Below are 1,071,244 nucleotides of genomic sequence, written 5' to 3'. Positions count from 1 at the left end.
CAACAAGCATGGGGATATTAAAAAGCTATGTTTGAAAGCAGCAACTGTTGCCTTTATGTCCAATTTTGTTTTATATGCTCCCCATGGAGACACAATCAACCACATAACTGGTAACCCAATCCCTGGCAGTGGTTTCCTCCAGTGTTGTTAGAAGTGTGGTCCAGCTTGTGCTCATAGTGCTATGCCCCTTTTAGTCCAGTTAGCACAACGTGTGGAATTTCACTTGAGAGCCTAAATTAGATATGTAAGTGTGATAAATAAGGTGTGTGGGGGGCAGGGAAGCTCCCTTTTTGGAACACCCCGCCAGCCAGTTAGCTATAAAGTCCCTTTTGGTGGCTTCTTGCTTTACCTGTAAAGGGTTAAAAAGTCCCCAGGTAAAGGAAAGAGAGTGAGCACCTGACCAAAAGAGCCAATGGGAAAGCTAGAACTTTTTAAAATGGGAAAAAAGCTTTCCCTTTGTCTCTTCATTGTTCTCTCTGGGCTAGAGGGACAGAGAAGCAATGCTGTAAGCAGCTTTAAGCCAGGTATGATCATAAATCATCAGCTCATACCTAAAACTACTTATCTGAACTCCAGATGTGTAAGCAGATCAAAATGTTCAGCTAGATGTGATCAGGTTTATTTTTTTAAGGCTTGTGGATCTCCTCTGTGCTAACCTCAGATGCTTTTGTTTGCTTGTAACCTTTAAGATGAACCCCCAAGAAAGCTATTTCGGGTGCTTAATTTTTGGAATTGCTCTTTTAAAATCGAGCAAAAGCCTAAGTTCCAGATGTATTTTCTTGCTTTTTGTTTTTAATAAAATTTACCTTTTTTAAGAACAGGATTGGATTTTTGGTGTCCTAAGACATCTGTGCATATGCTGATTGATTAGCTGGTGGCAACAGCGAATTTCCTTTGTTTTCTTTCTCAGCTCTTCCCCACAGGAAGCGGGGGAGTGAAAGGGCTTGAAGGTACCCCATAGGGAAGAATTCCCAAGTGCTCCTTCCTGGGTTCAAAGTTTTGGGTTTTTTTGCATTTGGGTGGTGGCAGCGTTTACCAAGCCAAGGTCAGAGAAGAGCTGAAACCTTGGGAGTTTAATACAAGCCTGGAGTGGCGAGTATTAATTTTTAGAATCCTGGCTGGCCCCCACGTTCTGCACTCTGAGTATATATTATGGAGCATGTCTACACAAACATTTAGCTCGTGGCAAGCTGGGGTGTGAATCTAACCTGTCCTAGCCTGCCATGGTCTGTGTCCTTGTGGACACTCCTGATGCACACTAACAGTTTATTGGTGCACTTTAGTCCACTCCCACTTCAAAGCAGAGTAGATCAAAGTGCAATAACGAACTGTAAGTGCATGTCAGCAGGGTCCACGTGCATACAGTGTGTGACAGGCTCATGCAGGATAGGTTCACTCCCCAGCCTGCTGTGATCTAAATGTTCATGTAGACAAGCCCATAATGTAAAAAGAAAATAACTGGAGCTCCATGTTTGAGGAGGGTAGTGCACTAGGTTTTTTCCCACTCAAGACTTGTATTCAGATTCCGAGTAGGTCACAAATTCATATGAATGCTTACAAGGGTGGCCTTATCCTAATTCCCAGTTATGTACATCACAAAACCATCCCTTAGTCATCTATAGGTAGGGTGATCAGACAGCAAATGTGAAAAATCAGGACGGGGTTGGGGGTAATAAGAGCCTATATAAGAAAAAGACCCAAAAATCAGGACTGTCCCTATAAAATTGGGACATCTGGTCACCCTATCTATAGGCTGCTTTCGCCTATAATCATAATTATTTCCTTGAGGATTCTCAGGGTCCATCACCACTGTGCTCCTCTCATCACATCCTGTCCCCTGGGCTCTCAACAACCCACAGCCCTGCAGTCACCTTTCCTTTAACTTCCTTTCCATCTTGGACACTCTAGATCATTGGTTCCCAAACTTGTTCCGCCGTTTGTGCACGGAAAGCCCCTGCCGGGCCGGGCCGGTTTGTTTACCTGCCGGGTCCGCAGGTTCGGCCGATCACGGCTCCCAGTGGCCGCGGTTCACCGCTCCAGGCCAATGGAAGCTGCGGGAAGTGGTGGAGGCCGAGGGACGTACTGGCTGCTGCTTCCAGCAGCTTCCATTGGCCTGGAGCAGTGAACTGCGGCCACTGGGAGCCACAATCAGCCGAACCTGCGGACCCGGCAGGTAAATAAACCAGCCCGGCCCGGCAGGGGCTTTCCCTGCACAAGCGGCAGAACAAGTTTGGGAACAACTGCTGTAGGTGTCTCGCAGTCAATCAACTCGCCCATCCACTCCAGGGTCACACATTCGACCTACTCCTCTCAATCTCTTCCTAGCCTTGCCATCACTGTCTCTAATGCGACTATTAACAAACACTAACTCTTCAGATCTGCACTTCTTTTCTTAGCCTAATGCCCCTGCCCATCTGTCTCATTGTTACTATAGCTCCCTAGAACACCTTGGACTCCTCACTTTTCAATCTAGTTGGCATGGGCCCGCAAACCCAAACTAGAATTTGTCATCTCTTGTTGCTGTTTAACAGCTCTCAGTGATGCTGGAACATTTCTGTGTTACGGAAGCAGGCATCTTATGGAACATCCATTCAAATCAATAAATCTCCCAGGCACATCAGGTATGGCCAACACTCAAAGCTCAGGGCAATTGCTTAACCTTGCTGGAACCACTGTCCACAAAAATGCGGAAAATTTGCAAAGATATTTCATTTTTGAACATAACCATTTAATACTTCAGTTATGCTAGAGAGTAGACGTTCTCTCTCTGAGCTGTTATTTCACTGTCTGGCTCCATTCTCAACAGAAGGCCAATGCCTGGGTTTAACTTGTAAAGGTTAAATTCACAACCAGAAGAGGATCATTTTTTTCAGAAAGAAAACTTAAATTCTATAGATTTCTGAAGAAAAAAAATGATCCCAGTACTGTGGGCTCCATAGCCCCAATTCTGTGCTGTGGCTGAGCTGAGCTTGATCCAGCTCCAGGGAAGAGGCAAATGTGGTTCTGTGCAGACCATCCAAAGCAGACGAAACAGTAGAGAGTCCTCTGAAGTGGAGACATGAGGTTCTCCCTGTTTTTCTAGCTTCCAAGAGATACTGCTTGATAGCTGTAGCCTTTGCCTTGAGAAGTGTCCCTTGAGAAGACAGGAATGTAAAGCAGATGCTAGATCTGATGCTGTCTCCCCTCTGGACAAGCAGCAGCTTCTGCACTCCTTCCCTGTCATAGCCAGATCTATGCTGACCCGATGGCAGCTGGCAGGTGGGAAACACGGCTGCAGAGATCCCTTTGCCTTACAGAAAAGTTTATATGGAATTCATAAGGATAAAATTCTTGGGGTCTTAGACCAATTGAATGTGGTTCTACAGCAGCTACTCTAAACACCACTAAAACTGAATAGAGTGAGGTTGGGATATAGGTTTGTCAAAACATCTTACAGAGTTCTGGAGAAGGGATGTAGCTCTGTGTTCACTTCCACCGGATGGTTCCAAAAGCCCACAGAAAGTTTTCTTTTTCTATCATATCTGATAGGACCTCGCTATAATGGCTCCCTTTGACCAAAATAAGAGCCTTGGTAAGTGGTCATCTGAAGCAGTCAGTTAGCTCAGGTGCTCCTTCCATTTTCAAAAAAAGAAAAGGAGGACTTGTGGCACCTTAGAGACTAACCAATTTATTAGAGCATAAGCTTTCGTGAGCTACAGCTCACTTCCTCAGATGCATATCGTGGAAACTGCAGCAGGCTTTATATATACACAGAGAATATGAAACAATACCTATTCCCACCCCACTGTCCTGCTGGTAATAGCTTATCTAAAGTGATTTCCAGCACAAATCCAGGTTTTCTCACCCTCCACCCCCCCACACAAATTCACTCTCCTGCTGGTGATAGCCCATCCAAAGTGACAACTCTTTACACAATGTGCATGACAATCAAGCTGGGCTATTTCCTGCATAAATTTTACCAGGGTTTCCTCAAGTTGCTATGATGGATTTTCTTGGTAACAGGAAAACAGGCAGGCCTGATGCTTCCCCACTCAGTTTCTCCATTTGCTTCCTCTCAGCTTCAGCCTCCACCAATAATCAAGGTCTCTTTAGAAAAAAGACACTCGTGTTTAAGAATTAAGCAGAGAATCCAACAAAGTTGGTTCCCTCCAAGCATTTACCCTGTTGCTCATGGCAAGGGAAATGATAATAAACTGCACCGTCTCACCAGTGTAACTCTGGCTTACGCTTGGTTTCCAGAGCTTCCTCCCTAACTTCCAAAAATCTTGAAAAGCTAGCAGAGCTGATTGCTCAGGCTTTCATTCATAGCTTTATGGATTTTACAGCCAGAAGAAAATGTGATTATCTAGACTGACTTCCTGTATAACATAGGCCGTAGAACACCATCCAGTCATTCCTGCATCCAACCCCCAGAACTTGTGGTTCCAAATCACAGATTGATTTGTGGACTCACTTAACAAAAGATGAACTAGCTCCTTGGAGTGAAAGCAGGCACCAAACAACCAAGGGCATCCCAAATAACACTATAATAAACATGCCAACTATTAAGTTAATGCCACTGGGATTAGTGCTGGGTCCCAGGCTATATCTTTACATTCCTTATATAAAAAATTGGCTTGTGACACTGAAAGTTACACGTTCATGCCTGCTGTTCGTACCAAATTTAGAAAAACTGCAACTCCTGATGAACACTACAGTCATACAGAACTACTGTGATTTAATTGCAAGGGCTGCTAAATGGCAACTGTAGCATGAACACAGATACTGAACCCAGAGCAATGAACTAGAAAGAATAAAACTTTGTTAAGAGAATTTCCAGTGAGATAAGTTATTTTGGATTTATTATCTTGCTAAAGACTTTCACAGTTGCTTGGAATAAAAGCAAATGGGACTGTAGACTAGATTGTAGTAAAAGCCTATGTAAACTAGACCCTTTGCACTAGAAGACAGCATACATGGCTGCAAGGGAGTGAAGTGATTAAAGTAGGTTGGTATATTACTTTATAACTATTGCACTCCTGTATTGTATAAGAATGTTTGGATTTCCATTCCTCCTAAAGAGTGTAAGCCAAGATTTACAAAAGTAACTAATGATTTTGGTTGACTCACCTTGAGACACATTAAAGACTGGTTTTCAGAGGGTTGTCATTTTCTGAAATTTTGGCCCCTTTCAAGTATCTAAAAGTAGGGCCCCCCCAAAAAAAACTGAAAAAGGAGGAACCCAAATGCTACATTAATGACAAATATCTAAAAATATCCATGGAATAGAAATAAACCGAGTGACTATAATTTAATTAAACTATCAGTTTAAACTGTCCAAGTGCAGCTTTTAGACTTTGTGGAAAATATGAGCACAGATAATTGCATTAGCTGAGAATAATGAGCCAAATAGCAATGTAAGACTAGAAAGGCAGAATGTCCAGTGTAATCCAAACTGCCAAATCCTGGGATTATGGCACTTTGCTTGTCCTGTCACGGACAGCTGAAGAATTCAAACCATAAATGTTTATTTCTGAATGGGCATCCAAAGGCACTCCTTAGATCGTTTGTTGCTGTTTAATATGATTGTGTCTATTCCCTTAATACGCACTGATATTAGTCAAACCAGCATTTTATATTCCTTGAACAAAAGCCATTTGCAAGAGAAGAAAGAATGCAAAACCTGGACTTTCTATTAACAAAATCTAGGTGATTTTATGTACACTTCAGGTCTATTCAAGGACAAATTGACCTGGCACATCTTACCTACTCTCAGCATGATTTTTTTCTCCATTGACATCGTGTATATTAGAAGATTGCTCCAAATTAAAAGATCTCTTGTGAGAAAGCGAGCTCTGCCTCTGAAATGACTGAAAGATTGGGCCCCAAATGGGCTCACTGAGAGTTAGATTGTAAGGGTACAGTATGTTGTGAGTAACACATAACATGTGGCTGTGCTGCCCAGGGAGCAGACCAGAGAATGAATTGTGGCTGTCCGACTCACACGATACCCTCCATTGTTCCCACCTTCACTCCAGTGGGGGAGTAACACACTACAATCTATATCAGTAGCCAATTATTGTTTCCTCCTTGCTGGTTCGGCAATGCTGGCTGGCTCGTTGCAGGTACAGGTGCAGCCAAGGTGCTTTCCATTCCCAAACCCAACCTGTCTACACCTAGGAGGATGGAGGGTGGGGGGTAGCAGCTCCATTAGGCCTGCTCTCCCCTTGCTCCTGGCAGATGTGAGTAGCCTATATAGGGGACAAAAGGGGCATCTTTATGTTCCCTTACTTCCCTATTTGCTTGTGTGTAGAGACAATCTTGTCTTCAGTTTTAGTGGTGGTGAAGAAAGGTCTGTTTTAAGCAGTGGGATGATATGGAGGGAGCACTAGAGAGATACTGTAGATCATCTGTTTAGTAGAACAGTCATTTGTGAAATAGGAAAATTATATATTTTTTAAAAAGTAGTGATATATGAAAACTATTTTTCAAATATATTAAAGGGGTGCCTGTTAATCCTGAAAGAGGATCATAAAAAACCAGATTGTTGTATGAGGAAATCCTACCCAGGAAAATAGAAAGGAACTTACAGTCTGGTAAGTCAAATGTAAAAAGTGTAATTAGCCAGGCCAAAAAGGAATTTGAAGAGCAACTAGCAAAATACACAAAAACTAACAGCAAACAATTTTTTTAAGTACATCAGAAGCAGGAAGCCTGCCAAACAATCAATGGGGGCACGGGACGATTGAGGTGCTAAAGGAGCACTCAAGGAAGACAAGGCCTTTGCGGAGAAAATAAATGAATTCTTTGCATTGGTCTTCACATCAGAGGATGTGAGGAAGATTCCCACATCTGAGCCATTCTTTTTTTAGGTGACAAATCTGAGAAACTGTCCCAGATTGAGATGTCAGTAGAGGAGGTTTTGATAATTTGATAAATTTGATAAATTAAACAATAATAAGTCACCAGGACCAGATAGTATCCCCAAGAATTCTGAAGGAACTCAAATATGAAATTGCAGAACGACTAATTGTGGTATGTAACTTACACTTAAATCAGTTTCTGTACCAGATGACTGGCAGATAGCTAATGTAACAATGATTTTTTTTAAAAGGCTCCAGAGGTGATCCTGGCAGTTATAGGCTGGTAAATCTGACTTTGGTACCAGGCAAACTGATTGAAACTATATAGTAAGAATAGAATTATCAGACACACAGATGAACACTCTGTGTTGGGGAAGAGTCAACATGGCTTTTCTAAAGGGAATTAGAATTCTTTGAGGGTGTCGACAAACCTGTGGACAAGGGTGATCTAGTGTACTTGGACTTTCAGAAAGCCATGAGAAGGTCCCACACCAAAGGCTCTTAAGTAAACTAAGCAGTCATAGGATAAGATGGAAGGTCCTCTCATGGATCATTATCTGGTTATGATATGAAACAAAGGGCAGGAATAAACAGTCAGTTTTCACAAAGGAGAGAGGTAAATAGCGGGGTCTCCCAAGAATCTGTACTGGGACCAGTGCTGTTCAACATATTCATAAATGATCTGAAAAAAGGGGTTAACAGTGAGGTGTCACAGTGAGGTGTCAAAGTTTGCAGACAATTCAAAATTATTCAAGATAGTTAAGTCCAAAGCACACTGCAAAGAGTAACAAAGGGATCTCACAAAACTGGGTGACTGGGCAACAAAATGGCAGTTGAAATTTAATAGTGATAAATGCAAAGTAATGCACATTGGAAAACATAATCCCAACTATACATACAAAATGATGGGGTTTAAATTAGCTGTAACCAGTTGAGAAAGAGATCTTGGAGTCACTGTGGATAGTTCCCTGAAAACACCTGCTCAGTGTGCAGCAGCAGTAGTCAAAAAAGCTAACAGAATATTAGAGACTATTAGGAAAGGGGTAGATAATAATATAGAAAATATCATAATGCCACTGTATACATTCATGGTATTCCCCCACCTTAAATACTGCACGCAGTTCTGATCACCCCATCTCAAAAACAGATATATTAGAATTGGAAAAAGTACAGAGAAGGGCAACAAAAAGGGTTAGGGGTATGGAACAGTTTCCACATGAGGAGAGATTAAAATGATGGGGACTGTTCAGCTTGGAAAAGAGACAACTAGCTGGGAGATGAGAGAGGTATATAAAATCAGGACTGGGGTGGAAAAAGTGAAAAGGGAAGTGTTATTTACCCCTTAACGTAACACACGAAGCAGGGGTCACCCAATGAAATTAATAGGCAGCAAGTTTAAAATAAACATAAGGAAGTACTTCTGCACACAGTGCACAGTCAACCTGTGGAACTCATTGCTGAAGGATGTTCTGAAGGCTAAAAGTGTAACTGCATTCATGGAGCATAGGTCCGTCAATGGCCATTACCGAGGATGATCAGGATGATTTATGATGAGGATGATTTATGCTCTGAGTGTCCCTGAACTCTGAGCCCTAGTCTACACTAGGACTTTAGGTCGAATTTAGCAGTGTTAAATCCATGTAAATCTGCACCCGTCCACACGATGAAGCCCTTTATTTCGAATTAAAGTGCTCTTAAAATCGATTTCCTTACTCCACCCCTGACAAGTGGATTAGCGATTAAATCGGCCTTGCCGGGTCGAATTTGGGGTACTGTGGACACAATTTGATGGTATTGGCTTCCCAGAGTGCTCCATTGTGACTGCTCTGGACAGCACTCTCAACTCAGATGCACGATTGTTTGCCGTTGCTTTGACGCAGGGCAGGGTGACTGACGACACGGCTTACAGGGTTGGCTTACAGGGAGTTAAAATCAACAAAGGGGGTGGCTTTACATCAAGGAGTATTTCAGGCAGGACTTCACGGAGGGCTCCAATAAGAAATGGTGCACCTAAGTTATTGTTCTTATTGGAACAAGGAGGTTAGTCTGGCCTCTGATTGATACATGGCTAGATTTACCTCGCTGCACCTTCTCTGTGAGTGACTGCAGTGTGACCTAGAGGAATGAGTCCCCTAGACGGGGGTCGGGAGGGGTTACAAATGAGTACAAAACAAATCTGGTCTATTTCTTGTTTTGATCCACTCCATCTATCTTTTACATCTTTGGCTGGCAGCAGACGGTGCAGAAGGACTGCATGCCATCCACATCTCATGGCTGCTCAGCAGAAGATGGTACAGTACGACTGCTAGCCATCCTCATCTCTTGCCTGCCTGGCAGAAGATGGTACAGTACGACTGCTAGCAATCGTATCGCCTGCCTGCTCACCATAAGACAGTTCAATAGGACTGACTGCAGGACTAAAGAGAATGACCTGGTCAAGTCACTCCAAATTTAGTCCCTGCGCCCATGTCTGCCCAGGCGCTCCTGATCACCTCACACAGATGACCAGGAGTACCTCGGACATGACGATGACGGCTACCAGTCGTACTGTACCGTCTGCTGCCACAAGGCAAGGGGTTGCTGCTGCTGTGTAGCAATGCCGTACCGCGTCTGCCAGCACCCAGGAGACATACGGTGACGGTTACCTGAGCGGGCTCCATGCTTGCCGTGGTATGGCGTCTGCACAGGTAACTCAGGAAAAAAGGCGCGAAACGATTGTCTGCCCTTGCTTTCACGGAGGGAGGGAGGGAATGAGGGCCTGACGATATGTACCCAGAACCACCCGCGACAATGTTTTAGCCCCATCAGGCATTGGGATCTCAACCCAGAATTCCAGAGGGCAGCGGAGACTGCGGGAACTGCAACCCACAATGCAACGCTCCGGAAGTCGACTCTAGCCTCGGTACTGTGGAAGCGCTCCGCCGAGTTAATGCACTTAATGCACTTAGAGCATTTTCTGTGGGGACACACACTCGAATATATAAAACCGATTTCTAAAAAAACGACTTCTATAAATTCGACCTAATTTCGTAGTGTAGACATACCCTGACTGCTAGAAGCAAGGAGTGTACGAGGGGGGATGAATCATTTGATAATTGCCCTGTTCTGTTCATTCCCTCTGAACCACTTGGCATTGGCCACTGTTGGAAGACAGGATACTGGGCTAGATGGACCATTGGTCTGACCCAGTATGGCTGTTCTTATTTTCTTAAGTTAAAATATGTATTTTTCAACTGTTTTTAAAAGACATTGTGTGGTGCAGGTCTCTGTTAAATTTAGTTGTATGGCTCTAACGGGAGAAAACTATCCATATGTGAAAGGGAACAAATTTGTTATTTTTCAAACACCAGTGGCCCAGTTTATATGGCCGTTATTCACACCAGTAATCTGCACTATGGGATTTATTCCAAATAGAAAAAACAAGGCTTACTACAGCCAGAACTCAGGTTAATACAGGTTAGGCTGTGTCCAAACTAAACAATGATAAGGCTTCTGTTAGAGAGAAGGCAGCTCAGAGGAGCTCTCCTGCCTGTTCTCCTCCTTCCTCATTGCCCTTTTATTTCCCTCACTCCCCCCTGGGGAACTGGCTGTAGACTGCCAGTTCCTCATTAATAGCATTCCCCTGCAGGAACTCCTGCTGCTCATTTTGGATATCTGCTGGACTTCATTAGCTAAAGCCCCCGAAGGCTGCTCCTCTCAGAAATCACAATGATAAGAAAAACATAACATTCAAAATAATCCAGGCATTAGATTATGAGTTGCTGTGGAAGAAAACATGCTCCCACTTCTCACCACCTAGCTATTTTCCTGGCTGTCTATTTGTAGGTGGAGAAATCAATGTATTTATTTTTCCTCCTGCAGCTTTTATGATAAAACATTCCTGAAACAAGAGTCTGAAGATAGGAGTTGCCCAGCAGTTTTACTATGTGATCCAAAACTCTTTAAAGTCAATGGAAAGACCTACACTGACTAAAAAAAACAACAACAAAAACCACCTTTGAATCAGGCCCTTATTGTGGCCATGTGCCAAACTAGTGACCCTTTCTAATTTCTATCTCCAGTGATTGCTTAGATGCAGTACTTGAGGTGAAACTTAAGTTTTCTTAGAAAAACTGCATTGCATTATAATTGTTTTCCCTGCTGGTAGAAATATGATTTACTACCTTCTCTTCATTTCAAGGGGGAACACACAAGCAGTAGTCATTATCTGGGAAGAGAAAGGGTCTGGCTTCCTTCCATAGGTTTCTGAGAGTTTTGTTTTGTTTTTTTTACCACCAGTGCAGAGTCTTCCCACAGGCCTTTGATTTCAATTTTAAAAGGTTAAAAATGCCTAGAACCTAAACACAACATTTTGTTCAACCCATTTTATTTATTTATTTACTTTTTCCCAAATTTGTTGAACATTCTGAAAAACTTCATTTTTAGTTTGGATGGGACTGATTTGATTTTTTCTTTATTTGTTTGTTTGTTTTCATTTCCAGTGAACCAAAAAATCAGTTACTCTCCCAGTTCTACATAAGACCTCTATTGTTCACTGCCTTGAGCTACTTTTAGGTCTTAAGATTTTCATATATGTAAAGTTAAATGAAGTCAATTGGCCACTTGAAGTTACAGAAGTTCTTGTGAGCATTTTATGTTGCATAGATTCAAAAGACAATTGTGGCTGCAAGGGTTATAAAAGTACCAAGCATTTATTTGTTGGAGTGTATATTGCATTGTTAAACCCATTACAGGACATGCATCACAGCTGTACAATTTATTTATTTTGCAGCTCACCTTGCACTGATCAACCGGCAGTCTAAATGAGAATTCTAGGCAAAGACAGCGGTCTAGTTTGGTATGTACTTGACAAGGCGATGCTGCCTTCCTGGGGCTGCCCATCTTGGTAGCATTTCCCTTCCATTCCAGCAATAGTTCAGGGGCCACCATCTTGGCAAGTAGCAATGTTGCATATCTCCCCGGTTGTCTTTTTGCCTTTCTGAACAGGACCCTTCTCTGTCTTTGACTCAGAGTAATATCCTCCAGTGCAGGGATGGCTGCAGGGGTGCAAGCAATAACCTGCCCTTTGGGAAAGCCTCCCACTCCCTTACTCCCATCCCCCTAAAATAGTGTATAAGGGTAATTTAAAGGGTACCATTTTGCCATGGTGCAGGTAAGCCCACTTAGTGAGGCATTTTGCGTTGTTGCCCCTTATCTTCAAGTACGCCCGAGGCTGAAAAGAGCGCAAGACAACGGAATTCCAAATTGAGCATATTTGGAGAGAAGTAACATATTCTAGCATTGTTGACATGGTGACTAATATTGCTACAGGTTCCCCTGTTCTCCTAGCACCTGGCATGGCATGGCCCACACAGACAGGACGGTTATCAGTAGCCAAGTGCCTGGCCAACCTCCCAGAGGCGAGAGGACAAGGACGGAGATGTATGCTCACCTCATGAATGGGTCCCACCAGAAGGCAAAAGTCCCCAAAGGTATGGAGGCAAGCATTCATCCTGCAGGACAAGAATGAGAGAGAGGAGGACAAAGAGCCTGCCAAGAAGCTGTTAAAGGAGCACATGGATCAACAGGGCACAGAAAGGGACTTGCAGGGAAGGATGTTGGACATGATGCAAATGCGGACAAGTTTCCTGGAGAACATGGTTACACTGTGCTCATGTGTAACACTCCAACATAGTCCTGTCCTACAGCCAGCTGAGAACACAGGGCATTGAGAGCCTCCTTTCAGTCACACAGCTGCAGGACACAGACCGTTCCCATGCCATCCCACCCCCCAAATAAGGTGAATAGCTACCATCCCACCTATGGATCTTTTATGCCTTCATCTGCACAAACATGTTCGCTCTGCACTGTGGCTACTTCTGCACCATTCTAGTCAGTTTTGAGTTTGCACTGTCTTGTTAGGTGGCACAGCAATATTTTGTTATTGTTTGCAATTGCACTCAGTTGAAAACTGTCATTAAGATAAGGATTTGTCTCTCCCCACTACCACCTGTTCTTAATAAAATCAGTTCATTACATTGTAACCATTTCATTCATTTACATTCCTTTCATTCATCACATTGCATTGATTTGCCCCCCGTATATCCTGCTCTCAAAATACAAGCACAACGCTTCTGGCCATTGGGACATTTGATAGAGGCCTCCTTGCCACCTCTGCCTGCCACCCCTCAGTGAAGCTCCCTCCCTTGCTGTCAGAGCGGTTGTGTAACACAAAGCAGAGCTCTCTGAGAAGCCTCCATATTTGTCATGAGACACTGCCACCTTCCTTTCTGTCTTCCAAATCCACGCTCCGCAGTCACTCTACAGCTGCTCTAGGGACAGTTAAACAGTTCCTTTCTCCAAGTGTCCAGTAAAAGAGCTCCTAAGCCAGGGAAGATGGAGGTAAGTTGGGTCTGCCAGAGTAACAACTGGAACCACAACCCTATTAACATCTTTAGTGGGCTTTGGGGAGCTAAAGTGTCATTTTTCATTGCATAAAAAAGGGGCAAGTTTCTAAAGAGCCAAGCATTGTGGCCCTTTCCAGGCCACCCCACCAGAATGTTAGTGAAGCCGCCATGGTGGTAAACTAGGCCTTGCATGAACATGAAGAAATGACACTTTCTGTTGATGAATGCCAAGGCCTGGGCACAATGGAGGGCAAATAATAGGCTTGTGGATCCCATCCATGGTCCCTATATAAACCCAAGCATTCAACGCTATCAATAACTTTCTGTTTTATGACCCAAGGCAACAACATTCTCTCAACAGCAGCACCCACCTCCATGAAAACAGCCCCAACAGCTGATTTACCAGCACAAAACTGGTTAGCTGCTCAGCATCAGCAATAGAGGGTGAGAAGCTCCCAGCTGGCAATTACCACACACTTTTCCACACTGTGAGAGGAAGGGACTCTACAACTGGTGTTCCGGCTCCAGGGGGAGCTCTGTGCAGATTTCCAGAAAAGTAGCCACCCACATCCTGAAGTTCTGCAGACACTGCTGGTCATCCCAAAGCCTGCAGCATTAACCTGTCCCACCAGTCAGCGCTACTTGGCCAGACCCAGAAGCAGTGCTCCATTGAAGCTGTTTCAGTAAAATGTCATGCAGGAGTACCTGTGTCCTCCGCTAGTGATATCCATGTGGCCTCTTGCTAGTTATGGCGATCTTCCATATTCTCCAAAGCCACTCACCTGCATGAGTGCCATTACGTCTGGTGCTCCTTTTTTGTATTAACAATGGTCAGGATCCCTAGTGCTCAGCAGTGCTTCCCCCAGGCTGCCTGACAACAACCTGAAAATTTGTTTGCCAATGAAATAATGTGAAAATGACTGGCTAGTGAAAAACCAGACCAGTGCTGGGATATCATTGAAGGAACCAAGGGAGTTTGACCCCAAGCCTCAGAATTCTATTATGTTCCAATAAGTATCCTACAATCCACTGAAATAAATAACCCACCAGGCCTTGAGTCTAGTGACAGTATATTGCACCCTGGGATACCTGTCCAAAATGCTGTGCATTTATTTTGAAAATAATGGACACCATGATTCATAACGGAAGTAACGTAAGTCATTTTAAACAAAGCAGCATGGGGATATTTGTTCGGTTTAGTTATAGCTGTATAATTGCAACAAAAAAACCCCCAATCCTTCCCCTGTATCATAGACTATCAGGGGTGGAAGGGACCTCAGGAGGTCATCTAGTCCAACCCCCTGCTGAAAGCAAGACCAATCCCCAATTTTTGCCCCAGATCCCTAAGTGACCCCCTCAAGGATTGAGCTCGCAACCCTGGGTTTAGCAGGCCAATGCTCAAACCACTGAGCTATCCCTCCCCGCAAGGCCAAAGCGTAGAATTCTGCAGCGCACTCTGAAAGCGCTTAGACGCTGGATTAGTTTGACTTCCCCGGAAGCTGGCTGTGTTGTACAGGGTCTCGTTTGAATAAACATTCCGTGATCATAAGTAATTTTTGGTGTATACATAATCTTCGGAACAAAAACACTGTGTCAGCATGTGGGTACAGAAAACCAGAAACAATATGTCAGCAACGAGACCGTAGGCCTCTTGAGGAAAGAGCCATTTTTCTTTCTTGAGCCTTCCAGCAGTAAGCCGCCTGCTCCAAATATTGCAGCTGGCTTTGTGTTTAATTATCATGTATTTAAGGTGACATTCTTTTTTGCTATTTTTGGTGTGCATACTTTCTTAGCCAGCATATCTATTGCAGTGGACCTACGAATATACAACGATGTGCATTTGCGCAGGGAAGTTTTAAAAACATGCAGTAAGTTTTAAAAATCTGCACACTGCATAGCAGTGTAAACAAACCTGCGGGGCCCTAGTGTATTGAGTCTGTTGCTGGTGTCCAGCCCTGTATTCTTTGGTATATACAACATCTTACTGGAATTGTGATAACACTGATTTACAGAAAAAGCATAATAAATAGCAGCTGTTTTAAGTTAGAGAATATCAGCATCTCTTCTGATGCAGCAAGACCCTTGCTAAACTGATTCCTGATGCAAAAACTAATTCCTAAACACTTCTTCCATCATTCTTAGAGAAGACTGTTTCCAGATATCCCAGGCACTACTTGAAAATGTCTGATGCTTCTTTTGTCAAGATCTTCTGTTTCCAACTATAGATTTGTACTCCAAACAAATATTTGCCAACGGAGTTCCAGCTTCCTTGGAAAGTAATGAAATTTATGGGCATTGGTGGTGTTAGGGTGGACAGAATCAGTATTGTAAAAACCAGACCTTGTGGTTTTAGTGACGCACAGATTATAATCACAAACAGCAGTGGCTGCATTCCAGTGGCCATGACGGAGGTAAAAGCAATGGTGAAGATTTGTAACACTAATTATTTATGGAAGCATGCTCTCCACCTGCCCAAACCTGTCATCGTGAAATTGCCTTTAAAGATCACCACAATAGTCATTGCCCTACAAATGTTCATTCAGTTATGTTTACATAGATGAATGGTGACACATCAAAAATACTAGTTGTCAAGCAGTGTTCCTACTCAAATGTAATAGATCTGGAGCTGTAGGCTAATCTGGATACATATAAATACATTCCTGTTTATCTTCCTGTCTTATGTATGGTTGCCCACACTATGGGTGGGAGTTGCGGTGGGGACTCGGGATGGGTAGAGTGGAGAGGGTTATAGGAGGTCTAAAATATATATATGTTTTTTAAACAATACAGTACATAGAAAGTGGATATCCTACATAAGCCTTGCAGTGGTTTGTGCTCCTAAGGATCTGACAAACACAGCTAGAGTCTCAGTTTAACCTAGTGCAGCCAACTCCTAGAGTCTCTGCTAGGTACACAATACTGAACTACAGCTGTGGTGTGTATGTACTTGGATCTATCTCATAGAAATTATGTACATTCTACTATAAAACATTTTTGTCTGTACAACACAAAGTTCAAGTCGCCATGTGTAAGCTATTGTTCAGTGAATGCTATTCAATCTCCTTTATGCCTGAGCTGCAGTAGAGACGACTCTGTTAGGGTCCTAGCTTCGGCTTGTTAGCTCAAAGTGTGAAGACTTAGGCATTCAGCTGTGAGAAATCTTAGTTCAGTCTCCAGTACTGGTTAAGATGGCAGCTCTCACACAGATTAAACGTAGAACTGACTCGCAACACCAGACCTCAAATTACATATTAAGAAAAAAAATATGATTTTTCAACACTCACTTATGGAAACAGCAAGCAGTGGGGTTTGTTTGTTTGTTTTAAATGGAGCTTTAATGGCCAGATCAGAAAAACCAAAAATGGGAAGCATCCGGGGCCACATTTCCTTCTCTTTTTCTTTCCTAGGACTTTTCCTGCTCTAGACATGTCCAGGCTGCAGGCTTCCTTCCAACCATTGTTTTCTCTTTAAAGGGATATTGTGAACATTTTTAATTCTGATTATGAAGCTTACCAGTGGAAGGGAGGTTATTTGTATGTATCAGAAATCATTCCTTATTGAGGGCTTCAGCTGGGAGTCCTGAGCATGACCAAGCATGCTCTTCATGCCCCAAAAATGTTACGGTCAAGCATGTGAAAAATTCACTACTGTCCTCCACATAGCTGACGATTTGTTGAAATGGAAAGCACCTATTACAACTAAACATTTGGCCCAGAATCATTAACTATATTTTAATAACCAGCCAAGTGATATATCTTTACTTGCAGTCAGTTAAACAATTTTTAGTGAAATCACGAAACCGTCTTTTGCAACTATATTAGAATGGCAACCATGCACTGTAACACATATTGGAGTTATACTGGATATGAATATCTGGGTCAATGTAAAGGAGCCTTAAAGTAGGTGTAAATATAATTTGCTCCCACTGTGGGGCAGGATACAATACGCCGCCAGAATGGTGTCAAGGGGCCTTAGAGAAAAGGAGAATCTGGCTCTCTATATTGAAATAGCACAAAGCATCTGTCTTAAAAAGGTGTTATAGCCAGTAACTTCAATGTTAACACCCACAGTCCAATTTTAATTTGCAGCAGCGGAAAAAAATTAATGGTCAACATGAATTTTCTGGCATTTGCTACTTTAAGTCTGATCTACAGTATGCTATTTTAAAATAGACTTTATTTTAAATAAATTTATTTTTTAAAGAAAAGTATTAGAAAGAAAGGTTATAAAGCATATTATCTACCTGATCTTCCAGGAGGTGACATGTTAGCCTAGACTAAACTTTGACAGCCAAATTATTAAATGGAAGTTTAATACTGAAAGTGCTGAGACACCCTCAACTGGACAGGCAGGCACAAGAAGAAGAGTAAGTTCTTCCTTTCTATCCTCTTATCACTGCTGTCCCAAAGAAGGTGGTCTCATTAACCAAATAATGGACTCATTCAAACTCAGCTGCATTCATCCAGTGGATTTCCCACCATTTATCTTTCAGGGAATGTTGCTTCTGACTCCGTGAATTGCTGAATCAAATACCATCAATCAGATGATACTGCCTGTACCTGGCAGCAGTTCTAGAACCAGCCTGAAAGCTTTTACACCTGGTGCACACCAGCCTGTCGCTTGTACAGCCTCACCATGAACTTCAGAAACTTGAGATTTCCTGGTGTGTCTGTGTACACCATCAGCACCTCCATTCATTTCTTTAGAGATTAACTCCTTTACCCCAACACACAAACTATGAGCTACTATGAAATGCATTTAGCCAGGTATTACGGGTCTGTTTTAGGGGCTGAACTCTGGATCTTGAATTCTGAACCCCTCGCGTAGTACGCGATTCAGCAAAGTATCCCAATTCAGGACAGCACTTAAACGTGTGCTCAACTTTAAGCATTGGCTCAAAGTTAAGTGTGTGCTTAAGTGCTATCCTGCATAGGCATAAGCATGCTTTTAAATGTTCTCATGAGTCAGAGCTTTAATATGGGAACTTTTGTCTAGCTCACAGTCCTGCAGAATGAGCTTAATAATCCATTAAAAAAAAAGCTTTCATAATTTAGATGGTGTTCCCTAAGATAATTTCAATGTTTGGCTTTGATGCGTACACCAGACATGCCAAACTCGCAAAAAAAACCTGCAGAAATTGGGCTTGTGTTTGGCTTAATTGGCTTGTGAGTTGCTTGTTGGCTAGTTTTGGCTTGTAGCTTGTTGCTTCTTTTTTTGATTGGCTCCTGGCAAGCAGGGGCAAGAGGGGGCAAGCAATGGCAATGGTGGGAGAGATTCAGAGGTGCCCAGTGGGCCCACCACAGTCCCAGACTGCAGGCCAGGGGGATCTAGTCACATAGACTGTTGGGGTTCTTAGGGATTGGCTTGGTTTGGCCTTGTTTTGAAATGGGATTAGCTTGATTTTTCGCTTATTGTGAAAGTCAGGGTGCTTACTTACTGTGTGAAAGTTGGCAACCGTGGCATTCACCTCTCATATTTTGATACACATAACAATTAGTCATGTGCAATAGCCAGGGTAGCAGTAATCTTAGAAGACTGTTGTAATTAACTGATTACTCTTGAAACAGGAGATTTTGGGCTGAAAGACATACAAGAGGTATCCTCAGCTGCCTCCTTCAATATTTTTAGATTTTATGTACTCTCTCCCCCTCAATTCATAATTTAAGGACAAGATTCTGATACCCTTATGTTCTTTGGTAGAAGATGCCTATTTTCTTCAACAAGACAACTTGTTTAGTAGGGTGCTACTCAATGTGAGTGAGAATTTTGCCTAGTGTCAGACATTTGCAGATAGCAATTGTGTTCATGGGATATATTGTTTGGTAGACTAGAATGGAAAGTGCTCCCTGGGTTTTAACAAGATTTTGACCTCTGCTAGGAACTCGTACCCCTTGATTTGGTATTTACGGCATCTTTTCAATAAGTATTATATTGCACTAAATTACAGCTGGAGGAAAATTTTCCAGATTTAGCTTTAAAAAAATGTTTCACTAAATTTTCAAAAATGTTTGGGTGCTGTTTTTCAAATGGCAGATTGAGCAATCACGATTTTTCAAAATTCAGTATTTTGACAGAATACTTTCTGCCTTTTTTAAACCAGCTTTGCACTCAGTACTGTTCGATTTAAAGCTTTTAGAAAAATCTTACACACAGAGCAATACTGAAGAGCCCAATCTTGCAAAAAAACAAACAAAGAAACAAACAAAAACCATGAGGAAACTACTTGTGGCTGCCCAGAGCCTCTTTGGACTCACTGAGGCTGCATGTGGGCACAAGTGGCTGTCTTTGCCAGATCAGGGTGTAAGTGACCTCATGACACAGCGTGGAATTCATGTACCTTTTAGCACCTTGCTTCTTCTACACTGCAGAAAGTGAACACGCAGCATGACTTTCAGTCATGCCCTTGCAAGGATCCCAGCCTCCTGGGATTAACGATTAATGAGGAGACAAGATACTTTCAAAAGCTGGGAGGAGGAAGAGAAACAAAGGGTCTGTGTCTGTCTGTATGCTGCTTTTGCCAGGGATAGAACAGGAATGGAGTCTTAGAACTTTTAGTAAGTAATCTAGCTAGGTATGTGTTAGATTATGATTTCTTTAAATGGCTGAGAAAAGAACTGTGCTGAATAGAATGACTATCCCTGTCTGTGTGTCTTTTTTTGTAACTTAAGGTTTTGCCTGGAGGGATTCTCTGTTTTGAATCTAATTACCCTGTAAGGTATATACCATCATGATTTTACAGAGGTGATTCCTTTACTTCTATTAAAAGTCTTCTTGTAAGAAAACTGAATGCTTTTTCATTGTTCTAAGATCCAAGGGTTTGGGTTTGTGGTCACCTATGCAAATTGATGAGGATTTTTACCAAACCTTCCCCAGGAAGTGGGGTGCAAGGGTTGGGAGGATTTTGGGGGAAAAGACGTGTCTAAACTATGTTTCCCAGTAAACCCAGTTAAAGTTTGGTGGTGGCAGGGGCAAAGGATAAAATTAATTTGTACCTTGGGGAAGTTTTAACCTAAGCTGGTGAAAGTAAGCTTAGGAGGTTTTCATGCAGGTCCCTACATCTGTACCCTAGAGTTCAGAGTGGGGAAGGAACCTTGACAACTTACATCTCAGATCAGTGTTATCTGAAGTTGGAAGGTGGCCAAATGACTAAAATAAGCACTAGTCATCAGTAGAGCTCAACAGAAGCCTACTACCACGTTTGCGTTGTCGTAGGGTCCCTATTTCTCCTTTTTGTATTGATAAGAGGCTTGTAATCTGTTCACAAGACTAAAATGCCAAGGAGACTTCAATTTTGTGATTAAAGGGCAATGAAACTTTGGCACATGAGGGAACAATGCTATTTTTGACCTGGCTTGGAGAGCACTTGTTCCAGTAAATACATATTTCAGTGTACAAGGATTCAGTCCTAATGCTGATACGGTCTTCAAAAAGCTTATATTCAGGCATGTGGGGTGGATAGGAGGGAATTTCTCTAAATACTGGAGTTTTGCTCTAAAGCATATGCCTTTCACTCATCCATTTAAGCCAAGAAAGGCAACATAATGAAACATTCCTAAAAATTAATGAAAACCAAATAATTACTATATAAAGTTAACCACTGATTATGAATGACTAAAGTGGGGGGGAACCTAGCTAAAGATGTACTTACATTGTAAGCTCTTTGGGGCAGGGACTGTCTCTTTTTGTTCTGTTTGTACAATGCCTAGCACAGTGGGGTCCTGTTTCATGAATGGCTCCTATGCCATTATTAATAGGTTTAACAATGTGGGTATCCCTTCAGAACTGGTGTTGTCTTCTTATAGACAGCAATTTCTGCATATTTATATGTATCTCACAGCAATGAATATCTAAAAAGGTCCTGAATGGACTTCAGAAGCTTCACAGTGCACCCCCAGTCAAGAACTGGTTTGTAGGCTGAGAAGTAATTACAAGACCTTTTTTTTTTTTTAAAAGGTGGGAATCCCTGCTTAGAAACAATGCTACAAAACAGACTCCTCTTTTCACTGTTCTTTGTGTGTATAAAATGGAGTCCTGCTAAATGTAGCAGGAAGCTGTATGATGCTCCTCATATACTCAATTCAATACAAAAATATTTGTCTGAAAACCAGAAACTAAAAGACAAGGTTCTAGCTAGCACACCCATAAAAAGAGTAGAATACATGGAAATGCACAATTAAGGTACACCAAACAGACTTAATAAAGCCCTTGTATCTAGGGCACTCTGTTTGTACAGCCTTCAGTGAAAACAGGCAGGTGTCATGTTAGTAGTCCAGGAATGCTGGGAATTAGGAATGCCATATCCCCTAGTTAAGTCTGGGAAAACTGCAAGTCAGATTTCAGCCTATTATTTTGACAGTTGCTGTGGTATCTGAGCAGCTGTGTGTCACTTCCCCATTTCTATTTTCTAGTCTCTTACATTTTCCAGAAAATCCAGAAGTAAAGACATAATATTATTAATGTGAAATAAGAAAGATTCTTAAACAAAATGTCTGTCTTCCTTTCTGATTCTTAAACCTCAGAAAGGAGCAATAAAGGGTAACATTTCTTTTCATTACAGTTCACGTTTAAGGAAGACTTTGCTGTGCAGTTCCTTCCCATTTTAAGTCAATGTAAAGCAGTGTTCTTATCAGGGTGACATTTGGGTTTTTGGCTACACCAGGAATGTTTCCTAGTAGCTAATCATGTTATCCAAGGTGTTGCTTTCATATGTCCACACTTCGCAATCCCTTCCCAAGAAATGAGATTCTGAGAATTTTCTCTGTGCTGCTGCTGCTTGTGGATGCATCTTTAGAAATAATGACTTGCCATTCACAATCTTCTTCAAGAGAACCAAATAGCCTGCGAGGAGTTAATTGTGTAGAGTTCAGGCATTCATTCAAGGTTCTCAATAATTATCCACAATCATGTGTATGTAATGAACAGTGGCTTGGGGTGTAACACCAGAGAGTCACCAACTGTTCTGAGAGTCTGTTTGTATTGTATCACCTTGCAGTGAGATGAGTGAAATGACCCTTAATTTCACTGGCTTTGTGTCATCACAAGCATTCTTTGTTAATTTTAGATACCACTAGTGGCACTCTGCTTCTAGCGTGGCTGCATAGCATGATCTCTTATAGCCTGACCAACTTTTAGTAACCTGTATGCTGTCAGCAGTCACTAACGACAGCAAGCAAAGCTGCCTGTAAGCACCATCTGAGGGTCTGACAAGGATTTCCAGACCATAAGATCTTTCTGTTGAAATTTAGTGTCATTAGGTAAGTGAAATTCTGACCCATTATATCAAATCACTTCTCTGCACTCTAATTTTCCTCCAAGAAAGCTTAATTTGTATCATGGCTGGGTTTTGGACCTTGTGCTTCTGGGTACACTAGTTCAGCCCCTCATGCTAGCAGTGGCCCTTTACTCCTAAAGATGAGGCAGGTTTCTATATACTGCCTTTGCTGTTACTACTGTAAATGGCTGAGACAGAGGGTGTGTCCAGAGGAGGAGGAGAATCTTTGGCCTCAAAAGCCGAAACATCTGCTGCTAGTCTCTTACTGTCTGCGAACTTCAGTCAACTAACTCAGAAGGAATTAGGTTAGATTTAGGTTGTCTCTTTGACAAAAAGGTTCTTGGAAAATCCAAATGTGGAGAGTTCCTGGAAAATATATGAAAGGGAAATAAAAATCACTTTAAAATGATAAAATTATTCCTATAAGAGAAAGCTGCTACATTCCCTAGTAACCAACACAGGACAATCCATTTTAAGTTATTCCAGGTAAAGGAGGATTCTTGTTGCATCCAGAATACCATAACCAATATTTGTAATGATGCATTAAGTAAAAGAGCATTTCTTAGTTTCATCTGTGTTCATTTTCCCTTCTCACTTCTTTTCCCTATTGATTATTTTCTAAAATGTCATCACAGCAATTTCTTTAAGTCTCAGTGGAAATTCTAAAGGAGATTCTTACTCTTCAGTGCTCATTTCCCATCATCAGTACTTGATATTTTTACATAATAAACTATTTTTTAAACAAAGAAAAATCTTCTCACCTTGAATTTGAAGGCTTTGTGGGTTGTCGCTTCTGGAATTCTGGGGGATTCAAGAGAGGCTGGCCAGGCTCACTGCAAGGTCTCTCCTACACCCAGTCTGCTCTAAGAAAGCTCTCTTTCACTCCAGAACAAATGAGTATGGATCAAGTGGAATGTGTCACTCACTCTATGGGATTGAGCTGAATTTTCTTGGTCTTTAGCTTCTAACCTCCAACAACTTTTGCCCTCCATTGGTTCTCCGCCAGACCTTTATAACCTCTATTCACTGTAAAAGCACTTCTAGCTGTAATCTAATGCTGCAGTAGCAACGTGCAGCTCTCACATAGAAAATCCTGTATTTGGAAGAGTATTAGCTCAAGAAGGCTAAACAGTACTGAGTAATTTTACAGAGACAGCAGAAGTTGTAAGGCCTGGTCTCACTACAAAGTTAGGTTGACGTAAGTCACTTTGCATTGACCTAGTTGTGCATGTGTCTACACTTAAATTTGTCCCCTGCTCCCCTTTACACAGACATTTTAACACCAGCTTCCAACTAGTGTTGAGCTCTTCTAATAATCCTTGTGTTTGTTCAAACTCAGCAGACCGTTACTCCACTTCCACCTGGCAGCAACTTTCCCCCTTAGATTCACAGATATTATGCAGGATACAGTGGGCAGCTATAACCAGAGAGATGGTTTGGTTTTGGTTTTTCTCTCTGGGATCCAATTCTGTGAGTAAACAATGCCATCATCACTTCTATCTACCATAAGCACATTCAACTGTCATTCTGCACTTGCTAAGCTGGTAGTTGAATCTTTCTTTGTCAAGGTGGCCACGGTACAGGTTCATGAGCAAGGGGTAGGATCACTATTGGCATTTCACCATTCCCAACAGTAATCTGCAGGTCAGGAAAGAAAGTCCCTGCTTGCAGCTTTCTGAAGAGTCCTGTGTTCTTAAAGATGAAAACATCATAGAATCATAGAATATCAGGGTTGGAAGGGACCCCAGAAGGTCATCTAGTCCAACCCCCTGCTCAAAGCAGGACCAATTCCCAGTTAAATCATCCCAGCCAGGGCTTTGTCAAGCCTGACCTTAAAAACCTCTAAGGAAGGAGATTCTACCACCTCCCTAGGTAACGCATTCCAGTGTTTCACCACCCTCTTAGTGAAAAAGTTTTTCCTAATATCCAATCTAAACCTCCCCCACTGCAACTTGAGACCATTACTCCTCGTTCTGTCATCTGCTACCATTGAGAACAGTCTAGAGCCATCCTCTTTGGAACCCCCTTTCAGGTAGTTGAAAGCAGCTATCAAATCCCCCCTCATTCTTCTCTTCTGCAGGCTAAACAATCCCAGCTCCCTCAGCCTCTCCTCATAACTCATGTGTTCCAGTCCCCTAATCATTTTTGTTGCCCTTCGCTGGACTCTCTCCAATTTATCCACATCCTTCTTGAAGTGTGGGGCCCAAAACTGGACACAGTACTCCAGATGAGGCCTCACCAATGTCGAATAGAGGGGAACGATCACGTCCCTCGATCTGCTCGCTATGCCCCTACTTATACCTCCCAAAATGCCATTGGCCTTCTTGGCAACAAGGGCACACTGCTGACTCATATCCAGCTTCTCGTCCACTGTCACCCCTAGGTCCTTTTCTGCAGAACTGCTGCCTAGCCATTCGGTCCCTAGTCTGTAGCTGTGCATTGGGTTCTTCCGTCCTAAGTGCAGGACCCTGCACTTATCCTTATTGAACCTCATCAGATTCCTTTTGGCCCAATCTTCCAATTGGTCTAGGTCCTTCTGTATCCTATCCCTCCCCTCCAGCGTATCTACCACTCCTCCCAGTTTAGTATCATCTGCAAATTTGCTGAGAGTGCAATCCACACCATCCTCCAGATCATTTATGAAGATATTGAATAAAACCGGCCCCAGGACCGACCCCTGGGGCACTCCACTTGATACCGGCTGCCAACTAGACATGGAGCCATTGATCACTACCCGTTGAGCCCGACAATTTAGCCAGCTTTCTACCCACCTTATGGTGCATTCATCCAGCCCATACTTCCTTAACTTGCTGACAAGAATACTGTGGGAGACCGTGTCAAAAGCTTTGCTAAAGTCAAGAAACAATACATCCACTGCTTTCCCTTCATCCACAGAACCAGTAATCTCATCATAAAAGGCGATTAGATTAGTCAGGCATGACCTTCCCTTGGTGAATCCATGCTGGCTGTTCCTGATCACTTTCCTCTCATGCAAGTGCTTCAGGATTGATTCTTTGAGGACCTGCTCCATGATTTTTCCAGGGACTGAGGTGACCTTACCTGACCAGCCAACACTGATGCTGGTGAAATGTCCCTGGTGATCCACCAGCTCTTGTATAAACATAGAAAAGTAGCCCTTTCTGTTGATGTATTCTGTGGCAAGATGGTAACAGAGGGTTATGTGAGATGCATGCCATCTATTGGATATGCAGGCGGTCTATGGCTCCACCACAGTTCAGAAACCCCATTGCTATAAATCCATCCACTACATCCTGCCATTGCCAAGACTCATAGTTCTGTGTAGCAGGAGACTATTAAAGGTCCTGAACACTTGCATGACAACAGCCCTCCTAGTGGATTTTTCAACTCCAAAATGATTTCCCACTGACCAGGAGTAATTCATTGCAGGTTTCCACAGTGTGATACCATTTGCTTCTGGTGTCCCTGTACTGGAGGGTTGGGGCAAGTTCGGCACACCAATCCTGGAAGTGCATGTGGAAGTTCTGCAGCCTCAGCTCACCATCCCAAGACTGCATTACAATGTAGTCCCACCACTCAATGCTCGTTTCTCGGGCCCAGAAGTGGTGCTACACTATCTGCAGCTGCTTGGTGAATGCCACCAGCAACCTTGAATTTGTTCTCGCTGTGTCCCACAGCAATCTGTTCTCCAAGAAATCATCATGTTTCCTGCTGATTCGATTCTTCTTGCAGCTCTGTAAATACTAGATAATCATGAGTCCAATGCTTGCAACGCTTATGCCAATAATAGAGCTGTGTAGGTTCCATGCTGCTGTCAGATGCTGGATTTGTGGGATTTTGAAAAAAAGAAACAAAAAATGTGGAATATACATAACATGGATGGAGACAATTGCCCACTGGGAAGTTGCCCCCTTGCTCCCGGTCACCCTGCACAACTTGTTTCTGCCCCATCATGCATTGCCAAAACTTCCCAAATGACAGTGCATTGGATGTTGGCAGGTTGCACACTAGGATACCTACCCATGGTGCACTGCAGTGTGCACTGATACAAGCATTCCTAGTGAATATGCTCACCACCAACACAAGCAGCCAACTATGTAAGTGCACAAGCAATATAGTAATTGCAGTGGCTTTATGCTGATGTAACTTTCATCAACCGAAGTTTGTAGTGGAGACATGGCCTAAGTTAGAGCTGAATGAATCTTAAAATTTTTGAAGTTACAACGTCAGGTTACATCACTTTAAAAATGTTACCCTATTACTAATAACACCATAAAGTATGTAAACTGAAAGGTTTTTAAAAGTCTAAATTCATTTCTAATATTTTACTCAGTTTAAACAGAGAAAATAGACTTATTTACCAACATTTGTGGGTTTTTATGCACATCACAATGCTATTAGATTTACCCTAATCAGCATGAATCATGTTAGACTGACTTACACAACACCTTCTGTACTCCTTTCTAGTGAGAGTGACTTGTTTTGTGCAAAGCATTTTCTTTGCAGTCAGACTGAGCAGATGGAAATAAATGCATGCTTTTAACACGTGTGACTTTCTATAACTCTTGACCTTCATGTGTGAGTGAGATGGAAATGCAAAACATTTACACCCACCACCTTCCAATGCCTGAAGATACACTCAAATTGCATATTCTTGGGGAATATCTGTCTCAGTGTGACATGTCTCCTGGCAATGCTGCCCCTGACATGAATAACATCAAGCTACAGAATACCAGCATTCTTGTGTTGCTTTATCTATCCTAGAAGCTTCATTTGGTGGCTAGACTAGTGTGAATAATGTGAGATGAGATATATTGGAAAGTAACTCGCTATCTAGAAGTGTACTATGCAAGTTACCATTATTTTAGCAGTCATTAAAATCAGGGAGCTGAGAAACAAAAGAAAAATAGATGGGTAACATGTCACTACAAAGCAAAGGCAGATGAAGATTCTTTGATGGTCCTAATCTCTGACTTAATTTTAGGATCAAGTTCTGATACATATAATATTTGATCATCACTTTGCCGCAGTAAATAACCTGAATAATATGATGCTCAGCTTTCTTTTTAATATACAAGGAATATCAGATTCCTGCCACAGCTCAGTGGACTTCAGTTTTATAGGAATAGTTCCCTGCTCCTGCACTGGACTCTGTTCATGTCAATCCCCTGAATCCATGTGAAGGCCTCTTGATGTCAGTGTGGATCTCAGTTCAGGACTGGGGTCTGAGGAAGCACAATGAAAGGAATGTTCTGTTTTATACCATTCTGTTAGCTGGGGATTCTAATTTTAAGTCGTCTTTACCAGCTACTATATAAACTAGTTGTTCAGTGGTATGCTATGAAAGTTCCGAAATCTATTCATGGAGAAGTTGGTATCTTTTCTGACTTCCATTGCCATGTGCTATGTAAAATGCCCAATGTGGGGAAGCAAAGAATGTACAGAACTTTGTTAGCGATGAGAAGTAGAATCTCATTATATTCACACTTCACAAAATGGAAGCTAAGTGGAACCACGTGATCATTTGAAATAAAATAATTTTAAATCCTTTCACTAAACTTTATTTTTTAACCAATTGTAGCCTGACAATTGATAGCAGAACCTTTGGGCTTGAACCTAGTCCCAACCTCATCAGTAGCAGAACTCCCATTGAAGTCAGGATTTGGCCATCAGATTTGTAAGTGGTATTTACACCGGGCAGTATAGTCTACTGATAATACCTCTTAGGAAGCATGAGCTCACTGAACAGCTGTGAACAGTAGACAAAGATTTGAAAGTCAACTTGAAATCAGCAACAAGTCAGAGCTTGGGACAACTTAAGAGCAAACATTGATACCATATATCTCATCTTTGCTCAGGGTTACGATGAAGTTGCCAGCTAAAACTCGTTCTCTCCTTATAGGGTACTGAAGCAGGCACTACACTATCTGCCACTTTTATTTATGTTGGGTGAACTGATCTACAAGTTGTTGAAAAGCAAAGAGAGTACTCTTCCATCTTTGGGACTGTTATGAAAATAATGGACCAGATTCTCACATTCTCTGTGCTGCTCAGGTGGCAAAAGGAGCTGGATTCTGGAAGTAAATGGCCAGCTGAGAATGCCTCCATCCCTCTATAACGGGTGTGCAGGGAGCAAAAAGGGGTGTCTGGGTTGAGGAGGGGTAGATGGAGCTCTGCTCTACTGCACCAATACTTAACTGATGTAAGGTCATTAGGTTGCTCTAATTCAAGTCGGGATAGTACTAATGCAGAATGATCCTCAGAACTGGGAAGCCATAAACAGCTCTGACAGTCCTGCTCCAGCGTAGCAACCTGCATGCAACTTGGAGGGAGGAGCACAGTTTTCAGGTGGGAAGAGCTTGGAGGACATCACCCGAAAGCTAGTCTGTGTGCATGTGGCTCAAATGCTAGGTGCAGTTACAGCACCTCTGTACGTCATTCTCAGGGCCGGATAATGACATTCTGAGGCCCTAAGTTATGTCAAGTGTAAGAGGCCCCATACCATTAAAAAAAATGAATTTATTATTTTCACAGAAAGGACATTGAATATATAAACATGAGAGCTTTATGTTCTCACAGGAAAACGAGAGGATATAACCATGAATAAGGAAAATTATCCTTCTTTTTATATGAATAAATGAAAAAACATTTGATTAATTTTGTTAGGGAAATACAAAGTTTATCCATAAAATATGTTTATTCCAATTTAACTTTCACTATGAAACAATGAATTGTTGGGATTTTTTTTTTGCATCGTATAAAAATACAGTGAAGATTCCCAAAACTGACGGTGGGAAGCCAACACAAATTTATCTTCCTGAAGATCCACTTGACCCAAGTCCATGAAACGATCACCTGCAAACTCAGTCATGTGATGCATGGATAGTGCATGAAGCAGAAAGCAACTTGCACACTAAAACACACAATTGTACGTATGTACAGATCAAAAGAAGAAAACACACGACCACTTAAGAAAAACAGGAGTGAAAGCAATATACGACTGAGTGTGCTGGACCGTAAACGAAAGATGGTGGCCTTCCGGCTATTACCAGCCCAGGGGGATGCTATACATGATGTCACTCCTAGGACGAGACCCGTATGAGCATGAACTTGACAGGGTGGCTTCATGACACTGCCGTCTCCGACCTCACATTTTTCCCAATTTTTATCAGCAAGGAGATTGATTGTTTATTTATTTAAATGAGTTATGAAGGCATGGTTGTCACAATTTTACCAGTAGCAGCTGGCCAAGAAAACGCTGCCTTAGGAGAGTGATAGCAGACTTATTTTCAGAAATACTAATTTTACAAGTGTAATTCTTTTTTTTTTTTCCCCCTCACCCCTGGCCTCCCACCTATCAATAATGAACAATTAGTGACAGGTAAGGGTAGGGTATGAGTATTTGTGTAGCCAGATGTGTGTATTTTTTGTCATATTTGAATGAAAATGTCTATATTTGGAGAGAATCTTCTTTTTCCCATATCTCCTTTATTTATCAACTGATTTTGATAACATTTGAAATGGAGTCAGTTTTTTCTTTTTTAAAGGCCTCATGTTGCGAGGTCCTAAACTGCAGCTTAGTTGACCGGTGCTGGATTAAGTCATAAAATACTCTCTTAACAAGGAGCTGGGTTAGTTTTAGGAAGATGGAATCTTCTCATGTATTTACCCAGCATGTGGTGCACGAAACACCCTGTCTGCACCAAGCCGACCTCAGTTTCAGGTGAGAATGTGCCCCATGGTATCATGGGGAAAGGTCAAGTCAAACTTCTGAGCTAAATTGAGCCTCATAGCTGCATGCCTTTGGTGAGGAAAATTCTAAGCCGCACTGTTTCAGGAGCACAGCAGGGTCGTGCTGGTTGCAGGGCCCTTAGGGGAATGAATGCTGCCTCCTAAGTATCCAGTCATACACCATGATGGCTTGGGGGTTAGCGGCGGTGACTTGTACTCTCCTATGACTCTTTTGCCCATCAGTGAAGTAGGTGAAAGTAGTTCTTGCCTTTACGGAGCAGGTACTTCAGTAGGAAGCAGCCCAGGGGAATTTGATAGGGGCCCGGTTAGTGAACTGGAATTTTGATTCAGTGTGTTTTGATCTGAACCTCTCTCCCCATCTGCTGACTCAGTGGCACGCGCCCCTGCCACCACCAGGACCCTGGGCTAGGGTCTGGTGGGGAGAGAGGGCCCAGACCTCGCTACCCAGGCTGTCACCCCCATTCCTTGTGCGTGGTGGCCCCCATCCTGATTGACTCTGGCCGGTAGGCCTTACTGCCCCTCTAAGAGGGATGAATCTAGTGACTCTGGCCATTGGACTACATTGCCCTGTCTCATCAGTGCAAATTTACTGACTGTAGCTGCTGGGCTTTACTGCCCTGCCGACTGGGGCAAACCTATTGACTCGAGCCATTGGACTGCACTGCCCAGCTATTAGGGGCAAGTACAGTGGTGAGTTTGGCCATTAGGCCTTATTACCTTGCTAAGAAGGATGAGTATATTAACTCAGGCTTAGGAGGCATAGATGTAGGTTACGTACGCCCCAACCCCTATACCCTAAGAGAGATGGGGCTCACTTGCCCCGCACTGGACGGGATTCTCCACAACCTTGTGTCACGCCTGCAATAGCATAAGATTTAAAAAAAAAAATGTAGGTTTTTTTGGTCTGTCTTTTGATTGTTGAGCTCCCCCTGCCCATCTCCTATGGATTAATGTTGCTGACTCTTCCAAATGTATACAGTCAGGTGGCTGTGGCCCCTGCTGCAGGAGCTCTGGCTGGCTGCTCACCAGCTTCTCCCCATACTCCAAAATTCAAAGTAATTCTGTGTCCCCCACTCCACATCAGCCCACCCCTTGCCCAGCAATTAATTCTGCACCTCCCCAATCCCACGTCAGCCTACCCCTGTCTCACAGATTCTAGCGAGCATCCCCTCCTGAGTCCCCGCTAAGACTTCTGGGAGGGGAATGCAAGCCTCTGTGTTCTGGGTGTGTTTCAAGCTCCTGAAGTCTGAATGGAGTCCAGAGACTGCCCCAACTTGGGGTCCCTAGATCTGTATGCTGAGTCTGCCCATCTGGCACCTTCTCCGAGTGTTGGAACCCGCAGTCCAGCTACCCTTCTGGGTGCTGTACTTATCCTCCAGTGGTACATCCCTCCAGGGCTTTCTTTGGGCTGGGGTCCAAGTCCCTTGCATTGTCTGGAGTCCTTGGGAGCATCTGGGCTCAGGAAAGAGGGCAGGAGGTGCTTGCCCTATCAGGCTGCTATGTTCCGGGTATCCTTTCCCTTCTGTAGCCCACTGACCCAGCTCTCTCTTGCTCAACACACTTCCTCTTCCTATCTGGTTCCTGTGTGTTTCTTTATTTAACCCTCACCCCACAGCTACCTGATCTCTTTTGTTCTCCTTCTGATAAGTGTCCATTGCTCCTACCTTCTCCCAGTCCTCCAGAAGAATCCACTAATCTGGTTTTTCGAAGAATGCAGCCTATCCCTTGTCCCAGATGTTTGCACCTGAACAGGGTCATTAAGTTCCAGGCACCTCCTACTGTATCTGTCTGGTGCATACCTGTTTATAGGGCTTGTCAGTAATGGTGGATCCACATACACACAGGCTTTCATGACAGCAAATTTTCATAGTACAGGAGGCGGAGAAGGCAACCAGTGAGAAGGGGTTTACCCCAGACATGGCTGAAATTCGTGAGAGGACTGGAGTGTCTGTGCTGGTCTGGCAAGGAAATCTCAAGTGTGTTGACAACACTGATATTGCGCACCCCAGACGTTCAAACATGAGGCAGGCCACAAAAAAACATAAGTTGTTTTTTTTAAGTGTTTTTTTGTAGTATTCTTTATTTGCCTTTTGATGTTTGAGCCAATAGGGCACACTTAGGTCACATTTTCAAGCTCTTCTCAATCACGAGAACTAGAAATTTATGGTCTGTTTTTGGGGGCAGGGGACAATGAAAGTGGAGATTCTCAAGTAACCGCTTGTTTCCAGGAGCTGGGGCTTAAGTAAATGATCAAATATTGTGAGACCTGCAATAAAATCATATATAGGCAACATTGTGTAAGAGCCAGGCACTGTCTGGCTTTTTTTTTTCTTTTAACTATCTGAAAAGACAGCAGTGTTTCTAAAGAATGGCATTTTAACAGGCTGATGAGTTTAAAAAGCTGAGGGAAGCATAGATTCCTTAAAGGATCAGTTTCCCCCCTTTATAACTGAGCAGTCTCCTCTTTGACTTTACCAGGTGCTGAAAGCTAACAGCTGTCTTTACACTATGTTGAGTAAACAGAGGTAGCCCTACTTAGGGCTTCTCAAAAAAATTCCATCCAAACTTTCTTTGATGAAGAATTGGGTTTTTGAGTAAATATTTTTTTTGTGTGAGAAGCGTCAGCTTCCTGTGCACAATTCTGACTTTTTATTTAAAAAAAAAACGGACAGTCTAAAATTGATTTGGAAATGCCATCCTCTTGGGAGTAGAAGGATGGGTACATTGCACCCCCACATAGGCTGGGTTCCATGATCAGTTACTCCTTTGGTGCCCCACAGCTGCTCAGCAAGAAGAGAGGCATCAAGGGAGATGTGCTCTGGCTCGGGCATGGATTCTTACAGGAAATTTTCTAGTGGCCTTATAGTGTGGGTGGCCGCTCTGGCAATTTTTTCTCAAATACTTATTTGTTTTTCCTAAAATTAATTATGCACATATACATGGTCCAAATCATTGTAATTTATTTATGCAGGGTTTTTGCAGACTCCATAATAAAAATAATGCACAGTAGTCTCTCTTCTTTACTGGACCTAAATAGAATAGAAACAAAATAAGAATGTGCTTGTCTTTTTTTCTTTTGGTTGTTTTTTTTTAGATTTCCTAGCTAGTAAGGCTGCTGCTGTGAAAACTGATATGTATATTTGTATGTATCACTTTTCATAGCAGACTTACTAGCTAGCTGGAAGGCAGTGAAAAGTGATATTAATAAACATACAAATACTGCTTTTCACAGCAGATTTACGCAGCCCTGGAAAGCTGTGGACGGAGAGGTGGATAGGAAGCTGGTGGCGGGGCAGGGCAATGGGGGAGGGGGTGAGCCTGGGGCTGGAGCTCGAAGCCCCGTAGGTGGGAGATGGAGCCTGAAGCCCTCTGGCCAGAGCCTGGTGCCTGCCACCCCAGGGCTGAAGCTGGAAGCCCAAGCCCCACCACCCCTGGGAAGGTGGGGAACTCATACCAGCTGTGGGCTCTTCTGGCATTCGTGGCTGTAAAGACGGGCAGGGCCCAACCCCTGCAGGCAGCCCCGGGGGAGGGCCACTGCTTTCCCCCTCCCCCATCACTGTCCAGGAGGCTATGGCCAAAAAAAAAAGCTTCTGGTGGCCACATTTGAAAAACAGTGGGCTAGAGAGCCTAGGTCATGGAGGAGAATGAAGAAATGAGGCACTATAGTGGCATTTCCAAATTGAAATTTGTATTTTTAGTTGAAAGTTTTCAGTTATTTGCCAAAATTTTGCACAGTAGAAAAAATCATTTCCTGGTCTAGTTCTAATACATAACAAACTGCTCATCTTTAGATAAAACTATTATTTACTTGTTTTACTGTAGCACCCTAGGCATGGACCAACAACCCATTCAAAGCAGGGGAAAAATGCTTGTGAATTCAAAGCAATGGATTTTTTTCTAACAAGTGTGATACAGCAAGGTCAGGGAGCAGTGGGAGAGTGCTCAAGGGGAGATACATAAGCCCTAGGCTAATTAAGGTGTGGTTCCCTGCAGACTAGGAAGGGTGGCTACAGGTTAACTGGAGCACCTGTAGTCAATTGAGGCCCTGTCAGGAACCTAATAAACCCCCCTGCTTCAGGTAGTCAGTGTGTGTGTGAGGACGGACGGACGGACCGACCGACCGACCGACCGACCGACCGACGACGGACGGACGGACGGACTGGAGTTTAGAGGTGTGTTGCTGAGACTTGAGACACCGGAGAAAGGGAGACACCTCTTCCCCCATGGGTAGGATTATCCTCGGTCCTTGATGCTGGGGGAGGGAAAGACACCTGCAGAGGTTCAGAGGGGCTGGGGCTCAGAGTGAGGGGAAAACCCAGACTCCTCCCCCGCTTCCCTTCTCTATCACCTTCCTGGGCCATTAGTGGGGCCCTCGGTGCCCCAAGAGCAGGGGCAAGGTGTGGTGTCTTAGCCCCCCAACCAAGAAAACCATGGGACCTACCATACCAACATCGGCCATTTTGTAACACAAGATAGAAATAAAATCAGTCTTTTTGTTTCACAAAGCCTTCAATCCCTTAAAGATGTTTAAGCAGGGATGTAGCTACAACACAGATTTACTAATTTGTTGAGCTGTCTTATTCAAGAAACATAGCTATACAATATAATCACTAGTAAACTGGATGCAATTAAAATCTGAGAGAGACCTAATACGTGGTATTAATAGACCAAGGGGAAAAACCAAAAAAAACTACTGTTGTCACCAGAAGAAGTGTTGCCACAGGAAATTAAAAACTGTATGCATTGATGCAGCTGGCAAATGCCTGAAAATATACATGGTTGAAAGGTATGCTCTGTTTTTTAATATATCCTCAGAATTTCATTGACATCCCTAAATAAGTCTTTCACCCTTTGCACATCCCAGCAGCCTAAAGCTCACCTCTGTTGGAGACCTCTGTTATCTTGAACAAACTATGAACATTATTTGAAAAATAAGTTTTTGTTTTTTAAAATGATGATTGGCATTTCTAAGGCCCCCACCACCTATCTTAGCGCTAAAACAGCAATATGTGGGAGGAGAAGAAGAATGGGCTAGCAGAGGAGGAGAAACAATGACAGAATATCTTAAAGGTATCCCCTGGTCATCTCAAGAGTCAGTTCTGAAAGAGTTCTGAGCCTCTTCCAGGTATACAATAGGCAGATCTAAATTTATGAAACTCAGAGATGTGTTGCTTGTTCTTTTCAATTCCCTATAGATCGGGCCCTACCAAATTCACAGTCCATTCTGGTTAATTTCATGGCCAAGGGGTTTTAAAATTGGTCAATTTCACGATTTAAGATGTTTATAACTGAAATTTCAAGGTGTTGTAACCTTGAGGGTCCTGACCCAAAATGGGATTGGGGGGGTTGCAAAGTTGTTGTAGGGAGGTCCCAAGATTCCCACCCTCACTTCTGCACCCTCCCAGCTTCCTGCAGTTAGAGGAGGTGGGTAGCACTCCAGCCAAGAGCTCCTAGCTACTAGTCCACGCCAGATTAAGGCAGGGGCCCCCAGCAAAAATGGGTGTCCTAGCCCTGGAAGAAGTCCCAGGGCAGAAGCCCCTACTGGGTCACCCTGAGCCCTGGCAGGACTACAGGGGAAGGAGCCCCAGCTGGAGCGGCTTGGAGTGGGGAGAGAGAGAGGAGCCCTGAACCTAGGCTACCCCCAGCTCTGGCTGAAGCAGCAGAGGAAGCCCTTGGCCCAGGCTGCCTCGAGCCCTAGCTGCAGCCACGGAGCAGAAGCCTGCAGGGGAGAAAGCCTTGGGCTTGGCAGCAGGAGCCGTGGGGGGCTGAAGGCAGGAGCCCCAGGCTGCCCCAGCTGCAGCTGCCGGCCCCCAGTCAAACAGGAGCCACTGCAGGAGGAAGCCCCAAGCTCAGCACCTGGTGCTGTGGAAGGAGCCATTAGGGGACAGGGGAAGGGAAGCCCAGAGCTCAGCTCCTGGGCTGCTGCAGTACAGAAGTGAAGGTGTACCACACTCATTTCTGCACTGCCTCTGTAGGTGGGCCTGATCTCCCCATGAAAAGCGGCCATGCAGTGGAAGGATTACTTCTGTCCCTCTCCAGCACGGCCGGAATAGTAGCTCGGAGCCCCGGCCTCCCAGCAGCAGCAGAGAGCAGATTTCATGGGGGAGGGCTGATTTCACAGTCTGTGACACATTTTTCATGGCCATGAAATTGGTCATGCCTACCTATAGACTAGTATCAGCGGGGTAGCCATGTTAGTCTGGATCTGTGAGAGCAGCAAAGAGTCCTGTGGCACCTTATAGACTAACAGACATATTGGAGCATAAGCTTTTGTGGGTGAATACCCACTTTGTCAGATGCATGTAGTGGAAATTCCCAGAGGCAGGTATAAATATGCAAGCAAGAATCAGGCTAGGGATAATGAGGTTAGTTCAATCAGGGAGGATGAGGCCCTTTTCTTGCAGCTGAGGTGTAAACACCAAGGGAGGAGAAACTGCTTTTGTAGCTGGCTAGCCATTCACAGTCTTTGTTTAATCCTGAGCTGATGGTGTCAAATTTGCAAATGAACTGAAGCTCAGCAGTTTCTCTTTGAAGTCTGGTCCTGAAGATTTTTTGCTGCAGGATGGCTACCTTTAAATCTGCTATTGTGTGTCCAGGGAGATTGAAGTGTTTTCCTACAGGTTTTTGTATATTGCCATTCCTAATATCTGATTTGTGTCCATTTATCCTTTTACGTAGGGACTGTCCAGTTTGGCCGATGTACATAGCAGAGGGGCACTGCTGGCACATGATAGCCTATATTACATTGGTGGACATGAAGGTGAATGAACCGGTGATGGTGTGGCTGATCTGGTTAGGTCCTGTGATGGTGTCGCTGGTGTAGATATGAGCTCTATAGCTCTTCCTGACTAATTCTTGGTCTTCTGCTTGGATGACTGCAGCCTTCTGATCTGCTGCTTTCTTTCCAGAGCCCAGATTGTTCACTGACCCAATTACTATAAGCGCAAAAAACAAAACATCAAGCTGAGCAGATGGACATCAGGCAGATCATACCATACCGCTGCCAAGGCCTTAAAGGTACAGTAATCTGATACTGACCTACTAAACAGTGTCTTCTCTTTAAATGGGTTAGCCATCTCTCACCATATTTAAAGAGAGGCTGATACTTCATGGAAAATATATAGAGGGACAGACAGACAAAAGCAGTGTTCAGATTGATGGGAAATAAGATGGGTAGAGAAAGGGATTTCTTTCTCTGCAGCTAATCTTTCTCTTGCTAGTGTTAAATCATACCTTCCAGAGAGGACTTTTATCCCTGACCCTAACTGTCTCTTAAATTTAATGTCGTCACCAAAACAGCCAAGAGATCACTGAAACAAATTCCAGGCTGGTTCTGGTTGTTCACAGCCGCACAACTTTCAGTAAGAATTGGCATGACTTGATTCAGTTGCCAGCATATCAGGAGGCAGTATGACTAGTCCTTGTCAGTCAGTCATCACTGGCCATTGCCAAATCCAATCCTCTTACACTGATCAGAATTAAATACCCACTTAATCTCTCAGGTTAAGATCTTTCTCGAATTTGCACTCCACAGTGCAACTGTTGTTCCTAGTGTGACCGGCTTTGGTGAGAGATGAGTTCAAGCCTGGGTCATCGCCCTTTCCTCTTTGGATAATTCACTAAAGCCTTTCTCTGGTTTGGAGATCTATTTGATTAAATATTTAGTAAACTAGGCCCTAGAGAAACTACCACCATTCAGATGTAATGAAGATAATTCTGAAGAACATTTTTATTCCATTGAAGTACACCAGAATACCCCAATTGGGTTCACTGCTAGAACTTCCCATCCCCTGCTAATTACTGAATTGGGATACTGAAAAAAACATTCTATTTAGAGACTTGATCTACTGGATCATAAGATTTTTCTTCTTTCCTAGTTGCTATTCTTACTTAAGGATACTTGGATGACCATCAAAATCTTTGTTGCTTTTACAGCCCCAGTAATTTTTTTGTTCCTGCTACCTATTCCTTCCTTCAAGTCATAATAATCAGTTTATAGCAGCGTAATCATCTGCACCACCTCAGCTAATTATGATATCACAAAGTCTTATGACTTCAGGTGAGGAATAAACAGCATGAGCAGATAAACTCCTAAGCTGCATTCATACATGCTGAGTAACAAAAATAGAGAAGATACATACACAAATAATCTAGAATCATAGTAATCTGTGAACACATTTTTCAAAGTTTTTCCATGACACATTAAATGATGGTTGAAACTGATCTTGAGTGGGGAAATTCATTAATTCAGGTAGAGGAGTGGTAATGGATTAATAGAATTCTTCCTTAGGTCAAAAAGAAAAGGAATACTTGTGGCACCTTAGAGACTAAAACAAATTTATTTGAGCATAAGCTTTCGTGAGCTACAGCTCACTTCATCGGATGCATTCTTTACGTCACTGGTTCAAACCCAATGCTGGTCAGTATTAGCTGAAAATTATTGCCAACTCCTGGGGTCCTGGTTCCTCAGTAGCCATTGTGAAATGTGTTCAGGGTTGAAGTCTGCTTCCTAAAGGAAAAGTGTCCACACCATCAGTACCACAACTCTGCTATGGCATCCTTGTTACCGTTCTTAGAAGAGAGTACAAGGAGTGAGAGGATGGCTGGCTTCTCTGCTGAAACTGCCAATAAGGCTAAAGTTAGCGTGGTTATAACAGTATTCTCTAATATTTATGGTCCATCTATGTTTGCAGTCAACTGTCATTTAGGAAGCACTTATTTGGGGGGGAAACCAGTTATTGCCACAACAGCCTTGAGAAAGAAAAGTACAATAGGACTGGACCAAAAAATTGAGATTCATATGGAGTGAACTGTCTTAGAGGGACACCTGGTACTAAAGGAGCTGTACAAAGAACGATAAGTCTCTGAGCTGAAAACATTGCCATGGTCTGTGGCTTCATATGTTGCTCATTTATAAAGCAAAATATTTCAGTATCCAGTAGATAGTGCCCAGTTGTGGTAGAGGTTTTATGATGTGCCGGTAGGCACTTGTCCACCAGGACTGGACTGAGACCACTAACTCAAGAACCAAATGCCATCACCTTCTAACAGCTCTTGTTAACTACCAACCAGAGCGGAACCAGTGAACTACAGGTAAAAGGTTCCACATCTCCTGTGCCATCCAGTCTTTCATTAAATTAAAAAAAAAAAAGTTGTTTAGAATCAGAGTGCCTTACATAACTGTTTTCCCCTCCTCTCCTCCACACCCCACAACAATTAAATCTGCAGCCAAAATGTTTATTTTTCAGTGCTGCTTCTCTCTTTTTTTTTTTAAGCTTGTTTCTGGTTCTTTCAACAGCTGACAACATCTGCACAACTAATCTAATACAAATGAGCTCTTTGAACAGTTTCCCTAACTCATTCCTAAACTACTGTTTTTGAACAAAAAGAAAAGGAGTACTTGTGGCACCTTAGAGACTAACCAATTTATTTGAGCATAAGCTTTCATGAGCTACAGCTCACTTCATCGTAGCTCACGAAAGCTTATGCTCAAATAAATTGGTTAGTCTCTAAGGTGCTACAAGTACTCCTTTTCTTTTTGCAAATACAGACTAACACGGCTGCTACTCTGAAACCTGTTTTTGAACACTTTCCCTGATTCCCTAAACTCTGACATGAACCGGCTTTGGGCAGAACAGAATGCCATTTCATGTAGCCAACATTACTCTTGGATACTTAGACAACTCATGAGATGAAGGATATTTTTGAGAACTGGAGGGTAGAAGCAGGCATCTTGGTGGGCATTTCTGCTTTGGCACATCTCTAAATGTGGATGCTTTAATATGTGCTTGTAAAAAGATTCCTTGATGATAAGAGGAAAAGTAAGTCCCAGTGGGGTGCATAGCAGGGTTTATGGACAGTATTATCTGACATGATTGGGGACTGGACTTGATGACCCAGAAAGTCTCTTCCAGTCCTATATGCCCATGTGTTTCCTCTGGGTTTCTCAGAAATATGGTAGAAATACAGTTTCCCTGAAGCAAGTTTAAAAAAAAAAAAAAAAAGGACTAATGTCTTCTTGCCAAAAAATGAGGGCTGCTTTTGTTTTGGGACTTTTTATGAATTTTTGTGCTGTTGTGAATTAGTGCCTTGGGGAAGCTGACTGTAATTTGAATGACTGAACAAACTAATGCCTTTGTTTTGACTTTGAACAGGATTTGTTTTAACTAAATTATGAACAACAAGAGAAAATGTCGCAAACAAACATAGAAAAAGACATCTCTGTGTGATCAGTCCAAACAAACAGAATTAGCTTTTTGTAACTAAGGGATGGCTGTTCAGTGGAAGACAGACTCGCTTGCATAGCAAATGATCAGCTATAAGATAGTTTGTAGTTTCAGGCTTATCTACTTATTATACAGATGGCTTCATGCATTTTTGAGTTTTGATTTAATAAAGGGACATTTAGGTCATTTACACCTCAAATCCTGACCCCAGTATGGTGGACACTTGAGCCCCAGCCAGCCTTGTACACTGATTATTCACTGGGCTGTACTATTCTGAAGAACATGGAGCAAGTTGGGGGAGAGGAGACCTATACCAACTCTCTGCAGACACAAGATGTGGCATAGCTCCAGAGTTGGGGAGCTCGGGCAAATGAGATGCTTATGTTGACAAGCTGTCCTACTTGTATTCCTATCTATTCAGGCCCAGTAGGGTAAGGAGTTATTCAAGCCCTATGGTTAGCGACAAAGCCTTCTAATTATAGAGGATCAGAATTGGGTTCCTTGGGATGTTCGAGAGGGACCCATGGTTGCTGTGAGACTGACTCTTCTTCACCTTCCCCCTAGTTGCCATATCCAGATGGTTCTTGGTTGAGCTCCATTTCAGAGCTGTCAGCCAGAGCTCTGTGGTCTTATTCACTCTGTCTCTTTCCAGTGGACAGTCAGGCCTCTAAAGAAAAAAGACATGCCCCTCTGGGTCACTAGGCAAACATTTCTCCTGACACTACTCTACAGCCCCTATATTTATCATATATGGCACCTAGGCTAGGCAATATCTTCAGAGAGGAACTGGATGGTTGCACACACATTGTGGCTACCTCATGGGAAAGTTTTGAAGCTTTTCTCCTCAGGTTTGGCATTAAACTTGGCAGCTGCAAAGTCCAGACAGGTCATGCAACTCCTGCCGGCTTCACACCACAAACACCACTGGCTCAAGCATTTTATAAAAACAAAGACTGAGAGAACATTTAAATCACTAATATGAAAAGAAATGTGAGTTTGTTAATGTTGGGACCAGTCCTACAGGCTTCAAGCCAATGGGAGTTTTGAGCAATTCAACCAGGATTGGAGCAATTAAAATTCAATACAAACATTTTTTTACTTAAGCATTCCCCTCCTGTGCTGCAAACCCTAACACACAAGTATGGTGCTGGTACATAAGAACTAGGAAGTGAATCTGGCTAGAAACTGAAATAAAACTACAGTGTAATTCCAGCACCCAAGTTGAAAGAAATGCAAGATTAAGTAAACAACATCAGGGATGGATAGTAAGTGAGATTTTAAACATTCTTTCAGTTCAAATAACACAGGTGAGGAATATTATTTTTATCTTGACATGTCCCTTTGAAATCTGTGGATTTATTTATGATCTGCAGAAGACATTTTGAGAACACAGTTTTAACAATACTTTAGCAAGTTCAGGCTCTGTTATACCTTGTTCATCTGTTCCTATTACTTCTATATATTGTGGCTGTGACAAAACATCCAATTGGAGCTACTCCAGTTTCCAAATTAATTTAGCAGCTCAATTTAATACCTCTTCTTTATTCACCATCTGCACCACACTAATTATACTTGATGTTTTGTTTAAGGTATTTTATATGGAAAGAAAAAGTTGAATTACCGAAAAGTAATAAATTCCAACAGACATTTCTACCTTATTTGTCCCTGTGACGGGGTTGGGACTCACCACCGCAGCACCTCCTGCTGTTCAGTCCAGAAATTAGCTCAGTTCATGCTGAGCGCCCTCTGCCGGTGGTGTCCCATCCGTCTCTCACCCTCTATTGGCATCTTGACCCGCGTTCCTCCCAGCTCACGGCATCCTCTTCAGGACACTGCCCTCCAGTGTGGTATGTCACAACCATACAGCTAAGGATAGCCTAGAATTCCTCCTTACCTGTAAGGGGTTAAGAAGCTCAAATAACCTGGTTGGCTCAAAAGGACCAATGGGGAAAGAAGATACTTTCATATCTTGGGAGGGAAGGCTTTGTTTTGTGTGTTCTCTTGGGAAGCAGGGAAGAATCAAGTCAGAAAACTCCTTCTCCTATAAAGCATCCTAAAAGTCTCCCATATTACAAAAATGGTAAGTAAAAGCCAGGCAAGGCATGTTAGATTATCTTTTGTTCTGCTTATGAATTTTTCCTTTGCTGGAGGGAGGTTTATTCTTGTTTTTTGTAACTTTGAAACTAAGCCTAGAGGAAGTTCTGCTGTGGTTTTGAATCTTTTGTTACCCTGTAAAGTTATTTTCCATCCTGATTTTACAGAGGTGATTTTTACCTTTTTTTTTTTTTAAATAAAATCCTTCTTTTAAGAACCTGACTGATTTCTCTATTGTCCTAAGACCCAGAGGTTTGGGTCTGTGATCACTTTGTAACCAATTGGTTAGAATATTATTCTCAAGCCTCCCCAGGAAAAGGGGTGTAAGGGCTTGGGGGGGATATTTTTGGGGAATAGGAACTCCAAATGGTCCTTTCCCTGATTCTTTGTTAAATCACTTGGTGGTGGCAGCGTACCCTCCAAAGAATTTGTGCCTTGGGGAAGTTTTAACCTAAGCTGGTAGAAATAAGCTTAGGGGGTCTTTCATGCGGGTCCCCACCCTAGAGTTCAGAGTGACATGGTATTACACTACTGTGGGTTCATCTCTGGTGCCTTCAGTTTCAAACTAAACAGAATGAAAGTCACCTTTGTTGCTTGCTTCAGATTTAGGGTCTCTAGAGACACAAAGACCAAGGGTAGTGACCACACACACATTTACAAGTTCTAGTCTGTTTTGCAAGTTTTATTAAAGTTATGATTACCCAAGCGTATAGAAATTCTATACAGATCTATGCACAAGTTACAAATATGGTTATACTCACATCCTCCTAGATAGTGTTAGGGTCTGATGGATTTCTCATGTATTGATCATCAGTAGAGGGATGGCTCCTACTGAAGTTTCCCACAGGGAGCTCAATTTTCCTAATCTGAATACCGACTTTTTATAATGTGATTCTACACTTCATTAGCACTTACACACATAGTGCACCCTAAAGTTAGGGCATGTGTTAGAAAAATGTGACTACTGGGTATATTGTAAGCAAAAATTTACTCAATTAACTTTTTACAATATCACCCATTGGTACATCTTTTCCCATAATTTTTTAGCCTGTGGTCATTCTTTGGTCACTCACTTATGTCAAGCATTTCTTAAGTGTATGGCTAAGCTAAAATCTTACAGGCCTCAGCCTGTAGGCCTTGCATTTCAACCCTACTTATTTAGATACCTAATACAACCCTTCTAACTACTAATCAGTCTTATACTTCTATAATCCTACGATTTAACCCTATTTAGCATACAAAGATTATATGACATAACATGCTAGTTAATTATAGTATCACCCAATAAATGAACAATAAACTAAAATCATTGGCTACACGGCTCATCCAGAACATGTCATCCAGTTCTGAGAGAACACTTCATCCAGTACTCTGGGATCCAAAAAACTCAGTTTGACTCCAGCTCGCCTCTCAGTTTACTTTATTAGGCATGTCACAGCTCTCTGCCTGTGCTGGCCAGGCCCAAATGCAGGCAGTTTATGGACAGGGTGATACCACAATTTTCTCCCAATGAAAGTACTTATACACCTTAATCAACTCACCCCTGGATCTACTTTTTGATAAACTAAGCAGATTGAACTCCTGAAGTCTCATCGCAGGACATCTTGTCCAGACTTTGAATAATTTTTGTGGCTCTTCTCTGCATCCTCAGCAGTTTAGAATCATAGAACCATAGAATATCAGGGTTGGAAGGGACCTCAGGAGGTCATCTAGTCCAACCCCCTGCTCAAAGCAGGACCAATCCCCAATTAAATCATCACAGCCAGGGCTTTGTCAAGCCTGACCTTAAAAACTTCTAAGGAAGGAGATTCGACCACCTCCCTAGGTAACGCATTCCAGTGTTTCACCACCCTCCTAGTGAAAAAGTTTTTCCTAATATCCAACCTAAACCTCCCCCACTGCAACTTGAGACCATTACTCCTTGTCCTGTCCTCTTCTACCACTGAGAATAGTCTAGAACCATCCTCTCTGGAACCACCTCTCAGGTAGTTGAAAGCAGCTATCAAATCCTCCCTCATTCTTCTTTTCCTCAGACTAAACAATCCCAGTTCCCTCAGCCTTTCCTCATAAGTCATGTGTTCCAGACCCCTAATCATTTTTGTTGCCCTTCGCTGGACTCTCTCCAATTTATCCACATCCTTCTTGTAGTGTGGGGCCCAAAACTGGACACAGTACTCCAGATGAGGCCTCACCAATGTCGAATAGAGGGGAACGATCACGTCCCTCGATCTGCTCGCTATGCCCCTACTTATACATCCCAAAATGCCATTGGCCTTCTTGGCAACAACGGCACACTGTTGACTCATATCCAGCTTCTCGTCCACTGTCACCCCTATGTCCTTTTCCGCAGAACTGCTGCCTAGCCATTCAGTCCCTAGTCTGTAGCTGTGCATTGGGTTCTTCTGTGCTAAGTGCAGGACCCTGCACTTATCCTTAGAATCATAGAATCATAGAATATCAGGGTTGGAAGGGACCCCAGAAGGTCATCTAGTCCAACCCCCTGCTCAAAGCAGGACCAATTCCCAGTTAAATCATCCCAGCCAGGGCTTTGTCAAGCCTGACCTTAAAAACCTCTAAGGAAGGAGATTCTACCACCTCCCTAGGTAACTCATTCCAGTGTTTCACCACCCTCTTAGTGAAAAAGTTTTTCCTAATATCCAATCTAAACCTCCCCCACTGCAACTTGAGACCATTACTCCTCGTTCTGTCATCTGCTACCATTGAGAACAGTCTAGAGCCATCCTCTTTGGAACCCCCTTTCAGGTAGTTGAAAGCAGCTATCAAATCCCCCCTCATTCTTCTCTTCTGCAGGCTAAACAATCCCAGCTCCCTCAGCCTCTCCTCATAAGTCATGTGTTCCAGTCCCCTAATCATTTTTGTTGCCCTTCGCTGGACTCTCTCCAATTTATCCACATCCTTCTTGAAATGTGGGGCCCAAAACTGGACACAGTACTCCAGATGAGGCCTCACCAATGTCGAATAGAGGGGAACAATCACGTCCCTCGATCTGCTCGCTATGCCCCTACTTATACATCCCAAAATGCCATTGGCCTTCTTGGCAACAAGGGCACACTGCTGACTCATATCCAGCTTCTCGTCCACTGTCACCCCTAGGTCCTTTTCCGCAGAACTGCTGCCTAGCCATTCGGTCCCTAGTCTGTAGCTGTGCATTGGGTTCTTCTGTCCTAAGTGCAGGACCCTGCACTTATCCTTATTGAACCTCATTAGATTTCTTTTGGCCCAATCCTCCAATTTATCTAGGTCCCTCTGTATCCTATCCCTGCCCTCCAGCGTATCTACCACTCCTCCCAGTTTAGTATCATCTGCAAATTTGCTGAGAGTGCAATCCACACCATCCTCCAGATCATTTATGAAGATATTGAACAAAACCGGCCCCAGGACCGACCCCTGGGGCACTCCACTTGACACCGGCTGCCAACTAGACACGGAGCCATTGATCACTACCCGTTGAGCCCGACAATCTAGCCAGCTTTCTACCCACCTTATAGTGCATTCATCCAGCTCATACTTCCTTAACTTGGTGACAAGAATACTATGGGAGACCGTGTCAAAAGCTTTGCTAAAGTCAAGAAACAATACATCCACTGCTTTCCCTTCATCCACAGAACCAGTAATCTCATCATAAAAGGCGATTAGATTAGTCAGGCATGACCTTCCCTTGGTGAATCCATGCTGGCTGTTCCTGATCACTTTCCTCTCATGCAAGTGCTTCAGGATTGATTCTTTGAGGACCTGCTCCATGATTTTTCCAGGGACTGAGGTGAGGCTGACTGGCCTGTAGTTCCCAGGATCTTCCTTCTTCCCTTTTTTAAAGATTGGCACTACATTAGCCTTTTTCCAGTCATCCGGGACTTCCCCGGTTCGCCACGAGTTTTCAAAGATAATGGCCAGTGGCTCTGCAATCACAGCCGCCAATTCCTTCAGCACTCTCGGATGCAACTCGTCCGGCCCCATGGACTTGTGCACGTCCAGCTTTTCTAAATAGTCCCTAACCACCTCTTTCTCCACAGAGGGCTGGCCATCTACTCCCCATGTTGTGATGCCCAGCGCAGCAGTCTGGGAGCTGTCCTTGTTAGTGAAGACAGAGGCAAAAAAAGCATTGAGCACATTAGCTTTTTCCACATCCTCTGTCACTAGGTTGCCTCCCTCATTCAGTAAGGGGCCCACACTTTCCTTGGCTTTCTTCTTGTTGCCAACATACCTGAAGAAACCCTTCTTGTTACTCTTGACATCTCTTGCTAGCTGCAGCTCCAGGTGCGATTTGGCCCTCCTGATTTCATTCCTACATGCCCGAGCAATATTTTTATACTCTTCCCTGGTCATACGTCCAACCTTCCACTTCTTGTGAGCTTCTTTTTTATGTTTAAGATCCGCTAGGATTTCACCTTTAAGCCAAGCTGGTCGCCTGCCATATTTACTATTCTTTCGACTCATCGGGATGGTTTGTCCCTGTAACCTCAACAGGGATTCCTTGAAATACAGCGAGCTCTCCTGGACTCCTTTCCCCTTCATGTTAGTCCCCCAGGGGATCCTACCCATCCGTTCCCTGAGGGAGTCGAAGTCTGCTTTCCTGAAGTCCAGGGTCCGTATCCTGCTGCTTACCTTTCTTCCCTGTGTTTCTAAATATCCTTTTAAAAATGTGGACATCAGAACTGATACCAGAAGACTGAATCCAGTGTTTCATATAGAGATAAAATCCTCTTCCTCTCCTACTCACTACTCCCCCATTTAGACATCCAAGGATCACGATAGCCCTCGGAGTCCATGTTCAGTTGCTTGTCCACTAGGATCTCTAAATTGTTTTCCGAGTTCTGCTTTCCAGCATAGTCCCCCATTCTGTAGTTATGGCCTGCATTTCTTGTTCCTAGTTGTATAATTTTGCATTTGGCTGTATTGAAACTTTTGTTTGAATGGTCGCAGCTTATGAACTCTGTAGGACTTCCCTGTCCCATTCCTTACTTACCATTTGTGTAATCTGTAAATTTTATCAGCAGTGATTTTATATTTCCAGATCATGATACAAATGTTGAATAGCTGATCCCTTGAATAGAAATTATCTGCCTAGAACCCCCATGGAATCCCCCCATGATTAATCCCCATTGATGACTATTATCTGAAATCTGTCAATTAATCAGTTCTTAATCCATTGTACGTGTGCTTTGCTATTGTAAAATGCTAATTTTTAATCAGATTGCCATGCAGGACTACCTCAAACACAATACAAAAATCAAAGTACATTACATGTATGCAGTTAACACTTTTAGCACCCCAACATATTATCTCATCAAAAAATGAAATCTGGCTTGTTTGACAAGACTTATTTTCCATTAAACCATGTGGATCAGCATTAAATATATTCCTATCATTTAATTATTTATTGATTGAATCCAATGTGCGCTTTGTCATTTATTTGCCCAGGATTGATGTCAGGCTAAACAGCGTGAGTTACCCAACTTGCGATTTTGGAATAATAGCACTCTCTCCCTGGAATTTTCCCAATATTTCAGGATGTATTGAAAAATAACATCATCAGGCCAGAGATCTCCTTAGCCAATTCTTTTAAGACACTGAAATTCCCTTATTAAGTAGATTTGGTTAAGCAAGTGTCTTTGGAGAACAAAGTGACTCAAAAAAGTGACTTGTATGGGAAAGAAATTCAACTTATTCTGTGTAATAATCAAACCCATAAACATCAGTGTATTCAAATGCCAAACAGGTATGTAATAGATAGCAAGAGAAAGCTTCTTTGATGTGCTTGCCATTTTGTGAATACCCCATGTAACAACATGCACCACTTGTTGAGTGTATAATTAGCAAGTTCTTAGCATTATTATCACCTTGGTAATTGTGATTGACATGAGAAAATAGATAACCAATCTGCCCACAGAAGCAGCTTCATTGATAATTAGCATCCCATTACACTAGAAAAGTAAAAATACAGGTAATAGTCAGAAATGCAGCATTTTGGACATTTCCAGAAATTCTTCTAGCATTGTCCCATTAAAAACACTAACTACATCCCACATAAGAGGCTTTAAAAATAGCTCAGATTTCTTTGTAAGCCTGGCTTTCACCACTGATGCCATGATGTTCTCCAGCAGGTGCTCTTCTGATGGACAGTTCTCCTTATTACTGGGCCAACAGCAATACTGCACCCATCTAAATCAGGTATATGTGATGTGACGGAACCTGCAGAGAGTGTAGGGCAAAAGAGAACAACATCCCTAATGACTGTAGCTAGTTTTCTCTTTCATGAATTTCCCTTTTTAAAAATAGGAGTCACAGCGCATCACTGAGCTTCAGTCTTCTCTCAAAATCAAGTTTCTCTCTGAGTAGCCTGGGTCAGATCCTACTGAGAACTGAAAGTGCCATTTTCATTTTTTAATTTCTTAGGATGTTGATGCTGTGATGCTGGCATACAAGGAGCCAGCTTTTGCCAAGGATTTAGGCTTCAGTTGAGCACTGACAAATTCATTGCTGGAAACCAGTCTGTTTCATCTGTGTTAGTCTAGTTAAGATGGGTATTGAACATCTAACTGTGTTTACTGTTGACTGAGGAGATATCTGAGCTATTAGCAATTATCTTTGAAAAGTAATGGAAGACAGGAGAGATTCCGGAAGACTGGAAAAGGGCAAATAGAGTGCCAATCTATAAAAAGGGAAATAAGGACAACCCAGGTAATTACAGACCAGTCAGCTTAACTTCTGTACCTGGAAAGATAACGGAGCAAATAATTAAGTAATCAATTTGCAAACATCTAGAAGATAATAAGGTGTTAAGTAACCGTCAGCATGGGTTTGTCAAGAACAAATCATGTTAAACCAATCTGATAGCTTTCTCTGACAGGGTAACAAGCCTTGTGGATAGGGGGAAAGCGGTAGATGTGGTATATCTTGACTTTAGTAAAGCTTTTGATACTGTCTCACAAGACCTTCTCATAAACAAACTAGGGAAAGGCAGCCTAGATGGAGCTACTATAGGGTGGATGCAAAACTGGTTGGAAAACCATTCCCAGTGAGTAAAGTTATCCTTCTTGGATGTATTAGCAGGAGTGTTGTAAGCAAGACACACAAAGTAATTCTTCCGCTCTACTCCACGCTGATTAGGCCTCAACTGGAATATTGTGTCCAGTTTTGGGTGCCACATTTCAGGAAGGGTGTGGACAAATTGGAGAAAGTCCAGAGAAGAGCATCAAAAATTATTAAAGGCCTAGAAAACATGACCTCTGAGGGAAGATTGAAAAAATTGGGCTTGTTTAATCTGGAAAAGAGAAGACTGAGGGGGGACATAACAGTTTTCAAGTACATAAAAGGTTGTTACAAGGAGGAGGAAGAAGAAGAATTGTTTTTCTTAACCTCTGAGGATAGGACAAGAAGCAATGGGCTTAAATTGCAGCAAGGGCGGTTTAGGTTGAACATTAGGAAAAACTTCCTAACTGTCAGAGTGGTTAAGCACTAGAATAAATTGCCTAGGGAGGTTGTGGAATCTCCATCATTGGAGATTTTTAAGAGCAGGTTGGACAAACATCTGTCAAGGATGGTCTGGGTAATACCTAGTCCTTCCATGAGTGCAGGGGACTAGACTAGATGACTTCTCGAGGTCCCTTCCAGTCCTATGATTCTATGAGTGATCAGATGTCTCAAAATTCTGTAATAAAACCAACTGAAAGTACAAAATTGTCTCAAATCTGTGCCTGTCCAGAAGCAGCAAAATCTTTCTTGAGAGATGAGCTTGAATCAGAACCATGGAGTTGAATCCTTCCCCAGAATTCTGGGTGTATTTGGTTCCAGAGATAAACATTGTGGCTTAAGCCTACTTTTGTATGGCATCTAAACAGCCTAGCATTGTGGGAAAAGCTTGGATCAGGTTCTGGTCTCGGATCTGAGATTCATGGGTTGACCCACCTCTGTTTCTGAGTGTCTAAGTAGGCTTTGGGAGTGGTGACCAAAACCAAGATAAAACTTGGCTTCTTGTTATATCTATTAGTAGAGATGGGCTAAATCTGGTACCCATTATCTTAGCTCCCTGTACTGCATTGGGGTGGAGGTCAAGTTTGTGTAAGGGAGGCTGGATAAACAGGACATAGGTCTGAACCACCTCTGACCTTTAGATTTGCAAGACAAAACTCTGTGGATGCAGATATATCAATAAAGGTGCCTTATATTTGTATATTTATTCCTTCCCATACAGGAATAGCTATATCAGTATAAGACACATTTATTCTACACTGCTGGGGTTGAATTGCTTTAACTATTCTAGTATAGATAAGGCAGTACAATTTTCTAGTGTAGATAAGGCCTTAAAAACAGAAAACTTTTTAAAGAGTAGGATTTAAATGACCTGTAGTCCTTCTCCCTCCAGTTACTAATCCATTCTTCCATTGCCCTGCTCCCCTTCCCTGCAACTCTTGAAAACCACATTCAGATCGAAAGATCGCTTAATTATTCCTGAACACAATAACAGTAAAGAAGCCTTGCAGAAGATAGCATTGTCTCTAAATTTTTTAAACAAACATCTACAAAATTAAGACTCAGTGACTACAACCCCAGTAGCAATAGATATTTGCAAACAAACTAACTAACTCTTGGCATACTACTAGGAAGATGAAGGGTGTTATGTACATAGGCAGAAAATAATTTACATAAACTCAACAAGCAAGGTGATTGATTCTGGTGAACTAATACATCCAATTTCATGCATTTGTTCATTATCTGATGTTAAATTGGTGGCTGTTGTTTATTGCCACACTTTTGTTTTCTGTGCCAAAGGCCACAGGTGCATCGTTCAGTGTAGACCTCATCAGTGTATCAAACAGATAAAAGGATGAAGAGAAAAGGAGAAACAGATCTGCCATCTTGTGTACAATCTGGCTACTGCAATTTCTTTTCTAAAATTAATTGCATTTGTTCTACATAGCAAAATGCAACTTATTACTATTTGTGAATGTTAACTCAGTTTCCACAAGCAATAAGGGTGAAAAAAAAGGCAGGGTGAAAATTTTATGATGATAGTCGTAGTTTAAATGTGGGGAAAAGGCTCTTCCGTTCAAAGTAGTATTCATTAATAAATATACATGTAGCAGAACTGGATTAATACATTTGAGGGAGGAACTGACAAAAACAAAGACCAAGACAAAAATTAATAACAAAAAAAATTACCTAAGGGGAAAAAATATATTTCCTGTACAGAAAATATAACCAGCCCTGCAAAATTATACTCACCCAGAGAAAATACATGTTTTTTGATTGGTGAGTAAAATATTGACAGTATTTTTCCTTACAATCATTCTATTAGTAAAGAATGTGCTTAGGCACAAAACCATGAACATTTTGCAAGCCTTAATTAAGCCACAAAGAACTGTGGGAAGGTCAATCTTGCTATGAGCTTCCTTATCCTCCTCTCATCCAGCTGTTCTGCAGGTTCAAAACAATACATGTACCTGTAAAATCTCCAATCCGTTTCTCTCACTTCCTCTCTTTCCCAAATCCCTGGCAGCGGGAAACAGGCCTTCAAAAAAGAAAAGCCCTAGAAAACTCATCTGGACATCAGTCAAACTAGATCAGAGTCTTAGCCCTGGTCTACACTATGAGTTTAAGTCGAATTTAGCAACATTAGATCTATTTAACTCTGCACCCGTACACACAACAAAGCCATTTTTGTTGACTTAATGGGCTCTTAAAAGCAATTTCTGTACTTCTCCCCAACGAGGGGATTAGAGCTGAAATCGACATCGCCGTGTCAAATTTGGGTTAGTGTGGACACAATTTGACGGTATTGGCCTCCGGGAGCTATCCCACAGTGCTCCATTGTGACTGCTCTGGACAGCACTCTCAACTCGGATGCACTGGCCAGGTAGACAGGAAAAGCCCGGAGAACTTTTGAATTTAATTTCCTGTTTGGCCAGCATGGCAAGTTGATCAGCACAGGTGACCATGCAGATCTCATCAGCAGAGGTGACTATGGAGTTCCAGAATTGCAAAAGAGCTGCAGCATGGACCGAACGGGAGGTACTGGATCTGATCGCTGTATGGGGAGATGAATCCATGCTATCAGAACTCCATTCCAAAAGACAAAATGCCAAAATATTTGAAAAAATCCCCAACAGCATGAAGGATAGAGGCTATCACAGGGACCCGCAGCAGTGCCGTGTGAAACTTAAGGAGCTCAGGCAAGCCTACCAAAAAACCCAAGAGGCAAACTCCCGCTCCGGGTCAGAGCCCCAGACATGCCGCTTCTGTGATTGCTGCATGCAATTCTAGGGGGTGCCCCTACAACTACCCAACACCTGTACGTGGACTCCTGCAAGGGAGTCTCATGCAACAGGGATGAGGATTTTGGGGACGAAGAAGATGATAGCATACACCAGGCAAGTGGAGAAACCGTTTTCCCCGACAGCCAGGAACTGTTTATCCCCCTGGAGACAGTACCCTCCCAACCTGGGCTCCTGGACCTTGAAGGCGGAGAAGGCACCTCTGGTGAGTGTACTTTTGTAAATATAATACACAGTTTAAAAGCAAGTGTGTTTAATGATTAATTTGCCGTGAAGACTTGGGATGCATTCAAGGCCAGTACAGCTACTGGAAAAGTCTGTTAATGTGTCTGGGGATGGAGTGGAAATCCTCCAGGGACATCTCAATGAAGCTCTCCTGGAGGTACACCCAAAGCCTTTGCAAAAGATTTCTGGGGAGGGCAGCCTTATTGCGTCCTCCATGGTAGGACACTTTACCACGGCAGGCCAGTAGCACGTATCTGGAATCATTGCATAAGAAAGCATGGCAGCGTGTAGTCCTGGTGTTTGCTGGCATTCAAGCAACATCCGTTCTTATCTCTCTGTATTAACCTCAGGAGAGTGATATCATTCATGGTCACCTGGTTGAAATAGGGGAATTTTATTAAGGGGACATTCAGAGGTAGCCATTCCTGCTTTCCTCCATCCTCTGTTTGCCTGTGGCAAAAGAAATCATCCCCACTGTTAGTCACGCGGTGCGGGAAGGGGTGAAGCAATCATCCCAGAGAACTGGGAGTGTGTGTGTGGGGGGGGGTTAGTTGGGTTTGTGCTGCATGTTAACCCAAAAACATCAGCCCCTCCTTTTAAATGGCCAATGTGTCTTTTTCAGTTTTACTCTCCCTTTTTTCCTCCCACAGCTGCAAATGTTTCAACACTGCCATTAGCATCTCCGTCCCAGAGGCTAGCACAGATAAGAAGGAGAAAAAAATGCACTTGCGATGAAATGTTCTTTGAGCTCATGCAGTCCACCCAAACTGAAAGAGTCTAGCAGAATACATGGAGGCAGACAATGGCAGAGTCCAGGAAAGCACAAAATGAACGCGAGGACAGGTGGCGGGAGCAACAGGAGAGGTGGCGGGATCAAGAGAAAAGGTGGCGGCAGCATGATGAGAGGAGGCAGGATGCAACACTGAGGCTACTGGAGGATCAAACTGATATGCTCCGGCGTATGGTTGAGGTGCAGGAAAGGCACAGACCGCCACGGCAGCCCCTGTGTGACCAACCACCCTCTTCCCCAAGTTCCATAGCCTCCTCACCCAGACACCCAAAACACTGGGTGGGGGGCCCCCTCTGGGCACCCAATCACTCCACTCCAGAGGACTGCCCAAGCAACAGAAGGCTGCCATTCAATAAGTTTTTAAGTGCAGTGTGGCCTTGTCCTTTCTCCTCCCTCCTGGGCTACCTTGGCAGTTATCCCCCTATTTGAGTGATGAATTAAAATAGAATGCATGAATTTGAAACAACAATGACTTTATTGCAGGTGCAAGCGGTGATCGAAGGGGGGAGGGGAGGGCGGTTGGCTTACAGGGAAGTAGAGTGAGCCAAGGGGGTGGGTTTTCATCAAGGAGAAGCAAACAGAACTGTCACACCGTAGCCTGGTCAGCCATGAAACTGGTTTTCAAAGCTTCTCTGATGCGCAGCGCACCCTGCTGTGCTCTTCTAACCGCCTTGGCTGCACATAATCAGCGGCCAGGTGATTTGCTTCAACTTCCCACCCTGCCATAAATGTCTCTCCCTTACTCTCTCAGATATTGTGGAGCACACAACAAGCAGTAATAACAGTGGGAATATTGGTTTCGCTGAGCTCTAACCAAGTCAATAAACTGCGTCAGCGTGCTTTTAAAAGTCCAAAAGTACATTCTACCATCATTCTGCACTTGCCCAGCCTATAGTTGAACAGCTCCTGACTACTGTCCAGGGTGCCTGTGTATGGCTTCCTGAGCCCTGGCATTAAGGGGTAGGCTGGGTCCCCAAGGATAACTATAGGCATTTCAACATCCCCAACAGTTATTTTCTGGTCTGGAAAGTAAGTCCCTTGCTGCAGCTATTCATACAGACCAGAGTTCCTGAAGATGCGAGCGTCATGTACCTTTCCCGGCCATCCCACATTGATGTTGGTGAAACGTCCCTTGCAGCACCATTGAAAAGTACCCCTTTTGGTTTATGTCCTGGCTGCCTTGGTGGTCCAGTGCCAAGATAGGGATATGCGTTCCGTCTATCACTCCACCACAGTTAGGGAATCCTGTTGCAGCAAAGCCATCCACTATGACCTGCACATTTCCCAGAGTCACTACCCTTGATAGCAGCAGCTCAGTGATTGCGTTGGCTAATTGAATCACAGCAGCCTCCACAGTAGATTTGCCCACTCCAAATTGATTCCCAACTGACCGGTAGCTGTCTGATGTTGCAAGCTTCCAGAGGGCTATCGCCACTCACTTGTGAACTGCCAGGGCTGCTCTCATCTTGGTATTCTTGTGCTTCAGGGCAGGGGAAAGCAAGTCACAAAGTTCCATGAAAGTGCCCTTACGCATGTGAAAGTTTCGCAGCCACTGGGAATCATCCCAGACCTGCAACACTATGTGGTCCCACCAGTCTGTGCTTGTTTCACAGGCCCAGAATCGGCGTTCCACAGCATGAGCCTGCCCCATTGCCACTAGGATGGCCAAATTGCCAGGGCCCGTGCTTCGAGAGAAGTCTGTGTCCATGTCCTCATCACTCTCGTCACCACGCTGCCATCGCCTCCTTGCCTGCTTTTGCAGGTTCTGGTTCTGCATATACTGCATGATAATGCACGAGGTGTTTACAATGCTCATAACTGCTGTGGTGATCTGAGTGGGCTCCATGCTTGCCGTGGTATGGGTGTCTGCAGGAGAGCAGGGTTGCAGGGGAAGCGGTGGTTGGACGACCAGTTTTGCAGACCTACTGCACTGTCTGCTGCCAGGACACAACAGCTGAGTGGGCTGCACGCTTGCCATGGTATGGTGAGACAAGAGCAGCTGAGCAGAGTTGCAGGGGAAGCAGCCCTGCGAGACCACCAGGAGAGCAGAGTGCCAGTGGAAGCAGTCGTTCAATGACGATGGTTTGCAGACCTATTGCACCGTCTGCTGCCAGGACACAACAGCTGAGCAGGCTGCACGCTTGCCGTGGTATGGCAAGACAAGAGCAGCTGAGCAGAGTTGCAGTGGAAGCGGCCCTGTGAGACCACCAGGAGAGCAGAGTGCCAGCGGATGACGATGGTCATATAAAGGACCTGCAAGGTGGATTCATAGCATCAGGAGAGCAGAGTTGCAGGGGAAGCGGTGGATGACGATGATGGTTTGCAGACCTACTGCACCGGCTGCTGAAAGCGTATGGTGCTGGCACGGAAAAAAGGCACAGAACGATTGCCTGCTGTTGTTTTCATGGAGGGAGGCGTGACTGACGACGTGTACCCAAAACCACCCGCGACAATGTTTTTGCCCCATCAGGCATTGGGAGCGTAACCCAGAATTCCAATGGGCAACGGAGACTACGGGAACTGTGGGATAGCTACCCACAGTGCAATGCTCCAAAAGTTGACGCTAGCCTCGGTACTGTGGATGCACTCCACTGACTTAATGCGCTTAGTGTATTAGTGTGGGGACACACACAATCGACTGTATAAGGCTGCTTTCTAAAAAATCGACTTCTATAAATTCGACCTAATTTTGTAGTATAGACATACCCTTAAAGAAAAAAGAAGTTCCCCCAGAACAGAGACCAGGTAGAAAATAGCCTGGTTTGTCATGCCAGGCCAGGAATTGCACTTTCTTCAGCTACCTAAACAGATCAGGCCAAGATGCTGTGTGCATACATAAAATTTTAGCTTGCTTTTTAGCTTGCTAAGATATTTAGAAGGCCCCTGGTCAAGGAAGGAGGGGAAATAAGCTGAGATGCAGTGTTTGTTATGGATTGGCTTTCTGGGAATAGATGATTTTTGTTACTAGACCACTGAAACACACCCTGCCATGTCAATGTTAGATTATCAGTTAGGATTAGAACTTTGACCACATTTTCAGTCAGCTATCAATTGCAGTTCATTTAAGCAAATTATTTGAACTCACTTGGAGTTCAGGATGCTAACGAATTCACAAGAGGACCTTGGAACCTGACCAATTGGCCCCTCAATATGCTACTTTTCTAGCAATGTCTGGTTTTCTGAGAGCCATATTACATGGTGTGATGGGGTGAACTCATCCCACACTGGATGGGGAAAGGTTAATTCCTCACTGTGAGCTGAGGAAGCCAGGTCCCCACTCCCCTAGTGGGTATGCTGCAGGTGCAGCACTGGTATAAAAGGGAGCAGCCAGCTCAGTCTGGATTGACCGCTGGGGAGGAAGGACGCTCCTGGCTGGCTCCAGCCCGGGAGCAGCTGGAACTCCTGACCATGGAAGCCGGAGCCGCAGACTCCCAGACCAATGCCCAAGAGCCTGTGGAAGTCCAAGAGGGATCAGAGTCATCGGGGACTGTACACGCTGAAAAGCCTGGAGACCCCGATGACACCTCAACTACAGCTCCAAGAGACATGGTAGGAAGTGGCCTGGGGTGGGGCAGGACTAGCTATAGTCCAGTGGGAAGTTAGTGTGTTTTGGTTGGAGCCACTCTGACTCAGTGGTGAAACACTCCACCACTGTTAGGACCCTAGGTTGGGACCCAGTGTAGTAAGGTGGGCCTGGGTCCTCCTACCCCGGCTGCCACCCCTCCCGGCCAGGTGGCAGCCCATTGATTTCTGCCACGAGGCTTTCCCACCCTGCAGCTTGGGGCAACTCTAATGAATCTGGCTGCTAGGCCATGCTGCCCTGTGCATCTGGGTAAACCCCATTGACTCTGGCCAGTCGGCCTCACTGCCCTGCAAAACAGGGTATCCCCATTGACTTTAGTCCTTAGCATCAAGGTAAAGAACAGCTTGAGGGATGGGGTGGAGTCCCACACTGGATGGCGATCCCCACCCCATCACACACGGTGTCTGGGTTTTGGGTTTTTTTTAAGAAATGGAGAGATATTGCAATAGTGTCTGCACAAGGCAATATCTGATTAATTAAGAACCAGCAGAGGTTAATATCCCTTAGCTTCATCACAGACCATCAACTCTACAGCAGATCATTAATGGCCGGAAATAACCTGTGCCTTGGTCATTATTGCTTAATTAATTTGATGAAATTAGTAACATTAACTCCAGGACTTCACAGTTTCCATAAATGGAGCATTGTATCTTCTTTTTTCCCAGACAGCCTTAGCAGTTAAAATCCAAAACTATTTTGATTGTTTTCATTCATAAGAGAAAGTTAATGCACATTGCATTTCATTAATAGTGTTAAAGCTGTTTCTTAAATATTGGGTAATGTACAAAGGAGGCAAACAATCAACTTAAGTTTATGCAGTGTTGTTGTAGCTCTCTTGGTCCCAGGATATTAGTGAGACAAAGTGGATGAGTTTTGTTGGACAAACTTCTATTGGTGAGAGAGACAAGCTTTCCAGCTTACACAGAGCTCTTCTTCAGGTCTGGGGAACTAAGGGCAGGTCTATTCTACAGAATTACTTTGGTATAACGGAGCTGCTCAGGGTTGTGAAAAGTCCACGCACCTGAGCAGCATATTGTACTAACCTAAGTGCTGGTGTAGATAGTGCTATGTTAGCAGGAGAGCTTCTCCCATCGACACAAGCTACCACCTTGCGGGGGGGTGGATTAACTACGACAACAGGAGAGAGCTCTCCCATCAGCATAGAGCGTCTTCATTAAAGCACTACAGTGACACAGCTGCACCAATGCAGCTGGGGCAAGGCAGTGTTTTTAAGTGTAGACCTGCCCTAACTCAGAGTGTCACTGCTAAATACAAAGTGGAACAGATTGTTTAGCATAAGCAGTTAACACATATTTCAAGGCACCATTCAAGGGCCACTTCACCTTGAATAGTCCCTTGAAATATGTGTTAATTGCTTATGCTAAACAATCTGTTCCACCTTGTATCTAGCAGTGACACTCTGAGTTAGTTTCACAGGCCTCAAAAAGAGCTCTGTGAAAGCTTGAAAACTTGTCTCTTTCACCAACAAAAGCTGGTCCACTAAAAGGTATTACCTCACCCTCTTTGGGTCTCAACTTAAGTTTAGTTATTTTCACATGACTGGGAAACTGAACAAAATAACCCCAGGAATGTTAATTATGGAAAGGAGTAAATGAATAAAATTTAAATTATTAGTTTAATTGTTGTTGCTCTTATTGTTAACTCTCAGACATGATAGTTCACCTCAACATTTTGTAGACACAGTGTGCCACATTCATTCCATGCCAATTAAAACCACGTGCGAAAAACATGTCCCAGCAGGTATTCTTTACACAGACACGTATGCAGTAAGGTATTGTAATTCTCTCCACTGCAGGAGTCACTGGGTGAAATTGTATAGCCTGTTATGCAGGAGGTCAGAGTTGAGGATCACAGTAGCCCCTTCTGCCTTAGAATCTATGAATCTGTCATGCTGAGGAATCAATACAGCAAATATTATCACTAGAGGCCAGCCCAAGCCACCATATTTGAATTTCAAAGCAGTATTTGTAGCTGGGCTTTGATTCAGCCCATCATAGAGGTAATGACCATCTGTAATCATAGCCAAATCTACCTTCAGATTCTGAATCCCATTTTACCCACTCATGGACACAATTTTTTGGGGGGAAGGATTAGATTTTAGCTTTTTCCTCAAGTTCCTTCCAAGATATAAAGTCACTAGGAATCTTGTTTTGTTTTTCTTCTAAAGTTACTGTTAACTTTAGCTATAAGAAGTTATAAAAAACTGTCTGAAATAGGCCACTCTCATTACCACTTCAAAAGTTATTTTTCCTCCCTTGGTATCCTGCTGTCAACTGAAATTAGACGGACTTCACACTTGGCAAGGCAACTCCCATCTTTTCATGTGTTTATACCTACTGCTGTATTTTCCACTCCATACATCTGATGAAGTGGATTCTAGCCCACAAAATTTGTTAGTCTCTAAGATGCCCAAATAAATTTGTTAGTCTCTAAGGTGCCACAAGGACTCCTCGTTGTTTTTGCTGATACAGACTAACATGGCTACCACTCTGAAACCTTTAGCTATAAAGTTGCTTTTAAAAAACAAAGTCAGGAACTAATATTGTTTGTATTACTGTGCCAGGCCCACTCTATGACCCTTTTGTTTAATGCCAAGCTGGCATTTGATTTCCCAGCAATCATGCTTGGGAAGGTGTGGGGAAAATTGGTCCCCACTGCATTGAAAAAAAAGAAAGATGTGATTCAGCAGTCAGAGTACTACTACCCTTGTGGGTGAAATCTTCAAAAAGTGCCTTCTGCTTCTGCATTCACAGCTATGCAAACAATGGAATGCACAAATAATGGTGCTCAAAAGCGTTGTGTGTGCATAGCACATTGCTCCCAAATGGAGGGTGGGTTGAACGCTCTCTGAAAAATTGGCCCTGTGTGTGAGCACATCATCTGAGTCAGTTTGGGAGGAGAAAACTTGAACAGAGAGAAGATGATGAGAAGGCCAGTGTTGTAGCAGTACCAACATTGTGCAGGTCTACTTCCCAAAATATCACACACGCTGCGTAATCTGTTGAACAAAGTGAGAGGTGACTGGTGAGTGACAGACCTCCTCTACTCTCTCCTTTGGATATGTGGCCTCAGTGTGGTGAATGTTGTGTAGGGCTGTCAAGAGAACTGTGACACCAAGAGATCCACTAGACAGCAGTTCCCCTGCCAATTATGTGAATTAGATATCAGTCTAAGAATCCTGAGTTCTGTTCCCAGCTTTTCAACAGACTTCATATGTGACACTTGGGTCAGTCACTTAACTTCTCTATGCTTTATTCCCGATCTGTAAAAGGGGATTACAGTTGGACTGTGAGGATTAGTTAATATTTGCAAATTCTTTGAAAACAATATTATAATAATAATAACAAGGTCTTACATGGTGCTTTTTGTGCATAGATTGCAAGTGCTTCACTGTCTTTATCCTCATAAAACCAGTGTGAGCTAAGGCAATATGGTCACAATTTTACAGATGGGAAACTGAGGCACAGAAAGGCTAAGTGACTTTCCCAAGGTCACACAGGAAGTTGGTGGTAGAGCAGGGAATTGAACCTGGGTCTTCTAAATCCTAGTCAAGGGGCCTAATCATTGGACCATTCTTCCTTCAAGTTAAAAGCACTGTATAAGTCAGTTATTCTTATTTCTTCAAATTTGGGTTGCTTTGTAGATCTGAGCAGTCAAGCTTTAACAGTTTTTAATAGTGGGGCTGCTGTGAGCCTGTCAAGGTTCCTCCCCCACTCTGAACTCTAGGGTACAGATGTGGGGACCTGCATGAAAAACCTCCTAAGCTTATCTTTACCAGCTTAGGTCAAAACTTCCCCAAGGTACAAAATATTCCACCCGTTGTCCTTGGACTGGCCGCTACCACCACCAAACTAATACTGGGTACTGGGGAAGAGCTGTTTGGACGCGTCCTTCCCCCCAAAATACTTCCCAAAACCTTGCACCCCACTTCCTGGACAAGGTTTGGTAAAAAGCCTCACCAATTTGCCTAGGTGACTACAGACCCAGACCCTTGGATCTTAAGAACAATGAACAATCCTCCCAACACTTGCACCCCCCCTTTCCTGGGAAATGTGGGATAAAAAGCCTCACCAATTTGCATAGGTGACCACAGACCCAAACCCTTGGATCTGAGAACAATGAAAAAGCATTCAGTTTTTTACAAGACTTTTAATAAAAAATAGAAATAAAGAAATCCCCCCTGTAAAATCAGGATGGTAGATATCTTACAGGGTAATTAGATTCAAAAACATAGAGAACCCCTCTAGGCAAAACCTTAAGTTACAAAAAAGATACACAGACAGAAATAGTTATTCTATTCAGCACAATTCTTTTCTCAGCCATTTAAAGAAATCATAATCTAACACATACCTAGCTAGATTACTTACTAAAAGTTCTAAGACTCCATTCCTGGTCTATCCCCGGTAAAGACCAGCATATAGACAGACACAGACCCTTTGTTTCTCTCCCTCCTCCCAGCTTTTGAAAGTATCTTGTCTCCTCATTGGTCATTTTGGTCAGGTGCCAGCGAGGTTACCTTTAGCTTCTTAACCCTTTACAGGTGAGAGGAGCTTTCCCCTGGCCAGGAGGGATTTCAAAGGGGTTTACCCTTCCCTTTATATTTATGACAGAGCCATTGAACACAACTATAAACCTGTATATGATGGAAACCACTTCAAGCCAGGGGCACTCTAGTTCCAGCACTCCTGCCTCGGAGATGTAAAAAATCACACCAAGTCTGAAGCCTGTATGTACTGCATTTTAGATTACTGTATGTAAGGTGATGTAACAAAATGCAGTTTGTATTCTGTAAAGGTATTCACTGACAATGTGAAACATAGGTAAAGGATTGGGGGAGTCAAGGCTGTGATGAGATAAGAAAAGGCTGTTCGGGGCAAAATCCTAGGAAATAGTTTTGGTCTGGACGAGGGTCTAAAGCTCTGAGAAATGAGCTCAAACTTTTGGAGGACCCAGGTGCCACGCGGCTTCACGTGCCCCTTTTTACTCCATGCTGATACGAAGAGTTGGCAGTGGCACACAGTAACAGAAAAACTTTTAGACCTGTACTCTCTACTCCGAATTAATCGGATCTGACAGATTCGCTGCTTCCCATGACCCTCACGTTTCACTTTCTGCTAGCTTGTCAGGCACTGATTTTCCTCTTTTCTTCCCCTAGAGCACACATTACAGTGATCTTCCCCACAACTGACAAGGGTAGGGCTTATTTCCAATAAAGGGGCATCGTAGTTAGCCTTGCAGGGTAAGGGAGGTCAGAGGAAGAGATGGGTGGAAATAAAAAGAGCAGGGAAGGCATCTGATTTCCAATATACTGAGACAGTTGCACATAACACATTCAGATGCTATCAGTGTTACTTTTTCATTGCTCACAAAAACATATCTATTTGCTGCTGTTATTTCCTCCCTTTACAGACTCCTTGCTAATTATTTTTAATATTTATATTCCAGAGCTGCTAGGTGCTGTTAAAATACACATGGAGATTTGCTCCCTGCCCTGAGGAGCTTATAAAATAAGGAGACAAGTGGTTACAAGCTCATAATCATCTAGAACATAAGAACGGCCATACTGGCTCAGACCAATGGTCCATTCTAGCCCATATCCCGTCTTCAGACAGGGGCCAGTGCCAGGTGCCCCAGAGGGAATGAACAGATCAGATAATCATCAAGTGAACCATCCCCCGTCCATCCCTTCTGGCATCCATCAAGTGATCCATCCCTTCTGGCAAACAGAGGCTAGGGACACCACCCTGCCCATCCTGACTAATAGCCATTGATGGACCTATCCTCCATGAATCCTCAGATTCAGAACCAGAACAATGGCTGGGCAGAGCAGCCATTTCTTTCTTGAATTTGTGCCTTTGATATTAGCCTTTTGTAACAGGTAATCGGCAGGCATATCAGGGCATAGCTTCCAAAGGTTGGTTTTTGCACAATGAGTTGGGGAATTTGCATTCACCTCCCTCTAGAGATTCCCCAGGAAAACCACTGAGCATGTTTTGTTCCAAAAGTCTGTTTTGTCTGGCATATAGTTGAGTTATAGTCCTTTGCACCCTGAGATCTCACATATGTCACATCTCCCCACTCAAGAGGTTACATTCAATCCCAGGCCCACAATAATACGTAAACCATTCATTTAATGCAGTGGACCTCAAAGAAACTCAAACTTAATTCAATAAGATCTTCCATGGATATTGTGGGAAATTGGCATATGTGTCACAACTAAAAGACTTTCAGGCAAGGGGGGGCGGTTCTTTTTTAATAACTCTCTCCAGTTAGAGGAGAAGGGAAGAAGTGTTAAAAAGAAAGCCTTACTTAGTAAAGCTTACATTTCAAATGCTTTTAACTGTTTTTCCTTTATCTTTAATAAAAGGTTAAAAAGACGTTTAGTGGTATTTGCCAGGGCCTAAGCAGGCTGAGGTCTTGGTATACCAATCCCCAAACCATGTTTAATACTGTTTAAGGTTGGATAGTTACAAGGTCACATTAACACTTTTGACTCTTTGGGCCCATATATTACATCTAAATTAAAACAACAAATAGAGAGAGTGATACAATTTATTACCTGTAAGTTGTGCATTGTAATAGTAAAAATACATGTCAAAACAATGCAATAGCTTTGTATTGGATGAAGCACCCTCCTCTTCCTGTTCTCCTCCTTCTTCCTGTTTCGGCAACCTTTTCCTCCTTTAGTCCAGTCTTGGCTTTCTCCTGCTTCTGTCTGTTGCACACCTAACATTTGAATGGTCTTTAGGTTTTTGCTACCTCTACCTGTCCTGTATATCTCATGGCTTGTTGCCCCCTCCTCGTGCAAGCCAAGAGGAAAGAAAAACCAAACACAACACAACCAGCCCCAGTTAGGCTACCTTTCTTACACTACACACCATGGCGGTGGCATGCAGTGCATGCATAGCTATGTGCTGCAGTGAAAAGCAGGCTGAATCCACACTGTGGTGTGTAGCTACACGTGTCGGTGAAAGGCTCTGGCAGAGGGGAAACAACAGAGAAAAGCTTCAGCAGCTCCCTGCTGACAGACCCTTTCACTGCGGCAAGCAAAGACTCTGGTGGCGGGGAGGCAGCAGGGAAAGGCTGAGCTTTTCCTCACTGATGAAGCCTTTCCCTGTGGTGGGGAAGGGCTCCAGCAAGGGAGGCAGTGGGACACTACACTGTTTAAAAGTAGCAGTGGAGATGGGGACACACGGCTTGTGCATGGAGACAGCCAGCTAGGGTATGTACTCTAGTACCCACTCCCTTCAGACATGTCTTTCCTCACCTAAGCCATGCCATACTGTCTACACGGCTGTTTTAATGTCTACTAGTAGGACTATATATGTGTGCACACCACACGCTGCCAAAAGAAGGATGCAGTGTAGTGGTATAATTTAGTCAGGGCAGTGATCTAACAGCATATTTAGAGCTCCTCTGGTGTCACTGAACCTGTCCTGCCAGGGTCCTCATTACTCATTACCATGCACACAGCAGCTGTTGCTAGGCAGAGAGCAATGAGAAGGCATCGCAGAATAGCAAGTCTGGCCTCCTGGCATCATATCAACGTCAGTACTAGAGAAGGGACAGGAGTCAGTGAATTTACTCTGAACTGCTGCTGGTGTAGCTTAGAAACTGGCCTCTTGTCATCTGATATGTCTGCAAAGCCTGATGCTCCCCAATCCTTTCAGCATTGCTTAGCCTTGGACCAGTTTTCAAGCTTCAGAAATGTCCTGTATTTTCCCCATATTCAAGTCAAAATGACTTCTGACTTCTGGGTTGTGTGTATCACCTGTGGTGTATGCAAGCACTAATGTGTGTTGCTTGGTTCAACAGAGATCCCACAAAGGGTTCTTGCCGGTATTGCAACATAAACCGGTTACCATGGCAATGTACCTGAAGTGACACTCTATTATTTCACTTTACTGGACATTGTGACATTTGTCTAACAACAGGAAGAAGAACCTGCCTTTCAAATGCATGTCTCTGTACTGAGCACCAGTGGATAATTTAAATGTACAAACATGTATTTATAAAGCATCTGAGAGAGAACTGTAGCAAAATAATAAGCAGAGACCAGACACATGTTCTAAGGGACCATGGAAAACATTTTTCTGCATAATTATCCTAAAGCTCTTAGAACATTAGTCAGGGAGGGAGGTGCACTAGTAGGCTTGTGTCTTCCGATTCCTTTTTCTTCCTCCTTTACCTCACTTAGTGTCAGGAATAGCTACTGGAAAACAGGTAGCTAAAAAACAGTGTGGGAAGTGGATAGCTAGAACAGGGAAGGATTGTCTTGTGTTTTAGGCGTTAAACCAAACCTCAGGAGATACAGGTTCAATTCCTAGCTCTCTGTGTGCTTGAGCAAATAATTTTAATTTTGTTGTGCTTCAGTTCCCTATCTGTACATTAGGGATATTATTGCCTTTTTCCTACCCTTTCTGTCCTGTCTATGTGGACTGTAAGCTCTTTGATTGTCTTTTACTATGTTAACATACCACACTTGGGGCTTGATCTCAGGGAGGGCCTACACAGTAATAAAAGTACAACACTAAAAGTGATTGAAGAGGTGAACAATCTGCAACAAATTATATTAAATGTGATACAGACCTTACTTCCACCCATTTGTGAAGAAGTCTTCCCCCCACCCCCAACCTTTATGAAAATTAGGTACTTAGCTTCAGAATAAATATCATATTCCCTAAACTCACAGACCAGAAAAATATATGAAAATCCTTTTACTACAAATATAACATTATAAATTTGTGTGCCCCATGATGCCACATTGTATTGATAGTACTGTCTTTTTTTAGACTAGGGGAAATAAACAAAATACAAAGGTTTTTAAAAAAGCTTTCTAGCCTCATTACTGCAATACTAAGAGTCTGGATTGGGACTAGCAAAGCACTTAAAACACACACTTTACTTTAAGTGCATGAATAGTTCCACTGAAGTCAATGGGATTACTTCTGGGTAAGCATGTGCTTAAGTGCTCTGGAGGATCGAGGTCCTACTTGAGCGGATGATTTTTGTCATAGGAACGTGCTGGTGTACTGCATATAGCAGTTGTAGTTGTGATCAGCGGCCACTGATATACACTCGTGGTGCCCGGGCTCCAGCAATATTCAGGACCCAGGGGCCCAGCTCCACCAATGCTTGGGGCCGGGTCCCTCCCCAGGCCCCGCCTGCCACCCTCCCGCACCTCCCCAGAGTGTCCCCCGGCCCCCACTTGCTGCCCCAACTCACCTCCCCGGGCCCCGGAGCGGGCAGCTCACGCTGACTCTGCTCTGCCGGCTCCCCGCATCAACTGCTGCCGCAGGGTCCTAGTGACCCCCATTCCCTAATGGCAGGGCAGGCTGCCCTTACCCTGCCCTTCCGCCCTAGCTCTGAGCCTCTCCAACGCCCCAAATCCCTCAACCCCAGCCCCAGACAGAGCCCTCATCCCCTCGCACCCTAATCCTCTGCCCCAGCCCTGAGCCCACACCCCAAACCCCTCATCCTCAGCCCCACAGCCCTCACCCCTGCACCCCCTCCTGCCCCCAAACTCCTTCCCAGAGGCTGCACCCCTCACCCCCTCCTGCATCCCCACCCCCTGCGCCAGCCCAGAGCCTGCACCCAAACTCCCTCCCAGAGCCTGCACCCCAGACCCCCTCCCTCACCCAAACTCCCTCCCAGAGCCTGAACCCTGCACCCCTCCTGCACCCTAATCCCCAGCCCAGGGCCTGCACCCCAGACCTCCTCCCCCAACCCAAACTCCCTCCCAGAGCCTTAGGCAGGTGGAGGGTGGAGTTTGGGGGGGGGAGGCGGGTTCTGGGCACCACCAAAATTTCTACAAACCTGCCACCCCTGTTTGTGATACAGCTTCCTGATGTCATTTCAGTGATCCTACCTACTTCTCATATGCAGATCTGTGTGGGTAGAGCATGTTAGGCTACTCCTGTGCAAGGAATGGCTGTTTGAGAAGGGATGCTTCTCTCCCACAGAATACATATGCCACTCTTGGCAGTTGGGGAGCCCAGGAGACTTGTAGAACATCTCTGGACCAGTCACAAACAGCTTTGAAAGCTCCTTGTGACTGGTTAGGGTGCTGACATTTCAAACTCCATTCTGTCATGTCTGAGCAATGGCGTGAGACTCAACACTCTTGTACAGAGAATAAACCATAAGGTCCGTCTCAGAATTTAGTTTATTAGTATGAGTAGAAATAACAAACCTATTTCGATTTTTTTTAAACAAGTTCAAGTGTTGAAGGGGCTCTTTCCCAACCAATGTGTGACTGTTTTAGGCAGCACCATCACCACGTTGCTGTGACGCATGAATTAACAGCAGGTCCCTAAATATGTCTCTCGCTATCACATTATTTGAATGGCTAATAGGCTTAATCTGATGTAATTATCTATTTTAGCGTAAATGCAATGCATGGTTAAAATCCATTCATGGCTAAACTTTATTCTAACTTGGACTATGTTGAAACTATGTTGTGGCAAGATTTTATAACTTTCTTTTTTCAAATGTATATATTTCAAGTAAACTTCATGCACAGCTCCTCTCCCGCCACTAGAGGTCACAAGCAAAACATTTCTCTATAATAACTCCATATAGGTTTAGTGATCTCTTTAAATAACTATCCATAAGAGAGGTTTCAGAGTAGCAGCCTGCTAGTCTGTATTCGCAAAAAGAAAAGGAGTACTAGTGGCACCTTAGAGACTAACCAATTTATTTGAGCATAAGCTTTCCTGAGCTACAATTGCATCCGATGAAGTGAGCTGTAGCTCAGGAAAGCTTATGCTCAAATAAATGTGTTAGTCTCTAAGGTGCCACAAGTCCTCCTGTTCTTTTTATCCATAAGAGAGATACAACTAAGTAACAGGAAAACAATGTTCCATTCACAATATCATAAGTAAAATGATGGCTGTGGTACAAAGGTTTCCCAATACTTTTTGGAGGAGGTGGCAAGCTTACTGGTTGTACTGATAACAAATTATAAAAGGGGGAATGGAGCAAAAAACTAATGCATAATATTCTAATAAATAAAGCAAATAGTTCTGTTGGTATTTGATGACCTTCTTTAATGACTTATTAATGAACACTTAGACAGCAATTCTTTTTTTTCTTTTTTCTTTTTTTTTTGTAAGAATGTTTGCAGAACCTAAAAGCATTGTCAATACTACAGAAATAAATAATCACAAAAGTATTTGCACCTCAAGTGCTTTCATGGTCTTTTTGAAAACTTCTGTACTTTTTGAAAGCTAATTTATGGAACAGTAAAGAATATTTGCTAATAATTTGAAAATGTATAAAAAGATTTTTTTTCTGGCCATAAAGCTTGGGTCATCTAAGCAGGGGGAAAAAACAATGCCCTGTGGCTTAGGTGACCAATCAGACGGTGTGAATACTCTGGCCAGTTTGTGAAGAAAACATAGGTTCAAATATATTCACACAAATTACTTCCAAAACACAATTTGCAAAAGAAAAAGTGCTTACTTTATCAGACATACAATTCACAACTAATAATTTGATCGTCTCTACCTGTTATACTCCGAAACCAAACTCTTTATGTGTAAATCTGTTTGAAAAAAGTGGAGAGGATTGCAGGGAAAAAAAGTGGGGGATGGGACTGACTCAAAAAATTTCTAAGATCCAACCCCCTGCAGAGACATTACCATATATATGTCATAGGGTGCCATCATACTCAGGTCAGACTTCTGCAGTATTACTTATTATTGACCAGGAATAATAATCTTCCTTCAAGAAGCACATATAAAGAGATAGAGAGAGAAACACCAGTGAACCAGAATTCTTCCTCATCAATGCAGTTTTCTGATGCTACATAAAATCATAAGCGCACCCACCTAATTTCAATAAATGTACAAGGGAGAAATTAAAATAATATGTAGAGAAATCCTTTGCTCAGAGAGTAAAGAACATGATGGGTCTTTACGAAGAGATAAAAGTCCAAAGTAAAAATAATTTTATTTTTCAAAATTGGCAAACCATTTATGTTTCTGGGCAATGATCGAATATGCAAGTTTCATTCTGGAGTGAATTATTGTTACAATAATCAACCCCTGAAAGAGATTTATTAAGGCGATCCTGACAGATCATTAACTATATTAGTGAGAATGGTAGTGCAATAATAAATTTCCCATCACTTCATTCTTACAGTAAAGATAAGTAAAATGAATTCACCAGTTATGTCTCACATTGCGTATTGTATAGAGCCACTATCATATACTCTTCATAGTATTCTTTAATAAGTAGCAGCCTAGACATTGCATAATAATTTCAGAGCCATCCTTTGTCATGCTAGAACACGTATTACATTTTGTTGAAAAATTCTAGTAAACCACAAATGTTTATTCAGATGAAAAGGAATTTCTGGACATATCGGGTATATCAGTAGCAATGGACAAATAGGTCTGCTGAAGGCAGCTAGCCTGTCAGTCAGCATGGAAGTGATTAAATCCTGAAAGTAGCTTGCATGCCATCTTTTGAAGTTCAAATTATGGTTTACATGAATGATTGATGCAGAAAATATTTACATTTCATTATGTTGTAAGAGGATTGATAGGCTAGAAAACACATTTGATCAGTGAAGTGTAAGAACTGTTCATAGATCACATCAGGTAAAGTAGCAAATTGAGAAATATGAGGATAAAAAGTTAGTTGTGGATAAGACTTATTTGCTTTATTCAGTTACACTTGAGAATGGATTGAAACTTTATTGATTGTTGCAATTTCAGAACAAGATAACACTGTATGCATCCGATGAAGTGAGCTGTAGCTCACAAAAGCTTATGCTCTAATAAATTTGTTAGTCTCTAAGGTGCCACAAGTACTCCTTTTCTTTTTTACGGATACAGACTAACACGGCTACTACTCTGAAACCTGTAAATAGTAATTGGCACTTCATACTTATTTTGTATTAGATCTCTATATAGAGTGCTTTTCATCTATAGATCTCAAAGCACTTCACAAAGGTGGGTATCATTAATCTTATTACACAGTCTGAGGAAGTGAGGCACTGGAAGTGAATTGCTCAAGATCATGGTGGAAATCCTTGACAGTGCTGGGAATAGAATCTCCCACACCATCTCTAATTGATCACATTTGGGTGTCTTCAGACTTCTAATATCATGGTCTAATGATTAGGTCTAATATCATGACCTAAATCATCTGTTAATCTATTTATTTGCAGAAAAATGGGAACAGTATGTACTCTGACTGGTGAATTAGTCTGAATTTAATGAATGGGGATTGCACTGTTAGTCTGTCTGAGCACTACACTGGTTCACTGGCAAACTGCTTAAAGAGATTAGGTCTCCAGTCCAAAGTATCCTATATATTTAATTTCTTTACAATAGATTAAACTTTTCCACTAATAGTACAGTATATTTGGAACACTAGACTTCATTAGGCTCAGCAGTTCTCAAACTGGAGATTGGGACCCAAAGTGAGTCAGGATCCTGTTTTAATGGGGTCGCCAGGGCTGGCGTTAGACTTGTTGGTACCCAGGGCTGAAGCTGAAATCCCAAGCCCCACTGCCTGGGACTGAAGCCAAAGCTCGAGGGCTTCAGCCCTGGGCGGCACGGCTCAGGCTTTGGCTTCAGCCCTGGCAGCAAGGCTCAAGTTACAGCCACTCCATCAGAGGCTGAAGTCCTCAGGCTTTGGATTCAGGCCCCCCTACTTGGGCTCAGGCTTCAGTCCCCCTTTCTGGGATCATGTAGTAATTTTTGTTGTCAGAAGGGTCAAGGTGCAATGAAGTTTGAGAACCACTGGGCTAAATGTTCACATGTGCTGGATGGGTCATTTTGCCCATCCAATTGTGTGTAATGTATTTTGTACATTACTTCTCTATTTCTCTTTATTCTTAATAAAAAAAAGTTTCTCATGTCTCACTAGAGTTTGTCATGCTCTAAACCATATATTTACTCTGAAAATGATCCATAAGATCTAAATTCCTCTCCCCCTCTGTTGCTCCTCATCCTATATATACACCTTAATGATCATGAATGGAATCCTGGTCCCACTGAAGTCAGTGGCAAAACTCCCATAGGCTTCAATGGGGCCAGGCCTGCACGCCATGTCTTTGCAACCATTAAACTAAGTGAAAACCATTTGGCATTGAAAATTGAATGTATGGCAATACCAAATGATCTGTCAGGTTTCAAAGAGGTAGAGAAGATGGAACACTTTCTTTTGTTGTTCTGTTTCCATGGGATAGTGCCTCCAAAGCTAGAGTTAAACACAAACTTCCCAGAATTTATTCTGCCAGAATTTTGCCTTTGATCTGATTATGTATAATTGACAATGGGATTGCCCAATGGACACTATAGAAATGCTTATGGTGGGCAAAATTGTAAAAATCTGAGCTAACCACTTTTGGATGCTTTATTGGCCAAGAGGTTTTCAGCAAGAAGGTGACCTAGCTGATTGCACAGATGAGCATAAACTAGGGGTGACACATGGAAAAAGGGACTAGGCAGTAGCTGATTTACCATGGCACCAGCGGTGCCATGGCACCGGGCCCACACTCCGAAGGGGCCCCAGCGGCCGCCCTTCTCCACCCTCCGCTCTCTCCTGTGGGGACAGAAGCTTGGTGCTGCCGGCTCCTGGGTCTCTGTCCTGCTGCTGCAGGGCAGGCGCCACCGGCACCCAAGCTCCCCCCTCCCCTGCCTCTTCCCCAGCATGCTGCTTTTCCCCCTCCTCCTCTCACTCCCTTTCCCTGCTGCCGATCAGCTGTTTGCCGGCATGAGGGAGGGGGAGGAAGCGGAGAAGAGGCGGGGGTGGAGCCTTGGGGAAAGGGGTGGAATTGGGGCATATCCCCTCGAGCCCCCTGCCGTGAGCCGCTCAGGGCAGGGGGCTGGGAGCATCCCCACGACCCCAGCCCACCCCTCACACCCCCGGGTCTGACTCCTGCATCTCCCTCACACACTCCCAGCCCTGACTCCTGCACCCCCCTCACATTCCCCCAGCCCTCTGCCCTGACTTCTGCACCCCCCCACATCCCCACCCCCACCCTAAGCACCAAACTGGAGCTCCTGCACTCTCTCCCCCATAGACTCTCCTGCACCCCTCGCACCGAATGGGAGCTGCCCCAGGTAAGCACTCCACACCCCAACCTCCTGTCCAACCCTGAGCCCCCTCCCTCATTCTAGCTCCTGGCCAGACCCTGCACCCCAACCCCAGCCTGGTCCTGCACCTTAACTCCCTCCCAGCCCCTGCACCCTCAGCTCGGTGCAGAGAGAGGCAAGGAGAATGGGCTAGAACCAGGGAGAAGGTACGTACCCGCTCTATGTGGGCGGGGGGGATCCTGTTTACCCCCTTCCCAGCCCTGCTGCACTTGCAGTTTACACATGGCTCCTCTCTTGCTCCAAGGACCAACCCTAGCTCCTGCCCTGCTGTGTTTTTGCCCCCAGCCCGTGCCTTGCTCCAGTCAGCAGGGACTAATCCTCCACCCATGCCTCACTGTGCTCATCTTGACCCTGGCCCCTGCCTCGCTCCAGCTGGGGACCAATCCTTCCCCCTCACCATGCTCAGCTGTCAGTTACTTTAAAAAAAATCTGATTTTTTAGGGAGAAAACTAAAGATAGTTTTAATTAAGATACATTATATCTCATCATGGAATAGGGATTATAAATTCTAATTCTATAGTATGAGACAATATATTCATGTAATGTTTAAGAAAAGTTTTGCAAATGAGTTCTAATAGGTCATGTATTAGGGACCCAATTTTATGGGGTTCCAGGAGCTTTTGTATAGATTATTTAGGTTAATTTTTCTATCTATCCAATGGGACTCAGTGCTCAGTCTAGAAGATACCCATCAGAGATGCTTAGTTTTGCAGTACTCAGACTGTGGATTTGTCTCCAGAGGTAACATGGTATTTTCCACTGAATGCATCCAATGAAGTGAGCTGTAGCTCACGAAAGCTTATGCTCAAATAAATTTGTTAGTCTCTAAGGTGCCACAAGTACTCCTTTTCTTTTCACTTTTATGTAGACATCCATGATTAAATTGAGCCTTCCTAACTTGTGATTTAAATCATGATTTAAATCACATCCACACTGCCCGCTGTGCTCTTGCTCCTGGCCTCTTCATTCCGCAGGGTGGCCTCATAAATATGTTTGGTGCCAGGCCCACAAAAAGTTAATCTGGCCCTGAACATAGGGGAAGGCAGTTCTAACCTTGAAAATGAATGAACACTTCACCTGGTCTCTAGTGACAATGCAGGAGCCACAGTTAGTATGCAGCACATAGCAAGCAGCTGGTTTCGTAATGTGGGGGCCTGATCCTGCACAGATTACTTGGGGAAAACTCCCAGTGAAGTCAATGGGAATTTTGGATGAATGAACACAGCAGGTTTGGGCCCATGGGCCCATCCCATCGTGTAGAAAGGCAATCTTCACACCCTTCTGAAGCCTGATAATGTAAGCACAAGATAAGGTCTGCATTCCTTTCCCCTGATGTCACTGAGCCCTCTATCTCTCCCTAATCCAATGTGAGAGACAGCTGTATCAGTGTTGAAAAGACAAACATTTGTGCAAGAGATGACTAAGAATTTCCCAAATTATGTTTTGCATTAAAAACCAGTGTAATTTGTTCATCTCAACCAGATTTTTTTCTCCCTTTCTTAGTACTTTGTGTTCCGCCCACCCTGTGCATGTACCAGAAGAAGATCTACCCTGCGGGGGGGGGGGGGGGGGGAAGGCGATTATTGGGAAGAAACATTAACTGAAAGACTGGTGGCATTCTGTCTTGAATTATTCACGTAGGGTGAAATACATCCAAGTGTGGAGCCCTCCGTGGCATTTATATCCCATGTATGGCTTCACAGAAGAGAATTGCTGAATGGGAACTACCTGATAATTCCAGAAAAGATGACAAGGAGAGGCCACTGGTGGTGAGCCAAAGGAAGGTTTGGGGACCTATGTGGCTCCCATGGCTAGGAATACCTAAGCAGATGTAAACGAAACCATAAAACCTGGCTCTGAGGGTTTGGAGACTGTGGAGTTCAATGGACCCCCACCCAGTGCTTAATTTGTAATGAAAAAGGTGCCAGGGCTCAAGCAATTAGGTGCTGGGGCTCAAGACATTTTTTTTAACATTCATAACTGATGCAGCAAGTCCAGAGGTGCCAGGGCTATGAACTGCCAAGCCTAAAGGTGCTGGGGCTCAGCTCTGCTAAGCCCTGCCACAAACTAAGCACGGGACTCCCACCCCCCAACACAATTACCCTCATTGCAGACCCAGCTGTATTGATGTAGTCATATGTATTTGCCTTTGGAGTATTTTGTTTGTGGTACATACATTATCTGTATGTATATCTATCCACCTTTGTCTGTAAACTGCTGTTAACTCCAGAGATCCAGGAACCCATACGATTGTTTGTTTGCATTACTATAACATTGACAGGTTTCAGAGTAACAGCCGTGTTAGTCTGTATTTGCAAAAAGAAAAGGAGTACTTGTGGCACCTTAGAGACTAACCAATTTATTTGAGCGTAAGCTTTCGTGAGCTACAGCTCACTTCATCTGTTAATTCTGCCCATTCGTCCCTCAAGCTAGTGTCCCTATAACTTTGAATAAAAGCTATAAACACCTAATTAATGAGCAAGCTTTTGCTAGTTTGATCTGTATCATTTAAGGGCTAGATAAAGCATCCTCTATAAAATGTGTTAGATGGTTAAAATTATAGTAGATATAATCACAATGGTTAACCGTTTGTTTTTTCTTAAATATATCTAGGAAACCAAAGGATTTAAAACCTGCTGAATTAAACAGTGTGTAACATTTACCTGCAACAGTGCAGATGAACACTGTATATGTATGTGTGTAAAATAAAGTTGGTAATACATTTTGCATTGAAACATTATTTCAGTGGAAAATAGCTTTTCAACTAAACAGAAATTTGTGAAAAAATTGGTTTTGGTGAAATTTTTCATGGGGGAAAAAAAATCATCTTCCTACCATCTTACTCTGTAGATATGGCCATCTTGAAATTATCAGTCTTTGAGTACACATGACTTATTACTTCACAGCAAATTATGATTAACACAACTGGAATTTACCAGTTGATTAAGAATATTACAGTATATAGAAATGGCACATTTTATATCACATGATAGTTTGACATAATTCTTAGATCATAATTAGTACTGTCAAGTGTACCATTTAGACATGAGAAATAAATCCAAAATATCAAAACCACAAGTAGTAGTAATCCTGATTAAAATAAAGGGTAATCCTAATTAAAATAAAACAGCCCCATCTATTCAACTGATGGAGTATTTTGTAGATTAGTCCATACAGCGAAAATTATCTTTCTGCCTATAAAACAAATGTGTTATCCAATAGCATAACAATATTTTATTCAATAATATTATAAACAGATACTTTCAAGAGATAATAAACTTATGAAGGAACAGAGATGTGAACTTCGGTAGCCACTAGTGCTGGAACATCGATATCATTAACTCCACTGGAAAAGTCAAATAAAGAATTTATCAGGTTGACTTTATGGTCAGGAATACAAAGCAACCCATGGATTAGGAATCAGAATGTGATGTGTTTTAGGTTTAGTTTGGAATTCAGTGTGGAAGAATTTAGTTCCGTTCTGGTTTGTCACAAAGTGGCCACCTTTTGTCCTCTTTAATTTGATGAAAATGAAAACCATCTATTACAGTGAATTACATGAGATGCAAGAGAAATTGACAAATAACAAAGACCATTGACAATAGCAAGCTGCAGCATTTAAGAGAGATTACATTGTCCAAATTTGAATGTTATTAAAAAATATGGTGAAAATTTCTAGAAAAGGGAAATACTTTTGATGAGAGCAGAGCAAATGATTAGTTTGTTCATCCAAAATCTTTCCCAGAATGCAATCAGTAACCATCTGGCTTCATACTATTTGTTTGTGGCTCTGGCTGTTTCTGACCAACATGCGACACTTATGAGCAGATGTGTACCAGGATGAAACAGATGAGACTTAAGTCACTGCCAAAAGGATTCAACGCACATTAGGAAGAATGAACACCAATAAATCACCACAATCAGATGGTATTCATCTCTGATATGGTCATAATTAATTAGACAGAATTAAATTGCTTGCGTTGTTAAATTCTTCAGTAAAAGTCTACCAAGTAAATATATTGTATGTCTTCTATGTGTATCCATTTTTAAAATAAAAAGGTAGAATAATTTTCATGTAGCACCTTTCATACTCAGTGTGTTAAGGTTTTTAAAAAAGTTTTGAAGTCTGGAAATTCAGTTTGCAAAAAACAACTTTAATTCCATCCTGTATCCCCACCTAGCATGTATTTAATACTGCACTTGATTTGTGTGAATGAGTAACCCAAGCATAATGTTAGGGTGCACACGCTTAGGTGTTTTTATTTAAACTAGTTCAGGAAGTGAATAAGGGATCTATAGGTGTGGTATTAAGCTAATATATATTTGGAAAAGTGATTGCAGATGAGTTAATTAGCCTACACAACACATTGCAAAATGATGTCTCTGAAGTAGTTATTCCTGGAGCGATGATGATGAGTAAGAGAGGAGATGTCATTAGTCTTTGCAGGTGTGTGGCAGCAGAATGTGTGTGTGTGTGGGTTAAGGTCCCATATGAGATAGCTTGTGGATCTTTATTTAAGTTGATGGTTTGTAATGAATACTGGTGATGTGAAAGTGATGTTTTAGTGGCACTGTGAGTTGCCGTACAGGAGTATTCTGATAGAGTGGTGTGAGAGGGTGAAAGCTAAGGCTGTGTGTGGAATCTATACTTTTATTTGGCTGGCTTTCAAATATTGTTAGTGTTCTAATAAGGCTTTTTTAATACAGTAGTATGGCTTTACTTAATTTACTTTTTAATGAAACTTTGGTTGTAAATAGATGTCAATTCCCAGAGACCATCTTTAAAAGTACTTTACATTAACTTCTTTATACATAAAGCTGGTAAGTAGCTTTCATATCAATACTATATCAAATCATTTACCACAAATAAATCATAAGAGTATATCTATATAAAATGTGAGCAAAATTTATAAAATATAAATATGAGCATGAAACCAAAATAAAAAAAATACAGGACATTAGATTTGTTATATAAGCACTAGTATGATGTTTTAATCAAGATGTGGTTGCCGAGGAAGTAATAGGTATGTCTTTGATGCCATTTAATACAAGTCCAGTGGAAGTTATAAATCTAGACATATTTCTTCTATAGCACTTACTATTTTTTTCCCCCAATGCTCAAATATGAATTCACAGGTCCATGTTTCCTACTTCCAATTCCTCTTGCATTTACCACATATGTTAGAATATCTCCAATCCAAATGATGTAATGGAAGTGATGTCTAATTCACTCTGTAGATTTGAGAGTTTGGTAACTTGAATATGGTCTTTTTCACAGAAGTATAAGTGTTTTTTTTTTTTTTCATAGTTTGTCTATTGGATCTCCCTCCACTCCCACAAAACTTAAGTGATCTACAGGAGCTGAATTTTATTTATTTATAAACATATAGATTAGATCAGCAACTCAAATTGCGGCATGTGTACCACTTGTTGGTAGTCTGTAAAGAGCTGGTTAGTCATGTGTTTTTGTTTCTCCTCCATATTGACAGGTGCTAAATTGCATTGAGAGATAGCTAACATCCAGGAAATATCTGACTAATATAATTGGTACTTGCCTTAGTTGGTAGGATGACTATTTCACCTACTATAATGCTAGCTCCCTATCCCTGCAGCACAGCTCACATAAAAAGGTGATCTGGGAAGAATTTTCATCTTTCATCACAGGTTTCTGGCAGTTCAGACCAGACCTTTCACGATATTTTAATGCTTTTTGCTGATCCAACAATCGTGATTCACCACTTGGTATAAGGCCTCTTATTTAGGGTGACATTTTAAAGCAAGTATCAGCATGTTGTAATATTCACTGATAAAACCACTTTGAAACTACAAAGGAGGTGTAGAGTTTTCAAGATACATCAAAAGTAAACTAATGCTTTTTTTCTGCACTAATGACTAGAGTATTGTTTCTAACCTTTCGGGAATCAATCTGCTAAGTGTGTGTGGTTGTCTTTCAGGTTCCAATGGTAATTAAGTCTTCAAGGTTTCTTAAAATCATGTGACAGGAGTTTAGCCCAGGAACTAAAACACAGGCTCTTTTTTGCTGACAGGAAACAGGATATACATATAATGTATATAGAAAAATCTTACCCTATCCAGAGGGTTGACTTTAATAGTAACTCTAGTAACCACCACCACACATAAATTCCAGTCTAAACTTTTAGTAAGGTTGGTTGTTGTTAGGAATCCTCTATGGCCCAGACACACTTTCTTTCAGTCTCTGAAAGAGACTCCAACCTCTCTTATCTCTCCAGTGGAGTTAGCAAGAGGCACCTGCTACTGTGACTCAGCAGTAATTATGCTTCACCTATAGACAAGCACCTGACACCAGGATGACTCAACAGAAGAGCCCTGCCTTCCCAACCTGGATCCTGCTGAGTAATATCCTCTTAGACCATTATAGGTAATCACCACATCCTTTCTGGAAGGAAGAATTAAACCAGAGCTGCTCAATGTGAAGACAGAAGAATTTAGGAATACCAATGTCTGCTCCCTAAAAAACAAAGATAACTGAATTGCCTGAGATTACACCCATTTCATCCTAATGGATGATCCCCTTTCAGTGCTCCAGAGAGAAGTGGAAAAAGTCATAAGCACGATTCATAGCTCAGACCCTCAAAACCTCTGAATTGTTCGCTTGCTTGTGGTTCTTTGTCCAAAATTTGTATATCCCTATAGGGATAAAGTACTTTAAACTGGATGTGGTATTGTAGGTGTGGCCTTATAAAATGCTATAATAATTTCTTTCCTTTTGGTTATAGTGCATGTTATTCTAAAATATAATTGATATGCAAACCAGAAAACTCGTCAGTACTTGCTGCATTTCTGGAAATGCTTCTATATTTAATAATTAGCATCTGTTCTTGGTGACAGATCTTGAGTGAAGTCCAAAAGTGCTGAATAATACTTGGCTTTCTTTAATAAGGTAAAAAATTACTTTTGCAGGCTCACAGACCATTAGCAGAACGATTCCATTTTATTCTATATGCCCTTTCCTAGCAGTAATCCCATATCTCATTGCCTCGGAGGGTGTCGACAGTAACTGGGTCAAACTCTGCCATAAGTTCCAATTGACCTGCAAAATTGACACTACAATAGGAATGTTCGCTGCAGCACTTAAACTACTGAGTGCCATATGTATCTCAATAAGCGCCCCAATTCATTATTTCAATTCAGAGAAACAGTTCCACGGATGTCAATGTGTGATTTGCCTGAGTAAAGATAGAGGGTCCAATTCTGCTCCCATTGAAGTTGATTGCAAAAATCCTGTGGACTTCAGTAGTTTTGGGATTGGGCTCCTCTGAAGACAGTAATCATCTTTTCACTGACTCCGTGTCTGTGAGAGATTCTCTCCAGTGGTAGTTACATTTTGCCATCTAAGTTTGTCCATATATGAACTCTGTTTCAACCTATTACATCTCATTAAAGACCACTTAGTCATTAGCACAAGCTAAATTCATCCTTATTAAGGACAATTTACACTGATAATGTTCTAATTAAGTCACAGTCCAAGTGGCCATGTTGATTCAGCATGCCCCAGCTGCTCTTCATCTAGCAGTGATCTCCTGTAAGTATTAAGACATGTTTGTGATGGTCTTAGCTGATTTTCTACAGATGCAGCCATCTAGCTGAGTGTCATCGGCATACTGTTGGCAGCAGAGTCAACGGCAAACTTGCCAAGTGATTTCATATATCTACTATAGAGGAAATGGTTTGTGATGAATATTAATTGCTTGCTATTGGGAAGGGGGACATTCACTACTTGCTGGGTCTGGTCCCAGCCAATTCACTGAAGCTAATATAGTGCTGTGCCATCTACCCCAGCTGTGTCATGTAAGTGGGTCACAGTAGCACTTTGTGGCTGGCTTTGTTGAAGCTGCAGAGAGGTGAAGTGGTATGAATATGAAGATGTGACCTCCATCCATAGACTGGAGGGGGTAATCACTTGGTGCTCCTGGAGTTGTGCTGTGCTCTGGTCTGAATCCTGACTGTGAAGTATCCCGGAGCCATGCAGAAAACTATGTAAAGCCTGAGCCAACTTTACTTAGATTGGCTCTAGGGAGACCAAATATTTGAAACCTGGTGTTTACACCACCATGTAATTTTCACCACCACAGCCTACAAGTTCCAGTACTCCTCTGGAGAAAACTTTTTTTTTTTTTTTTAAATAAATAGGGTCACGCAGAAAGTCAGTTTCAAATTAAGGATTAGTACTGAGATCTGACTTCCCAGACCTGTGACAAATGTAGTATGTTTAAATGCCCTCTGAGCAAGTTACATACCATTTCTGTGTTTGTTTTACCATGCCAGTCTTACATTGCATGTGCCACAATGTCCCCATTGCTGAAGGCAACAAACCGGGTCCCAGAAGAGAGGGAGGAGCTGTTCTGCCATTTGTCCATCACCTTCTAGCAGTATGGAAACTGCAAGGCATCCTGCTGGATGCTGCTGCAGCACTGTTTGCCCTTCTTTCTGACCAAGTTTCCTTGGCAAAGCAGGTCAGGTGGGTTCACTCAGACATATTGTGTCAGTGTTCTGACACTGGCCCACTTGTCTGCTGGGAGGTGAAATGTCTTTCTTATATAGTTTTTAGAATCTATAGACACTACAGTCTAGTAAATGTAAGACTGGTACTGTCTTCTAATGCCAATTCTAATTCTGACAACATGGTCTTGGCTGACTCACTTAGCTTCTCTGGTACTTTTGTTTTCACGTCTGTATAAGTAGGGTAAAGATATTTGTCTCATAATGTGTTATGAGGTCTAATTAAATATTTCTAAATGGCTTCATATGCCAAAGATGATGAAGGCCAGTCAGTGGCAAAAGTGGAACACAATTCAGAAGTGCCACACTTCCAACCTTGTACCCATTCTCTGTATTATTTGGTTTTCAGACAGGCATCCTCACTGATTTCTCCTCTTTCTGCCCCGTCTGCTGTTAACTTCCTGAAGCCTTTGTAAGGTTTATCAGACTTCAGAAGTCCTTGGAAGATTGAAAATACTGTTAAGTGCTTTAGCTTAATGTTCAGAGCTAGGTGAGTTTGAGCAGTTAAACCTATTACTGGTATCTACAGCTAACCTTGCCACACAAATTTACAGTGCTCATAATTCAAAACTACTGAAGCAGTTTCCTTCAAACTTGTCTTGTTCCTTAGCTCTCAAAGAGATCTGACCAAACAAAATAGGTTCAGCCAGTGCAGCCACAACTGAGTTTTGCTGAAGGGATTTTTTTGCTGCAACAATCACAAACAAAAACAAACCTTTAGGGCTGAGAGAAGTCAAAGGGTATGGAAAATGTCAGCCCAAAAAGGAATGGATAGAACTATAAGCAGGCACCTACATTATCCAGGCCTTCCTGGGTCTTAACAGATGTACAAGAGCCACATGCTGAGTTTGGTATTGTACCAGTCAGAGAAAAAGCCACTTTTCCCTGCCTATTGAAATCCCTCTCCTTTTCCCAGCTATTTGCCCTTGCCCCTGCTAGAAGGGATTATGGCTGAAAGTGACAGAAGATGATCAGATTTCCTGGAACTTTTCTCTCCATTAGAAGATGGTTGGAGGGCTATAAACTTTGGCAGCTGCACCCTGATCCAGCCCCATGGCTCCTTGGAATTCCTAGTGAAAGGAGCATCCATCCATGAGAAGACAACAGCTATCTGGTGGGACAGTTGCTCTGCTGTTGGCTCACTTGATCTGGCAGAACAGATCCAGCAAGATTGGCTGGACATGGATCTTCCCCTGACAGCATGCAGTGGGATCCACAGAGGGGCTCTAGAGAGGTGACAGCTCCAGCCTGTATTAACTGCCTCTTGCACTTCCACAAAGAAATCCTGAGCCCTGCATAGAATAGTGCTGTGGAGCACAGCACCTCCTATATTCTAAATGGAGAAAGGGGTAAACAGTGAGGTGGCAAAGTTTGCAGACAACACTAAACTGCTCAAGATAGTTAAGACCAAAGCAGACTGTGAAGAACCTCAAAAAGATCTCACAAAACTAAGGGATTGGGCAACAAAATGGCAAATGAAATTTAATGTGGATAAATGTAAAGTAATGCACATTGGAAAAAATAACCCCAACTATACATATAGTATGATGGGGGCTAATTTAGCTACAACTAATCAAGAGAAAGGTCTTGGAGTCATAGTGGATAGTTCTCTGAAGACACCCCCGCAGTGTGCAGCAGCAGTCAAAAAAGCAAACAGGATGTTAGGAATCATTAAAAATGGGATAAAGAATAAGATGGAGAATATCTTATTGCCCTTATATAAATCCATAGTATGCCCACATTTGAATACTCCGTACAGATGTGGTCTTTTCATCTCAAAAAAGGTACACTGGTATTAGAAAAGGTTCAGAGAAAGGCAACTAAAACGATTAGGGGTTTGGAACAGGTCTCATATGAGGAGAGATTAAAGAGGCTAGGACTTTTCAGCTTGGAAAAGAGGAGACTAAGGGGGATATGATAGAGGTATATAAAATCATGAGTGGTGTGGAGAAAGTGAATAAGGAAAAGTTATTTACTTGTTCCCATAATATAAGAACTAGGGGCCACCAAATGAAATTAATGGGCAGCAGGTTTAAAACAAATAAAAGGAAGTTCTTCTTCACACAGCACATAGTCTACCTGTGGAACTCCTTGCCTGAGGAGGTTGTGAAGTTTCGGATTATAACAGGGTTTAAAAGAGAACTAGATAAGTTCATGGAGTTTAAGTCCATTAATGGCTATTAGCCAGGATCAGTAAGGAATGGTGTCCCTAGCCTCTGTTTGTCAGAGGGTGGAGATGGATGGCAGGAGAGAGATCACTTGATCATTAAGTGTTAGGTTCACTCCCTCTGGGGCACCTGGCATTGGCCACTGTCGGTAGACAGGATACTGGGCTGGATGGACCTTTGGTCTGACCCAGTATGGCCATTCTTATGTTCTATGTACCTCCTCTTGCCCCCATCCTGCTCCTGAATTCCCCACAGAGCTCAATACACATGGAGCTCCAGCATAAGGACATCCATGAGCAGCATGGGAGAGGTGTTGGTGGCACTACTTCCTTTCTGCACAGGCAGGGGGCGATTCTGAGGGTTGATCATGAGACCAACCACCAAATGTAATACTATCTTGGTGTTTACTTATAAAGGAGCATAATTTTAATAGTCTGACTAATGTGAGAGGGTGGAGTGAAGGTGAGCTCTGGGGCGAATATCCAAGGAGAGAATAGGAGAACATTCAAAACACTGAGACTAATTCTGATGGAGAGGAAGTAATAAGGAACAGCGAAAGGATGATCTGATAAGGAAACTAACAGTGATTAATAAAATTAAAAGGAAGCCTATTAGGAAAATAAATCCTATTAATATAACCAGATGGATTACAAACAGCACAGTCAATACCAGAAAAGGCAAGGAAAAAATGTTGAGTAGACTGAAACTCTGGAGAACAAGTTAAGGGCTTATTAACCATATAGTTATAAAATATGGGTACAATTGCACATGTGCCCACACAAGTCTGCGGAAATGAAATGCCTGATAAAGTAATTATCCTTTGTGTCTTGCCCATAAGCTTTTTTCGGGGGGAGGGGGAGAAGAGACCGAGTGTTCTTACAATCTATAAAGTGCCTAGAATATTATTGGGAATCTAAACAACATCTAAAAATTATGAGAGGATGGTAAAGTTATAGGAATTTGGAACATTAATGAATCCAGCACAAGAATATGGGGGCTGATGGAGCCAGGAGGAGATCAGCTATAATATTAGACAAGAAAGAACAGGAGAAAAGGATGGTTACGATACAATAGATGAGTGGCATGTTAATTTGAATTCATTATACTTTAACTTATTGTCTGCAGAAAAGTTGGGATTTATATATAGAATCTGAAAACATATAGTCATGAAAGGCAGAAAAATGAATCCAGGCTCAATTCACGTTTGAACCTGAGTAACTAAGTTAGAATCATGCCTCTCAGATGTCCCGTACATTCCGAACAAGTTCGGTGTCCCCTCACTTTCACTAATAAAAATCAACAATAAAGAAAAAGAATCATGATATTCAGATTCTAAAAAGGGTTATTCAGACAAAAGGAACGGATCCCACAACGTTTTCAGTTTCCTGCATGAATAATATTTTGTGTCCCTCATTTTGAGGATCTGTCACATATTGTATCCCACATGTGGGCCATGGCCGATTGAGAGGTAGAGTTAAAATAAAAAGATACAATCTAGCCATCAGAAAAACTGGGAGATTGACATTTTTGCAGTGCTCCTACCATGAGCATGCAGCGTTATGTGAAAGGCAGACTCAGAAACTTGTATTTAAGCAAGAGCCCATTTGAAATATTGTGGGAAAGGAAGACAGATGGTATGTCTCGTTATGAAAATGCCCTGCTGTGTCAATTTACTGGGAGTGTTAGTAACTGAGCTGTGATGCTTAGAAGGAGGAGTTTAAGTAGGGGAGATGTTAAAATAGTGATAGGGAGATTGAAAAACAAATATTACAATAGGTCACTTTCAATGCACTAGGTAATTTCTTTCTATACACATGGAAAGATAGTCCATGAGAAATTCCTCCTTATGAATTTCTACAGTCCAAACCACCAGAGATTGTACAGAGATTGAAAGTACACAATATGGATTTCTATCTATTTATGTTCCAAATCAATATTAGAGATAGACTACTCATGTGAAAAACCAGAACTCCAGGACAAAGATGTATACAGAATAACAGGAACAGAGCAAAATCCATATACTCAGTATATTTATCTACACTCAAAGCCAGTATTAAAGCTAGTTTACTATTGCAAAAAACAAGAGCTACATAGTTCGGAGAACTATGATACTGGGGAGATGTGCTAAACAACAAAGATTACCTTCACCTCACACCTACCTATTGTATTTTTTATTGCACAAAGAAAATTGAAGACACCAAAAATAGCCAGGTAAACCAGTCTGTTAGTAACTACCATATCTGAGAGTAGACTTGTTATATCAGCTATACATTCTGATGCCTCATCAGATCGTGAGTGATATGTTGAAGGGTACTAGCTATCTTTTTAGTGTTTCCTGCAGTGCTCATCACCACAGTATCTAAGCATCACTAAGACTGCTGACATTAATTCTGGTGTGTCACCAACACCCCCATGGAACAAACCTTTCCATTACTTTACTCCTACTGCTGCTATCATCATCAAGTAGATGCCTGTTATTGCCTTCCCACTGCACTCCAGTTCTGTTCCTGCACCATTCTGTACATTAGGACTATCTGTTGATCTCCACATTTTTATTAGAACAGAATGGAACTGCATGTAGATTCTGATTCACTATGTCTGATTCACTTGGTTTCATTTGTTGCAGAACCAAGTCTTCCTCCTTCACCTACTAGTATGGGGCTTCCACAAGCTGCTCTGCCCAATTGCTCTGCTCCATTGCTCTTGTGTTTTTAAAAAAAATCCTTTCCCTGTAGCTTATCAACACCGGCCACTGCTTGCTGAGCCAAGCCCTCTGCAGTTTCTATGACTGCACTCACCCCATCAACACCTGTCTCCTTCTTGACATTAATTCCAAATCAATCAATAACCCAATTAGATAAGCCATGTATTGCAAAGCAAGGAACATTTATCTTGCTCTGTTAATATCCTAACAATGAGTCACCAGGCAGCCTAATTTTTTGAACTATTACAATAGCTAGGCTGTTCCAGTCTCTAACGTTTATTTTTAATGTCAACAAAAGAGCCATTTCCTTAGAAAAGAAAGTGCCATGCAACGTATTCTGGTACTGATTAATATTTATACCCAAATATTGTCCACCACAAAGACAATTCACAGTGATGATAGTCAGTCTCTGAACATAGCTTACATTTCAGTTTGCAAAAAGTAAATCACAGTCTAGTGAAATATCATGTAAAAATTGGAGATATTTATTTATCAAGATAAAAATTGGAGAGAAGGAACATTGAAGTAACTAGAGAAATGCTGAATGTAAGTCTTATTGGGCACCTGATACAGAGTCAGTACTGCACTTGAGAAATGAGACGTTAAACTCTTTGGCAGCTTGCTAAAGCTTCAGGTGTAGATTTCTCCCTCAGACACTGAACAGTATTTTTGCATATATGTAAAATAAGTCAGTCAAAATTCACCCGCTAGTTGATACAGATAAATCCTTTGTACAATTTGAATTTTATTCAAAAGAGGATTGTTAAAGCAGTTGGCAGCTCATGTTACCCAGTCTAAATTCAGAAAAACAATTCCAACAATCTTGGGGAAAAGGGACCTTTTGTTTATAGAAATTTGGTAAGGTCTTCACGAATGAGGTCAGCTTCCAGACTACTGCACTGGGCAGCACAGCATGGGGAGGAGGTGACCAGCCCTCTGTGGAGAAAGAAGTGGTTCGGGGCTGTTTAGAAAAGCTGGACAAGCACAAGTCCATGGGGCTAGATGCGTTGCATCCGGGATTGCTCAAGGAGTTGGCGGATGTGATTGCAGAGCCATTGGCCATTATCTTTGAAAACTCATGGCGATAAGGAGAGGTCCTGGATGACTGGAAAAAGGCTAATGGACTGCCCATTTTTAAAAAAGGGAAAAAGGAGGATCCGGGGAACTACAGGTCAGTCAGCCTCACCTCAGTCCCTGGAAAAATCATGGAGCAGATCCTCAAGGAATCAATTCTGAAACACATAGAGGAGAGGAAAGTGATCAGGAACAGTCAACATGGATTCACCAAGGGCAAGTCATGCCTAACTAATCTAATTGCCTTCTATGACGTGATAACTGGCTCTGTGGATGGGGGAAAAGCAGTGGACATGTTGTTCATTGACTTTAGCAAAGCTTTTGACACAGTCTCCCACAGTATTTTTGCCAGCAAGTTAAAGAAGTATGAGCTGGATGAATGGACGATAAGGTGGATAGAAAGCTGGCTAGATTGTCGGGCTCAACGGGTAGTGATCAATGGCTCCATGTCTAGCTGGCAGCCAGTATCAAGTGGAGTGCCCCAAGGGTTGGTCCTCGGGCCAGTTTTGTTCAGTATCTTCATTAATGATCTGGAGGATGGCGTGGATTGCACCCTCAGCAAGTTTGCAGATGACTCTAAACTGGGAGGAGAGGTAGATATGCTGGAGGGTAGGGATAGGATACAGAGGGACCTACACAAATTGGAGGATTGGGCCAAAAGAAATCTGATGAAGTTCAACAAGGACAAGTGCAGAGTCCTGCACTTAGGACAGAAGAATCCAATGCACTACTACAGACTAGGGACTGAATGGCTCGGCAGCAGTTCTACAGAAAAGGACCTAGGGGTTACAGTGGACGAGAAGCTGGATATGAGTCAACAGTGTGCCCTTGTTGCCAAGAAGGCCAATGGCATTTTGGGATGTATAAGTAGGCGCATTGCCAGCAGATCGAGGGACGTGATCATTCCCCTCTATTCGACATTGGTGAGGCCTCATCTGGAGTACTGTGACCAGTTTTGGGCCCCACACTACAAGAAGGATGTGGAAAAATTGGAAAGCGTCCAGCGGAGAGCAACAAAAATGATTAGGGGACTGGAACACATGACTTATGAGGAGAGGCTGAGGGAACTAGGATTGTTTAGTCTGTGGAAGAGAAGAATGAGGGGGGATTTGATAGCTGCTTTCAACTACCTGAAAGGGGGTTCCAAAGAGGATGGATCTAGACTGTTCTCAGTGGTAGCAGATGACAGAACGAGGAGTAATGGTCTCAAGTTGCAGTGGGGGAGGTTTAGGTTGGATATTAGGAAAAACTTTTTCACTAGGAGGGTGGTGAAGCACTGGAATGCGTTACCTAAGGAGGTGGTCGAATCTCCTTCCTTTGAAGTTTTTAAGGTCAGGCTTGACAAAGCCCTGGCTGGGATGATTTAGTTGGGGATTGGACCTGCTTTGAGCAGGGGGTTGACCTCCTGAGGTCCCTTCCAACCCTGATATTCTATGATTCTATGGTGTGTTTACTCAGATCTTTATATACTTAATTTACTGCTGGCTAGTGTTCTCTGCCAGAGTCACTACATATGGTGATAAAGTACAGTGCTGTTCTTGGATGCTCAGCAATGATGTACAGGTCACATGGGGCACCATTTTAGGTACCTGTTCCCTTCACTTCCCAGTATTGGCTTGTATTTCCTGAGAGAGCTTTTTTTTTCCTTGCTAAGTACCTCAACGTTATTGGGTTTATTTTGAATGACAGTTATAGTCTAATGTATCAAACTGAAAGCCAAGAGCTCCCAAGTTCTTAACTCAAGTTCTCCCAGTTACTCCCTTTGGCCTGGTCTTTACTGCTAAAAAAAGGTGTGTTTTGTTACCTCAGGGAGCTAATGCGCATGAGGTAAAAAATACAGTGAAAACCAGGCACTTCAGTTTTACTGCGAGGGGAACAGCTCTACACCCCGTCCAGCGGCTGACCTTGGTGAGTTTACCTCATGGTAAAACTAAAAGTGGCTTCACAGGGATTTCACCTCCAAATAGCTCACACATGTTACAAAGGCCTTTATCTCAGGGTAGCTGACACTTAAGTCCCAGTCTGGGGAACCACGGTGATGCAACAAAACTCCTGCTGAGCCCTATAGACACCTAAACTTAGTGCCTAAGTTTCTGAAATAAAAGTTCCCTAGGCCCCTGTTTCTGCCTCTGAGTACATGCACTGCTGCCTCCCTCTAGACATCCTACCTAAGCCCCAGAGCGATTCAAAAATCAGGGTGTAACCGGGCACAGACTCACCAGCAGCGCCTCCTGCTGGTCATCTCAGGGAATTAGCGTTCCAGACTCCAGAGCGCCTTCTTCAGGCCAGCGTCTCACCTTGCTGCTGGCTCCTGTGTCCCTTCCAGGACCCTGGTGCCCCTTTCACTGGGTGCTGCTCGCTGGCAGTACCCCACAGTTCTGGGTCTCCCCCTCCCAGGGGGAACCCCCCACCCACTATCCCTACCTCCCCTCAATCATAGGCTCCTGCTAGTCACCAGCTAACCCCCACACCCTGGGGCAGACGGCAGTATGAGCCACTCATCACAGGCAAGGTTCGGTTTGGACCGGCTGCCTCTGTCTAACCTTGGGCTGTCCCCTGCAATCCCAGTACCTGTTGGGCCTAATGCTAGGCCACAGCCTGGGCCTTTCCTGGCTGGAGCTCCCCAACTTCTCAGGCCCTTCCCCAGCCCTGCTCCAATCTAGGTACTCTGCTTAGGTCCCTGCAGCCAGGTCCCACCTTCTCAGAAACTAGAGAGAGTGTCTCTTCTGTTCCTGGCTTCCCTGGCTTTTATGAGGCCCGCTGGGTCTGTTTGGGGTGTGGCGCCCAGTTGCGGCTGCTCTGCCAATCAGCCCAGCTCTTCCCCTGCCCCAGCCCTCTCCCAGGGCTATCTTAAACCCCTCTGGGCCCAAGTGGGTGTCCACCCCGCTACACGGGAGAAGATAGGCATTCCTCCACCTCAGTTATGTGCAGGGCCCAATGTGGTAGGCATGCTCAGAGAGTGCCTACTGGATTGGGCCCCACAGCCCAGGAGGAGGATATATGCTTACAGTCATTGGATCAGGCAGAACACTTGAATCTAGGGTCTCCTACATCCCAGGTGAGTACATTAACCCTAGGCTAAAAGTTATGAAGACGGTCCTTCTCCTCCTCTCAGCTTCCTGCTAACAGCACAGGCCACCTAACTCTAGCAGGGGGTTTGCAACTGAGAATCCCAAGCAGGGGGAGGCACCTCCCTGCAGGCTGGCACTTATCTTCAGATACACGCCTTTTGTCAGCATCCCCCATTAGCTAGCTTAGGAGGCTCCCTGCCTAGCATGTGAATCACAGTCTAAGGCACCTCTCTCTCCGAATTCATTGTATAGGTGCCTAACTCAGGCTTTGTGAATCACAGTGATTTTCTAGGCACATAACTCCTTTTGTGCCTTCTGGCCTTGTCTTCACTGCAGAGTGCACTGCCGCTCTGGCCCAGGTGTTGCCCCAGCCTTCCCTCTGTCCACACAGAAAAAACTCTAACCTAGGGTTGAAGGTGCATTAAGCCTGGGGTAGCAGGCACAGCTGAAGGTATAGGTTTGAGCTTGTGTTTCACGTTAGCCTGGGCTGGCACCCCACTCACTTTGCAGTGAGAATGCAGGCTAATCAAGTCTGAGTGCGGTTAGTCCTCCAATGCTATTCCATGTTTCCACCTGAACTATATTTCTTGTCTATCTCCTCCTTTCTTCTGCGCTGTAAATCACCTACACTGGCTCAGTGTCTAACCCCATTTGCTTGTTCCATTTCTGCTCTGCTTCCACTGCATTTGAACAGAGATGCCGTCCAAGAAATCCTCCTCCCAAGCTGCCATTTGGCCAAAAGCTAACACCGGCCTTCTGGTAACGCTGTGGTGCGATGTGAGTAAGACACATAATCTGGGGAAATGTACCCAGCATGACACTTTCATGGTTTGTGGACAGGAAAGAAACGGAGAGGCAGAGAAGTCAGCCTAGTGCACTACAAATCACTTTGTGGTTTGCAGACTGAATTCCTTAATGACAATTCTCATTAAAAGTGCTTGCTGTCAAATGCAGTTTGCTTTTGCCTTCAGAGCTGTCTGCATTAATAAGAAGGAGCGCCACTTGGAAGTTATTACCATACAGCATTGTTCTCATGTCACTGCCAGACAGCAGCTCCACGCTAGGCAAGAGGGAGAGCACCTCCAAGTGAACTCATGGAATGGTCCTGTTTATGTACAGCAAAGAACCATGGGACAGGCCATCAGAACTCCAGTCCAGCACAGGGGCTAGTACAGCGCCACCAGGGACACAGCCATGCAGGTCTGACTCGGATAGAGCTTTGCAGTGGGGATGTTCCACCCAGGCTAGACAAGGCTGGGCTGACTCTGCAGTGAAGACATACCCTTAGAGGCTTATCCTGAAAGGTGCTCAGCACTTTACAGGACTAGGGTCCCCATCCACCAAAGTAGTTAAGCATATGCTTAATTTTTAAGTCCCTTTGACTTCAGTGACTGAACAAATTTGCTGGATTGGGCCCCAGGCCCTCACCCTTTCTTAAAAATTGGGATAATACGTTCTTACCTCTCAAGAGAATGTGGCTGTGAGCATCAGTGAGGTTACGTCTACACTACCACTTATTTCAGTATAACTTATGTTGCTTAGGGTATGTCTACACTACGAAATTAGGTCCATCTTATAGAAGTCGATTTTTAGAAATCGATTTTATACAGTCGATTGAGTACGTCCACACTAAGCTCATTAAGTCAGCGGAGTGAATCCTCACTACTGTGGCTAGCATCGACTAACGAAACAGTGCACCGTGGGTAACGATCCCACAGTCTCTGCCGCCCATTGGAATTCTGGGTTAAACTCACAATGCCTGATGGGGCAAAAACATTGTCGCGGGTGGTTTTGGGTACATGTTGTCAGTCGCCCTTCCCTCTGTGAAAGCAATGGCAGACAATTGTTTCGCACCTTTTTTCCGTGCAGATGCCATACCACGGCAAGCATGGAGCCCGTTCAGCTCACCGTCACCGCTGCAGGTGTGAGCATTGTAAACACCTCACGCATTATCCTGGAGTGTATGCAGAACTGGTCTCAGAGACGCCAGCACAAAGAGGATTTTGATGAGGACATGGACATAGACGTTCCTGAAAGCACTGGCTGTGACAATTGGGACATCATGGCGGCAGTGGGGCTGGTTGATACAGTGGAACGCTGATTCTGGACCTAGCAAACAAGCACAGACTGGTGGGACTGCATAGTGTTGCAGATATGGGATGATTCCCAGTGGCTGCGAAACTTTTGCATGCGTAAGGCCACTTTCTTGGAACTCTGTGAGTTGCTTTCCCCCGCCCTGAAATGCAGGAATACTAGGATGAGAGCTGCTCTGACAGTTGAGAAGCGAGTGGCGATAGCCCTGTGGAAGCTTGCAATGCCTGACTGCTACCGGTCGGTCAGGAATCAATTTGGAGTAGGCAAGTCTACTGTGGGGGCTGCTGTGATCCAAGTAGCCAGTGCAATCATTGACATTCTGTTATCAAGAGTAGTGACTCTGGGAAATGTGCAGGTCATTGCTGCAATGGGGTTCCCTAACTGTGGTGGGGCAATAGACGGAACACATATCCACATCTTGGCACCGAACCATAAAATGCAAGGAGTTATTCTCAATGGTACTGCAAGAACTGATGGATCAAAAGGGACGTTTCACCAACATCAACATGGGATGCCTGGGAAAGATGCATGACGCTCGCATATTTAGGAACTCCGCGCTGTTTGAGCAGCTGCAAGAAGGGACTTACTTCCCAGACCAGAAAATTACCGTTGGGGATGTTGAAATGCCAATAGTTATCCTTGGGGACCCAGCCTACCTTTTGTTCCCATGGCTCATGAAGCCTTACAGAGGCAGCCTGGACAGTAGTAAGGGGCAGTTCAACTATAAGCTGAGCAAGTGCAGAATGGTGGTAGAATGTGCCTTTGGACATTTAAAAGCTCGCTGGCACTGTTTGCTGACTAGGTCAGACTTCAGCGCAGCCAACATTCCCATTGTTATTGCTGCTTGCTGTGTGCTCCATAATATCTGTGAGAGTAAAGGGGAGACGTTTATGGCGGGGTAGGAGGTTGAGGCAAATCGCCTGGTGTCTGATTTTGAGCAGCCAGACACCAAGGCGATTAGAAGAGCACAGCAAGGCACTCTGAGCATCAGAGAGGCTTTGAACACCAGTTTCATGACTGGCCAGGCTTCGGTGTGACAGTTGTGTGTGTTTCTCCTTGATGCAAACCTGCTCCCTTTGTTGATTTTAATTCCCTGTAAGCCAACCCCCCCCCTTGAAATAAAGTAACTATTGTTTTGAAACCATGCATTCTTTCTTTATTAATTAAAAATAATAATGAGATACTGGACAAGGTAGCCCAGGTGGGGTGGGGGAAGAGGGAAGGACAAGGCCACATTGTTTATTGTAGCCACATTAAAAGTCAAACTGTTTGAATGACAGCCTTCTGTTGCTTGGGTCATCCTCTGGAGTGGCGTGGCTGGGTGCCCGGAGCCTCCCCCCCGACCCCGCGTTCTTGGGCATCTGGGTGAGGAAGCTATGGAACATGGGGAGGAGGGAAGGCAGTTATACAGTGGATGCAGCGGGGGTCTGTGCTCTTGTTGGCTTTCCTGCAGCTCCAGCAGACACTTCATCATGTCCGTTTGCTCCCCCATTAGCCTCAGCATCGCATCCTGCCTCCGCTCTTCGCGCTCACTTAATTCTTTCCTGGCCTCTGCCACTGAATGCCTCCATGCATTCAGCTGTGTCCTATCAGTGCAGGAGGACTGCATGAGCTTGGAAAACATGTCATCACAAGTGCATTTTTTTCACCTTCTAATCTGCGAAAACCTCAGGGACAGAGATGATAGGGGGAGCATAGAAACATTTGCACCTGGGGGGAGATAAAAAGAGAGAGTAAAACTGGGTTGGCTTCTTATGCCTTCATAACATGTGGGAATGTTTTCAAACTGCAGCACCCCCCTTTCCCAGAGTAAGCAATGGGTTGGGTTTTACATTTAAAAGGAGGGGCTGCAGTATTTAGGTAGATGTGCAGCACACACCTACTCCCATCCCACTGCGTGGCTATTCTCCGGGATGATCCCTTCACCCCTCCCCCCCGCCTCCTGGCTATTCTCTGGGATGATCCTTTTTAGCCAAGTGCAAACAGCCCAGCGTGAACGGGGTCCTTTTACTGTTCCCTTACAAAAATTCCCCTGTTTCAACCAGGTGACCATGAACACTATTGCGTTTAAACCCTGTACTGTAGTTACAAATGTGCACTCACCAGAGGTGCCTTCTCCGGCTTCAGGGTCGGGGATCCCGGCTTGGGGGAGTATTGGCTCCAGAGTGATGAAAAGGTCCTGGCTGCCGGGGAAAACGGATTCACCGCTTGCCTGCTGCGCATTCTCCTCCTCCTCCTCTTCCTCAGCCACAAAATCCTCCTCCATGCTTCATGAGACTCCCCCCTTGCAGGTGTCCATGGACAGTGGTGGGATAGTGGTAGGGTCCCCCCCTAGAATGGCATGCAGCTGATCATAGAAGTGGCATGTATGAGGCTCAGACCCGGAGCGACTGTTTCCCTCCTTTGTCTTTTGGTAGGCTTGCCTGAGCTCCTTGATTTTCACACGGCACCGCCGTGTGTCCCTGTTGCAGCCTCTGTCCAACATGCCCTGTGAGATTTTGGTAAATATATTTGCATTTCTTCTTTTGGATTGGAGTTCTGCCTGCACAGATTCTTCTCCCCATACAGCAATCAGATCCAGCCTCTCCCTTTCGCTCCATGCTGGAGCTCGTTTGTGATTCTGGGACTGCATGGTCACCTGTGCTGCTGAGCGCTGCTGAGCTTGCCACGTTGACCAAACGGGAAATGAAATTCAAAAGTTCCCGGGCTTTTCCTGTGTACCTGGCTAGTGCATCGGAGTTGAAAGTGCTGTCCAGAGTGGTCACATTGAAGAACTCTAGGATAGCTCTCGGAAGCCAATCCGTTGATTTGCATCTGCACTACCCCAAATTCGACCCAGCAAGGTTGATTTTAGCACTACTCCCCTCATTGGGGAGGAGTACAGAAGTCGATTTTAAGAGCCCTTTAGGTCAACGGAACGGGGTTGGTTGTGTGGACGCAGTCATTTTTAAATTGATCTAACATGCTAAATTCGACCAAAGCCCGTAGTGTAGACCAGGCCTCAGAGGTGCAAATAAGCCACCCCCCTGAGCGACTTAAGTTACACTGACCTAAGTGCCGGTGTGGACAGCGGTATGTCAGCGGGAGAGCTTCTCCTGCCGACATAGCTACCACCACTCACTGGGGGTGGATAAATTAAGCCGACGGGAGAACTCTCTCTTGTCGGCTTAGAGCGCCTACATTAGAGAGTTTACAGCTGTGCTGTTGTAAGCTGTCTACTGTGTCATAGCCTGAGTGTATATGTGAAGTGCTTTAAACATATAAAAGGCTATATAAAGGGATATTAAAGATATATCGGTGTTAAATTCTATTTACCTTCTCCCAGTAGCTGCATAAACTAGAGCTTTTCACATTTCATAGCTTGTGTAGGCAGAGTTTACTGCACCCACCCGGGCTCCTTGCATTCCTCCATTCCCCCCACAAGCTCTCTGTGCCACCATTTCATTCTTCTCTTTTTCAGGGATCTCCTGAAACTCCCTCCAATCTTCCCCCTGCCAGGGGTTCTGTGTACCCTATCCGAGCCCTCATGCCAAGGCCTGTGTGTATCCCCCCACTCCTTTCACCTCCCAGACAGAAAGAAGAATAAGTCATGCAGGGTGTCAACATATTAAACTCTACTGGGAGAAAATGCAGAGATGAGTTAGGGGTATTCTTATGCTGGAAGGCTTGAACAGGAGCCAGCAACCATGTGTTTGATCTATAGACAATTGCAGAGGTGCTGGAGGCTGTGGCTGTGCTAAAGAGCTGACAGAAGCTCCATGTAGGCCCCATCCGCCCCTGTTTTGGTTTTCTAATTTTGCCCAAAATCGGTAGGGTTCTGCCCATCGATGCATACAACAGTCCCTAAAATTCTGGAATTTGTCAGATATGGCATTTCAAAGTTATCACTTTACAGACAGACACAGAAATACCATCAAGTTGAGTGTAACCTCTTTGCTAGCTCTTCCAGCTCTCACTCTCACCTGTGCACATTCTTTCCTTCCGCCACTGAAGAGCAGTCAATAGTAATGATAGAAGAAGCCCACACTTTTGAAAGGTTTCAGAGTAACAGCCGTGTTAGTCTGTATTCGCAAAAAGAAAAGGAGTACTTGTGGCACCTTAGAGACTAACCAATTTATTTGAGCATGAGCTTTCGTGAGCTACAGCTCACTTCATCGGATGCATGCCGTGGAAACTGCAGCAGACTTTATTTATACACAGAGATGAAAAAATACCTCCTCCCACCCCACTGTCCTGCTGGTAATAGCTTATCTAAAGTGATCATCAGGTGGGCCATTTCCAGCACAAATCCAGGTTTTCTCACCCTCCACCCCCCCACACAAATTCACTCTCCTGCTGGTGATAGCCCATCCAAAGTGACAACTCTTTACACAATGTGCATGATAATAAAGTTGGGCCATTTCCTGCACAAATCCAGGTTCTCTCACCCCCTCACCCCCTTCCCAAAAACCACACACACAAACTCACTATCCTGCTGGTAATAGCTCATCCAAAGTGACCATTCTCCCTACAATGTGCATAATTAAGGTGGGCCATTTCCAGCACAAATCCAGGTTTTCTCACATCCCCCCCCACCCCCATACACACACAAACTCACTCTCCTGCTGGTAATAGCTCATCCAAACTGACCACTCTCCAAGTTTAAATCCAAGTTAAACCAGAACATCTGGGGGGGGGGGGGAACAAGAGGAAATAGGCTACCTTGCATAATGACTTAGCCACTCCCAGTCTCTATTTAAGCCTAAATTAATAGTATCCAATTTGCAAATGAATTCCAATTCAGCAGTTTCTCGCTGGAGTCTGGATTTGAAGTTTTTTTGTTTTAAGATAGCGACCTTCATGTCTGTGATTGCGTGACCAGAGAGATTGAAGTGTTCTCCGACACTTTTGAAAGACAGAAGGCTCCCAGATTTAACATGCTTTTGCATTTAAGGGAATGCAGTCAGCTCTGTGTTGGTGTTGCATTTCCCTTGCAAATGAGCTTCACTAACTCCTTCTTATAGTTGTCTTTGCACTAGCTGCTTCTCATTTCTCAATGCCATGGTAGCAAACTGACTCAGCAGTACTGCCTGTTTTCATCTGCTGTATATCTATATTTAATGAGGAGTCTGGCAATGAGTCTCTAATGTTAATGATTAGTAAATTCTCACGTTTGTGTTTTCGGACAGAGAATCTGAGCCACATGAGATTTATTTGAGATGAATAATGATCTTGGATCTATAGATAAATAAAACACATAAAAGGAATAGTTTTAAATATTAATATAAAGGTTTGCAAAACTAACAACAAATACTACAGAATGGCTTGGATGAAGGCTCCAATGTGATTGGTTGAAAGCAGTTTAGAAATAGTGCAATTATCCCCCAATAAATGACTGTATCAGATCTATAAAGTTCTCGACACCAACCAGATCATTGCACTATTGACACTTGACAAAATATTAAAACATTACAATTTAGTGAGTCATAATCTCCCCTCCAATGTGTGTGTGTGGGTGGGGGAGGGGAAGTCGTGGTCAGAAAAATCTGTCAATTGTGGCATTTCCCTCAGATCATTCCATTAAGGGTTTTGCTGGCCCCCAGCCTCTGCAGAATAAGCAAAGAATTTGGTCCCCAGAGATCTTGGTGATGAGATCCATAGGAAGCCAGAGGCATTCACACATAGGTACTGTTACATCTCCCAAGCTTCAGGGACCCTATCTTACCCTCTGGGTCTGTGTACTACTTTCCCTGAAATTGTCCTAAAAATGGGCAGGTGGAAATAGAGAGAAATCACAGATGTAGAACTTTTCTATAGATCTCCCCACCATCCCCTCAAAGACCCAAGGAAAGTGGGAAAGTTTCTAAATGGGACCAGATTAAGGTATAGGAATTATAGGCGCATGCTTAGGGCCCCAGTTCTAGGAGTCACGTGAAATCTAAATTTCAGCTTTCATTTAAAAAAGAAAGGTTTCTAGTTCTCCTGGATGTAAAATATCTGAAACTTTAGAAAATATGACCCACATGTAACTGGTGCCTGTGTGAGTCTGTAGTCAGCCTGAAACAATAGCTCCAGAAGGTGTGAACTTCCTCGCTCCTTTTAAATTAAATTAGCTACCATGCCTACAGGGTAGAGCAACGACACAAGGCAGGACCATGATGTGCAGGTGTAGCCATGAGGGCACCATTTGAATTGTATCTAGAGTCCAACATTTGCTTAATTCAATGCTACTTCTAAAGACGGCCACTAAGGGTATGTTTAGACTGTAGTGTAAACCCAGGCTTTGAAGTCAGGCTCAAGCCTAATCCGCCTTGCATCTACACATAGATCGCACTGACCCAGGGTCCCAAGACCCCATGGGGATGGAGAGTCCAAGCTTGAATCAAGCCAGGAGCCAGGGTTCAAGCCCTATTGTTTTGCAGTGAAGATACAGCCCCACTGGACTCTGGGTGTCTGCCAAAAGTATCCCACAGGCTGACATTCTTTGTCCTCTAGACAATCACATTTTCCCACACTGCACCACGAACAAAGGGGTAGAGCAGCCATGTTTGGGGAGAGCCCTGGCAACTCTGGGATATGGGTAGTTGGACTCAGGCCTGCATAATGCAGTGTAGGTGCTGGAGCCTCTGGCTGGAACCCAGTGTTCAACAATTCCTAACCAGGGGTTACAAATGACAGTAGATGCTCAAGCCCTAGGTTAACAAATCTAGGGGCTGCTAACTTGAGTTTTACCAACCCTGGGCTTACGTTGCAGTGTAGACTTATCCTCACTGGGTCTATATTTGGAGGAGTCCTGGGGAAAATTGTCTGTGACTGCAAGTTACCTGGTCAGCTGTGGCATACCCCTAAATTGCTATGCAGATGTGACTCTTCTGATTACACTTCTTGCAATTGGTTAGAATTTCTTGAAACAAAGAAATTATTGCATGTAAGGTGCTAGTGCGTTCCCTAATAATAGCATATAATTATGCAACAGGTATAGCTATACTTCCCCTTCACACTTCACATTTCTCTCTTGCCTTGATGAGCATTTAAAAATATTTATTATATTATTAATTTGGATCAGCTCTCAGATACTAGGAAGCAAACTTTTCTAGTACGCTACCTGGATACTAAAAAAAAGCAGTGTATTTTAATATTTTTTTTCCTGGATGACCAATATGCTACAGTAATTTCAGCTTTAATTTCTGGTCATTCCTAAAATGAATGGTAGTGATCTGTTTAGATCACTATCACCAGTGTGCCCAGAAAGTGGGCAAATCTACTGACTGATCTGTTGTTACTTCACGGAAACTTGCTAATTGCCAGCACAGGAATATCACTAATGAGATAATCTGAGATCAACTCATGAAGAAAACAGCCATATGTCAATAATTAATGCTTGCACCAGAATTAAGTTTACTTATTGCTAGCCAAATTGAGACTGCTATAGCAGGAATTAAAATTATTGCTCAGAGGACTACATTCAAAACATCCAAATGCAGCAAATGGAGATACAGTATTACAAATATTGTCTACAAAAGCCACATAGTAACCTCCCTTTAGGATAAAGGGAAGAGCCCACCATGCTCAAGGGAAACAAAATATTCAGAATTGCTGTTCAGCCCCCTAAACCATCCTCACCAGAAGATCCTACCAGCTCAGTTGCTGTTCTGTTGTTGTTTATTTGTATTGTGGTAGCATTTATAGGCCCTTACTGAGATGGTACAAACATATAAGACACAGTCTGTGCCTTGAAGAGTTTGTGGTCTAAGTAGACAAGATAGGCAATGGATAGAATGAAGGAAAATATGATCAATCCTATTTTATAGACAAGGAACTCTGACACTCAGAGAGTAAATGACTTTGCTCAAAATTACATCAGAAGTTTGTGGCAGAGCCAGGAAGTAAAACCAGATCACCTTATTCCCAGTTCATGGCCTTAACCACAAGAAAATCCTTTCTACTCTGTATCTTCCCTCTTCTTCTTTTCTTTTAATTGCAGAAAATACTTCTGCCAACCATCTGCTGATCCAAAACTCCTATTGCTCCTATAAACCTTGAGACTCTCCTCCCTTTCACAGGCTTTGTGTAACATGGAAGAGCTAGGTTACAGCCATAGACGTTTGTTCTCCCCTGCATAGTGCTGCTTACCTAGTGATTTTCAATTTTCAAAGCGCTTTGTAAATATGAACTAATTAGTCTTCAAAGTGCCCCTCCCCCACACAGAGTAGGTAAAAATGAGTATTTTCGTCTCCTGTAGTGTATAGGAATTGGGTAGTATCCCTTTACATAGTTCGCAAGCTCTCTAGTGGGCCTCACAGTCTTTGAGATATGTATATATGAAAGTAGCCTGGTGTATTCTATATGTTTAGTAACATAGTTATTTGGATTCCCCCCATGCGATTCATTCATGTTATGTTTGTTCTGTAAAGAGCAAAAGACACAACATCCCTGTTACATATTAGGAGTAATTGAGGCACCAGCCATTTAAATGACTTGCCCAAGATCACGCAGCAGATTATGATCAATAGCCAAATAAGCAGCCCTCAGTGGTGAAAGAACAGGTTAAGGACCATTTAGAAAAGCTGGACATGCACAAGTCCATGGGTCCAGATCTAATGCATCCAAGGGTGCTGAAGGAGTTGGCTGACATGATTGCAGGGCCATTGGCCATTATCTTTGAAAATTTGTGGCAATCAGGGGAGGTCCCGGATGATTGGAAAAGGCAAATATAGTGCCCATATTTAAAAAATGGAAGAGAACCTGGGGAACTACAGACCGGTCAGCCTCACTTCAGTCCCTGGCAAAATCGTGGAGCAGGTCCTCAAGGAATCCATTTTGAAGCACTTGGAGGAGAGGTAGGTGATCAGGAACAGTCAACATGGATTCACCAAGGGGAAGTCATGCCTGACCAACCTGATTGCCTTCTATGATGAGATAACTGGCTCTGTGGATATGGGGAAAGCGGTGGATGTGATATATCTTGACTTTAGCAAAGCTTTTGACTATAAGGTGGATAGAAAGCTGGCTAGATTGTTGGGCTTAATGGGTAGTGATCAACTGCTCGAAGTCTAGTTGGCAGCTGGTATCAAGTGGAGTGCCCCAGGGGTCAGTCCTGGGGCTGGTTTTGTTCAACATCTTTATTAATGATCTGGGATGATGAGATTAATTGCACCCTCAACAAGTTCGCAAATGACACTAAGCTGGGAGGAGAGGGAGGTACGCTGGAGCGTAGGGATAGGATCCAGAGTGACCTAGACAAATTGGAGGATTGGGCCAAAAGAAATCTGATGAGGTTCAACAAGGACAAGTGCAGAGTCCTGCACTTAGGACGGAAGAATCCCATGCACCACTACAGGCTGGGGACCGAATAGCTAAGCAGCAGTTCTGCAGAAAAGGACCTGGAGATTACAGTGGATGAGAAGCTGGATTTGAGTCAGCAGTGTGCCCTTGTTACTAAGAAGGACAATCGCATATTGGGCTGCATTAGTAGGAGCAGGGAAGTGATTATGCCCCTCTATTTGGCGCTGGTGAGGCCACACCTGGAGTATTGCGTTCAGTTTTGGTGCCCCCACTACAGAAGGGATGTGGACAAATTGAAGAGAGTCTAGTGGAGGGCAACAAAAATGATTAGGGGGCTGGGGACATGACTTACAAGGAGAGACTGAAGGAACTGGGGTTATTTAGTCTGCAGAAAAGAAGAGTGAGGGGGGATTTGATAACTGTCTTCAATTACCTGAAGGGGGCTCCCAAAGAGGATGGAGCTAGGCTGTTCTCAGTGGTGGCAGATGACAGAACAAGAAGCAATGGTCTCAAGTTGCAGTGGGGAAGGTCTAGGGTTGGATATTAGGAAACAGTATTTCACTAGGAGGGTGGTGAAGCACTGGAATGGGTTATCTAGGGAGGTGGTGGAATCTCTATCCTTAGAGGTGTTTAAGGCCCAGCTTGACAAAGCCCTGGTTGGGATGATTTAGTAGGTGTCGGTCCTGTTTTGAGCAGGGGATTGGACGAGATGACCTCCTGAGGTCTCTTCCAACCCTAATATTCTATGATTCTATGATAAGAACCCAGGTCTCCTGAGTACTAAGTAGAATGGTGAATCTACTCAACTGCAGTGGCTGTGTGCCTCTGAGCCATGTCCACTGGCTCCCTGGCACCTTCAAGGAGCATTGGGCACTGTCTGGGGTTCTCTGCTCAGTGTCTCCCTCTAGATCCCTGCTTTTGACCGTGTAACCCTCACTCCCATCCTCATTTTATCATTTGTTGTCCCACGACTTTACTTGAGTCCTAGGCTCAGTGGCTCCTTCCCTTAAACTGGGGGAAGGGCCTTTAGATGCACCCCAGGGCCCCCCCCCCCAAGTCTTTAGCTTAATCTGCTAACTCATCTGAAAAACTACAGATTGCCTTGTCTTCACTAGGATTTTCCCTCGAGTTAAGAACATATTTTAATTTCCTAGTGAAAATAAGGCCAGTGTCTCCCATACATGTTACTTAATTTGTCTTTATTTCAGGTCACCCATCAGTAAAAAGTGCCTTAGGAAACTGAATCAGCATTACTAGGCTCAGTTTGCAGACCACCAAGTAACAAAGCACAGACAGGCTTTATTTTGTTACCTGATTTTCAAAGCCAAGTTGCTTCAGCTCCTGTTGACTTCAGTGTGATTTGTGGGTGCTCAGTGATTTGCCTGTGGAGTGATGGGGTTGAGTGGGTAACGTGTGGGCATTACCAGTTTTGTGACCCTCTAGACTACTGCTCCTGAATCTACTTACTGTGTGAAGTTGGACTTAGGGTTAGATTGTGTCCTGACAGCAATGGGACTGTGCAGGAAGGATGAGGGAAAGAAGGAACACACACAAACACTTCCGGCCCTCCCACCCACTTCTCTCTCTGGTCATGTTGGACCTGTTGGATCATGGCTGTAGGAATGAGCAGTAGGGGGCATGTTTCACCTACCTACCCATAGGCACATAGCAGAGGTGGTTGGATGTAAGGGGGCAGTGGGGAAAATATGCTTCACCCTGTAATAGGAATGTAGGAATCTAATGCCTCTCTAGCACAACAGGAGAATATTGGAAGCATTGTCTCTCTAAAAGATGTCTCCAAGGCACATTGCCTCCTGGGGCTACTCCTGCAGTGGTGTATCGTATGCATCACATCTTACTCAAGACTGTTCATAAAGGCAGAACCTAGCCTTCACTCAGTGAACCTCAGTTACCCATCTGCAAACTAGGATTAATAATATTTGCCTGTTCCAGAGTCACAATGTCTAACAAAATATTTTTTTGTGAAGTACTGTATAAGTGCAAATAATTTTTAAGTCCAGCTAGTGTCATTAGGTGGGACAAAACTCAGGACCTCCTGGTGCCTAACCCAGATATTAAGCCACTACTAGACTTTCGTACATCTCTGGAACAGCAACAGCTGCTGATGGTTTAGCTTAAACTAATAATTGTCTCTGTTATCAGGACTTTAGCTGGTTTAGATCACGATACAGAAGAACTAGTTATATGCACATGACTAACATTAGAGCTATAACACTGGGTTTGTCTACAGTGGGGCTGGGAGGTGTGATTCCCAGCTCAGATTGCTGTACCCAGCACCTAAAAATAGCTGTGTGTCTGTGGTGGCATGGGTGGTTGCTTGGGCTAGCTGCCCCTAGTGCATTCCCACCTGCTCCTTCTCCCTCTGTGAAGGGGTTCCATTCACCACAGGTATGCCTACCTGTGGCTAGGTCTGAGAATTATCTCTTACCCAGTCCTGCGCCCCCTTCCTTCAGTTACTCACTCTCTGACCCCCCTCTCTCTCTGTGACTCGGGGTGCTCTCTCTTCATGGCTCAACCTTTCAGTTTTCCCCTTCTGGGATAAGAAAATCCAATCAGACAAGCTGCCTGTCTGCCATTTCAGACAGTCTTCTGTTCTGACTCCAGGTCCTGTGCCACATTCCTGGGGTCTGGCAGGGTAATGCAGGCCCACTCACTAATTCGATACCAGCCCAGGGACCCTATGACTAGCAGCCTAAGTCTGCTCAGTCTCAGACTCTGTTGCTCTTTTTCTGGGCTGCTTCCTACCTCTCTTCTTTATCTCCTTTCTTATCTCTGGGTTTACCAGCAGAGCATCCTTCACTTCCTGAGGCTACTTCACACCTCTAGGCCTCTTATAAGACTCCCTAGTCCAGGGCAGGATGTCAGGGTTTTCTCTTGCCAGGGATCTCCTCCTTGTCCCTAGCTAACTCCCTTTCCCTTTAGGAAGTGACTGCCAGCCTCATCTCTGCAGCCCCCTTCCTGCTCTCACTTCTGCTATCCCAGCTTCTCCTCCATTAGGGCTTCAGCCATCATTAGGCATTATCTATCCTTTGTTCCCCTCCAGGTGCAGCATGTAAGGTTAATTGGCTCCTCTTAGCCCACATCAACCCACTCGAGCCTTGTGTGTGGTGGACACCCCATCACACCACCCAAAAATATGAACACATATTTTTGTATTGCTGGGAAAGTGGTTTGTTTTGGTTTTGGTTTGTTTTCACCTCATCATAACTCAGAAATAGTGGAACAGTTTTTGTTCAAATTTTAGAAATCAAAATTCATCTTTAGGTTAAATTTCAGGCCCAAAAGGTGAATGTGTGCATGTGAAAAGGAAGATTAAAATGGAAACTCTTTTGCAGCCTTACCTATAGAATTCACTTGTAAGTGAACACTGTAGTAAGTGCAGTTTTACAGGTATCTATAAGACTGCCAAAATTTTGTTGTGGGGTGGGGATGCGGTCAGGAGCACTTAGCAGTAGTGATAGTAGGGTTAGCAGCTCTAGCTTTGGTAGCGGTTGAAACCTAGCAGTAATGGACCCCACTTTAGGACAATAACATGGACGGGGCAATGGAAGAACATTTTTGAGGTTTATTGTTTTTTTCCTTGCATCGAGCTAGTAGCGTAAATGGGGAATCACAAAGGGAACTGTCAGACTATCCTGCTATGATAAACTGGAAATGAAATCATGAGGTCATTTTTAATTATATGCACTATGATGATTTTTAGGAAAGAATATAATATAAAACATGACCTAATCTCATCCTGTCTTTCAAGCAAATAAACTTTAGTCACTGCTTAAAAAGACAAACTCCCTTAGCAAACATGGATGGGAAGGAGAATATGTATAGAAAGAGTGATTGAACTGGATAAAAGCAAAACGGAATTCTATGTTTCCATCCCAGGGGACTAGATTTTACTCTTTGACAGTTCATAACATTGGAATAGATTATACATTTTGCTTCTTTCCTTCTCAGACGGAACAATGGAAGCATTAATGACTAACAGACATGGTCTGCCTTCGGGGGAAAAAAAAAAGTATGATAAAAAAGGCAAAATGCTGAGAGCGAGTCAGATTCTTGCTCTTGGGTTACTTTTATTCTGACACTTCTCAGATACAGCCAGCATGCATATTTTAGTGTGGTTCTGCTTTTACTGACTTGAATCAAGCAACGTAAGCAAACTCACACAGGGCCATGTTCTGCCACTGTATTTGTGCTGAATAGCTTTGTGAGTGGCCCCATTGACTCGAATTGAACTACTTTTGGAGTAAGGGGCTATTCTGCCTGAGCAAGGGTGTCAGAATCTGGCCCACAGTGAGTAGCTGCCTTATCCCAAAATCCCTTTGCTTCTTATTCTTTTTGGGAATGTTTGAATGTGAGCCAGATTCTGCCATCTTTTCTCACAATGAGTAGTGACTTACTCAATGAAGCATCCTATTGAAGTCAAAGGGACTCCTCGTGGAGTCAGAGGGGCTACTCAATGTGAGTAAGGGCAGCAGAATCCCTATTTACACTGCGTTTAGTGAATGCTTGAAAACTTGATAGACAACCAGAATTTCTGTAGTAGTGGAATTACTGAAATTCCAACCTGAGCAGGATTATTAATATAAAGAAATTTGTCCCAGGGTGAAAATTTGCCATTATTTATAATGTAATATCTCCTAGAGCAGTGGTTCTCAAAGCCGGACCGCCGCTTGTTCAGGGAAAACCCCTGGCATGCTGGACCTGTTTCTTTACCTGCCGTGTCCACAGGTTCAGCTGATCGCGCTCCCACTTGTCACAGTTCGCTGCTCCAGGCCAATGGGGGCTGCGGAAAGCAGCGCAGGCCAAGGGATGTGCTGGCCGCCCTTCCTGCAGCCCCCATTGGCCTGGAGCGGCGAACCGTGGCCAGTGGGAGCCGCGATCGGCCAAACCTGCAGACGTGGCAGGTAAACAAACCGGTTCGGCGCGCCAGGGACTTTCCCTGAACAAGAGGCGGACCGGCTTTGAGAACCACTGTCCTAGAGTGCTACTTCTGAGCCCTCATGATATTAAGAGCATTTTATATCCAACTTTGATTCACAATTGTCTAATATCAATGACATAGAGATAAATTAAATTACTGATTGAGGGTGTAATCCAGCGAGGTTTGAGTTGATAAACCTAGGGAAAAAACACAAACCTAGAAAGAAAGCATGGCCTGCAAAAATGTGACCAAACTCCTCTGGTTCTAGAAAGTTCTTCAGTAGCTCTGAAGCAAAGCTTTGTGCTTAAAGCCAATAAAAGGCAGAGAAGCACATAAATGGTTATTACAGGCATGAAATAATAACCTGCACCTCAACACCAGTCTGATGTTTGAATCCTTCCCTTTAAGGATGAAACAAATAGAAAATGATCAGGTGATAGCAATCGGAGATCAAATAAATCATGTTAAAATACCTCCAAAAGCCTGTTTTCGCCCCAAACACATAGCTCTCAAGCACTGAATCCTGTCATGTTACCATTTGTCAGAAAAATTCTGTTTACCATATGCCCCGGGAGAAGCTGCTACAGTTCAACTGTGCACGACATTCATCCCACTGAATAAGTTGTCTCCGGCATTAACATGCAGAGAAGAACTTAGATCCATTTAGAAGCTTTGTCATTAAATAGTTTTCTTGTCAACTGATCCATCATGTGGGTGTATTTCAGACTACTAGATCTATCAATTGCCAGGGAAAAAGTGACAACGGGTCTTAATCAGTTAAGCAGGGAAGTACTGCTTGACGGTCCTCTTTGGGATTCAGGTCATTTTGGGCCTCACTGTGGATCAGGAAGCAGCAAAATCAAGCACTAGAAGGTTGACCTTAAACAAAGGTGAGAGCACATCTGCAAATGAGAGTGAAACACTATTGTAAGCAAGAGCCACACAAACCTTTCTCTGCTCCCTTTTTATAAATTGTATGAGCTGTATTTTCTGCAGAGATTTCAGTGCTTTGTTTCCAAACTTGCAGACTTTTCTCTCTATATATTACATGCTCTGTGACTTGTGCTATTCAGTTAATTTCTGCAAAAGTGAATAGTCCATGGTGTTCCCAGTGGTGCATAACTGCTGCCTGGCTTACTCTGACTTGAAAGAGCAGCTGTGCATATGTGTTTTCAGTTTGTACACTGAGATGGAATTGCATACCATCAATGCATTGAAATGAAATGATTCCTTTTGTGATGAAAGATCAATAGATTCCTAACCATTAAATATAAGGAGAATATACCCCAAACTGTTTAAAAAAGAAAAAGATGTAATTTCATCAAGGGGTTCTGTTGACATCAGCTGAGAGAGAAGTGTAACTGATTTGCTCATATCATCAGAGACCTAAGATATAATTGTAGCTCTAAAGCCTGTATCAGAACACATTCAGTATTATACATAGTTACCAAACCTTCTCCCTCTATCCAAGCCAGTTGTCCTGTGCTCACTCTCTTCTCCAATCTAAATACCAGGCCTATACCTATAGCTTTTCTCCTTAAACCCTACAGCATGTTTCTGGCCTTCCTGTCTGCCCCAACACCCAGCTTGGCAGTTTAAATTTTTAAACTGTTGTTGACATTTCAGAAGATTTTTTTAAAATAATTTTCAGTTTTTCAGAATGCCTTACAAAATATAATAGGAATGACAGTAAAAGGAAAGGAAAACATTCCTGTAGTATTTCTCCAATATATGAATCAATGTGCTATTTTCCATTACATATGTTATAAAGTTAGTCTTGCTTGATTTACAATTCATGGCTTCTTACCAGGTATTCTTTTTGTTGTCATCTTCAGACAAAATCTTATCTCCAATTGAATCTTCTCTTCTGTATTTTTTGTTCTTGTCCTCATCAGTGGAAAGTTTCTCACTCAGCATCTCATTTAATACTTAGAAAAATTATGTAAGTACTTCATTGAACATACTTTATACAAACAGGAAAAGGTCATTCACCCATATTACAAATAAAGGAACAGAGAAGTTGCACAAATTAGGGCATCTTTACAGCTTCTTCACCATTCTACGCCCAAGAAATCCTAGAAAGAACCACTTATTTAGTGGTGGGCTTAATTAGTTAATGTATGTACTGCACTTGGAAAATGTAAAGTGTTGTGTAAGTACTAGCAGGATTATTGTATGCACAAATACCTGATGTCATATAGCTAACCCTGTAACTTAGCACAGATCACCAAGTGTCATGTCTATGATTATAGGTAGGTTTCTCCTCAGTAAAGAAATTGTTAATAAAACAGTGAGTTACATCCTGTTCCCCTACAATATACTATGAAGCCAATTACTAAACTGAAAAGTAATTTGGTATTAAGAATTTTGTAGTGTAGTTAAAAATACATCTTGAAATTCAGCCATTACAGAAGGACATGGTGAGAATTAAAACTTATCCCCCTTCTTCAGAGCTAGGAATTCATGAGAAAGCTCCGGTGAAGATCATCAATATTCTGACAACCTAAAGACTGAGAAGCTTAATCTGTGACCCTTACAATTAATTTTATTTCCAACTGATCGGCATAGAATCAGATGAATACTTATTCCAATAAAAAAAATCAATTCAATGCTTAAAGTTCATTTGTGCAGTTTTGTTTTTCATATTTACAACATTATGATTCATTCACTGGGATAATCAAGAATTTAGAAATTAATATATAATCCTGGTGTGCTACAGTTAATTTAAAATTCTCTGAATAATAAATGTGATCAAATACTATAGAAAGCAAATACAGTACTATATATGCTGATTATAAATCAGTTTGGTGCAAAAGTTCAATTGTCTGATCTCTTCCTTTAATGAAATTACCATAATTCATAGAAAGGAATACTCTTGACCATTGATTACAACATTTATCTTAGAAAGACTTTTCACTGAAGTACAAAGCATTGTTGTTCATTATTATGTATAGAAGAAGAAAAAATGAATTCTTAAAAAAATGAAGGAGGTTGAAACAAGACATTAGGAAATACAGAATATATGGACTCTATCAAACCTTTACACGTGTGTAAGTTCTTTGGGTGATGTGTTTGTACAGTACCCAGCACAAAGTGATTGTGATTGATCCATGATTGGGGACCATAGCTGCTACCCCAAAGCACCTAAATAATAAAAGGAGTTATTATAAATACGGGCTACTAAAATGTCTACACCTCATTTTCACATCTTGGTTCACACTCATGAGCACTTCCAGAAATTAAGAGAGAACTAGAAGAGCATTCTGGGCATTGACATACAAATAATTTCATGGAATTTATCTCATTTGTATGCATAACATATTATTCAGAAATAGCCAACATTAATATTTTGACAGGTTTCAGAGTAACAGCCGTGTTAGTCTGTATTCGCAAAATGATGGCCCAACTTGATGATCACTATAGATAAGCTATTACCAGCAGGACAGTGGGGTGGGAGGAGGTATTGTTTCATGGTCTCTGTGTGTATATAATGTCTTCTGCAGTTTCCACGGTATGCATCCGATGAAGTGAGCTGTAGCTCACGAAAGCTCATGCTCAAATAAATTGGTTAGTCTCTAAGGTGCCACAAGTACTCCTATTAATATTTTGGCCACTAGATGGCAGTGATTTTGAACTGTATCTTTAATTTACGGTTTCTGTTTGCAAAAAGAAAAGGAGTACTTGTGGCACCTTAGAGACTAACCAATTTATTTCTAAAGTCTCTAAGGTGCCACAAGTACTCCTTTTTTGCGAATACAGACTAACACGGCTGTTACTCTGAAACCTGTTTCTGTTTGGTAATCCTTTGTGGTTGAAAGACAGGAAGCTTAACATCCAGTACTTTCCTCTGTCTGTTTGTTATTTACATGAACACACAACAGTGCCATTAACCCAGCTGCTCTAAAATATTGTCTATTTCTGAGCAGTGTACGTGTTTCATCTCTGGCTAGGAACAAACCAAAAAGTTTTTATGTGCCTATCCTGAGTTTTTTGCTGTGCTTTGCAAGGAGGAACTGGGAAAAGCTTTTTTAGCCTCCACAACTTCTTGGGGGCAGGAATTTTTTATTTATAAAAATAAATGATTTTATTTGTCAGATAAAATATTAGTAACCAATATTAATTAGCATGGCAGGACTAGGAGTCAATGCTTGTCAGATCTAGCATTCCAAATTATTTTATAACATGCTACAGAATTGGAGTTTGTAAAGGGTATAGATATCAGGGAAAAAGAGCTCTAATACAGACACTCTGTCTACATGTTTATGCTTTGAGAGAACACTTAAATTATTGGTTTAGGAAACTGGCAAATCTTTTGAGTCCAGCAGAGAGAGAGGTGACTTAGCTACATTTGCAACCAGAACGGTAGGTGTTTGTATTGTAGTTTCCAGCTATTTGAAATCTTGAATCTAGATGAGGGATAATTGCTGCATTTTCATGGAGAGAAAGGAAACTGTACACAAAAACGAACCAAGGCGCAACACTCTGGTCAGGAAAGTACCCCTAAAAGCAACATATCAGAGATTGCAAATTCTGGAAAGTTCATTCCCGACAAAGGTCTCTGAAGGAGTTCAAGAATCAGAAGTGGAAATATTTCTGTTCCTCATTTCAGAGTGAAATAATTGCCTGAATACATATGAAGAAACCCACTGCTTGCAGCAGCTTTGGCAATATTATAGAAAGTCCACCCTACTTTTGCCAGAGATGTAGAAATTTATCCTCCTTTTTGTTATTTCCTGCAGTAGAAAACCCTGAATTTCTTCCAAGGTATGACAGCAATATGTTTTAGGACGTGGTGAGGAAAGAAATTGGCTGATCTTTTTGAGAGCCTCAGTGGAGCTTTCTTCTAGCTGAAGAGTTGTGTCAGCATTTCAGTGACTTTACACCCACTCATTTGTTGTTGTTGTTTGTTGCAAATCTGCCTGTAAGACACTGCTTTTAAAGACAACATGTAAATCAGAGCTCAGTCTTTTATACTTAAGGTTGTATGGAGTTACAGGTTAAGTGAGCCAAATGCCCAGTTTTTCTAAGATTGGAAGGAACCTGATTAAATATTCTTCCCTCCCTGCAAACCAATTCTTTGAGGTGGCTTTGTATTTCGTATGAATGTATTTAGATAGAGAGAAATTTGAGCATGTGTCTGTATATGTATATATTGCAGATGACTTTGGCAAAAAAAATGATGTAAATTGCAATCTGTGGTGCAGAGAGAGCCTAAGATAAAAATGGTGAAGCTTCTCACTCTCCCCTTTCTCCCTGTTTTTTATTTTATTTGCTTTTCTTCCTCCTTGCTCTCATTTCTTTCCATTCTCTCCAAATTTATTGGAATAATAAGTGGAGAAAAAAATGACTGTTAAAAAAAAAAGACAAAACCTTTTTGCTGTATTATTTTGGCTTATTCATGGAGACAAAAACCTTTTGAATTGTTGTTTGTAACACATTTATCTTTGAACCTGGGGATTGTATCTTTCAATAGCAGTACAGATATTTTAAAGTGAATTTTTCACACTGTTTTAATTACATGACTCTGCAGTTTACCACATGGCTATCACCTCTATCTATGTGATAAGTCACTTATAGATACACTGTACGCACACCCACCTAAATATTAATATATATTTATAATGTATATATACATCTATACAAATACACATTTATAATGCATCTGTGAAAATTCAGCAGTTGCTGTACTCTGTCACAGTGCATATTGAATTTGAAGCACTTGGGACTCTCCCAAATGACACAGAATCAGCTTGGACAGCCACAGGCGCCCCCTCCCCCTCACTTTTGTGTGTGTATGTATAACTACACAAACACATTCTATACATCTCTGTGTGTGTACATGTACGGTGTGTATGTGGGTGGATAATGTGCATATAGACTGAAACTGAAAATAGGGAGGTTATTATCTAATCTATTTTTAAAAGTTTCCATTAGTCCAAATGTTGCTTCATCAAGCTTTTATCATAGCTGAGTAATTAGCTAAAGTGAATTGTGATTATTCATCTCCCTACCTCCAGTCTGCACAACATATGGGAAGTGTAATCATTTTGCTTTGGGTCATGCCCAAAGAGTTATCTAATCAAGTTGAACAATATAATAAATACCACAGTATTGGGGGTTATGCTCTGGCCATCCTATTAGGGGCTACTGAGAGCTCCAGTATCTCTCCTCACAGATGAGATTATTGATCTCTGTAGCACTGATGACAGTTAAAAAGTACAATTTTTAAGAGGGAACAGTAGAGACTGCCAGTTCTTGTTGGTGATTTGGGAATTTTGTGACAATTTCAGAAATATTAAAGGGCAGTTTTGATTTACTGGAGAAAATCTTGATTTTGTATGTAACCCCCAAGGAGATTACATAGATTCCTGGGACCCTGTCTGTTGGTAGCTCAGGGAGAGGCACACTGTCCCTGGTAAGGAAGGGGAGCCAAGGCAGACTCAGAGTCAGCCCAGCAACCAATAGGGAGTGAGAGGCCCTCCCAGGGAGTTGAGAAAAGGGGAGAAGCCATTTTGGAGTCAGTCTGGAGTCAGCTAGGAAAAGGGCAGTATTGGGTGTGTGGGGAGCTAGTGAGTCTCAGGCCTGCATGTAGGGTTGCCTCTAGAGACCTGACAGCAGATCCCTCAGCTGGGTTTTTCCTTCCCCACTGAGGATTCCCAATTTGTAGAGTTTCCTGGGAAATTTCCCCAGCCAGGCTGAGTTTGCCCTCCAGCTCCCTAGGTGAGACCAGTCACCACATGGTCAGCTCTGCTCTGGCTGCTAGTCCAGGGAAGCTGCCTGCTGAGTTTGTGTCTGGAGGCTAGGCTAGGAGGCTACAGTTTGGATGTTAGTGTAGTTGTGTAACCTACACCTTGAGCCCTGCACCCCTTTGTGCCTGATCCCTGCCTGAGGAAGATCCCTGCCAGCAGAGATCAGCCCCCTGCAGTGACTGCGGAGTCCAGAATCATCTTTGAACCTGGGGATCATTCATGGAGTTTGTGAGTGCACCACCTTTTAGTTAGGGAATTTGTTTTGGGGGATCCCCTACTCCCTGAACTGTGTCCTCAAGCCAGGGAGTAAGGGTTTGAGGATTTTATAACCTGCTGCATATTACATCTGTGGCAGGATTTACCACCTTCTTCCACTTGTGAGCCCTTTGGGCTGTACTGAACCCAGTCAGCCACACTGCTAAACCACTGCAGAGAAGAATTTTGTGGTTATAGGTCATCAAGGGTCCCAGCAAAGTAAGCGTACCAAAGGGACACTAATTTTACATTTGCTACATCAAGTCACAGGTATTTTCAGTGTGGGCACCGGTGACCCTAAGAATAGTGTTTTACCCTATTATGTTGTATTTGTCTCCTGTTTAATATAATTATTGTGTTGAATATATTGTATGTGTTTGTGTTATTTCTTGGAAGTCTCCAACTATCTGGCAAGTAAGTGGGGATTACCCTGCAGATAGAGTTTTTTGCCCAAGCTGTCCTGGTGACCCTGCCAGGAAGGAGCGAGGGGGGCAGAGGCACCGCCAAATAATTTCATAGGAAAAAAGAAAGAAGATACACACCGCTGAGTGGGTGGCGGGATCCAAAAGAACCCAGACCTATAAGCGGCTTGGCATTAAAGGAAGTAACCAGGTGGAGAGGGGGCGCTACATGTATAATTTTTGGTTATTAGAAGCTTTGATCGCATATAATCTTCCAGTGCTTCTGGCGCAAAGACAATGTTAACTTTGGTAGGTATAGGATGGGAAAAAACCACTGTGTACGAAACCAATGAGATGCAATTGGATAATGAAAAGACTAGCACCCAAATACGTGGTGTAAGGACATTTATTATGTCTATGATAGACAAAGGAGAAACTGCCACGGGCATTTGTTACAGAGACAAAAGACTGGCAGAGAGTGAATCTGAAGAATTCCTGGACTGACTTTCCCTGCTGCTTCCCCCACTGCTGGAGCCTTTCACTGTGGCAGAGAAAGGCTCTAGCAGTGGGGAGGCAGCAGGACATGGGAGGCACTGCTTTGGCGTGTAGGGAGCCTATACTGGGAATATACCCTGTGGGTTCTGGCATGCAGTGTACTCTACTCGTCTAAGGCCTTGTCTACATTACCATGGAAAGTCAACCTAAGTTACACTACTCCAGCTTCGTGAATAATGTTGACGTAGCTTAGATCAATTTACTGCGGTGTCTACACCGCGCTGCATCGACGAGAGATGTTCTCCCATCGACTTACTGTACTCCTCTCATTCCTGGTGGAATACCGGACTCAACCGGAGAGCGCTCTGCAGTCGATTTAGTGGGTCTACCCCCGCTGCATCAATCACAGCAGCGTTGATCCCCGGTAAGTGTAGACCTGGCCTAAACCATGCCTCCCTGTCTATACTGCCATTTATACCTGCCCTAGCTGGCCATACAGGATCCATGCTCTGTACACACTGCATGGGTAGACATACCCTTTGAGCTTGAAACAACAGGATCAAAAGTCAGAAGGCAAATAAAAAGAACCTATAATTCATTATTTTATTAAAATCTCATGTTTTGGGGGGCCTGATTCATGATTTTTGAATGCTTTGGTTTGGCACTACAGGGATTCAGTCAGAGAAGATGTCATCCTGTAGCTACTACTTCCCAACAAGGGGAAAACAGATATGTGAGAGTACTGTAATAGGAAAGCTTGATTCGAGTGACCACAGCTGCTTGAATTAAACAAAGTAAGTTATGGGAACAAAGAGCCTGATCCAAACCCTGGTAAAGTAAATGGAAAGATTCCAATTAACTGCATTGAGCTTTGGATCAGGCCCATATTTTAAAAAGTGAGTTGATATAAAGTAAAATGTGGCATGTGTTAAGAAAAGTAGTGATTGTGATGCCATGGAAAGAAATATTTTTTTTAAGATCCATGAGTTTGGAAGAAGGCTGGAGCATATTGAAAGAAACCACAGTTAAGCATACCTAACTATACAGTTCTCCTGTGAGAGAAAATCACATAGCAAAGGAAATGGCCAATATGGCTTCACAAAGACTGCTTGTCAGACTCAGTCAAGACCCACGGGGAAAAAAGATCAGGACAGCAAAAAAGCATAATGAGTTAATGCTCATCAAAGGGGCTAAGAAGAATACGAAATACAGTGCTAGAGAAAGTTGACCCATAATTTAAAGAGGAAGGAGATAAAGTTAATGATTATAAAATGGCGGAGATACTGAATTGTTTTTTAATGGGGTTTTAGCAAGAAAAATGAGGAAAAGGGAAATTAGGAGAATGGTAATATTGTAGCTGTTGAGAATAAGCACATAAAATACTTGGAAAACCTGAGTGTATGTAAATCAACAGGCCCTGGTGATATACTTCCCAGAGTGTTAAAGGAATTAAGGGGTTGGGGAGTATTTCTTATGGAGAAGTACTGGAAGAGCTAAATAAATATGACATAGCTAAGCAAAATTTAGAAAGATAAGAACTGCCATATTGGATCAGACCAATGATTACCTATCCCTATAAATTGGCAAGTCAGTTTCCGAGTCAGGAACAGCACCCAACCCAGGAATCTTGACTTGCAATGCAATGGTCTAATTGTTCCCCTCCCTGAATTGGTTCAACTCTCCCATCACTCAAATCTCCCATTAAGATTTACTCCTGCTGCGACAGTTACAGGAAATGAGTCAGCCAAGTCATTCTTATTATCTAGACTAGAGGATGTTAATTTGGTTTATAACCTCCCTAGTTCGACAGAGTTATGTCAGTATGAAGGCACTTAATACTCGTATAGCTATTCCTGTTTGGTAAGTGGCCTCTATTAGGTAATTTCTTTGTTTCAATGACTTGGTATTCTCCATATGGTCTTATATGGGATAGAACACTCATGGACAAAGATACATATATGTAGCATAAATTTTTGCACAGATCAGATAGATGCCATCATAGTTTAAGAGTAATTGGACCTGTATTTCCACCTCCATGGTCCCTCGGGGGCACTCACTTAAGGTTTCCGGCTCCTACTAGTCACCTCTCTTTGGTGGAGACCTTCATCTTTCTCTCTCTTGACCAGGGATTTTCAGGCCGCACACTGATATCTCCAGCAAGCCAGTCTACCTTAATGCCAGTATCTGGGCATTGCTTCCTATTCAACGGCTATGAACAGTGTATTGCCAGCAGTTACAGGCTACCACAAGCTCCTTCTCAGCAAGCGCATTTATTCTCAAGGGAAAAGCATTATAGAGGAAAACATATTAAAGATCATAAAAGTTCCTACACACCTGCTAAAAGCTTACCATCAGTCTTACGGGGCCCTAGTAGGCCAAAATCTTTCCAACCCTTCTTGAAGGATTGGGGTCTTCCCTTAGAAAGTCCTGTCTGTTTGATGAATCAGAATGAAGGCCATGAGTCAGTTCCGTTTATACCAAAACCCTTTTCTTTGTTTACTAGTCTCTAGAAAACACAGCATATGCAAAGCTCCCCACGGTCCCTGGCCCACAGTGATACATAAACCATTCATACAATTAATACAGTATGGTTCCTCAAAATATGGCATTTAGTTGCAATATCTGTCAGTTACCTCTTTATAGAAATCCTCTGCTTGTGACCTGGTTTGTTCTTGTTCCTTTAATACAGGTTTAAATCTGCACTCAACTGATGTTAGTGCCTTAGGAGTGACATTAGACATTAGTGAAATTGCTGTAAAGTTCAGACTTAAATAGAGCTTGAGGAGAGCATCAATCTAATTCTGTGCTTCATCCTGTAAATCAAATGCATGACTGCCACTTTAGAGTGAGCACGACTTTATTTTCAAGTGTTCTTGCAATACAGGGTAGTACTTTTTAAAATAACAGTTGGGAGTGCCTGTAGTTCTAACCAGCATAGACTAGTGTTAAGAATGTGACCATCAGCTATGGATAGCTCCCTCTTACAGCTGCAGCACACGTATTTTTAGAACTTCTTATTTTGGACCTAATGCACTTAGTGTTGTAACTGGAATTTTTCTTCTTGTGCACATTTTCTTTGCAAAGACCTCTGCAGTGCAATGTATATATTTGTATCATTTTTGTTGATTTGTAAAGACATGCTTTCAATTTTTCATTTGTTTTGACAAAAATATAGAACATAGCGAGCTTGATTAGACATTAATTTGGTGTATTGGAATTATCAATTACTAGAACTGAGCACTCAGTCACAGTGGTTGTACAGACAAACCTAGTTTTTAAAATTGGTGTGTGTGTGTCTATGTTTTACAAGATGAACAATGACTCTGGAGTATTTTAAGTTATTTACAGCTAGGTTGTTTGTCCCTTTTGAATCTTTATTTAGACAACAGTTCCAAAATGAATATGCATAATATATTTCAATTCTGCTTCTACTAGGCAATGAGGGTTTAAAATATTTTCATTTTGAAAGTTTCTTTCACCCATTATATTTCACCTGAAGCGTTTTTTCCTGCCCTTAAACTTTTAAACACTAGACAGATCTTAGAGATCAGTCTTGGAAATTATTCATTTCCATGAAATATGAAGAATAATCCAGCAAGATAACTATTAGCATCTGTAATCAGTCAATATTAAATGTGATTACCTCAAAATATACCATGCTGAGGTACTAAAATTACTGAGGTAGTAAAACTATTCCTTTATCTCAAAGGCTAATAATAATACAAATAATACTTAGTACTTATAAGTATATTTGCCCCCATATTACAGGTGGGAAACTGAGGCACAGAGTAATTAAATGAACTGTCAGAGGTCACACAATGGGTCAGTGGCTCAGGTGTGGACCCATGAGTCCTGACTCCCAGTCTAATGCTCTGTCTTGCGAATTATGTGACTCCCAATATTTTCTTTTCTTTTCTAGCTGCAGACAGGTGGCATAGCCTGGCCTTTAAAAGTTTTACTAGGATTTCTCAGGTGAATTATATTCCATTCCTTTAAAGCTTTCATGTTGTAGTCTTCTCTGTTACTCAGTACCGGGTTCACCATGGTGCCGGGCCCACAATCAAAAGGTTACCAACAAGACAGTCTTCCAGAGGCCTAGAAGGGCCAGGAGGAAATAGTGACCAAACAAGAGCCAGAAGACTAGTTAAGAAGGCTTGCCTGTTTCTTTTCAGGCAGTGCAGTAGGGTGAGACTGGGGCAAAGGGGGAGCTGCTCAGTGATGGCTAGGCCAGGGCCTTGTCCTCAAGCACTGCAGATAGGTGTTTGCCTTGGTATTTTGTGTAGTTAAAGGCATAGACTGCCAAAGTTTGAGTTTGTTATTGAGCTTGGCATAGACTGATGTCAAGCTTACGGCCATATCCAGTGGATTGAGGCAGGGAGCCCCTGAAGTACCCCCATGCTTGGCCCTACAGGGCGTGCTATAGAGCAGCCCCACCTGCCACAGAAAAATACTGCAATCCTAGACTGTGTTATCTTTTGTAGGTATTTCCTGTGGGGATGAAGGGTCTGATTTATGTCCCACCTCAGTTTGCCTCTGGATACCCATTGTCCACCCTTTGCCCCGCAGCATAGATCTTGGATCTACTGAACACCCTCTATGGAGCACAGAAGTGGTTGGTAGCGCTGTTTGAGTTTGAGCCCCCATTCTGTGTGGGAGGAATGAGATCCATGCTCAGAAGATCCCCTCCATTTACAAATCTCAGTAAGATGATCTGGGCCAATATTATTGTGTATGTTCTTCTTCCATTGGTAAACAAACAGTGACTCATTGATTGTGAGGGAAAATGAGATTACAAAGAATTTATAAGTAAATAAATTAACTGCCTTTAGTCAGGACAATGACTCACTGTTTCCACCCAATCCAGCATATGTTTCATTCATTGTCCATCTAGTCACACATTATTGCCCTTATACTTTAGGAAAACGAATTCTTAGAGAGTTAATGCAGAAATACAGATTTTTCAAAACACGATGGACATTTCTAGGCTATATTTGAAGACTTGGTCTTAATTCTTTTGACAGTTACAGATACCTTCAACAAGAATTACTTCTGAGATTTACTCAGCCCCCTAAGTACAGCCTCCAAAACTTACAACATGGAGAGCCATGGCTCTCTAAGGATTTAACTATTTAAAAACAGATCTATTTTTCTAATTCCTTTCCAGTACAGTACTTCTGCATTTTAGAATAGTAACACAGTAAGTGAAAAATACTCTTCCTACTTTCCACATTTCTTGCCCATGTCCAAATCTCATAGGATCTGTCCCTCTTTTTTTCATTCCATTCTTTCGGAAAATGACATTTTGATGTAGTAACCTTGCCTTAACATCTAGTGACTTTTCTAAAAATGCCAAATGCTCTTCTGACTCTCTACATCTATTTTGAATAGATGAAGTGAGCTGTAGCTCACGAAAGCTCATGCTCAAATAAATTGGTTAGTCTCTAAGGTGCCACAAGTACTCCTTTTCTTTTTACGTCTATTTTAACCCCTTTAACCTCACTCCAGGCCTCATGGACACCAAATGTACTGAGGAAACTAGGAAATTGTTGGCATAGCGTTCTGATTTAAATTAAAGCTGTGTCAGTGCTGCTTCCTCTGGATATTAAACTTTTCAATAACATGGAAGAAGGGATACAGGGATCTATACCAAATAACCAAATTATTCAAATATTACTCTTATTTATACAATTTTACAATAAATATTATCCCATGGTTTTTTTCTTCTCTTTATGTAGAATGTTTTATAAAGGAAGATTTTAGGCAAATAGGATGTAGATGGTGCACACACGTTTTTCTTGCACACTCTGCTTAATTGTTTGAAATAAAGGAAACACCTTATTTAAAATGGACTACCAAAAGCTTTCTTATAAAACCTTTCTTCTTATCTGAATTTAACATCTAGTCTGCCTTTTGATATTGCTGTATGTACCACTTCTAATTTTATAATTTATCTGATGCTATTCCAAGCTGTGAAGATGATTTCCTGGTAATGAAGACCACAGAAATATGGATGCAGTCAGCCTCAATAATATAGTCCTCACATAATTCTGTATTAATTTTGAAGTTACCAGGCCAGATTCTCCTTTCAGTTACATGTGTGCATGTTCCATTGAATTTGCCCCTTGATATATAATTCCCTTTCCTTACAGAAACACTTTTAGATCACAGTAAGATTAAGATATACTTACATATCAACCTGCCAAGGCTCAAATATAGGGCAGAATGTGTAGTGAAGACTCAAAATGAGGGACATAAAAATTATTCGTGTGGGAAATTTAAAACGCTGTGTTTTGTTCCTTTAGGTTAAATAATTCTTTCAGTAAACCTCAGTTTCATAATTCTTTGTTTCTGATGTAAAAAAATTTCAACAATAAAAGTGAGGGATGCCAAATCTCTATTGACTGTACTGAACTTTCTGGCTAAAAATGAGCAAACGCCCCCAAAATGTAGGACAGTTGAGAAGTATAGAGAAATGACACTACAGTTTATTGCCTTTTTGTATCTTTCTGTTTTGTGTATGTTTTCATTTAAGAAATTTCCTTTGTTCCATTAAAGGACAGTGGTAAACTCTAGATACTGTTTTAAGTGTCTCAGATTGTCATTTCATTGGGTACATTAATCACACAATGAGAAGGACAATTTCTAATTAAATTTGAATGAGAGGAGGTCATGTGGAGTTCTGATTGGGTTATTGCCCTGACACCTACAGTGCAGGAAGTACAGCAGGAAAGCCCTTTTGTAAACAAGTCATGATTCATTGCCTTTTCCTTGCCTAAGAGAGAGGTCATGATTCAGTTCTCAGTAGCAAAGATCAGATATTGAGATGCTGTAGCCAGAATGTTGTTAAAGTTTGAATCCTGCAAACATAAAGTGTTGGATTCTGTAAAGCTTTTATAGTAGCCCGTGTGACATAGGAGTTCATACTGTTGATTGTTTTTCCAAAGTACATCTCGACAAAACAGTCTCAGTGGAGAAAAACTAAATTAATTTATTTGAAGCAACCTGCCTGATTTGAGGTGTGCTTTTAATAAAGAGAAATATGAAATTAAAAACACGGAGCCCCCAAAGACTGGTTCTAGGGAAAGAAGAAAGTAAGATATTTTTCCTACCCACTATTTATTCACGGATGGCTGATACTCTTAGTAGCTATGCCACTATGGAGGAGATGGACATGAAGATTGGTATTTGGGGAGGGGAGATATTACAGATTTTTAAGATAAATTTTGGTTGGTTAATCTTGGCTAGCGGAGGAAGTTAGGTGCTGGATTTGTTGTTTTGTATTGATTTTTCTTCTTAAAATATTGTCAAAGGTACCTTGAGCAAAGTACTTTTAAACAAGCATTAATAAATGTAAATAGAGAATATGATATTTAAATAAATACTGAGACACTGGATGGGAACATAGAGACAGAAAATGAGTTAGAGATATGGACCATATAAGAGAAACTATTGTCTGCTAGTTAGCGCTTGGCACTAGGAGTCAGGAGGTCTGAACTCTGTACCTAGCTCTGCCCAATGACTTGCTTTTTGCCATGGGCAAGTCACCTAACCTCTTTGTGCCATAGTTTCTCTATCTGTAAAACAGGGATAAATAATGCCTACCTGCCTTTTGGGATATTGTGAGAATGAAGGGAACTATAGAAATTCAGAGTATTATATTATTGCATGTATTATTTAACTGATTGTATTTGTTTATATTCCGAGCTGCTTAGCACTTAAAACTTTCCTACGTGTTATTTTTTCTGCATATGGGTGACTTTATTATTACACACAGAAGTGATTAAGCACAGCCAATGAGAAAGAGAGGAGAGAGAGGGGTGTCTATGGAAGAAATGTATGGTTTAAAATCTTTCCTGCTTAGATTCCCTCCTGCTTTTATTCCGTATGCTCATTTAAGTTTATTTGCAGTGAGTCATAGGATCATTTTAAACACCCCAACATTTTGGGAATGTCTGGCATGGTTTTGTAGCTCCCAACCCTTGTCTAATTCAAGATAATAGGCAAGATGTAAATGTGCTGGTTATTTGCTAAGGTTCTTGGACCGTCACAACATAGGTAAAGGTTACTCTGAGCATTTCACTGAAAATGTAAACGCCTTTGTGCCTTAGAGTATTTGTTTAAGTAAGGAAAGTTTAGGTAGCTTACTTTGTGGGGAAATTCTATCTCATTTCCTCTGTTACCATCTCATCCCACAAGGTCTACCCTTTCTTCAGGAGTCCAAAGCATAAACAGAAAAATGTATTGCATTTAATAGTTGACTTGGGAAATGATTCCAGGATGGAATGTTTGTCCGTTACAACCATGCCTGCTGCACAGAGTGCACTGCTTTCATTAGATTTTGTTCTTCTACCATTGTGCTGGCTGTAAGAACATGAGCACTTAAGTCCTCTCTCTCTCTCTCTCAAAATGTTGTGGTTTGGCTGGAGTGCTGTAGGATAACCCAAAGTGTTAAACTGCATGACAGTGTCATATGATAGATCAGGGGTTCTCAAACTTCATTGCACTGTGACCTCCTTCTGACAACAAAAATTACTACAGGACCCCAGGATGGGGGACCGAAGCCTGAAGCCGCACAAGCCCCGCCACCCCAGGTGTGGGGGAACAGGGCCAAAGCCCAAGCCCCACCTCCCCAGGCTGGAGAGCCAAAATCTAAGCCCAAGGGCTTCAGTCCCAGGCAGGGGGCCTGTAATCTGAGTTCTGCCGTCCAGGGCTGAAGCCCTCAGGTTTGGGATTTGGCCCAGGGCCGCAGCAAGTCTAAGCCAGCTCTTGCAACTCCATTTAAATGGGGTCGTGACCCACTTTGCGGTCCTTACCCACTGTTTGAGAACCACTGTTATAGATTGTTTATTTTGCTCTTTGTATTTGTGGTTTTTTTGTGCTCATTAATATGGGCACCGTAGTTCTGCACAGGGGTGGAGGTGCCATGGAGTAACTCAGCAGAAGCACCTGTCTCCCCTTTTTATATGCTGCAGAAATGAGTTCTGTAACAGCCCTGAAAAATCTGGTGCAGAGGGAAATGCTAGGGATTGAGATGGGGGAAGGGAGTAGGAACCTGTACATAGAGAGCACAGACAGCAAAGTAGCATTCTGCATGTGTGAGCTTGAGGGGCAGATTCCATTCCATAACTTATGCATAGGTCGCAGGCGTTCCCTGTTTATTCTTGCTTTATGCTAGGAGGTGTACATTTAATTCATTGTGTACTGGAGTAATAGTACTGTTCATACAGAGTGAAATTCATCCATGGTGCAGAGGGCCAACACAAGATCTACACAAGATACTTCAGCCCAAAATAGGTGCTGTGTAGAGGGACTGGAGGCAGAGCAGCTTCTCAGGAGTGTCTTGGTGCCCCCATTGAGTTGTGAAAACAGGACTCCATGTTGGACCCACGTGGAATTACACTAATTTACTCCAACTGAGGAGCTGGCCTGTGGTTTTTACCATGTGCCTAGGTCAGTGGTTCTCAGACTTGTTCCACTGCTTGTGCAGGGAAAGCCTCTGCCGGGCCAGGCCGGTTTGTTTACCTGCCGCGTCCGCAGGTTCGGCCGATTGCAGCTCCCAGTGGCCGCGGTTCGCTGCTCCAGGCCAATGGGACCTGCTGGAAGCGGCGCGGGCTGAGGGACATACTGGCTGCTGCTTCCAGCAGCTCCCATTGGCCTGGAGCAGCGAACCGTGGCCAGTGGGAGCCACGATTGGCCAAACCTGTGGATGCGGCAGGTAAACCAGCCCAGCCCGGCCCTCCAGGGGCTTTCCCTGCACAAGCAGTGGAACAAGTCTGGGAACCAGTGGCCTAGGTTATTAAGAGATCTTTATCTATACTAATAGGTCAAGGTTTTCATACCATACTCATTAGTCATCACCATTATATCTGAGTATTTGGCCATCAAGTCTGAGCCAAATCCTGCATTTGCATGAATAAGACAAATTTGGATCTAGCCCCTGATACATATGTTGCTTGCTAGATAAATCTAGATATTACTCTTAATTGAAACTCAGGCCAAATAGTCACTGTTAATATCTCCTCTAGGAACTTCATTATATGCATAGATGTCTTCTTACTTTCTTTCCTCAAATTTCCAGCCCTGGTTCCATTTAATACCAAATGTATTTTGTTTCTCTGAATTCGGTGATTGGTAGTCTGTCTTTTATTGATCATTTACACTTTAAGAGGCAGCACCGAGTCATTCACAATAGAAGGTGAAATATAAAAAAAAACCTAGCAAGGTAAATTGCTTCTTGTATAAATGCTTTTTTTTCTAAGTTTGTCCTAGTGTGAAAATCTCTCTTGAACATTTCCCTTATTGGACATGCAAAATGAACAATCTAATCAGTAAGGAGGAATTCTCACAAGTAGTAAATGAATGTTCCAGTTATCTGAAAATGAATGCTACGAAGAGCAGCTTAGCAAGAATAGGAAGAAATGCATAAGCTGTCATGTAAAAAAAGTTAAATCTTTAAAGATAGGACACTATCCAAGTTATTCAAGAGCTGTCTGAACAAGCAAAGGCCTGCAGGTCAGAACAAGTCACGGATTTCAGATCTCTGGGTCAATGCAATTATTGAGTTGAAGCAAGCTGTGGGTGTACTGTGTGCTTCTTTTCTTTCTCAGTATTATGGTCAGCTGTGTTCTACTGATTTATTTGAAGTAGAGGAGCTAGAGAAATTCAGTTCCTCTCAACCCTCATAAACTGTTCTCTGACTGTAAACTTTTAATAACTTTGCTGCCAGGAATTTCCTCCTCCTCTATAGCTAGTATTCTAATTTTTAAGTATCAAAAAATACTAATTGCCTAAGGCTGCAGATTTTAGGTCTTTGCTTCCCCACAAGATACACTCTCTCCCAATTTAGGAATCTGACAAACCGCTGTCATTGTATATCATTTTTTTCTAAAAATAGTTGCCAATTTTAGATTGAAGTAAATAAAAGTCAGAGCTGGTCAAATAGTATTCAGTGAACCAAATAGTCCAGAAATGTAAGCCTTTTTTTTGTTTTCGTTCATAAATCACTTGTGAGCCATTCATAACTTGTACAAATGGATCCCTTATTATCAAGTATTCACCCAATAATTCGTCTGAATCATTTTTATACTATTCTGGGTGGCCCATCAAATGGTCCCTACAGCTAGTCAATATTTGCAGTCTGTGATGTGGAATTAGTCACATGATATTGATTCTGCTCCCTGATAGTATGGCTGAAACTTAGTGAATAACAATTTAAGCCAGGGGTGGCCAACCTGAGCCTGAGAAGGAACCAGAATTTACAAATGTACATTGCCAAAGAGCCACAGTAATATATAATGATTATATATGTATATGCAAAAAGAAAAGGAGTACTTGTGGCACCTTAGAGACTAACCAGTTTATTTGAGCATAAGCTTTCATGAGCTACATCCGATGAAGTGAGCTGTAGCTCACGAAAGCTTATGCTCAAATAAATTGGTTAGTCTCTAAGGTGCCACAAGTACTCCTTTTCTTTTGGCGAATACAGACTAACACGGCTGCTACTCTGAAACCTATATATGTATATGTGTCTATATATGCACACACATAATTATATAATATAATTTGGTAATGTATAATTTATACATGTATAATGAATCGTTAACAATAATAAAAAAATACCCTTTTACTTAGTGGGACTTCTGGCAATCCCGGCTTTCCACAATTCCCTTGAAATTTGGTTTTTGTTCAGTTGTGCTCACATGCAGCAATTCTCTTAAGTGGCTGTCTGTCAAAATGGATCGGTGCTTGAATTTCACATATTTGAGTGTCGAGAAAACAGACTCAAAAAGACAGGTTGAAGTAAACATGGAGATTAATTTAGGGCTGCACATCTGATGTTTTACCCTTTGGTACAGATTTCCCAAAAGTAAGGGTCCCCTCTGTCTTCTGAACAGATTTCAATCTGTCATCTTCCAAAAGTTCTGTTATTTCCACCTGGGATTTTGCTTCTTCAGTGACTAAAGGAGGGTTCAGACAGTCGGCTTCAGCACTAAAAGGGTCAGTCAGAAATCTGATATGAGGTCTTTTCTGCTGCAAATCTTGGAATCTTTCCTCAAAACTGTCCTTCAGATCTTTAATCATGCTCGCATATTTAGTTGTGCTCCGTTTTAGGGGTTCAGCTGCATTCTCTTTTGATCTGGCTTGAAGTTGTGACATTGAGGGAAAGTGTGTCAGCTCTCCGTCAACCATTTGTCTGGGAAACAACTGCAGTTTGTTCATGAACACAAATACGCTTTGCACTCGATCAGACAGCAAACCGAATTTTCCTTGTAAGTCCACATTTAGTTTATCCAAATGCAGCAGCACGATTAGGCATTTCTTGCAGACTAGAACCCTCCCAGGATCTGTAAGCTTGGGGTGTATTCTGTGCTTCTCCTCCATAAACGATTTTACTGGTTCCAGGAGCTCAAAAAAACAGGAAATAACTTGACCTCTCGAGAGCCATCGAACTGTGCAGTGAAATGGCAAATCAGCAAGGGAGTCATCTTTATCCAGTTCTTCAGTTAGATTTTGAAATTGTCTGTGAGTGCATTTGAGCAAGTGAAATTCACAATGTGCAAGACAGGTTTCACGACGTGATCAAATTTGAGATTCTTAGATACCAGTTGCTCCTGATGAATAATACAGTGAAATGTCCAAACTTTGGGAAAGCTTTCATCAGACTTACAAAGCCCAACTAATCCATTCACAGTTCTGTCCCTTAGTGACACAATATCAAGGAGTCCTTCCCTTACAACACAGTCGCCAGACACAGTGCAGCCAAAAATACTGATAATTGAAGTTTATCCTGTGCATTGCACGAGTCATCTAAACCAATGCTCATATACTCACACTCCTGAAGTTGCGAGTGCAGTTGCGATTTGATGTCACTGTTCAGGTCAGAGGTTCTGCGTTCTATTGTGTGGGGTGAAAGCTGTAGGCCAGAAATTTTCTTCTGTGGAATCTTGTTCTCTGGTGACAGGATTGAAATCACATCAGTGAGGCATGTTATACGAACTCGCCTTCAGAGTAGGGCTTTTTCGCATGGGCTAGGTGCCAAGCCACATAATAGGAGACTAACGTTACAGTTTGCGATCTGTTGGCAAATCTGGTGAAGAACTGGGCTTCTACATCCATTTGTGTTTTCAAAGTTTTCAGTTTTAAAGTGTGAACCTTGTGGGAATTCTTGATCCATATGTGCACGGCTCCAAGCGAAATGAAGATTTGAACTGAGAAGAAGACACGTCTAGTAAAGAAGACACATGGCCTTACCATTACTTTCAACAATGTGCTTGCCGGGAGCCATTGCAGAACGTCACAGGTGTAACGTAACGTAATGGCTATGGAAGCTAGTCACTGTGTGCTTGTGCAAAGATTCAAGGAGACACAGGCACCGGGTGCCGGGGGGGCTGCTCAACCCCCTGCTCTGCCCCAGGCCCCGCCCCCACTCCTTGGGGGAAGGGGTGGAGTGGGGGCAGGGCTTGGGGCAGAGCTGCAGGTTGAGCACTCCCCTGGCACATTGGAAAGTTGGCGCCTGTGGCTCCAACCCCGGAGTTGGCGCCTATGCAAGGAGACACATATTAACTTCTGAAGAGCCGCATGTAGCTCCGGAGCGGACGGTTGACCACCCCTGATTTAAGCAATTAATGTGGGATCCACAAAAGATACTTAAGTATCTAAATCCCAGACTCAGGCACTTAAATCCCAGATTTGGCTCCGTTGTGATTCACAAAACTCCTGCCAAACCCTGTAAGTGCCTAAACTGAGTATCTGAGTATCAGTATCTAAGTTTCCAGGGTACAAGTTCTTTCAGTGCGTAGGTTTTTGCCTTTGAGCATGAGCACGCTGCCTTCCTCTATGTCTAGGTGCCTATTTCCTACCTAAGTGGCAGAGCAATCCACAAACCAGGGGGAAGACAAGCATTTGGCTACCTAAATTGTGTGCAGAGTCCAATCCAGTAAGTGGCCTCTGAGTATGCCTACTGTATAGAGTCCCATTCAAAATTGAGGAGGATCAAGAGGTGGTACCTACCTTATAACTTTTAGCTCAATGATTAAAGCACTCGCCTGGGATGTGGAAGACACAAGTTCAATTCCCCCCTCTTTGGCAGAAGGAGAGAAAGAGTTTGAACGATGCCCCTCAGGAGAGAGCTCTAGCCACCGAGTGGAGGGATATAGTGTGATGTGAGGCTCCCTTAATCTCTCCTTTTGCAGTGGTTCCACTATGGATAAATAATGAAAGAGTGATTGGAGCTGTGGGACTGGACTGTGCGTCTCCAACCTCCCAGGTGGGTGTCTTAACCACTGGACTACAGAGTCATTCCTCCCTCTTTCTCTGGCCCACATTTTAGGATTCACAAATATTTTCCTGAGTACAGGCAGTTGTCCAATATTCACATACAGGCCTAGACTGTGGCTTTTCCACAAGCTCCGAGTGAGGATTTGTCTACACTAGAGTGTGAAGTGCTCTTTTAACTTGAGTTAACTGTTGTCCCAGGGCACAAACATTTGTGATTTACCCTAGGACTTGGCCTCGGGTAAACCGCAAATGTCTAGACTAGCACTTACAGGCATGTGAATTGACATAGTTGGCAATCCATTAACTTGAGTTAAAAAAGGACCCCAGACTCTAATCGCATCAGTGAGGCATGTTATACAAACTCGCCTTCAGAGTAGGGCTTTTTCGCATGGGTGAAACCACAGAGTTGCACTGCCCCAGGAGCAGACCAGGGACCAGCATATGACTCAGAGTGTTCTCCTTACTCCCTATCCCTGGCATAGATTATTTCCTCCTCCATGTTGGTTCAGCTGAGTTTGCTGGCATATTTGGGGGGAAAAGCTCAGGAGGGCGAGCAGCAGCCCATGGAGATCTCTCCCCCAGTTATGCAGTGTCCCATGTTATTGAGGGTGCCTTGGGAGGGCACATAAAGGAACTCTCGTCTGGCCCATAGATCCATATTTCTGCAAATAGCAGCAGTTATCAAATGTGAATAATTTCTTTGAATATATTCACTAATCTGCTTTGTTCTCTTCTGTTAAGGTTTGTATGCCACACTCCACACCATGATATCTGAGTGCCCTTCAGCCTGCCCTTTCATTATTCAGCTAGCACCAGTAAAAGACATAAGTAGGAAATAACTTTGAAATTACAGCTGAGGGCAGATGGGCCTCTTGTAGATATAATCTTAAATTACAATTTAAAAGACATATGGACCTCTTGTAGATATAAATCTTTTTCTCTTGAAATAAAGATGTTGTAATGTTAAAAGAGAAAAGGTCCTGACAAGAGTTAATTCTACTACCTTTTCCCCTCCTCTTGTGCTGGCACTAACCATAATAGCATTTCCATTATGTGCAGTTTCTGGTATATTGCTATCAAAGCACACAGAAATTTTCCATTGAGTGGAAAATTGGCACAGCTTTCTTGTTTACAACTGCAAAGGTAATAATTTTGATAAAGTACTCTTCTATAATTATACTTCTATTCACTGAACTGGGGGGAAAATACTTACTATTCAGTTAACCTGGCCAATACACCTTTGTGTAAATTTTATCCTTAAAACCAGTGCTGATTTTGTTTTTCATAAGCATCTCCATCCAGACAGGGCTGTCTCATAGTTTTTTGACTTCCTGGCATCAGCAAATGGGGGGGAGGGGAGTGAAAGAGCTCTCTCACTGCAAACTCAGTTTCAGGCTTCTCACTTCATGCTCTCAGTAGGTTCAACTTTGGTGGGCTAGTGAGATACATTGCCTTTATTTCTGTGCAACATGTTAGAGGCAGAGTGTGAAACTATGGGGTGGAAGGTAATCAGACAGTTATGTTCGCAAAAGGTTCCCACAGGAGTCCTTTCTGGCACCATGTGGTGTGGATTCTGTTCACCAATAGCCTCTGAAAGGATTGTGTGAGTTTTGAGGCTGGAGAATAAATAGACACTGCTCTTTGTTGTTCGTGATCATGTGATAACTGTTGTAGATTCACACCCAGAGCAATTTAGTTCAACACTGGTTAAAAAATTAAACTTTGAATACAGCTGAGAAGCAAATGTATGCTCTCTAGAAGCACCTGGAACACTCCAGAATAATTAGCTACAACTATGGGAATAATATTTTGCACGTCTATAGTGCTTTCCATCTAAGGACCTTAAAGTGCTTTACAAACATTAATTAAGTCTCACAATACCCTTATGAGGTAGATAGTATTATACTATCCATTTTCCAAGTTGGTAAACTGAGGCACAACGATTAAGGCTCACATTTTCAGAAGTGCCCACTGATTCTGGGTAACTCAAATTTTGGATCCCCAAATTGAGACATTTGGGATTTTCAACGCGAGGCATTCAAAAATCCTAAATCCCCAAATACCATCAGATTTAAATAATAACAAATGTTAGGTTATTTTTATTTGTTTTCTAGTATTGGAAGGTTTAAGGTTCACATTTTAAAACTTTTCTCCACAACCTTGACGGCTAGAAACTTGATTTCTTTAATGAAAATTGACATTGTTGCGTAATAGCCTGATTCTAGCTGTTGGGGATTAAAAAAAGCCCCCCCACAGTATTGCAAGACACAATAAAATGGAGAGAGTTGTTAACACTGAACACCTACAATTCCAGTTGAAGCCACTGAGTGCTGTGAATGTCCAGTTCTTTTGAAAATTAGGCTTAAGTATCCCAGGTTATTTATCCAAGATTAGTGCTCGGCATCACATGGAGCAAATCAGTGAAATAAGAATGGATCACACCTCTGGCTGTCAGGTGAATCTAAATGTACAGCATCATGCTGGTCACTTCCCTTATGGATACTTCTTCCAGGAGTATTCCTGTGGATGAGGTGCCCATGGACTGCAGAATTGAGGAAAAGAATAGGGAGAATGCAACCACTTCCATTATCATTCTTCCCCCTGCCCTTCCCACCAAGAGTGCCTCTTCATGGAGTGGAACCTCTCCACGTCCTTCTGCTTTAGAAAGAGTTCCAGTGTCAGCAGCTGTCAAGGGAAGCCCTTTCAGCTTGGGCCCAGATCCAAAAAGGGACTTAGCCTTTGTGACTTAGGCACCTAGGAAATCACAGGAACACAGATCTGCGAAGCCTGAGCTTGGCACCGAGGCTCTCCCTACAATGCATGGGGAGAGATAGGTGCATTAGAATGGGTTCCATGAAAGCCGGCATGCAAGGTGGGGAACTGCCTAAGCTAGCGAATGGGAGATGTCAACAGGAAGGGTGGGTCCTAAGCTCCACCCCTCGCACAGAGATAGACGCCTATCTCTGCTAGCGATACATGAACGGGAACCCCTCTCCTAGAGTAGACGATTTAGGCGCCTCCATCATTTCTAGTAAGAAAGAGTTAGGGGCCTACCTTACTCCATATAAAATGGTGATCTTATAACTTTTAACCCAACGGTTAGAGCACTCACCCGAGAAGTGGGAGACTCAGATTCAATTCCCCCCAATCCCTGAGTGGGAGAGAAGATTTGAATAGGGCTCTTTGACCTCTCAGTGACGTGGGGCTTCCTCTGTCTCTCCTGGTGAAGCTGTTCCACTGTGTATAAATAATGAAAGAATGATTGGAGAAGGGGTCCTGGGTATCCTACCTCCCAGGTGGGTGCCCAAACCACCTGGCTCTGTGTCATTCTCACTTCTTCTCTTTCTCTGGCCCAATGACTCTTTACAGATTTATACAAAGTGGAACAGCTTCCACAAGAGAATTTGAGTACCACATTAGAATAGCCCATCATAACTCACTCTCCGCAGAGGTGGGAAAATCCTGTTCAGATCTTTGCTCCCCCTCAGGCAGAGGGGGAATTAAACCTATATTCCCCATGTTCCAGGTGAGTCCTCTGACTAATGGGAAGAAAGTTATAAGGTGGTTACCTCTCCCTTTGAGTAGGAGTTTTGTGGATTGCAGTGGCACCTAAATCTGGTATCTTTGTGGATCAGAGTCTTGGTCCTGTCCTGATAGGAGACTGATGGAGAACTGCAGAGACATAGGACCTTTACACTGACTGCCTGGACTCCCAGCAAATTCCCTCTGATCCACATTTTTCTCAAGGAGCCTATGACTTATGGTAGCCAAACCTGCTGAGGAGAAGGGCAAATCCCCCTCTTTCCCCTGATAGAATGATCTCAGAGAGAACTATCAAGAAAACCAATATTAATATAAAGTAAATGAGATGCAATTAGTGCACTGGAATAATTAGTTGATTATGCAGTTCTTGAGGGCTACTAAGGCCATTCACCATGCATACTGAATTTACCCAAGAAGAACTTAGATGCTCTGGTGATGGCCACCGTAGAAAACTCTAAAATAAATAGAAAAAAAAATCACAGCGTGCAAAAATGTGACAAGCTAATCTACTTGTGTATAGTTAAATGTTAATGCATACATAACAGTACTGTGAAAGTTAAAATCAGGAATATAACTTATTGTTAGTACTGAGTCAGGTCTATTCATGCAATAGATGGCTAGACTTCATTTCCATTCTTTTTTATGTCACAGCTGAAATGAGTATGGTTGTCTCTACCTAGCCCCTGTTGTCTACATCCTGAAATTCTCACACTTTGGTACTATTAAGGAATCTCTGTTCAAGAGAGGTTTGGCATTGGAAAAACCATGATATTTCAAATCAGGAATTTGTAGAACTATGTGTATCATTGTATGGAATAGTATATTTCATCTTCATTTGCAGTATGGGACTGTGACAGGTTGGATCACAGAAACCTCCTGGGAGTTGTCAACTGATGTGCCAAGACTACTTCTGCCTCTGCTTTCCTGCCCTGTCAGCTTAGGACTCCAGCACCCTGTCTTGCTGAGCCAGACACGCCAGTCTGCTCCAGCACAGACCCAGAGTCTGAACCACGTACCCCAAAGCTGGAGACTTAACGGAAAGCAAATTAAGAAGTGTTCCTGCCTTTAACATTCAGATGCCCAACTCCCAATGGGGTTCAAACCCTAAATAAATCCGTTTTACCCTACAGGGTAAACTCATAAATTGTTCACCCTCTATAACACTGATAGAGAGATATGCACAGCTGTTTGCCCCCTCCCCCAAGTATTAATACATACTCTGAGTTAATAAGTAAAAAGTGATTTTATTAAATACAGAAAGTAGGATTTAAGTGGTTCCAAGTAGTAACAGACAGAACAAAGTGAATTACCAAGCAAAACAAAACATGCGAGTCTAAGTCTAGTACAGTAATAAAACTGAATACAGATAAAAACCTCACCAGTTCCAGTAAGCTTCCTTTTACAGACTAGTCTCCTTCTAGTCTGGGTCCAACAATCACTCACACCCCCCGTAGTTACTGTCCTTTGTTCCAGTTTCTTTCAGGTATCTTTGGGGGTGGAGAGGCTCTCTCTTTAGTCAGCTGAAGACAAAATGGATGGGTCTCCCAGGGGTTTAAATAGACTTTCTCTTGTGGGTGGAGACCCCCTCCTCTCTCCTATGCAAAGTTCAGCTACAAAATGGAGTTTTGGGGTCACCTGGGCAAGTCACATGTCCATGAATAACTAAGTTCCTTACCAGCCAAGCCACATTCCTGGGAAAGCCCAGATGTGGACTGGCGTTTCCAAGTTCATTGTTGGCTTAAGGGCTTCTTGATTGGGCACGTACTGAGAATAGTCTTTTCTCAGGAAGCTGACCAATTCCTTCACTAAAACCTACTCAGAATCAAACAAGTATGTAGCCAATATTCATAACTTTGAATACAAAAATGATACATACATACAAATAGGATTAATAGATTCAATAGATCTTAACCTTTACAGAGATATGTTACATGGCATATGTAGCATAAAACACATTCTAGTTATGTCATATGTACGTTCATAAGTATATTTCCATAAAGCCTTATGGGGGGCACCATCACAGGGACTGAATCAGGTATAAGCCCTGATTTTCTCTCTTAGGGCATGGCTACACTGGAGACTTCAAAGCGCGGTTGCGGGAGCGCTCCCATGGCAGCACTCCGATGGCAGCGCTTTGAAGTGCAAATGTAGTCACGTGCAAGGGCTGGGAGAGAGCTCTACCAGCGCTCCTAGTAATCCACCTCCACGAGGGGATTGGCTCCGAGCACTGGGGGAGTGCGGCTCCCAGTGCTCGGAACCTGTCTACACTAGCACTTTAAAGTGCTCAGAGTTGCTGCGCTCAGGGGGTTGATTTTTCACACCCCTGAGCCAGCAAGTTAGAGCACTATAAAATGCAAGTGTAGACAAGCCCTTACTCTGGGGTAAGTCCCTTGACATCATTGGAGCTACTCTTGATTTACATTGATGTAAGATAAGAATCAGGCCTAATTAATGTAAAACCTATACATTCAACAAATCCACCCAAAAACTTAAGAAACAAATAGCAGTTCACATATGTCTGTTTCGCAACTGAATCAGAACTGATTTGACTACTAGGAGTCATAAAATTATAATATATCACACATATATAATATCTTTCATCTGAGGACTTCAATGCTTACAACCACCAATTTGCCCCACAACAGCCTTATGAAGTAAGTATTATTATAACCATATAACAAGATAGGAACACTAAGCTTAAATGGCTTAGCCAAGGGTAGGAATCCAGTGACAGAGCCAGAAAACCTGCACACAGCAGTCCTGATTCCTGGGTCTCTTCTTCAACCACTAGGTAATACCTGCCTGAAAGAAAGAGCACGTAAAAGATGGGTGTGGGTAGTGGAGCAGCGCTGACATTAGATATGCTCTAACATTTGCTGTAGTAGAGCAGCTCGATTTGCATCAGCTCTTTTGAAAGAGATCAGTGTAAAACTCTAAAAATCAATTCTGTAACCATATTGTACAACCTGATTGTTTTAGTTGGCTCTTTTGTGTGACAGCTATGATTAAATTTATATTAATGTACTTAAAATAATAATTGATGGACTCTACTGGTTATCAGTTTCACTTATAAAGCTATTAACTTTTAAAATAAAAGAAATCTGACTTAATTTCATTTAATGACTTACATTAAATCTTTTCATATTTTTACACAGGAGGCAGATTCCTAGCATCAGCCTTTACAATCAGTATTTCCACTATCTTTTCAATAATATTTATATTTGACCCAATGATTTTATAGAACTCTTGTTACTTTGATTTTCTATTATAGATAGTAGTTTAGCAATTTGAATGATAATTGGTAGAGTTACAGGACAATCTCAATTTCAATCATACATTATTTCTTGACTATTTTTTTCTTTCAGTTAATTCCACTGTTAATTAGCTACAGCTGTAATTGATTGTACGGATGCACTATTTAATTAATTCCACAGTGGTGACCAACGTTATTTTTTGAGTGACAGCAAAATACCATAGTGCACAATATTTTGCAGTAATTATGTGCTGGCTCCATCACACTGTACACCTGATTGGATGTCTTTACATTTTATTTTTAAATTAAGTTAATTTACGCTGAATGGTTTGCCTATGTAACAAAACTTGTTTAAAAAGAATCCCAAAGGAGAGTTTTATACATTACTTTATAAAGTATGTCCCTTTACCCAACGCTACCAAAAAAAAAGTTTAATGTACAAAGAGTGGAGTTTTGTTTTTGTGATGGAGTGCTGGGATTCTGCAAGTGCACGAGCAGGCTGGTCACTGTTTAACTAGTTAGACCACAGGGAGGGCCTGGTTAAGGAGAGGAGTCCCTGATTACCAGATCAAATTGGGGCTGGGAAGCTAATGAGCTAATTGCCCCCTTAACAAGGAGACTGGAAAAAACAGCACAGGGAGGAAGCAGGGCCCAAAGAAAGGAAGGAGAGCAGGGCCTGACATAGGGTTGCCTGCCAACTGTCTAATCGCACAAACCCAAACATCCTTGCCCTACCCCTTCCTCCAGTCCATGCCCCTGCCCCACCCCTTCTCCGAGGCCCTGCCCCCACTCACTCCAGCCCCTCTACCTCAGTCGCTTGTTCTTCCTCACTCACTTTCACCAGGGGCAGGGTGTTGGGGTGTGGGTTCTTGGCTGGGGGGTGGGGCCGAGGAGTTTGGAGTATGGGAGGGAGCTCTGGGCTGAGCTTGGGGCAGCGGGTTCGTGTGCAGGAGGGGGTGTGGGCTCCAGGAAGGAGTTTAGGTGCGGGAGGGGGTTCTGACCTGGGGCAGCGGGCTCAGGGTGTGGGCTCTGGGAAGGAGTTGGGTTGTGGGAGGGGGCTCAGGGCCAGAGCAGGGGGTTGGGGTGTGGCATGGGGTGCAGGCTCTGGGGGGGAGTTTGGGTGCGGGAGGGGGCTGGGGTAGGGGGTTGGGTGCGGGAGGGGGTTCGGAGTGCGGGCTCCAACCGTGTGGCGCTTACCTCAGGCAGCTCCTGGAAGCGGTGGCATGTCTGGCAGTGGCTCACGGCAGCCAGGAGGCTCTGCGTGCTGCTCTTGTCTGCAAGCACTGACCCCGCAGCTCCCATTGGCCGCAGTTCCCTGTTTCTGGCCAATGGGAGCTGTGGAGTTGACGCTTGGGGTGGGTGCAGTGCGCACAGACCCCCTGGCAATATCTCCTCCTAGGAGCCACTGCCGGATATGTCGCTGCTTCCGGGAGCAGCATGGAGCCAGGGCAGGTAGGGAACCTGCCTTAGCTCCACTCTGCCACAGGACTTTTAGCAGCTTAAAATCTCCTGGATTGGCTTCAGTAGCCTCTGGGAGATTGAGCCTGATTCTGGGAGACTCCCAACCAAATTGGGAAGGTTAGCAACCCTAGTGACAAAAAGAGAGGAGACGTGTTTAACCACCCCACCCTTTTAGAAGAAGGTCTAGTGAAGCTAGATAACTTGTGAATACTGTGACTTCACTACTCTGTAGAGGTGGTGAAGTAAAACACTATAAATAAACTGCCCAGTGGTATCTACAAAAGGGAAGGTCTCCGAGCAGTCTGTGTGGAGCTAAGAGGACAGGAGTGGTGACACCCCATCACAATACTGTGTAAGATTAAAAAAATGAAAAACTGTGTGGCCTAGTGAAATTTCTTGAAATTGGATTCTTTATCATGAGTACATTGCAGGTTTGATTCTGATAATTTCCCTATAGCATTGTTTGCCAGATGAAGAAAGGTAGGAAAAAAACCTGACTTCTTTGATTCCTCCTCCTGTTTAGATTTTGAATATAGCTGCCTTTCATTATTATTTTTAAAAAATGTTCCCCCTTGAAATGTGAAATACAGGCTATGTTTTCATAGTCTGTCCCCTGGACAAAACAGATGTGGATGTGATCCATGTAGGATGCAGATTGAAGTTTAGGAGTATATCTTCCCCTCTAAATCTGTGTATTTCCCATTAATATTGACTAGAGTTACTCAGGCTGAAGTCCACCCCAAATGCACAAAGTTGATTATTGGTGTCTTTTTAAAATATAGTTCATGCAAAACAGTTGGGGAGATGAAATCCAACCCTAGGTCATTGTGCAGGGCTGCTGTGTAGCCCTCTTGTCGCCACATCGAGCTGCTACGCAAACATATAGACTGGAATAGTGGCGCTTCTATGCCATTTGCACAGGATCCTGTGGCCATTGGATCCATGTCAATGTGGATCTGTGGTTCCTCTCCAGTCCCACTCTCATTATGGCTTTCTACACCAACCTATCACAGGCCAGAGCAGAAATCCTTTCAGTGGCATGCAGGGGCTGGATAGGTGCCCTTGTGCCGGTGCTCTGCCAGTAAGTCCCCCATAAAGCCTGTATCATGGCTTAAGAAGAGATACTGCTTTATTCCTGAGTGAAATGTAGCTGGCCCCTTATTTTCATGAGCATATGTGATCTGTAACTCAGTTGAGGGCACTAACTCTATGTAGTCAAACAAAATGTTGACCTCTTTAAATTACTTTACGAGACCTGTTGTATTCTGCTGTCATGGGTAAAGATCTCATAGAACTGTTTTTCTCCTAGTAGGGATGTTAGCTTGGAGTCCTGAGCAAATTCCAATTTTGCCTACCTAGCTTGGAAAAGATACTGATCTCAGAGGTGCATCTTATCCATCAGAAAGTATAAATAACTTAAGATCTAAGAAATATTAATGTATAATCTCTTTGTGGCAAGGCCCATATATATGCTGTGTTCTGTGAGGAACAGAGAGATCAATAAAGAACAATCAGTAACATTACATATTCTGCCTACCTACATTTCCTTCTGCAGTTTCAGTTGGATTCTGTGTTCTTCACTTCTTGTACTAAACTCTTGTGTAGTGTTGCTGTGTGCTAGATAATTATAGTGTTCCATCTAGGAGGTGGCTGCACTTCTGTATTGGGAGCTGTGATTCTTGAATCTTTATAATTAACCCACTGATACTCAGGCAGAGCCTCAAGAGCCACAGGTGTCTTTTTAATGTGTCTCCTGTAGCTTAGTGCAGCACATGATATTAAAACAGTGTGATTTAATTATTAATCAATTTAAATTAATAACCAATCAGATGCTTTTACTATATCATTTACCAATTGTAGTTGATAAAATAATAATACTTGGTCAGTCATTTTGCTGTGAGAATTATATATAAAAATAGTAAATGAAACAATGAATTCACATTACTGTGGCTCTTTTGGGTAATGCTGATCACTAATTTGGCTCCTGAACCACTGAGCTCTGAGTATCACTGAGTTAACCAGAAGGATCCTAATGTGCTTGGCAGAAAGGTGCTGTAAGTGTAAGATCATACTATATTATTATACCAGTCTGAGTCATGTCATTTAGCAATACAATAGTATCTTGAATTCCAAAACAATGGGAAAGATTAGTTATGAGCTTTGAACAAGGTTCAAAAGGCATACTTCGTGGGGCTGTCACCTTCAGATAAATGAATGAGTCAAGGGCCTTGACATTTCTAAAGCCCAAAAGACAAGGATGTTTTGCTTACAGAAACACATTGAATTTTAGCACCTGTCTGAAAAAGAGAGTGATATAAATTATCATAATAAAATATCATCTCCTGATAGATTTAACTCACAGAATTATAGCATCTTTGGGTTGTTTGGTAAACTGAATATAAAAATTTGGAAATATTTCCAGCTCCATGGTTTTTGTAAATGTCACTGAAGACACAACAGTCATGCGGCAAGTGAGAAAATCATCTCTGTTACTGTCAGGCTGAATTAGAATCATTGTACAAGTATACTTAAGTGACTCAGCAGTAACTAACTGAGTATTGATATGTTCTACCCATGTAGTGCCCACTTAATTCCCTGTAGTGTTAGTAGGAGTTAAGCATATGTATTAAGCAGGAATTATGTACCACTGCAATTAATTTTTGCACATGTATAAGATATTTCATCTAAGGTCCAGATTTTTCTTTGGAGAAAAAAGAAAATGCTTTCAAAGTTTTAGTTCATTTCTTTGACAATTATGATTTCTGAAAATGAGTTTCTTTTTTAGATTCGGCAAATTAAAATTTACTCCTTTGAAATGTATTCAAAGTGTCTGGTGTTTCTTTTGTTGCTCTCTCGGGTCAATGAAATTATACCGTAACAGTTTAAAGGTGGATCAGTGTATAACATTGGCTCATATAAGGGGCAGTTCTGAAGGACAGGAATAGTGAATTGTTTAGGAGGCTGCCATTATTTGAAACCTATATATGATTTTTTTTTTTGGGAGGTCAGTGATGCCAATAGACTAAAAACCAGACAGAATATTTTTGTTGTCCATCTGTGAATTGCACAGGATGCTTTTCAAAATTGAAAAGAAAGTTTGGGATCTGGTAAAATGACTTCTTTCTGAATTCCACAGCAAAACCTCCTATTAGCCTATGGGGAGCATGCACTTGGTCATTTTCCAGATGGGGTGGTGTAAGTGACTCAACAAAGGTAAAACTGGCAATTAGTGGCAGAGCTTTGAAAAGATCCTGATCTCTGAGGTGGTAGCCATGTCTTATCCATTATCAAATATGAATAAATTAATATATCTTAGATGTTAAATTAGAATCTCTGCAGGGCAGGGATCACATCTATGCTGTTTTCTGTGAAACAACTAGCCAGAACAATAAAGAGCAATAAGTAACATTATCTATGAAATAGAAAGCAGTTAAAAGAAAGAAACATCTATAAAAGAGGGAGAAAAAAGAAGTGAAAGGAGAAAAATATGACAAAAATTAAAAATAACTGTATTCTCTAACTCACAAATTTCAAAATGGGTTTACTGTTTTCATGTAGTCCAGGAAGATATCCTTATATTTTTGCAACCTCAGCCTCTTTGGAAGGAGCCATGTCCAGTAGTTCATTCTTTTAACAAAGTTGAAGATAGAGCTTTCTAATGCCTACTGGGTTTTCTCTTTTATTGTTACTATACAGTTATAACCAGACGCTATGGGTAATATTTATACTTTTCTCTTTTGTATATATTATTTCATAATGATTACACCATTCTTATACATGTGCAAAGATTTTTTTTTTTGCATTTTTACTTTTTTGTACACAATAATGTGTGTTCACTATGGTGAGTATTATTTTTAGTCTTAAGCAGGGTTTCTCAAACTTTCTGAGCTGTTGACTGCCTTCTACACAAAATTCTAATTTTAACAGTGAGCAGGCAAAATTTTTAACTATAGCCATTTCAGAAATAACAGCTAATTATAATGTTTCAGAAAGTGAACTTCAGTTTTCAAGATGATGAAACATTTTAAATACAATTAAACAGGGTGGTTTAGCCTGTCTTGCTAATGAAACATGGACCACAGAATTGGAGATATTTTCAGTAGACAGGCAATTGAAATACTTTATTGTTATTGCTCCCATCAAAAGAGAAACTTGATTTGTAGAGATATCAGGATGAAATGGGATGAGAACTTTCAAACTTCTGCAACTACAGCTGGGTACCTCTCCTTCAGAGACAGCCAAAGAAAATCATTTTACATTTATTGATTTATTTTTAAACTAAATTTTACATTTTTACTTATCCCACACCCCTTCCATGACTCTTTTGTTGGTCATAATAACCCACAGTTTGGAAAACCTACTTTAAAGAATAATTTCTTAATAGAATTAAATATATTAAAGAATTGTAAGCTTCAGAATCCTTAATTTTGTCCTTTGCATTAAGACAATATATTCATTTCAGTCCCCCCTTAAAACACTTTTCTTCTACAAATCATACGAACATTAATTCACCAAATAAAGATATCTTTCACTTTGAACCATCATTTGGTGTACTTATATCTGAACTGTATAGTCTGTTTAATTTAGATTGTAAATTCCTTGGTGCAGGTATTGTATTCCACTGTACAGCACCTAACACTGCAGCACTCAAAAATAATAATGTGAAGGATTGGGTGTGGTGGGAAGGGTCAAAATTGAGTTTATAATTGGCAGCTTAGCTTCAACCTTAACTACAGCAGAAATTATCCATCTCTCTGTAATTAGACCTGGAGTATATTTTGTACTGATAAAACAAAAGCCCTTGCACAACGAATTCCATTGCAATAGTAAGGGTGTGCAAGATAAGTCCCTAAGAAGGAATGCTGTCCAAGGTCGTCATTGTCTAAAGGGTAAATACTCATTATTCTTTTCCATTTCCTGGAACCTTAAACATTGTCTCAGGCTAGGGAGCTGCACAAGGACTGATACTTAGAAGGCAGGCAGCTGGGCTATCAAATTCCAATGTAAGGGTGGACAGTCCAGTCAGGTAAGAAAAGGTCTTTTTGCTGCTTCCTGGTTCGTGTAGACAGAGCTATAGTTGAAAGTAAGAAGGAACCAAATACCTCTTCCAGTTGACTTCTATGGAGTCACCTCAGGGAGGAATTAGATCTAGAGTATTCAGAAAGTTAATTAAAAGTAGAAATGAGTAGGATAAGGGAAGAAACTAACAGATGTAAAATGGAATTATCCACATATTTTAGGAATAATTATAAGACACCTAGTTTAAAGAGGAAAAGGATTTAGTTTAGTGAAGCAGAAAGATCCCAGGAAAAGTAATAATTTTGGAAAATTGGCCTGTTTCAAAAGCTGAAAGCCCCTATATCGTGGATAAGTACTAAGTTCCCTCTACTGTTTTTTCCTGATTAGGGAAGAATCCGTGGAGGTTTTTCATTATCCCATGAATTTAGTTTGGAGCTGCTTGTGACAGGTTTATGTATTATTGTCTCAAGAGCCAAGAAAAATGAACTGGTGAGAGATAGACTGAGCCAGTATTGGTAAGTGCAAGCCCTCTTTTCTCATAGCAAAATGTAAATTTAGTTAAAATTGTGTACTTATTAAGTTATTGTAGCATTCATAGGAGTACTATTGCATAGTTGCAAAATGACTTTTATTATAACTTGGTTTTACTTGCTAAGCACCCAGCCCTGCAAGTTACTCCACAAGGCCAGACCCTTTCACTGCGTAGATCCCCAATGACTTACAAAACATGCAGAGGGGTCTGCCCCCACAGAAACAGCTCCAGGATCAGGTCCCAAATAATACCTTTTTAAAACAAATCTTCTAGGCTGAAATTTTCTCTTCTGCCCAAATATGGGTGGGTTTTTTTTCCATTTCATTTTATTTTTAGTTTGTGGAAAATTCCTTTAGCCATTTCTGAGTTATCAAAGCTTAAAAAAAATTATCCTGATACGTTTGTTTACAAAAATGTGCCATTGCATATGTATGCAAAATACCCACGTGCTACTTGTTATGAATGCATCCATACCTTAATACAGGTTGTAATGCAGAAAATGACAGAACTTTTCTTTTAAACTTCCAGCTTATGTGTAAGTAGTCATTACTGAGGAATGCAGGTTTTGCTAAGTTTTCAAACTTTCATTTTAAAATTAATAGTAGCATCTATCACTTACATAGTTCTCTACTTCTTACTGCATAAATATTAACTAACTAGTCACCACAGTCCCCTAATGAATAAGGTTGTATCATGACCATTTTTCAGATGACAACGTTGAGACACAAAAAGATTGTGTCTTGCTCGTAGCTAGGGCCCTACCAAATTCACAGTCCATTTTGGTCAATTTCATAGCCAGGGTTTTAAAATTAGTCAGTTTCACATTTTCAGATGTTTTTATCTGAAATTTCACAGTGTTTTAACTGGGGGGGGTCCCAATCCAAAAGGCAGTCAGGGTGGGGGTGTGTGTCACAGGATGGGGAGGTTGAGCCATGGCCTCCCACACTGATGGGGTGGGAGCTGATAGCTGGAGCCATGCCATCCCCGTGCCCGGGGGCTAATAGCTGAAGCTGTGGCCTCCCCAGGCTGGGGGCTGACAACTGGAGCCAATGGAGATCCCGGAGGTGGATCTGACCCGCCCTAGGAGTGGCCCCTGCAGGGGAAGAGGAAGTCTTGTCCTTCCCCATCCCTGGCTGGGCCTAGCAGCCCTACACAAGGTAGGAGCCCCCAGCTGGAAACCAGATTTCATGGAGGGGATTAGATTTCACGGTCCATGATGTGTTTTTCAGGGCTATGAATTTGGTAAAGCCCTACCCATAGCCCAGGAGTGATCAGTGCCTAAGATTAGAACTCAGGGGTTCCCAGCTTCTAATCCTATATAGTCATTGTATAGATGCAGTGTTGCCACCTCTCATGATTTTGTCATGAGTCTCATGATAATTATTGTTTTTCTTAAAGCCCCAGCTCTAGGAGTCAAGTGGATATGTGATGAATTCAGCCTTAATTCTTAAAGAAAAAGTAAGTTTCTAGCCCTCGTGGCTGTGGAGATAGCTTCAAAATGTGACCCCCAGTGCACTCTAAAGGCTCAAAAAGCAGAAGGCAAATATAAAGAACACCAAATATATTGTTTTTACATAATCTCATGATTTTAAAGCCAATCTCATTATTTTTGAACATTTGGGGTTGGCAATACTGTGAGTCCTGCCAACCCCTGGGCACCACCACCAGGAAGTGGTGCCTACCTCACCAGATAAGGCCAAAAAATTCTTGGGTACTAGGACTCAGGCATAATTTGAGGAGGTTAAAGAAAGGTACAGTTCCTTTATTTCCCTCCCATCTCTTGCTGGCTCACCTCTAAAACTAACACTGGAATATTTCTGTCTTCCTCCCAGCCCACAACGCACAGCTCTAAGGCAGAGAAAAGGAGCTGAATTAACAGTGTGTGTGCAGCCAGAGCAGTGCTGCCCTGGAACCTGAGTGCAATTTAATGGGGAGAAGGCACATTCGTACCTTTCAACTTCCCAATGTCCAAACATTGTGGGATTCCTTCCTTTAGTGTAAATAACCTTGCTATAACTTCAGTCTCAGAATTCTTTAATTTTGATTCAAATAATTTTTAGCAGTAAAATTGAGGGGACACCAAATGTGTGTGCAATGTAAATAAGTTTTGGACAAAAATGAGTGATGCTCATTGAAAATGAGGCGATATGAGGAGAGAATGAGGGGAGAATACAACAGCACCAGTCCCTCTTACCTACCCCACAAGTCCCCTACCTAGCCGCATTAGTGGCCTCAACCCACAGCACCCAGACATTATCAAACCCCACCCACCTTCCAGTAGAGCCAGCCTCCCCTACAAGTCTCCAACCAGCAGCTCCTACCCCGTTATCACCTACCCCCACAAAATAGCCCCTTGTTATTTCCGCATAGGGCAGGTCATTGATGATTTGCTGGTATTTTGAGAACTGCAGACCCCAAAAGGTTGAAGACCACTGTATTAGACCATCTGTATTAGACTCATCTGTAACAATGAGTTCAGTTCTGCCCCCTCTGGTGTTAGTAGCAAAACACCCATTGACTTCTCTTGAAGGAGGATTTGCCCAGTTACTAACATTAAAAAATGCTGAACTGAGCACGGGCAGTAGACATTTTTATATGTTGCAGGATGCATTTAAGATTTGGCCTAAATTTTCAATTATTTTAAACATTTATAAAATATAAGACCAACAGACCTTTTTTTCCATTTAAAAGTGTCTATAACATCGTTTGTTTAAAAACATTCTCCAAACAAACATATCTGAAACCCCACCATTGATTTACTAAGAACATTAAAGTGAAAATGACTTTAAAGCAAAATGAAACTGATATGGTAGTGTTAATGATGTGGGCAAAGATTTGTTTTATTACTATATATATATAATTGTTAGTGTCAAACAATTAGGAGCTAAATCCTGCCAATGCCTTTACTACTGACTTCAATGGGGCTGAGTTGGAGCATGTCACTGAACCTACAGTCAGTGCATGCATTGACAAAGTGGTTGCTTGACTCATTTAAGGTGTATCTCGTGTGAGCATTTCTACCTGGCATACTTTACTGGGGTAGAGATGCAGACATAACAGGACTGGTGTGTTGCATACTTTTGCAGTAGTATGTCTTTGGTGGAAAATGTCTGTGATTTCATAAATTTTCCTGTCTTGCACACAGTTTTTTGTTTTGGAGCGGAGAAGAGCAGAGGAGAACCTAGGAAAATTAAATACAAAAATCTGTTAACAAAATATAAAAGTTGAATGTTTACAATGGGAAAAAAGCCAGGGAATGCAAAATTCAGGAAGCAGCAACGCTAATTTTCTCATACTACACATGCTTTAAAGTATTATTACTTTACTGTACCATCCCAACATAATCCAAAAAACTAGATGTGTAATATGGCTACATTAAAGTTATGAGGATTTAACTTAGACATTTCCTATTTTTGTGCTCTTAAAGTCACAACTGTGCGATTGCAGTAACCATATTTTGCATTTAATTTTTTGCACACAGACAGCACAGCACTGCCATTACCTTTTTACTAGGGAGCTCTCTGAGCTGGTGTATTCCCTCCGCTCCAGTCCTGCCTCCAGGAGGCAGAGCTTCTGCAAGCGACCTCACAGACTTGGCCAATCCGCTCGATTAGACGCTGTGATGCTATTCCTGAAAGTTCCCTTCCCTAGGGTGGCACTTCGGGGAATAACATTGAATGCTTTCTATTTTTAGTGGGCAGGCCAAGCGCTTTGTCCCCAGCCCTGCCAGCTAACCCCAATTCAACTCCTCGGGAAGGAGAGGGAAACATTTGCAGCTCAGCAGGAGAAATGACTGAAATCCTCTCGAGTGAATCCCTGACAAAGGAGGTGTTAGGCGGAGTGTCCCTGGCGAAGGACGCCCTCGGCACACATCGCGCTGCAAACTCTGTGGCGCGGCTAGAGTCAAAAAGAGGGTGGGTGGGGGAACGGCTTTGTGCGGCTCCATCTTTTCTCTCTCTCCAGGTCAGTTTTGCTCAGTTTACAGTCAGAGCGACCTGCTTTGGCTCCCCTCCGCCCGGCATACGCAGCCTGGGCTCGGCCCACGCGCCCCGGGCCGCGCAGCCCCGGCCACCAGCTCCTCCTGAGCCCGCCCCGGCTCACAGCGCCCAGGTGTGCGCCGGCGGGCCCGGGCCCAGCCGTGGGCCCGATCCTGGCCGTCCTGCAGCCTGAGCGACTCCGCCCTTAGGAGAGGGCCTGGACACCCCACTCCCCCCAAAAGAACTTCAAGTGTTGGGGGGCGGCGGGAGGGAAGGAGCAGCCCCCCCTGCAGCTGCCCGAGCCAGCCCAGCCCAGCCCAGCCCAGCTCGAGCAAGGGGGAGCCCAGGGGCCCGCCCCTCCCGGCCGATCCCGGCCGCGGCAGGAAGGGAAGGGAAGGGGAGGGGTGTGTAGCGGGGGGAGGGGCTGCTGCTGCCGCTGCCGCTGCCGCCGCCGGGCTGAGGAGAGGCAGCAGCGCCGGGGCCTTGGGCACGTCCGGCCGGCCCGGGGGAGGGGGTGAGGAAGAGGAAGGGGGGACTCGGCCCCTCACGAGGACGCAGCCGCCGGGGAGGGGGCAGAGCGCGCGCGGGGGAGCCAACCGCCGCCGCCGCCGCCGAGACAAAGAGCGGAGCCCGCCTGGGAGACCCCCCCCCCTCCGCTGCCGCCGCTGCCATTACTGCTCCGCTCCCGCCCCTCGGCCGGAGAGCGCCGGGCCCCCGCCCCGCCGCGAGCCAGCGCTGCCCGGCCCGAGGTGAGAGCGGGGACGGCAGCCGCCGCAAACTTGTGGCGGCCGCTGCCGGGGAGTTGGGTGGCCCCGGGGGGCGCTGCCGGGCCTAGGGCCGCTTCCCCCGCCGGGCCTGGAGCCCCGCGTCGGGGGCAGCCCCAGGGGGCGGGGTGGGTGGGACTCGGGCTTGGCGGGGCCGGGGCCGCAGGAAGCGGCCGGCGGGAGGGGGAGGTCGCTGCCACGTTCGGCCGCTGTGTCTGCGGGGAGGCCGGTCCGGGCGATGGAGCCGCACAAGCGCCTTGTCCTCGCGGAGTTTTTTTTTTTTTTTTTTTTTTTTGTTGCGTGTCTGACAGCTGCTGCTGCTGCTTTGTAGCAGGGTCCGTGCTGGGGAAGGGGCAGGGCAGAGCCGCGTGGCGGCGTCTCGAGCCGGGGTCTGGGACTCCGCTGGGCTCGCCACTCACCCTGCTGTGCAGGCTGACACCGGAGGCGAGCTACTTCGAACATGGCTTAACTTAAGTGCAGCTCAGGTCTCGCTGTGTAGCTCAGAGCCCGACTAGCAAAGGGGCAGAAAACAATGCTCAGCTAGGACTCAAATGATAACCCCGTCAATAAAATAACCAGCCTTAATATGTCCAGTTCCTTATGTGACAATAAATCCTGAATAAATATTGTGTGAGTATAATAAAGGCAAATTGGCAAAGGCAAAACTGATTATTTGCATTTCTGTTTTTAATGATTTCATCCCCTGCAACTTACTTATTTAGCTTAAGTTAGGTAGCATCTAGTACTTATTTCATCTTAAATGTTAAAGTTTACATTCTAATGGAAAGTTGGTATTGTATAAAGTTTTCAGAAGAGTTTAATGTGGTATTTGAAACATTGACAAGCATTAGTATTCAAAAATTAACACCTGTGATTTGTTTACTAGGAATGGAACTCAGTTTTTATATGTGGTAATACATGTTTATAAAACATTAGACCCTTTGTACCTATTTAATAAGTCAAACCCAGCACCTGACACGATTAAAACAAACTAACAAAGCCGAAACAACCTTCAGATGCTATATGTTTGTATTTGGTGAGTTTTAACTTTGCATATATATCTAAAACTGTATTTTCACTTTTGTAGAAACCGTGTTACATTTAATGCCATTAAAGTCAGTACACTGTGGCAAGCTGATACTTGTCATTTATGTTTGTGTCATGGTAGCCAGACTAATAATCAGTAATATTGAGCAGTCTACAGGTGCTGGGGACGGGGGACCAAAATAATACCTAAATTAAAGATATGACTTTTAAGTTAATAAAAAAAACAACCCCAAAACAAACCTACAGATAGACTCCGTGTGGGCAGAATAGGTTAGTAATTCAGGTTAGAATTGCAACTTTGATTAATCTTCTTGGCCCATATAATGTAGTTTGTAAGGTATTTTATGTCTCCTGTTAGACGACCATTGCACTGTAAATAGCTGTGTGTATTGAAATCAAGTTGTGAACTAAATATTGAATTTCACTTAAAATTGTTTTTTTTTTCCTGTGTTGGTTTAAAAATTCGAGTGCTATCTACATTTTTTATTTAATTTTGCCCTTTGTGTATCTGGATTCCATTTCTTTTTCTACCTTCTTATTTGGTAGTTGTCTCTGAAGGCCATGCTATTGCTGTAGCAGCTTAATGAACAATAGGAAATCAGGCTTCTTTTCAGTGATGGCACAATAGTGTTGTCCTAATGCCATATATATATATATATATATATACAGGTTAGCTCTGCCATTTTTGGCTTCTGTTCTCCAGAACTTGGGCCAGTAGCTTAGAATGGAGGAGAAGTCTAGGTTTTCAAGTACTTACCAGAAGAGAGCTTCTTAGAAAGGGTCCCTTTTTAGCTTAACAATATTTCCTCTAGAAGTGTCATTACCCTGCTGTCTGTTGCAACTGTTCTTAAGCAATTTTAACCTGTCATCACTGCTTAGGAACTATGATGCCAATACATCTTATATTTGGATTGTAGACATAACTGTAACTATGAAATAAGATTTAGGTAGCTTAGTGATTTTAGTGCTTCTAAAAGATATTGTCTTTACAACTCTGAAAACTGAAATCTTCTGTCTGACCCAAGCAGTCAAGTTTTTTCTGTTTATATTTCAAGTTTTGCTATCCCACCAGTATGTCCCAACGGAGAGCATTTCAGTCTTCATAACTATTCCTTGTTTTCTTTTCTGAGACTTCCAACAAGGAGGCCAGTTGTGCAGTAGGGGTGGAGATTGGAGGCACTCTTGCCTACTAACATCATGACTAAAATTTGCAAATAACTTTTTGTAGGCCAGTGAACAGCGTTAAGATGGTAAACATTTTGACACTGCCTGTGTCAACTGTATTTGGATTATTACCCAGAGGTGAAAGGCATATTCCAGCTTCTTGAGCTTTATAATAATCTTCCAAATCTTCTTCCCCTTGCTCTCCTGCAAAAGAAACACAAAGGTAGTAATTAGTCATCTATCCTCTGCATGGTTCCTTATATTGATCTCTGGGTAGTAGGTGTCTGATAAATTTGAAACTCCAGCATCTCACTGGCTGCTGTAACAGAAGGAACTTACTATCTCTTCTTCTTTCCCCCTCTTCATTTCCCTTGAAAGCTTCCTGATAGCTCTGTGTAGTTGGGTGAGGAAAGGTCTGCACCAGTCTACACCTCTCCCAGCATCTCCTGGCTGCTGCAAGGGGAGAGAGCAGGACAAAGGTCTGCTATTCTTTTCTTACCTACAATTTATTCTTATTGTGTTCTCTTCCACTGTTGGTAACTGTTGTGTATTCCTTTGCTGATGCCCATGGCTTTCCTCAGCAGCAATCTAAAATTTGAGATTCCAGTAGCTTCATTTTTGGCTACAGTTCTGATAAGCAGTAATGAAACTGACCAGAGTCGTCTGTTTCTTAACACTGCTGCTTCTTGGTGGAGTTACTCAGGGTGCTGCTGCTTGGCAAGTTATGAGCTGCCAGCAGCAGCAGAACTGCCTACAGACTCATGGAGACAATACTTTATTAGTTTACATTTGGCTCAGGGTTGAAAGGCTGTCTTTAACATAACAACGTGGTCTAGAAATTTTTGTTTCTGAAATAAAAGTTCAAATTCTACAAAAACTTATAGTTTAGGCCCACTTATCAGGGAAAACTTTCCATTTAACCTGATAAATGGATTTTTTCAAGGCATGGCTGTAATCATTACATTTTCTATGTTAGGAATTTTATTTGTGGAACTAGTCAAAAGTTTTGAAGTAATTTCCCAGTGATTTGCTATAAATTTAGTTTCTTTAGTGTTTTTAGTTCAAAATGAATTTAGTAGTGGTGCATGATGCTGGATAAGCCTCATTGGATGATGCTCCATCAAAATAGCTCATCCTGGTTTTGGAGGGATAGCCTCTGGGGATGGGCGAAGTTGCTGTGGAGGAGACCTGCTTTTTCACTTCCTGTAAAGGAAAATATCTAAAGAAAGTGCATTTTCTTTTTATCATATTTAAGGTATACATAAATACCACAATGCCTTCAGTTGCCATAGGGTGAGATCTTGTAAACACTCACAAGTTAAGTAGGGTGGTACCGCTATCAATATTTGGATGGAATATCTCCTTGGAAAACTCAGCTGATCTTGGTCATTTAGTAGGTAACATTATTTCCTCTAAGTGCTCACCTAGACAGAGAGTGACTATAGCACACCAGCTTGCTGTTCAGTAATGTGTCCTGTGTGGACATTAGTGCAGCACAGTGAAAGTCCTGGAGTTCAGCTTGGCTTGAAACTATAGTTAGCCAAGTCTAACACTTCAGAATTTTTGCTTGGCTAACTATGCTTTCAAGCCAAGTTGCACTCCAGAACTTTCAGTGCACTGTAAGTATCCACACAGGATGTTACTGCGTGGGAAGTTGATGCGCCATACATTCACAACCTGGCTTGCTGTGCGGTAACTTGATGTGTAGAAAAGCCAGTCAGCAAAACCAACTTCCCGTGCTGGTACGGCACAGTTATGAGGTACCATCTTCTGGAAGAGATATTAAACAAGGTCCTGATGACTTGTGGTCATTAAACAACCCATAGCACTTTTTGCAAGACTGAGTGTTGACCCAAATGTTCCAAGCCAATTTCCATTTTAGATAATTCCATTTTATCAAGCGAAATCTCCCTGCAGTTGCTATTAGATACATTAGCAAGTTTATCATAAATTATTCTGTAGCGGTGGTTTGTATGGTTAAACTGATGATATAGTTCACTTTAATAGTGGGTGAAGCAGTTCTTTATGGTGTTTAGTTTTTTAAAGTTATTTGAAATTTTTCATGCTGAAGGGGCTACATAAATGTATGATTTGTTATTTTTAATTAATACAAATGAGAATAATTCATTTATAGTGCATGAAAACATGAAATGGAATTGAAAGTTGAATTACAAGAACAGATCTGTGTAAAGTATACATCTTCTACATAGTAGATGAATTTGTTTCCATTTTGTTAACAAAAGAATGGATCCTAAATTTTGAACCCATGAGAAAAAACACTTCTTGTATAGCGAGTTGGTTTAACAGAGGTATTTTTAAGATTTAGTAGGCTTTATTAAGTGTATAAGTTCAAGTGTGCAGAAAAGAATCTTGGTTAGCAATTATCAGCATTATTAATTTAAAACTGTTCTAAATATGCATAGAAACAAGCAGAGTGTACCAGCCCCTTTCAGTAAAGTGTTGAATTTGAAAAATACTGAATGTTATGAAAAACTCTTGGTTAGTTACCTAAGTGTCCACTGTATTTGCTGGGCTATAACAGAATGTTTTGTGAATGTCAGAAATAAGCTTTATATGGCAATGCGATTTTCTTTCCTGCCTGGTAGATGAGGTCAGTGTCAAAACTGACATAGGTTTCCATGTGGTGATATGCAACGTGTATGTATTTATACTGTGAAGTAGGTAAAACTCAAGATGACCATGCAATGGTCTAGAAAGGACAACTTTCAAAGTCTTCTAAGGAATGTAGATATAAATATACATTACATTAATGTAGTGCCTGAGTTGGAAAATTTAAATACATAGAAATCAGAAAAGTGGTTTCTTCAGCAAATTTAACCTCAGCCATGTTGCACCTGTGAAGTATTTTAGGTAACTGTGTATGTAGTGTAACGTAGATATTGAGGTTTACAGTGTGTGGAGTATGATCAAGATCCATTGCTATAGGAAACATAATATAGGTTTGCTTTTCAAATCGGGGAGGGCTCTGTGAAGTGAATGCTTTTATTTTTAAATAAATGTCTTTACTCCTGATTGAAAGGCAGGTTGGGAGCCAGGATATGGTCCATAATCAATCAGTAGTGCTGTTAGTCTCCTAGCAAAGAGCTGGGATACTGTGATGGGCAGCACACCTTCTCCTTTTTGCCACCTTGTCTAAGGATTCTACCTGGATTATTTTTTAATGTGTTGGATGCTGTACAAGACTTGGTCCCTATCCCAAATATCTTAGTTTGAACTGATCAACAATAAAAGAAAATGCACTGGCAGACCTAAAGGGAAGTTCTGTTTTACAAATTTATTTTATTGTCTTTTTTTTTAAGAAGGGAGAATGATAATATTTTTCCTGATGTGTGTTAATATTTTGCGGGTCTGGAAGGTCGAGATTATTTGTGGCTGATATTTATTTTAATAGAAAAAGGGATACAGAAGGATTTGGAAGCTTTTTGAAGGGTCAGAGATTGAGGACTGCGTTCAGTAAAGCATGTGTACTAAATTCCATCTTTTTTTATAGTACGTGGGTAGGTGCTTTTCATTTTCTCAGCTGCTAGCAGCTTCTGCTCTACGCAGGAGTTGGCTGCTTTCCTTAGTAATGGCAGCAGTCTCTTCTTACAGTAGCTGTGGGTCAGGCTGACACAAATATGAGCATTCAGTGCAATTTGGAGCCATCAATGGGAAGATGGATGGGGCGGACTGGTAAAGGGAAGTGTACTGCTGCTTATGCTGCGGCAGGAAGCTAGATTCTGCTAGCACTGGGGGTTACTAGTTGCTTAGTGCTGAAAGTTACCAAAGCTGATCTTCATAGAAAAGGACTGAGTTTGTTTTTGGAATGATTGTATTTATCAGCTATAGTGTCCTGTATTTATTTTTAAAAGAGGTCATTAAATGTTGAAGAGCAGCTGGCTGTTCATTATTGGCTTAGATAATTTTGAGAAGAAAACATTTTTTTAAAGTTATATATTAAATTAAATGTATTGTTATAAAGATGGTATTTCTTTTCTGTTCAGATGTTTTAAAGCCTTTCATTTCATATGATTCCCAAAGTATTTTAAAAACTATACAACAATTACTTCAGTCATCTGACGTTTTAGCCACCTCTGTGGCAAAATATATCCGTTCAACAGCTCTCAGCTACACTACACTAGGAGTGTAGGGCAGAAGATGAAAACCGCTAAATCCAGTTAACATTACGGGAGTAATTTAGGAAGGCAGAGTTTAACTTACCATATTAATAATAATTTACTTTGAACTTCTTTCTAAGACTATCAGAGTATCTTAGAGACATTAATGAATTAAGACTGCCACTTCGCTGAATCAATAGCACCACTTCTTAGAGGAAAACTGAGTACAGAGCAGAATGTCCTTCTTAGCTTTAGTTCTGGTCACATGACAACGCAATGTAGTATAGATGTAGGGTCTTCCCCTTCCTTTCTTCTAATTGCAGCATGTTTTTATTTGGTGTTTTCTATTTCTCATCTTCAGTATACGTCTTGGATGGCATCCGTGTCAAAGTAAATGAATGCAGTTCGAAAGAAATTCAGTGCTTAGTTGAAAAGCTGGTGCCATTTTGTATAATGTCCAGGGAAGGATTTTTCAACCTTTCAGTGCAAAAAGCAGTGCATGTGTCTGTAGGGAACATTTTGGGGCTGCACTTTGTTAATCTATCATAATGACAAACCACATGTTCATTTTCCTGGACGTATGCTGTACTTCCAAACATACTAAAAGGGTTATTAAATTTCACAACTATTGCATGATGAAGTGGCAAGGATTTTGGATTCTATGGAGTGGAAATACAGACAGCTACAAGTTAATGTTGCCCCACAACTTAAAATAATTCTACAATAAATTTTGCTATCTCTTCAGTGGAGCAGAAATACAAGATCCCATTGTAATTTAAAGTTCGCATTTGTCCAACAACTAACTTATAAAATTGGATTGGCTGGAAAAAATGCTAAATTCAGTAAAATTGGCATTGAGCATTTACTTTTGCCAATTAAAACCACATTTTGTTTCATTTTAAGACTCCCTTTTAATCAGTTTATAAGCTATTGCAAATGTGTACAATATTACTTAACTCCCTTTTAGAAAAAGTATGAAGCAGCAAAAATTTGAGCATATTGTGTCAGAAGAAAGCATTTATTTATTTTATTTAAAATTTTTGAAGCGTTGGCAAAAACTAGTCAACGTATCAACACCACTCTTCGGTTTTGCAGTTGAGGGAGGAGCAAGAAGCTGACACGTGGAGGTCATAAGAAGAAACCCATCAGTGATACAAAAGTCCCTATTTTTTGTTGTTTAGCTTTGACTAACATTTATCAGTAAACTTGCAGCTTCATTTTGGCAGCTCTTTTGGCTTAGACCAAAACTCGGAAGTTTTGTAAACCTAGAAAAGAATCTATACATAATAACAGTGTAACTTGAGGACATAGTACTTCAGTGTGTAGTATTGCATGGCAACTCAGTTTAAATAAGATGAAACTGACAGTAGTATACAGGTTTAATGGTACAGTTGTGTATTCTCTTATCAGTGAAAAGTGTTGTCTATGCCAGTGGTTCTCAAACTAGGGCCACCGCTTGTTTAGGGAAAGACCCTGGTGGGCCGGGCCGGTTTGTTTACCTTCCACGTCTGCAGGTTCGGCCGATCGCGGCTCCCACTGGCTACGGTTCGCCGCCGCAGGAAGAGCGGCCAGCACATCCCTTGGCCCACGCTGCTTCCCACAGCCCCCATTGGCCTGGAGCGGCGAACCGCAGCCAGTGAGAGCCGCGATCGGCCGAACCTGCGGACGCGGCAGGTAAACAAACCGGCCTGGCCTGCCAGGGGCTTTCCCTGAACAAGCGGCAGCCCTAGTTTGAGAACCACTGGTCTGTGCGCCTTCTGTAGCATTAAAGAATTAGAAATTGGTGGCAGCTAGTTGTTACCCTCTTTCCATTTGTTCTGTTTTATGATACCGTATCCTTTGTTAGTCAGCCTTACACAGGTTCCTTCATAATCCTGATTAAGACTTACTTTGTCAAATTTACAAATTTGTCAAATAAAATATGTTGAAGTCGATTATTTTTTCTTGTCTCTCTTTAACAGGCTTATGTTTTTTAATTAAAAATGACAAAATGGATACAATATTATGACTACTAAAGGGAAACGGTGAGAGTTTCAAGCATAAAGGTTGAATACAAAAATATTTAAGCGCTTATTGTTAAATATTTTCTTTAAAAGGAATGTAAATAATTAAGAATCTAAAATTACCAAGTGCTCCCTTTTCTCCTGTTTTTAATTTTTAGATGACTTGTCACTGCTTTGTTCTGTCGGGTTTTGTAGTCACTCTGACTCTGTTAACAGTGCTGCGATTGTACAAAATATTTCTATTGTGGACTTACTTTTACATTAAATTTTTAATTCTATTTAACATCTGTAAAGAGGAAAATTAACACTATCATCTCAAATAATAAACATTATAATAAGGGATCTACCCTCCACTTGACACTGAATGATTAACATTTTCTTACATCAAAACACTTCGTTTTATAATATTGAGGATTCTGAATGACCTAATTTGAGAATATTAGGAGTTTAATCAGATATCTGTGTAAGGGTGATGGAATTTGTATTTGTTTTAAAATTGGGTTGTAATCAAGCTTGTGTTTAGCACAAGTATCAGAAGATGATCCATCTTAATAAGCACTCGGGCTATTAAAGGATGCATGTAGAATCTTAATGATCTGCAATTATATAGGTTTCAGAGTAGCAGCCGTGTTAGTCTGTATTCGCAAAAAGAAAAGGAGTACTTGTGGCACCTTAGAGACTAACCAATTTATTTGAGCATAAGCTTTTGTGAGCTACAGCATCCGATGAAGTGAGCTGTAGCTCACGAAAGCTTATGCTCAAATAAATTGGTTAGTCTCTAAGGTGCCATAAGTACTCCTTTTCTTTCTGAGATTATATAGTCTTACTTTAAAAGAACACTAGCTTGTCCATTAAGCCGTAATGAGTAAAGTTGTTTGCATGGCTGATGTGCATTTTTTACCTTTACTGTCTTGTAATATCATTGTTCACAGCCATTTTATAACCTTTTACTCTTTCTGTTTTAAAGTCATTTTGCTCAATTTTTAAACTTTTTTCTTTCCCCTCACAGAATTGGGGCCTCTGAAAGATAGTCTTACTGTGATTTAAAAGCAGTGTCAAAAACATTCTTAATTTTTCTTTATCATTTGCATCCTACCTATCACATTGTGACACTGATCCTGCGAAAACTTAGGTACCTTATGCCTGGTGAGTAGTCCTATTGAAGTCAATGGGCCTACTTATAGTGTGAAAGGTTAAGAACATTTGTAAGTCTTTGCAGGATCAGGGCCTAAGTTGCATCGTAGATCATATGTTCTCCAGTTACGCAGTCTTTAATTTGTCAAAGTGCATATGCTAAATTGTATGATGAACTTTTGGTAGCCATGCAGTTTAAATAGTCAACTTATATTTACAGCCAGATTCTGTACTCCTGCATAGTACCTTGCGATTGATTTAATGGGACTGCTTGTGGAGTGAGAATAGCCTTATTCATTAAGTACTTTCAGAATCCATTAAAGAACATGAATGGATCAAAGAGGACTTAATCCGATAAAGTCAATAGAGAAAGGGAAGGATTGATAATTTGGGGAAAAATAGGAAAAACAACATATTTTCTGTACTATATGGATGATTTAAAAAAAAAAGGAAAACTAGACAAAGGCAAAAAATAGGCAATAGATTAAAAAGCAGAAAAATTAATTTGAAAATAAGTATTGGGTTTTAAAAATTGAAAAATAGAAATAAAATAAAAACCCATTTAAATTGACCCATCAGTGACCCACTTAAATCAATGGGATTGTTCACAATGTACATACAGTTTAAAGATGTAAGTATGTAAATCTTAGCGGGATCAGGGCTGAAGAAGTTTTTGGTCTTGAACGCTGACCTTCCAAAGGATACGCAAATCTTTTTATTGTCTAAATGGAATATATTTTAAAAAAATCACAATAGATATTTTAAGTAGGGTACAAAGACTTCTTTCCTATCTCCAACAATTGTCAGATTCCTTTAATTTGCCTTTCAGAATGGGTCTGGTCATGATTTATTTTTGTTCTTTGATTTCCTTTTTTTTAACTACTGAAATAGGGTTCTGATACTTGGAAATTTTGATTCTCTTGAAATTTGCTTTGGTTTAAGGAAAAAAACAAGTCTGTTGTAGCACTGTGGAAACTGATGATGAAAAATGGTTGTAGCTTATAGTGTCATGGCTGGGAAGGATTAATTAAAATTGATATAGTCTAATTTTTATATGTATCATATAATTTTACCTTTAATGTAATAGAGATCACTTTTGCTGAATTGCATTCAATCATTACATATCCATTTTCAAATGTTGCTTTTTTGGGAGGCTATTAACTCTAAAATTATAAGACTTGGGTAATTCATACTACTTCCACCACACTGTACTTGTAGATTGCTTACAGTTTGGGAGAAACAATTGGCAAATCACGTGGTCTATATACACACACTATTTTCCACAGTGGGTTGAGAGTTTTTTAAATTATTACAGAACTGATATTAGAATAAACCATTTTGGGATATTGCTTCAGGTTACATAGTGAAACTAGATTTGATATCTTACTCAAATTGAAGGATATTTCATAACTTTTCCAGATGCCAAAACTATTCTTTATATAGCTATATACACACAAAGATTGAGGTAATTTTTGTATGATTCTGAGGATTCTTATAAACTTTATATTAGAGGGTTTTTTTGTAGTAAATGTAAAAGAAACAACAGCATACAGAAATTTTGTGTAAAGGTAAATATTTGTCAAAAGGCTGACTTTTTTTTTTTCCCCCCCAGAGGTGGAAACAAATGAAAGCTTGACATGAGGGATGGTGTGTGGTGGGTGTGGTGTCAACTAAAAAACTGCACTCAACAGAAACTGATTATTTTAATGATCTATCTAAGGTACTATTGCCATATTATCTAAACAGATGGTACTATGTGTAGATTTAGTGTGCTCTGGCAGTGCTTCCATTAAGGCTAAACTTAGCTTTGTTTATATAGATTTATGTGTGACTAATTTGTATAGATGTAAGCATTTTAAAATTAAGAAAGTTAACTTCTGAGTACTATAAAAATAACTATATAAGTCATTAGTGGTGCTGTTTCTGTACTATATGATATTTCTGTAACTTACAATTTAAACATCTTTTCAAAAGCTATTTGATTAAAAATAGTCTTAAAACTATTCCACAACCTTCAAGAATATTTTGTTTTATAATGTTAAAGATTTTTAATCAAATTTTTACAAGTTGATCATCACACTGTTTTACACATTGTTCTTCAGCTAAAGTGTGGTTATAGTCCTAAATCTATATAAAAACATTGTTGAGTAAGAAGGCATATGTATTTCCTATGTATCTGAATTACTAGCTTACTATAAAAAGAGAGCATCCCATTACATCTGTTAGATGTGTTTTTGCTTCTTACATCAACACAATTGTCAACTAATATCTGATTGCAAAATCTTTCTTGCTTTTGAATATATAAGATACCAAGAACACAGCTTGATATCTCAGATGCCAAGTGGATTTTACAGTTCTGGCAGTTGGAGTGAGTTTGACAAGTAAGCTGTTGCGAGTGGATAAATATAGAATCCCACAGTGCCACTTCTAGGAATTTTCTGCCCTACAGATATTACTGTTCTGTAGTGTGTGTGTGTGTGTGTCTATGACAGAGCATGGATGCCCTAAACTAACAGGATTTTTTAATTGATTGCATAGATTGGGAGCAATATGGTTGTATAATACTGTTCTGTAACAGGTTTATAGTCCAGTCCACCTTTACATTGTTTGTCCAATCCACCCTTACATTGTTTTAATAAAAAAAAAAAAAAAGGCAGCGAAAACTGACACCGGGATCCCTAGCAGACACCTGTCTTAAGGCACATTTTCTCTCATGTAGATGTACCCTTAGAGTTGTTTTGGCAAATAACATTTTATTTTAACAGCACTGAAAAATTGTGCTCTAAACCTAAACTTTCAGCCATTGCAAACCCAGTTAAATAAATTAAGAATTCTTTTGGAGGTGGATCTGCTGTAAATAATCACTTAAATGATTAGTGGGGTGGAGAAGGAGATTCTACTGCCAACTCCATAACTACTGGTAATACAGATCCCTTTTTCTTCTCTCTCTCTGTATCTCTGTTATTGTTTCCTCACTATCCTTCTACATGGAATTCTTGTAGTAGAGAATGGGTCAGTTTCCTTAACAGTTTAATCTTTGAAATGTGGCTCAGGTTATATCTTATTGATAACTACAGCATGTCTACATAAATAAAAACACTTCATAAATACTGACTTGTGCCAATATTATAAATATTCTGTAACTGATTCTAGAAGAATTTGGTTTTATTTATGGTGGAATTTTAGTAGACATGTCACTTATTTATTCAGAGAAAATTGAAAAACCACTGCTTGTCCTTAGATTCTGGTCATTGGTCAGTGTTTTCCCATCACCGTTTTCCTTATGCAGCATTTTTTGCATAGATATAATTAGGAATAGTGTCAGTCTGGTGAAGACTTCTGAATGCCTTGACTCTGAATGACATATTTTGGGATCACGTCTAACTCCACTGACATACAAGGTAGGGAGGACTACTTCACCAGTTTAAAAGAAGAAAACATTAGATTGTAAACTTTGGCTCCAAACCTATTTATCTTATTTGAGAAGTTAGTTCCATTGACTTAAATGAGAATAACGTGAGCATGATTTGACCCTACAGATGAATGCTCACTAAGTGTACTTTCTATACACTTAAATGGTCAGAATGCTCAGAGGTGTCTGAGAGTATTTGAGATGATGATACATTTAGCCCCTCTATGAACCAGAGTAACAAAAACAATTATACAGGTGTAAAACTTGTTTTGTTTTTCCATTAACACATATTCTGGTATCAAAGTGTTAGGTAGGGCTCAGCTAGAGACTAGTTTCCCAAATATTTCCAGCTATTAAACCTTATCAAAATATTTTCCATTACATATAGTAACATTTTCACATTTCACATTCACAAAAATCATAAATGTTTTATACTGTTGTATATTAAGTAGTACATTTTGGGTTTACTGCAAGTGGTTTTAAAACATCTAACTTTAGAGAAATCTAAAATGAATGTTTTATAACATTCCTGTGGAGAGTTCTCTCTGCTTCCACAACTAATTTTTATTTTCTAATACCATTGTTCTCACATTTTGTCCTTTCTCCTTTACTAATTATACTGTACAGCCTATTATGCAAACCTCTTTTGAAGCTTGGTTTCCTCTTTCATTTTCTCATCCCCAAATAATCTCCCTTCTGCCTGACAGTGGTGACCAGTATTAAGTTACCACTGTAAATTGCCTTAGAATTCATGTGCTCTCATTAAGCCCCTTCTGAAGTTATGTTGAGGTGGATAGGCAGTTGAGTAAATCCTACCTGGTGCTGCTATGGAGTACCCTGTTAAAAATTTGAATTGTAGGGTGACTGAAGCGGGTGCTCTACGTGGATCCTTAATCTGGAAAGAGCCATTCCATCAAAATAACTGTGAATGGCACAGAATATTATGATGATGGTATATTTTTTACCCTGGTTTTAGTTTCTCATTTTTCTATGTGGGATAGTGCTCTAGTGATCTTTAGATGATTGCTTGCTTTATTAATTTAAGCTATGGGTGCTCATGGTGCACTGAAGCCAATAGAGCAAAGGCCTTTGTTCTTTAGCAATTACGTTTTACGGGCTTCATCTTGCAATCTGTACTCTGAGTGGAGCCTTGCATCTGAAATGGACCTTATATCAGTTGAACTCCACATTGGTGCAGATTTGCTTATGTGGAATAGCTTGCAGGATAGGAGCCTGAATTAGACCACTACACAGAAAGAACTGCATGGTGAATAAATAGGGATAACGAGGAGTTTGTTTCTGTGGGAGGGGAGACATCAGTAAACGCAAGGATAGAAGTTGCCATTGCATGAAATTTACCCTGTTCAGAAGGCTAGCATCGTACCTATGAACCACTTATGTGATGTATAAGTCTGGTGCTGGCTCTCTGCCCTGGGGTGAATTTCACTTACAAAGAGCAGGAGAGATGGTGAGCAGCAGCTTTCTGTGGTGGTACCTCCTTTCTTCCCTTCAGAAGACTTGTTGGTTTCTTAGAGCTAAGACAAAATTTAACTTTCCATTTCACTGGAAATTTCGATATTCTTCAAGTGATTGCACATGTCCATTCCTTTATAGGTGTTTGTGTGCTCCGGTGCACAGTTGTTGGAGAGTCCTCCCCCCCAAGTGATACCCATTGGAGTGGCCCGAGTGTCCTCTGCTGCCTTGCGCATGCATAAAGGGAAGACCTTTCCCCTGACCCCTCTTAGTTCCTTCCTATTGCCAATGACCGTTGTTGGAGCTCCCTGTCCTTGCTTCTGCAAGTCTTTAGGCAAGTCCTGTAAATAGTACATGTTGTGTGGTTAGTTAGTTAGTTGTTCGTAAAATAATTGTTGTTTTGTGTGGTTCTGACACCAGGTCTGGGCAACGGCCTTGGTACTGGAAATATTCTGCGCTCTCTGGATTTCAAGCCCTGCCACCCTTGTGGTAAGGCAATGCCTAATAGTGACCCTCTCCCTAGCTGCTTTAAGTGCTTGGGGAAAGGGTCACTGAGGGCAGGTCTACACTACAGCTGGGATAGGTGCTCTGAGATTGATCCGCCGGCGGTCAATTTAGTGGGTCAAGTAAAGACCCGCCAAATCAACTGCAGATCGCTTTCCAGTTGACTCCTGTGCTCTACCCCTTATGAGAAGAGTAAGGTAAGTCAACAGGATATTTTCTCCCGTCGACCCCCAGCGGTGTAGACCCTGCGGTAACTCAACCTAAGGTACGTTGAGTCCAGCTACATTATTCACATAGCTGGAGTTGCGTAGCGTAGGTCGACTTACTGCAGTAGTGTAGACATAGCCTGAGTGACAGTTGTGCCATTTTAAAGGGCTTTAAGCCCCATTCTAAAAAAGATAGGGCAGCCAGACTAAAACACCTGCTGCTCAAATCAACACTGTGTCCTCCATCTGAGTCGTCTACCTTGGTCAGGATACTGAGCACCTCGCCAGCGGCTGCTGGTACCAAGACGCAGCTTGGCATTGCTGATACCAAGGAAGAGGCATCAGAAATAGGATTTGGTGCCAGACTTATCAAAAGACGTGAAGAGGTTGACCTCTCAAATGCATTCCCGAATCTTTAAAGGGGGAAGCACTCCCCAGAATACACCTCTAAATAGGGGAGTTTGTTGATTCTTCAGCCCACTACAGGCCTGTCAAGATTGGCTCCTAAAGCACCTTTGTCAGCATCTTCTTGTGCCATGGTTCTACAGACTGTCTTCCCAGTGAGAAACTGTTTAAGGCTGCTCCAGTGCATGGCAGCGTGCACTTATATGGTCCAGTACACCAGATTGTGTCTCAAGGCTGGTTGGCAGATGTGAATTCTCCAAAAAGGCACCACATAGATACATTAGTGTACGTACCAAGTTACATCCTATCTTCTATAGATTGGTGGATAGACCCAACCAATATCTGCCAGGGAGTTCCTTTCGCCTTCAACAATCTCTTACCTTAGTTATGGATGCCTGGGTTGGGGGGGCTCAATTTGGGCCTCTACAGATGCAAGGTGCCTGGTCTCCCCAAGATCTCAGTCTACACACAAACATCAGGAAGTTGTGGGCTATCCAGTTAGCTTGAATAGTGCTCCTTTCATCAGGGGGAGGGTGTATTGGTACTGACCAACAATATGACTGCTGTGTTTTATATAAACAAGCAGTGGGGAGACAGGTCTGCTCTACTTTGTCAGGAAGCAGTACTATTCTGGGACTTCTGCAATGGCAACTCTATTTCTGAAAGTGCCCTACTACTTGGGGGTTCAGAAATATGCTGTCAAACATCCTGCTCAGGCGATCTATCAATCACCGTGTGTGGTCCCTTGGTGAGACATAGCAAAATCTATTTTCCAGCTGTGGGGAAAGCTGTTTGTTGGCAACAAAGGACAGTGTAAAATATTACCAGTTCTTTTCCAGAGTGGGACACAGCCTGGGTTCATTGACAGAGGCTTTGCTACTGGTCTGCTGTATGTTTCTACCCAAAGTTCTGTGCAAGGTTATACAGGACTTATACTTATGTCTTATACTGATCGCCCAGTTAGCCCCATAAGGGTACACATAGCAGCTGTGTCAGCATTCCACCTTCTGTGGATAACTGTTCCCTTTTTTCCAACCCAATCTCAATGTAAGGGATTGGACAGACTGTTTCCACATGTATAGAGTTCTGTTGCACCATGAAACCTGAATCTAGTCTTAACAAAGCTGATTAGTTCCCCGTCTCAAGCCTCTGGTGACCTGCTCTGTTGCATCTTTCAGTGAAGGTAGAGCTTTTAGTAGCCATTACATCAGGCAGAAGAGTGGTGGAGTTGAGGATGCTAGTATCAGATCCTCCACATACAGATTTTTTACACAGATAAAGTCTGCCACCTTCTTCCTTTCCAAGCTTTCTTATGAAAATGGTCTCCACTTTTCATCTCAACCAAGCAATTTTCTTACCGACCTTCTCCCCAAAGCCTCATGGTAGTAAGCGGGAGGAGAGAATGCACACTCTAGATGTTAGAAGAGCGTTAGCAGTTTTACCTGGAATGACTACATTTTTCAGGCTTTTCTCAATTGTTCATTGCTTTTGTGGACAAAATGAAGGGCAGTCCTGTTTCCATGCAAAGGATTTTGTCATGAATATATGTGTTACCAGTTGGCTAGCGTGAAGCCACCAGATAGAGTATTTGGCTAGATTCCAAGCGACTTCTGCAGAATTTCTGGCTAACATGCCAATATTAGACATTTGCAATGCTGCAGCTGGGTTATTATGTCATACGTTTGCCTCTCACTGCACAATCTCTCAACAATTTAGAGATGATGCTAAATTTGAACGAGTGGTCCTCAAGTCCCTGTTCCAAACCGAGCTCCATTTGATACTGCTGGTGAGTCTCTTACAGTGGAATGGATGTACAATTATTTGAAGAATCAAAAATGATTACTAACCTTTCTGTGGCTATTGTTCTTGAAGATGTGTTGCACATGTCCATTTCATGACCCACCCTCCTTACCCTCTCTCTTGGAGTTTTTCCAGTAAGAAGGAACTGGGAGGGCAGGCGGATGACAGGTGGCTTGGCCCTTTATGCCCCTGCGTAGTGCATGAAGGAGCAGAAGGCACTAGCACTGCCCTGACAGGTACCACCAAGAGAGAAACTCTGTGACTACAATGCACGGGAGTGCACAAACACCTACAGTTGACTAGACATGCACAACACGTCTTAAAGAACAACAGGTATGGAAAGGTTGTTAACTGGTTGTTTTTTCACATTTGTTTTTCTTCTGAATCAGGGCAAAAAATCAAAATGTCGCATTTCTTTTGCTGAATGACAGGTTCTGTAAAATTTTGATTGGGAAATGTCAAAATGAATTTTTATATATATATTACCAGAACAAAATGTTTTGACTTTCCTAAAATGAAATGTTGTGGTATGTTTAACAGAACTTAGATGTTTTGTTTTATGTTAGCTTGATGTTAAATTGCATCTACTAATGGTGCTGCTGTGCCTCGTGTGGTGGTGTTCTGTTGCCTGATGCTGTCACTGTTGCCTATGGGTTGACTACCTGGCCTGACAGCATATACCATGGGGCACAGCATTGTTAGTAGGGGAAACTTCAGTCTTGGGAGATAGAGGCTGGCCAGGGAGCCCTGCCCAGAGGATAGAATGGTAGCATGAATCACTGAACTACAAATGTAGTTAACGTCAGACTGAAAGCAAACAAAATGCATCGGTTCAATTCAAAAAAGCCAAATTGTTCTTGATTTGGGTTGAACCAAGAAAATCCATCAAGTAAATCTAAACAAATAATTTCAGCAAAATCAAAATTTTCCCATCGAAAATTTATATTTTGCAGAAATTTCATTTTTATATCAAAATCACGTTGACAGTAAATACCTGACCAGTTCTATTTGTGATCTTCTATCTACTTCCGTCTCAGTTTAGTGTCACTCTTTAGTTTATTTTCCTCACCCAAACCCTTCTTCCTATTATTAAGAACTGTCTTTAATCTTTCGGCAGTCACCTAAACGTAGCCTGGAATTTTTACCTCCCAGATGTTCTTCAGCATCTTTAGCTACAGCTTCTGATTGGGAGGCTTATGTGTAAGATTGGAGGTTTCAAACTGCAGTTGGCTGAGTGGAAAAAGCAGAGCAAGTTGGAGATCAAGAATCCTGATCTAGCACCTCTTAGGAAGGAGAGACGGGGTATATACTTTGTACTCCATAACCGTGTGTGTGTGTGAATGGTTATTAAGACTACAGATTGGATCTACTTTAAAGATTTTGTTTTTAAAGTAATCTTGCTGTCTTTGTATGTGTTTCTGATTAAAAGTATGAACGATGTAGATTGCTGAGTCATTGTCCCTTCCCATCAGCTATTTACATGTCTTGACCCCTCCCATCAGCTATCTACATTTCTTCAGTTTGTTTGTCCTTGTACCAAAAAGCAGCAGAAAAGTCATTTTCATATAAACTCACAGGGTGAGTAAACTTGCTCATGAAGGAAGGGCTTTAATTTTTCTTTGGTATGTAATTTTTCATGGACTCTCAGAATGTGCTCAGCTAAGATTGATCACTGGTGTGTGAAATGACAATTATAGCAATGGAGAGTTTTCTGAGGTGAGTAATACATTTTCGTGTATAGTTCACAGTAGTGAGTTTAATATGCTGAAGGCCACATTTTCTGTTCTCTGTTATTGAAATTTAGTGTTCTTGATCACCTTGCTTAGGTTAATCCAAAGCTTTATCTGGAAAATATTCAAGAAAAAAGCATCGAAACAAAATAGTAATAGTCTTGGAATATTGGAAGAATTATCTTTAAATACAAAATATATGTACAGGAACTTGAAAAAAACTGTGTGCAACACCTGGTAGCTCAGTGGCACCCAAACTGCGGAGCTTGCCACCCCAGTGGGGCACAGAGAAATGTTTGGGGGAGGGAGGGTGGGGAGGGAGCCACCCACAGGTGCAGCCCCCGCCTAGGCCCCTGGCTCCCGGCCTTGGCTTTGCTCCCGGCTCCAGCACAGGCCCCGCTCGCAGTCTCAGCTGCAGCTCCAACTCTGGCCTCAGCCCCTGACCGTGGCCCGGATCCCTGCCCCTACTCCTGGCCTTGGCTCCTGACCGCAGCTCCGGGGGGTGGGTGGGGCCAGATTATGTTACAAGTAAGGGGGGGCGTGACATAAAAAGTTTGGGGACCACTGTGGTAGCTTGAGGCTAAACCTATTAAGAGTGCAAAATAGCTTTGTCACCACATATTTTGAGATTTAAAGGAATAAAATAGTTGTGTACTGTGTCTGATTAGAACATTGACAATAATTTTTTAACTTTAATATATGGTTTTAAATGAACTTTCCTGCATTTTTTTCCACTGGATACAGGATGTTGATCTTCTGCTTAGACAGCATTGCTTATCTTTCTCTCTATCCATCTCTAGCATGAATCTCTCATTAGAGGATTGCTACCAAACTGATGCTACCAAATTAGATTGAGGATTGAGTGTATTTCCATTATTCTCCGTTTATGGGACTGATTTTGGTTTTGCTTCAGCTCAAAGTCACCAGTGGAATTCTTCAACCATTCTATAAACTGAGTTAAAATATGAATCAAGACAAGCGTGTGTGCACGCATTTACTTGAACTACTCTTGTTAGAATTGGATTTAATGCTACAGTAAGAAAAGTGTTCCCATCCATAGAGAAGTAAAGAAAATCTTGGTTAAAGTAAAAGCAGTTATAGCTGAGAATCCAGTTTTCTACGAATCCTAACAGTATAGGAATTTCCATCCTAGTGTAACCCTTCTGCCAGGTGGAGTCGGCAGCAATGAGGGCCTGGTTCCATCTCTAGGGGGTTCCTTTTATTAATACAGAACCGGTTCTGGGACACTTGCACACCACCTCTCGGAACCTCTACGAGGCAATACTTCTTCCCTTCTTGCAAACACTGAGTCTGTGTATGGAAAAGACAACTTTTAATAAAAAGGGGAAAGGTACCCGACATTCATTTGGGAAAACGCCACAAGCATGATTTGAAAACGTGACCATGAGCAAAAAACCCACTCAGAGTACGTTGGACAGTGTCCTTTTGCTCAGCTTTTCAAACAGCTTAATGGGACTAAATCGGGGGGCCCAGATAATCTTCATCGAAGAATATTAAAGGAATTGGCACCCGAAATTGCAAGCCCACTAGCAAGAATTTTTAATGAATCTGTAAACTCAGGGATTGTACCGTATGATTGGAGAATGGCTAACATAGTTCCTATTTTTAAGAAAGGGAAAAAAAGTGATCCGGATAACTATAGGCCTGTCAGTTTGACATCTGTAGTATGCAAGATCTTGGAAAAATTTTTGAAGGAGAAAGTAGTTAAGGACATTGAGGTCAATGGTAAATGGGACAAAATACAACATGGTTTCACAAAAGGCAGATCGTGCCAAACCAACCTGATCTCCTTCTTTGAGAAAGTAACAGATTTTTTAGACAAAGGAAACGCAGTGGATCTAATTTACCTAGATTTCAGTAAGGCGTTTGATACCGTGCCACATGGGGAATTATTAAATCAGAAAAGATGGGGATCAACATGAAAATTGAAAGGTGGATAAGGAATTGGTTAAAAGGGAGACTACAACGGGTCCTACTGAAAGGTGAACTGTCAGCCTGGAGGGAGGTTACCAGTGGAGTTCCTCAAGGATCAGTTTTGGGGCCAATCTTATTTAATCTTTTTATTACTGACCTCGGCAAAAAAGTGGGAGTGTGCTAATAAAGTTTGCAGATGATCCAAAGCTGGGGGAGGTATTGCCAATTTAGAGAAGGACAGGGATATCATACAGGAGGATCTAGATGACCTTATAAACTGGAGTAATAGTAATAGGATGAAATTTAATAGTGAGAAGTGTAAAGTTATGCATTTAGGGATTAATAACAAGAATTTTAGTTATTAGCTGGGGATGCATCAATTAGAAGTAATGGAGGAGGAGAAGGACCTTGGAGTATTGGTTGATCATAGGATGACTATGAGCCGCCAATGTGATATGGCTGTGAATAAAGCTAATGCGGTCTTGGGATGCATCAGGAGAGGTATTTCCAGGTAGGTTTTAGTACCGTTATTCAAGGCACTGGTGAGACCTCACCTGGAATACAGTGTGCAGTTCTGGTCTCCCATGTTTAAGAAGGATGAATTCAAACTGGAACAGGTACAGAGAAGGGCTACTAGGATGATCCGAGGAATGGAAAACCTGTCTTATGAAAGGAGACTCAAGGAGCTTGGCTTGTTTAGCCTAACCAAAAGAAGGTTATGGGGAGATATGATTGCTCTCTATAAATATATCAGAGGGATAAATACCGGAGAGGGAAAGGAATTATTTAAGCTCAGTACCAATGTGGACACAAGAACAAATGGATATAAACTGGTCATCGGGAAGTTTAGACTTGAAATTAGACGAAGGTTTCTAACCATCAGAGGAGTGAAGTTCTGGAATAGCCTTCCAAGGGAAGCAGTGGGGGCAAAAGATCTATTTGGCATTAAGATTAAACTCGATAAGTTTACGGAGGAGATGGTATGATGGGTTAACATGGTTTTGGTAATTAAATATTCATGGTAAATAGGCCCAATGGCCTGTGATGGGATGTTAGATGGGGTGGGATCTGAAAGAATTTTCTGTAGTATCTGGCTGGTGAATCTTGCCCATATGCTCAGGGTTCAGCTGATCACCATATTTGGGGTCGGGAAGGAATTTTCCTCCAGGGCAGATTGGAAGAGGCCCTGGCGGTTTTTCGCCTTCCTCTGTAGGATGGGGCACGTGTCACTTGCTGGAGGGTTCTCTGCTCCTTGAAGTCTTTCAAGCACGATTTGAGGACTTCAGTAGCTCAGACATAGGTGAGAGGTTTTTCACAGGAGTGGGTGGGTGAGATTCTGTGGCCTGCGTTGTGCAGGAGGTCAGACTAGATGATCATAATGGTCCCTTCTGACTTTAGTATCTATGAATCTATGAAAGCCTACTCACAGTTGTTTTCTCTGGTCAGTGAAGACCCAGAGTCAGAGGTGCATTTGTGTGAGTTCACTTCCAATAGGTAGGGCTGGAAGCATCGCTCTATGCCTCAGCTGCCGCCACCATGCCATTCACTCTGCACCTGCATTGCTGCCTGCTGTCATTCCGCCGCTGTGTTGGTGTGCCGCCGCCGGCTGCTGCGTCATCATCTGTTCTGCCACTGGCTGCTGTGTCGTCATTCGCCCCGCCACTGGTCTCTCTATTGCAACCTCTGCTATGTCTTGAAGTCTTACCACTTAACACCGCTATCAGTGATTTCAGCTCTCAGTAGGACAGCCTCACTGCTAATGCAGGCTGGGTAGTCTTTCACTGTACACACTTCCTATAGCAGGTATTAGGCTTATCACCTAGACCTGGTTATCAGTGATTTCAGCTCTTTTGATCTGTAACAAAACAAAAGACTCTCCGTTGAGTCTAACCAGCTCTGTCATTAAACAGAGGGAAGGGTAAGATGGTGTCTAGGACTCTTAGGTAGAGCCCACATCAACAGGTGGCCGCCTCAACCAGGGCAGGTCAAGCACAGCCCTAGCACTTCCACTCACGCAACAAGGGCAACAATCTTTCATCACCCCTGCACCAAACACCAAAATGATTGGCAATCCAGCAACAGCCAAAAGTGATCACTTGGGAAAAGCAACTCCATCATGCTGTGCACAAAGGCAGAGTAAATGTGTCAGTGCAAACAGGGTCAGTTCCTGAAGTTCTTTTTGTTCACAGCTCATCACTAGATGCCAGTTGGAGAGCACATTCAGAACCTGCTCTCACTAGATCAGCCCAGTTGTCCATCTAATCCAGTATTCAGTCTCTAAAAGTGGCTACCACTAGTGACTTCAGAGAAAGGTGGAAGAAATCCTGCAATAGGCATATATGAAATAATCTGCCCCCGGGGAAAGCTAGTTCCTGACTCCCATTAGCTAGAGGTTGGTTAATGTCCTGTGATGTGACTGTTTAAGTCCCTTTCAAAACTTCTTTTTGTTTGTTAAAAAAGCTCTTTTATATCTCTGGAAGTTTGTTTTGCTGGTCCTGATGCAATTACATCCATGAGAGCCTTAGTGTAGACAAGGCACATGCATTTTTACCATTGTAACTTCTAGACTTGCCGTGAGCAAGGTTAGATAACACAGTAGTAAAAGCACTTGTGTTCTGTCTACACTGCTGCTCCCACAAGTTGCAACTACCAGTGGAGCTGTGCTAATGGTAATGCAGTGGTGACAGATTTCCTGAAAAACACAAGGGTAGACATAGCTTTAATATCCACAGGGTTTTTCCTTATGCAGATGTTAACTCAAGCTGATAAACCTTGAAGTACAAATTAAAGATTCCAAAACACTCCCTCCCTGCAACGGTGGGTAAAGAGGGAAGAGGTTCTCATGAGTGTCTAGTTTCATGCAGACTATAATGATCTTGCATGACAAGATTAGAGAGCTTTGTCTTATCTAGGCTTGCCATTTCTACAATGGATTTTACCTCTCAGGAGCAGGTCTAGACCTGTCCAATACTTGCAGAGGCTTGGCTTCCTGTATATGAAAAGTCTCCAGTTCCATGTGCATCCTGGCAGCAGCAACAAGTGGTGTCTGGACATCATCCTTCTCAAACTAGAGTACATAGAAAACCTTAAAAACTGCTAATTTGACTCAAAATTTTCTTCCTTTTGTTCCCCCTTGCTAGGAAGCTTAAATGTGTCACTTACAGGGGTTTTAGCTTGCATTCTGACTCCAGTGGAATTTTGCTTTACAGAGTACAATAGCCTTTCGTCCTCTCCCACTTACCTCATCCCCAAGCTCAGCATGCCTGAAAAGCCCAGTAAGAATGAAAAAGGTACTTGCTCTGCTCTTCTCCCCAAACCTTATCAGTAGAGGAGTGTTCTGTATTCTTTACTCCTGGAAGTCTCTTCCTGACTGTTTCAGCTTCTAGATTCAGCTCCCCTGGATTTTAGCATCTGCACTGGTAGCACAGTGCATATCATGCCTGGGGACAAGAGCACTGGCTGTCTACTGGTGGCTTTTACAGCAGTACAAAAATGAGCTGACACTCTGGCATCACCCAGGGAGATTCAGGCAGCAGCTTCACTCTGGTGGATTGACTGGAGGACTCAGCAGTTTAAGTGGCTGGCTCTCAGCTTTGGTAGGGTCCCAGCTGCCACTTGCAGTAGACACTGGCAGTATCACCTTTTGTGGAACCTAGACAAGCACCATAGCAGCTCCAATGGGTCAGTTGGTGTGCTGCCTTTTGCACCCACCTCAATTGCTGCTGACAAAAGTGTTCTTCAGCTACTCACCAATGTTTCATTTCTGCTGGAGAGGAGGTGCTTTTCCTCACTGGTACACTTCCCTTTCCCCACCTAGCAGCCCCATCCATGGAAGCCTTGCAATAGCTCAGGGTGGCCTCTAAGGACATGACAGTACAGTGAGCAGCAGCGAATCTCTGAGCCCAGGTCGACAGTTTTGGGCTTGAGGGACTTGAGCTACTGCTCTAAAAACAACTGTGTAGTCATTGCAGCTCTGGCTGGAACCTTGGCTCTGAAGCCTAATGAGGGGTGGATTTCGGAGTCTGAGCTCCATTCTGAGCTGAAGTGTCTACACAGCTACTTTTAGCATGATAGCCTGAGGCCCAGTTTCTCAACCTGGGTTCAGACACTCGCTGCCGTGGGCTGCGTAAACATACCCTAATAGACCACAATATATTTGTATGTGGCTTTCCATCTCAGGCTTCCCAGCCACCTTCTGTCTTGGAGATGATGCAGATATAACCTCTTTTCAAACAAGCTGCCTCGCAGAACCTGCCCAGTTGGAATCAGACCATTGCCTTGACTAGTTTTCCTTTGAAAGCTGAGGGCCCAAATTGTCAAGTAGCACTTCTCTCAATCTCTCGTTAGATGGGCCTTTCCCAAAAACGTATGCCAAAACTAAGCATCTCACCCAGAGGAGTCCTTGTCAGGAGAGTTATCCCTCACTGCCAAACTCTGTTCTTAGGGTGCCAAGACTGTTCCCAGCTCAGTCCAAAGAAGCAGCCTAAGGAGAATAGGGGGAAGATTTGCTCCAGGATCTATCAGGGTTTGTAATTCTGTGGCATCTTGCTTCATAGTGAGCTAGCCAAATAACTCTAAAGAGCCTTGTGGTGTTGTTTTTTTTTAAAGACCCCTTTCCATGTCTCGCTCTCAAAAGAGAAAAATCTGGTAGTCACAAATTTTTCTTCATCCTCCATCTCAGGTGAGGGTGAACTCTCGAATTCCAACCCTGAAGAGGGAGACACCTAGGAGAAAGCCCCTCCATGTAGGCTGTTAGGATATTTTCATTCAACTAAGTTTTGTTTTATTTAAAATCATGGAGCAGCAAAGTGATGGCAAGAAAGAGAGGGTTGTAAACCCTCTCTGGCTAGATAGGCAGGAGGTAGGTTGCTGCTGAAGAGAGTGGTGCAGTGTGTGAACTTGTTATAGCTGTACCGTGTGCGTCCATACTACAGAGGGCCAGTAGAACTCCACTGGTAGGAAACTTTTATCCCTTGGAAAAGGGAATAGCTATTTCACAGTAACTCAGGGTGTACTTCTATTGGAGACAAGGCAGAAATGTAGAATTTTATTGGTTCAGTATTTGAGTGTAAGCCAGGCCTAACGTCAGAGAGGCTTTATTCGCCACTGCTTTGCACCTTGTGAAGTAATTTACACTTCTGCCACGTGAATGTGAAATGGGTGAAATTGTTGTCATGTCATAGTGTTAACATTTTACATGCACTTTGTGCCTTTGGAACATAAGATAAGTGACTACAAAGCAGTTTTGTTTACTTTCATGAGAAATCTTAGGAGGGGCAATTACTTCTAACCATCCCTGCACAGACGATTTCATGATGTTATAGAGTAATATGTAAAAGACAGGGAGACTGGCATACAGATATTTAAAACTGAAAGAAAGTTGGCTCTTTTGCTGGCTGAAATAATCATCTGTACTCTCTCAGCTCAGTCATTTGATCTACAGTCCTACTTTAATGGAAGACTGTAGCTAGAGAGCAGCAACTGTAGCTAGAGAGCAGCCACTTCATCCTCCCACTAGAATTTCTACTTCACTTTGAAAGGTTGCTTACTAGTATCAAGTGATTTATGATAAAGTGAAATGATCCTTTATATAAAGTTTAGATTTTCTGCATGATGCAGGTTGATAAATGGCAAATTACAGTCCATTAATACCATTGTAAAGCACTTTCTGGAGACAGAAAATTTCCAGAAAGCACATGATGTATGTATATTTGAAAATATCTGAATAATAGGGACTGAAGGAAAAGGAAAGATTTCTACATAGCACAAAGTCCTTCACATTCTGTACTTCAGAGCTCCAATTATTCTGATTAGCAAAGTATATTTATGGAAAGAAGGTTCACTTTCAACTACTAAATTGGTTCCTAATTGCACTATTTGGGGCTGTAGTTGTTTTATATTCATAATCATCTCACAATTTAGTTTATATAACTAAAGATAATTTATAACATGATTCTCCTTTTTCCAAACAAGAAAAACTGATAATTGTAAGCAACAATGTATACGGGTTGATGGCCAGCTATTTGATAGACATGAGGAGTGGGTGGCAACTAGATTGTGCAAACAAGCTATTTTGGAAAAAAGAATGGCAGAAATAAATGAAATAGGTTAATAAACAGTGTGTCAAAGGGACATCTTTCACTGCATCAGGCTTGGGTATGGCTTTTTTAAACTGAAGTGTTCTAAGCGATTTATTGCATTATAAACCGATAACTCAACTGAGTGTCAAGTGTTCCTCAGCTGTTTCATCAGCAGGAAAATTAAATATGGTCCAGGTAGTGAGATTATAATGGTTCAGTATAGATGTTGTTTTGAACCTACTCTCCCAGTGCAGAAACGCTGAGGCGGAAAATACCTCACTACATCACTCAGTAAAATAAATAATATATAGAGGTGTATGATATAGCAATGACTAAAGCCAGGAGAAAAAAATAAGAATACCATGAAGTTCATGTTCTAATTACAGCTTTTGCAAAAATACAAAATAAATGCCAAGAACGATAAGCAGTTTGATTAACTGCCACTTGTGATGCAAGTTAAGAGGAAAAGGCAAAACTATGTATTACCATAAGAAAAATGGAATTTAGAATATTTTTACATGTGTAAGGTTTGCCAAATATTGTTAAACTATTGATAAAATTAATTAAGAAATTACTAACTGTTTGGTACAATGGTAACTGTTAGAATATAGATATTCAGGCCTGCCTGTAAAGGCTTATACTTTAGGAACTTAGGTTATTTTTATCACTTAGCTAGTTACAGGAATATAAAAACAAAGAAAATCACAGTCCACCTGTGTATAGGCCTTCTCTCACTAGGATAGTCTGAGGCCTTGTTCTTAGGCTAAGGCCTTTGGCAAAGCAGCGGGGGCAGCCATAAGCTGGGAAGTGTACAGTCACATCCTCACATTCATAGAATCATAGAATATCAGGGTTGGAAGGGACCCCAGAAGGTCATCTAGTCCAACCCCCTGCTCGAAGCAGGACCAATTCCCAGTTAAATCATCCCAGCCAGGGCTTTGTCAAACCTGACCTTAAAAACCTCTAAGGAAGGAGATTCTACCACCTCCCTAGGTAACGCATTCCAGTGTTTCACCACCCTCTTAGTGAAAAAGTTTTTCCTAATATCCAATCTAAACCTCCCCCACTGCAACTTGAGACCATTACTCCTCGTTCTGTCATCTGCTACCATTGAGAACAGTTTAGAGCCATCCTCTTTGGAACCCCCTTTCAGGTAGTTGAAAGCAGCTATCAAATCCCCCCTTATTCTTCTCTTCTGCAGGCTAAACAATCCCAGCTACCTCAGCCTCTCCTCATAACTCATGTGTTCCAGACCCCTAATCATTTTTGTTGCCCTTCGCTGGACTCTCTCCAATTTATCCACATCCTTCTTGAAGTGTGGGGCCCAAAACTGGACACAGTACTCCAGATGAGGCCTCACCAATGTCGAATAGAGGGGAACGATCACGTCCCTTGATCTGCTCGTTATGCCCCTACTTATAAAAAAAAAAACAAAGACCAGAAACCAAACCAGTCACACTGGGAGACTGGGAAATAAGGTAGTATTGGGCTGTTAGGATAGTGTCCTGTCCTGTCCTGATAGTGCCCATCACCACCAGATAAAGAAACAGATCTTAAGATGGTTAAAGAAAACTTGCTGACTGCAGGATGGAGTCACTCTTATAGCACAACTATGAGGCAGTAATATATGGTATAAGATGAAGAGAAGAGTTGGTGACTAAGAATGTCTTTATTATCCTGTCTTATATTTCCTTCAGTATGAGAACCTCATATAGTTACAATATGTTGTATAGTAAATCCACTGATGGAACAAACTAGTTGTATGTCCTTCTCACCTCCCAGCTCATTGATACAACTCCTATTTTCATTCATACCTACCCTTCCAAATATCTGCCTTAATTCAGAAAATAACAAACAGAAGTATTTTTGGAAAATCATTTTAAGTAAATGGGTAATAAATACTTTGAGTAGTAGCTTGCTCACTCAACATCTAGTTCCAACATTTTCAGAATTCATGGATGTGGGACCTTCTGACCATGTGATTAAAACATTCTTTGATTACGTTGGATGGTTTAAATTCACTGAACTGAGTACCTCACAAGTATTTCAGTCCAGGTATTTTAGGAGCTTCTTTTAAAAGTTGCTAAACGCAAATGGAGTCAATTAAAAACATCTGACTGCTTTGGATCAAAACTCATTTAGAACTCTTGGTGTAAAACCTTATTTAAATACTTTATTTTTTTAATAGTGTAATCCAGGTTTGAAAAAAGTAATAGAAATTTACTATCCTGAGGCATTGGTCTATTAGCCAGCATAGAAAGTACCTGTGCTGTTAGCCCCCTACAATTTAGGCGAATAAAACATTTGTGGACTATTTTTTGTGTAATATGTTTAATGGTTATTTATTTTCAATCAACTTTAATTAAATTAACAAAATGTAACTTTGAGTCTTTCTTTTCTTATACATCTTTCCCTGGCTGCACAGTGCTTTTTCTTTCCTGCTCAAGTTTATGGTGTCTCTCTTCATGCTATTTTTGCAGTGTCCGTTTTCTCGCCTCTCCCTTCTATCTCCATATACCCTGTTATTTATCTCTCCCCTACATTGTGTGCTACTTCTTTCCCTATGTTTTGTGTCTCCTTTCTCACTTCTCCTACCAAAATCTGTCTCCTTTGAGTTATCACATTCATCTCTCCACCTACCATTCCCTCTAGCACAAAGGGTTTGAAAATTTTACAAGGTATCTAATAGCCAGACGACTAAACCTGCTTTCTGAGCAAACACGGATATGAAAGGTGAGGATGGGGAAGTGCTTTTAGAAGCAATACTCAATTGAGAAACTCAGCGTCTCTCACCCAGAGGTGCTGGAGTTCCTGCTAAGGTGCTGTTTTTAGATTCTCCCCAAACAGCGTTCATCTTTCATGTTGGCTTCTGGATAGCACTGTAGTTTTCTGATACATTTTACACACCGAGACACACACATGTTCTTCTGGAAGGAAGAAGGCACTTTCTCTCTCTCTCTGTTTAGCATGAATCTGTAACCCTGCGGCTTTCTGGATGTTTGTGTTCATCTATTACTTCACCACTCCCAGGTGCTAGATGGGGAGGTGTGTATTTCTACTATTTTAATACCTTTTTAACTTTTTTGCTAGTCCAAGGTAGAATGTGTTCTCTGCTTTTACCTCTCACCTTTCCTCCATTTTATAGCTCCAGTGCTGCTCAGAGTGAAAAAGACTGTTTTTGTTTGTCATTTTTACTGCTGCACACAGGGTTACAAATAGAGGCAGTGAAATACGACAAAACTGGTCAGCTTTCACTTTTGATGCAGTTTGGAAAAATTTGTGGGAGCAGAAGCAGCACTAATACTGTCTGTCTTCAGATACTGTATTGGGTTACGCTTGGTTTAGAAGGTTTTCTTGCACCCGTAAGGATTTTAAGTCTTTTTTTTTTTTTTTTTTTTGGGTAATGAAAGGTTATTCAGTAGAAGCCAATGACACTTATTCAGGAACTTATCGTAAGTTAGAGAGGGTCTTTAAAGTGTTGGTGTGAAAGTTTCGCCATTGACTTTAGTAGGTCAGGATTTTGCCCTCTCTGTAGTCACTTCAAAGAAGTTGTTTTATATAAATGTGCATGCAGGCAGTCTTTGAAGTATGAGACTAATAAGCACAAGACAGTCTGCTCCTTCAATACATGTGTGTACTTACAAAACGTGTATTATTTACTTTATAATTTGGCATAATAAACTAACAATTACTGTAGTTCATAACAGTCGAGTCATGTAAGTACATATTCAGATACTTTAAAACACTCACATTGCATACTTTGATGCTGGCCAAGGATTGTGCTATTTCAACAGCTTTCCAGAAAATCCTCCCACTATGTGAATAAAATATCCCTCGGCAGAATACTCTCAAAGGGCAGATGAAGAAACAGTACTTGTCCTCTGTTGAGGTGATTCTCCCTCCCCTGAGGTGCCAAAAAGCTTTTCTTGTTCAAGCAGAATACATTTGCACCTTTATTGTGCCAGCTGTATTGAATTTAGCCCTTGAATGCTTATTTGGATCTGTTAGTATATTATTTGGATCTGTAATTATACTCTGTTAATTTGCAGAATGGAGATCTTAATGTGTTAATGACAATGAAAGGTAGCTCATTGGAGCTCATAAGGAGGCAGAACTGGAATTCAGTAACTCATCACACCTTTGTCCTTTGTGTTGCTGTAAATACTATATTGAGTATCACACAACTTTGCACTATTAATCCAGTTAATGTTGGGCCTTCACCATGGTTTGAAGTCCCGTTTCTCTGTAAAGATGTTGGTTGTTCAGGATTTTCACTCCTTGGGTTGAACACCTTAGCAACCAGATATCAAAGGCACTGAAGATTGCAGCTCCCAATGACTTCAGTGAGGTTTGTGGATGTTTGACACTTCTGAAATTGAGTTTACATTTTTATTTAGGTGCCTAAATATGGATTATAGAGAGTAACTTTAGTAACCCAGCTGTGAAAATTTTGGTCAAATAATAATTTGCTCTTATTTTGTAATTATCAGCATGTAAGAATTTGTGACATCAATCAGTTGATTGTATTATCACTGATTGATTTGGCAGGAGACTGTACAGTGGAGTTGCATCTTACGAGGGGGGTTAGGTTCTAAAGTCAGCACGTAAGGTGAAAATCATGTATAGTCAAAAAGAGAGAGAGACGGAAGAATGAAAGAATAAAAAAGGGAGAAAGACGACTTCAACGTTGTTGTATGCAAGCCGGAGTGCCTCAGGGTGGCCAGGAGCATTGTCTACAATCAGCAACACTTTAAAGTCAAGTCCTATCTCTTCGAGGTACCGCTTGATCTCCGTAATGAAACACTTGTGGAACCAATCCAGAAATAATGCTGCCATCACCCAAGCCTTTTTATTTGATTGCCAGAACACAGGCAGGAGATTTTTGTTCTTGCCTTTAAGGCACGGGTATTTGCAGTCCTGTAGAGCAAACCCGGCTTATTGCCACAAAACAACACAGTCACGCTGTCTTTAGCTGCTTTGAAACCAGGGGCTTCTCTTTCTGATTTCGAAGTGTAAGTGCAGTTGGGCATTTTTTTCCAGAAGAGCCCAGCCTCGTCAGCATTAAAACCTTATTCTGGAAGATAGCCCTTTTCTTCTATGATTTTCTTTAATTGTTTGGGATAGGCTTTTGCTGTCTCTTCATTAGACTGTACGTTTTTGAGGTTGAAGCAGTTCCTAAAACTGTTAAGCCAACCTTGGCTGGCTTTGAATTCCTTCTCATCAGAAGGCTGTCCCTATTCGGCAGGAGGTTTGAACAGCGCATAGAGGCTAAGAGCCTTTTCTCGCAACGTGTTGCCATCGATAGGCACACGTTTACCGTTCATGTCTTCCATCCATAAGTTTAATGCCTTTTCAGTCTTCACTAAAGTCTTATCACGCACCTGGCTTGTCACCTTAGCAGTTATTGGAGCACTTGATGCCATGGGTTGACGAATGTCTCTCTCTCAAATCTTAATGGCATGGATGCTAGTTTCGTTGTGGCCATATTTACGCACCACGTTGGAGACCAACATACCGTCTCTCAATAAGTCCAGCACAGCCAGTTTTTCCTCCAGCGTTGGAACAGATTGCTGTTTCTTCTGAAGTAGTTGGCTTGTGTTTAGGGGCTATGTTGTAGGAAAAATACATATCTTTAAACACTAGAATCACACTCAGTGCGGCGAGATGCTCACTGGATCGGCGAGCAATGATCTGTCCAGCGGTGGTCAATTATCATGTCTAGTCTAGATGCGATAAATCGATTCCAGAGTGCTCTCCCATCGACTCCTGTACAGTACTCCACCGCCGCGAGTTGTTGTACACTGAGAGAGTGTAGACACTGCATGACGTGTCAACTTTAACAGTCCTCCACCAGCTGTCCCACAATGCCCCATTCCCTGTGATGGTGACTGTTCTGGTCATAATTTTAAACTCCCACTGCTCAGGGGTCACACTGCGTCCTCCCTCCGCCCCCCCCCTCCGCCCGCCACTCCGGCCAATAATATCCTGTGTGTTTTTGAAATTTTTCTTCCTGATTGCTGACCTTGGTGACCACCCCTAGTGGCTCACCCTTTTTTTGTGCAACTACCCAGCTGACCATGCTGGCTTTATGTGCTCAGGGATCTACTACAGATGCTGTTGTCAGGAGTAGTCAGGAAGTATTGGATCTCTTGAGACTGTGGGGAAAAGAGTCTATGCAAGCACAGCTGTGGACCAGCCATAGAAATGTGATGTCTGTGAGCAGATTGCATGGGATATTAAGGCAAAGGGTACAACAGGGATCATCAGTAGTGTAGCATGCTGATGAAAGTGTAGCAAAGTGAGGGAACTTTGCCAGGTATATCATAAAGCTAGGGAGCACGACAGTATATATGGTGCTGTGCCAAAGACCTGCAGCTTCTACAAGGAACAGCATACAATACCTGATGGAGACCCCGCCAGCAGCTCATAGACCACTGTGGATACCTCAAAGGAGCATGAGACAGACCCTTGCTGTGAACAGCGAGGAGGAGGTGGGAGATGCGGTAGGGACTCCAGCCATGCTATGAGGCAGGACCTGTTTGAGATTTTGTTAGTCTAGCTAGAGGGGGTCCTTTGTGTACACTGGGGTTGCGTTCTTGAAAAGGGAGATGGATACTGAAACGATGTATACCGGGGAATTTTTCCCCATAAGAAATAATGGAATAAGTGGCGGATGTGTTTGCAACTTCACTATACTTGCCTATGACAATGCTCTTTTTGCCTAAACAGTTACCTTTTTACAATGAGAGGTTCTACAGTACATATTTTACACACAAAACACTGAATAAAATAATGTAGAATTCCTACTAACACATAGAACATTTTAATACAGTAAATACAGTACAGTATTACAGGACAACAGGGCCAATTATGCTAAACTTAGGTAGGGGTGGCGGCTTACTTTTCCATGGCTGGCTTTTTGGCTGCGGATGCCTTAAAAAAGGATTTTATCGACGTCTGCTCTCCTGAATGAACCTTTGAACAATAGATCTCCCTGTAGCAAGCCACTGCATCACTGAAAGCCCTGGAGACTTTGGCAGACCATTGCGAAAAGGATCACTGCTCTGTATGATTTCCATTGTCTCATCTAGCAATCCAAAGAAATGGGAGAGATTCTTTGTCGTCAGACTCCTGGCTTCCTGCCTTATGTCATCATCCTCATCCTTGCTTTTTTCAGATATTTATTGTTGGTCCAGCTCAATCAGTTCCTCATTTGTCAGATGGTCAGTGTGAGACTCCAACAACTCCTGTACATCATCCTCCTCCTCCACCTCCTTGAAGCCGACATCCTTCTCCAACTTGATAATTTCTTGCTCGAGAGCAGGAACAACATCAAATTCCACCAAGCTGTGGACAGCATCTGGCCATGCATGGCGCCAAATGCCGTTCATACCTTGCAAAATGCATTCTTCCCATGACACATCAATGTTTTCCACGCTGTTCAAGATGTTGTAGGACTTCCAAAACTCCTTTACACTGGGTTTCCTTCACCTGCCATCTCCTTAATCAACATGGAGAACGTGCTCCATAGGTAATAAGCCTTGAATGTGACCGGCAGATGCAAGTACAGTCCTGTACTGTACAATAGGGGAATGTGTTCCAATTCACATCGGTCCTGATCTGTGCAAATGACTGATATGCAGATCAGGACCAATGTAAATCGGAACATGTTCCCCTATTGATGAGTGACGGATATCCAAAACAACGTTTAAGGGGGAGATTTGTACCGGGGACCTCCTGTAGTCCTATCAGGTGAGGATGGATGAGCCTGCTGAAGGGGAAGGGAACTCAGGTAGGTACGTGGATGCATTTTTCTTTAAAATGTTCAAATTTAAAGATAGCATGTGGCCGGTCCCCAAATTAACAAGACAAAAGTATTGCCTTTTCATTATTCTACTCATATGAGAAAGGTAGAGGTAGAATAAACAGAGGTAGAGTTAGCACCTGCTTTTTATTCCCTGTTGGGCTAGGCATGGGGAGCTGGGTATATGCAGAGCACTTTGTTTACATGCATAGAGATGTCCTTTTTATCCTCCTGAGACATCTCAATGAAACGTTCACTCTACAGTCCTCTCCCAAAGATTTCTATGAGTGGCTGCCTTATTTCTTCCTCTGCTGTAGGACATTTTCCCACACTACTCTGGAATGAGTTTGGCTGGCACCATGATAATAATCAAGCTAGCAGCGTACAAGCTGGGATGGCTTTGGGATACCAGTAGCAGCTGTGTTCTCTGTGCCTTTGTGATCCTCAGGAGAGAGATATTCGCTAAAATCACCACCACCTGTGGAAAATAGTGCCATTGTTGAGTGCCATTGCCCATTCTTGTACCCATGAAATAGGGACAAAAATTTTATAGCTTCAAGCAAAACAAAATCCTCCCCCTCCCCCGAAGTCCACACTCTCCATGGCCAAAGCTGAAGTGTCAATAAGGATTTCTTTCTAAAAGTATTCGTGGGAATAAGGGAAGGGAGTTTTGAAACATATCTTCATCTTCCCCTTGTATTTCTAAATCCTGTGGTACGTATTTTATCAGCAGCAGCTTCTGGTGCCCCCTCTTTGCCTGCAGAAACACCTGACCCTGATGGGGGAAGAAATAAGAGGACAAGGGAGGACGTGTACTGTGAGATTGTGCAAGCCAGTGCTGCATTGGACTATGAACAAAGGGCTTAGAGGGTCAACATGACTGACAGCATAAAGATAGAGTGGACAGAAAAAAAGTCCAGCAGTCCCAGCAGGACAGGAAGCTGGAAATGCATCAGGACATAATGGGTCTTCTCAGGTAGCAAATCCAAATGATGCATACCCTGGTATGGACTGAAAAATCCAAAGATCCCAGACTTCCCACCCTTTGCAGTCCTTAGAGAACTCCATGGTCTCTGCCACATACACCCACCCTCCACCATACGACACAGCAATGTGGGACATAATTACCCTACCACTCCATGCCAGGGGACAAGCTTTACTGACCTCTGAGGAACGTGATTGGTGTATACGTAGCCACAACCAACTGTATTTGTGTACTCAAATGGACACAAATGTTTCTACCTTTCTAATTTTAAATTTTCACTTTGTTATGTCAAACATTTGTATAACATTGACTGACTGCTGGATTTTGCACATTGATTTTCTGCACTGTTTCCCTCCCACCCCCTCAGTAAAGTTCAGTTTCTGGAGAATCTGCTATTGCAGAGTGCATAGTGATAGTCAAAGTAAATAGTACTTATAAATGCACACCAAATACAGGACAAAGGATTCATAGCTTCAGGAAAACATCCCGTCATATTTATAAATGTATAGCAAGCAGTACACATTTCTTAGTAGCACCTAAAGCTTCCGGCCCAGAGAACACTCCAGCAGAAAACACATCTGTGACTGACCGTTAAAGTTGTGCACTTTCAAGTCCTCCCTCAACTGCATAATTCTTGTAATAGCCCTCGTGTCTGGCTGTTCAAAGTTGACAGTTGCTTCACCCTGGTGGCAGCTTTTACCCCTTTGCCTCACAGATATTGTGCAGTATATAACAGGCAGTTATAACCGTTGGGATATTTTTCTTATAGAGATTGAATCTAGTGAGTAATCACCATCAGCATCTCTTCAGTCAACCAAAAGCACATTCAGCAATCATTCTGCTCTTGCTGAGCCCAGCTGAATCTTTCATTGGTGCTTTTGAAGTGGCCACTGGTACAGCTTCATGAGCAAGGGATAGGCTCAGAATCACTAGTGGCATTTCCATATTGCTGATGGTAATCTGCTAGTTGGGAAGGAATGTCCTTGCTTGCAGCTTTTTGAACAGTCCTGTGTTCTTAAAGATGCAAGCATTATGTACCTTCCCTGACCAACCCGAATCAATAAAACATCCCCTGTGATAAATCATGCTTGCATAACCATAGAAAAATAGCCCTTTCTGTGGATGTATGCTGTGGCAATGTTGGCATGGGCCAAAATAAGGATGTGTGTGATGTCTGTTGCACCACCACAGTTTGGGAACCCCAGTGCTGCACCATTTGCTGTATGTTGCTGACAGTCACTGTCCTAAGCAGCTGGAGCTGATTAGTGGCCTACACACTTGAATGACAACAGTTCCCACTGTGGATTCTCCAACTCCAAAAGGATTGCCCACTGACTGGTAGCAATTTAGCACTGCAAGCTTTCAGAGGATGATCTCCACTCTCTTCTCCACTGTCAATGTAGCTCTCGTTCTGGTGTCCTTGCACTGGAGGACCGAGGCAAGCTCAGCACACAGATCCAGGAATGCAGGCTTTCACATCCAAAAGTTCTGCCATCCCTCATTGTGCCAAAACTGCATTACAGTGTGATCCCCCTACTCAGAAGTGGTGCTCTGCTGTCTTCAGCTGCTCTGTGAACACTACCAACAACCTTGAATTGCTTTGCACTGTGTCCCTCTGCAAACCATCTTCGAGGACATCCTCCTGTCCCTCGTTCTTGCAGTACTTCCTTTGTGGAATACAGGAGAATGATGTGACGTATTTGCACTGTTTATGAGACAAGCGCATATATCTGTGGGCTCCATGCTTTTGTCAGAAATGGCAGACACTGAAAAGTGTCATGCAGATTTGTGGAATATTTTTAAAAAGGCATGAAAATTATGGGATGGGGATGGTATTATGGGTTGAAGAACGTCGATGGCCAGGATTTTGACCCTTGGGCAAGCTGTTATCCCACAAAATGTTGCTAAAATGTCTGAAAGACATTGAGCCAGATGGTGCATGTGGTACACTTGGATGTATACCCGTGGTGCACTGCAGTTTACATTGACACAAGCACTCCTGATGAGTATGCACAGCACTGACACAAGCAGACAAGTAGGCATGTGCCTGAGCCATAAACGTTGGCGGCTGTAACTTGTGTAATTCAGAAAGGCTCAAGACCAGAATAATTAGTCTCTGCAGCTAATACCTCTACAGAGAGGTATTGGATGTTATAAAAGAGGGTTACACCATTACGGGTCAAGACCACTCCTCCCCACCATCTCTTCCCTTCCATTTTCAGAGACCCCGCTCATGGCAGTTTTCTCAAAGCTATTACAGGGAGAAATAAAGGAGGTTCTGGAAGATCTCAGGAGTCAAGGTTTTTACTCTCATTTTCTAGTTCCACAAAAGGAAGGAGGCTTCCAACCAATCCTAGGTCTGAGAAAACTAAACAAATACATCAGTAAGTTTAACTTCAGGATGCCAACTCTCAGTTCAGTCATCCATTCTCTTTCTTCTCTAGATTGGTACACTGCTCTCAATCTCAAAGATGCTTACTTCCATATTTCCATTCAACCATATCATGGAAATTACCTTCTTTTTGTCCTAGGACAGAACCATTTCCAATACAAGATTTGACCTTTCTGCAGCACCTCAGATTCTTATAGAATGCCTTTCTGTAATAGCAGCCTTCCTGAGAAGACAAGGAATTTTCATGTTCCCATATCTTGACCACTGACTTCTGTCTCACTTCAAAGACAAGTTGAACAATGACATTCTCTTGACATATTCTGTATTTCAAAATTAGGTTTTCTGATAAACAAGAAAAAATCTATATTGTGCCCAACACAGACAATTACCTTCATAGGAGGACTTCTCAATGCTCTGGAGTCAAGAGGAAAAATTCCAAAAAACTGAAATCCAGCATACAGTGCTTACTCCAGGAAGTACTGGTTTTCCTCATCTTTCTGGGTCTTGTGACATAAAAAAAGTATGATATACACCTTATGCAAGGCTCAGAATGAGATCTTTTCAACAGTGGGTTTCAAGAAATTTCAGGCCCACTGTAGTTCCAAGGAAAGTTTGGAATCCTGATCTGTGATGAACGAACACTGAGAATACACTGAAAGGAGTGATGTTCAGTGCCTCATCTCCTTCAGTAATAATGACAACAGACTCTTCCAAGACGGACTAGGAGGTGCATCTCAACAAATTAACAAGAAGTCCCTAGAATCTGCAAAAATCGCAACTTCATATCAGTGTTTTGGAATTAAGGGCTATCAATTTAGCACTGAAATCTCTCCTTCCTCAAATTCAAAGCTCTGTCGTTCAAGTCACAGTAGACAATATGTTAACAGTATATTATGTAAATAAATAAGGAGATATCCGTTCATCATAGCGTTGCCCAAGAAGCAATAAAACTGTATGAGATGGTGGTGCATACATCACAAAATTTACCTGATTGCATTGCGTGTAACAGGATCTGACAACCAACTGGCAGATCAACTGAGGAGAGACTCCTCTCAGGTTGTTCATGAATGGCCTCTGAAGGAATCAGTGGAATCAGTTCAGGATGTGTTCCGTCTCTGAGGATTTCCAAAGAGACCTTTTTGCCTCAACACTACATCCCCATGCTTATGTTTCAGAGCAGGGGCAGACATTCATTTGTTGATGGATGCTTTTCTCATCAGTTGGGGGATGTATGCTTTCCTGCTTTGTTAATTTAAAAAAAAAAAAATTGATGGTGGTAAAAAAAGAACAGACAGGACTCAGCCAAAATGATACTCGTTGCTCAATATGTCTAAGACAGCAATAGTACACAGACTTGTTTCTCCTCTCCAAAGGGAAATTCAAATGCTTACCGGTATCACCAGATCTCTTGTTATAACAAGGGGAAAGAGTACCATCCAGAACGTGAAGCGCTACATCTCACGGCATGGGCGACAGGACTCTGACAACTTTTGAGAACATTTTCTCTTGAACATGTACTACATAATTAAAAAAAAAAAACAGCTATACAATGGTATGATCTAAAACAGGGGTTTTCAAACTGGGGGTCAGGACCCCTCAGGGGGTCCTGAGGTTATTACATGGGAGGTCGCAAGCTGTCAGCCTCCATCCCAACCCTGACTTTGGCTCCAGCGTTTATAATGGCGTTAAATATATAAAAAAGTGCTTTTGATTTATAAGGGGGGGGGGTTGCACTCAGAGGCTTGCTATGTGAAAGGGGTTACCAGTACAAAAGTTTGAGAACCACTGAACTAAAATAAGGAGATTTCTCCTGTGGGTATCAGATAAGGGTTTTAATCCAGTATTTTCTCCTAGTCGGTGTATTTTAGAGTACTTGCGTGCCCTAAAGAATAAGGGATTATCCATTGCATCTCTTGGAGTGCCTTTAGCTGCAGTAGCAACTTTTCATAATCCTATGGATGGAAACTCAGTTTTTTCATTATATTGTAAAAGGTTTTCAAAGGGTCTGTTGACTCTACCTAACAGTAATAGACACTGTTTCTCCATTAGACTTAAACTTAGTTTTAACACACCTTGCTTTCTGTTTCATCTTTCCATTAAAACAGCCTTTATTATAGCAGTTACATTGGGTAGAAAAACTAGTGAATAGCAGGTCTTGATGGCAGACCTTTCATTTACAGTTTTTTTTATAAAGATAAAGTAGTGCACTTGCTGCCTCCAAGTTTTTACTTCAAGTAACTTTTGATTTTCATGTTAATATGTTAACCTGCCAGTGTTCTTTCCAAAACCTCACACTCATAAAAGTGAATCAAAGTTACATTGCTTGGATGCTAAGTGTTTTATCTTACTATTTAGATAAAATTAAAGAGTTCAGAATCTCACCTAAACTGTTCATTTCCTATGCAGATAACTGTAAGGGAAAAGCTGTTTCTGCTCAAACCTTAACTAGATGGGCCAGACAAGGCCTGGAAGTGAGTTACAAGAATGTTTCACGTTCTCTGCTTACTGCTATTAAAACACATTTTACTAGTGTAGTTCCTACTTCAGCAGCATACTTTTAGACATGTTCCAGTAATTTAAATATGTAAAGCAGCTACACAGAGCTCAATACATTTTTACTAAACATTATGCATAAGGCATAGCTGCTAGGTCTCATGCTCAATTTGACAAGACTGTTCTGTAATCTGTTTAATTAGGACATCTTATCCCACCATAATATGCACTGCTGACCAAATTGACCCAAAAGTTTATGCAGAGATCACAAGAAGAAGTGAATGTTTCTTGCGGTTCTTTGAAATGGACTCTGCATATTCACAGACCCCACCATCCTCCTTCCCCTTTCCTGCGGAGTCCTAATTATTCTATACTTTGCATTAGTGATGGAAGGAATTGAGGTGGCAGCCACTGCCATGCCCTTTTTATAGCCACACCCCTCAGAACACTCTAGAATGCTGAAGCGACACATGCGCATGTCAGCACTTACATTCTAACAGACACTACTTACAGAAGGTTCCACCATTCAGTGGTACCAGTCATTGCATATCCCAAAAGTACATCTTGAAGAACCTTAGTTACAAGTAACCAGCCTTCATTTCACAACTTCTTCAGCTCTCAGTCATTTGAAGTCCTAGAGTAGGAGGTGGAACTGCAAACAAAGAGCCAGACTGTGACGATCAGTTGGCACAGTGATTCTTGTTAGTGGGCCTCATTCCGGTGTAGGGGGAGGCTGGTCAAAAGCAGAGTGGCCTGTTAGTTGTTTTCATGACCTCCTCTCTCCAAAGTGATCAGTCTTGGGGAGTCTGGAATGCCAGTCTTCCCTTATGTGGCTTGTTGAATTGAAAAGAGGCTTCTTAGCCTTGCCCTTGATGCTTATGTCTTACATGTTTTGCTTTCTCCGCTTTGTAGTACCTCCTTCCAAAATGCTCAGATAAATCAGATGCGAGGAGCATCTTGGAGTCATGCAGCTTAGTCCAGTCAAGTTTGAATTAGGTCACTATTTATTTATTTTTTTTTTTAGCTGAGGCTCACTAACATTCTATTCTGTATCACAGAGACTGTTGATATGTGATACCCCCCCCCCCCCCCCCAAGACTATATTTGAGGAAGCTGGCATAATCTCATCTATGTGAAAGGTCCTAGAAAGACATTATCGCCAGTTCATGAAAAATTCATTATAAAATCACTATAAAAGAAATTTATGAGCAAATATTAGCTTAACAAAAATGTCCCATGATGCAGTGTTTTCCGTCCCAGCATTCTATGGGCTTCTGACTGCATTTCACGGCATTTTTTTCAATGGCCCCTGTTTACTGTGTGCCCACCATCTCCGTGTGAAAGGATAGATCCGGCACTGCTCTCTACTGTTGTGGTAACTGTCATTAACACTTTATGGATGGTCATGCAGTATATCATGAGCTTGCTATCTGAACAGGAATCTGAGTTGCCTGACCTGTTGCATGCCATAGAAAGAAACACCACTAGATTACGTTGGGCATTCATGGAGTAGCTGGAGACGGTGGACTGCCGCTTTTGGGCTCGGGGAACAAGCTCTGAGTGGGGGGATCGCATTGTTATGCAGGTCTGGGCTGATGAGCAGTGGCTACAGAACTTTTGGATGCGGAAAGCCACCTTCCTGAAACTGTGCGAAGCTTTCCCCAGCCCTGAGGCACAAGAACGCCAAAGTAAGGAGGAGTCCGGTGGCACCTTAAAGACTAATAGATTTATTTGGGCATAAGTTTTCATGGGTAAAAAACCACTTCTTCAGATGCAACAAATAAATCTGTTAGTCTTTAGGGTGCCACCTGACTCCTTGCTGTTTTTGTGGATACAGACTAACACGGCTACCCCCTGATACTTGACACCAAAATGAGAGCAGCCCTCTCAGTGTAGGAGCAAATGGCAATTGCTGTGCAGAAACTGATGATTCTAGACTGCTACCGATTGGTCGCATATCAGTTTGGAGTCAGTAAGTTGACCATTGGGGTAGCTTTAATGTAAGCGAGCAGGACTATTAACGGCATCCTTCTCTGAAGGACTGTGACTCCTGGCAGTGTGCTTAAATAGTCGATGGCATTGTGGAAATGGGCTTCCCTAACTGTCAAGGGGCCACAGATGGAACGCATATTCCAATTTTGGCCCTGGACCATCTTGCAACAGAGTACATCGATAGAAAGGGGTACTTTTCCATGGTATTGCAGGTGCTTGTGGATCGCTGCAGGCGTTTCACTGACATCAATGCTGGGTGGTCCTGGAAGGTGCATGACACAAGCATCTTCAGGAACACCAGCCTGTACAGAAAGCTACAAGCAGGGACTTTTTCACCAGACCAGAAGATTCCAGTGGGGGATGTTGAAATGCCCATAGTGATCCTGGGAGACCCAGTGTATCCCTTACTCCCATGGCCCCTGAAGCCTTACATGAGAAACCTGGACAGCAGAAAGGACTGCTTCAACAATAGGTTGAGTAGGTGCAGAATGACTGTGGAATGTGCATTTTGCAGATCAAAAGCACGCTGGATTTGCCTTTATGGCAGGTTCGCTCTCAGTAAGGAAAACATTCCAATGGTCATAGCTGCCTGCTATACACTGCATAATCTTTGTGAAGCCAAGAGCGAAAAGTTTGCACGGGGGGTGAGTGCCGAGGCAGATTGCCTGGCTGCTGATTTTGAGCAGCCTGATTCCAGGGCTTTTAGAGGTGCATAACAGGAGGCAATTCGAATCAGGAAGGCTTTGAGGCGACATTTTGAGAATGAGAACCAGCAAAGTGTATTTCTGTGCAGGACTCTGCTGTGCTTCATTAGATCAATTTTTGTTTGTAAACACTTGTGATGATTCCTGACTGGGGTTTTCAGTAAGCAGATGATTAAACTGCATGTATATGTTTTACTGTCAGCTGCTATCGCAGTTTGTAGGACACTTGTTATGTTTGTTATATTTCAGAAGTTTTGTTTTTATTAAACACCAATTAACACACACACAGTCTTGGTTGAAGGGAGGTACTAGTGCAGGGAAGGCTCTCATAGCTGTGCTTAAGTCCAGATATCATTTTGGAAGCTGTTCAAAGGGATGGAGTGAACAGGAAACCAAGAAGTTCCAGAAAGTTGAAGGAATGTGTGGGAGGAGTTTGGGGAGGGCATGGAAAACATTTCTATATGGGCTGTGGGAGGCGAGGTGGGGGCAAGCATGTATCTGTTCTGACTGTAACATGATTAGGGACTTCAGCATCGCTGTTTGCTCCTCTATTACTTTTATCATCCACTCAGTGGCCTTTTGAACAATCTCCTGATTTTTTCTTTTCCCATCTTTCCATTGCTCTCCACTCCCTGCTTTTCCTTTTTTCTGCCTCAGAGAATTGCAGCACCTTCTGGAACATGTCCTCCTTGCTCCGCCTTGGTCGCTTCCTTATTGGGCGGAGGCACTCCACTGGTGTGTAGGAGGTTCCCCTGAAGGCCACTTCTGCAGAAGCACAAGAAACAGTACACAGAAGCATGATTGTTAGTGCATGCATAGCGTTGAATTGTTGTTGTAAAAAATACATCTCTTTATAACATACCAAGCACTTTCTCACTGGCCCTTGGAAAGCACACGTCTCAGCTAACACCCTAAAAATGGTGAGTTCTGCCCAAGTGGGTGGGGGTTGTTGAAGCTGGGGTAAAGAGAGACTTTGGTGATTCAAGGGTAGCAGTGCAGGCACCTAAGGACAATATTGTAAATCCTGCCACCATTTTTCCATGGTTCATTGAAGCAGATTTCTCACTCCTGAGGGTATGCAAGGGTGCATCTACTTCATATGTGCGGCTTCAGAGCTAGTTCCTGTGCTACTCCCCTGTGTGCCACTTTGGTCCCTGCATAAGTGATTGCAGAGTGGCGCAGGAAAGTTTCCTACAGTGGGTGGAGGTCTGCCAAGGAACCTTTGATAGAGGATTGGCAAGTACCTCCAGGAAAGCTTCCTAGAGATCTCTCTGGAGGATTCTCGTGAAATCTCTTTGTGCATCAACACACTTCTTGCACCACACAGCTTAGCTTCACAGGGCGATTTGGAGCACATTCAAACGTAGCTAGTCTTCCACACTTCTGTCCCTTCACAGAGTCCAAAAGCATACAAAGCAAAGAACAGCTGTACGTCATATAACCAAACAGCATCAACACAAGTAAATCACTTACCAGGGGTCTCCTCTCCCGCTTCTTGCTTGCTGAAAAGGGAATGCTGGGACTGGCCAAACACCTTCCAAGTGGCGAAGAGTTCCTGACTCGCCACACCGGAGGCCCTGCTGTGGGCTCCCCATTGTCTGGAGTCTTGGACAAGGAGGTGAACTTGAAGTGCTGACCAGAGCGGTCTAGATGGATATTGTGGGATACCTCCTGGAGGCTATTTATGGCAACAAAGCCAAGCGCGGTGTCTACACTGACACTTTGTCGATAGGACTTTTTGCTGCAAAGTTTTGTGTCTCTTGTGAAGGTGGTTTTATTGCGTCGCCAAGGCAGGAGAGCTTTTTTTGCCAAAAGTCGCATTGCAATGTGTACATCTCCACTGTTTCATTGAGAAAAGCTGCCTTTTGTCGACAAAACTCTGTAGTGTAGACAAGGCCAAAAGTAAGTAACTTCCCCCTTTAAGTACTAAAAGTACTTGGCTATTTGTCTATCTTTTGTTAGATGGTGACACTCTGACACCTTAGAGTGTTGCCATTTCTCCATATAAAAATGCCTAAACCAATTTAAATAAATTTGTTTTAAAAAATACGTTCTGTCTGGATTAAGTTGTTTTGACACGTTTCAGTTTGATGCAAATTACAAAACAATATTTATAGTGGAAATGTTAACATTTAATTATAGTCCGTATCAGTACAATTTAAAAAGGAATTCATTTAGGTTTCTTTATGCCTAGTCCTTTTTTCCAACTCCAGATAGTTTTATAACAACACTACAAAGAGCACACATAATATAGGGTGCCTCATCTCTCTGATTCCGCTTGTCAGTATAGTGAATTGTCAGCTTCCTTTGAAGGTAAAGGAAGTCATGTTTTTAATGAACTTAAAACAACTCTTTCAGACTGTCATTATTTAAAAAGTTACTTGTACCATATATACATTTTCCTTACCAAGCGCCTTGCCACTCCCAAAAGATAAACTGCTGCTCTTCTCACTACACTGAGCTACTTCCAGCAAATCGCAGTTACCCTTCTCCGGTTCACTTTTACAAGCTGTACTCTCAAAGTTCAGTTTTCCTTCCATTACCAACCTCTGCTTCCACTATATGTTAAATTCACTGAGAGACTACCAGTCATATCCAAAGTGTCTAGAGATGAGAGTAGACCTGCCATCCCCTGCATTCTCGAGAGATTAACAGACTCCGCTACCCAGTCTTACCTCTCACTGGCTGGGCCTGGGGTCACAGCCCCGCTGAGCCCTCTCCGTGGTAGCTCCATCCGTGCCGTGGACTCATTTCCCAGCAGCACCTCTGGACAAGGCAAACCTGGTTGGCAGCTGACCTGCCCTGCCTGTGGGTCCCCCCATTCAGATGAAGTTACTACTTATATTTTAGTAATGGATGGTGGGGGGGGAGGGGCATATTGTGAAATGGATTTAAAAACAACTACTGTTTTTTTCTAAGTGCATGGAATCGTGCACAGGCCAGAGTTTGAAGAGAGCATGAGTTCACATGCAGGAGTAAAATGGGAGTACAGGCCAAGTGCACTTTTTGTCTCTACTAATTAGGCCAGCATTCACATTTTTCACTTTTTTCAGTAATCTAAGGAGTCAGCAACGTCTGTTTGCTCAGCAGTGAAGGCTTTTTTGTGCTGCAGTTCACATCCCCTCTTTTGTTTTTTCCTGTTTACATAGTATGAATGTTTTAAAAGAAGAAAAATTAAACTGACTTTTGTAGACTGTACAGTACATGGATGGACTTGTTTCTTCCGATTTGTTTCTTCCGATTATATCAGAGGACATATAGCAACATGGCAATTAATGACATTTCTGACTTTATGTAAAATAAGAGGCAAAAATATTATGTAAATTGAAGTTTTTGCCTCTTGATGCCTTAAGTTGTGTGTTCTTTGCCCAACTTTTAAAAATAGTATAGTTAGCAGATACTTGGATCTCTTTCTCTCCCCCCTCCCCCCCGACTCGTTTTCATAAAGGATCAGCAAAGAAACATGGTATAGCTCCATAGACATTCTTCATTCTAAAGGGAAAATATTCAATATATATCATGTCTTGAGTAAATTTATATTTAAATAATTTTTTCTTTCCAACTGTTGGGTTCCAAACTTTCAGTCACCTTTTGACTGACAAGTGTTTATCTAGGTACTGCTTTACAGACACTAGTTATGTTTGCCACAAATGTATGGATAGCTCCCATATTCAGATATATCGTATGCTAAAATAGTAGCCTGATTTGAAATGCCTGTCTAGCAGGGAGGTTTTATTGGAACATTTGTAATAGCCCTAGACTAGAATTGTAGTTGATGTAGTATATTTCAGTCAGTTACAAAGAAGGTAATGAAAAGGAGTACTTGTGGCATCTTAGAGACTAACAAATTTATTTGAGCATAAGCTTTCGTGAGCTCAGATAAATTGGTTAGTTTCTAAGATGCCACAAGTACTCCTTTTCTTTTTGCGAATACAGACTAACAGGGCTGCTACTCTGAAAGAAGGTAATGTTTAATAGAGATAATTGGCTTTAGTGGTGTAGTGAACTGGCAAACTGCCCACATGATCATCCTTGCAGGAAGAGTGCATGGTAAAGTGTTGCTTTACAGTTGCTCCCCAGAAGGCTACTGGTTATATGTCAAGCACTGAATTTTACAACAATTATCAGAGTCACTTGAACTAATTATCCTTTGAATTGAAATCCCTAGGCTACACAACATAGGTTTATGGGCAGGCTATTGATACTTAATACACCACAAAGAGCTTATTTTAGTTCATGTCAGAGAGGTTGAACAGGGGAGAATCAAAAATTGTGAAGGCCTGAAAGGATGTCATTTAAAACAATCCTTACAAGATGGAACCTAAGTGTTTTTTTTTTTTTTTTTTTTAGCAGTGGGGCTAAAGAAGGGGCAGATTTTAGATCTGTTAATCTATCTCCTTTTTGACTCTTTTTTTTAATGTACTTAGTAAAGTATAATTACAAAAGCATTAATTCAGTCTTATACTGTACCTCCTAAAATCAGTATGAACTGTGTACATTTAGCTAAAGTTTATTATTGAATATTTATTTCTTGATGCTTGGAGTACAACAGTTATTTTATGTCTGATGCTGTTAGCTGATGTAGTATCAAAAACTATTCCTGTCTCTCTGACTGTGATCCTTGCCTTAAGACAGTTTATTAAACCCTGTTTCAACAAAATAAAGTTTAAACTCTTTATCCTGGCTTTGCAAGATGTTGCAAACTGAGCATTCAGCACTGTAAAAGATACAAATGATAGTCTTTGTCCTGAATATTCGTTTGAAAGAGAAACGAGACAGTGTGAGATTGTGTTTTAAAATATATATTACATCTTCCCTTCCTCCTTCTTCCATGTTTGTACCTTCACTTCCCTCTGATGCCCTCCTCTATGTGTATGCTTCCCAACTTGTTCTCTTATTTGTATCCTCAAGCCTTCACAGTAAATAAAAGCAATTTTATTTGAGTCCCATTATCTTAATTTGTGAGGCACCTCAACATGTTGTCTTCTGTATCTTCCTGTGTTAGATTTTGCTCATTTCCTAATCTTTGTTTTAGAATAATGCCAGTGGTATGCATTTGATTCTGCTATTGGCATCCTTTGAGAAGCAGGTAAGTTTTGCAGTGTTGCAAGGGAACTGTTTAATCTCTCATACGAGTCAATAGAAATACAATTCACAAAATCCTTACCACCTTTGAATAATACTGTTCCGGAAACTTAGAAACAGTTTAGAAAGTTAAATGTGTAATGTGAACAAAAGAGTGGCCATACTAGGTCAGACTAATGGTCCATCTAGCCCAGTATCCTGTCCTCTGACAGTGGTCAATGCCAGAGGCATCAAAGGAAGTGAACAGAACAGGGCAATTATCAAGTAATCTATTCCCTGTTGTCCAGTCTGAGCATCTGGCAGTCAGAGGCCAAGGGACACCCAGAGCATGAGGTTGGATCTCTGACCATCTTAGCCATTGAAGGATCTGTCCTTCATGAATTTATTTAATTCTTTTTTCAACCCAGTTATACTTTTGGCCTTCATAACATCCTCAGGCAATGAGTTCCCCAGATTGACTTGTGCGTTGTGTGAAGAAGTACTTCCTATGAGTTGTTATAAACCTATTGATTTTATTGGGTGTCCCCTGGTTTTGTGTTATGTGACAGGGTAAATAACACTTCCCTGTTCACTTTTCCACACCATTCATGATTTAAAGACTTCTATTGTATCCCCCCTTAGTCATCTCTTTTCTAAGCTGAACAGTCCCAGGCTTTTAAATCTCTCCTCATAAGGAATTGTTACCTGCAAAAATCTAGGGCACCCCGCCTATACCCTACTGAGGGGTCAAGGCATGACCCAATCAATTTAGGCACTCCCACCCTTTCCCTTTCCTAGGGCTTAGGGTATAAGGCACCTATCCTTGCCTGCCCCCCAGGGCTCAGGAAGAAACCTGGTCAATTTAAGTACCTGCCTTTTCTCTCCTGGGGGCTCAGGGCTCTACAGGTCTGTGAAATCTTTTCCCAGTGAGAGAGCTGTAAACAGCTGTGCTCTAAACATCTATTTATCAGCAACACACACAGAATACGGATACCAAGCAAATCTCTTATGCTCACCACTCCCAATATACAGACAAATTTCACTCGATGGCCAGTCAGGATAGACTCATCTGGGGGTTCCTGCCGATGCCTCTGCACATCACGGTCATGCAGAGGGGTCAGAATTCCAGCAGCTTAATGTTGAACTGCAGTCTGGAAATGGTTCCCAAAGAACATTATTTTTTACATTGTGTAGGTAAAACTAGCTATCTCCTTCAAATTTACTAAACCTATCACATTATCCCACACTCCTAAATAACAAAAATTTTAACCAATTATACATTGGCACCAATATGTCCTCCTTCCTACCCAAGTTCTTTACATTTTGTCTTTCATGCCCAAATTGTAACTTAGTTGTGACCTTCTCTGTTTGTGCAGATGGTCAGCATAAAATGCTGCTCATAGTTTATCTTACCATTTGTTATGTCTTTTTCTGTATTCTCCCTAATTTCCCAGTGCCTTTACAACCTTAGTGGTTATAACTCTCCTTAGGGACATTCCTGAGGTGGGGGTGCTTTAGCAGCAGCTGTTGTTCCTTTTTTTCTTTTAATTTCAATTTTAATGGTGAACTCCCAAGGCTGGTTTAGTATGGGGGGAGGTTTGATCAGGTCTCAGGCCTACAGAATCAGTCGTATACCCTTAATTATTTTTGTTACCCTTTCTGTACCTTTTTCATTTCTAATATAACTTTTTTGTGATGAGGTGACCAGAACTGCATGCAGTATTTAAGGTATGGGCGTACCACAGTTTTACATGATTGTGATATTTTCTGTCTTATTATCTATCCCTTTCCTAATGGTTCCTAACATTTAGTTAGCTTTTTTTGACTCCTGCTGCATACTGAGTGGGTGTTTTTAAGAGAGCTGTCCACAATGGCTGTCCACAAATTCATGAAGGACAGATCCTTCAATGGCTATTAGCCAAGATCTTTCTTGAGTGATAACTGCTAATTTAGACCCCATCATTTGTATGATAGTTGGGGTTTTGTTTTCAAAATGTATTATTTTCATGGTTTCAGAGTAGCAGCAGAGTGTTAGTCTGTATCTGCAAAAAGAAAAGGAGGACTTGTGGCACCTTAGAGACTAACAAATTTATTTGAGCATAAGCTATTTGAGCATAAGCTTTCGTGAGCTACAGCTCACTTCATCGGATGCATTCAGTGGAAAATACAGTGCGGAGATTTATATACACAGAGAACATGAAACAATGGGTGTTACCATACACACTGTAAGGAGAGTGATCAGGTACGGTGAGCTATTTGCAAGTTTGACTATCACTACAAAAAGATTCCCCTCACCCCCCCTTGCTGGTAATAGCTCACCTTACCTGATCACTCTCTGTGTATAAATCTCCCCACTGTATTTTCCACTGAATGCATCCGATGAAGTGAGCTGTAGCTCACAAAAGCGTATGCTCAAATAAATTTTAGTCTCTGAGGTGCCACAGGTACTCCTTTTCTTATTTTGCATGTGGCTTATATCCAGAACAGGAGAATAAAATGGAAACATTAAAGTTTTAAGTCAGATCCATATAAAGATTTTCTTGCTTTCCATTGTCAGCATCTCCTGCTTTACTTCTGTGTGGACAATAAGTGTTAGGCTGGCAAAACATATCCTAACAGTGCAAGATTTAAGAAAGAATAAGTAATATCCTCTCTGGATTTTCATACTTTTTTATCCAGAGCCAAAGGATGGACTATTAATTGTGATATTTAAAGTCCCAGAAATTTTGCACTATTTTTAAGACATTTTCTCCTTATCCCCAAATACTACTTGAAATATTAGGACTTATCCTTTTCACAGATGAGAACACAACTTATCCCATATAATTTTCTTAAAACAGGAGTTCATTTTATTTATGAGGAGAAAAGGTTTTCCAGGTCATCCTGAGTTTTCAAAGTGCAGCTGCTCCTGTGTTATGACTTTTTATCCTATTTACAATTAATATTTTAGAGTTCTGTAAGTGTTATTAAACCTTGTATCGGGATGCTATTCTACAGTCCAAACCTTTGTTTCTATATTCTGTGGGATAATTTTTTCTAGTCATTGAAATATTCTTGTAATGAGTATTTTATTAATAAGTTCTGTGTTTCTTTATTCAGCTTTTTTTGAGATCCAAATTCCCATCCTTAAATTGCCAGTAGTTTTGCAGCTCCCACATTTCCCATCTTAACCTGTGAACATTTTGGTTGGGGGTGAAAATTGGTCGTTTGAAGGAGGTGGTTCTCAGTTTACTATGTAGCAGGGTAGCTTATCATGTCCAGCAAGCTAAAGATTTTCATAGGATACCAAAACCAGAATGGAGCCAAGAGAAGATGGTGACCAGCCTCCATCTTGTGCTTGTGTGCCTCTCCCTCTGTTGTGTGTTGTGTCAGTGTTAAGGACTTGTGTATACTTTTGGCTAAATCGGCACTGCTGCAATTGATGCAGCGGTGTCAATTTAGTGGGTCTGGTGAAGACAAGCTAAGTCGATGGCAGAGCACTCTCCCGTCAATGTCTGTACTCCACCTCCCTGAGAGGCGGAAGGTAAATTTGTGGGAGAGCATCTCCTATCAACCTAGGTCGACTTACAGTGGTGTAGACCAGACCTTAGTATCAAATCAGTAATATCAAAGAGGTTTTGGTGTTGTATTGTTTTTCCTTTGAAATTTGTACACTGTCAGGTGGTCTTATTATTTTGAGCTGTTTTTATGAAGGTTGATTGAGGTGTCGAAAATGGAACTACGGGTGTCAGTTAAAAATGCTGGATTATTTTCCCTTCAGATATTTGGAAAAAATTAACCCAGTCCCCTCTAGAGTTGCTAACCTTCTAGGGTTGGCCTTGAGTCTCCAGGAATTAAAGATTAATCTTTAATTAAAGATTGTCATGCGAAGAAACTTTCAATAATACGTCCAACCAGAATTGGCAATCCAAGTCCCCTCTCTGTTCTAAACTACTTTCTTTGCAATCAAAAGTGAGAGAAAAACAAAAAAAGCCTGGGGATGAATAAAATAATAATACTGTTTTTGAAGTAAAATTTCTAACACACACAATTATATCTGCTAACAGATTTATCAATGAACTGGAATACAATAACTGGCAAAAGAAACCAAAGTTGGTACCAAATGGGCACAATATTTTGTAGAGACATATTAATTATCTAATAGCTACTTAGTTTTAAAGTATGTGGAGGACTGGAAAAAAAGGGCTAGGATTAGAGGGAGACTTTGTGAGTAAAAATAAACATGTTTTTTCCATGTTATCCAGGGTGTTCTTCTGGTACAGACCTAACAGGATGTTACAGAATTTTTAGCCAGTAAGTGGAGGGGTGGGGGTAGTATTTCTGCCCCCTCCAAGGCACAAATTAATATTGCTTCATTTGTTTCCTCCCTTCAGGATCGCTCTTAATCTTATAATTGCAAATAGAGAGTGCTAATTTCCAGTGAGAATTACAGTCAATCCAAAATAGGGCACAAGAATCCTCTGCTTGTCCCCTTTGTCTACTGAATTTCCGAGCGACAAGGTGGGTGAGTGAGGTAGTATTGGACCAACTTCTGTTGGTGAGAGAGACCTGCTTTTGATCTACACAGAGCTCTTCCTCAGATCTGGGAAAGGTATTCAGAGTGTTACAGCTAAATACAAGATCAAAGAGATAGTTTAGCATAAGTAGTGAGCACATTCTAAGGGACCATTCAAGGTGAAGTGGCCTGTTCGCACCCCTGTATTCATAAGACAAAAAGAGGAGTTAGTGTGTCACAAATTGTTGTAATACGCCGTAAATCTGGTGTGTATATTAACACCATAGAATTATAGGCCTGGAAGGGACCTCGAGAGGTCATCTAGTCCAGTCCCCTGTACTTGTGGCAGGATTAAGTACTATTTGGATCATTCCTGTTCTTAAAAATCTCCAGTGGTGGAGATTCCACAACCTCCATAGACAATTTATTCCAGTGCATAACCACCCTGACAAGTTTTTCCTAAGGTCCAACCTAAACCTCCTTTGCTACAATTTAAGCCCATTGCTTCTTGTCCTATCCTCAGAGGTAAAGAACAATTTTTCTCCCTCCTCGTAACAACCTTTTATGTACTTGAAAACTGTTATCATGTCGCCTCTGTCTTCTCTTTTCCAGATGAAACAAACCCAATTTTTTCAATCTTCCCTCATAGGTCATGTTTTTTAAAACTTTAATCATTTTTGTTGCTCTTCTCTGGACTTTTTCGAATTTGTTCACATCTTTCCTGAAATGTGGCACCCAGAACTGGACATGGTACTCCAGTTGAGACCTAATCAGCGTGGAGTGGAGCAGAATGACTTCTTGTGTCTTGCTTACAACACACCTGCTAATAGATCCCAGAATGTTGTTTGCTTTTTTTGCAACAGTGTTACACTGTTAACCCATATTAAGCTTGTGGTCCACTATTGGCCCCAGATCCCTTTCTGCAGTACTTCTTCCTAGGCAGTCATTTTCCACTTTGTATGTGTACAACTGATTATTCCTTCCTAAATGGAGTACTTTGCATTTGTCCTTATTGAATTTCATCCTATTTAGTGCAGACCATTTCTCCAGTTTGTCCAGATCATTTTGAATTTTAATCCTATCCTCCAAAGCACTTGGAACCCCTCCCAGCTTGGTATCGTCTGCAAACTTTGTAAGTGTACTCTCTATGCCATTATCTAAATCAGTGATGAAGATATAGAACAGAATGAGACCCAGAACTGATCTCTGCGGGACCCCACTTGTTATGCCCTTCCAGCATGACTGTGAACCGCTGATAACTACTCTCTGGGAACGGTGTCTAGCAAAGTAATGAATTTAATCTCTCAGGCTTGTCTTTTGAAAGGGTTGTGCAGGTTTCCTTTGAGGATGAGCACTGATAGGTCAGATATAGTGGAATCACTTTGTGAAAAGTGTTCACCCACAGGTGGCATGGTTTTTTTGTCTTATCATTTTCCTCTGTCAGTTCATTAGAGAGTGTGGTGATTGTCTGACTTCACCCACATAGTTGTTATCAGGGCATTTAGTGCACTGGATGGGGTACACCGCATGGTGTGATAGGCATGTGTAGGACCCAGAGATCTTGAAAGGAGTGTTGTGGGAGGAGGGGTGTTGATCATTGTAGGAATGGAGATATGTATGCAGGTTTTGCGTCTGTTGTTCTGGCAGAATCTGGTGCCCCTTTGAGTTGGTGTGGCCTGGTCTGTGGGGAGCTTGCTTCTGATGATGAGGTTGGAGAGAATTGGGGCTTGTATGAAGGCCAGAAAAGGCGGTTCAGAAAATACTTTTTCAGGATGGGTCCCCCTTGAGTATGGGTTGTAGTTTGATGTTACCACTTATGAGTTCCAGTGTGGAGAAGTAGGTGACAACTAAGTGTGTTCGGTCAGAGGGGGTTTTATTTCTGTATTGAAGTAGGTTCTCGTGGTATTTGGGTGGCCCGTTCCATGATGCAATCTATACATCCACCAAACAAGGACACTCTGCCAGAGAAGTAATTTTCATTAGTTAAAAATTACACCACAAAATGAAACGCAACAAAACGGTCATTTTTGTTCCTTGCTTGAATTGGATTTGTTTTGTTTGTTTGATTAAAACTGGGCTAGCTATTTTTGTGGGTATGTCTTAGCATTTTGGGAGCACAGTACTACCAATGATGAATTAATGGATTTGCAATATGTGAGCTGTCAGACATTCTACAGGGTTTGAAATGTAATTAAAAATGGCAATGACTGTTCATAGTCCCTTCTAAAATATTATTCTATGACTAAAAATATTTACTCGGATATAATTAACACTGTTTATTATATGGCATTTTAAAACATGGTGGCAAATTAATATACTGTTGTAAAAAGGAAAGGGCAGAAGTTAATCGCTTTGACAAATGTGGTCATTTTAACTTACTGTATTTTTACTTCAGTTTATACACAGTGCCTCTCACAGCATGCTGTTTTGATTATTTGGATGGACTACAATTCTTTACAATCCTTCTATATATAGTTCTTGTTGAAAATAAAGAATAATTTTTTGGTGTATCGGATCATACCAAATGAAGTCTAACAAATAAATTAACTTAAATAAATTCTGCCACACTATACTTGCCCTGCTGTACAGATTTACTTTTGAAAATTTCGTACAACTTAATCCAAATTGCATAAAAAAAAATTCTGAGGTAAATTTATTGCTAGAATTGAAATGTCTGCATCTTTGCTGTTTCAGTGACTTCTTGTGAACATAATTTTATTGGAAAATCCTGGCTTTCGCTGTCTGGATCCTTTAACAGTGTGCCAAAGGTGAGTTGACTCCGGCCTCCTTCTCATAATTTAAGATGATACGAAGCTAATTGGATGAATTATTTGTTACTCTGATTGTTTAATGTACTTCAGTGCTTATAAATTGTTAAGCTACCAAAAAAAGTGTTAAAGCTTTTTCCTCCGCTAATTTGAGCCAAGTAAATTTTAGCTCTCTTTCATAAGTGAAGAGGGTCAGATTTAATAATTAGATATTGCTGAGAGCTGTATTTGGCTCTTATCCTATATTGTCTGTTATCTTGCTTCAGGATTTTTTTTTTTTACAGTCCTCAGCCATAGTTTGTTAGCTTTGCTTTATTAACAGGCTCAGCATTGATTCCTCATGGTTTCCTAAAAACTAGCTCCATAAAATAAATACTATTGCATACAATGTTTAAAGACAAATAGAATTTTGTTTATCACTTGCTTAATCTACATGGCCTTCTTATAAAGGATCAGCAGAACTGTAGTTGGTACATTTTAAGGATATTTTTTGGGCAGTCTCCAAAGACATGAGGTTGCCTGATTAAATTGTGTCTTATACAAGATTCATTTTACAGAAGAATTTTGTTAATTCCTATTTTCCTAATGCACACACCACACCATTTGCACATGGCAACTGTTCTCTGTCACCAGGATTTAGCAGAAATTTATTAGCAGAATGCTGTGTGAAGAGGCTTCATCTTACTAAGACCTCAGTTTACAAAAAAAATACAACAGAACACTGAATAGTCTTGTGGCTGCTGTATAGAGTTGGGAGCCATGAGAGCAATGTTCTGTTCATGGCTCTGCCATATATTTCTTAAATTTATTGAGACGAAATCATCTAATCTCTCTGCTCCTTAGTTTATTCATCTATAAAAGGAAAAAGGATGTTGTGTGAGACTGAGTTCTTGAAAATGTACAAAGTAATTGAAATGTTTAGATGGAAGGTAATATGGAAGTACTGAATATGCTTTTAATTCGTTTTGAGTTCTGTTAAGAACCTGTATAATGATAGAAACTAAACATCACTTGTTAAATAAATACATGTGTACTTAGTAATGCATTATTTTTACTTTTTTATCTTTGCTTGTTTGTAGTGGCTAACTTAAACATAGTAATTTGTAATGAGTTTTTAGCATAAATGTAGTGACATTTTATTGTATGTGAATTGTCAAAGATGTATCTTAACAAAAGGGAAAACAAAAACAAAAAAATACCACTGACTTTACCAAACCTTTTTTAACAATACTTTCTATTTTTCATATGAAAGATGAAATGCCACTATTTGTAGTGGTATACTGTTACATAATAGTCAAGGATTTGCACACCACTTAGCTCAGAGTTTTGCCATTTCCTGATAGACTTTGTGAGTCGATGTTAGGTGAACCACTTAAAATAAGAACAAAACAACAATCCTTGTGAAATTAAAAAGAGGTATGTGTATGTGCACACATACATACTGTACTTTTTTTTTTTGCATACCTCTAGACTTTCTTCTTATAGTAGAGGTAGAAGTACTTGAACTAGTTTGGTAAAAGACAACAGTAGAAGCTTTTTGTACACAAAGCACTGATTCATGTTTAATCTTAACCTGTGACAAGTACAGTTGCCATTTATAGGATAATTTACACAATTTAAGTTAAGGACGTGCTTATGTGCTTTGCTGAATCAGGCCCAAAGTATGTACTTAATTCAAATGTGGGTTTACATAGTAAAAAATTTATTTTGTGATATACATCGTTTATTTTTTGTAGCCACATGTGGTTTTTATGCTTTTCATAAGTAATGTAGTGACTGCACATGTTCTGAGAATATCTACTTTCATATTTAATACATTTAAAACTAGGACACTTAGTGTAAGTCAGAATTGTCTGTTACATTAAACTTTGTGTGCTTCAATGTGTAATGGTTTTCAGTAAATTTTATTATATACAGATACTTGTTTGTCTAAGATATTAATATAATTTGAAGTGCAGAAGTAGAATAGTCTTCATTTTTCACTTGTAGAATTATTTCTGTCTTACTCAGAGTAATTCTTAAATGCCACATTAAAGAACATCTTGTGATGAGAACATCACTAAATTCTAATTTAAGATTTTTCAGAGAGACTGATTTGCAATAATTTGTTATCCCAGCATGAGGGTGTAAATATAGTCTGTTTTAGAATGTAATATTGCCAAGACTATTACGCTGCAGTTTTAAACTGGGGAGACTTGTTACTAATTTCTTTCAGTCAAAGAAAATGGGTTACATTTTACAGTTTTATAGTACAAGATATTTGCTAAAATATTTTGGATAATCATATGTTTACTGGCAAGGATTAATTTGGTTATAGACACTTAGAAAATGGATATATGGGAGGTATATTTTATAGGTATCAGTCTTTTTTTTTTTTTTTTTAAGAGCATCTTTCTTCATAACCCTTACAGCATATGCTTATTAGGTCATTTAATGATACACGTGTGAAGAAGAGAGTGTTTAAGGCCACGTCTACACTAGTACTTATGTCAGCAAAATGTTTGTTGCTCAAGGGTGTGAAAAGACACACCCCTGAGTGACGTAATTTTCATCAGCATAAGTAGTCATGTGCACAGCGGTATATTGATGGGAGAGTTTCTTCCACCGATATAGCTACCACCATCATTGAGGGTGATTTAATTAGGTCAACGGGAGAGCTCTCTCCTGTCAGCATGAGAGCAGCTACACAAGAAATCCTTACAGTGGCACGGCTGTGTTGGTAAAGCTGTGCTGCTGTAAACTCTTCAGTGTAGACTTAACCTAAATTGGACAAGATTAGATGTAAACAGGTAAAATGAAAATTGATCACAATCCACTGTGACCTCATTTTGATAAGCCTGTTGAGTGACAAACATCCTCAATAAGTATTTCTGCAGTGCTTATGTTTAGGACCAGTGAGTAAAGTGTTGAAGTAACTCTAAGTAGGGGGTACTCCAACACCTTGTGGGATCGGGCACTTAATTATTATAGTATCTTAAATGTCAACTCTGTAGTTCATCATTAAAGGAGAACAACCATAAATAAGAACATTTAATAAAGCTAGCTGATGGTGATGGATTCTGGAACGCTTACTGGAGCTTACTATGTTTGAGCATTAATGTGGGTGAGACTGCTTCAGGATTTATATTAAGTTAAAACTTTCAAGAAAATATTATGCACTCTTCCAGCTTGATGCTATACACATTTTGGTATAATACAAATTGCTAAAAGGATAAAGAGTACAAACTAAATAGGTACTTGGTGCCATGTCAAAAAACAAAGATTCAGGTCAGGTCTAGACTAAAAACTATGTTACCCAACTATGTTGCTCGGGGTGTAAAAAATCCACACCCCTGAGCAGTGTAGTTAAGCCAACCTAACTCCCTGGTGTAGACAGTGCTAGGCTGGCAGAAAAATTCTGCCACTGCCTCTCAGGGAGGTAGATTTGAAGCACTGCAGCTGTGCCGCTGTAGCAGTTTAAATGTAGACATAACTTCAGTCAATTATGTCAAGCAGTACTGGTGTACCTGGTGTAAATCTAATCCTTAAATGCAGCTCTAGGTTTATATGGAAAAGATTTATTGAAATTTAGTTTCTTTTATTGATTGAAGTTACAGAATACTGCACTAACCCTCTTGCAGTGACACAGTATTTTTAAACCATTGTTTTAGGCAATGAAAATTTATTAGCAAGATATAAATACACTTGAGAAAAGAGTTGACTGTGTGTTATACATTATATAAATTATTTAATTTTCTCTTGATCAAAACAGTTAGCCAGTTTAAACAGATTTTTGTGTGTGAGTGTAATAATTAGAGAAGTCCTCATTTGGAAATCAACACCATGTTTGTTTTTAACTAGTATCGGAAATGGATCATTCAAGAACACTTGTTTGTACATTCAGTGTTTGTACATTTGGCCAATCCTCATTGCATTTGTAGAACTATAACATTTTCTGTCCTTGTCAGAACCAAATCTAGAACTTATAGTTATAATCTGATATGGAGCCTTTCCACTCTAAGTATCAGCATCAAATGCAGCCCCGATCTGTTGTTACATATAGTACCCTCTTATGGTTCTAAAGTGGTTTCTGTGATATGCTGTTGTGATTTCAATCTAGTTTCTGATTTATCAGATTCCACATCATCATCACCACAAAACTGCCACGCAATTGAAATTAATTGTTAAGAATTCAGTTCATTTAAAAAAAGTAAAAGAGGAATAACAATTTTTTCTTGTTGTGTAGCTTACTAGCCAAAGTTGCCTTTGTGCACTCTGTACCTCCTAATTTGATTTATCATATTTCCTAGTTCTGAGACCCAGAGAAATTAAGGGTTTATGCCTGTAAAGTGCTGAGTACTCTGGCCAACCCAGCAAAGATTGAAGCATATACTTAACTTTATTCATGTGCTTAAAAATTAAGCATGTGCTTAAAATGCTTTCCTGGATGGGGGTCAGAGTGTTTAGCACCTTAAAGAATCAAATCTTAAGTGATTTGACCAAGGTCCCACACAGAGCCAGTTGCAGAAGTGGGAGCTGGATCTAAAATCATGATTTAGACTTAACCTAATGCACCAAATTGATTGGGATTTTGTTCTAATTTTTCTAAGGTGATACTATAAGTAGAAACAACCCAGAATTAAAGTAATCCCATTTAAAGCATGTAACTGTGTCAGGTTTTGTGAGTTGATTATAGATACACTTATATCATGGGATGGCTTAGAATGCGATGGATATCTCTAAATGCTGCATCACTGCTAGATATCTGACACAGTTAAGTAACATCAGAAGAGGAGTGTCCCAGAATGCTGAAAGCATTATGATTGGGCTGGTAAATAGTTTATATCTTTACTTTATCCAAAGGAAGCGTGACTGTTTACACCAGCTGAAGAATTAGTAGGAGAAGCAAAAGTGGATGGGAACCTGGGAGGCAGTGACCATGAGATGGTCGAGTTCAGGATCCTCGCACAAGGAAGAAAGAAGAGCAGCAGAATACGGACCCTGGACTTCAGAAAAGCAGATTTTGACAACCTCAGGGAACTGGTGGTCAGGATCCCCTGAGAGAATAACATGAGGGAGAAAGGAGTCCAGGAGAGCTGGCTGTATTTTAAAGAATCCTTATTGAGGTTACAGGGACAAACCATCCCGATGTGTAGAAAGAATAGTAAATATGGCAGGCGACCAGCTTGGCTTAACAGTGAAATCCTTGCTGATCTTAAACACAAAAGAGAAGCTTATAAGAAGTGGAAGATTGGACAAATGACCAGGGAAGAGTATAAACATATTGCTTGGGCATGCAGGAGTGAAATCAGGAAGGCCAAATCACACCTGGAATTGCAGCTAGCAAGAGATGTTAAGAGTAACAAGAAGGGTTTCTTCAGGTATGTTAGCAACAAGAAGAAAGTCAAGGAAAGTGTGTGCCCCTTACTGAATGAGGGAGGCAACCTATTGACAGAGATTGTGGAAAAACCTAATGTACTCAATACTTTTTTTGCCTCTGTCTTCACGAATAAGGTCAGCTCCCAGACTGCTGCACTGGGCAGCACAACATGGGGAAGAGGTGACCAGCCCTCTGTGAAGAAAGAAGTGTTTTGGGACTATTTAGAAAAGCTGGACAAGCACAAGTCCATGGGGCCGGATGCACTGCATCCGAGAGCGCTAAAGGAGTTGGCTGATGTGATTGCAGAGCCATTGGCCATTATCTTTGAAAACTCATGGCGATCGGGGGAAGTCCCGGATGACTGGAAAAAGGCTAATGTAGTGCCCATCTTTAAAAAAGGGAAGAAGGAGGATCCTGGGAACTACAGGCCAGTCAGCCTCACCTCAGTCCCTGGAAAAATCATGGAGCAGGTCCTCAAGGAATCAATTCTGAAGCACTTAGAGGAGAGGAAAGTGATCAGGAGCAATCAGCATGGATTCACCAAGGGCAAGTCATGCCTGACTAATCTAATTGCCTTCTATGACGCGATAACTGGCTCTGTGGATGAGGGGAAAGCAGTGGACGTGTTTTTCCTTGACTTTAGCAAAGCTTTTGACATGGTCTTCCACAGTATTCTTCCCAGTAAGTTAAAGAAGTATGAGCTGGATGAATGGACGATAAGGTGGACAGAAAGCTGGCTAGATTGTCGGGGTCAATGGGAAGTGATCAATGGCTCCATGTCTAGTTGGCAGCCGGTATCAAGTGGAGTGCCCCAAGGGTCGGTTCTGGGGCCGGTTTTGTTCAATATCTTCATTAATGATCTGAAGGATGGTGTGGATTGCACCCTCAGCAAGTTTGCAGATGACACTAAACTGGGAGGAGAGGTAGATACGCTGGAGAGTAGGGACAGGATACAGAGGGCCCTAAACAAATTAGAGGATTGGGCCAAAAGAAATCTGATGAGGTTCAACAAAGATAAGTGCAGAGTCCTGCACTTAGGACGGAAGAATCCCATGCACTGCTACAGACTAGGGACCGAATGGCTCGGCAGCAGTTCTACAGAAAAGGACCTAGGGGTTACAGTGGACGAGAAGCTGGATATGAGTCAACAGTGTGCCGTTGTTGCCAAGAAGGCCAATGGCATTTTGGGATGTATAAGTAGGGGCATTGCCAGCAGATCGAGGGACGTGATCGTTCCCCTCTATTCGACATTGGTGAGGCCTCATCTGGAGTACTGTGTCCAGTTTTGGGCCCCACACTACGTGTGTGGAAAATGTGGAAAAATTGGAGAGAGTCCAGCGAAGGGCAACAAAAATGATTAGGGGACTGGAACACATGACTTACGAGCAGAGGCTGAGGGAACTGGGATTGTTTAGTCTGTGGAAGAGAAGAATGAGGGGGGATTTGATAGCTGCTTTCAACTACCTGAAAGGGGGTTCCAAAGAGGATGTTCTCAGTGGTAGCAGGTGACAGAACGAGGAGTAATGGTCTCAAGTTGCAGTGGGGGAGGTTTAGGTTGGATATTAGGAAAAACTTTTTCACTAGGAGGGTGGTGAAACACTGGAATGCGTTACCTAGGGAGGTGGTGGAATCTCCTTCCTTAGAAGTTTTTAAGGTCAGGCTTGACAAAGCCCTGGCTGGGATGATTTAGTTGGGGATTGGTCCTGCTTTGAGCAGGGGGTTGGACTAGATAACCTCCTGAGGTCCCTTCCAACCCTGATATTCTGTGATTCCAGATTGTAAGAATTGGGCTCACAACTTTGTGATTGGGGATTTTGGGAGAATTAATTGGTTTCTAAGTTAAAGGTGTTAGTCACTCTGGGGCCCTGGGGTTTAAACTGAAAATGCAATTAAATATAAACATGCACATTTTCAGTAGTGCTTTGACATGCAGTCTACATTTTTTTTTAATAACCTTGCATAATTTGACTATGTAATGGGTGGGGCAAAAGAAGTGAAGCTATCATCATCTCACTCGTTTCATGTAAGCCAGCAGTGGTACAAAAGGTAGATGTGGTGTGTGTGTGTTTACATACACACACTTTCCAAACCTAGGAGACTCAAAATAGAACCTCAAATATATATGTAACTTGTCTATTAGGAGCAGTATTGAAGCCTCAAAACAGCTGTCAAAGGATAGCTATTTTACATGATTCTCAGTTTAAGTCAGATTTGAACAATGAGGTTGCCATTTGTACTGATTCACTGCTGGGAATGCTATCAGTAGGAACATGGATTCTTCATAGTTGGAAGGATTGAGAACATGTCAGTTGCCCTTTGAATTATTACTCACATTTTGTTATCAGGATTCTAATATTGATGCTAGACACCATAGTATCTGAACAATTTTCTTCCCTCCGAACAGATGGTAATTAAAACCTTAAGTGTATTCACACTTCTTGTATGTGTGCAACAGTGAGAATGTGCTATCTCTTCAGTGACTAAGAGAAAGAGAAAATATAATAATTTTTGGGTGGAAGGGAGTTGAAGTAAGCAGTAGCCAATGCCAAATAGCCAGATTAGGACTGAAGCTACATGTCACTGCCAAATTGTAAGGATCAACATTCAGAAAAGAATGCTGTGGAGAATTTCCTGTGAAAGACTGTCCTGTACTGGTTAAGGTCAGTGTTGATCAGGTACATGTATTAAAAGGTGCTTGTCGGGAGGAGTTCACTTCCCACCTTTTTGAGGTCACATGATCTGGTTGAGACATCTAGAGGTTATATGAGGAATCTTTTAATTGATATTATGTTTCTTTAATAGAAACTGACTCAATTTTTAACCTCAATAAATTTTTGGTTAATACCAAGAAAATTTGATATTTCAGTTCCTGCTCCAGCAGAAATTCTGTCTTATACATGCATAAACTTTCTACCATTTGGTCAACAATTTTATTGTTCCAACTGAACATCATGGAAGATCATGGTTGTGGAAGAAAAGGGAATTTTTTAGGTAGCTAGGGCAAATTATGTAGTTGACTTTTCATATCACCTCATGAAAGCCTCTCTGTGTTAGTGGTATTTAGTGGAGAGTTAAATAGGATCTCTGTTTTAACCAAATTGGTGCATAGTATCCACAAATGCTTGCCTATTTGGCTGAGGAGCTCATTTGGAATGTAGGAAGATATCCAAGAGATGATGCTATTAAGAGAAAAAAATAAATGCCACTATGCTAGAACCAAGAGCCACGATGAAAGCGCTCTGAATTTTTAAGAATCCTTTAAAAACAAAAGTTTGTCAGGTAGGAAAGATTGTGTAGTAGGTTTTATTTATGTGGACATGCAAGGATGGAGAGAAGTAGAATATTCTTATGTGGAAAAAAAATCTCCTGACTCCAACGGCAAATTATATTGCAGGAAATCAAATCACTTAGTGGGAAGTCTGAACCACCTTCCCTCAATGTTTGGGGATCATGGTTTCCACAAAGTGATGCCCTGCTTAAATCAGTTCTTGTCTTCCTTAAAAGCCAGACAGCTTCAGTAGTGCAACCAATGACCTTAAGGTGACCTGTGGAATCATAATCACCATTCTACATATTCTTTGGACGTTCTGCCTTTATAAGTTTGTTATCAATATCTAGGTAGACACATTCTCCGATGATAAATTTCATCCATTTCTGGCCCAGTGCGTCCTGTTTGTAGAGCTAGTTAAAAATGCTTTGTGTACCAAATTGTCTTTCCCAAAATATTGTTCTACATCTCAGTGTGAGGGCTGTTCTACTAGCCAGATGATAAGGTAACACTGTTGCAGAATATGTAAAAAGGCGTCCTTTCAGTGGTGTGCAAGGCCATTTCCTGTTCCCTTAGAAAATCAAGAATGCAACAACAATAATGTGTTGACAAAGGCTTCGCTGAGCTTAAGACTACAAACTTAGTCCTACCCAGGAGAGAGATTCAAGACATCTGGTTGATTTGCAAATTTTTCTTTCCACTTCTTTTGGGCAGCATACATCTTTAAGTCTGCAGTTAAAGCATAGTATTTCCACATAGCTAATGTTTCGGTTTAGGTTCTATCTGTGAGTTAGGTGTCATTAAAGTACCTTTGCCTTGAAGCCATAATATTACACGTGGTTACTGAGCCTATGGCTGTCTTTTTCACACCATTTGTCTCTCTCTCATGTTTGTGCACATGCATGCATGCACACACTTTCCGTGTGTTCTCCAAAACAACAGAACTGTGTAATAGCTTCTGTTCTACTTTAATCAGAAGATGGGGTCTGTCTAGCTTTTTCTTCCCTTTCAGGCCTCTGGTGTATCCTGAATGTTAGTAGAACTATAAAATTCTACCTGGAAAAACCCTAAGGATTTTTTGATCCTCTAACAGATTAAGCATCCTGTGGGACAGGCCTAGGAGCAGTGTCATAGTCTGTTATCTTTGCTCTCTGTGTTTTTAATTTGAGTGTGAGAATATACATGAAAGGTGCTGAAATGACAGTTCTAGATACTGAGATCTTGGGCCTGGTCTACACTAGAAAATTAGGTTAGTTAAACTATGTTTGCCAGGGGTATGAAACATCCACACCCCATAGTGACATGGTTAATCTGACCTAAATCCCCATGTAGACAGCACTAGGTTGATGAAAGAATTCTTCTGTCTGCCTAGCTACTTGCCTCTCTGGGAGGTGGATTACCTATGCCTGCGGGAGAACTCTCCCATCAGCGTAGATGGTGTCCACACTTACATTTATTATCTGCATAAGTATAGAACTGACAGCCCCAAATTTTTCACTCTGCCCTGCCAATGTACTTTGACCATCCCCATCAGGGAGCATCTCTTGGGAGAGAAGGTCATTTGGATTCTATGGCCATTTGGTCCTTGGGCTCCCTTCAGAGGCAATTAACAAGGATGCAAATTAGTGCAGATTGTGGTGTGAGCACTTCTCTTCAAATTGCCATACCTCAAAATAGGCAGGATAAATTGATTTGACTGGCAAATAAAAATGGTAAGCATTGGCTCTAATAGAGTGTACATTAATTCAGTGCTCATCAGACTAAATATATTTAGAAAATATTTACAAGGTTTATTTCAGTGGGACATCCCCGAGTGAGTGTTTTAATTAACACTTGACTTTTGTCCACTTTGCTAGTACACTAGCAATGAATTACTACAGAATAGTTATTTTCCCATTGTGTGTTAATGCTTTAAGCATAAGGCTTGGCTTAGCCTAACTGCCATTAGTATAATTTCATATACTATGCACTGTTTGTAGTTTTTTTTCCTCTATTCCACTTTCCTAGTTCAAAATCCTTTTGTTGTCCAGCTTAGCCTGTTCACCATTAAAAAGCCAAGTTGCTACCGCACAATAGTAGACATACTGCAGCCATTTCTTATTCTAAGTTTAGGGAAGTACTGAAGTATCTCAGGTGCTTTGATATGGTAACTGTAAATGTTGGCTTTTTAATGGCAGACCATGCTATTTGCTTTTGTGCGTGTAGCTTCATTTTGTTTAAAGTAGTTTGGCTACTTGCTATAACATAATCTATCTAAAAAAAATTGAAGTATTTTCTCTGTTCAGTACTACACATTTTTATTTTATATAAAACTGAGCAGAGTGGTTAGTTGTATATGTATTATGTCTGTACAATAACATCAAACTTGTTTAAGTCAGACAGTTCATGGATTGAAATGATCCAACACCATCAAATGTATGCTGAAAATATTATGCCTAACTATAATCCATACAAATCCCCCTACTTGCTGGCTAGGGAGTTAAAATATGTTTTTGTTCAGTACATATCTTATAGCAAAATAAATAAAATTAATATACACTCCTCAAGGTGATGAGTTAGCTTATTTTAAATATTTACTGGTGTAATTTTATTTATGATGGATTCAATAGTTCAGAATCTACTGCCTTAAAGATATCAATAAAAAAGAAATAATTGTTTTGTTAAGTTCCTGTAGTAACTTATAATTTACTCTGCTGTAGTAACTTATAATTTACTCTCCTGTGAGTAATACAAATTTTATGCAATAAGAAACTATCCAGCTGAGAAGATGTACTGTGCTTAATATATAATTTAATTTAAATGAAAGTAACTAAAGACAATAGTCTATTTAAAGTAAAAGAAAAAGGATTGGTTCTTCAAGCAGTTGCCCATGTACATTCCACATCTGGTGTTCATGTCCCCATAGGCATATTTGCTGGAACTAGGGATGCTACCACACCCCTTGGCTTGAAGTGGTTTCCATCATATGCAGGGTTTACAGTTTGTTCAATGGCTCTCAGCACCTGCACTATACAAATTGTTCCAGCACCCCATATGTGTGAGACTGGAATCTTTCTGAATAGAAGCATCTGTTGGTGCTGTACCTACATCCTACGTGCCAAGGACATAAAGGGTAGGACAGCCACAACCACTCTCCAGTTCCTTCTTACCACCTGTGGCTGCTGGTGCTGCAAGTCTACCACAGTACCAATACTCGCTGACAACACCATAGTGATGTACCACACCAACAAACAGGGCAGTTCTGGTACTCCGGCCTCATGAACTTGTCAATATGGTCTCTGATCACGCTCCCAATGTTTCCGACATGATCGCGCAATAGGAAATACAGTTCCTGCATCTGGAACCTACTTCTCTCTGTCTCATGCTTGGATGCTGCCTGGCTGACATCTGCTGATAGGTCCTGCTTCTTGGCAGTTGAAAACATTCTAGCTTGCAGCTGGAAGGATTACACAAGCTTCTCCTGTGCTGCTAAATGTAAGAAGTTCCCTGGTGTGTGGAAAATCAAGGAAGCTCTACTTGCTGCCATCCTTGACTACCTGATTTCCTTAAAGCACTTAGGGCTCTCTGGTAGTTCCATTAGAATATACCTGGTAGCCATCTCCACTCATCACCCTCCAGTAGAAGGTCACACTGTCTTCGCCCATCCGTCCATGGCCAGGTTTCTCAAGGGGCTTATTCATACTTTTTTGCCCGTGAGCCATCCCATCCTCCTGGGATCTCAACATTGTTTTAACAGATTTGATGGTTCTCTTTGAACCATTGGCATCCTGTTCTTTTCACTTGTCTGTGAAAAACACCTTTGTAGCAGCCATTACCTCTGCCAGAAGAATGAAAGAGATTCAAGCCATTATGACAGAATTTTCCTACACAGTACTCTATAAAACAGGAGTGGCCAAACTAGGTGGCTCTTTTACCATTAAAGTGCGGCTTGTAGAGTCCCCCTAAGGGCCCCCGCCCCCATTCTCCACCTACCCGACTTAGGGGGAGGAGCGGATCTGAGGACCTCTGATTTGCAGCAGGGTGTTGTGATAGGGGCCTCTTCCCAGCAGGGATGGGGGGGGGTCTTGGGGATTTGGCCCTGTGGGGCACACCTGCCAGGGCTCGGGGTTCAGCAGGAGTGGGGGTGAAGCTCCAACCCGTGGCTCCCAGCAGGTGTTCCCCGGTTCTCGAACTTCTGAAGATTGTCATATGTAGCTTAGAGGGTCAGATAAGTTTGGCTATCCCTGCTATAAGAGGTAGATGGTTGATGTAGAGGTAAGATCTTTTCCCAGGAAGCTGAAGGTTCTGATTTCAAAGAAAAGGGCAGATGTTCCAGTGGTTAAGGCATTGACTTAGGATGTGGGAGATCTGGGTTCAGTTCCTTGGTCCACCGTGGACTTTGTGTGACCTGAGCTAGTTTCTTAGCCTCTCTGTGCCTCCGTTTCAATCTGTAAAATGGGGGTAGCAATTGTGTGTTTTAAGTGTGTTGTGTGGATAAATACACTGAAAGACTGAGAAGCTCTCAGAGATCTACTTATGGAAAACACTATGTAAAAATAGGAATCATTATTTTAGGACAAAGTGACTGAGACCTCACCAGAGGTTACTGCCTAAAATGGTTTCTGGTGTTAATCTTAATCAGTTGATTCACCTACCTGTCATCTTGTCCAAACCTTTCACTGCTATGGGAGAACCAGAACTTCATACCATGGACACTGTTAGCTGTCTCTCATACTACCTTACAGAATGAACCTATTTAAGAATTCTCCTAGACTGTTCCTAATGTTTGCCAGCAGAATGAAAGGGCAACCTATCTTCCCTCAGTCTGCCTAAATACTGTCTCAGACTGTATTAAGATTAGTCACGTGGTGGCCCACTTAGATCCGCCTACCTGGATTAGCACAAATTCCACTAGAACTCAGATAGCCTCTGATGCCTCTTTATGGGGTGTCCCAGTCTCAGAGATTTGCCAAGCAGCTATGTGAAGTTCAGCTATAAATGAGGCATAAGTCAGAGGTGCAGTTTTGCTTTGAAACTTAATGAACAAACTGTGCAGAATTTGTTCCCCCCCTCTTCAAAAAAGGGTATAGAATTCAACTCTGAGTGACTTACTGCAAATTCTAAAGGAACAGAAATATTCTGAATATTTTAAGTAACAGTAGTTGAAAAATGTAACAAATTGAGACAGTCTTGATTTAAAACAATGAATAATACTTCTGTGAACCAAAAAAGGTAAAATTTGTGTGAAAGCAAATTTCCACAGGTTGTCTGTAATGTTGCTGTAGCATTCTAGAATTCATTAAATTTTATGGAATATTTATATACCTAACACATAAGATTGATAAAGATCACTTAATCCCACTAATCCAGTCGGTTTCTTTGAAGAAAAAGAAGAGGGCAGAATATTTTTTTTCTTTTCAGAGATGCTCACTTTACCCTTCTGATCAAACTCTAAAATATCTGCATCTTTTCTACTTAGAACACAAAAAGTGAATAGAGTATATGATTTTTTTTTTTATTGGGGAACAGAAGGTCAGCAGTTCAGTTTTATTTTCAGCATTTTATAGACAGTATAAAGTGAAATCCCTTGAAAAGTGGCTAATAGTGTTCCAAGGGATTAGCAATAAAATGTAGCAGGGTATGGTGGTTCTGATCCGCTCCTCCTTTCATGTAAGATCAAGGTTAAATTCATACATTTGAGAACTGTGTTCTTTGTTTCTAAAACCAGTGAATGTACTATTGGTATGGCAAAGTGAAACATGAGAGAGAACTAATTAGGACCAGGTCATTTTAACTATTTCAAATGTTGAGATTGCGAAAGATTTAGTGAAATCTTAACCAGGCAGGGAAGGGTTCTTTACCATTTCATAAAATTTACCATATGTTGTCGTCAATATTGCCAGCCTAGGCAGTAGTTTCTCATTATTTTACCTTTTTATTTTTTTATTTAAAGACTGACAGAATCACTGTAGGTGGCATCAGTCTATGAATAGCAATAAATCTATTGGGATTTATCTTCCACAGAGCATGTCACATCAGTATAACATACAGATAAACAGTTTAAATTTTCCTTCTCAATTTTTGTTTCCTTTTGCATGACTCAATGTATATAATTTTTTCTCTATTGTCACATTCCCTTCCAATTTATTCTTTGGCCTTTTCATTAAGGGGTTATATGAAGGCTGGTAGGTCTAATATTAAACCCTCCACCTTTGTCTTGTGTAGTGGACTGCCCCTTCATTCTGCCTACTTATTTTATTTTTATAAATTTCGATATGCTGCTTGCTCAGAAGAATGAAGTAGGTGAGAGGAGTGGAAACTTGGCAGGCAAAAACAAAGTCTTGTCCTTATTTATAATTAGGGAGAAGCATCCACATAACGACATTGATTGCTTGCCACTGATTGTTCTACTGGGGCTATTCCCAAGTAGGGACAAGGGCTTGGTCCTCCTATGAGAGGTTTTCTTCATTGCAACTTAACTCTTTAATTGCCATGTAGTTCCTCTAAATCTTAAAGATTACTTGAAAAGATGTTTTTTACAAGTTGTGATTGTGCCCTTTTTTCCTTCTTATTTTATGTACGAAGGCCTGAAAGATGGTACTACTCTGTCGGGTGTAGAATCTTTAACATAGACATTTTTTTCTGAAATGTTATCTAATTTAAGTGATTGATTAGGTGTTTATAAAACCATATGGCTTAAAAAATTCCTAACCACCTATTGCTCAGCGTTTGTTCTATATTCTTGTGATGTCATTTCAGTAGTTCTCCAGTCTCCATAACATCATTTTCTCCCTTTTTTAAATCATTCAGGTCATCTTTAGGCATAAGTTTTTACCAGTGGCAGTTACCTTGTTACTGTATTGTTGTTCTTCAAATGATGGTCCCTGTGTGTATTCCACACATGGGTCCACAGGCACGCCATGTGCTGGAGTCCGGAAATTCTTCAAAGCAGTGTCCGTTGACCCACACATGCATATTAGCTCCCCTTGTGTTCCTGCCTGAGGGCATAAAAGGTAGTGTGGGTCAAAGCCTCTCCAGTTCTTCCTTACCCCTGCATGTCGTGAGTCGGAATCGTGTCCTCCTTCACTGCATCCACACAATATATATATACTATCTGTGTGGCCCTGAGGATGTCACATGGGCCACAGCAGGCTGTGGATTGAGAACCACTGGTCTACACAGACCCTAAATTTGTCTCTGTCTTGCCTGTGTTCAGCTTTAGTCAGCTGTTTTTCATTCAGTTGCTGATCTCAGCCATACATTAAGCCCTGGTCTACACTAGGACTTTAGGTCGAATTTAGCAGCATTAAATAGATGTAAATCTGCACCCGTCCACACAATGAAGCCCTTTATTTCGACTTAAAGGGCTCTTAAAATCGATTTCCTTACTCCACCCCTGACAAGTGGATTAGCGCTTAAATTGGCCTTGCCAGCTCGAATTTGGGATACTGTGGACACAATTCGACGGTATTGGCCTCCGGGAGCTATCCCAGAGTGCTCCATTGTGACCGCTCTGGACAGCACTCTCAACTCAGATGCACTGGCCAGGTAGACAGGAAAAGAACCGCGAACTTTTGAATCTCATTTCCTGTTTGGCCAGCGTGGCAAGCTGCAGGTGACCATGCAGAGCTCATCAGCAGAGGTGACCATGATGGAGTCCCAGAATCACAAAAGAGCTCCAGCATGGACCGAACGGGAGGTACGGGATCTGATTGCTGTATGGGGAGAGGAATCCGTGCTATCAGAACTCCGTTCCGGTTTTCGAAATGCCAAAACCTTTGTCAAAATCTCCCAGGGCATGAAGGACAGAGGCCATAACAGGGACCCGAAGCAGTGCCGCGTGAAACTGAAGGAGCTGAGGCAAGCCTACCAGAAAACCAGAGAGGCGAACGGCCGCTCCGGGTCAGAGCCCCAAACATGCCACTTCTATGATGAGCTGCATGCCATTTTAGGGGTTCAGCCACCACTACCCCAGCCGTGTTGTTTGACTCCTTCAATGGAGATGGAGGCAATATGGAAGCAGGTTTTGGGGATGAAGAAGATGATGATGAGGAGGAGGAGGTTGTAGATAGCTCACAGCAAGCAAGCGGAGAAACCAGTTTTCCCGACAGCCAGGAACTGTTTCTCACCCTAGACCTGGAGCCAGTACCCCTCGAACCCACCCAAGGCTGCCTCCTGGACCCAGCAGGCGGAGAAGGGACCTCCGGTGAGTGTACCTTTGAAAATACTATACATGGTTTAAAAGCAAGCATGTGAAAGGATTACTTTGCCCTGGCATTCGCGGCTCTCCTGGATGTACTCCCAAAGCCTTTGCAAAAGGTTTCTGGGGAGGGCAGCCTTCTTGCGTCCTTCATAGTAGGACACTTTACCACTCCAAGCCAGTAACACGTACTCGGGAATCATTGTACAACAAAGCATTGCAGTGTATGTTTGCTGGCGTTCAAACAACAGCCGTTCTTTATCTCTCTGAGTTATCCTCAGGAGCGTGAGATATAATTCATGGTCACCTGGTTGAAATAGAGTGCTTTTCTTCAGGAGACACTCAAAGGAGCCCATTCCTGCTGGGCTGTTTGCCTGTGGCTAAACAGAAATGTTCCCCGCTGTTAGCCACAGGGAGGGGGGAGCCACGCAGTGTGGGGAGGCAAAATGCGACCTTGTAACGAAAGCACATGTGCTATGTATGTAATGTTAACAGCAAGGTTTACCCTGAAAGAGTGTAGCCACTGTTTTATAAAATGTGTCTTTTTAAATACCGCTGTCCCTTTTTTTTTCTCCACCAGCTGCATGTGTTTCAATGATCACAGGATCTTCTCCTTCCCAGAGGCTAGTGAAGCTTAGAAAGAAAAAAAAACACACTCGAGATGAAATGTTCTCCGAGCTCATGCTGTCCTCCCACACTGACAGAGCACAGACGAATGCGTGGAGGCAAATAATGTCAGAGTGCAGGAAAGCACAAAATGACCGGGAGGAGAGGTGGCGGGCTGAAGAGAGTAAGTGGCAGGCTGAAGACAGGGCTGAAGCTCAAATGTGGTGGCAGCGTGATGAGAGGAGGCAGGATTCAATGCTGAGGCTGCTGGAGGACCAAACCAGTATGCTCCAGTGTATGGTTGAGCTGCAGCAAAGGCAGCTGGAGCAGACTGCCACTACAGCCCCTGTGTAACCAACCGTCCTCCTCCCCAAGTTCCATAGCCTCCACACCCAGATGCCCAAGAACGCAGTGGGGGGGGCCACCGGCCAACCAGCCACTTCGCCACAGAGGATTGCCCAAAAAAAAGAAGGCTGGCATTCAATAAATTTTAAAGTTGTAAACTTTTAAAGTGCTGTGTGACATTTTCCTTCCCTCCTCTACCACTCCTCCTGGGCTACCTTGGTAGTCATCCCCCTATTTGTGTGATGAATGAATAAAGAATGCATGAATGTGAAGCAACAATGACTTTATTGCTTCTGCAAGTAGTGATCGAAGGGAGGAGGGGAGGGTGGTTAGCTTACAGGGAAGTAGAGTGAACCAAGGGGCGGGGGGTTTCATCAAGGAGGAACAAACAAAACTTTCACACCGTAGCCTGGCCAGTCATGAAACTGGTTTTCAAAGCTTCTCTGATGTGTACCGCGCCCTCCTGTGCTCTTCTAACCGCCCTGGTGTCTGGCTGCACGTAACCAGCAGCCAGGCGATTTGCCTCAATCTCCCACCCCTCCATAAACGTCTTCCCCCTTACTCTCGCAGATATTGTGGAGCACACAGCAAGCAGTAATAACAGTGGGAATACTGGTTTCGCTGAGGTCTAAGCGAGTCAGTAAACTGCGCCAGCGCGCCTTTAAACGTCCAAATGCACATTCTACCACCATTCTGCACTTGCTCAGCCTGTAGTTGAACAGCTCCTGACTACTGTCCAGGCTGCCTGTGTACGGCTTCATGAGCCATGGCATTAAGGGGTAGGCTGGGTCCCCAAGGATACATATAGGCATTTCAACATCCCCAACAGTTATTTTCTGGTCTGGGAATAAAGTCCCTTCCTGCAGCTTTTGAAACAGACCAGAGTTCCTGAAGATGCGAGCGTCATGCACCTTTCCCAGCCATCCCACGTTGATGTTGGTGAAACGTCCCTTGTGATCCACCAGAGCTTGCAGCACTATTGAAAAGTATCCCTTGCGGTTTATGTACTCGGCGGCTTGGTGCTCCGGTGCCAAGATACGGATATGGGTTCCGTCTATGGCCCCACCACAGTTAGGGAATCCCATTGCAGCAAAGCCATCCACTATGACCTGCACAGTTCCCAGGGTCACTACCCTTGATATCAGCAGATCTTTGATTGCGTGGGCTACTTGCATCACAGCAGCCCCCACAGTAGATTTGCCCACTCCAAATTGATTCCCTACTGACCGGTAGCTGTCTGGCGTTGCAAGCTTCCACAGGGCTATCGCCACTCGCTTCTCAACTGTGAGGGCTGCTCTCATCTTGGTATTCATGCACCTCAGGGCAGGGGAAAGCAAGTCACAAAGTTCCATGAAAGTGCCCTTACGCATGCGAAAGTTTCGCAGCCACTGGGAATTGTCCCAGACCTGCAACACTATGCGGTCCCACCAGTCTGTGCTTGTTTCCCGAGCCCAGAGTCGGCGTTCACAGCATGAACCTGCCCCATTAGCACCATGATGCATGCATTGGCAGGACCCATGCTTTCAGAGAAATCTGTGTCCATGTCCTGATCACTCACGTGACCGCGCTGACGTCGCCTCCTTGCCCGGTATCGCTTTGCCAGGTTCTGGTGCTGCATATACTGCTGGGTAATGCGTGTGGTGTTTAATGTGCTCCTAATTGCCAAAGTGAGCTGAGCGGCCTCCATGCTTGCCTTGGTATGGCGTCCGCAGAGAAAAAAGGCGCGGAATGATTGTCTGCCGTTGCTCTGACGGAGGGAGGGGCGACTGACGACACGGCTTACAGGGTTGGCTTCAGGGAGCTAAAATCAACAAAGTGGGTGGCTTTACATCAAGGAGTATTTCAGGCAGGACTTCACGGATGGTTCCAATAAGAAATGGTGCACCTAAGTTATTGTTCTTATTGGAACAAGGAGGTTAGCCTGGCCTCTGATTGATACATGGCTAGATTTACCTCGCTGCACCTTCTCTGTGAGTGACTGCAGTGTGACCTAGAGGAATGAGTCCCCTAGATGGGGGGGGAGGCAAATGAGTACAAAACAAATCTGGTCTATTTCTTGTTTTGATCCACTCCATCTATCTTTTACATCTTTGGCTGGCAGCAGACGGTGCAGAAGGACTGCATGCCATCCACATCTCTTGCCTGCCCGGCAGAAGATGGTACAATACGACTGCTAGCAATCCGTATCGCCTGCCTGCTCACCATAAGACGGTTCAATAGGACTGACTGCAGGACTAAAGAGAATGACCTGGTCAAGTCACTCCAAATTTAGTCCCTGCGCCCATGTCTGCCCAGGCACTCCCAGCCGACGTGGCCAGGAGCACCTCGGACATGACGAGGATGGCTACCAGTCGTATTGCACCGTCTGCTGCCAGAAGGCAATAGGTTGCTGCTACTGTGCAGCAATGCTGTACCGCGTCTGCCAGCACTCAGGAGACATACGGTGACGGTTACCTGAGCGGGCTCTATGCTTGCCGTGGTATGGCGTCTGCACAGGTAACTCAGTAAAAAAGGCGCGAAACGATTGTCTGCCCTTGCTTTCACGGAGGGAGGGAGGGAAGGGGGGCCTGACAATATGTACCCAGAACCACCCGCGACAATGTTTTAGCCCCATCAGGCATTGGGATCTCAACCCAGAATTCCAATGGGCAGCGGAGACTGCGGGAACTGTGGGATAGCTATCCACAGTGCAACACTCCGGAAGTCGACTCTAGCCTCGGTACTGTGTAAGCGCTCCGCCGAGTTAATGCACTTAATGCACTTAGAGCATTTTCTGTGGGGACACACACCCTCAACTATATAATACCGATTTCTAAAAAAACGACTTCTATAAATTCGACCTTATTCCTTAGTGTAGACATACCCTAAGATCCACGAAGATAACAGATGTAAGTGAAATGTGGAACTGGATTTTGTCTACATATACTGGCATTTTAGACCATGGCATGTCACAATTCCACCCCATCCACTCATGCTTCATATAGATGATGATGTCCAAGCTGGAATAGAAACTGTCTCACTCTCGCCTAGCTGGATTAACTCTGTACTATTAGCAGTAGTAATTTTTGTCACTGAAGTCAGCAGTTATATTTGTAAAATACACACAGAACCAGATCTGTTGAGTAACAGTGCTATTTTTATATTGTAGTTTTTCCAACTGTAATCACATTTGAAGTAAAAACAAACAAAAATCTGGATAAAAAATAGTTCAGAGATTTCTAAATTCAGATTTTATAAACAGAGTCCATAAATATGGTAAATAAACAATGCCCATAAATAAGTACTGGAAGCAGTGATCTGTGCAGGATACTAGTCCTCTCACTGTTCAAAGTTTGTGGCATTGTAATGAGAAAACATTTCAAGAGAGAGCCATGCATTTTGTCCATTATCTGGTTAAGCTGTAGAATGTTCTGGATCTCCTTTAGCAATGCAGTTAACATTCTGCGTTTACTGAGCAGTTCACAGAAGTCAGATAATTTTCTGTAAGTTTTCCAGATACGTTTAATTTTACCTAAGTCATCTTTAGGTGGGAAAAAGATGTGTGTGCTTTAAAGTACGCTGAATTCTCAAGACTGATTTCAAGTGTAAAAATACAATTAGGCAGGCCAAAAGAGAATTTGAAGAGCAACTAGAAAGAAAAACTAACACCAAAACTTTAAGTACCTCAGATGCAGGAAGCCTGCCAAACTAGTGAGGCCACTGGATGACCAAGGTGCTAAAGAAGTGCTCAGGGAAGACAAGAGTGTTGTGGAGAAGCTAAATAAATTATTTGCATTGGTCTTCACTGCATAGGATGTGAGGGATATTCCCATGACCTGAGCCATTCTTTTTGGATAACATATGTGAGGAACTGTCCCAAACTGAGGTGTCGGTAGAGGAGGTTTTGAAACAAATTGGTAAATTAACCAGTAATAAATCACCAGGACCAGATGGTATTCACCAAGATTTCAGAATAAACTAAAATATGAAATTGCAGAACTACTGTGTGTGGTACATAACCTATCGCTTGAATCAGCCTCTGTACCAGATGACTGGCATATAGCTAATCTGATGCTGATTTTTTTTTTTTAAAGGGCTCTAGCAGTGATTCTGGCAATTACAGACTGGTAAGCCTTACTTCAGTGACAGGCAAATTGGTTGAAGCTATGGCAAAGAACAGAATTATCAGACAAATAGATGAACACAGTGTGTTGGGGAAGAGTCCATTTTGTAAGGGAAATCGTGCCTCGCCAATTTATTAGAATTCTTTGAGAGTGGCAATAAGCATGTGGATAAGAGTGATCCACTGGATGTAGTGTACATGGACATTCAGAAAGACTTTGACTAGGTCCCTCACCAAAGGCTCTTTAGCAGAGTAAAGATTCATGGGATAAGAGAGAAGGTCCTCTCATGGATCATTAACTGGTTAAAAGATAGAAAACAAAGGCTAGGTTAGTTTTCACAGTGGAGAGAGGTAAATAGTGGGGTCTCACAGGTATCTGTGCTGTTCAACATATTCCTAATTGATTTGGAAGAAGGGGTAAATTTTGAAAACTGGACTTAACTATGTTGAGCAATTTTGTAGAAAGGAGACTGAAGAGTTACAGAGGGATCTCACAAAACTGGGTGAAGGCAGATGAAATTCATTGTTGATAAATGCAAAGTAATGCACATTGGAAAACATGCTCCCACCTATATATACAGAATGATGGAGTCTAAATTAGCTGTTACCACTCAAGAAAAAGAACTTGGAGTCCTCTTGACGAGTTCTCTGAAAACACCTTCTTAATGTGCAGTAGCAGTCAAAAAAAACTAACACAATGTTAGGACCCATTAGAAAAGGGATAGATAAAAGGACAGAAAATATCCTAATGCCATTATATAAATCCATTGTACATCCCACCTTCGACACTGCATGTAGTTTTGGTCACCCTGTCCCAAAAAAGAAGCATTAGAATTGGGAAAAGTACAGAGAAGGGAAACAAATTGATTAAGGGTATGGAACAGCTTCCATAGGAGGAGAGATTAAAAAGACTGGGAATGTTCAGCTTGGAACAGAGAAGATTGGGGAGGGGGAGGGAGAAGATAGAGGTCTGTAAAATCATGAATGGTGTGAAGAAAGTAAATAAGGAAGTGTTATTTACCCCTTCACGTAACACACAAATCAGGGGTCACCGAATGACAGAGGCAACATGGGGGGATGGGAGGTGGGGTCATGTGTGTCCCCCCCCCCACAATTTCTGCCAGGGTTTACACCAAAACGTCAGAACCATTTAGTGAGGAATGCTGCACTTATTCCCTTTGCCTTGCCCAGGCGCTGCCTCTAGCCTGTGTCTTTGCAAAGCTCATTCTTCTCACCACCTCCCCCCACCCCACCCCTGCTGGAAGCAGCTCTCCTTCCCACCTGCACAGTGCCAAAAGGCAGCTAATGCCTCTTGGCTGCTGCTGGCCACTAACATAACCCAGCTGCTTCCTGTCTCCTGGCTGCAGCGTGGGCTGGATGGGATTAAGGAGGCATTGTGCACGAGGGCCCTGGGGAACCTGTAGAGGTTGCTGGGATCTGACAGAGAGGAGAAGGAGGTGATGATATTGAACCCCAGCACCCGGAGAGTGCGGTGACAGGTCCAGTGCAGCCTGGCTCCTTTCCTTTCCTGCCAGTGGCACCAATGCCATCCTGGGCTGGCAGTGCTGCCTGCCATTCCACACAGAAAGCAGCAGCCAGGTAGGGTGGCCTCCTGCATGTGCTTCTAGATGTGGGGGCTGAGGGACACAGGCAGGCACGGGGCTCAGCCCACTCTGGACAGCCCAAGCTATCTGGGGAGGAGCGAAGGGCACTTAGAGCTACCCCCAGGCTGACAGAAATCTAGGCAGTCTCAGTGCAGCATGGATGGTCTCCGAGGCTGGCTCACAGGGCATGTCTCCCTAGAGCAGTGATTAGCTTGCCCTGCTCATGCAGTGTTTCTCTGAGGGTCTCAAAGTGCTTTACAAACCGCACTGCACCACTGGGAAGGAGGTGGGGATCCCCCATTATAGAGCGGTGGTGTCTTTGCATTTAACCTCATGCAGCTGTTCAGGCGTGTGTGTGTGCAGGGGCTGCACCTGCAGCTCTGAGAACTGGGCCCAGCTGCCTTGTTCAAGCTCACAGAATCAATCACGGAGCCAGGAATAGAGCCTGCAGCTAAAGGCCAGAGCCTGTGGCCAAAGGTGGGGCTGGCCGGGGGGGCAAGGAGCTGGCTCTGAGCTGTGAGGTGCTAGGAAGCTGCTCTGCATTGCACTGAAGAAGGTGCAGTGACTGTGTGGCCATGCTACAGCCCACGAAGCCCCTTCTTCTCCCCCCTCCCCCCCATCAACAGTTACATATTGTCTCTGCCAAGTGAAATTAATAGGTAGCAGGTTTAGGTTTCACACAGTGCACAGTTAACCTGTGGAAGTTGTTGCCAGGGGTTGTTGTGAAGGCCAAAAGTATAATGGGGGTGAAAGAAGAATTAGATAAATTCATGGAGGATAGGTCCATCAGTGGCTGTTAGCCATGATGGTTGGGGATGCAACCCCATGCTCTGGGTGTCCCTAAACATCTGACTGCTAGAAGCTGGGACTGGATGACAGGGTGGATATGGTGCCTTGTTCTGGTCATTCCCACTGAAGCATCTGGCGTTGGCCACTGTTGGAAGATGGATTACTGGGCCAGATGGACCATTGGTCGGACTTTGTGTGGTCATTTTATATTCTTCGTTTGGGATCATATACAGACAGTGAGGGGTGTTTCTTTTAAAAATATTCAACTTCCTTTAGTAGTGATTCCTGTTCAGTTGCATGACACTATTACTAATATGCACTTTTAGTTAGGTTTGGGGCTGTATGTGTAGTAAGCCGCATTTTTTCTATATTTCTATATTTATAATCTTTTTGAGTCAGTCTTAGTGTGAACTTGCTTAGAGCAGTGGTTTTCAGACTTTTTTTCTGGGGACCCAGTTGAAGAAAATTGTTGATGCTCACGACCCAGTGGAGCTGGGGATGAGGGGTTTGGGGTGTGGGAGGGGCTCAGAGCTGGGGCAGAGAGTTGGGGTTCGGGGGGTGAGGGCTGTGAAGTGGGGCTGGGAATGAGGGGTTCAAGGTGTGGGAGGGAGCTCTGGGCTGGGGCAGGGGATTGGTGTACGGGAGGGGGTCTGGGCTGGGGATGCAGTCTCTGGGGTTGGGCCAGGAATGAGGATTTTGGGGTGCAGGAAGGGGTTCCGGGTTGGGAGGGGCCTCAGGGCTGAGGCACGGGGTCAGGGCTCTGGGCTGGGGCTGGGGATGAGGGGTTTGGGGTGCAGGAAGGGGTTCCAGGTTTAAGGGGCTCAGGGCTGGGGCAGGGGATTGGGTCGCAGGCACGGACTTACCTCCGGTGGCTCCCAGTCAGTGGTGTAGCCCGGGTGCACTGCGGACTGTGCTGTGCCCCAGAAGCGGCCAGCAGCAGGTCTGGCTCCTAGGTAGAGGCGCACAGGCACCACCCCGTGTTGCGGCCAATGGGAGTGCGGAGCCAGGGGCAATGCTCCGAGCCCCATGGCCCCCCTGCCTAGATCCCAGATTCACTGCTGGCCACTTCTGGGGCACAACGCAATGTAGGAAAAGATAGGCACTAGCCTGCCTTAGCTGGACAGCATTACCAATGGGACTTTTAACATCCCAGTTGGCAGTGCTGACCAGAACAAGGTGACCCAGTGCCTTACATGCCACGACCCAGTAGTGGGTCGCGACCCACAGTTTGAAAAACATTGGCTTAGAGGATGGAAATAGGTAGTCTAGTAACATAGGGCTTCGAGAGTTGAATTTTGGTGGTACGTGACTCTGTGCTTTAGGAGCAGTTATATTGCTGGATTACAATCTTACCTCATTCCTCTGGCTCTCAGACTAGCCATCGTCATCTTTTTCTGGTTGCTCATCAGATTGCCTTATCTTTTTCCTGCAACTTTCTTGGTCACACCACTGGTCAATTAAAGAACCGTGGTGTGAAACTTGAATGGTAGTTACCTGGAACTCAGTATCCATATTCCCCTCTGTCTTCACTTGACATTAGATTTTTAAACTTGTCCCTCTCACAGTCCTAGCTCTGACCTCCCCCCCTCCTCCTCCTTTGTGGCCCAGTAGACGTGCCATTGAGCCTGTTAGGGCTGAGGTATGTGAGACAGTATGCTTCCAGTCTCCTTTCTAAGTGTATTCTATATGTTTTGATTTTATATATTATTTGAAGCTTTGTTCTGAGGTAGTTATAGGGCAGTTTGAATTTCCTAGGACTTTGGAGACAAGAAGGCAACAGCTTAGATTCCTTAATCATGCAAACGTTTTTGCTTTGAGGCGGGAAATTCTGAGATGTGGGGCAGAGCTTGGGTAGAGCACCACTGTGATGTCTCCTGTCTAATCTCTGAGCCTACCGTGGAATTAGTGAACTCAAGAAAAAGATCCAATACATTCTATGTACCTTAATTAAAATATGCACCCAAGAACAGCTGTATATCTCTGACATTCGTAGGCTGAATTATATATTAGGCTCTTTATACTGTGATTATGCCACCACCAAAATTGTCTAATCGTTATCCAATTTGTAAAGTATCTCACATACCTTTTCTTCATAATCTAAACTTCAAGGTTTTTAAAACTGGAGGGCGGGGTGAACTCCAGTCCCTAAGGTGAAAAAGATAGTTCACCTTTTGAAAAGTAACAACCTAAAACAATAGTTCTGAGAGAAGCGTTACATCCATTCATCTCAGTTGTTAACTCTGAAGTATAATGATGTATGTGTTTTGGATTAGTGTATGTCTGTGTATCTGTCAGTCTGGAAATGCCATTTTGGTTGTAACATGTTCTGTGCCTTCCCTTTGCTTTTTAATCTTCATATTGATCTGAGCTATCAAGGTGGTGTCAGCAGTGACTGTGTCCACTGGTAAAGAGCTAACAATGGAGAGCAATCGAGTCATTAACGTGGATGGTCTTGCATCCAGATGGAAGCACCCCAGAACAACAAGCTGCTGCTGCGCAGGAAAACCAGTTTAACTAGTCTGGTCTGTAAGTGGGCTTTAATCAAACAGCAAATCACCTGAATCCACTGAAGCTACTTTCACATGAGAGAAGGGGTTGAAACTTTATAAAAATGGAAGTCGTCTCACTGGCCATTTGAAGAAGATACCAGGGCAGGAGGAGAGGGTAATGTCTTGGAACCCTGAAAGGGCTGATCAGAATCCAGAGGATTCATAGAGCGCTGAGGACACTGGAGAAAGGGTTTTGTGTGCAGGGGTTTGTTGTTTTTCTGTAGATATGCTCTATATCTTTTGTGTTTTGTCCGGTGAGTAAAGTATTTAGAAATTTCTTTGCAAAGTCTGTGTCCCCCTTGATTTTTTACATACTCTCTGAAGGGTGAACCACTAATCCATAGGGTTTTTAGCTTCAGTGGAACTCTGGGAAGCATGCAGTTGCTACTGGGGTGGGCTAGCACTGTTTTCAGGGCCGAGCCAGTTGAATTGTGGAGTCATATATCTCAGGAAGGGATGCTGGATACAGGATCTGCATCCCAAGAATGTGTCTAGAAGACCAGAGCTTGAAATAACTTGATGTTGTCCTGAACCAGCCAGCCTTAAGAGCATGTGGGATCCAAGTTTGGGTCTACTACAGCTGCCTGGGGAGACTCCACGAGGGGAGGGGAAGGGATGGAGCTCAAGCAGGATTGTATTATGTACAGCAGGATTATATAAATGTCAACATTAACTGTTATACTGCTGATCATTTTAGAATAAACATCTAGTTAATATGCTAATTTATTAAAATAATGGCAGATATTGGGGTGGGTACAATGTGGAGCTAGTTGCAGTGGTGGGTGGAAAACAAGAAATTCAACCCCCCAATTCACCCCTTAAATTAAGTCACCTCCAGCCCTACCCGAAAGAGGAAGGAAAATGGGAGATACATCCTCTCAAGTATAGAAGCCTTCACTGCCTGCTGGGTGCCAAAAACAAAACAAAAAAACCCCCCAACCACACAAAATGCAGTCCAGGTGTTTCTGGGTATCAAAAACCCCAACTGCTCAGTTGTGAAAACCTCCGGTTCCATGGCTGACAACTTATACAATGCAGTTACACATTGCAGTGCAAAAATCGGTGGCACACTGAAACTCTGTGGAGAAAGTAAATGAATTAAATCCAATATAAATTTTAATAACATAAGTTGTATTGTAATGAGTGTGCTGGGCAGGGGACAGGAGAGAGAGAGAGAGTACTTTCTGGTGTGGTGCTGCACAATTCTGCAGTACCTTTTGCATAGTATATGTCTAGTGTACTGCATATGTCCACGTGGACAGCTTATGTCTATGTTTCACTATATATATACACACACACAAACTTTTAATTGTACAGTGCAGAAGGGCTATTGTCTGCATTAAAGTAAACTAACCTTATTAAATGAGCCAAACAGAGCCAAGTTCACTAATTTTTTTTATTGCTTTTCCAATTTTATATCCGTTAAAGACTGTTAAACCACTAGTAGGGTACAAAACAAACTTAATTTCTGTGCTCTAATGGAGCTACAAAGAAATTCGTTGTCTCAAAAGTAGAACTGAGGTTTCCTGTTTGCAGTTGTTTTGTAACACAGGATGCGAGTACTATAGGGAGGCTGTAGTTGCACTAGAGATTTTGGTATCAGATATATTGCAGTGCTCGAGAGAAAAGCAGGTAATGGTTACAGTTGTCATAAAGCATCCGTTTAAAAAACAAAACCACTAGCAACAATGCTATGAAAAGCAATTGAAAATCATCAAAGAAGAAACAATGTCTGAAATAGTTTTTCTGGTAGCATTAAATAGAATATCTTTAAATGGCCTGAGTCTCAGTTGATCAGTAATTGTGAGGACAAATCCAGAAGAGAAAAGTGACATGTCAATGATTATTTAATATCAGTTATGTGATAGAAAAGGTTATCTTCACATGCTTTTTGTTAAGCCAAGCACGTAAAAAGTGAGGGAACATCTCTCGAAACATACAGGCTAGTTAGTACAAGTAAGTTTTAAAAAAGAAAAAAACCACCTTTCTGTAATATAAACTGTCTTGTAATGAATAAGAAAATGATTTGGGTATGCATAGATTAATAGATTTTTAAGTCCAGAAGGTGATCTGGATACATTAGAAGCAAGAAGAAGAACAAGGACAGGGTAGGCTCATTACTCAATGGGGTGGTGATGGGGAGGGAGATGCAAATGGCAGAAGTGCTTAATGACTTCTTTGTTTTGGTTTTCACCAAGAACGTTGGTGGTGATTGGACGTCTAACATAGTGAATGTCAGTGAAAATTAGGAAGGATCAGAGGCTAAAATAGGGAAAGAACAAGTTAAAAATTACTTAGACAAGTTAGATGTCTTCAAGTCACCAGGGCCTGATGAAATTAATCCTAGAATACTCAAGGAGCTGGCTGAGGAGATATCTGAGCCATTAGCGATTATCTTTGAAAAGTCATGGAAGACTGGAGAGATTCCGGAAGACTGGAAAAGGGCAAATTGAGTGCCAATCTATAAAAAGGGAAATAAGGACAACCTGGGGAATTACAGACTATTCAGCTTAACTTCTGTACCCCAAAAGATAACGGAGCAAATAATTAAGCAATCAGTTTGCAAACATCTCGAAGATAATAAGGTGATAAGTAACAATCAGCATGGATTTGTCAAGAACAAATCTTGTCAAACCAACCTGATAGCTTTCTTTGACAGGGTAACAAGCCTTGTGGATAGGGAGAAAGCGGAGACGTGGTATATCTTGACGTTAGTAAAGCTTTTGATTCTGTCTCGCATGACCTCATAAACAAACTAGGGAAATGCAGTCTCGATGGAACTACTATAAGGTGGGCGCATAACTGGTTGGAAAACCGTTCCCAGAGAAAAGGAGTACTTGTGGCACCTTAGAGACTAACCAATTTATTAGAGCATAAGCTTTCGTGAGCTACAGCTCACTTCCTCAGATGCATATCGTGGAAACTGCAGCAGGCTTTATATATACACAGAGAATATGAAACAATACCTCCTCCCACCCCACTGTCCTGCTGGTAATAGCTTATCTAAAGTGATCATCAGGTGGGCCATTTCCAGCACAAATCCAGGTTTTCTCACCCTCCACCCCCCCACACAAATTCACTCTCCTGCTGGTGATAGCCCATCCAAAGTGACAACTCTTTACACAATGTGCATGACAATCAAGTTGGGCTATTTTCTGCACAAATCCAGGTTTTCTCACATCCCCCCCACCCCCATACACACACAAACTCACTCTCCTGCTGGTAATAGCTCATCCAAACTGACCACTCTTCAAGTTTAAATCCAAGTTAAACCAGAACATCTGGGGGGGGGGGGTAGGGAAAAACAAGAGGAAACAGGCTACCTTGCATAATGACTTAGCCACTCCCAGTCTCTATTTAAGCCTAAATTAATAATATCCAATTTGCAAATGTATCAGTGGTTCATAGTCATGTTGGAAGCGCACAATGAGTGGGGTCGTGCAGGTTCGGGGTCCGGTTCTGTTCAATATCTTCATCAGTGATTTAGATAATGGTATAGAGAGTACACTTACAAAGTTTGCAGACGATACGAAGCTGGGAGGGGTTGCAAGTGCTTTGGAGGATAGGATTAAAATTCAAAATGATCTGGACAAACTGGAGAAATGGTCTGAGGTAAATAGGATGAAATTCAATAAGGACAAATGCAAAGTACTACACTTAGGAAGGAACAATCAGTTGCACACATACAAAATGGGAAATGACTGCCTAGGAAGGAGTACTGCAGAAAGGGATCTGGGGCCAATAGTGGACCACAAGCTTAATATGAGTCAACAGTGTAACACTGTTGCAAAAAAAAGTGAACATCATTCGGGGATGTATTAGCAGGAGTGTTGTAAGCAAGACATGAAAAGTAATTCTTCTGCTCTACTCCTACGCGCTGAGTAGGCCTCAACTGGAGTACTGTGTCCAGTTCTGGGCCCCACATTTCAGGAAAGATGTGGACAAATTGGAGAAAGTCTAGAGAAGAGCAACAAAAATTATTAAAGGTCTAGAAAACATGATCTGTGAGGGAAGATTGAAAAAATTGGGTTTGTTTAGTCTGGAAAAGAGAAGGCTGAGAGAGGACATAACAGTTTTCAAGTACATAAAAGGTTGTTACGAGGAGGGAGAAAAATTGTTCTTAACCTCTGAGGATAGGACAAAAAGCAATGGGCTTAAATTGCAGCAAGGGAGGTTTAGGTTGGACATTAGGAAAAACTTCCTAACTGTCAGGGTGGTTAAGCACTGGAATAAATTGCCTAGAGAAATTGTGGAATCTCCATCATTGGAGATTTTTAAGAGCAGGTTGGACAAACACCTGTCAGGGATGGTCTAGATAGTACTTAGTCCTGCCATGAGTGCAGGGGACTGGACTAGATGACCTCTCGAGGTCCCTTCCAGTCCTATGATTCTGATCTTTTAGTCTGACCTGCTGCATTGCACAGCCAAGGAACTTCATCCAGTAATCGCCACATCAAGCCCATAACTTCTGTTTCAGCTATAGCATAGCTTTAGAAAGATATCTAGTCTTCATTTAAAGATGTAAAGTGATGGAGAATCCATGACATCCCTAGGTAAGTTTTTTCCAATGGTTAATTAACCTCACAATTTAAGAAAAAGAAATTGCACCTTATTTCTAGACTGCCTATCTCATTTGTGTCACTGCATTCGAAGATAACAGTCCCCCATCGTGAGAGTATGCATTCTTTGTTCATAGATGTATGTATGATCTTTCATATTGGCTGAATTAAAATGCATATTGTTCAAATGAGCTCACCTTGAGTCAGCCTGTACCACTGACCTGTCGCCATCATAACTTAACCTCTCCACTTATCTTTGTGTCATCTGCTAATTTTACCAGTTATTTTATATTTTCTTCCAGATTGATTAAGATATTGAATAGCAGGAACCCACTAGAAACTCTCACATTAAATACCTATTCCTAATTTAACAGTTAATTTTTGTGATCTATCACTTAACCAGTTTTTAATCCATTTACTGTGGGCTACAATGATTTTTGTCTAGTCCAAATTTTTTTAAATCAGAATGTCATGTAGGACTAAGTCAAACACCTTAAGAAAGTCCTGTATGTCAGCACACTTGTCTTTATCAATCAGATTTGTGACGTCATCAAAAATATCAGGATTATCTGACAAGGCCAAGTTTTCATAGAACAATATTACTCGGCATTAATTAGGTTATCATCCTTTAAATCTTCACTGATTATGTCCAATATCAGCCTTTCCATGATTCTACCGGGGATCGATAGCATGTTAATCATCCTATAACCAAGGCCATCCTATTTACCATTTTTAAATATTGGCATGACATTACTTTTTCCACAGTCCTCTGGAATTTGCCCAGTGTTCAAAGATTTATTAAAAATCAACATGAATGGCTCAGAGAGCAACTTGGTGAATTCTTTTAGTACTTGTGGGGTGAAAGTTATGTGGTCGTTTAGATTTAAAAATGCTTCACTGTAGTAGTTGCCATTTAACATCCCTCCATAGTTACTGATGAACTAAAAAATATTTCATTATCACTGTAGGATAAGAATATATAATTGTTTCTTTCCAAATATAGAATATAAGTATTTATTCAATACTTCTGCCTTTTGCTACATCATCATCAACATTTTTACCATCCTATCTAGTATTGGACCTATACCGTTGCTAGAATTTCATTTCCTCCCAATATATTTAAAAAATTCCTTTTTATTGTCCTTAACCCTACTAGCCATAGATTGTTCATTGATATTTCCTAGCCTCCTTTTTATTCATGTTTTTACTTCCTCTCTTTACTAGTATGTTGAACCAAAGAAGTCTCTCTTCATGATTGGGGAACAGTATTGTGTGAGTGGCTTTTTTTCTGGGGGGAGCGGGAAGGGAGAGGGCATCTAGTAAAGCATTTTTAATTGCCAGTTACTCAAATTTTTATGTTTAAAATTTTCCTGACATTCAGTTTTGCTCATGATTGTTTTCTGCTTTGGAAAATTAGCCTTTTTAAAGCTCCAACTGTATATATTACTGGCTGGGACTATATTCTATTTGCACATTTCAGATGGAATTAATTCATTGTTTGCACCTAGCCAACTACGGTTTTTAATTCAGTGATCAGTTCATCTTTATCCATCAGAAGAAACTTGAGGGGGCCATTTAGGGATCTGGGGCAAAAATTGGTGATTGGTCCTGCTTTGAGCAGGGGGTTGGACTAGATGACCTCCTGAGGTCCCTTCCAACCCTGATATTCTATGATTCTAAGAAGGTCTAATACAGAGTTGGTTGCAGTACTTCTTGTGCTTGAAAGTTATCATTCATTTTTAGGAAGTCCAGGGATTTTTTGCTAGTGGCAGCATGAGACCTCCAGCAAATGTCCCTCAGGTAAAATCCCCCATAATAACACAATTTTTGTTTCTTCACATTATAGATGGAAGTTTAAGGAACTGGTCATCCTGGTCCCTCATATGATTTGTTGGTTTATAGCAGACCCCCACCATCTTGTAATTTTGTCGGTTATTACAATAATAAGCATTCCAGGTCCTGTCTTTCTGAAGGGTCAGTAATTCTAAAGCAGGTAATGCCATCTTTGATGTAGAGTCCCACCCCTAGGCCCAACCTATTCTCTCTATTTTTCCTAAATAGGTGTTTCCGTGGTTTTAATGGTCCAGTCATGTGAATATGTTGTTAGATGTTCACATCTCAATTCTTTCACTTAAAACTTAAGTCTCAAGTTAAGTCTCAAGTCTTAAGTACTCCATTCACAAAAGCTCTGAATTTGATGCTCTCATATGATTGTTGTTTTAGTACATTATTTGTTTTACTTACTTATTTATCCCTTAAAGATATCTTTGTTACATCAAGAATTAATACCTGAAGGACAAAAGTTCCTTAATTGTGAGTGGAAAATGGAAAAAATGTACTGTATTGTCTATAATCTTTCTTGGATATTTATCCTAAGTAATCATCATTCATTGTGTCAGAATCTTGATTCCCAATTAATTAGTTTGGTAAGCTAGTGTTCTGCCCATTTTATTAGAGAACATACTGTACCCAGTAGAATTGAATACACCCTGGTTTAGGGCATTGTTTTATTGCAGAAATTCTCAAACTTATTAATAGTGTAGACTCATGGAGACTCTCTTATGGACCACCTGTGCTTTCACTTGTAATTACATATCTCTGCGGCCGCTACAGTAATTCATTATAATTGCCTGGTAGGAATATGGGAACATAGAAATTGCCCTACTGAATCAGGCCAGTCCAGCCACTCAACAATAACTAGTACTGTATACTTCAGAGAAAGAGATAAAACCTCCATAAGAGACAATTACATAATTCCCTGCTAGTAGGGAAACTTCTTCCTAATTCTAGACTGTAAGTAGTTGATTTATATCCTGGAGCATGAGCATTTATATCAATTATACATTTTTAACCTATTCACTATAACTCTGTTGGGCTTCATCTTTGCAATGTGATGAGGACTCCAACCACAGTTCATCAGTGTACTTTAATAGACGCTTAACTCTAAGGCCATGAGTAGTCCCATTGACGTCAAAGAGACTACATACACATTGCATAAAGTGTTGAAGTGTTTCACTGAATCAAGGTCACAGTGTCTAGCATCTTGCAGGTTTGAGTCCATTATCCACAGAAACGTTCTTGTAATATGAGAAAAGGTAAATAGGACTGCTTGATTTGCCTTCACAATTGGTTTGCATATTCTAAAAAATCCTTTTTTATTAGTCTGCCCTCTAAAGTAAATAATCCTGATATCTTTTCAATATCTCTTCATATGGAATTCCACTCCCCCCATGTTTCTAATAATTTTCATTGCTAGTGCTCTCTTTGTATTTTTGCTGTATCAATTTTGAGATGGGGTGACTAGGACTGTACACAATGTTCAAGTTCAGGACATACCATCCTTCTTGTATAATGACCAATTTTTTATGTTTTATCAGTATAAAATAGCTATTTTTATCAATAGCTTTGATCCTGTTTTTACACATCTTAACTTTTTTGTGCTTTGGGGGGGAGGAGAGCGGATGTGGGAGAGGGGAGACCAGTTTGCCATTTAGAATATGTTAGGTTGACCACAGTAATATCTGGGTCTTTTGCTGAATAGTTACAGTTAATGTAGAACTCAATGTGCAGGAGTCGTTTTAGAGCTTTCTTGCCAGTGTGTTTTACCTTGCACTTGTCTTCACTGAATTTTTTTTTTTACCTTGCACTTGTCTTCACTGAATTTCGTCTCTCTTTATGCTATATAATCATCAAGTTTTGTCAGGTCCCACAATTGTCCCTTTCAGAAGTTTCTCATCTTAACTAATCTAAATTTTTGTGACATCTGCAAATTTTGTTGTATTGTTTGAAAATTGTTCACCTACTTTTTCAGACTATTGATAAATGTGCTTGTACAGGTTGTGCTTTGTAATGAAGAGCCTTAAAACCTTTAGAAGCAGCCTGAAAAGAGGGTTATCATGGAACCTATCTGTTGAGCACTAGCAAGGGCTGGGAACTAGTGGTCTAGTTTTAAAGCACAGGACAAAGAGTCAGATAGTCTGGGTTCTGTCACTGAGTCATTGTTCCCTTAGGCAGGTCACTTAAGATCTCTGAACCTCGGCTTCCACGTCTGTAAAACTTAGTTGCTAAATTTGCAGATGTGTGTTGGATAATAAAGTACTTTGAGATCTTTTTGTTGAAGTTTCTATAGAAGTATCCTTTTTTGTTTGTTTGGGCCTCACTGATTAAAACTGGTTTTGTTCTGTGAAATGAAGACTTCAGATCTGCTTTTTTCTTTTGTCATTTTTTTTTTTTATTGGTGACCAGAGCTATTTGACAAGAACCTCTGACACTGTTTTTTTTTAAATAACTAGAGCTGCATGAAATACTGTATTCTTTAACAAGTTTTTGTATGAATTCTTCAAGTTTCTGTTCATGTGGGGTTTCACCCTTTGTGTTTTGTATTCAAGTGAACCCTAAAACTGAGACAAACTCAGAATCATCTGAAGAGGTACACCAATTTTTTCCTTATTTTATGTCAAAAACTATAAATATACACTGGCTGAATTTCCCTTTGTGTGTGTGTGGTTCAATACTTGAGAGAGTTAGATTCAGGTAATAAATCAGCTCTTTAGATACTCTTCCTAATGGGAATAAGACTGCACCATGAGCACAACTGCTTAATATGACAGTGTTGTGGAGAGAATGATTTTGCCATGTAGCATTTGCCCAAGGCATGAAGTTTCACCCACGTGCTGTGGGTCATGAAGGAGTAACTGAGTGGGCACCGGACATGTATATATTGAGATAAGTAGGCCTTTAACAACACATGGTGGAGTATTAGGGGGCATGATTGGTTTCAGTTTTCTGGAGTGGCGTGCTCAGATTGTTTGAGAAATGCTGCCCTAATCAGCATAGTCCTAATTGCTCTCAAATGTCAGATTTTATTTTCCAAGCATAACTATAAATAACTGCAGTAACACATTCACTGAATGTATATGTATATTTTTGTAACACGTAAGAGCCTCCATATCAGTTAAGTACTGTACGTATGGTGTTAATTGGGAAATTAAGACCAAGGTGTCTTGAAATGTATCCAGTTTACAAAACAGACCATGTTTTTTGCTAGTTGAATCCTTCACTTTTTAGTAATAGTTTCTTTTATGTGTCCCAAGAAGATTAACAAAACTTCAAACAGTAATGTAAACCATTTTTCAGTCAATTCTTACCAAATGAGGACGCATCCCTAGTTTTATAGTTGTGAAAAGAAAAAAATCAAGCTTACTTTTTTCTCAGCAGGTCTCCAAAGATCACCCCTACTCCATGTTTTTACTACCCTCTTTAGCCTAGTCAACTTCAGTCTTTCTCCCAAGACCAGAGAGTTGAAAGTTTTCACAGCTTGTCTCAATAATTCCATTGGTGAAATTTGCAAAGTGGCAATTTGGAGCAACTTTTCAGTATTACCATCTCAGTTTGATGATGAGATTAGTCTTTCTTTAGTCAGGCAGTCCTCATTCTCTCATTCATTTCTACTTCAGCTGCTGGTTAATATCCAGAAACACACATTGCATGTCAAATAGTATGGGTTTGTAGAGGAAATATATTTGAATAACCTCCATTCCCAGCAAGTAATCTATCTTTCCTTTACAACACTGATTCTAAGCTCCTGTCTACACTGCTATTATAACTGAGTCAGAACCCCATTAAAACTCTGCTAAAAATTGTATGATAGTTAGAATCTGACTGTGTTCAATAACTGACTCGAACTCAGGTCTTTAACCCAGTTGCAAGGATTCTATCTTCGAACTTCCAGTTTGATTGAAATGTAGGAGTGTGGTAAACATATTTCCAATATTGTCATAGATGAGATGTAGGTGAGGCTTAGTAGAGCCATTAAAATGCTTTATTTTTAAAACTGCTAAAATGTTTAACTTATTTACAAAAGCTACAACTAGAGACGAGTGAGCTCCAAAAATCCCTCCCTGGTGAGCAAGATTTTTTTTTTTTTTTAAAATATGTACTTCGTAGACTACAAGTAGTCTATGGCTTAATGAAGTGTAATAGCAAGTTATGAAGTTGTGGCAAATACAATAAAAATTAGCTTAGAATATAGCATTCTAGGGAAAGCCAGCCGTCTGGGGGGAGGGAGTAGAGACTGGGGCAGCCTGATCTCTGTCATAGCTAGTATGCAGAATGTCTGTGAACATAGGGAATATTTTATGGAAACTCTAGTTGGAGTAACATATGTAAGAAAAACAAATAACCACCCATCTGTTGCACTAATAAAGCTAAAAACAAAGCTGAACCCATATTGCAAAGTAAAGCATCCTTAATATTCACATGGTGAGAAACGGCTAAATTCTGTGCATAAATTGACAGCTGTGTTTGCAGTAATTTTTTTAGTTAAATAAGCATTTCCAAACATGTGATTCATTGAAGTCTTCTAGAAAGTGAGTTCATTTGACACCCCCACCCCCGGTACATCAACCAGCCATAAGGTGATCAGGGGCCAGATTCTTTACTTTGATCCAGCCCCTTTGTGTTGCTTTGGCAGTATAAAGAGGCCAGAAAGCAGTTGTCACAGCCAGTGTTCCCTCTAATTTTTCCCACACATGTGCAGAATGAATTTTATGTGCACCAATATGGCGGTGATGTGTGACACTGTGGCAGTTCCGGGACTGGGCCTGCAGGATTGGGGCCCCTCCCCTGGCCAGTTGGGCTCCCTGAGCGTGGCCATGCAGTTTACAGGGAACTTAGGTCCCAGCCAAAGATTTTCCTGGTGTGAGGGAGTCTCATTAACATTGCTGTTGGACTCTTTTGCACTTGACTGGATTGTTTAAAAATATATAATATACATAGCAGATTTTCAAAGGACACTGATGCTTTGGATGGATATTTAATTCCCTTGAAACTTTGCTGGTTGGGTTCTCCCCCAGATGCAACCTCCCCAACTTAGTTCTTTCATTTATAGTCTGTTATATAGCACCTCTCAGTATGTGAAAACCTCACATACATTAATAGAATTACCTCCTTCTTCGAGTGATGGTCCCTGTTGTATTCCACTGAGGGTAATGTGCATCTGCTCGAAGCCGGAGCTTTTGAAAGTAGTGTCCATCAGTCTGCGCAGGCGCCCTTGCACTACCTCATGGTTTCGCCTGAGGTGATAAATGGCAGGGCGGACCGATCACGTCTCCAGTTCCTTCTCACTGCATGCATAGTCCGAGTTGGAGCTCCAGCTATCTTTTCGTCCTTGGTGACACATTTTGCTGAAAATCATTGTATTTCTCACTTAGCTCAGTATTTTTAAGTCTTATGCTGTTTCTGAAAGAATTTGTGGGATTTCTTGTTTCTGAAAGTTCTACAGGTTCTCTGGACTGGGGACATTGCTCCTATAGTTCCCCTTCTACTAAGCACTTTCTTGTTTTATTTTAAACACTTTCTTTTCTTTTTTTTTTAAATTTGCAAACAGATGCCACTTTGGCGTTTTTCTTCTCTCCCTCCCCACAGAACCCTGGTCTGGGTACTGGAGTATGTAGAAGAGGCCAGAATTCAAGATCTGCTCTTCCTGTCCTTGCTTGTTCTTCCTCAACGACGAGCCCCAACACTGTCTCTTCTGTTTGGGGGAAGCCTACCCTACTTCCAGGTGCACATTCTGCCTCTCCTTCCCAGCCCATACATGGGAAGGCAGAGTCTTCCGTTTAAAAAAGCACTTCCTGGAGGTCACTGAGGGGCCACAGTTGGACTCTGGCTGGGGGATCCCCCCCGTACACCAACCAGAATAATCCAAGAGTGCACCTCCTACTGTGGAGACACAGTCCAACTCTGCTGGTACCAGTGCTACGGATCCCACATTGGGGCCTAGCCATGAGCCACAGAAGCATGCATGGAAGTATGGCAATACGTCTTGCTCCATGCCCAAGAGAGGACTACTGACCAAGAAGGGCATTTCAAGGGCTCACAAAGGCGATAAGAAATCTCGATGTTTTCCAGATGCATTGGTCCACAGTTCAGACCCACAACACTTGCAGCCAACACAGTCGGTGTCTGGGGCACTGTGGGTACCGATGCAAGTGACTTTACTGACTGCAGCAGCAGCTGCAATTTCAGTCACCTGGACTCAAAGTGGACTCAGCACTAATGCAGAACCGCTCGAGCGGTTTGTGCTGCAACTGGGACAGTCTCCACAGGCACAGGTACCACATCCTACACTGAAATCTCAGTCCCCGGCACCGGATTTGCTGCCAGCGGGACGTGTCCATACAGTACCACCCTCTCCGTCCACACAGCCAGAGTTGTTGGACTCTGATTCCTTCTCAGAAGCAGAGGGAATCGGTCACTCCATTTAAGCTGCTACCCCCTCTCCGGAGGCAAAGCCATCATAAAGTCCAGCCGACACCGTGACAATACCCTCTCTTCTCACAAATGAGGACATTAGTATCTGGCTCCTTGGCACCACAAGTACAACAGCAGGATCAGCCAGGGTTGGCCATATTGGAACTCATGGGCCCAATATTCACCATCAGTACCATCCTGTTCAGTACAGGGGGAATCCCCAGTGCCAATACTCTGCCTCTTACTGAGAACACACTCAGAACTAGGATTGGATGATGCCCCGATCAGCCTATACCCGTTGGTATCCTCAGAGCTGGAAGGATCCTGATCATTGTCCCTGAACAACCCCAAGGTGTCAACACCTTGCTCGCTAAAAGACAATTATCACCAATTTCAGGAGCTGCTGCGTAGAATAGCCCACACTCTAGAAATACCACTAGAGGAGGTGCAGGATAAATAGTGCCACATATTAGACATTTTACATTCATCGGTAGCAACTAGAGTAGCCAACGAGGACATTTCCAACTGACACGAACAGTGTGGCACACCCCTGCCACATGTGCTCCCACCTCAAAAGGGGTGGAGAAATGGTATTATGTCCAAACTAAGCAGTCTGAATTCCTATTCTCCTACTCTTGCCTAACTCCCTAGTTCTTCAGGCTGCTACGGAGCAAGGGGAACAGCAGCATCCACTCTCTACTCCACCTGATAATAGATTGGACCTTATGGGCCAAAAAATCTTCTCTTCAGCTGGACTGCAATTCCAGATCTTGAACTATTTGGCCTCAATTGCCAAATATGATTTCTTACATTATGAGCAGATGCCCAAGTTCCTTGACAAGCGGCCTAAACAAGATCATACTGAAATCTGGCTGCTCTAAAGGAAGGCAAATTACTTGCAAGGTCTATACTGCAGGAAGCAGTTGATGCTACAGGTACATCCTTGCATACTTTGGCCACTGGAATCATCATGAGGAGGGAATCTTGGCTGCACTCCTCAGGTTTCCCCAGGGAAGTTCAAAACGCAACTGAAGATCTTCCCTTCAATAAATCACACCTTTTCAGTCAAAAGACGGACGAGTCTCTACACTCACTAAAGGACACCAGGGACACGTTATGGACCTTAGGTATATTTTACGTTGGCACCAAAACGCAAGTATTATCGTCCATCTTCCACACGTTGTTACAGAACCTCTCAATTCTACCAGAAGCACACCTATGAGCCCCTACAGAAACAGGATAAAACCCACAGAGCCCACCCACCTATCACTCCACTGCAACCCTCCACACATCAGCCTCAGTTGGCTCATAAACTGTATTTCTGACCACCACTAGAGAGCCATCAACCACTTCACAACCCAACACCTCAATTCACTGTCCCAGATGGGGGGCCTCCTCCAACTCTCCTTGCCAACCTGGCACTCGATCACAACAGACAAGTGGATCCTCAATGTTTTTGACGTGGCTACACCATTGAATTTATGGCACTGCCTCTAAAATATTCCTTACCCAGATTCTACTCTGGGAACCACTCCCACGACAGTACCATTGTTCTGGAGGTGGATTCCCTTATACCGAGCAGGGCGGTGAAGCCAATCCCCATGCATCTACAGGGCACAGAGTGTACTCTATTTACTTCTTGGTTACCAAGAAGAAGGGAGGATGGAAGCCAATTCTAGACCTCACACACCTCAGTCGGTATATCCACAAACCAAAGTTCCATGTGGTCACGCCTCTGGCAGTCATCCCCTCCCATGGGCAGAGGGTGAAGCTTCCCCTCAAGACGGCTAGCTCCCCATCCTGCCTCTTCTGCCCATGGTCCTGCTCACACTCCACACCCACTCGCCCCACCCCCCCACCATTCGTTGCATATGCCCCATCTCCCCTTCCTCTCTCCTCCTCGCTTGGCCCCCCTGCCACCGCTTGCCTTGTGCGTCCCTCTTCTCCTTTTCCCCTCCTCCCCACTCAGCGCCCCTGCCCGTCACTCGCTACATGTGTCCCTCCACTCCTTCCTCCCCTCCTCCTCACTCAGCCCCCTGCCGTTGCTCACCACGTGTGTCCCTCCCTTCCTTCCCCGCTGCCCAGTTACTGGTAAATAACCTCCCTCTCTCAGCTCCCTTGTGAGGTACAAATTGGAATATCAAGACAAACACTAAAAACCTGGCTCTACTGAAGTCATTGGCAAAAATCTTGTTGTTTTCAGTGGGGACAAGATTTCACCCAGAGAGACTGACTTGCTTAAATATAGTGTGTTGCCGAGATTAAGAGTTTATCTAGGCTAGAAATTCTACAGCAACACAGTTGCAGCACTGCAGCTGCGCCACTGTTTCACTTCCATGTAGAAACTATCTATGCCGATGGGAACGATTCTCCCATCAGCATATGTAATCCACCTCCCCAAGAGCACTTTCTACACTGGGACTTAGCTTGTCTTTACTACGTTGCTCAGAGATGTGGATTTTTTGGGTCGCTCTAATTTTCTAGTGTAGATCAGCCCTAAGAGAATCCAGATTTCCTTATTCCCCGTTTAGTGACATAGACTACGGATGTTACTGTAATTAACTTTAGTTCCTCATCCCAGTCTATCAAACGTTTGTAATAATTAAACTTATGAATGTAGAAGTGCCACTTGTGTCCTCTTTGACCCTTTCTGAAAAGTGCAGCTCCTCTTTCTTCTAAAACTAATTTTCCACTTTTTTGTGCCCCCCAGTAGTGCAGTTTTATATCTTTCTGTGCTGTATTCCTTTTCCCTCCCTCTTCTTTTTCACTTACGTAAATCCATTTCAACAAGATTTTTAAGCACATGCTTAACTTCAAGTGCATGAGTAGTTCCATTGACTTCAGTGGGACAACTCACATACTCAAAGTTAGGTACAAGCTTAAATACCTTGTTGAATCATGTCCTATGTGGGCAAGTCATTATAGTGGTTGTAGGCTTGCCTTCTCTGCATCTTTATAAAGCCATATAGTGCAATGGTCTCATTCTGAACATGACTTGACATTTTGGCCAATTCTACATTAGGACAGCTACCTTTTTTAACATCTAATGCCAGATCCTGGACCATGGTTCCCTTCCTCTTTCACTGTTCTGATAGCACAAAAAGATCAAAACTGCCCTAACAAGGCTGCTGGGAACTCCCTGATTTAGAGGAATCCCTTGGTAATGTTTTAGAGTTGTCAGTGTCATCTTTACATTTGCTCTTCCCCTGGACATAAGGTGCATTCCTGGGTGTGGCCAGGTGGCAAGAGGGAATCTTTGTAGCTAAAGAGAATCTAGATCAGTACTTCGGCTGCTCTAAATTATGCAGTGAGCCAGTTCAGCCCTCTGGTCATCCCCACAAAGAGAGGAATAAAAAATTTAGCTGCCCTCTTCTAGGCCCTCCGTGTCCTGTGTTCACCAGTGCTCACCTAGATCCAGGAATCTACTCCCTAGCATTAAATATGGTAGACCACTGTTTCTTAAGGCAACCCTTATCACAAAAAAGCAAGGTTCACACAGCTGCCTCTTCTATATCAGTGAGAGCGCAAGGCTGCTGTTCTTGACACCTGATGTCAAATGTGGCAGATCTCAGTAAAGAGAATCTTTGTCTTAACATTTTTTGTTTATGTAAAAGACTTATAATCTTTCAGGTAGGTGACTAATTCGATTTTAACCTTCCTTTAGGTGTAAGCTAACCTCTACCAAACCCCCAAACCTCGTAATTGCTGCTCTTCTGCACAACCATAACGTCAATTAACCTCACTAGTAGCGTTTTAGTAACTTTCTTTATGTTTTGCATATCCACTGGAGTAGTGAGAATTGGCTGTCCTAGTTCACAATCGCTGAAAATAAAATAAACCAATCTAAACTGGAGAGAGATTGTATTGACAGCACCAACAACTGGAATGGGATCAACTACAATCTCCCTATGGCTCCATCATGTTATTGATCTGTGAAGTGTTTGTCCATTTTATATGAACTGAAGGCAGAGATGTCAGTTTATCAGGAACTTGGTTCAAAAGCTCAAAAATGTACTATGTCATTATCAGAGGGGTAAAATGATTTTAAAAATTCAGTTTTCAAAGGATCTTAATACCACCTATTCCTTATTCTTCCTCCAACAGACTGCAGCTATTGTGAATTGTAAAGACACCACTTATTGTCTGTAACTAATTGTTTAAAGTTTCAAAACCCTTTCTTAAATTCATTAAAAATAATTATATAGACTCATGTTCAAACCATCTCATCTCTAGCTGGGGATTACAGTGGACGAGAAGCTGGATGTGAGTGAGCAGTCTGCCCTCGTTGCCGAGAAGGCTAACGGCATATTGGGCTGCATTAGTAGGAGCATTGCCAGCAGATGGAGGGAAGTGATTATTCCCCTCTATTCGGCACTGGTGAGGCACCTCTGGAGTATAGCATCCAGTTTTAGTCCCCCCACTACAGAAGGGATGTGGACAAATTGGAGAGAGTCCAGCGGAGGGCAACAAAAATTATTAGGGGGCTGGGGCACATGACTTACGAGGAGAGGCTTAGGGAACTGGGGTTATTTAGTCTGCAGAAGAGAAGATTGGAGTGGGGGAGATTTGATAGCAGCCTTCACTTACCTGAAGGGGGGTTCCAAAGAGGATGGGGCTTGGCTGTTCTCTGTGGTGGCAGATGACAGAACAAGAAGCAATGGTCTCAAGTTGCAGTGGGGGAGTTCTAGGTTGGATATTCAGAAATACTATTTCACTAGGAGAGTGTTGAAGCACTGGAATGGGTTACCTAGGAAGGTGGTGGAATCTCCATTCTTAGAGGTTTTTAAGGCCCAGCTTGACAAAGCCCTGACTGGGATGATTTATTTGGGGTTGAGCAGGGGATTGAACTAGATGACCTCCTGAGGTCTCTTCCAACCCTAATATTCTATGATTCTAGCTGCTGCATGCTACTCCGTGTCCTGTGCTCCTGTCCTGAAAAATGAGGATGTAGACAAACCTCTGAACTCTTTCAGTATTTCAGAAAAAAATTCATGCCATGACTTCTATGTTAGCTACAAATATTTGTCCTGTCCATTGTTTTCAGGTAAGAGTCAGCTTGCTTTGTCTTTTTTAGTTGGAAGAATGGATCAGCAGTATCCAATACCCAGACCACCATAACTCAGTTCTGTAATGGAATCATGCTATAATCATATAGTCATCTTTAGGACATCTTAGTGTTTGTGGTCTCTAAGTTATTTGATTTTTAAAGATATATTTGTCTTTTCATACTTTCCCTTCATTTTGTCACAACAGCTCTGAGTTTGCACAGCTTGTACTGTAGGTAGGTACTGCACAAGTTGGATCTGGAAATGAAGACCACCATTAACATGAAACCCCCAAAATAGTATTTTTGCAATCACTTTTCAAAATTAGCCTCAATTCAAATACTTTAATTTGCTGAGTAGAAAACACCAAAATAATTGCTTTTATTACCTTACAGCCACATAAGAGCTCTTAAAATAGTTTGTAACACGTTGCAATTGTAATAGTGTACTGGTAAAAACAAGGTACTAAAGGCAAATAATATAAAGAAAATGTGCTTGGAGTTTAGAATTGAAATGTATTTTAAAAACTATTTCTACCAGATTGTAACACATTTGTGATGTCCGCACATTTGACTTTAAGCTTTCAAAAACAGCTACTGTACTAACCCTGAAAGATCAAAAAGCTGATGCTGTTTAATATAGAAATCTCATAAGTTACTTTTCAGTCAAAGATCACCAAGGAGTTGTTGAGAGGATGAAATAAGTCAGACTCTTATTAGTCATTTTAAATGTTACTGTAATTATTATCTCTTGAAACTTATGCTTTGTAGGCTTTTTTTAATTATTTTTTTAAAGAAAGCTCCTTGCTTTTTATAGGGCTAAATTGTTCCTAGACCTTACTCAGCCATTATGTGAGTAAAGGGGAGTAAGGCTTCCCCTGCTCAATTGAGTAACAGCTATTCAGATTACAGCTCCAGTCATACGTGGACAGAAGGAGCTACTCACCCAGTCTTGTCAAACCTCATGAATAAGTGGACAGAGAGTGGTGGGGGGCAAGATGCGCCTGAGCTGTGTGTTCCCCCTACTTGCTGACTCTCTCCTCTGACACTTCCTGCCATGCCACTCCAGGGAACAAAAAGGAAGAAGGGCTTCTAAGATGGCATAGCTATATTCTATCCCTTATCCGGGTCATTGAACAAGGGCTCAAAAAGCAGTAAAGTATTTAAAATGATACAGACTTGAAGAACGTAACTATTTTCACTGCTGAAGTACAAATTCATTATGTAATTAATTAGCCCAAAATGTCACATCTTCCTCTTTTTTTAAAAAAAAGCCCACACTCTTCTTTTTAAACCTAAGTATTTTGTATGTGTGTATGGAACATGTTAGAATGAAGGTCATTATAGAATGATGTAATGTAGGAAGTGTGATAATGAGGATGGAAAGGAAAAATCTTTTTTGGACTGTACTACTAGTTTTCTCATTAAGAACAGGATCTTAAAGAATGTAGAAACAATTTTATAATTGTGTGTATAGAGACTAAATGTGTTATATATGTTAAGTTTAGAAACTTTTGTGGCTATTCTTATAGTCTAATAACATTATATAATATTCCAGAAGAAGAAAGTTAAACACATGCAATGACTAGAATTTATTCCCAGGACATCCTAATTTAGTGAGAAAATAAAATAAAGATATTAGTTTTAAGAAAGGTCAGTTTGATTATTGTATTGTTTGGCAAACCAAAAAGGGATGATTTTTTTCATTTTCTTCTGTATATGCCTGTTTTTTCCTAAAGGAGTGTAATATGACATGATTTCATGTTGAAATAATGGAGGGGGATACAAGTATAGTGTGTTAATGAACTTTTCCACTGTTTTGTGTCAGAGGGACTCCATGAAAGATGACAGAAGAAGTTATTGTTATAGCAAAGTGGGATTACACCGCACAACAGGACCAAGAACTTGACATCAAGAAGAATGAGCGTCTTTGGCTGCTGGATGATTCCAAAACATGGTGGAGGGTAAGAAACGCTGCCAACAAAACGGGATATGTGCCATCAAATTACGTGGAGCGAAAGAACAGCTTGAAGAAAGGCTCCCTGGTTAAAAATCTAAAAGACACATTGGGTAAGTCTGATGGTACTTTTGCTGGGGTCTGATAGAACCGGTGACTTTTAAGTTAGGGTGTTAAAAACTAATTTGTCTTAGAAAAATTAATGCTCTGGGGGATTTTGTAGTTCTCATATTGAGGGGTAGTGTTGAATGTTTCAGAAAAAAATATTTGATGTAGTCAGTAAAGATTTCACTCTCATCTGTGAAGGTTAAATAAAGCAAGAAACATTTTTTTCTTTTCATTCAGATGCCACATGTTCATAGTGGTAGCGCTTGATTTTTTTCATTAACTTAAGAGCATTTTCTAACTCTTCTATTCTCAAAACAAGTCCAAGTGGAAGCATGGAATTGAATATCAGAATATTTCAGCCATTATCTATATCTGCCCATCAGTCCTCACAAGAATGCATTAGCCACATAAAGAAAAGTATAAATGCTTATATTTTTAAGAAGTTAGGTTGTGTTTTTAGGGAGGTGTATTTGGAAATCAGGTAATGTGCACATATTTAATCTTTTCATCACTAAATTCTTTGCTTTCATTTGCAAAATACGCCAGATACGTGACTCTTGTAGATTGACTAAAAAAGCATTCTGAATTGGATTAAGTACAATACTGTAAATCTTGAAAGGGTTTTACTGTGCTTTTTCAGAATTTGGTTCCTCATTTCTGGAATGTCTTTCACTGCTGTTTGGTAATTATGACTTTTCCTTAATTGAACTGTTAAGTGCCTATAGCTGTAGATAAAAAGGCTGGATAAGTAGGCAAATGGTACCAGTGATTCTTGCTGTTATAAATATAGTGATGTTTCAGGATGTAATGATTAAAGTGCAAACAATTATAAAGCTAGAGCTGGTTGGGAAAAGAATTGTGTTGGAAACTTTGACAAAAACAGGAGAAAAAATGATTTAATTGAAATTCATATGTAAAGTTTTTGAGTTTTCAGCAGAAAAAAAACCATATTTGGGGCTGAAAACTGTCAACTGCAAACCAAAAATTTCAATTTGGAAATGCCAGTGTGGTGCTTCATGGGAGTTCTAGTTCATCTGTCTCGTGCCTTTTTTCCTTTATGGGCCAGGATCTCTGTAGACTACATCTTTCATGATGCACCTCCAGTGTCTCCCCTCTTATTGAGCTGCTATAGTGCATCATGGAAGAGGCAGTCCAACTTGGGAACCTAACCGATAGAATAACATGAAGGCATACTGCACCTGAACTACAAGTCCCATAAGGAAACACAGCATTTCCAAATCAAAATTTGTTTACTTTCAGCAAAAATATTGTTTTCAGTTATTTGGTGTTTTGACACAAAGTAAAAATCTTCTGTGTAGAAAGCAGACACTTTTGAAAAAACGTTTTTGTTTTGTTGAAAACACAATTTTCCATTGAAAAACACTTTCAATGGACCTATGTACAGCTCACCTAGCTCCTCCTTATGTCTCTGTTACCCTTTCATATCTAACATCAGCATTCTTAAGAGGACTAAAGTGATTTCCAGTCTGTCCTGGGACCAGGCTTTTCTTCATTGCTGTGAGTAGTTCCACCCCTAAAGTTACCAAGATATTTAGGACTAACAAAGTGCGCTCTTCCTCATCAGCCTACCCTTTTCCTAATCTCTTCTTACTCTGTAGTTTGTTTCGAGATTCCTGATTCATGGCTTGGCATCTTAGTTCGCCTCCGCCACCACTCATTGTGGTGCAGATCTTGTGGGAGAACCTGCTATTTTCCATGGCAGACCTTTTATATTTCACTTGTTGTTTTAAGCTTTCAGGAAGAGGGGAAAACCCAACAAGATGAAACCATTCTCCCCAAGCAATTACCAGGCAAACAGCTGTTATTAGCCAATTTGTGCACAGTCAAGGCAGAGCACCAGTGAAGAGCATGCTAAGTTGGAGTGAAGTGAGCTCTCCACTTCATCCCAGCTCATTCCTTCCCTAATCAATTTCTTCTGTTCAGCTTTTTGAAGTGTGTAGGTTTTGGGGGCAACTGGCTGCTGTTTGTGGTTTTTTTGTCACCCCATACCCAGCATTAGAACAGGGTTTTTCTCTCTTCTCGCAGAGCTTTTCCTACAAGTTTTGCAAGCTGTCATTGTATATGCATAAGGCCCTGGTAAATCCATGATTTCACACTCTGCACAGAAATCGTGGATTTAGCCCAATACAGTGATTTTTCCAACAGTGGGGGGAGGTAGAAGTGAGAATTGGGCTAATTTGACTGCTGACTTGGGAATTGGGCTAATTTGGCTGCTTGTGGGAGGGAGGTGTCTCACCACATGGCAGCTGTATGTCTGGTCCGGCCCAGTCTGGCCTGGGGAAGGAATCAGAGCCCAGCTTGCTCTCCTTCTGCTTCCTGCCAACCAGCAGGGAGAGGTGGACAGCACTGACAAAGCACAGTGATTAGAACCCCCTGATCTGGCCCATCTTACCCCACCTTCCCAAGGCTAGGGGAGACAGTGCAGGAGCTGAGACCAGGATCCACGACTTGGGGAATTAGCCAGGTATGTAAGGGAGCCCTGCTCCGGAAGACGGATGAAGGAGTGTTTGATCCAAATCTGAGTCAGGGCATCCTCTCACATCTCAGGGCCTCCCCACACATCTGCTTGTGCTCCAAGCAGCAGATCCTGGTTCCAGTTCCTGTGGTGTCTCCCTCAGGCCTGCTGGGGGCAAGGCCAGGCCTGGGGCTCCTAATTGCCATGCGTGTTCAGTGCGGACTCCTCTCCTCACTAGCTGGGCAGGCAAGTAGCAGTGGCAGCCTGTACTGGACTGACCAGCACCATGTGGTAAGAGACCCCCTGTCCCGGCCCTGCACTACTCCCCTCTCAACTTCCTGGGATGGGACCAGCCCACTACCCCCATAAAGCAGCTGCGGCCTCAACAGGGATGCCCACTTTCTCTTCCCTGCTGTTGGAAAAATCTCAGCGGTTTGGGTAAGGATGGAACTGTGCGACTGTATATATCTGTGAAATTAAAACACTTAACTGGGGCACTGTTGTGTTTTTTGTTTTTTTTAAACATGACTTACACAGGGACTTATATATGCAATGTCCTTTAATACCCAGTATGTTCTCCATGTGAAGGTACTTATGCATTGTGATCAAGTCACCTCTTGGTCTTCTTTTTGATAAGCAAAACAAATTGAGCTCCTTAAGTTTCATTGTAAAGCATTGTCTCTAGCTCTCAAAACATTTTTGTTTCTCTTTTCTGCATCCTCTCCAATTTTTCAACATCCTCTTTAAAATATGGATGCCAGAACTGAGCACAATTTTCCAGTATAAGAGCTAAAATTATCTCCCTGCTCTTCACAATTCTGTTTATACATCCAAGGATCACATTAGCCCTTTTGCTACAACATCATGCTGGGAACTCATGTTGAATTGCTTGTCTCTTATGATCCCCAAATCCTTTTCAAAGTCACTGCTTTCTAGGATACAGTTCAGTTTTGTAGCTATGGTTTGCACTTGTTGGTCCTAGATGTATAACTTTGCTTTCAGCTATATTAAAACATATTCTGTTTTAATGGGCTCAGGCTACCCAGTGATCTAGGTTGCTCTTTATGACTGTCTTGTCCTCATCATTTACCATTCCAGCACTCTGTGTCATCTGCAAATTTTGTCACCAGTGTTTTAATATTTACTTCTAGGTCCGCGGTTCTCAAACTGTAGGTCGGGACCCCAGAGTGGGACACGACCCCATTTTAATGGGGTTGCCAGGGCTGGCTTAGACTTGCTGGGGCCTGGGGCTGAAGCCCAAGCCCCACTGCCCGGGGCCAAAGCCCGAGGGCTTCAGTCCTGGGTGTCAGGGCTCAGGTTACAATCCCCCTGCCTGGGGCTGAAGCCCTTGGGCTTCAGCTTTGGCCCCACCTTGCCCAGAGCAGGGGGGCTTGGGCTTTGCCCTCCTCCCCAGGGCACCGGGGCTTGGGTGGGCTCAGGCTTCTGTCCTCGCCTCCTGGGGTTGTGTAGTAATTTTTGTTGTCAGAAGGGGAGTTTTTTTTGTTGTCGTGATGCAATAAAGTTTGAGAACCCCTGTTCTAGATCATACATTAAAATATTGAGTAATGTCAAGCCCTAGTACCAGTCCCTGCAGAATCCCACTAGAAAATCCCCCAAGATTCCCCATTAATGACTACTTTTCGAGATCCATCAGTTAGCCGGTTCTTAATCCATTTGAAGTGTGCTCTATTGATATTGTGTAGTGCTAACTTTTTAGTCAAAATGTCATGCAGTACTAAATTAAACACCTTACAGAAGTCTCAGAACAGTAAACTTCAGAGTTACAAACACCTAGGGAATGGAGGTTATCCGTAACTCTGAAATGTTCGTAACTTTGAACAAAACATTATGGTTGTTCTTTCAAAAGTTTACAACTGAATATTGACTTAATACAGCTTTGAAACTTTTCTATGAAGAAGAAAAATGCTGCTTTCCCTTTATTTTTTTAGTAGTTTACGTTTAAAACTGTACTGTATTTGCCTTTTTTGTTGTTGTTGTTGTTGCTCTGCTACTGCCTGACTGTATCCTTCCGGTTCCAAATGAGGTGTGTGGTTGACTGGTCAGTTCATAACTCTGGTGTTCGTAACTTTGAGGTTTTATGTATATTACATCTATGCAGTTATCTTTATCAATCAAATTTATAATCTCATCAAAGAATGAAATCACATTTGTTTGACAAAAACCTATTTTCCATAAAATCATGTTGATTAATATTAATTGCATTTCTGTCCTGTAATTCTTCATTATTAATTTCTCAGCTTTTCCATTGTTGATGGAGTTCCCCTGATGTCTTTAGCTTCCTTTATCAATTTTCTGCACTTCATAATGTCTGATTTATATTAACATATTTTTCATATGTTATACATTACTGTTTTATTTCTAATTGCTCCCTGCACTTTACCACTGAACCAGGATGGTCTTTTAGCCAGAGTTGTCCTCTTTCTGAATTGTAGAAGCATGGCTTTTTAGCCATCTAATAACTGCTCTTAAAGAACTCCCAATTTTCATTCACATTTTTCTGCCTAAATTTTTCCTCCCAATTAATTTTGCTCATAATTTTCCTTGGTTTTGGGAAATTGGCCCTTTTAAAGCACCAACTATATAGATACTGGTTGGCTCTCTTCTGTTTGCCCATATTGAATGTAATTAGGTCATGATCACTGCTCACTAGGCATCCAACAACTTCCATTCCAGTGATTGATTATATCTTTATCCATTATAATGAATTTGGAAATAGAGTTGCCTCATGTTGGGGGCAATATCTTTAGGGTTAGAAAATTCTCTCTCATTTTCAGAAACTTTAATGATGTTTTACCGCTAGCTGCATGAGATCTCCAGTATGTCACCCAAACTGAAGTGCCCCGTCAGAACACAATTTTTCATGTTTCAGTCTGTTGCTATAAATCTCCCACACCGATTAAATGTCTCTTTCTCAAATGAACTATGAATAAGATCAAATGTTCCTCCAAGGATCACAGCGCTGAAGGAGAAACTATGCTTTTTATTAATTTTTGGCGTAGATTTTAAGGACACTCTGAACCATTATGATTATATAGTTTGGACCTCCTGTATAGTATGGACCAAAAACCCATCACTCATTAACAACTGGAAGTAAAGTAAACTATAAATCCATTGAGTAAAGGATATACTGAAGCCAGGGCTATTCTGGATTTTATCCTTACCAGATTCTATGGAGAGTTTGCTTACTGTGTGTGATTTTTATGTAGGTGGGTATGTATGTATATGTTGTTTTTGTCAGTGTGTGTATGCTGTCAATGGGTCAACTTCCACATACATCAGTAACCACATCTGTATCCCTGACCCACCAAGATATGTAAGGTATTACCATCATATTTTGCTAGCAGCTGTGGTGAGAGCAGTAAAACGAGCATCTTTTATCACTAAAATTGACCAGACTGTAGGCTAGTCAAATGTTACTTAGTAGCTCATTCTGCAGCCAGCGCTGGCCTGTGCGTCCCCCCCCCCCCCCAAAAAAAAAAAGAATACTTTATCTCTGGCTCTTGCATTTCATCCTGCTGTTACTCTGAATCCTGATTTTTGTAACTGCATTATCCAAGAGAAGGATGATTGTCTTGATGGGTCATTGGTGGGTCATTGGTAGAGTTGAAGGATCAAGACCTTCCAGTGTCAACACAAGTAGATAGGAACCAACTTAGGAATTGGAGAGCAAGGATAATGTGCTCATGTTGTCTCTTCGGCAGAACGAGTAATCTGCTACATTCTACAAATCTGGAACCTCTACGTTGCTTCCACCTTCAGCTCTAAACACACAAAGTTAAAATAATCCAGTCTGGTGGTGATGAAAGTAGATCATCGTCGTCAGATTCTAATTCAGAGAGAAGGGGTGAAGTCTCCTAGCAATTTAAAGATGGAAGAAGGCATTTCTTGTCATATTACTACATCCCTAATGCAGCCATGCAGCATTAGGGATGAGTCCAGGGTTTGTACCACTTTGAATAGTGGCAATTTCCTTCAATGGTAGGATTTAAGTGTCCTCACTAGTCATTGAAACTTTTCTCTCTCATGATCAACATCACATCAGTCTTGCCTAGATTTTTTTTCCAGCTAGCTATTCTTGTTCTCTTGCAGACCTTAGCCAACTTTATAGCATTGGCTGTATCTATAGAAAATATTAATACAGCAGGATATCATTAACATAATGTTGAGAGACAGCCCACAATGTCCTGTTACCTCTCCATGTGATCTCATATACTGAAACGGAGAGGAGATGGGATAGATCCCTGTTTGACTCCTCAGATGAAGGATTTTGGGGAAGAACAACAGCTGGCTGTTCCCACTCTACAAGTTCTATTAGAGAGGAGTGATTGATGCTATTGTAGTGTTACTCCAACTATGTAAAGCAGGTCATCAAGATTTTGTGGTAAACTGCTGTTTACTTAGTATGGGTACTGAGTCCCATATCCAAAATAAAAGAACTTGAAAGGGAACTCAGTGTATATATCTTGTTTTATTTTCTTTGAGTAAATTTCATTTATGCCTTATATATGATCAGATAAAATATTTGAGTTTGTAAAATAGTCACAAACCTAGCATTATGGGCCTAATCCAAGCCTATAAAGTTAACTGCATTTTCATAAAAATAAAATGTGTTCAATAAAATAGTAGGTTACTGAGAAATGGGCTAAAGAACATTTTCTCACAAAGAAAATGAAGACATTACAATTTCTAAAGAAAAATTTCTGCAAAAAGCCAAGGAAAATAATCTGAAACTGTAGTGAGCCAGTTAATGAAAAAAAATATCATGGTACTCATTTATTGCCTGAAGCAGGAAACTTGAAGGTAGAGAAATGTATAATAAAGCATTGTGGTGGGTACTAGCACAAGTGCCATTGTAGGGGTGCTGTTGAAGGGTGAGAAAGAGCTTCCAGATTAGCAATTACTTTCAGGAATTTGAGGAGAAAAATAATCTTGGTTTTCAAAATGCTTCATAGAAACACCCTCTCTGTACCTTGCTTTGCCAGATGCAGCTGATAGCCCCTTGATCTGATCATATATGAAATGTTCAAAGCAGTACTGAAAGCAAAATTGTTGTATAGCACCATGCCAGTGAACTTCAGTGCGAGGGGGCAAATGGAACAGAATTTACTCACATATGTCAATTTATAATTACATGTACTGTATTGTAGTCCTTGTGTGAAGTATATCTTATTAATATGTGAAATCTAACTCCTACCCTACCACTTAAAGGATTTGCCCTGTAAGTCTGAGCAGAACAATTAGTTATAAATCATAATTTACTATATGTTTTTGAAGACTTCTGTAGAATATTTAGAATTACAGTAAAATACTGTAAAATTGAATAAACTGAGAAGTCCAAGTGGTTTGATCCATGTTTTTAGCAAGAACACAACTGTATTAATTCTGTTTTTGTTGTTACAGTAGCACCAAAATGAGCTAGGTCCTGTACAATGTATGAGAAGTCAGTTCCAGATCAAAGAGTTATAATATAAATAAATCATACGACGTCTATTAATTTAATATAAATATCTTTGTACTACGAGATTTTAGGAACAGCTTGTTGCTATAAATATACCACAGAGATGAAATGCCTCTTTCTCAGATAAACTGTGAATAAAATCTAATGTAAAATAAAAGCACCAACACAGTGTGTGTAGATCTGTTTTATAGGATAAAGGACACTTGCCGAGGCCAGCGAACGGACCAGTTTATCGTTTGTTAGTGATTTCTTTTGAAGACTTCTGTTACAGCTTCATAGTTAAAATTGCTTTGAGATTTTTACCTAAAGCTGAATTAAAATCCCTTTGTTTTATAATTTAATGATTGAATTTAGTCTTCAAATTTAGAACAATAAATAATCATTGGACAACTGAATTTTCTGTTTATTTTGTATTAGTAAAATATTTATTACCTTTAGTAGAGGAATCCTTTTTAAAAGCTTCCTTTTTGAAATATTGCTTTCTTTTCCTCGCATTTGTTTCAGTTTCTGGAGCTACACCGTGGTAGCCATGAAGACTCAAATTTTATTACAGTGTGTGTGCATGTACATCTCAGATCTGGTCAGCCTTTGAACTTTAAAATTAAATAAATTTATCTCCTTATTCAGGATGTCAAAATTTATTTAGGTTAAGATTAGCTGATAGCACTGTCAAGAAACCTCAGCTCAAGGTTGTTAATGCTTCTTTGGTGTAATGATAGTAAAACTAAAAATGCAGAAACATCCTTCTATTATTGCTGTTTCTATCTTTCTTCTGGTGTCATAATTCACTTGGAGTTTTTATCTGGCACCTTGGGTGAGACCTTTAATCTCTCTGGGGTTCAGTTCCTCATCTGTAAAAGAAGGATAGGTTGTTTTCATTTAGGTAGCGCAAAAGGGCTCAGTCAAGATCAGGGCCCTGTTGTGTCACGTGCAAACATTAAGTGGACAGTGTGACGCTTCCTCGAGTCATCTTATTACCTTTGCCTCCAGCATGAGGGAGTCTTTCCTGTGGTTGCTGAATGTTAGCTCCTAAACACCACCAGCTTCTCTGCCACTCAAACACACTCCTCAGAGCTCTACTTATTGTGCCTTAAAGGTTACAAAAGGTATACCAAAGCCCCCAAACCCTGCAGTGTTCAGGCCCTGTCACTGGGCCCTCGCAAGTTTGCTGTCCCCAAAGGGAACAGTAATACACATCAGCTTTTTTAATTCAACAGAGAGTTCACACTCTGCCTGATAACACACCAGTGAGCTAGCTATATTTGTAATAAAAATGAGAATAAGTTTATTAACAAAGAACAAAGACTCAAATGAGTAGAGAGTAAGAATATTGGAAACTGAATGGTTACATATGAAACAAAAGTATAACATGCTTCTAAAAGTCTAAACTTAGCTTTAATAAACTAAAATTCTTGTCTAAATAATTTCTCATCCAAAGCAACTTTCCAGCATCACCAGCCAGCATGGCTGGGATCCTCCATTCATGGATGCAAAAAGCTCTGTCCTTCTTGCTTCCTGAGTGATAGATAACAGGGTGCTTGCCCCCCCCAGACATGTAGTGTATGCTTTTGAAGTGAACACCCAGAGAAAACTCTTCTGCCTTGTTTGTTTTCCTGTGTGCACCATTCCTGTTGACTTCATAGTTCTCTGTTGATTTGGTATGTAAATGTAGCTTCCATTGTATTTTGCTTACAATGCTTAATTTATATCAGAGACAGGGATAGGTGAATAGATCTCCTTTGTCTGGCAGAAAACCCGTTTGTCAACTCTGCCTGGTTACATAGTTTAAAACAGTTATACTTAGACTTCAGTGGCTCAGGAACCAAATTAGCAATCAACATTACCCAAAAGAGCCACAGTAGTTGGAATGCTTTGTTTTATTTACTGTTTTGTGTGTGTGTGTGTGTGTACACACTCTCTCACACAGCAAAATGACTATTCTACAATTGGTTAATACAATTGTATATATAGTCTCACTGCAAAATGACTGTATTCTACAATTGGTTAATAACCTCATAAAAGCATCCTGATTGGTTAATATCTTTGGTTAATAATTAATTCACTCAATGTTTTAATATCATGTGTTGCGAAGAGTCGCAGGACACACATTAAAGAGCTACTTGTGGCTCCTGAGCTGCAGTCTTGGTGTCACTGGTTTAAAATTGTATGTACACATAACTCCTTTCACACCAGCCGTACATATATTTTGCAATGCCTATAACGATTAGTGTGTCACTGGCTTTCATGTTATACTTTACATGGCACTATTTTTATGGATAGATTGCATGACAGTGGTGTGTTAGGTGTAGAGAATTTGTCAGGCCTCATAGGTAGGGCCCTACCAAATTCACAGACCAGTTTTACAGCCAGAGGGTTTTTAAATTGGTCAGTTTCACATTTTCAGCTGTTTACATCTGAAATTTTACAGTGTTGTAACCAGGGGGGTCCCAATCCACAAGGTAGCTGGAAGAGGGTCTGATTCTCTCCCACCTCTTCTTCCGCTCCCCCCGCCCCCCCCCGTCCTTCCCCAGCCCAGCAGGGACTCCCAGCTAGGAGCTCCCTGGCTGGGGTGCTTCCAGGAGCAGGAGGGTTTCAGACCCACCTCCACAAATCTCTTCCAGCTCCAAGGCTGGAGCTACCTGCAGCAGGGGGAGGCACTCCGAGGTGGGTCTGATCTCTCCCTGAGAGCGGCCGTACAGGGGAAGGACAAGTCCTCCCCCTCCCCAGCCCAGCATGACTTGCAGCTAGGAGCCCGATGACTGGGGCACTCACAACAGCAAGGTGGAGATCAGATTTCAAGGGGAAGGGCTTATTTCACGGTCCGTTACACATTTTTCACGGACGTGAAATTAGTAGGGCCCTACTCATAGGAGTTCCTTTTACAGAACAGTGAACCCTTTGCCAGTTGCCATTGAGTGGTTTTGTGGATCACAGAAAGTCCTTGCTCCAAATAGAATACAGACTAAGGCCCTAATCCTCCAAGAAGCTCCACCTAGGAGGAGCCCCGGTGAAATCAGTGGTGCTCCTCATGGATGCAGGCCTCTGCTTGATCAGTACTTTTTGCAGGATTGGCAGCTAAAAAGAACAGGAGGAAGGTTGAGAGAAAGGGATATAATATTCCGACAGACTGATCCAGGGGATGGCATGAGCAGACTGATCAGGGTGAAGGCATATGTGTTTAAAAATATTTGTGTTATTCTATGATTACCTACTTTTAGGGATGATATTGGGGTGAGACACTTGAAGTTGGAGTGGGTGAGAAACTGGGGGAGACCAAGGAAGAGAGGGTAATAATAGACAGCTGGAGAGTTGTGATGACAGGCAGAATGAAGGATGTCCAGCAATAAGAGGGAGAATGGGAAATCAGTCTTTCTAAGGTGAGTGATTATGTGAGCCGGTCACAAAGGCTCCACCAAGCTATTGGAGAGGGGTGGCTATTGGACCCAGGGACCCATGTAGATTCCTATCAATTTGGTGGGTGTAACATTGGGAGCAGGAAATTCCTCACTTCTCCCCGTGTCCTTAGGTGCAGCTGTTGCTGACTGATTTAATGAAGGTTTTCTGAAGTTCTGTGGAATTTTCTCAATTATTCTTAAGACCCTTTTGTCCACAAGATCCACAGTTTCATTAATCAGTGTCTCCCAACCAACATGCAGCCTACGTAGGCATAACCAGACCATTGAGCCATTGACAGAGAGGGCATGGCTAGCCACACTGAAGATCCTGTCAGTTTTTCATTCTGCCTCCACAGTTGCAAGAAAGCTTTAAGCAGACCTTCTACTGCAGAGAAAAAACATCACGCACACCCCCACCCTCCAAAGAAAAGAAAAAAGAGCTTGCTTACATAGAGATTTTTATTCGGTAGTACCCAGTTGTGTCTCTGAGCTTCACTTCTCCCTCCCTTTTGCTGGAGTTCTAAGGGTCCAGTTCCTCTCCACTGCGGGGACTCCATTGAAGTACCTCTATGGAGTACAACAAGGAGGAGAAAGACATGAAGGTAAAAAAGATGTGTTCTTGCTCCACCCCACTGGTAAAGTACTTGGATGGTCTCTGCATTTACAGCAATGAGGAGAAACTTTGAATAATTAGCTTGTGCCAGGGGTCTTCAAGGTGCCCTCCCCTAGATCAAAGTACTAGCACAGGAGTCCTTCACCGGCATTTTTTTCCAGAGTATATCAATACTCATTGTCCTAAGAGGGTTTAACAGAAGAAAGAGTTCTTGCAAACACAGGAGCCCTTGTGTAGCCACCTGGTAAGATGGAGGATTTTCAGTCTAAACAGGAACCAGTAGGTGGAAAAGCCTTTTCAGTGAGAATTCTGTGATTTCTTAAGAAAGCAGTTTTCATTCTAGATCAATTTAGATCAGTGGTGGGCAGCCAGCGGCTCATCAGGGTAATCCAATGGTGGCCACAAGACTGTTTGTTTACATTGACCGTCCACAGCTGCCAGTGGCCACAGTTCGCCATTCCTGGCCAATGGAGGCTGCGGGAAGCAGCGGTCAGCACGTCTCTGCAGCCCATGCCACTTCCCGCAGTTCCAATTGGCCGGGAATGGCGAACCACAGCCACTGGGAGCTGCAGGTGGCCGTGCAAATATATCCTGATGGGTCGCAGGTTGCCCACCACTGGTTTAGATTCTAGATCTGCCTTTAGAGGAAAGTTACAAGAAAGACAAGGTCAAGCTAATTACCTAGTTTTTGGGTGGTCTCACATGAAGGACACAGTGCTATTCTGAAGGCATCATCTCCACTTGTGTACATTTAGGAAGGCTTCCACTAATTTCTCTTGTTTTAGAACTTGGCTGAAATTCAAGCAGTGGTGCAGGAAATGTGGTCTCTTTCTGTGTCTTCTATATTGTAGATATTGGAGTTCTTCCAGGATGTTCGAACAAGAACATCACTATTTCAACCTTAAAATGTCAAGTGTCTGCACTCTCTAGCATCCTTACCTCCGTAGGCAGGAAGAGGATTTCTGTTCATGCAGATATGAAACATTTCCTCAGGACTACATCCTTAAATCATCCTTCTAAGATTCATTGAGCTTTTCCATGGGACCTTAACTTGGTTCTTTAATGCCCTGACCTGACATCGCTTTGAGCCCCTCAGGAAGGTAACTATTCATTTAATTGTTATTAATTTGGCCTGTCTGGTCATCATCTGTTCCTCCCAGATGGTATCCAAGTTTGGGGCCTTTTCTACTGAAGAACATTACTGCACAGCGATAAAGGGGTTCCACACACCCAACTTTGTAACAGTCTCTGTAAGGAACAGACCTCTGGGCCTTCCACACTCCTGCTTCACACCATGAGCTCTGTTCAGTGAGTCCAACTGAGACTCCTGATGGAGACTTGTACACTCTTCAGGGATTAATGAACCTCACCAAGCATTTGCAGCAACACTCACAAAGCGCTGTCAGAACAGTAGGGTTTATTTGTTAACTGGAACACAGTATAGGAAGTCTTTAGGGTAGCATAGAGAAATGAAGGATAAAATATAGTCCATTCTGGTTAGCTGAGAGCCCAGCCAAGGTGTCTATCCATCTGACCTCCTTTGTCAGAATCTAGGTGAGAGCCCTGGTTCCTTTCAGCAGCCAAATCTTATCCCCCACCTCATACCTCTCCAGTCATTTGATCTCGAGCTGGGGGATTTTTGTTCAGCTTCCCTAAGGAGAGTTAGGGAAGTCCATATCCCTCTTGGTTGTTGGTTGTTAGGTGCCAGCATTCTGGCGAATAGATTCACCATGGTTTTCTCAGGTGCTCCATTAATATGGACTAAGGCCCAGACTCCTAAGTGATACCCACACCTATGTCTCTTCACCTGACCTGAAAGCAAACAGTCCCTTCCAGTCACTGGGTAACAATGAAGCACATAGGGGAAACTGAGACACAAAGAGGCCTCATAAAAATATTCCCATGTCATCACAGAGTCCAAGTGATTGTGTTCCCCTTTTGCCTAAATGTATCTCGTTCAACAGAGAAGCTCTGACATACTCTGGATATATATGGAGCATTCAAGATCTACATACATTCCTAGCTAACCCTACATCCAATACTCTAGCCATTCTCTTCCATCTGGCATCTGAGAAAGTATCTAAATCTGCTGTTTCCAGATGACTGAGATGATGCATCTACATGAGGCCTACAAGTTAAGGAGCCTCTCCAACAACAAACATCAAGCTTACTCACTCAGAGCAGCACCAGCCTCCTTGTCCAAGAGGACTTATGTTCCATATGAGAAGATCTGAAGGGTGGCCACTTTGTCCATTCATACCTTCCTAAAATATTATAAGCTGGATATTCAGACATTATCAGCCTCTTTAGGTAGGAAGGCTATGCTGTAGTTTTCAAGAAGCAAAGTAGTAGTTTAGGACCATATATAGTTTGGTTTGATTGAAGGAATATTGCTATGAAAATCCCAATAGTTGCTGGATCTGTGGACTTCGTAAATGAAAGGGAATAGGGAATTTTATATTGCCTAACTCAAAATTTCCGTTCTCTGAGTTATGGGGTCTACAGATCTGAGCCTTCCTAATTGGAGTATATCATATGCTTAAAATTCATTCATTGTTATTTTCTCTGGTAAGAACTCGGCTTATAACTATTTATAAGAATCCTCAGTCCCCAGGAGAATTTTTCTTTGCTGTAGAAGCTGCTTCAATTGATGGATTCTTGAGTGTGGCTGGTTGTGTCCTTCCCTGTCTGTAACTGACATGTCTGGTTCTGCCCATGTAGTGGTGTGTAGCCTGAGTCTTGGTTAACAGATCTATGGACCTGGTAACTCAAAGAGGAAATTTTTGGTAAATCAAGAATCAGTGGCCGCGGTTCGCCGTTCTCACCCAATGGAAGCTGCAGGTGGCTGTGTGAATGTAAACAAACTGTCTGGTGTCCTGCCAGCGGATTACCCTGACGGGCTGCATGTGGCCAACTGGTCACAGGTTGCCCACCACTGCTCTAGGGTGTATGACATGTCTACCTGTGAAATTGCTAGGGTTTTAAATCAGTTTTCAGTCGTCATGACTCCAGGTTGTGATATAGGCTGTATGGCATGAGATCTTTTATATCTGAAGACTTGATTCACACCTGGTCTCTTGACAGTACAGCTATCTTGTCTATTTTTTAAATGTGTGTGTCGGTCCTAAGAAAATCCTCTGTTTAGTCAATATTTATGGACCTTGTCTTTCAAGTAAAAATATTGATACTGAATTGAGTAATTGTATAATTCATGTATTATCTAATTAGTTGGCTAGACTCAGACTTGTAGATCTGTAATTAAGTCTAATCTGTATTTGGGCCCTATGATGGGTGTTAAGTCTCTCTCTCCATTTATTGGGAGTCCAGAGAAAAAATTGAATAAGCAAAAAATAAAAAGAGAAAACTCATAAGTTAAACAGCCAATTAACCGTTTTTGTTTACACATCCATAAATTTAATGAGACAAACTAAGTATATGTTTTGAGTGTGATGGGCAGTTTGATTTATAAATTTAATATATAATTACTGAAATTTTAGAGTACAATTGAAAAGAATTACAAGGGCATTCCATGAATTGTCAAGACAATGTACAATAACATAATTTTTAATCAAAAAGACCTTAAAACACCTGGAGTACTAAATATGTTAATAATATTAAAGAATTCTATTTTATGTTGTAGGAATGTAATGCATCATATTGAATTAAACCAAAAATACATTTAAAATCAAATTTCAGTTTGGTTGGCCTGGTTATTCAAACAAAATTGAAACTGAACTTCATGAAAAAGTTAGTAAATAAATTTATAACGCTATTTTTATATGAATTAAATTCCAATTAAAATTGACCACATAGTTCAACAAAGGAAACTACAAAATCCCTCTTTCTGTATTGGTAAGTAAATGCAAATATGCTACTTTCTATATTCGAGTTTCAAATGTAGACACTGATCCTTCAAACACTTATATGCATGAGTAACTTTATGTCTGTGAGTAATTTAATTGAATTAATTATCTAGGACAAAATTTTCAAATGCCTGAGTGACTTATTGAAAATCAGTAGGACTTCGATATTTTTGAAAACTTTACTCTAGTCTTCTTTTCTCTGGCATGAAAATAATTAAAGTTTGAGTCAGAGATTTGTAATCAGAAGTTACTGATGCTGGAAATTTAAGAATCTTGAAATATTTTTAAATTTTACATGATGAATTTGATCTGTAAACAAAGAATTTAAATATAAAAAGAGCTGTTTAAATAAGTTTATACAACAGATTTTGGAAACCCAAGTATCTTAACAAGGCCATCAGAAACTCAAGGATCATAAGAAGGTTCTTGTCAAGGAGGATTAGACTTCTGACATCACCACTTTCTAAAGGTATTCAGCTGCAAAAGGTGAAAATGTGCTGGGTCAGATTATACAAGTGGGTTTTGCTATATGGTCAGTCTTGGGTTTAGTCTGGTATGTTATTCCATACATCAAGGGTCCCTGACCAAATGTTTTATTACTAGTTCTCTCAAGTTTTTCCCTGAGCACTGTACTAGTTGTGTTCCACTGTGACGAAATGGCTGTCTCTTTGGAAGAGTGGTCTCTGATGTAACTGGATCTTAACTCGTTGAGTGTCGTACAGATAACTGTGCCTTTAATTGGCTTTGGAAAGAAAACAGGAAGCCAATGGAAGTTGCAGATCACTTGCGGTAGAGATGGTACATAAACTGAAGTTTCTGTGGTGCCTCCACATTTAACTCCAAATTCAGTGGATTATGAGTGGTGTCACATTAATAAATCACATTAATGAATGAACTAGATATTCATACAGGAAGGAGAGCTATAGTCTGCTGGTATTCTAAATTAGTTGTTTTAAAGAAAATAGTGATAAAAATCAGTTTAACTCAATTTTTATTTCTTTATAAAGACACAAACCAATGAATTCAGTTAACAAAAATATACATTTAGCACCACTGTGCTACCTCAGTATCTAGGATAAGGTTTCAGCTAATTTATGTGCTGCTGCTTCTGCTTTGGTTTTTTTTTTGGTTGGTGGTGGGGGGGGGGGTTAAGGTGGAAGAGGCAGGGGGGAGCTGGGATGTTACCTATGTGTTTAATTCCTGAGTATAGTGGGTGAATGGAAAAAGTCCTGTGGTACTGTTTTGTTATTTTGGAGAACAGTTTTTTTTGATTGTGTCTTTCAAACAGTTAACACCTTATCCCCACATTAATTTTATATGCATTTAATTTATAATTTTCTTAAGATTGAAAGCATTGATACTAAAGGTATTTTTATTGGTTGGTTGTTTCTGGCATACCCACAGCATGCTAGACACTGTATAAATACAAAAGAAGGCATATTCCCTGACCCACATTGCTGTCATTTAAATTATGCCTTTATTGTATTTTGGTGATGTTGTATTAAAACATCTTTAGTGGAATGTGATGGAATGTTTATTATTATTTTGTATTGACTGCAAGTATTTAAATGCCATCTTTCACTATAATATCTGGATGCACAACATAGCTTAAGTTATAAGGTTTCTCACAGTATTTTTAATAAGTTCATTTGAGTGGAACTCATCTAGAGGACTCAGTTATAGTGGTGTTTGACCCATAGGAATCTTTTAAACAATATTCTTTGCCATATTTTAATAGGATTGTGACATGACTTAAACCAGTCATATTGTAGAAGCGTCTGAATAATTTCACGTTGAGGTTTCAACAGGGTCTTCTAGCTTTCTGATTGATATGGCATGTCTGTACCTGACATAGTGAGCTTCCTAAAGAATATACACAATGATCTTTATTAGGACTGTAAGCCTCCATTTCTGTATCATATATAAAGTTGGCAATTTCCGGAATTTACTGTTGCATACTTCAAACAGAATGCTGTTTTTGGGGGTGTGAGAGAATAAACTGTCAAAATATTGAACACAATATGTAAACGTTTAGCCTTTGAAAACTCATTAGGAAACTGTTGGGTTTTTCCCAGCCTGAGGATATGCTAAAATACGTTCAACTCTCTCTTTCTCTCTTCCCCCCGCCCCGTCCCAAAGTGAAAGGGTTCAATGAGTGTAATAACTGCTATCCTTCACACGTGTTCACTTCCTGTTCAATTCTAATTGCTTTTATTAATGTCAACCTAACAATTTAGATTAATAGAATATATGGTGATTTTTTTCAGTGAAAATGTGGTCTCCAAAATATAACCAGCAAAAACTTTTAGACGTCTACTTGTGATTGACAGTTGAAGCAGATTTTAAGCAGAAAGTGTCATTGAGATGAGTGTTTCCCTAAGAGAAGGGCACCAAAAAGGGTGTGGTGGTGGTGGTAAATGTTAAATACTCCAAATAGCTAAAATATCTGTTAATTCAAAGGATAATGTTGGTTTCTGACTAGAAATCGAGTTATTTGACTTTAGGATGTTCAGTCCCTTCCAACCCTGATATTCTATGATTCTATGATTCTATGATCTATCATTCGTTTATCTTGACTCCTTCCCTATGAGAAGCCACAAGAAATACTGCATTTAAATTTAAGATATCTAAGTGCTGCCCAATGGCTATGTTAATCTCCTGCCAATCTCTTATATTTGTGAAGTAGTTTATTACCCCACACCAGGGCCATGTTGGGAGGTCGTATCTGAGGCCTAAACAATGGGAAGACTGTGGTTTTACTCAGGGCCTTCAGTAAGGCCGTTTTTCTTTTCAGAGATCCTTTGTATATCTGTCTAGATTACCTGATATTGAAAAATAGCTATTTTCTGAATTATAGGCTTTCTGAAGTTAACCCTCTTCTCTGGAGGCCTTCTTGCTGGGTCCAAATTAGGAAATAATTTTAACCACTCCAGATACAATTGTGCAGGCCCTCATATTGAATCCTTATGACTAAAATAGAAACATTCAATTGAAATGTATTTTTGTCTGAATTTGTTGATTCATCAAAATCTAATTGTCGTGCAGGACCATGTTGATTTCAGCTAAATTCACTGAAACCAGATAGATTTCTGATGGAAAGCTGCCTGCCAGACAAATTTCCGAGTGACACCTGCCTGGTTTCCTGCTAGTTTACCCACCTGGCTCCTTGGCAGCCTGGTTGGTGGGTTGCCAGGGAGCTTGGGCTCCCAGCTCTTTGGCATCCTGGGCTCCCAGCTCTTTGGCTCCCAGAGAACAGTCATTCCATTTTTCAGAAAATTTAGAAATTTTTTAGTTTCATTCCAAATCAGAACAAACCAAATTTCTAAATCTCAAAAGATTCTGTGAAGTGGAATTGCCGTTCTCTGTGCAGCTCTACTTATGACTGTGAAAAGAAAGTTGTATTCTGATTCAGAAGTCCGGTCAATATGAATTCCTGGATTGGTTGAGTAATGCAGTGCAGTCCATTTTTTGAAGTAAGAAATAGCTTTTAGTATACGTAAATATAGAGAATAGATGTAAAACAAAGTAGTAGTTACTGTTTGACATGTTTGTTTTAGCCACAGGTGTCTATTTGATTATCCTTTTCAGACATAGGTTAATTTTAGTTGGTTTACAACTATATATGATCATATGCTTGACAGTATAGTACCTTTGTGAGAAAATGGATAAATCTGTAATGTTGTTATTAATTGAATAACTAGCTCTGACTACTATGAAAGATGAACTTATTCATATAGAAGAAACAAAAATCATAGCAAAGTATTGTCAAAAACTTGTCTTGGGGAAAGAAAAAAACGGGTTGCATTTACTCAACAGCTTTTGCTACCAAATGTGCAGATATGCATTACACACTTTATTACTTTTAGAGAAACTGATTTTATAGGCTATGGGAAAGAAAGGGACACCATAAAATTGACATTTAGTAATTTTTAAACAAAGAGTTAAAAGTTAGTTTCAGGTAATACAGCTACTCCTGAGTTCCTATTTTAAAAGTTTACTATTAAAAAATGTTACCTCCTGCTGTTTTTGAAAGATTGCCACAGACAACTAGAGAAATTAATTGCTGTCAAATGCAAAAAAAAAAAAGTTTTATATTTAATCTCTACTTCTTGTAACAGTAATACATTTTTTTTAAATGTTCAGACCTAACTGTGATTTTTAAATGGACACAAGCAAGTTCAGTGTCTTGAGGGTTTTCTGTGTTGAAATTAACATTTTGGAAGTATTTTTGTCTAGCGTTTCAGGATATCATCTAAGCTATTTTTCCCCCTCTCCTTTACCCCTACCCTTCTATATTTTTGTTTTCTGCGGATACCAAACATTTCTCCCACAACCTTCCCACCAGCCAGAGGTCATGGTTTAGGTTTATTCTTTTTCCTGGTATTGATTTGATACACAAATGAACTATAGAAACAGAATCGTTCACTTACTCTGTACGTGATTTCCACACGTTAAACATGTCATATTTTACACAGGCAGATTGCAGTCTGAGTTTAGGTGGCAGGTGAACAATGAAGTTTCTTGTCGTAGCTATACATTATTCAAAATTTTGCTTTTGATGTGTCTTGATGTAGAACTGGGACTTTTGGTATGGGGAAAGTTTCAGTATGTTTTGACGAAAGTAATGGTTTATTTAAAGTATTCCAGCTTGCACAAAAATATTTAGATTAGTCATGGCCTGAGAAAACTCAGGCTCTCCAGAGGGATCTAACAGAGTGAGATGAATGAACTGTAAGATGCAGATGAAATTCAGTGTTGATAAATGCCAGGTAATCTACACTGAAAAAAATAGTTTGAACTACTCAGGAGCTGACCAGAGCATGGACAAATCACTTAGCCATTGGGACAGGAAAGAAGGTTTATTGTATTTTCAGTGTCTTGAGTAAGAAGAAGATTCAGCATTTAATGACAGCTTTGGATGTGTGGGAAGCATACTTTTGTCAACAATAAACAGAAAATGGTGATGCTTTTGGAGGAAAAAGAAGCTTTATTTAATGTTTGAAACTATATAATTTAGGGAACAATTTTGTATTTTTCGGGTTTTAGGCAAGATGACTAAAGGTCTCTTCAATCTCTGGTTTCTATGATGCATGTTAATTAGCTCAACTTGAAATAGAACATAAGACTAGAGGTTAAACAAATTTGGAGTATTGATTAGGATTGACAAGGGAGATACATTGTGTAGTCACTTCGGTGTTTTCTACTCTTCTGTTTATCTGAATGAGTAGAAATAGTCAAAGTGCAAAAATGTGATAATTCATCATCAGTAACAACCAAGAACACAAATATTCAGGAGCATGAGAAGACTTAGTAAATATAAGCTTGCTTTGCAAATGTTCTTTTGTCAAGCAAAAATATTACATAGTATAAACTGTAATTAGAAAATGGAACATAAATCTAGAGAAAAGGATGTGTTTGTCTGCTGCTAGAAGAGAACTGCCAGATATGTGATGAAAATGACAGGTTCTCCTTCCTGATATTGCCTCCACAGAGGCCAACTGCAGATACTGCAGGCCTAATCATAGAATCTCTTGTGAAGTTACATTTGATCAGTGTGATGTTCCTCAAGCCCTACCTTCCTTGGGGTCAAGGACATGCTACCCCCACTCTGAACTCAAGCATATAAATAGCCCATCCTAATGGTCCTGCAGATCCTCTCTGTCTGCCAGGGTACCTCTGTCTCCCTTGTGTTGTGCAGTAGTGAGGAAAGCTGTTGATTCTAATTTCTGTATAGTTCTTGTAGGTTCATTTAGTAGTAACTTCAAGTTTTTTTGTATAAACCGAACAACTTTATCAGTCTAACCATTAAGGCAGATATAACAAAAAAACCAAAGGTTTAAGATATGCATATCTTGCCATGTCAGAAAGCCTGGTTCAGATGGTCGTGTTCTCAAAGTCCTTTTCTGAAAGAGAAAAAGGGCCACCAAACAAGAGTCCAAAATATTCTCCTTTGGGGTGCATTAAGAGTGCAGTCTTAGAGGCCTTCGTTAAAAAAGGGTTTCTGAGCACAAAGTGGTGTGGCTATGAAACCCATCTTGGTGCCAAAGCCTGCTGAGTCTCTGCAGGCGGACTAGGGGTCCATCTCAAAAGAAGGTGGCCTATAAAGGTCACTTCATAAGATACTGCAGACTCCAAGATCCAGACCCCTTTGAGCTTTGGAAAATTCTGCTCTGACTTTCAGTGGCTCTAAAGAAGTAACAAGGTGCTGGAAGGAAAAAATCACTGGCTGGGGCTTATTGTGGTTTGCCTCCTCAGAACATACAATTTTTGATAAAGAAAGGGCCTCCTTGGATCCAGGCCATTTGGTTTTGCCCTCTGCTCTGCAGTGCCCATTGGATTGTAGGATTGATCCTCCATTTCCCTGGATTACCAACGGATTCCCATTAAAGGTGTTAATAAAGGGGCTCTGAGGATTCAGCAGTGTTGTCAGTACCAGACACTGATGATTCCTTTTTGGGCTTGATGCCCTCAATTCTGTTGAAGTTTTCTTTGGAGTAGCTGTCCCCTCAGGTGCAAGAGAGTATCTCAGTGCTGCGGGAGCCATGGTTCTGAGAAACTCCAGAACGTGGTTTGGTGCTGTGAGGGTCTTGGAGCAGACAAGAATCTGCTCCTGGCCCTTCTGTTGAAGCTTCTCCTCAAATGGGGCCAGCCACCTATGTTTTGTCTCAACCCTATTTGTGCCTGTAAACTAGCGCTGTCAACCCTTTAAGGCAGAGGTGGGCAAACTACGGCCCCTGAGCTCCTGGCACAATGAGCTGGGCAGCGGAGCAGCGAGCTCCTGAGGCAGCGCAGCTGCAGAGCCTGGCCTGACCCGGTGCTCTGTGCACGGCTGTCTGTCCTGGTGCAGCTGCGCTGCCAGCCACCAATGCTCCAGATACCGCGGTAAGGAGGTGGGGAGGGGTTGGATAGAGGGCAGGGGAGTTCGGGGGGTGGTCAGGGCCAGGGGTGTGGGTCGGGGTGGTCAGAGGGCAGGGAACAGGGTGGTTGAATGGGGGAAGGGGTCCCAGGGGGGCGGTCAAGAAGGAGAGGGGGGGTTGGATGGGGTGGCGGGGGACAGGGAGAAGGGGTGGTTGGAGTGGCAGGGCTCTGGGGGGGCCATCAGGAAAGGGGGGGGTTGGATGGGGCAGCGGGGGGCAGTCAAGGAGAAGGGATGGTTGGATAGGGCGGGGGTCTGGGGGCGGGGGGGCAGTCAGGAAGGAGAGGGGAGTTGGATTGGGTGTGGGGGGCAGTTAGCGGTAGGGCATCCAGGGGCGGTCAGGGGACAGAGAGCAGGGGATGGATGGGGCAGGGGTCTCCGGGAGGCCATCAGGGAACAGGGGGGTTGGATGTCCCCTACCCGGCCCACCATACTATTTCAGAAACCCGATGCAGCCCTCAGGCCAAAAAGTTTGCCCGCCCCTGCTTTAAGGGGAAAATTTAAATAGAGGAAAATGAGCTTGTTGAATTATCTATATACAACTTTTGTTATTAGACATATTTACATAAAACAGAATCTTTGCCATTTTGGAATTCATCTGCTCCCACTGCTTTTTCTTCACTTGAAACCTAATCCTTTGTGCTTTTTACATTTGCCTTCACAGCAACTAATTGTTGTATTACAATGATTATGACTTAAAGTGAGGTGAAAGAAACAAAAGTATGGGGATCTCCAAAACAAAGTTGCTTTTTTCATACAAATGCCTCTATTAATGAAACCAGGGAAAGAAAAATGCCAAAAATGTATCAGCACAATTGTTGCTAAACAGTGTATTTTAATCTAATAAGCTCATGAAGTGATTAAATGCTTTCCTTTCCAGGAAATACATTAGTGGAGCTTCAGGCGTAGGGATATCCTGACACAAATTATTAATGTAGTCTTCTAGAAGGAGCAGGGATGTTTTGGCCAGACAGAGTATACATACATTTTTTTTAGACAGCTGTGATTACATCTTTGTTATCATAGGTACATACACATAAATTCTGGTACTGTCTTAACTTTGTTTTTACATTATTATGGCCATTCTGCTAAATTCTCTTTCTCAGTTACAGAATCATTTGTTCAGTAAAGTTGCACATAATAAACAAATGAAAGCTAGAGATGTTATTAATCCCTCCCACTCTGCTTGATGCCAGTAGGCTACTGAACAATTAGTTCAGTTCTACTACTGGTAACTTCCAAGTTAAAAAAAAAAAAAAAAATCAAATCTCCTTGCAGTGATATCTAACTTCTCTACTGTGGTACTGTATCTTAGTCCTGGTCTACACTAGGACTTTAGGTCGAATTTAGCAGCATTAAATCAATGTAAACCTGCACCCGTCCACACGATGAAGCCCTTTATTTCGACTTAAAGGGCTCTTAAAATTGATTTCCTTACTCCACACCTGACAAGCGGATTAGCGCTTAAATCGGCCTTTCTGGCTCAAATTTGGGGTACTGTGGACACAATTCGACGGTATTGGCCTCCGGGAGCTATCCCAGAGTGCTCCATTGTGACCGCTCTGGACAGCACTCTCAACTCAGATGCACTGGCCAGGTAGATAGGAAAAGAACTGCGAACTTTTGAATCTCATTTCCTGTTTGGCCAGTGTGGCAAGCTGCAGGTGACCATGCAGAGCTCATCAGCACAGGTGACCATGATGGAGTCCCAGAATCGCAAAAGAGCTCCAGCATGGACCAAACGGGAGGTACGGGATCTGATCGCTGTTTGGGGAGAGGAATCCGTGCTATCAGAACTCCCTTCCGGTTTTCAAAATGCCAAAACCTTTGTCAAAATCTCCCAGGGCATGAAGGACAGAGGCCATAACAGGGACCCGAAGCAGTGCCGCGTGAAACTGAAGGAGCTGAGGCAAGCCTACCAGAAAACCAGAGAGGCAAACGGCCGCTCCGGGTCAGAGCCCCAAACATGCCGCTTCTATGATGAGCTGCATGCCATTTTAGGGGGTTCAGCCACCACTACCCCAGCCATGTTGTTTGACTCCTTCAATGGAGATGGAGGCAATACGGAAGCAGGTTTTGGGGACGAAGAAGATGAGGAGGAGGAGGAGGTTGTAGATCGCTCACAGCAAGCAAGTGGAAAAACCAGTTTTCCCGACAGCCAGGAACTGTTTCTCACCCTGGACCTGGAGCCAGTACCCCCCGAACCCACCCAAGGCTGCCTCCTGGATCCAGCAGGCGGAGAAGGGACCTCCGGTGAGTGTACCTTTTAAAATACTATACATGGTTTAAAAGCAAGCATGTGAAAGGATTACTTTGCCCTGGCATTCGCGGCTCTCCTGGATGTACTCCCAAAGCCTTTGCAAAAGGTTTCTGGGGAGGGCAGCCTTCTTGCGTCCTTCATGGTAGGACACTTTACCACTCCAAGCCAGTAACACGTACTCGGGAATCATTGTACAACAAAGCATTGCAGTGTATGTTTGCTGGCGTTCAAACAACAGCCGTTCTTTATCTCTCTGAGTTATCCTCAGGAGAGTGAGATATAATTCATGGTCACCTGGTTGAAATAGAGTGCTTTCCCTCAGGGGACACTAAGAGGAGCCCATTCCTGCTGGGCTGTTTGCCTGTGGCTAAACAGAAATGTTCCCCGCTGTTAGCCACAGGGAGCGGGGGAGGTTTGAGGGTTTAGCCACGTGGTGTGGGGAGGCAAAATGCGACCTTGTAACGAAAGCACATGTGCTCTGTATGTAATGTTAACAGCAAGGTTTACCCTGAAAGAGTGTAGCCACTGTTTTATAAAATGTGTCTTTTTAAATACCGCTGTCCCTTTTTTTTTCTCCACCAGCTGCATGTGTTTCAATGATCACAGGATCTTCTCCTTCCCAGAGGCTAATGAAGCTTAGAAAGAAAAAAAAACGCACTTGAGATGAAATGTTCTCCGAGCTCATGCTGTCCTCCCACACTGACAGAGCACAGACGAATGCGTGGAGGCAAATAATGTCAGAGTGCAGGAAAGCACAAAATGACCGGGAGGAGAGGTGGCGGGCTGAAGAGAGTAAGTGGTGGGCTGAAGACAGGGCTGAAGCTCAAATGTGGCGGCAGCGTGATGAGAGGAGGCAGGATTCAATGCTGAGGCTGCTGGAGGACCAAACCAGTATGCTCCAGTGTATGGTTGAGCTGCAGCAAAGGCAGCTGGAGCACAGACTGCCACTACAGCCCCTGTGTAACCAACCGTCCTCCTCCCCAAGTTCCATAGCCTCCACACCCAGACGCCCAAGAACGCAGTGGGGGGGCCACCGGCCAACCAGCCACTCCGCCACAGAGGATTGCCCAAAAAAAAGAAGGCTGGCATTCAATAAATTTTAAAGTTGTAAACTTTTAAAGTGCTGTGTGGCATTTTCCTTCCCTCCTCCACCATCCCTCCTGGGCTATCTTGGTAGTCATCCCCCTATTTGTGTGATGAATGAATAAAGAATGCATGAATGTGAAGCAACAATGACTTTATTGCATCTGCAAGCGGTGATCGAAGGGAGGAGGGGAGGGTGGTTAGCTTACAGGGAAGTAGAGTGAACCAAGGGGCGGGGGGGGTTTCATCAAAGAGAAACAAACAGAACTTTCACACCGTAGCCTGGCCAGTCATGAAACTGGTTTTCAAAGCTTCTCTGATGCGTACCGTGCCCTCCTGAGCTCTTCTAACCGCCCTGGTGTCTGGCTGCGCGTAACCAGCAGCCAGGCGATTTGCCTCAACCTCCCACCCCGCCATAAACGTCTCCCCCTTACTCTCACAGATATTGTGGAGCACACAGCAAGCAGTAATAACAGTGGGAATATTGGTTTCGCTGAGGTCTAAGCGAGTCAGTAAACTGCGCCAGCGCGCCTTTAAACGTCCAAATGCACATTCTACCACCATTCTGCACTTGCTCAGCCTGTAGTTGAACAGCCCTGACTACTGTCCAGGCTGCCTGTGTACGGCTTCATGAGCCATGGCATTAAGGGGTAGGCTGGGTCCCCAAGGATACATATAGGCATTTCAACATCCCCAACAGTTATTTTCTGGTCTGGGAAGAAAGTCCCTTCCTGCAGCTTTTGAAACAGACCAGAGTTCCTGAAGATGCGAGCGTCATGTACCTTTCCCGGCCATCCCACGTTGATGTTGGTGAAACGTCCCTTGTGATCCACCAGAGCTTGCAGCACTATTGAAAAGTACCCCTTGCGGTTTATATACTCGGCGGCTTGGTGCTCCGGTGCAAAGATAGGGATAGGAGTTCCGTCTATGGCCCCACCACAGTTAGGGAATCCCATTGCAGCAAAGCCATCCACTATGACCTGCACATTTCCCAGGGTCACTACCCTTGATATCAGCAGATCTTTGATTGCGTTGGCTACTTGTATCACAGCAGCCCCCACAGTAGATTTGCCAACTCCAAATTGATTCCCTACTGACCGGTAGCTGTCTGGCGTTGCAAGCTTCCACAGGGCTATCGCCACTCGCTTCTCAACTGTGAGGGCTGCTCTCATCTTGGTATTCATGCGCCTCAGGGCAGGGGAAAGCAAGTCACAAAGTTCCATGAAAGTGCCCTTACGCATGCAAAAGTTTCGCAGCCACTGGGAATCGTCCCAGACCTGCAACACTATGCGGTCCCACCAGTCTGTGCTTGTTTCCCAAGCCCAGAGTCGGTGTTCCACAGCATGAACCTGCCCCATTAGCACCATGATGCATGCATTGGCAGGGCCCATGCTTTCAGAGAAATCTGTGTCCATGTCCTGATCGCTCACGTGACTGCGCTGACGTCGCCTCCTTGCCCGGTATCGCTTTGCCAGGTTCTGGTGCTGCATATACTGCTGGATAATGCGTGTGGTGTTTAATGTGCTCCTAATTGCCAAAGTGAGCTGAGCGGCCTCCGTGCTTGCCTTGGTATGGCGTCCGCACAGAAAAAAGGCGCGGAACGATTGTCTGCCGTTGCTCTGTTGGAGGGAGGGGCGACTGAGGATACGGCTTACAGGGTTGGCTTCAGGGAGCTAAAATCAACAAAGGGGGTGTCTTTACATCAAGGAGTATTTCAGGCAGGACTTCACGGATGGTTCCAATAAGAAATGTTGCACCTAAGTTATTGTTCTTATTGGAACAAGGAGGTTAGCCTGGCCTCTGATTGATACATGGTTAGATTTACCTTGCTGAACCTTCTCTGTGAGTGACTGCAGTGTGACCTAGAGGAATGAGTCCCCTAGACAGGGGAGCGGGGGAAGCAAAAGCGTACAAAACAAATCTGGTCTATTTCTTGTTTTGATCCACTCCATCTATCTTTTACATCTTTGGCTGGCAGCAGACGGTGCAGAAGGACTGCATGCCATCCACATCTCATGGCTGCTCGGCAGAAGATGGTACAGTACGACTTCTAGCCATCCTCATCTCTTGACTGCCCGGCAGAAGATGGTACAGTACGACTGCTAGCAATCTGTATTGCCTGCCTGCTCACCATAAGACGGTTCAATAGGACTGACTGCAGGACTAAAGAGAATGACCTGGTCAAGTCACTCCAAATTTAGTCCCTGCGCCCATGTCTGCCCAGGCGCTCCCAGCCGACGTGGCCAGGAGCACCTCAGACATGACGAGGACGGCTACCAGTCGTCCTGTACCATCTGCTGCCACAATGCAATGGGTTGCTGCTACTGTGTAGCAATGCCGTACCGCGTCTGCCAGCACCCAGGAGAGATACGGTGACGGTTACCTGAGCGGGCTCCATGCTTGCCGTGGTATGGCGTCTGCACAGGTAACTCAGGAAAAAAGGCGCGAAACGATTGTCTGCCCTTGCTTTCACAGAGGGCGTGAAACGATTGTCTGCCCTTGCTTTCACGAAGGAAGGGGGGCCTGACAATATGTACCCAGAACCACCCGCGACAATGTTTTAGCCCCATCAGGCATTGGGATCTCAACCCAGAATTCCAATGGGCAGCAGAGACTGCGGGAACTGTGGGATAGCTATCCACAGTGCAACACTCCGGAAGTCGACTCTAGCCTTGGTACTGTGGAAGCACTCCGCCGAGTTAATGCACTTAGAGCATTTTCTGTGGGGACACACACACTCGAATATATAAAACAGATTTCTAAAAAACCGACTTCTATTAATTTGACCTAATTTCGTAGTGTAGACATACCCTAAGTACCAATCAGTGACTGACTGGCTTGCTCACAGATAAGTTCAAACAAAAAGCAAAACAGTCTTTGAGCTTTGAAAGACTTCACTTGTTTGTTGTTTTCTTTTAGTTTTTCTACCTTGTTGTGGTTTGTGGCATGAGCCAGAAAAAGAAGTACTGAACTACAGTGCAAGAGGTTGTTTTTTGTTGAATTTCTAGCCCAGCCTAAACCAGAAAGTTCTAGAAATCTTGTGGGGGAAAAAACAGCTTGTGAGATTTCCAGCCTGAATTTGTTTTCCAAGCAAAAAAGCTTTCAGATCATCTCTTAAAATACCTAATAAGCCTTTAAAGTGATTTTGGGATTTTTTTTTACGCTTCAGAATCCAAGCTTCTTTTTAATGCACATTATCACAACAGATATACCTATCTACAGTTCTGTTTACAGAACTGTTCCTCTCAGTTCAGCTCTACCCTTTCTAATTAGCGCTTCACTCTGGTTTTGAAACAATTGTCTCCTGGCTCTCTAGCTGCTAGATCTTTTTGTTTCATGCATTGTTTTATCCATGTCTGATCACTTTCTTCTAGGTGTCATTACAGCCATGGACTTCTGTGAACTTTTGATATTTAATCGGCTCTTGCAGTTTAGTGCTTAAAGAGGATATATTTGCTTTTCATAGTCTGTTACCATAGTGCAGAGATTCTAAGAAACCATGTTACTTCTCCTATTTATGAATTGCATCTAAAATTCATAGTCTTAACTCTGGATGGTTAATTGTAGTTGATCTTCCAGTAATCTCCGTGTCCATGTTGTCTTTTTGTGTTGATTCCACTACAGCAGTGTGGCATTAGTGAATTCTTAGGCCTGGTCTACACTACAGAGTTAGGTCAAAGTAAGTCAGCTTACATCGGCCTAACTCTATAAACATCTACACTAAAATGTAGCTCCCACCGAAGTAACTCGTCTACTACACCGACTTAATAACTCCACCTCTGTGAGAGGCATAGCACTTAAGTAGATGTAGTTAGGTTGACGCAGTGTCAGTGTAGACACTGCTTTCCTTACATTGACTGTTGCTGCCTTCTAGAAACCATCCCACAGTGCCCCACAATGGCAATTAAATTGGTGCAAGAGTTCTTGTTGAGGATGCGCACCACCAACGAAGGGAGCTTAAAGTGGACATGTAAAACTGATTCAATTACTGCGGTGGCTGTATGCCAACATAACTTAGGTCGATTTAATTTTGTAGTGTAGACATGCCCTTATTCATAATGAGGTCCACAGGCCCATGACATTGGGCACTCTGCTTACTCTATGCAGCCTTTGGAGGCAGACCAAACCTCTCATTCAGAAGCATGGAAAGTGTGGCTCCATCTCTGAAAAACTGCCAGATTCCATCTGCCTCTCCAGCTGCAGGCAGACAGACTAGCTCCTCCTGATGCAAAGCAAATTTAAAGAAGAAAAAGTAAGGGGGGGGAGGCTTAAAATCTCCAGGCTGTCAGAATCTGCCTTTATAGGCAGAGATTATTTCCTTTCTCCTCAATGGAGAAATGCCCCCACCCACGTGGAGGGCAGCAAGGCAGAGAATGCTGAGAGGGAAACCAGATGTTGTCTTTCCTCCATCTCCCCCACTGTTTAAATGCCTACGTTGGGATCTGTGCCTGTTCTGTAAAGATCCAGGCCTTTCTCAAGTGTTCAGACAGGCAGGATTTCCAGCAGCCTCTTTCCCTGGAAGCAATGGTAAAATGCACTAGGCTTAGTACAGACAGCAGCAGCAGCCCCAAGTCCGAGACCAGCAAGCAGCAGCTCCCTCCTGGTGTCTGCAGAGCAGCTCCCTATCCTCTCCCCCGCCCTGCTGCAGTGTAGATCAGGTCTCAGAGTGCAGCATGGCAAATCGGTGCAGAAAAGACCAGGCCATAGAAGTGCTGTTTCCTCTATGCACACATATACACAACCCCCACATGGGGAATTCTCCCTGCTAAGACAGGGAGACCAACACTCCAAATCAGAGCTCAAGACTCAAATAATAAAATAAATACATAGCTCCCTACCACATACATGCACAGAGAATAGACTTTCAGGAAAAGTATATTGAGTATTGTAAACTATAGTTTGAGGTCTGTAGATACCGTACATAAACTTTAGCTAGATATCCCTTCTCATATACCCTGTGAGCATGTAATAGTGGGATGGAGATTTCCTGCCGTGCTTAAAGACTGGGACAACAACGGGGCTCTTGTCCTGCAGGTTGCCATGTCTTAACTATCGGGCTTTCATTCCCAGTGATTGCTGTGGGTCACCAGGCTTTAATGTCCTGGTTATTGCTCTCAGCTTCTATTGCAGGATGTCAGTTTTCACTATCACTTCCATCTCTTTCTCCGGCACGTGGCTATGAATTGATAAGAGGGACAGCAGTGTAGATGTGGAAGAAGCAGCAGACAGTGAGGGGCCTTTGGCTCACCATTTCTTTCTTCTACCCCCCACGTCCCCTGACCTCCAGTTTCTACGGCTAGAAGGTTTATTGGTGTGCACAGTCAAAATTTATCCCAGTGTCATTACCAAAGATGGGTGTGCCTTTTTCCCCTGCGGTCAAGGGCTCATCATTTCTAAGTGGGGAAAAAAATTTTATCTGAAAGAGTGACATCCTTACTATATAGGTCCTTCGCAGGCCGCTAAATCCAGGTAGGCATAATCTCAGCTCTCTCCTTCAGACAGCATGCTAACAAGGATAAGTAAATAAATCAAAGAGAATTGTCATATGATACCTGTAGAACTGATCAATGAAATTGTTTTTAATTGTTCACTTTATTAATATAACTTCATAAGTAAAGTTTTATAAATGAAACTACATTCATTCATAAAACCAGGTACCCCAATAACTGGCTAATTGAGTTTCACTTGTAATCCAATTGCTGCTTAAGTCACTGAAACTTGCACTGTTTCAACATTGTAACTTCTGTTCACTGTTTGTCATTCATTATACTTGTCTATATTGGAACTTCCTTTCACTGTTTGCCATTCCTTACACTTGTCCGTATTGTAACTCAAACTCCATTTTAACTTGTCCCAAACTTGTCTCTATTTCAAAATGCTCACTCCATTTTGTAAAAGCTTGCTGCAACCTTCATTTTTGCAAAACCCTGCTGTAATCTTATTAGTGTAGTTTAGATGTGTGAATGAGGTATGTATGGATGATGGAATCAACCTCCAGCCTCAGCCTGTCCTGATGAAATAAAGTGTAAACACCAGTGGCAGAAGATGCAGACAACAGCCCTGACAAAGCAAAAAAGAGTCCACCCTAAAAAGAAAAGAACAAAAGTACAATTGAAGAAACATCAAAGCCAGGTCCTAGGCTGAAAGTCATGTCTCCGATTGATGGGTGATCAATCACACCGGACCCAGAGGCAGCCTGACACAGCAAGATCTATAGACTCTGAATTCAAACTAAAGCCTACAAGAAGGATGGGTGAGATGGAAGACTTTGGAGGGTAACATTCTGCTGCCAACATGGAAGGGCATCGGTGCATGCCCAACAGAGACCCAGTCCTTCCTTGTGCCCGGCTTTCCTGGCCAGTTAGCCGCCACAAGCTACGAACCCAAGCCATGAACTCAAGCTACATTCAGGACTGGTAACTATCTAGCAGCTGCAGAATATTTGCGGGGGGGGGGGTGTACATAGGTATTAGATATTAGTTATTGGTTTTAAATCAAATTGTGTTATTATAATGAACGTGACATCTTGTCTTGTCTTCTGAAACGATAGTGTAGTTTTATCTGTATAACAAACCCTAAGTGCCCCTGCATGCTTTCAGAAGCAGTGCTAATATGGGTGGACAGTATAGCAGGTATGATCTCTCTCAGCCTATTAAATAAATCTCACAGCCTCAGAGCTTTTCCCTGAGAAGGAGTCAGGGCATGCAGACAGCTATCCTAGATTTCCTGCAAATGGGGACAATTGAACCTGTCCCTGCTCTTCAGAGGAAAAAAGGCCCTATTCCATATTATTCCTAGTTTTAAAAAAAAAAAAAAAGTCAGATTGTTACAGAGCACTTCTCAACATCAAGTGTCTCAACAAATCATTTTAAAAAAATCAAAATTCAATATGGAGACCTTAAAATCCATACGATCTGCCATCGACCAAGGGGACTGTATGACATCTATACCTGGGAACAATGCAGGTGTCCATATCTCAATTCAGCAGTCTCACAGATGCTTCTTAAACTTTCCTCTTGAAGCACAACATTACCCATATAGGTTCTTGCTCTTAGATTTAGCAGCAGCACTTTTGTTTATAAAAGTGCTGGTAGAGTTAATATCACCTGTCAGAAAGGAAGTGATCTCTGTCTACCCCGTCCTGGGTGACCTTATCCAAGCCTCATCCAGAGTCAGTCAGAGACTATCCTACCGAAACAGGACGCTCCAAAGCCACAATTTTGTGAAAGTCTCAGTTATTCCCAATCTGTGAATGGGAACGGTTACTGTCCTCTACAAAGTTGCTTGTTGCAGAAAACGCAGAAGCAGAGAAATCTTATCTAAATAGTCTGTTAAGGGGAGTACCCGTTCATATGCTTCTGTCTCTTCTGGGATCATTGGTCTCCCATGTGGATATTCTTAGTGGGCCAGTGCTCACATGAGGCTACCACAGAGCTTTGTCTTATCCCTCCCTAACCTATTCCTTATCCACCGTAGGAGGATTCTTGGATCATTCACAGGCAGTCAAGGACCATCCAAGGAATCTGGCTCAAATGAGAGTAAGCACAGCATAAATTGGTGAGAGCTCAGGATAATCCAATATGGTCTCAAGGCTTTGCTCCCATATCTGGACTTAACTCAAGTGCTGATCATGACAGACAATACCTCAGCCATTCATATGTAAACAGACAAAGGAAACAAAGTCTACAGTCCTTCAAAGAGAAGCTCACCTCCTGATGACTTGGGAAAAGGAAAATGTGCAGTCATTTTGCTCCCTTCCCAGCCAAAGCAAAATTGAATATTGCGGCTGACTGGCTCATCATGCAAAAGTCAGATCATCCAGAATGGGAATTACACCTAGAGGTGTACATCTCCTGGTAAAGAAATTTAGTCTCACAGCAACAGATCTGTTTGCCTTCCACCTGAATCATGAAGTTTCAGTGTTTTTTCTTTTTCCAGTTGAGATCACAGAGCCAGGGCAACAGATGCTTTGTTGTGAAGATAGCCAAAGGAGACTCTTATATGCCTTCCTTTCCTTTTTCTCTCCTCAGCAGAATGCTGAAGACGATCAGAAGAGAAGCAGCACTGGTAATTCTGGTATATCTTTCTGGCCAAGGAGACTTTGATTCTCTCGTCTTCTTGAAAGGGTACAAAGCTCCCCCTCAGTTTTCCATCTAAAGGGTTATGATATTACAAGGCCAATTATGCATCAAAATCCAAACTGTGTGAGTCTAGCTGCCTAGTTCTTGAACAGAGCCTCTTAAGCCAAAGAAGTTGTTCAGAGGGCTGATATCCACAACTTTAGCTTCCAAAAATAAATCTACAAACTCAGCATATTTGAGGGCCTGGTTGAGCTTTAACCATCGGTCCTAGGACAAATGACACCCCCCACCAAATCATCTTCATGGGTACCACAGATGCTCAGATTTCTTCAAAATGGATTTGGGTTATGCCTGTCAGTTCCGACTTTCAAAGGTCAAGTTACTGCTTTGTCTAAGTGCTTAATTTTCCTTAGAGTGCTTAGTTTTTCCTAGGCTTATGGAAGTGTCTCGACTAGCAGTTTCTCAGAAGTGGAGCCACAATGCTTCTGATTGACAGATATGGTCTGCCTCCAAGTCTGTGCATAGAGCAGAATTCCCACTTTCCTGGATCTTATTGCTCAAGAAAGGAAAATTTCAGAAAAGTTTTCCTATACTTTAGTACCAGACCTTAAGGTTTCCTGGAACTGATAGGGATAAATATTTTGAAATCTCAGCTACTAGTATGGATTTGTGGGGGGGTGTTAAATCACATCTCAGTCGTTACATTTGTGCATGAAGAAGTAATGAGGTCATTAATTTCAGACTTGCATTTTGTTCAGCTTTTTTATATAGTAACAAATGTTTTGTTTGTACATAACCTCCCTAATTAACTTCACTTAGTTCTTGTATTCTTTTGGTTGACAGTCACTGCTAAATAGCTGAGATTGGAATTTTTCATCAGAGATTGGACCTTAGCCAACTTCCTACTGGAGTTTGCTCAAAGAGTAGAAGTGGTGTTATCACGTTGTATCCCATAGGGCAATAAACTGGTCTCTCTGCTGTCATCTTGCCAAGGAGCACAGCCACTCATTTCCAGCTGAAGTGATATGGTTAGCAGGATGTGAAAGCTGGATGAGCAGGCTCTAACAGGGAATGGGTAACCACTTGGAACAGGTCAGAGAAGCCTTTTGCAATTCTTGGAATGTTCTTCAGTCAAAAGTTATAGTTCTTGATCTCAGTTAGATCAGCTTAACCAGTTAATTTCTTTCTCTTTTTGAAGCTGCCTAAATATACTCAGTCTAGCAGACGTTTATGTATGTTGCTCAAAAGAATAACCTGTAAGAATATACCAGGTGGGTTTATTTGCACTAGACAAGCACTTTGCTTAATTACAAACAGAGCAATTTAGCAAATGATGTGGTCAAGCAAAATTGGTATTGTAATCACAGTTACATTACATATATGGCTACTTCTGATGAGACCATTTCTTTTTTTAAATACTGCCACACTTTTGATTTTCACTACATGTTTCATAGGCAGTTTATGTTCATGTCATCTTAGATAAATTGCTCCCTGCTAGTTGAATAATGCTCATTATAGGATCCTGGAGCACAGAGAAAAGTACAAAATTGTTAGATTTTGCATCACCTTTGTTTTCTGTCCATTGTGTTTGATTTCTGAATGCTGGCTGACTTGTGCTGTATTGAGGTTCCATCTTAATAAATAACATCAGAATTTAATTAAATCATTTGAAATTCAGAAGAGCAAGTTACTACTATTCTGTACCAGTCTGTTTATATACTTAGGCAGTCTTTGGTACAGATGTTTGAAAATGATGATGTCTGCAGAACTCTGGAATTTTCTGATTGACATGCTGAGAAACCACACCAATGCCAAAAATCTCCAGTTAAACATACACACATAACTTCATTCCTTTCTAAATATATTTTCCATTTCCTAATATCATTGAAGGTAATTCAAAATGTACATTTCTTGAAAATTATAGAACCTGAGGGTTACTTGAAGTCACTCCACCTATATAGCCTCATACCTGGAACATTCTAGGTGCACAATTCAACAGGAAACTTGATAGTTTCAGATGAAGTTGGTTGGAGACTGAAGAATGAAGTGGGGCAGAATGTAGTTTGTTCAGAAGGACCTTTTTCACTGTGCTAACTTTTTTTTTTATTTTTACTTTTTTCCTGACCAATTTAAGTGATTATAGTTATAATTAAAAGATATGATAAACTGACTGGATTTTAGAAGACATAACATCCCTGGAGGACTAATTGCTTATGTAAATGATGTGTCTTTCATCACTCTGTGTTTCTCCGTTACCATTAACTGACTTTGTAGAGAGGTACATTAAAGGACAAATTAAAGCTTATATTTAGAAGCTGAACCAATAAACAAACAGCAATTTCTTAAAATATTAAGACATTGATATTTCCCGACAGTCTGTGTACAGTGTCATAGTTATGACCTGTATGTGTAACATTTTTGTTAACGACAGGGAAAGCACTTGGCTAATTTTATAGCTATGCATTATAGAGACTAAATGGTTTTTTTTATTATTTTTTCTATTTATATCCTGCATGCCTACTAGAAATTTCTCTTTTTATTTAACAGGTTTGGGTAAAACAAAAAGGAAGACAAGTGCACGAGATGCCTCACCTACTCCTAGTACAGATGCAGAATATCCATCCAACGGTAGCAGTGCAGATCGGATTTATGACCTTAACATCCCAGCCTACGTTAAATTTGCCTATGTGGCAGAGAGGGAGGATGAGCTGTCCCTTGTTAAAGGATCCCGAGTCATTGTTATGGAAAAGTGCAGTGACGGCTGGTGGAGAGGTAGCTACAATGGACAGATTGGCTGGTTTCCTTCGAACTATGTGGTGGAGGAAGTTGAGGAAGCAACTGCAGATTCCCCAAGTTTTCTAAGTTTAAGGAAAGGTGCATCCATGAGTAATGGCCAGAGCTCAAAACTACTTCATGTTGTTCAGACACTGTATCCATTCAGCTCCGTCACAGAGGAAGAGCTCAATTTTGAAAAGGGGGAAACCATGGAAGTCATTGAAAAACCAGAAAATGACCCAGAATGGTGGAAATGTAAAAATTCCCGAGGGCAAATTGGTCTTGTTCCTAAAAACTATGTAGTAATCTTAAGTGATGGTCCTACCATTAACACGTCCCATCCACCTCCGATAAGCTATACAGGGCCATCTTCTACAGGACGGTTTGCTGGAAGAGAGTGGTATTATGGGAATGTTACCCGGCATCAAGCAGAATGTGCCCTAAATGAGAGGGGAGTGGAAGGGGACTTCCTTGTTAGAGATAGTGAATCTTCGGTAAGTGACATTCAACACTTGAATTTTTATTATTTGCTTCATATAAATAAACAAAACTACCGTATGGTGTTTGAAGTAGCAATGATGATAGTGAATAATTACCTTACATTAGTACAGTGAGTGTCTATCCCAAAAGAAGTAAGCAATTTACAAACTTTACAAACTGATATTTTTGCTATACACTGGAGTCACTTCATTCACTACTGAGGTGCAACCATTTTTGGAATGAAACACAACAATTGTGAACTAGTTTGTGTACTAATTTTGGAGTCACTAGTCATAATTCCCTAGTAAAGATTGAATTCCATTTTGAACTTAAAGCAGGGATTCTCTTGTTAGGTATGAAAAATACAGCATATCCTCCCCAAATTTACCACACTTACTCTGAGTACAAAAAATAATTTAAAATGGGTCTTTTAAGAAATTTAGCATCTGTAGCAGTCTTTTCTTTGTCTCGAGTGAACTTAATAATGAAATAACATCTTCAAATTTTCCATATAGTTAAAATTTCTTGAACTCTTGTGCATAGGTTTTATTTGAAGAAATTAGGTGGTAATAAAGTAAATTAAGTTGTAATTAAAGATTTTATCTAATTTTTATTATTATAATAAGTTGCAGACAGCATCAAGTAACTCTTAAGTTGAGCCACAGTGACATCAGAGGGATGTTGTAATTACGTCAAACCAAGCATTACAAATGCAGGAAATTCAGAAAAGTTTACATTTAAATGTGTTCCAAATATACTAAGGTATGGAATCACTCAAACAACCTGAACTCTGTCTTATAGTGACATCATGACAAGAAAATTGTAGTTAAAATCCCTTAGTGTGTCTTTTAAAAATAAGTGTTATCTAATCTGGGACCTCTAATACTAAAAAGCTTTAATCGTTATCATATGGTTATTGCATGGCATCAGCCTAACTCAGTCTTAGGGTTTATCTACATACAATTTAAGTATACCGAAACGGTATCCATCTGAAACCAGCATAAGTACAATTCCATAAGGTGGACGCAGTATACCACTTTAAAAGTATTTATATTCCCATAAATTTAGGGCACCTGTATTAAAGCACCTTTATGCCAGTATAATTGCATCCACACTATGAGTTATACTGATTTAACTATACTGGTTTCAAAGTAATAAAGTTAAAGCAATATATATAAAACTGTGTAGAGGCCAGATCTAAAGATAGTTTTTTGTCTGAGAATATATAGCTTAAATAGGCCCAGCTATTGGAGCATTAGATCATTTGTATTAATCATTTCTACTTAGAACTTCTGACTAAGATTATTTTTCATATGATCCGTTAATCTAATATCAACTGTTTCTGTGTTGTTTAGGTTCTGTAAAATGACTTCACAAAACAATAGTACGTTAGGGTAAATATTGGTTGACAAATTGTGGCTTTTCATTAGTTACTATTAATCTAAAATTACCTTTTAGAAATTGATAATATTTTAGTTCTTCATGCTTCTGTTGAAGTACATTTTGTATTTCACGTGCTATAATTAGTGCTGGCCAGGTAAAGGTCAATTTAAATCCAGCTCTTAAAATGTAGTCAAACGTCTGCAAAATGAATAATGTTGCGGCAGATTGCCCAGGTTGCAATCACAGGCACTTCTGAACACAGCTCTTGTTACCCAGTTCTTTTTTGAGGGAGCGTTTCCAGAATTAGCAGAAATACCCTATAGCAGGGATTGGCAACCTTTGGCCCGCGACCCGCCTGGGTAAACCCCCTGGCGGGTAGGGCCAGTTTGTTTACCTGCCGCGTCTGCAGGTTTGGCCAATCGCCACTCCCACTGGCCGCAGTTCACCACTTCAGGCCAATGGGGGCTGCTGGAAGGGGCGCTGGCCAAGGGGTGTGCTGGCCGCAGCTTCCTGCAGCCCCCATTGGCCTGGAGCGGCAAACCACGGCCAATGGGAGCTGCAGTCAGCCAAACCTGTGGGCACCACAGGTAAACAAACCGGCCCAGCCCGCCAGGGTGGCTTACCCTGGCAGGCCATGTGCCAAAGGTTGCCGATCTCTGCCTTATAGTAAGTGTAAATCTACTCTTGAGTTTACTGGAGTTTGGTTTTTTTAACTCAGTGGTGTACTTTAAGTTGAGGTTTGCTGGCATACCTTGTTTCTGCCAGTAAGATTGTTGGTGTCAAGGGAATAATTTAAAGGCAAGAAAATAGTTTTTAAAAGTTGCTTCAACATTTTTCTTTTGTTTTTTTTAATTTAAACTCTCGCAAAATATTACTTTATTTTCTGAAACACATTTGCTGCTTTATTCTTACTACGGTTAGAAGAAGTGGAGGCTGACAAGTATTTCCACTCCTTGTAATTCTCATTTCATACACAAGAGTATTGATGACATACAGATGATGTCTTGCAAAATGATTGTCTGTGTAGGTTTCAGGCCTCGCAACCTAAGGGTTTTTCCTGGTAGACTACCGGGTTTTGGTTCCTTCTCTGGGGGAAACCCATCAAAATCTGCTGCTTCACAACTTAACTCTACGTCTCTTGGACTGTTAGTTTCTGTTTCTTGTCCCAGATTTTCTAGACATGACTTTGTGCAGCCTCTCTGTTATCTTATTTGCAAAATGTGGGGAATAATAGTTTGTCTTTTGCTGTCGTGGGGATATGCAGCCTTAGTTAATAAGAGCTATGAAGTGCACAGAAATATTAACAGCAGTCATTGAAAGAAGAGAACTTGAGGCTCATGGTATTCTGGCTCCCAGTCCGCAGTGGTCAATACTCTAGGGTGACGGATATTTTGTAGGTCTTTCTCTATTTTATGTGGATTCTGCCCATAAGGTAAAAATTATCTCTACACAACAAAGTATTATAGAAAAGTAATTTTTTTAAAAAGATGTAAATTGTGTTGGGGGCTGTATATCTGGAACGTCTAGCCCCAACTATGCACCACAAATTCTATCCTAGGCCCTGAACCAGCATACCAGTTTTCAGGCTGCTCTGACTGTGCAAATGGATTTTACAGCAGTTTGAAAATATTGCTAAACAGAAACACTTTTGCAACATTTACTAACGTGTGGCTACGTGCTGCGCCATAATGACCACTGTGTTACAGCTCTTTTTTGTTGTCTAGGTCTAAAAAGACACTCTGACTTCTATCTGAAATATAGAAAATACATTAGCCTTTTTATTTAATGACCTCATATTTGATCAATTGTTGTCCAATATGGTTGCCAAATGGTGGTTCTCTCACTCTGCAGTAGGATTGTCGCTTGTGGGGCATACAAAGACTCAGTCAAGGTATAGTCAAGTAAGTCAGCTGTAAGTCAGTGACCCCATAAAAGTCTCATTGGACAACCCCATGGAATTTACTAAGCTCATCAGCAAAACATGATTGCTACAGCACTACACAGAAAGTTTAGGTTCAGGCTTGTTCTGAATTAAGGTTTCCATTCTCTTCAATGCTGGTCTCTCTCTAATCCAAATGCTTCAGTCTGGTGTTACAGATACTACATTTCTCTAAACAGAGAACTATACTTTTGTAGTTGGGATGTGTGTGTCTGCCTTTGGTTTAGTATCATTTCAGAATCATTTTTTTGTTACACATTAGATTTAGGGTATGTCTACACTGGCAAGTTTCTGCACCAGATGTTATACCACTTTTATTAAAACGCTGGAATTAAACAGCTGTTGCATATCCACACTGTGCTCCTTGTGACGCTGGAGCGCATCCACGTTAGTAGCTCTTGCAAAGGCAAAGACAGCAGTGCATTGTGGTAGCTATCCCACTGTGCAACTGGCCGCAGGGTGCTTTGGGAAGGGGTTGCAATGCCTCATGGGGATGCAGGTTTCCCAATCCCATTGTTCCATGGGCATCCTACTACATTGCCAGCTGCTTTTCAACTGAAGTGTGGAGGGGGAAGTGTGTGACAGGGAGTGTGTGTGTGTGTGTATGGAACAGTGTGTGTGTGTGTATGGAACAGGGAAGAGAGACAATATGTTTTGGGGGACAGAGTGTGTGTGTCACCATGCTGTCTTGTAAGTTCAGACAGCAGCAGGAAACAACCAGTCCTGAGGCAGGGGGAGGGGGAAACCCTGACATCAGCCCCCACCTCCCTCCCTCGGCTCTCTGCACAGCAATCTCTCTCTCTCTCACACACACACACTCTCACACCTGTGTTCAGCAGCACTAGCATTCCACATTAATGGTTTGCTTTGTGTCCCAGAGCAGTTCAGCACAGCACACAATGGCTGTCAGAAACAGTGCTTTGAAAGGGGAGAAGCGCATGTCTCCAGGGCAGCCGAGTTCAAAACAATGAGCAGAGTGGGCATTTGAGGCATTATGGGACACCTCTGGAGGCCAATTACAGTGCAGAAAGCAATCAAGTGTTCACACTGGCAATAAAGCACTGGAGCCTCTGCGCAAGGAGCCTTATGACTCTCATTGAGGTGGTTTTTTTGCAGCGCTGCAACTGTGGAGTTTCTGCGCACAAAGTGGCTTGGCAGTGTATACACGTCTGAAGTTTGAGTGCAAAAAGCTGCTTTACTGTGCAGAAACTTGCCAATGTAGACAAGCCCTTAGTTATTTCATTCCAGATTTGATCTTCCTTAATTTTTAATCTTATTGCCTGAATCATTCTTTTATATAAGTTTTAACACATTCTTCACAACAGTTGTTCTTTTAATAAATTCTAGAAACCATATAGTAAACCAGGGTGGTGGTGTTGAGAGGGAAATGGGTAAAGTATCATTTGTTTCAAGCTTCCAAAGGCTTATGATAGAGCAGTGTAAAAATATTTTTTAAATAATTTTAAAATTCTTGGGTGGTGTCTAATTTTCAGTGGATATACTTTGTAGTACTTTTTTGTAGTACCAAAAATTCCTATTACATCATGTTGTATGATTCCACTTGTTGGAGGAGCTTCTTCAAGCTGTGGACCTAGGTTTCCTCCCTGAAGGGGTCCTATCAATGAGGACCATCCTCTTACTATAGGTTTCAGAGTAACAGCCGTGTTAGTCTGTATTCGCAAAAAGAAAAGGAGTACTTGTGGCACCTTAGAGACTAACCAATTTATTTGAGCATAAGCTTTTGTGAGCTACAGCTCACTTCATTGAATGCATACTGTGGAAAGTGTAGAAGATCTTTTTATACACACAAAGCATGAAAAAAACCTCCTCCCACCCCACTCTCCTGCTGGTAATAGCTTATCTAAAGTGACCACTCTCCTTACAATATGTATGATAATCAAGGTGGGCCATTTCCAGCACAAATCCAGGGTTTAACAAGAACGTCGGGGGAGGGGGGATGAGGGAAAAACAAGGGGAAATAAGTTACCTTGCATAATGACTTAGCCACTCCCTGTCTCTATTCAAGCCTAAGTTAATTGTATCCAATTTGCAAACGAATTCCAATTCAACAGTTTCTCGCGGGAGTCTGGATTTGAAGTTTTTTTGTTGTAATATAGCAACTTTCATGTCTGTAATCGCGTGACCAGAGAGATTGAAGTGTTCTCCGACTGCAGCCAGCCCCTGCCGCACCCCCTGCCCTGCCTCCAGCCACCCCCCGCACGCCCTGTCTGCAGCCAGCCCCTGCTGCACCCCCTGCCCTGCCTCCAGCCACCCCCTGCATCCCCTGCCTGCAGCCAGCCCTGTCTCCAGCCACCCCCTGCCGCACGCCCTGCCTCCAGCCACCCCCTGCATGCCCTGCCTCCAGCCAGCCCCTGCCGCACCCCCTGCCTGTAGCCAGCCCCTGCCTCCAGCCATCCCCTGCACCCCCTGCCTGCAGCCAGCCCCCGCCTCCAGCCGCCCCTGCCCGCAGCCAGCCCTAGTCTCCAGCCACCCCCACAGACCCTGGCCACACCAGCCCCTGCCTGCAGCCACCCCTGCACCGCAGCCACCCCTGCACCCCCTGCCCGCAGCCAGCCCCTGCCCTGCCCGCAGCCAGCCCCTGCCGCACCCCCTGCCCTTTATCCAACCAACCCCTGCTGCACCCCCTGCCCTGCCCGCACCAGCCCCTGTCTCCAGCCACCCCTGCCCGCACCAGCCCCTGGGACACCCCCTGCCCTGCCCGCAGCCAGCCCCTGTCTCCAGCCAGTCCTGCACCCCCCTGCCCTGCCTGCAGCCAGCCCCTACCTCCAGTCAGCCCCTGCCCTGTCTCCAGCCAGCCCCACACCCTCCTGTCTCTAGCCAACTCCACACCCCCTTCCCTGCCTGCAGCCAGCCCCACACCCCTTGCTTCCAGCTAGCCCTGCCCCATGTCCACTAGTGCCCTGCAGTTCTCAGGGCAGTAACCCTGCACACCTGCTTCAATGAGGGGGGCATGGAACAGCTGGGACCCACACATGTGCACACCCTAGGGTGACCAGACAGCAAGTGTGAAAAATCAGGACAGGGGGTAGGGGATAATAGGAGCCTATATAAGGAAAAGACCCCAAAATCGGGACTGTCCCTATAAAATCGGGACATCGGGTCACCCTAGCACACCCCCAGGGAGTGGTGGGGACCCAAACATGTGAAACGGAGCTCATTTCTAGTTCAGGCCCATCTTTTTAAAAAAGAACTTTAGGCAAGGTTAACATACATCCGTATTTTCCCGGACAGGTCAGGCTTTTTGGTTCTTAAATCGGATGTATGGTAACCCTGTTGGTACAAAAAATACATACTGGGGCACATCCCTTAAATCAGGACTTTTTATAGGGAACCGGTTGTTAAGATTTTGGCAGCTCATCACTGGGTATGCGTACCCCTGGGGGTACTCAGAGGTCTTCCAGGGGGTACATCAACTCATCTAGATATTTGCCTAGTTTTACAACAGGCTACATAAAAAGCACTAGCGATATCAATACAAACTAAAATTTCAAAGACAATGATTTGTTCATACTGCTCTATATTCTGTACACTGAAATGTAAGTACAATATTTATATTCTAATTGATTTATTTTATAATTATTTGGTAAAAATGAGAGTATGAATGTTTCAGTAATAGTGTGCTGTGACACTTCTGTATTTTTATGTATTTTATATATTTTTATGTCACATTTTGTAAGTTTTTAAGTGAGGTAAAACTTGGGGGTTCAGAAGACAAATCAGACTCTTGAAAGGGGTTTAGTAGTCTGGAAAGGTTGAGAGCCAGTGAAGTAGAACATAAGGTTCCTCGCACAAGTTGCCTGTTCCTACAATAGTTCCCTGTCATAATGGTTGCTGCTTCACCTGGAGAAGCAATACTGTCATGAGGGGTTTTGAGCTGTCGAAGAGGGGCCTTTGAGCCTGGTGATGGTGGATGTGAGGCAGGAGGGGGAGCCTCAATGCATGGAGAGTTTCATGTGTGCATCAACGGGGCAGATAAATTGGTGAATGAAATTATGGATGATAATTGAGAGGGGAGGGGTAAGACCGTGAAGGGAGATTGAACATAAGAACCGGCATACTGGGTCAGACCAAAGGTCCATCTAGCCCAGTATCCTGTCTTCCGACAGTGGCCAATGCCAGGTGACCCAGAGGGAGTGAACAGAACAGGTAATCATCAAGTGGTCCATCCCCTGTCACACATTCCCAGAGTCTGGCAAACAGAGGCTAGGGACACCATTCCTTACCCATCCTGGCTAATAGCCATTGATGGACCTATCCTCCATGAATTTGTCTACTTCTTCTTTGAACCCTGTTGTAGTCTTGGCCATCTAGACTAGATGAGCAGAAATTGGGAGTTTGAAAGACCAGTAAAAGGGTTAGAGAGGTATAACTATAATTTTTCCCCACCCTGCCCTTTACAGTGAGTGTACCATATTTCTTTGAGTGCTTGCAATGTCCATTCCATGTTAGGTGTGTGCGCACCATGAGCCGTCACCAGAAATTTTTCCCTCTCTGGTACCCGTCGGGTCAGCTCTGGTGCTGTGCGCTCATAAGGGCTCCAGCCAACACCGCACCTTCTCAGTTTCTTTTTTCGCCTATGATGGTCACTGGAACTGCTCTTCTTTCTTCAGCAAGCTCTCCTCAGTGGAAGACTCTTCTCTGTGGTCTTAGTTTACTACCTTCCCTTTGTTTCTTTTGTCCCAGTTCTTTATTTCTAGTTTGGACAGTTGTGAACTTGTACATAGTTAGTTGGCATTTTCACCATTTTAGCGGAGTCTTCGTCTGCTCCCTGTACAGGACATGCCTCGGTCTCTCGGTTTCAAGCCCAGTGCCTCCTGCAGCAAACCTATGCCTGTTAGCGACTCACACTCCAGTTGTCTGAAGTGCCTGAGAAAGACTGATATCAGCAGTTGCTGCCAGATCTGCCGGGATTTCAAAACCTGTACTGAGAAAGGCCTGGAGACAAGGTTAAAGTCCCTCCTGTTGGAATCAGCATCCCGACTCTCGTCGTAGCCAGTTTGGCCAGACTCAGCACTGAGTATGTTGGTGTCAGTGCAAAGTGCTCCTCCCACCATGAGAGTCTCTGCACCGTTCACCCATCACCTGTGCCGAAGAAAAAACATAAGAAGCTGTTGGCTGAGAGAGGGTGTTCCCCAACTCTGAGGAAAGTCACGTGTGGGGAGCACAGTGGAATGTGACCTGAGTCTGGCCACTCCTCTGATTCTGAGGGTGATACCGTTAACTCCGTCCTTTATGTCCATTGAGTCCAGTCCTGGATCAACCTTCAGCACCAGAGGGACCAACAGGATCGCAGTGCTGTCTACCTCGGACGTGTTTGTTTCAGCCAGGGACTTGCGGGAGCTTTCGGTGTTGCTGGTGATGGCAATACAAGAATCAGTGACGTCGGTGCCAGGGAGCAGAATGGAGCATGTTGCCCTGAACTCCCATATGGTACTGTCAAGAGGGAAACTGTCTCTGCTGTCCTTGACACAGGTCTTCCCGACTTGTCAGCGTTCCCCAGCACCAAGTGGTATCTTCCTTCCATGGTCCCTGGAGGAAGGCTCATTGTCAGACTCGGAAATGGAATAGTATCCCCATCCGAGAAACTGTTCCCAGTCGTCCGTGTCCTTCCCCCCCCCCCCCATCAACTTATCCGGTTGTGGATCCATGTGCAGAAGTACGCCCGAATGCTTGGGCACTGGCCTATGCAGATGCAATGGCCATTTTGGAAACTCTGGGTTTTTCTCCAATGCAGGGACTCTCTTCCAGGCGCTAATACTTGGCGGTCTCAGAGAGGAGAGCACCTCTGGCCAATCGAGCAGCATTGGACCTGGACGCCGGTACCAAACCTGGTACCAATCCTCAGGATCGGATCAGAGCAGGCGAAGAAGAGGATCACCCCTGCTGGTGCAGAACTCCTCATCCTCTTCTCCAGATGAGGCAGTGTCAGGGGTGGGCATGTCACCTCCCCATGATGACTTCAGAGCCCATTAAGAGCTCTTGAAAAGAGTGGCCTTTGAACCTCTGGCTGGAAATGGAGGTTGTCAAAGAGCCCTCCCACAGCCTGGTCAATATTTTGACTGCGGCAGCCCTATCAAAGGTGGCTCTCCCTCTCACTAAGGCCATCGTGGGCCAGTTAAAGCTCTGTGGGAAAACCCCATCTTCCCTGCCTTCCACCTCAAAAAAGAGCCAAAAAAATAGTATTTTGGTCCCTCTCTTGGGTATGAGTACTTGTACTCCCACCCCCTCCTGGGTTCCTGGTGGTCTCAGTGGCAAACAAGAGGGACAGACAAGGGCAATAAGCTGTGACCCCCAAGGCAAAAGACTAGATCTTTTTGGTAGAAAGGTTTATTCTACAGGAGTTCTACAGCTCGGCATCTCCAACCAGCAGGCTTTTGCTGGGGAGGTACGATTTCATTGTCTGGGACTTTATGTTGAAATTCAAGGACTCGCTTCCCCAGGAATTCAGGCAGCAGTTCTCTTCTTTGGTTGAGGAGGGGAAGTCTGTAGTCAGGGCTTTCCTGTAGGCTGCCCTGGACGCGGCAGACTCGGTTGCTAGATCCTTAGCTTTTGCAGTAGTCATGCGCAGATGCTCTTGGTTCCAGTCCTCGTGACTGGTAACAGAGATCCAGCAGTCGATTCAGGACCTTCCACCTGAAGATGCTTCGCTCTTCTCAGAACAAACAGATGCAAAGCTCCGCGGTCTGAAAGACTCCAGAGCCACCCTTAAGTCCTGAGTCTTTACACCCTGAAGCCTTCAACAAAGCACTTCAGGCTCCAGCACTCCAACCACTTCTCAGCTCCACCGCCCCGTCGGGACCTGCAAAAGAAGCAAAGCAGGTGTTTTAGACACAAGCAGTTCCCCCGTCTACCTCAGGGTCTCTACCTGGCCTGCCCAGATACATGGGAGCAGCCAAACAGAACTTTTGATGGGATGCCTGAGGTCATTATACCAGTTTCCGTGCCACTTGATCCTGTCCCCCTTTTGTTTTCGGACCACCTGTCCCACTTTGGCATGACATGGTCTGTTATCACCATGGAGTGCTGGGTGCTAAACACTGGAGAAAGGAATTATACGTTCTAGTTTATTTCCACTCCCCACACATTCCTTCCTTTCCTATTCCTCTTCAGGTACCCTTCTCATGAGCAATGTCTGGTGCAGGAGGTGCAAGCCCTCCTCAGCGTGAGAGCCGTGGAGGAGGTTCCTCGGGACTTAAGAGGGAAGGGGTTTTACTCCAGGTATTTTCTAATTCCAAAGGCCAAAGTGGATCTCTGACCCATTTTAGACTTGCACCACCTCAACGGCTATCTCAAAAAGCTGACTTCTGCATGGTCTCTGTGTCCTCCATCATCCCCTCCCTAGATTCGGGGGACTGGTATGCCACCCTCAACTCAAGAGACGCTTATTTTCACATCTCAATTTTCCAAAGCCACAGGAGGTTTCTCAGGTTCATTGTAAATCAAATTCACTACCAATTTATGGTTCGGCCTTTCAGCAGCCACAAAGGTTTTCATGAAATGCATGGCAGTAGTGGCAGCCTTCCTGAGAAGAAGAGGGGTACAAGTCTACCCGTACCTCGATGACTGGCTGGTCAAAGGCCAGGCCCAGGTGGAGGCCATTATCCACTTCCATACAATTGACCTTTCAGGTGCTGGGGTTTATAAATGAGCAGAAGTCTACCCTTGTCCCTGTACAAAGGATAGAGTTTATCAGAGCAGTGCTTGATTCCTCACAGTCAGGGCTTTCCTCCCAGAAGCCTGTGTCCAGACAATGGTGTAATTAATAGCCCAAGTCAAGGCCCACCCAGTCACGACGACCCATTTCTGCCTTAGACTTTTAGGCCACATGGATGCATCCACATAAGTAGTGCAGCATGCAAGGCTACGCCTCAGATCGCTTTAAGCTTGGCTGGCCTCAGTATACTCACCCAGTCGCCATCACCTGTACTTGGTGCTCACAGTTTGTCACCAGTCAGAACAGGAAATGTCACCATTCGCTCCCTGCAAGGCCACAGCCCGGGCTTACTCACAGAAGCTTTCCTGCTCTGTTGGACTGGACATCTGTTCTACAACTTCCCCTCTGTTCCTCTAGTGCATAAGGTCCTACTGGAGATCAAGCGAGACAGAACGCAAGTCATTCTCATAGCCGTAGGCTGGCCCCACCAACACTGGTTCGACACGCTGTCAGTATCGACTCTGATGCTGTTACTTCTCCTCCTGGACCTGATATCTCAGGACCACGGTCAAATACTCCTCACCTGACAGCTTCCACCTGACAGCTTTGAAACTCCATGGCTAAATCCTGAGGAGTTGGCCTGTTCGGAGCAAATCCACCAGGTTTTGCGAGGTATCAGGAAGCCTTCTACCGGAGCAACATACCTTGCCAAGTGGTAGCGCTTTTCCATTTGGTCTTCCCAGCAAGGTCTCTTGCCCGCACAGTCGTCTCTGCTGGCTGTTCTGGAGTATTTGCTGCATCTGAAACAGCAAGGTCTGGCAATTTCATCAGTTAAAGTACACCTGGCAGCGATTTCAGCATTCCATGAATGGCTGATCGGTTTTCTCAGATGAGATGTCTGTTCATTTTCTCACGGGCCTAGAAAGATTGTGCCCTCAGATTCGAGAGCCTATTCCCCCATGCGACCTGGTCTTGTCAAAACTCATGGGGCCTCAGTTCGAGCTGCTGGGAATATGCCCCCTGTTGTACCTTTCCTGGAAGATGGCCTTTCTAATAACTCACTTTGGCCAGGAGTGTCTCAGACCAGGGCTCTTACATCAGAATCCCTGTACACAGACAGCTTTGCCCTCACCCTGCGTTCCTCCCAAAGGTGGTTTTGCAGTTTCACAATAATCAGTAGGGCCCTACCAAATTCGCGTCCATGAAAAATGTGTCATGGACCGTGAAATCTGGTCTTTTGTGTACTTTCACCCTGTACTATACAGATTTCACGTGGGAAATCAGTGTTTCCCAAACTGGGGATCCTGACCCAAAAAGGGGATGGGGGGAATCACAAGGTTATTGTAGGGGGGGTCACAGTATTGCCACCCTTATTCTGCACTGTTCCCTTCAGAGCTGGGCGGCCAGTGAGTGGTGGTTGCTGACTGAAGGCCTAGCTCTGAAGGCAACAGCTCAAAAGTAAAGGTGGCAATACCATACCGTGCTATCCTTAGTTCTGTGCTGATGCTGGCAGCAGCATTGCCTTCAAAGCGGGGCTCTTGGCCAGCAAGCACCGCTCTCTGGCAGCCCAGCTCTGAAGGTAGCACTCCCGTCAGCAGCAGCATAGAAGTAAACTTGGCAGTACTGCAACTGTCCTACAATAACTTTGTGAGTCCCCCACAGTCCTCTTCTGGGTCAGGACCCCTACCTTTACAACACCATGAAATTCAGATTTAAATATCTGAAATCATGAAATTTACTATTTTTAAAATCCTGTGACCATGAAATTGACCAAAATGGACTGTGAATTTGGTAGGGCCCTAGTAATCAGGCTATTTTTCTGCCTTTTTTTTCCCTGAAACCTCTCACAAACAGGGAGGAGCAAAATCTCCACACACTGGACGTTAGATGCACTCTGATATTATACATTGAGAGGATAAAACTGTGCCATAGATCTATGTAGCTGTTTGTAGCAGTAGCAGACAGGATGAAAGGCCTTCCTATTTTGGCTGAGCGGATCTCATCCTGGATCACATCGTGCATTCACACATGCTGTGAGCAGGCGGGGGTCCCACCACTGGCTATAGTGACAGCCCATTCTATGTGAGCACAAACTTCCTCAGCAGCTTTCCTGGTCCAGGTGCTGATCCAGGACATGTGCAGAGAGGTGACTTGGTCATCAGTACATACATTTTCTTCCCACTACACCATCACCCAGCAAGCTAGAGATGATGCCAGGTTTGGTCGAGCCATGTTGTGGTCAGCATGTCCATGAACTCTGATCCCATCTCCTATGGTACTGCTTGGGAGACACCAAACGTGGAACAGACATGTGCAACACATCTCGAAGAACAACAGTTACAGAAAGGTTAGTAAGTGATTTGTGACCCAACACCAGCCAAAATCGATCATTTGGGCAACACAGCTCTGTCTGCTGGATACCTAGGCAGAGTAGGTGTGTTCATGTAAATATAGTCTGGTCCTGAAGCCTTCCCCCAAACCCACCCTCCAGCTCATCACTAGCTGTCAGGGGAGAGCTCATTCAGACCTTGCTTACAAATCATAATTTGAAATTATTAGCTTGGCCAACATCGCCAAAACAAATGCACTGAACTTCTCATGAAAAAACAACAGCTATGTGAGGCAGCTAGTTCTCTGTTCATGCTTTTCAAACCTATTATACATTTTTCAGGTACAAATGTTTTATCATCTATTGTATATGCTTTTAAAGTGTATACTGTTGACCAACCGGGGGAAGGGGGGGTGGGGTGATGCGGAAATTCAGGTAAATCCCTGATGGGGGAGAAACACTCACAGGCACCCTGCCGTGATCCTATGCTGTAGAATCACCAGACAACCTTACAGGTTCTAGAGACTCAGATTTACTTGTAATGTGCTTTTAAGGAGTGTATGCAAGTTCTGAGGCTTTTTTGCAAGATAGGTTTGCATGCAAGCCATCTAAATATAGCAGTTAATTCAAGTGGGAGAAGAGAGAAAATCTGCCAGAAGCTGAAAGAGAATGGCCAAAAAACAGTTTTAAAAATGAACAAACAAACAAACTTGGAACAAATCCAAGGACAGCAGGGAACCAATTCAGGCTGCATTCAACCACCACGCTGTAGCATGGTAATATTAAGAGTAAAGAGCAGTAGTTTACACAGATATTTTTTAAAACATTCTCTAAATATTTAACTTGTATATTTGCAGTGAGAAGAACCCAAAATAAATACAAGTCCAATTATTTTCACAGATTCTTCTTGTATTCTTGTTACTCACTAATTTGAGGCGAATAAAGGGGTTTCACATTTTTCCAACAGCTGTTCAAGCTCTTCCATCTCTTTGTACCAGATGATGGCTCTCGCAAGAGAGTTAAACAGGCTGTTCCACAGTTTTAAGACGATGAGTTCATCAAAAGGGTGCAACTTTACAACATGCTGTGGTGAAAAATAAGCAATGCTAAATTCTTCTATTATACAAAAATCTAATTAGCAACTTTGGGACTGGAAAAAATATGAAACATTGAGTATTCAATCACAACTGTATTTCAAGTGTCAGAAAAAGCAAAGCAATGTGGTGGTAGCAGCCGATAAAGTGAGCTGTAGCTCACGAAAGCTTATGCTCAAATAAATTTGTTAGTCTGTAAGGTGTCACAAGTACTCCTTTTCTTTTTGCGAATACAGACTGACACGGCTGCTACTCTGAAACCTGTCATACTGGAGTTTGTGTGTCTACATGACATGGTAGTAAGTGTGGGCCAGTGGCTCGGGCATAGGACTGAAAATCACAGGGCATAGGTTCTGTTCTGAGCTCTGCCACTGACTCACTGTCGTAACCTCTCTGTTCTTTATCTTTATAAAGATAACAATACTTACTCACCTTTGTAAAGAGCTTTGACATGTATACTTGAGATCATAGCTTTGAGGTTCTGATAACTACACTGCACCAAATAGGAGGGCACTAAATCTCCACAATGCACAAAAGGATTAGCTTGGTTGGTTTTGTTTCAGACATGATGTAGCTTTTTCAGTTCCGTATTTTGGCATTCTGTTTATACCTGTGTTTTCAATTGTAATAGGGATTTTTTTCAGTTAGTATTTTTAAATGAGTTTTGCCTAGGTGTTACCTACAGAAGAGAGAATTAGAGGGACTTTAATATTAAGGTTTGGTCTTGTTTCTCAGACTCACACAAGCTAGTGTTCTATTACTCCCTTCCATGCTAGCCCTACTAAATTGTTTCCTACAGGCCTATGTTGTTAGTTTTAATATTTAAAGTAAAGTTAGTGGCATGCTATCCATTGCCAGTTCCCTGTGATACTTCTGTGATTCGGCAGGCACAGAATTTTCAGCAGAATTCATCCCTTGCTGCAAAATCGTGCTCCAGAGTCTCCGCTATAATTTTTTTAAATGAATGGTTCTAGCTCTTATGATTCAAGAAGATGATCTTGAAATCATGAACAGATTTGAAAGCAATACAGTGCAGAGAGCCTGCAGCAATAGCTCTGAAAACTGTGAACTGCCCTATTCATCTCAGTCGGGGCCCATGGACTCTGCAGTTCCACAGCATCTGGCTTTTGCAGGCAAGCTGCTCATATTTTGTATTCAGTTTCCCTTCTTGGTCAGGACTGGCCTGCAACTGTCTCTTGCTTTCCAGTTTTCCTCACTAGGGGGAGTTAATCGGATTACAGTGAAACCTCTGCACTGTTCCTTTGAGCTCAGGCAGGAGGGGGTTAGAGCCAGAGCTAACCTACAATTTACAGCCAGGGAGTGCGGGGGGAGAGATGGGGAATGGAATCTAAGAATTTATGCTGGCAAGTAGAGCTAGTCGGAAAAATTCAAATGAAATGTTCATCAGAATTTGTGGATTCATTAAAAGTTAAATGTTTCACTGAGATGGTTCAATTTCAGCAAAGTTCCAGTTGAACCCAGGCAGCAATCCGCCAGAACCCTGCCAGTTTGCCTGCCCAGCTCCTTGGCAGACCACATTGGAGGACTCTTTAGTAGAGAATTTAGAAAACGTTGGTTTTCATTCCTAATTGGAACAAAACTAAATGGTGAAATATCAAAATCCTCAATGAAACTGAATACCATTCTCTGCACAGCTCAACTGGCAAGTTAGACTGGCTGGGGAATAGTGCAGTAGCTGAAGCCCTTGGATCCAGGGAAATGAGATGTAAAACCATCTACAAGCTCTGCACTCCTGTCCTCCTCATTTCTTTGACACATGCAGACAGAGGGATGGCCTGAGCCCATCTGCATGGACAGCATCACAGGAGCAAAGTCCCAGGGATTGGAGTTTGGCTGTCTGGAGAGCATAGTGAAAACTCGTCAACAAAAGTAGTCACTGTCAAAAATAATCTCTCATGAACGTTATGACAATAAGAATTTTCAGTTAAAATAGACATAGTTCTGTTTTTGTGTGGGACTGGAGGATTGGAATAAATGGTGTTTCATGACAATGGAATAAATTAATGTTGTTGTGGAATTTAGGAGTTGTTGCCACAGAAATTAGGAGTTGTTGCCATGTGTTGTGAACCTGGTCTAATTGTGTCACTAAGTACACAGGACTTAGAATATAGAATGCATTCACAGTGATGTTTGTTTGATATACCATAAGAGCTTTGATTATGTTCGGTACCGGAAACATTGATAGAAAAGTAAACTTAGGCCATGTCTACACTACAAAATTAAGTCAACCTATCTTCCATCGGCATAGGGCTGCCGCAGTAATTACATGGCTTGTGCTTTTCCCCACTTTGCTCCTTGTGTCAGCAGTGTATGTCCTCTCCAGGAGCGCTTTTATTGATTGTACTGTCAGTGTGGGGTATTGTGGGACGCTTCCTGAAAGACAGTAACAGTCTACGTAAGCAATGCAGTGTCTATGCTGATACTGCTTTGACCTAATTACTTCACCCTTAACTCTATGCCATTTGTGGAGGTGGAGTTAAGTTGGCGTAGAGGGGCAGTTACATCAGAGAGAGCGAAATGTAAGTGTAGACTCTTCCATAATTTATGTCGAAGTAAACTGCCTTGTGTCAATCTAACTCTGTAGCATAGACAGACCTTAGAGGTATAGTCAGGTGGACATTCACTATGTAACTTTTGATTTATATAAATGTTGCTATCATTATTAAACATTTATAGTGCAGTAGAGCCCAACTTCAACAGTTGGGTCCAAAATTACTGGGAAGAATTTAAAGTGAGAATTAGTATTAAATTTAATGAATGTTAAATGAAATAAAAGCTACAAATTGGAAGTTCACTCTTTTTTAAAAAATTAGTGTTGTCAATTGCTTTTTAAAATAGAGTGGCAGTAGGATGGAGGAGTGGCCAAACCATGTGTGAGCAGGGGGAAATGTTGTAGACATGGAGAACTTTTGCAGCCATTTATTTATGTTCACTTTAGTGCTATGTACCAAAGCAATCGATGTGCTGGTACATTGAAAAAGTTGTTGTATGTCAAAAATAGTAAATGGAATAGTTCTGTTTTATCTTTCAAATAATTTTTAAGTTAAAAAAATTAATTTCACTGTACATGGTTAGTATTATATTTGGGTGATTTGTATTGTAAATGTGTATTCTGTGTCCTATACTACTTTCTTAAAATTAAAATAAACAAGAACTGTTCCTCATTTTTTTTTTTAGTTAAGTTAAAGGGTGGAAAGTTTTTCTTTTGTAACACAGAGCAAGAAAGGCCCTCTTGTGGTCATGATTTTAAAAAGTCATGGGAATTTTCTCTTCTGTGCCTCAGCCAAGCAATATTGTAATAAGAATATTGACTTTAGGGAGAGTTTATCAATAGAAGAAACCATGCATGACACAAGTCTTTTTCTGTTCTTGTCATTCTTATGATGCTAGTTTGAGCCAGTAATTTTTGCACTATTTGCAATTTAGTCATGTAACTTGCTACTTTAGACTATGTATTTTACTGATCATTTACTGCACATATTAATAATGCGGGAAATTATTTATTGAATAATAGACATTTGGATTTCTTAAATAGCTAAAGCACCATATTGTAGAACAAAGAATAGAGTATATTGTAGTTACTTTATATCACAGTTTGCTCCTTCAACCACAAATTTGTGTGTTCTCTTTGACCGCTTTGTAATAATTCTTTTTCTCTTTCTCTCTCTTTCAACAGCCCAGTGACTTCTCAGTATCTCTAAAGGCATCAGGGAAGAACAAACATTTCAAGGTGCAGCTTGTGGACAATGTCTATTGTATTGGCCAGCGTCGATTTCATTCAATGGATGAATTGGTGGAACACTACAAAAAAGCTCCCATCTTCACCAGTGAACACGGCGAAAAGTTATATCTTGTGAAAGCACTTCAGTGACGTTGAAGATAGACTATGCCACCTAGGCCTCTTATAACTTTCAAGCCTTAGGTCCTAATTCACTTTTATAGAGCAGAGCAATCTACTCCCTGAAGCAGGCTTAAAGGATGGATTCTTTCCAAAGTGTTTGCTCTGTTGGTTGTTATTGTCCTTTTTTGGTTTGGATTTGTTTTGTTTGCCTATTTTATCTTTTTGGTTCTGTTAATCTCAGATGACCTCCCCTCAGGTTGAAAATTTCACTTAAATGGGCGTTGTAAGCACTCACTTTCATGCCTGAGTTCTAAACTCCCCTCTTCTGTGTACGTTTACATAGTTAGTTCCAATAAACGAGGGGTGTTTTCAATTCAAAACAGTGTTAATCTGTTCAAATTGCTCATGCTGACAGAACTGTTCATTTGAGAGACATCGGACACAGTTTGAATGCACTGAAGCTGCAGCTAATTAAGTGAGATATAGTAGACATAACAGTTGTGGCAGTGAGTTCTGTAGCTATTTTGCTTACCAAGTAGTATATTACAAAAATTCCTAGTTCCTAGAAGCACTCTTTACACTGTACTCTGCTATTACATTGCCTCTTTAACTCTTTGTAAAGAGTACACTAATTAAAGCATTTTGTAATAGTACTTCTTAATCTACTATGGTAAGATTGTAGTAAAAGAAAACTATCTAGTGTATTTTGGTCTGTAATTGCAACAAAGAGGAATTTTCTTTTTTACATTGATTGCTAGAGAAAGAATCATTGAATTGTAAAGGCTGAATGTTTTGGTAATCTACAACCAAATGTGCCATCCACATAATGCTTTTTCCTCTTGCCCTTCTGCTTGTTTGAATTAAACAATTATGTATTTAATTCTCGAAGTAATATGTATCTGTAGCTGATTGTTGACACTAATACAGAAGATTAATAAAAACTGATCTTGGGGTGGGGCGGGCGGGCGTGCTACCAACACTATTATATATATAGATCTATATATATTTGCTTTATAGAGAAAATCTTCAGGGTTTACAGAGGATGGTGGGATTGGTAGTAGGAGACACACAGAATGTTTATGAAGAAAATGCATTTTCTCTTTTCTTTACATTTAAACTCCTTTATGGTTTAAATATACAGTCTTGAGATGGCACATTCCTGAGATTGAAGAAGGGATCTTGAGATCTCAAATTCTTGCATACCCAGTTTTTTGGATATTGTAATAAAACAGATATTATGTCAAGATGGAGTACTGGATTTATCCTTGAGTGGTAGTCATGATGTTGGTTTAGTAAGGTGAAATAGTGTAAATATGGAATTTGTGTATTTTGAATTTGGTCTAAGAAGAAAAAAATTTGAGCAACAATACTGTAGGTAATGAGAAATACTCTGTATGTTTTCAGTATTGGTTACTACGATGAGGAAGACCATAAACTCCTTTAATGAAAATGCAAAAGGAAACCATTTCCTAAGGCCTTCACCTTTTGTTTTATTTGTTGTTTTATCTGTCACTCTGTAATGTGAATAGGACTTACACCAATGCAGCATGATTTGCTTTGATTTAAATCATCTTTGCTATGGAGTTGCCCTGGTGCACTTGCACAGGTGGCTGAAAACCCAGTGTCAGAAAGGCTTGAAAAAGGGTTAAAAAAAGAACAAGATAAACTCATGGAGGATAGGCCCATCAATAGCTATTAGTCAGGATGGGCAGGGATGGTGTCCCTAGCATCTTTGCGAGAAGCTGGGAATGAGCGACGGGATGAATCATTTGATGATTACCTGTTCTGTTCTTTCCCTCTGAAGCACCTGGCATTGGCCACTGTCAGAAGACAGAATACTGGGCTAGATGGACCTTTGGTCTGACCCAGTATGGACATTCTTATGTTGAGGGGCAGACACTGTTTTGGAAGTTTTACAAACCTATTGTTTTCTTATCATGCCTGTGTGCGCACGCTCACTCCCGCCCCCCCCCTTCCTCTCCCCTTTTAGATTGCTTCATTTTTTCAATAGAATCTACTAGTAAAAATCAGACATCTGCTTGACTTCTATAGGACAGCTTTGTAGTGGCACCACTGATTAAGAGTGACCCAGATCTTTATAGTCACATTGTTATCATAAAGAGTCCTAATTTGTGGACTGCCATCTCCAGGCAGTGGCCAAACATTAGGAACTTAGGAATTTCCATACCAAATTAAGGTTTTTTTCTTCACCCTTCTCTGGACTCCCTCTATATGGAGATCTAACTGAACGCTATACTTTAAATGAGGGGGATACCACAGGTTTATATAATGCCTTCACAATCTTGGTGTTGTTTTCTATCCCAATCTTTATATATCCTAACATTGTTTGGTTTTGACTGCTGCTATGTATTGAGCAGAGGTGTTCATTGAGGTGTCTACAGTGAGAGGACAGGTCTTTTTCCTGAGTGGTTACAGTTAATTTATAACCCAGCAGTGTTATATGAGTAGTTCATATTATTCTTTCTAATGAGTTTTAGCTTGCCTTTGTCAATGCTGAATTTAATCACGCTGGTTTGCTGGGTCCCTCTGCAGTTCCTCAGTCTCTTGTAGTCTGGACCGATCTAAATAATTTTGTCTTCTACAAGTTTTTCCACCTAACTGATTCCAATTTTTTACAGTTGTTTGATGATTATACTAAACAATACTTGTCCTAATAAAGATTGCTGGGATATTCTACTGTTAGAATATCAACTTTAGGAATAATTGGAAACTATTTCTGTTTCTCAGCCAGTTTCTACTCCCTGACATAACCTTTATCTGACACTCCATGACTGCTTAGTTTCCTTAACAGCCTCTTGTCAAAGGTTATTGGTTTTTTGTTTTGTTTTATTTTTTAAGATTAAAGAAATTAATCCACTTGTTCTTCAGCTCCTTTTTTCATTAACAGGGCTTAAAGAATTTTAGTAGATTAGAAAGACATGATTTTTCTTTATATAATCATTCTGATTTTTCCAAATAATATCAGATTTTTCTAAGTGCATTTATTCTATTTTTAATTATTTCAACCAGTTTTAGTGGTGCTGCCATTTAATGTTTTTCTTGCCTTTCACTTCCTTTTTTTTAAATTGAGTCACATGCACTCCTTCTCTGAATCTGTTAAAGTACACTGCTGTATCTAAATGCAGTAATAGTTCAGGTTTCGACGTTTCTGAATCAAGGAATATTTCCAACACACCTCTGAACAACATACTAACCCACAGAGACCTTTCGACCAAGACTACAAAAAGGAGGATTCTGGGTGGACTCCTCCTGAAGGTCGAAACAACAGACTGGACTTCTACATAGAGTGCTTCCACCGACGTTCACGGGCTGAAATTGTGGAAAAGCAGCATCACTTGCCCCATAACCTCAGCCGTGCAGAACACAATGCCATCCACAGCCTCAGAAACAACTCTGACATCATAATCAAAAAGGCTGACAAAGGAGGTGCTGTCGTCATCATGAATAGGTCGGAATATGAACAAGAGGGTGCTCGGCAGCTCTCCAACACCACTTTCTACAAGCCATTACCCTCTGATCCCACTGAGGATTACCAATAGAAACTACAGCATTTGCTCAAGAAACTCCCTGAAAAAGCACAAGAACAAATCTGCACAGACACACCCCTGGAAGTCCGACCTGGGGTATTCTATCTGCTACCCAAGATCCATAAACCTGGAAATCCTGGACGCCCCATCATCTCAGGCATTGAATCATAGAATCAGGATTGTCTGGCTATGTAGACTGCCTCCTCAGGCCCTACGCTACCAGCACTCCCAGCTATCTTCGAGACACCATTGACTTCCTGACGAAACTACTATCTTCCTGAAAACACCATCCTGGCCACTATACATGTAGAAGCCCTCTACACCAACATTCCACACAAAGATGGACTACAAGCCGTCAAGAACATTGTCCCCGATAATGTCACGGCAAACCTGGTGGCTGAACTTTATGACTTTGTCCTCACCCATAACTATTTCACATTTGGGGACAATGTATACCTTCAAATCAGCGGCACTGCTATGGGTACCCGCATGGCCCCACAGTATGCCAACATTTTTATGGCTGACTTAGAACAACGCTTTCTCAGCTCTCGTCCCCTAATGCCCCTACTCTACTTGCGCTACATTGATGACATTTTCATCATCTGGACCCGTGGAAAAGAAGCCCTTGAGGAATTCCACCATGATTTCAACAATTTCCAGCCCACCATCAACCTCAGCCTGGACCAGTCCACACAAGAGATCCACTTCCTGGCCACTATGGTGCTAATAAGCGATGGTCACATAAACACCACCCTATACCGGAAACCTAGTGACCGCTATTCCTACCTATATGCCTCCAGCTTTCACCCAGACCACACCACACGATCCTTTGTCTACAGCCAAGCTCTACAACATTTGCTCCAACCCCTCAGACAGAGACACACACCTACAAGATCTCTATCAAGCATTCTTACAACTACAATACCCACCTGCTGAAGTGAAGAAACAGATTGACAGAGCCAGAAGAGTACCCAGAAGTCACCTACTACAGGACCGGCCCAACAAAGAAAATAACAGAATGCCACTAGCCATCACCTGCAGCCCCCAACTAAAACCTCTCCAATGCATCATCAAGGATCTACAACCTATCCTGAAGGACGATCCATCACTCTCGCAGATCTTGGGAGACAGGCCAGTCCTTGCTTACAGACAGCCCCCCAACCTGAAGCAAATACCAGCAACCACACAACAGAACCACTAACCCAGGAACCTATCCTTGCAACAAAGCCCGTTGTTAACTGTGCCCACATATCTATTCAGGGGACACCATCATAGGACCTAATCACATCAGCCACACTATCAGAGGCTCGTTCACCTGTACATCTACCAATGTGATATATGCCATCATGTGCCAGCAATGCCCCTCTGCCATGTACATTGGTCAAACTGGACAGTCTCTACGCAAAAGAATAAATGGACAGAAATCAGACGTCAAGAATTATAACATTCAAAAACCAGTCAGAGAACACTTCAATCTCTGGTCACTCGATTACAGACCTAAAAGTGGCAATTCTTCACCAAAAATCTTCAAAAACAGACTCCAACGAGAGACTGCTGAATTGGAATTAATTTGCAAACTGGACACAGTTAACTTAGGCTTGAATAGAGACTGGAAGTGGATGGGTCATTACACAAAGTAAATCTATTTCCCCGTGTTTATTTTCCCCCACCCCCCACTGTTCCTCAGACGTTCTTGTCAACTGCTGGAAATGGCCTACCTTGATTATCACTACAAAAGGTTTTCTCCTTCCCCCTGCCCCCCCCCCCCCCGCTCTCCTGCTGGTAATAGCTCATCTTAAGTGATCACTCTCCTTACCATGTTTATGGTAACACCCATTGTTTCATGTTCTCTATGTATATAAATCTCCCCACTGTATTTTCCACTGAATGCATCTGATGAAGTGAGCTGTAGCTCACGAAAGCTTACGCTCAAATAAATTTGTTAGTCTCTAAGGTGCCACAAGTCCTCCTTTTCTTTTTTAGTAATAGTTCAAGGATTCTCATTTCCTCACGAGGGTCTTCTTGACTAGCTTCTTCTTTTTCTTTTATTATTTGTTTGTTTTGTGGTATCCCCTAGGAACTGTGGTCATTGACCAGGACCCCATTGTGCTAGTGCTCTACAAACACAATAAAAAATAGTCAAATCCTGCCCTTTCTAGATTGAGTGTCAACGGTCTAGTGTGATCTAATATGGCATATTTGTAGTCTTATGCTTTAGAATTTATATTCTGTTGAATGATCTTTTCCACTCAGAAATTTTCTCTCACAAGTTTCTGTGGAATTTTTAAAATCTAATGGTACACCTCCACCCCTTTGCCTTATGCTGCTCATCTTGTATAATTTATTACTTGGTATAACAATATATGCTATTGATTTTTTGCATTCTGCAATGTTTCAGTAACGGCTATTCTTCGAGTAGTGTCCCTGTGGGTGCTCCACTTCAGTTGCACATGTACCTTGAAACTTGATTGGAGATTTTCTGTTAGCAGCCTCCATTCAGCCCAGGCATGCACTCTCTACAATCTTGTGCTTCACTCCAAGGACATATAGGGCTGTGCGGGAAAACCACCCTCAGTTCCTTCTCTATTACCTCAGCCTGACGTGTGTGCCTGAGCATGTTTTTCTTTAGTTAGTTTAGTTTAGTGTTGTTAGTCTAAAATTAATTACATAGCAGTAAGAGGTATGAGATTTTTTTCCTATCCTTTTTGTCTGGGGAGCTTATTTGGCCTGGCTGAGCATGCCTGGCTCACCAGGTTTCAAATAGTGCATCTCCTGCAGGGAGGCTATCCCAATCACTGACAGCCACTGTAGGTGTCTCCATTGCTTGGGAGAGTCCTATATCTCCCAGAAGTGTAATTTTTGGCTGGCTCTCAAATCTAGAGCATGGAAGAATCAGGAGACCAAATTGAAGCTGCTGATGATGGAGCACTCCCTACCCCCCAGTACATCTGTTTCTGGACAGATCTGGGGCCCCTTCAGGCTCATCTAAGGTCTCCCTTAAGAGGGGGATGACCTCAGAGGACCCGGGGAGGTTCAGAAGAAGAACTCTGACTCCCACCACAGGAACTGGTTTCCAAGAGGTCCTGATTTCCTCCTAAGTCTATGGTGTTGGAGGCCTCAACCTGACTCAGTATCATGGAGGTGAAAGACTCTTCCTCTGGTATCATCGTAGCAGGGAGATCCCAGAGCACTTCAGAAAAACACAGCTATAGCAGACCTCCAGTACTAATTGTGAAAGACCGGGAGGTCCAAACTCTTCTCTAAAATGGCACCATCTGCAGATTACCAATGGTGCCTTCCCACTCATCTCCATCGGTACCAAAAAGGCTTTAAAAAGGGCTCACTTTTTTATATAATTATAGCAAAACAATTTTGGAAATACCAAAAAGTAGTTTCTGCTCCTAAAAATGTGTCAGTTTGCCCAAAAATAGATATCCTAGTAATCGGGTTTTTGGAATTCAGACTAGCATCTTGCTTAGCAAAATCAACTGGATAGCTATTGGTTATGATTTCTGTTCACTACTGATCTAGGTTGTTTTGGACCAATAACCTAAAGTTGGAAGGATTTCTATGCCATTTCAGTCCCTGGTCCATCTAGTTTTTACTCCTTGGTCAATGTGTACAAGTCAATGTTTGTAAATTTAGTTTATAATTAAACTTAGAGCTCGTCTACACAGTGGAGGAACGCACACTACAGGGGTATGATTTCTGTAGAAATAACAGAGCGTAGTTTTAAGTAATAAAAATATAGGATGGACTCAGGAATGATTTTTAATTATTTTAACTTTTTCTCCTATGTAGGCTACTTCGTTACTTAGGTTGAATTTTTGCAAAATAAGCCAGTTCAGTATATATTTTATAAATTTACTACAAGGGTTAAGCAAGCAATTATAACACAAATGTAAATTTAAGTGAAATATATTACTAGTTAACTTACAGTTTTGCTCACTTAATTTAGAAAGGTACAAGTTGAGGTTACAATTGAGATTTAATCAATAATAAATCAATGGTTCAATTTATCTGGCTTGCCAATTACTGCAGTTAGCAATTAAATCAACCTATAATGAGCAATTTGAGGAAAACAATCCTTGAAATTTTATAGGAAGGTTAAGGGGAGAAGTTGTTCCTTTTGGCTTGAGCAGTTTAGCTCAGTGTCTGCTAGAGACAAGGATTGTTGCTTGCCTTGATTTTAGGGAAGTACTCTTAAAATAATTTCTTTATAGCTTCCTTTTGGCTACTTTTCTCCCATTAAGCTTCACTATTCACAAAGATTACAGTAAGCTTGTCTTGTTTAATGTATTTATCTCCCCACAATGCCTGCGTCTTTCTGGCAGTCTGGCACAGACACCGTGATTTCTGAAATACCAGATTTATAGGAGTTTTAGAATTACCCTGGTTTAATCCAGAGATCTTCCTGTTCCAATAACAGATTTATGGGTTTAGTACCTAGTTTGGGGAACAGTAATACAAAAAGAGACCCATGCACTAGTGGGTGTTAGAGCAATTTGAGATCCTCGAGTTGCTCTACAGAAGGATTTTCACACTTTCTCAAAGTCTCACGTGATTGGTTTTAGCTTGGAACAGGCTAATGTTTACTGGTATCTTCATCAATTATAAGATGTAATTTGAGCTTTCACATGTGATGGTCTTGATCTTTCCTCTTTCTTAGTTGCACTTTAGGCTGCTCTCAGCCAGTGTTCTCTCTTCCTTTGGGTGGCCTGTCCAAGGAAGAGGAGAGCAGGACACCATTTGGGTGTTGGTGGGAGAGAGATTTCCTCTACTCCATCCCAGCGGACACTCTTGTTCAATTAGGAGTTCCAGCATGTTGGTTATATCTCCTTGTGGAACAGTGACCTGTCACCTTAATCTCGGAGTTGTATTGAAGATTACATTCTAGCATGTATGTGTCAAACCTATTTGTTGCTAACTGCAAAGAGATATCTCTCGAAAACAGAATACAAGAAGATGCCATATGATAAGGAGCTGGTAGGCAAACTTCTACTTAGGTTCTAGATATAATGTCTTGATTGCTGACTAGCCATTATTTAATCCTTCACTCATTTCAGCACATTCTTGTGACAGGAGGTTAATTTTGACACTTGCCAAGTAGTCTTAAGAATTGGGGATAGTGTTTCGGGCAAGTCAGTGGCCTTATCCTAATAATCTTTTGCCTACATACCAAAAAGTTGCTTCAGGCATTCTTTAGCAATGCCAACATGAACATTTGGCCTACCAAAGTTACCCAGGCCTAAATCCAAATATGGCCTATTTTCCTTAATTTTTAAAGTGCACTAATATGTTGCATATTAATTGGTCTGCATAGATCCTACTGGTGCACGCTAAATTGTTAATAATTAAACTACTCATTTCACAGTGTTTTACTATTGTTGGTAAAACGATTTAAGATGACTGAAAGGTGTATTGATTTCCAGAAGTAACTCAAGCTCTTAAACTATAGCAGGAACTGTAAATTCTTACATACCTTAAGAAGGAAAAAATTCCATATAGATATTTTTCCCCTCTTCATGCACAGTCCTGATTACTATTACAGCTGACTTGTTCCATTACAAAAGGCTAACGGCTCTGTTGGAGGGACGAGAGGAATCAGAATTGTTTACCCTACCTTCTTTGCTTGTTACTGTTCTGTAGAGGAGAGTTTTAGATAACAAGGAACACAATTATGCTCTGAGAACTTCAGAAATGTATATTGCTGTGTAGCAAATCTGAATCCAATATTTACTTAATAGGTGAGCTACATTGTACAGTAATGATGTCTGATACTTGCAGAATCCTGTGAAGTATTACAAAAGCAGTAGGTTAATTCCCTCACTGCTGATTAGTAGAACCAGATCTAGAACTACATCTGATTTAAAATCCAACAAAGAGTACAGTTTGTGGACAGAAAGGGACATGACATGAAATATAGGGGTTTTTTTTTTTTGTTTGTTTTTTTTAAGTAATAGTTTCAGGTACCACACTTGCCCCTGAGACCTCTTGACAATTTTTGTGATTTTAAAATTGTTTTCCTTTATATTAAAATGGGTTTTCTCTCTCATTGCTGTATGAAATATCCACACAAATGAGAAGAGGAAGCTGATTTTACCACAGATAATTAATGATTCACAACAAATTGGAAAAATAGATTTTTGTTCCTGTAATTTCTTTCAGTTATGATAAAATGTTAGCTATAAGAGTAGGACGTTAAAAATGTAGACAAAAGTACGATTTTTATATTGACAGGCAGATTATCCCCCAGCAGTAGATGTCCATATCAGTGGATGCTTCTGTTATATGAGAGAAAATTACAGGCAAGAAATATTTTTTTTCTCAAACAAGTCTTGTGTGTCGACTTTGACATCTGATATTGTAGTGATATTTCCTTATCAATGTGGTTTGGAAATTAATACATCAAATTCTAAACCTATTGTTACCTGTGCACACTTCTCTTAGTGGAGAATTAGACCTGCCTCTAAGTGATTTATTCTGCTGTCTCCAAGATAGATCTTGTTCCCTTGTCCCCTATTCTGATAATGACCACCAACTCCATTCACTGGATCTGAGGGTTCCAAGCCTGAAGAAGTGATGTCAGTGTTCACATCAAGATACAGGAATGGTGATAGTCCTCAGAAGGGGAGAAGCTAGGCTATTTAGGTCTCACTAGAGAAAACAGTTGCAATTCACCTTTGTTTACGAACAGGCAGAATTTTCCCTCCTTCACAAAATATCAGATCAGCTTCCTCTTGGAAATTAGCCAGTCCGAATGAAATAAGTCTCATAACTGTAATTGAAGGTGTGGTGGAGAATAATGTACCACACTAATAGATTTTATTTTAAATTTTGATTTCCAGCGTTGAGTTCAGCACAATAGTAATTTGTGCTGTGAAAAATTCCTTGAATGGAATAGTGAGAACTATTCACATCCTTACAGTAATTGGGCCTTAGCTGAGATGAAAACAGGAGACAGCAACACTGATAGGTTGGGACTGGGGATACAAAGGGACACTTTATATATTTTGACAATGTGAGCAGGTTGTCCCTTGGGAAAGTAGTGTAAATATCTTGTGGGTTTCATAGAGGAGTTTTGCTTATTTTCATTTAAATATATACAAAAGTAGTGTTTAAACCTTGCATAAGTGAGACAGGAGATCTTAGAAATAGGTTCTATGCATAGGAGCTGCATGAGAGAGAGCAGACATTCAGGCCATGTCTCTGTTAAGAAAAGTCACACAATTGTAGCAATACCAATGTTAAAAGAAAAGGAGTACTTGTGGCACCTTAGAGACTAACCAATTTATTTGAGCATGAGCTTTCGTAGCTCACGAAAGCTCAAGCTCAAATAAATTGGTTAGTCTCTAAGGTGCCACAAGTACTCCTTTTCTTTTTGCAAAGACACGGCTGTTACTCTAAGTCCTTAATACAGCTGCTTCACTCCAGCACAAAGTGGGGTTTGCTTTGATGTTAACAGATGAAGCTACACTGGGTGTAAGCCCCAGTTTGAGCTGCAAGGGCACATCTATATTACTGGGCAATGTAGTTCCACTAGTGTGAATTTCCTTAATGTGGACAGAAATTTGCTCCCTACCTTGAGCAAAGACAACAAGGTAGGGAGCAAATGTGAACTGAAGAAAGTGATAAAATTCCTATTTTAGGGAAAGTTATCAGATGTTCTATAATATCTAATCAGAAAATGCTATCCTCTTTAAATTTACTAATTTACCAATTTCCCACTTTAACTGAGAGGTTGGGTTTTTTTTCTTTGTTTTATTTTATCCCACCCTTAATATTTCTTTTAATGTAGTTTGTCTGTTATTTATCTAAGATTAGATTTTTAACAGTAAATGTCGGTAAACATCGATTTCACTATACACCACAAACCGACAGACTAATTCCATCGATAATAATCAAAATGTACAGATAGGTAAAGTAAGAAAAATGCTGCTTGAGAAGTTATTACAGTTTGATTTAAGGATATTTACTTTATATATTTTGACATGTGATGTTGACAATTTGTGTTTTAATGGTTATAAACCCTTAACTTTTGGGGTCTCAGTGTCCATTCTCATTAAGTCGTCTGACTGCCCCCATTGTCTGATCCTCCCGTATTTTCCCACAACTGTGCAAATTTAAATCAATAAAAAAAATTTAAAGCTTAAAATCCTTAATTTTGTGCAACTGTGAACGTTTAAATTGATAAATTGAAAAAAAGTTTAAATATAAGCATTTATATTATCAGTCAAAATTATAAAAAAAAATTCTTCTAAGCCTATTTATATCCAAAATGATGCAGACAGTACTTAGCTTCATAAGCGGCAGGAGTAGTTCATAGAAATTGCTGAATCAACCTCCAGCAGAAACGTTATGTGCTGTAGGAAGGTCGTTGATCAGTTGTTTTCAACTTTTTGTCCCCATTAGATCAGCATCCGGTGCCACTATTGCCTTTGTTGGGCTACTCTGTGAATTTGAGTTGGTAAGATACTGAGTCACTTCTCCCAGTAATAGCTGACAGGCCGGACTTGCTAATTTTTTCCAGTATGAGTCTTTGAAAACCTTGTACTGTGGAATTCATGATGGTTTCAGGGAAATTTGTAGTCCAGTTTTTACTTAAATTCCTAATGCAGTATAGCACGGAACTATAAATCTAGTTAATCCTTTGATGGAAGTTAGGATATCCTATTGTGGTAATGGAAGAAGATTCTGACCACCCAGAGTATCTAGGTTTAATAATCCCAACCCAAGTCTTCTGACAATGTTGATTATCTAGTCCATGGTAACCTCTCAAATTTGTTTCAATATTATAACTATACCTTGCGTTTTAAGTGTCCATGAATCAATGTGCATGTTTGTATATTCACTCCCACCCCCAAAATGCACCTACACATGTCTCCCTCTGGCAAGCATACTAGTTTCCTGCAAATTAGCACAACTGCATTGATATTTTGTGAAAAACCTGGGATAATTTGTGTGCTTAAAGCTGAAGGTTTCATTCAACACAGGCCCAATGGGAGATAAGTTTATTTGAGACAACTTTAATGAGCAATATTTTGAAAAATACAAATCAAAGTTGATTTTTCCAGTTTCTGCTAGTCTATTGGAAGAACAAGTACTTTGTACTAATGGGATGAACCATGCACATTCATTAGAACAGTAGCAAAGAAAGGCAAACTGCACCAGCCTCTAAATCAAATAATTTTTTAAGTAATGTTAGCCATGTAACTCCAAAAAAGTGGAGAAGCCAGTATTCATCCTCTTAATAACACACAGGAAGTAGAGTAACTTCTGAAGTGGTGAAAGTACTGCTTTCATAGTGGCCACGCATACCACTCCCCAGCCTTAACAGAATTAAAAAACAAATACAACCTCTGAGGTCTCTAAACCTCTAAAACCAGAATGTGTAATTATATCTATAGATGTAGATATAGATATTTAAAAACTTAAAAGCATAGGAAGAAAAACAAGGGCACACCTCACACAGACATTCAATGAATATTCATAATGCTTTGTGCTAGATTTTATGGCAGTGGAGACTGAAATCTACTATTCTGTCCTTAAGGCAAATCCACAGAGTCTGGCACTGGGTCTTCATTCTAGGCGGTTGAGCTCCCTTCTTTCTTACCTACCCTATACTCCATTCCTTACCATGTGTCTCTGTCCTTTTTCCACTCCCCACTACTGGCTGTTTGTCCTTTTTGCTCTCTGTTCTCACATTTACATTTTGTCCCTTACCTTCTTTTCTCCTGCCCCCACTTCTTCCTTTTCTCGTCTGTGGTTCTCAAACCCACCCAATCCTTTACTTTCTCCTTTGATCTTGACCCTTCTTCCATCTCCAACCTTATGGTCTTTGGATTCCTACCCTACTGCTCCACTGCCTTTGATCAACATTCTGCTCCTCCAGATGTGTATTGTGCAGAATTGGAATGGCTTCTGGGCCTAGGACTCTGCTGCTTTGCATCAGGTAGAGTGAGGAGTGGAGAGCTGAGCAGCTGCACTGGGCCAGCAGATGTGACCGTAAGAAAGCAGCATTGATCCACACTCCTACCACACATCAAATCTGTTTTATCCCTACCCCCTACTTCTCAGAACTCAAGTAATCTCTTGGAAAGTGATTTTAGATGCCTCAATATTTGGGTGTCAATGTCAGATACCTTGGACCTGATTTTCAGAAGAGCTGAGGAGCCACAATTCCAACTGCAGCTGGAAGCGGGAACCACAGGTGCTCAGTACCTCTGAAAATCCGATGCAAATTATCTCAGATTGGGCGCCCAAAAATGGAGCCATGTTTGAAAAATTGACTGTATGTGTTTGGAGAGAGGGTGTTTCTCTTTGTGATTGTCAGGTGGTAACGTCTGCTGAGGAGGCAGCCAGGTAAAGCAGAAGAGCAGCCCCCATGAAAGTTGAAGGTCAGCAGTTGTCATTTTCCAGAAGAGGCACGGTTTTGCTTGAAGCAAATCGATGCAAAGTTAGCCTGACCGAAGTGTAGGCATTGTGCTGTTATATAAATAACTTGAAAACCACTGTGTTCCTGTAAAATGACAGCCCATTTGGATTATTATAATTATAGTGTCTGTTAATGCAGAAAAAATAAATAAACCTCTACTCCAAAGGCTGAAACTGAAAACAAAACCCTGTAATTAAAAATATATCAACCCACATACAAAAGGAAAGAACAATGCAAACCAAAAAGAGGAGTACAAAATAATTACTATATACCATACGGTATTGATGGAGAACAGACGAAAGAATCCACCAAGAAGCCATTGAAATGAAATGTAGTGAAGAGCTGATGGTGACAGATATGCTATTAGTAATGTACCAACCCAGCTGAATGTGGCTATACTTATGACAGGTTTCAGAGTAACAGCCGTGTTAGTCTGTATTCACAAAAAGAAAAGGAGTACTTGTGGCACCTTAGAGACTAACCAATTTATTTGAGCATAAGCTTTCGTGAGCTACAGCTCACTTCATCGGATGCATACTGTGGAAAGTGTAGAAGATCTTTTTATATACACACAAAGCATAAAAAAATACCTCCTCCCATCCCACTCTCCTGCTGGTAATAGCTTATCTAAAGTGATCACTCTCCTTACAATGTGTAATCACTTGGAGAGCTGAAGGTGGGGATAGACTGTTGGATTTGGAAGGTGATGGTGGAAGGCTTGATGGATTTCTCTGAGGGGATAGGTTTTTTTAAAATAAAATATATAAATGGCTTAATTGACTAACTTCTTGTAGTCTTCTTTGAAGAGAAGTGTGTTAAGGAGTGACTTGAATGAGGACAGTGTAGTGGCCTTGCTGGCCAGCTCATCTACAAAAGTTCAGTTTATAATGTACTACATTACCAGCATCCATATGTGTGACATTGCCCAGGGTACAATCTGGACTGATGAGCAGCTGTGCCTCCTCAGTTCTCCAACCAGGGGTGCCTTTACACTGCTTTGCTGTGAGAGTGACCACTCCTGGTCCACTCTCACACAGCCTCCAGCATGTAAATTACTCCCATTTATATTGTATGAGTGCTATACCCAGGCACTCATGAATTACTCTGCAACACCAGCAAATTCCCAGTCCCAGACATTTCCCTAGAAATGTGTCTCTTGTGCTACCCAGCTCTCTCTTGGACAGTATAAGGTCATATGAAGTCTGAAATTTTATTAACAGAAGATGATATGCACAAATCCTGTTATCCTGAATGGAGTTTCCCAAACACTTCAAAAACACTGGTTTAAGTAAAACAACAAAATAGATTTATTAACTACAAAAGATAGATTTTAAGTGACTACAAGTAAGGAGGCATAAAAGTCAGAATTGGTTACAAGAAAATAAAAGTAATGCAACTAGTACCTAATTTAACAAGCTAAGTGAATTCAACGCAAAGGTCTCTCTCACCCTGTTACAGCAGTCTTACTGGCTGAATTCCTTTGTCAGGATCCCTCCCCCATTCAATGCTGCTTTCTTTGTTCTTCAAGTATTGTCAATGCCATGAGTAGAGAAAGAGGGAGAGATCATTTGGGGCATTTGCTCCCCCATCTATAGCTCTTCATCTTCTTTGAGAATCATCTCCAACTGAGATTCAGAAGACGGGAAGTCTGTGTGAACGGGAAGTCTTGTTCCTTCAACAAGATGTAGGTTTTTGCCCACATCCTCTTTCCTGCCAAAGAATGGCCACTTAATCAGGTGACGGTCCATTTGATTTTGTTCACACTTGGTTGAGGTGTTGGCTAGTCTTTTGTCTCCGGGGAACTGTGACTGCTCTCCAGCCTTGGAACATACTCTTGGAAGGGGAAAGAGTGGGGATCAAGACTGGTGCTTCCAAAAATGTCAACCTGCATTGCCTCCCAACGTCTAAGAAACCTTACTAGTGACGGACAAACTCTCTGTTTCTCTGGGCGGAAGTAAAAAATAGAGATACCCTCCTACCCTTCTGGTTTGTTTCAGCTGAAGTCAATAAGTTTAAACAAGTTTTTAAAATTGACCCAATGCCTATCTTGTTTTATGTGATTAGAGAGTCATTCACTGGGCTAACAAACCATGTAACTGAGCTCAAAGAAAATGGGAACATTGAATGAAAATACTATATCCTTTCAGAATGTTGCCTTGTTTAATGTTGCCCCAGAACTTTGCCTGTCTGGCCCACAGGGGAATCTATCATGTCTCCTCCCCTCCCCAGCACACTAACTGAAACCAAGGAAACTGACTAGTCCTCAAGCCTTGTCCTAGTAAACATTGTACTGTACATGTTTGCATGTATCTAGTGCATACCCATATACCAAATATGTGTGCAGTGCAAGTCTGGTAAAGTATTTTTGGTACTATTATGCAAGTGTAAACACTAAACTCCTAAACCATAAATCTGTTTATTACATTAGTAACTATGCTTTGTATTTCCTGTCACACATTATACAGTTTAGCACATAAGAGTTCACTTAATATTTTGAAGATGTGCTTGTTAGACATGTAACTACCACTTCGTATTCACTGCTGTATTACACATTTAGTACTATAGGTTTATATCCCTTAATTGACAGTTTGTATTGGACTTTGTTAATATTGCAGTATTGAATGGACAGTAAGCTTAGATGTGGAAGGAGAGCTGAATTTATCACAGCCTTTACAAAGAATCTTAAGTCATTACTGTAAGCATTAACATTTATTTTGTATTTTTTCTAATGGCCTGAACCAAAGCACACCGTCATTAATGGAAAAATTCCCACTGATCTCAATGGGCTTTTGATCAGACCCTAATACAGTTCAATGTTCATGTGACCTTTGTTTGACATCTGAAAAAATTCAGGCACTTACCTCTAGGAGTTTAAGAGGCCTAGTTGCAAAGGAAGGAGAGGATTGGAAATGTAAGCCTCTGAACTGCTGGAAAAGCTGACTGAGTAACATATATGCAGTTCCCAAACTATCACAAGTGTATTTCAACACTCCCATAGAAGGACAAAATTTGCAGATCTTTGGTCACGTATCTGCGAAGAAGGCTCCTCGTAAAGCCGATTTCATGGTTACTTTGACATTCACTGCTTACATGCTGTTTAACTGACACTGACTTTCAAGTTTTTTCTGATTCAGGAATCCTTTGACCTTTACAAAACCATCCAATTATTAAATCATTCAGTTCTCTTGTTCGAAGTTTCTCTTTGACTTATAATTTTCACCAGCAGCCTTTCTAGACTCAGTCTCAGATAATACAAGGTGTGTTTGTGCTGTGCAAAGGTCTCCAACCCCTTCTGCTAGCAAAGATATTTTAAGAAATAGTAAGTCTCTTCTGGACTACAAACCTCGGATCAGGCAAAAACACGATATAGTTGGTTTCCGATTTCCTTTGGTTCTTGCTGCCTTTTGGATACAGTCCCAATTGTGCAAGACTGATATAATAGCACTGAGTCTGGGTTCTAGTATTCCCATCGCACAGGGATTGTGTATGTGAACTCTGCTGTCTTTAATAATAAACACTGTAGAAGTTATGGAATCATGGGATAAAAAGGCAATCATTCCCCTTCACTGCATGGTTGCTTTGCTGAAGTTGCCAACAAAGGCACCAGTTGTGGTGGTGGTTTCTGTGGTGTGGACTTGTCCACTGAGGAACTACACTGAGACCATTGACTCATTCCACATAAGCCACTGAGCACCTGTCATGCAGATATAACAGTTTTCTTTCACTTTAGATACGGACCAAATTTGTGCTTGTGAGGGGGTATAAAAAGGATCTTTATTCTAAATCCCCTGAATCATCCAGTCTCCCTCTTATTGTATGTGTATATATTTCAAACAGGAGGGAGGAGGTGCTTTCATTCCCTAGTGGCGGTGGAATTACACTCTGCGGTGAAGAAGGAAAAGCTGGTTGTGTTGCAAATGGCACATTTAGTGGCAGCTGAAAACCTTAGATGATGGTTCACACTGTTTCAGCATGTGTCAGACAAGCCTAAAAGCTTTCTCCTTGAGGACTGAATGTGCTATTAACTAATTAAATATTTCACCAACTTAGGCAGTTGGAGGTTGTTTAATTAAAATGGAGTAGGTAGCACATACTACATCAAACATTTATTTTAACTCTGAAAACTTGGGAAATGAGAATTAATAGATTCATGCAGAAGTGTACTTACAGGGGATTAATGACTTCTGGTAAGATGGTGATTATTCATTTTCATTTGAATACATTATTCTGAGAGTGTACATTGAATACAAAAAAAAAAGTGACTAAGAAGAAAAATCGGAAGCAAGGAAAGCTAGAGCTGAATTGTTTTCTTTGCTTCCATGGCCTGGAATAAAATCCTGGGCTGAAGCTTCAGATCGGATTATGATCATCATTATGGCCCTGCAGAACCTCACCTGAAGCCTTACGCTCAATTTTTGGTGGATCACAGTACAGGGGAAAGGTCACAAAGAGGGCAATAAAAATAATAGGGATCAAGCATTAGGAGAAGCAGTGGTATGTTTAGATGATGGAAAAGAAACCTGTTTGAGACATGTATAGAATTCTGAGGCTTTTAGGGACCAATCCAACTCCCATTGACTTCAGTGAGAGTTGGATCAGGCCCGGCAGCTGTCTTGATTTTGGCAAAAACTCTTTCGTCAGATTCTGCCTTTTGAATGAAAAAACAAAACTGCCTCTGGTTTAGATTTTGCATTCAAAGCCAACAGGAAGCAGTAAAAGATCCCAACCCTTCCTAGACTGGTGCTTGACTTAAGGAGCACTAGACTTGGAGAAGGGGTAAAAGGAAAAGCCTAGGTTCTGAAGTCTGATTTAGGTGCAGCCAGTGAAGAGGAGAAGAGGGGAAAAAGCAGAGGAAGGAATAAGACTCAACTGACCCTCAAATGCAGTGGGAGTAGAATTGGATCACACCAGGGGATTGGCATAAGCACAGAGGTGGTACTGGACCTAGTGCACAGACTTTGTTACTACCAGACACTTGTGACAAGGAGGTTATCTCACTGCCATGAGACCTACAAACAGCCAGAAACGGAGCCAAGACCAGAGCCTGTCTCCAGCCTGGATCCCACATACATTTTTTCAGCATATCACACTTTTTTGAGGATATTCATCATCTTCACTCCTAGTCACTCAGCATGTTAGGCATGGGCAGCAGGTATAAAAGGCCTGCCCTGGGGCCTCCATCTCACTCCCCTCTTCCGAGTCAACTGGGGCTCAGCTCAGGCCGGTGGCCTGGAGCTCGGAGTTCAGCTGGCCGGTGCTTGGGCTGGCTGACAGCCCAGGGCCAGGCTGGTGCCTGGACTGGTCAACGGCCCTGGGGTTGGCCCAACCAGTGTGGCTGGGGCCAGCCAGCCGGTGCTCGAGGTGGTTCATCCAGGGCTCCTCCCACCATGGTGGAGGGTGGGAGGGATCTCGGGGCTTTGGTGGGTGAGGCGGGGGAAGGGATGAGGTAGGGTAGGGGCAGGGCCTCACGCAAAAGGGATGGGGTTGGGGGCTAGCATCCCCAAAGGGGGGGTTCACTCTTTGCCTATTATGTTAGGCAAAGTAATTATAGCAGAGATAACATAAAGAGCTTATTGAAAGTAATGAGGGGTCACTCTCACCCACCATTATGAAATTATTTTTGAAAACTATCAAGATGAAAGATTAATATATTACAAGGCCAGAGGAGGCCATTGTGACCTCCTGTATAACAGAGGCCATAAAACTTCCTCAAAATAATTCTTAGAACATATCTTTTAGAAAAGCATCCAATCTTAATTTTAAAATGGTCAGTGATGGAGAATCTACCATGACCCTTGAAAAATTGTTTCAATAATTAATTACCCTCACCATTTAAAAATGTATGCTTTATTTCCAGTCTAAATATGTCTAGTTTCAACTTCCAGTCATTGGAATGTGGTATACCTTTCTCTACTAGACTGAAGAGTCCATTATTAAATATTTGTTTTGCATGTAGATACTTACAGACTGTAATCAAGTCACCCCTTAACTTTCTCTTTGTTAAGCTAAAGAGATGGAGCACCTTGAGTCTATCATTATACTGTATGTTTTCTCATAGCTCTTCTCTGAACCCCTTCCAGTTTATCAACATCCTTCTTGAATTGTTGACACCAGAACTGGACACAGTATTTCAGCAGCACACCAGTGCCAAATAGAGAGGTAAAATAACCTCTCTATTCCTAGTCAAGATTTCCCTTTTTATGCATCCAAGGATCTCATTAACCTGTTTGGTCACAGCAGGAGGTCACAGTCATCTGATTATCCACCATGACTCCCAAATCTTTTTTCAGAGTCGTTGCTTCCTAGGATAGAGTTCTCCATCCGGTAAGTATGGCCTACATTCTTTGTTCCTAAATGTGTGCATTTAACCTTATTAAAACACATACAGTTTGCTTGCCCCAGCATACCAAGCATAAGCGCCAACTTCTCCTGGCATCAGTGGGCGCTCAACCCCCCCGGCCCCACCCTGACTCCACTTGTACCCGACCCCACCTCACCCCCATTCCAACCCCTTCCCCAAAGTCCCCACCCCAACTCTGCCCCCTTCCTGAACCTATTTGACTCCTTCCCCTGCCTCTTCCCTACCTTCTCCACTGAATGCGCAGCATTCATGCTCCTCTCCCCCATCCTTCCAGAGCTTGTTATGCCATGAAACAGCTGTTTTGAGGCAGCAAGTGCTGGGAGGAGAAGCAGGGACACGGTGTGCTCAGGGGAGGAGGCGGAAGTGGCAGTAAGCTGGGGCTAGGGGCTGGGGTGGGGAGCTTGTCTGCCAATTTTTCCCCATGGGTGCTCCAGCCCCAGAGCACCCACAGAGTCAATGCCTATGCTACCAAGCAATCTGGCTAGCTCTGTATCAGTGAACTGTCGTCTTCATTATTTACCATTCCCTGACTTTTGGGTCGTCGGCAAACTTTTTATCAGTGATGATTTTATGTTTTCTTCCAGGTCACTAGTAAAAACGTTAAAAGTGAAAGGCCAAGAACCAGTCCTAGACCCCACTAGAAACACACCTTCTCAATGTATGTTACAATTAGTATCAGTTAGCCAGCTTTTAATCCATTGAATGAGTGCCATGTTAATTTTCTATCATTCTAGTTTTTAATCAAAATGTTGTGTGGTATCAAGTCAAATACCTTACAGAAGTCTATTAATATTACATCAACACTATTCCCTTTATCAGCCAAACTTGTAAACACATAAAAAAATCTCATGTTAGTTTGACAGATATATTTTTCATAACCTATTTTGATTGGCATTCATTGTATCAACATCCTTTAATTCTTTATTCATCAAGTCCCATATCAGCTCTTCTGTTACCTTGCATGGGATAGATGTCTGACAGCCTTATACTGACCCAGGTCATCCTGTTCACCCTTTTAAAATATTGGATATTAACATTAACTTCCTTCCACTCTTCTGGAGCTTCTCCAGTGTTCCAGACTTACTGAAAATCAACATTAATGGACCAGTGAGCTCCACAGCCAGCTTTTTCTTTTTTGCATGCATGTAAGTTTTCTGGACCTGCTGATATAAAAATGTCTAACTTCAGTCGCTGCTGCTTCTCCTCCTCCTGAGATACTAGTGGAATGAAAAGAGTTTTATCATCATCATCATCATCATGATATGACTGAAACATCTGTTTTTTCTCAATTGCAGAACAGACTCATGCATTGAATACTTCTGTGTTTTCTGTATGATTACTGATAACTCTACCTTTTCTATCTAGCAATGGAACAATACCATTGTGAACGTTCTTTTTGTTCCTTAAATACTTAAACTCCTTCTTACTGGAGGATGGATAAAATGCAAGTGAACAGACAAAATGAAAAAGACCGTGTGCATAGCTTTAGAACACTGCAGATGGAATAGCTGATCCTTCTTGCTTGCTTTCCTCCTTAAAGTTTCCATTCCCTAAGTATCTAACCTAACACTTACTGAAGACAGTTGGATCCTTTCCAATGACTTAGATGGGAATTGGATTGGGCCCCAAATCTTCTGTTATGTGTGTAATTAACACAGCTCAGAGATGAGCAGAGGTTGTTTCATTACTGAGGAGTCCAAGCATGAAATCCGGACGCCATTGAAGCCAATGATAAAACTCCCATTGACTTCAGTAGGGTTAGGATTTCACCCAAAGACTCAGCAAGTATTGAAAACAGCTCTGAGACAACCGTGTATTTGATGACAGAGACACTCGATGTGATGTCTCTGGATCCAGTACCTGAGCATGCTCTACTTTGATTGCTAAAGTGCTGTGTTACAGTTCCGACTGATACACAAATGCAGCATAAGTGCAGGCGTGCTAAGCACAACAGCAGATGTTCCCGTTGCGCAGAGAGAAATGCTGGAATAGTACTTCAGGCTGAACATGTTTCCAATAATACTCCCCTTCTGGAATTTTCAGACTTATCCATAGATGGCCATCTCTAGCACGCCTAAGGTGGGTTCAGCTTTGTGCTGGCATGCTTAGCCCAACTGGGCCGTGCACAGCCAGCAGCCCACCATGGCCCGGACACACAGTCCTAAGTTCATTGTGACATGTGGAGGACAATATGAGGCAGGAGGAAAAATATAAGGAACTTAGAAGGAAAGAGACTTGTAAGAAATGAATGGGGCCACGCCCACCCACCATCCAAGGTGAAGAAAAATTAAATATTTTTTGAAAAAGAAATAGTGTGTTGTGTGTGTGTGTGTGTATAAAATTGAAAAACAGAGGGGAAAAATGCATGTGCAATACAGCAGCTAGCGTCGCAGATAGCTGACGTTTCTGCCCTTCCAATAAAGTGAAGTATATCCAATATTATTATTACTCATATAGCGTCATAAATAGGGCCCTACCAAATTCATGGTCAATTTTGGTCAATTTCACAGTCATAGGATTTTAAAAACTGTACATTTCATGATTTCAGATATTTAAATCTGAAATTTCACAGTGTTGTAATTGTAGGGGTCCTGTCCAAAAATGGGGTTTTGGGGGGGTCACAAGGTTACTGGAGGGGGCTTGCGGTGCTGCCTTCAGAGCTGGGTCCTTGGCCAGCAGCTGCCCCTCTCCATCCATCTAGCTCTGAAGGCAGCGCAGAAGTAAAGGTGGCAATACCACAACCCCCCAACAATGCCCTCTTTTGGGTCAGAACCCCCAGTTTCAGAAACGGAGATCACTCCCATGAAATAGTAGAGGGTAAAAGCACACAAAAGATCAGATTTCATGGTTCGTGATGCATTTTTCATGGCCGTGAACTTGGTAGGGCCCTACTCATAACCATGTAATACAGATGTAGACAGATTGGGGCAAGGAATCGGTCTACATCTGTATTACAAAGAGTTTATAGTCTAACAAATGGAAGGGGTAGGGGACAGGAAGGATGAGGGGAAGGATAGTATAATTATGCACTTTCTGGGGAGTCTAATAAGTGACTTTCCGAAAATCATGTCCCTTTTAGCAGTCGTGCGCTGGGAACCCAAAATTCGAGGTATCCATAATCATCAGCTGCTTTAAAAGAAAATCTTGGCCACAGATGTCTATTTTCCTAATCTGCTACCCCAAGCCTGGCCTTCTGTGATGTACTGCTGCTAAGAGATCTTCTGCACCTCCCCCCCATCCAGTATGCTCCCAGACTATATGACATAGCAAAGTAGTGCCCAGATGGTTTGAGTCTCTGTTTCTGCTCACTGGGTATGTGTACAGACAGCATGTTCTTCAGCAGGGATCAGGATACTAAATAATAATAAGAAATAGTCTTTCTTCTTTCAAAATGTCACTGCTGTGGTAGTCACTAGGTCTTGTGGAATTACACACCTAATTTACTGGGACACACCTTTCTCTTTGAGCCATACTGTACCACATCACTGATAATATTGCCAGTCACAGAAGCCCAGTGTTCTGATCTTGTATTAATTCTGCAATAATTTGACACACTGCTTCTGGAAGGCTCACTGAAATCTATGGATGTGGATACAGCCTGCTTCTCTCTAAGATTCTCTCATTTACAACAGCTTAAGCCCCCAAAATATTAATATTTGACTGATAACTCTAGGTGTGTGTTTAATGTATTAAATTAACAGGAAAACATCTTTTTGTTCATACAGATTCTCTTTTATTTCCCCCTTCTTCCTGGAGCATCCAGAATGCATGACTTCATCTGCTTTATTAACTTGAGTCTTGGGAATGCTGGCTTTGTCTCAGAACCCACTAAATTGTGCTAAGCAAATACCAGCACTAGTCAGACTATATCAGGGCTTAGATTTAAAGTCTTACATGCAAGTAAGTTTCCCAGGAGTTACATTTTTATGAGATCATCTTTAATGATAGGGGATTATCTGATTTGGTTAACTGCCTTGAACATGTAGGGCATCACAAAGGCCAAATAAAAGCTCTGTTGTTTGAAAGTATTTTATAACTTTTTAAGATTATACTTTGCATTAAAAGGAGCATTTTAAAATTGTGGCTTTGTAACCTTCTACCCTGAGCATGATAGTTTCTGTCCAAAGAAGGTGCCAAGTATCAGGGGGCAGCCGTGTTAGTCTGTATCCACAAAAACAACGAGGTGTCCGGTGGCACCTTAAAGACTAACAGATTTATTTGGGTGTAAGCTTTCATGGGTAAAAAACCACACTTCTCGGACTCCTCATTGTTTTTGTCCAAAGAAATAATTCAACTAAAATCCACTATTGAATCAGAAGTGTTTTTCCTGCAGAGAGAAAACAGATCCCTCTTTTGCCAACACAAACTTTTATCACAAATATAACTGCAGTTTTATTCAACATATGCTTTCATTATCATTCTTGTATATCAAGTATATGTGCTGATGTAATCAGAAGAGAATATACTTTAATAGGCATCCTACGTGAGCAGTTATATAGGGAGTTCAGAGTATTGTGATAAAAGTGCACAGGATAGAAAATGACCAAAAGCTTTTTATAAGGTTTTTTACTGCTACGAGATCAGTCTGAGAGATGCTCTGATTTAAAGTTGTCATAAATATAAAGGGAAGGGTAAATACCTTTAAAATCCCTCCTGGCCAGAGGAAAAACCCTTTCACCTGTAAAGGGTTAAGAAGTTAGGATAACCTTGCTGGCACCTGATCAAAATGACCAATGAGGAGACAAGATATTTTCAAAGCTGGAGGGGGGGAGAAACAAAGGTTCTCTCTGTCTGTGTGATGCTTTTGCCAGGAACAGAAAAGGAATGGAGTCTTAGAACTTAGTAAGTAATCTAGCTAAATATGTGTTAGATTCTGTTTTGTTTAAATGGCTGATAAAATAAGCTGTGCTGAATGGAATGTATATTCCTGTTTTTGTGTCTTTTTGTAACTTAAGGTTTTGCCTAGAGGGATTCTCTATGTTTTGAATCTGATTACCCTGTAAGGTATTTACCATCCTGATTTTACAGAGGTGATTCTTTTACTTTTTCTTCGATTAAAATTCTTCTTTTAAGAACCTGATTGCTTTTTCATTGTTCTTAAGATCCAAGGGTTTGGGTCTGTGTTCATCTATGCAAATTGGTGAGGATTTTTATCAAGTCTTCCCCAGGAAAGGGGGTGTAGGGTTTGGGGAGGATTTGGGGGGGAAAGACGTTTCAAAGCGGGCTCTTTCCCTGTTATATATTTATTAGACGCTTGGTGGTGGCAGCAATAAAGTCCAAGGGCAAAAGGTAAAATAGTTTCTACCTTGGGGAAGTTTTAACCTAAGTTGGTAAAAATAAGCTTAGGGGGTTTTCATGCAGGTCCCCACATCTGTACCCTAGAGTTCAGAGTGGGGAAGGAACCTTGACAGAAGTACTAATATGAAACTGAGGATAGCTTAAAATATAATACCAGTCACTTAAACAATGTTGTGAATAGGCAATATTGTGAATACAAATATCAATATGTATTGATAATTTAAAATATCACATACAAATCCAGGTGTGTGCCTTGTGGCTCATGTTGTTGTGATTCCCTCCAAGACCTTTTCCTCTTGTCTTATCCAGAATGCCTTGTTCAGTTCTGGGAGAACATTTCATCCAGTTCTTTGGGATCCAAAATGCTCTGTTCACTTCCAGATTTCATCACTCAGGTTCCTTTGTTTGGCATACAGCAAAGCTATGGTGAGTTGATCAGACTCAAGTGTAGGGAGTGAGTATAGGGCAAACTACATGTCCAGAATTACACAGAAACCTTCTCCCTCATATACATTTACAGATCTCATTGCATTTACTATTATCACGCTTTACATCACTCTTTTTTGGATTGGGTTGGTTACTTTGCTGGAGCTAATCCCTGAGCAGCATGCTCTGTCAATAATAAGCCATGCTCAACCTCCTTTTTACATTCCTAACTTATCTTGTCCATGGTTAGTAAATGGTTCCCTAAATGTTCTCCCTCTTATCTTAGCTGACTCACACATTCTATCTTTTTCATTCCAGTGATCTGTTTCCCTCTCTAATTCTATTCTCCACTAAATGATGCCTCCCTCCAGGTGTTAATTATTCATGTCAGGCCAGGCTTCAGCTACACGCATTATAAACATTGCTGTTATATTTCATAGCATAGTAACAACTGATTCTTCAACGCTGGTGTAAACTTTATGGTGAACTATTATCACCATCTGGTGACAACACAAAGGATCCGATACTGCAAGTTGCTCAAAACTTTGCAGGATCAGGCCCTCAGGTTGTAATATTCTGATATTTAGGTAGCACAGCATAGAGGGATCTAAATAACAAGAAAGCAGCCGCTCATTGAGGTACCAGACATTTGGTATCTGGATTTTTAAATGTCCATACTATTCGTTTTGATCTATAGTTACATCTAACTACTGGACTGAATATAGGGTGATAACTAAACAAAAAACATTGAAAACACTGATGAGACATCTACAATGTATGGAAAAGTCCATATGCCAGTTGCAAGATAAATCAAATACAGGAGAATATGAGAGACTACCTTGGAATGTACACACCTAAAAAACAATACCACTTGCATTTAAGTTTTGATCCAATGCCTGTTGAAATCATTGGAAAGAATCCCATTCAATGGCCATTGGATCAGGCCATTTGATACTATCTGCAACATATAATAACAAACACATCTGAACACTTCCCTACTGAAATACTAATATGGCCTTACCATATTATATAACATGCTCATAAAAGCACACACATTTGAAGTTTCAGACTTCACTACAGGCACCTTGTGTAGTCCTTTACCCCAAAGTGACAGCATGATGTGACCAGTGGCAGTATTTTTACACTCACTTTTCACATGGGAAACTTTCTACTAAAGCAGTGGAGAATCAATCCCTGCATGGCTACAAGGCCAATCACTCACCAGTACGTTTCAGTGTATGTTCAGTGCCACGCTGTCGGAAGTGGCTCACGGCGATGGCTGCCTACCTCAGGGCAGACTATCAAAAGCGGGGCAAACACCCCAAACTGGTGGTGTTCACCATCCCAGTAACAAGTGTGAACTCCTGGCTCAATATAAAAATCTTACCATCAAATCACACACAGTCCCCTTAACCTCTTCAGTCTACTGTAGCACCTCAGAGTTATGGACACCTCAAGAGTGGAGGCTGTTTGTCGCTCTGAACAAGACATTAGGGGATGCTCCTCAGGGTGGACTGCTCGGAGTGGGGGCTCATAGCTGGGCCTGCGAACTTCAGCATCTTCATCTTATACTGGTGAGTGGGGGTGGGGAGAGGCAGCTGGTTCAACCCCTCCCCCCCCCCCCCCGGGCTGCAAGGGTGATGAGTGAGGCACGCTGGGGCACTGCGGTGTCAGTGGGCACGTGGTGCAGGCTGTGGCCCTTTAAAAGTGAGCCACTCCTCCAGCGCGCAGTGTGCTGGCAGGAGTTTGGGCTCCGGCTCCAGCAGTTCACACTCCAGGCCAGGTTCTAGCCAGAGTGCGGGAAGTTTCCTTCCCAGGCTGGGACTGAGTATGCAAGCTTGTGGGGGGAACTGAGCCCATGTCTTACAGGAAAGCGGCGCAGACCCCTACACTGCTCCTGCTTTGCCTGCTCAGGGGCTCACAGCTGTACCTGTGAAACTTAGTGTCATCACCTCCGACCTGGAAGTGGCTGCCCTGCCCCCAGGTGACGAGGTGGGGGTGGGGGTGGGGACAGGCAGTCCAGATGTGCCTACCTTTAAGATGCAATACGGGCACAGTACAGTATGCTGGGGGGGGGGCAGTGTTTTGGGGGGATTTTTTGTTATTGCTGCTGCTGCCTGATTGCTTACTTCCGGTTCAACATGATGCCTGGTTGGCCAGTCAGTCCATAACGCTGGTATTCTTATCTTTGAGGTTCTACTTTATCTTGCCACCCAGACAAACTGTACATAGTTATAAACGGTCATTTACACCAAACCTCACAAATATTCCAGGCTCCTACCAGTCCCAAAGGACCAGTCACTGACCCAGGTCGAGCTGCCTTCTAAATGAGTTATTGAGAGTTTAAAGCAGGTAAAATATATATGCAGGGGAGTCACAGTCTATAATTCCAAATGGTGGCAGAGATGTAATAAACTGCCAGTTTCCAAAAATCTTTTCAGGGTACCCAGATTGTCTCTGGGGATCTCCACTTTGCATTCAGTACCTTTCCCTGTAAGAGTCCAAACAGTGCAGAGATGCAGGATCTTTCCCTGAATCCATACTTACAGCTTCTTCTCACAGAAAACAAGCTGACTGGGTCACCGCACACATGGGCTCTTCCTTTGACTGGTGGAGAGAGAGGAGTGCGTTTAGAGTCTTTGATTGCTGATCATCACACACAATGACCACTTCAAACGCACAAGAATTAGCACTTTCCTGGTGAAGTTCTTTATTTGCATTACACAAGACTTCTTTCTCATTTGATGGGTTGTTTAGTTACAGGGGTATATACAATGCAAATGTTTGCTATTACACTATAACAGATACAGATCAGGGAAAATAATACATGTAACATCCCATTCGTTTTCATGCAGTTAAAATACCAAATACATTCTTATACAGTTAACAACCACTTTAATCTGTACTAGTACAAAAGTGAATTGGTCTGACTTTCAGTTGTTAGTTTGTTAGTTTTCAGCTGAGCCTGCAGTTTTGATCAGAGCTGGCATAAGCATCACAGTTGGTAGGCCAGGAATAATCCTTGGATATTCATATTAACCCTGCCAAAATATTGCATTATCACCTAACTGCAAGCATGCCTTTTCCAGGACAGGGTTTGATAATGTACAATAAACACTGGATAAATCAGGGGGAAAGAAGTTTAAAAGAAAATTCAGCACTGGTAGGCCGAATTGGATTCCCAAAAAGTCAACGCATTTTGGGTGAAATTCACCCCCATGCAGAGGGCCAGCACAGATAATGTTGACGATGTGAGTTTTCTTGAGTTCACTTTCTGTGCAGGGGTGAATTTTGCCCTTTGAGTGTATGCATATCATAGAATCCTAGAATATCAGGGTTGGAAGGGACCTCAGGAGGTCATCTAGTCCAACCCCCTGCTCAAAGCAGGACCGATCCCCAACTAAATCATCCCAGCCAGGGCTTTGTCAAGCCTGACCTTAAAAACTTCTAAGGAAGGAGATTCCACCACCTCCCTAGCTAACACATTCCAGTGCTTCACCACCCTCCTAGTGAAAAAGTTTTTCCTAATATCCAACCTAAACCTCCCCCACTGCAACTTGAGACCATTACTCCGTGTTCTGTCATCTGCTACCACTGAGAATAGTCTAGATCCATCCTCTTTGGAACCCCCTTTCAGGTAGTTGAAAGCAGCTATCAAATCCCTCCTCATTCTTCTCTTTTGTAGATTAAACAATCCCAGTTCCCTCAGTCTCTGCTCGTAAGTCATGTGTTCCAGTCCCCTAAAAATTTTTGTTGCCCTCCGCTGGACTCTCTCCAATTTTTCCACATCCTTCTTGTAGTGTGGGGCCCAAAACTGGACACAGTACTCCAGATGAGGCCTCACCAGTGTTGAATAGAGGGGAACGATCACGTCCTTCGATCTGCTGGCAATGCTCCTACTTATACATCCCAAAATGCCGTTGGCCTTCTTGGCTACAAGGACAAACTGTTGACTCATATCCAGCTTCTCGTCCACTGTCATCCCTAGGTCCTTTTCTGCAGAACTGCTGCCTAGCCATTCAGTCCCTAGTCTGTAGCGGTGCATTGGATTCTTCCGTCCTAAGTGGACATGCTACATGTAGATTTAAATTCCATCTTTACTATCTTCCTAGCAAAAGTTTAAGTAAATGTTGCTTTAACTGGAAAATTATTTCTTATAAAATTGACATTTATTGTGCTTCTCTCTTGATTGACACTTTTAGTGTCTTTCCAGATTTGTATATACACACCCATTTCTTTTCCAAAATTTGAACTAATTGCTTTGTCTGTGTATCTACAGGAGCAGCTAACAGTGAAGGAGTGTGTTTATTTTTAATGAAAATGCATTAATTACCAAAACCATTAAAATCCTGGCCTATGATTTAGAGATGTTTTAGAGCCAAACTATGATGCCCACTTACAGTAATATGACTATGGGAAAGCGTAAGGTGTACAATAACAGACTACCAAATGTGAATTAGAGTAGCACCATCTGGTCCAGAGTATTTATTGTTTAGAGACAAAGGAGACATTTCTGTTGACCCAGGAAGGAAACATTTTACTGTTTTTGCATAGCAGAGTATTATATTTTAAGATGTACAATGCAGCAATTAACTCTTTTGGAAATAGCTCTTCCTCGTACTACGTAGCGTCACCTGGAAATTATGAGTGAGCAAATGCAATCAAAGGATTTCTGGACTTGTTTGTCCAGTGTCAGATGTGGCACCTGTATAATTGAGGGAGTGACACACCTTCTAGTCAATGATATTGAGGATTCCAGAGGTGACAGCCAGATTGCCTGAGTGGGATTGTTACAAAAACCTCCCCAATCTACTATCTTCTGAATTGTCTTTGAGTACTTAGTAAAGCTACAATCATGTCAGGGAAGAGAGTCTGTCATGTCAGGTACTATAAGAGGAATTCCATGAGTGTGGTGTGAACAGGCATAATGAATTTGATATGTCTTATCAATCTTTGATATGTCTTATCAATCCATGCTCAGTACAATTGGAGAGTCTCAGGAAAGCTGTGTGGAGATGAGAAATAGAATATTCTTATCCTCTTTGTTTGCATGACCACTGGAAGAGAGAGCCTTTTGCTGAGAATGGACTATGTGTAACATCAGAATGGCCATACTGGATCAGACCAGGGTCCATCTAGCCCAGTATCTGGTCTTCTGACAGTGGCCAATGCCAGGTGCCTTAGAGGGAATGAACAGAACAGGTAATCATCAAATGATCCATCCCCTGTTGCCCTTTCCCAGCTTCTGGCAAACAAAGGGTAGGGACACCATCCCTGTCCATCCTTACTAATATCCATTGATGGACCTATCCTCCATTAACTTATCGAGTTCTTTTTTGAATCCTATTATAGTCTGCTCTACAGCCTTCACTAAGGGCCACATGGCTTTTAGCTCATGCAGTAGAGACTCATGCACTAAGCTTCACAGGTCCCAGGTTCGATCCCACCTGCTGACAACTGGGGTCTGTCGGTGTTACAAGAGGGGCTTGTCTGGGATTTCAACTGGGAAGTCTCTGAAGCTCGGGATACACTTCCTCAGCTGGGGGGTATGTAACCCACACACCTCCTGAATGTGGTGTTCTGTCCCATCTAGTGGCACTGAGACTGCTTGAGAGAGAGAGAGAGAGATGAATGAGTCTGCTGTACAGCCTTTGCTAGCAGCCATATGGCTTTTAGCTCATGTGGTAGAGGTTCATGCACTGAGCTCCAGAGGGCTGCCCGCTGACAACTGGGGTCTGTCGGTGTTACACCTACACAGACACTCAGTGTGCAATAAGCCAGGTTGTAAATCTACAGTGCATTCAACTGCCATGTGGACTCTGCTACAATATAGTAACAGTTCCATAGTGTGGTTTGATGTAGAAGTGCACTACCAAACTTTTAGCGTGCAGAAGCAGGTTCCATATGGCGCAGTTGGTGTGCAGCAGGCTAGCATGCTGTAGATTTCCACTCTGACTTATCTCACAGTGAGTGTCTGTGTAGACAAGCCCACCCACTCCACACACAGATGGAGAGAGCCTCGCTGAACTCTGCAGCCACCCCTTTTCCTGAGCTAGAGCCTGTTGTGGTATGCTGCGCAAGGTAGTCCACAGCCTCCTTTAGCCAACAGTGGCCATGACACGTGTCTTTGGATGGAGTGTCAGCGAGGTGCCACTCAGCCAGTGGAAGTTGTAAATGGAGCTGTCTGAACAACTCATTTTCCAGTTTGTTTGGTGAGTCCAAAAAATCACAAGGAAAAAAAAATCATTTCCGGCTAAGCTGAGCGTGAAATTTTTAGTGAATGAAAAAGTTTTTAAAAAAGGTTTTGGGTTAAACAAAGCCTTTAATTCCACCTGAAACAAATTATTTTGTTTCAGTTTTGAGCATTTTCAAATATTTTTAAATTTTTTAAAATAATTAGGGCTGTCAAACGCTTACAAAAATGTATCGCAATGGATCGCGAGATTAGAAAAAATAATCGCAATTAATCACGGTTGTAATCACCCTGTTAAACAATAATCGAATGGCATTTAGTTAAATACTTCTGGATGTTTTCTGTATTTTCAAATATATAGACTTCAATTAGAGCACACCCTTCCTTCGGCGCTGCTGCTCTTTGTGACTGCCTCTTGCCAGAACCCACAGCCATCCCGCAGCCCCCTGGCCACTCCTGGCTCACCAGGGGCACCATTTAGATTTTAGTTTGGGTGGAGAGAGTGTGTGTGGGGGGGTGGGGGGTGGGGAAGCATATGGGTGTGTGTTGAGGGTGCACAAGGCCAGTCACTCACCAGTATGTTTCAGTGTATGTTGGTGTCATGCTGTCTGAAATGGCTCACGGCGATGGCTGCCCGTGGTCCCCGACCCCAGCTTCGTGATGACCGGCTACACTGGTGGGGGGACGGGGAACACCCCGACATCAATCCTTCCATCCCCACTCTGCACAGCAGACAGGAGGCAGGTTCTCAGTCCGGAGCAACTTGGCCAGAGGTGGCTTCATGGCAGTGTGGAGGAGGGAGCAGGGCCGCAGGAGCAGGGGCACCCCTGTCCCAGAGGCACACAGCAGCCCCCCACCCCGGGCTGGGGCCCCCATCGCCCACCCCTAAGGCTGACCCTGGGGGAGGGGATGGTGTAGGTGGTGGGGTGTCTCCCTCCCTGTCTGGCTGCAACCAAGTCTCGTCTCCAGAGATGTGTGATTAAAGCTCAGTTTAAAAAAAAAAAAGTGTTTAATTTGTGGTGTTATCGCATGTATTTAACTGCGATTAATTGACAGCCCTAACAATTATAGGAAATTTCAAAACAAAGTTGTTTCAAATTAAAAGAATCAAACCATTTTGTTCTGAAAATGCTGGAATGAAATGTTTGCATTATTTTCCATTTTTCTTTTTACTTCAACAATGTGGCACAAGGGGCAGTCATTCACTGAATGTTTTAGTGTTACCAAATCTGCATTTTTCACTGAAAAAAGTTTTGGTCAAAATATTTCACCCAGCTCCAGGTGTAATTTAGGGATCTCCCAGCAGGTATATCATCCATTGAAATTGTTACCAGGGCATTTCTCTACACCTTCAGCATTTCCACTGTTTAAAAACTGCCAATCATGAAAAAAACCAGTGGGTGTAGTAACTCAATCTAACCATGTCTGTCTGTCTCACACACTCAAGCCCATTTCCCATACAAGGTTGATCTCTCTTTCCACACATTACAAGAGGATTAGCAAGTACAAATATTGAAAATTGTGTCTGTCAACATATTCACATGAATGGAAAAGTGATATATACGTTTCTACATAAAATATACACCTTCCATATTGAGAAGTCTCAAAAAAGTTTAATAGTAGACAGTGTAATAGCACTTAGAATCATAGAATATCAGGGTTGGAAGGGACCTCAGGAGGTCATCTAGTCCAACCCCCTGCTCAAAGGGGGACCAATCCCCAATTTTTGCCCCAGATCCCTAAATGGACCCCTCAAGGATTGAACTCACAACCCTGGGTTTAGCAGGGATGGTGTCCCTAGCCTCTGTTTGCCAGAAGCTGGGAATGGGCAACAGGGGATGGATAACTTGATGATTACTTGTTCTGTTCATTCCCTCTGAGGCACCTGGCATTGGTCACTGTCGGAAGGCAGCATACTGGGCTAGATGGACCTTTGGTCTGATCCAGTAGGGCCGTTCTTATGAAATACAAAATGCTAACCGTGCTTTGCAGTGCATAAAGGCTTGGTGGAACTTTGTGATTCTTATACAAGCTTAAGCAAACTAGCATCTTAATTTTAATAAGCCCTGTCTAGTGTTCACTGGAAATAACCCTTGCTGTTTACTTTTGAGTCCATGCAAACCCCTGGCTGTTCAAGCTGCTGTAAAGCTAAGTTCTGACACTAATTACTATTAAATGAGTCTTTTGTAATCCCAGAGTTTTTTGTATTGGAAACCGGCTTTTAATGCCAGTAGGCTGTTGGTGGAATGAATGATGCCTGAAGATTTGACCATGTGGAATATTTGTTTAGAGCAACTTTACATTTTATTTTACAAAAATTAGCATGATTTATTTGCCTAAAAGGTACGTTGTACATGAAGTTCCTCAGAGCTTTAATGGCTCAACTGTGAGGATGACTCTGAAGGTTAAGTGAGGAAGGCTGAGAAGCCCTAGCCATATTGATCTGATACAGATCAAATTACTTCATTCTTTTCCATCTGAAAAGCAACTAGATATATTTTGCATTTCTAATGTTACCCAAAGATCCAGAGAGATCTAAAAATGGATGTTTTCAGGCATCAGCTGAGCTTCTGGAATCCTGCTACAGTGTTCTTTACAACAATAAAAATCAATATTACTTGCATGTTTATTCAAAACCTGCAAATGTTTTGCATATGTTTTCAATGAGATTATCTTAATGAGTTTATTTTTAAATTTTTAAAGTGAATGTATTGTCCACGCAAAGTTGCAATTTATCTGGACACAGTTGTCATCTGTTCCTAGAACCGGTACTGGTGTTGCAGCAATGTAAGCTTGCCTATTCTGCTCCACTGAGGTGACTCCACCCTGACTCAAAGAAACCTCATTCCATGTGTGGCCTCTCTGCAGAGGTTCCTGACAAGGGTTATACAAATATGGATGGTGGGTTTTGTGATGTGGAAACTGGCAGGTTACATACCCTATCAACTATTCCCTGAGCCCTCCAGCCTCCCTCATTAATATCCTGTCTGGGTGGTTACACTCCTTTTGCTGCCTAATTTTAACAACAAACCAACTCTGATTCTATTGCCATATTTTAAAAAGTCCCAACCCTACACAGAGACCATGTTTGTTGTAATTGTAAGCAGAGTCAGGATGAGCTCCACCCTGACATCTGGTGGTGAGGTGTGGCAAGTTGTGGAAAAGAACTTCAGGGGCCGATCTCATTTGCATAGGCACACCCACCCTGCCTAGAATGAGGCCATAGCTGCCCAAATGGTCACTTTGGCTGCTGTGGGATCCCTAGTGTCTCTGTTATTGGGGCAGGAAGAATAAATTGTTATTACCCTGATTATGGGAATCCAGGACAGTGGAGCTGTACTTGGCCCTTTGTTATGAGGGAGGGACTCGCCATCACCTAAGTAGCACTCGCTAGGCAAGGGACATGGGTTCCAAAACTCTGTGAATTGAGAGAGGCTGGGGACAGGTATCAATACTTGGTGGCATGGGCCCCTTGGTGAGGGCCTTACATGCTAATTGCACTTCCTCCTCTTTCCACTGTGGAATATCAGAGCTAATTTTGATTTCATTAGGAGTCTAGTTACAGGCTGCTGAGCTGAATTCACTTTGGGCTAATGGTGTACCAGCACTGAGGCTCCCCTACTACAAGCTGAAATTACAAAAGAGCTAAACTTACTAAGAGCTGGAATCACTGAGTGTTGTGTTAAGTAGTGGGGGAGCCTGAAGATATATGGTGGAGCAGTTTGCGGGACGGCGAGCAGAGTGGCTGGGGGAGCAGAGCAGTTTGTTGGATGCCTAGAGCAGCCCATGGAGCGACTGGCAGAGCGGAGCCCCATGGAGTGGTGGGGCCATTAGCTTTGGACCACGTAAGGTGCCCCTTAGCACCCCCTCTCCCAATCTCCACCCAGGTTGGGAGGTGAAACTCTGCAGATAAACTTTTGAACTCTGGGGCTGCCCTGACCAGGGACAGAGACTTTTGGGTCGTTGGACTTTTGGGACTTTGGGCGATTTTGGGTTGCTGGACTCAAGAACTAAAGGGAAAGGACATGCCCCAATTTGCTCATGGGTGGGTTTTTTGCTCATGGGTTGTGTTATGAATCCTGTTGGTGATGTTTCCCCAACATAATGCCACATTGTTTCTCTCTGTTATTAAAAGGCTTTGTGCTACACTCAGACTATGTGCTTGCGAGAGGGGAAGTATTGCCTCTTGGAGGCACCCAGCGGGGGTGGCATATATTTGTCCCAGGTCATTGGGTGGGGGCTTGAGCCGGTTTTGCATTGTGTTATTGGAATGGATCCCCTAGATACTGAACCCGGCCCTTGTTGCTGCCAACTCTGACAGGCAGAAGGGTTACATAATCATATGTCCTAGACTAGACCGAATTGTCTCCTTTTGAATCACTTTTAGGGATCTCACTGTTCTGCAAACCCTGGATGTAGAGGTGTTTGTCATTCAGAAATTATATCCATAATTAAGGACACAGTTGTAGCAAATGGATTTGTTTCTGACTCTAGATTTTCTTTTCTCCAAGGGTAAAGATGAATCTCTCTCTTCCCCTGAGTTTTGTGAAGTTCTTATCCCAGACTTTTAATTTAGAAACCAGCAATAGCTACATCCCACTACTCCAGATCTGGATCCATATTCAATCTTTGTCCAAAACGGGGGCTGTAAGATGAGAGCCAAGGTTTTGGTGGAGACCATTGTAGAACATTGTAGAACTAGGATCCAGTCATGAAGCTGGGATCTGGATCTGAACTTTTCCGAACTCCAGGGGTGCTTTGTTCTGGGTCTATTGCCACTACAATCCTGTGGTAGGTTTCTCTTTTGGGAGCAGAGTGGGAGATGTCTAAATCTCTTTTAATTGGGAAACCAAGAGTAATTTAAAAATCAGTGCAATTATGGAAGCCTTATGTGCTTCTGTTTTCCCAGCCTCTTATAATTCAACTGCCTGCTTTGCACCCTGTGCATCAGCTACTTGGGTAACGGATTGCAGCAGAACATATTAATGAAGGGTCCAGAACAGGGGTGGGCAAACCACGTCCCTGCAGCCCCTGGTGGAGGGGGTGGGGGCAGAGGGAACAGGGAACCGCGGCCAATGGGAGCTTTGAGGGAGGTACCCACAGGCGAGGGTAGCGCACTGAGCCCTCTGCCCCCCTTCCTCCAGGGGCCGCAGGGACATGGTGCCGGCCGCTTCTGGGAGCAGCGCAGGGCCAGGGCAGAGCCTGCCTGAGCCCCGCTGTGCGCTGCTGCCACCCCGGAGCCGCTCCAGGTAAGCGGCACCGGGCTGGAGCCTGCACCCCAGACCCCTCCTGTACCCTGCACCCCAACTCCCTGCCCTGAGCCCCCCGCCACACCCTGCCTGCACTCCAACCCTCCTGCACGCCAACTCCCTGCACGCCAACAACCCTCCTGCACGCCAACTCAAAGCCCTTGCCGCACCCTGCACCCTAACTCCCTGCCACGAGCCCCTGCCACACCCTGCCTGTACCCCAACCCCCTGCCGCACTCCTCCTTTACCCCAACTCCTGCCCTGAGCCCCCTGCCATACTCTGCCTGCACCCCAACCCCCAGCCCTGAGCCCCCTTCCGTACTCCTCCCTGCACCACTGCCCTGAGCCCCCTCCTGCACCGCTCACCTGTTCTCTGCCCCAACCCCTTGCCCTGAGCCCCTTTCTGCACACTGTACCCCCTCCCGCACCCCAACCCCCTGCCCCAGCCCTGCGTTCATGGCCCTGCATTGAATGTCCACACCCAGATGTGACATGGAGGCAGGGCAGCTGGTGCTGGGGCCACGCTGCCTGGTGCACCGGGGCTGGGAGTGCTGGCACGCTGGGGCTGGAGCTTCGCCCCCGGCCACCCAGCGCTGGGGCCGGAGCTGCAGTGGGGGGCAGATGGGGAGGGGCAGGCCAGATGCTACCCTCCCCCAATGGCCGGGTCACCAGCCACCCATGCTCTCAGCCTTAGGGAAGTCTGATAGCAGGAACAGACCAGCACAGTTCCTATGCTCCCCACTCCAGTGGCTAGCCACTGTGCAGTCATGCTGAGGGGAGGAAAATTCTTCAAACCCTCCTTCTTGTGTACTCACAGATTACTAAATACAATCTGGCCCTCTGTCTTACCCAGTTGTAATTCAGTGGGGAGTTATGAAACCTGGCTGTATGACTGGATGCAATGCTGTTGAAGTCAAGAGTGTTATTCCTTGTATGGAAGCGACAATGGCTTATTGAACAAAATCATTTCTTAGATTAGATTAAAGAACAAATTGGCTTGATTTTCCAAGTCATGAAAAACCAAATTAATGAAAGGCACTTGCAAACCAATGGGTAAGAAAGCAAATAGATCCCATTTCCCAGCCTCAGATACTTTACTGTCTTCCTGCGGCACATAAAGACTTAAACGTGTACTTAATATATGTGATGCATCAGAAAATACACACTGGTGTTTAGATGACAGCACTTCTGGAGTTATGGTTAATCTGTCTGCAATTATCTTTTCCCTTGGTCCAGTAACGCATTTGCCTTCTCATCATTAAATGCCACATTTAAAAACCAACTAGGTTCCACCACCGGCATGTGAATGAGATCTTTGTTTCACAGCCAGCTCCGCTCATGCAGGAATGTGTGAAGGAAACGAAATTAGGTTCAGTTCCTCAGATGGTATAAATCGGCTTCCACGGCACTTTGTGGATCTGACCTAGCTGAGGATCTGAAATCTGGGGTTGATACTAAAGCCGCTCTTGCTTTCTCATATTAAGATATGCAAAAAATAAAATGTGAAGGTTTCATACTAAAAGCACTGTTCTGAATGGAAACTTTCAGGACAACTGTGTATTAACATATAGAAACTCTGCATGAATAATATTCATGGTGTCCTTCTGTTCTTCAGCGACTGAAAGTCGTGTGGCATGGAATTTTTCAAAAGCATTCACTGTTGGTCTTCCTATGCTCTCCTTGAAGCTAATGGGAATTTTACTGCTGATTTCAATGGAAGCAGAGCCAGGACTTATCCTTTTGAAATTCCCACCTGTGGCATGTGAGGATTAAATGCTTTTTAAAACTCTCTGGTAGGTAACTAAGGACCTGGAGTGAAATCCTAACCCCAGTGAAGTTGATGGGTGTTTTGCCTAGCACCTTCTCAAGACCAGGTAATATACATTTACACACAGCTGTCCTATTGCCTACACAACGTTCATCTTCCACAGCAGGTCTGCCATTGCACACCATGTGACCACTCACACAGTGAGTGCAGCTAACTATAGGACTAGCGCAGTATGTTAAAAAGACCTGATGGCTTTCACCATTCACTCCAACAGTGATTGTCAATGACGAGAAAATGGCAAGCCACTCCATATGAGAGACCCACTGCTTTTGGGACTGTCCTCAAACATAAATTTTCTGGGCCTCAATAAGGATGTAATCCAAAGCCCACTGAAGTTGATAGGAATATTTCCACTGACCTCAGTGGTCTAACTGATTCCTGACCCTTAGTTACAATTAGCTAGCATATGAAGGACTCTGAAGCTGAAGCTTACAGGCCCTAACTGATTCCTGACCCTTAGTTACAATTAGCTAGCATATGAAGGACTCTGAAGCTGTTTAACAATGATCTCTTTTAGCAAATGTAAAGAGTGAAATGGTTTGACTCAGAAGGGAGTTAGTCACCAGTCTTCTTGGTGCAAAGGTTTCTGACTGTGTGTGATGGGGCATCTGCCCCACACTGGCCTGTAAGGGGTGTCTAGGGAGGCTGTGCGAAAGCAGCCAATAGAAAAGGGGCTGTGAGGAGCAGCCAATCAGGGCGTGCAGGCCCATATAATAAGAGCTGCAGGGCAAAACAGGTTCAGTTGCTCCTTGGAGTTCAAGGAGGGAGGACTAGCTGTCTTGCAGGTAGAAGAAAGCCATCACTCTGGACAGAGCAATGCTGCTAGCAGGGACCAGGGGAGCAAGAGACCGTTCCTGGCTGGTGGCAAGGGCGAAGAAGGTACTGGGGCTGTGGGGAAGTGGCCCAGGGAAATAGACTGAGAGGTTGGAGGGGATGCAGCACATGGCCACTATCTACAGGGTCCTGGGCGTGCCTGGGTTCCTCTCCCCGCGCCCCACCTTGCTTGCCCCTGAGAAAGTTGGAAGGAGTGTCACATAGTTAGAGGGCTGTGTCCTGAAGAGGACACTGTGGTCCTTGAAGTGACATGAAGTGGTGGTGGGTGAGACACCACCAAGAGTTGGTGTACCAATGTGGGGAGCTGATTCACAAGATGACCAGCAGGAAGTGCTAGTGTAGTGAGTCCAACCCTGTCACTTTGTGGTAAAATGACTCATGGGGGTACAAATGAATGGAGAGGGATTACAGAATAAGGAAATCCTCAATACTTAGGGGTTCTGAGAAACAAGACCAAGTTAAATAGCCAAAGACACTAATCTACATTTTGGAAACATGTAGCTACTTTTGAGCAATAGGTACTGTACTGGACTTCTGGGACATAAAAATAGGCAGATACAATATTTTATGGGGGAGGGGGGAGATTTTTCTTGATAGGAATCTGCTGGATTTTATCCTGGAGTGAGTGTGTCCTATTTAATTCTATCCAGAAATATGGGATTTGGTAATGGAAATATTGACAGGACCATGATGACAAAGGGGCTTTCTGTCATGCCAGATTAATCCCCCAGAGGTAACACAGCAAATTGTTTATCCTAATAAAATCCTGACTAAAGAACTAACATTTTATAAGCACACGTTCTGTACACTTATTTCCTGTGTGCTGAGCAAAGCTAGGATAGCTGTCAGACATACGCTGATGCTGAAAGCTTGGAAATTACTGTACAAGGAGAGACTGTTGAGACATCCTTATTTAGCAGCACCAAAGTACATTGCCAATAGGAAGGGGGTGGGGGAAATGGAGGCTCAGCTGTGTTTATAAAGGCAAGAGAAATTTTCCTGAAGTGAAGCCAACTCTGATATGAGCTATTAATTTAGCTTGATTTTGTGGGGCTAATTTTGAATGGGGTTTGAATGTCATGTTTTTGAGCCAGAGTATAAACAATTTACTTTTGTTCATGTTAGAGTTACATGTTCTTGTTTTTAAAACTGGTGTCTTGTTTTTAGTCTCTGCTACTTCTATAACATGGATGGGATTGCTAGAGAACTCCAAAAAGTTTACGCCTGATCAAGATTTCATGCCAATTAGGTACCAGATGCACAATGGATCTGAAACATTTAGTAATTCTACTGTACATATTTGATTAAAAACAAGAAATCTTGTTACATTGAAAGCAAAGTGATGTAAGTCTTAACAGCACAGATGTAGCAATTGGATTAAGAATCTGTACAAGTGCCAAAGGGATTTTACATTTGTCAATAAAGATGTATATTTTTCTTAAAGGAAAATTTCCCTTATCGACCTCATTTAGCAAGATATGAGAGTATGTTCCTAATTTTAAGCATATGATGGGACTATGAAGGTGCCTTAAGTACCTTGCTGAACCAGGGCCTATGAGTTAATATAGTTTATCTAGCCATGTTAATTATTTGATTGGCTCAGTACAGGACTCAGCTAACTGACTTCTCCCTTGAGGAGGTCCACGCCACGTCACGTGCCACAGTAACTGGAATATGTGCATAGCCCAGTTACTTAGTTCTCGGGAGCATGGACCTTCTGAGGTCTAGTCCTAGCTCCGAAAATGTCTTCACCTATGACTTTGGATTAGTTTCTTAACCTCCTTGCCTCAGTCTCCCAATCTGGAGATGAGATTGATGGTACTTCCTTATTTTAGAGGGCTTTGGGGAGGCTTAATTAGTGAGGGCCAAATTCTGCAATCTTCCCTGGGAGTTTTGCTCATTTAAGGATGGCAGAACTTCATCTCAGTGTTTGAGTAATACCAGGAGGAAGAAAAGTTACAAATGGCTCTTTCCACTGATTTTTTAGTGGGAGTTGGATCAGGCCCTAAGTGTTATAGCGAGATAGAGCTATTAAGTGCAAGTATCATTTGGATGGCTACATGTACAATAACTTGAGAGATGCTGACCACACTAGTTCCAACATGTTGAGGCAGTCTCCTGAAAAGTGTGCATATAAGTTAAAAGGCCAAAATCTGCTCTCAGTCATGCAATTTCATTGGCTTCTGATCCTGCACAGGCATAACTAAAGGCCATATTTGCCCCCAAATATGTTCCTGCCTGAGCTTTTGTCTGACAATGCATGTGCTCTATTAGTGATGGATATGAGTGTCTGTTGAGGTTGTGTGTTCTACGTACAAAATAATTGCCTGAAAAATAAGTTTTTAAAATATTGATATGTAGTAGGCCAGGTTCTATGCCAATGGTACAAGCTGTGCAGCCCCACTAAGATGAATGAGTTGACCAGATGCCAAAACAAAATACAAGTATATAACAAAAGTAAGTTTCCCTGCCCTGAAGAAGAGCTCTGTGTAAGCTCAACAGCTTGTCTGCCTCACCAGTAGAAGCTGGTCCAACAAAACATATTACCTCACCCACCTTTTGTCTCAAAAACAAAATATTGTCATTGTATTTTGGTTTTTTGACCTGGCCGTCACAGCTACAGAACTTTGGACAGGACAGAGACAGATTCTAAACACACTCACACCAGTGCAAAGCCAGTGAAGTCAGCAGCCTAAATGAGATCAGAATTTGGCCCACAGCACTTCTGAGAGTTTTAAAATTATGACTTCTCGAAAGCACTGCCTCCATTCTCTCCTCAGCATCGGCCTGAGCAAGACTTCAAAGATGCTGCGGAGTTGCTGGCTCCATTCCATCGTGCTGCTCAAGGGAAATCTTTTGAAACTTTGCTCTCACCAATCAGTTGATGGATGCAGGGTCTGGCAGCTCCGCTTCTCCTTTGAAGATCCACTTCTGCCAGTTAGCAGGACGGATGAGAGCCAACCCAAGTTCCTTGTTCTTTTATGCCCTGCTTAGGCTGTTCTTGCCAGTCAGTTGAGAGGAAGAGGCAGACTTTATTTTCATATTGTACCTCCCACCCTTCAGCTGGAGGAAACGGTGGCTCACAGCCAGCTGAACTGGGTAAGGAGCTTCTCTTTTCCCCTCTTCAACTCTATGGACCAGCAGGGGGAAGGTAACTTTAAAAAAAAGTAGTCAAAGATTTAAAAGGAATAGATAGTTCCTGTTCCAATACAAATGATTTGATGTGGTAGAGGGACCTGATGGTGAGGTTTTCTAGTCCACACGTGCATGTTGATTAGATCATGGCTTTCCTCCTAACCATTTCAGACAGTTCCCCGCTTTGCAGAGCGGTATCTTGGAACCTTATTGTTCTACCCATGTAAATAACTGTGTGTGTCCTCAGCTCCAAAGCTGGTGACGGTTTAGGGATGATTCCTATTCTGAGCAAGCTGTAAAGCTTTCAGCTACCAAGCATGCTTGTTTAAGGGGAGGCTGGTGGCTGGGGGAGGCAGGGAGATGCTTGGCATAGGGAAGGAGAATGGAGTGCATGGTGTTGGAATGGAACTGAAAATATTAGCACACTGTTCCACTTTAGCTTTGACCCCAAGCACTCATCGTGAACATTATTTCAAATATTCAGCCCAAAAAATGAGTATCAGATCCTTGTCCTCATACTCCTCAAATCCTTAAACAAATATCCGCTTCTGGCCTTGACAGCAAGTGTGTCAGATTTCAACTCAGGAGTCCCTAATCTGAGCTACACCCCCAAGGTTTATAAATTCAATGCAGACAGCCCCTGAACTGCAGTGCTAAACATGGCCCTGCTATAGAGATTTTATTAGGAGTTAAAAATATATTTTGAAACGTGGGGTTTGAGCCCAAGGGGTGTGGATCAAATTAAAATCAGACAGATGGGGACTGCAAAGATTCATTAAAGTGACAGACACCTTTGCCACATTTAAGAATTCTAATAAAGTAACCCGCATATCAGATTGATAAAATAACACAAAACCTGATTCCCAGGCTGCTGCTGCTGTTCATTGTCTTGATGACACTGCAATACAAATAATAATCTCCAGTCAAGGATTGGAGCCACTCTGTGAGGCACTCCCTTTACACACATACATGGCTTGTCTACACACACTTTTTGTACTGCTTTAATTATATCCATTTGGAAACCACTATAGATAAATTAATACAACTTTTAGAGTGGATGCAGTTATAAGGAAAGGTGCCTTACACTGATATGGCTTATTCCTGGAAATTTATCAAAATAAACTAGACTGGTATAAGCCACTTCATAGTGATATAACTCTGCTTGCACTAGGAGGTTGTACCACTTTAACTACATTGGTATCAAATCAGACCTCTATCCAAAATAGCTACATTGATATGATGACTGCGTGTAGTCCATGTCATAATAGATAAAAATGTTTTTAAAAAGTCATTGCCTCTTATCATAGGTTTAGAGCTGGTCAAGAATTTTCCAACAAAATTTTTGTTGGTCAGAAATTGCCAATTCAGCAAAACCAAACCTTTTCCTGGGAACACGCTCGTTTGGATCAAACTTTCCACAGGAAAGGTTTGTCAGGTCCAGGATGTAATTTGTAGTCTGACTCAGAGAGCGAGAATAGCCCAGTAGTTAGGGCACTTGCCTGCAATATGCCTGATTCAGAGCAAGGGCTTGAACCTGAGTCTCCTGCTTCCCTGGAGAGTGCACTGTCACCAGGCTACAGGCTAGTTGGAGTGGGGACATGCCCATTCTCTCACACTGTTGTTGTGAAAATGTTCCAAAGATCTCAGTTTTGCCCTGATGTGGAACAGGAAAATTTTCATGGGCTGGGGAAGAGCATTTCCTGCCCAGCTCTCGTTTAGACTGCAAGCTGTTTGAGGCAAGAAGTAGAGTAGAGATCTCTACATACACTGGGGTGTGACAAACACAAGCTGAGGAAGGAAGGCCCAGGTAACGGTGAAATAATCATATTTGGCACACATGGGCAGTGGGTGAAACTTCCCCTGGGGAGAGCAAGCTCCTTGTCCTGCCTCTTCCGCCCACACTCTACCTCTGCTCTGCCCCAGGCCCCTCCGCCACCCGCAACTGACTCGCCACTCACCTCTTCACCCCCTCTCCAAGATCCCCTTCCCTGCTCACCCACCTGCTGCTGGCCTCTTCACACACCCCTGCCAGACCCTTTCCCCGCCTGCCATGAGCCCCTCCCCGCCCCCCCGCTGCTCAGCTGGCTCGCCTTCTCACCCTGCTGCCGTCACTGCCCCCATGACACACTCTCCCCTTTTCACCTTGAAGCACTAATACCATTCCCTAAGGTAACTGAACATGGAACGGGTATAGCCAATTGCCAGATAGTCTCCTCTGCAGGGAAGGGAGTTCGGTGTATGCTGTATAGAGAGAGGGGAAAAGCCAGGCTACTTGCACCAACCTGAAGCCCCATCTCTCCTTTTGAAAAAGTGCTTGTCATTGACAGGCTGCATCAAGGCAGTAGTTTAATCACCTTTCTTACCCAGACTTCCCTGCTGGACTCGTTTACTTAAACTGGGTTTGAATAAAACGACTAGATCAGTGGTTCCCAAACTTGTTCCACCGCTTGTGCAAGGAAAGCCCCTGGCGGGCCAGGCCGGTTTGTTTACCTGCCGCGTCCGCAGCTTCGGTCGATTGTGGCTCCCAGTGGCCGCGGTTCGCTGCTCCAGGCCAATGGGAGCTGCTGGGGTCACCAAATGAAATGAATAGGCACCAGGTTTAAAACAAACACAAGGAAGTATTTTTTCACACAGTGCACAGTCAAACTGGGTGTTTTTTGGTGTCCAAATAACTGATAAATCTGAAATGGAGGATATGACATGAGATGCTGGAAACTGCTGAGCTACAGGATTGTAAATGATTAGAAAAAGAATTTGGTTCAATATTAGATTTTTCTGCATTGTTCTTAATTATCTTTTTTATTTTAATAAAATCTTGGTTTACACATGTGATATAAAACCATGTTTTATAACCCCAGTTTGTATAAAACAAGCCACAGTGTAGTGGCGGTGGTAATATAACGTAACTGGCTGGCACCAAATGCTATTCTGACAGGTTTCAGAGTAACAGCCGTGTTAGTCTGCATTCGCAAAAAGAAAAGGAGTACTTGTGGCACCTTAGAGACTAACCAATTTATTTGAGCATGAGCTTTCGTGAGCTACAGCTCACTTCATCGGATGCATACCATGGAAACTGCAGTAGATATTATATACACACAGAGACCATGAAACGATACCCCCTCCCACCCCATTGTCCTGCTGGTAATAGCTTATCTAAAGTGATCATCAGGTGGGCCATTTCCAGCACAAATCCAGGTTTTCTCACCCTCCACCCCCACACACAAATTCACTCTCCTGCTGGTGATAGCCCATCCAAAGTGACAACTCTTTACACAATGTGCATGATAATCAAGCCTGGCTATTTCCTGCACAAATCCAGGTTTTCTCACATCCCCCCCCACCCCCATACACACACAAACTCACTCTCCTGCTGGTAATAGCTCATCCAAACTGACCACTCTCCAAGTTTAAATCCAAGTTAAACCAGAACATCCGGGGGGGGGGGGGGAGGGTAGGAAAAAACAAGAGGAAACAGGCTACCTTGCATAATGACTTAGCCACTCTCAGTCTCTATTTAAGCCTAAATTAATAGTATCCAATTTGCAAATGAATTCCAATTCAGCAGTTTCTCGCTGGAGTCTGGATTTGAAGTTTTTTTGTTTTAAGATAGCGACCTTCATGTCTGTGATTGCGTGACCAGAGAGATTGAAGTGTTCTCCGGTTGGTTTATGAATGTTATAATTCTTGACATCTGATTTGTGTCCATTTATTCTTTTACGTAGAGACTGTCCAGTTTGACCAATGTACATGGCAGAGGGGCATTGCTGGCACATGATGGCATATATCACATTGGTGGATGTGCAGGTGAACGAGCCTCTGATAGTGTGGCTGATGTTATTAGGCCCTGTGATGGTGTCCCCTGAATAGATATGTGGGCACAATTGGCAACGGGCTTTGTTGCAAGGATAAGTTCCTGGGTTAGTGGTTCTGTTGTGCGGTATGCGGTTGTTGGTGAGTATTTGCTTCAGGTTGCGGGGCTGTCTGTAGGCAAGGACTGGCCTGTCTCCCAAGATTTGTGAGAGTGTTGGGTCATCCTTTAGGATAGGTTGTAGATCCTTAATAATGCGTTGGAGGGGTTTTAGTTGGGGGCTGAAGGTGACGGCTAGTGGCGTTCTGTTATTTTCTTTGTTAGGCCTGTCCTGTAGTAGGTAACTTCTGGGAACTCTTCTGGCTCTATCAATCTGTTTCTTTACTTCTGCAGGTGGGTATTGTAGTTGTAAGAAAGCTTGACAGAGATCTTGTAGGTGTTTGTCTCTGTCTGAGGGGTTGGAGCAAATGCGGTTGTATCGCAGAGCTTGGCTGTAGACGATGGATCGTGTGGTGTAGTCAGGGTGAAAGCTGGAGGCATGCAGGTAGGAATAGCGGTCAGTAGGTTTCCGATATAGGGTGGTGTTTATGTGACCATTGTTTATTAGCACTGTAGTGTCCAGGAAGTGGATCTCTTGTGTGGACTGGACCAGGCTGAGGTTGGTGGTGGGATGGAAATTGTTGAAATCATGGTGGAATTCCTCAAGGGCTTCTTTTCCATGGGTCCAGATGATGAAGATGTCATCAATATAGCGCAAGTAGAGTAGGGGCTTTAGGGGATGAGAGCTGAGGAAGCGTTGTTCTAAATCAGCCATAAAAATGTTGGCATACTGTGGGGCCATGCGGGTACCCATAGCAGTGCCGCTGATCTGAAGGTATACATTGTCCCCAAATGTAAAATAGTTATGGGTAAGGACAAAGTCACACAGTTCAGCCACCAGGTTTGCCGTGACATTATCGGGGATAGTGTTCTTGATGGCTTGTAGTCCATCTTTGTGTGGAATGTTGGTGTAGAGGGCTTCCACATCCATAGTGGCCAGGATGGTGTTATCAGGAAGATCACCGATGGATTGAAGTTTCCTCAGGAAGTCAGTGGTGTCTCGAAGGTAGCTGGGAGTGCTGGTAGCGTAGGGCCTGAGGAGGGAGTCTACATAGCCAGACAATCCTGCTGTCAGGGTGCCAATGCCTGAGATGATGGGGCGCCCAGGATTTCCAGGTTTATGGATCTTGGGTAGTAGATAGAATATCCCAGGTCGGGGTTCCAGAGGTGTGTCTGTGCGGAGAGTGGTCAGTTTGGATGAGCTATTACCAGCAGGAGAGTGAGTTTGTGTGTGTATGGGGGTGGGGGGGATGTGAGAGAACCTGGATTTGTGCAGGAAATAGCGAGACTTGATTATCATGCACATTGTGTAAAGAGTTGTCACTTTGGATGGGCTATCACCAGCAGGAGAGTGAATTTGTGTGGGGGGGTGGAGGGTGAGAAAACCTGGATTTGTGCTGGAAATGGCCCACCTGATGATCACTTTAGATAAGCTATTACCAGCAGGACAGTGGGGTGGGAGGAGGTATTGTTTCATATTCTCTGTGTATATATAAAGTCTGCTGCAGTTTCCACGGTATGCATCCGATGAAGTGAGCTGTAGCTCACGAAAGCTCATGCTCAAATAAATTGGTTAGTCTCTAAGGTGCCACAAGTACTCCTTTTCTTTTTGCAAATGCTATTCTGTTACAAACATCTCTGATTTTAAACTTCCACAGCATACTTCCACATGTTAAGTGGCTGATCAAAATACTTGATCTATTTGCAGACTGCTTAACTTATATAAATCATTTGATTACTGAAACCATGAGAAAGCAAGAATAATTCATTAAGGACTCAATCATGCAAACACCTATATATGTAAGCAACTTTATGCCCTTGAGTACTCCCACTGAAGTCAATGGGACTAGCACATGCATAAGTGTTTTTTAGGATCTGGCTCAAAAATAAAAAAATATCAGGTAATTGAGTCTCCCATATTCTCTGGGGATTTTTTTCAGGTTCAGATAACAACTAACAGCTAGATTCCCTGTGCAGCTATTTATCAGGACAATTTCACTGAGATAATCATTTATCTCTCTAGGTGCTTATTTGGGCTCAGCATCATAGTACCTGAGCATCTCACAAACATTGATGTGTTCCTCCTTTTACCGTCTCTGAGGCTATGGAAATGTTGTCCCTGCACTACAGACAGAGGACCAGAGACAGACGGTCATGCAGGAAGCCTGTGGCAGAGCCAGGACCGGATTTGGTTCTCCCAAGTCCCAGTCCAGTGCTTTAATAAGAACCTCCTTCGTGTCCACCAGAAATAGAATTACTGACTTAACCCAACACCCTATTCAGGACTGCATGAAAAAGAACAAAGATAATACCTGGAAATATCTCTAATATAGCAAGATATGGACAACTGGATTAATGGTACCGGTAGATTGCGCTTAATAGCAACCCAGATAATGACCACTTCTGGTTAATTGCAACATTTTGGTGGGAACCAATCTCATCTCAATGACTGATTTGGATATTGGCACTGGGATGCCGCTTATTAGCAACCATTGTATTGGAAGAAATGTCCCAGCTGCAGGCAGGTTTGTGGAATTGCAGTCCCAGAAGGAAGTGCTGGGATGGCCCTTCCTTGGTGGCAGCTCTGTGAACCTGCCTGTAGCAGGTGCTCAATCCATCCTAGTGCTTCCTTCTGGGGATGCAGCCCTGCAAACCTGCTTGCGGACAGGGACTGCTCAGGAGGTACAGGGCTGTGGGCTTGGGCGGGGGCAGGGCAATCGCAGGAAGGGGGCTGCAGCCTAGATGCCAGGGCTACCCAGTACCTCTCCCTGCACACTCCAGGCAGTGCCCTGCGAGGGGGCTGCACCTAGGGAAGGAAGTTCTGGGACATGCTAAACCCCAAATCCCAGAGAGTGCAGGGAGAGATACCATGCAGATCCATGGGCCCCACTGCTGGCATTCCCTGTGGAAAGCCCTGGCATCCCCTCCCCACTGCTGCCCTGCTCACAAGCAGAGTTGCAGCCAGGGAAGGCCATGTTCGTAGTGCTTCCTTCTCTGCATGCAGTTCAGCAAACCTGCCTTTCAGGGCTAGCAACTGTCGGATAATGGCAACTATTGCTGGGAACTCAGGCTGGGTACTAATAATGGAATCTGCTGTAGTTCTAAACAACACAAGCTAAAATATCCAAGGGAACGATCCTAAGGAACGAGGATCAAAAGGTAACAAAGTCAAGGTTCATCATTTGTTTGGCAGTTGCTTTGATAGCTTTCAAATACAAAAGTCTCTTAGGGATGAGGGTAAAGAGGCTGGAGGATCAGCCTGAGTTGACAAATACCGTGGGCAACACCTGGCAAACGTTATCAGAGAGAGTTTTCAGGGCTTTACATCAGATTATTCTTTCTTTGGGGAGCAGATGGGAAGGAATCAGTGGTGTTTGCTTTCAAGTCTGAGGAAAAAAAAATAGAAGAAATCTATCGTAGGAGCCAGAACTTCACTTGCCCTCACTCAGAGGTCATTAACCTTCAACCACACATATGCAAGGTTCAAAGGGGAAGCACTGAACCAGGGGAATTCTTCTTCCTTTCTCTCCTCCCAGAGATTTATTAAACTAACATCTTTATTATTCAAAATATTTGAACAAGTGGGTCCCTCTCTCTCGGAGCCCTACAGCTGCCATCCATGAGGCAGAAGAACAAACCATGAGAATTGTGCTAAGCACAACATCCCCCCCCCCAATACTTTGCCTCCTTTGCATAATGACCTCTGAGTAGGGCAGGTGGAGACCTGAAGTTTATGACAGATTAGTTTGTTCTCTGTTGGAACAGAAAGCAAGCACTCCCGATTTACCTTTAATGCTGGCTGACCTAAATCAAAGCTGCTGAGACCTCTGCCTGATAACGTTTACCAGATGTAGTAGTGCAGAGATGTCTCCACATTATCCCCCTCAATGTACTTTCAATTTATTCCCTTGGAACTACTTTTATATTGAAAATTTAAGGGCACAATGAAGTCCAAGAGTGTTTAACCTTTGCCTTCAATGAGAGAAAGGTTAGGCATCAAAATGCAAACTTAAATAACAACATTTCTGCAAAGCCGGTACATTCAGATCACAGTTGCCAACTTTCATGCGGTAAATAAGCACCCTGACTTTCACAATAAGCCAAAAATCAAGCTAATCCCCTTTCAAAACAAAGCCAAAACAAACCAACCCCTAAGAACCCCAACACTCTATGTGACTAGATCCCCGCAGCATGCAGTCTGGGACTGTGGTGGACCCGCTGTGCACCCCTGACTCTCTCCCCCCGTTGCCTCTGCTTGCCGGGAGCCAGTCAAAAAAAAGAACCAGCAAGATACAAGCCAAACAAGCTACAAGCCAAAAATTAGCCAACAAGCAACTCAGAAGCCAATTAAGCCAAAAACAAGCCAAATTTCTGTTTTTTTTCTCACAGGTTTGGCATGTCTGATTCAGACTCCTGTTCGATGTTTTCTGAGTGAAAAGGTTCTATCTAGAGTAAAAGGAAAAGCAAATCTGACAGATTTTTGCAGCACTGCACACTCAGTTTGCTTGCAGCCCTCTGCCTGCTGAAATTTAGTTTGCAATTTCAGGCATAGAAAAAAAGAATTCTGTGCAGCAAGCCGCTGTTGGCAAAAGGATGGAGCCAAATGGAAGAAAAGAACAGCAAAAACAGTAAATATTTTTGCTGACAGCAGCATCCGGAAGTGGAAAATGTCAACTGGGGGATTCTCACTGGTTGCTGCAGGCACAGACAGGATTTGGAGATGCTGGGCTATAAGCAGCTCTTTCATGTGCAATGGAAAGCAAAAGACAGAAAGAAGGGGTTACAAGATCTCCAAGCATTGAATAAAACGATGTAATTCAGACATTGCTTTATAACCAGCAATTGCTTTCTCAAGGGCAGCAGAAAGCCCAAGGCTGGCGGCCGCTCTGCGAGGAAGCCTTGCAGAGAATAATGAGAAAGCCCACATGTTGGTACAGTGGGGTGATTGAAGTTTTGAGTCAGGAGAAAAGCAAACAAAGAGACATAAATGCCGGTTTCAAAGAAGCAATCTGTTATGCAAGCCTCAAGTGAGGCTATTGTGGAGAGGGGAAAAGCAGGAAGGGGGCAATATAAGCATTCATATTTCTCAGACCCAGCTGCCAACAGCAAATGAATACAAAAGCACTGTTACCCAATTGCTACAAATAATGGCAAAATCAGGCTTTTTAGCTAACAGGAGAAAGCTGTGTATTGCATAATTAGATATATTCTACTGTTATTAGGGCTCTAGTTCTATAAGCATACTCAGCACTCAAGAATAGGTGAAAAATGCTAAACAGGATAAAATCCCTGCTTCCAAAGAACTTTCAAGTCCTTATCACATACGTTTGCATATGCACCCCAAGGACACGGAAACATGCCAGTCAAGCCGGCGTGTCCATTACCCTAGGCAATGTGGGGTGCAGTGAGTTTGTCAGGTCTCTGGTGACAGCTGTTTGTGAAGATCAGGGGGCCCTTTGCCAAGGGGTGCTAGTGTCACAGTGAGCTTGGGGTGGCTGACAGTGTGGGGCAGGGCACTGAGGCTGCTGGGGCAGGTAATATTCACTGGGCTGGGGGGAAGGCAGTGCCAGGATGGGGCAGGGGCAGGGGCAGGTACCTGTCAGTCTCCAGTGCTCGGGCCGCACCAGGGCCAGCAGCCTCTTCACCTCGGAGTCTCCCCCGCTCGCTTGGGGACCACTCCTCCTCTCCGGCTCCCCGGCCGCTGCTGCTCTCAGCCGACAGGTGCGTGGCCCCAGCCGAGACCGGCCCCTTGCGTCTCCTCCGCGGCGGCGCCCCCCGCCCACGTCCTCCTGGGCGGCCGCGGCAGCAGCGGCCGGGGAGCCTGAGAGGAGGAGTGGCCCCCGGGGAAGCAGGGGAGGTGAAGAGGCTGCTGGCCCCAGTGCGGCCCAAGCGCTAGAGACTGACAGGTACCTGCCCTTAAGCAATAGTATAAAAAAAAATTGGGGGGCACCACTTTTTGGCTCCCCCAAATCTTGGCGCCCTAGGCGGCCCCCTAGTTTGCCTAGTGGTTACACCAATGTTCAGAGCCGGGTCTCTCCCCCAGCCCTGCCTGCCACCCCTGCGTGCCTCCCCCAGAGCGTCTCTCAGCTCCGCCTGCCATCCCCAGGTGATTTAAAAGGGCCCAGGGACCCCCGGCCGCTGCTGCCAGCAATGATGCAATGATGCACCTATCCTCCATGAATTTATCTCGTTCTTTTTTTAACCCTGTTATAGTCAAGTCTGTTTTTCCCCCCTTACTACTGTGGGTTAAAAGTCAACCACTCATACACATGTCTCCAAAGCTATGTGTCTGTCTGCTTCTTCCTTCAGGCGCCCCTTCTCTTTAGGACCTCCAAAGGTTACCATGCATGTTTGTTGTCCTTGGTCTGGATGAAATGACAACTACTTGAGGGCAGAGGTTCTTGTTTCCTTACTTACACCAATAAATGTACAATTCACACTTGCCAATGGAATTGATCATCTGGTCTGTACCAGCTCACTGGAGTAGGTGCCATTGCTGGAATCACTGTTGGGTTTACTCTGTTCCTTGGCACCTGCCCCAGTTAAGTTCCAGCGTATGCAGAATGCACTGCCACCTTCTCTGGCATGTAATCATGTACAACGAAGAGCTGCCCTCTCCCGCTGTTGGGGACACTGGGGCATGGCCACTAGGTAACTCGAGGGGATGGAAGATCACGAGTGTCGATGAAGCCCCCTCGCACTAGGCCCAGGTGTCCTTGCCCCCCGCCCCCAGCCTGGAGGCACTCGCAGCAGCTCTGCGTACTAGGCCCAAGTATCCTTGGCCCCCCGCCTGGAGGCACTCACAGCAGCTCTGCGTACTAGGCCCAAGTGTCCTTGGCCCCCCGCCTGGAGGCACTCGCAGCAGCTCTGCGTACTAGGCCCAAGTGTCCTTGGCCCCCCGCCTGGAGGCACTCACAGCAGTTATGCTGAGGATCTGCAACAATATGCTGCAGAGTCAGACTGCCTGAAACTAAACAAGGCCAAACAGGGCAGATATAGAAGAAAAATGCTGAATAAAGCAGCTTTATGTATAGTTTAACAAATGATACAAAAAACAAGGGAACTGGCTGGTAACTGGATTGGCTGGCTATATGGATACTTGGGGCAGCTTGCTATTGGATAAGTATGCTGAAGAAAGGATGTATAAAAGCCTGTGTAACTTCCTGCTCTGTGTGCAGGATTTGAGATTCTATTCTCCCTGTACCTTTTTGAAGCTTCAAATAAACTCTTCTGCTTCTCCACCCCGTTGTGATTATTGGGTGAAGCACACCGGGTAGCGAACCAACCCCTGCTGTTGTTAACACTGCCATTGCCATCAGCTCCTTTTGACTGCATGTTAATTTCAAGATCAAGTGAAAATTACTCTTTGCTTTATGAAAATGCATCAGCCCACCCCATGGCTTCTCTCTCTCTTTCTCCCTCCGCCCCCACATCCCTTTCCTCAGCTATCTCTGGCCACTGCACTGTCCTTGCAAACAATTGGTTCACAGACCAGCCCTTTCCTCTGCAGCTCCTCTACTCTGGCACTGAGCTAGTTGTCAATCATGATGGTTGTCACGATCGAGCCCCTAGCAAAACTAGCATGGTGTGCTGCCCCGGCCTTCTTGGTCTCCTCGCTGCTCCAGGCAAGGAGTAAACCGTGACAGGTCTATATCTGTTGCAGTGAAGGCTTCCCAGTGTCCTGGAAGGATAGAGTCAAGGCCCTGCCCATGCTCTGTCTCTTCCCGCCCATCTCTGTGAGTAGGGGATGTAGCTGCTGGGGCCAATAATAACACAGGGAAAGAGAAAATAATTTTGAAATTGGCTTACATAAACTCATACTGCATTGTGGGATACCGATGGAATGACAGACACTATATAAAATAAAGCTGCTTTCTGCTAAGCTAGTGCATCGGTTGTGCGGTCACATCTGGGGAGACAGCATGGCAAGTGGTTTGAGCCTGGGACTGGGAATCAGGGCTCTTGTTTTCCAGTTCCAGCTTTGTTCCTCGCTCCGTGGGTGGCCTTGCACAGGTGGCGGTTGACACTTCTGTGATGATGACCATGCTGCTGCTTACCTGCAGCAGACAGATGTTAGCGCTTTCTGTGTGAGGCTTACATCACTAATGGGCCCTCATACGATTTCATCCCCAAATACTCCCAGAGACTGAAGGGGGAAGAAGCTGCTTGTATACCAACTGTGCCTACGTAGACTATGGAAAACTGTCAAAATTTTAAACAGCATTTTCAATTTCAGTGTTTTTTCTTGGGCCTGCTTGCAGGGTAGGGGGCTCTGCAGGAAAACATGTGGTAAGGGCCTAGCAGCTGTCAGTCAGCAGCCAGCCAATCTAGAATACGGTGGGGCGAGGTATGTCTCTCTGTTTTAGAAGACAGCCTGTTTTGTCTCTTTCTGTTTCTGGGTTCTTGTGGGTTGCCATTCTGAATTCTAAAAAATAAGTTAGTGTTACATTGCAACCTTCCAGGAAGAGTATTTGTTTTTATCTAATGTCTCTGTTTGTATACAGTGAATATATAACCTTTGTGCTCCCTGCATGCTGAGGAAGGGCTCTTTTCCCAGGCCTCATATAAAAGATCACAAAGGGCAGCAATAGGATGGCCCAGTGGAACTGAACGCATTGTACTAATGGTGTGGAAGGACTGTGGCTTCTACTTAAGCCTTTGGCTTGTATTGCAGCGATGGGATGGCCATGCTGTAGCCCTGACCCCAACCAGGGGTTGAGATGGATTTTACTTTCCCAATGCACCAGAACTTCATCTGCACAGCATCAGGTGACTCCGGCTTTACAGCTATTAAATGGCTCCCCTCCGAGGGTTTACAAAGTGCTCGGAGATCCTTGGATGAGAGGTGCTATGGAAATGCCAGGTATTATTCATTTGAATATTTTCTCTTTTCATTGTATTCCTGGCACTTTCTGTTAAACGGAGCTCAGAGTACAGCAACACGGGCTACTCCTAACGAAAGGAGCCCTGGGCAAAGCATCACATTGGTCTCAATATTAAAAGTCTATTTTAAAAAAAATTATATAAAACAGACAGTTCAGAAATGAACCAAGTAAATGATGAAAGTCAGAGCCATGTGTGTGCCCCTCTGTTAATTAGCCAGACATCTGCTTTAACAGGTATTATTTAAAGGAACCATTGAGTTTATCCCTGAAAAAGTCTCCTATCAAAGGGACATTCAGTCACAGGAGGATTTTATTTTCCTGGACAGTTCCCCAGCCATATGCTGTTGGTCATTTATTTTTAATGTAATATCTTCTCATGTTCATGCTACCTGAGTGGAATTGAGGTAGGGACAGGAAAGGAGGAGGGGATGCCACATCTCTCTTGCTTCCTAGACTCCCTAATAGATTTTTCTTTAGAAGTCCTCTTAGAATGAAAACCTGCTGTTCTCTTTCATTCCACTGTGCTTCACAAGGAAAGTCCTGCTCCCCATCACGTTGGTATGCGATGCACAGCTGCAGGCCAGCTTTTTTGCTGATGTGGGCAGTGTCATGGGGATCCTGTGCAAAACACTTCATCAGATGCTCATTTCTTGGCCCCATTTGCCTGCCCCTGCCCCTCCCCAGCTCCCTCCTTTTTAGATCAGGAAAATCATTTTAGTAGAGAAATTCCAAATAGTCCCGTAAACTAACAATAATTCTGATAGGTGTCTGTTATGGGTAAAATGCATCATATCTTCTCCCTGCAGTGTATTGTTCTCACCTAGCAGCTGTTTTAGAGGCTTGTCGGGACAGTGTAACATTTTTGCTTTAGAGGAAAAGAAAAAACCTTGTAAAAATGGCATGGGTCAGGGGAGATATGGAGAATTTGTAGCTTTCTTTTGCTCTGGACAAGCTTGTTCAAGTCAAAGAATGTTCCCCTGAATGCATGGACAAAGTAAAGCAAATTAGTTAGTCTACAGTTCATTTTTTTCCACGGGTTTCCTTGACTTGTTTTTGCTGCATGTGGTGTTTTTCCTGCCTGCTCCTGGACAGTAGTGGTAAGTTCTCGTGAAACTGCAGTTATCCTCTGTCCAAACTGTTCACAGGAAGTTCAGCGTGCTTCTGTTTTCACTTAGCTCCAGAGGTGCTGTAACAGGGCACTTTTTGGAAGTATGGTTCATCCACTTCCAAAATCCAGTTTGTTCTCAGCATTGTGTATAGTAACCCCTTCCAAGCCTGAAACTAAAATCTGCCTCCTGCCTTTCCTTTTCATAGAATCATAGAATCATAGAATATCAGGGTTGGAAGGGACCCCAGAAGGTCATCTAGTCCAACCCCCTGCTTGAAGCAGGACCAATTCCCAGTTAAATCATCCCAGCCAGGGCTTTGTCAAGCCTGACCTTAAAAACCTCTAAGGAAGGAGATTCTACCACCTCCCTAGGTAACGCATTCCAGTGTTTCACCACCCTCCTAGTGAAAAAGTTTTTCCTAATATCCAATCTAAACCTCTCCCTCTGCAACTTGAGACCATTACTCCTCGTTCTGTCATCTGCTACCATTGAGAACAGTCTAGAGCCATCCTCTTTGGAACCCCCTTTCAGGTAGTTGAAAGCAGCTATCAAATCCCCCCTCATTCTTCTCTTCTGCAGGCTAAACAATCCCAGCTCCCTCTGCCTCTCCTCATAAGTCATGTGTTCCAGACCCCTAATCATTTTTGTTGCCCTTCGCTGGACTCTCTCCAATCTATCCACATCCTTCCTGTAGTGTGGGGCCCAAAACTGGACACAGTACTCCAGATGAGGCCTCACCAATGTCGAATAGAGGGGAACGATCACGTCCCTCGATCTGCTCGCTATGCCCCTACTTATACATCCCAAAATGCCATTGGCCTTCTTGGCAACAAGGGCACACTGCTGACTCATATCCAGCTTCTCGTCCACTGTCACCCCTAGGTCCTTTTCCGCAGAACTGCTGCCTAGCCATTCGGTCCCTAGTCTGTAGCTGTGCATTGGGTTCTTCCGTCCTAAGTGCAGGACCCTGCACTTATTCTTATTGAACCTCATCAGATTTCTTTTGGCCCAATCCTCCAATTTGTCTAGGTCCTTCTGTATCCTATCCCTCCCCTCCAGCGTATCTACCACTCCTCCCAGTTTAGTATCATCTGCAAATTTGCTGAGAGTGCAATCCACACCATCCTCCAGATCATTTATGAAGATATTGAACAAAACCGGCCCCAGGACCGACCCTTGGGGCACTCCACTTGATACCGGCTGCCAACTAGACATGGAGCCATTGATCACTACCCGTTGAGCCCAACAATCTAGCCAGCTTTCTACCCACCTTATAGTGCATTCATCCAGCCCATACTTCCTTAACTTGCTGACAAGAATACTGTGGGAGACCGTGTCAAAAGCTTTGCTAAAGTCAAGAAACAATACATCCACTGCTTTCCCTTCATCCACAGAACCAGTAATCTCATCATAAAAGGCGATTAGATTAGTCAGGCATGCCCTTCCCTTGGTGAATCCATGCTGGCTGTTCCTGATCACTTTCCTCTCATGCAAGTGCTTCAGGATTGATTCTTTGAGGACCTGCTCCATGATTTTTCCAGGGACTGAGGTGAGGCTGACTGGCCTGTAGTTCCCAGGATCCTCCTTCTTCCCTTTTTTAAAGATTGGCACTACATTAGCCTTTTTCCAGTCATCCGGGACTTCCCCGGTTCGCCACAGGTTTTCAAAGATAATGGCCAATGGCTTTGCAATCACAGCCGCCAATTCCTTCAGCACTCTCGGATGCAACTCGTCCGGCCCCAAGGACTTGTGCACGTCCAGCTTTTCTAAATAGTCCCTAACCACCTCTATCTCCACAGAGGGCTGGCCATCTCTTCCCCATTTTGTGATGCCCAGCGCAGCAGTCTGGGAGCTGACCTTGTTAGTGAAGACAGAGGCAAAAGAAGCATTGAGTACATTAGCTTTTTCCACATCCTCTGTCACTAGGTTGCCTCCCTCATTCAGTAAGGGGCCCACACTTTCCTTGGCTTTCTTCTTTTTGACTCATCAATGTCAGTGTACTGGGCATTTCATGTTTTCTTTTTCTATACAGTTGTTTAAAATGTATTCCCTGCCAGCCTGACTGCTGTGAAGACTGAGGATCACTAGGTACCCACAAAAGAGTTACAGCAAGGCAGTCGGCACTGCAGGGGTCCCCACCCTGTCCTGCCAACATGCCTCTGCTATTTCAATGCTAAGGTATCATAAGTGACAATTGAGGCCTTAAAAGTACAATAGAAAGATGTTCTGGTTTGAATCCTCCACTGTTGTGGCTTATATCCTCACCAGATACACTTGAGGGAATTTAATATAGGGCCAGATTTTGAAAGTGAGTCACCTAACTGTCATATACATGCAAATATACCTGAATTATATATCCAAACTGGGTGTTTACTTGCAGAAATTAGATGTGCTTTAATATATGCGTCTAAATGGACTCATCTAATTTTGGAAATCTTACTCCTCAAAGCTTTAGTACATTATTTGGACAAAGTCCTCTAGATTACACTCAACACCAGAATTTTCCGCATGTGGTTAACTAATTTATTTTCAGAACAATATTCCATAACAAAGAAATTGTGTGGCTCTATTAACACAATCTCCTTTCTTAAAGAATTTTTTTTTTACTCAGAATTTTAACCATAAGAAAACGTGTTGTACTTCACTTCAAATCTGTACATGTTTTTCTGACTGCAAGTTCATAGTGTGTTTTAAAGGATAGCTAGCAAAGTCTGATCAGTGACCTTTATCTTTTGACTGTTTGGAAGAAAAGCTGCTTTTTTTCTCTCAAGACACTTCAGTGAAAATGATCTTTTGCACATGTTCAGTGTATTCCATGTAACTTTTATTCTGCCTGATTTGTTTTATATATGCTGTTGCTAGTGTTTTTCTTCTTTTTTTTTCTTTCATGCCATTTTGGTGTCTTTTATTTTATGCTATTGAAATAATATATCTGGCTGTGTGCAGTCATCTCTGTAGGAAGATAAAATCTGATATTCAACAGTCATGGTAAGGATATTCAATACATCAGCTTGAGGCAGAATCAGTTTATTCCTCTCTGTGATTTCCTCAGGCATCTGGAAATGTTGGGTTTGTTTGTTTGTTTGTTTTTGGTTTTAACTACTTCTTTTTATATTATTAAATGCAAAAAAGTATGTTTAAAAATAAAGGGTCAAACTCTGACCTGGTTTTCTGTGGGAACTGCAGTAGAATGGTATTTAAGATCAAACACTGTTTAGCGTTTCGCAGCAGAAAAACAAAAATGGGGTTTGCAACAATAGCTACAGGGTGAGCTACAGACCTGCTTATGTCTCGCTGAAGGCATTGAAAGAAACCATACTTGCTAGAGACAGCTCTAGGACTTACATATCAGACATTTTCTTTATTTTTCTTCTTTCAGTTTTTTTTTAACTAGGGATGTCTGCAATAAAGCAAAATCTTTGGGTTTTTTAAGAGATTATCTACTTCTGCTGCTTATTTCCCTGCCCCCCCCGGCCCATCATTTCCTCTTTGTAACATCTAAATTGGTTGCTATGGAAATGTTTATAACTTCAAAAAGAGGCGCATGACTGCACATGGGAAATTAGCAGCAGGAGTTGAAGAACTTTTAAAGGTGCTGTGAAATGCTTTAAAAAGTCAAATAAAAGTTCTTTTTCTGCATACACTGTTTACTTTAGTGGGCTATAGTCCTCCTAGCTCCTCTGTCTAGTGCTGTTACTTATGAATTTTCAGAGCTTTTGTGTTTCATCCTGATGTGATCTGAAACAGCTGAAATTTTAAACGTCCAAGTTAGGGTTAATAATGAAAATGTGAACAGATCCTCAAGAACAGACCCGTTGGCCCAATGCTCTATTGGCAGTGACTCTAGCCCCATTACAAAAACCACTGTTCGGATACTACAGCTGTACAAGATTGACCTTGATGGAGAATCTGGGGTATTTCTCTGACTATGCCAAGCATAAGGGATGACATTCTGAGTCCACTAGAGTCAATGGCAAAAGTCCCATTGACCTCAATGGGCTAGGCTTGTACCTGGAAACATTATTCTTTTGGGGTTCTTTCACATCTTTTTTCCTTTGTGATCTTCAACATACCTCTATGATCATCTACCAAAATAACTGTAACTGAGCAAATTGTGATTAAAATGTAGGAAAATGTAGGAAAACTCTCCCCTTTTTGGCTGAGGAAGCAAGGTGCACAGTCACCTAGATCTTGGTAGGAACAAGGCTTGCATGCTGGGCCAAATTCTGTCCTCCATTACGTGCATATAGTACCCTCTGCAGTTAATGAGAGCTGCCTGTGGATTGGCATCTGAAGGGAGAATTTGATTGTTTTGAACTTTGTAGCCTTTGTATTTGATTTTTTCTAATCCTTCCTAGTACGAATCATTTCTATTGCCTTTGATCCTTGAAGCAAGGACTGTCTCTTGTCATGTATTTGTACAGCACCTAACACAATGGGGTCCCGAGCCTGACTGAGATTTTTGGTCACTAGTGCAAACACTAATTTAGGGAGCTGTTCTTCTTCTAGTTACTGCTATTTAAAGTACAGTTCTACTTTAGAAGGTGACCATGTTAAAGAAGCCACCTCCTTACTCATGTCTAGTCTTGGTTATCTTGGCTGAACTCTTTATAAAGTTTTCCCTTACGGGCTGCTGTTGCTGCTTCTTTCTTCTTCTATAGATTGTATCATTGTGGCAGTACAATTCTTTTTCAGACTTGGCTTTCTTTTATCCTCCAATGTCTCCTTCATTATGACCACTCCATCAATTAGGACAAGTTACCCTCTATTTAATGACAGGTTTCAGAGTAGCAGCCGTGTTATTCTGTATCTGCAAAAAGAAAAGGAATACTTGTGGCACCTTAGAGACTAACAAATTTATTTGAGCATAAGCCCGATGAAGTGAGCTGTAGCTCATGAAAGCTTATCCTCTGTTTAATGGAATTTTCAAATCCATATGGCCCAGTCCAAATATAAAATCTCTTCCTTACTCCATGGATAACTCACACTGCAGTGCCATTTGCAAACCTATTAATCATCTTCCTCACTTGAAGACTGCTCAAGAGCATTCATAAGACTAGGAAGCCATGACAGAGTGCTGGGAGCTCACGGTCAGCCAGCACTCTGATCACTCTGGTACTAACTAGAGAGGTCTGATTGGGGAATGGAATGGAATTAGCTGGTCAGGCTGACTGGCTGGCTGGCTGGGTGAGCTAAAGGATTAATTAGCCCACCTGCTCAGGACTGACAAAAAGGCACAGGAAGGAAGTGCATGGGAGAGGTGCAGGGCTGCCTGAACCCAGACTTAGAGAGAGCTCAAGGAAGGGAGATCTCTTCTCCTCTCAGGCCTTGGGGAAAGGGCTGATGATACATGAGACGTAAATAGTATTGCCACACAGAACTGTAGAGGTGCTGGTGGAGGGATCTGAAATAAACTGTACAGCGTGGAGTTTGACTGGTTGGGGGAGTCTGAGTGGTTTCTGTGGGGCTAGAAGGTAGGAGCAGAGCATGTCCTGAGACAGGCTGCTATCACTAGAAAATTCACCTCTTTGTAACTTTAGTATATTTGTCCCCTTATACAGCTGGTTTTCGAAGAGGAAATGTCATAGTATGTAATAGGACAAAGAAGAGATAAAATTGCCTGCCATGGGGAAAAAAGAGAAATAACCTGGCCAGATGTAGCAACAATATGTTGACCAATAGGTTGACAGAGCCTCTGCTTCCCCCACACTGAATCCATCAGTTATTCTATCAAGAGTACACACTTTGCTTCAATACTAACTTAGTCACTGGGGAGCAAATTGGTTAACCCAAGGAAATTAAAATTGATTAACCCAAGGAAAAGATCATGAGATAATAAAAGAGCCTTAGAATATCACTAAAGGGAATCCCCTGATGGCATAAAACTGGCATAGCTAACTTTACACCCTTTGCCCCCCGCCTCTGCATAGGAGGCATAGGTGTGCCAAGGATGTAACAGGTATAGCCAGGGTGCACTCTGCTCCAGTGATCTACAATTGGTTGAATAGTGCCCAGATGACTATTCCATCTGATATAAATTAGAGCAGCCCTTTGGCTGCTCTGATTTGTGCTGGAGGTCAGTTTAGCCCTCCACTGACCCAGGATTGTGGGAAGTGGAAAGACTGCTTTGCCTTCTCCCACTCAGCTGCACTGAGCATTGAGACCATTCTCGCTGACTATGAGGACTTGGTTACCTCAATGGAAGCCTCTAATAATTCACATGAGGTTAAACTATTGAAATTATTTAGAAAACAGGTCCCAGAGAAATAGTCTTAGGCTCACAAGGATCCGTAAAGGTGCCGAGAAAGGGAGCACCTTGATTTAATTTTCTTATAAGTGATCTGTGTGAATTATTGAATACTGAAGAGAATGGTCCATTTGAAACAGAAGGTACTTGACAGACCTTGTGCAGAAGACCAAGAGCAAAAGAGGTGATCAAGAAAATATCCAACTAGCAGTGCTAAATATAAGGAGAAATGAAATCCTAGTGGTTGCAGTGTATGCTCCAAATAATACTGGGGAATGTGTCTATGCTACACTGAATATGTCTTCTGTTAGCTGTTTGTAATTGCCGAAGGCGGGAATGCTGCATTAGATCTGTCCCTAGACAGATCTGTCTTTCCCAATGTCCAAAATCCAAAGAGAAGAGGCCCCGACTCTCAATTGTGCCATGCACTTTAGTCTTTTTTGCTGGACCAAAATGAGTGTAAATCGTTGCCATTCTGATTTGGCAGTGTTTGGTACAACCCACTTTATGCTCATGTAGAAGATTCCACAAGGTGCAGGTAACAGTGTATTTGGGCCGGAGGCTTTTCTAGAATTGGCATGAACTGTAGAAATGATTGATACTTGGAGGAACTGTTATCTGTTGAATAGGACATATTCTTCTCACTTCCTCTACTGTGCTATATTTTCTAGGCTTCAATTTTTTCCTTATTCCATAGTCTTGATTGCAAAAGATAGGTGGCTGTGACATACTACCACCAGGCATATCAGACCAGTCATCGTTTTTGCCAATGGCTTTAATGATATGCAAGACACCTAGATGGAGCTTGACTGATAAGTATTCAAAGACTGCCCTATTAGAGATTATAATTTTAAAAGTGATTGAAGACTATATGGAGCAAAATGGTGGTACAGTTATTTCATACACAATAATACAAGAGAACTGGAAGTCCTGCTTAAGAGGAATCCTGAAAGAGAAAGCAGTCACAAAACAAAAACCAAAGTATAGTAGATATAGAAAGTAAAGTAGAACCATTGCTGGATTTGTATATGGAGATACCAACTGATAACATTTAACATGGCAAAATTTGACTTCAACTTTTTGTTTAATAAAAAAGCAGAGCATGTTTTCTTTTATTTGAAGTTTAAAGATGATGAACAGAGTATGAGGGCTGGTAAACTGTTAGCTGCCAACAATTAAGAGCCCAAGTATCACAAAGACTTATTCCAAACAGATTTTCTCAACAAGGCTTGCCAAGTCATAACCCAGCCGGAATAGCTAATGAATTGTATACATTTTGAAATATGTGCATGTTATACAGGCTTTACTAGAATTCGTCACTCTAAGGAAATTAGCAAATTTTAATAGAGGTAACATAGAAAGTCCCAAGAAATTAAAATGGCAGTAAAGTACATAGATGGAGATAATTTCTTAGGAAAGGGTGTCTTAGCACACAAAGTTTATTACATCTATTGTGACTGCAACCCTGTTTTACCATGTCTGAACCCTGATATTGATGGTGGTGGTCTTAGAAGATGAGGAAAGGGGCATGTGTGCACATCACGTTATTAGAGCTATGATTTCTTCAGTGCTCAGAGAGGAATCCACTGGAATGCGTGCGTTGTTGATCTATGTCACTACTAAATGTAGAAGTAAAGGTCCATGCCAGCTCTTCACATGAAAGCCCCAGTTCAGCAAAGCACATAATCACTTGCTAAATATTATGCCTTCAAATATGTTTGTACTTTGCCTACCACAATTGGGTCCCAATCCTGACAAGGCCTTCTGTAATGCAAAAGCTAAATATGAACTAATAATAGAAAAAGAAGAAAAATAACTTAACCAATGCCCTGATGCTCACTGAAATCAGTGGGAGTCTTTCTATTGATGTCAATGGGTTTTGTATCCGGGCCCACAAAACAGTTTATATTTTCCTCTGGGGAATAAGCAACTTGTTAATTTGACTAGAATTTGTTGTGTTTGATAGCTAGAGTGGGAATGAGAGGTTTGTATTTGTACTGAGGAAGTCTTGGTCTATGTCTCTTTCCCACTCTGCTTTCCCACTCTCTTCTTTTCCAATTCATAATAAAGAAATGTAAAGCAATGCATCATCTGCCGCTGGCAGCAATGACTAATGAACATGACTTATCTAACAGGCATTATCACAGAGACAATGAAAGCCCAGGTGACACTTCATAGAAAACTTTGAACTTTCATTTTCCTTAGATAAAATACCTGCTCTGTAAGCAAAATTGTGTATATTGTTTTCCCCTTGGTCTTTATTAGCTAGGATATTTGCATAATACCAAAAGGCTTGTTTCTGGTGCGTTCACCTTCTCCTGCTGCTTACTCCTCTCCTGAAGTTTTAATCCTCTGTTAGCAAACTGATAAATAATTTCCACAAAATGCAATTATGATGTCACTAACAGAGGATTACCCCTTCAGGTGAGGCATGAGCGCGAGAAAGTCTGAAAGAACAAAGATTATGTTTCCTTGTCCTGCACCCTATTAAAACTTTTATTGCCTATAAAAATGGGAAGAGAAATGCACAGAAAAAGAAGCCATCATGATAGAGATCATAGCCTCTCATATATTTACCATGCACACCACAACTGCTATGAGATAGATCATGAGCCTAGTCTAAAGCCCACTGAAGGGCTTCCAATGACTTCAATGGGTTTCAAGTCAGGCCTGTGCCCAATGAAATTGAATAATTAAAAAAACAAATGAAAAAGACACCCCTGCTTTGGGCATCATTCCAGAGTTGAGCGCACATGTTAAATATTCCCAAACAAGTCCATGAATTACCACATAGAACCATTTCCCGATGGAAATGGGCTGAACAGCCCACACCAGCATCTAAGGCTTCAAGTTCCAGCCAGGCCGTGGCACTTTGATTGGACTAAGCTAGTCACAGGAGAAAGGGGAAAAGAGAGTCAAACCAGGCTTTTTAACTGGCAAAATAATTGAACTGGAAGGCATCAATTAGGGAAGGGAGAGTGAGTAACAAGCCCACACATTGGACAGAAAGCCCTGTTTTCTTTTAAGAAATGTGTAAACAGAGTCAGAATGAGCTCTACCCTGACGTCTGATGGTGAGCTGTGGAAAAGGACTTCAGGGGCTGATCTCGTTTACATGGGCACACCCACCCTGCCTAGCATGATGGGACTGCTTGCCCAAATGGTAATTTTGGCTGCTGTGGGATCCCCAGTCTCTTTGTTATTGGGGAAGGAGTAATAAAGTGTTGTTAGCCTGGTTATATGAATCAAGGACAGTAGAACTGTACTTGGCATTTTATGACGGAGGGACTCGCCCTCAACTAAATAGCACTTGCTAGGCAAGGGACATGGGTTCCAAAGCCCAGTGAATTAAGGGGGGAGGGGGGGTGGCTTAGGACAGGCACACTATCTGGTAGTGTGGTAGCCCTATTCTGAGGGCCCCCTAAATACAGCTTTAATCTCTCTGTGGTCTTATAACAGAACTAATTTTGACTCTGTTAAGAGTCTTGTTATGTGCTACAGAGCTGAAATCACTGATTCCTAGGTCTAAGCATTAGACCTACTTTGGGCTAGTGATTCTGAGTGTGTCAGCACTGAGGCTTCCCTATTAACAGCTGAAATCACTAAAGAGCTGAAGTTACTGAGAGCTGTGTTATGTGGGGGTGGGGGTTGAAGACATGTTTGTGAGCAGCTGGCAGGAAGTCTGGTTGAGAGGTGTGGCTGGTGGTGAAGACTGCAGCAGAACCCCACAGAGAGGTGTGGTGTTTGGCCGGCGACTTGAGCAGTGAAGCATGTAAGATGCCCCCATACCTTTTCCCCCTTCCACTCAGGCTGGGAGGTAAACTCTGAAGATGAACTTCTGAACTCTGGGGCTGTGCGGGCCAAGGGAAAAAACTGTGGGTGGGGTGAATGTTAGGTTGCTGGACTTAAGGACCTGAAGGAAAAAGGACACTGCGAAAACTTACTTGGGTGTGGGTCTTTTGCTCATGGTTTGTGTTATGAATCCTGTTTGTGGTGTTTCCCCAACATAATGCCACATTGTTTCCATCCTTTATTAAAAGGCTTTTGCTACACTCAGACTCTGTGCTTGCTAGAGGGGAAATATTGCCTCTTAGAGGTGCCCAGGGGGGTGGTATGTAATTGTCCCAGGTCACTGGGTGGGGGCTTGAGTTGGTTTTGCATTGTGTTATTGAAAAGGAACCCCTGGATACTGATTAGAGTTGCTGCTATCTCTGACAGGCAGAAGGATTACAAATGTTTCCTGTTTATCATGGTGGATCCCACTAGAAGATGGCTGAAGGACATGAAATGAAGGGTGTGGTTAATGTGGGGCCCAGGACAGCTGGAACAGATAGAGTATGAATCAGCAGTCTGAGTCACTTGCCTATCAAACAAAAGCGTTAGACTAAGATTTTCAAAGGAGACTAAGGAAGTTAGATGCACACATCCCATTGGAATTCACTGAGAGTTGGCAGCCTACCTCCCCCAGCTCCTTTGAAAATGCCAACCTCACTGCCTTTCTGGGGAAGTGGGAGGCTCCGTGTTAGGTGCTCTCAAAAGGTTTATCACACCTGGATTTTTTTTTTTAGTTTGACCGCTTGTGGTTTAATAATTGTAATGTCATGGAGATGAAACCCTCTGCAACCTTTAACCCCGACAACTGGTGTGATGTGGAGGTTGGAGAGTGTGCCAGCTCACATAGTTAACAAATGTTTATAGGGCTTCGTAATAGCTGCTGGCATTAGAACAAGGGCAGTAAAAAGGGGATTAAATGAAGACAAATGTGAGACACAGGCAGTAACAAATACTCCAGCAGATGTGTGTGGAAATTAATGGTATGGTGATAACAAATTCTGATGCACCACATGGTAAATGTGTCTCTCGATACCAGTTTTTAGTGCAGAATGAACCTGATGGGTAGGAAAAGAAGAGCTACACAGGTAGAAGTCTCATCACTGCAATACATTCGCTGCATATTAATGACCTAACGGAGACCAATTAAAAATTCTTTTTTTGTTATTTTGGGCTGCACAACCTTGCCACCAAAACTATATTGCTGGCTGTAGAGTGGCTCCCCTAACAAATGCATCAATTGGGTTTGAGAGGGGCAGATGAATTTACAGCTTAAGCATAAGGTTGGTAGTCAGGAGATCGAGGTTATATTCCTAATGCTGCCTCAGATTTCCTCTGTGACATAGGGAAAATCACCTCGCTTCTCCATGTCTGAGTTTCTCCATGGTAAATAAGGATAAGAATGCTCCTCTACAGTACAGTGTTTCACCAGCTGTATTGTATGGCTTTAATTTGGCTTTAATTAAATTAAATGTATAGGCATTACAGAAATGCAAAATATAATTTGCTACGATTTAAAAGCCACACTGTGTTTCAGTGTGCTACTTGAAAATATTTACCCCTCATCTATTTACAGATAGGTACATAAACATTTTCAATCTATTTTAACCCTGTTTTTAAAGAAACACAAAGGGTAATTTTTTGGAGCTTGATTCTTCGGCCACTCCCCTTGTGTTCACCCGCTGCAGCCTGGTGGCAACGCAACTCGTTGAGTGTGGATTTTTCTGTCCGTGGCCCTTGATCAAGATGGAGTAGGGGAGTGTAGGTTCCAAACGCTCTTCACCCATCTCTTTGGAGGATGTTTGTGTGAAACAGCCCATGCAACAGCAATTTAACAAAAGACAAGGTCTATTAAGCATACAGAGAACTGAATTTCTGAAAAGGTTCTTTAATGTATCTAGGTTTACACTTCAAGTTCTCGAACACTAAACTAGATTCAGCATTTTCAGCTGAGGAATAGAGGAAAAAAAAAGAGTGAATAACTTATGTCTTCCGAAGGCAATTGTCTCCTTTAACCGCTGTTTGATAAGCCTGTCAGCATTGCTTGCTGTTCAGACACTGACTCCCTACCTTTGCCCCCAGGACTCCTTATCAAGCCTCTGCTTTTGGGTCAGCTTCCATGTTCAGATGGCCTTCTGCCTGTCCATGTCTCCCACACTCCCTCATGAGTTAGTCCATTACCCTATCAAGGTGATGTTTCAGTGACCTTTACACAAAGGAGTTCCCTAAGAGAAAGGTAGGGTTGGGGTAGGTGTCTGGGTGTGTGTAAAACAAGATGCAGCAACTCTGAGAACAAAATATGTATTGCTTGCACAAAACAGGAAGGTTTTAGAGCAACAGGGAAAGGTTTTAGAAATGTAAAGGTGCTATACACAGAAAGCGATGGCATAACATCTTCATACTACATACTGTACACACTGCAATTCAGAATGTGTCTGATTTGTCACTCAAAGTCACCCTGCCTGTGTGCCCATGGCTGTTTGGTAAATTAAAAAGATCCTAATATAAAAATGATTTTCCACAAGGGCACAAGTGTTGGCTATAAATAGCCCATTATGTTTAAACATATCTATTAGTTGTGGACCAGTCCCTTTTAAGCAAACATTGTGGATTAGAGAGACTGAAAGAGGAAGAATTTTTATGGAGCTCAGGTTTTGTTTGTTTGGGTATTTTAAATTCTTACAGAGTAGGGTAATTATTTATTAAATAACCATGGTACCTGTGTGCTGATCTCTGAACAAAATACTGCTGATGTTTCAGAGATCTATTGTGTCCTCACGTATATGTCACACAAGTGGGTTTTCATAACATGGTGCGCTCAGATAAGTGAGAAAACTGCATAAATACAGTCTAGTTTCAGTTATTGGTATGCAGTCTGTGAAATACGGCTCAGTGACTGGCATGCAAGGAGGCAGGGGCAGCAGCCCAAAGAGGCAGAGACTGCAGGAAAACAGGAAGAGTTTCCCCAAAATAGCTACTTCAGTCACTGTATAGCCTAATATATGTAGAATTTTTTTTTACAGATGTTAAATCATGAGTGTAAAAATTAAGCCGGATTTAGGCTTAAGTTTTATTCAAATAAGTTGTTACAAGAAATACTGAACAAACAGGGTTTCTCTTTTTTTTGCTCTTGCTTGGCTCACATAGTGCTAACAACAGTTAATATTCTGCTCAGATTTTCTAGCAATATCCAAATCCCCCAATTTTTAGATATCCCTTAGCTGAATACCTAGTCCTCCCCAAGGCTTTGTCTATACTACCTCGCCTAAGTAGGCATAGACCTCTAGTGTAGATGTACAGTTCTATTGTCCTTGATTCACTGACAAAAGGAGGTTTTCTGATGGTGTAGGAACATCACCTCCCCAAATGACGTTAGCTATGCTGATGGTTTTCATCGGCAGAGCTGCATATACACTCAGAGTTTTGTCAGCATAACTATGCCGGTCAGGGAGGTGGCTTGTTCACACCCCTGACTGACATAGCTAGGTTGCTACAAATTTTAAGTGAAGAGACTGAGCCTAAGTGATCATGAATAAAATCTACCTCAGAGGTTTGGTCACATGGATTCCTGCTAAACTTTTACATGGAACTTTGCTTGAAGCCACCAGTCAATTAGCTGCCCATTTTCCAGCAATTCAGGTAAACAACTTTTCAACTCTCTTTTTTCCTCCTGTTTCTGTCTAACAGTAGTAACTTTCTGCTCTAGTTTCTGGTTTAATATCTGTCAAGGTTCCTCCCCCACTCTGAACTCTAGGGTACAGATGTGGGGACCTGCATGAAAAACCTCCTAAGCTTATCTTTACCAGCTTAGGTCAAAACTTCCCCAAGGTAACAAATATTACCCCCGTTATCCTTGGAATGGCCGCTACCACCACCAAACTAATACTGGTTACTGGGGAAGAGCTGTTTGGACGCGTCCTTCCCCCCAAAATACTTCCCAAAACCTTGCACCCCACTTCCTGGACAAGGTTTGGTAAAAAGCCTCACCAATTTGCCTAGGTGACTACAGACCCAGACCCTTGGATCTTAAGAACAATGAACAATCCTCCCAACACTTGCACTCCCCCTTTCCTGGGAAATGTTGGATAAAAAGCCTCACCAATTTGCATAGGTGACCACAGACCCAAACCCTTGGATCTGAGAACAATGAAAAAGCATTCAGTGTTTTACAAGAAGACTTTTAATAAAAAATAGAAGTAAATAGAAATAAAGAAATCCCCCCTGTAAAATCAGGATGGTATATATCTTACAGGGTAATTAGATTCAAAAACATAGAGAACCCCTCTAGGCAAAACCTTAAGTTACAAAAAAGATACACAGACAGAAATAGTTATTCTATTCAGCACAATTCTTTTCTCAGCCATTTAAAGAAATCATAATCTAACACATACCTAGCTAGATTACTTACTAAAAGTTCTAAGACTCCATTCCTGTTCTGTCCCCGGCCAAGACGACTACAGACAGACCCTTTGTTACTCTCCCTCCTCCCAGCTTTTGAAAGTATCTTGTCTCCTCATTGGTCATTTTGGTCAGGTGCCAGCGAGGTTACCTTTAGCTTCTTAACCCTTTACAGGTGAGAGGAGCTTTCCCCTGGCCAGGAGGGATTTCAAAGGGGTTTACCCTTCCCTTTATATTTATGACACGCCCCCCAAATCTCAGCTAGGGTGAAACACTGGCTGGGATTTCTTCCTGGAGCTCTAGGAAAACAGAGTTAATAAGACACATGCATCTCTAAATATACTACCAAGTACATAAAGATTAACAATATTTTCCACATCTCAAGGACGATTTTAACCAGTTGATTCTGGGAAACTTTCACGGGAGAGTGCATCAGCCACTTTGTTAGAAGCTCCTGAGATGTGTTGGATGTCGAAATCAAAATCTTGGAGAGCTAAACTCCACCGAAGAAGTTTTTTGTTAGTTTCTTTGACGGTGTGAAGCCACTTTAGTGCAGCATGGTCGGTTTGCAGGTGGAAACGCCGTCCCCAAACATATGGGCGTAGCTTTTCCAGAGCGTAGACAATGGCATAACATTCTTTTTCAGTGACTGACCAGTTGCTTTCCCTCTCAGACAGTTTTTTGCTGAGAAACACTACAGGGTGGAATTCTTGATCAGGTCCTTTCTGCATTAAAACTGCTCCCACACCACGCTCGGATGCATCTGTGGTTACTAGGAACGGTTTGTCAAAGTCTGGGGCCCTTAGTACAGGGTCAGACATGAGTGTCGCTTTAAGCTTGTTAAAGGCCTTCTGACACTTTCCGGTCCACTGAACAGCATTTGGCTGTTTCTTTTTGGTTAGGTCTGTCAGTGGGGCAGTGATTTGGCTGTAGTGCGGTACAAATCGTCTGTAATAACCGGCCAAGCCTAAGAAGGATTGAACCTGTTTCTTTGACTTTGGGACAGGCCACTTTTGGATAGCATCCACTTTGGCCTGTAGGGGGCTGATAGTTCCTTGACCCACCTGGTGTCCAAGGTAAGTCACTCTGTTTAGGCCTATTTGACACTTCTTAGCCTTAACAGTTAGTCCTGCCTCCCTTATGCGCTCAAGGACTTTTTGTAGATGTTCCAGGTGGTCTGCCCAGGAATCCGAAAATATGGCCACATCGTCAAGGTAGGCGACTGCATATTCTCCTAATCCCGCTAGGAGACCATCTACAAGTCTTTGGAAAGTGGCGGGTGCATTTCGCAGCCCGAAAGGGAGTACATTAAATTCATACAGCCCGAGATGTGTGATGAAGGCTGACCTTTCCTTGGCAGATTCATCTAGTGGTACCTGCCAGTACCCCTTGGTTAAGTCCAAGGTAGAGATGAACTGGGCCCTTCCCAGTTTCTCTAATAGTTCATCTGTGCGTGGCATGGGATAGTTGTCTGGGCGAGTTACAGCATTTAGCTTACGGTAGTCCACGCAAAAACCTATTTCCCCATCTGGTTTGGGAACTAGAACCACTGGAGATGCCCATGCACTTTCAGAGGGGCGGATTACACCCATCTGTAACATATCCTGGATCTCCCGTTCTATAGCAGTTTTAGCTTGAGGAGACACCCGGTAAGGTTGGACCCTAATTGGGTGAGCATTACCTGTGTCAATGGAGTGGTATGCCCGTTCAGTCAGTCCTGGGGTGGCTGAGAACGTTGGCGCGTAGCTAGTGCACAGCTCCTGGATCTGCTGTCGCTGCATACGCCCAAGGGTCATGGAGAGGTTCACCTCTTCCACACCACCAGCACATTTCCCTTCGTAGTAGACACCTTCAGGCCACTCAGCGTCGTCTCCTCCCTGGGCTGTAAACTGACAAACCTTTAATTCTCTGGAATAAAAGGGCTTTAGAGAATTAATATGATACACCTTAGGCTTTCGGTTGGAGGTGGGGAATGCTATGAGATAATTAACAGCTCCCAGGCGCTCCTGGACCACGAATGGCCCTTCCCACGATGCTTCCATTTTATGGGCCTGGAGCGCCTTTAAGACCATGACCTGGTCTCCTACTTTGAAGGAACGCTCTCTGGCATGTTTATCATACCAGGCTTTTTGCTCTTTTTGAGCATCCTGTAAGTTTTCTCTAGCAAGGGCTAAAGAGGTTCGGAGGGTGTTTTGTAGGTTGGTTACAAAGTCCAGAATGTTAGTTCCTGGAGAAGGTGTAAATCCCTCCCATTGCTGCTTCACCAACTGCAATGGCCCCTTAACCTCACGGCCATATACAAGTTCAAATGGGGAAAACCCTAAACTGGGATGTGGTACAGCTCTGTAGGCAAAGAGCAACTGCTGCAATACTAGGTCCCAATCATTGGAGTGCTCATTTACGAATTTACGTATCATGGCCCCCAAAGTTCCATTAAACTTCTCCACCATGCCATTTGTTTGATGATGGTAAGGAGTGGCAACCAAGTGATTTACCCCATGAGCTTCCCAAAGGTTTTTCATAGTTCCTGCCAGGAAATTAGTCCCTGCATCTGTGAGGATGTCGGAGGGCCAACCTACCCTGGCAAAAATGTCTGCTAGTGCCTGGCACACACTTTTAGCCCTGGTGTTGCTTACAGCTACTGCTTCCGGCCATCGGGTGGCAAAATCCATGAAAGTCAGTATGTACTGCTTTCCTCTGGGTGTCTTTTTCGGAAAAGGACCCAGAATATCCACAGCTACTCGCTGCAATGGAACTTCAATGATGGGGAGTGGCTGGAGAGGAGCTTTGACCTGGTCTTGGGGTTTTCCCACTCTTTGGCACACCTCACAAGACTGGACATAGGTAGAAACATCCTTTCCCATTCCCTCCCAGTGGAATGACCCCCCCAAACGGTCTTTGGTCCTGTTCACCCCAGCATGGCCACTAGGGTGATCATGGGCTAAGCTCAAGAGCTTGGCCCGGTATTTAGTTGGAACTACCAACTCTCTCTGAGGATGCCAGTCTTCCTGGTGTCCCCCAGAAAGAGTTTCCTTGTATAAAAGTCCTCTTTCTACAACAAACCTGGATCGATTAGAAGAGCTGAGAGGCGGTGGGTTGCTCCGTGCCGCCGTCCAAGCTCTCTGGAGGCTTTCATCTGCTTCCTGTTCGGTCTGGAACTGTTCCCTTGATGCTGGAGACATCAGTTCCTCATGGGATTGTGGACCTAGGCTTGGTCCCTCTGGAAGCGATATAGGGGATGGAGCTGTTTCTGTTGACTGTGAACCGCTCTCCGCTGGTGCACTATGTTGGGATTCAGGCTCCGGCTGAGCCTCTTGTGTAGGGTTATCGGCTGCTGCCAGTTCAGGTTCGGTGGGGTCCTCTGGTGTTGAGGTTGCAAGTACTGGATTCAGTGCTGACACGGGGTCTGGTGTTGGTTGTTTGGCTGGTTCCGGTTCTGGGACTGGTTCCGTCTGGGTCTCTGGGACTGGATCCACTACTGCTGTTGCAGACATTGGCCTGGGGTCCAGGTCCATCACCTCTGACTGGGTCCTGATAGAAGCTTCCGGAACAGAGCTAGGCCTCACGGCTTGTTTAGCCTGGTTGCGGGTGACCATTCCCACCCTCTTGGCCTGCTTCACATGATTGGCCAAGTCTTCCCCCAACAGCATGGGGATGGGATAATCATCATAGACTGCAAAAGTCCACATTCCTGACCAGCCCTTGTACTGGACAGGCAACTTGGCTGTAGGCAAATTGAAAGAGTTGGACTTGAAGGGTTGAATCGTCACTTGGATCTCTGGGTTGATTAAATTGGGGTCCACTAAGGAAGCATGGATAGCTGACACTTGTGCTCCGGTGTCCCTCCACGCGGTGACCTTCTTCCCACCCACACTCACAGTTTCCCTCCGCTCCAAGGGTATCTGGGAGGTATCTGGGCCTGTGGACCTCTGGTGTGATTCCGGTGCAATGAACTGTAATCTGTTGGGGTTCTTGGGGCAGTTGGCCTTTACATGCCCCAGCTCGTTACACTTAAAACATCGTCCAGCTGACGGGTCACTGGGGCGAGGAGGGTTGCTGGAGAACGGGGTGGTGGGACGATAAGGGGTCTGGAGGGTTCTTTGGGAGGTAGGTGGGGCTTTGGGCGGCCCCCGGTAATAGGGTGTGGTCTGGGGTGGTCCCTTCTGGTCTCCGCTCCAACTGCGACCAGTTTTCTTCTTCTCTGCCACCTCCACCCATCTGGCTCCAATCTCTCCTGCCTCAATTACAGTTTTGGGTTTCCCATCTAGGATGTATCTTTCTATTTCCTCAGGAACACCCTCTAAGAATTGTTCCATTTGCATTAGGAAGGGCAAATTTACTGGAGATTCAACACTTGCTCCTGATATCCAGGCATCCCAATGTTTTACAATGTGGTAGGCATGTCGGGTAAATGACATGTCTGGTTTCCACCTTAGGGCTCTGAACCTCCGACGAGACTGCTCGGGTGTTATCCCCATTCTGACTCTCGCCTTGGATTTAAACAGTTCATACTTGTTCATGTGTTCTTTAGGCATTTCAGCTGCCACCTCAGCTAAGGGTCCACTGAGCTGCGGCCTCAGCTCTACCATGTATTGGTCAGTAGAGATGTTGTACCCAAGGCAGGCCCTTTCGAAGTTTTCTAAGAAGGCCTCAGTATCATCACCTGCCTTGTAGGTGGGGAACTTTCTGGGATGGGAAGTGGTACCTGGAGAAGGATTGCTAGGGTTTGTTGGTATATTCTGCTGGGCCTTTATCCTCTCCATCTCCTCCACATGCTTCCTTGCCTCCATTTCCCTCTTGTGGGCAGCCTCCTGTACCTCCTTCTCCAGCCGCATGAGTTCTATCTGTCTTTCATGTTCCCTTTGTTTTTCCTCAGCCTGCAATTTGGCTAATTCCAGCTGTAGTCGAGCTGAGGATTTGGCCATTCTAACCTCTCTGTTTTTAACTAACTTTACACCCGAGGTTTAGAAATAAACAAACAAAACTTGGCTGTAAAATTTTGCTGTGCTGGAATAGAATACCTATTCTCTGATAGTGATTGTCAGCCTACAGAAAAAGACAATTCCCTTGTCTCTGCTCTGGGCCCAAATTAAAGCAAAAAACCTCCAACTACTTGGAAAACTGCTTACCCAGCCCAAAGAAAAAAAAATTTCTTTTCAAACCTGTGCTCCTTGTAAAACAAAAAAAAAAAAATCAAAATCCTAAAAAAAAACCCTGCCACTTTTGTCTCCAGGCAAATGGGTAGAGCACACACCCCCTATTTACTTTTAGGAAGAAAAGAAAAAAAAAAAACCTCTGGGTTGGAAGACTGTGAATTTCCCTGCAGGAGTTAAGTACCCTGCCTCCAGGCAAGAAAACCTGCAATTCACAAGATAATCCCCTTTTGTCTCTGCTTGGCCACAAAGCAGAGAGAAACCAAGCTGCTTTCAGTTTCAAAGCTGCCTTCTGGACTTCCTAAAAATTCCTTTTTAAAATCTGTATTTCTAGTTCAAAAAATCTCAACTGGATCTCAAAATGATTTCAGGTTAATCCCACCGCTGCCACCATGTCAAGGTTCCTCCCCCACTCTGAACTCTAGGGTACAGATGTGGGGACCTGCATGAAAAACCTCCTAAGCTTATCTTTACCAGCTTAGGTCAAAACTTCCCCAAGGTAACAAATATTACCCCCGTTATCCTTGGAATGGCCGCTACCACCACCAAACTAATACTGGTTACTGGGGAAGAGCTGTTTGGACGCGTCCTTCCCCCCAAAATACTTCCCAAAACCTTGCACCCCACTTCCTGGACAAGGTTTGGTAAAAAGCCTCACCAATTTGCCTAGGTGACTACAGACCCAGACCCTTGGATCTTAAGAACAATGAACAATCCTCCCAACACTTGCACTCCCCCTTTCCTGGGAAATGTTGGATAAAAAGCCTCACCAATTTGCATAGGTGACCACAGACCCAAACCCTTGGATCTGAGAACAATGAAAAAGCATTCAGTGTTTTACAAGAAGACTTTTAATAAAAAATAGAAGTAAATAGAAATAAAGAAATCCCCCCTGTAAAATCAGGATGGTATATATCTTACAGGGTAATTAGATTCAAAAACATAGAGAACCCCTCTAGGCAAAACCTTAAGTTACAAAAAAGATACACAGACAGAAATAGTTATTCTATTCAGCACAATTCTTTTCTCAGCCATTTAAAGAAATCATAATCTAACACATACCTAGCTAGATTACTTACTAAAAGTTCTAAGACTCCATTCCTGTTCTGTCCCCGGCCAAGACGACTACAGACAGACCCTTTGTTACTCTCCCTCCTCCCAGCTTTTGAAAGTATCTTGTCTCCTCATTGGTCATTTTGGTCAGGTGCCAGCGAGGTTACCTTTAGCTTCTTAACCCTTTACAGGTGAGAGGAGCTTTCCCCTGGCCAGGAGGGATTTCAAAGGGGTTTACCCTTCCCTTTATATTTATGACAATATCCATGGACCAAACACTGCAGTACATAGGCTAAGCCTACACTATAAAGTTTTGTTAGCAGAACTATGTTGGTTGGGGTGGAAACAAGCAGTGTAGACAAGGCCTCAGACAAAACTGTCACTGATCTTTGCTTGAGAAAGATTTATGTATGACTTGTCCCAAAGCAGTGATCATTTTCTTAGCTTTTTGTATCCCTTTTTGTTGACTTTTCCTTGAATATTCAGGCAGCCAGTTATTGTTCTCCCAAATGGAAAAAGTCTTCCATTGACTTAACTCCTGCATCTTGGGTAGGTAGGTTAACTACAACAACAAGAGAACATCTCCAATGCTGTAGGGAGTTTCTACACTGACATGGTATAGTGGTGACACTGTAGTATGGTAAGTGTAGACATAGCTTCAGTAACTTTTTACTATACCTCTAGCTGGTTAAGGGCATGTCTGGCTAAAAACATGGCTTGTGTCCACACAGCCCATGGTTAATAACCACTGAACCTTCACAGGGTGCTGCCCCTACTAACTATCCTGTGTGGCACGCAGTCAGGTTGCCGTAACTTGGTAGGCACACTGAGAACAATGTTCAAAGGCACCTAAATGCCATTTTCAAAAGCATCTAAGTCAGTTAGGAAGCTGCTTCTTAGCATATACATAATGTGCCTCAGGTGGCACATGACCAGGATTCATCACCAAATTTGGTCGGCTGGGTGGATCATTAGGTTCCCCAGCTTGGGCCGGGTCCTGACAGGGAGTGTGACATGAGTACCATTGAATGAGAGTGAGGCTTCTAAGTGACTGAGGTGCTTTTGAAAATGGATCTTAGGGAATCAAGCTTGGAGACAAGGGGTTCCTGCCATATGCAAAAGCTATTTAAGGCAGGGGAGTGACACCACTGTGGTTCTTCACTGATTCCACACCCAAAGGAGACTCTTGGAAACACCAGAGAACAAGGACTGAACTGGGTGGAAGTGCTGCACCCAGGCTAGAGGGGTTTCTAGCATATGAAAGGAATACCTGGGGGTTTTAAGCTGCAAGCAAGGGCAGCTTGCCCCTTGGATGCTCTGCAACTGGTTTGAATCATCATTTAGGTATACTTGGTTCTGCTTCAGCGTGGGGTTGGGGGAGGGGTTAAAATGGCATCCCGAGGTCACTTCCACCCCATACTTTCTATGGTTTATGTTACAGTAACAGCCAAATGCTCCAGTCAGTATCTGAGCCCCATTGAGGTAGGCACAATACAGCTATATAGAAAGACATGGTCCCTGCCTATGGATACTCTTTAAGAAGGTTCCATCACCCTGTCTGCCTAGTTTTGTAGGTAATAGGTACAGTTACAGTGTTGCCAACTCTCCCAGTATTATCACAAGAAATGGCATTACGGGCACAGTCCTGGAGAAGAACAGCCGATCAATCAGAGCATTTCAGGAAGCTGGCAGTGCTCGTCCTCCTCCCCTCAGGAGCTGAGAGATTTCTGAGTGGCAGTGAGGGAACTGCTGATGACAAGATGCAACAGAAAGAGCCAGCTACCAAGCTCTCTCCTCCCTCCCTCTCAGGAAAAATAGGTCACTCTGCTCTTTGCTTCCCTCTCTTCCTCCCTCCTCTCCTTTCCATCCTTGCAACACCAGGCCTGGGAAGGGGGAAAGAGGGTGAGGAACCCCTGGAGCTGCAGGAGGTGCTGAGGTGCATACAGGGGCAAGGGGCAGATGTGGGACTGGGGCGGCAGAATGAATTAGAATTTGGGGGGTTTGGAATGAAGCTGGAAGCTCTGTGATATAAGGCAGCATTTGGTACAAATCTGTCTAATTTAATCTCAGTTGGGTCTTGCAGTGAGAGCTTCTGCAGAGAGACCCAAAAATCACCTTCCCGTCTAAGTGCGTGAGAGTTGACAGCACTAGAACAGTGACACTCATACACCGGGGGTGGGCAGGGGGAGTTCAACAATCAAGAGAATAGTATTTCTTTTTTTAAAAAGCCTAATGATTTTTTTTGGGGGGGGGTATATCATGATTTTTGAACTTTTGGGGTTGGCAGTACTTCAACCTCTGGTGACCTTGCCAGGGAAGCCCTTTGGGATAGTGTATGCAGAGGGGATAGAGTTTTCAGAGGACAGGTACTTATTGGGGGAAGTTGTGATGGGTTCCCTCTGGGGTGCCACCTGGAACTGGGGTATCACTGAGCCCCCCTGACTCACCAGCCTGGGCTTCCTCTCACACTTTGGTTCTGTGATAAGTTGCCAAGCTCTCCAAGCTTGCTCTTTCACCAACATATACACAGGTAGAACACACCCAGCTGCAGAACTTATAGGCTGCTGTGATCAGCTCTGCATGGGGAGGCTCCAGCTAAGGAACTGTCCAGCTGCTCAAGAGCACACGCTCCCTCTGGCACAGAGATCGGTATAGCATAAGCTCATGAAATTCACCCCCTCCCTCAATGTGGCGAGGAAATATACAACAGCTTTTTGCCCCAACTTATAGCTCCCACACACTGGTGTGAGATAAAGCAAAAACAAATTTATTAACTACAAAAGAGAGATTTTAAGTGATTATAAGGGATAGCAAACAGATCAAAGCAGGTTACCTAGCAAATATGCAATCTAAGATTAATATACTAAAGAGATTGGATGTGAGTAGCAACTTCTCACTAGACCATCCCTGACAGGTTTTTGTCCATCCTGTTCTTAAAACTTTCAATGACAAGGATTTCACAACCTCCCTAGGTAACCTGTTGCAGTGCATCCCCTCTATCTGTATCTATCTAACTATCTGTATAATTAGAAAGTTTTTCCTAATAGCTAACCTAAGTCTCTTTTGTTGCAAATTAAGCTGATTGCTTCTTGTCCTTCCCCCAGTGGTCATGGAGAACAATTTATCACTATCCTCTTGTAACAGCCCTTAACATATTTGAAGGCTGTTATCCGGTCCCCCTCAGTCTTTGCTCTAGACTAAACATGCCCAATTCTTTCAACCTTTCTTCAAAGGTTAGGTATTTAAAACCTTTTATCACTTTTGTTGCTCTCCTCTGGAACTCTCCTATTTGTTCATGGCTTTCTTGAAGTAGGGTGCCCAAAACTGGACACAGTAATGCAGCTGGGGCCTCACCAGTGCCAGGTAGAGAGGACTAATTACCTCTCCTGTCTTACATATGCCACTCCTGTTAATATACCGCAGAATTACCTTTCCCTTTTTCACAACAGCATCATACCATGACTCGTATTTTATTTCTGGTCCACTATAACCCCAGGCCCCAATCCTTTTCAGCAGTACTACCACCTAGCCAGTTATTCCCCATTTTATAGTTGTGCATTTGATTAGTCTTTACTAAGCGAAATACTTTGTATTTGTCTTTGTTGAATTTCATATGTGTTGATTTCAGACCAACTCTCCAATGTATCAAATTCATTTTGAATTCTAATCCTCTCCTGCAAAGTGCTTGCATCTCCTCCCAACTTGGAGATGTCTGCAGATTTTATAAACATACTGTACTCTCTACTCCATCATCCAAGACATTAAATGAAAGTATTAAATAGTACTGGACCTAGGATCGACCCTTGTGGGACCCCACTGGATACATTGTCCCAGTTTGACAGTGAATTTATTGATAGCTACTCTTTGCGACTAGGCTTTCAATGTTGTGTAATTTCATCTGGACCAATTTCCCTAGTTTGCAAATCAAAAATACTAACAAGCTACAGTACTAGCAGCTTTGAAGTCCCTGGGAGCATGTTGGGACTGCAGTAAGCAGAGGCCACAAACCATAATACTACTTCACCGGCATAAAGGTTTCACAGGTTATTAGCTTGTGAATCTCCAGAATTAAGCCTGACTCCAGTTAGGAGTTTTTAAACTATTTGTGATTTCTTTTAATTATTTAGGAAGTTACCAGCATCCCTTTGTGGAAGTTGAACTCTATTATGTCTAGCTGGTGTATGTGGTGTCTGTCTGAATTATTTCTGTAAGCCATGCCTACTTTGTGTGGCACTCTGTCCCCCTCTTGGAGCAGCCCATGCATGGAATTGAACTGGGAAGCCTCTGAAGCTCAGGACACACTTGCCCTGCCAGGGAAGGTAGGTAAGCCATGCCTGCTCAGTGTGGCACTCTGTCCCCATCTAGTTGTGGCTAAGCCACATAGGGTATATCTACACCAAGGATCTCAAACTCAAATCACCATGAGAGCCACATGAGGACTAGTACATTGGCCCGAGGGCTGCATCACTGAAACCTTTTCATACAACAATACAAAAGTATAGTCAAAAATGAAAAAAATGAGGAGTAAGATAGTGTGCTATTAAAAGTCAATATATTAGCTATTTTAAAACTGTAATGCAAAAAGGGGTTTTAATAAAATATAAACACTCAGTCATGCACCTCACTCAAACGACAAAACACGCATTTACTTTTAGAATTACTTTGGTTAAAGCCCCACACCTCTGCCCCCGGCCCTGCCCCCACTCCACCCCTTCTATGAGGCCCTGCCCCTGCCCCACCTCTTCCCGCCGCTTCCCTGCCCTCATTCCAACCCCTTCCCCAAAGTTCCCGCTCCAACTCTGTCTCCTCCCTGCCCCTATTCCAACCCCTTCCCTAAATCATCCCCTCAGCCCCGCTTCTTCTCGGTCTCCTCCCCTGAGCGCGCCACATCCCCGTTCCTCCCCCCTCCCTCCTGGAAAGTTCTTGGCACCGCCAAACAGCTGGGGAGCTTGGCTGCCAGTGGAATCGGCGCCTATGGCGGGCTGCAGGAAATAACTCTGCAGGCCGCGTGTTTGAGACCCCTGGTCTACCCGGTAGCTGGCAGTGAACCTCCTGGCTCGGGTAGATGGACTTGTTTGAGCGCAGCTGCCACTAGCAAGCTAACAATAGCTGTGTGGAGGTTGCAGCACCAGCAGAGGATCGTGCTAGCCAGCCAAGCTCAGGTGGCTAGCCTGAGCCTCCGCTGGTGCTGCAATGTCCACACGCTACCTTTAGCATGCTTGTGCCAGCCCTGCTCACCTGAGTATGCATAGCCAGGCTGGGCGGCTCCCTCACAGGGGCAGCACAGACATACCAATCACAAAGATGGATGAGCGTGCTACAGGCTAGCCAGAGAAGGGGGTGTGTAGCTCAGGCAGTAAAGGCTTGTGCATTTAGATCCTGACAGCCTAGGTTCAATCCCTGCTGCTGATAACCCACTGAGGGGCATTTGTGCTGTGTTTCTTGTATATTCTCAGAGAAAATAGTGTGATATTACTAATATCAAGCATTAAGATAATTCCCTGATTTGATTACTGGCTGGTAAAGGGCTTTGTCAGTAGTTAGATGTCAGTGTTTTTCAGTGCTGAGCACCCTCCTTGATGCCTTACTGCATACAGTAAATGTAAGGTTTGCACTGCTGGAGATCATGCCCTGTTCCCCGGCTCCTTCTGCTAAGCCTGGTAGGAGTGTGCCTTAGGGTAAATGAGGCCAGATCACGCAGACACACAGGAATATGACATATGCAATGAGCTTGTCTACCCAGCCAGAATATACTTGCTTCTAACACCTGCAAGAAATTAAGAAAGATTGAAATACTCCCTAAAATCTGTTGCTCATCATACAGCCTACACAAAAGAATTGAATTCTTTTTACATGAGCACACCGGGGTACATCTGCTTGCAATCATCCTTCTGAAGACAGTCAGGCCTCCTTCTGATTAAGCAGAAATATGATTCGCCACACTTGGTCCACAGAATGCTTAGTAGAATATTTCAGCAAAGGGGCTGGAATTCACTAGCAATAGAATAAACATGCCTTTCATATATTAGTTCTCCACCAGTCAGGTGGTCTCAGCATTTGGAACCCGTTTCCTCTGCCGCCTACTCACTTCTTGCCCTACTTTCAGAAGTCAAGAAATGCTTCAATAAAGAGAAACTTGTTCTGTGACAGAAAAGATCATTTCTTCTGGCCAGGCATTTGGGAAGGAGACAGGAAGCATATTATTTTAAAGGTAAACTGATAAAATATGTGTTTGCTGTAGAAACGGGAGGAAAGTCAAAAATCATATTGGGATTCTTTAGACAGTACCAGGAGGAAACGTTACTGTAACACTTAGGATTGTGCTGACAACAACTACGGGTATCGTAGGGGAAACAGGTTAGTCTTCAATTATCTGTGCATTCCTGCAGTGTAAATATTTTTCTTTGCTCACAGAAATCTAGTTTGTTGGTGTGTGTGTCTAAATGTCTAAAACTACTACCGCTGCACTACAGTGAGTATTCCACTGAAGCATATTAGAGGTGTGGACAGTAGCAACATTGTTGATTTCTCAATACAGCCTTCATTTTTAGATAATCGTCAAGGAAAGAACAATAAAATCCTTTATTTATATGGAAGCGGAGTGTTTTCTCCTATTGTAGTTTGTAACATGGACACACTGGGGTTGAAGTAATGCACTTTTATAGGTTTGTTATGTTACATCTAACAGGATGTCTTCTATGCTACTATACACAATGACTGAAAATGTAATTTAAACTGTTTGAAAAGGAACCGGGCTTGTTTTATTTTTAATAAAAGAAAACTTGTCTTGATAGCTGTGCTGTTACTGTGATTCATAAAGGAAAGCTGACGGCTCTGTCTGCACCATGTTTATTTACCTCAATTGATTGCCAGTTAGCTTGAGCTAGTTAACAGGTTTGGAAAGGCGAGTGAGTGTGCTCCTTAAATGTTTGTTCCTGGATCCTGTATAGACAAAGTTGAAGACTTAAGCCATGCCTATGTTAGAAGTACTTTGCTGATACAGGTATCTCAGCATGTCTGTACTTATGGCTTATACTGACAACACTGAGTTTTTGCTTGAAAAGCTTATTCCAACCACCCCCACCCCCGCAGCAAAATAAATTATACCAACAAAAGTGCAGTTTTGCTGATGTAACTGAATTTACACTAGGAGCTTGTGTTTGCACAGCTGTATCAGTCACAAATTGTATTTCTTCAGACTCCGTTGACACATAGGTATGCTGGCAGAAGTCAGTAGTGTAGACTTGGTCTTAAATAGTTGGCCTGATGCATTCTAGTTTGTGTTTGAAATTTAGAGGCATGTAGTTAAATGCAAAGATAAAATAGAAGCCTGTGTTAAATATTCATTTTATCAATTAAATGATCAGTTGCATGCCGACATCTACATATACCGTATAAAGGGCCTCATTTAAATAGAGTGAATAATTTGCTGCACTAATACAGTGTCATTAAAGTTTTGACACGGGAAAGAATTGTCCTTATTACACCTCTGTGTAGAACTTGGTCTGTTAAACACACACCTACTTGATATTATACTTTCCTTTAAAATGTCTTTAAAAGAGGTCACGTATTTATACAGTATATCAGTGGCAGACTTTCAGAGAGTATTGATCCACTGCATTGGAGAGTACATTAAGGAGCAATATTTTTGGAAATATTGCAAAGAAAGCCGTCCTCATCTTCTGCAGTGAGCGGGCTGCCACATATGAATGTACAGCCAGATTTTCGAAGACTCTGAGCACACTGGATACTGAGCTCTTTGGATAATCTGATCATAAGGGTGTCCATGGGAGCTGCTAGGCATCAGACTGTTCGGAAAATCCGAGCTGAAATCCTGGCTTCATGGATGTCAATGGCAAAATGCAGATTAACTTAAATGGGACCGGAATTTCACACCAAGCCTCTATTTGGTTGCCTTGTTGTGAGGTGAGCTCTTATGAAAATCTGGTGTTTAGTGCTAGGGAAATCCTTACCATGCAGAATCCTCCCTTTTGCTCTTTTCTTAAGTTTGGGATGTGTGGTGAGAAAACATTATTTGCCCTTTGGCATGAGAGAAGGACATTAGCAGATCCATGTAGAAAATGAAGAAGCAATGAGCTTTAATGCAATACTGCAGTAACAGGTCAAGAAGTGATTCTCCTACAGACACTTCCGAGGTTTCAGAGAACTTTTGACATGAAATGTATTAAGTTTACTAATGGATTTCAAATGTTTATCTTTCTACAGAAAGAGGGATGTTTTGTTTTCATTTTACATAGTCTTGCCAGTTTTAGCAACTGATATCAAAGTAAGTTTTCGACTATTTGAACTTTTAATTTATTTGGCGAAATGGAAGATCTTTGTGCTACACTCAATAATAACTGGATATGCACTAATGTTACAGGATTGATTTCACAGAGCCTCCTTTAATGTCTGGTATTTTAGCCCCGTCTGACTTCTATTCTGAAATTCAAATTAAAAGCAAAAGTCAAAACCAGAGAAAGCAGCACCAGACAATGTTGTCAGGAAAGCTTTGTATGTGGGTCAGTTATTTTTCAAAAGTCGCTACTCAACTCAACATACAGTTTTATCTGTGTGTTCTTTTCAGTCAAACATTTAACAGTTCAGCAACGCTTTTGTATTAGAATTCTCCCCAGCCACTTATCATTCCTGGGCAAAGTAGATTTTTAGCAAACATATTTAAAGACCCATCCAAAAAGATATGGATTTGCTTCTTTCTTCCAAAACAAGGGAATGACTAATCTAGCAGTGTGAGGTACAAGGGGAAACATTTCTCCTTGAAAAATACTAAGAAGATTTCTTGCATAGAGGCTGAATGCTAGGGGTACTTTCACACTGTGCTAGACATGACTTATGACTGACAAAACCTAATGTTATATAGAATAATTATCTGAAGGGAACTGCACTTTGATCTGATATTTATTATTTTTAGTGCACCTATTTCATGGCCCCTCTTAAGAGTTCAAGATCCACCTGAACTTACCATCTTGCAAATTCTGTGGCAAAGCAATTTTGGTGTAATTTAGGACCACAGGACTGGAAGGGACCTCCTAGGTCATCAAATCAGTTCCCTGCTATTGCAGGCAACCATGTCATATAATCCCATTCATAAATTTTTCAAACTGCATCTTCAAACTAGTTAAATTTCCTGTCCCCACTGTTCTATTATTTGACATCCTCAGATTTCCTTGATACCCTTCAGCATAACTTTCAGCCTGGGTGTGACAGCACAAAGGCTACAGTAGCCTTCTTGACTGATCTCCTAGTGATGATATGCAAAGGACAGGTATCTACACTGATTATTTTAAGTCTGTCAGCAGTCTTTGAAAGCACTGGCTAAGGAAAGATATTGAAACTTGTTGACGGTAAAAGTACAGTCTATAGTGCATTAGCACAGGAATCTGGATTTTGGCAAGGATGAACCCCTGGCAATTAAAAAAGGGACCTCAGATTAAGAACATAAGAACACAAGAACAGCCATACTGGGTCAGATCAAAGGTCCATCTAGCCCAGTATCCTGTCTTCCAACAGTGGCCAGTGCCAGGTGCCTCAAAGGGAATGAACAGAACAGGTAATCATCAAGTGATCCATCCCCTGTCGCCCATTCCCAGTTGCTGCCAAACAGAGGCTAGGGACACCATCACTGCCCATGCTGGCTAATAGCCATTGATGGACCTATGCTCCATGAATTTTTTTTTGAAGACTGTTATACTCTTGGCCTTCACAGCATCCTCTGGCAAGGAGTTCCACAGGTTGACTGTGCAGTGTGTGAAAAAATGCTTCCTTTTGTTTGTTTTAAACCTGCTGCCTATTCATTTCATTTGGTGACCCCTAGTTCTGGTATTATGAGAAGGAGTAAATAATACTTCCTTATTTACATTCTCCACACCAGTCATGATTTTTATAGACCTCTATCATATCCCCCTTAGTTGTCTCTTTTCCAAGATGAAAAGTCCCAGTCTTATTAATCTCTCTTCATACAGCAGCCATCCAGACACCTAATAATTTTTGTTGCCCTTTTCTGAACCTTTTCCAATTCCAATATATCTTTTTTGAGATGGGATGACCACATCTGCACGCAGTATTCAAGTTGTGGACATACCATGGATTTCTATAATGGTAACATGATATTTTCTGTCTTATTATCTATCCCTTTCTTAATGATTCTCTCCATGACACTCATTAGTCACAATATCGGAATCCAAGACTTGGTCTCAGTGGGAGTGCAGCTACCTAAAATATACTGCATTTTATTCTTTAAAATGTCTGTTTCCATAGTTAGTACTGTAACAGTTGCTGTGAGGCTCTGTGCACCTCTCAACGTCAATAGGTGAAAGGTGCCGCTGCAGCAAAGCTGTACTTGGTTTAGGGAAAATGTCACTTGTTTGTATCTTGTCCTCATCTTCAAGAGCTACTCAACTCCTGGCTCACCCACTCTTGTCCTCACATTGTTCCCCGGCCTCTCTGTTCTGGCATGATGCTAGCCTTACCGGCCAGTATATCCTCCACTCCTGCTTTCTTCTACAGTATCTCTTCTGTATAGAAGACCTTCTTTGAAACAATCGGAAAGGCCAGTGTCCTTTTCTCTTTCAGATTCCTCCTCAAGATCCACTTCTGCTGTGACCTCTACAAGAAACTGGCTAATCAGTGATGTCTAGGTTGAGGGGAAGTTGGTTTTAGCTGATAGTTTATTTTTATACAAATAATTAGAGTATTTTTGAAGTTATTCAGCACAATCACATTGTGCACATAGTGAGTCTGTGTAAATGCACAAAGTTTTTACTGTTGCCCTTCTCCCTTGCCTTCCCTCCGAATGCTTGTCATATTCACTTCGTGCATTTCATCTTAAATTAGGCTCTGAGGCTGCAAACACATATACCCTGAGACTGTAAGCTCTTGAGAACAGAGGTGGGGTCTTCCTATGTGTATGTACATCGCCTAGCAAATAGAGTCTGAATTTGTATTAGGAATTAGGGCCTCTGGGCACTATTACAATACAAATAATTAAGTATAATAAAAAATGCCACAATATAATTATAATTGTTTATGGCTAAATTGTTCACAGTCTGAGGTGGTTTAATATGGCAAAAAATTTCTGTGAACATTCATTTCAATAAAAACGCAGGTGCCCTCCAATGGTATTTACCATTTCTTCTAGTAACTTTCTGCAAAAATGCATATGGACAAAATGTTGTTCATTAGAGTGTGCACAGAAAGAGACAGTGTTGTGGAAGCACAGGCTTATCTGCAGTCATGTGAGTGTTCATGCCAGAAGTGCTCAGTGGCCACCATGAAAACTCAGTGGACTGGGAATTATCCAACAGAAACAATGCCATGCGACTTAGGTGGTCAATAACACAAATCTATTCACCCAGCTGCAAAATATGTTTGCATAAACTGTTTACTAATATTTGGGAATTCATTACTCTAAATTACTTAAACTATTCACAGATCATCTGTGAAGGAAAAGAAGAGCTACGTTTGTCTAATATTTTGTTTACAAAAGAATTTGCTCCGCTCTATGAATAATAGAACAGTTTTATATGATTGTGTTAACCTAAACAGATTTGAGTTTTAGTTCTATCTATCATGGGTGAATTTGTGAACATTTCCTGTTCTACTGAGAGATGAAAGAACCCCACTATGAAAGGAGAAGAGGACTGGAAAAAGAACTTCCCAGTAGCTAATCAAATAACCGAGTAAGTATCCCATCAGCTATTAGTGTGCTTTTTTACTGGTTTTGCCAGCCAGAAGACCAGTCTAGAGTAGGACAGTTATCCTGCAGGTTAATTAATCCCAGTCTGGGGCTGGAGCAACTTGCAGTGGCTAGTGGAGGCTATTGCAAACATGGAGAAAACAGGCTTATGGGTGGCTTGGCAACCACAACCACAGTAGTTTAATGGACTATAGGAAACAAACCTTTCCTTTCACCTGAAGTGGTCAACCTGCCTCCACAGTTTATGAACCTCCAAAGCCCAGACATATTTTCATTTGGATTAGAACTGAAATTATTATGGCAATTTACACAAATGCAGTGGTTGAGCATTGTTTATGATATGGGTTTTTTTTTGAAAACTGTTGTTAAAATATTGATTTTTCAGAAATTTCTCTCTGCAATTTCTTTACTACATTAGGGGTTCTCAACCTTTTTCTTTCTGAGCCTGCCCCCCGCCCCCAAACATGCTATAAAAACTCCGTGGCCCACTTATACCACACCAATTGTTGTTCTGCATATAAAAGCCAGAGCTGCTGTTAAGGAATAGCAAGTGGAATGGCAAGCTAGGCAGTTGCCCAGGGCCCCACGCTACAGGGCACCACGTGAAGCTGAGTGGCTCAGGCTTCTGCTTCAGCCCTGGGTGGCAGGGCTCAGGGCCCTGGGCTTCAGCCCTGCGTGGCAGGGCTTAGATTGTCTGCCTTAGGCCTCAGCGAGTCTAACGCTGGTCCTGCTTGGTGGACCCACTGAAACCTGCTCACAGCTCCCCAAAGGGCTCCGGACTCCTGGCTGAGAACCACTGCCCTACAACTCAAACACCCTCTTTTGGTAAAATAGCTGTTTGTTTCTTTTCTCTCTCTTCATTCTCTGTAGGATTCTTGAAGCTCCTCAGTCAAGTTTACAGTAGGCAAAAAATAAATTAAGACTCAGACAAGAATGTTACTATGAAAAAGCTCCACTAGACTGTTGTTATACTAGGTTGATAATATAATTTGCTGGGTTGTTTCACTCAACGTCTATTTTGGAAGGACAAACTGATTGCACGCATTTCAGTATAAAATGATTTCCGCGTGAAATCCTGACTCTCTTGAAATCAATGGCAAAACTCCTATAGACTTCAGGGGAGCTAGTATTTCACCACAACCATGTAAACCCCACCAACAGAGCTCATGGTAGCCCTATGGGAATTGTAATCCCACTGAACCTTGGTGTGCTTTGAAGAGAATGAGTGCTTTGTGCTCCCACAATTTTCCTTTCACAAAAAATAGGCTTCAAGCATTCTATCTTCTTGTCGCCAATTTACAAGTGATTCCCAACTGCGAATTATATTACATGTCACGCTGTCACAGCTTTGACATGAAAATCTGCGGTAATCAGCAAGAAAAGATTTATTTTTAAGTGATCATCTTTGAGAATAGGTTCCAAACCCTCTTATTACTTGAACAAAAATAATCTTATGTCACTTTGGGGGCCGCTCCTGTTCTATCATGCAATTATTACCACGCTTATGCTATTTTTATAAGTTACAGTAACTCCCCACAGAGCTTATCTATGTGTTCACTGGCTTCCATATAGCTGAACAATAGTCAGGACACAAATGGAAAACAAAGAGATCAATGCAACCAAGGTATCATTTTCCAAACAATTACCCCAACCCTCAGTAAGACTCAGCTATTCCATATTAGACTTAAAGCTATTGCATCTTTAGCAGTAATGTATTATGTGGCAGTGTCTTTCATGATGGACTCTTGTGACAACACAGACTAGTGGAATGACAGGATTTTTATTTGGGGAGGTTATAGGGGCTATAGGTATTGTTGGAATATAACAAGAACTGAGGACACTGATCGCTAATGGAAGGAGTGCAGTAAGAAGATATGATATAGCAGGAAAACTAAATGTTATGCAAATCAAGATCACCAGGCCTGGAAGATGAAGAAATGAGCACTAGTTTGCATAACCAAAACAAAAAAGAAAACAGGGAGTTACGGTAATAGACTTTGGATCCTTTCATCTGTTAGTTCAAATTCAGCCCAAGTGGGTAGTAACTATAAATTATTATGATTGCTTATATAAAATGAGTTGATACCCTCTGGGAACTGAACGGAGTTTGTGTCTACATAGCAAAGAGAAACCCATGGCTGGCCTGTGCCAGCCAACTCGGGCTTGGGCTGTGGGGTTGTGTAGACTTCTGGGCTTAGGTTGGAGCCCATGCTCTGGGACCCTGCCACCCCGCATGTCCCAGAGGCCAAATAATGCAAGACCCCCATGGCTATTGCCCTATACTCTCACCCCATAAAGGTGGCACCTCTCGGGAGGCTTGAGTCACATTGGCAGAATGGGATGAGGACGCTTGTGCTGCCGCTATCCATCCTGCATCTGCATGAGACCAGAGAACTTTAGCCTTCTAGCCTTTCATAGACACTAAGGTCAGAAGGGACCATTATGATCATCTAGTCAGACCTCCTGCACAATGCAGGCCACAGAATCTCACCCACCCACTCCTGCGATAAACCTCTCACCTATGTCTGAGCTATTGAAGTCCTCAAATCATGGTTTAAAGACTTCAAGGAGCAGAGAATCCTCCAGCAAGTGACACGTGCCCCATGCTACAGAGGAAGGCGAAAAGCCTCCAGGGCAGATTGGAAGAGGCCCTGGAGGAAAATTCCTTCCCAACCCCAAATATGGCGATCAGCTAAACCCTGAGCATTGGGCAAGATTCCCAGCCAGATACCCAGGAAAGAATAGAACCTAAGGGTCCCAAATGACACCCATAAAGTGAAAGATAGTCTGTGCCCCAAAGAGCTACCAGTGTAAGTAGACAAGACAAACAAAATGTAGGAGAGGAAACAGAGGTGAAATGACTTACTGAAGGTTACAACTGGCCAGTGGCAGAGCCAGGAACAGAATGCAGGTCTCGTGAGTCCTAGTTCAGTGCTCTAGCGACTAGATCATGCAGCCTCCTACACATCCTATTGACTTTAGTGGGAGCTGCAGGAACTCAGATTATCAAGAGGTGATCAGCACCTTGCAGAATTAGGACCCTATGATCTGGCTAACTACATTTCAAACTAGCGCTTCGCAGATAAAACACATCCAGACAAATTATTTAATTGAAAAACTAAATGGGAGAACGATGATTTTCAGCTTGAAGATTCCCTACCCTTTTCATGGTCTTTCCTTCAGTTGTACAACTGCAGGGTCCTCTTTATTTGTCGTGACTAGTAGCAAAAACTAAAAATGGGAATGAGTAAAAAAATGATTATTATAAAGGAGAGTTTTACTGCGAATGTGAAGCATGACTAACGTTTAATCTGGGCATTTTGAAAAAACAATATGTTGCTGGTGCTTTTAGATTATTCAGTAAACAAGAAAAAATATTATGGGTCCGTTTCTGTACACAGTTCAAAACTAGCCTGCAAATGCCCAGCAGAGAATTCCCTTTCTGGAGGAGCCCGGCGTACTCATGCAAGTATGTCAGCACTGGGCCAGCCTACAGAATCAGGGAATAGAGCTGGCTGGAAAACTTTAGTGGAACCCTTTTTTCCCCAACAGAAAATGCCATTTTCATCAAAACATTTTAGAATACCATGTCAATTTCTACAGTAAATCACATGGGGGAAAACTGAAATGAAAACTTTTCATTTTGGAACATTTTTGTTGAGGAAATTTTGTTTTGGCATTTTGAGATCTTGTTTCAGATTTAATTTTTGTTACATTTTATGACGTGGAGATGCATAGCATGCACTGCTACTACTGCCGTGTCACAAGATGACCTAGTATAATAATTGAAATAGTCTCTTTCTGTTTTATTTTTAAAATCATTAAGGGCAGCTTCTAATTACTGATGTTTTCTAGATCAGAGTGTCTTGTATGTGTGGGTGGGTGTGTGGTAATGAAGCATTTTGACACCTTCACACAATTTTTATGCTCCTAGATATTTTGGAATGAAATTTCTGAAAACTAAAACAAAAATTTGAAATCCCTCCTTCCATTCCCCCCCACCACCAACAATTTTCAGATATTTTGGTTTGTGGAAAATTTCAAAAATATTTTGTTTTGATCCCAGATCAGAATGAAAAGAAGCTTCAACACGTCAACATTTCCCACAAACTGAAAATTCTGAGTTTTGATCAGCTTCACCTACTGGTTACGGTCCCCACCCCGCAATTCCCCAGAGAATCTTGTCAAACAGCAGCGAAGAGCTGACAGCTGAACCTGTGTTTGTTTGTGTTACATTTCTGTAGTGTAATATTTTGCAGGTTTTATAGAAATATGTCATTGTCCCACTGAGATTTAACTTTGGGAACACGTGGCACTCCATGGTACTACTCTTTTATGTTTTAAGTGATGTATTCACAAAAATGTATGCCAGAATTAACAAGGCAGGTTCCAACTTTCACGGTTCCATACTATGCAGCTATACAGTACTGTACAGCCAGGTTAGTAAACACTACATTGAACTTGCTGGGATCCAAGCATAACCTGGTGCAGTGGGATTTCATGCCGCAAGATTTAAAGATGTCATGATCTTTTACATGGCAGCAGTAAAGAGGAAAAACTACAAAAAGTGCAGTCTTCTGGAAACAAAATATACTGTAAATCAGAAACATAGACTACAGTCTAACATCAAAGCAAGAAAGGCACAGACTTCTAACAGAGAGATTTAGGGAGGGCAGTTACGAGACTAGAATTTATCGATTTAAAACAGGCCCAATAAATATGGCATTGAAGCAATTCAAGAGAAGTACAAGTTCAGATGGGATAATGTCAGAAAGACACGTGTTATGTTTTTACAGTCAGAATCTGAGCACCGGAGCTGGGGCTGGTAGCATCATGTATTATGTAGGTTGTCCAGCCCTGCCCTCTATAAACTCCTGTTTTCAGTTACTTACAATTTTGCCAAACTTTAACCCTTTAGGCTGAAATTTTTCATGCTGGGTGTATGTCTCAGGCTGAATTTGATGGGAAATTTCAGCCAAAACAATTCAGCCATTTCTGAGAATGAGTCTTGGGGAAAATATGTTATTTGGCCCATGTTAAAAATTCTGGCAACATTTTCTTGGTCAGCTGTAGTGCCCCCATACTCTGGAACAGGGACTGGAAATATGTCTGATGGGGTGGGCGGTCTTCATCTCAGGGGTGTGTCTTTAGCCATCCCTGTGAAAATTTGCCTAAATTTAGCCAAGTTATAATCCTTTGAAAAATCACAGTTTGCACTAGAAACTTGATAGAGCTTTGTAGGTAAAATCTTCAAAGAATCCATCCACACTGAGCATGCTTCAGTCCAGGGCTGAGCAGACTTTCCCTACAATTGCAGCTCTGGGCTGCTGCAGGCTGTGATGGGACTGGGCACTTCTGTACCACAGAACTTTTATGGAATTGCTGGGCAAGTCATTCAAGCCAGACATTTCACAGGTGATCCTAATTTTGTGTTCCTCAATTTCTTGGTACCTGACCTGAGACCTTGGAGTCCAATTTGTCCATGTGCGGAGCACTCCCAATGGCAACTGAAGTCAGTGAGAAATGTGCTGTGAACATATAAAGTGTTAACACTGAAAGGACTCTGAAAAATCAGGTCTAGGCATCTTAAATTATTCACCCAAAATTAGCGCATACTTTTGACCTTAATCTTGCTGTGCTTCAGTGTCCCATCTATAGAATGGGACCAGTATCACCCCTCAAACCCCAGGAGTGTTGTACAGATAAAATAACTGTTTATGAAGCACTCAGATACAATTGTAATGACCCATGTAGAAAAGCCCAGGAAGAAGTTAATAATTACATCTTCAAAGTGAGGTCTGAACTATAAATAAACCATGGAGCCACACACTGAACCAGGAGAAAACAAAACATTAAATAGCTGCTCATTATTGTGCACCATCCACCCTATGCACTGAATGAGGCAGAGGTCCTGGGGTAAGAATAGTATCTGCTCATGTAATTAAAGACTGTATCATAATGCATATACAGGGGAGGGTCAAATTAATTCTGGCATTTCCTAACTTTTGAGTGCTAGACTTTGAAACCTTAATGATGTTCTTTTAATGTGGGGGAGGGGTGTGTGGTCTGTGTAAAATAGATATAAAGGGTGGGAAGTGTTGAAGTGGGAGACAAAAATAGCTGAGAAAGGAGGACTTAGAAAATTGTAAAGGAGTACTTGTGGCACCTTAGAGACTAACAAATTTATCTGAGCATAAGCTTCCATGAGCTACAGCTCACTTCATCGGATGCATGCAGTGGAAAATACAGTGGGGAGATTTTATATACACAGAGAACATGAAACAATGGGTGTTACCATACACACTGTAAGGAGAGTGATCAGGTAAGGTGAACAGAGTGAACAGAGAGATTGAAGTGTTCTCATAGGGCCTAATCACATCAGCCACACTATCAGAGGCTCGTTCACCTGTACATCTACCAATGTGATATATGCCATCATGTGCCAGCAATGCCCATCTGCCATGTACATTGGTCAAACTGGACAGTCTCTACGTAAAAGAATAAATGGACACAAATCAGATGTCAAGAATTATAACATTCAAAAACCAGTCAGTGAACCCTTCAATCTCTCTGGTCACGCAATTACAGACCTAAAAGTTGCAATTCTGCAACAAAAAAACTTGAGAAACAGATTCCAACGAGAGACTGCTGAACTGGAATTAATTGGCAAACTGGACACCATTAAATTAGGCTTGAATAAAGACTGGGAGTGGATGGGTCATTACACAAAGTAAAACTATTTCCCCATGTTTATTCCCCCCACACACACACACACACTGTTCCTCATACATTCTTGTCAACTGCTGGAAATGGCTCATCTTGATTATCACTACAAGAGAGGTTTTTTTCCTCTCCTGCTGATAATAGCTCACCTTACCTGATCACTCTCATTACAGTGTGTATGGTAACACCCATTGTTTCATGTTCTCTGTGTATATAAATCTCCCCACTGTATTTTCCTCCGAATGCATCCGCTGAAGTGGGCTGTAGCCCACGAAAGCTTATGCTCAAATAAATTTCTTAGTCTCTGGGGTGCCACAAGTACTCCTGTTCTTTTTGCGGATACAGACTAACACGGCTGCTACTCTGAAAGCGGTCATTAGAAAATTGTGTGGAAGCAGCCTGAATAGAACATGCCTGAGGGTATGTCTACACTACGGAATAAGGTCGAATTTATAGAAGTCGTTTTTTTAGAAATCGGTTTTATATATTCGAGTGTGTGTGTCCCCACAGAAAATGCTCTAAGTGCATTAACTCGGCGGAGCGCTTCCACAGTACCGAGGCTAGAGTCGACTTCTGGAGTGTTGCACTGTGGGTAGCTATCCCACAGTTCCCGCAGTCTCCGCTGCCCATTGGAATTCTGGGTTGAGATCCCAATGCCTGATGGGGCTAAAACATTGTCGTGGGTGGTTCTGGGTACATATCGTCAGGCCCCCGTTCCCTCCCTCCCTCCGTGAAAGCAAGGGCAGACAATCATTTTGCGTCTTTTTTCCTGAGTTACCTGTGCAGACGCCATACCACGGCAAGCATGGAGCCCGCTCAGGTAACCGTCACCATATGTCTCCTGGGTGCTGGCAGACGTGGTACGGCTTTGCTAAACAGTAGCAGCAACCCCTTGCCTTGTGGCAGCAGACGGTACAGTACGACTGGTAGCCATCCTCGTCATGTCCGAGGTGCTCCTGGCCACGTCGGCTGGGAGTGCCTGGACAGACATGGGCGCAGGGACTTAACTGAGAGTGACTTGACCAGGTCATTCTCTTTAGTCCTGCAGTCAGTCCTATTGAACCGTCTTATGGTGAGCAGGCAGGCGATATGGATTGCTAGCAGTCGTACTGTACCATCTTCTACCAGGCAGGCAAGAGATGAGGATTGCTAGCAGTCGTACTGTACCATCTTCTGCCGAGCAGCCATGAGATGTGGATGGCATGCAGTCCTTCTGCACCGTCTGCTGCCAGCCAAAGATGTAAAAGATAGATGGAGTGGATCAAAACAAGAAATAGACCAGATTTGTTTTGTACTCATTTGCTTCCCCCCCTCCCCTGTCTAGGGGACTCATTCCTCTAGGTCACACTGCAGTCACTCACAGAGAAGGTGCAGCGAGGTAAATCTAGCCATGTATCAATCAGAGGCCAGGCTAACCTCCTTGTTCCAACAAGAACGATAACTTAGCTGCACCATTTCTTATTGGAACCCTCCGTGAAGTCCTGCCTGAAATACTCCTTGATGTAAAGACACCCCCTTTGTTGATTTTAGCTCCCTGAAGCCAACCCTGTAAGCCATGTCATCAGTCACCCCTCCCTCCGTCAGAGCAACGGCAGACAATCGTTCCGCGCCTTTTTTCTGTGCGGACGCCATGCCAAGGCAAGCATGGAGGCCACTCAGCTCACTTTGGCAATTAGGAGCACATTAAACACCACACGCATTATCCAGCAGTATATGCAGCACCAGAACCTGGCAAAGCGATACCGGGCGAGGAGGCGACGTCAGCGCGGTCACGTGAATGATCAGGACATGGACACAGATTTCTCTGAAAGCATGGGCCCTGCCAATGCATGCATCATGGTGCTAATGGGGCAGGTTCATGCTGTGGAACGCCGACTCTGGGCTTGGGAAACAAGCACAGACTGGTGGGACTGCATAGTGTTGCAGGTCTGGGACGATTCCCAGTGGCTGAGAAACTTTCGCATGTGTAAGGGCACTTTCATGGAACTTTGTGACTTGCTTTCCCCTGCCCTGAGGCGCATGAATACCAAGATGAGAGCAGCCCTCACAGTTGAGAAGCGAGTGGCGATAGCCCTGTGGAAGCTTGCAATGCCAGACAGCTACCGGTCAGTTGGGAATCAATTTGGAGTGGGCAAATCTACTGTGGGGGCTGCTGTGATGCAAGTAGCCCACGCAATCAAAGATCTGCTGATATCAAGGGTAGTGACCCTGGGAAATGTGCAGGTCATAGTGGATGGCTTTGCTGCAATGGGATTCCCTAACTGTGGTGGGGCCATAGACGGAACCCATATCCCTATCTTGGCACCGGAGCACCAAGCCGCCGAGTAACCCCCCACCGCGTTCTTGGGCGTCTGGGTGTGGAGGCTATGGAACTTGGGGAGGAGGGCGGTTGGTTACAGAGGGGCAGCAGTGGCAGTCTGTGCTCCAGCTGCCTTTGCTGCAGCTCAACCATACACTGGAGCATACTGGTTTGGTCCTCCAGCAGCCTCAGCATTGAATCCTGCCTCCTCTCATCACGCTGCCGCCACATTTGAGCTTCAGCCCTGTCTTCAGCCCGCCACTTACTCTCTTCAGCCCGCCACCTCTCCTCCCGGTCATTTTGTGCTTTCCTGCACTCTGACATTATTTGCCTCCACGCATTCGTCAGTGTGGGAGGACAGCATGAGCTCGGAGAACATTTCATCGCGAGTGCGTTTTTTTTTCTTTCTAAGCTTCAGTAGCCTCTGGGAAGGAGAAGATCCTGTGATCATTGAAACACATGCAGCTGGTGGAGAAAAAAAAGGGACAGCAGTATTTAAAAAGACACATTTTATAAAACAGTGGCTACACTCTTTCAGGGTAAATCTTGCTGTTAACATTACATACAGAGCACATGTGCTTTCGTTACAAGGTCGCATTTTGCCTCCCCGCACTGCGTGACTACCCCCTCAACCTTCCCCCCTCCCTGTGGCTAACAGCGGGGAACATTTCTGTTTAACCACAGGCAAACAGCCCAGCAGGAATGGGCTCCTCTGAGTATCCCCTGAAGAAAAGCACTCTATTTCAACCAGGTGACCATGAATTATATCTCACTCTCCTGAGGATAAAACAGAGAGATAAAGAACGGATGTTGTTTGAATGCCAGCAAACATACACTGCAATGCTTTGTTCTACAATGATTCCCGAGTACGTGTTACTGACCTGGAGTGGTAAAGTGTCCTACCATGAAGGACGCAATAAGGCTGCCCTCCATGTTTGGGGCTCTGACCCGGAGCGGCCGTTCGCCTCCCTGGTTTTCTGGTAGGCTTGCCTCAGCTCCTTCAGTTTCACGCGGCACTGCTTCGGGTCCCTGTTATGGCCTCTGTCCTTCATGCCCTGGGAGATTTTGACAAAGGTTTTGGCATTTCGAAAACTGGAACGGAGTTCTGATAGCACGGATTCCTCTCCCCAAACAGCGATCAGATCCCGTACCTCCCGTTCGGTCCATGCTGGAGCTCTTTTGCGATTCTGGGACTCCATCATGGTCACCTGTGCTGATGAGCTGTGCATGGTCACCTGCAGCTTGCCACGCTGGCCAAACAGGAAATGAGATTCAAAAGTTCGCGGTTCTTTTCCTGTCTACCTGGCCAGTGCATCTGAGTTGAGAGTGCTGTCCAGAGCGGTTACAATGGAGCACTCTGGGATAGCTCCCGGAGGCCAATACCATCGAATTATGTCCACAGTACCCCAAATTCGAGCCAGCAAGGTCGATTTAAGCGCTAATCCACTTGTCAGGGGTGGAGTAAGGAAATTGATTTTAAGAGCCCTTTAAGTCGAAATAAAGGGCTTCATTGTGTGGACGGGTGCAGGTTTACATCGATTTAACGCTGCTAAATTCGACCTAAAGTCCTAGAGTAAACCAGGGCTAAGAGAGAGCAATGAATGAGTGAAAAGGCATATTCAAAAGCTGCTGCATTCTCCTCAACCCCATCTCCTCCCCTGTTAAATCTGACTCATGAACCTGCTATATTTGCTCAAGGTTTATGTTAAAATACACTTGATGTAGTGGAGGAGGAGGAGCAATGCTCAGAGGTTAAATGTATGTGTGTCCTCTTATGGTGTGTTAGCTAATGAAAGGAAGCAGTTGTGGCCAGATAATGTTGCTGCACTAATATGCTTTCCACTGTGCTTAATATGATGGCAAGACAGTTCCTTTCATAAGTAGGACAACACAGTTACCAGAGTTACCAGAACAAACGTAGGAGGACAAATAAGTGAATAAGCATCAGTGTGTAGCTGACAAGCTCAGACAAAAGAAGTTTCAAAAATCATCAGCAGTGGCAAAGCAGAGAAAGCCATCCTAATCACTGTATAATCACTAAGAAAATTGCTTAGAAAGTTGACAGCCCCCAGTGTTGCGTGATGACTATGGACAGAAAAATAATATACTACAAAATGGGACATTGCAGAAGAAATGCTGTCGATCCTGCCTGTTGTGAACTGAACTGTGGAATAATGTCAACAAACCCCATGGTTAGTGATAAGCGACAAGGCTGCGATGCACAGTTTATACAGAAACAGACTTTCCCCAAGGCTGAATTGTTTGGATCTGGGATTTGTTTTGATCCCATTTGTATAAGGAAAATATCTGTAGCAGCAGAGAGGCAAATAGTATAAAAGTCAAGATGTTTTGGAAGTAATTGACTGATCACTGAAATGTTCTTGCTGCTTTTGTTTGGGAGAAAAACATGACTCCTGCAGTTGCTTGGAACTAACTGCAGAAAGCAATTTGGAATGCCAAGGGCATTTAACCTAAGACTAGCTCTGGGGGCAATATAGTTGGGATGTTATATAAAAATCCTTATTAGCAGAAAATAATGATTGCATGGTATTAGGGCACTTGGCTGTGCTGCCAAGTTCCTGATCAAATGAGGTCATTAAAATCCCCTGGTGGTTTTTTACAAGAAGAAAACTGTTATCCCCTGGAATTCTGGCCAAATTCCAATTTGTCTACTAAATTATTGTTGCCAAATATTGTGATTTTTATCTTAAATCTTATGATATTTGGTGCTTTTCTTAAACCCCTAGCTTCTGGAGTCATGTGATTGTATGAGACTCTCAGCTTACATTTTTTTAAAAAAAAATGTAAGTTTCCAGCCCTCATAGTTGTGGAGAAAAGCATGAAATCGTGACTTCTAAAGGCTCCAAAACAAGAAGGCAAATAAAATAATCCAAATTTTTTAAAAAATCTCATTATTATGCCAAATATTATGATTTTTTAGGTTCTGACTTATGATTTTTGAGTGCTTTGGGGTTGGCAATACTGAAATTATCTCTGCAATTTTAGCTGCATGTAACAAATATAATTCTCTGTTTAATAGCTGTAGTGTTCCACCCCAAAGGCAGCTGCATTCCTGTAGCATTCAGCATTCTTTTTGAACCTATTATATATAAAATTACAAACAGACTGCTGGAAGTGCGTGTGTGTGTGTGTGTGTGTATCTATATACACACACACACACACACACACACCCAACAGTGCATTTAGACTAAGGGCCAGATCTGTAAAGGTATGTAGGTGCCGAAAGATATAGAAAAGGAGGACTTGTGGCACGTTAGGGACTAACAAATTTATTTGAACATAAGCTTTCGTGAGCTGTAGCTATAGCTCACGAAAGCTTATGCTCAAATAAATGTGTTGGTCTCTAAGGTGCCACAAGTCCTCCTTTTCTTTTAGCGGATACAGACTAACACGGCTGCTACTCTGAAACCTAAAGATATAGAGACACCTAGTGGGATTTTCAAAAATGCCCCTGCTTCTAACTGTCTTCAGGCACCCAGGTACTTTGGAAGATCCCCCTAGGTGCTTCTTTGTATCTTTAGGTGCCTAAACACCTTCTCAAGGCTGCTAGGGACAGATATTCAGATATTTAGTCCCATTCACCTAAACAGGCATGTCCACTGAAGTCAGAACATAGGTAATAATTTTAGGTGGTTGGTGAAGTGTTTCTCATGTATGTTATGCAGCTAAAATAGCACTGCCCCTTTGGCCCAAGGAGATAGCAAATATTTGGTGCCTTACAGAGTTGTTTCCACTAGGATGAGAAATTAATGATCCAAGTCATATATCTTCTTGGTGTAATCTTGTTTATTTACAAAGCAGCAGCAGACAGTTTCCTTGCTCGGGAATCCCCAGATCTGCCCCCTCAGCACTTGCCGCTGTCTCTGCCCCCTCACAGACACAACTGCTTCTCGGGACTTTCTGGTGGATTTTTCCTGGCTTTAAGCCACAGGCTGCATCAAATGCAGTGCCTGTGTTTGCAATCAGGAAAACCCCTCAGCCCAAGTGTTCCAGCTCTGATCTGCCATTTGCCTTGGAAAGTCCCTCCAAGCTTTCTCTACTGCAGAAAAGGGCTGAACTGCACTTTCCATTGTGGCTGAAAGAGAACTTGCACATCAGTTGACTTGACCTATGTCTACAATTTTCTTTGGATCAGAGACTCACCTCATGGCAGCCATCAGCATAACAGTTTAGTTACTGTTCTGTTAGCTTGTCAGGAGATATCAGTTAAAAAAACCCATTAACCAACTAGCTATTGGCCAAACCAGAAATCCAAGAGACTCTCAGCAACTCCTTGTATCTGTGAGCTACAGTAGAAACCTGGCTTCTGACTGGCTGTCTCAGTATTCCTCCAGTACCACTCACCATCGTATTATATGTAGGCACATGAAAGCCACTGCCTCTAGGCTAAGACATACACTAACATCGTCTCTGCCAATGGCTATTGCTGTTGCTGCCAACAAAGAGAATGCTGGGAAACACTGCAGTGTCAAATAGTATTCACCGTGCCTGCTTTCAAATGTTGTGTGAACTAGAAACGAGAACACTGAGGGATATCTTTGCCATGGAGGTGTCAATAAAGAAGGGTACTCATTTGAATATTTACACAAATGCTAGCGCACAGTGAAGTCCTGATGATGCAGTGGCTATCAACTCGGCCGAAAAATTACCTCCTGCTGCAATTGACACACGACAGGGCGAGTGACAATATGTCAGACCCTTAAAAAACCAGATTGGCATGGAAAGAAGAGAGTAAACAATCGCTAAGAGAAGGATATTGCTCATCTCCTTTCACCATTGTTTCTGAAAGAGCATGCAGCAATATGTTTTCAATTACTTTTTTAGATTTATATTAAAAATGTCTGTCCCCTGAAAAAGTGAAAAATATTGCGCTCAATCTAACCCTGAGCATCCTATTCTAGTGTCAGTCATTTTTTCCACCTGAAGAGCAATGATTTTGCACAATAACCTTGAACTTGAGTCAGTATATTATCTGAGTTAAACAAGATAGCATTTGATCCATACCGCTTCTTGAACTACTGTAATATATTTAGTACACAGGTGAACCATTTGTGCTTGTATTCCCCTGGCTTTCCAGGGAAATATGGCATAGCAACACCAAACATCATACCAAGCTCTTTGTGTGCCTGTCTGCCTGCTGCTTGTTTACAAATTTTTTATTGAAACAAATAATGCCCTGACTTCCCTTTATCAATATAACAATGACTGTTAATATTTGAGTTACTTCCATTCTTACATAATTTGTCTTCATAACTTCATGTACTTTCTGCATATCTATATGCATCATTTGTCTGTATATTCTTAGCCATACCTTGCAACTATTCATTTGAATTAAAATTGAATGGGTTTAAGAAAAGACATGTGGACATTAAATTGGTGAATGAACCCATTGATTCTAAGTATGGGTATTTGCTGATACACACTGTGATATGAGTGCTGGCACGTGTGACACTGGGATGTGCGTACAAACCCTCAAAATACAGTGAAACATGGAGACCAATGAAATTCACTTGTTTAAGGGAAATTTCTAATACAGGGGTAACAGAGTTGCACTCCCTGTCCCTAGAAACCCTTTCAGGTCTTAAGACAGGACTTTGCATAATACAAATGCTTGTACAGGCTTCATTGGTCAACAGCTACAATAACAATGCAAACTTAAAATATAAAAAAGAACATTTAAAACGGAGATTGAAACCCCATATTGAAGTACTAGAGTGTTTGGTCTATAGCTTGTACAGTATACCGTGGTTCACATGCCATTTCAGAGTGTGGTGGGGAATGGACAGGCAACGTTATTATCTATTAGTAAGGCTACGATTTTGGCACAGATATTTTTATTAAAAGGCATGGACTAGGATGAGGGCAATAAAAAGTATCTCCTGGATTTATTGAAGCCAGAGCCCCACTGGACGGGGCTGAAGCCAGAGCCGGAGCCCCTGAAGCTGTGCTGCTGGAGCCCTTCAGTGTAGACACGGAAGCCTGAGCCCCACCACCCAGGACTGACTTATTGGAATTTTCAAGCCATCACGGAGGTCTTGTAAAATCATGGACTCTGTGACCTCCATGACAGAGTCATAGCCTGAGCTATTCGTTGCCTTCCAACATGCCTCTATGAGCAATGGGTCTCATCCAAACGCCAGTGAAGTCAATTGAAAAACTTTCCATTGGGACAATCTGTGCATTGGCTTCAATAGACTTTAGCTCAGACCCAATACCATTCTCAAGCTTTCACCAGCTACAGGTGCTATGTCACCAGGACCTGCACAGAGGGTGGATTTAGATAAACACAGGCCCTGATCCAAAATCCAGTGATTTCAGTGAGCTTTGGGTCAGGTCCATAATTGGAGAAATTAATTCCCGGTAGTCTATTGAAATCAATGGAGTTACCCCAGGAATTAGTTTGGTCCATCGACTAATATCATTTTTTTTTCTTCAGTAATCAAGCGGCATCAAGTCAATTACTTAGGCTCCAGAGGGCATTCCATGCCAAACTTTTTTTTTTTATGGTATGGCAACTTTTTATGGTTTTACGGTATGGCAACTTTTGTCTTTTCCACAATTTCCCTTTAAAATAATAAAGCTATAGATCAGCTGGTGTAAAACCGTTTGGTTGCATCTGATTTTACACCAAAGGAGAATCTGTCTTTACCTGTAAAAAAATGACAGAGTTACCAGCGTCTATTTTTTATTATATCTCATATAACAAGATTTCTAATTCTGTATGAATTGCTGACACACAATAGTGAGTTATATTTGTGAAAATAAAAAAAAAACAGGCTACAATGTGTCCAGAAAATATGCCCAAATACCAAAGCCACAATTGTACATCCAGTGTTGACTGGTTGTAAATGGAAAAGATGATACAAAATCACAAAGGAGCAAACTAACACATAACAGCTGCTAAGTACAGTACAGAAGAGAGACTGTTGCATACAGAAAGAATTCCCTTATTGAATAATTAAGTAGGTTTTGATCAGAGCCTTGAAAACTTGACAACCAAATGCATATTAAATGCTGTTATACTGAGAAAATCTCTGGTTATGAACTCTCTTTAAAAAAGGGTAGTGCACAGCATACTGATGAACCAAATATTTCTTTTGATATTAACATAGCTAAATTCATTTTTGTTTGATTTCAGATACGATTCTAATATAAATTGAATGTGTCATTTGATTATAACAACATTTCTTCACCTTGTTTTAGATTCTGTATATTATACATTGGAATTTCCTACTCAGACTTGAGTATTTTCTTCCAGACATCTTTATCTAGTCATTTTTCCATAAAGTTAGCGTTCTGGCATTATTGTGCAGACTGACATGCCTGTTTTACATTATAATGATTGTAAAGAAATACCTGGTGAGATTTGGAGCAGCAGGTAGTAGTAGTACATGTTTCAAATTGCTTACATCCCTCTGCTTTGGAATTAAGATTTCAAATTTAAATGCATTATTACTGCATAATACGAATGGAGTGCATGACACTTTGCATATATATAAAATGACAGGTTTCAGAGTAGCAGCCATGTTAATCTGTATCCACAAAAAGAGCAGGATTTGTAGTAATAATCAAGATGGCCTATTTAGACAGTTGACAAGAAGGTGTGAGTCTATTGAATCTATTTCCCTAAGTTACGTATCCTCACACCTTCTTGTCAGCTGTCTAAATGGGCCATCTTCATTATCACTACAAAAGTTTTTTTCTCCTGCTGATAATAGCTCATCTTAACTAATTAGGCTCTCACAGTTTGTATGGCAACTTCCACCTTCTCTGTAGGTATATATGTATATCGTCTTACTATTTGTTCCATTCTATGCATCCGATGAAGTGAGCTGTAGCCCACAAAAGCTTATGCTTTAATACATTTGTTAGTCTCTGAGGTGCCCCAAGTACTCCTGTTCTTTTTGCATACATATAGGGTGACAAAGTCCCTGTTCTGAGGAGTTTGTAATCGAAGGAAATAGTTTTCAATGGGACTCCTCACTGAGTAACTTTATTCATACAGGTAATTGTTAACGGCTCAAGTCTGCTATCTTTTAGCCTGTTTTGAAGCGTCCTAGCACCTGGTATGCAGCCTTTTTATAAGCTTGGTTATTTAAACAAATCTACCACTGCTATGTGGGAGGCTGTGTTGAATTAATTTGCACTTAACTAGAAATGTCTATAGCAAGGCTCAAAGGTCTATAGAAATAATTAAATCACAATGTTTAGATGCCACAGCTAGAGAACCCAGCGCTATCATTAGATTCCAGGATTGTCGCCGTTCTGTGTGTGCCACTCTGAAGCCTGGAATGTCTGTTGAGTCACATGACGCGAGGGAAACTGCTACAAGCGTGGCTGAGAGCTCATTTGGGTCTGAATGTCACCCAGTGGACTCTTCGCTGGGTGTTATGAGCCAATTTTAAAGTGCGTAAATCATTTTTGGCTTTTTCTTACACACCCGTGACAGCCTGGGCACAACCACAAGTATTAGCTGCTGAGCTAGACGTTTAGCTCCCTAGCTAATGTGCCCCCTGAGCATAGAAGGGTTTCTTTCTTGTGCATTACCAATGGCAATTATTAATCCTTATGATAGGCCACAGCTGGTTTTGAGGTGCTCATTGCTGCTGCACGTACACAATGTGTAGGGGACTGTCCCCTGCGGGGCTCTGTATGACTCCAAAGCTTCTTTGGCCCCTGGGTGCAATGTGTGGGGTGAAGCGATATGGCTGTTTCTATGGGGTGCAGGGCCATTGCCCCTCTGCCCTGTGTGGTGGTGGGGAGGGAGAAGGGGAGTCAGGTGGCTCAGGGCCATTGCCCTCTACATGGTGTGAGATGTTTGGGGTGCAGGGCCATTACCCCTCTGTGGTGTGTGAGGACAGGTGGGGTACAGGGCCATTGCGTCTGGGTGTGGGATGAGGGGGTGAAAGGCCAGTGCCATCCAGCATGATGTGGGGAGGGGGGAGTGCAGTGTGATGGGTATGGGGCACAGCGTCTATGCCCCAGGGGCAGGGTAAGCAGTTGGGGCCATTGCCCCAAGTGTGGTGTGAGGAGTCAGGGCCATGGCCCCTGGCAGGGTGAGGGGATGCTTGGAGCAGGGCCATTGCCTCAGGGGTGCTGTGCTGCGCGTATCCCAGCTGACTGGTGACCTGGGGGCACTGTGTTGGGGAGAGGCGCTGACTGAACTGCTGCAGGGGCATATGGCCTGGGGTCCAGGCCAGCCCTGTCCATGTCGTGCTGTCTCCTGAGCCCCCCCTCTTGTCCATTCCCTGCAGGTGGAAAAGCTGCACTGCGTCCACCCCTCTCCAGCTGCCACCTGCCAACATGGTGCTGTCGGCCTGCCGGAGGGTGCTGCCCCTGGCCGCCCTAGCACTGCTCCTGCTCGTCTGCCTGGCTCCCGGTGAGTACGCGGCGTACCTGGTGCAGCAAGCAACACGCAGTGCCATGCAGGCGGGAACCAAGGGGAGAGGGAGGTGAGTGGGGATGTTGGGAAGATCCCCAGACACTCAGCAATGGGCGCCCATGCCCAGAGAATGGCTGCTCAGTGGGGAAGGGAGCTAGAGGGAGACCCAGTAACCCCACTCCTTTGAATTTTCCTGTAATTAAAGCCTCTCTCTGGGGCTAAAGGATTCCCTTTGTGTATTGCAGTGTCACACACAGGGGTCTGCCCTGAATCCTGACCTCAAACTTTGGGGGAGTTCATGATTCAGCGAGCATGGACCAAGCCCACTTCTCAGTTACCATCTCAGTGGGAAAGAATAACTGTGACAACTCTCGTTCCAGTTGCTCAGGGCCCACAGGGAAGCGAATGGTTTTATAGATAATGCACACTTTATAGACTCAGAGACTTTAAGACCAGAAGCGACCATCATGATCATCATGTCTGACCTCCTGCACATGGCAGGCCACAGAATCTCACCTACCCACTCCTGTAATAGACTGCTAACCACTGACTGAGTTACTGAAGTCCTCAAATCATGGTTTAAAGACTTCAAGTTACAGACAATCCACCATTTACACTAGTTTAAACCTCCAAGTGACCCGTGCCCCATGCTGCAGAGGAAGGCAAAAAAACCCCAGGGTCTCTGACAATCTGACCCAGGGGAAAATGCCTCTCATTTTGCAATATTCAGCATTAAAAAATGATGAAATCTAGAAGAGCTCTGCTGTAATTGAAACTAAAAGGAGAATTAAAAATGGGAGGGTATTTTTTTTCTCTTTCACTTTTCCAGTTCCACCCACACTTGTTCACGGGCATAACCATTTGCTCCAAGCCTTTCATTTTCTTTAAAAAATTGTCCTTATGTTCAGTGAGATATGTTAGATGACAAGCACATTATTCATTTTAGCAAAATTGTACAGTAAAAGCTTTGTTATCTGGCATGTTGGGGGAATGGGGGGTGCCGGTTAATCAAAAATTCCGGTTAACTAAGAGTTATACTTACCAATGGAGGGAGGGAGTTTGGGTGTGGGAGGGGATGCAGAACACAGGCTCTGGGAGGGAGCTTGGGTGCAGGAGGGGGCTCGGAGCAGGGGGTTGGGGCATAGGAGGGCTTTTGGGGTGCCGGATCCGGGCGGCGCTCAACTTGGGTGACTCCTCACAAGCGGCGACATGTCCCTGCTGCTCCAAGGCGGAGGTGTGGCCAGGTGGTTCTGCATGTTGCCTCCACTCGCAGGTGCCACCCCCATAGTTCCCATTGGCCATGGTTCCTGGCCAATAGGAGCTGCGGAGCCAGCGCTTGGGGCAGGGGCAGCGAACAGAGCCCCCGTGGCCATTCCTCCACCTAGAAGCAAGAGGGATATGTCACCGCTTCTGGGGAGCCACATGGAGCAAGATAGGGAGCCTGCCGGCTCATGCCAACTGGACTTTTAATTTGTATTGGGAGATATGAGAAAGGCCATTTTCTAGAGCTTTGGTAAAGTGCCGGATAACACAGCTTTTGCTGCGCTAAAGGAGTCTAAAGGTCCAAGGATCAAGACTGGGTCTGTTTGTAGATTTTTTCCTATCATCTTATTTAAAATTAACAAGTTTGGGAGCTGGGCATTCTAGTTATGCAAGCTGAGAATCAGATATGCTAAAGGAAATGTAAAATTACTCAGACCCATAAGCTTGCTAAATGTTCTCTTTGTTCTGCCAAGCTAGTTAATAAAAAAAGTGAATAGTGCAGCTGCTTGATGAGTTTTGCTGTGCTGAATTGCCACTGGATTATGGAGAGTTCAAAAGTCTTAGTTAAAATGTGGACAAAAATAGACTAGTCAATGGATTTTGTTGTCATATTTACATACTGCCTGCCAACTCTCCTAAATATTAGGGCCAATTCTGCAGCTTTTACCCAGCCTGTTGCAGTCAATGGGAACTCTGATTGAGCGGGGACTGCAGGATCAAGTCCGTAAGATATAATTAAAAAAAAATGCTTAGAAAAAATGACCCAATAAGTGCATGGACTAACATTTTCCAATATTACAACTGTATTTGCATAAAGTAAATACTGCAGCCTGTTTCATTTTTGCTTTTAAACAGAGAAGGTGTTTCCAGAACAATTATCCCATTATGGGCAGGCTTTAAAACAGTGGTGAATGCCACTGGGTATTAAAAGGCAGGATATTAAAATACGCTGGTGTGTAAATGTAAACACCTGATATTTTTGACTAAGAGGTTTACAATTCCTACAGAGAAATTGTTTTAGCGAGATTAAGTTCTGAAATGTTTAAAGACTTGCTAAGAGGAAAATTGTACCAAGTCTGCTTGCTAATATGCTTTTTATTCTGTGACAGAAATTTTCATGATTATGACAGCAACATGGACGTTACGTCCTGGTTCTGAAACCATGAAGAAGTCTTGATCTGCTAAAAAATAGAGCAGTTGCATGAGATAAGGTGATATCAGGTTTCAGTGTCGAGCACCCTTGTGAAAAGACGTTAGAATCATAAAGGCCTTCTCATAGCGTGTGTTCTACTTGAGTGTCAGTCCTGGAGCTAGGACAGATACTAATGGGACCTTGCTTTGTTAGCACACTATCCAGGAGTTATGCCTTTCATATTTTTTTTCAAGTTACTATTTTTTGTCCAAGGTGCATAGTTAAAGAGTGTACTTAATCTTTATTTTTATTCTTCTAGATGGTTCAAGAGGGAATATACTTAAGCTGATGCTTCAAAAACGTGAAGGTAAAACCTCCTTAACAAACTGCAAAATTGTTATCTCAGCTTTCTAAGCAGGTTTAAATGCAGTTGCAACAGATGAAAATGCTAACGGATAAAAAATATTAGCTCACTCACCCATCTTTCCAATGAAAGCTAAGGCACATGGGCAGAAACACCTGTCAGAGACACTTCTATGTACTAAAGTACAACACATGTATTATTGATTTTAGGGTTATTAGGAAAGCCCGGTCGAAAAGTGACCCTGGTGGCTAAAGTCAGCACCACTGATCGGGCCATTAAAAGTCTGGTCGGCAGCAAAACGGCGCAGGCAGGCAGGCTCCCTACCCAGCTCTGTGCATCTCCCGGAAGCAGTGACATGTACCTCCTGCTGCTAGATGTAGGGGCGGGCAGGGAGGCTCCATGAGCGCCGGCTCTGCAGCTCCCATTGGCCAGGAACCCTAGCCAATGGGAGCAGCATGGGCAGCTCTGGGCAGGGGCAACACACAGAGCTGCCTGACTGTGCTTCCGCCTAGGAGCCAGAGGGCCATGTTGCTGCTTCCTGGGAGCCGCCTGAGGTAAGTGCTACCTGGAGCCTTCACCCCGCATACTTTCCCACACCCCAACCCCGTTTCCCAGCCCAGAGCCCCCTCCCACACCCAAACTCCTTCCTGGTGCTCACACCCCTCCTCCACCCCAACCTCCTATCCCAGCTCAGAGCCCCTTCCTGCATCCCAAACCCCACATCCTCAGCCCCCACCTCAGAGCCCACTGTGATGGGTTCGGTCACAGAGGCCCCTCCTCCCCCTTGGCACTGCCAGCTGATGTGCTGAAACTACCTCTGAGCCTATTTTCCCTGATGGCTTGGGACTCCAGAGCCCTAACTTGTTGAGCCAGACACTCCATTCTGCTGCAACACAGATCCAGTCTGAACCGTGCCCCCAAAGCTGCAGGCCTTAACTGAAAACCACTCAGCAGGTTACCTATCTCCGACACCCAGCTCCCAGCGGGATCCAAACTCCAAATACATTTGTTTTACTCTGTATAAAGTTTATACAGGGTAAACTCATGAATTGTCCACCCTCTATAACACTGATAGAAAGATATGCACAGCTGTTTGCTCCCCCAGGTATTAATCACTTACTCAGGGCTAATTAATAAACAAAAGTGATTTTATTAAGTATAAAATGTAGGATTTAAGTGGTTTCAAGTAATAACAGACAGAACAAAGTAAGTTACCAAGCAAAATAAAACAAAACACGCAAGTCTAAGCCTAATACTTTAAGAAACTGAATACAGATAAATCTCACCCACAGAGATGTCCAATAAGCTTTTTTCACAGACTAGACTTCTTCCTAGTCTGGGCCCAATCCTTTTCCCTGGTGCAGTCCTTGTTAGCTCCAGCTCAGGTCATAACTAGGGGATTTCTCATGACTGGCAGCCCCCCTTGTTCTGTCCCCCCCTTTTATAACTTTGGCACAAGGCAGGAATCATGTGTCTCTCTGGATCCACACCTATCCTTCTAAATGGGAAAAGTACCAGGTTTAAGATGGATTCCAGTTCAGGTGACATGATCACATGTCACTGTAAGACCTCCTTCTTCATTACCTAGGAGCTGGAAGACACCAACACAGGAAGGCTTGCAGATAAACAAACCCATTCACCGGTCATTGATTCTGAAGCACCCTTAATGGCTTCCATTTAACATGTTTACAGCAGTAATACAAATTTTATATCTAACTCCAGACATAGAAATAATACATGCAAACAAATAGGATGAACACACTCAGTAGATCATAAGCGTTGTAATGATACCTTACAAGAGACCTTTTGCATGAAGCATATTTTAGTTACATCATATTCACACTTATAAACATATTTCCATAAAACATATGGAGTGCAACGTCACACCCAACCTCCCTGCCCTGCCTGGAGCCCCCTCTCATGACCTGAACCCCTCATTTCTTGCCCCACTCCGGAGCCTGCACTCGCAGCCCAGAGCCTGTACACCCTCCCACCCGCAGAACCCCTTGGCAGCATCCCCCAGCACAGAGCCCCCTTCTGCACCCCAGAGACCACACCCCCAGGTGGAGCCTCACTCCCCTCCTGTACCCCAACCTACTCCCTCAGCCCAGAGCCCGCATCCGCACCCTGTACCCCTCATTTCTGGTCCCACCCAAGCCGGAGCCCCCACCCGCTCTTGCACTCCAACCCCTCCTTGCCCACTCCCGGTGAAAATGAGTTAGTGAACAAGGGTGGGGGAGGATGAGTGGGATGACGTGAGTGTGGGGGCAGGGCCTCGTCAAAGCAGTGGGGCAGGGCCTCAAGGAGCAGGACAAGGGTGTTCAGTTTTCTGCTATTAGAACTTTGGGAACCCTAGTTGTGCCTACACCTGCCTGTCAGCTCTGAAACGGATAAACGTCTTGTTAATACAACATGTGGATTACAGTCATCACACTGACGCAAGATGGGATCATCTCCATAACAGATAGATAGTAAACCAACAGGAAAAAAAAGATCTTGGGCCCAGTGTACCTACATTCTGTTCTACACACCTGAATGTCAAAGTGCCATGCACGCAGGCGCCAAGAGATGCATCCATATCACAGAGCAGTCACAAGTTACATTAATTCCAGCCTGTAGGTACAGATGTAACCCACACACCTCCTGGGTGTGCTGTTCTGTCCCATCTAGTGGCATGGAGACCACTTAGAGAGAGAGAAATTAATGAGTCTGCTCGACAGCCTTCGCTAACAGCCAGTTGGCTTTTAGCTTATGCAGTAGAAGCTCATGCATTTAGCTCCAGCGGTCCCAGGTTTGCTCCTGCCCGCCAATGACCGGGGTCTGTCAGAGTCACACTGAGATTCCCCAAGGAGCAGTGATTCAGCACCAATCTCTGCTGTGATGGCAAGTGCAGAGCAGAAAAGGAACAAGTTAAAGCTGCTTGGGACACTTTTTTCTCCTTTGTCTCCACTCCTGGTAAAGGTGAACACACTGATTTGGCCCTGACTGTGCCTCCTTCCCGCCCCCGCCAAGGCACATTTTTTAAAAAAGGGCCTAATGTGCAAATGACCTGAAGTGGCACAACATTAGGAGCCAAGGTGATGGCTGGGGGAGCTGGAGTGGGGAGAAGCAGGGCTGTACCAGATGGAGAGGCCAGTTGAAACACATGCAAAGCTGCAGCCCCTGCCCCTTACCAGCTGCCAACCTGCTCTGTGATTGAACCATAGACCGCCCCCACCTCCCCCCATTCAGATAGGACTCTGATGCCTGCTACTCCCAGATTCTGGGGAATCTTCCTATCTTCTTCTGGGTTTCTCAGTATCTTCGTACACTACTCCTGCTAGCAGTGGTGATGCCTCCCCGCCCCACTGCCCTGCACTAAGGGTCTGAGATCCTCTTTCCAGGTGCTCTCTAGCTCCGGTCTCAGCACTGGCTGCAAGCTAGGAGGACAGTGCAGAAGAAGCAGTTTCTGGCCTTCCTTGCCACAGCATCCCCTGTAGCAGACGAAGCAGTGCAGCAACAGCTGTGCTTGCTTGGCCGGCCACTGTGCAGTAGGAGGGATTTGGAGTGGCATGGCTGTGGGAGGAGCTTTAGTAGCCAGCCCAAGGGGAGTGGTGTGGAGAATGAGAAGGTGTTGCAGAGACCATGAAGACATGTATGGCCAGTTATAGTTCTCACCAGCAAGGGGACCCCCACTGACTATGTCCCTGGTTCCGAAACATTTGAGTACTGCAGCCTCCCTACAGATATTTTAAAACTTGGTAGGTCCCCACAGCCAAATACCATTTTCTGTTGTTATTTTTTAACCAACTCAGGACACTAGAGTTTTGATGGTTTTGTGACTTTATTAAACTACATACAAGTTAATTGTATAATCTGGTCTAATCCAGGATTTTAAAAATTGTAATTTGAAAATATGGATTTCTTGGCATGTTCGGACACAGCCTCAGATTTTAATGAGAAGAATGGGCCTGTTTCAGACGCAGCATTTGGTTGTATCTCTGATAGCATCATACATAAATTGTTTTCCAAATGTAAACGATTTCTGTGTTTAGTTTACACAGAAATCACTGCTGAAAACACAGACTCATGGAGATAACTTGAAGTGAATGGAAGTAGCCATTTCATAGCTTTATCTCTGAGTTCTCTGTACTCTCCTTTAAAAGAAATCCAGAGTTCCTGATTGGTTAGATTTGAAAACATGGCCTTCAGCATGTGATCACTTAATAATTTGAAGAAAGTTTGAGCCAAGCTACTTAAAATTGGAGTGGAGTCAACTGTTACCAGGTTTCAAATCCAAGTGGTGTCTGGAGACTTATGGGGCTGAGGGAGAGAGATGGGCAAAATCCAGAATGAAGTAAACTGACAATGTCTATTCTATTTGATTGATTGTGTGGGTTATTGTTACTACTATGCACGCAATAGTAACAGAGTACAGCCAAGCACGAAGGTGGTGACTTATTGCTAAAGGCATTATTAGGCTCATACATTTTGGGCTGATTAAAAAAATTACTGGCATGTCATTTGGGGACTTCATTTCAGCTCCTGCGCCTGCTAAAACAGAGGTGTTAGTGAAAGAACACACGGCCAAGGAGTTCTTAGGCAGCCTGAAACGCCAGAGGCGCCAGCTGTGGGACAGGACTCAGCCTGACGTACAGCAGTGGTATCAGCAATTCCTCTACCTGGGATTTGATGAAGCGGTGAGTACTAGTCTTACCCGTAGCAATGGGGACTTTGTGTATGTGCAAACATAGTGATACTAAGAATACATATCAATTAAAAAGTGGCTTATTCCTTTTTTTTTCCCACACATTTGACATTCTCGCACCTTTTGAAAATAGAGAATAATAAATTGTGACGGATAAATGCAAACCCAGTAGTTACTTTTGATAGCTTGATTTAAAACCCTGTTCATAAAAAATTATCAAGAAAACATATTCCAAAATTTTGAATCTCGTTGGGCTTCAATTTAATGAAATTGTCATCTGGTTTACATGGAAGAGTGTGTATGCAAGAGAGACATACACCAAACAAAGTTACAAGTGTTGAAATGAGCATTGTGGTCTCAGTATATTATTTTTGGGTGTTTGGACAAATCACAAATCCACTCATAGTTTGGCATGATTGGCATTCTTCTGAGAAGAGGCAAGGAATTTGAATACTGGCTAGAGCATTGGCAGTTGTGGGTAGAGGCTTTTAAATCACGTAACTTTGATCAGTGCTGTAACTTTCTAATTTGCATGAGCACTAAAGGTACCTAGGCACCTAACTTCTGTAGAACTCAAGGGAAGTTAAACCACTAAATAGCTACATTTTAAGTTAATTAGAAAGTTTAAAGTGTATACTATTTGAAGGCATTTGACAAGCCTCCTTTCAAATGACAGTATCCAGAAAAATAGTTAATTTGTAGGAATGTTGGGGTGAAACAGAGTTCCAGTTCCTATGCATATTGCACAAAGCTGTAACTGAGAGATCACTGAAAGTGCAGAATAGACATATTTATAGCCACACAGTCCCAGCTCTAATATAAAGAAGAGGTAAAAAATAAAAAGGAGGACTTGTGGCACCTTAGAGACTAACCAATTTATTTGAGCATAAGCTTTCGTGAGCTACAGCTCACTTCATCGGATGCCTACTGTGGAAAGTGTAGATCTTTTTATACACACAAAGCATGAAAAAATACCTCCCCCCACCCCACTCTCCTGCTGGTAATAGCTTATCTAAAGTGATCACTCTCCTTACAATGTGTATGATAATCAAGGTGGGCCATTTCCAGCACAAATCCAGGGTTTAACAAGAACGTCTGAGGAGGGGGGGAGGAAAAACCAAGGGGAAATAGGATACCTTGCATAATGACTTAGCCACTCCCAGTCTCTATTCAAGCCTAAGTTAATTGTATCCAATTTGCAAATGAATTCCAATTCAGCAGTCTCTTGCTGGAGTCCGGATCCTGGATTTGTGCTGGAATCTGTTTACTGCAATCATTTTGGAAGGCCCAATGATTTTTTTTAAAAAACCTACCTTTTTTCAAAGCAGCAAAGGCTTAACATTCCTAAAACAAACCAGAAGAACCCATTACTTTATTTTCCCTTGTTTTTTGCAAAAATGATTGTGGCTTTAGAATACAAATGCATTCTCTCTCACCTTTTGTCTGCAGAAATTTGAAGACGACATCTCCTACTGGACAAACTTGGGACGTGGTGGCAATGAATATTATGGCGGCTACTACCAGCACCATTACGATGAAGATGCACCTATTGGGCCCCGAAACCCACACACCTTCAGGCATGGAGCAAGTGTCAACTACGACGATTATTAACCTAATTTATTCTACTGTAACTAAGAATTGTAGGTCTGTATCGGATTGAGCGGAGCCCTAGCCTCACTCACTCGCATCCTCTCTCTCCCCCTTCCCCCCCTCTTTTTTTTTTTTTTTTTTTTTAATAGTAGCTTTTTCTTATAAACAAAGAAGAAAGAAACTGCCTAGCACAGAAGCCTATTTGGAATGGGCTTCTATAATTACTTAATAGTACAGTATGTAGAAGTGTTAGAATTAAAGTCTTTTGGTAAAATAAGCATTTTTCTATTGCTTGGGTAGACAGAGATTGCAATAGCGGAGTTCATTTCAAAGCACTGCATTATTAGAGATTACATTTTCAAGGGCTTTTTACTCATTCTTAAAAACTGATTGCCTGATTTCACCCAGTTTTGGTGGATTTTATAAGACAATGCGTTTCAATGTGCTCAGTTATTTTGGTCTGTTGTCAGTACAGTAAATAAATCCCACACTCTTAGAGGAAGATGTGTTTCCTCAAATTTAAACATCTTCCAGGGTTCTTTCCCTACATTTCCATTTTCAGCACCCTCTAATGCATAATACATGTTAAATACTATAGCACTTTTATAGTTCATGTTGCGTCCTTTACAGCTTGGCTGTAGAAGTTTAACCTGGGCTGAAACTTGCCATAAAATTATCAAAGGAGCTATTTTAAAGTTGTGAGTGTAAAAATAATAGATGTTTAAAGTGTCTCTCCATCGCTATATAATCAGGTATAAAAATATATTGTCCCATGAAATTAATAGTGATGAAATAGCACCAGACAGTGCCCTCTGCCGTGGTCATGGGAAGTACAGCTTGGATACGATCACATTATGCTCTTAAAAGGGAACAGAAAGCTATGATCAAAAAATTGTGTCTGAATGAAAATGGTAGCAAGTTAATGAAGAAAAAAACATCCAGGATAGGAACTTATGGCACACTGGGGCTTGAAGTAAATAAGAATTTCCAACACCGTGCATAAGTATAATGTCTTTATGCCAGCCATCAAGTCGCCTAAGCCTTACCCATTACTGATCTTCTGTCTACAGCCCACCTCAGCAGATGTAGTGTGATGGAGAACCACCCAGCAGCCCAAGCAGTACACTAGTGCAGGGATGCGCTCCAGAGGCAGATGCTTGGAGATGAAAACAGATTTTTAAAAATGCTAGTTAGTTTTCCTTTGCACCTGGCCCCATCTATCAAGTGTTTTTATGCAGATGAAAACTGGTTAAATTTATACACAGAAAATGTTTCCTTTTATGTTTTTGGATCATTTGCACATAGGCTCCCAGTCAGTTAAACTAAATTTAGTTAAATTGGTGTAACTTTCTCATGTAGACAAGGCCTCAGCTACCTTTTTACACTGCATTAAGTAAGCTTCTCTTGACACCATGTCTTACATGAGTGAAAAATGCTAGTTTTGGAAGCTTTTCTCACCCTTCTGTGTCCCTGCTAAAAATCAGCAGGGCTTTAGAACACTCAACTGAAGTTGGTGACTCCCCCCGCAAAATTTCAGACCTCAACATCCCGTGAAAGGAAACATCATGAACAATTACAAGAATATTACATGGTCTTTCTGAACGTCCTTTGACACAAATTTAAACCAAAAAGGAACTATACTGCCCCATTTTTGGTCCTGAGATAAAGCTTTGGTTTTTAGAACAGATTTTAAACTACATATAGTATTAAAATAAGTTATTATACAAGTCTATGGAAATCCTCAACGTTACTTATTTAAACTTCTCCAAAATGGTTCTGGCCAGAAAAAACAGCTAACGGGAGGCCACGTTTTCCTCTTCTCATATGCAGACAATATAGATAGCCCATTGGTGAATCATAGAAATGTAGGCCTGAAAGTGACCGTGATAGGTCAACTACTCCAGCCGCCTGCACTGAGGCGGGACTAAGTGTGATGGGTTTGTTCACAGAGACCCCCTTGGGACTGTCACTTGGTGTGCTGGAATTACCTCTGAGCCCGTTTTCCACTGCCAGCCTGGGACTCCAGAACCCTGCCTTGTTGAGCCAGACACGCTAGCCTGCTGCAACACAGACCCAGGTCTGGCCCATGCCCCTAAAGCTGCAGACTTTAACCAAAAACTGCTCAGCAAGTCACCTATCTCTAGCACCCAGACACCCAGTTCCCAATGGGATCCAAACCCCAAATAAATCCATTTTACTCTGTATAAAGTTTATACAGGGTAAACTCATGAATTGTCCACTCTCTATAACACTAATAGAGAGATATGCACAGCTGTTTGCTCCCCCAGGTATTAATCACTTACTCTGGGTTTACTAATAAACAAAAGTGATTTTTTGAAGTATAAAATGTAGGATTTAAGTGGTTTCAAGTAATAAGAGACACAACAAAGTAAGTTACCAAGCAAAATAAAACAAAACACGCAAGTCTAAGCCTAATACTTTAAGAAACTGAATACAGGTAAATCTCACCCACAGAGATGTTCCGATAAGCCTTTTTTCACAGACTAGACTTCTTCCTAGTCTGGGCCCAATCTTTTCCCTGGTGCAGTCCTTGTTAGTTCCAGCTCAGGTCGTAACTAGGGGATTTCTCATGACTGGCAGCCCCCTTTGTTCTGTTCCCCCCCTTTAATAGCTTTGGCACAAGGCAGGAATCTTGTGCCTCTCTCTGGATCCACCCCTCTCCTTCTAAATGGGAAAAGCACCAGGTTTAAGATGGATTCCAGTTCAGGTGACATGATCACATGTCACTGTAAGACCTCCTTCTTCATTACCTAGGAGCTGGAAGACACCAACACAGGAAGGCTTGCAGGTAAACAAACCCATTCACCGGTCATTGATTCTGAAGCACCCTTAATGGCTTCCATTTAACATGTTTACAGCAGTAATACAAATTTTATATCTTATTCTCCTAACTCCAGACATAGAAATAATACATGAAAACAAATAGGATGAACACACTCAGTAGATCATAAACTTTGTAATGATACCTTACAAGAGACCTTTTGCATGAAGCATATTTTAGTTACATCATATTCACACTTATAAACATATTTCCATAAAACATATGGAGTGCAACGTCACACTAAGTACCTAGCTCAGCCTTGACAGGTGTTTGGCTAACCTGTTCTTAAAAACCTCTAGTGATGGAGCTTCCACAACCTCCCTAGGTAATTTGTTCCAGTGCTTAGCTAACTTAATAGTTAGGAAGTTTTTCATAATGTCTCACCTAAATCTCCCTTGCTGCAATTTAAGCCCATTACTTCTTGTGCTGTCCTCAGCAGTTAAGGAGAAAACTTTATCAATCACCCTACAGAAGAAAATAAAACAGCCATATTGGTCCAGGCCAATGGCCCATCTAGCCTGTATCCTGTCTTTCAACAGTGGCCAATGCCAGGTGCTTCAGAGGTAATGAACAGAACACGCAATCATCGAGTGATCCTGTTGTCCACTCAAGCTTCTGACAACAGAGGCTAGCGATACTCAGAGCAAGGTGTTCCATCTCTGACCATTTGGCTAGTATCCATTGATGGACCTATCCTCCATGATCTTTTCTAGTTCTTTTTTGAATCCTGTTACAGGTTTGGCCTTCACAACATCCCCAGCAACAAGTTCCACAGGTTGACTGGGCATTGTATGAAGAAGTACTTCCTTTTGTTTTAAACCTGCTTCCTATTAATTTCATTGGGTGACTCCTGGTTCTTGTATTATGCGAAGGAGTAAATAACGTTTCCTTATTCACTTTCTCCACGCCATCATGATTTTTATAGATCTCTATCATATCCCCCCTTAGTCGTCTCTTTTCCAAGCTGAAATGTCCCAGTCTTTTTAATCTCTCCTCCTATGGAAGCTGTTCTATGCCCCAATCCTTTTTGTTGCCCTTCTCTGTAATCCTGTCCTCGAAAGCGCTTGCAACTCCTCCCATCTTGGTATAACGGGCAAACTTTGTGTATGTATTCACTATGCTATTATCTAAATCATTTATGAAGATATTGATTAGAACTAGACCCAGGATAAATTCCTGCCAGAGCATAATTCATACACCTTTCCAGCTTGATTGTGAACCATTGATGATTACTCTCAGTGTATGCTTTTCTAACCAGTTGTGCACCCATTTCCTAGTAGGTTCATCTAGGCTTTATTTCACTAGTTTCCTTATCAGAAGGTCAAGTGAGGCAGTATCAACTGCCTCACTAAGATATATCACATCATCTGCTTCCCCACAATGCTTGTTACCCTGTCAAAGGATTATTTGACATAATTTGTTCTTGACAAATCCATGTTGACTGCTCTTTATCGCCTTCTTTTCTTCGAGTTGCTTTGCTCCATTATCTTTCTAACTAGCAGAGTTAAGCTGATTGGTCTATAATTCTCCGAGTTGTACTTGTTCCCCTTTTGACAGAGAGGTACTATGTTTTCTCTTTGCCAGTCTTCTGGGATTGCTCCCATCCTCCATGAGGTCGCAAAGATAATTGCTAAAGGCTCAGAGATCTCTTCAGGCAGTTCCTTAAGTGTTCTAGAAAACAACATGCCTGGTCATCATGGTTGTTGAAATCACGTAGCTATCCTTATAAAATGGAAAAGCGGTCAATGTTCAGAGAGAGTTCCTAAAGAATATGAACAGTTTGGCTCTGAGCCAGCTTTTAATGTTTCAAGACCTGACAAGGTCACGTTCCTCGTGCATGCTGAATCAGTAATTCAGACCAAGCGGTGGTCCTACCAATTTTCTGAGAAAGTGTACAAAATGCCTGCGGGATCTCACTTCTTTTTCAAAGGACACCACTAATAATGGACATGCCTACAGTGACAGAGAAACATTTTCAACAACTGTCTGTCCACTTCTCCCTCACACAAGAGGCAGGCTCCCAGCTACAGCTGGGCAACATTATTTAAAAAAAAAAACAAAATGTAATTTTGGGTCAACTAAAACTGTTTGCAAATTCAGGATAAGACATTTCGGCCAAAAGTAAAAAGGGGTGAGGGTAGAGGAGAATGAAAACAAAACAAAACAGAATGAAACACTGATATTTTTGTTTTGAATTTAGCTAGAATTAGCTTTAAAAAACTTTTTTTTAAAAAAACCCAACTCAACTAAAGCCATTTTTTGTTGTTTTGGCAAGAACCAACACCAAATTGTCATTTCAGGGTGACCCAGCTCAAAATGTGTTTCAGATGTTTCTGTTTTGCCACTGACCTGAAGAGGGCGAAAAAAAACCAAAAAACAGTTATTCCCCTAGCTCTACTCCTAACCTCCTCTTCACACACACCTGGATCAGCTCATGCCGCTCAGCTTCCTTTCCTCTCTGTGGCTGTCTGGGCCTCCCAGGTGCAGAAAGATGTTACAGAGAGCCCCCCCTGCACCCACAGATCCCAGTGGCCAAGGACAAGGGGACTCCTGAGCAGCAGCAACTGCCAGCAGATCAAACCATTCCACCTAGGCTCATGCTCCCCTCTTCCAGGCTAGGTGCCCTTCTCAGACCCAATACACCTTCCCCTTTTCCCCAGGAAAGTCCCAGTTTCAGACACTTTCTCATGGGCTCCTGAGCAGCAACGTGAATTTCCAGGGAAAGACAGAGACCCCAGCAAATGGGAGGTTAGACACTCAACAGTCCTAGCCTCTATGGTGTTGCTGAAGTTGCACAATGTGTGGTCCTGCACGAACTCATTTATACCTTCGCGATCTTCCCACGTAGGTGCAGTGCGCCCCTCCCCCATCCCTGTCCACGCCCTGCAGTGCTGGGGCCAGGAGCAGGGCGGTGGCTCTAGGAGGGCGGTGGATGCAGACAGGGCTAAGGGGGCTGAGGCTGGGACCAGAGCCTGCAGCATAACCCGGGACCCCACATAAAACCATGATTTTAATCCCATCACATTTATTACCTTTCTTCTATCTGTTCACCTTTGGGAGGAATTGTTCCACTCCCAATTTGTGTGCAATCATTTTGGATTCAAAATTCAGCTGTAAAATTAGGCTTTAAAAAAAGAACAAAAAACCATGTTAATGAAATGCTCATGCAGCCTTCCTGAATGAATTCCTGTTTATCTACAGCACACATAGTAGGCGGTAAGACTCCCCCCACCCCGACCAGCCAGCACTTCTGAGCCCTGAGAAGAAGGGAGGGAGAAGAGACCCCACACACTTTCTGTAGGGATAAGAGAGGTAGTTTAGTATCTGGGGCTAATGCCAGTTTTGGTCTCTTTGCGGAGTCTGCCAATTAAAGCAAAGCGCGGTGGTGTTTTTAAGATGTGCAAACCAAAATGGAGACATGAAGTCCCCTAGTAATTGCTCATATTTGCACCTTCACGAGTGAAGTTTTCTGTGAAGATGTGTTTATTTAATAAAGTTCCAACCTTTTTGGAACTCAGTGTGGCAGGACCTTCTACTCTGCAAACACAAGTATCCTCTCTTCCACCCTACTTAATCATGTTCAAACAAACCTCATCCTAAATGCTGCATCCTATTCGTAAAGGGACAGTTCCCACTAATCAAAATATAACAAATATTAATACATTGTACAAATATAGTTCACATTAAAGTATATTTAAATTATCCCAGGTTCCTCACACTAATTCCTCCCCGCCCATGGGTCATGCACGAATAATGTTTGATCTACAACACTGAGACACAGCACAGAGCTCTTCCTGTTTTGCTATAGTAGTAGCTGGTGAAGAAACACGTTATCCTCCCTGAGGAAAGGTCAGTCCATAGATGTAAAGTATTAACAGAGAATGTACTCAGATCTCTGGCTCTAAAAGCATGAACCTCTCCTATGTGAGTTAGGAGGTGCAAAAAGTAGACTCAAGTCTCTATGTGATCTAGCCACTACAGAGTTCTACTTCTGACTGTGCCCGCAGTGACCATATCCAGCCTCTCTGTTATCTTAGCTGTACATCATTACACCTTCCCTCGGGTAGGGTATATGGAAGCTTTGGGTAAGAATAGTTGTGAAGCACACAAATAGTCATAGCAGTCATTGGAAGAGCTGGGTTTAGAACTCATGGGCTGATGGCTTATATCTCAGTGCACCTTCCCCTAGATTGCAGGAGTCTCTTTCTGAAAATGCATGATATTTTACCAGGTATATGGGAATGACACTTGACAGGTCTGAATTTATTGTCCTGTTTCCGAACATCCATCCTTTTCTGCTGCCCCTTCCCAAATTCATGCCCTGCATCATCACATTCCTCTATACCCAGTCAGGTTCTCATGTGATGACTATAGGACCATCATTTTTACTGAGAGCAGCCTATCTTCAGCCCCATTGCAAATAGTGTGAGAAAATAGCCATCTTTGCTGGGGGCAGCCCCACTTTCACTAGCAAAGCCTGTCGGGAAATGACTGCCATCTTGTTGAAGGTAGCCTGTGACTTAGTCCCATTAACAGTGTCGGGAGATGGTGGCCATTTTAGAAAAGGGCAAAATGCTTCAAGACTGAAGGCAGAAATCAGAAAGCTGTGAGAACCCTTAAAAAGCCCAAATATGACATTCACACTAAAAATCATGAGTTCTCAATAACCCCGTTGGTGAGTGCTGGGACAGAGTGGCTCACACTCAGTGTGTGCTGTGGGGGAGTTTCAAAATGGGAGCCACAGCTGTGAGGAAAGGAGGAGCAGAGTAGACAGCAGTGGCAGAGCAAGGCCTCAGGACAGCCCCTCTGATCCTAGTTATTGGAGAGCTGAGCAGCTGGATCTGAAATAACCCTGTAAAGATTCTCTCCTGGAAGGAAGCAGGAGCAGCTGGGCTCCTTCTGCCTGGAGCCTTCTGGAAAAGCAACATGGAATTTTTCTTGGTTTGGCTGAGGGCATGCTCATTTCTCACCCTCACTGTGGTGTCTGGGTTCCTCACTCCTTTCCTTAGTGGCTATGGGAGTCTGACACCAGAAATCCCATCAGACTGTCAGCGAATGATGCTTGAAAATAACCAACCGTTTTGTTTCAGTTTCACTTAGGACTTAAAGGCACCTCAAGCCTGGCAACATGGACCTTTATGGCATGCCTCTGCTTGGTGCACCTGACACTGCAGTGAGAGCTGGGAGTAGGAGTAGAAAACAAAGAACTTCAGCAAATAACACAACATGAGGTCATCCATATTGAGATATGCAAAGTAGGGCATGCCTTCATTTACCTATAATCTCCAGATTTCCCAACCTCCAATCTGATTAGGTCTGGCATCTTCCTTCCACTGGTGACGCTTTGGGGCAGCAGCAGCAGCTAGCTCAGGCTTCTCTCTGACAGCTCCCCCCATTCCACCTACTGAGGATGTGTATAACGTTACATAAGTAATGAGGATCACATGCAGCCCCATGTCCTCTATCTCACAGGCGCCAGCTCTGTCAAGTAGACAGCCTGAAGTTACACCTGAATTTCAGTATTAACCATAAGCTACGTTGAACACTACAATGTTGATTTGAAACCACCATAAAGCCACTAACGGTTTTCAAATCTATGCTACTGCTACAATCTCAGATTTTGTTTTCGAGCAAGTTGAAGGATGTCATTTTGGCAGAGACAGGGGATTGAACCAGGGACCTCCAGAGCTAAAAGCAAGAGTTTACAGCTTGAGCTAGAGTTTGGCTCTGAAACTCAGAGCTGTAATACACTTATCTTCTCTGCAGATCAAGCACTGAGGACAATACATAACACACATGAACCACTGAGTTACAAAAGCACAAGACAGACTTCCTCTAATTCTCATCCCCTTATGAAGACAGACCAGGTAGTGAGCAAACCTAAACAGCATCTTTAATAGCAAACCATTGAGACGTCCATTGGACTTTTATCATTATTTCTTCTTTTATTCTAGACCATCAAGAAGCATGCGTGGTGGTTCACAGTACCGATAGAATGTTAGCTCTTGAGGGTCGGACCATAGCCCTGATTTTTAAAGGTTTTCGGGCATTCCCCTGCTCAGTGTTGCAAAGCCCACGGGATTTAGACGGCTAAATCCCATTTTCAAAATGGATTTAGGCACTTATGCATTTAAGTCCCACTGACTTTCAATGAGACCTAGGTTTTGCAACTCTGAGCAGAGGAATGCCTCAATATCTCTAAAAAAATCTAGCCTTATGCTTCCCAGTACCAGACAGTTGCAGTAAGTGCAGATATCCAACAAGTGGGAGATAATGGGATTTAGGTTCCTGTGATGAGATCACAGTTAGTCAGTACAGCGGTGTGTATTTCCTGATAAAATCAATAGTAAGTTTTGTTTTTAAGTAAAATACATGATTTCTCTCATGTTGGGGATGCTAAAGTTCTATTTTGTGTTTTAAAGGCATCGTATACTTTTGCACTGTGACAATCTAGGCCTAATGCAAACAATGACAAACTTTAATTATAATAACCTGAGGGTTTTTTGTTTTTGACATGAACATCTTTGAGCCCAAGAATCAGTTAAGAAATAAATATGATTTGAAAAGTGAAAAAAATATTATTGACCTTCAAACAGGATGACTTGTTTTTATAACAGATTATGGATTTTTTAAAAAAATTAACATTTGAGATATGTACAGATAAAACACAAACTATAGAACTATTTTAACTGAAAAACAAACCCGTAAGGAGAACTTTTCATATTTTATTAAAATAGCATATTCAACCACTGGTAACCAATAATACATTAACCTTTTTTCCCAGAGTACACACAACACAGTAGTGATTTAAAATATTCTTATCCATGATATTCAATGAAAACAGTCCAAATTCAAGTGTGCAACTAAAACTAAACCTCTGAAAAAACTCTGATTTAAAGAATACATAAAGCTCTCATACAGAATTCTTTTATACCCCTATATACTAAATGCCAGTGTTTCACTCACCTGACAATACTGCTAGCTTTTTCTCGTATGCATAGTATAACTTCTCATTTATAGTACCCATTTTATAAATAAATTGGTATATCCCATCCCGTTTATATTCATCTTCAGCTTCACAAAGAAACCAGTAAATAAAACTGTCAAAGACAGTCACAACAAATGATCTCACAGCAAGATATAAAACTTGAAGATACTCAAAAGATTTTTCTACTCTATTTTACATAAAAAGATAGATTTAAAAAGTGCAAGGCAAGATTTGCAGTATTTTTAAATTTTTAGGCACATCCACTTCTTTAAAGCAAGCTTTCGAATGAAATTCCAGTTTGTTCTTCATGATACCTGTTAAGTCTTTCTTTTTAAAAAAAGAAAAAAAATTACATCCTGTCAAACGTAAAGTAGGGAATCTCCTGTCCAATGTAACAGTTTTCAATTATGTCTTGTTCTTCCTTTTTTTATCCTTGCAGGTTTCGGTTTGGGGATATATTGATTGTTTGCCTGATATTCGAGTTCTTTACGAAAGTAGTGAATTGCTTTATTTAAACCTTCTTCCAAAGGGACCTGTTTAAAGAAAGAAGAGATGGTCATATCAGCCTAAAATTCCGGCTACTCTCATAACAGTGTATTATTATGGCTATCTTCTAAGTTATGAAAACACTGCTCTGAAATTCTTTATCAATAAAAACACAGAGCACCACCCACTGGTTACAGTATGTCTATGCACTTCTAACACACCCATCACTGTTATATCTAACGATCATTTACTAAATTAGAAACTGTCAATTCAGTCGGTAAATACCACATTTAGTACCAGACAGTAACACTTAACCCAGTTTACGCCCAAATACAAACTTGGTGAATCCCTTATATGCTTGTAAGAAACAAAAGAGGAAAAAGAATGTTTTTTGGCTTGTTTTGAATTATATTAAGAGAACATCCTCTAGATAAGCTGTGTAAATGGTGAGGCCTAATGAGGTTTAAATTAAAATACTTCTTTAAATTGGTCCACTAAGAAATAGCAATGGGGATATCAACCATGACGCAAAACTGACAGTTATAACAGTATCCCATTAGGAACTGATCATCTTGCTTTCTTTAAAAGAGTTAATTAGATTCTAATAATTTTGTGTGTAGTTAAGAGGAAGAATATTTTCCTCTTCTGTTTCCAGTTTTAAACAGTGTATTTTATACTCATGGGCACACAAAACCAGAAATATTTAACTCCTTTTCCAAGTATTGTAATCTCTGTTCTTGCTTATGTCACCAACATGAATTGATACAGTGATGGCACTTTAGAAATGCATACATTAACTACCAATGCACTTCTCCAATTCACTACCAATCCTCGTTCACCATTGGATAAGAGTACAAATTCTGGCATCCCATTAAAGTTGATAGAACATGATCTACTGCCACTTTTTAAAAACAAATTAGGTTCTGAATGCCCCAGGCACACAGGGGAAGAGGAATCTCATTACATCAACAGGTTTTTTTTTTTTTTTTTTTTTCCTTTTTAAAAGGACAGGCTTCCGACCTGCTCATGCCCCACATGAACCATTTCACACTGATGGAGGGGAAGCTGGCCTAAAAGCAATAAACTAAACCCCTTACCCCAGTTTTAGATGGGGAAGAGTTCTCTTTGTAATAGTCAAGCTCTTGCTTTCAGCTATGCTCAATGGCACCTGTGTGAGTGAAACATAACCAGGAAGGTTTGGGTGTTTCATCATTAGGATCATTATCAATCACAGACATACTTTATGCTGGTATCACCCGAGTATTGGCCAATTTCCAGGGTTTATTGGAATTCCATGCGGGGGTGAGGGGAGGAAGGCTGGGTCATGAAAGGTTGAAGGGTTTGTAGTCATTAATGGTGCACCCACCCTAGAACCAGTATCTGTTTTCCAGCAGCACGATTGTTTTTAAAACAGTTATCCAGCAAAGTTCTCTAGTGAAATCAAGGCTTAAGAATCAAGGCCAGGTGGCAACACTTGTGCTGGCTATTTGAGTGGCTCTGTGTAGTGTGGCCAGTTAGCCTCAAGGTAATGTAGGGAGAAAAGACGTTGTAATGCCAGCTTGGAAGGCCTTTCTTAAGAAAGGGCGATGAGTCGGTGTGTGTAGAAGGAGGTATTCAGGAAAGAGTACACATCACTGAGTGACACAATGGTATTACCATACTATCTGTGTTATTCCCGGCCTCTTAATGCAGCCCAGGTATTTAATAGCTTTTTTGGACAGCGACTGTATATTAAGCAAATTTCACTGCTGCCTACAATAAATCCCAGATCTCCCCTACCTTTACGAAAGAGCATATATAACTAATTCTGAACCACAGTGAACAAGTAGCTTAATTAATTAGTCCAATATGTATTAACTTAGTTTTGTCTATGGCAAAGTCAGGGTGGAATTTCAAAAGCTTTAAATCTGTTCTCACTGAAGTCAATGATAAAACTCCCATTAACTTAAGTGGGAGCAGAGGTAGGCCAACCTGAGTGGGTTCTCAAAATCCCACTGTTAGTATACTACCGCTTTGTCCAACTACCTAATTTTTATTGGGTTCTTCTGCTACTCCTCTCAAGCCTCCCTTGTGACTAGATTAAGCCTGATGAGTGCAGTAACATTTGCATATCTTTAAGAGGATCTTAAAAACCTCAAACCTTAAATATTTTTTATTTCATTTTGTATTGATCATCATCCACATCATAAAAGCAAATTTCTCTTTTAACAACAGGATAAGTGGAGGGCTAATTCATTATGTACCACACATTCCAAGGTATACAACAGGCATATGAGGGACTATTGCCTTAGTCAGAGCTGTTATACAAATTAGGTTAATTTTTATTACAATGCTTTGTCACGTATTTCAAAGCATAGATTTTAAGGCCAGGGACCTGTGATCATCTAGTCTAACCTCCTGCACAACACAGGTCATAGAACTTCCCCTGTACACATTTATTGAGTGTCCATGTAAGACTCAAGGCACTTTATAACCTTTACAATAATTGCCCTTGGAATACTTTCCTCCACTTCCCCCAATTCTTTAAGATGCTCTAATAACTGCAGAATATCTTCTTTTATAAAGGCAAGACAATCATCAAAAAAACAACAGGTTTATACACATGACACTATTAATCTAGCTTTACATACCACAGGTTCCCAACCAAGCAATAACTTGGCTTTCTTGATGTCAGGCCTTCTTTTCTGGGGGTCATCTTGAGCTTCTGAGAGAAACTGGATTTCACTGCCACTACCTGTTGAATGAAATATTGCATTTTATTATCCTTTCTTTGCTATGCTTTCAACTTACACATTTCCCCAGGGGTGGCATGATGTCCCTCTCAAGCCTATTTAGATTATTCCCAATTCTGCCCATCCTCCAAAACGCCTTACACTGACATGACTGTCCTTCCAGCAAAGGTAGGATGAACCATCCAGGACTGGTACCGCAAAGTGACTCAAACACTTCCTCCTCCCCAGTACTATCCTTTCCTTATTGTCTGTGGAGCGAAGAACCATGTGTGAGTCTTGTACTCAGATCCCTTCATGGTAGAACATTAAGAACTTACAACACAAGCCCAAAACATTCTGCATTATTGTATATAAATGTTTATTTGAGTTTAAAAATTTGTGGCCAGAGCAAAACAGAGCTAGTTAGTTAGTGAGCAGCAAATGGAGAGAGAACTTATTTTGTCTACCAGGTAGTCTAGTGGCACCATAGTGTTCTACCACAGAAGCAAGCTATGTCCAAGACTGGAGCGTTAAGGGGCTGAGCAAAATCTCAGAGGATTAAGAACATAAGAACGACCATACTGGATCAGACGAAAGGTCCATCTAGCCCAGTATCCTGTCTTCCGACAGTGGCCAATGGCAGGTGCTCCAGAGGGAATGAACAGAACAGGTGATCATCAAGTGATCCATCCCATTGCCCATTCCCAGCTTCTGGCAAACAAGAGGCTAGGGACACCATCCCTGACCATCCTGGCTAATAGCCATTGATGAACCTATCCTCCATGAATTTATCAGTTCTTTTTTGATCCCTGTTATAGTCTTGGCCTTCACAACATCTTCTGGCAAGGAGTTTCACAGGTTGACTGTGCATTGTGTGAAAAAATACTTTTTTTGATTGTTTTAAACCTGCTGCCTAATCATTTCATTTGGTGACCCTGAGTTCTTGTGTTATGAGAAGGAGTAAATAACACTTCCTTATTTACTTTCTCCACACCAGTCATGATTTTATAGACTTTCAATAGATTCAATAGACTTTTATAGATTTCAATCATATCCCTCCTTAGTCATCTCTTTTCCAAGCTGAAAAGTCCCAGTTTTATTAATCTCTCCGTTTCATAACCCTAATAATTTTTGTTGCCCTTTTCTGAACCTTTTTCAATTCCAATATATCTTTTTTTGAGATGCAGCGACCACATCTGCATGCAGTATTTAAGATGTGGGTGTACCATGGATTTAGAGGCAATATGATATTTTCCGTCTTATTATCTATCCCTTTCTTAATGATTCCCAACATTCTGTTCGCTCTTTTGACTGCCGCTGCACACTGAGTAGATCTTTTCAGAGAACTATCCACAATGACTCCAAGATCTATTTCTTGAGTGGTAACAGCTAATTTAGACCCCATCATTTTATATGTATAGTTGGGATTATATTTTCCAATGTGCATTACTTTGCATTTATCAACATTGAATTTCATCTGCCATTTTGTTGTCCAGTCATTCAGTTCTGAAAGATCCTCTTGTACCTCTTTGCAGTCTGCCTGGGACTTAACTATCCTGAGTAGTTTTGTATTATCTGCAAATTTTGCCACCTTGCTGTTTACCCCTTTTTCCAGATCATTTATTAATATATTGAATAGGACTGGGCCCAGTACAGACCACTGGGGGACACCACTATTTACCTCTCTCCATTCTGAAAACTGACCATTTATTCCTACCCTTTGTTTCCTATCTTTTAACCAGTTACCAATCCATGAGAGGACCTTCCCTCTTATCCCATGACAGCTTATGAGCCTTTGAGGAGGGACCTTGTCAAAGGCTTTCTGAAAATCTAAATACACTGGATCCCCCTGGTCCACATGCTTGTTGACCCCCTTACAGAATTCTAGGAGATTGGTGAGGCATGATTTCCCTTTACAAAAACCATGTTGACTCTTCCAACAAATCTGTGTGTCTGACAATTTTGTTCTTTAGTATAGTTTCAACCAGTTTGCCCGGTACTGAAATCAGGCTTACCAGCCTGTAATTGCAGGGTTACCTCTGGAGCCCTTTTTAAAAATTGGCATCACATTAGCTATCCTCCAGTCATTTGGTACAGAAGCGGATTTAAATGATAGGTTACCGACTACACTTAGTAGTCCTGCAATTTCACATTTGAGTTCTTTCAGAACTCTTGGGTGAATTCCATCTGGTCCTGGTGACTTATTACTGTTTAGTTTATCAATTTGTTCCAAAACTTCCTCTAATGACACCTCAGTCTGGGACAGTTCCTCAGATTTGTCACCTAAAAAGAATGGCTCAGGTTTGGGAATCACCCTCACATCCTCAACCGTGAAGACTGATGCAAAGAATTCATTTAGTTTCTCTGCAATGGCCTTATCGTCCTTGAATTCTCCTTTAGCAACTGATCATCCAAGGTGGCCCCACTAGTTGTTTAGCAGGTTTCCGGCTTCTAATTTACTTAAACATTTTTTTTTGCTATTACTTTTTGAGTCTGGCTAGCTGTTCTTCATATTCTTTTTTGGCCTTCCTAATTATATTTTTATATTTCATCTGCCAGAGTTTACGCTCCTTTCTATTTTCCTCACTAAGATTTAACTTCCGCTTTTTAAAGAATGTCTTTTTGCCTCTCACTGCTTCTCTTACTTTGTTGTTTAACAATGGTAGCACTTTTTTGGTTCTCTTACTATGTTTTTTAATTTGGGATATACATTTAAGTTGAACCTCTATTATGGTGTCTTTAAAAAGTTTCCATGCAGCTTGTCAGGATTTTACTTTTGGTGCTGTATCTTTTAATTTCTGTTTAACTACTATCCTCATTTTTGTGTAGTTCCCCTTTCTGAAATTAAATGCTGAAGTGTTGGGCTGCTGTGGTGTTTTCCCCACCACAGGGATGTTAACTTTTATTATACTATGGTCACTATTACCAAGCGGTCCAGCTATATTCATCTCTTGGACCTGATCCTGTGCTCCATTTAGGAATAAATCAAGAATTCCCCCTCCTCTTGTTGGTTCCAGGACTAGCTGCTCCAAGAAACAGTCATTTAAGGTGTAAAGAAACTTTAACTCTGCATCCTGTCCTGAGGTGATATATACTCAGTCAATATGGGAGTAGTTGAAATCAACCATTATTATTGAGTTTTTTATCTTAATAGCCCCTCTAAGCTCCCTGAGCATTTCACAGTCATCCTGGTCAGGTGGTCGATAATATATTCCTACTGCTATATCCTTATTATTCGATCATGGAATTACTATCCATAGAGATTCTATGGTACAACTTGGTTCATTTAAGATTTTTACTTCATTCGATTCTACGCTTTCTTTCACATATAGTGCCACTCCACCTGTGCTGTCCTTCCGATATATTTTGCACCCTGGTATTACTGTGTCCCATTGATTAGCCTCATTCCACCAACTTTCTGTGATGCCTCTTATATCAATATCCTCATTTAATACGAGGCACTCTAGTTCACCCATCTTATTATTTAGACTTCTAGCATTGATATATAAGCACTTTAAAAACTTGTCACTTTTTAGCTTCTCCCATTACATGATGTAATTGAATAAGACTTTTTTTTCATTTGACTGTTTCTCATCAGATCCTATTTGTATTTTATCATCTTCCATACTCTCCTGCTTACTAGGACATAGAGAATCTCCATTAGTATATCCTCCTATAAGGGATGTCTTTGTCTGAACCACATGCTCCTCCGCACCTGTCAGCTTTCCCCCAGCCCTTAGTTTAAAAACTGCTCTACGACCTTTTTAATGTTAAGTGCCAGCAATCTGGTTTCATTTTGGTTTAGGTGGAGCCCACCCATCCTGTATAGGATCCCCCTTTCCCAAAAGGTTTCCCAGGTCCTAATAAATCTAAACCCCGCCTCCCTACACCATCATCTCATCCACACATTGAGACCCCGCAGTTCTGCCTAACTGGCCCTGCGCATAGAGGTCCCTTCCAACCCTGATATTCTTTGATTCTATGATTCTATGGAGCTGGAAGCATTTCAGAGAATGCTACCATGGAGGTCCTGGATCTTTTACCTAACAGCCTAAATTTGGGATTCAATAATGTTCTAAAGGCAGCACACTCAACAGCAGGAACACAGGGTGAGAGGTAGGGACTGCCAAGTATTCTCCAGCATCCCCTCCAGCCAAGTGAAAGGGAGACTTTGATGGGCGCTGGAATGAATCACTTCTAGCCTCCAGTGGCCAGGTCAGTATAGGGGGGAAAAAATGGTCATCACAGCATGAGGCTTTTGAGGGTGGTAGAGAGAGAAAAGCTCAGAGAGAAAATCTGAGGAGGATTCCTGGACAAATCTACCCAAACAGTATTTGTATTTTAGTTCAGGAGATGATATATATCATTCACATTCAGCTCAGTTTCTTAGTGATTGCATTTACAGCAGGAGTTGATGTGTGGGTCTTGTACTGAACTTTTAGCTAAAATAGTCAGAGCATCTCTCCTTTCTATTGCTGCCAGCATTAAGTGTCGTACACCTGAAAGGGATCATCTTACATTTTCTTTTCTTTCTTGAAAGAAGAAAACCCATGCATAGAGAAGTCTACCTGGGGTCAGACCAGAATGGAGAGCAATATTAAGAAACAGCTGGTAGTCCCTCTGAGAATGGGCATGAATTGCCCTTCCTATCTCTATTTCTTAGTGCTCTTTGTTAAGTTCGCTGTTGGGAGGAAAAGATATACATTCGCCTCTCCCTTGAAGAAAATGCAACATGTAATGAGGAAGAATAGAAAAGGCTCTTCATTCATCCACAACGAACCCATTAACTTGCATAAACTATATATAAGTAAACAGTACATGACAAACTGCCACATGAAAATAAATATTCATTCTTTTCTTCATATAGTATTTTATGTATAATTGAAAATCTGAACTAAATTCTAAATTTTTAATCTAATATTTAATTATAGAATCAGTAGACAATTAAATGTCCTTGGTACAACTGCTGTTTTGAATCTGTTTCTTTTCATTTCTATTAGCCTTATGTATTATACATACTTTAATGAAGTAATCATCATCTGATAATATAAGCCCTCTATGAATTTCACCCAAGATTTACTTGTCATACTTACCAACAAGTTTTTTAATTAACTGGGCAAATTCTAGGATACTGTGCTCTTCTGGGTTCCCCTAAGAAGGAAGTGGATACAGGTTACAAGAGAAATTACAAGGCAACTCTAAAAATGCGTATTTTGTGATTTGCCAAGAGTCACTATGAGGATAGTAACCAAATATGTGAATGAACTAAAATTCATAGATTACAAGGCCAGAAGGGTCTGACCTCCTGAATAAGAGGCCAGAAAACTGCCCCAATAAAATTCCTGCTTGAACGAGAGCATCTCTTTGAAGAGACATCCAGACTTGATTTAAAAATTGCGAGTGATGGAAAATGCACCACCAAATTTGGTAAATTGTTCCAATGGTTAATTATCCTCAAAGGGGCACTACATCTCAATTCTACTTTGAAAAGTGACCAGAACCATTTATAAACAAAAATTTTCTGGTCCCCCACATCTTTTAAAACAACATGGTATGTAATGTGTCTTCAAAGACACCCTAGAAAATGCATTTTGTTATGTGAGATTTTGAAAAGCATTCATTGGTGGCCTAACTCTGGCTCCCAATGAAGTCAATGGAAATTTTACCATTTCAATAGCAGCAGAGTTAAGCTAAGAGAGTGCTTTTGAAAACCCGGCTCCCAAGTTTAATCTATTTAGTCATCCAAAAAAGAAACTGCAGGTTTTCAAAGGCTTTCAGGTGTTTAATTGTGCATGTCCCCCTTTTTTCCATACGCTTAGCCTCATGAGATGCACATTTTGCTTTCCATGAGAATCCCAAGGAAAAATCATCACACTTTTTCAAGAGCTGACCTCAGCAGTATGCCATATGTTCCTAAATATTGTAATTTCAAGCTGTGACTAGATAAACCACGGATATGTTATAATTGCTTTGGAAATAGCCATCCATATTTAATCTCTATTACCGATGATACCTCAGTACAATTGCCATAAAAGGGGGGCATGGGCCACGTATCACAACAACAACAAAAAATGAAGCTTCTGGAGCAGAAACAGGTTAATAAATTACAATAGTGTGTCACCAATGGTTTCAGATCGCACTTTTGATGTATAGAAACGAGGGTGGTCTTCAACTGCATTTCTGAAGTGTCTTAAAATAATTTACTCCACCCCCCCCCTTTCTAATACAGTAGAACCCTATTTATTTGACTCTCCATTATCCAGCTCTCTGTGTTAACTGGACAACCAGCACACCCAGATCTAGAGGGAAGTGATCTCTCCTGTGGCCACTAGATGGTGCTGCAGCATTGGACTTTCCCATTCTCTGTTTTTTCTGGATTTTTGATTATCTAATCTGCCCCCAGTCCCAATTAGATCAGATAAACTGGTTCTGCTGCATTGCATATTGAGCAAAAAGTTTAAATCAATTAAAACTCAAAACGTATTGCAAAATTCTCTTATTCTTGAGACAGTGATCAGATCTAAGGTCTAGGAGCCCGGCAAGTACTATGCCAAATCTCTCATTTGTAAAGTGAGCATCGGGTTTTTTGTGCATGATGGAAAGTATTTTTGCTGCATTTAATTCTTGTAAAAGTTAACACCAATGATAAGTAAGAAAGCAAAAACTAGACTGTGAAGTAAATGTAGCAGAACAACAAAACTGTATGCTCACCAAGTTGACAGGACTACTGACGTTGCTGTTCATTAAGGCCACCAACCCATTCACAAGATCACTGCAAAAGGGAAAGCAGGGATTGAGTAGATATCCATTTCTCTTTAAACAGTCATACTTTATTCAAAGAGATCCATATTGCTAGAACCCCACTGAAGCAACATAATTCGATGATGAATGCAGAAATCAAATCCTGCAATTAAAATGGATTTTATGAATTTTGTACATTTCAAGTGGAAGTCCACATTTCATACCAATTGGTAATTTGCTGGCTGGTTAGCTCCATAGTTATTAATTTCAATAAATCAAAAACAGTGGAGGACTTGCTGTTCGTTTTAGAGGATAATTTGCTGTAGTGAGAGCATTTACATTGGGGAGGCACAAGCTGCAGTTCCTCCACAGTTATATGAAAAAACAACCAAGAAATATTAACTGATTACTGCTAAACAATTAATACTTTATTATTTCCTCTGGCCTCTAAGCCTTCCACTCATTTAAAATGAGGCAATTGCCAATTTTTCAGATGGATTGTAATAGATTGGCTCAAGATAGTGAAAAGAAGCAAGGACACTGCTGCTTACCAAGTTTTGTCCTTATTTTCAGAAGCTTTAAAAAGACTCTGTTAAAATAAGTTTACTTTGGAAAAAATGATATCTCGGTGTTACGCACTAAATCCTCCTTCTCGGTCCTAGGTCCGGAGTATCAATATGAACAAAAACATCAGCTCTTCTCTTTATTACATGTTCAAACTAGGTGTGCCAAATCAAAATGCTACAAATTTCTATACCATTTACTACTAATATTACTGCAGAAGGCAGGGGGAGAAGAGATTTTTTAAAGAAGTTTGTCAACCTCCCCCCCGCAAAAAAACCCAACCAAACGAAAAAACCCAACAACCCTGGCACTCTGGTTTATCTGGCGAGTAAGTCAGGAGATATGGACATGCTGTTCAATAAATATAGGTCACAACCTTGAATCTGATCTGCACAGACAGACTCCTGTGTCTGTACAAGTCGCAGCAATTTTGCATGGGTGTAAGGGTCTGGCCATCAGGACCAGAGTGTGGGACCTCTGATGTAAGCTCTCTGAAGCCAAGGAAGAGCCTACTACTTTCTTAAGTGCCATGCATTTTTATGGCACTATATAAATAATTATAATGTGGATTTGTGTCGATTAGACAGTAATGTTTCATCAACTGTAATAAACTGAATAAAAGCTCATTTTGAAGTGTATTGTTAACAGTAATTTTGAGGATTTTGGATAATTAACTCATACTGGAGTAAAGGTACAAAGTCCCTTCCACTCCATAGTAGGCTGCATTGCATCACAGCAATAACACAACTATGTGCTTTGCTATAAATGCATTGTAATACTACCACGGTCAGTCCCGACTGTCAATTGCAAACAATAAGTTATCATGCTGCACTATCTGTTAGGTAATTATGTACAGCAAACAGTGTTGTGCAACGTGCTCTCAACCATAAACTCGCATTGTTTATATTAAACCTGTATGTGAAATATATTTATCCTGTATCTCGTGCATGAAATGTTTTTAAAGTGATTTAAAAATGAATGACAGCAGTAAAGATTATTCAAGGGGGCTACTCCTACAGCCTTTACTCATGTGAATGCTCCAACTGAGGACAATAGGATTTTACATCTAAATGAGAGCTGTAGGATCAGGCCCTACGTTATTAGGGCTCTCGGCTTTAGAAGAGGTGGTCTGTATTTTTGGATTGTTGAGGCCATTTATATAGTGAAGCAGACTTCAAGATGTGTGCGAGGGAATGGGGGGATAAAAGGGGAATTGTCCTAGATATAAAAAATAGTATGATACAGATAAAATAAATAATACATGAAAACCAGACATGCTGTGCCCTTTAAAATTAGTAGTTTTAAATGACTGCTTAAGGTGTATTTTTAGTAAACTGAAGATTTGCCTTATTAGACACAATCCAGTTCTGATCACACTGGTTTTCAATACCAAAGAAGTCTAATCTTAACATGCAATGAGTAATTATAATACATGAAATAAAGCACTTTTGTCACTTTAAAATAAGGGAGGATTTTGTCTCAGCACTAAATGAGATAAAAAATAGTTCTCCTCTAATATTATGGGACAGCACTTTGAATTGTACAAGCCATGGGAAATGCTGATGGACAAGATTATAGCATGAATGTCATAATATAAATACACATTAAATCATTACTTGCCATGTCTGATATTACCCTAAACTGTTCAGAGGAAAGCATGAAGGTGTGAAGTCAAATTTTGGCAGGCAGCTTTAGAGAGAAGCTGCCAAGATAATAACCAACAGAATTCCTTCTATTACTAACACAGGCTATCAAAACCAAAGGCTTTCAAAAGTGTTAACTCTATTTGCATCCCTTATGCTTTATTTAGGGCACATCACTCCATTTGTGAAATTAAACTAGACTGGACGGTTTCAGTTAACTGGTTCTCAATGCTGTTTAGAACAAATATGCAGGAGAATTGTATTTTCTATTGAAATATGACATTTTAAAATTTGAAGGAAGGAAGGAAGGCATATTACTGTATTTCCAATAACTTTAAAATTCTAACTGTAAAACTGTATTTTAAAAATTATTTTCAAAGGTTAGGAGTAATTTTTAAGAGATTCTTTAAGTCTTGCAAAAAGGCAGTCTTAATATAGATCTGTTTGTTTGGACCGAAGGGGGATCAAGTCAGTGCATTGCAAATCAGGTTTACACAAAATAGCCAGACTTTTAGAGTCTACAGTTTTACAATAGTATCGTGTTTTTGATTTTAGATGCTTTCTATACTTTTTACAAAGAGGTGTTATTCTTGTAAAAAACAAAAACAACCATATTTCCCTGTTTACTTGCAACAAAGATGCTTCAGGAGTCTGTGCAATTAAACTGGGCACTAGGAAGTAAGAGTCACAACTAGATCAGAATTCAAAGTCTGATGTATAACTGTATGAGGACAGAGTAGGGATTAACCTGCCACAATCTGGAGGTTACTGGAAATTCCCTCAGCCATCAATCCTGATCAGACTTCTGCATGTGCTTAACTTGAAGCCCATGAGTAGTCTCATTGATTTCAGTGGGACTACTCAATGTTGAGCTTCAGGCCTTAGTCACTAAAATATTCAAGTGATGCCTGAAGGGGAAAAAAAAAAGTCACCACAAATTCCCAAGGGAATTCTAATCTGTGCTGCAAGAAAACCCTACCATAGTGTTATATGAACAGTTAATAAAGAGTTGCAAATTTCAAATGAAGATGAAATATGGTTAGACTCTATTCATGGTTACATGCAACTAAAAACATTTTCTTTTACTGAGTTCTGAAATACAATCAATGTCTGAAATGAGATTTAAATTGGAAACACAGACGACATGCCTGAGCTGAAGTTATGATTTTATTTCTGCTAGACACAAAATATAGAAATCAAAATTAAAAGCCCCTGAATCTTACTGCTCTGATATGAATGTTTCCTAATAAAGATGGTGAAGGACAAACTTAGATCTTGTCTACAAGGGAGATCTTAACCAGTGAAAACTCCTTAGTGTAGCCACAGCACACTGTGGCTTGCAAGGTGCTACTTCCACACTAAGCAACACACTGCACTAAATTTAATCTAAACTTGGGCTTTACCATAAAGCAGCTCCATGTTGTAGTTTCATCAGTGGCTAAAACCTCATTGTATAAGCCTATTTCTAGAAATCAAATTAAAAGCTACATAGCCCCCTATGAACACAAGGTGGCAGCAGTGCATTCAGATACAAAGACATGAAACTTGAGTTTTCATGTTTCAGAGTAACAGCCGTGTTAGTCTGTATTCGCAAAAAGAAAAGGAGTACTTGTGGCACCTTAGAGACTAACCAATTTATTTGAGCATGAGCTTTCGTGAGCTACAGCTCACTTCATCGGATGCAACGATGAAGTGAGCTGTAGCTCACGAAAGCTCATGCTCAAATAAATTGGTTAGTCTCTAAGGTGCCACAAGTACTCCTTTTCTTTTTGAGTTTTCATGAAGCAGAAAAATAACAGAACCACTTGCGTCCACTGATGGGGATAACCACAAATTTCTAGCTATGTCTGAATTTAAAGTTCTCACCTGGCTAGGGACTATTTATATATTCAACTTCTCTGTGAAAGTAGAATTTGTGTTCTAGAACACCACTTCTTTTTTGCTTTACATTTTACTGGCTTGATCCTGTCTGTAGAATGTCTCAGACTATCATAATATGATGACAGGTATCAGACTCCGTAGAAAAGTGCTAGAGAGAACAAGCAAGCTTTACCTGACATACTGGAATGCTCTCGTTTGAGTTCCAGGCCCATATACCTAAAAAACAATGAAAATCAAAGTTACAAGAACATGAAAACATATGGCATGTGTCAACATCACCATAAATAGGCTGTCAGGACCACCTGAGGCATGGATTTGGGACACAACATCAAGTTACAGACTGAGCTGGCTGCCAGACTGTGCGTCATGAGTGCCAGGCCAAATCCTAATCTTGGCAATTCTTCATACACTACTCTTCTAAGATTCAACCCCTTTTCACTGTCTACAGGTAGAACTCTCCTTATCTTTTGTCTTGAGGATTATAGCCTACTTCTCTCTGGTCTTCCCAGGACCCACCAGTGTTCCTCCTCTGTACTCCATAGAAAATGCAGCTGCTAATATCACCTTCCGGGCCTGGCCATGACACTCGGCTGCCTGACTCTCTACACTGACTGTGCGGTGAATATCTGAGACAGATCTACTATTTTTCATGCAACCGCTACCAAAACCAAAAAACCCCTCTCACATTAAGTGGAAATAACTAAGGCATTGCAATGGCTCCACCACAGTACAGATACCTTCAGTTTTTACACAAGTTGGCTGTGATGTTAAGGCAATAAATCAGCATACTTTTGAAAGTTCCAGTATAAATCAATAAACATATTTGAAAGCTATAAATAGGCATGTTTAAGGATAAAAATGTGGATACTCCTCTTGACACGGGCACACACTGAATTAGAAAAACTTTTCGGAAGAAGTAGATATATTTGTTTTGCTCAGAAAATAGGGACACAACTGATGTACATGCTAACATCTGTCTCTGGTTAAGCCTGCTTTAAGGGTCTGACCCAAACTCCACTAATCTCAAAGGGAGTCTTCAGTTCAGTGGGCTTTGGATGAAGCCCTAAACATTTAGAGGTCTAATAGAGTTTACTTAATATCTTATTCTGAAAGAAATGTGGGAGAGTGCACTGGTGGCTCAACAGTATGCCCCACACAGCTTTCCAGCCTCTGTTTTAATATAAAAACAAAAGGAGGACTTATGGCACCTTACAGACTAACAAATTTATTTGAGCATAAGCTTTCGTGAGCTACAGCTCACTTCATCGGATTCATTCCCACTGAATGCATCCGATGAAGTGGGCTGTAGCTCACGAAAGCTTATGCTCAAATAAATTTATTAGTCTCTAAGGTGCCACAAGTCCTCCTTTTCTTTTTGCGAATACAGACTAATACGGCTGCTACTCCGAAACCTGTTTTAATATATTTAATTTTATCTATATGTGGAAAGAAAGAAAAATACTCACTTTGTGCATGTTTTCTACACAGTGATCTTCATTGCCACATGTTTTAAAGGCAGTCTGAGAATACACTGTGTTCCCTCCCTCTCCCCCCACAACTTCTCATATAAATACTTTAACAATAAAAACAAGCTGTTTGCATGGGACAAAAACATTGGACTCTAATGAAGAATAATTAAGAGAGATGTTCCATTTTGTATAATTAATTCCCACATTTGAACTTCTCTTTTAAACGAGTGCTTTTATCCATTTATTTGTGGGGGGGGTTTTGGATAAAAAATGAACACACTCATGTTTTAAAATAGTTAATGAGAACAGATTTTAATTTTAACAGCAAAAGTTGTAAAAAAATTAAGTGAAAGTTTTTGATTTCTGATTCACTTTTCAGTCTTTTTCTGTTGGCTGTTGATTTATTTTACTGAGGTTGGCCAATTCAATAAAACTTCAGTCTCACTCTTATGCCTAATCAATTTTGCTTTTTGATACTCATACACCAGTAGAACAGTGACCTTGGGTCAAATTTTTATTTATTATTATTTTATCTATGGTAAGAGACTTTTACAAATTATAACTAAGAAGTCTACCACAAGGCCTTCTTCAAAGTTTTCCTTGTAATGCTCCTCTGCTGTGATGGCTGCAAAACATCCAGCAATGGTTACATAACTGATGGGTGCAGTGATTGCTACTTGTTACACTGAACTGTTCCACTGTTACCATGTGCTCCCTTTGCCTGCTGCATCCACCTGTTGTCTCATTTTATACTTGGATAGTGAACACTTTTGGGTAGGGGCTGTCTTTTTGACATGTCCGTGCTTAGCACAATGGAGACCTGATCCTTGGTTGGGCCTCTAGGTGTCACTGTAATATAAACAATAGCAATAACTTGTGACATACTTTAAAAATCTGACCGCCTATTCATCCAAATGGAGAGCTGCATTTCTTGTGCTTCAGTTAACCAATGTCCACCACCTAGTCAGGATGCTGAAGCATCACTAGTACCCTCATCCTCTTCCCTAGTGACTTTTCAGACTCCAAAGAATTAAAGGGAGTCATTATTCAACCGGCTGTGCTCACACCAACTTATTTGCTTAAAATTTCCCCGTTGCTCCATAGGTGCAGCTGCAACAGCAGGAGTTCAACTGTAGATTGGCTGTTGAGAGTTAAAAAAAATAAAAAAATTGAACATAGACAAGCCTTCAACTCTCCTCCCAGAGGACAGTACTACTCCAAGCTTTTCTTGATGACACTTTGAAATATCCTGAACTATGAATTGTTTTAAATCTAGATAAATATTCCGCATAAACACCTTTTAGGAAAGCTGTCAGGGAATTTCATGTCTCTGCAATGATTACATTCTCACAGTTTGTAGTTATAAAAAAAGTCAAGGCTCTGCTGGATAAGTCTGAGAAGCTCAGAACTACTACGTATTCAGATGCCAAGCTGGCATATCAACCACTTGACCAGCATGGTATAAGCAACAGGAGAATGGTCAGATAAAACACACAGCAACATCTGACCTCTGATGCTCTATGCAAAACTTCTAAATGCCACCTAGAGAGAGATACTTTGTGCCCCCTGAATATCACCCCAGGAGCATAGAGTACACAGGGCGTAATCAGAAAGTACTGGCAAGTCATTGCTTTATTGTGTTTGTATATTCTGATGCAATCAAAAACCCCACTAGGATCAAAACTCTCTGCCTGAAATAAGAACTCCACCCACCCTGTTTTGGCCACATATTCTGTTCTATGCAGCCAGTCCCAGCTAACCAACTGCAGCTTTTAGGGGTGAAGGACGGGGTGGATAGGAGGGTGAAAGCCCTTTCAAAAGAATTTACAAAAGTCCTTTGAAAACCCATATGTTAAATTAATTCTTGGGTGGAGGTCGCTGTCTTTTGTGCTACTTTTTCTTTGGTTTAACCCCATGTGATAGATGTGGGCATGCTCATGGGGCAGTACAACAGGAATGACTCACCACAGCCATGTAAAATCAGAAGGATTGTACCAAGGAACGACTGGTTTTGGAACATGCCATTGCATAGATTTCTTCTATCCCCAGCCCCAAAACACCGCAACCCTTTCCCAGCGCAACTGTATGAAGAACTGAAAGAATAAGCAGTGCTTGGACACTTAGCAACCTTGCCCTAGGCCAGTCTAGTCATTTTTGAAGGTTTTCTCACAAGGGCAACTCATCCCTCTATCATTATAAATTGGTATTTTTGTTTGTTTTAGTGGAAGAGGGGAAAAAGAGGAACTAATAAGATTGTGTTAAAGTATGAGAAAGAATGCTGGCCCCCAACATCTTTCCTGACTGTTAGATACCCTGAAAAAATTGACTTCAGCTCCCCTCTCCTTACTGACTAGGCACATTTATTGCCTGAGCAACACTTCTTTCCAAACAAACAGGAGCCCTGCTAGCATGCAGACCACACATAAATTATTACTGTCCATAAACAACGCACTTCAATCTTGGGGTTGTCTGCCCCGTGCAGCAAAGCCCTCTACAAGTGTGTGCTTTGTAGAGTACTCAAACATGTTGCGCTCTGACTGTCCCGTATACACCCTGTGGCGCACTTTAAAAAGATCCCTAATTCAAACAATAAAATCCTAGAAAGCCCTTGAGTGATTTCCTAGTACCATTTCTCCTCATTCTTTGCTCCAGACATTGTCTCCAAATTTTATATGTGAAATCTAAAAAGTTGCCATGTGTATGAAATTATATATCTCATGATCTCATCCTTTACCTCAAGTACCCCTCCACCACCCATTTTGTGGAGATATATGATTAATTTAGGATGTATGCTTCTATCTATATCTTTGGCACTTATAAGGCCCCTATTATCTGAGCGCCTCACAATCCTTAACGTATTTCTCCTCACAACACCCGTGCAAGGCAAGGCAGTGCTATTATCCCCATTTTACAGATGGGGAACTGAGGCAGAGACACCTTGCCCAAGGTCACCAAAAAAGGCTGTGGTACAGTACCGTAACGTGCACACCCATAAAGTTTTTTAAATACAGGCCAACATTTTCAAGAATGACTAGTTATTTTTTGACACACAGGTTGAGACGTCTAGAGGCCTGATTTTCAGAGAGTGGAAGCTCAGCACTTTCTAAAAATCTAACCTCTTTCAAGTGTTTCAGGTTGTGCACCCAAAAGCTAGGGAACTGAAAAAAATCATCAGTCACTTTTGAAAATCTTGGCCATAGCATTCGTTAAGTGGTTTTGTTCTAAGCCCAGGACCACGTGCCAATTACTTACCGTTAGAGGTTCTCCCTGAAGAGCCTGTAAGATAAAGTTACTGACAACTCTGCCATCGTTCATGTGCATCCGAGGACCAAAGGTATTGAATATTCTAGCAACTCGCACCTCAACCCCTTCCTGTAAGCAAAAGAAAACAACAAAACTTGTACTTAATGAAGATTCCACAACCCTCCCTCCCCCAACGCCAATCCCTTCAAAGTGCAGACTTCCACATTTAGTAGGTGTTTTTTTCAAAAAGGGAGATATTTCCCTAAGTATAAGAATGCTAACATACACTTTTTAAACACATGCTGCTTTCTCATCTTGAGACTCCTGTAACTTCACATAAACCACAGAGCATATGGTAGGAGAATTTACCCTAATTATCTACATTCATAATGCAATATGAACCACTGATGGACCATCTGAAGACTGTTCTTTACCCTAATGAATTTTTCTTTTAAGAAATACTTTAACATAATAATACTTTGCAATTCAATTGGGTCTTCCATCAGAGGCTCTAAGGATTTAGCAATGAGACACCAGAAAAGTATTTTCACAGATTGGAGAACAGTCAAGCGACTTTGCCAAGGCCACAGAATAATCCGTGACTAAGCACAGTGAGAAATTTTTATAAAGTGATTAGAGATTTTTGGGTGCCCATTGTGAGCTCTCTTAAAGGAGCCTGATTTTCAGGGTGCTGAACTGATGCTTATAATAAAGTGATCGCTTAACCATAGCCATAACATTACTGTTTCACATTAGCCTACATGAAGTTTACGGGCTAGTTTATTTCTCAGATCCCCATTGTTTATTTACACAACTTTAATACTACAGAAATTTTATTTGAATCTGAGAAATGTTTCCATTATACCCAGTAATGCTTTGTGTGGATGCTATGTAAATCCATCTTCAGATAATCAGTGCAGTCAACTGAGTTTCAGCAAGCAGAACCAAATGTGGTCTATAGAGGGAACTGTGACCTTGTGAAATTGCAGGACTGGAACCCGTCAGTGAGAACAAACTGTGTTTCACCTAAATTCTGCGAGAGCCAAATCCTCAGCCTTCATGGCAAGGAGAACATTCAGCCATGGTGAACTAATGCACAGGGTTGGCTTTTGATGCACGCGACAGTTCATTGTGACAACATGTAGAAACTTCACCTCTAAAAGTAAACTTCTTACCACTAATTCAAAGGCAGCAGAAGTCACAAGCACAAACTCCTAGGATTACACAAATCATGTAATCTGTTACAATATTCTTGAGTCTTTCAATGAAAACATGGAACTTTAAGTTTTCAAACAGTTTGCCAACAGACTGTGGCTGGTTGCCACTTCCTGGAAAAAGGGACTTGAAGACATGGTGAAACTATGCTTGTGGATTTTCCCATTATAAGGGGATACACAGTGTGCTGCACACATTTTCAACTTCTCTTCAGAAAACTGCAGCCTGTGCTCACACATCCCTCACTTGAGAGACATCCAAAGACAATGATTTTCTTGGAAACAGGTTAGCCTGAAAGTAGCTTCAGTTATAACAATATTTAACGGCCTGCCCCAGGAACCCAGAATCATTGATAAATAAACAAATTCATCCTTACAGCAGCCTTGTGAAAAAGGCGGGTATTTATTTCACAGACAGGATAAAAGGATTAGAGAGGCTAACAACTTGGCAACATTATAAAAACATTATAAAAATTATCCATTGCTGACAGTACGTGTCACCAAGGGATGCAGGTGCCCATGGTTCAACTGCAAGAACAAATAAGAACAAACAGTGTTCTGCACCATTTCAGAAACCGTGGGTAAGGTTTAAACAGTGCTGTGCACAGTTTGCCCTTGTTTAAACTTGCAGATAACCTGTGTTGAGCTAGCACTCACTATCAATAATGGGAAATTTTTGTAACACAGAAAAGATTGCTGTCTCTTGCCCAAACTTGTAACAGCAAGTTAGTGTCAGGACTATAAACACAACCCAGCTCTCCTGACTTCCGATCCTGTGCTTTACCCCGAAGACCATACTGACACTATCTGCTAGCATGTCCCCTATCCACACCAAGGGTGTGGCAATCAGCCAAGTGTGCTTTATTGGAAGCACAGTTGTCAACTTTCATGTGGCAAATAAGCACCTCGACTTTCACAATAAGCCAAAAAACAAGCTAATCCATTTCAAAACAAGGCCAAAACAAGCCAACCCCTAAGAACACCAACACTCTATGTGACTAGATCCCCTTGGTGTGCAGTCTGGGACTGTGGTGGACTTCGTAATGCAACGTGTTAAGCTTTATACTTCTAACAGTAGCTTACAGAGTACATTACACCATGTTTACGAATGCCTCCACTGCATCTGCAAACAGCCCTATGTGGTTTCTTGTCCCTTCATGGTCCCCACTCCCATTATTCGTAATAGACAAGAGTCTCCAACTGTGGACTATATTTCACGCAGTACTGCACACGCTGGGTCAACTGGCTTCTGTTATCCAATATAGGTTGCAAAATGGCAGTGTGTGCATGACAGAGAAATACACACAGGAGATAGTGCCTGTCAGCAAGAGCTCACACTACAAGTGGGAGAGGGTACCTAATGGTCAAGATTCAAGACACATTAGGGAAAACCACCATCCCCCTCTCTGCTGGGAGGTTTTTCAAGCTACACAACTGATTCAAGTAGCTAGCACAGAAGCCAGAGATAGAATAGATCATTTAGTTCCACCCACATCCCAATGGAGTACTATTCCTAAAGTTTATTTTATAGTGTTTTATGCAGCCTCATTTTGAAGACTCACAAGAAAATCAGGCCTCCGCCCATTCCCTTGGGAAACTATTCCACAAACTAGTAGATCTCAGCGTTGGGAATCTTAATTCAAATATTCAGCCTAAATTTCCCCTCTCATTTTCAGCCCATTACTTTTAGTAACCCCCCTCCATATTCTTCTGGAATAATTTATCTGAGGCTTCAAATATTTATAGAATGTTATACTCCTAGCCATGCCCCATCATTAGTTTGAACACCTCCAAGCCCATTTTGCATTGCTGTGACCTCCCTCCTCCTCTCAGGACAGCACACCAACATCTAGGGACTGGGCAGTTATTTCATGTGTGCTGCTAACTCATAATACTAAACTCATAATACTAAATGTATTTATTTGCTGAAGCGGGAAGGGAGAAGGAAGATTCAATCCAGATAGATCCAGCTGTGAGTTGTAAGTTTCCCAGAGCAAAGAAGGTGGTGGGATGAGTCAATAAGGAGGCTACAAGTTCACTGTTCAAACCAAACACTTAAGTTGAAGGCATCTTGATCTGGGGGGCATCCAGAGCCACCTGCAGTGTTGGACAGTTAATGACAGGAGCTGCCTGCTCTCCTTTATTTAAACGGAACAGTGAATGTCACTGCAATTTCCCTGTCTCTTTTAGGGTATGTCTACACTGTGTTATAGAACTAGTGGCAGCGAATGTCAGAGCCCAGGTCCACAGATTCAAGTTCATGGGGCCCACACTACAGCGCTAAACACTGCAGCGTAAACATTGCATCTCAGGCTGGAGCTTGGGCTCTGAAGCCCACCCCAGTCCCCAGGTTCCCAGCCTGAGCTCCAGCTCAACACCCACACTGCTGTTTTTAGCATCCTAGTGCATGCCCAAGTCTGCAGACCTGGGATCTGAGACTCGCTGCTGTGGGTTTACAGCCCAGTGTAGACGCACCCTTCGACTAACTCTCACTCTTTACCAGGTGAGCCACACCCCATAGCTGTACAAAGCAGACAACTTGCGCTAATCTTTCAGTTTTAAATCATGTCTCTGATCTCATTCCTGCCTCCTACAAATCTTAAACCTTTCCCGTTGTCTGTATATTTAGACCTGTTTTTCAAATCCTTTAAAATGCCTTCGGTGCTTTTACAAAACTTGAAAAGCACATTGTATATACACTTTTACTTATGTATAAAACAGAACAATAGGTAAGTGAACAGATTCCAGCTTCAGATTTCCAAGGGATGTGTACACAAAGGCATTTATTTTAGGTCAGTTCTACACTGGAAACTTTTGCTGGTACAGCAATATTGGTTAGGGCTGTGACTTTTTTTTTTTAAACACAATATTTCAAATCACAAATGTGTTATACTGACACAGAAATGCTTTTGCTGGTATAGTTTATTTTGCTCATGTGACTGAACCAGTATAAGTTGTCCAGCAAAAGCACTTTGTTGATGGCATAAAAACTGCATCTACATTATGGAGTGTTTTCCAGTATAGCTATATTGGTATATCTATATCAGAAAACCTTTTCTAGTGTAGACTAGACCTAAGTTATGAAAAATTATACTAACATCTAAAATTTTTGGTCTTTTTTTTTAAAAAAGAAAAATCTGTTTAAGGGGAAAATTAATGACATACAAAGCGTAGCATGTACTATCCAACAGATATTGTCAGGGCTCCTATGAAATTATTACCCTGAGCCAAAATTTTCAAAACTACGTGACTAAGGTTAGGCTAATAAATCAGTGGCTTCATTTTCCAAGGCGAGGGTACTCACCTCACCTCACCGAGAGATACAGGGTACACAGCACCTTTGAAAGTTAGGCCACTAATTTAGGCACCTAAATATGGAGTGAGGAACTCTAGCTGTAGGTACTTATTTTTGAACGTCTTGGCTCCAATAACGTCTACAGCAAGACATGGGAGGATGATATCAATGTATATTTTTCTTAAAAGAATAAACATGCCATATTTTACATTAATAAATCTACTTTTGGTGAAAGATGCTTTGGTCTGCATGTTTCAGAAAACAGATCAACACAGAATGCAACCTAGGAGTGTAAAGGTTTCCAATGATGGTTTTAACTGAAACAGCTTCACCATACACTAAGGCTGCAATGCAGAAGCAGGAATAACAGGTGAATTAGTCTTATTAATTAACTTTAACGCTCACAATTTGCAAATTCATCTACTATGAATCACCAGCCAGTAAGCAAAGGATTAGTAAGGAAGAGGAAGAACTACTTGCATGAAACCAGGACATAAGGAGCTTCAAAGTGACTCTGGCATGTGGGGACTCTCTGGCATCAGAAATCCTTACAACAAAATGCGTAAATAACCTGCAGAGAAACCCCAGAAACCTGCAGAGCTATCAAAGTGAGCAAAACTAGGCTAATTACTCTCTTTCAAATAAAGTTACTAAAATTGCTGCCCGCATCCCTTGAAATTCTTTTGACTAGCGTGTGTTATGTGTGAAAATCTTGACTAGCAGTCAACTACAAAGGATATAATTGTTGATGTCTAAAATACACACATTTTAAAAATTATACCATCTACAATTTTGAACAGTAACAACAGTGCAATTATTTGCAGGCAGTTCATTTTAGAAAATGTCACCAATGGGTCCTACAAATACAAAATCCAATCCTGAGTATACAAATATACACACAGACTTGACTTAATGGCCATGACATTAGCAAATTGGATTCACCCTTGCATGTTACTAAAATTTAAGATTGTTTTACACTATGATTTACACTGCCTGGAACGAAGAGTTCAGAGATTTTAAGGCTAGCAGGGACCATTACAATCATCTAGTCTGAACTCCTATATAATACAGGCCTCAGAATTTCACTTGGTGAAACCTGCATTTATCCCAACTTGTGGTTGAACTAGATTATATCTTTTATAGACACCTACTCTTGATTTAAAACAAGGGGTGTAAAATTTCATCTCATCATTTGAAGGACCCTTCCAATGGCTAATTCCCCACACCTAAAATTTTGCCTCAGTGTCTACTTTAAACTTTGCTGACTTCAACTTCAAGCCATTAAAACCTTGTTATGCCTTTATATGATACATTAAGGGAACCTTTAGTATTATATCTTCTTTTTTGCATTGGTAATTATAGATTGTGATCAAGTAGCCTCTTACCCTTCTCTTCAATAAAATAAACTGATTGAATTTTTAGTTTCTTATCATAAGGTTGGTTGGTTTCCAAACCAAAAATCATTCTCTGAACCCTCTTCACTTTTTTAACATCCTTTAAAAAATTTGGACACCAGAACTGCACACAATATTCCAGCAGTGGTTCACTCATGTCATATTCCAAAGTAATATCACCTCTCTAATTCTGCTCAACATTCCCTTGTTAACATAACCAAGAATTAGCTCTTTTATGACACAGTATCACACTGGGAGCTCATGCTCTGGCTACCTTGTTTGTTGATTACAGAACTAAAATGAAAACGGTCATCAATAATTACAGGGTTTCTATGGATGGACTGAACTGCATATACACAGACACAAAGTGGGAGCTTTGGAGATGAGTAATGAAGATGCACACGTGAGTGGATAAAGCCACAATTACAGGAGAGAGTTTGCGTAATAATTTCCTTTTACAGATTCCTCTGATATGGACTATTTCTTCCCGTTATCACCACTCTCCTCCTTTCCTTACCTTTTGAAAAGCATCTCCTGAAATACCTCCTTCTGAGAGAATAAGAAAAAACCCTCAGTCATCCCTGAGTCTGGTGACATGATGGTGATTTGTAATATACATCACGCCATTACTGGAACTCAATCTAAATTTTACTCCCCACATCACTGCCTTGATAATCAGTAGTAATTTTACAGCACCCAAGCCTGCTATGCACTTTACAGAACAAAAAACTGGGGGGGGGAGGGGGAATCCTGGCTCTACTGAAGTCTGAGAGAGAGTTTGCCATTGACTTCAGTGGGGCCAGGATTTGATCTAAGGTTCTTGTCCTAAATAGCTTAATCGAATTTTTGACGTGAGTGAGAGTTCTATACAGTATTATACTTACTCATTAACTGATGTGGTTAGAGCAATTATGGATACATGATTAGGCCCTGCCTGTGGTAATGTAAGGAGAGATTTTAACAGCCTAGCAAAGTGCCAAAGCCATGGCCAGTAACTGGAATAATAGACTGCAACGCTTATTGCCAAAAGCAGTTAAACTAGTAGGCCTTTGCAGCAACCTTAGCATAACTAGGCAGGCCAGGTGGGGAGCAGAAGTTACCATGAGAATTGAGCATGACCCTGCACCATCCTGCTGGGCTTTCTTTTAAACTGCTGAAGTATGCAGTTTTGAAAGACAGGAAGTCTATCTATATTTGACTTCTGGTGTGTGTGCGTGCGTGTGTGTTGGGGCCCATGAGACTGCAAACTCTGCAGAAACAGCTGTACAACTAATGGCTTCAAAATTCTTACTTCAGCTGCTTGCTCAGCAGTTATTGGCGACTGACAAGCAGTGAGACACTTAAAAGCATAAAAAGGGGAAAAGGTCTGTGGCATTAAGCTGCATGGCCAGAGATTTGTTATGTGAGCTGCCTGCCCAGACTGGTGAGCAGTATCCAGTGATCAAGTATACCAACGCTAGAGTCAATGTGCACCTTCATAGATCATAAAGCCTCAAAGGATCTGTGATGGGGTACCTGCCTCACACTAGGCTCTAAGGGGTTAATAGAGCCCTAGGGAGGCTGTGCAGGAGGCAGCCAATGAGAGAAAGGCTGAAGGGAGCAGCCAATTAGGGGCCAGCAGGCCCATAATAAAAGGGAGCTGCAGGACAGAGGAGGGCAGCTCTCTGCTGGGAGTCCAGGGAGGAAGGACAGTATCTGGAGGGCTGAGAGAACTGCCAGCACCCTGGACAGAGTAGTGCTGCGAGCAGGAACCAGGGGAGCGAGAGACAGCTCCTGGCTGCTGGGGTTTGCAGGCTGAGGCTCCAAGGCAAAGGCAAAGAGGAAGTAGCCAGACAATTCGCTGAAGCAGCCACTAAGGGGAGTGGCTGGACAGAAGGGAGGAGCACAGAGTGCAGCACAGCCAGAGGGCTATGTCACTGAAGAGGATGCTGCGGTCCTTAGAGAGACGTGGGTCCTAGAGCAGGAGTGATGGAAGTAAGGCACCACCCAAAGAGGGCGCACTATCATGCAGAGCTAATTCCCAGAACAGCCAGCAGGAGGCGCCAGAGTGCTGAGCGAACCCTGTTACAGGACCACTCTGATCTTCTAGTCTGATTTCCTCCATATCACTGGGCTGATGTAGGACTTCCCTGAATTAATTCCTTTTTGATTTACAGTATATTTGTTAGGGAAACACCCAGTCTTGATTTAAAAATTGCTCATGATGAAGAATGCACCACAACTCTTGGTAAGTAGTTCCAGTAGATAGACAGTAATGCACCCAACGTTGGGCTCTTACAACCCAGAGATTAAGATACTCATGCACTACCGACTGAGCCAGCTGGGCACCTTCAGGTCCAGTGTTGAGTATGGCAGAGCCGTACAAAGGCTTTCAGAAAAGCTTTTGATCTGAGACAATGCATCACCACCTTCTCTCCTGTATCAGGATCAATAATTAGGATGGCTAACTGCCTGCTCTAAGGCGAAGGCATGTTTCCTGTAGCACAGCCATCTCACTTGGCCTGTGACCCACCTAGCCCGCCCTTGGAAATTAAACTCATTTTCACTGCTAATATGAATTAAATGTGATCCTTCGCATTACTTTGACAATTTTCAGCATTTGTTAGTACTTACTTTTGACCTGATCCATAATCCACAATAATTCTTCTCTGGAATCCTAACAAAGTGTAATTTTACAGCGATGAAACTTGCTGAGCTCAGGGGGGTGTTTTTTCACACCCCCTGAGCAAGAAAGTTGCAGCGCTGTGAAGTGTCAGTGTAGACAAGCCCTAATTTTGATAATTACTGAGCAATTATACTTAGTGTTACTAATTACAATGTAGTTCTATTAGCAATTTAATCAACAATTTTTGTTCTCAAATTTTATATCTCGGCTGCCTATGAATACTGAAACCAACTCAATTTGTGCATTAACAAACAAGGATTACAGAAACAAGTGCAATGAATAAAAACAAAACAGGAAGCGCATTACAAAAAAGCTGTGTTCACAATATAGTTATTCAACGTTTGCTTTTCTGTTTAAAACCCATGCTCTTTAATCTTTATTTTGTAAACCTCATCTTTCCACCCACTATTTAGTTTTTGCACATTGAGTAGGTCTGATAAAACTTAAGCAATATGCAATTATTCTTTGGGGCTAGACACAAACCTTCTAGATATATTTAAGGATGACAAAATTCCGTAATAATAAATATCTTGATACGATAATCAGTACATCCAATCTCTTCCAATATAATTGTAGGGAAGTTAGGAATACAAAAATTGTAGATTTTTAATTAGAGAATGAGGTATCCTGAGGCAATTTGGAAGCTATTGCTTCACATAAAATAAGGGAAGACTGGATGATTACTTATTAGCACTCCACTTGTGAAACTCTGCAGAGTTTTAATCTGGCACCCACAAGTAATACTGCTCCGCCAATTAAACAGAACCACAAGTAGAAAGGACAATTTAATTGGTATGAAAATGTGGGTTTAAAAAGGAAGATTAATGATCTAGAAATTCACAAGGTCTGAAACAAGACTTCAGGTCACCAAGCAGTAGAGTTTATTTTTTAATTGTAAAAAGAAGAAATCAGACGCTAACCACACTACATCTTTCAAACAGTGTCAAGGAAAGTGCAAAACTAAGTATTTAACCTAGTTTACATTAACAAAACAATGATTTAGTATAGTTTCACAACTGTACAGAAGAATATATTTGGTTCATGTTATGTGGGATAATGGAAAATGAATTCCGAACAGTTGTCAGCTTAAACTGGTGTAGTTGGGATGTGCATAATCATATTAGTGTGAGAGATGGCAGGGCTCAAACCCAGGCCCATAGGTCTGCAGGCAGTGCTCAGGCTGTGCCTGCCACACAGCAGCTCACCCAAACCAGAGAAGAAGGGGGCTAGCGAAGCTCTAACTCACATAAAGCTCCTGATTGGGGGACACATCCAGTCCCACTGATTGGCTGGGACCCAGTTCTTAAACCAGAAAGAGGCACAGAAAGTTGGTCCAAGCAACTAGGTGAATCCCGAGCTAGCTGCTACTGCAGACCCTGCCTATATGGCCTGACTCCTGCCTTCCTTATTCCCGACACCTGTCTGTGCCCAGTTCCTGCTTTGCTCCACGTTCCTGCTCCTATGACCTACCTCTGATGCGGATTCAGGCTGTGACCCCTGGCTTGCCTTGTGACTCTACCTCCAGCTCTGACCTTTGGCTTGGCACCTGACCCTATCTCTGAGCCCTGGCTTGATTCCTGACTTCAGCTCTAGCACCTGACTAACCATTAGGCATGACTGCCCACACCTCGCTTCCTATAATTAGTGGGGTGTCCTACACAACTTCACAGTTTCCCATCATAATTCAAGAGACTGAGCACAGGCCGAGTGGCAATTTCCAAACAAGCCAGGCAGTGAACAATGCATTCCAGTGTACATGTAGCGGAAAAAAGTCAGAAAGGATATTTTCCACCTGTCCTGAGAAGTGGATAAAAAACATGCTTGCTGAGATTCTGGGAAGTGCAGATGTCACTGAACCTCATAAATTAGAGTCTCAGATTACTGCTGTAAATAGGGATACCAAGTAGTTGTGAACACACATTAAAAAACTGATTGGACACATTACAAAAGTGCCATTTTTATTAGAATGGCACATTTGAACATATGATTTTAAACAGTAAGACATACCTATATGCATATAACTGTGCTTAAGAATTTGACTCTGCATGGTTTGAATATCTGCAGATACTCCAGTGCAGTTACAAACATTTGTAACACACCAGCAGCGTGTCTGTTTATATTTCTGAGTTTCTTAACCAATACCTGTTTCTCCTGCCCCATTACAAAAAGAGCAGAAAACACTAAAAAATTACTACAAAAGTGAATCACCTCTGTGCAAGAATAATAGTCACAGCAGTAGGCAGTCATTGCAGGGCCGAGAGCTCATTCTTATCACATTGTGAACTTTATCTAACATGCTCTAAAACAAAAGTCGCCTTCACACAATCCTAAGTCATATAAAATGCTCAGAAAAACTTCCAGTGAGTAAGGTGCAACAGTAAAAAAGCCATCTGTACAGAGCAGCATCTGTTTTTCCTCTGAGAGCATATCATGCAAGATTTCATGTGCTCAGTTACCAAATTCTTGCTTTTGTGCAATATCAAATGGCATCAAAGCTTTCTGCTTTTAAAGTGAGGATGCTTGGGCAGTGATAAGGCAGGGAGAAATCAGTGCCTTTTTACAGATTCCTTTGCGCTACCAGAAGATAAGTGTTAGCTGCCACTGTCCGTTACCCAGAAACGGATCACCAAATTGGTATTTAATATTAATGTTATATTAACTCCAAGGGGCCTAGACAGCAACCAAGACCCCCTTGTGCAAACAGAGAAAGACAGTATATGTCCTAAAGAGTTTACAGTTTAAAAAAAACATATGAAGGATAGGGAGAATTAAACTAACACTTGAATATGTATTAGAAACAAAAGATGACATTTAGTGACAGTTGATCTGTGAAGGTCAGACCACATCCAACCAAAACCCTAAAAATATGGAAACAAACGAAACATGGAAGCTAAAAGGAAAAAGCTTGTGTGTTCTTTCCACCTTCACATTGCCTATAACACTTTCAATAACCAACTCCATTACAATACCTAGCTGTTATATAACACTTTTCATCTCTGGCTCCATAAGGCTTTCACTTCTAGCTCCAACAGATACCCAAAAGCAGTGTGTACCCCAACTTCACCAAACTGGCTCTCTAAGACAAAACCTTAATATTGACTTCTTATGCTTTTATATCAATAGCAGACTGATGCATCTAATTGTGATACATTCCATGCATTTGAAGAGTTATTCTGCCTTTGCACTGTTAAGGTCACTTAAGACTGTGCTGTCTCTTTCCTAGCTAACCATCTTTCTCCTGGGCCCCAGAGGTATTTGGTAATCTCTCTTGTTGCCCCAAAAGTGATTGATAGCTCTCACACTGCACCAGATTTGTCATCAAATGGAAATCTGATGGGTTTAAGGATTCAGTATTTTCCACTGTGACCAAGAAATTATAAAAAGATCTAGAAAGAAACACGGATGCTTAATTAATACTTGAGCAATCAACACATGACCAGCATCAATGTCCCCTGAGTGTTTTACATTCTTGCAAAAGGAATGCAAGAAAAAAGACAATCCAGTGGGAAAATGGCCAAAAGAAGCAATTTCTGACCTTACTGTTCTCTTTGTATCAATCCACTTTTCATTAAACCACCACAAAAAATTCAAATAATGCTCAAAATTTATATTTTACGTATTGCTTTTTGCTATTTCAATGAAATTACTACTAAACAAAGGTTTAAAGCTCCTGCTAAAACTACACTCTCTAACACAACCTTAGCTAGGGAGCAGCTACCACTGCACCAGAGTATTAGCTTTCTTTTAATTTTATAGTTACAGACTTTCTCCAACCACCCAATCACTAAACATTGCCTGGTTTCTTATAGATGCCCCCATCAGAGATGATTCAGTGATTTTAGGTAGAGAAGCTAGTAGCGTTACTATTAGGCCAGGGAACCTGTTCTATGCATAAAGCACAAGATGTTTGCTTAAGAAGCAGATAAACAGAAGGTTGAGACCATTGCCATCGACAGAGTGGAGGGGGAGGTGTGATAAAGAGTGCGGACCAGACCTCAGTAGTTCAGGAGTCAAATTAACAATCAACCTTAACCAAAAGAGCCACTGTAGTGTGAATTCATTGTTTCATTTATTATAGTACTATATATACATACATACATACACACACACACTTTCACAGCAAAATGACCAAGTATTATTATTTTATCAACTACAATTATCGTCATAGTAAAAGCCTCCTGACTGGTTAAGAATTAAACCACAGTGTTTTAATATCATGTGTTGCAAAGAGCTGCAGGAGACGTATTAAAGAGCCACTTGCAGCTCATGAGCCTAAGTCTGTGTATCGCTGATATATACTGACCGGAGGGATTCTCCCAAGAGGTGGTAGCTAGGTTGATGGAAGTATTCTTCTTACAATCTAGCACTGTCTACACGGGGATCTAGCTCATCTTAACTACAGTGCTTGGGGTGTGGATTTTTCACACCCCGATTGACGTTGTTAAAATGACCTAATTTTCTAGCATACATCAGACCTTGGTAAGTAGGGAGAAGAGAGAATTGTGAAGGGCCCTATGGATAAGAAAATGGAGCTTAAGCTTTAGATGGAGGAAGAGTCAGCAGAGAGATTCAAAGGAAGGTATGATATAGTCAGATGATCTTTCGTTGAGTTGCAATTCTAAAGGAACAAAGGAAAAGGATGCAATAGCTTTAAAACAATATCTACAATAAGCAATGAGAATTTCCTCAACACCACACACACATGATGGAAAATGAAATATCAAAGCAGAGATACCAACTCCAAAGACAGATTGCAGATTAGGAGTTTTCATTTAATGCATGTGTACACAGCACAGAGTCCTGCAAACCTTTACTACCAAACGTAGTGCTTACTACCATGTATAGTCCTATTATATTAAAAAAAAAACAGTAATAGCTTGCAGATTCGGTCATAGGTAGGGCCCTATCAAATTCACAGTCCATTTTGGTCAATTTCACGGTCACAGAATTTTTTAAAAAAAATCTTAAATGTCATGATTTCAGCTATTTAAATCTGAAATTTCATTGTGTTGTAACGGTAGGGGTCCTGAGCCAAAAGGGAATGGGGGGAGAGGGGGCTTTGCAAGTTTATTGTAGAGGGGTTGCGGTACTGAAGGCACAGCCACCGCCAGCAGCATGGCAGAAGTAAGGATGGCCTGGTATGGCATTGCCACCCTTACTTCTGCCCTGCTGCTGGCGGGGCGCTGCTTTCAGAGATGGGCACCTGGCTAACAGCTTCCACTCTCTGGCTGCCCAGCTCTGAAGTCAGCGCAGAAGTAAGGGTGGCAATTCCACGACCCCCCTAAATAACCTAGTGACCGCCCCTTTGTGTCAGGACCCCCAATATGAGAAATGCTGGTCTCCCCCATAAAAATCTGTATAGTATAGGGTAAAAGCGCACAAAAGACCAAATTTCAATGAGGGGTTAGACGGAGAAGACCAGATTTCACAGTCTGAGACATGTTTTTCATGGCCGTGAATTAGATAGGGCCCTAGTCATAGGACTGCAGTGCTACAAGTATATTACTGTATGTACCATTTAATTGCGGAGGATTCAACATGTTACATGTGCAAGACCTCATAGCAGGATAAAACCTGTTCACAGGTAGATATAACAGTTTGCAAGCCATCATGGAAAGAGCTGCTGTGCTAAAGATAATTATAAAACACACACATCACCTCAATTGCTACTGCTATCTTCATTTTATAGCTTACAACAGAGATTGGCAACCTTTGGCCCATGAGGGAAAGCCGCTGCTGGGCTGAGATGGTTTGTCTGCAGTGTCCACAGGTTCGGCCAATCGCAGCTCCCACTGGCTGCGGTTTGCTGCTCCAGTCCAATGGGGTCTGCGGGAAACAGCATGGGCCGGACCACCTCTTCCCGCAGCCCTCATTGGCATAGAACAGTGAACCGCAGCTACTGGGAGCTGCAATTGGCCAAACCTGCGGAAGCTGCAGGTAAACAAACTGTCCCGGCCCGCCAGCAGCTTTCCCTGATGGGCCACATGCTAAAGGTTGCCGATCCCTGGCTTACAAGATAAACTTGTGGAGCAAATCAGACAAGATCCTTTAGATTTATTCTCTTTCTGATCCATAACATGACTGGCTTATGCTATACCATACTGGATCACAGACGTAAGTTAAAATGTCATTAACGTTTTTACTATGTTTAAGTCACAGCTATATGTTTTAAAATAATGTTAAGAATTTACTCATTGCAAGGGTTTGAAATATTTTGTATAATGCATTAACACTGGTTTCCTCTGCCACCTTAATATAAAAATGCCAAACAAAACAAAAAGAAAATAATAATAAAAAATCAGACATTAGAGAGCTCCATGCACTACAAATTAAAGGACATTATATAGCTTTTCAGCTTCAAACACTATTTGAACTAAATAAGAAAAGATTAATGCATATAAAAGTTAATACTGATTAATGAAGAAAAACGCACCCTTAACCATCATCTTTTTCCTTTATAAAAAGGTAAGCTAATAAATTATGTTACAAATACCTCATAAAATTCATCTTTATTCTAGTGCTAAGTTACTGATTTAATTTGTTTGAAATAAATGATCAACCATGCAAATCTTTCATAGAGGCTATAATTATAGCAACATATTTTCAGTTTTGTTCTGCATTTGTACTCAGCCTGTACGGCAAGCCCACTGAATTTGACAACCAAATACCTGCTTCATATAGGCATAGCACATTGTTTCTGCAACTCTCTTTCCTTCATCGTAGCAGGCCCTAGGTCCTATGGGGTTCACATGGCCCCAGTAATCTTCATTTTGAGGGTGAACCTCAGGATCTATGGAGAGAAACAACACTTGAATGACTTTCTCTTTCTAGTAACAGGAAGAGGGAATATAACTCATTTTATATAGGGCTCTTTTGATAGAGCTTGTTTTAGTATGTACAGTGTTAAACAATTCTTCTTGAAATTATTTATCTAATTTTTAAATATTAAACTCCAACATCTTTCACTCCAATAGATTCATCGAATAGAATCCCGAAGGTGTAACTATTAAGGACGATCTGAAAATCTATAAAATCCCCAAATTGAGCATATTAAACAGAGCAGCCTCCTCGCTGGATGTGTCTCCTCATAAGAGCCATTACTCACAGCAGTCTGAGTTGAACATTTGTCTGGAAATGAACCTTAAAGATGGAATAACTCTAGACGCAAAAACAAGGTTCTGATCTAAGATCATTTAATAAAGAGGTTATTACAGGTTATTTAGAGTTCTTTGCTAATTTCTACTTAGTTTGTAAAAGGAGCTAAGACATCTTGGAATTTAAAAAAGAGCTGGGGGGAAAAGGAGGCAGAAGGTGGAAATCTAGACATGCCATAAATAATCTGGTTTGGTGAAGGTGCAGGACAGCCCCGCAAACAAAAATGGTGTGTGCGTGCCTTGTTCTTCTCTCAGCTGGATACTCTGGGACCAGCAAGTATCTCTTTTTACAACACTTTGACTAGCATTCCAGCCTGGACGAAAGGTATTCCCGCTCTGGAAGCATCTTTTTCTTTTTTACTGTTACTATTTGTATTGAGTATTAAACACACACTTTAGATTGCCTTCCCCTAGTTTCTTTGGTGACCTGTGAAAAGATACCTATAAATCCCAGAATGTTTAGCACTGCTCAGCAGTAAGAGGTATAACCAAGGAAGAAAAACAGGAATGTTACAGATCACAATTCTTATTCTGATCTTCAAGTACAAATAAATCACAACATTATCATCAGTTGTGCCCAGTTCTCTCCAGATTCTTATTACCCCCATCGAGCAGCATGACTGAAAGTGGAAACAATTCCATTTGGATAGGTAATATGCTTGTTTACGTATGCAGAGACTGAAAATTACAGTTCTGTCCAAGACTTATTGCTTTCTGGATGCCACTGTTGAGGATAAAAAAAAAGAAAAAAAAGAGAGAGACCTGCTAGAGCACAGACCCTGAGGCTTTTACTGTCTAATATAAAAGGTCCTAAGAGTTTTACAGACCAATATCCAATTCATTCATTTTAAATAACCAGGAGGTGGAGATCTAGACATGCCATAAAGAATCTGGTTTGGTGAAGGTGGGGAAAAGCCCCACAAACAAAAATGGCGTGTGTGTGCCTTGCTCTTCTCTGAGCCGGATACTCTGAGGTCAGCAAGTGGCACAGAGAGGTTACTTTTTCAGCCAAGATTAATTCAATTTAAAAATGGATGTTAGTAATATTTGAAAGTTAGTGTTCAAATGGCATTAATCATTACTCTCTAGAGCTGGCTGGCAGACAGTGAGATTGAACTGTAGCTCCTCGGAAGAAATCTGGTCAGTTCCAGATTTGCTGTAAGCATTCAAGAAAACCATGTTCTGGGACATCACATACACCAAAAACAAATAGTTCCACTGACAGAGGAGCATCATTTTCTCCCCCTCCCCCATTTGTGGCCTGGATTTCAAGCTTTCCTTTTTTTAAAAATGTTAAGACACTACCAAATAATGGCTTATAATTAGAATGCCTCCTCTGCCAGGAGCTACAGCTTTGTCTTTGTCATGCTACAACTTTTCGATGCTTTTTTATAAAGGACACTGTATAAAAAGAAATTTTGCATTTCATTTATAGTTCCAAACTAAGGTTCTAACTGATTAAAACTGTCCTCTATGGCCCAATCTCATGGGAAATTTAATTTTTTTTCATAACCTCACTGAAGGCAGATACTGATGTCAAATATACTCAGCCATAATTCATAGAGCACATCAAAAGACAATGTCACGAATCTTTGTATATTATAGACTAAGGCAGGATTTTCAAAAGTTTCAAAGTGACTTAGGAGAAAATGCCCCATTGAAAGTCAATGAAACTTGTGGTCCTAAGTCATTTCATTACTTTTAAAATTGAGCCCACAGCATGGATTACTTTCTCCTCTCCTCCCTTCTCAAGGTCCAAGCCCAGTTCCACACCATCCCTGCTTCAACAATAGAGCTCGATTTCATAAAGAAAAATTATAATTAGGACAGGATAAAATAGACATGATACAGTTGTTTTTATTACAACACCCATTTTATCTGTGCTGTGTTTTTCTCCTCCCTGGGTTTAAAGTTGCATATATTACCACATTCTTATCGTTATTCTGCTGCCCCACTGCTCTACTTTTTCTAGGCCACTGAGTTTTAGTTCTGTATGTTTCCTGCCACTCTAATTTTTAAGCTGTTGTCAGATTTTGTCATGGTTAAATTCATGCCAAATGAAACATGTGACAGTGAAAAGATATCAGATATTTTAGTTGATCAGAAAAGCCTGTGGAAACCCTAAGGTTGTCCTGGACTGTGTTCAAGTTACAGTGCAGCTTTAATTCATGCAGATGCTTCAATACTCTGACAGAAGCAACTCTGCCAATCACCTGGAAGCACCCTGGAGAACAGTTTGAGAACCACTGTAGGAAGTGGAAACAGCTAAAGGGCATTTTCAAGGGGTTTATCCTGCCAAGAACTCAAAAATAATAACTTTTCCATTTAGTTAAACCTACTATATGAAGGCGGTAAAGCCCTTTGCCTGACTGGATTTTATACATAACGAAGTCTGACAATCTGTGTTTCTTTAAGTTGTCCCCTGCAGCAATCAGGTTGCTGGGGAGAGATGCTGCTCCAGAACTGGTATGCTTGGTCTGCCTGTAGCAATGTTCCATCTTCCGGAAGAGATAATATGGTTTCCTGTTCAGTTAGGAAGTGTCTCCTGGCCCAGTGCTTTCCCGCTGTAGGAACTGACCCTGGCATAACAGAAATAGGGAGGCAGGAATGTGGGATGAGACACAGTCATGCCATTTGCAGTGACTGCCTCGTCGTTGGAGGAGTTCTGGCTTGTTATATTTGTGGTGCAGCTGCTGCCTAAAGTTATTTCATCCAAAAAGTAAACATGAGGGGAATAAAAAGAGCACATCTCATTCTTTTTGTCTAGAGGAAGAGGGGAGAAGTTAGGAACTTTTTAATGAAAAGGTCTTTAGAGAGCTCAGCTATTAGCAACATCCTGCTGCTTGCTGTGTTAGTTAGATCAGCTCAGTGTTGAAAATGCCTGTACTAACTGGTAACCCAGCTACACTAATGTTCCATTAATGCTAGTACTCGTGGAGTAGAAGTGGTGTTCACAACACATGGAAATTTTTAGAAAGGTTATCTAGCACCAACAAGGCCAATCATGGTCCCTGATGTTACCAAAGAGCATTTTGCTGCATCTGCACTCGTTAAATAATTCTCAACAAGATTTAAAGAGGGGAAGGCAGGAAGTAGCCAGGGGCTCATTGTTGATAGTGATGTTGTCAGTAGGTCATTCTCCAAGGTAGACAGACCTTTGTATGCCCTTTTAGGGCAGGGCCTGTGGCTTGTTCAGCACTGGACACACCACTGTTGCTGCTTAATCATCATAATAATCCAGATTCCAAACAGTCTGGGGAACAAGAATCAAACCTGCTGCCTGTTTTCCTCCAATTTATTCCCACTATGGCCTCTGGAGTCAAAGAGTTCAACATTTAGAAACTGCCACTAAGACCCCTTTATTACAAAGAATGCTGACATTCTCTTATAGGTCAACTCTTACACACAGCACTTAGGGCCTGATTTTCATTTACACTTGGTCTGCTGTATTCCACTCTGGCAGTGTAAAAGGGCCTTAAAGTAAAGATTACCAGCTACATTTTAAACATTAAGATGAAAGCTCTAACAAGTCCAAGTATGACAACTACACAAATACTTGATGCTGCCATGCCCCATCCACAGAAGTTATTATAAATCTTTCTTGATTAGTCACACTATAGATACTCCATCTATGCTCATGTCTTACCTCCATAGACTTCGGAGGTGGAGGCCAGCAGAAGCCGTGCTCCAACACGTTTTGCTAATCCTAAACATTGAGAAAAAGTAAACAGTGAATTTTAGTAAATACAAAAGACTTTCAGTTAAGTTTATTGCTTTATTTAGACCCGACTTTGTCTAAGAAAGACGAGAATTCAGGGCTTCCCTAATCAGTTTCTTTCAGATCTAGCCTCTCTTCTTCCAAGTCTCCAGTACCCACCTTCAAGCTGGAAGGAACACGACTGAGCTTTTCTGCAGCTACTCACATTGCGCACCTGGCTAATTGTCAAATCTTACGTACACTTATTTCATGGATTGAAAGTTACACTGAACTAAAGTGCAGGACTTTTTCCCATAGATCACAAGGTCAGAAGGGACAATCGTGATCATCTAGTCTGACCTCCTGCATAACACAAGGCCATTAATTAATTAATTCCTGTTTGAACTAAAGAATATCTTTTAGGACAACAACCAGTCTTGATTTAAAAACGGTCAGTGATGGAGAATCCACCACAGCCCTCGGTACATTGTTCTAATGGGTAACCACTCTCCTATTAAAATTTTGCTATATTAAGTCTGGGATTGGGGCCAAAAAAATACTGCTAGACTGAAGGAATAGCTACTGTTTTACGGTCTGATATCCTGTAAACCAAAAGGGCTAGAAACATCAATAGGAACCTGGGTGGGAGCTAAGTGGAGCTATGTGGTTTAGGAGAAAAGTGTGTTATATTCCCCATGCAAGTTCATTAGACCTTTGTAGCTCCTCCTGAAACTTAATGCAGTGGGCCTGATTCTGCCCAGCATAAGGGAGGCGGGAGGCTTTGCACTGCTCTGCTGGCACCCTGACCCTCAAGATGGCCGAGCTAGTGATAGAAATTTCTCCCCTGGCTAGGGGGACAATTTGATGGCACAGAACTGCAACAATAGCTTTTAAGTCATCGTCTTCCCTGAACTGTGCCCAGTGCAGCATTTCCTGGTTGGGGAAAAGAAGTGGGGCCAGAGGATCCCCATGTCTCAGCAAACACCCACTACTTCAAAAAATCCCAGGGGTCACTGGCAACCAGTGCAAGCTAAAGCAGTGACAACTGGATCGAGACTAGAATGTAAAGGGATAACAAAAGAGGCTTGAAGCCACTTTGCTGCCTGACTCTTAACTGCACTAAATACAAATTAATATAGCTGAGAATTTGTCCTTGACACTGTATTGAACCTCAGCAGCAGCATAGGACTCTCAGAATTGGCTGGGGGAGAGACCACCACAATGGGAAGTACCAATACTATGGAGCTATTGCAATTCTACACACAAACACTCATTATACTGAAATGGAGTCAGCTGTCACTCTGAACACAGGGATGCTCCACAGTCATTGAGACACGACAGCAGACTTTCCCCCCAAGTTGCACTCTGGTTGTGTGCCTGATTTGCATAATTGCTTCATAGATATTACTCAATAACTGGGACATGAATATGGAAATCCTTGTACTCTGGTTGGCTCCTATGCTCAAGATGGCTCCTATGCTGTTTGTAGCTGGCCTCAGCTGAAATACTGAAATGTTCACATGAAGAGGTAAACATCCTAGAAGAAAATGGGGCTTTCAAGGAAAATGAATATTTTTCTTCGATTTTTGACTCATTCCCCCTGCCTCCCGTCCATCGCTGAACTCTTCCTTCTCTTGTGCCGGACAAGCAAGACTCTTTCTTGGTCCTAGAATAGCTGTCAGTATGTGTGTTTACGTTAGGAAAATATTAGCTCTTCCTTTCCAATTCTGTTTTTAATCCAACATGAACAAAGATATATAGGAGTTATTCTGAGACAGAGAATGAAGGGCGGAAAAGCATACCTTTTTTACCCTAAAACCACTTTCTTTCAATACTAACGAGAGTTCGGTTTGCAGATTTAACACTCATTAAATACTGAATTTAAAATTTTAGCGTAACAGCAATTTGAACCTTCTTGCTAGCTTGCTAGTAAACAAACTGGGCTAATGAATTCAGTCTCACATGGCACAATAGACACAATGACAGTACAGATGGCTGTGCTCCAGATTCAGCCAGGTACTTAAACATGTGCGTCACTATAAAAATGCAAATAGTCCCTCTGATTTTTCATAATCCACTTTAATGGAACTACTCATGTGCTTATCATTAAGCCTCTGCTTAAGTACCTTGGTGGGCCTTAAAGTTTAAGTGGAACACAATTGTGAGCGCAACAGTTGTTAGCAGTTCTGTGTATTTCAAGCAAAATGAATGAAGTTAGGGGAAAAAAAAAAGTTTTCAACTCACCCAACATGTTTAATGTCCCAATAGTGTTGGTCTTTAATGTCTTGATAGGATTATACATGTAATTTGGAGGAGAAGCAGGAGATGCTAGATGATAGATCTGGTCCACTGTGAGATAATGGAGAAAAAAAATCCCAGTATAATAAACTAAATGAAAAAGCAGCAGGGCTGCAGGAAGCTACCACTGCAACAAATGCCTTATGATCAAACTCTTCACCTTCCGTATCTGTCTCCTAACTTCAAATACATTGTTCTCTCCAGAGATCATACATGCAAATCCATAGTAAAAACACAGCAAAATAAATTTAGAATTAAACAGATTAAGATTTTGAATCATAGCAACACTGTTAGCACTTGTTAACACAGATATATAGATGCTCCCAGTGTGTTTGCAGAATGCATAGCCTACAAGTAAAACATTTTACTTCTGCCAGCACAGTACAGCCAATGCACAACAGCTGCAGAAGAGCAAGCTGTTCTTTATTCTGCCTCTTATGCCATCAAGTTTTCAAGATAACTTACAGTTTCAGACTGTTTTTGATGATATAACAAGCAAAAATAGTAGCTCAACTTTCAGATACTAGGAGGAGCCTTTGGTTTTACTGGTTAGAATAGAAGAAAAAAAACCTGTTTCGACTTGTAAACAGTTTAAATTTCATAGTGGTGCATCAATAGTCATTAACATCATGTTTCTATTCTGATAACCACACTGTGAGAAAACTGTCAATGTTTGCCTTTGCTTCATTAGGGTCAAAATTACGTTAATCTTCCTTATTGTACCTAGGAAGTCCACTTCACCTGGGACAGTACAATCCTTTATAAACTCCATTTCCAAAACATGTAGTGTTAGTTGTTTCTGGTAAGGTGGGTCAAGAGACTTACACAGATTAGATAAACAGATGCAATCATGCATGCTTCTGCTCATCTTAGGTTTCCTGTTAGTGCCCTGATAGGCTATATGACCAAGGTACTGAATAGTGAAGAGTGAAAGTGATGCAGCTGGATTCCACACAGCCTGTACATATTCATACTTTTTTTGGATGGGTATTGGAATCTTTCTGTATCAGAGAAGTCGGTACCTGTTCATTTCAGAAATTGTAAGAGACTAGCCAGCTCAGCAGAGGAAGTATAATAGAAGCACAAGTCAAAGGAATTGAAGGAAACCTATAACTAGTTGTGCAATACAGCAAAATCTGTCATACGTGACCATTCAAGGGACCAACACAGACTGCTTTTTAATAAAGGTAAGTGATTTTCCTACTGAAATGGAACAAGGATACTTTGGGTGATTTCTTAAGACAAGATGTTGCCTAGTAAGGTTACAGGTTTCACTGAGTGAAACAGGAGTTTGAAGACTGGAGCTGATGGAAAAAATGGTTTGTTAGCAATAAAACAAAGAATGTTGAGCCTTAACTGAAGATGCCTATGAAACCCAACGAGAATGATTCAACGAAATCAGGTGCACAAGCTATTCATAATGTAGCACAGTAATGAAGAGTACGTAGAGAGCAGAAAGAGTTTTCTCTGGTCTCTCACCACAGTATGTCCAGAGCACCCTGTATCCTTTTCTCGTTTAAAAAGAGAGACTGTGTGTACCAGAAGATGCCAAAAATTAAACGGGAAGAGTTCAATTTGGATGAAAAAACAGATCTCTTACACAGATACCTAAGAAAACACTTAAAAGTTATTTATGAAGGGATAAAACAAAGAGTGCCATGTCTTTTTTGCTTCTTCATGAGGTGTAAAGCAAAGCTTAATTTTTTAAAAGCCTGCTTGTTTTTAAACCTTAAAATATCAGAAGGATCCAATCCGGTCCCTGTTTTGCTGATGATCTAGTGGTGTGATGCTATGATGTAAAACTCTCAATCTTTACCTGAAGGTTAAGGATGTTAAAGCTCTAACTACAGGGCTCTTCTTTAAACTGTTTGTTCAGGTGTTTATACTAGACAGATGATAGCAAAAAATACCACTTCAAAACAAAATGTACTCTTTGCACAGTGAATAAATCTCACTCCCTGCTCATTCAGGTTTAACCTGTAGCTCACGAAAGCTTATGCTCAAATAAATTTGTTAGTCTCTAAGGTGCCTCAAGTACTCCTTTTCTTTTTGTGAATATAGACCAACAAAGCTGCTACTCTGAAACCTGTCATCACTGACTTAGTTCTCCATTGAATCTTCAAGCAAAAATAGGGAAGACAAACACTGATTCTCAATTAAATTAATAAAAAAAGCAGAACACACCTTTCTGGGCATTCTTCATACGTCATAAACAACAAAAGATGGCGCACACCCATTTCATTACCCCTTCCCTTCAAAAAGGCAAAGATGCAAACTTTGAGCCAGTTCACAACCCCTTTTCAATCCATAGTACTGCTGTGCCTCACAGGCACCTCACATTGGAAGTCTGACCATAGGCAATGTTTCACAAGAACCAGGGTTCACTCAGTGAAATTAATAGGCAGCAGTTTTGAAACAAACATAAGAAAGTACTTCTTCACACAACACAGTCAACCTGTGGGACACATTGCCAGGGGATGTTGTGAAGGCCAAAAGTAGAACTGTGTTAAAAAAAAAAATAGGTACGTTCATGGAAGATAGGTCCATCAATGGCTATTAGCCAAGATGGTCGGGGATGCAATCCTATGCTTTGCATGTCCCTAAACCTCTGATTGCTAAAAGCTGGTGCTGAACAACAAGGGATGGATCAGTCAATAATTGTCTTGCTCTGTTCATTCCCTCTGAAGCATCAGGCACTGGCCACTGCTGGAAGACAGGCTACTAGACTAGGTGGACCATTGGTATGACTTGGTATGGCAGTTATGTCAAATAACCAACTCAAGCCCAACCATTCTAGTATAGAATTAGCCATTTTACTGCCATATGAATGGATAAAAGGTCTCATTTAAATATAGCTACCAGTTTAAAGAGTATAAGTTGCATAGCTAATCTTGTTCTACCACTGCATGACTGATGTCAAACAGCTTACAAACTAAACGGCCAGCATATAAAATCTGCTAGCTGAGGTTGAGAGAGACAATGTCAAAATGGGGGACAAGGTGAGTGAGGCAGTATCTTTTATTAGACCAACTTCTGTTGGTGAGAGAGACCTGCTTTCGAACTACACAGAGCTCTTCTTAAGACCACAAGCCCTCTAGAAATTGGATACTTTTATTTTTTCCATGACAGCAGCACAAAAGGATGTTCTGATAAGTTCCTCTGGGAGCTACTGTACTATAAATTGTTTATTAATCACATATACAAAATATTAAGGGAAATGTACATTCTTTTATTTCTAACACACAAATCAATTCCAAAAACAACCCTGCAACAAGTTAGTGCATTTCCATGGTGCAGGAAAAAATTCAGAGGGAAAACAGGTATAAGGTTTAAGTTTCACTTACTACTTTAAAACACTGTTAAAAATGATGCATAATTATTTTAAGCCAAATTTAACTAAATCACAATGATTTTGCTGATTTTTTTTTTTGTGGCAGACAGGACACAAATTTTAAGAGGATTTGCAAGACCCCTATTATCAGGACTTTAGACACATAAACTCCCCTCATTCCTTACAACCCAGAGGCTGGTTTTGTCATTTCATTATAAGAATATTTTGTGATATTTTAGTGAATTATCTGCCACAATGACATTTTTGAAGGCATTTTTGTCATCCAGATAAATGTTGCTACTACTTAATGATATTATGTTGGATGACCAATATGTATGTTTCTGAAAAGACCTCGCTGGAATTTCCTATACGTAACAGCTAGTACAAGTTTAACATTATAATGGCACACTGATGTTCAGAACAGTGGACCACTAAGAGTGAACATTCCTTCCTTGGCATGAGTGAATGAAGATATATTTGAGCAGATACTTATCCATAACTGTGATATAAATGCTAACAAGAAAAGTAACCATATGCAAGAATCAAAAAAACTCCTTTCAATTACTCAATCTCATTCCAGATAGAAAACAAGTGCAACAGACGCACACACGGAGATGGATCTGTGAAAGCTACATCTCCTCCATTTTTTAATCCCTTCTTCTCGGATTCTTTTTCTCCAGTTGTTAGCTGCTGCAGCACCACAGGAAAATGTGTACTGGAAGAAGAAACACAGCCCTGAATGGTTTGTCCTATCAACTGCTTAACTTGCCAGAGAAGAGGGAATGTTTCAGCACCTGGGTACAATGTACAGTACTGCTTCTTTTGCAGATGGACACTGACAATATTATGCAAAAGACTTAGCAGGGCCACGGCTAGCAGGTAGGAGGGTGATGGGGTATTTGCCATGGGACAGATGGATGGGAAAGCAGCTAGCTTATCAGGCTCTCTCCCCCGCTCCAAAACACTTAAAGATGAAGACAACTGAACCATTTTGGAAGGGAAAGGGCAAAAGCAATTTGTGGATGCCACCCACATATTGTAATGCAAGAGACCCAACAGGCCTGCAATCTCAGCATCGTAAGACAAGTAAGACTGCCTCTCTAGCTCCACTTTCCTTCTTTCAAGCACTTCTGTATTTAAACATGTTTCTATCCTTTCCCTCAGATGCTCGTTTTCCATGACTGCAAGCTGGACCTAGACTACAGTCACAGGAGTACATATTACAAATGCAGCAAACACTCTGCATTTGTCATGCTCTTATATGACAAGCTTGACACTGCAGGTCAACGACGCAATATACCAAGCGAAGCTGGTAATTGTGGTACCATAAGCAGATGCAACATTAAAGTGTGTATGCTCATGTATATGCAATCACGGAAGTATCCAAGTAAGAGCGATAAAAGAACAACAGTGAAAGAGCTATCCAAATGAATGGCAGGTGTTTGCCACTGACTCACTCTTAGCAGGTGTGGGAACCTGCCTGGGTACCCTGAACATGAAAGATGGAAGTGGACCACCAGCCAGAAGAAACTAGGGACAGATTGGTCATAAGGCAGGAAATCTAGGCAGTCAACTTTGGGAAAAGGGCTTAGGCTAGAGTTTACATGTTTACTATCTATGGATTACTTTGGGAAATTAATTTTGGTAATTTATGGTGATTATTAAACAAACATTATGAAAACTGAAAGGGCATGTCATTTCAGATGTCCAAGGTTTCTTCACATGCATACAGGAGAGTCTTTTGAAGAATGAAATAAGGATAAATGATCAACAAGTTATAAACCTGTCAAGCTGATTTTAAAAATAGCAGCTAAATTTAATGCAAACTTAGACTTCACACAAAAGTTACACCTGATTAACCAAAATCATTTTTCAAATCAATACAAGCCAGGTATAATCAATTTAAGTAAGTTTTTTTGTTTGTTTGGTTTTTTTAAACAGCTGTAGTTGAAACGGTGCAACTTGTGTGTTTAGACAACACCTTTGTTTAAGAACAGCCAAAATACCCCCAAAGCCCAACAGGCCACAAAAAGTGTGAAGTTCTGTAACATCTTTGAAAACAAAAAGGAAATAGTAGTTCAAATCTGATTCTTAAAAGGCCACCTTCTCAACCTGGAAGTTGGTCAATTTAAAAAGTAAGTCAGAAGAAGTTTGAGGTAGCTACAGGTGCCTATATGCCCTTGTCAAGTTAGTAGTTTTAATGATTAAATACTTTCATTTGCCTCTCCTCCTGCTGCAGTGTTAAAGACCCACACAAAGAACAGTGGAACTGATTAAACAGAGCAAACAGTGAAACTGACTAAACAAAGTGCTGTCAAAGGCACAATGTGAACAAACAAATCTTTTTCAGTCATTGTGATCTTAAGTGTCATTTGCAACAATAGCAGGTAAAAAAATTCCAGAAGAAAGTTTGTCAACTTAAAAAAAAAAAATCAATGTCCCTTTAAAACAAGTGCCCAGCATCAGGAATAGCTTTTGTCTTTGATCTTCACAGAAGAACAATAACTAGAGTGAAACTTCAGTTGTGCCAATTTTTAACAATTACGTATTGAAAAGCCTAGTATTCTAGATTTTAATTAAAACATGAACAAGTGAGGAACATTAAAACCAAATGCCCATATATTATTTAGTCTTCAGTTATGTCTTTAATGCTGAATGAACATAATCAACCTCTCTACTTGGGATGTAGGTCAACTAGATGTTGTGACTTAGAAAAACCTTCCTTGGATGATAGAAGTCTTTGGTAATTAAATGCTATCCACTTTTCCCGCACTTATCACTATGGTATCCGAGTGCCTTCCAAAAAAAGGCAGAGTTGGGAGAGTCTAACAATTTATCTGCAATAACCAATGGCTTGTGTCTTCTGGTCCTGCCTTCAACACATCTCAACATTACAAATACAATAAACATTTTTATATAAATTACAGCCAACAAATATTAAGCAAAAACACAGAAACTCCTTGCATCTTAGGTAGATGGGATTCCCCATAAGGCAGCATCTATACTGAGAATTTTAGCAGTTCTCCCACTGCTGGTCTACTACAGAAATCGCTCAGACAGGGGAAGCCCCAGGTTAGATTGGGTGCAGGTGCAGTTTGTATAGCGTGAGGTGGTAAAACCGCAAACTACAAGTTATTTTTTCATTCAAGTTTAATACTATACTGAAATCAAAACCTTTTACGTTTCAGCAGAATCACTTATACAGTTGGTAAAGCCCTACCAATACCAACCCATAACATGAAAATTTTTTCACTTTAGTGCTTTTTTGTGTGTGTGTTTAATAAAATAAGACTGACATCACCAATTAGAGCCATGCATCATCTGAACACAAAGTGCGACGTTATCCACACTGGTCTCATCTTGATGCCTGGCTTGCACCAATCACTATTCCACTACTAGATTCTCCAGAGCAGAAGATTGCTACCTGCCCTGAATCAGACCTGGGCCAAAACTCACTAGGAATGAGGCTATCCCCATAACATTTTCACAGCAAGATCCTTAGAGTTGATCCACAGTGCCTCAGGAGCAAGAACTTCTCAAAACACAGAATTTATTGTACCTGTGACCTATAAAGCAAGACGGAATGACAGTTCCTAGAACTGAGAGATTAAGAAATATTTCTACTGCAGTAGTACCGAGGAGCCCATCGCGCTAGGCAATGTACAAACAGAACAAAGACTGCTTTTGTCCTATTGTACTGCCTGCTCCCTATTAAGCAGAATAAAATAATTATTTGGAAGATGGGGGGAAAACAATGGGATAAAACTGAATAAGGATGCAACTACTGAAGCATTGATAACTCTGCTGTATTTGACAAACTGGCCTGAGAAATTCCAGAGCATTCAACAGATCTTATACCAGCACAATGGCACGTCAGTTGTATTTGGTACAGCCTGTTCTAGGAAAATATCTAAGGAAAGGAATAAACATGCACTACAAATTTATTTGGTATTTCTCATTCATGAAGTTAACTGCTCAAACTTCTGCAAAAAGATAACAATTCTCAGCTACTGAAGACACCAGCTTAAAGAATTAACATCCTTATGTAAAAGGGTCAGTCAACCTAAGCCTTGATCGTGCAAAGCACTTAAGAACATTATTAACTTTAAGAACATGTTTAAATTCCATTTGAGTCAATATTTTAAAAGTACATTGCAAATAAATGCATTTACCTATGCTATTAACAATATATATAGTAAAGTGAAAAAACTGAAAAGCCATGTACTTGTTACTATACCCTATTTATGCTGTTTATTTTTCCCCTAGCGTTCTCCACTTTCAGGTTCTTAGTGCTACAATAACCCCACCTACCTAAATTCTTATGCCATCATTCAAGCACTTCTATGGTACACTTCAGAGAGGGATACATATTTATTGATTATTTTTAAAAAGCTTGTTTTAATTTCGAGCCAAATTTAAGCTGATAATGTCTTTTAAATGAAAAAAAAACCTACCCTTCATATATGCCTACAGAAAATAGATGTGAAATTAATAATTGACCTGCCATGAGTTATATTCCCATTCTGAAATCATGAAAAATGGCTAGACTGAAAGACTTGTACAGATCTGTAATTAACTCAGAGCACGCCTTCCAATAACTCTGGGAATATAAATGATTAATTAGTCAGGGTATAAGGTTTCAAACCAACTTCGATGGGATCTTCTCCATGCAGGAACTCTGCCTCCGTCAGCTACTTCATGTTATGTAGTGCAGGCAGACACCGATTAGATTTTTGAAGAGAGTCTCCTTATCTTTGAGAGTCATTCTGGAATTGCCTTTCATCACACGCTGCAAATAGATCGTATTTCACATCCAGCCAAGACACAATATTCACACTAAAACAGATTACAACTTTAACTATGTCCCACTGGTATTGTTTTACTGAAAGCACCTAACTGTACAGCGAAATGCTGGAGGCCATTAGCAAAATTCCTACTGTGCAACCATGCTCCCATAGTATTATGTGCTTGCTGTAATGACAAAGCGTTCACTGAGTACTCTGCACTTGTGATTGTGGTAATGAAAACTGTATAATCCACTCATTGTTTGGAAAGTGCTGAAGAGGATTGTAATGGATGCTTTTTGTATGGTAGCCCTTGACTATATACAGAAGGGTCACATTTCACATGTGTTAATGGACTGCCGATTCATGCTGAACTCCCTGATGTAGTACTGGGATAATATTTATCTGCCTCACAAGAATTCTGTGGGGCTTAATAAATATTGCAAATCCACTGAAATCCTTGGATGCTCAAAGATTTACTAGTATTAAACACCATACTGTATCTAAATACTGCAGAGCACCATTTATTTCAGTTTCTATTGCTTTATGATAGTTTTCCTCATGGCCATCACGTGCACCACAAAAAAACCAACACAACCCACCTTGGGGGGTTTTATACTTCAAAGTCACTTTTTTGTCATCCTTACCCACAGCCATCTTGCTCGAGAGGCTGTATTTGCTGGGCATGGAATAGAGAGAAAGGAGGGGGAGAAAACATGTGCACATCGTCCTGCTCAGGAGCACATCTGAAGCCTTCTCAGGGTACTATTTAGGGAAGATGGAAGAGTGATGGGGCTGTTCTCACAGCTGCCCTCAAAGCAATCCATTTCTTCCAATGGGGTAGACAAGCCAAATGCAGCAACTACCTGAGAAAACATTTACCTCCCTGTGTGCACACATGCGACAGGAGGAGCAGTCTGAAAGCAGCAGCCCTGAACTTTGACAGATGCTAACCAGTTTTTAAGAATCCAAACTAGAGTATGATGGTCATCTCCTGACCCTACCCTGCAATTTACAAAGTTTGGCTGTGACTCAGCGTCATTATTCCACAAATTAAACCTACTGTTGTAATAATGTTGCATCATATAAGCACAATTTGTATAGGTCAAACTTATTTAAAAAAATAAGTTGAAGTGCTTTCTATAGTTACATTGGAATCTGATATATAATCATTACTAATTAGTCTGGGGTCTTGACAAAGACAGTACTAGATCTTAATGCAATTATGAAAAAGTCACGTTATTTTCTCCCCACATAGGTTTATACTGGAATTCCATTCAATCACTTCCAATACAATTTAGATCTATTAGTATGGTTTTGTTTAGATCCCAAGGACACAGGTGCTAACCCACCCTCTCACAAGTAATATATGGGGTCTTTATTAGCCATGCAGAGCAGGCAGGATTGCCATTTTTTCTTCCTAAATACCAGCCGTATTAGGATCTTGACAGCAGCATTCTGAAGAGAGTAAACATCTATAAAATTTTAAAGCGGTGACTCAATTACCATAAAATCAGGTTTGCCCTCCCAGTTTTGTAAGAGTACTGTGCATTTCCAGACATCATTCTCTGGACTGTTTCAATAATTTGCAAAATTATTTGTTCTAATTTAATTAAAGAAGTAACTGGCCTTAGTTTCCACTTAGACAGAAAACCTTAAATGAAAGCTTTACAATTCTGTAAATCTTCTGTTGGTGTTATAGTCAATGAATTTGAAAGTGAAGGCAATTCCTGTGTGAAATGATAACCCTGAGCCAAGAAGTTCACAGAACAGAGAACAAAACTAGTGCTTTTAGGCCATCTGCTAGTATCTCTGCATCAGTCAAGGACAGATGCATCCCGAAAAGCTGGGTGTTGCTTCATACTTATGAGAAAATGCTGGTTACCTCTTGGGAATCAAAGAGCTGGACTTCAACACAGCCTTCCCCTAGAAGCTTCTGCAAAGCTAATTCTCACTGAGACTCATTTAAACATACATGGAGGATATATATCTGGGAACGAAATTCAAAATCAAATGCAATCAAGAACATATCCTTCTTTCTAGATAAGGAATTAAGTCTCCTGATTAAATAATCACTATACCACAGAAAAGCTATCATGTTAAACATTCTAGAAATGGTCTAGTGTCTTGGAAGGCAGCAAATAAATGACTGCTGCTCCCTATGCATGGATCATCCTCCCATACTTCTCTTCACCAAACCTGCACTCAAATTCTTTCTTAAAAACCCAATGTTATGCAAAATTATCCTAATTTTTAGGGTTCCACCCAGAGATGAAATGTGCCCAAGACAAAAAACCAGGAGACCTTACAACAGTAACTTCTCTTTCCGGGCTTCACCACACCACCTAGTTTATTACTTACACTTACTGTGGCACATCTGATGTTGACTGTAAGCTCTTCATGGCAGGGATTATTTTTAATGTATCCTCTAAACACATCCTAGGTGTATCATAAATAATATCAAAGCAAAATAGTGGAATCTTTTCTTAAAAACTTTACTTTGCCTGTCTGAATTGATAGGATTGGAACGCAGAAGAGATCTGGTAAACTGCTCACTGAATACCACACTAAAATGCATGAAACTGCTGGCTGATGTCGTAATTATTCGCAGCATAGGAGAGTTAGTAGAAACTTTTCAGTATTCCCATTCATTAGTGCTTAGTAATTTGTCCACAGTATTAGCAAAACTGCTAAGCCTCTGTAAATATACCAAAAAGAAAAGGAGTACTTGTGGCACCTTAGAGACTAACCAATTTATTTGAGCATGAGCTTTCGTGAGCTACAGCTCACTTCACTCTGAAACCTGTAAATATACCAAGTATAATCAGTAAAATGAAGGTAATACTGGGGGAAGAGATAAGGAAAGCTGACAAGAGTGAACTGGCTGAGGTATAAGCTACTAGTACCTGCAGAAAACACATCCAGTTAATCAGATCCTAGTCCCATTAGCCTTCAGGGGAAGCACAGGCTGAAGTAAAACAAGTAACTGAACCAATGCATTGTCAGAACAGAGAATGAGTGTGCATCTGCAAAACTATTTTAGCATAACATGCTTTGATATAGTCAGACGCCCAACACAAGACTTCTACGGAGATGGATTTACAAGACATTTTTCTGCAAAGTTCCATCCATTAGAAATACAGCAAAAGGAGAGCAAACAAGGCTTCCACTACCATTCTTCTTTTAAATATATAACTATTATATAGCTGCACATTTTCAAATTATAAAAGAAATGAAAAAAACGCCACTGTAACTAAAATAAAGTTCTCATCACCACACCACATGCTGCTTTATTCCAAAGGAAGTCTGTAATAACACATACATCTTGAGCAATGTCCAGTAATTAACTAAAACATCAGTTTGTTTACAATACAGAACAATGTTCTGCTGCTTATGGTAATTTAGGTGTAAGATTGCTTACACTTTTTATAACAAGAGTGGGTTTTTTTGGATAGGTGGGGAATTCAGTGACATCATGTCCCTACCTCACAGGGGGCTTGCAACGAAATGATTAGGAAGTGTGCATATACCAGAACCGGGGATTTCCATAACATGAACTCATGGTACAACAAAATATAACTGGGTTCAAAAAAGAAATAAGTAAGTTCATAGAGGGTATGTCTATCAATGGCTACAAGCCAAGATGGTCAGGGATGCAACCCCATGCTCTGAGTGAACCTAAACCTGTGACTGCCAGAGCTGGGACTGGATTACAGGGTCACTTAATAATTGCTCTGTTTTGTTCATTCCCTCTGAAGCATCTGGCACTAGCCACTGTTGGAAGACAGTCTACTGGGCTACGTGGACCCTTCGTCTGACTCAGTATGGTCATTCTCATGTTATGTGATAATAAATGTTTTTGGAATCCACCTCCCATCTAGTCAGGAAGAGAGAGGGCATTCACAACATGACAACCTCTTTGAACCTCTCTGCGACCCCTTAGAGGTCATGACAACTAGGTTGACAGAGCAGGGTGGACCACACCAACATAGATCAAGCCACAAAACTGCATATAAATCCAATTTCTAAATGCATTTCTGCTGGGAAAGTGTGATTACGTGCAGAAAACAAAGCATATCAATGTTTAAGCAGGCTACTCACCTTCAACATACAGGGGTTCAACGACATCATGATTAATCAGTTCAAAGTTCTCGTGACCAATCCAGTGTTCCACATTTCTTTTCCTGCCCGTAAAGAAGTTGTCCACAACTGTAACCTCATGGCCATCCATCATTAGTTTGTCAGTAAGATGAGAACCCACAAACCCTGCTCCTCCAGTTATCTGCATTAGGACAGTGGGTATGAATTTTTTTTTTCTTTTTACAGAAACACCAGACAAAGTCCACAAACATGAAGACAGAAGAACATTCAGCAGCTTTCAAAACTTTGCTTACCACTCGGAGGGGTGGGGGGGAGGGGGAGGAGAACCACTCGGGGGAGGGGGGGAGGAGAACACAACTCCATTTCCATTTTAATTTTTTTTTTTTTTTTTTTTAAATTTCAGGCCCAATATTAGGTAGCACAACATTTCAAGAGAAATACTTCATGTGGTCTGAAAATGTTGAACAAAGACCATTGTGGAGAATATTAAAGGATTCAATTTTTTTCTTTCCTGCCTGACACCCCCACTGCCCCTTTAAATTGGGCTTGTGCCCTTCATGCACAAGAAAAAACACACAACATTCCTGATATTACTACAATTAAGCCTGGTCTTCTCCTGGTTTTGATGGAGGATATGGTGGGGAGGGGTGGGCTTAAAGAAATATTTTAAGTGCTCTCATCTTATTCAAAGGAGTTGAATCTCTTTTCTTCCATATGGCTGTTAAGTGTGAGTGTGAAAAAAAATCCTCCAAACTGTCTTCTATCTCTTTCCCACTGTATTGCTCAGTTTTCAGCTTATATTTCAATCTAGCTAGTAACTATATGGATGACAGAAGAATAGTATAGACAAGCTCTGAAACTATTGTAAAGAAACAAGAAAAAACCTTTGGAAGTTAACTTTCACACCTTTTCCATAAAGTGCTTAAAAGTACAAAAAGCCTTAGCTTTTGCAGCTCACCCTTAAAGACCAGTGAATCACTGAACACAGTAATTGTATGACTGCTTCAACAAAGAGGTTCAAGTCCCACGTTGTGCGAAGTGTTCGAAGGGACATGTCTATGGAAGCAGTTATTTTCTCTAGGCTTCACAAGCAGTTTTAATGAATGTATAAGGAAACAGAAGTTGGCCACTGCCAAAGACAGTTAACCAAAATAAATTGACCTGATTCAGTATGACATCTCATATGAAATGTACTATTATGTGACTTTATGATCAAGATCAGGTTTAACAAGGTGATCTAACTATACAGTCACTGTATCATCAGCGCACTTCAATATTACCAGTGCCCTGCAAACTACACAGTGAAAGAATTTCCTGTAATTGTCAAGAAATGAATCCAACTACTGGATAATGTGACAATTTGATAAAATGTCATCAGAAGGATCATACAGATTACTGAAATCCTTTTACTTCTGTTAATAAAAGCCAAAATATTCATTCCCCCCCCCCCAAACACTGAATAAAAAAAGCCTGTCATGCAAATTTAAAAGAAAAAAAGATAGGGAAAATAATTTTCTATTTGCCTGTGTTATTTGCCTGACAGGTGACCTACAAAGGGAAAATTGTTTCTACTCCTATTTTCTTCCATAAAAGGCCTGAAAGTTCCCCTCCCATTCTCTCTCACTTGTTTTACTTCACATTAGAAATTCAGAATTACTGATATAATGGCACAGTAAATAAAAACAACAACAGTGAAATCTGAACAAGTGAGGAGGAAATTTTAGTTATTTAAATTTCTTTTTTCTTCTGTTGCTGGCAACTACTGGGGGCAGGTAATCATTCAATAAGGGAGCCAGTTCCCAGATAAGCTGGAACTGAAAGCAGATTAGGAAAAGGTATCTGTACAAGAAGGTGGGGAATGGGGTTAGGGCTTCTCATGTCTGGTACAGCAAGGAGAGGGTGGTGGGGTCCCAGCAATGGTATTGGGACTGACAGCAACCCTCCACCAGGTAGAATGAACAACAAAAGGAGGATGAAGTCTAGTTAAACCACATACCAGGTGTCTTGCCTTTCTGCACTGTGTGTGACAAAAATCTGTTTCTGTGGAAGAAGCCACAACTCACCTCCTTTGACTAAGCTGCAAGAAACCCCTGGTACCACTTCTATGCAACAATCCAGAGAAGGCTTGACCCAAAATTGCTGATATTTCTTAGGTACAGTGAGAAAACAAAATTTTGAAAAAACAGGCAAGTGTTTAGGCTCTCTTAACGTCGTAAGCAAGCAAAATAGGGCACAAACCCAATTTTTTTTTTAAACTTTGCAGTCATCTTGAAATGTTACCAAGGGCTGTTATGATAAATCTAGATTATCTTGATTAATGTATGGCTTCTGTAAAGCTTAGATGAAGATTATTTGGAAAAGGAGCTGAATATTTCCCCAGAAAAGTAAACAGTTGTTGAATTAATTTAACATAATTTTAATTCACTTCAGGCTTCATCAAAAGGAAGGAAAGGATGATTTTAGCACCCAAATTGTCTATATATAATCTTCCAGCAATCACAGTAGTTCAGAAAGACAGGGTGGACACACTTCATTTCAAAACACAGCTGCTTACAAATCACAACAGACCACAAATTCATTATGTTGCAGATCAACAACTGTCACTTCAAACCTGCAGACCCAATACCTAGTGCTTGAGGAGGATACACTAGCACCATCTGGGTAGAATAAATTTACTTTAATAGTATTATAAAATGGTTGATGACTTCAACATTTACTAAAATGCATTAAAAATAGCATATAATTCATCTCTATCTGGAACACTTAGAAGTTTGTATATTTGCCATGCAGGTTCATTTCCTTCTCGTTGCAGTCATATCTGGTGCTTTCAGTCAGATTCAGGCATCTAATATCCCTTTCAGACATTTAATATCCCATGTCGAAATGACATTATATTTTCATTTTATAATTTCATAGGTACATCACGTAAGATTTAGAGAGCACATGGTACTGATCCTAAATTGACATCAACCATATTAAGAAATTTTCCAAAAAAGAAAGCAGCCTACTACCTACCCATCTTCTCAGGAAAAGCATGGGTAAACAAACAGGCCCGGCAGCAAGGAATAGAGTTTAACAGACTTGGGCTCTATTGGACCAGTGTGGTAGTGGAAATGAACTCAGTGAGGAACCCTCTACTGAGACTAAATCGAGTCCTAAATGGACACATCTAGGAGTTGTCAGCTTGAGTATGCTCAACTGATGGGCAAGAGTATGAGCAGAAAGGCGGTCATTAAAGCACCCAGGACCCAAACCATAAAGAACTTCTTAGGTTTAACACACCTTCAATTGCCTCTGGAGTCAAACTGAGAACATGAGCAGACTCCAGAGTACAGTGGGCATATATAGTCACTGTAAACACCTCACCTCCTTGCTTTTCTTTCTGCACTTGCTCCCCAAAGAATTCAATGCCTAGTTGAAGATTTGGGCTCGGATACCCAAAGCAATCCCTATATTGACCTCAGCTGCCTGAAAATACACTTTTTCCTCCGGGACCATGTCCCTTCTTGACCGCTACATTCTACCAACACAATGAAACTGTCAGACAACGGATAGCCTGGTGAGCACAGAAGACCCGACTTTCACAGGAGCTGGACTTACATAATGGAATTCACTTCCACAAATGCTCAGAACTGACTGGAGAGCTCAGGTTTTTCACTTGGCTTTCCCTTTCAGTGATTTCTTCTGCCATGCACAATCAAGCTATTCAGCTATTTCTCCTACAGGCGAGAGAGAAAGACACTATTCTGCCTACTTTAATTCAGAATTGAACGAAACATCCAACCATTTTTCTTAGTTATTCCGTTATCCAATTTTTAAAGACTGCATCTAAAAAGCCCAAGCACAACAATTTGAACTGTCTTGACATAGCAACACACACAAAAACTACATAAAAATTAAGGTTGCAAAATCCCACAAATTGGGAAATGCCTGTGCAGTCTCATGTCAGTCTCACTGTGCAAATGGATTATGAGACTATCTAATTTTTTCAAAGGACCCCATCTCATTCAGTGCGCAGAGTGCATTGCACTCACTTGTTCAGCTATTCAGTATATTATTTCTCCTCAATGTGTGGCTCCATGCCTTATTTACTGTAGACTCTTCAAACTCTGCCCTGAAGATAGAATTATTACTTTCTTCACAGGCTTTTCTAAGGTGCTCATAGCTATCCGAGGGCTGCGCAAACGTTCTTGATCACCAATTTTCACTTCAAAGAAGTGAATTAATTTTCATAGCACCTCTGTGAGATAAGACACTGGTATTATCCCCATTTTGCGGATGGGAAACCAAGGCACAGAGATTAAGGTCAAAAGTATCCATTAATTGTGTGTGTCCAGTCTGTGCACTAAATGAGGAAGAGGCCCTGAGGGAAAAATAGTATGTGGTCATTTAATTAAGGCCGGCATCACAATTACATATGCCCCAGGGAGCAAAACTGTTTGTACAGGGCAACCTTAATTCTGGCATTTTCTAATTTTTGAGTGCTTGACTTTGCAACCTTAATGTTCTTTTAATGTAGAACTCCTCGTGTGGTTTCCTAAGTTTTTCAAAAAGCAAAATGGAAAAACAAATTCCATCCTATGGTATCATATAGACAACCTTCATCAACAGGGTTGAAACCTGGAGATCCACGGCACAGCTCTCTGCCACCTGAGCTAATGGAGTACCTGATATAGTTGTAGGCGGTTATCTTCTATGTGAAGCAGAACCATCGGGGGAGGAGACACTTTGTCAGTGGGTTCCACAGATACTTGCTGACAGCAGAGGAACGGTGACACTCAGGACCTCGAGTGCCATTCCAGGCTCTAGAGGGCAGATTCTTCTCTGCCCATTCTCTCCCAACAATGACCCTTCTGCCCAATCCCCTCCAACCTGTCTGTCCTATTCTCCTCCCCAACCCCTACAAGCTCCTTGCCCCAGTCCTATTCTCTTCACCTAGAGTCTCCAAGTCTCCACTTCTCAGGCTTCCCATCCCAGTCTCCTTGCCCAAACCCTCCAGATTCCAAGTTCTCTTCTATTAATAGACAGCAGATTTAAAACAAACAAAATTGGGTATTTCTTCACTCAATGCACAGCCAACCTGTGGAACTCTTTGCCAGAGGATGTTGTGAAGGCCAAGCCTATAACAGGCTTTAAAAAAAACTAGATAAATTCATGGAGGATAGGATCCACCAATGGCTATTATCCAGGATGGGCAGTGATGGTGTCCCTAGTCTGTTTGCCAGAAGCTGGAAAGGGCGACAGGGGATGGATCACTAGATGGTTGCCCCGTTCTGTTCATTCCCTCTGGGACACCTGGCATTGGCCACTGTTGGAAGATGGCTAGATGGACTTTCATCTTACTCAGTATGGCCGTTTTTATGTTCTGTCCCTCACAGCCTCCTTGGCCAGTCTCCTTACCCAGCCAGTCCCAGTTTCCTCCCCTTCCTATCTTCTCAATTGATCATTCTCTTCCCTTCCATGCCCTCTAGTCACCTCCACATCCATGCTCCCAGTCCCAATCTGCCTTCTTGGGCTCCTCATCTAATCTCAGTGTCCCCACCGCCTTGCCCCAGTTTCTTCGTTCAGCCAGTCCCAGTTCTCTCCCCCAACCCCTGCACCCTGACTCCTTGTCGGATCAGTCTCTCTTCCCTCCTCACTTTCTTTCTCCAGCCCGCACTGGTTCTCAACCCCAGTCTCTTTGCCCATCCAGCACCACCTGTCTCTCCAGGCTCCTTCTCCCAAGCTACTCCATCCTCCCGCACCTCGGCAGGTCTGGATTTTGCCCCCATTGCATTCAAATCAGACACTTTCTCCTCCATGCTGCCTGTGCCCAGCAGGACAGCACAAAGAGGACAGAAGAGACAGGTTCCCTGCTCTCAGTTCAAGTGTCTGGACCTGGATCCACCACAGCCCACAGCAGCGCAGATCTGCAATTTCAGGAAAAGTCCTGCTTATTTACAGGTTGGAGCATGGCCACCACGGACAGAATCTTCAAGAAATGTAGCTGTTAAAATCTACTAAATCTGTACATGCAAACTGATTTTTCAAAGGCTTATAACTCGGCCAGATTTGAGTAGATTTTCACAGGGATGGCCAAAGGCACATCCCTGACATAGAGGCCAAATTTCAGTCTCTATCACAAAGTTACGTTATAACTTCTCAAATAAAAGGTTGCCAGACTTTTTTAAAACTTTTTTCCTAGCCTTGTTCTCAGAAAAGGCAACCATTTTGGTGAAAATTTTCTTTAAAAAAAAAAAAAAAAAAATCAGCTTCAGTCAGAAAGCATGGAGAAGTTTACCAAATGTTAACCATTTGGGCGAACATTATAAGTAACTGAAAACAGGATTTTCCAACAGGAACTGTTGGGAAACCTTAATAAGTGGCATTACCAGTCCCACCTATAAGTGACAAACATACTACATGACTGCTTACATTCCAAGATTCTGAGCCCACTCCCACTGAAGCTAATGAGAGTTTTGCCATGACCAGACAATTTGCCAAGAGGACCAGACAGTATCAGGCCCTGTGCTTTTTTTTTTTCTTTAATGTTATTGGTTTTAATGAGTGCTGCTTATATACTGTGAAGATTTAGAATACATATAATGTATTCTGCAGCCTCAGAATGTGCTGTGGAATTTACCCCTTGCCAAAGAACTATTCTCTAGAAATTAAAATTTTGCTTTAAAGTAAAAGTTACATTTCCAGCCCTTGCTATTGTGAAGATGCAAACCACACAAACTAGTGCACTGATATCTGAGTTTGCAGTCACCTGAAACAACAGCTCTGAGAGCTGCTAACTTTCCCCTTCCTTGTCTATGGGGCATGGACACAAACTTGATGAAATTTTGACCATTATTGTTAGCTATTATACTACTGATTATTTAGCAGAACCATCCTGCTAGGATGCTATCCACAATTTCAAACTGCCTCTAGTGCTTTCTGCAGGGGCCAAAAGCCTCAAATGACATCTACATCCGAGTCACTGATGATTTCCATGGTGCAGCTATGCATTATCCGAAAACTCGAGAATTGAAAATGCAGAGACAGTACAGCATAAAGGTAATTTATTGTCAAAATAAACCGATGCTACTTTACTGGCTGTATTTGTTTTTATATCTAATTCTTTAGAACTTCCTATAAAAAACTGAAATGAAGCAGCTACAGAATTTCCTGCATTATGCACAAGAATCCAAGGATCTTGATGCAAAGCTGAAATCTAGTTTCATGCAGAGTACACTGGGCTTGCAATATAATACTGACAACGGTTGGAAGAGATGTTTGCAATAAGGCTGCAGTATCAGCAATGCACTCTTGTTAGCAGACTTGATTACAAAGATCTAAAGACAAGTACTGCAGGCCTTGGCCATTCTGTCCAAAGTCAAGTCAGTTTCTATCAGCCTGATCCAAAGCTGATTAAAGTCAACTGTAGCCATTCCATTTACTGTCACTGAGCTTTAGAGCGGGCCTTGATAATACAGCCCTCAAACCTTTCTCAACTACAGACAGATAACTATCAAAAGGTATTGGTTTCAGATCACTGGCCTTTTTCTTTGCACAGGCTTTTCTTAACTATTGTTCACTTCTTTATTAAACTTCGCATATACTGAAAAAAGAATACAGAAGAATTTCTGTTCATATGTAAGCTATTACCCATGCTCTGGGAACTTCATTTTTAATAGCGAAAACAAGCCTCTTGTTTTCATTCCACTGAATTTTCTAAAAGGCAAGGAGTTGAGATCAAAATGAACATTAGACAAGTTAAGCATAAGAGCACTACACAGAGATCTGTACTACTCTCCGCTCCCTACCAGAGCGGCAAAAACTTGGACCACGTACTTGCACACGATACAGAATCCGTTTGTTCTAAAACTTCTTAGAATCCACAGGCAAGTTCATCCCTGCCCCGCAGCAAGGGCCACCACAGGGAACCGAAGAATCTAAGGACGGAGCTCACCTCCACCTTGTTTCAATGGCATCTATGGGCCATGACAGCAGCAGAGATGCCCTGGAGCATCAGAATGCCCTGTCATAACATGGCCTCTTCTTCCTGTGATGCACCCTGGAATGTCTTCTATGCTCTCTAGGATTTCCCAGGTTCTTTGGGTCTGGCGTATTCCTTTGTCTGTCTCATGTCTGCTCTATGGCAGTGCAAAAGGGACCACAGGGCATCAAGGAATCTGACCCCACGTTAGACTCTCTCTCCAAGCCTTAGTCGGACAGGTTTTTCCAACACTTTGCACTTTCTAAACCATTGCCCCTCTTCAGAAGAATCCCAATGTCAGAAAATTTCCAGCAGCTGGGAACATGGACAAGCACCCTTCTGAAAAACACATCTTAGAGCCCAGCCAATGTAGTTCCAAGACAGCAGAAACCCTATTAATGAGTCACACCGCCAATCCAGAGCCCAAGGCTATTATCCACATGCTGTCACTGAGCACCTCACCACCACAGGGTGAAAGGAATTAGAGTAGTTGCTCCTGAACCTATGTAGGAGGTATCAAGCTGCACAACAAAATTATAAAAATCTTCTTTTAATTAATCCTGTGACCCTAATTGAGTTTTACACAATTCTAAACCAATGCCTCGTATTTCCACAACATGAGCCCTGATGAAATACTGACTTACCAAAATTCTTTTACGGTCCTTTTCTGATAGAAATTTCACTGGTGGATACTTCTGGGTGAAACTACAGAACATTTCAAAACAGGAAGAAGAAAAACTAAATTAAGATTTATTTAGGTGACTGATGACAACTTTTCCTTCGTGTATCTACTTTGTGAAATCTGTCACAAAAATTAACATTTCATCTCATAGGAGAGAACATCAGGCACTGAAAATTCTCAAAAAGTGTGTTTACTTAGATTTTTAACTTTGTGGCAACATTGCTTTCAAATTGCTATCACCCTCCTAAAGAAAAAAAACTGAGCCGCCACAAGAAACTGTTCTGCATTTAGTAAAAATAAGGTAAAGAGGACTGAATTATCAGTTGCAAATAAAAAAATCTGTGGCCCCTTATTTTCTGCTTTATGGTGCACAGATTCTTTTTTAAAAAGTGTTTCTTTTCTTGCTTGATTTTGCACTAAAACCTTCAGGGTTTGGGCCTATGGACAGCTGGAGAACTGGTGCTGATGATGACATCACAGGAGTCTGAAACCAGAACTGCTGCTGAGTGGCAAGTATTTTCAGATGGTTGGTTTTGAATTTGTTTTTAAATCAAAACTCCTGAAAACCACTTGAGAGACGAAAAAAAGAGTTTTGTTAACTACTCAGCACCCTCAACCTCTCACTCTTTTCTTTTACATTTAATTTATGTAAAATTTAAAACCAGAAAGTCAAGGAAATTGTTTTTAAATTAGGATAGCCTTCACAGAGCTACATAATGTGAGAGTTAAGGATGACTCAGAAGACTACCACTGCTTTGGAGGGGTGTGTGTTACCATTTTTTGCACCCTTAATCCATATACACAAAAGGTAGATGTTCCTGGGGTGGGGGTGTGAGAACTAAAATAAAACACATTAGCCAGCAATTCTCATTTTCTGCAAAACTACTAGGCCTGAAAATAGTAAGCGTACAATTGATGCTCAAGAGCATAAAGAATTACGGACACTGAACTATCACCCCTCAATGATTTTTTTCACTTGTTTGTGTGCTGTATTATGGGAATAACGAGTAAGGTTGTGCTGAGATTCAGTAAAGCAGCATTTTAGTCTTGCCAGTATTTCAGTAACTCAGGTCATTCTTAAGTAAGTGTCATAAAAAGTAACTCAAATATTCATCACCCCTCCTCTCCAGTTAGTTTGCATGCTGCAACACCTCTAGCTCTTGTGAAAACTGCCTTTAAAAAGATTAAAAGTCTAGTGGATGAGATGAATCAGTAGAGCGAATGGAACTGCATATACGCCAAGAATTCTCCTTGAAAGATTACTTTTTCATCCATACACAAACAGAATCCCACTGGATTGCCTCCATGCCCCTGGGTCTGAAGCACCATGCCTCAACTATCTTTCATCCACAACCTTGTCTCAATGGGGATCTCCAAGAGGGAGAGCACAGATGCTGTGTACTTGAATGGCATCATCAACCCTTCATACTGAGAGTGCTTGTGATACTATCTTCAGCTTCCTGTGTGTGGAAACCAGGCAGCAGCAGAAACCTCAAATGTTCCCATGCCTGGAGGTTGGTTGCAGACTCTCCTCACACACATACCACTGGAGAACACCTTGATGGTGAGGTAACAGAACTTCTTTGATCCAAACAGGGGGATCAAATAAGGTGGGGAAAAAAATGGAATCCATTCCTTCCCTGACCACAAGGATGTCTCCATATGTTTGTCCTCAGGTCCTCACTACAGGGAACACAGTTCCGGTTGTCTGGATCCTTTAACTGGACATTTTTATGCTTTGAATTAATTGGTTCTTTTTAGGTTTAACTCTGATTTTCCTGATTTCTAGCGATTGTTTATGATAACTATGCCACTCTGATAATGCTTTAAGTTACTTATATGAACTCTGAAAGTTCACTCCAGATAAATTAATAAAAGTTTCTCAAGGGCTAAGTATTAAAGAATGCCTTCATTTCCTCCTCCGCAGAACCATGAGGATGGGTTACCTTTGGACTGTACAAGATAAGCGCTTTTCACCCACCACAACACTCATAAAACCAGTAGCGAAGAATAAGCTTTAAAGGCTCGCTATTCATCAGCCTCAATTCTCTAACAACTACAGACTCAGAGGGCCCTTGTGTGGCTCTTTACGTCCTTGCAAAGTGAATGTAAAATGCTACCTGATCAAAATTCACCAGGGGATAGCATTTTACACTCGCTTTGACCGAGTGTGAGTAACTACACAGACACAAGAATGGCAAGTCAGGCTCATCTCTTGTGATTTCATAATGCCAAAATCGGGTGTGTGGGGAGGGGTACATGTACGTATTTTCCCCCTCAGTGGCAGGCACACAATGTCATCTGAAATATAACCCATTAACAATATACTGCACACATACTCCAAATGCAAAGTCATTCATGTGTGTCTTCACCAAAGGCTAAATAACCTACTGCCTCTGATGCAAAAAGAAATAGATCTCAATTTGACACATTGCACCAAAATGTAACACTATTAAAAAATTAATACTGATCAAGCCATCACATCACACAGGCCATCCACGAAGGACAGAACAGACAGCAGCTCAAGTCAGGTAGATAAAAAAACCCACTAAAGAAACACTTCTGCTACTGTTAAAAATTAAACAAATACAGTGGAACCCCATTTATCCAATTTAACTGGGACCAAGACCGGATCAGATCATGAGAAATTTGGATAATTAGAAGAATGGGCAAAGAGCTTCAGCCCGAGGCCGACAGCCCGAGTCGTGCCATCCAGGGCCAAAGCGTCAATTACTTATATTCCTTTATGTACACTGATGGTTTGGTTAATACACCGAGCCAGATAATGGAGGCTCAGATAAACAGGGTTCTACTGTACTTAGTTTCATAACAATCAATTGAAGACAAGAGAATGTATAGGACTTTTTTTAAGCCATTAATTCATGACTACAGTTTAATAAAAATAGCAGTAGCAGGTACAGTACCTACTGGTGGCCACGTGTAATCAATGTCTGCATGTTGCCAACAAGGTCACCCTGTTTGATCTGTCAAGTCAGTGCTCATATTAGGATTTAGTAAATGAGGGTCACACATTCTCAACAAAAATTGTAAGTGGCTGGTCAGTAAATCTGGAAGTCAGCTGTAAAATAAAACCGGACATCTGTATTTGAGCATGATATCGTCTGCACCCAAGACAAAGCGTGCAGCATCCTGGAAACTGTGCAGGCATTATGTACACTCAGTTTCAGGAGTGGAACACAGTTTCACTCTTCATCCATGGGAGAGGCACAGTGACAGCCAGCATGTCAGGTGCACTCAAATGCTTACTGACACTGTACAGCCTGTGGGATATGGCATGGGTTCAAAATATGGAATAGGGACAGAATTATCAGCCCTGAGTTCTCTTAAACGAGAAGAGCAGTTCATCCAAACTGATGAATGCTGAAAACGTTCCTAAATTCAGTTCATCTTTTAGTTCTTCATATTTTTACTTAACTGAACCCTTCTTGAGTTAATAGCAGAGATCTGAACAGATTTTATTTTTGTGTTGTTTTTTAATGAAGGCAAAAAACACACGGTCACCTTAGGGCTTTTCATACAGGCTGTTAATCGGTGCTCAGAGTGCTGCTGACATTTACTATTATAGGCCTTAGTCCTACAAATCCCTATGCAAGAGCTTAACTTCACAAACAATGAGTAGTCCCATTAACTTCAAAGAGACCACTCCCAATGCACACAGTTATAATGCTGCAGTGTCTACACGGACACTGCGGCGCCCTAACTACAGCTACATACGCGCTACGCTTCTTGTGGAGGAGAAATTATTATGTTGGTGCAGTTATAAATGCACTTACATCAGCAGGAGAAAGGCTGCAGTGGGTACACTAACATAATTTAGGTCGACATAACCTGCCTTATGTCAACCTACCTGCGTAGTACTGATCAGGCCTCAGTGCTTACTAACAAACAGGAGACGTACAACATTACTGAGCACATAATATTCATGTGAGTTCACTGAAGACCTTGAGACTCATTCAGGACAAAACAAACACAGCTCTGCTGACTGAACCCCAACCCCACAAGAACAGACGTACCTTTTTTCCAGGTCTCTGATTTTCTCTCTTAGTGGTGCAACAGCCTAAAGAAGGAATAAAAGTAATTCTTTAAAGGAAGTTGCAAGAATTTACATCTCAGAAAAAAGAAAAACAATGCCTACGCAGACTATTATAAGAGTAACAGTAGGGGTGGCAATCTTACACCTCATCTAAATAAATTCATTTAAGAAACCAAGATCAGAACAACTTATATTTAGAGAGTTTTGTGCCAATGGATCCAAAGCATATTACAAAAAAAGGAAGAACCTGCTATAAATACAGGAAATTACTTCACCTACCACTGACATGCAGCACATGCAGAGTAGCTGTTTAAAAAGTATGTAGCAACAGTAAACAACAGTTTAGGACAACACATGAAATATTCAACTTAAGTTGTTGGGGAAGTTTAGGCAGCCAGAATATAGTTAAACGTACTAGAATATAGCCATCACACCAAGACTAACACCTCTAGCTCTTGTGAAAACTGCCTTTAAAGACTAAAAGTTGTCAGGGCCTCTGTTTTAAAGAGACAATGACACATTACAAAAAATCGAGTTCTAAACACATTTCTTCAACAGGCTTGTTACAACCACCCTGGATTATTAAAGGGAAAGAAATTTAAAAATGCAGTTTATCTACTAATATCTATGCTCTTTGTTTAACTCTCTTCATTTCTCTGAACTTGGACAGTGATAAATAAATGAAATTAGTTTCACTTCCAGATTCTTTATCATGTAATGCCAGGCTTGAGTTTTAAACAAGGAAGATGAAGTCTGAACATACTTTTTGGTTTTAGGCTTTATAAATGCTTTTTACAAAATTTAAATTTAGGGCCAAATATAAGTTGACAGCATCTCTTTAGGATCACCTGCATTGTGTCACTAGCACCACAGTGCCCTTTAACAAACTCTGGATTTACTTTAAAAAATATTGACAGATTCGATTTTGACAACTGAAAGCCTCCAGGAATGGAAATGAACCGTGCTTTGTGTTATTCCCCCCTATGTACTGTAATTTGGGCTTATTAATTCAGTAACTCATGCTGAGTAGTACTTCAACAAGCAGTCCCATTGATTCCAATGGAGAAAGGAATTACACAATGTGAATTAAGGCAGCATAATTAGGGGCTAGGTACTTTCAGCAAGCTCCAGAGAATTTTTATTTCTCAGGAATTTTACAGTAACTTTTGCATGTTGGGTATTCACAGATTTGTACATCTTAACTTTTTTTTTAAAAAGAAGTTAAAAACAGCATTTCCAAATCCATAAAACCTATTGCAGTTGTACCCAAAATGAAAAAACACAAGACATTAAGAGCCTGTTCCAATGCCTACTGAAGTCAATGAAAAGACCAAGTGAATTTAATAGGCTTCAAATCACGTCTAAAGTAACAGTGGATATATAAAAAGAAAAGGAGTACTTGTGGCACCTTCGAGACTAACCAATTTATTTATTTAGTCTCTAAGGTGCCACAAGTACTCCTTTTCTTTTTGCGAATACAGACTAACATGGCTGTTACTCTGAAACCAGTGGATATATAGTTCTCTTGAGATACGAGAAATCTGGTAAATCAAACACACTATTGATTGCCTCACCTAAAAATGAATAGTCAGTCATAGAACAGCGTCTATATATGCTACTAAACTTTCATTTTATGAATTGGAAACCTAGTACAAATGTATTAGGTTTTTCAGTTGTGCTCATCAGCATAGTATTTCATCGCTAAAATATAACTGGTTAATCTGCATAAGAGTTAAGAACAAAGCAATGCACATAGGTGGAAATTTTCAAATAGTAAATGCTTGTTAAAAGTTAAATACACTTAACTTTTTGGAGGGGTGACAGAGAAAGGAGTTAGTACAGCAGTCCTAAAACTTGGTAACAAAGGCTCAATTCCCAGCATGACTGGGATAGTTAGGAAGATACTGTGGCAAACAGGATTGGATCTTTCGAATTATAATCTTCTGAGAGAGATTTAGGGAAAACAGAAGGAAGCCACTGATTAGCTGTTTGGGTCCACTCTAATGAAGAATGAGACCTAATGCTGAGGATTACATTAGTGGGAGAATAATAAAGTAAAATATTCTAGTTAGAAAGAAAATTAATTTTAAAAAAGGTCGAAATAAAGAGGATATTAACCACTTAATAAACTAACCTCCTCTATCTTACTTTCAACCTTCTGATCCCCATTGTCTTGGATAGACCTGTTGAAGAAAAAGAGCCATTAAACAGATCAACTAAGTGCCATTTCCAATGTGTTCTTAATTTTTTAAAAATTTCCTTTAAAAAGTTTATTACTCCAGAATATGTTCTCTAGAGCTACACAAACAGAGCAAATGACCACCATAGCCAGATCCAATGCTTACTGAAGTCAACTGGAACCTTTCCATTAACTCTAATGGCCTTTAAATCAGGTCCAAAGTTAGCAGTCTTGATCAACATGGTAGATTCAACATTGTATTCAAAATTCAATACAATATAAGAAGATAACCTAGTCACTCATCACAGGGTCACCTTCCCCAAAAGTATTTTTGTAGTGCAATTCTACTAGGAAACGTGACTAAAATGGCTTGGAAGGGGTCTGTATTTATTGTCTCAATGACTCCATATCAAGTGTACAAATATAATATATTTTTCCAACTGCTGAATTTGCGAACTCAATCTAGGATCAGAGAGTTAAGATAGGTTCTTCATTTCCCACCTATAATAAAGATTTTACAGACCAAATAATGTCTTCAGCAGAACCTGTGAAATTCCAGTGCAGTTAGTGGGGTGATACAAAAGTGTAACTGACTGGAAAATGGTAAACAGTTCTGCAGTTTAAGGCAGCTTTGAATTTTTTTAAAAGCAAAATCAGCACACTGAAGACTGTTTTAAGTAACCACTCTATGGACAAAAACATACTTAAGCAAAGGTTGCTTAGTAAAGGTGGAGCCATGCTAATATATTTGGGGATACTTCAGGGTAGCCTCTTAAGACAAGAAGGTGCAGAATAAAGCTGGTCTCTTGTACAGGTTTCATTGTAATCTAATTTAGTGTTTAAATGTATATAACATCTCAGGTGATTAGAGATGTTTTTCCTCTGAGCAAGCCACTTAGCATACGCATTCTTGTGACTAAGGGCTTGCCTACTCTTAAAAGACTGCAGCTGCACCACTGTAGCGCTTCAGTGAAGATGGTACCTAAGCCAACAGAAGGGCTTCCCCTGTCAGCATAGCCACTCTACCTACCCAAGAGGCGGTACCTATGCTGATGGGAGAAGTCCTCCCATCAACTCAAAGCTATGTATACCAGGAGTAAGGTCGGTATAACTGCATCGCTCAGGTGTATGGATTTTCCATATCCTGAGCAACACAGTTATACCAACATAATTTGCTAGTGTAGCCCAAGCCTACGTGATTTCACTTAAGTTTGCATGAGTTCTTGTTTCAACTTAATTTTCGTTTCAGACAGCTTATGGAACGATTCAACATGATTTACAGTGGTAAGTTTTTGCATACTAGAGGTTTCAGGGGCAGCCAATGCAAAATCGAGTTCTTTCAAGTAAAACAGAGCTCCTTTACTTGGGACCTGCCTTCATTACACCTCGAGAAACAGAAGGCCGTTTGTTAAGTAGACACACACACATACTACCACAGTGTTAGAAATCAGAACAACAATTCTCCTCACATCATTCTGTAAAAAATCTTACTAAGTCAGTCAGTCCAGCATGCCTCACTCAGGCAAAACTCCTACTGACTTCAGTAGTTTTGCCTCAGGAAGGAGTGCAGTATTGAGTAGAACCATTCAGGTTCTAGAGACTCTTTTCACAAAAGACAGCCACTTACTGTACCAGCAGCAGCAAAAACTGACTTATAGGTTAACATGCAGCATTAGAATATTATTCAGGAGTAACACTAACTCACAATAGTTACTGTATTAGATATTTTCCTGAAAATAGATAATGCACACAACTTTGAACGTGCATCTGTGGAACAGAGAATCTTCTCCTTTGTGGTAAGTGATTAAGGAAAAACTTAACAGAAAATACAACATATTAAAAGGTTCTTAAAGTAATCTCAAAAGTCAAATCTGTTGTAGTGTGTTCACATTCTGTAGTTTTGAGCACTGGCCAATTGCAGCTTTATGTTAAGTGAGTTTTCCCCTCCTTAACTTACCAATTTAGTTACAGAGGGCTGGTCTGAGCACTCTACTTCCATGGAGTGAAGCTACACGGATGGTCTCTCCCCTAAAGGTTCATCTCCTTTCCCTTACAACTCTATGGGGATATTCCCACATAAGATCATGCTTTCTCAATTAAAATTAGTTTCCTTGGGTTGCTGCACAGGGAACCCTCGCTGATTCATAGATATTTAGATTCAAGGCAGGCTTTGAGGGAGTGGCGGCAGGAATCTTCTACACATCTCAGGGTATGCCTTCACCACAGAATTAGCCCGAATAGAGTGTCCCCACCATAAAGCCCTACCTGTGTCAGACCCGTGTGGCTAGGTCCCCAATGGTGCTGTAGTAGCCTATGAGCTGGGATGGGTTTCTGGTGGGTTATCCCATTATTCTTAATGGTCCACTAAACTGGGCCACTCTGTGAATTCATTCACAGGATGCATCTCCCCTACCCCTAACATGGAGCTGCTGTCTGTGGTAGTGACATGAGAATAATACTTAATGTAAATAACTTCCAAGAGAAGCTACTCATTATTAATGCAAATAGCTCTGAAGGCATAAGCAAACAGCGTTTGAGAGCAAGAACTTTTAATGGGAAGGTCATTAAGCAATTCAGCTAGCAAACCACAAAGTGATTTGTACTGCATTTACTCGGATAGCGCCTCTGTTCAAATGCTGTGGAAAATGCAGCAGAAATGAAGCAGGCACATGCAGGGTTAAAATGCTGATCCAATGTATTTGACTTACAGATGAAGCAGGCACATGCAGGGTTAAAATGCTGAGCCAATATACTTAACTTACAGTTCAGTAAAAGGGAGCACACAGACAAGGAAGCACAGGTCAGGTGAAACTGTGGGAAAGCACTGGAGGACTAACAGCAACTGGGCTTGCTTAACCTGCAGTCTCATTGCAAAATAGGTAGGTTGCCAGCCTGGCTGAAAAAAACCTAAGCTAAAGCCTAAACCCTCAGATGTGTCTGCTAGCCTAGTCTTAAAGCACACTCAAGCCTTGGACAGAGGTTTTTCCTTGTGTGAACAGAAGATGCATTACAGCCAAAAGTTCATCTAACTCTGCAGTTAAGGCAAAGCTTAAGGGTTAAGGAGGTACAAATCCTTTACTGGTTATCTTGGAATGTCCTTCCACTCCAGTGGAATGAGGAGGAGGAAACTCAGCATGTCTTGTCCCCTGCCAGTGAGGATGTTCACAGCCCTATAGTACTTCTCTGATGCTGAAGGCGTTTTTATTACATGAATGGTGGATTCTACATCTACCATTGTTAAGAGCTGATATTTCAACAACTTTGTGAGCAGCTTTTTCTGATTTCTTCCTATTGTTGCATGATGGGATGGTAGCGGAAATAACCTCGTTTCAAATAAAGATACTCGGACAAAATAAAGTATTACCTCATGTTGATAAAGTTGCCCCATACAGCTAAAAAAAAAGAAAAAAAAAACATTATAGTGCCATTTAACAAACTATTACTTATTTCTCAATTTTATGTCATCCTAATAAGAAGAAATTTAAAACTAACTTATCTATTCTAAAAACAAGTCACTTTATATATGCCAAGTGATCAGAATTCTTTGTACAAGTCAAACAAAACCGATGAAGTTAGATGAGGCTTTTTCCTGTGCTACAAAAGGGAAAAATTTTGAATCATGCATGTCAAATAAACAAAAAGCATGCAGTATATCAGATTGAGAGATACTCCAAACAGATATATCTGTAGTTATCTGAAAAGATGATCAGCTAATATACTCCCCTTCTATATATCAATCCCACACACATCACAGAATAGAGTAAACCATATCAGCAGTAACTGAATTACGATTTGCCAAAGTGGATATTATATAATGCTTTATTCATTAAAGAAACTGGACAACGTGCTGTGAGCAAGAAAGGGGTCCTATGGACCCCAGCCTGAAGGGTTGGGTGGTGTGCAGTGAATGCGGCCGTTGGCCATTGCTGAACATCAAAGACAAAGACTGAACAGCTAGCTTCCTTATTTACAGCAGTATTCAACCCGGGCACTGGATGAGGAAAGGATCCTGCATTAAAACCAGCACATGATCACTTAAAGACTATTGTGGGGAGAAGACTGATTCATCACAAGTGGCATTTCTTAATTCCGAATGCTTTCCTTGGCAACTTTAACCCTCTTTTTATTTATATACATATATACACACATATATAAATGAGAAAGAGTGTTGTAAAGCAATCTCTTTTTGGATATAAGTCACAATACAATGCAGAACAGTGAACAAACAGATGTCAGCTTTTCCATTTCTATAGTGAGATACAGAGATATGGAATATCAGTCTGGTGAAACTATTCACTATTGAAATTGGTTTTTTGAACCTGTTCAGTGCTTATGTGATTATATTAAGAGTGTCAGGTCCCTTGTATTTTCTTAATTCTTCTGCCTAGGAAAGGGAGTGTGAGATAAACTGAGAGAAGAGAAATCCCCCAATTATTAAGAAGATTGCACTAGCAATTTTAGTTTTTTTTGGGACCACTGAACATGAAGGGCAAGTTCCTTAATAAGCAACACACAGAATCTAATAAAGTCTAAATCTCTCCAGAAGTCCTTGCACAACAAGCCTCAGGGTGAGCACACAAATTCCTTCATTCTTGGGGTTGGGGAGGGGGGGAGAAAAGTCTTGTTCAGTTATGGTATTAGCATATGCCTCTCAGTACAAAAAGTTTCTGCAGTGACCTCAATTGCCTGTAGGCTGCTTTAGTCCTGGAGTGGTGGTTAATGAATTAGTCTGCCAAATAAAGGACACTCAAGTAGAACAGCCTAGCCTCAGGCTTGTATGTAATTCCTTAGGACTCTTATTTGTTTCTTTACAGCACCCAAGTGTGCGAAGGGTGTTTTACAGAGAAGTATAGAAGACAAAGCTTACAACATTCACAATGCTTTAAGCACAGCGTTTCCCGCATGCGGACACCAGGGGCTTTTCTTGTGGCCACAGCCCCCTCGGCAGTGGTGTGGGAAGTGGCTAAGCAGTGGTTCCTTCCCCAGGGCCACCAGCAGGGGTTGAACAATGACGCCCTCTGGAGAGACAAATGCTGGAGGAGCAGGCAGTTAGTGAGTTCCCCACCTTCCTAGGGATGTAGGGTCTGGCTCCAGCCCTGAGGTGGCAGGCAGCAGGCTCTGGCCACAGGGCTACAAACCCCAGCTGCGGGGCTCACCCCCACATCGCCCCGGCCCCTGCTGCCTTTGCCGGCCCGTTATGCATTCCTCCCCAGACCTCACATCCCCTCCCACTGACCTCCCTATGCAACACTTAATTTGTCCCTGGGCTCACTTTTCACAGCAGCAGACTTACTAGCTAGCAAGTCTTTTTAAAAAAGCAACCAAAAAACAAAAGAAAACAACAACAAAAAAGACAAGAACCTGCAAAGCACCTTATTTGTGTTTCTATTCTGCTACTGTCCAGTAAACAATAGAGACAACTGTACATTATTTTTATTGAGTCTGCAAAAAGATTCAATAAATTACAATGATTTGCAAATATGTGCATATTTATATGTATGCGCATATTTATTTTTTTCCTAAAGTTAATTATTTGAGTAAAAATTGCCAACGCAGCCACCAGCAAGAGTTGGTGGCCGCACTCTGAGGCCACCAAAAATTTTGTTATGAGAACCCCTGATTTAAGGCCTTCCACAGTGATCCACAAGTGGAGACAAAATAAAAAAGGCGTGAGGGCAATACTATAATGCAGTTGAGTGCGCACCATTGAAGCTCTGATAGGGAAAAATCAAGTGAATCCTTTTTGCAGGAAATACTGCACAAGTGAGTTTTTAATAGGAGAGATTTTAAATTAGGACAATGTGATGGACTATGAAATAAGCTCCAGGATAGCATTTTGGGCACGATGTCAGCATAGATAACTGCACAGGAGCAGGTGTGGGAAAGGAAATGAAGGGGCTATAAAGGCTGGTATTATCTACAGGGTGATGGGATTGGGGGAAAGCAAAAGTAAGAGAAAGGGTCAGAGGAAAGGCTGGCAAAGCTTCACGAATGATGTTGAAGGAGAGAACAAAGAGGTTTTGGACTACCTCCAAAATCTCAGGACTTTCTGTGGTGCCACAACCAAAGGCATTACAAAACTATAAATAGAATAAGGAAGGAAGGAAGACTATGTCTTCACTGAAAGAATAGATGCACTTTTACATTGTGATCACTAGAAGTCCACATTGAGTTAGCTGAGAAAAGGTACTCTAGTTTTTACCTTGACTAGCTATATCAAGGTAGACCCCAGGTGAGAGGTAGGAGGGGCTTAGGGTTGACTTTGACTAAAACTACTTGGGGTCTTATCTTCAATGGAATTTTATAGATAGCCATCTCAATATAAAATATATATATATTTTTTTTCAGTGAAGACTACAGCCAGAGCCAGGCAGGCTACAGAGAGAAATTTCATGAATTCTTGAGGCACACATTGTCAAAATCCACTTATAATAGAACTCTGTAGATCAGGAAAATGCCCTATATAATTTATCAATTTGTTTTCAAGTGGCAGAGAGAAACTGAGGTGGCTTGATGAGGAAGGTAGTCAGCTGCAAGGGAAATGTCAAGCTTTTCACTTCCCGCTGTAGAGAGGTATTCACTGGAGCTACAGTAAGAAACCAACTTTTTAAATGAGGCCATATAAAAATATTGCATGACAACTGACCTAGAAGTAGGATTGTGAATGGAGGGTACATCTACACAGCAATTAAACCACCATGGTTGGCCCAGATCAGTTGACTCAGGCTCACAGAGCTTGGGCTGTAAAATTGCCATGTAAACGTTTGGGCTTAAGCCTTGCAGCCTGAGCCCAGTGAGCCCAAGTCGGTTGGCCAGGGCCTGGTGCGGCCATGCCACAGGTCTTTTATTCCAATGTAGATGTACCCTTAGTGTCCAGAACAAACAGGAAGAGGAAGAACTTCAAATAACTCCACTTTTCTCTCTGCAAAATGCACCATGCTGTGATGTCACAGCTACCAACAAATCCACAGCTATGCAGGTAAATGGCTTTTTTATTACGTTTACGGGAAAGGTTTCAAAAGCTCTTGTATTAGAAAAAAAATTAAAGGCCTCAATTATGGATACACAGTAGCAACTCCATACTTAAGGTTGCACTAAGTTACTCCACAACAATCTCCCTTGCACGCAGAGAAACAATACACAAAATTCCTTGAACTGGACCGAACACAAAAACTTAACTATGACTTTGTGTTTTCCCACTTATAAAATATTCTCTTTAGCCAATGTACATCTGCACATAGTACATGCCTCAATGCTGCTGAGGTGAGAGTTGAGGTTTTGCATTATGGCGCAGATTAGAGTGGATTTTGTCCGTATTGTATTTCTTTGTATGTACAAAGGAGCTTCTGGTGGAGGTGCAGAGAACTACCTGTGAAATGGATTAGTGTCACTAACCCAGTTTAACTGCTGCACATTACAGTTCCCTTAACTGGACATTGTATTGCTATTAAGGGTTTGCAAGGCAGGTTTTGCATTTAAGCAAACTGTTGATCAGGGTTTGCTGGTGGGGACTGTATTAGGGTTATATTAAGGCATCTGGTTCTGTGAGAAGGTGGGGACTGGAAAGTTTTGGCAGTTGGAAGGTTTGGGGGCAGAGGTGTCTAATGATAGTACAACCAAACAAATAAATTCTTGTTTAATTCAAATGTGGCCTTTGATGCAGGGCCCAGAAAAGAGAACCACAAGACTTCACAACAGCTGAACTAGTTGGCTCATGTTTTGGAAATAGGGTGAGGCAAGAGAGGACAGCCAAATATCCAACAGACCTAATAGACTCATCCCAATACCTTAGAAGGTATGCAGAGATCATATTGCCTTCTAAAACTAGCGTAACTAAAGCCCACAAAATGTGAACTGAATGAAAGATCTAACGATTACCTCACACACACCCTTCCAAGGAGGAGTGACAGAAGAAGGCAAGAGGTTAAAAACATCTGGTTGGCATGTAGGATTCAGGGTTAGAGGAATCAGTCTGACAAAGCCTCTTACACCTGTCCCTGAAGGGCAGTTAACCACCTCTATGAAATGGCTTGTTCTGCTTTCAACTGAGCAGAACAAGAGTTGTAAATGACTTCTTGATCACTGCCAGGAAAGGTCCACAGCTAAGCCCAGAAGAGATCCCCATCTAAATTTACCAGACTTGAGCTTCCATTAGTGAGCTCCCCCCACCCTCCCAGATGAACAATTAAATATTTACACAAACACCTTTCACAGTGTGAAGTAGTGTACTAATGCCAGTGGAATAGTACATTATGGTAAACTAAGTCTATTGGTCTCCTTACTCTCTGAAAGTGTGAACTCTGGGCTATTATTTTTATAGACAGATTATCCGTTAATCCCATAGGCTTGAAACAAATTCACAGTTTGGCATCTTATTCATGCCATTATTCTAACCAACTGATTTCGGAGAAAGAAAAAAAAAAATCAGATCTCCAGACTACACAATGAGCAAAATGAATTCACTCTGCACATTCCTTCCCAATCCCACATGCTTTTCATAAGGAAAAAAATGAGGCACATATACCCCTTTGGTATGGAGTCTGCATAACACTAAATAACACTAAATAACTGAATCCTACATCCACACAAATGGCTGAATCCTGTTTATCTTTGTAAGTTGTGAGGACAGTTCACCTTCCTAAAGGCAAGTTTATTTGTTACTAGAAATGAAAAAGAAACAGTACATTCACATTCTCAGTAAGGACTTTGTTGTGTGTATGCACTTTTTCAGGTGCTGTACCCAACATGCAGTAAGAGATACAGTTTTCATTTTGAGAATCAAAGTCCATCTCAGGTCCAAAAAAAAAAAAAAAAAACTCTCTTCATTTGCAGTTAATGGTAAATGTTACATATTACATCAAAATCACTTCTCTCCCTCCATGTTGCCAAGTGTCATGCCAGCTCACAGGAGACATACTAGAGCTGGTCAAAAAGCAATACATTTTTGTAAAAGTTGATGTGGTGGTTTTGTTTTTGTTTTTTGGCTGCTGCTGGCCAAAATTTCACAGTCTTGAAAAATTTCAGACAATTCTACCGGTCACACACTCACGAATTAGATTCCCTCACCCACCAGTGCTGCAGACAGACAACAGGAATTCCCTAGCAGTTCCTCTTTCCAGGTGCTTTTTTTTTTCTTTTTGGCAAGGGGAGAAGTGGGGAGGGGGCTGCTGAAGTGCATTAATCAAAGGCAGCCAGGCTGTGTCTCTTCATATTCAATGCTTCCCCTTTTGGACTCCAGGAGGACACAATATAGCAGGTGGTGGAAGCCAGGTGTGCAGAGAACACTGCAGAGGTGGGAGGGAGGGCGTGGCAGGATAGAAGGTACAGGCTACTGGGAGATGACAGGGGCTGAAAGGCAGATGACAGAAGGGTCAGAGGCAGACTGAAGTGAAAAGCTGCCTTAGGCTCACCTAGCTTCTCTCATAACTTCTCTCCAGTCTCCTTCCACCAACCCCTAAGCTCCAACCAGGTTTCTGGTCATGCCTGCTCCTCAGTCCTTCTTCCTTATGGTCAACCTGGCCCCTCTCAGCTGATCCTATGTCCTCCACCATCCTCACCTGCATGTGAGATCAGGTTCATCTCTCTCACCACTGTCCCCACTATTCACTGATTTGTTCTCACCATCAAGAAGTGTCTCACACTGAGCAGTATAGAACTTGGCAGCCAAAAACATGAATTGCTCCCCATTCAGCTGCAGAACAGGAAACATGCAGGAGAGAAAGGCACTGGCAGCTGCGAAAAGAACTGAAGCTAGTAAAATTTCTTATATTATATATGACCCAAGATCAGCAGTAGGTAGGAAGGAGGCTGAGTACAGCAACATGGGTAAGAGCAGGGATCTCAAACTCAAATCACCACGAGGGCCATGTGAGGACTAGTACATTGGCCCGTGGGCCACATCAGACACCCCTCTGCCTGCTGCTCCCAGCCCTGCCCCCACTCCACCCCTTCCCTGGGAGTGGCTGGGTCATTTCACATATTGAATGTTAAGTATCCCCTCACACCTTCTTGTCAACTGTCTAAATGGGCCATCTTAATTATCACTACAAAAGTTTTTTTCTCCTGCAGATAATAGCTCACCTTATTAATTAGCCTCTTACAGTTTGCATGGCAACTTCCACCTTCTCTGTATGTGTATATATCTTCTTACTATATGTTCCATTCTATGCATCCAATGAAGTGGGCTGTAGCCCACGAAAGCTTATGCTCTAATAAATTTGTTAGTCTCTAAGGTGCCACAAGTCCTCCTCGTTCTTTTTGCAGTACCTCTGTGACCTATGATGGTATAGCTACACTGCAGTAGACCACTGTGATTCCCAGCACAGGTAGACAGACTTGCACTAGCTCAGCTCAAGCTAGGACACTAAAAATAGGACACTGCAGCACCGGCAGTGGCTTGAGTTAGTCACCTGAGCTATAGGCACCAGCTTCCTCAGGGTCCGGGGGGTGCTCAATCCCCTGCTTCGCCCCAGGCCCAGCCCCCACCCAACCGCTTCCCCCAAGCCTTCACCCCCCCCAGCCCCTTCCCGCCCAGTTTCACCCCCTCCCCTGAGCATGACCCCTCCCCGCTCCTCCCCCTTCCTCCCAGAGCCTCCTGCATGCCACGAAACAGCTGACTGCGGTGGGCAGGAGGTGCTGGGAGGGAGGAAATGATCGGTGGGCAGGAGGCACTGGAGGGGAGGGGGGGAGCTGGATGCCAGTGGGTGCTAAGCACCTGCTAATTTTTTTCTGTGGGTGCTCCAGCCCAGAATATTCCTGTGGTAGTCACATCAGTGCCAAATAGAGAGGTAATATAATCTCCTTACTCTTAATCGATATTCCCCTATTTATACATCCTTTTGGGCCACAACGTTGCATTTGGAGCTCAAGTTCAGCTGATCATACGTCCTTACCTCCTAATTACAGCATAAACTTTAAAATGGGAAACCACATGCTTCCAATTGTTTGTGCCAAAGCATATGCAAACCACTTATACCAGATGGGTTAGAGAATTTACATTCCTCCACCCTATATTGCAGGGGCAGGCAAACTTTTTGGCCTGAGAGTCACATCAGGGTTCCAAAACTGTATGGAGGGTCGGGTAGGGAAGGCTGTGCCTCCCCAAACAGTTTGGCCCTCGCCCCCTATCTGCCCCCTTCAGAACCACCGACCCATCCAATCCCCAGCTCCTTGTCCCCCAACTGCCCCGACCGCTATCCACACCCCCACTCCTAACTGTCTCCCAGGACCTCCTGCCCCTTATCCAACCCCCTCATCCCCCCTACTCCCTTACCATGCCACTCAGAGCAGCAGGAGCTCATAGCCACACCGCCTAGCCGGAACCAGCCATGCAGCCCGGCAGAGCACTGGTGGCGCAGCAAGCTGAGACTGCAGGGGAGGGGTGACAGCAGGGCAGGGGCCGGAGGCTAGCCTCCCAGGCTGGGAGCTCAAGAGCCAGGCAGGATGGTCCGCGGGCCATAGTTTGCCCACCTCTGCTATATTGTCACACAACACAATTATCCCAGAGCTAGTCATCACATAGCAAAAAGGAGGTAGCACTAATTCCCAATCTCCAAGTTACACCAGGAAGACACCTTTGCACGTCTTTTCTCTGCTGTATTACATATTCCTCTGCCTTCAGCCCTTATTGTTTTTTTTACAAACATCACATGGAAAAGTTAGCAACCATGTATACTTCTACATGCTCCCATGCAACTGTATTTGGGAGATCAACTCTGGAATTAAAGAGAAGGTTGATATACTGAAAAATGTAAGGTAACTTGTATAAGAAGGGATGCTTATGTATAAATGCTTATTATTTTGTCTTGTGATATTATAGTTAGCAATATCATTTAAGGACTGATGTGATCGGACTCTCATCACAAGATGTATCTCTCTCCAACTCTCCCTGACAATCTTTCTCCTCCCCCATCAATTCTTTCCTCGCTTATGTTTTCCTTTTTGCATGTTCATCCCCCCTTTTTTGGTACCATTTCTTTCCATTTAACCCCTTTTTGCTATGTACTATAACCTACTGCAAGCAGGTTATAGTACCTTATCAGCTACCAACAATTACAGCCCTGAGCTTTAAATACTCATGTTCTTGTTTACAGACCTTCACACTTTCCAAGTTGAAAAAACATTTACTTTCATCCCAAAGAATACAGTACATTTCACAATCATGAAGCCACCCCCTGGAACATTTCAAACATACACACTTTCAGACACTTAGGTTCTCTTAACTATGATATTTTAATTTGGATTTTTTGTTGTTGTTTTCAGTACTGTAGGCATTGCATGCACACTGGCACCATTTTGACTATCTAGAAGTTATTTGCTGGGCCTAATCTGCCTGCAACAAGTTCTCTAACTTTCTCGGTCCCAATTCCTCAGGTAGGCAGTGAAGGTATGTCTACAGTGTCACTGCAAACAGACACCCGTGGCTGCACCATGCCAGCTGAGGTGTAGACGTTTGAGTCCAAGCTCTGGGACCCTCCTACCTCACAGGGTCATAGAGCTCAGGCTCCAGCCTGAGCCCAAAGTCTACACTGCAATTAAACAGCCCCTTTGCCAGAGCCCTGCAAACCTAAGTCGCCCAGCATGGACCAGCCGTGTGTTTTTCATTACGGCACGGACATACCCTGTGAGTACTTTTAAGCATGGGTAATTGAAGCAATTACATGCTGAACCATGGTAAACTGATAATGACATCTTGCAATCTAGTCAATTACAGAAGTCACTTAAAGCAATTTCTGATCATTCACTTGCTTCCAAGTCACCCTTTCAATTTTTAGAGGGGTAGCCATGTTAGTCTGTATCCACGAAAACAACAAGGAGTCCGATGGCACCTGAAAGAGTAACAGATTTATTTGGGCATAAGCTTTTGTGGGTAAAAGCTTCAGATGCATAGAGTGAAAATACAGATACAAGCATAAATATACTGGCACATGAAGAGAAGGGAGTAGTGGAGAACCAGTGATGACAATTCAGTCAGGGTGGATGTGGTCCACTCCCAATAATTGATGAGGTGTCAATACCAAGAGAGGTAAAATTGCTTTTGTACTGAGCCAGCCACTCCCAGTCCCTATTCATGCCCAAATTAATGGTGTTAAATTTGCAAATGAATTGTAGCTCTGCAGTTTCTCTTTTCAACCTGTTTTTAAAGTTTTTTTGTTGAAGGTTGCCTACTCTGTCCCCATATCTACCCTAGTGACTCTGTCATAGGACCCAACCACAACAGCCACACCATCAGGGGCTTGTTCACCTGCACATCTACCAATGTGATATATGCCATCACGTCCCAGCAATGCCCCTCTGCCATGTACACTGGCCAAACCAGACAGTCTCTACATAAAAGAATAAATGGACACAAATCAGACATCAGGAATGGTAACATACAAAAGCCAGTAGGAGAACACTTCAATCTCCCTGGACATTCAACAACTGGTTTAAAAGTAGCCATCCTTCAACAAAAAAATCTGTGCACACAAGTGCTTATGCTGGCAAAACTTCTGTTTCTCGGGGAGGGTTTTTTCACACCTCTCAGTGACAAAAGTTTTGCTGACATGAGTGCTAGTGTAGCCATGGCCTTATTGTGTTGTGTTCTTGTGTAGTTTCCACCAACAAGAGAAGCTGTACAGAGTGTTTTCCCGCCCCTCTTCTCTCTCACACGTTCGATCCTAGTATTTTGGATTTTCTTCCAGGTCAGAGAAGAAATATATGCAAGGCAATTAAAGCCATCACTTTTTCTTGTTGGTGTCTACGTTGATATAAAATAGTATTACAACTAAGGTATTTGTTAAGGCCACTTAAAATTTTAAAGTTTGTTGTTCAAGAGTTAACAGTTTTTAAAATGAAACATGGAGAGTGCAAGTTCTTGGCCTTAACATGGGATAAAATCAATGCTTAGTTTTTACATTTACAAAGTGCTGTATAGATTTTAATCCTCACAAAACTCCTGTGGTAAGGGTAAAAGCTACAGAAAAAACAAACAGGATAAAACGAAAGGGTCTAATCCACTCAAAATAAGCCTTGTGCACCTATTTGTCCAGCACACCTCCGTAGGCTGCCTGTGCTCTGGGAACACAAAGGCTACTCCATAATCTGTGGGGGTGAAGAGGAAGATGCAGCACTCCATGTCTAGCAGCTGAGACATCAGACTAAGGCCACATCTGCACTACACAGTTTTGCTGACATAAGGCAGCTACAGTTAGGTTGACGTACACACTGCAATGCTCCTCCCGCTGCTTTAACTCTCCTGTTACGCCGACATAATCAAATCACCTTCACGAGAGGCGCAGAGCTTAGGGTGACATAGTTATAGCGAAACAGTCTCAGGGCTTGTCTACACTTACTGGGGGATCTACAAGTGGCGATCGATGCATCAGCAGTCGATTTAGCGGGTGTAATGAAGACCCGCTAAATCGATCACAGATCGCTCTCCTGTTGACATCATGTAGCATGGACCCCACGGTTAAGTAGATCTAAGTTACGTCTATTTGAGTTATGCTATTCATGTAACTCAAATTGAGTAGCTTAGATCGAATCTCCCCTGTAGTGTAGACAAGGCCTAAGTGTAAATGCTGCATTGCTTACATTGACTTAAGTGACCTCCAGGAGGTATCTCACGACTGCTCTGGTCACTGTTTTGAACTCCACTGCCCTGTAGCCAGGTAAACGGGTGAACTTGCTCTTCCTGTTTGTTCAGTGTGGAGAGCTCCCAGCTGAATATGCCAGCTCCACACAGCAAATGCACTGCCGCCTGGAGTACACGGGAGGTGCTGGATCTCCTGGGTCTGTGGGGAAAGGAGGCTTTGCAGGAACAGCTCTGCTCCAGCTTCAGGAACTTGCTCAGGGCATGGAGGGAAATGGCTATGACAGGGACACACAGCAGTGCTGCGTAAAACTCAAAGAGCTGCGGGCAAGCATAGCAGAAGGCCAGGGAGGCAAACAGTTGCCTCTAGTGCAGTGCCACAGACATGCCACTTGTACAAGGAGAGGTCTGGGGTCAAGGTAGTGGTGAATAGTGCCCCCGTTGAGCTCCTCTTATAGCCTTGTGTTCATAATGCACAGCACAATACTGAAGAGCAGTGTTGGATCCATGCTGTCTGACACAGATGGCTGGCTCGCAGGTTACCAGTGCAGTTGAAAAGCAGCTGGAACCCTAGTAGGATGCCCATGGAATGATGGGATTGAGAAACCGGCTTCATATGACACTGAACCTGCCTCATAAAGCATTACAAACCCTTCCCAAAACACCCTGGGGTCAGCTGCACAGTGGGATAGCTACCCACAGTGCACTGCTCTCTGTCAATGCAAGAGCTACTACTGTACATGCACTCCGACACGAGGAGCAGAGTGTGAACGTGCAACAGTGATATAATCATATTGGTGGCTGTACGTCGACATAACTTCAGACAACTGAGGCTATGTCTACACTACAAAGTTAAGTATTATATAGCTACTTCTTTCCCAGGCAGCACTGTAGTCTTCATTTTTAAAACTTGTTTTCTGAAAGTGACACTGTCAATTGAAGGTTGCCCAAAACTTCAGTTTTGTTTCCCAGGCAATACTGTAAGGGTACGGGGCACCTCTCTCAGTAAGGACTCTTGATGTTGGGTGGGTATTACCCACAGTGCTCAGAGAACCTTGACAGGCTAACAAAGAGATTGGTAAACTTCCCTGGCAGAATGATCAGTCAGCTGAGGTGAAATTTTGAAGGGGTGAGAGCTCTAACTTTCCAGGTAACAACTTGGCTTCTGTGAAAAGCTTCTGGTGAAGCACTGGAATGGGTTACCTAGGGAGGTGGTGGAATCTCCTTCCTTAGAGGTTTTCAAGGTCAGGTTTGACAAAACCCCAGCTGGGATGATTTAGTTGGGGATTGGTCCTGCTTTGAGCAGGGTGGTGTACTAGATCAGTGCTACTCAAAGTGGTGGTCTGCGGACCGGTGCTGGTCTGCGAGCCATCAGCTGCCAGTCTGCACGCACACTGGAAAAAAAAAATTGCCGGTCCCTCACATCAGATAGCTTGAGAAGCACTGGACTAGATGACCTCCTGAGGTCCCTTCCAACCCTGATTTCTATGATTCTATGAAAAGAGAGAGAAAATGCAGCCCAAAGGGTGAACACTTGTAAGATGAGAGAGGGAAGGATGAGACAACCATTATGCCCTTCATAACTCTGATGGGACACACCTCCCGCACAGAACACAACAGTGACTGAGGTGGGAGAGACACAGTTCATCATCTTTCCAGGTAAACATGTTCTTAGGGGAAAAAAAATCTTGGCCTCAAGCCAATCTGTCCCTATTTCTAATGCAGAAGTTACTACAGCCCTAGAATTGTAATACATTTCCATGGGCTGCACAGCCAGGAATTGAGACCAATGGTCTGACAAACGGGGAGCAGTGCAAGACAGGAAGCTTATCTGTATGCACCCACAAATGAAAAGCATCTCCATCAGACCCTCAGCCCGCAAGCAGATGTGTTCACAAAACAGCAGGCTGACATGAAAGGTGGCCTAGTGTAATGTCACACAGACCACTATAACCTTGTCTTGTCCAACCTGTACTGGGTCAGTTAGTTGAGGGGGGGCGGTTGAGGATGACCTATGGTACTCTCAAAGTCATTTACAACTAGCTTGTATTAATTGTTACACTCCAGATACTCAAACACTTAGACGAAGGGTCTGATTCTCCACTACTTTCCACTAATTCCACTTGGGCACTAATTTTCACTTGTGCAAAGCCAGTGTGAAACACTGCTAAATGAGAATGGTGGCATTTTACACTCACTTGGAAAAAAAGTAAATGACTATACAAGGTGCAAGGCAGTGGAGAAACAGACCCATAAGGAAAGTGTTTGACTAACTGGAGGTTATTAATAAAATCTAGTTCTAAATGACTGAGTTATAGGTAGGCTGATTTTTATTTTATTTTATTTTTCCCCAGGAATTTATCAGTGTTTATTACTATAACAACAAAATACAGGTGCAAATCAGTGGGGAAAAAACTATTATTAATTTTTCTGGGTAAATATTAGGGTTTATTTTGGTGGACGGAAGGACAGGGGGAAAAGTATGCAGTAGGTTAATGTTTTGATTAATAGAATTCAATGTGGTTTGCTGCAGAACTAAAACAGAACTCAAAACACAATGCCACCTTGGAGTTTAAGAAAACAACACATCTCTAATCCCCAAATAAAACTATTCATTTGAATAAACAATTTACTGTTGTAGACTTAGAACTATTAGTCTATAAATATTACATTTAATAATTGTGCCATACCATTTGCAGAGCATACATTCAACTTAATCCTTTTCTCCTGTTTTTGTTTTTTTAACTTTCCAATACTTTCTTGTGTTCTGAAACATAATCTGATGCAGAATTTTGTTTTCTTCCCATTTTAGTGTGACAGATCTTTAAACTGTTACCTGCTAACAGCTTGTACTTCTGAGGGCATTCTGCACCAAAAACTTAAAAATTTTGTGCACAATATTTTAAAATTCTGCAAATTTTATTTGTCAAATAAATGTGGAGGCTTCAGCATGGCACTGGGGAGCATGGTCCACTGGCTGCACAGAGGTGATAGATGACTGTGCAGCTCTCCCACCCAGGACACTGACTCAGCAGTGAGGCTGCACCCAACCCTGACACAGCTCAAGGACTGGCCTACCCCAGAAATATCCCAGGGCCCTGTCCCTCTGTGTCAGGTGCACCAAGTATGGGAAAGTGAGCTCAGCAAGGCAGGATCCAAGTGTAGATGGGAGAATAGGGCTTGTCGGGAGAACAGGGAGTTCTGGGTGCGAGGGGCGTGATGCTCAGTTGGAGGGCTTGGGTATGAGGGGGTCTGGATGCATGGGGGTTGGGGGAGCAGCTCCCCATACAGGGATCCCTCCCCCTGAAGTGAAGGAGCGATGGGTGGTGCAGGAAGAAGGGGGGGGGGGGAGTTTACAGAGCTTCCTACAGCCAAGGGAGAAATCTAAGGTTTGGTTTGAGAAGTCCCTTCGTCCCCAGCCTTGCTGGGAATAGCTGCTGAGCCCGGTGCAGGGTAAGAGCCACCAGCCGGGCCTTCCCCAGTCATGCCCCCTACCCCACAGTGATTTACCTCTCTGCCAGCTGCCCTGGGCAGCTGAAACATACTGCTTGAGGAGGGTCGCATGACCGCTCTTGGGGCTTCCCTTTGCTTCCCCGTTCGAAAGTCATTTTTCTGCGGGGAAGCAAAGAAATATGCGGGGGACATAAATTATGCGCACGCACAGTGGCATAAAATTCCCCCAGGAGTAAGCAGCTTGAAATGTGTATGCGGTGGGCATGAGATTCATCAGTACATTCAGATGCTCACGCACTTCAGAGCTTGCACGCACGCCTATTTGCTTATTGTTGGCATCTTCTAGACTAATTCATAGCCTTACTTCAACAGGCAGCTTTGCATATACATACAGACTACTGTATTACAGTAAGACATACACCTCATGCAATGTATTGTATTTTCCTAATAGAATAAGTTATTTTTTATATATTTGAATGATAAAAAAGTAGGGTGAAATTTGGAAAAGAAACTAATACTTTTTGTAAAACCTGGGGGAGGTTTGGTAAAAAAATCTGTTTAAACTGAAAACAAAGGGGTTTAGTTATTTTGTTATATTACTTGCTGTGTTGGAATATACATTAGTCTCTCATTAACACAAATCTGGAGATCACCGCAACTCACCCAATTTTGCAATTTAACAATTAAGTAAGCCAACACTACTAGGAAAAAATCAAAGTACATTTTTGGAGGGTATTTTGCACATTGTTTTGGCATATTTAGTTTTTATAGTAGTAAATGTACTGTGATATATTTTGCAAAAATAATGAAGTCATAGTAATACTAGACCTCACTATGGAATATTACTAACATTTCTGAGGTGAAATGGAGCGAGACCACTAATATGCATTCTTGGAATTATAAGGTTTGTGAATGATCAAAAAATTATTGAAGTACAGTATACTGGAAGTGGAATTCTTGCATCTTAAAGAAAATAAAGAACATCTGATCACCATATCATATTAAGACATCACTAAGTGATTTATAAAAAAAATATTGATATTAAAGCAAATTATGCATATTTATAGAGTCCTGCGCGGATACAAATTTATAGCTGAGGATGTGGATATAAATCAGGACCTGCAGTGCTGGGCCATCACTCCCCGAAGCCAGCACCCCACACCGGCAGCTCCTCCGGTGCGGCTATACTACTCCCAGCCCCGCCCACTAGGGTGAGCACCAGGCTCACCGGCAGCAGCTATCTCTGGTCACACTCTTGTGTTCAAGTGTCGCGCACGCCCCCAGAAGGAGACACAGACAGCTACGTGGAAGTGATGGGGGGGCAGGGACAGGGCTGCGGGAGGTACAGCCATGCCAAAGGAGCTGCTGGCATAGGGAGCTGGCTCTTGGGAGCAGTGGCCCCACATTCTGCAGTTCCTGGGAGAGCCCTGTGTTCCGCAGATACCGATTTATATCCACAGATATAAATTTGTATCCATGCAGGGCTCTACAGATTTAAAGGCATAGTCAATTTTAAAATCTTAGTCAAGATTTCCAAAAATTAAACTCCAAGTCCAGACTTATAAACCTAGATAAAACACCAATCCTGAAGAGATTTACATACATCAATAAGATTATGCACATGAATGAAGCTGAGCAGCTCCGTAAGCCTTTGCAGGATCACTGATTTATTTACCTGCCTAAGTATGGACTTAAGAGCCTACATTTAGATGGCCATTTTTAAAATCTTAGATTCTATGGTGTAATCAAATACATTTATGTACATTATTAGTGCCACGATATTTTTAAAAAGTGAAAGATTTTTAAAATCTATTTTGTTTGTTATTTATAGTCTGTGTACTATTTGGATTTTTCTGGTCTTGGACAATGAAAATTAAGTCAATTTCATTTTTGTTTATTGTCACTTTCATGTTCTTAGCCCTGCAGAGTTTGGGTTTCAGACTTGCAGGGGAGTTTAAACTAACTGTTTTCAGTGGGTAGTTATTTTTTAAAAATATTATTGTGGAACATTCCTCTTGGACTTCGTTTTTATAAAACATGAATTACAGGCTAGCTCAAGTGCACAGTGTTCCTTTAAGTCAGTTGAAACAAGTTTAATAAAAACGAGGACTACAAAGTCTTTAGGGTAAACTTAAGTGGAAGGTAAGGACATCTCTTGTTCCTAATAAATCATTAAGTTCTGTAACGAGTGACTCATGGCTTGATTCTGCAACCAATCTCTACACGATACTGCAATCCAAGTGATTGCTCAGAGAGAAGAGCAATTATAGGATCTGGTCCTTAAAAAAAATGAACACCTAAAAGTCGCACAGTTTGCTACTGGAGATGCAAGGAGACTTTTTCAGTTGGCTTCAGTAGGCCCTACATCCAGTTTGCCAACTCTCTAAGAAGTAGATTCCTTTGTGAAGAGGTTGAGGTAAATGCCACCTGGAGCCTGTACCCCTGAGCCACCCCCAGCGCCCCAACCCCCTGCCCCAGCCTTCATCCCCCTCCCCGTTATCCGAACTTCTTGGTCCCAGCCTGGAGCACCCTCCTCCACCCCAAACCCCTCATCCCCAGCCCCACCCCAGAGCGTGCACCCCCAGCTGGAGCCCTCACCTCCCCCCGCCCCGTGCCTCCACCCCCTGCCCCAGCCCTGATTCCTCTCCCACTCTCCAAACCCCTTGGTCCCAGCCCGGAACACCCTCCTACACCCCAAACCCCTCATCCCCAGCCCCACCCAAAAGCCCACACCCCGCCCCCCCAGAGTCCCCCCCTGTACCCTGAACTCCTCATTTCTCGCCCCACCCCAGAGCCCACACCCCCAGCCAGAGCCCTCACCCCCTCCCGCACCCCAACCCCAATTTCGTGAGCATTCATGGCCAACCATACAATTTCTATACCTGGATGTGGCCCAGAAGTTTGCCCACCCCTGGCTTAACCTGTACCCCACCACCTACACTGCTACGTATACCCACACTGGGGGGAGGGGGGCTAAGTGTGTATGTACAATACATGCTGCCAAAAGAGTCTTCCAGGGTAGAGCCTCCTAGAACAATCTCATTCTCTCAGTATTCTTTGGGGGCTTACAAACACATGCCCACAAGCAATATTCCACCAAAATATCACAACACATACATGTAAAGCACGAAGCATGAACTCTATATAAACAATGTTTGGAATACTTAAACATTTATGTTCAGTCTTAGTATTGTACCGTATTCCAAATAAAATTCATCTTGTAAGAACAGTCAACTCAACATATGGGAATAGGGGAAAAAACAGGAAGGAGGTCCATAGCCTTCAAACACTTAATCACCGCTAAGAGAACTTGAAAAAATTGTGCCAGAACATGTGTCCGCTCAGTAGTTCAGTTTTCTCAATTGCCACACTACTTCAGGCTGGCATTATCTGACCACTCCAATGCACTGTGTTGATGAAAGTATATTTATGGGATATTACTTGAAAGAATGGGGGAAGGGATAGACACCTTCTACAGTAAAGACAAAAAACATTTAGTTTCTCAGGAAACTATCAGATCAGTGCAGTACAGCACCTTGTCATACTATACTGAAGATGCAAGAATCATAACTAACAACGTGGGTTGGGGGGGGGGGGAGAAACCTGGATTTGTGTTGGCAATGGCCCAACTTGATTATCATACATATTGTAAGGAGAGTGATCACCTTGATAAGCTCTTACTAGCAGGAGAGTGGGGTGGGGGGAGGTATTTTTTCATGCTTTGTGTGTATAAAAAGATCTTCTACACTTTCCACAGTATGCATCCGATGAAGTGAGCTGTAGCTCACGAAAGCTTATGCTCAAATAAATTGGTTAGTCTCTAAGGTGCCACAAGTACTCCTTTTCTTTTTTTGTGAATACAGACTAACACAGCTGTTACTCTGAAACCTGTCAAAAGATTTAGGAGTATAATAATCAGACATGACAGATTTGCAGAAAGCCTCCTCTTACAACTACCTGCAGGATTACACAGCTACCTATCTACTTCATTTCAGGCTACTCTTAAACACATGCAAAACTAGTCTCTCTCTTCTCCCTTATTCTTGTGATTCTCAAAGAAGGAGCAGACACAATCTCTGACCCTATACGGCCATGCAGCAAATGTCCTCACACTGTTTCCCCTTCTCCCTTTATTCCATGCACTAGAAGGTAGACATGAACTGCTGGCTAAAAAAACCCAACCCAGCCAATATTTTACCCAGAGCCAGGAGCCCCTCTAGACAATATAATTATGTGGGTACATAAACCAAAATTAGGTGGCAGTTTATTTTTACATTGCCTATTTAACAGTGCTCTAGACATTACATTTTCATTTTAATAAAGTCTCTAGTTCTTCTGACTATGAAGAAAACCTTCAAATTGTTAATGGATATAAAGCAATGTACCAATGCCTGCCCAAGTCTGCAGGCAATCTGAAATATCTTTGTGAGATGTGAACTGTCCTATGGAGTCTAATGATCATTATTGTTGGCAACTGAATTATTTTAAATGGTCCCATTTTAGCTGAAACAGTGTGCATCACTGGTGTAGCTGCAGCTACTGAGATGCAGTGGGGCAGCTAGCTGTTCCAGCAGTTGATGGGGTGGGGAACATGGAAGTCAAACATCTTTTCTCCCAAGATATATATCCTCTGCCTGAGAAGGAAAGAAGAAATGCATACATCCCATCACAAATACAAAAAAAAAAAAAAGCCTAAAACTACCTCCTGCATACCCAAAACTAAACTAGGTCACATGTCTCTCTGGTGGGTATAAAAAGCTCCCATTGTCCCCAACCCAAATGCTGAAGTCTCCAGCATCATCCCAGCCAACTTCTGTGGTGCAGCTAATTGTTGTCAACAGAAAGATCTGCAGCACACTGAAAATAAAAAATGTGGGCTAGCATAAAATAAATTGAATTTAAATACACACATTGCGCACCGAAAACTAATAGACTGAACTGGGCAGCCAGGAGGAGAAGACTTGGGAGGGGTCATGTAATTCTGGGGCCTTGCAGCTTAATTCAGGTCCAGTGAGCCACCTGGGTTCTTTTCAATAATTATCTTAATATTCTCCCATCTATTTTTATGCTTCTATCCAGGATCTTAGAATCCAACATGCTCAGTACTGCACAAAACACAATATAAGATCACTATTTGCACTCAAGAGATATTAGGTGCTATACAGACACGAGAAGAGACATGGCACCTGTCCTCCTGGAGAACTTCTCCTTAGCTTTCAGAGTAGCAGCCGTGTTAGTCTGTATTCGCAAAAAGAAAAGGAGTACTTGTGGCACCTTAGAGACTAACCAATTTGAGCATGACAGACATCATCATGATACAGACAGACATCATCTTCCTTTCTGGTAGCTCACGAAAGCTCATGCTCAAATAAATTGGTTAGTCTCTAAGGTGCCACAAGTACTCCTTTTCTTCTTTCTCCTTAGCTGTACCCCACACCAGAGATTCTCAACCAGAATCCAGGGCTCCCTGGGGGGCCACGAGCAGGTATCATGGGATCTGCCCAACAGGGCCAGCATTAGACTTGCTAGGGCTCAGGGCAGAAAGCTGAAGCTCCACCACATGGGGCTGAAGCCCCGGGGCTCCAAGCCCTGCCACTTGGGGCTGAAGCCAAAGCCTGAGCAACTTAGATTTGGAGGGCCCCCTGTGGCGCAGAGCTCTGGGCAACTGCCCTGTTTGCAACCCCCTAACAAGGGCCCAGAAAAACAGTTGTGGTAGCACAGGTGGGCCATGGAGTTTGTACAGCATGTTGGGGAGGCCTCAGAGAGAAAAAGGTTGAGGAATCCCTGCCCCACACCAGTTCTAGACCATGAACACATTCAGTCTTACTCAGTGACGTACAAAATACAGTGTAATACAAGCAGCTCAACACAAAAACAACAGAGAAGAAAACACACAAGATAAACCCTCAACAGTTATGTTATAAAGATCAGTAAGAACCCAGGAGCCATGGACAAGGCAGTCTGAACACTACAATTAGATGGTCAGGCCCATCAGAAGAAATGTTGCGCGGGGGTACATCATGTTCGCTGGGGCCCCATTCCCTCCCTCTTCCTTATTTAGGCGGGAATTTGAATTTTTTTTGGGGGGGGTGTCGGGGGGGTGGGGGGGGAAGGTGGCCCGGAGCTCAGGACCCTGGTACAACTGTCCCCCCGGCTCGTCAGCCCTGATGAGGTGCCCCCCCAATGCCCAGGCCAGCTCTTGTTGGCTTTGAAACGCTGCTCTGCGTCCGTTACAAGTACGGCTGCTAAGCGGCGGAGCCGCACGTTTGCTGTCCTGACCATCAGCTGTCTGTAGGGAGCGGGAGAGGTCCCTCACCACCACCACCACCACCACGGCAGGGCAGCTTCAGAAAACAACACACCGGAGGGGGGGAGGGGCTCAGCCAGGGACACTGAATTTTTCAAACGCGGAGCAGCCTGGCAAACGCGCCTGGCGCTCTCCTGCCACGGGCACGTCGGCCTGCGTCCTGCCTCTGGGGCTCGGCACCCCCTGCCCCTGCCCCGCTAAGGCAGCACATGGGCCGGGGGGGCCCTACCCGCCCCCCAAAAAACTCCTCCCAGGGAGAGTCAAGCGGCTGGGCGGGACCAGCCGGGCTGCAGCGCCGGGCACAGCGGCATGCACCGCTGCCTGGGGGGGGGGGGGGGGCGAGGCGCGGCGGAGCCTCCCGGCCGGGGCCCCACGGAAGGGGCAGCGGCAGCGGAGCGCGCCCCACTCACAGGCCACGTAGGCGGCGAGGGCGAGCGCCATGAGCAGCTTCATCCTCCGGCGGTCGATGGCGGTCAGCAGGCGCAGCAGCGGGGCCGTGCTCACCATCCCCGGCGGGGCGCGAACTCCGCCCGCCGCAGCCGCCGCCGACAGCCAGTTCCTGCCCCGGCCTGGGCGCATGCGCAGCCCAGCGTCGCTCCCGGCGTGAGAGGTGGTTCGGCTGGGGGGGGGGGGGGGAGGAGGAGGAGGAGGCGGCGCTGCTCGTGCCTCGGGGCGCCTGCGCGAGGCGGGCGCCGCGTGACCGCTGCGTCGGCGCTGCCCGCGTGGGCCCCGGGGTCTCAAATTCCAGCGCCCCCCAGCCCCTGCCGCATCCCCGCCCTACAGTGCCATGAGGACCTGGGGCTGCCCCCTGGAGCCAGCCTGTCTTGTCTCAGCCCCAGTGATTTTACTGGGAGAGAACAAAATAAATACACCCAGATAATCCAGACGCTGCAGCGTCTGGCCGCAGCAGCCCTGCCACTACACTGGGGGCTGGCACCTGCTGCATCCCAACCGCCTGAAATGGAGAAACGCTTTTAGCTGCTGTCCTACTCCAGCAAAACAAAACAAAGGCGCATTCTGCGACTAGCAGCCTTGCAACCTCTTCCATCCTCCTGATTTTGGTCCCCAGACAGTGGCGGAAAGCTTCTGCCTAACTGAGACATCTCGTTTGCCATTTGTAATACACCTTAAATATCCCGACTCCAAAACATGCTGGGCTAACAGCATGTATCTGATCCAACAGATCCAGTATCTGGCCTGGTGTAGGCTAGTTGCACTTTGCTGGCATATGCTGTTTATATCAGCAAAACTGTTTTTTTCCTGTATAGTTTATTCCAGCAACACCTCGGTGCAAAATAAGCATTACCGTCAAAAGTGCAATTTTGATGGCATAACTTTCCACCCTATTGTCTCACCTATTTCAATCAGAGACTACATCTCATCAACACCATTAACCAACATAACTAACAGTTTAAACGCTGAACTTGTTGACTTCTTTTAATCTCAAATTTCACTGTCTAAGAACATACCTAGCTGTTCCTACTGCATCAGAACCAACCCAGATCCTGGTGCAAAAGTACCCCAAAAACCAGCACTAGTGCAACTAGTCAGCAAAAGTTTGCAGTGTAGACCTGGCCTCTGAATACTGTTAGAGCCTGCTGGATTTTAGAATAATTTTTACCACAAACCCTGAAAATTAACTATTAAAAAAGAGAGAACAAGTGTTACTCCTAACTCGTTCATCAAAATAACCTGCCCCCCCCCCACCCTCCAACACATCATGGGTCAAAAAGCCCCTCTACCCCTACTTTAGCATGCGTATTCTGTTGGATTCGGCTAATTTATGACCAGACACCTCTATGTTTTATGGTCCAAATTTAGTAGAACATTGGGAGAACCAGGCAGAGGAACAGACAGGCTAGTGAAGGAAGTATGTGGTGGTCTGGCAGTGTTGTGGTGGTCGTTTGGGGTTTGGTTTGTGTTTCCTAGACTAATAGGATTTAGGTGAGAAGGCTATGACAGATACAGAAGCAGCAGTGGTGGTGATCGAAGCGGTGGAAGACACAATGAAGATGACTGGACGTGGAAGCTGCAGCATGTACATGATCCTGGAGGGGATACCTGACCTCCAGGAAAGTGGACAGTGGAATCATGTGTCTAAGAGAACCAGGCAGAGGAAAAGATGGAAGTGAAGGAGAAGGAGAAGTGAGAAGAAGGAGAAATATAGCTCAGGAACAGGTTTGCAGAGTTGGAAAATGAAGAAGGGGCACAGCAGGTGATCACTGAAGGTGGGAGGGCAAGGAAGAAGAGAAGAGTAGCTAGTTCTGTAGGAAGAGGGGAAGAATTAATGGAGATAACACCAAATATGAGCCCCGGGAGGATACGGGATGGGTTGAAGAGGATTGCAAGGGAGAATAGGAATTGAGAGGACTTGCAGTCATAGGGAACAGGGGATAGACCGGAGAATCGCACTGTCACCAGGAAAAGGCAGATCTACATGATTGGGGACTCCTCACTGAGAAGAATAAACAGGCCTGTAACCAGAGTTGATCCAGAGAACAGAAGGGCATGCTGTCTGCCAGGTGCTAAGATACTGGATGTGGACCTGAGGCTGAAAAGGATCCTAACGGGAGTGGGAAAGAATCTACTGATTATCCTTCATGTGGGAACAAATGATACCGATAGATTCTCGCTGGAATGAATCAAGGGAGACTATGCCAGGCTGGGGAAGATGCTTAAGGAAATCGAGGCTCAGGTGATCTTCAGTGGGATTCAGCCTGTTCCTAGAGAAGGGCAACAAAGGTGTGACAAGATTATGATGATCAACAGATGGCTCAGGCAGTGGTGCTATAAGGAGGGCTTTGGGATATATGACCACTGGGAGGCATTCATGGACAGAGGACTGTTCTCTCGGAATGGACTTGACCTGAGTAGGGAGGGAAATAGACTTCTAAGATGGAGGCTGGCACAATTGATTAAGAGAGCTTTAAACTAGGAATTTGGGGGAGATGGTTGGGAGATGTCCAGGTAATCTCCACACCAGATTTTAAAATATTGAGAGGGAAGAAAATGAAGTAAGAAAGGATACAGCCATGGGTAGGAGAATGGACATAAGGAGGAAGGGTACTGTAGATACCAGTCTAATAGGTGATAGTGGCAGCAGAAAGTCTGTGCCTAATTGGGTAAAGAATGTGAATGAAGCCAAACAGCAAAAATTAAGATGTTTGTACACCAGTGCGAGAAGCCTAGGTAACAAAATGGAGGAACTAGAGTTACTGGTGCAGGAAGTGAAACCAGATATTATAGGGATAACAGAAACATTGTGGAATAGTAGTCATGACTGGAGTACAGGTATTGAAGGGTATGTGCTGTTTAGGAAAGACAGAAATAAAGGCAAAGGTGGTGGGGTAGCATTGTATATCAATGAGGTAGACTGTAAAGAAATAAAAGTAATGGAATGGATAAAACAGAGTGTCTGGGCAAAAATCACATTGGGGAAGAAAGCTACTAGAGCCTCCCCTGGGATAGTGTTTGGGGTGTGCTATAGACCACCCGGATCTGATTTGGATATGGATAGAGACCTCTTTAAAGTTTTTAATGAAGTAAATACTAATGGGAATTGTGTGATCATGGGAGACTTTAACTTCCCAGATATAGACTGGAGGCCAAGTGCTAGTAATAATAATAGGGCTTAGATTTTCCTGGATGCAATAGCTGATGTATTCCTTCACCAAGTAGTTGCTGAACCAACAAGGGGGGATTCCATTTTAGATTTGGTTTTGGTGAGTAGTGAAGACCTCATAGAAGAAATGGTTGTAAGGGACAACCTTGGTTTGAGCGATCATGAGATAATTCAGTTCAAACTAAATGGAAGGATAAACAAAAATAGATCTGTGACTAGAGTTTTTTATTTCAAAAGGGCTAATTTAAAAAAAATTAAGGAAATTAGTTAGGGAAGTGGATTGGACTGAAGAACTTGTGGATCTGAAGGTGGAGGAGGCCTGGAATTACTTCAAGTCAAAGTTGCAGAAACTACCAGAAGCCTGCATCCCAAGAAAGGGGAAAAAATTCATAGGCAGGAGTTGTAGACCAAGCTGGATGAGCAAGCATCTTAGAAAGGTGATTAAAAGCCTACAAGGAGTAGAAGATGGGAGGGATCAGCAAGGAAAGCTACCTTATTGAGGTCAGAACATGTAGGGATAAGTGAGAAAGGCCAAAAGCCATGAAGAGTTGACCTTGCAAAGGGAATTAAAACCAATAGTAAAAGGTTCTATAGCCATATAAATAAGAAGAAGACAAAGAGAGAAGAAGTGGGACCGCTAAACACTGAGGATGGAGTGGAGGTTAAGGATAATCTAGGCGTGGCTCAATATCTAAACAAATACTTTGCCTCAGTCTTTAATGAGGCTAATGAGGATCTTAGGGATTATGGCAAGATAACAAATGGGAATGAGGATATGGAGGTAGATATTACCACATCCGAGGTAGAAGCCAAACTCGAACAGCTTAATGGGGCTAAATCGGGGGGCCCAGATAATCTTCATCCAAGAATATTAAAGGAATTGGCACATGAAATTGCAAGCCCATTAGCAAGAATTTTTAATGAATCTGTAAACTCAGGGGTTGTACCGTATGATGGGAGAATTGCTAACATAGTTCCTATTTTTAAGAAAGGGAAAAAAAAGTGATCCGGGTAATTATAGGCCTTTTAGTTTGACATCTGTAGTATGCAAGGTCTTGGAAAAAATTTTCAAAGAGAAGGTAGTTAAGGACATTGAAGTCAATGATAAATGGGACAAAATATAACATGGTTTTACAAAAGGTAGATCGTGCCAAACCAACCTGATCTCCTTCTTTGAGAAGGTAACTGATTTTTTTTAGACAAAGGAAATGCAGTCGATCTAATTTACCTCCATTTCAGAAATGCATTTGATACGGTTCCACATGGGGAATTATTAGTTAAATTGGAAAAGATGGGGATCAATATGAAAATTGAAAGGTGTATACGGAACTGGTTAAAGGGGAGACTACAACGGGTCCTACTGAAAGGTGAACTGTCAGGCTGGAGGGAGGTTACTAGTGGAGTTCCTCAGGGATCGGTTTTGGGACCAATCCTATTTAATCTTTATATTACTGACCTTGGCACAAAAAGTGGGAGTGTGCTAATAAAGTTTGTGGATGACACAAAGTTGGGAGGTATTGCCAATACAAAGAAGGACTGGGATATCATACAGGAAGATCTGGATAACCTTGTAAACTGGGGTAATAGTAATAGGATGAAATTTAATAGTGAAAAGTGCAAGGTCATGCATTTAGGGATTAATAACAAGATTTTTTGTTATAAACTGGGGACTCATCAGTTGGAAGCAACCCTAGGGGCACCCTTCCCCGCCGAGGTCCCACCCCGCAGCCAGGCCAGTGTAGAGCCCAGCTGGGGAGGAGAGCCCAGGCAGTTGTGGGAGCCGTGCATGCAGATCCTCTGCCCACGGTGACGGGGGCTGAGAGCAGCCCCTGGCCCATGTCCCGCGCCCAGGGCAGGTGGAGGTGGAGGGGTCCGCGACTCTGTTCTGGCTCACCACAGCTGCCCACGCAGCTCTACCCAACCCACCTCTGGCTGGGAGAAGTCGTGGGGGGGGGCGGGGTGGAGCCTTGGAGCCACAGCTTAGCCATGGTAAGAAATGTGCGAGCAGCTGTGTGGAGCCTTGGTCCCTCCACCTGTCCTGGGTGGGGGACAAGGGCAGTGGCGGGGCTTTGGGGGAGGCCAATTTTTGGGAAAGTTCTGGCGCCCCTGGCAGAGGAAGTTGTGGAAGGCACAAGCAGAACATTACAGGAAAAGTGCAAGCAAACCAAGACTGCTGGGAAAGCAGAAGAAATAAAAGCATTGCCCAAAGCGGTGAACAAATCACAAAGAAAGACTGGAAAAGCAAAAGTTCCAGAAAAAGAGGCTCAACAACTAGAGGAGGTGTCAAGAAAACAATATATGGAAACTATATGAAATAAGGTTAAGTTGTATGGAAACACAATCAGGCCAATGATGCAAGCAGTAAGAAAGGCTACCAGTGAACAAATAACAAATGCCAAAGCAGTGCTGGAAGTATGGAAAGAGCTTTTTGACAAAGTACTGAAAGCTACAGTTCATCCATATGCAAGCATTCTATACCTACTAGATGAATGGGGCAGCTTGCAAGGCAGACTGGAGAAATAGAAGGAGCAGTAAAGCAGTTAAAAATGGGAAAGTTGCCAGAACAGGCAATATAACAGCTGAGCTGCTAAAGCCTGGGGGACTATCAAGGCATCAGGAAAAATATATAAGAAGGTGTGGGCGCAAGAGGTACTGGATGACTGGCTAAAAGAAACAGTTGTATCAAGTTGTACTTGATCAAGTTGTATCAAGTACTGAAGAAAGGAGATCCTGCTGATCCAAATACTTATAGAAGTATAAGATTATGATCAATACCAGGAAGAATCTTGATGAAAGTTATTGTCAACAGATTAAGGACAGTTGTAAAGGAAGTAGTAGGCAAAGGAACAGTGTGGCTTTGGACCAGGCCAAAGTTGTATTGATCAGATATTCATTCTCCCACAGTTGATGGGGGGAAAAAGGTGAGAATGAGGATGTTTGCTGTTTTCATCCACTTCACAAAGGCATTTGATTCAATTTGGTCAGAAGCATTATAGAAATAATAAAGTCATATGGTGTTCCAGATAGGATAACTGCAATTATAAAAGTCATATACAGAGACTTCTGTAGTGCTGTAAAAACTGGTGGAAAAATTAAGCAACTGATTCAAGTCAAAATTTGGTGTAAGATAAAGGGGCATAGAATCACCATTGCTTTCCATCATGTTTTTAAATTGGACATTAAGAATGATAGACAAGTCAGAGGGCATGACATTGGGTGACCAAAAGTTAAGCTCTTTAAATTATGCAGATGACTTCATACAACTGGCAGACATGTTTGAATTAATTATACTCTTCACTACCTTGGAAAATTAGTGTAGTAGGCTTGGACTTACAATAAATGCCAAGATGATAAAGTGGTTGTATCTTGGAAAATAGATAGTGTTGGACTGAAGCAATAGTGAAGTCGTAAAACAACTAAAATCTTATCTGTACCTAGGAAGCTTGATTAGTGCCAAAGGTTCCATCTAGGATGATGTTACAAGGAGATGCGCTTTAGCTACAAGTGCTGCACAGAAGCTGATGAAATTACGGATTGATAAAAATATTATGTTTGGTACCAAGTGAAAATTTATTTATCAAATTTATCAAACCAGAATGATTTTAAGACAAATTTTAAAAAGTTAGAAGAAGGATGGGATCTAAAGTCAGGGTCCAGGATTGGCTGCAGTTGAAAAGATAACGATGGTGGGCACACGGTAGAAAGCAAACAGATGTTAGGATGCCAAAGAAAATAATCCAGACACAGTCAAGGTTATCAATCCTAGACACTGACCACGGACTAGACAATGGGACATGATAGGCAGAGGCATGACCAGGGTGGGTTTAATAGAGGAACAAGCCGTGGACAGGAATGAATAGTGACATTGCACTGCTCTCTGTGTCTGTAAAGGTGCTCTGGAATGAGGAGGAGAATATTTTTAAAACATTCTTCCGACACAACTGAACCTTCCTAACCAGCAATATGACCTTCACTACAATCTCTGGGAGCATAACTGTCCCCACGTGCACAACTCACTCAACTCCCCCAGGAACAGCCTAGACGAATACACAGTCTTTCATTAATGGAGTAGTACTTAGGTTTAATTATTTAATTATTATAACTCTAAGGCAGAGAGTGATTATTGCCATTTTAGTAATGAGGATTCTAAGGCCCCAGTTCTGCAAACACTTACTCATATGCTCTGTCAGTACAGCTGTGTGAATAACTGATTTTTTGGTTCACTGGCAGTTAAAAAAAAGTTCAGATCAAACAGAAATTGAAAGTTGAAAAATTTAATGTGGGTCAAATGAAAAGTTTCTTATGTTTTGGGGCATTTTTAACCATTTTTAAATAAAAGCAAAAGAAATGAAGGGCTAGATTCACAAAATCAAGGTGGAGAAAGGGTGTCCCCCATACCCTAGCGCTTAGGGTACTTACCAGGGATATCAGAGACCCAGATTTGAATCCCAGTTCTGAAACAGGAACTTGAACCCAGATCTCCCCTTCCTAGGGGAAGGGCCTAACTGCCAGACTATTGGCTAGTCTCCGGGGGGGGAAACTCTCTCAATCTCTCCTGCTGAAACTGTTCCACTTCACGTAAAATACTTGAAAAGTTATTGGGCCAGAGGGAGAAAGTAAGCATGAATCTACAGCCCAGTGGTTACAACCCTGAGCTGGGAGTGGGGACTCCCTGCTTCAATAATTTGTGTCTCCAGTTCTTTTGTTTTGTTTTGACTGCAACAATTTGCCACAATGGACCCACATTTGCAAAATGTTTCAGGCAACCTGAATCTGCATTTTTTGGTGAAAATTATTTTTGGCCAAAACATTCCACTCAGCTCTACTTGTGAGTAATGCAATGTGTGTAAAGTTAGCTATTTAGCATGAATGAGCATATCAGAATCTGCTCCAGAGAGATTAGGGGTACATCTACACAGCAAATAAACAAAAACAAAGCAAAACAAAACCACAGAAGCAAATCTCAAGGGGGAACTAAAAATAGCAATGTAGACATTTGGGCTTGGGCGAGACTCTCCGCCATTGTTTAGTTTCTGAGCTGAACGTCTACGCTGTTATTTTTGGTGCTGCTGTGTGCTTCAGTTAGTTGATCTGCGCTCTGAGACTTGCTGCCATGGGATTTTTTTTGCTGTGTGGACGTACCCTAAAAAGTGACGTACCGGAAGCTGGTGGTCGTGCTGGAAAATTAAAGTTTCCTAACTCCCAGTCCTGTGTTTTAATGATAAGACCATCCTTCTCTCTTAGTTTTCGTTTCCCTTGTTTTGTGTTGTTGATGTACTTATTGTTTCCTATGTAGGGAAAAGGAAATAGAGATACAATGATATAAAACAAAACCTTGGGCCAAATTTACCTTTGGTGCAAACACAAAGAGCTATAGAGTTTTATACCAGGGATAAATATGACCATCAGGGATTAAACTGGGAAAATTCACATGAGGAGAAAGTACTTGTTCCTATGGGATAAATCAGTATAATAGACTCAACCTTTTCCTCTTTCCAGGACTTGGTCCTGCATTCCTTACTCGGGCAAAACTGACAATGAAATCAAGGGGGGCACCAATGGCAGGATTTGATTTGCAAAAATGAAGGGGGAAGAATGGGAAGGTCTCACTGAAAGATTTTCAGAGAAATAGTCAAGTAATAATAAAATATTATCTAGCTCTCATATAGTGCTTTTCATCTATAGATCTCAAAGCTCCTTAATGGATTACTTTTATTTTTCACTAGGCAACTGCCTGTAAAATCATAGTAAGTGGCAATCTTTAGGCTTAACTACTTGAAGACCTCAAGGCATCTTACAATTAACAGCATTTCTGTAACCGTTTTAATTTTCACTGATGCCAGTCAGATTACTGCAGTGTAATTAGCCAGCTGTCTCTCCAGAATCATGAAGATGACTATCTGCCTCCCTGCCTGGATTCATGAGGCCTCTCCCTGCCTCATGGGAAGGCACCTGTCTGCCCCCATTGGCCTCTCCCTTTCCGTCTCTTGACTCTGCGTAAGGATTCTGGGAATATGAGAGACTGCACTGCTACACTCTCCCATGTGAGCTAGGAAACAGTGGGCAATGGGCTCCGAGAACCACATCAGAAAGAACCACCATGTTAGTGCATGAGACAAGGAAGTGATAAACAAAGTACCAACGCTTGTGCTAATAATAACGTAATTAGGAAAAAAGGCATTACAATTTTCCTTTCGTCTCTGCAATTAATTCTGAACAGGCAGAGCTCTGGGCCAGTACAGAAGCCCTCGGGGGTTTCTGCAAAGGCGCAGGGGTCCAATTGCATGGGGTTTATTTTAAAAAACCATTAGGTACTTAGGTACAGGGCATAAGGCATTACCTGCAACTAGAGCTGGTCAAAAAATGGAACCTTTTTTTGTTAAAAATGGCCTTTTTCTTCAACATTTTTTTTGAAGTTTGAGATTTTTTTAGAGCAGTTCTACTTGTATCAATAGGGGGGAAGTGACAAAAATGTGAGTGATGTATCTCATAAGGGAAAATTCTTGGTCCAGTTATCATTTTCTGAAGACAAATAAAAATGGAACACTCAATTCTGGGAACTGATTGAATCCTTCAATATTAGACTCTAAAAAGAAAAAAAGTACTGTTAAGTAGGTTAAAGAATTTGTATTTATTATTTGGATTGTGATAGCATGGACTAGCCCCAATCAGGATAGGACCACACATGTACTAGGTGCTGTACAAATACAGAATAAAAACCCATCCTTGCCCTGAAATCTTACCATCTAATTAAGACAAGAATCCGCAAGTGAATGTAAACAATCAATCAATCAATCAGAATCAACAGTGAAGGTAGGATGTGGGAAGAGTAATAAGAACATGTATTTGCATAGACCAGGCAGGAGCACAGATAAACAGGTTGGAATTAGTTTTTTTAAAAAAAGAATAAATAAGGTATAAAAAAATAACTAAAATACATTCCAGAAGTCCCTATCCCACCTACCTATGAATAGGAATATATCCTATTCAACATATTCATAAATGATCTGGAAAAAGGGGTAAACAGTGAGGTGGCATAATTTGCAGATGATACAAAATTACTAAAGATAGTTAAGACCCAGGCAGACTGTGAAGAGCTACAAAAGGATCTCTCAAAACTGGGTGACTGGGCAATAAAATGGCAGATGAAATTCACTGTTGATAAATGCAAAGTATTTCACACTGGAAAGCATAATCCCAACTATACATATAAAATGATGGGATCTAAATTAGCTGTTACCACTCAAGAAAGAGATCTTGGATGCACTGTGGATAGTTCTCTGAAAACATCCACTCAGTGTGCAGTGGCAGTCAAAAAAGCTAACAGAATGCTGGGAATAATTAAGAAAGGGATAGCTAATAGGACAGAAAATATCATGTTGCCTCTAAATAAATCCATGGTATGCCCACATCTTGAATACTGTATGTGGAGGTGGTCGCCCCATCTCAAAAAATATATATTGGAATTGGAAAAGGTTCAGAAAAGGGCAACAAAAATAATTAGGGGTATGGAAAGGCTTCCATATGGGGAAAGATTAATAAGACTTGGACTTTTCAGGTTGGAAAAGAGACGGCTAACGGGAGATATGATTGAGGTCTATAAAATCATGACTGGTGTAGAAAAGGTAGATAAGGAAGTGTTGTTTTGCCACTTCTCATAACACAAGAACTAGGGGTCACAAAATGAAATTAATAGGCAGCAGGTTTAAAACAAATAAAGGAAAGTATTTCTTCACACAACGCACAGTCAACCTGTGGAACTCCATACCAGAGGATGTTGTGAAGGCCAAGACCATAACAGAGTTCAAAAAAGAACTAGATACATTCATGGAGGATAGGTCCATCAATGGCCATTAGCCAGATGGGCAGGGATGGTGTCCCTAGCCTCTGTTTGCCAGAAGCGCGGAATGAGTGACAGGGGATGGATCACTTGAGGATTACCTTTTAATTCCCTCTGGGGCACCTGGCACTTGCCACTGTTGGAAGACAGGATACTGGGCTAGATGGACCTTTGGTCTGACCCAGTAGGAACATTCTTATATACCTGGTTTCTATCAGGTTTCAGGGTAGCCGCCGTGTTAGTCTGTATCCGCAAAAAGAACAGGAGTACTTGTGGCACCTTAGAGACTAACAAATTTATTAGAGTATAAACTTTCATGGGCTACAGCCCACTTCATCGGATGCTTAGAATGGAACATATAGTAAGAAGACATATATATACATACAGAGAAGGTGGAAGTTGCCATGCAAACTGTAAGAGGCTAATTAATTAAGATGAGCTATTATCAGCAGGAGAAAAAAAACTTTTGTAGTGATAATCAAAATGGCCCATTTAGACAGTTGATAAGAAGGTAGGAGGATACTTAACATAGATTCAATATGTGTATTGACCCTGCCACTCCCAGTCTCTATTCAAACCCAAGTTAATGGTATCTAGTTTGCATATTAATTCAAGCTCAGCAGTTTCTCGTTGGAGTCTGTTTTTGAAGCTTTTCTGTTGCAAAATTGCCACCTTTAAGTCTTTTACTGAGTGACCAGAGAGGTTGAAGTGTTCTCCTAGTGGTTTTTGAGTGTTATGATTCCTGATGTCAGATTTATGTCCATTTATTCTTTTGCATAGAGACTGTCCAGTTTGGCCAATGTACATAGCAGAGGGGCATTGCTGGCACATGATGACATATATCACATTGGTAGATGTGCAGGTGAATGAACCCCTGATGGCGTGGCTAATGTGATTAGGTCCTATGATGGTGTCACTTGAATAAATATGTGGACAGAGTTGGCATCAGGGTTTGTTGCAAGGATAGGTTCCTGGGTTAGTGTTTTTGTTGTGTGGTATGTGGTTGCTGGAGAGTATTTGCTTCAGGTTGGGGGACTGTCGGTAAGCGAGAACTGGTCTGTCTCCCAAGATCTGTGAGAGTGAGGGATCATTTTTCAGGATAGGTTGTAAATCTTTGATGATGCGCTGGAGAGGTTTTAGTTGGGGGCTGAAAGTGATGGCTAGTGGTGTTCTGTTATTTTCTTTGTTGGGCCTGTCCTGTAGTAGGTGACTTCTGGGTACTCTTCTGGCTCTGTCAATCTGTTTTTTCACTTCAGCAGGTGGGTATTGTGGTTTTAAGAATGCTTGATAGAGATCTTGTAGGTGTTTGTCTCTGTCTGAGGAATTGGAGCAAATGCGGTTGTATCTTAGAGGTTGGCTGTAGACAATGGACCCCCTAGGCATCACAATGTTTGTAGTATTAGGTTAAGTTTACTTCCTTCTATAGACATTAAAATCCTTTATTTTGAGTGAAAACAGAAATCTATCCCTACCAACCTCAACAGGAAGATTGTTCAAAGCTCCCAGGGGTGTTTTGAAACTTACATGCTGTACTGTCAAATAATACTCAGTGCAATTTCAGACGCCTGGCAGTCCTATATGAACAAAGCACCAATTTCCATAATGCATTTTTCCCCTAAGGTGACAGAAGACAGTCCCATACATTTTCAGAGTTGCCTGAGATTTAGAAATACCATTTCCACTCTGAAAATGTGCAGGGACCAGTACAAGAGTCTTCCATTTTCAGGTTTGAATGAAGTGACAAAGAATTTAAACATGCCATCCTGAACCACTGATTACAGAAACCTTCCAGCTGCGATCCAAAAAAAGTCCTCACTTGATCCAGCAAGGTAACTAGCTTATTTCTGCAGACAAACAAATAAGTGACCATTCACTACTGTTGTACATTTCTTATCTTTTTTGAGTCTTAAAGGGACTTTCGATTGACACAGTTCTTCCCTGAAGCATTCAGGAGGTTTCTATGGTCAGTGAGTTTGGACTGCTTTAATTAGGGTTGGATTCTGCCATCCTTACTCATGCTGGAGGGGAATTAATCTTCATCCTATGATGCCGTGCTAGCATAAAGCAGCCATAAAGTAAGCACAACTCTCCCTTTCCCCGTATATATCCCCAGCACAAGAGGCCTTGAACAAGAGGCTGCATATTCTGGGTGTGGAACAAGGTCACGTGTCAGAAACAGAAGGGGGAATGGCTGAAGCATCCTTTTGATAGGAGCCCTATGCTGGAACCTGGAAATGTAATACAGAGAGAAGCATGATTATCTTTCCATGGTCTACCCCTCTGGGCCTTTGTGAAGAAGGTGCTGGGATAGCTGCAGACAGAGGAATCCCTGGTAGCATGGCTCCAGCGGACCTGTACTTGCCAAGGAGTGGGGCTAAATCTGCAGGAGGCCAGAGCTGCTGTGGAGGTAGCAGTTCTCTGCACAGATAGCATCATGCCCTCCTAAGAGGTCCGAGTTCACTTTTTGTGGGCCTGGCCCCATACTTATTTGTGGGCTCCCATTGGGGAAATAGGGCATGTGATGTGGGGCAGTCTGCAGAGCGAGGGGCCAGTTGGGGGCAGTGAGGCGCAGCACAGTGGGAGTGGCCCCACTCAGCCCAGCACAAGGGCACTGTTTACAAACCCACAACTGCTAGACGCACACTGCCCACCTGCCCAGTGCCCTGTCCTTATGTCCAGCACCCCCTCACCTAGAGACTTCCCCCACAGATCTCCATGCCCAATGCCCCTGGACCCGCTATGCCAGGGGTGGGCAAACTTTTTGGCTTGAGGGCCACATCAGGTTTTCAAAATTGTATGGAGGGCCGGTTAGGGGAGGCTGTGTCTCCCCAAACAGCCAGGCGTGGCCCAGCCCCCGCCTCCTATCCGACCCCCCCACTTCTTGCCCTGATGGCTCCCCTGGGACTCCTGCCCCATCCAACCCCCCCGTCCCCTCCTGGACTCCTACCCCATCCACCACCGCCTGCTCCCTGTGCCCTGACAAGCCCCGTACCCCCCCACCCCGACTGCCCCCTGCTGCTCCATCCAACCCCCCCCCCTTCCTGACTGCCCCCTGGGACTCCTGCCCCATCCAACCCCCCTTTTCCCCATCCTCTGACCACCCCCCCCCTATCCACACCCCTGCCCCCTGACCACCCCCCCCCGAACTCTCCTGGCCCCTATCCAACCCCCCCACCCTCGCTCCCTGTCCCTTACCCCCTTACCACTCTGCCTGGAGCACCAGTGGCTGGCAGCGCACAGCCGCGCCGCCCAGAGCGCTGGGTTAGGCCGTGGCTCTGCAACTGCGCTACCTGGCTGCCCAGAGCATTGCGCTGGCAGCACGGCGTGCTGAGGCTGCAGGGGAAGGGGAACTACAGGGGAGGGGCCGGGGACTAGCCTCCTGGGCCAGGAGCTCAGGGGCTGGGCAGGAGGGTCCCGTGGGCTGTAGTTTGCCAACCTCTGCGCTATGCCAAGCACCCCCTGCCCAGAGACCCCTCCCGCTGACCTCCCACCACAACTGCAAAGCACCCTGCACACCATACCCCCTGCCCAGCTCTCCCACCCACAGATCCCCTACTGTCCAGCACCCCCTTCACAGTCCCACCATCACAGCTATACAGCTCCCTATATTCCTGAGGGAATTCTGCATCAAATTCTGTGCACAATATTTTAAAATTCTGCAATTTTCTTTTTACAATAAATAAATGTGGAAGCTCCACCATGGCAGAGGGGAGCACAGGCCACTGGCTACATGGAGGTGGGAGATCACCCTGCAGCCTTCCCTGCCCCCCAGGACAGGGACTTGGCAGTGAGGCTGAACCTGACCCTGACACAGCACAAGGGCCATGATTGCCACAGAAACACCCTAGGGGCAGGCACACCAGATGTGTGTCAGGGATCCAGACAGCGGTAAGAGGGTTCTGTGTGGGGCAGTCTGGGTGCAGGCAGCTCAGTGGGGGATCTGGATGCACTGGGAGGTTTCCAGGTGCAGGGGCAATGGGAGTCTGCAGGGGGGACCAAGTGATAGCGGTTGGCACTCAGCGTGGGGGAGGGGATCTGGGTGCAGGGGAGGTGGGGTTCATTTGGATGGGGGTCCAGGTGCAGGTGTTTGGTGCTCAGTGGGGAGGGTGTCCGGGGGGAGGGGGCTCATTGGGGTACTGCAGATGCAGGGGAGGTAGAGCTTGTCAGGGTGAGGGTTTGATGGGCCTGCTTAATAGGGGAGCCCCAGCTGCTGCCAAGGGGATGCTGCTGCCAAGGGGATGCTGCATGCTGGGCCCCCGCTTTCCCCATCCCCTTCTCTTCACCATCCCATGCCCCTTCCCCACTGCTCCATCTTCTCCCCAGGCTTGGGGCGCAGTAGGGAAACTGCCCCCAGCATGAGCCGGCAGAGCGGGCTGGGTCGCTCCACTTCCTGCCGCCCAGTGATTGCAGGGCAGGCCTGACCCTGCACTCACGGGGTGGCAGGAAGTCGAGTGACCTGGCCCCAGGCCACTCCACTCTGCTCCCCTGGCTCCCAGCCTTGGGACTTGGCGGGTAGCAGGGAACCACCCCCCAGCACTCACCGGCGGCGCGGAGCGGGCTGGAGCCAGGTTGCTCCACTTCCCGGTGCCCGGTGAGTGCAGGTGTAAGGATACTCTTGCCCCCTTACTAACATTCAGTGGGGGTGTTTTGGTTGGCTAGCTCCCAGTACTAAACGGGGAAGGGTCTATGGGAAATCAGGACCCTGAGACTGATAGTCCCCAGGAAGAATGGGGAGAGGCCAATGCTCCAGGTCAGCCTGAATGACAGGACGGGCAGGCTATTCAGGGAGTCAGGAGGCCAGGGAGGTCCCATCCTCCGTGTGAGCTGGATGTGCCTGGGTCAGACAGAGTGGGGCCGAGCTAAGGAGAAAGCAGGGGCCCGAGCTGAGCTGGGGAGTAGAGCCGCATCAGATCCAGAGAGAGCAGACCCTGTCCTGGGAGCAGAGCTGCAGCCTCAAAGCCAGAGGCACAGCCCAGAGAGAGCAGACTTGCCCTGGGAGCAGAGCTGCAGCAACCAGAGCCAGAGGGGCCAGATAAGCAGCCCACGAAGCAGGTCAGTGCTGGGAGCAGAGTCACAGAAGCAGCCTGCAGAGCAGACCTGTCCTGGGAGCAGAGCTCCAGCAGCCAGAGGCAGAGGGGCCAAAGAAGCAGCCCAGGGAGCTGGAGGCAGAGCAGTCCGGAGACAGAGGGGTGGAGCTGGGGCTGGAGCAGTCCAGAGCTGGGTGTGGTGATCAGCTGAGGAGAGCGAGGGGGACCCTGGGCAGCGGGCCCAGCACAGGGAGACACTTCAGCCAAGAGGCTCTGCAGGCCAGGCTTGGATCGTAACCCCGACAGGGCGGGGGCGACACTGGGCAGAAGGGTCTTACCACTTAGAGCCTGAGAGCGTGTGGCCACCGCCAGAGCAAGTGTCCAACCCACAGCATCCCTGCAGCACAGCCAGGGCCTGAGAAGGAGGCCTGGGACTTACAAGGAACAGACTGTGAGCTGCCCTGACATTTCAGAGACACTGTTTGTGATGTTCCCTGCCACAGAACGGGTTGATGTGTTTCCTTTCACCTTTCCCATTTTTTCTTATTCTTTTTAAAATTAATTGTTGATTAAAAGCACAATTAAAATGTATATTTAGGCTGGTGATTGCAACAGAAGCGTGGTCCAAGAAAGCAGATCAGAGAATGTCAGCATCCCAGGAGAAATTACTAGGATGCCAGAAGAATGAAATCCAAAAGAAAAATGGAAAGTGACAGAAAAAAGGGTGAATAAAAAGTTGTGAAACAAGGAAACAGTCACTGAATACCATAAAGGAAATGCTGTAATTATTAATGTTTTTCACTACAAACACAAGCAAACAGACAAACCCCAAAACAGAACAAAAGGCCTGAGAACAATGTCAGGAAATAAAGGATAAAGATCCAAGGTAGGATATAGAGCCTTATTGAAATCCACATCCAATGCTATTTATAAAAGGAAGAGAATATTTGTACAGACTGAGAAAGAGAGCCAATCACATTCATGTTAATGATATACAGAGTTCAATGGAGTTGCACCCACTTTCAACAATAGTGAAACTGGACATGGGGATTCTATTTATTTTGGGGAGCTGGGTCCTAATTTATAACACTTTTCTACAGGCAGTACAGAAGTTACTTCAAGCGGCTTTGGTGTGATTGTATTTTTAACACTTCACCTCTCAGTCCCAGCCAATGAGGGATGAACAGATAACATTATAAAAGTGTAAGTAAAACCAGTTTTCTATGCTGTCTTTCCCCGTCCAGCCACTTGACCCATGGATAATTTATATCCAGAGGGCATTTTGCACCAAAAAATTAAAAATTCTGCACACAATATTTTAAAATTCTCTAAGTTTTATTTATCACTAAATAAATGCAGAGGCTCCAGCATGGCAGTGGGGAGTACAGGCCAGCGGCTGCACAAAGGTGGGAGATTACTCTGCAACCCCCCTATCCCTCACTGGCAGGACACGGACTCAGTGGTGAGGTTGCATGTGACCTTGACACAGCACAAGGCCTGGGCCTGCCCCAGAAATATCCTGGGGCCCTGCTCCTCTGCGCCAGGTGCAGCAAGCGTGGGACAGGCAGGCTCAATTAGGTAGGATCCAAGTGTGGAGAGGCTCAGTGTGGGGGCATCCAGGTGTGGGGTAGGAGGATTCTGTGTGGGACAATCTGGGTAAAGGCAGCTCAGCAGGGGGTCTAGATGTTGGGGGATCTGGATGAACAGAGGCTCGTTGGGAGAGTTCAGGGGCAATGGGACTCTGTGGGGGCTTTCAGGTGAAGATGGTTGGGGCTCAGAGGAGGGGTCTGGGCATGGGGGGGGTCTCAGCAGGGGGGGCTGGGTGCTGCAGGAGTGGGGCTTGGTGGGGTGGGGGTCTGGGTGCAGCTAGTTAGAGGTCAGTGGCATGGGGGATCTGGATGTGGGGGCTCAGGGTGGTGCAGGGGGGTGGGCTTGTCAGTGTGCAGGTTTGAGTGCAGGGAGCTCAGTGGGTGGTGGTCTGGATGCAGGGGTGGGGGTCTAGAGGCAGGGCATCTGGGTGCAGAGGACTCCAGATGCAGGGCTTGAGATTCAGTTTCAAAGGGTCAGATAGCAGCTCCTATCCCATGGGGCTGGCTGGGCTCACCTCCCTCCTCCAGGCACTGCAACCTCTGGGGTCCCAGCGCCACTTAGGTTTGGCCCAGTCGTCATGATGACGGGAGCCTAGGTAGGCCAAATGTGACTGAATGGCACTTCAACCCCATGGGCCAGGTCACAACTCCACTCACACAAACTTGGTCCACTCAGAGCGGCAGGGCCAAACCTGAGAGGTGCTGCAAACCTGGAGGTCACAACTCAGAGCCAAACCCAGCCAGCCCGACAGCACAGGAGGGGCAGAAGCTGCTACTCTGGGGTGAGTGCCAGGCAGGACCCAAGCCCACTGGGGGCAGGACCAGACCAAAACCACTCCAGGGCCTCTACCCCCAGACTATTTACTGGGTCATGACGGGGCATAAACATTTACAAATGGTTCCTGAGTCCACAAAAGTTGAGAACCGCTGATCTAGAGTGCCCCTACAGTAACAAAGGGTGGCCATAATAGTATATTACATTTGAAAAACGCGTACACTTTTTAAAACAGTAGGTTTCAGTGAATACATACGTTAGTAACAAACACACATACAACACCCCTAAAGTAATTTGAATTGAATGCTGTAGCTAGCCCTTCTGACTCCCATGCCAGATATTTTATTTTATTGAATGAAGAGCTCCAATTCTTCATCACATATGCACTGACCAATGTTATATAACCAACATACATCTATGTTAAGGCTCATCCCTGTATTTTCCCGGAATCCTAGTGGAGTTACTGGGATTTCGAATGGGCACCAGGGTCAATGATAGACCAAGACCTAGGTTTGTACAACAAATAGGGATACTTTGAGATGAAAAGCACTATTGAACATGTACGATATATAATATTTATTAGAGCTTGTGGGGTCTGGTTTTCCCATCCCATGAGAATTTGAGATTGTGAAATTTCCCTCCCCCTCCTTCCTGAGTCAGAATGAAAAGTTGAAATCTCAAAAATTGTCATGAACTGATAATCTGACATTTCATTTGGGTCAGGGAGTGGAAACATTTCATTTCTAACTGTTTCATTTTGATATTTTGAACTTTATAGTTATTTTTAAACTTTTTTTTAGAATAAATTGTACTAAAATTTCAAAACAAAAAGGCATTTTGATCCAAAACTTCTTGTTTTGTCATTTTTGGAACTTCCCCCCCTTTCCAAATCTGGAGATTCATCTAAGAGGACCCTTTCCTGCAAACAGTTTTGATTTCAACAGATTGGCATTTTCTGATGAAAGCATTTAATTGGAAAATTCCCAACCAGCTCTAATATTTATGTTTTTATAAAAATGTTAAGCTTGTGCATGTCCCCAACCCTTCCATTTATTGGGGGCAAAACAGCAGAAGTGTGTTGTATCAATTATAGTGTCGGAAGGACACTCCTAGTAATCTGCACAGAATTATAAATGGTGTCATCTTTCTGCAGCTTGACTGGTGTACTATCTGCCCAGGCAATGCCAGCTGAGTGTAGGGATAGAAGCCATACTTGTAAAATAGATTAATCTGTCTACTCTAGGAACAACTATACTGGTACTTAGTATTCTAAAGCAATAGATGGGAGTCAGGTTAACTGCTTTCCTATCTCCTCTCTTTCCAAGCTTTGCAGCAATCTCCTACCAACTCCCCACCCCCCAAACCCACTCAGAGAGATTGGAAGTATCTTCTCATTGTACCGTCAGCAATCTATGCTCCCAGCCTGCTGTATTACCAGCTTTCCTGCTGGCTTCCTTGGCATGGAGTCATTGTAGGCTCCCTACCTAGTGCTCAGCCACTGCTTCTTGTGTTAGCTACCTGTCTCCTGATGCTTCTTCGTGAGAGTCAAGGGGTCAGACCCAGGAACAGGGGAGATGAAGGAGTGTAGGAACCAGGAATGGAGAACAAGTAGGGGTTTCTAGCTAGCTAGAGGCATCATGGAGCAGGATTTAGGTACACCAGTTATCCCCTCCTCCTCCTCTCATCACAGCTCCCACTAAACACTCTGCTAAACATTAGGAAACTGGTTACCTTGCACAGGGTGCTAAAGTTCATTTTGGACTCAACTTTAGCTTGTAATACTTATCACTGGAAGGCCTACATCCATAACATTTCTGTATCAGAATAATACATTAAAGATGGATACAGGCTCAATTATGTGAACTAGTTTCCTAGTAAAAAGGTCCTATAAAGTTATGACATTGTAGAATTGCATTCAGTTTTCTTCTAGAACTTGTTACCATAGAGATTTAAGCCTTTTGAAGAAAAGTCAACTATTCCCAGTGAATCAATTTGGAATGTTAAAATGAAATTACTACTTGTGAATGACATCAAGCACCATGCTACAATTATTACAAATATTACTTATATTTCATCCCATATTTGCTAACAGTGAGGCTATTACATACATAAAGGACTGTACAGGATATTAACTGACAACAAAGGTAACCCTAAAATGACCTCTAATGGAGGCTCCCCTTACTTTTCCCCAATCCCCACCTCCTCCATATAACAAAAACTACATTTGTTTGGGTTTTATGGAGGTAAATTGTCAGTTTTAACAGAAAGCTCAATGAAAATTGTCCATTGAGAAAATAAAATGGTTCTGAATGAATTTTTGTACCAGTTGCCTTGGAAAGGTCAATCAAAAAAAATAGCATCAGTGACTTAGCACTCATTCCTAGCATGCTGCATGTCATCCCATGTGACTAAGATATAACAGTATAATATTTTGGTCTAAAGCCAGCTTAGGTTGGCATTGAATCAACAAGCCAGTACGTACCTAATATTCCACTAAAGGTGACCTACACGGAAGATGAATTTTGGTTGTGGTGGTGTTTGCTTTCCAACGATGTATAAAGAAGCCCTGATTTGTTTGGGGAGGGTTTATCTATTTTTTAATGCTCTTTATAACCTTAGAAAGATCAGGAACATCAAGTCTTGTCTTTCATTACTTTGCTGAAGGACTTATTGGCATTTCAGAAAGAAATATGGGGAGCTGCCAGCACTTATAATTGAAAGGGTGGCACTGTTGAATCATTAACAGAGATTACGTTTCTTTCACATATTTTAGCTAAATAAATGTTTGGTTGTGTTTTGCTTAAAACTCTGGGGTATTGTCATTTTGTTGTTAACAGTCTAACTAACTAAAAACATCTCCTTTTACTTAACCAGGTTTAAACATCATTTGTATATACGATGGTCTAATCTTGCCAGGTTGCCAGTTTTCCATAGACTTTTCCAGTGTAAACAAGACCTGGAATTTTATTTAAAAACCAAAAACTTTGTGTGTGGGGGGATCGTTTCTGTTCCCCCCCTTGCCTTTACATGTCACCCTTAATTATTTATATTCTTCTGCTATAATTTTGATCAAATTGGCAAAAGGACAAAATCATAACTTTGTATTTTACTAAAATGCATGTATTTTGTCAATACAATAAAAAGGTTCCCACGGTAAGAGCCAGGCTCATCCTTAGCAGTCCTTTTTTGTAATATACTACCACAGCTTCATGGAGAAAGAAGATAGTGCGAATGGAGTTTGAGGTCACAAGGTGTGGAGAAATGCTCCCTACCATGTTACCCCTGCCCTTCAATACAACGTAGTCCATATGCACCAAGTATGTGGGGTTAGAATTGGGTGGTGTTGTGATAAATTAAGGCCAATTAGTACAACAGTGGGTAGTGCTAGGGAAGCTACTGCATCCTGAAGAGGAGGAGTCCCTACGAATCTAGCAGCATGAGTAACCGCTTCTGCAAGTAGCATTAGCTCCTGCACCACTTCAGAGCGGGGGTTTTGCACAGTTATGGACAGAGAAGCCAATAATAGCTTGGCTCCTGAGGGAACTGTGTGCGCATCCTTGAGCAGACAAGGCAGCTGCCAGATCCATTATTGCATTTCCCTAACATACCAGATGTACATTTTGGATAATGATTTTCTCAGTTAAAAATGCATTAAAAAATAAATACAATTGGAAGAAATATACTTTTTTTTTTTTTTTTTTTTTTTGCAAACAGGCTCCATCTGGAATTGGCTAAGGAATTTCATAGAACTGAGAGGAGTGCTGTGGATTGCCACCAGCTTCTGTCCAGGTACTTACATGGCTCCCCATTACCACAGCATCTGCGGGTCTAATTCACCTTTGCCCTGAACCTTGTGCAGTCATTGATCCAGGGAGTAAAACACCTTCCGTGTGATTTGATAATGACACTTTACCAGAGGTGAAAGTGGGCTGGTACGGGCCGGTACAGAGTACCGGTAAGAAGTGGCCGCCGGTACTGGGCAGTATGCGGCCGATGTTAACGCATTGCCATGGCCGCGCTTTAAGGACCCTCGCTTTAAGGACTGCTGCAGCAGCGCTTTAACATCGCTGCCCCTTTTGTGTCCCCCCCCAGCTCCCCACCATCAGCGGCCCTGTTGGTAGGGACCCTACCTGCAGGGCCTCTGACTGGTTGGGGGCGTGGTAAAAGGGGCAGCTGCCCTGGGCCCTGGCAATTTAAAAGGGCCCGGGGATCCCGGCTGCTGCTGGAGCCCTGGGCAGCATAGACCAGGCAGCACGGATGGGCTGGCTGGGGGAGGCTGATCCCCAGCCCCGCCCCTTCCGCCCAAGGCCCTGCTCCTTCCAGGGGCCTGGAACCAGGCCCCCGTACCAGTAAGTCTTCTGAGTTACTTTCACCCCTGCACTTTACACTCCTTTTGCACTGGCATAAGTCACTATACAAAGCACAAGGCAACAGCGAGGAGGGTCCCGAGTGCCTCACAATACCCCCGAGGAGCAGGGAATTACTAATATTCCAATTTGACAAATGGGGAGCTCAGGCACAGAAAGACAAAGAGCCATATTCTGCCTACATTATTCAGGCTGAGTCATACCTTCCTCCACAAGCACTCCTATTGAAGTAGCTGGGACTACTTATGCAATAAAGGTACTACTCAGCCTGAATAAGCGAGACAGAATATGGCTTTAAGGGTATGTCTGCACTGCAATTATAAACCCACGCTGGCCCATGCCAGATGACTCAGGCTCACAGAGCTCAGGCTAAGAGGCTGTTTAATTGCAGCGTAGACATCTGGGCTTGGGCCAGGGCCTGGGCTCGGGCTCTCGGAGCCTGCTAGATGGCAGGGTCCCAGAGCTCAGGTTGCAGCCTGAGCCAGAACATCTATGCCTCAAACACCAAATCTGGCGATCCTGAATCAGCTGGCACAGGCCAGCCGTGGGTGTCCAACTGCAGTGTAGACAGACCCTAAGTGGTTTGTCTGACGTTACAGAGGTAGTCTGTGGCAGAGCCAGGAATTTAACCTAGGTCTCCTAAGGCCCAATCAAGTGGTGAGAGGCTAGATTCAGAAAAGGACTCAGGCAGTCTGACAGTGAGCGTCACATTACCTAACTTTTAAATGCCTAGAAAAAGCACAGGAATACCACTGTTATTCACACAGCCGAGTTCAGCGCCTAGGCTCCCTCGGCAATGAATGGGGAGAGACAGGAGTCTGAGAATCTGATCCACACAAGCCAGCACGCTAGTCAGGTAGCTGCCTACGCTAGTCAATGGGAGATGCTGATGACTGAGGTGTGTCCTAAGCCCTGACTTTCTCACCGACAGGGTGCCTAAGTCAAGGCTGCAGGGACTACTTGCATGACCTACTCATAAACAAACTAGGAAAATACAACCTAGATGGGCTACTATAAGGTGGGGGCATAAATAGTTGCAAAACCATTCTCAGGGAGTAGTTATCAGTGGTTCAGGCATATCATCAAATGGGGTGCCACAGTTCTGGGTCTGGTTCTGTTCTATATCTTCATCAAGGATTTGGATAATGGTATACAGAGTACACTTATAAAGTTTGGGGATTATATCAAGCTGCAAGTGCTTTCAGGATAGGATTAAGATGCAAAAATGATCTGGACAAACTGGAGAAATAGTCTGAAGTAAATAGGGATGAAATTCAAAAAAGGACAAATGGAAAGTACTCCACTTAGGAAGAAACAATCAAATCAGTTGCACACATACAAAATGAGAAAGGACTGCCTCGGAAGGAGTACTGCAGAAAGGGATCTGGGGTTAAAATGGTGGACCACAAGCTAAATGAGTCAACCATGTAACACTGTTGCGCAAAAAAACAAAAACAAAAAAAAACAAAAAACCACACACCACAAACATCATTCTGGCATGTATTAGCAGGAGTGTTGTAAGCAAGACACGAGAAATAATTCTTCTGCTCTACTCCACACTGATTAGGCTGCAACTGGAGTATGGTGTTCAGTTCTGGGCACCACATTTCAGGGAAGATGTGAACAAATGGGAGAAAGACCAGAGAGGAGCAACAAAAATTATTGAAGGTCTAGAAAACATGACCTATGCGGGAATATTGAAAAATGGGTGTGTTTAGTCTGGAGAAGGAAAGACAGAGGGAACATGAATACAGTTTTGAAGTACATAAAAGGTTGTTACAAGGAAGAAGGAGAAAAATTGTTCTCAATCTCTGAGGATAGGACAAGAGACAATGGGCTTAAATTTCAGCAAGGGCAGTTTAGGTTGGACATTAGGAAAAACTTCTTAAGTGTAAAGGTAGTTAGCACTGGAATAAATTGCCTAGGGAGGTTGTGGAATCTCCATCATTGGAGGTTTTTAAGAGCAGGTTAGACTAACACCTGTCAGGGATGGTCAAGATAATACTTAGCCCTCCTATGAGTGCAGGGGACTGGACTAGATGACCTCTCGAGGTCCCTTCCAATCCTATGAGATGCCTATCTCTGTCAGCGATCCATAAAAGGAGCCCCTCTCCAGGAGTCAGGCAGCTTAGGTGCCTATGGCATTACTTGTGAAAATTAGTTAGGCAGGCACCTGCCTCCCATACAGAACCAGAGTCCCAGCTCATAACTTCTAGCCCAGTGCTTACAGCACTCGCGTGAGAGACCCAGTTCAGTTCCCTCATCTGCCTGAGGGGAAGAAAGGATTTGAATAGGGGTCTCCCACATCTCAGGAGAGGTGCACTAACCCCTGAGCAATGGGATTTTGTGATATGGGGCTCCCTCATTCTCTCCTGTTGAAACTGTTCCACTTTGGATAAATAAATAGTAGTGGAACAGGGGGACTGGACATAGGCTCTCCCACTTAGATGCCTAAACTACTCGGATACACAGTCATTCCCTCTCTCTTCAGTCAGAGAGGTTACTAAGGTGCCAAGGAGAAGTTATACCCTGAACATTTAGGTACTGCATGAGTTAGGCATCTACAGGGGTCAGTGGGAGTTTCATAGATCACAGTGGAGCCTAAAACTGGGACTTAGGCACCTAAATCTGGAGTTTAGGTGTCTAAAGTATGAGGTTTGAAATCTAAGTTCCTTTGTGGCTCCAACCCAACCTCCCTAAGAGCTTTGTAAAAATTCTCAAAATAGCTATGGCCAAACACACACCAAATTCTAGGTTCCATTGACCAGCTCCAGCTGCTTTCTATTTTCACGGTGTTGTACAACATTTCAGCAAATAATCTAATCTACACTAGATACATACTTTATTTAAAACCCATGGGTGTCGATTCCAAAATCACCAGGATTGTGAACTTCTACAACTCCATCTGTTGAACTTAATTCTCCCGAACCTTATGGTTGAGCTAGATTTTGAACAATTTCAAAAATTAACAACAAGCTATGGCAAATTGCATTTGAGATCACCAGTTTCCAGTTGATAGTTTCCCCTCTTTGCACTTGCCAAACAAGGGTTATCAGATGAAGGGAAAGCTGCAGAGCAAAGAGGTTGAGAACTTTCTTCTAACATAATCCCATTACAGCTTAAGAGATGATTTAGTTGAGTTAAACTTTTTATTTTGAAGTTCTTCTGAAGAATTCCTTGTGGGGAACTAAATTAGAATAAAATGTCAGTTAATGGTAACATTTTGAATCCTCCATCAACACCTTTTAGAGTTTTGTTTATTTATATAGGATATAGTGGTTACACTTATCTTTTTTTCTAGTGGAGATTATAGCTTATTACAATCTTCGTTTTGTTTGTCTCTGGATCTTCCTCCACTGAATTTTCCATCTCTGTTCCTACAGTAGACGGGTTAGCAAATGGTGCTTCTTCAAACGCCAACCCCTCTTAATAAAAGGGCAGAGTCACTTTGTAGTAAAGCAGCGCTATCAATAAGGGTCAGTATTAGCACCTCTCAGGAAATTGGGTCTTCTGGAATAGACTCTGCACGTTGCCATTTCTCTCTGCCAGTCAGCACTAATGAGACTGCTGCTGACCTTGCTGCAGCTAACAGCAGCAACAAAAGTTGCAAGACTATTAAATTAGTAAACAAACAGCATACATTAAAACAAACTGAGTGAACCCATTTCTGTTGGGAGAGCATGGTTGCTGGTTGTGATAACAATGCATCTGTCAACCGTTTCTGAACCATTCCAGAATTCTGGCAGAGTAGCAGATGAGTTTTGGAACAGCAGCAGCTTTTAAATGAGTGTTCACTTCAATACCGAGAGCCCTGGTGACAGTCCAGCAGGTAATGCTAGTCTGCTGAGGACAGCCAAAGCTTTTAGGTCTTCTCCATACTAGAGAATTTTGGCATTGTCACAACCATCTCTCTCAACCTGCTAAGGCCCAAATGTGGGATGTGATGTATGGCAAAGACCCAAAATGAGAAATGCAAAATAATGATCTATATTAGGGTTTTATACTGTTGCTCATTGCCATAGTAGCTAAGCACCTTCATTGTAAAATCAATTGCAGTAGCAAAGACTTCAAGAAGTTTCTGGCATTTTTCTTGTTTCAGAGTAAAACTGCTTGGAGTGGAGTTTTATTAAATGTTTGCTTGGTAGAGGTTTACTGGGGATGGCAGCATCATTTTTATGATAGAAATGCCTTTTTTTTTTTTTAAAGGAAGGTTTTGCAGCATTTCCTAAAGGACAGACAGACAGACTGGATTAATCTGCTTTGCTGTAGAAGTTTGTTCCTTGGCCAAATCCCCTCAACAGAAAATGTTTTGTCCCCAGCTCTCAGGCACTTCATCCTGGGCTTTGTGATCTGCACTGTCCCGGGAGAGTGCAGCTGCTACAATGGTTCATAGATCAAAATTTGATCCATAATGTAGTGGGGGCTTGAACCTTAATTGTTTTGCAAATTAGTACCGATGTCTTAAGTTGGCATCAGAAGCTAACTGGGAGCCAGTGGAGCACCTTGAGCATGGGCCTGATGTGCTCATTCTGTATCATCTTCACACTCCACTTTGGATACAGCAAACTACAGTGACGCAGCCTAAAGGTGACAAATGTCTGGACCACTGTTGCCAGATCCTCATCCAGGAGGAAGGGATGAAGTTTTCAAGCAAGCTGGAGGTGAAAGGAAGCATTTTTGGAAGCTGATGCTACCTGGTCATCCAAACTTAGTGAGGAGTCCAACAGGATCTCCTGAGGCTTCACACCACCCTGACAAAAAGCAGGCTGTATGCCTTCAATGGAAGATGGAAACAACGTCCTGAACAGCTCTTCAAAGCAATTCCCCTTTCTGACCAGCATCACTTTGGTCTTGAGCCAGACGTAGGTAATTTCCTGTGGGCACTGTGACATTTTAATAGTGGTGATGGTTGTATCAGCTGAGAATAAGATAGAGAGAGGAGTTTCACCAGCACACCGCTGGCAGCTAACTCATGGCATATCTTGATTTTTTCCAGTGGTCTCATGTAGATGTTGAGGGGAAAAGCGGACAGTATGAATCCCTGTGAGACTCCGCAGGCAAGAGCCATTGAAGAGCAGGAGACACTTACCATCACCACTCAGTTCTTCCTGAGAATAATTGAAGCCACTGTAATGCTAAGCCACCTTGGTCCACTGTGTCAAAGGCTGCAGAGAGGTCCAGAAATAGGAGCATGGAGCTCTTACCTGTGTCCATGGCCATGAAGAGATGGTTTCTTAGTGCTACTAGAGCAGTGTCTGGGCTGTGCCCTGATCTGAACATTGTTAGTGAGGCATCCAGGATATCACATGTTGTGGGAGATTGATGGTTCCCACTTTCTCAGTTAATTTTGCCCAGGAATGGGTTTTTGGAGAGAGGACAGTAGTTGGAGAGACCTTCAGGGTTGAGTGTTGGCTTCCTTAGGATTGGGTGAATTATTGCATTTTCCAATGAGTTTGGTAGGTGTGCTTCTTCTCTGGAGGAGGCATTGACCATTTCCATCAATAGTGAGCAAAGTTGTTCTTCGCTGATTTTTACCAACCAGGAGGGATATGGATCCATTTCCCAAATTGTGGCTCTAATATTTTTCAGGCCTTCTTGAGTTTCGGCATGTGTGATGGGAGCAAATCCAGTCAGCTATGGTGGGGTGAATAATGCAATCTGGTCAGGGTGGAATTCTCTTTCTTAGTTAAGATCAACTACATACATAGAGTTATCAGTGCAGTCTGCCGATGGCTCTTCACAGCTGTTGATGCGTGGGTATGGTGTCTGAGCTACGCAGTCTGAATTGATTAGCCAGTTCACGATGTGAAAACTTGGCTGCCCATGATTCTGTCACTCACAGTAGACTGTGGGGATTTTCACTGTATGATACTTTTCATGATTTGATGAGCAGTAAAATAGTTAACATTGACATTTAAAGTACGAGTGGCATCTGAATTAGCCCCCTTTGAAATGAATAGGGGCAGTTCACACCTCAGAGCTATTTTTCAGGCTCTCTGCAAAATCAGGCAGTTGTGGCTACACTGGTTACTCTCACTTCACATTTCCCCACAACCAGAACTGCTAAGGACTTGCTTTAAAAATGAAAGCCTGGACTTTGGAGTGCAATTAAAAAGTCTATCTGCACCCCCTGGATACTCCTTGATGGCCTCCCAAGGGGACACTCCTCACACATTGGGAAACACTGCATTAAGAATATTAATAGACATTGTGCACCTGCTCCTGGAACTGTGCCAGGCATTGAGATAGATGCAACCATTCACAGCCCCTATAATATTTCTGAGTGCCCACATGAAAAAAAGATGCAGGGGTGCACACACTGCACCATTGTAACTCACGCTGGTGCTTCAGACACAGTCTTCAGGACTAAGCAATGAATTGTGCGATACGCCTTTCACTTTGAGATGCAGGTCAAAAGCTGAGGCAACCCTCATTGCAGAGTATGGCACTATACCTTCGTCAAGTGCCTATCATTGTTGGGCTATATGCAATTTGGGATTAGAGCAGTTAGGAGCAGGATATAAATTTGTCACTGGATTTATTATATATACACTATATATTTTACTCTAATTGCATTTCCTAGATTTCCTGTTGGAATGTTGCAATTTGTGTTGTCCCTATGGAACAGGGAAATCACATGGCTGCCATTAGAGTCAGAATTTGCCAACCGTTACAATGCATTGATATTTGACATTAGAACAGTTCTCTCCTACACTTAACATAGCAACTCCCTGCAGTAACCAGCAACAGTTGACAATGTTGACTCTTTAAATGGATCCTAGTGTAGTTTTTAAACAGGGTTTTTCCAATACCTTTCTTAGATAACAAAAAGGGCTGAGGACACCTCAAGTGAGACTACCCTATGACAATAAAACAGCAGAGTAAACAGCAGTAAAAGGGTAGAAAGTTACAGAATAAATGAATGATCATAAAAGTAAGCTCCTTATTAGAGCTTCTTTCCTGATTTAGCAAAGAGAAGAATTTCAAAACTGCATACTGAACTTTAAGTATAAAACAATTTCACAAGGGAAGTGCATGTACAGAATGTCTCAATTAAACAAAAGGGTTATTTTACATTTAGATAGAAACAGATAACAGTGACCCTATGACCTGCTTGAGGAATGAGTCTGGAGAATGGAAAACATCCCCGCTATCATGGAATAATTTACAGGAGAATTTTAACAGTGAAGCCAAGACTTGCTGCATGGTTGTCATTTCCTCCTCTCACACTCTCCCCTGCACAATTCAGCACCAGCCTCTCAACACAAGCTCAGCTGTGCTGAGTGACAGGAGTAAACAAAAGGAGCTCATTTATCATGCTGACATGACCTCTCTCCCCTTCTGTTTTTCATGCTGTAGTTGAAGCCTCTTAGCAGTAAGATCCTTCCATTCAGTGAAGAAGAGTTTTAAGTACATGTTTTACTTAATAATTTGAGCTATAAATAGATAGAATTAAAAGCAGGGTTTTCTATGAAACAGGTAGTGGTTTGCAAACAGCATGACAGCTGTCACCAGTAGCAACCATTATAATTAATGGTGCAAAGCAGTTTCCTTTATGTAGTTTTGTTTTAACATGCTCATAATGTCTTGAACATTCACTTTCAGGGCTGATATTTTCCATGCACAATTACTTCTTGCCAGTGAATTTTTTTTCTGGAAAGTTTGACAAAATCCCACCACCATTTTGAAGTTGAGAGAGTAAAAATAAATAAATAAATAAATAAAAAACCCAAAACAGTCTTCCAATTGTAAACAAACTAACCACTCTCTTTTGAGCAAGGCTGATGCAGTTCAGGGCAACTGCACCTGTATTTCCTCTCTGTGGTCTTTTGACAGCCTGTAGTTCTGGCTTCTCATCTGTCACCTCTCATGGGCAGAGACCCACATCTCTCCTGCTCCTGACTGGAGTTTCCAGGACGCACAGTTCCTTACCTACACTGTGAGTTCCCCAACAAGTCACACTGTCTAAGCAGGTTTGCTTTGCTTTCTCAAAGGCTATAAACAATGTAATAACCCACAGTTAGAAGTTACCACACACTCTTTTCTAAGCAAAGACACTTAATCTTAAGGTGAAAGCATTACAGAGAACACAATAAAAATCAACACACATGCTAATAAGCTTACCAGAGACCTCCCCAACTCAAACCAGGGTTCTGGTAGGATTCAGTTCTGCAAACTCCAACAATGGGTTTTTTTGTGGTAACACCTTTTGCTCAGAATAAGAACCCCCATGAACCCGAGTCACTCCCTTATACAGTTTGGGCCTTTGATCGGGGGGTGGGGGTGGGGAATAGGAACAGGTAATCAGCAAACAGTGGTCTTCTCAGGGCATAGCTTCAAAAGATTGGGTCTGAAGGTGGGAATTGGTATTCCCCTCCTCCCAACTATTCCCTAGCAAACGCACTTTACTAAAAGTTCATTCCTATCCAGCACATTGTTTAAAAGAGTCCTGTGAAGTTCATAATGCTTCCCAGGAGTTACATTAGTCACATCTCCCTCCCTAGAGGCATTACATACAATGCCTCAATAATACATAAATATTTACATTTAATACAATGAACTCCTAAAATACTTAATTCAATGAGGTTTAACAATTCAGTAAGGTTTGTCCTTGATATTACAGGAAATTGCTGTATCACAAAGTCTATTGCAAAAATGTCTCAAGTTTGAAAACTGAAACTTGGCATGTGTACAATCTGAATCCTCATAACAGACTAGTGCCTTTGGTTGCTTAATCAAATCTTCTTTCCTGATTTAGCAAAGAGGAGAATTTCAAAACCGCACTTGAACTTGAAGCATAAAGCAATTCCACAAGTTGGATAATGTGCTGTGATCTCATACTGATGTAGAAAGATTGAAGAAATCACAAGTTTGGACTTTGAACAGCAAGTACATTGTTTCCAAGAAGGATGAAGAACCTAGAATTCTACAAATGGTTTACTCCAAACATGGCATTAATTATTTTAATAATGCACAGCAGCTGCTCTGATCTGTTCTAGGAGAACTGATACTATAGACCCAGAGCCAGCCTTGTGCAGCAGCAGGCTGTGTTCAGTTCCCAGGCCTGGACACGTTTTCTAGGGTAGAGACACTGTGCGGAAATGAAAAGTTCAGTCCCTGGGAAAGGGGGGCATCTTGTGTTCAAGTGATTCTTTTGGTTGACTGAGGAGTGGAAATGCTGTGCTGCACACAGAATAGCATCCAGTTCTCTTCACCCATGAGGGCCATAGCTGCCGCTAATGTGTAAAATCTCCCAGTTTCTGTTCACTTGGATCTTAGTGAAGCTTTTTGGCAGGTTGATTCATAATCCAGTGAGGTATATTTACTGGCTGTCCAAAACTTAAAGGGAAACCAGGGAGTTTAACTAAATTTCCTGGAGAGTGGTTGGGTCCTGTGGGGTATGAGCATCACACAGAAGGCTGCTGCTCTTTCAATGAGACAAATTCTCAGGAGGTGTAAACAAGTAACTCCATTGACTCCAGTAAAGCTTGGCTGATGTCCCCCAGCTGAGAACGTGCTCCAGTAAGATCAGGCTTCCCCAAGGAGCAGATCAGTGGGCCTCTTCTTTAGGAGGAGCCTGCTCCAATGTCTGCAGAGGCAGACATCTGAAATCCTCCTTGGTAGCAGGTATTTCTTGGGCTTGCAGGGGTGGCATTTCTTCAGAACCCAGAAAGGCTCCTCTTGGTTCTGCTGCTGAGTTTTTCTTTTACTCAGCATCTCATCCTGGATCCGAGACACCCCAGAGCTCACTGTACTAACAGGAAGTTCTGTGGTGGGATTGTGGGTCCCAGCCACAGCTCACTGCGGGTTCGTTGATAGCCCACAACCAAACAGATTCCACACTATACTGTTAAATTTTGTTGTGAAACTTTTATATAACCTAGCAGTAACAGCTGAGAAGAAAACAGGAGGTCATGTGGTATGTAGGGACCTCCGTGCTCCAGGAATATGGAAAAATGTTAAAAACTAGAATTAAACTCATTTCTATATTGGAATAAAGTGAAACTTGGGAACCAAACTTTTTTTTTTAATGTAGGGTCAAACATGTCAACTTTCTACTTAACCAAAATTGTGTACAGAGTACATACAAGCATTTTACGAAGAGCAACAGACATTCTCAATATTTTGTCATTGGGGCCTTTGCTAGGGGATAACATGAACACTGTCTTCAGTGTATGTGTTAAAGCCACAGCTGTAAGGTAAACTAGCTGTTTTCTTAAAAGCATTTCGGTTTGGTTGAATGTCTGCTCAGTGGTTCCCAAACTTTATTTCTTCAGATAACACTTCCTTTAAAAATTGTTGAGGTGAAACTGATGGAATATCAAGTTTGTTCCATAAGCGGCACGTGTACCACACTTTGGTAACCCCTAGATATGAACTCTTCTAGAGCGTTGGCCTGCCGTTATCAGAACACAGCGTAGGGAATCTTCCTTCCAGCTCCTACTGTGTGAGGAGTAGGGGTAAGACACGATAATTTTGTGCCTTTTACTCCATGCAGAAGAGGGGAGTCTTTTCCTAGTAGTGCTCTTTGCTCAGTACAGGACTCGCTAACCTGCCTCTCCAAGGCCACAGGTTGATTTGCCTACTATGGGAGGTATCCTGACCCTGCTGAAGTCAATGGGACAAGCCTAACTCCACCTAGTTTCAAAGGTATCTGATGCAGTATTGTTGTGGCCTAGGACGACTATGGGTAGCTGTTTTAAAGCTTTTATCTAGCAATTGCAGCTACATCAACTAACACACTTGACTTGATCATTAGTGTCTTGCACAATGCCCTTCCCTCAGCTAGTGAATGGTTAAGTCCAGGAGGGAACCAGGCAGCACTTGGCAAGGGGTGCAACCTACAAGTATGTAGCTTGCATCTTCTAATAGTCCACAATAGCAAAAAGGGGAGTCACCAACCGCCCCACTTTAGTCATTAGCTGTACATCATGTCACTCCACATCTGAAGTGATTGAGCTTTACCCATAGATGGCATGAAAGGTCAAAACCAGGGGCTGGACTGTTGGATCTGTCACAAGATAGGCATGGGCTATGGCTAAGGCTTGTTCTTGCCCCTTGGAGGTGACAGTTTCCTTAGGAGAATTGCCCAACCTGGCTGCCTAGAACTGAGACAGTGGCTCGGTGGATTAAACACAGCTTTAAATAGAGGTAGACGTGACATGTCTTGTCCTTTAAGGAACAGATTCTGCAAGGTGATTTGGCATCTGATGTCAAGAGAAGCAATATTGGACAGTAACACCACTAAGGCCAGTTGGTTGGTCGCTTAGTACCTTTTAGTATATGCATGGCTTCATTCAGCTGAGTGGCTCTTCGTCCTGTGTGAAGAGAGCTGATCCACACCGGGAAACAATCTGCCATAGAATAGCACAAGACAAGCTTAGAGTTTCTTACTGTCAGCGCATTGGCTTCCCACATAGAACCAACTAATTTGCTGATCAAGTTTGTTTTATTTTCTGCAAGGTCTTGGCAAGGTGTTCCTTAAAAGTCAAGGTACACCTACATATCAAGGCTTTGGGTCATAGCCCAGCCTGTATCCATTCAGGAAGATGTTGATCTGGAAAGATCTTACACATGATCAAGAGATTTTATGTACTTATGCAGAGTGTTTGGAAAAAGAAAGTGGCAATTTCTGATCCTCAGTTACTCCAGTATAAATCTGGAACAACTCTGGGATTTCTGCCTTCATAATGGAGTTCAATATTACAGAATATAGGTTCCTATTCAGCTAATCATTTGTGTGTTTTGGGGCTTGATCCTGCAAGGTACTCAGCAGCCTAACCACAATCTGGCAGAGCACCTAAACAGATCATTACGTTGAGGCAGTGGGACTACTCACAAGCATAAGTGCTCTGCTGATTCAGGGCCTGAGCCCTGGATGGACACAGCCTGTGTTCAGATTTACTATTCTAATTATCTAGAACTACATTACTAGAAGCAAGGGTAGAGAAGCAGATATTTTTGATTATAGACACTATTCTAAGGACCCACTTACAATAGTGAGGGCTGGCTTTGAGTGATGGTACAGAATATATTTTAGAGTGACTCAGTTTGGCCTAAATAAATTTACAGTTTTAGAGTGGTTTAATATTTACCAAAGCACAAAATGACATCCGTTTATTCACTTTAATCATATTGGTGTTATGTTGACAATTAACCTTTGATTCCAAATCCTTTGGAAATGTTAATTGTACTAATCAAATTCAGAATAAAATATCTGAAATAGAATTATTGTACTAGAATGCATTTACATTTGTTAAAAATGTGCTGTATAATTGAATGGGTTTAAGGAGACATGCTTAAAGCAATTGGTTTTGGAATGACAATGTTAGCTGGAGTAAGTTTTAGAAAACATGATAATTGGCTAACATTTTGGTGCTCAGTTATGGGAAAAATTGCATGGTGTCATGTTTTAATGCTCATCTCAAATCAGCAGTTGGCTTTTACTCAGGATCTTCCCAGCAATATTAGGAAATTTCTTTACTCCTTAGACTAATCTAAAATACATTCATTTTAGCATCAGATTTTCTTACACATAGGATTGATAATCTACTTGGTTTGCATGGAGCCAATGTCTTAAACTTACTTTCATTGAAGTCAAAAGCAAAATTTTCATGGACTTTAATGGGATGAAGATCTGGACCAGGTTGGCTCACATTTTGAATGGTTACAATTGTCATTCTTCTTTATTCTAAGATATCCATTCTTTTGAAAGAGCATTTAACAAGCCTGATGGTTCTCTGAATAAAACTGACAGCCTGTATCAACTGCATAATTTTGCATATTAAAACCAGGTTCCACAAATAATATGTATAGTAGATAACGAGGTGATCTGTCCCCTTTAAGGGCAGTGTGGCTCAGGGCAGCCAACCTCTTTCCACATATGGCCCTAGAAGCACAGTTCCACAGGAGGAAGAGAAACCATTACAGATTACTATACAGCCCCAAGGTGGGTTGTGGAACCCTGTCCCAAGTGGATCCAGTGCGGGTAACAGCATCAGAAATTTAAAGCTGAAGTGCATGAAGCAAAACAGGGTGCATCCCAGGAACAATGGAGACAATTTACAAAAAAATGGGGATGTTTTCAAATGTGATGGGTGCTTTTGTTATGCTTATTAGAAGCACACAGAATCTTTCTTTAAAAGGAGATAAGGCAATATGCTGTGTTTATTGAGAGTACAATTTAAGCATTAAAATCAACATATGGTTCCATTCACACACATACACACCACCAATAGGTTCTGCAGCTGGATTTTATAGTTACCAGTCCTTAGTGTTGCTCAGTCAGTTCTAGTGGCCAGCTGAAACTGCACATGAGGGAGGGGAGCTGGGCCTCTGTCGAACACATTCGAATCTCCAATGTTGATGCAGAACAAACCTAAAGTCCCATGGCAATACACCCTTCTTTTATAGTAATAAGTTCCCATACAAGGCTCTGGACCTTTCTGTGTCACACAGGAGCTGTTAATCACTAGGTAGTCAAGGTTGCTCCAATCAAGATTAGCTCCCAAAATGTCATCTTCATTAGCTCAGATATCACTATTTCAAGTATTGTCCCAGGGGTTTGAATTCCCCATTCCTACATTTATAGCTTCCCTTACTTCAACCTGCTACTGGTTACTCCTTAACCTGGAGTAACCCCTGTTCAATTATCAGGGGAAAAGGAACCTGCTTATCCTGGGGCTAATATCCCTGCCTTCCAGACCACCCTCTTGTAGCTGTCCTGCTGGCTGGTTGCCCCCCTGGTTGCTGTAGGGAGGACGCTGCTGGCTTGACCCCCCCAGAGGGAAATGTGAGGCCCCACTTCCCCCCCCCCCCATCACTTTTGGGGCCTCCCGTAGCTGGGTTGCTGCTGCTGCCACTTGTTGCTGCTGCTGGAGCTAAGGAGGGAGTGGAGGAGGCCTTGCTTTGTGGAGGGGGTTTATAACATCTTTGCTTCTGTGGTGATAGGTATTGTTGTTGGGGAGAGCAGGGGGAGTGGCGTGGAGCTCTCCCCTCGTCCGTCTGTTCCCCTACTACCACCCCCACCCCCTCCACCTTTCCAATTACTATCTGACCCTGTTCTCTGCTCCCCAGCCCAGCAGTTTGCTTTGTCCTTGTTTCCATCTTGGACCAGTAGCAGCAACAAGCAGGCACTTGTTTTTCGGGTGCCTGTGGGTGCGCATCTCCCCTCCCCTGCTGCTTTCCCCTCTGCCTTGCCCACTGCCTGGTCCTTGGAGCTGTTTGCCCCCTTTCCCTTTGCTGCCTGCCCCCACTTCTAGCCACCATGTTCACTCCAATTTGCCCTGCCCTATTTTCTGCAGGGCCTCTTCCTTTGTTGGTCATTGGTTGGTTTGTTTGCCCCATTGTTGCCAGCCCCTTTTCCCCCTTTTTCAGCTTGATTGCTTTTGAGCCCACCCCTTTTTTTGTTCCTTGCCTGTGGCATACTTGTTCTGCACCCCCCCCCCCCGTGCTTTATTCCTATCCCTTGCTGTTTGCCCCCCTCCTGGTTTACCCTCTTTGCCTGAGTGCCCACATTCCATTTTCAGTGCTTGAGATTCCCCTCCCTTCAGTTATTCCCTTCACTGAGGCACTCTTCCATGATGGTTTAGTTCCCCTCCCACCTCCTTAGTGCAGCCAGGGGAGCCTGAGCTGCGGGTTGTGTTCCTTATTTTCTCGTGTCCCTTTCTGCTGGCACCTTCCTGCCCTGCTTTCAGCCTTTGTTTCCTGCCCTAGTGGCGGTCCCTCTCCCTCCCTCCCTCCGGTGGGTGATTCAGGGGGTGGGACTTCCCCGGACACCTCTGCTGCTCCCTTTCAGTTACCCTTCCTGCCCCCCCCCTTTGCGATGGCTGCCTCAGCCGCTGCTGCTAGGTTGACTGCCATCGCTGCCACTGAGGCACTGGCGGGAGGCACTGATAGCAACTCCTGAGACTCCACTGCTGCCGCTACCACCTCTGCTTTCGAGGCCATCTCCTGGCCCTTCCCCCTGGCCAAGGGAGCGGAGGAGGGCAAGGCCCCCACCTGGAAGGCAAAACCTCCTTTGGCGAGGGTTCCTTCTCCTGCTGTGGCCCCACTGACAGCTGTGGCCCTCGTTTTCCCCCCCCCCCGACCCCTTATTCCCTCCACCATCCCTGGAGGTGCTGTTCTCTCAGCCCCAAGGGAGGACGCCCAGGTAGCTGCGACCCCTCCGCTCTCTGCCTTGCTGTCTGCTCCAGCAGCCTCCCCTGATACCATCCCTGGAGGCCAGGGCCTCTTTCCCACTCTCACCAGGAAACATGGCATTTGTTGCCTCCTGCTGTCAGCCTTGCCACACATGGAAACCTACATGTGGGCAATGGTGCAGGTGGTGGGGCCTATGGCTGTGGTAGCGGCCTCTAAGTTGTATGGGAAGATGTGTTTCTTCCTGCCATCAGAGGCAGCTGCCTAGGAGGCAGTGGAGAGGGGCCTGGTGGTGGGGGGCCTCCACCTTCCACTGGAGCCATTGGCAGACCTGGGCGTACAGGTGGTGTTTACTTCCGTTTTGCCCTTCCTTCCTAATGCTGCCCTTCCTCTCCATGCTGGAGAAGCCCAGAATCACAGAATATCAGGGTTGGAAGAGACCTCAGGAGGTCTAGTCCAACCCCCTGCTCAAAGCAGGACCAATCCCCAATTTTTGCCCCAGATCCCAAATGGCCCCCTCAAGGATTGAACTCACAAACCTTGATTTAGCAGGCCAATGCTCAAACCACTGAGCTATCCCAGCCCGTCTGTCCTCATCCCCCTATCATTGGGCTGTAAGGACCGTGCCCTCCATCATGAACTATCATTCCGCCGCCAGGTGCAGATCCAGCTGCCGCCAGGAGTATGTGGCTGGGAGGCTGTAGAGGGGTCCTTTGTTTTTTTCCTTACTGGATACCTGTGGTTCCAGAACCAGGGTGCAGCTCGCTCTCTAGTGGTGGAGGGGGGTGGGGCTTTCATCTTGTCCTCAAGGCCATGAGGGCCATTTTGTGGGGAAGGCAAAGGGACCGGGAAGCAGGATGCAGAGGCCTGCCAGCAGACCTGCTGCTTCTGTGACTCCCCAATAGCTTTGGGGGTTGGTCATGGTTTGCATGGGGACTAATGGGGACTGCTACCATACCAGCCTTCCTTATGCCACTGACCATTTTTGCCACTCTGAACACCCAGGACTGTATGGTTAGTCTCTGCAGGTGTCAGGTGCTCCTCTTCCTTCAGGAATGGAGGGTACTCTGCAACCTTCCTGCAGGAGACCCACACGGACCCAGCCTCTGAAGCTAGCTGGTGCGTGGAATGGGGAGGATATGGTGTACCTTAGCCACCTTTCAGTTTGTCAGCCTGGGGTGGCTACCCTGTTCTCCCCTGACCTATGGCCCGAGGTGCTGGGGACAGCTGAGGGTGTGCTGGGTCACCTGCTGCACCTCCAGGCCCAGGTGGAGGGGCTGATGTTGAACTTGGTCAATGTCTATGCCCAAACAGGCCCGGAGCAGGTGTGTTTCTTGCAGCAGGTGTCCACCTTCCTCGGCTCTCTGAATCCTCAAGTACCTGGTCCTGAGCAGGGATTTTAACACCACTCTTAAAGAGTGGGACTGCACAGGGACTGAGCAGTGCCAGGCTGCTGCGAACACCCTCTGGGAGATCACAGATCATCACTCCCTGCTGGACATCTGGTGCGACCACCACCCCGCTGATGAATCCACCTTTATGTATGTCCAGGTGGAGGTCGATCAGTCGTGCCACTCCCAGTTGGATCGCATCTATATCTCATCACCATCTTTCATGGGCCTACTCCTCCAGCCGTCCCCATTCTCAGATCACCATCTGTTGGCTGTGACAGCCTCTCTCACCTCAGAGAGGCTGGGGCTGGCCTATTGGCACTTCAATAATAGCTTGCTGGAGGATGTGGGCTCATGGTGTCCTTCTGGGAGTTCTGGCTGGCCTGGTGAAGGCAGAGGTGGACCTTTCCCTCAGTGCAGCAGTGGTGGGATGTGGGGAAGATTCACACCCAGCTCTTCTGCCATAGCTCCACCCAGGGGGCCAGCCGGAAGATGGATGTGGCGATAGAGCAGTTGGAAATGGAGGTCTTACAGCTAGAGAGGCATCTGGCTGCCAGCTCTAGGGATCCATCCCTCTGCAGAGCCTGCTGGGAGAAGTGGGAGGAGCTCTGGGCCCTTGATGACCTTCAGGCCCAGGGTGCCTTTGTTCGATCCTGGATCCATCTCCTGCAGGAGATGGATCACAGCTACTGCTTATTTTATGCCCTGGAGAAAAGGGGGGGCTAAAAAGCATGTCACCTGCCTATTGACAGGGGGATGGTATCCCCCCTCACAGATCTGGTGGAGATGTGAGAGGGCTAGGGCATTCTATGCTAACCTCTTCTCCCCAGATCCGACCAATGCTGATGGCCTGTGGGGTGCTTTGGGACATATGCCTGACAGTTAGGGTGACCAGGACTGGCTGGAGCAGTCTCCGACTCTGGCTGAGTTCTTGGAAGCCCTCCATCTCATACCCACCAGTAAATCTCCAAGCATGGATGAGCTGACTGGAGTTCTACCATGTGTTCTGGGATGTCCTTGACCTGGACATAGTCCTTGGAGAGCAGGGTCCTCCCTTGGTTCCGAACAAGGGGGACTCTGCGACATTAGGAATTGGTGTCCCATCTCACTCCTCAGCATGGACTATAAGGTCATGGTGAAGGCCATCTCATTATGACTGGAGTCTGTGCTGGTGGATGTGATCCATCCTGACAAGACCTACACCATCCCAGGCCGTACCATCTTTGACAACCTCTATTTGGTTCAGGATCTCCTTGAGCTTAGGTGTAGGGATGGTCTGTTCTCCCTCCTGTCTCTGGATCAGGAGAAGGCATTTGACCAGATGGACCATGGGTATCTCCTAGGCACTCTGTGGACATTCAGCTCCAGGCCCCGATTCATGGGTTTTCTCCAGGTGCTGTATGCTCAACTGGACCCTGACTGAACCCATCAGCTTCGGGTGAGGAGTGCGTCAAGGCTGCCTGTTGTCAGGCCAGCTGTATGCTCTGGCCATTGATCCCTTCCTGTCTCCTCTGAAAGAGGTTGACAGGGATGGTGCTCCATGAGCCAGAGATGCAGCTGGTCCTGGCAGCGTACGCTGACAACGTGCACCTCGTGGTCCAGGACCGGGCGACCTGGTTCAGGTGGAGCCCTGCCAAGCTGTGTGCTTGGTGGCTTCCTCCACCTGGGTCAACAGCTCTGGCTTGATGGTCAGGGCCAGGTGACCGGTGATCTTCTGTGCTTCAGGCCATTCAGTGTGGTGCGAGTCCATTGCTCTCTCTCAGTGTTTATCTTTCTGCAATGCATCCTTCTCTGCTGGAGAACTGGTATGATTTGGAGGGCAGGGTGGCTGAGTGGTCGCAGAGGTGGGCAGGACTGGTCTGGTGCCTCTCCCTGTGGGCAGGCACTGGTGCTCAATCAGCTGGTCCTGTTCATGCTCTGGCACTGGCTCAACACCCTGTGCCCAGTCCTGGGGTTCTTGGCCCGGCTCCAGAAGCTGGTTCGGGGGTTCTGCATCTTCCCCTGGAGGGAGGGAGGACAGGGCCTGGTGTGCCTGCACACTCTGGTCTGTGTCTTCTGCCTACAGAGACTTTTACAGTGCAGGTAGCTTGGGTGTGCAGTCTGTTGGTGTACGCCTTCCTCCGCTGCCTCTGATATGACCAGCAGCTCTTTTATCTCCATCTGAGAGGTCTTCCGCGAGACCTCTTCAAGCTGCCGGTCTTCTACCGGAACTTCCTCTGGACCTAGAAGCTGGTCTTGGTGACCAGATTCGTGGTGGCCACTGAGGGGCCAGATCTTCTTGTGGGGCCCCTGCTACATAATCTCCATCTTCGTGTACAGGTGGCGGAGTTGCCCTTGGTGCACCAGAGGTTGGTCCTGGCAGAAGTTACCAGGATCACAGACCTCCTGGACTATGACTGGGGGACTGGGTGGATCTCTATAGACTTGGCTGGTGCATGGCGCTTTCCGCTCTTGGTACCCCACAGTGTGTACTTCAGGAGGAGGAGGCAGCCTTATTGCCCACTTCTTGGTCTTTCCTCAGGTGGGTCCTATGAGAGGGCTCCCCCACCCGGCCCTCACCCCAGGCCCTCCAGATCTCTTCATCAGGCACCTGCCCCGGGGGCCCTCTCAGCCCCCACCCCTTTGTACCCTGTGCCATTTGCAGCCGGTTCACTTCTGAACTGTACCACGGGAGCATCTTTACATGCTCATGCTCCACACTCTTCACTTCCCCACCCTTGTGTCCCACCCTGATACCAAGTGGTGGGACCTTCTACCAGCTGCAGAGGATGAAGGACCCCACTGGGGCAGCCTGTATGCCATCTTGGTTCCATGGCCCACCGGGGATATTAGCTGGTGGCTCCTTCATGGAGCCGTGAGCATGGGTGGGTACCTGGCACGGTTCACCCCTATTCCTGAAGCCTGCCCTTTTTGCAGTGTGAGGGAGACCCTGGCACATGCCTATCTGCAGTGCGGCAAGTTGCAGCCCCTCTTCTGGCTCCTCCAGAACCTCTTGTTGAGGTTCTGGCTGCACTTTTCCCTGCACCTTTTTAATACATGGCCCCACGAAGTCACGGGACCACCTCGTCAACATCCTCCTAGCTATGACCAAAGTGGCCATTTATAATATCAGGGAGAGGAGGCTGGCTGGGGGGCCTGCAACTCTGGGACCTGTTTTCATTCTTTTATCTGTTCCCACATCCAGGCAGAGTTCCTCTGGGCAGCATCTGCTGGCTCCTTAGATGGAGCAGTGTGTGCTGTCTGGGGTTCTCTGCTTAGTGTGCCCTTCCAGTTCCCTAGTTTTGGCTCTGACCCCACATCGGTTCCTATTTTTTTTTCCCTTTGTGGTCCCCTGTATTTTAGTTCCTCCCCATGCTGAGGGGATGCTTGCGTCTGCCCCTTTCTCAGCACCCAATATGAGCACTCTCCTGTGGCTGTCTTGCCTGATCCAGTCACATAGGGACTACATCCAAATAGACAGAGCTTCTGGCTATGGTATTTGGAGTGGAGCAATTCCATCAGCAGTAGTGCGATCAGACCACAAACCCCTAGGGATAATCATGGCAAAGCCCTTCTAAGTGCTCCAAAGATAGTAGAGGTGCATGAACATGCACTGCACTGCTACCAGGTAGAGATCAGAAGTGTCTTTTTGTATGGCTCGGATAGGTAGCCATGACTACAAATTTATATCTAAGTTTGATAGCCAGCACATTGCCACAGCAGTGAGCTGATGAATGTCCTTCAGGCCCCCAGCAAAAGAACAAAGGTGTTGTGTTACTGGTGTTAGCTGACACCATGAACAGGATATATACACACTCAGGATCAGTAAGTTGGGGGAAGGGGGATGAGGGAATAGTGATGTCTGTTGATGGATTTAATCTCCAAGTTTAAAGAGTAAAGTTGATGAAAATCAGAGGCTACAGAAAGTGAAGCTGGAATCAGAGCCTATTACTGGAGGGACATTAGTGGAACATGAATGCAGGGTGTTAGGTTGAAGCAACTCAGCCACATGGACAGATCTGTCTGGAGGGTTTAGTAAAGTTGCACTTGTTCAAATTAACCTGCATTCAGCTTCAGTGTGTGTGAATGAAACTTATACAAACTCTGTAATAAAACTTCTCAATCACTTCTAATAGCTTTAAAACTTTTAGTCTAGCTTAGCACCCGAGACACGGATTTCTAATAGGTAAACTCTTCCCTCAAAATTATATGTTATAAGGAGTATCCCTGTGGAGTCAGAAATTGACATTAAGTGCCTAGACAATTTTGCCTTCATTCTTCATCTCAGCTGGAAATTTCAATAAGTCTTAACTTCAGCACAGTATGGAGGTAGGGGAAAACCAGCCACGAGAAACTGCAGGGAGGCTGTCAAATCACATGCTTAGTCATACATTGCCAAAAGGGCACAAAGTTATTTGTCAACAGGTTCTCGTTAACTCTTAAAGGGCACAAGTATTGCCTAAGAGTTGTTCAGGGCAGAAACTTCTTATGGTAAAAGCACATGCAGGTCAAAATGTAACACTGCAGAGAAAAATAATTAGGGCTAATTTCCAGTGAGTACAGCTGATAGAGTTGCAGAATATCAAGAAGAGTGAAAGTACAAGTCTTTCCAGATACGTAACAATGCAAGAGTAGAATTGCCTGCTCAGGAGGGATGTTGCCAGAGGAGGTGAGACTGGGTACACAGTACATTTTGCACACAGACTTCATTTTACTGTATATTTATTACTGATGGGGCATAAGTTCTATTTTTATGTTTTGGATGAGGCTGGGTACTTAGGTCTAAGCTAGTGATCAGATGCACCTACCCTTATACCCACATGGAGTCCCATTGGAGCTCTGCCCATGTGGATCTGATTCCAGCTGTGGGGCTTTACAATGCAATGGAGGCATCTCTAATACCCCATACAAAGATGCCTCCATTGCACTGTAAAGCCCCACAGTGGTATTAGAGTTTTTTGTGTTGATCTATATTGGCTTTAAATGCACGCATAACAAAATATTTTGGTAGAATTTGAGATTCAGTACTTTTTCCAGCATAAATCAGGAGTGAAGTCTACAAATCTAGTATGTTAAAGAGGCTTTATTCATTTGCTACACTTCAAGTAGTTATAGGTTTAAATTACTTGTGCTTCACTATAGCTGAAGTGTTGTGTTTTTTTTTTTTAATATACACAGCTGTCTTATCTAGTACTTGTCTTAGCTCCAGCTGATGTGAATGAAAATAAAATCATGGAACTCCTTTTGTATGAGGCATTAAGAAGATTATTCTTCTATAGAATGCAACCAAGACTAATCACAGTTTTGTTCCTAACAGCTCATTAACACCTGAAGTTATAGTACTTTAATAACTTACTATAGTTCCTTTGAGATTTCAAGAAGGAATAAATGCAAAAATCTCTCACTTTTCATGTGGTTACCTTAGTCAAAGTTATGTTGAGAATGCTGTATATGAAACCTATCCCATTGCCTTCAAAAGCCTAAGCACAAAATGAGCTGTTGAAGTACCTTTCAGGAAAGCTTAAATAGCATAGCACAGCTCATTTCCAGCTCACCACTCCTTCCAAGAATTACAACCCCTGCTCAATGGGGACCACATCCTGAAAGAAATCTTTCCTGAAGCCCCTCTTTCGGCCTTCAAACAACCTCTCCAAGATCAGAAGCAAGCTCCCCACAGTCTATGACACCAACTCAAAGTGACATCAGCTCCTGCTTGAACACAGATGCAAAAATCTGTAGGCATCTCTCCACTGCTACAATGATGAATACCCACACAACACAGCTTTCAGTATCTGTGGGTCCTACACATGCCTGTCACAACCGGAGTGTAGGGGGTGCCTTATAGTGCACTCAATGTCCTTACAGTAACTGTCTCATTTCACCTATGCTCTTGAATCTTAGACAGAAAAAGATAACAAAAGACACCATATCTGCAGTGAGTGAACACTTTTCCACAAAGTGATCACTCTATACCTGATCTCAGAGTCCTCATCCTCAAAGGAAACCTGTACAGCACCTTCAAAAGATGAGCCTGGGAGCTTAAACTCAACTTTGCTACACCAAAACTCATGGACTAAATAGAGACGTTGGATACATGGCTTATTATAACCAATGCACTAGCCCTCCCCCCCCCCAGCCTTTTTTACTCCTCTCCACCCACTCCTGTCCCCACCATGACTGGAGAAGTGTAAATGGGCTGCTTCACCTTGAATAGTCCCTTGAAATGTGTTAGCTACTTATGCTAAAGAATCTGTCCATCTTGCAGTGCTGTGACACGGAGTACATTTCCCAGGCCTGAAAAAGGGCTCTGTGTAGCTCAAAAGCCTGTGTCTCTAAGGTGAGAGAATGCAGGGGAGAATGGTTGGAAGGAAGGCAACATTTTGGGGCCAGTTTAGAACCAGGACGTGGATGGTGCTGTGCAGGTGTACAAAGGAGGAAGTGTGGGGTGGGAGGAAGAGCTGGGTATAAGGAACCATCAGTTATGCTCCTATGCCAGTGCAGCTGGGGAATGTAGATACTGCACACAGCTCCTAACAATGGTACTAGCTTCCCCCAAAAGGAAGTAATGAGGCTCTGCCATGCCTGCTGCACCAGCCAGCAAAGGTTTCCTGATGTGTAGCAGAAGCTACACTGTGTCCAAGGTGGCAGGATGCTGCTGCTGCCATTGTGTCCCCCAGCGGATGCTGGGAAAAATTCAGAGTACTTCCTGGGGGCTGTTACTGTAGCCTGACCCCTCCAGAGTACTTTACAGAATGGCTTGTCATTTAAGAATCTAATCTATGATTTGGGTGCATAATTGTCAAATCAGGGCTGGCCTCAGCAGTGAACAATTGACAATTTAGAGCAGCAGGTTAGGCACTTAATCCCCTTGGAAAAAACAATGGGAATTAGGCAACTCTCACTTAAGCACCTTTGAATAGCCCACTAAGCACCTAGTTACATCTGTAGGTGCCTAAATACCTTTGTGACATCCTTAGGCACAGAAAGGATGAACCACTCTCTGGAGCCCCCCTGGTTTTCTGCTATCTTGTCAGTTTACAGGCTGGTCCACTCTCCCAAACGGTGTTTCTCAGGAAACACTAGGCACACACACCATGCCTGAAGTTTTAAATCCAAACCCCTGAAAAATTCAAGATCCAAAACTGATGTCAGGGTTTTTATCACTGGCTGCAAACCATTGATTTTCATTGTGTTGTAACAAGTTTCTAGACAGATTTTTTAGTTTTTTCATATAACTACATTTCTGGGCAGAACACAAGGACCAGACTTTCCTCTCTTCTGCTGTTTAACTCCCTTGTCTTCAGTCGAGTTACACCTGAATTACAAGTGAGGATGATTAGGCTTCAAACATGAGACACTTCAGCTCAAAGGAGAATTTTCTGTGGAAGGTTATGTAAAGTAACCAGAATTAGGGTCTCTGAATGGAAGTTTCACCTCAGCCATGGCCACAGCTGCTGCAGACATGATGCTAGAATGATGTTTCTTTAATCTCTCTACAGGCTCACCGTTTAGCGTTATTGAAGCAGATCACCTGTATTGACTATTTTACCCAGGGTTAGTCACTGTTCATGGCCAAACAGTCAAGTTAATCTGTAACAAGTTTCCATTCACAGACCGTAGAGGTGGTGGCTAAGCATGGTGTAACAGGCTCTTACCTGTCTAGTGCTCCCTGCTTAAAGTCATACCAAGCCTGTAGGGTCTCTTCTCACAATTTGACCCTCCAGCCAGGTCATGTTTTCATCTCACGCCTTCCAGGGTAACAGGAAGTTCAAATAGCCATCTGATGTCCTTATAAAAGGACTTTGGCCCTGACTGTGTGCCCTGTGGTCCTGACACTCTTCTCTCAGGGCTCGCCATCATCCTTGTCCCCTACTCAGGGCCTCATGCTACCTTACCATAGGCCTATGGGCAAACCCAGACCATCCTCCAGACTGGGTTCCAGATCAGGGACCCTATAACCAGCAGTCTGTTCTGTCAAAATCCTTGCTGCTTCCTTCCCAGACTTCTCCCCACCATAACCCCTTTATAGACCTTCTCCGCACAACCTTTCTAGATTTAGGACTCACAGATTTAGGCCCTCCCCTGGAATCTCACAAACAAAATCCCAAATGTAACCACCTCCACTCCCATCTACCCTCCCCAGATTTGACCTTTCATCCTTGTCTGTTCCTCAGTTGAGTACATCAACAAGTCCAGATCCCATCCCATTAGCAGTACTCATCACTGCAGTGTGCTCCACCCCACTGGCCACTCCAAGTCTCTCTTGCTAGACTTCACTACTTAGGAGAAGATCCCGGGACCAACTTCTCCCCAGGCTTCCTTCTGGACCCTTCCAGTATCCCTCCTCTCTAATCCCAGAGTTCCTTTTCCTGTCCCTATAGCACTCTTTGCTTCAAACTTCAATGTAAGCTAACCACCCAGCTCCTCTCTGAGCTGGGACTCATCTTTAATTAAACCTGACCTATGCTCCAGATGCAGCTCAGTAGCATCACTGGCCTCTCAGGCCCACATTAATCCTCTCAGAGCCTTTATGGGGTACATACCACAATCAGACAAAGATGAGATTGCCATGTGCTGAAGAGTTAATAATGGGCTTGAGAGCGCTTAATTCCCTTCCACCTGCACATTCTGTAAGGTTTTCTAAGTTGCCTTAGAAAGAGCTTGCTTCTTTGTTGGCTACCAATAGAACGTAAGGATGGCCATACTGGATCAGACCAAAGGTCCATCTAGCCCAGTGTCCTGTCTTCTGACAGTAGCCAAAGCCAGGTGCCCCAGAGGGAATGAACAGAACACATAATCATCAAGTGATCCATCCCCTGTCACCCATTCCTGGCTTCCGGCAAACAGAGGCTAGGGACACCATCTCTGCCCATCCTGGCTAATGGCCATTGGAGGATAGGTCCATCACGACTTTATCTAGTTCTTTTTTGAACCTTGTCATAGTCTTGGCCTTCACAACATCCTCTGGCAAAGAGTTCCACAGGTTGACTGTGCATTGTGTGAAGAAATACTCTTTTGTTTTAAAAACTGCTGCCTATTAATTTCATTTGGTGACCCCTAGTTCTCGTGTTGAGGAGTAAATAACACTTCCTTATTTACTTTCTCTGCAGTCACGATTTTATAGAGGTCTATCACATCCCCCTTAGTTGTCTCTTTTCCAAGCTGAGAAGTCCCAGTCTTATTAATCTCTCCTCATATGAAAGCTGTTCCATACCCCTAATATTTGTTGCCTTTTTCTAAAGCTTTTCCAATATGTCTTTTTTGAGATGGGGTGACCACATCTGCACACAGTATTCAAGATGTGGGTGTACCATAGATTTATACAGAGGCAATGATATTTTCTGTGCTGGTATTTCAGTGCTACATCAGTAGCATTGACACTAATTCTTGAGGTGGATACCTTGAGCTGCCAGCCAAGAATGTAGTAATGTCTGCTTTCAGGTGAGCAGTGGAAAGGTCAAAGAAGGTCCTGTGTCCCTGAATTGGGCACAGTATGCTCCTACCATTTCACCCTTGTTAGGCCTAGGGAGGGAGCAGGTAGCATTAGGAGAGAGAAAATTCCATTTTGCAGATGGAGGTGGGGGGAGGGGGAGATTACATGCTGAGATATTGTGACAAACCCAAGGTTGCACAACAAATCAGTAGCAGAATCTCCTGATTCCCACTCATACTGGGATTTACTCCTTTGAACATTTCGCCAGAGCTCAAGGTTATGGATCTTCAGAGTAGGCCATAAGGTGAAGCATTTATTCAATTGTGCACCACCAGCAGGTTAGTTAATTATGATAACTAGTTAATTATGAGCAGATAACAGCAAAGTGCGCTGTTAGCATTGTCTGGTGAAAAGTTTGAAAGTTTTGAGCAGCATTTGCACCAGTTCCTAGTTTTTAAAAGTCAAACCATTTTATTTGCTTATTTACTTTTGATTTGATCTTAAGTTATTTGCACAGCTTCCTGATAGCTGTGAAAGGTGCTTTATAAATCAATAATGTGTCATCAGTTTCTGACAGCCAAGAATCTATTTTTGCCTGAGCTCTTCAAAGTATTGGCAAAATCCCCACCTGAGACAATCAGACAAGGTACACATGAATGATTGATTTTGACATTTGGAGCCATAAGATTCTTAACACAGAATAAAGCATCTGTGCTGCTTTGACCTTCTAGCAGCTGTTAGAGGAATACTATAAAATAACTAAGCTGTCCTAAATAAATAGCTAACATTAACAATTAAACCTAAACACTTAATGAAATAAGGATACTTTACAAAGAACAGGGTTTATAAAAACATGCCATACAATGCATGGCATGGTCATCCTATGTATATACCTACATAATCATGATTCTCCCTGTCAACTAGAATCATAAAATATCAGGGTTGGAAGGGACCTCAGGAGGTCATCTAGTCCAAACCCCTGTTCCAATCAGGACCAATCCCCAATTTTAGCCCCAGATCCCTAAATGGCCCCCTCAAGGATTGAACTCACAATCCTGGGTTTAGCAGGCCAATGCTCAAACCACTGAGCTGTCCCTCCCCTAGCAGCACATAGTACAGCATTTTGCATAATTAAGGTACCCACTATTCAATGTTGCTTGACTAGCATATGTATTAACGGTAGAAAAAACCGCTTTGTATTGCAAGTTCTAATGCTTTGTATTTTTCAAACAAAAAACAGAGTGGACTAGATCCTCAGGTGTAAATGGACACAGTGAAATCAATGGAGCTGCAGCTATTTACATTAGGTCAGGGTCTGGCCCACAGTACTAACATTGAATAAATTACATGAAGGTAGCAAGTATTAGTGAAATCACATCAATCTGTGTGACAACTACATCCAGCCATTTCTAGTCAGCTTTTCCAGGCTAACAAGGACATAAGCCCAGAAGTGACATGGTCACACATGAACTGTGACAAATCACTGCATGGACTCCAGTAGGGGCAAAGTGATACAGGTTCAGTGAGGAGGGTCATTCTCTGGGGAAAGGGGCTTAACTGAAGTAGTCCCATTGAGACCATAAGTAGTTCCTGAGTGGAAGAGTAAACATGGGAACAAAGGGAAGACAACAGCCCCACAGCAGGCCTACCTTCCCTCAATGGGGGCTCTGGCATCTAGCAGTCTCTGGTTGGGTCCTGGCCCTAGCCAGCCCCTCTTTCAGGGAGCAAGCAAGTCCTTTCAGCTGCTGCTTCTTGTATTTTGTGGCATGGCCACATTCCCAGTCTAAATGCCAGGTGCTGGATTTCATGGTTTTTTTTTTTTTTTTTTTTTAATACGGCTATCTTAAAGGTGCACCATTTTCCTGATGCTCTTACTAGGTAAGTTATTCAGAGTAGCAGCCGTGTTAGTCTGTATCCGCAGAAAGAAAAAGGAGGACTTGTGGCACCTTAGAAACTAACAAATTTATTTGAGCTTAAGCTTTTGTGAACTACACCTGTGAGCTGTAGCTCACAAAAGCTTATGCTCAAATAAATTTGTTAGGTAAGTTATTGTAATCTTTGTCACTTTTGAATGCCTGAGTTTGTTACAGAAAATTCCCCTATCAAGGTTACAATCTTGTCACATGATCAACTGTTTCCCTGACCTTGTATGTCTCTCATCCTTGTGTTTATTAATAAAGGCCAAGTTACTGTTTAAGCCAGTGTTGGTTAAGTATTTGAAATAGGGTACCTCACTTGCTCAGGTTCTTGCAGTGTGTCAGTATTTTTGATTCTAGGGCACAAATCATGAAATCTTTCCCCCGTGTTTCTTTGGTCAATACTTCCTGCCATTCCTCAGTTTATTTTAATTAGGTTTTTAAACTGTGTAGTTAGAAGGATCTGTCAGTCTTTTCATTGTTTACAGTATTCTTTGCTACTCAGTCTGCTTCCTCATCTCTTGCTATCCCAACAAATGTGGAGATCCTTGCTATTTCAAGGTTTACTCCCATCTGTGCCAATTTTGTTAATGACAATATTTCATTAATCATTATTTCTGCTATCTGAATTCCTATTTTTGATTGCCAGTAGTCCTGATAGTGAATCTGACAAGATGACAATGGAGGGGTTGCACAGTCAGTATCCAATATAACTCCTTTTATCCCCGCTAGTTTGACTGCCATAACAGTTACAAAATTTGATAGTCTAATGGATTTCTGTATTCCAAATGTTGTGCTCATCTTTAGACCCAAATGTAAATTTGGCAATGTTCGCCCCATTTATGACCTATATATTGATTTGCTATATTTAAAGACTTCTCTCCTTTTCCTCTATTAATTTCGTTATATAGTTCCACATTCATATTAATGGTGGGAGAGGGGAGTGATATTCTACCTATAGTGCATTTTCCCATGGCTCTATGCACTTGTTTCTTTTAGCAAAAAGAAAAGGAGTACTTGTGGCACCTTAGAGACTAACCAATTTATTTGAGCATAAGCTTTCGTGAGCTACAGCTCACTTCTTCAGATGCATACTGTGGAAAATCCCCGATAATGTCACAGCTAACCTGGTGGCTGAACTTTGTGACTTTGTCCTTACCCATAACTATTTTACATTTGGGGACAATGTATACCTTCAAATCTGCGGCACTGCTATGGGTACCCGCATTGCCCCACAGTATGCCAACATTTTTATGTTGGACTTAGAACAACGCTTCCTCAGCTCTCGTCCCCTAACGCCCCTACTCTACTTGCGCTATATTGACGACGACATCATCTGGACCCATGGAAAAGAAGCCCTTGAGGAATTCCACCATGATTTCAACAATTTCCATCCCACCATCAACCTCAGCCTGGTCCTAGTCCACACAAGAGATCCACTTCTTGGATACTGATCCCAAGCAACTCTTCCCCAGTTCCTGTTGCAAAATCCTCGATTTTGCCCCTGTGCAGATGGGGGAGCAGTTTCCTGTACAGGAATCCCCCCCCCCCTTGAAGCTGAGGAGCAATGGGTACAGGGAGTTTGCAGAGCTTCCTGCAGCCGGAGGAGAAATCTTGGGGTGGGTCTGACACAGCCCTGGATGCCATGCAGGGGAAGAGGAAGTCCTTCCTCCCCAGCCCAGCTGGGACTAGCAGCTGAGACAGGCCCTAGGTAGGAACAACCAGATGGGTCTTCCCCAGTCCCGCCTCCTGCTCCACAGAGATTTACCTCTCTGGCAACTGCCCTGGGCACCCGAAACATACTGCTGGGGAGGGTTGCATGACCACTCTTGGGGTTTCTTTGCTTCCCTCATCAGAAAGTCATTTTCCTGCAGGGAAGCAAAGAAATCAGCAGGGGACATAAATTCTGCACATGTGCAGAGGCACAGAATTCCCCCATGAGTAGCTATAGGACCTGTTGTATTCCAAAGCCCACTAGTGGAAAGACTTCCATTGATTTAAGTTGGTTTGGATGAGGCTCATTAGGATGTGTGTCAGCACCCCACAGCTTGAAGTGGCTTCCATCATATGCAGGGTTTACAGTTTGGTTCAATGGCTCTCAGTACCCCCACTATACACTTTGTTCCAGCACCCATGGTTACAGTTGCTGATTTAAACAGAATATTTAGACAATAATCAAAATTTAAACACCTTTGTACTGTGCCTTTGGACATAGAAATGTAGGTTTGACAGGAGCTATGTTTAAATCTAACTCAGGTACATACTGCATGTTTAAGTACTAAAACATTTGAACACTGACCACAGAAAGTAACAAGCACAGGCTACTTGACAAACTGCAGGTGGCAGATATTCTGCTCTATTTATTAGCTATAGAACTATTTAATAAAAACTGTTTTTTAAACTTAATGATCTGCTGTATATTTTATGAGGCCTAAGTATATGCAACCAGACATCATACTAAAGCAACGCTGAAAAGAAATGTAATGCAATACTTAGGTATAACGTTTTAGGCTAAGTTTAAATGGAATGACTGAAGATATTTTGTCTGCAACTGTGAGTTAAAGGAATTGCCAAACTGGCAAATTTCTACCCCACAAATATTAGCAAGTCTGTTCTACAGAGTGATGATATTTCATTAAATAAAAACATACATACAGATCTCATTTCTTAGTTTTAACTTCACCACAGATATGCACTTCAAGATGAAAATTGGCATAAAGGGTGTGTCCTGGAGTGACTATACAACAAAACAATTCCACATTCACCTGTGGGAAATGATAATATTTCTTACACACACTCTATAGAATGCACACAGAAATTCAGCCACATAATATAATATGATATTAAAGTTAATTGCAGGGCATTTAATTTTTTTGTAGTAACACAAGAACTCCAACTCAGATCTGACATCATATAAACCTGAATTTGAAACTATCAGTCAGGAAGCATGCACAACTGTATATTTGTTAATTTCATCAGTGTTAAACGAATGTGAAGCTTCACTCTATTCCTGGTTTATTAGCTCACCCCCACTTCCTTTTAAGCCACTGATGCCTTTCCTGCTCTTTGTATTTTGTAATATAACAGCTGGAGACTGCCATGACATCGTGACTACCACTATTTTATTGCTTTTTTTCCTCCTTTTTTACACTAAAATGGAGAAAGCCCATAACTAACTGCGATAAACTATTCTCTTACTGTTTGTTAAGAGAATTTGGTTGACTTGTACTATATTTCCCTTCAAACTGATAAATGCTAAATCTTATTTGAGTTTAAATAACATAGTAACTCATTATTCCTTTTTACTGGACAGAGGTTGGTTTGGAGACAATACCATAATTCTTATGTTTCTTTACTACACAGAATACATGCCTATATATTTCCCTCTGCTGCATCACCCTCTTGGGAGTCAGGTCTGACTGGGGTGTCACTAGAGCATTTTTGCATTTATCTTGCACACTGGTTGGAGTCTCACTGGAAATTTGCCAGGTTATTGTCTCCCTTGTTTCCCAGCAGCCAACACAATTCGATTTCCAGGCTAGAATAAGCAGATCCCGCTAAAGTCTACTTCATTACCTTACCACAGGGGGTTTGGGAAGGGACCTTAAAGAATCTTTAGAGTTCAGCAATGGTGGGGGGAAATGTCACACTCGTCATTTGAGTTTAAAAGTGAATTTTGATGTGAGCATATTTGCAATCCCTGGGCGTTTGTTTTCCATCAACACATGATTTTTGTTAGAGTAAACACCAGTTGTACTAACAGGCAATGGCCCACGGTGTATGAGTGATTTAGTGCACCAATTCAAAGTTAAATTTTGCCATCAGTAGCATCTATGTAAGAACACAGTATCCCAGAAAAAAAAAAAAAACCCAGTAAACCTAATACATATAGTGTGCCAAATTCATCCCTGGATGTAACACCACTAAATCAATGCAATTAAACCAGGAATGAGTTTCTTCCATATATTCTTTTACAAACTAGCCACAATTTATATATGATGCAGGATTTGGGGGCAGGGGGAAGAATGTTTTAAGCTACTTTACAGTAAAGAGGTTGTAAAGAAACAGGACCAAAAAAAAAAAAAAAAAAAAAAGGAAGCCTATTGTCATGGGTTGGTCCACTTACCCCCAGTATGGCACCTCCTCCTGGTCACTCTGGAGATCAGCTCAAGGCCAGCACCCCCATCCACAGTTTGCAAACCATGACTCTGACCAGCAGTTCCTCTTGCTCCAGGACCCAGTGTGTCAGCTTCATGACTTAGCCCTCCAGCTAGGTCACATAGCTTTCCCTCTTCCAAGGTTCAGTCCATCAACAGTCCTAGGCAGTCTTCCCATTTGGTGTGACTCCCTCAGTCACTGGTTGGGGAACTTAAGCCCATCCTCTACTCTGAGTTCCAGCCCAGGGACCCTCAGCTTAGCAGTTCTGAGCTTCTTCTTTCTGCCCTAACTACTTATTCTCTGGACTGCTACTGCTTCCGCTTTCCCTTCCCCTCTGGCAGTACCAGCTCCAAGAACCATCTTCCTAAGGAGTAACTGTCTTTTCTCAGCAGCCCCTCACTCTGTGGGCAGCTACCTGGCTTTATAGGCACTACCTGTCCCTGCACAGGTGAGCCTGTTCCCAAATTAGCTACCTCCAACCAAAATCTCCACTGCGTGCAGCCTAATTAGCTGATTGGGCCCACCTGGCCCAATTCCGCTCTTGCAGGGCTAGTGTGGGGAAGCTCATCCCATCACCCCTACAAATATAACTCACTACAATATAAATTTCAGGCACTTGTGCAGGGTATTTATGAAAGGAACAGTGTTTGGAACATGAAACAGAACAGGAAGGGATGTCTTGGGTCATTAAATGCAGTTCCCTTCTATTGCAGGCTACCCCATCATATAATTCTGTTCATAAACTTATCAAGCTCCATTTTAAAACTGGTTGGGTCATTTTCTCCTGCTACTCCAATTGGAAGGCTGTTGCAGAGCTTCACTCCTCTAATGGTTAGAAACCTTCTTTCTGTTTCAAAAAATCTTCCGCCAGCTTCAGTGTCAATCAACCTCCCCATGCAATCATTCCTCTCTTGGAACCACTATCAGGGTAAAACAAAAGCACTTCCCAAACTGCTTTCTTAATGTCCTCAAATCTCACTTTCTGCTGTCATCACATCCCACACGCTCTGTTGCTGGAGTACTCTGAGCTATCACTGTTATAAAACAAATTTGTTGAGACTATCATTTAGTTGTCATATCTTCTCTCTTTATTTGTCTTAGGGAAAGATCCTGACAGGTAGGAGAATGTCTCCATCTACCATTAAGCAAGGAGGTGAATTGTGCCTGTCTATCAAGGCCACTATAAAGTTCTATAGAACACACTTCCTTCTCAGTCTTTTGCCTCACTCAACTTGAAAGCAGTGAACACCTGCCTTGACTCTCTATATCTAATTTTGCAGATTCAAGTGGAACCACCAGATCCAATGCTCACACAAATCAAATTAAATGTTTACCATATAAGCAGTTATTTAAAAGTTTATAATGAGATCCAGTAATAGTGCTACAAACTGAAACCCATTTACACCACTCACAGTGATTTTGCAATATCGAAACAAATAAATAAATTGAAATGGTGTCCCGGTTTTTGAGGATCTAGACGTGTGAGTGAATTTGTGTGTGTGTGTTTGAGAGAGAGAATTTCCAGTTTTGATTTTTAATTGCCAGAAATCTTGCAAGAACATTCTCATAAGATTTCTTCCATCTGTGCTTCCACCGTGTGTGTGTGTGGGGGTGGTGGTGGTGGTGGTGGTGGTGTAGATAGATAGATAAAAACTTAGTTCATAAATCTTCCACTGACCTTAGTTCTCATATATGTAATGCCATACTCCTTGCAATAGGAGTGTTCCACTAACCTTGATTCCAGCCTACACATGCTGTTTTCCTTATAGGAGGCTTCTCTCACTGACCTATGATTGGGTTCAGAGCCAGTACTTGGTCTCGCTATAGAAGGGGTTAACTACAATGTAGCTTCCCTTTCCTTTTTCTTTCCACAGGTGCTCAGGAGAAGGGTTTTAAGAAGGGCAGCTGGAGACAGAGAAGGGAGGAGAGAATGTTTGTGGGAAGGGAGGAATGAGGGTTGACTTGGGGGGAGGGATCTTTTTGCTTGTTTTTGCATATCATAACTAGCTTTCATTTACACAAATAAAGATTTGCTTCTGTTGAAAAATCTGCTGATTACTGCTGCTCTTTTGCAGCTGAGCAGCCTCACCAAACTGAGTGATGCCCTCCCATGGGGTACAACAAAAAAACGTGGCTAAGTCTTGAAGAAATGATAGAAAGGAGAATGGTGATATAAATCAATCATAAGAAGAAATATGGCCAAATCCATCTCATCACAAAGTGTTTAACTCAAGCAATTGGCCATTTCCCGTTGTGGAAGTCAGACCATCCCTCAAAGGTATGTATTTCGCCAGACTCAGATATCAGCTGCCAGATGAAAATATTATTTTTAATACAGTTGTCCCGGAACTATACACACAGGTGTATGGCAAACTGACAAGGGCCATAGGGTCAAATGCTGTACAGAGTATCTGCATAACCCAAGGTATTTGGACAGGTGTGCAAACAAAGCACTACATGACAGACACAGTACCCTGGACATCATCCTGTTTCTTTGTGCAGTCTTCTATGCCATTTTCTTCCTCACAGGATTGCATTGGCACAGACATTGCGGACTACCATTCCTGATGCTGGCTTTAAAAAAATCACCCAGCAGACAATCTCCTGGTGAGATTAAAAGAAGCTCAGCACAAAGGGTCTTTCACAGAGTTTTGCCATTTCAGACAATGGAAGAAACAATTTTCCTATCATCTGAAACTGTAAGCAGCAGTCTGTTGTCCTCAGGTAGATTAAACTGCCCCCGGGCGATGCTAATGCTGCCCTACATATAGCTGGAAGCCCGCAGATAAGTGGGGGAAAGGTGATTGTAAAAGTGTTTTCAACCCACTGGGTGGGAGATCTGAATCATCTTCTGAATTAGGTACAATAATATTATAGCATTTACTAAAACTCTGGGAACTCACATGGGATTTGTAATACACTCATTACCCCCCCCCATCCCCAAATTGTGTAGCTAATGGAATTACTCTTTCTCTCCTTTGCCTGTTCTCTCTTGTTTGCAGTGTTGTTGTAGCCATTAGTCTCAGCATATGAAAGAGACAAGGTGGGGGAGGTAATATCTTTTACTGGACCAGCTTCTGTTGGTGAAAGAGACAAGCTTTTGAGATTACACTGAGCTCCAGAAGGAGCTGGTCCAATAAAAGATATTACCTCACCCACCTTGTCCATATCTATTCTCTCTTGTCATTTGTTTGTAACTCATTATTCCAGTCATACAGATACACCCTCTATAAAGATTAAAGTCCTTTATGCAAACATTATAAGATCCTCCTCATACAGCCAAACACTCAGATGCTTCTAGAAGAGTTATAATGCATATTTACTTGATATAATGAGGTTAAATCTAAAGTGGAGTCCAGCTATCAGAGGACACACAACTCCCATTGTCATTGATGGGAGTACAGGTACTACATCAAGGGAAGAACAGACCCTTGTAGATTCAGTTTTCATCCTGTGTAATGAGTTATTTGAAAGCTGTGATGAAAATTCAGTGTGATACCTTTTTGCAGAGATATAAGGTTTTCCTATTGCATATGATAGATGCATTGAATTTAGCACTGCTGACACATTAACTGGGCTGCTGTCAAGCTGACATATTTCAGCATATACATTTTACTCCCTTCTGAAAAATGTGTACATAATGAATGCTCCCTTTTGTTGAAACATTTCAGAAGGCAACAGCTCAGTTCAGCGGTTAATTTGCTTGATTTCATCTTACCTACAGTGCTTGGTGCCCTAGATTGTATTATTCCTGTTCTTAATTCTTCTGTTCTCTTTAAGCTAATGGATATTGTCCCTGATGAACCTCCCTTGAGGAGCGACGTAATGATGCATTATGAGAAGTGGAAGGGATGGATGCCATGAAGCAGTTCTTTGCAGTGCTGCTTGTTGTGATTGCCTTCAGAAGCTAAAGGGAGAGGGTTAGAGTCTGGAGTAGCTGAAAAATTCCTTTTGTGAACCCACAGGGGCTGATTTTGTGAGGAGATGAGCTCCTGCACCTGCCATGGCATTAAAGTGGAGCTGTGAATGTGCAGCTCCTCTGAACAGTAGGCCCTTCGGGTCAGATTTTAAGAAGTCTTTAGGCACCTGAAGATGCAGGTAGGCATCCAGTGGGATTTTCAGAAGCATTTAGGAGCCTAATGCCCACTGATTTCACCAAAATAGGAGTTAAGGCACCTAGGTGCTTTTGAAAATCCCACTCTTCTGTTATAATTTACTATTTGTATTCCTAGAGCACCTAGGAGCTCTAGTCCTGGGTGAGAACCCCATTGTGCGAGGGGCTGCACAAACACAGAACAAAATGATGGTCCCTGCCCCAAAGAGCTTACAGTCCAAGTCTAAGACAGGAGATGGATACAGACAGATGGGAAGTATAAGGAAACAGTGAGATACTATTGGTCAGCATGAAAAGCAGTGATCTCAGCATACCAGCAGCATCTTCAGGTGCCTCACTACCTTTAAAAATCTGGCCCTAAATGCCTAGACAGTATGATGCATTGAGATGCTGCAAAATTCAGCAGCCTGCTTCTTCAGAGATATTTAACTCAGAGAAGTCAGGGGGAGGGCAAAAGGGGCAGTTTGCCCTGGGCCCTCATTTGAAAGGGCCCCCAAACCCATTGAGCGGGTACCATTGTGGCCTGTCACAGCACGAGTCAGGTCTGGCCTGGCCACCCCTCCACCATGACTAGGCCGGGCCAAATATGAGTGAGTGGTGTTGCAAACTGGTGCACTGGGTCATAGCACCGCTTAGATTTGGCCAGGCCGTCACCTGAGTGGCTCTGTGACTCCTTGCTCCAGGTAGCAGCTCCTGAAGTAGGGAGCCAGTCTTAGCCCCACAGGACAGAAGCTGCTGCTGCTGTGGGGTGAGAGCAGGGCAGGCTCACTCTCCAACCTCGCCCTCCTCCAGGGATTCCTGTCTGGAAGGGTGGGGATCCTCAATTTCAGATTTTGCTCCAGACTCCCGAAAACCTCTGTGCAGCCCTCTGAGGAAGAAATTAGATAAAATGGCTGCCAATTTGGTTTTGGTGCAATTCAAGGTGGTAACTATTAAGCTCTGTGACACTAAGAGCCCCTCAGTGCCCACTCGCAGAGGGCCCAATATACTGTAACTCATATTAGACCTGGCACACTCACTACCCCCAACACACTGTTGTCATAATATGTATCTAAAAGGTGTCATGTAAGGTATTATATCTAAACTGCTGACATGCTTGCCCTCAAAATCACTGTGTGATGTCTGTATAGGTTGTGTACCAAGAGTCATGTATGTGTGTTGGAAATACATTCTTAAAATGTGTTTGGGAGGCAGAGCACACACCAGTCCTGCCTTGGACAAGGGAATGTGGATTTACCTGTCTGACTGGCTTGATTACAGGTGGAGGACATACATTTGCATATAAGAAAATACATTTGCATATAAGGTAAAAAAAAAGTCAGCAAGCGAACAAGCAACAGAGGAAGGAGCATAGTGAACTCACCAGGGGTCTACATCTGCACCCCAGGAGGTCTTCCTGGATCTTGAGACAAAGACAATGGACTTGGGGGGAATATAAGGGGAGCAAAAAGAGTTATCCATTGCTTAAGAGACAAAATAAGACAGAGTTCTTGGAATCGGTGAAAGGTGGATCCTTCAACCATATTTGTTGAAGTCTCTGGGAACTGACTATAGTTGAGAAAGTGCCTGAGACCAACAATGTAATCTATTAAGCTTTAGTCACTAGAAAGTGTGTTATTTTTGTTTTGTTTGTAACCACTCCTGTCTCTTTCTCTTGCTTATTATCACTTACGTCTGTTCTTTATTAATAAACGTATTCTTGTTTTATTACAAGACCATCTCAGTGCTGTCTATTAAAGTGAAGTGTGAGTCTTCAGCTAACCTAACAAACTGATGTGTGCCCTGTCTCTTTGGAGCAGTGAACTTAATAATTTCTCTGAGTGTCACAGTGAGAGGGACTGGGCACTGCACAGAGGCGTCTTGGGGGAATTCAAGACCTGGGATTCATTGTATGTCACCTGCAAGGCAAGTTTCAGACTGGCGGTGTCTCGTGGAGTTTGCTGGTGAAGCAGACAGATCGGTGTAGCAGGGAGCTGACACACTGTATAATCTCCAGCAAAGCTCTCCCTTGGTGAGGCAGAGGGGTAATACAGTGATGTATATTTCTGGGTGTCCTGAACAGAACTTCACAAATCCTTAAGTGGACTACTCAGAAACCACTTCTCTCCTACAGTTATGCCAAGACAAGTGAGATCAGTTGAAGCACTCAGGCTAACAGCACCCACCCTAGCTTACTCATGATATTTTTCACTGAAAGAATCTCGGCTCTAGAATTTGCTGTTCAGTTTGTTAAACCCTAATTTTTTACTTAAAGGTCATGCTGCAAGCTCTGGTTTTCTGAGACTTTATCTGAGTACTGAGGAAGGGATAAGATGACAGGTTGGGTGGTGGGAAAGTTTTAGTTTTGATTGAGGAGGATCTGAGTTTTTTTGACACTGCAGGTCTTAATTACTGACTTAAAAAGCACTGTATGGCCCCATGTTTAGAAAACAAAATAAATACAGTGAAATAAATAAAGAGGAATTCTCACTTACTTTTCACAGTTGTCCACAGATATTTTATTATACTTCCACCAGATTAGGGAGAAAATGACATTAGACATTTTTCTCTTTTATAATTCCTATGGAACTGAAGTGAAACCTATAATAAATTATTGAGAAACTATCTTTAGAGTTTCTCTTGGGCTAGTGAAAATATTTTAATAGCATAACTGAGAAGATAAGGAATGGTAGCTAAAGATAATGGTAGATAATGGTTTTATTTTTTTGTTAAAGAAACAGACCCATCAAACTTGCAAATGGGTGTTTTTTTCTGTAAGCCAACAGAAACCTAACTTGACACAAAGCATGATAACTATCTCTCCAGCTCTCCTGATCTGCAACGGATGTTGAATATAGTTTGGTCAATGCCAAGAGGGGCTAAAAAGAGGGAAGTATGTCTTATACTTGTCATTTTTGTGCTATTATTGAATATCTTTGGAAGACAGATGAACTACCATGTTGCACTCTAAATAATATGCTTACTTTTTCAGGAGTGAACCATCCTAAAACATATATACCATAGCTGCTATTTGTAGGGTGCATGATAGTCAATATTGAGAAATATCTGCGGAAGAACAGAGTACACTGGCCATTGTTCTCCATGGCACTGAAAGGGAGAATTGAATAGTTAAGAGTTGGCAGAAACTGAGCAATTTTTTCATTCTTCAGTCGCATCAGACCTTTACTCATGAGTCACCTTGAGACCACAGGAGTGCTTGTTCCAGTCACTGGAATGACTCATGAAAGTTAGGACTATTCACAGGAATATGCGTTAGCATGATTGAGCTCTAATTATGTAAATGTCATTAATTTGTGCAGCACTATTGGCTCTGAGCTTTACAGTGGAAACAAACACATATACATATTTTACCACTAACTGCAATGTCAAGTGGCTTTTATAAAAATTAGCATGCTGAAGGACACTATTTCACAACATGAAGTGGTTCATGAAGGGAATTTTGAAGTTAAAAAATGCCTATAAAATAATGTGTTATGTTTAAAAAAAAAAGGCCAAGAGGACTTTTACCGCATGGATTTACTCTGCTATATAACTCAGATGTTAAAAAGTTGCATCCATAGGCCCCAGTCATGAACCGAGCTTTGCCCACCATACTAAAAGTGCAGGATTGGGGTTTTAATTTGGGCTTTCATAATATTTGTTAGTTTATATCATGCCCTCTGGCCCGGGTCAGGAGTTGTGGGTACTCTGTACCTCTCCAGATCATATTCCTTGTTGTTTCAAGACAGGCTTTGCGCAGCACGTAATGGCTTTTCTGATAATAGTTATATTTTGAAACCCTGCAGCCTAGGTTCTAGATTGAACCAGTATTTAGCTACCTACTGTAAATGATCCTTCATCTTGTCTAAAACAAGCTGTTGTGTAATACTATTTACTGCACTGTAATGAATAAAGAGGTCTGCAATAATCCTTGCAGGTTAAGTGCTTATCTTTAAATAAAGAAAAAAGCCCAAAACCCCACCCCTAATTGAACATATATGTGAAGGATGAGAGCAAAATCCTCAGAAAGTCCTTTTTTGATTATAGCAATTTGGAAACAAAAAATATGACTTTCTCACTAACCAAATCTCTCCACTGTGGCTGTAGAAAAAAGATTTTCTCTATTCCCAACCATCAACGATAATTTTTAACTTCAGGGACCTATTGGTAGCAAATAGGATAAAAGGGGCATAATATTACTTTTTCCACACTGGCCCAGCAAAGTTAGCTGTTCCAACAGAGTTAATGTCGTGCTTTTCATAGCATTTGCTAGATATTTATATGGCATTTAAATAGATTTAATTTTAGATGTCTCCATTAAATGAAGGAAGGAAAACTCTATACTAAAAGTTCTTTGTTCTCATTAAAGCTTTCATTTGGATTTATTTGTGTTGGAGCATTTATGACTTGAATGTCAGTTACTTCAGAGGGAGGACAAAGTGAAAGACATTAAACAACATGGCTCTAAGAAACAGAACCTGGACAGTCGGACATTTCATAGCGTAAGTATACTGCTGTTAAGAAGTTTTAAATGGTAAATTGAAAGATTTTTCTCAGTGTAATCAGAATTCTTACGTCAGAAGCCCCAGGATCACACAATACATAGACTAGGATTAACAGGGGAACAAAAGCCTCTGTCTCTAACACAGTAATCACATGACTAGTGTTATGAGTAAAGCAGGGCAGAAAATGCATACCTTTTTCTGCAACATTTTTTGCATTTTTGAAAAAAATTTCCCTACCAAGCCAGCATGAAACTAAAAACTGTGACATTTTTCGCTGGAAGGGATTTAAAGAAAAATTCCATTTTGGAAAACCCAAAACGGACTATTTCGGTGTCTCAGCAGCCCACTTGGAAGGCGCCCATCCGCTGTCCAGAAGCAGGTTGCTATAACTGTCTGGAAGCTGGCTACCCCAGAGTGCTACAGGTCCGTTGCTAACCAGTTTGGAGTTGGAAAGTCAACTGTAGGTAAAGTGGTGGTGGAGGTTTCTGAGGCAACCAGGACTGTGATTTAGCCGATGTTGGTGGGCACAAACAATATCCCTGAAGTAATTGCTAGTTTTCAGAGAATGGGGTTTCCAAACTGCACCGGGGCCATTGATGGAATTCATGTTCCTATCATTTGCCCTTCTCAAGAAGCACATGAGTACATCAACGACAAAGGGTACTACTCCGTTATTATGCAGGCCCTTGTGGACCCCAGAAGCCAATATATAGATGCCAAAGTGGGCTGCATGGGAAAAAATTAGCATGCCAGGGTTTTCTGACAATCAGGAGTCTACATTCATAGACAGGCTGGGACACTATTTCCACCACATGATCTTCTCATAAATGGAGTTACTGTCCTCCTGATTATCCTGTGAGGGGCCACTTTCCCCCTTTTGCCTTGGCTTATGAAACCATATCCTGATCCAGAGCCCTGCACTAGGACTGGGATCCCGCGGGTCCCACGGTACTGCTGCCATAATAGTGGGAGCGGGTAAAATGTACTTAGTTGCAGGCAGGATTGGGTGGGCAAAAATAAAAAAGAGACTGTGGTAATTTGCCGGAAAACACTTAAAACTTTTAATACTTACATTTAAGTGAGGGACAGAAGGAGATTTGATATCTATTATAATGGGAGTTAAAGTATTTCCCCCCCTTGGTTTAAGCAAGATTTGTTTTATTCATGTAGTGGTAAAAATTGTGTCTGAATTCCATTCTATATAATATATTAACTGACCATTGTGGGGTTTGGGTTTTTTAGTAGTATGAGAGAATCTGTCTCTCTGGCGGGATTTGTGGGATCTAAGGTTTTTGCAGGTGGGGACTGGGATAAAAATGCAAAACACGATGTGGGAGAGGGAGTGGGTATTGCGGGGTGGGACGGGAGCAGGATTTAAAAAATAGCCTGATGCAGAGCTCTCTCCTGATCTCAGGGGGCCTGGCGAAAGAAGGTTCAATTACTCTCTCATCTGGTGCAGAATGGTGGTTGAATGTGTGTTTGGAAGATCAAAATCCTGCTGGTGCTGTTTACAGACACATTTAGATGCCTCTGTCATCAATGCTGTCCTCACTATTGTGGCTTGATGTACTGTTCATAATCTTTGTGAGGCATTTGCCCTTGAACTGAGCTATCACAGTAGTGGATTGCTGAACCTGTACACTCAGCCCGAGAGTGCACCTATCATAGCCGGGGCAGGATGCCCTGAGGCAGCGCAAATCAGGGATGCTCTGTGCTCCCACGATATGGACTTGCATGGACTGATGGAGGAGGGAGACTAGTATGTTTGTGAATGTGCTCATACAATCTTTATAGTAAATGAGGCACTGTCATATCATGCAGTGAAAAGTGTATGGGGGGATGGATTACCATGCACTGTAGTTACGAATGACATGACCACTTAAGAACTGTGGATTTACGGTATGGCTTCATGTAGAGAAATGTATTGAGAAATAGTGTTTTCATAAACTTCCCAGTTGTCCCGTACCATGTATCTGCTCTGACCAGGGGTACTGAAAGCAGAGACCGGGCTACACTGGCGTTCCCAAATTGCTAGTAATAGCAATGATGGGCAACTTTTATATTATTTCCTCAGGCTAAAAAGAAAAGGAGGACTCGTGGCACCGTAGAGACTAACCAATTTATTTGAGTCTGAGCTTTCGTGAGCTACAGCTCACTTCATCGGATGCGTGCACTCTTCAATATTAAATGTAAAAAACTAGCCCGGACTCTTCTGTCTGCTGCGGAGGTACCAGACAGGGCTCTGCGGGTTCGTGCCAAGCTCCAATGCTACAGCACAGGCAGCATAACGAAAATGTAACCTGACAACATGCAATGTTTGTGGTCGCTGAAAGGTTCAGCTGCGTGTTGGCGGAAAGCAGCTCTAAAGCACTTCAGAAATAATGACATCAATCTGAATGCTCTCAGCAACGGAAGCAAGAGTCACTGTAGAGGACGCCTTTGTCTTTGCATAATTTCTGACAGTTCATGAGACCCACAGGGGATCTGCATAGAGCAAAGCGCTGCTTGTTTTGGTTTGCTTTCTTTTTTATAAAGAGAAAAGGTGCCTTAGAGGTGCCACAAGTCCTCCTTTTCTTTTTGCGAATACAGACTAACACGGCTGCTGCTGCTCTGAAACCTTTCTTTTTTGTCTGGAATGTTTATTGGTCTCCAGTCAATCCCTGTTGGAATTGCTCTCTTGCAATATATATGGCTTCTGTTATGCGATAAATAAATAAATAGAGAGACAAGGTGGGTGAGGGAATATCTTTTATCGAACCAACTTCTGTTGGTGAGAGAGAGACGCTTTCAAGCTTACCCAGAGCTCTTCCTCAGCGTTCTCTCACAAATAAAGTTGGTCCAATAAAAGATATTCCCTCACCCATTTTGTCTCTCTAGCCTCCTGGGACCAACACAACTACAACAACACCGCATACATAGAAGAATAACTAAGAAGAAAGACTTTGCAAACTTTAAAAAGCGACATAGTTCTCCACTGACATATGCTTCCTCTAATTCATTAAGTACTAGTGAAGTACTACAGCCATATCTCTAACACAGGAAACCCAAAGATACTCTTGGTTTCTGTGCAGGTCTCTCATGCACAGTTCTTTATTTTAGTTGTTCTATTGACCCCTCCCATCACATACACTGACATATACCCCCAGGCGCCAAATGCATGGGGAATCTCACCGGGAAACATTCAGGTTTCCTTTCTCAGAGCTGTAGAAAGTGATCTTGTGGGGAGGGGATGGCTCCAATATCCTTGCACTCAGATGCGATGTCAGTAGAACTGGAATACGACAGATGTTGTTGCACTTGGGCTCTCCCCATGGCTCCTCTTATTCAAAAGCCTGACAATGACAGCACATCTGTACATATTTGTCACTGATTGGCTGTCAGAAGATAAATCTGCCAAAAGGATAAACAACATATACAAGCTCCTATCTCTGTCTGGGATTGTGAGTACAGCTGGCAGTAAGAGTAGGCATGATTTCGCCCATCCTTCAGATGAAAAGTGGGAGAGAGGGATGCACACTGTTAAAGAGAGGTCAATACATACCTTTAGTGCCCCCCACCCCAACACCAGTGTACGTTCATGGGTATAAGAGATGAAATATGGATATACACAAAGTTCCACATTCTTGTATATTCCCCTCATTATTCCTTACTCCCCCACAGCTGTTGCTGAGGCCTCGGCTACGCAAGAAAGTAGTTCCGATACAACCTGAATTGGCTTTTTAAAAAGATATAGGTAAACAGGTACAAAAGGGCTGTGTGGCCACATTTATTTTGATAGAAAACATGTTTACCTTGGATTAGCTTATATCAGTTCCTAATCAATTTAAGATAACCCAAAATAAGATGCTCTTAAACCAAAATAAGAGTGTCCACACAGCCTTTTGCATCAGTTTAACTATGTCTGTTTACATTCACACCTTAAATTATATGGGTGCAGTTTTCTTTTGTGGGCCAGTCATTAGCTAGAGAAAAACACCTTAATGAAAACCCCGTGATCATTCAGATAATGAAGTTAATGTGCCTTATAAACAGAGCTGTGTGAAATTCAGCAGTGTGAACAACTTTTTTTGTTTCATTTTGCACGTGATTAAATGCTGCCCCTTGAATTTCATGGCAAGCTCTGGGTTCTAATGGAAAATGTCAGAGGAAATGGTTTATACAGCAATTTATTCTGATTTCAGCACAAAAACCGGGGAGTGGTTTTGATTCCAAGGTATAATTCCTGTCCCCTGAAAGTCAGCCCAAGTTCACTCAAAACTAAACTCAGTTTTCCTGTAAGGTTCACCAGCCTTGGCAAACCACTCAGATTTGTAATTGAGTAAGTTTGGATTTGATTGTGAAAGTTTACTCTCTTCATCAAACCTTATTCTCTGCAGAGAAGAACCTTTTACATCTCGCAATAAGAGAAAGATTTTCAGCCATGCTTGTTTTATGTCATGTTTAGTGCCATGTGAAATTTCACGTTCTCTCTGCAATAAAGCAGGCATTTTCATGAAAGCACAGAAGTTTTCTGTTGTTAAAATGTTTACCTCTCTTCCCAGAGACAATCCCATGTCTAATTTAAATGGGATAATAGCAGTGATTTACTTCCAGGAAAACAACAAACCCTGGCCTGATCCTGCCTAACCTTCTACTGAAACCAATGGGAATGGAGGGCACTTCGTAACCAGCAGGTGATGCTCAGCACCTCACAAGATTAGGCTCTGTGTGCATGGCCAACAACTGGGAAAGAAACCAGTTTCTTTTCATGTCTGATCATTTCTGGCTGCACCTTTCAGTAGACACATGGGAAAAAGTGAAAATCTCCTCAACTGATAGCAGGGTCTAATGATGACTCCCTCATAGAGCAGAAGAGATATTTAGAGTTGAAAGCTACTGCAGTGGTTTCCCCCAGTGTATTTCCAAATGAAATTTTCTCTTGTTCCTCAGGATGCCACTCAGTCACCATTAAAGTAAGGAACATGCAATAAAGCAACAGCAAAGAGTTCCGTTTTAGTGAGAAAGTGTGCAACCCTCCAGGGTCCCAAAGACGGTACATTTGCAAATGAAGAATCCATTTGTCTGACTCACATGAACCTATTTTAAAAGCGCTCTTTCCTTTGGGCCAATTACATGCTCTTTGGTTTAGCTAAATGAAACAATGGAAAAATACACCTGGGGCATTCAGTAGAGTCTTGTGGCCCGGTGGTTGATTTAGTCTTGAAGGAGTTCTATAATCTTTCTTGGGGACTGTAACTTGCTGGGATGATCACATCTGAGCTTTCTCATAAGGCTGACTAACAAAGAAAGTCAGACTCTCTGAACTTTGTTTCACTTCCCTTACACTAAGAACTTACATTATTGAAATGTAACTTGATTGTTAGTTGTTATCGCTGTCCTTTCTTGAGCACACCTGTTATTTATTTAGTTGTAAATAAGCTGATTGATGTTTTTCTGTACAGAAAAGTAACTATAGATGAGAGGGCATCAACTTTAACACTCCTTACTAAAAGTTGTAAATGAATGCTGTAAACACTGTAGAATTACATTACAATTTTGATTCTGTTAAATAACCCATTTCATGACAGTCAATATGTTTTACACTTATTATAGGAGGTGCAGACAATAGCTACTACAGCTAAGGTTATAGTTCTAGGCATTCAGAGAAGGAGGTGCTCAGATATTACACTGTTGGGGGCATGGAGCAGATAGATCTTCCCAATTTCAGATGCTTATTTAGGTCCATCAGACCATCCCTATTCAGCAAAGCACTTATGGACATGCTTGACTTTAAGCACGTGCTTAAGTGTTTTGCTGAATTGAGGTCATAGAGCTTGATCTAAAGTCCACTGAAGTCAGTGTGAGTCTTTCCAGTGGGTTCAGGGTCTGACCCATAATTTTGAAACTTTCACCTTTTGGACTGAAATGTTCCCATCTCAATCTTGGTCCCCTGGTTGATTGTTTTGGAAAATATGAGCAAACCCTCATTCTTTTTTGAGTTAAGTAAGGATGAAAAAGGTACATTTCTTCTCACTGCAATTGTCCTCACTGTCTTTTTTGTGGGGGCTAAATAAAAAATAGCTAAACTTAGAAGATGAAACATGACATGAAGTATAAAAGTCTTCAAAATTGAAAAAAATATGATTGTGGAATAAAAGTTATGAACCTCTGGCAAGATATGTGCCGTTGAGTCTCTTTATCAGAAAAATGGTATCCACTTTTATTCAATAGGAAAATATGTAAGAGAAATTAAGCCTTCAGCCTATAGCAGCTAGGCTAATCTTCTTCTCAATATGGTCTACAAAGCAAGCCTAATTTGAATTCCTTTTTTTAGTAGCCATAGAAGTATAGAATCACAAACCTTTGGTGTTAAGAAACTTAGAATGCACATGCATCTGAGCCCTGCTTTCTTCTCTCATTGAGAGTTCCCCATTCTATATTTAAAGTTTGTTACATTTGAATGCAGCAGCTTTCTGATATTTGAAGGTAGAAATGACTGGATGGGAAGTAGCCAACTAGAAGGGAACTCTGATGCCCCTGCACATCCATGTCCACCTATGACTTATTTAAATGTTGTAGCTTTCTGAGGAAGCATTCTGGTTTAGCGTGTGAGATGCCATTTCTTCTGCTGCTGCGGCTCCAGTTTTGAGATGTAATATTCTGTTCCATGCAAAAAGCTACATTCAAGGAAAGTACATGGCTAAGCACTCCCAGGTTAGGGACTAACAGAGTAAAGACTGCATGTGCTACCATAACCCTACTTTCTAGTCTATATGGATTGTGATATAGTCTTTAAATCATGTAATCACATACTATTCTCAAATAATATATCCAGGGTTTTCTTATAAAAATAGGAGGTCTCCAATTGTAGGAGCTCCTTTTCTACATCCCCTCACCGTTTAAGGTTTGTAGGAAAGGCGCTTTGCTGTTCTTCTGGAGACCTTTGTGAGCCAAAGGAGAGGAGCACCACTACCGTGTGCCTTCTAAGGTGTGCAAGGGTTAGGCTCAGAGCTCCTGTGCACATCTTACCACATTTTTTCAAATGCTTCACACCTTTCAAGGCCTGCAGAATGATGCAAGGGTTCCCTGCTCAACCTCTCTCTACAGCAGCCCACCTTCTAAGGCTGCAGAAGCCATGTACTTTTCAGGACCTAGTCCAGATTCACATCAGTGTAAATGAGATCAGCATTGGTCCCAGATTTTTACACAGAGGATGCAGTAAGCAATTACAATGGCAGTCAGATAAATAATATTAATCAGAACCGTGAAGTAAACTCTGTTTCCAGTTGGTTTTATCTATTTAATTCCCCAGCACACACACTTAAATCCTTTCTATTATCACCTCTGCTCATGCTGTCCTTCCATCTGGTGTGCACACAGTTTTGGTACCAATGTAACTATTTCAGTGAGGAATCTAACATTTTACCAGAATAGTAAATCAGTATAACCCCCTCGTGTGGGTGTAGTTATACTGGTATAAAGGTGCCTTATGCTGGTACAGCTTGTGGGAGTAATAACTATATCTGGGGTTGTACCGATTTAACTATTTGACTATTTTGGTATGGTTAAAGCTTTACCATTTTTGAAATTTTACAATTTTTTCTTGTAGTCAAGCTTTGAAGATCACTCCCCCACCCTTGCCAGTCAAGCGGCCCAGATGTCAATCAATATTACCCTAGCCTTGGAATAGAACACATGTATCTGCACTTTTAGACCAAAGGAAGCCATCCCCGCAGTTCAGAGGAATCTGTGTCCTTGAGACAACGAGTGCTCTGAGCTCTCTCTCAGGGAGACAGAGTGGTATCAGTAGTTTACATTGCTCATTTAAATGCCTGCTAGTGGGTTGGCTCAGTATCCAGTAATCGTTTGAAAATGTAAACCTTCTATGGGAAATCTCTCTCCTGAATAGATTTGGTTTCGTATTGTTTTCATTACAGTGTGTTATGAATAGAGATGGGCTAGACCGCTGAACCGCTCAACCTGCCAAGGCCCAAAGGTGGGACCCAATGCATGACAAAGAGCCAAAATGAGGGACACACATAATTATTCATGGAGGAAACTTAAAAATGTTGTCAGCTTCATTCCTTTGGTGCAAATAACTATTTCTGTAACCTCAATGCCAGGATTTGTGTGTGTGTGTAATTTCTTATGTGTAAGGCCCTACTTAATTTGTGATATTGAGGAAATTGCTGATCCTGCAATACTAGGCTTCCACCATAATTTTAGCAGTGGGAGCCCCGGACTGCCCGAGCTCCCACTCTCAGCCCCAAGTGACTCCCGCTCTCAGTTCTGGGTGGCTGACCGCAGAAAATCGCAGCAAATAATAAGGTCCGTTATTACTTTTTTGTGATTTTCCATGGCTTGTCCACAACTCAGTTGTAATTTTTGGACAATCATCCCGTGATTCAGGTAGGGCCTTACTCATGTAAATAATTTGACAATAAAAGAGGTGGACTCCACTGAATGCATCCGATGAAGTGAGCTGTAGCTCACGAAAGCTCATGCTCAAATAAATTGGTTAGTCTCTAAGGTGCCACAAGTCCTCCTGTTCTTTTTCCAAATTTTTGTGGACTGGCAGTAACTATCAATAAGTAACACTTGATAAGTTTGCTGAGCTTCACAGCCCTTGTCTAGACTAGGATTTTAAAGTGTATTATCACTAAGAATAAAAGGTACATTTTTAATTCATATTCAACTCACCTGTGTTACAGTCCTAGTAAAGCCAAAGCAGTTGTAAACCCTAGACTTTGGCTATGTCTACACTTAAAATGCTATAGCAGCACAGCTGTGCTGCTGTAGCGCTTCAGTATAGATACTCACTAGAGTGATGGGAGGGGTTTTCCCGTTGCTGTACTTAATCCACCTCCCCAAGAGGTGGAGGGCTGTCTACACTAGGGGTAGGTTGGCATAATTATGTCTCTTTAGGCCACTTTTGCACAATCATCACAATTGCTCTGCTCTGCATGCAGAACAGCCAGAACCAAGAAACTGGGCATGAGTACCAAATACTCATGGTAATCTGTTCAGAAGCAATGAATAATGGTAAAAATATTGTGAACACATTTGTCATGTAATTGTTAAGAACAAGAAAATTGTGATCTGATTGGACATTCTGCAAGCAGAAAAAGAAAATTATGAATTGCCAATTATATAGAGAGCTCCATTTTTGATGTTAACTCTATCAGAATGGTATATTGTTACAACTATGAACTAAAAAGTCCTATTATAAAGAGAATGGAATTGTTGCATATGAGAGAGACCACACTGAGGAAGAGTTCTTGCTCTTCCGGCACAGGAGGTAACTGTTGTTTTGTTTTAAGAGAAATGTGTGTCTAGTGGCCTCTGGTGATTTTCTCCTGCCTTTGCAAGTAAAAACAGTTATTCCATAGCCTGGAAATGCAAAACCAGATTATTTTCAAAGAATAATCTTTGAATTCATTTCCATGCTCAATACATTTGTTGTTGTTGATGGAAGGAAACATCTGTAAAGTCGAATGGCAGTCATCATTCTGTTTTCCAGTTGTGACTAATGGCAAGACCACCCCCTACAATAATGTAGGTATTTTTTATTGTTTGTTTGCTATCTGTATCCTATGATCTGTGGTTTTAGACCATCATTTATTTGTAAATAAGCTTCCATCTTCCTATGAAAGAGGGCACCAGGCCATGTGGAATCTGCTGCAGACTACTTTTCCCCACCTTGTAAAGCAACCGTAGCTAATGAAATTCAGAACTTAGGTCCGGATTTAGCAAAGCACTTTAACACAGTCTTAACATGTGCTTACCCACATTCTTTTCAGCCAAGCTGTCACGGTTCCTCCCCCACTCTGAACTCTAGGGTACAGATGTGGGGACCTGCATGAAAAACCTCCTAAGCTTATCTTTACCAGCTTAGGTCAAAACTTCCCCAAGGTACAAAATATTACCCCCGTTATCCTTGGACTGGCCGCTACCACCACCAAACTAATACTGGTTACTGGGGAAGAGCTGTTTGGACGCGTCCTTCCCCCCAAAATACTTCCCAAAACCTTGCACCCCACTTCCTGGACAAGGTTTGGTAAAAAGCCTCACCAATTTGCCTACGTGACTACAGACCCAGACCCTTGGATCTTAAGAACAATGAACAATCCTCCCAACACTTGCACCCCCCCTTTCCTGGGAAATGTTGGATAAAAAGCCTCACCAATTTGCATAGGTGACCACAGACCCAAACCCTTGGATCTGAGAACAATGAAAAAGCATTCAGTGTTTTACAAGAAGACTTTTAATAAAAAATAGAAGTAAATAGAAATAAAGAAATCCCCCCTGTAAAATCAGGATGGTAGATATCTTACAGGGTAATTAGATTCAAAAACATAGAGAACCCCTCTAGGCAAAACCTTAAGTTACAAAAAAGATACACAGACAGAAATAGTTATTCTATTCAGCACAATTCTTTTCTCAGCCATTTAAAGAAATCATAATCTAACACATACCTAGCTAGATTACTTACTAAAAGTTCTAAGACTCCATTCCTGTTCTGTCCCCGGCCAAGACGACTACAGACAGACACAGACCCTTTGTTTCTCTCCCTCCTCCCAGCTTTTGAAAGTATCTTGTCTCCTCATTGGTCATTTTGGTCAGGTGCCAGCGAGGTTACCTTTAGCTTCTTAACCCTTTACAGGTGAGAGGAGCTTTCCCCTGGCCAGGAGGGATTTCAAAGGGGTTTACCCTTCCTTTTATATTTATGACACAAGCATTTAAGTACATTTTCAACCTTAATCATGTGCTTAAGTCCCATTGTCATAACTGGAACCACTCCCATGCTTTAAGTTAAGCATACTCTTCGGTGCTTTGCTAAATCAGGGCCCAAGTCTTGGAAATCTCCTATAGTCCTGACAAAGTCTTGATCTAGTTTTGTTGTCCTGATACACATCATTATTTCTGTCTGTGATGGGGCTCCTGCACCACACTGGGCTCTAAGGGTGTTAATAGAGCCCTGCACAGGAGGCAGCCTATCAGAGAAGGGCTGAACAGAGCAGCCAATCAGGGCCAAGCAGGCCCATATAAAAAGGGAGCTGCAGGACTGAGGAGGGCAGTTCTCTACTGGAAGCCCAAGGAGGAAGGATTGTGTCTCTGGAGGGCTGAGAGAATTGCCAGCACCCTGGACAGAACAGTGCTGCGAGCAGGGACCGGGGGAGCGAGAGACAGCTCCTGGCTGGCTCCTGGGTTTTCAGGCTGAGGCAAGGGCAAAGAGGATGCTGGGGCCATGAGGAAATGGCCAGACAATTTGCTGCAGTAACTAGTAAGAAAAGTGGCTGAACAACTGAATGGAGGTCCTCTGGAAGGGGGGAGTACTGTGTGTGGCACAGCCAGAGGGCTGTGTCACTGAAGAGGATGCCATAGGCCTTGGAAAGGGTGCAGGTCCTGGAACAAAAGTGGTGGCGGAGAGGCACCACCAGAGGAGGGTACATTGGCCGACAGAGCTTATCCCCAGGACAGCCAGCAGGAGGTGGCACAGTGGTGAGTGAACCCCGGTACACTCTCTCTCTGGTTTGGGGATGTGCAGACCAGGGCTCGAGAGAGCTTCTGCCCCAAAGGAGATGTTTCCCCTATATTCCTGCTCCCATCTTGTTCCGCTCCTTAAGATCAATAAAACTACACATGGGAGCTCTGAATTGAGGAGGGAGGATGAATTAAATTTAATTTTAACTTCACCCTCTCAAAGTCTAATCGTTTCCTAATGGGCATGTTTCTTAGCTATGACATTTTTAACTCCTTTTTTTTTCCAAACTGGCCTGTGAAATGTTTTCCTTTTACATACTCTTAATAAAATACCTCTCGTTTGGAAATCTCATTCCAAATAAACTGTAACACAAACAAACTTCTTTGATTAAACTTTTAGTTTCACTTCAGATTTCTTTGGAGATACGGTAATGTTCTTTTTTTAATATGACTGATTCTGCTTGTAAGTAGTATCACAAGGTTAAATCCTAATGAAGTCCTTTCAATGCCTACAGCTAGATGACCAATATCTGGATTGCTTTAGTCATCTTATTGATGACTTTCACAGGAAGATCATTCTCAATTAGCTTTCATTTCATCTAGTTAATGCACTTAAGAACATATCATCAAGGTACTTATTATCTGTAGTACATCATGTCAGTGACCTAGAAAAAAACATAGTACTAGTAATTATGTTCCTCTTAACAAGGATAATGAATCATGATTTTCTCTTCATCTCTTTGTCTCTTTTGTGCAGTACCTAGATGTATAGAATATTTCTCTTTTCTTGTTTCGGCAGCAACTTATGGCCATATCCTGGTTTTTTAATTACAAGTAGTCCCATTGACTTATTTGGAATTACTTGGGGGAATAAGGAAAGTAGAATTTGGCCCTACAACTCAGATCCACAAAAGGACTTAGTCCTTGCAACACCTAACTTTTATGTGCCTAGAAAATCCCTGGAACAAAGCTGTGATCCACAAAGCTGAGTTAGGTGCCTAGGCTCCCTATACAATGCATGAGAGGGAGAAGTGCCTCAGAATGTGATCCATAGAAGCCATCACGCTAGCTGCCTAAGCTGGCCAATCGGAGATGCTGAGGACAGGCGTGGGTGCTAAGCCCCGTCCTCTCACAGAGATAGGTGCCTAAGTCCAGGCTGCAGGGAGGCGCCTAGCTCTGCTTAGTGATTGACGAATGGAACATTTCTTTTTGAGTCAGGTAGCTTAAGCACCTGATCAGTTTCCTGTAGGAATAAGTGGGTGCTTGCCTTGCTTCACACAAAACGGGAGTAGGGGGAAGCATGAAGGAGATGTTGGTGGTGCCCACCTTGTAACTTTTAGCTTGCTCTCTCCCTGTCTCTGGCCCAGTGACTATTTAAGTATTTATTCTCAGTGGAACAGTCACTGGGCCAAAGAGACAGAGAAAAATGACTCTGTAGCCCAGTGATTAGGACACCAAGCTGGGAGGTGGGAGACCCCAGGTCCAGTCCCCCTGCTCCAATCACTCTTTCATTATTTATCCACAGTGGACTGGTTTCAATGGTAGAGAATAATGGAGCCCCACATAAGAATATCCCATAGGTCAGTGGCTAGAGCACTATCCTAAAAGGTGGAAGACCCCTGTTAAATCCTTTCTCCTCATCAGGCAGAGAGGGGGAAATTGACCCTCATAGACTCATTGACTTTAAGGACAAAAGGGATCATCATGATCATCTAGTCTGACCTCCTACACATCACAGGCCACAGAACCTCACCCACCAACCCCTGTAATAGACCCAAAACCTCTGGCTGAGTTACTGAAGTCCTCAAATCGTGATTTAAAGACTTCAAGTTACAGAGAATCCACCATTTACCCTAGTTTAAATCTTCAAGTGACCCACATCCCATGCTGCAGAGGAAGGCAAAAAACCAACCAAACAAAAACTCAGGGTCTCTAAAACCTGACATGGGGGAAAATTCCTTTCCATCCTCAATTATGCTGATCAGTTGGACCCTCAGCATGTCGGGAAGACCCACCAGACATCTGGGAAAGAATCCTCTGTAGTAACTCAGAGCCCTCCATCTAGCATCCCATTATTGACTGTTGGGGATATTTGCTTCTAGCAGTCGCAGGTGGGCCACATGCCACTGCAGGCAGTCTCATCATACCATCCTCTCCATACACTTATCAAGCTTAGTCTTGAATTCAGTTAGGTTTTTTGTCCCCACTATCCCCCTCGGAAGGCTGTTCCAGAACTTCACTCCTCTGATGGTTAGAAACCTTTATCTAATTTCAAGCCTAAACTTGTTGACAGCCAATTTATGTCCATTTGTTCTTGTGTCCACACTGGTGCTTAACTTAAAAAACACCTTCCCTGGTGTTTGCCCTGTCATATAGTAACAGAGAGCAATCATATCTTCTTCCCAGCCTTCATTTTGTTAGGCTAAACAAGCCAAGTTCCTTAAATCCCCTCTTGTAAAGCAGGTTCTGCATTCCTCTGATCATCCTAGTAGCCCTTCTCTGCACCTGTTCCAGTTTGAATTAATCTTTGTTCAGCATAGCAGACCAGAATCGCATGCAGTATTCCAAATGAGGTCTTTCCAGTGCCAAGTAGTGCTTTTACTGGAAATACCTCACCTGATGCATCTTAGGATTGTGTTAGCCTTTTTCATGGCTGCATCACATTGGTGGCTCATGGTCCTCTTGTGACTAACCAGCACACCCAAGTCTTTCTCCTCCTCTGTCACTTCCAACTGAAAAGTCTCCTGGATCTCCCACATCCCAGGCAAGTGCTTTAATCACAGGGCTAAAGGTTATGAGATGGGTAGTTGGTGTGTGTACACTATTCCTTTCATTGGAACTCTACAGAGCTGCCTGACTGTCTAGGGCAGTGTTTCCCAAACTTGGGATGCTGCTTGTTCAGGGAAAGCCCCTGGCGGGCCGGGCCGGTTTGTTTACCTGCCGCGTCAGCAGATTCGGCTGACTGCGGCTCCCACTGGCTGCGGTTTGCCGTGCCTGGCCAACGGGGGCTGAGGGAAGCGGCACAGGCCGAGGGACTTACTGACGGCTGCTTCCCACAGCCCCCATTGGCCGGGCACAGCGAACCGCAGCCAGTGGGAGCTGCGATCAGCCAAACCTGCGGACGCGGCAGGTAAACAAACTGGCCTGGCCTGCCAGGGGCTTTCCCTGAACAAGCAGCATCCCAAGTTTGGGAAACACTGGTCTAGGGTATAGGCTAAAGCCTGGGTGCTGCTGCTCACACTCCCTGATAACCTGCCCACTATGCATGATGGACACAGGGTAAACCAGTCCAGTGCTGATTGTCTGTCTATTTTTCCAATGCCTTCTCACAATTCCCTGCGTGCAAGAAGGACAGATAATTCACTGGGAAAGAATCATGCAGCAGCTCTGCTTACTGAGATGCAGAGAAACATGGGATGTGCCCCCAGAAGTCCTAGCACCTCTCGTGGGGGAGTACAGCATCCAGTGACTTGGCTTTTCAGTGCGGCCACTCACGCCCAGGCTCAGTTAACCTGGGCACTGATCACCCCGGATAATTCTGCAGTGAAGACACACCCTAAGTGCAATATAGGAAATACAGTTGTGATTAATGTTCCCTCTAATTTTTGACAGGGAACATTAATCACAAAAAAAAATATGTGCAAAAAATTTGTTCTGTGCAAATTGTTGTGCTTCTGTGCAAATTTTTGTGCGTGCGGTGTTTCGCTGTGTGTGTTCCCACACGCGCACAGCTTAGAGGGAACAGTGGTTGTGATGTCCCACTGCAAGGGGTGCTGGAATGGAACAAGACCCTGAATTGCTCGAATTTTGGTTTTCCCTTGACTTCTGGTGCAAAAAAGGCCTCATGGATAAAACTGGTCTCTTTCTCCCTGGATAGTAGAATCTAGGAGCTTCTGCTTTCTTCTCTTCTGTCCAGGCTTAGGCAGGCTTATGTCTTCTGTACCTGCTAGTTTCAGCTGGTGGCTAGTGCTTACTTGTTGCAGGGGAACTGGCTTCCAGATGCCTATGGTAGCTCAGGTTTTTGGGGACTTCTAGCTTAGAGGGATATTCCCTGTAAAGCTGGGTGTTTCAGGTTAGTTGGCTCACTTTGCATCTCAGCAAGAGGAAATTTTGCAGGTGAGCATCAGATTAAGAAAACTCCAGCCAGAACTACTTATCCCTAAGAACAATGGATAGGCTCATCAGAAAGCAGCCAATTTGGTGGGTCAGGTGAATACGTGCAGGATGACTTGTGCAGTGCTATACTTAAGATTTAGAAACAGAGAAAAAACTCCCATTGGGATGGAGGTGCCCCAGCTGGGGGAGGGGTGTAGACCAGTTAGGTTTTGGAGAGAAAGGTTACTAGGAAGGATTATTTTCTAACCATACATAATTCTTGCTTGTTTCTTTATTGCAGCTCAGAATGCCTTCCTAGTTTATCTTATGAGAAGTGTAAATCTAGGTATCATAAATGATGTGCCTGAATTCTATTTTTTAATAAATCTTTTAAAAATAATTTTACTGTTGTATGGGTGTTTCAGACTGATCTCAAGGGTAAAAGAACCCTGCAACCTGGAAGGAGAGAGAATGGAGAAAGAGCTTATGGGACCTACATGACATACTCAGTTTAATCAAAGGACACAGGCAGAGCTGTTCTTTCCCAGTAAAGTGTGTTGCCATCAGGCTGTGGTGGGCAAACATCTGTAGAGGTGCCACCATGACCAAGGAAGAGACATGACTTGGACAATGGTTTTAGGTCAATCCCATCCCCAGGTGATGTATGAACCAGTTGCAGGCAGTTGTCATCAGCAAAATGTACTATAAAGTATGCTAAGAGATTAAATTTAATTGCATCAGAAAGGGGATATAATGTGTACTCCAAATAAAATGTCTCATCTTCATATCAGCATGAGTGTGTGGTTAAATTGCAGATTCTGTGAGACCGTACATTGAGGAAACCTCTGTTCTCTAACCGCTCTGTTCTACTCAGCCTCAAACCATTTGTCGGCAGGAAATAGGCTACCATGTGTGTCAATGGTTAGATGAGACAGTGTAATGTGGTAAATCTGCTACAGAAGGCAGAGTGCAATTCTGGAGTGTCGCTCACTGCGGAAGGGATTCACTGTAACCAGCAATCATGCCAAAATAGTAGAATAGAGAAACTCTACACAGAGACCAAGCTTTATTCACTGCCTTAATATACCGAGACAGACATTTTTGTGCTATGTTTGATAATAACAATATGTTGCAGATGCAAGGCGAGACTTCTGGGCACTGGGCCTCTGTCCTAGCTGTACAAAGAAAACAAATAGTCAAGCCAGCATTCTGAAACAGGTGTTCAAGCACATTAGAACCTATCTGAGGCACTTCTACTTCAGCATAAAGCAATACATATTGTACTTGCTGTATGTTGGCAAGTACATGAGGACTAAGAGCAGATGTTCTCTTCCTCTTGTGATGGGATCTAGTTAACAATGTACTTTGCCCATTCGTACCTTTTGCTTAAGAAGCTTGCAGAAGTTATGTATATACCCTATGTTGCCTCTTATGGCCTCTCTAAATTACTATTGCAAATAAATGCACGATTAATTTAAAAACAAAAGAAGGTGTTCCCCCCATACATTAGTAGATATAATTATCACATGTAAGCTCTCTTTCTTACCAGCAGGGGTCATGCCATGACCATGGCTGCACTGATACTTCTGTGTTCGTGCTAACACATTTCTAGAGGAGATCCATTTGGAAATGCAGTTCAAATATTTCTACTTATAGGATGGAAAAAAGGGAGGCTATGTAAGGGCAGTATGCATTTGATAAACAAGACCCATAATGTTTATATTGTGTTTTTGAAAGCTTAGCTGTTAAATTAATTCTTGTATTTATTGTTTGAAAAAATGAATCCATTCTGCACTTCACCTTGTTTGCATGTCTAATTCAAAGATCAGTTGTTCTGTGTCATTGTCTTTTTACTTAAATATGTTTTACTTGACTTGGCATTACATTAAAGTATAAAACTTCCTGGAGGGGTGCGGAAGCTGATTATTTCAGCTACACTATGAGAAGCAGAATGGCTTTCAGGAATTTAAATGAAAATCATACACATTTTTATGAAGACTATGCTTTTACATCAGATTTCTAGAAGTGCCTGTTCTGACCATTTGCTTAACAAACTTTGGTCTGGGGAAACCATAGAAGTATCAGCATTTAAGATACAGAAATTAAGCATGTTGCAAGTCAATGTCAAAAAGCATCAGTGGAGCTGTGGTTTGACACTTCTAAATCACCTGTCCACATTATTATTATGTCTACTGCAGTAACATCTAAGGACTCCAATCAGCAGTCCATTCTTCGAGGCAGTCTACAAATAAATATCACAAAGACAATCCCTGACCCAGAAAGCTCAAATCTAACATTTGTACAAAACATGAATAAACAGATAATATGGGAGGGCTATATGACGATATAGGAGACAGGTATTTTTGCAGAAATTAGCCAACAGACTGGTCACAGAAGATACATGACTTCAATCTAACTAGTGCCAGATGGCAATAATATGTAGGCATCAGAACAATGGTAGGTTTTGAGGGGAGATCGGTTATATCTGGCTCCTTCTAGTATTGTCAGTCCGTCATTTCTATAAGCAGCAAATTCATTCAAGTGAAAACATATATAATCTCCTGAATTAAGAGCAGCTGGCTCAAATTCAACCAAGGCATGACCAAAGTGATTCTGGTCAGAAGAGGAGAAACACTAAAGAACCAGTTGAGACGTTATTGCTTCTCTTCCACTGAAGGGACTGGACTCCACTGAAGAGCAGCCCCCTAATTCATTACTGTGGTTAGATAGTTTGGAGTCCCGGTTGACTCACTGCTAAGCGTGGATGACCAGATAGCATCAGTCACTAAAGATATCTCCTCTAGCTAACTAGGAAATGTCACCACTTCCTCTCAAGCAAGAACTTGGATGCAGGACCTGTCACCTCCAGGCAGGACTACTGTAATTCACTGGATGTAAAGCTGAATGCAAAAACAATGCAAAGTCTTCAGCTGGTGTAAAATGCAGCTGCACACTTCCTCTATTATTTAGGCCATAGTGAGTAAATCAACCTTGTGCTCCAGTCCCTCCACTGACTTCCAGTCAGTGGCTGAGGCCACTTCAAGGCCCTACAGCCCATGCCTCAAAGAATTTACTATCCAAGTTTAGATTTAGCAAGTAATTTTTGTTTCATAATGGCTCTACTAAAGCCTGCTTCATTTCATGTTTCTATTGAAGGGAGGTCACTGAGTGTCACAGGGTTGATCTCCCACCTTGGGGACTCACCAGCCTCTGGTCCTCAATGTCAAGGCAGTCCAACAACACAGTCCAACAACACAGCTCCAGCTGTGGGAGATTCAGCCCTCCAACTGAGTCTCATGAGAGTTGGTCCCTTTGAGGGCTATTAAAGATTCAAAAGGAAAAGAAACATGAATGAAGGAACACAAGCCCTGAGTTGCCCTCCCTTCCTTCAGGGAGCCTATGGTAGGCCATAGTCCTGTTCAGCACCCACAGGTGATCACTGGTAATAATCCCAAGGTGATTGTTCCATACCAGGCCCACCTTCCCTTGAGGGGGGAGAGAGGTGCAAGAGGGGCCACATCAGCAGTCGTTTGAGCAGTCCCTGCTCTCAGTCCAGCTCCAGGAGCTGAGGACTGAAGGTCTGCTTTGCTCCCAGGTCTGCCACTTGCTGAGCTGGGCTTACCCCTTTTAGGTTCACCCTCCAGGCAAGACATTCCTTGCAGGTTGAGCTTAACTGAGCTCAAAGCAGCTCATTAACCCTTGCCTAGCCAACATGAGGTGGTGAAAGGGACAGGCAGTAGGAAGTGGGGTTGGAGAGAGGGCAGACCAAAGGTACCAAAGGATGAATGCAAAGGGCCTGAGGCAGTGGAACCAGCAGTAGGTTAGCAAGATTAACGACTAGCAATACAGGCACAGTGAATAATGGCAGTGAGAACCATACTAAGTAGGTACACACCAAGCCACCAGCTTGAGAAGTAAGGGCTACATTCTGCTCTTATTTACAGCCTTATAATACCATTGTCTTCAGTGGGACAACAGACGTGTAAATGATTGCAACAACAAACCCAGAGTTTTCGGTACCAAAATATACATTACAGTGAATGTTTGCGCATTTCTGCTAGGACGGTTTCGTAACCTTCATCTATTGCCATTGTACAAAGGGACTGAGGCATACTAAAATAAAGGTAGAGAAGCAGCCAACATCTGTAACCATAAGATCTTACATTCCATGCATCATTATCTTTTTTAAACCATTGAATCTTTAAACTGCGAGAAACAGGTGAGATTTGTACGTGACACTAGATCGCATGATTGGTGAACAGTCATTACCTTGAACAGCTGGTAATCTCTTCCTTTACAATTTATCAGTATTATTTAGCCCCTTCCGTCAAACTGGTTAAGACAATGTCAGGCATTTTATAAGCAAGTCACCCTCAATAACGAAATGTGTAGGGCTACTGACTGTAGTTAGTGTTACCCCTTCAAGCTACTTATATGAAAGCCTTTATGTGGTGCAAAATTATAGTACAGTTCAATATATTATTGTATGACATACGCATGACAATGCAATCATTAACTCTGATATACTGTTGTTTGGAAAATTAGCTGTTCACTCACGAGCATTAGGTGAAGCATTCGTGAAGCACTTTGAGATCTACTGATGACAAGTGCTAGATACGTGGTAGGTATTATTATCACTATGCCTACCTGATACAGTGAATGGCCTAAGAGAGCTACATAATATCAGACACACTATTCAGGAAGAGGTTTAATACTGTAGCGAACATATAGGTTCACTACAGAGCCCATGCCTCTACCTGAATGGAACCTGATGAAGGTCCATGATGGACTTTTGGTCGAGGTTATATTGGTTGTAGACGCAGATATGCCTGGAAAACTGTAGGAGGCCAGTATATCCACTGTCTGGGAGGACGGTTTGGCTGTGGAAGCCAGGGAGTGTGCTGATTCAATAAACGACAGCACTCAGAGGAGGGTTTCGCCATGGAAGCCAGGGAGTGCGCCTCCAATAAACGACTGCACTCAGTTGAGCTCCTAATGAGTTTCAGCAGGAACTAAAGCTGCTCCTACTGCAGGAAGTCTCAGTAACAGCTTAAGTAAAAACAACTGAGTAAAACGAAGCAAGTGAGATGCAAAGAGGTGTGGTTTACTCCTTTCATGACTTCTAGTGAATCTGCCTCCCTAAGTTCAGGAGCACCAGTGAAAAAAGCTCAAAGTCAGGGGAACACAGTTTATTCAGAACCAGACTTAGGTTTGGTCTTCAGCAGGTTTAAGTGAGCATTGCTCCATTGAAGTCTCCAGCTGAGGCTCTAGCCCAAAAACTCTGAAGTGGAGTAAACAGGAGCAAATCAGACTTAGGTCTTGAAACTGCTCTAAAAAAACTTATATCTCCATGTTCTTGAGTCTTAGGCCCCTGCATTTCTGTGCCCTTTTGGCCTATAGGATTTCTATTGACAGTGGAAAGGGAATAGAGTATTTGACAAACATTGCCAGGAGCCTGGCACCTCATGACGTCCAAGACCACTCTCGAGCTATCAGCATTTTATGCTGTTTTACATCCCTGTGAACCTTCTGAATTCCTTGCATTAAGGAAAGAAAAGACAAGCAGCAGCCGTGGCAAGAGAAAGGAGAATGCATCTATCAGTTAAGTTATTAGCTCTTAGATGTAGTTGCAGAACAATAGTAATTTTGAGTTGTCCTTTGTCATGAACGTGTACATCTTTCAGTAAATCCAATTTCAAGATTGTTTCAGACATGGTCCTGGAAAGATTGTTTCCCAGCTCAGCCAAACTGCAGTTCATTTCAGAGTTCCTGCTAAACTAATTGCTGACTTAGAGCTACCAGACGGGTTTCTGCCCACCACAGTAATTTCACTTCTTTTGACATTACGGATGGTCCTCATGACCCTCTGTTTGGCCACACAGATATGACACCTTGGAAGTGTTGTCTGATCTCATGAGCACTACCTTTTAAATACTGAATAGTTTTGGATCCAGCACTGCTCAAAGCACTGCCTCGAGTTCTGGCTCATTAAAACGTTTCCTCTTCTCCTGCTTTGAACATTTGTCCTCACAACCACAAAGTGACTCCTGAGAACTATTCACATGCCTTGCAGAGAGGATGAGTGTGTACTGATTATGATCCATAACAGCTTTGTCAGTGCATCCTCTTAACAGATTGTTAATGTTTACCACCACCTGGGGGGAATCCTTTATGTGTCTGTAAACATCAGTCAGTCCAGATGCTAAGCTAATTGCACTTAGAGGCAAGTTCATAGAGAGTATGAGTGAAGCCTTGCCCATGGAACTATGTCTAGGCATGATGACATTAATCCTATTAGGCATACTACTTCTCTTAATGTTCACATCTGACTTTATATTACCAGGACTGTAGCCTCTAATTTTCTGTGCTTTCCTGAAAAGGAAAATAATCCAAACCACTCTGTTAAATGGATCTTAATTGTCACAGAAGCTGGCCTGGATATACAGAGGTTTTATTGATGTTCACTACAGAGCCTAGACCAGGGATCAGCAACCTTTCAGAAGTGGTGTGCCGAGTCTTCATTTATTCACTTTAATTTAAGGTTTTGCGTGCCAGTCATACATTTTAACATTTTTTAGAAGGTCTCTCTCTATAAGTCTATATATTATATAACTAAACTATTGTATGTAAAGTAAACAAGGGTTTCAAAATGTTTAAGAAGCTTCATTTAAAATTAAATTAAAATGCTGATCTTATGCTGCCGGCCCGCTCAGCCCGCTGCCAGCCTGGGGTTCCGTTCACCTAGGCCGGCAGCAGGCTGAGTGAGGCCTGCGGCCAGGACTCCGGCTGGCAAGGGGCTGGCAGCCAGAACCCCAGACCGGCAGTGGGCTGAGCGGGGATTGCGGCCGGGACCCCAGACTGGCAGTGGGCTGAGCGGCTCAACCCGCTGCCACTCAGCTCACTGCCGGTCTGGGATCCCGGCCCTGCCCACATAGAGTGGGTACCTAGCTTCTCCCTGGTTCTAGCCCATTCTCTTCCTCTCTCTCTGCACTGAGCACAGGGCTGGGGGTGAAGGATCAAGCTGGGCGTTGGGGTGTAGGGTCTGGCTAGGAGCTAGAATGAGGGAGGGGGCTCAGGGTTGGGGCAGGAGGTTTGGGTGTGGAGTGCTTACCAGGTCAGCTCCCATTTGGTGTGAGGGGGGCAGGTGGGAATGTGTGTGGGGGGTGCAGGTGCTCCCGTTTGGTGCTCAGGGTGGGGGTGGGAATGTGGGGGGCTGCAAGAGTCAGTGCATGGGGTGTGGGGGGCCTGGGTATGTGTGGGGGGTGCAGGAGTCAGGGCAGGGGGCTGCGGGTGTGTGAGGAGGGTGCAGGAGTCAGGGCTTGGGGTGTGGGGGGGGCTGGGTATGTCGGGGGGTGCTGGAGTCAGGGCTGGGTTTGTGGGGGGGTGCAGGGGTCAGGGCAGGAGACTGGGGTGTGTGAGGGGTGCACAAGTCAGGGCAGAGGGCTGGGGGTGTGTGAGGGTGCTGCAAGGGTCAGGGCAGAGGGCTGGGGTGTGTGGGGGGGTGCAGGGGTCAGGGATGGGGTCGTGGGAGGTGCAGGGGTCAGGGCTAGGGTGTGTGGGGGGTTCAGAGGTCAGGGCAGAGGCCTGGGGGTTTGTGAGGGGGGTGCAGGGGTCAGGGCAGAGGGCGGGGCGGGGTAGGGTTGTGGGGGTGCTCCCAGCCCCCTGCCCAGAGTGGCTCACAGCAGGGGGCTGGAGGGGATATGCCCTGATTCCATCCCCCTCCACCAAGGCCCCGTCTCCACCTCTTCTCCGCCTCCTCTCCGGAGCAACGAGCGCTCTGCGGCTCCACTTCTCCCCCTCCCTGGCAAGAGCCATCCGCTGATGGGTGGCAGGGAGGGAGAGGAGAAGGGGCAGGAACCCCGCACCCTGGGAGAAGAGGCGGGGGAGGGGGGAGCTCATCTGCCCTGCAGCAGCAGCCGGCAGGACCAAGCTTCTTCACCCTGACCCCGTGGGTGGAGGTGGGGGCGGAGAAGAGAGGGCTGGGGTGGGCAGGATTTTTAATGGCACGCTGCTGCCCGCCGGGGTCCCAGCCTGGGTTCGGCAGCAGGCTCATGTGCCATCTTTGGCACGCGTGCCATAGGCTGCCGACCCGTGGCCTAGACTTTGGTGCCTGTTTCTTTCCCTGCTGAAAAGGAAGTTGCCTTTGCAGTTCAGTCACCTAGACACGTGACAGTTGAATACTTTGCAAGCTGTTCACAACTGCAAGTACTTTTGGGAAGACTTGTTGTGGACAGCCACTGGAAACAGGACTACCAGTGTGCATAAAGTTGCTCACATGCATAGTATTTGCAGGATCAGAGCTTAAGGTTAACAGTGAAATCTTACAGCATTCAGCATTTCACGTGACAGGGCCCATAACCTAGTGCCTTGGTTCACTTACAGTTTGTAGCATCACAACAGTGTGGTATTAAAAATCTATTATCATAATGTTAGCTATTCCATGAAATGTAGTCCAACTTTGTAGGCATATTAAAAATGTTTTTAAAATAATTCTTACAGTTCTATCCTGTGAAATAAGGTCATGAAAATATAGTGCATAGGGTAGTATCCTTCTAAATAGTTTGTGAGCCTTCCAATGTTTCTCACTGTATTTAGACGTTACCAGAAACCCATCAGAGCAGCAATAAGTATGTAGCTAGGCCTTGCATGTTTGTGTATCTTTAGTGAACAGGGTGATTTGGGATCCAAGAATTCAGCGTGGCTCCTCACATTGATTTTGTTTTGTAAAGAGCAAAAGACAAAAGAATTACCAAGAAATACCTCTTGTGTTTTCCTATCATAATGCATTATATTTCAGAAAAAACACGATATTCCGATTGACCCCTTCCCTACATTTTGAAGTGTCTACTTTGACAAAAATATGCATTCTGGAAAAACAAAATAACTCCAGATGGTAAAAAATGAATAAAACGAAGCTGGGATCTATTTTATAATAATACTACAGGTGGATTGGATGTAGTTAACAGACTGGTTAACAGACTAGCAATACTTTAAGAAAATGAACTTTCTATGACTGAAATTTTTTTTAATCAAGTCGGCAAAATGGCACCACTACAATGCCATCTTGTCATAGAAAGAGGTAACATTCATGGCTTATAAGTTTTAAAATGTTCTTTTTGCAGCATATAGTAATAGTTACTAGGGCAAATACTTCCTAATGTATGAAACAAAAAAGATATTTAGATTTTTGTGTAGGCACTGAGACATACAGCCAGGCCTTGACCCTGCAAGTCCTTGAATAGCATGTAGCATGATGCATAAACAAGATTATGTGCCTTCCTTTCCTCTCCCACCCAAAGCCTTCCCTCCTGGTGCCTCGGTCCAAATTCACATATTTTCAAACGTATGGTGCAAAATAAAATGGAAAATAAGTTAATAATTAAAACAATTAATGACACATGCATAATCTTGTGTGGGTGAACGCAATAGAAGATTGACTCGACTGCATGATTTACATAGAAACAATATTTCTGCTCTCAATATTCTATTGGCAGCCACAAATGTCTGTGCATATACAATTGTGTGCACAGATTAGAAGAAGCTTTGATGCACCTTTGAAAATGTGGTCCATTGAAACATCTGGTCTATCCTCCTTCCATAGTAGGATTATTCCTCATGGCATATTCACCACTGAACACTGGATGCCGAAATATGTCTCAGTGGTAGTTGATAACGATATTATAGGTCATTATTTTTCAATTGATATAAACGATCTGAGCTGGGTGGGAACCAGATTTTCCATTTCAAAGGAAATCTGTGATTTTTAATTTTATTCCCATTGTAAAACAAAAACAAAAAAGGAAGTTTCCTGTGAAATGAAATCCCCCCCCACCAATTTTTTTGGTTGTCTGAAACATTTTGTTCTAATTTTGACCTTTTTTAAACTTTCTAAAATTTCTGTATCTAACAACAATGAATTTCTTTTGAAACCAAAAGCAAAATATTATATTAAGAAAATGTTGAAATGGGATGTTTTGATATAATAATTGAAATGTTTCATCTAGGGGGTTTTCAAAATAAAATTTCATCAAAATAGACGCGCTTTTCAGAACATTCCAATTTTAAAGAATATGGCATATTTCACTGGCAATCTGTTTCAACAAAAAAATTCCAACCAGCTCCATAAATGAGGTTAGTCCGTCTCTTTGGAAAAGTTCCAACCAGTAAAAGATAAGTTATTAAGAGGACATTACGAGTAAAGAAGCACAAAAATAGAGTTAAATTTTTAATGTTCAGGAAGTAGTAAGTTGTTTGATATAAGAAGTTTTGTGTTTGCTATAAAGCTTGTCAAGCTATTGTTCTAAAGCAAATTTATGTTTTTAAGGTCTCCAGGGAATATTTATTTTAAAACATCTGTTCCTCTAAAAATCTGGAGGGACTTGGAATATTTTGTTTTAATAAAATGACATTTTATCCATTTGGATATTTTTAAAAAGAGTAATATTTGATCTACATTTAAGCACATCGGAATAGCCTACGTGCTGCACAAGACATGCAAATGGCAGAGTCAGAGATGAGAACTATTTGACAAACATAGAAGACAAATAGCCCTAGGGTGCAACTGAGCTACACAGGGGGAACCTATCATTCAGAATCCAGTAGGACATTCTAGCTTCCCAATCAGCTCCTTCCTGGGCAGCAGGGGTCAGATTTGCTCTGGTGGTATCTCATTTTGACATCTCAAATTTGGCTTGTGTGTGGAGTTTGAGGAAGTACTAATGTTTTTTTATCCAGATAGGAGTAGCTGCCAACTGGGCCTCTTTTTCTGCACTTGGCAAGAAGGCGGTATTTTTTTTCCAAATGCAAACCTCACCTTGTGGTTAGATTGTTACAATGTGTTGTACTTGGGGCTACACCTTGAAATCATTGGATATTATAGCTAGTGTCATAGGCGCCGAGTTTCTAATCTGCCTGGGGTGCTCCCCCCGGCTCCGCCCAGGCCTCGCCCCACTCCACCACTTCTCCCAATGCCCCGCCCCTGCCCTGCTTCTTCCCACTCTTGCTCTCACCCTGCCTTGCCTCTTCCTGCCCCTCCCCACTTCTTCCACGCCCAGTTCCGCCCCCTCCCCTGAGCACACTGCTCGCTCCTCCCCACCAGCGCCTCCTGATGCTGCTAAACAGCTGATTTGCAGCAGGCAGTAGGCGCTGGGAAGGAGGGGATGGCGCTGATCGTCGGGGCCTGCTCGCAGGCAGAGGGCACTGGGGGAAGGAGAGGCGTTGATAGGGGGCTGCTGGTGGGTGCTAAGCACCCACCATTTTCTCACGTGGGTGCTCCAGCCCTGGAGCACCCACGGAGTCAGCACCTATGGCTAGTGTCAAATGAGGCTGCCCATTTATTAAGCAGTATTTCCCTCCAGGAACATGTTATACTCAAGTTCTGTATTGACTGGCAGTTGCATATCAAAATATAGTTTTTCTGTCTATACAGCCCTAAACGGTTTAGGACAGTCCTGCTTCCTTCCTCTTGTGACACTGCAGAAGTGGAAAGCATCTAGAGTACGTGAGCTAAAAACACCTGGCATAAGCAGGCAGAGGCAGGTGGGAGGACATTCCTGGTGTGTGTGTGGGGGGATGGAGGTGTCAGTGGCTCTGGAACATGTTTTGAATCTTGGTACCACAGAACCCTCTTGACTTTTTGTGCATTGCTGTCTGAAGCAAGAGAGTGCATAATTTCACTGGAGTACATCCCCTTGTCTGATTCCTCTTGTGTATGATATGCAGATTGATGTGTTGTAAACCAAAGCCCTTAAAATATATAGCAGCTGTATAGCTACTGAGACACATGAACTACAGAATGTTTCTGTTTAAGGCTACGATTTAGTCATGGGTAGTTTTAGTAAAAGTCATAGACAGGTCATGGGCAATAAACAAAAATTCACGGCCTGTGACCTGTCCATGACTTATACTAAAAATACCTGTGATTAAATCTTGGGGAGATAATGGGGGAGTGTAGAGGGTCCATGGCTGGGGGAGACATCTTGGGGGCAACACCAAGGGCCAGCAGCACCAGCTGCTGGGGGCTGTGGACCTTGGCTGCTCCAGCTGGCTGGCCAGCTGGGGACCGCTTCTGGGGCCAGTGGACCATGGCTGCTCTGGCGGGTGGACTATTCAGGGGGCCTTGCTTTGCCTTGGATTTACAGAGAGATTCTAAACTCTGTGCAGAACTGACTTTGCAGGACTGGAGCAAAGCTTCACCCTTTTTAATCAAACAGCGAGCAGATTCAGACAATATGCTTAGCATCTATTGCTTTCTATAAAGTAACCCATATTAAAATATGGACACAAATATAATTTGTAGACGTATAAATAATGATGTCAACTGTCAATGGCATTAAGGAGGGGAAAAAAGAGGATTTTAGATCTAGATTTTGACACCAGAGGTCCACAGAAATTCTCTGTACGTTTCTTATAGTGCTTAGCTACTGAGCCTCATCACAATTCTTTGAGGAAAATGTTTCTTCTTTAGCAGTTCTCGGTACAAAATGAGACTCCAGTCATGCAATGAGCTTTGTGTGATCTCAGAGAGCCCCAAAGCTCATTACAGGTTTGGAGCCTACCTGAGGAAAGTGGCAAGGAATGTTTACATGCACCTCCAGAGCAGAATCTTCATTCAGCCCAGCCCAAGTGAGACAATGAAGTAACATGATGTCGACAAAGGCTAAAACTTCACCTCATTCAGCCCTGATATTTGAAAGAAAAGTAACTGTAATGATAATAATTACGCACATACAATCAGAATAAAAAAAAGGCTCCGACATAAGTGGAACCTGACCCAAGCCTAGAGCTGTATGCTACAGATAGAATCTAAAACAAAAGCAGAGCAGAAAGCCTTAAATACTTGTATTTTCATTATGATATATTGCCGGTGATAAACACTGTTTTGTTTAAGGTTACAAAACAGTTTTTATTATAACTGCCTGTTTTCAGATGCTGATATTTTTCATCTCTTAGGCTGGCTTAGCCTCCTTCTTGAGTTATTACTCTTTAATATTTTTCCAGTAAAGTAGACTGTTTTGGGATGTATCTGAAGAAGGGGTGGAAGACTTAAAGCTGCACGCTTCAGTCTGAAGCATGCAATATCTGACTGGAGTGCTTTATTGTGCAACCTGAAAGTTACCATTTTTGTACACTAAAAATTAAGATCTAGAAATGTTCTCTTTCAGAGAATGATGGACATTTTTTTCCAAATGTGAATGCAAAACAAATATATTTACAAATCCAGTATAATTTTTAGTGCCTATATTTTAATATGCCTATATTTTAATGGCACCATGCCATGTACTATCTGATGGAATTACAGTAGAATAAAGTCACTGAAAAATGTGAAGTCTTAATTGTGAATAATGTAGCAGCCACTGGGAAGCTTGGTTTGATTCCAGCACAAGGAGCTGATGCCATTTTGGTTTAAAAGCCAAATCAGTGGTTTCTGAATTCAGCATATCTTTCCTGTATATTTTATAGAGCTGGGAACTAGCAATGTCAAATCTATTCAAAGCTTATGATTTACACAAATGTTCATGATGCGACTTGTAAGGGAAGCTTTTTAAGAACATGCCTTCAGAGAATTGCTTTAAGTGAGATATCTTTGCACAAGACATTTAGAAAGAGTCCAATAAAATTATAGCAGGAATTATACAGTGACAGAAAGAGCATGGCATAATCATTTAAGACAGATTGTCATCAGATGGGTGGATCAACCATGCAAGTGAGTTTCTAAACAATCACAGAAATTAACTAGATCTTTGCTGGACAAAAATACAAATCTTGGCCATATAAAGGCAAAACAGAACAAATCTAACCTCATTCTAATTACATAAAAAGACTAAATTTATCTTAATTGCAGTTTCATGTGACTTGTTAGAGTCTAGCCATAGAGAAATGCTGGAAAAAAAGAGATATTTAAAGGAAATTATTTAGCTTTTACATTAACTTTGATTAAATATCTCTGGAGGTTCCCCCCAAATCTCCCTATAATATGGTGCATTTAATAAGGTTCATTTTCTTCCTAAATGTTGTAGGTTTCAAGGGATTATTGTGTAGTCTATTCTGACATCTATTCTGGCATTAGATGTGAATGTGGGGCTCCCATTACTGGCAGTGGGAGCTCCATGCAGGCAATTGAGAGCTGAATCTGTTTCTCAAATTTTAAGGCTTATTTATTGAAATTAATTTATTTAAATAACTTATTTACTGCCCCCTCATTATGTCCCTTTACTGAATTACCCACTCCCAATACTATTAATTGTAATGTGCGGATACCTGGTCAAACTGCACATCTTGTCATACGTCACTGCTTTTCTTATAGCATGGTCCTTCATGTCTCACTGCACAAACCATATAGAGTTCTATGTAGGTTTTTTTTCCACACTCTTAATAGAAGGATTAGGAATTCTAAATATGACATATCCCATAGCAAAAACCTCAACCTTTGAATATCTACTTTTGTAAGCGAGAGAAGGTTGCAAAACTATTCCAAATGATCAATTGCCCTGCTTGGCAATGTGATTAAATCCATTCAATAGGAAAGCTCCGGTACTTTTTTCAATTTGATTATTCATTAAAATGTCCAGTGTACATTCTAGAATCATTACGATCAAACACTGAGGTTCTCAGTATTCAAAACTAAATCCAATAATATTGTGGTGTTTTGAGGATTATGAAGAAATGTGCATTTAATTTGACTGCCTAATCATCTTGAATTTTTTTTCCACAACAGTGTTAACTCTGTCTCTCTCCTCTTATATAAGTCCTGCTCTACTGCAAGAACAGCTGCAGTTCTCTGCTTGTTTATGCCCAACAGAATAAAGGTCCCCATAGAGAAGGGATAGTACAGAGCTGGGACCAAGTCTGATTATTTGAAATAACTGAGCAGAAACTGAAATAACTTTAGCTCCTACAGGCTTTGAAAGGTCTTTTAAAAAATAAAATTATTTCTCTGTATGAGCATAACATTTCATTAATTAAAATGCAGCTTGCCAGAACCTTAGAGAGTTCATCTGTCAGTTTACCTACTTATCTTCAAATAAACAACCTTTAAAAAATATGACCCCTTATAAGTTTTAAAAACAAAGGATATTTAAAATGTATGTTTCTGCAGGTGTACTATATCTGACCAACTCCAAATGCCCTGACATCTCTCATAAGTGTGGTGACTGCGTAATATAAGTAGTCAGGGACAACAGGATAACAGTCATGCCGCTTAGGGACAAGTTGTCCATGGATAGAGCTGAAACGTAAATGCAAGATTAAAGAGCTGATTATTTTTATTTGCTGAGGAGAAAAAAATGGTGGTTGTCAGATCCACTTTTATTTACTTTTTCCTTCAATTGTCAGCACATTTTTCCAAATTAGGACCATAGTTAAGGTGAGTGTGTAGGAAGTGGGGAAAGTCTGGATACTGCAGTGAAGAAAGTTCTGCACATCTGCTGACACCATGAAAGTGGGCTTTACACAAAGCTGTCCCAAACTCAGAATTTCCACAAACTGTACTCTGAAAAACATTTGTTTCAAAAATACAGAGGCATGCTATTTCCAAAACAAATCTCCACTGTTCAGTGGTGGCTGGTCATGAAACTGACAAGAAGCATGTCAATTTCACACAGCAGCTGCCAGGAATTCAGTGATCTGTGTGGCTCTGGCTTAGCTCTCTGATGTGGACTGCCCCAGACTGGAGACCCTGGAGCTACCAGTCTTCCTGGCTAGCAGGCTTCCCAACTCTTAGGACAGCTGGCTTACCAAGTGGCAGAGGTTGAGCAGCCTGGAGAGCCAGATGGCCCAGGAGTCTGGAGGCTCTGAGGTCCCCAACCTGAGGTAGTACACATGGAGGGGCTGTCCCAGAGCTGAAGACACTGGGAGCACTGAGGTGCCCAGTCTCTGGGGTCCTCCACTGGAACTCTGCAAATAGTTCAGCAAAAGTTTGTTGAATCTTATATGTTTTCATGAAACATTTCAGGTTTGGCAATCAGCATTTTCCTATGAAGCTAAGTTTCATCAGATAATTCCCAACCAGCTCTAGCTGTACACCCAGTTGGCAGAATAAGTACCAAGTCAACCAATTTGTGAAAGCCATTTAAAAAAATCTTTATATGTTGCCCAAACACAGGGAGGTTAGGAGTGCTCTGCACTTCACTAGAGTGTGCAATGTCTGATTCCACAGAAATTATACATTCATGCATAGAATCATAGGACTGGAAGACACCTTGAGAGGTCTTCTAGTCCAGTTCCCTGCACTCAAGACAGGACTAAGTATTAGCTACACCATTTCTGACAGGTGTGTTTCTAACCTGCTCCTAAAAATCTCCAACGACAAAGATTCTACAACCTCCCTAGGGAATTTATTTCAATGCTTAACTACCCTGACAGGAAGTTTTTCTTAATGTTCAACCCAATTTGCCCTTGCTGTAATTTAAGACCATTGCTTCTTGTCCTATCCTCAGAGAACAATTTTTCTCCCTCCAACCTTTTATGTACTTGAAAACTGCTATGTCCCAATCTCAGTCTTCTCTTCTCCAGACTAAACAATCCCAATTTCTTCAATCTTTCCCATAGGTCATATTTTCTAGACCTTCAATCATTTTTGTTGCTCTTCTCTGGACTTTCTCCAGTTTGTCCACATCTTTCCTGAAATGTGGCACCCAGAAAAGGGCACAATACTCCAGTTGAGACCTAATCGGCATGGAGTACAGTGGAAGAATTACTTCTTGTGTTTTGCTTACAACACTCTGGCTAATACATCCCAGAATGATATTTGCTTTTTTTGCAACAGTGTTATTCTGTTGACTCATATTTAGCTTCTGATTCACTATGACCCCCCAGATCCCTTTCCGCAATACTCCTTCCTATGCAGTCATTTCCCATTTTATATGTGTGCAACTGATTGTTCCTTCATAAGTGGAGTACTTTGCATTTGTCCTTATTGAATTTCATCCTATTTACTTCAGACCATTTCTCCAGTTTGTCCAGATCATTTTGAATTTTAATCCTATCCTTCACTTGCAACCCCTCCCAGTTTGATATCACCCACAAACTTTATGAATGTACTCCGTCTGCCATTATCCAAGTCTTTGATAAAGATATTGAACAGAACCAGACCCAGAACTGATCTCTGTGGGACCCCACTTCATACACCCTTCCAACTTGGCTGTGAACCACTGATAACTACTCTCTGGAAACGGTTTTCCAAGCAGTTAAATATCCACCCAGTTAAATAAAAGTCACTTGCCATTTCCACATTTTCTGTTATTGTTTCCCTGTCTCCCCTTATTGAATAAAGGGTCTACCTTGTCCTTGATCTTCCTCTTGCTTCTAATGACTGATGTTGGTTATTTGGTCTCTTGAGAATCTTTCACAATGAAATAATGAACCAAAGTGTGGTCAAGAAATTGAGTATACAATTTATCAACAGTCTTGCTATTTTAATATTACCTGTTTTTCCTGTCTGATTGGCCTGGTCATTCCTGACCTCAGTTTAAAGGAGAGACAGCCGGTAGTATGGTCTGGAAATATTCCCCTTCACTCCAGAACGCATGAGGGAATAGAAGCATCTCTTCCTGGCTTATATTGGGAATTGGCCTGGCACGTACTGAGGAGTGAGCCCCGTTCAAATACGGTGACCACATGATACTGGCAGGTTACCATAGCAGAGGTGGAGAGCACCATGAATGTTTAACGCAACCTTTCTCTAGCTGCAACAAGGGGGTTTAGGCAGGGTTTCAAATTGTGATTAGACTTTTCAGTTATTAAATCTAGGCAGCCTGTGGAGCTTCATCTGGCTCTCTTGAAGTGCAGGCTTTTATTTTAGTGCAGGACATCCCCCCCTTCCCACTACCTTTCTCACACAATTTTAAAATTATAGAATTTTTTCCAGTGTCTGCAAACTCTTCTGCCCACCATGAGGTCTCAATTTTTAAATCAACTCATAAATTTGCATACATGGTTTTGATCCCCTTGGCACTTTTAAATTAGGTCGTCAGAAGTTTAGACAATTTGGACTTGGTCCAATGCTCACTGACATCAAAGGAGAGGCTCCTGTTGACTTCAATGATGCAGGTGTTTTGTGTACAAAAAAAAAAATCCACATACAAAACTGAAGATAGAAATTAAGAAACCAAGTTGAGGCTACTTTGAAAATTTGTCCACATGCTGTATGCATTTGGGAACAGTGGGCCTTATCCTGGGAGGAGGTGAGCACCCGCAACGAGAATTTTGTGTGGTCAGCCTCTTTCAAAATCGAATCCTTTATGCTCTACAATTACCCCCATTCATTTTAAAAAGCCTGTTATTTTTAGCTACAAATATACGGAGAATATTGCTGTAGTTACTCATTTTCATTTCAATTATTTGCACTTTTCCAGTTGTTTCTCTCAAAGGCCTTGGAACTGATAAATATTGATGGCCTAATCTGGCAATCCCTACTTATTTAGCTAGAGTTTTCTTGAGTAAAGGGTGGAGGATCTGCCCCTGAAATTGTCTTTTTCCCTGTTACAAACACCCACACAACACAAATGTGTTAGCAGCTGCTGAATCAATGTCACAAGTGATTTCAGAACAACTTTTTATAACAGCTGCAACATTAGTTTCCAATTACAACACATCAGGTACTAGCCAAGCAAGATGAAGAAGTTTAATTACTTATTCATGTGATTACACATTAAATTACACTGTCTTAAAACCCCCGAGATGAATACGCAGCATTACCTGCATCAATAAACTCTAATGCTGCTTTTGTATTCTAGCCAGCATGGAGAAGGGCTCATGTTCATTTGGGAACTCTTCTCTTCTGATGTTTCACCAGCAATAGTCATCTTGTATCTAGCACACAAAATATTTATTTTGTTACTTAGGAAAAACATTGCAGTTCTAATGGAAATGATCGGCTAGATTAGTCAATGACAGAGCTGGTCAAAAAATGGTAAGTACATTTGATGAAATTTTGAAAAAGTTTTAAGTTTTCCAATATTTTGACAAAAACAACAAACATCTAAAAGTGTTCAGTTTTTACCCTTTTACTACATTTTTCCCTACCCCACCTCTGTTAGTGACAAAAGAACGTAGGGAGTGTGGAGCGAGAATACACACATGGAAAAAATAGAAAATTAAGAGTTCTCTGCTCTTTTATTGAAAAATTAGAAAAATTCCACAGCAACAAAATTCTCCATGAAAATGTTCATTTTTTTGGGGGGAGGGGGGGGAATGGTGATATTTCACTGCAAAAGGTTTAGAATGAAAAAATGCAGCCAGGTCTAGTCAACAGCATTTTCCTTTCCACAATTGATACTAAAATTTACCAAACCCAAAGCTCTTTTGGTTACATTAAATTGAAATATTTTAGTCCTGGTTACACAAAAAGAAATTTAGTTCTCATTATGTTTTAGATACGATGGGCTGGTTCTCCAATTCTCTTCTTTACAAAGTTATGAAGAGTAAATATCTTCCAAAATAGGAATCATTTTAAAGCACCTGGGAGCCTGATACTGGAAAAAGAATTATTTCTGGAGAATTGATAACAGGTAGATGCCTCTGTTCTTCCTTGTCTATACTCCTGATTGAGGCCTATGCCAGCAGATATAATGGTTAAGGTGAATGTACATGTGCCCTACCAAAGTTTTAAAGTTGGTATTTTGAACTCAGTTATTTGCCTTAAATGCAGCTTGTACTGTTATTGAGTAAGGGCATCATACGCTTTTGGTTCTGAGTATTTGGCTAAGGACTGCAGTACGAATGTAATATGGACCTTGTGCATGAGCTAACTGGGGACTGCAACATCATGCTCCAAAATAAAGAAAAATTATAGCACCCTCTTTTTTTTAATCGCACTGGCTTGTATGTAAACAGAAAATAATCCCCCAAAAATGAAAAACCAGAATTCCCTTAGCTATGGATCAGTTCAGGGGAATCCCCTGAAATCCTGCTGGGTGGCTCCTTTCCATCTCTCCAACAAAGGAAATAAGGAATCTTCAATATCTGCAGTCTTTCAAGGCCCAATCCAGTCCTTTGGCATCCAAGAAGCACTCGGGTTCTCCTTGGTCTGGCCCAGACCCTTTCCTTCCTAACCAAGTAGAGGGAGGGAGCGGATTCTCTTCCCCTTTGAGGTTATGTCTACCATAGGTGCTGGAACTAGGGGTGCTGCCATACCCCCTGGCTTGAAGGGGTTTCCATTCTATACAGGGTTTACAGTTTGGTTCAATGGCACCCCCACTATACACATTGTTCCAGCACCCCTTATGTCTATGCTGCACCTGAGAGAGACCCTCCCAGCCTGGGTAGACCGCCTCGCCCTAGTGGGGTTCATGCTCATGGGGCTCAAAACGGTCACGTGGAAGTTCTGTCTCAGGCTGGAGCTCAGGCTCTCACACCTGGGGAGCAGGTGGGCTTGAGAGCCCAGAATGTCCTCACTATTATTTTTAGTGCACTCGCTCAAGCTGTCTACCTGGTCTGGGAGACTCCCTCCCAGCTGCAGAGTGGACATACCCCTGAGAGGCCCTCTCTCTGCTTCCTGGTCTGGACTGAATACTCACCCACCTGGCCTGATGAAAGCTTTTTCACTCCAGTTGGCAGGGAATACTGGTTCTAGGGAGAAAGGCAGGCCCCCTGCCTGGTCTCCTTTGTAAGGAATTAACCCCTTGTTTCCCTGTTCCTGAGTGGAGTATACACCCCCCCATCATAAACACCTGGTATAGCCAAGGAGTTACAGAAAAGGGTACACTTTCTTTTACCATAGCACAGAGGTGTACACTAAAGAAATGGGCTCCCAAGGAATTTTCTATCTTTGAATCCCTTGCTATTATGCAATATGTCACTGATTATGGTCTTACCTGCATCTGAGCAAATAGAGACACGGCGAGGCCTTGGTACCTATTTACTCAACAATTACCACAAAGCATCCAGGACTGTTTCTGAAAAAGCCTGTACAGAACACTTTGGAATTTCACCTCATAAGAGATCTATAAGAAGTTTAGGAAGAAACTGAATTACACTTTAGGTGATGAAAATAATTTGAACGCCATCTGGAACAATGAAAATAAAGGGGTTCCTTCCTCCTTGAGATTGATGTATTGGGTTTACATTTGTTATGATTTGTAATATTTCTTACTTGTTATGTACTGAACAACATGTTTACATTTGAATGGTTACATGCTTGGTATTATTTTGCGAAAATGTTGCAATAAAATGCATGAAAAAGTCTCTATTTTCCAATGTCTTTTCAGATATGGGAAACATTTCTGAGAATTAATATGACCTACCAAGAAAGCACACCACTGTCTGGTTGAATCAGAATCAGACAGAAAACGAGCTAGGCCCTTTGGGAAGATTTCAGGGTATGGTTCATATTTCTGCACATTTATTTTATTAATTGCTTGTTCAGTATTCAGAGTGACATGTGGAAAATGAGGATGTTAACTGTGCGACTGAGCCCCCCAAAATAAAGCTGGTGTGCCTTTGCTCTCCTGCTTTGGTTCTTTACCTAGCATAGCTCAACTGGTCCTGAGGATCAGGTCCGAACAGTAAAAAGAGGGATTCCCTCTTAAATCAATGGTCCATCTAACCCAGTATCCTGTCTATGATCATGGCCTTGCAACCACCAGGGCCGTCTCCAGGCTCCAGTGTTCCAAGCAGGTGCTTGGGGCAACACTCAGAAAGGGTTTCTGCTGTGGCGGCAATTCGGCAGCAGCTCCTATGTCCCGCTGGCCGCAGCGGCAAACCGGCGGCACCTTCTCCCCTTTGCCGTCCGCGGCGGCAGTTTTTTTCTCTGCTTCGGGCGGCAAAAACTGTTGAGCCGGCCCTGGCAACCACTACCTGCTCTCCAATGATTAAAGGATTACATTTCAGCCCAATTTCCCCTCACACCACTGCAGAGGGCTATATAAGTGTATTCTTGGGCGACAGAGGAAGCAGAATGCTTGTGGGAATGTAGGGCTACACAAATAGGGGTCCCAAGAAGGGATTGAACACCAAGCTGGGGAGTTTTCAAGCTACATTAAGGGCCTGCTGCAAAGCCCACTGAAGTTAGTGGAAAGATTCCCATTTATTTCAGTGGGCTTTGGCTCATGCCCTAACATAGAAAACATCTTGCTGTAACAAGAACATACAACATCTTGCTGTAACAAGAAATTAAACTGACAGTTGAAGAAAATACGAAACTAATGCAACTGCTTTAAATGTTCTGCTGGATTCTGTTCCCAACTTTCACTACTACATAAGCCAATGGAGTACAGGTGAATTGGCCATAAGGCATCAAATATGATCACATCTGCACTATATATTTTTTTCACGGTGAAGTCTGAAACGTCTGGCTATATACTCCTGTCATCATCATCGTTGTTTATATTGCTAATGATTGGTATAAGAGTCAATTTCATCTGAAGGATTTTGTTGTTTTGTGAAGGGAGGTGTAACAGAGTGCAATAATTCATTTGCATACAAATCTTAAATTGCTTATGTTAACTACTAGTTATATTATTGTAGCTCCTAAGAGCCCCAGTCATACACCAGGACCCCATTGGGCTAGGCGCTGTACAAATAGAACAAAAAAAGACAGTATCCGACTCCTGTGTGACTTTCTACTGGAGAGACCCTACTTTTGTGTTAAGCCATGTTCTTTTTTGCAGTCATAATGACCAGATGGAAATAAAAGCATACTCCTAAGGATGGCATCTTTCTAATGCAATTATAACATGACACCTTTTGTGGCATCTGTCATTACTATGCACTCTCATTAGGTCTACAAATTTACCCAAGAATTTGGACCAAAAAGAGCCAGCAATGCACACATGAAGTCTTCGAGCATTAGTATTACACAATGGGTCAAGTGCATTATGGGTTTATTCCACCTTACTCTGAAGTGTCAAACATACATCATTGTTGGAAGCAGGGGCCAGGGTTTGATGGCAAATCTTCTCTTCTTGTGGGTAGCATTAGGCAGAAAGGGAATAATCTCTATGCTTTTAAATATTATTTTTCAATATGTCATTGCCATATGTTATAGAAAGAGTTGTTTTAGGTTTACGGTCTTTCATGTATCATTAAAAGTATGCCTTCCAGCACTGCTATTTGCATTTCAGAAGGGAAGATGCTATTTCAATCACAAATTTCTGATATAATTCAGGCAGAACGGCTTCTTGTGATGTAGACTGCATGAGAAATTTAAATTCTGTGTCACAGTCAGATTTTATATGTATATTTCATTTGATTATTTTCAGTTTATAAAAATGTACTCATCCAACTTGCTAGGTATATTTAATATTTTCATAATGTATCATAGAGCAGGTTGGAAATTTTCTAACAAAACAGAGTTTCACTGAAAAATGTCTGAAGAAAGTGAGTCAGCTTTGACAACTTTACTCAGGTCAAAGGCAGATTTCTGTGAGAAACCTGCCTGGATCCCTGTCATGTTGCCAAGGAGCCCAGGGCTTCCATGGTCCACAGCTCCAGGGCAGTCCTGCAATACAGACTGACCTAGGGCCAGGTCCCCCTGGATTTCCACGGTCCATGGTTCTGGGGCAGCATGCCCCCCTCCCTGGCTGTTTCTTGGTTGCATTTCGAAATCTTGAAATTTCTTATTAACCAAAAATCCTGAGTTTCAGACAGCTTTAGTAATAAAGATAGGTTTGCCAATTTATATTTTCTCCTAATGACGGCAGTTTGTCACACCTGGAAGTTTCTCTCTGACTTTTTGGCTTATTTCATTCAGCGTCATTATATTTATGACTCAAATCAGACTATTCCTCTGTCAGTGTATAATGCAGCATCTATGTTCCATTTCCCACTCTGCATCCTCTGTGAATTACCATGTTTTATGACTAACACTTCTACCAGGCGGAGCAAGCAAGGAGGGAGATGAGGGGAGATATGATGCAAGGGGTTTGCATGCTACAATTTCATCTCTAGAGTTTATATCATCATCCTCCACTGGGAACACCACAGACAATCTTGGATGTAGCCACAGTGATCCACAATGGTCTGGGTTATGGTGATTCTCCATAGCTAATTATGGACCCATCATCTTTTAAAAAGCTACTTTGATTCAGAACACAGAAGCCATCTGCTCAGTCATACAGGACACCCAGAATACATCCTTCCAGTGGTCTGCTTTGTTATCTATGGGATACGAGGTAAAATTCAAGGTTTTGGTTTTTATCTTCAAAGCTATTCATAGAAATGGCCCAGATTATCTGAGTGATCTTCTGTGCTACTGAGGAGTGGATCTTCACACAATTGTTGCAAGGCTAGAACAGTGGTAGTAATTGTGGTTCCATTGAACTCTGATGCAAAACTCCCAGCCAGGATGCCAGCTGGAGCATAGGACTTGCCCATCAGTATTTTATTAACTGCACGGCAATACTTAAATGATGTCTTTTAGGACTCATTTCATATTGATATTAGGCCACATTCACATTTGGCGTAAGGTGTAAACGTCCTTGATTTCAATGGAGTTGTCTCTAGATTGTGTCATTGTGACCAGATGAATATTTCTGTGCTTATAGCGGTGAGGCTTTAAAACTGTAGTATTCGTAGGTTGAATCTTTACATTAGATGAGAAATAAAGCCAGAACAACAAAATAACCAATCATCCCAAACATACATGGACATGCTTTCAAGACTTACACCACACATCTTTCAGCAACAAGGCTGTGTCGACACATGTTGGCATGTGTAAGCACTCTTTGTTGGCACTTTTGCTGACCAAATACTGCTAGCCCCGCAAGCGGCTGCCGACAAAGCCGCGTTCACACTGCCACTTGCCGGGCAAAACTTTTGTCTTTTTGGGGTGGGGAGGGGCTTTTTAAAGTACCCATGAAAGACAAAAGTTTTGTTGACAACTTGGCAGTGTAGACAGGGGAGGAAAGGAAAGAAAGAAAAGGACACGTCTCCAAAGCTACCGACTACCTGCCAGGAAGAGTAGCAAATTAATGGCTGGTGGCCTTTGGGTGCTTTCGGCAGAAGGCTGACTCCAGAGGCTGCCCCTGCAGACATTTGCAGCAACAGAGCAGCCTTCAGTCCGACAGACTGGCATTATGCATTGCTACATCGTGAATGACTGATAAGGATGGGCACCATGGTAGACATAATGAATGGACTTAGTGGACCAAATTCAGTCCTGGTGTGAGACAATACAACTCCTTATACCGGGTCTGAATTTTTTTTCTTATCCCCATTCTAGTGGCTGATGACAATCACAGACGAGCCCAGGGCAGAGCTATTACTTTTGATTCATTACTCCCAGCTTCCTTAACATCTCTTCCTGTTTGTTTCATTCTTGCTGCTTGTTCTATAGCTCAGTGGTGCCCTAGACCTCTACCATTTTTGCTGCTCCAAGCAGTGAAAAAAATCTCTTGTGCCGAATTGCCGCCGTGGACGGCAGGAGAGAGAGAAGCTGCTGCCGAATTGCTGCCGCTGAAACACTGCCGCCCCTTTCTAACTGCTTGGAACGCTGGGGCCTGCAGCCGGCCCTACGTTTAACACACACGTTTAGTTTTAACTCTGAAAGAGTCAATGGTGGTTTTATTAGATGAAAGAAATACATCTGAAGGGAAGCATGGCATTAATGACTGTGCTCCCTGCAGAATAAGTAATAACACAAATGGCCCATGAAACAATGACATGTTATTTGTTTATTTCTGCTATTTGCATCAAAACAGGTAGCCCTTAAGTAAATAAATCCCTTTTTCAATACAGATGTTCCCTATCTGATACACTTAAAAATGTATAAAACTGGACCAAGCATTTATAACAGTGTATGACATAGTAGCAATAATCTCCTTAATGTTGCTTGTTGTTGTAGTCATTTTTGATAATGAATGTGTGCCAGGGTCATGGCTCTAATATAGGGAACACAGCCATTTACTGTTGTGCAGAAAGTAATGCGGATCATTGTTACCTATCTAATTAATCTGGACTATGAGGACAAGTAAATACCAGGAAAAAAAATCCAAACTTACTGCAGCATAAGGAAAATCATGTGCTTACTCTCAGATACCAGGTTTCCCTCGAGCACTCCCCCACGGTTCATTACAACATGGTCCATTGTTTAAATTATTGGGTACCTATCTGAATCTACCTTTCTGATTCTAGGGTTGTGCAAGTACAGAACACGGGACAAAGGCTGGCCACACTGCATCTAGTTGTTCTTAGTCTTAGTTCGTTTTTTTTCAGATGACATCCCCCTAGTACAATATTTTCAGCTTTGATGAGCACCAAATAAATGTCTTATATGAGAAACCAATTGAGTAAAAGTATGCAGCTTTAACCCAACTAATAGTTAATTAGTTAATAGTTCAAAAGTTGAAATTCTTCTGCACAGAAGTTTTCTAATTCTATACAGGTGCAATGCATACCTTTTAGCAGAGAGAAAACATACTAATAACAGAAGGATCAGTAAAGAGTTTTTTGATAGTAAATAGTTCTGGAATATGTAAATAGTTCTTTTTGGTTTAGCAAACTTGGCAGGTTGTAAGTGATATTTGTATCCAATGAGGCCAAATAATGGTTTGTATTTTTCATGTTTCAGTGCACATTTTTTGACTGTTAGAAAGCAGAGTTGGCCAATTCCACCATGGCCCTGTCTCCCTCCTATCCACTTGGGGGTGCTATGCATCTCCAGGACAGTAGGGTGTGAGCATGCCTTGTGCTCCGAGAGCTCAAAGGCTACAATTCTACCTAACTATTATGTAGGCCTTGCAAAGGGGGAGTATGGGAGAGACTCCTTATACCACTCCCTACATCCACAGGAAAGACTCTAGTTTTGATCTAATAAAGTTCCTTCTGCTACCATAGTTGTAGTGCCAAAATATCAGGTAAATTTGTGTGGTCTGCATGGAGATGGGAGGTCCATCTAGAAGTGCTCTCCACCTTATATACCATCCCACACTTCTCTACTCTTCCAGGTTTCTGCAAATTAATTTCTAAGGAAAACACTGCTTTTCTGAAACTGATTTGGTGATCCAGCAGGCCACTGAAGCAAATTCATTTAGATATCAGGAAACCCATAAAAGCCCTGTGGCACCAAACTGCAAAGGTGGACAGAGTGGACTCTGAGGTCTTGTTTTAGTCCTCAGTTCAATATTTCTCATGATTTTTAACCTCTACTGGTGGCTTATGTCAATTTGCCATCCAGATGCTATCCCCATATATCAGAAGGCTTCATCCTTCAGTTTTCTTCATCTCATTTGATATAGTTTAGGGTAAAATATGTGCTATAAGAATGCATCCCCTACAGCAGATCCATTAATCAAACAAATAAGCAAACATGCACAAACAATCCCTAGCAGATATTTATCTCACATTGGGTGCCTTGCCTTTGACATGCTGTGGTTTTACACTCACCCTGTGTGTCTTGTCATGTTGCATCACTTTATGTCAGTCTACAAGAGACTAGAACAGCAGGAGACAGGACTTGAGCAACCTTGATGGAAATTGATGACTCCTACTTTAAAGCAAAAGGCCTACTTTTTACCAATATGAAGTCTGAGCTGAAGTAAAGTAAACAGCCATCTTGTCTCTTTGAATATTTTAAGAATACTTTGGCACAGTGGTAAGCCAACCTTTTAAATTTGCTCGTTCTGTTTTCCACATGGTCTCACATTTTCATAACATTTTAAATTCCTTTTATGAATTACCTGTATGTTAGCCTATTCCCTACCTAGTTCTCAATTAATTTGTCCGTTTATCTTTATGGTCCATGATGTGCACCTCATCAATTCCCTTGTAATAGTAATACTCATTTAGATTAATGTACATTTTTAAAATACAGCATATTTCTAGCAGAAAGGACATCTCTTCACTCCACATCAGACCTGACACATTTCAGGCAAATGAGCAATCCGACACAAGAATATATGCTTTTACAGAAATTCTTAATTCAGCTCCATATTTATACTTCTAGAACTGCGCAAAATCTTTTGTCCAAAACTTTTTTTTTTGGCTGAAAAAAAATATTGATTCAGGTTGACCAAAACATTTCAAATTCATGTTGATTTTCCCAAAAAACCCTCTCCCCTTCCAAATCCAAAACAAAACACCCTTTCCCCCCAAAAGAAAACAGAAAAAAATCAAAATGCTTCATTTTGACATTTTCAAAATGAAGCATATCAATTTCTCAATTTAAAATTATTTTGTTTAAACATGTTCTTCAGTTTTATTAAAATACAAATATTTTTAAAATGTTTAAATTGAAACAAAACATTTCATTCAATACAAAATTTGCACTTTTTGGTTCAGACATTTTTTATAAAATTTTTTTGAGCGACCCAAAATTATTTGTTTTTAAATTTTTCAGAATTACCAGTGAATCATAAAATCTGTTATTCACATCACTCTACTTACTTCACAGAAATAGAACATGCAGACCAATTGACCACCCAACAATTGGAGAAGATATAAAAAAGAAAACTTAGCTCCCAAGTTGAATATCTCTTGTTTACATCAAAAATCTTTCTTTTTTCTGGCTAGGATAACTCTAGAGATGACGAGAACTTTTATCCCGTAGAACAACTTCTGGCAGCATTGGTGGACCAATCAGAAGCTCTAGTCTCTTTCGTAAGAGAAAAGAAATGTTATTAACAGTTTTCTTTACATTTTGTCTGGGATGGGAACTTCTTGTATCACAGTCTCAGATACGTGCTTCTCAGATGCCCCAGTTAATCTTTCCCTGGCTGCGGGCTCCACAGGTTGTGGCATTTTACACTGGCCAGAAATATGCCTTCCCGGCTGGACAGAGATTTTAGGACTTAGAGATGGAAAGTAACTAATTTATTTTAAATCTATCCTGGGTACCTTCCCCCAAGCATGTTGGGAAATCCCTGGGCCCATATGAAGTTATGAGGTGTTTTCAGCGCTGTTATTGTATACCAGAACATTAGTGACAGGTGCTCAGATACTATAATGAGGAAGACCATATGTAGACACCTAAATAATCTTTCCTAGCAGTATCAGTAACTGCTTCCAAAATGAATAGCTTTGTCCTGTCCAAATCAACCACTTTCTCAAGTCCTTCTGTCGATTTCTCTGTAGTTCTCCTCTGTTTCATTGTACAGAAGGATGATTTGCAAGGATCCATCTTTCTGGAAAGGAATTTTTCTACCCTCACTACAGGATGCAGTCGAAGAGAGCTCTTTCCACTAGAAATACCACTCGCTATGGTATAACCTCCACAGTAGGGCTTTTATCAAAGAAATGCTAAGGGCCACACCACCTCCTTCACTATTTTAGGAGTAGGTGTGAGTAGAGCCGCTTGCAGCCTGGCAGTCTTGAGACAGATCACTTGGGTCAGTGCAGAGTTTTAGCTCTGGGTATTAACAAGTGATTTTCCATTCCATATCCTGCACTCCACAACACTGTGTAACCCCCAAGGAGCTTACCTAGGTTTCTGGGGCTCTGTGTGCTGGTAGCTCGGGGAGAGGCACACTGAACCTGGTAGGGAGGGGGAGCCCAGGGCAGACTCAGAGTCTGCTTGGCAACCACTAAGGAGTGAGAGGGCCTCCCAGGGAGCTGAGGAGAGGGGAGAAGCCATTTTGGAGAGGTCTGGAGCCAGCCAGAGGTCAGGACTGGCTGTGTGGGGAGCTGGTGAGTCCCAGGCCTGCATGCAGGATTCCCCCTGAGACCTGGCCTCTGGGGACCTGAAAGCAAGGTCCCTCAGCTTGGCCCTTTCCTTCTCCAAGGTGACTCCCAGTTTGTAGAGTTTTGCTGGGAAAACTTCTGCCAGCCAGGCTGAGTTAGTGTTGCAGGAGATCAGTCACCACATGGCCAGTTCTGCTCTGGCTGCTAGGCCAGGGCTGCTGCCTGCTGTGAGTGTGTCTGAGACTAAAGTTAGGAGTTTAGGATAGTTTTGTAATCTGCACCTTGAGCCCTTAGGTGGTGAGGGGAAATCTGGCACCAGAAGCAGCCTGACTCCTGCATGAAGAGGATGCCTGCCAGCAGTGATCCTCAGCCCCCTTGCAGAGATTGAGGAGTCCAGAGCCATCTCTGAGGATCATTCATGGAGTTTGCGAGTGCGCCATCTTTTAGTTAGCTAGTCAGGGAAATAGTTTGGGAGACCCCCTCACTCCTTGAACTGTGTCCTCAAACCAAGGGGGAAGGGTTTGGGGATTTTATTACCTGCTGCCTATGAAACCTGAGGAGGGATTTACCACCTTATCCTACTTGTGAGTCCTTTAGGCTGTACTGAACCCAGTCAGCCACATTGCTAACCACTGTACAGAAGATATCATGGTCACAGGTCATCAAGCCCCCCAACAAAGTATGCATACCAACAAGACCCAGATTTGACATTTGCTATATCAGTCATGTGGCTGGGGAACTTCACAGGTATTATCAGCATCACCACCGGTGACCCCAAGACTAGTGTTTTACTCTGTTCTGTTTATCTCCCGTTTAATATAATTACTGTGTTGAATATATCGTATGTATTTTTGTTCTTTCTTGAGAGTCTCCAACTATTTGGGAAGTAAGTGGGGGTTACCCTGTGGTTAGAATTTTCCTCCCAAGCTGCCCCTGTCAGGAAAGAGTGAAGGGGGTGGAGAATACTGCCAATTAGATTCATATGGGAAGAAAATAAAGCAGTTATACCCTGCTAAGTGGGTGGCGGGATCCAGAAGAACCCAGGCCTGTCCATCAAAACCTGTAAGCAGACTGGTATTAAAGGATGTAACTGGGTGGAGAGGGGGGCACTACAGTTGCATGTTCAAATCAAACAGCCGGAGCCTGCCTACCTACCTGATTTATGCCTGTAAATATCATTAGCACAGCGCAGGATGTGTTAGTTATTTATCAAGGTTACATCATTGCACGGTGTATCTTTAAATCTAATTTTTAAAACAAGGGTCAAAAAGGACTTTTAAATAATATTGATTTAGTGAAGAATGTACTCCATGCTACAACTTCCTTTGTCCAAACAGTATTCTTTTGAAGAGGTGTAGCAAAAAATTCTGAAAATTTGTAGCTTGTATGCCAGAGAAAATATAACTAACATATGCATTATATATGCGGGATAATCATAATACAATTGGAAGTGTGTGCTATAGTATATTAGAAAAATGTTCTTCTAAAGAAGTCAGAAAGCATTATAATATCTGCACAGTGGAACAGACATTTTTATTTTTACTGCACTTTGGAATATCATTGATTGCTCTTTAGTCATGGAATAAAGAAGATCTGATGATTTGATCATAAATAATTTATTTAAGCAAACCTCTCAGGGCTGCTGAAATAGGCTATAGAATAAATGAAAAGAAGTTTTTGCAGACTGACTCTGAAGTCAATGGGCCTTGAATCAGGCACTTCTTCATTATTGCAGTGTTTCTGCAAGCCCTGTTAGTCACTTGGAACCCAAGTTAAACAAAGTCTTAACTTTTTAGAAGGTTTATCAGAAGGCTGCTTTTCCTACCAAAAATAAATAAATAAATAAATAAAAATTTAGCATTCTGTATAGCCAAGATAGAAGACTTGGGAATTTCCTCATATAGTAAACTGATTTGTTGTTCTTCATTGATAATAATAAAAGTTGAATTTAAAAAGCAGATGCTGTATCTTAGCACAATGCAGATGTACAGTTCATACACCACACTGCAAAACCAACCAAAATGCAGATGAGGGAGCATTTTACGCATTGTATGTATTGACATTGTCAGTTGTCAGCTTCTGCTGAAGCAGGTCTTGGAGGAACTTAAACCTTCAGCCTAGGCTTTCACCCTATATACACTTTGTAGCTACATACTGGCTAGTCCAGTTGCCTGTTACTTTCAAGCACACTTGCGTTTCTCTTTGTCTCCTTTTACTTCTAGGAATTGATTCCTATCTCTTACGAAAACCCCTCTATCGTTAGTGACCTTGAAACTAAGTCTTGTCCACTTTCACACAAAACATTACATTAGTCAAGACAGAGAAGGATCAAGACTCCTTTGTTTTTTGTGGGAAAACATCAAACACCCTTGTTTTATGTGTGAATATTCTGCTCTGTATACACCATTCCCTCCCAGAGCCCCTCTCCCCCAAGACTAGCACATACTCCTTGTCTAGTAACAACGCATTCAGTTGAAATCCAGGGTCAAAGCAGTTCCAACTAAGGAAGCTAAAATCATTTTTCATAACTCATTTACTATTTTTAACTTGTCCTCTGGTGTAAGCAGCTATGCCTACATTTTCATCCACTTTACTATGCATGAAGTATTAATGAATTATACAACTGTCTAACAGTGCAGCCATGCAACTTAAATAAACTTGCATAATAATAGTTACAAGGCAAGATTACTGGGTTTATTATGTTGCATAATTTCAAAAAAATGTCCTAGCCATTTGACTCTGGAGAGTACCCTCCATTTAGTGCTATGGCCTTCAGATTACATATGCTTTGTTCTACATTTGGAAAAAGAACCAGCTCCACAATGACTTCTCTTGTATTATTCACAATACCACGTTTCACCAACTAATGATTATTAGATACTAGGTCCCACATACAGCTATAAAGAGTGAATTTCTTGCATGTTTGGCATTTGATGGAAGTAGTGGTGGATTTTATTATTCAGAGAAGGAAGTTGCAGATTAGAATGTCTCATGCTCTGGCCCTAAATGACCTTGAATCTTGCCCAATTTTTTTATTGGCAAAGATATTGCCTAAACTAACCCCCATTCCACACCAACTTCATGTTATTTCATGTTTATTGTTGTAGAGCGCTTAGCTCCCGATCCAAAGCCCACTCAAATCAGTTGGAGTCTATCCACTGACTTTAATAGGTTTTGGACCTGGACCTTACATCAGAAATGCTTACTGATCAAATTGGGCTCATGGACTACATCATTTTTGTTTTAAGTAGCCATGTGAGTAATGTCTGGCTTTACTGCACTATTTTCTTTTGCTGCCTTTTTTTTTTTTATTTGTCTCACATGTCAGTAATAGCAGTTTGTTAGGTATAGGTCATGGTCAGCTGCTTAGTTTCTGCTGATCGTTTACATGCAGTCAGAGAATAAGGCTGCTGAAATGAAGTTGATGTTGTTTTTCATGCCTGCATGGAGAGTGCTGCTTTGATTAGGAAATAGGTTTGACGTGCTGTGAGATACAGAAACAGATGACATAATGGAGTGTCTCTCCATATGCTGGGGGTAGAGGGAAGGAAAAAGATGGAAAATGAAGGTCACGGCATCTGCCTCCTTTATTTCTGGCTCTCCAGGCAATAAAGATAATTTCTTCCCTGGCAGATTCTCAGTTTACATATAACTGATGTGATTAAGATGGTATTTCTGTACATATTTATAAATATCAATAGAAATTCAAGAAAGCGCGAAGGATGATGGGAACTGGCTCATGGCAAGAGTGGGGCCAGAAAGGAGGGGTTCAGGGTGCAGGAGAGGGCTCTGGGTTAGGGCAGGGGTTTGGGAGGGGGTGAGGGCTCCAGGGTGGGGCTGGGGAGAGGGTTTTGGGGTGCAGGAGGGGGCTCCGGCCTGGGGCTGAGGGGTTTGGAGTACAGGAGGGGCCTCCGGGCTGGAGCAGGGGGTTGGGGTGAAGGAGGGGATGAGGGCTCCGGATGGGGATGTGGCTCTGGGTGGGGCCGGGAATGAGGGGTTTGGGGTGCAGGAGGGGTGTCAGGGCTGAGGCATGGGAGTGGGTTCAGGGTGCAGGTTTCGGGCAGCGCTTACCTCAGGTACATCCCCCCTCTAGCTCCTAGGTGGAAGGGCAGCCAGGTGGCTCCATGCGGTGCCTCTGCCTGCCAGCGCCGCCTGCAGCTCCCGTTGGCCATGGTTCCCAGCCAGTGGAGCTGCAGAGCCAGTGCTCAGGGCAGGGGCAGCGCACAGAATTTTCGTGGCCGCTCCTGGCACCTAGGAGCCAGAGGGAGTTGCCAGCACTTCCCAGAAGATGCGTGGAGCCAGGCAGGCACCCTGCCTGCCCCGCTGGGGGAGGCCAACCGGACTTTTAACAACCCGGTCAGCAGTGCTGAGCAGAGCTACTAGGGTCCCTTTTCGACCGGACATTCTGGTTGAAAACCAGACACCTGGCAACCCTAGTTGGGAACAGCGCTGCTGAGTTCAGCTGGAGCTTATTCCGATTCTTCCCTGTTGGTCGCTTGGCACTTAGCTTGGGGGCAGCATCCCATCAAGAGACTGCAGTGATGGCTCCCCAGCCACTTGAAGCAGCATTTCCCTTGTCCTAGGGCTGAGTGCTGTATATTCAGGGTGGTGGGGTATTGGGGAAGGTGAAAAGTGCTCTAAGATTGGGATATAAAAGCAGCAACACGAGAGAGGAAGGAGGGAGCTGTGCATTAGTTTAATTGTTGTAATCTCCATTTTTAACAACATTTTATATGTTTTCCACCAATTTTGTTGTCAGAGGTTACAATATCATACAGTGACATGCATGTCCTAATATACTGCTTAGTAAAATGAGCCAGTGCTAAACAACGCCCAATTTCCAGTCTCCTGTGGTTATCAAATATAAGGCATACTATTACGCTCACTGTGTGCAGTAGGAAATATCTAGACAAAGCACTAGAGAATCAAACCTTGTGTCTCTAAAGCATGACTAATATCACAGGAACTGTGTTCCTGAAGAATCTGACAGGCAAGTTTATATGTTGGATGTAGTCAGGGAAACTTAGGGCCAGATCTTCAGCTGGGATAAATCCTTATAGCTCCATCAACTTTGGTTTACACTAGCTGAAGATCTGGCCCACAGACTTGCAAAATCATTAAATGGTGTAAGAGGTGGTGACCACCCCTCCCCATCAGTCTTTGAGGGAGGCCACGCCCTATTACTACAAATGGTTTTGTGGGGAGAAGGGCAACACTCAGGCTGGAATTAAACCAACCTCAGAACCACCACCACCACTTTAACGAGCCAATATAAACATTGGGACATGGAGATATTGGAACTATCCTTTTAAAAAAATACCAGATTTGCTAAAACTGGAATGCCAGGTTATTGATGAGAGCTATAAATCCCATATACTGTAGTATTAAGTACGTACGAGGCTGTTTCTCTTTCCTATTACATGGTACTGGTAGGTCTGCCCCTCAATTTGTTTAGATAAAATAAATGAGTCTTCAGAAGAACTTGAAAGACTTATTCTGGTAGAAGGAAAGAGAGTTGGTTTATCTCTGCATGCATGTCAAGTGCCTTTAGGCACAGTACTTCAAAGCTAATCAGCAGGAGCTAAAGAGCATCTGTGAATTCAACAGCTGTGTCACCTGTGTAGGCATCCGATGGAGTGAGCTGTAGCTACGAAAGCTTATGCTCAAATAAATTTGTTAGTCTCTAAGGTGCCACAAGTCCTCCTTTTCTTTTTGTGTTAGCAGAGTTACATTATGTCCTTATAAGCTATCATGGGCAAGGCTTGATGGGAGCCGGTTTAGCTGACTAAATTCAGAGTTGGGAAGGAACTGCAGAAACCACCCAGCTGGATTCTGTGAAAGATGATAATTTTTGCCCCAGTTTTCAGTGACTAATTTATCTAATTTTTATATTGATGCAAAGTTGGACAGGAAAAGGAAAACAGAGGAGTTTTATATTTTACCGTGAACATGCCCCATGGTCATTCACGGCCTGCATATTCCGTTAAACAACTGTCCAAAAGGAGAGCTAACTGAGTCTGAGGACAGTGTTTCAGATTCTGATTTTAACTTTTTTTTTGTAAGCCTGCCATATCAAGGCTCAGATATTTAGTTTCTTGTAGATATTTCATTATGTTTATTTCTTACATCTGTGTGGTGCCTTCATCCTAAAAGTTCAATAAGTTCTTTATGAACGTAAGCAACTGAAATACAAACTATGTATCCTACATTTCTATTTTATGGTCCCCATTATCTGAGCATCTATCAATCTTTTAATGTATTAATCCCCCGTGAAGTAGGAAAACCATTACTACCACCACATTACAGATAGGGAACTGACATACAGAAAACTGCTGCATGTTCCTCTGCTGTATGGGTCAATCTACTAGGACATGGATGAAGTCGAGGGCGTGTCTTAACAGGGTCCTCAGGAATTGGAGTAGTACGCAGAAGGCAGCAGACTGGGTTATTCCTGTGGTCTGGCCTATGACCCTCTGGAACAATCCAGTAGCCAGAATACCCAGGGCAGTGGTAACCTGGACAGGCACTGTTGTGCCACAGACTCGAGATCATCACTGAGGAGATTGCAGAGGCTTTGGATGTTCTTCTGGGTCAGCCTAGATCTCTGTTCGCAGACTTGCTTAGAAAGCTGCTGTACAGGTGGTAGGCGTGAGAGTTTGGGTATAAGAGTCACCCGCCCCCTCCTTGGATTTGGGCTCAGGCTGGAGTGCTGCTTTGATTTCTAGCAAGTACAGGACCATGCAGTCATTCCATATGATCTTCTGCACTCCAGCCTTCCCCCTCCAGACCTACCAGTCCGCTCCCTCTTCCCCCCACTGGCGATCCTCTCGGTTTCTTAGTCCTAACCCATCCAGACCTACTTATCTGGGTTCCCTGCCTTGTCTAATTACCTGGCCTGAACCTATATATTTCTCTTCTCCCCTCCAAGTGTTCGGCCAACCCCATCCTTGACCCTGACCAGCTAACCTACAGCCTGTCTGTCTAAATGAAAACTGTCCTCCAACATGCATCTGTTGCTGGTTCACACTCAATAGATAGCTCACTTTTGCCCTCAATTTCCCTTTGCACCTGCTGCTTTTTGAGCAATTGCAATGGTACTTAATGGTGGCCTGCAAGGGGGCCTTCTGGATTCAGGTCATTATAGGTACTGGGTGTTATGATTGATCCAAGCAGGCCTACATGATTAGTTGCTGACAGCAAGATAGGCAGGCCCCTGCCTAGTTTAAAAATGCCAATAGGTGCTCAGGGAACTCCATATCAGGTAGGGGGCCAGGATTAATCTGTACAGCTAGTTGAGACTGTAGCTGTTCCTAGGTGTGAGCCCCAGACCCTGTGGCTATTGCTGTGTCAAGGTTCCTTCCCCACTCTGAACTCTAGGGTACAGATGTGGGGACCTGCATGAAAACCTCCTAAGCTTACTTTTACCAGCTTAGGTTAAAACTTCCCCAAGGTACAAACTATTTTACCTTTTGCCCTTGGAGTTTCGCTGCCACCACCAAATGTCTAACCAGTATATTACTAGGAAAGAGTCCGTTTGGAAACGTCTTTCCCCCCAAAATCCTCCCAAACGTTACACCCCCTTTCCTGGAGAAGGTTTGATAAAAATCCTCACCAATTTGCGTAGGTGACCACAGACCCAAACCCTTGGATCTTAAGAACAATGAAAAAGCAATCAGTTTCTTAAAAGAAGAATTTTAATAGAAGAAAAAATAAAAAGAATCACCTCTGTAAAATCAGGATGGTAAATACCTTACAGGGTAATTAGATTCAAAATATAGAGAATCCCTCTAGGCAAAACCTTAAGTTACAAAAAGACACAAAAACAGGCATATCCATTCCATTCAGCACAGCTTATTTTCTCAGCCATTTAAAGGAATCAGAATCTACCGCATATCTAGCTAGATTACTTACTAAGTTCTAAGACTCCATTCCTGTTCTGTCCCCAGCAAAAGCATCACACAGACGGAGAGAGAGAGAGAGAGAGGCTTTGTTTCTCCCTCCCCCCAGCTTTTGAAAGTATCTTGTCTCCTCATTGGTCATTTTGGTGAAGTCCCAGCGAGGTTATCCTAGCTTCTTAACCCTTTACAGGTGAAAGGGTTTTTCCTCTGGCCAGGAGGGATTTTAAAGGTGTTTACCCTTCCCTTTATATTTATGACAGGCTGTTTGCCATGGAATAGCACCACTGCTTAGAACACTGGTGGTTAGATGCCGCTGAGTCCCAATGGATGGGAAAACAGGCCCCTGGGATTAGGGAGCAGGTGAGCAGTGGCTTTAAAAATGTCAGGGCTCCTAAATGGTGGATTTAGATACCCAAGCAACATGCCCGACTGATCAGAAGTTGAGGTTTGTGGGTGGTGGGGTTTTGCAGGGCAAATGCAAACATGAGGGTGGGTACTGTTTTGTGGAGGTGTGTATGTAATGTGGCCCTGAGAGAAGGCCAAGAAAGAGCTTGATGGGCAGAGTGCTGGCTGGAAAGAGGCTTGGAATTGTGAACAAAGAAAACACCACATATTGTCAGATTCCTACTATGTTCAGGAAAGCAGGACTTTGTCATATTTATTTACAAAGAATCAAAGAAATATCTGAGTCCATCATCTATTTCTCCTCCTAACATAAACAAGCTGCAGCAAGACCCAGAATATTAGCTGATCGCTCCAGTTAAAAGGAGAAATATAGAGTATATAGAGGAGTCTGGAATTAAAGCATGAAAACATGATATTCTGCTATCATATTTGTTGAGATACCTGCTGTATAATGAAGATTTCATTATTAAAAATTGTTTGTCTTTCAGTCATGCATTCATTTTTGTCCTTGTTTTTTTCATTGCTGTTTTGTTGTTGTTCTATCTAGAATGTTTTGGGGTCTATTTTGGCTTTTGATGGTGGAGCAAAAGAGGATTTGGGCTGAGTTAATAACTGGACTCCAACATTTTTGTTTTAAGGAAATGATTATTTAAAGAAATTGTTACATACTGAACAAGGGTTTTCAGGTAACTTTATAAGTTTCTCAAATGCATAAGTTACATTATTTCTTTCTCTCTCAGAGATCTGGATAGCCAGGTCAGGACAAAATGTGATGTTTTCTCCCCTCTTCCCCATTTATAAATTCCATTTTACAATAGGAATATGATGATTCAAACAAAGTTCCCCAGCAACTTGTAAATTTCCCAGAAGGTTAAAGTCAGTTGATGCCTCATAATTAGTGATAGACAAACTGGTTTGGGTAAATGAAAATCAAACTCAACCTTTGCATAAGTTCAAAAAAGCCATTTACAGTTTTGTTCAATTTCCCCCCCACCGCTATATGCATACTGGCATTTCATGCGGAACAGGAAAACCAACACATAATAAGAGGCTATTTTTGCAGTAATTGTGACTGAGGCTGAAAACTGGAAGCACTGTGAATGTCATTAGCAGAGTCTATTCTCAAGAAAGAATCTGATTTCTCAAAGAATTTTGAGAACTTTCTGATCAGCTTGAGAGTGTTTCTTAATTTCTGCATTCAATATTTATAGTGTGTGATTAGTTATGAAGTCACACTAGGGTGAAATCTTGGCCATCCTGAAGTGAATAGCAAAACTCCCATTGGTTTTAATGGGCAGAATTTCTCCCATATAGCTATTGTTTCTGCTCCCTCGTTAGATGACAACATTTTTAAAAACAGAAGAATGTCAAATGACCAACAGGGAATCATGAATTTCTGGAGAAATATTCATTCATACTAAAATCCATAGAACTAGAGAACATTTTAACACCTGCTAAGCAGTCATCTGACTAAGGTCACTTCACAAATAGCCGTGGGGTGATGTTAATCAGGTTATATATAAATATGGTCAAACCTATTTTCCCATTGTTCAATCAGCTCCTCTCAGTACTACAAATACACAACACCCAACTGCCTTAAAAAAATATCATGGTTGCAAAGTCAAGCACTCAAAAGTAAGGACATGTCAGAATGAAGGTTGCCTGTGCAATTGGCCTCAGTTGTTCCCAGGGCAGCCCTAGGTGCTTTGCCAACCAGCCAGCCCTGGGCAGAAAATGTTTTTCAACAACACAAACAAAAGGAAACAAACAAAAAAAGCCACTGAATGGCACAGCAATGTGGTGCCCCCTGAAAGTTAGCAATGACCCTGCTCCTCAAACTGGCCTCGTTGTCCCCCCCCCCACTCTTTCCTCCCTCCCTGTCTCCTTGTCCCAGTCAGTTCCAGTTCTCCCCCTGCAACCTGGCTCCTTGTTAGATACGTCTCCCATTCCCTCACTCCACCCCCCCCAAGTCTGAGTGTTCTCCCCCATCCCCATTTCCCTCATTGGCTCCCATAGTCCCAGCCTCCTCTGGCTCCAGTCCCACTCTCTCTCTCTCTCTCTCTTTCCCTCTACCACTGTTCTCAGTCATGGTTTCTCTTTCTTTCCCCCACTCTTCCGCATCTCACCAGGCTCCTTGTCCCAATCTTTTCCTTTCCTTCTCTCCTCCTTCCCCCCCTCCCCCAGCCCTGGGGTCTGGCTCTTGTCCCCTTGTATTCGAGTCACGCAGCTTCCTCCTGGTGCCGGCAGGGAAGGTGTGTGTGCGTGGCAGAGCACAGGGGAGACAAGCTCCTTGCTCTCAGTTCTGGTGCCTGGCACCTCCCGATCCTTGAAGGAGCAGCTGGGAGCTACAATCACAGGGAAAATCCTGCTTCACATGCTCATTCCCTGTGGAGATGGTTCATGTGCAATTTGGTGAGCGCTAGGAACTATGAGGGGCTAGAGCATGCCCAGTGTGCACAGAATCTTTGAAGATTTTTGCTGCTACACTCTAAGAAGCCTCTACTGACCATATGGAAACCGATTTTTTTTGGAGGCTTGTAACTTGGCCAGATTTGGGTGGATTTTCACAGAAACAGCAGAAGAAACATCCCTGATACTAAAGCCACCCCTTTTAAATTTCAAGTCGCTACTCCAAAGCATGATAGTGATAGAACTTCTCAAAGAAAAGGTTGTCAATTTCTTTAAATTACAAAACAACAACTATTTCCTAGCTTCATTCTCAGAAGTGGCTGAACTGTTTTAGCTGAAACTTTCCCCAAAACAATCAGCCCCAGGCAGACCCTTGGCTTGGAAAATTTCAGCCCAAATGGTTAATGTGGATTAGTGTTATAAGCAACTGAAATCAGAGGCTCATAATGGGAAGTGCCAGGCAACCAATAGGCAATGTTACCAGCCCTGCCTATAATATAGGGATATATTAGCACCTTAGCCTTTTCCAGATATGGTTTGATTTTCATTTACTATCTTAGTACTTATGTTATGGCAAGAACAAATGTAGTTCTGGACAATTCATGTAAAGGGCTTCAATTTAATTCTAAACTGACTAATTCCCTTTTATGTGTAAAAACTGATCCTCATCTATAATTATATCCCCTTTTGCTTTATGCTTGGTGATATTGTGCACTCATTTTTTTTCCAATACTGTATTACAAACAATAAAACCAACTGCAGTATAGATACCATTTGAAGTAAAGTGAGAGGTTGTATTCCCGACTGTAACTGTGCCTCCCACCCTTCAGACCTACAGCTCTATCTTTGCCCAGACTCATCACTGCCTGCTCTCTCATGGCCACTTTTAGGAAGAGACCCTGATGTTCTTTTCCCTTTGACAGAGTGTCTAGGCTGGACCTCAACCCTGACTCAGTTTATTCAAAGGTCAGACTGCTTCACTTACATAAAATCCAGTCATACTTTCCCACAAATATAGCCACTACAATTGCATCTATCCTAACTAATGCAGCATTTAATTGCCAAAATGATTGGAGAGAGAATTAAAAAAAACAAAAAAACAAGTAAAATATAAAACAGAGCTAAACAAAATCACTGTAAAAAACAAAGGTAGCTGGGACCTTACATGTTGTCAGGTCAATATATATAGTTCAGATCTTACCCAAAAGTCATGCTGACAGCCAATCCTTAATAAACCAAAGATTTATTAATAAAAGAAGAGAAGGGAGAGTTATTAAATGGCTAAGGAATCATATACATACAAGTGATTTTCACTATTCATAGATCAGGATCATAGCAATGATGTTATATCTGCAGGCTTGTAAAAGTCTCTTTGGAATTATCTACAGGTCAGAATCCAAAGGCAGCTTAGATGTAGTCTGTTAGAGTTTTTCCATGCATTTTCCAGGGTATTCCATAGAACTATTTGGAAGATCTCAGCCCCACAGCTTAAACTTTCCCTGTTCAAAGTTCAGCAGACTAGAGATGTAGGATCAGCCCCAAGGTTCCTTTTTCATAGCTGAAGCAGGCTGGCAAGCTAACAGGCAACTTCACCATGTGGGCATGGAAGAAAAGCATATGCCAATAGTTTGTGATCTTTATTCAAATATAATGCCCTTTGCAACAGCCGTTTAAACTATCAAGATAGTTTACAGATGTTTCACAATATGGAATCACAAGTTTCAAAGAGAGATGAGGACAATTATTACTTCTCAAGCTTCATTTAAATATTAATATCTCTTTTGATCTAGAGACAATTGAGTATAGTAATATAGCATTACAAGGCATGAAAAGGATTTAGCATCTACAAGCTAATTTGGTTTCTTCTAACAAGACATAGGTAACCACAGATAAATACATTTAGCATCTACTCTTTAATTCTTATCGATACAAACAAATGGGTTAGAGATTGCTAGCCTAATTAAGATGTATTTGCTATCCACACAAGTGAATTGTCTTGATTACAACTGTAATGTCTCTTGTTAAATTGTTGTAGGTCATACACAGGTTGGCTGATCTTCCAATGTCACATCAAGGGAGACAACTTGTGCTGAGATGCCCCAATAGAAATCCTCTTCCACTTGCTTTATATGTCAGACTGGCTGAAGGTTTCCTGCTTTGGAGCCAAGTGTTCTGAACCTCAGCTGAACAGATTCTTTCAGTGAATGTCATCAAGCCAGCATCCAGGCTCTCAGATGTAATGGTGCTGGGTCCAGGTGCAGGATCAAACTGTTGTTCTGTGAGCTTGTTTTAGGTAGGGTGGGGACTCTGTTCAGAGGTTCAAACAGAACTTAACACCAGATTACCTGTCCCAGGCTGGGGCTATCATCATCACCAGTCTTGCATCTTGACTCAGTACCTTCAGTATCATGGGGATCAGTGGAAAGTATACACCGGTGACAAAGATACGAGAAAAATGTCTGTCAGGGAACCTTGGCTCAAACCCCTGCTTGAAGAAAATGTTTGACGCTTGTTATTCTGCTCTTTGGCAAAACAGATCTATTTCTGGGAATTCCATCTTGCGAATGTTGTGTTGGACAGTCTTTCACAGACCACTCACTCGTGGTTGTCTGAGAACTGTCTGCCGAGTTGATCTGCTGAGGTGGTTCTGAAAGCTGGGATGATTGCAAATCAAATCACAACAGTGGCTCAATGTACCAAGTCCAGAGCCAAGAGTGGAGAAGGCCTGGCTCCTCCTGTCTGTGGACGTAATGCACAGCTGTGGTGTTGTCTTTCTGACTTGGATTGTGGATCCCAGGAGTAAAGGCAGAAATGCTTTGCATGCCAGATGGATGGCACTGAGTTTTGTGACATTTATGTGCAGATGAGCTTCCAGTGGGGACTACTGGTTTGCTCAGAGTTTGAAGGCAATCTGGATGAGCTCCCTTGTCCCTAAATGGAGGTGTCTGTCACAATTGTATTGATAGATGGAGGTGCAGGGGAGTATATTCCATTGCATCCCTGAAATGGATCTGTCCACCAGTTTAATGAAGAAAGGACTTGTGCAAGCCCTTGTGCAACCATGTTCATGTGGTGTGTGCCGGGCAGATAACACTGATTTTTAACCACCATTGCATGGCGCATAGGTGAAATGTGATAAAGTGCATCATGCAGGTGCATTGAGGCCATATGTCCCAGGGTTCTGAGGCATTCTCTCATTGATGTCTTTTGATGAACTTAAAGTTAACTGATGAGGTTCACTGTAATTTAGAATCTTTCTTTTGGAAGGTAAACTCTCACTGTCCTGGAATCTAACATGGCTGCTATGAACTCCCTGCTATAAGTTGGAATAAGTGTGAATTTTTCTCTGTTGACTCTGAGGTCCAGAGAGGCAAAGAGTTTAAGGTTACTTGGATTGAGTGGGTTACCTGTTGGAGTGATCTTCTTTGGTTCAGCCACTTGTCCTTGTTTTCTTAGATGAGCTGTCACAACTGCCAAGCACTTGGTGCCATGGAAAGACAAAAGAGAAGGACCTTGTACCGGTAGCAAGAAGTTTCTACTAGGAACCTGAGGTATTTCACATAGGCTGGATTAATGGATATATGAAAACAAGCATCTTGCAAGTTAAGAGCTGCAAACCAGTCTTGAGGATCTAACGATGGAATTATGGAGGCCAGCGGCACCATCCTGCACTTGAAATGATGGCTAAATTTAGTGAGACATTGAAGGTCCAGAGTGGGATACCAATTCCCTCTCTTATTTGGGATAAGAAAATAATGGGAATTAACCTCTCTGCCCCTGAATTCTAAGGGCATCTAGTCCTAGTTGTAGAAAGGAGTCTGCTTCTTGTTTTAAGAGTATCTCATGCAAAGGGACCTGAAAAGGGATGAGAGAGGAGAAGGGACTGGAATTGCATAAAATACCTCTTCATTACAATTTCAAGAATCACACTAGACTATTTGTCCAGGCTTTGCAAAAATAATAAATAATAATAATAATAAAAAAGACAGCTGCCAAAGTGGGGATGGAGGGTAAGGGTAAAAGGGAAGAGATCTTCTGGAAATTCTGCCAGGCTCTTAACGCTGGCATCAAACCTGCTGCTTGATGTAGGACACTGACTGTGCAGAAGTAGAGTGTCATTGTCACAGAAATTTCTGCTTCTTTCTCAGCAGCTCCAGGGGGCATTGAGGCGAATAATAGTGCTGAGCAGAGGAATATTGCCTAAAGGAAGTCTGTGGTCCTGCTTGCTTCCTTCTTTGGCATGGAACATAGAGGCCTAGGGAATACAAAGTTGCCCTAGATTCCTGTAAGGAATGGAGGGCCTTATCCGTCTTGGAATTAATAAGTCAATTGTCCTCAAAAGGAAAACCCTCAATTGTTGTTTGGGTCTCCCTGAGAAGTCCTAAAGATTGGAGGCAGGAATATCTTCTCTTGGTCACTGATGTAGCCACAACATGTGTCATTGCATTGGACGCATTCAGAGCAGCTCATGAGGAAGTACAGGTTATCAGTGGTCCTTTACAGATGATGGTCTTTAGTTCCTCTTGGCATTCTTGAGATAGCCTGACCACAAATTAAGACAGTTTGTCCTAGTTCATATAGTCATATTTAGACAGATGCATTTGGTAGCTAGCCACACCCACCTGGAAGCTGGCAGCTGAACAGATTTTGCTTTTGAGAAGGTCTAAGGAGGGAGTTAGGAAGTATATCATACTTTTCAGACCCAGTGCAGTGCTTTAATACACATGGGACAAAAGCGAATAGTGATCCCTTTGATGTTTTGAATTCTATCAGACATAGCTGATGTAATTAATTATGGGTTCCTGAGGGGAGAGCTCCCCTGCATCAAGGAACAGGAGTCTGGCTGCTCTCACATTCAGCTATACCAGTTCAGTCTTCTTCCGCATCCACTCCCACAGAATGTAGCTGATTTTAGTAATCAATTTAGTCTGAGCCCTCTTTCGTTTCCAACCTTACTCTGAAATTATTCCTTAAGTTTAAGTTCAGTCAAATGTGTAAGATGTTTTTATTATAAAAAGTGGGCTCCCAGGCTCTCACAACATTAAGATTTACAGGACACATGGCATGCAAGAAAGACTACAGACACTGATATCTAGATGAACCTATTAACTTTGCAATGCACTCAGATTAGAGCTGAGTTTTGCTACTTCCAAGGTAATTCAGTCCATGAGCAACACAATAAATGTCTTCAGTGAAACATTATTTTTCACATACCCCCGAGGCAGTATTTCCGGAAAAGGTACAAGACATTGGAAAAAAACAGAAAAAATGTTTTTTTGCCCCTTCAGAACAGGATCCACTGAAATGTGTCTAGCACTATCTAAACAAGTATTGAAGTACTTGTTACAGTCCAGTGAGGACAGAGATAATGGTCCAGTTTCTGCTCTCCGAAACACCAGTCAAACACCACTGAAATCTATGTAGAGTTACTCCAGATTCACTCTGGAGAGCAGAATCTGGTCCATTTTTTCTATTGAAATAAAAATTTACACATTTTAAAAATGGGTTTAATAGGCTTTACAATTTTAGCTTTACAAATCTGTTCTGCTGGGTTTTGACCTGCTCTTCCCAACCCGTAACCTAAAAAGTCACAGGTTCAGAGAGCACCACAAAAACAGATACACCATTCATGTTTTTGTGGAAAACGATGCTGAATGGACTGAGACCAAGATGGCCATAGTTATTTGACAGGTTCATGAACTTAGTTACGCTGAGTTTGGTTGATAGTGAAACCCCTAACCAGTTGTATTTTTTTGCATGGTTTCATAAAGAAAGTTTCACACAGCTCTCATGTGAGCTATTTGGTGTTTTTGTTTGAGTGAGACAACCTGACAAGTTCAGTGAGATGCACTTATCCCTAAATGAGAATCTGCAAAAGAATGATGCCTTTTCAAAAACACGTCAGGAAGTTGTTCTCTCTTTCACACATCATCCAGTCGTACCCATTTATCTCATTTACTAACCTGATCTCCCTTTCCAAATGCAGGGCAAGAAGATACAAATGCCCAGAGAACTTTTTAGCATAGCTGGTATATTTTATTATTGAATATTACAAACAGATTGTTAAAAGAACCTAGCACTGTTAGAAACTGCATCATTGAAGAGTAAAACCTTCATAGACGGTGTCAGTTTTTACTAGGACTTGAAGGGTATGGGGATGCAATTACAGGGGAGGAAGGAAGTAGGTAAAAGTTGTGGTGAGGTCAGTACTGGCACCAGTGACTTACTTGATTGAGGTAGAAATGGGGAGGGGAGGAATCAAGTACTGATCACTTCTTACTAGATGATTTAGAAAAGGGAAAAAGGCACTGAAGCTAACAACTAGACTTGCTCAGGAATTTTCCATGAAATGATTTTTTTTCTTTTTTTTTTGGTGACAGAAAATACCGTTCTGCAACATTGAAATTTTTCCCCACAGGAAATGTTTAATTTGCTGGAATTTTTCAATTTTCCTAATGGAAAATTGAAACAAAATACTTTGTTTCGGGTAGGTTAAATCCGAATCAAAACATTTCCATTTGTTGAGCAAAACCAAAATATTTCCTTTAGAGTCAGTTCAACATTAAACAATATATGCTTATGGTGCCCCAGTGCCTCATGGGAATTCTAGTAAGACTTCATGCTCCCATTCAGTCTTATGGGGCAGACTTTTTGGCTAGACCACATGATCCACTGTGGTTTCCCCTCTAACTGAATGTTTGGTGTATCATGGGAGATACAGTCCAGCCGGCTAACCTGGCCTATAGAGGGGAATAAGGTCATGAGGTATTCAAACTACTACTCCCATTGAGGCACTGCAGTGCCATAAGTAGATGCAGTTTAATGTTGAACTGAATTAAATCAAAACTTTTTGATTTAGTTCAACATGAAAATGAAAGTTTTGATTTGGGAATGTTGAAGTGTTTTGATCAAAGATGTGAAAATTAAATGTTTTAATATTTTTGAACTTGTTTTTTGGAACAAAGTTTGATATTTTGAGTTTTTGTCCTGTTTTGGACAAAAACAAGTATCAAATATTCTAATTCCCCACAGGATAGAAATTCCGATTTTCACTCAGCTCTAATGACAATACAATTCCTGAAAGGAAAAATGGTTATGCTTTTTCTATTGTCCTAAAGTAGTATTGATTATTAATTATTATTATTATTATTGGCATAAGCATTACGATAGCACCTAGAAGCTCTAGTCATGGACTAGAACCCCACTGTGCAAGGCACTGTACAAACATAGAACTAAAAGATGGACCCTGTCCCAAAGATCTTACAATCTAAGTATAAGACAAGAGAAAAACAGCTGGATACAGTGTTACTCTACAAGACGAATTGCAGGAGATAAGAAAGAGTAAGTATCAGCAGACCTGGCAGATACTCCAGCTCCCACATCACCAATGCAGACCTCCCGTAAACATGAACTTCTAATAAAGAGATTTATAAAAATTACAGGGGAGAAGTATGATGGATGTATCTGAGAGGCAGCTGCTGTTTCTGTGTTTCAGTTCAGAGAGAGAATAAATCATTTTGTTCTGTCTCTCTCCTGGAGACTCTGTTCCTTCTTTGTTTCCCCCTTAAGCTGAAATAATTAAAATCTATACAGAAAAATGTATGACTTGGTCTTTGGGTAAGAGAAAAGCCAAGAATTCCAAAGAATTCCATGAAGCTTTATAAAGCCTTCATGAAGAACTGTAGTTTGTTAGCTTGGAGTGGTTTGTTCACTAGAGGTTGCATATCTAGCAAGCCTTTTACTAGATTGTACTCCCTAAGGACGAAATCCTGGTGCCAAGGATGTCAATGATAAAACTCCCATTGACTTCAAAGGATCTAAGATTTCCCAGCTCCCCAGGTGATATCCATAGTTAATATTTCTGAGTTTGCTCTGTCAACAGGCTCAAAATTAATAAAAAACCTTTAAAATATGTAGTCTATTGTCATTTGAGCCTTAAACATCAAAGGCCAGTATTTAATATTACTTAATTTGATGTTTGGTCATCTTCTATTATGACATAAAAGCAGAATCAGATTTGTTTATATTAATACATGCCCCAGAGTCTGTGGTGTCTTGTGTAGAATTCAGTCAGAACAAAAGGTCTCAGACTTTAACCCGAGTGGCAGCCTTGTTCAAAAAGGTAAAAACTAAATTAGAACTAAAACTGCAAGAAAAGATTGAGAGTGTGTGTTTAAAAGCAAAATAGCCTTCATTCAGAAAGCTTGATCTAAACATTTCAATAGGGAGTCGAATTCAGCTGATACTGTGTCTTCTTTGACTGCCATATTTTATATAGACCTGTAGAATCATGGCCATTGGGCACATAAAAGCTCCTTTAGATCATCCAGTCCATTTTGTGCCAATGCAGAATTGTTTACTGTAGTATGCTTCTAATGCTTTGTCCAGTCTAATTTTAAATGAAAATGGTGGAAGCCCCGTTGCTTAACTAACTCAACCTTAAAACACTACTAGGAGAGAGGTAGAGGTCACAAAGCAAATTGGGAACAAGAATTTAGAAGATTCTGGACTTCAGTACTGGGCTTGGTCCAGGAGTCCCGTCTGTCCCAGGGGTGCACATAAGCAGTTCCCATTAACATTAAGTATGTGTGGCAATAGTGATGGGACAAGGAAGTGCCCCTCAAAGGCTCCACTCCACTGAGTTTTCCAATTATATTATTACCTTTCCAACTAGAACTGAATTTGAGCATGGTTCCCTTGGTCCTTGTCTATGCTAGGTGAGAAAGTGTGGCAACAATTAAGTGGTAGGGTCACCTTAAGTTGCAACACCTATACATCACCTTGCCCCCACAAACAGGCATTCAAGGTGTTTTAAAAGCACTGGTTAGACAACCTGCAGGTGGGCAGGGTGCATCAGATTCAGAACAGTTTGCAACATTTCTGTGTGGGGACAGAAGGATGGGGGAGGGCTACATGTCATTCTTACCTTTAAAATTAATTTCACAACATGCCCTAACTCTTCAGTTTTCAGCATTTCTCATAAAAGGAAAAAAACACAAGAATATGTATTGGAGGTTGATGTTTTTAATTAAATATTTTAAAATTAGGGTTCAATAATTATTTTTAAATTTCAAAATAAATAAATTGGTATTCTAATTGGTATTATAAATACAGCAGCCGTGTTAGTCTGTATCCGCAAAAAGAAAGGGCGTACTCGTGGCACCTTAGAGACTAACAAATTTATTTGAGCATAAGCTTTCGTGAGCTACAGCTCACTTCATCGGATGCATTCCACTGAACGCATCTGATGAAGTGAGCTGTAGCTCACGAAAGCTTATGCTCAAATAAATTTGTTAGTCTCTAAGGTGCCACAAGTCCTCCTTTTATTATAAATACAGTAACTCCCCACTTAATGTCCTCTCACTTAATGTGGTTCCATCTCACATCCCTGCTCCATTACAGAACATGCTCCATTTAAAGTTGTGCAATGCTTAACGTCGTTTGGCTGCCTGCTTTGTCCACAGCTGGCAGCCCCCCTATCAGCTCCCCTACAGCCCCCCACAGTGCCTCCTGCCCACTGGCAGACCCCGCAGATCAGCACCTTCCCCCTCCTCTCCCGCCTCCTGCCTGCAGCAATCAGCTGGCTTGTGGCATTCAGGAGGCAGAGGAGGGATGGGGAGCCTGTGCGCTGTGTCCTCTCTCCTTCCCCCTCCCTCCTGAACACTGCAAGCCAGCTGATTGCCGCGGGCAGGAGGCAGGGGAGGGAGGGGGAAGGAGTGAGGACGTGGCGTGCGGCGTAAAGGGGGAGGAGGGGGGGAAGAAGAGGCGGGTTAAGGGTGGGGGCTAGGGGGAAGGGGTGGAGTGGGCGGGCTGAGGGTTGAGCCCCCCGCCCCTGGTGCTTGCAAAGTAGGGGAAGCTGCTGTTGCTGCTGCTCAATGTGCTTCTCCTAGCCTACGGAACCTTCAGACTCCTTGCCTGCCTCATTGTCTCCAGTGCCAGTGGGCTGTGCCTGTGTGGGGTAAGGCGGGGGCACCTCCCAACTATAGTACTGTACGGCAAAAAAAAATGTCCCTGGAACCTAACCCCCCCATTTACATTCATTCTTATGGGGAAATTGGATTCGCTTAACATCATTTCACTTAAAGTCACATTTTTCAGGAACATAACTACAATGTTAAGTGAGGACTTACTGTAGGTATTGTTTGGTGCCAAGCATTTTAGCTATCCAAACTTGTTTTGAGTGTATGTGGGGGAAAGGAGCTGCGAAAGACAAAAAATCTCCAACAGATACAGCTCAACTTGACTGATTTATATGCTAAAGATCCAAAGAAAAATAAGTTATGGAAATGTAACACACCAGCCTCGTGTATGTGCTCATGTGCCACCTTAAAGGATGGTCCCAACACAAACAGCCTAGTGCTCTCTCTCAGCTAAAACCAGAGTTTTCTTTTAAGAGAGATAGACGCCTCGTGTGATAAAGGCCAGTGATTTTAGTGCTGAGAATCTCTGGTTCCATCTCCACCAGTGACCAGGTGGTGTCCCTCTGGGGAATGCATGCAGGGTTTGTAACAAATAGCACTCTAAATTGGCTTGAACTTCTGTGGATCTCAGACACCTGTGATGAGCTCATCCAATAGAGTATTACTTTATCATCACACACTTGGCCAGTATATTGTAGATCTCTCTAGTGGCTAGTTTCAGCAAAAATACACCCTACAATTAACTTACAACTGAAGGAATTCTCCTTTAGATCAAGTAGTAGAGACCTGTGGTTATGGTGCTGAAGGCTTTGAGATTGATCTTCCACTGATGTCAACTGTGTGATGTGTTTCTGAAGGCAACTGGGACGAAGTAAATTCAGGACTTCAAATACAATAGTCCTTAATCTGACTCTGCGCAGGGCTTTTGGAAAAGTCCTGAGAAGACAGAACTGTGTCCTGTGATTCAGCAGAGTTAAACAGAGGTGCAAGAAAGACGAGTGTAAAATTTCTTATATATAAGATTCCCCTATCCCATTTTACACATACACAAGTGTCACACATGGCATTCTGGATTTCAGATCTGCTTCATGGAAACTCCAGTGATTAAAGGAAGATTCCAGTGAGTCATTACAATTCCTCTGTGACATTACCCCCCATATTCTTATATGGAAATATGCTTATAATATGGACATAACAGACATATTTTATGCAAGATGGGTCTTGTAAGATATTATTGGAAAGGTTATAATATACTGAATGTGATTATCCAATTTGTATGCATGTATCATTTCTGTATCTAAAGTTAGGCATACTGGCTATGTAACAATTACAACTGTGTGTGTATTTGGGAGACTCCCACCAGACAACAGGCCATCAGCTTTGATGGGCCATTAGGAAGAAACAATAAGACTTTAAAGTTATGAATCTCTCTCCTTCCTGAGAGGTGTCCTGGGACGTAGCTGTGACACTACTAGGTCAGGTGGTCCTGCCGCCTGGTACTAAACACTATCTTGGACTTCTAGTAATTTTCCACTCAAAGGAGGTGGAGAGTAAGACTGGGAAACATCAGCTTCCTGCCTTATCTAAACCTTGTTTGAGGCTGTGGAGTAAGGCAAACAGGACTCTTCTCCATTGCCTTCCTTCCCAAGAAGAAAGACTGCTGAAAGTACCTGAAGGGACAAAGGAACTGAGCTGTGGGAAAGGCAAAGGCTGAGTCCAGACTGAGACAGAGGAGTCTAGTCTGTAAAGAGAAATATCTGGAATTCTAAGCTACAGAAACTCTGCGAACTCGCCTAAAACAACATTTAGGGTGAGAAATTATTTCTTGAAACCAGTCTCTTTAAGATCTTAAGCTTAGTATATGTGTTTTGTTTTATTTGCTTGGTAATCTGTTTTGTTCTGTTTGCTATCCCTTATAATCACTTAAAATCAGCCTTTTATTGTTAATAAACTTGTTTTTGTTTATTATTAAACCCAGTTCAGGCAATTTCTAACTGGAGGGTGGGAGGAGCAAGAAGTTGTGCATATCTTCCTAGACATTGAGAGAGGGGGCGAATTTATGAACTTACATTGTATAGATTTCTCTACAGCACAAGACAATATTATTTTGGGTGCATTTTCCAGAGGGGAGCTGCACTTGAATGCTGGGCGATTTCCTAGCTGAGTCTTCTAATAGAGAACTGTTTGCAGACTCTGTGATTCTACAGCTGGTGCGTCCCTACCTGTGTGTGTGTGCTGCCAGAGGCCGGAGAGCCTAATTCAGCAAAACAGGGAGAGGGAGCCTAGGCTAGTGGAATAGACGGGCTCAGTGAAATCCCACTACCTCAGGTGGTGTCCCAGAAGGGGGGTCCAACCTGTCACAACTTCAATAGTTAAATAAATGGTTCCTGAAAAATATATATAATAAAATGAATGTTCAAACTACCTTTTAGAAATAGCTGCCCTTGTTTCAATGTCTCCATAACTTAAATGATCTACCAGCGGCTATTCTGGTACTTCTCAGTAGGAGTCACGTTATACAGCTCACCATTTGGATGCATAAGCAAGTCGTAGACTTTCAAAGCTGTTGAAAGAGAAAACTTGATTTTTTTAAAAACTAATGGAACTTACCTTAAAAAAAAAAACACAAACTTTGTAAGTGCCTCTTCATTCAAAGATGAAAAATAACCCAAAAGTCAACACAGCAATTTTATAGCCCCGCAGCCCACGCCCAATTCAGCAGACCTGAGCCAGCTGCAGCCGTGAGGTGGATCTTTTATTGCAGTGTAGATGATCTTGGTCTTCAGGGTCAGCATTGACTAGCTGCTATTCCTTTACGGACTGATCTAAAGCCCACAGAAGTGAATTGAAAGACTCCCATTAACTTAAATGAGCTTTGAAGCAAGCCCCTAGTCAGCTGCTCCTACTGTATAAGATTATATAGAACACTTTCCAGTCAAGGACTGTACGTCAGCAACAGGATTGCTTTGAAAAACTTGGCTGGATACAGCACTGATTGGCTGGTTTGGTTGGATCAGAGCACTTTCAAAAGTGCTCTTAATTACAATTGATTACCTCCAGTAATCTAGAATGCCTGTACATTTAGAACCACCACTGGCATTTACAAATTAATAGCACCGCCCTGCTGTCGAGTTTTATAATTCAACCTTAAAAAATTCAGGGTTACTGCCCACATAAGTCTGTCATTTTCCTGTAACATCCAGGAAAGGGGATGCAATACTGGAACTTTTGTAATGGATACACAACAAACCTGACAGGACTCTGTCTCAAAGGATGCTTATCAAAGGATTCACCCACTCAAATACATGCTATAAAGTGTTGGTTCAAATTTTCCCATAAACTATTTTTGTTGCATGCTATATATTTTCTGAACAGTATGATTCATATTTCATTAAAACACAGGTAGATCAAGTTTTTCAAAAATAACTAGTGATTTTGGCCCAAAGTATGGTTTGAAGAAAAATTCAAAAGTTATGATGTTTATACAAGGCTTTCCTGTGTTATTTGCATTTTTCTAATCATTTTTCCATCTAGAAATCAGATTAGAAGTTTCATAAAATAGATTCTATCAAGATTTCCTGTGTTTCTTTGTTCTATCGACCTCACGGTATTTCCGACAAGGATTTTTTTCTTTCCACAATGTTCTTCTATTGAGATACAAGAAGTTGTACAACTAGCAGGTAGTAAATACGGTTAAAGGTGTGTGGTTCAGGTAACAAACTAACAGAATTGAGTAGAAACAGAAGTCTGTTTAAATATACACTGTTTGTATATTTTGTTTAAATTGTGTATAGCACCCAGATGCTACAGGAATAGGGGCTGAAAAAAAATCTATCTTAAAGAAATTGAATACAAATAAAAAGAAAAGAAACACATTTAAACGGACACCTCAGAATCTGAATTCTTTCATCATATTTCAAATTTAAAAAAAGAGTTCACAAAAATTCGTCCTTATTCTCAATCAAATGTAGAGAATTCTCATTTTTCTCTCAGTTTTTTGTAGAGTTCTCCTCAAAAAGGCCTAACAGCAAATTAGACATGCTATACAGTTACTGTAACAACGAATGAGTTGTTCTCATTCTGGGAGAAAGTATCTGGGAGAAAGCTTCGCAACTCTGAGGTCCACTGAGTCTACGTTGCAGGCATTTATTGAGCTGTTCTCTGTTTCGCTTCATGAATCAAACAATAGTGGACAAATTACAGAATTTCTGATGTGTACTATTGGTGGTGAGGTATGAAATAAAAATAAAATAATAATAATATAGGGTACTCACAATTTGCAGAAGCACTGCTGGCAAGAAGGAAAAAAGCCCAGTAATAGTTTGTAAATGTCAACTGAAAAGAATTTGATGCAGAAATCAGAGAGGTATTTGTACCTGATATCTAGCTGACTTTCCCACAGTGTGACCTTTTGCAGCACAGATGCAAGGGAAGAGGCCAATATAACTCTGAAGTATTTATTTTATGAATAGCAGATCTCTCTCACTGAGTCAGTGTTAAGAAACAAATTAAGGCTACTGGGAATTACAAATGGATGGAAAAAACTCCCTGCAAGTTACATACTCTCTATTTGGCACAAAAGTTACCACTTGGAAGCAATTGCATGAAGTGAAATTTGGCCTCAATGGATGCCTGCATATTTTTCTAAAACTCAGCAAAAAAGTTAGTCACACAACAGGAAATACCAAGCAGATTGTTTAATTATTTTCTTTACTATAGTTTCATGAAAACCATCTTCCTTGCAGTTTGCTCATGGGAGTTAGAAATGTGTTACAGACCAGGTGAGTGAGGTAATATCTTTTATTGGACCAACTTCAATTGGTGAGAGAGACAAGCTTGCACAGAGCTCTTCTTCAGGTTTGAGAAACTTTCTCAGGACAGTCTACACCACAGAATTAGTCCGGTATAACTACATCGCTCAGGGGTGTGAAAAATCCACGCTGCTGAGTGATGCAGTTATACCAACCTAAGCGCCGGTGTGGACAGCGCTATGTCAACAGGAGGTTGTCCTGCCGACACAGCTACCATGTTTTGCAGAGGTAAATTAACTACATTCACAGGAGAGCTCTCTCACATCAGTGTAGATCGTCTGCATTAAAACACTAAAGCAGTACATCTGCGCCGATGAAGCATTTTAAATGTAGACGTGCCCCTAGAGTGTGATAGCTAAATACAAGATGGAACCGATTGTTATGCATAAGTAGTTAATGCATATTCAAGGTGAAGTAGCCCATTAAAGTTAGTACCTCATCCACCTTGTCTCTCTAATAACCTGGGACCGACATGGCTACGCCACCACTGCTTTATAGACCAGTGAGAATTTTTCATTTGCATGTTAATGAAATTCTGTCTAATAAGAGGTTGGGCACTTTACCAAACAAAAGATAGCTAATTGAAAATATGCCCAGCTTCATATTTATCGTGTCACTGGAAGGAAGAAGAGGGAAATGTTCTTGGTAGGAATAGCTGAAATTCAGAAGGGAGTAACCTTAAGTTTGAGGAGTCCAGGCTTCGCTGCAAGAGTCTGAAGGAAGGATCCCTGCTGTCTACACAGTCTCTGTATGTCTACACTGCAATTAGACTCTGGGGCTGCTCTGTAAGCTCAGGTTTACGGCACTTCCGCTGCAGCCTGAGCTCTGGGACCCTCCCACTTCGTAGGGTCCTAAAGCCTGTGCCCCTGCCCGAGCCCAAACATTTACATTCCAGTTAAACAGCCCTTCAGCCCAAGCCCTGTGAGCCAGAGTCAGGTGGCATGGGCCAGCTGCGGCTGTCTAACTGCAGCGTCGACATACCCTCAGTGCATAACATAGTTACATGGGCTCTGCCCTAAGTATTGGATATGACCCTTATATTTTAAGCTCCTTAGCTCAGGAGGTGCTTAGCTCAGGTGTACAGCATTATGCACAGAGAGTGACTCCGTCACCCTGCCATCTCTCATGTAACTTCCTGTCAATTGTCTCTCTAATAATGTATGGTACCTTCCCATATTTAATCCATGTTTACTGTTACAGATTTTAGCAGAGCTTCATTGTAGCCTAGCCTGTGCTAACTAACAAGGCTTGAATATAGTAGTCCCGTCCAGTTTTAGCACTTCATTCTTATCTCTTCATGGTTAGTCATCTCAACAGTTTTGTGACACAATTTGGGAAGTCCCAGCCTACACAAATTAAATTAATCTCTCTAATAGTTATAAAAATCACCGTGATTGCTGCTGTCTTTTGTACACCAGTCAATTTTTTTTTCCAAATTTTGTCCTACAGAAGATTAAGTGCTTTCTGATGTTTGTTTCTTTTCCCTTTCACCTAACATCAAGATGTATTCAATTATTTGAGTATATTATTCAGGCAACTAACTTTGATTCCTATGACTAGGAATAAATGCTTCTGCCTTTTTTCCCCCTCTACAAATCAAGGTTCAGAAACAGAGGTCTGTCTATTCTGCATGGACATTCCCGCAGTCTCCACTGGCCTGGAACAGCGAACCACGGCCAGTGGGAGCTGCAACAGGCCGAACCTGCGGACGCCGCAGATAAACAAACTGTCCTGGCCCGGCAGTGGCTTTCCTTGATGAGCCGCGTGCCAAAGGTTGCTGATCCCTGGATTAGATCTTTTCCCAAGTAGCTTTAGCCAAAACTTTCCCTCCTCAAATTGGTGTGAAATGTGCTCTGTACCAGACAACTGATGCCCCACAACCCATAAGTATCTCCTTTTCAATGGTGTATTTTTATAATTTGGAAACCCTTAAGAATCATTCAGTTTGAAATGTGCTTTATAAATGTAGTCTTATCCTTCTTCTGCAGGGCTTTACACTAGGCCTGCACAGGGCTCTCATAGAAACAGTGATGTCTTGCAATTTTACTGCCTATTTATTAAATCTTCAGCTATACATGCCAAATGATGCTAGAAATTGACAGCTTGCAGAAATATTACACAAGACTTGGCCCACATTCTGGGTTGTGAGGAGGGGCCATGTTGCAGAACAAGGGAGAGAACATATTGGGATCAACAGCCCTACAATCCTTTGAGAGAACAATGTATCTACCCCCAACACACACACACACACACACACAGAGCCAGCTCTGCAGAAAGAGGGAAAAGGGGCCATACCCTTATTTCCCACCCTGACATCCCTTGTCTTTTTTGAGAGACTATCTGTGATAAATGAAGCGGGGTGTAGCTCTCTTTGAGAGACACCCTCCCAGCCAGTTAGCTGTAAAATCCCTCTAGGTAGCTGTTTTCTGCTTGCTTTACCTGTAAAGGGTTAACAAGCCCACAGGTAAAAGAAAAGGAGTGGGCACCTGACCAAAAGAGCCGGTGGGAAGGCTAAAACTTTTTAAAATGGGAAAGAAACTTTCCCTTTGTCTGTTCTCCAGAGAAGCAGGGGCAGAGCAGCAATGCTATAAGCAGGAATGCTGTGTAAGTTTTTAATCAGGTATGAAAAATTATCTTCTGTGCCTAGAAGGAATCATTTGGATAGGGAACATTTAAATAAATGCGATCAGGTTTATTCTTTATTTTGGCTTGTGGATTTCCTTTGTGCTAACCCCAGATGCTTTTGTTTGCTTGTAATCTTTAAGCTGAACCCCTGAGAAAGCTTTTTTGGGTGCTTCATTTTTGGAACTGTTTTTTAAAATCTAGCAAAAGCCTGAGTTCCAGATGTATATTCTTTCTTTTTGTTTTTAATAAAATTTACCTTTTTAAAGAACAGGATTGGATTTTTGGTGTCATAAGAGGGTTGTGCATATGTTGTTTAATTAGCTGGTGGCCACAGCTAATTTCCTTTGTTTTCTTTCTCAGCTCTTCCCTGGAGGGGGGTGAAAGGGCTTGAGGGTACCCTACAGGGGGGAAACCCCAAGTGCTCCTTCCTAGGTTCAAAGGGTTTTTTTGCTTTTGGGTGATGGCAGCATTTACCAAGCCAAGGTCAGAGAGAAGCTGTAATACAAGTATAATACAAGCCTGGAGTGGCAAGTATTAATTTTTAGAATCCTTGTGGGCCCCCACCTTCTGCACTCAGAGTGACAGAGTGGGGATTCAGTCTTGACACTATGACTGACAGCACTTCCATTCCCAGTGGAGATCCACCTGTGCAGGACTGATCATACACAAGTCAATAGGAAATATACTCCATACTGAGAATCATTTTCAAACATGCTGTCTAATTTTGGGTGCCCCACTTGGGACCTAGTATCTCATTTTCAGAAATGGCGACTTTAATACAAGCAATAAGCTCAGCACCTCTGAAAGTCAGCCCTAGGAGTCTTGTACTGGGCACCCCACAATTCACACATTCAAAATACTGGAGAGCTTGGAAAATTCAAGCCCTAAAATAATATGGACACGACAACTTTAAATCTCTCCAGAACCCCTGGACTTGGTTCTGTCTTTTCTAGAGCTTCCTGAAAGCAGCCTATACTCTTAAACAAACAAACAAAACCCCTCAACTAAACTATTCTTTCACACAGGTAAGACACCACTGAATTCAGTGGGATTACTCCTGATCTACTCAGACATAAGTGCAAGGCTCTAGGGCCTGATTCTCCTATCCAGACTGAGGAGCACCGGATTATCTCATGTCTGGGTGCGAAGCCTTGGGCTGCTGCCCTTAGTTTCTTTTAGGCAGTTCCATTGACTCTGGAAACACTATTGGCATTTAACCCCCACACTGACTTAGTAGGTTTCTACCTAGGGACTTAACTGGCACAAGTGACTGTCATGAAGGTCCATGGGGGAACTGTCTCTCCTTACCTTCATATCCATTGCTGAGCTTTACATCTTTGAAGACTTCCAGCTCAGCCTCATTTCATCTGCCCGGCCCAGTGAAGTTCTCATGTAACCAGTGCCTTGCTCCTTGTCTCTCCTTGCTCGGAATACACCTTAAAAGGTATGCATGGGGTCATGCCCATTTTATGAAGTGGACCAAACAATAGGATAATTTTTATAGGTAAGTATTTTAACTAGTCCATTAAAGGATTAGATTATATCTAATCAAGATTTTAATGATGTTTAGCTGTATTTAAAGCTGGAATTGTTACAGCTGAACTGTTTTTGACTAGTGGGATCCAAAAGAGAGTTAGTCATTTTTAAGCACCAAGAAATGGTTTAACTAGCTGCCTTCAAATGTTCAGACTCTAATTCTAGTCTGCCCTGAGCATAATCATAATGGTTGAAAGCTGAAAATGCATTTTTCCACTTCAAAAATATAAGGGGCATAAAAAAATCGTTTGATAATGGAACCCTGGTTGAAACTTGAACTAAGAGCTCCTACTTAGTGGGTCATAGTGAGTATATTGAATAGCCTGTAATTCCAGAGCTCCTGGAATGTCTACTGGATCCTCCGAACTGGGCCAGTACATAATTTTTGGCAACCAGGCATGATATTCTGAATACTCAGCTGCAAGACGTTCTGCAACAAACCCATTGCTACAATGACCACAGAATTACTAGACCACATGTGCCTGGAGAGTGCAGGTTAGTGCATTAGAACATAAGAACATAAGAATGGCCATACTGGGTCAGACCAAAGGTCCATCCAGCCCAGTATCCTGTCTACCGACAGTGGCCAATGCCAGGTGCCCCAGAGGAAGTGAACCTAACAGGTAAGGATCTAGTGATCTCTCTCCTGCCATCCTTCTCCACCCTCTGACAAACAGAGGCTAGGGACACCATTCCTTACCCATCCTGGCTACTAGCCATTAATGGACTTAACCTCCATGGATTTATCCAGTTCTCTTTTAAACCCTGTTATAATCCTAGCCTTCACAAACTCCTCAGGCAAGGAGTTCCACAGGTTGACTGTGCACTGAGTGAAGAAGAACTTCCTTTTATTTGTTTTAAACCTGCTACCCATTAATTTCATTTGGTGGCCCCTAGTTCTTATATTATGGGAACAAGTAAATAACTTTTCCTTATTCACTTTCTCCACAGCACTCATGATTTTATATACCTCTATCATATCCCCTCTTAGTCTCCTCTTTTCCAAGCTGAAAAGTCCTAGCCTCTTTAATCTCTCCTCATATGGGACCCGTTCCAAATCCTGAATCATTTTAGTTGCCCTTTTCTGAACCTTTTCTAATGCCAGTATATCTTTTTTTAGATGAGGGGACCACATCTGTATGCAGTATTCAGGGCATACCATGGATTTATATAAGGGCAATAAGATATTCTCTGTCTTATTCTCTATCCCTTCTTTAATGATTCTTAACATCCCATTTGCTTTTTCGACTGCCGCTGCACACTGCATGGACGTCTTCAGAGAACTATCCACGATGATGCCAAGATATTTCTCCTGATTAGTTGTAGCTAACTTAGCCCCCATCATATTGTATGTATAGTTGGGGTTATTTTTTCCAATGTGCATTACTTTACATTTATCCACATTAAATTTCATTTGCCATTTTGTTGCCCAATCACTTAGTTTTGTGAGATCTTTTTGAAGTTCTTCACAGTCTGCTTTGGTCTTAACTATCTTGAGCAGTTTAGTATCATCTACAAACTTTGCCACCTCACTGTTTACCCCTTTCTCCAGATCATTTATGAATAGGTTGAATAGGATTGGTCCTAGAACTGACCCTTGGGGAACACCACTAGTCACCCCTCTCCATTCTGAAAATTTACCATTTATTCCTATCCTTTGTTCCCTGTCTTTTAACCAGTTCTCAATCCATGAAATGATCTTCCCTCTTACCCCATGACAACTTAATTTACATAAGAGCCTTTGGTGAGGGACCTTGTCAAAGGCTTTCTGGAAATCTAAGTACACTATGTCCACTGGATCCTCCTTGTCCACATGTTTGTTGACCCCCTCAGAGAACTCTAATAGATTAGTAAGACATGCTCTCCCTTTACAGAAACCATGCTGACTTTTGTGCAACAATTTATGTTCTTCTATGTGTCTGACAATTTTATTCTTTTCTATTGTTTCAACTAATTTGCCCAGTACTGACGTTAGACTTACCGGTCTGTAATTGCCAGGATCACCTCTAGAGCCCTTCTTTAATATTGGAGTTACATTAGCTATCTTCCAGTCATTGGGTGCAGTAGTTGATTTAAAAGACAGGTTACAAACCGTAGTTAATAGTTCCACAATTTCACATTTGAGTTCTTTCAGAACTCTTGGTGAATGCCATCTGGTCTCGGTGACTTATTACTGTTAAGTTTCTCAATTAATTCCAAAACCTCCTCTAGTGTCACTTCAATGTGTGACAATTCCTCAGATTTGTCACCTACAAAAGACTGCTCAGATTTGGGAATCTCCCTAACATCCTCAGCCGTGAAGACTGAAGCAAAGAATTCATTTAGTTTCTCTGTGATAACTTTATCGTCTTTAAGTGCTCCTCTTGTATCTCGATCGTCCAGGGGCCCCACTGGTTGTTTAGCAGGCTTCCTGCTTCTGATGTACTTAAAAAACATTTTGTTATTACCTTTTGAGTTTTTGGCTAGCTGTTCTTCAGACGCCTTTTTGGCTTTTTTTATTACATTTTTACATTTAATTTGGCAGTGTTTATACTCCTTTCTATTTACCTCACTAGGATTTGACTTCCACGTTTTAAAAGATGCCTTTTTATCTCTTACTGCTTCTTTTACATGGTTGTTAAGCCCCCGTGACTCTTTTTTTAGTTCTTTTACTGTGTTTTTTTAATTTGGGGTATACATTTAAATTGAGCCTCTAGTATGGTGTCTTTGAAAAGTGCCCATGCAGCTTGCAGGGATTTCACTCTGGTCACTGTACCTTTTAATTTCTGTTTAACTAACCTCCTCATTTTTGCATAGTTCCCCTTTCTAAAATTAAATGCCACAGTGTTGGGCTGCTGAGGTGTTCTTCCAACCACAGGAATGTTAAATGTTGTTATATTATGGTCACTATTTCCAAGCAGTCCTATTATAGTTACCTCATTGATCCTACAGTTCTGAAATCAGACATCTAACATGTGATGTAAAGGGAACTCAGTGTATATAATCTAAACTTTCATTTAAAATTAGAGTTTTCAGCTCTTCTAAATATGCTGATAAGCTTTAGAATGTAAGCTAGTGCATCGTAGACTTTTTGAGCCTGACAGACAATAGCATCACGCAAAATATGATCTCTTAATAAGCCATTCAAGTTAAGGGACAATCACAAAAGAGTTTAAAATTAAGTGTCAATATTGTTAAGGTTTTCACATTGGTCACTGGATCAGTAATATCCTGCTATTGAGCTTACACCCAGCCACGCTTTCATGTTTTGATGTTCCAGTCATTTATTTCATAAAGTGCTCTTTAAGAACAAGGCTGTATTTTGGTATGCAACTACTTTAACATTCAGCTCTTTCAAAAATGGACGCAGTTGCTATCCTTAAAAATGACATTAAAATGTAATGTGTTTAGTAGTGTCAGCTAGACCAGTGGTTCTCAAACTAGGGCCGCTGCTTGTTCAGAGAAAGCCCGGGCCGGGCCGGTTTGTTTACCTGCCACATCCGCAGTTCCAGCCGATTGTGGCTCCCACTGGCCACGGTTCGCCGCTCCAGGCCAATGGGGGCTGCGGGAAGCAGCGCGGGCTGAGGGATGTGCTGGCTGCCCTTCCTGCTGTCCCCATTGGCCTGGAGCGGCGAACTGCGGCAGGTAAATAAACCAGCCCGGCCCGCCAGGGGCTTTCCCTGAACAATTGGCGGCCCTAGTTTGAGAACCACTGAGCTAGACCACGTTGCTCTCTCATGAAGAAACTTGCAAGATTGTAGGAATTCTCTCTCACACTTGCTACAGCTGCAAAGGCAGTAAATGTACATAAGCTGCACTGGGCAAGTCAACTAGAGACATATTTTTAAAGGTATTTAGGCATCTAAAGATGCAGATAGGCATCCAGTGGAACTTTCAAAAAGTACCTAGACACTTCACTGTGTTTAACATCAATGAGAGTTAGGTACTTTTGAAAATTCCAGAAGGTACCTATCTGTATATTTATATGTCTTTAAAAATCTGGCTCTTATTCTGCCTCAGTTTCCCTAGCTAACGTGGAGAGGATACTTATCTACCTCACATGGGTGTTGAGAGTTAATGTTTGGAGAGCACTCAAAGCAAAAAATCCCTTCAGAAATTCCACAGATTTTAGGAGGAAAATCTCCCCCCCCCTTTTCTAGAGTTGTCAGTTTCCCACCCCCCTACCCTTTTTTTTTTTTTAAACCATGCCTGGCAATGAACATAGTTGAGTTTTCAGAATATCAAACCCGGTTGCCAAAATTCATGCATGACCACCGTTGGGAGGATCCAGTAGACATTCATTCATTTATAATAAGGTGACAGAGACATGACCAAAATAAGTCTGAAACCACTCAAAAGTTCCCTGTTCACACAAAAAGGTTGGCAATTTTAGTAAAGTTTTGTGAGAAAAAGCATGTTCAGGAGATAATTATTCTTAATCACCCAATATAAGCTTTGGAATAGCAAGAATTATGATGAAAAGCCTGACCAGCACAATTAGAAATGGCAGGTTTTGCATCACTTTGAAGGGTTTGGACAACTGCAGCTTGTGCAGTTTTATGGTCTGCGTAGCAGTGCCCAGTGGAATGCTGCCATCTTTTGGTTGTAGTCAACAGAAGCAGGTACAGATATCTAGAAGATTTTTCTTTTCTTTTGAAGGTAGACAACTGTTCTGAATAACTGAAATACAAATTCATGGCAAGGCCTCAATTTATGTTTCTGGAGCAGGGTTCCTATCCCCCCTAACAATGGTTACTACTATTTTTCTTGTGACACTCTTTCTCTCACCCCTGCTCCTTTTAATCCAATCAAGTAATGAGAAGAGCAACAGGGTACTTTGGACATCTATAAGAAAGATAATTTAATAATTCAATAATTTAATGGACTCAGCTGAGACAATATAAATTCTTGCAACTCCACTGACTTTAGCATAGTTGACTCAGTTTTCTGAGTCTCAGTTTTCTATTCTATGCATGTTCTCATCACTGTAGTATTAGAGAGCCTTCCAGCAGTACATTAAGCAACATGACTAACATGTGTAGCTTTGGGCTGGCACAGCAGGGACAGAAAGGAGCACTGTGAGTAAATGTAATGATGATTTACAATGGGAACCCTCACATGTTTTGGAATCAGTCTCTTCAAGCTAAAATATGACATGCAGATGACATGGTCATGAATTGAAACAGAGTATTTAAGTTGGATAGCAACAAATGCTTGCATCATTGTCCTTAGGATGTAACTAACATATTGGGTGGCTACTAATGCCGAGGAAGGTTCTTGGGTCAATTCTACACCAGTTTAGTAGGGATCAAGGCCCAGACTTTCAAAAGTATTTAGGCTCCTGACTCCCAATGAAATCATGACAAACTTGTTGCTTGTCCAAAATATTGAGGAGTGAGCAGATCAGAAATCAGGCAGTCCATTGGAGATTAGGAGCCTAAATACCTTTGAGAATCTGGGCCCAACAGACTGATGGCTGTTTAACAACCTCTATTATATTAGTTGATGGGGTAAGAGTGTGTCATACGGTACCTGGCAAGGAGAGGACTGCCTGATTTCTGACCTGCTCGCTCCTCAATATTTTGGACAAGCAACAAGTTTGCCATAAAAAGTTTAAATTAATTGCCTGAATAGAATTGAAGAAAAAAATGGATTCCTGTTAATAAAAAGGTAACACAAGTCCCAGGCCAGCTGAATCATAGCATTGAAAGCTGCACCTCTGTGGATCTTTGCTGAAGGCACAGCAGCACTGAAAGACACCAGACAGGGAGACTGGCCAGGATTACAAAAAATATTCTTGGACCTTCTGGCGATATCACAGATATTAAATCTTACATGCCATACTTGGAAAGTGTATTACAAAAACTGCAGTTGAAATGAACAAGCTTATGGATGCAACTGCCTCTTTGGAAAAAAACCCAGAATGGACAAATACAAAGAGAAAGAGGACAGGCTGGCAAACAGACCTAGAAAAAACAACATTTATATATTAGAACTGTGTGAAGAGAGGTGCTATTGGTTTTCTTCAGAAATTGCTCTCTGACACCCTTAAACTGAACCCTCAGCTTCCCACTCTTTACATAGAAAGGCCTCACACAGGGTGTCAGATCCAAAATTGGTGGGGTAGAGCGGCAGAAATAACACAAGCACAGATCTGCCTACCTATCCTTAAACTTTTGAAATCTAATAAGGTAACAAATGCTTCCAAGAAAGCAGGAGAAAAATACATCAGAATGACACGAACATTTCAATATTACTTTTTATTGTCTGCTGAAGGGACAAACAAAGGGTGGGGGAAGGGAAAGAGGGGTTGCATTTAAGGAAATTGACAATACACAGATATCAGCTTCCCAACTTACTTCACTATGGACCTAGCAATTTGCCACAAGATTTTACAAGGCACCAGCAGAGGTTTGGCTGACACTTCAAGGTCTAAGACCAGATTTTACCTAAATGCTTGTCCAAGATTGAAGTTTCATGCACAGCGCTCAATATCCTGAGAGAGAGCATTTTCATTACAACTTTGCTCAAATTCTAGGGAACAAAACGATTTCAGTGTGGTGTAAAAGTGAATCCTTTTATCCGTTGCTTTGGAACTTCAGTATTTCATTTCATAAATGCCATCTATCACTATTTAAATGAGCATGGGGGGGGGTCACTTCTAGAAATATCACAAGTGAAATGTGGACAGTTATATAAATAAAAGAATTTAGTTGGATGAAGCAAACTGTCAAAGTTACAGTTATATTGGTACAATATAGCTAGCTCTGCTTTGAAGAATTTTATAGATTCTTCAAAGTCTGAAACCAGAGCTTGAAAAGACAACCAGAACATTACCATTAGCTTTAACTTTCAGCTATCAGAATTCACACTTGCAACTCTTGATTATTGTTATGCAATTTTCCATGACTATAGGAGTGTGTACTATGGGGACATTTTGTCCTCTCCATTCGGTCTGGATCCTGCAAACCTTTAATGAACGGTTTACTTTTATGCACTTAAGTAGTGCTACTGGATTGAATTCTACTATCGGATACAGCAGAATATCCATACTCACTGTACTCTGCATGGATGCTGGAGGAAATGTGAGCAGAATTTGCCCAGTTTAATCCAATGACACAACTTAACTGCATAATGTTACTCCTCTGACTGAATGTTTTCAGGTTTGAGGCTTTGTTTTTAACTATATGATTTATTTAACAGTTAATTGTTGTTTGTACTTTTAGAAGGTTGCCTTTTTTTTCTCCCACAAAGAAATGGGCGGAATTGAAGGAAGGGTTATATACCATAATTAGTTCTTTGGTTTCAGCTCCACAGTTGTCTGAATAAGTTTTGTTATGTCTGTAGGGCTGTTATTCACCTCCCTTTAAAAGGGTGTTAAAAAAAAAAATAACAAGAAAGGAAATGTAACTGAAAAACCTGTTGATAAACTTTGGGCCAAATGTGCCTTATAATTCTGCACTGAGATAATGCCTAATTTTAACTACAGCTGGTATCAACAGAACACTGTTTTCCCTGACCCCTCTGAGCTTCATCTACTAGTAAAGCTCGTCTAGTACTGACTTGGGGCCTGATCTCACAAAGATGTACACAAGTAACTGTACTCTCTCTTCCTGTAGAGTTCAATGGAGCGGATCAATGGGACTATAAGTAGATCACTCTCCTTTATGGACTTCAGTGGGACTACTTGCATGAGTAAAATGACATTTGCAGGATAAACCTTCTGTGGTTTATTCCATCTGGTGTTTCCTTTCAGGAGATTATCCTCTGGAATTTTCTTTAATTTTCTAATATAGCAGAAGGGTGTGCTACACTGGGAACCTTCCAGCTCTATAACACCTTTGCAATAAATAAATGGGGGAAAAATCTCAAGGGTGATTTTCCATTCCTACATTTTGGAGTTCAAAGGACGAATCCATTCTGTAAGTGACAAAGTCAGGCTGGACAGCTGAAAGAGGGTGGTGGAAAGCAGGTATGTTAGCTCCAAAATGATAAAGGCCCTTTTCTACAAGCGACTCGTGCCTCCCCATAATGGGAGGGCACAATCAAAGGGGGGGGATACGTGACTGCCCCACGTGTCTCTTCTCCCCAATGACCCCCCACCCCGAGCCAAGCCTGGGGCTTCCAGCGCTCCCTGCCCCATGTTACCTGTGTGGGGGGTGTGATGGGCTGGATCACAGAAACCCCCTTGGGGCTGCCAAGACTACTAACCTGTTTTCCCTGCCAGCTTGGGACTCTTTCAGTGCTCTGACTGGTTTGAGCCAGACCCGCTAGCCTGCTGCAAACCCAGACCCAGGTCTGAACCATGTCCCCCAACAGCTGCAGGCTTAACAGAAAACATCTTAAGAAGTGTTCTTGTCTCTAACACTCAGATGCCCAGCTCCCAATGGGGTCCAAACCCCAAATAAATCCCTTTTACCCTGTATAAAGCTTATGCAAGGTAAACTCATAAATTGTTCGCCCTCTGTAACACTGAGAGAGAGATACGCATTGCTGTTTGCCCCCCTCCCCCAGGTATTAATGCATACTCTGGGTTAATTAATAAATAAAAAATGATTTTATTAAATACAAAAAGTAGGATTTAAGTGGTTCCAAGTAATAATAGACAGAACAAAGTGAATTACCAAGCAAAATAAAATGGAACACGCAAGTCTATGTCTAATACAGTAAGAAAAGTGAATACAGATAAAACCTCACCCTCAGAGGTGTTCCAGTAAGCTTTCTTTTATAGACCCCCCTTGGGTCCAGCAAGCACTCACGCCCCCTGTGGTTACTGTCCTTTGTTCCAGTTTCTTTCAGGTATCTTTTGGGGGTGGAGAGGGTCTCCCCAGGATTTAAATAGACTTTCTCTTGTGGGTGGACACCCCTCCCCACCCTGTGTAAAATCCAGCTACAAAATGGAGATTTGGAGTCACATGGGCAAGTCACATATCCATGCATGAGAACTTACAGGTAGCAGCCATTGTTCAAATGCTACCTTGAATGTCCTCAGGTAGACTTCTTATGCGGATTGGAGCCTTCCAAGATCCATTGTCCATTCAGTGTTTCTTGATTGGGCACTTAACTTGCACATTCCTCTCTAAAGAAGCTGACCAAATGCCTTACTAAGGGTACTTAAAATCAAACAAGTACACAGCCAATATTCATAACTTTGAATACAGCAATGACACATGCATACAAATAGGATGAATAGATTCAGTAGATCATAACCTTTACAGAGATATGTTACAATGCATATGTAGCATAAAACATATTCTAGTTATGTTATATTACATTCATAAGCATATTCCCATAAAGCATTGTGGGGTGCAACATCACAAGGGGGAGGCTCTGTCCTTCTCTCCCTATGCCTCCGACCTGAGATTGTTCAGCCACTCTCCCTATCAGCCGAGTGGGGAACATGACAGAGCTGCTTCTGCCTGAAAGAGCCTGGCTGGGAGGCAGCAGCAGCCCACTCCCTGCCTGAGCTCAGCTGCCAGGGACAAGGGCTGAGCATGCCAGGGAGGGAAAAGGAGGTTCTAGCTCGCTTGGCCCCTGTGCCCGTCAGCTGAGCCTGGGCAGGGAGCGGGCCAGTCCTGCCCCCCAGCCAGAAGCAGCTCCATCCCACTCCCCGCCCGGCTTCCAGGGTGAACTACTGTGCCGGGGGGAGGCACAGGGAGAGCAGGACAGAGCCCCTCGCCCTTCCCACCCTCGACAGGCCAATCAGGATGGGGGGGGGGCACTTTAACCTGTATGCCCCTCCCCCAGGCATTGCCACCCGAGGGCTGCCTGAGACCTTTCAAAACCCCTCCTCTGGTGACAGAGGGAGGAGACACAAGCTGCTGCAGGGCTAATGGAAGCAGGGAGATAGGTTTCTCCAGGGTGAGAGGCTGTTCTCCTCCCCATAGGGGAAACAACCAAACCTGTGTTCCCGTTTAGGGGAAGGGCTGACACCCCGGGGACAACACCAGGACAACATCCACAGCGAGAGGGCAGGGAAAGGTATCTCCCCTTTGTTTTTGTGTTTGTAAATTTGTTTCTCTTTGTTTGGTGGAGGAGCACTCCTGGGCTGCCCCAAGGCCTACCTTGAAAATACTGATAAGTAAAACCAGAGTGGAGGAAGCCAAGCACTGTCCAGAGTGGGGCTGATTTACCCCAGACTCCCCATTGCCAGAGGGGGAAGTGCTGAGTCCGGCAAGACGGAGGAGGTGCCTTGCTACATATAATAAAGTTTTTTTTCTGTTTGACGTAGATTCAATGTAGCTAATGCCTCTATCGGATATTTGGTCATGCCACAATGTTTCACAAACATCATATTCAAAACACAGGCATAAAAGTGGTTAGTGACCAAGCACGATTACTTATTTAAATGTCTGCAATCTTGTTATGCATGTAGCGTGCAAGAGAACTTATAGTGCTAGTTCTCATTTGTTAAACATAAACATTTGAATCTAAGCACAGCACACTCAGAAGCATCATTCCCAGTTCTCCTTCTCCTTCTGTCATCATCAGTCACTTGCTATGTCAAGAAGAGTACGCCTTTTATCTTGGCATATCATTGTTTGTAAAATGTATGCTCATCCCTGCCTATATCCAGCTGTACTTGTGAATAATGTAATATTTATAAACATGGGTTGCAAACATCACCTGTTTGCCAATTACCAATGATTCTCTGTCTGTAAGTATCCAAAGATCCTGGAAGTGTAGACTGGTACATTTTACACTTTTTAAGAAGCAGCATTAAAATAGGGAGACCAGATGTCCTGATTTTATAGGGACATAACCGATATTGGGTCTTTTTCTTATATAGGCTCCTATTACCCCCCCACCCCCATCCCGATTTTTCACACTGGCTGACTGGTCACCCTACATTAAAACAATGTTGGCACCTACAAATGTGATTAAATACACAAAACATTAACCACAGGTACTACAGTTCTGTAAATATAACTGTATTTTCCATAATTTTACCAAAATTAGCTTAACAAAATCATAAGCTGACTTTGAAGTAGTTGTATACATAACTCAGAGACAACAGGCCAAATTCAGATTGTTTCCCTATACCCATGAGAGCAGGCACCTGAGTGGGGGACCCATCCCATGGTAGGGAGTAGCTGCTCTGTAGGCCTCCTGGCAGAACAGGGTTCGTGGGCCATTTACATTGCTGCACCAAAACCAGGTCTACACTACAGACCTATATCAGTATAGCGTCACTCAGGGGTATGAAAAATCCACACCCGAGTGACATAGTTATACCAACCTAACCCCTGTGTCGACGGGAGAACTTCTCCTGCTGACATGTCTACCACCTCTCGGGGAGGTGGATTAACTACACTGGACAGGAGAGCTCTCCTGTCAATGAAACATCTTAAGTATAGACCTGCCCCTACACTCCTAGTGCACTGCCTGACTCCAGGAGCAGTCTGCCTCCCTCCATTTATCAGTGCAGATCTCAAGGTTGAATCAGGTCCAATTCCTTAATTCTACAATAAAAGTTGAGCACACACATAGGCACGCACACATTCATCTTAGACATATAGCCTCTCTCTCTTTCTTAAGCCTCTCAACATTCTAACACTGTAACATCTTAAAGTCAAAACGTAAGTGATTCACAAAAACAAAAGTTGTCTGCATAATAGTAACAACCCCCTCCCATATATTATAATGGCAAAATAACAGGTTTCAGAGTAATAGCCGTGTTAGTCTGTATTCGCAAAAAGAAAAGGAGTACTTGTGGCACCTTAGAGACTAACCAATTTATTTGAGCATAAGCTTTCGTGAGCTACAGCTCACTTCATCCGATGAAGCTGTAGCTCATGAAAGCTTATGCTCAAATAAATTGGTTAGTCTCTAAGGTGCCACAAGTACTCCTTTTCTAATGGCAAAATAGTTTCCTTTGGTTTCTTACTGCTCAGCTCATAAAAACTATTCTGTTCCCACAACATCAAGGAAATCTTACATTATATGACACCCTCTCTCCCAAGACTTTCACAATGTAACATTCAGTCATCCACACTCTACTGAAGGATTTTCTGTCCAGCTCATTCAACAACAGTGCTTAACACCAAAATGCTTCAGCACCAAAGTCTAACACAAAACCCCACAATTGTCCAGCAAGTCATTCTTCAAAAACTCTGATCTTTATTCAGTTACATTTTGACAAGGATTTAAGAAAAATCCCAAAGTGCTCTCTCATGGGGTTTGTAAACTACCATTGCCAAGAAAAAGCAGCTGTTATTTTGCTAAAGGAATGTACATATTTTTGCAAACATTCATCTTCTGGGGTAAGGTAGCTGCTGCTGGCAAGATGTAGTAAAGTTGCAGCTGAATCTTATCTTACAAGCAACTCTAAAATAGGAAGTTCAAAATTGTTTTCCATTTTTAAACTTTAAAGATACGACTTCTTGTCGGCACATACACCTATAGAATCATAGAATAATAGAAACGTAGGGAAGGGACCTCAAGAGATCTTCTAGTCCAATGCCCTGCACTCAAGGCAGGACTAAATATTATTTAGACCATCCCTGACAGGAGTTCATCTAACCTGTTCTTAAAAACTTTCAATGACAGAGATTCCACAACCTCCCTCGGTAATTTGTTCCGGCGCTTAATTACCCTGACAGTTAGGAATTTTTTCCTAATGTCCAACCTAAACTGCCATTGCTGCAATTTAAGCCCATTGCTTCTTGTTCTGTCCTCAGAGGTTAATGAGAACAATTTTTCTCCCCCTCTCCTTGTAAAAAAACTTTTATGTACTTGAAAACTGTTATGTCCACTCTCAATCTTCTCTTCTCCAGATTAAACAAACTCATTTTTTTCCACTATTTCCACATAGGTCATGTTTTCTAGATTTTTAATCATTTTTGTTTCTCTTCTCCAGACTTTCTCGAGGTTGTCCACATCTTTCCTGAAATGTGGTGCCCAGAACTGAACACAATATTCCCGTTGAGGCCTAACCAGTGTGGGGTAGAGCGGAAGAATTACTTCTTTTGCCTTGCTTACAACACTCCCGCTAATGCATCCCAGAATTATGATTGCTTTTTTGGCAATAGTATTACACTAAAATCTACACTGGAGTAGATGCTCTTAAATGCAAAAAATACACAAAAGTGAGTTAACTTTTTACATTTCTATAATTAAGGCACAAATCACAGCCCAACTATTGCTGAATCTCATACAAGAATTAAATGGCAAATTAAGAGGGGTGAGCGATGATAGGAGGCCGTTTTGATCTATACACCCTCTATTCTGTGAAGATGTTAGTGTAAACAAGCACAGAATCATTAAATTGTGATGGTGATGACCAAGAACAACGTATATCAGAAGAAAGCTACATTCACAGGTAGAGAAAACAATTTTTTGATCTGACATTTTGGGAGGGCACTGGTGATATTTTTGATCTTTTTTGAGAGAGAGAGAGAGAGAGAGAGAGAGAGGGAGTCTCCTTGCGGTAGTCCTTCCACCTCATTGTTTCAGGGACTCTGTAAACTCAGGCATCTGTTTGCACTCAGTTTATTAATCAATGGCTTTCTTTGTTCATTCCCTCTACAGCCCCTGGCATTGGCCAATGTTGGAAGACAGGACACTGGGCTAGATGGATCTTTGGTCTGATGGATCTATGCCCGTTCTTATGTTCTTGGAAACATAATAGCTAAAGATTTACTTTAATTTTAAGACAAAAGCTTAAAATCGCACAGCTCAGGCTCCAAATAGCACTACTGCTTTAAAAACCATGAGATTTTTTAAAAATAGGGCTGTCAAGCAATTAAAAAATTTACTCGTTACACATATAATCCCAGCAAGGATACAATGCACAGAGCTCTTCCCACTTCAATAACAGAATAATGCTAATGTAAACAGCAGGTAATCCAAACCACCTTCCAGCTTCAATTCCCAAACTAGAGTACCTCCTTCTCCTTGGGGTGTTTTGTGAGCAGCTGAGCTTGGAGGAGCAAGCCCCCATCTCTGGTGTGCCGTCAGGTTTGTGTTCCCCTGATCACCATGCTAATCGAGGCTTCCTTGTCCGGCTCATTCTGCCAGCCTGGTTGCAGCTGCAGCACTAGTAGTTGAGGTTGTATTGGAACCTCCTCCAGCAGTATACCCTCCGCCCCCCGTCAGTGTTGTAACTTTGAATGAGAGATTCAAATGAACTTTACTACATTTTAATTTAAAAAACAAAACCAAACCAATTTTTCTTAAATCTACAAACCATGAGTGCTGGTTTAGGTCCTTAAAACCTTACATAATTACTCAAAAAGATTCACACCCAAACATTCTCTTTTGCCCAACAACCCTTGCACTGCTTTCATTATTTTTTTTTTTTACACAACTCTACCCAGATTACATTCCCATCTTGTACAATCAAAGACAGTCAAGTTTCCATAGAAACCCCCCATATTTCTTTAGTGATTTTGATTAAATCATATTTACAAACCATTTATGTGGGAAAAGGGCCCATTTTCCTTCAGAATAGCTGTAAAAGCTCCTGGGGACAAAAACATAGTGGTGGTAGTAGTCACCTGACTACTATAATTTTGTATAATTTGTTTAACTACCAGTGTTCCATTCAATGTGACTGTACCGAGTTGCACATATATTACATTTACATAACTGGGTTTTATTCTCAAACCACAAACTTCCTTCTCATGACACCACAACTGTTGCTCTTTAACATCTTCACAACTGTTACCATTTAATGTTTCCACAACTCCCAACTGTTTATTTCCCTCCAAATTCCCTCCAAACTCTGTAGTATTAATTTCTACAAAAGCTACTTGAAACTTTTTACTCACTTTAAAGCACTTACTTCTGCATTCAGTTCTTTAAGGTGGTACATTTTGCCTGTAACCCCTGAGACACAACTGCCTTACCCTGTGCTTCTTCAACCTTGGGATTATTTAAAAAGGCAGTAAAATATTTGTCTCCATGGTTGCTCAGGGATCTTTTACTCCAAAAATTTCAATGGAATATAGCAGACCTCTGTCCTGCTTTGTCCAAAAATTTCCCATAAGTATCCAATTAAATTTCCCATAAGTATCCAATTTTTCAGAAGAACAAAAGTGGGAGAGGGGTGGGTGGGTTGGAAAGCAACCGATTAACCCTGTGAGGTTAGTTTACAGTACAGGCTAACAGTTAAAACAGTTAGGAACCCTTACCCTTAGATTTGTATCCTTCCTCTGGGAGAAGAGTGGGGGTTGTTACTCGCTTCTGTAAACCCTGAATTTGTTCCCCCAGAGTCTGTTTCTTTTGTTTGCACCCCAAGTGCGTTGCAGGAGTGCCCCTCTCCATTGCAGTTAACTGCTTCCAAGCACCTCTATGGGTTAACCTGCTCACTCTCTGTTTTCCACTTTGAAACTTTTTTTCCTCCTTCACTCCCCTAGGACCAAGTCCCAGCTCCTCTCTCTTAAGGTGGTCTGTTCACTCTGCTTTTGAATCCAAACCTTGTAGTGCCAAATTATTTTTAGCCACCCCTAACTCTAATTTACAATCCTCCAGTTGCCTTTGCCAGAGTAGCACCAAACTTGAAAGATTACTGGCAGCCTCCCATCATGCTGTCTTTACTTCAAACCTCTTACAAGTGAACTTAAGTGCCTCTTTTCCCTGGAAGGCATCTTGTCCCCATGGGCACAGATCTCATTCTGCTACCCATTTACCAAGGAGGGTGGGCTCCTCAGCCAGTCCCCATCCCTCTGAGTCCCCTAACACTATCCCCATTTCCTTTTTAATCTCATCCACGTAGCTCGAATGGGCAGTTACCCCAGCTTTCAAGGACTCACAACTACCATAATGAGAGCCCACCATACCCCCTCCAAACAGCTGTACAGGCTGTTAGGGAGGGGGATTTACCTGGCTGCCACCCTCCTATCCAACATGATGCATCTGAGTCATGGCACCAAGATATAAGAGGGTTTTCCCTTCACCCCCTTCCCTGGTTCTTGTCATGCAAACGGAAAGCAGAAGACCAGAAGTCTGAAGTACAGGCAATGCGATGTTTATTTGGGTTTAGTTCGAAGCAAACATATTCTGAAGCCCTTCACACCAGTCAGGCTTATCTGTATACACCGATAGAGTTTTCCCCTTCGGAAGAGGGGGAATGTTTATCATCTGTTCCCCTGCAACCAGACCTTGAGGACAGGTAAGGTACAGGGATGTCTCCAGTTATTTCTGTTTTCCATCCTACTACCCAAACCAGCAAATCTTCTAAGGGCTGCTGCTGATTGAGCCTTGACTTTCGATAGCTCTTGTTGCTCCCTCCTGCTCATGACTTGGCAAGCAACTCGCAATATGAGGCAGGACTTATTCATGGACAAGGCTGAGGGTCTGTCTGAGGTGCCCCCAAAATAGCTAAATTAAAATGTATAGACATGTAAAATAGGACTATGAATTGTTTGGGATTCACCATAATCCTCAAAGTGAGAATCATCACATGGAGGACAACTCCAGTCCAATTTAAGCCTGCAAGTGAATTGGACAGCAGCAGGTTTAAGGAACTTAGATCAACTACACAAACCAAGCTTTTCTGAGCCTTCCAGGATACTGAGTAAAAGCATCCTCAAGGAATAAGACAAACTATAAGAATACTTCACTGAAACAACAGAGACAAGGTGGGTGAGATAATATCTTTTATTAGACTAATTTCTGTTGGAGGAAGGAATAGGCTTTTGAGTGTTACAGAGCTCTTTCTCAGGTGTGGGGAAAGGAACCAGAGTGTTCAAGCTAAATACCAGGTGGGTCAGATTAAGCATCACATGCATCATTTAAGATGAAGTGGGCAATTAAGGGTTAGCAGGAAATAGGTTGTGTTACAAATTGTTGTAATGAGCCATAACCCCTGTGTCTCTTTTGAGTCTCTGTGTTTTAGTATCTAGCAGAGTTATGAATTTAAGTTCCTAGACTCATCTGTTGAAAGGGTTGTGCAGGTTTCTTTTTTTAGGATGAGAAGTGAGAGGTCAGATATAAAGTGATTGCTTTGTGAAAAGTGTTTGTCTATGGGTGATAAGGTGTTTTTGTCTTTCATCATTTTTCTGTGTGACTTAAAATTCACTAACAGAAGTTTGGTAACTAGTGATCCTGACAATGGGACTCTATGTCCTAGCAGTCTCTAAGAGCACACTAACTATTTTATGGCTCTCAATAATTCTCACAGCTCAAACATAAAGAATAATCTGGTGGTTAAAGTTAGGAAATCTGGGTTTTATTGCTGGTAGAGCTGGCTGAAACGTGGAGGTTTCAGTTCTCAAAAAGATGTGGTCTTTTGGAATTTGCTTTTGTTCCAAATTGAATTAAAACTTTTGTTGAAAAATTTATGATCAGGTCTATTGGCTGGAGTTCTTTGTGCAAATTATTGAAACTCTTTGTGGTGTAGTTTACCCAATTTGTGGAGTAAGCCAATACACACTAGAGCTGGGCAAAATCTTTTACACACAATTGTTTGGGGGTGAAAAATGCAGATTTGGCCACTCCAAATCATTTAACATATTCATACAAATTTTCCTGAATTGCTTGTCAATTTTTTTTAAGCATTTCAATATTTTGGTTTTAAATAACTTCATTTCAAAATTTCCTTTAGTGTTTCTGAATGTTTTTAAAATAAAAATTAACTGCTCAAAATCAAAATTCACAGTGCATTTTGAATTGAATGAAATGATTTGCTTGACCTAAAAAGAATATCTCCCCTCCCCACTTTTTGATTGGCCAATTAAAAAAAAATTCACTCAAGGCTTTCCTTGAAATAAATAGTTTTTCAATTTTTCAGAACTGAACTGAAAAATCCAATTATTCATGCAGCTTTACACAGCACTACTGGGATACTTAATCCATGTTTGCAAAGCTCTTGTCATTTCTATAGCACTCACCATCTGAAGATCTCAAAGTATTATTTTATATTCCAAAACTTCTATTAATTGTATCAATATTTAATCCTAGCTGTTATAGCAGCCTTTTGAGGTTTATAATCATATGCTTTGTGCACATCAAGAGGATTATGAGCAGTTTCATCTTGGGTTCAAGTCAACTATTCTCTCTCCAAAAGTCACAAAATAGGCTTTCTGTGCCATCCAAATTGTGTTTAAACATGTATTCCAAGCCAATGTACCTGTCGTGTGCTGTAAATAAGTATTCTTCAAATCAGCTATTTGGATTTGCACATATAGATTATAAACTGCTGTGACTTTTCTAAGATACTTCTGTTTGAATTAAAATATACAAAGAACCTTTTGAATAAGAAGCTCAAGACTTACACATGAGTCCAGTGTTTGTTTACGGATCTCTTGGTAGCTGTGCACAGGCAGAAGGGAAAGGTTCCCCCCTATTCTCGCTGTCCTTCCGCCAAAAGCAACATTAGAGACCAACCAATTGACAACATGGATTTTTAATAGGTGTTTGTCAACCACCTACTTGAGTGATGTTGGCACCTTAGCAGACTTTGACAATTTCCAGCAGCAATACACCCACTATCTTTTCACAAGATTTTGCAAGCCGAGAAGGATATGGTCCAAATCACAGGTCACAACACTGTTTTCCCAGGCATTCCACCCAGAACCTCAGCAACACAACCAAAACCCAAACAGAGATCATCTTGCATTTTATTGCCTGCCTCTTCTCCACTATCACAGATCTGCCACTACAGGGGCTTCTGATCTGAGAAACCAATGGAATCTCATGGTGGCAAGGGGGCATGTAAATTGTTTAGCAACCTGCTTATTGTTGGTATAGGTTACCCTCCTTTGACAACTTACTCCTATGTTTCCTGTGGCTTGGAGACTTGATATTTAGGACTGAATTTTCAAAGTTTAGATAAGAGACTGACCTGACCTGGTTTCATCTGACAATAAGGTTTCTTTAATGCCTGCAAAAGATCACTTTCGTGCACATGAAAGGGCATTAGTATATGTCAGTTTGGTAACTGTGTATCTACTTGCACACTGCTACACCAAGCTGATGGGGGTGGAGGCACATTCCTTAGGACTTACATTGAAAAAATGGCCATTCAATTTTCCCCCCATTTTGGGTGGCCCTCCACATAGCGGATCCATTCGGACTCACATGGAAAGGGGGCCTTGAACAGCTGAAAACTTGTAGGGGCCATCCAGTTCTTTTTAACTTACCTGCAAGGGGACTTCCAACCAGCAATTAGTGGAAGTGGGATATTGTCTCTTTGCTCACAGGACTGGCAGGCCTGTGTTAGGTTTTCTCCGGCTTATTGCCTGAAGTAGCTTTGTTTCAAAACTATTTCAGAGAAACATTATTTATTGTCAAGTATCAGAGGGGTAGCCGTGTTAGTCTGGATCTGTAAAAGCAGCAAAGAGTCCTGTGGCACCTTATAGACTAACAGACGTATTGGAGCATAAGCTTTCACGGGTGAATACCCACTCCGTCGGATGCATGTGACATGCATCCGACGAAGTGGGTATTCACCTGTGAAAGCTTATGCTCCAGTACGTCTGTTAGTCTATAAGGTGCCACAGGACTCTTTTCCATTATTTATTGTCTGTATTATCAGGATGACAGTCATAGATCAAGGCCCCATTGTGTTAGACAGTTTAAAAACAAACAAATACAAAAACCAAGCTTATCTCAATTGTTTCTGCTTGAATCTCTGAAATAACCTCTCTTTCTGACCTGTTACATGCATCGGACTAGCCATCTATCAGCCAGAGGAAGTGGAGAACTGCCTGAGTCCAGTTTTATAAAGGATCTTGTTCTACTTAACTGAGGTGGAGTAGGAGGAGGATGTTCAACTGCAGGCTTTTACCTCCACTTACAGTTTTAAAAAGCCTCATGTTAGAAGCTCAGGAAGAAACGGAGCTAGAAGGGGTCGTGTTAAGAAAGGTATAGTCCCAGAATAATTTTCTCTGTAAGGATTTTGTCTACAGATGCACTCCCCAGAGTCTTTCCCCCCCTATTAGAAGGAATTATTGATGGTATAAGTTTTTGAATTTTAAATTTGTATTTTTGTATGTTTTGATCTTTTTTGGACAATATATACTTCAGCACAGAATAAACCTAAGCCTAGAATTGCCTACTTTACCCCAAGTCATGAAAGTGCAAAAATAGACAAAGCTGCACCTGGCAAATGTGGATAAATCTGCAAACAGATAACTGCATGCAAAATAAGTCTCTGAGGGCAAGATTCACAAAGGGATTTAGGCTTACTGACGCTGAGCATCACAATGCTTAATTTATAAGTGCTTAGAAAATCACAGCAATAACACTGAGTTTCACAAAGCCTGAGTTGTGTGCTTGAGATCCCTGTATGACGATGGGGGAGAGAGATGGGCTTTAGAATGAAATTCACAAAAGACAGCATGCTAGGGAGAGAGCCACCTAAGCTAGCCTATGAGAAATGCGGACCAGATAGGTGTGTGCTAGATCCCATTCCTCTAACAGAGAGAGGTACCTGTAGAGTCTGGGCTGTAGGGACCTGCTTGCCTCTGCTTGGAATTCATGAACTAGGAACCCCTCTACAGGAGTCAGGTGGCTCAGGAACATAAAGTGTTTCTTGTGAGAATGACTTAGGTAAGCTTCTAATCCACACAAAACAGCAGTGGCGGCAGGAGGAGGAGGTGGTGGGGGTGGTGCCCACTTTATAACCTGTGGCCCAGTTGTGAGAGCGCTCCCCTGGGATGTGGGAAACTTGTATTTATTTCCCCTGCCCCCCACCAGAGGAGAAGAAAGAAGTGGGAGACCATCTCACAAATCATCAGGATTCTGCCCTAAGCGCTGAGTTATGGGATATTCTGATGTGTGGCTCCCTAAGTCTCATCTGGTGAAATGTCTTCCACTGTGGATAAAAACCTAGATAGTCATTGGGCCACCTGGTGGCTAGGAGGGAAGTCCTAGAGTCCAGTCCCCCTGCTCCAGTTATAGTTTAATTTGCCTCTAGTCAATATTACTGTTTCCCCAGTGTAGACAATTAATCAATTCCCCCCTTGTCAGTGGGTCTTTCACACAGCGACAAAAGAGAAGGAGAAGGGGCTTATTAGCCCTGAGGGAAAGCCCCTTCACCTGCTGCCCTAAACTGATGAAGTCCAAGACCCTAGAGTTAACTTTTGCAATCCTAGTAGAGAGACATAAGGGATTAGAAAGAAATATTGGAAACCCAGTTTATCATCTAGCTATAAAGACGTAAAGACCTACATTTGTTATCACACACACTTTGATCAAATTGTATTACTCTTTGAAGGATACTGCCTTCTCTGCAACTCTGCCACGTTAAATATTCAGGAGCTGGGTTCCTCAGTCGCTGCAGGTTGTGTTTTCTTTCTTGAAAGAACGATCTATGTGTAACTAGCTTCACATTATCACTGTACTCAGCTGGCTACCTCCAGTGTGTAACTCAGTAAATCAGGTGACACAACACTACACAGCAACACAACTCAAAAGTGACTGTATACACACGGAGCGGGTGGGAACATCAGCATGCCGTACAGCAGATACTGGGAGGATCTGTGCTGAAAGCCTGAATTGTGGATTATCCACAGCCCAGGTCATTCAGATTGCTGGATAATCTCGTGATCTCACTTCTGTTTTGTTTTCCAAAATGGCCTTTCAACTAGCAAATGATTGCTTCTCCCTTCAGAGACGAATTTTCCCTAATTCCTTGTATTTTGCTCTGGCAAAGCGTCTTCTCCTAAACGGGGAGGCTGCTTGTTATTATTTAAACGGTGCGGGCCAAAACCCTGGAGTTTGAGAGACAACACTGTCTCTTTCCCCATTCGATCGTTTCCGAAGAGGCACACAGAGCCCACGCTGGGGGTTGAAGTGGGAGGACAGGAATTGCCGGAACGCTTCTCATTAAGGGAGCAACAGGGGACAGAAAGTGCCAGTGATTTCAGACAGTGTTTTAGGAACACAGTGTCCAGTCCGCCTTCTGCCCCCGCTGGTTTTTAATGCGCAGGGGCAACAAGTAGGTTTGCCAGCTTCGGCTGGATGTATTCCTGGACGTTTTATCTCCAGATAATCTTTAATTAAAGATTAATCTTGAATCCCTGACTCCAGGACAATTCTGGAGGGTTGGCAACCCTAGCAAGAGCATAAACCTGCAGCCTCCTCCAGCTCTTAGGAAAGGGAAGGAGCCAGGGCACTGAGATGCGGAGCTGTTGCATTAAGGGCGGCGGGGGGTGAGGGAGAAGTGTCTCTTAGAAGTGCCCCCCCCCCCAGGATGTACACCCAGAAGCCGAACGCAAAACAGGATAAGCAGCCCCCACTCCAGGCACACACATGCGCGCGTCTGTCATCTCTCCTTGGGTACGTGGAGCCGGGCTGCATGTCAGTGCCCGAGGCCGCGGCCCCAGCTTGAGCCCTGGCAGCCGCGTCTCTTCCAGCAGCAGCTGCTGCTACCCCGGGGGCTTTTGGGGGCGGGGCTGCGTTTGCAGCTTTCTCTGCAAGGCTCCTCCGGCCCCCCGGCCACCGCTCCCCCCCTCAAAGCTCCCGCCGCCGGGGCGGGCAGCAGAGCCGCTAGCGCTGGGACCCCGCCCCCGCAATGGGCCGAGAGCGGGGAGGAGCCTGGCCGGGGGTCGTGGGTGGGCTGAGCCGCTCGCCCTTTTTGAGCGCTGGCCTGGCGGGGGCGGGGTGGTTGCGGAGCGGCGCTTCCCGAGCCGGCAGCGCCGAGCCCCCGGCCCGCAGGGAGCGGGGCGGGAGACGGAGACTCACCAGCCGGCACAGTTGGCGGGGACCCTCCTCGCGCCGGTGGCCGCGCCACGCGGGGCGGGCTTCGGGGCGCCGGCTGAAGGCTGCCCGGGGCCGGCTCCCACTTCCCCCGTGTGGCTCCGGCTGGGCGGAGCGGGAGCTGGACAGCCCCCAGCACCTCGGAAAGTAAGTAGCGTTTGCATAGACCGACCTCCCTCCCGCCTGCCCGGCTGGGCTGAGTCGAAATCCCGGGACTGTGAGTGCGCGGGGGGATTACAACGGCCAGGAGCAGCAGCCTTTCTACGTTGAGGACTAGGGAAGCTAACTCCGTCTTGCTAGGGGTCGTCCGGCTCCCTCCAGCTCTGCCCCTCTGCAACGTACTGGTAGCAAGAAATTAAATGATGCAGGGTTCCTTGCTGGTGGGGATGAGCTCATTAGGCGATGGGCATGTTCCGATCAGAATTATTTTTTCACTTACCCTGTCTTTAGCCTTGTTCCTACCCATAACTGAGAAACTTGCATGTAACTTTCAGACATGATTATTGTTTAGAGTAGCAGCCATGTTAGCCTGTATTCGCAAAAAGAAAAGGAGGACTTGTGGCACCTTAGAGACTCACCAATTTGTTAGTCTCTAAGGTGCCACAAGTCCTCCTTTCCTTTAGACATGATTATGTTTTCTAATTCCTCGGGCTGCGGAGAAGCAGCCTGGACTGAACTGCAGGAGATTACATCTCATCTACATCATGTCTAAGAATCCCCGCGCGGAAGACCTGATTTTCTTTAAATCCTGACTTCTAAACAGCCGTAGATTAAAATTGTTGTCTGAAAAATCTATAAAAAAGTTTTGATAAATCAGATTAAGTCGCAAACAAAGATCTAGTCAGTGTGGTTATTTCTTTCCCCTGGCATTTGGCCATACATAGTTACTCTGCTGACAAATGTGAGGGAGTTTACATGCTTGGGGAGTTTTAAGGTACTCAGTGAGGATGCTGTCTATTATCTGTTGAAGAGTTGATCTGTTGCAGTTGGTAAAGCCTGAAATAGTATCCCAGAATTACTCCCCAAGTCCCCAAAATGGCACCTCTTCATCACTTTTGCTCAATTGTTGATCTTAACTGTGTTGTCTAGTTGGCAGTTAGAATTGAACTGTACTGACAATTGTTTGCTTTTCCTTGTTGAATAACAAAGATCTCTAGGGTGTGAGTTTAATTTTTAAGGTGCTAAAGAAGTGTTCCAGCTACAAAGGTGGCTCAAAGTTTTTCTGCAACCCATTCACCCCCCTATTGCTTTAATATTCAAAAATTCCTTGCCCATCTTTACAACTAGTACATTTTCCCCTAAGCGTGGTAGGCTAAATAGTCTAGGTTTTATAGTTTGTTTTACTACACTAGTGTAAAGAGAGGACAAAGTTTTCAAATGTTGGTTTCTAAAGTTAATTATCTAAACAAGTAATTTTCAGATTTTCAGAGGTTTGGGGACCCAGCAATCAATGGGATCTGTGAGTGATTCAAAAAATTTGGCCTGAGTTCTGTTTCTTAATTGCTTCTAAGCACGTGAATCTAAATCTTTCCTGTGCCATCAAATGTTGCTTTGGGCATGTACAAGGCTCTGCCATCCCTGTGTATCCTGGGTCCTTCTTTGAAAGTCCCATAAATTCTCTCTCTCTCTCTCTCAGTGGTGTTCAAGAGGGATTCTTTTGGTCTGCCCCTTTTGTATGTGGAGAACTCAAATAATTAATTATATTAATTTGGTTTGTCATATATAAACTAAAAAGGTCAGATCTGATCATGCTTATATTTACTATTTCAAAATTCAAAGTCAAATTTAGCCTTTTATTCAACAGATTAAGATAAATGGTGGATGTTCATTAATCTAGCATAAAATCCAAGAAATTAGTTGTTTGCATCTTTAAAAGACTTTCAGCCAAGATCTACTTTGAAATATCAAAACAGTTTTAAATGTTACATTTTTCAATATACTTTTATGCTGAATAAATGTATTAAAGTTATTATTTTTTTAAATGAACCACTGCATTTACTGTGAAATCTTAAATCAGGTTCAGGGCTATATCCACAAAAAGCTACAAGTTTGTTATACTGCTCTGATGTGTCCCAGTAGAATGAATCTTTTTTTTTTTGGTAAGAGGTTTTGGACATCTGAATGTGTTTTTTACAGTTTGATCAACAATTAAGTTTGGAAGTGAATCGAGGACCATTCTCTGGCATAGTTTACAACTTTGCAAGATAATGTACATTGAGAATCTCTCAACTGGAAATAAAAATGCAATTTCAAAAATATAAATAAAAACCCCTTAATGCTAGCAAGCTCAATAACTTTCAAGTCACAAGCTATGCCCTTCTTTCTGGGAAAAGTTGAAAGAACTGTTTAATCAACGCAAAGCACTGATCATACTTATTTCCCTCTTTCCCATAAGATCGCTTCAGAAGAAACTGCCAACAGTGATGGGAGTCCCTGCATTCAGCATCTTGTTGACTCGTATTTGTCAGAACTATTTTTGAAATTTGTAACGCATAAAATAAAAAAATGCTCTATTGAATTTAGTTGGTGACTTGTACTGATGTCCAAGCCATTTCTTTAAACCAAATGCTTTAGATCATTTTCAGTGTTTTCCTTCCCACCCAAAAACAAGTTAATACAGAGAGACCTTGCAGTGCCGTTTGATGAATGCTACGCAATTAATTTACTAATGCCATTTTTTAAATGTTGGAAAGCCACTTAGAGATCTAATATTAAAAAAAAACAAAACAGGATTGACTGTTCAGTTAAGAATTTCCTAATCAGAAGAACTGAAAAATCATACTGATCTAGGGCTCAATCCTGCACAGTGGTGAAGTAAGTTGGCATTGAAAGTACTTGAGCATCTCACAGCAGAACTGAGCACTTGGGAGGATCGAATCCATATTACTCAATTATACGCTAATATTAAGCCAGGATAAATCCAACTCAGGGTCTCAAATAAATAAATAAATTAAATGAAGCCCAGGGCTTTCTTAACACCATCATTTGGCATGCGGTTTGTCTAAATCTATAAAGAAATTTAGGATATTTGTATCTGCATTTGTGTTTTGAATATGGGACCTATTCTTAGCTAGCACGGAACTTCAGATTTTCCCCATTAGATACCCTTATGTTCTCTTGGAGACTTAAGCAAACCTTACTCAGCCTGCTTTTTATTTTATTTGGCAGTATCAGCAGACATCCCCAATGTGTGTGGTTTTAAAAAAAATAATATTTTGTTTCTCTAACCCATACATATGTCTGCATAGGAGCTAGGTATTATTGTCATATACATAAGGAGTTTATGGCACTTTACAGCAACGACAAACGCATACCTTGCCTTAAGGAGTTGATAGTCTGAGGTCCCAACTCTGCAAATATGCAGGTATATTGCTTTGTGCACCAAGGATTTATTCATAAACTCGGTAGAGATCCCCCCCCCCCCCATGTTAAGTTACTCACATGCTTGTTTATAAGTTTGTAACCTAAGATCTTGTCTATGCACAAAAGTTATATTGTGTGCTGGTACGATTAAAGTGATACAACTCTCCTTGTTTAGATGCAGTTATATTGGTATGAAAGTGCTTATACTGGTATAGTTTATTTCCATACCACGTGAAAGGAAATAAGCTATACTGGTGTAAAGGCACCTTTACACTGGTATAGCTGCATCCACACTATGGGTTGTACCAATATAATTATTTTGGTTTAAAAATATTCCACACCCCTGTGGTCTGGTCTACACTACGAGTTTATGTCAGATTTAGCAGCGTTACATTGAATTAACCCTGCACCCGTCCACACAACGAAGCCATTTTTTTCGACATAAAGGGCTCTTAAAACTGATTTCTGTACTCCTCCCCAACAAGGGGATTAGTGCTGAAATCGACATCGCCGTTTCGAATCAGGGTTAGTGTGGATGCAATTCGAAGGTATTGGGCTCCGGGAGCTATCCCACAGTGCACCATTGTGACCGCTCTGGACAGCACTCTGATGAACTTGGATGCACTGGCCAGGTGTATAGGAAAAGCCCCGGGAACTTTTGAATCTCATTTCCTGTTTGGCCAGGCGAGCTTATCAGCACAGGTGACCATGCAGTCCCAGAATAGAAAAAAAGAGCTCCAGCATGGACCGAACAGGAGGTACTGGGTCTGATCGCTGTATGGGGAGAGGACCATGCTATCAGAACTATGTTCCAAAAGATGAAATGCCAAAACATTTCAAAAAAATCTCTGAGGCCATGAGGGACAGAGGCTACAGAAGGGGCACAACACAGTGCCACGTGAAACTTCAGGAGCTCAGACAAGCGTGCCAGAAAACCAAAGAATCAAATGGATGCTCCGGGACAGAGCCCCAGACATGCCGCTTCTACGCTGAGCTGCATGCAATTCTAGGGGGGGCTGCCACTACTACCCCACCCCTGTCCATGGACTCTGATGATGGGTACTCTCTGCTATGCCTGAGGATTTTGCAGATGGGGAAGATGAAGAGGAGAACTATGAGCTTGGGGAGAGCACACAGCACACCATTCTCCCCGACAGCCAGGATCTTTTTATCACCCTGACTGAAATACCCTCCCAACCCAACGAAGCCGGAGAAGGGACCTCTGGTGAGTGTACCTTTTTAAATATAATACATGTTATAAAAGAAAGCGTTTTTTAATGATTAAGTAGCCCTGAGGACTTGGGATGCATTCGTGGCCAGTACAGCTACTGGAAAAGTCTGTTAACGTATCTAGGGATGGAGCGGAAATCCTCCAGGGACATCTCCATGAAGCTCTCCTGGAGGTACTCTAAAAGCCTTTGCGGAAGGTTTCTGGGGAGAGTAGCCTTATTCCGTCCTCCATGGTAGGACACTTTACCATGCCATGCTAGTAGCAAGTAATCTGGTATCATTGCATGACAAAGCCTGGCAGCGTATGGTCCCAGTGTTTGCTGGCATTCAAACAACATCTGTTCTTTATCTCTCTGTGTTATCCTTGAGAGAGTGCTATCGTTCATGGTAACCTGGTTGAAATAGGGGAATTTAATTAAGGGGACATTCAGAGGTGGCCGTTCCTACTGGGCTCTTTGCCTGTGGCTGAAAAGAAATCCTCCCCACAGTTAGCTGCGCAGGGTGTTGGGGGGGAATTGGCGCTGAGCTGTTCGCGTTTGGCTAGCAGGGATCTTCCCTGATACCAGCCACACTGTGCGGGGAGGGGTAAAGCGATCATCCCAGAGAATTGGATGGTGGGGGGGGGTGGTTAGTTTGGTTTCTGCTGCTGCATGTTAACAGGAAAACCACAGCACGAAGTGGCCAACTAACGTGCTTTGCTTGGTATGGGAGAGGAGGGTGCTGCTGTTATGAAGGTTGCAGAAGCCGAAAGACTATGGCTTACCATGGCCGCCTGCAAGCCGAATTCTGTTGCCCAGCACTGCGTGTGTGATCTCTAGCACCAAAGCCACAGGCACTCAATATAAGATGTAAAATGCGACCTTGTACCAAAATCACATATGCTATGTAATGTGAATGGCGTTGTTCACCATGAAAGAGTATAGTCATTGTTCTGTAAAATGTATCTTTTTAAATACTTCACTCCCTTTTTTTCCTCCAGCAGCTGCAAATGTTTCAAGCCTCCCTCCTCCTCCCAAAGGCGATCTCAGATAAGGCGGCGAAAAAAACACACGCGAGATGAAATGTTCTGAGCTCATGCAGTCATCTGGCGCTGACAGAGCTCAGCAGAATGTGTGGAGGGACACAATAGCAGAGTACAGGAAAGTGGGCGATGAACGTGAGGAGAGGTGGCAGCAGGAAGATCAGAGGAGGCATGAGGCAACGCTGGGGCTACTGCGGGATCAAACGGACATGCTCCGGCATCTGGTGGAGGTTCATGAACGGCAGCAGGATCACAGACTGCCGCTGCAGCCGCTGTTTAACTGCCCTCCCTCCTCCCCAAGTTTCAGAGCCTCCTCACCCAGATGCCCAAGAATGCAGGGTGGGGGAGGCTCGGGGCACCCAACCACTCCATCCCAATGGACAGCCAAAGCAACAGAAGGCTATCATTCAAGAAGTTTTAAAGTGGCCTTTTCCTTCCCTCCTCCCACACCCCACCCGGGCTATCTTGTGAGTTATCTCCCTATTTTTATAATCAATTAATAAAGAATACAGGTTTTTTAAATGGTAGTGACTTTATTTCTTTTGCAAGCAAGCTGTGATCGAAGTGGGGAGGGTGGGTGGCTTACAGGGAATTTAGAGGCAACCAAGGGGGCGGGTTTTCATCAAGGAGAAACAAACAGAAGTGTCACACAGTACCCTGGCCAGTCATGAAACTGGTTTTCAAAGCTTCTCTGATGCTCAGCACTTCCTGCTGTGCTCTTCTAACTGCCCTGGTGTCTGGCTGCACGTATTCAGCGGCCAGGTGATTTGCATCAGCCTCCCATCCCGTCATAAACGTCTCCCCCTTACTATCACAGAGATTGTGGAGCACACAGCAAGCAGCAATAACAATGGGAATATTGGTTTTCGCTGAGGTCTGAGCGAGTCAGTAAACTGCACCAGCGACCCTTTAAACATCCAAATGCACACTCTACCACCATTCTGCACTTGCTCAGCCTATAGTTGAACATCTCCTTACTACTGTCCAGGGTGCCTGTGTACAGCTTCATGAGCCAGGGCATTAAGGGGTAGGCTGGGTCCCCAAGGATAACTATAGGCATTTCAACATCCCCAACAGTTATTTTCTGGTCTGGGAAGTAAATCCCTTCCTGCAGCCGTTTAAACAGACGAGAGTTCCTGAAGACGCGAGCGTCATGAACCTTTCCCGGCCATCCCACGTTGATGTTGGTGAAACGTCCCTTGTGATCCACCAGTGCTTGCAGCACCATTGAAAAGTACCCCTTTCGGTTTATGTATTGGCTGCCCTTGTGGTCTGGTGCCAAGGGGATATGCGTTCCGTCTACAGCCCCACCACAGTTAGGGAATCCCATTGCAGCAAAGCCATCTAGTATGACCTGCACATTTCCCAGAGTCACTACCTTTGATAGCAGCAGCTCAATCATTGTGTTGGCTACTTGCATCACAGCAACCCCCACAGTAGATTTGCCAACTCCAAATTGATTCCCGACTGACCTGTAGCTGTCTGGCGTTGCAAGCTTCCACAGGGCTATTTCCATTCGCTTGTGAACTGTGAGGGCTGCTCTCATCTTGGTATTCTTGCACTTCAGGGCAGGGGAAAGCAAGTCACAAAGTTCCATAAAAGTGCCCTTACGCATGCGAAAGTTTCGGAGCCACTGAGAATCCTCCCAAACCCGCAACACTATGCGGTCCCACCACTCTGTGCTTGTTTCCCAGGCCCAGAATTGGCGTTCCATGGCCCCAGTAAGACCATGATCTCCAAATTGCTGGGGACTGTGGTTTTAGAGAAATCTGTGTTCATGTCCTCCTCACCATGCTTCCATCACCTCCTCGCCTGGTTTTTCAGGTGCTGGTTCTGCATAAACTGCACTATAATGCACAAGGTGTTTACAATGGTCATAACTGCTGCAGTGAGCTGAATGGGCTCCATGCTTGCCATGATATGGCGTCTGCTCGGGCAATCCAGGGAAAAGGGCGCGAAACGATTGTCTGCCATTGCTCCGATGGAGGGAGGGGCGACTGACAACATGGCTTACAGGGTTGGCTTACAGGGAATTAAAATCAACAAAGGGGGTGGCTTTGCATCAAGGAGACACAGAATGGCCCTCTCAAGGATAGAACTCAAAACCCTGGGTTTAGCAGGCCATTGATTTCATGGAGGGAGGAGAAAATGAATACAAAACAAATCTGGTTTGATTCTTGTTTTGATCCACTTCATCTATCTTTATACATCTTGTTAGCAGCAGACGGTGCAGTACAACTGCTGGCCATCGTCGTCTCCTGGCTGCTCATTAGAAAACGGTGCAGTAGGACTGTCGCAGGACTGAATCGCCATTAGACAAAACTTAAAAGGGAAATGACCTGGCTGAGTCACTCCCATGTTTGCCCAGGCGCCCCTGACCAACCTCACCGAGGTCGGCTAAAAGAGCACCCTGGAGTACAGCGATGATGGCTACCAGTCATATTGCACTGTCTGCTGCCAAAAGGCAATGAGCTGCTGCTGTGTAGCAATGCAGTACTGCGTCTGCCAGCACCCAGGAGACATACGGTGATGGTGAGCTGAGCAGGCTCCATGTTTGCCGTGGTATGACATCTGCACAGGTAACCCAGGAAAAAAGGTGCGAAACGATTGTCTGCAGTTGCTTTCACGGAGGGAGGGAGGGAAAGGGGGGGCCTGACGATATGTACCCAGAACCACCCCCGACAATGTTTTTGCCCCATCAGGCATTGGGATTTCTACCCAGAATTCAAATGGGCGGCGGAGACTGCGGGAACTGTGGGATAGCTACCCACAGTGCAACGCTCCGGAAGTCGACGGTTGCCTCGGTACTATGGACGCACTCCGCCGACTAAATGCACTTAGAACATTTGTGTGGGGACACACACAATCGACTGTATAAAAACGCTTTCTACAAAACCGACTTCTATAAATTCGACCTAATTTCGTAGTGTAGATGTGGCCTTTGAAATAGTTATACCACTACAAAATCTGTGTGTGGATGAACTTTGAAGCCAAATTCTTCAATACTATTGGTTGGGTATAAACAAGGACAGAGTTGGGGGGGCTGAGAGCAGGATGAGTCTAAAATAAGTGGTCAGATGCAAAAGAGTTGGGTAAAGCTGTATGGGATATGGGAAAAAAGTAGACTACATTTTTAGATTGATCTGAAAAGCATCTATAGTTTATAATTCACAAAGGTAAAGTCATAATACATTGTGTACTTTAAATAAAATCATTACAGTAATGAGATGGATGTAGCAATATGGCTGTTTGGAAGTGCACAATAATTTGTAAGTATGGTACAATATAAAGAAAAATTACATGCTAGAAAAACGCATCATGACACCAGAGAGACATTGCATGAAACAGGTAAACAGAATTTTTAGTAAATTCTGTTTAGCTGTTTTGTGCCATACCTTTCTGCTGTTGTGATGCATCTTTCTAGCAAGTACTTCTCAGAGAAACTACTGGTTAGAAGAGGGAGGGGAGGGGCGCGCAGAGGAACCGCTCCCTGCCCCAGCTCACCTCCGCCACCCTGGGCCTGAGCGCGAAGCCGCCGCCTGCTTCTCTGCCCTCCCAGGCTTCCCGCGCAAACAGCTGATTCGCGGGAAGCCGGGGGAGGGGGCGGAGAAACAGAACAGGGCGGCACATTCGGGGAGGAGGCAGAGGCGGAGCGGAGGTGAGCTGGGGCCGGGCGAGGGGTGGGGGCTCTGCACCCACCAAATTTTCCCCGGAGCACCCACGGAGTTGGTGCCTAAGGCGCCACTTTTGATGTGATCAGTGGGGGAGCGGCCGGTCCACCTGCTCCCCCCCCAGCTACGCTCCCCCACCCCTAGGAGCCAGAGGGACCTGCCAGGTGCTTCCTGGGAGCTGCCCCAGGTAAGCACCCCCTGGACTCCCCACCTCGGCCCCTGCAGGTCCCTCTGGCTCTTAGGGGCGGGGTGGGCACCGCTACGGTGGCCCATGAGACCCTCCTGCCCAGTTCTGGGGGCAGTCAGGGGACAGGGGAGGGAGGTGGATGGGGCAGGGGTCTGGAGTGGGGGCGTCAAGGAACGCGGGGGGTTGGATGGGGCAGGAGTTAAGATTTTGGCAGCTCATCACTGATTCCTTACTATATATTTTCTCACACTAGTGCCTGGGTTATAAAGTGCCTAAGTGGTCTTTTGCGTAATAGACTGCTGGCTAGAGGGAATCCTTCTAGAATAGCTTTCATAAATACAAAAAGCACTCTAAGACTTCAAATAACGGATTTTATTTATGCAGAGAGAAAACAAAAGACTGAGTTTTAACAAAAGTTCTTTTTGCCAAAGGGGAAGAACTGTTAACAGACAATGTAGCCTCTTGGTATTAATATGAAAAGAATTGTCTTGGAGATAATGCTTGTTGTTTTCTTTCCATGTGTGCAGGATGTTTTTGCCATGAAGAACTCCTTTGTGACAACGGGACTGATCACAATTACTAGAACTTGCTTTGCTCTGAAGACCTGGCAGTTTTTTAAGATGCCTTCTACCTTTGGTCTAAAAGTACTTCTATAAAGTAGCTAGAAGATCTGGGAGTAGAACTCTCCAGCCTACTATAATGTCAGAAATGAGTACCAGCTGGACAGCCAACCTGAGCTTTGGAGCATCTACAGATCCTCATGAGCCACGAACTGGACTCTCTAGAACAGGGCACACCATAGTGGCTGTTTTCCTTGGATTTATCTTGGCATTTGGCTTCTTGAATAACTTGATTGTTCTCATACTCTTCTGCAAGTTTAAAACCCTGCGCAACCCTGTGAACATGCTACTGCTGAACATCAGTGCCAGTGACATGCTAGTGTGCATCTCCGGCACCACACTCAGTTTTGCATCCAACATCCACGGCAGATGGATTGGAGGAGAGTATGGTTGCATGTGGTATGGCTTTGTCAATTCCTGCTTTGGTAAGAGTTTAAAGATTTTGTCTTTATTATTTATTATTATTATTCTATGACTATTATTTATAATATGGTGGCTGTGGAAAATGTATGTGTACCATCAGTGCGACTAGCTCAGTTCTAAGACTTCTAGCTTTCTAAGACCACACGTGCCACTTTGGATTATATACCCCTGTAGTATCTGATGTATAGTCATGCTCCCATGCAGCATAATTTCACCAAATGTAGCCTCCCTGATGCTCTACTGATGCTCTACTGACGTTAAACATCCAAGACAGCCATCTTCCACTGGGCAATTGCCACTTTACCACAGTGAGCTGTCAATAGTAAAGTGGCAGTGTATAATTAAAGTGTATTTTTAGATTATCTGAAAATAGATTCTCAGCACTAAGACTGTCTTGTTTTTTAAAAACATATATCCAGATCAGCTTATCATCTTGCTCTGCCTGTCAGTTCTGTTTTTGTGAGCCACCAATGTATTGAAATATACAAGAATTCTGTTCTCTGGATTAATTGGAGATCAGGTTTGCTGTATACTTTAGTACCCAATCTGCTCACATGAATATATTAGATATATGTCCCTTGTGCCAGTGATGAGCTGCCAAAATCTTAACAACTAGTTCCCTCCTCACCCCACGAGGGGGTCGTTGCCCACCCCCGCCCCCCGGGATTCCTGCCCCATCCAACCCCGCCTCATTCCTTGACGCCCCCCCCCGGACCCCTGCCGCAACCACCCCCCTCCCCTGTCCCCGACTACCCCCAGAACCGGGCAGGAGGGTCTCGTGGGCCACCGTAGTGGGTGCCCACCCCGCCCCAAGAGCCAGAGGCACCTGCCAGCGGGCTAGGTGGGGAGTCCCGGAGATGCATACCTGGGGCAGCTCCCAGGAAGCATCCAGCAGGTCCCTCTGGCTCCTAGTGGTGGGGGAGCGTAGCTGTGGGGGGGAGCAGGGTGAGCGGCTGCTCCTCCACTGATCACATCAAAAGGGGCGCCTTAGGCGCTGACTCCCTGGGTGCTCTGGGGCTGGAGCACCCACAGGGAAAATTTGGTGGGTGCGGAGCACCCACTGGCAGCTCCCCGGCCTCAGCTCACCTCCACTCTGCTCCGCAGCTGAACGCGTCACCCCGCTCTGCTTCTCCGCCCCATTCCCCCGGCTTTCCGCAAATCAGCTGTTTGGCAGGAAGCCGGGGAGGGCTGAGAAGCAGGCGGCGGCTTCCCGCTCAGGCCAAAGGTGGCGGTGGTGAGCTGGGGCAGAGAGCGGTTCCCCTGCGCGTGCCCTCCCCTCCCCCCCGGTTACCTGCTGCGGCGCGGGCAGCCCTCCTCGCGCCCCCCCGCCCCAGCTCACCTCCGCCTCCCTGGGCCTGAGCACGAAGCTGCCACCTGCTTCTCAGCCCTCCCAGGCTTCCTGCTGAACAGCTGATTCGCGGGGAGCCTTGGGGGGTGGAGAAATAGAACAGGGCGGCACGTTCAGGGGAAGAGGTGGAGGTGAGCTAGGGCCGGGGGTGGGGCGGGGAGCTGTCGGTGGGTGCTCTGCACCCACCAAATTTTCCCCTTGGGTGCTCCAGGGCTTGAGCACCCATGGAGTCGGTGACTAAGGTGCCACTTTTGGCCGGTTAAATGTAGAAGCCCTTTTAGAACCCTCACGGAACAACCGGTTCTAAAAGGGCTTCTAAATTTAACAACCGGTTCTCGCAAACCAGTGCGAACCGGCTTCAGCTCACCACTGCTTGTGTCACTTCAGTTCAGCCTATACATGCGCACACCAAATCCTCTACTGCCCTGATCTTTGTTACTACTGGAAGGTCTGAACAGGAGATTTGAAAAATTCAGTCTCTGTCCAGTGCTTTTTGGGATAATAGATGGGGAGGAATAACTTCAAGATGTATTCCGCTCCTTATAATTTAGCTTATTGCTATCATTCATGGAGGAAGGTGGAGGTGAAAGAATAGATTAACATGTACATTTAAGGGGTTAGCAAATGTACATGGAAGTGACATTTGTAGTGCATTTGGCATGTCAGGTCTCCTGTCTGTTACCAGCTCTTCTTTCTCTGCTGCAGTGTGGATGCATCTCAATAGATATATCTGGCTTTTTTCATCAGATTGTTCCAATATAGATCTACTCAACAAAAATTTGACCTTCAACAAGCTGATATTAGTGAAAAAGTTATCACCAACTACGTCTCTTTCAGTCTTATACCAGGGCTGAACATGAACTCCTCACTGTCTGAACACAAACTTGATGATAAATCAACAGAAATACTGTATGGTCTTCCGTCTCAGACCAGCTCTTGACACAATCCGGCACAAAGTCACGATCATCTAATAGGTTGTCATCACACAACAACTCACTTTCAGAGTTGAAAATCCTTTTGATAAGCTCAGAAGCAGAAAATTGTGCCCATTTGTTTGCCATCTTGAAATGTGCATCACAGAAAATAGCCTCAAGAATCTCCTGAGTCTGTAGTTTTGAAGCACAATACCTAGCCAGAAAATCCCTGCAAGAATGTTAGGTGAAGAAAACCAGTGTCAGTCCATTCTGTGCTGAAGATACCTAACATGCCCAGGTTTGAAGGGACCAACCTCCCTGGAGTACCTTCTATATTAGGGTGGTTGTATGCAGCAACCACTGTCACTGCAATGAATTGTCAATTACCATATGCTAACTATTGCGAGATACTCTCACTAGAAGTGAACGAGAACATGGAACTACTAAAAATACAGGATAACAGTGCAACGGCCCTGGGGGTACATTTGTACCCCACATACATTTTTGATACAATTTTTTTTTCATATAGTCTTTTTTTTTTTTTGGATGAGTTGATTACATGTATTGAGGTGACAGTGTCCTAAAACAGCATGGTTGAAGGGTTACTAGTTCATGAGTTATTGCAATATATATGCTTGCAGAGTACAACATTATTTCATGAATGTGGATGAGGATAAGCATGTGCTTAACTTAAACATGAGTAGACTGCTCATATACTGAATGTTTAAATTAGGCACATGCTTAAAGTACTTTGCTGGATTAGGGACAGAATGCTCAGCACTTGCAGGATTGACCTGTCTGTGCCTCAATTTCCCATCGGAAAAGTGGGGTGATACTTCCCTAACTCACCAAGTATTTTGAGGCTAAATCTATCAGTGTTTGTGAGGAGCCCAGATACCATGGCAATATGCACTGTAGAAAGCCTGTATATCAGTAATAACGTTTGAGTTGATCTACTTGACCTTGTGACTTTACTAAAATAAACACTGAACAAAACAAACTGGACAGTCTCTACGTAAAAGAATAAATGGACACAAATCAGATGTCAAGAATTATAACATTCATAAACCAGTCGGAGAACACTTCAATCTCTCTGGTCACGCAATTACAGACATGGAAGGTCGCTATCTTACAACAAAAAAACTTCAAATCCAGACTCCAGCGAGAAACTGCTGAATTGGAATTCATTTGCAAAGTGGATACTATTAATTTAGGCTTAAATAGAGACTGGGAGTGGCTAAGTCATTATGCAAGGTAGCCTATTTCCCCTTGTTTTTTCCTACTTCCCCCCCCCCCCGACGTTCTGGTTAAACTTGGATTTATGCTGGAAATGGCCCACCTTGATTATCATACACATTGTAAGAAGAGTGGTCAGTTTGGATGAGCTATTACCAGCAGGAGAGTGAGTTTGTGTGTGTGTGTGGGGGGGGTGAGAAGACCTGGATTTGTGCGGAAATGGCCCACCTTGATTATCGTGCACAATGTGGGGAGAGTGGTCACTTTGGATGGGCTGTTACCAGCAGGAGAGTGAGTTTGTGTGTGTGTGTGTTTGGGGGGGGTGAGAAAACCTGGATTTGTGCTGGAAATGGCCCACCTTGATTATCATACACATTGTAAAGAGAGTGGTCACTTTGGATGGGCTATTACCAGCAGGAGAGTGAGTTTGTGGGGGGGCGGGGACGGGGGCGCGGAGGGTGAGAAAACCTGGATTTGTGCTGGAAATGGCCCAACTTGATTATCATACACATTGTAAGGAGAGTGATCACTTTAGATAAGCTATTACCAGCAGGAGAGTAGGGTGGGAGGAGGTATTGTTTCATGGTCTCTGTGTATATAATGTCTTCTGCAGTTTCCACAGTATGCATCTGATGAAGTGAGCTGTAGCTCACGAAAGCTTATGCTCAAATAAATTGGTTAGTCTCTAAGGTGCCACAAATGCTCCTTTTCTATTAGTCAAAGAAATGGCTGTATATATTGTAGGCAATAGAACTAAGGAAGCAGTATTCCAGAAAAGGTCACGGCGGGTAATCAGATATTTCCATTTTGTTTATAGTTTGAAGTTATTGGCAACTCCTTTGCTGTTACAGAAGGTTTTGTACGTTATTTCATCAATTTAAAGGACAATGACTTGCTCCTTCAAAGTAAATCCTGTAGTGAGAATTTTATACAGTTACTTATCACCTTTTTATCTTGCATTGCACGAACTAAGGAACTCCATGTAAGTCAAATCCCATTGACTTCCGTGATACTCACTGGGGCAGGGACAGTTTTGTTCTGTGTTTGTACAGCACCTAGCACAGTAAGATTCTAGTCTACGACTAGGGCTTCTAGTTGCTATGATAAAATAAATAATAATAATGCCACTCAAGGCTCTGTCCATGCAGAGCTTGTTGCAGGAGCAAGGTCTTAATTCTCTTCTGTAAAAAGGTGTCACGGGGTTCACTCACTGTATCTTGCACCTCCAATGGCAGCTCTGGGGATTAGCTCTTGCCAGATGCTACCCTCCTCTGGTGGTGTCTCTCTCCATCATCTCTTTCAGCCTGTGCCCCTCTCACTCTCAGAGCTGTAGCTTCCTGTTTGTGGCTTGGTCCTCCGGCCAGGTCACTAAGGACCTCTCCTTCTGGGGAAATCAAAGTCCTTCCAGACTGGCTGGCATCTCCAACGCCCTGCACCACTTCCCAGTGGGTGGTGTCGTCAGACATCACCGGTGTGGTGCTCTGCTCTGTTTAATGTTGATAACAGTCGGCTGCGAGCATGTGTTCCTTCTGTGTGCTGCCCCGGCTCTGCAGGTTGCTGACACAGCAGACCCCGAGAGAACCCCCAATGACCATAGACTCTGATAAGGTATGAGGCACCTGGCCAGTTTTATTGCCAAATGAAGCACAGTAATAGTTTCCTGCAGACTTTATAGGACGTACTACAAATATGTGCCCCCTGAGAATGGACCGTCTCCGTCAGTGGCAGGACTCTCCACTTCCGCCTAGACTGGACAAAGACACCGCCCCAGGGATGCATTCTTATACACAAATACAAACAAGTTACACATCACTCCTGACGTATTGAGGTGCAACCTCTCCATGTAGTAAGGTGCTGGCTTTCACCTTGTGCATGTTGGTTTGAACAAAGCAACTCTATCCATCATATTACCCTTTTGCCCCTGTCTTTAGGATGGTCAGCCTGTTCCTTGTTATCTATGTTGAATGTGCTTGTCCTGGACTGTTCTGGTACCATCGTGGTGCATGTTTATATTATTAGTGCTTAGCACCTTTTAGGTATGTGTTTAATTGCAGCAGCAGCCTTCTTCTTGACAGCTTCTGTGAGCAGGGCCTGCCTCTGGCTCACAGCTTAACTTTGCTTTGTGTGAGGAAAGTCTTGACCATTACTTTAGTTCAGGCCTTAGGCCTCATACCGGGCCTCTGATACAAGGGCTTATGCATCGGGGCCTCATCTTACCACAGCTGGTGGGGGAACCCAGGCCCACCCTCTACACTGGGTTCCAGCCCAGGGAACTTATAACAACCATCCAAGGTCTATATGGTCCTACCCGTTGCTGTTGTTTTCCTGGGCTTCCCTCTCTTTCTGGGTTTGCCAGCCCCAAGCGCCGTCCTCCCAGGGAGTGACTGTAGACTATGTCCTAACAGCCTATTGCTGCTCACAGCTCCTGGGCTTTATATGGGTCCCTCCTATTCCTGCCCAGCTAAGCCTCTTTCCAGTTAGTGACCTGCTTCCTGTCTTCTTCCTCAAGTGCAGCCCAGGCAGTTAATTGGCCTGCCTAGCCACTTTAATCCCTTGAAGCTTTGCATGGGGTGCTCACCCCATCACAAAAAGGTTTAATCCTGCAAGGGTCTAAGCATCCTCAGTTCCCAATGAAGTCCGGTAAGATTGCTTAGCATCTTGCTGGTTGGCACTCAGACTGTGGTTTAAGGGATGCTTGTTATAAACAAGTCTGAAATGAAGCATAACCAGTCTTATGTTACAGAAGCTTTAGTTCCCTGGCTAGCCTAAAAGCTCTCCTTTCTGAGTGAGTAAACTTGACTCTCTCTTGCACTTATACGCCTGTAGTCATCAGTGTGACGTAAATGAGTTTTCATGGGTGGTAGTTTTTCATTAAAAATATATTGCTATTTTAAACAAATGAAGAAAAATGATGACAACCAGTGGGAGTGCACTTCGGATGCTTACAATACCATCATTTTTACAATGCCATTTCCCTTATACCCCCCGAAATAATATTAAAACCTGCAGGGGAGAATGTACTTTTAAAATTTCAAGCGAACAATGTTAAAATTGGTGCTTGCACTCAAAACAGTAAGCTAAACACAGTTTATAAATAATGACAGGGCCTCTGCTTGGACATAGTTTAGAAAGCCAAAATGCCTTAGTCCCATATTACTTTAGGATGACAAATGTATGGGGAATCTTGAGCAGAAAGGTTATTTTACTTCTGTATTTGGCACTGGTGTAACTGCTACTAGAGTATTGTGTCCAGTTCTGGTATCCACAACTCAAGAAGGATGTTGATAAATTGGAGAGGGTTCAGAGAAGAGCCATGAGAATGCTCAAGGGATTAGAACATATGCCTTCTAGTGATAGATTGAGCTCCTTGAGTCCATTTAGTTTAACAAAGAGAAAGTTAAGGGGTGACTTGATTACAGTCTATGAGTACCTACATGTGGGACAAATATTTGATAATGAGCTCTTCAGTCTAGAAAGGTATAACATGATCCAACGGTTGGAAGTAGAAGCTAGACTAATTCAGACTTGAATTAAGATGTACGTTTTTAACAGTGAGGGAAATTAATCATTGGAACAATTTTCCAAGAGTTGTGGTGAATTCTTCATCACTGGCAATTTTAAAACTAATCAGATGTTTTTTCTAAAAAATGTGCTCTAGGAATTATTTTGGGGGAAGTTGCATGACTTGTGTTATACATGAAATCAGACTAGATGATCACAATGGTCCCTTCTGACCTTGGTATCTACAGATACCTCATGGTGGAGGGGGTACTTCATTTAAGTGAAGAATTAGTGGGGGAAGCAAAAGTGGATGGGAATCTGGGAGGCAGTGACCATGAGTTGGTTGAGTTCAGGATCCTGATGCAGGGAAGAAAGGTAAGCAGCAGGATATGGACCCTGGACTTCAGAAAGGCAGACTTCGACTCCCTCAGGGAACGGATGGCCAGGATCCCCTGGGGGACTAACTTGAAGGGGAAAGGAGTCCAGGAGAGCTGGCTGTATTTCAAGGAATCCCTGTTGAGGTTACAGGAACAAACCATCCCGATGAGTCGAAAGAATAGTAAATATGGCAGGCGACCAGCTTGGCTTAATGGTGAAATCCTAGCGGATCTTAAACATAAAAAAGAAGCTTACAAGAAGTGGAAGGTTGGACATATGACCAGGGAAGAGTATAAAAATATTGCTCGGGCATGTAGGAATGATATCAGGAGGGCCAAATCGCACCTGGAGCTGCAGCTAGCCAGAGATGTTAAGAGTAACAAGAAGGGTTTCTTCAGGTATGTTGGCAACAAGAAGAAAGCCAAGGAAAGTGTGGGCCCCTTACTGAATGAGGGAGGCAACCTAGTGACAGAGGATGTGGAAAAAGCTACTGTACTCAATGCTTTTTTTGCCTCTGTTTACACTAACAAGGTCAGCTCCCAGACTGCTGCGCTGGGCATCACAAAATGGGGAAGAGATGGCCAGCCCTCTGTGGAGATAGAGGTGGTTAGGGACTATTTAGAAAAGCTGGACGTGCACAAGTCCATGGGGCTGGACGAGTTGCATCCGAGAGTGCTGAAGGAATTGGCGGCTGTGATTGCAGAGCCATTGGCCATTATCTTTGAAAACTCGTGGCGAACCGGGGAAGTCCCGGATGACTGGAAAAAGGCTAATGTAGTGCCAATCTTTAAAAAAGGGAAGAAGGAGGATCCTGGGAACTACAGGCCAGTCAGCCTCACCTCAGTCCCTGGAAAAATCATGGAGCAGGTCCTCAAAGAATCAATCCTGAAGCACTTGCATGAGAGGAAAGTGATCAGGAAGAGCCAGCATGGATTCACCAAGGGAAGGTCATGCCTGACTAATCTAATTGCCTTTTATGATGAGATTACTGGTTCTGTGGATGAAGGGAAAGCAGTGGATGTATTGTTTCTTGACTTTAGCAAAGCTTTTGACACGGTCTCCCACAGTATTCTTGTCAGCAAGTTAAGGAAGTATGGCTGGATGAATGCACTATAAGGTGGGTAGAAAGCTGGCTAGATTGTCTGGCTCAACGGGTAGTGATCAATGGCTCCATGTCTAGTTGGCAGCCGGTATCAAGTGGAGTGCCCCAAGGGTCGGTCCTGGGGCCAGTTTTGTTCAATATCTTCATAAATGATCTGGAGGATGGTGTGGATTGCACTCTCAGCAAATTTGCGGATGATACTAAACTGGGAGGAGTGGTAGATACGCTGGAGGGGAGGGATAGGATACAAAAGGACCTAGACAAATTGGAGGATTGGGCCAAAAGAAATCTGATGAGGTTCAATAAGGATAAGTGCAGGGTCCTGCATTTAGGACGGAAGAACCCAATGCACAGCTACAGACTAGGGACCAAATGGCTAGGCAGCAGTTCTGCGGAAAAGGACCTAGGGGTGACAGTGGACGAGAAGCTGGATATGAGTCAGCAGTGTGCCCTTGTTGCCAAGAAGGCCAATGGCATTTTGGGATGTATAAGTAGGGGCATAGCGAGCAGATCGAGGGACGTGATCGTTCCCCTCTATTCGACATTGGTGAGGCCTCATCTGGAGCACTGTGTCCAGTTTTGGGCCCCACACTACAAGAAGGATGTGGATAAATTGGAGAGAGTCCAGCGAAGGGCAACAAAAATGATTAGGGGTCTAGAACACATGACTTATGAGGAGAGGCTGAGGGAACTGGGATTGTTTAGCCTGCGGAAGAGAAGAATGAGGGGGGATTTGATAGCTACTTTCAACTACCTGAAAGGGGGTTCCAAAGAGGATGGCTCTAGACTGTTCTCAATGGTAGCAGATGACAGAACGAGGAGTAATGGTCTCAAGTTGCAGTGGGTTAGGTTGGATATTAGGAAAAACTTTTTCACTAGGAGGGTGGTGAAACACTGGAATGCGTTACCTAGGAAGGTGGTAGAATCTCCTTCCTTAGAGGTTTTTAAGGTCAGGCTTGACAAAGCCCTGGCTGGGATGATTTAACTGGGAATTGGTCCTGCTTCGAGCAGGGGGTTGGACTAGATGACCTTCTGGGGTCCCTTCCAACCCTGATATTCTATGATTCTAAGAAGTACCAAAGTTTTCTAATTTAACACCCATATCAACAATTTGGGGGCCAGATTATGGAACCCTTACTCACATTGGGTGAGTCTGAGGTTCAATGACTACACTGCTATTTTTAGCCCTGCAGCGCAAGCCTGAGACAGTTTACCTGACCTCTGAGACTTGCTGTTGCAGATCTGTTTTTGCAGCGTAGATATTGAACTCAGTGAGAGGGCGGTGGTTTAAGACACAGCCCTCTCATCGGCATCTCCCACGGGCTAGCTTAGGTAGTTCCGCGCCTAGCATGTTGGCTTTGGCTTTTGTGGATTGCAATCTAAAGTGACCCTCTCTCCCCATTAGTTGTAGAGGGACCCTCAGGCTTTGTGGATTGTAGTGTTGTTCCTGTGATTTTCTAGGCACCTGGAAGTTTGGTGTTGTGAATTCAGCTCCTGGTGAGGGTGACAAAACAATTTCCGCTTGAGTTTGTTGTAACACAAACAAACACCATGTACAACTCATGTAAGCCCTCTCAGCACGGTTACCCGGGTGCCTCTAAGCCAAATACACGTTACATAGAGAGAAAAAGTAACACTGACACCACGCAAAATAGTCTCTTACCAGTTTAAGCACCTGATCCAGCAAACCCATACTTACATTAGTATTTACTCATGCGAGCAACTCCTGAAGGATAGGTTGGAGACTTGGGCTGTGCATATGTTGAAACAGGTTTGGTAATTTTGTAGGACATTCTTCTTTTAAGTCCTTAACTTTTAAGTGTAGACCCTCACACAAACAACAGAACACAAAGCCCTATTCTGTACTTGATACTCACTGAAATGGAGAAACTCATGGTATTGTTGTATGTTTTAGGTTCCATTACCTGGTCACATGTGAGGGCCATTTTTGATTGCTTGCTTGCAGCAACCAGAATACACATCTATATTGTGTAGAGAAAATATGTAAACAACATATCAGATTATAGCTAGCTGAAAGGGGCTTAGATCTAGGATTTCCTGCAAAGTGATGTTGAATACGAGCCAACTATAAAAGGTCTTGGTTGTTAGCTCTCTTTAAAAAGATGGAACATTTTTTCTGGTGAAGTTAGATTTAGTCAGTTGCATTTGATAGCACTATTCCTTAATCTTAGTGCACAGTGTTAATGCAGGAAATGTTGTGCTTTCTGTCAAACATGCTGTATTAATGGCCTCATGTTGATGCAATAAAATGCCAAGGCCAACCGTGTCTTTAATCATTTAACTTATCTATGAAGTAATATATTATTGAAATATATTAGGCCAAATCCTATCTTCAGTTATAACTCTGCATCCTCATTGACATCCATGGAAGTGGATGGGTATAAGTGAAGTTAGGAACTGTATGGTAAAATGTATTCTATATAATCAAGCAAAAGAACCAAACCAAACCAAACAAACATGGGAGAACTCTTAACTGCTTATCATGAAAAGCTATTAATTTTCTTTGATTTTAGTAGACTTTGATCTTCTTCCACCTGCTTTAGCACCTCCTAATTGAAGGTCATTAAAATCACTTTCCTAAATTTTGTAAAAGTTAAAAACATTTCATGCAGCAATCTCTGAAATTTGCCAACGGGGAGAGACATTGCCTTTTCTCTGCCTATTTAAATTACAATTAATTAGGCAAATGGCTCCTTCATAATGACTGACATTTATTTTCCATTACAGTTTCTTTTAGGAAATGTTTAATTAGGACATAGACGTTTTCCAGACCACGAGCCAAATGAATGCTTAGAGAATGCTCATAGACAGTCATTGATTCAATGATTCCAAATAATTACATGATGATAGGTGATAATTAAAATATTTAAGATTGTCCAGCTTCTCAGCCATAAGATATTTCTCATGTAGAGCTATTACAGTTCTGCTTGTTAATGTGTCTGCCAGTGTCCTCAGTAAGTAAAAAGAAAAGGAGTACTTGTGGCACCTTAGAGACTAACAAATTTATTTGAGCATAAGCTTTCGTGAGCTACAGCTCACTTCACCGGATGCATTCAGTGGAAAACTATGCATCCGATGAAGTGAGATGTAGCTCATGAAAGCTTATGCTCAAATAAATTGGTTAGTCTCTAAGGTGCCACAAGTCCTCCTTTTCTTTTTGCGAATACAGACTAACACGGCTGCTACTCTGAAACGTCTCAGTAAGAAAGTTATATGTAGAAAATAAAAACCAGCAGGAGCTTATTCAGGGGATAAGGCAATATGCCACGTTTATTGTGAATACAGAAAGAATCAGAGTAAGCAATCAGTTATAGCTATAATATTCCATTCACTCACACATTCATTCACACACACACACACACACACACAAGTTCTGCAAGGTTGTTGTTATAGTTACCAGCATTAGAGCTGCTCATGCCCAATCACTGGCCAGGTGGCCTGGACACGAGGAGGGAGCGGGGCCTTGTCAGATGCGCATCTGATGCTCCTGGAAGTTGGTTGCAGAACCAGACTCAAAGTCCTCAGTCTTCAGGGTCTGTTTTTAGGGATTTATCCTCATACAAGGATATAGGGTTTGCTTCGTCATGCTGTTCTCAAGTGACAGTTAATCACGCAGATGGCACAGCAATGACGGCTTGTTGTTATCTTGTTCTTCGGCTCCCCTGTCCTTGGGGTGGCTGTGGATGGATTCTGGTGTGCCCTCAGGGTTATCAGACTGTCTCACCCAGCGCATTCTTCAGCCAAATGATCTTGGGTAGTTGTTTTTCTTATTCTAAGGCCGGGCACTACAATCTTTTATTACTCGTCAAACATCCCACCGCAATCACACGCTATTTCACTTAACATATTTCCTGTCACATCTACATTTTATTACCGATTCATTCTTTAACAGAACCATTCTAAAATCATTGGGGCATGACAGACTTCAGTAAGCCCATTCATACCACTTGTTACATATGAGAAGAAAACAAGCAAGTTAAGAATGAAAGAGTGAGGGGTTAACAAATTTTATTTCTGAGTTCCGGAAAACAGAGTTGTAACAACAGCTGTCCTAATGTTATCTTATCACTTTAGAACAGACTTTTTGTCTTGGGATGTTCTCCTGTAATTAATGCAGACCTTGTAAACTTGTCAGGCATATTTCAATTAGCACAGACTCAGTCAGGCTGAGAAGCATATTTCTTTCTAATGGTCAGGCCAAATCCAGGGTCTGTTCTGAGCCTTCCCTTTCTCATACTTTCCCCTATAACATAAATGTATTAATTATTGCTTTTATCCAACAAGAACACTTCCTGAAATGAAAAAAAATACTTTAATACTTTGGCAAATTTTTGTCAAATAAGTGTATTGTTGGAGAAAAGTGGGGGGCTTCTGAATGATATATCTAAGTTGTTTAGATTTGTATTTTCCTAAACTTTGAAAAGGGACCAACATTACAGGGGAAGTATCTTCCAAACACACTTATTCGGTAAATGGCATGTGAGTCAATAAACCACAGCCTCTATTGATTCACAAGCCATTTATAATCTTTGTGTATTTCACAGCCAGTAGAAGTACTACTTAAATAATCTATACCCCCGCCTGGGAGTCAGAAGTTTTCTGGATTATTGAACTAATATGACCTCTTGTTGCTTTAATCTTTTCTATAATTGACACAGATGATGCTAGCGATTGACTGGAAATGCTAGGGAGAGTCACTCTGGGGGCAGCTGCAATACACTGATGTCCTTGTCCTATTTTTTCTTTTAAATGTTCATATTGCATTTCACTTTTATGGACCCTAAGTGATTGGGGATCTGGTTACTCAAGAGACCGCCTCTTTCCCAGTGCCACACAACCCCAGATGAGATCAATGGAGGTACCTGATCTAGAGAGGGAGAGGGGAGGAGCAGGGACGCGGTGCGCTCAGGCGAGGAGGCGGAGAAGAGGCAGGGCCAGGGCCGGAATTTGGGGAAGGGGTTGGAATAGGGGCAGGGAGGGGGCAGAGTTGGGGTGGGGACTTTGGGGAAGGGATTGGAATGGGGACAGGGAAGGGATGGGAAGAGGCAGGGCAGGGGTGTGGCCTCATGGACTAGACGAGCAGTCTGAGGTATGAAGTTCAGCATGTATGAGTCTTTGCTGTGAGTAGTTGGGAAGAAGGTTTGTTAAAAGTGGCAATGTATTTTGTATGAATAGTTACTTTAAAAAGTTCCTGCCATTACAGCTATGTTGATAGACTGTTAGTGTAGATCATCATCAGTGTTACTGACCACATAAGGAATAGTTACAGGTGTTTATATTTTATTAAAACCCCTCTTTGCATTACAGTTTTAAAAAAGTTAATACCTTGACTTTTAATAGCATACTGTATTACTCTTCATTTTTTATTATACTTTTGTATTGTTGTATGAAAAGATTTCAGTGATGTGGCCCTCAGGCCAATGTACTAGTCCTCATGTGGCCCTTGGGGTGATTTGAGTTCGAGATCCCTGCTCTAACACCTAGGTGCTTTGAAGCAGGAACATCTTCCTGGTTGTAAACCTCTGAAAAGATATCAGTTTGCACATGCTCAGAGGTTTGTTAGAGGCTGCCATTTTTTTTACTATTTACCATGTTCTTGTTCAAACATTTCAGCTGTAGAGTCAGGATCAGAGACAACATGTAATTAAGGGATCAATCACACCACACAGACAGCAGTTAGACAAAGTGGCAAGTCTTCAATCAACCAATAGGCTGAAATTTGTTTGCATAAGCTGGTTGGATAATTAAATATATTTGTAAAAATCAAAACCTATTTATGAACAATTCATGAACAGAAAAAAGAAAGCTAAGTAGGTAGCATAACTTTTTCAGAATTAATAATTAAACTGTCTTTTAAAATCAGCACTAGCTCATGGCTCTGCATAAAATATGTATGTAATTATTTATAAGGTTCAAAACCATCAGTTATTTCTACCCTTCTGGGTTTTGCCTGGGCCTGAAGCAGAAATACTGAAATGCCAGTGAGGGAGCAAATCCTACTATACTTTTAGTGTATTTGGAACTAGAAAATAGTGTACTTTAATGAGATTTCTAGAGCTAGCAGCCAGGGGTTGGCATTGACTTTGGATACGCATCTAAACTGTTACTCAAACTGAAGCTCGTGAGTTTCACACCTCACTTTTATATACAGAACCAATAATGTGCACGTCAGTGGCCTTCTGAGTTCTGCCTACTGTGTTAACAGAGGACCTCATTAAATCCACCTAACTAATAAGCCTAATGAAGTTAAATAATTCATTAGAGCTCCACACAGCAGCAAATGTAATACAGACTAGAAACTAGCATAGCAAAGCTGACAAGTTACATATAAACCCTCTCAGAGTTCAGCATTTCAGGGAGGAGACATAAGTGGTTTTATACTGTCTCTCTGGGGCTTTAATGTCCATATAGTAAAAAAGTGAATTGTAGTAAATATGTCTAGGACTTTGATGAGTGTAGAAGCAGCTTCTTTTCCCCAAGTCAGCTACAATTAAAATTTTGTTTGGTCTGTACAGGCCTTTGGTAACAACTCCCCAGGACTCAGCCTTAATTCACCAAAAGATTTGCTGAGTTTCACAAACCACTTGGTAAATCCTGGCAGAATTTTCCAAAGGAAGAGTGTGGAGCATCTCAGATCTCAGGCTGAGGTGAAACAGTCACAGCATCAGCTGCAGCAGGAGCAAGTAGAGCATTGTACAGTAGAACCTCAGAGTTACGAACACTTCGGGAATGGAGATTGTTCATAAATCTGAAATGTTCGTAACTCTGAACAAAACGTTATGGTTGTTCTTTTAAAAGTTTACAACTGAACATTGACTTAATACAAATTTGAAACTTTACTATTCAGGAGCAAAACGCTGCTTTCCCTTAATTATTTTAGTAGTTTACGTTTAACACAGTACTGTATTGTGTTTGCCTTTTTTCCCCCCTGTCTCTGCTGCTGCCTGATTGTGTATTTCTAGTTCCAAACAAGATGTGTGCCTGGTCTACACTGGGGGTGGGGGGATCGATCTAAGGTACGCAACTTCAGCTACGAGAATAGCGTAGCTGAAGTCAACGTATCTTAGATTGACTTAGAATCACTTACTTCGTGTCCTCGCAGTGCGGGATCGACAGCTGCCGCTCCTCTGTCGACTCCACTTCCGCCTCTCACCATGGTGGAGTTCTGAAGTCGACAGCAGAGCGATTGGGGATCGATTTATCGTGTCTACACTAGACACGATAAATCGATCCCCGATAGATTGATCACTACCCTCCGATCCGGCGGGTAGTGTAGACGTGGCCATTGACTGGTCAGTTCGTAACTCTGGTGTTTGTAACTCCAGGGTTCTACTGTCCTGCAAATATTCCTGTACATATAGGTGTATTGCTTTTCCATCACCTACAGGACTGCAGCAGAGGAATAGGATGATGGCATGCCAGGAAAAAATATCTGTTAGTCCAGACTTAAATAGTCTTTTTGTAACACCCTGTTGTACACAAACACTTTATGACACAAGAAATAAAGCTAAGGATTAAACATTCTTCATGGTGAGAGCTGACAGTGGAAGTACTTTGTGAAACTTTGCCTGCATTAGACAGAGCACAACTGATAGCTTAAAACTGAATTTGAGGATGAGCATAAGTAGTACTTTGTGTTCTTTAGGACTGGGACAGCTCACTACAAGACCACTGAGATATAAAGAATAATGTTGGTGGTGGAGGAGGATCATTGTACCTAGCTGTCCTACTGTTACCTGTTACCATTTTAAAAGTACAATATATTGTTCATTGTGAGGGAGCATGGCGTGTGTGTATGTCTGTCCATGCTACACATTATCCATCCCCCCAAAATAAACCACCTAGAGTTGCACAGTTGCACACAACTCAGAAAATTAAGGTTCTGGTAATCTGCAGTTGTCATATACAGCAAACCACTGCACCCATACTCCTCCCATTAATCCATCTCCCTTGGGACTATTCCATATCTCTGAGCAGCTTTCAAGAGACACCGCTTTATTTAAACAAATAAAACAACCTGCTAAAGACACACTTCCTTCTTTCCTCCTGGGGTGAGGACTCCCCTCTTTGCTAGGCAGTTCCAAACTCCTCCTGCCTCCCAGAAGGCAGGAACTCACACAGGAATCACACCAACACTGAGTGCTTAATTTGCAATGAAAGAGCTGCCAAGGCTCAAGCAATCCTTTTACATTCATAACTGATTCAGCAGGCCCAGAGGTGCTGGGGCTATGAACTGCCAAGCCTAGAGGTGCCAGGGCTCAGCCCTGGTAAGACCTGGCACAAATTAAGCACTGCCATTGCCTAGTTGTAACCCAGTGCCATCATTAGTGCAGGCAGAACCCCAGCATCATTACAAAGAAGAGTCAATGTGTGTAAGGCATAAATCCATGATGCCTAAAAGAGAGTCAGTTACATCTAATGCCCCTCCAGTCTCAGCTTCATAGTCCTGCATTAAGGCATATCCTTCCCTTTGAACAGTGGCAGAATCGTGTACGCAGAAAACTCCGAGAGGAGACCACCGGGTCGCTCTGCTCCCTGAGCCTGTTCCCCACTCAGGCTCCATTGGAGCCTGCTGTGTTTCTGAAGCAGCAGCACATATATTCTCTTAAAGCCCATGCCCTCCCCTCTCAAATGGCATCCCCCGCTCCAACCAGAGAGCAAGAAATAAGCACAGGATTTACTGCCAGCTCCCTAGCCACCCAGGGCTCTATGAGAGAGGAAAAGTGAGCTTTCTTTTCAGTGCACATTGTTGGGATACGTAAGGGTTAAGTAAAGACATGGAAAACCGCTGGTGTTCTGGCGTGGTATCAGGGAGTAGGACCAGGCATGCACTATTCCTTCGCTTGGTAGATAAAGTGTTACCCCTTTCCCCTCCCTTCTCCTTGTTAAGGATTGATAAGTGTTGCAGCTGCATAAGGAATGTGGGGATTTGAAGGATACCTTTTGGGTAAAGAAGTGTTATCTCCTCCTCCCTTCCTTTCCCAGCTACATAAGCGAGCCCTGGGTCAATGCCCCTTCCTCCCTCCCCTGAGGATTGCTCATGGCCCCTTCCTCCCTCCCCTTAGAACTGCAGATTAAGGGAAGTTGTAGCAACAAATTACTACAAAGAAATGTATTTTCAAGGTAAAAATGTGTGTATAATATGCGTAATGCTGTAATCAGTCAAGAGGGGTGAGTATGATCATAGTATGGGAGTGTCTATTACTTAATGAGGGGTTTTGGGGTGTTGTAGCAGATGTAGGTGTTTACACACTAATTCAGCTAAAAAGAGTGTGCTGTAACTAATCCAGTGCTTACTCGACAATTGGGTCGAGGGGAACAAGTATCGCAATAAAGAAGCCCATACTCAAATCTGCCTCTGGGTCAACCTGCTCCTTTTTTTCTTCTAACACACATTTCCAGTCAATCAGGGCTTTGGGGGCAGGACCAGTCTTCTCAGCCCTGCAGCTCCATACTCCCCTATGTACAATTAGAGGTGCTGGATGCTGACGTAGTATGAGAAACAGCCCTATGTACAAAGGTCAGAGTTAACGCTGCTATGTATATTTTTATTTCTTATTCATCTCTATATGTGAGTATTGACTGCAACATTATGTATTCAAAATAAAGCAATTTCTAAAAGGTGGTGAAAGAACCTTAACTCAGCATATCCTATATTGTTAGTGTTTACTTTGTTAGGCAATGGACTTCAGCAATGTTAACACCATGTTAAAAGCATGGCCCTGGCACAGTGAAGTGGTACTACCACAGCAGAAGTAATTATGGTCTGCTAATTCTTTCCCCTGGCAATTGAGTGATGTAATACATAGAATCATAGAATATCAGGGTTGGAAGGGACCTCAGAAGGTCATCTAGTCCAACCCCCTGCTCAAAGCAAGACCAATCCCCAACTAAATCATCCCAGCCAGGGCTTTGTCAAGCCTGACCTTAAAAACTTCGAAGGAAGGAGATTCCACCACCTCCCTAGGTAACGCATTCCAGTGTTTCACCACCCTCCTAGTGAAAAAGTTTTTCCTAATATCAACCTAAACCTCCCCCACTGCATCTTGAGACCATTACTCCTCGTTCTGTCATCTGCTACCACTGAGAACAGTCTAGATCCATCCTCTTTGGAACCCCCTTTCAGGTAGTTGAAAGCAACTATCAAATCCCCCCTCGTTCTTCTCTTCTGCAGACTAAACAATCCCAGTTCCCTCAGCCTCTCCTCATAAGTCATGTATTCCAGTCCCCTAATAATTTTTGTTGCCCTCCGCTGGACATTTTCCAATTTTTCCACATCCTTCTTGAAGTGTGGGGCCCAAAACTGGACACAGTACTCCAGATGAGGCCTCACCAATGTCAAATAGAGGGGAATGATCACGTCCCTCTATCTGCTGGCAATGCCCCTACTTATACATCCCAAAATGCCATTGGCCTTCTTGGCAACAAGGGCACACTGCTGACTCATATCCAGCTTCTCGTCCACTGTAACCCCTAGGTCCTTTTCTGCAGAACTGCTGCCGAGCCATTCGGTCCCTAGTCTGTAGCGGTGCATGGGATTCTTCCGTCCTAAGTGCAGGACTCTGCACTTGTCCTTGTTGAACCTCATCAGATTACTTTTGGCCCGATCCTCTAATTTGTCTAGGTCCCTCTGTATCCTATCCCTACCCTCCAGCGTATCTACCTCTCCTCCCAAACTTGCTGAGGGTGCAATCCACACCATCCTCCAGATCATTTATGAAGATATTGAACAAAACCGGCCCGAGGACCAACCCTTGGGGCACTCCACTTGATACTGGCTGCCAACTAGACATGGAACCATTGATCACTACCCATTGAACCTGACAATCTAGCCAACTTTCTATCCACCTTATAGTCCATTCATCCAGCCCATACTTCTTTAACTTACTGGCAAGAATATTGTGGGAGACCATGTCAAAAGCTTTGCTAAAGTCAAGGAACAACACGTCCACTGCTTTCCCCTCATCCACAGAGCCAGTTATCTCATCATAGAAGGCAATTAGATTAGTCAGGCATGACTTGCCCTTGGTGAATCCATGCTGTCTGTTCCTGAACACTTTCCTCCCCTCTAAGTGCTTCAGAATTGATTCCTTGAGGACCTGCTCCATGATTTTTCCAGGGACTGAGGTGAGGCTGACTGGCCTGCAGTTCCCAGGATCCTCCTTCTTCCCTTTTTTAAAGATGGGCACTACATTAACCTTTTTCCAGTTGTCCGGGACTTCCCCCGGTTGCCATGAGTTTTCAGAGATAATGGCCAATGGCTCTGCAGTCACATCTGACAACTGCTTTAGCACTCTCGGATGCAGCGCATCCGGCCCCATGGACTTGTGCTCGTCCAGCTTTTCTAAATAGTCCCGAGCCACTTCTTTCTCCACAGAGGGCTGGTCACCTCCTCCCCATGCTGTGCTGCCCAGTGCAGTAGTCTGGGAGCTGACCTTGTTCGTGAAGACAGAGGCAGAAATAGCATTGAGTACGTTAGCTTTTTCCACATCCTCTGTCACTAGGTTGCCTCCCTCATTCAGTAAGGGCCCACACTTTCCTTGACTTTCTTCTTGTTGCTAACGTACCTGAAGAAACCCTTCTTGTTACTCTTAACATCTCTTGCTAACTGCAACTCCAGGTGTGATTTGGCCTTCCTGATTTCACTCCTGCATGCCCAAGCAATATTTTTATACTCTTCCCTGGTCATTTGTCCAATCTTCCACTTCTTGTAAGCTTTTTTGTGTTTAAGATCAGCAAGGGTTTCACTGTTAAGCCAAGCTGGTCGCCTGCCATATTTACTATTCTTTCTACACATGCAGGCTTGGAAGGATTAGAATTTTAACCAGTACATGACAGTAAATGTCTTTTACCATACATACACAAGCCAACACATTTTTTTCCCATCAATAGTCGAAATTTACAGATAGGCAAAGAAAGAAAAATGGTGCTTGAGAACTTAGTAGGGTTTAATTGAAGGATATTTAAATTTAAATAGATAAAATAGAAACTAAACAGATTATCCAATTAAATTATAAAAATAGAAAATCAAATTCTTCCAAGCCTAAATACTTAGTATAAAGCTATTTCTATCATGTCATATGAGAGCATCATCTAGTATTAGCAATGTTACTTTACATGTTCTGTAACCCAAAGGCGGCTGGATAGTAGAAGGACCATGGTGGCCTGCTGAGAGTCTAGGAGGCTTCATGTTCACACGCTGGCTTTGTATTTCATGATGGAGCTGGATACTGGAGAGTGAATGTAAAACTAATTTTCTTTGTGCTCTGTAAGCTCCAATGAAAATGCAGTATACACAGAAATCTACAGGTAATGATATTTTTGATATCTGTATTGATATCATTCAGACGCAAGAGGGAACTCTTTTCTACATTAAGACATTTTTAAGGAAAGTGGGTGTATATGTGTATGTTAAAAACATTATTAAAAATGGTGCTATGTATTAGAAAATGTCAAATCACCAAGCAGGAATAACAATTAGAATCATCCTTAATGCAAAGCAGAAAAACTTTATATTAAATCGCTCTACAGAAAAAAGATAAGGAAAAAGTGGTGTGATTTTTTTTTAAGGTATCATTTACCTAGGGCTTTACAATTAGAGTAAAACCTATTCCCTGTCCCAAAGATCTTACCAGATAAAGAGAAGAGAAGCAAAGACAGGACAGAATTTCAGGTAAGGGAAGATGAAGAGAAATAATAGGTAAGGAGAAAAGAGTAGGATAAATTATTGAATGAGACTGGTACTTTGTGCTTCCAGGCTTGTCTTAGAAGGTTGGGCTGTGGGATGGTTCCATAGCAGTTCCTTTCAAATATAATCAGAATTCAACTGATCTTATGCCTGGCAGTAGAGAAGAGCTATGCTTTAAAAAAAAATGATTGCAAAGTTGTGCTGGTTTAATAGACCACTACTACAAGTTATACAGGTAGAAGAAGAAAAAAAGCAAAAAAGCATATAACAAGTTCTGGTCTCTCAAGATGTAGTTGATGTCTGAAGTCGGCTCTATTCTGAAAGACTAATTCAGAGACATTAAAAAGCTGGGTTTTAGAACTAATTGATCGTAAGTGATTCTGTATGAAATGCTTTTCCAAATTTAAGTCACTGGAAGAACGTAAGACATAAAAGAAATGGTAATCTGATAGTTAAAGTCTGAGAGTATCACACTGGAATAAAAGGATCTAAATATAAAAGTATTTTTTGGTTTTGGCTGATAGTTAAGTTTATCAAAAATGTTCAGTAGAGATACTGAGTATGATATTTCCAGCAGTTGACAAGAACGTCTGAGGAAGGTGGGGTGGGAATAAACATGGTGAATAAACATTCCACACACACCCACACACACACCCACACACCCCCGCTGTTCCTCAGACGTTCTTGTCAACTGCTGGAAATGGTTCACCTTGATTATCACTACAAAAGGTTTCCCGCCCCGCTCTCCTGCTGGTAATAGCTCTCCTTACCTGATTACTCTCGTTACAGTGTGTATGGTAACACCCATTGTTTCATGTTCTCTGTGTATACAAATCTCCCCACTGTATTTTCCACTGAATGCATCCGATGAAGTGAGCTGTAGCTCATGAACGCTTATGCTCAAATAAATTGGTTAGTCTCTAAGGTGCCACAAGTCCTCCTTTTCATTGATTTCATGTATTTTCTGAGAGTGGTGTAAGGACAGAAGGCCATCTGCTGGAGTTCTTGTGCTCTGCACTGGCTTTGGATTTATATTCCTGCTCCAGTGCATGCCCCCTACTTTTGTGGTTCTATCCTAAAAAAAACGACTTTGTAAAAAATGGCATTGTGGTCTTCTATAGTCACTGTGTCTCACTCATTTCCAGATCAAATTTGCTCAGTGTATATGATTTTTTTCTTCTCTGTCAGCCCCGCAAACTCAAACTGGGCCCTAACAATCAAGATAAACCTCTTTCCATCCTCTGCACCGTTTCCAATAAGAGAGATTTTGCAGAGCAAAGTATGCTCGGTTCCATCTGTGCAAGTCTATTGTGTTCACAGATGTTGCTGAGGGCATAATCTGTAAACTCCCTAAATGCTGATGGGGTTGCACAGTTGTAGTTGAGGATATGATTTAATCTGCAGAACATGTTACTGGTGATTGTGTACATGATGGGGAAAATCCAGATTGACTGTCAAAATTCAGAAAGTTTGCAGATTTCAGAGTTAGAATAAAACATTTTACTCATACAGTGAGCAAGTTTTGTTGTTCCTTCATGTTTAGGGTTATGTTTTGCAATAATAATTTCTTGTTTCTGCAAACATGCTCATATTTGCTATGGGGACTTCAACTGCCAGGTCATCAAGCTCCCCCTACCTCCATTCTGCACAGTGAGTTAGCTTTTGGAAATTTCTGCTGTTGCTGTTATATTATTTCTATATCAACACTCACAAGAAAAATGCTGGCAGCAGCAGCTGTTGTAGATTTGGAAACCTCTCGGGGGTTGTGTTCTAAGTGCTTTGATCTGTTATAGTAAACCTGATGAAGGAGTTTTGCTCAGTAGAATAACTAGTCAATTGCATGAGAAATGATCCCAGAGGCCCAAATGGTGCCTGGCTTACACCTTACACACTCTTCTAGGTCTCCACGGACTTGCAGCAGGTGGTAGACAAGATGCAACTGGGCCTGATGTCTATTTGAAAATGACATCTTCATACCAATTGCCTTTTCCTCCAATCGCACTTGTATGCACTTCACATAAAGCTTCCTGTGCTCGTATTTCATATGCTATTGATTACGGGAATGTATGATTAAAAAGGTTTTCAGAAAAGAAATGGAAGGATGAGTGTGCTTGAAAGGTCACCTTTTTACTTTTGAATTGCTTAAACTATGTATTTCATACATACAGTGCATTATTCCCGTAGGAGACTATAATAAAACACACTCTAGTTTAAATACAGTAAGAAAACTATTTCCCCTGAAAGCCAGCCCCAGGCCTTCTCACACTGGGTCAGAGCAAATTATTTATATAACTGAAGCAGATATTCAAAAACTAGCACTTACTAACAGTGTTGATTTAAGCCTGAAATCTTAAAATGGAGCCACCCAAAGAGCCTCAATGTACAAGGTATTATCAGGACTGGAACTGCTGTACAAATTGTTCTCCCAGGGGCCGATATTTAAGTTCTTTTTTGAGTGCTTGCATATGTCCCTAGTTGCCGAAATTTTCCCCCCTAGTGATATCCATTGGCTCACCTCCAGTGCCCTCTGGTGCTGCATGCTCAGAGCACCGATATAAAGGGCCCTGACAACCCCGCTCCTCTTCAGTTCCTTCTCACCGCCCGTGACAGCTGCTGGAACCCCTCATTGCTCAGGCAATTCATCTCCTATGGGTTTCCCCAGTTTTTAGTGTAAATTGTTGTTGTAGTTTAGTAGTTAGGAATTAGTTGTGGATGCCTCCACGCTTAGTTAGTGGGATTGTCTGCTTCCCCGCTGCCAGGGCAGGCCTCGGTTGCCAGATTTCAAGCCCTGTGCATCCTGTGGTAAGTCTATTCCTTTGAGTGACCTGCACTTGAGCTGTCTCAAGTACTTGGGGAAAGCTCATAGGAAAGACCACTGCCAAATCTGCAGGCACTTTCGACCCCGAACCAAGTAGGACCAAGCTGCACAACTGTGGGTCCTCCTCATGGAGGCAGCCTTAAGACCTTCCTCGGAGTCGCGTTCTGACTCAGCACCAAGCACCTCCGCCTCGGTGCAGAGCTCTCCTCCAACGATCCGTGAATCTCTGCACCGATCCTCTTCCCTGGTGCTGAAGCAGCAGCACCACAAGCACCAAAAAGAAGAGCTGATCCCTGGTGCCGAAGGCGAAAGGAAACAAAAATAGAGTGATGCGTGTATTGGGGCACTCTTTGTCCCTGGCACTGCATTGTCCGGTGCCTGCAACTCTGGTGCTGCCATCAGTTCCCCTGTCACCTGCACAGGAGCCACCTCCCCAGAGAAGATGGCATACCAGCCTGTTTGCGGTGTTGTCGAACCCAGCGGCTGGGGAGCTTCTTACCCTACCAGTACCAGTGTCCCTGGAGGGTCAAGATTTGGCACTGTTGGTGCAGCCGAACAGCAGGGAGTTATCACCAGGTCCTTGCCTGGTGCCAAGGCCACTGTCTAGGGGAAAACCTCCACTGACGGCCTCAAGATCTCCACCCCGGCGACCTTCTCCCTACCGAGAGGCACACCACCACCTTGGTCTCTGCAGAGCAGCTTGTCGGACTTGGAGGTGGGATCTTATTCCCCTTATGGCGCAGCCAACCTTGCTGTTCCCCGGGCCATTCCTATTCCATCCACGGCCTTGAGTTCAGTGGTACCTCCAAACGTTTGGCCACCAGGTCCATGGGGATTGGCAGCTACGCAGTGGCCCTTTTGGAACTCTTGGGGCACCTCCTCAAGGCACTCATACTCCATTGTCTTGGAGGCTAGGTCATACCTGGTACTGCACTGAGAGACTCCCAATACAGACTCTGGTACTGAGCACAGCACCAAGCCTCAGAAGGAAGCTCTTGTTAGAACAACAACTCCATGAGGGGAGAATAGAGGAGTGGAGGGAGAGGATGATCTGGGTGATCTTATTTGAGAGGAGAGAGGTTCTGTGTCCCCAATCACTCTAGTACCCAAGAGCATCCTCTCTTAATTATGATCACACTCTGGCTACTGAAGCAGTTACTTACAAGTAATATTAGGGAAGTTTTAGTATATTTTTAGCTTTCTCTTAATGCAATATCTTAGATGAAAAGAAGGAGATTCAGCATCATGTGACCAGCCAGCTCTCTGCAAACTGCAGTTAAACTGAGGGCCTAGATTGAAGTGAGTGTCCCTTCTGAGAAGGGAACATCTTCCAGTGTAAATAGTGTCATCACACAACCTACAGTACATGAGTACTAAGAGGTGTAGTACTGTGAGGGTGTAGTAGCCCTTCTTTTAAGGCAACCTGCCATCCTCACCCTCAACCAGTTCCTTGCTACTAACTAATGAACAAATCCTGCTCCTGTTTTCCATAAAATCTGCCAATAATCCTCTTAACTTTTCATGCACTATTAAGATTTCCCACTTTAAGGCAGAACCTCCACAAAAAATAGAGCACTTTTGGAGGCGTAAAGCAGGCCTGAAACTCAGCATTAATATAATTCGCATGGGTGTTGAAAGTAAGACTTATTTCCTATTAATTCCAACACTTAACAGATCTTTGTATATTGTTACACAGTATAGGAAAAACTCCACAATCAGTCATACCTTCAATCCTACTGAATCAGAACCGGCCGATGAGTCGTGGATCAAGATAGTGTCTGGACATGGACCGGGCTAATCAACAAATTTAGATCCATGAAAAGTAGGCTACTGCCAGAGAGTCGAGGGGGTCCATCCCTAGTACTGGGGAGCAGCAGCAGCAGCATGGCCAGGGACCAGGAGTGCCACCTGACAGCTGATTCCTGGCCTTGACGCTGTCTCACAGCTGATTCCCCTGCCTGGCTCCAGACCCAGCAGCTGATCTTTTTTACTTAAGCTGAGTGCTGGCCATCGACCATATTGGTGCACAGACGAGGGAGCATCTGAACACCCCTTGGCTCAGCTCAACTGGGGCTTCCACTCATTTTTATTGGCCATTCATAGCCAGAATATGTAGGAGGATGAGGCCTGCTGTCATGCAGCCCTGCCCTGTGCTGCAGGAATCGAGCCATGATCTGGGGTTGTGACCCAGGAGACTTGAAGAAAGAGGATATTCATCAGTTAGCAGCCAAAAACCTTATCAAGTACATGTTGGAGCTTTGGGCTGTGCCGGCTCTTCGCAATCCCAAGAAGTCTCAGCCATCTGCATCCAAATTCCAGTCAGTTCACAGGGTGAGCATTTCAGAATGGCAAAAAGGAAAATATGACTTTAAGGCTCTAAATGGGGGTTCAGAAGCCTGGTGATTTACTGTGTCCCTCCACTAGCATATTACTATCTACTGTACTTGTTCTGGGAGTACAAATATATTTTGAACAGAGATAATAGATCATAGAAAGTAGGACAGGAAGGACCTTCAGAAGTCATCAGTCCAGCCCCCTGTGCTGAGGCAGGACCAAGTAAACCTAGACCATTCCTGACAGGTGGTTGTTTAACCTGTTTTTAAAAACACAATGAAGATTCCACAACTTCCCTTGGAAGCCTATTCCAGACTATTCCTTAGTTAGAAAGTTTTCCCTAATATCTGTTTGCCAGAAGCTAGGAATGGGCACCGTTACTTCTTGTTCTACTTTCAGTGGACATGGAGAACAATTGATCAGCATGCTCTTTGTAACAGCCCTTTACAATTTGAAGACTTATCAGGTCCCCTGCTCAGTCTTTTTTTCTCAGGAATAAACATGCCCAGTTTTTTAATTGTTGCGCATAGGTCAGGTTTTCTAAACCATTTATCATATTTGTTGCTCTCCTCTGGCCTCTCTCCAGTTTGTCCACATCTCTCCTAAAGTGTGGCACCCAGAACTGGACACAGAACTCCCGCTGAGGCTTTCTCAGTGCCAAGTAGAGTGGTAATTACCTCTCATGTCTTACACACTACATTCTGTTAATACGGCCCAGAATTATATTAGCCTTTTTTGCAACTGCATCATATTTTTGGGGCCTTTTCAATGTGTAATCCACTATAACCCCCAAGTCCTTTTCAGCAGTCCTACCACCTAGCCAGTTATTCCCCATTTGCAGTTGTGCATTTGATTTTTCCTTCCTAAGTGAAGTACTTTGTCTTTATTGAACTTCGTCTTGTTGATTTCAGACCAGTTTTCCAATTTGTCAAGGTAGTTTTGAATTCTAATCCTGTCTTCCAAAGTGCTTGCAACCCCTCCCAGCTTGATGTCATCTGCAAGTTTCCTAAGCACATTCTCCTATCCAAGTCCTTAATGAAAATACTGAATAGTACCAGACAAAGAATTGATCTTTGCAGGACTCCACTAGATACATCCTTCTGGTTTGACAGTGAACCATTGATAATTACCTTTGAATATGGTCATTCAAATAGTTGTATACCCACCTTACATATAATGTATAATTAAGCCTCAGTTAATAGTTCTGGATTTGTCTGAATGTCCTAGTTTGTGATATTAACTTGAATTTCTTACAACCTATTCCCTGCAACTAATTGCCACACAAGAAATTCCCTATGCCTGAGACCCAATTTAGCTAGCTATTAGGCTTTTATTTTATTGGTTGACACTTCATTTAGAGAGAATTCTGTCCAGTGCTTGTTTATTATATTGAGGAATGGGAGTTAGGGAGTTACATCTGAGACCTGCTTGTTCTATTTTCAGGCCCATTTCAGGGTATATAGGAAAGCATTGTGAAAGCTAGCTATTCAATTAGAACCTAAAGCCATGGTGATCAAACATCTACTCTAGCTAACAAGACCAGATTACAGCCAGCTCAGTTTTGAATTGCAGTGTGGCCAGAGCACATATGAGTAAGCTACCTTTCTGAAAAGCAACTGTCAAGAGAAGGCAATGTATGTATGTGAGAAAAATAAAATGCATTGAGCAGAACTCCATGAATAACACTGTATGTACACATTGGCACTGTATAGTCCCAATATTGCTTTCAAATGTCATTTTAACCACACTAAGCCCTATTCTGACTTACGTCAATGTTGTACTATCTGAAACCTATTGCTTTTTTTTTTTTTTTGGTAATTAGTATAGACTGAGCCTAAGCAATTTTGGGGCAGGATCTGTCACTCACTAGGTGTTAGTGCAGTGGGGTCCTGATACTGATTTGAGTCTCCGGAAACAACCACAATACCAGGAATAAATAACTATATATGTAAATCTACATTAAAATAGCTTTATTAAGCTTGCAAAGTCAAGCATTGAAAGGTTAGGAAATGCAAGAATTGAGGTTGCCCATACAATGCTAATTTGTTTGTATGCACTGTAATAGTCTAATTATGTGATCACAGGCAACCTTAATCCTGGCATTTCTTAGCTTTTAGACTTTGCAAACTTAATGATGCTCTTTTAATAATAGACTTGTATGCAATGTTGATAAATGCAAAGTAATGCACATTGGAAAACATAATCCCAACTATACATATATAATGATGGCATCTAAATTAGCTGTTATCACTCAAGAAAGAGATCTTTGAGTCATTGTGGATAGTTCTCTGAAAACATCCACTCAGTGTGCAGCAGCAGTCAAAAAAGCTAACAATGTTGGGAATCATTAGGAAAGGGATAGGTAATAAGACAAAAAATATCATATTGCCTCTGTATAAATCCATGGTGCACCCACACTTGAATACTGCATGCAGATATGGTTGCCCTATCTCAAAAAAGATATATTGGAACTGGAAAATGATTAGGGGTTTGGAACAACTTCTATATGAGGAGAGATTAATAAGATTGGGACTTTTCAACTTGGAAAAGAGACGACTAAGGGGGGATATGATAGAGGTCTATAAAATCATGACTGATGTGAGAAAGAAAGAAAGGAAATGTTATATATTCCTTCTCATAACACAAGAACTGGGGGGGGGGTCACTAAATGAAATTAATAGGCAGCAGTTGTAAAACAAAGAAAAGGAAGTATTTCTTCACACAGCGCACAGTCAACCTGTGGAACTCTTTGCCAGAGGATGTTGTGAAGGCCAACACTATAACAGGGTTCAAAAAAGAACTAGATAAATTCATGGAGGATAGGTCCATCAATGGCTATTAGCCTGGATGGGCAGGGATGATGTCCCTAACCTCTGTTTACCAGAAGCTAGGAAAGGGTGACAGGGGACGGACCACTTGATTACCTGTTCTGTTCATTCCCTCTGGGGCACCTGGCATTGGCCACTGTCAGAAGAGAGGATACTGGGCTAGACGGACCTTTGGTCTGACCCACTATGGCCATTCTTATGTATTAGTGCGGATATTCCCTGCTCCTTGTCTCAGGCCTATTCTCGTCGCCTACCCAGTCTCAGAATCCCCTCCTGAAGCTTCTCAGAGCTGTTCCAGTCTCTCCCTCCTTCCAGCTCTTCATCCAGTCTCAGTGCTTTTGTACACAGGTTTTTCTAAAGCCTTGTATATATACTAGAAAAATTAGTACTTTTATTACAGCAACTTCCTCAGAAGTTGTGCTGCATCAGTATCAATAGCAGAAGTCCTAGAACATGACACTTTAACCTATGAGCAGATTCTCAGACTGAGCAGATTGCCCGAGTTCTATCTGGACTAGCAATATAGCACAATTGCTAAATGTAACCGTAATAACAGATACTAGTTATTCTAATGTAGCTGTACTTCACTGACCAACTATCCCATTCACCTGCCTTTTTCTTCAGTGTGTCCTAGAAGTTTCACTCACTAAGATTAGATTATATTAATATGCAACAGCTAACAAACTCATTAAAAGCTCTCTATTTATTTCATGTACTGTAGATCTTACAAATACAGTATTTTTATATAATGCAGGATATTGGCCATATTTTCTATTTTATAGCAGAGCATCAGAAAACTGTCTACACTACAAAGGTCTCATCCACTTTAGGACCAGTATATAAAAATGCATGTGCTTCAAGTAGCAACCATTTACTAATAGCATGGGGCCCAATTCTCCCACCTCTCCTCTCGCTAAGTGAATTCAGTGGGACACTGACATGCGTAAGTGCTGCTCAGTGGGAGTAGGAGTTGAAGGGTCAAACGCTACCAGGTGTTTAGTGCTATACAAGATACAAAATGAGACATGGTCTTTGCCCTGATGAACTTAAGTCTAACTACATCAGTGCTTAATTTGTGCCAGGGCTGAACCCTGGCACCTCTAGGCCTAACAGTTCATAGCCTCGGCACCTTGGGGCTTGCTGCATCAGTTATGAATGTAAAAAAAAATTGCTTGTGCCCCGGCACCTCTTTCATTACAAATTAAGCACTGAACTGCATTGATATACAGTCAAGGTATAATAGGCAAACATACAGACAGGCATCATATGGGTTTGGCAGGTAACCGACTTTAACTCTTACAACCCTTTTATCAGACTAACTTACAACAATGCTGGAGGTTGGAGGTTACAACATATATGATTGACAAACACCCCCACTTTAAATCAGGCAAAGCAATATGCACAGCGGCATAAGTCGTCTTTCTCCAGCCTCTAATGACACTTTGTGATCTAAAGCCTACTGATGTCGGTGAAAGACTTTGTTGACTTCAATGGGCTTTGCATCAGGCCCTAGATCTTTCATCAAATAGACCTAACCCCGTCAATGATTCATTCATATAATATAAAGCTAGAAGGCACCATTGCATTCATCCATTCAGACGGCTGTATAATAGCACCGGCCATTAGGACTTCCCTGAGTTAATGCCAATACCAGACTTGTAATCAAATCCAAAAAGATATCAGGTGAGTTTGCCAAGATTTATTTTCCATAACCCCATGTTGACTGACATTAATTGTATTACCCTCCTTTAATTCTTTATTAATTGAGTCCCATATCAGCCGCTCCATTATTTTGCCCACAGATTGATGTTAGGCTGACAGGCCTATAGTTACCCAGGTCATGCCATTTACCTTTTTAGAATATTGTCACAGTAGCTTTCTTCAAGTCCTCTGGACCTTCCCCAGCATTACAAGCTTTACTGAAAATCAACATTAGTGGTCCAGAAAGCTCTTCAGACAGCCCTTTTAAACACTTGGATGAAAGTTGTCCGGATCTGCTGATTTAAATATTTCTAGCTTTTGTAGCTGCTGTTTACCAACCTCCTGAGTTACTGTTGGAACGGAAAGTATTCCATCGTTGCTTTTAACCCAAGTACAGAATAGAAATATTTATTGAGCACTTCTGTCTTTTCTATATTATTGACAGTTTGCCATTTCCATCCAGTAATGGACCAATACCATTGTTAGGATTTCTTTCATTCCTTAAGCTCATTTTCATTTTCTTTAATTCTGCTGGCCATAGATTTCTCCATGTGTTCTTTGGCTTCCCTTATTTTCTGATATTACTAACTTTTGATTTATTATTACTACTATCAGGTTCTCCTTTCTTCCCCCCATTTGTTATATTGTTTTGTTTGTTTTTATTAATATAGCTGCTTTCACTCCCCCCCCCAAGTCAGGTTCGTTTGTTTTTTTAAACTAGTGTGGCCTCTCTTATCTGTGGCTTTTTGGCATCTAGTAAAGTGTTCTTAGATAGTTCTCATTTATCATTCACATTTTTCTGTTTAAAAACTCTCTCAACTGATTTGGTTCATAATTGTTTTCATCTTTGTGAAAGTTGGCCCTTCTACAGCACTACAGATGTATATTACTGGTTTGTAAAAAAAAATATGATCACTTATACCTCATCCTCTTTATTTGTCAAGATAAGGTTTAATATAGAATTCCCCCATGTTGGATGCACCATTTTTGAGTTAGGAAATTGTCATCTGTACATTTTAGAAAAAGAGGACATTTTTGTACTGGTTCTTTCCCTATACATTATAAGATAGGCTAGCGAACAGGATGACCTGATTTGGTGATCTGTAGTAGACCCCAGTTAGTATCCCATCTTGTCCTTTATCACTTAGAACATTAATCCATAAGCATTCGAGGTCATTTGCTTCTGAGTTATCAGTGTCCCCAAAACAGCTAATGCTATTTTTGACTCAGAGTGCCTGCAACAGAGTCTGCTGCCTCCCAAGCATCCCCTCATGACTAGGTACCCTACCTCAGTTTCTATTCTTCCTTGGCTTCTCAATAAACTTTGCATAGGCCTGTATTTGTGCAGACATCCCTCCGTAGGGTCTGGGTTTATTAACATAAAAATTCAGAACAAAAACACAAAGTCCCTAAAATAAAGTCCAACTCAGTCCCCTCTTTCTAGCAATTCCCACTTCCTGCCTGGCTGGAGCCTTGTTCCCCTCGTGTCTCCAATGCTCCTGCAGCTTTCTGGTTCCTGCAGGAAGCTCCTGTCTTTCTCCAGTCCCAGGTTTCTCAGTGTTCCATGCCACGCTTGGCTCTTCGAGCATCCCCCTCTTCTCTGCAGCTTGCTCTTCATAGAGGGCAGCTGATTTCTATCAGGCTCCATAAAGAAGCTGTTAATGAGGTGGGCTGGACCTGTTCTCTCTTAAAGGGCCCAGCCCACCCTATGACAGTGCCAACATGTTTTAACCAGTCCTAAATAGGTTTTAACCAGTGCATTTTAACATTCCAATCAGGCACATCTTCCTAACCGGTTTCAGTAATACCAATTAAGTCAAATTTAGGCTCATAAGTGAGAAATTCCAATTTCTCTTGTTTTTCACTCCAGCTCCTAGCACTGGTGTATAGTTTATGAATTTCCTTCACATCCTTTGGGGACTTGATTAATTTTGTTCTCAACATCTTGATTTATGCCAAATAAATGCTAATTTGCTCCCTGTTTTAACCATCCTCTTTTAATTAGTTTAAGACCATCCCAATTAGGTTAGCCAACCTCTCCCCTGGAAGACAGATTCCCCTTCTAACAAGACAGAGACCATCCAAACTCACCTCTTTCCGCATGCAAGGTGGACTAGTATTCCACAAAATGAAAACCCTCTACCATAACACTACATACTTAGTCAGCAGTTCTCTTCAAGAATCTTCTGCCTTCTGTCTTCCATCGCCAGTGAGACAGGAAGAATCTCCAAGATGATCACTTGGACAGTCTACTCTTTCAATCTACTAATGAGAGGAGCAGCTGTTTTCAATATTTTTCTAGGCTTTTGAGAAGAGCTGCTCCTTTAATTAGCATAGTGTGCATCACCTTTTCTTGTTAAAAAAAAGTATTAGTGTCAAACTGCTGCATTGTAATAAACAGGAGATCCTTTGATCTAGAAAATAAAATAAGATGATTAATCTATACTAAGTAGCAGCTGCCCTTAATGATTTTAAAAATAAACTTGAATATTTCAACTATTATGTTATCTCATATTATGCACTACTCATGACATGTAATACAATAAAATAATATAAAACTGAAAACAAAGTAAATTTGGAAACAGAAGTTTCCTAAATAGTTTTTCAGAGCTTCCATTTTGCAGGAAATTTTGCAAGTGTGTTTTTGTTCAGATTCAGAATGAAAAAAAATTTTGAAAAGTCACAATTTCCCACAAAATGTCAACCAATTCTAGTTATGAACTGCTGATTTTCTCTTTCTGGGTTTCCTTTCTTCCTTGAATCTGAGGTTCTTCCCAAATGTGGTTGTTCAAGAACTCTTCAGCCTCTCCGATACTCTATAGTGTCTGTACTTAGCCTTCCAATCCATGAATTGTTTCTTCCAGCACAGCCATCAGATCATACTCAGGAAGTCCCTTCTGGCTTTGGACAGAAATGAAAACATGGCACGTCTATTGGAAGTCCCAAACACTATTCCACTGATGCCCGTCATGGTTTTGAGAGTAGAACTGTACCTGGAAAGCAAGCCTCTCAAACACCCTCTCTAAAGTCCCTCTAAAAACTCTCGTTTCCACCTTTTAATCGATTTGGAAAAGAATCAGGCAGAAATGGGAATAGTCAGTAATGTGACTATTCAGAAAATAACCGAGGCTGAACTTGCAAATGAAACTGGAGGTCTTGTCTACACAAGAAGCAGATTTAACTAATTTGGTACAACTTTCTCATGGACACAATCTCTGTGAGCGTTAGTGGGGTCTACATGGAATTTATCAAGAAAGAATACAACCTGTTCAAGTAAAGTTTGTAGTGGGATAGATATGTAAAAGTTTCAATTTGTTAAAGAGGAGGTTATTGTTTATCACTGGTCATGTCTTGTTGCCAGTAAAAGTTGCAGTTCATAAATGAATTCCTTATTTCATAAAGGCAGCACAAGGACAACTCATTACTAGTAGAGCTGAACATGCTTATTATTGTTATAATGATGTTGCTTACTCAAAAAGTTAAATTATTCATACCTCTTTGATTTGCAAAGCTGGGCTGGAAATCTTGTACTATCTCTCTGAATATTTCAGCACTTCCATTTCAGGAGACTGAGGTTAAGAGGCATACTACAGTGAAAACAACTCAGGGGAGAATAAATATGTAAAAAACCTACTAAACTTTTATGGAAGTTTTATTAATGCTTCGGACAAAGTTTTGGGTCAGTTCTTCGTTAATCCAGAAATAATTAGTCCATTCTTTTATATTATTTTGTAGATTAGCAAGTGATAATTAAACTGAAAATATTTCATGTAAGTATTAAAAAAGCAAGGTAATTGAATTATTTGTAATAAGCACACATTTATAGCTTGACTGGAAATGTTCAAATAAGTTATTTTTTAATTATAATGAAATACATTATAATTTCAGGAGGAAATTGCATGAGGGTACAATATCTTTATCAAAGAATTCACTATGGTTCTCTTTAATCTTCATCTCTTTCATGTGGCTTTCAAACCTACCCAGACAATCAGGAATTGAGCCGGACATCCTCCTAGCTCTCGTCACATACCAAAATGTTGAGACCAGTAAAAGGCATCAATGCATAAGTCACTCCACTCTCCCTTTATCTATATAGAGAAAATATAGAAAGATTTTTAAATGTGTTTCAGCAAGTATCCAATAGTACTGTCACCAATCACTTTGAGTTGTTAGTTTTCTTTTATACAACTGTTATATATAGACAAGGTTCACTCATCGGGGGGGCTCTTCCACCTCCCTTTTATTCAGGTTGGAGTTAATGAGCCACATCTGCTGCAATGAGTCTTCAGTGGGAAGCAGCCAGTGTCTCCTGATAAGACTCTAAAACCTCCTAACATTGTGGGTCACCAGCAGAATTACAGGCCTTAAGGAAGTCTTAAGAAAAGGGAAAAGAACCTCTACAGGTAATCTTATGTGTTGCTGATTGGAATTTCAGTTATATCTCTGTATGGCTTCTTATACAGCTGAGCAAACCTTGTCTATAATTACAGTTGTATAAAAGAAAACTAACAAACTCACAGTGATTGATGACAGTAGGATTTAGATGTTGTTAAGTGTTGGATTTAGGTGTTGAAGTCCTTTTGTAGATCTGGGCCAAAGTTCAGAAGGGAAGCCCTAACAATGGCCACACTCGGAGAGAAACTTGTGCTGCAGTTTGTTATGCTATTGCTTGTTTTCAAAATATGAATAAAACCAAACTACAGAAATGGGTCAGCTGAGGGTTCCAAGAGTACAAATGGAAGGCTCAGTCCTGCTCCAACTGAAGTGAGTGGTGACCATATCCTTTGTTGGTATAAACCACTTTAGCTCCAGTTACTCTGATGGAATTAGACAGATTTATACCAGCTGAAGATTTGGCCCTGAGCCTTTTTGCTGTTGTCTTTAAATTGAAAACAGATTCAGGTCTACAATTAGTGGGTTTAGTTTGGTCCCTATTTATAGAAGGCATTTCTTTACGGACATGGATATTCACCGTGTTGCCGATGCCAAAGGGCAAACCATCAAACAAGCCATGAAATATCATGATTGGCTTAAAAATCATGAGATTAAGAAAAAGGCCAACACTGAAGTTTGCGTTGTTTTCATTTGCATTATGGTGATTGAACTGTTTCGGTACACTTGGGGAATGTGTCACATTTTTCATGCTTTTCTCTGCAACCATGCAAGCTAACACATTGCTTTTCTTTTTAAAAAGCTGATTCTCACATTCACATGACTGCAGCAGCTGGGGATTTTAGGAAAGCATCAATTGCCGTGAAAGTCACAATAAGAAAATCACAAGAGTTGAGAATTATATTGCATCAAGTAGACTCTGATTTTATAAACATAGGAAATATAACGGAGTAATATGATTTATACCACTTTATCTAAGCAAGGATTCCAAAGTTGTTGACAATTCTATTTCTCAATCTATACACCAATTCTTCATTGGTGGCACCCTCTGAAGCTTGTGAAATCCATTTAGGACCATCTTATTTTCATTGCCAGCTAATACATAAAGTATAAAAAAATATGCAGAAAGTTTTGTGAAGAATCATCTTTTGGAGAGTTACCCAAAAAACTCTTTGGATCCAGTGGTAAATTTTCATTCTATCCTGCGAGTTCATTCGCTATTTGTTACATTTTCCTTGGTATTTATGTAGTTTCAGTTTCAAACTAGAAAATCAGCACCTGTTTTTTTCGGTTGGTATGAAATTAGAATCTTTCAAGTTAGCCAGTTAAACCTGTTATTTCTCACGTTTTCGGTGATTCAGCTGTCAGTGGTGATGGTGAAGAACTTAACTTTTTACAAATAAAAGAATAAATAAAATAAAATAAAAATTCTTTTAAATAAAAGAATCTTTGAAGGTAGAGATTGAAGAGAACTGTTTGGTCCCCAGTTCTCCTTTCCACCTCTGTGTTGATATAAGATTGGTCCTTATTGTGTATCTTCTTCTACTTTGTCTGTTTTTTTTTAAATGTTGAAGTGAAAGGGCTTCCATTATTTCTCTTACAAACCTATTTCATTCAAATACATCTCATTCTTAGGAAGTGTTCCCTCATGATAACCCTGGTTTTTTTTTTGTTTTGGTTTGGGTTTTTCTGGCTCTTAATTTTATCTCATTGCTCCTTTTTGTACAATCCCTTGTACAACCATTTTCCCTTTCATCAGTATTTGTAGTCTTCAAGAGATTGTTGTCTCATTACTGTTTAGTCTTTATTTAGCCAAGTTACAGTGTGTTCTTTAATATGCCATGCATAAATCAGTCCCCGCTTAGCACCTCCATATTTTTTCCCCGCTTTTCTCTGAATTCCTACCTATTCACATTACAGTCAGCAATCTACTGTTTTAAAAGCCCCAGGACTCAGTGTGGCCTGATATTAGTTTCAACACCGTTATATGCTCAACTACAATACATGGTTTAAAGTCTTACGGTAACAAAAAGAGGAATATGAATTTTTAGAACTCCTCTACTGTGGGATCACATATATCATCGCCCTCGTCCCTGCAGAGAGTAGTCACGTCAGTGAAACTCAATAAAAGAGAAGTAAAACTGAAAAGGCTTTTGGCAAGGAATGTATGTGTGTAAATTTTTGTGTAGATAAGAAAAATGATTTCCTATGCAATATTCTAAAGAAAATGAGTTTTGGGGGTAGTTTATGTTTAAACTGATTGCTAATATTTTGTTAGTTCATGGTTGACAATGCCCTGGTAGCTGAACTTCTATTCAGTGTTATTTCAAAAGAGAACTTTCTTTAGTTCAAAGAAAGTGCAGTGGTAATAAGATTTTTATCAAATAATTAAATAATTAAAATGCAGGTCCGGGAGCTACTCAATGTATTTACCTTTACCTGTAAATAGGTTGTGTTCCCATGCTGAAGTTTTGAGAGAGGAACCAGTCTTGTGTGTTTTATGGACTTTTTAAGATAATTTAGCAAACAAATATAAATTTAAGCAAAATGTCACTAATTTATTTCCAGTTTCCCTAAACTAATCAGATACAACACAATGTGATGATCAAATCAAGGTTACAATTAGAATTCAATCAGTAAATCAGTGGTTCAATTTATCTGATTTGGCAATTACTATTAAGTCAATGTATAAGGTCGACACAAGAATTAATTCAATATTTCACAGGACAGTTAAGGAAAAATGCCTCTCTTGTTCATCTAACCAGTTGGGCTAAGTCTGCTAAAGATAGAAGCTGGCTCTTGCCTTTGTTCTAAGGAAGTATAACTCTCAGAATGATTTCTTTATAGCTTCCCACTTTGGTGTTCCACTAAGTTTCCCTGAACATACAACCCATGTTAATCTATTTACTTAAATTATTCTCTTTTACACATTATACAGCATCTGCATCTTTCTGACACTTTTACAAAGAGGCAGAAGTGTTAAATCAGGCATTTAGCATCTTTGGAATAACACTTTTAACCCAGACTAGTCTCTTACAGATAAACTTGCCAGGTGTGTGTGTGTGTGTTGGGGTGGGGGGGGGGGGAGATAGATTACTGTCTTCATGGGGAAATGGTTAGGGATGTACAAAACCACACACTCACTCTATGGCATTGTTGGAGAATTCTATACAAAAGCACTCACGTCACCATGTGTGCACGTGGAGTGCTGCAGCGCATCTGGTGAAGATGCTTTAGGCTGGCAGAGGAGAGCTCTCCCACAGGCATATAGCTATGAGCGGCAGTAGCTATAAAGGATATGTAGTTAAAGTGCCAATAGCATATGCCAGGGGTTCTCAACCTTTTTCTTTACAAGGCTCTCCTGACAGAGCTGTCCACACCAGCGCTTATGTTGGTGTAACTTATGTCACTCAGGGAGGTGGTTTATTCACACCCCTGAACATCATAAGTTCTGCTGACATAAGCTGTAGTGTAGACATTCTCAAACTCATGTGGTTAGTCTTAGTTAAGAAGTAGTTTTGATGTTGCAAATAACTTTAGCTCATTTAGCATGCAGGTAGGTGTCCCTGCCTTGTTTGTAGCTTCAGGCTTGGTTTAGCTGATGGTCGGGGTCTTTCACTTCTCTGGATGGCCAATCCAGGGATGAGAGCAGGATATAACTTCAGGTATAATTTTTATTTTGAGAATCCCCACCCTTTCCTTCCACATAGTTAGAGTCTTTTGTAGGGTTCAGTGTCCTCTTGCTGCATCTTGGGGACCACCCTTTTCCAATAAAAGAGTTGAGCATGTTGGCTGTAGCTCATCAGGGACCAATAATTTGGTATCTTGATCTGAGGTCACAGTAAAAGATTCCAGTCTAAGATGGACATTTTCTTGCAGAAGTCTGTTGATGATCACAAACAGATGTCCTCCTGGTAAGCAGGACATGTAAGAGGCCCATCTGAGAAGGAACTGGTAACAGATTTAAGTTTAGGCCCTACATAAGTAGCTTAATCATTTAAATATATGTAATGGCTAGTTAGCATTAAACATTCACTCACTTCCACAGTGGCACTGGAACAGGTTTTAGAGTGGGGGTGCTAGAGCTGGGGCTGGGAGCAGAGCCATTGCTCCGGGAGGCGGGAACATGGACTGGGTTAAGACGGCCGAGGCTGGGTCCACAGATGGGGATGGGGGCGAAGCCCCAGGCTGAGGCCAGGAGTGGAGCCCCGGGTGCGAGGCCGGCGGTTGGGACCCTGGGTGGTAGAGGAGCCCCTGGGTACAGGGCCGCTGGCCGAGATCCCATGTAAAACTTGGGGGTGCTGCAGCACCCCACACCCGTAGTTCCCATGCCTATCCACTTCCACATATCCTCATGACAGTAAGCACTGGCACGGGAAAAAGGGACTCTGAAAGGCAGGGTCAGAGCCTAGGGTGAATGAGTGACCTTACCCTTTTGCCTACAAGCCAGAAAGCTGCTTCAGGCATTTCTTAATAAAGGTAACTTAAACATTTTGCCAGATAAAGTCACTCAGGCCTAAATTCAAATACGGCCTATGTTCCATACAAAAGGAATAATTTACTTATGTTCCTGTAATTATTTTCAGATCACATCCATCAAATATGGGAATGAGAAAAGCTAAGCGTACTTTTTCATATTAATTATTTGGTAGGTAAAAGTGCAAAGAATTGAAAGAGCAATTAAAGTTATAAGAACGTAAGAACAGCCTTACTGGGTCAGACCAAAGGTCCATCTAGTACAGTATCCTGTCTTCAGACAGTGGCCAATGCCAGGTGCCCCAGAGGGAATGAACAGAACAGGTAATCATCAAGTGACACAAGGTAGGTAAGGTAATATTTTTTATTAAGCCAACTTCTACTGGGGGAAGGTACAAGATTTTGAGCCACATGGACTTGAAGAAGAGCTCCAGTAAAAGATATTACCTCACGTATCTGGTCTCTCTCATATCATGTGATCAACATGGCTAACCAATACTGCAAACAATAACAGTTGTGACAGGGTAGCATATGTGAAAATCTATAACAAAATAGTTTCAGCTACAGTATCAATTATATTATAATAACGAAGCTATAACATTGATCAATCACATTAAGACATTTTAACTCAAACTGAGAAATGTAGAGGGCTGATATTTTGGAATTCAGAAGAGATCTACAAGAATGACTTGAGATCTGGAAAATTGCTTTACTGGGAAAGACTTAAGAAGCTCAATCTATTTAGTTTAGTTCAGGACAAGAGTTGACTTTACCACAGTATATAAGTATTGGCACAGAAAAAAGATTTCTGAAAGTAGATTAGAAGCAGAAGCTAAATAAATTCAGCTAGAAATAAGGTTCAGATTTTTAACAGTGAGTATAATTGGCAACCTACCAAGGGATGTGGTGGATTCTCAGTTACCTGAAGTCTTTCGATCAAGATTTGCTGTCTTTCTTTGACAAGATATGGGCTTGATACAGGAATTACTGTGTGAAATTCTATGGCCTGTGTTTTGCAGGAAGTCATACTAAACCACAATAGTCTCTTCAGGCTTTAAAATCTGTGGCTCAGATCCTCAAATTATGTAAATTGTTGTAGCTCAAATGAAGACAGTGGAGCTATGACAATTCACACCTGCAAGTGTACATATACTGCTGGCCTGACTTTCCATTGTCTTCCATCCTACGTAGTCATATATGCCTGTGCAGCCCGAGTGCAAAATGTTATCAGGCCAGAATGGTAGCAGGGCTAAAGTGGTTATCCATGTTCATCTCACTTTGCACAGGGGTAAAATAACTATACAAGATGCAAGACAAGGAGAATTAGGCTCTCATGAGAGGAAGAATGTATAATTTTGGGTGTAGTGACAACAGAAATTTCTACACCCTCCAGCTCCTCCAATCCAGAATTTATGCTGTTTGTATGACTGACTAGCAATATGCTATTTGAAAATTCTCCCAATTATAAAGTAGTAATACACGTTGGAAAGTAATATTTTCAAGAAATTTATTACTTCATGTTGAAAATGTATTTCCACTGGGAAAAACTAAAAATGTTAGGCTTCAGAGAGTTATCTTGAATGTTAGTATTTTGAAAGAATGAGTGCCTTTAAAGAACAGTTTAGTCAAGAAGAATTTGATATACGGTATAGAGCTACTGGCTCTAGTTTGGATTTGAATGCAAAAAGGCATTTCCACTGATACATCAAATACGCTAATAATGTAGAAAAGGGTATTTAGTTTTTTGCTGCTAGTCATAGTCCAGTGCAACTGCAGCTGTATTCCCCGCTCTATAGTCCAGAAAAGGGATCCACTCTAGGGTTCCAGCTCCTCAGCTGTTACCTCCTTGGTCAGAGGTTTGTGTCTCTCCCTCTTCTGAGTGAGGTGTTTCCAGGCTGCACAGTTCCCTGATTATACTATGAGCTTCCCAGCAAAAGACAGACTGCCTAAGCAGGCCTGCTTCGCTTCTCCCCTCAGAGATGGCACACAGTGTAATTGCCACAGTTAAGTTACCACACAGCCCTTTCTAAACAAGCACATTTATTCTTAAGGTGAAAGCGTTGCAGAGAAAACATATTAAAAACAATTTAAAAAACTGATTAGCATGTGTGTAGTTCATCAGGCATCTCCCTGTGACTCCCAACAAGGGCTCTGATTGGTGATTAGTCCTTCAAACCTCACACAGTGGTTTTTCCTGTGGTCACAACTTCATCAAGGCTTCAGGGCAGAACTAGCTCCCAACTCTTATGGGGCTTCAGTGAGCCAAAGACCTTCCAACCCTCCCCTTGGGACAGAAGGTTCTGTCTGTTTACTGTATCAGAGAGAAGGCTCTGGGTCAGTTTTAACTCGGGCTATTTAACCAAAAATCTTTTCTTTGACTTTTGGTCTCTGGAGAATCTAGTCTGAACCAATATTAGTGATTATCTCACCAGTTGGTGGCACCTCTCCCACTGTTCTAATCACCCTCCCACTGTTCTTAGTTCCTGGAAGACTGTGGTCCCCCTCCCACATGGTAATTCATACAATCCTTCAATAGTACGTAAACATTTGCACTTTGAATACAATGTACTCCTAAAATACTTAAACGTAATTCAATAAGGTTTAAACTTATAATTCAGTAATGTGTGTTCAGGATATTGTCATACCTGTCACATTGGTGCCATAAAAAACAGGGGTACTAAATCCCTAAATTGTTTGGTTTTTTTGCAGGTATTGTGTCCCTGATCTCCTTGGCTATCTTGTCTTATGAACGCTATAGCACCATCACCCTAGGTAACAAACGGGGCTCTGACTATCAGAAGGCTCTGCTAGCAGTTGGTGGTTCCTGGCTTTATTCTCTCATCTGGACAGTACCACCGCTCATTGGCTGGAGCAGTTATGGGATTGAGGGGGCCGGCACAAGCTGTTCAGTACGTTGGACCTCCGAATCAGCTGAGTCTGTCTCCTATATCATCTGTCTCTTCATATTCTGCTTGGTCATCCCTGTAATGGTAATGATATACTGCTATGGACGTCTCCTTTATGCTGTTAAACAGGTAAGCTATGATCTGCTAAATATAGGCAGTATAAATGATTTGAGAGATGTTACCTCTAGGAAATATTTTCCTTTAAGTATCTGGTTTTAAGATGCAGTACTGATAAGGAGAAAAAAAAAGGCAGAAAAAGTTGTGGAGAAGGAAGATGGACCGTACCAAGTTTTCTTATCTTTCTCAACTTGAAACAGATGTCTGGGTAGTGAGGTGGGTCCTATAGAGCATGCTGGCTCTCAGATTAACAAAATGGAACAGCAAAATATTATATGTTAAACAAGCCAATGCATTTGGATGAGCTCTGCAGTCATAACAAGGACTTTCATCATTATTCCCCATTTCAGTCCTACATAGATTACATTCTCATATCTCTGCCTTTTAAAATACTAGGTCCGAATTCAATACTCACATAACTCCATTGCAGGCAGTGAAGTTACACTAAAGAGGAGTTTGACCTTTCAACTCTGATAGACTTTTAAAAAATTGATTAAAAAAAAGACTCATTACATAGCCCCCTCTTACTTAGAAGAGAATGGAGTATCAGGCACTCTGAATTTTATCTTCAGACATAGCTGGCTGGAAGGTAGGGGACTGTGAAGTTTTACTGTTGGAACAGTGGTGCAGCTTAGTGATGAATAAGGAAGGAAGGAGTGAATGCTTAGGTCTTGTCTATATGGGAACACTAGAAACTTAAGATGGATTAACTAAAGGCATAAAGTTAAAGGGCATTCATTCCCTGAGTGGATGCTGTCATTCAGAAGTAAGTTAGCTTTAGGTCCTGCTTTGGCGTAAGCCTTGGGGATTCATTTTACATCTTTAGTTAATTAGTCTTAACTCTCCTGTGTGTCCCTGTGTATGCAAACTCTTAGAGGCAGCCCAGAATAGAGTGCATACTCCTAGCAGTGATCACAAAAGTATCATTTTCATACTCATCTCTTGCTTCCCTAAATATTTTGTACTATCATCCATCATCATAGCATACAAATATTTATATAGATAAAGTGCCAATACCATATGCCAGGGGTTCTTAACCTTTTTCTTTACAAGCGCCCCCCAACATATTATAAAAACTCCACGGCCCAGCTGTGCCACAACAACTGTTTTAAGGCATATAAATGCCAGGGCTGGTGTTAGGGAGTAGCAAGGAGGGCAATTGCCCGGGACTCCACACCATGGGGGAACCGCAAAGCTAAGTTGCTCAGATTTTGGCTTTAGCCCTGGGTGGTGGGGCTTGGCCCCAGGCTGCAGTCCCATGTGGCAGGACTTCAGCTTTTTGCCCTGGGCCCTAGTGAGTCTAATGCCAGCCATGCTTGGTAAACCCCCTGAACCCTGCTCGGCGGCCTCCCAGAGAGCCCTGGACCTCTGGTTGAGAACCACTGGCATATGCCTCATTTGCTAGGTACCGCTGTAAACATCAATGTCACTTTATTCAAAGTTTTATTTTTAAAAAAAATGAGTAATATTCTTTTCTTACGTATGCGTGGTTGGTCTCAACCTGGAATAGTGAGCATGCTGAAAGAGCAGAATGTTGGAGACAAGATTTGAATGCAATCCATAGCCACACTGAATTTAGACCCAAAGGGATTTCTGCAGCATGTGATATATAGAAAAAAGTCTTGATTTTATTGGCAATTGACCATAACAGAGAAATAAGCAGTAGGAAAGGTGTGAATTCTCTCCTGAGGCTTTTAAAAAGACTGGTTTCTGGTCAAGTCAGAAGATCACTGGAAAACATTGGGACATTTATGTTCGAAACACATGGATTTTATTAAATGATGGAAGTGGAAAGGAATCAAATGGGAGTCTTGCATATTTTTTCAGAGGGGTGATCCCAGGAGACATGGGGAGCTTAGATTAATTCAAAACAAAAGAATTACCATATTGGATTAGACCATATCAATACCTAAAAGATGTATAGATCCAGGTCTACAGAAGTGTTTTGATTACTACAAAGTCTGTATCAGATAAACATTGAACTGTTAGACAACATCTAATTCACATCCTGTCAATATTTTTAAAATCTCCTTAGTAAGACTTATGTTGCTGAAAAATAATATAGCAAAATCCTGACCACATTCATAATGTGTACTTAATATTCAGTGGTATGAATTTGCTGTAACACATTCATGTAACATGACTTTTCTGAAGATTTCCATGGTTTCCAGAAGTTTCTACATTTGTCTTCTATAGAACTTTCAAAAATTTTCCATAGCAGTCTTACTTAGAAGATAGAGTTTTTTCTCCAGTTTCATGTCATCTAACTATTCATAATCTTACTATATGCAACCATCTTCTATAAAATGCTATAGAACATTATGGCTTGATATGCTGTACAGATGAACTGTGGGTGATAAGAAATTAGTTCCTTTCTATACAGAAATAGAGGGAGTATTTTTGGTAATAGAAAAATATTTGAGAGGCTACTATATGCATGTTAATGTTGTTACTTTTTTGAGTGAGCAAAAGAGTCCATTACCAGAGAGCAGAACCATATTCTTGTTTTATAGATGAAAAGGTGAGTCTTTTTGTAACGTTACCAGTAATACGTTAGAAGTAATGTAGGTTTGCAGCACACCATAATAAGCATAATAACTATGCTGTAGCTGCTGGCAAGTTTTCTAAGTATGCATTATTACATTTTTATAAGCTATTAAAGAAGTTTGTACATTAGAAAATTACATGCATAAATTATATTATACCCTGAGATTAAGAACACAGGAGTTATGCCACTACTAATCCTGTCATGTAAATTCATTGAAGTAGAAGAAATATCTTAATAGACAGGGAATAGATAATGCAAGGACTGGCATGGTGCCTACATTTTATTTTCAGGGACTGTAATTGTGGGTCTACTTTTCTCTTTTCCTTTTCAAAATTTAACAGGATATTATAGTTTTCTGGGATACTAGGCATTAGTACCCTGGGTAGTTATTTGTAGGTAATTCATTGGCAGAATTTTGCAAGAATTTCATTAACACACGGGTGTTATAAAGGATAACTTTTCCCAAAGAATGTAATAAATTTATAGAAAGTTACATGTCAGTAGAATTTGTGTATGAATATTGAAGAACACCTTTTAGATGCAAATAGTATTAAACTAAACTAAAAAAACCTGACTAATCTATTATCAGAGTCCCTGTGATTTAAGGGTCTCAGAAGACTTTTGGATGTTTTTTTCAAGTATGTTACCTTAGGATAGGTTTTCCCGAAGAAGATTTATCCTGGATGGCCGGGATTGGTTAGACTGTGTGCTGCCAATCTCATGGGCTGCACCTGGGAAACAGAGGTGTCCACCCCAGTAAGGGCTGGACTTCAAAAGAGTCATGGGACAGTGATTGGGAAACAGTAAAATAGGGAACGGTCTGTATTGTGAGAGCATAATTTAGGCAGAGAATATTCTGCATAGAGAGCTATAAAATAAACCATGGCTTGAGAAGCTGTTAGGCTTCTCACGGGTATATCAAAGTTTTAAGATAGACACACAAAGATACAAACACTTTATCTGACTTTCCTTCAAAGTCTCCAAGTACATTCTTGTTAAGCTTGTGTAAAGTTTATATCATGTTTTTATGAGAATCACTTTTTCCCTGTTGCAGATGTTGAATGTTTCATTTATACTTTAAGATTTTTGATGATGAGCAAGATTCACTAGAGGAACTTGGACTGAGGAGCCGTTGGAAGGGAGAGGGGACAGAAAAACTACCACCATTATCACAGTACACTATTCACATATATTCTGGTCACATTTTGCACCTTAAACAGTAGAGGGAATTGGGACCAGTTTATTTATTAAACTGCAGTTTGGGTTTTTGTTTTTCTCTTGGTCCTTGGATGATGATACTTCTAAATAATTCTATCATTGTGTACCTCTGAGAAAAAATACCTATAAAATTGACATAGTTGTTTTATACTTTGGAAACCCGACTCCCAAATGTAGAATTACACAGATTAGTATTGAGAGACCTGCCAAAAGGACAAATGACAAGCCAGAAAAGTGATCCATTAACAAAGAGATTCCACACAAAGCCAGTCTGGAATCAATCTCCTAATCTATTTCATCAGGAGACTCTCTCTCATCAAGGCTCAAAAACGCCTTACAAAAGGAGTGTGAGTAGTAGTTCAATCAAATGTGCAATTAACACACGAGTCTGAGCCTGCAGTTCTTATTCATGCAACAGACCTTAAGTGAACAGTCCCACTGAGGAACATGGAAAAATGGCCAGTGGTCATTGACGACTGATTCCTTTTAGAGCTGGTTGGAGGAAAAAAATTAGTTCCCCGCCCCCAAGAAAAAAAATCATTTTTCAACAAAAATGAAAATTTTTATTTAGTTTTGATTTTTGTTTGGTTTTCAAAAACAAAATTTTTTCCTCCCATTTTTGATTGAGATGTTTAGATTCCACTTCCCACTTCTCTCCATTTTTATTTTTTCTGCCTTTTTCCACTGGAAAAGGGAGAGTGAGAAGGAAAAAAACCTAGAGAAAAATCTGTTTTCCTCATCTTTTCTCCCTTTTTTCACTCCCCCCATCTTTCAGTGCAAGAAGGTGTGAGTGGGGGGGTGGGGGAAGGAGAGATGAGATCCCCAAATACAAAGACTAAAAATTGAATTTCTTTTGAAAACTGAAACAAAATGAAACTTGAATGTGAAACAACATGAAAAATGTTCATTTTGATTTTTTATGGAAATGTCGAAATTAAACTGTTTTCACAAACAGTTTAATTTTGACAAAACTGTATCTTTATAAGGAAAAAGACATTTGGTTGAAAAATTTCATCCAGCTCTGTTTTTTAGAGATGTCATCTGGAAATGCTGGGGGGAAGAGGGGAAAGGAAGGGCAAGGAGAGAGAGCTTAAGGCTATGTCTACACTAGAACTTTTGTTAAAAAAAACACCCTTGACTGACGTAAGTGCCGATGTGGACAGCACTACGTTGGCAGGAGACACTCTGCTGCCAACATAGCTACCACCGTTCATTGGGGGTACAGCTGTGCCGCTGTAAGGTCTGTAGTGTAGACAAAGCTGTAGAGTATTTTGTGGTCACTACAAAACAACTTCACAGCCCACTTTGGGCTAGAATCACAAAGCTGAGAATTACTGCAATAGGCATGGCCATTGTGACTACATATGTAGGATTAAAAAAACCCAAAAACTAAGATTGATAGAGCTTTGTAAATCATAAAGAGTAAGAAGAGAAGTTGACTTTGAACTCATTCATTCTTTCTCTCCCTTGAAGGTTTGCCCATTGTAGAAATTTGTTTTTTAACATATCTTCAGAGAAGTATAGTCCAAAGGTTCAGATTTAATTCCTAATTGGGTACCAGCCCACAACCATTTTGAATATGTGGGGAGAAAATAAACTAGCCCACTTGAGTGAGAAATGGGCAGTCTGGTAATGCTTTCCCCAGTGCCCCTCCAATACTCTGCTCCTTCTACCTCTACTACTTTGCCCCTCAAAGCCACTAATTAAGCCACCTGGGAAATGAAATATTTGTTTCTAGTACAATACTACTGTTGTTCTATTAAAAAGTGCCATGGACTCTGCTTTCAATTGGACCCCACCAGATTGGTTAGAGAAACTAGCTCTTTAGGTTTTTTGTGACCCTGTTCACTGACCATTACTGTTTTTCTTTTTGTAATAAAATATAAAGTCATTAGCAAAATTGACATACCAAAGAAAAGTGCCACATCATAGGCTGCCCAGCTGTGCTTCTCCCACTCCCCTCCAAGATGTAAAACTTCTAAAGGTTTCAAAAGAAAATTACAGATCTTTCACTATTTTGTGGAGGAATAAAGTCCTAGTGTGAAATCTTGGTTCCCTTGAATCAGGCCAGAATTTCAATCGGTCATGTATTTCTACTAGTAAAACCTTTAAAGATACTTCTTCTCACATTACAATACTCTGCTTAACTGGAATTTACACCAACAACACGTGTATTTTTTGGGGTTAGCTTAAGTAGGGAGAAATACAGTGTTGACTATTAAGTTTTTCTGCCTTATCTTCAAAATGTTGTAATTAAAGCACATCCGATCCATTTGACCACAAATGAGAGTGTGATACTAAGAACTTAGATGACAATCTAGTAATAACGTCATGCTCATAAGAATGAGAATGTTTCCACAAGTTTGTGTTCATAGTAGTGAATAACTGAATTAAAACATATATTAAAATGTATACCCTGGCCGCTTTCTCCACACATATGGATCCTCACTATGGGCCCTCAAATTTGAATCCTTTGGCTGCTGTTTTTAAATCAGTGTCATCATCCAGGAGTTTCCTATTTCCTTATTTATGGATCTGTATTGGTCATTAGTTTTGACTACTGGGAGTCATTTAGAAAATATAGAAACACAGATAGTAAGTTGCTTTTTTGATTTAAAGGTAACTGTACAGAAGATCAAGACACTGTTAACTGGAGCTGGGAGGGTAATAAAAAATTCATGACTATTCATTTGAAAATATGAAAACTCTCTTATGATCGTAGTTACTCTCCTTTTGCATATGCTTTCCATGAGCACTCAAGCCTTCTAGGTTTACTGACCCCAATGTTCACAGAAAATGAATTTCAGTATTTGCTCTGTAAGTGCTTGCACACTCATCCAGTCAGAAACAATACCATGTGATTTACCTGACCAATATAGATTCTGCAAACAGAGTGTAAATTTATTGAATATGTACAAAGTAGACAATATATCATGCCTTCAGAGTCATTAAAGTGGAAGGCCGGAACTAGCCAGCTTTGACAACTCTGGCTTAGTCCTCTGCTGGACTGGTTTGACTAGGAGGAAAACCCCCCAAAACAAAATGCCAAGACTGTCTGACAAAAGAATCCTGGCAGGATTTAAAAAGATATGCTCTTAGGAGCGCAGGGGAAAACCAGATTAAAAGCAGACTCAGGAACCCACTGGGAGTGTCTGGGGAAGCTAGGCTTGCCTAGGTTGCCAGAGTGGGGGGTAGGACTTTAGGTAAGAGACATGCATGTGGACTGCTTGTTTTAAAGCTCTCTCTCACTAATGCTTTGTTTCTACTGCTAAATAAAAAATATTTTAAGAAGGTTATTAGAGCAAAGGGGAGAAAAAGCAGGTGCCCAAACCCAGTCAGATCTGCTCAGCAATAAGTAGTTGGTACATACAGATTAGTGTCCCCAGATCCCAGTCTAAGGGTATGTCTACACAGCAAAGAAAAGCCCACAGCTTGCCTGTGCTAGCCAACTTGGGCTCAGGCTGTGGGACTGTTTCATTGCTGTGTAGACTTCTGGGCTCCAGCACCGTGCGAGGTGAGAGAGTTCCAGAGCTTAGGCTCCAGCCTGAGCTGGGAAGTCTACAGACTTATAAAACCTGCCGAGTTATAAAGTCTACTGAGCCCTGCGAGCCGGAGTCGGCTGGCATGGGCCAGTTGCGGGTTTTTCTTTGCTGTGTAGACATACCCTAAGAGTGGACAAAGTGTGTGATTACACCCTGAGACAGGTAAAGGTAAGAGGCTCGAGACCTGAGCTGGGTGCTCTCAGAGAGACCAGAAGGGGGCAGAAATCCAGTTAGCTCTGTAACCATGGCACATAGGTCACCTTTGATAAACTATGCTGACATGTTCTGGAATTTGCATTCATAGCCTACATAGAAAAATGTTGAGAGAGCACATGATGCCACAAAGGCTCCTGAGAGTTATTTGAAAGTGATCACATTCTGGGAAGCAGATTAGGAATGTCTCACAATGAGGGAGATCTACATATATTTACATTTTTGTGCATATGCACTTCCGCATGCCTTCATTTCAGAACACTGACTGACACACTGCATCTAGAAAACATTCTTCAAATGTCACACTGTCCATTTTAGGGCGAGTGATTTTGGTAAATGTTGCGGGTCAGAAGGTATGATGTAATGCTATTTTGAATGATCTTCAGACAAACTAAGTAGCATTATTGTTTTATTATGTCTTTCATAATATTTTACTACACAATTAAAAGGAAAGCCATGTAGGAATTCCATATCAGAACCAAAGAAATAGAATGGGAAATGGAGAACCACTAGGTGAGTTTGAAACTTTCTGTGCGAGTAAACAATGTCAGAGATCTGAAGAACAGAAGAGGTTATGAATTAGTGATTTCTGACTGCTTCCTTTGCTTTATGGCCCTGTTATTTGGAATAGTTAAAAATCAGATTACTTGAGCTGCCTTTTAAAACAGTCAGGAATGCATAAAGAAAAGATTTTGAGAGTTTATCCAACTGTCAGGCCCATTTGGTTATGATAAGCTGTGTTAGGAAAAATTGTCCAGTGATTCAGTAATAAAATACATTATCTTCACAAGATTAATCAAATGAGGGAGGATAGGTAAAGTATAGATTTATTCCATCACACGGTAATATGCCTATAGTATGCCTATATTTGTGGATAAACTTAGTTTTCTAAAACTTTCTCATACAATTAATTGATCTGAGATGATGACTCATCTTCAGAAATCTAATAAAGCAATTAATCTGCAATGATGGTGCATCCCACATTTGTGGGGAGAGCATGCTACAAACATGATGTTCTGGTATTCTGTGAAGTCAATGGAGCTGTGCGTATTTACACCAGCTGATTGTGTCAATTCTCCCTACCTGTTTAAAATTAGGAAATAAAACTCAATAAAATGTCCACAACTAGCCATGAAATAAAAAACTCTCAAAACCTGAAGGTAAACTGTAGTGTATCAAAAGTGGGTACTATCCCTTTAAATAGTTTGTGAGCCCTCCAGTAGTCCTCACTATCTTCTATGTCTCAAGTCACCAGAACCCTGCCTGAGCAGGATGTGTACAGTTAACTAGGCCTTACATTCTATATTTAGAGAATGCTGATATTTGGACCCCACCGGGCCTGTGTGGTTCCTACATATTATGTGCGCGCGCGCGCACACACACACACACACACTCTCTCTCTCTCTCTCTCTCTCTCTCTCGCTCTGTATGCAAAGTTATACTTCCTAATGCTTTGGAGTTTTATATAGTAAATATAAAACAGGATCCTGGGTGATAATATACCCATTTTACTATAATTTATTGGGCTGTCTACGTACAGTCTCCTCACAGCCTCAATTCACTCTGTTCTTTGTGCTATATAGTATCAAAATAAAGAGGCTTAACCTTGACTTTTTCCAGCTTTAAGTCTGAACTTTACATTTCGTTGAACATTTTCCCTTGATTATTCTTATAGAAGACAGTGTGCATCTGATTAAGATCTTAAAACCATGGGGCTAAACAAATGTGTCTCTAGAGTTAGGATTTTTTGGAGTTGTGTTTGTTTTTAGCTGATGAAATGGTGTTTCATTTGTTTTAACTAGTAGAACTGATATCCGCTAACCAGCTGTATATTTGTTACAGCTGCCCTTAGGGTATATCCCAGGCCTTATGTTCTAGTTAAGACTAGTAATATAAATTCAAATTGGATCTCTCTCAGCTATGAAAATAGATTCTAGCTGAAAAACGTTTGTGAGATTTTTACCAAGAGACTGGTAGTAAGACTGCACACAATTTTATTTCTAGGCGTGTTAAAGAGAAATGACACATAATGCCAAAATGTTTCAGAAGGCTGTAACATGTTAACTAGTAATATAACCCATTCTCCTAATATTGGCCTTTGTGCATGGAGAGGAAGTTACATTCAATAAACACCATTATTTATTCTGAGTTTTAATATCTTCAATAGGCTAAATGAGAGGGAGAGAGATTTATTTGGAAGCAGAAATAAAAGCAGCTTATCAATACACTGAGCCTAAAAGATAAGAAGGTAAATATTACTTTGAAAAAAAAAAACCCATGGAGATTTCCCCAACCCTGCAAACACTTAAGTACATCATAACTCTATTCACATAAGTATCGCCACTGAAAATGTACAGGATTGGGGCTGTACTCTGTCAAGCATTACACAAGAAATCAGTGCTCCATTGTAATAGGAATCAGAACAAGGGGTTTGATAACGCCACTAGCTTTCGGCCGCACCCTTCACTAGGGTACAGCCTGTTAGTAGGTAAAGGCCGGATTTTCAAAACGGCTCAGCTTCCAGTTGCTCCACTTATTTCGGTGCCTAAATAGGAGCCGAGCCCTAAGAGTTATCCACCCTCAGTTCTAGGAGCTCCATAATAGGTTAGCACAACTGAATTTTGCTTTAAGTTTCACCATGTGCTGGGCTTCCATGTGTGCTAGATCCTTTCTTGGGTATTGTGAATGTTGTCTTAGTGCAATCAGGCGTGACAATCTGAAGAGATATAAAGTTAACGTCGGATGGCTGTTGGGATGTGTATCTGGGGGCCTCCTTCTAGTTTCCCTGGGAGAGGTGTCTGCATAAAACAAAACCCAAAACAACTGGCACTTACTGACACACTTTTAAGCCATCTCAACTGAGAGGCCAAGAATTGAATATTCATGAACTATCTTCTCAACCTGGTCTCTCCAAATCAAGCTTTAGGCCCATCGTGGGGAACCCTGCATTCCTGCTGCTGCTGCCAATCTGGACCTCAGCTCTTTAATATTTGCATGCTACTGTGGGTTTCCTTCTAGTCGTTTTCTACTACCAACAGTTATCCCCAGCATATGATGATTTACTTATCTGCCCCTGCTCACTATTCTCTTTCTGGAATGGACAAGGGGTTTGTGATAGGGAGCTTGGAGAGCCGGGTGGCTTAGTAGATAGCACACTGGACCAACCCCTTGTCTATCGGGGGGAAGTAGCAGCTAACCCCAGGCTAGGAGTGTTTGGGCCTCCCAGTTCATCTAGGCCTTTGTCCTTAAATGGGGCATGGCAGGGGCCCCCACGTCCTCCCTTTCCACCAGGGCCCAGCCCAGGGCCCTGTAGAAAGTAACAGCAGCAGGATCCTCCCTATACAGAGTTTAAGCTCATGCCCTTGGGCTATTTCCTACCTATGCGTTCCTTAAGTTTGGGGCACGAGCCCTACAGTTTAAAGAGTCAATAGCGTCACACAAAATCCAAAGCCCTACAAGACCTCATGGTTCTCAGAGTGGGTGGTGGTTGGAGAAGGCTCTACCTGGTTGGCGGGGGTGGAAGAGGAGGGTCCTTACCTGCTCTGTGCTCCCCCCTCAGGCACTACCTTCTGTCTGATGTCTCTTCTCCTCTCCTGTAGTCTGTCCACCACCCCTTGACTGGGAGCTTCTGAGCTCCTTTTAACCTGGTCCTTCCTCTGGAGCATGCTCAGCAGGCCTGTAGGGATGGGGCTACATGGGCCCAGCATTGCCTTTTAACCCCCTTCAGGCCACAGGTTCATTAAGCAGTTAGTCATGGATACCTGACACATTTTAATATAAAACTGAATGGATTTAGTTTGAGCTCCAGCCCTTGACAAGTACGTTTAGAATGTTAATTCTGTCTAAATGCCAAGTTACAAGAAATATGCTTTCAACCTGTTCAATCATCTGGTTATCTCAGCATTATTTTTGACTCTGACCTTTTCTTAGGGAGGCTCGTGACTTGCTTGATTAGGTCTTTATATCCAAATTACAGAATTTTCTAAGATTACGCCATCCTTTTCGCTGTGGGCTGCTGAGATTCTGGCTTGAAACGGTGTTTGAATTTTAGCCATTACACTAATTATTCATTGCACAATGACAGAGTCTTTTGGCACAGAACTCTGCTGCTGGAGCGCTACCTAAAATTGAACTGCATCAGTAATGTCACACAGCAGATTTTAAAGTTAGTGGCACATGTATCACTGAATGTAATCCCCTTAATTAGTCTGCCCTGAAATAGCTTCCATCATGGAACCTATTGTCCCAGTCATTTGGCGGAACTTTTCAAGCTGCCGTCAGTGCAGTTATGTTTTGCATGAGGATAGAGTGCTTTAACATGGAGAGCTGTAAATGGTACAACGTAATGAGTAACACCTCCCTTTCTACTTGCCATCAGTTGTCAGCTGTGTGTTGGTTTTCTCTGTGTGCTGTGCTGGCTTTGGTCAAGTAGCCAGTACAGCACACCTCTATCAAACTGCCCAAAATGACCACAGACTCGGTTCAGTAGCGAAGGCACTCGGCCAGGTTTATTGTCAATGAAGCATGGTAATAGCACCTGTAGACTCTACAGTGATACCAAGACATGTATGCCCATTGCAATGGACCCACTCAGTGAACGGCGGGACTTTCTGACTTTCTCTGTTCATCACCCTGCCATCCTGATCTTTAAGAGGCGTCAGTTTGTCCTTGTATTATCTTCAGGGAGTGTGTTTACACCATAACCTTGTATTGGGGTGTTCTGGTACTACCTTTCTGGAATGTGTTTACGTGAATACTTAGTGCCTAGGAGTGCTTGTGCTTTTGCAGTACCAGCCCTGTTCTTGCCAGGTTTTGTGAACTGGCAAGTAGGCATGTATTGTAACAGGGCTTGACTCTGTTTAGGCCTTACACTAGGCCTTTCCTACTGGGCCTCAAGTCTCAGGCTCTCTCTTTCTACTATACTACTGACCCCAATAATTAGGAATGCGTGACCCAGTTCTGAAAACCCAAGACCCTCACCCCATGTAATAAAAGATGTGACACATATAAGTGATGGCTTCTTCACCGCTTGAACATTCTTTGGGCTTAGGTCAGAGTCTTAAGGAATCCAGAATCCATCCTCTCCCACTTCCCTCCTGCATGCTTTTACTCTGGAACTTGGTGCCTCCTGTCATTTTTGCAGTCTGCTTCTGGTCTCTTCTCCCTCTCTCTCTACAAGAGCCAGTGAGAGATTCGTCTGTAAGCGCAAGTCCCCTTTGTCAGGTGACCCCCACTAGGTGATCTGTTACTTCCCCCTTGGAGTTCAGACTTAAAAAAACTGGTTGCCCTAGCCAACTCTTTGTCCAAGCGGGCTTTCTTGTGACTACAAGAGCATCAAGGTTTAACAACCCTTTCATTGTTAGCTCAGTGTCACCATCCCCCAGAATTTTAGTGAAACATGAAGATAAGAAGACAACAGAGAAGGAAAACAAGACCCAGAATGGTGTTTGCAGTCTAACAGATGCACAGAGACAGCCCCCAACATCAAATAGAATTTATAAACTGTATGTTATAACTAGGGCCCTGTGTTTTCAGTTTTTATTTTATTTAATTTTTCCCAGGAATTTAGTGGTGTTTATTACTACAACAACAATAACAGGTGAAAATCAGTAGAAAATACTATTAATAATTTTTTCTGGGTAAATATCGGGGTTTATTTTGTTGGACAGAAGGATGCGAGGGGGGGGCGGAATATTCCGTAGATTAATGCTTTGATGAATAGAATTCAATACCACCTCTGAGTTTAAGAAGACAATATAGCTCTAATCCCCCCAAAAAACCTTTCATTTGAATAAAGAGTTTACTGTTGTAGACTTAGAACTTTTGGCCTATAAATATTTACCTTTAATAATTGGGCCCAATATTTTAAAATATTTTATAAACACTCACTGTTTTATATGAAGTCCTTCAGTGTAATTTCCAAAAGTCCTGCACAGCATAGACTCGCAGCAGTATTTTTAAGGAGTCTTTTCCAAGGCTCGTTCTCTTCAGTCTTGGATGTAGCAAAATTTAGAAAATACTCTTGCCACAACTTCAGAGCTTGCGTATGTGCCTGTTTGTTTACCAGGTATATCTTCAAGACTAATACATAGCCTTACTTCAAAAGGCAGCTTTGCATATACACACAGAAAACGTATTATCGTAATACATATATCTCATGCAATGTATTGTATTTTCCTAATAAAACAAGTTATTTTTTATCTATTTGACTGATAGAAAAGTAGGGTGGAAATTGGAAAAAAAGAATAATACTTTTTGGAAAATGGGGGATTTTTTTGTGGTAAAAATCGGTTTAAACAGAAAACGAAGAGCCGTAATTATAACACACTGTTACCAGCACACCACTTGCAGCACTGTGCGGTACAGAAAACATTCAGCCTCATTTTCCCATCTGGTTTCCTGCTGGTCCACCAAGCCCCCAATTCCTTCTGGGTTGCAGAGACCCTCTCACCGTCCAGGGCACTCCAAATCCAAAACAAGTCTGAAGCAACACAAACTTAAACTCTTCTCTTTCTTCCAGGAGATCAGTTTGGCATAAGTCTTTCCAGGCCCTGGCCAGCCTCTCTCCCCTTGCCAGCAAGCAAGCATGCATATATGCACTCCAACTGACTAGGGCTCTTTCTTTTGAACCCCTCCCTGGAAGCTTGCCTTCTGCTCTAGGTGTCTCAATTTGATCTGACTGGGCCTTCAAGTAGCTCATTAATCCTTCCTACCTTGTGTGGAGGCTTGTGTGCCCCAGTACACTGTATGTAGACAAAACATCACATGAACATTTGCCAGTTACTGCAGCCTGTCAAGCTCCGTCACTTTCTGATCACATTACCACTTCTTGTTCTCTGAGCAAGGACTTCTACAGTGGCCTATTCAGTGCTGAGGTGGCTCCACCATATGGAGCCTGTGTTTTCTGATCCCCACATTTATCATTCTCAGTGACTGGGTGAGCATGTGTTAATTCTGTCAGCATACGAGCCAGTGAGTTTGGGTGGGCCCCAAATTATTACAGATGGGCAATATATAATAGGTATGATGTGAAAGCAAACCATTTACATTGAAAAAAGATCACTAAAATAAAACAGTTAAAATCCAGAATCTATCACATATATTAAATGCATTTAAAGTTGGGGAAGCAGCCGGGGCAGGTGCCAGAGTGTCCTCAGCCTGGCTGCAGGGCAGAGGCTGCCCACATGTGTGGGAGGCTAGGTCCTGGCCCCCAGGGGCGGCTCTTCCACAGACCCTATGTGTCTGACTCGGGAGCGCTCTCCCTCTCTGCTGCTTCACGGGGTGCCCTTGGAGCCTGCGTGCGCCCAGCACAGCTAATTCCAGCCACATGCTCAGCTGGGATGAGGAACTTTCTGATCCTTCTATTCACCGCTTGCTGGAGTGGTGGGTCGGTAAGTCAGCTGCTCTTCTCTGCCTCTCCCAGAGGCCCTGGGCACCAGCAGGCCAATCCCAGAGATGGCAGTTCCTGTGGGTTAGTTAGTAAGAACCTTGATGCTGGGAGAGCTGCCTGGTTCAGGGCAGAGCCTGGCCCTGCTAGCAGCAAAGGGAAGCTGCTGCTGCAGGGCAGAAGCTAGAACTTTAATGGCAATCCCAGTGCTGAGAGTCAGCCCACAGCGCCATGCTGCTTTGCCAGTGCAGCTGCACTGCCAAGGGCAGGTGCTGTTACTTATTTTCGTTTCCAGGGTGCCCCCCACGACAGTGCCCCGAGCCCTGTGTGCTGCAGCACAGGGGTATGGCATGTCCCCAGCTGGACTCCCCCACATGCTGCCCAGCGGCGTGCCCAAGCCTGTGCCTGCGATCGACCACTCGGTGCGTGCGAGATTGCTACTTTTGTGCTAAATGTGCAGTGCGATTCATTTGTAACCCATGCTTGGCGCGGTGCTAGTCATCAACACAGGCAGACATGAAACTCTGCCGGGTGAACTGCAGCCGGGGCCAGTGCGGTGAGAGGGGGGTCTTGTAACCTTCCTGGCTTGCAGAGAAAAGGTGGACCACGGGGAAGGCGCTACAGTAGCACATTGCTTGTGTCTCTGTATGTATTCGGGTGGCCCCGTATGCTAAATGGGTGGGCCGCAGCCCACCTGGGACTACACCCCTGATACGAGCGCTGTCAGTAGCATTCTGGAGGATACCATCAAGAAACAGAACCAGTGTCTTCCTAAGTTTTATTTAGGTGTCTTCTATTTCTCCTGCAGGGCTGACTCTCAAGGGAGCAGGAAACCCAGGAGGAAGGGGAGCCAGCAGCACAGGGATAAGGGAGTAAGAGGCCAAGGAACAAGGAGCATAAAAGTGGGGGGCAAAACTCCCACAACTGTACTGGAGGAGTAGCTGAGGGCATTCTGGCCCCAGGAAGTCAATGGAGTTGCAGCAGCAACAGCAGAGCCATTCAGTTGGGGGTTTAGCCTAAACAGGGACCAACCATATCCCACTGCTATGGGGCTCCATAAAAAGCATTGACAGGGGCACCCCCTAAAACATTTAACCCTCAAATATCCTGAGTACCTGCCCATTCCACAACCACCACAACTCTTTAACATATTGAAGAACTGGTTTATTTTATTCATACAGTGAATAAAGCGGGGTTAAAAATATAACTTTTCAATTAGGGTGCAACGTAATACAGGGTTCCACGTTTTGGCACATATTCAGATAATTTGTGTCACCCACTGGCAGGTTTGCAAGTTGAGAGGTGTGGTCTTTGGAGTCCAGTAACCATCCTGGTTGGCTCAAACTACCAGTCTAAGATTCATAATACGCATTGGGTGCTGCCATATAAGCAAAATAAAATAAATGCTGCAAACATAAATCCTGGTGATAGAGTTCAGTGGTCGCTGTCCACCCCACTAATCAGTTATTATGACTTAGCCTGTATTGTTGATCAGCTATGGCTATGGTTATAAATGCAGCCACTTGCTTAAACGTAACCTTTCTTCAATTTCTTGAAAGTAATCTGCAAAGGAAGAGAAAAGTTAGGTTGTGTCCTTTTTTCTTCTGTGTGGTTTATACAGAAGATCTGAACATTTGTTTGTTTAAGTGCTTTCTTTCTGATTGTTGTTCACATTAGAAATCCAGGTCTCATCTACCCTGGGAAGCTTGTGTAGGGATTAATAGAGTTTAAGGCCAAAAGGGACCTTCAGATCATCTAAGCTGACTGGTTTTATATCACAGGCCATTAAATGTCACCCAGTGTCCCCCATATTGAGCCCAATAACTTGTGTTTGGCTAAAGCACATCTTCCAGAAAGGCATCCAGTCTTGAAGGCACCAAGAGATGGAGAATCTATAACATTCTGCTAATCCTAACAACAAATGAACTTTTCCTTTTTCATAATTCTTTTGCAGCTCCTCCAGTCCATGGGCATTTCATAGAACTGTTTTAGAGACTGAATGCAGGAAGGATACTGAAAGGTTTGGGCCTGCCTCTTTGTTGGGAGTTCTTTTATAGTGCTTCACAAGTGAGAATTGTGGACCATTTTTCCTTTAATCTCTTTTCTTTATTTTGTTTTCAGATAGATGCATTTTATCTTTAGTTAAAAGAGAGTTTGCTGAAAACAACTGTTTTTATATTAATTCACAAGTATATTAAGGTGCAGACATGACTGCGTTGCCTTTTTGCTGTCTGAAAGCTTGAATGGAAGCATATTTCTGACTCTTATCTTAGATTACTCCTATATTTCTCCTGACTAAAAGCTGCCAGAGTATGAGCAGGTACTGCATTATGCATATCATATAGATGGCCTTACTGGTGAAAAATTAGCATGTTATCTACTAAACTGCCACCACACTTCTCTGCAGTTATAACCTATTAAATATTAAATAAAAAAAAATCTGTAAAGTAACATTGTGGTCAATTTTAACTCACAAGAGTACAAAAATCCAAAGATAAGACTGCCTCCTAATGTGCCTTTATCCCATCTCAGTGTGTGAGGGGCTTGCATACCTACCAATAGCCCAGATGAATTGGTACGATACGGTACCAAATTTCTGGTAAAGCATACAAAAGAGATTTTCAATCTATACTGATTTTTGAGCTGCCACCCCTACTACAATCTTTTGACCGTTATTCTTCACTCCATGCAGAATCTGTATAACACAAATCTATGCTTCTTTCATACATCATTGGTAAAATGTGCTATCCAGAACAGGGCAACAGAGCAGCAGCAGCAGCATAGAAATGCATTAGTGAAATGTTTAGTTTTCTCCTTTACGGGATTTTTTTTTTTAAAGGAGAAAACAACGTTCTTAGAAATTTAGGCTACAGTGCCCTATGTCTCATATCCAGCTGCTCTTGGAGGTAGTTATTGTCAATCTCTCTAAAGCCCTTTCTCAGAGATAGAAAGACTCAGACCACTAGTGGTTGGTTCCAATATCATGTCGGAACTGAGTGGTTAATCAATGTTTGGGGCCCTGGAGCTGTTTCAGTTGGGAGGAGAAATTGACAATAGGTATTTCTTTGGTGCAGTTTTGTTTATTTACAAAGAATATACAAAATCCAGTGTACCTGGACAGAGAAGGAATCAAACAGCAGGAAACAGCTTCTTTTGCTCACAGCACCAAGAACGCTTTTCAGCCTGCATCCCTGTCCCAAAAACCTCTACCCCAGGTTTCTTCTAGGGTCAGACATCGTGATTCAACTGCTCCTTCTGTCTTTCTTTCACTTTCTTTCACTCAGTTCTTGAGTGTTCTGCCTTACCTCCCATACACACCCAAAACAATACTCAGCAAAAGCTCCTGGGTCAGTTCACCTACTCCTTGTTTTAGTGGGGATTTATCTTATACAGTTATATTTATTGAAGGATGAGTTCACACCTCTCAATCTCAATGAGGTTTTAACTTAATCTATAACACTCAGCTCATAGCAGCAGCATTCAACAAAGTCAATGCAAAGTGACAGAAGTGCTAATGTCTTTCATTCTTTTCTTTCAAACCAAGTGGGCCTATCGTACAAATCGGTAGTCTCCTGCACCTCTTGTAAATACAAAAACAAAAAATTTTTCGTATAAAACAATCTTTGCAAAACCAAGCAGTTTACTTCAGTACATAACCTTCCCATCTTACCTATAGACTAACAGTATATTTTGTAAATGTTCTCCAATACCTTATTTGTATTGGATGTTCCACAGAGAGGGGACAGGGACTTGTCTGATGGTGATGGAGTCAGTATTGCAAAACCACTTTCTGCATGCTTGGCCCATTAGTGATACCAGTAGGTCTCTAAAACATAAGAATGGCCATACTGGTTCAGACCAATGGTCCATCTAGCCCAGTATCCTGTCTTCCAACAGTGCCAGGTGCTTCAGAGGGAATGAACAGAACAGGTAATAATCAAATGATCCATCCCCTGTCATCTAGTCCCAGCTTCTCACAGTCAAAGTTTTAGAGACACACAGAGCATGGGATTTTGTCCCTAACCATCTTGGCTAATGGACCTATTGTGCAGGAACGTATCTAATTCTTTTTTGAACCCAGTTATACTTTTGGCCTTCACAACATCCTCTGGCAATGAGTTCCACAGGTTGATTGTGTGTTGTATGAAGAAGTACTTCCTTATGTTAGCTTTAAACCTGCTGCCTATTAATTTAATTGGGTGACTCCTGGTTCTTGTGTTATGTGAAGGAATAAATAACATTTTGCTATTCATTTTCTGCATACCATTCATGATTTTATAGACCTCTATTATATCCCCCCCCTTAGTCATCTCATTTTAATCTCTCCTCATATGGAAGCTGTTCCATAAGCCTAATCATCTTTGTTGCCCTTTTCTGTACCTTTTCCAAATCTATCTTTTTTGAGATGGGACAACCAGAACTACATGCAGTATTCAAGGTGTAGGCGTACCAGGGATTTATATAGAGGCATTATGATGTTTTCTGTCTTAATATCTTCCATAACGTATCACTTTTATCTATGTGCATGATAAATATGGGTGGAAGTCTTAAAGCAGATCAGCCAACCCATTTTTTTTAGTCATAAGGACGTAAAAAGTAGCATGTCTGGACTTGTGCAAAGAGTGTTATTTTTCTCTTTCAAAAATGCTCAAGAAAGCAAATTTCCCTTTCACTTAGTGCTTCATGAGGACTGTGGCATGGACTCTGTTACAAACCAGCACAGAACCCCTCTGTATGGTCACCGATCTGTTACAAGTGGGTCCCAATTGCTGGGTCCTACATGCTTCCAAGCCACCTGGATCTGGGTGAAGTCTAGTCACTGTCTCCAGCTATGCATTTGTCAGGGTTTGGTTGAGACCTAGGGGCCTTGGCATGAGCTGGCACCTGGTCTGCCAGCATCACAGTCTGTAGAGCAGAGAGGGCAGTCACAGTCTAGACACTAGAAAGGGATTCTTTAAAATAAATGTGTTTACATAGATTGAAAACATACACAACTTCATGCTACTACTCTGTGGTTTTTTAGTGGAGTTATTAGAGACCCAGTGCAGCACCTGAGCTTACAAGGTAAAGTTGTTGAGAATTTATTAAGCAATGTTTCATAAAGCGAATTTGTTTTACTTTATTAAAACTTTGGTCATTAATAATGAATAAAAAATTTGTTTTCAAAAATATTTCTCCAGGCCTTTGGTGCCTGAGACATCTTTATTAGCAACAAATAAGCATTGGTCTAAAACGGCTTAGTGTTGTCTTTTAAACTTTTCCTAATTTTGAAAGCAGTGTGTAAATGCCATTTTGTGAGTCAGATTCAATGGGCCATGACAATGAATGGACAAGAGGTGTAGTGGGCTAGTCCTGTTCTTCCCTGCACATCAGAGTTGGCAGCATGAAAGCTTCAGACACCATGAAATATCAGAGCAATTTCTCTCCTGAACGGCTGCCTATCTCTGCTTGCCCAGCTCCAATGAAACAGGCTAGGAGCACTGGCAATTCATTCTGCCATGCCATGTCATACCATGGGCTTAGATTGTAGCAAGGGAGATTTAAAACTTCCTAACTGTAAAGATAATTAAACACTGGAACAAATTACCTAGGGAGGTTGTAGAATCTCTGTCATTGGAGGTTTTTAAGAACAGGTTAGACAAACACCTGTCAGGGATGGTCTGGATAATATATACTCCTGCCTCAGTGCAGGAGACTGGACTAGATGACCTCTCGAGTTCCCTTGCAGTCCTATATTATTATGCTTCTATGTACAGGCTTACCTCTGCCTACTTCTCCTTACTCTTACTGACTAGCATGAATTTCTTTGCAGGATGACTAGTGAAGGGTACAGGGAGAAGGAAGAGATTGCCCTGGGATGGAGTGCCCAACCAAGGTCAAGAGAACACAGCTCTGCCTTGCCTATGCTAGCAAACTTTGTAGCTGTAATTCATCACCAGTGGAAGCTGTAGTGCAGACAGGGCTCAGTCATTTTCACCACTTGTCTAATCCTCCTCAGACTAGAGTTAGATGCCCTATTAAAAACACCTGAGCTCTGTCAACATTATAGCTTCCACCATTTCTATTAGCAGTCGAGCTGCACTGGTGGTGAATTACAGCTACAAAGTTTGCTAGTGTAGGTGCAAAACTTAAGGTATTATTCACTCAAAAGCAGATGGACCATCCTGTTTCCAAGAGTGTAATATGCCTATTTTAAATAGTCATTTTGCATTTACAGACAATAGTGCTTTTCCCCCTTGGGAGGCCTGTGTTACAGTTGCTAGGCAACCAGGCCTTTATTTTCATGCTGGTTTGTTTCTCTATGCCAGAGCTCAGGTGCACAAATGTCTGTGGTATGCTCACACAGCAGCATGGCCACCTGGCTGACAAATTTCCAAAACATTGAGGTCAATGAGCCTGACTGCCCATGGATTTATGACTACAGCCATATCCATCTTGTTATCATATACAAATCCATCATCAGCGTACGCAAATTGGCCTGATACACAAAAATATCTACTGCATATTGCGACAGGCTGCAATGCCAGACTCAGACTGACAAACCGGCCAGGATGGACTCTTTTGTTGCCACTCATAGTGGTGCCTGGAATATTTCATACCTAACGGTTCTCTCTGTTAGAGATCTGGTGTTCCTTATAGACTTACTGAAGGTCTCCTCTGTACAGATCTAGGGATGGACCATGGAGCCAGGCGCATAGGGGAAAGTCTCTGTATCCTATAAATGAGCGTAGCTTGATTACTCATTGACACACTATGTAAGTACATATGTTTTTATGTAAAGTGACTCAGGGCAGCCTCACCCAGCAACCAGCTTCCTTGGAATGAACAACTGTGGCTTCCAAGTGTTGGGCCACCAGAACAATGAAAGCCTTCCTGGTGATACAGACAGCCCATATGCTCATAGGCTAGCTGGCACTCATCCAAATTAGCACTGGCACTCTCCTAAGCAATTCTGAAAATAGATTGTGGGCCTCTACAGAATCAAGTCATAGAATTTAAGGCCAGAAGGAACCACCCAATCATCTAGTCTGAATTTCTGTATATCACAGGCCACCAGCACCCAGACACAAAACTAAACTCTGGAGAATAAAGGCCCATCTGTGTCCGTGAGCATGTCCAGAACTTGGTTCATTAGTGTGTGTATATCCTCTAGGGCACCCAAGTCCTGCACATACCCAACCACCAACTTTAAAAAATCCAATACATGCTCATATCCCACTTGCACCTAGAATTAAATGCTCATGTGGGGATTTAGACATGCCCAAGCTTCTGAAAATTTAGCCCATACATCCTTACTGGACAATTTTGTATGAACATCACATTCCGGAGACTTCCTGACCCCTAACTGTGAGGGATTTGGTGGGAGGATTACACAGTATTTAGTGTAGGCTTTGGTTTTGTTTATTATTTGTATGTTCAACAAGGGCTTTTTGCAAGCAGAAATAACTCTGCACAGTCAATGTTTGACTTACAGGATAGTTTATCAGACTGATAAAAACAATAGTTTTGTCAGAAGTCAGGAAAAGCAGAGAAAATAGAGATAAGATAATCTAAAACAATATAAACCTTTATTACAAAATAAATATATTTCCTAACTGGAAGCTTGTAAATTATATTTAATTTCTAGAAATTTGTCTTTAGTACCCAAACTCTAGGAAGTACTTAATTCTGTCTAGGAGAAAATCATGATGTTATTGTGCATTCATTTTATAAATAGGTTGAATATAATTCATTGAAGTAATTTCATTATGTTCACCATCTCTGATATTCTCAAGGCAGAGGTTAGAGAGACCTAACTCTTCCCAGTTAAGATGTAATTATTTTTTTCAAGCATTTAATGGTCCTGGATACATGACCTCCTATTAAAAACAACAAATAAACATCTATTTGACATGTAAATTTGAGGTAGAGATATTTTTATCTCCTTCAGGTTTACACTGAAACTTTCTTTCCTCCACAAGCAGTGAGGAAGTAAATGAATGAAACCTGCCTGGGTACTGAGCCCTCTTAGCTTCCACTGGCATCAATGGAATGGGTGTTGAGGACACGCAGCACTTTGCAGAGTCAGCGTATGTAACTTTGCTATTACAGAGTACTTTCCATTACGGTGAACACTCCAACATTTGAGAGAAATGAACTAATAGCAGCATGGATTAGAGGCCCTTATGACCAATTTCAGTGCAACTTCCAGGGCAATTAGCTCCCGTGCCCGAGTCCCCCAGGACAGCCTGGGCTAGGTGGGAGCAGCCCCACTGCAAAGCCCCACCCAAGTTACTGTGTCCTCACTGGTGCTGTGCTCCCCTGTGTGTACTACCTGGACTTCTGGGGATATTGTTCTGTGGTGCAATAAGTGTGACTAACGTGACTAATGAACTGCCCGCAGTCCCCATTGTACCATCTTTGATATCTAAGAGACTGTCCAAAAGGTCAGTTATTACTTGTCAAACTTGTTTTTCCTTCTAAAACTCTCTCTGGCTAAAGGGAAAGGGAACAAGAAATGTTATTAAAAGGAAAGACTTAATACTTTTCATTTCAAATGATTTAAGTGGTTTTCCTTCTTGTCTGTATCTTTAAGATTAAAAGGATTTTTAATGCTGTGTTTGCCAGGGTACTAAACAGACTGAGGTCTCTGTATGCCAAACCCAAAAGTGTTTAATGTTAGACAGACTGGGGTATATTAACACCTTTGGCCCATATATTCCATTTAAATTACTACAACGCTTCCCCTTTTTAAAGTTAAATGTTACTGTGCTGTTTTCTTGTATTCTCTCCCCTCCCAGCATGCTAAATTTAATTGCTTTATGATCACTAACTGAACTGCTTGGTAAAATAGGTATCTCTTGGACCAGCTCCTGGGCTCCACTTAAGACAAAAATCACAAATTGCCTCTCCCTTTGCAGGTTCTAGGACTAGCTGCTCCAAGAAGCAGTTGTTCTATCTTTATGTCACACCCCGAGGTATCATTTACATGGTCAATATGAGGATAGTTGAAATCAACCATTATTATTTCTGCTTTTGTAGCCTCTCTAACCATCCTTAGCATTTCACAGTCACCATCCTAGTCAGGTGGTCAGTTTTATATTCTTCTGGCTGTACTCTTGTTATTCAAGGATAGAATTTCTATCCATCGAGATTCTATGGTATTGTTTGATTCATTTTTACATAGAGTGACACTTCCCACCAGCACTCTGTCATTCCTCTATATTTTGGATCCTCGTATTACCATGTCCCACTGATTAGCCTCATTCCACTATGCCTATTCTACCAATATCCCCAATGCCTATTATACCAATATCCTCATATAATAGCAGGCATTCTAGTCCTCTCATCTTACTAGCTAGACTTCTAGCATTTATATACAAGTACTTGTGCAGTTTGTCAATATTTAGTTGCTTGCCTTCATGTGTTATGTTTAACTGGGACTCTTTCACATTTGACTTTTCCTCACTAGCTCCTATCTTCTGCAGTAGGATACTAAGTATCTGTAACGGGGTCAGCACCCAGCTCTCACGAGCACCTCCTCTGGTTGGGTGTGTCTGCAGTCTTAAACTAGTCCAGCCCTGGTATGGGGTCATATCCCCAGGGCTTCCTCCCTGGAGGCACTACCTTCCTGAAGCCCTCCCCAGGCTCAGTACCTACTCAGTCCCCACAGCCAGCCAGGAGCTCCTTCATTGCTTCCCCAGTCGCTGCTAGCAATCTCTCTGACTCAATCCTAGCAACCAGCCTGGAGCACTATCTAGTCTCCTCCAGCTCTAACAAGGAACTGAACTCAGTCTGCCTCTGCAGCTCTTCTTATACTAGCCTGCCGGGCCCTGGTTGGCTGCTTCCCACACAGCAACTCTAGGCAGGTTGGAGGACCTCTCTACTGCCCTTTTCTGGGGCGTGGTGTGGCACAGCCACCAGGCCTCCAGCAGGGGGCCTCAGGGCCTAGTCCACCCATCACACACCACCTCCCTCAGACAAGGTTGAAGTGGTACCCTTGCAGGTAATGTCTCTGCTTACCCAGTATTTCACTCTACTTTGGCAGGGTATTTACTCTCTCCACCTTTCTGTCCGGAGAGTTCCTTTGCCTGTGCCCCCATTTGTCAGGGCTCTCCCTCCCTGATCTCTCTTACCTAGGGAGCTTTAGTAGTCCTTTCCCTGGTTTCTCAGGGTTTCCCTTCCAGGCCTCTCTGCCTGGGTAATCTGGCAATCTCTCACCCTTGTGGATCAAGATCTTCTCCCTCAGGCCTTTCTACCCAGAGGTCTTTTGTAATCTCTGCCCCTTTTGGTCAGGGTTCCCTCCCAGGCCTCTCTTACCTGGGGAGATTTTCTAGTTCAGGCTCCTTCCTTAAGTAGCTCTGTGACACGCCTTCTACTAATTTTGCCCTGCTTCCTCAGGGTACTTCTCTCCCAGGCCTTTCTTCCTGGAGAGCTTTTATAATCCTTGCCCCCTTTTTATCCAGGTTCTCTCTCAGGCCTTTCTACCTGGAGAGCTAGTCACAGTAATCTCTGCCCTTGTTTATCAGGGTTTCTCTCCCAGGTCTCTTTCTACCTGGAGACTGTTTAACAATATTTTGCCCCAGTTAGTCTGGGTCCCTCTCAGACCTCTGTCTGGAGAGCTATTCACTGTAGTCTGCTGGGTAGCGGAGGGGGCTACTGCCCTTATTGCAGCCTCCGTTGTGCATGGAATCTTAGTATTTGTGCCACAGGACACCCACTTCTTTGTTAAACTGCTGCCTGTTCCTTTTGCAGGGGGCTTTCTGGATGCCAGGCACATCACTGGTATCCACCACTGGGCCCTAATTGGCTGCTTCCCACACAGGCGCTCTAGGCAGCTTGGAGGACCTCTCTATTGCCCTTTTCTGGGGCAGTGTGGCAGGGCCACAAGGCCTCCAGCCAGGGGCCTCAGGGCCTAGGCCATCCTGTCACAGTACCAGCTTAGAAATTCATCCTTACCTTAAGGGACGTCTCCATCCAGACTGTGTGCTCCTCCATACCTGTTGGCTCTCCGAGACTTTAGTTTAAAAAAATCCTCTACCACCTTTTTCATTTTATGTGCCAGCAGTCCGGTTCCATTTTGTTTGGGTGGAGCCCATCCCTCTGTATAGGCTCCTCCTTCCACAAAAGTTTCCCCAGTTCATAATGAACCTAAATCTGTCTTTCCTACATCATCTGATCCACTAATTTAGACCTTGCAGTTATGCTTGTGTTACGGGCCCTGCATGTGGAACTGGAAGCGTTTCAGAGAGTGCTATCATACCGGTCCTTGACTTTAATCTCTTACTTAGAGACATTCACTCTAGGACCCTTGAGAACATATTGCTGTTGAGGTTTTTGTTGTTACAAGTAGGCTGCAGTGAACTGAAAAGTGATGACTGGATGAACCTTTTGAAATTCTCCTGTCAGGATAAACAACCAAAAGTTCTTCAAACTATCTGCACTGCCCAGGGGTTAGTAGAACTTGAGTTAGCGGACTCAAGATTTGTAACCTAGGGCTCAATCATCTATACTAATTTGTAACCCCAGGTTATGAATTGTGGAAACCTGGGTCCCAACCTGAGGCTCCAGTGTCTACACTGCATTATGGGGTCCCAAGTCCAACCTGTCATATCCCAGACTTCTCCTAACCAGCTGTCTAATGAAGACATGTGACTGTTCTTATTTTCTAATTCAGTTATCATTGTTTCACTCTATCTTGACACTGTTTTACTCTTGACGTCCAATGCTACACTTCCAGGGGTAGGTGCAAATTCTATTTCCTACACACAAATAATTTTAACATTTTATTGCTTGGCAACCAATAGCAACTTCTGTAACTGAAGCTTCTCATCTGTAATTTAACTTCAGTCTTTGAAGAGTTCAAGCACAGTGCAATACTGCAGCCATCCAGTTGAACAGATACTATCTCTGAGAGAAGGTGCATGTAAATGAGCAGGGAATGAATGATTTACACTGAGTACAGGTCCTTTCACACTCTGCTTTAGCAATTCAGTCATGCAAAATACACTGAAGCCAGCTTTTAAATATTGGCTTGCTTTATTTTCCATTTTTCTTAGCTCTCACTGAACAGTTAGATCAGCTCAAAGCATTAAAAGATTTAATAAAAACAGAGAATAATATAATAGAACTTGGTTATTGGAAAAATGCAAAAAATTTCTGCATAGCTTATTGCCAAGTTTTTTCAAAAATAGGATCCTTACGTTAGACACATAAGTTCATATTTAGACATCTAAATTAGTTCCCTGATTTCTGAAAGTGCTCCCAGATCTCCCATTGACATCAATAACAGCATGCCTCATTGCTGAGTAGCATGTAATAATTTATATTCTTTTTCCTGTTACTTCATGTCATGGTTACAGCACTAGCTGCACCTCCATCTCCTCTCTGAGTGCAGCCCCTCTGGTGTCAGGCCTTGTGCTTTTACTAATCCTGGGGTTGAATTCTGCAATTCTCCCAGTCTTAGTCTGGGCTCTGGGCTACAGACCGTGCGTATCCAATGTTGTCACCCTGCAGATCCAACTGAGTTGAGCATCTGTGGTTCTTCCCTTCAGGGGTCTGTGATCAGTGGTGTTCAGTGACAAAACAGCCTTACTAAAACCAAAGAACTGTTTGTTTTGATAGAAAAAACAAATCATTCAGAGAATAACAATGTCACGCTGTTTGGAGTGACTCACGACTGTAAGTGCCTGCCTCAGTGCAGACTGTCAAAAACAGGGCAGACACCCCAAACTGGTGATGTGTACTATAATTACACGTTACCACACCAGTAACAAATGTGAACTCTTGGGTCACTGTAACAGTCTTGCCACAGACAGTCCCCTTAGACTCTCCAGTCCATCTTGCCACCCAGGCAAGCTGGACTCAGTGATAAATGGTCACACCAAAAATCACATAATATTCAGGTTGCTTCCAGTCCCAAGAAACCAGTCAGTCACTTACCCCAGATCAATTGGTATCCTAAATCTTACACCTAAGACAATGTCTGTTGCCAGTCCTGCAATAAATGATCTAAAAGTTTATTAACTAGGAAAAAGAAATCAGTGTTATTTACAGGTTAAAGCATGCAAACATATACACACAAATGAGTTGCAATCTAAATACTAAGAGTGACAGAGTGGTAGTGATCTGTCAATTCAAAATATCTTTCAGGGCAAACCCAGGGATAACCTTAAAGAGGAATCTCTCACTTCAGTTTAGAGTCTCTGGCCCTGTGAGAGTTCAAGCAGCAAAGAGATGAAATGTTTCTCTTGTGATTGTTTTTTATCTTTTTACATTTGGCCTTCCAGCCCATGAAATGAGCTCCCTTTCACATAGCATTTCCAAGGTGTGATAGGGTGTCAAGGATCCTTCCCCACTCTGAACTCTAGGGTACAGATTTGGGGACCTGTATGAAAACGTCCTAAGCTTACTTTTACCAGCTTAGGTTAAAACTTCCCCAAGGTACAAACTATTTTACCCTTGGACTTCCACTGCCACCACTAAACTTTATCTGGGTTCCTGAGAAAACATTGTTTGGAAACATCTTTCCTCCCAAAATCCTCCCAATCCTTTCCCCCACTTCCTGGGGAAGGTTTGGTAAAAATCCTCACCAATTTGCATAGGTGACCACAGACCCAAACCCTTGGATCTTAGGACAATGAAAAAGCATTCAGTTTTCTTACAAGAAGACTTTTAATAGAAGTAAAACAGAATCACCTCTGTAAAGTCAGGATGGTAAATACCTTAAAGGGTAATTAGATTCAAAACATAGAGAATCCCTCCAGGCAAAACCTTAAGTACAAAAAGACAGGAATATTCATTCTATTCAGCACAGCTATTTTCTCAGCCATTTAAAGAAATCATAATCTAATGCATATCTAGCTAGATTACTTACTAAGTTCCAAGACTCCATTCCTGTTCTGTCCCCAGCAAAAGCATCACACAGACAGACACAGACCCTTTGTTTTTCTCCCTCCTCCCAGCTTTTGAAAGTATCTTGTCTCCTCATTGGTCATTTTGGTCAGGTGCCAGCAAGGTTACCTTTAGCTTCTTAACCCTTTACAGGTGAGAGGATTTTTCCTCTGGCCAGGAGGGATTTTAAATGGGTTTACCCTTCCCTTTATATTTATGACATAGGGCCATTCACCAATCCTTTGTGTTGTGATGTTCCTTAAGGCTTGTTTAATCCTGATAGGCCTCCTGAATGGGCGGGGGCAGAGGGGAGCTGGTTCTCATGCCTGGGTTTCACAAGTTCAGAGCAAACATTTTCAAAATTAAGAAGCAAAACTTACATATTTCCTTATAGCATGGAATGCTGACATTAAAAGTGAGATTCATGCATGCAGCAACTTACAAGCATTTCACAGAGTCTGAACACTAAATACATTCTTATAAGACTAATGTCTATTTTGAACAAAACTAACATAGAGGTGAGCTGGTTTGGTTTCCAGCTATTAGTTTGTCAGTTCTTAGCTAGTGCCTACAGCCTTGGCCAGAGCTGGCACTCGGTTTACCAGTGTCACTGTCTATACTCATGTCTTACCTAAAGTCTAACCATTCTCTGATGGTAGAGTAGGCACGCGTAACTTCTTCAGTCACCCCTAGCAGGGCACTGTGTCTTAATCTGGTTCCCCAGAACAACTCCACTAGCTCCATTCCTGAGCTGTTCATAGATCATGTTCCCTGTCTGCCTTTTCCCACTCTCTTCCCAAAAAGATCACACAATTCTCTCTTGCTTGTTCCTTCTGCAGTACTTGTTTCTATTGCTGTTGTCACTTACTGGAAATTTGCCACTGTCATGAACCCCCACACGCTGCCACCAATAAATCACAGTTACAGAGCTAGCTGCACCTACGTCCCCTTTCTGGTCTCTGTGTGAGCTGAGGGGCATTGCTCAATGCTCCCCTGCCAAGGGGTAGGAGGTGAACCTCTGAATTCTGGGTCAAGGACAACCAGCTGAGAATGGGATGCAGTGGAGGGAGAGGGGAGTGATGTGCTAAAGGCACATTCATTCATTGGACTGGGAAACTGAGGCAAGGGACACTGTCCAATGTACTGTGGGGTCTGCTTTGCTCATGAACTCATGCTTTTGGATGTGGTTGTGGTGTTTTCCCAAATTAATGTTTGGTTCCCTTTCCCTTTTAATAAAAGTTCTCTTTTGTTGTACACAGACTCAGAGCTTGTATTGCCTCTTTGAGGCACCCGGGGTGGTGTTAAGTTTTCCTAGATTACTGGGTGGGTACTTGAGCCGGATCTGTGTTGTATTGTTAAGATGAACCCCTAGATTTTGAACTCCGGTCTTCTTGCTGCCAATTCCACCTCCAGGAAGGATAGCAGATATCTATTTCTCTTTTTACAGATTACTCTGCTTTTCATTTTTTATTAACAAAAAAATCCAACTATTCGATATAGTTTGTGCAAGATACACACTGCTGCATGCAAGGAATGGTGCAGAGCTGAGAGAGCACCAGGAGAAACTGCTCCAGGAGACACAGTCTCTCCCAGAATTCCTGGTGTGCCTCAGAAGTGTGCATTCAGCACCATCCATTGAGATGGTGCAACTTGTTGGCCTTGGGATGTTAGCTCTGCTCTGCAGGCTGGTATTATAGAGGAGGAATTAGTCCCACCTCAGTCCCACTTATGCCTGTCCCCTTTCAGGTAATTTTCTCTAGAGAGGTAAGAGATGGCAAGCAGTCCCTGCTCACAGGTGTAGTTTACTCTGCATTAAGTAGGGTGACCGGATGTCCCGATTTTATAGGGACAGTCCCAATTTTTGGGGGTTTTGTCTTATATAGGTGCCTATTACCCGCCACCCCTTGTCCCAATTTTTCACACTTGCTGTCTGGTCACCCTAGCACAGTGGTTCCCAAACTTGTTCTGCTGCTTGTGCAGGGAAAGCCCCTGCTGCGCCGGGCCGGTTTGTTTACCTGCCGCGTCCACAGGTTCGGCCAATCGTGGCTCCCAGTGGCCGCGGTTCGCTATTCCAGGCCAGTGGGAGCTGCTGGAAGCAGCAGGCATGTACTGGCCGCCGCTTGCAGCAGCTCCCACTAGCCTGGAGCAGCAAACTGCGGCCACTGGGGAGCCATAATCGGCCAAACCTGCGGATGCGGCAGGTAAATAAACCGGCCCAGCCCAGCAGGGGCTTTCCCTGCACAAGTGGTGGAACAAGTTTGGGAACCACTGCCCTAGCATTAAGGCACAAAGATTATATTTAATCACACCCATGCCAACTCTCAGTTTTATCACAGGTCTAATATTTGGTGTTTTTGTTAAAGCTCCAGCTACTGGAATCATGCTATAACCTGAGCATCTCCGCTTTCATTAAAAACAAACCAAAAAAAACCCCTTCTAACCCATACATTTCTACCTTTCATTGTTGCAGAGAAAAGTCAAAAAGATGAAACCTAAAGGCTTCAACATCAGGAGACAAATTGTAATATAATTGTTAAAATTTCATGATTTTGGGGAGGCCTGGCTCATAGAGTTTGAACACTTGGGGTTGGCAATACTACAATTTAATTATTGTTATTTAATTATAGCAAAACACAGTAGCCAAAGCCTGTTGTCTGCAGCTCCCTGATGAGTTCCGGCAGTCTAGAATACTAACTTCTGGAGAACAATCCTTCAGACGCACAGTTACAAATCAAGGACTGCTGCTCTACCAAACAGGGGGTCCTGGGGCATTTGGTCCTTTCATGGGGTGACAAGGCAGGGAGAAGCCTCTGTGCTTCATGTGTGGGCCAGGCCAAGCATAATCTGGCCCATTGAAAATATTCTTTCTCCAGGGGACTGATGAACTGAAGAGGCTAAAGGAAACTGTCAAGTAGATGGAAAAAAAGAAAGTCAGACAATGAAGTGTGAAAGTCTGTGGGGGTAATAACGGAAAAAACCTCTTTCTAGGGTCAAGAAAGATAATGCTAAAGATGAAGTCCCTGCAGCATTTTTGTCTAATTTCATAACCAGATGTACTGTTTATGGCAATATTCACTTCTCTGAAATGTTATTTTTATATTCTTTAGTGGTAGTGGAGTATGTTTGGTGCAAGCCAGGGCAATAGAGCGCATTAGCTGACATTTACAGCAGCACTTCCACATCATTCATCTGTCTGAAAAAATCATATATGTGAAGAAAATAAGATGTGGAAAATGGAGACTGAAAGGACTGTGAGGTGTATTTGATATTCAGAATACAACAGTTTGCCAGAAAAGCCTGCGGGCGTATTAATTCTCAAATGTTACATCCAAGGTTATTTACTTTCAAATTATTTTTCTACCAGCAGTGATCAGTAGAAACTATTTGTTACAAAATTTGGTGTGGGAACACACCCAGTCCCTTCTTACGATTCCGTATTTTCTGTGGACTAGATGGTTTGGGAAATTCTTAATAAGATACTAGACCTTTCACTTTGAGATCATCAACTCTAGTCTGACCCAGACAGGTAACAATCAGAAGCTCTGCTTGTACTTGGTTGCTGTCACACCTCACACTCAGGACTGAATGGACCCATAGATTGAATTATTTCCTAGGAATGGTTCTCACAAGTCCCAGTGGAGGCATGAGGGAAGGTCAGGGATGAAGTTCCAGAATGCACAGGCCACAATGGTCATGACTCCCCTCTAGTGAAGATAGCTACTTGCTGTGCTCCAGTGAAACCCCAACCACCTTATGAGTTGGTTCTGGTGGGCGGTGAGGCTAGCTGTGGCTGCTGGGTGCAGGGAAGTTCTAAAAGTCTAACGCTGTGAAGTACATGAATGTCATTCCGGGGGTGATTTTATTCCTGGACAGCCAGGATCAGTGAGTAGAAAGGTGGCTTAGTGCACAGGTGAAGATTAAGTTCTCTGCGAGATCAGTATCATATAGTTTTGCTGATCCTGAAAATAAAAGAGCTTAAATTGTATTCCAACAAACTGAATTAATTTCAGTGCTACCCCATAGAAAGGCTTGCATTCAGTGTGATATATGCCCATTAGCTTCAGTTTGCTGGAACAAGAAATGGATGAGGCATAAATCTGATGCACCAAAAGAGGGCAATACGTTTCACTTTCTCAAAACCAGGCTTTATTATGGAAACCAAAATAACTGTACTCGCTGGATTTTGTAATTCAAAGATATGCAAGAAAAAACACATGAATTTAACTATTTTAGGACTTCTATGCTGTGTGCTAATCTGGTCCTGGGAAATAAATCCTACCAGCAGTTTATGATGGAGCAATAACTGGTTGACTTAATGCATGAGAAGGTGTTTACCAAGTCAGAATATTATTAAGAAACATTTAGCTACTATGGTAAGAGAATCCTCTCAGCTAAAATGATTAATGGTAGAGGAACATAGACTTCCCTAAGTTCACAAAAGAGTTTACTTGATATTAATGAATAACATCTGTGGGTCAAGGGCTGTGTGTGGCCCTCAATTTGGGTCTATCATTGTATTTGCATTTTAGGCTGAAACATTAATATTAGGATCAATAACTATTCCAGTTTCAATACCCAAGATTCCAATAATACCAGAGTTAGGTTAATAAAATATCCTTGATTTGACTTGACCTTGTAATCATAACAACGGTATTAAAATAAATAAGAGTAAAGCACCCTTTTTATGATGTCGTGACTTATTCATTTTGTGTTTTCTGCTGATTTTAACAAATGCATTATGATTCCAATTCAGCCAAAGCACATCCCATTTAAAGCAGTGGGATCTAAGCATGTACTTAAATTGCTGTGTTGAATCAAATCCCATAGGAGGGTAACAGGCCATTGATAAAGCAGAAGTTTTTGTTTGATTCCTAATTTCTAGAGGGATCTTACATATCTTTGGTATTAGCATTTGTTTTGAACAGTCATTTGAAGTTAAATACCCCTTTTTACCAGCTTTCCCATGGTAATCTACCTACTGTAAACTCAAAGACATTGTGTATAGCTTGATATTCATAAAGTGCCAATAACCATGTTACCAGGCTTGATAGCTACATTGAGACAGATTACCTCTTCCATCTCCTGTCTTTTCCAGTAGCTTTTTAACAGCTCATATTTAATTTTTTGAGACTGGTAGCCAGATTGTGGAGAGAGAACCAAGGTCATCAACTGCTGGCTACCAACATTTTAATCACTGCCTATCTTGGGAGATGCCTGGGCTTTTATAGAAAGTGTGTGAAGTATTTAAGTGTCTAATGATTGACAGTTAAAAGAGAAGACTATCTGGTTTATTTGAGTAGTTGTTGAAGGAAGAAAAATGATTCTTACCTGCTCTCATTTTCTCTACTGTGACTTTCCCATTAAAAAGTCTAGCTCCCTTCTGTTTTTTCCTTTTCATTTCCAGAAGTTTTAACTGACTAGATAACCCGGGACTGGCACTTGATTATGATTATTGCATTATGTCTCGGTTTTTGGTAGTATAGCTAAATATTTGGTCATGTCCAAGTAAGAGTTCATAACTAACATTTGGGAGGTTTTTCCAGAGCAGAGAGCAGGGAGCCAGTGTCTACTGTGCTCTCAATGGCCCCATGGAGGAGAAAGCTGCCTGACTGGAATGCAAAGGGGAATCAAATGCAGAGCTGGAATGGGGGGGACAGGGAAAGGAGTCGATAGGCACAAGGAGTCTAATAAGATTGGGACCAAAGAGGGAGAAACTCTGACTGGGAGTTGGAGCGGGAGACTGGGACTGGTTGGGAAAGGAGACTAGGAACTGTGGTGGAGACTGGTACTCAGAGCTAGTGAGGGAAACTGGAGGGGGGACTGGGAGCCAGTTGACTGGGGGTAGAGAACACTGAGATTGGATGAGGAGCTGGGTTGCAGGATGGTGAAGACAGGGAGTAGCTGGACAAGGGGACTAGGAAGCAGGGGAGGCAGGAGAGCATATCTGACAAGGAGCTGTACTGAATGAGGGAGGAAATTAATAATAATAATGGAATAAATAATGTGTGATCATGTAATTAAAGATTGTGCCATAAGGCATATGTACAAGAAAGCTGAATTAAGGTTGCACAAGAAACCTTAATTGTGGCCTTTTCTAACATTTGAGTGCTTGACTTCGCAACCTTATCAAACAAATTGTGTTAAAAAACATTATGTATAATATAGAAGAAGTTTGCAACATCCTGATATTTCATCTGATTTAGAAACCCATCCAGAGCCTGTGTAGTCTAGAATCTAGAGACCACAGGAAGTATAAATGTCATTATGATGACAGGCACAAGTCGTCACTACATGAGTGTTTTCAGCCATACTACATCCTTTCCAGGAGTGGCTGTAACTATAACTTGTCTTCTAAGATCAGTGGTAACAAAGCAGACATGTAGGTTTTGGCCCAGGACAAGTCCATCTACGTGTTGGCTCCCTAATCTTCAGAACAAATACAAACTTTCCCCACACTGGGATTTCAGCCATGTGCATAGTTGAACTGATGCAAACTCCTAACGTAGCCATGGTTTACACCAATGCAGCATGACTTGTAGAATCACATCCTTTTTAATCCAAGATAAAAGCAGGGCAAATAAACTGCACTGCTACAGATCATATCTATACTAGGGGTGAGATTCTTTGCTGTGCCTCATTTGACAGCCATGGGAAGAAGGGGAGCTATGATGGCTTTAAGCAACAATCATTTTCTCCCAGTCATGGGCTGCTCCTCAGCCCTTAGTGTTACTTGGGTTACAGTCACAGCAGCCTGTGAGTGCTGTCCTTTGGGCTGCTGCACAGCCTGGAATCCCTGCAGTGCAGCTCCTGCAGCCCCAACACACCCCTTCCACACCCTATAGGTATGCTCCCTATGTCGGGGCTTGCCCTGAGAAGGCAGACTTGCAGCTGTGCCAGGGGAATCAGAACTGGGGCTTAGAGAGCCACTTCACACTGCTTCAGCCTTTCCCCTCAGAGTACAGGGATTGTAGCAGGAGTAAGAGTTTCATCCTAGGAATTTGCATTGGGGCAGCTGTACAGAGGTAGCTAGTGGTTTCAAGCCCAGTGTAGATAAATCTCTATTATAGATACAAAACCAGACCTCAATATATATTTTTACTATCATTTCAGTTTACTGCTTTATTTAATTAAAATACATTTCACTCAAAATAGCGGAAACAAAACATTTGAACCTCATTGCAATTAATTTAGGCTTAACATAAACTCAGTTGCCATATATATGGAAACAGGTTTTGAATACTCTTTCGGTTGTTGTTGTCCAATCCTCTCTTTGTCTAGACACAAAGCTTTCTCTGGGAGGGGTTCATATTTGATTATTGCAAATAAGATCTAGTGGTTTTCTTAATATCTGTTTTAAAATATGTACTGTAACCACTTCTTTATTGTTTTATTGCCTAGTGTTCTTGATCCTGGCAAAAACATAACTTTTCAGGCCTCTGATAACCTTGAAGTGTATTGTATTTGAGGCTCTCTGACACCTATAAAGGTGAACTTTAAAAGGTAACACCTTTTAAAGGTGAACTATAAAGCTGCAATGACAACTGAGTTAAATACATAAAAATACATTGTATGTCCTCAAAAACTAGACTGTTGGGATGGCACACCAGTGGTGCCCAACCTTATTACACAGGAGGGCCACATAAACTTAAGCATGACCTTGCGTGAGCCAAACAGCATTCGTTAATAAGTTTTAAAGTCACCTGTACTGATTTATATTTTAAGTTCAGCTTATTTAATATGTATTTACATATATTGTTTCTCTATACAGTATTGTCTATTTACACACTTAGAATAATAGAATTCTAGGGCTGGAAGGGACCTCGAGAGGTCATCTAGACCAGTCCCCTGAACTCACGGCAGGACTAAGTATTATGTAAACCACCCCTTTCAGGTGTTTGTCTAACCTGCTCTTAAAAATCTCCAGTGATAGAGATTCCACAGCCTCCCTAGGTAATTTATTCCAGTATTAACTACCATTACAAGAAGTTTTTCTTAATGTTCAACATAATCTGCCCTTGTTGCAGTTTAAGCCCATTGGTTCTTGTCCTATCCTCAAAGGTTAAGAACAACAATTTTTCTCTTTCCTTCTTGTAACAACCTTTTACGTTAAAAACTGTTACCATGCCCCTCTCAGTCTTCTCTCCTCCAGATTAAACACACTCAGTTTTTTCAGTCTTCCCTCATAGGTCATGTTTTCTAGACCTTTGATCATTTTTGCTGTTCTTCTCTGGACTTGCTCCAATTTGTCCACATTTTTCATGAAATGTGGCACTCAGAACTGGACACAATACTCCAGTTGAGACCTAATCAGCGTTGGGAAGAGCGGAAGAATTACTTCTCATGTCTTGCTTACAACACTCCTGCTAATACATCCCAGAATGGGGTTTGCTTTTTTTGCAACAACATTACACTGTTGACTCATATTTAGCTTGTGGTTCACTATGACCCCCAGATCCCTTTCTGCAGTACTCCTTCCTAGGCTGTCATTTTCTATTTTTAAAGTGTTCAGCTGATTATTCCTTCCTAAGTGGAGTACTTTGTATTTATCTTTATTGAATTTCATCCTATTTACTTCAGACCATTTCTCCAGTTTGTACAGACCATTTTGAATTTTAATCCTGTCCTCCAAAGCACTTGCAACACCTCCCAGCTTATCATCTGCAAACTTTATAAGTGTACTCTCTATGACATTATCTAAATAGTTGATGAAGATATTGAACAGAACCAGACCCAAAACTGATCCCTGCAGGACTCCACTTGTTATGTCCTTCCAGCTTGATGGTGAACCGCTGATAATTACTTTCTGGAAATGGTTTTCCAACGAGTTACTCACTCGCCTTATAGTAGATTGTATTTCCCTACTTTCTTTATGAGATGGTCATACAAGACAATATCAAAAGTCTTATTAAAGTCAAGATATACCACATCTTCCAGGTCCCCCCATCCACAAGGCGTTATCCTGTCAAAGAAAGCTATTAAACTATTAAAGCTATTAAAGTTTATTTGTGTAAACTAAAATGATGTAAACCTGATGACAAAACACTAATGAATGGACCTCTAGTATATTGTGTTGAAGCAGGCTGGGGGCTTTATGAAATGCTCTGGTGGGCTGTGCATAGCCTGCTGGCTGTAGGTTGAACAGCCCTGCAGAACGCAATTACATTTTAGCTACCCTTTTAAACCTTCCAGCACTTCCTGACACCCCCCTCTGTGCCTCAGTTTATCCATCTGTAAAATGGGGCTAATGCTGCTCACCTCCTTTATAAACTGCTTTGAGATCTACGAATGAAAAGTGCTATATAAGAGCTAGGTGTTATTATTAAGAAGGAGGGTAGGGAAGAACATGATATAAAAAAATCAGGAAGCAGAAGAGAGCTTACCTAACTTGCATGATCACATAAACACATAACAATATTGCCAACGCCAAACATTAAAAAATCATGGGTCAGGTCCATTAAAAATCATGAGATTTAAAAAATATACCTTAGGCAATTTTTTTATTTGCCTTCTGGCTTTTGAGCCTTTAGGGTTCACTTGGGTCCCATTTTCAAGCTTTTCTCTGTGACCATGAGGGCTAGAAATTTCCTTTTTTAAATGACTGTTGAGGTGCTCACATAATCCCTTGTTTCCAGGAGCTGGGGCCTTAACTAAAACATCAAACATTGTGAAACTCACAATAAAATCGTATGAGTTGGCAACACCGGTAAAAATAAACCCATAAAAACCATGGAACTAGCTAGATGTGTGCCAAACATCACAGCCCCAGTACGATGCTTTTACATGGCATCCCTTCCCTTATCACTCATCTATTTCATCTACTTGGATTGTAAACTCTTCAGGGCAGGGCCATTATCTAAAATAGGGAGCACAAATGTGCTGTCTGAGGCCTCTGCCTTCACTGGCAATCTTTAACTCTGATTAACATGACTGAGCTGGGGACTTTGCCTGCCTCTATTAATATTAAGTCCCTAATATTATTCCAGCTCCTACAGGAGCTGGACCTGCACTCTATAATCAGACAAAATTTCCATTACAGCCAGTGGGAGTTTTATATGAACAAGCAATGCATGATTGGACCTTTTTATCTATTAATGTGTCTCATAGGATACAATTTATATATAAGCAGCTTTGTTCCTACTAAATGTTTTTCCCCCTACATTTTCAGAAAAGCCGGATTTCTTTATTGCTACTTACAGAGAGAATTGGTATTAGAGGGCCCTGGGAAATTTGGCAAAATCCTTCTGTGTAGTGCAGTATTGTGTTTGCTTTATGTACACACTCTAGAGTAAAATGTATTTGTTTTGCTACTGTGGTACCAGACAAACGCCACACCAAAAAGAATGACATCACATCATATTACTCTGCCTTCCATGTAACTTAACATTAGTCACAGTGTATATTTTCACCAAGGCCCTTTCACCATTAGTCACAGTGTATATTTTCACCAAGACCCTTCCATACCCCCCTGCCATGGCTAAGAGGCCTTAATGAGAGTGTCTTTTCGAATTACACTTTTTATGTTATTAATGAGAGGATTATTGTTTAAAATATTGTGGGAAAAGTTGGGCTGTAAATATGGGGGATGGAGGAGTGAGGAGGTTCTGTGGCGTAGATGTTCAGGAAGAAAATTCCATGTTTAGGGGGCACGTAGAGAAACCAAAAAAAGGGAATATATTCACAAAACACAGTCTATTCCTCTTCAATATCTAGTGAGGTTTCTTCCTAAGGGGAATATGAGTTTTCTGTGCACTCACTAATATTACCAAGGCCATCAGGGGTATGGATATAGTAGAAACAGTCCAGTAAGAGAAAGTTTGTAATAACTCTCAGGAGATGTGCTAATAATGTTTTGTTCATTTTGATCTCTCAACCAGATAAACTTTTAATGGTCCTTTGTAAATATCATGAAGTTATTCCATTTCAAACAAGTCCTGTATACTGGAAAAAACTGAGTTAAATTATTGTACATCTTTTATAAAACACCTGGGGATGTTTTAGGAGACAAGAAAAACTAAGTGATGACTTTGTCATTTTCCTACCTTTTCTTAAAACTCTAGTGGAATTCTGGTTTCTGTTGGCAGTTAGCATTATGCACTCAGCGCATCATCCAAAGCCCAGAGGAATCAATGGAAAGATTGCCATTGACTTCAATCAGTTTTGGATCAGGCCCTCAGTTTGCTTCTATAGTTATTTTTGTCAGTCAGAATGTGATAGTTTGAATTGTAGTCCAAGATTTATAAGCTGCTTTAGTGATAAAATGACTGTTCTAGCTTCTTCGTAAGTTGATATTATTGTTTACCTTTCACCAGGTTGGAAAAATCCGGAAGAATGCTGCCCGCAAAAGGGAATACCATGTCCTCTTTATGGTGATTACTACAATAATCTGTTATCTAATATGCTGGATGCCGTATGGAGTTATAGCGCTGCTCGCAACATTTGGTAGTCCAGGTGCAGTTTCTCCAGTAGCATATATCATTCCTTCCATCCTGGCAAAGAGCAGTACCGTATGCAATCCAATTATCTACATACTTATGAACAAGCAGGTAAGGAACATTGCTGCCACTATGTATTCACTACTGATTAGCAGTCTTTTAAAATGGCTCATCTGTTACTACATGATCAGAACCGAAAGGAAACCTCATGCCCTGTTGACCTCAGGGCTGAAAATAGTTTGGACTCATTTAAAGGGATTAATGCCTAATATTTGTACTGATTGTCTTCAAATTCATCTTATATGATTATCATTGGTTTCTCCCCATCCCAACATCCTCTGCATATCTGACAGAATCCCACATCACAGCTATCCTCTTATTCCCCATCTTCAAATGGGGATAACCCATATCCAGCTCTGTAAAGTAGTCCTTCTATTAAAGGTGCAAAGTATTATTTCGGCGCCTCACAGCCAGAGTAACAAACAGAATAAAATGGTCAAGAGGTTTTGGGTGCTTTAGTAAATGAAGTACTCCACTAGCCTTTTTACTCAAAGAGCTGCATCATTGTGGTGGTGCCAATTTACTGCCTTGTGGAAAAAGATGTGCATGATATACATGATGTCTAAAGTGTCTTTTTTAATTGGGCATGGTTGGTTGAAAGCCCTACAGAAGCTAGACAGGACTGAGTAAGAATGTAAGAGGAATTGCATGACGGTCTGAGAGATCAGTTCTTCAGTTGGAAGACATGGGGTAGACACTCTGTTGAGACGTACATTGTCCTTAGGGATACTGTACTCTGTTCACAATACACCTGGGGTTCTCAGTCTGGGGTCATAACCAGCCTACCCTTCCCATATTGCTAAGTAAAAGGGGTGTTTTAGCTAGATGAGAAGCAACATCGGCAGGATCCCAGTATAGAAAAGTTTGAGACCAATGTAATACCACCCTGGAAATGTATCTGCTTACTGAAATTGCTTTCTCTCTTTTTTACACACTGTTAATTTGTAAGTTGCAGAGTTCCCTATGTAAGTGGGGTATGTTGGCATATATTTACCAAAAAGAGCCCTTGAACCATTTGGGGTTTTTTTGCGGGGCGGGGAAGGGTTTTTAAAAATGCATGACCTGGATATACAAGAAAAGACGGCTGGAGAAATATTTATTATTTATCAGCCTTGACAATGACCCTTGAAAACAAATTGCCATTACAATTGCAAGTTTGAGAGCCAAATGCTACATTCTTCCCCTTCAAATGCAGAGATAGCTGAATGCTAATGTATGAGGATAGAGTTTGGCTCTTAACAGGCCAAGTGCTCCGCTGGTATAAATCGGCACAGTTCCGTTGAAGTGCATTCACAGATTTACACCAGCTGAAGATCTTGCCCAAAATGTTTGAAATTAATGAGTTGGTGTAGAACTTAAATAGTGGGTGCTAGTTATTTTGGAAAACAAAACTGTTAATTAAAAGAAAGACATTAAAATAACATCTAGCAACAATTTCAATGCAACTATGGAATATTTTGCTGAGGGAGCCTGTTGAGCCACCAGCTGCAGAGATGTTCAAAAATAGCCTGGATAAAAGACCCACATATTTTTCTACAGAACAGAACTGTAGAAACCCAAGGGACAAATTAGATCCTCCAGCAGGTGCTTTCTAGCCACAGATGCTAAATTTGCAATAGGGAAAATCTGTGGATGTTTTTGATGTTGAAAATTGTGAATCCATTGTTGTAAATTCTAAACATACATTGAAATTATGAATTCTAAAAGTTCCATGTTGTCAAGGTTCCCTCCCCACTCTGAACTCTAGGGTACAGATGTGGGGACCCGCATGAAAGACCCCCTAAGCTTATTTCTACCAGCTTAGGTTAAAACTTCCCCAAGGCACAAATTCTTTGCCCTTGGAGGGTATTGTGCCACCACCAAGTGATTTAACAAAGAATCAGGGAAAGGAACACTTGGAGTTCCAATTCCCCCAAAATATCCCCCCAAGCCCTTATACCCCCTTTCCTGGGGAGGCTTGAGAATAATATCCTAACCAATTGGTTACGAAGTGATCACAGACCCAAACCCGTGGGTCTTAGGACAATAGAGAAATCAGTCAGGTTCTTAAAAGAAGGATTTTATTTAAAAAAAAAAAAGGTAAAAATCACCTCTGTAAAATCAGGATGGAAAATAACTTTATAGGGTAACAAAAGATTCAAAAACACAGCAGAACATCTTCTAGGCTTAGTTTCAAAGTTACAAAAAGCAGGAATAAACCTCCCTCCAGCAAAGGAAAAATTCATAAGCAGAACAAAAGATAATCTAACACACCTTGCCTGGCTTTTACTTACAATTTTTGTAATACGAGAGACTTTTAGGATGGTTTATAGGTGGAGTTTTCTGACCTGATGCTTCTCTGCTTCCCAAGAGAACACACAAAACAAAGCCTTCCCCCCACCCACCAAGATTTGAAATTATCTTCTCTCCCCATTGGTCCTTTTGGTTAGGTGCCAACCAGGTTATTTGAGCTTCTTAACCCCTTACAGGTAAGGAGGAATTCTAGGCTACCCTTAGCTGTATGGTTATGACACATGTGATTTATAAAGATGTCTTTTTTGATACTATAAGTGTTAAAATTACTATAGAATTTCACCCCCAGTTCAATATAGTATCAACATATTTAGTTATACTATAACAAAACAAATAGTGGCTCTGGATTCTTTATTATATATCCACTGGAATCTACTATTAATATATATGACCAGCAGTATTATGTTCAGCTTAGATATGGAAAAATGAGATTGTAATAAACAAAGATATGCTAACATTGCCTTTCTTATCAAACTACCTCCGAGCACTTAGCTGCTTCACTATGATTCATTTAGACCCATGTTTCCAAACAGGAAAAGGAAGTTTGACTGGAACTAATATGCTTCTTGCATCAAGGGTTGAGCTTGCTTAAAGATTCCAGGCAGATACTAGGGCTCTATTGACATCAATGAGAAAAGTCCCATTGATTTCAATAAGTTCAGGATTTTGCCTCTGAAGTCCTTTTTGAGCCATTGGGGAGGAGGACAAATTGCTCCTACTGGAAGGCGCTAAGATGGAAGCAAAGCAGCAACTTCCTTTTCTTCCCCCGTACACCTCAAAAAGCTCCTGGGTAGTCCTTAGAAGCACCCTGTGTCTTATCTGTATTTATTCTGAAAGGGTTCTGAATGATTAGGTCTTTAGTTTCAGTCCATGAGTACTGAGATTGCTGCAGGAAGATTCAACAAAGGGGATATGTTTTGGTATCATCTGCACAAAAAAACCACATCATCAATGATAAAATTATGGAAGCCTGAGGAACAATATAGATACTGAAATACATAAGCATAGCACAGTGTCTTGCGTATCTCAAAATTTCACAGGAACAATATCATAAGAATAATTATATGTAGTGTATAAATTGACACCCAGAGAGATACGCAGGACTGAGGTCTTGTCAGAAGAGCATCGGAAAGACCACACTGCTCCAAGCATGTAATAAAAACCCTGTCTTTCAGAGTGTCATAAGCTCATAGGAAAATCAGACTGGATTGAAATTGTTTGTGTTATAGATTCCACCTGCAACAGAAGATCTTTACAGTCAGGGAAAATACAGCCAAGCAGTTTCTCAAGAAGAAAAACTTTTAGCACATATACCCAAGGAACATAGCTGGCACAGTAGCAAGACACTCTACTGTTGCAACAGTTTAGCCTAACTAAAAGAAGGTTGAGGGGAGATATGATTGCTCTCTATAAATATATCAGAGGGATAAATACCAGAGAGGGAGAGGAATTATTTAAACTCAGTACTAATGTGGACACAAGAACAAATGGATATAAACTGGCCACTAGGAAATTTAGATTAGAAATTAGACGAAGGTTTCTAACCATCAGAGGAGTGAAGTTTTGGAATAGCCTTCCGAGGGAAGTAGTGGGGGCAAAAGATCTATCTTGCTTTAAGATTAAACTCGATAAGTTTATGGAGGAGATGGTATGATGGGATAACATGGTTTTGGTAATTAAATATTCATGGTAAATAGGTCCAATGGCCTGTGATGGGTTTTTAGATGGGGTAAGATCCAAGTTACCCGGGAAAGAATTTTCTGTAGTATCTGGCTGATGAATCTTGCCCATATGCTCAGGGTTTAGCTGATCGCCATATTTGGGGTCGGGAAGGAATTTTCCTCCAGGGCAGATTGGAAGGCCCTGGAGGTTTTTCGCCTTCCTCTGTAGCATGGGGCACGGGTCACTTGCTGGAGGATTCTCTGCTCCTTGAGGTCTTCAAACTACAATTTGAGGACTTCAATAGCACAGATATAGGTGTGAGGTCTTTTTTAGGAGTGGTGGGTGAAATTCTGTGGCCTGCATTGTGCAGGAGGTCAGACTAGATGATCATAATGGTCCCTTCTGACCTAAATATCTATGAAACACCTCCCCTTTCCTTCTTGGTAGATACTGTATTGGGATGGTGTTCTAGCTACATGATCCAAATACTATAAACTTTGGAAGGAGGAGGAATAGCCATAGGAAAGTCTCTTTGTTTAGGGACAAAATCTGTTGGAAGAGTCTACAGTGTGGCAACATCAGGAAGTGAAAAGTCAGTCTGCAGAGATGCTAGGAACTTTGAAAAAGTTGCAGATGTCTTCGATTCCTTCTGAAATGTCCTTGCTTAGTCTCTGATGATATAGGATATTGGAGTATTACATTTATCTTTGCCCTAAGACAGCTTACACCACTTGTTCTTACTGTCTACCTTAAGATGATAGCCAGAGTTTAGCAAAGCAAAGAGGAGGGACAAAGCTGCACAGCTATCAGGGCTAGTGCTTAAAATTGTGGCTACTCTTTGTGTTGCTGTTTCTTGCTGTTTTGGGGTTTGTTTTTTTTTAATAGTTACTTTCCTCATTCTCAGTTTTTGTAAGCTTCATGGCAGGAGTGAGTTTTAAGAAAGGACTTGGGTCAGGTTTCAGTGTAATGAAATCAAAATAATAATTAATAATGGGGCTTGATTCACTTGGGCATTGGGCATTGCGGAGTCTAACCTTTAGGTGCCCTGCCACCTAGTGGAATTTACAACCCTGTTTATTAGCCAGACTCCCTATACGATGCATGGAGAGAATTAGGTGCCTAAAAAGAGATTAATTTAGATAGAAGCCATCACACTGAGCCAGAAGCAACCTAAGCTAGCTGATAAGAAACGCAGAAGAGAGGTGGCTGTCCTAAGCCCTGCCTACACTCTAGGCTGAAAGGAGATGCCATCCTCCACTCAAGGTGCACAGCCATGAACTCTCTCCCACAGCTAGGTAACTAAGCCAACTCACTTCTTTCTTGTGAAAAAACAGAGGAGGTAGCAGTGGTGCCGCCACCCTCATATCCAACTGCCTGGTGGTTTGAACACTGAATATGTGGGAGACCAGATCAGGCCCCACAGGTGAGGGCAGGAGAACATTTAGTTTGTGAATCCTGTTAGGGCTTCAGTGTGAGCTAGACACCAACCAGCTCAGTGCAGCGTCAGGATTCTGATACTGTGCATATGCCTACCAACAGAAATGTAGGTGCCTAGGGGGACTTTAATAATGGAAACATTGGTGCTTAGGGACTTTAGGTCCCTACAGGGTTAGGACACAGCTGAACAGGGTTTTTGTGATTGACAGGATGCCTAAACCTTGAACCCTCTAAATTCTCTAGCCCACAGAGCGGTTTTTCAGCTCTCATACCATTTAGAAAGTTGAGTCAGAAGTAAAATAGAGTGATTTTTTCTCTCGAACTGTGGAACTTAAGTGTGTAAGTTCAACACAAAAGTAGAAGGTCAATACAAATCCATATTTTCACCATTTTTTCAGAACAGGAACACTCTGATCTGCTGGGTCATGGATCGTCATAACAACTCAATTACTCTGCATTTGTTCTAATTCTGTCAGCTAAGCAATTTTGGCAGCTAAAGAAGAGATGTCAATGCATTTCTCATGCTATAAGGCTCCAATCTGGGGTTTTCCTTTCACTATTAATATCTGAAGAGTTCTGGAAGTGCCATATACTTCATGTTAGTCTAATTTAAACCAAAGTAAATTGTTTAAAGCTCTGTAGAACCTCTTGCTTGGATGCCAGTGTAAAGATTACAAGCCACATCCTCTGTTGATGTTAAGTACCATAAACTCCGTTGAAGTCAATGAAGCTATGTCTAATTACACAGAACAAGAGCCATTCCTAAATATTGACTGTTTCAGGTTCTGCTCCTGAAAAGATATCCACTAAAGTTTGTATGGGTAATACTGCGTTGTGAAAAAATCATATTGTGATTATTAATGAACTCTTCCTGATGTTGAAAAAGTGCTTCTGAGCATAACTGAGGAGAGCATGCATGAGAAGGGCTAAATTAGATGTGAATGTGAAGTCCCTGCTTAGTGGTTTGATTTCCACGCAGTCTGTCTTTTTGTATTAAAATAATTATGCTTATAAAAATAGAAGCTGACTGTAATTTTCTCAAAGATTTGGGGAAAGAAGTGATGCTTAAAAGACTAGGCACATCACTTGAAAAAGTTTAATACTGTGACCGTCCAAAACTTCTCACACAACAGAGGAGGGACAGTATCGTGGGAAAATATAAGTGAACTCATCAAACTGCAAAGATTCCCATTGACTTCAGTGGACATTGGAGCAGGCCCATAATGCATTTGAAATCGCCTCTAGACAAGACATGGGTCTAAATTTGTGCAAGCCTTAGGTGAGCACCTATTCATGCAAAGACTCCCATTGCCTGTAGTAGGATGGTTCACATAAATAATTAGTTCAGTGGTGTGAATAAAGGTTGCCCAGTGGAGTGTGTTTAGGGACAAGCTGCAGGGAGACTGTGGGTTTGTGTACATTTGAAAGTGGTTGCAGATTCATTTGAATTATTTCATGATAATGTGCCTTGCAACATTTGTTGTTGTGAATCATCTGGCACTTTAACCTGCATTGATAAACCCGCTTTGGAAGTAAATTTACTGAGATGTGGAAGGAGTTTACCTGAAACCAAGAAGGTGCAGATGCACTCCTATCCTCAAACAACTGTACCACATCTATATGGCAGGCCTCCCATTGGTATCCTACACTGCATTGTTGGCTACCTGTGTTGGCCTCTCTGTTCACCTGTGTGCCTTCTACTGCTCCAGAGTCATCTTAACTGGATGTCACCTCCCCATTTAAATGTTGGCATACAGCTAGGTGTGGCCTCTGCAAGTCAAACTCATGGTGAGTTCTCATATCTAGAATTAAAAAAACCAATACAATTATTCAGCAGCCAAGCTTGTGCTTATATGTGGGCCTTTGCTGAAGTCCTGATCTATATTGCCCTTTGGGGAGAGGAGTGTGTCCAGGTCCTGGTGAAGAACAGTCACTGTAGTGCATTGGTCTACAAGAGGCTATCAGAGTAAATAAAGGGAGGAGGCAATCTTAGGACCAGAGCCAATGCCACAACAAGAGGTTCCTAAGAATGTTAGAGACAACAATAAGGTTTTGGGAGAGCTTGCAAGTCTGCAGCTACCAAGAGGAGCTGGACCATATTTTTAGCAGAGATGCTGTCACTGAACCACGGCATGTTATGGACACCATCCAGGACATCTCTGTGGTTGTCGAGTAGGACACCGAGACATAGGAGAATGATCCTGAAATCCCGGATTTTGTCACTCTGCTGAATCCACAAGGTAGAACCAATGCTGGAAGCCCAGGAGTCCCCCGAATCATAGATGGAGACTCAACATGGGGAAGGGACCTCTTCCAGTAAGTGTTTTGTGCTATATTACAATACAACTGTCCTGGAGGATTTAAACAACTTTGTTCTGAGTACTGTCAGAGCACGGCCATGTTGGTCTACCCTTTCTCCGCCTCTATGTCTTTTAATCCCCCCAACCCTCATTGCTCAAGATGTTGACTGTGCCACACAGTTTAAAAATTCCATCCCATTTATTTCTCAAAAATATGCAGATACACAACTCCCAGTTAAAACTTGCCAGAGCCCTCCCTCACCCCTCTGTACCATGGTGCTTATTGCTCCCTCTCCTTCCGGGTTGACTGTCACCTACCATTCAAGACAGCAGTGATGGAGTCTCCTGTTGAGTTTGGATGAGCTACAGTTACTTATTGTGGATCCTGAGATGAGACCAAAGACCAATTTCAGCCTTACAGTCCCATCCACAAGTGCCACTGGTGAAGGCAATTGTAGATGAATATGAGCTGCTTTTAGCTTTATGCCTCACATGTCTCTCCTTGATTGCCACAATCTTTGAGCTCTTGGAATCTTTCAGTCCAGGGTGGCAAAGCGGCTGCCATTGGATCTTGTCATGGGCTAAGAGCTCACAGACGTTGAGATCAACATTACAAGATTGGAGGTTGGCGTTGAGAGTGTCCCTGTAACATTTTCTTGGTCTGCACCTGAAACAAGCTCCCGTCTGCAATTGTCCATAGAAGATGGTCTTCAGTATTCTACTGTCAGACATATGGACCACACAACTGCACCAATTCATCTGCGTGCTCACTATAAAAGCCTCAGTGCCTGTGATGTTGTATAGTCAAGGAGCTCAGAGTTTAGAACCAAATCTTGCCATTTAATTCCCATTATCTGCCATAGACATCATAGGTGGAATTGGTCCAAGCATTTTGAGTGGCATCGATAAGTATTCCACGTATCGCAGCTGTAGAGGAGTGTGGTGATGATGACATTGCAGAAAATGCCAGGTTTTGTTTGCACTCTGACACTGTGTTCATGCCAGAGACGACATTTTCTGAAGTTTTGTGAAGGCAGTGCTGGCTGCACCAATGAGCTTTGTAATATCATCAATTGTTGTATCTCATGAAATGACACTTCCTAGGTAGCAAAATTTGTCAATGACCCTGAGTGGTACAACATCAATGGATACAACTGAAGTAGTTGCAATACTTTCCGGTCAAGGCTGGACCCATGACTTCTGTCTTCTTCAGGCTGATTGTTAAGCCAAAACGTTTTGCTGCATGTGGAAAAGCAATCACAGCAAATGAATGTCCCTGAGGTTATAGGCCAGTAAAACACAATCATCAGCAAACAGTAATTTGCAAATGACTGTCTTAATAACTTTTGTCTTTGCACACAGGTGATGCAGATTCAAGACACCTCCAGTCATATGGTACTGCATATAAAGACCGTGATCAATGTCTCTGAATGCATCTATTAGAACAGCTGCAAAATTGATGCTAAATATTCTCAGAGCAGGAACAAAGCCTTGTTTGACTCCATTGGTAATAACAACGGTAGCTGAGAAGCACCCTTGGTTAAAGGCATGAACCTGCATTTCTGCATTAAGAGATTTAATAATGTTGACAAACTTATCGGGGCAACTGAATTTGTGGAGGACTGTCTACAGGCCTTCGTGGTTTACAGAGCTAAAGTCCTTAGTAAGATGGACATAAACTATATATAGGATTTGATTCTGCTCACAACAGTTCTCTTGAATTCGCCAGAGTGCAAAGATCATGCCTGAAGTACCCCACCCAGGACAGAAGTCACATTGGATTTCAGGCAATATCTTTTAGGCGGTACAGCATGGGTTAAAAATGAGATGGATTGAACAGGATGCATATTGAGTGTAGCAGAAGATACAGGAAAGAAACATCACTAGCAACATTTCTTTTTTGTCTTACAGTTTCATTAATGCCCTTGACTTTGAGCAAACTTATTCATTATGAGATAAATTGCCCAACTTAGGCTATACAGACACTTCAAAAGCAAAGAGATTTTAAGGCCTTTTAAGCATTCACTCCCTCCTCTTTGGATTACAGCAGAATACTGATTTTTTGCGGTGCACTTTCTGCTGATCTGTGGGTGTTAACAAAGAGAACTTAAACCAAAGATAGTGCACTATCGTGGCACAAAGATTGCATATGCTACAGCTCTCTCAGCACTGTTCATATAGCTTGAGGTTCTCTTCTATTCCTGCACGAGCTCTAAGGGCACCATCTAAGATGGTCTTGTGATTTAAGGTACTCCAGGATATATGTGTTCTGTTCCTGGTTCTTCCACAAACTCTGTATCCTTGGGAGAAGCCAACATTTTCAAAAGCTCAGCCAGGCATAAATGGGTGTTTGTGCACCCATCTGCTCTGACTTGTACTACATTTGGGAATGAGCTGAAATATAGAAATGTGTACTGATTCAGATATACTGTCAAACATATTCATACATTAATTCACTAATTAATCCACTAATTCAGAAAGCTAATGGAACTAAAATATTCAGAAGAAAGCCAGTCATGAAGTGCTGAGTTCACATACACTATGGATCAAGTAATGCAAGAAAATGGTAGGCCAATGTAGTTGAATAAAGTCAGGCAGGTTACTCTAAATTAAATTCTGATCTCCTGAACCAGAAAGAGAGAGACTTCCTTTGTGTGTATCCAGAGTCATAATTGCTTATTTAAAATAAATTCTTGATAGGTTTCACTCCTTTTAAGAGATTGTCTGCACCACAGATATCATAGCCTCCCTCGTCCGTCCATTGCTGTAGTAACTGCACTGGGTCCAGGACAGCATGGGGACAGTCAAAGCCCATTGAATTCAGTGGGAGTCTTTCCATTGACTTCAGTGGACTTTGAATCAGAAGAATTGAAATTATAAGGGAAATGTAGATAGGCAGGATGTAATACTTACTCCAAAAAAATATCCAAGACATATTTAAAAACCATCAAAATATCTCCACTTTTATGCTTTGAACTCTCCAAGAAATGGGAACTAATAAAATAATCTGAAAATGCTCATTGAGTGTTATGGCAGTAATAGACGCTTTATTTTTTATCTTTAAATCAAATGTTGCCGTAGTGGCTGGTAGATTTGCCTCTGGCACTGTCCTCCTGTATCCATCAATCAGATTTCACTGTTCTAAATGATTCTGACTTAAAGGTAGAAATAGGAACTAGATGCAATGGCCTCTTTAGTACTGTTCAATTCAGTGTTTGGGAGGTTTTCGTTTTACAAATTACTTTACCTCAGGTTGCATGTGCTGGACTTGAAGTAATGTACTGGGTTTAGTTTCTCTATTGAAATCTGATGGGTAGCTTGTATTAGATAGATACATACAACGTTTAATTGACTTTGTAGTTATAAACAAAGTCCTGTAACTATCATTGATTATATAGAATTATTTTTAAATGCCATATTAATACTTGCTACTTTTATATCAGTTGTGTAAGATCAAAAGCAAATTCCACTGGCAATTCCACTGAAGTGTTTCTATGACATGCACACCAGTAGCAGCTAAGGTAGGAACTTCATGGTGTGCGTGCTAGGAAATAAGACAGGTCTGTTATGCAAAATAAGATGCTACATTAATAAGTCACAACAAGATGTTTGTTAGTGATCATCACAGACAAGCCAAATATTTTATACCACCTCAGAGTTGTGCATGTAGGCAACTAATGTAAACTCTGGTGTCCTATTGTTTTTAGATATGGCTCCTGGATTATAGGTGGGGCTGATAGTAATGCCTATTATTAAGGTTGCCTGTCACTTCCGATTATAAGATTATTTTTTCAGTTGCTTTTAACTTTGCCAAGCTCTAACTGTTTGTGCTGAAATTTTCCATGCTGATTGTCTGCCTCAGGCTGATTTTTTTTAAATTTAACCTAGTACTGTTTATCTGTTTCCAGGAACAAGGCTAGGGAAAATCCATTGTTTTGGCCATGGTAAAAAACTCTTAAGATCTTTTCTTTGCAATGGTCTTGGGCCCTCATGCTTTGGAACAGGGACTTGACTTTTGGCAGGGGAATGGCCTTTTGCTATCCTCATGAAAATCCTCCCAAATTTGGCCAAGTTATAAACCTTTGAATAATCTTAGTTCACACATGTTCAGTAGAGACTTCTTGGATTTTAGCTGCTCAAACCTCTGAAGATTCCACCCTCACTGAGCATGTGTGAGCTTCTCACAGCTCTTAGTGCTAACCAGACTGCACATGTGCCATGTACCCAGAGCAACTGGACATGCTCCCTCCATCCCAGGGTTACTGGGGCAAAGCTGAACTTTCCCTGTAATGGCTGCTCTGGGCCAGGGTGAGGCTGGGCACTGGAACTGAAAGCAGGGAGCCTGTCTCTCTTCTGCTCTCAATAACTCCTCCTGCTGGCACACCTCTGTTGTTCTTAATATAATTCTTGTCATATGTCATTGCTGTATTTCCTTTTTGTATCCTCTTTTCTCTTCTCCAGGTGCCCCAGCTGCCCATTACCCAGCCTAATGGCCTAATATCTATTTTCAGCCCAATTTATTTGTAAAATCTAAATTAGGACTATTGAAGAGCTTGTAATTGAGTTTTTGTAATAGAAAGTGAGAGCTGAAGGTGGCTTGAGGGCCTCTTACTGTCTCCAAAAGGCCATCTTATCTCGGAAGGGTTGGGGGAAGAGAAAGAGGCAGTTTAAAATCACAGGGAAGCTTAAAAGACCGTGGTTTCAGCAAACCCTCATGTGCCACGTTTTACCTAATCTGCCCCTGGTGTTTGACAGCATCCCTTGTCTTAACTTGTAGATTGTAAGTACCTCAGGGCAGGGCCATCATCTTGTATTTACCTATAAAGCACCAGGCCACATAAAAGTAATATATGATCATTTTTCCCAGTGAGTTTTAGATACATTCACACCAAGTTTGTTTTAGCCAATAAAAATGGCAGGATAATGCATAAAATATGAAAAGGAGACTGATTGGATTCTTGTTATACAGATCACCAAGTGAAAGTGCTACAGAGATCAAAAATCTCTTCTTTATCCAAACTCCTGTCGGTCTCAGCAGCAGTGTATTGCAGCTTCCTGCAATGTAGGATTTAATAAGCATACTAAATGTATAAGAACACAAGAATGGTCATACTGCGTCAGACGTATTGGTTCATCTAGCACAGTATCTTGTATTCTGACAGTGGCTGTTGCCAGATACTTCAGTGGGAATGAACAGAGCAGGGCAATTTATTGATTGATCTCTCTTCTATTGTCCATTCCTAGCTTCTGGCAGTCAGAGGTCTAGAGACAAAGTAATGCACATTGGAAAACATAATCCAAACTATACATACAAAATGGTGGAGTCTAAATTAGCTGTTACCACTCAAGAAAGAGATCTTGAAGTCATCATGGATAGTTCTCTGAAAACATCCACTCAATGTGCAGCGGCAGTTAAAAAGCGAACAGAATGTTGGGAATCATTAAGAAAGGTATAGAAAATAGGATAGAAAATATCATATTGCCTCTATATAAATCTATGGTCCGCTCACATCTTGAATACTGCGTGCAGATGTGGTCACCCCATTTCAAAAAAGATGTATTGGAATTGAAAAAGGTTCAGAAAAGGGCAACAAAAATTATTAGGGGTATGGAATCGCTGCCATATGAGGAGAGATTAATAAGACTGGGACTTTTCAGCTTGGAAAAGAGATGACTAAGGGGAGATATGATAGAAGTCTATAAAATCAAGAATGGTGTGGAGAAAATAAATAGGGAAGTGTTATTTACCCGTTCACATAACACAGGAACCAGGGGTTACCCAATGAAACTAATAGGCAGCAGGTTTAAAGCTAAAAGAAGTACTTCCCCACACAATGCACAGTGAACTTGTGGAACTCATTGCCAGGGGGTGTTGTGAAGGTCAAAAGTATAACTGGGTTCAAAAAAGAACTAGATAAGTTCATGGAAGACAGGTCCATCAATGGCTATTAGCCAAGATGGTTAAGGATGCAACCCATGCTCTGGGTGTCCCTAAGCTGCTGACTGCCAGATGCTGGAATGGACAACAGGGGATGGATCACTTGATAATTTCTCTGGTCTGTTCATTCCCTCTGAAGCAGCTGGCATTGACCACTGTCAGGAAACAGGACCATTGGTCTGACCTAGTATGGGCTATTCTTATGACACCCAGAGCACCATGGCCATTCTTATAATACCCATCATCCATGAATTTACCAAATTCTTTTTTGAACCCAGTTAAATGTTATACCAATAAAATAAAACCCAACAGGATCTTTTAAAAGGGGATAAGACAAAACGCTGCGTTTATTGTGAATACAAAAAGAGGCACAGTAAACAAGTAGTCATAAACTTTCTATCCCATGTACTCACACAAAATACCAAAAGAGGCAAAGCAAGTAAACAGTCATATTTACTACATCCCATTCACTCCTACACACATACACATGCCGGTTCTGCAAAGTTGTTATAGTTACCAGCCTAGACGTTGCTCATGCCAAGTTACTGTCCAGGTAACCTGGGCCTGAGGGTGGAGCTGAGTCTTTGCCAGATGCGCATCCGATGCTCCTGGTGGGAGGTTGTAGAACCAGACTCAAAGTTCTTAGTCTTTAGGGTCTGTTTTTATAGGAGTTTATTCCTATGCCAATCTATGAAGGTGGCTTCATCATGCTGTTGCTGAATCAATAAGCAGATGACAGATCCCTGACGGCTCCGTGCTGCCAGATGTTATCTAGTTCTTCGGTTCTCCCATCCTTGAGGCCGTTGGGTGGGTTCTAGTCTGCCCTCCGGGGGTCATCTGATTATCTCCACTTAGCACATTCTTCAGCCAATCAATACTGAAGTGGTAACTCTTAGGCCGGCACTCCAAACCATTCATCTTCTATTTACACACAACATCCATTCACATGCATTTTCAAGCTTTATTTCAACATATATCTCTTCTGACTTTAACAACTCTTAGGGTATAACGAAACTGCTGAACCCCCTTACCATATAACATACATAACAAGCAAGATAAAAAATGTGAGAAGGGTGGGAGTCTCTGTGTGCTATTTCAAGGAACAGTTGTTTTTGCAAATCTTATCTCTTCTGAGAACAGACTCTCTGTCCCAAGATGCGCTGAGCAGTTTTGCCTTGTAAACCGCTCACAGAGAAAGGAAAAAGGAAAGGCCTTCTAATTAACATTGCTTTGGGATCTTTACACCATATAAAATTAAAAATCATACAGAAATCCTCTGGTATAGTAACATATACTTTTAGTCTTCACAACATCCGCTGGCAACAAGTTTGACAGCTTGACTGTGTGTTGTGTTGTTTTTTATCAGCTGCTGCTGATTATGTTGAGAAAAAGGGTGATTTTAATAAGTTGCCAGCTATTACACAGTAATCAGGAATCCCTCTGTGAGTAAACACTGCAACCGTTTGGTACAAAACACCTAGAAAGACCAAAGTCCAGGACCAATAGGAATCAATGGTAGCAGAAACAGTCTCAAGTCATATCTCTGCAGGCAGCATTGTTGGCAATTTCCCCCTCCAACTACTTCTGCAAAATCAGGACAGCTGCAGTCCCTATCCTCTGACTTTCCACCATGCTGGGGTTCTGGAATCCCCTTGCTACAGCACAAGGGATTTCTTCCCTCCGCCATGATTAACCCATACCTGCCAACAGTCTTTAATAGAAAGGACAGTACACTGTGCACTTGCATAAGTTTTCATGAACTCAGGCACAAAATCCCAGAAGCCCGGACTTTCTCCTTTGAGAGTTATGTTGGAACAAAGTGCTGAGAAGGTGGAGGAGGAAGTCTTTGATAAGAGTTATAATCTGGCCCCACACCGCACTGTGCAGACACCAGTCTGTTGTGAGTGGACCCAATCACTGAATCCCATATGCTTCCAAGCCAACTCAGTCTAGGTAGAGTCTAGTCACATTCTCATGCTCAGACCCTGTCTGACCCCTTCTTTAGATGTGGGGCACTGTCTCATAGATGTCCTAGACCCTGAAACCAGTGCCTCATGTCTTCTGGGTCCCCCCCCCAGTCACTTACACACATTCCACCTAGTCTGGGCTAGTTTAAGCCCTTCAGAGACAATGTGGCAGGAAAGCAAGGGACAAAGACTCAACAAAAGGAATTTCTTAACCACAGTGACTTAAAAGGCACTAAAGGGTTACAGCTCTTTACAAAATAATGAAAGTCCTGAGATGTAGCCCTCCCTAATCTGATCTTACTCCTACTGAGAGTCCAAGTTCTGTTAGCATTTCAGGCCCAGCAGAGTCCCTCCTGGCCTCTCATCCCTGCAAGCCCTTCAGTTCTGTGGCGATGGATGACCTCTTTTTCTGAGCAGCACCCCGCTTTTAAACATTCTTTGCCACCTGCTTGGTTGGAACACTTGTCTCTACCCACAAGTGGATCCCTGTGCAGAAAAAAACTATCGTTCCAGGAGGATGGGTCAGCAGTTGAGGGACAGTCAGTTAATAGCTTTAGATTGTGGTCTGATGGCTTCTCCTTGATGGCCCTACAACAAGGGGTTGAACATCTTCCTTGGGCAGGGCACCTGTCTGGAATGCATCACAATAACCTGCCTTCATTGTAAAATAGAGGCAATTTGACACAAAATATCTCCCTCTGTCACAGCTAGTAATTTAAGGCCAGACTGGGCCATTTAGGCACAACTCAGCATGGTGCTACATTACCCTAAGGGACACCTTCCAAACACCTGTTACTACAGCCTCTTGTGGGATACAGTTCATTCCCTCCTGTGCAGTTGGACAGCTTTGCTGGCTGATGCATGTAGGGTCAGATGAGGAGGAAGCCAAATGCTCTGCCTTCTGCCCACCCTTCCCTGCCCCCTTTGGGAGACTTGAATAGTAGGGAGGGAGCAACCCCTAAACTTCCTAGAGTGCAAAGACTGCAATTCTGCCTGGTCTTTCCTCTCCTTCTGCATGCACCTTGTATGGACCAGGCAAAATCTGGCCCCTTAATTATCACTTACTCCGACAATGTCATAAGAAAATGGAGAAGTGTCAAGCTGAGCCATTTGAACAACTCTGTTCAGTGGAGCTTGATTAGAACTTGTATAAAATGTTACAGTTATACTGCGGAAAGTCACCAATCCATAAGTTATGTTTGCATGGAACAAGCTAACCAATTCTAAGGTTGCCTCAAGAATTCCTCAGAGCAAACGGAAAACTTGAGTGCACTGAATCAGGAAGTCAGAGCAATGTGAACATGAAAGACCAAAAAAAAAAAAAAAAAACCAAAAAAAAAACCCAATGAGAAAATTTGTGCTTAGATTTATGCTTCATGTAGAGACTCTGGTGAATCTGGGGTTTGATCATCTAAATTCTGGGGGCAGTCAGGCAAATAGAAATGGACTTTTAAACCTTTTAATACCAGGCCTAGTGTTTAATACTCTCTATATTCATATAAAATGGATAGCACTGAGCCTAGCATCAAGTACAGCAGTGGATTGGTCAGGTTTCTCTGTAGATATTATAAAAAGAATAAAAAAGCAGTAGCCAGTAGGGAACAGCAGTTTTATCTGTTTCATTACTTCTAACCTCTCCTTCACTTGCTTCTCTTCTCTTCCACCTTTTCTTCACTCTAAGTGTGACCTTCTCTTTCTTACTCTCACAAATCTTCATGTCATTTCAGACTTATTCTTTGCCTCGTCCTCCCCTCAGGTAATGTCTCTTCCAATCCAGGTCCACCCTTTCATGCCCATCCATCCTCTCCCACTCTATCCAGGGTTTATGTTCAGCTCCTGCCAGTCTTATTTCTATCCTTCCCTATCTCCTTTTTTCCTGCTCTCTCAGAATCTATATTTAAGAAATCCATATTGATCGAGCACCTTTTTATCCTCTGCTCCCTCCACTCATTAACTCATCACTCCCTCTCTACAGGTCAGCATCTGCCTCTGCCCTCTCCTTAGATGGTGGGGGGGGGGGGGGAGAGATGATGCTCCCACTGTCAATGGCTGCAGCAGGATTCATCAGTTCTCACCTTCACAGATGTAGCTCCCTATAAGTAAAACAGGTTTCCATGTTCTGTCCACTAAGTGCCATTTCCGTTCTTCAACTTTGTCCTTAAAACCTACAACTCACACCAGGCAGTACCCATATCAGCAGCAGGTTTCCAAGATGAAAAGCCTCTGGCATGTTAGAACAATGTAGGCCTGGCCTGACGTAAGAAATGAAACATGGGGATGTGGGGGAGGCCTTATTTGCTGGAAGATAGGAGTAGGGAGATTAATTAGCAGGCTGAAAGCACAATATTTATGCCAACTAAGATAAGTGGATGGGTCAGTAAACTAAGAGACAATGTCTGAGCTAGCCAAGATAAGAGGGAAAACACACAGGGAACCACTTACTATGAGCAAAATAACAATGGACAAAATAAGCTGGAAATGTAAAAATGAGATAAAAAGTAGGTCAAGCGCGGACAGTGCATAAACAGAGTATGCCATACAGGAATTGATTCCTACAGAGTAACCAAACCAATCCCAAAATGTGTAAAACAATGTATAGTAAATGCAGTGTAATGTGTCAATGGATATGAAGGAAGAGGTTTGCTGTGTAACTTTGGATGTGTATGTCCAACCCTCACACCCTATGCTTGAGTCTGATCAACTCGGCATACGTTTGCTTAATGCCAAATAAAAGAACCTAAGTGATGAGACGAATCGAACTGAGTTCTTGGGGAACTGAGTGGAAGAGGTCTTGGGAAAAGCCCAACAGAAGGCAGCAAGCTGGATCTGTAACTTCACTATAAAGGTTAGCTCTAAGAGCTGGGTTGGGTGGGCTAGGGGAGTGAATCAGGAAATCTGATAACCCTGAACCACATATGTAAATCATTCTTATCTTCTCCCCAGTTCTTCTCTCCACTCCCTCCCCCCTTAATGGAACTCATGTCCTGCATCTCAGGGAGTAAGTTCTTAGAGGTAGGAAAATGTTTTCCCCTATTGTGGTTTGTAAAGTGTCATGTACATTTACAGTTCTATAGACATTAATTGCCTATACTCTGTGCTTATCCTGACATAGCAGTACATCATTCATTTGGAGGCACAGTCCAACTGAATACACCAGGAACACTCCTGATCTTGACAAACTAATTCAGATTCTGTCCCAGCCACTCTTCTTTTAGTCAGCCACTGCTACTGGTACTACTTTCCCATTGTTGTGGAAAACGAGTCACACCATCTGTTTGGTTCAAACAGTCTGAGGTCTTTTATTGAATACAAGCATGCAGGGAGAGGGAGATAGAGATGGTCTCACACAGGTGCCACTCTGATCTCTCTCTGTCCTGCCCCTTTAGTACCAGTCCTATATCATTTTTTTTTACATCCAAGTCAAATGATACATTTCCTTAATTTTTTTTATCACTCAAGCATTGTTAATAAAGCCTTATAAGGAGCTAAAATAAACAATTTCATAATTAGCACTGTGCTGACGCACTTCGTTATTATCAAGATCTGCTGTTTGCTTGTGGCAGCGTTTTGTGTAGGGGCTTTTGCAGGTTTGGGGGGGGGTTGCATATAATGGATAGCTAGGGACTTGAGCTAGGCTAGAGGTTGGCCTGGTTTGTTATCTGGGTCAAAATACCACGGCCCATCATATGCAAATGCTCTTAGCTTAAGCTAAGTCTTACAGGATGCCGGCCTGTAGGTCTCTTGTGTTACCGCTCTTGCCTATGCTGCATATAGTGCATAGATCTTGTCACAGAGTGGGCTGGGGTCAGGTCAACAATACTTTCCCCCACACCATCATTGTGAAATTTTGCTTTCCTGAATTTACGTCAACCATCTCTAATGTTTTGCCAGTAAAATAAAAATCTTCCATTTCACTGACCGGTAATTTCTGTAATTACTTTGTTTTCTTAGCAGCAGCCATGACTGAATGAGACATTTTTTTGTTAATGTACATCTGGTTACATCATTCATAGCTTCTTCGATATCTTCCATTATATCTTATTTGTACTTGCTGTTGCAGCTGCAATCTTTTCGGTGGACATCTTTGATTCCCCCCCCCCCAAAATCTATAAAATCTACAAAATCTACATTAAAACATTAAAGTTGGATTCAAATGTTTTAATGAATCTAATTAACATTTCCATCAATCTTGATAAGAATTTAATTGAGCACTAATACATTTTTAGTAAGAAGAAATGACAAGAAGTGCATTTGTAGCTTGCCTTGGGCAACAAGGCACAAAGCCAGAGACTGACTGAATTTAACTTCCAGAGATATGCAATCACTGCTTTGAAGTGCATTGCATGGAGTGACATATTGTTATTGTGAAATAGAATTTAAATAAGGAAATATACCCAGGTCTGTAATAGACATTACTGATGTATGATATGTATTAAAGAGATCCGTCATTGCCACGCCAGTGAACCAAGCAAATCAGCTAGTCCTCAGTAGATTTTGGTCCCAGAAGATCCTGGAATAAAAAAACCCACCAAATCAAAAGATTAATGTGTTGAAGAAGAACACTCCAACTTACTTCTTAACAAAACCATTGACAAAATAGCCCCCAAGTGACCCCTTCACTCACATCACTGCCGCAGGGACCACGAGTCTCAGAAAAGTTGCATAAGATGGTTGGAATGCCCATGGCACAAGATTTGCTCATCCACAATTCATTAATCATAGAATCATAGAATATCAGGGTTGGAAGGGACCTCAGGAGGTCATCTAGTCCAACCCCCTGCTCAAAAGCAGGACCCATACCCAATTAAATCATCCCAGCCAGGGCTTTGTCAAGCCTGACCTTAAAAACTTCTAAGGAAGGAGATTCCACCACCTCCCTAGGCAACGCATTCCAGTGTTTCACCACCCTCCTAGTGAAAAAGTTTTTCCTAATATCCAGCCTAAACCTCCCCCACTGCAATAGCTCAAGCTAATAGCTCAAGGAGCCCCTGAAGCTATAAAGGAAGATATAGTGACCTTCCTTACAACAGCAAAATCACAACCAGCAAAACTGTTCCATGCAGTAGACTTGCTTATTCATAGGTTCCAAGGCCAGAAGGGACCATTGTGATCATCTATTCTAATCTGACCTCCTACATAACACAGACCATAGAACTTCCCCCAAATAATTCCAAGAGCAGATCTTTTAGAAGAACGTCCAATCTTGAATTTAAAAATTATCAGTGCTGGAGAATCCAGCACAACCCTTGGTAAATTGTTCCAATGGTTAATTAACCTCACTGTCAAAAATTCATGTCTTATTTGCAGTCTGAATTTGTCTAGCTTCAGCTTTCCACCATTGGATCATGGTATACCTTTCACTGCTATTTTGAAGAACCCACTATTGAATATTTGTTCCCCTTGTGGGTCCTTGTAGACAGTAATCAAATTACCCCTTAACCTTCTCTTTGTTAATCTAAATAGATTGAGCTCTTTGAGTCTGTCACTATAAGGCATGTTTTCTAATGTTTCAATCATTCTAAGGCTCTTCTCTGAACCTTCTCCAGTTTATCAACACCCTTTTTGAATTGTTGGCACCAGGACTGGACAGAGTACTCCAGCAATAGTCACACCACTTCAAAATACAGAGGTAAAATAACCTCTCTGCTCCTACTCAAGGTTCCCCTCTTTATGCACCCAAAGATCACATTAGATCTTTTAGTCACAGCATCATACTGGCAGCTCATGCTCAGCTGATGATCCACCATAACCTCCAAATCTTTTTCAGAATCACTGCTTTACAGGATGGTCCCCTATCCTGTAAGTATGGCCTACATTCTTTGTTCTTAGATCTATACATTTACATTTAGCCATATTAAAATGCATATTGGGAACATGATGCATGTTCCCAATTTGCCAAGTGATCCAGATCACTCAGAATCAGTGGCCTGTCCTCTTCATTATTTACCACTCCCACAATTTTGTGTCATCTGCTAACTTTATCTGTGATGATTTTATGTTTTCTTCCAGCTAATTGATAAAAATGTTAAATAGCATAAGGCCAAGAACCGATCTATGTGTGCCATGTTAATTTTATATTGTTCTAGTTTTTTAATCAAGATGTTGGCCGGAAGCAAGTCTAATGCCTTACAGAAATCTATGTATACTACATCCACACTATTATGTTTATCAACAAAATTTATAATCTCATAAAAAAAGATATAAAGTAAGTTTGACGGGATCTATTTTTCATAAAGCCATGTTGATTTGCATTAATTTATTATAATACCATTCTTTATTAATCTAAACCCGTATCAGCCACTCCATTATCTTGCCCAAGTATCGATGTCAGGCCTATAATTACCTGGATCATTCTATTTACCGTTTTTAAAAATTGGCACAAAATTTACTTTCTTTCAGTCTTCTGAAACTTCCCCAGTGCTCCACAACTTATTGAAAATAATCATCAACAGTCCAGCAAACTCCTCGGCCAGTTCTTTTAAAATTCTTGGATTATTGATGCAAAATATGTATGCATGACCCCAGATCCAAGTTCTACTTACCACAAGAAGTTCTTGGTCTACTCCAGAGACAAAAAGTATCAAATCCAGACAGGACCTTGCTGGGATAAAAGTAACCACCCCAGTATGAGGAATGTCTGCTACCATCTGTTATGATGAAATTTGGACTAATTATCAAACAAGAAATCCTGGAAGTTCTAAGGAATGTCCAACGTCACCACCTGTAAAACAGAACTATGCTCTTCATGATTGCTAAAGAACTTCTGACTTCCATTAATAAATTAGATCATCAGTACCTCCTTCCAAGAAGACAAACTTCCAGTCATTCTACAGCATACAGTAGTTGACACTGATGAAATCTATACAGGACATCTACACCAGTTACCTCTGTTTCCTTGCAGTGACATCAGAAAGGTAGTGGCTCACCTTCCACAGCCATCATCACTGAGCACAGAGTGGGTTAAGACAACACGTCATCTTTCCTGATGGGTCTCAACCTCCTGCTGAAATGCTGGATAGCTCCCACATCACTGCATTTACTCTGATCTACCTGATAAAAGCGAAGAGTACTCAAGTGATCCCAGGCTCTGTCAGCCCAAGCATGTGAGGAGCCAAGAACCTTCAACTCCCAATTAAGTCAACCTGAGTGGACAGTGTTCAGCACCTCCCAGGAGGCCCTCAGCCCACCATGCAGACAGCTGATTAGCGCAGGTCCCCTGCTCACTAAGGGAAATGGAATTTTCACATATGAGCTAAAGGGCCTACTCTGTGACCAGTGCCAAAGCTGTAGAAATCCACGAGGTTTTGGATTCTCGATAGTTGACCTGGAGGTGTGCAGGTTAAGCCCCACACCATAAGATAAAATTACCACTTATCACCTTATGAAACAGTGGAATTTAAATAATAGAATCAGAAATGTAGGACTGGAAGTGACCTCGATAGGACATTTAGTCCAGTCCTCTGCACCGAGGCAGGACTAAGTATTATCTAGACCATCCCTGACAGGTATTTATCTAACCTACTCTTTAAAACCTCCAGTGATGGAGATTCCACAACATCCCTAGGCAAATTGTTGTAGGGCTTAACTACCTTTTCAGTTAGAAAGTTTTTCCTAATGTCTAACCTAAATCTCCCTTGCTGCAATTTAAGTCCTTTGCTGCTTGTCGTGACCTCAGCGGTTAAGGAGAACACTCTATCATCCTCCTCTTTATAACAACATTTCACATTCTTGAAGACTGTTATCATGTTCCCTCTCAGTCTTCTCTTATCCAGACTAAACAAACCTGTTTTTTTCAGTCTTTCTTTATAAGTCATGTTTTCTAGACTTTTAATCACTTTTGCTTTCCTCTATTGCTTCCCTCTGGACTTTCTCTAATTTGTCCACATCTTTCCAGAAGTGTGATGCCCGGAATTAGACACAATATTCCAGCTGAGTAGAGTGGAAGAATTACTTTGTGTGTCGTGCTGCTTACAACACTCCTGATAATACATCTCAGAATAATACTCACTTTTTTGCAACAGTGTTACATTGTTAACTCATATTTAGTTTGTGATCCACTATAACTCCCAGATCCTTTTCCTACTCATTTCCCATTTTGAATGTGTGCAATTGATTATTCCTTCCTAAATGAAGTACTTTGCATGCCCTTATTGAATTTCATCCTGTTTATTTCAGACCATTTCTCCAGTTTGTCAAGACCATTTTTAATTTCAATCCTGTCCTCCAAAGTGCTTGCAGTCCCTCCCAGTTTGGCAAACTTTATAAGTGTACTCTCTTTGCCATTATCCAAATAATTTATAAAGATATTAAATAAAAGCAGACCTAGGGCAGATCTGTGCAGGACCCCGCTCTATACGCTCTTCCAGTTTGATTGTGAATCACTGATGATTACTCTTTCCGAGTATGCTTTTCCAACCAGTTGTGCACCCACCTTATAGTAGATTCATCTAGGCTATATTTCTCTAGTTTCCTTATGAGCAGGTCATGTGAGACAGTATCAAAAGCCTTACTAAAGTCAAGATATATTACATCTTCTGCTTTCTCCCGATCCATAAGGCTTGTTACCCTGTCAAAGAAAGCTATTAGGTTGGGTTGACATGATTTGTTCTTGGGATAGTTTGCTCTTGCAACCTTAATAATGTCTCTTTAAAAAACTGCCAACTCTCCTGAACTCTTTTTTCCCTTAGACTTGCTTCCTGTGGCATCTCACCCTACCAATTCTCTGAATTTACTGAAGTCGTGTCTTTTTGAAGTTCATTGTTTTTATTCTGCTGTTTCCCCACTTACCATTACTTATACTCATGGGGGTTCGATCATTTCATGATCACTTTCACCCAAATTCTCAACCAGTTCCTCCCAGTTTGTAAGAATCAAATCTGGACTAGCTTTTCCCCGAGTTGTTTCTCCACCGTCTGTAGTAAGATAGTGTCTCCAGTGCATTCCAAGAACTTGTTGGATAATCTGTGCCTTTCTATATTAGTTTCCCAACAGATATCTGGGTAGTTGAAGTCCCCCATCACCACCGACTCCTGTTTAAAAAAAGCCTCATCCACTTATTTTTCCTGGTTCGGTGGTCTGTAGTCGACTCCGACATCACTTTTTTTTAACCCCTTTCATTCTTATCCAGAGACTTTCAACAGTTCTGCCTCCCACTTCTATCTCAGCCTCAGTGCAAGTTTATACATATTTGATATACAAGACAACACCTTCTCACTTTTTTCCCTGCCCTTCCTTCCCCAACAAGCTGTACCCTTCTTTGCCAATATTCCAGGCATGTGAATTATCCCATCGAGTTAACATTTGTGCTGCCAGTTATGTCATAATTGTGATCATTTACTGTGATCAGTTATTCCTATTTGTTTCCCATACTACTTGCATTATTATACAGACATCTAAAATGTTTATTAGATTTCCCTCTTGTCTGTGTTCCCTCTTGTCTCGCCTTTGTCCCAGCTGTGATTGCCCATGTTCCCCCCCCACATATTCCAACCCTTCACCCAAGTCTCCATGTTTTGGACTTTTCTGTGGGCTTTTGTCTCCTGCCCGTCAGACCTAGTTTAAAGCCACCTCACTCCGTTAATCAGCCTGTATCTGAAGATATTCTTGCTCTTCCGTGATAGATGGACCCCATCTCTGCTCAGCAGCTCTTCTTCTCAGAAAAGCATCCCATGGTCAAGGAAGCTGAAGCCCTCCTGGCGACACCATCCTCGCAGCCAGGCATTCACCTTCAGGATGCATCTCTTTCTGCCTGGGCCCCTACCCTTGATCGGAAAGACTGAAGAGACCACCACCTGCACTCCCAGCTCCCTCACCCTTACTCCCAGGGCCCTGTAGTCACTTCTGGTCTGCTCAGGGCCAGACCTCACAGAATCATTAGTGGATGAGCAGCATCAGAGAGTAATCAGAGGGTCAGAGATGATCCTCAGCAATCCTTCCATAAGATCTCAAATATGGGCCCCTGGCAGGCAGCCCACCTCTTGGGATGCCAGATCAGGTCAGCCACTCAGTGCTTCTGCCTCCCTGAGAAGGGAGTCACTGGCTATCACTACCCTTCATTTCCTCTTGGGAGTAGTGGCCAGTGGGGGTACGTGGCTTCTGCTCCTCCACCTTTGGGGGAGAGTCCTCATCCCGCATGGCCAGGGCAGCATACCCCTTTTTATCTCTGTGCATGGTGGGTTGGGAGCAGGGGTGGAGCACTGCCTGCTGCCAGAAGTTGCCACCCGCCAGTTTTCTCCCTGTGAAGGAGCCATTTCCTCCTCCCCAGGTGGCCCTACTGCAGCCCATTCCAGCTGGATTGCTTCCTCAGCCTTCATGTTTCCAGTGAATTCCTCACGGGCACGGATGCTCCTCAGCCTGGTCACCTCCTCCTGTAGCTCTCCCACCCTGCTTCTTGAGAGTTTCCACCAGCAGGCACCTTTCACTCTGGATGGTCTCCCCAGCCCGGCTTTCCTTGGTGGGGAAATGCAGGCCGCAGTCTCTGCAAATCCACACCAGGACTTGGGTAGAGGCCTCCCTGGTCAGGACACAGGTGGAGAAGCCAGGAGCAGCGTTGGCACTGGCATCGTGGCTGTTCTGAAGCCTGGTGATTTTATTCTTTCCCCTCCTACAGACTCCTTCTCAGATTCCCCCGTGTGCTATCCCCTGCTCATTTAACCTCTAGCTCGTAAGCCATTCTCTCCTAGGTCAGACCTGCCCCCGCATTAACACATGCTGGCAGGGTAGCCACAAGGATGAGCAATGATCAGAGGACAGGAGGCTCGAGCCTGCTCAGGTAGCAGCCAGTAAACCCCTGGCCCCCACTCCAACTGTCCCCTTACACACAGTTCCCAACAGGCCACACCGTACATTTTAAGTAAGCCAAAAGAAAAACAAGCTTGCCCACTCGCCCCAAGAATTCGTGCTCGCTTCTTCTTCAGCAAGGAATCTCCCCCTCCAACGCCCCCTATTTGCTAGGTTCATTTTACCATGAAGAATGCAGTGATCTTGTAAAAAAAATACAGGTAAAAAACACAAGTTAAGTTAATCTGAAGGGCCTGAAAAGGGAAGCCTTCTTCAAATCAAGTTTTTCAAAAGAGTAATTTTTTGTTCAGCCCCTAGGTGATCAGAGCATTATTAAACAAAAAAGGCCTCTTATCTTACTTTCACGTCGTGTGGTAAGTGTAAATGACTAAGTTTCCTTTCTGAAAAAGTGAAAATGGCTAGTTTCCACATGTGCACACTCCTCTCAAGTAAATGCTATAATAAAAGGTGGAATTCTGACTTAGTAATGGCTTTGTGGTTATCTAAACAACAATCCAACATCTAACACGTCACTTCTGTTTAATTGACTGCCTCACAATTTGACCATACCTAGTAAACAGGAACTCTGAGATAAAAAAAATGCAGGCTACCTAGATTAGTCCACCTCTCTAAATTAGGGGCCTGATCCAAAGCTCTTTACAATGAGCTGAAAGACTCCCATAGACTTCAATGGGCTTTGGGTCAGCCCCCTCGCGGTTGCACAATGTTGTATTTTATCCCCTAAGTGTGTGTGCGGTTATGTTTTCCCTTTTGTCGTTCATTCTTCACTTTAAATTATGGTCTGTATAAAGAAATTTTTGCTTTACTAACTTTAGGACATGATTTCTTGAGAAGGCAAATCATTCACTTCAACAGAAAGTTGCCTACATTCTGAATCGAGCATCTAGTCACGAGAGTGCAGCCTTTTCTTAGTACTTGTCTAAGCAGAGAAATTGACCAGCACAGCTATAGTGAAATAAACTATTCTTCTATAGCTATGCCAGAATAACTGCCCATGAGGACGCTCTAGTCTATAGCAACAGGGACTTGATTCTGAAATAATGATTCCACGATAGACATTCCGGCCAATTTCCCTGTGTACACCAGCCCTCAGCGTCTGTGTATTCTCCCTATTCTTGTCGCTGAGCGAAATCTGTTCACAGTCATCCCACATCCTTTTATTGATCAGTGGTTTATAGCAACCATTTCATCCATAATCCCTTTTATTGCTCTGTATCTCAATCCACTTCTATTGTATGTTTTCCATTTTTAATTAAACAAGCTACTTGTCAGCCTCTACCTCTGTTTCAGTCTTGGTCTCCTCACTATGTAAAACTGACCAGTAACATCCTCATTTCATGTCATGTGCAATTTCATCCATTCAAGCTAAGGACCAGCACTGCTAAATAAATGAAAACAAATGTTTTATTTACAGCAAAAATCTGTACACTGTGCATACATAAAAATATACAAAATCAAAATAGAAAATAGAAAAGTGTTAAAATGTATACAAACACTGTTTAAAAATGTGACTCCTGTAAAATCTTAAGATTTAATTTGTTGAAGAGTACACATTCATTTAAAAAAATCATCATACAAAATAATTCTCAAAGCTATTAAAAAAGTACACAGTCTTCCATATTTGAATAGTTCAATGACTACATTTCACAGAGGATGAGATGATATGGATATATGTAAGACTTCTACATAGCTGATATTTAAAGAACAAAACTCTGGATTTGATTGCCAAGTTGAAGAGAAGAAATTCAGAGTGTCAAAATTCATTTAATTAAATAAGCCTGTGAGAGGCATGCCCAGACATGGGCTACTTTAAAAGTTCAAACAGTTAAATCAGGTATCCTCTTTGCACTGTAGAGGATAGCATTCAGGAAATCTGTATATGCTCTCTAATGACATTTCACAGTCTGCTTCAAAAAACAGTCTAACATATCTATGGATTGGAGATGAAAGGAAAGAACTCGAAGTGACACTTTCACAGACAATGTATTTCACATTACTTTCATCATAAGTTTGTACCAGTGTCTGAATAGCATTTCCCGGTTTATGAGAGCCTTACTGAAGAGGAAGACCAACACAAAAGTAACCAGGTGTGGTCACTTATACACACAATTTGAGCACCCATTTAATTCAAACGGTTTCTAAATGGATTGAGTTAAATCTGTGCAACCTCTTAACGTGGCACTCACTTCCAGTTAAAAATGAACTATTTCAATTTTGCTTAATTTGGCAAGAAATTGATGCAAAAAGAATCAAGAAGGAATCCTTAATCTGAAACAAAAGAATGTCAACACCAGTACGTTGCATTGATTGAGCTAAATATTTGCGCTCAGTGTGTAGACCAGCCCTGTGTGTGTAGATCAATATAATTATACATAGATCTCTCTGTCTCTTTACCACATACAAATCTGTTACAGTGGTGTAACTTCACTGACTAACAGTGTGGAGAATGAGGGCCAGGTAAGCCTTGGGAAAACAGAAGGAATGGAATATCAGAAATATTTTCCCCCTTAAAAACTTTTGACTCATTTTGAGCCACACCTTTAATAATTTCTCTGGAATTAACAGAAGAATACCTTGATTTAACCATCTAAAGGCTTCATGCATAAAACAATACAGCCACCACCTGTTGAAAAAGCTGCATAATTCACAGTGGAAAACACAGCAAACCAAAAAAAATTAACATAAATTCAGCGCATTTACCCAAGCTTTGTGGGTGATTTTTCTTTTTTTTTTCTTTTTTTTTTTAAGTGCAACCGTCTCACCTCTTAATCATATACCATCAGTGCACAGCAACTAGGCTTTTGTAACTGTAGAGGCATAAAAGGGGGATGAGTCTAACTTGAGCATTTGCGTCATGTGTGTTATGTTGCAGGAACGTACAGGCCTTGCCTAGGCAAATCTCCCACTCACTTCAAGTGGGAGTTACATACATACAAGGGTGACAAGATCGCACCCTAAAATATCGATGAATGATTTGGATGGGGAAATGTATCACACGTTCCTTATGTATATATAAAATATCAGTCACCAGTTACCATTATTAAAAAGCTATCTAGATGTCTATTGAACACCTAATACACATTCATTCACTCTTTTAAATGCAACTGATTTGTATGGATTTTTGATAAATGATTTCTGCTCTCAAAGGTTTTTAAAAAAACCCAACACATAAAAAAACCTCAATGGCCTCCCATAAAAGCAAAGAATACCAAAACTCAGGAGGGAGGCACCATGACGGGAGGGAAGGTTGGTGAAAGCAGCAGTTCTGTAGTTCTCTTCATGTTGCCCTTTGCTTCCCCCTGCTGGCCTCTTGTTGTTCCGAAGTAAAATTTCAGTTGAATTCTCAAAAAGAAAAGGAGGACTTGTGGCACCTTAGAGACTAACCAATTTATTTGAGCATAAGCTTTCGTGAGCTACAGCTCACTTCATCGGATGCATACTGTGGAAAGTGTAGAAGATCTTTTTATGCACACAAAGCATGAAAAAATACCTCCTCCCACCCCACTCTCCTGCTGGTAATAGCTTATCTAAAGCGATCACTCTCCTTACAATGTGTATAATAATCAAGTTGGGCCATTTCCAGCACAGGAGAGTAGGGTGGGGGGAGGTATTTTTTCATGCTTTGTGTGTTCAAAAAGATCTTCTACACTTTCCACAGTATGCATCCGATGAAGTGAGCTGTAGCTCACGAAAGCTTATGCTCAAATAAATTGGTTAGTCTCTAAGGTGCCACAAGTCCTCCTTTTCTTTTTGCGAATACAGACTAACACGGCTGTTACTCTGAAACCAGTTGAATTCTCAGTTAGCAAACCAGGCTGAGCTAAACTTGTACTGATGTTTTCTTTCTCTCTTTTTTTTTTTTTTTTTTTTTAAGATAGACAGCAGGAGTGGGAGGAGAAAATCTTAAAGTGTCAAGATGCCTGTGTTTGTAGAACAGTGAAATATCACAGGGGAAACCAGGGTTTGGAAGCCACCTTAAGGCCCTCCCTCCTTGGGACAATTGAGACCCTGTGCTTCACAGAGTTGATGCTGGCCTCCTTTCTGGGAAGAGGCTGGTGCACTTAGCACAGCTCTAAAGCAAAGCTAAGCTCGAGCGTGAAGATATAACATTCATATGGTTGGTGAATTGTAATATACACGGGGATAGAATTAGGACAGATGACATGGTGTTTAAAAGATCCACACCAATGTAAATAATTAAATCATCGAGGGAAAGGTGACAGTTTCTTGGCATTTGCACTTGGCCAAAAAAGATTTTCTGCTCAGGTGCCGCAAGTGCGCACTATTACTGCCCCAAAAAGGATGTGCATGCAAGTATAAAATCCATTGGATGAATGCGTACCCAGGGTTGTGTGAGAATTTTAAAGGGCAGCACTTCATTTAAGCAGGAGTGCTAAGTATGCAGCCTCTCGTTTTTCTTTACGGGAATCTTTAGAGTCCACAGGGCTGCGTACAAGCTGCACCGTGATGACAGACTATCTAGCGTGTAATACAACGCACTCCTATTGTTGTGGACAATTGTGAGTATTGCTGGTTAGCTTTTTTTATTCCTGATGGAAACAAGAGTTTAAGTTTAGCATGGGCAAATGAGTAGGAAACTGGCATGCTATTTTGTGGAGTCTTAGAGACTTCTGCACAGGGCACAGTGACTTACGGTACTCATTTGTCCTAGAAATATGATCAACTCCATTTATTGAAAGGTGTGGGAACTAATCTAATTTGAACTTGGCACATGGGAAACCCTGATCTGATACTAAGATCACTGTATAACAAAGTGCCACTCTGCCCGTGCAGAAAAAATCTGATTTAATGTGTTTCACAGAAGGTGAATTAAGTGAAACAAATATATGGGGAAAGTTTTTTTCCCCTTTGTAGGCTAGATAGCACTACTAAGGCTGGATACTGTTAAAAACAAAAACGGAAATAAAAAATTATTATAATGTGTTTTCCAAAATCAATATGTAATGCATCCAGATACTAAGGCTGAAATTAATGAATGCTGTCCATTTGGCAGTATGAAAAAAATGCTTTATGAACATACCTATCCAATCAACACAAGGCATGTCTGGAACACATGGACACACTTTGTCAGCTAGGAAGAATTTTAGAAGGACGGCAAAGCCCAAGATAATGACAACTTGAAAAAAGAAGGCGAAAGTGCAGTAAACTAATTCTGCTCTTGTAGGGAGGAAAAACAGCAGGAAAGGTTGGATGGGAGAATTACAAAATTCTTCTGATTTATATTTATATCAGTGATTTTCAACCTGTGGTCGACAGACCCCTGGGGGTCCACAGACTATGTCTAAGATTTCCAAAGGGATCCACACCTCCAGTTGAAATTTTTTAGTGGATCCAAAAAAGAAAGAAAGATTGAAAAGCACTGATTTTTATAAACAAAGATGACCTAAAATAATTAATGTGGGTTTCTCCATCGCCAGCTCTCTCTCAGTAGCCAATAGCTAAATATGTGAAATATGCTTTTCCACTCCACTGCTGTTAATAACACAGTGTTTCTACCAGCCAATCACCTTTTTGCTGAATGGATATGGATAGGATATGTATGATTTCTTGTACGTAATCACTCCTACTGAATTTTGCTCACTGGAAAACCAAATTTTAAAAAGCAAACAAGAGCATTAACCAATCTCCAGCCTGAAATCGAACTCTTGTCAGAGAAAACGTATTTTAAATGCATTAACATCCAGGTGGATTTAGAAGTAGTTTAGAGAATACCCATGCTGTGTTTTTACAATGAAATTATGAGATTGTCTCAGTGTGTAAGCCAGAGTAAGATTGCTGAAGGCTTTACAATGTCTCCAGGATATAGACTTCATAATTTTGAATTAAAAAAATACTGACATCCTGTTCTTTCCTCACAAAAACAAAACACAAAATGCCCTGCTTTTTTAAAAGCAATAATAAATGAATTTAACTTGGCTTACAACAAAATAGGCAAACACCTAATTTCTGAAATCTCCCCATCTAAAATGCTTATTTCCTTGGAAAAGGCAGGCCTACATTTTTGTAAGAAATCTGTTTCAAATGTATATGTGCAAGCAGAGCACATTGTCTCCCTTCTCCTGGAGTGTTTATCTACATATGTGCACAGAGGGGGGAACTGCCCCCAGGCAGAAAGCCCATGCACCATTTCGATCTCACTTACGCCCTCTTGCTGGTCTTCTGCACAAGCTGAATGAGGGCAGAATGAGAGCTTTCTGAAGAATGGAGAAGATTCTCTTCTCTTCACCCTGTGCCTGAATGCAGCGTCTGCATGGACCATGACAGATCTGTGCAGTAGTACTGTATTTATTTAAATAACCTGGCTGTGTGTACAGTAATATCTCTTTAAAAGTGAGTAAACATCACTTGTTAATTTCTGGCTGCAGAAACTACCTGAATACAATGACTAGCTATTGGGCCTGATTCTTATTTATGAAGGTCCCTTTATATTGGTAATTTACATTCACTTTAAAGCCCGTTTACCTTGCCAGAATGGAGTAAAGGGAGCTTTGTGTGAATGAGAATCAGGCCCATTATACTCATAGCATGCCCAGTTCAAAACCATGATTATTTTTTCTGGGGGGGGGAGGGGGGTGGGGATGTGAAAATCCTGTGGTATGAAGAGAAATCATCCATCTCTCAGCAGACAGCCCTGTGTATGAATGATACAGGCTGCTTCATAATGTCAGATTTAACTGTTAAGTTTGGCATCTAGTACATGTGGCATAAGAAACCTCTGATGTTTTCTGACAGGTCATGCCCACAACAATACATTGTATTTCTACCTAACTGTGCCTTTGCACCTTTCATGAGCGAAGCTTTTTTTCTTTAACTATTTGCAAAGCAGTAATACATACTCAGGCTTAGGAAGGAAGGAACTCTCATGCCTGCTACTTAATTACAGTTTATAGACTCAAGACTAGGTTGGTCTAAGATACATTTTCAAGTATTCCTTTGTTGTTTATAGTACGACAGTAGTACCTTATTGCACATTTTTCTGAACGAGTCACTTTTACAAGTGTGGGAAGTGATTCCGTCCCAGGCACTTTACAGACCTGAACCCTGGCAAGATTACCTTCCCCTTCCGATACAGATCATCCTGTAACCCTTTGTTCATCCTCTGCACCAGCAGTTTCTCATACAGCAGTGGATGGTAAGCCCCTAAGGTACAAGCTGCATCATAGTATAGTTCATGGTAGTGACAAAGGTCAGTTTGTCGGACTGAAGGGATGTATTCATACACGTGCACTTCGTTACACATGGACATCATGATGAGGATTCCTGAAATGAAATTTAGAAACAAAAATATAGCTATTTCACCTCCTTAGAATTTTTCTGCAATCCTGTGATCTACTGTCTTTCACCACTGCATTTCAAAATGCTTTATTGTACTTAGTTTAAATATATTCAAATGTAATAAAACAGTTGCCCTGTTACACCGTTATATAAAGACCATGATTTCTTGCAGTGTTGACATGATAGGACAGCAGGCTTATGAAACCCATAAAAGCCCTTTAAAACCCTGGACTACTATCTCCATCCTGCTCAATTCACTGAAGAGATTGCCCCTCCAAAAATTCCATGACAAAATCATGGAACTAACCCAGGCATATCCTAAACCTTACTATTCAAATCACATCATTACCCCTTTTAATGCATTCCCTTATTATGTTGTCTATTTATATAGTTCTTTAGCAATACAGACCTTATCTTTATATCTGTCTGATGCACCTAGCACACTAGATGGTGTGTAAATTATATGTAACCCCCCCAAAGTATTTCTTGGATACCCATCATCTTCATATCTAAACAATAAACAAAATTATGTAAAGGCAAAGAAACTTAAGAGTCTTCTCCCTTCTCTTCTCCCTGGTTTCAGATGTTTATCTGTACCCTGATCCTGTAAACATTTACGCACATTCTTAACTTTAAAGACATGAGTAGTCCCACTGACTTGGATTTAGTTTTAGGAAGTCATTGGTATGGGAAAAGCTAAATTGTCCAGCATTCACCCAGATTCTTCCCACCATTTTGACAACCTCTGGTCTTGATGCTACTATTCAGTGGTGAGGTTACAGGACTAACATGTTCTTCAAAGCATTTCTTACTTCCAGTTATCATAATTGGTGTCTTTCTTAGAGTGGGTTTGAGCCAGTTCCTCTTAATCCATCTGCTGGTTTCTTTCAAGGCATTGAGACATTTTGGAGACACAGAAATTGCAAAGGTGGACAAAGTGATATAGCTGAGTGTCATCTGTGTATTGGTAGCACTAGAGTCTGTGGCCTCGCAGATCTCTCCAAAGAGTTTTATATAAATGCTTAAGAGGATCGGATTCTATGTGACAGGGACACTGTAGATGAGGACAAGCAGGTGCCCACTGTGACACTGTGGGATTTGTCTGAGGAATGAGTGGATCCAGCATAATGCAGACCCATTTACTCTGGCTCAGTCTCGTATGTATCATCAGCACCATATCATCAACTGTGTCCAAGATTTCTGAGACATCCACTAGTATCAGCACAGAGATTCACTTCCTGTTTAAAGCTAAGAAACAGTCACCTCCACTGTTCCAGGCATTGTTGTCTCTATCCCATGTCCATGCATGGAAATATCCTGGTTCACTGAATGGGAATGTTGTCTCTCATAGCAGGGCTACATTAAAAATAATACTATCCAACTTTTGGTGTTACAAATTAGAAGTTAGATAATTAGCTTTCCCTTTACAAAGTTTTAGAATTAGAGAGCCACAAAGGGGTTGAGAGCTAAATCCCATGATTTAAAATCAATCAACATTAAAAAAGTTAATTTACTACTAAAATTAAGCAAAACAATTGTTTAAAATGTAGTTTGCAGCATTAAAACTCAGATTTCCAATGCTTATTAATGCAAAGGCTGATTCTTTTCATCCTGCCCTGCATTATCAGATAATCAAGGTGGTGGTTTCCATTCTTTTCTTTCCTTTTAAGTCACTTTAAAACAATGTATTTTTAATTAACTCTTCTTTTATCATTTGATGCAATGATTAGAACATGTTTTCAATTATACTGAAGTTTCCTTTTACATTAGATGGAATTTATGACTCTAAAGAGTAACAATATTAATCCAAAAGAAAAGATTCCCAAACATATGTGAAATTTACTGTTTCACTTACAAGCAACAGAGAATGTGAGTGAGAAATGATGAATTACAAATTGACAAAAAATATGAGACTAATCATTCAGAGTGAATCCATGACGCCAACCTGTAACTAGAGATGCACTGAATTTTACATTTGTCTAGCAGCTATGTGTAAAAAAGAAACTCTGATCTTATTTTGTTTTTCAGTTTTACAAATGCTTTCTTCTACTTTTCCACTGCTACCCTCCTTCGGCTGCTGATGGAGAATCCCTATGTCAGTCTAAGGTAACCGTAATCCAGCTGAATCAGAAAGTGGACAGTGGAGCCACATGTAATAATCAAGTACTTCCTGAAACGGATGAACAAGTGGCCTGTCTACGGAGCCCAGAGTCAAACGTAGAGACAGCTTCAGAAGACACACCACAGATGTTAAAGGAGAATTCTCTCGGATGAATAGGCACACACCTTAACCAGTGTATGTTGCTTTATTGCCATGCTACCCAGTTTACTTTAACATTCCTAAAGGAAACTGCTATTTGTGGAATAGGAAAAAAAACATGACAAGAACAAAAACAGGCTTCTGTTACTACTTCTTAATAGCAACGAAGATTGAAAGTCACTGAAGAAACTGTTTGATATGGCAGTTTTAAAACAAAACAGGTGACCTTCCAGGTAAAAGTGAATTCTTTAATGGAGAACTGAAAAGCAGTGAAGGTTTAAATCTTTATAATCTGATGAGCAATGTCTCCAAGAGTCAATCTATATTAAGGACATATGTGTCATCTAGTTTATCCCTTTGCCAGTAGATTTTTCCCTACTAGTATTTTGGTCTCCTATACTTATAAAAGTGAGTGATGGAGATTCCACCCCTTCCCTTAGGACAAAGCCTAAAAAGCTCCAAGATTTTCCTGATATTCACCCTAATTTCACTCAACTACTCCTAGTTAAACCCCTTTAGCCTATAGCATTAATCTCCATCCTTAGCATTTACAACAATTCCACATTTGCATGTGGCTATTTATTGGTATTCTGCACCCTGCCTGGCTAATACCTATTTATTTCCAGGTGCAGTTCAATCTTTTAAAGTGGTTGATGACCCAGGTATCAGACAATGTCTTTCTTTCATTGCTTGTTGCAACTATTACAGTCTGGTAGGGCATGCTGGCTGTCTGTTCCTGGGGTTGACCTCTCCAGGACCAGCAGCCAGACATTTACTTCTGGGCCTAAAGTAGTCTTGGGGGGGAAAAAAGAGGGAAAGTGCTCCCTGTACCAGCCAAAGAATAAGGGAGATGTGGGAAGTACTGATTGTTAAAAGCTCCCTCCTCCCCCACCCATGGCTTGGATAAAGGTGTGGGAGGCACACTTTGCCCTTCTTCTGCTTTCCCTATTGTTTATGTTCCAGATACATTTTCCCTCATCTACCACAGCCTGAATTTTGTAAGATTTACATGAGCAGTGATGAAATATTTTACTGAATTCACATCTACTAATTTAATTCTGTCCCAAACTAGAATAAATGCATCAAGTTTGCATTTATTTATTTATGTAAACCTATGCTACTTACTGCTCACATAATGGAATTATTTCCATTATCCTTTATCGGCCAAATTTCCAAAATGTGATGTATAGATGAACACTATCACTTGTGCAAGCAAATTATCAAATTTACACATGCAAACACAATTTCTTGGATAAATCAAGCACACGTCTGTGCATGTGATAAATATCTAATTTGCGCACACAAATGGTAGGGCACGAAAAATCAGTTGTGTAAATGAGTGTTTGCAAAGTTGCACGCACTCAAATACGGGGGTGGGTCACCTTTTAGAAGCATGAGTAGATATTTAAAGCATTTCCTCAATGCTTATTCCACTATTAAGACATTTTAGAAAGAATTCCACCATTTTTCCAGTATCCTTCTGGCTCCAATAGCAGTTGGTTTAAAGACTAGAAGAGAATAATACTGTGATTTATTCTGGTGAACATACATGCAAGTAAAGACAAAGCTTAACAGAAGGGACAAATATTAGTTGTTTTTAAAATGTAAACAGAGTCAATTGGTAAAGTTCTATTTTCAAGCCTCTAAAAACGTGTTGAAAACAAAGAACAATCAAAACTACAATAACCAGTGATGTTCTTTTAATTGGGTCGTGTCACTGGTACAGAGTACTTCACAGTTCAATGCATCTAACCAACCTTATTTAGGGAGAAGATTAAGTCACTAGAGAGTACATACTGGCAAGGGAAATATACTATATGACTGAATAGCTCTTTTCCATCTGTAACTTCTGATTCCCTTAATAAAACTGACAGCATAAAACTTGCCAAGAAATCCTAATAATCCAGTAAAACATCTTTTAAAACTAGCGATGAAAACTAAAAAATGAATAAAATTCTAAATTAGAGATGACATTCCATTCTTTCCTCACACAACTGTAAAAAAAGTGCACAAACAGGAAAGTTAACCTCTTCATTCTGCATGAGCGTGACTAGACATCCTAGGTTTATTTAAAAGCTTTTAGATACTTTTTTTTTTAATTTTATATTTATAACAGTTCACCATTCGAAGAACAAACCTACTGTCTGATGGATAACCTAGGACTAAATTTAGAAAAAACATTAAATAGAAGGCAAACAGTAGGAATCTAAAACAAATAATAGAAATTAGAAATGCAAAGAACTAGGACACTTAGTCCAGCCCCCTGCCAATATCAATATTTTTTCCCTACTGTGCATTTTCTAATGCTCTGCACTTTCTGCTCTTTAAAAGTTCCAAGCAATAGGGCTACCAACATTTATCTGGGGAGAGCATTCCACAGCCTCGTAAATCTCACAGTCAAGCCTCCCTTTCTTAATTTCCTTAGTTCTCTTATATCCTTTTGCACCATTCTACTCATTTCCATTTTCTTTAGTGTTTATGACCTTCAAATGGGAAGTTTATGTCATCTGGCCCCAGCTAGTTAGTTGTTGCTGTGCCAAGTTACATTTCTTTTAAGTTTTCACAATTCAATTTCTTCATCCCCTGAGCATTTTGGGTGGTCTTCTCAAGCCCCCTTGATATTGTCAGTAGCTTGGCATTGAGGTGCCCAGGAATGAACACTGTATTTCAAATGAGCAATAACTTAACAATGAGACCTACTCCCCTACGGACTAGTTCTAAGGAAATTGGGGAAGCCCTATCAGTTGATTCATGTAAAAATTAGGCCAGACAGACTACTCAAGAATATGCCGTGGGGATCCAGAATCAAGAAGTGGGCAGAAAAAATTATTTATAGGCCTTTTCCAGTTCTGATGTCTCTAATACGCTATTTTTGAGCTCTCGGAGCTTAAACATCACATCTATTTTTAATAAGGAAAATACAAGAGAGTGTGGAAATTACGAAGAAAAATTTAACCTGACCTTAGATGTGGCAAGAATAACTGGTGAGGCTATAGTATTACCATATGTACAAAAAGGGAACTGAAAAGATTTCCTGATAAGCCAAACCTAGTCTGCGCTATTGCCCTAGCTCTTTTTTTTTATGGTCCAAAAGCCATATTTGGATTACAACAGCTGTAAAATAGGACATTTTAAAAATAGTTTTGCCCAGATACAGAAAAATCTAGAAAAGTTGCTGTATAGACTATGTGTGTGTGACTTATGAGTATTCTATAGATAAGTTATTCTGGGGAAAATTACAATTAGCGCTAAAACATTTTCATTTGAAAAGAATCATAGAACATCAGGGGGTCATCTAGTCCAACCCCCTGCTCAAAGCAGGACCAATCCCCAAGAGTTTTTAAAATATATATTATTCAAATAAAATTATCAAGTTATCAAGCTTGCTGCCCAGCTGTTTCTGTATTATAATATTACAGTTTTGGACACTAATAAAAATTTAAATATTTCAAAATACTCAATAGGATATATTATATTTCTATTAAAAGGAAGGTAAACTAACTTTAGAATATTTAGATATGGCTTAAATTGAGTCTAAATGGCACAACTAAACTCTTGGGATTTTGCCATCTGTGCAGCTGAAAATATTTAAACAGAATTAAATGAAAAATATTAAGTTACTTGCATGGATGGCTTATGCAAATGAACACAGATTCTAATCAAAAGGAGAAAATGTGTTAATTTGTTTATTGGTTTTAATAACTCAAGAGGTTTTTAATTTCCAACATGCATCTTTTGCACAGTACAGTTGCGCATTGTGGTTAGCAAATTAATTTTTAAAACATTTTTCTTAGTTTGTAAATATATAAAATTTAATTTAATATACCTGAGTATAACAGATGATGTATAAAAGCATCTGAAGTAAGGAATCTAATTCAAACATTAACCAAGACTTCAGCTCAGCTTCTGATTTAGCAAAACTGTTTAATTATTTACAGTGCAGAAGTACGGATACAGGACTTGATTTTCAGAAGTTTTGGGCTCTCACAACTTCTGTTAAGAGTTGTCGATGTTCAGTAACTCTGAAAAATGAGGCCCATAGGCCCATTTCACTTTTTTAAAAAGTCAGCATTAAAGAGACCGTAACAAGCTTATGTGAGAGAGACTGAACAAAATCACATATATGTAATCTGATTATCACACACTCAGTATATGCCAATGTTTTCCCACACATCACAGTAGCAGCTACAGAACTAAGTTTAACAATGTAACTAACTATTTTTAATTAATTTAATTAATTAAGTACATTAATTTAAGGTTTTTTGAACATAGGGCATAAAGAAAATACAGTTTTCTGCACATTAGTCTGCATATGTACACTGTGTGTTTGTCATTCTTTGAAGAGACATGGATGTCAAAGTAAAAGTGACATTCTCAGGTGGGATGCTACTGACTCCGTCAAATTTAACAAACAAAAGGCAAGAACAGAAGCAATGGTAAATACTGTAGCTAAGCTATCATTGAGGTGTATCCCTAGTAATATTACAAAACACATGTATATATGAAATTTACTTTTTTCTGGTGTTCAGGAATGCTAGTTGCAGGAGTATTTGTTCATGTTTGTAACAGGGGGGCTATACAATGCCACAGATATCCATGCGGATTGACCGCAGTATGTTACCCACAGTTCTGTGGGTTTAATAGACTTTTTAAATGAAGAAAAGTGCTGTGTTCATTTTCAAGAGAAGGTTATTTCATGTCTGTTTGGTCAATCAAAGATGACAAATATTAATCACAAGAGAACACTACTTGAATTTACAGAAAATCAACACTAATTAAAGAATTTAAATGTCACCAAATGGCGTTTGTGCCTAGACATAAGCAGTAATATACTGGTGTTTGATGTAGATTTTTGCATCGTGTAGCTTGATTAGAAATCAATATATGTTACTGTAAACCCAAAAAGTTATTTATCAATAACTATAATGTATTCTGTAAATTCATAGATATGAAAATACTAACCAAGATTACCATGTGCTGTTAAGTGTTTTATTCAAGGTCAAATGACATGCTGGAGTATTAAACCCGCCACACAGAATGAAAAGATGAAAAGTGATGGATAATAACATAATGTCTGAAATGCTATTTGAAATGAGTTTACTCCCCTCTCTGTGTATACCAGGAAGCTGAAGCTTCTTAAATATTTGAGTGTTTTCTGCCTGCATGATAATATATCTGAAAAGAGTAACCACTACACCAGTCCAATTTTGTTTTTTAGCAACTAGTTACCAGATTACTAGCTAAGCCAAAGTAACAATAACACAGGCAAATGGTTTTGAAACAACTAATATGTTTAACATAGTCACTGTTTCTTTTCAAGTTATGCAAACATTCTTTTTAAGCCAAGGTAGAGATCCCCAGCATTCTTCTTGTCAGCATGCCATTTGAAATGGTTTTATATCCGTGTCCTGAAGGAAAACAATCTGATAATGTACCAGTATTATAATTTGCTTGCTTGTGTTGTCATTTTGAATTATGCATGCAAAGGAAGTTGAACGTAGTGTTATCGAGAATCCTTAATGCCAACCTGTAGTTTTGAACTGTACCGTGAACTGTAAATGCTGAAACAAGAATTTCTTTTTCAATAATAATATATGTATTTAGTTACGGTTTATATTTTCTTAAAACCCAGCTCTCTTTGAATTTTCCCCTATCCTATCTCATTTCCCTTCTTACACTTACTCGGGGTAAAGTCCTACTAACTAGTAGCAGTGACACTGTTTAATAGGTGAAGCAGGTGTTCTTTAGCACATAGGCTACTATAAGACTGACTTATTTTACTACCACCACCACACTGCAAATCAGGCAGATATGCAACTGTGTATGGCTCTGTACTCACAGCCATAAGAACCTATTCTGTGGATTTGGTATAATTCCCATGTACCATGTCACATGCATGAAGGGTCATGAAAGGCTCTAGAAGCAAGAGAGGTATGCTCCCCTTCTACATACTCCAGATGTAGCCAGAGTGATTCAACACCTGATGGCATCTTGCCAAAAATTAACTGTGAAAGGTAGAATCCCTATTTACAGCAACAAAACGCAGCGTGTGCACGGAATATGAGCGACAGCGAGCCACTGTATTAAAGGGAAGAGGCCATTACAGCATTAGCCAATTAAATGTTACAACTCCAATGCCCAAGACTGCTGGTGCAGATCCCTCAGGCACATGGTGACTGGAGCACACCAGCTGACACAAGAATCCCTTACCCTAGGCAGCGGCTGAAGAGAATGGTTGCCTCCATACAGTGATACACCGCCAGCCAAAGGCACATCCTTTCCATGTTCTAAACAGGAAGCTGTCCCAACGACAATCTTTAGCACACGAGGGTGGGACCACAGAAAGGCAACTGCCTCTTGTAAAGTGACTTAACAGGAACCGTAACGACAATACAAAAAAATTCAGTGGGACGTGAAGGGTGCTGATGTCACAGCGAACCATGGCTTATGGCCTGTTACTCCGGGACAGTGCTAGAAGTAACTTGTGGCTTGGAATGCTGGCTGTACCCACCACAAAACAAGGGCCCATTTCTTCTGCCACCTCAGCAGTTACTTGTACCAGGGGCCAATGCTTCCTTATAAGACTCAGTAAGGATATACTGCTTTCGAAGTCAGAAAACTGTCCCTCTTCTTCCTCCGCCCAACCCTTCTGACTCTGGTGTATGGGAAGTGAAGGAGTCTGAGCAGCTGAGTGCTAACTGCGGAACAGTATTTACACTCTGTGTAGAACTGGAACTGTTACCCTGATGTATTGTGCAGTGGCCCGGTTTAGATCATAAGCTCTCTGCGACAAGGACCGTGCGTTTGTTAGCACTGTGAGGCCTCAACCCCGACTGTGGTCCCTGACCACCACTGTTGTATAAAACATGTATATTAATATTTTGGAGCAACATATCCACCACTGCCACTGCATGTTTCAGTACTGAACTAGGCCAGCGTGATGCAATAACAAGTGCCACCAGTCACACAGAGGGGGCAGTTCCATATAGGCTTCCAAACACCAGTTTGCTCTAACTAGTTGCTTTATACGATGGCATAACAGAAGTAAATACCCAGCTTTCTCCCAACTTACCGAGTCCCCAATTCAACATCCCTTTCAAGAGTAGATAAAATTCTTTCAGCTCGAAGTAGAAGATTAAACAAAACGGAAATGTTCCATTCATGTTCAACCTTCCTGTGCTGATGAACTGTGCTGAGGGGGTTATGAGTCATGAAAAACATGCAGTGGTCCCTCCTCTAATTAAAAGTTCCTGTTTTATCTCTGGCTCATAGCAGTGCTTCAGTTAGTTAAAAAAGCAGTGGTATTCATTCCAAAGATTGCCTACCTCTCTCACAAACATCATAATGAAGCTCCCCCTCCCCACCCCTCCACCATCTGTTCAGTGCCTTTTTGCTACTGGCGAGGATACAATTGTGTGCTGTAAATGAAACACACCATTTTTCTAAACAAGGTGGTGTGTGTTCTTACTTTGTCTGTACTTCCATTTGCTTATTCCTCTTTTATCATCTTTCCATTTACTCATTCCTCTTCTTCCATTCCTCTCTCTTTCATTCCTGCTGTTTTTTCTCTCTAGTGATGCACCTCTGTCATGGTGTTGTGCCGTATCAAGCCAAAACTGGCACCTCTGTCTGCTTGTATGTTGTAAGTCTCACACTCTATGTTCTCTCTCTCTTTAGTGTCTCACTTTTCACTCAGAATAGCTTCATCTTTTGTGGTTCTTATAATGTGCAGTATCCAATGAATGCAACTTTTATCCCAGTAATATGTCTCATTGCATGGCTGAAAATTAAAAGACACTACTGAAGTGGTGCTGAAACCATGTTTTGTTATATTTCCATGATTACAGACATGGCGATCTTTGTATGCATTTCTTTTAAATGTGTGCACTGCTCGAAATTCATTATCATCCAGTCTGATTATGACAATCCATAACTATGTGTTACCTATCATTGATGGATGAAGCATGTGCCATTGCATAAATGGACAGGGTTTGTTGGTAAGCCCCAAAAGGCAGCATAAACTTTCTGTACGTTGGGTGACTAATCTTGGAGCAGTCAGCCCAATGGGGAATCATACCTATTCTCAAGGCTGCAGGAGTAGAGCTGTTTCACGCACAGGGAATGCATGTGGAAGTTTCCCACATCAGGATGTATAGTTATTTTGGCCCAGATCCACAAAAGGACCTAGGTGTTGCGATGTTCAGGATCTCCACATCTAACTTTTAGGAGTCTAGGAAAAAAAAACTCCCAGGAACAACATGGTAATTCAGAAAGCCTGGGTTAGGCACCTAGGGTCCCTGTACAATGAATGGGGAGAGACAGGCACGATGAATGTGATCTACAAACCCAGCACCTGAGGTTGGCAGCTTCTTAAGCCACCCAATGGTAGATGAGGGGATGTGTGCTAAGCCCTGCCGCTCTCAGAGATAGGTGCCAAGGTGTAGGCACCTATCTCTGCTAGCGATCCATGAACTAGGGGGAGACAGGTGCTCCTCTGCCTCACTCGCATGCACGGTCCAATCCAGTAGGTGTGCTCAGAGACCTACTAGATCTCCTTCCTTCTGCCTTTCCCCACCTCTGTTTTTGGCAGGAGGAGGAGCAGCTCTCTTATAACCTTAATCTCAGCGGTTAGAGCATTCGCACAGGATGGGGGAGACCCAGGTTCGATTTCCACCCCCAGGCATGAGGAAAAGAGATTGGAACTGCCACCTCTCAGGGGAGTGCCTGAACCACTGAGCTATGGAATAAACTGACGAATGGCTCCCTCAGTGTCTCCTTTGGAAGCTACTGCACTTTTAATTAAATAAATGAATAATTAAATATTAATTAGGCCAGAGAAAGAGAATGACTCTACAGCCTAGTGGTTAGAGCACTCACCTGAGAGGTGCTGATCTCTCTTCAAATCCTCTCTCCTCCTCAGGCAGAGGGGGGACTTGAACTGGTTGTCCCACATCCCAGATGAGTGCTCTAACCACTGGGCTAAAAATTATAATAGAGCTCCTCCTCCCCAGTTCTGTGTAAATCTACTGGATCAGGCCTTGCAGGAGTGCCGCCGCCCTCCCCCAAGTTCATGGATTGCTCTGAGGCTTATGGGGGAGATAGATGCCCTGACACCTGGAAGGAGGTTGCATATGCTCAGAGTTAGAAACACATGTATCAAGGGAACTTTTACTGCAAACACGTAGGTGCCGAGTGAGTTTAGGTGCCTAAAGGGTTCGGCAGCCACAAGCAGGAATGCTGTGGCTCACAAAACAGGACTTTAGCACCTAAGTACCTTTGTGGATCTGGGCTCTTTGTCACAGCCATCTTTATGTTTTCCTCCTGGCTACCTCCCAGAAATGGGTGCCTTCCCTGAACTGACCCATAATGCCACTTACCTTTCCTTCTTCCAATCTCTCCTTGAGAACCAGTGCTTCTGAAATGCTAACATACAACTCACTAGCTAATCAAAGAGAGGTTGGAACGCAGTTACAGCTATACTTTAATAAACATTTTTTCTTTCTATTTTAATATAAGGTACAAAACATGAAGATTAAAATTATAGATATGTATGCATCCCCTCCAGCCTCTGTATGTGCTTACACTTAGTCTGTCAGCTGTTCAGGGCAGGAATTGTGTCTTCCTATATGTCTGAACAGTACCAAGCTCAATCTGGCTCTGATTTCAGTTGGGGCCTCTGGAAACTGCCAAAATATAAATAATTCCACATGTGTCTACCCACACTGGGGTGGGACACTGAGCTAAGTATGCAAAGTCAACCACTCCAAAGTTAGGAAATGCCAAAATTAAGATTGCCTGTGCAATCTCCCTCCCCCAACCCCCGCCACACACACACCCTTGTGCATATACATTAGAATACAGTCTTTAATTACATGGTCACATATTATTATGTTCTTATGTATTTTTCCCACAGAGGCCCTGCCTCATTCAGTGTATAGGACAGAGCTGATCTGGGGATGAATCAGGGTTATGTAATAAAGTAAACTGTTGTCTGTAGGGCCCCTGGGCCTCATTTGTTGCAGAAGGTGGAAGGTGTGTATTACAGTTCCAGGTAACTGCACCCATATCTTCCCCTTCCCTCTCCATCGTCCACTCCTGGAGTGCTCAGTCAGGTCTCAGGTTGCCTGCCATCATCTGTCACTGGGTAGGGACCCTTGTCCCATTCTCTTCTGACTGGGAGTATTAAGGCTGCACAAGCCCCTGCCATCCACTGTGATATTCACAGCAAGCCAGTCTGCGTAGATTTGATTTTTTCAAAGGCTTATAACTTGGCCAAGTTTGGGCAGATTTTCATGAGGATGGTAAAGGAGACAGCCCTGACACAAAGGCTACTCCTCTGCCAAATTTCAAGTCCCCACTCCACAACATGGGAGCGCTAGAGCATTTCCAAAGGAAAGGTCACCAGAATTTTTGTTTAATGTAAAAAAATGGAAAGTATTTTCTCCTCAGAAATAGGTGAACAGTTTTGGCTGCAGTTTTCCAAAACAATTTAGCCTGTCATGGAAAATTTCAGCCCAGATCGTTCAAATTTAGCAAAGTTATCAACATCTGAAAACAGGGCTTTATTATGGGAAGTGTTGGGGAACCTAATAATAGGTACTGGTATCAGGAAGGCTGCAGAGCTCCTGAAGACTCCATACCATGGATGTACTTTTACCCAGGTCTGGGCTCAGAGTATGTACCCTTTGCAATGTACGAAATGTGGACAATACAGAGCAATCTCACTAGTAACATCACTAAAGATTTGCTATCCTGACTATTGTGCTAGGAAGGTTTTCAAGCTCAGCCAGCAAAAGGGCCACTTAGTGACCTTAACAATATGTGGGTGGGTCTATCCTTCTGTAGACTGTGGTCAGCTGGAATCTCTCTCTCTCTCTCACTGCATCCCCGGACTGTTTTCAGTTGTACGCCCCTTTCTCAGTATATAATAAATAGCTGGAAACTTGGTGAACCACCTCCAATGGGAGAATATCCAGAACATATGTGTTAAATAGGAGAGCGACATTCCCCCATTCCTTTGTTTAGTTAGATACAGATTATTATAACCATGTTAAGTAGAACTTTACTCCAGAAGTAATCCCAAGGACTTCAATAGGACTACGATGAGTAACATGCTACACAATGTGAGTATGGATGACAGAATCTGTCCCTTTAGGAGAATATACAAGTGACAAGGGCTATGCATCTGTTTTAACTGTACAGCTGCAAATCTTGATTTAGAAAAAAGGCATTCTAATAAACTGATTTTAGGCATGCTTATTTTGGTTCAAGTTATAAATGCAGGCTTAGATTAAAAGGAAATAGGTCCCTCTACCTGTGGAAATTCATAAGTGCATTTTAGGCTACTATAAACAGCAGGATCTTTCTTAATTTGATGTTTTCATGCTAATAATGAGATTGTGCTAAGATAGTATGGGCATTTAATAAATCATTTCCTAGATGTCATCTGTAAAATAAGTTACTGTTATATTTTATAACAACTTTCATTTATCTAGTCCCTCTATTCAATCTGAATTATATTTGCTAGGGATATTCATCCCTAAATATGCTAATTTTTTAGATTTACAAACAAACAAGCAGTGCCGTGCAATTTAGATTACATGGCTATCATACCGTCCCTCTCATTTGTGTCTGTCAGCTTCAGTTCCAAACAGATATTTGCCACTTGAGTTGCTGATAGATAACCAATCTGAACACTAACATGTCCCATCAGATTTCTGCCAAATTGAATTACATTATTTATGCATTATCAGAGATCATCAGGATTGGAAGTGACCTCAGGAGATCATCTAGTCCAACCCCCTGCTCAAAGCAGGGCCAATCCCCAATTTTTGCTGCAGATTTCTAAATGGCTCCTTCAAGGATTGAACTCACAACCCTGGGTTTAGCAGGCCAATGCTCACACCACCGACCTATCCCATTTATATCTACCACTGACAATACACAGTTGCTGTAGTATGCTCGCTTTCAGTTTAAACTACATTACATGTGCACTGTATAGGTATATATTCAATATGCTCTTAAATGTGAAATATCTATTTTGAAGAGCTTTCAAATGCACCTAATGGAATAGTAGCTAGATGACAAATAAGGCAATTAAGGCTCACAGTCGGTTTGTCCAATTATCTCTTTTAGCATTTTATACTGCTGTCCAGAGTGCCCTTCATGTAATATCAACAGCAAAAGCAATGTCCTTAGTTAATTTCATGGAGTCTGGCACAGCTCCCTTTTTGGGGTTAAAAAACTGCAAGAGGTAAAGATGGTGGTGTGGGGTTTTTTTTAAGGCTGCATTTCTGATTTGGGTTTTTTGGGGCTTTTATTTTTTTTTGTTTTGTGGGGTGGGGGGGGTAGGCGTTTACAAGGTGGAACTTTTTTAATGTTTAAAAAAAAAAAAGGTATTTTCTGCTAGCCTTGTTCTCAGAAATAGCCTAACAGTTTTGGCTGAAGTTTTCCATGACAGTTTAGCCTGTCATGGAAAATGTCTCAGTGTTGTCTCTCTTACAGTGCAAAGGTCTTTTCAGAGAGGACGTTTTTGCAGCATTCCTAAAGACAGATTCTGGATTGACAACTGGGCTCTTCCTCTTCACCATTCCCAGGTTCAGCAGCTGTTATTTTATTTTATTTAAAAGTTTTCATTATTCTAGGAAAGATTTTGCTGAACAGTTAACTTTGAGCAATGCCCTGATATCATTTCCAGAATTCTTTGGCTCCAGCTTCCAAAAATTTCACGCTGGGAACTGGCAGCTTCACCATTCTGATGAACACAGCTCTTCTGGTGGATCATGACTGGACAGGTGATCTCGATCCTATGCCACTGAAAGCCTAAAAACTTTCACTAAGACCTTGAATTGGCTCTGGAATCCAATGGGAAGTCACCAGAGGATGCAGAGCACTGGGGAGACATGGCTTTTCCTACCTGCTGTACTAGCTCAAGTATCCAGGTAATCTTCATCTTCAGCCCCAGTATTTTCTGACTGTGATAAACACATAGATCACTATGGTTAGACCCTTATCCGTGGAGGGAAGGGTAAAGTCTCAAACCAGAGGTGGAAGGCAACCCTTGCTGAACTGTTGTTATCTGTGTATCCACTAGTAGTGATGAATCCTGTCAGATCTTGAGACTTCATAATGCATTGCTTACATGTATCCCTACATGTTAGTGATACGCATCTACCAGGCATTGACAGTCACACAACAGGAAATGTGACCTCTGGGCCAAATCATCCCTTCTTCAGGGAAATATTATGGAAGGGCCAAGAAACTGAGTTGAAATTCTGTCCCTCCTAGTGTAAGGGGAGGGTGGCATGCACTAGCTACTCTGAGGCTGGAGTAGTACCACAGAGCCCTGCCTGGGCAAGAAGACTCCTCCTCCCCCGTCGTTTGTGGAGGAAGCATGCAGCTTGACTGGTTGGTTTAAGATTTTAAAACTTTACAATGGACAGTAATAGCCCAATAGGAATTTCAATGTATCTATAACCTGCGGTGGACTTTAGCTGTAAGTAAAAGTAATAGTTTTGTTTCACACAAACCCCCCGTATATCTCACTGCAAAACTCCATACACTTGAGCATTTCATAAACTATTGATTTAAGGGTCAAGAACCCATAACATTCACAGTGAGTCACCCTGTTCTTTTATACCATGTTTCCCATGCTGTGTATTTTAATTGGTCATTGTCATTATACTAGCACAATAAATAATGCATGAAAACAGGCCTGATTATGAGGAGTGTATCTATTTAACCATTATTTAGATAACATGTCTTTTAGGGCATTGCTAGACACACCTACCAATGAAACCTGATGAAGGTGGGTTGGGCTGTATCTTCTCTTTAGTGTTCTCCTGAATGATGTCCCAGAGCTGCCATATAAACTTGGGATGGAGGATGTAAAATGGCTGGTTTGGATTCCTCCTGCGATGCTGCACGTAAGGCGTGAACAGGTTATAGTCTGGCTTCTTAAACCACTGCGGGGGGTGGGGGGTGGAGGGAAAAAACCAAAAGTGAGAAACTGATCAGTCCTAGGGTGCTTCTCAATACACACTAAACAGTATATAAAATACAACACCATTAATGATCTGGAGGATGGCGTGGATTGCACCCTCAGCAAGTTTGCAGATAACACTAAACTGGGAGGAGAGGTAGATACGCTGAAGGGTAGGGATAGGAGACAGAGGGACCTAGACAAATTAGAGGATTGGGCCAAAAGAAATCTGATGAGGTTCAACAAGGACAAGTGCAGAGTCCTGCACTTAGGACGGAAGAATCCCATGCACCACTACAGACTAGGGACTGAATGGCTAGGCAGCAGTTCTGCAGAAAAGGACCTCGGGGTTACAGTGGACGAGAAGCTGGATATGAGTCAACAGTATGTCTTTGTTGCCAAGAAGGCCAATAGCATTTTGGGATGTATAAGTAGGGGCATTGCCAGCAGATCGAGGGATGTGATCGTTCCCCTCTATTTGACATTGGTGAGGCCTCATCAGTTTTGCGCCCTACACTACAAGAAGGATGTGGAAAAATTGGAAAATGTCCAGCGGAGGGCAACAAAAATGATTAGGGGACTGGAACACATGACTTCTGAGGAGAGGCTGAGGGAACTGGGATTGTTTAGTCTGCAGAAGAGAAGAATGAGGGGGGATTTGATAGCTGCTTTCAACTACCTGAAAGGAGGTTCCAAAGAGGATGGATCTAGACTGTTCTCAGTGGTAGCAGATGACAGAACGAGGAGTAATGGTCTCAAGTTGCAGTGGGGGAGGTTTAAGTTGGATATTAGGAAAAACTTTTTCACTATGAGGTTGGTGAACCACTGGAATGCATTACCTAGGGAGGTGGTGGAATCTCTTTCCTTTGAAGTTTTTAAGGTCAGGCTTGACAAAGCCCTGGCTGGGATGATTTAGTTGGGGATTGGTCCTGCTTTGAGCAGGGGGTTGGACTAGATGACCTCCTGAGGTCCCTTCCAACCCTGATATTCTATGATTCTATGACCAGCAGCTCTGTGTTGGCACTAAAGTACGAAAGCATAGTCACCAAGCTGGCCTGGGTTGCTGGACATTTTCTTAGTGAGCCAGTCCTGAACTTGGGCTGCTCTGCTCCCTTCTACATGCATGTGCTCCCAATATGCAATTCACTCCAGTGCATAGAATCAACACAAGGCCTATGCACCATTCACAAACCCGTGTTAAGTAATTAATTAGGAGTTAAATAGGTTTAGTGGAGAGAATTTCATTCCAAAACATCACATCGCTACAGCACCTCTCTGTCCCCACCAGCTGCAGCAGCTCCTGGAGGAGGCTGGAAGCACTCTGTCAGCTGCACTAAAGGGGGTTCACCTGATGAAACAGGCACACTTATCTCCAGCTGCAGCATGTTCAGCTCTATGGCTTCCCTGGGCTCCCACTGCTAATAGCCTCCTTTTCTACAGAGCCCCTCCAGAGACTGCAAGATGGATTTTTGGGGGGTGATGGTGACTGGAAACAAAGGGATTTGGAAGAGGAGGGCACTAGCAAATTAATTTGGAAGTCTGGGGACTTGTGAATAAATATATATGGGGGTGTGCTTGAGGGCAATGGATTTGGAAGAGACTAGGGAAGTGTATTATGTATTTTTATTTAAGTGTAGGGTTTTTGTGGTGGGACATAGGGGAAGATGGAAAATACAGATGTGATGATTTACCTTAGCTCATGCCCCTCCACAAAATCCAGCACTTTCCCTACCTGCCACACACAGCAATTTCTCCCATATTTATTATCTAACTCTCATTTTGAATACACAAAACAGTAAAACCTCACCCCAACTCCCTACCAATCCATCTATCCTCAGTATCTCTTAAAATAAGTATCAGAGTAACAGCTGTGTTAGTCTGTATTCGCAAAAAGAAAAGGAGTACTTGTGGCACCTTAGAGACTAACCAATTTATTTGAGCATGAGCTTTCGTGAGCTACAGCTCACTTCATCGGATGTGCATCTGATGAAGTGAGCTGTAGCTCACGAAAGCTCATGCTCAAATAAATTGGTTAGTCTCTAAGGTGCCACAAGTCCTCCTTTTCTTTTTTTAAAATAAGTAGTCTGCTCAGGTAGAAGTGAGGGCCATTCAAAAGACTGCCCAGTGAATATATATCTCCATATAGAAATGGTGTGCTTAGTTATAAGTACCACATTAAAATCTTGAGATCATTGAACTGACCAGTAGCTATGAGCTGTAGAATCAAACTATTCATTGCAAGTAACTTTGTCCACCGTTTTCAGCTGGTTGGGAGGAAATGAGCAAACTGAGGACTTACCACGTTCAGATTTGCAGAGTAAGGAGCAGGATCCCAGGCCACTAAAACAACATCTTTATATAATGAGCTGTCAATGAAGTGATGGTTTGGATTGGTGAGAATCTGCAAAGAAACACACACACAAATGTTTTCAATGAAACCTGAGCAACATGAATCCTCTCTCCACAAAAGACCATGCAAAAGAATAGCACTAGTAAATGCAAACGTGTACCAGAGTGAAGTCCAGAAACTCTATGAGCATCAAGCTTTTTGAAACACGGCATATCAGTGGCAACACAGATACACATCCATGTTGTTGTTGGATGCTCAACAAGCCAACAAAAATGGTGGGGGAGGGGGAAATGGGGGGTTATCATCAACCTTTTCTTGCTAAGGCTAAATGCAAGGGGTTTGGGTTTTTTTAAACATGTAAAAAGACCTGAGCCCACAGGAAGTACAAAAAGAATAATCAACTTCCCCAAGGCCTTCTCATCCCCCTCCACAGCTTCAGATGCTCCTAGTTATCTGGTGGCCCTGTGGATACACATAGGGTGTGTGTCCAGAAAACAGTCAGGAGTTCCTCTCTGAAATAAAAGCTTCCCTCAGGCACTTGTGCTACTTGAACCTTCAGTGAACTTTTATCAATTTTACATGTTAAGAGTTTCACCGTAAGCAGCACTCATACGTGTGTGAAGATTCAGTTCACTGAATTACAACTGTGTCCACAGTGGATCACCAGTAAGGAACATGTTACAGGCCCACCCAGAAGCCCACCAGTTGTGTGTGGACACAGCTATGTATTCTGGAAATTTAAAATTGAAGTATTACTAGCCCAAACTGTACATCGGAACCTTTTCTTGGGGAGCCAGCAACTTTCACAGAGAGATGTGATTCCAGGATTCTGCTTTGGAGTTCTGTTGTTTTTAGCTTAAATAATACAACTCAGATCCACTGCTGTCAACTGCCCTTCTGTTTCTCTCCAATACATCTTCTCCCTAATCCTTCTAGCCCACTGTGGCTTTCCTTTCATTCCTCTTGGCCCATCCTTTCCCTGAGCTGCTATTCCTTTGGCTCCTAAGCAGATCTTACTGATCCCTGGGTCATCCAAACCCAGGGAGGATTGGGAAGAATGATTTCAACAGTGATTAAAACAGCATTAATTTGGCTCCAGCTGTTTTATTAATGTGAATTCCAGACAAATGAATTCAAAACTAATGGTCATTTCCCTTTAGATTTCAATGAGCCATATTTCCTTGAGAAAAATAATTTTATTGCCATAGCAGTATTTTCCCTACCACAAACTTTGAGCTTAGATGACTTTTCATCAGGTTTCTACAATACCAGAAAAATCAGTCCAAACCACCACAGTATCCCTAACCTACCATTTCTATGGGTAGTGCTTTTTTAAAATACTGTGAACACTTGTCTTCAGAGTATAAGCTTATTAAGGAAGAGATCACATCCTCTTTTAAGTTTGCTCAGCACCTACCACATTGGGGGCACTGCTAAAAACAAATAGTTAAGAAAAGGAATAATTTAACAGTAATGCTACTAAATTGAATTATGCAAGGTTTGCTATGACACAATTTTGAAAATGCAATAATAATAATTATTAAAATTTATATAGCATGTTTTATGTTCAAAACACTGTAAGGGCACTAACTAATTAAATCCTCACAATCCCCAGATGGGGAAACTGAAAGGAGAAAATGAAGTGGTTTGTCCAAGGCCAGAGCTTAGGAAATCAGTTTTAGCAGTTTTTGAAAATTGAAAAAAATACTTCAACCACAAGATGTCACTACAGCTCAACAAATGTTAACCTGTGTGGAGGAAAACTTTTTTCTGGTTATTTGAGGAAGTTCAGCTCAGATGCATTGTTTAGTTTTCACGGAGGTTTCTGTATTTTGTATACATTTCCAACTGGACTTACAAAGAGGTGCAGTGACTTGGCCTAGGTCATGCTCCAAGACAGCTCACTCCCAGGAAAAGGTGGGGTGGCGGTTTGTAATGGAAGATAGGGGAGTTCCAGGATCCATGCTCCTACGGGATCACGGGGACCCAGAAGCAGCATGCAGGCACAAATCCTCTGCAGTGATGACTCTGCCTTAAGCAGGTACCCTGAAATCTCCAGGCTTCATCCAAAACTTTGCAAACCCATCCTTGATTTCTTTGTCTCGGGGAACTCTGTGATTCCAGACTCATCAAGTTTCCTGCCACTATGCAAGAATACCCTGTAGGGGAGAACTGACCCTGAATGTTTCATCAGTTCTACATCATGGTTATGTCATTGGTGTGAATCACTAGTTGCTCACCAGATTATCCAACCATCTTTGTCCTTAAAATGTTTGATTTCTAAGATGTTAACTAAGCAATGTTATATTGTATAGAAATAATAAACACATGAGTTCACAAAAGATTCTGACCTGAGAGTTAATGATGCGCATGGTCGTTTTATTTCCAACATCTTTTTCATAGCCACGTGTAGGAGCAGAATTAAATCTCAGAACTGCATCATGAGAATCTAAGGGCACAAAAGGGCTACATTTATATATTTCTTAGTAAGATAAAACAATCTAATTTCAAGGAAAATGGATTTGTAAATATTCCTAATCCTGGTATTCAGAGGATAAATATTCTACCATGAGGCAAAGCCAAAATCCTCTTTATCTGCCATATGTTACTACAATTGTTCAAATCCACTGGAAAAATACAGAACAATCCAATACTAATTTAACTTGCAATGCATATGCAGTGTAGTTGCAGCCATGTCATACCTCGCCCACCTTGTCTCTTGCAATATATACAGATTTACCCTCACTGGATAAAATTAGGATGGAAAGGTCCACACAACTTTGCATATTATTTCTACTGCAATATATTAAAACAAATACTTCATACAAAGATGCGTTAAACTAGGTCAGTATGCAGCTGTGTAATGATCATCACTGCTTAGATACAGAGGTCTATAATAGGCTTATATTTTATAAAGCAGAATTCTGTCCTCCAAACCTGCAAATCCAACCTCATTCCCCAAATCAGTGCAGCTCTTGTGGAATCTGTGGGTGGGCAGAGCTGTCAGCACACAGGCCCTATTCCTCCACAGCAACTTTAGGGCCCTCTCTGGCTTCCCGGACCCTGGGCTCCAATAGGGCTGCACTGCTAGGGCTTTCACACAAACTAGAGTCGTGTAATTAGGAAGAGGAGCTCTGTATAAGAGACAACTGACTTTGGCCCCAATTCAGCAAAGTGGTCAACCATATGCTTCTCTTCAAGCACATGCTTAAGTCCTGTTGACTTCAGTTTAAGCACTTTGCTGGACTGAAGCTTGCATCAGTATTGTCTTTGTGAGTATTCCCTACTGCTTATGTAGATTTCAGAAGAGGTTGGAAGGGGGTGCAGAGGAACTATAAAGGGGGTTAGTGAGAATGGCACTCCCACTACAGACAGTACTCTCCTGCTTTCTTACAAGTTTTGTCCCTAGGCCTATGAAGAGAGAGAGGATGATCTAGGCCAACGCATGTTACCCACCTCTTCTCATATGACAATTTAACTGATGAGTACAATGAGTTACTATAACAGTTATTAATTTAACTATATTTAAAATGCACCCATCCATAGCTCTGGGCACAGCTACAAAATCATTAAAAATGGAGCCCAGCATTTACTTTGCACGCCAGTCCCACCCAAACGGACTCTCCCCTCTTCACCCAGGCCCTCTGCCTGGAAAAACAGTGGAGAGCTACTGCAATGCAACACATCCCAACTCTGAGGTCAACGGAGCTACTTGTGTGAATGTGAGATTCGGGACTGAGCCCTGCAAATCTGCAAGGTGCTGAGCACTTCAGCTCCTTCTGGTACCAAGCAGGGAGGGGAGGCTTCTTGTATATCCCTGTGCGCCATGTAATTGCCTCACATAATCTGGCTCTAAAGATCTTGGCCCCTTCCACCTAAACATAAGTGACCTGATTTTTTCCCCCAGAAACATCAATGGGAGCTGCAGGCTCAGCATGTCTGAAAATTAAGCCCCTTATATTTAGGTGCCTAAATATGGATTTTAGGACCCTAACTTTAGGTGTCCAGATTTGAAAGTTTTGACCACAATCTTGTGACAAGGGGAGTTATACAGTTCACTGTGTTTGTTAACACATTTTAGCACAGCGTCTTAAAACTTCCAACATCCACTAGTGCTGGCTTTTATATCATGTGTAAAAACCTTTTCTTTTAAAAGAAAAGTAAACTGGGGTGCAGTTTAACACTTACATTAGCTGCTTTTAAGAGAAGTGATTTTAAACCTTGTGAAGTATTTTGAGGTATTCAGGATAAAGCTATAAAATGACTGACTGCTGTTCACATGTTAAGGGGAAAATAAAACCTCCCCATGACTTCACAACAGACTGTGATGCTGCCAAAACAGTTGTGTTTCCATTAAATAACATGACCTGCAATGCAAGTATTTACAGTTGCAACATCGATCTTCTTTCAAAAACACCTATGATGAGAGTGCAAAAAGCAAATTAAAGTCTGTGACAGCATTTCTAATAGGAACACAGAAGAGGGAGCTAAAGGGCTACTAATAAAAAGTCCCTGTGATCCTCTGTTATCAATTTTTTACTTCTGGAAAGGTATCTAGTTACAACCCTGATATGCGTATCACAAACTACGAGAAGGCGCATGCAACCTGGAGCTGCACCCCACGTCCTTCCATCAGTAGATCTCTCCCTTTCTAGATGGCCTCTCTTCGGGATTGAAAATCTGTGCCTCAGGAAGGAGAAGCTTGGGGGCAGAAGGGCTGATGGCAGGGCCAGCATCACAGTTCTACCACACGCTATGTGTGCAGCGTGTTATATCCCCCACCCTGACTCCAGTGGAGCATTTCCAAATAGCTGGAGTGGGCATTAGAGCTGGTGCAGCAGAACAGAGGCCTTGCATGGGTGGCTCTAGCATTCAGCAGATCCCCAAAGACATACAGGTTCTGTGATCAAGCACTCCGCTAAGCCCTGACTGCCTGACAGAAAGTTCTGGAGCAGGCTTCTGAGGGGAACCTTAATTTTCATTCCCCCGTTCCTTCCCCACAGGCTTTTCCGATAGAGGGGTTTGAAATGTTAGATGAAGGCCTTATTAAAGGTGGCATTTCAAACCTGTAACTTTTATTAGGACTCTTCCACTCAGGAGAGACACATCAGGTGAACGTTCCCAATTAAACTGAAGGCTCCACAAGAATATGGAGTGAGTGGCATGAGGCTGCCATGGCCAGAATAGTTATGAGGGAATACTTAGTGCCATGGAGTCAAACGGGCACTAAAGGCACCACGATGTCAGGGTGAGCACCCAATACCACACCGAAAATACCTGTGCTGGTTTGAGACTCTGACACTAAAGGATTTTGCTTCATTTCAGTGACAGCACACAGTGGGAGGAAGGAATTGTTGAGCTATTTCACCTCAGAGGTTTCTAAATCAGTGGGACTTCTCATGAAATTGGGGGTTGCTCGGTTTTGATTTTAGCTGCAGGCTGGCAGGGCACTTGTGCTGTGCTGGAAGCCAAGTAGAGTAGTTTAATAATGACAGCGGTTCTAATAGATCACAGAGATTTAAGGGAAACCCATGGCAAAGAGACAAAGCAGTAAGATGAAGCAGATACGAGGATGAGAAATCCTGGATGATGGGAGGAATTATTAGTGTACATCCAAAGATTTCTATAGAAAGTTGGGACAGAAAATTCTTTGTCCTCCAGAAGCAAATGGAGGAAATTTGATGCATACATTTCTTCCTTCTCTCGATCCTTTTAACATACTATGATTATGTCACATCAGTAAAGAAATCCTAAGACAACAAACAAAACAAAAGCTTTTCCTTACACTGTACTAATGTATAGACAGAAATACAATGAATCTTTTAAAAATGAAAGCCCGAGAATAAATCTAACCTGTTAAGGAAGTAAACATACATCATACCAATATGTAAAACTGTAACTGTTCTATTAAACTCAATGCATTCTTTGTGACCCAATCCATAATAAAATAAATAAAATGTCACCCTCTTAAAATGAGTGACTACCATGGGCCTGATCTTCTCTCAGTTATACTGGTTTCATACAGGAGTACTCCACTGAAGTCTATGGAGTTATATAGATGTAAAGCTGGGGAGAGAGAAGAATAAGGATCATCAGGCCTATCCCTGAAAAAGGATGGACCCTTTGATAGATGAACACACACACAACACACACACTTATGAGTGAGAAGCATTTTCACCCACCTATTTCATCCCCTAGAGAAGAGTTCAGTATTGCACCAGCAGACATAACTACGGCACAGCTTCCGAAGCCATGTGGATACAGTTTGCCCAGTGGAATTTGAGGAACGTGCTTTTCCCATCCAAGAGCTGAAAAGGGGGCCTCCTTGCCATCTATTGTTTTCACATGCACCCTGTCCTTGAGCTCACAGATGAGCTGGTCTCCTGTCAATCTGGAGTTTCGTTTCCCTTTGAACCGCACCCCATGCTTGTTGGTGTTCAGATAGTCTTTCATAGCTTTCTGCAGACGAGGGTTCAGCATCTTGGAGGAGACATCCCCTTTCCAAAGCCTATAAAGGACGGATTTTGACATTGTGGAATATAACCCATCCCAATCATCAGACTCATCAAACAGCTGGCTTCTCCTGTGTGTCGGGTTTCTTTTCTTTGTTCTTTTCTCATGGGTCCATTTTTCCTGTAAAACATTTTCCTTCTGATCATCCTCATTGGGAGAGATGAATTTCACTATCTCTTGAATGTTGCTGTGTTGCCGAGGCTGGCCAGCAGCAAATAAATAGTTGTCATCCCCTTGATAGAAAGCATTTTTTGATTTTCTCCCTATCTGGGAAGGAAAATACTCTTCTTCATTTTCAAAGCCATCTTCTAGATCAATCCACTTTTTAATGCTTCCGGTCCCCAAATTAAATGAATCTAAGAGCTCTTCGTTAAGAAGCACCTCGTTCCTATCTATGGTTTCGGAGGATGATGGGTCATGTATTGCTCCCATAATAACTCTCTGCTTGCCCTGAATGGGCATGAGCCTCTTCGTCTCAGTGTAAGAGAAGGAACTTGGAACTGGTTCAGCAGCGTTGCTATCTGTAAAATAGATGAAGATCACCAAGAAAAGGAGACCCCATGCAAATAGCCCAAACAGCATTAGTTGTTTCCATTGCTTCAAGTTAGGTTTCATGGCAATGCCTGTACCAACTCCTCTGTGCCTTGAAGTATTGGTGAAGGGGAATGAAACCTGAAAAAAATATCAAATATTAATCAAGAGCTGTTCTGAAAACAGAGAAAACGTAGAAGTATATTAACAAGTTCTGGCAGGAGTAGGCTCAGTGCATACACAGCAGCGTGGGAATCTCAGGGGAAGAAACAAACATAGGCACTCAGGGACACCATATAGGTGACACACTTTGTCTCCATCCACATGGTGACAGCTGCTGGCTACAGAAGTCGTCTCTGGTGGCCAGTTTATAGAGCAACATTGGAACCTGCTTTGGAGGAGGTCATTTACTTGTCGGCTTCTGCTGTACCCAATACATCAAACTTAATAATGTGCATTATGGAGAAAGTCCAGCTCCCTCCTCTGTGGCCACGGAAGGTTATGTGCAGTCAAACCACTATGATTCTTCTGAATAAATGTCAAGGAGTTACGTAGACAGTACACACGGCCTCTACATGGCACAGAGCCTTGCTGTGCATAGGAGCTTGTGAGGGGAGGCTCATGGGCAGGCTGGGATAGGGTCTTATTCATTTACATGGGATACCTCCATTTTATATGGTTAAATTATGCAAGTGGATGTACACACCGCTGCAAGTTGTTCTACATACTATTCAGCAACATATTAGCCTCAGGCTGTGCTGTGGATAACTGTGTAACCTCAGCATGAATTTCAAATATGGATGGGTCTTACTGCAGACTGTGAGCCCAATTCTTCTCTCACACAGGTATAAATCAGAAATAACTCATGTGAAGTCAATGGTGTAACACTGGAGGAAAGCCAGCGCAAGTGAAAGGAGAATTAGGCCCACTACTCCTACAGAAACAGAAATCGGCTGCATGTAGCAATATGCTGGCGGCACATTTGTATTTTGAAGGACAAATTTCATTTGTCATAGAATAACATCGAGCACAAGGTATGTCTATTTCAGCGGTGTCACCTCATGCTTATACTACTACTCCTATGGCCTGATTATCCAGTGTTGCACTGGTTTTACATTGATGTATCGCTACTGAAATTTTCCTCAGCTGGTGTAAATTTGTGTTGCGTCATTGCACCACCTGAACCATCTTATCTGGCCCAATGGCTTTAAAACTGGTGTAGTCCAGCAGAAGATCAGGCCCTTTATATGCAAAACAACTGTCTTTTTCACATCCCCTGTACAACACATTCTGTGGTATTAGTGGAAAGAACACAGTGGATTTTTGTATGCCAAGAGTTAGCCAATTTCTAAAAGAGCGAACTTTTAGACAAGCCACTAAATATGCAGACAAATCGGACAAGCCACTAAATATGCAGCTCAAGGATAGCAACAGACTTTTTTTTTTTTTTTTTTTAAATCAGGTATAGGCTCGGAAATTTGCACTTTACCCACAATGCTGGGATTGTGGAGGACTTTTAGGGACAAAATCCTGGAAAAATGAAGTAAAATTTGAGTGACAGGACTTTACTCCAAGGAAGATGCATTGCAGGGCTGATGGCTTGTCACAGACATTGGGATGCTCTTTGCCACTGAGCTGACCAGCAACAGAAGAGCATATTATGGCAGAGTGGGGCAGAGAATCGGCCCATACATCCAGACACACATGGGGAGGATGCAGTAATGCAAGTGGGGCTTTGCAGATGCTAAGATCTGGGAGTGCCAATTACCCAAGTTAACAGTGTAGTAAAGCTATTTCCTGTTTTTCTAGTCTAGGCAAAGCCTTGAGCAGCAAAAGAGCAGCTGACTTGGGGCCTTACAAATGTCCAAGTAGAAACACAATATCACAGTGTCACAGCTGAGGGGCCAAGTTTCACTGCAAACAAACTTACTTCTAATACACAGAAGAAATTAATCAGTGTAACAATGAACAGATAATTCCCATGCGCTGCAAACACTCAGCTTGGGTTATACAAAACACTTGGAAAAATACCTATTATGCAGACTGACCCATTTCCTACTCCCCCACTCTGTCGGTGCAAGATAAGTCTCTTCAGTATGTTCACGAGCGCTGTTTCCACTTTTAAAAGACTCAAGGCTACTTCTGTCAGGAGACTGCTTACAGTATGATTGTTGTGTAACTTAGATCTGCACTGACGTTATTCTAACCTGCCCACTCAGCGTTCAAATGATTTGCATTTGTTAATCAGCATTCTTTGCCTGTCTGAACCACTCTCATCCCTTTTTATCATTTTCCCTGCTGGTTTCCATCCACCCTCCGCTTTTCAATGACTGCCTTCCGGACAGCACACATGATAAGTTACCCTTTGCTCATTCAGGTGTTCTTCTAAGTATACATTTCATGTTTGCAGTGTTGGTCCCAGAATATTAGAGAGATGAACGGTGGGTGAGATAATGTCTTTTATTGGTCCAACTTTGGTGAAAGAGACAAGCTTTAAGGCTTACACAGAGCTTTGCTTCCGGTCTCGGAGCTCTGTTTAAGATCAGACAGCTGTCTCACCAGTAGAAATTGGTCCAATAAAAGATACTACCTCACCCACTTTTTGTCTCTATACATTTCATGTAAGTTTCACAAAGGAAGTATCTTTCACAACCCTTCTAACAGTCCAGTTTTCAGAGGCTTAAGTCATTGAGGAAGAAGGCACTAACATTTTCCACTGATTTGTGAAACACATCTATTTAAAAATAATCCAGCATGAAATCTTACATATTTCTCATTTTCACTACATTTTATTACCAGAAGACTGTAAGAGGCAGAACAGTTTTGGTAGGCGTTGGCTTGTTTGTTTTTTGTCACGCAATGAATTTTTTTTCCAAAAAGCAATGGACATTTATACGGATGTATAGTTGTTAACAATGCAAACAGAAGTAGTGACAGATCAAGATTAAATCAGAAACCTTAGTAAAACATGAACAATTTACAGAACCACCTTTGGATGTATAAGATCCTTTGCAAAGTTTTTATCCCATGGAACAGGAGGTGAGGTCAGGCCACAAACATGAAGAATACCAGGGATCTTATGGACACCTGGGCCATCCAGGTGAGTCTCTGTACTTCTTCACCAATTTTGGGCTTCCAATAAGGCCACATATACACCCCATTCCCCCACAGTTAGCATTGACTTCTGGCCACCACTACCCCAGTTAAAAGGGGAGCCACATGACACAAGTAATATAGCCCCAAGGAATATCTGCAAGTCCAGAGAGCCATCAGTCCGACCTAGCCCCCTCCACCAAGTATGCAGCTACCAACTCTCCACTCCTAGCAAATCCCCTCCCATCTCACAGATCCAGGCTTTGTGAGGTCTTGGGAAGGTAAGGAAGTAAGGCAGTGCAGATTTGTCCAGGACCCCTCCCTCCCCCACACACATTTTCCAGAGTAGAAGGGGTGGAACAGTCACACATGGAGGGGGTCTCTCTGTGAGCAGCTCTGAGGCTCATAACTGGGCCTGAATGATTTCTCTTGTTTTATTTTTGTTTCTTGAAAATGAACATGCCAATTGTTGAGATGACAAAAATGCTGCATAGGAAACAAAAGATGTTTAGTAAAGACAGAAAAATAACACCAAGCTCATAGTATACGAATTAATCGGACTAAGGACTGCCGTGGATTTCCAGTACTTCTGTCCAGGCAGCTAGCTCATGATGCAAATCTCAGACTATAAAAGGAAATCTAGACCAGTCTCCATGTCTTCTCCTTGGTCCAATAAGTTCTAAATGTGCCACCCCAGATTTACCTACCCCCTTACTTACACACAATGAGACTACTTGGGTATTAAGAGGCTACCCACACTGAGCAAGGCTGGCACAATGGAGAATGTAGTTGAAGATAAGATAGTATCTTCTTCAGCAAAGGTAATAGTGTCCCTTTGGCAGCCCTGTAGCTCAAGATCTTATCTTGCTGCATCTCTCCTGAGCAGTGGACACTTCTAAGCATTAGCTGATGTCTAAGCTCCAACTCCTGTCTGGAGAGTTTTTGTCTTCAGCCAGTTTCAGTTTCAGGCAGTTTCCACGGTATGCATCCGATGAAGTGAGCTGTAGCTCACGAAAGCTTATGCTCAAATAAATTGGTTAGTCTTTAAGGTGCCACAAGTACTCCTTTTCTTTTTGCGAATACAGACTAACACGGCTGTTACTCTGAAACCTGTCTTCAGCCAGTTTGCTTGCAGAAAAGCCAGTTGAAACTATATCTCGGTCAGGGGGTCATTTATTGATTTAATAAAATACTAACAGTGTATGGACAGCAAAAGGCAAAACCATGTATATTTTTTAAATTTCCAGAAAATGACCCTAATTCTCAATCAAAATTAAATCAAGCCCAATTTTTCCAATGAAAGCAGCAGTCTATGGGAGGCGTAACTTTGTTCTGCTAAGATTCAAGTGACTGGTGTGCTGCCTCTCTGCTGTAACTCCCATTGTTTCGTAACAAGGAGCACTTTCAGTTTTTCTAAGCCAGGCCTCCTGACTATTTATTAAACTGAGAAGAGATGGGTGAAGAAGATCCCTTTGGAACATTCCTCCCTTTCAAGGCTGCCTATTGTTAAATTAATCTGCATAGACCCTAGCAGCTAAGAGGTCGGCATGGTTCAAGTTGATGTTCTAAGTTTTGCACTGTTATGTTAAACAGGGTTTTTCTTGGCTGCAGTTTTACAAAGAGCAGGTCACCTTGGGGTTATTTGGGATACTGAATGTTAGTTGCAGGCAGACATTCCCAGGGTGCTGGAAATCAGACTAGAGTTTATTTCATGGAAACCTTACGTAGCCTGAGTAGATAGGATGTGCTTCTTTAGTCAACTAATTCCATGGTATTAAGAAACCTCTGTCATGAGTCAAGACAGCTGGAGGCTGCAATTCTAGGGTAAACGCCACGCACCCTTGCATGAGGGAGGTGCCAAATTATTTTTTAGCATTATCTCACTATTGCTACATAGACCTGTACAGTATGCAGCAAAACTGACAGACCCCTGCAGATGGTGTCTGCCAAATATATATATTGGTTTGTTTATGGCATAGGAACTTGTCTATTGGCTATAATTAGGCCTTCTAATTAATGAATCGCTCTTGGATAGCTTTGTTACTATCTTTAATCATTATTTGCCAGATAAGTCAACTGTATTCAGTTGGCAGCTTTACACCACCCATGGGTTCCACAAGTAGAATCCCCAACTGGCTGTTTAAACCAGCTTTCCATCCTCGTTCCGATGCCACAACAGTACAAAGAATACAGAGAAGAGCCAAAAATCAGCTGAGATGTTATATAGATCATCCTCATTTCAAATAGGTTTCCTGGAAAACATTATACAGTATATAACAGTACCTACTGATGTTTCTAGAAAACAGCATGTTATTTGTCTAATCAACAGAAACTATCAGTATGTGTTAGCAATATAGAGCTGCTGAAAGTGTCAGTTATCTCTAGAAATCTAGACTTCTAGATTGATTAACTTCTAGAAATGAACTTCAGCATTGCCACACTGTTACACATAGTCCTGAAAGAGATCCATTTCTCAGCTTGTCACAACAGTACCTGGTAAGGGCCCAAACCTGCAACTCTCACTCATGTCAGTAGTATTTACACATAAACAGTCCAGTCTCACTGATCTCAGGCCCTAAAGTAGCATGTTATTTTGTTTCAATTTGCTCTAGTCTGACATTTTTAATTTCCCTTCGCCTATCATGAATTGGAATAGAGATTATTGTTAACGTTTATTTATAGTGTAATAGTGCCCAACAGCTCTGATTAGCATCAGGGTCCCATTGAGCCAGGAGCTGTACAGACCTAATTATCTACGTGCAGTCCCTGCCCCAAAGATCATAAACCTAAAAGGCAAACTAAACAAAAGATGGGGATAAGGATGAAACATACAAGTAAAGCAATCGTGTTGATTGGTGCGTGCCTTGTTAGCTCTTCTTCTATTTATTCAGTTATATTATTCTTTTTATTGAGAGGGACCACAGTAAAGTGAGAGAGAATGGCAGGAAGGAGGGAACTCAGATGAAAGGAATAGGAAAAGAGGAGGGAAAGGTGATATTGAGGGTCAGAGAGAGGACAGAAGGAAGGAAGGGCTAGAGTAGAGCATTTTAATGGGGTCGCCAAGGCTGGCATTAGACTTGCTAGGGCCCGGGATCAAAGCTCGAGCTCCAGCGCCTGAGGCCGGGGCCAAAGCCCAAGCCCCATCACTCAGGGCCGGGGCCGAAGCCAGAGGGCTTCAGCCCTGGGTGGCGGGGCTCAGGTTACAGGCCCCCTGCCTGGGGCTGAAGCCATTGGGCTTTGGGCCCCCTGCCCGGGGTGGCGGTCTCGGTCTCTGTCCCTACTCCTGGGATCGTGTAGTAACTTTTGTTGTTGGAAGGGGGTCGCGGTGCAACGAAGTTTGAGAACCCCTGGGCTAGAGAACAGCACAGAGTGAAGCTGGCAGCACAGAGACTGTGAAACAGGCAGCCAATGAGACAGAAAGCGTTCACAGTTTCAGCTGAAAAAAAAAACAAAAAAACAGCCCACATCCAGGAACTGTGACACCTGGGGATGGGAGAGGGGCATGATGCGTCTCTGCTGGGCTTCTTCCTGTCCTACTGCCGCCACCAGTTGCACTGGGGGGTTCCTGCTGCTCTGGAGCAAGGCTGGCTTCACCCATGTGTGTCCTACTCTGCTTTCCTTTAGCTTATGTCATTTGGGAAAAGGAGGCCACTGATGCCTTAGGAATCCCCACATTACAGTCTGGGTGAATTGCAGGACCCTAGCTGTGCATCTCCCTGCCACTCCCAAAGGGCTGGCTCAATCCCAAGGAGGTGCTTCACTGGTCCCCACAGCCCATGTGTATGAGGAAGGGAGAAATCACTGGGCCTGGTGGGTAAAGTATGCCCCTTTTATTTCTACTATTCTATTAAATCAGATTTCCTCCTTGCTCTGAGTTCTGTGATGGACTTGTTGGTCTGTATTTGAAACAGAATGCATATTTTTTATCATAAGCCTCATAGGAGTGTTATTTGACACACAGTAGTAACTGTTGATGAGAGAGGAAATTCTAAAATACAAGTGCATTGGCACGGTGTGACCAATCATTTTGAACACAAGCAGGAAACTGTACCCATTTTCAATCCTCTCTGATTTTCTGTGAAACCGATTCCCCCTGCCCACTCCTTTCAATTTAGAGAAGTTAATGAATTTCTCTTCTCCTGCAAAACCTCAGTTCAAAGCAGCATGCTCCTGTATTCTGACCTCAGGCTTAACCAAGCATGACTACAGAAATCTTCTATAGCATTGCAGCTAGAAATATAGAGGGAGGGAAATAAATGGCCCATTCAAGAAAAGGAAAATACTGAACCAGCATATTTTTTTAGGGATAGCTTCAGATATGTGTTTCTGCAGAAACACATAATTTAACAAAAGAAAGGAAGTGTTTTGAGTTTGTTTGTTTTAAGCTTGACAGGATGAACAATTTGCAGTCTCACCAAATCATACAAACCACAGTGACGACTCACCAGAAAAAACGTTTTAAGTCTTTGTGCAGTTCTACACGGTATGCAACAGCTCATTTTATTTCTGCTTTCAGCCAGGTTAAAATAAAAGGCTTCTTTTCTTTGCTCTATAAAGGTTTGTAGTCGCTGTATGACTAACTTAACACAGCAGTTATTGCAGCACAAAATAGAACTCTAAATTGCTTCCTGGAAGAGGGAAATGTTTATGCTCACAATCATATGAACACAGTAATCATGGTTCCAAAAGTTATTTAAACATTATTACAAAAACTTAGCCCAAACACACATCTGATATCTAAGCAGGAATGGTTTGAAGAGTTTGATTTTCCATTTGAAGTCTATAATGCTCTTGACATTTTTCCTTCCTTTAAACTGTCAGAATATAATGGTAAATTCTACACCTCCAGAATAAATCTCTATTGTATACTCCGGTAATGTATGAACTGTACCACTTTGGTTTTTTTAAATCTTATATTTCAATTATATTCACATTTAAACTTGCCATTTTCCATTGGTACTAGAAAGGAAACAAGACCTTGTTTTAAAATGAACTTTAAAAATATGAAGTGTGGTAAAAATAATTCTCATTTCTTAGTTCTATCTTTAGGCTAAATAATACTTGCCTTACACAAGCATATCTTTAGCAGTATAAGGGACTACTCACACAAGTAGTAAATTCAATTGATCCTTCTTTAACTGTATAATGTAATTTATTGAACTATAAAGAGCATTTGAGTCTTTACCATTATAATTTATGTTTTATTTATATACACACACATGCACATATGTATATACAGTCTTCCCTACAAACTTACTTCGTCTGGGCTGAAAATTGGAATGAAAGATTTCATCCTGCGGGAAAGATTGTCAAACTAAAGAATAAAATCAGTTTGGCCCATTTTAGATAAGTATAATCAAAAATTGAAGTTTTCTAGAATGACATATATTCATTTTTCTTTTGCATGTTTAAAAAAAACTACAGACTTTAACATGCCAACATTGCTGATGACAAGCCAACCAATACTAGCTAGATGTTTTGTTTGTCTTTATAAAACAAAATAATGTGGTATTAATGCATTTTCTCCATTCTGGCACTGTTGTGTGCATGGCTCAGTGATTTACTACTTTAGACCAACTTTAGATCAACAGATCTTTTCTTCTGTATGTAATCTGATGCTAACCACTGGACTTGGCCATGAATTCTACCTGTTTGGAAACTTCGCAGCTATGCAGGAGGTCTAAGCATTATCATCATTCAAACAGTGTGAGGAACCTTGTAAATTAAATGAAGATTATGAGTCTGATTCTCTCCTGCCTTGCACATTGTATAGTCATTTACATGTGCATGCCGTAGATATAAAACATTGCCATTCTGAACTTTTAGCACTTTATATTCACTTTGCATACATGTGAATATGCAATATGCAAGGCAGTACAGAATCAGGCCCTGTCAAGGTTCCTTCCCCACTCTGAACTCTAGGGTACAGATGTGGGGACCTGCATGAAAACCCCCCCTAAGCTTATTTTTACCAGCTTAGGTTAAAACTTCCCCAAGGTACAAACTATTTTACCTTTTGTCCCTGGACCTTATTGCTGCCACCACCAAGCGTCTAACAAAAAAACAGGGAAAGAGCCCACTTGGAAACATCTTTCCTCCCAAAATCCCCCAAGCCCTACACCCCCTTTCCTGGGGAAGGCTTGACAAAAATCCTCACCAATTTGCATAGGTGATCACAGACCCAAACCCTTGGATCTTAAGAACAATGAAAAATCAATCAGGTTCTTAAAAGAAGAATTTTAATTAAAGAAAAAGTAAAAGAATCACATCTGTAAAATCAGGATGGTAAATACCTTACAGGGTAATCAGATTCAAAACAGAGAATCCCTCTAGGCTAAACCTTAAGTTACAAAAAGACACAAAAACAGGAATATACATTCCATTCAGCACAACTTATTTTATCAGCCATTTAAACAAAACAGAATCTAATGCATATCTAACTAGATTGCTTATTAACCCTTTACAGGAGTTCTGACCTGCATTCCTGCTCTGGTCCTGGCAAAAGACAACACAGACAGAGAGAACCTTTTGTTTCCCCGCCCTCCAGCTTTGAAAGTATCTTGTCTCCTCATTGGTCATTTTGGTCAAGTGCCAGCGAGGTTGTCTTAGCTTCTTAGCCCTTTACAGGTAAAAGGGTTTTTCCTCTGGCCAGAAGGGATTTAAAGGTGTTTACCTTTCCCTTTATATTTATGACAGGCCCTTTGAAAACAATGGCATTATATTGGTGAAAAACTGGTGTAAGCAAGTCTGTCTGGACTGCAAAATTAGCCTGGTTAGTCACTTTTGCTGTGAAATTTAAAAAGAAGGGTCCTAACTGTTCCCATGCTAATTTTGCACCTCAGTAATTCTATAATTTACTCCTGATTTACACCAGTATAACTGAGACCAGAATCAGGTCCCAGGTGTATTTTTAGATCCATAAACCAGTGCAGAAGACCTGTTAAACAGTAAATATATTTCTTCTAAAGCCTTAAATTGTAAGCTCTTTGACCATCTTTTTGTTCTGTGTTTGTACAGCACCTAACATAGTGGAGTCTGTGTCTGTGATTTAGGGCTCTCAGGAACTACATTAATACAAACAACAACAACTTTTGATCGAGGCTGTTTGTGTGCCTTTACCTCTCGAGGAAAGGCTCAATTTAAATAATGACTGAAGTCGGAAGCCAGTCAGTTTACGTAGAATATATTCCCCTTCTCCTATTATCCCAACAGGTAAAATTCTCCAGTTTCACGCAACATTTGTTAGCACGTGTTTCAAATGTTGTGTCTTTTTGGTTTTCAGCCAATAAGTAGATCTATGAAATACCATTCACTTCACTTGAACATGTCTCTCTAATCACCTTTAAGTAACAAGGATAAGCAAATTCTGCTTAAGACGTTTTCCTCATGAAGGGAAGGGGAAGCGAAGACACGCAGCTGGTGGGCAGTTTGCTTCTAGCCCAGAGACAACCGCTATTCCCAGATGCTGCCCCTGGGCCCTGCTTGGGATTCTGTCCTTCATATCAGCTAGCAGATGTTAGATACATTTGAAGTTCTCTTCTCCTCTCTCTCCCAACCCAATCCCTTATACTCCTGTAAACAGATCTCTCAGAGTAGGCTTATTGTGTTATAATTTGAACTACATCTGAGGGTCACCCCATCCCAAAACCACCGGCCAAGATTTATTTAGTAATGGTCTGTCACAGTGGCGATATAATAATTACCCGGCAGGAGAGAGCTGGGGTGTGTGTGTGTTACACTGTGATAAAAAGTATCCACGGTAATACAACTGGTTGTCCAAAAAAAACAAAAAACAAAAACAGGGATTTTATTTAAACCAGAACAAATGGAACAGGATTCCACCGACTTACAACAACATTAAATAGATGAAGAATATATATAATAAAAAAAATCAATGGTTCAAATACACATACACACACTCTCACTTACTACTAAGTGTACTTAACTAACTATAACTCTCTAAATAAATAATCTCTATCTATCTCTATATGCACAGGCTGTTATCTTATAGGTCATCATAAGTTTGTTCAAGGTTCCTCTTTCCCCAAATTTCTCACTGGGTGCTAACACCCAAGTCTGTCTTTGAGTTTCAAGCACCCTTGTGACTTCCTGAAGAGATGGATTCAACTCCAGGGATGCTTGCGGGGGGGGGGGGGGGGGGAAGAGGGGGAGGGTTGCTGAGCACTAGAGCAGACCCACTGGATCTGAAGGACCTTTGGTTCTCCTGTTCTGGATGTCTGGGACAACATGACTCAATGATAGGAGATGACTGGAACCGATGCTCAGGAACAAACAGGAATGAATGCTCAGGAACACACCATCACACATGGCCTGACTTAACCAGTCAGCCTTAAACTAAAGAAACCCTCATCTGCGGTCTGTCCTGCTCAAAGCTCAGCCTCTCCACTTACTCTTGGTTTCTCTCAGTCACTCCCAGTTTTTCCTCAGTTTACTCACAGACTCTCTCGCTCAGACTCCACACTGGCCTGCCTTTGTCCCTCAAACGTTCCCTTGTCCTCCAACTTGCACTTCCCCTTCGTCTCAGGGGCGGGGTCACCTTCCTTCCATAGAAAACAGATGATACATTCACCCTGAACACACCCTAAATTATATATCCCCATACAGGGTGGAGTCCCTTTACAATATCTACACAGAGAGGGATCTCCTGGAAGCTAAAAGTGGTAGGTTTCCACTGCTCAACCCTTGCCCCAGCCTGCCCATCCTCCATCTTCTTTCCTGGGTCTTCCTCTCTTGAACAGTTCTTAGGGCTAGATTCGCAAAGGAACTGAGATGTCTAACTGCCACTTTAGATGCTTAAATCACAGATTTTAGCTCCACTGGTATTCACAAACCCCCTGCTCAGCTTCTGTCGAATCCTGTAGGCTCCTAAACTTTATTCTGTAAAACAGGGGTAGTCAATTATTTTTTATCAAGTTCCAAATTTCTTGGTCAAGGTCTAGATTCCAGAGAAAATAATAAAAAGAATAATAATGGTAATAATAAGTAAACAAAAAGATTTTAGGGTCCATTCAAAAGCATCTGGCGGTCCAAATATGGACCACGGTCCACTTATTGACTACCCCAGCTGTAAAAGTTTCCTAGGCACCTATGTTTCTGTCTCTCTGAATATGTACTGCTGCCTCACTCTCAGCATCCAGATACCTATCTCCTGCCTAAGCCCCAATGCAATGCACGAACTTGGAGAAGACAGAGAATTCCTCTGCCTAACTTGCCTCCGGGGCCTGGTCTGGTAAATGTGCCCAGACCACACCTAATTCCATACAAAATGGCTGAACGCATAGGAGGAAAGAAGGAGGATGACCTCCCTCCGAACTTTTACCGCAGTGGTTAGGGTACTCACTTGGGATAAGGGAAAGAAGGGATTTGAACAGGAATCTGCCACCTCTCAGGTGAGTGAGGTTGTCCTTTTCCTCCAAAAAAGGTCACAGCTGAGAATCCCAAGCAGCGGGAGTTCCCTCCCTCCAGCCCTGATTCAGGCACCCAACTTCCTGAGAGAGGCAGAATTTAGCATACACCCATCTCCTTGGCATCTCCCATTGGCTAGCTTAGGCGGGAAACTGCCTAGCACGTTGGCTTTTATGAATCCCATTCTTAGGTACCTATCACCCTCCCTTCGTTAGAAGCCTGAGTGCCTACCTCTAGCTTTGTGAATCTCAGTGAGTTTCTAAGCACCTGAGAGTTAGACATTGGGATGCTGAATGTCTCAACACCTAAATCCTTTTGTGAATCTACCCCACTGCCTACCTTTGTTAATTCTTCTTCTCCTCCTTCTCACAAAGCATCTTTACAGAAACAAGAACAAGTACCGCACCATCATTCATTCTTGTCCATGACGTCTTCCTCCATTAAGTTCAGTGTGGTCATGTCCCAGCCTCTGACATCCTGCCATCTAGGCTTATCTACACATGGAAGTTATTCCAGAATAAGGTAGACTGTGAATTTAAAGTGGGATACTCCATGTGTAGACACTCTTATTCTGGAATAAATATGCCTTTTTATTCCTGAATGGCTCCATGTGTAGTCAAGCTCTTAGCTGGAAGGTGAACAACTGAAAAAGCATGAAGACTCAACTACCCTCTGGCCTCGAAAGACAGGTTTCAGAGTAACAGGCGTGTTAGTCTGTATTTGCAAACAGAAAAGGAGTACTTGTGGCACCATACATAGAGTCACTGTGCAGCCCGCCACTGCAGAGGTGTGGAGGGGGAGGGGTCTCTGCACGCTGCTCCTGCCTGCAAGCACTGCCCCCGCAGCTTCCATTGCGCGGGAACGGGGAACTGCAGCCAGTGGCAACTGCAGGAACAGTGCCGGCAGAGAGGGGCAACGCACAGAGCCACGTGCCTCCCCAGGGGTCGGGTGCATTGGTCCCCTCCGGGAGCGGCGTGGGGCTGGAGCAGGCAGAGAGCCTACCTTGCTTAGCCCTGCTGCACTGCTGCCTGGGAGCCGCCTGAGGTAAGTGCTGCCCAGCAGGAGCCTGCACCAACCCCCAGCCCTGAACCCCCTCCTGGAGCTAGCCCCCTATAGCCCCTCCTGCACCCTGTACCCCCTCCTGCAGCCTAACACTCTGCCCCAGCCCAGAGCCCCCTCCTGCACCCAAACCCTCTCCCAGAGCTTGCACCCCTCGCCCCCTCCGGCACCCCAACCTCCTGCCCCAGGCTCAGCCCGGAGCCCAGTCCCACACTCTGAATCCCTCGGCCCCAGCCCAGAGCCCGCACCCCCTCCCGAACCCCAACCACCTGCCCCAGCCTGGTGAAAGTGAGTGAGGGTGGGGGGGAGCGAGCAACGGAGGGGAGAGGGGGATGGAGTGAACAGGGCAGGGCTTCAGGGAAAGGGTGGGGCCTCAGGGAACGGGTGGGGGTAGATCCTGGGTTGAACTTAAATTCAAAAAGTGATCTTGTGCATAAAAAGGTTGAAGACCACTGCTCTACGCTACCTTACACCCACCACCCAACTCTGTGTAGGGGATGTGCCAGGGTCAGGCTAGAATGCCTTATTATTCTAGACTGGCAGAACACCTCTTGGGACCACTACCAGATGGCACAATTTGAGCTGCTCTGAGGCTGCTGTAAACTTGCACCAGGGGCTTAATTGGACCCTGGCTAACCTCAGGTCCAAGAGAGATGGGAAGGTGGCGTTATGATATTTCTGTCTCCTCTCCCCACTTGGATCTTTTGACAACCGCAGTTTAGGTAAACATGAGAATCTGGCCCAGAATTTGACTACAATGCTCGTATATACAAAATATTTTGTGTACGTAATTACTGAAGAATTCCAGGAGAAACTAAGAGCAGGATGCCATAAGGGATAAATAAAACCAGAGATTCTTTGTGAAAGATCTGCATTAGCCAGTGCAAATTATTGGGCTCAATAAATAGGTAACTAGGTGAAATTTAATGGCCTGTGATATAAAGGAAGTCAGGCTTGGTGATCTAATGGCTCCTTCTGGTCTTAAACTCTATGAATCTATTCATTCCTCATATTCATAAAAATAAGTGTAGGTTATTTTCTGTAAACTTGGTCTAATAAATTGCACTGCTCAGAACATTCTTGAGCTCCTGCTGCTGAATGAATAAATTTCACAGTGGTTCATCAGTGAGCTTTACATTAAATGTTAATGGCCAAATTTTACCCATGCACAGCTCGCATTGAATTGAGTGGGAGCCAGATTTCCCCCAAGCGAGGGGGAAAGTTTAGTTCATAGGCACAGCTTGAGTCCTTTGTTGAAGTCACAGGGACTCTGCCCCTTGCAATGTAAGGGCCTCAAGAGGAAATACCTTGTATTGGACCAATTTTGGTGGTGAGAGAGACAACCTCTGTCTAAGCTTGAACGCTTATCTCTCTCACCAACAGAAGTTGGTCCAATAAAAGATATTTCCTCATTCGCCTTCTGTCTCTAATATCCTGGGATCAGCGCAGCTACAACAACATTGCATACAACAGTGAAAATCTAAAACAGATGGGAGTTAGTGCTGATTATACTAGGTCAACACTATGAAATTCTCTCAAGCTTTCCACAGCAGTTTGGAAAAGAAGAGTAAAATCTTCCAATCAGAAAGATGAGCCAAATAGTGGATATAGACCAGTTTGGATCTCTCTCTTTACTTGTCAGATAGCCTTTACAGAGGTGGGGCATTCCAGAGTTATGAGGACTTACACTGCTCAGATACCTAGTCGTTGTTCATCCAAAATCTATGGCTAAATAGAAGCTGTAGTTTGTATGTCAAATGCCAAACATAGGCTTCAGAGTGTATCCTCCTCACCTGGGCCTAATGTTGCCTGATGGACATTTATTATGAAAAATCAGGGCCACAAAAACTAAACGTGAAATATTGAAAAGTAAATTATTCAAGATAATGTTTTTTCAAGATCACTGTGTATCATACATAGATTAAAATTCCTGGAGCTCTTCTTCTGGACCCTCTGTCCAGTCATTTTGATTGTGCTTATAAGAAGCTAGACTTCATAGAAGCATGAAACAGAGGTTTTTTTGGTGGCATGTGCATCTGTGTTGGAGGAACTCTGTGTAACTGCATGTATATCCTTAAATTCTACTTAAAGACATCATTGTAGTGCCATGAACATTGTTGGCACTAAAACAACAATTTCAAATCCATGCAATGGATAGTGTATTTTTGAAGGTAGTTTGGTACTAGAGAAGCATGAAGGACATATAGTCTTCTTACCAGAACAGGTACAGTGTGGTCAATGGCAGGGGTGAGCAAGCCTCCCAACACTTGGCTCTGCCAATGTGTTTTAGCTGTGACCATGAAGGACCACCTTTAGAGGCTAAAAGAAAAGGAGTACTTGTGGCACCTTAGAAACAATTTATTTGAGCATAAGCTTTCGTGAGCTACAGCTCACTTCATCGGATGCATACTGTGGAAAGTTTAGAAGATCTTATTATATACACACAAAGCATGAAAAAATACCTCCTCCCACCCCACTCTCCTGCTGGTAATAGCTTATCTAAAGTGATCACTCTCCTTACAATGTGCATTACAGTATGTAGTGTAGGAGCAGTGCAGGTAAAGGAGCATTCGGTTTGTGCTTTCACACCTGCACATGACGAAGTACAGCAGAACCTTGCTAGTTTGCACTAGTGACTGGCAAACCTGTTAAGAATCACTGAACTTGTGAACTAGCAAATAAATGAATAAAGTAAAATAACAGAATTTATGCATCACAAACATGTAATTAGTTCATTTATTTTTCAACTGATGCTTAATTTTAATTATTCATGTTAATACTGCATAGTATCCTAGTCAATGTAATGAAATATATTTACTAAAAATAATGAAGTCTTCTCAATAGGAAACCTCAATCCAGCACCTGCTATTAAAGCTAATAAATCTTTGCTGAAGAAGGATAGGGAAAGACTTCAGATATGAACATGTGCAGTTTTCCAGGGGACGGATTGTTTCTTCCTATGTGTTCATATGTCTCTCAGCACATTTTGGGTATTACTGCCATATAGTAGTACAGAGACAAGGTGAGTGAGATAATATCCTTTATTGCAGTGGTTCTCAAAGCTGGTCTGCCGCTTGTTCAGGGAAAGCCCCTGGCGCGCCAGACCGGTTTGTTTACCTGCCACGTCCACAGGTTCGGCTGATCGCGGCTCCCACTGACCGCGGTTCACTGCTCCAGGCCAATGGGGGCTGCGGGAAGCGGCGTGGGCCAAGTGACGTGCTGGCCATCCTTCCCGCAGCCCCCATTGGCCTGGAGCAGCGTACCGTGGCCAGTGGGAGCCGTGATCGGCCAAACCTGCGGACGCGGCAGGTAAACAAACCAGTCCGGCGCACCAGGGACTTTCCCTGAACAAGCGGCGGACTGGCTTTGAGAACCACTGCTTTATTGGACTATCTTCTGTTGGTGACGCGAGACACACAAGCATTTGAGCTTACACAAAGCTCTTCTTCAGGTCAATACAGTAATATAACAATACAGTAAGCAAGATAATATATAGGAATACAGTATGACTTCACTAATTATTTATCAGTATTTTTATTGAATAATGGGTGGAATCCCACTGTATATTCTTACCATGACTAGTATGTGGGGAAAAGAAAGATTTGAGCAGGAACAAAGACAAGAACTGTACATCGGACTGGTTGTTTTATACCGTACATATTCAAACAGCTCATATTTTGTTTCAGCTTAACATATTTAACTCAGGCAAATCATAAAGGGTCCAATTCTGCAAACTTTACATTAATCTACACTTCACTCATGTGTATAAATTATTCCATTAACTTCAGAGTAAGGAAGTGACAAAACAGCTCTGCTTCTATTAAGACATGCTAGCTATTTAACAAGGGCATGCTTAAGTTCCGTATTGTATCAGAACCTAAAGGAACATGATTTAAAGGAAGAGAATTAATTTTATCACACTCCCATCTGGAGCCTGCTTCTGCAGTTTTTTCTTCACACAATTCCCATTAGCTTCAGCCAGAGTTGCATGCAAAAAAATACTGGTGTGGAATTAAACTCTCCAGGCCCGGCGACTAGATTTGTAAGATCAAAGTTGTCACTATTTAAGATCTAATTTTAAAGACTTACCCCTCCTCCCCAACACATGTACTGCTTTTCCAGATTTGAAAATAATTTCAAAGATTGCTCAGAAAGAGGCAGATATTAGTAACAGTGAACAAATTGACACTGAAATGGACTTATCACACCAACTGCTAATAATGTTTGAAGCTTTAATTATTAGGATTTGATTAAGCTTTTTATTAATCCTGTCCAATGTGCTTCTACATTTCTCAATGAACAGTATTTATCTGACTTATTTACTAATTACTTACCAATTACAAGTGTCCCTCAGGTCTGAATCATTTTTGGTGTCTTTATAGAAGACATATAAAGAGAAACTAAAGAAGCGTTTCTGTGGACTCGGCCAAACAAATGCAAATGCTGACTATTTGTGGGCAGGGGGGTAGAATTTCTAACATTACCACCACACACAGGTAACAGCTTGTGTGTGTCAAACCTTTTCTGCCCCCAACAGTCCCGGATTTCTCCTTAAAGTTTTCAGCAACAAAACAGGGATAACCATTAAAAGCTAGAGCAAAAGAAACATGCCAGCCTGCAGATACTATAAATGTCACTGTCTCCATAAGGATACAGAATCTGGACAAGCATGTGAAGCATAATCACATATTTTCAAACCACTTAAATAGAACATGCCCAAGGGCATGCTGTAGAGGAGCCAGCATTTTCAGCAGCAGGTAACAGATGCAGTTTCCTTTCCAGGAATCACAGAATCCAAGTTTATGTGAATTCTAATATATCAGTTTGCTGCCAAGCACATTGTTGTAAGAAATCGGCATGTTGGTGTCTTTAGTTTAAAGTTAATTTTGCTTGGCTTCGTAGGGGATCAGAGCCTTTCAAGAAGACTCTTTTAGCATACTTACTTTATAAAGTGTTGTCTTGGGTGGCTGTAGCATTGCCAATATCATTCATACTTAATTTTGTTGTCTTTGTGCTCCATTTCTACTCCCACTTTAGTGTTTTGATCATGAAAAAACCACAGGGGCTGAAAGCTTAAAACTGCATCTTATCTCAAATGCTTTCTTTCCAAGGTGGCTACTCTAAATTTCAAAATCCCTCTGAATAGCAGCATTCCTAACTATATCTGTCACAGGAAGAAGACCTGTGAACCAGTTACTACAATGGTACGCCTTGACATAACTTGTCTTTGCTGTTATGAAATTTTCATTCAGTTAGTTTGTTTCCAAACCATTTGAAGTGTCAATGACTACTGTGATCTTCTTCCTCTGCTATCTCAGCCACAGATAAATGAAAAGCGACTGAATGTTTTGATTAGAGAAAGTATTACATTTCAAAGAGGAAACAGACCTCAGTTCTGTTTGGCAGATATGAATTAGAAATTCAGTGTCAGATTATGCCTTGAAGGTACCAGCTCACATTGGGGATGATGAGGATTCACACAAAGGGAGGTTGGGATGTTGGAGTGGTGCAGGGTTCCCTCTGTGCAGGACAAGCTCCGCTACTCAGTCCAGAGGGGTGAAAACCCACAGTGCCTCCATTTTATGGCGGGTCATGCAATCTAGGTAGAAGACTCACTGCAAGGAGTTACTGAACTACTGTGCCTGATCTTAGCATGTGGGGTATGCTAGGAAAGCACCTCACACTTTCTCAAACACACACACACAAATTAAGCAGCTCTCCCAGGGACAGGCACAATCTCACCCCATGATATAAAGAATTCTCAGGGTCCATTACATGGACTAGTGTTTGTTTTGTAGCTGAATCACACCCTGGCTATTAATCATTTACTTGAGAGATATTAGATAAAAGTTACAAAAGTATCACAATGTTGACAGGATTTATTTTTGTTGAGACCAGTTAATGATTCTGCAATAAATAAGCAAGCAGTTCTAGAAATGTAGTAGAGGAAACAACAGCACTGTCAATGGATAAATACAAAATATCACAAAAATAATACTTCTCTTTCCTGAGTTCTCTCTTACAGGTTTTAAATCTGGACCAGATAGCCATTTTAGCCTTGCTCGCTCACTCACTCTCTCAGTAGCTCTGGATATGATTTACTATTGGCTTTTTCACCTATTATTAAAAAATGTTACTGGTACGTCTGGGGCTTCCCTTCAGTCCCAAGCATACATAGCAGATAGCAGTCAATCGCTGGCAGTGGACACTAACGTCATTATTGACTTTGTCGGTACTTTTGGATTTGCAGTGTCCCTCAATAATCTATTCTCTCCCATGTTGTTCAAAGCATCTATGGGACTTTTTTCTAACTTCATCTCTAAACACAGGCTGGATTGTCACTTGCATAGTACTAGTCAATAATTTACAGCTAACTAGTTTTTTGCAGCATGAACCTTGCTAGACCAGTTTCAGCCCTGAAGGAATGCATGAATGCTACCTGAATGTGACTCTCTTGGCCTCAGTTCTGAGAAGACAATTCATTGATAAGAGGGGATTCCCTCTTCCATTGTGGCCCTGCTTACTGAGGTATTGAACCAAGTGAAAAATCCTGCTGTCACTTTTGACCACAACTTTTATAAAGTCCATGTGTCAGACATGGTACAAAAGTGGTGGCGGTTCCACCCCCCCCCCCCCCCCACACACACACAATTTGCTCCGGCTGTGCCTTTATTTAGCTCATGAAAACCTTGCAAGAGCAACATATATCCAAGTGATGGCAAGGCTTAATTATTGTAATTCCTTTGTACCGGAGCTTCCAGCAGGGTCTCTCTTTGACTCTTGCAGCTTTTGCAGATGCGGCAGGATGTCTGCTCACTGGTTTAAGTAACTGTGATCACATTACGCCCACCCTGCATTCTTTACATTGGCTGCCTATAAAGTAGCAGATTGATTTTTAGACGGCCCTGTTGATCTTTTTAAAGCCCCTAATTATATAGATCTGGCTATGTATGAAAATTGCCGACAGCTATTTCATGCAAACACCAGTCTTTCAGGGATTCGACCATCACCACATCCTACCTGGTGTCCCCTGTGGTGTGGCACTCATTCTGCCATGACATCCACACCAGTCCCGCCTCTCTCCATTTTTAAAGGGACTCTGTCAAGTAAAACATTATTTTAAAATAGTGAATTTATCTACAGTACCTGCCCCATGAGTGGCGCCTCTGTCTATATTTAGTTTTCTCTTAAATGTGTGGTTTGGGCAGGTAAACCTCTCAGATTAATGTTGTGGAGACCTTATCAAGAACAACCCAAAAGTGAACCTGAAGAGAATAGACTCCAAGCCTACACTACTCTATTCTCTCTCTAAACTAGATTATTAGCGAAAACACAGTCAACCCCCAAAAAGAAACAGCAGTGAGCAATTAGTCATTGTAAAAATAATCTGTTAAAGTCAGAAACTAACTGAATACAAGCAGGTAGAACTATTTAACATGCAAAGATGTTAGTCCCTTCCATACTGACGCTTTCCCATTACAACCTCCAATTTTGAGCTTTGTCAAAGTGAAACACATTCACATGAAGTTTCACAGGCATGATGATCTTATAAGAGGGTAAAGATTTTCTGGAAAGTTTGAGGCAAACCAAATAAGGCACCGAGGATATGAGTGTTCCAAAAAAGTGAGCTGTTTTCATTTCTTGGACAGTTTCACATTTTCCCCCCTCATCATAATTTAAGAACTATTTGGCTTAGATATCCAAATTTGCTTTAATATATCTTGGTGAGGGACTTTGACTAGTTTCAGGCTATTTTGTTATTAAACATGGATTCCATGCACGCTAACACCACATGCTGGCTCGTGCACTGTAGGAAAGTTGCACTGGCCCACTACAAGCTATCTAATTCAACTCACCACTTCCATGTGCTGTTTAGAAAATGTAAGAGCAAAACACTGGGTGCTCTCAAGCCCAGTGGGGTTTAGGAACTCCTATGGAATTTACAAGGCTCACAGTCAACCTGTTTCTCCCTAAGTCAGACGGAAATGTTTCTGTGGTGCCTACAAGCTTTGCAACGACTGATTTCCTTTCCTGCAAATAATACCAGCACTTCAGGGATGGCAAATCTGTCCCCACCTCACTGTCCACTCTGCTCCATCAATCCACGGTCTTAGCTTCTGAAGCACCTGTTAGCTCCACAAGAAAGGATCTTCACACCCTATGAAGTTCACAAGTATCCTACTGGCCTGATGCTCTACTTTGGTTTATGAGCATCATCAGGGCAAAGGGCTCCTTGCTTCCTGGATGGATGTGGCTTCATTATTGCAGTCCCTGTTCCCCTTCCCTGGCACTTTCTTTCTCTCTGCTCCTTCAGCCTCCACTCCCCTCTTCCAGTTCTGGATGCCTCTTCCACATACGCACTGGCTGCTAAACTATGCCCCATAATGTTCATATGGGTATGTCTATACAGCCCACAGGAGTAAGCCTACCAGGGTCAACAGATGCAGGCTCTCCGGGCTTGTGCGAATGCTTGAAAAATAGCTGTGTGAATGGTGCTTTGAAGTTGCAGCTTGGGTACTGAAGCCTTGGGAATGGGAGTGGGCTTCAGAGTCTGAGCTCCAGCCCAAGACACAACTTTAAAGCACTGTCCACACGGCTATTTTTAGAGCCCTACCATAAAGCCCCACTAGTCCAAACCTGTCAACCAAGGCTGGGAGGCTTGTTTCCGCAGGCTGCATAAACATGCCTTATGAGTCCCTGCCCAGCTATTAAGCTCCACAATTACTCCTGTCGTTGATCAGTCCTTAAACTCATTAAACATTCTAAAATTCCTCGACAAAAAAATTCATTAAACTTCAAATACAGTGAAATGATTTGAGGGAGTATCAGCCCTCAAGTTTCAATTTCCTCTACACAAACCTGGAGCTTGGATGAACCCAGGAAAGCACGGGAGTCCGGAATTGGCTTCCAGCGGGGACTGCACTGTAAGTAAAGCTTCCCAAACATTTTGTTTTTGGTAAAGGATAGTTGGACAGCCTCATGCATTTATTGACATGGCCATCAATATAGGCAACTATCTTCTTCAGCATTTCCCCTCTATGTTTGTCACTCTCTTTGACAACAACAATCACCAGCTACGTTGTCTGGAAAATTTAAAAGTGTACAGATGATCAATGGTGGAAAATCTTAGGAATGTATTCTTGCTTTAAAAATGATTTTCCATGAAGTACATTTCTGCACACAACATACCTCAGCTACAAAGGGACCTATTCTTTTTGAGATGCACAGATGCATGATTCCCATTGACAGGAGTTATGAAAGTGCATCAATAGGAGAATAGGCTTCAAAGTGTCTACATTTACCAAACATTGATCCATCCTAGAAGCACTTTTTAAGAAGGACACATTCTTTCCCCTTCTGCATTTTCCTCTCGGCTCTTCAGAAACAATAGACTGCAGTAGCTGACTAGACTAAATGTCATGAAAAAAACCCTCAAATTTAAATACCATTAAAGCTATGGCACAAAACCTCTAAAGCCACAAAATTCAAGTTATTTGTTTAGGAGATAAGAGTAGCATAAAGACTTTCCACATCTCTTGGTCAGGGCTGTTTTATTTGTTATGACGTGGAGAACACTGTATTGTATTGTTGTTGGGGTTTTTTTTAGACACACACTTTTCTCAGGTAAACTGTCTGCATTTAGAACACAACACAGATAATTTTCCTGAGAGAGAGACGTGTCTCAGGAGAATACCCAGGGCTCAATCAAGCAGCACAGGCATCGTCTCATGTTGGAGCAGTGCAAATCCATACTGCTCCCCAGGGGAAGTTACGGAAGATAGGCTTCTCTCCCCCTCGCTCCAGGGCCTCTCCAGTGCACAAGGGAAGCCCGCCGACTACTAGATCTCTTAAGAAGGCACAACATACTTCCCTTGCTGTGTTGGGCCCGTTCAATGGGCCAGTGTGAAAGCAGCACCCTCTTTGGAGTGGTGTGAACCACCAGGATGCACTCAGGGACAGCACTGTGACAAGCCAACTAGTAGGGCACGCAAGGACTGGGGGAGGCTCCTTATGCATCTTCACCCCCTATAGACCCACATAAGGCCCGACACAGTCTGACCTCTGGTTAACACTTGAATAAGGATGGGTTTCAGAGTAACAGCCATGTTAGTCTGTATTCGCAAAAAGAAAAGGAGTACTTGTGGCACCTTAGAGACTAACCAATTTATTTGAGCATGAGCTTTCGAAAGCTCATGCTCAAATAAATTGGTTAGTCTCTAAGGTGCCACAAGTACTCCTTTTCTTTTTGTGAATAAGGATGGTATTTCTCCCACTTGATGGATGGCAGCATATGGCTCTTAGGACACTTTTTTTTTCTTTTCTTTTTTTTTTTTTTAAACAGATTATGGTGTTTGGTGTAAATACATGTTTCAGCACGTAATAAAATTCTTAAGAACTGTTTCTCAAATGTTAACACTGTGCTTGCACAGAAGACACTTTTCAAAGGTTTGTCAAAATAATGAAAGAAACTGACTGTTCTAGTAGACCTGCAGCTTTCTATCTGTCAGTTTTAAGTCTAAGGCACCCAAAACACACAAAATCTATTCTGGGCTGAAGCTTGTTTTTTAAAGGTCTTCCTCTGAGAAGGAAAGGTTTTAATAAAAAGTTAATAAAAAGTTTAATAAAAGTTAATTGCTTGACAATGTTTACGTAAGGCAGCTTTAACAAAGGAAGTTGTCTGTCTTTTGCGTATGTGTACCTTGAATCATAAACCTCTGAAAGTAGATTATTAAGGAAGTGCTGATACAACCTCGGGTATGGTCATGCAAACCCATCAGCATAAGAACAGTCTTTGGGCATGTTCTTTATTTTTGTACTAAACTCACATTAATGTTTGTTGCAAGTCTGTGCATGGAACTAGGTTAGGTTGGCCTTGTATCTGTATCTTATATACTGTATGATATCAGAGTTACATTTTCTTAACATTTGTCACTACCTATTTTTAGTACAAACCACATTTGTATTTATATTATTGTAAACTACTTCGGTTATGTAACTGTAACTTGTACAACAGAATGATTGCTGACGCCATGATTTTTAGAAAGTTACATAGTATACATTACATATTTCAAGAACTCTTATTATAACCCCATTTTTCTGATTCCAAACGCTTATTCTATATGTAGGGTTGCCAGGTGTCCAGTTTTTGAATGGAACACCCGGTCGAAAAGGGACCCTGGCGGCTCCAGTTAGCACCACAGACCAGGCCATTAAACATCTGGTTGGTGCGAGGCTGGCAGGCTCCCTACCTGGCTCTGCGTGGCTCCCAGGAAGTGGCAACATGTCCCTTGGCTCCTAGGTAGAAGGACGGCCACGGGGCTCCATGTGCTGCCCCGCCCTGTGTGCCGGCTCCGCAGCTCCCGTTGTCTGGGAACCACAGCGCCCGCAGGCGGGGGCGGTGCCTGGCCACGCCTCTGCCTAAGAGGTGAGGGACATGTCACCATTTGTGGGAAGCTGCTCGAGGTGAGCACCGCCTGGAGCCTGCACCTTCACCCAGCCCCAATCCCCAGCCCGGAGCCCCCTCCTGCACGCCGAACCCCTCGGCCCCAGCCTGGAGCCCCTTCTACAGGCTAAAACCTTCATTACCCGGACTCACCCCAAAGCCTGCACCCCCAGCTGGAACCCTTACTGCCCCGTGCACCCTAACCCCTGCCCTAGCCTGGATCCCCCTCCCACACCCTGAACCCCTCATTTCTGTCCCCACCTCGGACACCCTCACTCCCAGCCCATAGTCCATACCCCCTCCCAAAACCCTGCCTCAGCCCGGAGCCCCCTCCCACACTCCAAATACCTTGGCCCCAGCCCAGAGCATCCTCCTGCACCCCAAACCCCTCATTCCTGGACCCACCCCAGAGCCTGCACCCCCAGCCCAGAACCCATACCTCCTCTTGCACCCCAACCCCCTGCCTCAACCCAGGGAAAATGAGCGAATGAGTGAGGGTGGGGGAGAGCGAGCAACAGAGGGAGAGGAGATGGAGTGAGATGGGGAGGCAGGGCCTTGGAGCAGCAAAGGTGGGGCCTCGGGGATGGGATGGGGTAGGGGTGTGCCGTTTTGTGCAATTAGAAAGTTGGCAACCATACTATAATGCCTTATGATATAGTCACCCCTGGCAGTTTATTCTCTTATAACCAGTGAGCTTCTTTGATACATCAAAACTTGTCACCCTAACTCAGGGATATTTTCTATGGTGTTTGTTTCCTGCCTCTTAAGTTTATTGTTTGCTGTTGACAACAGCTTCCGATGAGGATACAAACTGGTCTAAAAATCATACATATCCTGATCCAAAGCTTATTTCAGACTGATGAGTTTTGGATTAGGCTCATAATGCACTGTATGGATTACTAACCTTATAGTTTGGTAAATATTCCTGCACTGTATAAAATTGTCTTTTCTTTGCAACCATCCTGTGCATTTGTTTTTTGCAAACATATACTTTGCAAAGACACAGGGTTTTCAAGATGTCTGAATATCTGATGGATGCAATAAACCTCCAATAAAATTACAATGGGTATAAGAGGACTTACATTCAAGGCAAATTTGTTTGTTAATAACTGGACACTGACCTCTATGTCAATGCATTGGTATCCGACACACATTCCTGGCAAGATCCTGCTTCCATTACCTTCAATGGGACTGGATTGGGCCCTCAATAATTATATGTGGTGAAAACCGCGACCCATTGAACTCAATGGGAATTTTCCTATGGCCTTCAAATATAGCCTTGATTTCTCCCGTATTTCTGTGGATTCTACATTTTGCTGCTTTTGTGATGAGTGATAGATTTCCTGTGTCATAAAGTATAGGAAGTGCTGAACTGGCCATTCAGTTGTTGGCCATTCTACTGAGTCTTACCGCAAGGGTACTGCTTAGTTTAATTGTGATAGCAGTTTCTGTTTCTTTATGTTAGCCTTAGCAATCTTCATGTCACCAGAGTAAGGGAACATTGATTATGGTCCTGGAGCTAACTAATGTGACAAAATATTCTTGTCAACCCCTTGTGAACTTGCTTATAGGCCTACCACTCTTGAATAGATATGGTTAATGTCAAATACTTTTGTTGGGCCAACCTGTATATGCTTTGTCTGTCAATGCCAGTGTCTCTACTCAGTATTCTAGCATAGAGTGCTGTGGGCCAGCTACGTTCAAATTCTTGCATTTGATGAATTCCAGTTGTAAGTATATAATCTACATTGGCTGGTGGTGCCACTCTATCACTGACAATGTTTACTATTGCTTTGGGTGTTTAGTGGGATCTAAGGGATTGGTGAATGAAGAAAATAGCTGGCTGGTTTATAATGTTTATAATTTTCTAGTATTTGAAAATTAATTCTTATGAGTGCATGTAAGAGTTTACGTGAGTATGCTCTGAGGGAGCAAGAAGAATATGCCTTGTGTCTCCATTCAGGCATGGAGGGATGACAAGGAAGTGTACTAACAAGGTCTACTAACACGGATATTAACACAGACATAAGATACTTAACTCCGAGTGAATTATGTTCCATAACAAAATATTAGCGTGAAGTCATCATTTAAAAAATGATTGAAATTCAGAGAAAGTGGTTTCTCTGCCATTTGGTTTGGGAGGGGGATGGTAATAAGTTAAGTGTTCATATTTCAAAATGACAGGTTTTAGAGTAGCAGCTGTGTTAGTCTGTATCCACAAAAAGAACAGGAGTACTTGTGGCACCTTAGAGTAAAAGTTTCAGGACCCGATCAAGAATGTAATCTAAGATTACCCACAAGATTTACAAAAAGCTTGTTGCATGTTTTTAATGTTATGTCATAATAATGGTCTATAACACTAGTATGCCTCAATCCTGCAACCACTCATATGTTTACCTGGAAGCACACAAATCGTTCAATTGTGGGGAAACAAAATCCATTATGGAACAAATGCATGTGTTTAACTTTAAGCAAATGCATAAGTGTTTGCAAGATTGGGGCCTTGACTGTAAGTTCTTCAGGGCTCAGATGCGTCTGTACAGCAGCTACCATAACTTCTTGTATCTTTGAAAGCTATTTTCAAAATAGTCAACATCTGTGAATGAAATAATCACCAAGGGAAACTCTGATTTATATACCTGAAATATTTTAAGTTTCTAAAATTTCAGGGGTAAATACATGTAACTTGCTAATTTGTGTAAATCTGTGCCCACATGTGCACCCAATTTTCATGTACCCCAAGATATACAATATATGATGAAATACAGAATATTGATCTGAGTCAGTACAACCAAGAGAATCATATTAGATGGCTCTTTTTTTAGTTATGTAAAGTGTGAAAAACAAGAAGCATATTTACAGAACGGAGCCCTAAGGGTACAAAGTTCAGGGTAGATCAATGCATGCAGCTACTCTAAAAGTAAGCATGCTCAGATAAAAAAAATCGGAAAGTAATTATTTTTGCTGGATACAGTATACATAGATCACTGCATTAAGCTTACATAATTAAACAAGACAAAAGGTCAGATGGTACCTAATAAACCATTTATAACAGTAATTATAACTGAACTGTGCCAGTCTAGTACTTTATAATAACTAACAGTTGTTTAATAATTAGAGGAAAATCTCCTGTTTTAAGTTTCTTTCGTTGTAAATCAATACCACCAGCATTACCAACCCATATTTTCTAATACACTAAGTGCACAAAAAGGGACTGTTGTATTAGAAAATGCTATTTAATGGCTTAATCCTGCTAACCCTTACTGAAGAGAAACCCCACTGAAGTCCCTAACAGTCTGATCAAACAAAACAGTATTTGGTTCTGCACTTAAAAAGTGGGAGCAAACCCAAGTATTGTGTCTTCTGTATCAAGGTTGCAACTCCTTAGTTCCAAAGTTACTGAAGCACAGGAGAAATCAAACTTTTTCATAGGGTGGACTGTATCCCAGAAATTGTCTCACTGATCATCTGCAGTCCATTTGTATTCTGGTGAACACCCTTCCCTTACCATTTGTAAAAACCCAACAGAAACAACATCAATTGCTTAAACGGACAAGTAATACTAAAAAGTAGTACACGTTTAGCTTCTCTTAATGCCATTAACAACTAACCCAAGGAAGAGGAGCCAGCACCACATGTCAACTAGCTCTACATAAACCACCAGCACGTGCTCTGTAAACCCTCAGTAGTCCCCAAACCACAGTTTGAAAATTGCTGCTATAGCAGAGGAGTGTGTTCCTGCTGAGAGTTTTACATACAATTCTGGACTAGACAAGCAGATATTCCAGCACCTTGTGCTAATATACCATGGTGCAAATCCAGAGTATTCCAGTACTGTAAATCTTCAATAACTTGACCATGACCTAATTTAGCAAGGTCAGTCTGGTCCTTCGTTTTATTTACCACAGCTCTTACCAAACTGAATTGAAGTATCAGATTCCATGAAAAAAAATTAAGACAATGTAAGTTTTGCATGAGAAAGCACTCAAAATCAGGAAATGGATATGCAGATGTTATAAATGCACAACCTTAATTCTGCCCCCAAATGCACTGTGATATTGTATTGTATAATGAGAAATCCTGTAAACGCTACTGTGACACACATGCCTAAGGGACAGATTTATGGTTGGTGTGTAACTTTCACTTTGGCATTTCCTTACTTGAGCATTTAAATGGACAACCTTAACATTCTCTTAAGATCATTTTATAATGCAATATCCTAATTGTGTGGTTTTGTAGTTTTTCTTTAACACAGGGGAAAGCAAAAACATAAAGGAGACGGCACTTCACAAGTCAGCTGACCTGCTGTCTTCCAGTAGTTTGTGTAAACGCCAAATCTGGAATTATTTGCCCAGGCATCCCTGGATAACCTTTGCCTGTGCACAGGTGGGGTCACTTGACAAAACATCTTCTATTAGCAATATCAGGAACTGCACAGTTCCTAAGGTATATCGCAGTAGGCTTCCTCCGACAAACCATGCAAAGTGCAGAGCAGCCCTCACTGAAGTCCCTATCTTATACTGTACAAGCCACAGGCAACTGCCGTGCCTACGTAGAGCTTCTCTGACTTGAATGGCTTCTGCGTAGATACTGTAGTAGTCAACCCACTCAAATTGCGGAATCAGGGCCTAATTCCTTGCTCATTAAAAGGTGCACAGGACTTACCCCATGCACAACTTTAGTACGCGTCTCAGTACATAGTTAAATTAGCCAGTCGTACATGCACAACATAGATGTTCTCAGCTGTACAACTGAAAATCTTGGTTAAAAAAAAAAAAAAAAGATGATGTAAAATGTACTACACATGCCCAGCCTGTGATTTTCAGTCAAATCAAATTCACCAGAAAACTCAAAAACACTTCTCCTGAATAAGGTCTAGTTCCAAGTCAAATTCCAAATCACAGTCATTCATTGTAAAGGGTTATTTTAAACAAAAATTGCAAGAACTTTAAGTGGGAAAATGCCCCCTCCCACATTATCAAAACCACTGAATTATTTTTTCCTCAAGCTTTCAAAAATAAATAATCTTCAGGCAGAGACCAAGCCTGGAAAGTTTCATCCCAAAAGATGAAAACTCAAAGTTCTGAGAGACTAAAAACAGAAAGCTAGAATAAAAACTATTATGCAACCTTGACTATAATGATTGCTGCTGGCTCTACTATAACATCACTGCTGATTTAACATTTTACATGCAAAATCAAATTAATCTTAATACTCCATAAGTAGGGCCTTACGAAATTCACAGTCCGTTTTGGTCAATTTCATGGTCATAGGATTTAAAAAATCATAAATTTAATTATTTCAGATATTTAAATCTGATATATCATGGTGTAACTGTAGGGGTCCTGACCCAAAAGGGGATTCTGAGGGGGTTGCAAGGTTATTGTAGGGGGAGTTGCGGTACTGCCACCCTTACTTGTGCGCTCCTGCTGGCAGCGGCACTGCCTTCTGAGCTGGGTGGCTGGAGACCAGCGGCTGCTGGCCAGGAGCACAGCTCTGAAGGCAGCACCACTGCCAGAAGCAGTGAAAATGTAAGGACGGCACAGTATGGTATTGCTACCTCTCTGCGCTGCTGCCTACAGAGCTGAGCCCTTGGCCAGCAGTTGCCAGTCTCTGGCGACCCATCTCTGAATGTAGCAGCAGAGAAGCAAGGGTAGCATGGTAATATATGGTATTGCCTCCCTTACTTCTGCGCTGCTGCTCTTGAGACACTGCCTTCAGGGCTGGGTGCCTGGCCAGCCGCTACCACTCTCCAGCCACCCAGCTCTGAGGCAGTGCAGAAGTAAGGGTGGCAATACCATGACTTCCCTACAACCCCCGCCTCCCACAACCCAATTTTGGGTTGGGACCCCCAGTTTGTGAAACACTGGTCTCCTCCATGAAATCTGTATAGCATGGGGTAAAAGCACACAAAAGACCAGATCCGTTTTTCACTGCCGTGAATTTGGTAGGGCCCTATCCATAAGTGATTAAAGAAATCATTCATATCAGTAATCAATTCAAAGTATTTTTCTAATATCCATTGACACCAATTATAATTAAAATAACTATAAGAATAGCTGAATATTACTGAGGCTAAAATTCCTGATAAAAATATAATCATTCAACAGAAAAGACCAAAGTTGCATATTAAAGGTACATTGGTAAAGAAGTATCTTTCCCCCCCCCTGAAAATACTGATTCTTACAATATTAAACAGTTGCATAACTATTCCAAGTTCAACCTGAGAAAACAAAGAGGGAGCTAGTAAAAAAGCCTTGGAAAGCAGTATCACAGAAAAGGTCTCATTTAAATTCCTGGAAAGCGCCGCTTCTCTAAATAGATCTCTTCAGCTCTCTGAGCAGGCAAGTCCTGCTAAAACACACACGCTGCCGACTGCAACGCGGAGACGGAGCGATGCCACCGGGAGACTCCATCCGGCGTCACGTATCTATTGCCCACCCAGTAAACGGTGGACAGCAGAAAACCGCCCCACAAAAAGTACATTTTGCGAGTGAGCGAGTGTGTGTGTTTGCAGCCCAGCCATGGGCTTTTCCTCGGATCTTTATATTCGAGATCGCTACCGGGGGAGGGGAGGGGAGGGGAGGGGGGATCAATCTTGTAGCCTCCAAACCCGGAGCTCTTCGCTTGAATTCGGATTGCTCTATCGGCAGACGAGAACGGCACGGAGGCGGAGCAGAAACCGCGGCGCTTCTCTGAAGGGCAACATACTCCCCAGCCCCTTCAGCGCCCGGCCGTACCCCTCCGCGCGCGCGCCGGGGGCACCCCGCTGCTGGCCCGAGCGCCGCCCCGGCTCAACCGAGCCAGCGGGGGGCTGCGGGAAGGCGGCGTCCCTCGCTCCCGCCCGCCCGCCCGCCGACCTTCGCGCCTCGCCCAGGCGGCGCAGCCCGCCCCAGGGGCGCCTCGGCATCGCTCCGCCGTGCTCACCCGCTGCCAGCCTGCGCCCCACCCCCGCGGCGGGGGAAGCTGCTATTGTCTCTCCCCGCCTCGCCCATCGCTGCCCCTGGGAGCGGGGCTGCTGCTGCGCCTCCTCCCGGGTCGGCAACGGGCGGCGCGTCCCCCCATTACCTAGCAGGAGCAGGGCGGCGAGAGCCGCGGGGCGCTGGGGCGCGGCGGCGGGGGCTGCAGGGCGGCTGCCCGGCGGGCGGGAAGCGCAGCTCGCTGCTGCGGGGCGGACATGCTGAGGCGGCGGCTGCGGCTGCTGCTGCTGTGCCGCCGGGGTGGGAGCTGCAGCCGCCGCCGGCTCCGCGTCCCGGACTGAGGCGGCGGGGGAGGGAGCGCGGGAGGGGCGGGCAGCAGCAGGCTCGGCTCTGCCCGGCTCATTGTTCGGGGAAGGGCGGGGGCGGGGTCACGGCTGCCTGCCTGGGGGCGCGGTGCCCCGCCCCGGGCTGCGGGGGGGGGAGCCTCGCATGTGCCGCTGCACAGCCGCGCCGCCGGGTGCCCGCGGGACGCCCGCCCGCTGCCTTGGCCCTGGCCGGCTGTGGCCCCGCGTGGCCGGGGGTGGGTGCGGCTCGGGGCGCTGCCCGGCTGGGGACCCCGAGCCTCAGCCCTCTCCCGCCCCCCCGCACCTTCGGGGGGCCGCTGACACACGGGAGGGGCCTGCGGGCGCTCAGCCACGCCGCCGCCCCCCCAGCTAGAGACCGGACCGACGGGGAGCTGGCCGCGTGAGCGGGGCTCTCCGGCCCGGCCGCGCAGAACCGCTGGAGATCGCCGCTGGGTGAATCCCGCAAAACCTGTGCGTGCGGAGAGAGTTGGGGTGGGGGGTGAAGCCGGGGCCGGGGCCGGGTGCGTTGAAACCCCGGCTCGAGCCTGCGGTTTCTAACAACCGCGAGCTTGCTGGAGGGTCACCGCTGCCAGTGCCAACCTACGTGTGCAAGACCGCTGCCTGCAGACAGCCCGCAGGTTGCCTTGCCAGTGACCTTCGGGCATCCGCAGCAGGTCCAGCGGCGCCACGCTGCCTTTTAGTTACTGCCCTGTGGCTCCTCCTGCCGTACATGCCCCCAGTAGTGCCCTCCAGCTGCTTCACTGGCAGCTTTGGAGGCTACATGAGGATGATATCAAGCATCTTGCAAAGTAGCAACAGCGGGTGAGGGGAAGAGGGGACGTATTTTGCCCGCACAAGAAAGTTTTCGGTATGATTTAGTTTGATGTGGCGGGCGCAAACACCAGAAAGGGGGCTGATGTGACCGTTCCACCACCTCGGTAGAAAGCACGACAGGCAGGAAGTATTGAAAAAGGCTTTAAGATAACACTCCATTCATTAGGGAAACATTTTAAGCTACTAAAGGCTTGGTTGAAGTTATTATCTACATGTCTACAAATTGTGTATTAAGGACTCAAAAACAATACAATGAAGCCTGTAAGATCAGCCCCAGCAAAGAAAATGAAAAATAAAATTAATGTTAAAAGGAACTGCTGTAAATACGCCTTTGTACCTCTGCATTTGTAAGTAACCAACCTAGACTGGTTGATTCCTGCTGGATTTTCAGTTAGCTCCCACAAGCAGATGTATTAGAAAGTTATTTGCAAACTAATCCTTGCAAGGCAAGTATTTGGAAAGCCATTGATTTTATTATTTTAGGGCTAGATTCTGCTATCCTTACTCTGATTTAATAGGTTTCAGAGTGGTAGCCATGTTAGTCTGTATCAGCAAAAACAAGGAGGAGTCCTTATGGCACCTTAGAGACTAACAAATTTATTTGGGCATAAGCTTTTGTCTGCTAAAACCCACTTCATCAGATTCATGGAGTGGAAAATACAGAGGCAGGTATAAATCTTTTCACATCTTTTCATGTGCTGTGTATTTATACTTGCCTCTGTATTTTCCACTCCATGAATCTGATGAAGTGGGTTTTAGCTCACAAAAGCTTATGTCCAAATAAATTTGTTAGTCTCTAAGGTGGCGCAAGGAAGTCAGATTTAATAGTAGTTTACCACAGACAGGTGGGTGCTTTGATCACACTTTTTACTTGAATTGAACTATTCAACTGCTTAAAGTTAAGCATCTACATAAAGCTTTGCAAAACTAGGGTTTTATTGTGTCTGTATCTGTTGTATCTAAAATATTCAAAACAAAGTTTATGAATGAATTTTCTTCTTAAACTGTTCAAGAAAAGTTAATCAAAACAGTGAGCATTACAGTTAAATAGGAGACAACATGCTAAGACAAATTAAAATATAGCATATTAATACCATACAAATAAAACAAAGGTGTTAAAGACAAAACATGATCAAGAAGCAGAGGGTTAAAAATAGAAAAGTCAAACTGCTGAAACAACCCTCCATACACAAAGCAACCCTCCATACACAAATGATCATAAATCCTTAAGCACTTTATCAGCTTAGCCTATTTACTGTATTTGACTGAAGAAAGAGGAAGTTTATGAAGCATAAATCTGATTAAGAAAACAAAATAACTTTTCTTCAAGTTAGGACACTTATGAAGTCAGGCTTTGGAAAAGAAGTTACTTTATCTGAACTAAAGTAGTAAGTTGTAGATATAGACATTAAATGTGAAGTAAATAGTTTGACACTTCTTAAGCATCACAGAAGACTAATAGCAAAAGCAGCCTCAATAAACGTTCTTACCAGAGATGCAATTAAGAGTTTGGCAACTGCTGGGTAATCATTCTAAGGATTTGTTGCTGCCTGAAAGTTATTCCCACAGTCATTCAAAAATCTAAAATTTTAACTTAATGCCAAATTTTATTTATATATGCTTTGCCTACCAAGTAACTTTTTTTTTTTTCAAATTTGTTGCATTACGCTACAAAGATACCTGCTGGCTGGTACAATTAATCATAAGCATGTGTCATACAAAAATACAGTACAAGATATATATTTCTAACCCAATTTTCTTTTTTTACAGTAGGAATTTGACTATATAGAAATACAGCTCTGATATGTATATCACAGTTCTAAAATATGCTATTCTTTATAGTTATTCCACTTTTATTATTCCAAGTGAAAATTAATTTCAATTTAGAAGCAGAACCAATGAATAGTATGAGTTAAGTAATATTATGAGAAAGCTGGTAGCACAAAGATATTCTACATGTGATATAAGGACAGCACCTCACCTGGAAATTTGTCTCCCTATCAGGAGAAGAATTCAACAATAGGGAGTTAAACTGTTTGAGCACAACTCTCATAGATAGATGCTACTGATATTAAAGTCTATCTAAATGTAAAAATTATCTCTGGGAAGGGAGTTGAAGGTTGTCTGCAGTCAGGTAAGGTTTGCTTTTGCCTCTAGCTTTGGGTGCATTTTGCTTTTGGCTCAGCCAGTGAACGCTGAAGAACAAAGAGCGATATATCCCACAGTTCCTACCACTGGTCTGAGTCTGATTTCACTTACATTACTGTAAATAAAGAATCACTCAATGGAGTTATATTGGAGTAAAGACTGTGTGAGATTATTATTATCAGCCCCTCAGTGATTTCAAAACACCCGGAGAAAAGGTTTGAAGTTCAGAGGACAGTAATTGCTGGAAAGTCCAGCTTTTCTAGAGGTTCAAGAATCTACATGCAAGTGCTTGAGTATGGGTGAGTGTTTCTTTTATATATAGTTAGCATGAAGATAAAGTTTCAGATACTATATACACACACAGATATAGTTTCTGCTTTTCTGTTACTGAGTTTAAATACTGGTGTAAGTGCATCTATTATTTTGTTGCTGAATTAGTGGCACATATATAAAGGGAATAAATAACCTAATTTAGCCTGATCTTGAGAGACAGGCCCTTAAAGTTATAACAGATCAGTGTAGTGATCATCTAAACCTACAAGATATAGTTTATAACTAAAGACTCCAAAGCCCTGTTACAAATCAATTAATCACTCCCAGAACATGTTAATAGCAAATTTAATGGGTGAAATCCTAGCCCCACTGAAGTCAAAGAGGTTTTGCCATTGACTTTAGTGGGGCCAGGATTTCACCCAAAAGAACATATTAGAATTAGACTAGCTTTGAACATAAAGGGCTAAATTATGGCTGTCCCAATATGTGATGTGGGGTGGTGTGTGGGGGGGGAGATGTGTAGGGAGCTCTTACCTCCTCACCTTTGCATGTTTTTTGAGCACCATGGGCACTGCTATTCCTACCAATAATGCTTACCACCCCTTAGGAACGCATTCAAGTAGATTAGACCCCACTCCTCTGCAAACCAGCAAGCATAGAAGGCTACAGTGGGGAAAGTGTATGACACACCTCTTTGTCATATAGGTATAATGTACCTATATGTCCTGTTAAGCATGGTCCATCGAGTACTTCTGAAGGCAGAATACCTGCTGCTTCCCTTCAAAAGCACTGTTTCTGGATACTTTGTCTCCTTCAGTGTGCTTCTTCCCTGTTCCACCTCTAATGCAGCCAAAAGAAATTCTGAAGACTTTATATATTGTGTACCTGACAAATGCTGAACCAGGTTTTGTTTTTAATTGTGAAGTGGATTTTTAATAACAAAGTTACTGTAGTTGACTTCCTGGTCCTTCAAAAGTGTATTGGGTTTGCAGTTGTTTGCATTTGTACGTGGATTTAGGAACTGAGCCAACAAGGAATTAATATCCTGCCTTCAGGAGAGGTTGTGGTCCAATTTTCTTTTTTCATATCTTCTAGAAGATGATCAGTGGAATAGCTTTATCTCTAAGGGAAGTTATTTCTCTGCCCTTCATAAGCACCATGATGAAATACTCAGTAGCAGAATGATAGGGTAGAATTCAAGAATATAGGTAACTCAAGTTGGGACTCAGTGACTACAGCATCCTGGCTCAAAGGAATTTGGGTGAGGGGTGAGGCAGGAAGGATGCAGTGCTTACCAAATTAGCAGGTTGTTGCTAAAATAAGCCTGGTATTTTGTTAAAAATCCCTTTCAAATATATGTATCTGAAAAACAATCTAATTGTGGGCCAGATTCAGATACACACTGAAACTCATTCAGCATGAACAAGAGTTAGATGCAGAGTAAGTGCTATTCACTATGAGTAAGTTTTCTAATAAATCTGACATAAAATGTAAGCTTCACCACTCTAGATGGGCCCAGGATACACTGTGACTCAGAGACACACTTCTCAGTCATAATTCCTTTCCTGCTTCTTCCTTGCTCTTGAAGGGCCATATTTTACTGCTGTAAATTCCTAGCCCTTTGGCTTAGCTGTTTCTGCCAGCAAGTACAGCCAAGGCCCTACTCCCCACCCCTTCCAATACCTGTTCCAAGGAGGAAGTAGGAATTTAGCCTCACCTATGTGTGCAGATCCAGCTTGTCTGCATAAGGGTGTAAAGGGTTTCTTACTCTCTTGCATTGGCATGTAGCACAAGTCACAATCCTGTCCTGTGACTTTTTCCAGTAGAAGAACAAGACTAAGAAGAAATTTTAAAAAATTGAAAAACACCCTAACATTTGATTGTCATTTAAAACTTTGTACTAATTGTCATATCTTCAGATGGCCAGTAAGCCATTATGTGCCTGCCACAAACAGACTTTATACAAGGTAAAAGAAGAAATCAACAAAGTGGAAAAGATTTCAGCATGAGCACAGTAGGAGACTGCATCTAGTCTGCTCCAAGGCTCAGTCTCCAACCTCAGCTGATCATTGTCTGATCAGTTTTTCACAATAGCACTGGGAGATAGTTCTAGAATTTAGGCACGATCAAACAGATCAGGTGGATAAGGATACAGACTCCATGCTAATGAAATTGCAATTTCTTTTCAAGAAAGAGATGATTAGCATCTGAAAGAAATGTGCAGTAAAAACTTTTAAAAATTTCTAACTTTGAGGAACTCAACCAAAGGTCTCTTAACATTTTCCACTGAAGCTGTAGAGGCCTGATCCTAGAAGCTGCTACATTTAAAAAAATGTATTCGTAGCTGTACCACTTGATAGGCACTCTGCATCTGCAGTTCCCGTTGACTTCAATAGAAGTTGAGGGTGCTACACATAATGCAGCATTTATATGCTTCTTTGTGACCTATGGAGGCATTATTGATGAGCTGCAATGGGTCATTTCTTCTGTTGAAAAGGTTAACTGAAAATCATTTTTCATGTAACAGGTTTCTGAAGAAAAAAAAATGCCATGTCTGCTGACTCATCAAAAAATGAGAATGAAAAGATGATTGTATTTGGAATGACAGTTTTCACAAAATAAAGCAGTGTGCATAATTCAGAATGGGAAATACATCTGTGCCAATAAAGCACACTAACACAGAAATGTATGCATTTTCATACATTCATTTTTAGGATAACAACTGGCTAATATTTTAGAGCCTCTCACGTTTTGGGGTTCAACCCAGGCCAGTGAGCAGTTGTATCGCTGCCTGCTCTGTTACCCTGGCTGCCTTAAATGCACTGCTTCTGTGGCTCACAACCTGGACACCAACAGCCAGAAGACAAATATACAGTTCCCCGAATCTGTTTGTGTTGTACAGCCCTGGCTCCGTGATCTGACCCCACCAGCCTGCCTGCAATATAAAAGCCCCACCCTGGTCTCCACCAGTCTTGATTACTATTTGTAGGGAGACCCTAACACACAACCCAGTCCCAAATTTCCCCATAATCATCTGCCTTGAAGTGTGTAGACATATCCTGGACAATTCAGAGAAATAATAAGGCTTGTTGTGCCTCTAAATAGAGAAAAGCACAGCTTATAGCTTTGAGTTAACAATCACTTAGATTCAAACACAGCACTTTTGGTTAAAAGTAAAACAAAAAGTAAAACTTTTAAAGTAATCTAAATTGCTTTAGATTAAAAGTAAAACAAATTTAACAAAAAGAGAGGTTTTAAGTGAGTTCAAGTACAAGGGATAAAGACAAAATGGTTACAAGCAAATACAAATACAATGCACTTTCTAGCAGCTCAGACTTAACAACCTACAGTCTTGGTTTAAGGTAGATTTCTTACTAAACTTTCTTTCCAGCCATGGCTGACTTTCTCTCAGTCAAGGCCTTCCCCAGAAATAAAGGTATTGGTTTCCCTAGGTGAAAGATCTTTGCCTAAGCAGGTTTTTCACTTATACTCAGTTCTCAGAAATTTCAGTCCCCTTAATTGAAGGATCCATCTTTCTCAGCTTGTAAGAACTCTGGCCCTGTGTGTCTGTCCAACAATGGATGCCAAAATGGGTGCTTCTGTAGCATATATTTTCCCAAACTCCCTGTTTTGTCCCCACACTCCTACGGTTCTTCACTTCCTGTAGACTTCCTATTCCCCTGCTGATTCATATGTAATTGGGGCTTCCATTGTTTTTGGTCATACCTTGCTTAATTTCACCAGAGACAGGTAGATAGTTGCCTTCCCTCCTGTCTGGGATAAAACCTTTTTCTCCCTGTGTTTGGTCACAGACTTTAAAACTATATCAGTGAGTATTCATAATTCCTCATATAGTGTTAATACACATATTTATGACAATATTAATCACCAGTCTGTCATTAGCTTTCATAAAAGACCTTACTTGATAAGATTTTTTTAATACAGTAATATTGTATACAATCAGTTGATTCAATTACTCATTATTTGAAGTTCAGACCCCCACAAGAGCTTTTCCCATGAGTAGAACTGTCATTTAGTTACTCACATACTGTTCATTGTAGCTGGAGTGGGAAGGTTAGATTTACTGTCCAAAATAACCCCATCAGAATTTAGTTGAAAAGAAAACTATTAGTTTTTGTTAGCACAGCAGTCTAGACTGTCACATTTTAACAAAACATTTCTCAACATGCATGCACTGCAAAATGTTAAGACAAATAATGAAATATGAATATTGTTGAACATATATTACATTAATCCTCCCTGTGCCAACGTTTGTGCACACGGCAGAAACTAGTCCCTTTCATTCTTCTCTGGCATTTGCTGCTGCTTCCATCTGCTCTATGGCATTGAGATTGACTGTTCTCCTCTCCCTGCTAAGGGTTCTTCTTAAGGTTTCTCTTGAATGCCCTTATTTCCTCACACTAGTTGATTTCCACTTGACAGCTTCATGTGGGTGTCTGTGTGTTGGCATCTGGAGTACTTGCTCCAAATATGTCTAGTGCTTCCTTCTGATTCTGGTATGAATGAGCTGCTGGTTGGGGATTTCTCAGATCTTTTTTGTTGTTGATGAAGTCTTTCCAACCAATGCCCAGAATCTTTTGAAGGCACTTAATTTCAAAGGGATCTAGTTTTCTATCAAACATTCTGGTAGATCTTCAGCCCTCACAATCATATGTTAGCACTAAGGTTATGTTTGACCTGAAAATTCTCCATTTTGTTCGAGTGCTCTATATTTTGTTGTCCCTACATTGTTGAGTTTAGTAAATGCCTTTCCTATCCTTGATATCAGCTCCTTCTTGAGGTCTCCAGTGGCCAATATGGTGTTGCACAGATAGGCGAACTGTTCTGCTTTCTTGAAAATTTTGCCATCTAATGTGGTGTCACTGCTGGACACCTGGGTTTCAAGGATGTTTATTTTAGCATAATTAATTTTCACTCCTTTTCGACCTGCTGTTTTTGCCAGGTTGTCTGTCTCCATAACTTTTTAAGGTATCGCTCAGTAGTGCAATATCATCTGCAAAGTCTAGGTCTTCTAGGTATTTGTTATCTATTTATGTTAGACCAGTGTTTGTGATGCTAATACACTTCTTCATTATCCAGTCTAAGGCAATGCCAAACAACAACTGAGTTTCATGCCGTGTTTCATGCCAGTGTCCACGCTGAACCACTGTTATTCAGCCTTACAGAGTACTTCACATCTCTGTACCTGGCCTTGATGATGTTGATGACTTTAGCTGGGATTCCATAGGACTGAAGAATATTCTACAATGTCTGTTCTGTGCAGGTTGTCAATGCCTTTTGAAAAAAAAATCAATGAAATTGAGGGGACCTTTCTGTTCTGTACATTCTTTTATAATGGTCCTTAGTGTGAATATTTGACTCCATGTGATCTCTTGGGCCTGAATCCAGCTTGTTTTTCTCTAAGTCTTGCATCCACTGCCTCTTTCATCCTGTGTAGTATCATACTACAGAAGGATTTCCCTGCAACAGAGGATAATTTAACTTCTCTCCAGTTGTTACCAACAGTAAGCTCATCCTTTTGGGGGTATTCTGACAATGATTCCATATTTCCACTGGTCAGGAGGAGTCTCTTTTCCTGCAAACTTCATTGAACAGCTCTGTCAGTTTTGTTAGAATGATGGTATCAAGAGCTTTTAGCTTTTTTTGCTGTGATTTGACCATTTCTCACCATTATCCATACACCTATATTTTAATGTATTGCTATAAGTGTCACATGATATATACTGTGACAAAGTTCCTTCTCTACTTTGGTGGGTCTTGCGCTTACTGGCAGATTTGCTCACCTTGGAGCTTCACGGCAGCCCTCAGTTTGGCCGTTTTCATGAACCCACAGTCCAGGTCAACTCCTCCAGTGTCTGACCAGGAATTGGGAGGTTTGGGGGGAACCCAGGCCTGCCCTCTACTCCGGGTTCCAGCCCAGGGCCCTGTGGAATGCAGCTGTCTAGAGTGCCTCCTGGAACAGCTGTGCGACAGCTACAACTTCCTGGGCTACTTCCCCATGGCCTCCTCCGAACACCTTCTTTATCCTTACCATAGGACCTTCCTCCTGGTGTCTGATAATGCTTGTACTCCTCAGTCCTCCAATGGTATGGGTGCTCACTCTCAGCTCCTAGCACCTCTTGCTCCCAGCTCCTCACACGTGCACCACAAACTGAAGTGAGCTCCTTTTTAAACCCAGGTGCCCTGATTAGCCTGCCTTAATTGATTCTAGCAGCTTCTTGATTGGCTGCAGGTGTTCTAATCAGCCTGTCTGTCTTAATTGTCACCAGAAGGTGCCTGATTGTTGTGGAACCTACCCCTATTACCTTACCCAGGGAAAAGGGACCTACTTAACCTGGGGCTAATATATCTGCCTTCTATTACTCTCCGGTAGCCATCTGGACTGACCCTGTCACAATACCATAAAACATACTTTACATGTACACCTATATGCTTTCAGATAACAAAAAAGAAACTTAAAATAATAAAAAAACCTCCCATTAAAAAAATGTGCATTTTTGAGCCAATTGCTGGTAGCAGTCAGTGGTAGCCTTTGTGACTCCAGCAATATAAGAGCTCAGAGAAAGAGCCTGTAAAATCAGTTCCTACTTTCTTTTAGTTTATATTAGTTTATCATAACTTTACAGTATAACCATTTACAATTTGCTTACGTGGTAAAGGATGAAAGTTCTTCTGAGGCTAAACTAGGAATGAAATTTTTCTACAGTCTCTTTTATTTTGGGTCCTCATATTGCTGGAGTCACAAAAGCTATCACAAAACTTTATTCTGTAACACTTAGAGTTAAATAAGTTACATATATAAATAATTGTTAGTTAAATAGTACATTATAATCAGAAGGGGAAAAATAAGTATAGACTAGGGAGGAAAGATGTGTTTTGAAATGCTGTAAGGGGGCTGCTACCAGGCATAGGAACAGAAAAGACAATTTTAATCAAAGTCTTTATTTTCCACTACATTGCACAGTGCAAAGATAGTACATAGTAAACAGCATTTCTCACTGGGTGGCAAAATTCACCTCTGTCCTGAACAAAGCTTAAATTAGTGGGTTTTGTTCAGGGAACAAAGAGGCAAATTCTGCTCTTAGTTATATCCTGGCAGCTCCTTGCAGTACAAGCAAGGGCAAAATTTGGCCTTATACTGGGGAGAGATGGAATTCACACATACAGAGCATCTGTGGAGAATGCAGGAAATGTCTATTATTTTTATGAAAATTAGGTGTGACTCAGTTTACCCATTTACTTTTATAATGATACCTACTGGTCTCAAGGGTAACTTTCATTGAGTACAGGAGAATAAACAGTGAACTGGGTGTGGGTCACATAGATGTGCTGGTTTGAATGAACTATCAAGAACTATCAACGTGTGTCTAGAGCTACCTATGAGATACAAAGGAGACCAATGACTGCTGGCCTAGAGGAGTGACTACCTGTTTGATGACAAGACTTCCAGCAGTGTAGTGTTACTTGAGCAAATCTGAGTATTGCTCTGGCACTTGTAATCTAGCTTGGAGCAGCCCATTGGATTTGTTGCATAGGACCCTCCCAACACCAATCAAGTTTGGCCCAGCCATCAATGTTCCCTTTAAGCCACATGCATTTGCATTTGGGTTGTGCTCTGCCTGCTGGGTCTTCTTGCCAGAATCCATGGGCAGCTCCTCTCAGTGCTCGGGACTGGCCTGAAGCTGAGAGCCAGCAGAGGGGGAAAGGAGTGGGATGAGGAGACAGCTCCCTTCTGGGGACCCCAGGTGGGGGGACAGGGCTCAAGCCAGTTGGGAGAGGTAAGGAGCTGTTCAGCTGTAAAAATTTGGGGGTTGATTCCCCATTGCATTACTCCCCTTTTACAGAATTCCTGAGCTGTGAACCTCTATGGTAGGGCTGGATCCAGAGATTAGAAGGTCAAGTGGTGAGTAAGGGGAGTGTTTTAAGAATGACTGTCAATCACACAATCTTTTTGTAACATAGTAGACAAAAGCTTGTTATTACCTGTAATAAACCTGTCTCTTAATATTAGTATAAGTATTACAGTAGTATGTAGAGGCACCAGTCAGACTGAGCCCCTACCGTGCTAGTTGCTGTACAGATAAAGAGTAGAAGACAGCCTTGAAACATTTGCAGACTAAGACTAGGTACAACAAGTGGATGTAACAAACAATTGGAAGGAACTGTGGCGGGAGAAAGACAGTAATAAGAAGGTATGTTTATAAAGGCCAGCTATAAGAGCAAGTTGGTCAATTTACTTTTTCTTTTTAGAAGTTATAAGATAAAAACACACAAAATATAATGTAATAGTAATAATAGCCATTATCTACCTAGCCATTAGCACTTGGTGGTTTCCCATAGGTATCACAATAGAAGTGGGTCTTGTGGAAGGATTAGAAGGACAGGGTTTCAGCTGAACTGATTAGTTCAGAGTGGGTTTCCATGTATAAAAAGCATAAAGGTCCTCGGGGAAGAAGCAGACAAGTAAGCATCGGAGGATAGCATCAGTGGCAGTTCACACTGAAAGCGGAAGAGGCAGACAGGATAAGTTATAAAGAGCCTTAAAGGTGTGGACCACAAGGTTGTATTTGATATGGAGCAATGGACACCACCAGAGGGATTCAAAGAAGGGGTGGTCAGAATGACAGGGTAGAAACTAGTCTATTCAAAACTATTCAGTAGCAGAGTTTTGAAGGGATCTGAGGGGAATGAGGTGGGTGTCAGGAAGGCTAGAGAGGAGGAGGTGGCATGAGGGAGAAGAAGGTCTACACAAGAGTATTAGTTGCATGGACAGAACAAAAAGGGTGGATTTTAGAGACATTATGGAGGAAGAAGCAGCAAGATTTGGTTTTATATGTTTCTTCATTTAAATACATCAAATACATCAGCTATAGCATCTGTGGCAGAGGGTCATTTGTTGGAGAAAGTTGTTTCTTACCCGAAAAGAAGCTCATGTCCTTCTCTTTCCCATCTCTTCATCTTATGTTGCTAAAGTAATTTTCTTCCATAGAAGCGGCAGCACTCAGAAGTGCATGCAAAACCAAAGAAGGTATGTAAACTTGTCTCCAGAAAAGTCTCAATTTTCTTCAGAAATATAGTGTCACAAGGATCCACTCCATATGGAATAGCATTAATACTGTATTTCTTCTTCGTCATGGAACCTCCAAACCCTTCTCCTTTTTCTGTCTGAGTCTTGGATGCACTGATTCCTATTGAAGTACATAAAGAAGCTGAATTCATTTTGCTTATTCAGGATACTGTAGGTAGGACAAGGATGACTTAGCCCTAAATTGAAAGAAAGTTTTCAAAATTACAACACTTGAATTAGACTCATTAGGCCAAATTCTTCTTCAGGCACAGGAGGCTGCAAATTGCACCCCCATACCTCCGTTTGGGTCAGTTATGTTGTCAGGTGTCTTCTCTCATGAGGGAGGAAAGGTGGCAGTACTCCTGGGAGGGAAGCTGTACATAGCAGCGAGGGTCCATAGGAACCTATGCAGCAGATGTTTTCCAGGAGATGCTGTGAATCAAATAATCTCCCAGTGAGCTTGCCCTTTTCATTTTCCATATGGCCTTGCTCACTCGTGAACTGATTATCTGGTTTCAGGCTCCTCTGCAGAATAAGGTTGCTGGGCAATTTGTGCCACTCTGCCTTCTTCTCCTGCCCTTGTGAGTCCATGGACTGGATTATTCATATGTTCCAAGGCCAGAAGTGGTGATTGTGATCATCTAACCTGACCTCCTGTATAACATAGGCCATAGAACTTCCTCACAATAATCCCTAGAGCTTTTAGAAAAACAGCCAATCTTGATTTTAAAATGGTCAGTGACCCAGGGTGAGTTGTTCCAATGGTTAAGTACTCTCACCATTATAAATTGAGGCCTTAGTTGCAGACTGAATTTGTTTGGAGGCTCGCTGTGATGCACCCCAAAGGTTGAAGTCAGCCCATCATGTTTTGAATAAAGGGATAATGGCTATATTTGGAAAAACAGCAGAGATGCAGAAAACACACTTTGACACCCATATGTGTGTGTAGTTTGGTTAATTACACTTACAAAAATATTTGAAACAGCAGTTATCCAGTTGAGTGAAGTTGATGTGTATCTGCATGTAATATACTTTGCAAGTGGTTTTTATTTTTTTTTAAATAAGCCATAACTGCTTTTATCACTGAAAACAAAAATGTCAGACAGCCCCAAGCAAAAGAAACAAATACCAGATAAAAAAAGATGAGCAATGGTAAGATAGTGTTTTATATCAATTTCTAAAATACAGTCCAGTACCCTTTAAATAGCATAGTGGACTTAAGAGTTGTGAGATGTAGGGTCAATGTCTGCTTGGCAAATTTGCTGCATATACAATGAATCCGTTCCTCAGTGAATGGGCCTGAGACTTTCAGCAGCCAAGAGTTCTGCAGCAGCCAAGAGTTTAAACCCACCTATGAAGGAAGATGAAATGGGACTAAGCAGTTAGTGTTCAGACTGGGATGAGAGAGGTCAAATGAGCACAGCCCCCTTGTGTTACATGAGACTCATCTATACTAGTAGTGAAATAAAATACCTTCCATTAGTTTTCAATGATATTGTTTCCCTTAAGTCTCAATTAAGCAACAGCCACCTCCCAGTTAAGCTCACAGGAATTCATTCGGTTATATGGCCATCAGCTTCCTTGAACCGATCACATCTGTTGCGTAATCCACACTACCAAAGCTTTTTTTTTTTAAATTGTTTCAGACATAAGTTTTAATATTTCTTAACAAGACAAAGTTTTTAAAATTGTATTAGAAGTTTCTGGAACTTTCCGTTTAATCAAAATGAAACCTCACTGTCTGGGCTATTAAACTAATTCCCAACAATAAAGCAACTAATAAAGCTATGTTCTGAAAGTCAAAGTCATATTTTCTGCAGCTAAGTTGAATTCTGTCTATTGTATCTCAGTGCCTAATATTTTCATTGATATTATTGACATCAGGATATAAAATACACGCACAGTGGTTGCCATTAAAAATAATCAATATTTGCTAATATTTACCACAGAAGGATATCTTAGATGCATCACACATTTCCTGTGGAAGTAGCTGTGTGGCATACTAAGCATACTAAGCTATGTGTGGTATTTCTAAGTTGCTTTTATAATTTTACGTGATATCTATTTCAGATACTATATGTCTGATTTCTGTTGGCAAATATTTACTCTTTAATGGAGACCACTATAACATTGTAAATAATAGATGACAACCTATAGTTAAACAGCTTAGTTGAAAGGATGTGATCATTTCTCACTCTAAGAATAGGGAGGCCAGCTTCTTTCCAATATGGACTGAGTTTAAAAGAGGTTTTAATAGCTAAATCACCGCACTAAAATGAAATAAAATTGAGAACTTGATGAGAACAGTTTATACAATCTTTATCTTTATCTTTATACAATATATATTTATTACTAATCTGTGAAGCCTCATAATTGTTGTTGCACAGATTTTCAATTAGATAAAACTTACTGGTAAAATGTTAGTTAGGTTTTGGAATACTGGTGCTTTACCTTATGATGGCAGCACACAGAAGATGGATTTTGGAGACTCATGTGTGATAGAATTACCAATTTGAGATAATTTCTGTAGGGTTACTGCACTATAAAATTAAGCACTATAACACTGAAGCCCACCCTGACCTGAACTTAGATGAGGGGAGAGGAAGGCAGTCCACATTAAAACAGCATGAGTGGGTTTTGAAACAAAAGACACAGGTGATAAGGTGCATGTAGTCTGTCTTCCAGGCAGTACACAGTGGGACTCTTCTAACCAAGCAAGACGAAGCTGGCCGGTAGGGGAGAGTACACATTTAGGCTTTTCTTTACCATTTTAACCCAATGTCCCTGAACACTGTACTGCTACTGACTAATAAATAATGTCTTGTTTTGAAAAGGCTGTTCTGTGTTACTGGAAAACATCAGCTGGTCCATAGGTACCAAACAGGGGGCCAAGGTCCTTTGGACCTGCTGAAGAAGCTATGGTGAGACCAGAGGTGCTGATGCCAAGGACCCTGGCTTAGAGCAGTGGAGTTGCAGGGTTTGCCCTTCATCAAAGTGGTAGCCCAGGGCCTTTCACTAACAAGGGTACAATCCCAGAAAGATTGTGGAAGAGTCAGAGGTACAGCATGCCCTATAATATCGCAGCAGCATCAAAGGGCATTATCCCTGCTGTTGCCAGCTAGTAGGGATTTTAAGCCACTGAATTAACAGAAGTACAGTTGCCATGGCCCCTAGACATATCAGCCCCAAAGTAGTCCTCGGCTTACTGAGAGCTTGCACACAGATCTGTCTGAGGCATGCAAGTAGTAGAGAGAACTCCTCCCCAGACAGTCTGATAGCTGCTTTTACCACTCGGCTTGAGAGGTGCACAGGCCTTCTGCACCTGGGTTAATTCTACCCTCTGTCCATTTTATATTGCTGTCTTCAGGGAAATGGTTGTAGTTACTCTCTCTTCTCCCAGAAGCTGTCCTTTCCGTGCCAAGAGCTTTCTGAAGCTTCCCGGCACTGCCAGCCCACATTACAGTTTGCTCCTGATGAGGAGACAAATCGTTGTATCCACCGATGGAAAAAATATGCTCAAATCTTACTAAGATGTTAGAGAGCATTATTTGTGAAGTATCACTTTTATTTTTCCTGCTCTTAAAAGGAAATTTTGTTATTTCAGGTGGAGGCAGTTGTGGTTTCTGTCTATGTAGGAGTCTCCCATCTCTGAAAAGCTTCATTTAGTGAAGCAGGGTAAGGTGCCAGAGAAATAGAAAAATGGATGAATATATACCTCAAAAAACAAAGGAGATGCTGAAGAAAAATGTTTGGGTCCAAACTGCTCTCCGTTATAACAAAGTGACACCTGGGCTACTGAGAGCGGAGTTTGCCCTTTGATTTGTCAGAGAACTTGGGCTTTTCTGGCAAAGTCTGAGTTGAATATTTTGTCCCTTTTAGCACACAGTTGCAATGGCACAGCACCCTGTTTACCCTCTCGTTTTTCTCATCCATCATCCACAACTCAGATTTCTACCATGATTCTACAAAGTCAGTGTACTGTACAACACAAAATGAAAGTCAAGTTAATTTCGCGCTCTACCCACCTCAGTCTGATTAGCACAAATTAAATGTTGTGCTAATAAGACAAAACGTGTGACCACAAAGCGGAAATCCAGCGGTTCTCGCTGAGTGCCGGGGAAAATATAGTTTCTTGCTATTTGTGGAACATACAAGTAATACGAAAATATTTTTATCACAGTAACTGAGAATTTCGCAAGACATTCTCAATGTACAGCATTAGATTGGGGTATCCCTGCTCTCATAAGGTGTGGGGAAGAGAGGGCCCTTTGGGAATTTGAGGCCTAAGACATATTTAATGTGATAGCATATATCAAGAAGCATATTTTTCCACTGATTACATATCATGTAGACATAACAAAAAGTCATTTCTTGCATGCTAGAGGTGGTGTGTAAACAGGCGAGGAGTGGTTGTTCTCACAGCAAAGCCATGTAAAAGGCACCCCAGATTGGAGAATTGAGGGGACACAGCTGTTCAACAGTCCAGATTGTACCCGGGGAATGTCACAGTCACCTTGGTCCACTTTCTTCAAATACATCAAACAGAGCTATGGTATACCTGAGCATCTAGTATTTGCAGTGCTCAGTTTGAACATTGAGGGCTGGATTCTGTATTCAGTTACGCTTCAAGACACATTCAAAGTAGCTCATTTGGCCTCAACAGAGTTATCTGCAAATTTACCCTGGAGTAACTGAGGGAAAAATCTGGTCGTTACTTTGGAAAATAATGTCAGCTTTATGACTGCTACCTCTGTTCCAGAGAGTCTAGTTTTAGGGTTGTCCGTGTGCTAGATACGCAGTTGGATGATCTATTCACAGCATAAAAGAATGTCTATTAAGCCATCGAGAATATAATTGTCACAAAGAAACTTGTGAAAGATTGCATAATGTATACGTGTCTAATAGCATCCCAGAGAACTGAGTTGTAGCAAGAAGAGTGATATAGTCCCATTCACTGAGCTTTTTATGAAGGATTAACATCATTAATTAATGCTAGGCACCATCTCCTCTCCTGTACATGTATTCTTGTGCTTTGCCCTTCATCCTTTCTCAACAGAAGGCTGATAAGACACAAATACAGTCAAATGCTAGGTCATTTTGGTAATGTATTTGCTATTGAACATTTAGCCCTCTTTAGAAGTTACAAAGTTGTCTTATACACAGGAGTATTGGGTGTTTTGACACCATTAATTTCAACTGTATACCAGACATAGGTGAATCAGGCCTCAGAAATCTGTAACATTATTAGGAGCCAAGAGATGGCCTGTTACAGCTGCCCCTTTTATAAAAGGAAAAAATAGAAAAAAAGTATCAAATCAATTACAGTAGAACCCCTATTTTATGAACAATTTGGAAACTGAGGAATTAACAATATCAAAAAGTTCATAAAATTGAACCTCTCAAAATTACAGGAGCTATGGTGCATACGTTGTGGTCTGGTGCACTGCATCATTTTATCCTTTGTGCAAACTACTGCAAAGCAATTTCCAATGCACTGAAGGCATCAGAATATGAAAGGACATTGAGTTGTTCTTCATCAATAAAACCTTCATTATGCAATTTTTTTCCCTGTTGGGAAAAATGGTTCATATAATGGGTTGTTCACAAGGCTGGTGTTTATGAAAAAAACCCGAGGTTTTATTTTAATATGGGCTTCAGATTTGCTGAAGATATTTCAGAGCACTGGTATTTAACTTCAAGCCACACTATTCAAATATGAACTTCATAACAAATATTTATGGATTCACTCTCAGATGGTGCTAAAAACACAACTAGGATGGATAACATATGATCAGATTCCAGAGGCTCTTTTTGCCCACGCACATATTGGTGGAAGCCTTCCTAGCTGAACCTAATTACATACATCACTTTTTTCCCATCTGTTAATAAGTTATTACTGTAGTGGTGGGAGACCTGAATACATAAACCACTCATAGCTCTATGTGCACTAATAGAGTCACAATTTATTGCTTGGATGCATCCACCTGAATTTTATATTTATTTATATCATGTCATGCCACTGTGCGTGTGCTAACAATTAGCTGCTTCATTTTAATGAAGGTGGATTCTTGCTAGTATCCCACTGAAGCTCAGTCTTCAAAAGATCTTATTGTTATCAATGCTTCTGCAAGGTATGGTATAAACGTGGTGAGAAATCACCATCTCCAATATCAGACTGGAAATAAGGTGTATTTGCTTAAATAGTAAGAATAATTAACAATTGGAACAATTTACCCAGGGTCCTGGTGGATTCTCCATCACTGACAATTTTTAAATCCAGATTGCATGTTTTTCTGAAGGTTACACTCTAGCCATTATCTTGGGGAAGTTCTGTGGCCTGTGTTATACAGGAAGTCAGACTAGGTGATCACAAGGGTCCCTTCTGGCCTTAGAATCTATGAACCTTTTCTAGTTTAAAATCCAATAGTAATCACACAATTTTCTGCCAGTTTTTTAGGGTAGGGTTGGATATCCTAAGATGAAAGAATGTAACCAAAATGCTTTATTCTGTGTGGTGCCCTTGTCTTTTTCCCAAGCTGTTTGGAGCATAACACAGATCTGCATCATGTTCTTCCATGGTAGCGCTAAGCACTATTCATATCTTCAGCAGAGCTATTCTGGTTTACACTAGTTGAGGATATATCCTATAGGTTTCTTCATGTGTATTTTGCTTACAGACACACCTTGTACAAGCAGCAGTCACCTGCATAGCCAGTCTCTGTTGGGGGGGAAGAGGGAAGAGTTTTGAGAGCTGCTCATATACATATGTAAGCATTACACTGATTTGTGCACCAGCATTCAACTTGAACTTAGTGGCAACTTTTCTCCCTAGGAGTAACAATATTTAATCCAGTTGAGACACTACAGTTGAAACGGGTGCTACTTCTGTTCTTAGTGGATGCTGATAACTTTCACTAAAACATCATTGGTGTTGCACTGTGGTTTCTATGCATTTATTAGGATTTACAGAGTTTTACAAAAAGAGATTTCCTCTTACCATTGTAAGGTATGTGTCCTTTTGATAGACATCCAGCTGGCATCGTGTTCTCCCACATTTGCCACTGACTGTCCCTTTGCTTATAGATTTATAGCCTGCTTGCATACAGAGTTTTGCTACTCCATACAGTGCCTCCATGTTAGAAATTGATTTTAGCTGGACTTGTGTCATTTCATATGCTCTAGCACTGTCTCCTGCTTTATTTAAATCAGCCTTTGCTCCCCACTCTATTAGATTTTGTTAAATATGTCAAAAACAGTAGCTTGTTTTGAATCATTTCTTCCATGTCAGCAAATGCAGAGTCCTGAGCCAACACATTTGTCATAAACCATTCTATGGGTTCACTTGGACCTTGTAGTGACACATGAAATTTATAGCATGCCAACACTGAATTAGCTTTTGGGGTGATAGATTTATCAAAACCTACTGTAATACACTCAGATTTTCAGCTAACATCTAGCAAGCAGTATATATGTCTCTACCTCTTTCTCCTGATCAGATTTGCAGATATCATTTTTCTTCTTCATCTGTGGATTTCAGGGGATGCTCAAAGAGAACTCTGTATGTTGTCTGAAGTTCTTCCACTCCTCAGGAAGATTCATGCCTTCCCAGTCTCTCTCAGCAGCTAAGACTCCTTAGTCCTGTACAGTGTTCTTTCCACAGACTCATTCTAAATTTACAAGTCATCCAATAATGTAATGTTTTCATACCACTAATGAATTGTATTTTTGCGTATATCCTTTAGGCAGCAGTTGTCCCCTCAAGAAAGAAGTCAGTGAAAGAAACAATGGCAGTCAATATGCCTATATAGGGTGAACAGATGTCCCGTTTTTATAGGGACAGTCCCGTTTTTGGGGACTTTTTCTTAAGTAGGCTCCTATGACCCCCTACCCCCGTCCAGTTTTTTCACAGTTGCTATCTGGTCACCCTATGCCTATATGCTCAGCAGCCAACTACAACAGCTAACAATAAGCTTTTCACCTAGAGCTAAATAGAACTTATTGGTACTATTGTAAGTAGTCTATCTGGTGGCTCCCAACTATGTTACAAATACAGCATATGGAATAGTTCAGTAATTGCCCCCTCTAATTGTAAGTATTGAAATTGCAATTAAAAACACAAACAGAAAAAATAGGTTTTTTTGGTGTTTGTTTTTAAAGTCTTCAATAATTACCTGTGGATACAATTTGCAGAAGGGCATGATTTAGGAGCCTAAGTCCCATTTTCAAAAGTGACTTGCCTACTTAGATGCCTAAGTCTCACTGAAAGACACTTAAGAGCTTTTGAAAATGTAACCCCATGGTTCTTATAATTTCACATTGTTACCACTATCTGCCCCCAAACAGAAGCTCCAAGCAATACAATATTTATTTATTTTAACAGATCCTATGTTTTTGGCCAAAATCAGCGTCTGGTAGGACTCCTCTCAGCTTTTGATGTTGGGTGTGCATACACATGGGCGCAAACATCTCTGCATGCTCTTCAACAATTCTTAACGGGCATGTGCAAGTGTTATCAAATATGTATATTTAACCTTTCATAATGCACCAGGGAGTTAACCAGTGTTCAGCCTGTTAAAATATTAGGTTACAGTGGCACCATTAGATGGCAATATTGCTTATTCAGCCTCTTTTTGGAAAGCTGCTCCGCCAGTAAAGGAAGAAGATATCCTCATTGTGCTGCCTACACAATTACTGTAATGAGCTTGCTGATGTGTTACTGATAGTGCCCCCCCCCCCCCCGGAATGAGCCACAGAGAACAACAGGACTCAGCTCTGGCCAGTGAGACCTACAAAGCAATACCTAACTGGTTGCAGAGGTTAGAGTAAAGGGGCAGTCCAGATATTTGGCACAGTATGTACCTATGGGGCATATTCACCCATAGACAGTACGACCAACTCCCATGATTGTGAGTTTCATGATATTTTTGGGTTCTTCTTCAGGCCCCATTGGCTAGAACTAAAGGAATTTCAGCTCTAATTCTTTCTTTCTTTTTATTTTTTTAAATAGTCTTTCTAGTCCTCCTGCTGCTGGAGAAAAGCTTGTAAGTGTGGAGACCTAAAGGCTCAGAAACCAGAAGGCCAATAAAAAGAACCCCAACACTATTTGAAAAAAAAATTCTCATGATTTTTAAGCCAATTGTGATTTGTGAGACATGACTCATGACTTTTAATTCTTGAGGTTGGTGATACTGCGTATACCCTTCTATTGGACTATGCCCAGGGCCTGAGGAGGAAGCACTTGTCATCTTTTACAGCAACTGTGTAAGTCTTGCTGCTGGAGTATTTGCACCCTTTCCTCCTTGCAAACCCTCCTAAGGATCCCATTTTTTGGATTTCATAGAATAGCAGGGTTGGAAGGGACCTCAGGAGGTCATCTCGTCCAACCTCCTGCTCAAAGCAGGACCAATCCCCAATGTTTGGCCCAGGTCCCTAAACGGCCCCCTCAAGGATTGAACTCACAACCCTGGGTTTAGGAAGCTAATGCTCAAACCACTGAGCTATCCCTCCCAGAAGTAAGTGTGAAAGCACATTTATCAAGAACCCACCAAAGACTAGACTCTGTGGCGCCTAGTGCTTGGAGCACTTTGGAGCTCATGGTACAAAGAACAACACTAGCAAATATTTGGAAGGGTCTTGTGCACTACAACACTGATGCCATGTAGTGGCGGAGCATTATAGTGTACTATCACCCCCTTGTGTCAGGATGCAGCATTGCAAGGACTCTTCCTCTTTAGTGCCCATCTGCATCCTCTTCCACAATGGTCTGCTGCCTCAACGACCCAGCCCTCCAGCCAGGTCTGCTCTCAGTCCAGTCCCCTTCTGGGGTTAACGGAAGACTAATGCCCAACTGGCTATTTTGAGATGAATTTAAGTCTATAATATAAACACGTGTCCATCCTAGAGATCCCAGATCAGTGTTGTCAAGGTTAGGCCCTTGATTGGGCCAGGTTACTTGGGTTAGAACAGGGACAGTCTTCTTTCCCTGTCCTGGCTTTACGCAGAAGAAACAGCAGCTGGCCTTTTTAATCTGACCTGCAGGGCTCTGATTGGCCTCTGCCTGGTTCTGGCTCTTCTGTGTTCCACAGGACGAACTCTCACTCATTCTGCATGCAGCTGATCATGAGAGGCTTTTCTAGGCAACCCCTGGGGGTCTGAATTCTCCCTTCTTTCCTTCCAGCAGGAGACCTTTGTAGGGTGGAGTGTGCCAAGGTGGTAGGGTCTCTGGGAGGGGACAGTGAATGCCTGGTACACCTTGTCAGAGAGAGGATGAGTGCTAATCCCTGTTTGGGATCCTTACTGCCATAGAAATAATAAAACTGGGTCTCTGTTTATTACTAGAATAAACACATTTGATTAAAAGCACAATAAACTCCTTTGCTGTTAGGCCCAGATGCACACTTTTGTGCTGCACTAAATAGATGTTACATTAAAATCAATAGATATTTCCAGAGATTCCAGTTATGTGTAGCCATATAGGAGATTCTGGTTTACTGAGCATACTGGTATGTTTTTCAGTAGCAGAGTGGTTGAACAAAAGCTTTTTCATCATTCATTTTCATCATTCATTCCATCCTTCTTCCAAACTTAGGCCTTGTCTATATGGGGCCAGGATAGTTATTTTGCACTAACTTTCATTTGTTCCTATTAAAATGGCCCACATCCACACAATACAATTCTTAGTGCATATTAAGTGGCCAGTTAATACGAATTCCATAATCCACTTTGAAATTAATTGAAAATTGAGTTACTGAGGACTAACATTCTTGGGATGCGTCTCTACTTTGCAATGGCTTACCAGTCCTCCAACTGCCGTTCCACACTGCTTTGCATGATACTAGGGCTGGCCTGACTCTGTGCTCTCCGGACATCTGTGGTCATCTTGACCAGATTTCATTTCCCCGTTTAAATGCTGTACAAAGACAGGATCAGTCTATTTGTGGATGCATGCTCCTAGAGTCACATACCTCAGCACTGCAGTCGCATGGAGCCATGCTGAGGTCCCAGATATCCTTGCCCTCTGCAGAAAGACTAAGGGGTGGGCAGTCCTTTCCAACAATCACCACATTACAGAGGTGTACAAAGTCATTGCTAAGGCAATGGCCCCAACCCCAGGGGTCACTGCCAGGACCCGATTTAGTGCTGCAACAAAAGCAAGGAGCTCAAAGCACTCACAGGAGATCCAAGGTGAAAACTGGACCTCCCGGCAGTGCTCCTGCTACCTGTCTCTACTATGAGAAGTGGGACAGGATTCTTTCCCATGTCGCCATCACTGAACCCGGGTTTTACGGTGGGCAGCCCAAAGGGCACTGATCTGAACTAAACTCCCTGTATAATCAGGGGCTTAAACTGAGAGCAGAATCTGACCCCAAATTATATCCTCAGCAAGGCAAAATGTGATATCACTAATGCAGAGTTCAGATTTCATTGGAGAACTAAGAGGAAAGTGAAGCTGAGTGCAAAGAACTCATTTAAAATCACAGCTGAAATAATACCAAAACCATACGAAAAATTACCGACAAAGTACATTGCTTCTTGTATTAGAATAATTTTGGGTTTGTTCCAGTGTGAAAGTCACTTTTAATATTAATGGCCTACATGCTTAAGCTCTCTTCTTTTGACTTAACCTAGGAATTAGTTGCATGAGAAACACAGGCAGAGACATCAGCCTGAAGAGGCAGAACAAAATCAGAACAATCATAGATATGGGATGTGGCAGTACACTCAAAGGTAATACATTTTTGACAATTACATTTCTCACTAATCCCCGTGATACACACCTGCTTGTAAACCTATGGAAATCAGGTTCAATTAATGACTTTCATTTTTTCTAAATGAAAGAGGCCATTCCTTTGTATTTTCATTAGGAGTTTTTTTTTAAAAAAATGCTGTATTTGCAGTCAGTTTTACATAGAAGGCAAACAGCAACTTAGATGACTATGGCTAGGACTCTGAAAATCTTCAGCCATGCATAATTTGGGAATGTAAATCTTTTGTACTAGCATTCACTTCCTCTGTCTGGATAGAATTTTAGAAACAGCATATCTAAGTAATAAACTATTATGCAGAAAAGACTAAATCCTGCCCTTACTTAAATAAATATGCTATCCCACTCAAGCTAATAGGGCAGGATCTGCCCCCTGGTGTATCCAGAAATTCTCTAAAATCCATTGGTTCTCTTAATATATTCAAGTCTCTAACTTAACATGCAAGTCACAGAGTTGATAAATGTGCTTGGCTTAGAAGGGAAAAGAGCACTTTTACAAGTGTGCATATTAGCATTGAAGGTGGAGTTTCAAAGCCCACAGAAACTCCAGCTTGGCAGAGTATGATGAAATCTTCACTCTGCTCCTCTTGGGCTGATTAAGTAGGCTTTTTTATTATTAGTTATGTGTTTAACCCATAGTGTTCAGACTGCAGCATCTCACAGCCTACACGGTTTATTCTTTGCCATGAAAGTACATATTCATCTAGGGGAACCGGCAGGTTTTGGCACAGTGGCAAGCACAACATGGGGGTGCAGTGTTGACAGCCACAGGGGGTGGGGAAAGAGGAGGCATTTGTCAGAAGAACATTTCGAGGAGCAATGGCTCGATGTTTTCCCTCCTTTTAAAATCCTTTGCCAGCATTCAGAAAGCAAACACGTAAGCCAGACGGGACTTGAAGGTGTTTGTATGAGTCTCATGTTGAAGAGCTGGCCTTTGGGACCAGGATAGAGACCCTCGGCTGCCATTCAAAAATACTGACATAAAGGAAAGTTGCAAGCACTCTCCCTCAAAGCCATATTAACCAGTTGCTAAGACAGAGAGCAATATGAAGGCAGGGTTCACTTCTGCAGCAGGTGGATGGGGTGGGAGCCATGTGTGTGTAAAAAGTAGTCAGTTACATGTGGCATGTGTCTAAGGAGCTGCCTCACTAACCCTCCCTACAATGCTGAGGCCAGCTCTGTGCAGAATGGTGTGATGATCATGGACAAAAGTTGACAAGATCACGGTGAAGGCTGGAGAGGAAAGATCACAAAAAGTTGCTTTACAACACACCTGAAAATGGACAGGTCAGCTCTGCCTGTTACAGTTTTGAGCCCTCTGATTTCACCCACTATTGCCAAGATAATGACAACTGCTGTGAGGGGAACTCCATTCCTGCAACTCAATGGGCTGCAGCCTGCACTATGTAATCCTAACATTGCCAGCCACTCCAGCATCACATGCAGAAAGTAACAAGGGGAGACGGGGTCAAGTTATTGCTGAACTGTGAAAGTGTCTGAAAGACACTGCAGCCCAACTCTACCTACTCATGTTTTTACACTAGTAAAACTAGTTTCTGTGGGGGAGGTTTAGGTTGTATATTAAGAAACAGTATTTCACTAGGAGGGTGGTGAAGCACTGGAATGCGTTACCTAGGGAGGCTGTGGAATCTCCATCCTTAAAGGTTTTTAAGGCCCGGCTTGACAAAGCCTTGGCTGGGATGATTTAGTTGGGGATTGGTCCTGCTTTGAGCAGGGGATTGGACTAAATGACCTCCTGAGGTCTCTTCCAACCCTAATATTCTATGATTCTATGACACCCGTTAGGCTGGTGTGATCGGGGCATGGTGTAGAGGGCTCCCACCTACCCTCACCATTCAGGCAGGGTAGGGGAACACAGGCCCTGACACTCCAGCGGGTTCTGGCCCAAGGCCCTGTGAGTCTGTCTGTTTTGTATGGCATCAGCCCTAAGTCAGGTTCCCTGGGTCTCTCCCTACCTCCGTTCATACTCATCTGGCTGCCGCCTGTCTTTGGGGGATGTCACCTTCTGAGCTTCCAGTCCTCATCCCAGTTGCTGAGTGTTGTAACTCCCCGGCTTGCCAGCTCCATGTGGGTGTGACACGACACCCCATATTCTTCATAGAAATATTGTTATAATATGAATATGGCATAATTAAGATATATTTTATGTAAGATAGGTCATGTAAGGCATCATTGGAAAGGTTATAATTTGCGGAATGTGATTATCGAATCTGTATAAATGTATCATTTCTGTATCTGAAATTAGGAATATTGACTATGTAACCATTACAATTGTGTGTATACTTGGGGGAATGCCCACCAGACAGTAGGCAATCAACCTGAATGAGCCATTTAAGAAGGACAATAGAACTTTGAAGATACTAATCTCCCACCTTCCTGAGGAGCTTCCTGGGATGTTGCTTTGACACTGCAGGGTCACGTGAGGATGTCAGCTGGTACAGAGTACCACCTTGGACACTGCTGGTGTTTTTCCACTGCAAACAAAGGATTCCCGCCTTATATAAATCCTACTTAAGGCTGGGAAGTGAGTCAATCAAGGCTCTTCTCCACTGCTTTTCTTCCCAAGAAGGAAGACTGCTGAGAGCATCTGAAGAGACAAAGGAACTAAGCTGGGGAAAGGCAAGGGCTGAGTCCAGGCTGAGACAGGAGTCTAGCCTGTAAAGAGAAATAACTGGAACTGTAAGCTTCAGAAACTCTGCAACCTGCCTAAAACAATATTTAGGGTGAGAAATTACATTTTGTAACCTGTTTCTTTAGTAAATTAAGTTTAGGTTGCGTGTTTTGTTTTATTTGCAAAGTAATCTGCTTTGTTCGTTTGCTATCCCTTATAATCACTTAAAAGTTATCTTTTGTAGTTAATAAACTTATTTCTTGCTTATTTCAAAACCCAGTTTGTGCAAGTCATATCTGGGGGCTTGAGGAGGGAAGCTGTGCATATCTCCCTCCACACTGAGGGAGGGGGCAATTTTTATGAGCTTATGCTGTGTAGATCTCTCTATACAGCACAAGAAATATAATTTTGGATTTACACTCCAAAGGAGGTGTGCACATGAGTGCTGAGTAAAGTCCAGAGCTGAATCTTCCCACACAGAGCTGATTTCAGTCTATGTGTGCAGCTGGGTATGGCCTTACCTGCATGTGTGCTAGAAAAGGCTTGAGGGCCTGGCACAGCAAGGACAGGGCAAGGAAACCCAAGCTGGTGGAATGGGTGGGCTCAGTGGAACCCCAGCACATCAGGTACCATCCTGGATGGGGGATCCAATTCATCACAGTGGGCGCAGCTCAGTTTTCCCCTAGAGCTCCCAGGGCACGTCTTCTTCTCTGGCTTGCCAGCCACAGACTGAGCTGCCTGGATGGCTTTTAAACCCCGCCTCCAACCCAAGCATGCTCGGGCAACGAGTAGGGGCAGGGCCTCCTTGGCCATAGCTGTTCCCTCTCCTGTCCAATGAAGGGTTTATATACCCATCACAGATGGACAGGGAGATCTGGTACTGACAGGGACCCCACTGCAGAGAGACCTGCTCCCAGACCTTCCTACAACTAGGGGAGATCTGGCCACCACAGGAACCAAAGAAGACAACCCATCCCACCATCAAAACTGCCCCAGTTCCCACCTGGACCAGCCACTTCCTAGCTAGAGGCCATGGAATAAATTATCTGCCACCACTGCTACCATAAGGAACAGATCCCATGTAGGGAAGCCACCAAGAAGAGCCTCTGTGAGGTACTGAGAAGGGGAAGCATGGTGGATGAAGAGGTACCAGACTACAGGTTGAGGGCATGAAGAAGGAAGTTGCATTTTTCCCAAGGAATGTCACATGAATCAGTGACTGAGATAATACATTTTTGAGAGAGCCCCTTGTACATTTTTGGCAGCACATCACTGCAGAGGCATTATGACTCAAAAGAATAATGCCTCCTGAGACCTGAGCTGTGCATCTCCATCCTCTCCTAGCAGTGTGGTAGTATTTCTTAAGAGGCACAGTTTTATCCTGTGATTCAGTCACTTAGACATCTTGTCCATCTCCTTTTATGGATAGAGGATTTGACTACTCTAGATGAAAATGACTCAAGAAATGGGACTTCCACCAAGTCCTTTAGTACAGAATTAAATGCCCTATTATGAATCAATGTTAGGAACATTTTCCTCTGGTTCAGTCTAAATTTTCCTTTGATCAATTTAATTCCTTTACTACCACTTATCTCCTCACATCACCCTAAACAATTCCTCTCATTTCCTAGAATTTATACCTTTCACATGCTTCTACAGAGTTATCCTATCCCCTCTAGAGAAACTGAGCTAAGCATATTTAGTTCTTTTAATCTTCTTTATAAATTAATCCCGCAAGTCCTTTAATCATTTGCTGATTTTTTTTTAAATTTTCCTACAGTTTATTGAACTCTTTCTGGTGCAGTTGTGCTTAGACTACTGCTCCCAGTTTGGAGTAGTTTCACTATTCACTAAACCATGCCCATCCTTGGGATCTCACATCACTAATACAGGTAACTGGCAGAAGTGAAAATCTGCAGTCTTTGAAACACGGAGTGCTGTTTGGGGCGGACCCCTGCAATCAATTGTAATCATACTGTTAGAATTGAGTCCTAAGCATTTTGTTTGACTTAAATTAGGAAATACAAAATAGCTTGTATTGCCAAACCCAACAGAGTGTTCTGTTGTATATAGCTTTTTATACTGTGCTCATCACAGTAGTATCTGTGCTTAGTGCACTGAGGAGCCCTGGATCCTCCACCTGTTCTGGGTGTGGGGTGGGGACATGAGCCAGGGGTTGTTCTTGGGCACCCCGGCCCCCTGCCCAGGACAGGTGGAGGGTCTGGGGCTCCCTACAGCAGCCCAGGATATCTGGGCGGCTCTTACCACAGTCCAGCTCCGACTTCCATTCCGGTAGGGAGGTGCCCTCAGGGGGAAGGGGAGGAGCAGAGGGTGGGGCCATGGAGAGGGGCAGGGCCTCATGGACCTCCCACTTCTACTGTGATTCTGGCGCTGTTACCCTAGACCACACAGCACCCTGAAAATGAAAACAGAGACTTTGACATGCTATGGGAAGCCAGTGTAGAAAGCAGAGGACAGGTCTGATGTGCTCACAGTACCCTGTATGATTGCTTCTCTGACCACTGCCCAGAGAGTTCAGTCATATCCATCAGGATTGCATTGAAACATACAAAGCAATCCAAATCACATAGATGGCAATACAACATCCAAAGACTTCAATCCTCAGTGCACCAAGAGAACTTCCAAATATTCCTCAGTGAAAAACTGGCCATACGCACACCTGGACATGACAACAAAAGTGTCGAAGAAGACTGGGTAGCCCTAATTCAGACCACCCATGAGGTTTGCAGGAATCCATTGGCCTTGCTACCCATTGCATCAGGACTGGTTTGACAACAACAACATTGAGATTACAGCCCTTTTGTACCAGAAGAGAAAAGCTTTCTGTGACTGGCAAAACCAACCATTATCCAGTCAGAAGCAGAGCTCTTTCCATCAACTCAAAGCTGAAGTTCAAAGGAGGATCCAAGAAATCAAAGGTGGGAGAACAAAGCAAAAGAAATCCAAACATTCACTGACAGACATGATACACAGAGCTCTTTTTGTGAGACAAAGACCTTGTACAGACCAAGCTCATGTGGCCTCAGACCTCTGAGATCCGAAGATGGTAGTGCCCTTCTTAAAGATAACAAATGCATCAAAGAGCGCTGGAAGGAACACTACCAAAAGCTTCTAAATCAAGAATCAACTGTGACTGATAACACCATCGATTCCATCCCTCAGCACCCAATCTGGGAAACTCTTGCCAACCCACCCACACCTGAGGAGGTCTGCAAAGCAATTAAACAAATCAAGAACAATAAAGCACCAGGCCCCGATGGCATACCAGCTGAAGTACTGAAAGTGGAGGGAGAAACACTGATTAACAAGCTTCATTTGCTGCTCCTCAAAATCTGGGGCACTGAAGAAATCCCTGCTGACTTACCTAATGCTAACATTGTCACTATTTTCACAAAAGGAGACAGGGCCAACGGTGGCAACTATTGAGGCATTGCCCTCCTCTCCATCGCTGCAAAGATTCTTGCTATAATCTTCCTACATCACCTGCTCCCTCTTGCAAAGGAAGTACTTCCGGAGTCCCAGTGCAGCTTCAGGCCATCACGAGGCACCACTGACATGATTTTCGCAGCCAGGCAGATTCAGGAAGAATATCAAGAACAACACCAGAAGCTGTATATGCTCTTCATCGATCTGACCAAAGCCTTAGACTCTGTCAATCATGAGGCTCTGTGAAAAATCGTGTCAAAGTTTGGCTGCCCAAACAAATTTATCACCATTGTAAGACTCCTCCATGACCAGATGGCTGCCTCTGACCCCTTTGTCATCTGAACTGGGGTAAAACAAGGTTGTGTACTGGTACCCACCCTTTTCTCCATTTTCTTAGCAGCTATGAAAACATTAACCCAAGACCCTCTACCACAGGGCATTGGCATCCAATATCGGACTGACAGCAACCTCTTCAACCTTTCTCGTCTCCATGCCTGAACTAAACTAATATTGGCAACAATAACTGAACTCCAGTATGCAGATGATTGTGCTGTAGTTGCACACTCAAAGGAGGATCTTCAACAGCTCTTAATAGCTTCTCTGAAACTTACAAAAACCTAGGGCTAACTCTGAACATCGGCAAAACAAAAGTTCTCCACCAGCCAGTCGCTGGTCAATCATCAGACCCAGCAAGGAAGATCTATGTCGACAAAGAAGAACTGGAAAATGTAGAATATTTTGCCTATCTTGGCAGCCATCTCTCACAGAGGGCAGACACAGATGTCGAGATTCAGCACAGAATCCTTTGCACTAGCCTTGCCTTTGGCAGACTGTCTTGCCAGGTTTTCAACAATCACAACATCAGAACACATACTAGACTTTTAGTTTATAAAGCGGTGGTAATCCCAACTCTCCTCTACGGCTGTGAGACTTGGGTGACCTATCGAAAACACCTGAAAAACCCGGAACGCCACCACAAGCACTTTCTTCGGAAGATCCTCAACATAAAGTGGGAGCATCGTCACACTAATGTCAGTGTCCTCAACATCTTCAGTGTTAAGGCCCTGATTATCCAGCACCAGCTGAGGTGCAGCGGGCACTGTGTGCACATGCCTGATATACACTTACCAAAACAACTGCTGTACACCCAACTCACCAAAGGAGAAAGGAAATGGGGAGGCCAAACGAAACGCCTTAAAAACACTGTCATAAATATAAAGGGAAGGGTAAACACTTTTCTTTATACAGTGCTATAAAATCCCTCCTGGCCAGAGGCAAAACCCTTTCACCTGTAAAGGGTTAAGAAGCTAAGGTAACCTCGCTGGCACCTGACCAAAATGACCAATGAGGAGACAAGATACTTTCAAAAGCTGGGAGGAGGGAGAAAAACAAAGGGTCTGTGTCTGTCTGTGTGATGCTTTTTCCGGGAACAGATCAGGAATGCAGCCTTACAGCTTCTGTTAAATTAGTAAGTAATCTATCTGGAAATGCATTAGATTTCCTTTTGTTTAATGGCTGGTAAAATAAGCTGTGCTGGAGGGAATGTATACTCCTGTTTTTGTGTCTTTTTGTAACTTAAGGTTTTGCCTAGAGGGATTCTCTATGTTTTGAATCTGATTACCCTGTAAGGTATTTACCATCTTGATTTTACAGAGGTGATTCTTTTACCTTTTCTTTTAATTAAAATTCTTCTTTTAAGAATCTGATTGATTTTTCATTGTTCTTAAAATCCAAGGGTTTGGGTCTGTGTTCATCTGTACAAATTGATGAGGATTCTTATCAAGCTTTCCCCAGGAAAGGGGGTGTAAGTCTTGGGGGGATATTTTGGGGGAAGACATCTCCAAGTGGGCTCTTTCCCTGTTCTTTGTTTAAAACGCTTGGTGGTGGCAGCATACTGTTCAAGGACAAGGCAAAGTTTGTACCCTGGGGAAGTTTTTAACCTAAGCTGGATACTCCAGCAACAGCAGCTGTTTTGTAGGAAAGAATCCAAGTTCTAATGTAATCACTCCACCAGCACACAATTAAAATGAGATTCTATAAAACCCACACACCCAAATTAAGGTACAGCATTTTATTTTCAAAAGAGATACTATTTTTTGCATTTAAAGACCAGTCTATTCAGTGCATTGTCACAGGATATCACACAAAGAGCTACCAAGTTATACTTCTGCTCTTGCTTTTCCACGTGTGGTTTTTGGACTCTTTATTTGTGTACATCCCTCAAACAAGCAGATGGACTCCTTTCTCTGCAGAAGCTAATGCACAGATTTGCCACCTTTTAAAATTATCACATGCTGCTTATTGCAGCATCAGCCAGAAGTGGAAAGAATAAAGCAACATTTCTAGGGTTACCATACATCTGGGTTTTCCCATACGTTGCCTCTTTTTGATCCTTTACCCTCTATCTAGGTGGATTTTTCAAATGAGAGGAAATGTCCAGGGTTTTTGCAGAGCAGATGTTGCAGCTCAGAAAGAGCCCCGATTGGTCCCTCTCCTGCATCTGCAGCTGATTGGTCCCTTGCAGTTGCCAGATGCTGCCCACCCAGGTCTCGGCTCCCAGCCTTGGGGAGGGGGAGAGCCCTGCAGGGAGGTGATGACTGATGGCTGTCGTTGTGGCCTGGGTCTGCACCGGCCGCTCTGCCACTGTGACAGGGAGCAACACTGCCTCCCACTTTGAGAATGAGGCCACAGGTACCCCCTCTAGCACATCAGGTACCCCTCCCAGTACACACACACCCCTCCCGCATCCCTCAGGTACCCCTCCCAGTACACACACACACCCTCCCACAACTCCCACAAATACCCTTCCCAGTACACACACACCCCTCCATCACCCCCGCAACTGTATCCTCCCTCCAGCTCCCTCTCCCTCCCACTCCGGCAGTGTCCTCTTTTTGGGAACCTGAAACATGGTAACCCTAAACACTGCAGCAATCCTATTGGAGGACCTTTAGTTAAATTAGGTCAGGGGTTACAATTTATCTTAACATTTCCTCCAGACTCAGTTTTGACACACTAGGTCTTAGCTATTATTAAAAAATTTTGGACCAGAGTGTAGGGAGAGGGAATCAAATTTGCCATTTTTTAATTTATAGGAGCACAAAAAAAGTGCTTGGCTTCAGGCACTTTTGATTCACTGTAATTAAGTAATTGCTTTTGGCAGTTTTCTTCTATTGTATAAAAATCAATGGCGTGTTCCACATAGGGATTGATGACTGGAGATGGGCTGAAGTGAAGTCGTGGGGGCATTAATTCCTAATATGAGCTACATATAGTTGCTGGGGAAATGGGGCGGGGGGGGGGGGATAGGGGGTAGGGAGAGAATTTGTTTCCATTTAGAAGACAGGCTGCTGAATGTGCGCAATAGCTAGGATTCAACAGCATTTCACAGGGACTTAATAGGTATCTGCAATGAATTTAGTGACTCATCAGGCTGATCAATCAGAGGGACATTGCACAGTGGCTGTAGCTGGAGTGGAGTGCAGAGCATCTGACGGGCGTTCTCCACACTGGGGTGGATTTCAGAGAAGGTGTAATCCATTGTCTCCAGCCATTTCATGTTTTCATAGTATAGTACAGGGGCGGCCAACATGTGGCTCCGGAGCCACGTGCGGCTCTTCAGACGTTAATATGCGGCTCCTTGGATAGGCACCGACTCCGGGGCCGGAGCTACAGGCGCCAACTTTCCAATGTGCTGGGGGGTGCTCACTGCTCAACCCCTGGCTCTGCCACAGGCCCTGCCCCCACTCCACCCCTTCCCGCCCCCTCCCCTGAGCCTGCCGTACCCTCACTCCTCCCTCTTTCCCCCTGGAGCCTCCTGCATGTCACGAAACAGCTGATCGGGAGGTGCGGGGAGGGAGGGGGAGGTGCTGATCAGCGGGACTGCTGGTGGGTGGGAGGCGCTGGGAGCGGGGGGGTGGGGATATGGCGTATTACTGTGGCTCTTTGGCAATGTACATTGATAAATTCTGGCTCCTTCCCAGGCTCAGGTGGACCACCCCGTTATAGTACTTTGATGTGTGAAAGATTCCCAGGGACCAGGATTGAGCCCCAAATGTGTATTTACAAATATGTCTTAACATAGGAATTATGTCTCTATTCATGAGATAGTCCACAATGGATTGAGCCACTGGGGTGCCCATTGTTTCAGCCTATGAAGAGCTTCTTGTTTTGCTTTTATTGTTAATGAAACAAAGGAAAAGAAACACAAAGGGCTGCAATATACACTAAAAAAGCAAAGCAAGTACAGAGACTCAGATAGTTTCCCGTACACCTGCGTACAAAGGGGATTCTGCAGATATGGATCACCCCAGTTCCACGCAGAAGCCTTCCAACCCTGCAGATACACCTCCATGCAGTCCAGAGTCTATGCCAGGGGAGGGACTGGAGAATGGGCAGGGAGGGGAAAACACATCTCCGTGCTCTAGACCCTCATGTTAAGACATTACAATCCCCACATTTGTTCCTTCCCCAGGTTCCTGGGACAGTTGCAGCCAGGGGAAGCCCTGCCAGCAGAGCCACATTTCTGTGCTGCCAGGGAGAAAGACTTCCAGAGGATGCAGTTTGTGGGATTGTGCTGGGCCACCCCACAAATAGCACTGACCTCTGCATTTCTCCCAGCACCTGTGTGGATCCTAGGGGGATGTGCAGAGTGGGGAAGGGAGTGTCATTACATGGGCACTTACCTCACCAAACTGTTTCCCCATAGAGAAGAGATGATCCGGGCTAAAGGCTGGCACGACATCTTTCAGTCATCCAGGCTTACGAAAGGGTTACATAGGATTCTCGGGTGTGAATTTTTATGCTGCAGTACTTCAGGACAACAGGAGAAGCGTAGGATGGAGTGAACCTTAATTCTGAATTTAGTCAGCTTGTGTCAAAATGTTAAACCTAATTTTCTCGATGCACTTTTACAAAAAAGTTACTGTTCATTTAAGCACCACAATATTTACAGAGCAGTTGTTAATTTGTCAAATAATTGTAACCACAAAGAAAAAAATGTGAATGTTTTACTTGGAAAAAACCTGAGGAAAACGGTGATTTTTCCAGATCTGGTTCCTTTACTCCAAGTTTGTGTATATATATATATATATATATATATACACACACAATTCTTTCCAAACACCAAAATAAAGGCATCTTTCTGTCTCGACAAAGTTCTCTTGCTTTGTGTAATTAAATTTACTCTATTTAAAGTAAATTCCATCTTGTCTATTCTCCTTCTGCTGAGGTACCCTGTGGTTGGCAAGATCCAAATTCAAATAGTTTCTTTCAGAGCGAAGAACAAATTGTTTCTCCAGTTATAACAGAATGGTATAAAAGATTGTATGTAGCAGCATCAATGACTCCAGTGCATGTACTAGCTGGAGTAAAGCTAGCAGGATTTAGTCCTGTCTGTATTTCTTTTTAAATATCAGGTTACCTTAATTTATTTAAGGCCAGATCCTGATGACCTTGTTCATGATGAGCATGAACAGTGCTGTCAATTTCAGGGGAACTACTCACTGGAAGCAAGCTGGCAAAAACGGGGCCGCTGTTAAAGCCTAGCCATTCAATGAATTTGGTATTTTAAGTGCAATCACATGAAAGGAGACTTGCAACTACCTCTGAAGTTGTCTAATATGTTTTGGATCAAATTGGACCCTGACTTACATCCCATGCACCTGGTTAATTTAGTTGTGGTAGTTTTGATTTCAGTAAGATTGTATGGAGTTCATGTCAGGGTCCAGGTTCTCCCACTAAACTCAAAATTGTGCCCCCAGCAAGTTGGAAAGGTAGATTGTTTGGCTGGGGAACATAGGTATCGAAAACAAATTCATCCAAGGACTTGTCTATGCTAGAAAAATGTGATGCTTTAACTATACCACTATAGTTGAAGAGAAACCTTCCGCAGCCCCCAGGGTGGATGCAGCTACACTGGTTAAAAGCGCTTATAGTGGCATAGCTTATTCCAATTCAGGAAGTGATATAAGCTATACTGGTATAAAGCATCTTTATACTGGTATAATTGCATCCAAACTAGGGTTTAGAAATCCTGTACAAGTAAAATACTCAAACAAACCACACCGCTACCCAACATTCTTATACCAGTATAAAAAATATAAACACTTTTCTAATGTAGACCAGGCCTAACTCATCAGAGAGCATGGCCAAGAAGAGTGCTTACATTCAGAGAGAAGTGCCAGGCTCTGCAGTATCATGCTAGTCTTAGTGGAGAGACTGATCACATAGCTGGCGTGTTTACAAGGATCTCTTTACCGTGTTTCTTTCATATGTTACTGTGTATGCATGCCTGGCAATGCTAAAAAATCTTCCCCTGTTTTGTGCAATCCAGTGCAAAGTTGATTGTGGCCTAATTTATTGCTGAAACTTTTCTGCATTAATCTAGGTGACTTTGTTGAACCTTTTGGAGTTCTTTACTGGCTACATAATCCTGCAAAAATGATTTCCCCCTGATTCTGCCTCCTGGATACCCAAATCTTTCCCTACTAGCTCACAGGCAGGTACCTTCTGCTCAATGCAAAGTAGATACCTGTCTCCTGCGTCACATGATGCCTGAGAGCCACAACCCCTCAATAACGCTCAATAGAACTTTTGACTAGAGCTGACCAGAACTCAGAATTTTTAGTTTACAAGAGCTTTCAGTGTTTTGAAATTTCCTGTGAACTACAGATTCTGATATTTTTCCCTGGAACATCAGCTTATGGTGTTCCCAAAAGGAAAAGTGTTCCTAGAATTTGGCAGCTGCTGAGTGAAACTGACATGATTTTTGTCCATTTTACTATTGTGTACCACATAGCAGCCATGAAACAGACAAGTTCATGTCAATTTCACTCAGCCACAGCCAGGGGTTCCACAGTCTGTGGCTCTGGGGCAGCCCATCATGTCCTGATGGGCTGTCATGGGCTGCTTGACTTTCCGGGCAACTGGCTAGTACTGAATGAGGCAGGGATCCTGTTTAAAAAAATAGTGTGTGATCACATAATTAAAATGGTATCATAATGCATATGAACAAGAGGTCTGAATTAGAGTTGCTCAGGCAACCTTAATTCTGGCATTTCCCAGCTTTTGACTTTGCAATCTTAGTAGTGTACTTTAAACAGATGTGTGTGTATGTGTAATTTCCTCTTGTTTAAAAAAAAAATCCTGAAAAAATAAATTCCATCAAATGGGTGTAAATATACTGCATGGGTCATCAGTAGGGTTGGAGCCTTGAGAACCACCACAGACCTCTGCCACTTGAATTAATGGAGTCACTGATAGCATTAGTAGGTTGTCCTCCTCCTCTAGTGTTGGTCCACACAGAGGATGACACACATCCTTAGTAAATACAGTATTTGTGAAACCTACTAGCAGATAGGAGTTGTGGGATCTTGGACTCCATTCCTTGCTTTGGAAAGGAGTGTGCTCCAGTGGGAACACACTCTTCTGCAATAACTTCTCCCACCTCATGTGACCACTTCTGCTTCCCTGCCCTCCAGCCTGTCTCTGTGCCAGTCCTGTCTCTTGGCCACCTCAGCTCCTTGTCCCATTCTCATTCTCCTTGCTTATCCAATCCCAGTCTACACTTCTCAGGCTTCCTAGAGTCTCCTTGCCCAGCCAATCCCAGCTCCTCAGCCAATGTCTCTCTCCCTCAGCCTGACCTCCAATTGCCCCCTCACCTTTCCCCGTCCACATTGCCCAGCCCCAATCTCAGTGTTCCCCCACTCTGGCTCCTTGTTGCAGTCTCCTTGCCCAGCTAGTCCCAATTCCACCCTACTCTGCACCCCAGGTCTTCATCTGTTTCCCCTCCCTCTCACCATCTCCCCCTTCCGCCCCCCCACTGGCTCTTAGTCCCAGTAAAAACAACAAGCTTAAAGATTCCAAAGTATATTAACAAAAGAGAAGAAAGTCAATTTCAAATATATCAAAGTTACGTTGACAGTTCCTTTTCCTTCTTAGCACTTGTTCTGTCACATCTGTTACAGAATTTTCAACATGAGAAATAAACCAGCATGCAACCACTAAAATTTCAAGGAAAAAATGTTTATAGCTCTCTCATATCTCCCCTATCCATTTTGATTTCTGACATAAGATGACTGGCTGCAGAAGGTATGTTTGCAAAACATGAATATTTTGAAAAATTGATGATCCCATGCCAAACCATGAATGCTGAGAAATACATTATCCAGATTGTCTTGTGAATTATAAAGGCTTTCTATCTTTTAGTTCACTTTAGTCCAACTACAGGATGTTGTCAAACCTGCACAAATAGGTCAAAGTCAATTTTGAGTTTTAGAGTGCTTTAAGAATACAATAAAAAAAGCTACCACGAATGAAACTACCACGGAAACTAATCAAGAATTGCATTTTATGTTCATTCACAAACTTCAGCTCTATTCTCACATCCCAGTATCAGTTTAAGTTTAAGGTTCTGCACCCCTTTGCACACATAATTCCTCTTGCAGGGAAGAAGAATTTAGCGTGTAGGAACAGGACAAGTTGCTTTATCTTCTTTATTATTTGGAAAGTGTTTGGAGGAAGAACAGTGCTATGGTCAAAATGCCATAACAGGACTCTTGAGATCTGGGCTTACATCTGAGCTCTGCCAGAGCCGTCCTGCAGGTCACCAGATTGCTCACCTCACAGGAGTGTTGCAAGGATAGATTCATGATTAATTTGGATTCCCATAGTGCTTAGGAGCCCTAGCTGTGGACCAGAGCCCCACTGGGCTAAGTGCTGTACAACAGAACATAAAGACAGTCTCTGCCCCAAAGAGCTTACAATCAAAAGAGACTAGACATGCACAGGGTGAGGGAAAGGCTGTAACACACAGGCAGAGTGAACAATGGCAGCAGGCTTATTAGTTCCATAATTGTAGGGTGTGCGTGGGCAGGGGCGAGAGGGGGTTAGTTAGAAGGGGATCAGCTAAAGAGAAGGGAAAGGGGATATCGAAGGGAAGGGGGCAAAACAGAGTCCAGTCAAAACTGTAGGAAGTTCCCTCAAGGAGGTCCCTGCTTTGGCTGTTTCTGCTCCCACCAGCTGGAGTCTCTGGCTGGCTCCTCTTTGCAGCTTTCTCTCAAGCCCACATGGCAGGGGAAAGGGAGGTATCACCTGGGTTCTCATGCTGGCAGGGGGAAGGGGGTGTCTCCCCTGCACAGTTCTAGGTCCAGGGGAGTGCTGAAGAGAAAGGTGACCCCAGCTGGGCCTCATTTTAGCCCCTTCCCAACAGTAGGGCAGTCCCTGCTTTGGCTGCTTCTTCCTCAACCAGTTGGAGAGTGAAGTGCTTAGATCCAAGGGTGAGGTGGCCCATCAGTGCACACTACATTTAGATGTTTAAAACAAAAAAAGAGGGAGGATTTCCAGAAGTTTCCACCCAGATAAGGCTAAGTTCACTGGTTGCATTTACCAGTGTCATTGGTAGCAGACTTCCCTGGGACAGGAGCTCTCCCCGAGGGACTGGTTGCAGTGGCTAAAAGCCACTGAAACGCCCTTGAGAAAGAAACTGCAGGGGTCATTGTTACACCTGAACTCAGCAGTGTTGGCTGAAAAAGGGGTCTGGACAGAGCAACCCTGAAATTCGCTAAAGTAGCAGCTGTTGTCTGAATGAGCTCCCATCTACAGCATTTCTATGGGGTGCCAGGCAAATTAAAGCTGCCCTCCACTCTCAGCAGAAACTCGCCGGGGAACAGAGGCAGAAATATTGCCTGCTGACCTGAGGGAAGACTCCCCCATCCACGTGTGCAATGGGCTTGGCTGATGCGGATGTATTTTACAGTTCCCTATGCCAGTTGCATTGTATTGGCCTCTCCAGTAAGTCTCATGGGATGTTTCATGATAATATGGCACAGCTGCAGAGCCCTAGGTCACGGGGTTACTAAGGCCCCAATGCTGCAATTGATAGCACACGAGCAGACTTCTGTGCCCATGTGGAGCTCCACTGATTCAAGACCAAGAGTTGAGGGCAAAGCATCTTATAGGAGACTCTTTGCATATGACATGATTGGGACTGTATGTAGACAGGGTTAAGCTTAGAGTGTTGCCCTGGACTTGAAGGGTATGTATACCCTGGAATGTGATCAAGCTAATTGCAACCATATTATGTGCATTCAGCCACTATGAATTAATGAAATAGAACACCATGTAGTTAAGAGTTAATTTGGAGACAGGCTTTTAGAGACAAGGTCAAATCTAGCTGGCAGTTTCTGCTAATCAGAATGTGAGGAGAAGACAGACAAATAAACAACTCAGTCCGAAAACCTTGGTGGTTGGAAAACCTTGAATCTAGACGCCTCTGATATTAAAAGTTTATTGAAAGTTAGAAAAGTGATGATCCAGTAGGGATCCTTGTGACCTATGTGTTTTGTAGAAGTTAGTTATAAAAGATTAGCTTATAGAGTGTACTTTGGAGCAGTCCTCTGAAGCCATCTTGAGAGACATTTTTCCTGACACCCTTTCTCCCCGGTGGGTGAGCAACTGGCCACTGCGAACTTGATGTTAATTACTCTATACTGTTCCAGATGTTAGGTAAATATCTGGCATGTTCTAAACCTATTGCTTATGTTTGTGTGTGCTTAAATCTAATAAACAGGGGCAACTTAACTATTTCACTCCAGGCGGTGTAAGGAATAAATCAGCAGGAACACAGCACTTCCATCTGATAAGATTCATGATTTATTCCTTATACTGCCTGGAGTGAAATAGTTAAGTTGCCCCTGTTGGGGGTTCTGAAAGCCCTGGGTATGGCCTGTTAGTTGGAATGTTAGTGCACTACACAGGTGTCAGCATAAGAATATTGTATTTGAATACAAATGCCATGTTTTAAGTGGGGTTTATTTTAAAGTGTATTTGGAAACTGATTTTTTAAAAAAATCTGACAATTTGGTATCATTGCACTCAGGGTTGAAGCCATTTGGTAGAAATCCCAGAAGCTCTGTTATAGCACAGTAGACCACTGCACATTCAAAAACCTGTCTATCATTTGGATGTTGCTATAGCAATAGCCTAGTTCCAGCTGGAAGGAACTGGTTTACTTGTGCCTGCATACCCTGAACTATAAGCTTGCTTTCTCCCATTGTACAGCAGTAAACTGTCATTTATAAATTGAGGTGCAAAATAACACCTGAAAAGTGGAAAGCTGTTAAAAGGATACCAAAACACCCACTTTCATTTCAAAGCATCTCAGTGGCTTATTTCCAGCAACATAAAATGGTATCTCTTTTAATGGATTACTCCTAATTATTTCCAATGCTTTTGTTGCTGAACTAGAGTCGGTATTAAGAAAAGCAATTTTACAGCATTTGAACCGATTAAGCACTTTTTTAGCATTGCTATAAATAAAGATGCCAGTTCATGGTAGTTATCAGTTCTCCCCAAGCTTGTTGGAAGGAGTGTGCGGCCCCATGGAACTATAGTAATTACAAATGATCTCCAGATGGTACCATGACAGGCCAAATTGATGATATTTTTTAGAGCCAAAAGCTTATCTTCTCAGGCACAAATGAGCAAGTCTTTCTCAGATGTCTTTTTCCCACGGGGGGCCCCTTTCCTCTTGCTCCATTTGCACTCTCGGTCAGAGGAAGGTTCTCTAGCACCCTTGGTCTAAAGTCAGATCACTGACAGTGTCAGTGACACAGAATGAGAGCACTCAGGCTATACAGTCTGTTTGTTTCTTTAGGACAAGATGGTCTACATACCCCAGCTGTCAAAACTACCCAGGCATCATGACAATACACTGGTAGAGTGCCAAGTTTCCAGTGCCAAGAGAAAGATAGTGATTGAAATGGTGCGCCCATCATCTATGTTTAGTAAAGTTTCTGCAGGACAAATTATGCTCAGTGGCACTTCTGCAGCTACAGCATTTTCAGGTTCTATCAGAGACTCCAGGGCAATCCCCATGGCCTTTAATGGAGTTGTTCAGGTGCAACATATTGCAGTGTAGAAATAATTCTTTTGCTGAAGCCCCGCAAGGAATAGAATCCAGAGTACTCTCTCCTAGCACTGTAGAGCTCTCACAGACAACAAGCAGACTTTTTTTTGTTGTCAGTAATTAAGGATATATGACAGAGTGGGAGAAGGGCAGATTTGCTGAGTAAGATGATGCCATTTTTTACTCAATCACTTTTCAGAGCAGAAACACTTTACGGTTCCATGAAAAACATTGACTCTGCTGCACTGCATATGTTTTTCAGCAGACATTTTACAACAAATAAAAACAGGAACAGTAGATACCACAGGGAACAATTCAGCCCATTTTGCAATTTTTTCCAAAGAAAGAATGCTTCTAAATAATGTTAGCAATTAAATCCCAATTTGTTTGATAAAGCTACACCTACTTTGTGTTAATAGGATGGAAAGGGCCAGTGCTTATGTTTCATTGGAGATATTTTCCTTCAAGGCTGGTTTAGCAGGTCAGCAGCACATCTGTTTATGTTGCAAGTGGAGTATCTTTACAGCAGAAAAAGGGAAGTTTTAATTTAATAGAAATGCTTCTACCATTTTCAGAATGAGGTAGGATACAGCAAAAATTCTAGGCAGCCTAAAACAGCAAGTTCTAAGTATGCCCCCTTCCTTTCCTTCCTCAATATTTTCCATTTGCCCACAGTGTTAATGCAGAGTATTTTGAGTGTTTTCCTGTTCCTCTCCTGTGACATTCTATACTTCAAAGCAGCACCCTGGAACCCCCGTATTCACCACTGTCATATAATTATGATATGTTTTGTACAAAGTATACCTTATGAGGTATCATCTTAAAAGTCTTGATCGGTTGAACATTAATATACTGTTGAATTGTATGTGCTGCCCTTGTATTGGCAGTTATGACGTTTTGGTGTGTGTGTGTTACTGAAATATGTTGGGAGGTTGGGAACACCCATAACCAGCCTTTCAGGTACTACAGTGGAGTAGCCAGATGCACAGATGGCCCATTAAGGGCAATCCACTCTCCCAATGGCCATCCCAGAAGACTTATCAGAGAGAATACGTAGACAATGGAGACTGCTTCACGAATGGAGACTGCTGATCCCCACGTCAAAAGATGTTTCCCACAAGCTGGAAGAAACTATAAAGAGGGGAAGTGACATCATCACCAGGCCTCATGCGCTCCTCCTACAACTCACCAGAAACAACACTGGAGGACAAAGACTTGAACTGGGGAGGCTGGTCCCAGCCTGTGTATTGAAGATCTGTGACCTGTTTGTACCATCTGTCAGGGTGAGACACTACTTGATTCAAATCCTGTTTAGTTTGTATAACTCAGATTACAAATTTATTTTTATTTCTTAAATAACCAACTTTGATCTCTATGCCTGCTACTTATAATCAATTAAAATCTATCTTTCTGAAGTTAATAAATCTGTTTTATTTTTTACCTAAAACAGTGTGTTTTGGTTGACGTGTTTGGGAAATCTCAGCTCAGTTTACAAAGGCTAGTGTGTGTCCTCTCCACACTGAGGGTGGGATGGACTGGGTAATGAATTTACACTGGCCAGGCTTCTGATGGGGGCAAGATGGTACAGTTCTGGGGTGCAAGTCTTGGGAGCTGGGAGGAATTGGCTGGAGCTTTTCCATTGTTGGTTCATGATTGGCTGCAAAAGCATTCATGTATCTCAGTTGGGTGTATCCCTGCCTGTGGATGTCTGTGTGTAAGTGCAGTATCTGCCAGGGATTTGTGGCTTTACACAGCATCACAGTATAATAGGGATACCCCAGGTTGGTGGGACAGAAGGCTCAATGGTCTCACAGTCCAGGTTGCACCCTGGGCACCCTGTCACACCTCCCAGTAAGACAGTTGGCTAGTGCTTTCATGCAGATGGTGCTAGCAGGAAACAGCAGTAATTTGTTCCTGTTTTGCTATATAGGGAAAAGAGTATACATCATAAAGAGAGTGGGTTGCTAAAAGTACAGATGCAGATCTAATCACGAAAATGCTTAGCATGTGATTAACTTCATGCTAGTAGTTTTATTGAGGGAAGTGGAGACACATGAGTAAAGCTAATCAGATCCTTGAGTGTTTTCAAGATTGGGAATTTAGAGCACTTTCTGTACTTATCTCTTTTTAATTTTGTTCCCCAAACTAAGCAGAAGATGTTCTTGCTCACTGGTGACTGTTTCTGCCAACAAGCATGTTTCAAACTTCAGCCATCCCTGTAGCTTTGTTCAAAAAGTGTGCTCACAATTTTCTAACAATCAGAACAGTTTATTTCTTCCATTTCCCCAAAACTCAGCACTGGCTAGAGGGCTTTGGCTTAAATTTTAACAAAAATCTTTAGGCAGAGACCATGCATAGAAAAATCTCATCCTGAAAGGTGAACATTTCTGAAAGTCATGAGCCTGTCAACACAGAGCTTATAATGGAAGTAGTTTTACAACTTTCCACCATCCCTACGTCATTTTCATTTGTAGGCTCTGATCCTGCAAGCTGCTGTGCCTGAGAGGACCCCACTGCCTGTGTGGAGGCCCAGACAAGTCAATGGGAGCAGTTTGCAAGGCAGAAGCTTTAGACTGCAAACTCTGGGATAACAACTGTCTCTGTACAACAGGCTGCACAATGGGATCTCAGTCCTGTTTGGGGTTCTGAGTAGTATGGCAACAATATAACTATGAAATAGAAAAAGCTGGTATGACTGATATTTACTTTAATTGACAAACAGAACATGTATTGTATTCCATTCTAGGGGTCCTTTGCATCACTAAGCTCTCCATTATCTATCTCTGCTTCCTTGCCTCATGTAATTAACTCAGAGTATAATCATTAGGAAAAAGTTTATTGAAGCTAATGTGATGCAGGCTAGACTTAACTGCTTAATTACTTGCTTCTAAGTCAAGTCCTTTACCTGCTTCCTTTGTATTATGTCTTTTTAGATTGCTAGAGCTTCTGGGCAGGGAACTACATTCCTAGGTACCTGCAAAACGGCACACACGAATAGTGCTATGAACTATTCCATTCAGGTTCTTGTACTACACCAGTCACCCTGCTATTTGACATGGAAATAGGTCAATAAGCTGTTAGAGGCCTGAGGATCTCTTCATGTCCCTGTTCTTCAACAGGCAAGCCATTCATCAGGTTTTAAGCCAAACAGTGCTCCTTTTCTGAGGTTTGTCCCCCAGCTGGTACTGAGAGAGAACTGGATGTGGTGTTGTCTGGTGTCAGATGGGGGCTGGCATTTTGAAAATCATGACGCCCCACCCCTGCTGGCATGACCTCGCATGAGCAGCATGATCTTGCACACATCGTGAGTGCAAGGTCACGCCACTGGGGGTGGGCCCGTGCTGTTCCTGGAAGTACTGCAAAGTCCAGTATTCTGGGGTTGCATGAATGGTCATCCTATTCAACCTCCCTCAGGGTTCCATGACCCACTCACCATCCGTCTAACTGAGCAGCACAGTCTCACTGTGAAGTCCATTAAAAAACCCTCTCTCACAACAGATCACCCATAGGGGTCTTCCTGCTAGGAGAGGGGCACATTCCTCTGCAGCATGCCCAGTCCCTGCCAAACCAGGGAGTGAGGCTGGTCCTGAGGAGCCAACTCTACTCTTTCATGCTAGAGCACAGAGCACTAACTAGAGCCCCAGGGATCACTTCTGAACATGATTTTTAATGAGCACTCTCAGTGTGGGTTGCACTGTCTAACATGAAAGGAATCATAATTCCTGCTCCAAGCAACTTGCAAACTAAGGGCTAAATTGTGGCTGGAAGCCACCTCCACCAGCGAGGGGACAGGGCAAAGGTGGTAGCTCCTGAAGATATACTGGCTGTGACAGGCAGAATGCCTGTGGGAGAACAAAAAGCAGCAGCAGAAGCTGCTGCTGCTACACCCTGTTATAGCATCAATCATACACTCAACACCTAGTCTTTTGGTGACCCAGCTCTGCAGCCAGTAGGGAATGGAGCGCCATTGTTACTCCTTGTGCATCGTGAGTGCCCAGACCACCCCTGTGCCTAAACTTGCAAGGGGGCAGAAGGATGGGAAGGCTCCTTGCACCCTCTCTCCTGTATCTGTGCAGGACTACAAAAAATCTAACCAGCCGATGGAGGCTGTTCCAGGAGCTGCAATGTCACTTGTAGGGACCATTGTCCCCATGCTCAAACAGACTGCCACTCTTAGTGGGAAAAGAAGGAAGATAGTTGTCCTTGCAGGTCCAATTGTAGCTTGAAAAGTTACAGCTGAACTAACCTGATAGTCACATGATGGTGAAACAGGCTTACTTGCAGAGTTTCAGAAACTTTGTTGTGGTTTTGTTTTCAAGGCAGCATAGAAGAGACCATTAGGCTGGTCAACCAACCCAAATGTTGCAAGGTAAAGGTCGTGCCACACACCATCAGACCACAACCAAAGTGGATCATCTACATTTAGTCAAGGCAGGAGTTTTGTTACCTCTTGTGCCCCATGCTGGCTATTGTACCAGTGCTGAAGATAGATGGCACCATGAGGAGGTGTGAAAATTCCCAAATAAATATGATTCAGAGTTTGGGTAAGTTATAATTTTCCATATATTTTCACAGCTTTCCCATTGTGACCTGCTAGAATAGCTAATAATCAACTGTGGACCTCAATTTGAATATCAGGAGTTTTAAACTTTTTCATTGAATGTTTTATTGAGTCAGCTCTGTACCAAACTTGCAGCAGAAAGATTTGTTCCAATAAGAGAAGCTCCTCATTATTGCATCCAGCTATTTCCTTATCAGTCATTTTCTGCAGGATTTAATCTCTTTCTTTTTAAAGTTACATTTCTAGTCTCTGTGCTTGTGAAGAAAGTAGGAACTGTTACTGTATTATCTTTCAGACTCAGCAGAAAGACACTTTGCTGAGAAAGAGAAAGCTAAAAATGGGGAAGTTGGGAAAATGTGCCATTGGCAAGGGAAGATATTTAAGAAGGTGATGAGCAAGTCCAGATTTTCAGAAACTACTAGTAGAGGAGAAAGGAGTTATTAACTAGGGCAGTAATGTAGGGAGCTAAAGTCGGGAGAATACCAGAAAACAGGGGCAGGAAAGGCATCAGGAAGATTAGCTGTAAAGATAGGATGGGAGCAGGAAGGTCCTAAAATGAATGGGGAAGAGATATCAGAAACTGGGGCATTAAAGGAAGAAAAAAATCATCCCTAGCCAGGCAAAAGCAAAGAGTGATCTTGTTTAATCCAACCAAGAATGACTTTTTAAAATCCCATTCCAGTGAGAGGGATGGGCTCTGACTTCAATGATGCAGCACAAACTGTATTAGAGCACCAGACAGCGAAAGCCTGGCAAAATCATAAGGGCTCCAAGGGCTTGTCTACATGCCAGAGTTGTGTGACTGTAACAGTATCGGTCTAGTTAAACCCCTAGCGTGGATGCAGTTATAGCAGGATAAAGGGGCCTTATACTGGTGTTGCTTATTATTTAAGTGTGTAGCACTTATTACGTACTACACACTTAAAAAGGCACCTTTAAACTAGTATAACTGTGTCCGCATTAGGGGATTGTACTGATTTAACTAATCTGGTAAGAAAAAAGCCACATACCTAACCAACATAAACCGACACAAAACACAGTGTTAAGATCCTTTACTGGGATTTCTCCTGAGGCAGTCCCAATTTTCTAGTCATTATCCCAGTCCCATAACACTTAGTCATGCAGCACTAAGAGTGGATGAGAATTAGATAAACCCATTCTAAAAATCTCATTACGGGTGGAGAGACGTAACAGTGTTCTGCTCATCTGTGTTCTCTTCTCAGCCTGCTCAGAATTACATTCCCTTTGAGGACATCAGAAAACCTGCAATTAGATGCTGACATATAAAGGGAGTGAGGAATGTTAGGTCAGACTTAGACAAAAAAAACCCCAATAAGCAGGCTCTGCTCCACCACTGCCCTCTTTTATAAAAGCTGGAGATGGTTATACTATATGTGACAGATATGCAACCACATGCGGTATCTTTGGGGACCATATTGTATTACATTTATGACTGTTCTGTGTCTCGCAGTAGGCTAGGGATTGTATTCTACTTGATGGGAGACAGTTAGCACCACTCATCCAGGAAGTGTAACAGTGGGGGGTAATTAGTCCAGACCCTGGGATTATAAACAGCTCCAGAGAAGTACCATCCCCTGGGGTGATTTGCATATACTAGCTCAAACAGGTACTAAAGACCAAGGAGACAGACAAAGGCTGTTGGTATAAAAGGGTCAGCTTGAACTGAGTGAGGGCCTTCCATTTGGATTCAACAAATGGACATGACCTTTATTTCCAAGGGAGGATGTAACTGTACTGAGGGGTTGGAAAGACTTGAACCCACTAGGGTCACCAGAGGACTGATGAGCAACTTCTGGGACATGTAGTATGCAACAAGATCTTTTTATCATGTCATAGGTTTGCTCTGCATGCTTTTGTCTTTAAATAAATGCGTTCTGCTTTGGAAGAGCTGTTTGGGTCACTGGTAAATCACTATCATTGTCCTTGGATGGAAACTAAGGACCAGGGACTGGATATTTGTCAGACCGGCTTGGGATAGTCACAGTAAAGTGCAAGGGGACTCCAATCTAAAACCCCAGTCAGAAGGGAGTAGGATATGGGTCCCTGCCCAGAGAGAGGTGAACAGCCCTGAGGGGCATTCCTGGAGCAGACCATTGAAGGGGGTCGGTGGATTACAGGTGCAGTTACCTGAAACTGGCACTATGTATCATATAGTTCTGAAAATAATTATGAATAATTTAAAGCCATTAAACTTGTGCGGTCATTATCTGGTAAATAGATAAAAAGACATTTTATATTTATAGTTCTTCAGTTGCTCTTCCAATAGTACGTTACCAAAGTGGATTTTTCAGGAGCTAATGAAATCTCCCTGATGTATGTATGGACAGTACAAAAATGAGTACCCTATGCATTGTGGATTACCTTTCCAGACCTTGGAACACTTTGATAGGTGTGCAGCCCACCAAACCCCTAATAGGGTTAACATAAGCCTGAGAGGCCAATTAGTTACCTGGACTCACCTGAGAGGAGGAGGGCTTGGGTCAATTAAGAGAAGCCAGCTGGGGAAGGGCTGGGTCTGCACTATAAAACCAGGAAGCTGAGCACAGAAGGAGGCTGCAGAGGAAGAAGTTGGCAGTTGTTTCCTGGCAGGAAGTCTGGAGGAGAGTAGGCCCTAGGATCTGATTCTGGCAAGAGGCAAGGAGGGATGAAGTAGCTAAGGGGAGTAGAGTACACTGCTGTGGTGACTCAGAAAAGAGAAGATAGGAAGGCTTGATAAAAGGAGCCCAGGGAAATAGCAACCAGGATGGAGACTGTGAGGACCTGGATTGCGGGTAATGGAGTCCCTGGGCTGGAACCTGGTGTAGTGGGTGGACCTGGATTCCCTATACCAGCCCCTGGTACAGTGGTACAGAGCCAGAGAAGGGACTGAATGCTGTCTGGCAATTGCATTTTGACACTGGACTCGTTGTCCTTTACGAGCCTGGAAGCAGTGGACAAAATGATGACCTGGCCAGAGGGCCGAGTTACCAGAAAAAAAGCTACTGCAAAGTGAGCAATGAGCAGCAAGGGGGAATCTAATACAGCATGAGCATTCCCTGACAGATGCACCAGGGCATGCTAGTGGTGAGTGGGGATCCCATTACACAAACACTTTGTCTGACAACACTGATTTTTCTTGCAACTTTGCCAAGAAGATCCCTGCTAACTTAATCAAATACAATAATGTATTAAGTAATGAGTTTCCTAAAAAGTGCCAAACTCCATGTCATGCCTTGTGAAAGCAGCTAAGCGAGTGCTGCTTTTATGTACAAAGTACAGCAATTAGTGCAATTTGCAACTAACTTTGCTTTCATTTAGACATAATTTCTTTCTAGGGGAAAGTCAGTTATGCTCTTACAAGCGGATCTGCAATAAAAGTGCTCATCACTAGATTTTCCACAGTGATGCATGTTTAATTGTGGTGCAAAGCTACATGTATTTGTCTACACAGTTACAGTGCTAATACTTTAGTGACTCAAAAGTTAACTGTAACTGAGGTTCAGAAATACAATAGTGGGTTGCTGGAGAGATGTCAATTTACATCAGCTGAGAATCTGGCCCAGTAACTTCTTAATATATTTTTAAACCTGGAAACTACTGATCTATCACATTCAGCTTTCCCCTCTAATGATTTTGTCCTCTGCAGAAACAGTATTGTAGAACAGCAGGAGGCCTTCCTATTCTGGACAACAGGAGGGTAGACAGAATCAACCCCGTAGACCAGGGTTTTGAAGGCCTTCAGTAGTCTCTTTTCCCATCCTACAAAGGAAGTGACGGTCTCCTCCCACATATTCTTCCTTTTTTAGAGTCCCTCAGTTATGCCTCACTTCAGCATGTAAACGTAAGGTTTTCCCCACACTCTCAACTCAGTATAGGCACGTAACTCAGAGCCAGGCAATGCACCCTCTGCTAGCTGGGCATAGCATAGTGGCTCTCCTTCCCCTTCCCGACCAACAGATGCTCTGCCCTATCAGTGGTCTGACTCTCCCGAGACTTAGCCCTCCAGCTAGGTCCTTTAGTCTTTCCCCTTCTGAGGAAACCCAAATCCAACATGCCACTCCTATGGCTGGAGGTTTCGCCCAACTTCAGGCATTTGGGCCAGCCAGCTCTTGACTCCAGTCTCTTCACACCCCCACTGTCTGTGGGCTGATAGAGTAACCCAGGCACAACCTCTAGCCTGGGTTCTGACCCAGGGACCCTGTTTGATGCAGACATGGTCTATTTATTTATCTCTGCTGCTGTATCTTTGGGCTACTTCCTGCTGTGGCCTGTAACTAGGCCTTTCTCAGTCTTTTTCCCCAGCTGACTCTTCTGCAGGACCTCAAACAAAGGGAAATCAAACTAATTGAGGAACCAAAACAAACAAAAGGTTCTGCACTATGCCTACCTGTCTCAAGGAGGTGCTGACCCTTAGGAGTCTCTAGTTAGGGTCTAGACCAAGCTGACCATTCCTTCAAGGCAATCTTTAATTAGGCTCTGGCTCCAGCCAGGCCCACATTCACAGGGCTAGCTCAAGAGGTCTACTTCCTCTCCCAGTCAGCCACCACCAACCTGGCCTTTTCTTCTTTTATCTCCTCCCTCCAGGCTTGACACCTAATGCAGGTGTACTGGGATGAGGCTGATTGCACCCACAGGTTCTCCTTAACTCCTTCAGGCCTAGTATGGGGTTGGTACACCCCATCACACCAAAGGGTAGTTCCATCTAGGCCCAAGGTCTCTGCTCCTTGATGGCAGTCTCTCATTCAGCACTGCTCCCCTGAGCCAACAATCTCTTATGTGCAGGAAAATGCAGGCATCATCCCTCAGCAAGGGACTTCTTTTCCTCCAAGATCAGGTTCCAATTCTTCCCACACTGATCTTCCCTCATGCTGAGGGACCAAGTTACTATGTGAAGCTGGAAGGGTTTTTGAAAAGAATCAGCATCATCATAGAATAGGCAGGTCTGCCAAAAACCAGTATTCTCAGAGCCTTGTCAACTTAAATCAGTTTTCATTGTCATCTGGAACTGCCAAATGTACTCAAGAAGCTTCTAATTCTCCCTGGTGGTGGATCAAGCATGAAGCTTGAGTCAGACATTCCTCTGAAACCTTCATATATACACATCCAGACTCCTCTTACAGGAAGTCCATGTGTTTCCCGTTACCAGGTAGAGTCTCTGATGCCACCCAGCATGAAAAAGGTTTCCCACTATAGAAGCTTTACCTTCCCATTGAATAACTGTGACAAGGAAAAGGTCATCACCCATTTTCAGCACCACATAGCCCATGCAGCCAAGGCCTCCAAAAAAAAAATCTGTTTGTCATGCAGGCTTTGACAGAAGAGCTGGGCAAAGGCCTTCCTATGGTTTAACAATAGGTGAGCTCCTGTTAGATTGACTTCCTTACTGATACTCTTTTGAGGGGGAGAGGAGGGAAACTGATCTACAAATTCTCCCTGCTAGGGGTGTGCCCTGGGGACAGAAGTGTGACAGGATGAAGCCTGCAGTCTTTCCCCTTCTGTACAAAATCTTTTTTTAATTTGTATAATATGCTTGTCCTCAAGCACTAAGTGTCTCAACAATCACTCTTAAAGAGCCCCTGCTACAAGTTCAGGCTGACCCCAAAAAACTATTTCCAGATAACAAAACCAAGACCCTGCCCACTCAACTCCCTACGCTCCCAGAATAAGTTCCAGAGTCCAGGCCTCTCCAAGAAGAACGTTACGCCATATTTAAGGTGTATCAGCTTAACATCCTTGCTGATCTCAATTGCCTACTTAAACATTGCACTTCTTCATGCTTTAAGTTAGACAGGGCCCAAGCCAGGGAGGGCTTTACAGATCAAAACAAATATTTGGCACTGGCTTCCCATTCAGCCTATAGAGCACAAGTGTCATGTTCCTGTGAGAAATGTCATGAAGTCAGCATATAGCCACACACAGCACCAGTATTGACCTCACCTCTACAACTAACAATACTGGAACCAGATTTCCGTGACCCGTCTCTTTCTGGTGTATGCCTAAGTATGAGAAGACCATTAACCATGATGGTCTGTTTTCCTTCTATTGGGAGAATTGAGGGGATACTGTGCCAACTTATTTTAGCTGAAGTCTGGGTCATAGTTGCTAGGTGTTTTGTTAGTGATATGGTTTTTAAAGAAATGAATGTTGGTTGAACTGTTTAAACAGTTAATATAGGAGGTGCCAGCCATTCAAAATCCCGGTATATGGAAACTCCACTCAGTTTGACCATGTGTCAGAAAATCAGATTAGACCCAGACAAGTTACTTCCTTAAAACTAGAAGGTTGCAATTGCTAAACAAAGTTACCAGTGGGGGAACATTAACATCCACACTAACCTCACTTTTCATGCCTTAGCACTCCATCTATCCATAACACTCAGACACAGCATCCTCAGCTCTACAAACTCCCTTCCAGTTCCAGCCTCCCACACCACACATCCCCATTCCTTACGAGTCTTACAACCTCCGCTCCAACCTCAGGCAGATTGCTGTGAGCCCTACAGGCATGTGGTGTTGTAGTCGAAAAAGCAGAAGGGAGGAATTCAAGTCACTCACTTCAGTAGGAATGTGAGGAACTGAATATATGAATTGCAGGTTAAAGCTCACACTTCAGTCACCTGATACTGCTGCAGCTCATGCCATGTTAAAACAGGTTAAGAACTGTTCTAACTTACAAAGGGATACAACAGCTCCACGGGGCCAAAGATACCCAGGAAGACTGGTCAATACATATGCTGTCCTAGCAGAGATGATGCATAGGGAGGGGGCATGCAGGGTCATGTGCCACCCCAGATTTGCTGCTTGGCTTGTACTGAGCATGTCCTCACTCTGCTTCTCCCCCCGCCCCCTGACACTATTGCAAGCATGACTCATCTGTTTTCTAGCCATGCCCTCTTTCCTTCAACTATATTTTCTTTTCTTTTCCCTGCTTGGGAAACAGAGTTGAGGAGAGGCAAGGGGGACTCAGCCTTTAAGCCATGAAAAGATCACCCTTATTATTCAGGTGATCCTCTCTGGCCTAATTAAGCCATTTTTAGAGCCACATTTTACTAGTATTATGGCCTGGAGTCCTGGCAGGAAATAAGAATTTAATAAAAATACCCTCAGGTGAGATCTTCCGTGTGTGTAAACCAGTACAGCTCCTCTTAGAAGTGGGCTAATCAATTTTTTGGTTTGCTGGCAGTTCTGAGGAAAAAAACTCTACACACATTTCAGATCAACCCAAAATCAAAATACTGAATTTCTGGCAAATAAAAAAAACCCCAGAAATACTTGTGTTTCAGGTCACACAAAGTGTTTGTTTTCTTAAATCCAAAATGAATCCCTCATTTTGATTTTAGGAGACATTCACAAGACAGGAGTGGTGTTGCAGGAACTCGAAGCCAGGTCTTCCCAACCACCAGGCTAAGTGGCTGTCTTATAGCAGATTTCTCTATTGCCTGCTGGAGCTGTTCCATGTTGTATTAAATATTCAGAGGGCGAGAGTGTATGACTCTGTAGTATGGTGGTAGGGCACTCACCTATGAGTGGGGGATACTGAGGTTCCAGTCCCTGTTCTAGGGTGGGGCTTTGAATGTGAGTCTCCCACATCCAATCTGAGTGCCTTAACCACTTGTCTATTCAGTATAAGAATAGCAGTACCACCAGGGCTTTTTTGATTGACACCTAAGTTGCCTTGTGACTGTAGAACGTCTCCCCAGCCCTGCACTTTCTTCCCCAGAAGCTAGATATGTTGAAATGATCCATTTTGACCTTTGTTTTTTTTCCCCTTCAACCGGAACAATTTTGCTGAAACTGACACATTCTCAGTGTTTCGGTCATTCTGTATCGGCACTTGTCAGTTAAAAGTTTTGGCTGAAAAATTGCACCCATCTGTAGTTCCGCTGACTTCAGTGCATCTGTACAGACTTACACTAGCTGAAGATCTGACCCCAGATTTCCATTCTAACAAAGGCTGCTGCCACTATGATACGATGAAGAGCATGTCATGGCTATAAAGAAAACTATATGGCAGAGTGTGTTAGGCTCAGTTCCACAATATAGGAGTCGATAAACTGCTGGAGTCCAACAAGGGAAGAGGACACAAAACACCACAATTTTGGAACAGACCTTGAGCCAAATAAGATCACTTGCTCTAAATACACAGTAAAGCCTGTGACCCAGACTCACATTCTTCATTTAGTTAGTTACTGTGGTCTCAATGGAATAACTTGAAAACACTTTTATTTCAATGAGTCTTACACGGGCAAAATCATCATGTTAGGAATGTTACTACTTGTGTTATGAATGTGCAGTAGCTGCTTTTCAGAAGCACATTTCCCAGTCATTTACATTTAAACAACAGTACTGTAGATAAAGTACCAGATCACCTTAAGTGCATGAAAAATCTTAACATATAAAATTCTCATCTTTTTAAAGATAGAGCTCATCAAAAAGTCTACTAGAGTTTTTAACTTCCCTAGTTCTGAAACATGATTGAAATTAGTTGAACAAAGTTTTAGAAGGAAAATTGCTCCTGAGCTGTGGCCATCAATGGCAAGTTTCAACGGTGGGTGTAATAAAATAGCTGAGTTATAAATCCTTGAAAAGTGGTGTTTAGAATAAGCACAGAAACTCAGATTTAACTGTGGTCATAAACAGGATTCTGTACTACATAATGGATTCCACTGTTTCATAACTCTTAGTAAATCTTGGTTTAGGCTTGAGTAAATGGCCGTGCTCATAGTCATGTGCTTATTTAGCACTAGATTTACAATTTGTTAAATTGTTTGCATTAAACCGTATGCTCAGTACGGTTGGTTAGTTTTGCAGGCAGTATAAATCTTGGGTGGAGTTTCTGCAGCAGGCTAAGAATTTATCCTAAATACTAATGACTTTGTTGCACTAATATTTGATGTCTTAAATTATTTTTGTTTATCTAGATGTCTATAAAAATGCACCTTTTCAAAGCTCTAGGCATTTGTAGCTGTATGGAGAGAAATAGTCACTACAGTAATTGTACGGAGTAATTTCTCAATAAATTACACTTCTGCTGGTAATATTGACCAAAGTTGTGGGGGTGCAAAGAGGAGGGAGAAAAACATAGTGGATGTGCTCTTGCTTTGGGGTAAAGCTATGAAAGTGAAACATGAATAATTAGGGGGGAAATCTAGTCTAATAGTAAGTACAGAAGCTGACTGGGATTGGGAATCAGGATGCCCAGGTTTTACGCCCTGCTCTACCATAGACTTTGACACTTTGGCCCAATCGCTTAAGATTTGCTGTGTTGCCAAAGCTGAGTATTCAAAACTCCTTAGTCAGGCCCAACCAAAACTGTGTGTGTGGTTTTTAAGTTGTCACAGACCCTAGCTTCTCCCCAGCTTCCAAAACTTGGTGCCAGACCCAATCTCTTCAAAGGTTTAGTCTCTTAATACAAGCAAGTTGTAATAAATATAAAGGGAAGGGTAACCACCTTTCTGTATACGGAACTATAAAATCCCTCCTGGCCAGAGGCAAAACCCTTTCACCTGTAAAGGGTTAAGAAGCTAAGATAACCTCGCTGGCACCTGACCAAAATGACCAATGAGGAGACAAGATACTTTCAAAGTTGGAGGGGGGGAGAACAAAGATGCTTTTGCCGGGAACAGATCAGGAATGCTCTTCAGAACTCCTGTAAAAAGCTAGTAAGCAATCTAGCTAGAAATGCGTTAGATTTTCTTTTGTTTAATGCCTGGTAAAATAGCTGTGCTGAATGGAATGTATATTCCTGTTTTTGTGTCTTTTTGAAATTTAAGGTTTTGCCTAGAGGGATTCTCTGTTTTGAATCTGATTACCCTGTAAGGTATTTACCATCTGATTTTACAGAGGTGATTCTTTTACTTTAATTAAAATTCTTCTTTTAAGAACCTGATTGATTTTTCATTGTTCTTGAGATCCAAGGGTTTGGGTCTGTGTTCACCTATGCAAATTGGTGAGGATTCTTATCAAGCCTTCCCCAGGAAAGGGGGTGTAGGGCTTGGGGGGAATATTTTGGGGGAAGACGTCTCCAAGTGGGCTCTTTCCCTGTTCTTTGTTTAACACGCTTGGTGGTGACAGCAAAAGGTTCAAGGACAAGGCAAAGTTTGTACCTTGAGGAAGTTTTTAATCTAAGCTGGTAAGAATAAGCTTAGGGGGTCTTTCATGCAGGTCCCCACATCTGTACCCTAAAGTTCAGAGTGAGGAAGGAAACTTGACACAAGTAAATCAACAAAACAGTCTTCTAACTCACTCCTTTCTGTCTTTAGGGCCATCTATCCCAGATGTCCCTGACTCCTGACAGCTTCCTAGTTCTAGTCAGCTCTGCTTCCTTCCTGGAGCAGCAGCAGCCCCAGGGTGACTTGCTCCAGGAAGATACCACAGGAGTTAGCTCTACTCCACCATGGTTTCCCTCCTCCTGGCACAGCCTGTCCCACTCACCCCCTTCCATTTCCTGCCCTTTGGCCCAGGTGCGATCCACCCCCTTTAATTGGCTGGACTGGGCTCACCTGCTCTGACACAGGGGCACTGGGCCCTGTTCTACTCACAGGGACCAGCTACTCTGTTACATGTCTTATTTGTCTCTGGCTTTTGAGCCTTTAGGGTTCATTTGGGTCATTTTCAAGCTCTTTTTCTCAACTACCCTGAGATCTAGAAACTTATAACTTGTCAATAGAATAAGATTACAGGGTTGTCCCACTCTGTCTCACTGAATCCTAGAATGTCTGAGGCAGTGTGAAATGATGAAACAGTGGCAAGTACGACTGAGAGCTCTTCTTGCTCAGAACATCACCAGGTTGAATCCTCACTGGGATTCATGATCTGTTACCATCCAATTTTTAAGTTCATACCCATTTTCCCTTTATGAATTTCCCTTTATGCGTTACAGCCATGTGACAACATGGACTTTTTGAACAAACAGTTGAGATTCTCATGTAGCCACTTGACTCTAGGAGCTGGGGCTTTAAGAAAAAACACCTGCCAGATATCCTGAGATTTTCAGTGAAGTTGACAATAGTCTCTGTGTGCCTAAGGTTTCCTATTTGTAATATGAGGATAATACTTCACTTACTGCATTTGCCTTGGTTTTCAAAGGTTTATTTCATATTTGCAGCACTTGGAGTTAATCAAATGAAAGACGGTATATCAGGGTGGTGTACAAAATGTTATGGTTTCTAGTTTTGATGTCTCCTCAGCTGTTGGCCATACAGCTGATCACTATCCTAGCTCTGGAGCAGTTACAGGACTGCTCTATAAATGAGATCTCTCTACATGTAAATAGTTACTGGATAAGGTGCCAGTAGATAGCTACACGAAATACTTTTGAGTGCTCCAGTTTTTTATAGGATCATTAAAAGCTTGTGTCTGTGCACTGCAAATGGCTTCCTCTCTGCAGCTGCTTACAACCTGGGGGACTGATTCTTTGGTCACTTACAGTGGCATTTATCAGGAATGACTCCATAGAACTCAACTGAGTTGAACTAGTATGAAAAGGGTATCAGGCCCAATGCTGTGTGTAGATGGACAAGAAAATTATGCCAACCTGTTCAGAGTTGTCAAGACTGAATTGCATTGGAAACACTTTTACATACCACTTGTTTTTTGGAATCATATTTGAAATACTGTCCAATTTAACTGAATTCAGTGCAACAGTTTGTCCTTGGTCTTTACAAAAACTTGACTACTTGAATACCATCAACTAGCTTTCAGACCCATAGGCCCTGATTCTCATCTAACTTATAGCAGTTTGCTGGTGTAACAGCATTGAAGTCAGTGACTTATCTTACATTGATGTAAGAGATAAGAATCACGTCCAACCTACCATGAAATTCTATATGGTGACTTTGTAATGAGGAACAATATTGTTTGAAGGGGGGATGGAAGAATGGTTCTCTTGTGTGCTCTTCTGCAAAAGCAAAGGAACTATGGAAATGGTGGAAAGTAACATTTTGACCTTCCTTGATTCCTTCCTAAAGTGCTTTTATGTGCTACAAGAGCTCACCCTTGACCCATACCAGTGATTTGAATTCTTGAATCAGTTTCCATTATTCCTCCAAATCTGAGTTTTTTAATTCCTTCCTTTATTGAAAGGGGAAATCTGCCCCCACCAAAACAGATTTGTGTAATATTAGAGTTGAAGAGGGAAACTGTGAAATCCTTTGTCTTTTAGTTGGAGGTAAATCCTGAAATCTAGAAACTGCCTCAAAGCTGGAGAAAAGGAGATGTGACACAAGGCTGAGTCCAATTTCACTTACACTCGTTGAGATCAGGAGTAATTCTACTGAAGTAAATGGTGCAGCGGTGTAAGAGGAGCATCACTGAGATCAGATTTGGGCTGCACTCAGTGTATTTTCAATTGACAGTCTCCACCACAACAGGCTTGTGGAGACAACTGACATTTTATTGCTGTTGCAGACATATTACTCTTCCTGCAGTACTTAGAGTCAGCTAGTAAACATTGTAAAAGGCAGCTGGAACCCATGAGAAGCAAGTAATAACATAGCCATTAAGTCAGTTAGACCATTTACAAGTTACTGTAGACTACTTAACCCCTTCCCTTACTAACCCCTTACTAAAATGTGAAAACTTTTAGTGTGATCACTGGAGTGCCATAATATGATATCACACAGTGACTCTCAAACTTCTTGAGCGCATGGACGCTTTCCTGATTTGCCAAAAATGTAGGCCTCAATCTAGTAAGAAGAGCAGCACAGGCCAATCCTTATTCCCATACAGACTAGAGCCCCATTGAAATCAATGGAGATGTGTAATGATCTGCTCTCGTGAAGCTGCTTGCAAAATTGTGGTAGAGCTGAGCAAATTGATTTTTTTGTCTAAACCTAAAAATCACCCCCCTCCCAAATAATTTGGTTGGTTTTGAACCAAAACTGACTGGTGTTGGAAAGTCAGCTGTGGGTAAAGTGGTGGTGGAGGTTTCTAAGGTGCTCAGATTTGTGATTTACCCAGTGGTCATAGGCACAAACAATATTCCTGAAGTAATTGCTGGCTTTGAGAGAATGGGGTTGCCAAATCACACGGGGGCCATTGATAGGACTCAGGTGCCCATAGCTTCCCTCCTCAAGGAGCAAATGAGTGCATAAACCACAAAGTACTACTACATTGTTATGCCAGCCCTTGTGGATCACAGAAGCCAATGTATGGATCCCAACATGGAAAGGTTTATGATGGCAGAGCTTTCTGCTAGACAGGAATTTACCTTCCCGGACAAGCTGGGATACTGTGCTCACCAAATGACATTGTCATAAATGGAGTTACTGTTGTTCTGGGGGACCCTGCCAACCCCCCTTTTGCCTTTGCTTCTGAAACCACATTCTGATCTCAGAAGGCCTTGCAAAAGAAAGCTTAATTACATTCTCAGCAGGGGTAGAATGGTGGCTGAATGTGCATTTGGCAGACTGAAATCCCACTGGTGCTGTTTACAGACTCATTTGGATTCCAGCGTCTGCATTATTGAGAGGAGCACAGCGAGCCACGATCTTTGTGAAGCCAAGGATGAGCTACTTGCCCCTGAATGGACCTATGACAGTAGTAGATTGCTGAACCAGTACACTCAATCAGAAAATGCACCAATCCCAGCTGGAGCAGGATGCACCTCGGCAACAGAAATCAGGGCTGCTCTGTGCCCCCTTATGAAGGACTTGCATGGGCCCAAGGAAGAAGGATAATGGTACATTTATGAATGTTTTTGTACAGTAAAGGAGGTAATGCCACATCACACAATGAAATGGGGTTGTGGGGTAACTGTCACTGAACACAGTGAATGAGGAAGGTATTAATATAAATATTTTGGATGACATGAGTTAATATAGTGGGGGGGGGGAAGAACTGTGCATTTACACTGGGGTGACCAGATGTCCCAATTTTTATAGGGACAGTCCCGATATTTGGGTCTTTTTCTTATATAGGCTCCTATTACCCCCCCACCCCCTGTCCCGATGTTTCACATTTGCTGTCTGCTCACCCTAATTTACATTGATGTGTATCAAGAAATTGTTTTGGATACAACTTACCCATTGTGTCTTACACTGTGTTTGTCTTTATAATTCAAACTACACATTATAAGATGTGGTATCGAGATATAATAAACTTTCTTAATAAAACAAAAGCCTTTATTTGTATTACAAAAATATTAGTGCATGGCCAGGTAGGCTAGCTGCCACTAGAACAACCGAGACCCTAGCAGTAAACCAACACCACAACCAGCAATAAAACAAAATGCATAAATCAAACAGTGAACAGTGCCATCACACACATCCCCTAATTTTGCATGTCCCCTACCATGTTCTCCTTTCCTTTGTTTGTGAAATGGCACATACTTGTTGCCATTGCAGAGGTGTGGAGACCTGCAGGGGGGAAAGGTCCATGTGTGGGAAGGGGTGGATATGTGCAGTGAGGAGGAGATCACCAGAGGGGCAGAAGTATGCCAGGAGTAGATTTGCCCTGTCCAGCTGCTAAGTCCTGGTTGCATGGGCCACCCAGACATGGGACTGTCCAAAGTGTTCCTGGTACGCAGCGCATGGTAGTGTGGCAGGGACGTAGGCTGTGGTATGGGCACAGTTGGAGCCCCCATTCTTGCAGCCATTAGCGAAAGCAGCCACTCAACTAGGTCTTTCTGCTGTGATCTATCTTCCTCTCTGAACAGCCAGCAGTTCTGTCTTCAAGCTCTGCAGCTTGCTCGTGACTTTCTCTTTGCCTCTCCACTTGCCTGAATCCTTCTCTTGAGTATTGAACCTGCTATCCAGAACATCAGCCATAAGTTCATCACAGAACTGCTTCCTCTTGGACCATGCTGTGATGGTATGGAGACCTAGTCTTCTGCTGGAGTATGTGTGAGCTGCTGAGGTACAATGGACACTTGAGGTGCCTAAGCAGACATAAAACAGACTGTTATTGCCTCAGTGATTCACAAAAAATCCTTGTGGAATCTCAAGGACAAAAAATTATACTCTATAAAACTGAACTTCAATCTATTGTGAGAGGAATGCTTCATCTCCTAGAAGCTCTGGGGACGCAACCAGGTTAATTGTTGTGAGAAGACTACACTAAAAAGGGTAAGTTAAAAATCACAATTGTTTAAAAATTGCAGACCACCTTGGGCTTTGGGGAAAAGAGAGTGGCTGTGGCATACAACATAAACCTTCTCTGTCCTCTCAGGCATTCTACATTTTGGAGGATGTAACAATTCTTATGGTTCCTGAGGCAAAGAGGTTTTTATTCCAAACTTCCAGGGGCCAGCCAGCCATGTATGCCACTGGAGTAGTCAAACTTATGGTGACTGAACAGCACACCTCTGCAGTGGGCTGGTCAGCTACTGAGGTGGTCCTGGAAAATACACCCTTTCCCAAAAGGTGACTACCCATCGGAAATTTCCACTACAGGAAAAGTTTGCAGCTCTGAGCATCTGGGATTGGGGCAAAATGTGAGGAGAAAATCCACAGGACGCTGCAGTAGCATCTGCATGGATTACTGCCTCGGTATAGCTTTGGTACAGGCTTTTATGACCATATGCAAATATAACACAGACAGACCCTGGTTGGTGGTGGACAGGATTGAACCAGGGACCTCTGCATCTTAGTGCACGAGCCTCTACTGCATGAGCTAAAAGCCAACTGGCTCTTAGCTAAGGCTGTAGAGCAGACTCACTTTATCTCTCTCTTTAAGTGGTCTTGGTGCCACTAGATGGGACAGAACTCCACACCCAGAAGATGTGTGGGTTACACAAACACACACTAATACAGGCTTGCAAAGAAATCACCGGCCCCCACCTCCAGAACACTTCTGGACTGTATGCAAACCTCCAGCTGTATTTCAGACATCCATAGAATCCATTTAGCTTGTATGGACTACATGTCAACCTCCCCTGGACAGTTCATTGTTTACAGGCAGCTCATTACACCGTTATATTAGTATGGCATGGTGCACTACCAGGGAAGGCAATATTGGGTTATTTTTAACACCCTGGACCATCTTAGCAAGAATGTGCACATTTCTAATAAAACTTCATTTTTACATGCTAGTTTCACAGTGTGGTTCCCAGTCTCCATTTTGAATTCCAGGGGTGGGGGAATACGGGAGGAAGATGCCGAGGTGCTGGCATGCAATCTGCCATTAGTGGATAGCTGTAACTGCCCACAGCCTGTAATAACTTTTGCATTGGTGCAGAGCCTGACAATCGCTCCCATTCTGTACTAATAAAAACAAACATGGAGCCAGAAACTTACCAGGCTGTGGGGTGCATTCTGTCTCTTCTGTTCCTTCTGGAGCAGGTTCCTCCTCAAGGGGAGGCATCAAAAAGTGCCTCTGAGCATGGACCCAGGAAGTGCTGCAGCTGCTCCAGTAGCAAAGCCTCCTCAGGGACCAGTTCCAGGACCAGTGTCACTTTGGTAGCCTGATCCGGCGCCTGCTGGCTCCCCTCCAGTCTTGTTCTAGTTTGAGCATCAGAAGGTTGCCTTCTTGGCTGACTGGGCCTTCATGAAGCAGTTTGCTCTGTGCTCAGCACAGTACCCACCACTTGGTCAAACACCTCAAAAAGGAGCAGGATGACAAATGAGGTGCCCGAAGTGCTGTTCTCATAGACTTTAAAGCCAGAAGAGACCATCATGAGCATCTAGTCTGACTACATCACAGGCTCCAGAACCTCACCTACCCACTCCTGTAATAGATCCATAACATCTGGCTGAGTTACTAAAGTCCTCAAATCATGACTTAAGCTTCAAGTTACAGAGAATCTATGGTGATCAGTTAGATCCTGAGCAGGTCAGCCAGACCCACCAGTCACACAGCTGAGAAAGAATTCACTGTAATAGTTCAGAGCCCTCCCAACTAGTGTCCCATCTCCAGCCATTGAAGATATTTGCAGTCACAGATGGCCCACTTGCCACTGTGGGCAACTCATCATACCATCCCCTCCATAAACTTATCAAACTCAGTCTTAATAAGTTCTTAACCCTGGCTTTCTGGTAGTCAGTCTTGAGCTGTTTAATCCACTCCCTGCACTGGTCTGGTGAATCCCCTGTTTTACTAGCATCGCCTCTAGTTCCTGGCGTGTGTGGTCATTCCTGGTAATCTTACTAAAACTGAACTTTTTGCTTGCCTCGCACCACAGATTCACCCAAATCTGGCTGTGCTCCCTCGACCAGGAAGTGGTGCACTTGGCAAAAGACTTCTGGTCAGAAGTAGAAGAAGGTTCACTGGGTTTGCACCTCAGCAGTCAGAACAAAATGGAAGGGTTAAATGCCAAGCTTCTGTACGTGAACAAGGGGGTAGGTGATGCTTCTATTTCCTGGAAACTGATTGGCTACACTGGGACAGAAAGAGCAGAGCCTATGGGAGTGTGGGATAGTATCGGTGGACTCTCAGGACCTGAGTCTGGGGGGCCCGGGGCCTGAGCTACATCCACACTTCAAAACCAGGGAGTTTGGTCCTGAGTCCCAGCAGGACCCAGTCTTGAACCCACCCAAGCTATGGGCTCCTGGGGCTCAGGCCCAAGTCAGATAGAATTGTGTGTAGACAGATTGGGGAGTGTGGGGGTGGCCTCAAGCCTGAGTCTGGGCTTACATAGCCATGTAGACATACCCATAGGCCTTGTTTACACTGGCAATAGCATGCACGGTATGTGTAGCTATGTGCTGCAGTGAAAAGCAAGCTGTAGCCACACTGTAGTGTGAAGCTACATGCCACAGGGAAAGGTTCTGGCAGTGGAGAGCCAGTGAAAAAAGCTCCAGGGGTGGGGAGCTGTGAGAGCCTTTCCCCACTGTCTTCCCACTTCCAGAGCCTTTTCCCACTTCCAGAGCCTTTCCCTGCAGTGGGGAAAGGCTCTGTCAGAAGAGAGGTCGTAGGATACTACACTGTGAAAAACAACAGAGTAGCGGTGGGAGGTACTGCTTGGGTGTACAGAGATATAGAGAGCCTTGTAGAGGATATACCCTGAAGTTCTGGTGTGTTGTTACTCGTTTAAGTAGTGCCTTGCCATCTACACTGCTGTTTATACATGGGGTAGGGGTGTGTGCTGTGTATGTACTCTACAGGCTGTCATTAGTGTAGACACAGCATCCGTGTATATACTAGGGCCCACCAGAGAGCCATTTTGCTCTTGGAGAAACCAGAGGCTTCTCTCTGACTAGTCTGCCAATGGCAGTACATTGAAATATGGACACTGAGTGTTCAGCACCTGTGTGGAAATTAAATTGCAATAGGCAATTCCTTCCTCCCTCCTTTCCAATTACTTCGGTTAATGGTAGTTTCAGCACAATAAAACCATGGTAAGTAAAATAGAGAAATTACTTCAATTGTAGTTAGATCTGATGCCTGAATCTTCCAAATTACTTCCTTGAATTTATCTTTTGATTAGAGAATTAATTTTTTCCCCAGCCTTGCCAAAGAGCAATGTGTTCCTCATTCCAATTAAAAAGAAACTTGACTCTAAGAAAAAGTGAACTGAATAATTTGGTAGAGAGATTCCACTTCATGGAGCCATGCTGCCCCACTTCTATCCATTTAAAACACTGCTGTGAAGATTGCTTTCCTGCTTCAACCACATCTCCCCCAACAACAGCCCCTGCGCCAACCCCATATTGAACACAGGCTGCTTCTCTTCACTTTTAAGCCCTTCATGGCCTATTCCCAGCCTACCCATCATCTCTTATACACTAGCAAGATATCAACTCCCACCTCGGCTCCGCCTCTAAAGCCAGTCCTGGATTGCCCATTTCTCAAACTTTTCAACAAGTACCTTTGTGCTTTCTCCTATGCCACCCCTCCCCTCCCCCGCCCCATACATGGGAGGAGCTCCCCATTAAGGATCCACAAAGTCACCATATTCTCCTCTTTCAAATTCTTCCTTAAAACACCTTTATTGCAGTACTTACAGTCTGCTGGCATGCAGTGCTTATCGTGCTGGTCACAATTCCATTGTTTCCTTGTGCTCCCCTGTCAATTTGCTGCATTCAGCTCTTTCCCCTCACCTTATACTTAGGTGGTAAGTGCTTGGGTAGAGGAGCCATCTGTTTGTTCTGTTTGTACAGGGACTAGAACAATGGGGTCTGGTTCATGATTGAGGTCTTAGGCACCTGTGCAATACAAATAACAAACAATATTCTCCCCAACTTTAGGATCAGTCATTTGAGTCTCCCTCTTTTTTCGTTACAGTACTTGTTCCTGCAGGAATGAAGATCCAGTTTCCTAAAAACAAGAACATCTGCCCGGGGGAGGGAGCAATTCTCTGACTGAGCTTCATTGCATGGGATTTAGTGTTGTGTAAACAGTAGGAGTTTCAGCATAGGATTACAGAAGTCGTGAGGTCAACAAGACTAATCATCAGCATTTTATTAATGCACATGTTTTCATTTTTATAGGTTTTCGACACATGGGTAGACAGGTGTATTATCCACACAGTAATCACCAAAAGAAAAATGCAGTTATGTTCCAAGTTCATTTGATGAGTGCACTGCTTATTTCAGCACGTGCTTCAGTCATAAGTCCATCTGTCGACTACAGGAGCTTTAACTTGTTCTGATTACTATGTTTCGTATGGTCCAGCCAAGGTCCAGCCTGTGTCCTTCATTACAAGGTGGACCTAAACTCTGTGACAAAACTTCTGGATTCTGCAGCACACTGTTGCAAATTCTGTGGCAGCCTCAGATAAATTGAAGAAAAAAATAAAGGTTTTTATTCAGTCTTAGCTCCTTAGTAAAGTAGGGTTCTGTATTTGTTCAGAGATATGCAAATTAGATAGATGTTTCTGCCAAAGTGACTCACAGTGAAACATTTAGTTTTCACATTTAATTTATCATCCTTAGGTTACAGAGGTAATGCCCCAGATGTCCCATTTTCATTGGTTGTCCCAGTTTCCCAAGAACATCTTGGGGGATGGGAGAGGCTGAAGTGACCTCGTTTTTCATTTAATCAAACAAAACTTTTGATAATTTTCTAACTGTGAAATGTTTGTCTCTATTGTGTGGCTACCCTGATATAGAGTATTTGGTGCCTCTCTTTCACTCTCCGCACATAGGGAGTGTGTTTTATGCCAGCACTTCAAAATCAGAGCTTGTCAGGAAACAGCTTTGCAGCAGCAGGCCTCTGAGTAAATGACCCCATCTAGTCAGTGCAAAACCCTGCTCTGGTCTCTTGTTAAAGAGGGGCAGGATGCGGACCTGATAGTGCCTCTCTGTCCTTTGCTCCCCTTCTCTCTACAATCAGCGATATAGAGAGGGGGAAGTGAGAGACAGAGGGGCTCCGAAAGTTGAGGCAGAGCTTAGCCTGTCTTTGTTCTGCTCTGCTGCTCCAGGGGGAGCTTTTCTGACTGAGCAGATGGAAGAAAGGAGAGAGCCTGCTGCACATGTATTTCACATTCCTTTCAAAAAAAAAAAAAAAGAGCCTTAAAAAAAGTGTCCTGATTTTTGTTTTTGACAATATCAAAAGGATACAGTCCACGCCTCTTAGAACCATTGTTTCCATGCTGTTTGCAAACTCAGGCACATATTGCTGTATTGGGGACACTTTGTTCATGTAGTCAAGTTTTTCTTTGCAACCTGTGCTAGAAACGCAGGGCCAGATTCTCATACGTGCCATGCTTGCACTCTGCTCAGCTGAGGCAGGGTGGGTAGAGGGTGGGGGGAGAAGAAGGTGACTAAGCCCCATTTCTGCTCTTCCAGCCCTGAGCCTGAGGACCGCTCTAATCTGTGACTGCATTGGACCCACCTTGGCATGCTCCAACCCACACCCAACAAGAAGTCAAGCAGAGTAGGTGTTGTGAAGCCTTCTAAAGGCTCTATGTTACCTGAGGATTCCTCAACTGCCTGTTTTAGGGCAGCATTATAGCCGATTTCCATGCCTAAGATACTGCAAAAGAAGCCTCAAATGCGGCCAAGTTTTTCCTTGTTTTTAGTTTTTTACATTTTTATCAATGAACGCTTAGATTCTGGAGCACAATTCTGTACCAAGAGGGGAATTTTGTTGGCCAATTCCTCAGCCACAAAAACCGCAGAATACCCAGTTCCCCTATTGTAGCTGCAGACTGTCATTTCACAGTAGATACTAGGCAAAACCTGTAGCATCTTACATTGCTCGTTCAGATGTGCCATCACTGCAGTCCTGAACACTGCTGTCTCTGTATCGTAGGCAGTGAGTTAAACTACACTCCAAAATTTCATATACTAGGATGAGGACAATTTCAACTGCAAAGAGACAAAATAGTGAAGTCCTTGAACAGAGATGTCAACCAGAAGCATGTGCACTGCACCAAAACCCCGAACCTGCCTAATGAGGAGCAGAGGGGCATTAACCATGCAAGCAGAATTGTCCACAAGTGCTTATTCAGGTGTTTTGTTTTGTTTAAGAGGTAGTGCATTGAAACTCAGACTAGTTTGCTGAACGTAGACGTACAGCTGGGGCATGGTAGCTGCAGATGCAGAGCAAGTAGCTAAGTAGAATGCCAGCGGCTTATTGGAAGGAGCAACAGCATGGAGACATGGGGAGGGATCAGCTGTTGAAACTATGGCGATTTGAAGGAGTGGGAAGACTGGGTGAGGGGAGGGATGGGAAAAGGTGAGGCGCATCCGGTGCACCAGAAGGCTGAGGGAGTGAGGCAGAGTGAGAAGCAGAGGAAGATAAGGTTTGATAGTGGGGTGCTGGGAAGCAGGAAAATGTGAAAGGCAGGACCAGGGAGGTCCAAAGAGAGGTAGCTACCAACAGGAGTAGCAGCATAAAAATGGTATGCCAGAACTGGCATGGATAACATTGGCTAGGGTGTACATGCAGCCTGTCCTTTAAGGTGAGGCACGTTTAGATTTCTTTTTAATTATTAAGAAAAAAAACCCAGGCTGTTTTTCTCTCAGCAGGGAAGCCTTATCTACATATTACGGAAAGAAGCCATCTTCCCAAAGGCAGACTGGCACAAGTGGTTGGTCTGTAAGTGCTGCCTACACACTACATTTTTTCTAATGAAGGAAATATTTCTCTTCACATCTCTCCTCCTTGTCTCAGGCAATATCTACACGACAGAGCCTATACTAGCTAGGCTGGCTTAGCCCCCAATGTAGGTTCAACGAGCACCCACAGAAAGAGTTTTTCTGCTGGTGGAGGAACACCCTCTCCCTGAATGACGTTAACTATGCCGATAAAAACACTCTTGTGTCAGCATAGTGATGGGTACCTGTTTTGCTTTGTTTTTTGGCTTAGCTATGTCAGTTAGCATGTGTGGCTATGCTGCTATAACTTTTGAGTGTAGACCAATCTGAGTCTCTCTGTGTTTGCATTTTATTCTGATTCATTTCTTAACGCAATGGTTTTATTGTATTTATTTATTTATTTGCTGCCCTATCTATGCTCTTTTTTTCACAGTATCTCCTAGGAGAAGTGCACATTAAATACTATTTATATTTGAGATGAAATCTTGGATCCATATGGTTTCATTCATGAGTTGGGAGTGAAACAAACCCCTTATAATACTTGACACACATTGAGCACCTTTCAGCCAAGGATTCCATAGCGATAAGTAATTGCTATTTGCCACCCTTACCCCCACCTCTAATCTCCCTCCCCACCCCTCTTCACCCCCACAACGGGTGTACCAGAGGCTATGACTACACTACAGCCTATGTCAGCATAATTTATGTTGCTCGGGGCGGGGGAACAAACCACCCCCCGAGTGACATAAGTTACACCAACGTAAATGCTCATGTGCACAGCGCTATCTCCGTGGGAGAGCTTCTCCTGATGACACAGCTTCTTTTGCTCACGGAGGTGGTTTTATTATGCCTACAGGAATGCTCTCTCCCGTTGGCATAGCGCGTGTTCGTCAGATGTGCTGCAGCCACCCAACTGCAGTGTTGTACGTAGGGTGACCGGATGTCCCGATTTTATAGGGACAGTCCCGATTTTGGGGGCTTTCTCTTATATAGGTAACTATTCCCCCACCCCCGTCCCGATTTTTTACACTTATTACCTGGTCACCCTAGCTGTGTGTGTAGACATGGCCAGAGTGTTTCATTACAAGCATGTTCTGATCCTCCCACACAGACACCCAGTCACTTTTACCATTAGTTTAACTAAGGCTATTGACCTGTTATGACCCGTGAATGACCAAATTCTGACCCGTGAATAACTAAACTGTGCTTATCAAGTTACCTGGTACTCCAACAGTAGTAATCAAAGCCTATTCAGCATCCCATTAGGACTGATATTTGGATGTATCAGAAGAAATTTTTAAACGGCAAATATCTGACTCAAGACTTTTGGCCTCTATGATTCTTTATTCAAGAGCATTGTTAAACCTGACAGTGTCCATGTGACAGGCCAAAAATATAACCTACCAAACTTCTCTTTAAACTGATACCTCTACTTTCAGTGGCAGGGGTAGAGGGTAGGGAGGGGAAGTAAGCAATGAAACTTTGAACTGGATTTTGAAAAGAATGGGCTGTTCCATTTCATCACAAGCTAGACACTCTTTGAAGCATTCCAACAAGGGTATGTCTACACTACGAAATTAGGTCGAATTTATAGAAGTCGGTTTTTTTGAAATCGGTTTTATATATTCGAGTGTGTGTCCCCCCACAGAAAATGCTCTAAGTGCATTAAGTGCATTAACTCGGCGGAGCGCTTCCACAGTACCGAGGCAAGCGTCGACTTCTGGAGCGTTGCACTGTGGGTAGCTATCCCACAGTTCCCGCAGTCTCCGCTGCCCATTGGAATTCTGGGTTGATATCCCAATGCCTGATGCGGCAAAAAACATTGTCGCAGGTGGTTCTGGGTACATGTCGTCAGGACCCCGTTCCCACCCTCCCTCCCCCCGTGAAAGCAAGGGCAGACAACCATTTCGCGCCTTTTTTGTCTGCTGCCAGCCAAAGATGTAAAGGATCGATGGAGTGGGTCAGAACAAGACATAGACCAGATTTGTTTTGGACTCATTTTCCTCCTCCCCGTCTAGATCACACTGCAGTCAGTCACAGAGAAGGCGCAGCGAGGTTAATCTAGCCATGTATCAATCAGAGGCCAGGCTAACCTCCTTGTTCCAATAAGAACGATAACTTTGGTGCACCATTTCTTATTGGAACCCTCCGTGCAGTCCTGCCTGAAATACTCCTTGATGTACAGGCACACCCTTTGTTGATTTTAGCTCCCTGAAGCCAACCCTGTAAGTCGTGTCGTCAGTCGCCCCTCCCTCCGTCAGAGCAACGGCAGACAATCGTTCCGCGCCTTCTTTCTGTGCGGACGCCATACCAAGGCAAGCATGGAGGCCGCTGAGCTCATTTTGGCAATTAGGAGCACATCAACCACCACACGCATTATCCAGCAGTATATGCAGCACCAGAACATGGCAACGCGATACCGGGCGAGGAGGCGACGTCAGCGCGGTCCCGTGAGTGATCAGGACATGGACACAGATTTCTCTGAAAGCATGGGCCCTGCCAATGCATGCATCATGGTGCTAATGGGGCAGGTTCATGCTGTGGAACGCCGATTCTGGGCTCGGGAAACAAGCACAGACTGGTGGGACCGCATAGTGTTGCAGGTCTGGGACGATTCCCAGTGGCTGCGAAACTTTCGCATGCGTAAGGGCACTTTCATGGAACTTTGTGACTTGCTTTCCCCTGCCCTGAAGCGCATGAATACCAGGATGAGAGCAGCCCTCACAGTTGAGAAGCGAGTGGCGATAGCCCTGTGGAAGCTTGCAACGCCAGACAGCTACCGGTCAGTTGGGAATCAATTTGGAGTGGGCAAATCTACTGTGGGGGCTGCTGTGATGCAAGTAGCTCATGCAATCAAAGATCTGCTGATATCAAGGGTAGTGACCCTGGGAAATGTGCAGGTCATAGTGGATGGCTTTGCTGCAATGGGATTCCCTAACTGTGGTGGGGCTATAGACGGAACCCATATCCCTATCTTGGCACCAGAGCACCAAGCCGGCGAGTACATAAACCGCAAGGGGTACTTTTCGATAGTGCTGCAAGCTCTGGTGGATCACAAGGGACGTTTCACCAACATCAACGTGGGATGGCCGGGAAAGGTGCATGACGCTCGCATCTTCAGGAACTCTGGTCTGTTTCAAAAGCTGCAGGAAGGGACTTTCTTCCCAGACCAGAAAATAGCTGTTGGGGATGTTGAAATGCCTATATGTATCCTTGGGGACCCAGCCTACCCCTTAATGCCATGGCTCATGAAGCCGTACACAGGCAGCCTGGACAGTGGTCAGGAGCTGTTCAACTACAGGCTGAGCAAGTGCAGAATGGTGGTAGAATGTGCATTTGGACGTTTAAAGGCGCGCTGGCGCAGTTTACTGACTCGCTTAGACCTCAGCGAAACCAATATTCCCACTGTTATTACTGCTTGCTGTGTGCTCCACAATATCTGTGAGAGTAAGGGGGAGACGTTTATGGCGGGGTGGGAGATTGAGGCAAATCGCCTGGCTGCTGGTTACGCGCAGCCAGACACCAGGGCGGTTAGAAGAGCTCAGGAGGGCGCGGCACGCATCAGAGAAGCTTTGAAAACCAGTTTCATGACTGGCCAGGCTACAGTGTGAAAGTTCTGTTTGTTTCTCCCTGATGAAACCCCCCGCCCCTTGGTTCACTCTACTTCCCTGTAAGCTAACCACCCTCCCCTCCTCCCTTTAATCACCGCTTGCAGAGGCAATAAAGTCATTGCTGCTTCACAGTCATGCATTCGTTATTCATTCATCACACAAATAGGGGGATGACTACCAAGGTATCCCAGGAGGGGTGGTGGAGGAGGGAAGGAAAATGCCACACAGCACATTAAGCACAGCACTTTAAAAGTTTACAACTTTAAAATTTATTGAATGACAGCCTTCTTTTTTTTGGGCAATCCTCTGTTGTGGAGTCGCTGGTTGGCCGGAGGCCCCCCCACCGCGTTCTTGGGCGTCTGGGTGTGGAGGCTATGGAACTTGGGGAGGAGGGCGGTTGGTTACAGAGGGGCAGCAGTGGCAGTCTGTGCTCCAGCTGCCTTTGCTGCAGCTCAACCATACACTGGAGCATTCTGGTTTGGTCCTGCAGCAGCCTCAGCATTGAATCCTGCCTTCTCTCATCACGCTGCCGCCACATTTGAGCTTCAGCCCTGTCTTCTGCCCGCCACTTACTCTCTTCAGCCCGCCACTTACTCTCTTCAGCTCTCCACCTCTCCTCCCGGTCATTTTGTGCTTTCCTGCACTCTGACATTATTTGCCTCCACGCATTCGTCTGTGCTCTGTCAGTGTGGGAGGACAGCATTAGCTCGGAGAACATTTCATCTCGAGTGCGTTTTTTTTTCTTTCTAAGCTTCACTAGCCTCTGGGAAGGAGAAGATCCTGTGATCATTGAAACACATCCAGCTGGTGGAGAAAAAAAAAGGGACAGTGGTATTTAAAAACACACATTTTATAAAACAGTCGCTACACTCTTTCAGGGTAAACCTTGCTGTTAACATTACATACATAGCACATGTGCTTTCGTTACAAGGTCACATTTTGCCTCCTCCCACCGCGTGACTACCCCCTCAACCCTCCCCCCTCCCCGTGGCTAACAGCGGGGAACATTTCTGTTCAGCCACAGGCAAACAGCCCAGCAGGAATGTGTCCCTGAAGAAAAGCACCCTATTTCAACCAGGTGACCATGAATTATATCTCACTCTCCTGAGGATAACACAGAGAGAGAAAGAACGGATTTTGGTTGAATGCCAGCAAACATACACTGCAATGCTTTGTTCTACAGTGATTCCCGAGTATGTGTTACTGGCCTGGAGTGATAAAAGTGTCCTACCATGAAGGACGAAATAAGGCTGCCCTCCCCAGAAACCTTTTGCAAAGGCTTTAGGACTACATCTAGGAGAACCGCAAATGCCAGGGCAAAGTAATCCTTTCACATGCTTGCTTTTAAACCATGTATAGCATTTTCAAAGGTACACTCACCAGAGGTCCCTTCTCCGCCTGCTGGGTCCAGGAGGCAGCCTTGGGTGGGTTCGGGGGGTACTGGCTCCAGGTCTAGGGTGAGAAACAGTTCCTGGCTGTCGGGAAAACCGGTTTCTCCGCTTGCTTGCTGTGAGCCATCTACAACCTCCTCCTCCTCCTCATCTTCTTCATCCCCAAAACCTGCTTCCGTATTGCCTCCATCTCCATTGAAGGAGTCAAACAACACGGCTGGGGTAGTGGTGGCTGAACCCCCTAAAATGGCATGCAGCTCATCATAGAAGCGGCATGTTTGGGGCTCTGACCCAGAGCGGCTGTTCGCCTCTCTGGTTTTCTGGTAGGCTTGCCTCAGCTCCTTCAGTTTCATGCGGCACTGCTTCGGGTCCCTGTTATGGCCTCTGTCCTTCATGCCCTGGGAGATTTTCACAAAGGTTTTGGCATTTCGAAAACTGGAACGGAGTTCTGATAGCACGGATTCCTCTCCCCAAACAGCGATCAGATCCCGTGCCTCCCGTTCGGTCCATGCTGGAGCTCTTTTGCGATTCTGGGACTCCATCATGGTCACCTGTGCTGATGAGCTCTGCATGGTCACCTGCAGCTTGCCACGCTGGCCAAACAGGAAATGAGATTCAAAAGTTCGCGGTTCTTTTCCTGTCTACCTGGCCAGTGCATCTGAGTTGAGAGTGCTGTCCAGAGCGGTCAGAATGGAGCACTCTGGGATAGCTCCCGGAGGCCAATAACATCGAATTGTGTCCACAGTACCCCAAATTCGAGCTGGGAACATCGATTTAAGCGCTAATCCACTTGTCAGGGGTGGAGTAAGGAAATCGATTTTAAGAGCCCTTTAAGTCGAATTAAAGGGCTTCACTGTGTGGACGGGTGCAGGTTTAAATCGATTTAACGCTGCTAAATTCGACCTAAAGTCCTAGTGTAGACCAGGGCCAAGATTCCTATAGATTTTCCTACTGTACCCACTAGAACTGTGCAGGAACCAGAATTTCTGTTTCACAGAAATATTTGCATTGCTAGATTTTAATGTCCCAAACAGGAACAGTCAGAAAAAGCCTCGCTGCCTGGTTTATATGAAGCGTTTATTTGAATTGACATATTCCCCTGGAATGTGTCGATTCTGTCAAATAAGCACTTTCTGATGGAAAACTGTGCCAAACCAAACCTGAGCATGTCATTTTGTGTCTGTTTGACATTAATCTTTGTCAGTCTTAGCTGCTATAATGCCTCATCTGAGTCATAGTCCAGGTGCCTCATACCAATCTTCCTCTCTGGGCCAGACTTCTTCCCTGGACTACATCTCCCATGGTGCAGTGTGGCCTCCCTTCTGGCTGAACTGCTTCAGGGCCTCTTGGGAGTCCATGATGTGGTGCACGATGTAAGAAATAGTTTGTTCTCTGGCCCATAGAGGAGAATGGGGTCATGAGGCACCTCAACTGTAATTCCTGAGAGACACTGTGGCAGCTCAGGCAGACACAGTTCAGTGTTGAACTAAACCAAAATGAAACATTTTGATCAAAGGTTGAAGTGTTTCTTCTGACATTTTTCAAATACAAATGTAGATATTTTGACTTTTCATCCTGATTTTGTAACAAAACGATGTATTAAATCATCAAAATCTTCCTCAGGACAGAAATTCTGAACTTTTCACAAGCTCTAACTGTTGGGATATATATAGTGATTCATATATCCATGTAATACGTTATAGGTCATTGAGGCCTGGTATGAATGATGCGTGCTTGACATGAATACATGTGTTGCAAGTTGGCAACTGAAGCAAGAACTTAAGATCAAGAACTATTTGTGCAAAAACAATCTTGTTATGTTCCAAGAAAAATATGGTAAATCAGCAGAAAAGGAAACAACACCAGCTGGACTGATATTAAATTGTAGAAGAATTGGAGGATATCGTGCGCCTTGGATCATGGCGGCCCGCCCAGGATTGTCTCTTCAGAATTGTGTGGGCAGAAGGCCTAATAAATAAAGGCAAAGAACCGATGATGCGACAGAATGGACTATAAATGGTTGCCTATGATCTCTGAAAATTGGAGTCATTTATTGATCCAGAGCCCCGTGTGGATATAGATGTGGTTTTCGCTGGCTCCCCGCATCTCATGATCTTATGATTGGAAGGAATCTCAATTGGCCATCGGGACCATTCTGACCTTTGGACTCTGGTATAGTACATTTGGGGTGTGAATGTGGAATGAGTAAGGTTTGTTTTGTAATCAATAAAGAGCATTTTAGAGTATTATATACCAACACTATGTCCAGTATCTGCCTGCTTCCCATCCCATAGAGAGATCTCTATTGCGGGTCTAACATAACCACATACATGTAAGCATGCCCAGGCTTCCCTGGCACACAGGTGCACCAGACCCTTTGTTTGATAGATAACAAGGTCTCCTCTTCTTGGAGCACTGTGTTTATTTTAGGCTTTTTACAAACTAATCTGATAAGGAAGAAGTTTTCAACCTGTGGTCCATGGACCCCTGGGGGTCCTCAGACTATGTGTAAGGTTTCCAAAGGGGTTTGCACCTCCATTTGAAATTTTGTAGCAGTCCGCAAATGAAAAAAAGGTTGAAAACCACTGTTATAAGGCATGGAGGCAGCAGGGCCCAAGCAACCCACCATTCCCCCACTCAGCCATGTGAGGTCAGGGGAAAAAAAGACACTGCTGTGAAAGGTCACCCAGAAAGAGAGCTAGCAGGAGCAGAGAGAAGCAGCTGCAACAGGGATCTTTGGATGCTGATGAGGTCATCAGGTCTGGCTAGTTTTTACAGGTTTTACTCTGGATATTCTCTGCCTTTTGCCAATAGACTTTTTGCTCTCAACTCCTTCCCACCTCCTCCCTCAGGGTCTCTTCACATCAACTTCACTCCACCTGTTCACCATACTTCCTTTGCACCTGTCCTTCCCCTCCCCGCCCAGTTACCCTGACATGTCCCTTTCCCTTCCTTTGTCTCTGTTTTAAAGAATCACCAACCAACAAAGCCTCACCCCAAAATTAAAAAACACACCTTTGCAGACCATCATGTTAATAATAAAAACCATGGAACCACAATGGGCTCCTATGCACCAAGTCACAGGCCCACTGTTTCATTATAATCTTAACATCTGCAATTATTGAACAAATAGCTCAAAACATTCTACTGGAGAACTTTCCTCTCGTATCACATCACTGATTTGCTGCCTTTTCTCTTCAGCCTCACCTGATAAGGTCTGCAAGTTACATAGCCACAAGTGGCAAGTTCAAAAGGCCCATCTGTGAACTAAATGCCATTCCTTAAAGAAGTGACAGAGGTTAAACTCCTGCTGGTCCTGAAAGAGCCATGGTAATGGAAAGATAGGTACTGGAATTTCTTCTCTGGAGACAGCTTAGAGTGAGATGGTGTTAGCCTAGAAGGAATCCCTTCCTGAACCCCAAAGGGTAAGTAAATATGTCCCATCACGAAGTGTTAATTATTTAGTTTTAATGGATGCTAGCTTTGGCAGTGTCTTTGGAAAGATACATGCCAAATTATCAATACACAACTGTAGCACTGCGATAACTTTTCTATTTTTTCTTATTAACAACTGTGACGCTGTGTGTCACATTGCTTCAAACTGCATCGCATCACGTTTAGTCAATCATGTCACATCAAGCACGAAGTGCAGTAATGTGACATTTCTAATGTAATCTAATGTGATAGCATCCAGGAGAAAAAGCCTTCTCCAAAATTGGGGGGAAAAATCTTTTAAATATGCACATTTTTAACACCTTGCTGCTCTTTATTAAATGAAAGGAGTCTCTGTGCAACTTTAAAACAAAACAGAGTTAACTGATCAGGGTTCTGCTTTACCTGTGATTACATGCACAGCGCTCCTCATCCCCACCCCCATTTAACAGCTCTCGGAATAAGATCCTTACAGACACATCGGTTTTCCTGCACAAAGCTCACTGCAAGTTTAGGCCTAAGTCAATAGTCAATAGTACTTGCATATCATATCTGAGAGCAGAATTTGGAAGGAGGTTAACAGTGAGGTACAGTTATTTTGTATTTGGGCAGCACATCTTCCTCCTGACATAGAGTGCCTGTACATATCAGCCATGTTTTTTCATAGATGGATTTAAGTGCCAAGAGATGTTACTGTAGTAGTAATCAGTAACTGAAACAAACAACACTGTATATTCCAGTCAACGATAAACCTATTGCCAAGAATTTGTACCACAAATCTGACCTACAGTGAATGGAATACTACAATCTTGTCAGCTTTATGTGATTTAGAGCCACCTGTTTGCAGAGTTCTAGAATACTGTATGTAGTTAAATATCCACATCCTTAGAATTTTAATTTCCGATAACCTTGGCAATATAAAAATGCAATTATATTGAAATGATAGTTTTGGATATGCTGAGATACTGTTAACTAGCTATTTAAAAATAATTATGGACTTTCAAAATTATATATATGTGCTCCAGCTTCACAGTTTTTGGTGACAAGGACTCTTTCTTTGATTTGTGTTTCGAAAGCACACGAATGCATTATGGGTGTTACCAGAAACAAATAATAACTAAATTAAAGGGATTAAGGGGAGCAGTATTGCTGGAAAAACAAAGAAAAACAGCAGAATTAGGATGAAATGTGAAGAACTCTTTCCACTTGCTGGGACGGATCCTCATTTGATGTCAGCTGGTGTGGCTCCAAGTAAGTCAATGAAGTTATGCTGATTTACACCAGGTGTGGATCTGGCCCTTGCAATTTTTTTCTGAGTTGTGCAGAAAATAATCAACATAACTAAACAAGAAATCAAAATCTTGCCCTTGGAAAATTAAACCGTGCAGTTACTCAGACTCTGAGGGCTGATTCATCATTGCATTATACCAGTTCTACGCTGGCATAATGCCACTGGTTTCAATGGAGTTGAACCAGCATAAAACTGGACTACCTTCATGAGGAATCAAGTCCTGCAATACTAAATTTGGCATGCTGCACAACCAGGTGGCAATGTCACCAAGTGTGTGAACTTCAGTGTTGTGAAAACAACATGAAGGAATGTTCCCTTCCCGAGGCAAAAAGAGGCTACACATTACTAGGCAAAACCCCCTCCCATTGTGTACAGTAGATTTATACCTGTGAACAGGCTCAGACACTGTAACTTACTCTAATGTAGTCAATGGGATGGGGAGAGAAGGTTTCCTGCTTGAAGAATCTTCATGGAAAAAACTAGGTCAGCATTTGCCCTCTCTGCTGTATTGGTTTTGCAGCCTTTTAACCTGACAGTCTCCCATCCATTGCGTCTGGCACAAAAGCGGTTGCAGAGATAGCATCAAATCTCAGTGTGTAATGGGGTGCTGTGGCTGTTGTTTTTTGTTTAGAGTGAAATATGCAACCCCTTGGAGTTCAAACACAAAAGGTAGCCCTGATCTCCCAGGGTACTGATGTTGATGAATGGGTAGATCCAATAAAAAAAACAAAAAACAAAGGCCAAGGGCTCAGCTCTAACCTCAGGAAATTCAGACTCATGTTACAAAGCAAGTTCAGTGGGCTCTTTCATCACCATAGAGCAGCTGAAGTTTAAAGAAAAGGAGGACTTGTGGCACCTTAGAGACTAACCAATTTGTCTGAGCATAAGCTTTTGTGAGCTACAGCTCACTTCATCGGATTCAACTCCTTTGGTTCCATCTCATATAGGTGTGGTTGAAAAGGGACCTGTTTAAATGCAGGAGAATTTGGCCGAAGAGTATCAGCCAAAAAATGTACAAATTAATCATGAGTTCCATTTTATTTGTATGTGGTTAGTTAATGTGGGGCTCCTGCTAATCTTGTCAAAACCCTGAGGCTCTCTGATTATTATTGTCTTTGCACCTTTTAACCGAAGGGCATGTCTACACTACGGGTACTACAGCAATACAGCTGCAGCAGTGATGTAGTGTAAATGCTTCCTGCATTGACAGAGGGGTTTTTCCATAGATGGAAGTAGTCCACCTCCCTAAGTGGTGGTAGCTACATCGATGGAAGAATTATACATCAGGTGAGGTTGTCTAAGCTATGGCACTCAGAGGGTTGAATTTTTGACACTCCTGAGTGATGTAGCCAGGTTGATCTAAATGTTAAGTACAGACCAGGACTAAGAAACCCGGCATTGCAGACACCACCATTGTAGTCAGAGCTGGCCTTTGGAGCTGGCAAAGTCCATGCTGTGCTCAACTCCTGTTGATTTCATGTGGAATTTGCCATTGAAGGATCTGGGCTGTTCTGCACCTCACAGGATTGGACCCTAGAACAGTAGCAAAAGTTTAAACTTATCTTTCCCTGAACCTGTTCACAGCAATAGAGGAATGAAATTCAATGTCAGAGGGTCATCTAAATGCTGACATTATTATTATGCTATTATTATTATTATGATTATTATAATTATTATATTATTATTATGCTTCAACTTTCCTTTGGAAGAATTAACTCCCCATATTATTATAGGGTAGGTTCAGGTGATGTCTACGCTACCACTTACGTCAGCAAAACTTATGTCACTCAGGAGTGTGCAAAAACACCCCCTCTGAGCGAGATAAGTTTGGCCAGCACAAGCACTTGTGTGCACAGCGCTACGTCAGTGGGAGAGCTTCTCCTGCCAACACAGCTACCGCCGCTTAGTGAGCCAGTTTTGTTATGTTAATGGGAGAGCTCTCTTCCATTGGCATAGAGCGGCTACACACATTTTACAGTGGCGCACCTGCATCGGTACAGCTGTGCCATTGTAAGTTCACTAGTGTAGACATGGCCTCAGTCTTCCCCCTGGCCTCTTCAGTCCTTGGCCTCTTCTGGGACTTCCAGCAAGTGCATTAATCATGCAGGGTGGATTTGTGATGCAGACACATCTGTTAAGAACTGATTTGATGCTTAGGGCTTGTCTACCCATGGAGTTATTCAGGAAGAGCTATTCCTGATTAACTCTTTGTGTGGACACATGCTTTGGAGTAAGGGTGTCTTGTTCCTGTGTAGCTTAATACACTGTGAAAGTGGATTGATGTTTCTGAATAACTCCATATGTAATCAAGCCCTTAGTTTTATATTTTAGAAATGACTGCGGCGACAGAGCTGATTTTGTTCCAGAAGGCTTGCCTATCCACAAAGTTGCACTAGTTTAACCGGAATCTGATTTAAAAATCAACTGAGGGCTTTTCTACATGAGAAAGTTACACCAGTTTCACTGAAGGTGTGATTTTTAAATCAATGAAGTTAAACTGCTGCAAATTCCTGTGGGGACAGGCTTCTTTCAGTTGATTGGGAATGGGTTTAAGCTACCCCCCAAATAAGCCACTGTTAAACAGAAATAAGAGTAACCACACAGGGGGTTTTACTGGCTTAACTAAAATCAGTTTAGAAACTGCTTTAAGTTAAACTGGTGAAGCTTCTCCATGTAGACAAGGCCTTTAACTGGTGCAAAAGTTGTGTCTGGACACTCTTCAATTAATATAAACCTGGCTTATAATAAGTGTGGCTTAAACTGACTGGGAACAAGGTTAAACTAAACTGAAATAAGACTATGAGTGTCTTACACAAGGCTTTGCACTGATTTATCTAAATCAGTTTAATAACTGATTTAGGTAAACCAATGCAAAGCCCTGTGTAAGATTAAAAACTGATTTTAAGTTTCACCTGTGCAGCTTCTGTGTTCAGGCCTAACTCATCATTATTCACATGATGCCTTCCCAAGCAAAACCGGGCAGAGAGAGACACTGATCAAAAACCAGTGGAGTTTCACTGTGGCCAAAGACTGAACATGCACTCCTCGCCCTCAGGGCATTTCTATACTACAATTTTTTGCTGCAGCCATTAGGACAGCACTTGTGCACATGCATACTTGGCTCCTTGCATCGTCACTGCATGTACTCACCAGCAGCGCTTGTTTTGATGTTAGGTGTGGCGCACCATGGCTAGGTATCCCAGTGTGCAACTCACCACTGTCCAGCGCACTCTGTTTCGGGAAGTTTTGGCAATGCCTGGTAGGGCAGAAATGAATTGTGTAGGGGTGACTGGGACATGTGGGGTCAAGTTCCTATCATGAAACTTTCCCTACCAATAATGCCATCGCTAGCCCGTAATTTTTGTGCCTCTTTTGAAAATTCCACAAACCTGCACAGGACTTGTCACCGACTGCCATCTGACAGAAACACTGAGTCTGCACAACTCTAAAGTATTGTCATAAGCATTGATCCTCCAGTACTTGCAGAGCCACAAGAAGAGCTGTGGGGAACATAATGACTTCCTGGAGGGCAGACGGCTGTGAGACCTAGCAAGAACCAATTCAAGATTGTTGGTGGCAGTCATGGAGCGTGCTGCTTCTGGGCATGAGAAATGAGCACTGACTGGTGAGATCACCTCACAATTAACGCTACGATTTAGTCACGGGTATTTTTAGCAAAAGTCATGGACAGGTCACAGGCAATAAACAAAAATTCACGGACCCGTGCCCTGTCCATGACTTGTACTATAAATACTTTCGACTAAATCTTAGGTGTTTCAGGGTGCTGCAGGTGCTCGGGGGAAGGAGGAGGTGCTCTGGCGGACCCTGTTGCTGCTGCTGCTGGGGGTGGGTGGGGCTTCAGTGTGCCCCACTGCTGCTGGGGGTGCGGGGTGGCCCAAGGCCCTGCCACTGCTGCTGGGGGGGTGGCTCGGGATGCCGCTGCTGCTGCCAGAGATGGGGCAGCCCGGGCTGTGCTGCTGCTCCGGGGAAGCACCTGGGACCAGATGCCTTGGGCTCCCCAAGCAACGGTCGGTGTGGCTGGCCTCAGACTGCCTCAGCTGCTCAGGCGGCTCTGGAGTCAGCCACACTGGCCACTGCAGAAGTCCCAGAGGTCCCGGAAAGTCACGGATTCTGTGACCTCCATGAAAGACTCACAGCCTTACTCATAATGAAGGCTTGGGATGACGAGCAGCGAGTGCAGAACTTTTGGATGTTCAAGGCCACATTCCTGGATCTGTCTGCTGAGCTCACTACAGCCCTTCAGCACAGGGACACCAGACTGAGAGCTGCACTGACAGTGGAGAAGTGTGTGGCAATTGCACTGTGGAAACTTGCAATGCTAGATTGCTACTGGTCAGTGGGAAATCATTCTAGTGTTGGAAAATCCACTTTGGGGACTGTTGTCATGCAAATGTAGAGTGTCATGAATTGTGTCCTGCTATGCAGGACGGTACTCTCAGCAGTGTGTGGGACATAATGGATGAATTTGCAGCAATGGGGTTCCCAAACTGCCGTGGGGTGATAGATGGCACGCATATCCCTATTTTGGCACCAGACTACCTTGCCACAGAGTACAGAGTACATCAACAGAAAGGACTAGTTTTCTATGGTTATGCAAGCGCTGGTAGATCACTGGAGATGCTTCAAGGAAATCAGTGGTGGCTGGTCAGGAAAGGCACATGATGCTCCAATCTTTAAGAACACAGGACTTCAGAAATCCACAAGCAGAGATTTTCTTTGCCAACTAAAGAATTCCCATTGGGAATGTTGAAATGCCAATAGTGATCCTGGGGGACCCATCCTGCTGCTTATTTCCCTGGCTTATGAAGCTGTACACTGGCCACCGCAACCAAGGAAAGATTCAACTACCAGTTCAGCAGGTGTAGAATGACAGCTGAATGTTCTTTTGATAGAATGAAGAGGTGCTGGTGTTGTTTACTCACAAAATTGGATCTCAGTGAAAACCATATTCCAAGGGTTATAGCTGCCTGCTTTGTCCTGCATAATATCTGTGAAGCAAAGAGGGAAAAGTTTCTGTCGGGGTGGGGGGCAGAGGTGGAGTGGCTCTCTGCTGAGTTTGAACAACCAGGCATAAGGGGTATCAGAAGAGCTCAACTGCTCAGGGGGGGCTCTGAAAGACTATTTTAATAGAAAGCCACAATAATGAGGTGTGGTGGACTGTGCGCTACCTGGATCTGCAGTTTGGGGGCCTGTTAGGAATTGTGTGATGCTTGGTGCAAATCTATGAATATAACATGGACAATGCACCTATTAATTTTGTGGTGCTCGCTGGACATTTATGATTATTACACTGTTTTTGTCGCTGATCCTACGAGTTATGTCAACAACTAAGAGGGTACTTTCACCACTACCAGGCATTCTGCAGCATATGTCGGGAACTAATAAAGATGAATTAATTTCCAAACAGTAGTGTTTATTGACTAACGAAAATACTTCAGAAATGGTGTGCAAGTTAAAACCTTAATAAATGTATGGAACAGAGCTTAAAGAAGGGGAAGGAACGTTCATGTCCATACACTATGAGAGCCACAGCTGATGTATGTGAAACTGTGGTTGTCCTTAATGTCCCCCAGGATGGAGGGGTAGACTAGAGATGTGGCTCCTGGTGTCAGATGGAATGTTGAGGGGGCATATAAGGAGCTTCTATACTAGAGTTGTTCATAGACTGCAAAGGGGGGCAAGTTTGGGATTGCTGAACCTATTGGTCCACAAGAGTCTGCAGCATCTGTGTGTGCTGTCGGAGAAGGTCCATTGTGTCCTGGTGCTTCTCCCTCTCCGTTTTCTGCTGGGACTTCTGGGCCTGTCTCTGTTCTTCTCTTTCTTTCTCCAGGTTGTCTGCAACGTTCACTCTCCAGGACCTGTGCTCCATGGTCTGATGCAGCACTGAACATGTATTCCCAAGTCCTCTTCTTGATCCTCCTTATCTAGCTTAGGTTTTCTGTGGATGTGGAGGGGAGACCCTCAACACCAAAGTGGCAGCAGCTGCAGATAGTCACAGCAGAAAGCAAAACTTAAGATTCCAAACTCCCTTCCATTCCTCCCTAAAGTTTTAAATGAGACACGCTTATTGTCCCTTCTGTTTGGGAGTCCTTGTGCATGGTGCCACCCGCAGCACCAACCATGGTAAGTATGGCCCACCAGGGTTGAGGGAAATTAGGAGGGAATTGTTCAGTTGCATGAATCTATGGATATAGGACACTGGCACCAAATGCTGGCACCATTTTCTACAGGTGTTGATAATTTTACCTGATATCTCCCTCCTGAGAGCAACAGACACACAGAAAGCAAAGCTGCTGCTGGCATCCAGAAGCTTCTCAGGCCTGTATGTGGCTAGCCTGGGTATGGCAATGGTTCTGAAGTTATCATTGACTGGTGTGGGAAAGTGTCCTATCATGGAAGAAGAAATGAGGCTGCCAGCCCTAGAGACCTTCAGGAGAGGACTGCAGAATTCCTCCATGGAAGTTTTATCTAGATCTTTCAGGAGAATTCAAGGGACATCCCTATGTAGGTTATCAAACTGCTTCACGTGCCCCACCCTGCACACCCCCTGCCTAACTGTACAGGGGTATTGTGATAAATGAAGAGGGGAGGGGTAGCTCCCTTTTATGGACACCCAGCCAGCCAGTTAGCTATAAAATCCCTCTTAGTAGCTGGTCTCTACTTGCTTTACCTGTAAAGGGTTAAAAAGTCTCCCTGCTATGCATAGGTAAAAGGAAGGAGTAAGCACACAACCAGAAGAGCCAGTGGGAAGGCTAGAACTTTTTAAAATTGAGAAACAACTTCCCCTTTGTCTATGGTTGTTCTCCTGGGAAGAGGGGGACAGAGCAACTATGCTCTAAAAAGCTTGGGCCAGGTATGAAAAATCATCAGATCATACATAAAAATTACTCATTTGAAACCCCAGATATGTAAGTAGATCAGGAAATGTCTAGAAAGACGCAATTAGGTTTATCTCTTATTTCTTTATGGCTTGTGGATTCCTCTGTGCTAACCCCAGGTGCTTTTGTTTTGCTTGTAACCCTTAAACTGGAGCTCAAGAAAGCTATTCTTGATGCTTAATCCTTGTACTGTATTTGCTCTTTTTAAATCTAGCAATAGCCTGAGTTTTTCAGATGTAATTTCTTTCTTTCTTTTTAAATAAAATTAATCTTTTTTAAGAACAGGATTGGAGTTCTGTGTCTTAAGAGGTCTGTGCATGTTTTTTTTTTAAATTAGCTGGTGGCAACAGCTGATTCTATTTTTTTTTCTTTTTCAGCTCTTCCCTGGACGGGGGCAGGGTGGAGAGGAGGGCTTGTGGGTATCCCACAGGAAGGAATTCCCAAGTGAACCTTCCTGGTCTCTCAAAGGGGTTCTGCACTTGGGTGGTGGAAGCATCTACCAACCCAAGGTCAGAGAAAAGCTGTAACCTTGGGAGTTTCATACAAGCCTGGAGTGGTCAGTATTAATTTTTAGAGTCCTTACGGGCCCCCACCTTCTGCACTCAAAGTGCCAGAGTGGGGAATCAGCCTTGACAGGAATGAAAAGTAGATGACAAGGCTACCTCTCCGTTGTGCCTCTGCCTCTTGTATGAGTAAATTAATGAAGTTTATAGCTGTGTCCTGCTAAGTTGGGGGTGCCATCACTGTAATGGGAAACAAATTTACACACTTACCTGAGGTTCCTTCCCCTGCCTAGAGCTCGCCTGTGCTTGACTGCTGGGACTGACTGAAGTGTGGTGGAATTTCAAACAGGTTCTGGTTCATGGCATAGCTGGACCCCCTCAATTGCATGTCCCCAATCCTTCTCCTTTTTCTCCTCCATCTCCTGCTTTCAGTCCATGGCAGGGGTCTGTGGCTCAGGCTCCTGAAAGGTATCCGTGGTGGCATGCAGGGTGTTGGTTAGGTCTCCGTCAAGTATGGCATGCAGCTTGTTGTAAAAGCAGCAGGTCTGCAGTTTGGCATGGGATTGACTGCTGGCCTCCCTGGCCCTCTGATGTGCTTGTCACAGTTTCTTCTCTTTCACGCGACACTGCTGCTCGTCCCTGTGATACTCCTTCTCCTGCATCCCTCATGTTGTCTGCTCATCGGTGTCCATGCTTCTATGGCTGGTCCATAGCTGTGTTTGCACAGCCTCTTCTCCCCACAGGCCCAGGAGATCCGATATCTAGACCAGAGCACGTCTGGAGTGTATAGCCAGCATTATCAGCTGGGCAGTTGCACACAACAATGGAGAGCTGGAAGGTGGGCTTGCCAAGATGGGCAATAAGGAAAAGCATTTAAAAATGCATGGGGTTTTAAAGGTATGGGGGGGGGGGAGCTCTGTGACGCTTGGGCAGTGGAGTTCACAACTGTGACCAGAGCGGTCAGTGTTTGGCATTGTGGGACAGCTGCTGGAGGTCTGTTAAGTCAACATAGGCAACACAGTATCTATATTTAGGCTGTGTTGGCATCAGCACATTGACCCTGGCTCAATTCCACTCAGGGAGGTGGTGTTACCATGTTGGTGTAATGGAGAGCTTGTCTCAGTGGGAGACAAATAAGTGCAGGCACATGCAAGGCAACTTATATCAACCTAACTTCATAGAATAGACCAGGCCTTGGTACATGGGATTAGCACCCCCACTGGCAGTGGAAGGCAGCGGAAGCTTTGGATCCATAGGATCCAGGTTCACAAGCCTGGAGTTCTTGTGCATTTGGGTGGAGGGATTCTTCTTTATGGTCCCCTGCAAACCCTTGTCAGCCAAGGTAGCACGGCAAGGCCAGTCTTGTCTCTGGATCTGTAACTCTGCCAAGTGCACTTACTGCCACTGGTTCAATTAACTTTCCACATTTTTTCCTGTGGGTTGTTGGCCACCTGGCTCTTCCCCTCAATTTTGGCCTGCTTACTTCTTAAACATAGTTCAGGGACCAAACAGATGCTGCTTAGACCTTAAGCTCCTCTTAGATTGAAAGCTCTTTGGGGCAGGGACTGCATCTTCCTGTGTGTTTATACAGCGCCTAACCCTATGGGACCCTGCTAGGGACTGGGGACATTGAGAGATACTGCAGTATATACTGTACAATAACAAGTGGTAATAACAGGAGGTTAGACTGAAGGGGAAGCATCCAGCATACACTCTGCTTGGTATCACTCTGGCTTTTTCCTTGATTTTGTTCTCCTAAATCCTTAGTAGCAAGTGGGAAGCATATTGGCTAATGTATTTTAAAAACAAATAATTAATTCCTATGGACTAAAGAGGCAAAAAATCCTCTATAATTCATAATTTTGTTTTTAACAGCATCTGGGTATGAAAGAGCGGTTTCTAGAAAAGCGGTTAATATTTTGAGAATCTGTTTGGCCAGCATGCCCTATGTATCTTCATCAACCCAGAAACCGAGCTGCACCTCCGTGCTCGTTTTTCTTCCTCTCTATTGAATATATAGCTAGAAAGGAAATCACTCAGGAAAGAATTCAGAAGAAAGATTCATGATAGCAGAGCTCTCACACTGCAATGGTGAGGAGCACAGCTGGATATTGATATGATTGGAAAGAAGAATCATCAGAAGGGTCACAGTCTTTTTTGTCCTTTTTTTTTTTTTTTTTGAGATCAGAGGAAATGTGTCTTCAAAGGAAGACCTCAAACGTATCAGTGTTCCCTATGGGGCTCCTCATAGATTTCTCCATGACGGCCAAAACTTAATGAGCTCATTTGACAGTTATACCAGAGGATGCTGGTATTGGTAGGGTAACAAGAACATGAGGAGTTGACCAGATGTTGATGTGACCTACTGTGTTAAAGAATAATCTGAGGAATACACAGGTAGGGCCCACAAGGGTGGCACAATACAATCCAAGGGAGCACTACATAACCGTAAATGCTTTACTTTGTAAATGTAAAGAGGGATTTGCATCTATTAATTTTAATTGTGGTGTTGGCAGCGGCAGGGAAGGGGAAGAGTTAGCAAGGGAAGAAAGGAGAAATGTGGGAGAGTGAGGAAGATTGAGGTAAAACTGAAGTACAGAAATCAGTGTGGTCTTGAATGAACCTGGGTTCAGTTTAAAACACGTTAAGCCTTTGTTCAATATTCGGATAAATATAATAAAAATGTCATTTTTATAGCTATGTGAACATTGAGCAGGGGAGAATGAGATATATTCTTATGGACAGAGCAAAGTAGCAGGAATTCATGGAATACAAAAATAAAATTACACTAGATGGACTTTTATATTCTGTGATCTTGCTTTCTTACATCTTCAAAGCAAACCCTTTCCTAAAAAATCCCCAAAGAATCTGCTTTTTGGAAGGTTGAATGTTTGGGTCTCCAAATACTATGCCAATGGCAAGAACACCACAGAAATGCCAGTAACTAAATAGACACAGTGGGGAATGCAACTATAATGCAGGGTATTCAGGCAAGATCTATCTATCAATCCCAGTGAAATAACAACAACAAAAAATACATTTCTGTTCTACAGTGTATGCTGCATAACCAAACAATCTGAATGAGCATCATATGACATTCTTGTATTCATATCCTTTTCAGCACCTTACACAAATTGAATGAATAGGAGATTAAACTAATGGAGAGCTCTGCTGAATTTGTAGAAACAAAAGAGATTTGTTGCCAAAAAATTGGAATGCAATTCCCCATATAATATGTAGCCGCCCTATATCTCAGAGGGTATTTAGCAGAAGCCAGCACATCATCATGCAAGCAACTAGATACCGTCAGCAGCTGTTGAGATAATACGGTAGTTGGTTTTAGTTCCTTGATTGCAATTCAGTTAGCTGAAGTTGCTAATTGTTGCCCCGTGTAGGCATCCATTATTCCAGTGGATGAAAGCTGCTCATTAGTTGCAATTTGATTTGATCTTTGCCACTACAGAATTAGAGTGAGAGGTGAGTGCACGCTAATTGTCTTTTAGCTCTGTCAATGCAGACTAATATTGATTGAGTTGGATGCAACCCTCTTCTTTCCCTCCGAATTTTTCTCCTAAGAAGTGAGTAAATCTGTTCAGCCATAAGATAACACACTGCAAAGGGTCCTGGTTCCAGACCACTGCCAGTTGAGACAATGATGGCTTTGCCTAATTTAGCATACTCATTTATTTTGTGGAACAGCCTTACCAAATGAAATCTCTGTGTTTTTGGTTTTTAACCCTGCATACAGTATCTACATAAGGCAATGCATTTTGACTTTTTGTCTCAGTTAAATATTTTGTGTTCTAGTGTGCATTTGGAAGCTCTTGCCCACTAAGTAGGGGAGAGATAGCACATACAGGGACATGGCCTCCTTTATACTGGTTACATTGTGGACCGGTGAGCAAAAATTGGCTATGGTACTGTTTTGATAATTAACAAATACTACTGAAAGATCATTGGTTTGCAGTGAGGAATCATTAAAGACAACTAAAACAATCTTTCAGCAGCACTTCCCCCCACCACTCTGTGTCTTATGTATTAAGCTCTTGTTATTTGTGGTGCATTAAACCAAGTCATCTAAAAGAGACAAAAGAAGTGAGCAATTTGAAATATGGCGACTGTGTCGCCCTATTCATGGTTGTGACGCAAGACGCCAAAGGGTTTAAATGTGCCCAGAGTAACACTTACCCAGCTACCTAGGTCATTGATGAGGATGGACCAGCTCCAGTTTAGTCGGTATAGAAATGTAACGGTGAATCATAGGCCTTATCTACGTGGAGGAAACTGTACAGCATAGATATTCTGTAATAAGTATTCCTCTATAGAATGCTGGTCAATTTCCCCATGCAGACAAGCCCACACACTTTGCTTTGTTAATGATCATTTCTTGTTAAAATGCAAGTTTCCCAGGCTATCACTCTATTTTGTAGGAAATTTACTTTTGCTCATGAGAAGCCTGGCCTGAAATAAAAACTGACGTTGCGGTTGAGAAATTGTGCGTCCATTTGAAAATTTGAAACACATACTGAAATGAAGCTGAGGCCAGACATAAAGCTGCAAAAGTAAGGAAATCATCAGTAGAAGAAGTATAGAATCCCTTACTAAAGGCCCTGTGGGTGAAATCCTGGCCCTATTGAAGTCAGTGGCAAAATACTATTGCCTTCAGTGGGGCCAGGCTGTTATGTTTGTACAGAGCCTAGAAAAGGGCCCCAGTGAAGGACTGGGCTCTCTAGGTACTACCACAATAATAAATAATAATAAAATAGAGGAAAAAATTGTTGGTGCCAGCAAGAGGGGAAAAAGAGGAACCGAACAATATGTTTATTAATTTGCACATGGATGGTTATTTAAGTCTGCAGAATACTATTCAAATGACAATCTTTGTAAACAAAATGTTGTGTTTTGTTTGTTAAATGTGCCCTGGAATGTATACTTGGAAAGGATTTGTTGTTACCTAGACTAGTCACCATAACTGAAAAACAATTTCAAGACTATACACTACTTTCAATGGTAGCCAGCTATGAGATTTTGCCACACAGTGGTTTTGTTTTATCTTTCCTTATTTTTGGATATTAAACTATTTATATTTCAGTAGGACCCAAAATCTACTTGGTATTATCCAAGTATTAAGGAAATCACAGGATTTTTGACTAAGGTTAATGGAAAAGAAGGTGACTAGTTATTGAGGAGGGAAAGAAAATATTCAGGTACCGGAAAACACTTCATAGGAACCCCGGTTCTTTGGGACAGGGAAGGGAGCACATTATCCTTTCTCATTTACTGCAGCAATACCCTATCTACGGTATTTAAAGTGGAGCATTTTCCCACTGAAATCAATGGGATTCCCTCTACCACATTTAGGACTAAGATGCCAGTGTCCAGGGAATAAACTCAGCACCATATACTGCCACAGAAATATGGACATGTCCACATGTATTACTTTAATAAAAATAATTTTGCTGCTAGATATAGATACATTTATATATAAAGGAACCATGTATTGTGGTATTTAGTAGCAAATCAATGGAATTTTCCTTCTAGGCTGTTTAGCTTGATGCACTTTGAATGTGTGCTCAGTTTAACAGGAACTTGGCACTCTTATTCTGGAATAAGAGGCTCCACATGTTGAGTTAATCAGGAATGAGTCCGTGTGTGTAGACAGGCCTTAACTTTGTTGTATTAGGTACTACATTACCTAACCTTTCTCTCTCAACCTTTTCTCTCTGATCTGTCTGCCAAGACTCTTGTTCAGGCCCTCATTATCTCACATCTCAATTACCGTAATCTTGTCCTCTCTGGCCTGGATGCCTGCCACATTGCCCTTTGCCAAGTATACTCAAAACGCTTCTGGGTAGGATCATCTTTGCTCACTACTCTAATCAAGTCACCCCCATCTTTGGGTCCTTCCCCTGGCTGCTTGCAGTATCACCTCAAACACAAGCATCTGCCTTTGCCATTAAGGCCCTTCCCCATTTAGCCTCATCCTATCTATCAGATCTACTAACTTGTCCACATGTTGACCTCCATCTCTTCCCTGCCAGTGATCGCAGCCTCAATCACCCACTGGTCTGATTCTCTCTCAAGCACCTCTGTGCATTTAGTTCCCTACCTCTCACCATGCAGGGGAAGGTTTATAAACCCCACTCCTTATACCCCTCCCCCATTCTCTTTTTAAAAACCCCTCCTCAAAATCTACTTCTGCTGGGACGCCTACGCATCACTCCAATCTGGCACTGGTTAGGCAAATGATGAACCACGACTTCTGCTTTTCTACTAACCTCTATTGTTTCACTGTTTCCCCATCCTGACAACCCACACCCACCACATTTGTCTGTTTTGTTCACTGGTTGTGTCCACCTGACAGGTAGATAGTGAGCTCTCTGAGATGGGGACTGTCTCTGACATTTATCCACACGGCACCTAGCACAATAGGGCCCTGATCCTCGGATAAGGTTCCTAGGTGCTACTGTAGTACAAATATATGAATAATAATAAGTTTTGAAGCTCTTTCCATGAAATCCTGGCACAGTTGTGTGAATTAGGAATCCCACGATAGCCTTTGCTTGGCATTTCCTTGCTTTCTTGGCATTACGGCTGATCATTTTTAATTGTTGCTTTGTCATTAATTTAGCATTTACCGTCTATTTTTAGTAACTGACCCACCATTTCCAGAGTGGAATACCACAGGAATCTTTCAAAGTGGCAGTGGTTAGTAAGCTGTAATAAGCAATACAAAGCAGCTAAGTTTGATTGCCAACTGCTGCCAAAGTACAGTAACAGACCCCTCTAGCAGAATGAGCTCCCAGAGTGTTCCAGTTTCATATATTCCACCAGAATTAGCACAGCAAGTTGGGTAGTGGAACAGCAGCAGAGCAGTTTGAGTACAGAAATATAGATATCAGAGATGGAAAAGACCGATGACTGTCATTTACTACACTCCCCTGCCAATGCAGAAATGTTCCTGGCAGTGAATTGTTTGCACTTTGCATTATACCATCTGGTTTTTCGTGTTTGCTATGCATTAAGGAGATTTCAATATAGCAGTGACATGCACTGACTCTAGACCCCTCACTAGACCAGCACAAGATCTAATTAAGTACAGCAATTACAGCCCTGTAATCATTCCTGCATCTTACATGTCTTAGCTATCTAATAATGCAGGCTGTAACAATAACTACAGATCCATGATGAGCTGGGCAAAACAGGGGGAAATATTTTCTTGGCTATATCGGATACGATGAATCCTGCCAAAATGAATCCTCCTCTCCAGATTCTGCAGCAGGGCAGGAGAGCAGAACCAGCTCCTAGGAATAGCTCCTTCTTCATCAAGGAGTAGCAATGGAATTACCGACAGCCAGACAGGTAGGGGTGGGTGTGTGTGTGTGCGTACACACACACAGATGGGGCTTTACCATTTAAACTAGAAACACTTGCTGATTGCCAATTGGTGTGCCTCTTTCCCCTACATTCTATCTGTTTTACATCTCTTTAGGCTATAATATCTTCAGGGCATGGATCTTGTTTTCTTATGTGATGTAGAGATCCTAGCACAAGGATCTGATTGGGGGGCATTACCACAATATCAATAAACAGCAACAACAACAAATCAACATCAGCCTCTGTATGAACAAACTGTGCCCCTAGCTTCTGGCCTCAAAACATGTCCCCAGTCCCTGATTATTTGCTAATTCTAGTCAAAATTAGCCAGATATTTGCCTGCAGCAGCTTTCTACGTCTTCTAGGATGGAATGTGACATGTGATCAGGAAGCCATGCTGCTGATGTTATGCCTCCTGCTCTGCACCCTGCTGTGACCCCCCTGGATACTTTTGCCTGTTTTGAAGATGTGCTTTATCCCTCCATATATATATATATTTTTTGGCCAATGCTGTTGCTCCTGCAAAAGTGCCTCTTTGTTGTGTGGAAAGGTGGCCTTACTCAACTCAGTGTGGGTGAGGTAATATTTTTTATTGGACCAACATCTGCTGGTGAGAGAGACAAGCTTTCGAGCTGCACCGAGCTCTTCTTCAGACATGAAAGCTTGAATCTCTCACCAACAGGAGCTGATCCAATGAAAGATATTAACTCACTTTCCTTGTCTCTCTAATATCCTGGGACTGAAATGGCAACACCTACACTGTAGAGACCTCAGTGAGCAATTGCCATTAGAATACAATAAAACAAAATGTGATGTAAGCAGATAGATTATAACAAAGTCACTGTTGATGCAATACACTCTTGTCAGATCAAAGTTGATGAGAGATGAGGAAAATATCAAAGCATATAGCAAACCTTTCAAAGAAAGGAAAATGCAGACAGTTATAAACTATGAATAGGTATACATTATGTAAATGTGACACATCAAACACTCATCTGGCATAGTATGTATTGGTAATGAAAGGGAAATACATGGTAAATTGTGAATCAAATCGATCACTTTTGCGTTGATGTGAAAAAAAAAGATGAACTAATTTTTGCTTTATTACTTGGAAGGAAGACTCCTAATTATAGCCTATCCTTCCAAAAAGCGCAATCAGAATGGTCTCTGCCTCCCTTCCGAATACAAAGAATTGGCTCAACCAATCAAAGAACCAAAATTTATACCATGTGACCTCTCACCAATTAATCTAACTAAAAATTAAAAGAAAATTAAGCAAATATTAGCTGCAAAATTTTCAGCAAAAATATGTCACAAAACTTCTCTTTTTAAAAATGTGAAACATTTTGAAAAAATACCACAATTTTACAGAAGTTTTGCTATTGTGAAAACAGGCAAAATTCAGTGACAAATGTTTTGCAAATATTCTACTCAGCTATTTATTATGCAGTAACCACAGCATCCTGATATATCAGTTTTCAAAACATTACAAGTTAGTTCTATTGTGCGGGCTAACTGGTAGCAAGACACTACAGAAAATTCCCTTTTTCAAGATTGAACTTGTTAGGCCAAATAGTCTGCTGGTACAAATGGGTGAAAATCCAGTGGTGTCATTGGATATAAGTCCATTTACAGTAGCAGAATGTTTAGCCTGTTGAGTATGTATCGATGTTATGGCAGCTGAAAATTGGACCAGGACCTCTGTGGTCTGTAAGCAGCGTCTGTATCATGATCCAAAAGAGAACCTCTTGCTGGCCCAGTCAGAGAATCAGTGCTAAACTTGCTCAGCTGGAAACTTCTCTTTGCATATTTTTCAGTCCACATGAAAGAGCATCAACTCCCGTTGCTTTGCAGACTGATCATGCAGAATGCTTTGTATTGCAAATATTGGGTCTGATCCATCTTCCCTTTGAAGTCAAAATAAAAAAATCTCAAGCCTCTGAGGGTAGCAGCATCGGAATGATCATTAGTAACTTTCTCTTTTTGCAACATCCAATTTAAAGGCTGCAGTCATGGTAATTTTTATACATGTGCTTTCAAATTTTTACACCTTTTTATACTCATCCTTAGAGGCCTTAATACAATTTATTTGTAACTCACACAATGTAGCCTTCCTCATTTCAGAGTCCGAGATTTTGTCCTGTCCACATTATAGACTAACTCACTGTAAACATTTTATTGGTGAAAACTAATCTGTTTTTGGTCTAGCAAGGTAAAATAAAAGTATTGCAAAGCCTTGAGAATTTTTCCCCTCTTGCTACAGCTCTATAAATCAAAAATTGATTAAGTTGTTTCTTTACACGATGCTACTGGTACATTCTGCTCAAGGAGGCAATGTGTTTTCCTTTTATGGCACTTTTCTATTTACTATGTGCCTTGCTTTCTTTATCTCTTAATTCCTTGGCTGTTTCATTTTTGGTTCTCTCTTTATTTTGCCATTCAGAAATGTTAATAGTGTCAGGAGACCCTCCAAAGGTTAGAGGTTCAGTTCAATTTGGATTAGCACCCATAAATTTGGATCATCTGAAGCTTATCCAAACCAAGACTGTAATATATCGCTGGAAATATCATGAGAAAACGTGTTCCTGTGAGATTTCTAGCTAAATTTTGCAGACTCAAGAGGGTTTTGATAAGCTTTGGATAATCCTCTAGACTATTAGGTGTTTATCTGGACAGAACCCAAATTCTAAATCTTTGCAGTTTGTCCATTGCTTATTCTACCACTATAACCTAATGGGCTTTTTGACCACTCAAGCCACCTAGCTGAGAACCTTTTAGAATGTGATCAATGCCATTCAACTATGAAATGCTAAAGGTCTCTGATGGTTAGTCAGTATTAGCTTTGAAGGGAAAATGGTCACAAACGACGGTCCTTTAACATCTAGGGCTCATCTACAGTTACAGTGCTGCAGCAGCACGGCTGTCTGCACTCCTGCAGTGCTCAGTGAAGACGCTACCTATGCTGATGGGAGAGCTTCTCCCATTGGCATAGTTAATCCACCGCCCCGAAAGATGGTAGCTATGTCGATGGGAGAAGCCTTCCCGTAGACACAGTACTGTCAACACTGTTGGAGGGGGGTGTCAAGTCGGTATAACTACATCACTCAGTGGGGTGGAAAATCCACATCCCTAAGCAATGTAGTTATACCAACATAAGTTGCTCGTGTAGACCAAGCCTTACTGAGAGTTTTGTTATAATTTCTTGTTTGTTTTTCTGCCATTGAATGAGCGGTTTCTGTTACGCCATTTGCTTGGTTTCATACATGCATTAACTATTTTTTGTGCTTAATTGTGTATTTTAATTCTTTCTTCTATATGTTACCTTTTAAAACACAATAACTTAAAGAAGCCTTTTATTGGATTTTGATAATGCCAGTGTCAAACTGGTATCATTTTTCATCAAAAAGGCCAACAAGGCTCAGAAATGATAATGATTGTTTCCGATAAGTAGATGCATGATGAGAAGTGCTTCTCCATCCCCAGGATGAGCATTCACTGGAATTCTTTTTGAAGGCCTTAGCACAGGTGCTAAGGACCGAACAGACATGCATGGCGAGTGACCTACCTGTTCACCCTAGAAGTAGTCCTTTGGATCAGTCTTGAGGCAAGCAGGTGGAAGGATGTGAGGGGAGCTTGAACTGCCACTGTTTACGTTATCCCTGATCTGTGGATAAATGGAGAAATTCAGGAATGTTAATCTGTAATTTTACACAGCACTACATTGACTTTTAAGTTCATCTATGTATATGTATAAAGTTTAAGGATATTCAGTATGAACTGTAATGGTTCTTAGCAAAATGGATCGCTAAATATACAGTGGCGTTGCATCTTATGCGGGGGTTAGGTTCTAAAGTCAGCGCGTAAGGCGAAAATTGCCTATAGTCAAAATTACGCTTGAAAATCCCTTAAATTGCTCATAAGGTACTGTATACTGTACATGGTTATGTATACAACCCTGTACAGTAATATGTATAAAGGTGTAATGTATACACTAATGTACAGTATATAATAAAGAATACATATGCAAAATATAATTTTATAGTATTGTATTTTTAATTACACAGGGTAATTACAGGGGGTCGTCAGGGCTTGATGTCAATCCAGGAGACGGAGGTGACTGAGAGTTTGGGTGACAGAGAGCGAGTTGTAGACGAAGTGGTTGGCTCTGGTTCAGCTCGAGAAGTTGATTGCATAGGCTCATCTGCTGCTGGTTGTTTTTCCTTGAAAAACATGGTGATCGGCAACTGTTGCTGTTGTCTCTTGAGCTGCTCAAACATTTCTTGATACGGTCTCAAATCATCCGTAATAATACGTGTGATTTTCAGGCTTCGTTCCATAGAGGGATCGTATTCAGGAATTAAATCATTCAAGTGTTTTGCTGCTTGGAACACTTCAGCAAATTTATGAAGATTCCAACTTGCTGGCTCTTCTTGTTCGTCGTCATCGTCATCTTTGTCTTCTGTAGACGATTTTATCAGTTCCTCTAACTCTTCATTAGTCAGTGTTTCTCTGTGGCTCTCAATTAATTCTTCAATTTCTTCCTCAAGGATGTTGATGAAGCCATCACCACCCACTTGCATGGCCACCTGAACAATGTGTTTCACTTCTTTGTCAATGGTCTGGAAACCCTTAAAATCATTCACACATTCTTTCCATAGGTTTCGCCAACATGCATTGACTGTTTCAGGCTTGATTGCATTCATTGCCTGTTTAATATAAGTGATGCAATCGGCAATGTTGAAGGACTTCCAACACTCCGTCACGTTAAGGTTGGGATCAGCATCCATAGTGCTATGTATCCGAGAGAACGTAAGCCTCGTGTACATGGCCTTAAAACAGCAAATCATTTCTTGGTCGAGAGGTTGGAGGATGGAGGTGGTATTGTGGGGGAGAAAGAAGACTTCAACATCGTTATGCGCAAGCTGGAGTGCTGCGGCGTGGCCAGGAGCCTTGTCTATGATCAGCAACACTTTAAAGTCAAGCCCTTTCTCTTTGAGGTACCGCTTGACCTCCAGAACAAAATACTTGTGGAACCAATCCAGAAATAATGCTGCTGTCACCCAAGCCTTTTTATTTGATTGCCAGAACACAGGCAGGAGATTTTTGTTCTTGCCTTTTAGGGCATGGGGATTTGAAGCCCTGTAGAGCAAGCCTGGCTTTATGAAATGCCCAGCCGCATTACCACAAAACAACACAGTCACGCGGTCTTTAGCTGCTTGGAAGCCAGGGGCTTGTCTTTCTGATTTCGAAGTGTAAGTGCGGTTGGGCATTTTTTTCCAGAAGAGCCCAGTCTTGAATTAAATTAAAAACTTGTTCTGGAAGATGATAGCCCTTTTCTTCTATGATTTTCTTTAATTGTTCGGGGTAGGCTTTTGCTGCCTTTTCATTGGCAGATGCAGCTTCACCAGTAGTCTCGTGTTTTTGAGGTTGAAGCGGTTCCTAAAACTGTTAAGCCAAGTTTGGCTGGCTTTGAATTCCTTCTCATCAGAAGGCTGTCCCTCTTCGGCAGGAGGTTTGAACAGCGCATAGAGGCTAAGAGCCTTTTCTCGCAACGTGTTGCCATTGATAGGCACACGTTTACCGTTCATGTCTCCCAGCCATAAGTTTAATGCCTTTTCAGTCTTCACACACCTGACTTGTCACCTTAGCAGTTATTGGAGCACTTGATGCCACAGCTTGATGAATTTCTCTCTCCCGAATCTTGATGGCATGGATGCTAGATTTGTTGTGCCATATTTACATGCCATGTTGGAGACTGACATACCGTCTCTCAATAAGTCCAACAGAGCCAGCTTTTCCTTGTTTGAACAGATCATCTGGTGCTCAACCGAAGAAACAGCGAAGTAGTTGACTTGCCTATAGGGGCCATGTTGTAGGAAAAATATGTACAGTACTTTAAACACTAGAATCACACTCAGTGCGGCGAGATGCTCACACTATGAGAGGCACACGGGATCTGAGACCGACTGAGGGAACAGCAGATTCACGTCTCCCATCCCACGCTCACTCCGGGGCATACGCTCATTGTGGATGGAATCGCCTGCACTATTTACAGGTATCTTGTTATTTTTCTTTTTTTTTTGCCGAGCGTGTATAGTTGAATTTGCGTAAGTTAAATGTACGTCTGATGCAACTCACCTGTAGCTTATAAGAAAGGATCATAGTACCCATTGGGAAAGATCAAAACAAGTGTCTAGACACTTCACTTTATTATGGTCACATAACTTAGATAATGGAAGCTAGAAGGAAAAAAGGCAAACAGGGACAGAGAGATCAACCATTGATGGCAACATTGCGATTTCTTTTTCACTTATGTCCAACAGTGAAATAGGGAAGACGGATGTATAAAGCATGGGAGAGGCCAACATTAGACATGTCACCCAAAGCAACACAGTGAAAGTGAACAATAATAGCCAAGCACAGAAGACTGTTGTAGAGGCAACAAGAAATCAAACCGCTGAAGGGAATGTAAGTGTCACAGTCAAAACTAGATTCTGTAGCCGGTTTTGGCCACGTGAAATGATCAAAAATCACTACAACGCAAAGCCAAATAAGGTTTATAATTTTAAAAGTCCACTCAGGAGGCTATTCAGAAGGTGCTACTCAGTACTAGTGAGGTGATTAAAAACTGGGCTACTCATACAGCAATGTACTACTCAGCAGGTACCTGTAGTTGAGTAACAGCGTAGAATCGTTTCAGAGTAGCATCCAGGTTAGTCTGTATCCGCAAAAAGAACAGGAGGACTTGTGGCACCTTAGAGACTAACTAATTTATTTGAGCATAAGCTTTTGTGAGCTACAGCCCACTTCATTGGACCTAAAAGTGGCAATTCTTCAACAAAAAAACTTCAAAAACAAACTACAACAAGAGACTGCTGAATTGGAATTAATTTGCAAACTGGATACAATTAACTTAGGCTTGAGTAAAGACTAGGAGTGGATGGGTCATTACACAAAGTAAACTATTTCCCCATGTTTATTCTCCCCCCCTCCCCCCACTGTTCCTCAGACGTTCTTGTCAGCTGCTGGAAATGGTCCACCTTGATTATCACTACAAAAGGTTTCTCCCCCCAACCCTTGCTGGTAATAGCTCACCTTACCTGATCACTCTCGTTACAGTGTGTATGGTAACACCCATTGTTTCATGTTCTCTATGTATATAAATCTCCCCACTGTATTTTCCACTGCATGCATCCGATGAAGTGAGCTGTAGCTCACGAAAGCTTATGCTCAAATAAATTTGTTAGTCTCTAAGGTGCCACAAGTCCTCCTGTTCTTAGTGTAGAATCGGTCTCCAACAAAGTAAATATTGCCTTTCTCTCTGCTGCCTTCCTACATGGGTAGGGCTCCCCTACTGCCAGCAGTGCTTAATTTGTGCCATGGCCAAGCACCTCTAGGCTTGGAAATTCATAGCCCCAGCACCTCTGGGCTTGGCAGTTCATAGCCCCAGCACCTCTGGGCTTGCTGCATCAGTTATGACTGTAAAAAAATTGCTTGAGCCCTGGCATCTCTTTCATTACAAATTAAGCACTGTGCTTTACGTTTTGATTCAGCAAGGGAAGGACAGACCAGGGACATGGTCAAAGCAAGGTCTACTTTTCCTGATCTTTTGTGGGTGAAAGCTCCTGTACAGCAGTGGCAGAGGTTGGAGTTGGCCCTTTGCTGGTCTAACTTCCACCAGGGCCGAGCAGCAAAGGATCAGGTAGCCACAGCAGGCCTCCTGGGGCCTCCACTGCCCATTATGTCTGAATGCAGCTTGGCTGTAGTGGAGAATCAGAGCCATGTTCTACCTGTCAATAAGTGGCTCTTCCCAAATACCCCCTGGTGACCTGAGGGAGACCCTGCAAGCAGCTCCTTGCCTCAGTTTCCCCCTTCAGTGAGTGGGGCTGTGACTGTGTACCAGGTTGCAATGTCAGGAGGAGGGAACTGGGAGCAGACCCGCAGGACAGGAGCTGCCACTGCAGGGTGAATACAGGGTGGATTTGCTTTCCAACACATTTCATTCCAGGGCCTCCCCTCTGTATTAGGCCAGGAGAAGTGTATATTTGCCTAGGGCCCCGTGACACACCCAGAACCTTCCTGTGACCCACTGGTGGATCATAGAATCATAGAATATCAGGGTTGGAAGGAACCTCAGGAGGTCATCTAGTCCAACCCCCTGCTCAAAAGCAGGACCCATCCCCAATTAAATCATCCCAGCCAGGGCTTTGTCAAGCCTGACCTTAAAAACTTCTAAGGAAGGAGATTCCACCACCTCCCTAGGCAACGCATTCCAGTGTTTCACCACCCTCATAGTGAAAAAGTTTTTCCTAATATCCAACCTAAATCTCCCCCACTGCAACTTGAGACCATTGCTCCTTGTCCTGTCCTCTTCCACCACTGAGAATAGTCTAGAACCATCCTCTCTGGAACCACCTCTCAGGTAGTTGAAAGCAGCTATCAAATCCCCCCTCATTCTTCTCTTCCGCAGACTAAACAATCCCAGTTCCCTCAGCTTCTCCTCATAAGTCATGTGTTCCAGTCCCCTAATCATTTTTGTTGCCCTCCGCTGGACTCTTTCCAATTTTTCCACATCCTTCTTGTAGTGTGGGGCCCAAAACTGGACACAGTACTCCAGATGAGGCCTCACCAATGTCGAATAGAGGGGGACGATCACGTCCCTCGATCTGCTCGCTATGCCCCTACTTATGCATCCCAAAATGCCATTGGCCTTCTTGGCAACAAGGGCACACTGCTGACTCATATCCAGCTTCTCGTCCACTGTCACCCCTAGGTCCTTTTCCGCAGAACTGCTGCCTAGCCATTCGGTCCCTAGTCTGTAGCTGTGCATTGGGTTCTTCCGTCCTAAGTACAGGACCCTGCACTTATCCTTATTGAACCTCATCAGATTTCTTTTGGCCCAATCCTCCAATTTGTCTAGGTCTTATCCCTGCCCTCCAGCGTGTCTACCACTCCTCCCAGTTTAGTATCAGGATCTGCCTTTTGGGAAACACCAATCTACATAACCATAGGTTCCCAACAGTACTAATGTTTGTTTCAAAATACTGTGGACCTAATATTAAAAAAAAAGTAGTTAAAAAAAAAGAATGTTAGGTATCACTAGGAAAGGGATAGATAATAAGACAGAAAATATCATAATGCTACTATATAAATCCATAGTATCTCCACACATCAAATACTTCAAGATCTGGTCACCCCAGCTCAAAAAAAGATATCTTAGAATTGGAAAAGGTACAGAGAAGGGCAACAAAAATGATTATGGGTATGGAACAGTTTCCATATGAGGAGAGATTAAAAAGACTGGTACTTTTCAGCTTGGAAATTACATGATTAAGGGGGCATATGACAGAGGTCTATAAAATTGTGACTGGTGTGGAGAAAATGAATAAGGAAGTGTTATTTACTCCTTCTCATAACACAAGAACTAGAGGTCACCAAATGAAATTAATAGGCCACAGGTTTAAAACAAACAAAAGGAAGTATTTCTTCACACAACACCCAGTCAACCTGTGGAACTTGTTACCAGAGGATATTGTGAAGGCCAAAACTATAACAGGGTTCAAAAAAGAACTAGAAAAGTTCATGGAGGATGAGTCTATCAATGGCTATTAGCCAAGATGGTCAAGGATGCAACCCCATGCTCTGGGTGTCCCTAGTCTATTTGCCAGAAGCTGGGCGTGGACAACAGGGGATGGATCACACGTTCCCTCTGAAGCTCCTGGCATTGGCCACTGTTGGAAGGCAGGAGAATGGGCTAGATGGATCATTGGTCTGGTCTAATATGGTCATTCATTATGTAATTATGCCTCTGCCTGTGTGGTGCTTGCTCCGAAGCGCATTGAAATCAGTGGGGATCTTTCCACTGACTTCACTGGGCTTTGGATAGCACCGTAGTCCATTACAAAGTATAGAAGACACAAACTGCCCTATTCTCCTTGTGCTGGCCATATTTAGGAGCTCAGGGTGTGTGGGAAGGTCAGATCTGTATGGCCAAGGCCCCTCCCTTCTATACATCTGTCAGCAGAACAGCATGGCAGGGAGCATCAAGAGCAGCTTCCCAGAAGAACAGCCCCCAGGAACTGCTGCTTCAGTGCTTCACTGTTTCCCCATTCAAACCACACCATTGCTCCACCACAGTTTTGCATTCTGGTATTTGTAAGACTCCATTGCTACAACTGGCTGGTCGCTTGACTCCAAAGGTCCACGCGCCTGAGTGGGATAACATATTTTAATAACAAATGTGATTTTTAATTTACTGCCCTCTTTAGTTTTTCTCATTTCAGGGGCCAGCATATGGTTGATATTGGGGACAAAAAAGGGATTTTTTTTTCATAAGAGCACCTGCTCCCTCAGCCATACTAAGTGGGAAAAGGTTTTTCTTTTTTAAGTCCAACACTGATTATAAAAACATGACAGGAAACTGTCTTGATATGGAAAAGCCTGTCATCTTTATTTTTTGTGCTGGCAATTGCAGCCTGCTGTCCTTTCTGAAACGCATTTCACTAGCAGACACTGCAGTGAACCATTTCTCTGGTCAAAACATAAGTAGGAAGCCAGCAGTGGACTCAGCTAATTGTATTTGTGGCAGATTTTTAAAATAATCAGTTGTCTTCATCTTTATTATTTATGCCACAGCAACACAACTTGTGCATGGCCCTTCCTCTAGAGCTCCATCAGTGAAGGAGAAGGACATGTGCTTTGATGGGATAAAAGGTTTCTGCAGTGCTCTTTACTGATAAGTACTTGAACCAAAGCCTTGAAAAGGCTGTATTTCATTCTTTTGAAAGTGATCTTTTTTAAAACTTTCCCCCTTCGGGCATACTGCAGAGATTTTGTTATTTAGTGCGGGAGAGAAAACATGCCTCATGATCAAACCTTTCAAGAAATAAACAGATTAAAAGATGCTCACACCTTGGACTACTGAAAGGAGGGGGAGATTTTTAAAGTGAGACTAAAGAGCAATGTAAAAGAATTAAAGAGAAATAGATCAGTCAAAAATCATTTTGGAGAAATTGCAGGGGGCCCAAGTGCCAATTTTATACATTCCTGGGATGGAGGGCAGAGGGGGAACTGAAATAATAAACAGTACAATCTTATTTTTGTGCACAGATCTCTGGAGTAAGAAGGTGCTGTTTATCATCACACAATTGCAATCTGCACTAGAACTGCATTTTAAAAACTTTTTGCTATCTCATAAGATAATATATCTTCATATTATATATAATTACTATTACATTGCCTAATTTTTCCATCAGAGCTAAAAATATATCATGTGAAATGTTCACACTGGAATATTTTCGACTCTATTTTGATCTCCCTTTATGGCAGATCCTGAATTTTTACTCTCTCTCTCTTTCCCCTCCCCCTTTCCTCCCATGGGAAATTTATGTCTGTTCCTGGCATCTTTCCCCATCCTTCCCAAAAAATGGTCACAGAGAAAAAGGATTCATTTTGGTGTTTTTGCACTGTCTAGTGTATCTCTTACATCAGTAAATTACCCTTCTTTCTTAGAAGAGGCCCTACCATATCCTGCACTGACCTCTTGATCCTTGTGTGCTTGAAACATTAGTTATCTTTCCCTCTCAAGTAACCTCCTTTTCATTTTCCACCTATTTTCTCCTGTTCTTTTTAAACTGTGTCTTGACTTCATGCTTCAATTTTTCCAGTCCCCTTCAGTTGCGGTTGTCTATAGCTCACAGTTGTCATCACCATTTAAAGTTTACATTTGGCGACAGTAGAATAGATAATAATTTGTATTACAATAGCATCCAATCAGTTTCCCATTGTGCTAACTTTAATACATACACATACAGTCCCCTGCCCTGAAGAGCTTACAGTCTGAATAGCCAAGGAAAACAAAGGGTGGAGTTGTATGTACAATTATCTTATTTGTGTCTGCCAGAGTGCTTTTTAGACTTAGGCCTTGTATACATTAACTCTGTAAATCAATCTAAGTTACACTAGTTGAGTTACGTAAGTTACAACTTAGCTTCTGCCTCTTATTGAGGTGGAGTATTGAAGTCGCCGGGAGAGTACTCGGCCATCGATTTAGCGTGTCTTCACCAGACCTGCTAAATCGATGCCACTGCTCTAATATGACAAAATTTCAGATAATCCTTTATCTTCTTTATTCTCCTCAGGACCAAAACAAACCTCCAAACTCTTTGGGGTTCAGTTATCAGTTCTATAATTACACAAATAACTAGGTATTAATACGCTACAGATTCAGTTCAGGAAATGCTTGGTTTCATATGCTTCTAGAAGAATACCAGGAGATATTGGCAAACACAGCATGTCTTAATTCCTAATTCTACTTAAAGTGAAGCAGCTAAACTAGAAAGCCTTCCTCATCAATTCACAGGAACACTAAACACAAACACACACACAAGACCGAGGCTTCAGAAGTAAGAAACTGGGTATAACCTCATCAGATCTCGGAGATGAAAAATCTTTGACATTTTCTTACTTAGCTTGCAGCAAGGACAGGCTGAAGTGACTAATATCAAAGGAGTGTGTGTGTGTGTGAGTGGTAAGGAATTTCTGGTGATAATGGTTTCAGCACAGTTGAATTTACTATGTGCAGTTCATTAACTTTGCCTTTTCTGATATTCTGAGATGATCAGCAGCATTTGACAAGGAAATTGGGGGAAGTTTCTTGAAGAAACAGGAAAAAAATCATCAATCAAATGGTATTACCATGTTGCTAAAACTGTAGGGATAAAAAGATATTTTTAATTTGAATTTCAGGAAATTACACAAACTTTATTTATCTAAGTGTTCTGTCTTTTGAATGCGTTGATGGGCACAATAGAAAAACAATTGCCAGTGCCAACAAAACAAGCAAAATTAGAAACCTGCACTGTAGTGTTTTCATAAAACCCACAATGGAGTTTGTAAATTCAAATGGAATTTTAACGGAACCTAAATTCAACATCCATTTTTAATTACCTGTATTAAAACTGGCTTTCTGCATGGCTGAAAGACTTTGTTAATTCTGATGGCATTTCTGCAAGCCTGGGCCTGAAGAAAATCTGTCCAATAAAAACAAAGCTGTCACTGGTGGCAAAAGTGGACTCAGCCCTGAACCCTGTGGGGTGACGTTCTTCTTTGTCAGAATACTAGCCTTTCCCCACAGAAAGACAGGATATTGGAGGTAATGAGGGCCACCAGAAGTGTATGTATTATTATTTTGTTAAGAATATAAGAACATAAGAATGGCCCTACTGGGTCAGACCAAAGGTCTATCTAGCCCAGTATCCTGTCTTCCCACAGTGGCCAGTGCCAGCTGCCCCAGAGGGAATGAACACAACAGGTAATCATCAAGTGATCCATCCCGTCGCTCATTCCCGGCTTCTGGCAAACACAGGCTGGGGACACCATTCCTGCCCATCCTGGCTAATAACCATTGATGAACCGATCCTCCATGAACTTATCTATTTATTGAACCCTGTTACAGTCTCGGCCTTCACAACATCACAAGGAGTTCCACAGGCTGACTGTGCATCGTGTGAAGAAATACTTCCTTTTATTTGTTTTAAACCTGATGCCTATTAATTTCATTTGGTGATCCCTAGTTCTTGTGTTATAAGAAGTAAACAACACTTCCTTATCTACTTTCTCCACACCAGTCATGATTTTATTGACCTCAATCATATCTCCCCTTAGCTGTTTCTTTTCCAAGCTGAAAAGCCCCAGTCTTATTAATCTCTCTTCATACAAAAGCCATTCCAAACCCCTCATCATTTTTTTTGCCCTTATCTGAACCTTTTCCAATTCCAATTTATCTTTTTTGAGATGGGGCAACCACATCTGCACAAAGTATTCAAGATGTGGGCATACCATGGATTTATATAGAGGCAACATGATATTTTCTGTCCTATTTTCTATCCCCTTCTTAATTATTCCCAGCATTCTGTTCACTTTCTTGACTGCTGCTGGATACTGAGTTGATGTTTTCAGAGAACTATCCACAAAGACTCCTAGATCTCTTTCTTGAGTGATAACAGATAATTCAGACCCCATCATTTTATATGTATAGTTGGGATTATGTTTTCCAATGTACATTACTTTGCAGTTATCAACATTAAATTTCATCTGCCATTTTGTTGCCTAGTCACCCAGTTTTGAGAGATCCTTTTGTAGCTCTTTGCAGTCTGCCTGGGTCTTAACTATCTTTAGTAATTTTGTATCATCTGCAAATTTTGCCACCTCACTGTTTACCCCTTTTTCCAGATCATTTATGAATATGTTGATTAGGACTGATCCCAGAACAGACCCCTGGGGAACACCACTATTTACCTCTCTCCATTCTAAAAACTGACCATTTATTCCTACCCTTTTTTCTGATCTTTTAACCAGTTACCAATCCATGAGAGCACCTTCCCTTTTATCCCATGACAGCTTATTTTGCATAAGAACCTTTGGGGAGGGACCTTGTTAAAGGCTTTCTGAAAATCTAAGTACACTATATCCACTAGATCCCCTTGATCCACATGCTTGTTGATCCCCTCAAAGAATTCTAGCAGATTGGTGAGGCATGATTTCCCTTTACTAAAACCATGTTGACTCTTCCTCAACAAATTATGTTCATCTATATGTCTGACAATATTGTTCTTTATTATAGTTTCAACCAGTTTGCCGGGTACTGCAGTCAGGCTTACAGGCCTGTATTTGCCGGAATCACCTCTGGAGCCCTTTTTAAAAATTGGCGTCACATTGCTATCCTCCAGTCATCTGGTACAGAAGCTGATATAAATGATATGTTATTGACTACAGTTAATAGTTCTGCAATTTCACATTTGAGTTCCTTCAGAACTCTTGTTGTATTACATTAGTGCCCAGAGACCCCCAACAGAGATCAGAGCCCCATTGTGCAAAGGGCTATATAAACCAGTAAGAGTCCCTTCCCTGAAGAGCTTACAATCTAAACAAACAACACCAAATGGTGGGAGAAAGGAAGTATTATCTCCATTTTACAGATGGGGGACTGAGGCACAGAGAGACCACGTGACTTACCCAACATCACACATGAAGGCTGTGCCAGAGTCAGGAACTGAGTCCAGACCTCCTGTGTCCCACACCAGTGTCTTAGTTTATTTTGGTTTTTGTCTTTTTTTAAACTTTCTTTGGGCCTCCAAGGCTTACTTGGTCAAGACCTCATGCAGTTTTTCAGGGGAAAATCCCAACAAAACTGTATTTGTAGTCTAAAATGATGAAAATCATCATTGGACAAATGTATAAATTAATTCAAAAACAAAAAGGAGAACAGTGCAACGTTTCTGGTGAGGTAAAAGGTAAATTTTTCAGAGTGGGTAACTGGGACATGATTTTCATTGTTTGGAAATGGTTGATGTGTTATGTATATGCTGGTATGGGTGTGGGGAGAAAGCAAATATCCATGAAATGGATGAGAGAAAATAAATGGATTTTGGTTCTGAGTAATGCAATGAAGGCAGAATCATGATGCATACTGTTGGTAAAGGATCATAAATTGGATAAATAACAGACCATGTTTCAAATTCAAAGAGAGAATATGTAGAGACACAAGTGGAATATTGCATACAGTTTAGATCACACACTATAGAAATGGTTATCCAGGGTTTAGAGAAGTCTCGGAAGGAAAGGAGATTGGTTTGTGATATGAAAGGGCTGTTTTGCCGTAGGAGGAAAGGCTCAAGAAATAAAGAACCTATCTATCTAGCTTAGGTATTACTAGCACCCTTCTCTGTAGTATTTCAACACGTTTATCACATATAAAAGGAGGCTGAAAAAGGGAAGATTTTACTGTAGTTTTCAGACACTTGAAGAGAAATCTATAGTAGGAAATTAAGAGTTCTATTTGCAGTGCCAGGGGATAATAGAGAGTCACAAATGAGAGCTTTAATTTTCTCTTCTGATGCTAAGAGTTTTTTTCTCATGAGAATGGTGACTGGAAAGTAGTAGTTTGTGATGCATTTACAGCAAGGATGGATATATGCTTGGAATCCTAAGTGTATGTATGTTTGTTGAGTAGCAAGACACACTTGCCAGAAAGAGAAGGAGGACTGGCTAGATCTTTGGTTTTTTCCATTCACAATTTCTAAGTTTGTCTCTCAGAAGGAATCCTAAATTTTACCTTACAAGGGAAATCTTTTGGATACACCAAAGTCATGGAGAGCAACAAAGAGTGGATAGTTCTAGATTCTGATGCAGAAGGGACATAGAGAAAGATAAGACTCTGGAAAAGGCAAAAGAGGGTGATACGGGCTCATTGCATGGAGAGGGGGAGAGAGTCCTGACGAGATTACAACAATCAAGATAATATGATCACTAGTAAAACTCAGGGACTACAATGAATTTAATACATTTTTATTTTTTTTCCTTTTCTAGAAAGAGTGAAAGCAACTACCTTAGCTCCTACCCCGTTCTGCAAAAACACAGTGCTTTACAGAAATACATCCTTTGGATGTATAGGATGTGTCATTAGGCGTCACAAACAGGACATTCTCTGGAATACCTCCTGTCTTCTTCCTGTTCTACTTTTGACGCTGATTCCATTTTGTAGTTTCAGAATTCAGATAACAAACAGATGGGGGGAAAAATGTATGATGGAACAAGGACAAGGCAGATGCAGAGCAAAAATAAAATTAAATGGCTGCTATTATATCCTAGAGGAGGAGTCGTAATGAAATAGCCCTAACATCTCTGCCAGTGAACTCCTTACTACAGCTCAGCTTAGACACTCCACTTCTCAGTACTGCTCATGTAGCTTGCAAGATGTATCCCCTATTCATAGAAAAATGAAGGCACACACAGCACAAATACTGCTCCACATACAGCATTTGCGGAGGCTGCTAATGTAGTTCTCTAAGAGCACAGTAAGGTTGTTAAGGGTTAGCTTAAGTTTTCCATGTCAGTTGTACAGGAAGCTAATGACAATGCAGCTGAATTGTGAATCATTTCAAACTCAGCACTGAAAATGGAAAATGACTGCTTCATTTTCGGAAATCAAACTTGAGCTTTATTTCTTTTCTTACCCTCAGGAGCTCATTAGTTGCTATGGAGAGCTTCGACACAAATATAATATTGTATGTACAGAAACAGTACTCTAGCTGAGAGCTCTAGGACAAATCAAACACTTCACAGGATTCAGAAGGAATTGCTAGCGTGATTTGAATGATGACTTTATAGTAAATATGAACATGAGGTTTCAAAAATTAAAAATCTGAGGTTTACTAAGTTTTGGTTCACAGATACTAGCTTGCCCTTGCAAGACAGAGATGACCTCTGTCAGAGATGACCCAAGACAGAGACTGGATGTTCTTTTCATTTATTACAGTTAAACTAGAACAATGTATCCTGTATGTGAAAATGCAAAAAAGCAGATGCAGAAACTTTGACTTCATCATATTATCAGGTCTGATAACAAAGCCATCAAAACGTTCAGTTGCCTAATGACACACAGCAGGACATGTGTTTCTGAACCACTAAGATTGTCACTTTCATAGTATTTCAGACGAAAAAAATAACAAAGGGCTATTTAGTTCTTTATCTTTACTGAAGTTTTCCTCCTAATCTCCAACTTGATTCTTATGAGTTAAGGTTATTACTATTGTTATATATTCCCAGACTATCCTGGCAGCCAAGTGCTTCACCATATGGAATACTGAATTCCAATCATCTTACGGTAAACCTCTGGGTAATTCAAGTCTGAAACCTCAACAGACCAATTACACTTTTATGCTAAGAATTGCTCATGGTTTAGTGGATAAATCAGCTAACAGCTGGTCAAGAGTTCTTTGTACAGTTTTAATCATTTTTATAGTCTCTAATAGCATGGTCGGATTAGTTGTAATGGCTTCACAAGAAACTAATTCCCTCTTTCGGAGAGAAGACACCTATGCTGTTGGATGGCTGAATAGTTAGTTTCAATAAGCTTAGGACATAGGATTTAACACTTTGTTTAAGTAGAAATATGTAGTAATCACCTAGCTATAGCCTCAAGTCTAAGAAAAGAGTGGATAGAATGTGTGCGAATTTAGGGCAAGATGGTAGCTGTGTCCAAGCACAACCCCTCCACCCAAAATCAAGTTATTATATATTTCCATTTGTTATCCTTAAACCTTTCCCCAGCACATACTAAATAAATACACACAGAACATACGTCCCAATAGATTGGCAAGTATCTATCCACAAGTTTCTGTGTGAAAGTCAGCCATTTTGCTCTGCACGGGTACATGTGGTTATTTCCTCTTTTTATTCACATGAGTTTGTACCTTATGAGTTTTGCTTTGCAATTCAGGCTCAGATGAACTCATAAGCTCCAAGCAAAACTTAATTCCATCTGGTTTACATGAAGAAATTGAAAAACAGCCTAAGAAAACAGTAATAATGGGTGCCTTCACCTCCCCACATACAGACTTTGGAGGTGGCAACATTTGCAGATGACAAAACCATTTGACTTAGGCAAGACTAGAAAAGAATATGAAGCAATTCAGAGGGACCTAACAAAGGGAAGTGGATGGGCAGTGTGATGACAGATGAAATTCAATGTTGAGAAATACAGGGTAACGAAGTAGTGATGGGGATCATGTGAAATTTGAATGATTTTGTGATTGGGTGTTCAACCCACATTAGCCCAGAAAGAGATAATGTGACTCAGAAGGTGTTAAGTAACCTGATAGAGTTTGGCTGGACAGGCAAGCACTTATTGAGGATGGAGCCCAGCTAGTCAGGAGCAGGCAGGGCTGGTATAAGGTCAGGAAGTGAGGGCAGAAGAGGGCTGCAGTGTGGAAGGCTGCAGTCACTCTCTGGACTTAGACAGGGAAAGAAGGAAACCCAGGGGAGAATAGAAGCCCTGGGATCCAGGCCATGAGGGAAAGTTTCCCCAGAGAGGTGGTGGAGAAAGAAGCCTATAGAGGTAGACTAGGAAGCTGCCCAGGGAAATGGCAGCAAGGTTTAGGACAGTGCAAACCTCGTCCGCTGATTGAAAGGTTCCAGGCTGGAACCCGGAGTAGCAGGACAGCCTGAGTGCCCCTACCAGCCACTGGGGGAAGTGGCATTGCTTTGAATTAAAGGATTGTCAGGAATGATACTCAAACAGGCTATCCAGTGAGACTCACCTGCATGAGGCCACACCAGGGGAACTGCTCAACCTTTCCTGGAGAGACTCAGCAATGCCCCCCAGACATACCTGGACTTGTGCTCCCCAAGCACATGGACTGAGGGTATAAAACAGACAGAGTGGACACATACTGGGCCCTTCTCCTGCCCCCACCTTCACTGCAAACAACTAAGACACTGAGAAGAAGACAAGCCTCAAACAGAGGAGGTTGGCCCAGGTTTAAGGAACAAACCTGTATATTAAGGACTGCAATATCCAGTGAGGTGAGAAAAATTGCTTAATCTAGATGTTGCCCAGTCTAATAGGGTTGACAGTTGAGACTGTGTGCTTATATTTTCTTTCCTTTTGGTAACCACTCTGACTGTTTGGCTATCACTTAAAATCTACCTTTTATAGCCAATAAGTTTAATTGTTTACCTTTACCAGTGAGTTTGTATGAAGCGTGGGGCAAATCTGCTCAGGGTGGCAAAGGCTGGTGTATGTCCACTTTCCATTGCTGAAGTGGTGAACCAATTCATACATGTGCACTGCCCATCTTGAGCAGTGCAAGACGGTATATTCCTGGGGTACAGTGCTGGAAACTGGGGGGATTTGGCTGGTGCCTTTCTCTGTGTGATTCATGAGTGGCTCTGGGAGAATTCATGCAATCTAGCTGGGTGTGGGGCTCCACATGCAGTTGTGCAGAGTGATCACAGCACCTGGAGGAGTTGCTGCTGATCACTAGCAAGGCATTGTGAGAGAGAGCCCAGGCTGGGGAGAGTTCAGGGGGCACAGTCCCAGGCTGCATCCTGGTCCCAGGCTGCACCCCAGGGAGAGCCCATCACAACAATGCTAATGCAAACCTTTGATTTCTCCTACGGGGAAATTGACACAACTTAAACTGATGCCAATAGACTCAGGTAGGCCCTCACAACGGAATAAAGTAAAGGAGTCAATTTTGAATATGTAGGAAAATGAGTCAGAAAAACCATTATGATGCTCCAAAGCCCTCCACATTTTTTCTAATTCCATGTATTTTCAGAAGGGATGAAAGAGAGGACTTGATTACATTAACCTTGGGTGAGAATGGAAAACTTTGCTGAAAGGCTTGCCAAAAATAACCGAGTTGTAAAAGTATTGCCAAATAATACTTTAAAATCATTTTACACGATGAAGAAGATGGATATGTCCTGTTGGCCTCATTACTCCAAGAATTACTCTAAAGCCAATTTATACTATGGATAATATTAGTCAGTTCCAAAGCACTTTTGAAAGTTACTTTCAGCAATAATTTGTGATTTCCTAAATCTCCACACACATTTGTACAGGGAAAAAACAGAATTACTTACTGGTGATTTGGTTGTCTGTCTCTTCTTCTACCAAAGGAAAAAATTAGGTTTTTTTTAGTATTATCCAACTACAATACCAAAAACAGGAGACAAAATATCTCTACACTAGACACGAGAAACTATGTTATGATAATTAAGGTTGCAAAGTCTAGCACTCAAATGTTAGGGCCTTAAAGGTGAGAACGAGCAAGTAGAACTTAATGTGTGGGGAGAGGAAAAGCCAGTGCAGAGATTCAAGGAGGAAAGTAATGCATGGTGGTAGATGAAGATCTGACCACTATTTTGCGTAGACTGGAGCGAAGAGTAGGAGGATGCATATGTTATAAGTATCAGGTAACTATGATTAAGCTCTGGTTAATCTTGTGGGAATTGGTCTTCAGCTGGTGTAAATCAGTTTATATCCATTGATTTCAATGGATCTATGTTAATTTTACTACCTGAGGATCTTGCCTGCGAACCTGGAAAACTCTTTTTTTTTAGCGGGTTCAGGTTTCTTTCTTTCTTTATTATTATAAGGAAGAGTTTTCAACAGAGTGTGTTGTTTCTTTGCGACAGCTCAAATTTTGGTTTGGTGGGATTGTTTTTGTTCTGCAACTGTATCCTCAGAATCAAAAGCCAATCCAGACACAGCTGCCTTTTATTATTCAACACGTGGTGACTGGAGCTGGGTGTTGTCTGTCATTATGGCTACGCATTTAACATTGCAAGAGACAAGGTGGGTGAGGTAACATATTTTTATTGGACCAACTTCTGTTGGTGGAAGGTACAAGCTTTTGAGCTACACAGAGCTATTACCTCACCTACTTTGTCTCTCTCTCTCATATCCTGGGACCAACACTACTACAACACTTCAAACAACTGTTTAATACTGCCACAGTTACATCGTCACCACTATGGTTTTTTAAGTTGGCACCTCATTAAACTGATGTTGGGACTGTCACAGCACTGGTACTGCTCTTTAACCAGATTCACAACCACTACAGTGACTTGAAAATCTGTTAATAAAGCATTCTTTTTGAATGTATCCAACTCTGAGGTGCAAAATGAATTGGAGGCCACAATATCTTTTCAAATCAAACTGCCGGCAATGAATTAAGAATTTCTCCAATTTGAAACATTTTGAGTGGTGACTTAGGCCTTGTCTAGACTAAAACGTTGTACCACTTTAACTATACTGATATGGTGAAGTGGGACAACCCTCCTAGTGTAGACACAGTTATACCAGTGTAAAAAACTGCTTTATACCACTGTAGGTATGGGAAAGAGAATAAGCTATGCTGGTATAAGCCACCTTTATACAGGTATAACTGCATCCACACTAGGCTTTCTACCAGTATAAATATAATCACTTTAAAAAAAAATCACACTCCAAACTGATTTACTGTATACTGTTTGCAGACCAGGCCGTAGTTACATTAGAATTGTTGGAATTCACAAAGCTTATACTCTTCTGCAGCATCTTGGTGAGATCCCAGTTTTATTTTCCATTCTATGTTTTGCTTATAGGTAACCACCTTCATCAGTAGGTTTATCCAGCTCTATGCAGCTGCCACATTACACTGCTCCATCTTCCCTCAGCTGGAGCAATTCAATGCAAAAGGAACCTGGTTCCATCATAAAATCCTGGTGGTCAGCAGAAAGGGTCCTGAACTTGAACTTGGCTATTCATGAAGGCCTCGTTTCTCCTTTAATTTGTTTACATGTGAGTTTAGTGCTCATGAAAGCTACTGGTCAAAGTTCTCTGTGTTCCCACAAAAGAGAGGCAGTGGGGACAGCACAAGACTTCCTGCCTCTGTGTGTCTACTAACCTACGCCGATATGAACCAGAAACTTAGTGGTGAAATTCTCTGGGCCTGAGTCTGATCTCTGTTACACCAGATCTGGACTGGTGTAACTCCACTGAATTAAACAGAGAGAGAAAAGGAGACCAGAACCACTTCCTATTACCAATTCCCTGCACTGACCCATTATCCCTTATCTGTTTCCTTGTGGTTTTGCAAGTTGTGTACACAGGTTAAGATATTCTCCAACCAGGAGACTCAAAATACTGTTACTACTCTGATAATACATGTGTCAGTGTGAGGGACACAGTTAACCATCTGCTTCAGAACTGAGTGTATCACTGCCTCACGGTTTCTAGCCCCTGTATTTTCCCACTGTTAGCATACATTTATTCTAAAATGTGGGAAACACAAAAGTGCTGTTAAGCATTCTGGGTGCCCCCAGAAAGACACCTATACTTCTTGATTTTGTTTAAGCATCTTTATGTTCTCCTGTAGAGATGGTTCTAAGGGGTGGGCATGACAATGTCCATAACCTTGGTAATGATGGCATCAATACTTCCTGTTTGGAATCTGACATTCTCTTCCACTTGTTATAGAGTAATTATTTGGTATTCTTGTCATATTTCATTGTTCTAGTTTTTTCTGGCATTCAGCTCTTTTGTAAATATTTCAGGGTTAATTGGCTTTGGTTGAAGAAGCTGGTTAGAAGCTTCTGCTATAGATTTTGTCCTTCTGTTTATGACTCTCTGAACTGATGATCCTAACAAAGCATTGTGAAGTGTGCTGCCATATTCTAACAATGCTAAGTGTGGATATAAGTATTCAAGTTGCTAAGTTAATTCACACTGTGCTTCCCACAGCCAAAGGGTGATCAGGAATCCTATATGGTTTCCGAGATTCTTTCACATTCTGTTCCCTGGATATATTACAGATTCCACATTTGGATACCGTATCTTTAATTACAGCCTTCATACCTGGCTAGAATCCTATTCAAGTTCTTATACTGTGACCAATACTGGATACCCTGAGTTCTAGTCTTGTGCTTCTTAGGATGCAATGTAGATTATCTTTAACATTTCTGACCTCATATGTACTACTGTAACACAATATTTTTATATACGCAGCAACTTCATCTCAATAGTCCCAGTAATGTAGTGGTACCTAGACTTTTTGTGTTAGTTTGCATCTAGAATGAGTCTTTCAACCTCTTGCAAAGCTGGGACATTTTGCATTTCTTGTCAAATTTTGTTTTGGAAATGGGTAGTACTTGAATTACATTTAGTTCAAATTCCCCTTCCTGCAGCTTCTTGCTTTCACTGTTTATAGGTACTCTTGGCAGCATGCCAGGTATAAGAAGCTCTTTATTGGGCAGTATTTCACATTTAATGCATAGTTTTGCAATTTCCTGATCATTTTCTGAAGTCTAGGTGGTACTTTGCAGAAGGGCTTCTGTAATATGGCTTCTGAAGGTTTATGGTCTGTATCTACTTTGACCTCTTTCTCTCCATAAACACTTTTATAAAACCACTCACAAACAAGAACAATTGCTATCATCACTTTTCCCAGTCTTAGCATAGTTCTTTTGTATTATAGTCAGTCTTTTAGAAGCATGTGCCACTAGGCAAACATGCAGAAGGACAGCATTTTCTGGTAAAGGATGGATGTTTATTTTTTGGCACCAGTCACACGACATAAGTTTTACTCCAGTCACATGGCATTGGTCATTATCCACAACTGCGGTGAGTACTCTTACATGCCCTAGCCAGTTGGCCCAGGCTCCTCCAATCTCCCACCCGAGACTGTACACTTTATTAAGACATATTTTAAAATGTTTAAATTTTTCAAGTTGGGAAGCTGCCTCTTAATTTAGTCCATTACAATGACTGAACTGCTGCATTTTAAATTAAACTGATGGGGTGGGACAGAATATACCCCTGTATTCACACCCTACACACAATTTTAATAATGTTTGTACAAAGTGTGGCTTGTGAGTTATCATTTAAAAACTCATTATCTGCTGATCAGTATTGGCCTCACAAAATCTTTGTGGCAACATTGTATGTGAAGTTATAAGATTCTCGTGAACATAGGGGACCATGGTGCCCTTGCTCCACCAATATGCAGGAAGGTGGGCCTGGCTCCACCAATGTTTAGGCTTATATTGTCATAGCCATCCCATCCATAGGTCAGACCGGGGCAACTGCCCCGGGCCCCGCACTTCAGGGGGACTTGGGATTCGGGGCGGAGTGGGGTCCAGGGCAGTCTGGAGGGTTAGCAGGGGACCTGGTGCCAGCAGCAGCAAGTGACCCGGCCACAGTCCGCCCCCGCCACCCTGGACCCTGCATCCCCCTGAAGCGTGGGGCCCCCCCAAAGTGCAGGGCCTGGAGCAGTTGCCCCGGTCTGACCTATGGATGGGATGGCTCTGCTTGGACCCATTCTGGGGACCACCAAAAATTAAACAAACCTGATGTCCATGCCCCTGAATGGTGTTAGCAACACATGTCCCAAACCCCACAGCCCTGCCCACACAATTTGGTAAACAGGTCTGTCCTAAACAAAGGAATGTGTACTTGCCTTAATTTGCATTTAAGCAGTAAACAGAGTCATCAAGCAGGGAAGACAAAGGAAGTTCAAACAGGTGAAAAAACCAGCAGGGAATCTCCTTCCACATAGACCAGGGGTGGCCAAACTTACTCACCCTCTAAGCCAGATAGCACAATCTTCAGAAGTTCGAGAGCCAGGGTGCAACTTCGGGACTCAGGGCTTCATCTCTGCGGTGGGGTGGTGCAGCTAGGGGCTTCTGGCCTGCGGGAAGTAGGGGTTTCAGGGCTTCAGCCTGCTGTAGCTCAGGGCTTAAGCCCCAAGCCCTGGCAGGCACCTCCTGCAGACAGAAGCCCTGAGCTCCCCCTCCCCAGTCTGGTAGGTATAGAATGGGGGGGAGGGCGCGGGGAGCTTTGCGAGCTGCACTTTAATTGTAAAAGATCTGCATGTGGCTCATGAGCCAGTTTGTTCACCCCTGACATAGACTCTGTCTCCTAGGTCTCAGCTGGAGAGGTTTTTCAAGAGGAAGAATGAAACTATAAAGAAGGAGGGACAAACACCCCACCAGACACCTCTCTCCCTGTCCATCACATTCACTGCATCTGAAGAGACGAAGGAAGCAGCTACTGGACTCTGTGAGAGTGGTTCTCACCTAAAAAGAGTTTGCTCAGTAAGACTGCTGAAAGCATGTGCTAAGAAAACTTGCCTTTGAATCTAATATAGTTTGTTAAGTTAGGCACCAGTAAGCAGTTTATCTTTATTTTTCATATAACCATTTCTGAGTTTTATGCCTCATTACTTGTACTCATTTAAAATCTCTCTTAATAAACTTGGTTTACTGTTTTTATCTAATCCAGTCTGTGCAAGCTGAAGTGTCTGGGTGACTCCATTTGGGGTAACGAGTTGTATGTATATTTTTCCCTTAAAGGAATAACGAACCTATATAAATTTGTATTGTCCAGGAGAGGGCTGGGCAGTACAGGACATACATTTCTGGGGGGAAATCTGGGACTGGGAGTGTATTGGGGTCACCCTCAAGCATAACCGAGGCTGGCAAGAGGCAAGGTGTGGCTAGCTGGCTGGCTGGCTGCAGCACACACAGACATAGCTGGGAATGACTTAATGCTGGAGGCTGTTTGTGAGCAGTCCAGACTGGAAGCTACAGCAGCAGGGCATTGTAAAGGGCACCTCAGGTTACAAGGCGGAGGTGACACAGCTACTCATTAGTCTGGATTGTACCCTGGTGTGTCTGAAGGGGAAACTTTCTTAACTTTAGTCACATAATTTTGTTTATTCGCTGCCCTCGGTAACTGTATTTATAGCCTGTCTCATTCACTGTTCTTTCCCAGTAAAAAGACTCAGCCTCCCTTTAGTCCTATAGTCTGGTCTGTTCATGCGATTCCCTCTAATACAAGTACAGGGTACCCTCAGGGCACCATATAGGCCATGCTCCAGGAAAGATTTATGCATCTACCTAACTTCAAGCATGTGAGTAGCCCCATTAACTTTAAATTAAATATGTGCATCAATCTTTGCGGGATCAGAGCCTAAATTAATAACATTTATAACCTTTTATTGCGGCAATGAGTGTCACGAAAGTCACAAGTACAGAGAGCTAGACTGTGCCATTGTAAGGGATGATGTGTGGACCTACCACCCCAAGAGGAACATGGAAGGCATTCTGCCTAAGAGTCAGCGTTCCAGAGCCATATGGGTTGGGGGTGGAGGGATGGGATGAGGGGAATGTAGCAGAATTCTCAAGGGTAGTAATAATGTATGACCTGGAGCACGGCCTTTCTGACTAGCTGTTCCTGCAGGGGCGTTAATCAGTAGCAGTCCCTACAGTCCTGTGATAGTCCAGGCAGCCTTGTGCAAAGGTGCAGAGGGCGCTTTAATTTTTCCACCCTCCCAAACCGCTCCCCGCTACATGGATTCTTTAGGCCTGGTCTACCCACAACTATTGCACCAGTTTAAATCAGTTTCTAAAGCAACCTTCAGACTATGCCACAATGTAGCCTGTACTGACTATATAATGCATATGCTATAATAAGAAGCTGATATTGCAACTTAATTCATAATAAATCTTCAAAAGCTCCTTTTAATATATATTAATTTTCACACTCATACCTCACATTCACTTGACAGGGCTTTAATTGACGTTAGCTGTAATTCCCGCAGTGCTGTGTACCACTTGACTGTTGTATATTTTTGAAGAGTGCATTCAATATACAGTAACAAATGGGTAGGAAGTTCTAGTTGTAAAATGTACTTGGAGAGATACAAAAGACAGGTACTATGATGATTGCAAGATTTTAAATATCAGGTATCAAACGAGTGTGACCATTTTGCAGCAGGATATTTTAAAACACTCCATACCACAGTTTTAGAAGGCAGACTTCTAGTCCAGATTTGGGAAGACGATTCTTTGTGTGGTAAACTGATTTGCTTATGAAATTATATCCAGACTGATACATTTAACATCTATTACTTTTCTCTGCCTAATTGACTCAATCCACAGATTGATTCTGCCGCTGCACAATAATAAAAAAATACATATACTCTACACTAGAAACAAACATCTAAATCCAAGGAACCTTAACAAGAAACCAGGAAATGGCTTAATGCAGATTTTGGTAAATCAACCCAGCTGCTAGTCATGAGTACCAAATTATTTATATTCCCAAGTTCAATAAAAGGGGAAATAAAGCTTTCAGTCGAAGACAACTTGTAGCTCATGCAACATTAGGCATATTCAGAGTAAATTTCATTTGACACAGCTACTTCATGTTGGCACAGACCAGTGTGAAACCTGTCTGTCATATTAACAATCAAAGGAAATGCAGATATGTTCAGAGCAATTTAGGCTTGAAAGTTACTCACGGCAACAAAGCCTCTATGAGTCAGCAAGATGTTCCAGAATGAATTATTCAAAAAAGGATTTTCAGGTTAATTCTGTGAAATTAGTTTTCCTATTTTGTATAAAACAACAAGGCATAGAGTACAGGATGGTAAAAAACAAATCTTCTGTCCCTAATACACCCATCCTGGATGGAAATAACCTTCTCTCCTATGGAAAGGGCACAACGTGCAGCATGCTGGACTAAGATGTTATTATAGGTTACAAACATTTCTTCAGAATGCTATCAAGTACAACAAGATGTTTAAAATATTGATGACCCCAGGGAAATGCAGTCCAACCACTGCTGTTTAAAAGGCCAATAAAATGTGACCTAGTCCATCAAAAACCTCATTTATGCTACATTTAACGGACTCCAATTCATTCATGTTGCAAACAACATAAGGATTTGAGAGCAGAGACTGCATTTGACGCTGGGCCTTATAATCCTTATTTTGAAGGATTTTTACAAACAGTCCCTAATGTAGAGTGGGATTGAGGATTAAAGGTTCACAATGGTAGATGGATTAATCTGAGATATAAAATACGCATTAGGCTGCACATTAGGCTGATTTTCCTCCAAAAGCAGTTGATTATTTCAGATTCTCATGTCCTTGATAAATTTTCTAGCCTTTCAAGGTGCTGGATTAGTGCCTTTGATGCAGAAAATGCATTTTGCAGGGGAAATAGCACATTACCTGACTTAAAATATGTAGAAAATGATGTATATTCTCAATTTTAAAATGTTTAATTGTTCTCACCATCACATTTCACAATAAATCCAGCACTGGAACTGACTGAGGACAAATCAGAGAGTATTAAAATGTGACCTGAACCAATAATTGGAATGAAATACAGACATAAAAAGTCTGTGGGCAATAGTCTCCCCTGTCCTTCCACAAGGAGAGAAAAGCCAAAGCCATCAGAAATTGGGGCATTGAAAAGGGAGATGTACCAGCTGCATTTCATGCTTCTGCCCTGGTGCCCTGCAGGAACTCCTCCTTCAGAGCTGTGTGGAGTGGGTCTCCACAGATTTGAGGGCAGGAGGAGAGGCTAGAGGAGGGATATGTAACATTAACAGCCATAAACCTTCTTTTGCAACTGTACTGGTAATTTTGAGATATCATCAGCCAATACTGACATGGGTCTTGAAGTATCATGCTGCCAGAGAAAGAAGGCAATTGGGGAGAACAACAGGCAGCCATACACAGGTACTAAGATTCTATGTTTTGGAAAGGGACCACTCAGTACAACAAAAAAAAAAGCCTATTCAAAGGAGTGCAGGCTGGGAACTTCCCGCTTTGTTTTGCTGTACCACAACACACTACTATGCAGGGTGGAGGGGAGGGAGAACCTCCATTAATTAAACAGGAAGTGAGGGAGGAGTGATGCATAGCTCCATCCCATAATACCTTGGGTAATCCAGCTAACTTTATCAGGGCCACCTAACTACACTATGGATATCAGGACATCTGCTAATTCAGGGGGCTAAAATCCCACCTCAGGGATGGACAGATGATCTGGAAACTCATGAGTTGTTATATGTGTGATAGAACAGTTGTATATGGTTTTGAGTCTGAATACATAAAATGTTTGTATAATAACCTCTGTGCTTTCTTTCACATGGTCCTTGTATTTATTATAACCTCTCTGAGCTAACCTGCAGAGCTTCTACCCAGTCCACGTTTACATTTGCAGGTTTTGTTGACACTGAAGGTGTAATTTCCAACTTCAGTAGACATACCCGTGCTAGTTCTGATGGAGCTCTTGCATTAAAAATAGCAGTGTAGCTGCAGTGGCACAAACGGCTGGGGGGCTAGCCATCTTGCGTATGATCCTGTCTGAAATCCTAGGTACGTACTTGGATGGCAAGCTAGTCCTGCCACTCCTGTCACCGTGGCTACACTGCTACGTTCAGCATGCTAGCTCACATCGAGCTAGTGTGGGTATGTCTGCCCGAGCTAGAACTTACACCTCTAGCCCCAGTGTAGACACACCCATAGACCTACTTCTGCCATGCTGCCTACTGTGAATCGAACTGACTTTTATTACAATAAAAATCCCTATTTCTTGTTCCCCTTCCCTTAACTTCTGTCTGTCTGTCTTCTCTTGGAATGTGATTTCCTGAGGCCAGAGTCCATCCACTCTTGAGGGGCTGAAAAGCATCAAGCATGCTTTCGGGGGGGGGGGGGGTGCTATAATAAACAGCAATAGTATCAGGGCATTTTTGGTGCCATCTGAGGATAGAACAAACATTGAAAATGCAGGAAGAGGTCTGGGAAAAGAGCTTGAGGGGACTGATAAACAGCAAGTCAGAATTGCTAGCAAAGCATCCCTTCATTTGCTGTCAGAGGAAATAAAGCATCCAAAGTTTGTATCTAGCAGGAGGAGTCTAAACAGAGAGACTGCTGTAAAGGGGACTGAGGATACTCTTAGAAAGCTGGGAACTGACTCAAAGGGTTGGGTTTGGATTCAGAGAATTAAGAATTGGTCCTTTTGTAAAACTCAAATGGGAGTTGAAAATGTACACGTGTCAACCCAGGAAGATGATTATACTGGAATAAAAGTTAGGGTATTCAAAAGCAAAAGGATTACAAATATTCTAAAGTCAAACCGCAGAAGCAACTGCTTAACTGTTCTTACTTCCAAGCATTGTACAACAAAGTCCAAATGAATTGTGCTGAATTCCTTGTGTAGCTATTTGCTTTTAATTAACAAAAGGTACAATTTGGGTCTGATCCTCCTCTGGTGCAAACTGCCATAGCTCTGTTGGCTTCAGTGGAGCTGTGCTGATTTACCCAAGATGAAGATCTGGCCCTATATGTATGCGCCCATATGCTCAATTCCACAACTAGCAGAAATAGGTTGTAATTCAAATATTCTAACTTTAAAATCCTATTAACTTTACTTCTGCCTTTGTTATCTTTCAATTACCCAATAAAACTTTAAGATGGAGTCTGAGATTAATTAAGTAGAAATATAACACAGCAGTTAAACAGATAATAAGGAACACAAAGGGTAGCTACATATTGATTCACTAGAAAGGCCATAATCTTCCTTCCTACAGTATCTTCACAATAGCCTAGCCAGAGATGTAAATTCACAGCTGAGACTTGCCCCGGGTCTCAAATCCCTAGAAACTGCAGAGCACACAATGGAAATTTGCAAATGAAAGAGCAACAGAGAAAAGAAAAGAAATCCTTAAGTCCTTCAAAGAAGGGAATTACTTTTATCTTCAGAAGACCCCTCCCTCCACTGCCCTTCTAGGCAACAAGGAGCTTTCTCTGCAGCCTTTCAGCTCCTTTGCAAATGAAGGAGATACCAAGAAATCTATTTTGCTAACTCTGTTAGAATGCTGGTAAGAGGGTCTTTAGTTCTGGACTCTAGTCATCTTCCATGGGTTATGGTTAGAAAGGGTTAATATCCCTGACTCCAGTGGATATTGTTACATGTTCCCCATTTTAAAAAAAAATCACATACAACGTAAGTTAGAAATAAATACCAAAAATACAACCAATTACTAAAGCACACAAATTGAGAGGTTGCAGGCTGAGGTAGACCTGACAAATGAGAATGACTCTTATTGGACATCTGTCACTAATCATTACTGCTGCACCTTGAAAGTTTTTCGATCACATGCCTAAGTTCTTGCTGTGAAAACAGTTCCTTCTGTTGAGTTCTGTTCAGCCACAGAAATGTGTCTGCCAGAAGAAGCCTGGAACAAGTGCTTACATCCCCTAGGCATGTTTGAAAAGTCTCCCTATAGTTCTTTATATGATGTCACAAGTAAACTGTAGTGTAGGTTAAAATGAAAATAAGGCTGCACATCCCCTGGGATAGCTTTGAAAACTTTCAACTCTCTTCCCTATTTCCTGGCACTGGTTACGTGACATGGGTCAAGGTTATGCCAAGCCCTGTCACAGGACAGGAGTCAGTAGCCACTGATTCAAGTAGCTATTGTTAGAGACCCTGGTTTTTCACAAAGGTGAAATAACACGAAATAAAATGAAAACCAGTGTACGAAAAGAAATAAAATGAAACACTCAAACCTCAGCCAGCAGCTCCTGTCCCACAGGAGTGGACCTGGCTCCCCACCCCAGGCAGTGTGACCTGGTGCTGGGGTCACAATGCCACTCACATTTGGCCTGGTCACCCCCGCAGTCTGAACGGGGACGAGCTGGGCCAAATTTGAGTGAGTGGTGAAAGACCTCCCAGGCCAGGTCCTGATGCCTACAGGACAGGAGCTACTGCTATGGGGTGAATGCAGAGCAGGCTTATTCTGCAATCTGCCCCCTGCCTCAGGCCTCCCATCCTCCTGGGGGCAGGGCCTGGACACCCCGAATGGATAAAATGAAATAAAACACAATTCCCCTAAAATAAAACAGAAAATTATAAAAAATAAAAAGAATTTCACAAGGCTCTAGACACTGTTGTACCATTCTTATTGAAGGATGCAGCAGTCTTTCAATTGATTTCAGTGGGAGCAGGGTTGGACCCTCCATCTTGCATTATCAGCTCTTTCGTTTGATAACTTAACAAGGCAGGGTCACTATTATTTATGTGCAGACCATATTCATTAGTCAGTTTCATTCATGATAAGGATGAATTCATTAGTTTCTGATGCTGATTCAGATTCATAACTGTTAGTTATAATTAACTGCTAACGAAGGCTATTAGTGCCTTGTTGGCACTCTTCCCTTTCCCATAAAATGCTAACAAGTTCTAGCACAGGAAAAGGGGGCTTCTCATCTTAGGAAGAAATTGACTCACATTAACAAATGAGCCTAAATGGTGCAATTAGCCTTCTAGAGCACAGGCTTCTATGAAAGGAGAATGTCATCTCGCTGCCAGTAAACCTGAAGCACCAGAAAGAGCTATTTTATTTTTTTCAGGATTGTCTGTTGACAGTCTAGAGAATCCACCTTTTAAAAGTTTTTTCCTCCTACTTACTCACGAAAAGATGTGAGTAAGTAGACATCCTGGCAAGGCATCAACAATATTCTGCTCTATGTTAAACTGATTTGAAGGCAAAGTATTCCACTGAATTCAGCGGTGTAACTCCAGATTTAAGTCAGGGTAACTAAGCTCACAATTGGTCCAACACATGTGTGGTATGCTCCAAATACCCTTCAAGTTATAATAGTGTCATGGAGCCAGTGGCCTTTCAGGAAGGATCAGGGCCTAACTGGTTCAAGGCAACCATGTGGAGAACGCCTATCAAGTGAGGCAACCAGTGGCTTTACACTCGGCCTCAGCTCACCTGAACAGAGACCCTGCAGTCTCTACATGTGTATGGTATCTAGCACAGCGTAACCCAGATCCCACTGGGACTTCCAGAGACTGCTGTAAAATTAATTCATTATAAACATTCACAAATGCACCTCTAGAATATAATCACAATTCAAGGACGCTGGGCTATTGTTGCTGCTCATCTTCAGATTTCCATTTTGTTTACCCAAGACGTCTGGATATTTCAAAGTCAACGTCACTATCTTGACGATTCATTAAAAGGTTAAAATGGAAGTTATCCGCAAAGGGAAAGGAGAAGCTTTGGGGTTGAATGGTAGCACGTGCATTGCCAGTAAACACAAAAGATACTTCACTCAGGATAATGCACTCTACTGATGAAGATCAATGATGTGCATCTGAATACTATTAGCTCCATACAGACAGCTCATCATGGAAGACTGGATAGAGAATGCAGGCCGTTAGATTTAGAGAAAGTCTATGTTCTCCATTTAGTATTTGACACGAGGTCTTTTGTTCTGTTTTCCTAGGGGACTGCATTATATGAAAGTGATGCAGACAGTAGACAGGAGTAAATTTGGCATTTAAAAAAGGCATTCCACTGTGCAGGGGAGCAGGCCACGGGCAGTCCATGCAGGAAGGCTGTGCATGTGTCTTATAGACACCAAGGAGCTCTACTCCACAGTGTCTTTCTCATCATCAGTTTGGAGGAGAGGATGGGAGGTATGAGGACGTGACAGAGACACACTAAGTTGTGGCCAATGGATACCCACAGGTCAATCCATTCCACAGGTGTAAACCCTGTGCTTAGGGGCAGCAGTTAATTCTGAAGCCATGGACTAAAGTAACAGCACAGAGACACTCTGTGCCAACTCACAGAAGAATACGTCCCACTCCATAAACCTTCTCAGATACCCTATACAAAGCCTTGGGCACTGCACTGAGCACAAGGCTGGGGCCCACTGAAGTCAATGGAAAAGCTCACATTGATTTTAAAGGGCTTTAGGTTAAGATTTATATGTCTACTGTACTTTAAAAGACAGTAGGCAAACACAACTAGATGTTGTAAATGCTCTGAGCTCTTTTACAGTATCTGAGCACTGACCAGTTTAGAGAGAGATAAGTTAACCATTGAAAATTGTTGCTAAATAATTGAAAGCCAAAATACAAAGTGTGCTTCATTCCCATAATAGATTAATAGCTCACAAAAATCATTAAAAGGTGCTTTTTAATAACAGGAGTGCCATAAACAAAAACAAAATAAAAAATACTCTCATTCAAGCCAATTAATATTTTCTGTTCACAGATTATTTTTGATTTTTTTTTAATCTAGAAAAGACAAATAGCAGAATAGCTTAAAAGTGTTCATGTAGGTATTAAAGTATTAAAATAGACTGAACATATAATAAAATTACAGTAAATACATACAGGAGCTGGGGCTTTAAGAAAACCTTCAACTATCATGAGACTTGTGATAACATACAATATGTGATATACAATAAAAACATAGTCAAGTTATTCACAGCCTGGCCTCCAACCAGCCACAAACTTGATTTGTCTCTGGACTAACAAATATCTATGTAAGCGTAATTCTAATTGATTCAATATGACCCATGAGGCAAGGCCATCTTCCTAAACACGACCTCTAGTTCACATTCTTCTCAGCTGCTGCTTTTTTTCTATTTTAAAAATGATTAAAATCCAAATGACTGACATTCTTCCAGATTTTTATTCTTCCTGTTCTTTATTTATTATCTGCACTTTCATAATTATGAAAATGTGGCATGTTAAAAAAATTTCCAAGGCATTTCTGAAGGCCACATCCCCCTGGGTAACGCAGTGCCAAACACTTAAGCCAAGTGCCTTGGGCTTCCCTCATATGATTGAAAACACACTTTCATTTTAAGCCCTTATTTGCAATTACCTTTGTATTGATGTTTCTCATTAGTGCTCTTCCAATTACCTTTGTATTGATGTTTCTAATTATTGTTTTTCTCCCATAAGTAATTTTGAGGGATAAGTTTGAAGAAAATCCATTCAGCCGTTTCAGTTATCTAAGAATGAAAGAACAGATTTTTTCCCTAGTTCAAAAAATTTGTAGATGTTTCTCCCTGTTCCTCATTCAGTGAAAATGGATTAGATCTAAATCTTTACACATACTACATTATGGGCCAGATCTTCAGTTGGGGGTCAATGATTATAGCTGGTTTGCCTGCCATCAGTGGAGCTACGCTGATTTACTCAGGGGAAGAACGAGCCCTGTGTTTGCCTCAGTGAAGAGGGGGTGCTTTGCTATGTTAGGGAAAAAAATAACTTATAAAGGAGTGCAAATTGCATGTTACATCATGTGTTCAGGATGTTATTTTTCCATAGTGATTTAAATGTGCCCCCTAAAATCCTGCCCTAGCCCTCCCTCCCCCCAAAATGACAGAGAGGAACCTTGATTTGGTACCACGGGAGTGGTAGGATTTATAGAGCCTGTCTTTAGGGAACAAACATGGTCTGTGGAGTTCTGGGTCTTTCAGTTCCTCGAGAGGACCAGAATGTGTTATAGGGAGGACTTAATAAACCAAGGTCATTCTCCGGTACTCCATTGAAGAATAGGATGCCTGTCTGTTCTCTTCAGAATATAACCCTAGAAGTATGAAATCTTCCTCTGATTATACGACTCACTCTTCGATTGTTTCCAATGCTATTGAAAAATGTCCTATTTTGTATTGTGGTGTTTTTTCTTCCTAAGAACTGGAGGGTGATGAACTGAGTTTAACTTAATTCCACAGGGTCTCCAGCGCCTAGGTGCTTCTGAGAACAGCTGTGCAGTTACTCCGACATCCAGCAGTAAAAGGGGAATTTTGAAACACAGTGTTCACACATCATGTGAGAAATGGGGGCTGGGTGACTGTATGAACTCAAAAGCATGTTGCCAACCCTCATGATATTTGGCGTTTTTCTTAAAGCCCCAGCTCCTGGAGGTAAGTTATCAGATAAGAATCTTAGCTTTCATCTTTTTTTAAATTAGGTCTGTGTCCCTCATGCTGCCAGAGAAAAGACTAAAAACGTGAACCCAAAGGCTCAAAAACCGGAAGGCAAATTAAAAAAGGACCAAACATCTATTTTAAAAAAAACCACCAACCTTATCATTTTTAAACCAAACTTAAGATGTTTTGGGGGCCTGACTCATGCTTCTTCAGTGCTAGGGATTGGCAATATTGCATGAACTAAGACTAAAGCAGCCATGAAGCTGCAGTAGAGTCTACAGAACTGTTCTGGATATGTTGCCTGCGGGGAGAGATTTCTTTCCTTCTCAACCCCATACCCCTCCCCTCCCAATGGCAAAACCCATTTACTCAGACTGTGAGCTAAGGATTTTCTGCTTGAGTTCAGCTAGTGAGTTATATATATGTACTTGAGTGCTTATAACTATGCATAGTCAGTCAGGGCCCTTGATCCTCTCCAAACCCTAGCAAGTCATCCCACCTCGTGAGCCACCTTGAATTCTCTGCCTCAAGTGAAGCAGCATTTCTGCTGAGTTGCGGTGCAATGTTGGTCTGTACAAACTCAGATCAAGGTGTTAGCACCTTTTTGTTTTGTCAGGAAAATTAATGCAAGGAAATGTTGTTAATGCAACATTATAGCTATGATATCACAACAAGTCAAGAAATTCCCTGTAGTACTATATACGTACTTACAAGTCCCAGTCAGCTCCTCCCGCAACCCCCTGCCCCAATTGTGGCACTGGGCACTACCCTAATATAAGTGATAAGTTATAACAATAATTGACACTGGTGCAATCCAGTGTCACTTCTTTAACATCACTGGAGTTACTCTGAAGTTATGCTGATGTAAATGAGAGGAGAATCCAGCCTTAAGTATGCACCAAGGGACAAGTAAAGGGCAACGCAAAAGCCATGAATGACATTTCCACAAATACCATTTCAGCCATAATGTTGCATTAACAGATTTTTGCATTTAATACTCATTAATCATAAGGCTGAATGTCAGTGGAATTACAACAGAGATGAAGCTGGTCCATTAATGCCATTGAAACCCACAGTGTAATTTCCTATGCTCCATGATAGACAAGCCAGTCCTGAAAGAATGATCTGGGGTCCTTGGGCTCTTACAACATTTGCACAAAGCGTACGCTAATGGCATCTTTGCATATATTTGACAGCAGGACAGTCAGTCTTCAGTCTTGGATGAATCCAGTTCTGGTTAAAAAGACTATTGATTTTAATATACCTTTCAGAAATTACTGGGGCTTACATAGCGGTGTGTCAGTACGACTATAAAGAATTCCATCAGATGGGCAGTTCTTGTCATCTTGTACATACTGCTGCGAATCAAGCAGGAGGACATTTAACAAAGCCACGATGCTAGATCCCTGAAGACTTATGCAAGGACATTTGTCACTACTGGTTTGACAGCAGCTGTGGGAAGTGTAAATCATCATTAGTGGAATTTTGTGCATTTGTGATAATGGATATGTCACAAAGTTGCTGAACATATTATTGAAAAGGATTATTGCAAAGGGGATGAGGGGCTGATTCCATAACGTTTATTCTTTCCCTTATCCAAGGAAGTGAACAGGACCACTCCTGTGAGGAAGGATTATTTGTGTGGGTCAGGTTTGCGAGACTTGACTCAAAGTCTGGAAGAAGCAACAATATGCAAGTAGCTTGGAAGTTTCTTTACAGTTTGTCGTGAAATCTAAGGATATATTTCTAGACACAAGTGGTCTGATTCTGATATCCCCCCCTTTTTTTTAAACACTACAATAATCCCATTGACTTCATAAGAGTTAATCTTGATTTACATTTGTGAGATTAGAATCCAGACCCAAGAAAGAAATAATCTCCCTCATCAGTTACAGATAGTGTCTCCAGTTTTGCTATTTCAGAAGACATCTCTTCATTCTAATGCTACTTTTTTCATTTTCTCTTTATGATAGTCTCCTGATTTTGGTCCTAATTCTGCCACTCTTATTTGTGTGGAGTGTTGCTTATGGGACTAGTCCCAACATAACACGGGTTGGCAGAACTGGAGCCTTTATAGGGAAGTGTCTCAGAAAATGAGGTAAGCACAAGGATAGCTTCTGCAACTCTAGGAAATAATGGACTGAGGATAATACAGATTGAGCTGATGGGAAATTTTTAGATGAAAAGGTTTTCCATAGAAAAATGCAGGTAAGATGAAATCCAGTGTTTCATGGGAACATGTTGGTTTCAACAACTTTTGTTGGGAAAATGGTTTCATTTCAATAATATTGAAATGTTTAACTTCATTTTGACTTTAAATTAATTTTAATATAAATCTTATTTATATACAATACTTATTATGTAGTATGTATAAATATTAAAAATAAAATCTGAAATGAAACCTTTTTGTAGTATCAAAACAAAATGTTTTGATGTTCTCAGATAGAAGTTTTTTGTTTTTTCATTCCAATTCAGAAGAATTTTTTTTTAATGTCAAAATTATCCATAGAATGCAATTCTGGTTCCTGACCGGATCTAAAACACAGCTATCTTACTGGCTCCTCTGCTTTGGTGAACTTGCTGCATCATGAACTGGACTCGAGTGACTGGTGGGTGTTCTGCTTGGACAATATTCCTTAGTTGATGAGGCAGCAGAAACACACATTCTAGTCACGAATTTCTTCTGAGCTGTAGCGTTATGTATGTATTACATTTGGACAATGATAAAAGGTGAAAGAAAAATCCAGACTTGTGGAAGAAAAGAAAATGTCTCAAGAATTCTTTGTAAAAAAAATATAACCTTTATTCTGCCAAGAAGATCCTGCTGCAAGAAGTCAGTCTTTGATAGATACCTGTTGCTACAAAGATTTTCTACTCCTTATGGTGTTTGGTATAACAGCTGGAATAAAGGATCATAGGTGCTTCCTTTGCTTGCACAGATTCCATCTAGAAATTGCTGTTAAACCATTCCCCTGTCACTACCCTCCTGCCCCCGGTCCAGACTCTACTGATTGAAAGGATGTGCAAAGCTACAGAGTAGTCAAGAAGTATAGATGAGATTTCAGTTTTCTGGTGTAAAAAACAAAACAAAAAAAGATGCTGCAGACTAATTATCCAATCTCAGCTCCTGTTTCTAGCTGAAGGGGAAAACATCACAAGAGGACAATAAACAGAAACAGTACTCTGTAAGCAGTGTGGACTGAAAAATATTCACTGCAGAATTAACATTCACAAGCAAAACTACAGGCATACATCCCCAAGTTTCAAAGCCACATGTCATAATCAGAGACAATCCTCCCACAGGTCAGAGCAAACTAAAGGTCATCTATTTAAAATGCTAGCTCAAAAAATCTCAGTGTATAACACAGGCTATTCAACAACAACAAAGTCAAGTGCTCATTTCAAATGAGATCATTTTCAGCTCTACAAGTCCCTGACCGTGTCAAAGACAAGACCAAACTTTAGAGGGGAAAAAATTATTCAAAATCAGCTTGCTCATGGGGTTGGGGCAGGAAAAAACAGAACAAATCATCCACGGTGAAAGCAAATTGCTCCTTGGCAAGGTGGGGGAGGGTGGCTCTGTGCCCCCAGACGGGGCGGGGCCTTGGGCGGAGGGGACAGGGCTGGAGCCAGACTCCCCCAGCCAGCCCTTCAGCACTGCCTGGCCTGCGCTGCCTGGGGCTCCAGCTGCGATTTAAAGGGCCTGGGGCTCCGGCTGCTGCTGGGAGCTCCGGGCCCTTTTAAATCACTGGGCCCTGGGGCAGCTGCCCCTTCCCCCACCCTCCTCAGCGGTCGTGACAGTACGGTCCTTAAAGCACTGTCTTGGCAGTGCTTTAACTTGGGCTGTGTACCAGCCTGTACTGGCAGCCACTTCCTTTCCGGTACGCCATACCGACTTCCTTTCGCCTCTGCAAATCATACTCTTTCTGGCCACGCTTTGGAGAAGGCACCTTGGGATGGGGCAGAAGTTTGGAGGGCACCAGATAAAATGTAAGAGAACTATGCATGAAGGTCAGAAAACATGGAGGACTTTCCCTCTCTCTTCTTTCCTTCCAAATAGCGATGACAAACGGGCAGACGCTGGGCAAGTTCAGGTTGAGTACCTTGTTGCCCCCTTTCTCTAATATTCCTTTCATTACCATAAAGATTAGCATGGGGCACAGCTGTCTTAGAGCTGGGTCCCTAAGCAACATGTACCCTGATGTGCTCCAAATCCCGGGGTGCCCAAGACAGGGATTAATTGACCCAAGTTTCCTTGCATACCACGATGTATAACATTCAGCTGGGAAACGTCATACTGAGGTGCAGAGCTGCAAAAGGAAGAGCAGTCATTATCAGAGAAGGAGACAAGGGGGTTCAGAAGCTAGAGGAGACAAAATGGTGATAGGAAGAGGTAAGGAAAGATTTATAAAACAGGCAAGCCCCACTCACACTGACAGTGCTCACGCCCAGTCCTCTCAGCTGACAAAATCTTCCCATACTGCTAGCTACATATATCTTGACCTTTCCCTCTCCAGTCACCAAAACTCATCTGCCCCCTGACTCCTGCCCAAGATCCAATTAATTTAACTGTGGTGCTTGGTAATGTTATAAAAGAATAAAATGAGCCCAAAGTCATTTTGTTTTTGAAAGTTTGGGTGACAAAGCACATACCTTGTGTGTGTACACAGAAATACACACAGGAATAATTACGAACAGCATGCTTAAAAACTCTGAAGCCACAATTTATGGGACCAAGAGACAACCCTATATTATGGAAATTTATTGAATTCCTTAGACCTTGAGGCTAAAATCCTGGCCCTATGGAAATCAATGGGAGTTGTGTCATTGACAGCAAGGGCATTTGGATTTCATCCTTTGCATCTTTTTCACATTTATATATAATAGTCAGAATCTAATCTTTCAACTGAGTAAATCAATGAACTTCTACTTTTTTCATTCCATTTCCTGTCAAAACAATGGGCTAGATTCAGACAGAAAGTCAGAAATAAACAAATTTCTGACACTAGTTTTATTTATTTGTTCTCCCACACTCTTTCCCTCCTCTGCCCCCACCTTTTGATTAAGTACTTCACAAATTTTGAAAAGCACTTAATGAATCACTCCAAGTCTGGTTAATATTAATAGTAATGAGCTTTATTCTGTTGGAATGGGCTCATTACCATGCAGCTGTCAGCTTTGTGATGCCAAATAGGCTTCTGCTAGCAGATCCATCCATATACCAACTTGCAAGAGAGAGAATGAGGCCTGATTCTCATTTGCTTCAAGGCCTGTCACTTTATACCACTCTGGAAAGGAGTGATGGAAAGGAGGGTGTAAATGAGAATCAGGCCCTGAAATTTTCAAATGTGCATGTGTGCTCATCACTGTATGGGCCTGATCCAAAGCCCATGAAAGTCACTCGGTATCTTTCCATGGCCTTCCATGAGCTTTGGGTCATGCCCCACATGTATGGATGGGGTTGTGATTCCCGGCTTGAGGAGACATACCCTTGTTAGCCCTGATGGAGCTAGCGTGCTAAAAATAGAGTATGGATGTGGAGATGCAAGCAGTGGGAGGGGGTAGTCACCCCAGTGCGTGCCCAGTGTCTTGGACAGGTACTCACTCAGGGCAGCTCGCTCTTCCCACTGCGTGCACCACTGTGGAGATACTTTGTTTAGTGTGCTAGTATGCTGAGAGCTAGTGTGGTTGTATCTCCTTGAGCTGGGCATCAAATCCCCCATTCAGAGCAGAGACATGCCCTAGGTGTGTATGCAGATAGCAGGGTCAGATTTGATACACATCTCTCTTGGGACCTAAGCTAAGAGAGAAGGAAAGGGCTGAAAAGGCCTGAGCTTTAGTTGGGAGTCTTGGGACCGTGACACCAGAAAAAGATGAGCAGGCTGAAAGGCAGGGGCACTTTGAATTTTGGACTGAAGAACAGATTTCCTGGGATCTCTGGGGATAATATTTCCTCAAGGAAGTCAGGTAGGATTTCTCATTCTAGGCCAGGCTAAATGGAAAGAGGGGCTAGACTTCTCTGAACTCCCTTAAATCAGGTCAGTGTATGGCAGGCTTTGTCTTCTTGGTCATGTCTGCGTCTCTGGGGTCCTCTACTTCTTCAGGTGAGCTGCCCTGGGGTTAAAGGGCTCTGAAGCCTGTGTCCATAGGATTGCCACTGAGGCATGCCTGTGAAGCTGCCTTTACATTTCCCTTTAGCAAAAGCAGCGACCACTTACAGCATGTGAAAGAGTGTGTGCTGCTGCATGAAGCAGAACTTTCTTCATTCATTTTTGAGCCAGAAGATCAGATAAATATGGAAGATCATGGTTGAAACATGCTTAGCGTTATTAGAATATTGCATGCTTGCAATGCTTTAGAGCGGGGGGGGGGGCAACCTGAGCCTGAGAAGGAGCCAGAATTTACCAATGTACATTGCCAAAGAGCCACAGTAATACGTCAGCAGCCCCCCATCAGCACCCGCCCCCCCCGCTGCTCCTGGAGCTTCCCAGCCACTGGCAGCCTCGCTATCAGCGCCTCCCCATCAGCTGTTCCCTGGCATGCAGGAGGCTCCAGGGGGAAAGAGGGAGGAGTGAGGGCGTAGCAGGCTCAGGGGAGGGGGCGGGAAGGGGTGGAGTGGGGGCAGGGCCTGTGGCAGAGCCAGGGGTTGAGCAGTGAGCACCCCCCAGCACATTGGAAAGTTGGCACCTGTAGCTCCGGCCCCGGAGTCGGTGCCTATGCAAGGAGCCGCATATTAACGTCTGAAGAGCCGCACGTGGCTCCGGAGCCAGAGGTTGGCCACCCCTGCTTTAGAGGTATGCTTGGGAGGGCTAGATTTTTATCAGTAAAATGTCAGTAAACATTCATTTCACCATACACACAAACTGATGAAAAAAATATTTCCATCTATAATAACTGAAATTTACAGATAGGCAAAGTAAGAAAAATGCTGCTTGAGAACTTGGAGTTTACGGAAATTTACTCTGTATATTTTGACATACGATGTTGGCAATTTGTGTTCTAACAGTCATAAAGTTTGAGGTTTTTCATATCGACATCTGTGATCAAATAATTATTGTCTGAGCCCCTCATCATTTCCCACAACTGTGAAAAATTAAATTGGTAACAATTTTAAAAGCGTAAAACCTCTCATTTTGCACAACTGAAAATGTAAATCAATACAAATCTAAACATGCTTAAAAATAAATGTCAATATTATCTGTTGAAATTACAAAAAAAAAAAAATCAAAAAAATCAAATTCTGCCAATCCTATTTATAGCGTCACCAGCTCTGAGACTTGGAACAGAAGACATACTAGGACAAGAATGTCAAACAGTTACCTAATTGTATGTGAGAGAGAATGTTAGATTTTAAACTGAAAGTAGCTGGTAACCTGCCAAGGTAAGAGCTATTTCATCTGCACCAAGGTCAGGTGTCATAACTACCTCTGAGTGTCAGTCCCACAGGAGAAACAGAAGACATTAAACAAAACCTTGGAGGACACTAGCTCTCTGCTTCCTGATGTGCAGACAGTGCTCCTGTGTTGAGAGAAGTAACACATGCCCACCCAGTGATTGCCAATCAAAATCACCAGGGGCAGCAAACAAGCTCCAGGTGGTGAATCCACCTCAGCAGGCCATGGCTGAAAGGACTGTTTTGAGAACAAAAGTGATTCGATGATCAGAAAACCACTGAAGTTCAGACAGTTATTGACCAGTATCAAATAAGAATCAGAAGGTTTCATGTCATCAGTTTTACGTATCATCCCTGATCTCCATCCCTAGCTCTCTTTATACATTCTATTAATTGGTTGTATTCATGTGTGGTTGTTCTGGGGTTATGTGTTTTATTTTCATTTGCAAAGAGAAAAGGATAGAATATTGGTCACTCCGCCAACATATTATACGATGAAAGAATGTGTAGCATTTGGTAAATTCCTGGGGACTCCGCTACTTTTGAAATCCCACATTTAAACAATACATAAATGCAACAGTATTCACCCAATAGATTATTTTCATTAGCATAACAGAACAAAACAGGCAAGCAATGATACATCGGATGGGGTGACTGGGAGTAGGTAGAATTTTATGGCAATCGGAAGCAGGTTGAGTCCCCTACCGGTTAATTTCCAGACATTTGTAAAAGGAAATGTAACAGGAATTAGATGGACACACTTTTAACCTGAACTCTTGTAAGCAAGGATTTTGTTTGCAAATCAAGAATTATAAACCATTAGAGCTTGGCTCACTACAAAATGAAACCAACTCTATATCAATCCCTACAATTTCAGGGTCCAGGCATAGAGAACCTGTCACACCCTAACTTGGCAGAGAGCACTTTTAGAGGTAGTCAGGAAATCATCCTTTTTTCAAGTGAAAAAGTTTGAAGAAAACTAAAATTTTTCGTTTGTCAAAATTCCTTTGATTTTTGTTTTGTTTGTTGAAAAACTGATGTTTTCCCCCAATTTTGGGCTTTGTTTTTTTAATGTAAACCTGAAATGTTTTTGACAAAACTAGCTAGTCTTTCATGAAAAATTCCGATCAATGAAGAAAAATTTTCTGAAAGAAAATAACTGACAACATTTTTGACCAGCTCAACTGGGAGTACAGCACCAATCACATGACATAGATACCACTCTCAGATACAATGGTGATGAGCACAGTATAAGAACCTGAACAGAAGAGGAGAGACACAACACATGTGACCCAGTTAATCGAACTGATTGCATTTCAGCAATGGAACTCTTCAGTGAAATTATGGCTTTTTACTAACACTCCACAAAGGATACTTTATCTTTTGCATCTTTTACACAGGAAGAAGCATGTTTCCTTTCCAGTCAACTAATTATTATGTAGACAGCTGTCAGATGACAGCTCAATGCATTACACAAGAAAATAAAGTGAATTAACACCATAGACTTGAAATAAAGGTAAATGTTATATTTACTGAAGGGAGTTATTCCAAAGCGTCAATTGAATCATAATCTTGGCTCTTGTTCAAACTACATTTTTTTCCCTTTCCAACATGGTAGATACTGAGTTGCCGTATCTAAGATAAATTGTTGTTTATATTCCTTGTAAACATGGTTTGCGTCAAAAATGTTTACTGTTTTGCTGGTAGGAAGATCGGGAACAATTTGAAATAGCCGCCTATGTAGCACACCAGGTGCTTAGCTTGTGATGAACATTTCTCTGCATTGATACACATAGTAAGCTGGAAGTCTTTAGGGTCTGCAAAAGAAGTAGCCTTCTGAAATACCTCTGAAATGTTTCCTGAGATACGTTACACTATTTCTGTTCAATGAAGAATTTTGCATGGTAAAACTGAGGGGTCAAAGCCCTACATGAAAGAGGTTATGGCTACCTGAGAAACTCTCTCCCTCCCTCATTATGGCTACCCAAGACAGCTTCATTCTGCTGGAACAATGATACTGTCAACCAACAAGGAGGCAGCTTATGACCGCCTGAGAGAAAATCTTCACAGGAGCTTGATCAAGAGTATGAACTCACTGTCACAAAAAGTCAAGTTTCAGAGTAACAGCCGTGTTAGTCTGTATTCGCAAAAAGAAAAGGAGTACTTGTGGCACCTTAGAGACTAACCAATTTATTAGAGCATAAGCTTTCGTGAGCTACAGCTCACTTCATCAGATGCATATCGTGGAAACTGCAGCAGACTTTATATATACACAGAGAATATGAAACAATACCTCCTCCCACCCCACTGTCCTGCTGATAATAGCTTATCTAAAGTGATCATCAGGTGGGCCATTTCCAGCACAAATCCAGGTTTTCTCACCCTCCACCCCCCCACACAAATTCACTCTCCTGCTGGTGATAGCCCATCCAAAGTGACAACTCTTTACACAATGTGCATGACAATCAAGTTGGGCTATTTCCTGCACAAATCCAGGTTTTCTCACATCCCCCCCACCCCCATACACACACAAACTCACTCTCCTGCTGGTAATAGCTCATCCAAACTGACCACTCTTCAAGTTAAAATCCAAGTTAAACCAGAACATCGGGGGGGGGGGGGGGGGGAGGAAAAAACAAGAGGAAACAGGCTACCTTGCATAATGACTTAGCCACTCCAAGTCTCTATTTAAGCCTAAATTAATAGTATCCAATTTGCAAATGAATTCCAATTCAGCAGTTTCTCACTGGAGTCTGGATTTGAAGTTTTTTTGTTTTAAGATAGCGACCTTCATGTCTGTGATTGCGTGACCAGAGAGATTGAAGTGTTCTCCGACTGGTTTATGAATGTTATAATTCTTGACATCTGATTTGTGTCCATTTATTCTTTTACGTAGAGACTGTCCAGTTTGACCAATGTACATGGCAGAGGGGCATTGCTGGCACATGATGGCATATATCACATTGGTGGATGTGCAGGTGAACGAGCCTCTGATAGTGTGGCTGATGTTATTAGGCCCTGTGATGGTGTCCCCTGAATAGATATGTGGGCACAATTGGCAACGGGCTTTGTTGCAAGGATAAGTTCCTGGGTTAGTGGTTCTGTTGTGTGGTATGTGGTTGTTGGTGAGTATTTGCTTCAGGTTGCGGGGCTGTCTGTAGGCAAGGACTGGCCTGTCTCCCAAGATTTGTGAGAGTGTTGGGTCATCCTTTAGGATAGGTTGTAGATCCTTAATAATGCGTTGGAGGGGTTTTAGTTGGGGGCTGAAGGTGACGGCTAGTGGCGTTCTGTTATTTTCTTTGTTAGGCCTGTCCTGTAGTAGGTAACTTCTGGGAACTCTTCTGGCTCTATCAATCTGTTTCTTTACTTCTGCAGGTGGGTATTGTAGTTGTAAGAAAGCTTGACAGAGATCTTGTAGGTGTTTGTCTCTGTCTGAGGGGTTGGAGCAAATGCGGTTGTATCGCAGAGCTTGGCTGTAGACGATGGATCGTGTGGTGTGGTCAGGGTGAAAGCTGGAGGCATGCAGGTAGGAATAGCGGTCAGTAGGTTTCCGGTATAGGGTGGTGTTTATGTGACCATTGTTTATTAGCACTGTAGTGTCCAGGAAGTGGATCTCTTGTGTGGACTGGACCAGGCTGAGGTTGGTGGTGGGATGGAAATTGTTGAAATCATGGTGGAATTCCTCAAGGGCTTCTTTTCCATGGGTCCAGATGATGAAGATGTCATCAATATAGCGCAAGTAGAGTAGGGGCTTTAGGGGACGAGAGCTGAGGAAACGTTGTTCTAAATCAGCCATAAAAATGTTAGCATACTGTGGGGCCATGCGGGTACCCATAGCAGTGCCGCTGATCTGAAGGTATACATTGTCCCCAAATGTGAAGTAGTTCTGGGTAAGGACAAAGTCACAAAGTTCAGCTACCAGGTTAGCCATGACATTATCGGGGATAGTGTTCTTGACGGCTTGTAGTCCATCTTTGTGTGGAATGTTGGTGTAAAGTGCTTCTACATCCATAGTGGCCAGGATGGTGTTATCAGGAAGATCACCGATGGATTGACGTTTCCTCAGGAAGTCAGTGGTGTCTCGAAGGTAGCTGGGAGTGCTGGTAGCGTAGGGCCTGAGGAGGGAGTCTACATAGCCAGACAATCCTGCTGTCAGGGTGCCAATGCCTGAGATGATGGGGTCAAAACAGCTATAACTTTGCTGCATTCAGAGCCATAGGTAATCCTGACCCTTCCGCCCAGGTTTTCACACAATAGCACCCTCATTCTCACAGAGTTGTTCATTTAAAACCTAAACCTGAGGTCAGCTTCTTGGTGTTATGGAAGGAATAAAAAGAGCATTGTCATGTTTTAAGTAACGGAAGGTGCTCAAATGCTACGGTGATGAGAGCCATTACAGCTACCTTGACAGATAGAAAGCTTTTATAAAATTTCACAAGAATGACAATTTAGTCTGAGGTCAGACTAAAAATTCACACCTTTTCTGCAGGACAACTTTTTGCCTTTTTTTAGCAGCAGAATCATTTTCATGGCAATGCAGAGAGATTTGAGAATGGAAACAGCAGCCGTCGCCTGTGAAATTCACCTTCCTCATTATGTGGAAAAGACTTAAAAGTTTGAGGGGGAAATGATGCTCTCTGTTATCATTGCTAAAAATACGATGTCTCACCAGCAGTGGGAATGGTTTTCAAATGGCAATGTACAGATTTTGGAGCAGAGTCTCAGCAGATGAAAATGGTCATGACTCCATTGAGTTCAACGGTGCTAAGACAATTTATACCAGCTGAGGCTCTGCCCTTTTGAGCCAAACTAAGCTCCCCTAGTTATATTTATTCAAATACCAGCAGTCTGATTTATTGTTGAAAGCGCTTTGTTGCGGGGCAGGAGGTTAGTGACACATAACACAATGGGAAGTTACACAACATTTTAGATTTCAGAAATGTTAATATCATCTGCATATTTTCATCACCTAAAAGGAATTGGGGTGCTAAATAATATTTTAACGTTACAAATTCACTGCAAAGCATAATAGCTGGAAAATAACTTATGGTAGCTCTTTCAGAATTCACCATTTTATTTCATTTTTATTGAGGATTGTCTCCCTGCAGCTGTGGTATGAGCCATTTGTCATTTGTTATCCTGCTATCCAGGCTCTAGAAATGTATTTCATCACAGAGCTGTCCAGCTAAATGGATGGTGTTTCTATGTGCTAAATTTATGGCTCAATTACAATCAATCTTATACTATCTGCTCCCAGTGCATGTATACAATTAATACAAACAAAATGGAGACCCATCACTTCTGTGTCATGCTGCTAAAAAGTGAACAAAGTTAAGTCAATTTCCTCTTTATAAGGAATGGGACTGAGCATATGATTTTAGAGTGCAATGCTATTTTCACCTGAGCTGATGTAATACAGAAGGGTACCATTTTCTCTAGCAAATGAGTAATTTATTCCAGTTTTGTAGGTTTATGGCTGTCATCCCTATAAAAGCTTGCACACAGCAAAGATTTAGAAGTGTAGTTATTGGGAGGTTGGTATTTTTCTTCCCAGAGCAAGCCCATGAACCTCATTTGGGGTAAGGTTATTCGAAGCCTGCAGAGATGTGCTTGTCATAACGGTACAATTAAATGATCAGAATATTGTAGCATCCAGCAGACCAGCACATGCATTGCCTGTTCTATGAGAACGTCTAAGTCAGGGAAAATGAGGGCACCCTTTGGGGTGACGAGTGGGACATATCAGATCCAGGTTTTATTGATAGGGGCTTGAGGATACAACTATAACTTAAAAATCATAAAACAAATATTTTGCAATTATTTTCTTTTCCACAGAGAATATGCCTCAAAATGGGCCAGTGAGTTTGTTGAGCTTCCTTGGTATAAAACAAATTACCTCCTCCTTGATGTGAATGATGTGTTAAAAATGAACAGAACCTAATTCTGCAATGTGATGTGTTGCATCCAGGCTTGTATCATGCACATTATAAATCTGCGGATTAGATCCAATTATATTTTACAAGTTGTTCCGCGAAGGTTAGGATTAAAGAACCTTGACAAAGTATTCAACCTGAAGACTGCAATTAACCATGCAGAGTCCAGACCAATCACACTGCTGTTTAAAAACAAAACAAAAAAAACAGATTTGTCATGGAGAGAATTTATGGCTATAAATTAATCCTGGCAACATATTTAGCTGCTAAGAAGAAATTTCAGTATGTTCCTGTAGAATTATAATAATACCCTCTTATGGAACCTTTATATATTTTCAGTCTCTGGTCCTGCAAATATCTGAGATGCATAGCAAAGCTTTCCCCCCTCCCCCTTAGAGTAATGGTGAGTCAGTATAGCTTGGCAATATTCCACATTATTTGATAATAGATGTCACCTTGCTACTTCACCAAAAGCTCATCTGCAAACGTGTTTGCTCCTGAACTGTAGTGCTCACATCAGTTTTAGACCCTAGTTATAATTACATTGATAAACCTTTTATGCATCAGCAAATTGATTCTGCATAATGCTTTAATGCAGCTCTCAGTGAAACGTTACCATGATCCACTAATATATGGACACTCATAGTAGCAGATGAGGTCATAGAATATGCAGTGCAACGTATTGCACAAGCACTGGAATGCATCAATTTAATTAAATCCTTCCTCTTCGGGCTGAGGACTATTCTTTGGGCATCTGTCATAAATATAAAGGGAAGGGTAAACCCCTTTGAAATCCCTCCTGGCCAGGGGAAAGCTCCTCTCACCTGTAAAGGGTTAAGAAGCTAAAGGTAACCTCGCTGGCACCTGACCAAAATGACCAATGAGGAGACAAGATACTTTCAAAAGCTGGGAGGAGGGAGAGAAACAAAGGGTCTGTGTCTGTCTGTAGTCGTTTTGGCCAGGGACAGAACAGGAATGGAGTCTTAGAACTTTTAGTAAGTAATCTAGCTAGGTATGTGTTAGATTATGATTTCTTTAAATGGCTGAGAAAAGAATTGTGCTGAATAGAATAACTATTTCTGTCTGTGTATCTTTTTGTAACTTAAGGTTTTGCCTAGAGGGGTTCTCTATGTTTTTGAATCTAATTACCCTGTAAGATATCTACCATCCTGATTTTACAGGGGGGATTTCTTTATTTCTATTTACTTCTATTTTTTATTAAAAGTCTTCTTGTAAAACACTGAATGCTTTTTCATTGTTCTCAGATCCAAGGGTTTGGGTCTGTGGTCACCTATGCAAATTGGTGAGGCTTTTTATCCAACATTTCCCAGGAAAGGGGGGGTGCAAGTGTTGGGAGGATTGTTCATTGTTCTTGAGATCCAAGGGTCTGGGTCTGTAGTCACCTAGGCAAATTGGTGAGGCTTTTTACCAAACCTTGTCCAGGAAGTGGGGTGCAAGGTTTTGGGAAGTATTTTGGGGGGAAGGACGCGTCCAAACAGCTCTTCCCCAGTAACCAGTATTAGTTTGGTGGTGGTAGCGGCCAGTCCAAGGATAACGGGTGTAATATTTTGTACCTTGGGGAAGTTTTGACCTAAGCTGGTAAAGATAAGCTTAGGAGGTTTTTCATGCAGGTCCCCACATCTGTACCCTAGAGTTCAGAGTCGGGGAGGAACCTTGACAGCATCTCACAGGGCTCTGATGTGGCTCCCTCCTCTTCTTACTTTATATCCTTTCCTCATCTACTTTTGTGGCTTCAGTTACTGTTGAGGATTCACAAATCTACCTGTCCCTTCCTCATCTCTCTCTCTCTCTCTCTCTCTCTCTCTCTCACATTTCTTCTTATGTGTCTGCCTGTCAGCTCCAGCTTGCCATAGCAAAACTGAACTCCTTATCTTTGTTCTCCACTCTGCCATTGTGTCACTACTGTCACCATCGCCATTCTCTTTATCTCTCAGGCTCAGAACTGGGGGAGGGGGTCTTTTTTGATGCTCTCCCCATTCTGGCCCCACAAAAGCAGGCCATATTTACAGATTGTTCTTTCTACCTCCAAAACATTTCCAAAATTCAGCCTCTCTTCTCTATCCTTACAGCTAAACTCTTATCCATGACCATATTATCACCCCTCCTCCCTGCCTCCCCCGGCACCCATGTTGTCCTCCTCCAGGCCAGGCAAACATTAAGCATAGAAATGTACAACTGATTGTCTTGGAGAAATATAAACTACATTTTTAAAGTGATAACTGAAACATTAATCTGAGGCAATGCACTGTATGATAGAGAAACAAGCATATGCAGAAAGAAAGGTGAAGTGAAGGAAGATGAAAGGAAAGAACTCAAATGAAGCCAATGTTAGTAATATTTCAATTGTTTTTTTGAATTTGAGAGAAATGTAGAACACATACACAAATTCATAGATTTTTAAGATTCGGAAAGACCATTATGACCACTTAGTCTGATTCTAATACAGGCCATAGAATTTCACCCATGGATTCGTTTGTTTAGGGTATTAATGTGTAGCTGAGCTAGAGCATATCTTTTAGAATGGCATTCAGTCTTGATTCAAACACCCCTCATGATGCAGAATTTACCCCCTTGGTAATGTTTTGGAATGGTTAATTACTCTAACTGGAATTAATTTGCAAACTGGACACCATCAAATTAGGCCTGAATAAAGACTGGGAGTGGATGGGTCATTACAAAACCTAATTTTACCGTACTAATTTTCCTCTACTGTTACTCACACCTTCTTGTCAACTGTTTGAAATGGGCCATACTCATTACCACTACAAAAAGTGATTTTTCCTCCCTTGGTATTCTTCTGTGAAGTGAATTGTCTCGTTAGACTGACACCCCACTTGGTAAGGCAACTCCATCTTTTCATGTAATATATATAGAATTTGTGTTGTGAAATTTCCAAAGTACACATTTACAAACTCAAATTAGCATATGTCCATAGTTTGGACAGTATTACCTTCAAAAGCTAGTCTGTCAAAAAATATGTCCACTGCCTAGTTCAGCTATACCATTAATCACCAGTCAAATGAAGAATAAAAAAGATCTCAGAGCACAAAAGTATGCTTCCACTTGATGTGTTGATCAGTTTAGGCCTCCAGATTTGCCTGAAGCCTTAAAGCAGGGGTGGCCAACCGGAGCCACGTGCGGCTCTTCAGAAGTTAATATGCGGCTCCTTGGACAGGCACCGACTCCGGGGCCGGAGCTACAGGCGCCAACTTTCCAATGTGCCGGGGGTGCTCACTGCTCAACCCCTGACTCTGCCACAGGCCCTGACCCCGCTCCACCCCTTCCCGCCCCCTCCCCTGAGCCTGCCGTGCCCTCGCTCCTTCCCCTCCCCCCCAGAGCCTCCTGCATGCCATGAAACAGCTGATTGGGAGGTGGGGGGAGGGAGAGGGAGGCACTGATTGGCAGGGCTGCCAGTGAGTGGGAGGCACTGGGAATGGGGGGTGGGGGGGAACTGATGTGGGGCTGCTGACATATTACTGTGGCTCTTTGGCAATGTACATTGGTAAATTCTGGCTCCTTCTGAGGCTCAAGTTAGCCACCCCTGCCTTAGAGGAGCCCAACTGTGCGTTGTTTGCATATAATCAACAGCTACTTCCTCATCACAATTTTCCCTGGTTCAATATTATATGACATCAACATTTAGTGACATTACTAGCTCAGACAAGAAATTGCTGGTTGTCACGAGCGGTTACCACATTGTTAGGTACCAAGAGGAGGGGGGAGGAGAAGCAGGACAGGAATTTGAAGTGAAAACTTACAGCATCACCTGTACATGGCTCATAATTCTGAAGACAAGTTACATACATTTTAAAATAGCTGCTTGATTTTCTGTGGCCTGATTCTCATTCACACTAGGGTCCCCCTTCCACCCACTCATCTGGCAGTGGAAAGGAACTTTAAAGTAGTTATATATGTAATTTATTATGGAGGCTGCATGCCATATATCAGCAGCATAGAAGGGCCATCCTCAAGATCTCTGACTGGCTGGCAGAAAAACCCACCGCTACTTTCTGCTGTCAGCTCTCCTCCGAATGGAGGTAGAGGATGCCATCCATGGCACATATTGCTGCCAGTACACCGCAAGCTGAGAATATGAGCTCAGGGCTGGAGGACAGGCCCAGAGAATGGGCTGCCTGTATAGCCACTAGGAGCTCACCTGCCCTCAAGAATCAGCCAAAGCCTAAAGGAAAAGAGGTGCCTCGATCTGAGAGTAAGGAACTGATGTTGGAGGGGCAGTTGGACTGTTTGTTGGCGCAAAGGTGTTTGCGTCATTGCCCAGGTGAACACCTGTTTCCCCAAAGGCAGAAAGAGGGTTCTCCACCCCAAGGAGAAAGGCAGGTGAGCGCCCATCACCTTCCATCCAATTTAAGGCTCTTCTACACTGTTGTCTGCCCTGAGAGTAATTGAGAATAAAATCCTTTATGGTAGCTCTGAGCACAGATCCTATCTTAAGCCCTATTCCAGATTACATGTAGCAAGTAGAACTGTAATTCATGCACTATGTCTTAATTAAGAATTAAATATATTTTAAGTAAAGTATCAAACAAAGGATTTTGATAGAGTGTAGCAGGGACTTGCCCAATCCTCTCCTGCCTCAATTTCCTTTCTCAGATACTGTAGTAATTTACCAGTTTCCAGTGCTGTTAGGTCACTGGCCAAGTCACAGAAATTCACTCCTTCCAGAGTTTAAATCAAACTCCAAAAGGAAATACAAAAAAAATTCTTGCCAAGCACAGCCCTTCCTCTCAGGGTCTGTCCTGTTCCTGTCTCTAGCCTCTCTGCTGGGCTTAGCTTCCGTCCATCCTTCCTGGGCTCCAATCAGTCCCTTTTCCTCCCAGTTGATAGAGGTGGCTGTACCACCTCTGGCAGCATAGGGGAAGTCCCCTGCACACATAGTCTATCCTGGGTTCCTGGCTTTGGAGCCCTAAACAATTGGGCTCTCTGCCCTCGTAGCACAAACTGCCCCCATCCCTTTGCCTTCCCAGGGCCTCTTGCTACAAACTTAGTCCAGCCTCCTGCTTTTTAAAGGCAAACAGCTCACTCCTGACTTAATTCAGGCTGCCCTTATATAACCAGCAGGCCTGGTTCTGAGTCACATGCCCTTTGTCCTCATCTGATTTTTCGCAAAGTGACTGCAGGGCAGGAAACGTGTCAATCTTTGGTCTATAGCTTTGAAGTGACATTAGACAATATTTGAAGGGTTGATTACATTCACCCAAGGAACTTAACTCACATTGGATAAAAACTCTGAAATGTTTGGTCTAGAACTAGAGAATAATTTATAGTGAATAACATACACAGTGAATTTAGCCTCTTTTTCCCTCTGGCTGAATGTCCAGAAGCAGAGTACAATTTCCTCCCATGAATACAGTTTTCATATACACCTGACCAATAAAAACAAGTTTTTTGTTTCGTTTTGATGATAGTCAATACTCAAAATGCCTGCGTGTGAGTTATCTGACCAGTTACAAAGTACATGGAATTCCCTGTCCCTAGTGGAGGAGTAGCACTTTCATAAAAAAAGGCCATCTCGAAGAATACATTTGGGCAGAAATTCTCAAACTGGGGGCTGTGAGTCAATTGCACGCCAGGGACCAGCTATGGAGTGGGGGCGGGTCTCAGGGCTGAGCGCTTCTCTTGGAGATAGCGTCTGCACCGCTGTGAGACGAGCAGGAGTGGCCCGTCCAAGCTAGTGGGGCTGCATGCAGAATTCACCCCCTGCTTCCAGACATGCCAGCCGGCTCCTCCTGGGCTTTTCCTCTGCTGTTGAGTCATGGCCGGGGCCGCTGATAAACTCCACGCTCAGCCCCAGGACCCACCCCCATTGCACAGCTCTTCCGCGGCAGGCAGTTGATCAGCAGGGCCGGCGGCCCCGGGCATGACGTGCGGACCACTTGGAGCCATGTGAAAATCAGCAGCAGAGGAAAGCAGCCCCTGCTGGCGTGTCTGAAAGCACGGCCCGAATTCTGCACGCAGCCCCACTGGCTCGAGCGGTGCAGTGCAGACACCAGCTCCCAGAGAGGTGCCAGGTGCGAATCCGTGCGCCAGGAGCACACAGCGGGGAGGGGTCAGCCAGGTGCTTAGAATTAAAAGCCAGCACCTGTGCCTTGAAGCTCATGTTCTTAACCGTGTGTTAAATAAAGAATAGTCCCTTCCCCAGCCATATTTATGTATCTCCGTCTAATCATAAATAGTAAGGAAAAACAACAGTGTTAGTGGTGATTTTATTAACAATAGAGCTTTTCAGGAACAGTGGTAGGCCTGGGGGTCCGTGACAAATTTTATATAAAAATGGGGGTCCTCAGGATGCTTAAAGTTCGAGAACCGCTGCATTGGGGCTTTCAATGTCTCAGGGGTCGGTAGCTGTTAAACAGGATTTGAGAATTTTAGAATATTTTAAATCTTTTCATCTGGGGGGCACAAAAGGCTGCACAAAGTACCGAGGGAAAACTAGGCCTCTGTAAGATTTATTGACTAGGTGTACACTACTTTACATTTTCAACAGATAATAGTAAACCCTATTCCTACAAACAGCTGAAATATATTAAAAAGGTAGTTATTGAGTTGAATGGGCATGCTCCAGAGAATATTGTTGCCAGTGGGCCAGTTGCCAAGGAAACTCACAGGGTATGTCTTCTAGAAGTTTTGCTAAAAGGAAGACAAAAATCCAGGGGCACCCTTTACTTGGAGTGGGAATGAAGTCCTGTGGAATGAACTGGACAACTGAACACGTTGCTTAATAGACTCAGTTGTCCCACACAGAGGGTGCTGAGCAGATCAGGGTGTGAGTTTGCTGAAAACTACAGACAGGAAAAATCATCAATTCCCCAGACAGAGATTAAAAGTAAAATGAACCTATTTTCTGCTTATAGACAGAGTCACAGGGCGAGATACTCCTCTGCTCTTAGAATCATAGAATCTCAGGGTTGGAAGGGACCTCAGGAGGTCATCTAGGCCAACCCCCTGCTCAAAGCAGGGGAAATCCCCAACTAAATCATCCCAGCCAGGGCTTTGTCAAGCCTGACCTTAAAAACTTCTAGGGAAGGAGATTCCACCACCTCCCTAGGTAACGCATTCCAGTGTTTCACCACCCTCATAGTGAAAAAGTTTTTCCTAATATCCATCCTAAATCTCTCCCACTGCAACTTGAGACCATTACTCCTCGTTCTGTCATCTGCTACCACTGAGAACAGTCTAGAGCCATCCTCTTTGGAACTCTCTTTCAGGTAGTTGAAAGCAGCTATCAAATCCCCCCTCATTCTTCTCTTCCGTAGACTAAACATCCCCAGTTCCCTCAGCCTCTCCTCATAAGTCATGTGTTCCAGTCCCCTAATAATTTTTGTTGCCCTCCGCTGGACTCTTTCCAATTTTTCCACATCCTTCTTGTAGTGTGGGACGCAAAACTGGACACAGTACTCCAGATGAGGCCTCACCAATGTCGAATAGAGGGGAATGATCACGTCCCTCGATCTGCTGGCAATGCCCCTACTTATACATCCCAAAATGCCATTGGCCTTCTTGGCAACAAGGGCACACTGCTGACTCATATCCAGCTTCTCGTCCACTGTCACCCCTAGGTCCTTTTCTGCAGAACTGCTGCCTAGCCATTCGGTCCCTAGTCTGTAGCTGTGCATTGGGTTCTTCTGTCCTAAGTGCAGGACTCTGCACTTGTCCTTGTTGAACCTCATCAGATTTCTTTTGGCCCAATCCTCCAATTTGTCTAGGTCCCCCTGTATCCTATCCCTACCCTCCAGTGTATCTACCTCTCCTCCCAGTTTAGTGTCATCTGCAAACTTGCTGAGGGTGCAATCCACGCCATCCTCCAGATCATTTATGAAGATATTGAACAAAACCGGCCCCAGGACCGACCCTGGGGCACTCCACTTGATACCAGCTGCCAACTAGACATGGAGCCATTGATCACTTCCCGTTGAGCCCAACAATCTAGCCAGCTTTCTATCCACCTTATAGTCCATTCATCCAGCCCATACTTCTTTAACTTGCTGGCAAGAATACTGTGGGAGACCGTGTCAAAAGCTTTGCTAAAGTCAAGGAACAATATGTCCACTGCTTTCCCTTCATCCACAGAGCCAGTTATCTCATCAGAGAAGGCAATTAGATTAGTCAGGCATGACTTGCCCTTGGTGAATCCATGCTGACTGTTCCTGATCACTTTCCTCTCCTCTAAGTGCTTCAGAATTGATTCCTTGAGGACCTGCTCCATTTATTCATCCATTTATCCATCTTGTCCCTTTATTCTGGGTAAAGGGATTGGAATGGTGTAAAGGGGCTCTAAGTCCTGGATCTGGCCTGGGCAGAACTCCCCCGGTGCAGGCACTGCAGTTGACTGTCATAGGCTGTCTTTCTGGGGACTCCCTCAGACCCTGGCAAAAGGTTTCATATTGGGACTGGGGCTTAGGAGGTGAAAGGTATGGCTGCAAAACTACAGAGACTCAGGGACGCGTCGCAACCTGTCAGACAACCTGAGGAAGCTGCCACAATTTCCACGGGCCCCCAGGGCTGTCAGCATTATGCTGGAGGCCACTTTGGTCCTCAGGGCAGCCCAGGATTGGGAGAGTACATAAATAGCTTAAAACCTTGTTAGCCCCTATCCTCTTGGGCTGTAAGTTCTGTGCTGCATCTCTTGAGGGCACAGCACAAAATCTCTCCTATAGTAATCATCATTCATAAGTTATCAGTGTGTTTAGTATGTTGTTCTTGTGTATACTGAAAGTGTTGTCTCTTTAATCATTTTATTATTGTTATCCTTTCAACCCTGGTTTAATTTTCCTTTTCTATTATTGTACGTTTATATATAATCCATTATTAATCTTCAAGGGCCTGATCCTTTCCAGGATGCTGTTTTTACCCTGATGAAACTCTGTTGAGTGGAGTTACTCCTGATTTACACAGGTTAAAATGGGAGAAGAACAAGACCCGCTATTTTTAAATCTGTAAATAAATATTATATTCCCAATAGTTTCTCCTATTATATGGAGGCTGATTTAAAAACAAAACAAAACCAGAAGTTACACGCTAAATTGAGGAACTGAGTCTACAGTGACCACCTCCAAAGCACGCTACTATATCTCAGAAAATGGATCCAGGGAGATGGTCCTTAATACTGGTATAATGAACAGCTAAATAAGGGTTAATATGTTTAATTTAATACCAACAGCACTTAATTTATTTTTACCTTCTGTTGCCAAGATCCACTAAATTGCATCGTGCATCCAGCTGTCTGATAAGAATCATTACTTGTCATAGTGCTATGGAACATTTGGAGACAAATTTTCAAACCCTGGCATCTGATTTGCACCATTAAACAATGTGTGTTTGCATGCACAAATGCAAATCCCACCAGCTGATTTGGTAGATGCATGTGCAAATTAGAATTGGCACCCATGGGGACCTATTTACAAGTAATACTACCCATTTTGCATGCACAAATGTGAATATACAAGCTTAACATCGGCGGAAATAACTCAGCCACCAGATTTTAACAATGCACCCTCAGGATAACTGTACTTCCCTTATCTCAGTTCCCCCCTTTTAGCTGAATATGGTATTTTTCACTTCCTGTTCTAATCTGGTGCACTGTTAAACAGTTGCTGATTTACACCCTGTAAGTGGCTGTGTTAATAGTTGTGGGCAAAGTGATTCCTATATCTGTAAGTGTGGACAATCTGATAGTAAAAAACTTGTTTAGGGTTCCATTAGACTAATGGCTGTGTATTGGGGATGTCACCCTGATAAACACCCAGCCAGCTCCAGATTAATCCATCATTGGGCCCTAGGCATGATGGAGAGGCAGCTACCCCAAACTGGAGTGAATGGCTTTGCAACCTGGCCTATGAGGTCACAGCACCACTCAGGTTACGGCTCCGCCTGCGAATTTGGGCCCTAGTTTCCCAGTGCATTAATCTGGCCCTGCATCCAACCCACCTGATGGATATATATGGCCTATATGACATATGCAGATTCTCAGGCTCCCAGATATCTGTTAAAGAAAGTTTAGTCCTCCTGGTTACAAACATAACGTTCCAAATTAAAACAGAAAACAGTATTGTCAGTCTGAAACAATGGCTCCGAGAAGCATGAATCTCCCTCTCCCCATTCGTTTTAGCGGGGTGTTGACTCTAAAGCCTGATGAAGACACTTCAAATGTCAGCACTGCCTGTTTTCGTTGCTGATCATTTTAGCAGGTCAAATGGCACAGGAGTGAAGCTCGGGATTGCAAATGAGGAGTTGCTGCAGGGAAGGTAATGCAGGGAAGAAAGGACAAGGGACTTCTTGCAAAGTCAGGGAAGAAGGTGGGAAACAAAGAAAGGAGAATGGGGTGAATGAGAGGCGGAAATAGCAGTGGTCTTAAAGGGGAGAATATTTTCCCACAGCAATGGTGAGAAGTTGAACTAATAATAAAAAACACTACTAGCTAAAGGTTTAGATACTGCTTAAAGGCCTGATTCTCCCCTTGCTCTTTGTGCAAACATCCTATTGACATCAGTGGGATATCTGCAATGGTCTGAGGGTAGCACGGAGTCCTAAATGTATAACCTGGTACTCAGGCCATAGTTAAAACTGGACTCAGCTACAAAATGAATTTGACAACCTTGCCCTGTATGAATGTGGGTTGATTAACAAGTCTGAGTAGTATCAAATCATGTAGTAGATGTGAAGGAACAACTATCCTGCCCATTTCTGCTCACAGCATCCTACAGGCAGGGGTTTCAGGAAATGCTTTTCCACATTTCATTTTCTACCTTCCCACTCTTTTAAGTGTGCCTTGCAAAGGCTCCTTTGCACCACTGTGAGTTTGTACTGCACATTCCATAAATCACTCCTAATTAGGAAGGGATGACTATTTATATTCCAGCATTAATAAAGCTGCTTCAACCTCTGAACAACTGTTTGCTATTGCATGTTAAAAGCTATGCAGTTTTACCACAGTTCCCTTTGGGAGGAGGAAAAAGGGAGAGAGGTGGTTAATGGTTTCTAATTATCAAATTATAAAATCAAGTACAAAAGTAATCCATATTCCTGTGGGTAAACAAGAACACACTATTAGTTCATTCTAATACCTGGTACATGAGGCAGGAACAGACTACTATACCAGCCCTTTCTAGGTCTTATAGTCATTAAACCTGCCACAGAGACTGAGCACAGGGGGAGGGGGAACCTGGGCTGATGAAAGCAGGTCCTCAAATATAACTTTTAAGGAAGAATGGAATTGAATGTATCCTAACCAGAGGACAGAGCTGTGCTCATTCAGGCTTGTTCCAGCTGACTGCCCTCATCTCCATTGATTCTGTGTTAAGCATGTGGGTGAGCTATTAGGGAGCATATTTTATCTTCCTTTAATTGGTCAGTAGTCACTAACATACTGGTACTGCTTTTTACTGGCTTGGCTGGTTCATTAGCTAAAAGGCCTGGATAAAGCCGTAGTTAATGAAAGGGAGTTTGTTGTTTCCCCAGCAATTGTAGTTAAACTTCCAAATGTCTAAAGATTACATTACTTTGCCACAGTGAAGGCTGAAAGAACAAATGAGCACCTATCATAATGTGAGAAGCAACATTTGTCAGCGAATGCCAGGGGCTCAAGATGATTGGTTATATAAATATATATTTAAGGGGAATTTCTTCATCAGATGTAGCTTATTAGCTATAACAGCAATCAGAGCTCTGTTCTTATATATAGTTCTGTCTGTAAGGGAGTTGATTGCTTGTAGGATAATATTCCCATTTGGGAATAAAATAACTAGACATTATCTCCAAACAACGCTTTACTTAGAAAAAAAGGTACAAATGCTTTGCCTTCGTGATGTGCTTTGGTAAGTGGACCACGTCAAGCTCATGTGCTTTCTGCTGTCCATCTGCTCTCCTCATCCACAGTTACCTAACAGATCAACTCCCCCTAGCATCTTCAGTCACCCATTGTGCCATTATGGATCTTCTTTTGCCTACCATTCTTCCCACCACCCCACTTGCCCACAAACTTGTGGTTTTATCTAGACATCTTCACTCTGATCCTGGCTCTCAGAGCTTTTCTTCTTCTCACTTCATCTCCAGCCTCTGTTTCCCATCCTTCCTCAGGCCCCCATAATTGTATTTTTGGCTCTTTGTGTTCTTCTTCCCAAACTCCAACTGGTTATCTTTCCACCCATCCTCTATGACTTGATAATCTTTAGCCCCTTCATAGCACATACACTTTGTATATATCCTGAATGTATGCTAATCATCTGCTTTAACACCTGCAGCAAAATCTTAATGGGATTATTAGCATGTTATTACATTACCTGTGAAAATGGGATGTAGGCTTCTAAATCACTTAAGCACTTTTTAAAAATTTACTTTTATGGCGGGAATTGGGCTTGCCTCCTTCCTGGCCAGCATCATAGTCCTGAAGAGATCCTGGCTTTTGGGGTGACAATCTTTCACTGTCCTCCTTGTGCTCATCTTCCAAGGAGCCTTGCTAGTTATCCTTGATGGCATATGTGTTGCGGGGAAGAGAGCAGGCAGCAGGAACACAACCTTTCTGGGTGTCAGAGACCAGGACATGGGCTAGTGGCTGGAGCAGGAGTTGGAAGCCAGGTATAGGAGCTCTGGGTCAGAGCCAGAGTCCAAGGCCAGATGCCAGAGCCATGGGTCAGGAATCAGAACTGGTGGGGTCAGAGGCAGTTTACCCCCCCCCCCCCAGTTAAGCAGTGTACACAATCTGGCAGCCTAATACAGGCCAGCTGCACTCGTTAGGTTGCCTGGAGACTGGCTTTGCTGCAGGCCCTGCTGCCAGACACTGGCTTGGGTCATAATGTAATTGTACAGAATCCTCAAAAATTCCAGCTCCTCAAAAACTGGGCAGGTCTCATTTCCATTCCTGCGCTTTTCCCTGGGATGCCTGGTTTGAATGTAAGTCTTCCTGCATTGTTTGCACTTTATCCGGCACTGGTTGGCATCCCGGTTGTGGCCCGCTGTGACCATCTGCTTAGCAATATCCACAAAATGATCTTTATTCTGGTAGCTGGCCATAAGGGCTTTTTGCACCAATGCTGCTCCCCAGACGGTGGTGAGATCTAGGGGCTCAGCCTAGCTCCAAGTAGCTGCTCAAGGCATGTTGTGAGGCTGCTGGAGTAATATGGCTGCCGTGCTGATATCCTCAAATCCAGGAGCAAACTGACAAATGCTGGCCTCACACCCATTATTGAATAGGCAAAGGGACATCCAGCCAACTTGACACTAGAGCAGTGATGGGCACACAGGTAAACAGAAAAGTCACTAATGGTTGCCTGCAAAGCAGTGTGGGATAGCAGTTGGAGGACTGCCAAAGTAGTGCACAGAAGCATTATGTGCGCACAAATGACAGAACGAATTCAATTTAAAGCGAACTCAGTTCCTGTTGAAAAAGGAGTTCACAGTGCCTGATACATATGGAGTTAGTGCACTATAATGAATGTGTAATGTGCAGGCAAGTGTTTTCAAACTCGACTTAATCTGGTTTACCTCCCCATTGTACCCAATCCCTTCGTCTTTAAACCATATCATATCATAGTCCTTTTGTTATAGTTTGTTGCTAGCAGGAGAGTTTTCCAGGACGGGTTTAACTTAAATGAAAACTTTCACAATATAGCTACCACTTGGTAGAGAACTCTTCCACTTCTATTCAAGGGAAGTATAAATGAAAGCTAGCTTGGAGACTAAATCATCTCAATTCAGCTTGTGCAAATCAGGATACAGATGACTGGTAGGAAGCATATGCTGATGATGGCCTATAGCTTTTAGATGAAGGACTTCTGTTTACAGTGTTATTACCTGCCTTGGCTCTCTGCTGTAAAGAGCAAATAATACATACTGCACACATATAAAACATTGACATTTTAAAAAATCCTCTGGAAAATATTTAAACATTGGCCTGGTGAGAATTAACCTAGCTGTCATTTTAGGTACCCATGTAGTCAGAAGAGTTTCCTAGTAAGTCATTGCCCTGGTAATTATACATGCTCCCATTTTATGAATAACTTACTGCTTTGAAAAGCAGGTCAGATCCCTGTAGAGGGCTATGGAAAGTAATCTGGCGGCAAATGAAACATTAGCATACAGTAGGGTTCCTTTATCTGTGATTTCTGCTTTAATGCTTCACTGGTAGCTGGGGTTTTGTTCAAGTCTAGATTCAGGTGGACTCAGTTGAAATGGAGGGTGGTAGAGAGCAGACTCAAAACCTAAACCCACCAATTTTCAGATTCACAGGGCTCCAGGTTTTCTAGTTTGAAACGTGGAAGGCGACACTGCTTATGGTGCAATTACACTGAGGAAGAAAATCACCCTTTTCATTTTGACCCTGTGAGCCTGGAAGGGGTGCCGGCTAAGATGACTGTACACAGCATGTCTAACAAAGGTAATACCTTGTATGTCAGAAAACCTCTAAAATATTATGTTAAAGTAGTGCTAAGGACCTGACTTCAGCTCTGAAGAGCCATGAAATCCACAGGTGGACTAAACCTCCATCCCTAATGTGCTGTGCTGATTGAAGAACAGGCAGCAAATGCAAGATCAGTCATAATTTTTCAGAGGCCCACTGAAATTCCAAGGCAAAATGGGATGAATTTTGGACATCTTCCTTCGGACATCTAGGTTTAACAGAATTTTCTGCCGTTTGTGGCTTTCAGTAAACCCTTTGTTGTTTTAACAGACTTTTTGCTAGTTTCCTTTTATTTCTTCTTTTTTTGGATAGTATTAAAATTAGAACAAAAATAAGGCATCTTGATATGGGACCATTGATACCATTGCGGGGAGGGAGGGGTCTATTTTTTCTTCAATCTAAATGTCAATGGTCCCTTCAAGATTTGGCTGAATTTTTGGTATCATTGCTCATAATTTATTCAGAACATATGTGCCTGCCGTGAATTTCTACAATATTCACAAAAGTCCAGATCAAGCAACAGGAATGTTTAGAAGTGCTGCCGGTGTTCAGCAACTGTTAAATTAGCCACATGTCCTCTCCTGCCTTCCACCTACTGTACCTCGTTTTTAAAAAAAATATGAAAACAATTATATATATTTAATGGGCAGCATTTCCACTTCAAGGGGCAGATCCTCAGCTCGTAGAAACTGGCATAGCTTTTTTTGACTGCAGTGGAGCTGGGCTGATTTACACTAGCCAAAGATCTGACACCCCTACCCCATATTTCTTTTGTTACTTTACTCCACTGTATAGTTATCCCTCTGCCTGCCTGAAAGTCACTGCACTTGAATCTGTGCAGTGCTATCTATTATACTGCCTCTGTAAAGCAGGGTGTGATACTTTCTATGAAGGATGCTGTAAACCTCACGGTATCACACAAGCAAATGTTTATCAAAAATATTTTGAAAAATAACTACTGCATATGAAAAGAAACTACATTATAAATCTCAGTATCTCGGCTACTTTTTTCTCCAGAAGCACCCTAGAACTACAGGTGTACTTTGCAGATAAGTTACAGTTATTCATGTTCACTTTTGAGCCACCATTTTTCTATTTAGGAAGAATTATGGGCCAAATCCTGTCATCATTTCTTTCCTGAACCTACCCGACCTACAATTGTGAAAAGTCGTGTCTGCATCAAAAGTGGGACTGTCATGTTGTGAGTGGAGAGGGACAGGATATGGGACACATATATGGGAATGGAGCAACCTCTGAATGTCACAGACACCCTCTTTGTCCCACTGCTAAAGGTGTTAGGGGCAGGCCTGGTGCATTTGTCACAGTGTGGATCCTCCAGACAGTTGCACCCCACCCCAATAGACGGAAACACAGGGGGTACATAGTCCCCTGCAGCCAGGAGGAGTCATTCTGGTAGCACTATGTGGCTGGTGGGATTTTGAAAGATTCCTTTCCCAAACTCTCAAGGAAATTCCCAGTGCAGGGGCCAGTTGTGATGGTGGTGCAGTGAAGAAAATATGTGTGATATATGCTTTATTTAACGTGTTTATGAATATTATTGTTGTATGCTTATCAACAATTTGTACCAAAACCAAAATATGTTTTTCTTTAAGCCACACCCCAACCCTGGTGTTTTTTACTGTAAATTCTTGATTTCTTGCATTCCAGGAGTTTAAAATAGGAGTCTTCCTATTTAAAGATAGGCAAGAGTAATTACCTTTGCATAAAGAAAAGGAGGACTTGTGGCACCTTAGAGACTAACCAATTTATTAGAGCATAAGAAACTGCGGAATCACCTGAGCTTATGCTCTAATAAATTGGTTAGTCTCTAAGGTGCCACAAGTACTCCTTTTCTTTTTGCGAATACAGACTAACACGGCTGTTACTCTGAAACCTACCTTTGCATAATAACATTCCAGAGCAACATTTGTAAAGCTAGTTTACTGAGCTACTAAATCAAAGAATATCAGGGTTAGAAGGGACCTCAGGAGGTCATCTAGTCCAACCCCCCTGCTCAAAGCAGGACCAATCCCCAGTTTTTGCCCCAGATCCCTAAATAGCCCCCTCAAGGATTGAACTCACAACCCAGGGTTTAGCAGGCCAATGCACAAACCACTGAACTATCCCATCCTTGCCCCCTGCCCCTTAAATATAAAAGGCCAAATCCTTTCTCCATTTCTGCTCAATCCTTCAAGTCAAACTCTAGTGGTAGTTTTGTCTGAGAAAGGAAGGACTGAGTTACTGAGGAAGGACATCAAGATTTGTTCCAAAGCTTTTCAATGGAATTGCTGATGTGCCCTTAACTAGAGCAAAACACATTGTGCTGCTGTAATTATTCTTTTCTCATATTCTGCACTTAAAGTATCAGTTGGCTAACTCATCTCACGTATCAAACCTGGCAAACTTTCTCCTCTGATCCCTGTGAGGTAGAGTTGTCTTCATGGCCACAGTGGTAAAACTATACTTCTCAGCTGGGAAAGGAAAATAAACGCAGTGCAAGGGCCTGTTTTTGCCCTTTTGAAGATATGCAAACACGGGCTTAACACACGGGCTGGACCTGGAAGTAGTTTGTGTTTCTGTTCATGGGAAAAAGCCAGCATGGGCATTTTCATGCTCAGACCCATGTTGCCTGCCAGCCTTTGGGTTGCTTGTGAGCCAAACAATTCAATACCTACCTGCCTTGGGGAGTCACAGCTATTTGTCATTGAAAAGGCTTGTGCTCAGACCTATCTAGTACTCATATACCGCTCTCATGCCATGGCCCTCCCAACCAAGGCAGCATATTGGTATACAGAGCATGATCACTCTCCATGCTGCCTTACATACCTCTGTTCCTATGCAGTTTGAGCATTCCCCTTCCCCCTGTAAATCATTATTTGCTAGCTGAGAGGAGACTGACTTTAAACTACCCTATCCCTCTTGCTAACTTTAGTCCTGCCATCTAGCCTAGATTCATAGATATTAAGGTCAAAAGGGACCATTATGATCATCTAGTCTGACCTCCTGCACAACGCAGGCCACAGAATCTCACCCACCCACTCCTGTGAAAAACTTCTCACCTATGCCTCTTGTTCTTACTATGCTGTAGTAACTGTCACCTGTTCTACCTTAAACTGATCAATGGCTCTCTACAGCCTGTCTTGAACCTCTTTAATTTTCCTCCCCTGCCTGCTCCTAATATTGTCTCTGATACACTAGGCCTGTTTCAATATCTCCGCCTCACTCTCTCGTCCAGCTTTTCCCCCTCTCTGAGGACCTGTAAAATCAGGGACAGTTAGGGCCTGACCCAAAGCCCATTGAAGTAAAGGGCTTCCTAGGGAAGTCATGGAAGCTCCTTCACAGGGGGTTTTCAAAAAGAGGCTGGGTAGCCATCTGTCTTGAATGCTTAGACCAGGGGTAGTCCATAGATGGACCACAGGCCAAATCCAGACTGCCAGACACTTCTGAATGGACCCCATGTCAAGGTTCCTTCCCCACTCTGAACTTTAGGGTACAGATGTGGGGACCTGCATGAAAGACCCCCTAAGCTTATTCTTACCGGCTTAGGTTAAAAGCTGCCACCACCAAAGTGTTACACAAAGAACAGGGGAAGTGCCCACTTGGAAACGTCTCCCCCCAAAAAATATCCCCCCAAGCACTACACCCCCTTCCTGGGGAAGGCTTGATAAAAGTCGTCACCAATTTGCATAGGTGAACACAGACCCAAACCCTTGGATCTTAAGAACAATGAAAAAATCAATCAGGTTCTTAAAAGAAGAATTTTACTTAAAGAAAAAGTTAAAGAATCACCTCCATAAAATCAGGATGGTAAATACCTTACAAGGTAATCAGATTCAAAACATAGAGAATCCCTCTAGGCAAAACCTTAAGTTACAAAAAGACACAAAAACAGGAATATACATTCCATTCAGCACAGCTTATTTTATCAGCCATTTAAACAAAACAGAATCTAACGCATTTCTAACTAGATTGCTTACTAATTCTTTACAGGAGTTCTGACCTGCAATCCTGCTCTGGTCCCAGCAAAAGACAACACAGACTGAGAGAACCTTTGTTTCTCCCCCCTCCAGCTTTGAAAGTATCTTGTCTCCGCATTGGTCATTTTGGTCAAGTGCCAGTGAGGTTATCTTAGCTTCTTAATCCTTTACAGGTGAAAGGGTTTTTCCTCTGGCCAGGAGGGATTTAAGGTGTTTACCCTTCCCTTTATATTTATGACACCCCAAAATATATTACTTATTGTCATTATTGTTATTTTTAAATTTTCTCTGGAGTCTGGACCTTGACTGTACCTTGACCAAGAAATTTGGACCTTGACAAAAAATAGTTGATCAACCCTGGTTTAGACACAAGAAATCCTGCAGGGAGTTAGACTAGATGACCCTTGTGGTCCCTTCTGACCCTATGGTTCTATGATTCTAAGTGGATGGAAGGACTGATTGATTTCAGTGGGCTTTGGATCAGGCCCTAATTCTCCTTGATTTTACCTTTACTGATATTTTCCTAAAGACTGTTTCATGTTTGAAATGTCAAAACATTATTCCTTTTTAGACAGCGAACATTAAAAAAATCCCACCTGTTTGGTCTCATAAAAATATTCACTATGATCAGCTTGCTGGATGGAGGCATTTGGAAATATTAGAGTAAAAGCACTTTCTAGCCCTCAGATACGTCAAATGCAGAGACACAGTTTCCTCAGCCTTTTGCCACACTTTCAGGGGACTCTTACTGGGCTTGATTCAAGGGCTATGTTACAGTCTTTGAGATGTCTGCAGTTGCGCTCACAGCTCGGCCATTTTATGTTGGTGCCATGTACAGTTACATTCTATACAGGAAACAGAAAAGCCAATTTAAAAAAAAAAATTAAGACCCATTTCTGAATCTCAGCTGAAGCTTCAAATGTGTGTTCAAGACTATTGTCTCCACCACTCCACTAATGTACTCATCAGGAAACAGAATCCTGTGACACCAGGTGGGGGACATAGAAGGGAGTTGGAGTGGACAGCTCCCTGAAGTCTGCAGAAGCACTTCTTCAGCAAGTTTGTGAAGGTGGGGCTTTGAGGGTGATGAGGAGTCCTCAAAAGCAGCTATGCTGTGCAGCTTGCTCCCTTGAGAGCCCAGTGGATATTTGCCCCTGAACCTCCTTGGGGGACAGGACTGTACAGGGGAGCAGCCAAGACTGTATTCAGTTCTTATGGAGCCGTGCTGAGATGTGAAAGGGTGGGGGACCAGCCATCTTTCCATCAAAGCTGGCTGTTAGTGGGTGTGTTGTTTGATTTACCCCTAGATCTCTTCTATCAATGGGGTTTGCAGGCCACATGCAATACTTTCTAGCCAAAAAAAAAAAAAAGTTCACTATAACAAGAAGTAGTGAGAACAGGGATAGGGTCCCAAACCTTTCTAAGGGTATGTCTACACTGGAGCAGGAGCTGTAATTTCCAGTTCAGGTAGACATGCTCACACTTTCTCTGGTCAACCCAGCATGCTAAAAATAGAAGTGTAGCAGATGTGGAAGGTCCAAAAGAGAATGGAATGTATCCTAAGAAGAGGACAGGCCTGCACCCTTCCCTGTATCAAGTAAATTCTGCAATGTGAACCTCAGCACAGAAGTCAATGGGAGTTGTGTCATCTTATCTGAGGTCAGAATATTATCCTGTTAACTGAGTCCAATGACTTAATTGTACAATAAGAGAAGGCTTTCTGCTTATCATAGCCCAGAACAATCAAATGTTATAATCTCTCAAACCACACCTCCAAAATCTTTTGACGTAATGGGATAACTTTTCAAAGATGGTCTAAAACATTTGCACCTCCAAGACACAGTTTTTGCTGTAAAAACTGCTCAAACAAACTTTTGGGTGTAGAAAATTGTATGTACAGGTACAAAATTTTAGTGTGCGTGAAGGCGGGTGGGGGGGGGGTAGAGGTGTAGAACCAGAGGGAAGTTAAGGTTACTTGAGATACATTAACTGCATTTCCACACTTTCCACTGTTTGTGATATATTAAAATGTAACCTTAATTTTTTGTTTCCTGGATTTTAGACTTTTTAACTGTAAGGTTTTAGTAACTCCCCCATGTTGCTGATATCTAGTTACAACTTTAACTTTGGCTTCATAATCTATTTTGTTTGAGAACATATGTAAGGTTATTTGTTATGATATTTTTCATGAGAGGACCATGTTTGCCATAATTAAGCATGTTTCTGAAGCAGCTTTAACTCAGAATTTCTTCGCTCCAGGAGGAAGAGAGAATATGGATACTTAACAATACTCTTACATTATTTTAAATGCATTTATTATTATTTGTTATACAGAGAATCTTTCAGGATACGCAGAATTTAGCTCACTCCACCTAATTAGTTAATAATATTCAGTGTTCATCTGTAAAGAAGACGAATCTCTCTCAGGTTTTCTATATTTTCAACTAAATTATTCCATGTTTCACACTGTGACTCTCAAGTTTGCTCCTAGATCTATTAAATCCCTGAATATGAACACTGTAAAGATCATGTTGAATCTAACTGCTTCAGTGACAGGGGTCATGAAATATTGAAAAGTTTAACCACATCTGTGAGATAAATAAGTATTTCTCCCAAAGCTGGCATGTTCATATACAGCTCAAACTCCTGGTTTGTGTTGACACACTATTTCCTGCTGTTTGGAATTAATCTATAAAATAGCAGAACCAGAATATTAGGGCACTTCAACCTTTCCAGATGTTTTGTCATTACAGTAGTCGTTATGGGAGACAAAACAAAAGAAAATTAAGACGGTAATATTCTTAAACACACAAGCTTTTTTTAGTTAAAGTCAATTGACTGGTAAAATCTCCTCTTGTGGTGGTTTTTTTTCTAGTCAAGTTTGCAGCAGAATATCAATGAGGCTTGTTGAAATGGAAACTTTTCACTGTGCATAATTAGAGTAAATGAAACGTGCATCCATTCTCAATGTGCTTCTTTTATTTCTGTAAAATTTAATTTCTCAAATAAGGGATGCAGAAAAAAATGGGGTAAATGTCAACTTGACTGAGAAGGAATTGAAATTTCAAGACCAAGTGGTGTAATAAGAATAGGGTTTGAATCTCTAACTAAGGGATGCAAACACTTCTTTTGTTCTGCCCTATTTATTTCTCAGTTCTGTTTCTGAAGGGCTCAGAGTACTAACTAGAATGAGTCATAGTGCAGGGCCAGCAAGGATGGCATATTTCCCCTCACAGTTCTGCCAGGGTAGCCCGATTGAAAATCTATTGTTATGCTATGAATTTTCTAAGCACTGAGTGTCATTAATACAATTACAGTAGAACCTCAGAATTATAAACACCTTGGGAATGGAGTCATTGACTTAATACAGCTTTGAAACTTTACTATACAGAAGTTTGCTTTCCCTTTATTTTGTTAGTAATTTACATTTAACACAGTACTGCACTGTATTTGTTTTTGTTTGGTTGGGTTTTTTTTTTTGTCTCTACTGCTGCCTGATTGTGTACTTCCAGTTCCAAACAAGGTGTGTGGTTGACTGATCAATTTGTAACTCTGGTGTTCGTAACTCTGAGGTTCTACTGTGATGCCAAATTGTGTTCTGCCATGGTCTTCCTGAGTTGGGGAAACTTGTCTAGGAGGGATTAGATGGCGATTACCAAAATTACCTCACTTGTCAACTTTATCAAAGTTGAAAAGTGACATCCAAATGTTGACCACCCTCCATCACTAGTCATATTTTACTTGATAGTCCAGTTTTCCAAATCAGTCTAAATTATATGTGGCAACTTTCAGGTACGGGATTGTTGTGACTCTAACACTATGAACTGGTGAACAGTTGAATTAAAAAAGGGTATTATTTTATTATATCTATTATAGTAGTGCCTAGTTCTGAGCCCTGATCTGCTAGATGCTGGATACACAGTTCCTGCCCCAAAAAGCCTACAATTTGAATAGGCAAAACAGACCAAGAGTGGGGGAAAGAAATAGTGTTTTTATTTCTGTTTTATAAATGGTGAAATCGGGCACAGAGATATTGAGCAACTTGTCTAAGGACACACAGGAAGTCTGTGGAAAAGTCAGGAGTTGAACCGTGAGTTCCAGCCTCAAGGCCGTCCTTCTTCCCTTAGGTTAAGCTCACTTGTACACGAATTTGGAGAAGAAGCAATTTTCCAACACAAACATCAATTTCTGCTGAATTAAACTTCCCACAGGCATTTTTTTTTAAAGCACCTCACAGTAACCCCTTTGATGGGTCTTGGTGTAGTTTCTAAGACACCATCAGGATCAACAGTGGAATGAGTACAACAGACGTTATGAAAACATTATGGTGCCTGATCATGACACAGTGCTTCCTACTGCTAACAATAAACAAAAACAGGGGGCAAAGTCTATTTCGTAGGAGGCAGGTTTTCCTAGTTGATTTTTGTTGGATTTCTGTCAAACACAGTCATAGGTGATTCCCTGTTTAAGATTTTTTCAAGCCAGGTCACTCAGCTGAATCAATTGTGAAACTTGAAATTTGCCAAGCTTGAAGCAACTAGTCATTGTTATTTAGTTGTGTGGCTCAGTATCACCCAGAGGCCATAAAGGATGTCAGGGCCCCATTGGACTAGGCGCTGAATAAACACATAAACCAAAGAGCTTGTTGTGAAGAGTTTAAAATCTCAATAGACAAGTCAGGCAAAGGGTGGAAGGAGGATAATATCCCCATTTTATGGATGGAGAACTGAAGCACAGAAAGATGAAGTGACTTGCTCACCACCTCCCAGGAAATCTGTGGCAGAGCTGAGAACTGAAATCAGCCCTCCCAGGTTCCCTCACCCACAAAAGCAGCCTTCCTCTCCAGTTCAACAACAGAGATTAATGAATATCATGCCATTTTTTGCTTTAAATCAAACATTAATTTTGCTGTGTCCTTTCACAGGGTGGAGAGTTAGTTCCCAGTAACTCTCTCCCCGCTCCCTACCATTTCCATCTACACAAAGAGCAGCATTGTTTTCTAAATGAAAAACAGTCACCTCTGAAAGTGTGAAAAATGCTACTCTTGCACTTAATTTTTTCTTGAGGAAAAAAACAAGTATAAGTGTGAGGAGTTACATATGACAGTCAGAACTTGGAATGTGAAATGCATATTCTTATTAATTTGTGTCCATATTAACCTTGCTTTATCACCGAAAACAGATCAACTATTTTTAGATTGCATTCATTCATTTTATTTTGTCTGCCAAGCACTTCCAATCTGAAACTCATAGAAAAAACAATCTGTTACGCTCAGACTTCTGTGTTATGAGAGGAACTAACTGGTCCCATGACAAACAAGGGTGCTTTCTCTATTTTATATTCACATTCCTCCAGTACATCTTTTATTCACCTTCCTTACCCTGAACACTAAATGTGGTAGCTATACCACAGACCAGTGGTTCCCAAGCTTGTTCCACTGCTTGTGCAGGGAAAGCCCTTGGTGGGCCGGGCCGGTTTGTTTACCTGTCGCGTCTGCAGGTTCGGCCGATCGCGGCTCCCAGTGGCCGCGGTTCGCTGCTCCAGGCCAATGGGAGCTGCTGAAAGCGGCGCGGGCTGAGGGACTTACTGGCAGCTCCCATTGGTGGCTGAACCTGAGGACGCAGCAGGTAAACAAACCGGCCCAGCCCGCCAGGGGCTTTGCCTGCACAAGCAGCGGAACAAGTTTGGGAACCACTGCTGTAGACCCAAAAAAAAAAAAAAAAAAAAAAAGTCTGGAGCTGACTTCTCTGTCCGTTAGGGCAAGTCTGTGTGCATTAAGTTTGTTATCATTCCTCTGTCAGCCTTTTTTGCCCTGCTGACCATGAGCAAATTTGTTAGAGCAAGACGGTCATCTAGTTTTACAGGTTAAGACAGTGTAGTCAATATAAGACCAAAAAATGAAAAGCAAACACTGGAATAAGAATTCCAAAATACCAGGAGCAAAACTTAACCAGAGGAAGAAGATTCACGGCTAATGCAAACTTGGAGAGATGATTGCTATTTAAGTTCACATTGTAAAGGGTCTCATCTGCGATTGGTGCGTGGGAATTTATGCCAGCTATTCACATTAAACCACTGCATGTTTTATAGGGTTTTATTTCTCGCAAGATTAGGAAATTACATACCTATTTGGTTAGGGGGAAGAGAGGGATAAAATATAATTTCAGTTATTCTCCTAAAACACCCGTTCGAGGAACATTTCTAAAACAGCATAAGCAAGTTCAAGATGCACAGATGTGGTTGGGCACCTTGTATAGAAATTATTTTCTTATAAATCTGTACATTTTGTCAGGGGTAAGGCATCTGCAGAATTAGGCTAAGTAGTTCTGACACTTAAACTGTGAATGAAAAGATGATGAAAAGTATTCTCAACAGCATGCTGACACGGCTTGATATATCAGTCAGCGCTGATACGCGGATCACAAGGTGCTACTGCTCTGTCTACATGTCTGGTAGGAGTTGACAGAATTGTGCTAAACCAGCGAAGTTCATTCCTTCCTATCCATTCCAATCCGTCATGATAGGCAACAGCTTCTTTTTTTCGAGAATGCTGACAAGCGGAGTTTACTCAAGGCCCTGTCCTGTCCTCGCTCTTATTTCAAATCCTTGGGCAGCCATGAAGGGAAATCGTGAAAGTAACTCATTTAAAGGAATCATTGGGCCTACTCATCCACATTTCTGGGTTCGGTATCCATGGGAACGACTGAGATTAAAGAGCTGGCTATTATCATAGACATCTCAGTGAAAACCCTCTGCTCCGTGGACAGTAGCAGTCAGCAAAGCAAACAAATTATTAAGTTGTATAGGAAATGGGATAGAAAATAACAAAAAATTATAAATATCTGTATAATTAATGGATTTCCCTGGATCTCTACATTCAGTCCCGGTCACCCCTTATCACAGAGGAACCAGGAGAAATGGAAGGGATCTAAAGATGGGTGATGAACATGTCCAAAGGGGTCAGAGATGAAGCAAGGCCATGCTCTTTGTACCTGCCGCCATGTACCAGCAGCAGAGCTGGACGGGGAGTGTCCTGCACCCCCTGAGGAGGTGCAGCACTGCGTTTTTTTTATTTTTTATATTTTGCTTACCACAGAGTGCTAGGAAGAATATTCTGCTTGTCCGGGTCAGTATCCTTCCAGGAGCTCCCCACCGGGGGAGTTGTAGCTCTGCATTGCTTCTAATATGAAGCTGTGTCTAAATGGCACAAGGAAGCCCTAAAAGAGGAATGACAACATTCCTTGATAGATATTTATATTTAAGCCACAAGATTAGAAATGCTCCCTGGCATGAGAGCACACACTAGAGAATATTTTTAATTTTAATAATAAATGTATATAGACTTAATCTGAGAGCTTTGCAGGCTAAGTGTTTTGCTGAGAAAAGATATGTTCTGGGCAGCTGCTGTGTGGAAACCATCATGTGGCATTGTTAGTAAAATTAATGCATTACACCCATTGTAAGACAATGTTCTTACCCCTTAGAACAATATAATTCAGCTGAGGTTCTGTAGCAAGCATGGGATGTGTGGAAAGTTGTCAGTTCAACCGTTTTTAGAAAAGTTCTTTTGTTGTGTGTATACATATAGAATTTGTTATTAAGGGCAACATTGGGTAACAATATCAGGAACTCTTCTCTTTTCATCTCAATTGTCATCTTCGCCTCACACTTCAGGGCATAAACCAACCTCTAACTGACAGCAGTTATACACACTATAGGGAGGTTACCCCACAGTTGTCCACTACAGGGTTTTTTTGCACCTTCCTCTGAAAACATTTCGTTCTGGTTCCTGTTAGAAACAGGATACTGGAAAAAATGGATCAAAGATCTGATCTGGTATGGCAACTCCTGTTACTACGTTTTTCTCTCCTCTATTATACTCTGGCCCTATCTCACCTATTCTCATCCATTCCCCCCAATTCTTATGCTCTTTTGTCACTCTTCTCAATTTTGTTGCTCTTTCATTTTCCTTCTCATCTGCCCCATCTTTAATGTAAGCACAGTGCTTCTGTGTTTGTTCATACTGTTACCATCAGCCTACTGGTCATTCATTTGGCTCAATCAGCCTGTCTAGATGCAGCTCCCTCTGTCCAACGGTGATCAATGGACTACTATTAAGAGTGGTGAATGCAAGAAGATGATTTTTTCTAAAATACTGTAGAGTACTGAACTTGCACTGGTTCATGGTGTTAGAAGAGAAAATGAAGGTAGAAAGATATCAAAATTTCACTTTATTTGTTGGATAAAACTGGAGCATGAAGTAAGCAAGATTTGGGGAACTTGTACGCCTGTATTTTTCACACCTCTTTCCTTATGTACGATCACAGTAGCTGAGAAGAATGGATACAGTCACACTAACGATTGCTGTATTTTAAAGTCTGGAGCTCATGATCCCTGTGTTTGAATGTCCGTAGCAGGACATTGTCAGCAGAGGGCCCAGGGAGGATGGTGCATATTTTTATCTAAAGCACTCACAGCTTATCTTTAGTGTATTTACTTTTATTTAGTTACCATTAGGTAGCTGCCAATGGCATTCCTATATTCTGAGTCACCTACATCTCTCAGGATTATCTCCTAATACTGTCCCTACTCTATTAAACATTGGGTATTTGTTATGTCTTCAGGTGGAAAATCTTATAGATAACCACTTGAACTTAATAGGACTATTTCCTAACAGGATAAATTAGAGACAAAGAAATGAGTTTAGCTGATGATATTCATTCTGAGGCATAAACTCATTGTGAATAACAATTTGTTGGACTTTGACACCGTTAAGTTAGCAATTGCTTTGCTTGCAGTAAATAAGGTAGAAATTTGCGTCCATGTAAAATTTGTATTTGCAAAAGCAAAAATACTCATCTCTTTCAGCCAAAAATTGATGCAGACTCACAACACGGGAAGACATAGGGTCCTGTTTATCACATTATGCAAAAGAAGTGCCAAAAGTGCAGAAAAATTATGCCAAAAGGAAGTTATGCTGCCTTCACATTGTGCCCCACGGGTCCATAGTCTAATGCTAGTATGCAGTGGCAGATGGCAAGAGTCCATTTGAGTAGTCCTGCTCAGCTGTGACCAACCACAAAAGTGACACTCCAGACAAACGTAATAGTTGGCTAGAGATGGCCTCCACAGGAGTTTGCTTAAGGGGCAAAGGTGTTGAGGTGCAAGTGACTATGTCACTGAAACCATTCATTGTGTCAGGTGACTGAAGAGCCAAGAAGTAGCCATGTCACAGGCTCAGCAGTAAAACATACACTCATGGCATGCTGGAGAATATGGTGGTTATGTCCGGTTGTTCATGACACAACACACAACATCATCAAGCGAGAAGACAATTCATGTGAGGAGGCAGAACTGGTGAACAATCTATTGTTTGGTCACAGCACAGCAGCAGTGGGAATGTCAGATGTGAGCCACACACAGTCCCACACATGCAACATGGCACATGGGAGCATGAGCAGTCAACAGAGCTTCAGAAACACAAACACAAACCTGCAACCAAATGACGCTCAACAAATCTATTTAGCAACTTGCCTTCAGTGCTGTATACACACCATTGCCATCTGCATGACAAACAGCCTTTACTTATGTTCCTTTTGCTGTATACCATTTTGGGGAGCATATGGCACTTTTGCTTGGCCTCTGGCCACGCTACTTTTATTGATGCTGCATGCCCTGGACTGCTGATGCCACACTGTGCTGCAGAAACACCAGCGTGTTCTGGGGCAATGAGTTTTGGAAGGGGTATACATATAGCAGCCTGACTTCAGCATAGAAGTTTTATGGGCTTAACTGAGAACACCCACAAAAATTCTTTTTAGTACAGTGGGCTCTAAACATAGAATCTGGATGGGAACTTCCTTCATTGCCATAGAAAAGCTGTCCCCATGTCCTTCTAATAAATATGTGAGTAAAAGAAGCTTCAGATGGTAGATTATTAGATTTGGTTACTAAAAAAAAGTCTAGACTCCTGACATCTGAACATTCATTATTCTGAAATGCAGTCACACTGCATAAAGACATGTGATAGCTTTTATCTGTGGCAACGTGGAAGTGAAACCATAATAGTACAAAACAGTGGAGCCCACAGCTGTACACACATTACCCACAGTGCGTAACATCGGCAAGGATGCCCAAGGCTCAAGCTGCTGGAAGCAGGGAGAGCCCTGGTGCAGGAGCTGACCCAATGGCAGCAGTGAGGAGAAGCAGTACTGGCTGACCATCAGCTCTCTTTGGTTTGGTACTAGGACCCTTCCATCACTGCGGGGCTGGGGGGGGAGGGAGCAAATGTGAGCGAGGGGCATTGTGACCTGGCACACAGGGGTTGCAGCTCTAGTCACGTTTGTCCCCATGGCTTCTCCCTGAGCAGCGCTGTAACCCTTGTGCACCCAGTTGCAACACCACTCACTCAATTTTCGTCCCGCTACTCCTCCGGTTATGATGGGGTTGCAATGCCACTCACTGAATTTTGGCCCTGCTACCCCCTGACATGATGGGGGGTGGTCTGCGAGGCCAAACTTGAGTGGGTAATGGGGTGGCCATCACTGTTCCCCATTTCTGCTGTGGTGGGACCGTCTCCTCCTGCACCAGGGTCCCCCCAGAGGCCTGCCCATCCTTGCCCTGCTTCCAGCAGCCCATGGCCCTTCTGCTCTGCCTGCAGGACTTGCTCATTGACAACCTCCAGACCTGCTACAAGTCCAGGGAGCTGAGGCGAGTGCCCACATGGGGAGCCAGTCAGGAGAGGGAAGTTGCGGAGTGGACACAAGGGAGTTCAGTTGTGTGTAGCATGTGAAAAGTTTCTGGGGTGCCACTGAGACAGAAAGCTATGTGGCTACATATTCAGCTGTTTCACAGCACTAGCGGTGATGATTCTGTGCTTTTTAAAGACAAGGATAAACTAACACAAGTATTTTAGAGTATCTCGTTTTTCAAAAGGCCTGTCAACTCATCCTATTTAGTAGCTTAGTTTATATAACATTCATCCATCATTTTTTAAAAAATGTAAACTCTTAAAGTGTAGCAATTTTCCCCAACAGCCTTAAAAAATAACTGAAGGGGAGCTACCTTGCAGTGTCCTTGGTTACTAAAAATAATTCTTTTTTTCTATCTCAATATTTAATATGCCTTTCGTATTTTAACTAGATAGGAGGTAAAAATTACAATGCCTAAATGAGGCATAATTTTAGCTAATTATTCCTCATGAAAACTCATTTCTCACACTTCAAGGTCATGAAGGGCATTACAACCAGTGACTGAAAAATGATAGTGTAAAAATGCAGATTGATTTAGATTTTCAAAATTGATTAGAAGTTTAAGACTATGGCAGCAATTTGTGTGGTGTTTTCAGTCTAGTAGGAGCTAAAATTGATGAGCACTTTTTGAAAAGGTATTGCAAATTGCTATGCTAATCAGGGTAAATTAAGTGACAAAATGACTTGATTACGAGACAATTTGCACTTTGGGAGGAATCTTTAAATAAAACTAGTTTGGAAAACATTTCCTGACAGGAGATTTACTAAAGCTTATTTATAGTGGGACTAAGGTGATCATTTTTCTTTCATGCTTTTCCTCTTGTATCCTTTTGTATTTCCTCTTGTATCTTCTCAGAAGATAAACAAAGAGATATCCCGTAATACCTGTCCTAATCTACATTGTTCTACCAGTTACTTTTTGAATTTTTCTCTTCAAGACTTAATTCTATTCATTGTGATCAATAATTCTATATGTTATCACCCTTCCTGACACTCTTGTAAGATACACTGATATAATTTGTGAGCTACAGTCTGGCAATCTGAGTCTGCCTCCTTCATTAGAGCAGAGTTCCAGCAGGACAGATATTCTAAAAAATTACTCTTGGAACTCTTTTCTTGTAGTTGGTATTTACAACTGTATAATTCTAAGCCCTCGGTATATTTATATAGTTTAATGGGGGTGAGTCCTGTACTTTTGTTTCATCTGAGGTTGAAGTTCACATATACACAAAATCAGCATTAAGCCAAAGTTAAATGGATTTTGCATAAGGAACTCCACAGGGGTTGATAGAAATACTTCAAATCGCCTCCTTACTCTGTAAGGGAGTTTTGCAATAATGCAATCTTGGGGCCACTATTTCCATATAAGCACTACTCCATTGGGCCCTCCCCTTCCCTCGTCTCCAGCTTTCCCTCACAGCCCCTTCCAAGTCTTTGGTTTGATGCAAAGGCAAGGAGTTCTCCAGGTGAAGGAGGAGGGACTACGTAGGGTAACCAGATGTCCCAATTTTATGGGGACAGTCTCAATTTTGGGGTCTTTTTCTTATCTAGGCTCCTATTACCCCCCCATCCCCGTCCCGATTTTTTACATTTGCTGTTTGGTCACTTTAGGACTACATGACTCTTGGGATGAAGTTTGTTGTCTGTTTGTTTGCATGTTTGTTGTTGTGCACAGCCATGTGCCTACTTGATTGAAGTTTATAGTGTGGTGTGTTTGGGAGGGCTGAGTGCTTAGCCTAGAGGCCTGCTAGGCAAGGCTGTGAACTTCATAATGAGGCTCCAGCCTGCCATCCTCTGATCCCTAATCACTTTAGAATCCTTTGATAAGGGGGTGGGGCTAACTCAGGGAGAACAGGGGTTTAAAAAGCCAGCTCCTAAGCAACCAAAGGAGCTAGCGAACAGGAGCAGCAAACGGGAGCTTAGAGAGGGAGTGCAAGAGCAAGATATGCCTAACAAACATTTGTTACATTTAGGCCAATAACAGCCCCTCTCCCATCCCACCCCACCCCCCAAAAAACCCCCTAAGAACAAACAAACAAAAAACCCTTCAAGAGTAATGAGAATGTAGGCAGAAAGTTCAGCAACTGAGTGGGGGCTATCCAGTTTATTGCACTGAATGCAGCATGTATGCTTTGTGGGAAGATGGTGTATATGTGCATTCAATGCAAGCAACTCATGGCCCTCAGAGACTGCGTATGGGCTCTTGAGACCAGAGTGGCTGAATTGGAGGAGCTAAGGGAGACAGAGAGGTACATAGATGAGACTTTCCAGGACACAATAAAGCAGTACCACCCCCAGTCTGATAGCCTCAATGCTGCTGAGGAGGATGAAAGTCTAGGGGAAGGAGAACATCAAGCTAGAGCAGAAGAAAATGATCCCTTAGTTGGGACCCTCCTTCCAGATGATGTCATGGCATCCTCTCACACTGAGGATACCTCTCTGGGTGAGGGGACCTCAGTTATTAGGAGGAAATAGATAATAGTAATAATAGTAATTGGAGATTCAATTATTAGAAATAGATAGTTGGGTCTGTGCTGACTGGAAGAACCTCATGGTGAATTGCCTACTGGCTGAGAAGATTATGGACCTCTCAAGACATCTAGACAGGCTTATGTGCAGTGCTGAGGAAGAGCTGGTGGTCATGGAGGTACCAATGACACAGGGAAAGGTAGGAGAGAGGTGCTGGAGGCCAAATTTAGGCTGCTATGTAAGAGATCAAAAGTCCAGGACCTCCATGGCAGCATTCTCTGAAATGCTTCCAATTCCATGCACAGGACCAGTTAGACAGGCAGAACTGCAGGGTCTCAATGTGTGAATGAGTCAATGGTGTTTGGAGGAGAGATTTAGGTTTATTAGGAATTTGGGAACTTTTGGGAAAGGAGGAGCCTATACAGGAAGGATGGGCTCCATCTAAACCAAAATTGAACCAGATTGCTGGCATGTACAATTAAAAAGGTCCTGGAGGAGTTTTTGAACTAAGGGCTGGGGGAACACATGGTTGGAACAGAGACATCCCTTAGGGGAGGATTTATTAAAGGGGTTATTCTACATCCTAGTAAAGAGGAGAGGACAGAAGTACAGAAGAGAAACAGTCAAATGAAAAAAAGAGTCTCATTCAGTTACACCACTTGAAGGCAGATAACTAAATATTGTCAAATTTTATAAGTGCTTGTATACAAATGCAAGAAGTCTAAATACTAAGATGGGTGAACTTGAGTACTTTCATATTAAATGAGCATATTGGTATAATAGGCATCACTGAAACTTGGTATAATGATGATAATCAATGGGACATGGTAATACCAGGGTACAAAAAATAGAGGAATGACAGAGTAGGTTGTGCTGGTGGGGTAGTAACACTATACGTAAAAGAAAGCATAGAGTCAAATAAAATAAAAATCTTAAATTACTATAACTGTACCATCGAATCTCTGTGAATAGAACTTCCATATCTCAGTAACAAGAGTATAGCAGGAGGGATATATTACCAACCACCAGACCAGGATGGTGACAGTGACTGTGAAATGCTCAGTTGATTAGAGAGGCTACAAAAACAGAAAACTCAGTAATGAGGGATTTCAGCTATCCCCATATTGACTGGATACATGTCACCTCAGGACGGGATGCAGAGTTAAAATTTCTAGACACCATTAAAGACTGCTTCTTTGAGTCACTAGTTCTGGAACCCACAAAGGGAGAGGTAATTCTTGATTTAGTCCTAAAGGGTGCACAGCATCTGGTCCAAGATGAATGATCAGTAATAGCAACCCTCATATAATTAAATTTGACATCCTTGTGGGGGAAAATAGCAAAGAAACCCACCACAGTAGCATTTAACTTCAAAAAGAGTAACTGCACAAAATGAAGAGGCTAATAATTTAAAATAAATTAAAAGGAACAGTTAGAAGAGAGAAATGCTTGCAAGCTGCATGGAAACTGTTTAAAAACACCACAACAGAGGCTCAAACTAAGTGTATACCCCAACTAAAAAAAATAAAAACAAGAAGAGGACCAAAAAAATGCCACCATAGCTAAACAACAGCATAAAAGGCGGTTAGAGACAAAAAGACATTCAATAAAAATTGGAAGTCAAATACTAATGAGGAAAATAGAAAGGAGCATAAACTCTGGTAAGTCAAGTGGAAAAGTATAATGAGGCAGACCAAAAAAGAATTTGAAGAGCAACTAGCAAAAGACACAAGAGCTAACAGCAAAATTGTTTTAAAGTACATCAGAAGCAGGAAACCTGCCAAGCAATCAGTGGGCCCACTAGGCGATTGAGGTGCTAAAGGGGCACTCACGGATGACAAGGCTGTTGAAGAGAAGCTAAATGAATTCTTTGCATTGGTCTTCACTGCACAGAATGTGAGGGAGATTCCCACATCTGACCCATTCTTTTTAGGTGACAAGTCTGAGGAACTGTCCCAGATTGAGAGGTCAGTAGAGGTGGTTTTGGAACAGATAGATAAATTAAAGAGTAATATGTCAGTAGGATCAGATGGCATTCACCCAAGTGTTGTGAATGAACTAAAATATGAAACTGAAGCTCTACTAACTGTAGCATGTAACCTATCGCTTAAATCAGCGTCTGTACCAGATGTAACACAATTTTTTTTAAAAAGACTCCAGAGGCAATCCTTCAATTACAGGCTGGAAAGCCTAACTTCAGTACCAGACAAATTGACTGAAACTATAGTAAAGAAAAGAATTATCAGACAAATAGATGTACACAATAGGTTGGGGGAAAAGTTAACATGGCTTCTGTAAAGGAAAATCATGCCTCACCCATCTATTAGAATTCTTTGAGGGGGCTCAACAAGCATGTGGACACCTGAAAGGCCGGGGACCACAGTCCCACGCCAAGCCCCTTTTGGTGATCTTGACAACACTGCAATGTACTTCTCAACATTCCACGTGGCCAAAGCAGGACGCAAAGGAGTCACCCACTCAGAGCAGAGCAGTTCCCAAGTGTGGCGGCTGCCAAGCCCGGCACCGAGGGAACAGGAGAGATGTCAGGTGTCACTGCCAATCCCTGTAAAACCATACTGGCCCCAGTGTTTTGCCTGTCAAGTCTGTGCCATACTCAGCCCCCACCTTCCAGACTGCGGAAGTATCACACTCCACCCCAAAGTTCTCCCACAGCCACTGAGCATGCCCAAGGGGGCTGAGCATGCCCACAAGCAGCGGAAGCTGGTCCCCTCCTTACCTCTTCACCGTGCATAACATGCGTGTGGCTGCAGGCACCACAGCATGTGGGAAATCCTCTATTTCAACTGGGACACGGTGTTTCAGAGGTCAAAACAGGACAGTCCCATGTATTCAGGACTGTTGGGAGAGCTGCTGCTTAGCTATTATTAAATCAAATGCTTTTTATTTAAGAAAGAGAGTGGAATCAGATGCAACTAAGAAATCATGGAAAGCATCAAGTCTCTCCTCTTCTCGGCAAGGATTGTACCCTGCCCACTAGAACAGGCTAGAAAACCTGCCAATGCAGGAGGGCTTCCCATAGACTGCAGGTTTTCTTCTACTCCTCTGCAAGGAAAAGCTATGGGGAAATTGCCACTGGTTTTCGAAGGAGGTGCTGATGCTGGGCAGGGGGAAGAAAAATGAAACACTTTGGCCAGGGGAAGAGAATTGAAGTACCACGGTCTCTCTCTGTCCCCCTTTCTCTTCCTGTAAGTCCAGCTACTTCTCTGCAAATTCATTTCAATCTATGTCAAGGCATGCAGATGTGTGCACATCTGCACTCCACTGGCTTCTATTCTGTGGATGTTGCCAGGTATGTGCATCTCTTCATTACAAAAGTGAAATGTTGGGAGTGAGAACCTCACATATTCCATAGCTGCAGATTTTTGCTGTCTCTCTTCTCTCTCTCTCGCCTCCCTTCTGCATGAAAGAGTGCCCAGAACGGAGACAACCTCCCTGTTATTTTTAAAATCTGTGTGTCCATTTCCAGTAAGGAACAGCCTTATACACAGAAATCTCTCTCACCTTTTACTCCTCAAACTCTAATTGTCCTTATCCCCAAAATTCTACTGGGTTGGCTTGTTACCTCAATATATATTTATTTAAACATTCCCAATCTTGTTTATTTTCAGCCTCCACTCCTTCCCGGAGGAGTCTGCCAGTATAAAAAACCTGTAATGTCTTCCTAGGAATATTATAGTTCATGAGGGTAAGAATATGTAGAAAATGATAATGTTTATGCATAGTTATCTCTCATACATCGTATGGGAGAGATTTCAGGCTGGATATTTTGCTTTTGCTCATGTTGATTTCTGTTAGGAAGTCTCTTTCCAATTAATTCCTCATAAATTACACAACCTTACACATTTTACCAATTGATCTGTGAAATGTGACCACTGGCAGAAACCTATCCACTAATGCAACTGTAACAGCTGGTGCTTCATTTCTTCATAGGGTGAGACAAGGCAGACAGGGACAATCCCACACAGTGTGTGTAATGCATTCAGCCACTAACATAACCACATCTAATTACTTTTTTTAGATGTGAAAGTAGAGCAAAATGTTTTAATATTAAATTTCATACTGTTTCACTGAAAAAGTAATTTATTATCAGGAAGACATTCCCCCCTGCCACTTCCCCCATGTGAAATGTATTATAGGCCTTTGTTTGGTTGGTTTGTGTTTTGGCTTCCTCCAAAACCAGATATTGGCCTCTGCTTGAAGTGTCGGAATTGATTTATGCCTTCCCAACAAAAGAAAACAAAGAAAGAACCCTGGCATCTTTTTCTTATCTAATGATGACAATAAGCAGTAGCTGTTAGTTGAAAATAGCACAGATGAGGAAAACAAAACAAAAAGAAAAACCAAGGCCTGATGCAGTGAAACATTATTCATGCTAGTCCTTGCTCATGCCGGCAGTTTCATTGACTTGAATAGGACTACTCACATAAGTAACAAATATTCAAGGGTTGGAGGGCTAGAGCCTCACTCCTCATACATTTCCTTTGTACAGGTGGGTTGTAACATTAGAGCCCTAAAATTTATATTGTAAAAGTGAACATTTGGTGTAGGCTCTGAGGCCAACTTTCTCAAAAATAGGAGTCTAATGTTTAGGCTCCTAAATCCACATTTAGTGCTTAGCACTTTTGAAAATCAGATTGCTTATTTAGGTGCCGAGATATGCAGTTAGTAGCCTATTTTTGAAAATCTTGGCCACACTTCTTGTTTTGCATTGTATAGCTAAAACAGCCTTACTGTCCTCTTTTTATAGTGTAAAACCAAAAATGGTACTACTATAAATATACAGTAAATCGTACTGCATAACTCCTTCAAACAATTCATATCCCGTGCAAAGGGGGCAATCCTGGGTTAGCAACATGAGAGCACTGTAATAAATTAGAGAGTTAAAATATTTTATCTAAATTCAAATATTTGAATCTAAATTCCTTTATCTATATTAACTCCACAAGTTTACATATAGGTCTCTGTTATTCTTATATGGTGAGCCAGAGCATACATCTTTCCAGCAATAAAAACATCTATCCTGAAACTGGAAGTTCTGCAAAAGCAGTGCTAATGCTAACATTTTCTGAACCTATGGGACAGCCACACAATTTTCCATAAAGTATAACCAAGAAAGACAGAGCCTTTGACAACCATGCTGTCGCTATCTGCCAAACCCGCACTTTCAAGGCTGTATGAATCTTCTAAATAAAAGATCACAGATTATATTGTCAGGCGCAAATCTCACAATGTGCTTTTCCTTGCAAAGCTAAATTGATTGATTTTTCATCTACTATAGGGATACAAATTCCCCAGGCTCAAACTGATAGCACCTTGTGGGCTTTTCTGGTTCCTGATCCCAGTGGGATAATATCTTCAGATTCATCCTGGTACTTTAGCACTTGGAGTACATTGGAGTTGTAGAGTTCAAATCCATTTGGCTTAACTATTTGTAACATTGTTTAAAAACAGGTTTCAGAGTAACAGCCGTGTTAGTCGGTATTCGCAAAAAGAAAAGGAGTACTTGTGGCACCTTAGAGACTAACCAATTTATTTGAGCATGAGCTTTCGTGAGCTACAGCTCACTTCATCGGATGCATGCCGTGGAAACTGCAGAAGACATTATATATACACAGAGAATATGAAACAATACCTCCTCCCACCCCACTGTCCTGCTGATAATAGCTTATCTAAAGTGATCATCAGGTGGGCCATTTCCAGCACAAATCCAGGTTTTCTCACCCTCCACCCCCCCACACAAATTCACTCTCCTGCTGGTGATAGCCCATCCAAAGTGTGTGTATGGGGGTGGGGGGAATGTGAGAAAACCTGGATTTGTGCAGGAAATAGCCAGACTTGATTATCATGCACATTGTGTAAAGAGTTGTCACTTTGGATGGGCTATCACCAGCAGGAGAGTGAATTTGTGTGGCGGGGTGGAGGGTGAGAAAACCTGGATTTGTGCTGGAAATGGCCCACCTGATGATCACTTTAGATAAGCTATTATCAGCAGGACAGTGGGGTGGGAGGAGGTATTGTTTCATATTCTCTGTGTATATATAATGTCTTCTGCAGTTTCCACGGCATGCATCCGATGAAGTGAGCTGTAGCTCACGAAAGCTTATGCTCAAATAAATTGGTTAGTCTCTAAGGTGCCACAAGTACTCCTTTTCTTATTGTTTAAAAACCTGCTTTTGATTCTGATGCTGTCTCATTACTGTCTTATCTTTCAAACATTGGACAGTACCAAGTGTCCCCTACTTAGAGACATAATGAAAATAACAGTTTAAATCTTCCTTAGTTAACTGTAATAGGCTCTAATTAATTAAATCCATCCCTGTACATCTGCTTTCTTTTATAGTTGGTACAGAAAACTGATAATTTGCTCAGGGTGAACAGAAGAAAAATCTTTTTTGCACGGGTCATTGATTAGGGACTTACTGTTTTCCTGGCATAAAGAATGTTCCTGTAGCATCTGTGTTACATCGAACTTCAGCCATTGTGGGGCTTGAATATCGATCACCTTACACTTTGTGTAAACTCTTATAATGATGCATGGCACACCAGTGTGACTAGACAGCTCACAAGGGGTGGAGGAGAAAGAGGTGTATGCCCCCCGACCCCGCCTTCTATATGGTGGTGTTGGCTTAGCACTGGAGTTAGCATATTCTATATCTCCAAAAGGAAGGTATAAGAGCATCTCCTTGCTGTGCTCACTGAGGGCCTGAGTCAACATGGTCAATGGGAAGACTCATGTTAATTTTGCCTGTATTTGGATCAGGCCACAAGTTCTCAAAAGACATGCTGCCTGCACTTCTCATCTGCAAGCAGGATGCCTCCTGGAGTGGTGCCTTCTCACACCTTTCCTTAACCAGTTCTCTCTTTAAATGCTACAATTCAGCTCAGTATGTTTAAAATACTCTGGTAGAGGCCCTGTGTACTTGGCATCCTGTTAAGTTCAGCTGAAGCTGTATAAATCAGATCTGAACTTGCCATGTGCAAATATGCCCAAGGAACAAATAATTTCATCACCATTTCACAAAGCTGAAGCACTGGTCACTTGACTTGCCCCAACATTCTACCCTCATCCTAACTGAATTAAAAACAAACAGTAAAGGCATCCAGCGCTACTCAGTCAGTGTTACTAAGAAGGCCCCCCAAGAAATCATGACTGTTCAGTCAATGGTGCACCCTCACATGCAGGCTATGTGAGGAGCGCACATGACAGCTACCAGCAGGAGAACCTGCTCCCAAGTGACAAGAGGGGGCATAGGGATGGGACGCAGGTTAATTTAAAGCCTCCTGTAAGATCTACTAAGCTGTTTCAGTTGGCACAATTAGGCTTCCATAACAAGGGAGAACAGCTGCCCCCACTAGTCATTTCCTATAGGGGGTGTGGGGGGGGGGATCTGCGCATGATTCTGTATCTCTCCTTATCACTATGAAATACTTGTTTCAACAGATTCTCTTACCTGGTTTTGAACTGAGTATCTTCAAGTGTCTGAGAAACAATATGTTTTTCTTCCTCTGCTTCCGCACCCTTCTCTTGGTACTGCTAAAGCATCCCTTCTAGAGATGACTTAAGTCTGGGACTCATAAAAATACCTTCTAAAGAGCATTTCCCCTCCCTTTACTTTTATAATGGATCAGATTACACCTAGCATCAGGTATTTTCATTACTATTTCCAAGGGAAGATACTTCTACACCTTTCCCTCGTTTCAGTTACACAAAAAGAAAACTGTTTTTAATACCAATATATCAAAGAATCTCTCTCTTTCTCACACACACACACACACGCACTAAAATAACATCATTAAGGTTGCAGAGTCAAGCTCTGAAAAGTTAGGAAATGACAGAATTAAGGTTGCCTGTGTAAGTCTTCCCCTTGCCCAGCCAGTCCTAGTCATTCTCTCCCACTCTCCTTGCTCAGCCGTTCCCAGTTCTTCCCAGCAATTTGTCCCCAGTGTCCTTGCTCAGCCAGTCCCATTTGCCCCCCTCCCAGCTCCTCATCTGAGCCATTTCCCTCCCCCACTCCAAAATCCTAGTCTCTAGTTGCCCCTCCTTCTGCCCATGTTCCCTTTCCCCACTGGCTGCCAGTCACAGTCTCCCTGCCTGGACTCCTCATCCAAGCTCAGTGTCTCCCCACAACCTAATTCCAGCTTCTTGTCCTAGCCTCTTTACCCAGCCAGTTCCAGGTTTATCCCCTGCACACCACTCTTCATCACATCTGTCCCACTCACCCACCCCCTCCACCTCCTGAATTCAGAGTTTTACAAAGGGAAGTGTTAGGCAGCCTAATAATAGGCAATATGCCCAGCCCCACGGATTAATATCATCCAGGGTGTGAGCAGTTCAGGCCAGGGGCTTTGTCTTTATCTTTGTCTGTAAGGCACCAGAAAGGTATCTGAAAGGCTAAGTAGTTCTGCCTCCTACCTTGGCTATGGTAATAAGAAAATGGTTTTGTTTCAGGAAAAAGTTGAAAAACTAGGACCTGATGCTTCTTCCCTTGAAGTCAACAGCAAAACTTCCATTGATTTCAGTGGGACAGGATCAGGCCCCGGTTGAACAACTTTCTATGTCTCTCACTCCTCTTTGCAACACATGATCCCCGGCCCAAGAAGTTTCTCACTGATGAGGGCAGAGAATGTTTGTAGGAGCTCCTTGTTAAAACACAGGCCATAAATCTGTGCTCTGTCAGGCACAGGCAGGCAGCTGTGGCTTCTCTGCAGAGTTCCAGCAGAAAAGGCTTATCACCGGAAGCTCCTCCAGTCATTTTGATGGGTTGTCTTGGGGCCTGCGTGGACTAAGAACCCACTTGTGCCAATGGGCCTGACTAGGAAATTTTCCAATGAAACAGAGTTTCGTCAGTAAGTGCCAGTTCGTCAAACTTGAAATTTCTTGCAGAAGTGAGTTGAGTTTGCTAAACTCCACTGCATCACAGGAAGGGACCCTGCTGCAACCCTGCTAATGTTCCAGTAGAAGCCTGCCTTGTTCCCTGCCAGTTCTCCTGATGGGCTGCTGGGGATCCTCACCAAGAGTATCGCCCTGTGCCAGGGACTTGGGCTTACAGGATCTGTGGCTCTGGGGCAGCCCCACCAGGCAGACTGCCACTGGGCTAGAGACCCAGAGCTTTCAAGCTCTCTGGCCAGCTGGCTCCCAGCAGCACGGACTGAAATTGACATTCTTGTCAGTGTCTGTCATAAATATAAAGGGAAGGGTAAACACGTTTAAAATCCCTCCTGGCCAGAGGAAAAACCCTTTCACCTGTAAAGGGTTAAGAAGCTAGGATAACCTCGCTGGCACCTGACCACAATGACCAATGAGGAGACAAGATACTTTCAAAGCTGGAGGTGGGGAGAAACAAAGGGTCTGTGTCTGTCTGTGTGATGCTTTGGCCGGGGACAGAACAGGAATGGAGTCTTAGAACTTAGTAAGTAATCTAGCTAGATATGCATTAGATTCTGTTTTCTTTAAATGGCTGAGAAAATAAGCTGTGCTGAATGGAATGGATATTCCTGTTTTTGTGTCTTTTTGTAACTTAAGGTTTAGCCTAGAGGGATTCTCTCTGTTTTGAATCTAATTACCCTGTAAGGTATTTACCATCCTGATTTTACAGAGGTGATTCTTTTTACTTTTTCTCCTATTAAAATTCTTCTTTTAAGAAACTGAATGTTTTTCATTGTTCTTAAGATCCAAGGGTTTGGGTCTGTGTTCACCTATGCAAATTGGTGAGGATTTTTATCAAACCTTCCCCAGAAAAAAAGTGGGTAAGATTTGGGAGGATTTGGGGGGGGGGGGAAGACATTTCCAAACGAACTCTTTCTCAGTAACCAGTGTTAGACATTTGGTGGTGGCAGCGAAAGTCCAAGGGCAAAAGGTAAAATAGTTTGTACCTTGGGGAAGTTTTAACCTAAGCTGGTAAAAGTAAGCTTAGGAGGTTTTCATGCAGGTCCCCACATCTGTACCCTAGCGTTCAGAGTAGGGAAGGAACCTTGACAGTGTCATTATACTAAAAGGTAATAGCAGCTTTGAAACTGACAAGAATGTCAATTTCAGACAACACCTGCTGGTCTAGGAAGTGTTTTTTTTTTAAGAAAAAAGTTGAAAAACTAGGCCCTGATCCTTGGAAGTCAACAGCAAAACTTCCACTGGTTTCAGTGGGGCAGGAGTGGCTCCTAGTGAACAGCTTTCTGTCTCTCACTCCTTAAATCAAAGACCATGTGTTGGTGTTTCCAAAATGAAGTTTTTTGGGGCTTTCTGGTTTGTGAAAAATTTAAGTGTCAAAAATTCTTGCAAAAGCAGAAATCCCAAATTTCAGCTAGCTTTAGTCCCCCCAGCCCCATCCCTTTTCAGGTCTCAAAGCGTGCTACATTTCTATGGTACTATTTACTGAATTGAAAAAGATAAGCATAAAGTATTAGTTGTTATATAACTATCAAGTCATTGTGCTGTAAATCTGAGTGATGGGAGTTAATATCACAGTAATATTTTTTTATTGTGAAATCATTGTTAAAAATCACAGCTGCTTCAAACTGTGCAAGATGCTGGATTTGATGGACCACTGATTGAGCTCATATGGCACCTCTTATGCTATTACTATACTTAAAATATTTGTATGCGAATATTTTACACAGAGGAGTGGGGGTGGCTGTGCATTGTGTGTGCGAATGTGTGATCTTCATTCTAGGTGACTGCTATGTTAAAACCAAAGAGATTGCTAGCTCTTAGTGAGAAAACAAAAACCCCACTGTCACCAGAGAGCAACTGAGGACCCCATAAGTTGCTGTTGCCCAGTGCCATTTTTTTGTCCAACTGGAAAAAATGAGCAAACGACTATTTTCACCCTGCTATGCTCAGTCTATGATGAATCTCCCTCCCCGCCACATAACTGTAAAGTGACCCAGTTTAGGTTCATAATCCAGATGGACGATTACTGAGTCCACAGATCTTAAATGAGAGAGGCAAGGAATGCAGCTTACTTGTTTAAATTACTGTACTCAAGAGTCCAAATTGTGTGTCATATGTATCTCCTTAAGTAAGTCATGTGAGCAGTTTCTCTCTTATTAAGACAGACCAAAGGCCTTTAATAACAGTAGCGCTGAAAAGAAAGGATCCTGTTGTAAATAGTGTTTTGATTTAGTCTGACCCTTCCGTAGTGGAATCAAAACTTAGTAGAAAATAACTGAAGCTGTGATTGTCCTTTGCATGTCACTGATTTGAACAGACTTCACAAGGCAGTGGTTCTATGATCTGGAGCCATTTACTCTGATATACTTTCAATTCATACTTTTTAAAAATAAAACATGACAGTGTCGGAGTCAGATGCAGATGTCCTGAGTTTGTGTGAGAATTGCTGTGAGGCACAGCTGACAGTGGGTATGTACAGATACAGCTCTATATGCGTTTATTCAAGAAATTCTTAACTCCAACATACTAGCACTGAACATCCCCAAACTTTGGGTAAGATCAGATCCAGAGTAGAACTTTGCAATTCTGCCTCCTCTCTAATAATTAACATACAACACCACACATTGCTTGTGGTTGAGATGTAAGGGCCTTTACTCAGAAGAATATATGTATCTGGGTAGGATAGTCATTTGTTAGGAAAAAGTAAACCTCATGCCCCCAGTAGCTCAGTTCTCTGCAGCACATGCCATAAACTGAACTATTGGAGGCATGAGGAAATCATTGTAGATAATCAAGTGTAGTTTATCTGATTTATGCTTGTGGTACACAGATTTTCTAACTTAAATAGACAATCGTTATAGCCATTGTCCTTATCTGCAAGCAGCAATGTTCCAAAAATTGAACACATTATAGAACTGAGGTGCTACTGGCAACAATTAAATGAATGGGATAAGTCCCCTCACCGTACCCTGGAGCAGATCTTGGTTTTGTTCTGTTCGAGTCCCAAACCATACACAATGGAATCAAATCTCAGAAAAACATGTGATTGTCCTTATTTTTGTCTTTTAGTTTGCTTTTATTACAAATCACCTCAAGGGATGACAAACTAAAAAGGTGGCAGTCAGCCGAAGGAGAGGAGCACTGTGCGCCTGCCTTAGAAATGTACAACAGCAGGATATTCAACTTGAAAAATGTGCCCAAAAGGATTCCAGGGAGCTCTGTAATGAGAGTGAGGCAGTAATTCACATATGTGTCATGGTCTGGAGTTGCTTTAGAAGTGTAATACAATGGTGCTTTCCAATAAATAAAGCAGAGCATGAATGCTTGTCTGCATTGCATGCTGTTCTCATACAGAAATCAGTTTTCCATTTTTTATTTTTAAATATAACATTGGACCTCTTTGCAAATTCTAAGTAAGCACTGCTGTTTGCTGACATGAACAGCTGATTCTGTAAACTTTACTTCAGAAAGTGCAGGTAATGGCTATAAGGAATTCAATCAATAAATAAGTTCTCTCTTCATTGCTGAGAGAAGTCACCACCAAATGACTGTTTAATTCTCTAAAGGTGGCTAACTGTATTCTGTCATTTTGGGGAGGGGTGGATGACATTTGAATCTGAAAGCCATGAGCAGGAGAGAAGCAACCAGTAAAACTATTTCCCTGGAGATCTATCAGAGGGTTTGCAGATCACCATAGACGCAAGGCACTGTTTGCAAGTGTAATATCTGTAGAAAGATTAAAGAGGAGCAAGAACAGAATTTGAGCTCCAGGACGGGGTGAGTAGACATATCTGCTCCACCTGTGATTTCTGACTCACATCTGCTTAGTTAACTGTCAAAAACAAGTTTTTAATATTGTCACTTCTGCAGAGCCAATATAACTGTCAAAGAAATCTGTATTCCTCAGGCATCATCAATATCATCATCGCATACATTTCCAAACTCTTAGATTCCAGAATTGCTATTATTGGTCTTTACGTGTGTGTGTGTGTGTGTGTGTGTATTTTTTTACTTGTAAAAGGTGTCAAATGAATAGGTGTGGAGACTGAAGCCCTCTTTGACCACTGAACAGGTACAACATGGGCAATAACACCTGTAACAGATGTATTCCTCTGCTCAGTGTCCTGGAAGGACCACTTCTGAAGGTCATTGGCATCATTAAGCCATTGGCTGAGACTGCGAAGGATGTCCATTACTGTCATGTGTAGAACATATTATCTCTATACCGTAGCACCTGCAGGCCTCAACCAAGATCAGGGACTGCATATGTTAGGTACTATGCATTCATCTAGGAGATAGTCTCTTCCCCAAAGAGTTTACAGTATGAGTAAACAACACAGATAAAGAGTGGGACAAAAGAAGTTTTATCTCTGTTTTGAAGATGGGGGATAGCACTGCTTTTTTATGTTGTAAACACTAGGAACTGCACCTGCAGGGTCAGACTCCCATAAACGGAATTGTTTACCAGTGTTTTACATTTGCAAATAGCATTTTAATACATTCAGAAAAAAGATGGGAATGGCATTCCTCTGTGTCAACTCCCTAAGTTCTATGGCATTGTATTAAACCATATTGCATCTGAGTGTTTGTCAAGTATGATATGGAAGTGGCTAATGCTGCAGTCAAACATTTTTCAAAGGTAACACCAGCTTTCTTATTGCATTTACCAAATATATCTACATAGAATGATATTTTGTAAGACATGAATCAACACAGCATATGCTACAATGCTTTAACTTTGTTTTCATAATTGAAAGAAGCTGCTTTACAAGCATCTGTTCTAGTCCTGGGGATGTATCTTGCCATAGTTTCCCACTGAAAACTCCAACTGAAGTCACTGAGATTTTTCTGGATAAAAAAAGGATGACAGACTCTGGCTTCTAGTCTTTTAGCGCTGGTTGTGCTCTTTGAAACCTAATAATGCATCTTATTCCTATTTTAATTTATTTTGAAGTAAGTGAGCTTCACCTGCTTAAAGCTGGGATTACAAAGCTGTGGTTAAGGGAATGTGCAGAGCCACTATACTGTTGTTTCCTGGTGCAGGTCTCATTTTTTGTTTCTGTATTTTGGAGCAGGGGTGTCTTGTTCTCTGGGATAATGAGTGCATATATGCCCTGTGCTGTGTTCTAAAATGTTCCCGATACAGCTTCTCCAATGCTTAATTTGTAATGAAAGAGTTGCCAGGGCTCAAAGCAATTTTCTTTGCATTCATAACTGATGCAGCAAGCCCAGAAGTGACGAATCTACGAACTGCCAAGCCCAGAGGTGCCTGGGCTCAGCCCTGGCAAACCCTGCCACAGATAACACACTGAGCTTCTCTCTTTGCAGAATATGTAAAGTGAAAATATGTTGGAAACTGTTTCTAATCCAACATACCCTATGCATTTATGATGCATCCATCAGGATTTTTCCGAGTATAGTCACAACACACAAAAGTCACCCCACACTATGAATACCTTTTTGAAAACAGGTGCTTGTCATAGTCACCAGATCATCTAGTCTGGGTTCCTGTAAATCACAGGCCACTAACATCCCCAGGCACCACCAACTAAACCCAAAAACTGGAATTAGATCATAGTATTACAGCCCTCTGGGGACTAAACGCTTATGTGTCACAGGCAGAGAACTGGAGGGACTGGGGTGCACCAATGCCTAAGGCCCCTGCAATGGGAGGGAGTTGATTAAGTGCCCAGATAATCCTGGCAAGTGGTCCACACCTCATGCTGCAGAGGAAGGCAAAAACCTTAAGGTCCGGGAATTCCTTCCTTATCCCACATATGGCAGTCAGTTAGACCCTGAGCATGCAAGCAAGATCAAGCCAGCCAAGTACCTGAGGGAGCAACTGAGCTTCATAAGTTTCTGGTGCAATTAGGTTTTCCACAATGGTATATGGCCCTCCTGGAACTGCTAACAGCAAATATCTCCAACAGCTAAAGATGGGACACTAGCAGGGGAAGGGATCTGAGTTGCTACAGAGAACTCTTATCCAGCTGTCTGACTGGTGGGTCTTACCCACATGCTCAACTCTAATGTATCTTCATATTTAGGGTTGGGAAGGAATTTTTCCCCAAGTCAGATTGGCAGAGACTCCCACCTTCCACTGCAGCATGGGGCACTGTGACAGGATCTCTGGGCTACAACTTAGAACTGGGGTATTGCTGTGCCCCCTTAACTCTCCAGCCTGGGTTGTCTCTCACAATGCTTTGCTAGTGACAAACAGCAAACCCCTCCAAACTCACTTAGTACAACAGCATGTGGAGCCCCACACCCAGCTAAATTACGTAAGTGCTCCCTGAGCCACTCATGAATCATACAGAGAAAGGCACCAGCAAATCTCCCCAGCCTCCAGCCTTGCACCCCCAAAATATACCATCTTGCATTGATCATCAGCCTGGCCATTGTAAGTTCATTACCCAGTCTGCCCCTCCCTTGATGTAGAGAGGACACACACAAGCCTTTGTAAACTGAGCTGCAATATCCCAAGCACTTCAAGCAAAACACACTGTTTTAGGTAAAATATAAAACAGATTTATTAGCTATAGAAAGATAGATTTTAAGTGATTGTAAGTGGTAGGCACAAAAGGTCAGAGATAGTTACCAAAGAATATAAAAGGTAAGTGGACAGTCTAAGTCTTAAACTTTATTAGACTAGGCAATATGTGGGTCAAGCAATTTCTCACCCCACTGGACATTGCAGTTAGGTTATAGTTCTTAATACATGGGCTTTCTCTTTAAGCCTGGGACCAGTCTCCTCAGTTCAAGTCTTTGTCCTCCAGTGTTCTCGTTGCTTCCAGCAAAGGTGGGGGAGGAGAAAGGTAAAAGCATAATGCCACTGTCCCCTATTTTATATCCTCAGTCCATGTGCCTGGAAAACACTAACGCAGACATATCCTGGTGGGCTTTGCTAAGTTACAGAGTTGAGCAATCCCCTATTGTATGATGCTTATGCAGCCCTCTTACAGCATTGTAAATCCCTTGATTACAACTCCCCTGTTAATTAATGGTCACTTAACACCCTCCTGGGAGTAGATCACCACCTAGCAGTAGAAACTCTCTAACTTACAACATATTTCAGTAACAACCATACAGCAAAATCTCATAACTTCATACACAGTAATGATATACATATTTGGACAGAATAATGGATTTCAGCAGATCATGACCTTTCATATGGTATCTTACATGGCGTGCTATGTATGAAATATATCATAATTATATGACAGGGTGAATATTTTTTCCAGGGTGCTGCTTTGAGGTACAAAATGCTACAGGCATGGGTCACTTTCTGGTGTAAACTAGAGTAAAGGGTGGAGTCTCTAATTTGAAGTCTTTAAATCAAGATTTGAGGACGTCAGTAACTCAACCAGAAGTTATGGGCCTATTACAGGAGTGAAGAGGTGAGATTCTGTGGCCTGTGATGTGCAGGAGGTCAAACTAGATGATCATGATGGTCCCTTCTGACTTCGAAGTCTATGAGAGAATGCTCAGAGCACTGGCCCACCTCGCCCAGTTGCCCATCGTCAACTATGGCTGTCCCTGACGATTCAGAAAAAGGAAGAAGAAAAAAGAAAACCAACAATCAAACAGCCCCCACAAACCCAGAAGACAATGGAGGTAACATTCCCTTCCTGATCCCTGCAGGTGACTGGCTGAAGCCCTGCAGTTTGAGATTTTAGCCATGAACTGGAAGAAACTATCCAAGGCTGATGAGTGATGCACCTCCTGACAAGCAACCCCATCATACAATCCCACTCATAAATTTGTCAAGCCCTATCTTAAAATGAATTAAGTTGTCCACTAGGAGTTGTGATGAGCACCCTTATGATAGCTAAGTGATGGGTACTGAAATGCTTTGATAGATTCAATATATAAAAACAGAGGGGAGTAATGAAAATCTGTCATATAGATGTGTGAAAAACTAGAAACAATTTAGAGGAGCTCTTTGCCAGTGCTTGAACATCTGGCATTTTCTGCTTCATGAATTGTAATCTTTGATGAGGATGAGAGGGAGGAGGGGCATTTCAAGCTGAAGGAGCAACAGAGGAAATTTTTGATGAAAACCCATGTTGGCTTGGAGGTATGTTGAAATCTCTGTGGCTGTGTCTTATGCTGGCTGTGTCTGAAGATTCTGTATAGCATTAAACTTTATAGGACAAAGGCTCATATTAGTAACCTAGGAGGTGCTTGGCATTCAGAGATTCTAAGGCCAGAAGGGACCACTGTGATCATCTAGTCTGACCTCCTGCATAGCACAGGCCATAGAACTTCTCCACAATGATTCCTAGAGTGTATCTTTTAGAAAAATGTCCAATTTTGAATGTTGCTGGGGAATATCCCTGTTCTATGCTTGGTGGATTGGTTAAACCTTTACCTAGGATGGAATTCACATTTACTTTGTGTTACCTTGAGAGCAGGACAAAATTTTCCAAGTTTACGTTTATTGATAATTGCCCCCCCCCCCAAATGTGATTTTTGATTGAACCCACACGTGCTTTACAGGTTTTTTGACCATCTCTTATAACATGGGACAAAATGTGAGAATTAGGCATAGCTCTGCATTGGAGGCAGTGTGCGCTATCCATCCCTTCCCTAGCCTACCTAACACACAGGTGTGTGGGTGCAGAGAATGTATCAGCCTTTAGGATGGCTACACCAGTTTCTCAGGCATACCTAGCCCACTGTGTGAGAAGGCATGACACCATAACATCACTTTTGGCCTGCCTCTTCCCACTCCCTTTGGGGCAATGTGAAATACCAAATCACATGGAGGGAGCGTCACTTGTGCAAGGATGGAGGTGGGGTAAGACTCTTTGAGCACTTTGCCCCAGCACTCATGCAAGGATGAGCCACAATCTGGCCTGTAAAGACACATCCTGTGGTTAATACAGAACTTCTGTATCACCCAAGGCCCAATTCTGCTACCCTCACCAGTGCTGAGTAGCACTTTACTCTACAAGGAATAATACAGAAATCATTGGGAACTGCTCACAGAGTCTGAGTCTGCTCTGCAGGCATAAAGGAATTAAATCTGGCCCCAGAAAATGAGAGTTTTTTCCACAAACCTATTTTCTGTGAGGTTGGTTTGAGATTCGTGCTCATTGTTACATGGCAAAAGGGCCAACAGCAAAATCACCTGGTTAACAGGAAGAAGCTCAAGTATGAATTCAATACTCAGAACCAGATGTACCAGTAGCTAGGGCTCCCTAGTCCTCTACGGCCCCTAATTCCCTTTGTGCTGAAATTCTTTGTCATTACTGTAATTTTACTCTCATACATGTAGATAAAGCTGGCCCACAAAAGCAAAAAACCCTTCAAAAACGCACTGCGTAATTGTATTCAGCAGTGATGGAACTTAGATGTAAATGCAAGAAAAAATGGACTCTGCTTCCCATTTCTTTTACCCTATCTATTGCTCCCCTGTAGTACATTTAATGCACTAAATATCCTTGGCAATGATGCAATTTTAGCAATAATTTAGTTGGCTATTGACAGAGTAATGCTGGGTCTCCAAACCTGGAGCACATGGCACAGAAGCAGTCCTATTTATAAGTTCTATAGCTACTAGTTATACAAGCTCACTTATCAACTCCCTAGCTCAGTCTGTCAGCCTGTACCCTTCAGAATGATTCCTCCATCAATCTAATGTGAAATTACTGAGCGTGAGGAAGCAGTGCTTATTTTGTACTTTGCCAGTGAGCTGAGCTGTGTTCTTACACTAGCTTATAAAAGTTGCTCCTTAAACACTACAGATAAAGTCACCTGGAAAAAAAAAATCAATATGGTCCCTTTTGCCCTGAACAGGGAAAGTGAATATACCCACAGTGACTTGAAAGTAACCATTGTAGACCTAAAACCTAATCCTTAGATCTATCGTGTTTGTTCAGGGACAGAGAAAGTGATGACTAGGACACACAGCAGGAGTCTAAAATTATCACTGTATATTTTTTAGCTATAAGGAACAGCCCTCCTGACAGTTATAAATACAGCAGTGTCATCTATATGATCCAATGCACAGCTGTATCCAACAGAGATCTGGACTGGACTGACAGTAACTGATGAGTCCACAGCACCATGTCCTGATACTGATGCAGCTAGATTGGATTTATTTGTAAGGGAAGTAAACTTGGATTCAGTTAGGAGCCAATCCTTCTTTTATTTCCTATATTTAACCAACAGCCTCTAGTCCATTGCCAGTGCAGCTTGTTAACACCTTCTGAATCAAATTGTTCAAGCCTTGAGTTTCCTGGAAAGCTGTAATAACTGCACAATTCAAATCTAGCATTCACATTATCTTTGTTCTGCTAGGGCAGGAGAGCCATGACCTGACCTTTCAGCTAGGTGCTATCATTTCCTCTTGAGTCTAATGCACTTGATCCATGCTGTCAAGGTAAATAAAAATGCATGTCTGTCTGTGTGTGTGTGTATATATATATATATATATATAGAGAGAGAGAGAGAGAGAGAGAGAGAAGTGAATGACTGGGACAGCACCACTTATCAGCCAGATGACTAATAAAACATGTGACAAGCATACTTAACAAGCATACACATCAGCGATTTGAGCAGTAGATGTGCATTCCTTAGTTCTTTAGACTTTTCTTGAGCATAGTAAATCTGCACGGTAAGCAACAGAAGCAGGTAAAATAATGTGCATGCAAATAACAACCTCCCCCCCCACACACACACACTTCTCCTTTGTATCATTAGCTGTCATCCCTGTTCTGTTAAAAGTTCTACATTTCCAAAGCCATCCACCAGCAAGAAAACTAATTTTGTTACTCTGAGCCTTTTAACACATCCAGTACAATAAACAGACAAAAAGTGAAGGATAAAAGAATCATCTTGCAGTTCTAAGAAGCATTACCAATCTCATCTCTAGTCATTTTTTCAGCTCAGTTTTAAGCACTCCTTAATTTACTTAACGTTGCTCTTGAGCACATAGTACACTCCACACAATTTTTTGCATTGCAATGATACAGAAAAAGATTTAACACATTAAAAAAAAAAATCTTTCAACTCTAATTGATCTCATACAGCGCACAAGCTCTTCCCCCACCCTCTTCCTTTGCTGAGTTAATCTGCAGCTCTGTCAGCATAGGAGACTTACCAAAGGGTTTTCGAGGGGAGAATGCAGTTAGGCTCTCTTACACACTGGAATAGCTGCTACCCAGTAATGAAGCAGGAGCTGAGAAGTCTCACTCTTTCAAGAGCTATTCAGGTAGTGCAGCCAGCTTTCTCTAGCCCTCTGCATATACACAGACAGGCGCAGAGAGTGAGCGAGAGAGAGAGAGATGCAATAAACTGAGCATAATTAAGAGAGCTCCTTTCTACAAATTACAGAGGCAAGTGTTCCCTGTAGCAGGGTGGTTTCTTTAAAAAGCAGTCTCTTCCCAGGAAGCCTGCTCTTTAACTTTTTTTTTTAAATTGGAAAAAAAAATCTCTTTCTTGGAAATAAAGTCACTGATGTATTACAGTGAGGTTATTTTTCTTTTTTTATGATGAAAGTTTCATTGTGAAATTCAGTCTAGTTTGCAGTTGAATGAGAACCATCTCTGCTCTTTATAATCGAAGCAGCCTCTCAGCAAAGGGCCTTAGATCAACAGTCTCATGCATTTAATGACAGTATTTATGTAAGAAAGCATCTGCTCTAATAAATTCACCAGTTAGGGAGGTAATGGTTTAGTAAATATATATCAATGCCTTTTTCAACATACGCACCATGGGGAAAACAACAATGACGTGTAAATTAACATGAAGATTTGTAATAGACTTGAGGCACTTGAAAGAATTTTGAAGAAGGAAAATAAATAAATAATGCTCAGATAGGTAGGTTAGGTATCTAATACATGCCTAATATGTCTGATATAGGTGTTGGCTACTTGTCCCTAAGACATGTTGAGTAAAAAGTGTCAAGCAATTTCAGAATGTTATCGTATTTGGCAAGGAGATTTGAGGGATTAAAGAAAGTTAAATCTCCTACACAGATCCTTTCTTTATTAAATAATTCACTTTCTCTGTAGCTTTAAAAAATAGTCTTTGTTATATGTGGTGTCACCTTAGATAGAAAGCAGATGAAACTGTCCTGACCATAAGTAAAATAAGAAAGCATGTGTCTGTGTCACCCACACATAAAAAAGTCATTGATTTCCTTTAATTTAGTAATATCTGTTCTTTAGCGAATAATAGCTTTTGGCACCTTGGCACACTATAATATAGGGTCATTGTTGGGACAGATGCCACCTGGTGATGAAAAAAAAAAAGTTGGACATATTAATGCAACTTTCCCCCATCGGGCTCTCAAAACAGCCAGCATTACATTGCAGGACCCTTGTGTGAGGATACTTTCAAGGACTGCTGCTTGGTACAAGTGGATGATATTGTTAGAAGTAACTTTGTAATAAAGATGGAAATGGGAAGAAAAGGAGAGAGAAAATAATTAACAAAAGCCTATTGAAATAAGTCACTACAGAGAGACTCCTATATTGATAGTTCTATCTAAAACAGTTTAAAGCCCTATTTCTGAAAATCTCCCCGACACTTTTATTCAGCTAGCTAATCGTTGGAGAATGAAATTTTTTCCCCACACAGCTGTAAGCTCATGTTAATCTCTAAAGCATTAATCTGGTATTTAATTACTTTCCACAAAAGACAAATACTTCAGCAGCTTCACTGGCTTTATTGGGAGATCATGAAAGGTAAACTGGGCAGCAAGAGGCTATATCAGTGTTTTGACCCACTCCTACGGTTGGCTGGGCCTGGAATAAATATGAGTTCCCCACATTCAGTATTCCTATGCTGTACGCAAGAGGAGGAATGGCCTTGTTTTTAAAGCAGGTGACAGAACTCCCTGAATGACCTTGAACTTAGGGCCATATTTTCAAAAGGGGCCTCCAGTTGGGGATTGAATAGGGTAGACACCCAAAATTAGCTGACAGTGTTGAAAATGTAGGCCTTAACTTCTATGCCTGAGTTTTCCTCCCAACTACAGAATGGAGATAATACCTAGAATAGTTACATCTGATGGAATTCTCTATACACTATTTGCTGCATGGAAACCTGCCCTTGTGAATCATATGCTACATTTCTTCAGGCTCAGTGCTCAGTCTCATAGGCCAACCAAAGGCTGATGGCTTGAAGGGTCAGCAGGACTGCCCCTAAGATCAGAAGGGAGTAGTTCTGCCACACCACACCATGTCAAAGACCCTCAGGGAAAGTTCCCAGCTCCTCATAGGCTTCTGCAGATGCCCCTCACAATGCTAACACAGCATGGCTGGACTCTGAACACATTACCACACTGGAGGGACCTGGTGGGCCACAGGTAGGTGAAGAGCAATGAATGGCTGTCTCAGTAAGATCCACCCCTCATGGAACTTGTCAAGCAATATCATGAGGGGGAAAAAAAGGCCAATGCCAGACACTCTCATATCACTTGTTTATAAAATTAAATCTGACCGGCTTGAATGGCTGATACTTGACATCTTTTCCTGTTTGAAAATGAACTTTCTATCCCTCCAGCTACTTCTCCTTCCTGAGGTATTCATGTAGTGCCTCATGGAAGGAACAGAAAACAAAGAGGAAGAAGAAACTTTCATTGTCTTTAGAAAGAGCACAGGGGCTTAGCTCTTTTGGGAATATATGAACTCAATCTCTTCAGTGGTATAGCATGTGAAAAAATGCAGCTTACTCTAAAATGGCTGTGTGAGGTATAAGTGACGGGGCTGCAGAGAGATCTCCCATAAATTATTGCACAACTTTGAAAGAACTAACAAGTTACCTGTGAGCTGTGAATCTAATTTTACTATGCAAAAATCTCTGCCCGTAGGGCCATTTTCCTGATGTGTATTCAGTTGGTCATACTTCATTGATATAAACAAATTTCTTTGGCTCACCTGTTAATACCTAAATTTAAAAATTCAATATATATTATTAAAGCTATTGATCTCCTGTATATGCAGGCTCTTGAAGAATGATTCCCACTTTGTCGGGGATGTGCAAAGAAAAGTGTTTACAAAAACCTCTAAAATGAAAATCATAATTAATATGTTAGAGGAGGTCACTGGTATATCATCCTTTTTGTGTTCCGAGTGAAGATGCAGAGAGGTTACATGTAGTACATTATTCAGTTACCTTGAGAAGGTAAGTAAATAAAAATGCTTCACAAATATGAACTGTGAATTTCATATTATATGATGTTGCCAAAATGAAATCTCACTACCTGAAAATGCAAAAAATGTAGCAAATCTTAAAGCTTCTAGAATTGGTATGAAGGGCATGTGGAGATCTCTACAGTATTGTGGTACCTCCAAACAAGAAAGCACCTGGTGACCTGTGAAGAGAGCAGATGACTGGCGATCAGCCCAGCTGGAACTTGTATACTGATCAGTACTATCACTCACTAGTTCTCATTACCTGTCCATTTATACCATTTCCCCTCAAACCGAACCACTGTGCAGGTGATTCATTAGCAGGGGAGGTTATCCTGAGAAGCAGATTATTTGTTACTCCTGATATTACTCCTGGACAAAAACAAACAAAAACCACTCTGTTGACATGGAGTTAATGTTGAGAGTACATTTTGAGAATGTAACACCTTAGAGGGATGTTGAAATTATCTCACCACCAAAAATTCAAAGATGAGGTTACAATTAAAAATATCAAAATGCGTTAAAGTATGGAAAGGCACAACTAAGGTACCCAAACAACTTTAATTCTGCCCTATAGTGATACTATGTAATAGCCATAAAATTACAGCATGTGGTCCCAAATTAGACTAAGTTGATTTTTAAAAACAATGTTAGACCCCTACAGCCCTAGAACCCAGGCCTGTAGAGCTGCCATTATCTCCCTACTGCCACCAAGCAGCAGCTGTAACCAGCTTGTGGTCCATGGCCCCACAGCCTGCTGTGGAGACACACCATGGGAAGTCCCCCCTCAAGGAGTCTGACAGGCAGCAGCTTCATGGTTCCTGATTTGCTCCCCACCCTATATAAACCCAAGAGGCATTTCAGGAAGCATCCAAGCAACAGTGTGGATCTTCTGTAGCTGCCATGATCATTTCTGCTCAGAAACTCCTGTCTTTGACCTTGACTTGGACTTTGCCTCCTGACCCAGACCCTGAAACCTGACTGGGACTCAACCTTTGGCATCGACTCAGGCCTAAACTCCTCCACTACTGTCAGTCTCAGGTTTGCTCCAGCTTTGACCCCTGGTCCCAACTGCCCTTGTTGTGATCCTGACACATTTCCCCCTCTCATCACAAGACTCTCCAGTCTTGCACAGCTATGCAGGAGACCGAACAAAGTCTGGTCTTTAATAATTTTTCATTGCTGCACACGTCCAACTGTATATTTAAAAAAAGCATGTGGCTTTCAATGTACAACACAGATGAATTTATATAACTGATTTATGGCAGGGTGCTTTTCTTTGTACTACATTTAAAAAGACCATGGGCGGATTGTGTTCTTATTTACACATACATAAACTTGACAGTGGAGTTACTCCAGTTTTACCCCTATGCAAATAGGAACAGAATCTGGCTCACAGTGCAAAACTAATACAGCTAGTGCTGTCAAATGCAGAGTAGTGTATTAAAAGATAGATCTCTGACACACAGAGCCCTCTATCTATAAATATGGACTTGTGGCTTTTGTAACTTCAAGACAGAGTATCCCATCATGATGAACTCAAGGTTTTCAGAATCATATTTTGGTGCATTGGTATTTTGCAATTGGTGCCCAAACAGGTCTTTTTTCCAAAGCACAAGAGGAGCCTCTGGTAAACGTCAGTTTTTGACTCATAAGTTAGCACTAATGCACTACTAATGGCAAAACCACATTCCCAGAAAAGGTTATTAGGCTAAATAAAGTGAGTGTTTTTCTTTTCAAATGTCTACTAAGACTATTTCTCCACAGAGTGAAGGACCCTTCTAGCAACAACGTGGAGATGGTAAGAATGCATTTGAAGACTATCCGACCTTGTGGGTTTTCCCTTTCCTAGGGCCAGTTCTAGTTAACCCTTTGGAGATTAGGTGTAACATACAGAGCAAGGACAGAGCCCGTAGAGCTTCCACAGAAAGCTGGAGGAAGGGATGGGGAGGATCCTCCAAAGGGTGCACTGAAGGAACAATTAGAGAGGCCGGAAGTGAACCGGAAGAGAACGGAGCCAAGGGAAGACTTAAAGAAAAGAATGTGCATGACTGTCAAAGTCAACTGGCAGGTAAAGGAGGAGGAGGAGGGTTGTCATGGGGTACTGAACTCACCACTGGAGTACTTCCTTGTGGCTGCATCTGAGGATTAGCTCTGTCAGTCTCACACCCCGCCCTGCAGGTGCTCATTCCATCTCTCTCTCGGGACTCAACTGCTCTCTCTTCATGGCTTGGCCCTCCAACCAGGTCACTGTAGTTTCCTCCTTCTGGGGTGATTTGCATACCAAAGTCTCTGTACCAACTGTCCCAGGCGGTATTCCAATTGACTGTCTTAGAATCATAGAATATCAGGGTTGGAAGGGACCTCAGGATGTCATCTAGTCCAACCCCCTGCTCAAAGCAGGACCAATCCCCAACTAAATCATCCCAGCCAGGGCTTTGTCAAGCTGGGCCTTAAAAACCTCTAAGGATGGAGATTCCACCACCTCCCTAGGTAACCCATTCCAGTGTTTCACCACACTCCTAGTGGAATAGTAATATTCAACCTAGACCTCCCCCACTGCAACTTGAGACCATTGCTCCTTGTTCTGTCATCTGCCACCACTGAGAACAGCCAAGCTCCATCCTCTTTGGAACCCCACTTCAGGTAGTTGAAGGCTGCTGTCAAATCCCTCCTCACTCTTCTCTTCTGCAGAAGAATCAAGCCCACTTCCCTCAGCCTCTCCTCGTAACTCTTGTGTTCCAGTCCCCTAATAATTTTCATTGCCCTCCGCTGGACTCTCTCCAATTTGTCCACATCCTTTCTACAGTGGGAGGCCTAAAACTGGACTCAATACTCCGGATGTGGCCTCACCAATGCCGAATAGAGGGAATAATCACTTCCCTCGATCTGCTGGCAATTCTACTAATGCAGCCCAATATGCCGTTAGCCTTCTGGGCAACAAGGGGACTCTTGACTCATATCCAGCTTCTCGTCCACTGTAATCCCCAGATCCTTTTCTGCAGAACTGCTGCTTAGCCAGTTGGTCCCCAGCCTGTAGCGGTACATGGGATTCTTCCATCCTAAGTGCAAGACTCTGCACTTGTCCTTGTTGAACCTCATCAGATTTCTTTTGGCCCAATCCTCCAATTTGTCTAGGTCACTCTGGACTCTATCCCTACCCTCCAGCATGTCTACTTCTCCCCACAGTTTAGTGTCACCTGTGAACTTGCTGAGGGTGCGATCCATCCCATCAAAGATCATTAAAGAAGATGTTGAAGAAGACTAGGACAGACCCCTGGGGCACTCCACTTGATACCGGCTACCAACTAGACATCGAGCCGTTGATCACTACCTGTTGAAACCAATGATCTAGCCAGTTTTCTATCCACCTTATAGTCCATTCATCCAATCCATACTTTTTTAACTTGCTGGCAAGAATACTGTGGGATACCATATCAAAAGCTTTGCTAAAATCAAGATATATCGTGTCCACTGCTTTCCCCTCATCCACAGAGCCAGTTATCTCATCATAGAAGGCAATCAGGTTGGTCAGGCATGATTTGCCCTTGGTGAATCCATGTTGACTGTTCCTGATCACCTTCCTCTCTTCCAAGTAGTTCAAAATGGATTCCTTGATGACCTGCTCCATAATTTTTTCAAGGACTGAGGTGCAGCTGACCAGTCTGTAGTTCCCCGGATTCTCCTTCTTCCTTTTTTTAAACGATGCATGTATTTCAATGCTGTCCCTACAACAACAACAACACGGCAACCACCAATGACACCGTCAATCACTCCTTGCAGCCAAACCCCTCTCCCATGCCCATCCCCTCCTAGAGAAACAGTCAACAAATGCCCAATAATTGGTCACTTCATTGGAAAAAAAATCAAATCTGGGATCTGT

At 42.4% G+C, this 1,071,244-nt stretch overlaps 5 protein-coding genes across 16 annotated transcripts; 3 read left to right on the top strand and 2 right to left on the bottom strand.

Annotated features, from left to right (window-relative positions):
• The first annotated feature begins 146,240 nt into the window (after positions 1-146,240).
• Positions 146,241-306,238, top strand: NCK2 (NCK adaptor protein 2). 4 transcript variants are annotated; one of them, XM_084616834.1, is made up of 6 exons: positions 146,877-147,143; positions 149,748-149,848; positions 202,793-202,866; positions 249,349-249,590; positions 286,299-287,020; positions 305,124-306,237. In XM_084616834.1, the coding sequence occupies exons 4-6, from the start codon at positions 249,365-249,367 to the stop codon at positions 305,316-305,318; spliced, it is 1,143 nt and encodes a 380-aa protein (XP_084472960.1). In that variant the 5' UTR covers positions 146,877-147,143; positions 149,748-149,848; positions 202,793-202,866; positions 249,349-249,364; the 3' UTR covers positions 305,319-306,237. The 4 variants fall into 4 exon arrangements, with proteins under 4 accessions (XP_084472961.1, XP_084472960.1, XP_084472959.1 ...); XM_084616835.1 differs by lacking the exons at positions 146,877-147,143; positions 149,748-149,848 and adding an exon at positions 146,241-146,380; XM_084616833.1 differs by lacking the exon at positions 149,748-149,848.
• An 82,933-nt stretch (positions 306,239-389,171) lies between these two features.
• ECRG4 (ECRG4 augurin precursor) lies at positions 389,172-423,015 on the top strand. 3 transcript variants are annotated; one of them, XM_084618023.1, is made up of 5 exons: positions 389,172-389,388; positions 413,191-413,315; positions 416,033-416,080; positions 420,599-420,756; positions 422,214-423,014. In XM_084618023.1, the coding sequence occupies exons 2-5, from the start codon at positions 413,240-413,242 to the stop codon at positions 422,373-422,375; spliced, it is 444 nt and encodes a 147-aa protein (XP_084474149.1). In that variant the 5' UTR covers positions 389,172-389,388; positions 413,191-413,239; the 3' UTR covers positions 422,376-423,014. The 3 variants fall into 3 exon arrangements, with proteins under 3 accessions (XP_084474149.1, XP_084474151.1, XP_084474150.1); XM_084618025.1 differs by lacking the exon at positions 389,172-389,388 and adding an exon at positions 389,415-389,534 and having other exon boundaries at positions 422,214-423,015; XM_084618024.1 differs by lacking the exon at positions 389,172-389,388 and adding an exon at positions 400,766-400,809 and having other exon boundaries at positions 422,214-423,015.
• Positions 423,016-431,922: 8,907 nt separating this feature from the next.
• Positions 431,923-676,602, bottom strand: UXS1 (UDP-glucuronate decarboxylase 1). Of its 3 annotated transcripts, none has more exons than XM_084641852.1 (15): positions 676,479-676,602; positions 503,098-503,125; positions 499,689-499,737; positions 497,535-497,578; positions 493,463-493,523; positions 484,856-485,036; positions 472,586-472,690; positions 470,291-470,350; positions 466,159-466,280; positions 450,932-451,051; positions 446,383-446,426; positions 442,093-442,153; positions 440,475-440,532; positions 435,301-435,404; positions 431,924-432,717 (listed from the first exon to the last, which is right to left on the bottom strand). In XM_084641852.1, exons 2-15 carry the CDS (start codon positions 503,100-503,102, stop codon positions 432,586-432,588), a joined length of 1,146 nt encoding a protein of 381 aa, XP_084497978.1. In that variant the 5' UTR covers positions 503,103-503,125; positions 676,479-676,602; the 3' UTR covers positions 431,924-432,585. The 3 variants fall into 3 exon arrangements, with proteins under 3 accessions (XP_084497977.1, XP_084497978.1, XP_084497976.1); XM_084641850.1 differs by lacking the exon at positions 676,479-676,602 and adding an exon at positions 524,476-524,651; XM_084641851.1 differs by lacking the exons at positions 493,463-493,523; positions 676,479-676,602 and adding an exon at positions 524,476-524,652 and having other exon boundaries at positions 431,923-432,717; positions 484,856-484,938.
• An 8,622-nt stretch (positions 676,603-685,224) lies between these two features.
• Positions 685,225-820,341, top strand: LOC311527795 (opsin-3-like). Of its 2 annotated transcripts, none has more exons than XM_084642147.1 (5): positions 685,225-685,386; positions 695,239-695,756; positions 738,201-738,526; positions 778,604-778,837; positions 814,507-820,341. In XM_084642147.1, the coding sequence occupies exons 2-5, from the start codon at positions 695,411-695,413 to the stop codon at positions 814,750-814,752; spliced, it is 1,152 nt and encodes a 383-aa protein (XP_084498273.1). In that variant the 5' UTR covers positions 685,225-685,386; positions 695,239-695,410; the 3' UTR covers positions 814,753-820,341. The 2 variants fall into 2 exon arrangements, with proteins under 2 accessions (XP_084498273.1, XP_084498274.1); XM_084642148.1 differs by lacking the exon at positions 814,507-820,341 and adding an exon at positions 784,576-785,148.
• ST6GAL2 (ST6 beta-galactoside alpha-2,6-sialyltransferase 2) lies at positions 809,020-1,064,471 on the bottom strand. Of its 4 annotated transcripts, XM_084641483.1 has the most exons (8): positions 1,064,325-1,064,465; positions 988,389-988,495; positions 967,042-967,140; positions 837,252-838,254; positions 833,421-833,518; positions 831,019-831,120; positions 828,528-828,702; positions 809,020-812,463 (listed from the first exon to the last, which is right to left on the bottom strand). In XM_084641483.1, exons 4-8 carry the CDS (start codon positions 838,195-838,197, stop codon positions 812,195-812,197), a joined length of 1,590 nt encoding a protein of 529 aa, XP_084497609.1. In that variant the 5' UTR covers positions 838,198-838,254; positions 967,042-967,140; positions 988,389-988,495; positions 1,064,325-1,064,465; the 3' UTR covers positions 809,020-812,194. The 4 variants fall into 4 exon arrangements, with proteins under 4 accessions (XP_084497609.1, XP_084497607.1, XP_084497608.1 ...); XM_084641481.1 differs by lacking the exon at positions 988,389-988,495 and having other exon boundaries at positions 1,064,325-1,064,471; XM_084641482.1 differs by lacking the exons at positions 967,042-967,140; positions 988,389-988,495; positions 1,064,325-1,064,465 and adding an exon at positions 870,203-870,409.
• Positions 1,064,472-1,071,244: the final 6,773 nt, after the last annotated feature.

This window comes from Lepidochelys olivacea, assembly GCF_965140295.1.
Source record: "Lepidochelys olivacea isolate rLepOli2 genome assembly, chromosome: 1".
NCBI classification, from domain to species: domain Eukaryota; kingdom Metazoa; phylum Chordata; order Testudines; family Cheloniidae; genus Lepidochelys; species Lepidochelys olivacea.
This window is presented reverse-complemented; position numbering and strand designations above follow the sequence as displayed.

Coding starts and splice junctions, on each gene's coding strand:
- NCK2 (XM_084616836.1), top strand. CDS start 249,365: ATGACAGAAGAAGTTATTGTTATAGCAAAGTGGGATTACACCGCACAA. Junction 249,591..286,298: donor AAATCTAAAAGACACATTGG/GTAAGTCTGATG, acceptor TTTATTTAACAG/GTTTGGGTAAAACAAAAAGG. Junction 287,021..305,123: donor TTAGAGATAGTGAATCTTCG/GTAAGTGACATT, acceptor CTCTTTCAACAG/CCCAGTGACTTCTCAGTATC.
- ECRG4 (XM_084618025.1), top strand. CDS start 413,240: ATGGTGCTGTCGGCCTGCCGGAGGGTGCTGCCCCTGGCCGCCCTAGCA. Junction 413,316..416,032: donor GCTCGTCTGCCTGGCTCCCG/GTGAGTACGCGG, acceptor TTATTCTTCTAG/ATGGTTCAAGAGGGAATATA. Junction 416,081..420,598: donor GATGCTTCAAAAACGTGAAG/GTAAAACCTCCT, acceptor ACTTCATTTCAG/CTCCTGCGCCTGCTAAAACA.
- UXS1 (XM_084641850.1), bottom strand. CDS start 524,644: ATGCGCCCAGGCCGGGGCAGGAACTGGCTGTCGGCGGCGGCTGCGGCG. Junction 485,037..493,462: donor AGGACCGTAAAAGAATTTTG/GTAAGTCAGTAT, acceptor GTCCTAATGCAG/ATAACTGGAGGAGCAGGGTT. Junction 440,533..442,092: donor TCAGTAGTCCTGTCAACTTG/GTGAGCATACAG, acceptor CTTCCTTCTTAG/GGGAACCCAGAAGAGCACAG.
- LOC311527795 (XM_084642147.1), top strand. CDS start 695,411: ATGTCAGAAATGAGTACCAGCTGGACAGCCAACCTGAGCTTTGGAGCA. Junction 738,527..778,603: donor TCCTTTATGCTGTTAAACAG/GTAAGCTATGAT, acceptor ACCTTTCACCAG/GTTGGAAAAATCCGGAAGAA. Junction 778,838..814,506: donor ACATACTTATGAACAAGCAG/GTAAGGAACATT, acceptor TTTGTTTTTCAG/TTTTACAAATGCTTTCTTCT.
- ST6GAL2 (XM_084641481.1), bottom strand. CDS start 838,197: ATGAAACCTAACTTGAAGCAATGGAAACAACTAATGCTGTTTGGGCTA. Junction 831,121..833,420: donor TGCGCATCATTAACTCTCAG/GTCAGAATCTTT, acceptor GTTTCTTTGCAG/ATTCTCACCAATCCAAACCA. Junction 828,703..831,018: donor ACTCTGCAAATCTGAACGTG/GTAAGTCCTCAG, acceptor CACCCCCCGCAG/TGGTTTAAGAAGCCAGACTA.